Genomic DNA, 1,153,433 nt, shown 5'->3' with positions numbered 1-1,153,433 from the left:
TTTTGATTGAGCAGTTATGAAACACTCTTTTTGTAGAAAATGCAAGTGGAGATTCGGAGCGCTAAGAGGGTAATAGTGGAAAAAGGAATGTCTTCAAATATAAACTACACAGAATCATTCGGTGAAACTTCTTTCTGATCTGTGCATTCAGCTAACAGAGTTAAATCATACTTTTGATTGAGCAGATCTGAACACTCTTTCTGTAGAAAATGCAACTGGACATTTGGAGCGCTAAGAGCGTAGTAGTGGAAAAAGGAATATATTCAAATATAAACTACACAGAAGCATTCTGTGAAACTTCTTTCTGATCTGAGCATTCAGCTAACAGAGTTAAACCATACATTTGATTGAGCAGTTTTGAAACACTCTGTCTGTAGAAAATGCAACTGGACATTCGTAGCGCTAAGTGGGTAATAGTGGAAAAAAGAATATGTTCAAATATAAACTACACAGAAGCATTGTATGAAATTACTTTCTGTTCTGTGCATTCAACTAACAGAGTTGAACCTTACTTTTGATTGAGCCTTTCTGAAACACTCTTTCTGTAGAAACTGCAATTGGACATTCTGAGCGCTAAGAGGCCTATATTGGGAAAAATAATATCTTCAAATAAAAACTACACAGAAGCATTGTGTGAAACTTATTTCTGATATGTTCATTAAGCTAACAGAGTTAAACCATATTTTTGATTGCGCAGTTCTGAACACTCTTTCTGTAGAAAATGCAAGTGGACATTCGGAGCGCTAAGAAGGTGATAGTGGAGAAAGGAATATATTCAAATATAAACTACACAGTAGCATTCTGTGAAAATTCTTTCTGTTCTGTGCATTCAACTAACAGAGTTGAACCTTACTTTTGATTGAGCCGTTCTGAAACACTCTTTCTGTAGAAACTGCAATTGGACATGCTAAGCGCTAAGAGGCCTACATTGGGAAAAAGAATATCTTCAAATAAAAACTACACAGATGCATTCTGTGAAACTTATTTCTGATCTGTAAATTCAGTTAACAGAGATAAAACATATTTTTGATTGAGCAGTTATGAAACACTCTTTTTGTAGAAAATGCAAGTGGAGATTCGGAGCGCTAAGAGGGTAATAGTGGAAAAAGGAATGTCTTCAAATATAAACTACACAGAATCATTCGGTGAAACTTCTTTCTTATCTGTGCATTCAGCTAACAGAGTTAAACCATACTTTTGATTGAGCAGATCTGAACACTCTTTCTGTAGAAAATGCAACTGGACATTTGGAGCGCTAAGAGAGTAGTAGTGGAAAAAGGAATATATTCAAATATAAACTACACAGAAGCATTCTGTGAAACTTCTTTCTGATCTGAGCATTCAGCTAACAGAGTTAAACCATACTTTTGATTGAGCAGTTTTGAAACACTCTGTCTGTAGAAAATGCAACTGGACATTCGTAGCGCTAAGTGGGTAATAGTGGAAAAAAGAATATGTTCAAATATAAACTACACAGAAGCATTGTATGAAACTTCTTTCTGTTCTGTGCATTCAACTAACAGAGTTGAACCTTACTTTTGATTGAGCCGTTCTGAAACACTCTTTCTGTGGAAACTGCAATTGGACATTCTAAGCGCTAAGAGGCCTATATTGGGAAAAAGAATGTCTACAAATAAAAACTACACAGAAGAATTGTGTGAAACTTCTTTCTGTTCTGTTTGTTCAACTAAAAGAGTTGAACTTTAGTTTTGATTGAGCCGTTCTGAAACACTCTTTCTGTAGAAAATGCAAGTGGAGATTCGGAGCGCTAAGAGGGTAATAGTGGAAAAAGGAATGTCTCCAAATATAAACTACACAGAATCATTCTGTGAAACTTCTTTCTGATCTGTGCATTCAGCTAACAGAGTTAAATCATACTTTTGATTGAGCAGATCTGAACACTCTTTCTGTAGAAAATGCAACTGGACATTTGGAACGCTAAGAGAGTAGTAGTGGAAAAAGGAATATATTCAAATATAAACTACACAGAAGCATTCTGTGAAACTTCTTTCTGATCTGAGCATTCAGCTAACAGAGTTAAACCATACTTTTGATTGAGCAGTTTTGAAACACTCTGTCTGTAGAAAATGCAACTGGACATTCGTAGCGCCAAGTGGGTAATAGTGGAAAAAGAATATGTTCAAATATAAAATACACAGAAGCATTGTATGAAACTTCTTTCTGTTCTGTGCATTCAACTAACAGAGTTGAACCTTACTTTTGATTGAGCCGTTCTGAAACACTCTTTCTGTTGAAACTGCAATTGGACATTCTGAGCGCTAAGAGGCCTATATTGGGAAAAAGAATGTCTACAAATAAAAACTACACAGAAGAATTGTGTGAAACTTCCTTCTGTTCTGCTTGTTCAACTAAAGGAGTTGAACCTTAGTTTTGATTGAGCCGTTCTGAAACACTCTTTCTGTAGAAAATGCAAGTGGAGATTCGGAGCGCTAAGAGGGTAATAGTGGAAAAAGGAATGTCTCCAAATATAAACTACACAGAATCATTCTGTGAAAATTCTTTCTGATCTGTGCATTCAGCTAACAGAGTTAAACCATAATTTTGATTGAGCAGATATGAACTCTCTTTCTGTAGAAAATGCAACTGGACATTTGGAGAGCTAAGAGAGAAGTAGTGGAAAAAGGAATATATTCAAATATAAACTACACAGAAGCATTCTGTGAAACTTCTTTCTGATCTGAGCATTCAGCTAACAGAATTAAACCATACTTTTGACTGAGCAGTTTTGAAACACTCTGTTTGTAGAAAATGCAACTGGACATTCGTAGCGCTAAGTGGGTAATAGTGGAAAAAAGAATATGTTCAAATATAAACTACACAGAAGCATTGTATGAAACTTCTTTCTGTTCTGTGCATTCAACTAACAGAGTTGAACCTTACTTTTGATTGAGCCGTTCTGAAACACTCTTTCTGTAGAAACTGCAATTGGACATGCTAAGCGCTAAGAGGCCTACATTGGGAAAAAGAATATCTTCAAATAAAAACTACACAGATGCATTCTGTGAAACTTATTTCTGATCTGTAAATTCAGTTAACAGAGATAAAACATATTTTTGATTGAGCAGTTATGAAACACTCTTTTTGTAGAAAATGCAAGTGGAGATTCGGAGCGCTAAGAGGGTAATAGTGGAAAAAGGAATGTCTTCAAATATAAACTACACAGAATCATTCGGTGAAACTTCTTTCTGATCTGTGCATTCAGCTAACAGAGTTAAACCATACTTTTGATTGAGCAGATCTGAACACTCTTTCTGTAGAAAATGCAACTGGACATTTGGAGCGCTAAGAGAGTAGTAGTGGAAAAAGGAATATATTCAAATATAAACTACACAGAAGCATTCTGTGAAACTTCTTTCTGATCTGAGCATTCAGCTAACAGAGTTAAACCATACTTTTGATTGAGCAGTTTTGAAACACTCTGTCTGTAGAAAATGCAACTGGACATTCGTAGCGCTAAGTGGGTAATAGTGGAAAAAAGAATATGTTCAAATATAAACTACACAGAAGCATTGTATGAAACTTCTTTCTGTTCTGTGCATTCAACTAACAGAGTTGAACCTTACTTTTGATTGAGCCGTTCTGAAACACTCTTTCTGTGGAAACTGCAATTGGACATTCTAAGCGCTAAGAGGCCTATATTGGGAAAAAGAATGTCTACAAATAAAAACTACACAGAAGAATTGTGTGAAACTCCTTTCTGTTCTGTTTGTTCAACTAAAAGAGTTGAACTTTAGTTTTGATTGAGCCGTTCTGAAACACTCTTTCTGTAGAAAATGCAAGTGGAGATTCGGAGCGCTAAGAGGGTAATAGTGGAAAAAGGAATGTCTCCAAATATAAACTACACAGAATCATTCTGTGAAACTTCTTTCTGATCTGTGCATTCAGCTAACAGAGTTAAATCATACTTTTGATTGAGCAGATATGAACACTCTTTCTGTAGAAAATGCAACTGGACATTTGGAACGCTAAGAGAGTAGTAGTGGAAAAAGGAATATATTCAAATATAAACTACACAGAAGCATTCTGTGAAACTTCTTTCTGATCTGAGCATTCAGCTAACAGAGTTAAACCATACTTTTGATTGAGCAGTTTTGAAACACTCTGTCTGTAGAAAATGCAACTGGACATTCGTAGCGCTAAGTGGGTAATAGTGGAAAAAAGAATATGTTCAAATATAAACTACACAGAAGCATTGTATGAAACTACTTTCTGTTCTGTGCATTCAACTAACAGAGTTGAACCTTACTTTTGATTGAGCCTTTCTGAAACACTCTTTCTGTAGAAACTGCAATTGGACATTCTGAGCGCTAAGAGGCCTCTATTGGGAAAAATAATATCTTCAAATAAAAACTACACAGAAGCATTGTGTGAAACTTATTTCTGATATGTTCATTAAGCTAACAGAGTTAAACCATACTTTTGATTGCGCAGTTCTGAACACCCTTTCTGTAGAAAATGCAAGTGGAGATTCGGAGCGCTAAGAGGGTAATAGTGGAAAAAGGAATGTCTTCAAATATAAACTACACAGAATCATTCGGTGAAACTTCTTTCTGATCTGTGCATTCAGCTAACAGAGTTAAACCATACTTTTGATTGAGCAGATCTGAACACTCTTTCTGTAGAAAATGCAACTGGACATTTGGAGCGCTAAGAGCGTAGTAGTGGAAAAAGGAATATATTCAAATATAAACTACACAGAAGCATTCTGTGAAACTTCTTTCTGATCTGAGCATTCAGCTAACAGAGTTAAACCACACTTTTGATTGAGCAGTTTTGAAACACTCTGTCTGTAGAGAATGCAACTGGACATTCGTAGCGCTAAGTGGGTAATAGTGGAAAAAGGAATATGTTCAAATATAAACTACACAGAAGCATTGTATGAAACTTCTTTCTGTTCTGTGCATTCAACTAACAGAGTTGAACCTTACTTTTCATTGAGCCGTTCTGAAACACTCTTTCTGTAGAAACTGCAATTGGACATTCTGAGCGCTAAGAGGCCTATATTGGGAAAAAGAATGTCTACAAATAAAAACTACACAGAAGAATTGTGTGAAACTTCTTTCTGTTCTGTTTGTTCCACTAAAAGAATTGAACCTTAGTTTTGATTGAGCCGTTCTGAAACACTCTTTCTGTAGAAAATGCAAGTGGAGATTCGGAGCGCTAAGAGGGTAATAGTGGAAAAAGGAATGTCTCCAAATATAAACTACACAGAATCATTCTGTGAAACTTCTTTCTGATCTGGGCATTCAGCTAACAGAGTTAAACCATACTTTTGATTGAGCAGATCTGAACACTCTTTCTGTAGAAAATGCAACTGGACATTTGGAGCGCTAAGAGAGTAGTAGTGGAAAAAGGAATATATTCAAATATAAACTACACAGAAGCATTCTGTGAAACTTCTTTCTGATCTGAGCATTCAGCTAACAGAGTTAAACCATACTTTTGATTGAGCAGTTTTGAAACACTCTGTCTGTAGAAAATGCAACTGGACATTCGTAGCGCTAAGTGGGTAATAGTGGAAAAAAGAATATGTTCAAATATAAACTACACAGAAGCATTGTATGAAACTTCTTTCTGTTCTGTGCATTCAACTAACATAGTTGAACCTTACTTTTGATTGAGCTTTTCTGAAACACTCTTTCTGTAGAAACTGCAATTGGACATTCTGAGCGCTAAGAGGCCTCTATTGGGAAAAAAAATATCTTCAAATAAAAATTACACAGAAGTATTTTGTGAAACTTATTTCTGATATGTTCATTAAGCTAACAGAGTTAAACCATATTTTTGATTGCGCAGTTCTGAACACTCTTTCTGTAGAAAATGCAAGTGGACGTTCGGAGCGCTAAGAGGGTAATAGTGGAAAAAGGAATATATTCAAATATAAACTACACAGTAGCATTCTGTGAAAATTCTTTCTGTTCTGTGCATTCAACTAACAGAGTTGAACCTTACTTTTGATTGAGCCGTTCTGAAACACTCTTTCTATAGAAACTGCAATTGGACATGCTAAGCGCTAAGAGGCCTACATTGGGAAAAAGAATATCTTCAAGTAAAAACTACACAGACGCATTCTGTGAAACTTATTTCTGATCTGTAAATTCAGTTAACAGAGATAAAACATATTTTTGATTGAGCAGTTATGAAACACTCTTTTTGTAGAAAATGCAAGTGGAGATTCGGAGCGCTAAGAGGGTAATAGTGGAAAAAGGAATGTCTTCAAATATAAACTACACAGAATCATTCGGTGAAACTTCTTTCTCATCTGTGCATTCAGCTAACAGAGTTAAACCATACTTTTGATTGAGCAGATCTGAACACTCTTTCTGTAGAAAATGCAACTGGACACTTGGAGCGCTAAGAGCGTAGTAGTGGAAAAAGGAATATATTCAAATATAAACTACACAGAAGCATTCTGTGAAACTTCTTTCTGATCTGAGCATTCAGCGAACAGAGTTAAACCATACTTTTGATTGAGCAGTTTTGAAACACTCTGTCTGTAGAAAATGCAACTGGACATTCGTAGTGCTAAGTGGGTAATAGTGGAAAAAAGAATATGTTCAAATATAAAATACACAGAAGCATTGTATGAAACTTCTTTCTGTTCTGTGCATTCAACTAACAGAGTTGAACCTTACTTTTGATTGAGCCGTTCTGAAACACTCTTTCTGTTGAAACTGCAATTGGACATTCTGAGCGCTAAGAGGCCTATATTGGGAAAAAGAATGTCTACAAATAAAAACTACACAGAAGAATTGTGTGAAACTTCCTTCTGTTCTGTTTGTTCAACTAAAAGAGTTGAACCTTAGTTTTGATTGAGCCGTTCTGAAACACTCTTTCTGTAGAAAATGCAAGTGGAGATTCGGAGCGCTAAGAGGGTAATAGTGGAAAAAGGAATGTCTCCAAATATAAACTACACAGAATCATTCTGTGAAAATTCTTTCTGATCTGTGCATTCAGCTAACAGAGTTAAACCATAATTTTGATTGAGCAGATATGAACTCTCTTTCTGTAGAAAATGCAACTGGACATTTGGAGAGCTAAGAGAGAAGTAGTGGAAAAAGGAATATATTCAAATATAAACTACACAGAAGCATTCTGTGAAACTTCTTTCTGATCTGAGCATTCAGCTAACAGAATTAAACCATACTTTTGACTGAGCAGTTTTGAAACACTCTGTCTGTAGAAAATGCAACTGGACATTCGTAGCGCTAAGTGGGTAATAGTGGAAAAAAGAATATGTTCAAATATAAACTACACAGAAGCATTGTATGAAACTTCCTTCTGTTCTGTGCATTCAACTAACAGAGTTGAACCTTACTTTTGATTGAGCCTTTCTGAAACACTCTTTCTGTAGAAACTGCAGTTGGACATTCTGAGCGCTAAGAGGCCTATATTGGGAAAAATAATATCTTCAAATAAAAACTACACAGAAGCATTGTGTGAAACTTATTTCTGATATGTTCATTAAGCTAACAGAGTTAAACCATACTTTTGATTGCGCAGTTCTGAACACTCTTTCTGTAGAAAATGCAAGTGGACATTCGGAGCGCTAAGAGGGTAATAGTGGAAAAAGGAATATATTCAAATATAAACTACACAGTAGCATTCTGTGAAAATTCTTTCTGTTCTGTGCATTCAACTAACAGAGTTGAACCTTACTTTTGATTGAGCCGTTCTGAAACACTCTTTCTGTAGAAACTACAATTGGACATGCTAAGCGCTAAGAGGCCTACATTGGGAAAAAGAATATCTTCAAATAAAAACTACACAGATGCATTCTGTGAAACTTATTTCTGATCTGTAAATTCAGTTAACAGAGATAAAACATATTTTTGATTGAGCAGTTATGAAACACTCTTTTTGTAGAAAATGCAAGTGGAGATTCGGAGCGCTAAGAGGGTAATAGTGGAAAAAGGAATGTCTTCAAATATAAACTACACAGAATCATTCGGTGAAACTTCTTTCTGATCTGTGCATTCAGCTAACAGAGTTAAATCATACTTTTGATTGAGCAGATCTGAACACTCTTTCTGTAGAAAATGCAACTGGACATTTGGAGCGCTAAGAGCGTAGTAGTGGAAAAAGGAATATATTCAAATATAAACTACACAGAAGCATTCTGTGAAACTTCTTTCTGATCTGAGCATTCAGCTAACAGAGTTAAACCATACATTTGATTGAGCAGTTTTGAAACACTCTGTCTGTAGAAAATGCAACTGGACATTCGTAGCGCTAAGTGGGTAATAGTGGAAAAAAGAATATGTTCAAATATAAACTACACAGAAGCATTGTATGAAATTACTTTCTGTTCTGTGCATTCAACTAACAGAGTTGAACCTTACTTTTGATTGAGCCTTTCTGAAACACTCTTTCTGTAGAAACTGCAATTGGACATTCTGAGCGCTAAGAGGCCTATATTGGGAAAAATAATATCTTCAAATAAAAACTACACAGAAGCATTGTGTGAAACTTATTTCTGATATGTTCATTAAGCTAACAGAGTTAAACCATATTTTTGATTGCGCAGTTCTGAACACTCTTTCTGTAGAAAATGCAAGTGGACATTCGGAGCGCTAAGAAGGTGATAGTGGAGAAAGGAATATATTCAAATATAAACTACACAGTAGCATTCTGTGAAAATTCTTTCTGTTCTGTGCATTCAACTAACAGAGTTGAACCTTACTTTTGATTGAGCCGTTCTGAAACACTCTTTCTGTAGAAACTGCAATTGGACATGCTAAGCGCTAAGAGGCCTACATTGGGAAAAAGAATATCTTCAAATAAAAACTACACAGATGCATTCTGTGAAACTTATTTCTGATCTGTAAATTCAGTTAACAGAGATAAAACATATTTTTGATTGAGCAGTTATGAAACACTCTTTTTGTAGAAAATGCAAGTGGAGATTCGGAGCGCTAAGAGGGTAATAGTGGAAAAAGGAATGTCTTCAAATATAAACTACACAGAATCATTCGGTGAAACTTCTTTCTTATCTGTGCATTCAGCTAACAGAGTTAAACCATACTTTTGATTGAGCAGATCTGAACACTCTTTCTGTAGAAAATGCAACTGGACATTTGGAGCGCTAAGAGAGTAGTAGTGGAAAAAGGAATATATTCAAATATAAACTACACAGAAGCATTCTGTGAAACTTCTTTCTGATCTGAGCATTCAGCTAACAGAGTTAAACCATACTTTTGATTGAGCAGTTTTGAAACACTCTGTCTGTAGAAAATGCAACTGGACATTCGTAGCGCTAAGTGGGTAATAGTGGAAAAAAGAATATGTTCAAATATAAACTACACAGAAGCATTGTATGAAACTTCTTTCTGTTCTGTGCATTCAACTAACAGAGTTGAACCTTACTTTTGATTGAGCCGTTCTGAAACACTCTTTCTGTGGAAACTGCAATTGGACATTCTAAGCGCTAAGAGGCCTATATTGGGAAAAAGAATGTCTACAAATAAAAACTACACAGAAGAATTGTGTGAAACTTCTTTCTGTTCTGTTTGTTCAACTAAAAGAGTTGAACTTTAGTTTTGATTGAGCCGTTCTGAAACACTCTTTCTGTAGAAAATGCAAGTGGAGATTCGGAGCGCTAAGAGGGTAATAGTGGAAAAAGGAATGTCTCCAAATATAAACTACACAGAATCATTCTGTGAAACTTCTTTCTGATCTGTGCATTCAGCTAACAGAGTTAAATCATACTTTTGATTGAGCAGATCTGAACACTCTTTCTGTAGAAAATGCAACTGGACATTTGGAACGCTAAGAGAGTAGTAGTGGAAAAAGGAATATATTCAAATATAAACTACACAGAAGCATTCTGTGAAACTTCTTTCTGATCTGAGCATTCAGCTAACAGAGTTAAACCATACTTTTGATTGAGCAGTTTTGAAACACTCTGTCTGTAGAAAATGCAACTGGACATTCGTAGCGCCAAGTGGGTAATAGTGGAAAAAGAATATGTTCAAATATAAACTACACAGAAGCATTGTATGAAATTTCTTTCTGTTCTGTGCATTCAACTAACAGAGTTGAACCTTACTTTTCATTGATCCTTTCTGAAACACTCTTTCTGTAGAAACTGCAATTGGACATTCTGAGCGCTAAGAGGCCTATATTGGGAAAAATAATATCTTCAAATAAAAACTACACAGAAGCATTGTGTGAAACTTATTTCTGATATGTTCATTAAGCTAACAGATTTAAACCATACTTTTGATTGCGCAGTTCTGAACACTCTTTCTGTAGAAAATGCAAGAGGACATTCGGAGCGCTAAGAGGGTAGTAGTGGAAAAAGGAATATATTCAAATATAAACTACACAGTAGCATTCTGTGAAAATTCTTTCTGTTCTGTGCATTCAACTGACAGAGTTTAACTTTACTTTTGATTGAGCCGTTCTGAAACACTCTTTCTGTAGAAACTGCAATTGGACATGCTAAGCGCTAAGAGGCCTACATTGGGAAAAAGAATATCTTCAAATAAAAACTACACAGATGCATTCTGTGAAACTTATTTCTGATCTGTAAATTCAGTTAACAGAGATAAAACATATTTTTGATTGAGCAGTTATGAAACACTCTTTCTGTAGAAAATGCAAGTGGAGATTCGGAGCGCTAAGAGGGTAATAGTGGAAAAAGGAATGTCTCCAAATATAAACTACACAGAATCATTCTGTGAAACTTCTTTCTGATCTGTGCATTCAGCTAACAGAGTTAAACCACACTTTTGATTGAGCAGATCTGAACACTCTTTCTGTAGAAAATGCAACTGGACATTTGGAGCGCTAAGAGAGTAGTAGTGGAAAAAGGAATATATTCAAATATAAACTACACAGAAGCATTCTGTGAAACTTCTTTCTGATCTGAGCATTCAGCTAACAGAGTTAAACCATAATTTTGATTGAGCAGTTTTGAAACACTCTGTCTGTAGAAAATGCAACTGGACATTCGTAGCGCCAAGTGGGTAATAGTGGAAAAAAGAATATGTTCAAATATAAACTACACAGAAGCATTGTATGAAATTTCTTTCTGTTCTGTGCATTCAACTAACAGAGTTGAACCTTAGTTTTGATTGAGCCTTTCTGAAACACTCTTTCTGTAGAAACTGCAATTGGACATTCTGAGCGCTAAGAGGCCTATATTGGGAAAAAGAATATCTTCAAATAAAAACTACACAGAAGCATTGTGTGAAACTTATTTCTGATATGTTCATTAAGCTAACAGAGTTAAACCATACTTTTGATTGCGCAGTTCTGAACACTCTTTCTGTAGAAAATGCAAGTGGAGATTCGGAACGCTAAGAGGGTAATAGTGGAAAAAGGAATGTCTCCAAATATAAACTACACAGAATCATTCTGTGAAACTTCTTTCTGATCTGTGCATTCAGCTAACAGAGTTAAACCATACTTTTGATTGAGCAGATCTGAACACTCTTTCTGTAGAAAATGCAACTGTACATTTGGAGCGCTAAGAGATTAATAGTGGAAAAAGGAATATATTCAAATATAAACTACACAGAAGCATTCTGTGAAACTTCTTGCTGATCTGAGCATTCAGCTAACAGAGTTAAACCATACTTTTGATTGAGCAGTTTTGAAACACTCTGTCTGTAGAAAATGCAACTGGACATTCGTAGCGCTAAGTGGGTAATAGTGGAAAAAAGAATATGTTCAAATATAAACTACACAGAAGCATTGAATGAAACTTCTTTCTGTTCTGTGCATTCAACTAACAGAGTTGAACCTTACTTTTCATTGAGACTTTCTGAAACACTCTTTCTGTAGAAACTGCAATTGGACATTCTGAGCGCTAAGAGGCCTCTATTGGGAAAAATAATATCTTCAAATAAAAACTGCACAGAAGCATTGTGTGAAACTTATTTCTGATATGTTCATTAAGCTAACAGAGTTAAACCATACTTTTGATTGCGCAGTTCTGAACACTCTTTCTGTAGAAAATGCAAGTGGACATTCGGAGCGCTAAGAGGGTAGTAGTGGAAAAAGGAATATATTCAAATATAAACTACACAGTAGCATTCTGTGAAAATTCTTTCTGTTCTGTGCATTCAACTGACAGAGTTGAACCTTACTTTTGATTGAGCCGTTCTGAAACACTCTTTCTGTAGAAACTGCAATTGGACATGCTAAGCGCTAAGAGGCCTACATTGGGAAAAAGAATATCTTCAAATAAAAACTACACAGATGCATTCTGTGAAACTTATTTCTGATCTGTAAATTCAGTTAACAGAGATAAAACATATTTTTGATTGAGCAGTTATGAAACACTCTTTTTGTAGAAAATGCAAGTGGAGATTCGGAGCGCTAAGAGGGTAATAGTGGAAAAAGGAATGTCTTCAAATATAAACTACACAGAATCATTCGGTGAAACATCTTTCTGATCTGTGCATTCAGCTAACAGAGTTAAACCATACTTTTGATTGAGCAGATCTGAACACTCTTTCTGTAGAAAATGCAACTGGACATTTGGAGCGCTAAGAGGGTAGTAGTGGAAAAAGGAATATATTCAAATATAAACTACACAGAAGCATTCTGTGAAACTTCTTTCTGATCTGAGCATTCAGCTAACAGAGTTAAACCGTGCTTTTGATTGAGCAGTTTTGAAACACTCTGTCTGTAGAAAATGCAACTGGACATTCGTAGCGCTAAGTGGGTAATAGTGGAAAAAAGAATATGTTCAAATATGAACTACACAGAAGCATTGTATGAAACTTCTTTCTGTTCTGTGCATTCTACTAACAGAGTTGAACCTTACTTTTGATTGAGCCGTTCTGAAACACTCTTTCTGTAGAAACTGCAATTGGACATTCTGAGCGCTAAGAGGCCTATATTGGGAAAAAGAATGTCTACAAATAAAAGCTACACAGAAGAATTGTGTGAAACTTCTTTCTGTTCTGTTTGTTCAACTAAAAGAGTTGAACCTTAGTTTTGATTGAGCCGTTCTGAAACACTCTTTCTGTAGAAAATGCAAGTGGAGATTCGGAGCGCAAAGAGGGTAATAGTGGAAAAAGGAATGTCTCCAAATATAAACTACACAGAATCATTCTGTGAAATTTCTTTCTGATCTGTGCATTCAGCTAACAGAGTTAAACCATACTTTTGATTGAGCAGATCTGAACACTCTTTCTGTAGAAAATGCAACTGGACATTTGGAGCGCTAAGAGAGTAGTAGTGGAAAAAGGAATATATTCAAATATAAACTACACAGAGGCATTCTGTGAAACTTCATTCTGATCTGAGCATTCAGCTAACAGAGTTAAACCATACTTTTGATTGTGCAGTTTTGAAACACTCTGTCTGTAGAAAATGCAACTGGACATTCGTAGCGCTAAGTGGGTAATAGTGGAAAAAATAATATGTTCAAATATAAACTACACAGAAGCATTGTATGAAACTTCTTTCTGTTCTGTGCATTCAACTAACAGAGTTGAACCTTACTTTTGATTGAGCCTTAATGAAACACTCTTTCTGTAGAAACTGCAATTGGACATTCTGAGCGCTAAGAGGCCTCTATTGGGAAAAATAATATCTTCAAATAAAAACTACACAGAAGCATTGTGTGAAACTTATTTCTGATATGTTCATTATGCTAACAGAGTTAAACCATACTTTTGATTGCGCAGTTCTGAACACTCTTTCTGTAGAAAATGCAAGTGGACATTCGGAGCGCTAAGAAGGTAATAGTGGAAAAAGGAATATATTCAAATATAAACTACACAGTAGCATTCTGTGAAAATTCTTTCTGTTCTGTGCATTCAACTAACAGAGTTGAACCTTACTTTTGATTGAGCCGTTCTGAAACACTCTTTCTGTAGAAAATGCAAGTGGAGATTCGGAGCGCTAAGAGGGTAATAGTGGAAAAAGGAATGTCTCCAAATATAAACTACACAGAATCATTCTGTGAAACTTCTTTCTGATCTGTGCATTCAGCTAACAGAGTTAAATCATACTTTTGATTGAGCAGATCTGAACACTCTTTCTGTAGAAAATGCAACTGGACATTTGGAACGCTAAGAGAGTAGTAGTGGAAAAAGGAATATATTCAAATATAAACTACACAGAAGCATTCTGTGAAACTTCTTTCTGATCTGAGCATTCAGCTAACAGAGTTAAACCATACTTTTGATTGAGCAGTTTTGAAACACTCTGTCTGTAGAAAATGCAACTGGACATTCGTAGCGCCAAGTGGGTAATAGTGGAAAAAGAATATGTTCAAATATAAACTACACAGAAGCATTGTATGAAATTTCTTTCTGTTCTGTGCATTCAACTAACAGAGTTGAACCTTACTTTTGATTGATCCTTTCTGAAACACTCTTTCTGTAGAAACTGCAATTGGACATTCTGAGCGCTAAGAGGCCTATATTGGGGAAAATAATATCTTCAAATAAAAACTACACAGAAGCATTGTGTGAAACTTATTTCTGATATGTTCATTAAGCTAACAGATTTAAACCATACTTTTGATTGCGCAGTTCTGAACACTCTTTCTGTAGAAAATGCAAGAGGACATTCGGAGCGCTAAGAGGGTAGTAGTGGAAAAAGGAATATATTCAAATATAAACCACACAGTAGCATTCTGTGAAAATTCTTTCTGTTCTGTGCATTCAACTGACAGAGTTTAACTTTACTTTTGATTGAGCCGTTCTGAAACACTCTTTCTGTAGAAACTGCAATTGGACATGCTAAGCGCTAAGAGGCCTACATTGGGAAAAAGAATATCTTCAAATAAAAACTACACAGATGCATTCTGTGAAACTTATTTCTGATCTGTAAATTCAGTTAACAGAGATAAAACATATTTTTGATTGAGCAGTTATGAAACACTCTTTTTGTAGAAAATGCAAGTGGAGATTCGAAGCGCTAAGAGGGTAATAGTGGAAAAAGGAATGTCTTCAAATATAAACTACACCGAATCATTCGGTGAAACATCTTTCTGATCTGTGCATTCAGCTAACAGAGTTAAACCCTACTTTTGATTGAGCAGATCTGAACACTCTTTCTGTAGAAAATGCAACTGGACATTTGGAGCGCTAAGAGCGTAGTAGTGGAAAAAGGAATATATTCAAATATAAACTACACAGAAGCATTCTGTGAAACTTCTTTCTGATCTGAGCATTCAGCTAACAGAGTTAAACCGTGCTTTTGATTGAGCAGTTTTGAAACACTCTGTCTGTAGAAAATGCAACTGGACATTCGTAGCGCTAAGTGGGTAATAGTGGAAAAAAGAATATGTTCAAATATGAACTACACAGAAGCATTCTATGAAACTTCTTTCTGTTCTGTGCATTCAACTAACAGAGTTGAACCTTACTTTTGATTGAGCCGTTCTGAAACACTCTTTCTGTAGAAAATGCAATTGGACATTCTGAGCGCTAAGAGGCCTATATTGGGAAAAAGAATGTCTACAAATAAAAACTACACAGAAGAATTGTGTGAAACTTCTTTCTGTTCTGTTTGTTCAACTAAAAGAGTTGAACTTTAGTTTTGATTGAGCCGTTCTGAAACACTCTTTCTGTAGAAAATGCAAGTGGAGATTCGGAGCGCTAAGAGGGTAATAGTGGAAAAAGGAATGTCTCCAAATATAAACTACACAGAATCATTCTGTGAAACTTCTTTGTGATCTGTGCATTCAGCTAACAGAGTTAAACCATACTTTTGATTGAGCAGATCTGAACACCCTTTCTGTTGAAAATGCAACTGGACATTTGGAGCGCTAAGAGAGAAGTAGTGGAAAAAGGAATATATTCAAATATAAACTACACAGAAGCATTCTGTGAAACTTCTTTCTGATCTGAGCATTCAGCTAACAGAGTTAAACCATACTTTTGATTGAGCAGTTTGGAAACACCCTGTCTGTAGAAAATGCAACTGGACATTCGTAGCGCTAAGTGGGTAATAGTGGAAAAAAGAATATGTTCAAATATAAACTACACAGAAGCATTGTATGAAACTTCTTTCTGTTCTGTGCATTCAACTAACAGAGTTGAACCTTACTTTTGATTGAGCCGTTCTGAAACACTCTTTCTGTAGAAACTTCAATTGGACATTCTGAGCGCTAAGAGGCCTATATTGGGAAAAAGAATGTCTACAAATAAAAACTACACAGAATAATTGTATGAAACTTCTTTCTGTTCTGTTTGTTCAACTAAAAGAGTTGAACTTTAGTTTTGATTTAGCCGTTCTGAAACACTCTTTCTGTAGAAAATGCAAGTGGAGATTCGGAGAGCTAAGAGGGTAATAGTGGAAAAAGGAATGTCTCCAAATATAAACTACACAGAATCATTCTGTGAAACTTCTTTCTGATCTGTGCATTCAGCTAACAGAGTTAAACCACACTTTTGATTGAGCAGATCTGAACACTCTTTCTGTAGAAAATGCAACTGGACATTTGGAGCGCTAAGAGAGTAGTAGTGGAAAAAGGAATATATTCAAATATAAACTACACAGAAGCATTCTGTGAAACTTCTTTCTGATCTGAGCATTCAGCTAACAGAGTTAAACCATACTTTTGATTGAGCAGTTTTGAAACACTCTGTCTGTAGAAAATGCAACTGGACATTCGTAGCGCCAAGTGGGTAATAGTGGAAAAAAGAATATGTTCAAATATAAACTACACAGAAGCATTGTATGAAATTTCTTTCTGTTCTGTGCATTCAACTAACAGAGTTGAACCTTAGTTTTGATTGAGCCTTTCTGAAACACTCTTTCTGTAGAAACTGCAATTGGACATTCTGAGCGCTAAGAGGCCTATATTGGGAAAAAGAATATCTTCAAATAAAAACTACACAGAAGCATTGTGTGAAACTTATTTCTGATATGTTCATTAAGCTAACAGAGTTAAACCATACTTTTGAGTGCGCAGTTCTGAACACTCTTTCTGTAGAAAATGCAAGTGGAGATTCGGAACGCTAAGAGGGTAATAGTGGAAAAAGGAATGTCTCCAAATATAAACTACACAGAATCATTCTGTGAAACTTCTTTCTGATCTGTGCATTCAGCTAACAGAGTTAAACCATACTTTTGATTGAGCAGATCTGAACACTCTTTCTGTAGAAAATGCAACTGTACATTTGGAGCGCTAAGAGATTAGTAGTGGAAAAAGGAATATATTCAAATATAAACTACACAGAAGCATTCTGTGAAACATCTTGCTGATCTGAGCGTTCAGCTAACAGAGTTAAACCATACTTTTGATTGAGCAGTTTTGAAACACTCTGTCTGTAGAAAATGCAACTGGACATTCGTAGCGCTAAGTGGGTAATAGTGGAAAAAAGTATATGTTCAAATATAAACTACACAGAAGCATTGTATGAAACTTCTTTCTGTTCTGTGCATTCAACTAACAGAGTTGAACCTTACTTTTGATTGAGCCTTTCTGAAACACTCTTTCTGTAGAAACTGCAATTGGACATTCTGAGCGCTAAGAGGCCTCTATTGGGAAAAATAATATCTTCAAATAAAAACTGCACAGAAGCATTGTGTGAAACTTATTTCTGATATGTTCATTAAGCTAACAGAGTTAAACCATACTTTTGATTGCGCAGTTCTGAACACTCTTTCTGTAGAAAATGCAAGTGGACATTCGGAGCGCTAAGAGGGTAGTAGTGGAAAAAGGAATATATTCAAATATAAACTACACAGTAGCATTCTGTGAAAATTCTTTCTGTTCTGTGCATTCAACTGACAGAGTTGAACCTTACTTTTGATTGAGCCGTTCTGAAACACTCTTTCTGTAGAAACTGCAATTGGACATGCTAAGCGCTAAGAGGCCTACATTGGGAAAAAGAATATCTTCAAATAAAAACTACACAGATGCATTCTGTGAAACTTATTTCTGATCTGTAAATTCAGTTAACAGAGATAAAACATATTTTTGATTGAGCAGTTATGAAACACTCTTTTTGTAGAAAATGCAAGTGGAGATTCGGAGCGCTAAGTGGGTAATAGTGGAAAAAGGAATGTCTTCAAATATAAACTACACAGAATCATTCGGTGAAACATCTTTCTGATCTGTGCATTCAGCTAACAGAGTTAAACCATACTTTTGATTGAGCAGATCTGAACACTCTTTCTGTAGAAATGCAACTGGACATTTGGAGCGCTAAGAGCGTAGTAGTGGAAAAAGGAATATATTCAAATATAAACTACACAGAAGCATTCTGTGAAACTTCTTTCTGATCTGAGCATTCAGCTAACAGAGTTAAACCGTGCTTTTGATTGAGCAGTTTTGAAACACTCTGTCTGTAGAAAATGCAACTGGACATTCGTAGCGCTAAGTGGGTAATAGTGGAAAAAAGAATATGTTCAAATATGAACTACACAGAAGCATTGTATGAAACTTATTTCTGTTCTGTGCATTCTACTAACAGAGTTGAACCTTACTTTTGATTGAGCCGTTCTGAAACACTCTTTCTGTAGAAACTGCAATTGGACATTCTGAGCGCTAAGAGGCCTATATTGGGAAAAAGAATGTCTACAAATAAAAGCTACACAGAAGAATTGTGTGAAACTTCTTTCTGTTCTGTTTGTTCAACTAAAAGAGTTGAACCTTAGTTTTGATTGAGCCGTTCTGAAACACTCTTTCTGTAGAAAATGCAAGTGGAGATTCGGAGCGCAAAGAGGGTAATAGTGGAAAAAGGAATGTCTCCAAATATAAACTACACAGAATCATTCTGTGAAATTTCTTTCTGATCTGTGCATTCAGCTAACAGAGTTAAACCATACTTTTGATTGAGCAGATCTGAACACTCTTTCTGTAGAAAATGCAACTGGACATTTTGAGCGCTAAGAGAGTAGTAGTGGAAAAAGGAATATATTCAAATATAAACTACACAGAGGCATTCTGTGAAACTTCATTCTGATCTGAGCATTCAGCTAACAGAGTTAAACCATACTTTTGATTGTGCAGTTTTGAAACACTCTGTCTGTAGAAAATGCAACTGGACATTCGTAGCGCTAAGTGGGTAATAGTGGAAAAAATAATATGTTCAAATATAAACTACACAGAAGCATTGTATGAAACTTTTTTCTGTTCTGTGCATTCAACTAACAGAGTTGAACCTTACTTTTGATTGAGCCTTAATGAAACACTCTTTCTGTAGAAACTGCAATTGGACATTCTGAGCGCTAAGAGGCCTCTATTGGGAAAAATAATATCTTCAAATAAAAACTACACAGAAGCATTGTGTGAAACTTATTTCTGATATGTTCATTAAGCTAACAGAGTTAAACCATACTTTTGATTGCGCAGTTCTGAACACTCTTTCTGTAGAAAATGCAAGTGGACATTCGGAGCGCTAAGAGGGTAATAGTGGAAAAAGGAATATATTCAAATATAAACTACACAGTAGCATTCTGTGAAAATTCTTTCTGTTCTGTGCATTCAACTAACAGAGTTGAACCTTACTTTTGATTGAGCCGTTCTGAAACACTCTTTCTGTAGAAAATGCAAGTGGAGATTCGGAGCGCTAAGAGGGTAATAGTGGAAAAAGGAATGTCTCCAAATATAAACTACACAGAATCATTCTGTGAAACTTCTTTCTGATCTGTGCATTCAGCTAACAGAGTTAAATCATACTTTTGATTGAGCAGATCTGAACACTCTTTCTGTAGAAAATGCAACTGGACATTTGGAACGCTAAGAGAGTAGTAGTGGAAAAAGTAATATATTCAAATATAAACTACACAGAAGCATTCTGTGAAACTTCTTTCTGATCTGAGCATTCAGCTAACAGAGTTAAACCATACTTTTGATTGAGCAGTTTTGAAACACTCTGTCTGTAGAAAATGCAACAGGACATTCGTAGCGCCAAGTGGGTAATAGTGGAAAAAGAATATGTTCAAATATAAACTACACAGAAGCATTGTATGAAATTTCTTTCTGTTCTGTGCATTCAACTAACAGAGTTGAACCTTACTTTTGATTGATCCTTTCTGAAACACTCTTTCTGTAGAAACTGCAATTGGACATTCTGAGCGCTAAGAGGCCTATATTGGGGAAAATAATATCTTCAAATAAAAACTACACAGAAGCATTGTGTGAAACTTTTTTCTGATATGTTCATTAAGCTAACAGATTTAAACCATACTTTTGATTGCGCAGTTCTGAACACTCTTTCTGTAGAAAATGCAAGAGGACATTCGGAGCGCTAAGAGGGTAGTAGTGGAAAAAGGAATATATTCAAATATAAACCACACAGTAGCATTCTGTGAAAATTCTTTCTGTTCTGTGCATTCAACTGACAGAGTTTAACTTTACTTTTGATTGAGCCGTTCTGAAACACTCTTTCTGTAGAAACTGCAATTGGACATGCTAAGCGCTAAGAGGCCTACATTGGGAAAAAGAATATCTTCAAATAAAAACTACACAGATGCATTCTGTGAAACTTATTTCTGATCTGTAAATTCAGTTAACAGAGATAAAACATATTTTTGATTGAGCAGTTATGAAACACTCTTTTTGTAGAAAATGCAAGTGGAGATTCGGAGCGCTAAGAGGGTAATAGTGGAAAAAGGAATGTCTTCAAATATAAACTACACCGAATCATTCGGTGAAACATCTTTCTGATCTGTGCATTCAGCTAACAGAGTTAAACCCTACTTTTGATTGAGCAGATCTGAACACTCTTTCTGTAGAAAATGCAACTGGACATTTGGAGCGCTAAGAGCGTAGTAGTGGAAAAAGGAATATATTCAAATATAAACTACACAGAAGCATTCTGTGAAACTTCTTTCTGATCTGAGCATTCAGCTAACAGAGTTAAACCGTGCTTTTGATTGAGCAGTTTTGAAACACTCTGTCTGTAGAAAATGCAACTGGACATTCGTAGCGCTAAGTGGGTAATAGTGGAAAAAAGAATATGTTCAAATATGAACTACACAGAAGCATTCTATGAAACTTCTTTCTGTTCTGTGCATTCAACTAACAGAGTTGAACCTTACTTTTGATTGAGCCGTTCTGAAACACTCTTTCTGTAGAAAATGCAATTGGACATTCTGAGCGCTAAGAGGCCTATATTGGGAAAAAGAATGTCTACAAATAAAAACTACACAGAAGAATTGTGTGAAACTTCTTCCTGTTCTGTTTGTTCAACTAAAAGAGTTGAACTTTAGTTTTGATTGAGCCGTTCTGAAACACTCTTTCTGTAGAAAATGCAAGTGGAGATTCGGAGCGCTAAGAGGGTAATAGTGGAAAAAGGAATGTCTCCAAATATAAACTACACAGAATCATTCTGTGAAACTTCTTTGTGATCTGTGCATTCAGCTAACAGAGTTAAACCATACTTTTGATTGAGCAGATCTGAACACTCTTTCTGTAGAAAATGCAACTGGACATTTGGAGCGCTAAGAGAGAAGTAGTGGAAAAAGGAATATATTCAAATATAAACTACACAGAAGCATTCTGTGAAACTTCTTTCTGATCTGAGCATTCAGCTAACAGAGTTAAACCATACTTTTGATTGAGCAGTTTGGAAACACTCTGTCTGTAGAAAATGCAACTGGACATTCGTAGCGCTAAGTGGGTAATAGTGGAAAAAAGAATATGTTCAAATATAAACTACACAGAAGCATTGTATGAAACTTATTTCTGTTCTGTGCATTCAACTAACAGAGTTGAACCTTACTTTTGATTGAGCCGTTCTGAAACACTCTTTCTGTAGAAACTTCAATTGGACATTCTGAGCGCTAAGAGGCCTATATTGGGAAAAAGAATGTCTACAAATAAAAACTACACAGAAGAATTGTATGAAACTTCTTTCTGTTCTGTTTGTTCAACTAAAAGAGTTGAACTTTAGTTTTGATTGAGCCGTTCTGAAACACTCTTTCTGTAGAAAATGCAAGTGGAGATTCGGAGAGCTAAGAGGGTAATAGTGGAAAAAGGAATGTCTCCAAATATAAACTACACAGAATCATTCTGTGAAACTTCTTTCTGATCTGTGCATTCAGCTAACAGAGTTAAACCACACTTTTGATTGAGCAGATCTGAACACTCTTTCTGTAGAAAATGCAACTGGACATTTGGAGCGCTAAGAGAGTATTAGTGGAAAAAGGAATATATTCAAATATAAACTACACAGAAGCATTCTGTGAAACTTCTTTCTGATCTGAGCATTCAGCTAACAGAGTTAAACCATACTTTTGATTGAGCAGTTTTGAAACACTCTGTCTGTAGAAAATGCAACTGGACATTCGTAGCGCCAAGTGGGTAATAGTGGAAAAAAGAATATGTTCAAATATAAACTACACAGAAGCATTGTATGAAATTTCTTTCTGTTCTGTGCATTCAACTAACAGAGTTGAACCTTAGTTTTGATTGAGCCTTTCTGAAACACTCTTTCTGTAGAAACTGCAATTGGACATTCTGAGCGCTAAGAGGCCTATATTGGGAAAAAGAATATCTTCAAATAAAAACTACACAGAAGCATTGTGTGAAACTTATTTCTGATATGTTCATTAAGCTAACAGAGTTAAACCATACTTTTGATTGCGCAGTTCTGAACACTCTTTCTGTAGAAAATGCAAGTGGAGATTCGGAACGCTAAGAGGGTAATAGTGGAAAAAGGAATGTCTCCAAATATAAACTACACAGAATCATTCTGTGAAACTTCTTTCTGATCTGTGCATTCAGCTAACAGAGTTAAACCATACTTTTGATTGAGCAGATCTGAACACTCTTTCTGTAGAAAATGCAACTGTACATTTGGAGCGCTAAGAGATTAGTAGTGGAAAAAGGAATATATTCAAATATAAACTACACAGAAGCATTCTGTGAAACTTCTTGCTGATCTGAGCATTCAGCTAACAGAGTTAAACCATACTTTTGATTGAGCAGTTTTGAAACACTCTGTCTGTAGAAAATGCAACTGGACATTCGTAGCGCTAAGTGGGTAATAGTGGAAAAAAGAATATGTTCAAATATAAACTACACAGAAGCATTGTATGAAACTTCTTTCTGTTCTGTGCATTCAACTAACAGAGTTGAACCTTACTTTTGATTGAGACTTTCTGAAACACTCTTTCTGTAGAAACTGCAATTGGACATTCTGAGCGCTAAGAGGCCTCTATTGGGAAAAATAATATCTTCAAATAAAAACTGCACAGAAGCATTGTGTGAAACTTATTTCTGATATGTTCATTAAGCTAACAGAGTTAAACCATACTTTTGATTGCGCAGTTCTGAACACTCTTTCTGTAGAAAATGCAAGTGGACATTCGGAGCGCTAAGAGGGTAGTAGTGGAAAAAGGAATATATTCAAATATAAACTACACAGTAGCATTCTGTGAAAATACTTTCTGTTCTGTGCATTCAACTGACAGAGTTGAACCTTACTTTTGATTGAGCCGTTCTGAAACACTCTTTCTGTAGAAACTGCAATTGGACATGCTAAGCGCTAAGAGGCCTACATTGGGAAAAAGAATATCTTCAAATAAAAACTACACAGATGCATTCTGTGAAACTTATTTCTGATCTGTAAATTCAGTTAACAGAGATAAAACATATTTTTGATTGAGCAGTTATGAAACACTCTTTTTGTAGAAAATGCAAGTGGAGATTCGGAGCGCTAAGAGGGTAATAGTGGAAAAAGGAATGTCTTCAAATATAAACTACACAGAATCATTCGGTGAAACATCTTTCTGATCTGTGCATTCAGCTAACAGAGTTAAAACATACTTTTGATTGAGCAGATCTGAACACTCTTTCTGTAGAAAATGCAACTGGACATTTGGAGCGCTAAGAGCGTAGTAGTGGAAAAAGGAATATATTCAAATATAAACTACACAGAAGCATTCTGTGAAACTTCTTTCTGATCTGAGCATTCAGCTAACAGAGTTAAACCGTGCTTTTGATTGAGCAGTTTTGAAACACTCTGTCTGTAGAAAATGCAACTGGACATTCGTAGCGCTAAGTGGGTAATAGTGGAAAAAAGAATATGTTCAAATATGAACTACACAGAAGCATTGTATGAAACTTCTTTCTGTTCTGTGCATTCTACTAACAGAGTTGAACCTTACTTTTGATTGAGCCGTTCTGAAACACTCTTTCTGTAGAAACTGCAATTGGACATTCTGAGCGCTAAGAGGCCTATATTGGGAAAAAGAATGTCTACAAATAAAAGCTACACAGAAGAATTGTGTGAAACTTCTTTCTCTTCTGTTTGTTCAACTAAAAGAGTTGAACCTTAGTTTTGATTGAGCCGTTCTGAAACACTCTTTCTGTAGAAAATGCAAGTGGAGATTCGGAGCGCTAAGAGGGTAATAGTGGAAAAAGGAATGTCTCCAAATATAAACTACACAGAATCATTCTGTGAAATTTCTTTCTGATCTGTGCATTCAGCTAACAGAGTTAAACCATACTTTTGATTGAGCAGATCTGAACACTCTTTCTGTAGAAAATGCAACTGGACATTTTGAGCGCTAAGAGAGTAGTAGTGGAAAAAGGAATATATTCAAATATAAACTACACAGAGGCATTCTGTGAAACTTCATTCTGATCTGAGCATTCAGCTAACAGAGTTAAACCATACTTTTGATTGTGCAGTTTTGAAACACTCTGTCTGTAGAAAATGCAACTGGACATTCGTAGCGCTAAGTGGGTAATAGTGGAAAAAAGAATATTTTCAAATATAAATTACACAGAAGCATTGTATGAAACATCTTTCTGTTCTGTGCATTCAACTAACAGAGTTGAACCTTACTTTTGATTGAGCCTTAATGAAACACTCTTTCTGTAGAAACTGCAATTGGACATTCTGAGCGCTAAGAGGCCTCTATTGGGAAAAATAATATCTTCAAATAAAAACTACACAGAAGCATTGTGTGAAACTTATTTCTGATATGTTCATTAAGCTAACAGAGTTAAACCATACTTTTGATTGAGCAGATCTGAACACTCTTTCTGTAGAAAATGCAACTAGACATTTGGAGCGCTAAGAGCGTAGTAGTGGAAAAAGGAAAATATTCAAATATAAGCTACACAGAAGCATTCTGTGAAACTTCTTTCTGATCTGAGCATTCAGCTAACAGAGTTAAACCATACTTTTGATTGAGCAGTTTTGAAACACTCTGTCTGTAGAAAATGCAACTGGACATTCGTAGCGCTAAGTGGGTAATAGTGGAAAAAAGAATATGTTCAAATATGAACTACACAGAAGCATTCTATGAAACTTCTTTCTGTTCTGTGCATTCAACTAACAGAGTTGAACCTTACTTTTGATTGAGCCGTTCTGAAACACTCTTTCTGTAGAAACTTCAATTGGACATTCTGAGCGCTAAGAGGCCTATATTGGGAAAAAGAATGTCTACAAATAAAAACTACACAGAAGAATTGTGTGAAACTTCTTTCTGTTCTGTTTGTTCAACTAAAAGAGTTGAACCTTAGTTTTGATTGAGCCGTTCTGAAACACTCTTTCTGTAGAAAATGCAAGTGGAGATTCGGAGCGCTAAGAGGGTAATAGTGGAAAAAGGAATGTCTCCAAATATAAACTACACAGAATCATTCTGTGAAACTTCTTTCTGATCTGTGCATTCAGCTAACAGAGTTAAATCATACTTTTGATTGAGCAGATCTGAACACTCTTTCTGTAGAAAATGCAACTGGACATTTGGAACGCTAAGAGAGTAGTAGTGGAAAAAGGAATATATTCAAATATAAACTACACAGAAGCATTCTGTGAAACTTCTTTCTGATCTGAGCATTCAGCTAACAGAGTTAAACCATACTTTTGATTGAGCAGTTTTGAAACACTCTGTCTGTAGAAAATGCAACTGGACATTCGTAGCGCCAAGTGGGTAATAGTGGAAAAAGAATATGTTCAAATATAAACTACACAGAAGCATTGTATGAAATTTCTTTCTGTTCTGTGCATTCAACTAACAGAGTTGAACCTTACTTTTGATTGATCCTTTCTGAAACACTCTTTCTGTAGAAACTGCAATTGGACATTCTGAGCGCTAAGAGGCCTATATTGGGGAAAATAATATCTTCAAATAAAAACTACACAGAAGCATTGTGTGAAACTTATTTCTGATATGTTCATTAAGCTAACAGATTTAAAACATACTTTTGATTGCGCAGTTCTGAACACTCTTTCTGTAGAAAATGCAAGAGGACATTCGGAGCGCTAAGAGGGTAGTAGTGGAAAAAGGAATATATTCAAATATAAACCACACAGTAGCATTCTGTGAAAATTCTTTCTGTTCTGTGCATTCAACTGACAGAGTTTAACTTTACTTTTGATTGAGCCGTTCTGAAACACTCTTTCTGTAGAAACTGCAATTGGACATGCTAAGCGCTAAGAGGCCTACATTGGGAAAAAGAATATCTTCAAATAAAAACTACACAGATGCATTCTGTGAAACTTATTTCTGATCTGTAAATTCAGTTAACAGAGATAAAACATATTTTTGATTGAGCAGTTATGAAACACTCTTTTTGTAGAAAATGCAAGTGGAGATTCGAAGCGCTAAGAGGGTAATAGTGGAAAAAGGAATGTCTTCAAATATAAACTACACCGAATCATTCGGTGAAACATCTTTCTGATCTGTGCATTCAGCTAACAGAGTTAAACCCTACTTTTGATTGAGCAGATCTGAACACTCTTTCTGTAGAAAATGCAACTGGACATTTGGAGCGCTAAGAGCGTAGTAGTGGAAAAAGGAATATATTCAAATATAAACTACACAGAAGCATTCTGTGAAACTTCTTTCTGATCTGAGCATTCAGCTAACAGAGTTAAACCGTGCTTTTGATTGAGCAGTTTTGAAACACTCTGTCTGTAGAAAATGCAACTGGACATTCGTAGCGCTAAGTGGGTAATAGTGGAAAAAAGAATATGTTCAAATATGAACTACACAGAAGCATTCTATGAAACTTCTTTCTGTTCTGTGCATTCAACTAACAGAGTTGAACCTTACTTTTGATTGAGCCGTTCTGAAACACTCTTTCTGTAGAAAATGCAATTGGACATTCTGAGCGCTAAGAGGCCTATATTGGGAAAAAGAATGTCTACAAATAAAAACTACACAGAAGAATTGTGTGAAACTTCTTTCTGTTCTGTTTGTTCAACTAAAAGAGTTGAACTTTAGTTTTGATTGAGCCGTTCTGAAACACTCTTTCTGTAGAAAATGCAAGTGGAGATTCGGAGCGCTAAGAGGGTAATAGTGGAAAAAGGAATGTCTCCAAATATAAACTACACAGAATCATTCTGTGAAACTTCTTTGTGATCTGTGCATTCAGCTAACAGAGTTAAACCATACTTTTGATTGAGCAGATCTGAACACTCTTTCTGTAGAAAATGCAACTGGACATTTGGAGCGCTAAGAGAGAAGTAGTGGAAAAAGGAATATATTCAAATATAAACTACACAGAAGCATTCTGTGAAACTTCTTTCTGATCTGAGCATTCAGCTAACAGAGTTAAACCATACTTTTGATTGAGCAGTTTGGAAACACTCTGTCTGTAGAAAATGCAACTGGACATTCGTAGCGCTAAGTGGGTAATAGTGGAAAAAAGAATATGTTCAAATATAAACTACACAGAAGCATTGTATGAAACTTCTTTCTGTTCTGTGCATTCAACTAACAGAGTTGAACCTTACTTTTGATTGAGCCGTTCTGAAACACTCTTTCTGTAGAAACTTCAATTGGACATTCTGAGCGCTAAGAGGCCTATATTGGGAAAAAGAATGTCTACAAATAAAAACTACACAGAATAATTGTATGAAACTTCTTTCTGTTCTGTTTGTTCAACTAAAAGAGTTGAACTTTAGTTTTGATTTAGCCGTTCTGAAACACTCTTTCTGTAGAAAATGCAAGTGGAGATTCGGAGAGCTAAGAGGGTAATAGTGGAAAAAGGAATGTCTCCAAATATAAACTACACAGAATCATTCTGTGAAACTTCTTTCTGATCTGTGCATTCAGCTAACAGAGTTAAACCACACTTTTGATTGAGCAGATCTGAACACTCTTTCTGTAGAAAATGCAACTGGACATTTGGAGCGCTAAGAGAGTAGTAGTGGAAAAAGGAATATATTCAAATATAAACTACACAGAAGCATTCTGTGAAACTTCTTTCTGATCTGAGCATTCAGCTAACAGAGTTAAACCATACTTTTGATTGAGCAGTTTTGAAACACTCTGTCTGTAGAAAATGCAACTGGACATTCGTAGCGCCAAGTGGGTAATAGTGGAAAAAAGAATATGTTCAAATATAAACTACACAGAAGCATTGTATGAAATTTCTTTCTGTTCTGTGCATTCAACTAACAGAGTTGAACCTTAGTTTTGATTGAGCCTTTCTGAAACACTCTTTCTGTAGAAACTGCAATTGGACATTCTGAGCGCTAAGAGGCCTATATTGGGAAAAAGAATATCTTCAAATAAAAACTACACAGAAGCATTGTGTGAAACTTATTTCTGATATGTTCATTAAGCTAACAGAGTTAAACCATACTTTTGAGTGCGCAGTTCTGAACACTCTTTCTGTAGAAAATGCAAGTGGAGATTCGGAACGCTAAGAGGGTAATAGTGGAAAAAGGAATGTCTCCAAATATAAACTACACAGAATCATTCTGTGAAACTTCTTTCTGATCTGTGCATTCAGCTAACAGAGTTAAACCATACTTTTGATTGAGCAGATCTGAACACTCTTTCTGTAGAAAATGCAACTGTACATTTGGAGCGCTAAGAGATTAGTAGTGGAAAAAGGAATATATTCAAATATAAACTACACAGAAGCATTCTGTGAAACATCTTGCTGATCTGAGCGTTCAGCTAACAGAGTTAAACCATACTTTTGATTGAGCAGTTTTGAAACACTCTGTCTGTAGAAAATGCAACTGGACATTCGTAGCGCTAAGTGGGTAATAGTGGAAAAAAGTATATGTTCAAATATAAACTACACAGAAGCATTGTATGAAACATCTTTCTGTTCTGTGCATTCAACTAACAGAGTTGAATCTTACTTTTGATTGAGACTTTCTGAAACACTCTTTCTGTAGAAACTGCAATTGGACATTCTGAGCGCTAAGAGGCCTCTATTGGGAAAAATAATATCTTCAAATAAAAACTGCACAGAAGCATTGTGTGAAACTTATTTCTGATATGTTCATTAAGCTAACAGAGTTAAACCATACTTTTGATTGCGCAGTTCTGAACACTCTTTCTGTAGAAAATGCAAGTGGACATTCGGAGCGCTAAGAGGGTAGTAGTGGAAAAAGGAATATATTCAAATATAAACTACACAGTAGCATTCTGTGAAAATTCTTTCTGTTCTGTGCATTCAACTGACAGAGTTGAACCTTACTTTTGATTGAGCCGTTCTGAAACACTCTTTCTGTAGAAACTGCAATTGGACATGCTAAGCGCTAAGAGGCCTACATTGGGAAAAAGAATATCTTCAAATAAAAACTACACAGATGCATTCTGTGAAACTTATTTCTGATCTGTAAATTCAGTTAACAGAGATAAAACATATTTTTGATTGAGCAGTTATGAAACACTCTTTTTGTAGAAAATGCAAGTGAAGATTCGGAGCGCTAAGTGGGTAATAGTGGAAAAAGGAATGTCTTCAAATATAAACTACACAGAATCATTCGGTGAAACATCTTTCTGATCTGTGCATTCAGCTAACAGAGTTAAACCATACTTTTGATTGAGCAGATCTGAACACTCTTTCTGTAGAAATGCAACTGGACATTTGGAGCGCTAAGAGCGTAGTAGTGGAAAAAGGAATATATTCAAATATAAACTACACAGAAGCATTCTGTGAAACTTCTTTCTGATCTGAGCATTCAGCTAACAGAGTTAAACCGTGCTTTTGATTGAGCAGTTTTGAAACACTCTGTCTGTAGAAAATGCAACTGGACATTCGTAGCGCTAAGTGGGTAATAGTGGAAAAAAGAATATGTTCAAATATGAACTACACAGAAGCATTGTATGAAACTTATTTCTGTTCTGTGCATTCTACTAACAGAGTTGAACCTTACTTTTGATTGAGCCGTTCTGAAACACTCTTTCTGTAGAAACTGCAATTGGACATTCTGAGCGCTAAGAGGCCTATATTGGGAAAAAGAATGTCTACAAATAAAAGCTACACAGAAGAATTGTGTGAAACTTCTTTCTGTTCTGTTTGTTCAACTAAAAGAGTTGAACCTTAGTTTTGATTGAGCCGTTCTGAAACACTCTTTCTGTAGAAAATGCAAGTGGAGATTCGGAGCGCAAAGAGGGTAATAGTGGAAAAAGGAATGTCTCCAAATATAAACTACACAGAATCATTCTGTGAAATTTCTTTCTGATCTGTGCATTCAGCTAACAGAGTTAAACCATACTTTTGATTGAGCAGATCTGAACACTCTTTCTGTAGAAAATGCAACTGGACATTTTGAGCGCTAAGAGAGTAGTAGTGGAAAAAGGAATATATTCAAATATAAACTACACAGAGGCATTCTGTGAAACTTCATTCTGATCTGAGCATTCAGCTAACAGAGTTAAACCATACTTTTGATTGTGCAGTTTTGAAACACTCTGTCTGTAGAAAATGCAACTGGACATTCGTAGCGCTAAGTGGGTAATAGTGGAAAAAATAATATGTTCAAATATAAACTACACAGAAGCATTGTATGAAACTTTTTTCTGTTCTGTGCATTCAACTAACAGAGTTGAACCTTACTTTTGATTGAGCCTTAATGAAACACTCTTTCTGTAGAAACTGCAATTGGACATTCTGAGCGCTAAGAGGCCTCTATTGGGAAAAATAATATCTTCAAATAAAAACTACACAGAAGCATTGTGTGAAACTTATTTCTGATATGTTCATTAAGCTAACAGAGTTAAACCATACTTTTGATTGCGCAGTTCTGAACACTCTTTCTGTAGAAAATGCAAGTGGACATTCGGAGCGCTAAGAGGGTAATAGTGGAAAAAGGAATATATTCAAATATAAACTACACAGTAGCATTCTGTGAAAATTCTTTCTGTTCTGTGCATTCAACTAACAGAGTTGAACCTTACTTTTGATTGAGCCGTTCTGAAACACTCTTTCTGTAGAAAATGCAAGTGGAGATTCGGAGCGCTAAGAGGGTAATAGTGGAAAAAGGAATGTCTCCAAATATAAACTACACAGAATCATTCTGTGAAACTTCTTTCTGATCTGTGCATTCAGCTAACAGAGTTAAATCATACTTTTGATTGAGCAGATCTGAACACTCTTTCTGTAGAAAATGCAACTGGACATTTGGAACGCTAAGAGAGTAGTAGTGGAAAAAGTAATATATTCAAATATAAACTACACAGAAGCATTCTGTGAAACTTCTTTCTGATCTGAGCATTCAGCTAACAGAGTTAAACCATACTTTTGATTGAGCAGTTTTGAAACACTCTGTCTGTAGAAAATGCAACAGGACATTCGTAGCGCCAAGTGGGTAATAGTGGAAAAAGAATATGTTCAAATATAAACTACACAGAAGCATTGTATGAAATTTCTTTCTGTTCTGTGCATTCAACTAACAGAGTTGAACCTTACTTTTGATTGATCCTTTCTGAAACACTCTTTCTGTAGAAACTGCAATTGGACATTCTGAGCGCTAAGAGGCCTATATTGGGGAAAATAATATCTTCAAATAAAAACTACACAGAAGCATTGTGTGAAACTTATTTCTGATATGTTCATTAAGCTAACAGATTTAAACCATACTTTTGATTGCGCAGTTCTGAACACTCTTTCTGTAGAAAATGCAAGAGGACATTCGGAGCGCTAAGAGGGTAGTAGTGGAAAAAGGAATATATTCAAATATAAACCACACAGTAGCATTCTGTGAAAATTCTTTCTGTTCTGTGCATTCAACTGACAGAGTTTAACTTTACTTTTGATTGAGCCGTTCTGAAACACTCTTTCTGTAGAAACTGCAATTGGACATGCTAAGCGCTAAGAGGCCTACATTGGGAAAAAGAATATCTTCAAATAAAAACTACACAGATGCATTCTGTGAAACTTATTTCTGATCTGTAAATTCAGTTAACAGAGATAAAACATATTTTTGATTGAGCAGTTATGAAACACTCTTTTTGTAGAAAATGCAAGTGGAGATTCGGAGCGCTAAGAGGGTAATAGTGGAAAAAGGAATGTCTTCAAATATAAACTACACCGAATCATTCGGTGAAACATCTTTCTGATCTGTGCATTCAGCTAACAGAGTTAAACCCTACTTTTGATTGAGCAGATCTGAACACTCTTTCTGTAGAAAATGCAACTGGACATTTGGAGCGCTAAGAGCGTAGTAGTGGAAAAAGGAATATATTCAAATATAAACTACACAGAAGCATTCTGTGAAACTTCTTTCTGATCTGAGCATTCAGCTAACAGAGTTAAACCGTGCTTTTGATTGAGCAGTTTTGAAACACTCTGTCTGTAGAAAATGCAACTGGACATTCGTAGCGCCAAGTGGGTAATAGTGGAAAAAAGAATATGTTCAAATATGAACTACACAGAAGCATTCTATGAAACTTCTTTCTGTTCTGTGCATTCAACTAACAGAGTTGAACCTTACTTTTGATTGAGCCGTTCTGAAACACTCTTTCTGTAGAAAATGCAATTGGACATTCTGAGCGCTAAGAGGCCTATATTGGGAAAAAGAATGTCTACAAATAAAAACTACACAGAAGAATTGTGTGAAACTTCTTCCTGTTCTGTTTGTTCAACTAAAAGAGTTGAACTTTAGTTTTGATTGAGCCGTTCTGAAACACTCTTTCTGTAGAAAATGCAAGTGGAGATTCGGAGCGCTAAGAGGGTAATAGTGGAAAAAGGAATGTCTCCAAATATAAACTACACAGAATCATTCTGTGAAACTTCTTTGTGATCTGTGCATTCAGCTAACAGAGTTAAACCATACTTTTGATTGAGCAGATCTGAACACTCTTTCTGTAGAAAATGCAACTGGACATTTGGAGCGCTAAGAGAGAAGTAGTGGAAAAAGGAATATATTCAAATATAAACTACACAGAAGCATTCTGTGAAACTTCTTTCTGATCTGAGCATTCAGCTAACAGAGTTAAACCATACTTTTGATTGAGCAGTTTGGAAACACTCTGTCTGTAGAAAATGCAACTGGACATTCGTAGCGCTAAGTGGGTAATAGTGGAAAAAAGAATATGTTCAAATATAAACTACACAGAAGCATTGTATGAAACTTATTTCTGTTCTGTGCATTCAACTAACAGAGTTGAACCTTACTTTTGATTGAGCCGTTCTGAAACACTCTTTCTGTAGAAACTTCAATTGGACATTCTGAGCGCTAAGAGGCCTATATTGGGAAAAAGAATGTCTACAAATAAAAACTACACAGAAGAATTGTATGAAACTTCTTTCTGTTCTGTTTGTTCAACTAAAAGAGTTGAACTTTAGTTTTGATTGAGCCGTTCTGAAACACTCTTTCTGTAGAAAATGCAAGTGGAGATTCGGAGAGCTAAGAGGGTAATAGTGGAAAAAGGAATGTCTCCAAATATAAACTACACAGAATCATTCTGTGAAACTTCTTTCTGATCTGTGCATTCAGCTAACAGAGTTAAACCACACTTTTGATTGAGCAGATCTGAACACTCTTTCTGTAGAAAATGCAACTGGACATTTGGAGCGCTAAGAGAGTATTAGTGGAAAAAGGAATATATTCAAATATAAACTACACAGAAGCATTCTGTGAAACTTCTTTCTGATCTGAGCATTCAGCTAACAGAGTTAAACCATACTTTTGATTGAGCAGTTTTGAAACACTCTGTCTGTAGAAAATGCAACTGGACATTCGTAGCGCCAAGTGGGTAATAGTGGAAAAAAGAATATGTTCAAATATAAACTACACAGAAGCATTGTATGAAATTTCTTTCTGTTCTGTGCATTCAACTAACAGAGTTGAACCTTAGTTTTGATTGAGCCTTTCTGAAACACTCTTTCTGTAGAAACTGCAATTGGACATTCTGAGCGCTAAGAGGCCTATATTGGGAAAAAGAATATCTTCAAATAAAAAATACACAGAAGCATTGTGTGAAACTTATTTCTGATATGTTCATTAAGCTAACAGAGTTAAACCATACTTTTGATTGCGCAGTTCTGAACACTCTTTCTGTAGAAAATGCAAGTGGAGATTCGGAACGCTAAGAGGGTAATAGTGGAAAAAGGAATGTCTCCAAATATAAACTACACAGAATCATTCTGTGAAACTTCTTTCTGATCTGTGCATTCAGCTAACAGAGTTAAACCATACTTTTGATTGAGCAGATCTGAACACTCTTTCTGTAGAAAATGCAACTGTACATTTGGAGCGCTAAGAGATTAGTAGTGGAAAAAGGAATATATTCAAATATAAACTACACAGAAGCATTCTGTGAAACTTCTTGCTGATCTGAGCATTCAGCTAACAGAGTTAAACCATACTTTTGATTGAGCAGTTTTGAAACACTCTGTCTGTAGAAAATGCAACTGGACATTCGTAGCGCTAAGTGGGTAATAGTGGAAAAAAGAATATGTTCAAATATAAACTACACAGAAGCATTGTATGAAACTTCTTTCTGTTCTGTGCATTCAACTAACAGAGTTGAACCTTACTTTTGATTGAGACTTTCTGAAACACTCTTTCTGTAGAAACTGCAATTGGACATTCTGAGCGCTAAGAGGCCTCTATTGGGAAAAATAATATCTTCAAATAAAAACTGCACAGAAGCATTGTGTGAAACTTATTTCTGATATGTTCATTAAGCTAACAGAGTTAAACCATACTTTTGATTGCGCAGTTCTGAACACTCTTTCTGTAGAAAATGCAAGTGGACATTCGGAGCGCTAAGAGGGTAGTAGTGGAAAAAGGAATATATTCAAATATAAACTACACAGTAGCATTCTGTGAAAATACTTTCTGTTCTGTGCATTCAACTGACAGAGTTGAACCTTACTTTTGATTGAGCCGTTCTGAAACACTCTTTCTGTAGAAACTGCAATTGGACATGCTAAGCGCTAAGAGGCCTACATTGGGAAAAAGAATATCTTCAAATAAAAACTACACAGATGCATTCTGTGAAACTTATTTCTGATCTGTAAATTCAGTTAACAGAGATAAAACATATTTTTGATTGAGCAGTTATGAAACACTCTTTTTGTAGAAAATGCAAGTGGAGATTCGGAGCGCTAAGAGGGTAATAGTGGAAAAAGGAATGTCTTCAAATATAAACTACACAGAATCATTCGGTGAAACATCTTTCTGATCTGTGCATTCAGCTAACAGAGTTAAACCATACTTTTGATTGAGCAGATCTGAACACTCTTTCTGTAGAAAATGCAACTGGACATTTGGAGCGCTAAGAGCGTAGTAGTGGAAAAAGGAATATATTCAAATATAAACTACACAGAAGCATTCTGTGAAACTTCTTTCTGATCTGAGCATTCAGCTAACAGAGTTAAACCGTGCTTTTGATTGAGCAGTTTTGAAACACTCTGTCTGTAGAAAATGCAACTGGACATTCGTAGCGCTAAGTGGGTAATAGTGGAAAAAAGAATATGTTCAAATATGAACTACACAGAAGCATTGTATGAAACTTCTTTCTGTTCTGTGCATTCTACTAACAGAGTTGAACCTTACTTTTGATTGAGCCGTTCTGAAACACTCTTTCTGTAGAAACTGCAATTGGACATTCTGAGCGCTAAGAGGCCTATATTGGGAAAAAGAATGTCTACAAATAAAAGCTACACAGAAGAATTGTGTGAAACTTCTTTCTCTTCTGTTTGTTCAACTAAAAGAGTTGAACCTTAGTTTTGATTGAGCCGTTCTGAAACACTCTTTCTGTAGAAAATGCAAGTGGAGATTCGGAGCGCTAAGAGGGTAATAGTGGAAAAAGGAATGTCTCCAAATATAAACTACACAGAATCATTCTGTGAAATTTCTTTCTGATCTGTGCATTCAGCTAACAGAGTTAAACCATACTTTTGATTGAGCAGATCTGAACACTCTTTCTGTAGAAAATGCAACTGGACATTTTGAGCGCTAAGAGAGTAGTAGTGGAAAAAGGAATATATTCAAATATAAACTACACAGAGGCATTCTGTGAAACTTCATTCTGATCTGAGCATTCAGCTAACAGAGTTAAACCATACTTTTGATTGTGCAGTTTTGAAACACTCTGTCTGTAGAAAATGCAACTGGACATTCGTAGCGCTAAGTGGGTAATAGTGGAAAAAAGAATATTTTCAAATATAAATTACACAGAAGCATTGTATGAAACATCTTTCTGTTCTGTGCATTCAACTAACAGAGTTGAACCTTACTTTTGATTGAGCCTTAATGAAACACTCTTTCTGTAGAAACTGCAATTGGACATTCTGAGCGCTAAGAGGCCTCTATTGGGAAAAATAATATCTTCAAATAAAAACTACACAGAAGCATTGTGTGAAACTTATTTCTGATATGTTCATTAAGCTAACAGAGTTAAACCATACTTTTGATTGAGCAGATCTGAACACTCTTTCTGTAGAAAATGCAACTAGACATTTGGAGCGCTAAGAGCGTAGTAGTGGAAAAAGGAAAATATTCAAATATAAGCTACACAGAAGCATTCTGTGAAACTTCTTTCTGATCTGAGCATTCAGCTAACAGAGTTAAACCATACTTTTGATTGAGCAGTTTTGAAACACTCTGTCTGTAGAAAATGCAACTGGACATTCGTAGCGCTAAGTGGGTAATAGTGGAAAAAAGAATATGTTCAAATATGAACTACACAGAAGCATTCTATGAAACTTCTTTCTGTTCTGTGCATTCAACTAACAGAGTTGAACCTTACTTTTGATTGAGCCGTTCTGAAACACTCTTTCTGTAGAAACTGCAATTGGACATTCTGAGCGCTAAGAGGCCTATATTGGGAAAAAGAATGTCTACAAATAAAAACTACACAGAAGAATTGTGTGAAACTTCTTTCTGTTCTGTTTGTTCAACTAAAAGAGTTGAACCTTAGTTTTGATTGAGCCGTTCTGAAACACTCTTTCTGTAGAAAATGCAAGTGGAGATTCGGAGCGCTAAGAGGGTAATAGTGGAAAAAGGAATGTCTCCAAATATAAACTACACAGAATCATTCTGTGAAACTTCTTTCTGATCTGTGCATTCAGCTAACAGAGTTAAACCATACTTTTGATTGAGCAGTTTTGAAACACTCTGTCTGTAGAAAATGCAACTGGACATTCGTAGCGCTAAGTGGGTAATAGTGGAAATAAGAATATGTTCAAATATAAACTACACAGAAGCATTGTATGAAACTTCTTTCTGTTCTGTGCATTCAACTAACAGAGTTGAACCTTACTTTTGATTGAGCCTTTCTGAAACACTCTTTCTGTAGAAACTGCAATTGGACATTCTGAGTGCTAAGAGACCTCTATTGGGAAAAATAATATCTTCAAATAAAAACTACACAGAAGCATTGTGTGAAACTTATTTCTGATATGTTCATTAAGCTAACAGAGTTAAACCATACTTTTGATTGCGCAGTTCTGAACACTCTTTCTGTAGAAAATGCAAGTGGAGATTCGGAACGCTAAGAGGGTAATAGTGGAAAAAGGAATGTCTCCAAATATAAACTACACAGAATCATTCTGTGAAACTTCTTTCTGATCTGTGCATTCAGCTAACAGAGTTAAACCATACTTTTGATTGAGCAGATCTGAACAATCTTTCTGTAGAAAATGCAACTGTACATTTGGAGCGCTAAGAAATTAGTAGTGGAAAAAGGAATATATTCAAATATAAACTACACAGAAGCATTCTGTGAAACTTCTTGCTGATCTGAGCATTCAGCTAACAGAGTTAAACCATACTTTTGATTGAGCAGTTTTGAAACACTCTGTCTGTAGAAAATGCAACTGGACATTCGTAGCGCTAAGTGGTTAATAGTGGAAAAAAGAATATGTTCAAATATAAACTACACAGAAGCATTGTATGAAACTTCTTTCTGTTCTGTGCATTCAACTAACAGAGTTGAACCTTACTTTTGATTGAGACTTTCTGAAACACTCTTTCTGTAGAAACTGCAATTGGACATTCTGAGCGCTAAGAGGCCTCTATTGGGAAAAAAAATATCTTCAAATAAAAACTGCACAGAAGCATTGTGTGAAACTTATTTCTGATATGTTCATTAAGCTAACAGAGTTAAACCATACTTTTGATTGCGCAGTTCTGAACACTCTTTCTGTAGAAAATTCAAGTGGACATTCGGAGCGCTAAGAGGGTAGTAGTGGAAAAAGGAATATATTCAAATATAAACTACACAGTAGCATTCTGTGAAAATTCTTTCTGTTCTGTGCATTCAACTGACAGAGTTGAACCTTACTTTTGATTGAGCCGTTCTGAAACACTCTTTCTGTAGAAACTGCAATTGGACATGCTAAGCGCTAAGAGGCCTACATTGGGAAAAAGAATATCTTCAAATAAAAACTACACAGATGCATTCTGTGAAACTTATTTCTGATCTGTAAATTCAGTTAACAGAGATAAAACATATTTTTGATTGAGCAGTTATGAAACTCTCTTTTTGTAGAAAATGCAAGTGGAGATTCGGAGCGCTAAGAGGGTAATAGTGGAAAAAGGAATGTCTTCAAATATAAACTACACAGAATCATTCGGTGAAACATCTTTCTGATCTGTGCATTCAGCTAACAGAGTTAAAGCATACTTTTGATTGAGCAGATCTGAACACTCTTTCTGTAGAAAATGCAACTGGACATTTGGAGCGCTAAGAGCGTAGTAGTGGAAAAAGGAATATATTCAAATATAAACTACACAGAAGCATTCTGTGAAACTTCTTTCTGATCTGAGCATTCAGCTAACAGAGTTAAACCGTGCTTTTGATTGAGCAGTTTTGAAACACTCTGTCTGTAGAAAACGCAACTGGACATTCGTAGCGCTAAGTGGGTAATAGTGGAAAAAAGAATATGTTCAAATATGAACTACACAGAAGCATTGTATGAAACTTCTTTCTGTTCTGTGCATTCTACTAACAGAGTTGAACCTTACTTTTGATTGAGCCGTTCTGAAACACTCTTTCTGTAGAAACTGCAATTGGACATTCTGAGCGCTAAGAGGCCTATATTGGGAAAAAGAATGTCTACAAATAAAAGCTACACAGAAGAATTGTGTGAAACTTCTTTCTGTTCTGTTTGTTCAACTAAAAGAGTTGAACCTTAGTTTTGATTGAGCCGTTCTGAAACACTCTTTCTGTAGAAAATGCAAGTGGAGATTCGGAGCGCTAAGAGGGTAATAGTGGAAAAAGGAATGTCTCCAAATATAAACTACACAGAATCATTCTGTGAAACTTCTTTCTGATCTTTGCGTTCAGCTAACAGAGTTAAACCATCCTTTTGATTGAGCAGATCTGAACACTCTTTCTGTAGAAAATGCAACTGGACATTTGGAGCGCTAAGAGCGTAGTAGTGGAAAAAGGAATATATTCAAATATAAACTACACAGAAGCATTCTGTGAAACTTCTTTCTGATCTGAGCATTCAGCTAACAGAGTTAAACCATACTTTTGATTGAGCAGAACTGAACACTCTTTCTGTAGAAAATGCAACTGGACATTCGTGGCGCTAAGTGGGTAATAGTGGAAAAAAGAATATGTTCAAATATAAACTACACAGAAGCATTGTATGAAACTTCTTTCTGTTCTGTGCATTCAACTAACAGAGTTGAACCTTACTTTTGATTGCGCCTTTCTGAAACACTCTTTCTGTAGAAACTGCAATTGGACATTCTGAGCGCTAAGAGGCCTCTATTGGGAAAAATAATTTCTTCAAATAAAAACTACACAGAAGCATTGTGTGAAACTTATTTCTGATATGTTCATTAAGCTAACAGAGTTAAACCATACTTTTGATTGCGCAGTTCTGAACACTCTTTCTGTAGAAAATGCAAGTGGACATTCGGAGCGCTAAGAGGGTAATAGTGGAAAAAGGAATATATTCAAATATAAACTACACAGTAGCATTGTATGAAACTTCTTTCTGTTCTGTGCATTCAACTAACAGAGTTGAACCTTACTTTTGATTGAGCCTTTCTGAAACACTCTTTCTGTAGAAACTGCAATTGGACATTCTGAGCGCTAAGAGGCCTCTATTGGGAAAAATAATATCTTCAAATAAAAACTACACAGAAGCATTGTGTGAAACTTATTTCTGATATGTTCATTAAGCTAACAGAGTTAAACCATCCTTTTGATTGCGCAGTTCTGAACACTCTTTCTGTAGAAAATGCAAGTGGACATTCGGAGCGCTAAGAGGGTAATAGTGGAAAAAGGAATATATTCAAATATAAACTACACAGTAGCATTCTGTGAAAATTCTTTCTGTTCTGTGCATTCAACTAACAGAGTTGAACCTTACTTTTGATTGAGCCGTTCTGAAACACTCCTTCTGTAGAAACTGCAATTGGACATGCTAAGCGATAAGAGGCCTACATTGGGAAAATTATATCTTCAAATAAAAACTACACAGATGCATTCTGTGAAACTTATTTCTGATCTGTAAATTCAGTTAACAGAGATAAAACATATTTTTGATTGAGCAGTTATGAAACACTCTTTTTGTAGAAAATGCAAGTGGAGATTCGGAGCGCTAAGTGGGTAATAGTGAAAAAAGGAATGTCTTCAAATATAAACTACACAGAATCATTCGGTGAAACTTCTTTCTGATCTGTGCATTCAGCTAACAGAGTTAAACCATACTTTTGATTGAGCAGATCTGAACACTCTTTCTGTAGAAAATGCAACTGGACATTTGGAGCGCTAAGAGCGTAGTAGTGGAAAAAGGAATATATTCAAATATAAACTACACAGAAGCATTCTGTGAAACTTCTTTCTGATCTGAGCATTCAGCTAACAGAGTTAAACCATACTTTTGATTGAGCAGTTTTGAAACACTCTGTCTGTAGAAAATGCAACTGGACATTCGTAGCGCTAAGTGGGTAATAGTGGAAAAAAGAATATGTTCAAATATAAACTACACAGAAGCATTGTATGAAACTTCTTTCTGTTCTGTGCATTCAACTAACAGAGTTGAACCTTACTTTTGATTGAGCCGTTCTGAAACACTCTTTCTGTAGAAACTGCAATTGGACATTCTGAGCGCTAAGAGGCCTATATTGGGAAAAAGAATGTCTACAAATAAAAACTACACAGAAGAATTGTGTGAAACTTCTTTCTGTTCTGTTTGTTCAACTAAAAGAGTTGAACCTTAGTTTTGATTGAGCCGTTCTGAAACACTCTTTCTGTAGAAAATGCAAGTGGAGATTCGGAGCGCTAAGAGGGTAATAGTGGAAAAAGGAATGTCTCTAAATATAAACTACACAGAATCATTCTGTGAAACTTCTTTCTGATCTGTGCATTCAGCTAACAGAGTTAAACCATACTTTTGATTCAGCAGATCTGAACACTCTTTCTGTAGAAAATGCAACTGGACATTTGGAGCGCTAAGAGAGTAGTAGTGGAAAAAGGAATATATTCATATATAAACTACACAGAAGCATTCTGTGAAACTTCTTTCTGATCTGAGCATTCAGCTAACAGAGTTAAACCATACTTTTGATTGAGTAGTTTTGAAACACTCTGTCTGTAGAAAATGCAACTGGACATTCGTAGCGCTAAGTGGGTAATAGTGGAAAAAAGAATATGTTCAAATATAAACTACACAGAAGCATTGTATGAAACTTCTTTCTGTTCTGTGCATTCAACTAACAGAGTTGAACCTTACTTTTGATTGAGCCGTTCTGAAACACTCTTTCTGTAGAAACTGCAATTGGACATTCTGAGCGCTAAGAGGCCTATATTGGGAAAAAGAATGTCTACAAATAAAAACTACACAGAAGAATTGTGTGAAACTCATTTCTGTTCGGTTTGTTCAACTAAGAGAGTTGAACCTTAGTTTTGATTGAGCCGTTCTGAAACACTCTTTCTGTAGAAAATGCAAGTGGAGATTCGGAGCGCTAATAGGGTAATAGTGGAAAAAGGAATGTCTCCAAATATAAACTACACAGAATCATTCTGTGAAACTTCTTTCTGATCTGTGCATTCAGCTAACAGAGTTAAACCATACTTTTGATTGAGCAGATCTGAACACTCTTTCTGTAGAAAATGCAACTGGACATTTGGAGCGCTAAGAGAGTAGTAGCGGAAAAAGGAATATATTCAAATATAAACTACACAGAAGCATTCTGTGAAACTTCTTTCTGATCTGAGCATTCAGCTAAGAGAGTTAAACCATACTTTTGATTGAGCAGTTTTGAAACACTCTGTCTGTAGAAAATGCAACTGGACATTCGTAGCGCTAAGTGGGTAATAGTGGAAAAAAGAATATGTTCAAATATAAGCTACACAGAAGCATTGTATGAAACTTCTTTCTGTTCTGTGCATTCAACTAACAGAGTTGAACCTTACTTTTGATTGAGCCTTTCTGAAACACTCTTTCTGTAGAAACTGCAATTGGACATTCTGAGCGCTAAGAGGCCTCTATTGGGAAAAATAATATCTTCAAATAAAAACTACACAGAAGCATTGTGTGAAACTTATTTCTGATATGTTCATTAAGTTAACAGAGTTAAACCATACTTTTGATTGCGCAGTTCTGAACACTCTTTCTGTAGAAAATGCAAGTGGACATTCGGAGCGCTAAGAGGGTAATAGTGGAAAAAGGAATATATTCAAATATAAACTACACAGTAGCATTCTGTGAAAATTCTTTCTGTTCTGTGCATTCAAATAACAGAGTTGAACCCTACTTTTGATTGAGCCGTTCTGAAACACTCTTTCTGTAGAAATTGCAATTGGACATGCAAAGCGCTAAGAGGCCTACATTGGGAAAAAGAATATCTTCAAATAAAAACTACACAGATGCATTCTGTGAAACTTATTTCTGATCTGTAAATTCAGTTAACAGAGATAAAACATATTTTTGATTGAGCAGTTATGAAACACTCTTTTTGTAGAAAATGCAAGTGGAGATTCGGAGCGCTAAGATTGTAATAGTGGAAAAAGGAATGTCTTCAAATATAAACTACACAGAATCATTCGGTGAAACTTCTTTCTGATCTGTGCATTCAGCTAACAGAGTTAAACCATAGTTTTGATTGAGCAGATCTGAACACTCTTTCTGTAGAAAATGCAACTGGACATTTGGAGCGCTAAGAGCGTAGTAGTGGAAAAAGGAATATATTCAAATATAAACTACACAGAAGCATTCTGTGAAACTTCTTTCTGATCTGAGCATTCAGCTAACAGAGTTAAACCATACTTTTGATTGAGCAGTTTTGAAACACTCTGTCTGTAGAAAATGCAACTGGACATTCGTAGCGCTAAGTGGGTAATAGTGGAAAAAAGAATATGTTCAAATATAAACTGCACAGAAGCATTGTATGAAACTTCTTTCTGTTCTGTGCATTCAACTAACAGAGTTGAACCTTACTTTTGATTGAGCCGTTCTGAAACACTCTTTCTGTAGAAACTGCAATTGGACATTCTGAGCGCTAAGAGGCCTATATTGGGAAAAAGAATGTCTACAAATAAAAACTACACAGAAGAATTGTGTGAAACTTCTTTCTGTTCTGTTTGTCAACTAAAAGGGTTGAACCTTAGTTTTGATTGAGCCGTTCTGAAACACTCTTTCTGTAGAAAATGCAAGTGGAGATTCGGAGCGCTAAGAGGGTAATAGTGGAAAAAGGAATGTCTCCAAATATAAACTACACAGAATCATTCTGTGAAACTTCTTTCTGATCTGTGCATTCAGCTAACAGAGTTAAACCATACTTTTGATTGAGCAGTTTTGAAACACTCTGTCTGTAGAAAATGCAACTGGACATTCGTAGCGCTAAGTGGGTAATAGTGGAAAAAAGAATATGTTCAAATATAAACTACACAGAAGCATTGTTTGAAACTTCTTTCTGTTCTGTGCATTCAAATAACAGAGTTGAACCTTACTTTTGATTGAGCCGTTCTGAAACACTCTTTCTGTAGAAACTGCAATTGGACATTCTGAGCGCTAAGAGGCCTATATTAGGAAAAAGAATGTCTACAAATAAAAACTACACAGAAGCATTGTGTGAAACTTCTTTCTGTTCTGTTTGTTCAACTAAAAGAGTTGAACCTTAGTTTTGATTGCGCAGTTCTGAACACTCTTTCTGTAGAAAATGCAAGTGGACATTCGGAGCGCTAAGAGGGTAATAGTGGAAAAAGGAATATATTCAAATATAAAGTACACAGTAGCATTCTGTGAAAATACTTCCTGTTCTGTGCATTCAACTAACAGAGTTGAACCTTACTTTTGATTGAGCCGTTATGAAACACTCTTTCTGTAGAAACTGCAATTGGACATTCTGAGCGCTAAGAGGCCTATATTGGGAAAAAGAATGTCTACAAATAAAAACTACACAGAAGAATTGTGTGAAACTTCTTTCTGTTCTGTTTGTTCAACTAAAAGAGTTGAACCTTAGTTTTGATTGAGCCGTTCTGAAACACTGTTTCTGTAGAAAATGCAAGTGGAGATTCGGAGCGCTAAGAGGGTAATAGTGGAAATGGGAATTTCCCCAAATATAAACTACACAGAATCATTCTGTGAAACTTCTTTCTGATCTGTGCATTCAGCTAACAGAGTTAAACCATAATTTTGATTGAGCAGATCTGAACACTCTTTCTGAAGAAAATGCAACTGGACATTTGGAGCGCTAAGAGAGTAGTAGTGGAAAAAGGAATATATTCAAATATAAACTACACAGAAGCATTCTGTGAAACTTCTTTCTGATCGGAGCATTCAGCTAACAGAGTTAAACCATACTTTTGATTGAGGAGTTTTGAAACACTCTGTCTGTAGAAAATGCAACTGGACATTCGTAGCGCTAAGTGGGTAATAGTGGAAAAAAGAATATGTTCAAATATAAACTACACAGAAGCATTGTATGAAACTTCTTTCTGTTCTGTGCTTTCAACTAACAGAGTTGAACCTTACTTTTGATTGAGCCTTTCTGAAACACTCTTTCTGTAGAAACTGCAATTGGACATTCTGAGCGCTAAGAGGCCTCTATTGGGAAAAATAATATCTTCAAATAAAAACTACACAGCAGCATTGTGTGAAACTTATTTCTGATATGTTCATTAAGCTAACAGAGTTAAACCATACTTTTGATTGCGCAGTTCTGAACACTCTTTGTGTAGAAAATGCAAGTGGACATTCGGAGCGCTAAGAGGGTAATAGTGGAAAAGAATATATTCAAATATAAACTACACAGTAGCATTCTGTGAAAATTCTTTCTGTTCTGTGCATTCAACTAACAGAGTTGAACCTTACTTTTGATTGAGCCGTTCTGAAACACTCTTTCTGTAGAAACTGCAATTGGACATGCTAAGCGCTAAGAGGCCTACATTGGGAAAAAGAATATCTTCAAATAAAAACTACACAGATGCATTCTGTGAAACTTATTTCTGATCTGTAAATTCAGTTAACAGAGATAAAACATATTTTTGATTGAGCAGTTATGAAACACTCTTTTTGAAGAAAATGCAAGTGGAGATTCGGAGCGCTAAGAGGGTAATAGTGGAAAAAGGAATGTCTTCAAATATAAACTACACAGAATCATTCGGTGAAACTTCTTTCTGATCTGTGCATTCAGCTAACAGAGTTAAACCATACTTTTGATTGAGCAGATCTGAACACTCTTTCTGTAGAAAATGCAACTGGACATTTGGAGCGCTAAGAGCGTAGTAGTGGAAAAAGGAATATATTCAAATATAAACTACACAGAAGCATTCTGTGAAACTTCTTTCTGATCTGAGCATTCAGCTAACAGAGTTAAACCATACTTTTGATTGAGCAGTTTTGAAACACTCTGTCTGTAGAAAATGCAACTGGACATTCGTAGCGCTAAGTGGGTAATAGTGGAAAAAAGAATATGTTCAAATATAAACTACACAGAAGCATTGTATGAAACTTCTTTCTGTTCTGTGCATTCAACTAACAGAGTTGAACCTTACTTTTGATTGAGCCGTTCTGAAACACTATTTCTGTAGAAACTGCAATTGGACATTCTGAGCGCTAAGAGGCCTATATTTTGAAAAAGAATGTCTACAAATAAAAACTACACAGAAGAATTGTGTGAAACTTCTTTCTGTTCTGTTTGTTCAACTAAAAGAGTTGAACCTTAGTTTTGATTGAGCCGTTCTGAAACACTCTTTCTGTAGAAAATGCAAGTGGAGATTCGGAGCGCTAAGAGGGTAATAGTGGAAATGGGAATTTCCCCAAATATAAACTGCACAGAATCATTCTGTGAAACTTCTTTCTGATCTGTGCATTCAGCTAACAGTGTTAAACCATAATTTTGATTGAGCAGATCTGAACACTCTTTCTGTAGAAAATGCAACTGGACATTTGGAGCGCTAAGAGAGTAGTAGTGGAAAAAGGAATATATTCAAATATAAACTACACAGAAGCATTCTGTGAAACTTCTTTCTGATCTGAGCATTCAGCTAACAGAGTTAAACCATACTTTTGATTGAGCAGTTTTGAAACACTCTGTCTGTAGAAAATGCAACTGGACATTCGTAGCGCTAAGTGGGTAATAGTGGAAAAAAGAATATGTTCAAATATAAACTACACAGAAGCATTGTATGAAACTTCTTTCTGTTCTGTGCATTCAACTAACAGAGTTGAACCTTACTTTTGATTGAGCCGTTCTGAAACACTATTTCTGTAGAAACTGCAATTGGACATTCTGAGCGCTAGGAGGCCTATATTGGGAAAAAGAATGTCTACAAATAAAAAGTACACAGAAGAATTGTGTGAAACTTCTTTCTGTTCTGTTTGTTCAACTAAAAGAGTTGAACCTTAGTTTTGATTGAGCCGTTCTGAAACACTCTTTCTGTAGAAAATGCAAGTGGAGATTCGGAGCGCTAATAGGGTAATAGTGGAAAAAGGAATGTCTCCAAATATAAACTACACAGAATCATTCTGTGAAACTTCTTTCTGCTCTGTGCATTCAGCTAACAGAGTTAAACCATACTTTTGATTGAGCAGATCTGAACACTCTTTCTGTAGAAAATGCAACTGGACATTTGGAGCGCTAAGAGAGTAGTAGCGGAAAAAGGAATATATTCAAATATAAACTACACAGAAGCATTCTGTGAAACTTCTTTCTGATCTGAGCATTCAGCTAAGAGAGTTAAACCATACTTTTGATTGAGCAGTTTTGAAACACTCTGTCTGTAGAAAATGCAACTGGACATTCGTAGCGCTAAGTGGGTAATAGTGGAAAAAAGAATATGTTCAAATATAAGCTACACAGAAGCATTGTATGAAACTTATTTCTGTTCTGTGCATTCAACTAACAGAGTTGAACCTTACTTTTGATTGAGCCTTTCTGAAACACTCTTTCTGTAGAAACTGCAATTGGACATTCTGAGCGCTAAGAGGCCTCTATTGGGAAAAAAAATATCTTCAAATAAAAACTACACAGAAGCATTGTGTGAAACTTATTTCTGATATGTTCATTAAGTTAACAGAGTTAAACCATACTTTTGATTGCGCAGTTCTGAACACTCTTTCTGTAGAAAATGCAAGTGGACATTCGGAGCGCTAAGAGGGTAATAGTGGAAAAAGGAATATATTCAAATATAAACTACACAGTAGCATTATGTGAAAATTCTTTCTGTTCTGTGCATTCAAATAACAGAGTTGAACCCTACTTTTGATTGAGCCGTTCTGAAACACTCTTTCTGTAGAAATTGCAATTGGACATGCAAAGCGCTAAGAGGCCTACATTGGGAAAAAGAATATCTTCAAATAAAAACTACACAGATGCATTCTGTGAAACTTATTTCTGATCTGTAAATTCAGTTAACAGAGATAAAACATATTTTTGATTGAGCAGTTATGAAACACTCTTTTTGTAGAAAATGCAAGTGGAGATTCGGAGCGCTAAGATTGTAATAGTGGAAAAAGGAATGTCTTCAAATATAAACTACACAGAATCATTCGGTGAAACTTCTTTCTGATCTGTGCATTCAGCTAACAGAGTTAAACCATAGTTTTGATTGAGCAGATCTGAACACTCTTTCTGTAGAAAATGCAACTGGACATTTGGAGCGCTAAGAGCGTAGTAGTGGAAAAAGGAATATATTCAAATATAAACTACACAGAAGCATTCTGTGAAACTTCTTTCTGATCTGAGCATTCAGCTAACAGAGTTAAACCATACTTTTGATTGAGCAGTTTTGAAACACTCTGTCTGTAGAAAATGCAACTGGACATTCGTAGCGCTAAGTGGGTAATAGTGGAAAAAAGAATATGTTCAAATATAAACTGCACAGAAGCATTGTATGAAACTTCTTTCTGTTCTGTGCATTCAACTAACAGAGTTGAACCTTACTTTTGATTGAGCCGTTCTGAAACACTCTTTCTGTAGAAACTGCAATTGGACATTCTGAGCGCTAAGAGGACTATATTGGGAAAAGAATGTCTACAAATAAAAACTACACAGAAGAATTGTGTGAAACTTCTTTCTGTTCTGTTTGTCAACTAAAAGGGTTGAACCTTAGTTTTGATTGAGCCGTTCTGAAACACTCTTTCTGTAGAAAATGCAAGTGGAGATTCGGAGCGCTAAGAGGGTAATAGTGGAAAAAGGAATGTCTCCAAATATAAACTACACAGAATCATTCTGTGAAACTTCTTTCTGATCTGTGCATTCAGCTAACAGAGTTAAACCATACTTTTGATTGAGCAGTTTTGAAACACTCTGTCTGTAGAAAATGCAACTGGACATTCGTAGCGCTAAGTGGGTAATAGTGGAAAAAAGAATATGTTCAAATATAAACTACACAGAAGCATTGTTTGAAACTTCTTTCTGTTCTGTGCATTCAAATAACAGAGTTGAACCTTACTTTTGATTGAGCCGTTCTGAAACACTCTTTCTGTAGAAACTGCAATTGGACATTCTGAGCGCTAAGAGGCCTATATTAGGAAAAAGAATGTCTACAAATAAAAACTACACAGAAGCATTGTGTGAAACTTCTTTCTGTTCTGTTTGTTCAACTAAAAGAGTTGAACCTTAGTTTTGATTGCGCAGTTCTGAACACTCTTTCTGTAGAAAATGCAAGTGGACATTCGGAGCGCTAAGAGGGTAATAGTGGAAAAAGGAATATATTCAAATATAAAGTACACAGTAGCATTCTGTGAAAATTCTTCCTGTTCTGTGCATTCAACTAACAGAGTTGAACCTTACTTTTGATTGAGCCGTTCTGAAACACTCTTTCTGTAGAAACTGCAATTGGACATTCTGAGCGCTAAGAGGCCTATATTGGGAAAAAGAATGTCTACAAATAAAAACTACACAGAAGAATTGTGTGAAACTTCTTTCTGTTCTGTTTGTTCAACTAAAAGAGTTGAACCTTAGTTTTGATTGAGCCGTTCTGAAACACTCTTTCTGTAGAAAATGCAAGTGGAGATTCGGAGCGCTAAGAGGGTAATAGTGGAAATGGGAATTTCCCCAAATATAAACTGCACAGAATCATTCTGTGAAACTTCTTTCTGATCTGTGCATTCAGCTAACAGTGTTAAACCATAATTTTGATTGAGCAGATCTGAACACTCTTTCTGTAGAAAATGCAACTGGACATTTGGAGCGCTAAGAGAGTAGTAGTGGAAAAAGGAATATATTCAAATATAAACTACACAGAAGCATTCTGTGAAACTTCTTTCTGATCTGAGCATTCAGCTAACAGAGTTAAACCATACTTTTGATTGAGGAGTTTTGAAACACTCTGTCTGTAGAAAATGCAACTGGACATTCGTAGCGCTAAGTGGGTAATAGTGGAAAAAAGAATATGTTCAAATATAAACTACACAGAAGCATTGTATGAAACTTCTTTCTGTTCTGTGCATTCAACTAACAGAGTTGAACCTTACTTTTGATTGAGCCTTTCTGAAACACTCTTTCTGTAGAAACTGCAATTGGACATTCTGAGCGCTAAGAGGCCTCTATTGGGAAAAATAATATCTTCAAATAAAAACTACACAGAAGCATTGTGTGAAACTTATTTCTGATATGTTCATTAAGCTAACAGAGTTAAACCATACTTTTGATTGCGCAGTTCTGAACACTCTTTGTGTAGAAAATGCAAGTGGACATTCGGAGCGCTAAGAGGGTAATTGTGGAAAAAGGAATATATTCAAATATAAACTACACAGTAGCATTCTGTGAAAATTCTTTCTGTTCTGTGCATTCAACTAACAGATTTGAACCTTACTTTTGATTGAGCCGTTCTGAAACACTCTTTCTGTAGAAACTGCAATTGGACATGCTAAGCGCTAAGAGGCCTTCATTGGGAAAAAGAATATCTTCAAATAAAAACTACACAGATGCATTCTGTGAAACTTATTTCTGATCTGTAAATTCAGTTAACAGAGATAAAACATATTTTTGATTGAGCAGTTATGAAACACTCTTTTTGAAGAAAATGCATGTGGAGATTCGGAGCGCTAAGAGGGTAATAGTGGAAAAAGGAATGTCTTCAAATATAAACTACACAGAATCATTCGGTGAAACTTCTTTCTGATCTGTGCATTCAGCTAACAGAGTTAAACCATACTTTTGATTGAGCAGATCTGAACACTCTTTCTGTAGAAAATGCAACTGGACATTTGGAGCGCTAAGAGCGTAGTAGTGGAAAAAGGAATATATTCAAATATAAACTACACAGAAGCATTCTGTGAAACTTCTTTCTGATCTGAGCATTCAGCTAACAGAGTTAAACCATACTTTTGATTGAGCAGTTTTGAAACACTCTGTCTGTAGAAAATGCAACTGGACAATCGTAGCGCTAAGTGGGTAATAGTGGAAAAAAGAATATGTGCAAATATAAACTACACAGAAGCATTGTATGAAACTTCTTTCTGTTCTGTGCATTCAACTAACAGAGTTGAACCTTACTTTGATTGAGCCGTTCTGAAACACTATTTCTGTAGAAACTGCAATTGGACATTCTGAGCACTAAGAGGCCTATATTGGGAAAAAGAATGTCTACAAATAAAAACTACACAGAAGAATTGTGTGAAACTTCTTTCTGTTCTGTTTGTTCAACTAAAAGAGTTGAACCTTAGTTTTGATTGAGCCGTTCTGAAACACTCTTTCTGTAGAAAATGCAAGTGGAGATTCGGAGCGCTAAGAGGGTAATAGTGGAAATGGGAATTTCCCCAAATATAAACTGCACAGAATCATTCTGTGAAACTTCTTTCTGATCTGTGCATTCAGCTAACAGTGTTAAAGCATAATTTTGATTGAGCAGATCTGAACACTCTTTCTGTAGAAAATGCAACTGGACATTTGGAGCGCTAAGAGAGTAGTAGTGGAAAAAGGAATATATTCAAATATAAACTACACAGAAGCATTCTGTGAAACTTCTTTCTGATCTGAGCATTCAGCTAACAGAGTTAAACCATACTTTTGATTGAGGAGTTTTGAAACACTCTGTCTGTAGAAAATGCAACTGGACATTCGTAGCGCTAAGTGGGTAATAGTGGAAAAAAGAATATGTTCAAATATAAACTACACAGAAGCATTGTATGAAACTTCTTTCTGTTCTGTGCATTCAACTAACAGAGTTGAACCTTACTTTTGATTGAGCCTTTCTGAAACACTCTTTCTGTAGAAACTGCAATTGGACATTCTGAGCGCTAAGAGGCCTCTATTGGGAAAAATAATATCTTCAAATAAAAACTACACAGAAGCATTGTGTGAAACTTATTTCTGATATGTTCATTAAGCTAACAGAGTTAAACCATACTTTTGATTGCGCAGTTCTGAACACTCTTTGTGTAGAAAATGCAAGTGGACATTCGGAGCGCTAAGAGGGTAATAGTGGAAAAAGGAATATATTCAAATATAAACTACACAGTAGCATTCTGTGAAAATTCTTTCTGTTCTGTGCATTCAACTAACAGAGTTGAACCTTACTTTTGATTGAGCCGTTCTGAAACACTCTTTCTGTAGAAACTGCAATTGGACATGCTAAGCGCTAAGAGGCCTACATTGGAAAAAAGAATATCTTCAAATAAACACTACACAGATGCATTCTGTGAAACTTATTTCTGATCTGTAAATTCAGTTAACAGAGATAAAACATATTTTTGATTGAGCAGTTATGAAACACTCTTTTTGAAGAAAATGCAAGTGGAGATTCGGAGCGCTAAGAGGGTAATAGTGGAAAAAGGAATGTCTTCAAATATAAACTACACAGAATCATTCGGTGAAACTTCTTTCTGATCTGTGCATTCAGCTAACAGAGTTAAACCATACTTTTGATTGAGCAGATCTGAACACTCTTTCTGTAGAAAATGCAACTGGACATTTGGAGCGCTAAGAGCGTAGTAGTGGAAAAAGGAATATATTCAAATATAAACTACACAGAAGCATTCTGTGAAACTTCTTTCTGATCTGAGCATTCAGCTAACAGAGTTAAACCATACTTTTGATTGAGCAGTTTTGAAACACTCTGTCTGTAGAAAATGCAACTGGACATTCGTAGCGCTAAGTGGGTAATAGTGGAAAAAAGAATATGTTCAAATATAAACTACACAGAAGCATTGTATGAAACTTCTTTCTGTTCTGTGCATTCAACTAACAGAGTTGAACCTTACTTTTGATTGAGCCGTTCTGAAACACTATTTCTGTAGAAACTGCAATTGGACATTCTGAGCGCTAAGAGGCCTATATTGGGAAAAAGAATGTCTACAAATAAAAAGTACACAGAAGAATTGTGTGAAACTTCTTTCTGTTCTGTTTGTTCAACTAAAAGAGTTGAACCTTAGTTTTGATTGAGCCGTTCTGAAACACTGTTTCTGTAGAAAATGCAAGTGGAGATTCGGAGCGCTAAGAGGGTAATAGTGGAAATGGGAATTTCCCCAAATATAAACTGCACAGAATCATTCTGTGAAACTTCTTTCTGATCTGTGCATTCAGCTAACAGTGTTAAACCATAATTTTGATTGAGCAGATCTGAACACTCTTTCTGTAGAAAATGCAACTGGACATTTGGAGCGCTAAGAGAGTAGTAGTGGAAAAAGGAATATATTCAAATATAAACTACACAGAAGCATTCTGTGAAACTTCTTTCTGATCTGAGCATTCAGCTAACAGAGTTAAACCATACTTTTGATTGAGGAGTTTTGAAACACTCTGTCTGTAGAAAATGCAACTGGACATTCGTAGCGCTAAGTGGGTAATAGTGGAAAAAAGAATATGTTCAAATATAAACTACACAGAAGCATTGTATGAAACTTCTTTCTGTTCTGTGCATTCAACTAACAGAGTTGAACCTTACTTTTGATTGAGCCTTTCTGAAACACTCTTTCTGTAGAAACTGCAATTGGACATTCTGAGCGCTAAGAGGCCTCTATTGGGAAAAATAATATCTTCAAATAAAAACTACACAGAAGCATTGTGTGAAACTTATTTCTGATATGTTCATTAAGCTAACAGAGTTAAACCATACTTTTGATTGCGCAGTTCTGAACACTCTTTGTGTAGAAAATGCAAGTGGACATTCGGAGCGCTAAGAGGGTAATAGTGGAAAAAGGAATATATTCAAATATAAACTACACAGTAGCATTCTGTGAAAATTCTTTCTGTTCTGTGCATTCAACTAACAGAGTTGAACCTTACTTTTGATTGAGCCGTTCTGAAACACTCTTTCTGTAGAAACTGCAATTGGACATGCTAAGCGCTAAGAGGCCTACATTGGAAAAAAGAATATCTTCAAATAAACACTACACAGATGCATTCTGTGAAACTTATTTCTGATCTGTAAATTCAGTTAACAGAGATAAAACATATTTTTGATTGAGCAGTTATGAAACACTCTTTTTGAAGAAAATGCAAGTGGAGATTCGGAGCGCTAAGAGGGTAATAGTGGAAAAAGGAATGTCTTCAAATATAAACTACACAGAATCATTCGGTGAAACTTCTTTCTGATCTGTGCATTCAGCTAACAGAGTTAAACCATACTTTTGATTGAGCAGATCTGAACACTCTTTCTGTAGAAAATGCAACTGGACATTTGGAGCGCTAAGAGCGTAGTAGTGGAAAAAGGAATATATTCAAATATAAACTACACAGAAGCATTCTGTGAAACTTCTTTCTGATCTGAGCATTCAGCTAACAGAGTTAAACCATACTTTTGATTGAGCAGTTTTGAAACACTCTGTCTGTAGAAAATGCAACTGGACATTCGTAGCGCTAAGTGGGTAATAGTGGAAAAAAGAATATGTTCAAATATAAACTACACAGAAGCATTGTATGAAACTTCTTTCTGTTCTGTGCATTCAACTAACAGAGTTGAACCTTACTTTTGATTGAGCCGTTCTGAAACACTATTTCTGTAGAAACTGCAATTGGACATTCTGAGCGCTAAGAGGCCTATATTGGGAAAAAGAATGTCTACAAATAAAAAGTACACAGAAGAATTGTGTGAAACTTCTTTCTGTTGTGTTTGTTCAACTAAAAGAGTTGAACCTTAGTTTTGATTGAGCCGTTCTGAAACACTGTTTCTGTAGAAAATGCAAGTGGAGATTCGGAGCGCTAAGAGGGTAATAGTGGAAATGGGAATTTCCCCAAATATAAACTGCACAGAATCATTCTGTGAAACTTCTTTCTGATCTGTGCATTCAGCTAACAGTGTTAAACCATAATTTTGATTGAGCAGATCTGAACACTCTTTCTGTAGAAAATGCAACTGGACATTTGGAGCGCTAAGAGAGTAGTAGTGGAAAAAGGAATATATTCAAATATAAACTACACAGAAGCATTCTGTGAAACTTCTTTCTGATCTGAGCATTCAGCTAACAGAGTTAAACCATACTTTTGATTGAGGAGTTTTGAAACACTCTGTCTGTAGAAAATGCAACTGGACATTCGTAGCGCTAAGTGGGTAATAGTGGAAAAAAGAATATGTTCAAATATAAACTACACAGAAGCATTGTATGAAACTTCTTTCTGTTCTGTGCATTCAACTAACAGAGTTGAACCTTACTTTTGATTGAGCCTTTCTGAAACACTCTTTCTGTAGAAACTGCAATTGGACATTCTGAGCGCTAAGAGGCCTCTATTGGGAAAAATAATATCTTCAAATAAAAACTACACAGAAGCATTGTGTGAAACTTATTTCTGATATGTTCATTAAGCTAACAGAGTTAAACCATACTTTTCATTGCGCAGTTCTGAACACTCTTTGTGTAGAAAATGCAAGTGGACTTTCGGAGCGCTAAGAGGGTAATAGTGGAAAAAGGAATATATTCAAATATAAACTACACAGTAGCATTCTGTGAAAATTCTTTCTGTTCTGTGCATTCAACTAACAGAGTTGAACCTTACTTTTGATTGAGCCGTTCTGAAACACTCTTTCTGTAGAAACTGCAATTGGACATGCTAAGCGCTAAGAGGCCTACATTGGGAAAAAGAATATCTTCAAATAAAAACTACACAGATGCATTCTGTGAAACTTATTTCTGATCTGTAAATTCAGTTAACAGAGATAAAACATATTTTTGATTGAGCAGTTATGAAACACTCTTTTTGAAGAAAATGCAAGTGGAGATTCGGAGCGCTAAGAGGGTAATAGTGGAAAAAGGAATGTCTTCAAATATAAACTACACAGAATCATTCGGTGAAACTTCTTTCTGATCTGTGCATTCAGCTAACAGAGTTAAACCATACTTTTGATTGAGCAGATCTGAACACTCTTTCTGTAGAAAATGCAACTGGACATTTGGAGCGCTAAGAGCGTAGTAGTGGAAAAAGGAATATATTCAAATATAAACTACACAGAAGCATTCTGTGAAACTTCTTTCTGATCTGAGCATTCAGCTAACAGAGTTAAACCATACTTTTGATTGAGCAGTTTTGAAACACTCTGTCTGTAGAAAATGCAACTGGACATTCGTAGCGCTAAGTGGGTAATAGTGGAAAAAAGAATATGTTCAATATAAACTACACAGAAGCATTGTATGAAACTTCTTTCTGTTCTGTGCATTCAACTAACAGAGTTGAACCTTACTTTTGATTGAGCCGTTCTGAAACACTATTTCTGTAGAAACTGCAATTGGACATTCTGAGCGCTAAGAGGCCTATATTGGGAAAAAGAATGTCTACAAATAAAAACTACACAGAAGAATTGTGTGAAACTTCTTTCTGTTCTGTTTGTTCAACTAAAAGAGTTGAACCTTAGTTTTGATTGAGCCGTTCTGAAACACTCTTTCTGTAGAAAATGCAAGTGGAGATTCGGAGCGCTAAGAGGGTTATAGTGGAAAAAGGAATGTCTCCAAATATAAACTACACAGAATCATTCTGTGAAACTTCTTTCTGATCTGTGCATTCAGCTAACAGAGTTAAACCATACTTTTGATTGAGCAGATCTGAACACTCTTTCTGTAGAAAATGCAACTGGACATTTGGAGCGCTAAGAGAGTAGTAGTGGAAAAAGGAATATATTCAAATATAAACTACACAGAAGCATTCTGTGAAACTTCTTTCTGATCTGAGCATTCAGCTTACAGAGGTAAACCATACTTTTGATTGAGCAGTTTTGAAACACTCTGTCTGTAGAAAATGCAACTGGACATTCGTAGCGCTAAGTGGGTAATGGTGGAAAAAAGAATATGTTCAAATATAAACTACACAGAAGCATTGTATGAAACTTCTTTCTGTTCTGTGCATTCAACTAACAGAGTTGAACCTTACTTTTGATTGAGCCTTTCTGAAACACTCTTTCTGTAGAAACTGCAACTGGACATTCTGAGCGCTAAGAGGCCTCTATTGGGAAAAATAATATCTTCAAATAAAAACTACACAGAAGCATTGTGTGAAACTTATTTCTGATATGTTCATTAAGCTAACAGAGTTAAACCATACTTTTGATTGAGCAGATCTGAACACTCTTTCTGTAGAAAATGCAAGTGGACATTCGGAGCGCTAAGAGGGTAATAGTGGAAAAAGGAATGTCTCCAAATATAAACTACACAGAATCATTCTGTGAAACTTCTTACTGATCTGTGCATTCAGCTAACAGAGTTAAACCATACATTTGATTGAGCAGATCTGAACACTCTTTCTGTAGAAAATGCAACTGGACATTTGGAGCGCTAAGAGAGTAGTAGTGGAAAAAGGAATATATTCAAATATAAACTACACAGAAGCATTCTGTGAAACTTCTTTCTGATCTGAGCATTCAGCTAACAGAGTTAAACCATACTTTTGATTGAGCAGTTTTGAAACACTCTGTCTGTAGAAAATGCAATTGGACATTCGTAGCGCTAAGTTGGTAATAGTGGAAAAAAGAATATGTTCAAATATAAACTACACAGAAGCATTGTGTGAAACTTCTTTCTGTTCTGTGCATTCAACTAACAGAGTTGAACCTTACTTTTGATTGAGCCTTTCTGAAACACTCTTTCTGTAGAAACTGAAATTGGACATTCTGAGCGCTAAGAGGCCTCTATTGGGAAAAATAATATCTTCAAATAAAAACTACACCGAAGCATTGTGTGAAACTTATTTCTGATATGTTCATTAAGCTAACAGAGTTAAACCATTCTTTTGATTGCGCAGTTCTGAACACTCTTTCTGTAGAAAATGCAAGTGGACATTCGGAGCGCTAAGAGGGTAATAGTGGAAAAAGGAATATATTCAAATATAAACTACACAGTAGCATTCTGTGAAAATTCTTTCTGTTCTGTGCATTCAACTAACAGAGTTGAACCTTACTTTTGATTGAGCCGTTCTGAAACACTCTTTCTGTAGAAACTGCAACTGGACATGCTAAGCGCTAAGAGGCCTACATTGGGAAAAAGAATATCTTCAAATAAAAACTACACAGATGCATTCTGTGAAACTTCTTTCTGATCTGTAAATTCAGTTAACAGAGATAAAACATATTTTTAATTGAGCAGTTAAGAAACACTCTTTTTGTAGAAAATGCAAGTGGAGATTCGGAGCGCTAAGAGGGTAATAGTGGAAAAAGGAATGTCTTCAAATATAAACTACACAGAATCATTCGGTGAAACTTCTTTCGGATCTGTGCATTCAGCTAACAGAGTTAAACCATACTTTTGATTGAGCAGATCTGAACACTCTTTCTGTTGAAAATGCAACTGGACATTTGGAGCGCTAAGAGCGTAGCAGTGGAAAAAGGAATATATTCAAATATAAACTACACAGAAGCATTCTGTGAAACTTCTTTCTGATCTGAGCATACAGCTAACAGAGTTAAACCATACTTTTGATTGAGCAGTTTTGAAACACTCTGTCTGTAGAAAATGCAACTGGACATTCGTAGCGCTAAGTGGGTAATAGTGGAAAAAAGAATATGTTCAAATATAAACTACACAGAAGCATTGTATGAAACTTCCTTCTGTTCCGTGCATTCAACTAACAGAGTTGAACCTTACTTTTGATTGAGCCGTTCTGACACACTCTTTCTGTAGAAACTGGAATTGGACATTCTGAGCGCTAAGAGGCCTATATTGGGAAAAAGAATGTCTACAAATAAAAACTACACGGAAGAATTGTGTGAAACTTCTTTCTGTTCTGTTTGTTCAACTAAAAGAGTTGAACCTTAGTTTTGATTGAGCCGTTGTGAAACACTCTTTCTGTAGAAAATGCAAGTGGAGATTCGGAGCGCTAAGAGGGTAATAGTGGAAAAAGGAATATCTCCAAATATAAACTACACAGAATCATTCTGTGAAACTTCTTTCTGATCTGTGCATTCAGCTAACAGAGTTAAACCATACTTTTGATTGAGCAGATCTGAACACTCTTTCTGTAGAAAATGCAACTGGACATTTGGAGCGCTAACAGAGTAGTAGTGGAAAAAGCAATATATTCATATATAAACTACACAGAAGCATTCTGTGAAACTTCTTTCTGATCTGAGCATTCAGCTAACAGAGTTAAACCATACTTTTGATTGAGCAGTTTTGAAACACTCTGTCTGTAGAAAATGCAACTGGACATTCGTAGCGCTAAGTGGGTAATAGTGGAAAAAAGAATATGTTCAAATATAAACTACACAGAAGCATTGTATGAAACTTCTTTCTGTCCTGTGCATTCAACTAACAGAGTTGAACCTTACTTTTGATTGAGCCTTTCTGAAACACTCTTTCTGTAGAAACTGCAACTGGACATTCTGAGCGCTAAGAGGCCTCTATTGGGAAAAATAATATCTTCAAATAAAAACTACACAGAAGCATTGTGTGAAACTTATTTCTGATATGTTCATTAAGCTAACAGAGTTAAACCATACTTTTGATTGCGCAGTTCTGAACACTCTTTCTGTAGAAAATGCAAGTGGACATTCGGAGCGCTAGGAGGGTAATAGTGGAAAAAGGAATGTCTCCAAATATAAACTACACAGAATCATTCTGTGAAACTTCTTTCTGATCTGTGCATTCAGCTAACAGAGTTAAACCATACTTTTGATTGAGCAGATCTGAACACTCTTTCTGTAGAAAATGCAACTGGACATTTGGAGCGCTAAGAGAGTAGTAGTGGAAAAAGGAATATATTCAAATATAAACTACACAGAAGCATTCTGTGAAACTTCTTTCTGATCTGAGCATTCAGCTAACAGAGTTAAACCATACTTTTGATTGAGCAGTTTTGAAACACTCTATCTGTAGAAAATGCAATTGGACATTCGTAGCGCTAAGTTGGTAATAGTGGAAAAAAGAATATGTTCAAATATAAACTACACAGAAGCATTGTGTGAAACTTCTTTCTGTTCTGTGCATTCAACTAACAGAGTTGAACCTTACTTTTGATTGAGCCTTTCTGAAACACTCTTTCTGTAGAAACTGCAATTGGACATTCTGAGCGCTAAGAGGCCTCTATTGGGAAAAATAATATCTTCAAATAAAAACTACACAGAAGCATTGTGTGAAACTTATTTCTGATATGTTCATTAAGCTAACAGAGTTAAACCATACTTTTGATTGCGCAGTTCTGAACACTCTTTCTGTAGAAAATGCAAGTGGACATTCGGAGCGCTAAGAGGGTAATAGTGGAAAAAGGAATATATTCAAATATAAACTACACAGTAGCATTCTGTGAAAATTCTTTCTGTTCTGTGCATTCAACTAACAGAGTTGAACCTTACTTTTGATTGAGCCGTTCTGAAACACTCTTTCTGTAGAAACTGCAATTGGACATGCTAAGCGCTAAGAGGCCTACATTGGGAAAAAGAATATCTTCAAATAAAAACTACACAGATGCATTCTGTGAAACTTCTTTCTGATCTGTAAATTCAGTTAACAGAGATAAAACATATTTTTAATTGAGCAGTTAAGAAACACTCTTTTTGTAGAAAATGCAAGTGGAGATTCGGAGCGCTAAGAGGGTAATAGTGGAAAAAGGAATGTCTTCAAATATAAACTACACAGAATCATTCGGTGAAACTTCTTTCTGATCTGTGCATTCAGCTAACAAGGTTAAACCATACTTTTGATTGAGCAGATCTGAACACTCTTTCTGTTGAAAATGCAACTGGACATTTGGAGCGCTAAGAGCGTAGTAGTGGAAAAAGGAATATATTCAAATATAAACTACACAGAAGCATTCTGTGAAAATTCTTTCTGATCTGAGCATACAGCTAACAGAGTTAAACCATACGTTTGATTGAGCAGTTTTGAAACACTCTGTCTGTAGAAAATGCAACTGGACATTCGTAGCGCTAAGTGGGTAATAGTGGAAAAAAGAATATGTTCAAATATAAACTACAGAGAAGCATTGTATGAAACTTCTTTCTGTTCTGTGCATTCAACTAACAGAGTTGAACCTTACTTTTTATTGAGCCGTTCTGAAACACTCTTTCTGTAGAAACTGCAATTGGACATTCTGAGCGCTAAGAGGCCTATATTGGGAAAAAGAATGTCTACAAATAAAAACTACACAGAAGAATTGTGTGAAACTTCTTTCTGTTCTGTTTGTTCAACTAAAAGAGTTGAACCTTAGTTTTGATTGAGCCGTTCTGAAACACTCTTTCTGTAGAAAATGCAAGTGGAGATTCGGAGCGCTAAGAGGGTAATAGTGGAAAAAGGAATATCTCCAAATATAAACTACACAGAATCATTCTGTGAAACTTCTTTCTGATCTGTGCATTCAGCTAACAGAGTTAAACCATACTTTTGATTGAGCAGATCTGAACACTCTTTCTGTAGAAAATGCAACTGGACATTTGGAGCGCTAAGAGAGTAGTAGTGGAAAAAGGAATATATTCAAATAAAAACTACACAGAAGCATTCTGTGAAACTTCTTTCTGATCTGAGCATTCAGCTAACAGAGTTAAACTATACTTTTGATTGAGCAGTTTTGAAACACTCTGTCTGTAGAAAATGCAACTGGACATTCGTAGCGCTAAGTGGGTAATAGTGGAAAAAAGAATATGTTCAAATATAAATTACACAGAAGCATTGTATGAAACTTCTTTCTGTTCTGTGCATTCAACTAACCGAGTTGAACCTTACTTTTGATTGAGCCTTTCTGAAACACTCTTTCTGTAGAAACTGCAATTGGACATTCTGAGCGCTAAGAGGCCTCTATTGGGAAAAATAATATCTTCAAATAAAAACTACACAGAAGCATTGTGTGAAACTTATTTCTGATATGTTCATTAAGCTAACAGAGTTAAACCATACTTTTGATTGCGCAGTTCTGAACACTCTTTCTGTAGAAAATGCAAGTGGACATTCGGAGCGCTAAGAGGGTAATAGTGAAAAAAGGAATATATTCAAATATAAAATACACAGTAGCATTCTGTGAAAATTCTTTCTGTTCTGTGCATTCAACTAACAGATTTGAACCTTACTTTTGATTGAGCCGTTCTGAAACACTCTTTCTGTAGAAACTGCAATTGGACATGATAAGCGCTAAGAGGCATACATTGGGAAAAAGAATATCTTCAAATAAAAACTACACAGATGCATTCTGTGAAACTTATTTCTGATCTGTAAATTCAGTTAACAGAGATAAAACATATTTTTGATTGAGCAGTTATGAAACACTCTTTTTGTAGAAAATGCAAGTGGAGATTCGGAGCGCTAAGAGGGTAATAGTGGAAAAAGGAATGTCTTCAAATATAAACTCCACAGAATCTTTCGGTGAAACTTCTTTCTGATCTGTGCATTCAGCTAACAGAGTTAAACCATACTTTTGATTGAGCAGATCTGAACACCCTTTGTGTTGAAAATGCAACTGGACATTTTGAGCGCTAAGAGCGTATTAGTGGAAAAAGGAATATATTCAAATATAAACTACACAGAAGCATTCTGTGAAACTTCTTTCTGATCTGAGCATATAGCTAACAGAGTTAAACCATACGTTTGATTGAGCAGTTTTGAAACACTCTATCTGTAGAAAATGCAACTGGACATTCGTAGCGCTAAGTGGGTAATAGTGGAAAAAAGAATATGTTCAAATATAAACTACACAGAAGCATTGTATGAAACTTCTTTCTGTTCTGTGCATTCAACTAACAGAGTTGAACCTTACTTTTGATTGAGCCGTTCTGAAACACTCTTTCTGTAGAAACTGCAATTGGACATTCTGAGCGCTAAGAGGCCTATATTGGGAAAATGAATGTCTACAAATAAAAACTACACAGAAGAATTGTGTGAAACATCTTTCTGTTCTGTTTGTTCAACTAAAAGAGTTGAACCTTAGTTTTCATTGAGCCGTTCTGAAACACTCTTTCTGTAGAAAATGCAAGTGGAGATTCGGAGCGCTAAGAGGGTAATAGTGGAAAAAGGAATGTCTCCAAATATAAACTACACAGAATCATTCTGTGAAACTTCTTTCTGATCTGTGCATTCAGCTAACAGAGTTAAACCATACTTTTGATTGAGCAGATCTGAACACTCTTTCTGTAGAAAATGCAACTGGACATTTGGAGCGCTAAGAGAGTAGTAGTGGAAAAAGGAATATATTCAAATATAAACTACACAGAAGCATTCTGTGAAACTTCTTTCTGATCTGAGCATTCAGCTAACAGAGTTAAACTATACTTTTGATTGAGCAGTTTTGAAACACTCTGTCTGTAGAAAATGCAACTGGACATTCGTAGCGCTAAGTGGGTAATAGTGGAAAAAAGAATATGTTCAAATATAAACTACACAGAAGCATTGTATGAAACTTCTTTCTTTTCTGTGCATTCAACTAACAGAGTTGAACCTTACTTTTGATTGAGCCATTCTGAAACACTCTTTCTGTAGAAATTGAAATTGGACATTCTGAGCGCTAAGAGGCCTATATTGGGAAAAAGAATGTCTACAAATAAAAACTACACAGAAGAATTGTGTGAAACTTCTTTCTGTTCTGTTTGTTCAACTAAAAGAGTTGAACCTTAGTTTTGATTGAGCCGTTCTGAAACACTCTTTCTGTAGAAAATGCAAGTGGAGATTCGGAGCGCTAAGAGGGTAATAGTGGAAAAAGGAATGTCTCCAAATATAAACTACACAGAATCATTCTGTGAAACTTCTTTCTGATCTGTGCATTCAGCTAACAGAGTTAAACCATACTTTTGATTGAGCAGATCTGAACACTCTTTCTGTAGAAAATGCAACTGGACATTTGGAGCGCTAAGAGAGTAGTAGTGGAAAAAGGAATATATTCAAATATAAACTACACAGAAGCATTCTGTGAAACTTCTTTCTGATCTGAGCATTCAGCTAACAGAGTTAAACCATACTTTTGATTGAGCAGTTTTGAAACACTCTGTCTGTAGAAAATGCAACTGGACATTCGTAGCGCTAAGTGGGTAATAGTGGAAAAAAGAATATGTTCAAATATAAACTACACAGAAGCATTGTATGAAACTTCTTTCTGTTCTGTGCATTCAACTAACAGAGTTGAACCTTACTTTTGATTGAGCCTTTCTGAAACACTCTTTCTGTAGAAACTGCAATTGGACATTCTGAGCGCTAAGAGGCCTCTATTGAGAAAAATAATATCTTCAAATAAAAACTACACAGAAGCATTGTGTGAAACTTATTTCTGATATGTTCATTAAGCTAACAGAGTTAAACCATACTTTTGATTGCGCAGTTCTGAACACTCTTTCTGTAGAAAATGCAAGTGGACATTCGGAGCGCTAAGAGGGTAATAGTGGAAAAAGGAATATATTCAAATATAAACTACACAGTAGCATTCTGTGAAAATTCTTTCTGTTCTGTGCATTCAACTAACAGAGTTGAACCTTACTTTTGATTGAGCCGTTCTGAAACACTCTTTCTGTAGAAACTGCAATTGGACATGCTAAGCGCTAAGAGGCCTACATTGGGAAAAATAATATCTTCAAATAAAAACTACACAGATGCATTCTGTGAAACTTCTTTCTGATCTGTAAATTCAGTTAACAGAGATAAAACATATTTTTAATTGAGCAGTTAAGAAACACTCTTTTTGTAGAAAATGCAAGTGGAGATTCGGAGCGCTAAGAGGGTAATAGTGGAAAAAGGAATGTCTTCAAATATAAACTACACAGAATCATTCGGTGAAACTTCTTTCTGATCTGTGTATTCAGCTAACAGAGTTAAACCATACTTTTGATTGAGCAGATGTGAACACTCTTTCTGTTGAAAATGCAACTGGACATTTGGAGCGCTAAGAGCGTAGTAGTGGAAAAAGGAATATATTCAAATATAAACTACACAGAAGCATTCTGTGAAAATTCTTTCTGATCTGAGCATACAGCTAACAGAGTTAAACCATACGTTTGATTGAGCAGTTTTGAAACACTCTGTCTGTAGAAAATGCAACTGGACATTCGTAGCGCTAAGTGGGTTATAGTGGAAAAAAGAATATGTTCAAATATAAACTACACAGAAGCATTGTATGAAACTTCTTTCTGTTCTGTGCATTCAACTAACAGAGTTGAACCTTACTTTTTATTGAGCCGTTCTGAAACACTCTTTCTGTAGAAACTGCAATTGGACATTCTGAGCGCTAAGAGGCCTATATTGGGAAAACGAATGTCTACAAATAAAAACTACACAGAAGAATTGTGTGAAACTTCTTTCTGTTCTGTTTGTTCAACTAAAAGAGTTGAACCTTAGTTTTGATTGAGCCGTTCTGAAACACTCTTTCTGTAGAAAATGCAAGTGGAGATTCGGAGCGCTAAGAGGGTAATAGTGGAAAAAGGAATGTCTCCAAATATAAACTACACAGAATCATTCTGTGAAACTTCTTTCTGATCTGTGCATTCAGCTAACAGAGTTAAACCATACTTTTGATTGAGCAGATCTGAACACTCTTTCTGTAGAAAATGCAACTGGACATTTGGAGCGCTAAGAGAGTAGTAGTGGAAAAAGGAATATATTCAAATAAAAACTACACAGAAGCATTCTGTGAAACTTCTTTCTGATCTGAGCATTCAGCTAACAGAGTTAAACTATACTTTTGATTGAGCAGTTTTGAAACACTCTGTCTGTAGAAAATGCAACTGGACATTCGTAGCACTAAGTGGGTAATAGTGGAAAAAAGAATATGTTCAAATATAAACTACACAGAAGCATTGTATGAAACTTCTTTCTGTTCTGTGCATTCAACTAACAGAGTTGAACCTTACTTTTGATTGAGCCATTCTGAAACACTCTTTCTGTAGAAATTGAAATTGGACATTCTGAGCGCTAAGAGGCCTATATTGGGAAAAAGAATATCTACAAATAAAAACTACACAGAAGAATTGTGTGAAACTTCTTTCTGTTCTGTTTGTTCAACTAAAAGAGTTGAACCTTAGTTTTGATTGAGCCGTTCTGAAACACTCTTTCTGTAGAAAATGCAAGTGGAGATTCGGAGCGCTAAGCGGGTAATAGTGGAAAAAGGAATGTCTCCAAATATAAACTACACAGAATCATTCTGTGAAACTTCTTTCTGATCTGTGCATTCAGCTAACAGAGTTAAACCATACTTTTGATTGAGCAGATCTGAACACTCTTTCTGTAGAAAATGCAACTGGACATTTGGAGCGCTAAGAGAGTAGTAGTGGAAAAAGGAATGTATTCAAATATAAACTACACAGAAGCATTCTGTGAAACTTCTTTCTGATCTGAGCTTTCAGCTAACAGAGTTAAACCATACTTTTGATTGAGCAGTTTTGAAACACTCTGTCTGTAGAAAATGCAACTGGACATTCGTAGCGCTAAGTGGGTAATAGTGGAAAAAAGAATATGTTCAAATATAAACTACACAGAAGCATTGTATGAAACTTCTTTCTGTTCTGTGCATTCAACTAACAGAGTTGAACCTTACTTTTGATTGAGCCTTTCTGAAACACTCTTTCTGTAGAAACTGCAATTGGACATTCTGAGCGCTAAGAGGCCTCTATTGGGAAAAATAATATCTTCAAATAAAAACTACACAGAAGCATTGTGTGAAACTTATTTCTGATATGTTCATTAAGCTAACAGAGTTAAACCATACTTTTGATTGAGCAGATCTGAACACTCTTTCTGTAGAAAATGCAAGTGGACATTCGGAGCGCTAAGAGGGTAATAGTGGAAAAAGGAATGTCTCCAAATATAAACTACACAGAATCATTCTGTGAAACTTCTTACTGATCTGTGCATTCAGCTAACAGAGTTAAACCATACATTTGATTGAGCAGATCTGAACACTCTTTCTGTAGAAAATGCAACTGGACATTTGGAGCGCTAAGAGAGTAGTAGTGGAAAAAGGAATATATTCAAATATAAACTACACAGAAGCATTCTGTGAAACTTCTTTCTGATCTGAGCATTCAGCTAACAGAGTTAAACCATACTTTTGATTGAGCAGTTTTGAAACACTCTGTCTGTAGAAAATGCAATTGGACATTCGTAGCGCTAAGTTGGTAATAGTGGAAAAAAGAATATGTTCAAATATAAACTACACAGAAGCATTGTGTGAAACTTCTTTCTGTTCTGTGCATTCAACTAACAGAGTTGAACCTTACTTTTGATTGAGCCTTTCTGAAACACTCTTTCTGTAGAAACTGAAATTGGACATTCTGAGCGCTAAGAGGCCTCTATTGGGAAAAATAATATCTTCAAATAAAAACTACACCGAAGCATTGTGTGAAACTTATTTCTGATATGTTCATTAAGCTAACAGAGTTAAACCATTCTTTTGATTGCGCAGTTCTGAACACTCTTTCTGTAGAAAATGCAAGTGGACATTCGGAGCGCTAAGAGGGTAATAGTGGAAAAAGGAATATATTCAAATATAAACTACACAGTAGCATTCTGTGAAAATTCTTTCTGTTCTGTGCATTCAACTAACAGAGTTGAACCTTACTTTTGATTGAGCCGTTCTGAAACACTCTTTCTGTAGAAACTGCAACTGGACATGCTAAGCGCTAAGAGGCCTACATTGGGAAAAAGAATATCTTCAAATAAAAACTACACAGATGCATTCTGTGAAACTTCTTTCTGATCTGTAAATTCAGTTAACAGAGATAAAACATATTTTTAATTGAGCAGTTAAGAAACACTCTTTTTGTAGAAAATGCAAGTGGAGATTCGGAGCGCTAAGAGGGTAATAGTGGAAAAAGGAATGTCTTCAAATATAAACTACACAGAATCATTCGGTGAAACTTCTTTCGGATCTGTGCATTCAGCTAACAGAGTTAAACCATACTTTTGATTGAGCAGATCTGAACACTCTTTCTGTTGAAAATGCAACTGGACATTTGGAGCGCTAAGAGCGTAGCAGTGGAAAAAGGAATATATTCAAATATAAACTACACAGAAGCATTCTGTGAAACTTCTTTCTGATCTGAGCATACAGCTAACAGAGTTAAACCATACTTTTGATTGAGCAGTTTTGAAACACTCTGTCTGTAGAAAATGCAACTGGACATTCGTAGCGCTAAGTGGGTAATAGTGGAAAAAAGAATATGTTCAAATATAAACTACACAGAAGCATTGTATGAAACTTCCTTCTGTTCCGTGCATTCAACTAACAGAGTTGAACCTTACTTTTGATTGAGCCGTTCTGACACACTCTTTCTGTAGAAACTGGAATTGGACATTCTGAGCGCTAAGAGGCCTATATTGGGAAAAAGAATGTCTACAAATAAAAACTACACGGAAGAATTGTGTGAAACTTCTTTCTGTTCTGTTTGTTCAACTAAAAGAGTTGAACCTTAGTTTTGATTGAGCCGTTGTGAAACACTCTTTCTGTAGAAAATGCAAGTGGAGATTCGGAGCGCTAAGAGGGTAATAGTGGAAAAAGGAATATCTCCAAATATAAACTACACAGAATCATTCTGTGAAACTTCTTTCTGATCTGTGCATTCAGCTAACAGAGTTAAACCATACTTTTGATTGAGCAGATCTGAACACTCTTTCTGTAGAAAATGCAACTGGACATTTGGAGCGCTAACAGAGTAGTAGTGGAAAAAGCAATATATTCATATATAAACTACACAGAAGCATTCTGTGAAACTTCTTTCTGATCTGAGCATTCAGCTAACAGAGTTAAACCATACTTTTGATTGAGCAGTTTTGAAACACTCTGTCTGTAGAAAATGCAACTGGACATTCGTAGCGCTAAGTGGGTAATAGTGGAAAAAAGAATATGTTCAAATATAAACTACACAGAAGCATTGTATGAAACTTCTTTCTGTCCTGTGCATTCAACTAACAGAGTTGAACCTTACTTTTGATTGAGCCTTTCTGAAACACTCTTTCTGTAGAAACTGCAACTGGACATTCTGAGCGCTAAGAGGCCTCTATTGGGAAAAATAATATCTTCAAATAAAAACTACACAGAAGCATTGTGTGAAACTTATTTCTGATATGTTCATTAAGCTAACAGAGTTAAACCATACTTTTGATTGCGCAGTTCTGAACACTCTTTCTGTAGAAAATGCAAGTGGACATTCGGAGCGCTAGGAGGGTAATAGTGGAAAAAGGAATGTCTCCAAATATAAACTACACAGAATCATTCTGTGAAACTTCTTTCTGATCTGTGCATTCAGCTAACAGAGTTAAACCATACTTTTGATTGAGCAGATCTGAACACTCTTTCTGTAGAAAATGCAACTGGACATTTGGAGCGCTAAGAGAGTAGTAGTGGAAAAAGGAATATATTCAAATATAAACTACACAGAAGCATTCTGTGAAACTTCTTTCTGATCTGAGCATTCAGCTAACAGAGTTAAACCATACTTTTGATTGAGCAGTTTTGAAACACTCTATCTGTAGAAAATGCAATTGGACATTCGTAGCGCTAAGTTGGTAATAGTGGAAAAAAGAATATGTTCAAATATAAACTACACAGAAGCATTGTGTGAAACTTCTTTCTGTTCTGTGCATTCAACTAACAGAGTTGAACCTTACTTTTGATTGAGCCTTTCTGAAACACTCTTTCTGTAGAAACTGCAATTGGACATTCTGAGCGCTAAGAGGCCTCTATTGGGAAAAATAATATCTTCAAATAAAAACTACACAGAAGCATTGTGTGAAACTTATTTCTGATATGTTCATTAAGCTAACAGAGTTAAACCATACTTTTGATTGCGCAGTTCTGAACACTCTTTCTGTAGAAAATGCAAGTGGACATTCGGAGCGCTAAGAGGGTAATAGTGGAAAAAGGAATATATTCAAATATAAACTACACAGTAGCATTCTGTGAAAATTCTTTCTGTTCTGTGCATTCAACTAACAGAGTTGAACCTTACTTTTGATTGAGCCGTTCTGAAACACTCTTTCTGTAGAAACTGCAATTGGACATGCTAAGCGCTAAGAGGCCTACATTGGGAAAAAGAATATCTTCAAATAAAAACTACACAGATGCATTCTGTGAAACTTCTTTCTGATCTGTAAATTCAGTTAACAGAGATAAAACATATTTTTAATTGAGCAGTTAAGAAACACTCTTTTTGTAGAAAATGCAAGTGGAGATTCGGAGCGCTAAGAGGGTAATAGTGGAAAAAGGAATGTCTTCAAATATAAACTACACAGAATCATTCGGTGAAACTTCTTTCTGATCTGTGCATTCAGCTAACAAGGTTAAACCATACTTTTGATTGAGCAGATCTGAACACTCTTTCTGTTGAAAATGCAACTGGACATTTGGAGCGCTAAGAGCGTAGTAGTGGAAAAAGGAATATATTCAAATATAAACTACACAGAAGCATTCTGTGAAAATTCTTTCTGATCTGAGCATACAGCTAACAGAGTTAAACCATACGTTTGATTGAGCAGTTTTGAAACACTCTGTCTGTAGAAAATGCAACTGGACATTCGTAGCGCTAAGTGGGTAATAGTGGAAAAAAGAATATGTTCAAATATAAACTACAGAGAAGCATTGTATGAAACTTCTTTCTGTTCTGTGCATTCAACTAACAGAGTTGAACCTTACTTTTTATTGAGCCGTTCTGAAACACTCTTTCTGTAGAAACTGCAATTGGACATTCTGAGCGCTAAGAGGCCTATATTGGGAAAAAGAATGTCTACAAATAAAAACTACACAGAAGAATTGTGTGAAACTTCTTTCTGTTCTGTTTGTTCAACTAAAAGAGTTGAACCTTAGTTTTGATTGAGCCGTTCTGAAACACTCTTTCTGTAGAAAATGCAAGTGGAGATTCGGAGCGCTAAGAGGGTAATAGTGGAAAAAGGAATATCTCCAAATATAAACTACACAGAATCATTCTGTGAAACTTCTTTCTGATCTGTGCATTCAGCTAACAGAGTTAAACCATACTTTTGATTGAGCAGATCTGAACACTCTTTCTGTAGAAAATGCAACTGGACATTTGGAGCGCTAAGAGAGTAGTAGTGGAAAAAGGAATATATTCAAATAAAAACTACACAGAAGCATTCTGTGAAACTTCTTTCTGATCTGAGCATTCAGCTAACAGAGTTAAACTATACTTTTGATTGAGCAGTTTTGAAACACTCTGTCTGTAGAAAATGCAACTGGACATTCGTAGCGCTAAGTGGGTAATAGTGGAAAAAAGAATATGTTCAAATATAAATTACACAGAAGCATTGTATGAAACTTCTTTCTGTTCTGTGCATTCAACTAACCGAGTTGAACCTTACTTTTGATTGAGCCTTTCTGAAACACTCTTTCTGTAGAAACTGCAATTGGACATTCTGAGCGCTAAGAGGCCTCTATTGGGAAAAATAATATCTTCAAATAAAAACTACACAGAAGCATTGTGTGAAACTTATTTCTGATATGTTCATTAAGCTAACAGAGTTAAACCATACTTTTGATTGCGCAGTTCTGAACACTCTTTCTGTAGAAAATGCAAGTGGACATTCGGAGCGCTAAGAGGGTAATAGTGAAAAAAGGAATATATTCAAATATAAAATACACAGTAGCATTCTGTGAAAATTCTTTCTGTTCTGTGCATTCAACTAACAGATTTGAACCTTACTTTTGATTGAGCCGTTCTGAAACACTCTTTCTGTAGAAACTGCAATTGGACATGATAAGCGCTAAGAGGCATACATTGGGAAAAAGAATATCTTCAAATAAAAACTACACAGATGCATTCTGTGAAACTTATTTCTGATCTGTAAATTCAGTTAACAGAGATAAAACATATTTTTGATTGAGCAGTTATGAAACACTCTTTTTGTAGAAAATGCAAGTGGAGATTCGGAGCGCTAAGAGGGTAATAGTGGAAAAAGGAATGTCTTCAAATATAAACTCCACAGAATCTTTCGGTGAAACTTCTTTCTGATCTGTGCATTCAGCTAACAGAGTTAAACCATACTTTTGATTGAGCAGATCTGAACACCCTTTGTGTTGAAAATGCAACTGGACATTTTGAGCGCTAAGAGCGTATTAGTGGAAAAAGGAATATATTCAAATATAAACTACACAGAAGCATTCTGTGAAACTTCTTTCTGATCTGAGCATATAGCTAACAGAGTTAAACCATACGTTTGATTGAGCAGTTTTGAAACACTCTATCTGTAGAAAATGCAACTGGACATTCGTAGCGCTAAGTGGGTAATAGTGGAAAAAAGAATATGTTCAAATATAAACTACACAGAAGCATTGTATGAAACTTCTTTCTGTTCTGTGCATTCAACTAACAGAGTTGAACCTTACTTTTGATTGAGCCGTTCTGAAACACTCTTTCTGTAGAAACTGCAATTGGACATTCTGAGCGCTAAGAGGCCTATATTGGGAAAATGAATGTCTACAAATAAAAACTACACAGAAGAATTGTGTGAAACATCTTTCTGTTCTGTTTGTTCAACTAAAAGAGTTGAACCTTAGTTTTGATTGAGCCGTTCTGAAACACTCTTTCTGTAGAAAATGCAAGTGGAGATTCGGAGCGCTAAGAGGGTAATAGTGGAAAAAGGAATGTCTCCAAATATAAACTACACAGAATCATTCTGTGAAACTTCTTTCTGATCTGTGCATTCAGCTAACAGAGTTAAACCATACTTTTGATTGAGCAGATCTGAACACTCTTTCTGTAGAAAATGCAACTGGACATTTGGAGCGCTAAGAGAGTAGTAGTGGAAAAAGGAATATATTCAAATATAAACTACACAGAAGCATTCTGTGAAACTTCTTTCTGATCTGAGCATTCAGCTAACAGAGTTAAACTATACTTTTGATTGAGCAGTTTTGAAACACTCTGTCTGTAGAAAATGCAACTGGACATTCGTAGCGCTAAGTGGGTAATAGTGGAAAAAAGAATATGTTCAAATATAAACTACACAGAAGCATTGTATGAAACTTCTTTCTTTTCTGTGCATTCAACTAACAGAGTTGAACCTTACTTTTGATTGAGCCATTCTGAAACACTCTTTCTGTAGAAATTGAAATTGGACATTCTGAGCGCTAAGAGGCCTATATTGGGAAAAAGAATGTCTACAAATAAAAACTACACAGAAGAATTGTGTGAAACTTCTTTCTGTTCTGTTTGTTCAACTAAAAGAGTTGAACCTTAGTTTTGATTGAGCCGTTCTGAAACACTCTTTCTGTAGAAAATGCAAGTGGAGATTCGGAGCGCTAAGAGGGTAATAGTGGAAAAAGGAATGTCTCCAAATATAAACTACACAGAATCATTCTGTGAAACTTCTTTCTGATCTGTGCATTCAGCTAACAGAGTTAAACCATACTTTTGATTGAGCAGATCTGAACACTCTTTCTGTAGAAAATGCAACTGGACATTTGGAGCGCTAAGAGAGTAGTAGTGGAAAAAGGAATATATTCAAATATAAACTACACAGAAGCATTCTGTGAAACTTCTTTCTGATCTGAGCATTCAGCTAACAGAGTTAAACCATACTTTTGATTGAGCAGTTTTGAAACACTCTGTCTGTAGAAAATGCAACTGGACATTCGTAGCGCTAAGTGGGTAATAGTGGAAAAAAGAATATGTTCAAATATAAACTACACAGAAGCATTGTATGAAACTTCTTTCTGTTCTGTGCATTCAACTAACAGAGTTGAACCTTACTTTTGATTGAGCCTTTCTGAAACACTCTTTCTGTAGAAACTGCAATTGGACATTCTGAGCGCTAAGAGGCCTCTATTGAGAAAAATAATATCTTCTAATAAAAACTACACAGAAGCATTGTGTGAAACTTATTTCTGATATGTTCATTAAGCTAACAGAGTTAAACCATACTTTTGATTGCGCAGTTCTGAACACTCTTTCTGTAGAAAATGCAAGTGGACATTCGGAGCGCTAAGAGGGTAATAGTGGAAAAAGGAATATATTCAAATATAAACTACACAGTAGCATTCTGTGAAAATTCTTTCTGTTCTGTGCATTCAACTAACAGAGTTGAACCTTACTTTTGATTGAGCCGTTCTGAAACACTCTTTCTGTAGAAACTGCAATTGGACATGCTAAGCGCTAAGAGGCCTACATTGGGAAAAATAATATCTTCAAATAAAAACTACACAGATGCATTCTGTGAAACTTCTTTCTGATCTGTAAATTCAGTTAACAGAGATAAAACATATTTTTAATTGAGCAGTTAAGAAACACTCTTTTTGTAGAAAATGCAAGTGGAGATTCGGAGCGCTAAGAGGGTAATAGTGGAAAAAGGAATGTCTTCAAATATAAACTACACAGAATCATTCGGTGAAACTTCTTTCTGATCTGTGTATTCAGCTAACAGAGTTAAACCATACTTTTGATTGAGCAGATGTGAACCCTCTTTCTGTTGAAAATGCAACTGGACATTTGGAGCGCTAAGAGCGTAGTAGTGGAAAAAGGAATATATTCAAATATAAACTACACAGAAGCATTCTGTGAAAATTCTTTCTGATCTGAGCATACAGCTAACAGAGTTAAACCATACGTTTGATTGAGCAGTTTTGAAACACTCTGTCTGTAGAAAATGCAACTGGACATTCGTAGCGCTAAGTGGGTTATAGTGGAAAAAAGAATATGTTCAAATATAAACTACACAGAAGCATTGTATGAAACTTCTTTCTGTTCTGTGCATTCAACTAACAGAGTTGAACCTTACTTTTTATTGAGCCGTTCTGAAACACTCTTTCTGTAGAAACTGCAATTGGACATTCTGAGCGCTAAGAGGCCTATATTGGGAAAACGAATGTCTACAAATAAAAACTACACAGAAGAATTGTGTGAAACTTCTTTCTGTTCTGTTTGTTCAACTAAAAGAGTTGAACCTTAGTTTTGATTGAGCCGTTCTGAAACACTCTTTCTGTAGAAAATGCAAGTGGAGATTCGGAGCGCTAAGAGGGTAATAGTGGAAAAAGGAATGTCTCCAAATATAAACTACACAGAATCATTCTGTGAAACTTCTTTCTGATCTGTGCATTCAGCTAACAGAGTTAAACCATACTTTTGATTGAGCAGATCTGAACACTCTTTCTGTAGAAAATGCAACTGGACATTTGGAGCGCTAAGAGAGTAGTAGTGGAAAAAGGAATATATTCAAATAAAAACTACACAGAAGCATTCTGTGAAACTTCTTTCTGATCTGAGCATTCAGCTAACAGAGTTAAACTATACTTTTGATTGAGCAGTTTTGAAACACTCTGTCTGTAGAAAATGCAACTGGACATTCGTAGCGCTAAGTGGGTAATAGTGGAAAAAAGAATATGTTCAAATATAAACTACACAGAAGCATTGTATGAAACTTCTTTCTGTTCTGTGCATTCAACTAACAGAGTTGAACCTTACTTTTGATTGAGCCATTCTGAAACACTCTTTCTGTAGAAATTGAAATTGGACATTCTGAGCGCTAAGAGGCCTATATTGGGAAAAAGAATATCTACAAATAAAAACTACACAGAAGAATTGTGTGAAACTTCTTTCTGTTCTGTTTGTTCAACTAAAAGAGTTGAACCTTAGTTTTGATTGAGCCGTTCTGAAACACTCTTTCTGTAGAAAATGCAAGTGGAGATTCGGAGCGCTAAGCGGGTAATAGTGGAAAAAGGAATGTCTCCAAATATAAACTACACAGAATCATTCTGTGAAACTTCTTTCTGATCTGTGCATTCAGCTAACAGAGTTAAACCATACTTTTGATTGAGCAGATCTGAACACTCTTTCTGTAGAAAATGCAACTGGACATTTGGAGCGCTAAGAGAGTAGTAGTGGAAAAAGGAATGTATTCAAATATAAACTACACAGAAGCATTCTGTGAAACTTCTTTCTGATCTGAGCTTTCAGCTAACAGAGTTAAACCATACTTTTGATTGAGCAGTTTTGAAACACTCTGTCTGTAGAAAATGCAACTGGACATTCGTAGCGCTAAGTGGGTAATAGTGGAAAAAAGAATATGTTCAAATATAAACTACACAGAAGCATTGTATGAAACTTCTTTCTGTTCTGTGCATTCAACTAACAGAGTTGAACCTTACTTTTGATTGAGCCTTTCTGAAACACTCTTTCTGTAGAAACTGCAATTGGACATTCTGAGCGCTAAGAGGCCTCTATTGAGAAAAATAATATCTTCAAATAAAAACTACACAGAAGCATTGTGTGAAACTTATTTCTGATATGTTCATTAAGCTAACAGAGTTAAACCATACTTTTGATTGCGCAGTTCTGAACACTCTTTCTGTAGAAAATGCAAGTGGACATTCGGAGCGCTAAGAGGGTAATAGTGGAAAAAGGAATATATTCAAATATAAACTACACAGTAGCATTCTGTGAAAATTCTTTCTGTTCTGTGCTTTCAACTAACAGAGTTGAACCTTACTTTTGATTGAGCCGTTCTGAAACACTCTTTCTGTAGAAACTGCAATTGGTCATGCTAAGCGCTAAGAGGCCTACATTGGGAAAAAGAATATCTTCAAATAAAAACTACACAGATGCATTCTGTGAAACTTCTTTCTGATCTGTAAATTCAGTTAACAGAGATAAAACATATTTTTAATTGAGCAGTTAAGAAACACTCTTTTTGTAGAAAATGCAAGTGGAGATTCGGAGCGCTAAGTGGGTAATAGTGGAAAAAGGAATGTCTTCAAATATAAACTACACAGAATCATTCGGTGAAACTTCTTTTTGATCTGTGCATTCAGCTAACAGAGTTAAACCATACTTTTGATTGAGCAGATCTGAACACTCTTTCTGTTGAAAATGCAACTGGACATTTGGAGCGCTAAGAGCGTAGTAGTGGAAAAAGGAATATATTCAAATATAAACTACACAGAAGCATTCTGTGAAACTTCTTTCTGATCTGAGCATTCAGCTAACAGAGTTAAACCATACGTTTGATTGAGCAGTTTTGAAACACTCTGTCTGTAGAAAATGCAACTGGACATTCGTAGCGCTAAGTGGGTAATAGTGGAAAAAAGAATATGTTCAAATATAAACTACACAGAAGCATTGTATGAAACTTCTTTCTATTCTGTGCATTCAACTAACAGAGTTTAACCTTACTTTTGATTGAGCCGTTCTGAAACACTCTTTCTGTAGAAACTGCAATTGGACATTCTGAGCGCTAAGAGGCCTATATTGGGAAAATGAATGTCTACAAATAAAAACTACACAGAAGAATTGTGTGAAACTTCTTTCTGTTCTGTTTGTTCAACTAAAAGAGTTGAGCCTTAGTTTTGATTGAGCCGTTCTGAAACACTCTTTCTGTAGAAAATGCAAGTGGAGATTCGGAGCGCTAAGAGGGTAATAGTGGAAAAAGGAATGTCTCCAAATATAAACTACACAGAATCATTCTGTGAAACTTCTTTCTGATCTGTGCATTCAGCTAACAGAGTTAAACCATACTTTTGATTGAGCAGATCTGAACACTCTTTCTGTAGAAAATGCAACTGGACATTTGGAGCGCTAAGAGAGTAGTAGTGGAAAAAGGAATATATTCAAATATAAACTACACAGAAGCATTCTGTGAAACTTCTTCCTGATCTGAGCATTCAGCTAACAGAGTTAAACTATACTTTTGATTGAGCAGTTTTGAAACACTCTGTCTGTAGAAAATGCAACTGGACATTCGTAGCGCTAAGTGGGTAATAGTGGAAAAAAGAATATGTTCAAATATAAACTACACAGAAGCATTGTATGAAACTTCTTTCTGTTCTGTGCATTCAACTAACAGAGTTGAACCTTACTTTTGATTGAGCCATTCTGAAACACTCTTTCTGTAGAAACTGCAATTGGACATTCTGAGCGCTAAGAGGCCTATATTGGGAAAAAGAATGTATACAAACAAAAACTACACAGAAGAATTGTGTGAAACTTCTTTCTGTTCTGTTTGTTCAACTAAAAGAGTTGAACCTTAGTTTTGATTGAGCCGTTCTGAAACACTCTTTCTGTAGAAAATGCAAGTGGAGATTCGGAGCGCTAAGAGGGTAATAGTGGAAAAAGGAATGTCTCCAAATATAAACTACACAGAATCATTCTGTGAAACTTCTTTCTGATCTGTGCATTCAGCTAACAGATTTAAACCATACTTTTGATTGAGCAGATCTGAACACTCTTTCTGTAGAAAATGCAACTGGACATTTGGAGCGCTAAGAGATTAGTAGTGGAAAAAGGAATATATTCAAATATAAACTACACAGAAGCATTCTGTGAAACTTCTTTCTGATCTGAGCATTCAGCTAACAGAGTTAAACTATACTTTTGATTGAGCAGTTTTGCAACACTCTGTCTGTAGCAAATGCAACTGGACATTCGTAGCGCTAAGTGGGTAATAGTGGAAAAAAGAATATGTTCAAATATAAACTACACAGAAGCATTGTATGAAACTTCTTTCTGTTCTGTGCATTCAACTAACAGAGTTGAACCTTACTTTTGATTGAGCCATTCTGAAACACTCTTTCTGTAGAAATTGAAATTGGACATTCTGAGCGCTAAGAGGCTTATATTGGAAAAAGAATGTCTACAAATAAAAACTACACAGAAGAATTGTGTGAAACTTCTTTCTGTTCTGTTTGTTCAACTAAAAGTGTTGAACCTTAGTTTTGTTTGAGCCGTTCTGAAACACTCTTTCTGTAGAAAATGCAAGTGGAGATTCGGAGCGCTAAGAGGGTAATAGTGGAAAAAGGAAGGTCTCCAAATATAAACTACACAGAATCATTTTGTGAAACTCCTTTCTGATCTGTGCATTCAGCTAACAGAGTTAAACCATACTTTTGATTGAGCAGATCTGAACACTCTTTCTGTAGAAAATGCAACTGGACATTTGGAGCACTAAGAGAGTAGTAGTGGAAAAAGGAATATATTCAAATATAAACTACACAGAAGCATTCTGTGAAACTTTTTTCTGATCTGAGCATTCAGCTAACAGAGTTAAACCATACTTTTGATTGAGCAGTTTTGAAACACTCTGTCTGTAGAAAATGCAACTGGACATTCGTAGCGCAAAGTGGGTAATAGTGGAAAAAAGAATATGTTCAAATATAAATTACACAGAAGCATTGTATGAAACTACTTTCTGTTCTGTGCATTCAACTAACAGAGTTGAACCTTACTTTTGATTGAGCCTTTCTGAAACACTCTTTCTGTAGAAACTGCAATTGGACATTCTGAGCGCTAAGAGGCCTCTATTGGGAAAAATAATATCTTCAAATAAAAACTACACAGAAGCATTGTGTGAAACTTATTTCTGATATGTTCATTAAGCTAACAGAGTTAAACCATACTTTTGATTGCGCAGTTCTGAACACTCTTTCTGTAGAAAATGCAAGTGGACATTCGGAGCGCTAAGAGGGTAATAGTGAAAAAAGGAATATATTCAAATATAAAATACACAGTAGCATTCTGTGAAAATACTTTCTGTTCTGTGCATTCAACTAACAGAGTTGAACCTTACTTTTGATTGAGCCGTTCTGAAACACTCTTTCTGTAGAAACTGCAATTGGACATGATAAGCACTAAGAGGCCTACATTGGGAAAAAGAATATCTTCAAATAAAAACTACACAGATGCATTCTGTGAAACTTATTTCTGATCTGTAAATTCAGTTAACAGAGATAAAACATATTTTTGATTGAGCAGTTATGAAACACACTTTTTGTAGAAAATGCAAGTGGAGATTCGGAGCGCTAAGAGGGTAATAGTGGAAAAAGGAATGTCTTCAAATATAAACTCCACAGAATCTTTCGGTGAAACTTCTTTCTGATCTGTGCATTCAGCTAACAGAGTTAAACCATACTTTTGATTGAGCAGATCTGAACACTCTTTGTGTTGAAAATGCAACTGGACATTTGGAGCGCTAAGAGCGTAGTAGTGGAAAAAGGTATATATTCAAATATAAACTACACAGAAGCATTCTGTGAAACTTCTTTCTGATCTGAGCATACAGCTAACAGAGTTAAACCATACTTTTGATTGAGCAGTTTTGAAACACTCTGTCTGTAGAAAATGCAACTGGACATTCGTAGCGCTAAGTGGGTAATAGTGGAAAAAAGAATATGTTCAAATATAAACTACACAGAAGCATTGTATGAAACTTCTTTCTGTTCTGTGCATTCAACTAACAGAGTTGAACCTTACTTTTGATTGAGCCGTTCTGAAACACACTTTCTGTAGAAACTGCAATTGGATATTCTGAGCGCTTAGAGGCCTATATTGGGAAAATGAATGTCTACAAATAAAAACTACACAGAAGAATTGTGTGAAACTTCCTTCTGATCTGTTCGTTCAACTAAAAGAGTTGAACCTTAGTTTTGATTGAGCCGTTCTGTAACAGTCTTTCTGTTGAAAATGCAAGTGGAGATTCGGAGCGCTAAGAGGGTAATAGTGGAAAAAGGAATGTCTCCAAATATAAACTACACAGAATCATTCTGTGAAACTTCTTTCTGATCTGTGCATTCAGCTAACAGAGTTAAACCATACTTTTGATTGAGCAGATCTGAACACTCTTTCTGTAGAAAATGCAACTGGACATTTGGAGCGCTAAGAGAGTAGTAGTGGAAAAAGGAATATATTCAAATATAAACTACACAGAAGCATTCTGTGAAACTTCTTTCTGATCTGAGCATTCAGCTAACAGAGTTAAACTATACTTTTGATTGAGCAGTTTTGAAACACTCTGTCTGTAGAAAATGCAACTGGACATTCGTAGCGCTAAGTGGTTAATAGTGGAAAAAAGAATATGTTCAAATATAAACTACACAGAAGCATTGTATGAAACTTCTTTCTGTTCTGTGCATTCAACTAACAGAGTTGAACCTTACTTTTGATTGAGCCATTCTGAAACAATCTTTTTGTAGAAATTGAAATTGGACATTCTGAGCGCTAAGAGGCCTATATTGGGAAAAAGAATGTCTACAAATAAAAACTACACAGAAGAATTGTGTGAAACTTCTTTCTGTTCTGTTTGTTCAACTAAAAGAGTTGAACCTTAGTTTTGATTGAGCCGTTCTGAAACACTCTTTCTGTAGAAAATGCAAGTGGAGATTCGGAGCGCTAAGAGGGTAATAGTGGAAAAAGGAATGTCTCCAAATATAAACTACACAGAATCATTCTGTGAAACTTCTTTCTGATCTGTGCATTCAGCTAACAGAGTTAAACCATACTTTTGATTGAGCAGATCTGAACACTCTTTCTGTAGAAAATGCAACTGGACATTTGGAGCGCTAAGAGAGTAGTAGTGGAAAAAGGAATATATTCAAATATAAACTACACAGGAGCATTCTGTGAAACTTCTTTCTGATCTGAGCATTCAGCTAACAGAGTTAAACCATACTTTTGATTGAGCAGTTTTGAAACACTCTGTCTGTAGAAAATGCAACTGGACATTCATAGCGCTAAGTGGGTAATAGTGGAAAAAAGAATATGTTCAAATATAAATTACACAGAAGCATTGTATGAAACTTCTTTCTGTTCTGTGCATTCAACTAACAGAGTTGAACCTTACTTTTGATTGAGCCTTTCTGAAACACTCTTTCTGTAGAAACTGCAATTGGACATTCTGAGCGCTAAGAGGCCTCTATTGGGAAAAGTAATATCTTCAAATAAAAACTACACAGAAGCATTGTGTGAAACTTATTTCTGATATATTCATTAAGCTAACAGAGTTAAACCATACTTTTGATTGCGCAGTTCTGAACACTCTTTCTGTAGAAAATGCAAGTGGACATTCGGAGCGCTAAGAGGGTAATAGTGAAAAAAGGAATATATTCAAATATAAAATACACAGTAGCATTCTGTGAAAATTCTTTCTGTTCTGTGCATTCAACTAACAGAGTTGAACCTTACTTTTGATTGAGCCGTTCTGAAACACTCTTTCTGTAGAAACTGCAATTGGACATGATAAGCGCTAAGAGGCCTACATTGGGAAAAAGAATATCTTCAAATAAAAACTACACAGATGCATTCTGTGAAACTTATTTCTGATCTGTAAATTCAGTTAACAGAGATAAAACATATTTTTGATTGAGCAGTTATGAAACACTCTTTTTGTAGAAAATGCAAGTGGAGATTCGGAGCGCTAAGAGGGTAATAGTGGAAAACGGAATGTCTTCAAATATAAACTCCACAGAATCTTTCGGTGAAACTTCTTTCTGATCTGTGCATTCAGCTAACAGAGTTAAACCATACTTTTGATTGAGCAGATCTGAACACTCTTTGTGTTGAAAATGCAACTGGACATTTGGAGCGCTAAGAGCGTAGTAGTGGAAAAAGGAATATATTCAAATATAAACTACACAGAAGCATTCTGTGAAACATCTTTCTGATCTGAGCATACAGCTAACAGAGTTAAACCATACTTTTGATTGAGCAGTTTTGAAACACTCTGTCTGTAGAAAATGCAACTGGACATTCGTAGCGCTAAGTGGGTAATAGTGGAAAAAAGAATATGTTCAAATATAAACTACACAGAAGCATTGTATGAAACTTCTTTCTGTTCTGTGCATTCAACTAACAGAGTTGAACCTTACTTTTGATTGAGCCGTTCTGAAACACACTTTCTGTAGAAACTGCAATTGGATATTCTGAGCGCTTAGAGGCCTATATTGGGAAAAAGAATGTCTACAAATAAAAACTACACAGAAGAATTGTGTGAAACTTCTTTCTGATCTGAGCATTCAGCTAACAGAGTTAAACTATACTTCTGATTGAGCAGTTTTGAAACACTCTGTCTGTAGAAAATGCAACTGGACGTTCGTAGCGCTAAGTGGGTAATAGTGGAAAAAAGAATATGTTCAAATATAAACTACACAGAAGCATTGTATGAAACTTCTTTCTGTTCTGTGCATTCAACTAACAGAGTTGAACCTTACTTTTGATTGAGCCGTTCTGAAACACTCTTTCTGTAGAAACTGCAATTGGACATTCTGAGCGCTAAGAGGCCTATATTGGGAAAAAGAATGTCTACAAATAAAAACTACACAGAAGAATTGTGTGAAACTTCTTTCTGTTCTGTTTGTTCAACTAAAAGATTTGAACCTTAGTTTTGATTGAGCCGTTCTGAAACACTCTTTCTGTAGAAAATGCAAGTGGAGATTCGGAGCGCTAAGAGGGTAATAGTGGAAAAAGGAATGTCTCCAAATATAAACTACACAGAATCATTCTGTGAAACTTCTTTCTGATCTGTGCATTCAGCTAACAGAGTTAAACCATACTTTTGATTGAGCAGATCTGAACACTCTTTCTGTAGAAAATGCAACTGGACATTTGGAGCGCTAAGAGAGTAGTAGTGGAAAAAGGAATATATTCAAATATAAACTACACAGAAGCATTCTGTGAAACTTCTTTCTGATCTGAGCATTCAGCTAACAGAGTTAAACCATACTTCTGATTGAGCAGTTTTGAAACACTCTGTCTGTAGAAAATGCAACTGGACATTCGTAGCGCTAAGTGGGTAATAGTGGAAAAAAGAATATGTTCAAATATAAACTACACAGAATCATTGTATGAAACTTCTTTCTGTTCTGTGCATTCAACTAACAGAGTTGAACCTTACTTTTGATTGAGCCGTTCTGAAACACTCTTTCTGTAGAAACTGCAATTGGACATTCTGAGCGCTAAGAGGCCTATATTGGGAAAAAGAATGTCTACAAATAAAAACTACACAGAAGAATTGTGTGAAACTTCTTTCTGTTCTGTTTGTTCAACTAAAAGATTTGAACCTTAGTTTTGATTGAGCCGTTCTGAAACACTCTTTCTGTAGAAAATGCAAGTGGAGATTCGGAGCGCTAAGTGGGTAATAGTGGAAAAAGGAATGTCTCCAAATATAAACTACACAGAATCATTCTGTGAAACTTCTTTCTGATCTGTGCATTCAGCTAACAGAGTTAAACCATACTTTTGATTGAGCAGATCTGAACACTCTTTCTGTAGAAAATGCAACTGGACATTTGGAGCGCTAAGAGAGTAGTAGTGGAAAAAGGAATATATTCAAATATAAACTACACAGAAGCATTCTGTGAAACTTCTTTCTGATCTGAGCATTCAGCTAACAGAGTTAAACCATACTTTTGATTGAGCAGTTTTGAAACACTCTGTCTGTAGAAAATGCAACTGGACATTCGTAGCGCTAAGTGGGTAATAGTGGAAAAAAGAATATGTTCAAATATAAATTACACAGAAGCATTGTATGAAACTTCTTTCTGTTCTGTGCATTCAACTAACAGAGTTGAACCTTACTTTTGATTGAGCCTTTCTGAAACACTCTTTCTGTAGAAACTGCAATTGGACATTCTGAGCGCTAAGAGGCCTCTATTGGGAAAAATAATATCTTCAAATAAAAACTACACAGAAGAATTGTGTGAAACTTATTTCTGATATGTTCATTAAGCTAACAGAGTTAAACCATACTTTTGATTGCGCAGTTCTGAACACTTTCTGTAGAAAATGCAAGTGGACATTCGGAGCGCTAAGAGGGTAATAGTGGAAAAAGGAATATATTCAAATATAAACTACACAGTAGCATTCTGTGAAAATTCTTTCTGTTCTGTGCATTCAACTAACAGAGTTGAACCTTACTTTTGATTGAGCCGTTCTGAAACACTCTTTCCGTAGAAATTGCAATTGGACATGCTAAGCGCTAAGAGGCCTACATTGGGAAAAAGAATATCTTCAAATAAAAACTACACAGATGCATTCTGTGAAACTTATTTCTGATCTGTAAATTCAGTTAACAGAGATAAAACATATTTTTGATTGAGCAGTTATGAAACACTCTTTTTGTAGAAAATGCAAGTGGAGATTCGGAGCGATAAGAGGGTAATAGTGGAAAAAGGAATGTCTTCAAATATAAACTACACAGAATCATTCGGTGAAACTTCTTTCTGATCTGTGCATTCAGCTAACAGAGTTAAACCATACTTTTGATTGAGCAGATCTGAACACTCTTTCTGTTGAAAATGCAACTGGACATTTGGAGCGCTAAGAGCGTAGTAGTGGAAAAAGGAATATATTCAAATATAAACTACACAGAAGCATTCTGTGAAACTTCTTTCTGATCTGAGCATTCAGCTAACAGAGTTAAACCATACTTTTGATTGAGCAGTTTTGAAACACTCTGTCTGTAGAAAATGCAACTGGACATTCGTAGCGCTAAGGGGGTAATAGTGGAAAAAAGAATATGTTCAAATATAAACTACACAGAAGCATTGTATGAAACTTCTTTCTGTTCTGTGCATTCAACTAACAGAGTTGAACCTTACTTTTGATTGAGCCTTTCTGAAACACTCTTTCTGTAGAAACTGCAATTGGACATTCTGAGCGCTAAGAGGCCTCTATTGGGAAAAATAATATCTTCAAATAAAAACTACACAGAAGAATTGTGTGAAACTTATTTCTGATATGTTCATTAAGCTAACAGAGTTAAACCATACTTTTGATTGCGCAGTTCTGAACACTCTTTCTGTAGAAAATGCAAGTGGACATTCGGAGCGCTAAGAGGGTAATAGTGGAAAAAGGAATATATTCAAATATAAACTACACAGTAGCATTCTGTGAAAATTCTTTCTGTTCTGTGCATTCAACTAACAGAGTTGAACCTTACTTTTGATTGAGCCGTTCTGAAACACTCTTTCTGTAGAAACTGCAATTGGACATGCTAAGCGCTAAGAGGCCTACATTGGGAAAAAGAATATCTTCAAATAAAAACTACACAGATGCATTCTGTGAAACTTATTTCTGATCTGTAAATTCAGTTAACAGAGATAAAACATATTTTTGATTGAGCAGTTATGAAACACTCTTTTTGTAGAAAATGCAAGTGGAGATTCGGAGCGATAAGAGGGTAATAGTGGAAAAAGGAATGTCTTGAAATATAAACTACACAGAATCATTCGGTGAAACTTCTTTCTGATCTGTGCATTCAGCTAACAGAGTTAAACCATACTTTTGATTGAGCAGATCTGAACACTCTTTCTGTTGAAAATGCAACTGGACAATTGGAGCGCTAAGAGCGTAGTAGTGGAAAAAGGAATATATTCAAATATAAACTACACAGAAGCATTCTGTGAAACTGCTTTCTGATCTGAGCATTCAGCTAACAGAGTTAAACCATACTTTTGATTGAGCAGTTTTGAAACACTCTGTCTGTAGAAAATGCATCAGGACATTCGTAGCGCTAAGTGGGTAATAGTGGAAAAAAGAATATGTTCAAATATAAACTACACAGAAGCATTGTATGAAACTTCTTTCTGTTCTGTGCATTCAACTAACAGAGTTGAACCTTACTTTTGATTGAGCCTTTGTGAAACACTCTTTCTGTAGAAACTGCAATTGGACATTCTGAGCGCGAAGAGGCCTATATTGGGAAAAATAATGTCTTCAAATAAAAACTACACAGAAGCATTGTGTGAAACTTATTTCTGATATGTTCATTAAGCTAACAGAGTTACACCATACTTTTGATTGCGCAGTTCTGAACACTCTTTCTGTAGAAAATGCAAGTGGACATTCAGAGCGCTAAGATGGTAATAGTGGAAAAAGGAATATATTCAAATATAAACTACACAGTAGCATTCTGTGAAAATTCTTTCTGTTCTGTGCATTCAACTAACAGAGTTGAACCTTACTTTTGATTGAGCCGTTCTGAAACACACTTTCTGTAGAAACTGCAATTGGACATGCTGAGCGCTAAGAGGCCTATATTGGGAAAAAGAATGTCTACAAATAAAAACTACACAGATGCATTCTGTGAAACTTATTTCTGATCTGTAAATTCAGTTAACAGAGATAAAACATATTTTTGATTGAGCAGTTACGAAACACTCTTTGTGTAGAAAATGCAAGTGGAGATTCGGAGCGCTAAGAGGGTAATAGTGGAAAAAGGAATGTCTTCAAATATAAACTACACAGAATCATTCGGTGAAACTTCTTTCTGATCTGTGCATTCAGCTAACAGAGTTAAACCATACTTTTGATTGAGCAGTTTTGAAACACTCTGTCTGTAGAAAATGCAACTGGACATTCGTAGCGCTAAGTGGGTAATAGTGGAAAAAAGAATAAGTTCAAATATAAACTACACAGAAGCATTGTATGAAACTTCTTTCTGTTCTGTGCATTCAACTAACAGAGTTGAACCTTACTTTTGATTGAGCCGTTCTGAAACACACTTTCTGTAGAAACTGCAATTGGACATTCTGAGCGCTAAGAGGCCTATATTGGGAAAAAGAATGTCTACAAATAAAAACTACACAGAAGAATTGTGTGAAACTTCTTTCTGTTCTGTTTGTTCAACTAAAAGAGTTGAACCTTAGTTTTGATTGAGCCGTTCTGTAACAGTCTTTCTGTAGAAAATGCAAGTTTAGATTCGGAGCGCTAAGAGGGTAATAGTGGAAAAAGGAATGTCTCCAAATATAAACTACACAGAATCATTCTGTGAAACTACTTTCTGATCTGTGCATTCAGCTAACAGAGTTAAACCATACTTTTGATTGAGCAGATCTGAACACTCTTTCTGTAGAAAATGCAACTGGACATTTGGAGCGCTAAGAGCGTAGTAGTGGAAAAAGGAATATATTCAAATATAAACTACACAGAAGCATTCTGTGAAACTGCTTTCTTATCTGAGCATTCAGCTAACAGAGTTAAACCATACTTTTGATTGAGCTGTTTTGAAACACTCTGTCTGTAGAAAATGCAACTGGACATTCGTAGCGCTAAGTGGATAATAGTGGAAAAAAGAATATGGTCAAATATAAACTACACAGAAGCATTGTATGAAACTTCTTTCTGTTCTGTGCATTCAACTAACAGAGTTGAACCTTACTTTTGATTGAGCCGTTCTGAAACACTCTTTCTGTAGAAACTGCAATTGGACATTCTGAGCGCTAAGAGGCCTATATTGGGAAAAAGAATGTCTACAAATAAAAACTACACAGAAGAATTGTGTGAAACTTCTTTCTGTTCTGTTTGTTCAACTAAAAGAGTTGAACCTTAGTTTTGATTGAGCCGTTCTGAAACACTCTTTCTGTAGAAAATGCAAGTGGAGATTCGGAGCGCTAAGAGGGTAATAGTGGAAAAAGGAATGTCTCCAAATTTAAACTACACAGAATCATTCTGTGAAACTTCTTTCTGATCTGTGCATTCAGCTAAAAGAGTTAAACCATACTTTTGATTCAGCAGATCTGAACACTCTTTCTGTAGAAAATGCAAATGGACATTTGGAGCGCTAAGAGAGTAGTAGTGGAAAAAGGAATATATTCAAATATAAACTACACAGAAGCATTCTGTGAAACTGCTTTCTGATCTGAGCATTCAGCTAACAGAGTTAAACCATACTTTTGATTGAGCAGTTTTGAAACACTCTGTCTGTAGAAAATGCAACTGGACATTCGTAGCGCTAAGTGGGTAATAGTGGAAAAAAGAATATGTTCAAATATAAGCTACACAGAAGCATTGTATGAAACTTCTTTCTGTTCTGTGCATTCAACTAACAGAGTTGAACCTAACTTTTGATTGAGCCTTTCTGAAACACTCTTTCTGTAGAAACTGCAATTGGACATTCTGAGCGCTAAGAGGCCACTATTGGGAAAAATAATATCTTCAAATAAAAACTACACAGAAGCATTGTGTGAAACTTATTTCTGATATGTTCATTAAGCTAACAGAGTTAAACCATACTTTTGATTGCGCAGTTCTGAACACTCTTTCTGTAGAAAATGCAAGTGGACATTCGGAGCGCTAAGAGGGTAATAGTGGAAAAAATTAATATATTCAAATATAAACTACACAGTAGCATTCTGTGAAAATTCTTTCTGTTCTGTGCATTCAACTAACAGACTTGAACCCTACTTTTGATTGAGCCGTTCTGAAACACTCTTTCTGTAGAAATTGCAATTGGACATGCTAAGCGCTAAGAGGCCTACATTGGGAAAAAGAATATCTTCAAATAAAAACTACACAGATGCATTCTGTGAAACTTATTTCTGATCTGTAAATTCAGTTAACAGAGATAAAACATATTTTTGATTGAGCAGTAATGAAACACTCTTTTTTTAGAAAATGCAAGTGGAGATTCGGAGCGCTAAGAGGGTAATAGTGGAAAAAGGAATGTCTTCAAATATGAACTACACAGAATCATTCGGTGAAACTTCTTTCTGATCTGAGCATTCAGCTAACAGAGTTAAACCATACTTTTGATTGAGCAGTTTTGAAACACTCTGTCTGTAGAAAATGCAACTGGACATTCGTAGCGCTAAGTGGGTAATAGTGGAAAAAACAATATGTTCAAATATAAGCTACACAGAAGCATTGTATGAAACTACTTTCTGTTCTGTGCATTCAACTAACAGAGTTGAACCTTACTTTTGATTGAGCCTTTCTGAAACACTCTTTCTGTAGAAACTGCAATTGGACATTCTGAGCGCTAAGAGGCCTCTATTGGGAAAAATAATATCTTAAAATAAAAACTACACAGAAGCATTGTGTGAAACTTATTTCTGATATGTTCATTAAGCTAACAGAGTTAAACCATACTTTTGATTGCGCAGTTCTGAACACTCTTTCTGTAGAAAATGCAAGTGGACATTCGGAGCGCTAAGAGGGTAATAGTGGAAAAAGGAATATATTCAAATATAAACTACACAGTAGCATTCTGTGAAAATTCTTTCTGTTCTGTGCATTCAAATAACAGAGTTGAACCCTACTTTTGATTGAGCCATTCTGAAACACTCTTTCTGTAGAAATTGCAATTGGACATACAAAGCGCTAAGAGGCCTACATTGGGAAAAAGAATATCTTCAAATAAAAACTACACAGATGCATTCTGTGAAACTTATTTCTGATCTGTAAATTCAGTTAACAGAGATAAAACATATTTTTGATTGAGCAGTTATGAAACACTCTTTTTGTAGAAAATGCAAGTGGAGATTCGGAGCGCTAAGAGGGTAATAGTGGAAAAAGGAATGTCTTCAAATATAAACTAAACAGAATCATTCGGTGAAACTTCTTTCTGATCTGTGCATTCAGCTAACAGATTTAAACCATACTTTTGATTGAGCAGATCTGAACACTCTTTCTGTAGAAAATGCAACTGGACATTTGGAGCGCTAAGAGCGTAGTAGTGGAAAAAGGAATATATTCAAATATAAACTACACAGAAGCATTCTGTGAAACTTCTTTCTGATCTGAGCATTCAGCTAACAGAGTTAAACCATACTTTTGATTGAGAATTTTTGAAACACTCTGTCTGTAGAAAATGCAACTGGACATTCGTAGCGCTAAGTGGGTAATAGTGGAAAAAAGAATATGTTCAAATATAAACTACACAGAAGCATTGTATGAAACATCTTTCTGTTCTGTGCATTCAACTAACGGAGTTGAACCTTACTTTTGATTGAGCCGTTCTGAAACACTCTTTCTGTAGAAACTGCAATTGGACATTCTGAGCGCTAAGAGGCCTATATTGGGAAAAAGAATGTCTAAAAATAAAAACTACACAGAAGAATTGTGTGAAACTTCTTTCTGTTCTGTTTGTCAACTAAAAGAGTTGAACCTTAGTTTTGATTGAGCCGTTCTGAAACACTCTTTCTGTAGAAAATGCAAGTGGAGATTCGGAGCGCTAAGTGGGTAATAGTGGAAAAAGGAATGTCTCCAAATATAAACTACACAGAATCATTCTGTGAAACTTCTTTCTGATCTGTGCATTCAGCTAACAGAGTTAAACCATACTTTTGATTCAGCAGATCTGAACACTCTTTCTGTAGAAAATGCAACTGGACATTTGGAGCGCTAAGAGAGTAGTAGTGGAAAAAGGAATATATTCAAATATAAACTACACAGAAGCATTCTGTGAAACTTCTTTCTGATCTGAGCATTCACCTAACAGAGTTAAACCATACTTTTGATTGAGCAGTTTTGAAACACTCTGTCTGTAGAAAATGCAGCTGGACATTCGTAGCGCTAAGTGGGTAATAGTGGAAAAAAGAATATGTTCAAATATAAACTACACAGAAGCATTGTATGAAACTTCTTTCTGTTCTGTGCATTCAACTAACAGAGTTGAACCTTACTTTTGATTGAGCCTTTCTGAAACACTCTTTCTGTAGAAACTGCAATTGGACATTCTGAGCGCTAAGAGGCCTCTATTGGGAAAAATAATATCTTCAAATAAAAACTACACAGAAGCATTGTGTGAAACTTATTTCTGATATGTTCATTAAGCTAACAGAGTTAAACCATACTTTTGATTGCACAGTTCTGAACACTATTTCTGTAGAAAATGCAAGTGAATATTCGGAGCGCTAAGAGGGTAATAGTGGAAAAAGGAATATATTCAAATATAAACTACACAGTAGCATTCTGTGAAAATTCTTTCTGTTCTGTGCATTCAACTAACAGAGTTGAACCTTACTTTTGATTGAGCCGTTCGGAAACACTCTTTCTGTAGAAACTGCAATTGGACATTCTGAGCGCTAAGAGGCCTATATTGGGAAAAAGAATGTCTACAAATAAAAACTACACAGAAGCATTGTGTGAAACTTCTTTCTGTTCTGTTTGTTCAACTAAAAGAGTTGAACCTTAGTTTTGATTGCGCAGTTCTGAACACTCTTTCTGTAGAAAATGCAAGTGGACATTCGGAGCGCTAAGAGGGTAATAGTGGAAAAAGGAATATGTTCAAATATAAAGTACACAGTAGCATTCTGTGAAAATTCTTCCTGTTCTGTGCATTCAACTAACAGAGTTGAACCTTACTTTTGATTGAGCCGTTCTGAAACACTCTTTCTGTAGAACCTGCAATTGGACACGCTAAGCGCTAAGAGGCCTATATTGGGAAAAAGAATATCTTCAAATAAAAGCTACACAGATGCATTCTGTGAAACTTATTTCTGATCTGTAAATTCAGTTAACAGAGATAAAACATATTTTTGATTGAGCAGTTATGAAACACTTTTTTTGAAGAAAATGCAAGTGGAGATTCGCAGCGCTAAGAGGGTAATAGTGGAAAAAGGAATGTCTTCAAATATAAACTACACAGAATCATTCGGTGAAACTTCTTTCTGATCTGTGCATTCAGCTAACAGAGTTAAACCATACTTTTGATTGAGCAGATCTGAACACTCTTTCTGTTGAAAATGCAACTGGACAATTGGAGCGCTAAGAGCGTAGTAGTGGAAAAAGGAATATATTCAAATATAAACTACACAGAAGCATTCTGTGAAACTGCTTTCTGATCTGAGCATTCAGCTAACAGAGTTAAACCATACTTTTGATTGAGCAGTTTTGAAACACTCTGTCTGTAGAAAATGCATCAGGACATTCGTAGCGCTAAGTGGGTAATAGTGGAAAAAAGAATATGTTCAAATATAAACTACACAGAAGCATTGTATGAAACTTCTTTCTGTTCTGTGCATTCAACTAACAGAGTTGAACCTTACTTTTGATTGAGCCTTTGTGAAACACTCTTTCTGTAGAAACTGCAATTGGACATTCTGAGCGCGAAGAGGCCTATATTGGGAAAAATAATGTCTTCAAATAAAAACTACACAGAAGCATTGTGTGAAACTTATTTCTGATATGTTCATTAAGCTAACAGAGTTAAACCATACTTTTGATTGCGCAGTTCTGAACACTCTTTCTGTAGAAAATGCAAGTGGACATTCAGAGCGCTAAGATGGTAATAGTGGAAAAAGGAATATATTCAAATATAAACTACACAGTAGCATTCTGTGAAAATTCTTTCTGTTCTGTGCATTCAACTAACAGAGTTGAACCTTACTTTTGATTGAGCCGTTCTGAAACACACTTTCTGTAGAAACTGCAATTGGACATGCTGAGCGCTAAGAGGCCTATATTGGGAAAAAGAATGTCTACAAATAAAAACTACACAGATGCATTCTGTGAAACTTATTTCTGATCTGTAAATTCAGTTAACAGAGATAAAACATATTTTTGATTGAGCAGTTACGAAACACTCTTTGTGTAGAAAATGCAAGTGGAGATTCGGAGCGCTAAGAGGGTAATAGTGGAAAAAGGAATGTCTTCAAATATAAACTACACAGAATCATTCGGTGAAACTTCTTTCTGATCTGTGCATTCAGCTAACAGAGTTAAACCATACTTTTGATTGAGCAGTTTTGAAACACTCTGTCTGTAGAAAATGCAACTGGACATTCGTAGCGCTAAGTGGGTAATAGTGGAAAAAAGAATAAGTTCAAATATAAACTACACAGAAGCATTGTATGAAACTTCTTTCTGTTCTGTGCATTCAACTAACAGAGTTGAACCTTACTTTTGATTGAGCCGTTCTGAAACACACTTTCTGTAGAAACTGCAATTGGACATTCTGAGCGCTAAGAGGCCTATATTGGGAAAAAGAATGTCTACAAATAAAAACTACACAGAAGAATTGTGTGAAACTTCTTTCTGTTCTGTTTGTTCAACTAAAAGAGTTGAACCTTAGTTTTGATTGAGCCGTTCTGTAACAGTCTTTCTGTAGAAAATGCAAGTTTAGATTCGGAGCGCTAAGAGGGTAATAGTGGAAAAAGGAATGTCTCCAAATATAAACTACACAGAATCATTCTGTGAAACTACTTTCTGATCTGTGCATTCAGCTAACAGAGTTAAACCATACTTTTGATTGAGCAGATCTGAACACTCTTTCTGTAGAAAATGCAACTGGACATTTGGAGCGCTAAGAGCGTAGTAGTGGAAAAAGGAATATATTCAAATATAAACTACACAGAAGCATTCTGTGAAACTGCTTTCTTATCTGAGCATTCAGCTAACAGAGTTAAACCATACTTTTGATTGAGCTGTTTTGAAACACTCTGTCTGTAGAAAATGCAACTGGACATTCGTAGCGCTAAGTGGGTAATAGTGGAAAAAAGAATATGTTCAAATATAAACTACACAGAAGCATTGTATGAAACTTCTTTCTGTTCTGTGCATTCAACTAACAGAGTTGAACCTTACTTTTGATTGAGCCGTTCTGAAACACTCTTTCTGTAGAAACTGCAATTGGACATTCTGAGCGCTAAGAGGCCTATATTGGGAAAAAGAATGTCTACAAATAAAAACTACACAGAAGAATTGTGTGAAACTTCTTTCTGTTCTGTTTGTTCAACTAAAAGAGTTGAACCTTAGTTTTGATTGAGCCGTTCTGAAACACTCTTTCTGTAGAAAATGCAAGTGGAGATTCGGAGCGCTAAGAGGGTAATAGTGGAAAAAGGAATGTCTCCAAATTTAAACTACACAGAATCATTCTGTGAAACTTCTTTCTGATCTGTGCATTCAGCTAAAAGAGTTAAACCATACTTTTGATTCAGCAGATCTGAACACTCTTTCTGTAGAAAATGCAAATGGACATTTGGAGCGCTAAGAGAGTAGTAGTGGAAAAAGGAATATATTCAAATATAAACTACACAGAAGCATTCTGTGAAACTGCTTTCTGATCTGAGCATTCAGCTAACAGAGTTAAACCATACTTTTGATTGAGCAGTTTTGAAACACTCTGTCTGTAGAAAATGCAACTGGACATTCGTAGCGCTAAGTGGGTAATAGTGGAAAAAAGAATATGTTCAAATATAAGCTACACAGAAGCATTGTATGAAACTTCTTTCTGTTCTGTGCATTCAACTAACAGAGTTGAACCTAACTTTTGATTGAGCCTTTCTGAAACACTCTTTCTGTAGAAACTGCAATTGGACATTCTGAGCGCTAAGAGGCCACTATTGGGAAAAATAATATCTTCAAATAAAAACTACACAGAAGCATTGTGTGAAACTTATTTCTGATATGTTCATTAAGCTAACAGAGTTAAACCATACTTTTGATTGCGCAGTTCTGAACACTCTTTCTGTAGAAAATGCAAGTGGACATTCGGAGCGCTAAGAGGGTAATAGTGGAAAAAATTAATATATTCAAATATAAACTACACAGTAGCATTCTGTGAAAATTCTTTCTGTTCTGTGCATTCAACTAACAGACTTGAACCCTACTTTTGATTGAGCCGTTCTGAAACACTCTTTCTGTAGAAATTGCAATTGGACATGCTAAGCGCTAAGAGGCCTACATTGGGAAAAAGAATATCTTCAAATAAAAACTACACAGATGCATTCTGTGAAACTTATTTCTGATCTGTAAATTCAGTTAACAGAGATAAAACATATTTTTGATTGAGCAGTAATGAAACACTCTTTTTGTAGAAAATGCAAGTGGAGATTCGGAGCGCTAAGAGGGTAATAGTGGAAAAAGGAATGTCTTCAAATATGAACTACACAGAATCATTCGGTGAAACTTCTTTCTGATCTGAGCATTCAGCTAACAGAGTTAAACCATACTTTTGATTGAGCAGTTTTGAAACACTCTGTCTGTAGAAAATGCAACTGGACATTCGTAGCGCTAAGTGGGTAATAGTGGAAAAAACAATATGTTCAAATATAAGCTACACAGAAGCATTGTATGAAACTACTTTCTGTTCTGTGCATTCAACTAACAGAGTTGAACCTTACTTTTGATTGAGCCTTTCTGAAACACTCTTTCTGTAGAAACTGCAATTGGACATTCTGAGCGCTAAGAGGCCTCTATTGGGAAAAATAATATCTTAAAATAAAAACTACACAGAAGCATTGTGTGAAACTTATTTCTGATATGTTCATTAAGCTAACAGAGTTAAACCATACTTTTGATTGCGCAGTTCTGAACACTCTTTCTGTAGAAAATGCAAGTGGACATTCGGAGCGCTAAGAGGGTAATAGTGGAAAAAGGAATATATTCAAATATAAACTACACAGTAGCATTCTGTGAAAATTCTTTCTGTTCTGCGCATTCAAATAACAGAGTTGAACCCTACTTTTGATTGAGCCATTCTGAAACACTCTTTCTGTAGAAATTGCAATTGGACATACAAAGCGCTAAGAGGCCTACATTGGGAAAAAGAATATCTTCAAATAAAAACTACACAGATGCATTCTGTGAAACTTATTTCTGATCTGTAAATTCAGTTAACAGAGATAAAACATATTTTTGATTGAGCAGTTATGAAACACTCTTTTTGTAGAAAATGCAAGTGGAGATTCGGAGCGCTAAGAGGGTAATAGTGGAAAAAGGAATGTCTTCAAATATAAACTAAACAGAATCATTCGGTGAAACTTCTTTCTGATCTGTGCATTCAGCTAACAGATTTAAACCATACTTTTGATTGAGCAGATCTGAACACTCTTTCTGTAGAAAATGCAACTGGACATTTGGAGCGCTAAGAGCGTAGTAGTGGAAAAAGGAATATATTCAAATATAAACTACACAGAAGCATTCTGTGAAACTTCTTTCTGATCTGAGCATTCAGCTAACAGAGTTAAACCATACTTTTGATTGAGCATTTTTGAAACACTCTGTCTGTAGAAAATGCAACTGGACATTCGTAGCGCTAAGTGGGTAATAGTGGAAAAAAGAATATGTTCAAATATAAACTACACAGAAGCATTGTATGAAACATCTTTCTGTTCTGTGCATTCAACTAACGGAGTTGAACCTTACTTTTGATTGAGCCGTTCTGAAACACTCTTTCTGTAGAAACTGCAATTGGACATTCTGAGCGCTAAGAGGCCTATATTGGGAAAAAGAATGTCTAAAAATAAAAACTACACAGAAGAATTGTGTGAAACTTCTTTCTGTTCTGTTTGTCAACTAAAAGAGTTGAACCTTAGTTTTGATTGAGCCGTTCTGAAACACTCTTTCTGTAGAAAATGCAAGTGGAGATTCGGAGCGCTAAGTGGGTAATAGTGGAAAAAGGAATGTCTCCAAATATAAACTACACAGAATCATTCTGTGAAACTTCTTTCTGATCTGTGCATTCAGCTAACAGAGTTAAACCATACTTTTGATTCAGCAGATCTGAACACTCTTTCTGTAGAAAATGCAACTGGACATTTGGAGCGCTAAGAGAGTAGTAGTGGAAAAAGGAATATATTCAAATATAAACTACACAGAAGCATTCTGTGAAACTTCTTTCTGATCTGAGCATTCACCTAACAGAGTTAAACCATACTTTTGATTGAGCAGTTTTGAAACACTCTGTCTGTAGAAAATGCAGCTGGACATTCGTAGCGCTAAGTGGGTAATAGTGGAAAAAAGAATATGTTCAAATATAAACTACACAGAAGCATTGTATGAAACTTCTTTCTGTTCTGTGCATTCAACTAACAGAGTTGAACCTTACTTTTGATTGAGCCTTTCTGAAACACTCTTTCTGTAGAAACTGCAATTGGACATTCTGAGCGCTAAGAGGCCTCTATTGGGAAAAATAATATCTTCAAATAAAAACTACACAGAAGCATTGTGTGAAACTTATTTCTGATATGTTCATTAAGCTAACAGAGTTAAACCATACTTTTGATTGCACAGTTCTGAACACTATTTCTGTAGAAAATGCAAGTGAATATTCGGAGCGCTAAGAGGGTAATAGTGGAAAAAGGAATATATTCAAATATAAACTACACAGTAGCATTCTGTGAAAATTCTTTCTGTTCTGTGCATTCAACTAACAGAGTTGAACCTTACATTTGATTGAGCCGTTCGGAAACACTCTTTCTGTAGAAACTGCAATTGGACATTCTGAGCGCTAAGAGGCCTATATTGGGAAAAAGAATGTCTACAAATAAAAACTACACAGAAGCATTGTGTGAAACTTCTTTCTGTTCTGTTTGTTCAACTAAAAGAGTTGAACCTTAGTTTTGATTGCGCAGTTCTGAACACTCTTTCTGTAGAAAATGCAAGTGGACATTCGGAGCGCTAAGAGGGTAATAGTGGAAAAAGGAATATGTTCAAATATAAAGTACACAGTAGCATTCTGTGAAAATTCTTCCTGTTCTGTGCATTCAAGTAACAGAGTTGAACCTTACTTTTGATTGATCCGTTCTGAAACACTCTTTCTGTAGAAACTGCAATTGGACATGCTAAGCGCTAAGAGGCCTACATTGGGAAAAAGAATATCTTCAAATAAAAACTACACAGATGCATTCTGTGAAACTTATTTCTGATTTGTAAATTCAGTTAACAGAGATAAAACATATTTTTGATTGAGCAGTTATGAAACACTCTTTTTGTAGAAAATGCAAGTGGAGATTCGGAGCGCTAAGAGGGTAATAGTGGAGAAAGGAATGTCTTCAAATATAAACTACACAGAATCATTCGGTGAAACTTCTTTCTGAACTGTGCATTCAGCTAACAGAGTTAAACCATACTTTTGATTGAGCAGATCTGAACACTCCTTCTGTTGAAAATGCAACCGGACATTTGGAGCGCTAAGAGCGTAGTAGTGGAAAAAGGAATATATTCAAATATAAACTACACAGAAGCATTCTGTGAAACTTCTTTCTGATCTGAGCATTCAGCTAACAGAGTTAAACCATACTTTTGATTGAGCAGTTTTGAAACACTCTGTCTGTAGAAAATGCAACTGGACATTCGTAGCGCTAAGTGGGTAATAGTGGAAAAAAGAATACGTTCAAATAAAAACTACACAGAAGCATTGTATGAAACTTCTTTCTGTTCTGTGCATTCAACTAACAGAGTTGAACCTTACTTTTGATTGAGCCGTTCTGAAACACTCTTTCTGTAGAAACTGCAATTGGACATTCTGAGCGCTAAGAGACCTATATTGGGAAAAAGAATGTCTACAAATAAAAACTACACAGAAGAATTGTGTGAAACTTCTTTCTGTTCTGTTTGTTCAATTAAAAGAGTTGAACCTTAGTTTTGATTCAGCCGTTCTGAAACACTCTTTCTGTAGAAAATGCAAGTGGAGATTCGGAGCGCTAAGAGGGTAATAGTGGAAAAAGGAATGTCTCCAAATATAAACTACACAGAATCATTCTGTGAAACTTCTTTCTGATCTGTGCATTCAGCTAACAGAGTTAAACCATACTTTTGATTGAGCAGATCTGAACACTATTTCTGTAGAAAATGTAACTGGACATTTGGAGCGCTAAGAGAGTAGTAGTGGAAAAAGGAATATATTCAAATATAAACTACACAGAAGCATTCTGTGAAACTTCTTTCTGATCTGAGCATTCAGCTAACAGAGTTAAACCATACTTTTGATTGAGCAGTTTTGAAACACTCTGTCTGTAGAAAATGCAACTGGACATTCGTAGCGCTAAGTGGGTAATAGTGGAAAAAAGAATATGTTCAAATATAAACTACACAGGAGCATTGTATGAAACTTCTTTCTGTTCTGTGCATTCAACTAACAGAGTTGAACCTTACTTTGATTGAGCCTTTCTTAAACACTCTTTCTGTAGAAACTGCAATTGGACATTCTGAGCGCTAAGAGGCCTCTATTGGGAAAAATAATATCTTCAAATAAAAACTACACAGAAGCATTGTGTGAAACTTATTTCTGATATGTTCATTAAGCTAACAGAGTTAAACCATACTTTTGATTGCGCAGTTCTGAACACTCTTTCTGTAGATAATGCAAGTGGACATTCGGAGCGCTAAGAGGGTAATAGTGGAAAAAGGAATATATTCAAATATAAACTACACAGTAGCTTTCTGTGAAAATTCTTTCTGTTCTGTGCATTCAACTAACAGAGTTGAACCTTACTTTTGATTGAGCCGTTCTGAAACACTCTTTCTGTAGAAACTGCAATTGGACATGCTAAGCACTAAGAGGCCTACATTGGGAAAAAATATCTTCAAATAAAAACTACACAGATGCATTCTGTGAAACTTATTTCTGATCTGTAAATTCAGTTAACAGAGATAAAACATATTTTTGATTGAGCAGTTATGAAACACTCTTTTTGTATAAAATGCAAGTGGAGATTCGGAGCGCTAAGAGGGTAATAGTGGAAAAAGGAATGTCTTCAAATATAAACTACACAGAATCATTCGGTGAAACTTCTTTCTGATCTGTGCATTCAGCTAACAGAGTTAAACCATACTTTTGATTGAGCAGATCTGAACACTCTTTCTGTTGAAAATGCAACTGGACATTTGGAGCGCTAAGAGCGTAGCAGTGGAAAAAGGAATATATTCAAATATAAACTACACAGAAGCATTCTGTGAAACTTCTTTCTGATCTGAGCATACAGCTAACAGAGTTAAACCATACTTTTGATTGAGCAGTTTTGAAACACTCTGTCTGTAGAAAATGCAACTGGACATTCGTAGCGCTAAGTGGGTAATAGTGGAAAAAAGAATATGTTCAAATATAAACTACACAGAAGCATTGTATGAAACTTCTTTCTGTTCTGTGCATTCAACTAACAGAGTTGAACCTTACTTTTGATTGAGCCGTTCTGAAACACTCTTTCTGTAGAAACTGCAATTGGACATTCTGAGCGCTAAGAGGCCTATATTGGGAAAAAGAATGTCTACAAATAAAAACTACACAGAAGAATTGTGTGAAACTTCTTTCTGTTCTGTTTGTTCAACTAAAAGAGTTGAACCTTAGTTTTGATTGAGCCGTTGTGAAACTCTCTTTCTGTAGAAAATGCAAGTGGAGATTCGGAGCGCTAAGTGGGTAATAGTGGAAAAAGGAATGTCTCCAAATATAAACTACACAGAATCATTCTGTGAAACTTCTTTCTGATCTGTGCATTCAGCTAACAGGGTTAAACCATAGTTTTGATTGAGCAGATCTGAACACTCTTTCTGTAGAAAATGCAACTGGACATTTGGAGCGCTAACAGAGTAGTAGTGGAAAAAGCAATATATTCAAATATAAACTACACAGAAGCATTCTGTGAAACTTCTTTCTGATTTGAGCATTCAGCTAACAGAGTTAAACCATACTTTTGATTGAGCAGTTTTGAAACACTATGTCTGTAGAAAATGCAACTGGACATTCGTAGCGCTAAGTGGGTAATAGTGGAAAAAAGAATATGTTCAAATATAAACTACACAGAAGCATTGTATGAAACTTCTTTCTGTTCTGTGCATTCAACTAACAGAGTTGAACCTTACTTTTGATTGAGCCGTTCTGAAACACTCTTTCTGTAGAAACTGCAATTGGACATTCTGAGCGCTAAGAGGCCTATATTGGGAAAAAGAATGTCTACAAATAAAAACTACACAGAAGAATTGTGTGAAACTTCTTTCTGTTCTGTTTGTTCAACTAAAAGAGTTGAACCTTAGTTTTGATTGAGCCGTTCTGAAACACTCTGTCTGTAGAAAATGCAAGTGGAGATTCGGAGCGCTAAGAGGGTAATAGTGGAAAAAGGAATGTCTCCACATATAAACTACACAGAATCATTCTGTGAAACTTCTTTCTGATCTGTGCATTCAGCTAACAGAGTTAACCATACTTTTGATTGAGCAGATCTGAACACTCTTTCTGTAGAAAATGCTACTGGACATTTGGAGCGCTAAGAGAGTAGTAGTGGAAAAAGGAATATAATCAAATATAAACTACACAGAAGCATTCTGTGAAACTTTTTTCTGATCTGAGCATTCAGCTAACAGAATTAAACCATACTTTTGATTGAGCAGTTTTGAAACACTCTGTCTGTAGAAAATGCAACTGGACATTCGTAGCGCTAAGTGGGTTATAGTGGAAAAAAGAATATGTTCAAATATAAACTACACAGAAGCATTGTATGAAACTTCTTTCTGTTCTGTGCATTCAACTAACAGAGTTGAACCTTACTTTTGATTGAGCCTTTCTGAAACACTCTTTCTGTAGAAACTGCAATTGGACATTCTGAGCGCTAAGAGGCCTCTATTGGGAAAAATAATATCTTCAAATAAAAACTACACAGAAGCATTGTGTGAAAGTTATTTCTGATATGTTCATTAAGCTAACAGAGTTAAACCATACTTTTGATTGCGCAGTTCTGAACACTCTTTCTGTAGAAAATGCAAGTGGACATTCGGAGCGCTAAGAGGGTAATAGTGGAAAAAGGAATATATTCAAATATAAACTACACAGTAGCATTCTGTGAAAATTCTTTCTGTTCTGTGCATTCAACTAACAGAGTTGAACCTTACTTTTGATTGAGCCGTTCTGAAACACTCTTTCTGTAGAAACTGCAATTGGACATGCTAAGCGGTAAGAGGCCTACATTGGGAAAAAGAATATCTTCAAATAAAAACTACACAGATGCATTCTGTGAAACTTATTTCTGATCTGTAAATTCAGTTAACAGAGATAAAACATATTTTTGATTGAGCAGTTATGAAACACTCTTTTTGTAGAAAATGCAAGGGGAGATTCGGAGCGCTAAGGGGGTAATAGTGGAAAAAGTAATGTCTTCAAATATAAAATACGCAGAATCATTCGGTGAAACTTCTTTCTGATCTGTGCATTCAGCTAACAGAGTTAAACCATACTTTTGATTGAGCAGATCTGAACACTCTTTCTGTAGAAAATGCAACTGGACATTTGGAGCGCCAAGAGCGTAGTAGTGGAAAAAGCAATATATTCAAATATAAACTACACAGAAGCATTCTGTGAAACTTCTTTCTCATCTGAGCATACAGCTAACAGAGTTAAACCATACTTTTGATTGAGCAGTTTCGAAACACTCTGTCTGTAGAAAATGCAACTGGACATTCGTAGCGCTAAGTGGGTAATAGTGGAAAAAAGAATATGTTCAAATATAAACTACACAGAAGCATTGTATGAAACTTCTTTCTGTTCTGTGCATTCAACTAACAGAGTTGAACCTTACTTTTGATTGAGCCGTTCTGAAACACTCTTTCTGTAGAAACTGCAATTGGACATTCTGAGCGCTAAGAGGCCTATATTGGGAAAAAGAATGTCTACAAATAAAAACTACACAGAAGAATTGTGTGAAACTTCTTTCTGTTCTGTTTGTTCAACTAAAAGAGTTGAACCTTAGTTTTGATTGAGCCGTTCTGAAACACTCTTTCTGTAGAAAATGCAAGTGGAGATTCGGAGCGCTAAGAGGGTAATAGTGGAAAAAGGAATGTCTCCAAATATAAACTACACAGAATCATTCTGTGAAACTTCTTTCTGATCTGTGCATTCAGCTAACAGAGTTAAACCATACTTTTGATTGAGCAGATCTGAACACTCTTTCTGTAGAAAATGCAACTGGACATTTGGAGCGCTAAGAGAGTAGTAGTGGAAAAAGGAATATATTCAAATATAAACTACACAGAAGCATTCTGTGAAACTTCTTTCTGATCTGAGCATTCAGCTAACAGAGTTAAACCATAATTTTGATTGAGCAGTTTTGAAACACTCTGTCTGTAGAAAATGCCACTGGACATTCGTAGCGCTAAGTGGGTAATAGTGGAAAAAAGAATATGTTCAAATATAAACTACACAGAAGCATTGTATGAAACTTCTTTCTGTTCTGTGCATTCAACTAACAGAGTTGAACCTTACTTTTGATTGAGCCTTTCTGAAACACTCTTTCTGTAGAAACTGCAATTGGACATTCTGAGCGCTAAGAGGCCTATATTGAGAAAAATAATATCTTCAAATAAAAACTACACAGAAGCATTGTGTGAAACTTATTTCTGATATGTTCATTAAGCTAACAGAGTTAAACCATACTTTTGATTGCGCAGTTCTGAACACTCTTTCTGTAGAAAATGCAAGTGGACATTCGGAGCGCTAAGAGGGTAATAGTGGAAAAAGGAATATATTCAAATATAAACTACACAGTAGCATTCTGTGAAAATTCTTTCTGTTCTGTGCATTCAACTAACAGAGTTGAACCTTACTTTTGATTGATCCGTTCTGAAACACTCTTTCTGTAGAAACTGCAATTGGACATGCTAAGCGCTAAGAGGCCTACATTGGGAAAAAGAATATCTTCAAATAAAAACTACACAGATGCATTCTGTGAAACTTATTTCTGATCTGTAAATTCAGTTAACAGAGATAAAACATATTTTTGATTGAGCAGTTATGAAACACTCTTTTTGTAAAAAATGCAAGCGGAGATTCGGAGCGCTAAGAGGGTAATAGTGGAGAAAGGAATGTCTTCAAATATAAACTACACAGAATAATTCGGTGAAACTTCTTTCTGAACTGTGCATTCAGCTAACAGAGTTGAACCATACTTTTGATTGAGCAGATCTGAACACTCCTTCTGTTGAAAATGCAACTGGACATTTGGAACGCTAAGAGCGTAGTAGTGGAAAAAGGAATATATTCAAATATAAACTACACAGAAGCATTCTGTGAAACTTCTTTCTGATATGAGCATTCAGCTAACAGAGTTAAACCATAGTTTTGATTGAGCAGTTTTGAAACACAATGTCTGTAGAAAATGCAACTGGACATTCGTAGCGCTAAGTGGGTAATAGTGGAAAAAAGAATATGTTCAAATATAAACTACACAGAAGCATTGTATGAAACTTCTTTCTGTTCTGTGCATTCAACTAACAGAGTTGAACCTTACTTTTGATTGAACCTTTCTGAAACACTCTTTCTGTAGAAACTGCAATTGGACATTCTGAGCGCTAAGAGGCCTCTATTGGGAAAAATAATATCTTCAAATAAAAACTACACAGAAGCATTGTGTGAAACTTATTTCTGATATGTTCATTAAGCTAACAGAGTTAAACCATACTTTTGATTGCGCAGTTCTGAACACTCTTTCTGTAGAAAATGCAAGTGGACATTCGGAGCGCTAAGAGGGTAATAGTGGAAAAAGGAATATATTCAAATATAAACTACACAGTAGCATTCTGTGAAAATTCTTTCTGTTCTGTGCATTCAACTAACAGAGTTGAACCTTACTTTTGATTGAGCCGTTCTGAAACACTCTTTCTGTAGAAACTGCAATTGGACATGCTAAGCGCTAAGAGGCCTACATTGGGAAAAAGAATATCTTCAAATAAAAACTACACAGATGCATTCTGTGAAACTTATTTCTGATCTGTAAATTCAGTTAACAGAGATAAAACATATTTTTGATTGAGCAGTTATGAAACACTCTTTTTGTAGAAAATGCAAGTGGAGATTCGGAGCGCTAAGAGGGTAATAGTGGAAAAAGGAATGTCTTCAAATATAAACTACACAGAATCATTCGGTGAAACTTCTTTCTGATCTGTGCATTCAGCTAACAGAGTTAAAACATACTTTTGATTGAGCAGATCTGAACACTCTTTCTGTTGAAAATGCAACTGGACATTTGGAGCGCTAAGAGCGTAGTAGTGGAAAAAGGAATATATTCAAATATAAACTACACAGAAGCATTCTGTGAAACTTCTTTCTGATCTGAGCATACAGCTAACAGAGTTAAACCATACTTTTGATTGAGCAGTTTTGAAACACTCTGTCTGTAGAAAATGCAACTGGACATTCGTAGCGCTAAGTGGGTAATAGTGGAAAAAAGAATATATTCAAATATAAACTACACAGAAGCATTGTATGAAACTTCTTTCTGTTCTGTGCATTCAACTAACAGAGTTGAACCTTACTTTTGATTGAGCCGTTCTGAAACACTCTTTCTGTAGAAACTGCAATTGGACATTCTGAGCGCTAAGAGGCCTATATTGGGAAAAAGAATGTCTACAATTAAAAACTACACAGAAGAATTGTGTGAAACTTCTTTCTGTTCTGTTTGTTCAACTAAAAGAGTTGAACCTTAGTTTTGATTGAGCCGTTCTGAAACACTCTTTCTGTAGAAAATGCAAGTGGATATTCGGAGCGCTAAGAGGGTAATAGTGGAAAAAGGAATGTCTCCAAATATAAACTACACAGAATCATTCTGTGAAACTTCTTTCTGATCTGTGCATTCAGCTAACAGAGTTAACCATACTTTTGATTGAGCAGATCTGAACACTCTTTCTGTAGAAAATGCAACTGGACATTTGGAGCGCTAAGAGAGTAGTAGTGGAAAAAGGAATATATTCAAATATAAACTACACAGAAGCATTCTGTGAAACTTCTTTCTGATCTGAGCATTCAGCTAACAGAGTTAAACCATACTTTTGATTGAGCAGTTTTGAAACACAATGTCTGTAGAAAATGCAACTGGACATTCGTAGCGCTAAGTGGGTAATAGTGGAAAAAAGAATATGTTCAAATATAAACTACACAGAAGCATTGTATGAAACTTCTTTCTGTTCTGTGCATTCAACTAACAGAGTTGAACCTTACTTTTGATTGAACCTTTCTGAAACACTCTTTCTGTAGAAACTGCAATTGGACATTCTGAGCGCTAAGAGGCCTCTATTGGGAAAAATAATATCTTCAAATAAAAACTACACAGAAGCATTGTGTGAAACTTATTTCTGATATGTTCATTAAGCTAACAGAGTTAAACCATACTTTTGATTGCGCAGTTCTGAACACTCTTTCTGTAGAAAATGCAAGTGGACATTCGGAGCGCTAAGAGGGTAATAGTGGAAAAAGGAATATATTCAAATATAAACTACACAGTAGCATTCTGTGAAAATTCTTTCTGTTCTGTGCATTCAACTAACAGAGTTGAACCTTACTTTTGATTGAGCCGTTCTGAAACACTCTTTCTGTAGAAACTGCAATTGGACATGCTAAGCGCTAAGAGGCCTACATTGGGAAAAAGAATATCTTCAAATAAAAACTACACAGATGCATTCTGTGAAACTTATTTCTGATCTGTAAATTCAGTTAACAGAGATAAAACATATTTTTGATTGAGCAGTTATGAAACACTCTTTTTGTAGAAAATGCAAGTGGAGATTCGGAGCGCTAAGAGGGTAATAGTGGAAAAAGGAATGTCTTCAAATATAAACTACACAGAATCATTCGGTGAAACTTCTTTCTGATCTGTGCATTCAGCTAACAGAGTTAAAACATACTTTTGATTGAGCAGATCTGAACACTCTTTCTGTTGAAAATGCAACTGGACATTTGGAGCGCTAAGAGCGTAGTAGTGGAAAAAGGAATATATTCAAATATAAACTACACAGAAGCATTCTGTGAAACTTCTTTCTGATCTGAGCATACAGCTAACAGAGTTAAACCATACTTTTGATTGAGCAGTTTTGAAACACTCTGTCTGTAGAAAATGCAACTGGACATTCGTAGCGCTAAGTGGGTAATAGTGGAAAAAAGAATATATTCAAATATAAACTACACAGAAGCATTGTATGAAACTTCTTTCTGTTCTGTGCATTCAACTAACAGAGTTGAACCTTACTTTTGATTGAGCCGTTCTGAAACACTCTTTCTGTAGAAACTGCAATTGGACATTCTGAGCGCTAAGAGGCCTATATTGGGAAAAAGAATGTCTACAATTAAAAACTACACAGAAGAATTGTGTGAAACTTCTTTCTGTTCTGTTTGTTCAACTAAAAGAGTTGAACCTTAGTTTTGATTGAGCCGTTCTGAAACACTCTTTCTGTAGAAAATGCAAGTGGATATTCGGAGCGCTAAGAGGGTAATAGTGGAAAAAGGAATGTCTCCAAATATAAACTACACAGAATCATTCTGTGAAACTTCTTTCTGATCTGTGCATTCAGCTAACAGAGTTAACCATACTTTTGATTGAGCAGATCTGAACACTCTTTCTGTAGAAAATGCAACTGGACATTTGGAGCGCTAAGAGAGTAGTAGTGGAAAAAGGAATATATTCAAATATAAACTACACAGAAGCATTCTGTGAAACTTCTTTCTGATCTGAGCATTCAGCTAACAGAGTTAAACCATACTTTTGATTGAGCAGTTTTGAAACACAATGTCTGTAGAAAATGCAACTGGACATTCGTAGCGCTAAGTGGGTAATAGTGGAAAAAAGAATATGTTCAAATATAAACTACACAGAAGCATTGTATGAAACTTCTTTCTGTTCTGTGCATTCAACTAACAGAGTTGAACCTTACTTTTGATTGAACCTTTCTGAAACACTCTTTCTGTAGAAACTGCAATTGGACATTCTGAGCGCTAAGAGGCCTCTATTGGGAAAAATAATATCTTCAAATAAAAACTACACAGAAGCATTGTGTGAAACTTATTTCTGATATGTTCATTAAGCTAACAGAGTTAAACCATACTTTTGATTGCGCAGTTCTGAACACTCTTTCTGTAGAAAATGCAAGTGGACATTCGGAGCGCTAAGAGGGTAATAGTGGAAAAAGGAATATATTCAAATATAAACTACACAGTAGCATTCTGTGAAAATTCTTTCTGTTCTGTGCATTCAACTAACAGAGTTGAACCTTACTTTTGATTGAGCCGTTCTGAAACACTCTTTCTGTAGAAACTGCAATTGGACATGCTAAGCGCTAAGAGGCCTACATTGGGAAAAAGAATATCTTCAAATAAAAACTACACAGATGCATTCTGTGAAACTTATTTCTGATCTGTAAATTCAGTTAACAGAGATAAAACATATTTTTGATTGAGCAGTTATGAAACACTCTTTTTGTAGAAAATGCAAGTGGAGATTCGGAGCGCTAAGAGGGTAATAGTGGAAAAAGGAATGTCTTCAAATATAAACTACACAGAATCATTCGGTGAAACTTCTTTCTGATCTGTGCATTCAGCTAACAGAGTTAAACCATACTTTTGATTGAGCAGATCTGAACACTCTTTCTGTTGAAAATGCAACTGGACATTTGGAGCGCAAAGAGCGTAGTAGTGGAAAAAGGAATATATTCAAATATAAACTACACAGAAGCATTCTGGGAAACTTCTTTCTGATCTGAGCATACAGCTAACAGAGTTAAACCATACTTTTGATTGAGCAGTTTTGAAACACTCTGTCTGTAGAAAATGCAACTGGACATTCGTAGCGCTAAGTGGGTAATAGTGGAAAAAAGAATATATTCAAATATAAACTACACAGAAGCATTGTATGAAACTTCTTTCTGTTCTGTGCATTCAACTAACAGAGTTGAACCTTACTTTTGATTGAGCCGTTCTGAAACACTCTTTCTGTAGAAACTGCAATTGGACATTCTGAGCGCTAAGAGGCCTATATTGGGAAAAAGAATGTCTACAATTAAAAACTACACAGAAGAATTGTGTGAAACTTCTTTCTGTTCTGTTTGTTCAACTAAAAGAGTTGAACCTTAGTTTTGATTGAGCCGTTCTGAAACACTCTTTCTGTAGAAAATGCAAGTGGATATTCGGAGCGCTAAGAGGGTAATAGTGGAAAAAGGAATGTCTCCAAATATAAACTACACAGAATCATTCTGTGAAACTTCTTTCTGATCTGTGCATTCAGCTAACAGAGTTAACCATACTTTTGATTGAGCAGATCTGAACACTCTTTCTGTAGAAAATGCAACTGGACATTTGGAGCGCTAAGAGAGTAGTAGTGGAAAAAGGAATATATTCAAATATAAACTACACAGAAGCATTCTGTGAAACTTCTTTCTGATCTGAGCATTCAGCTAACAGAGTTAAACCATACTTTTGATTGAGCAGTTTTGAAACACTCTGTCTGTAGAAAATGCAACTGGATATTCGTAGCGCTAAGTGGGTAATAGTGGAAAAAAGAATATGTTCAAATATAAACTACACAGAAGCATTGTATGAAACTTCTTTCTGTTCTGTGCATTCAACTAACAGAGTTGAACCTTACTTGTGATTGAGCCTTTCTGAAACACTCTTTCTGTAGAAACTGCAATTGGACATTCTGAGCGCTAAGAGGCCTCTATTGGGAAAAATAATATCTTCAAATAAAAACTACACAGAAGCATTGTGTGAAACTTATTTCTGATATGTTCATTAAGCTAACAGAGTTAAACCATACTTTTGATTGCGCAGTTCTGAACACTCTTTCTGTAGAAAATGCAAGTGGACATTCGGAGCGCTAAGAGGGTAATAGTGGAAAAAGGAATATATACAAATATAAACTACACAGTAGCATTCTGTGAAAATTCTTTCTGTTCTGTGCATTCAACTAACAGAGTTGAACCTTACTTTTGATTGAGCCGTTCTGAAACACTCTTTCTGTAGAAACTGCAATTGGACATGCTAAGCGCTAAGAGGCCTACATTGGGAAAAAGAATATCTTCAAATAAAAACTACACAGATGCATTCTGTGAAACTTATTTCTGATCTGTAAATTCAGTTAACAGAGATAAAACATATTTTTGATTGAGCAGTTATGAAACACTCTTTTTGTAGAAAATGCAAGTGGAGATTCGGAGCGCTAAGAGGGTAATAGTGGAAAAAGGAATGTCTTCAAATATAAACTACACAGAATCATTCGGTGAAACTTCTTTCTGATCTGTGCATTCAGCTAACAGAGTTAAACCATACTTTTGATTGAGCAGATCTGAACACTCTTTCTGTTGAAAATGCAACTGGACATTTGGAGCGCAAAGAGCGTAGTAGTGGAAAAAGGAATATATTCAAATATAAACTACACAGAAGCATTCTGGGAAACTTCTTTCTGATCTGAGCATACAGCTAACAGAGTTAAACCATACTTTTGATTGAGCAGTTTTGAAACACTCTGTCTGTAGAAAATGCAACTGGACATTCGTAGCGCTAAGTGGGTAATAGTGGAAAAAAGAATATATTCAAATATAAACTACACAGAAGCATTGTATGAAACTTCTTTCTGTTCTGTGCATTCAACTAACAGAGTTGAACCTTACTTTTGATTGAGCCGTTCTGAAACACTCTTTCTGTAGAAACTGCAATTGGACATTCTGAGCGCTAAGAGGCCTCTATTGGGAAAAATAATATCTTCAAATAAAAACTACACAGAAGAATTGTGTGAAACTTATTTCTGATATGTTCATTAAGCTAACAGAGTTAAACCATACTTTTGATTGCGCAGTTCTGAACACTCTTTCTGTAGAAAATGCAAGTGGACGTTCGGAGCGCTAAGAGGGTAATAGTGGAAAAAGGAATATATTCAAATATAAACTACACAGTAGCATTCTGTGAAAATTATTTCTGTTCTGTGCATTCAACTAACAGAGTTGAACCTTACTTTTGATTGAGCCGTTCTGAAACACTCTTTCTGTAGAAACTGCAATTGGACATGCTAAGCGCTAAGAGGCCTACATTGGGAAAAAGAATATCTTCAAATAAAAACTACACAGATGCATTCTGTGAAACTTATTTCTGATCTGTAAATTCAGTTAACAGAGATAAAACATATTTTTGATTGAGCAGTTATGAAACACTCTTTTTGTAGAAAATGCAAGTGGAGATTCGGAGCGCTAAGAGGGTAATAATGGAAAAAGGAATGTCTTCAAATATAAACTACACAGAAGCATTCTGTGAAACTTCTTTCTGATCTGAGCATACAGCTAACAGAGTTAAACCATACTTTTGATTGAGCAGTTTTGAAACACTCTGTCTGTAGAAAATGCAACTGGACATTCGTAGCGCTAAGTGGGTAATAGTGGAAAAAAGAATATGTTCAAATATAAACTACACAGAAGCATTGTATGAAACTTCTTTCTGTTCTGTGCATTCAACTAACAGAGTTGAACCTTACTTTTGATTGAGCCGTTCTGAAACACTCTTTCTGTAGAAACTGCAATTGGACATTCTGAGCGCTAAGAGGCCTATATTGGGAAAAAGAATGTCTACAAATAAAAACTACACAGAAGAATTGTGTGAAACTTCTTTCTGTCCTGTTTGTTCAACTAAAAGAGTTGAACCTTAGTTTTGATTGAGCCGTTCTGAAACACTCTTTCTGTAGAAAATGCAAGTGGAGATTCGGAGCGCTAAGAGGGTAATAGTGGAAAAAGGAATGTCTCCAAATATAAACTACACAGAATCATTCTGTGAAACTTCTTTCTGATCTGTGCATTCAGCTAACAGAGTTAACCATACTTTTGATTGAGCAGATCTGAACACTCTTTCTGTAGAAAATGCAACTGGACATTTGGAGCGCTAAGAGAGTAGTAGTGGAAAAAGGAATATATTCAAATATAAACTACACAGAAGCATTCTGTGAAACTTCTTTCTGATCTATGCATTCAGCTAACAGAGTTAAACCATACTTTTGATTGAGCAGTTTTGAAACACTCTGTCTGTAGAAAATGCAACTGGACATTCGTAGCGCTAAGTGGGTAATAGTGGAAAAAAGAATATGTTCAAATATAAACTACACAGAAGCATTGTATGAAACTTCTTTCTGTTCTGTGCATTCAACTAACAGAGTTGAACCTTACTTTTGATTGAGCCTTTCTGAAACACTCTTTCTGTAGAAACTGCAATTGGACATTCTGAGCGCTAAGAGGCCTCTATTGGGAAAAATAATATCTTCAAATAAAAACTACACAGAAGCATTGTGTGAAACTTATTTCTGATATGTTCATTAAGCTAACAGAGTTAAACCATACTTTTGAATGCGCAGTTCTGAACACTCTTTCTGTAGAAAATGCAAGTGGACATTCGGAGCGCTAAGAGGGTAATAGTGGAAAAAGGAATATATTCAAATATAAACTACACAGTAGCATTCTGTGAAAATTCTTTCTGTTCTGTGCATTCAACTAACAGAGTTGAACCTTACTTTTGATTGAGCCGTTCTGAAACACTCTTTCTGTAGAAACTGCAATTGGACATGCTAAGCGCTAAGAGGCCTACATTGGGAAAAAGAATATCTTCAAATAAAAACTACACAGATGCATTCTGTGAAACTTATTTCTGATCTGTAAATTCAGTTAACAGAGATAAAACATATTTTTAATTGAGCAGTTATGAAACACTCTTTTTGTAGAAAATGCAAGTGGAGATTCGGAGCACTAAGAGGGTAATAGTGGAAAAAGGAATGTCTTCAAATATAAACTACACAGAATCATTCGGTGAAACTTCTTTCTGATCTGTGCATTCAGCTAACAGAGTTAAACCATACTTTTGATTGAGCAGATCTGAACACTCTTTCTGTTGAAAATGCAACTGGACATTTGGAGCGCTAAGAGCGTAGTAGTGGAAAAAGGAATATATTCAAATATAAACTACACAGAAGCATTCTGTGAAACTTCTTTCTGATCTGAGCATACAGCTAACAGAGTTAAACCATACGTTTGATTGAGCAGTTTTGAAACACTCTGTCTGTAGAAAATGCAACTGGACATTCGTAGCGCTAAGTGGGTAACAGTGGAAAAAGGAATATGTTCAAATATAAACTACACAGAAGCATTGTATGAAACTTCTTTCTGTTCTGTGCATTCAACTAACAGAGTTGAACCTTACTTTTGATTGAGCCGTTCTGAAACACTCTTTCTGTAGAAACTGCAATTGGACATTCTGAGCGCTAAGAGGCCTATATTGGGAAAAAGAATGTCTACAAATAAAAACTACACAGAAGAATTGTGTGAAACTTCTTTCTGTTCTGTTTGTTCAACTAAAAGAGTTGAACCTTAGTTTTGATTGAGCCGTTCTGAAACACTCTTTCTGTAGAAAATGCAAGGGGAGATTCGGAGCGCTAAGAGGGTAATAGTGGAAAAAGGAATGTCTCCAAATATAAACTACACAGAATCATTCTGTGAAACTTCTTTCTGATCTGTGCATTCAGCTAACAGAGTTAAACCATACTTTTGATTGAGCAGATCTGAACACTCCTTCTGTAGAAAATGCAACTGGACATTTGGAGCGCTAAGAGAGTAGTAGTGGAAAAAGGAATATATTCAAATATAAACTACACAGAAGCATTCTGTGAAACTTCTTTCTGATCTGAGCATTCAGCTAACAGAGTTAAACCATACTTTTGATTGAGCAGTTTTGAAACACTCTGTCTGTAGAAAATGCAACTGGACATTCGTAGCGCTAAGTGGGTAATAGTGGAAAAAAGAATATGTTCAAATATAAACTACACAGAAGCATTGTATGAAACTTCTTTCTGTTCTGTGCATTCAACTAACAGAGTTGAACCTTACTTTTGATTGAGCCTTTCTGAAACACTCTTTCTGTAGAAACTGCAATTGGACATTCTGAGCGCTAAGAGGCCTCTATTGGGAAAAATAATATCTTCAAATAAAAACTACACAGAAGCATTGTGTGAAACTTATTTCTGATATGTTCATTAAGCCAACAGAGTTAAACCATACATTTGATTGCGCAGTTCTGAACACTCTTTCTGTAGAAAATGCAAGTGGACATTCGGAGCGCTAAGAGGGTAATAGTGGAAAAAGGAATATATTCAAATATAAACTACACAGTAGCATTCTGTGAAAATTCTTTCTGTTCTGTGCATTCAACTAACAGAGTTGAACCTTACTTTTGATTGAGCCGTTCTGAAACACTCTTTCTGTAGAAACTGCAATTGGACATGCTAAGCGCTAAGAGGCCTACATTGGGAAAAAGAATATCTTCAAATAAAAACTACACAGATGCATTCTGTAAAACTTATTTCTGATCTGTAAATTCAGTTAACAGAGATAAAACATATTTTTAATTGAGCAGTTATGAAACACTCTTTCTGTAGAAAATGCAAGTGGAGATTCGGAGCGCTAAGAGGGTAATAGTGGAAAAAGGAATGTCTCCAAATATAAACTACACAGAATCATTCTGTGAAACTTCTTCCTGATCTGTGCATTCAGCTAACAGAGTTAAAACATACTTTTGATTGAGCAGATCTGAACACTCTTTCTGTAGAAAATGCAATGGGACATTTGGAGCGCTAAGAGAGTAGTAGTGGAAAAAGGAATATATTCAAATATAAACTACACAGAAGCATTCTGTGAAACTTCTTTCTGATCTGAGCATTCAGCTAACAGAGTTAAACCATACTTTTGATTGAGCAGTTTTGAAACACTCTGTCTGTAGAAAATGCAACTGGACATTCGTAGCGCTAAGTGGGTAATAGTGGAAAAAAGAATATGTTCAAATATAAACTACACAGAAGCATTGTATGAAACTTCTTTCTGTTCTGTGCATTCAACTAACAGAGTTGAACCTTACTTTTGATTGAGCCGTTCTGAAACACTCTTTCTGTAGAAACTGCAATTGGACATTCTGAGCGCTAAGAGGCCTATATTGGGAAAAAGAATGTCTAAAATAAAAACTACACAGAAGAATTGTGTGAAACTTCTTTCTGTTCTGTTTGTTCAACTAAAAGAGTTGAACCTTAGTTTTGATTGAGCCGTTCTGAATCACTCTTTCTGTAGAAAATGCAAGTAGAGATTCGGAGCGCTAAGAGGGTAATACTGGAAAAAGGAATGTCTCCAAATATAAACTACACAGAATCATTCTGTGAAACTTCTTTCTGATCTATGCATTTAGCTAACAGAGTTAAACCAAACTTTTGATTGAGCAGTTTTGAAACACTCTGTCTGTAGAAAATGCAACTGGACATTCGTAGCGCTAAGTGGGTAATAGTGGAAAAAAGAATATGTTCAAATATAAACTACACAGAAGCATTGTATGAAACTTCTTTCTGTTCTGTGCATTCAACTAACAGAGTTGAACCTTACTTTTGATTGAGCCTTTCTGAAACACTCTTTCTGTAGAAACTGCAATTGGACATTCTGAGCGCTAAGAGGCCTCTATTGGGAAAAATAATATCTTCAAATAAAAACTACACAGAAGCATTGTGTGAAACTTATTTCTGATATGTTCATTAAGCTAACAGAGTTGAACCATACTTTTGATCGCGCAGTTCTGAACACTCTTTCTGTAGAAACTGCAAGTGGACATTCTTAGCGCTAAGAGGGTAATAGTGGAAAAAGGAATATATTCAAATATAAACTACACAGTAGCATTCTGTGAAAATTCTTTCTGTTCTGTGCATTCAACTAAGAGAGTTGAACCTTACTTTTGATTGAGCCGTTCTGAAACACTCTTTCTGTAGAAACTGCAATTGGACATGCTAAGCGCTAAGAGGCCTACATTGGGAAAAAAATATCTTCAAATAAAAACTACACAGATGCATACTGTGAAACTTATTTGTGATCTGTAAATTCAGTTAAGAGAGATAAAACATATTTTTGATTGAGCAGTTATGAAACACTGTTTTTGTAGAAAATGCAAGTGGAGATTCGGAGCGCTAAGAGGGTAATAGTGGAAAAAGGAATATCTTCAAATATAAACTACACAGAATCATTCGGTGAAACTTCTTTCTGATCTGTGCATTCAGCTATCAGAGTTAAACCATACTTTTGATTGAGCAGATCTGAACACTCTTTCTGTTGAAAATGCAACTGGACATTTGGAGCGCTAAGAGCGTATTAGTGGAAAAAGGAATATATTCAAATATAAACTACACAGTAGCATTCTGTGAAAATTCTTTCTGTTCTGTGCATTCAACTAACGGAGTTGAACCTTACTTTTGATTGAGCCGTTCTGAAACACTCTTTCTGTAGAAACTGCAATTGGACATGCTAAGCGCTAAGAGGCCTACATTGGGAAAAAGAATATCTTCAAATAAAAACTACACAGATGCATTCTGTGAAACTTATTTCTGATCTGTAAATTCAGTTAACAGAGATAAAACATATTTTTGATTGAGCAGTTATGAAACACTCTTTTTGTAGAAAATGCAAGTGGAGATTCGGAGCGCTAAGAGGGTAATAGTGGAAAAAGGAATGTCTTCAAATATAAACTACACAGAATCATTCGGTGAAACTTCTTGCTGATCTGTGCATTCAGCTAACAGTGTTAAACCATACTTTTGAGTGAGCAGATCTGAACACTCTTTCTGTTGAAAATGCAACTGGACGTTTGGAGCGCTAAGAGCGTAGTAGTGGAAAAAGGAATATATTCAAATATAAACTACACAGAAGCATTCTGTGAAACTTCTTTCTGATCTGAGCATTCAGTTAACAGAGTTAAACCATACATTTGATTGAGCAGTTTTGAAAGAGTCTGTCTGTAGAAAATGCAACTGGACATTCGTAGCGCTAAGTGGGTAATAGTGGAAAAAAGAATATGTTCAAATATAAACTACACAGAAGCATTTTATGAAACTTCTTTCTGTTCTGTGCATTCAACTAACAGAGTTGAACCTTACTTTTGATTGAGCCGTTCTGAAACACACTTTCTGTAGAAACTGCAATTGGATATTCTGAGCGCTTAGAGGCCTATATTGGGAAAAAGAATGTCTAGAAATAAAAACTACACAGAAGAATTGTGTGAAACTTCTTTCTGTTCTGTTTGTTCAACTAAAAGAGTTGAACCTTAGTTTTGATTGAGCCGTTCTGTAACAGTCTTTCTGTAGAAAATGCAAGTGGAGATTCGGAGCGCTAAGCGGGTAATAGTGGAAAAAGGAATGTCTACAAATATAAACTACACAGAATCATTCTGTGAAACTTCTTTCTGATCTGTGCATTCAGCTAACAGAGTTAAACCATACTTTTGATTGAGCAGATCTGAACACTCTTTCTGTAGAAAATGCAACTGGACATTTGGAGCGCTAAGAGAGTAGTAGTGGAAAAAGGAATATATTCAAATATAAACTACACAGAAGCATTCTGTGAAACTTCTTTCTGATCTGAGCATTCAGCTAACAGAGTTAAACGATACTTTTGATTGAGCAGTTTTGAAACACTCTGTCTGTAGAAAATGCAACTGGACATTCGTAGCGCTAAGTGGGTAATAGTGGAAAAAAGAATATGTTCAAATATAAACTACACAGAAGCATTGTATGAAACTTCTTTCTGTTCTGTGCATTCAACTAACAGAGTTGAACCTTACTTTTGATTGAGCCGTTCTGAAACACTCTTTCTGTAGAAACTGCAATTGGACATTCTGAGCGCTAAGAGGCCTATATTGGGAAAAAGAATGTCTACAAATAAAAACTACACAGAAGAATTGTGTGAAACTTCTTTCTGTTCTGTTTGTTCAACTAAAAGAGTTGAACCTTAGTTTTGATTGAGCCGTTCTGAAACACTCTTTCTGTAGAAAATGCAAGTGGAGATTCGGAGCGCTAAGAGGGTAATAGTGGAAAAAGGAATGTTTCCAAATATGAACTACACAGAATCATTCTGTGAAACTTCTTTCTGATCTGTGCATTCAGCTAACAGAGTTAAACCATACTTTTGATTGAGCAGATCTGAACACTCTTTCTGTAGAAAATGCAACTGGACATTTGGAGCGCTAAGAGAGTAGTAGTGGAAAAAGGAATATATTCAAATATAAACTACACAGAAGCATTCTGTGAAACTCCTTTCTGATCTGAGCATTCAGCTAACAGAGTTAAACCATACTTTTGATTGAGCAGTTTTGAAACACTCTGTCTGTAGAAAATGCAACTGGACATTCGTAGCGCTAAGTGGGTAATAGTGGAAAAAAGAATATGTTCAAATATAAACTATACAGAAGCATTGTATGAAACTTCTTTCTGTTCTGTGCATTCAACTAACAGAGTTGAACCTTACTTTTGATTGAGCCTTTCTGAAACACTCTTTCTGTAGAAACTGCAATTGGACATTCTGAGCGCTAAGAGGCCTCTATTGGGAAAAATAATATCTTCAAATAAAAACTACACAGAAGCATTGTGTGAAACTTATTTCTGATATGTTCATTAAGCTAACAGAGTTAAACCATACTTTTGATTGCGCAGTTCTGAACACTCTTTCTGTAGAAAATGCAAGTGGACATTCGGAGCGCTAAGAGGGTAATAGTGGAAAAAGGAATATATTCAAATATAAACTACACAGTAGCATTCTGTGAAAATTCTTTCTGTTCTGTGCATTCAACTAACGGAGTTGAACCTTACTTTTGATTGAGCCGTTCGGAAACACTCTTTCTGTAGAAACTGCAATTGGACATGCTAAGCGCTAAGAGGCCTACATTGGGAAAAAGAATATCTTCAAATAAAAACTACACAGATGCATTCTGTGAAACTTATTTCTGATCTGTAAATTCAGTTAACAGAGATAAAACATATTTTTGATTGAGCAGTTATGAAACACTCTTTTTGTAGAAAATGCAAGTGGAGAATCGGAGCGCTAAGAGGGTAATAGTGGAAAAAGGAATGTCTTCAAATATAAACTACACAGAATCATTCGGTGAAACTTCTTGCTGATCTGTGCATTCAGCTAACAGTGTTAAACCATACTTTTGATTGAGCAGATCTGAACACTCTTTCTGTTGAAAATGCAACTGGACGTTTGGAGCGCTAAGAGCGTAGTAGTGGAAAAAGGAATATATTCAAATATAAACTACACAGAAGCATTCTGTGAAACTTCTTTCTGATCTGAGCATTCAGCTAACAGAGTTAAACCATACATTTGATTGAGCAGTTTTGAAACACTCTGTCTGTAGAAAATGCAACTGGACATTCGTAGCGCTAAGTGGGTAATAGTGGAAAAAAGAATATGTTCAAATATAAACTACACAGAAGCATTGTATGAAACTTCTTTCTGTTCTGTGCATTCAATTAACAGAGTTGAACCTTACTTTTGATTGAGCCGTTCTGAAACACTCTTTCTGTAGAAACTGCAATTGGACATGCTAAGCGCTAAGAGGCCTACATTGGGAAAAAGAATATCTTCAAATAAAAACTACACAGATGCATTCTGTGAAACTTATTTCTGATCTGTAAATTCAGTTAACAGAGATAAAACATATTTTTGATTGAGCAGTTATGAAACACTCTTTTTGTAGAAAATGCAAGTGGAGATTCGGAGCGCTAAGAGGGTAATAGTGGAAAAAGGAATGTCTTCAAATATAAACTACACAGAATCATTCGGTGAAACTTCTTTCTGATCTGTGCATTCAGCTAACAGTGTTAAACCATGCTTTTGATTGAGCAGATCTGAACACTCTTTCTGTTGAAAATGCAACTGGACGTTTGGAGCGCTAAGAGCGTAGTAGTGGAAAAAGGAATATATTCAAATATAAACTACACAGAAGCATTCTGTGAAACTTCTTTCTGATCTGAGCATTCGGCTAACAGAGTTGAACCATACATTTGATTGAGCAGTTTTGAAACACTCTGTCTGTAGAAAATGCAACTGGACATTCGTAGCGCTAAGTGGGTAATAGTGGAAAAAAGAATATGTTCAAATATAAACTACACAGAAGCATTGTATGAAACTTCTTTCTGTTCTGTGCATTCAACTAACAGAGTTGAACCTTACTTTTGATTGAGCCGTTCTGAAACACACTTTCTGTAGAAACTGCAATTGGATATTCTGAGCGCTTAGAGGCCTATATTGGGAAAAAGAATGTCTACAAATAAAAACTACACAGAAGAATTGTGTGAAACTTCTTTCTGTTCTGTTTGTTCAACTAAAAGAGTTGAACCTTAGTTTTGATTGAGCCGTTCTGTAACAGTCTTTCTGTAGAAAATGCAAGTGGAGATTCGGAGCGCTAAGCGGGTAATAGTGGAAAAAGGAATGTCTACAAATATAAACTACACAGAATCATTCTGTGAAACATCTTTCTGATCTGTGTATTCAGCTAACAGAGTTAAACCATACTTTTGATTGAGCAGATCTGAACACTCTTTCTGTAGAAAATGCAACTGGACATTTGGAGCGCTAAGAGAGTAGTAGTGGAAAAAGGAATATATTCAAATATAAACTACACAGAAGCATTCTGTGAAACTTCTTTCTGATCTGAGCATTCAGCTAACAGAGTTAAACCATACTTTTGATTGAGCAGTTTTGAAACACTCTGTCTGTAGAAAATGCAACTGGACATTCGTAGCGCTAAGTGGGTAATAGTGGAAAAAAGAATATGTTCAAATATAAACTACACAGAAGCATTGTATGAAACTTCTTTCTGTTCTGTGCATTCAACTAACAGAGTTGAACCTTACTTTTGATTGAGCCGTTCTGAAACACTCTTTCTGTAGAAACTGCAATTGGACATTCTGAGCGCTAAGAGGCCTATATTGGGAAAAAGAATGTCTAAAATAAAAACTACACAGAAGAATTGTGTGAAACTTCTTTCTGTTCTGTTTGTTCAACTAAAAGAGTTGAACCTTAGTTTTGATTGAGCCGTTCTGAATCACTCTTTCTGTAGAAAATGCAAGTAGAGATTCGGAGCGCTAAGAGGGTAATACTGGAAATAGGAATGTCTCCAAATATAAACTACACAGAATCATTCTGTGAAACTTCTTTCTGATCTATGCATTTAGCTAACAGAGTTAAACCAAACTTTTGATTGAGCAGTTTTGAAACACTCTGTCTGTAGAAAATGCAACTGGACATTCGTAGCGCTAAGTGGGTAATAGTGGAAAAAAGAATATGTTCAAATATAAACTACACAGAAGCATTGTATGAAACTTCTTTCTGTTCTGTGCATTCAACTAACAGAGTTGAACCTTACTTTTGATTGAGCCTTTCTGAAACACTCTTTCTGTAGAAACTGCAATTGGACATTCTGAGCGCTAAGAGGCCTCTATTGGGAAAAATAATATCTTCAAATAAAAACTACACAGAAGCATTGTGTGAAACTTATTTCTGATATGTTCATTAAGCTAACAGAGTTGAACCATACTTTTGATCGCGCAGTTCTGAACACTCTTTCTGTAGAAACTGCAAGTGGACATTCTTAGCGCTAAGAGGGTAATAGTGGAAAAAGGAATATATTCAAATATAAACTACACAGTAGCATTCTGTGAAAATTCTTTCTGTTCTGTGCATTCAACTAAGAGAGTTGAACCTTACTTTTGATTGAGCCGTTCTGAAACACTCTTTCTGTAGAAACTGCAATTGGACATGCTAAGCGCTAAGAGGCCTACATTGGGAAAAAAATATCTTCAAATAAAAACTACACAGATGCATACTGTGAAACTTATTTGTGATCTGTAAATTCAGTTAAGAGAGATAAAACATATTTTTGATTGAGCAGTTATGAAACACTGTTTTTGTAGAAAATGCAAGTGGAGATTCGGAGCGCTAAGAGGGTAATAGTGGAAAAAGGAATATCTTCAAATATAAACTACACAGAATCATTCGGTGAAACTTCTTTCTGATCTGTGCATTCAGCTATCAGAGTTAAACCATACTTTTGATTGAGCAGATCTGAACACTCTTTCTGTTGAAAATGCAACTGGACATTTGGAGCGCTAAGAGCGTATTAGTGGAAAAAGGAATATATTCAAATATAAACTACACAGTAGCATTCTGTGAAAATTCTTTCTGTTCTGTGCATTCAACTAACGGAGTTGAACCTTACTTTTGATTGAGCCGTTCTGAAACACTCTTTCTGTAGAAACTGCAATTGGACATGCTAAGCGCTAAGAGGCCTACATTGGGAAAAAGAATATCTTCAAATAAAAACTACACAGATGCATTCTGTGAAACTTATTTCTGATCTGTAAATTCAGTTAACAGAGATAAAACATATTTTTGATTGAGCAGTTATGAAACACTCTTTTTGTAGAAAATGCAAGTGGAGATTCGGAGCGCTAAGAGGGTAATAGTGGAAAAAGGAATGTCTTCAAATATAAACTACACAGAATCATTCGGTGAAACTTCTTGCTGATCTGTGCATTCAGCTAACAGTGTTAAACCATACTTTTGAGTGAGCAGATTTGAACACTCTTTCTGTTGAAAATGCAACTGGACGTTTGGAGCGCTAAGAGCGTAGTAGTGGAAAAAGGAATATATTCAAATATAAACTACACAGAAGCATTCTGTGAAACTTCTTTCTGATCTGAGCATTCAGCTAACAGAGTTAAACCATACATTTGATTGAGCAGTTTTGAAACAGTCTGTCTGTAGAAAATGCAACTGGACATTCGTAGCGCTAAGTGGGTAATAGTGGAAAAAAGAATATGTTCAAATATAAACTACACAGAAGCATTTTATGAAACTTCTTTCTGTTCTGTGCATTCAACTAACAGAGTTGAACCTTACTTTTGATTGAGCCGTTCTGAAACACACTTTCTGTAGAAACTGCAATTGGATACTCTGAGCGCTTAGAGGCCTATATTGGGAAATAGAATGTCTAGAAATAAAAACTACACAGAAGAATTGTGTGAAACTTCTTTCTGTTCTGTTTGTTCAACTAAAAGAGTTGAACCTTAGTTTTGATTGAGCCGTTCTGTAACAGTCTTTCTGTAGAAAATGCAAGTGGAGATTCGGAGCGCTAAGCGGGTAATAGTGGAAAAAGGAATGTCTACAAATATAAACTACACAGAATCATTCTGTGAAACTTCTTTCTGATCTGTGCATTCAGCTAACAGAGTTAAACCATACTTTTGATTGAGCAGATCTGAACACTCTTTCTGTAGAAAATGCAACTGGACATTTGGAGCGCTAAGAGAGTAGTAGTGGAAAAAGGAATATATTCAAATATAAACTACACAGAAGCATTCTGTGAAACTTCTTTCTGATCTGAGCATTCAGCTAACAGAGTTAAACCATACTTTTGATTGAGCAGTTTTGAAACACTCTGTCTGTAGAAAATGCAACTGGACATTCGTAGCGCTAAGTGGGTAATAGTGGAAAAAAGAATATGTTCAAATATAAACTACACAGAAGCATTGTATGAAACTTCTTTCTGTTCTGTGCATTCAACTAACAGAGTTGAACCTTACTTTTGATTGAGCCGTTCTGAAACACTCTTTCTGTAGAAACTGCAATTGGACATTCTGAGCGCTAAGAGGCCTATATTGGGAAAAAGAATGTCTACAAATAAAAACTACACAGAAGAATTGTGTGAAACTTCTTTCTGTTCTGTTTGTTCAACTAAAAGAGTTGAACCTTAGTTTTGATTGAGCCGTTCTGAAACACTCTTTCTGTAGAAAATGCAAGTGGAGATTCGGAGCGCTAAGAGGGTAATAGTGGAAAAAGGAATGTTTCCAAATATGAACTACACAGAATCATTCTGTGAAACTTCTTTCTGATCTGTGCATTCAGCTAACAGAGTTAAACCATACTTTTGATTGAGCAGATCTGAACACTCTTTCTGTAGAAAATGCAACTGGACATTTGGAGCGCTAAGAGAGTAGTAGTGGAAAAAGGAATATATTCAAATATAAACTACACAGAAGCATTCTGTGAAACTCCTTTCTGATCTGAGCATTCAGCTAACAGAGTTAAACCATACTTTTGATTGAGCAGTTTTGAAACACTCTGTCTGTAGAAAATGCAACTGGACATTCGTAGCGCTAAGTGGGTAATAGTGGAAAAAAGAATATGTTCAAATATAAACTATACAGAAGCATTGTATGAAACTTCTTTCTGTTCTGTGCATTCAACTAACAGAGTTGAACCTTACTTTTGATTGAGCCTTTCTGAAACACTCTTTCTGTAGAAACTGCAATTGGACATTCTGAGCGCTAAGAGGCCTCTATTGGGAAAAATAATATCTTCAAATAAAAACTACACAGAAGCATTGTGTGAAACTTATTTCTGATATGTTCATTAAGCTAACAGAGTTAAACCATACTTTTGATTGCGCAGTTCTGAACACTCTTTCTGTAGAAAATGCAAGTGGACATTCGGAGCGCTAAGAGGGTAATAGTGGAAAAAGGAATATATTCAAATATAAACTACACAGTAGCATTCTGTGAAAATTCTTTCTGTTCTGTGCATTCAACTAACGGAGTTGAACCTTACTTTTGATTGAGCCGTTCTGAAACACTCTTTCTGTAGAAACTGCAATTGGACATGCTAAGCGCTAAGAGGCCTACATTGGGAAAAAGAATATCTTCAAATAAAAACTACACAGATGCATTCTGTGAAACTTATTTCTGATCTGTAAATTCAGTTAACAGAGATAAAACATATTTTTGATTGAGCAGTTATGAAACACTCTTTTTGTAGAAAATGCAAGTGGAGAATCGGAGCGCTAAGAGGGTAATAGTGGAAAAAGGAATGTCTTCAAATATAAACTACACAGAATCATTCGGTGAAACTTCTTGCTGATCTGTGCATTCAGCTAACAGTGTTAAACCATACTTTTGATTGAGCAGATCTGAACACTCTTTCTGTTGAAAATGCAACTGGACGTTTGGAGCGCTAAGAGCGTAGTAGTGGAAAAAGGAATATATTCAAATATAAACTACACAGAAGCATTCTGTGAAACTTCTTTCTGATCTGAGCATTCAGCTAACAGAGTTAAACCATACATTTGATTGAGCAGTTTTGAAACACTCTGTCTGTAGAAAATGCAACTGGACATTCGTAGCGCTAAGTGGGTAATAGTGGAAAAAAGAATATGTTCAAATATAAACTACACAGAAGCATTGTATGAAACTTCTTTCTGTTCTGTGCATTCAATTAACAGAGTTGAACCTTACTTTTGATTGAGCCGTTCTGAAACACTCTTTCTGTAGAAACTGCAATTGGACATGCTAAGCGCTAAGAGGCCTACATTGGGAAAAAGAATATCTTCAAATAAAAACTACACAGATGCATTCTGTGAAACTTATTTCTGATCTGTAAATTCAGTTAACAGAGATAAAACATATTTTTGATTGAGCAGTTATGAAACACTCTTTTTGTAGAAAATGCAAGTGGAGATTCGGAGCGCTAAGTGGGTAATAGTGGAAAAAGGAATGTCTTCAAATATAAACTACACAGAATCATTCGGTGAAACTTCTTTCTGATCTGTGCATTCAGCTAACAGTGTTAAACCATGCTTTTGATTGAGCAGATCTGAACACTCTTTCTGTTGAAAATGCAACTGGACGTTTGGAGCGCTAAGAGCGTAGTAGTGGAAAAAGGAATATATTCAAATATAAACTACACAGAAGCATTCTGTGAAACTTCTTTCTGATCTGAGCATTCGGCTAACAGAGTTGAACCATACATTTGATTGAGCAGTTTTGAAACACTCTGTCTGTAGAAAATGCAACTGGACATTCGTAGCGCTAAGTGGGTAATAGTGGAAAAAAGAATATGTTCAAATATAAACTACACAGAAGCATTGTATGAAACTTCTTTCTGTTCTGTGCATTCAACTAACAGAGTTGAACCTTACTTTTGATTGAGCCGTTCTGAAACACACTTTCTGTAGAAACTGCAATTGGATATTCTGAGCGCTTAGAGGCCTATATTGGGAAAAAGAATGTCTACAAATAAAAACTACACAGAAGAATTGTGTGAAACTTCTTTCTGTTCTGTTTGTTCAACTAAAAGAGTTGAACCTTAGTTTTGATTGAGCCGTTCTGTAACAGTCTTTCTGTAGAAAATGCAAGTGGAGATTCGGAGCGCTAAGCGGGTAATAGTGGAAAAAGGAATGTCTACAAATATAAACTACACAGAATCATTCTGTGAAACTTCTTTCTGATCTGTGTATTCAGCTAACAGAGTTAAACCATACTTTTGATTGAGCAGATCTGAACACTCTTTCTGTAGAAAATGCAACTGGACATTTGGAGCGCTAAGAGAGTAGTAGTGGAAAAAGGAATATATTCAAATATAAACTACACAGAAGCATTCTGTGAAACTTCTTTCTGATCTGAGCATTCAGCTAACAGAGTTAAACCATACTTTTGATTGAGCAGTTTTGAAACACTCTGTCTGTAGAAAATGCAACTGGACATTCGTAGCGCTAAGTGGGTAATAGTGGAAAAAAGAATATGTTCAAATATAAACTACACAGAAGCATTGTATGAAACTTCTTTCTGTTCTGTGCATTCAACTAACAGAGTTGAACCTTACTTTTGATTGAGCCGTTCTGAAACACTCTTTCTGTAGAAACTGCAATTGGACATTCTGAGCGCTAAGAGGCCTATATTGGGAAAAAGAATGTCTACAAATAAAAACTACACAGAAGAATTGTGTGAAACTTCTTTCTGTTCTGTTTGTTCAACTAAAAGAGTTGAACCTTAGTTTTGATTGAGCCGTTCTGAAACACTCTTTCTGTAGAAAATGCAAGTGGAGATTCGGAGCGCTAAGAGGGTAATAGTGGAAAAAGGAATGTTTCCAAATATAAACTACACAGAATCATTCTGTGAAACTTCTTTCTGATCTGTGCATTCAGCTAACAGAGTTAAACCATACTTTTGATTGAGCAGATCTGAACACTCTTTCTGTAGAAAATGCAACTGGACATTTGGAGCACTAAGAGGGTAATAGTGGAAAAAGGAATATATTCAAATATAAACTACACAGTAGCATTCTGTGAAAATACTTTCTGTTCTGTGCATTCAACTAACAGAGTTGAACCTTACTTTTGATTGAGCCGTTCTGAAACACTCTTTCTGTAGAAACTGCAATTGGACATGCTAAGCGCTAAGAGGCCTACATTGGGAAAAAGAATATCTTCAAATAAAAACTACACAGATGCATTCTGTGAAACTTATTTCTGATCTGTAAATTCAGTTAACAGAGAAAAAACATATTTTTGATTGAGCAGTTATGAAACACTCTTTTTGTAGAAAATGCAAGTGGAGATTCGGAGCGCTAAGAGGGTAATAGTGGAAAAAGGAATGTCTTCAAATATAAACTACACAGAATCATTCGGTGAAACTTCTTTCTGATCTGTGCATTCAGCTAACAGTGTTAAACCATGCTTTTGATTGAGCAGATCTGAACACTCTTTCTGTTGAAAATGCAACTGGACGTTTGGAGCGCTAAGAGCATAGTAGTGGAAAAAGGAATATATTCAAATATAAACTACACAGAAGCATTCTGTGAAACTTCTTTCTGATCTGAGCATTCAGCTAACAGAGTTAAACCATACTTTTGATTGAGCAGTTTTGAAACACTCTGTCTGTAGAAAATGCAACTGGACATTCGTAGCGCTAAGGGGGTAATAGTGGAAAAAAGAATATGTTCAAATATAAACTACACAGAAGCATTGTATGAAACTTCTTTCTGTTCTGTGCATTCAACTAACAGAGTTGAACCTTACTTTTGATTGAGCCTTTCTGAATCACTCTTTCTGTAGAAACTGCAATTGGACATTCTGAGCGCTAAGAGGCCTCTATTGGGAAAAATAATATCTTCAAATAAAAACTACACAGAAGCATTGTGTGAAACTTATTTCTGATATGTTCATTAAGCTAACAGAGTTAAACCATACTTTTGATTGCGCAGTTCTGAACACTCTTTCTGTAGAAAATGCAAGTGGACATTCGGAGCGCTAAGAGGGTAATAGTGGAAAAAGGAATATATTCAAATATAAACTACACAGTAGCATTCTGTGAAAATTCTTTCTGTTCTGTGCATTCAACTAACAGAGTTGAACCTTACTTTTGATTGAGCCGTTCTGAAACACTCTTTCTGTAGAAACTGCAATTGGACATGCTAAGCGCTAAGAGGCCTACATTGGGAAAAAGAATATCTTCAAATAAAAACTACACAGATGCATTCTGTGAAACTTATTTCTGATCTGTAAATTCAGTTAACAGAGATAAAACATATTTTTGATTGAGCAGTTATGAAACACTCTTTTTGTAGAAAATGCAAGTGGAGATTCGGAGCGCTAAGAGGGTAATAGTGGAAAAAGGAATGTCTTCAAATATAAACTACACAGAATCATTCGGTGAAACTTCTTTCTGATCTGTGCATTCAGCTAACAGTGTTAAAACATGCTTTTGATTGAGCAGATCTGAACACTCTTTCTGTAGAAAATGCAACTGGACATTTGGAGCGCTAAGAGAGTAGTAGTGGAAAAAGGAATATATTCAAATATAAACTACACAGAAGCATTCTGTGAAACTTCTTTCTGATCTGAGCATTCAGCTAACAGAGTTAAACCATACTTTTGAATGAGCAGTTTTGAAACACTCTGTCTGTAGAAAATGCAACTGGACATTCGTAGCGCTAAGTGGGTAATAGTGGAAAAAAGAATATGTTCAAATATAAACTACACAGAAGCATTGTATGAAACTTCTTTGTGTTCTGTGCATTCAACTAACAGAGTTGAACCTTACTTTTGATTGAGCCGTTCTGAAACACTCTTTCTGTAGAAACTGCAATTGGACATTCTGAGCGCTAAGAGGCCTATATTGGGAAAAAGAATGTCTACAAATAAAAACTACACAGAAGAATTGTGTGAAACTTCTTTCTGTTCTGTTTGTTCAACTAAAAGAGTTGAACCTTAGTTTTGATTGAGCCGTTCTGAAACACTCTTTCTGTAGAAAATGCAAGTGGAGATTCGGAGCGCTAAGAGGGTAATAGTGGAAAAAGGAATGTCTCCAAATATAAACTACACAGAATCATTCTGTGAAACTTCTTTCTGATCTGTGCATTCAGCTAACAGAGTTAAACCATACTTTTGATTGAGCAGATCTGAACACTCTTTCTGTAGAAAATGCAACTGGACATTTGGAGCGCTAAGAGAGTAGTAGTGGAAAAAGGAATATATTCAAATATAAACTACACAGAAGCATTCTGTGAAACTTCTTTCTGATCTGAGCATTCAGCTAACAGAGTTAAACCATACTTTTGACTGAGCAGTTTTGAAACACTCTGTTGGTAGAAAATGCAACTGGACATTCGTAGCGCTAAGTGGGTAATAGTGGAAAAAAGAATATGTTCAAATATAAACTACACAGAAGCATTGTATGAAACTTCTTTCTGTTCTGTGCATTCAACTAACAGAGTTGAACCTTACTTTTGATTGAGCCGTTCTGAAACACTCTTTCTGTAGAAACTGCAATTGGACATTCTGAGCGCTAAGAGGCCTCTATTGGGAAAAATAATATCTTCAAATAAAAACTACACAGAAGAATTGTGTGAAACTTATTTCTGATATGTTCATTAAGCTAACAGAGTTAAACCATACTTTTGATTGCGCAGTTCTGAACACTCTTTCTGTAGAAAATGCAAGTGGACGTTCGGAGCGCTAAGAGGGTAATAGTGGAAAAAGGAATATATTCAAATATAAACTACACAGTAGCATTCTGTGAAAATTCTTTCTGTTCTGTGCATTCAACTAACAGAGTTGAACCTTACTTTTGATTGAGCCGTTCTGAAACACTCTTTCTGTAGAAACTGCAATTGGACATGCTAAGCGCTAAGAGGCCTACATTGGGAAAAAGAATATCTTCAAATAAAAACTACACAGATGCATTCTGTGAAACTTATTTCTGATCTGTGAATTCAGTTAACAGAGATAAAACATATTTTTGATTGAGCAGTTATGAAACACTCTTTTTGTAGAAAATGCAAGTGGAGATTCGGAGCGCTAAGAGGGTAATAGTGGAAAAAGGAATGTCTTCAAATATAAACTACACAGAATCATTCGGTGAAACTTCTTTCTGATCTGTGCATTCAGCTAACAGAGTTAAACCATACTTTTGATTGAGCAGATCTGAACACTCTTCCTGTTGAAAATGCAACTGGACATTTGGAGCGCTAAGAGCGTAGTAGTGGAAAAAGGAATATATTCAAATATAAACTACACAGAAGCATTCTGTGAAACTTCTTTCTGATCTCAGCATTCAGCTAACAGAGTTAAACCATACTTTTGATTGAGCAGTTTTGAAACACTCTGTCTGTAGAAAATGCAACTGGACATTCGTAGCGCTAAGTGGGTAATAGTGGAAAAAAGAATAAGTTCAAATATAAACTACACAGAAGCATTGTATGAAACTTCTTTCTGTTCTGTGCATTCAACTAACAGAGTTGAACCTTACTTTTGATTGAGCCGTTCTGAAACACACTTTCTGTAGAAACTGCAATTGGACATTCTGAGCGCTAAGAGGCCTATATTGGGAAAAAGAATGTCTACAAATAAAAACTACACAGAAGAATTGTGTGAAACTTCTTTCTGTTCTGTTTGTTCAACTAAAAGAGTTGAACCTTAGTTTTGATTGAGCCGTTCTGTAACAGTCTTTCTGTAGAAAATGCAAGTGGAGATTCGGAGCGCTAAGGGGGAAATAGTGGAAAAAGGAATGTCTCCAAATATAAACTACACAGAATCATTCTGTGAAACTTCTTTCTGATCTGTGCATTCAGCTAACAGAGTTAAACCATACTTTTGATTGAGCAGATCTGAACACTCTTTCTGTAGAAAATGCAACTGGACATTTGGAGCGCTAAGAGAGTAGTAGTGGAAAAAGGAATATATTCAAATATAAACTACACAGAAGCATTCTGTGAAACTTCTTTCTGATCTGAGCATTCAGCTAACAGAGTTAAACCATACTTTTGATTGAGCAGTTTTGAAACACTCTGTTGGTAGAAAATGCAACTGGACATTCGTAGCGCTAAGTGGGTAATAGTGGAAAAAAGAATATGTTCAAATATAAACTACACAGAAGCATTGTATGAAACTTCTTTCTGTTCTGTGCATTCAACTAACAGAGTTGAACCTTACTTTTGATTGAGCCGTTCTGAAACACTCTTTCTGTAGAAACTGCAATTGGACATTCGGAGCGCTAAGAGGCCTATATTGGGAAAAAGAATGTCTACAAATAAAAACTACACAGAAGAATTGTGTGAAACTTCTTTCTGTTCTGTTTGTTCAACTAAAAGATTTGAACCTTAGTTTTGATTGAGCCGTTCTGAAACACTCTTTCTGTAGAAAATGCAAGTGGAGATTCGGAGCGCTAAGAGGGTAATAGTGGAAAAAGGAATGTCTCCAAATATAAACTACACAGAATCATTCTGTGAAACTTCTTTCTGATCTGTGCATTCAGCTAACAGAGTTAAACCATACTTTTGATTGAGCAGATCTGAACACTCTTTCTGTAGAAAATGCAACTGGACATTTGGAGCGCTAAGAGAGTAGTAGTGGAAAAAGGAATATATTCAAATATAAACTACACAGAAGCATTCTGTGAAACTTATTTCTGATCTGAGCATTCAGCTAACAGAGTTAAACCATATTTTTGGTTGAGCAGTTTTGAAACACTCTGTCTGTAGAAAATGCAACTGGACATTCGTAGCGCTAAGGGGGTAATAGTGGAAAAAAGAATATGTTCAAATATAAACTACACAGAAGCATTGTATGAAACTTCTTTCTGTTCTGTGCATTCAACTAACAGAGTTGAACCTTACTTTTGATTGAGCCTTTCTGAAACACTCTTTCTGTAGAAACTGCAATTGGACATTCTGAGCGCTAAGAGGCCTCTATTGGGAAAAATAATATCTTCAAATAAAAACTACACAGAAGAATTGTGTGAAACTTATTTCTGATATGTTCATTAAGCTAACAGAGTTAAACCATACTTTTGATTGCGCAGTTCTGAACACTCTTTCTGTAGAAAATGCAAGTGGACGTTCGGAGCGCTAAGAGGGTAATAGTGGAAAAAGGAATATATTCAAATATAAACTACACAGTAGCATTCTGTGAAAATTCTTTCTGTTCTGTGCATTCAACTAACAGAGTTGAACCTTACTTTTGATTGAGCCGTTCTGAAACACTCTTTCTGTAGAAACTGCAATTGGACATGCTAAGCGCTAAGAGGCCTACATTGGGAAAAAGAATATCTTCAAATAAAAACTACACAGATGCATTCTGTGAAACTTATTTCTGATCTGTGAATTCAGTTAACAGAGATAAAACATATTTTTGATTGAGCAGTTATGAAACACCCTTTTGGTAGAAAATGCAAGTGGAGATTCGGAGCGCTAAGAGGGTAATAGTGGAAAAAGGAATGTCTTCAAATATAAACTACACAGAATCATTCGGTGAAACTTCTTTCTGATCTGTTCATTCAGCTAACAGAGTTAAACCATAATTTTGATTGAGCAGATCTGAACACTCTTCCTGTTGAAAATGCAACTGGACATTTGGAGCGCTAAGAGCGTAGTAGTGGAAAAAGGAATATATTCAAATATAAACTACACAGAAGCATTCTGTGAAACTTCTTTCTGATCTGAGCATTCAGCTAACAGAGTTAAACCATACTTTTGATTGAGCAGTTTTGAAACACTCTGTCTGTAGAAAATGCAACTGGACATTCGTAGCGCTAAGTGGGTAATAGTGGAAAAAAGAATAAGTTCAAATATAAACTACACAGAAGCATTGTATGAAACTTCTTTCTGTTCTGTGCATTCAACTAACAGAGTTGAACCTTACTTTTGATTGAGCCGTTCTGAAACACACTTTCTGTAGAAACTGCAATTGGACATTCTGAGCGCTAAGAGGCCTATATTGGGAAAAAGAATGTCTACAAATAAAAACTACACAGAAGAATTGTGTGAAACTTCTTTCTGTTCTGTTTGTTCAACTAAAAGAGTTGAACCTTAGTTTTGATTGAGCCGTTCTGTAACAGTCTTTCTGTAGAAAATGCAAGTGGAGATTCGGAGCGCTAAGAAGGTAATAGTGGAAAAAGGAATGTCTCCAAATATAAGCTACACAGAATCATTTGGTGAAACTTCTTTCTGATCTGTGCATTCAGCTAACAGAGTTAAACCATACTTTTGATTGAGCAGATCTGAACACCCTTTCTGTTGAAAATGCAACTGGACATTTGGAGCGCTAAGAGCGTAGTAGTGGAAAAAGGAATATATTCAAATATAAACTACACAGAAGCATTCTGTGAAACTTCTTTCTGATCTGAGCATTCAGCTAACAGAGTTAAACCATACTTTTGATTGAGCAGTTTTGAAACACTCTGTCTGTAGAAAATACAACTGGACATTCGTAGCGCTAAGTGGGTAATAGTGGAAAAAATAATATGTTCAAATATAAACTACACAGAAGCATTGTATGAAACTTCTTTCTGTTCTGTGCATTCAACTAACAGAGTTGAACCTTACTTTTGATTGAGCCGTTCTGAAACACTCTTTCTGTAGAAACTGCAATTGGACATTCTGAGCGCTAAGAGGCCTATATTGGGAAAAAGAATGTCTACAAATAAAAACTACACAGAAGAATTGTGTGAAACATCTTTCTGTTCTGTTTGTTCAACTAAAAGAGTTGAACCTTAGTTTTGATTGAGCCGTTCTGAAACACTCTTTCTGTAGAAAATGCAAGTGGAGATTCGGAGCGCTAAGGGGGAAATAGTGGAAAAAGGAATGTCTCCAAATATAAACTACACAGAATCATTCTGTGAAACTTCTTTCTGATCTGTGCATTCAGCTAACAGAGTTAAACCATACTTTTGATTGAGCAGATCTGAACACTCTTTCAGTAGAAAATCAACTGGACATTTGGAGCGCTAAGAGAGTAGTAGTGGAAAAAGGAATATATTCAAATATAAACTACACAGAAGCATTCTGTGAAACTTCTTTCTGATCTGAGCATTCAGCTAACAGAGTTAAACCATACTTTTGATTGAGCAGTTTTGAAACACTCTGTCTGTAGAAAATGCAACTGGACATTCGTAGCGCTAAGTGGGTAATAGTGGAAAAAAGAATATGTTCAAATATAAACTACACAGAAGCATTGTATGAAACTTCTTTCTGTTCTGTGCATTCAACTAACAGAGTTGAACCTTACTTTTGATTGAGCCTTTCTGAAACACTCTTTCTGTAGAAACTGCAATTGGACATTCTGAGCGCTAAGAGGCCTCTATTGGGAAAAATAATATCTTCAAATAAAAACTACACAGAAGCATTGTGTGAAACTTATTTCTGATATGTTCATTAAGCTAACAGAGTTAAACCATACTTTTGATTGCGCAGTTCTGAACACTCTTTCTGTAGAAAATGCAAGTGGACGTTCGGAGCGCTAAGAGGGTAATAGTGGAAAAAGGAATATATTCAAATATAAACTACACAGTAGCATTCTGTGAAAATTCTTTCTGTTCTGTGCATTCAACTAACAGAGTTGAACCTTACTTTTGATTGAGCCTTTCTGAAACACTCTTTCTGTAGAAACTGCAATTGGACATGCTAAGCGCTAAGAGGCCTACATTGGGAAAAAGAATATCTTCAAATAAAAACTACACAGATGCATTCTGTGAAACTTATTTCTGATCTGTGAATTCAGTTAACAGAGATAAAACATATTTTTGATTGAGCAGTTATGAAACACTCTTTTTGTAGAAAATGCAAGTGGAGATTCGGAGCGCTAAGAGGGTAATAGTGGAAAAAGGAATGTCTTCAAATATAAACTACACAGAATCATTCGGTGAAACTTCTTTCTGATCTGTGCATTCAGCTAACAGAGTTAAACCATACTTTTGATTGAGCAGATCTGAACACTCTTCCTGTTGAAAATGCAACTGGACATTTGGAGCGCTAAGAGCGTAGTAGTGGAAAAAGGAATATATTCAAATATAAACTACACAGAAGCATTCTGTGAAACTTCTTTCTGATCTGAGCATTCAGCTAACAGAGTTAAACCATACTTTTGATTGAGCAGTTTTGAAACACTCTGTCTGTAGAAAATGCAACTGGACATTCGTAGCGCTAAGTGGGTAATAGTGGAAAAAAGAATAAGTTCAAATATAAACTACACAGAAGCATTGTATGAAACTTCTTTCTGTTCTGTGCATTCAACTAACAGAGTTGAACCTTACTTTTGATTGAGCCGTTCTGAAACACACTTTCTGTAGAAACTGCAATTGGACATTCTGAGCGCTAAGAGGCCTATATTGGGAAAAAGAATGTCTACAAATAAAAACTACACAGAAGAATTGTGTGAAACTTCTTTCTGTTCTGTTTGTTCAACTAAAAGAGTTGAACCTTAGTTTTGATTGAGCCGTTCTGTAACAGTCTTTCTGTAGAAAATGCAAGTGGAGATTCGGAGCGCTAAGAAGGTAATAGTGGAAAAAGGAATGTCTCCAAATATAAACTACACAGAATCATTCGGTGAAACTTCTTTCTTATCTGTGCATTCAGCTAACAGAGTTAAACCATACTTTTGATTGAGCAGATCTGAACACCCTTTCTGTTGAAAATGCAACTGGACATTTGGAGCGCTAAGAGCGTAGTAGTGGAAAAAGGAATATATTCAAATATAAACTACACAGAAGCATTCTGTGAAACTTCTTTCTGATCTGAGCATTCAGCTAACAGAGTTAAACCATACTTTTGATTGAGCAGTTTTGAAACACTCTGTCTGTAGAAAATACAACTGGACATTCGTAGCGCTAAGTGGGTAATAGTGGAAAAAATAATATGTTCAAATATAAACTACACAGAAGCATTGTATGAAACTTCTTTCTGTTCTGTGCATTCAACTAACAGAGTTGAACCTTACTTTTGATTGAGCCGTTCTGAAACACTCTTTCTGTAGAAACTGCAATTGGACATTCTGAGCGCTAAGAGGCCTATATTGGGAAAAAGAATGTCTACAAATAAAAACTACACAGAAGAATTGTGTGAAACATCTTTCTGTTCTGTTTGTTCAACTAAAAGAGTTGAACCTTAGTTTTGATTGAGCCGTTCTGAAACACTCTTTCTGTAGAAAATGCAAGTGGAGATTCGGAGCGCTAAGGGGGAAATAGTGGAAAAAGGAATATCTCCAAATATAAACTACACAGAATCATTCTGTGAAACTTCTTTCTGATCTGTGCATTCAGCTAACAGAGTTAAACCATACTTTTGATTGAGCAGATCTGAACACTCTTTCTGTAGAAAATGCAACTGGACATTTGGAGCGCTAAGAGAGTAGTACTGGAAAAAGGAATATATTCAAATATAAACTACACAGAAGCATTCTGTGAAACTTCTTTCTGATCTGAGCATTCAGCTAACAGAGTTAAACCATACTTTTGATTGAGCAGTTTTGAAACACACTGTCTGTAGAAAATGCTATTGGACATTCGTAGCGCTAAGTGGGTAATAGTGGAAAAAAGAATATGTTCAAATATAAACTACACAGAAGCATTGTATGAAACTTCTTTCTGTTCTGTGCATTCAACTAACAGAGTTGAACCTTACTTTTGATTGAGACTTTCTGAAACACTCTTTCTGTAGAAACTGCAATTGGACATTCTGAGCGCGAAGAGGCCTATATTGGGAAAAATAATATCTTCAAATAAAAACTACACAGAAGCATTGTGTGAAACTTATTTCTGATATGTTCATTAAGCTAACAGAGTTAAACCATACTTTTGATTGCGCAGTTCTGAACACTCTTTCTGTAGAAAATGCAAGTGGACATTCGGAGCGCTAAGAGGGTAATAGTGGAAAAAGGAATATATTCAAATATAAACTACACAGTAGCATTCTGTGAAAATTCTTTCTGTTCTGTGCATTCAACTAACAGAGTTGAACCTTACTTTTGATTGAGCCGTTCTGAAACACTCTTTCTGTAGAAACTGCAATTGGACATGCTAAGCGCTAAGAGGCCTACATTGGGAAGAAGAATATCTTCAAATAAAAACTACACAGATGCATTCTGTGAAACTTATTTCTGATCTGTAAATTCAGTTAACAGAGATAAAACATATTTTTGATTGAGCAGTTATGAAACACTCTTTTTGTAGAAAATGCAAGTGGAGATTCGGAGCGCTAAGAGGGTAATAGTGGAAAAAGGAATGTCTTCAAATATAAACTACACAGAATCATTCTGTGAAACTTCTTTCTGATCTGTGCATTCAGCTAACAGAGTTAAACCATACTTTTGATTGAGCAGATCTGAACACTCTTTCTGTAGAAAATGCAACTGGACATTTGGAGCGCTAAGAGCGTAGTAGTGGAAAAAGGAATATATTCAAATATAAACTACACAGAAGCATTCTGTGAAACTTCTTTCTGATCTGAGCATTCAGCTAACAGAGTTAAACCATACTTTTGATTGAGCAGTTTTGAAACACTCTGTCTGTAGAAAATGCAACTGGACATTCGTAGCGCTAAGTGGGTAATAGTGGAAAAAAGAATATGTTCAAATATAAACTACACAGAAGCATTGTATGAAACTTCTTTCTGTTCTGTGCATTCAAGTAACAGAGTTGAACCTTACTTTTGATTGAGAAGTTCTGAAACACTCTTTCTGTAGAAACTGCAATTGGACATTCTGAGCGCTAAGAGGCCTATATTGGGAAAAAGAATGTCTACAAATAAAAACTACACAGAAGAATTTTGTGAAACTTCTTTCTGTTCTGTTTGTTCAACTAAAAGAGTTGAACCTTAGTTTTGATTGAGCCGTTCTGAAACACTCTTTCTGTAGAAAATGCAAGTGGAGATTCGGAGTGCTAAGAGGGTAATAGTGGAAAAAGGAATGTCTCCAAATATAAACTACACAGAATCATTCTGTGAAACTTCTTTCTGATCCGTGCATTCAGCTAACAGAGTTAAACCATACTTTTGATTGAGCAGATCTGAACACTCTTTCTGTAGAAAATGCAACTGGACATTTGGAGCGCTAAGAGAGTAGTAGTGGAGAAAGGAATATATTCAAATATAAACTACACAGAAGCATTCTGTGAAACTTCTTTCTGATCTGAGCATTCAGCTAACAGAGTTAAACCATACTTTTGATTGAGCAGTTTTGAAACACTCTGTCTGTAGAAAATGCAACTGGACATTCGTAGCGCTAAGTCGGTAATAGTGGAAAAAAGAATATGTTCAAATATAAACTACACAGAAGCATTGTATGAAACTTCTTTCTGTTCTGTGCATTCAACTAACAGAGTTGAACCTTACTTTTGATTCAGCCTTTCTGAAACACTCTTTCTGTAGAAACTGCAATTGGACATTCTGAGCGCTAAGAGGCCTCTATTGGGAAAAATAATATCTTCAAATAAAAACTACACAGAAGCATTGTGTGAAACTTATTTCTTATATGTTCATTAAGCTAACAGAGTTAAAACATACTTTTGATTGCGCAGTTCTGAAAACTCTTTCTGTAGAAAATGCAAGTGGACATTCGGAGCGCTAAGAGGGTAATAGTGGAAAAAGGAATATATTCAAATATAAACTACACAGTAGCATTCTGTGAAAATTCTTTCTGTTCTGTGCATTCAACTAACAGAGTTGAACCTTACTTTTGATTGAGCCGTTCTGAAACACTCTTTCTGTAGAAACTGCAATTGGACATGCTAAGCGCTAAGAGGCCTACATTGGGAAAAATAATATCTTCAAATAAAAACTACACAGATGCATTCTGTGAAACTTATTTCTGATCTGTAAATTCAGTTAACAGAGATAAAACATATTTTTGATTGAGCAGTTATGAAACACTCTTCTTGTAGAAAATGCAAGTGGAGATTCGGAGCGCTAAGAGGGTAATAGTGGAAAAAGGAATGTCTTCAAATATAAACTACACAGAATCATTCGGTGAAACTTCTTTCTGATCTGTGCATTCAGCTAACAGAGTTAAACCATACTTTTGATTGAGCAGATCTGAACACTCTTCCTGTTGAAAATGCAACTGGACATTTGGAGCGCTAAGAGCGTAGTAGTGGAAAAAGGAATATATTCAAATATAAACTACACAGAAGCATTCTGTGAAACTTCTTTCTGATCTGAGCATTCAGCTAACAGAGTTAAACCATACTTTTGATTGAGCAGTTTTGAAACACTCTGTCTGTAGAAAATGCAACTGGACATTCGTAGCGCTAAGTGGGTAATAGTGGAAAAAAGAATAAGTTCAAATATAAACTACACAGAAGCATTTTATGAAACTTCTTTCTGTTCTGTGCATTCAACTAACAGAGTTGAACCTTACTTTTGATTGAGCCGTTCTGAAACACACTTTCTGTAGAAACTGCAATTGGACATTCTGAGCGCTAAGAGGCCTATATTGGGAAAAAGAATGTCTACAAATAAAAACTACACAGAAGAATTGTGTGAAACTTCTTTCTGTTCTGTTTGTTCAACTAAAAGAGTTGAACCTTAGTTTTGATTGAGCCGTTCTGTAACAGTCTTTCTGTAGAAAATGCAAGTGGAGATTCGGAGCGCTAAGAAGGTAATAGTGGAAAAAGGAATGTCTCCAAATATAAACTACACAGAATCATTCGGTGAAACTTCTTTCTTATCTGTGCATTCAGCTAACAGAGTTAAACCATACTTTTGATTGAGCAGATCTGAACACCCTTTCTGTTGTAAATGCAACTGGACATTTGGAGCGCTAAGAGCGTAGTAGTGGAAAAAGGAATATATTCAAATATAAACTACACAGAAGCATTCTGTGAAACTTCTTTCTGATCTGAGCATTCAGCTAACAGAGTTAAACCATACTTTTGATTGAGCAGTTTTGAAACACTCTGTCTGTAGAAAATACAACTGGACATTCGTAGCGCTAAGTGGGTAATAGTGGAAAAAATAATATGTTCAAATATAAACTACACAGAAGCATTGTATGAAACTTCTTTCTGTTCTGTGCATTCAACTAACAGAGTTGAACCTTACTTTTGATTGAGCCGTTCTGAAACACTCTTTCTGTAGAAACTGCAATTGGACATTCTGAGCGCTAAGAGGCCTATATTGGGAAAAAGAATGTCTACAAATAAAAACTACACAGAAGAATTGTGTGAAACATCTTTCTGTTCTGTTTGTTCAACTAAAAGAGTTGAACCTTAGTTTTGATTGAGCCGTTCTGAAACACTCTTTCTGTAGAAAATGCAAGTGGAGATTCGGAGCGCTAAGGGGGAAATAGTGGAAAAAGGAATATCTCCAAATATAAACTACACAGAATCATTCTGTGAAACTTCTTTCTGATCTGTGCATTCAGCTAACAGAGTTAAACCATACTTTTGATTGAGCAGATCTGAACACTCTTTCTGTAGAAAATGCAACTGGACATTTGGAGCGCTAAGAGAGTAGTACTGGAAAAAGGAATATATTCAAATATAAACTACACAGAAGCATTCTGTGAAACTTCTTTCTGATCTGAGCATTCAGCTAACAGAGTTAAACCATACTTTTGATTGAGCAGTTTTGAAACACTCTGTCTGTAGAAAATGCAACTGGACATTCGTAGCGCTAAGTGGGTAATAGTGGAAAAAAGAATATGTTCAAATATAAACTACACAGAAGCATTGTATGAAACTTCTTTCTGTTCTGTGCATTCAACTAACAGAGTTGAACCTTACTTTTGATTGAGCCTTTCTGAAACACTCTTTCTGTAGAAACTGCAATTGGACATTCTGAGCGCTAAGAGGCTTCTATTGGGAAAAATAATATCTTCAAATAAAAACTACACAGAAGCATTGTGTGAAACTTATTTCTGATATGTTCATTAAGCTAACAGAGTTAAACCATACTTTTGATTGCGCATTTCTGAACACTCTTTCTGTAGAAAATGCAAGTGGACATTCGGAGCGCTAAGAGGGTAATAGTGGAAAAAGGAATATATTCAAATATAAACTACACAGTAGCATTCTGTGAAAATTCTTTCTGTTCTGTGCATTCAACTAACAGAGTTGAACCTTACTTTTGATTGAGCCGTTCTGAAACACTCTTTCTGCAGAAACTGCAATTGGACATGCTAAGTGCTAAGAGGCCTACATTGGGAAAAAGAATATCTTCAAATAAAAACTACACAGATGCATTCTGTGAAACTTATTTCTGATCTGTAAATTCAGTTAACAGAGATAAAACATATTTTTGATTGAGCAGTCATGAAACACTCTTTTTGTAGGAAATGCAAGTGGAGATTCGGAGCGCTAAGAGGGTAATAGTGGAAAAAGGAATGTCTTCAAATATAAACTACACAGAATCATTCGGTGAAACTTCTTTCTGATCTGTGCATTCAGCTAACAGAGTTAAACCTTACTTTTGATTGAGCAGATCTGAACACTCTTTCTGTTGAAAATGCAACTGGACATTTGGAGCGCTAAGAGAGTAGTAGTGGAAAAAGGAATATATTCAAATATAAACTACACAGAAGCATTCTGTGAAACTTCTTTCTGATCTGAGCATTCAGCTAACAGAGTTAAACCATACTTTTGATTGAGCAGTTTTGAAACACTCTGTCTGTAGAAAATGCAACTGGACATTCGTAGCGCTAAGTGGGTAATAGTGGAAAATAGAATATGTTCAAATATAAACTACACAGAAACATTGTATGAAACTTCTTTCTGTTCTGTGCATTCAACTAACAGAGTTGAACCTTACTTTTGATTGAGCCATTCTGAAACACTCTTTCTGTAGAAACTGCAATTGGACATTCTGAGCGCTAAGAGGCCTATATTGGGAAAAAGAATGTCTACAAATATAAACTACCAGAAGAATTGTGTGAAACTTCTTTCTGTTCTGTTTGTTCAACTAAAAGAGTTGAACCTTAGTTTTGATTGAGCCGTACTGAAACACTCTTTCTGTAGAAAATGCAAGTGGAGATTCGGAGCGCTAAGAGGGTAATAGTGGAAAAAAGGAATGTCTCCAAATTAAACTACACAGAATCATTCTGTGAAACTTCTTTCTGATCTGTGCATTCAGCTAACAGAGTTAAACCATACTTTTGATTGAGCAGATCTGAACACTCTTTCTGTAGAAAATGCAACTGGACATTTGGAGCGCTAAGAGAGTAGTAGTGGAAAAAGGAATATATTCAAATATAAACTACACAGAAGCATTCTGTGAAACTTCTTTCTGATCTGAGCATTCAGCTAACAGAGTTAAACCATACTTTTGATTGAGCAGTTTTGAAACACACTGTCTGTAGAAAATGCTATTGGACATTCGTAGCGCTAAGTGGGTAATAGTGGAAAAAAGAATATGTTCAAATATAAACTACACAGAAGCATTGTATGAAACTTCTTTCTGTTCTGTGCATTCAACTAACAGAGTTGAACCTTACTTTTGATTGAGACTTTCTGAAACACTCTTTCTGTAGAAACTGCAATTGGACATTCTGAGCGCGAAGAGGCCTATATTGGGAAAAATAATATCTTCAAATAAAAACTACACAGAAGCATTGTGTGAAACTTATTTCTGATATGTTCATTAAGCTAACAGAGTTAAACCATACTTTTGATTGCGCAGTTCTGAACACTCTTTCTGTAGAAAATGCAAGTGGACATTCGGAGCGCTAAGAGGGTAATAGTGGAAAAAGGAATATATTCAAATATAAACTACACAGTAGCATTCTGTGAAAATTCTTTCTGTTCTGTGCATTCAACTAACAGAGTTGAACCTTACTTTTGATTGAGCCGTTCTGAAACACTCTTTCTGTAGAAACTGCAATTGGACATGCTAAGCGCTAAGAGGCCTACATTGGGAAGAAGAATATCTTCAAATAAAAACTACACAGATGCATTCTGTGAAACTTATTTCTGATCTGTAAATTCAGTTAACAGAGATAAAACATATTTTTGATTGAGCAGTTATGAAACACTCTTTTTGTAGAAAATGCAAGTGGAGATTCGGAGCGCTAAGAGGGTAATAGTGGAAAAAGGAATGTCTTCAAATATAAACTACACAGAATCATTCTGTGAAACTTCTTTCTGATCTGTGCATTCAGCTAACAGAGTTAAACCATACTTTTGATTGAGCAGATCTGAACACTCTTTCTGTAGAAAATGCAACTGGACATTTGGAGCGCTAAGAGCGTAGTAGTGGAAAAAGGAATATATTCAAATATAAACTACACAGAAGCATTCTGTGAAACTTCTTTCTGATCTGAGCATTCAGCTAACAGAGTTAAACCATACTTTTGATTGAGCAGTTTTGAAACACTCTGTCTGTAGAAAATGCAACTGGACATTCGTAGCGCTAAGTGGGTAATAGTGGAAAAAAGAATATGTTCAAATATAAACTACACAGAAGCATTGTATGAAACTTCTTTCTGTTCTGTGCATTCAAGTAACAGAGTTGAACCTTACTTTTGATTGAGAAGTTCTGAAACACTCTTTCTGTAGAAACTGCAATTGGACATTCTGAGCGCTAAGAGGCCTATATTGGGAAAAAGAATGTCTACAAATAAAAACTACACAGAAGAATTTTGTGAAACTTCTTTCTGTTCTGTTTGTTCAACTAAAAGAGTTGAACCTTAGTTTTGATTGAGCCGTTCTGAAACACTCTTTCTGTAGAAAATGCAAGTGGAGATTCGGAGTGCTAAGAGGGTAATAGTGGAAAAAGGAATGTCTCCAAATATAAACTACACAGAATCATTCTGTGAAACTTCTTTCTGATCCGTGCATTCAGCTAACAGAGTTAAACCATACTTTTGATTGAGCAGATCTGAACACTCTTTCTGTAGAAAATGCAACTGGACATTTGGAGCGCTAAGAGAGTAGTAGTGGAGAAAGGAATATATTCAAATATAAACTACACAGAAGCATTCTGTGAAACTTCTTTCTGATCTGAGCATTCAGCTAACAGAGTTAAACCATACTTTTGATTGAGCAGTTTTGAAACACTCTGTCTGTAGAAAATGCAACTGGACATTCGTAGCGCTAAGTCGGTAATAGTGGAAAAAAGAATATGTTCAAATATAAACTACACAGAAGCATTGTATGAAACTTCTTTCTGTTCTGTGCATTCAACTAACAGAGTTGAACCTTACTTTTGATTCAGCCTTTCTGAAACACTCTTTCTGTAGAAACTGCAATTGGACATTCTGAGCGCTAAGAGGCCTCTATTGGGAAAAATAATATCTTCAAATAAAAACTACACAGAAGCATTGTGTGAAACTTATTTCTTATATGTTCATTAAGCTAACAGAGTTCAAACATACTTTTGATTGCGCAGTTCTGAAAACTCTTTCTGTAGAAAATGCAAGTGGACATTCGGAGCGCTAAGAGGGTAATAGTGGAAAAAGGAATATATTCAAATATAAACTACACAGTAGCATTCTGTGAAAATTCTTTCTGTTCTGTGCATTCAACTAACAGAGTTGAACCTTACTTTTGATTGAGCCGTTCTGAAACACTCTTTCTGTAGAAACTGCAATCGGACATGCTAAGCGCTAAGAGGCCTACATTGGGAAAAAGAATATCTTCAAATAAAAACTACACAGATGCGTTCTGTGAAACTTATTTCTGATCTGTAAATTCAGATAACAGAGATAAAACATATTTTTGATTGAGCAGTTATGAAACACTCTTTTTGTAGAAAATGCAAGTGGAGATTCGGAGCGCTAAGAGGGTAATAGTGGAAAAAGGAATGTCTCCAAATATAAACTACACAGAATCATTCTGTGAAACTTCTTTCTGATCTGTGCATTCAGCTAACAGAGTTAAATCATACTTTTGATTGAGAAGATCTGAACACTCTTTCTGTAGAAAATGCAACTGGACATTTGGAGCGCTAAGAGAGTAGTAGTGGAAAAAGGAATATATTCAAATATAAACTACACAGAAGCATTCTGTGAAACTTATTTCTGATCTGAGCATTCAGCTAACAGAGTTAAACCATACTTTTGATTGAGCAGTTTTGAAACACTCTGTCTGTAGAAAATGCAACTGGACATTCGTAGCGCCAAGTGGGTAATAGTGGAAAAAAGAATATGTTCAAATATAAACTACACAGAAGCATTGTATGAAACTACTTTCTGTTCTGTGCATTCAACTAACAGAGTTGAACCTTACTTTTGATTGAGCCTTTCTGAAACACTCTTTCTGTAGAAACTGCAATTGGACATTCTGAGCGCTAAGAGGCCTCTATTGGGAAAAATAATATCTTCAAATAAAAACTACACAGAAGCATTGTGTGAAACTTATTTCTGATATGTTCATTAAGCTAACAGAGTTAAACCATACTTTTGATTGCGCAGTTCTGAACACTCTTTCTGTAGAAAATGCAAGTGGACATTCGGAGCGCTAAGAGGGTAATAGTGGAAAAAGGAATATATTCAAATATAAACTACACAGTAGCATTCTGTGAAAATTCTTTCTGTTCTGTGCATTCAACTAACAGAGTTGAACCTTACTTTTGATTGAGCCGTTCTGAAACACTCTTTCTGTAGAAACTGCAATTGGACATGCTAAGCGCTAAGAGGCCTACATTGGGAAGAAGAATATCTTCAAATAAAAACTACACAGATGCATTCTGTGAAACTTATTTCTGATCTGTAAATTCAGTTAACAGAGATAAAACATATTTTTGATTGAGCAGTTATGAAACACTCTTTTTGTAGAAAATGCAAGTGGAGATTCGGAGCGCTAAGAGGGTAATAGTGGAAAAAGGAATGTCTTCAATTATAAACTACACAGAATCATTCGGTGAAATTTCTTTCTGATCTGTGCATTCAGCTAACAGAGTTAAACCATACTTTTGATTGAGCAGATCTGAACACTCTTTCTGTAGAAAATGCAACTGGACATTTGGAGCGCTAAGAGCGTAGTAGTGGAAAAAGGAATATATTCAAATATAAACTACACAGAAGCATTCTGTGAAACTTCTTTCTGATCAGAGCATTCAGCTAACAGAGTTAAACCATACTTTTGATTGAGCAGTTTTGAAACACTCTGTCTGTAGAAAATGCAACTGGACATTCGTAGCGGAAAGTGGGTAATAGTGGAAAAAAGAATATGTTCAAATATAAACTACACAGAATCATTGTATGAAACTTCTTTCTGTTCTGTGCATTCAGCTAACAGAGTTGAACCTTACTTTTGATTGAGCCGTTCTGAAACACTCTTTCTGTAGAAACTGCAATTGGACATTCTGAGCGCTAAGAGGCCTATATTGGGAAAAAGAATGTCTACAAATAAAAACTACACAGAAGAATTGTGTGAAACTTCTTTCTGTTCTGTTTGTTCAACTAAAAGAGTTGAACCTTAGTTTTGATTGAGCCGTTCTGAAACACTCTTTCTGTAGAAAATGCAAGTGGAGATTCGGAGCGCTAAGGGGGTAATAGTGGAAAAAGGAATGTCTCCAAATATAAACTACACAGAATCATTCTGTGAAACTTCTTTCTGATCTGTGCATTCAGCTAACAGAGTTAAACCATACTTTTGATTGAGCAGATCTGAACACTCTTTCTGTAGAAAATGCAACTGGACATTTGGAGCGCTAAGAGAGTAGTAATGGAGAAAGGAATATATTCAAATATAAACTACACAGAAGCATTCTGTGAAACTTCTTTCTGATCTGAGCATTCAGCTAACAGAGTTAAACCATACTTTTGATTGAGCAGTTTTGAAACACTCTGTCTGTAGAAAATGCAACTGGACATTCGTAGCGCTAAGTGGGTAATAGTGGAAAAAAGAATATGTTCAAATATAAACTACACAGAAGCATGGTATGAAACTTCTTTCTGTTCTGTGCATTCAACTAACAGAGTTGAACCTTACTTTTGATTGAGCCTTTCTGAAACACTCTTTCTGTAGAAACTGCAATTGGACATTCTGAGCGCTAAGAGGCCTCTATTGGGAAAAATAATAACTTCAAATAAAAACTACACAGAAGCATTGTGTGAAACTTATTTCTGATATGTTCATTAAGCTAACAGAGTTAAACCATACTTTTGATTGCGCAGTTCTGAACACTCTTTCTGTAGAAAATGCAAGTGGACATTCAGAGCGCTAAGAGGGTAATAGTGGAAAAAGGAATATATTCAAATATAAACTACACAGTAGCATTCTGTGAAAATTCTTTCTGTTCTGTGCATTCAACTAACAGAGTTGAACCTTACTTTTGATTGAGCCGTTCTGAAACACTCTTTCTGTAGAAACTGCAATTGGACATGCTAAGCGCTAAGAGGCCTACATTGGGAAGAAGAATATCTTCAAATAAAAACTACACAGATGCATTCTGTGAAACTTATTTCTGATCTGTAAATTCAGTTAACAGAGATAAAACATGTTTTTGATTGAGCAGTTATGAAACACTCTTTTTGTAGAAAATGCAAGTGGAGATTCGGAGCGCTAAGAGGGTAATAGTGGAAAAAGGAATGTCTTCAAATATAAACTACACAGAATCATTCGGTGAAACATCTTTCTGATCTGTGCATTCAGCTAACAGAGTTAAACCATACTTTTGATTGAGCAGATCTGAACACTCTTTCTGTAGAAAATGCAACTGGACATTTGGAGCGCTAAGAGCGTAGTAGTGGAAAAAGGAATATATTCAAATATAAACTACACAGAAGCATTCTGTGAAACTTCTGATCTGAGCATTCAGCTAACAGAGTTAAACCATACTTTTGATTGAGCAGTTTTGAAACACTCTGTCTGTAGAAAATGCAACTGGACATTCGTAGCGCTAAGTGGGTAATAGTGGAAAAAAGAATATGTTCAAATATAAACTACACAGAAGCATTGTATGAAACTTCTTTCTGTTCTGTGCATTCAAGTAACAGAGTTGAACCTTACTTTTGATTGAGCCGTTCTGAAACACTCTTTCTGTAGAAACTGCAATTGGACATTCTGAGCGCTAAGAGGCCTATATTGGGAAAAAGAATGTCTACAAATAAAAACTACACAGAAGAATTGTGTGAAACTTCTTTCTGTTCTGTTTGTTCAACTAAAAGAGTTGAACCTTAGTTTTGATTGAGCCGTTCTGAAACACTCTTTCTGTAGAAAATGCAAGTGGAGATTCGGAGTGCTAAGAGGGTAATAGTGGAAAAAGGAATGTCTCCAAATATAAACTACACAGAATCATTCTGTGAAACTTCTTTCTGATCCGTGCATTCAGCTAACAGAGTTAAACCATACTTTTGATTGAGCAGATCTGAACACTCTTTCTGTAGAAAATGCAACTGGACATTTGGAGCGCTAAGAGAGTAGTAGTGGAGAAAGGAATATATTCAAATATAAACTACACAGAAGCATTCTGTGAAACTTCTTTCTGACCTGAGCATTCAGCTAACAGAGTTAAACCATACTTTTGATTGAGCAGTTTTGAAACACTCTGTCTGTAGAAAATGCAACTGGACATTCGTAGCGCTAAGTGGGTAATAGTGGAAAAAAGAATATGTTCAAATATAAACTACACAGAAGCATTGTATGAAACTTCTTTCTGTTCTGTGCATTCAACTAACAGAGTTGAACCTTACTTTTGATTGAGCCGTTCTGAAACACTGTTTCTGTAGAAACTGCAATTGGACATTCTGAGCGCTAAGAGGCCTATATTGGGAAAAAGAATGTCTACAAATAAAAACTACACAGAAGAATTGTGTGAAACTTCTTTCTGTTCTGTTTGTTCAACTAAAAGAGTTGAACCTTAGTTTTGATTGAGCCGTTCTGAAACACTCTTTCTGTAGAAAATGCAAGTGGAGATTCGGAGCGCTAAGAGGGTCATAGTGGAAAAAGGAATGTCTCCAAATATAAACTATACAGAATCATTCTGTGAAACTTCTTTCTGATCCGTGCATTCAGCTAACAGAGTTAAACCATACTTTTGATTGAGCAGATCTGAACACTCTTTCTGTAGAAAATGCAACTGGACATTTGGAGCGCTAAGAGAGTAGTAGTGGAGAAAGGAATATATTCAAATATAAACTACACAGAAGCATTCTGTGAAACTTCTTTCTGATCTGAGCATTCAGCTAACAGAGTTAAACCATACTTTTGATTGAGCAGTTTTGAAACACTCTGTCTGTAGAAAATGCAACTTGACATTCGTAGCGCTAAGTGGGTAATAGTGGAAAAAATGAATATGTTCAAATATAAACTACACAGAAGCATTGTATGAAACTTCTTTCTGTTCTGTGCATTCAACTAACAGAGTTGAACCTTACTTTAGATTGAGCCTTTCTGAAACACTCTTTCTGTAGAAACTGCAATTGGACATTCTGAGCGCTAAGAGGCCTCTGTTGGGAAAAATAATATCTTCAAATAAAAACTACACAGAAGCATTGTGTGAAACTTATTTCTGATATGTTCATTAAGCTAACAGAGTTAAACCATACTTTTGATTGCGCAGTTCTGAACACTCTTTCTGTAGAAAATGCAAGTGGACATTCGGAGCGCTAAGAGGGTAATAGTGGAAAAAGGAATATATTCAAATATAAACTACACAGTAGCATTCTGTGAAAATTCTTTCTGTTCTGTGCATTCAACTAACAGAGTTGAACCTTACTTTTGATTGAGCCGTTCTGAAACACTCTTTCTGTAGAAACTGCAATTGGACATGCTAAGCGCTAAGAGGCCTACATTGGGAAAAAGAATATCTTCAAATAAAAACTACACAGATGCACTCTGTGAAACTTATTTCTGATCTGTAAATTCAGTTAACAGAGATAAAACATATTTTTGATTGAGCAGTTATGAAACACTCTTTTTGTAGAAAATGCAAGTGGAGATTCGGAGCGCTAAGAGGGTAATAGTGGAAAAAGGAATGTCTTCAAATATAAACTACACAGAATCATTCGGTGAAACTTCTTTCTGATCTGTGCATTCAGCTAACAGAGTTAAACCATACTTTTGATTGAGCAGATCTGAACACTCTTTCTGTAGAAAATGCAACTGGACATTTGGAGCGCTAAGAGCGTAGTAGTGGAAAAAGGAATATATTCAAATATAAACTACACAGAAGCATTCTGTGAAACTTCTTTCTGATCTGAGCATTCAGCTAACAGAGTTAAACCATACTTTTGATTGAGCAGTTTTGAAACACTCTGTCTGTAGAAAATGCAACTGGACATTCGTAGCACTAAGTGGGTAATAGTGGAAAAAAGAATATGTTCCAATATAAACTACACAGAAGGATTGTATGAAACTTCTTTCTGTTCTGTGCATTCAACTAACAGAGTTGAACCTTACTTTTGATTGAGCCGTTCTGAAACACTCTTTCTGTAGAAACAGCAATTGGACATTCTGAGCGCTAAGAGGCCTATATTGGGAAAAAGAATGTCTACAAATAAAAACTACACAGAAGAATTGTGTGAAACTTCTTTCTGTTCTGTTTGTTCAACTAAAAGAGTTGAACCTTAGTTTTGACTGAGCCGTTCTGAAACACTCTTTCTGTAGAAAATGCAAGTGGAGATTCGGAGCGCTAAGAGGGTAATAGTGGAAAAAGGAATGTCTCCAAATATAAACTACACAGAATCATTCTGTGAAACTTCTTTCTGATCCGTGCATTCAGCTAACAGAGTTAAACCATACTTTTGATTGAGCAGATCTGAACACTCTTTCTGTAGAAAATGCAACTGGACATTTGGAGCGCTAAGAGAGTAGTAGTGGAGAAAGGAATATATTCAAATATAAACTACACAGAAGCATTCTGTGAAACTTCTTTCTGATCTGAGCATTCAGCTAACAGAGTTAAACCATACTTTTGATTGAGCAGTTTTGAAACACTCTGTCTGTAGAAATTGCAACTGGACATTCGTAGCGCTAAGTGGGTAATAGTGGAAAAAAAGAATATGTTCAAATATAAACTACACAGAAGCATTGTATGAAACTTCTTTCTGTTCTGTGCATTCAACTAACAGAGTTGAACCTTACTTTTGATTGAGCCTTTCTGAAACACTCTTTCTGTAGAAACTGCAATTGGACATTCTGAGCGCTAAGAGGCCTCTATTGGGAAAAATAATAACTTCAAATAAAAACTACACAGAAGCATTGTGTGAAACTTATTTCTGATATGTTCATTAAGCTAACAGAGTTAAACCATACTTTTGATTGCGCAGTTCTGAACACTCTTTCTGTAGAAAATGCAAGTGGACATTCGGAGCGCTAAGAGGGTAATAGTGGAAAAAGGAATATATTCAAATATAAACTACACAGTAGCATTCTGTGAAAATTCTTTCTGTTCTGTGCATTCAACTAACAGAGTTGAACCTTAATTTTGATTGAGCCATTCTGAAACACTCTTTCTGTAGAAACTGCAATTGGACAGGCTAAGCGCTAAGAGGCCTACATTGGGAAGAAGAATATCTTCAAATAAAAACTACACAGATGCATTCTGTGAAACTTATTTCTGATCTGTAAATTCAGTTAACAGAGATAAAACATATTTTTGATTGAGCAGTTATGAAACACTCTTTTTGTAGAAAATGCAAGTGGAGATTCGGAGCGCTAAGAGGGTAATAGTGGAAAAAGGAATGTCTTCAAATATAAACTACACAGAATCATTCGGTGAAACATCTTTCTGATCTGTGCATTCAGCTAACAGAGTTAAACCATACTTTTGATTGAGCAGATCTGAACACTCTTTCTGTAGAAAATGCAACTGGACATTTGGAGCGCTAAGAGCGTAGTAGTGGAAAAAGGAATATATTCAAATATAAACTACACAGAAGCATTCTGTGAAACTTCTGATCTGAGCATTCAGCTAACAGAGTTAAACCATACTTTTGATTGAGCAGTTTTGAAACACTCTGTCTGTAGAAAATGCAACTGGACATTCGTAGCGCTAAGTGGGTAATAGTGGAAAAAAGAATATGTTCAAATATAAACTACACAGAAGCATTGTATGAAACTTCTTTCTGTTCTGTGCATTCAAGTAACAGAGTTGAACCTTACTTTTGATTGAGCCGTTCTGAAACACTCTTTCTGTAGAAACTGCAATTGGACATTCTGAGCGCTAAGAGGCCTATATTGGGAAAAAGAATGTCTACAAATAAAAACTACACAGAAGAATTGTGTGAAACTTCTTTCTGTTCTGTTTGTTCAACTAAAAGAGTTGAACCTTAGTTTTGATTGAGCCGTTCTGAAACACTCTTTCTGTAGAAAATGCAAGTGGAGATTCGGAGTGCTAAGAGGGTAATAGTGGAAAAAGGAATGTCTCCAAATATAAACTACACAGAATCATTCTGTGAAACTTCTTTCTGATCCGTGCATTCAGCTAACAGAGTTAAACCATACTTTTGATTGAGCAGATCTGAACACTCTTTCTGTAGAAAATGCAACTGGACATTTGGAGCGCTAAGAGAGTAGTAGTGGAGAAAGGAATATATTCAAATATAAACTACACAGAAGCATTCTGTGAAACTTCTTTCTGACCTGAGCATTCAGCTAACAGAGTTAAACCATACTTTTGATTGAGCAGTTTTGAAACACTCTGTCTGTAGAAAATGCAACTGGACATTCGTAGCGCTAAGTGGGTAATAGTGGAAAAAAATATGTTCAAATATAAACTACACAGAAGCATTGTATGAAACTTCTTTCTGTTCTGTGCATTCAACTAACAGAGTTGAACCTTACTTTTGATTGAGCCGTTCTGAAACACTCTTTCTGTAGAAACTGCAATTGGACATTCTGAGCGCTAAGAGGCCTATATTGGGAAAAAGAATGTCTACAAATAAAAACTACACAGAAGAATTGTGTGAAACTTCTTTCTGTTCTGTTTGTTCAACTAAAAGAGTTGAACCTTAGTTTTGATTGAGCCGTTCTGAAACACTCTTTCTGTAGAAAATGCAAGTGGAGATTCGGAGCGCTAAGAGGGTCATAGTGGAAAAAGGAATGTCTCCAAATATAAACTACACAGAATCATTCTGTGAAACTTCTTTCTGATCCGTGCATTCAGCTAACAGAGTTAAACCATACTTTTGATTGAGCAGATCTGAACACTCTTTCTGTAGAAAATGCAACTGGACATTTGGAGCGCTAAGAGAGTAGTAGTGGAGAAAGGAATATATTCAAATATAAACTACACAGAAGCATTCTGTGAAACTTCTTTCTGATCTGAGCATTCAGCTAACAGAGTTAAACCATACTTTTGATTGAGCAGTTTTGAAACACTCTGTCTGTAGAAAATGCAACTGGACATTCGTAGCGCTAAGTGGGTAATAGTGGAAAAAAAGAATATGTTCAAATATAAACTACACAGAAGCATTGTATGAAACTTCTTTCTGTTCTGTGCATTCAACTAACAGAGTTGAACCATACTTTTGATTGAGCCTTTCTGAAACACTCTTTCTGTAGAAACTGCAATTGGACATTCTGAGCGCTAAGAGGCCTCTGTTGGGAAAAATAATATCTTCAAATAAAAACTACACAGAAGCATTGTGTGAAACTTATTTCTGATATGTTCATTAAGCTAACAGAGTTAAACCATACTTTTGATTGCGCAGTTCTGAACACTCTTTCTGTAGTAAATGCAAGTGGACATTCGGAGCGCTAAGAGGGTAATAGTGGAAAAAGGAATATATTCAAATATAAACTACACAGTAGCATTCTGTGAAAATTCTTTCTGTTCTGTGCATTCAACTAACAGAGTTGAACCTTACTTTTGATTGAGCCGTTCTGAAACACTCTTTCTGTAGAAACTGCAATTGGACATGCTAAGCGCTAAGAGGCCTACATTGGGAAAAAGAATATCTTCAAATAAAAACTACACAGATGCACTCTGTGAAACTTATTTCTGATCTGTAAATTCAGTTAACAGAGATAAAACATATTTTTGATTGAGCAGTTATGAAACACTCTTTTTGTAGAAAATGCAAGTGGAGATTCGGAGCGCTAAGAGGGTAATAGTGGAAAAAGGAATGTCTTCAAATATAAACTACACAGAATCATTCGGTGAAACTTCTTTCTGATCTGTGCATTCAGCTAACAGAGTTAAACCATACTTTTGATTGAGCAGATCTGAACACTCTTTCTGTAGAAAATGCAACTGGACATTTGGAGCGCTAAGAGCGTAGTAGTGGAAAAAGGAATATATTCAAATATAAACTACACAGAAGCATTCTGTGAAACTTCTTTCTGATCTGAGCATTCAGCTAACAGAGTTAAACCATACTTTTGATTGAGCAGTTTTGAAACACTCTGTCTGTAGAAAATGCAACTGGACATTCGTAGCGCTAAGTGGGTAATAGTGGAAAAAAGAATATGTTCCAATATAAACTACACAGAAGGATTGTATGAAACTTCTTTCTGTTCTGTGCATTCAACTAACAGAGTTGAACCTTACTTTTGATTGAGCCGTTCTGAAACACTCTTTCTGTAGAAACAGCAATTGGACATTCTGAGCGCTAAGAGGCCTATATTGGGAAAAAGAATGTCTACAAATAAAAACTACACAGAAGAATTGTGTGAAACTTCTTTCTGTTCTGTTTGTTCAACTAAAAGAGTTGAACCTTAGTTTTGACTGAGCCGTTCTGAAACACTCTTTCTGTAGAAAATGCAAGTGGAGATTCGGAGCGCTAAGAGGGTAATAGTGGAAAAAGGAATGTCTCCAAATATAAACTACACAGAATCATTCTGTGAAACTTCTTTCTGATCCGTGCATTCAGCTAACAGAGTTAAACCATACTTTTGATTGAGCAGATCTGAACACTCTTTCTGTAGAAAATGCAACTGGACATTTGGAGCGCTAAGAGAGTAGTAGTGGAGAAAGGAATATATTCAAATATAAACTACACAGAAGCATTCTGTGAAACTTCTTTCTGATCTGAGCATTCAGCTAACAGAGTTAAACCATACTTTTGATTGAGCAGTTTTGAAACACTCTGTCTGTAGAAATTGCAACTGGACATTCGTAGCGCTAAGTGGGTAATAGTGGAAAAAAAGAATATGTTCAAATATAAACTACACAGAAGCATTGTATGAAACTTCTTTCTGTTCTGTGCATTCAACTAACAGAGTTGAACCTTACTTTTGATTGAGCCTTTCTGAAACACTCTTTCTGTAGAAACTGCAATTGGACATTCTGAGTGCTAAGAGGCCTCTGTTGGGAAAAATAATATCTTCAAATAAAAACTACACAGAAGCATTGTGTGAAACTTATTTCTGATATGTTCATTAAGCTAACAGAGTTAGACCATACTTTTGATTGCGCAGTTCTGAACACTCTTTCTGTAGAAAATGCAAGTGGACATTCGGAGCGCTAAGAGGGTAATAGTGGAAAAAGGAATATATTCAAATATAAACTACACAGTAGCATTCTGTGAAAATTCTTTCTGTTCTGTGCATTCAACTAACAGAGTTGAACCTTACTTTTGATTGAGCCGTTCTGAAACACTCTTTCTGTAGAAACTGCAATTGGACATGCTAAGCGCTAAGAGGCCTACATTGGGAAGAAGAATATCTTCAAATAATAACTACACAGATGCATTCTGTGAAACTTATTTCTGATCTGTAAATTCAGTTACCAGAGATAAAACATATTTTTGATTGAGCAGTTATGAAACACTCTTTTTGTAGAAAATGCAAGTGGAGATTCGGAGCGCTAAGAGGCTAATAGTGGAAAAAGGAATGTCTTCAAATATAAACTACACAGAATCATTCGGTGAAACTTCTTTCTGATCTGTGCATTCAGCTAACAGAGTTAAACCATACTTTTGATTGAGCAGATCTGAACACTCTTTCTGTAGAAAATGCAACTGGACATTTGGAGCGCTAAGAGCGTAGTAGTGGAAAAAGGAATATATTCAAATATAAACTACACAGAAGCATTCTGTGAAACTTCTTTCTGATCTGAGCATTCAGCTAACAGAGTTAAACCATACTTTTGATTGAGCAGTTTTGAAACACTCTGTCTGTAGAAAATGCAACTGGACATTCGTAGCGCTAAGTGGGTAATAGTGGAAAAAAGAATATGTTCAAATATAAACTACACAGAAGCATTGTATGAAACTTCTTTCTGTTCTGTGCATTCAACTAACAGAGTTGAACCTTACTTTTGATTGAGCCGTTCTGAAACACTCTTTCTGTAGAAACTGCAATTGGACATTCTGAGCGCTAAGAGGCATATATTGGGAAAAAGAATGTATACAAATAAAAACAACACAGAAGAATTGTGTGAAACTTCTTTCTGTTCTGTTTGTTCAACTAAAAGAGTTGAACCTTAGTTTTGACTGAGCCGTTCTGAAACACTCTTTCTGTAGAAAATGCAAGTGGAGATTCGGAGCGCTAAGAGGGTAATAGTGGAAAAAGGAATGTCTCCAAATATAAACTACACAGAATCATTCTGTGAAACTTCTTTCTGATCCGTGCATTCAGCTAACAGAGTTAAACCATACATTTGATTGAGCAGATCTGAACACTCTTTCTGTAGAAAATGCAACTGGACATTTGGAGCGCTAAGAGAGTAGTAGTGGAGAAAGGAATATATTCAAATATAAACTACACAGAAGCATTCTGTGAAACTTCTTTCTGATCTGAGCATTCAGCTAACAGAGTTAAACCATACTTTTGATTGAGCAGTTTTGAAACACTCTGTCTGTAGAAAATGCAACTGGACATTCGTAGCGCTAAGTGGGTAATAGTGGAAAAAAGAATATGTTCAAATATAATCTACACAGAAGCATTGTATGAAACTTCTTTCTGTTCTGTGCATTCAACTAAGAGAGTTGAACCTTACTTTTGATTGAGCCTTTCTGAAACACTCTTTCTGTAGAAACTGCAATTGGACATTCTGAGCGCTAAGAGGCCTCTATTGGGAAAAATAATATCTTCAAATAAAAACTAGACAGAAGCATTGTGTGAAACATATTTCTGATATGTTCATTAAGCTAACAGAGTTAAACCATACTTTTGATTGCGCAGTTCTGAACACTCTTTCTGTAGAAAATGCAAGTGGACATTCGGAGCGCTAAGAGGGTAATAGTGGAAAAAGGAATATATTCAAATATAAACTACACAGTAGAATTCTGTGAAAATTCTTTCTGTTCTGTGCATTCAACTAACAGAGTTGAACCTTACTTTTGATTGAGCCGTTCTGAAACACTCTTTCTGTAGAAACTGCAATTGGACATGCTAAGCGCTAAGAGGCCTACATTGGGAAAAAGAATATCTTCAAATAAAAACTACACAGATGCATTCTGTGAAACTTATTTCTGATCTGTAAATTCAGTTAACAGAGATAAAACATATTTTTGATTGAGCAGTTATGAAACACTCTTTTTGTAGAAAATGCAAGTGGAGATTCGGAGCGCTAAGAGGGTAATAGTGGAAAAAGGAATGTCTTCAAATATAAACTACACAGAATCATTCGGTGAAACTTCTTTCTGATCTGTGCATTCAGCTAACAGAGTTAAACCATACTTTTGATTGAGCAGATCTGAACACTCTTTCTGTAGAAAATGCAACTGGACATTTGGAGCGCTAAGAGCGTAGTAGTGGAAAAAGGAATATATTCAAATATAAACTACACAGAAGCATTCTGTGAAACTTCTTTCTGATCTGAGCATTCAGCTAACAGAGTTAAACCATACTTTTGATTGAGCAGTTTTGAAACACTCTGTCTGTAGAAAATGCAACTGGACATTCGTAGCGCTAAGTGGGTAATAGTGGAAAAAAGAATATGTTCAAATATAAACTACACAGAAGCATTGTATGAAACTTCTTTCTGTTCTGTGCATTCAACTAACAGAGTTGAACCTTACTTTTGATTGAGCCGTTCTGAAACACTCTTTCTGTAGAAACTGCAATTGGACATTCTGAGCGCTAAGAGGCCTATATTGGGAAAAAGAATGTCTACAAATAAAAACTACACAGAAGAATTGTGTGAAACTTCTTTCTGTTCTGTTTGTTCAACTAAAAGAGTTGAAACTTAGTTTTGATTGAGCCGTTCTGAAACACTCTTTCTGTAGAAAATGCAAGTGGAGATTCGGAGCGCTAAGAGGGTAGTAGTGGAAAAAGGAATGTCTCCAAATATAAACTACACAGAATCATTCTGTGAAACTTCTTTCTGATCCGTGCATTCAGCTAACAGAGTTAAACCATACTTTTGATTGAGCAGATATGAACACTCTTTCTGTAGAAAATGCAACTGGACATTTGGAGCGCTAAGAGAGTAGTAGTGGAGAAAGGAATATATTCAATTATAAACTACACAGAAGCATTCTGTGAAACTTCTTTCTGATCTGAGCATTCAGCTAACAGAGTTAAACCATACTTTTGATTGAGCAGGTTTGAAACACTCTGTCTGTAGAAAATGCAACTGGACATTCGTAGCGCTAAGTGGGTAATAGTGGAAAAAAGAATATGTTCAAATATAAACTACACAGAAGCATTGTATGAAACTACTTTCTGTTCTGTGCATTCAACTAACAGAGTTGAACCTTACTTTTGATTGAGCCTTTCTGAAACACTCTTTCTGTAGAAACTGCAATTGGACATTCTGAGCGCTAAGAGGCCTCTATTGGGAAAAATAATATCTTCAAATAAAAACTACACAGAAGCATTGTGTGAAACTTATTTCTGATATGTTCATTAAGCTAACAGAGTTAAACCATACTTTTGATTGCGCAGTTCTGAACACTCTTTCTGTAGAAAATGCAAGTGGACATTCGGAGCGCTAAGAGGGTAATAGTGGAAAAAGGAGTATATTCAAATATAAACTACACAGTAGCATTCTGTGAAAATTCTTTCTGTTCTGTGCATTCAACTAACAGAGTTGAACCTTACTTTTGATTGAGCCGTTCTGAAACACTCTTTCTGTAGAAACTGCAATTGGACATGCTAAGCTCTAAGAGGCCTACATTGGGAAGAAGAATATCTTCAAATAAAAACTACACAGATGCATTCTGTGAAACTTATTTCTGATCTGTAAATTCAATTAACAGAGATAAAACATATTTTTGATTGAGCAGTTATGAAACACTCTTTTTGTAGAAAATGCAAGTGGAGATTCGGAGCGCTAAGAGGGTAATAGTGGAAAAAGGAATGTCTTCAAATATAAACTACACAGAATCATTCGGTGAAACTTCTTTCTGATCTGTGCATTCAGCTAACAGAGTTAAACCATACTTTTGATTGAGCAGATCTGAACACTCTTTCTGTAGAAAATGCAACTGGACATTTGGAGCGCTAAGAGCGTAGTAGTGGAAAAAGGAATATATTCAAATATAAACTACACAGAAGCATTCTGTGAAACTTCTTTCTGATCTGAGCATTCAGCTAACAGAGTTAAACCATACTTTTGATTGAGCAGTTTTGAAACACTCTGTCTGTAGAAAATGCAACTGGACATTCGTAGCGCTAAGTGGGTAATAGTGGAAAAAAGAATATGTTCAAATATAAACTACACAGAAGCATTGTATGAAACTTCTTTCTGTTCTGTGCATTCAACTAACAGAGTTGAACCTTACTTTTGATTGAGCCTTTCTGAAACACTCTTTCTGTAGAAACTGCAATTGGACATTCTGAGCGCTAAGAGGCCTCTATTGGGAAAAATAATATCTTCAAATAAAAACTACACAGAAGCATTGTGTGAAACTTATTTCTGATATGTTCATTAAGCTAACAGAGTTAAACCATACTTTTGATTGCGCAGTTCTGAACACTCTTTCTGTAGAAAATGCAAGCGGACATTCGGAGCGCTAAGAGGGTAATAGTGGAAAAAGGAGTATATTCAAATATAAACTACACAGTAGCATTCTGTGAAAATTCTTTCTGTTCTGTGCATTCAACTAACAGAGTTGAACCTTACTTTTGATTGAGCCGTTCTGAAACACTCTTTCTGTAGAAACTGCAATTGGACATGCTAAGCGCTAAGAGGCCTACATTGGGAAGAAGAATATCTTCAAATAAAAACTACACAGATGCATTCTGTGAAACTTATTTCTGATCTGTAAATTCAATTAACAGAGATAAAACATATTTTTGATTGAGCAGTTATGAAACACTCTTTTTGTAGAAAATGCAAGTGGAGATTCGGAGCGCTAAGAGGGTAATAGTGGAAAAAGGAATGTCTTCAAATATAAACTACACAGAATCATTCGGTGAAACTTCTTTCTGATCTGTGCATTCAGCTAACAGAGTTAAACCATACTTTTGATTGAGCAGATCTGAACACTCTTTCTGTAGAAAATGCAACTGGACATTTGGAGCGCTAAGAGCGTAGTAGTGGAAAAAGGAATATATTCAAATATAAACTACACAGAAGCATTCTGTGAAACTTCTTTCTGATCTGAGCATTCAGCTAACAGAGTTAAACCATACTTTTGATTGAGCAGTTTTGAAACACTCTGTCTGTAGAAAATGCAACTGGACATTCGTAGCGCTAAGTGGGTAATAGTGGAAAAAAGAATATGTTCAAATATAAACTACACAGAAGCATTGTATGAAACTTCTTTCTGTTCTGTGCATTCAACTAACAGAGTTGAACATTACTTTTGATTGAGCCTTTCTGAAACACTCTTTCTGTAGAAACTGCAATTGGACATTCTGAGCGCTAAGAGGCCTCTATTGGGAAAAATAATATCTTCAAATAAAAACTACACAGAAGCATTGTGTGAAACTTATTTCTGATATGTTCATTAAGCTAACAGAGTTAAACCATACTTTTGATTGCGCAGTTCTGAACACTCTTTCTGTAGAAAATGCAAGTGGACATTCGGAGCGCTAAGAGGGTAATAGTGGAAAAAGGAATATATTCAAATATAAACTACACAGTAGCATTCTGTGAAAATTCTTTCTGTTCTGTGCATTCAACTAACAGAGTTGAACCTTACTTTTGATTGAGCCGTTCTGAAACACTCTTTCTGTAGAAACTGCAATTGGACATGCTAAGCGCTAAGAGGCCTACATTGGGAAGAAGAATATCTTCAAATAAAAACTACACAGATGCATTCTGTGAAACTTATTTCTGATCTGTAAATTCAGTTAACAGAGATAAAACATATTTTTGATTGAGCAGTTATGAAACACTCTTTTTGTAGAAAATGCAAGTGGAGATTCGGAGCGCTAAGAGGGTAATAGTGGAAAAAGGAATGTCTTCAAATATAAACTACACAGAATCATTCGGTGAAACTTCTTTCTGATCTGTGCATTCAGCTAACAGAGTTAAACCATACTTTTGATTGAGCAGATCTGAACACTCTTTCTGTAGAAAATGCAACTGGACATTTGGAGCGCTAAGAGCGTAGTAGTGGAAAAAGGAATATATTCAAATATAAACTACACAGAAGCATTCTGTGAAACTTCTTTCTGATCTGAGCATTCAGCTAACAGAGTTAAACCATACTTTTGATTGAGCAGTTTTGAAACACTCTGTCTGTAGAAAATGCAACTGGACATTCGTAGCGCTAAGTGGGTAATAGTGGAAAAAAGAATATGTTCAAATATAAACTACACAGAAGCATTGTATGAAACTTCTTTCTGTTCTGTGCATTCAACTAACAGGGTTGAACCTTACTTTTGATTCAGCCTTTCTGAAACACTCTTTCTGTAGAAACTGCAATTGGACATTCTGAGCGCTAAGAGGCCTCTATTGGGAAAAATAATATCTTCAAATAAAAACTACACAGAAGAATTGTGTGAAACTTATTTCTTATATGTTCATTAAGCTAACAGAGTTAAACCATACTTTTGATTGCGCAGTTCTGAACACTCTTTCTGTAGAAAATGCAAGTGGACATTCGGAGCGCTAAGAGGGTAATAGTGGAAAAAGGAATATATTCAAATATAAACTACACAGTAGCATTCTGTGAAAATTCTTTCTGTTCTGTGCATTCAACTAACAGAGTTGAACCTTACTTTTGATTGAGCCGTTCTGAAACACTCTTTCTGTAGAAACTGCAATTGGACATGCTAAGCGCTAAGAGGCCTACATTGGGAAAAAGAATATCTTCAAATAAAAACTACACAGATGCATTCTGTGAAACTTATTTCTGATCTGTAAATTCAGTTAACAGAGATAAAACATATTTTTGATTGAGCAGTTATGAAACACTCTTTTTGTAGAAAATGCAAGTGGAGATTCAGAGCGCTAAGAGGGTAATAGTGGAAAAAGGAATGTCTTCAAATATAAACTACACAGAATCATTCGGTGAAACTTCTTTCTGATCTGTGCATTCAGCTAACAGAGTTAAACCATACTTTTGATTGAGCAGATCTGAACACTCTTTCTGTAGAAAATGCAACTGGACATTAGGAGCGCTAAGAGCGTAGTAGTGGAAAAAGGAATATATTCAAATATAAACTACACAGAAGCATTCTGTGAAACTTCGTTCTGATCTGAGCATTCAGCTAACAAAGTTAAACCATACTTTTGATTGAGCAGTTTTGAAACACTCTGTCTGTAGAAAATGCAACTGGACATTCGTAGCGCTAAGTGGGTAATAGTGGAAAAAAGAATATGTTCAAATATAAACTACACAGAAGCATTGTATGAAACTTCTTTCTGTTCTGTGCATTCAACTAACAGAGTTGAACCTTACTTTTGATTGAGCCGTTCTGAAACACTCTTTCTGTAGAAACTGCAATTGGTCATTCTGAGCGCTAAGAGTCCTATATTGGGATAAAGAATGTCTACAAATAAAAACTACACAGAAGAATTGTGTGAAACTTCTTTCTGTTCTGTTTGTTCAACTAAAAGAGTTGAACCTTAGTTTTGATTGAGCCGTTCTGAAACACTCTTTCTGTAGAAAATGCAAGTGGAGATTCGGAGCGCTAAGGGGGTAATAGTGGAAAAAGGAATGTCTCCAAATATAAACTACACAGAATCATTCTGTGAAACTTCTTTCTGATCTGTGCATTCAGCTAACAGAGTTAAACCATACTTTTGATTGAGCAGATCTGAACACTCTTTCTGTAGAAAATGCAACTGGACATTTGGAGCGCTAAGAGAGTAGTAGTGGAGAAAGGAATATATTCAAATATAAACTACACAGAAGCATTCTGTGAAACTTCTTTCTGATCTGAGCATTCAGCTAACAGAGTTAAACCATACTTTTGATTGAGTAGTTTTGAAACACTCTGTCTGTAGAAAATGCAACTGGACATTCGTAGCGCTAAGTGGGTAATAGTGGAAAAAAGAATATGTTCAAATATAAACTACACAGAAGCATTGTATGAAACTTCTTTCTGTTCTGTGCATTCAACTAACAGAGTTGAACCTTACTTTTGATTGAGCCTTTCTGAAACACTCTTTCTGTAGAAACTGCAATTGGACATTCTGAGCGCTAAGAGGCCTCTATTGGGAAAAATAATATCTTCAAATAAAAACTACACAGAAGCATTGTGTGAAACTTATTTCTGATATGTTCATTAAGCTAACAGAGTTAAACCATACTTTTGATTGCGCAGTTCTGAACACTCTTTCTGTAGAAAATGCAAGTGGACATTCGGAGCGCTAAGAGGGTAATAGTGGAAAAAGGAATATATTCAAATATAAACTACACAGTAGCATTCTGTGAAAATTCTTTCTGTTCTGTGCATTCAACTAACAGAGTTGAACCTTACTTTTGATTGAGCCATTCTGAAACACTCTTTCTCTAGAAACTGCAATTGGACATGCTAAGCGCTAAGAGGCCTACATTGGGAAAAAGAATATCTTCAAATAAAAACTACACAGATGCATTCTGTGAAACTTATTTCTGATCTGTAAATTCAGTTAACAGAGATAAAACATATTTTTGATTGAGCAGTTATGAAACACTCTTTTTGTAGAAAATGCAAGTGGAGATTCGGAGCGCTAAGAGGGTAATAGTGGAAAAAGGAATGTCTTCAAATATAAACTACACAGAATCATTCGGTGAAACTTCTTTCTGATCTGTGCATTCAGCTAACAGAGTTAAACCATACTTTTGATTGAGCAGATCTGAACACTCTTTCTGTAGAAAATGCAACTGGACATTTGGAGCGCTAAGAGCGTAGTAGTGGAAAAAGGAATATATTCAAATATAAACTACACAGAAGCATTCTGTGAAACTTCTTTCTGATCTGAGCATTCAGCTAACAGAGTTAAACCATACTTTTGATTGAGCAGTTTTGAAACACTCTGTCTGTAGAAAATGCAACTGGACATTCGTGGCGCTAAGTGGGTAATAGTGGAAAAAATAATATGTTCAAATATAAACTACACAGAAGCATTGTATGAAACTTCTTTCTGTTCTGTGCATTCAACTAACAGAGTTGAACCTTACTTTTGATTCAGCCGTTCTGAAACACTCTTTCTGTAGAAACTGCAATTGGACATTCTGAGCGCTAAGAGTCCTATATTGGGAAAAAGAATGTCTACAAATAAAAACTACACAGAAGAATTGTGTGAAACTTCTTTCTGTTCTGTTTGTTCAACTAAAAGAGTTGAACCTTAGTTTTGATTGAGCCGTTCTGAAACACTCTTTCTGTAGAAAATGCAAGTGGAGATTCGGAGCGCTAAGGGGGTAATAGTGGAAAAAGGAATGTCTCCAAATATAAACTACACAGAATCATTCTGTGAAACTTCTTTCTGATCTGTGCATTCAGCTAACAGAGTTAAACCATACTTTTGATTGAGCAGATCTGAACACTCTTTCTGTAGAAAATGCAACTGGACATTCGTAGCGCTAAGTGGGTAATAGTGGAAAAAAGAATATGTTCAAATATAAACTACACAGAAGCATTGTATGAAACTTCTTTCTCTTCTGTGCATTCAACTAACAGAGTTGAACCTTACTTTTGATTGAGCCGTTCTGAAACGCTCTTTCTGTAGAAACTGCAATTGGACATTCTGAGCGCTAAGAGGCCTATATTGGGAAAAAGAATGTCTACAAATAAAAACTACACAGAAGAATTGTGTGAAACTTCTTTCTGTTCTGTTTGTTCAACTAAAAGAGTTGAACCTTAGTTTTGATTGAGCCGTTCTGAAACACTCTTTCTGTAGAAAATGCAAGTGGAGATTCGGAGCGCTAAGAGGGTAGTAGTGGAAAAAGGAATGTCTCCAAATATAAACTACACAGAATCATTCTGTGAAACTTCTTTCTGATCCGTGCATTCAGCTAACAGAGTTAAACCATACTTTTGATTGAGCAGATCTGAACACTCTTTCTGTAGAAAATGCAACTGGACATTTTGAGCGCTAAGAGAGTAGTAGTGGAGAAAGGAATATATTCAATTATAAACTACACAGAAGCATTCTGTGAAACTTCTTTCTGATCTGAGCATTCAGCTAACAGAGTTAAACCATACTTTTGATTGAGCCGTTCTGAAACACTCTTTCTGTAGTAACTGCAATTGGACATTCTGAGCGCTAAGAGGCCTATATTGGGAAAAAGAATGTCTACAAATAAAAACTACACAGAAGAATTGTGTGAAACTTCTTTCTGTTCTGTTTGTTCAACTAAAAGATTTGAACCTTAGTTTTGATTGAGCCGTTCTGAAACACTCTTTCTGTAGAAAATGCAAGTGGAGATTCGGAGTGCTAAGAGGGTAATAGTGGAAAAAGGAATGTCTCCAAATATAAACTACACAGAATCATTCTGTGAAACTTCTTTCTGATCCGTGCATTCAGCTAACAGAGTTAAACCATACTTTTGATTGAGCAGATCTGAACACTCTTTCTGTAGAAAATGCAACTGGACATTTGGAGCGCTAAGAGAGTAGTAGTGGAGAAAGGAATATATTCAAATATAAACTACACAGAAGCATTCTGTGAAACTTATTTCTGATCTGAGCATTCAGCTAACAGAGTTAAACCATACTTTTGATTGAGCAGTTTTGAAACACTCTGTCTGTAGAAAATGCAACTGGACATTCGTAGCGCTAAGTGGGTAATAGTGGAAAAAAGAATATGTTCAAATATAAACTACACAGAAGCATTGTATGAAACTTCTTTCTGTTCTGTGCATTCAACTAACAGAGTTGAACCTTAATTTTGATTGAGCCTTTCTGAAACACTCTTTCTGTAGAAACTGCAATTGGACATTCTGAGCGCTAAGAGGCCTCTATTGGGAAAAAGAATATCTTCAAATAAAAACTACACAGAAGCATTGTGTGAAACTTATTTCTTATATGTTCATTAAGCTAACAGAGTTAAACCATACTTTTGATTGCGCAGTTCTGAACACTCTTTCTGTAGAAAATGCAAGTGGACATTCGGAGCGCTAAGAGGGTAATAGTGGAAAAAGGAATATATTCAAATATAAACTACACAGTAACATTCTGTGAAAATTCTTTCTGTTCTGTGCATTCAACTAACAGAGTTGAACCTTACTTTTGATTGAGCCGTTCTGAAACACTCTTTCTGTAGAAACTGCAATTGGACATGCTAAGTGCTAAGAGGCCTACATTGCGAAAAAGAATATCTTCAAATAAAAACTACACAGATGCATTCTGTGAAACTTATTTCTGATCTGTAAATTCAGTTAACAGAGATAAAACATATTTTTGATTGAGCAGTTATGAAACACTCTTTTTGTAGAAAATGCAAGTGGAGATTCGGAGCGCTAAGGGGGTAATAGTGGAAAAAGGAATGTCTTCAAATATAAACTACACAGAATCATTCGGTGAAACTTCTTTCTGATCTGTGCATTCAGCTAACAGAGTTAAACCATACTTTTGATTGAGCAGATCTGAACACTCTTTCTGTAGAAAATGCAACTGGACATTTGGAGCGCTAAGAGCGTAGTAGTGGAAAAAGGAATATATTCAAATATAAACTACACAGAAGCATTCTGTGAAACTTCTTTCTGATCTGAGCATTCAGCTAACAGAGTTAAACCATACTTTTGATTGAGCAGTTTTGAAACACTCTGTCTGTAGAAAATGCAACTGGACATTCGTAGCGCTAAGTGGGTAATAGTGGAAAAAAAATATGTTCAAATATAAACTACACAGAAGCATTGTATGAAACTTCTTTCTGTTCTGTGCATTCAACTAACAGAGTTGAACCTTACTTTTGATTGAGCCGTTCTGAAACACTCTTTCTGTAGAAACTGCAATTGGACATTCTGAGCGCTAAGAGGCCTATATTGGGAAAAAGAATGTCTACAAATAAAAACTACACAGAAGAATTGTGTGAAACTTCTTTCTGTTCTGTTTGTTCAACTAAAAGAGTTGAACCTTAGTTTTGATTGAGCCGTTCTGAAACACTGTTTCTGTAGAAAATGCAAGTGGAGATTCGGAGCGCTAAGAGGGTAATAGTGGAAAAAGGAATGTCTCCAAATATAAACTACACAGAATCATTCTGTGAAACTTGTTTCTGATCCGTGCATTCAGCTAACAGAGTTAAACCATACTTTTGATTGAGCAGATCTGAACACTCTTTCTGTAGAAAATGCAACTGGACATTTGGAGCGCTAAGAGAGTAGTAGTGGAGAAAGGAATATATTCAAATATAAACTAAACAGAAGCATTCTGTGAAACTTCTTTCTGATCTGAGCATTCAGCTAACAGAGTTAAACCATACTTTTGATTGAGCAGTTTTGAAACACTCTGTCTGTAGAAAATGCAACTGGACATTCGTAGCGCTAAGTGGGTAATAGTGGAAAAAAGAATATGTTCAAATATAAACTACACAGAAGCATTGTATGAAACTTCTTTCTGTTCTGTGCATTCAACTAACAGAGTTGAACCTTACTTTTGATTGAGCCTTTCTGAAACACTCTTTCTGTAGAAACTGCAATTGGACATTCTGAGCGCTAAGAGGCCTCTATTGGGAAAAATAATATCTTCAAATAAAAACTACACAGAAGCATTGTGTGAAACTTATTTCTGATATGTTCATTAAGCAAACAGAGTTAAACCATACTTTTGATTGCGCAGTTCTGAACACTCTTTCTGTAGAAAATGCAAGTGGACATTCGGAGCGCTAAGAGGGTAATAGTGGAAAAAGGAATATATTCAAATATAAACTACACAGTAGCATTCTGTGAAAATTCTTTCTGTTCTGTGCATTCAACTAACAGAGTTGAACCTTACTTTTGATTGAGCCGTTCTGAAACACTCTTTCTGTAGAAACTGCAATTGGACATGCTAAGCGCTAAGAGGCCTACATTGGGAAAAAGAATATCTTCAAATAAAAACTACACAGATGCATTTTGTGAAACTTATTTCTGATCTGTAAATTCAGTTAACAGAGATAAAACATATTTTTGATTGAGCAGTTATGAAACACTCTTTTTGTAGAAAATGCAAGTGGAGATTCGGAGCGCTAAGAGGGTAATAGTGGAAAAAGGAATGTCTTCAAATGTAAACTACACAGAATCATTCGGTGAAACTTCTTTCTGATCTGTGCATTCAGCTAACAGAGTTAAACCATATTTTTGATTGAGCAGATCTGAACACTCTTTCTGTAGAAAATGCAACTGGACATTTGGAGCGCTAAGAGCGTAGTAGTGGAAAAAGGAATATATTCATATATAAACTACACAGAAGCATTCTGTGAAACTTTTTTCTGATCGGAGCATTCAGCTAACAGAGTTAAACCATACTTTTGATTGAGCAGTTTTGAAACACTCTGTCTGTAGAAAATGCAACTGGACATTCGTAGCGCTAAGTGGGTAATAGTGGAAAAAAGAATATGTTCAAATATAAACTACACAGAAGCATTGTATGAAACTTTTTCTGTTCTGTGCATTCAACTAACAGAGTTGAACCTTACTTTTGATTGAGCCGTTCTGAAACACTCTTTCTGTAGAAACTGCAATTGGACATTCTGAGCGCTAAGAGGCCTATATTGGGAAAAAGAATGTCTACAAATAAAAACTACACAGAAGAATTGTGTGAAACTTCTTTCTGTTCTGTTTGTTCAACTAAAAGAGTTGAACCTTAGTTTTGATTGAGCCGTTCTGAAACACTCTTTCTGTAGAAAATGCAAGTGGAGATTCGGAGCGCTAAGAGGGTAATAGTGGAAAAAGGAATGTCTCCAAATATAAACTACACAGAATCATTCTGTGAAACTTCTTTCTGATCCGTGCATTCAGCTAACAGAGTTAAACCATACTTTTGATTGAGCAGATCTGAACACTCTTTCTGTAGAAAATGCAACTGGACATTTGGAGCGCTAAGAGAGTAGTAGTGGAGAAAGTAATATATTCAAATATAAACTACACAGAAGCATTCTGTGAAACTTCTTTCTGATCTGAGCATTCAGCTAACAGAGTTAAACCATACTTTTGATTGAGCAGTTTTGAAACACTCTGTCTGTAGAAAATGCAACTGGACATTCGTAGCGCTAAGTGGGTAATAGTGGAAAAAAGAATATGTTCAAATATAAACTACACAGAAGCATTGTATGAAACTACTTTCTGTTCTGTGCATTCAACTAACAGAGTTGAACCTTACTTTTGATTGAGCCTTTCTGAAACACTCTTTCTGTAAAAACTGCAATTGGACATTCTGAGCGCTAAGAGGCCTCTATTGGGAAAAATAATATCTTCAAATAAAAACTACACAGAAGCATTGTGTGAAACTTATTTCTGATATGTTCATTAAGTTAACAGAGTTAAACCATACTTTTGATTGCGCAGTTCTGAACACTCTTTCTGTAGAGAATGCAAGTGGACATTCGGAGCGCTAAGAGGGTAATAGTGGAAAAAGGAATATATTCAAATATAAACTACACAGTAGCATTCTGTGAAAATTCTCTCTGTTCTGTGCATTCAACTAACAGAGTTGAACCTTACTTTTGATTGAGCCGTTCTGAAACACTCTTTCTGTAGAAACTGCAATTGGACATGCTAAGCGCTAAGAGACCTACATTGGGAAAAAGAATATCTTCAAATAAAAACTACACAGATGCATTCTGTGAAACTTATTTCTGATCTGTAAATTCAGTTAACAGAGATAAAACATATTTTTGATTGAGCAGTTATGAAACACTCTTTTTGTAGAAAATGCAAGTGGAGATTCGGAGCGCTAAGTGGGTAATAGTGGAAAAAGGAATGTCTTCAAATATAAACTACACAGAATCATTCGGTGAAACTTCTTTCTGATCTGTGCATTCAGCTAACAGAGTTAAACCATACTTTTGATTGAGCAGATCTGAACACTCTTTCTGTAGAAAATGCAACTGGACATTTGGAGCGCTAAGAGCGTAGTAGTGGAAAAAGGAATATATTCAAATATAAACTACACAGAAGCATTCTGTGAAACTTCTTTCTGATCTGAGCATTCAGCTAACAGAGTTAAACCATACTTTTGATTGAGCAGTTTTGAAACACTCTGTCTGTAGAAAATGCAACTGGACATTCGTAGCGCTAAGTGGGTAATAGTGGAAAAAAGAATATGTTCAAATATAAACTACGCAGAAGCATTGTATGAAACTTCTTTCTGTTCTGTGCATTCAACTAACAGAGTTGAACCTTACTTTTGATTGAGCCGTTCTGAAACACTCTTTCTGTAGGAACTGCAATTGGACATTCTGAGCGCTAAGAGGCCTATATTGGGAAAAAGAATGTCTACAAATAAAAACTACACAGAAGAATTGTGTGAAACTTCTTTCTGTTCTGTTTGTTCAACTAAAGAGTTGAACCTTAGTTTTGATTGAGCCGTTCTGAAACACTCTTTCTGTAGAAAATGCAAGTCTAGATTCGGAGCGCTAAGTGGGTAATAGTGGAAAAAGGAATGTCTCCAAATATAAACTACACAGAATCATTCTGTGAAACTTCTTTCTGATCTGTGCATTCAGCTAACAGAGTTAAAACATACTTTTGATTGAGCAGATCTGAACACTCTTTCTGTAGAAAATGCAACTGGACATTTGGAGCGCTAAGAGAGTAGTAGTGGAAAAAGGAATATATTCAAATATAAACTACACAGAAGCATTCTGTGAAACTTCTTTCTGATCTGAGCATTCAGCTAACAGAGTTAAACCATACTTTTGATTGAGCAGTTTTGAAACACTCTGTCTGTAGAAAATGCAACTGGACATTCGTAGCGCTAAGTGGGTAATAGTGGAAAAAAGAATATGTTCAAATATAAACTACACAGAAGCATTGTATGAAACTTCTTTCTGTTCTGTGCATTCAACTAACAGAGTTGAACCTTACTTTTGATTGAGCCTTTCTGAAACACTCTTTCTGTAGAAACTGCAATTGGACATTCTGAGCGCTAAGAGGCCTCTATTGGGAAAAATAATAACTTCAAATAAAAATTACACAGAAGAATTGTGTGAAACTTATTTCTGATATGTTCATTAAGCTAACAGAGTTAAACCATACTTTTGATTGCGCAGTTCTGAACACTCTTTCTGTAGAAAATGCAAGTGGACATTCGGAGCGCTAAGAGGGTAATAGTGGAAAAAGGAATATATTCAAATATAAACTACACAGTAGCATTCTGTGAAAATTCTTTCTGTTCTGTGCATTCAACTAACAGAGTTGAACCTTACTTTTGATTGAGCCGTTCTGAAACACTCTTTCTGTAGAAACTGCAATTGGACATGCTAAGCGCTAAGAGGCCTACATTGGGAAAAAGAATATCTTCAAATAAAAACTACACAGATGCATTCTGTGAAACTTATTTCTGATCTGTAAATTCAGTTAACAGAGATAAAACATATTTTTGATTGAGCAGTTATGAAACACTCTTTTTGTAGAAAATGCAAGTGGAGATTCGGAGCGCTAAGTGGGTAATAGTGGAAAAAGGAATGTCTTCAAATATAAACTACACAGAATCATTCGGTGAAACTTCTTTCTGATCTGTGCATTCAGCTAACAGAGTTAAACCATACTTTTGATTGAGCAGATCTGAACACTCTTTCTGTAGAAAATGCAACTGGACATTTGGAGCGCTAAGAGCGTAGTAGTGGAAAAAGGAATATATTCAAATATAAACTACACAGAAGAATTCTGTGAAACTTCTTTCTGATCGGAGCATTCAGCTAACAGAGTTAAACCATACTTTTGATTGAGCAGTTTTGAAACACTCTGTCTGTAGAAAATGCAACTGGACATTCGTAGCGCTAAGTGGGTAATAGTGGAAAAAAGAATATGTTCAAATATAAACTACACAGAAGCATTGTATGAAACTTCTTTCTGTTCTGTGCATTCAACTAACAGAGTTGAACCTTACTTTTGATTGAGCCGTTCTGAAACACTCTTTCTGTAGAAACTGCAATTGGACATTCTGAGCGCTAAGTGGCCTATATTGGGAAAAAGAATGTCTACAAATAAAAACTACACAGAAGAATTGTGTGAAACTTCTTTCTGTTCTGTTTGTTCAACTAAAAGAGTTGAACCTTAGTTTTGATTGAGCCGTTCTGAAACACTCTTTCTGTAGAAAATGCAAGTGGAGATTCGGAGCGCTAAGAGGGTAATAGTGGAAAAAGGAATGTCTCCAAATATAAACTACACAGAATCATTCTGTGAAACTTCTTTCTGATCCGTGCATTCAGCTAACAGAGTTAAACCATACTTTTGATTGAGCAGATCTGAACACTCTTTCTGTAGAAAATGCAACTGGACATTTGGAGCGCTAAGAGAGTAGTAGTGGAGAAAGGAATATATTCAAATATAAACTACACAGAAGCATTCTGTGAAACTTCTTTCTGATCTGAGCATTCAGCTAACAGAGTTAAACCATACTTTTGATTGAGCAGTTTTGAAACACTCTGTCTGTAGAAAATGCAACTGGACATTCGTAGCGCTAAGTGGGTAATAGTGGAAAAAAGAATATGTTCAAATATAAACTACACAGAAGCATTGTATGAAACTTCTTTCTGTTCTGTGCATTCAACTAACAGAGTTGAACCTTACTTTTGATTGAGCCTTTCTGAAACACTCTTTCTGTAGAAACTGCAATTGGACATTCTGAGCGCTAAGAGGTCTCTATTGGGAAAAATAATATCTTCAAATAAAAACTACACAGAAGCATTGTGTGAAACTTATTTCTGATATGTTCATTAAGCTAACAGAGTTAAAACATACTTTTGATTGCGCAGTTCTGAACACTATTTCTGTAGAAAATGCAAGTGGACATTCGGAGCGCTAAGAGGGTAATAGTGGAAAAAGGAATATATTCAAATATAAACTACACAGTAGCATTCTGTGAAAATTCTTTCTGTTCTGTGCATTCAACTAACAGACTTGAACCTTACTTTTGATTGAGCCGTTCTGAAACACTCTTTCTGTAGAAACTGCAATTGGTCATGCTAAGCGCTAAGAGGCCTACATTGGGAAAAAGAATATCTTCAAATAAAAACTACACAGATGCATTCTGTGAAACTTATTTCTGATCTGTAAATTCAGTTAACAGAGATAAAACATATTTTTGATTGAGCAGTTATGAAACACTCTTTTTGTAGAAAATGCAAGTGGAGATTCGGAGCGCTAAGAGGGTAATAGTGGAAAAAGGAATGTCTTCAAATATAAACTACACGGAATCATTCGGTGAAACTTTTTTCTGTTCTGTGCATTCAGCTAACAGAGTTAAACCATACTTTTGATTGAGCAGATCTGAACACTCTTTCTGTAGAAAATGCAACTGGACAGTTGGAGCGCTAAGAGCGTAGTAGTGGAAAAAGGAATATATTCAAATATAAACTACACAGAAGCATTCTGTGAAACTTCTTTCTGATCTGAGCATTCAGCTAACAGAGTTAAACCATACATTTGATTCAGCAGTTTTGAAACACTCTATCTGTAGAAAATGCAACTGGACATTCGTAGCGCTAAGTGGGTAATAGTGGAAAAAAGAATATGTTCAAATATAAACTACACAGAAGCATTGTATGAAACTTCTTTCTGTTCTGTGCATTCAACTAACAGAGTTGAACCTTACTTTTGATTGAGCCGTTCTGAAACACTCTTTCGGTAGAAACTGCAATTGGACATTCTGAGCGCTAAGAGGCCTCTATTGGGAAAAATAATATCTTCAAATAAAAACTACACAGAAGCATTGTGTGAAACTTATTTCTGATATGTTCATTAAGCTAACAGAGTTAAACCATACTTTTGATTTCACAGTTCTGAACACTCTTTCTGTAGAAAATGCAAGTGGACATTCGGAGCGCTAAGAGGGTAATAGTGGAAAAAGGAATATATTCAAATATAAACTACACAGTAGAATTCTGTGAAAATTCTTTCTGTTCTGTGCATTCAACTAACAGAGTTGAACCTTACTTTTGATTGAGCCGTTCTGAAACACTCTTTCTGTAGAAACTGCAATTGGACATGCTAAGCGCTAAGAGGCCTACATTGGGAAAAAGAATATCTTCAAATAAAAACTACACAGATGCATTCTGTGAAACTTATTTCTGATCTGTAAATTCAGTTAACAGAGATAAAAGATATTTTTGATTGAGCAGTTACGAAACACTCTTTTTGTAGAAAATGCAAGTGGAGATTCGGAGCGCTAAGAGGGTAATAGTGGAAAAAGGAATGTCTTCAAATATAAACTACACAGAATCATTCTGTGAAACTTCTTTCTGATCTGTGCATTCAGCTAACAGAGTTAAACCATACTTTTGATTGAGCAGATCTGAACACTCTTTCTGTAGAAAATGCAACTGGACATTTGGAGCGCTAAGAGCGTAGTAGTGGAAAAAGGAATATATTCAAATATAAACTACACAGAAGCATTCTGTGAAACTTCTTTCTGATCGGAGCATTCAGCTAACAGAGTTAAACCATACTTTTGATTGAGCAGTTTTGAAACACTCTGTCTGTAGAAAATGCAACTGGACATTCGTAGCGCTAAGTGGGTAATAGTGGAAAAAAGAATATGTTCAAATATAAACTACACAGAAGCATTGTATGAAACTTCTTTCTGTTCTGTGCATTCAACTAACAGAGTTGAACCTTACTTTTGATTGAGCCGTTCTGAAACACTCTTTCTGTAGAAACTGCAATTGGACATTCTGAGCGCTAAGAGGCCTATATTGGGAAAAAGAATGTCTACAATTAAAAACTACACAAAAGAATTGTGTGAAACTTCTTTCTGTTCTGTTTGTTCAACTAAAAGAGTTGAACCTTAGTTTTGATTGAGCCGTTCTGAAACACTCTTTCTGTAGAAAATGCAAGTGGAGATTCGGAGCGCTAAGAGGGAAATAGTGGAAAAAGGAATGTCTCCAAATATAAACTACACAGAATCATTCTGTGAAACTTCTTTCTGATCTGTGCATTCAGCTAACAGAGTTAAAACATACTTTTGATTGAGCAGATCTGAACACTCTTTCTGTAGAAAATGCAACTGGACATTTGGAGCGCTAAGAGAGTAGTAGTGGAAAAAGGAATATATTCAAATATAAACTACACAGAAGCATTCTGTGAAACTTCTTTCTGATCTGAGCATTCAGCTAACAGAGTTAAACCATACTTTTGATTGAGCAGTTTTGAAACACTCTGTCTGTAGAAAATGCAACTGGACATTCGTAGCGCTAAGTGGGTAATAGTGGAAAAAAGAATATGTTCAAATATAAACTACACAGAAGCATTGTATGAAACTTCTTTCTGTTCTGTGCATTCAACTAACAGAGTTGAACCTTACTTTTGATTGAGCCTTTCTGAAACACTCTTTCTGTAGAAACTGCAATTGGACATTCTGAGCGCTAAGAGGCCTCTATTGGGAAAAATAATATCTTCAAATAAAAACTACACAGAAGCATTGTGTGAAACTTATTTCTGATATGTTCATTAAGCTAACAGAGTTAAACCATACTTTTGATTGCGCAGTTCTGAACACTCTTTCTGTAGAAAATGCAAGTGGACATTCGGAGCGCTAAGAGGGTAATAGTGGAAAAAGGAATATATTCAAATATAAACTACACAGTAGCATTCTGTGAAAATTCTTTCTGTTCTGTGCATTCAACTAACAGAGTTGAACCTTACTTTTGATTGAGCCGTTCTGAAACACTCTTTCTGTAGAAACTGCAATTGGTCATGCTAAGCGCTAAGAGGCCTACATTGGGAAAAAGAATATCTTCAAATAAAAACTACACAGATGCATTCTGTGAAACTTATTTCTGATCTGTAAATTCAGTTAACAGAGATAAAACATATTTTTGATTGAGCAGTTATGAAACACTCTTTTTGTAGAAAATGCAAGTGGAGATTCGGAGCGCTAAGAGGGTAATAGTGGAAAAAGGAATGTCTTCAAATATAAACTACACGGAATCATTCGGTGAAACTTTTTTCTGTTCTGTGCATTCAGCTAACAGAGTTAAACCATACTTTTGATTGAGCAGATCTGAACACTCTTTCTGTAGAAAATGCAACTGGACAGTTGGAGCGCTAAGAGCGTAGTAGTGGAAAAAGGAATATATTCAAATATAAACTACACAGAAGCATTCTGTGAAACTTCTTTCTGATCTGAGCATTCAGCTAACAGAGTTAAACCATACATTTGATTGAGCAGTTTTGAAACACTCTGTCTGTAGAAAATGCAACTGGACATTCGTAGCGCTAAGTGGGTAATAGTGGAAAAAAGAATATGTTCAAATATAAACTACACAGAAGCATTGTATGAAACTTCTTTCTGTTCTGTGCATTCAACTAACAGAGTTGAACCTTACTTTTGATTGAGCCGTTCTGAAACACTCTTTCGGTAGAAACTGCAATTGGACATTCTGAGCGCTAAGAGGCCTCTATTGGGAAAAATAATATCTTCAAATAAAAACTACACAGAAGCATTGTGTGAAACTTATTTCTGATATGTTCATTAAGCTAACAGAGTTAAACCATACTTTTGATTTCACAGTTCTGAACACTCTTTCTGTAGAAAATGCAAGTGGACATTCGGAGCGCTAAGAGGGTAATAGTGGAAAAAGGAATATATTCAAATATAAACTAAACACTAGCATTCTGTGAAAATTCTTTCTGTTCTGTGCATTCAACTAACAGAGTTGAACCTTACTTTTGATTGAGCCGTTCTGAAACACTCTTTCTGTAGAAACTGCAATTGGACATTCTGAGCGCTAAGAGGCCTATGTTGGGAAAAAGAATGTCTACAAATAAAAACTACACAGAAGAATTGTGTGAAACTTCTTTCTGTTCTGTTTGTTCAACTAAAAGAGTTGAACCTTAGTTTTGATTGAGCCGTTCTGAAACACTCTTTCTGTAGAAAATGCAAGTGGAGATTCGGAGCGCTAAGAGGGTAATAGTGGAAAAAGGAATATCTCCAAATATAAACTACACAGAATCATTCTGTGAAACTTCTTTCTGATCTGTGCATTCAGCTTACAGAGTTAAACCATACTTTTGGTTGAGCAGATCTGAACACTCTTTCTTTAGAAAATGCAACTGGACATTTGGAGCGCTAAGAGAGTAGTAGTGGAAAAAGTAATATATTCAAATTTAAACTACACAGAAGCATTCTGTGAAACTTCTTTCTGATCTGAGCATTCAGCTAACAGAGTTAAACCATACTTTTGATTGAGCAGTTTTGAAACACTCTGTCTGTAGAAAATGCAACTGGACATTCGTAGCGCTAAGTGGGTAATAGTGGAAAAAAGAATATATTCAAATATAAACTACACAGAAGCATTGTATGAAACTACTTTCTGTTCTGTGCATTCAACTAACAGAGTTGAACCTTACTTTTGATTGAGCCTTTCTGAAACACTCTTTCTGTAGAAACTGCAATTGGACATTCTGAGCGCTAAGAGGCCTCTATTGGGGAAAATAATATCTTCAAATAAAAACTACACAGAAGCATTGTGTGAAACTTATTTCTGATATGTTCATTAAGCTAACAGAGTTAAACCATACTTTTGATTGCGCAGTTCTGAACACTCTTTCTGTAGAAAATGCAAGTGGACATTCGGAGCGCTAAGAGGGTAATAGTGGAAAAAGGAATATATTCAAATATAAACTACACAGTAGAATTCTGTGAAAATTCTTTCTGTTCTGTGCATTCAACTAACAGAGTTGAACCTTACTTTTGATTGAGCCGTTCTGAAACACTCTTTCTGTAGAAACTGCAATTGGACATGCTAAGCGCTAAGAGGCCTACATTGGGAAAAAGAATATCTTCAAATAAAAACTACACAGATGCATTCTGTGAAACTTATTTCTGATCTGTAAATTCAGTTAACAGAGATAAAAGATATTTTTGATTGAGCAGTTACGAAACACTCTTTTTGTAGAAAATGCAAGTGGAGATTCGGAGCGCTAAGAGGGTAATAGTGGAAAAAGGAATGTCTTCAAATATAAACTACACAGAATCATTCTGTGAAACTTCTTTCTGATCTGTGCATTCAGCTAACAGAGTTAAACCACACTTTTGATTGAGCAGATCTGAACACTCTTTCTGTAGAAAATGCAACTGGACATTTGGAGCGCTAAGAGCGTAGTAGTGGAAAAAGGAATATATTCAAATATAAACTACACAGAAGCATTCTGTGAAACTTCTTTCTGATCGGAGCATTCAGCTAACAGAGTTAAACCATACTTTTGATTGAGCAGTTTTGAAACACTCTGTCTGTAGAAAATGCAACTGGACATTCGTAGCGCTAAGTGGGTAATAGTGGAAAAAAGAATATGTTCAAATATAAACTACACAGAAGCATTGTATGAAACTTCTTTCTGTTCTGTGCATTCAACTAACAGAGTTGAACCTTACTTTTGATTGAGCCGTTCTGAAACACTCTTTCTGTAGAAACTGCAATTGGACATTCTGAGCGCTAAGAGGCCTATATTGGGAAAAAGAATGTCTACAATTAAAAACTACACAAAAGAATTGTGTGAATTCTTCTTTCTGTTCTGTTTGTTCAACTAAAAGAGTTGAACCTTAGTTTTGATTGAGCCGTTCTGAAACACTCTTTCTGTAGAAAATGCAAGTGGAGATTCGGAGCGCTAAGAGGGAAATAGTGGAAAAAGGAATGTCTCCAAATATAAACTACACAGAATCATTCTGTGAAACTTCTTTCTGATCCGTGCATTCAGCTAACAGAGTTAAACCATACTTTTGATTGAGCAGATCTGAACACTCTTTCTGTAGAAAATGCAACTGGACATTTGGAGCGCTAAGAGAGTAGTAGTGGAAAAAGGAATATATTCAAATATAAACTACACAGAAGCATTCTGTGAAACTTCTTTCTGATCTGAGCATTCAGCTAACAGAGTTAAACCATACTTTTGATTGAGCAGTTTTGAAACACTCTGTCTGTAGAAAATGCAACTGGACATTCGTAGCGCTAAGTGGGTAATAGTGGAAAAAAGAATATGTTCAAATATAAACTACACAGAAGCATTGTATGAAACTTCTTTCTGTTCTGTGCATTCAACTAACAGAGTTGAACCTTACTTTTGATTGAGCCTTTCTGAAACACTCTTTCTGTAGAAACTGCAATTGGACATTCTGAGCGCTAAGAGGCCTCTATTGGGAAAAATAATATCTTCAAATAAAAACTACACAGAAGCATTGTGTGAAACTTATTTCTGATATGTTCATTAAGCTAACAGAGTTAAACCATACTTTTGATTGCGCAGTTCTGAACACTCTTTCTGTAGAAAATGCAAGTGGACATTCGGAGCGCTAAGAGGGTAATAGTGGAAAAAGGAATATATTCAAATATAAACTACACAGTAGCATTCTGTGAAAATTCTTTCTGTTCTGTGCATTCAACTAACAGAGTTGAACCTTACTTTTGATTGAGCCGTTCTGAAACACTCTTTCTGTAGAAACTGCAATTGGTCATGCTAAGCGCTAAGAGGCCTACATTGGGAAAAAGAATATCTTCAAATAAAAACTACACAGATGCATTCTGTGAAACTTATTTCTGATCTGTAAATTCAGTTAACAGAGATAAAACATATTTTTGATTGAGCAGTTATGAAACACTCTTTTTGTAGAAAATGCAAGTGGAGATTCGGAGCGCTAAGAGGGTAATAGTGGAAAAAGGAATGTCTTCAAATATAAACTACACGGAATCATTCGGTGAAACTTTTTTCTGTTCTGTGCATTCAGCTAACAGAGTTAAACCATACTTTTGATTGAGCAGATCTGAACACTCTTTCTGTAGAAAATGCAACTGGACAGTTGGAGCGCTAAGAGCGTAGTAGTGGAAAAAGGAATATATTCAAATATAAACTACACAGAAGCATTCTGTGAAACTTCTTTCTGATCTGAGCATTCAGCTAACAGAGTTAAACCATACATTTGATTGAGCAGTTTTGAAACACTCTGTCTGTAGAAAATGCAACTGGACATTCGTAGCGCTAAGTGGGTAATAGTGGAAAAAAGAATATGTTCAAATATAAACTACACAGAAGCATTGTATGAAACTTCTTTCTGTTCTGTGCATTCAACTAACAGAGTTGAACCTTACTTTTGATTGAGCCGTTCTGAAACACTCTTTCGGTAGAAACTGCAATTGGACATTCTGAGCGCTAAGAGGCCTCTATTGGGAAAAATAATATCTTCAAATAAAAACTACACAGAAGCATTGTGTGAAACTTATTTCTGATATGTTCATTAAGCTAACAGAGTTAAACCATACTTTTGATTTCACAGTTCTGAACACTCTTTCTGTAGAAAATGCAAGTGGACATTCGGAGCGCTAAGAGGGTAATAGTGGAAAAAGGAATATATTCAAATATAAACTAAACACTAGCATTCTGTGAAAATTCTTTCTGTTCTGTGCATTCAACTAACAGAGTTGAACCTTACTTTTGATTGAGCCGTTCTGAAACACTCTTTCTGTAGAAACTGCAATTGGACATTCTGAGCGCTAAGAGGCCTATGTTGGGAAAAAGAATGTCTACAAATAAAAACTACACAGAAGAATTGTGTGAAACTTCTTTCTGTTCTGTTTGTTCAACTAAAAGAGTTGAACCTTAGTTTTGATTGAGCCGTTCTGAAACACTCTTTCTGTAGAAAATGCAAGTGGAGATTCGGAGCGCTAAGAGGGTAATAGTGGAAAAAGGAATATCTCCAAATATAAACTACACAGAATCATTCTGTGAAACTTCTTTCTGATCTGTGCATTCAGCTTACAGAGTTAAACCATACTTTTGATTGAGCAGATCTGAACACTCTTTCTTTAGAAAATGCAACTGGACATTTGGAGCGCTAAGAGAGTAGTAGTGGAAAAAGTAATATATTCAAATTTAAACTACACAGAAGCATTCTGTGAAACTTCTTTCTGATCTGAGCATTCAGCTAACAGAGTTAAACCATACTTTTGATTGAGCAGTTTTGAAACACTCTGTCTGTAGAAAATGCAACTGGACATTCGTAGCGCTAAGTGGGTAATAGTGGAAAAAAGAATATATTCAAATATAAACTACACAGAAGCATTGTATGAAACTACTTTCTGTTCTGTGCATTCAACTAACAGAGTTGAACCTTACTTTTGATTGAGCCTTTCTGAAACACTCTTTCTGTAGAAACTGCAATTGGACATTCTGAGCGCTAAGAGGCCTCTATTGGGGAAAATAATATCTTCAAATAAAAACTACACAGAAGCATTGTGTGAAACTTATTTCTGATATGTTCATTAAGCTAACAGAGTTAAACCATACTTTTGATTGCGCAGTTCTGAACACTCTTTCTGTAGAAAATGCAAGTGGACATTCGGAGCGCTAAGAGGGTAATAGTGGAAAAAGGAATATATTCAAATATAAACTACACAGTAGAATTCTGTGAAAATTCTTTCTGTTCTGTGCATTCAACTAACAGAGTTGAACCTTACTTTTGATTGAGCCGTTCTGAAACACTCTTTCTGTAGAAACTGCAATTGGACATGCTAAGCGCTAAGAGGCCTACATTGGGAAAAAGAATATCTTCAAATAAAAACTACACAGATGCATTCTGTGAAACTTATTTCTGATCTGTAAATTCAGTTAACAGAGATAAAAGATATTTTTGATTGAGCAGTTACGAAACACTCTTTTTGTAGAAAATGCAAGTGGAGATTCGGAGCGCTAAGAGGGTAATAGTGGAAAAAGGAATGTCTTCAAATATAAACTACACAGAATCATTCTGTGAAACTTCTTTCTGATCTGTGCATTCAGCTAACAGAGTTAAACCACACTTTTGATTGAGCAGATCTGAACACTCTTTCTGTAGAAAATGCAACTGGACATTTGGAGCGCTAAGAGCGTAGTAGTGGAAAAAGGAATATATTCAAATATAAACTACACAGAAGCATTCTGTGAAACTTCTTTCTGATCGGAGCATTCAGCTAACAGAGTTAAACCATACTTTTGATTGAGCAGTTTTGAAACACTCTGTCTGTAGAAAATGCAACTGGACATTCGTAGCGCTAAGTGGGTAATAGTGGAAAAAAGAATATGTTCAAATATAAACTACACAGAAGCATTGTATGAAACTTCTTTCTGTTCTGTGCATTCAACTAACAGAGTTGAACCTTACTTTTGATTGAGCCGTTCTGAAACACTCTTTCTGTAGAAACTGCAATTGGACATTCTGAGCGCTAAGAGGCCTATATTGGGAAAAAGAATGTCTACAATTAAAAACTACACAAAAGAATTGTGTGAATTCTTCTTTCTGTTCTGTTTGTTCAACTAAAAGAGTTGAACCTTAGTTTTGATTGAGCCGTTCTGAAACACTCTTTCTGTAGAAAATGCAAGTGGAGATTCGGAGCGCTAAGAGGGAAATAGTGGAAAAAGGAATGTCTCCAAATATAAACTACACAGAATCATTCTGTGAAACTTCTTTCTGATCCGTGCATTCAGCTAACAGAGTTAAACCATACTTTTGATTGAGCAGATCTGAACACTCTTTCTGTAGAAAATGCAACTGGACATTTGGAGCGCTAAGAGAGTAGTAGTGGAGAAAGGAATATATTCAAATATAAACTACACAGAAGCATTCTGTGAAACTTCTTTCTGATCTGAGCATTCAGCTAACAGAGTTAAACCATACTTTTGATTGAGCAGTTTTGAAACACTCTGTCTGTAGAAAATGCAACTGGACATTCGTAGCGCTAAGTGGGTAATAGTGGAAAAAAGAATATGTTCAAATATAAACTACACAGAAGCATTGTATGAAACTTCTTTCTGTTCTGTGCATTCAACTAACAGAGTTGAACCTTACTTTTGATTGAGCCTTTCTGAAACACTCTTTCTGTAGAAACTGCAATTGGACATTCTGAGCGCTAAGAGGCCTCTATTGGGAAAAATAATATCTTCAAATAAAAACTACACAGAAGCATTGTGTGAAACTTATTTCTGATATGTTCATTAAGCTAACAGAGTTAAACCATACTTTTGATTGCGCAGTTCTGAACACTCTTTCTGTAGAAAATGCAAGTGGACATTCGGAGCGCTAAGAGGGTAATAGTGGAAAAAGGAATATATTCAAATATAAACTACACAGTAGCATTCTGTGAAAATTCTTTCTGTTCTGTGCATTCAACTAACAGGGTTGACCCTTACTTTTGATTGAGCCGTTCTGAAACACTCTTTCTGTAGAAACTGCAATTGGACATGCTAAGCGCTAAGAGGCCTACATTGGGAAAAAGAATATCTTCAAATAAAAACTACACAGATGCATTCTGTGAAACTTATTTCTGATCTGTAAATTCAGTTAACGGAGATAAAACATATTTTTGATTGAGCAGTTATGAAACACTCTTTTTGTAGAAAATGCAAGTGGAGATTCGGAGCGCTAAGTGGGTAATAGTGGAAAAAGGAATGTCTTCAAATATAAACTACACAGAATCATTCGGTGAAACTTCTTTCTGATCTGTGCATTCAGCTAACAGAGTTAAACCATACTTTTGATTGAGCAGATCTGAACACTCTTTCTGTAGAAAATGCAACTGGACATTTGGAGCGCTAAGAGCGTAGTAGTGGAAAAAGTAATATATTCAAATATAAACTACACAGAAGCATTCTGTGAAACTTCTTTCTGATCGGAGCATTCAGCTAACAGAGTTAAACCATACATTTGATTGAGCAGTTTTGAAACACTCTGTCTGTAGAAAATGCAACTGGACATTCGTAGCGCTAAGTGGGTAATAGTGGAAAAAAGAATATGTTCAAATATAAACTACACAGAAGCATTGTATGAAACTTCTTTCTCTTCTGTGCATTCAACTAACAGAGTTGAACCTTACTTTTGATTGAGCCGTTCTGAAACACTCTTTCTGTAGAAACTGCAATTGGACATTCTGAGCGCTAAGAGGCCTATATTGGGAAAAAGAATGTCTACAAATAAAAACTACACAGAAGAATTGTGTGAAACTTCTTTCTGTTCTGTTTGTTCAACTAAAAGAGTTGAACCTTAGTTTTGATTGAGCCGTTCTGAAACACTCTTTCTGTAGAAAATGCAAGTGGAGATTCGGAGCGCTAAGAGGGTAATAGTGGAAAAAGGAATGTCTCCAAATATAAACTACACAGAATCATTCTGTGAAACTTCTTTCTGATCCGTGCATTCAGCTAACAGAGTTAAACCATACTTTTGATTGAGCAGATCTGAACACTCTTTCTGTAGAAAATGCAACTGGAGATTTGGAGCGCTAAGAGAGTAGTAGTGGAGAAAGTAATATATTCAAATATAAACTACACAGAAGCATTCTGTGAAACTTCTTTCTGATCTGAGCATTCAGCTAACAGAGTTAAATCATACTTTTGATTGAGCAGTTTTGAAACACTCTGTCTGTAGAAAATGCAACTGGACATTCGTAGCGCTAAGTGGGTAATAGTGGAAAAAAGAATATGTTCAAATATAAACTACACAGAAGCATTGTATGAAACTTCTTTCTGTTCTGTGCATTCAACTAACAGAGTTGAACCTTACTTTTGATTGAGCCGTTCTGAAACACTCTTTCGGTAGAAACTGCAATTGGACATTCTGAGCGCTAAGAGGCCTCTATTGGGAAAAATAATATCTTCAAATAAAAACTACACAGAAGCATTGTGTGAAACTTATTTCTGATATGTTCATTAAGCTAACAGAGTTAAACCATACTTTTGATTGCACAGTTCTGAACTCTCTTTCTGTAGAAAATGCAAGTGGACATTCGGAGCGCTAAGAGGGTAATAGTGGAAAAAGGAATATATTCAAATATAAACTACACAGTAGCATTCTGTGAAAATTCTTTCTGTTCTGTGCATTCAACTGACAGAGTTGAACCTTACTTTTGATTGAGCCGTTCTGAAACACTCTTTCTGTAGAAACTGCAATTGGACATGCTAAGCGCTAAGAGGCCTACATTGGGAAAAAGAATATCTTCAAATAAAAACTACACAGATGCATTCTGTGAAACTTATTTCTGATCTGTAAATTCAGTTAACAGAGATAAAACATATTTTTGATTGAGCAGTTATGAAACACTCTTTTTGTAGAAAATGCAAGTGGAGATTCGGAGCGCTAAGTGGGTAATAGTGGAAAAAGGAATGTCTTCAAATATAAACTACACAGAATCATTCGGTGAAACTTCTTTCTGATCTGTGCATTCAGCTAACAGAGTTAAACCATACTTTTGATTGAGCAGATCTGAACACTCTTTCTGTAGAAAATGCAACTGGACATTTGGAGCGCTAAGAGCGTAGTAGTGGAAAAAGGAATATATTGAAATATAAACTACACAGAAGCATTCTGTGAAACTTCTTTCTGATCGGAGCATTCAGCTAACAGAGTTAAACCATACTTTTGATTGAGCAGTTTTGAAACACTCTGTCTGTAGAAAATGCAACTGGATATTCGTAGCGCTAAGTGGGTAATAGTGGAAAAAAGAATATGTTCAAATATAAACTACACAGAAGCATTGTATGAAACTTCTTTCTGTTCTGTGCATTCAACTAACAGAGTTGAACCTTACTTTTGATGGAGCCGTTCTGAAACACTCTTTCTGTAGAAACTGCAATTGGACATTCTGAGCGCTAAGAGGCCTATATTGGGAAAAAGAATGTCTACAAATAAAAACTACACAGAAGAATTGTGTGAAACTTCTTTCTGTTCTGTTTGTTCAACTAAAAGAGTTGAACCTTAGTTTTGATTGAGCCGTTCTGAAACACTCTTTCTGTAGAAAATGCAAGTGGAGATTCGGAGCGCTAAGAGGGTAATAGTGGAAAAAGGAATGTCTCCAAATATAAACTACACAGAATCATTCTGTGAAACTTCTTTCTGAACCGTGCATTCAGCTAACACAGTTAAACCATACTTTTGATTGAGCAGATCTGAACACTCTTTCTGTAGAAAATGCAACTGGAGATTTGGAGCGCTAAGAGAGTAGTAGTGGAGAAAGTAATATATTCAAATATAAACTACACAGAAGCATTCTGTGAAACTTCTTTCTGATCTGAGCATTCAGCTAACAGAGTTAAATCATACTTTTGATTGAGCAGTTTTGAAACACTCTGTCTGTAGAAAATGCAACTGGACATTCGTAGCGCTAAGTGGGTAATAGTGGAAAAAAGAATATGTTCAAATATAAACTACACAGAAGCATTGTATGAAACTTCTTTCTGTTCTGTGCATTCAACTAACAGAGTTGAACCTTACTTTTGATTGAGCCGTTCTGAAACACTCTTTCGGTAGAAACTGCAATTGGACATTCTGAGCGCTAAGAGGCCTCTATTGGGAAAAATAATATCTTCAAATAAAAACTACACAGAAGCATTGTGTGAAACTTATTTCTGATATGTTCATTAAGCTAACAGAGTTAAACCATACTTTTGATTGCACAGTTCTGAACTCTCTTTCTGTAGAAAATGCAAGTGGACATTCGGAGCGCTAAGAGGGTAATAGTGGAAAAAGGAATATATTCAAATATAAACTACACAGTAGCATTCTGTGAAAATTCTTTCTGTTCTGTGCATTCAACTAACAGAGTTGAACCTTACTTTTGATTGAGCCGTTCTTAAACACTCTTTCTGTAGTAACTGCAATTGGACATTCTGAGCGCTAAGAGGCCTATATTGGGAAAAATAATGTCTACAAATAAAAACTACACAGAAGAATTGTGTGAAACTTCTTTCTGTTCTGTTTGTTCAACTAAAAGAGTTGAACCTTAGTTTTGATTGAGCCGTTCTGAAACACTCTTTCTGTAGAAAATGCAAGTGGAGATTCGGAGCGCTAAGAGGGTAATAGTGGAAAAAGGAATATCTCCAAATATAAACTACACAGAATCATTCTGTGAAACTTATTTCTGATCTGTGCATTCAGCTAACAGAGTTAAACCATACTTTTGATTGAGCAGATCTGAACACTCTTTCTTCAGAAAATGCAACTGGACATTTGGAGCGCTAAGAGAGTAGTAGTGGAAAAAGTAATATATTCAAATATAAACTACACAGAAGCATACTGTGAAACTTCTTTCTGATCTGAGCATTCAGCTAACAGAGTTAAACCATACTTTTGATTGAGCAGTTTTGAAACACTCTGTCTGTAGAAAATGCAACTGGACATTCGTAGCGCTAAGTGGGTAATAGTGGAAAAAAGAATATATTCAAATATAAACTACACAGAAGCATTGTATGAAACTTCTTTCTGTTCTGTGCATTCAACTAACAGAGTTGAACCTTACTTTGATTGAGCCTTTCTGAAACACTCTTTCTGTAGAAACTGCAATTGGACATTCTGAGCGCTAAGAGGCCTCTATTGGGAAAAATAATATCTTCAAATAAAAACTACACAGAAGCATTGTGTGAAACTTATTTCTGATATGTTCATTAAGCTAACAGAGTTAAACCATACTTTTGATTGCGCAGTTCTGAACACTCTTTCTGTAGAAAATGCAAGTGGACATTCGGAGCGCTAAGAGGGTAATAGTGGAAAAAGGAATATATTCAAATATAAACTACACAGTAGCATTCTGTGAAAATTCTTTCTGTTCTGTGCATTCAACTAACAGAGTTGAACCTTACTTTTGATTGAGCCGTTCTGAAACACTCTTTCTGTAGAAACTGCAATTGGACATGCTAAGCGCTAAGAGGCCTACATTGGGAAAAAGAATATCTTCAAATAAAAACTACACAGATGCATTCTGTGAAACTTATTTCTGATCTGTAAATTCAGTTAACAGAGATAAAACTTATTTTTGATTGAGCAGTTATGAAACACTCTTTTTGTAGAAAATGCAAGTGGAGATTCGGAGCGCTAAGTGGGTAATAGTGGAAAAAGGAATGTCTTCAAATATAAACTACACAGAATCATTCGGTGAAACTTCTTTCTGATCTGTGCATTCAGCTAACAGAGTTAAACCATACTTTTGATGGAGCAGATCTGAACACTCTTTCTGTAGAAAATGCAACTGGACATTTGGAGCGCTAAGAGCGTAGTAGTGGAAAAATTAATATATTCAAATATAAACTACACAGAAGCATTCTGTGAAACTTCTTTCTGATCGGAGCATTCAGCTAACAGAGTTAAACCATACTTTTGATTGAGCAGTTTTGAAACACTCTGTCTGTAGAAAATGCAACTGGACATTCGTAGCGCTAAGTGGGTAATAGTGGAAAAATAATATGTTCAAATATAAACTACACAGAAGCATTGTATGAAACTTCTTTCTGTTCTGTGCATTCAACTAACAGATTTGAACCTTACTTTTGATTGAGCCGTTCTGAAACACTCTTTCTGTAGAAACTGCAATTGGACATTCTGAGCGCTAAGAGGCCTATATTGGGAAAAAGAATGTCTACAAATAAAAACTACACAGAAGAATTGTGTGAAACTTCTTTCTGTTCTGTTTGTTCAACTAAAAGAGTTGAACCTTAGTTTTGATTGAGCCGTTCTGAAACACTCTTTCTGTAGAAAATGCAAGTGGAGATTCGGAGCGCTAAGAGGGTAATAGTGGAAAAAGGAATGTCTCCAAATATAAACTACACAGAATCATTCTGTGAAACTTCTTTCTGATGCGTGCATTCAGCTAACAGAGTTAAAACATACTTTTGATTGAGCAGATCTGAACACTCTTTCTGTAGAAAATGCAACTGGACATTTGGAGCGCTAAGAGAGTAGTAGTGGAGAAAGGAATATATTCAAATATAAACTACACAGAAGCATTCTGTGAAACTTCTTTCTGATCTGAGCATTCAGCTAACAGAGTTAAACCATACTTTTGATTGAGCAGTTTTGAAACACTCTGTCTGTAGAAAATGCAACTGGACATTCGTAGCGCTAAGTGGGTAATAGTGGAAAAAAGAATATGTTCAAATATAAACTACACAGAAGCATTGTATGAAACTATTTTCTGTTCTGTGCATTCAACTAACAGAGTTGAACCTTACTTTTGATTGAGCCTTTCTGAAACACTCTTTCTGTAGAAACTGCAATTGGACATTCTGAGCGCTAAGAGGCCTCTATTGGGAAAAATAATATCTTCAAATAAAAACTACACAGAAGCATTGTGTGAAACTTATTTCTGATATGTTCATTAAGTTAACAGAGTTAAACCATACTTTTGATTGCGCAGTTCTGAACACTCTTTCTGTAGAAAATGCAAGTGGACATTCGGAGCGCTAAGAGGGTAATAGTGGAAAAAGGAATGTCTTCAAATATAAACTACACAGAATCATTCGGTGAAACTTCTTTCTGATCTGTGCATTCAGCTAACAGAGTTAAACCATACTTTTGATTGAGCAGATCTGAACACTCTTTCTGTAGAAAATGCAACTGGACATTTGGAGCGCTAAGAGAGTAGTAGTGGAAAAAGGAATATATTCAAATATAAATTACACAGAAGCATTCTCTGAAACTTCTTTCTGATCTGAGCATTCAGCTAACAGAGTTAAACCATACTTTTGATTGAGCAGTTTTGAAACACTCTGTCTGTAGAAAATGCAACTGGACATTCGTAGCGCTAAGTGGGTAATAATGGAAAAAAGAATATGTTCAAATATAAACTACACAGAAGCATTGTATGAAACTTCTTTCTGTTCTGTGCATTCAACTAACAGAGTTGAACCTTACTTTTGATTGAGCCTTTCTGAAACACTCTTTCTGTAGAAACTGCAATTGGACATTCTGAGCGCTAAGAGGCCTATATTGGGAAAAATAATATCTTCAAATAACAACTACACAGAAGCATTGTGTGAAACTTATTTCTGATATGTTCATTAAGCTAACAGTTAAACCATACTTTTGATTGCGCAGTTCTGAACACTCTTTCTGTAGAAAATGCAAGTGGACTTTCGGAGCGCTGAGAGGGTAATAGTGGAAAAAGGAGTATATTCAAATATAAACTACACAGTAGCATTCTTTGAAAATTCTTTCTGTTCTGTGCATTCAACTAACAGAGTTGAACCTTACTTTTGATTGAGCCGTTCTGAAACACTCTTTCTGTAGAAACTGCAATTGGACATGCTAAGCGCTAAGAGGCCTACATTGGGAAAAAGAATATCTTCAAATAAAAACTACACAGATGCATTCTGTGAAACTTATTTCTGATCTGTAAATTCAGTTAACAGAGATAAAACATATTTTTGATTGAGCAGTTATGAAACACTCTTTTTGTAGAAAATGCAAGTGGAGATTCGGAGCGCTAAGAGGGTAATAGTGGAAAAAGGAATGTCTTCAAATATAAACTACACAGAATCATTCGGTGAAACTTCTTTCTGATCTGTGCATTCAGCTAACAGAGTTAAACCATACTTTTGATTGAGCAGATCTGAACACTCTTTCTGTAGAAAATGCAACTGGACATTTGGAGCGCTAAGAGCGTAGTAGTGGAAAAAGGAATATATTCAAATATAAACTACACAGAAGCATTCTGTGAAACTTCTTTCTGATCGGAGCATTCAGCTAACAGAGTTAAACCATACTTTTGATTGAGCAGTTTTGAAACACTCTGTCTGTAGAAAATGCAACTGGACATTCGTAGCGCTAAGTGGGTAATAGTGGAAAAAAGAATATGTTCAAATATAAACTACACAGAAGCATTGTATGAAACTTCTTTCTGTTCTGTGCATTCAACTAACAGAGTTGAACCTTACTTTTGATTGAGCCGTTCTGAAACACTCTTTTTGTAGAAACTGCAATTGGACATTCTGAGCGCTAAGAGGCCTATATTGGGAAAAAGAATGTCTACAAATAAAAACTACACAGAAGAATTGTGTGAAACTTCTTTCTGTTCTGTTTGTTCAACTAAAAGAGTTGAACCTTAGTTTTGATTGAGCCGTTCTGAAACACTCTTTCTGTAGAAAATGCAAGTGGAGATTCGGAGCGCTAAGAGGGTAATAGTGGAAAAAGGAATGTCTCCAAATATAAACTACACAGAATCATTCTGTGAAACTTCTTTCTGATCTGTGCATTCAGCTAACAGAGTTAAACCATTCTTTTGATTGAGCAGATCTGAACCCTCTTTCTGTAGAAAATGCAACTGGACATTTGGAGCGCTAAGAGAGTAGTAGTGGAAAAAGGAATATATTCAAATATAAACTACACAGAAGCATTCTGTGAAACTTCTTTCTGATCTGAGCATTCAGCTAACAGAGTTAAACCATACTTTTGATTGAGCAGTTTTGAAACACTCTGTCTGAAGAAAATGCAACTGGACATTCGTAGCGCTAAGTGGGTAATAGTGGAAAAAAGAATATGTTCAAATATAAACTACACAGAAGCATTGTATGAAACTTCTTTCTGTTCTGTGCATTCAACTAACAGAGTTGAACCTTACTTTTGATTGAGCCTTTCTGAAACACTCTTTCTGTAGAAACTGCAATTGGACATTCTGAGCGCTAAGAGGCCTATATTGGGAAAAATAATATCTTCAAATAAAAACTACACAGAAGCATTGTGTGAAACTTATTTCTGATATGTTCATTAAGCTAACAGAGTTAAACCATACTTTTGATTGCGCAGTTCTGAACACTCTTTCTGTAGAAAATGCAAGTGGACATTCGGAGCGCTAAGAGGGTAATAGTGGAAAAAGGAATATATTCAAATATAAACTACACAGTAGCATTCTGTGAAAATTCTTTCTGTTCTGTGCATTCAACTAACAGAGTTGAACCTTACTTTTGATTGAGCCGTTCTGAAACACTCTTTCTGTAGAAACTGCAATTGGACATGCTAAGCGCTAAGAGGCCTACATTGGGAAAAAGAATATCTTCAAATAAAAACTACACAGATGCATTCTGTGAAACTTATTTCTGATCTGTAAATTCAGTTAACAGAGATAAAACATATTTTTGATTGAGCAGTTATGAAACACTCTTTTTGTAGAAAATGCAAGTGGAGATTCGGAGCGCTAAGAGGGTAATAGTGGAAAAAGGAATGTCTTCAAATATAAACTACACAGAATCATTCGGTGAAACTTCTTTCTGATCTGTGCATTCAGCTAACAGAGTTAAACCATACTTTTGATTGAGCAGATCTGAACACTCTTTCTGTAGAAAATGCAACTGGACATTTGGAGCGCTAAGAGCGTAGTAGTGGAAAAAGGAATATATTCAAATATAAACTACACAGAAGCATTCTGTGAAACTTCTTTCTGATCGGAGCATTCAGCTAACAGAGTTAAACCATACTTTTGATTGAGCAGTTTTGAAACACTCTGTCTGTAGAAAATGCAACTGGACATTCGTAGTGCTAAGTGGGTAATAGTGGAAAAAAGAATATGTTCAAATATAAACTACACAGAAGCATTGTATGAAACTTCTTTCTGTTCTGTGCATTCAACTAACAGAGTTGAACCTTACTTTTGATTGAGCCGTTCTGAAACACTCTTTTTGTAGAAACTGCAATTGGACATTCTGAGCGCTAAGAGGCCTATATTGGGAAAAAGAATGTCTACAAATAAAAACTACACAGAAGAATTGTGTGAAACTTCTTTCTGTTCTGTTTGTTCAACTAAAAGAGTTGAACCTTAGTTTTGATTGAGCCGTTCTGAAACACTCTTTCTGTAGAAAATGCAAGTGGAGATTCGGAGCGCTAAGAGGGTAATAGTGGAAAAAGGAATGTCTCCAAATATAAACTACACAGAATCATTCTGTGAAACTTCTTTCTGATCTGTGCATTCAGCTAACAGAGTTAAACCATTCTTTTGATTGAGCAGATCTGAACCCTCTTTCTGTAGAAAATGCAACTGGACATTTGGAGCGCTAAGAGAGTAGTAGTGGAAAAAGGAATATATTCAAATATAAACTACACAGAAGCATTCTGTGAAACTTCTTTCTGATCTGAGCATTCAGCTAACAGAGTTAAACCATACTTTTGATTGAGCAGTTTTGAAACACTCTGTCTGAAGAAAATGCAACTGGACATTCGTAGCGCTAAGTGGGTAATAGTGGAAAAAAGAATATGTTCAAATATAAACTACACAGAAGCATTGTATGAAACTTCTTTCTGTTCTGTGCATTCAACTAACAGAGTTGAACCTTACTTTTGATTGAGCCTTTCTGAAACACTCTTTCTGTAGAAACTGCAATTGGACATTCTGAGCGCTAAGAGGCCTATATTGGGAAAAATAATATCTTCAAATAAAAACTACACAGAAGCATTGTGTGAAACTTATTTCTGATATGTTCATTAAGCTAACAGAGTTAAACCATACTTTTGATTGCGCAGTTCTGAACACTCTTTCTGTAGAAAATGCAAGTGGACATTCGGAGCGCTAAGAGGGTAATAGTGGAAAAAGGAATATATTCAAATATAAACTACACAGTAGCATTCTGTGAAAATTCTTTCTGTTCTGTGCATTCAACTAACAGAGTTGAACCTTACTTTTGATTGAGCCGTTCTGAAACACTCTTTCTGTAGAAACTGCAATTGGACATGCTAAGCGCTAAGAGGCCTACATTGGGAAAAAGAATATCTTCAAATAAAAACTACACAGATGCATTCTGTGAAACTTATTTCTGATCTGTAAATTCAGTTAACAGAGATAAAACATATTTTTGATTGAGCAGTTATGAAACACTCTTTTTGTAGAAAATGCAAGAGGAGATTCGGAGCGCTAAGAGGGTAATAGTGGAAAAAGGAATCTCTTCAAATATAAACTACACAGAATCATTTGGTGAAACTTCTTTCTGATCTGTGCATTCAGCTAACAGAGTTAAACCATACTTTTGATTGAGCAGATCTGAACACCCTTTCTGTAGAAAATGCAACTGGACATTTGGAGCGCTAAGAGAGTAGTAGTGGAAAAAGGAATATATTCAAATATAAACTACACAGAAGCATTCTGTGAAACTTCTTTCTGATCTGAGCATTCAGCTAACAGAGTTAAACCATACTTTTGATTGAGCAGTTTTGAAACACTCTGTCTGTAGAAAATGCAACTGGACATTCGTAGCGCTAAGTGGGTAATAGTGGAAAAAAGAATATGTTCAAATATAAGCTACACAGAAGCATTGTATGAAACTTCTTTCTGTTCTGTGCATTCAACTAACAGAGTTGAACCTTACTTTTGATTGAGCCGTTCTGAAACACTCTTTCTGTAGAAACTGCAATTGGACATGCTAAGCGCTAAGAGGCATACATTGGGAAAAAGAATACCTTCAAATAAAAACTACACAGATGCATTCTGTGAAACTTATTTCTGATCTGTAAATTCAGTTAACAGAGATAAAACATATTTTTGATTGAGCAGTTATGAAACACTCTTTTTGTAGAAAATGCAAGTGGAGATTCGGAGCGCTAAGAGGGTAATAGTGGAAAAAGGAATATCTTCAAATATAAACTACACAGAATCATTCGGTGAAACTTCTTTCTGATCTGTGCATTCAGCTAACAGAGTTAAACCATACTTTTGATTGAGCAGATCTGAACACTCTTTCTGTAGAAAATGCAACTGGACATTTGGAGCGCTAAGAGCGTAGTAGTGGAAAAAGGAATATATTCAAATATAAACTACACAGAAGCATTCTGTGAAACTTCTTTCTGATCTGAGAATTCAGCTAACAGAGTTAAACCATACTTTTGATTGAGCAGTTTTGAAACACTCTGTCTGTAGAAAATGCAACTGGACATTCGTAGCGCTAAGTGGGTAATAGTGGAAAAAAGAATATGTTCAAATATAAACTACACAGAAGCATTGTATGAAACTTCTTTCTGTTCTGTGCATTCAACTAACAGAGTTGAACCTTACTTTTGATTGAGCCGTTCTGAAACACTCTTTCTGTAGAAACTGCAATTGGACATTCTGAGCGCTAAGAGGCCTATATTCGGAAAAAGAATGTCTACAAATAAAAACTACACAGAAGAATTGTGTGAAACTTCTTTCTGTTCTGTTTGTTCAACTAAAAGTGTTGAACCTTAGTTTTGATTGAGCCGTTCTGAAACACACTTTCTGTAGAAAATGCAAGTGGAGATTCGGAGCGCTAAGAGGGTAATAGTGGAAAAAGGAATGTCTCCAAATATAAACTACACAGAATCATTCTGTGAAACGTCTTTCTGATCTGTGCATTCAGCTAACAGAGTTAAACCATACTTTTGATTGAGCAGATCTGAACCCTCTTTCTGTAGAAAATGCAACTGGACATTTGGAGCGCTAAGAGAGTAGTAGTGGAAAAAGGAATATATTCAAATATAAACTACACAGAAGCATTCTGTGAAACTTCTTTCTGATCTGAGCATTCAGCTAACAGAGTTAAACCATACTTTTGATTGAGCAGTTTTGAAACACTCTGTCTGCAGGAAATGCAACTGGACATTCGTAGCGCTAAGTGGGTAATAGTGGAAAAAAGAATATGTTCAAATATAAACTACACAGAAGCATTGTATGAAACTTCTTTCTGTTCTGTGCATTCAACTAACAGAGTTGAACCTTACTTTTGATTGAGCCTTTCTGAAACACTCTTTCTGTAGAAACTGCAATTGGACATTCTGAGCGCTAAGAGGCCTATATTGGGAAAAATAATATCTTCAAATAAAAACTACACAGAAGCATTGTGTGAAACTTATTTCTGATATGTTCATTAAGCTAACAGAGTTAAACCATACTTTTGATTGCGCAGTTCTGAACACTCTTTCTGTAGAAAATGCAAGTGGACATTCGGAGCGCTAAGAGGGTAATAGTGGAAAAAGGAATATATTCAAATATAAACTACACAGTAGCATTCTGTGAAAATTCTTTCTGTTCTGTGCATTCAACTAACAGAGTTGAACCATACATTTGATTGAGCCGTTCTGAAACACTCTTTCTGTAGAAACTGCAATTGGACATGCTAAGCGCTAAGAGGCCTACATTGGGAAAAAGAATATCTTCAAATAAAAACTACACAGATGCATCCTGTGAAACTTATTTCTGATCTGTAAATTCAGTTAACAGTGATAAAACATATTTTTGATTGAGCAGTTATGAAACACTCTTTTTGTAGAAAATGCAAGTGGAGATTCAGAGCGCTAAGAGGGTAATAGTGGAAAAAAGAATGTCTTCAAATATAAACTACACAGAATCATTCGGTGAAACTTCTTTCTGATCTGTGCATTCCGCTAACAGAGTTAAACCATACTTTTGATTGAGCAGATCTGAACACTCTTTCTGTAGAAAATGCAACTGGACATTTGGAGCGCTAAGAGCGTAGTAGTGGAAAAAGGAATATATTCAAATATAAACTACACAGAAGCATTCTGTGAAACTTCTTTCTGATCTGAGCATTCAGCTAACAGAGTTAAACCATACTTTTGATTGAGCAGTTTTGAAACACTCTGTCTGTAGAAAATGCAACTGGACATTCGTAGCGCTAAGTGGGTAATAGTGGAAAAAAGAATATGTTCAAATATAAGCTACACAGAAGCATTGTATGAAACTTCTTTCTGTTCTGTGCATTCAACTAACAGAGTTGAACCTTACTATTGATTGAGCCGTTCTGAAACACTCTTTCTGTAGAAACTGCAATTGGACATTCTGAGCGCTAAGAGGCCTCTATTGGGAAAAAAAATGTCTACAAATAAAAACTACACAGAAGAGTTGTGTGAAACTTGTTTCTGTTCTGTTTGTTCAACTAAAAGAGTTGAACCTTAGTTTTGATTGAGCCGTTCTGAAACACACTTTCTGTAGAAAATGCAAGTGGAGATTCGGAGCGCTAAGAGGGTAATAGTGGAAAAAGGAATGCCTCCAAATATAAACTACACAGAATCATTCTGTGAAACTTCTTTCTGATCTGTGCATTCAGCTAACAGAGTTAAACCATACTTTTGATTGAGCAGATCTGAACACTCTTTCTGTAGAAAATGCAACTGGACATTTGGAGCGCTAAGAGAGTAGTAGTGGAAAAAGGAATATATTCAAATATAAACTACACAGAAGCATTCTGTGAAACTTCTTTCTGATCTGAGAATTCAGCTAACAGAGTTAAACCATACTTTTGATTGAGCAGTTTTGAAACACTCTGTCTGTAGAAAATGCAACTGGACATTCGTAGCGCTAAGTGGGTAATAGTGGAAAAAAGAATATGTTCAAATATAAACTACACAGAAGCATTGTATGAAACTTCTTTCTGTTCTGTGCATTCAACTAACAGAGTTGAACCTTACTTTTGATTGAGCCTTTCTGAAACACTCTTTCTGTAGAAACTGCAATTGGACATTCTGAGCGCTAAGAGGCCTATATTGGGAAAAATAATATCTTCAAATAAAAACTACACAGAAGCATTGTGTGAAACTTATTTCTGATATGTTCATTAAGCTAACAGAGTTAAACCATACTTTTGATTGCGCAGTTCTGAACACTCTTTCTGTAGAAAATGCAAGTGGACATTCGGAGCGCTAAGAGGGTAATAGTGGAAGAAGGAATATATTCAAATATAAACTACACAGTAGCATTCTGTGAAAATTCTTTCTGTTCTGTGCATTCAACTAACAGAGTTGAACCTTACTTTTGATTGAGCCGTTCTGAAACACTCTTTCTGTAGAAACTGCAATTGGACATGCTAAGCGCTAAGAGGCCTACATTGGGAAAAAGAATATCTTCAAATAAAAACTACACAGATGCATTCTGTGAAACTTATTTCTGATCTGTAAATTCAGTTAACAGAGATAAAACATATTTTTGATTGAGCAGTTATGAAACACTCTTTTTGTAGAAAATGCAAGTGGAGATTCGGAGCGCTAAGAGGGTAATAGTGGAAAAAGGAATGTCTTCAAATATAAACTACACAGAATCATTCGGTGAAACTTCTTTCTGATCTGTGCATTCAGCTAACAGAGTTAAACCATACTTTTGATTGAGCAGATCTGAACACTCTTTCTGTAGAAAATGCAACTGGACATTTGGAGCGCTAAGAGCGTAGTAGTGGAAAAAGGAATATATTCAAATATAAACTACACAGAAGCATTCTGTGAAACTACTTTCTGATCTGAGCATTCAGCTAACAGAGTTAAACCATACTTTTGATTGAGCAGTTTTGAAACACTCTGTCTGTAGAAAATGCAACTGGACATTCGTAGCGCTAAGTGGGTAATAGTGGAAAAAAGAATATGTTCAAATATAAACTACACAGAAGCATTGTATGAAACTTCTTTCTGTTCTGTGCATTCAACTAACAGAGTTGAACCTTACTTTTGATTGAGCCGTTCTGAAACACTCTTTCTGTAGAAACTGCAATTGGACATTCTGAGCGCTAAGAGGCCTATATTCGGAAAAAGAATGTCTACAAATAAAAACTACACAGAAGAATTGTGTGAAACTTCTTTCTGTTCTGTTTGTTCAACTAAAAGTGTTGAACCTTAGTTTTGATTGATCCGTTTTGAAACACACTTTCTGTGGAAAATGCAAGTGGAGATTCGGAGCGCTAAGAGGGTAATAGTGGAAAAAGGAATGTCTCCAAATATAAACTACACAGAATCATTCTGTGAAACGTCTTTCTGATCTGTGCATTCAGCTAACAGAGTTAAACCATACTTTTGATTGAGCAGATCTGAACCCTCTTTCTGTAGAAAATGCAACTGGACATTTGGAGCGCTAAGAGAGTAGTAGTGGAAAAAGGAATATATTCAAATATAAACTACACAGAAGCATTCTGTGAAACTTCTTTCTGATCTGAGCATTCAGCTAACAGAGTTAAACCATACTTTTGATTGAGCAGTTTTGAAACAGTCTGTCTGAAGAAAATGCAACTGGACATTCGTAGCGCTAAGTGGGTAATAGTGGAAAAAAGAATATGTTCAAATATAAACAACACAGAAGCATTGTATGAAACTTCTTTCTGTTCTGTGCATTCAACTAACAGAGTTGAACCTTACTTTTGATTGAGCCTTTCTGAAACACTCTTTCTGTAGAAACTGCAATTGGACATTCTGAGTGCTAAGAGGCCTATATTGGGAAAAATAATATCTTCAAATAAAAACTACACAGAAGCATTGTGTGAAACTTATTTCTGATATGTTCATTAAGCTAACAGAGTTAAACCATAGTTTTGATTGCGCAGTTCTGAACACTCTTTCTGTAGAAAATGCAAGTGGACATTCGGAGCGCTAAGAGGGTAATAGTGGAAAAAGGAATATATTCAAATATAAACTACACAGTAGCATTCTGTGAAAATTCTTTCTGTTCTGTGCATTCAACTAAGAGAGTTGAACCTTACTTTTGATTGAGCCGTTCTGAAACACTCTTTCTGTAGAAACTGCAATTGGACATGCTAAGCGCTAAGAGGCCTACATTGGGAAAAAGAATATCTTCAAATAAAAACTACACAGATGCATTCTGTGAAACTTATTTCTGATCTGTAAATTCAGTTAACAGAGATAAAACATATTTTTGATTGAGCAGTTATGAAACACTCTTTTTGTAGAAAATGCAAGTGGAGATTCGGAGCGCTAAGAGGGTAATAGTGGAAAAAGGAATGTCTTCAAATATAAACTACACAGAATCATTCGGTGAAACTTCTTTCTGATCTGTGCATTCAGCTAACAGAGTTAAAACATACTTTTGATTGAGCAGATCTGAACACTCTTTCTGTAGAAAATGCAACTGGACATTTGGAGCGCTAAGAGCGTAGTAGTGGAAAAAGGAATATATTCAAATATAAACTACACAGAAGCATTCTGTGAAACTTCTTTCTGATCTGAGCATTCAGCTAACAGAGTTAAACCATACTTTTGATTGAGCAGTTTTGAAACACTCTGTCTGTAGAAAATGCAACTGGACATTCGTAGCGCTAAGTGGGTAATAGTGGAAAAAAGAATATGTTCAAATATAAACTACACAGAAGCATTGTATGAAACTTCTTTCTGTTCTGTGCATTCAACTAACAGAGTTGAACCTTACTTTTGATTGAGCCGTTCTGAAACACTCTTTCTGTAGAAACTGCAATTGGACATTCTGAGCGCTAAGAGGCCTCTATTGGGAAAAAGAATGTCTACAAATAAAAACTACACAGAAGAGTTGTGTGAAACTTGTTTCTGTTCTGTTTGTTCAACTAAAAGAGTTGAACCTTAGTTTTGATTGAGCCGTTCTGAAACACACTTTCTGTAGAAAATGCAAGTGGAGATTCGGAGCGCTAAGAGGGTAATAGTGGAAAAAGGAATGCCTCCAAATATAAACTACACAGAATCATTCTGTGAAACTTCTTTCTGATCTGTGCATTCAGCTAACAGAGTTAAACCATACTTTTGATTGAGCAGATCTGAACACTCTTTCTGTAGAAAATGCAACTGGACATTTGGAGCGCTAAGAGAGTACTAGTGGAAAAAGGAATATATTCAAATATAAACTACACAGAAGCATTCTGTGAAACTTCTTTCTGATCTGAGCATTCAGCTAACAGAGTTAAACCATACTTTTGATTGAGCAGTTTTGAAACACTCTGTCTGTAGAAAATGCAACTGGACATTCGTAGCGCTAAGTGGGTAATAGTGGAAAAAAGAATATGTTCAAATATAAACTACACAGAAGCATTGTATGAAACTTCTTTCTGTTCTGTGCATTCAACTAACAGAGTTGAACCTTACTTTGATTGAGCCTTTCTGAAACACTCTTTCTGTAGAAACTGCAATTGGACATTCTGAGCGCTAAGAGGCCTATATTGGGAAAAATAATATCTTCAAATAAAAACTACACAGAAGCATTGTGTGAAACTTATTTCTGATATGTTCATTAAGCTAACAGAGTTAAACCATACTTTTGATTGCGCAGTTCTGAACTCTCTTTCTGTAGAAAATGCAAGTGGACATTCGGAGCGCTAAGAGGGTAATAGTGGAAAAAGGAATATATTCAAATATAAATTACACAGTAGCATTCTGTGAAAATTCTTTCTGTTCTGTGCATTCAACTAACAGAGCTGAACCTTACTTTTGATTGAGCAGTTCTGAAACACTCTTTCTGTAGAAACTGCAATTGGACATGCTAAGCGCTAAGAGGCCTACATTGGGAAAAAGAATATCTTCAAATAAAAACTACACAGATGCATTCTGTGAAACTTATTTCTGATCTGTAAATTCAGTTAACAGAGATAAAACATATTTTTGATTGAGCAGTTATGAAACACTCTTTTTGTAGAAAATGCAAGTGGAGATTCGGAGCGCTAAGAGGGTAATAGTGGAAAAAGGAATGTCTTCAAATATAAACTACACAGAATCATTCGGTGAAACTTCTTTCTGATCTGTGCATTCAGCTAACAGAGTTAAACCATACTTTTGATTGAGCAGATCTGAACACTCTTTCTGTAGAAAATGCAACTGGACATTTGGAGCGCTAAGAGCGTAGTAGTGGAAAAAGGAATATATTCAAATATAAACTACACAGAAGCATTCTGTGAAACTTCTTTCTGATCTGAGCATTCAGCTAACAGAGTTAAACCATACTTTTGATTGAGCAGTTTTGAAACACTCTGTCTGTAGAAAATGCAACTGGACATTCGTAGCGCTAAGTGGGTAATAGTGGAAAAAAGAATATGTTCAAATATAAACTACACAGAAGCATTGTATGAAACTTCTTTCTGTTCTGTGCATTCAACTAACAGAGTTGAACCTTACTTTTGATTGAGCCGTTCTGAAACACTCTTTCTGTAGAAACTGCAATTGGACATTCTGAGCGCTAAGAGGCCTCTATTGGGAAAAAGAATGTCTACAAATAAAAACTACACAGAAGAGTTGTGTGAAACTTGTTTCTGTTCTGTTTGTTCAACTAAAAGAGTTGAACCTTAGTTTTGATTGAGCCGTTCTGAAACACACTTTCTGTAGAAAATGCAAGTGGAGATTCGGAGTGCTAAGAGGGTAATAGTGGAAAAAGGAATGCCTCCAAATATAAACTACACAGAATCATTCTGTGAAACTTCTTTCTGATCTGTGCATTCAGCTAACAGAGTTAAACCATACTTTTGATTGAGCAGATCTGAACACTCTTTCTGTAGAAAATGCAACTGGACATTTGGAGCGCTAAGAGAGTACTAGTGGAAAAAGGAATATATTCAAATATAAACTACACAGAAGCATTCTGTGAAACTTCTTTCTGATCTGAGCATTCAGCTAACAGAGTTAAACCATACTTTTGATTGAGCAGTTTTGAAACACTCTGTCTGTAGAAAATGCAACTGGACATTCGTAGCGCTAAGTGGGTAATAGTGGAAAAAAGAATATGTTCAAATATAAACTACACAGAAGCATTGTATGAAACTTCTTTCTGTTCTGTGCATTCAACTAACAGAGTTGAACCTTACTTTGATTGAGCCTTTCTGAAACACTCTTTCTGTAGAAACTGCAATTGGACATTCTGAGCGCTAAGAGGCCTATATTGGGAAAAATAATATCTTCAAATAAAAACTACACAGAAGCATTGTGTGAAACTTATTTCTGATATGTTCATTAAGCTAACAGAGTTAAACCATACTTTTGATTGCGCAGTTCTGAACACTCTTTCTGTAGAAAATGCAAGTGGACATTCGGAGCGCTAAGAGGGTAATAGTGGAAAAAGGAATATATTCAAATATAAACTACACAGTAGCATTCTGTGAAAATTCTTTCTGTTCTGTGCATTCAACTAACAGAGCTGAACCTTACTTTTGATTGAGCCGTTCTGAAACACTCTTTCTGTAGAAACTGCAATTGGACATGCTAAGCGCTAAGAGGCCTACATTGGGAAAAAGAATATCTTCAAATAAAAACTACACAGATGCATTCTGTGAAACTTATTTCTGATCTGTAAATTCAGTTAACAGAGATAAAACATATTTTTGATTGAGCAGTTATGAAACACTCTTTTTGTAGAAAATGCAAGTGGAGATTCGGAGCGCTAAGAGGGTAATAGTGGAAAAAGGAATGTCTTCAAATATAAACTACACAGAATCATTCGGTGAAACTTCTTTCTGATCTGTGCATTCAGCTAACAGAGTTAAACCATACTTTTGATTGAGCAGATCTGAACACTCTTTCTGTAGAAAATGCAACTGGACATTTGGAGCGCTAAGAGCGTAGTAGTGGAAAAAGGAATATATTCAAATATAAACTACACAGAAGCATTCTGTGAAACTTCTTTCTGATCTGAGCATTCAGCTAACAGAGTTAAACCATACTTTTGATTGAGCAGTTTTGAAACACTCTGTCTGTAGAAAATGCAACTGGCCATTCGTAGCGCTAAGTGGGTAATAGTGGAAAAAAGAATATGTTCAAATATAAACTACACAGAAGCATTGTATGAAACTTCTTTCTGTTCTGTGCATTCAACTAACAGAGTTGAACCTTACTTTTGATTGAGCCGTTCTGAAACACTCTTTCTGTAGAAACTGCAATTGGACATTCTGAGCGCTAAGAGGCCTATATTGGGAAAAAGAATGTCTACAAATAAAAACTACACAGAAGAATTGTGTGAAACTTCTTTCTGTTCTGTTTGTTCAACTAAAAGTGTTGAACCTTAGTTTTGATTGAGCCGTTCTGAAACACTCTTTCTGTAGAAAATGCAAGTGGAGATTCGGAGCGCTAAGAGGGTAATAGTGGAAAAAGGAATGTCTCCAAATATAAACTACACAGAATCATTCTGTGAAACTTCTTTCTGATCTGAGCATTCAGCTAACAGAGTTAAACCATACTTTTGATTGAGCAGATCTGAACTCTCTTTCTGTAGAAAATGCAACTGGAGATTTGGAGCGCTAAGAGAGTAGTAGTGGAAAAAGTAATATATTCAAATATAATGTACACAGAAGCATTCTGTGAAACTTCTTTCTGATCTGAGCATTCAGCTAACAGAGTTAAACCATACTTTTGATTGAGCAGTTTTGAAACACTCTGTCTGTAGAAAATGCAACTGGACATTCGTAGCTCTAAGTGGATAATAGTGGAAAAAAGAATATGTTCAAATATAAACTACACAGAAGCATTGTATGAAACTTCTTTCTGTTCTGTGCATTCAACTAACAGAGTTGAACCTTACTGTTGATTGAGCCTTTCTGAAACACTCTTTCTGTAGAAACTGCAATTGGACATTCTGAGCGCTAAGAGGCCTCTATTGGGAAAAATAATATCTTCAAATAAAAACTACACAGAAGCATTGTGTGAAACTTATTTCTGATATGTTCATTAAGCTAACAGAGTTAAACCATACTTTTGATTGCGCAGTTCTGAACACACTTTCTGTAGAAAATGCAAGTGGACATTCGGAGCGCTAAGAGGGTAATAGTGGAAAAAGGAATATATTCAAATATAAACTACACAGTAGCATTCTGTGAAAATTCTTTATGTTCTGTGCATTCAACTAACAGAGTTGAACCTTACTTTTGATTGAGCCGTTCTGAAACACTCTTTCTGTAGAAACTGCAATTGGACATGCTAAGCGCTAAGAGGCCTACATTGGGAAAAAGAATATCTTCAAATAAAAACTACACAGATGCATTCTGTGAAACTTATTTCTGATCTGTAAATTCAGTTAACAGAGATAAAACATATTTTTGATTGAGCAGTTATGAAACACTCTTTTTGTAGAAAATGCAAGTGGAGATTCGGAGCGCTAAGAGGGTAATAGTGGAAAAAGGAATGTCTTCAAATATAAACTACACAGAATCATTCGGTGAAACTTCTTTCTGATCTGTGCATTCAGCTAACAGAGTTAAACCATACTTTTGATTGAGCAGATCTGAACACTCTTTCTGTAGAAAATGCAACTGGACATTTGGAGCGCTAAGAGCGTAGTAGTGGAAAAAGGAATATATTCAAATATAAACTACACAGAAGCATTCTGTGAAACTTCTTTCTGATCTGAGCATTCAGCTACCAGAGTTAAACCATACTTTTGATCGAGCAGTTTTGAAACACTCTGTCTGTAGAAAATGCAACTGGACATTCGTAGCGCTAAGTGGGTAATAGTGGAAAAAAGAATATGTTCAAATATAAACTACACAGAAGCATTGTATGAAACTTCTTTCTGTTCTGTGCATTCAACTAACAGAGTTGAACCTTACTTTTGATTGAGCCGTTCTGAAACACTCTTTCTGTAGAAAATGCAAGTGGAGATTCGGAGCGCTAAGAGGGTAATAGTGGAAAAAGGAATGTCTCCAAATATAAACTACACAGAATCATTCTGTGAAAATTCTTTCTGATCTGTGCATTCAGCTAACAGAGTTAAACCATACTTTTGATTGAGCAGATATGAACTCTCTTTCTGTAGAAAATGCAACTGGACATTTGGAGGGCTATGAGAGAAGTAGTGGAAAAAGGAATATATTCAAATATAAACTACACAGAAGCATTCTGTGAAACTTCTTTCTGATCTGAGCATTCAGCTAACAGAGTTAAACCATACTTTTGACTGAGCAGTTTTGAAACACTCTGTCTGTAGAAAATGCAACTGGACATTCGTAGCGCTAAGTGGGTAATAGTGGAAAAAAGAATATGTTCAAATATAAACTACACAGAAGCATTGTATGAAACTTCTTTCTGTTCTGTGCATTCAACTAACAGAGTTGAACCTTACTTTTGATTGAGCCTTTCTGAAACACTCTTTCTGTAGAAACTGCAATTGGACATTCTGAGCGCTAAGAGGCCTCTATTGGGAAAAGTAATATCTTCAAATAAAAACTACACAGAAGCATTGTGTGAAACTTATTTCTGATATGTTCATTAAGCTAACAGAGTTAAACCATACTTTTGATTGCGCAGTTCTGAACACTCTTTCTGTAGAAAATGCAAGTGGACATTCGGAGCGCTAAGAGGGTAATAGTGGAAAAAGGAATATATTCAAATATAAACTACACAGTAGCATTCTGTGAAAATTCTTTCTGTTCTGTGCATTCAACTAACAGAGCTGAACCTTACTTTTGATTGAGCCGTTCTGAAACACTCTTTCTGTAGAAACTGCAATTGGACATGCTAAGCGCTAAGAGGCCTACATTGGGAAAAAGAATATCTTCAAATAAAAACTACACAGATGCATTCTGTGAAACTTATTTCTGATCTGTAAATTCAGTTAACAGAGATAAAACATATTTTTGATTGAGCAGTTATGAAACACTCTTTTTGTAGAAAATGCAAGTGGAGATTCGGAGCGCTAAGAGGGTAATAGTGGAAAAAGGAATGTCTTCAAATATAAACTACACAGAATCATTCGGTGAAACTTCTTTCTGATCTGTGCATTCAGCTAACAGAGTTAAACCATACTTTTGATTGAGCAGATCTGAACACTCTTTCTGTAGAAAATGCAACTGGACATTTGGAGCGCTAAGAGCGTAGTAGTGGAAAAAGGAATATATTCAAATATAAACTACACAGAAGCATTCTGTGAAACTTCTTTCTGATCTGAGCATTCAGCTAACAGAGTTAAACCATACTTTTGATTGAGCAGTTTTGAAACACTCTGTCTGTAGAAAATGCAACTGGCCATTCGTAGCGCTAAGTGGGTAATAGTGGAAAAAAGAATATGTTCAAATATAAACTACACAGAAGCATTGTATGAAACTTCTTTCTGTTCTGTGCATTCAACTAACAGAGTTGAACCTTACTTTTGATTGAGCCGTTCTGAAACACTCTTTCTGTAGAAACTGCAATTGGACATTCTGAGCGCTAAGAGGCCTATATTGGGAAAAAGAATGTCTACAAATAAAAACTACACAGAAGAATTGTGTGAAACTTCTTTCTGTTCTGTTTGTTCAACTAAAAGTGTTGAACCTTAGTTTTGATTGAGCCGTTCTGAAACACTCTTTCTGTAGAAAATGCAAGTGGAGATTCGGAGCGCTAAGAGGGTAATAGTGGAAAAAGGAATGTCTCCAAATATAAACTACACAGAATCATTCTGTGAAACTTCTTTCTGATCTGAGCATTCAGCTAACAGAGTTAAACCATACTTTTGATTGAGCAGATCTGAACTCTCTTTCTGTAGAAAATGCAACTGGAGATTTGGAGCGCTAAGAGAGTAGTAGTGGAAAAAGTAATATATTCAAATATAATGTACACAGAAGCATTCTGTGAAACTTCTTTCTGATCTGAGCATTCAGCTAACAGAGTTAAACCATACTTTTGATTGAGCAGTTTTGAAACACTCTGTCTGTAGAAAATGCAACTGGACATTCGTAGCTCTAAGTGGATAATAGTGGAAAAAAGAATATGTTCAAATATAAACTACACAGAAGCATTGTATGAAACTTCTTTCTGTTCTGTGCATTCAACTAACAGAGTTGAACCTTACTGTTGATTGAGCCTTTCTGAAACACTCTTTCTGTAGAAACTGCAATTGGACATTCTGAGCGCTAAGAGGCCTCTATTGGGAAAAATAATATCTTCAAATAAAAACTACACAGAAGCATTGTGTGAAACTTATTTCTGATATGTTCATTAAGCTAACAGAGTTAAACCATACTTTTGATTGCGCAGTTCTGAACACACTTTCTGTAGAAAATGCAAGTGGACATTCGGAGCGCTAAGAGGGTAATAGTGGAAAAAGGAATATATTCAAATATAAACTACACAGTAGCATTCTGTGAAAATTCTTTATGTTCTGTGCATTCAACTAACAGAGTTGAACCTTACTTTTGATTGAGCCGTTCTGAAACACTCTTTCTGTAGAAACTGCAATTGGACATGCTAAGCGCTAAGAGGCCTACATTGGGAAAAAGAATATCTTCAAATAAAAACTACACAGATGCATTCTGTGAAACTTATTTCTGATCTGTAAATTCAGTTAACAGAGATAAAACATATTTTTGATTGAGCAGTTATGAAACACTCTTTTTGTAGAAAATGCAAGTGGAGATTCGGAGCGCTAAGAGGGTAATAGTGGAAAAAGGAATGTCTTCAAATATAAACTACACAGAATCATTCGGTGAAACTTCTTTCTGATCTGTGCATTCAGCTAACAGAGTTAAACCATACTTTTGATTGAGCAGATCTGAACACTCTTTCTGTAGAAAATGCAACTGGACATTTGGAGCGCTAAGAGCGTAGTAGTGGAAAAAGGAATATATTCAAATATAAACTACACAGAAGCATTCTGTGAAACTTCTTTCTGATCTGAGCATTCAGCTACCAGAGTTAAACCATACTTTTGATCGAGCAGTTTTGAAACACTCTGTCTGTAGAAAATGCAACTGGACATTCGTAGCGCTAAGTGGGTAATAGTGGAAAAAAGAATATGTTCAAATATAAACTACACAGAAGCATTGTATGAAACTTCTTTCTGTTCTGTGCATTCAACTAACAGAGTTGAACCTTACTTTTGATTGAGCCGTTCTGAAACACTCTTTCTGTAGAAAATGCAAGTGGAGATTCGGAGCGCTAAGAGGGTAATAGTGGAAAAAGGAATGTCTCCAAATATAAACTACACAGAATCATTCTGTGAAAATTCTTTCTGATCTGTGCATTCAGCTAACAGAGTTAAACCATACTTTTGATTGAGCAGATATGAACTCTCTTTCTGTAGAAAATGCAACTGGACATTTGGAGGGCTATGAGAGAAGTAGTGGAAAAAGGAATATATTCAAATATAAACTACACAGAAGCATTCTGTGAAACTTCTTTCTGATCTGAGCATTCAGCTAACAGAGTTAAACCATACTTTTGACTGAGCAGTTTTGAAACACTCTGTCTGTAGAAAATGCAACTGGACATTCGTAGCGCTAAGTGGGTAATAGTGGAAAAAAGAATATGTTCAAATATAAACTACACAGAAGCATTGTATGAAACTTCTTTCTGTTCTGTGCATTCAACTAACAGAGTTGAACCTTACTTTTGATTGAGCCTTTCTGAAACACTCTTTCTGTAGAAACTGCAATTGGACATTCTGAGCGCTAAGAGGCCTCTATTGGGAAAAGTAATATCTTCAAATAAAAACTACACAGAAGCATTGTGTGAAACTTATTTCTGATATGTTCATTAAGCTAACAGAGTTAAACCATACTTTTGATTGCGCAGTTCTGAACACACTTTCTGTAGAAAATGCAAGTGGACATTCGGAGCGCTAAGAGGGTAATAGTGGAAAAAAGAATATATTCAAATATAAACTACACAGTAGCATTCTGTGAAAATTCTTTATGTTCTGTGCATTCAACTAACAGAGTTGAACCTTACTTTTGATTGAGCCGTTCTGAAACACTCTTTCTGTAGAAACTGCAATTGGACATGCTAAGCGCTAAGAGGCCTACATTGGGAAAAAGAATATCTTCAAATAAAAACTACACAGATGCATTCTGTGAAACTTATTTCTGATCTGTAAATTCAGTTAACAGAGATAAAACATATTTTTGATTGAGCAGTTATGAAACACTCTTTTTGTAGAAAATGCAAGTGGAGATTCGGAGCGCTAAGAGGGTAATAGTGGAAAAAGGAATGTCTTCAAATATAAACTACACAGAATCATTCGGTGAAACTTCTTTCTGATCTGTGCATTCAGCTAACAGAGTTAAACCATACTTTTGATTGAGCAGATCTGAACACTCTTTCTGTAGAAAATGCAACTGGACATTTGGAGCGCTAAGAGCGTAGTAGTGGAAAAAGGAATATATTCAAATATAAACTACACAGAAGCATTCTGTGAAACTTCTTTCTGATCTGAGCATTCAGCTAACAGAGTTAAACCATACTTTTGATCGAGCAGTTTTGAAACACTCTGTCTGTAGAAAATGCAACTGGACATTCGTAGCGCTAAGTGGGTAATAGTGGAAAAAAGAATATGTTCAAATATAAACTACACAGAAGCATTGTATGAAACTTCTTTCTGTTCTGTGCATTCAACTAACAGAGTTGAACCTTACTTTTGATTGAGCCGTTCTGAAACACTCTTTCTGTAGAAACTGCAATTGGACATTCTGAGCGCTAAGAGGCCTATATTGGGAAAAAGAATGTCTACAAATAAAAACTACACAGAAGAATTGTGTGAAACTTCTTTCTGTTCTGTTTGTTCAACTAAAGAGTTGAACCTTAGTTTTGATTGAGCCGTTCTGAAACACTCTTTCTGTAGAAAAAGCAAGTGGAGATTCGGAGCGCTAAGAGGGTAATAGTGGAAAAAGGAATGTCTCCAAATATAAACTACACAGAATCATTCTGTGAAACTTCTTTCTGATCTGTGCATTCAGCTAACAGAGTTAAACCATACTTTTGATTGAGCAGATCTGAACACTCTTTCTGTAGAAAATGCAACTGGACATTTGGAGCGCTAAGAGAGTAGTAGTGGAAAAAGGAATATATTCAAATATAAACTACACAGAAGCATTCTGTGAAACTCCTTTCTGATCTGAGCATTCAGCTAACAGAGTTAAACCATACTTTTGATTGAGCAGTTTTGAAACACTCTGTCTGTAGAAAATGCAACTGGACATTCGTAGCGCTAAGTGGGTAATAGTGGAAAAAAGAATATGTTCAAATATAAACTACACAGAAGCATTGTATGAAACTTCTTTCTGTTCTGTGCATTCAACTAACAGAGTTGAACCTTACTTTTGATTGAGCCTTTCTGAAACACTCTTTCTGTAGAAACTGCAATTGGACATTCTGAGCGCTAAGAGGCCTCTATTGGGAAAAATAATATCTTCAAATAAAAATTACACAGAAGCATTGTGTGAAACTTATTTCTGATATGTTCATTAAGCTAACAGAGTTAAACCATACTTTTGATTGCGCAGTTCTGAACACTCTTTCTGTAGAAAATGCAAGTGGACATTCGGAGCGCTAAGAGGGTAATAGTGGAAAAAGGAATATATTCAAATATAAACTACACAGTAGTATTCTGTGAAAATTCTTTCTGTTCTGTGCATTCAACTAACAGAGTTGAACCTTACTTTTGATTGAGCCGTTCTGAAACACTCTTTCTATAGAAACTGCAATTGGACATGCTAAGCGCTAAGAGGCCTACATTGGGAAAAAGAATATCTTCAAGTAAAAACTACACAGATGCATTCTGTGAAACTTATTTCTGATCTGTAAATTCAGTTAACAGAGATAAAACATATTTTTGATTGAGCAGTTATGAAACACTCTTTTTGTAGAAAATGCAAGTGGAGATTCGGAGCGCTAAGAGGGTAATAGTGGAAAAAGGAATGTCTTCAAATATAAACTACACAGAATCATTCGGTGAAACTTCTTTCTGATCTGTGCATTCAGCTAACAGAGTTAAACCATACTTTTGGTTGAGCAGATCTGAACACTCTTTCTGTAGAAAATGCAACTGGACATTTGGAGCGCTAAGAGTGTAGTAGTGGAAAAAGTAATATATTCAAATATAAACTACACAGAAGCATTCTGTGAAACTTCTTTCTGATCTGAGCATTCAGCTAACAGAGTTAAACCATACTTTTGATTGAGCAGTTTTGAAACACTCTGTCTGTAGAAAATGCAACTGGACATTCGTAGCTCTAAGTGGGTAATAGTGGAAAAAAGAATATGTTCAAATATAAACTACACAGAAGCATTGTATGAAACTTCTTTCTGTTCTGTGCATTCAACTAACAGAGTTGAACCTTACTGTTGATTGAGCCTTTCTGAAACACTCTTTCTGTAGAAACTGCAATTGGACATTCTGAGCGCTAAGAGGCCACTATTGGGAAAAATAATATCTTCAAATAAAAACTACACAGAAGCATTGTGTGAAACTTATTTCTGATATGTTCATTAAGCTAACAGAGTTAAACCATACTTTTGATTGCGCAGTTCTGAACACACGTTCTGTAGAAAATGCAAGTGGACATTCGGAGCGCTAAGAGGGTAATAGTGGAAAAAGGAATATATTCAAATATAAACTACACAGTAGCATTCTGTGAAAATTCTATATGTTCTGTGCATTCAACTAACAGAGTTGAACCTTACTTTTGATTGAGCCGTTCTGAAACACTCTTTCTATAGAAACTGCAATTGTACATGCTAAGCGCTAAGAGGCCTACATTGGGAAAAAGAATATCTTCAAGTAAAAACTACACAGATGCATTCTGTGAAACTTATTTCTGATCTGTAAATTCAGTTAACAGAGATAAAACATATTTTTGATTGAGCAGTTATGAAACACTCTTTTTGTAGAAAATGCAAGTGGAGATTCGGAGCGCTAAGAGGGTAATAGTGGAAAAAGGAATGTCTTCAAATATAAACTACACAGAATCATTCGGTGAAACTTCTTTCTGATCTGTGCATTCAGCTAACAGAGTTAAACCATACTTTTGATTGAGCAGATCTGAACACTCTTTCTGTAGAAAATGCAACTGGACATTTGGAGCGCTAAGAGCGTAGTAGTGGAAAAAGGAATATATTCAAATATAAACTACACAGAAGCATTTTGTGAAACTTCTTTCTGATCTGAGCATTCAGCTAACAGAGTTAAACCATACTTTTGATTGAGCAGATATGAACACTCTTTCTGTAGAAAATGCAACTGGACATTTGGAGCGCTAAGAGCGTAGTAGTGGAAAAAGGAATATATTCAAATATAAACTACACAGAAGCATTCTGTGAAACTTCTTTCTGATCTGAGCATTCAGCTAACAGAGTTAAACCATACTTTTGATCGAGCAGTTTTGAAACACTCTGTCTGTAGAAAATGCAACTGGACATTCGTAGCGCTAAGTGGGTAATAGTGGAAAAAAGAATATGTTCAAATATAAACTACACAGAAGCATTGTATGAAACTTCTTTCTGTTCTGTGCATTCAACTAACAGAGTTGAACCTTACTTTTGATTGAGCCGTTCTGAAACACTCTTTCTGTAGAAACTGCAATTGGACATTCTGAGCGCTAAGAGGCCTATATTGGGAAAAAGAATGTCTACAAATAAAAACTACACAGAAGAATTGTGTGAAACTTCTTTCTGTTCTGTTTGTTCAACTAAAGAGTTGAACCTTAGTTTTGATTGAGCCGTTCTGAAACACTCTTTCTGTAGAAAATGCAAGTGGAGATTCGGAGCGCTAAGAGGGTAATAGTGGAAAAAGGAATGTCTCCAAATATAAACTACACAGAATCATTCTGTGAAACATCTTTCTGATCTGTGCATTCAGCTAACAGAGTTAAACCATACTTTTGATTGAGCAGATCTGAACACTCTTTCTGTAGAAAATGCAACTGAACATTTGGAGCGCTAAGAGAGTAGTAGTGGAAAAAGGAATATATTCAAATATAAACTACACAGAAGCATTCTGTGAAACTCCTTTCTGATCTGAGCATTCAGCTAACAGAGTTAAACCATACTTTTGATTGAGCAGTTTTGAAACACTCTGTCTGTAGAAAATGCAACTGGACATTCGTAGCGCTAAGTGGGTAATAGTGGAAAAAAGAATATGTTCAAATATAAACTACACAGAAGCATTGTATGAAACTTCTTTCTGTTCTGTGCATTCAACTAACAGAGTTGAACCTTACTTTTTATTGAGCCTTTCTGAAACACTCTTTCTGTAGAAACTGCAATTGGACATTCTGAGCGCTAAGAGGCCTCTATTGGGAAAAATAATATCTTCAAATAAAAATTACACAGAAGCATTTTGTGAAACTTATTTCTGATATGTTCATTAAGCTAACAGAGTTAAACCATACTTTTGATTGCGCAGTTCTGAACACTCTTTCTGTAGAAAATGCAAGTGGACATTCGGAGCGCTAAGAGGGTAATAGTGGAAAAAGGAATATATTCAAATATAAACTACACAGTAGCATTCTGTGAAAATTCTTTCTGTTCTGTGCATTCAACTAACAGAGTTGAACCTTACTTTTGATTGAGCCGTTCTGAAACACTCTTTCTATAGAAACTGCAATTGGACATGCTAAGCGCTAAGAGGCCTACATTGGGAAAAAGAATATCTTCAAGTAAAAACTACACAGATGCATTCTGTGAAACTTATTTCTGATCTGTAAATTCAGTTAACAGAGATAAAACATATTTTTGATTGAGCAGTTATGAAACACTCTTTTTGTAGAAAATGCAAGTGGAGATTCGGAGCGCTAAGAGGGTAATAGTGGAAAAAGGAATGTCTTCAAATATAAACTACACAGAATCATTCGGTGAAACTTCTTTCTGATCTGTGCATTCAGCTAACAGAGTTAAACCATACTTTTGATTGAGCAGATCTGAACACTCTTTCTGTAGAAAATGCAACTGGACATTTGGAGCGCTAAGAGCGTAGTAGTGGAAAAAGGAATATATTCAAATATAAACTACACAGAAGCATTCTGTGAAACTTCTTTCTGATCTGAGCATTCAGCTAACAGAGTTAAACCATACTTTTGATTGAGCAGTTTTGAAACACTCTGTCTGTAGAAAATGCAACTGGACATTCGTAGCGCTAAGTGGGTAATAGTGGAAAAAAGGATATGTTCAAATATAAAATACACAGAAGCATTGTATGAAACTTCTTTCTGTTCTGTGCATTCAACTAACAGAGTTGAACCTTACTTTTGATTGAGCCGTTCTGAAACACTCTTTCTGTAGAAACTGCAATTGGCCATTCTGAGCGCTAAGAGGCCTATATTGGGAAAAAGAATGTCTACAAATAAAAACTACACAGAAGAATTGTGTGAAACTTCTTTCTGTTTTGTTTGTTCAACTAAAAGAGTTGAACCTTAGTTTTGATTGAGCCGTTCTGAAACACTCTTTCTGTAGAAAATGCAAGTGGAGATTCGGAGCGCTAAGAGGGTAATAGTGGAAAAAGGAATGTCTCCAAATATAAACTACACAGAATCATTCTGTGAAAATTCTTTCTGATCTGTGCATTCAGCTAACAGGGTTAAACCATACTTTTGATTGAGCAGATCTGAACACTCTTTCTGTAGAAAATGCAACTGGACATTTGGAGCGCTAAGAGCGTAGTAGTGGAAAAAGGAATATATTCAAATATAAACTACACAGAAGCATTCTGTGAAACTTCTTTCTGATCTGAGCATTCAGCTAACAGAGTTAAACCATACTTTTGATTGAGCAGTTTTGAAACACTCTGTCTGTAGAAAATGCAACTGGACATTCGTAGCGCTAAGTGGGTAATAGTGGAAAAAAGAATATGTTCAAATATAAACTACACAGAAGCATTGTATGAAACTTCTTTCTGTTCTGTGCATTCAACTAACAGAGTTGAACCTTACTTTTGATTGAGCCGTTCTGAAACACTCTTTCTGTAGAAACTGCAATTGGACATTCTGAGTTCTAAGAGGCCTATATTGGGAAAAAGAGTGTCTACAAATAAAAACTACACAGAAGAATTGTGTGAAACTTCTTTCTGTTCTGTTTGTTCAACTAAAAGAGTTGAACCTTAGTTTTGATTGAGCCGTTCTGAAACACTCTTTCTGTAGAAAATGCAAGTGGAGATTCGGAGCGCTAAGAGGGTAATAGTGGAAAAAGGAATGTCTCCAAATATAAACTACACAGAATCATTCTGTGAAACTTCTTTCTGATCTGTGCATTCAGCTAACAGAGTTAAACCATACTTTTGATTGAGCAGATCTGAACACTCTTTCTGTAGAAAATGCAACTGGACATTTGGAGCGCTAAGAGAGTAGTAGTGGAAAAAGGAATATATTCAAATATAAACTACACAGAATCATTCTGTGAAACTTCTTTCTGATCTGAGCATTCAGCTAACAGAGTTAAACCATACTTTTGATTGAGCAGTTTTGAAACACTCTGTCTGTAGAAAATGCAACTGGACATTCGTAGCGCTAAGTGGGTAATAGTGGAAAAAAGAATATGTTCAAATATAAACTACACAGAAGCATTGAATGAAACATCTTTCTGTTCTGTGCATTCAACTAACAGAGTTGAACCTTACTTTTGATTGAGCCTTTCTGAAACACTCTTTCTGTAGAAACTGCAATTGGACATTCTGAGCGCTAAGAGGCCTCTATTGGGAAAAATAATATCTTCAAATAAAAATTACACAGAAGCATTGTGTGAAACTTATTTCTGATATGTTCATTAAGCTAACAGAGTTAAACCATACTTTTGATTGCGCAGTTCTGAACACTCTTTCTGTAGAAAATGCAGGTGGACATTCGGAGCGCTAAGAGGGTAATAGTGGAAAAAGGAATATATTCAAATATAAACTACACAGTAGCATTCTGTGAAAATTCTTTCTGTTCTGTGCATTCAACTAACAGAGTTGAACCTTACTTTTGATTGAGCCGTTCTGAAACACTCTTTCTGTAGAAACTGCAATTGGACATGCTAAGCGCTAAGAGGCCTACATTGGGAAAAAGAATATCTTCAAATAAAAACTACACAGATGCATTCTGTGAAACTTATTTCTGATCTGTAAATTCAGTTAACAGAGATAAAATATATTTTTGATTGAGCAGTTATGAAACACTCTTTTTGTAGAAAATGCAAGTGGAGATTCGGAGCGCTAAGAGGGTAATAGTGGAAAAAAGAATGTCTCCAAATATAAACTACACAGAATCATTCGGTGAAACTTCTTTCTGATCTGTGCATTCAGCTAACAGAGTTAAACCATACTTTTGATTGAGCAGATCTGAACACTCTTTCTGTAGAAAATGCAACTGGACATTTGGAGCGCTAAGAGCGTAGTAGTGGAAAAAGGAATATATTCAAATATAAACTACACAGAAGCATTTTGTGAAACTTCTTTCTGATCTGAGCATTCAGCTAACAGAGTTAAACCACACTTTTGATTGAGCAGTTTTGAAACACTCTGTCTGTAGAGAATGCAACTGGACATTCGTAGCGCTAAGTGGGTAATAGTGGAAAAAGGAATATGTTCAAATATAAACTACACAGAAGCATTGTATGAAACTTCTTTCTGTTCTGTGCATTCAACTAACAGAGTTGAACCTTACTTTTGATTGAGCCGTTCTGAAACACTCTTTCTGTAGAAACTGCAATTGGACATTCTGAGCGCTAAGAGGCCTATATTGGGAAAAAGAATGTCTACAAATAAAAACTACACAGAAGAATTGTGTGAAACTTCTTTCTGTTCTGTTTGTTCAACTAAAAGAGTTGAACCTTAGTTTTGATTGAGCCGTTCTGAAACACACTTTCTGTAGAAAATGCAAGTGGAGATTCGGAGCGCTAAGAGGGTAATAGTGGAAAAAGGAATGTCTCCAAATATAAACTACACAGAATCATTCTGTGAAACTTCTTTCTGATCTGTGCATTCAGCTAACAGAGTTAAACCATACTTTTGATTGAGCAGATCTGAACACTCTTTCTGTAGAAAATGCAACTGGACATTTGGAGCGCTAAGAGCGTAGTAGTGGAAAAAGGAATATATTCAAATATAAACTACACAGAAGCATTCTGTGAAACTTCTTTCTGATCTGAGCATTCAGCAAACAGAGTTAAACCATACTTTTGATTGAGCAGTTTTGAAACACTCTGTCTGTAGAAAATGCAACTGGACATTCGTAGCGCTAAGTGGGTAATAGTGGAAAAAAGAATATGTTCAAATATAAACTACACAGAAGCATTGTATGAAACTACTTTCTGTTCTGTGCATTCAACTAACAGAGTTGAACCTTACTTTTGATTGAGCCTTTCTGAAACACTCTTTCTGTAGAAACTGCAATTGGACATTCTGAGCGCTAAGAGGCCTCTATTGGGAAAAATAATATCTTCAAATAAAAACTACACAGAAGCATTGTGTGAAACTTATTTCTGATATGTTCATTCAGCTAACAGAGTTAAACTATACTTTTGATTGCGCAGTTCTGAACACTCTTTCTGTAGAAAATGCAAGTGGACATTCGGTGCGCTAAGAGGGTAATAGTGGAAAAAGGAATATATTCAAATATAAACTACACAGTAGCATTCTGTGAAAATTCTTTCTGTTCTGTGCATTCAACTAACAGAGTTGAACCTTACTTTTGATTGAGCCGTTCTGAAACACTCTTTCTATAGAAACTGCAATTGGACATGCTAAGCGCTAAGAGGCCTACATTGGGAAAAAGAATATCTTCAAGTAAAAACTACACAGATGCATTCTGTGAAACTTATTTCTGATCTGTAAATTCAGTTAACAGAGATAAAACATATTTTTGATTGAGCAGTTATGAAACACTCTTTTTGTAGAAAATGCAAGTGGAGATTCGGAGCGCTAAGAGGGTAATAGTGGAAAAAAGAATATGTTCAAATATAAAATACACAGAAGCATTGTATGAAACTTCTTTCTGTTCTGTGCATTCAACTAACAGAGTTGAACCTTACTTTTGATTGAGCCGTTCTGAAACACTCTTTCTGTAGAAACTGCAATTGGACATTCTGAGCGCTAAGAGGCCTATATTGGGAAAAAGAATGTCTACAAATAAAAACTACACAGAAGAATTGTTTGAAACTTATTTCTGTTCTGTTTGTTCAACTAAAAGAGTTGAACCTTTGTTTTGATTGAGCCGTTCTGAAACACACTTTCTGTAGAAAATGCAAGTGGAGATTCGGAGCGCTAAGAGGGTAATAGTGGAAAAAGGAATGTCTCCAAATATAAACTACACAGAATCATTCTGTGAAACTTCTTTCTGATCTGTGCATTCAGCTAACAGAGTTAAACCATACTTTTGATTGAGCAGATCTTAACACTCTTTCTGTAGAAAATGCAACTGGACATGTGGAGCGCTAAGAGCGTAGTAGTGGAAAAAGGAATATATTCAAATATAAACTACACAGAAGCATTCTGTGAAACTTCTTTCTGATCTGAGCATTCAGCAAACAGAGTTAAACCATACTTTTGATTGAGCAGTTTTGAAACACTCTGTCTGTAGAAAATGCAACTGGACATTCGTAGCGCTAAGTGGGTAATAGTGGAAAAAAGAATATGTTCAAATATAAACTACACAGAAGCATTGTATGAAACTACTTTCTGTTCTGTGCATTCAACTAACAGAGTTGAACCTTACTTTTGATTGAGCCTTTCTGAAACACTCTTTCTGTAGAAACTGCAATTGGACATTCTGAGCGCTAAGAGGCCTCTATTGGGAAAAATAATATCTTCAAATAAAAACTACACAGAAGCATTGTGTGAAACTTATTTCTGATATGTTCATTCAGCTAACAGAGTTAAACCATACTTTTGATTGCGCAGTTCTGAACACTCTTTCTGTAGAAAATGCAAGTGGACATTCGGAGCGCTAAGAGGGTAATAGTGGAAAAAGGAATATATTCAAATATAAACTACACAGTAGCATTCTGTGAAAATTCTTTCTGTTCTGTGCATTCAACTAACAGAGTTGAACCTTACTTTTGATTGAGCCGTTCTGAAACACTCTTTCTATAGAAACTGCAATTGGACATGCTAAGCGCTAAGAGGCCTACATTGGGAAAAAGAATATCTTCAAGTAAAAACTACACAGATGCATTCTGTGAAACTTATTTCTGATCTGTAAATTCAGTTAACAGAGATAAAACATATTTTTGATTGAGCAGTTATGAAACACTCTTTTTGTAGAAAATGCAAGTGGAGATTCGGAGCGCTAAGAGGGTAATAGTGGAAAAAAGAATATGTTCAAATATAAAATACACAGAAGCATTGTATGAAACTTCTTTCTGTTCTGTGCATTCAACTAACAGAGTTGAACCTTACTTTTGATTGAGCCGTTCTGAAACACTCTTTCTGTAGAAACTGCAATTGGACATTCTGAGCGCTAAGAGGCCTATATTGGGAAAAAGAATGTCTACAAATAAAAACTACACAGAAGAATTGTTTGAAACTTCTTTCTGTTCTGTTTGTTCAACTAAAAGAGTTGAACCTTTGTTTTGATTGAGCCGTTCTGAAACACTCTTTCTGTAGAAAATGCAAGTGGAGATTCGGAGCGCTAAGAGGGTAATAGTGGAAAAAGGAATGTCTCCAAATATAAACTACACAGAATCATTCTGTGAAAATTCTTTCTGATCTGTGCATTCAGCTAACAGAGTTAAATCATACTTTTGATTGAGCAGATCTGAACACTCTTTCTGTACAAAATGCAACTGGACATTTGGAGCGCTAAGAGCGTAGTAGTGGAAAAAGGAATATATTCAAATATAAACTACACAGAAGCATTCTGTGAAACTTCTTTCTGATCTGAGCATTCAGCTAACAGAGTTAAACCATACTTTTGATTGAGCAGTTTTGAAACACTCTGTCTGTAGAAAATGCAACTGGACATTCGTAGCGCTAAGTGGGTAATAGTGGAAAAAAGAATATGTTCAAATATAAACTACACAGAAGCATTGTATGAAACTTCTTTCTGTTCTGTGCATTCAACTAACAGAGTTGAACCTTACTTTTGATTGAGCCGTTCTGAAACACTCTTTCTGTAGAAACTGCAATTAGACATTCTGAGCGCTAAGAGGCCTATATTGGGAAAAAAATGTCTACAAATAAAAACTACACAGAAGAATTGTGTGAAACTTCTTTCTGTTCTGTTTGTTCAACTAAAAGAGTTGAACCTTAGTTTTGATTGAGCCGTTCTGAAACACTCTTTCTGTAGAAAATGCAAGTGGAGATTCGGAGCGCTAAGAGGGTAATAGTGGAAAAAGGAATGTCTCCAAATATAAACTACACAGAATCATTCTGTGAAACTTCTTTCTGATCTGTGCATTCAGCTAACAGAGTTAAACCATACTTTTGATTGAGCAGATCTGAACACTCTTTCTGTAGAAAATGCAACTGGACATTTGGAGCGCTAAGAGAGTAGTAGTGGAAAAAGGAATATATTCAAATATAAACTACACAGAAGCATTCTGTGAAACTTCTTTCTGATCTGAGCATTCAGCTAACAGAGTTAAACCATAGTTTTGATTGAGCAGTTTTGAAACACTCTGTCAGTAGAAAATGCAACTGGACATTCGTAGCGCTAAGTGGGTAATAGTGGAAAAAAGAATATGTTCAAATATAAAATACACAGAAGCATTGTATGAAACTTCTTTCTGTTCTGTGCATTCAACTAACAGAGTTGAACCTTACTTTTGATTGAGCCGTTCTGAAACACTCTTTCTGTAGAAACTGCAATTGGACATTCTGAGCGCTAAGAGGCCTATATTGGGAAAAATAATATCTTCAAATAAAAACTACACAGAAGCATTGTGTGAAACTTATTTCTGATATGTTCATTAAGCTAACAGAGTTAAACCATACTTTTGATTGCGCAGTTCTGAACACTCTTTCTGTAGAAAATGCAAGTGGACATTCGGAGCGCTAAGAGGGTAATAGTGGAAAAAGGAAAATATTCAAATATAAACTACACAGTAGCATTCTGTGAAAATTCTTTCTGTTCTGTGCATTCAACTAACAGAGTTGAACCTTACTTTTGATTGAGCCGTTCTGAAACACTCTTTCTGTAGAAACTGCAATTGGACATGCTAAGCGCTAAGAGGCCTCTATTGGGAAAAATAATATCTTCAAATAAAAACTACACAGAAGCATTGTGTGAAACTTATTTCTGATATGTTCATTAAGCTAACAGAGTTAAACCATACTTTTGATTGCGCAGTTCTGAACACACTTTCTGTAGAAAATGCAAGTGGACATTCGGAGCGCTAAGAGGGTAATAGTGGAAAAAGGAATATATTCAAATATAAACTACACAGTAGCATTCTGTGAAAATTCTATATGTTCTGTGCATTCAACTAACAGAGTTGAACCTTACTTTTGATTGAGCCGTTCTGAAACACTCTTTCTATAGAAACTGCAATTGGACATGCTAAGCGCTAAGAGGCCTACATTGGGAAAAAGAATATCTTCAAGTAAAAACTACACAGATGCATTCTGTGAAACTTATTTCTGATCTGTAAATTCAGTTAACAGAGATAAAACATATTTTTGATTGAGCAGTTATGAAACACTCTTTTTGTAGAAAATGCAAGTGGAGATTCGGAGCGCTAAGAGGGTAATAGTGGAAAAAGGAATGTCTTCAAATATAAACTACACAGAATCATTCGGTGAAACTTCTTTCTGATCTGTGCATTCAGCTAACAGAGTTAAACCATACTTTTGATTGAGCAGATCTGAACACTCTTTCTGTAGAAAATGCAACTGGACATTTGGAGCGCTAAAAGCGTAGTAGTGGAAAAAGTAATATATTCAAATATAAACTACACAGAAGCATTCTGTGAAACTTCTTTCTGATCTGAGCATTCAGCTAACAGAGTTCAACCATACTTTTGATTGAGCAGTTTTGAAACACTCTGTCTGTAGAAAATGCAACTGGACATTCGTAGCGCTAAGTGGGTAATAGTGGAAAAAAGAATATGTTCAAATATAAACTACACAGAAGCATTGTATGAAACTTCTTTCTGTTCTGTGCATTCAACTAACAGAGTTGAACCTTACTTTTGATTGAGCCTTTCTGAAACACTCTTTCTGTAGAAACTGCAATTGGACATTCTGAGCGCTAAGAGGCCTCTATTGGGAAAAATAATATCTTCAAATAAAAATTACACAGAAGCATTTTGTGAAACTTATTTCTGATATGTTCATTAAGCTAACAGAGTTAAACCATACTTTTGATTGCGCAGTTCTGAACACTCTTTCTGTAGAAAATGCAAGTGGACATTCGGAGCGCTAAGAGGGTAATAGTGGAAAAAGGAATATATTCAAATATAAACTACACAGTAGCATTCTGTGAAAATTCTTTCTGTTCTGTGCATTCAACTAACAGAGTTGAACCTTACTTTTGATTGAGCCGTTCTGAAACACTCTTTCTATAGAAACTGCAATTGGACATGCTAAGCGCTAAGAGGCCTACATTGGGAAAAAGAATATCTTCAAGTAAAAACTACACAGATGCATTCTGTGAAACTTATTTCTGATCTGTAAATTCAGTTAACAGAGATAAAACATATTTTTTATTGAGCAGTTATGAAACACTCTTTTTGTAGAAAATGCAAGTTGAGATTCGGAGCGCTAAGAGGGTAATAGGGGAAAAAGGAATGTCTTCAAATATAAACTACACAGAATCATTCGGTGAAACTTCTTTCTGATCTGTGCATTCAGCTAACAGAGTTAAACCATACTTTTGATTGAGCAGATCTGAACACTCTTTCTGTAGAAAATGCAACTGGACATTTGGAGCGCTAAGAGCGTAGTAGTGGAAAAAGGAATATATTCAAATATAAACTACACAGAAGCATTTTGTGAAACTTCTTTCTGATCTGAGCATTCAGCTAACAGAGTTAAACCATACTTTTGATTGAGCAGATCTGAACACTCTTTCTGTAGAAAATGCAACTGGACATTTGGAGCGCTAAGAGCGTAGTAGTGGAAAAAGGAATATATTCAAATATAAACTACACAGAAGCATTCTGTGAAACTTCTTTCTGATCTGAGCATTCAGCTAACAGAGTTAAACCATACTTTTGATTGAGCAGTTTTGAAACACTCTGTCTGTAGAAAATGCAACTGGACATTCGTAGCGCTAAGTGGGTAATAGTGGAAAAAAGAATATGTTCAAATATAAACTACACAGAAGCATTGTATGAAACTTCTTTCTGTTCTGTGCATTCAACTAACAGAGTTGAACCTTACTTTTGATTGAGCCGTTCTGAAACACTCTTTCTGTAGAAACTGCAATTGGACATTCTGAGCGCTAAGAGGCCTATATTGGGAAAAAGAATGTCTACAAATAAAAACTACACAGAAGAATTGTGTGAAACTTCTTTCTGTTCTGTTTGTTCAACTAAAGAGTTGAACCTTAGTTTTGATTGAGCCGTTCTGAAACACTCTTTCTGTAGAAAATGCAAGTGGAGATTCGGAGCGCTAAGAGGGTAATAGTGGAAAAAGGAATGTCTCCAAATATAAACTACACAGAATCATTCTGTGAAACTTCTTTCTGATCTGTGCATTCAGCTAACAGAGTTAAACCATACTTTTGATTGAGCAGATCTGAACACTCTTTCTGTAGAAAATGCAACTGAACATTTGGAGCGCTAAGAGAGTAGTAGTGGAAAAAGTAATATATTCAAATATAAACTACACAGAAGCATTCTGTGAAACTCCTTTCTGATCTGAGCATTCAGCTAACAGAGTTAAACCATACTTTTGATTGAGCAGTTTTGAAACACTCTGTCTGTAGAAAATGCAACTGGACATTCGTAGCGCTAAGTGGGTAATAGTGGAAAAAAGAATATGTTCAAATATAAACTACACAGAAGCATTGTATGAAACTTCTTTCTGTTCTGTGCATTCAACTAACAGAGTTGAACCTTACTTTTGATTGAGCCTTTCTGAAACACTCTTTCTGTAGAAACTGCAATTGGACATTCTGAGCGCTAAGAGGCCTCTATTGGGAAAAATAATATCTTCAAATAAAAATTACACAGAAGCATTTTGTGAAACTTATTTCTGATATGTTCATTAAGCTAACAGAGTTAAACCATACTTTGATTGCGCAGTTCTGAACACTCTTTCTGTAGAAAATGCAAGTGGACATTCGGAGCGCTAAGAGGGTAATAGTGGAAAAAGGAATATATTCAAATATAAACTACACAGTAGCATTCTGTGAAAATTCTTTCTGTTCTGTGCATTCAACTAACAGAGTTGAACCTTACTTTTGATTGAGCCGTTCTGAAACACTCTTTCTATAGAAACTGCAATTGGACATGCTGAGCGCTAAGAGGCCTACATTGGGAAAAAGAATATCTTCAAGTAAAAACTACACAGATGCATTCTGTGAAACATATTTCTGATCTGTAAATTCAGTTAACAGAGATAAAACATATTTTTGATTGAGCAGTTATGAAACACTCTTTTTGTAGAAAATGCAAGTGGAGATTCGGAGCGCTAAGAGGGTAATAGTGGAAAAAGGAATGTCTTCAAATATAAACTACACAGAATCATTCGGTGAAACTTCTTTCTGATCTGTGCATTCAGCTAACAGAGTTAAACCATACTTTTGATTGAGCAGATCTGAACACTCTTTCTGTAGAAAATGCAACTGGACATTTGGAGCGCTAAGAGCGTAGTAGTGGAAAAAGGAATATATTCAAATATAAACTACACAGAAGCATTTTGTGAAACTTCTTTCTGATCTGAGCATTCAGCTAACAGAGTTAAACCATACTTTTGATTGAGCAGTTTTGAAACACTCTGTCTGTAGAAAATGCAACTGGACATTCGTAGCGCTAAGTGGGTAATAGTGGAAAAAAGGATATGTTCAAATATAAAATACACAGAAGCATTGTATGAAACTTCTTTCTGTTCTGTGCATTCAACTAACAGAGTTGAACCTTACTTTTGATTGAGCCGTTCTGAAACACTCTTTCGGTAGAAACTGCAATTGGCCATTCTGAGCGCTAAGAGGCCTATATTGGGAAAAAGAATGTCTACAAATAAAAACTACACAGAAGAATTGTGTGAAACTTCTTTCTGTTCTGTTTGTTCCACTAAAAGAGTTGAACCTTTGTTTTGATTGAGCCGTTCTGAAACACTCTTTCTGTAGAAAATGCAAGTGGAGATTCGGAGCGCTAAGAGGGTAATAGTGGAAAAAGGAATGTCTCCAAATATAAACTACACAGAATCATTCTGTGAAAATTCTTTCTGATCTGTGCATTCAGCTAACAGAGTTAAACCATACTTTTGATTGAGCAGATCTGAACACTCTTTCTGTAGAAAATGCAACTGGACACTTGGAGCGCTAAGAGCGTAGTAGTGGAAAAAGGAATATATTCAAATATAAACTACACAGAAGCATTCTGTGAAACTTCTTTCTGATCTGAGCATTCAGCTAACAGAGTTAAACCATACTTTTGATTGAGCAGTTTTGAAACACTCTGTCTGTAGAAAATGCAACTGGACATTCGTAGCGCTAAGTGGGTAATAGTGGAAAAAAGAATATGTTCAAATATAAACTACACAGAAGCATTGTATGAAACTTCTTTCTGTTCTGTGCATTCAACTAACAGAGTTGAACCTTACTTTTGATTGAGCCGTTCTTAAACACTCTTTCTGTAGAAACTGCAATTGGACATTCTGAGCGCTAAGAGGCCTATATTGGGAAAAAGAATGTCTACAAATAAAAACTACACAGAAGAATTGTGTGAAACTTCTTTCTGTTCTGTTTGTTCAACTAAAAGAGTTGAACCTTAGTTTTGATTGAGCCGTTCTGAAACACTCTTTCTGTAGAAAATGCAAGTGGAGATTCGGAGCGCTAAGAGGGTAATAGTGGAAAAAGGAATGTCTCCAAATATAAACTACACAGAATCATTCTGTGAAACTTCTTTCTGATCTGTGCATTCAGCTAACAGAGTTAAACCATACTTTTGATTGAGCAGATCTGAACACTCTTTCTGTAGAAAATGCAACTGGACATTTGGAGCGCTAAGAGAGTAGTAGTGGAAAAAGGAATATATTCAAATATAAACTACACAGAAGCATTCTGTGAAACTTCTTTCTGATCTGAGCATTCAGCTAACAGATTTAAACCATACTTTTGATTGAGCAGTTTTGAAACACTCTGTCTGTAGAAAATGCAACTGGACATTCGTAGCGCTAAGTGGGTAATAGTGGTAAAAAGAATATGTTCAAATATAAACTACACAGAAGCATTGTATGAAACATCTTTCTGTTCTGTGCATTCAACTAACAGAGTTGAACCTTACTTTTGATTGAGCCTTTCTGAAACACTCTTTCTGTAGAAACTGCAATTGGACATTCTGAGCGCTAAGAGGACTCTATTGGGAAAAATAATATCTTCAAATAAAAATTACACAGAAGCATTTTGTGAAACTTATTTCTGATATGTTCATTAAGCTAACAGCGTTAAACCATACTTTTGATTGCGCAGTTCTGAACACTCTTTCTGTAGAAAATGCAAGTGGACATTCGGAGCGCTAAGAGGGTAAGAGTGGAAAAAGGAATATATTCAAATATAAACTACACAGTAGCATTCTGTGAAAATTCTTTCTGTTCTGTGCATTCAACTAACAGAGTTGAACCTTACTTTTGATTGAGCCGTTCCGAAACACTCTTTCTGTAGAAACTGCAATTGGACATGCTAAGCGCTAAGAGGCCTACATTGGGAAAAAGAATATCTTCAAATAAAAACTACACAGATGCATTCTGTGAAACTTATTTCTGATCTGTAAATTCAGTTAACAGAGATAAAACATATTTTTGATTGAGCAGTTATGAAACACTCTTTTTGTAGAAAATGCAAGTGGAGATTCGTAGCGCTAAGAGGGTAATAGTGGATAAAGGAATGTCTTCAAATATAAACTACACAGAATCATTCGGTGAAACTTCTTTCTGATCTGTGCATTCAGCTAACAGAGTTAAACCATACTTTTTATTGAGCAGATCTGAACACTCTTTCTGTAGAAAATGCAACTGGACATTTGGAGCGCTAAGAGCGTGGTAGTGGAAAAAGTAATATATTCAAATATAAACTACACAGAAGCATTCTGTGAAACTTCTTTCTGATCTGAGCATTCAGCTAACAGAGTTAAACCATACTTTTGATTGAGCAGTTTTGAAACACTCTGTCTGTAGAAAATGCAACTGGACATTCGTAGCGCTAAGTGGGTAATAGTGGAAAAAAGAATATGTTCAAATATAAACTACACAGAAGCATTGTATGAAACTTCTTTCTGTTCTGTGCATTCAACTAACAGAGTTGAACCTTACTTTTGATTGAGCCGTTCTGAAACACTCTTTCTGTAGAAACTGCAATTGGACATTCTGAGCGCTAAGAGGCCTATATTGGGAAAAAGAATGTCTACAAATAAAAACTACACAGAAGAATTGTGTGAAACTTCTTTCTGTTCTGTTTGTTCAACTAAAAGAGTTGAACCTTAGTTTTGATTGAGCCGTTCTGAAACACTCTTTCTGTAGAAAATGCAAGTGGAGATTCGGAGCGCTAAGAGGGTAATAGTGGAAAAAGGAATGTCTCCAAATATAAACTACACAGAATAATTCTGTGAAACTTCTTTCTGATCTGAGCATTCAGCTAACAGAGTTAAACCATACTTTTGATTGAGCAGATCTGAACTCTCTTTCTGTAGAAAATGCAACTGGACTTTTGGAGCGCTAAGAGAGTAGTAGTGGAAAAAGGAATATATTCAAATATAATGTACACAGAGGCATTCTGTGAAACTTCTTTCTGATCTGAGCATTCAGCTAACAGAGTTAAACCATACTTTTGATTGAGCAGTTTTGAAACACTCTGTCTGTAGAAAATGCAACTGGACATTCGTAGCTCTAAGTGGGTAATAGTGGAAAAAAGAATATGTTCAAATATAAACTACACAGAAGCATTGTATGAAACTTCTTTCTGTTCTGTGCATTCAACTAACAGAGTTGAACATTAGAGTTGATTGCGCCTTTCTGAAACACTCTTTCTGTAGAAACTGCAATTGGACATGCTAAGCGCTAAGAGGCCTACATTGGGAAAAAGAATATCTTCAAATAAAAACTACACAGATGCATTCTGTGAAACTTATTTCTGATCTGTAAATTCAGTTAACAGAGATAAAATATATTTTTGATTGAGCAGTTATGAAACACTCTTTTTGTAGAAAATGCAAGTGGAGATTCGGAGCGCTAAGAGGGTAATAGTGGAAAAAAGAATGTCTCCAAATATAAACTACACAGAATCATTCGGTGAAACTTCTTTCTGATCTGTGCATTCAGCTAACAGAGTTAAACCATACTTTTGATTGAGCAGATCTGAACACTCTTTCTGTAGAAAATGCAACTGGACATTTGGAGCGCTAAGAGCGTAGTAGTGGAAAAAGGAATATATTCAAATATAAACTACACAGAAGCATTCTGTGAAACTTCTTTCTGATCTGAGCATTCAGCTAACAGAGTTAAACCACACTTTTGATTGAGCAGTTTTGAAACACTCTGTCTGTAGAGAATGCAACTGGACATTCGTAGCGCTAAGTGGGTAATAGTGGAAAAAGGAATATGTTCAAATATAAACTGCACAGAAGCATTGTATGAAACTTCTTTCTGTTCTGTGCATTCAACTAACAGAGTTGTACCTTACTTTTGATTGAGCCGTTCTGAAACACTCTTTCTGTAGAAACTGCAATTGGACATTCTGAGCGCTAAGAGGCCTATATTGGGAAAAAGAATGTCTACAAATAAAAACTACACAGAAGAATTGTGTGAAACTTCTTTCTGTTCTGTTTGTTCAACTAAAAGAGTTGAACCTTAGTTTTGATTGAGCCGTTCTGAAACACACTTTCTGTAGAAAATGCAAGTGGAGATTCGGAGCGCTAAGAGGGTAATAGTGGAAAAAGGAATGTCTCCAAATATAAACTACACAGAATCATTCTGTGAAACTTCTTTCTGATCTGTGCATTCAGCTAACAGAGTTAAACCATACTTTTGATTGAGCAGATCTGAACACTCTTTCTGTAGAAAATGCAACTGGACATTTGGAGCGCTAAGAGCGTAGTAGTGGAAAAAGGAATATATTCAAATATAAACTACACAGAAGCATTCTGTGAAACTTCTTTCTGATCTGAGCATTCAGCTAACAGAGTTAAACCATACTTTTGATTGAGCAGTTTTGAAACACTCTGTCTGTAGAAAATGCAACTGGACATTCGTAGCTCTAAGTGGGTAATAGTGGAAAAAAGAATATGTTCAAATATAAACTACACAGAAGCATTGTATGAAACTTCTTTCTGTTCTGTGCATTCAACTAACAGAGTTGAACCTTACAGTTGATTGCGCCTTTCTGAAACACTCTTTCTGTAGAAACTGCAATTGGACATGCTAAGCGCTAAGAGGCCTACATTGGGAAAAAGAATATCTTCAAATAAAAACTACACAGATGCATTCTGTGAAACTTATTTCTGATCTGTAAATTCAGTTAACAGAGATAAAATATATTTTTGATTGAGCAGTTATGAAACACTCTTTTTGTAGAAAATGCAAGTGGAGATTCGGAGCGCTAAGAGGGTAATAGTGGAAAAAAGAATGTCTCCAAATATAAACTACACAGAATCATTCGGTGAAACTTCTTTCTGATCTGTGCATTCAGCTAACAGAGTTAAACCATACTTTTGATTGAGCAGATCTGAACACTCTTTCTGTAGAAAATGCAACTGGACATTTGGAGCGCTAAGAGCGTAGTAGTGGAAAAAGGAATATATTCAAATATAAACTACACAGAAGCATTCTGTGAAACTTCTTTCTGATCTGAGCATTCAGCTAACAGAGTTAAACCACACTTTTGATTGAGCAGTTTTGAAACACTCTGTCTGTAGAGAATGCAACTGGACATTCGTAGCGCTAAGTGGGTAATAGTGGAAAAAGGAATATGTTCAAATATAAACTGCACAGAAGCATTGTATGAAACTTCTTTCTGTTCTGTGCATTCAACTAACAGAGTTGTACCTTACTTTTGATTGAGCCGTTCTGAAACACTCTTTCTGTAGAAACTGCAATTGGACATTCTGAGCGCTAAGAGGCCTATATTGGGAAAAAGAATGTCTACAAATAAAAACTACACAGAAGAATTGTGTGAAACTTCTTTCTGTTCTGTTTGTTCAACTAAAAGAGTTGAACCTTAGTTTTGATTGAGCCGTTCTGAAACACACTTTCTGTAGAAAATGCAAGTGGAGATTCGGAGCGCTAAGAGGGTAATAGTGGAAAAAGGAATGTCTCCAAATATAAACTACACAGAATCATTCTGTGAAACTTCTTTCTGATCTGTGCATTCAGCTAACAGAGTTAAACCATACTTTTGATTGAGCAGATCTGAACACTCTTTCTGTAGAAAATGCAACTGGACATTTGGAGCGCTAAGAGCGTAGTAGTGGAAAAAGGAATATATTCAAATATAAACTACACAGAAGCATTCTGTGAAACTTCTTTCTGATCTGAGCATTCAGCTAACAGAGTTAAACCATACTTTTGATTGAGCAGTTTTGAAACACTCTGTCTGTAGAAAATGCAACTGGACATTCGTAGAGCTAAGTGGGTAATAGTGGAAAAAAGAATATGTTCAAATATAAACTACACAGAAGCATTGTATGAAACTACTTTCTGTTCTGTGCATTCAACTAACAGAGTTGAACCTTACTTTTGATTGAGCCTTTCTGAAACACTCTTTCTGTAGAAACTGCAATTGGACATTCTGAGCGCTAAGAGTCCTATATTGGGAAAAATAATATCTTCAAATAAAAACTACACAGAAGCATTGTGTGAAACTTATTTCTGATATGTTCATTCAGCTAACAGAGTTAAACCATACTTTTGATTGCGCAGTTCTGAACACTCTTTCTGTAGAAAATGCAAGTGGACTTTCGGAGCGCTAAGAGGGTAATAGTGGAAAAAGGAATATATTCAAATATAAACTACACAGTAGCATTCTGTGAAAATTCTTTCTGTTCTGTGCATTCAACTAACAGAGTTGAACCTTACTTTTGATTGAGCCGTTCTGAAACACTCTTTCTGTAGAAACTACAATTGGACATGCTAAGCGCTAAGAGGCCTACATTGGGAAAAAGAATATCTTCAAATAAAAACTACACAGATGCATTCTGTGAAACTTATTTCTGATCTGTAAATTCAGTTAACAGAGATAAAACATATTCTTCATTGAGCAGTTATGAAACACTCTTTTTGTAGAAAATGCAAGTGGAGATTCGGAGCGCTAAGAGGGTAATAGTGGAAAAAGGAATGTCTTCAAATATAAACTACACAGAATCATTCGGTGAAACATCTTTCTGATCTGTGCATTCAGCTAACAGAGTTAAACCATACTTTTGATTGAGCAGATCTGAACACTCTTTCTGTAGAAAATGCAACTGGACATTTGGAGCGCTAAGAGCGTAGTAGTGGAAAAAGGAATATATTCAAATATAAACTACACAGAAGCATTCTGTGAAACTTCTTTCTGATCTGAGCATTCAGCTAACAGAGTTAAACCATACTTTTGATTGAGCAGTTTTGAAACACTCTGTCTGTAGAAAATGCAACTGGACATTCGTAGCGCTAAGTGGGTAATAGTGGAAAAAAGAATATGTTCAAATATAAACTACACAGAAGCATTGTATGAAACTTCTTTCTGTTCTGTGCATTCAACTAACAGAGTTGAACCTTACTTTTGATTGAGCCTTTCTGAAACACTCTTTCTGTAGAAACTGCAATTGGACATTCTGAGCGCTAAGAGTCCTATATTGGGAAAAATAATATCTTCAAATAAAAACTACACAGAAGCATTGTGTGAAACTTATTTCTGATATGTTCATTAAGCTGAGTTAAACCATACTTTTGATTGCGCATTTCTGAACACTCTTTCTGTAGAAAATGCAAGTGGACATTCGGAGCGCTAAGAGGGTAATAGTGGAAAAAGGAATATATTCAAATATAAACTACACAGTAGCATTCTGTGAAAATTCTTTCTGTTCTGTGCATTCAACTAAGAGAGTTGAACCTTACTTTTGATTGAGCCGTTCTGAAACACTCTTTCTGTAGAAACTGCAATTGGACATGCTAAGCGCTAAGAGGCCTACGTTGGGAAAAAGAATATCTTCAAATAAAAAATACACAGATGCATTCTGTGAAACTTATTTCTGATCTGTAAATTCAGTTAACAGAGATAAAACATATTTTTGATTGAGCAGTTATGAAACACTCTTTTTGTAGAAAATGCAAGTGGAGATTCGGAGCGCTAAGAGGGTAATAGTGCAAAAAGGAATGTCTCCAAATATAAACTACACAGAATCATTCTGTGAAACTTCATTCTGATCTGTGCATTCAGCTAACAGAGTTAAACCATACTTTTGATTGAGCAGATCTGAACACTCTTTCTGTAGAAAATGCAACTGGACATTTGGAGCGCTAAGAGAGTAGTAGTGAAAAAAGGAATATATTCAAATATAAACTACACAGAAGCATTCTGTGAAACTTCTTTCTGATCTGAGCATTCAGCTAACAGAGTTAAACCATACTTTTGATTGAGCAGTTTTGAAACACTCTGTCTGTAGAAAATGCAACTGGACATTCGTAGCGCTAAGTGGGTAATAGTGGAAAAAAGAATATGTTCAAATATAAACTACACAGAAGCATTGTATGAAACTTCTTTCTGTTCTGTGCATTCAACTAACAGAGTTGAACCTTACTTTTGATTGAGCCTTTCTGAAACACTCTTTCTGTAGAAACTGCAATTGGACATTCTGAGCGCTAAGAGGCCTCTATTGGGAAAAATAATATCTTCAAATAAAAATTACACAGAAGCATTTTGTGAAACTTATTTCTGATATGTTCATTAAGCTAACAGAGTTAAACCATATTTTTGATTGCGCAGTTTTGAACACTCTTTCTGTAGAAAATGCAAGTGGACATTCGGAGCGCTAAGAGGGTAATAGTGGAAAAAGGAATATATTCAAATATAAACTACACAGTAGCATTCTGTGAAAATTCTTTCTGTTCTGTGCATTCAACTAACAGAGTTGAACCTTACTTTTGATTGAGCCGTTCTGAAACACTCTTTCTATAGAAACTGCAATTGGACATGCTAAGCGCTAAGAGGCCTACATTGGGAAAAAGAATATCTTCAAGTAAAAACTACACAGATGCATTCTGTGAAACTTATTTCTGATCTGTAAATTCAGTTAACAGAGATAAAACATATTTTTGATTGAGCAGTTATGAAACACTCTTTTTGTAGAAAATGCAAGTGGAGATTCGGAGCGCTAAGTGGGTAATAGTGGAAAAAGGAATGTCTTCAAATATAAACTACACAGAATCATTCGGTGAAACTTCTTTCTGATCTGTGCATTCAGCTAACAGAGTTAAACCATACTTTTGATTGAGCAGATCTGAACACTCTTTCTGTAGAAAATGCAACTGGACACTTGGAGCGCTAAGAGCGTAGTAGTGGAAAAAGGAATATATTCAAATATAAACTACACAGAAGCATTCTGTGAAACTTCTTTCTGATCTGAGCATTCAGCTAACAGAGTTAAACCATACTTTTGACTGAGCAGTTTTGAAACACTCTGTCTGTAGAAAATGCAACTGGACATTCGTAGCGCTAAGTGGGTAATAGTGGAAAAAAGAATATGTTCAAATATAAACTACACAGAAGCATTGTATGAAACTTCTTTCTGTTCTGTGCATTCAACTAACAGAGTTGAACCTTACTTTTGATTGAGCCTTTCTGAAACACTCTTTCTGTAGAAACTGCAATTGGACATTCTGAGCGCTAAGAGGCCTATATTGGGAAAAATAATATCTTCAAATAAAAACTACACAGAAGCAATGTGTGAAACTTATTTCTGATATGTTCATTAAGCTAACAGAGTTAAACCATACTTTTGATTGCGCAGTTCTGAACACTCTTTCTGTAGAAAATGCAAGTGGACATTCGGAGCGCTAAGAGGGTTATAGTGGAAAAAGGAATATATTCAAATATAAACTACACAGTAGCATTCTGTGAAAATTCTTTCTGTTCTGTGCATTCAAGTAACAGAGTTGAACCTTACTTTTGATTGAGCCGTTCTGAAACACTCTTTCTGTAGAAACTACAATTGGACATGCTAAGCGCTAAGAGGCCTACATTGGGAAAAAGAATATCTTCAAATGAAAACTACACAGATGCATTCTGTGAAACTTATTTCTGATCTGTAAATTCAGTTAACAGAGATAAAACATATTTTTGATTGAGCAGTTATGAAACACTCTTTTTGTAGAAAATGCAAGTGGAGATTCGGAGCGCTAAGAGGGTAATAGTGGAAAAAGGAATGTCTTCAAATATAAACTACACAGAATCATTCGGTGAAACTTCTTTCTCATCTGTGCATTCAGCTAACAGAGATAAACCATACTTTTGATTGAGCAGATCTGAACACTCTTTCTGTAGAAAATGCAACTGGACATTTGGAGCGCTAAGAGCGTAGTAGTGGAAAAAGGAATATATTCAAATATAAACTACACAGAAGCATTCTGTAAAACTTCTTTCTGATCTGAGCATTCAGCTAACAGAGTTAAACCATACTTTTGATTGAGCAGTTTTGAAACACTCTGTCTGTAGAAAATGCAACTGGACATTCGTAGCGCTAAGTGGGTAATAGTAAAAAAAAGAATATGTTCAAATATAAACTACACAGAAGCATTGTATGAAACTTCTTTCTGTTCTGTGCATTCAACTAACAGAGTTGAACTTTACTTTTGATTGAGCCTTTCTGAAACACTCTTTCTGTAGAAACTGCAATTGGACATTCTGAGCGCTAAGAGGCCTCTATTGGGAAAAATAATATCTTCAAATAAAAACTACACAGAAGCATTGTGTGAAACTTATTTCTGATATGTTCATTAAGCTGAGTTAATCCATACTTTTGATTGCGCAGTTCTGAACACTCTTTCTGTAGAAAATGCAAGTGGACATTCGGAGCGCTAAGAGGGTAATAGTGGAAAAAGGAATATATTCAAATATAAACTACACAGTAGCATTCTGTGAAAATTCTTTCTGTTCTGTGCATTCAACTAACAGAGTTGAACCTTACTTTTGTTTGAGCCGTTCTGAAACACTCTTTCTGTAGAAACTGCAATTGGACATGCTAAGCGCTAAGAGGCCTACGTTGGGAAAAAGAATATCTTCAAATAAAAACTACACAGATGCATTCTGTGAAACTTATTTCTGATCTGTAAATTCAGTTAACAGAGATAAAACATATTTTTGATTGAGCAGTTATGAAACACTCTTTTTGTAGAAAATGCAAGTGGAGATTCGGAGCGCTAAGAGGGTAATAGTGGAAAAAGGAATGTCTTCAAATATAAACTACACAGAATCATTCGGTGAAACTTCTTTCTGATCTGTGCATTCAGCTAACAGAGTTAAACCATACTTTTGATTGAGCAGATCTGAACACTCTTTCTGTAGAAAATGCAACTGGACATTTGGAGCGCTAAGAGCGTAGTAGTGGAAAAAGGAATATATTCAAATATAAACTACACAGAAGCATTCTGTGAAACTTTTTTCTGATCTGAGCATTCAGCTAACAGAGTTAAACCATACTTTTGATTGAGCAGTTTTGAAACACTCTGTCTGTAGAAAATGAAACTGGACATTCGTAGCGCTAAGTGGGTAATAGTGGAAACAAGAATATGTTCAAATATAAACTACACAGAAGCATTGTATGAAACTTCTTTCTGTTCTGTGCATTCAACTAACAGAGTTGAACCTTACTTTTGATTGAGCCGTTCTGAAACACTCTTTCTGTAGAAATTGCAATTGGACATTCTGAGCGCTAAGAGGCCTATATTGGGGAAAAGAATGTCTACAAATAAAAACTACACAGAAGAATTGTGTGAAACTTCTTTCTCTTCTGCTTGTTCAACTAAAAGAGTTGAACCTTAGTTTTGATTGAGCCGTTCTGAAACACTCTTTCTGTAGAAAATGCAAGTGGAGATTCGGAGCGCTAAGAGGGTAATAGTGGAAAAAGGAATGTCTCCAAATATAAACTACACAGAATCATTCTGTGAAACTTCTTTCTGATCTGTGCATTCAGCTAACAGAGTTAAACCATACTTTTTATTGAGCAGATCTGATCTCTCTTTCTGTAGAAAATGCAACTGGACATTTGGAGCGCTAAGAGAGTAGTAGTGGAAAAAGGAATATATTCAAATATAAACTACACAGAAGCATTCTGTGAAACTTCTTTCTGATCTGAGCATTCAGCTAACAGAGTTAAACCATACTTTTGATTGAGCAGTTTTGAAACACTCTGTCTGTAGAAAATGCAACTGGACATTCGTAGCGCTAAGTGGGTAATTGTGGAAGAAAGAATATTTTCAAATATAAACTACACAGAAGCAGTGTATGAATCTTCTTTCTGTTCTGTGAATTCAACTAACAGAGTTGAACCTTACTTTTGATTGAGCCTTTCTGAAACACTCTTTCTGTAGAAACTGCAATTGGACATTCTGAGCGCTAAGAGTCCTATATTGGGAAAAATAATATCTTCAAATAAAAACTACACAGAAGCATTGTGTGAAACTTATTTCTGATATGTTCATTAAGCTAACAGAGTTAAACCATACTTTTGATTGCGCAGTTCTGAACACGCTTTCTGTAGAAAATGCAAGTGGACATTCGGAGCGCTAAGAGGGTTATAGTGGAAAAAGGAATATATTCAAATATAAACTACACAGTAGCATTCTGTGAAAATTCTTTCTGTTCTGTGCATTCAAGTAACAGAGTTGAACCTTACTTTTGATTGAGCCGTTCTGAAACACTCTTTCTGTAGAAACTACAATTGGACATGCTAAGCGCTAAGAGGCCTACATTGGGAAAAAGAATATCTTCAAATAAAAACTACACAGATGCATTCTGTGAAACTTATTTCTGATCTGTAAATTCAGTTAACAGAGATAAAACATATTTTTGATTGAGCAGTTATGAAACACTCTTTTTGTAGAAAATGCAAGTGGAGATTCGGAGCGCTAAGAGGGTAATAGTGGAAAAAGGAATGTCTTCAAATATAAACTACACAGAATCATTCGGTGAAACTTCTTTCTCATCTGTGCATTCAGCTAACAGAGATAAACCATACTTTTGATTGAGCAGATCTGAACACTCTTTCTGTAGAAAATGCAACTGGACATTTGGAGCGCTAAGAGCGTAGTAGTGGAAAAAGGAATATATTCAAATATAAACTACACAGAAGCATTCTGTAAAACTTCTTTCTGATCTGAGCATTCAGCTAACAGAGTGAAACCATACTTTTGATTGAGCAGTTTTGAAACACTCTGTCTGTAGAAAATGCAACTGGACATTCGTAGCGCTAAGTGGGTAATAGTGGAAAAAAGAATATGTTCAAATATAAACTACACAGAAGCATTGTATGAAACTTCTTTCTGTTCTGTGCATTCAACTAACAGAGTTGAACCTTACTTTTGATTGAGCCTTTCTGAAACACTCTTTCTGTAGAAACTGCAATTGGACATTCTGAGCGCTAAGAGGCCTCTATTGGGAAAAATAATATCTTCAAATAAAAACTACACAGAAGCATTGTGTGAAACTTATTTCTGATATGTTCATTAAGCTGAGTTAATCCATACTTTTGATTGCGCAGTTCTGAACACTCTTTCTGTAGAAAATGCAAGTGGACATTCGGAGCGCTAAGAGGGTAATAGTGGAAAAAGGAATATATTCAAATATAAACTACACAGTAGTATTCTGTGAAAATTCTTTCTGTTCTGTGCATTCAACTAACAGAGTTGAACCTTACTTTTGATTGAGCCGTTCTGAAACACTCTTTCTGTAGAAACTGCAATTGGACATGCTAAGCGCTAAGAGGCCTACGTTGGGAAAAAGAATATCTTCAAATAAAAAATACACAGATGCATTCTGTGAAACTTATTTCTGATCTGTAAATTCAGTTAACAGAGATAAAACATATTTTTGATTGAGCAGTTATGAAACACTCTTTTTGTAGAAAATGCAAGTGGAGATTCGGAGCGCTAAGAGGGTAATAGTGGAAAAAGGAATGTCTTCAAATATAAACTACACAGAATCATTCGGTGAAACTTCTTTCTGATCTGTGCATTCAGCTAACAGAGTTAAACCATACTTTTGATTGAGCAGATCTGAACACTCTTTCTGTAGAAAATGCAACTGGACACTTGGAGCGCTAAGAGCGTAGTAGTGGAAAAAGGAATATATTCAAATATAAACTACACAGAAGCATTCTGTGAAACTTCTTTCTGATCTGAGCATTCAGCTAACAGAGTTAAACCATACTTTTGATTGAGCAGTTTTGAAACACTCTGTCTGTAGAAAATGTAACTGGACATTCGTAGCGCTAAGTGGGTAATAGTGGAAAAAAGAATATGTTCAAATATGAAATACACAGAAGCATTGTATGAAACTTCTTTCTGTTCTGTGCATTCAACTAACAGAGTTGAACCTTACTTTTGATTGAGCCGTTCTGAAACACTCTTTCTGTTGAAACTGCAATTGGTCATTCTGAGCGCTAAGAGGCCTATATTGGGAAAAAGAATGTCTACAAATAAAAACTACACAGAAGAATTGTGTGAAACTTCTTTCTGTTCTGTTTGTTCAACTAAAAGAGTTGAACCTTAGTTTTGATTGAGCCGTTCTGAAACACTCTTTCTGTAGAAAATGCAAGTGGAGATTCGGAGCGCTAAGAGGGTAATAGTGGAAAAAGGAATGTCTCCAAATATAAACTACACAGAATCATTCTGTGAAAATTCTTTCTGATCTGTGCATTCAGCTAACAGAGTTAAACCATACTTTTGATTGAGCAGATATGAACTCTCTTTCTGTAGAAAATGCAACTGGACATTTGGAGAGCTAAGAGATAAGTAGTGGAAAAAGGAATATATTCAAATATAAACTACACAGAAGCATTCTGTGAAACTACTTTCTGATCTGAGCATTCAGCTAACAGAGTTAAACCATACTTTTGACTGAGCAGTTTTGAAACACTCTGTCTGTAGAAAATGCAACTGGACATTCGTAGCGCTAAGTGGGTAATAGTGGAAAAAAGAATATGTTCAAATATAAACTACACAGAAGCATTGTATGAAACTTCTTTCTGTTCTGTGCATTCAACTAACAGAGTTGAACCTTACTTTTGATTGAGCCTTTCTGAAACACTCTTTCTGTAGAAACTGCAATTGGACATTCTGAGCGCTAAGAGGCCTATATTGGGAAAAATAATATCTTCAAATAAAAACTACACAGAAGCATTGTGTGAAACTTATTTCTGATATGTTCATTAAGCTAACAGAGTTAAACCATACTTTTGATTGCGCAGTTCTGAACACTCTTTCTGTAGAAAATGCAAGTGGACATTCGGAGCGCTAAGAGGGTAATAGTGGAAAAAGGAATATATTCAAATATAAACTACACAGTAGCATTCTGTGAAAATTCTTTCTGTTCTGTGCATTCAACTAACAGAGTTGAACCTTACTTTTGATTGAGCCGTTCTGAAACACTCTTTCTATAGAAACTGCAATTGGACATGCTGAGCGCTAAGAGGCCTACATTGGGAAAAAGAATATCTTCAAGTAAAAACTACACAGATGCATTCTGTGAAACATATTTCTGATCTGTAAATTCAGTTAACAGAGATAAAACATATTTTTGATTGAGCAGTTATGAAACACTCTTTTTGTAGAAAATGCAAGTGGAGATTCGGAGCGCTAAGAGGGTAATAGTGGAAAAAGGAATGTCTTCAAATATAAACTACACAGAATCATTCGGTGAAACTTCTTTCTGATCTGTGCATTCAGCTAACAGAGTTAAACCATACTTTTGATTGAGCAGATCTGAACACTCTTTCTGTAGAAAATGCAACTGGACATTTGGAGCGCTAAGAGCGTAGTAGTGGAAAAAGGAATATATTCAAATATAAACTACACAGAAGCATTTTGTGAAACTTCTTTCTGATCTGAGCATTCAGCTAACAGAGTTAAACCATACTTTTGATTGAGCAGTTTTGAAACACTCTGTCTGTAGAAAATGCAACTGGACATTCGTAGCGCTAAGTGGGTAATAGTGGAAAAAAGGATATGTTCAAATATAAAATACACAGAAGCATTGTATGAAACTTCTTTCTGTTCTGTGCATTCAACTAACAGAGTTGAACCTTACTTTTGATTGAGCCGTTCTGAAACACTCTTTCGGTAGAAACTGCAATTGGCCATTCTGAGCGCTAAGAGGCCTATATTGGGAAAAAGAATGTCTACAAATAAAAACTACACAGAAGAATTGTGTGAAACTTCTTTCTGTTCTGTTTGTTCCACTAAAAGAGTTGAACCTTTGTTTTGATTGAGCCGTTCTGAAACACTCTTTCTGTAGAAAATGCAAGTGGAGATTCGGAGCGCTAAGAGGGTAATAGTGGAAAAAGGAATGTCTCCAAATATAAACTACACAGAATCATTCTGTGAAAATTCTTTCTGATCTGTGCATTCAGCTAACAGAGTTAAACCATACTTTTGATTGAGCAGATCTGAACACTCTTTCTGTAGAAAATGCAACTGGACACTTGGAGCGCTAAGAGCGTAGTAGTGGAAAAAGGAATATATTCAAATATAAACTACACAGAAGCATTCTGTGAAACTTCTTTCTGATCTGAGCATTCAGCTAACAGAGTTAAACCATACTTTTGATTGAGCAGTTTTGAAACACTCTGTCTGTAGAAAATGCAACTGGACATTCGTAGCGCTAAGTGGGTAATAGTGGAAAAAAGAATATGTTCAAATATAAACTACACAGAAGCATTGTATGAAACTTCTTTCTGTTCTGTGCATTCAACTAACAGAGTTGAACCTTACTTTTGATTGAGCCGTTCTTAAACACTCTTTCTGTAGAAACTGCAATTGGACATTCTGAGCGCTAAGAGGCCTATATTGGGAAAAAGAATGTCTACAAATAAAAACTACACAGAAGAATTGTGTGAAACTTCTTTCTGTTCTGTTTGTTCAACTAAAAGAGTTGAACCTTAGTTTTGATTGAGCCGTTCTGAAACACTCTTTCTGTAGAAAATGCAAGTGGAGATTCGGAGCGCTAAGAGGGTAATAGTGGAAAAAGGAATGTCTCCAAATATAAACTACACAGAATCATTCTGTGAAACTTCTTTCTGATCTGTGCATTCAGCTAACAGAGTTAAACCATACTTTTGATTGAGCAGATCTGAACACTCTTTCTGTAGAAAATGCAACTGGACATTTGGAGCGCTAAGAGAGTAGTAGTGGAAAAAGGAATATATTCAAATATAAACTACACAGAAGCATTCTGTGAAACTTCTTTCTGATCTGAGCATTCAGCTAACAGATTTAAACCATACTTTTGATTGAGCAGTTTTGAAACACTCTGTCTGTAGAAAATGCAACTGGACATTCGTAGCGCTAAGTGGGTAATAGTGGTAAAAAGAATATGTTCAAATATAAACTACACAGAAGCATTGTATGAAACATCTTTCTGTTCTGTGCATTCAACTAACAGAGTTGAACCTTACTTTTGATTGAGCCTTTCTGAAACACTCTTTCTGTAGAAACTGCAATTGGACATTCTGAGCGCTAAGAGGACTCTATTGGGAAAAATAATATCTTCAAATAAAAATTACACAGAAGCATTTTGTGAAACTTATTTCTGATATGTTCATTAAGCTAACAGCGTTAAACCATACTTTTGATTGCGCAGTTCTGAACACTCTTTCTGTAGAAAATGCAAGTGGACATTCGGAGCGCTAAGAGGGTAAGAGTGGAAAAAGGAATATATTCAAATATAAACTACACAGTAGCATTCTGTGAAAATTCTTTCTGTTCTGTGCATTCAACTAACAGAGTTGAACCTTACTTTTGATTGAGCCGTTCCGAAACACTCTTTCTGTAGAAACTGCAATTGGACATGCTAAGCGCTAAGAGGCCTACATTGGGAAAAAGAATATCTTCAAATAAAAACTACACAGATGCATTCTGTGAAACTTATTTCTGATCTGTAAATTCAGTTAACAGAGATAAAACATATTTTTGATTGAGCAGTTATGAAACACTCTTTTTGTAGAAAATGCAAGTGGAGATTCGTAGCGCTAAGAGGGTAATAGTGGATAAAGGAATGTCTTCAAATATAAACTACACAGAATCATTCGGTGAAACTTCTTTCTGATCTGTGCATTCAGCTAACAGAGTTAAACCATACTTTTTATTGAGCAGATCTGAACACTCTTTCTGTAGAAAATGCAACTGGACATTTGGAGCGCTAAGAGCGTGGTAGTGGAAAAAGTAATATATTCAAATATAAACTACACAGAAGCATTCTGTGAAACTTCTTTCTGATCTGAGCATTCAGCTAACAGAGTTAAACCATACTTTTGATTGAGCAGTTTTGAAACACTCTGTCTGTAGAAAATGCAACTGGACATTCGTAGCGCTAAGTGGGTAATAGTGGAAAAAAGAATATGTTCAAATATAAACTACACAGAAGCATTGTATGAAACTTCTTTCTGTTCTGTGCATTCAACTAACAGAGTTGAACCTTACTTTTGATTGAGCCGTTCTGAAACACTCTTTCTGTAGAAACTGCAATTGGACATTCTGAGCGCTAAGAGGCCTATATTGGGAAAAAGAATGTCTACAAATAAAAACTACACAGAAGAATTGTGTGAAACTTCTTTCTGTTCTGTTTGTTCAACTAAAAGAGTTGAACCTTAGTTTTGATTGAGCCGTTCTGAAACACTCTTTCTGTAGAAAATGCAAGTGGAGATTCGGAGCGCTAAGAGGGTAATAGTGGAAAAAGGAATGTCTCCAAATATAAACTACACAGAATAATTCTGTGAAACTTCTTTCTGATCTGAGCATTCAGCTAACAGAGTTAAACCATACTTTTGATTGAGCAGATCTGAACTCTCTTTCTGTAGAAAATGCAACTGGACTTTTGGAGCGCTAAGAGAGTAGTAGTGGAAAAAGGAATATATTCAAATATAATGTACACAGAGGCATTCTGTGAAACTTCTTTCTGATCTGAGCATTCAGCTAACAGAGTTAAACCATACTTTTGATTGAGCAGTTTTGAAACACTCTGTCTGTAGAAAATGCAACTGGACATTCGTAGCTCTAAGTGGGTAATAGTGGAAAAAAGAATATGTTCAAATATAAACTACACAGAAGCATTGTATGAAACTTCTTTCTGTTCTGTGCATTCAACTAACAGAGTTGAACATTAGAGTTGATTGCGCCTTTCTGAAACACTCTTTCTGTAGAAACTGCAATTGGACATGCTAAGCGCTAAGAGGCCTACATTGGGAAAAAGAATATCTTCAAATAAAAACTACACAGATGCATTCTGTGAAACTTATTTCTGATCTGTAAATTCAGTTAACAGAGATAAAATATATTTTTGATTGAGCAGTTATGAAACACTCTTTTTGTAGAAAATGCAAGTGGAGATTCGGAGCGCTAAGAGGGTAATAGTGGAAAAAAGAATGTCTCCAAATATAAACTACACAGAATCATTCGGTGAAACTTCTTTCTGATCTGTGCATTCAGCTAACAGAGTTAAACCATACTTTTGATTGAGCAGATCTGAACACTCTTTCTGTAGAAAATGCAACTGGACATTTGGAGCGCTAAGAGCGTAGTAGTGGAAAAAGGAATATATTCTAATATAAACTACACAGAAGCATTCTGTGAAACTTCTTTCTGATCTGAGCATTCAGCTAACAGAGTTAAACCACACTTTTGATTGAGCAGTTTTGAAACACTCTGTCTGTAGAGAATGCAACTGGACATTCGTAGCGCTAAGTGGGTAATAGTGGAAAAAGGAATATGTTCAAATATAAACTGCACAGAAGCATTGTATGAAACTTCTTTCTGTTCTGTGCATTCAACTAACAGAGTTGTACCTTACTTTTGATTGAGCCGTTCTGAAACACTCTTTCTGTAGAAACTGCAATTGGACATTCTGAGCGCTAAGAGGCCTATATTGGGAAAAAGAATGTCTACAAATAAAAACTACACAGAAGAATTGTGTGAAACTTCTTTCTGTTCTGTTTGTTCAACTAAAAGAGTTGAACCTTAGTTTTGATTGAGCCGTTCTGAAACACACTTTCTGTAGAAAATGCAAGTGGAGATTCGGAGCGCTAAGAGGGTAATAGTGGAAAAAGGAATGTCTCCAAATATAAACTACACAGAATCATTCTGTGAAACTTCTTTCTGATCTGTGCATTCAGCTAACAGAGTTAAACCATACTTTTGATTGAGCAGATCTGAACACTCTTTCTGTAGAAAATGCAACTGGACATTTGGAGCGCTAAGAGCGTAGTAGTGGAAAAAGGAATATATTCAAATATAAACTACACAGAAGCATTCTGTGAAACTTCTTTCTGATCTGAGCATTCAGCTAACAGAGTTAAACCATACTTTTGATTGAGCAGTTTTGAAACACTCTGTCTGTAGAAAATGCAACTGGACATTCGTAGCTCTAAGTGGGTAATAGTGGAAAAAAGAATATGTTCAAATATAAACTACACAGAAGCATTGTATGAAACTTCTTTCTGTTCTGTGCATTCAACTAACAGAGTTGAACCTTACAGTTGATTGCGCCTTTCTGAAACACTCTTTCTGTAGAAACTGCAATTGGACATGCTAAGCGCTAAGAGGCCTACATTGGGAAAAAGAATATCTTCAAATAAAAACTACACAGATGCATTCTGTGAAACTTATTTCTGATCTGTAAATTCAGTTAACAGAGATAAAATATATTTTTGATTGAGCAGTTATGAAACACTCTTTTTGTAGAAAATGCAAGTGGAGATTCGGAGCGCTAAGAGGGTAATAGTGGAAAAAAGAATGTCTCCAAATATAAACTACACAGAATCATTCGGTGAAACTTCTTTCTGATCTGTGCATTCAGCTAACAGAGTTAAACCATACTTTTGATTGAGCAGATCTGAACACTCTTTCTGTAGAAAATGCAACTGGACATTTGGAGCGCTAAGAGCGTAGTAGTGGAAAAAGGAATATATTCAAATATAAACTACACAGAAGCATTCTGTGAAACTTCTTTCTGATCTGAGCATTCAGCTAACAGAGTTAAACCACACTTTTGATTGAGCAGTTTTGAAACACTCTGTCTGTAGAGAATGCAACTGGACATTCGTAGCGCTAAGTGGGTAATAGTGGAAAAAGGAATATGTTCAAATATAAACTGCACAGAAGCATTGTATGAAACTTCTTTCTGTTCTGTGCATTCAACTAACAGAGTTGTACCTTACTTTTGATTGAGCCGTTCTGAAACACTCTTTCTGTAGAAACTGCAATTGGACATTCTGAGCGCTAAGAGGCCTATATTGGGAAAAAGAATGTCTACAAATAAAAACTACACAGAAGAATTGTGTGAAACTTCTTTCTGTTCTGTTTGTTCAACTAAAAGAGTTGAACCTTAGTTTTGATTGAGCCGTTCTGAAACACACTTTCTGTAGAAAATGCAAGTGGAGATTCGGAGCGCTAAGAGGGTAATAGTGGAAAAAGGAATGTCTCCAAATATAAACTACACAGAATCATTCTGTGAAACTTCTTTCTGATCTGTGCATTCAGCTAACAGAGTTAAACCATACTTTTGATTGAGCAGATCTGAACACTCTTTCTGTAGAAAATGCAACTGGACATTTGGAGCGCTAAGAGCGTAGTAGTGGAAAAAGGAATATATTCAAATATAAACTACACAGAAGCATTCTGTGAAACTTCTTTCTGATCTGAGCATTCAGCTAACAGAGTTAAACCATACTTTTGATTGAGCAGTTTTGAAACACTCTGTCTGTAGAAAATGCAACTGGACATTCGTAGAGCTAAGTGGGTAATAGTGGAAAAAAGAATATGTTCAAATATAAACTACACAGAAGCATTGTATGAAACTACTTTCTGTTCTGTGCATTCAACTAACAGAGTTGAACCTTACTTTTGATTGAGCCTTTCTGAAACACTCTTTCTGTAGAAACTGCAATTGGACATTCTGAGCGCTAAGAGTCCTATATTGGGAAAAATAATATCTTCAAATAAAAACTACACAGAAGCATTGTGTGAAACTTATTTCTGATATGTTCATTCAGCTAACAGAGTTAAACCATACTTTTGATTGCGCAGTTCTGAACACTCTTTCTGTAGAAAATGCAAGTGGACTTTCGGAGCGCTAAGAGGGTAATAGTGGAAAAAGGAATATATTCAAATATAAACTACACAGTAGCATTCTGTGAAAATTCTTTCTGTTCTGTGCATTCAACTAACAGAGTTGAACCTTACTTTTGATTGAGCCGTTCTGAAACACTCTTTCTGTAGAAACTACAATTGGACATGCTAAGCGCTAAGAGGCCTACATTGGGAAAAAGAATATCTTCAAATAAAAACTACACAGATGCATTCTGTGAAACTTATTTCTGATCTGTAAATTCAGTTAACAGAGATAAAACATATTCTTCATTGAGCAGTTATGAAACACTCTTTTTGTAGAAAATGCAAGTGGAGATTCGGAGCGCTAAGAGGGTAATAGTGGAAAAAGGAATGTCTTCAAATATAAACTACACAGAATCATTCGGTGAAACATCTTTCTGATCTGTGCATTCAGCTAACAGAGTTAAACCATACTTTTGATTGAGCAGATCTGAACACTCTTTCTGTAGAAAATGCAACTGGACATTTGGAGCGCTAAGAGCGTAGTAGTGGAAAAAGGAATATATTCAAATATAAACTACACAGAAGCATTCTGTGAAACTTCTTTCTGATCTGAGCATTCAGCTAACAGAGTTAAACCATACTTTTGATTGAGCAGTTTTGAAACACTCTGTCTGTAGAAAATGCAACTGGACATTCGTAGCGCTAAGTGGGTAATAGTGGAAAAAAGAATATGTTCAAATATAAACTACACAGAAGCATTGTATGAAACTTCTTTCTGTTCTGTGCATTCAACTAACAGAGTTGAACCTTACTTTTGATTGAGCCTTTCTGAAACACTCTTTCTGTAGAAACTGCAATTGGACATTCTGAGCGCTAAGAGTCCTATATTGGGAAAAATAATATCTTCAAATAAAAACTACACAGAAGCATTGTGTGAAACTTATTTCTGATATGTTCATTAAGCTGAGTTAAACCATACTTTTGATTGCGCATTTCTGAACACTCTTTCTGTAGAAAATGCAAGTGGACATTCGGAGCGCTAAGAGGGTAATAGTGGAAAAAGGAATATATTCAAATATAAACTACACAGTAGCATTCTGTGAAAATTCTTTCTGTTCTGTGCATTCAACTAAGAGAGTTGAACCTTACTTTTGATTGAGCCGTTCTGAAACACTCTTTCTGTAGAAACTGCAATTGGACATGCTAAGCGCTAAGAGGCCTACGTTGGGAAAAAGAATATCTTCAAATAAAAAATACACAGATGCATTCTGTGAAACTTATTTCTGATCTGTAAATTCAGTTAACAGAGATAAAACATATTTTTGATTGAGCAGTTATGAAACACTCTTTTTGTAGAAAATGCAAGTGGAGATTCGGAGCGCTAAGAGGGTAATAGTGCAAAAAGGAATGTCTCCAAATATAAACTACACAGAATCATTCTGTGAAACTTCATTCTGATCTGTGCATTCAGCTAACAGAGTTAAACCATACTTTTGATTGAGCAGATCTGAACACTCTTTCTGTAGAAAATGCAACTGGACATTTGGAGCGCTAAGAGAGTAGTAGTGAAAAAAGGAATATATTCAAATATAAACTACACAGAAGCATTCTGTGAAACTTCTTTCTGATCTGAGCATTCAGCTAACAGAGTTAAACCATACTTTTGATTGAGCAGTTTTGAAACACTCTGTCTGTAGAAAATGCAACTGGACATTCGTAGCGCTAAGTGGGTAATAGTGGAAAAAAGAATATGTTCAAATATAAACTACACAGAAGCATTGTATGAAACTTCTTTCTGTTCTGTGCATTCAACTAACAGAGTTGAACCTTACTTTTGATTGAGCCTTTCTGAAACACTCTTTCTGTAGAAACTGCAATTGGACATTCTGAGCGCTAAGAGGCCTCTATTGGGAAAAATAATATCTTCAAATAAAAATTACACAGAAGCATTTTGTGAAACTTATTTCTGATATGTTCATTAAGCTAACAGAGTTAAACCATATTTTTGATTGCGCAGTTCTGAACACTCTTTCTGTAGAAAATGCAAGTGGACATTCGGAGCGCTAAGAGGGTAATAGTGGAAAAAGGAATATATTCAAATATAAACTACACAGTAGCATTCTGTGAAAATTCTTTCTGTTCTGTGCATTCAACTAACAGAGTTGAACCTTACTTTTGATTGAGCCGTTCTGAAACACTCTTTCTATAGAAACTGCAATTGGACATGCTAAGCGCTAAGAGGCCTACATTGGGAAAAAGAATATCTTCAAGTAAAAACTACACAGATGCATTCTGTGAAACTTATTTCTGATCTGTAAATTCAGTTAACAGAGATAAAACATATTTTTGATTGAGCAGTTATGAAACACTCTTTTTGTAGAAAATGCAAGTGGAGATTCGGAGCGCTAAGTGGGTAATAGTGGAAAAAGGAATGTCTTCAAATATAAACTACACAGAATCATTCGGTGAAACTTCTTTCTGATCTGTGCATTCAGCTAACAGAGTTAAACCATACTTTTGATTGAGCAGATCTGAACACTCTTTCTGTAGAAAATGCAACTGGACACTTGGAGCGCTAAGAGCGTAGTAGTGGAAAAAGGAATATATTCAAATATAAACTACACAGAAGCATTCTGTGAAACTTCTTTCTGATCTGAGCATTCAGCTAACAGAGTTAAACCATACTTTTGACTGAGCAGTTTTGAAACACTCTGTCTGTAGAAAATGCAACTGGACATTCGTAGCGCTAAGTGGGTAATAGTGGAAAAAAGAATATGTTCAAATATAAACTACACAGAAGCATTGTATGAAACTTCTTTCTGTTCTGTGCATTCAACTAACAGAGTTGAACCTTACTTTTGATTGAGCCTTTCTGAAACACTCTTTCTGTAGAAACTGCAATTGGACATTCTGAGCGCTAAGAGGCCTATATTGGGAAAAATAATATCTTCAAATAAAAACTACACAGAAGCAATGTGTGAAACTTATTTCTGATATGTTCATTAAGCTAACAGAGTTAAACCATACTTTTGATTGCGCAGTTCTGAACACTCTTTCTGTAGAAAATGCAAGTGGACATTCGGAGCGCTAAGAGGGTTATAGTGGAAAAAGGAATATATTCAAATATAAACTACACAGTAGCATTCTGTGAAAATTCTTTCTGTTCTGTGCATTCAAGTAACAGAGTTGAACCTTACTTTTGATTGAGCCGTTCTGAAACACTCTTTCTGTAGAAACTACAATTGGACATGCTAAGCGCTAAGAGGCCTACATTGGGAAAAAGAATATCTTCAAATGAAAACTACACAGATGCATTCTGTGAAACTTATTTCTGATCTGTAAATTCAGTTAACAGAGATAAAACATATTTTTGATTGAGCAGTTATGAAACACTCTTTTTGTAGAAAATGCAAGTGGAGATTCGGAGCGCTAAGAGGGTAATAGTGGAAAAAGGAATGTCTTCAAATATAAACTACACAGAATCATTCGGTGAAACTTCTTTCTCATCTGTGCATTCAGCTAACAGAGATAAACCATACTTTTGATTGAGCAGATCTGAACACTCTTTCTGTAGAAAATGCAACTGGACATTTGGAGCGCTAAGAGCGTAGTAGTGGAAAAAGGAATATATTCAAATATAAACTACACAGAAGCATTCTGTAAAACTTCTTTCTGATCTGAGCATTCAGCTAACAGAGTTAAACCATACTTTTGATTGAGCAGTTTTGAAACACTCTGTCTGTAGAAAATGCAACTGGACATTCGTAGCGCTAAGTGGGTAATAGTAAAAAAAAGAATATGTTCAAATATAAACTACACAGAAGCATTGTATGAAACTTCTTTCTGTTCTGTGCATTCAACTAACAGAGTTGAACTTTACTTTTGATTGAGCCTTTCTGAAACACTCTTTCTGTAGAAACTGCAATTGGACATTCTGAGCGCTAAGAGGCCTCTATTGGGAAAAATAATATCTTCAAATAAAAACTACACAGAAGCATTGTGTGAAACTTATTTCTGATATGTTCATTAAGCTGAGTTAATCCATACTTTTGATTGCGCAGTTCTGAACACTCTTTCTGTAGAAAATGCAAGTGGACATTCGGAGCGCTAAGAGGGTAATAGTGGAAAAAGGAATATATTCAAATATAAACTACACAGTAGCATTCTGTGAAAATTCTTTCTGTTCTGTGCATTCAACTAACAGAGTTGAACCTTACTTTTGTTTGAGCCGTTCTGAAACACTCTTTCTGTAGAAACTGCAATTGGACATGCTAAGCGCTAAGAGGCCTACGTTGGGAAAAAGAATATCTTCAAATAAAAACTACACAGATGCATTCTGTGAAACTTATTTCTGATCTGTAAATTCAGTTAACAGAGATAAAACATATTTTTGATTGAGCAGTTATGAAACACTCTTTTTGTAGAAAATGCAAGTGGAGATTCGGAGCGCTAAGAGGGTAATAGTGGAAAAAGGAATGTCTTCAAATATAAACTACACAGAATCATTCGGTGAAACTTCTTTCTGATCTGTGCATTCAGCTAACAGAGTTAAACCATACTTTTGATTGAGCAGATCTGAACACTCTTTCTGTAGAAAATGCAACTGGACATTTGGAGCGCTAAGAGCGTAGTAGTGGAAAAAGGAATATATTCAAATATAAACTACACAGAAGCATTCTGTGAAACTTTTTTCTGATCTGAGCATTCAGCTAACAGAGTTAAACCATACTTTTGATTGAGCAGTTTTGAAACACTCTGTCTGTAGAAAATGAAACTGGACATTCGTAGCGCTAAGTGGGTAATAGTGGAAACAAGAATATGTTCAAATATAAACTACACAGAAGCATTGTATGAAACTTCTTTCTGTTCTGTGCATTCAACTAACAGAGTTGAACCTTACTTTTGATTGAGCCGTTCTGAAACACTCTTTCTGTAGAAATTGCAATTGGACATTCTGAGCGCTAAGAGGCCTATATTGGGAAAAAGAATGTCTACAAATAAAAACTACACAGAAGAATTGTGTGAAACTTCTTTCTCTTCTGCTTGTTCAACTAAAAGAGTTGAACCTTAGTTTTGATTGAGCCGTTCTGAAACACTCTTTCTGTAGAAAATGCAAGTGGAGATTCGGAGCGCTAAGAGGGTAATAGTGGAAAAAGGAATGTCTCCAAATATAAACTACACAGAATCATTCTGTGAAACTTCTTTCTGATCTGTGCATTCAGCTAACAGAGTTAAACCATACTTTTTATTGAGCAGATCTGATCTCTCTTTCTGTAGAAAATGCAACTGGACATTTGGAGCGCTAAGAGAGTAGTAGTGGAAAAAGGAATATATTCAAATATAAACTACACAGAAGCATTCTGTGAAACTTCTTTCTGATCTGAGCATTCAGCTAACAGAGTTAAACCATACTTTTGATTGAGCAGTTTTGAAACACTCTGTCTGTAGAAAATGCAACTGGACATTCGTAGCGCTAAGTGGGTAATTGTGGAAGAAAGAATATTTTCAAATATAAACTACACAGAAGCAGTGTATGAATCTTCTTTCTGTTCTGTGAATTAAACTAACAGAGTTGAACCTTACTTTTGATTGAGCCTTTCTGAAACACTCTTTCTGTAGAAACTGCAATTGGACATTCTGAGCGCTAAGAGTCCTATATTGGGAAAAATAATATCTTCAAATAAAAACTACACAGAAGCATTGTGTGAAACTTATTTCTGATATGTTCATTAAGCTAACAGAGTTAAACCATACTTTTGATTGCGCAGTTCTGAACACGCTTTCTGTAGAAAATGCAAGTGGACATTCGGAGCGCTAAGAGGGTTATAGTGGAAAAAGGAATATATTCAAATATAAACTACACAGTAGCATTCTGTGAAAATTCTTTCTGTTCTGTGCATTCAAGTAACAGAGTTGAACCTTACTTTTGATTGAGCCGTTCTGAAACACTCTTTCTGTAGAAACTACAATTGGACATGCTAAGCGCTAAGAGGCCTACATTGGGAAAAAGAATATCTTCAAATGAAAACTACACAGATGCATTCTGTGAAACTTATTTCTGATCTGTAAATTCAGTTAACAGAGATAAAACATATTTTTGATTGAGCAGTTATGAAACACTCTTTTTGTAGAAAATGCAAGTGGAGATTCGGAGCGCTAAGAGGGTAATAGTGGAAAAAGGAATGTCTTCAAATATAAACTACACAGAATCATTCGGTGAAACTTCTTTCTCATCTGTGCATTCAGCTAACAGAGATAAACCATACTTTTGATTGAGCAGATCTGAACACTCTTTCTGTAGAAAATGCAACTGGACATTTGGAGCGCTAAGAGCGTAGTAGTGGAAAAAGGAATATATTCAAATATAAACTACACAGAAGCATTCTGTAAAACTTCTTTCTGATCTGAGCATTCAGCTAACAGAGTGAAACCATACTTTTGATTGAGCAGTTTTGAAACACTCTGTCTGTAGAAAATGCAACTGGACATTCGTAGCGCTAAGTGGGTAATAGTGGAAAAAAGAATATGTTCAAATATAAACTACACAGAAGCATTGTATGAAACTTCTTTCTGTTCTGTGCATTCAACTAACAGAGTTGAACCTTACTTTTGATTGAGCCTTTCTGAAACACTCTTTCTGTAGAAACTGCAATTGGACATTCTGAGCGCTAAGAGGCCTCTATTGGGAAAAATAATATCTTCAAATAAAAACTACACAGAAGCATTGTGTGAAACTTATTTCTGATATGTTCATTAAGCTGAGTTAATCCATACTTTTGATTGCGCAGTTCTGAACACTCTTTCTGTAGAAAATGCAAGTGGACATTCGGAGCGCTAAGAGGGTAATAGTGGAAAAAGGAATATATTCAAATATAAACTACACAGTAGTATTCTGTGAAAATTCTTTCTGTTCTGTGCATTCAACTAACAGAGTTGAACCTTACTTTTGATTGAGCCGTTCTGAAACACTCTTTCTGTAGAAACTGCAATTGGACATGCTAAGCGCTAAGAGGCCTACGTTGGGAAAAAGAATATCTTCAAATAAAAAATACACAGATGCATTCTGTGAAACTTATTTCTGATCTGTAAATTCAGTTAACAGAGATAAAACATATTTTTGATTGAGCAGTTATGAAACACTCTTTTTGTAGAAAATGCAAGTGGAGATTCGGAGCGCTAAGAGGGTAATAGTGGAAAAAGGAATGTCTTCAAATATAAACTACACAGAATCATTCGGTGAAACTTCTTTCTGATCTGTGCATTCAGCTAACAGAGTTAAACCATACTTTTGATTGAGCAGATCTGAACACTCTTTCTGTAGAAAATGCAACTGGACACTTGGAGCGCTAAGAGCGTAGTAGTGGAAAAAGGAATATATTCAAATATAAACTACACAGAAGCATTCTGTGAAACTTCTTTCTGATCTGAGCATTCAGCTAACAGAGTTAAACCATACTTTTGATTGAGCAGTTTTGAAACACTCTGTCTGTAGAAAATGTAACTGGACATTCGTAGCGCTAAGTGGGTAATAGTGGAAAAAAGAATATGTTCAAATATGAAATACACAGAAGCATTGTATGAAACTTCTTTCTGTTCTGTGCATTCAACTAACAGAGTTGAACCTTACTTTTGATTGAGCCGTTCTGAAACACTCTTTCTGTTGAAACTGCAATTGGTCATTCTGAGCGCTAAGAGGCCTATATTGGGAAAAAGAATGTCTACAAATAAAAACTACACAGAAGAATTGTGTGAAACTTCTTTCTGTTCTGTTTGTTCAACTAAAAGAGTTGAACCTTAGTTTTGATTGAGCCGTTCTGAAACACTCTTTCTGTAGAAAATGCAAGTGGAGATTCGGAGCGCTAAGAGGGTAATAGTGGAAAAAGGAATGTCTCCAAATATAAACTACACAGAATCATTCTGTGAAAATTCTTTCTGATCTGTGCATTCAGCTAACAGAGTTAAACCATACTTTTGATTGAGCAGATATGAACTCTCTTTCTGTAGAAAATGCAACTGGACATTTGGAGAGCTAAGAGATAAGTAGTGGAAAAAGGAATATATTCAAATATAAACTACACAGAAGCATTCTGTGAAACTACTTTCTGATCTGAGCATTCAGCTAACAGAGTTAAACCATACTTTTGACTGAGCAGTTTTGAAACACTCTGTCTGTAGAAAATGCAACTGGACATTCGTAGCGCTAAGTGGGTAATAGTGGAAAAAAGAATATGTTCAAATATAAACTACACAGAAGCATTGTATGAAACTTCTTTCTGTTCTGTGCATTCAACTAACAGAGTTGAACCTTACTTTTGATTGAGCCTTTCTGAAACACTCTTTCTGTAGAAACTGCAATTGGACATTCTGAGCGCTAAGAGGCCTATATTGGGAAAAATAATATCTTCAAATAAAAACTACACAGAAGCATTGTGTGAAACTTATTTCTGATATGTTCATTAAGCTAACAGAGTTAAACCATACTTTTGATTGCGCAGTTCTGAACACTCTTTCTGTAGAAAATGCAAGTGGACATTCGGAGCGCTAAGAGGGTTATAGTGGAAAAAGGAATATATTCAAATATAAACTACACAGTAGCATTCTGTGAAAATTCTTTCTGTTCTGTGCATTCAAGTAACAGAGTTGAACCTTACTTTTGATTGAGCCGTTCTGAAACACACTTTCTGTAGAAACTACAATTGGACATGCTAAGCGCTAAGAGGCCTACATTGGGAAAAAGAATATCTTCAAATAAAAACTACACAGATGCATTCTGTGAAACTTATTTCTGATCTGTAAATTCAGTTAACAGAGATAAAACATATTTTTGATTGAGCAGTTATGAAACACTCTTTTTGTAGAAAATGCAAGTGGAGATTCGGAGCGCTAAGAGGGTAATAGTGGAAAAAGGAATGTCTTCAAATATAAACTACACAGAATCATTCGGTGAAACTTCTTTCTCATCTGTGCATTCAGCTAACAGAGATAAACCATACTTTTGATTGAGCAGATCTGAACACTCTTTCTGTAGAAAATGCAACTGGACATTTGGAGCGCTAAGAGCGTAGTAGTGGAAAAAGGAATATATTCAAATATAAACTACACAGAAGCATTCTGTAAAACTTCTTTCTGATCTGAGCATTCAGCTAACAGAGTTAAACCATACTTTTGATTGAGCAGTTTTGAAACACTCTGTCTGTAGAAAATGCAACTGGACATTCGTAGCGCTAAGTGGGTAATAGTGGAAAAAAGAATATGTTCAAATATAAACTACACAGAAGCATTGTATGAAACTTCTTTCTGTTCTGTGCATTCAACTAACAGAGTTGAACCTTACTTTTGATTGAGCCTTTCTGAAACACTCTTTCTGTAGAAACTGCAATTGGACATTCTGAGCGCTAAGAGGCCTCTATTGGGAAAAATAATATCTTCAAATAAAAACTACACAGAAGCATTGTGTGAAACTTATTTCTGATATGTTCATTAAGCTGAGTTAATCCATACTTTTGATTGCGCAGTTCTGAACACTCTTTCTGTAGAAAATGCAAGTGGACATTCGGAGCGCTAAGAGGGTAATAGTGGAAAAAGGAATATATTCAAATATAAACTACACAGTAGCATTCTGTGAAAATTCTTTCTGTTCTGTGCATTCAACTAACAGAGTTGAACCTTACTTTTGATTGAGCCGTTCTGAAACACTCTTTCTGTAGAAACTGCAATTGGACATGCTAAGCGCTAAGAGGCCTACGTTGGGAAAAAAATATCTTCAAATAAAAAATACACAGATGCATTCTGTGAAACTTATTTCTGATCTGTAAATTCAGTTAACAGAGATAAAACATATTTTTGATTGAGCAGTTATGAAACACTCTTTTTGTAGAAAATGCAAGTGGAGATTCGGAGCGCTAAGAGGGTAATAGTGGAAAAAGGAATGTCTTCAAATATAAACTACACAGAATCATTCGGTGAAACTTCTTTCTGATCTGTGCATTCAGCTAACAGAGTTAAACCATACTTTTGATTGAGCAGATCTGAACACTCTTTCTGTAGAAAATGCAACTGGACATTTGGAGCGCTAAGAGCGTAGTAGTGGAAAAAGGAATATATTCAAATATAAACTACACAGAAGCATTCTGTGAAACTTCTTTCTGATCTGAGCATTCAGCTAACAGAGTTAAACCATACTTTTGATTGAGCAGTTTTGAAACACTCTGTCTGTAGAAAATGCAACTGGACATTCGTAGCGCTAAGTGGGTAATAGTGGAAACAAGAATATGTTCAAATATAAACTACACAGAAGCATTGTATGAAACTTCTTTCTGTTCTGTGCATTCAACTAACAGAGTTGAACCTTACTTTTGATTGAGCCGTTCTGAAACACTCTTTCTGTAGAAATTGCAATTGGACATTCTGAGCGCTAAGAGGCCTATATTGGGAAAAAGAATGTCTACAAATAAAAACTACACAGAAGAATTGTGTGAAACTTCTTTCTCTTCTGCTTGTTCAACTAAAAGAGTTGAACCTTAGTTTTGATTGAGCCGTTCTGAAACACTCTTTCTGTAGAAAATGCAAGTGGAGATTCGGAGCGCTAAGAGGGTAATAGTGGAAAAAGGAATGTCTCCAAATATAAACTACACAGAATCATTCTGTGAAACTTCTTTCTGATCTGTGCATTCAGCTAACAGAGTTAAACCATACTTTTTATTGAGCAGATCTGATCTCTCTTTCTGTAGAAAATGCAACTGGACATTTGGAGCGCTAAGAGAGTAGTAGTGGAAAAAGGAATATATTCAAATATAAACTACACAGAAGCATTCTGTGAAACTTCTTTCTGATCTGAGCATTCAGCTAACAGAGTTAAACCATACTTTTGATTGAGCAGTTTTGAAACACTCTGTCTGTAGAAAATGCAACTGGACATTCGTAGCGCTAAGTGGGTAATTGTGGAAGAAAGAATATTTTCAAATATAAACTACACAGAAGCAGTGTATGAATCTTCTTTCTGTTCTGTGAATTCAACTAACAGAGTTGAACCTTACTTTTGATTGAGCCTTTCTGAAACACTCTTTCTGTAGAAACTGCAATTGGACATTCTGAGCGCTAAGAGGCCTATATTGGGAAAAATAATATCTTCAAATAAAAACTACACAGAAGCATTGTGTGAAACTTATTTCTGATATGTTCATTAAGCTAACAGAGTTAAACCATACTTTTGATTGCGCAGTTCTGAACACTCTTTCTGGAGAAAATGCAAGTGGACATTCGGAGCGCTAAGAGGGTAATAGTGGAAAGAGGAATATATTCAAATATAAACTACACAGTAGCATTCTGTGTAAATTCTTTCTGTTCTGTGCATTCAACTAACAGAGTTGAACCTTACTTTTGATTGAGCCGTTCTAAAACACTCTTTCTGTAGAAACTGCAATTGGACATGCTAAGCGCTAAGAGGCCTACATTGGGAAAAAGAATATCTTCAAATAAAAACTACACAGATGCATTCTGTGAAACTTATTTCTGATCTGTAAATTCAGTTAACAGAGATAAAACATATTTTTGATTGAGCAGTTATGAAACACTCTTTTTGTAGAAAATGCAAGTGGAGATTCGGAGCGTTAAGAGGGTAATATTGGAAAAAGGAGTGTCTTCAAATATAAACTACACAGAATCATTCGGTGAAACTTCTTTCTGATCTGTGCATTCAGCTAACAGAGTTAAACCATACTTTTGATTGAGCAGATCTGAACACTCTTTCTGTAGAAAATGCAACTGGACATTTGGAGCGCTAAGAGCGTAGTAGTGGAAAAAGGAATATATTCAAATATAAACTACCCAGAAGAATTCTGTGAAACTTCTTTCTGATCTGAGCATTCAGCTATCAGAGTTAAACCATACTTTTGATTGAGCAGTTTTGAAACACTCTGTCTGTAGAAAATGCAACTGGACATTCGTAGCGCTAAGTGGGTAATAGTGGAAAAAAGAATATGTTCCAATATAAACTACACAGAAGCATTGTATGAAACTTCTTTCTGTTCTGTGCATTCAACTAACAGAGTTGAACCTTACTTTTGATTGAGCCGTTCTGAAACACTCTTTCTGTAGAAACTGCAATTGGACATTCTGAGCGCTAAGAGGCCTATATTGGGAAAAAGAATGTCTACAAATAAAAACTACACAGAAGAATTGTGTGAAACTTCTTTCTGTTCTGCTTGTTCAACTAAAAGAGTTGAACCTTAGTTTTGATTGAGCCGTTCTGAAACACACTTTCTGTAGAAAATGCAAGTGGAGATTCGGAGCGCTAAGAGGGTAATAGTGGAAAAAGGAATGTCTCCAAATATAAACTACACAGAATCATTCTGTGAAACTTCTTTCTGATCTGTGCATTCAGCTAACAGAGTTAAACCATACTTTTGATTGAACAGATCTGAACACTCTTTCTGTAGAAAATGCAACTGGACATTTGGAGCGCTAAGAGAGTAGTAGTGGAAAAAGGAATATATTCAAATATAAACTACACAGAAGCATTCTGTGAAACTTCTTTCTGATCTGAGCATTCAGCTAACAGAGTTAAACCATACATTTGATTGAGCAGTTTTGAAACACTCTGTCTGTAGAAAATGCAACTGGACATTCGTAGCGCTAAGTGGGTAATAGTGGAAAAAAGAATATGTTCAAATATAAGCTACACAGAAGCATTGTATGAAATTTCTTTCTGTTCTGTGCATTCAACTAACAGAGTTGAAACTTACTTTTGATTGAGCCTTTCTGAAACACACTTTCTGCAGAAACTGCAATTGGACATTCTGAGCGCTAAGAGGCCTATATTGGGAAAAATAATATCTTCAAATAAAAACTACACAGAAGCATTGTGTGAAACTTATTTCTGATATGTTCATTAGGCTAACAGAGTTAAACCATACTTTTCATTGCGCAGTTCTGAACACTATTTCTGTAGAAAATGCAAGTGGACATTCGGAGCGCTAAGAGGGTAATAGTGGAAAAAGGAATATATTCAAATATAAACTACACAGTAGCATTCTGTGAAAATTCTTTCTGTTCTGTGCATTCAACTAACAGAGTTGAACCTTACTTTTGATTGAGCCGTTCTGAAACACTCTTTCTGTAGAAACTGCAATTGGACATGCTAAGCGCTAAGAGGCCTACATTGGGAAAAAGAATATCTTCAAATAAAAACTACACAGATGCATTCTGTGAAACTTATTTCTGATCTGTAAATTCAGTTAACAGAGATAAAACATATTTTTGATTGAGCAGTTATGAAACACTCTTTTTGTAGAAAATGCAAGGGGAGATTCGGAGCGCTAAGTGGGTAATAGTGGAAAATGGAGTGTCTTCAAATATAAACTACACAGAATCATTCGGTGAAACATATTTCTGATCTGTGCATTCAGCTAACAGAGTTAAACCATACTTTTGATTCAGCAGATCTGAACACTCTTTCTGTAGAAAATGCAACTGGACATTTGGAGCGCTAAGAGCGTAGTAGTGGAAAAAGGAATATATTCAAATATAAACTACCCAGAAGCATTCTGTGAAACTTCTTCCTGATCTGAGCATTCAGCTAACAGAGTTAAACCATACTTTTGATTGAGCAGTTTTGAAACACTCTGTCTGTAGAAAATGCAACTGGACATTCGTAGCGCTAACTGGGTAATAGTGGAAAAAAGAATATGTTCAAATATAAACTACACAGAAGCATTGTATGAAACTTCTTTCTGTTCTGTGCATTCAACTAACAGAGTTGAAACTTACTTTTGATTGAGCCGTTCTGAAACACTCTTTCTGTAGAAACTGCAATTGGACATTCTGAGCGCTAAGAGGCCTATATTGGGAAAAAGAATGTCTACAAATAAAAACTACACAGAAGAATTGTGTGAAACTTCTTTCTGTTCTGTTTGTTCAACTAAAAGAGTTGAAACTTAGTTTTGATTGAGCCGTTCTGAAACACACTTTCTGTAGAAAATGCAAGTGGAGATTCGGAGCGCTAAGAGGGTAATAGTGGAAAAAGGAATGTCTCCAAATATAAACTACACAGAATCATTCTGTGAAACTTCTTTCTGATCTGTGCATTCAGCTAACAGAGTTAAACCATACTTTTGATTGAGCAGATCTGAACACTCTTTCTGTAGAAAATGCAACTGCACATTTGGAGCGCTAAGAGAGTAGTAGTGGAAAAAGGAATATATTCAAATATAAACTACACAGAAGCATTCTGTGAAACTTCTTTCTGATCTGAGCATTCAGCTAACAGAGTTAAACCATACATTTGATTGAGCAGTTTTGAAACACTCTGTCTGTAGAAAATGCAACTGGACATTCGTAGCGCTAAGTGGGTAATAGTGGAAAAAAGAATATATTCAAATATAAGCTACACAGAAGCATTGTATGAAACTTCTTTCTGTTCTGTGCATTCAACTAACAGAGTTGAAACTTACTTTTGATTGAGCCTTTCTGAAACACACTTTCTGTAGAAACTGCAATTGGACATTCTGAGCGCTAAGAGGCCTATATTGGGAAAAATAATATCTTCAAATAAAAACTACACAGAAGCATTGTGTGAAACTTATTTCTGATATGTTCATTAGGCTAACAGAGTTAAACCATACTTTTCATTGCGCAGTTCTGAACACTCTTTCTGTAGAAAATGCAAGTGGACATTCGGAGCGCTAAGAGGGTAATAGTGGAAAAAGGAATATATTCAAATATAAACTACACAGTAGCATTCTGTGAAAATTCTTTCTGTTCTGTGCATTCAACTAACAGAGTTGAACCTTACTTTTGATTGAGCCGTTCTGAAACACTCTTTCTGTAGAAACTGCAATTGGACATGCTAAGCGCTAAGAGGCCTACATTGGGAAAAAGAATATCTTCAAATAAAAACTACACAGATGCATTCTGTGAAACTTATTTCTGATCTGTAAATTCAGTTAACAGAGATAAAATATATTTTTGATTGAGCAGTTATGAAACACTCTTTTTGTAGAAAATGCAAGTGGAGATTCGGAGCGCTAAGTGGGTAATAGTGGAAAAAGGAGTGTCTTCAAATATAAACTACACAGAATCATTCGGTGAAACTTATTTCTGATCTGTGCATTCAGCTAACAGAGTTAAACCATACTTTTAATTGAGCAGATCTGAACACTCTTTCTGTAGAAAATGCAACTGGACATTTGGAGCGCTAAGAGCGTAGTAGTGGAAAAAGGAATATATTCAAATATAAACTACCCAGAAGCATTCTGTGAAACTTCTTTCTGATCTGAGCATTCAGCTAACAGAGTTAAACCATACATTTGATTGAGCAGTTTTGAAACACTCTGTCTGTAGAAAATGCAACTGGACATTCGTAGCGCTAAGTGGGTAATAGTGGAAAAAAGAATATGTTCAAATATAAGCTACACAGAAGCATTGTATGAAATTTCTTTCTGTTCTGTGCATTCAACTAACAGAGTTGAAACTTACTTTTGATTGAGCCTTTCTGAAACACACTTTCTGCAGAAACTGCAATTGGACATTCTGAGCGCTAAGAGGCCTATATTGGGAAAAATAATATCTTCAAATAAAAACTACACAGAAGCATTGTGTGAAACTTATTTCTGATATGTTCATTAGGCTAACAGAGTTAAACCATACTTTTCATTGCGCAGTTCTGAACAGTCTTTCTGTAGAAAATGCAAGTGGACATTCGGAGCGCTAAGAGGGTAATAGTGGAAAAAGGAATATATTCAAATATAAACTACACAGTAGCATTCTGTGAAAATTCTTTCTGTTCTGTGCATTCAACTAACAGAGTTGAACCTTACTTTTGATTGAGCCGTTCTGAAACACTCTTTCTGTAGAAACTGCAATTGGACATGCTAAGCGCTAAGAGGCCTACATTGGGAAAAACAATATCTTCAAATAAAAACTACACAGATGCATTCTGTGAAACTTATTTCTGATCTGTAAATTCAGTTAACAGAGATAAAATATATTTTTGATTGAGCAGTTATGAAACACTCTTTTTGTAGAAAATGCAAGTGGAGATTCGGAGCGCTAAGAGGGTAATAGTGGAAAAAGGAGTGTCTTCAAATATAAACTACACAGAATCATTCGGTGAAACTTATTTCTGATCTGTGCATTCAGCTAACAGAGTTAAACCATACTTTTAATTGAGCAGACCTGAACACTCTTTCTGTAGAAAATGCAACTGGACATTTGGAGCGCTAAGAGCGTAGTAGTGGAAAAAGGAATATATTCAAATATAAACTACCCAGAAGCATTCTGTGAAACTTCTTTCTGATCTGAGCATTCAGCTAACAGAGTTAAACCATACTTTTCATTGAGCAGTTTTGAAACACTCTGTCTGTAGAAAATGCAACTGGACATTCGTAGCGCTAATTGGGTAATAGTGGAAAAAAGAATATGTTCAAATATAAACTACACAGAAGCATTGTATGAAACTTCTTTCTGTTCTGTGCATTCAACTAACAGAGTTGTACCTTACTTTTGATTGAGCCGTTCTGAAACACTCTTTCTGTAGAAACTGCAATTGGACATTCTGAGCGCTAAGAGGCCTATATTGGGAAAAAGAATGTCTACAAATAAAAACTACACAGAAGAATTGTGTGAAACTTCTTTCTGTTCTGTTTGTTCAACTAAAAGAGTTGAACCTTAGTTTTGATTGAGCCGTTCTGAAACACACTTTCTGTAGAAAATGCAAGTGGAGATTCGGAGCGCTAAGAGGGTTATAGTGGAAAAAGGAATGTCTCCAAATATAAACTACGCAGAATCACTCTGTGAAACTTCTTTCTGATCCGTGCATTCAGCTAACAGAGTTAAACCATACTTTTGATTGAGCAGATCTGAACACTCTTTCTGTAGAAAATGCAACTGGACATTTGGAGCGCTAAGAGCGTAGTAGTGGAAAAAGGAATATATTCAAATATAAACTACACAGAAGCATTCTGTGAAACTTCTTTCTGATCTGAGCATTCAGCTAACAGAGTTAAACCATACTTTTGATTGAGCAGTTTTGAAACACTCTGTCTGTAGAAAATGCAACTGGACATTCGTAGCGCTAAGTGGGTAATAGTGGAAAAAAGAATATGTTCAAATATAAACTACACAGAAGCATTGTATGAAACTTCTTTCTGTTCTGTGCATTCAACTAACAGAGTTGAACCTTACTTTTGATTGAGCCGTTCTGAAACACTCTTTCTGTAGAAACTGCAATTGGACATTCTGAGCGCTACGAGGCCTATGTTGGGAAAAAGAATGTCTACAAATAAAAACTACACAGAAGAATTGTGTGAAACTTCTTTCTGTTCTGTTTGTTCAACTAAAAGAATTGAACCTTAGTTTTGATGGAGCCGTTCTGAAACACTCCTTCTGTAGAAAATGCAAGTGGAGATTCGGAGCGCTAAGAGGGTAATAGCGGAAAAAGGAATGTCTCCAAATATAAACTACACAGAATCATTCTGTGAAACTTCTTTCTGATCTGTGCATTCAGCTAACAGAGTTAAACCATACTTTTTATTGAGCAGATCTGATCTCTCTTTCTGTAGAAAATGCAACTGGACATTTGGAGCGCTAAGAGAGTAGTAGTGGAAAAAGGAATATATTCAAATATAAACTACACAGAAGCATTCTGTGAAACTTCTTTCTGATCTGAGCATTCAGCTAACAGAGTTAAACCATACTTTTGATTGAGCAGTTTTGAAACACTCTGTCTGTAGAAAATGCAACTGGACATTCGTAGCGCTAAGTGGGTAATTGTGGAAGAAAGAATATTTTCAAATATAAACTACACAGAAGCAGTGTATGAATCTTCTTTCTGTTCTGTGAATTCAACTAACAGAGTTGAACCTTACTTTTGATTGAGCCTTTCTGAAACACTCTTTCTGTAGAAACTGCAATTGGACATTCTGAGCGCTAAGAGGCCTATATTGGGAAAAATAATATCTTCAAATAAAAACTACACAGAAGCATTGTGTGAAACTTATTTCTGATATGTTCATTAAGCTAACAGAGTTAAACCATACTTTTGATTGCGCAGTTCTGAACACTCTTTCTGGAGAAAATGCAAGTGGACATTCGGAGCGCTAAGAGGGTAATAGTGGAAAAAGGAATATATTCAAATATAAACTACACAGTAGCATTCTGTGTAAATTCTTTCTGTTCTGTGCATTCAACTAACAGAGTTGAACCTTACTTTTGATTGAGCCGTTCTAAAACACTCTTTCTGTAGAAACTGCAATTGGACATGCTAAGCGCTAAGAGGCCTACATTGGGAAAAAGAATATCTTCAAATAAAAACTACACAGATGCATTCTGTGAAACTTATTTCTGATCTGTAAATTCAGTTAACAGAGATAAAACATATTTTTGATTGAGCAGTTATGAAACACTCTTTTTGTAGAAAATGCAAGTGGAGATTCGGAGCGCTAAGTGGGTAATAGTGGAAAAAGGAGTGTCTTCAAATATAAACTACACAGAATCATTCGGTGAAACATATTTCTGATCTGTGCATTCAGCTAACAGAGTTAAACCATACTTTTGATTCAGCAGATCTGAACACTCTTTCTGTAGAAAATGCAACTGGACATTTTGAGCGCTAAGAGCGTAGTAGTGGAAAAAGGAATATATTCAAATATAAACTACCCAGAAGCATTCTGTGAAACTTCTTCCTGATCTGAGCATTCAGCTAACAGAGTTAAACCATACTTTTGATTGAGCAGTTTTGAAACACTCTGTCTGTAGAAAATGCAACTGGACATTCGTAGCGCTAAGTGGGTAATAGTGGAAAAAAGAATATGTTCAAATATAAACTACACAGAAGCATTGTATGAAACTTCTTTCTGTTCTGTGCATTCAACTAACAGAGTTGAAACTTACTTTTGATTGAGCCTTTCTGAAACACTCTTTCTGTAGAAACTGCAATTGGACATTCTGAGCGCTAAGAGGCCTATATTGGGAAAAAGAATGTCTACAAATAAAAACTACACAGAAGAATTGTGTGAAACTTCTTTCTGTTCTGTTTGTTCAACTAAAAGAGTTGAACCTTAGTTTTGATTGAGCCGTTCTGAAACACACTTTCTGTAGAAAATGCAAGTGGAGATTCGGAGCGCTAAGAGGGTAATAGTGGAAAAAGGAATGTCTCCAAATATAAACTACACAGAATCATTCTGTGAAACTTCTTTCTGATCTGTGCATTCAGCTAACAGAGTTAAACCATACTTTTGATTGAGCAGATCTGAACACTCTTTCTGTAGAAAATGCAACTGCACATTTGGAGCGCTAAGAGAGTAGTAGTGGAAAAAGGAATATATTCAAATATAAACTACACAGAAGCATTCTGTGAAACTTCTTTCTGATCTGAGCATTCAGCTAACAGAGTTAAACCATACATTTGATTGAGCAGTTTTGAAACACTCTGTCTGTAGAAAATGCAACTGGACATTCGTAGCGCTAAGTGGGTAATAGTGGAAAAAAGAATATATTCAAATTTAAGCTACACAGAAGCATTGTATGAAACTTCTTTCTGTTCTGTGCATTCAACTAACAGAGTTGAAACTTACTTTTGATTGAGCCTTTCTGAAACACACTTTCTGTAGAAACTGCAATTGGACATTCTGAGCGCTAAGAGGCCTATATTGGGAAAAATAATATCTTCAAATAAAAACTACACAGAAGCATTGTGTGAAACTTATTTCTGATATGTTCATTAGGCTAACAGAGTTAAACCATACTTTTCATTGCGCAGTTCTGAACACTCTTTCTGTAGAAAATGCAAGTGGACATTCGGAGCGCTAAGAGGGTAATAGTGGAAAAAGGAATATATTCAAATATAAACTACACAGTAGCATTCTGTGAAAATTCTTTCTGTTCTGTGCATTCAACTAACAGAGTTGAACCTTACTTTTGATTGAGCCGTTCTGAAACACTCTTTCTGTAGAAACTGCAATTGGACATGCTAAGCGCTAAGAGGCCTACATTGGGAAAAAGAATATCTTCAAATAAAAACTACACAGATGCATTCTGTGAAACTTATTTCTGATCTGTAAATTCAGTTAACAGAGATAAAATATATTTTTGATTGAGCAGTTATGAAACACTCTTTTTGTAGAAAATGCAAGTGGAGATTCGGAGCGCTAAGAGGGTAATAGTGGAAAAAGGAGTGTCTTCAAATATAAACTACACAGAATCATTCGGTGAAACTTATTTCTGATCTGTGCATTCAGCTAACAGAGTTAAACCATACTTTTAATTGAGCAGATCTGAACACTCTTTCTGTAGAAAATGCAACTGGACATTTGGAGCGCTAAGAGCGTAGTAGTGGAAAAAGGAATATATTCAAATATAAACTACCCCGAAGCATTCTGTGAAACTTCTTTCTGATCTGAGCATTCAGCTAACAGAGTTAAACCATACTTTTGATTGAGCAGTTTTGAAACACTCTGTAGAAAATGCAACTGGACATTCGTAGCGCTAAGTGGGTAATAGTGGAAAAAAGAATATGTTCAAATATAAACTACACAGAAGCATTGTATGAAACTTCTTTCTGTTCTGTGCATTCAACTAACAGCGTTGTACCTTACTTTTGATTGAGCCGTTCTGAAACACTCTTTCTGTAGAAACTGCAATTGGACATTCTGAGCGCTAAGAGGCCTATATTGGGAAAAAGAATGTCTACAAATAAAAACTACACAGAAGAATTGTGTGAAACTTCTTTCTGTTCTGTTTGTTCAACTAAAAGAGTTGAACCTTAGTTTTGATTGAGCCGTTCTGAAACACACTTTCTGTAGAAAATGCAAGTGGAGATTCGGAGCGCTAAGAGGGTAATAGTGGAAAAAGGAATGTCTCCAAATATAAACTACACAGAATCACTCTGTGAAACTTCTTTCTGATCCGTGCATTCAGCTAACAGAGTTAAACCATACTTTTGATTGAGCAGATCTGAACACTCTTTCTGTAGAAAATGCAACTGGACATTTGGAGCGCTAAGAGCGTAGTAGTGGAAAAAGGAATATATTCAAATATAAACTACACAGAAGCATTCTGTGAAACTTCTTTCTGATCTGAGCATTCAGCTAACAGAGTTAAACCATACTTTTGATTGAGCAGTTTTGAAACACTCTGTCTGTAGAAAATGCAACTGGACATTCGTAGCGCTAAGTGGGTAATAGTGGAAAAAAGAATATGTTCAAATATAAACTACACAGAAGCATTGTATGAAACTTCTTTCTGTTCTGTGCATTCAACTAACAGAGTTGAAACTTACTTTTGATTGAGCCGTTCTGAAACACTCTTTCTGTAGAAACTGCAATTGGACATTCTGAGCGCTAAGAGGCCTATATTGGGAAAAAGAATGTCTACAAATAAAAACTACACAGAAGAATTGTGTGAAACTTCTTTCTGTTCTGTTTGTTCAACTAAAAGAGTTGAACCTTAGTTTTGATTGAGCCGTTCTGAAACACACTTTCTGTAGAAAATGCAAGTGGAGATTCGGAGCGCTAAGAGGGTAATAGTGGAAAAAGGAATGTCTCCAAATATAAACTACACAGAATCACTCTGTGAAACTTCTTTCTGATCCGTGCATTCAGCTAACAGAGTTAAACCATACTTTTGATTGAGCAGATCTGAACACTCTTTCTGTAGAAAATGCAACTGGACATTTTGAGCGCTAAGAGCGTAGTAGTGGAAAAAGGAATATATTCAAATATAAACTACACAGAAGCATTCTGTGAAACTTCTTTCTGATCTGAGCATTCAGCTAACAGAGTTAAACCATACTTTTGATTGAGCAGTTTTGAAACACTCTGTCTGTAGAAAATGCAACTGGACATTCGTAGCGCTAAGTGGGTAATAGTGGAAAAAAGAATATGTTCAAATATAAACTACACAGAAGCATTGTATGAAACTTCTTTCTGTTCTGTGCATTCAACTAACAGAGTTGAAACTTACTTTTGATTGAGCCGTTCTGAAACACTCTTTCTGTAGAAACTGCAATTGGACATTCTGAGCGCTAAGAGGCCTATATTGGGAAAAAGAATGTCTACAAATAAAAACTACACAGAAGAATTGTGTGAAACTTCTTTCTGTTCTGTTTGTTCAACTAAAAGAGTTGAACCTTAGTTTTGATTGAGCCGTTCTGAAACACACTTTCTGTAGAAAATGCAAGTGGAGATTCGGAGCGCTAAGAGGGTAATAGTGGAAAAAGGAATGTCTCCAAATATAAACTACACAGAATCATTCTGTGAAACTTCTTTCTGATCTGTGCATTCAGCTAACAGAGTTAAACCATACTTTTGATTGAGCAGATCTGAACACTCTTTCTGTAGAAAATGCAACTGCACATTTGGAGCGCTAAGAGAGTAGTAGTGGAAAAAGGAATATATTCAAATATAAACTACACAGAAGCATTCTGTGAAACTTCTTTCTGATCTGAGCATTCAGCTAACAGAGTTAAACCATACATTTGATTGAGCAGTTTTGAAACACTCTGTCTGTAGAAAATGCAACTGGACATTCGTAGCGCTAAGTGGGTAATAGTGGAAAAAAGAATATATTCAAATATAAGCTACACAGAAGCATTGTATGAAACTTCTTTCTGTTCTGTGCATTCAACTAACAGAGTTGAAACTTACTTTTGATTGAGCCTTTCTGAAACACACTTTCTGTAGAAACTGCAATTGGACATTCTGAGCGCTAAGAGGCCTATATTGGGAAAAATAATATCTTCAAATAAAAACTACACAGAAGCATTGTGTGAAACTTATTTCTGATATGTTCATTAGGCTAACAGAGTTAAACCATACTTTTCATTGCGCAGTTCTGAACACTCTTTCTGTAGAAAATGCAAGTGGACATTCGGAGCGCTAAGAGGGTAATAGTGGAAAAAGGAATATATTCAAATATAAACTACACAGTAGCATTCTGTGAAAATTCTTTCTGTTCTGTGCATTCAACTAACAGAGTTGAACCTTACTTTTGATTGAGCCGTTCTGAAACACTCTTTCTGTAGAAACTGCAATTGGACATGCTAAGCGCTAAGAGGCCTACATTGGGAAAAAGAATATCTTCAAATAAAAACTACACAGATGCATTCTGTGAAACTTATTTCTGATCTGTAAATTCAGTTAACAGAGATAAAATATATTTTTGATTGAGCAGTTATGAAACACTCTTTTTGTAGAAAATGCAAGTGGAGATTCGGAGCGCTAAGAGGGTAATAGTGGAAAAAGGAGTGTCTTCAAATATAAACTACACAGAATCATTCGGTGAAACTTATTTCTGATCTGTGCATTCAGCTAACAGAGTTAAACCATACTTTTAATTGAGCAGATCTGAACACTCTTTCTGTAGAAAATGCAACTGGACATTTGGAGCGCTAAGAGCGTAGTAGTGGAAAAAGGAATATATTCAAATATAAACTACCCCGAAGCATTCTGTGAAACTTCTTTCTGATCTGAGCATTCAGCTAACAGAGTTAAACCATACTTTTGATTGAGCAGTTTTGAAACACTCTGTCTGTAGAAAATGCAACTGGACATTCGTAGCGCTAAGTGGGTAATAGTGGAAAAAAGAATATGTTCAAATATAAACTACACAGAAGCATTGTATGAAACTTCTTTCTGTTCTGTGCATTCAACTAACAGCGTTGTACCTTACTTTTGATTGAGCCGTTCTGAAACACTCTTTCTGTAGAAACTGCAATTGGACATTCTGAGCGCTAAGAGGCCTATATTGGGAAAAAGAATGTCTACAAATAAAAACTACACAGAAGAATTGTGTGAAACTTCTTTCTGTTCTGTTTGTTCAACTAAAAGAGTTGAACCTTAGTTTTGATTGAGCCGTTCTGAAACACACTTTCTGTAGAAAATGCAAGTGGAGATTCGGAGCGCTAAGAGGGTAATAGTGGAAAAAGGAATGTCTCCAAATATAAACTACACAGAATCACTCTGTGAAACTTCTTTCTGATCCGTGCATTCAGCTAACAGAGTTAAACCATACTTTTGATTGAGCAGATCTGAACACTCTTTCTGTAGAAAATGCAACTGGACATTTGGAGCGCTAAGAGCGTAGTAGTGGAAAAAGGAATATATTCAAATATAAACTACACAGAAGCATTCTGTGAAACTTCTTTCTGATCTGAGCATTCAGCTAACAGAGTTAAACCATACTTTTGATTGAGCAGTTTTGAAACACTCTGTCTGTAGAAAATGCAACTGGACATTCGTAGCGCTAAGTGGGTAATAGTGGAAAAAAGAATATGTTCAAATATAAACTACACAGAAGCATTGTATGAAACTTCTTTCTGTTCTGTGCATTCAACTAACAGAGTTGAACCTTACTTTTGATTGAGCCGTTCTGAAACACTCTTTCTGTAGAAACTGCAATTGGACATTCTGAGCGCTACGAGGCCTATGTTGGGAAAAAGAATGTCTACAAATAAAAACTACACAGAAGAATTGTGTGAAACTTCTTTCTGTTCTGTTTGTTCAACTAAAACAATTGAACCTTAGTTTTGATTGAGCCGTTCTGAAACACTCTTTCTGTAGAAAATGCAAGTGGAGATTCGGAGCGCTAAGAGGGTAATAGCGGAAAAAGGAATGTCTCCAAATATAAACTACACAGAATCATTCTGTGAAACTTCTTTCTGATCTGTGCATTCAGCTAACAGGGTTAAACCATACTTTTTATTGAGCAGATCTGATCTCTCTTTCTGTAGAAAATGCAACTGGACATTTGGAGCGCTAAGAGAGTAGTAGTGGAAAAAGGAATATATTCAAATATAAACTACACAGAAGCATTCTGTGAAACTTCTTTCTGATCTGAGCATTCAGCTAACAGAGTTAAACCATACTTTTGATTGAGCAGTTTTGAAACACTCTGTCTGTAGAAAATGCAACTGGACATTCGTAGCGCTAAGTGGGTAATTGTGGAAGAAAGAATATTTTCAAATATAAACTACACAGAAGCAGTGTATGAATCTTCTTTCTGTTCTGTGAATTCAACTAACAGAGTTGAACCTTACTTTTGATTGAGCCTTTCTGAAACACTCTTTCTGTAGAAACTGCAATTGGACATTCTGAGCGCTAAGAGGCCTATATTGGGAAAAATAATATCTTCAAATAAAAACTACACAGAAGCATTGTGTGAAACTTATTTCTGATATGTTCATTAAGCTAACAGAGTTAAACCATACTTTTGATTGCGCAGTTCTGAACACTCTTTCTGGAGAAAATGCAAGTGGACATTCGGAGCGCTAAGAGGGTAATAGTGGAAAAAGGAATATATTCAAATATAAACTACACAGTAGCATTCTGTGTAAATTCTTTCTGTTCTGTGCATTCAACTAACAGAGTTGAACCTTACTTTTGATTGAGCCGTTCTAAAACACTCTTTCTGTAGAAACTGCAATTGGACATGCTAAGCGCTAAGAGGCCTACATTGGGAAAAAGAATATCTTCAAATAAAAACTACACAGATGCATTCTGTGAAACTTATTTCTGATCTGTAAATTCAGTTAACAGAGATAAAACATATTTTTGATTGAGCAGTTATGAAACACTCTTTTTGTAGAAAATGCAAGTGGAGATTCGGAGCGCTAAGTGGGTAATAGTGGAAAAAGGAGTGTCTTCAAATATAAACTACACAGAATCATTCGGTGAAACATATTTCTGATCTGTGCATTCAGCTAACAGAGTTAAACCATACTTTTGATTCAGCAGATCTGAACACTCTTTCTGTAGAAAATGCAACTGGACATTTTGAGCGCTAAGAGCGTAGTAGTGGAAAAAGGAATATATTCAAATATAAACTACCCAGAAGCATTCTGTGAAACTTCTTCCTGATCTGAGCATTCAGCTAACAGAGTTAAACCATACTTTTGATTGAGCAGTTTTGAAACACTCTGTCTGTAGAAAATGCAACTGGACATTCGTAGCGCTAAGTGGGTAATAGTGGAAAAAAGAATATGTTCAAATATAAACTACACAGAAGCATTGTATGAAACTTCTTTCTGTTCTGTGCATTCAACTAACAGAGTTGAAACTTACTTTTGATTGAGCCGTTCTGAAACACTCTTTCTGTAGAAACTGCAATTGGACATTCTGAGCGCTAAGAGGCCTATATTGGGAAAAAGAATGTCTACAAATAAAAACTACACAGAAGAATTGTGTGAAACTTCTTTCTGTTCTGTTTGTTCAACTAAAAGAGTTGAACCTTAGTTTTGATTGAGCCGTTCTGAAACACACTTTCTGTAGAAAATGCAAGTGGAGATTCGGAGCGCTAAGAGGGTAATAGTGGAAAAAGGAATGTCTCCAAATATAAACTACACAGAATCATTCTGTGAAACTTCTTTCTGATCTGTGCATTCAGCTAACAGAGTTAAACCATACTTTTGATTGAGCAGATCTGAACACTCTTTCTGTAGAAAATGCAACTGCACATTTGGAGCGCTAAGAGAGTAGTAGTGGAAAAAGGAATATATTCAAATATAAACTACACAGAAGCATTCTGTGAAACTTCTTTCTGATCTGAGCATTCAGCTAACAGAGTTAATCCATACATTTGATTGAGCAGTTTTGAAACACTCTGTCTGTAGAAAATGCAACTGGACATTCGTAGCGCTAAGTGGGTAATAGTGGAAAAAAGAATATATTCAAATTTAAGCTACACAGAAGCATTGTATGAAACTTCTTTCTGTTCTGTGCATTCAACTAACAGAGTTGAAACTTACTTTTGATTGAGCCTTTCTGGAACACACTTTCTGTAGAAACTGCAATTGGACATTCTGAGCGCTAAGAGGCCTATATTGGGAAAAATAATATCTTCAAATAAAAACTACACAGAAGCATTGTGTGAAACTTATTTCTGATATGTTCATTAGGCTAACAGAGTTAAACCATACTTTTCATTGCGCAGTTCTGAACACTCTTTCTGTAGAAAATGCAAGTGGACATTCGGAGCGCTAAGAGGGTAATAGTGGAAAAAGGAATATATTCAAATATAAACTACACAGTAGCATTCTGTGAAAATTCTTTCTGTTCTGTGCATTCAACTAACAGAGTTGAACCTTACTTTTGATTGAGCCGTTCTGAAACACTCTTTCTGTAGAAACTGCAATTGGACATGCTAAGCGCTAAGAGGCCTACATTGGGAAAAAGAATATCTTCAAATAAAAACTACACAGATGCATTCTGTGAAACTTATTTCTGATCTGTAAATTCAGTTAACAGAGATAAAATATATTTTTGATTGAGCAGTTATGAAACACTCTTTTTGTAGAAAATGCAAGTGGAGATTCGGAGCGCTAAGAGGGTAATAGTGGAAAAAGGAGTGTCTTCAAATATAAACTACACAGAATCATTCGGTGAAACTTATTTCTGATCTGTGCATTCAGCTAACAGAGTTAAACCATACTTTTAATTGAGCAGATCTGAACACTCTTTCTGTAGAAAATGCAACTGGACATTTGGAGCGCTAAGAGCGTAGTAGTGGAAAAAGGAATATATTCAAATATAAACTACCCAGAAGCATTCTGTGAAACTTCTTTCTGATCTGAGCATTCAGCTAACAGAGTTAAACCATACTTTTGATTGAGCAGTTTTGAAACACTCTGTCTGTAGAAAATGCAACTGGACATTCGTAGCGCTAAGTGGGTAATAGTGGAAAAAAGAATATGTTCAAATATAAACTACACAGAAGCATTGTATGAAACTTCTTTCTGTTCTGTGCATTCAACTAACAGAGTTGTACCTTACTTTTGATTGAGCCGTTCTGAAACACTCTTTCTGTAGAAACTGCAATTGGACATTCTGAGCGCTAAGAGGCCTATATTGGGAAAAAGAATGTCTACAAATAAAAACTACACAGAAGAATTGTGTGAAACTTCTTTCTGTTCTGTTTGTTCAACTAAAAGAGTTGAACCTTAGTTTTGATTGAGCCGTTCTGAAACACACTTTCTGTAGAAAATGCAAGTGGAGATTCGGAGCGCTAAGAGGGTAATAGTGGAAAAAGGAATGTCTCCAAATATAAACTACACAGAATCACTCTGTGAAACTTCTTTCTGATCCGTGCATTCAGCTAACAGAGTTAAACCATACTTTTGATTGAGCAGATCTGAACACTCTTTCTGTAGAAAATGCAACTGGACATTTGGAGCGCTAAGAGCGTAGTAGTGGAAAAAGGAATATATTCAAATATAAACTACACAGAAGCATTCTGTGAAACTTCTTTCTGATCTGAGCATTCAGCTAACAGAGTTAAACCATACTTTTGATTGAGCAGTTTTGAAACACTCTGTCTGTAGAAAATGCAACTGGACATTCGTAGCGCTAAGTGGGTAATAGTGGAAAAAAGAATATGTTCAAATATAAACTACACAGAAGCATTGTATGAAACTTCTTTCTGTTCTGTGCATTCAACTAACAGAGTTGAAACTTACTTTTGATTGAGCCGTTCTGAAACACTCTTTCTGTAGAAACTGCAATTGGACATTCTGAGCGCTAAGAGGCCTATATTGGGAAAAAGAATGTCTACAAATAAAAACTACACAGAATAATTGTGTGAAACTTCTTTCTGTTCTGTTTGTTCAACTAAAAGAGTTGAACCTTAGTTTTGATTGAGCCGTTCTGAAACACACTTTCTGTAGAAAATGCAAGTGGAGATTCGGAGCGCTAAGAGGGTAATAGTGGAAAAAGGAATGTCTCCAAATATAAACTACACAGAATCATTCTGTGAAACTTCTTTCTGATCTGTGCATTCAGCTAACAGAGTTAAACCATACTTTTGATTGAGCAGATCTGAACACTCTTTCTGTAGAAAATGCAACTGCACATTTGGAGCGCTAAGAGAGTAGTAGTGGAAAAAGGAATATATTCAAATATAAACTACACAGAAGCATTCTGTGAAACTTCTTTCTGATCTGAGCATTCAGCTAACAGAGTTAAACCATACATTTGATTGAGCAGTTTTGAAACACTCTGTCTGTAGAAAATGCAACTGGACATTCGTAGCGCTAAGTGGGTAATAGTGGAAAAAAGAATATATTCAAATATAAGCTACACAGAAGCATTGTATGAAACTTCTTTCTGTTCTGTGCATTCAACTAACAGAGTTGAAACTTACTTTTGATTGAGCCTTTCTGAAACACACTTTCTGTAGAAACTGCAATTGGACATTCTGAGCGCTAAGAGGCCTATATTGGGAAAAATAATATCTTCAAATAAAAACTACACAGAAGCATTGTGTGAAACTTATTTCTGATATGTTCATTAGGCTAACAGAGTTAAACCATACTTTTCATTGCGCAGTTCTGAACACTCTTTCTGTAGAAAATGCAAGTGGACATTCGGAGCGCTAAGAGGGTAATAGTGGAAAAAGGAATATATTCAAATATAAACTACACAGTAGCATTCTGTGAAAATTCTTTCTGTTCTGTGCATTCAACTAACAGAGTTGAACCTTACTTTTGATTGAGCCGTTCTGAAACACTCTTTCTGTAGAAACTGCAATTGGACATGCTAAGCGCTAAGAGGCCTACATTGGGAAAAAGAATATCTTCAAATAAAAACTACACAGATGCATTCTGTGAAACTTATTTCTGATCTGTAAATTCAGTTAACAGAGATAAAATATATTTTTGATTGAGCAGTTATGAAACACTCTTTTTGTAGAAAATGCAAGTGGAGATTCGGAGCGCTAAGAGGGTAATAGTGGAAAAAGGAGTGTCTTCAAATATAAACTACACAGAATCATTCGGTGAAACTTATTTCTGATCTGTGCATTCAGCTAACAGAGTTAAACCATACTTTTAATTGAGCAGATCTGAACACTCTTTCTGTAGAAAATGCAACTGGACATTTGGAGCGCTAAGAGCGTAGTAGTGGAAAAAGGAATATATTCAAATATAAACTACCCAGAAGCATTCTGTGAAACTTCTTTCTGATCTGAGCATTCAGCTAACAGAGTTAAACCATACTTTTGATTGAGCAGTTTTGAAACACTCTGTCTGTAGAAAATGCAACTGGACATTCGTAGCGCTAAGTGGGTAATAGTGGAAAAAAGAATATGTTCAAATATAAACTACACAGAAGCATTGTATGAAACTTCTTTCTGTTCTGTGCATTCAACTAACAGAGTTGTACCTTACTTTTGATTGAGCCGTTCTGAAACACTCTTTCTGTAGAAACTGCAATTGGACATTCTGAGCGCTAAGAGGCCTATATTGGGAAAAAGAATGTCTACAAATAAAAACTACACAGAAGAATTGTGTGAAACTTCTTTCTGTTCTGTTTGTTCAACTAAAAGAGTTGAACCTTAGTTTTGATTGAGCCGTTCTGAAACACACTTTCTGTAGAAAATGCAAGTGGAGATTCGGAGCGCTAAGAGGGTAATAGTGGAAAAAGGAATGTCTCCAAATATAAACTACACAGAATCACTCTGTGAAACTTCTTTCTGATCCGTGCATTCAGCTAACAGAGTTAAACCATACTTTTGATTGAGCAGATCTGAACACTCTTTCTGTAGAAAATGCAACTGGACATTTGGAGCGCTAAGAGCGTAGTAGTGGAAAAAGGAATATATTCAAATATAAACTACACAGAAGCATTCTGTGAAACTTCTTTCTGATCTGAGCATTCAGCTAACAGAGTTAAACCATACTTTTGATTGAGCAGTTTTGAAACACTCTGTCTGTAGAAAATGCAACTGGACATTCGTAGCGCTAAGTGGGTAATAGTGGAAAAAAGAATATGTTCAAATATAAACTACACAGAAGCATTGTATGAAACTTCTTTCTGTTCTGTGCATTCAACTAACAGAGTTGAACCTTACTTTTGATTGAGCCGTTCTGAAACACTCTTTCTGTAGAAACTGCAATTGGACATTCTGAGCGCTACGAGGCCTATGTTGGGAAAAAGAATGTCTACAAATAAAAACTACACAGAAGAATTGTGTGAAACTTCTTTCTGTTCTGTTTGTTCAACTAAAAGAATTGAACCTTAGTTTTGATTGAGCCGTTCTGAAACACTCTTTCTGTAGAAAATGCAAGTGGAGATTCGGAGCGCTAAGAGGGTAATAGCGGAAAAAGGAATGTCTCCAAATATAAACTACACAGAATCATTCTGTGAAACTTCTTTCTGATCTGTGCATTCAGCTAACAGAGTTAAACCATACTTTTTATTGAGCAGATCTGATCTCTCTTTCTGTAGAAAATGCAACTGCACATTTGGAGCGCTAAGAGAGTAGTAGTGGAAAAAGGAATATATTCAAATATAAACTACACAGAAGCATTCTGTGAAACTTCTTTCTGATCTGAGCATTCAGCTAACAGAGTTAAACCATACTTTTGATTGAGCAGTTTTGAAACACTCTGTCTGTAGAAAATGCAACTGGACATTCGTAGCGCTAAGTGGGTAATTGTGGAAGAAAGAATATTTTCAAATATAAACTACACAGAAGCAGTGTATGAATCTTCTTTCTGTTCTGTGAATTCAACTAACAGAGTTGAACCTTACTTTTGATTGAGCCGTTCTGAAGCACTCTTTCTGTAGAAACTGCAATTGGACATTCTGAGCGCTAAGAGGCCTATATTGGGAAAAATAATATCTTCAAATAAAAGCTACACAGAAGCATTGTGTGAAACTTATTTCTGATATGTTCATTAAGCTAACAGAGTTAAACCATACTTTTGATTGCGCAGTTCTGAACACTCTTTCTGGAGAAAATGCAAGTGGACATTCGGAGCGCTAAGAGGGTAATAGTGGAAAAAGGAATATATTCAAATATAAACTACACAGTAGCATTCTGTGTAAATTCTTTCTGTTCTGTGCATTCAACTAACAGAGTTGAACCTTACTTTTGATTGAGCCGTTCTAAAACACTCTTTCTGTAGAAACTGCAATTGGACATGCTAAGCGCTAAGAGGCCTACATTGGGAAAAAGAATATCTTCAAATAAAAACTACACAGATGCATTCTGTGAAACTTATTTCTGATCTGTAAATTCAGTTAACAGAGATAAAACATATTTTTGATTGAGCAGTTATGAAACACTCTTTTTGTAGAAAATGCAAGTGGAGATTCGGAGCGCTAAGAGGGTAATATTGGAAAAAGGAGTGTCTTCAAATATAAACTACACAGAATCATTCGGTGAAACTTCTTTCTGATCTGTGCATTCAGCTAACAGAGTTAAACCATACTTTTGATTGAGCAGATCTGAACACTCTTTCTGTAGAAAATGCAACTGGACATTTGGAGCGCTAAGAGCGTAGTAGTGGAAAAAGGAATATATTCAAATATAAACTACCCAGAAGAATTCTGTGAAACTTCTTTCTGATCTGAGCATTCAGCTATCAGAGTTAAACCATACTTTTGATTGAGCAGTTTTGAAACACTCTGTCTGTAGAAAATGCAACTGGACATTCGTAGCGCTAAGTGGGTAATAGTGGAAAAAAGAATATGTTCCAATATAAACTACACAGAAGCATTGTATGAAACTTCTTTCTGTTCTGTGCATTCAACTAACAGAGTTGAACCTTACTTTTGATTGAGCCGTTCTGAAACACTCTTTCTGTAGAAACTGCAATTGGACATTCTGAGCGCTAAGAGGCCTATATTGGGAAAAAGAATGTCTACAAATAAAAACTACACAGAAGAATTGTGTGAAACTTCTTTCTGTTCTGCTTGTTCAACTAAAAGAGTTGAACCTTAGTTTTGATTGAGCCGTTCTGAAACACACTTTCTGTAGAAAATGCAAGTGGAGATTCGGAGCGCTAAGAGGGTAATAGCGGAAAAAGGAATGTCTCCAAATATAAACTACACAGAATCATTCTGTGAAACTTCTTTCTGATCTGTGCATTCAGCTAACAGAGTTAAACCATACTTTTGATTGAGCAGATCTGAACACTCTTTCTGTAGAAAATGCAACTGGACATTTGGAGCGCTAAGAGAGTAGTAGTGGAAAAAGGAATATATTCAAATATAAACTACACAGAAGCATTCTGTGAAACTTCTTTCTGATCTGAGCATTCAGCTAACAGAGTTAAACCATACATTTGATTGAGCAGTTTTGAAACACTCTGTCTGTAGAAAATGCAACTGGACATTCGTAGCGCTAAGTGGGTAATAGTGGAAAAAAGAATATGTTCAAATATAAGCTACACAGAAGCATTGTATGAAATTTCTTTCTGTTCTGTGCATTCAACTAACAGAGTTGAAACTTACTTTTGATTGAGCCTTTCTGAAACACACTTTCTGCAGAAACTGCAATTGGACATTCTGAGCGCTAAGAGGCCTCTATTGGGAAAAATAATATCTTCAAATAAAAACTACACAGAAGCATTGTGTGAAACTTATTTCTGATATGTTCATTAGGCTAACAGAGTTAAACCATACTTTTCATTGCGCAGTTCTGAACACTCTTTCTGTAGAAAATGCAAGTGGACATTCGGAGCGCTAAGAGGGTAATAGTGGAAAAAGGAATATATTCAAATATAAACTACACAGTAGCATTCTGTGAAAATTCTTTCTGTTCTGTGCATTCAACTAACAGAGTTGAACCTTACTTTTGATTGAGCCGTTCTGAAACACTCTTTCTGTAGAAACTGCAATTGGACATGCTAAGCGCTAAGAGGCCTACATTGGGAAAAAGAATATCTTCAAATAAAAACTACACAGATGCATTCTGTGAAACTTATTTCTGATCTGTAAATTCAGTTAACAGAGATAAAACATATTTTTGATTGAGCAGTTATGAAACACTCTTTTTGTAGAAAATGCAAGAGGAGATTCGGAGCGCTAAGTGGGTAATAGTGGAAAAAGGAGTGTCTTCAAATATAAACTACACAGAATCATTCGGTGAAACATATTTCTGATCTGTGCATTCAGCTAACAGAGTTAAACCATACTTTTGATTCAGCAGATCTGAACACTCTTTCTGTAGAAAATGCAACTGGACATTTGGAGCGCTAAGAGCGTAGTAGTGGAAAAAGGAATATATTCAAATATAAACTACCCAGAAGCATTCTGTGAAACTTCTTCCTGATCTGAGCATTCAGCTAACAGAGTTAAACCATACTTTTGATTGAGCAGTTTTGAAACACTCTGTCTGTAGAAAATGCAACTGGACATTCGTAGCGCTAAGTGGGTAATAGTGGAAAAAAGAATATGTTCAAATATAAACTACACAGAAGCATTGTATGAAACTTCTTTCTGTTCTGTGCATTCAACTAACAGAGTTGAAACTTACTTTTGATTGAGCCGTTCTGAAACACTCTTTCTGTAGAAACTGCAATTGGACATTCTGAGCGCTAAGAGGCCTATATTGGGAAAAAGAATGTCTACAAATAAAAACTACACAGAAGAATTGTGTGAAACTTCTTTCTGTTCTGTTTGTTCAACTAAAAGAGTTGAACCTTAGTTTTGATTGAGCCGTTCTGAAACACACTTTCTGTAGAAAATGCAAGTGGAGATTCGGAGCGCTAAGAGGGTAATAGTGGAAAAAGGAATGTCTCCAAATATAAACTACACAGAATCATTCTGTGAAACTTCTTTCTGATCTGTGCATTCAGCTAACAGAGTTAAACCATACTTTTGATTGAGCAGATCTGAACACTCTTTCTGTAGAAAATGCAACTGCACATTTGGAGCGCTAAGAGCGTAGTAGTGGAAAAAGGAATATATTCAAATATAAACTACACAGAAGCATTCTGTGAAACTTCTTTCTGATCTGAGCATTCAGCTAACAGAGTTAAACCATACATTTGATTGAGCAGTTTTGAAACACTCTGTCTGTAGAAAATGCAACTGGACATTCGTAGCGCTAAGTGGGTAATAGTGGAAAAAAGAATATATTCAAATATAAGCTACACAGAAGCATTGTATGAAACTTCTTTCTGTTCTGTGCATTCAACTAACAGAGTTGAAACTTACTTTTGATTGAGCCTTTCTGAAACACACTTTCTGTAGAAACTGCAATTGGACATTCTGAGGGCTAAGAGGCCTATATTGGGAAAAATAATATCTTCAAATAAAAACTACACAGAAGCATTGTGTGAAACTTATTTCTGATATGTTCATTAGGCTAACAGAGTTAAACCATACTTTTCATTGCGCAGTTCTGAACACTCTTTCTGTAGAAAATGCAAGTGGACATTCGGAGCGCTAAGAGGGTAATAGTGGAAAAAGGAATATATTCAAATATAAACTACACAGTAGCATTCTGTGAAAATTCTTTCTGTTCTGTGCATTCAACTAACAGAGTTGAACCTTACTTTTGATTGAGCCGTTCTGAAACACTCTTTCTGTAGAAACTGCAATTGGACATGCTAAGCGCTAAGAGGCCTACATTGCGAAAAAGAATATCTTCAAATAAAAACTACACAGATGCATTCTGTGAAACTTATTTCTGATCTGTAAATTCAGTTAACAGAGATAAAATATATTTTTGATTGAGCAGTTATGAAACACTCTTTTTGTAGAAAATGCAAGTGGAGATTCGGAGCGCTAAGGGGGTAATAGTGGAAAAAGGAGTGTCTTCAAATATAAACTACACAGAATCATTCGGTGAAACTTATTTCTGATCTGTGCATTCAGCTAACAGAGTTAAACCATACTTTTAATTGAGCAGATCTGAACACTCTTTCTGTAGAAAATGCAACTGGACATTTGGAGCGCTAAGAGCGTAGTAGTGGAAAAAGGAATATATTCAAATATAAACTACCCCGAAGCATTCTGTGAAACTTCTTTCTGATCTGAGCATTCAGCTAACAGAGTTAAACCATACTTTTGATTGAGCAGTTTTGAAACACTCTGTAGAAAATGCAACTGGACATTCGTAGCGCTAAGTGGGTAATAGTGGAAAAAAGAATATGTTCAAATATAAACTACACAGAAGCATTGTATGAAACTTCTTTCTGTTCTGTGCATTCAACTAACAGCGTTGTACCTTACTTTTGATTGAGCCGTTCTGAAACACTCTTTCTGTAGAAACTGCAATTGGACATTCTGAGCGCTAAGAGGCCTATATTGGGAAAAAGAATGTCTACAAATAAAAACTACACAGAAGAATTGTGTGAAACTTCTTTCTGTTCTGTTTGTTCAACTAAAAGAGTTGAACCTTAGTTTTGATTGAGCCGTTCTGAAACACACTTTCTGTAGAAAATGCAAGTGGAGATTCGGAGCGCTAAGAGGGTAATAGTGGAAAAAGGAATGTCTCCAAATATAAACTACACAGAATCACTCTGTGAAACTTCTTTCTGATCCGTGCATTCAGCTAACAGAGTTAAACCATACTTTTGATTGAGCAGATCTGAACACTCTTTCTGTAGAAAATGCAACTGGACATTTGGAGCGCTAAGAGCGTAGTAGTGGAAAAAGGAATATATTCAAATATAAACTACACAGAAGCATTCTGTGAAACTTCTTTCTGATCTGAGCATTCAGCTAACAGAGTTAAACCATACTTTTGATTGAGCAGTTTTGAAACACTCTGTCTGTAGAAAATGCAACTGGACATTCGTAGCGCTAAGTGGGTAATAGTGGAAAAAAGAATATGTTCAAATATAAACTACACAGAAGCATTGTATGAAACTTCTTTCTGTTCTGTGCATTCAACTAACAGAGTTGAACCTTACTTTTGATTGAGCCGTTCTGAAACACTCTTTCTGTAGAAACTGCAATTGGACATTCTGAGCGCTACGAGGCCTATGTTGGGAAAAAGAATGTCTACAAATAAAAACTACACAGAAGAATTGTGTGAAACTTCTTTCTGTTCTGTTTGTTCAACTAAAAGAATTGAACCTTAGTTTTGATTGAGCCGTTCTGAAACACTCTTTCTGTAGAAAATGCAAGTGGAGATTCGGAGCGCTAAGAGGGTAATAGCGGAAAAAGGAATGTCTCCAAATATAAACTACACAGAATCATTCTGTGAAACTTCTTTCTGATCTGTGCATTCAGCTAACAGAGTTAAACCATACTTTTGATTGAGCAGATCTGAACACTCTTTCTGTAGAAAATGCAACTGGACATTTGGAGCGCTAAGAGAGTAGTAGTGGAAAAAGGAATATATTCAAATATAAACTACACAGAAGCATTCTGTGAAACTTCTTTCTGATCTGAGCATTCAGCTAACAGAGTTAAACCATACATTTGATTGAGCAGTTTTGAAACACTCTGTCTGTAGAAAATGCAACTGGACATTCGTAGCGCTAAGTGGGTAATAGTGGAAAAAAGAATATGTTCAAATATAAGCTACACAGAAGCATTGTATGAAATTTCTTTCTGTTCTGTGCATTCAACTAACAGAGTTGAAACTTACTTTTGATTGAGCCTTTCTGAAACACACTTTCTGCAGAAACTGCAATTGGACATTCTGAGCGCTAAGAGGCCTCTATTGGGAAAAATAATATCTTCAAATAAAAACTACACAGAAGCATTGTGTGAAACTTATTTCTGATATGTTCATTAGGCTAACAGAGTTAAACCATACTTTTCATTGCGCAGTTCTGAACACTCTTTCTGTAGAAAATGCAAGTGGACATTCGGAGCGCTAAGAGGGTAATAGTGGAAAAAGGAATATATTCAAATATAAACTACACAGTAGCATTCTGTGAAAATTCTTTCTGTTCTGTGCATTCAACTAACAGATTTGAACCTTACTTTTGATTGAGCCGTTCTGAAACACTCTTTCTGTAGAAACTGCAATTGGACATGCTAAGCGCTAAGAGGCCTACATTGGGAAAAAGAATATCTTCAAATAAAAACTACACAGATGCATTCTGTGAAACTTATTTCTGATCTGTAAATTCAGTTAACAGAGATAAAACATATTTTTGATTGAGCAGTTATGAAACACTCTTTTTGTAGAAAATGCAAGTGGAGATTCGGAGCGCTAAGTGGGTAATAGTGGAAAAAGGAGTGTCTTCAAATATAAACTACACAGAATCATTCGGTGAAACATATTTCTGATCTGTGCATTCAGCTAACAGAGTTAAACCATACTTTTGATTCAGCAGATCTGAACACTCTTTCTGTAGAAAATGCAACTGGACATTTGGAGCGCTAAGAGCGTAGTAGTGGAAAAAGGAATATATTCAAATATAAACTACCCAGAAGCATTCTGTGAAACTTCTTCCTGATCTGAGCATTCAGCTAACAGAGTTAAACCATACTTTTGATTGAGCAGTTTTGAAACACTCTGTCTGTAGAAAATGCAACTGGACATTCGTAGCGCTAAGTGGGTAATAGTGGAAAAAAGAATATGTTCAAATATAAACTACACAGAAGCATTGTATGAAACTTCTTTCTGTTCTGTGCATTCAACTAACAGAGTTGAAACTTACTTTTGATTGAGCCTTTCTGAAACACACTTTCTGTAGAAACTGCAATTGGACATTCTGAGCGCTAAGAGGCCTATATTGGGAAAAATGATATCTTCAAATAAAAACTACACAGAAGCATTGTGTGAAACTTATTTCTGATATGTTCATTAGGCTAACAGAGTTAAACCATACTTTTCATTGCGCAGTTCTGAACACTCTTTCTGTAGAAAATGCAAGTGGACATTCGGAGCGCTAAGAGGGTAATAGTGGAAAAAGGAATATATTCAAATATAAACTACACAGTAGCATTCTGTGAAAATTCTTTCTGTTCTGTGCATTCAACTAACAGAGTTGAACCTTACTTTTGATTGAGCCGTTCTGAAACACTCTTTCTGTAGAAACTGCAATTGGACATGCTAAGCGCTAAGAGGCCTACATTGGGAAAAAGAATATCTTCAAATAAAAACTACACAGATGCATTCTGTGAAACTTATTTCTGATCTGTAAATTCAGTTAACAGAGATAAAATATATTTTTGATTGAGCAGTTATGAAACACTCTTTTTGTAGAAAATGCAAGTGGAGATTCGGAGCGCTAAGAGGGTAATAGTGGAAAAAGGAGTGTCTTCAAATATAAACTACACAGAATCATTCGGTGAAACTTATTTCTAATTTTTGCATTCAGCTAACAGAGTTAAACCATACTTTTAATTGAGCAGATCTGAACACTCTTTCTGTAGAAAATGCAACTGGACATTTGGAGCGCTAAGAGCGTAGTAGTGGAAAAAGGAATATATTCAAATATAAACTACCCCGAAGCATTCTGTGAAACTTCTTTCTGATCTGAGCATTCAGCTAACAGAGTTAAACCATACTTTTGATTGAGCAGTTTTGAAACACTCTGTCTGTAGAAAATGCAACTGGACATTCGTAGCGCTAAGTTGGTAATAGTGGAAAAAAGAATATGTTCAAATATAAACTACACAGAAGCATTGTATGAAACTTCTTTCTGTTCTGTGCATTCAACTAACAGAGTTGTACCTTACTTTTGATTGAGCCGTTCTGAAACACTCTTTCTGTAGAAACTGCAATTGGACATTCTGAGCGCTAAGAGGCCTATATTGGGAAAAAGAATGTCTACAAATAAAAACTACACAGAAGAATTGTGTGAAACTTCTTTCTGTTCTGTTTGTTCAACTAAAAGAGTTGAACCTTAGTTTTGATTGAGCCGTTCTGAAACACACTTTCTGTAGAAAATGCAAGTGGAGATTCGGAGCGCTAAGAGGGTAATAGTGGAAAAAGGAATGTCTCCAAATATAAACTACACAGAATCACTCTGTGAAACTTCTTTCTGATCCGTGCATTCAGCTAACAGAGTTAAACCATACTTTTGATTGAGCAGATCTGAACACTCTTTCTGTAGAAAATGCAACTGGACATTTGGAGCGCTAAGAGCGTAGTAGTGGAAAAAGGAATATATTCAAATATAAACTACACAGAAGCATTCTGTGAAACTTCTTTCTGATCTGAGCATTCAGCTAACAGAGTTAAACCATACTTTTGATTGAGCAGTTTTGAAACACTCTGTCTGTAGAAAATGCAACTGGACATTCGTAGCGCTAAGTGGGTAATAGTGGAAAAAAGAATATGTTCAAATATAAGCTACACAGAAGCATTGTATGAAATTTCTTTCTGTTCTGTGCATTCAACTAACAGAGTTGAAACTTACTTTTGATTGAGCCTTTCTGAAACACACTTTCTGCAGAAACTGCAATTGGACATTCTGAGCGCTAAGAGGCCTCTATTGGGAAAAATAATATCTTCAAATAAAAACTACACAGAAGCATTGTGTGAAACTTATTTCTGATATGTTCATTAGGCTAACAGAGTTAAACCATACTTTTCATTGCGCAGTTCTGAACACTCTTTCTGTAGAAAATGCAAGTGGACATTCGGAGCGCTAAGAGGGTAATAGTGGAAAAAGGAATATATTCAAATATAAACTACACAGTAGCATTCTGTGAAAATTCTTTCTGTTCTGTGCATTCAACTAACAGAGTTGAACCTTACTTTTGATTGAGCCGTTCTGAAACACTCTTTCTGTAGAAACTGCAATTGGACATGCTAAGCGCTAAGAGGCCTACATTGGGAAAAAGAATATCTTCAAATAAAAACTACACAGATGCATTCTGTGAAACTTATTTCTGATCTGTAAATTCAGTTAACAGAGATAAAACATATTTTTGATTGAGCAGTTATGAAACACTCTTTTTGTAGAAAATGCAAGTGGAGATTCGGAGCGCTAAGTGGGTAATAGTGGAAAAAGGAGTGTCTTCAAATATAAACTACACAGAATCATTCGGTGAAACATATTTCTGATCTGTGCATTCAGCTAACAGAGTTAAACCATACTTTTGATTCAGCAGATCTGAACACTCTTTCTGTAGAAAATGCAACTGGACATTTGGAGCGCTAAGAGCGTAGTAGTGGAAAAAGGAATATATTCAAATATAAACTACCCAGAAGCATTCTGTGAAACTTCTTCCTGATCTGAGCATTCAGCTAACAGAGTTAAACCATACTTTTGATTGAGCAGTTTTGAAACACTCTGTCTGTAGAAAATGCAACTGGACATTCGTAGCGCTAAGTGGGTAATAGTGGAAAAAAGAATATGTTCAAATATAAACTACACAGAAGCATTGTATGAAACTTCTTTCTGTTCTGTGCATTCAACTAACAGAGTTGAACCTTACTTTTGATTGAGCCTTTCTGAAACACTCTTTCTGTAGAAACTGCAATTGGACATTCTGAGCGCTAAGAGGCCTATATTGGGAAAAATAATATCTTCAAATAAAAACTACACAGAAGCATTGTGTGAAACTTATTTCTGATATGTTCATTAAGCTAACAGAGTTAAACCATACTTTTGATTGCGCAGTTCTGAACACTCTTTCTGTAGAAAATGCAAGTGGACATTCGGAGCGCTAAGAGGGTAATAGTGGAAAAAGTAATATATTCAAATATAAACTACACAGTAGCATTCTGTGAAAATTCTTTCTGTTCTGTGCATTCAACTAACAGAGTTGAACCTTACTTTTGATTGAGCCGTTCTGAAACACTCTTTCTGTAGAAACTGCAATTGGACATGCTAAGCGCTAAGAGGCCTACATTGGGAAAAAGAATATCTTCAAATAAAAACTACACAGATGCATTCTGTGAAACTTATTTCTGATCTGTAAATTCAGTTAACAGAGATAAAACATATTTTTGATTGAGCAGTTATGAAACACTCTTTTTGTAGAAAATGCAAGTGGAGATTCGGAGCGCTAAGAGGGTAATAGTGGAAAAAGGAATGTCTTCAAATATAAACTACACAGAATCATTCGGTGAAACTTCTTTCTGATCTGTGCATTCAGCTAACAGAGTTAAACCATACTTTTGATTGAGCAGATCTGAACACTCTTTCTGTAGAAAATGCAACTGGACATTTGGAGCGCTAAGAGCGTAGTAGTGGAAAAAGGAATATATTCAAATATAAACTACACAGAAGCATTCTGTGAAACTTCTTTCTGATCTGAGCATTCAGCTAACAGAGTTAAACCATACTTTTGATTGAGCAGTTTTGAAACACTCTGTCTGTATGAAATGCAACTGGACATTCGTAGCGCTAAGTGGGTAATAGTGGAAAAAAGAATATGTTCAAATATAAACTACACAGAAGCATTGTATGTAACTTCTTTCTGTTCTGTGCATTCAACTAACAGAGTTGAACCTTACTTTTGATTGAGCCGTTCTGAAACACTCTTTCTGTAGAAACTGCAATTGGACATTCTGAGCGCTAAGAGGCCTATATTGGGAAAATGAATGTCTACAAATAAAAACTACACAGAAGAATTGTGTGAAACTTCTTTCTGTTCTGTTTGTTCAACTAAAAGAGTTGAACCTTAGTTTTGATTGAGCCGTTCTGAAACACTCTTTCTGTAGAAAATGCAAGTGGAGATTCGGAGCGCTAAGAGGGTAATAGTGGAAAAAGGAATGTCTCCAAATATAAACTACACAGAATCATTCTGTGAAACTTCTTTCTGATCTGTGCATTCAGCTAACAGAGTTAAACCATACTTTTGATTGAGCAGATCTGAACACTCTTTCTGTAGAAAATGCAACTGGACATTTGGAGCGCTAAGAGAGTAGTAGTGGAAAAAGGAATATATTCAAATATAAACTACACAGAAGCATTCTGTGAAACTTCTTTCTGATCTGAGCATTCAGCTAACAGAGTTAAACCATACTTTTGATTGAGCAGTTTTGAAACACTCTGTCTGTAGAAAATGCAACTGGACATTCGTAGCGCTAAGTGGGTAATAGTGGAAAAAAGAATATGTTCAAATATAAACTACACAGAAGCATTGTATGAAACTTCTTTCTGTTCTGTGCATTCAACTAACAGAGTTGAACCTTACTTTTGATTGAGCCTTTCTGAAACACTCTTTCTGTAGAAACTGCAATTGGACATTCTGAGCGCTAAGAGGCCTATATTGGGAAAAAGAATATCTTCAAATAAAAACTACACAGAAGCATTGTGTGAAACTTATTTCTGATATGTTCATTAAGCTAACAGAGTTAAACCATACTTTTGATTGCGCAGTTCTGAACACTCTTTCTGTAGAAAATGCAAGTGGACATTCGGAGCACTAAGAGGGTAATAGTGGAAAAAGGAATATATTCAAATATAAACTACACAGTAGCATTCTGTGAAAATTCTTTCTGTTCTGTGCATTCAACTAACAGAGTTGAACCTTACTTTTGATTGAGCCGTTCTGAAACACTCTTTCTGTAGAAACTGCAATTGGACATGCTAAGCGCTAAGAGGCCTACATTGGGAAAAAGAATATCTTCAAATAAAAACTACACAGATGCATTCTGTGAAACTTATTCCTGATCTGTAAATTCAGTTAACAGAGATAAAACATATTTTTGATTGAGCAGTTATGAAACACTCTTTTTGTAGAAAATGCAAGTGGAGATTCGGAGCGCTAAGAGGGTAATAGTGGAAAAAGGAATGTCTTCAAATATAAACTACACAGAATCATTCGGTGAAACTTCTTTCTGATCTGTGCATTCAGCTAACAGAGTTAAACCATACTTTTGATTGAGCAGATCTGAACACTCTTTCTGTAGAAAATGCAACTGGACATTTCGAGCGCTAAGAGCGTATTAGTGGAAAAAGGAATATATTCAAATATAAACTACACAGAAGCATTCTGTGAAACTTCTTTCTGATCTGAGCATTCAGCTAACAGAGTTAAACCATACTTTTGATTGAGCAGTTTTGAAACACTCTGTCTGTAGAAAATGCAACTGGACATTCGTAGCGCTAAGTGGGTAATAGTGGAAAAAAGACTATGTTCAAATATAAACTACACAGAAGCATTGTATGAAACTTCTTTGTGTTCTGTGCATTCAACTAACAGAGTTGAACCTTACTTTTTATTGAGCCGTTCTGAAACACTCTTTCTGTAGAAACTGCAATTGGACATTCTGAGCGCTAAGAGGCCTATATTGGGAAAAAGAATGTCTCCAAATAAAAACTACACAGAAGAATTGTGTGAAACTTCTTTCTGTTCTGTTTGTTCAACTAAAAGAGTTGAACCTTAGTTTTGATTGAGCCGTTCTGAAACACTCTTTCTGTAGAAAATGTAAGTGGAGATTCGGAGCGCTAAGAAGGTAATAGTGGAAAAAGGAATGTCTCCAAATATAAACTACACAGAATCATTCTGTGAAACTTCTTTCTGATCTGTGCATTCAGCTAACAGAGTTAAACCATACTTTTGATTGAGCAGATCTGAACTCTCTTTCTGTAGAAAATGCAACTGGACATTTGGAGTGCTAAGAGAGTAGTAGTGGAAAAAGGAATATATTCAAATACAAACTACACAGAAGCATTCTGTGAAACTTCTTTCTGATCTGAGCATTCAGCTAACAGAGTTAAACCATACATTTGATTGAGCAGTTTTGAAACACTCTGTCTGTAGAAAATGCAACTGGACATTCGTAGCGCTAAGTGGGTAATAGTGGAAAAAAGAATATGTTCAAATATAAACTACACAGAAGCATTGTATGAAACTTCTTTCTGTTCTGTGCATTCAACTAACAGAGTTGAACCTTACTTTTGATTGAGCCTTTCTGAAACACTCTTTCTGTAGAAACTGCAATTGGACATTCTGAGCGCTAAGAGGCCTATATTGGGAAAAATAATATCTTCAAATAAAAACTACACAGAAGCATTGTGTGAAACTTATTTCTGATATGTTCATTAAGCTAACAGAGTTAAACCATACTTTTGATTGCGCAGTTCTGAACACTCTTTCTGTAGAAAATGCAAGTGGACATTCGGAGCGCTAAGAGGGTAATAGTGGAAAAAGGAATATATTCAAATATAAACTACACAGTAGCATTCTGTGAAAACTCTTTCTGTTCTGTGCATTCAACTAACAGAGTTGAACCTTACTTTTGATTGAGCCGTTCTGAAACACTCTTTCTGTAGAAACTGCAATTGGACATGCTAAGCGCTAAGAGGCCTACATTGGGAAAAAGAATATCTTCAAATAAAAACTACACAGATGCATTCTGTGAAACTTATTTCTGATCTGTAAATTCAGTTAACAGAGATAAAACTTATTTTTGATTGAGCAGTTATGAAACACTCTTTTTGTAGAAAATGCAAGTGGAGATTCGGAGCGCTAAGAGGGTAATAGTGGAAAAAGGAATGTCTTCAAATATAAACTACACAGAATCATTCGGTGAAACTTCTTTCTGATCTGTGCATTCAGCTAACAGAGTTAAACCATACTTTTGATTGAGCAGATCTGAACACTCTTTCTGTAGAAAATGCAACTGGACATTTCGAGCGCTAAGAGCGTAGTAGTGGAAAAAGGAATATATTCAAATATAAACTACACAGAAGCATTCTGTGAAACTTCTTTCTGATCTGAGCATTCAGCTAACAGAGTTAAACCATACTTTTGATTGAGCAGTTTTGAAACACTCTGTCTGTAGAAAATGCAACTGGACATTCGTAGCGCTAAGTGGGTAATAGTGGAAAAAAGACTATGTTCAAATATAAACTACACAGAAGCATTGTATGAAACTTCTTTGTGTTCTGTGCATTCAACTAACAGAGTTGAACCTTACTTTTTATTGAGCCGTTCTGAAACACTCTTTCTGTAGAAACTGCAATTGGACATTCTGAGCGCTAAGAGGCCTATATTGGGAAAAAGAATGTCTCCAAATAAAAACTACACAGAAGAATTGTGTGAAACTACTTTCTGTTCTGTGCATTCAACTAACAGAGTTGAACCTTACTTTTGATTGAGCCTTTCTGTAACACTCTTTCTGTAGAAACTGCAATTGGACATTCTGAGCGCTAAGAGACCTATATTGGAAAAAGGAATATCTTCAAATAAAAAGTACACAGAAGAATTCTGTGAAACTTCTTTCTTATCTGTGCATTCAACTAACAGAGTTAAACCATACTTTTGATGGAGCAGTTCTGAACACACTTTTTGTTGAAAATGCAAGTGGACATTCCGAGCTCTAAGAGGGTAATAGTGGAAAAAGTAATACCGTCAAATATGAACCACAGAGAAGCATTCTGTGAAACTACTTTCTGTTCTGTGCATTGAAATAGCAGAGTTGAACCTTACTTTTGAAAGAGCCATTCTGAAACACTCTTTCTGTAGAAACTGCAATTGGACAATCTGAGCACTAAGAGGCCTATATTGGGAAAAAGTATATCTTCAAATAAAAACTACACAGAAGAATTCTGTGCAACTTCTTTCTAATCTGTGCATTCAGCTAAGAGAGTTAAAACATACATTTGATTGAGCAGTTCTGAACACTCTTTCTGTAGAAAATGCAACTGGACTTTTGGAGCGCTAAGAGGGTAGTAGTGGAAAAAGTAATATATTCAAATATAAACTACACAGAAGCATTCTGTGAAACTACTTTCTGTTCTGTGCATTCAACTAACAGAGTTGAACCTTACTTTTGATTGAGCCTTTCTGAAACACTCTTTCTGTAGAAACGGCAATTGGACATTCTGAGCGCTAAGACTCCTATATTGGAGAAAGGAATATCTTCAAATAAAAAGTACACAGAAGCATTCTGTGAAAATTCTTTCTGATCTGTGAATTCAGCTAACAGAGTTAAACCATACTTTGGATTGAGCAGTTCTGAACACTCTTTCTGTAGAAAATGCAAGTGGACATTCGGAGCGCTAAGAGGGTAATACTGAAAAAGGGAATATATTCAAATATAAACTACACAGAGGCATTCTGTGAAACTCCTTTCTGTTCTCTGCATTCAACTAACAGAGTTGAGCCCTACTTTTGAAGGAGCAGTTCTGAAACACTCTTTGTTTAGAAACTGAAATTGGACATTCGGAGAGCTAAGAGGATAATAGTCGAAAAAGGAATATCTTCAACAAAATACTACACGGAAGGATTCTGTGAAACTTATTTCTGATATGTGCATTGAAATAACAGAATAAAACCATACTTTTGATTGAGCTGTTCAGAACACTCTTTCTGTAGAAAATGCAAGTGGACATTCGGAGCACTAAGAGGGTAATACTGGAAAAAGGAATATATTCAAATATAAACTACACAGAAGCATTCTGTGAAACTTCTTGCTGTTCTGTGCATTCAAGTAACAGAGTTGAACCTTACTTTTGATTGAGCCTTTCTGAAACTCTCTTTCTGTAGAAAATGCAAGAGGACATTCGGAGCGCTAAGATGGTAATAGTGGAAAAAGGAATACATTGAAATATAAACTACAGAGAAGCATTCTGTGAAACTTCTTTCTGTTCGGTGCATTCAACTAACAGAGTTGAACCTTACTTTTGATTGAGCCTTCTGAAACACTCATTCTGTAGAAACGGCAATTGGACATTCTGAGTGCAAAGTGGCCTATATTGGGAAAAAGAATATCTCCAAATAAAAACTACTCAGAAGCATTCTGTGAAACTTATTTCTGATCTGTGCATTCAGCTAACAGAGTTAAACCATACTTTTGATTGGGAAGTTATGAGACACTCTTTCTGTAGAAAACGCAAGTGGACATTCGGAGCGCTAAAATTGTATTAGTGGAAAAAGGAATATCCCCAAATTAAAACTACACAGAAACATTCTCTGAAACTCCTTTCTGCTCTCTGCATTCAACTAACTGATTTGAGCCTTACTTTGAAGGAGCTGTTCTCAAACAATCTTTGTGTAGAAACTGCCAGTGGACATTCGGAATGCTAAGAGGGTAATAGTCGAAAAAGGAATATCTATAACTAAATACTACACAGAAGCATTCTGTGAAACTTCTTTCTGTTCTGTGCATTCAACTAAAAGAGTTCAACCTTACTTTTGATTGAGCCGTTCTGAAACACTCTTTCTGTAGAAAATGCAAGTGGTGATTCGGAGCGCTAAGAGGGTAATAGTGGAAAAAGGAATATCTTCAAATATAAACTACACAGAAGCATTCTCTGAAACTTCTTTCTGTTCCGTGCATTCAACTAACAGTATTGAACCTTACTTTTGATTGAGCAGTTCTGAAACTCTCTTTCTGTAGATACTGCAATTGGACATTCTGAGCGCTAAGAGACCTATATTGGAAAAAGGAATATCTTCAAATAAAAACTACACAGAAGAATTCTGTGAAACTTCTTTCTGATCTGTGCATTCAACTAACAGAGTTAAACCATACTTTTGATGGAGCAGTTCTGAACACTCTTTCTGTAGAAAATGCAAGTGGACATTCCGAGCTCTAAGAGGGTAATAGTGGAAAAAGTAATACCGTCAAATATGAACTACAGAGAAGCATTCTGTGAAACTACTTTCTGTTCTGTGCATTGAAATAGCAGAGTTGAACCTTACTTTTGAAAGAGCCATTCTGAAACACTCTTTCTGTAGAAACTGCAATTGGACAATCTGAGCACTAAGAGGCCTATATTGGGAAAAAGTATATCTTCAAATAAAAACTACACAGAAGCATTCTGTGCAACTTCTTTCTAATCTGTGCATTCAGCTAAGAGAGTTAAATCATACATTTGATTGAGCAGTTCTGAACACTCTTTCTGTAGAAAATGCAACTGGACATTTGGAGCGCTAAGAGGGTAGTAGTGGAAAAAGTAATATATTCAAATATAAACTACACAGAAGCATTCTGTGAAACTACTTTCTGTTCTGTGCATTCAACTAACAGAGTTGAACCTTACTTTTGATTGAGCCTTTCTGAAACACTCTTTCTGTAGAAACTGCAATTGGACATTCTGAGCGCTAAGACTCCTATATTGGAGAAAGGAATATCTTCAAATAAAAAGTACACAGAAGCATTCTGTGAAAATTCTTTCTGATCTGTGCATTCAGCTAACAGAGTTAAACCATACTTTGGATTGAGCAGTTCTGAACACTCTTTCTGTAGAAAATGCAAGTGGACATTCGGAGCGCTAAGAGGGTAATACTGAAAAAGGGAATATATTCAAATATAAACTACACAGGGGCATTCTGTGAAACTCCTTTCTGTTCTCTGCATTCAACTAACAGAGTTGAGCCCTACTTTTGAAGGAGCAGTTCTGAAACACTCTTTGTTTAGAAACTGAAATTGGACATTCGGAGAGCTAAGAGGATAATAGTCGAAAAAGGAATATCTTCAACAAAATACTACACGGAAGGATTCTGTGAAACTTATTTCTGATATGTGCATTCAAATAACAGAGTAAAACCATACTTTTGATTGAGCCGTTCAGAACACTCTTTCTGTAGAAAATGCAACTGGACATTCAGAGCGCTAAGTGGGTAATAGTGGAAAATGGAATATCTTCAAATATAAACTACACAGAAAAATTCTGTGAAACTTATTTCTGATCTGTGCATTCACCTAAAGAGTTAAAACATACTTTTGATAGAGCAGTTCTGAACACACTTTCTGTAGAAAATGCAAGTGGACATTCTGAGTGCTAAGAGGCCTATATTGGGAAAAATAATATCTTCAAATAAAAACTACACAGAAGAATTGTGTGAAACTTATTTCCGATATGTGCATTCAGCTTACAGAGTTAAACCATACTTTTGATTGCGCAGTTCCGAACACTCTTTCCGTAGAAAAGGCAAGTGGACATTCGGAGCGCTAAGAGGGTAATAGTGGAAAAAGGAATATATTCAAATATAAACTACACGGTAGCATTCTGTGAAACTTCTTTCTTTTCTGTGCATTCATCTAACAGGGTTGAACCTTACTTTTGATTGAGCCGTTCTGAAACACTCTTTCTGTAGAAACTGCAATTGGACATGCTAAGCGCTAAGAGGCCTACATTGGGAAAAAGAATATCTTCAAATAAAAACTACACAGATGCATTCTGTGAAACTTATTTCTGATCTGTAAATTCAGTTAACAGAGCTAAACCATATTTTTGATTGAGCAGTTATGAAACTCTCTTTTTGTAGAAAATGCAATTGGACATTCGGAGCGATAAGATTGTAATAGAGGAAAAAGAATATCTCCAATTAAAAACTACACAGAAGCATTCTCTGAAACACCTTTCTGTTCTCCGCATTCAACTAACAGAGTTGAGCCTTACTTTTGAAGGAGCAGTTGTGAAACACACTTTGTGTAGAAACTGCCAGTGGATATTCGGAGCGCTAAGTGGGTAATAGTCCAAAAAGTAGTATCTTCAACTAAATACTACACAGAATCATTCTGTGAAACTTCTTTCTGTTCTGTGCATTCAACTAAGAGAGTTGAACCTTACATTTGATTGAGCCGTTCTGAAACACTCTTTCTGTAGAAACTGCAATTGGACATTCTGAGCGCTAAGAGGCCTATATTGGGAAAAATAATATCTTCAAATAAAAACTACACAGAAGCATTTTTTGAAACATATTTCTGATATGTGCATTCAGCTAACAGAGTTAAACCATATTTTTGATTGCGCAGTTCAGAACACTCTTTCTGTAGAAAATGCAAGTGGACATTCGGAGTGCTAAGAGGGTAATAGTGGAAAAAGGAATATATTCAAATATAAACTACACAGAAGCATTCTGTGAAACTTCTTTCTGTTTTTGCATTCAACTACCAGGGTTGAACCTTACTTTAGATTGAGCCGTTCTGAAACACTCTTTCTGTAGAAACTGCAATTGGACATTCTGAGCGCTAAGAGGCCTATATTGGGAAAAAGAATATCTACAAATAAAAACTACACAGAAGCATTCTGTGAAACTTCTTTCTGTTCTGTTCATTCAACTAAAACAGTTGAACCTTAGCTTTGATTGAGCCGTTCTGAAACACTCTTTCTGTAGAAAATGCAAGTGGAGTTTCGGAGCGCTAAGAGGGTAATAGTGGAAAAAGGAATGTCTTCAAATATAAACTACACAGAATCATTCTGTGAAACTTCTTTCTGATCTGTGCATTCAGCTAACAGTGTTAAACCATACTTTTGATTGAGCAGATCTGAACACTCTTTCTGTAGAAAATGCAAATGGACATTTGGAGTGCTAAGAGGGTATTCGTGGAAAAAGGAATATATTCAAATAGAAACTACACAGAACCATTCTGTGAAACTTCTTTCTGATCTGAGCATTCAGCTAACAGAGTTAAACCATACTTTTGATTGCGCAGTTCAGAACACTCTTTCTGTAGAAAATGCAATTGGACATTTGGAGCGCTAAGAGGTTAATAGTGGAGAAAGGAATGTCTTCAAATATAAACTACACAGAATCATTCTGTGAAACTTCTTTCTGATCTGTGCATTCAGCTAACAGAGTTAAACCATACTTTTGATTGAGCAGATCTGAACACACTTTCTGTAGATAATGCAACTGGACATTTGGAGCGATAAGAGGGTAGTAGTGGAAAAAGGAATATATACAAATATAAACTACACAGAAGCATTCTGTGAAACTTCTTTCTGATCTGAGCATTCAGCTAACAGAGTTAAACCACACTTTTGATTGAGCAGTTTTGAAACACTCTGTCTGTAGAAAATGCAACTGGACATTCGTAGCGCTAAGTGGGTAATAGTGGAAAAAAGAATATGTTCAAATATAAACTACACAGAAGCATTGTATGAAACTTCTTTCTGTTCTGTGCATTCAACTAACAGAGTTGAACCTTACTTTTGATTGAGCCTTTCTGAAACACTCTTTCTGTAGAAACTGCAATTGGACATTCTGAGCGCTAAGAGGCCTATATTGGGAAAAATAATATCTTCAAATAAAAACTACACAGAAGCATTGTGTGAAACTTATTTCTGATATGTGCATACAGCTAACAGAGTTAAACCATACTTTTGATTGGGTAGTTCCGAACACTCTTTCTGTAGAAAATGCAACTAGACATTCGGAGCGCTATGAGGGTAATAGTGGAAAAAGGAATATATTCAAATATAAACTACACAGAAGCATTCTGTGAAACTTCTTTCTGTTCTGTGCTTTCAACTACCAGGGTTGAACCTTACTTTAGATTGAGCCCTTCTGAAACACTCTTTCTGTAGAAACTGCAATTGGACATTCTGAGCTCTAAGAGGACTATATTGGGAAAAAGAATATCTACAAATGAAAACTACACAGAAGCATTCTGTGAAACTTCTTTCTGTTCTGTTCATTCAACTAAAAGAGTTGAACCTTAATTTTGATTGAGCCGTTTTGAACCACACTTTCTGTAGTAAATGCAAGTGGAGATTCGGAGCGCTAAGTAGGTAATAGTGGAAAAACGAATGTCTTCAAATATAAACTACACAGAATCATCCTCTGAAACCTCTTTCTGATCTGTGCATTCAGCTAACAGAGTTAAACCATACTTTTGATTGAGCAGATCTGAACACTCTTTCTGTAGAAAATGCAACTGGACATTTGGAGCGCTAAGAGCGTAGTAGTGGAAAAAGGAATATATTCAAATATAAACTACACAGAAGCATTCTGTGAAACTTCTTTCTGATCTGAGCATTCAGCCAACAGAGTTAAACCATACTTTTGATTGAGCAGTTTTGAAACACTCTGTCTGTAGAAAATGCAACTGGACATTCGTAGCGCTAAGTGGGTAATAGTGGAAAAAAGAATATGTTCAAATATAAACTACACAGAAGCATTGTATGAAACTTCTTTCTGTTCTGTGCATTCAACTAACAAAGTTGAACCTTACTTTTGATTGAGCCGTTCTGAAACCGTCTTTCTGTAGAAACTGCAATTGGACATTCTGAGCGCTAAGAGGCCTATATTGGGAAAAATAATATCTTCAAATAAAAACTACACAGAAGAATTGTGTGAAACTTATTTCTGATATGTGCATTCAGCTTACAGAGTTAAACCATACTTTTGATTGCGCAGTTCCGAACACTCTTTCCGTAGAAAAGGCAAGTGGACATTCGGAGCGCTAAGAGGGTAATAGTGGAAAAAGGAATATATTCAAATATAAACTACACGGTAGCATTCTGTGAAACTTCTTTCTTTTCTGTGCATTCATCTAACAGGGTTGAACCTTACTTTTGATTGAGCCGTTCTGAAACACTCTTTCTGTAGAAACTGCAATCGGACATGCTAAGCGCTAAGAGGCCTAAATTGGGAAAAAGAATATCTTCAAATAAAAACTACACAGATGCATTCTGTGAAACTTATTTCTGATCTGTAAATTCAGTTAACAGAGCTAAACCATATTTTTGATTGAGCAGTTATGAAACTCTCTTTTTGTAGAAAATGCAATTGGACATTCGGAGCGATAAGATTGTAATAGAGGAAAAAGAATATCTCCAATTAAAAACTACACAGAAGCATTCTCTGAAACACCTTTCTGTTCTCCGCATTCAACTAACAGAGTTGAGCCTTACTTTTGAAGGAGCAGTTGTGAAACACACTTTGTGTAGAAACTGCCAGTGGATATTCGGAGCGCTAAGTGGGTAATAGTCCAAAAAGTAGTATCTTCAACTAAATACTACACAGAATCATTCTGTGAAACTTCTTTCTGTTCTGTGCATTCAACTAAGAGAGTTGAACCTTACATTTGATTGAGCCGTTCTGAAACACTCTTTCTGTAGAAACTGCAATTGGACATTCTGAGCGCTAAGAGGCCTATATTGGGAAAAATAATATCTTCAAATAAAAACTACACAGAAGCATTTTTTGAAACATATTTCTGATATGTGCATTCAGCTAACAGAGTTAAACCATATTTTTGATTGCGCAGTTCAGAACACTCTTTCTGTAGAAAATGCAAGTGGACATTCGGAGTGCTAAGAGGGTAATAGTGGAAAAAGGAATATATTCAAATATAAACTACACAGAAGCATTCTGTGAAACTTCTTTCTGTTCTGTGCATTCAACTACCAGGGTTGAACCTAACTTTTGATTGAGCCGTTCTGAAACACTCTTTCTGTAGAAACTGCAATTGGACATTCTGAGCGCTAAGAGGCCTATATTGGGAAAAAGAATATCTACAAATAAAAACTACACAGAAGCATTCTGTGAAATTTCTTTCTGTTCAGTTCATTCAACTAAAAGAGTTGAACCTTAGTTTTGATTGAGCCGTTCTGAAACACTCTTTCTGTAGAAAATGCCAGTGGAGATTCGGAGCGCTAAGTGGGTAATAGTGGAAAAAGGAATGTCTTCAAATATAAACTACACAGAATCATTCTATGAAACTTCTTTCTGATCTGTGCATTCAGCTAACAGAGTTAAACCATACTTTTGATTGATCAGATCTGAACAATCTTTCTGTAGAAAATGCAACTGGACAATTGGAGCGCTAAGAGAGTAGTAGTGGAAAAAGGAATATATTCAAATATAAACTACACAGAAGCATTCTGTGAAACTTCTTTCTGATCTTAGCATTCAGCTAACAGAGTTAAACCATACTTTTGATTGAGCAGTTTTGAAACACTCTGTCTGTAGAAAATGCAACTGGACATTCGTAGTGCTAAGTGGGTAATAGTGGAAAAAAGAATATGTTCAAATATAAACTACACAGAAGCATTGTATGAAACTTCTTTCTGTTCTGTGCATTCAACTAACAGAGTTGAACCTTACTTTTGATTGAGCCGTTCTGAAACACTCTTTCTGTAGAAAATGCAATTGGACATTCTGAGCGCTAAGAGGCCTATATTGGGAAAAAGAATATCTACAAATAAAAACTACACAGAACTATTCTGTGAAACTACTTTCTGTTCTGTTCATTCAACTAAAAGAGTTGAACCTTAGTTTTGATTGAGCCATTCTGAAACACTCTCTCTGTAGAAAATGCAAGTGGAGATTTGGAGCGCTAAGAGGGTAACAGTGGAAAAAGGCATGTCTTCAAATATAGACTACACAGAATCATTCTGTGGAACTTCTTTCTGATCTGTGCATTCAGCTAACAGAGTTAAACCATACTTTTGATTGAGCAGATCTGAACACTCTTTCTGTAGAAAATGCAACTGGACATTTGGAGCGCTAAGAGGGTAGTAGTGGAAAAAAGTATATGTTCAAATATAAACTACACAGAAGCATTGTATGAAACTTCTTTCTGTTCTGTGCATTCAACTAAGAGTGTTGAACATTACATTTGATTGAGCCGTTCTGAAACACTCTTTCTGTAGAAACAGCAATTGGACATTCTGAGCATTAAGAGACCTATATTGGGAAAAATAATATCTTCAAATAAAAACTACACAGAAGCATTGTTTGAAACTTATTTCTGATATGTGCATTCAGCTAACAGAGTTAAACCATACTTTTGATTGCGAAGTTCAGAACACTCTTTCTGTAGAAAATGCAAGTGGACATTCGGAGCGCTAAGAGGGTAATAGTGGAAAAAGGAATATATTCAAATATAAACTACACAGAAGCATTCTGTGAAACTTCTTTCTGTTCTGTGCATTCAACTACCAGGGTTGAACCTTACTTTTGATTGAGCCGTGCTGAAACACTCTTTCTGTAGAAACTGCAATTGGACATTCTGAGCGCTAAGAGGCCTATATTGGGAAAAAGAATATCTACAAATAAAAACTACACAGAAGCATTCTGTGAAATTTCTTTCTGTTCAGTTCATTCAACTAAAAGAGTTGAACCTTAGTTTTGATTGAGCCGTTCTGAAACACTCTTTTTGTAGAAAATGCAAGTGGAGATTCGGAGCGCTAAGTGGGTAATAGTGGAAAAAGGAATGTCTTCAAATATAAACTACACAGAATCATTCTATGAAACTTCTTTCGGATCTGTGCATTCAGCTAACAGAGTTAAACCATACTTTTGATTGATCAGATCTGAACAATCTTTCTGTAGAAAATGCAACTGGACAATTGGAGCGCTAAGAGAGTAGTAGTGGAAAAAGGAATATATTCAAATATAAACTACACAGAAGCATTCTGTGAAACTTCTTTCTGATCTTAGCATTCAGCTAACAGAGTTAAACCATACTTTTGATTGAGCAGTTTTGAAACACTCTGTCTGTAGAAAATGCAACTGGACATTCGTAGCGCTAAGTGGGTAATAGTGGAAAAAAGAATATGTTCAAATATAAACTACACAGAAGCATTGTATGAAACTTCTTTCTGTTCTCTGCATTCAACTAACAGAGTTGAACCTTACTTTTGATAGAGCCGTTCTGAAACACTCTTTCTGTAGAGAATGCAATTGGACATTCTGAGCGCTAAGAGGCCTATATTGGGAAAAAGAATGTCTACAAATAAAAACTACACAGAACTATTCTGTGAAACTACTTTCTGTTCTGTTCATTCAACTAAAAGATTTGAACCTTAGTTTTGATTGAGCCATTCTGAAACACTCTTTCTGTAGAAAATGCAAGTGGAGATTTGGAGCGCTAAGAGGGTAACAGTGGAAAAAGGAATGTCTTCAAATATAGACTACACAGAATCATTCTGTGAAACTTGTTTCTGATCTGTGCATTCAGCTAACAGAGTTAAACCATACTTTTGATAGAGCAGATCTGAACACTCTTTCTGTAGAAAATGCAACTGGACATTTGGAGCGCTATGAGGGTAGAAGTGGAAAAAAGAATATGTTCAAATATAAACTACACCGAAGCATTGTATGAAACTTCTTTCTGTTCTGTGCATTCAACTAAGAGTGTTGAACCTTACATTTGATTGAGCCGTTCTGAAACACTCTTTCTGTAGAAACAGCAATTGGACATTCTGAGCGTTAAGAGACCTATATTGGGAAAAATAATATCTTCAAATAAAAACTACACAGAAGCATTGTTTGAAACTTATTTCTGATATGTGCATTCAGGTAACAGAGTTAAAACATACTTTTGATTGCGAAGTTCAGAACCCTCTTTCTGTAGAAAATGCAAGTGGACATTCGGAGCGCTAAGAGGGTAATAGTGGAAAAAGGAATATATTCAAATATAAACTACACAGAAGCATTCTGTGAAACTTCTTTCTGTTCTGTGCATTCAACTACGAGGGTTGAACCTTACTTTTGATTGAGCCGTTCTGAAACACTCTTTCTGTAGAAAATGCAATTGGACATTCTGAGCTCTAAGAGGACTATATTGGGAAAAAGAATATCTACAAATGAAAACTACACAGAAGCATTCTGTGAAACTTCTTTCTCTTCTGTTCATTCAACTAAAAGGGTTGAACCTTAGTTTTGATTGATCCGTTCTGAAACACTCTTTCTGTAGTAAATGCAAGTGGAGATTCGGAGCGCTAAGAAGGTAATAGTGGAAAAACGAATGTCTTCAAATATAAACTACACAGAATCATCCTCTGAAACTTCTTTCTGATCTGTGCATTCAGCTAACAGAGTTAAACCATACTTTTGATTGAGCAGATCTGAACACTCTTTGTGTAGAAAATGCAACTGGACATTTGGAGCGCTAAGAGCGTAGTAGTGGAAAAAGGAATATATTCAAATATAAACTACACAGAAGCATTCTGTGAAACTTCTTTCTGATCTGAGCATTCAGCTAACAGAGTTAAACCATACTTTTGATTGAGCAGTTTTGAAATACTCTGTCTGTAGAAAATGCAACTGGACATTCGTAGCGCTAAGTGGGTAATAGTGGAAAAAAGAATATGTTCAAATATAAACTACACAGAAGCATTGTATGAAACTTCTTTCTGTTCTGTGCATTCAACTAACAGAGTTGAACCTTACTTTTGATTGAGCCGTTCTGAAACACTCTTTCTGTAGAAACTGCAATTGGACATTCTGAGCTCTAAGAGGCATATATTGGGAAAAAGAATATCTACAAATAAAAACTACACAGAAGTATTCTGTGAAACTTCTTTCTGTTCAGTTCATTCAACTAAAAGAGTTGAACCTTAGTTTTGATTGAGCCGTTCTGAAACACTCTTTCTGTAGAAAGTGCAAGTGGAGATTCGGAGCGCTAAGAGGTTAATAGTGGAAAAAGGAATGTCTTCAAATATAAACTACACAGAATCATTCGGTGAAACTTCTTTCTGATCTGTGCATTCAGCTAACAGAGTTAAACCATACTTTTGATTCAGCAGATCTGAACACTCTTTCTGTAGAAACTGCAAGTGGACATTCGGAGCGCTAAGAGGTTAGTAGTGGAAAAAGGAATATATTCAAATATAAACTACACAGAAGCATTCTGTGAAACTTCTTTCTGATCTGAGCATTCAGCTAACAGAGTTAAACCATACTTTTGATTGAGCAGTTTTGAAACACTCTGTCTGTAGAAAATGCAACCGGAGATTCGTAGCGCTAAGTGGGTAATAGTGGAAAAAAGAATATGTTCAAATATAAACTACACAGAAGCATTGTATGAAACTTCTTTCTGTTCTGTGCATTCAACTAACAGAGTTGAACCTTACTTTTGATTGTGCCGTTCTGAAACCGTCTTTATGTAGAGACTGCAATTGGACATTCTGAGCGCTAAGAGGCCTATATTGGGAAAAATAATATCTTCAAATAAAAACTACACAGAAGAATTGTGTGAAACTTATTTCTGATATGTGCATTCAGCTTACAGAGTTAAACCATACTTTGGATTGCGCAGTTCCGAACACTCTTTCCGTAGAAAATGCAAGTGGACATTCGGAGCGCAAAGAGGGTAATAGTGGAAAAAGGAATGTCTTCAATTATAAACTACACAGAATCATTCTGTGAAACTTCTTTCTGATCTGTGCATTCAGCTAACAGAGTTAAACCATACTTTTGATTGAGCAGATCTGAACACTCTTTCTGTAGAAAATGCAACTGGACATTTGGAGCGCTGAGAGGTTAGTACTGTAAAAAGGAATATATTCAAATATAAACAACACAGAAGCATTCTGTGAAACATGTTTCTGATCTGAGCATTCAGCTAACAGAGTTAAACCATACTTTTGATTGAGCAGTTTTGAAACACTCTGTCTGTAGAAAATGCAACTGGACATTCGTAGCGCTATGTGGGTAATAGTGGAAAAAAGAATATGTTCAAATATAAACTACACAGAAGCATTGTATGAAACTTCTTTCTGTTCTGTGCATTCAACTAACAGAGTTGAACCTTACTTTTGATTGAGCCTTTCTGAAACACTCTTTCTGTAGAAACTGCAATTGGACATTCTGAGCGCTAAGAGGCCTATACTGGGAAAAATAATATCTTCAAATAAAAACTACACAGAAGCATTGTGTGAAACTTATTTCTGATATGTGCATTCAGCTAACAGAGTTAAACCATACTTTTGATTGCGCAGTTCCGAACACTCTTTCTGTAGAACATGCAAGTGGACATTCGGAGCGCTAAGAGTGTAATAGTGGAAAAAGGAATATATTCAAATATAAAATACACAGTAGTATTCTGTGAAACTTCTTTCTGTTCTGTGCATTCAACTAACAGAGTTGAACCTTACTTTTGATTGAGCCGTTCTGAAACACTCTTTCTGTAGAAACTGCAATTGGACATTCTAAGCGCTAAGAGGCCTACATTTTGAAAAAGAATATCTTCAAATAAAAACTACACAGATGCATTCTGTGAAACTTATTTCTGATCTGTAAATTCAGTTAACAGAGCTAAACCATATTTTTGATTGAGCAGTTATGAAACACTCTTTTTGTAGAAAATGCAAGTGGACATTCGGAGCGCTAAGATTGTAATAGAGGAAAAAGGAATATCTCCAATTAAAAACTACACAGAAGCATTCTCTGAAACACATTTCTGTTCTCCGCATTCAACTAACAGAGTTGAGCCTTACTTTTGAAGGAGCAGTTCTGAAACACACTTTGTGTAGAAACTGCCAGTGGATATTCGGAGCGCTAAGTAGGTAATTTCCAAAAAGGAGTATCTTCAACTAAATACTACACAGAAGCATTCTGTGAAACTCTTTCTGTTCTGTGCATTCAACTAAGAGAGTTGAAACTTACATTTGATTGAGCCGTTCTGAAACACTCTTTCTGTAGAAACTGCAATTGGACATTCTGAGCGCTAAGAGTCCTATATTGGGAAAAATAATATCTTCAAATAAAAACTACACAGAAGCATTGCTTGAAACTTATTTCTGATATGTGCATTCAGCTAACAGAGTTAAACCATACTTTTGATTGCGCAGTTCCGTACACTCTTTCTGTAGAAAATGCAAGTTGACATTAGGAGCGCTAAGAGGGTAATAGTGGAAAAAGGAATATATTCAAATATAAACTACACAGAAGCATTCTGTGAAACTACTTTCTGTTCTGTGCATTCAACTACCAGGGTTGAACCTTACTTTTGATTGAGCCGTTCTGAAACACTCTTTGTGTAGAAACTGCAATTGGACATTCTGTGCGCTAAGAGGCCTATATTGGGAAAAAGAATATCTACAAATAAAAACTACACAGAAGCATTCTGTGAAACTTATTTCTGTTCAGTTCATTCAACTAAAAGAGTTGAACTTTGGTTTTGATTGAGCCGTTCTGAAACATTCTTTCTGTAGAAAATGCAAGTGGAGAATCGGAGCGCTAAGAGGGTAATAGTGGAAAAAGGAATGTGTTCAAATATAAACTACATAGAATCATTCTATGAAACTTCTTTGTGATCTGTGCATTCAGCTAACAGAGTTAAACCATACTTTTGATTGAGCAGATCTGAACACTCTTTCTGTAGAAAATGCAACTGGACATTTGGAGCGCTAAGAGGGTAGTAGTGGAAAAAGGAATATATACAAATATAAACGACACAGAAGAATTCTGTGAAACTACTTTCTGACCTGAGCATTCAGCTAACAGAGTTAAACCATATTTTGATTGAGCAGTTTTGAAACACTCTGTCTGTAGAAAATGCAACTGGACATTCGTAGCGCTAAGTGGGTAATAGTGGAAAAAAGTATATGTTCAAATACAAACTACACAGAAGCATTGTATGAAACTACTTTCTGTTCTGTGCATTCAACTAACAGAGTTGAAACTTACTTTTGATTGATCCGTTCTGAAACACTCTTTCTGTAGAAACTGCAATTGGACATTCTGAGCGCTAAGAGGCCTATATTGGGAAAAATAATATCTTCAAATAAAAACTACACAGAAGCATTGTGAGAAACTTATTTCTGATATGTGCATTCAGCTAACAGAGTTAAACCATACTTTTGATTGCGCAGTTCCGAACACTCTTTCTGTAGAAAATGCAAGTGGACATTCCGAGCGCTAAGAGGGTAATAGTGGAAAAAGGAATATATTCAAATATAAACTACACAGTAGCATTCTGTGAAACTTCTTTCTGTTCTGTGCATTCAACTAACAGAGTTCAACCTTACTTTTGATTGAGCCGTTCTGAAACACTCTTTTTGTAGAAACTGCAATTGGACATGCTAAGCGCTAAGAGGCCTACATTGGGAAAAAGTATATCTTCAAATAAAAACTACACAGATGCATTCTGTGAAACTTATTTCTGATCTGTAAATTCAGTTAACCGAGCTAAACCATATTTTTCATTGAGCAGTTATGAAACACTCTTTTTGTAGAAAATGCAAGTGGACATTCGGAGCGCTAAGATTGTAATAGAGGAAAAAGGAATATCTCCCATTAAAAACTACACAGAAGCATTCTCTGAATCCCCTTTCTGTTCTTCGCATTCAACTAACAGAGTTGAGCCTTACTTTTGAAGGAGCAGTTCTGAAACGCTCTTTGTGTAGAAACTGCCAGTGGATATTCGGAGCGCTAAGTGGGTAATAGTCCAAAAAGGAGTATCTTCAACTAAATACTACACAGAAGCATTCTGTGAAACTTCTTTCTGTTCTGTGCATTGAACTAAGAGAGTTGAACCTTACATTTGATTGAGCCGTTCTGAAACACTCTTTCTGTAGAAACTGCAATTGGACATTCTGAGCGCTAAGAGGTCTATATTGGGAAATATAATATCTTCAAATAAAAACTACACAGAAGCATTGTTTGAAACTTATTTCTGATATGTGCATTCAGCTAACAGAGTTAAACCATACTTTTGATTGCGCAGTTCAGAACACTCTTTCTGTAGAAAATGCAAGTGGACATTCGGAACGCTAAGAGGGTCATATTGGAAAAAGGAATATATTCAAATATAAACTACACAGAAGCATTCTGTGAAACTTCTTTCTGTTCTGTGCATTCAACAACCAGGGTTGAATCTTACGTTTGATTGAGCCGTTCTGAAACACTCTTTCTCTAGAAACTGCAATTGGACATTCTGAGCGCTAAGTGGCCTATATTGGGAAAAAGAATATCTACAAATAAAAACTACACAGAAGCATTCTGTGAAACTTCTTTCTGTTCAGTTCATTCAACTAAAAGAGTTGAACCTTAGTTTTGATTGAGCCGTTCTGAAACACACTTTCTGTAGAAAATGCAAGTGGACATTCGGAGCGCTAAGAGGGTAATAGTGGAAAAAGGAATATATTCAAATATAATCTACACAGTAGCATTCTGTGAAAATTCTTTCTGTTCTGTGCATTCAACTAACAGAGTTGAACCTTACTTTTGATTGAGCCGTTCTGAAACACTCTTTCTGTAGAAACTGCAATTGGACATGCTAAGCGCTAAGAGGCCTACATTGGGAAAAACAATATCTTCAAATAAAAACTACACAGATGCATTCTGTGAAACTTATTTCTGATCTGTAAATTCAGTTAACAGAGATAAAACATATTTTTGATTGAGCAGTTATGAAACACACTTTTTGTAGAAAATGCAAGTGGAGATTCGGAGCGCTAAGAGGGTAATAGTGGAAAAAGGTATGTCTTCAAATATAAACTACACAGAATCATTCGGTGAAACTTCTTTCTGATCTGTGCATTCAGCTAACAGATTTAAACCATACTTTTGATTGAGCACATCTGAACACTCTTTCTGTAGAAAATTCAACTGGACATTTGGAGCGCTAAGAGCGTAGTAGTGGAAAAAGGAATATATTCAAATATAAACTACACAGAAGCATTCTGTGAAACTTCTTTCTGATCTGAGCATTCAGCTAACAGAGTTAAACCATACTTTTGATTGAGCAGTTTTGAAACACTCTGTCTGTAGAAAATGCAACTGGACATTCGTAGCGCTAAGTGGGTAATAGTGGAAAAAAGAATATGTTCAAATATAAACTGCACAGAAGCATTGTATGAAACTTCTTTCTGTTCTGTGCATTCAACTAACAGAGTTGAACCTTACTTTTGATTGAGCCGTTCTGAAACACTCTTTCTGTAGAAACTGCAATTGGACATTCTGAGCGCTAGGAGGCCTATATTGGGAAAAAGAATGTCTACAAATAAAAACTACACAGAAGAATTGTGTGAAACTACTTTCTGTTCTGTTTGTTCAACTAAAAGAGTTGAACCTTAGTTTTGATTTAGCCGTTCTGAAACACTCTTTCTGTAGAAAATGCAAGTGGAGATTCGGAGCGCTAAGAGGGTAATAGTGGAAAAAGGAATGTCTCCAAATATAAACTACACAGAATCATTCTGTGAAACTTCTTTCTGATCTGTGCATTCAGCTAACAGAGTTAAACCATACTTTTGATTGAGCAGATCTGAACACTCTTTCTGTAGAAAATGCAACTGGACATTTGGAGCGCTAAGAGAGTACTAGTGGAAAAAGGAATATATTCAAATATAAACTACACAGAAGCATTCTGTGAAACTTCTTTCTGATCTGAGCATTCAGCTAACAGAGTTAAACCATACTTTTGATTGAGCAGTTTTGAAACACTCTGTCTGTAGAAAATGCAACTGGACATTCGTAGCGCTAAGTGGGTAATAGTGGAAAAAAGAATATGTTCAAATATAAACTACAAAGAAGCATTGTATGAAACTTCTTTCTGTTCTGTGCATTCAATTAACAGAGTTGAACTTTACTTTTGATTGAGCCTTTCTGAAAGACTCTTTCTGTAGAAACTGCAATTGGACATTCTGAGCGCTAAGAGGCCTATATTGGGAAAAATAATATCTTCAAATAAAAACTACACAGAAGCATTGTGTGAAACTTATTTCTGATATGTTCATTAAGCTAACAGAGTAAAACCATACTTTTGATTGCGCAGTTCTGAACACTCTTTCTGTAGAAAATGCAAGTGGACTTTCGGAGCGCTAAGAGGGTAATAGTGGAAAAAGGAATATATTCAAATATAAACTACACAGTAGCATTCTGTGAAAATTCTTTCTGTTCTGTGCATTCAACTAACAGTGTTGAACCTTACTTTTGATTCAGCCGTTCTGAAACACTCTTTCTGTAGAAACTGCAATTGGACATGCTAAGCGCTAAGAGGCCTACATTGGGAAAAAGAATATCTTCAAATAAAAACTACACCGATGCATTCTGTGAAACTTATTTCTGATCTGTAAATTCAGTTAACAGAGATAAAACATATTTTTGATTGAGCAGTTATGAAACACTCTTTTTGTAGAAAATGCAAGTGGAGATTCGGAGCGCTAAGAGGGTAATAGTGGAAAAAGGAATGTCTTCAAATATAAACTACACAGAATCATTCGGTGAAACTACTTTCTGATCAGTGCATTCAGCTAACAGAGTTAAACCATACTTTTGATTGAGCAGATCTGAACACTCTTTCTGTAGAAAATGCAACCGGACATTTGGAGCGCTAAAAGCGTAGTAGTGGAAAAAGGAATATATTCAAATATAAACTACACAGAAGCATTCTGTGAAACTTCTTTCTGATCTGAGCATTCAGCTAACAGAGTTAAACCATACTTTTGATTGAGCAGTTTTGAAACACTCTGTCTGTAGAAAATGCAAGTGGACAATCGTAGCGCTAAGTGGGTAATAGTGGAAAAAAGAATATGTTCAAATATAAACTACACAGAAGCATTGTGTGAAACTTCTTTCTGTTCTGTGCATTCAACTAACAGAGTTGAACCTTACTTTTGATTGAGCCGTTCTGAAACACTCTTTCTGTAGAAACTGCAATTGGACATTCTGAGCGCTAGGGGGCCTATATTGGGAAAAAGAATGTCTACAAATAAAAACTACACAGAATCATTCGGTGAAACTTCTTTCTGATCTGTGCATTCAGCTAACAGAGTTAAAGCATACCTTTGATTGAGCAGATCTGAACACTCTTTCTGTAGAAAATGCAACTGGACATTTGGAGTGCTAAGAGCTTAGTAGTATAAAAAGGAATATATTCAAATATAAACTACACAGAAGCATTCTGTGAAACTTCTTTCTGATCTGAGCACTCAGCTAACAGAGTTAAACCATACTTTTGATTGAGCAGTTTTGAAACACTCTGTCTGCAGAAAATGCAACTGGACATTTGGAGCGCTAAGTGGGTAATAGTGGAAAAAAGAATATGTTCAAATATAAACTACACAGAAGTATTGTATGAAACTTATTTCTGTTCTGTGCATTCAACTAACAGAGTTGAACCTTACTTTTGATTGAGCCGTTCTGAAACACTCTTTCTGTAGAAAGTGCAATTGGACATTCTGAGCACTAAGAGGCCTATATTGGGAAAAAGAATATCTACAAATAAAAAGTACACAGAAGCATTCTGTGAAACTTCTTTCTATTCTGTGCATTCAACTAAGAGAGTTGAACCTTACATTTGATTGAGCCGTTCTGAAACACTCTTTCTGTAGAAAATGCAATTGGACATTCTGAGCGCTAAGAGGCCTACATTGGGAAAAATAATATCTTCAAATAAAAACTACACAGAAGCATTTTGTGAAACTTATCTCTGATATGTTCATTAAGCTAACAGAGTTAAACCATACTTTTGATTGCACAGTTCTGAACACTCTTTCTGTAGAAAATGCAAGTGGACATTCGGAGCGCTAAGAGGGTAATAGTGGAAAAAGGAATATATTCAAATATAAACTACACAGTAGCATTCTGTGAAAATTCTTTCTGTTCTGTGCATTCAACTAACAGAGTTGAACCTTACTTTTGATTCAGCCGTTCTGAAACACTCTTTCTGTAGAAACTGCAATTGGACATGCTAAGCGCTAAGAGGCCTACATTGGGAAAAAGAATATCTTCAAATAAAAACTACACAGATGCATTCTGTGAATCTTATTTCTGATCTGTAAATTCAGTTAACAGAGATAAAACATATTTTTGATTGAGCAGTTATGAAACACTCTTTTTGTAGAAAACGCAAGTGGAGATTCGGAGCGCTAAGAGGATAATAGTGGAAAAAGGAATGTCTTCAAATATAAACTACACAGAATCATTCGGTGAAACTTCTTTCTGATCTGTGCATTCAGCTAACAGAGTTAAACCATACTTTTGATTGAGCAGATCTGAGCACTCTTTCTGTAGAAAATGCAACTGGACATTTGGAGCGCTAAGAGCGTAGTAGTGGAAAAAGGAATATATTCAAATATAAACTACACAGAAGCATTCTGTGAAACTTCTTTCTGATCTGAGCATTCAGCTAACAGAGTTAAACCATACTTTTGATTGAGCAGTTTTGAAACACTCTGTCTGTAGAAAATGCAACTGGACAATCGTAGCGCTAAGTGGGTAATAGTGGAAAAAAGAATATGTTCAAATATAAACTACACAGAAGCATTGTATGAAACTTCTTTCTGTTCTGTGCATTCAACTAACAGAGTTGAACCTTACTTTTGATTGAGCCGTTCTGAAACAATCTTTCTGTAGAAACTGCAATTGGACATTCTGAGCGCTAGGAGGCCTGTATTGGGAAAAAGAATGTCTACAAATAAAAACTACACAGAAGAATTGTGTGAAACTACTTTCTGTTCTGTTTGTTCAACTAAAAGAGTTGAACCTTAGTTTTGATTGAGCCGTTCTGAAACACTCTTTCTGTAGAAAATGCAAGTGGAGATTCGGAGCGCTAAGAGGTTAATAGTGGAAAAAGGAATGTCTCCAAATATAAACTACACAGAATTATTCTGTGAAACTTCTTTCTGATCTGTGCATTCAGCTAACAGAGTTAAACCATACTTTTGATTGAGCAGATCTGAACACTCTTTCTGTAGAAAATGCAACTGGACATTTGGAGCGCTAAGAGAGTAGTAGTGGAAAAAGGAATATATTCAAATATAAACTACACAGAAGCATTCTGTGAAACTTCTTTCTGATCTGAGCATGCAGCTAACAGAGTTAAACCATTCTTTTGATTGAGCAGTTTTGAAACACTCTGTCTGTAGAAAATGCAACTGGACATTCGTAGCACTAAGTGGGTAATAGTGGAAAAAAGAATACGTTCAAATATAAACTACACAGAAGCATTGTATGAAACATCTTTCTGTTCTGTGCATTCAACTAACAGAGTTGAACTTACTTTAGATTGAGTCTTTCTGAAACACTCTTTCTGTAGAAACTGCAATTGGACAATCTGAGCGCTAAGAGGCCTATATTGGGAAAAATAATACCTTCAAATAAAAACTACACAGAAGCATTGTGTGAAACTTATTTCTGATATGTTCATTAAGCTAACAGAGTTAAACCATACTTTTGATTGCACAGTTCTGAACACTCTTTCTGTAGAAAATGCAAGTGGACATTCGGAGCGCTAAGAGGGTAATGGTGGAAAAAGGAATATATTCAAATATAAACTACACAGTAGCATTCTGTGAAAATACTTTCTGTTCTGTGCATTCAACTAACAGAGTTGAACCTTACTTTTGATTGAGCCGTTCTGAAACACTCTTTCTGTAGAAACTGCAATTGGACATGCTAAGCGCTACGAGGGCTACATTGGGAAAAAGAATATCTTCAAATAAAAACTACACAGAAGCATTGTGTGAAACTTATTTCTGATATGTTCATTAAGCTAACAGAGTTAAACCATACTTTTGATTGCACAGTTCTGAACACTCTTTCTGTAGAAAATGCAAGTGGACATTCGGAGTGCTAAGAGGGTAATGGTGGAAAAAGGAATATATTCAAATATAAACTACACAGTAGCATTCTGTGAAAATTCTTTCTGTTCTGTGCATTCAACTAACAGAGTTGAACCTTACTTTTGATTGAGCCGTTCTGAAACACTCTTTCTGTAGAAACTGCAATTGGACATGCTAAGCGCTACGAGGCCTACATTGGGAAAAAGAATATCTTCAAATAAAAACTACACAGATGCATTCTGTGAAACTTATTTCTGATCTGTAAATTCAGTTAACAGAGATAAAACATATTTTTGATTGAGCAGTTATGAAACCCTCTCTTTGTAGAAAATGCAAGTGGAGATTCGGAGCGCTAAGAGGGTAATAGTGGAAAAAGGAATGTCTTCAAATATAAACTACACAGAATCATTCGGTGAAACTTCTTTCTGATCTGTGCATTCAGCTAACAGAGTTAAACCATACTTTTGATTGAGCAGATCAGAACACTCTTTCTGTAGAAAATGCAACTGGACATTTGGAGCGCTAAGAGCGTAGTAGTGGAAAAAGGAATATATTCAAATATAAACAACACAGAAGCATTCTGTGAAACTTCTTTCTGATCTGAGCATTCAGCTAACAGAGTTAAACCATACTTTTGATTGAGCAGTTTTGAAACACTCTGTCTGTAGAAAATGCAACTGGACATTCGTAGCGCTAAGTGGGTATAGTGGAAAAAAGAATATGTTCAAATATAAACTACACAGAAGCATTGTATGAAACTTCTTTCTGTTCTGTGCATTCAACTAACAGAGTTGAACCTTACTTTTGATTGAGCCGTTCTGAAACACTCTTTCTGTAGAAACTGCAATTGGACATTCTGAGCGCTAGGAGGCCTATATTGGGAAAAAGAATGTCTACAAATAAAAACTACACAGAAGAATTGTGTGAAACTTCGTTCTGTTCTGTTTGTTCAACTAAAAGTGTTGAACCTTAGTTTTGATTGAGCCGTTCTGAAACACTCTTTCTGTAGAAAATGCAAGTGGAGATTCGGAGCGCTAAGAGGGTAATAGTGGAAAAAGGAATGTCTCCAAATATAAACTACACAGAATCATTCTGTGAAACTTCTTTCTGATCTGTGCATTCAGCTAACAGAGTTAAACCATACCTTTGATTGAGCAGATCTGAACACTCTTTCTGTAGAAAATGCAACTGGACATTTGGAGCGCTAAGAGAGTACTAGTGGAAAAAGGAATATATTCAAATATAAACTACACAGAAGCATTCTGTTAAATTTCTTTCTGATCTGAGCATTCAGCTAACAGAGTTAAACTATACTTTTGATTGAGCAGTTTTGAAACACTCTGTCTGTAGAAAATTCAACTGGACATTCGTAGCGCTAAGTGGGTAATAGTGGAAAAAAGAATATGTTCAAATATAAACTACACAGAAGCATTGTATGAAACTTCTTTCTGTTCTGTGCATTCAACTAACAGAGTTGAACCTTACTTTTGATTGAGCCTTTCTGAAACACTCTTTCTGTAGAAACTGCAATTGGACATTTTGAGCGCTAGGAGGCCTATATTGGGAAAAAGAATGTCTACAAATAAAAACTACACAGAAGAATTGTGTGAAACTTCTTTCTGTTCTGTTTGTTCAACTAAAAGAGTTGAACCTTAGTTTTGATTGAGCCGTTCTGAAACACTCTTTCTGTAGAAAATGCAAGTGGAGATTCGGAGCGCTAACATGGTAATAGTGGAAAAAGGAATGTCTCCAAATATAAACTACACAGAATCATTCTGTGAAAATTCTTTCTGATCTGTGCATTCAGCTAACAGAGTTAAACCATACTTTTGATTGAGCAGATCTGAACACTCTTTCTGTAGAAAATGCAACTGGACATTCGGATCGCTAAGAGAGTAGTAGTGGAAAAAGGAATATATTCAAATATAAACTACACAGAAGCATTCTGTGAAACTTCATTCTGATCTGAGCATTCAGCTAACAGAGTTAAACCATACTTTTGATTGAGCAGTTTTGAAACACTCTGTCTGTAGAAAATGCAACTGGACATTCTTAGCGCTAAGTGGGTAATAGTGGAAAAAAGAATATGTTCAAATATAAACTACACAAAAGCATTGTATGAAACTTCTTTCTGTGCTGTGCATTCAACTAACAGAGTTGAACCTTACTTTTGATTGAGCCGTTCTGAAACACTCTTTCTGTAGACACTGCAATTGGACATTTTGAGCGCTAGGAGGCCTATATTGGGAAAAAGAATGTCTACAAATAAAAACTACACAGCAGAATTTTGTGAAACTTCTTTCTGTTCTGTTTGTTCAACTAAAAGATTTGAACCTTAGTTTAGATTGATCCGTTCTGAAACACTCTTTCTGTAGAAAATGCAAGTGGAGATTCGGAGCGCTAAGATGGTAATAGTGGAAAAAGGAATGTCTCCAAATATAAACTACACAGAATCATTCTGTGAAAATTCTTTCTGATCTGTGCATTCAGCTAACAGAGTTAAACCATACTTTTGATTGAGCAGATCTGAACACTCTTTCTGTAGAAAATGCAACTGGACATTTGGAGCACTAAGAGAATAGTAGTGGAAAAAGGAATATATTCAAATATAAACTACACAGAAGCATTCTGTGAAACTTCATTCTGATCTGAGCATTCAGCTAACAGAGTTATACCATACTTTTGATTGAGCAGTTTTGAAACACTCTGTCTGTAGAAAATGCAACTGGACATTCGTAGCGCTAAGTGGGTAATAGTGGAAAAAAGAATATGTTCAAATATAAACTACACAGAAGCATTGTATGAAACTTCTTTCTGTTCTGTGCATTCAACTAACAGAGTTGAAACTTACTTTTGATTGAGCCTTTCTGAAACACTCTTTCTGTAGAAACTGCAATTGGACATTCTGAGCGCTAAGAGGCCTATATTGGGAAAAATAATATCTTCAAATAAAAACTACACAGAAGCATTTTGTGAAACTTATTTCTGATATGTTCATTAAGCTAACAGAGTTAAACCATACTTTTGATTGCGCAGTTCTGAACACTCTTTCTGTAGAAAATGCAAGTGGACATTCGGAGCGCTAAGAGGGTAATAGTGGAAAAAGGAATATATTCAAATATAAACTACACAGTAGCATTCTGTGAAAATTCTTTCTGTTCTGTGCATTCAACTAACAGAGTTGAACCTTACTTTTGATTCAGCCGTTCTGAAACACTCTTTCTGTAGAAACTGCAATTGGACATGCTAAGCGCTAAGAGGCCTACATTGGGAAAAAGAATATCTTCAAATAAAAACTACACAGATGCATTCTGTGAAACTTATTTCTGATCTGTAAATTCAGTTAACAGAGATAAAACATATTTTTGATTGAGCAGTTATGAAACACTCTTTTTGTAGAAAACGCAAGTGGAGATTCGGAGCGCTAAGAGGATAATAGTGGAAAAAGGAATGTCTTCAAATATAAACTACACAGAATCATTCGGTGAAACTTCTTTCTGATCTGTGCATTCAGCTAACAGAGTTAAACCATACTTTTGATTGAGCAGATCTGAGCACTCTTTCTGTAGAAAATGCAACTGGACATTTGGAGCGCTAAGAGCGTAGTAGTGGAAAAAGGAATATATTCAAATATAAACTACACAGAAGCATTCTGTGAAACTTCTTTCTGATCTGAGCATTCAGCTAACAGAGTTAAACCATACTTTTGATTGAGCAGTTTTGAAACACTCTGTCTGTAGAAAATGCAACTGGACAATCGTAGCGCTAAGTGGGTAATAGTGGAAAAAAGAATATGTTCAAATATAAACTACACAGAAGCATTGTATGAAACTTCTTTCTGTTCTGTGCATTCAACTAACAGAGTTGAACCTTACTTTTGATTGAGCCGTTCTGAAACAATCTTTCTGTAGAAACTGCAATTGGACATTCTGAGCGCTAGGAGGCCTGTATTGGGAAAAAGAATGTCTACAAATAAAAACTACACAGAAGAATTGTGTGAAACTACTTTCTGTTCTGTTTGTTCAACTAAAAGAGTTGAACCTTAGTTTTGATTGAGCCGTTCTGAAACACTCTTTCTGTAAAAAATGCAAGTGGAGATTCGGAGCGCTAAGAGGTTAATAGTGGAAAAAGGAATGTCTCCAAATATAAACTACACAGAATTATTCTGTGAAACTTCTTTCTGATCTGTGCATTCAGCTAACAGAGTTAAACCATACTTTTGATTGAGCAGATCTGAACACTCTTTCTGTAGAAAATGCAACTGGACATTTGGAGCGCTAAGAGAGTAGTAGTGGAAAAAGGAATATATTCAAATATAAACTACACAGAAGCATTCTGTGAAACTTCTTTCTGATCTGAGCATGCAGCTAACAGAGTTAAACCATTCTTTTGATTGAGCAGTTTTGAAACACTCTGTCTGTAGAAAATGCAACTGGACATTCGTAGCGCTAAGTGGGTAATAGTGGAAAAAAGAATACGTTCAAATATAAACTACACAGAAGCATTGTATGAAACATCTTTCTGTTCTGTGCATTCAACTAACAGAGTTGAACTTACTTTAGATTGAGTCTTTCTGAAACACTCTTTCTGTAGAAACTGCAATTGGACAATCTGAGCGCTAAGAGGCCTATATTGGGAAAAATAATACCTTCAAATAAAAACTACACAGAAGCATTGTGTGAAACTTATTTCTGATATGTTCATTAAGCTAACAGAGTTAAACCATACTTTTGATTGCACAGTTCTGAACACTCTTTCTGTAGAAAATGCAAGTGGACATTCGGAGCGCTAAGAGGGTAATGGTGGAAAAAGGAATATATTCAAATATAAACTACACAGTAGCATTCTGTGAAAATACTTTCTGTTCTGTGCATTCAACTAACAGAGTTGAACCTTACTTTTGATTGAGCCGTTCTGAAACACTCTTTCTGTAGAAACTGCAATTGGACATGCTAAGCGCTACGAGGGCTACATTGGGAAAAAGAATATCTTCAAATAAAAACTACACAGAAGCATTGTGTGAAACTTATTTCTGATATGTTCATTAAGCTAACAGAGTTAAACCATACTTTTGATTGCACAGTTCTGAACACTCTTTCTGTAGAAAATGCAAGTGGACATTCGGAGTGCTAAGAGGGTAATGGTGGAAAAAGGAATATATTCAAATATAAACTACACAGTAGCATTCTGTGAAAATTCTTTCTGTTCTGTGCATTCAACTAACAGAGTTGAACCTTACTTTTGATTGAGCCGTTCTGAAACACTCTTTCTGTAGAAACTGCAATTGGACATGCTAAGCGCTACGAGGCCTACATTGGGAAAAAGAATATCTTCAAATAAAAACTACACAGATGCATTCTGTGAAACTTATTTCTGATCTGTAAATTCAGTTAACAGAGATAAAACATATTTTTGATTGAGCAGTTATGAAACCCTCTCTTTGTAGAAAATGCAAGTGGAGATTCGGAGCACTAAGAGGGTAATAGTGGAAAAAGGAATGTCTTCAAATATAAACTACACAGAATCATTCGGTGAAACTTCTTTCTGATCTGTGCATTCAGCTAACAGAGTTAAAACATACTTTTGATTGAGCAGATCAGAACACTCTTTCTGTAGAAAATGCAACTGGACATTTGGAGCGCTAAGAGCGTAGTAGTGGAAAAAGGAATATATTCAAATATAAACAACACAGAAGCATTCTGTGAAACTTCTTTCTGATCTGAGCATTCAGCTAACAGAGTTAAACCATACTTTTGATTGAGCAGTTTTGAAACACTCTGTCTGTAGAAAATGCAACTGGACATTCGTAGCGCTAAGTGGGTATAGTGGAAAAAAGAATATGTTCAAATATAAACTACACAGAAGCATTGTATGAAACTTCTTTCTGTTCTGTGCATTCAACTAACAGAGTTGAACTTTACTTTTGATTGAGCCGTTCTGAAACACTCTTTCTGTAGAAACTGCAATTGGACATTCTGAGCGCTAGGAGGCCTATATTGGGAAAAAGAATGTCTACAAATAAAAACTACACAGAAGAATTGTGTGAAACTTCCTTCTGTTCTGTTTGTTCAACTAAAAGTGTTGAACCTTAGTTTTGATTGAGCCGTTCTGAAACACTCTTTCTGTAGAAAATGCAAGTGGAGATTCGGAGCGCTAAGAGGGTAATAGTGGAAAAAGGAATGTCTCCAAATATAAACTACACAGAATCATTCTGTGAAACTTCTTTCTGATCTGTGCATTCAGCTAACAGAGTTAAACCATACCTTTGATTGAGCAGATCTGAACACTCTTTCTGTAGAAAATGCAACTGGACATTTGGAGCGCTAAGAGAGTACTAGTGGAAAAAGGAATATATTCAAATATAAACTACACAGAAGCATTCTGTTAAATTTCTTTCTGATCTGAGCATTCAGCTAACAGAGTTAAACTATACTTTTGATTGAGCAGTTTTGAAACACTCTGTCTGTAGAAAATTCAACTGGACATTCGTAGCGCTAAGTGGGTAATAGTGGAAAAAAGAATATGTTCAAATATAAACTACACAGAAGCATTGTATGAAACTTCTTTCTGTTCTGTGCATTCAACTAACAGAGTTGAACCTTACTTTTGATTGAGCCTTTCTGAAACACTCTTTCTGTAGAAACTGCAATTGGACATTTTGAGCGCTAGGAGGCCTATATTGGGAAAAAGAATGTCTACAAATAAAAACTACACAGAAGAATTGTGTGAAACTTCTTTCTGTTCTGTTTGTTCAACTAAAAGAGTTGAACCTTAGTTTTGATTGAGCCGTTCTGAAACACTCTTTCTGTAGAAAATGCAAGTGGAGATTCGGAGCGCTAAGATGGTAATAGTGGAAAAAGGAATGTCTCCAAATATAAACTACACAGAATCATTCTGTGAAAATTCTTTCTGATCTGTGCATTCAGCTAACAGAGTTAAACCATACTTTTGATTGAGCAGATCTGAACACTCTTTCTGTAGAAAATGCAACTGGACATTCGGATCGCTAAGAGAGTAGTAGTGGAAAAAGGAATATATTCAAATATAAACTACACAGAAGCATTCTGTGAAACTTCATTCTGATCTGAGCATTCAGCTAACAGAGTTAAACCATACTTTTGATTGAGCAGTTTTGAAACACTCTGTCTGTAGAAAATGCAACTGGACATTCTTAGCGCTAAGTGGGTAATAGTGGAAAAAAGAATATGTTCAAATATAAACTACACAAAAGCATTGTATGAAACTTCTTTCTGTTCTGTGCATTCAACTAACAGAGTTGAACCTTACTTTTGATTGAGCCGTTCTGAAACACTCTTTCTGTAGACACTGCAATTGGACATTTTGAGCGCTAGGAGGCCTATATTGGGAAAAAGAATGTCTACAAATAAAAACTACACAGCAGAATTTTGTGAAACTTCTTTCTGTTCTGTTTGTTCAACTAAAAGATTTGAACCTTAGTTTAGATTGATCCGTTCTGAAACACTCTTTCTGTAGAAAATGCAAGTGGAGATTCGGAGCGCTAAGATGGTAATAGTGGAAAAAGGAATGTCTCCAAATATAAACTACACAGAATCATTCTGTGAAAATTCTTTCTGATCTGTGCATTCAGCTAACAGAGTTAAACCATACTTTTGATTGAGCAGATCTGAACACTCTTTCTGTAGAAAATGCAACTGGACATTTGGAGCACTAAGAGAATAGTAGTGGAAAAAGGAATATATTCAAATATAAACTACACAGAAGCATTCTGTGAAACTTCATTCTGATCTGAGCATTCAGCTAACAGAGTTATACCATACTTTTGATTGAGCAGTTTTGAAACACTCTGTCTGTAGAAAATGCAACTGGACATTCGTAGCGCTAAGTGGGTAATAGTGGAAAAAAGAATATGTTCAAATATAAACTACACAGAAGCATTGTATGAAACTTCTTTCTGTTCTGTGCATTCAACTAACAGAGTTGAAACTTACTTTTGATTGAGCCTTTCTGAAACACTCTTTCTGTAGAAACTGCAATTGGACATTCTGAGCGCTAAGAGGCCTATATTGGGAAAAATAATATCTTCAAATAAAAACTACACAGAAGCATTTTGTGAAACTTATTTCTGATATGTTCATTAAGCTAACAGAGTTAAACCATACTTTTGATTGCGCAGTTCTGAACACTCTTTCTGTAGAAAATGCAAGTGGACATTCGGAGCGCTAAGAGGGTAATAGTGGAAAAAGGAATATATTCAAATATAAACTACACAGTAGCATTCTGTGAAAATTCTTTCTGTTCTGTGCATTCAACTAACAGAGTTGAACCTTACTTTTGATTCAGCCGTTCTGAAACACTCTTTCTGTAGAAACTGCAATTGGACATGCTAAGCGCTAAGAGGCCTACATTGGGAAAAAGAATATCTTCAAATAAAAACTACACAGATGCATTCTGTGAAACTTATTTCTGATCTGTAAATTCAGTTAACAGAGATAAAACATATTTTTGATTGAGCAGTTATGAAACACTCTTTTTGTAGAAAACGCAAGTGGAGATTCGGAGCGCTAAGAGGATAATAGTGGAAAAAGTAATGTCTTCAAATATAAACTACACAGAATCATTCGGTGAAACTTCTTTCTGATCTGTGCATTCAGCTAACAGAGTTAAACCATACTTTTGATTGAGCAGATCTGAACACTCTTTCTGTAGAAAATGCAACTGGACATTTGGAGCGCTAAGAGCGTAGTAGTGGAAAAAGGAATATATTCAAATATAAACTACACAGAAGCATTCTGTGAAACTTCTTTCTGATCTGAGCATTCAGCTAACAGAGTTAAACCATACTTTTGATTGAGCAGTTTTGAAACACTCTGTCTGTAGAAAATGCAACTGGACAATCGTAGCGCTAAGTGGGTAATAGTGGAAAAAAGAATATGTTCAAATATAAACTACACAGAAGCATTGTATGAAACTTCTTTCTGTTCTGTGCATTCAACTAACAGAGTTGAACCTTACTTTTGATTGAGCCGTTCTGAAACAATCTTTCTGTAGAAACTGCAATTGGACATTCTGAGCGCTAGGAGGCCTGTATTGGGAAAAAGAATGTCTACAAATAAAAACTACACAGAAGAATTGTGTGAAACTACTTTCTGTTCTGTTTGTTCAACTAAAAGAATTGAACCTTAGTTTTGATTGAGCCGTTCTGAAACACTCTTTCTGTAGAAAATGCAAGTGGAGATTCGGAGCGCTAAGAGGGTAATAGTGGAAAAAGGAATGTCTCCAAATATAAACTACACAGAATTATTCTGTGAAACTTCTTTCTGATCTGTGCATTCAGCTAACAGAGTTAAACCATACTTTTGATTGAGCAGATCTGAACACTCTTTCTGTAGAAAATGCAACTGGACATTTGGAGCGCTAAGAGAGTAGTAGTGGAAAAAGGAATATATTCAAATATAAACTACACAGAAGCATTCTGTGAAACTTCTTTCTGATCTGAGCATTCAGCTAACAGAGTTAAACCATTCTTTTGATTGAGCAGTTTTGAAACACTCTGTCTGTAGAAAATGCAACTGGACATTCGTAGCGCTAAGTGGGTAATAGTGGAAAAAAGAATACGTTCAAATATAAACTACACAGAAGCATTGTATGAAACATCTTTCTGTTCTGTGCATTCAACTAACAGAGTTGAACTTACTTTTGATTGAGCCTTTCTGAAACACTCTTTCTGTAGAAACTGCAATTGGACATTCTGAGCGCTAAGAGGCCTATATTGGGAAAAATAATATCTTCAAATAAAAACTACACAGAAGCATTGTGTGAAACTTATTTCTGATATGTTCATTAAGCTAACAGAGTTAAACCATACTTTTGATTGCACAGTTCTGAACACTCTTTCTGTAGAAAATGCAAGTGGACATTCGGAGCGCTAAGAGGGTAATAGTGGAAAAAGGAATATATTCAAATATAAACTACACAGTAGCATTCTGTGAAAATTCTTTCTGTTCTGTGCATTCAACTAACAGAGTTGAACATTACTTTTGATTAAGCCGTTCTGAAACACTCTTTCTGTACAAACTGCAATTGGACATGCTAAGCGCTAAGAGGCCTACATTGGGAAAAAGAATATCTTCAAACAAAAACTACACAGATGCATTCTGTGAAACTTATTTCTGATCTGTAAATTCAGTTAACAGAGATAAAACATATTTTTGATTGAGCAGTTATGAAACCCTCTTTTTGTAGAAAATGCAAGTGGAGATTCGGAGCGCTAAGAGGGTAATAGTGGAAAAAGGAATGTCTTCAAATATAAACTACACAGAATCATTCGGTGAAACTTCTTTCTGATCTGTGCATTCAGCTAAGAGAGTTAAACCATACTTTTGATTGAGCAGATCTGAACACTCCTTCTGTAGAAAATGCAACTGGACATTTGGAGCGCTAAGAGCGTAGTAGTGGAAAAAGGAATATATTCAAATATAAAGTACACAGAAGCATTCTGTGAAACTTCTTTCTGATCTGAGCATTCAGCTAACAGAGTTAAACCATACTTTTGATTGAGCAGTTTTGAAACACTCTGTCTGTAGAAAATGCAACTGGACATTCGTAGCGCTAACTGGGTAATAGTGGAAAACAGAATATGTTCAAATATAAACTACACAGAAGCATTGTATGAAACTTCTTTCTGTTCTGTGCATTCAACTAACAGAGTTGAACCTTACTTTTGATTGAGCCGTTCTGAAACACTCTTTCTGTAGAAACTGCAATTGGACATTCTGAGCGCTAGGAGGCCTATATTGGGAAAAAGAATGTCTACAAATAAAAACTACACAGAAGAATTGTGTGAAACTACGTTCTGTTCTGTTTGTTCAACTAAAAGAGTTGAACCTTAGTTTTGATTGAGCCGTTCTGAAACACTCTTTCTGTAGAAAATGCAAGTGGATATTCGGAGCGCTAAGAGGGTAATAGTGGAAAAAGGAATGTCTCCAAATATAAACTACACAGAATCATTTTGTGAAACTTCTTTCTGATCTGTGCATTCAGCTAACAGAGTTAAACCATACTTTTGATTGAGCAGATCTGAACACTCTTTCTGTAGAAAATGCAACTGGACATTTGTAGCGCTAAGAGAGTACTAGTGGAAAAAAGAATATATTCAAATATAAACTACACAGAAGCATTCTGTGAAATTTCTTTCTGATCTGAGCATTCAGCTAACAGAGTTAAAATATACTTTTGATTGAGCAGTTTTGAAACACTCTGTCTGTAGAAAATTCAACTGGACATTCGTAGCGCTAAGTGGGTAATAGTGGAAAAAAGAATATGTTCAAATATAAACTACACAGAAGCATTGTATGAAACTTCTTTCTGTTCTGTGCATTCAACTGACAGAGTTGAACCTTACTTTTGATTGAGCCGTTCTGAAACACTCTTTCTGTAGAAACTGCAATTGGACATTTTGAGCGGTAGGAGGCCTATATTGGGAAAAAGAATGTCTACAAATAAAAACTACACAGAAGAATTGTGTGAAACTTCTTTCTGTTCTGTTTGTTCAACTAAAAGAGTTGAACCTTAGTTTTGATTGAGCCGTTCTGAAACACTCTTTCTGTAGAAAATGCAAGTGGAGATTCGGAGCGCTAAGATGGTAATAGTGGAAAAAGAAATGTCTCCAAATATAAACTACACAGAATCATTCTGTGAAACTTCTTTCTGATCTGTGCATTCAGCTAACAGAGTTAAACCATACTTTTGATTGAGCGGATCTGAACACTCTTTCTGTAGAAAATGCAACTGGACATTCGGATCGCTAAGAGAGTAGTAGTGGAAAAAGGAATATATTCAAATATAAACTACACAGAAGCATTCTGTGAAACTTCTTTCTGATCTGAGCATTCAGCTAACAGAGTTAAACCATACTTTTGATTGAGCAGTTTTGAAACACTCTGTCTGTAGAAAATGCAACTGGACATTCTTAGCGCTAAGTGGGTAATAGTGGAAAAAAGAATATGTTCAAATATAAACTACACAAAAGCATTCTATGAAACTTCTTTCTGTTCTGTGCATTCAACTAACAGAGTTGAACCTTACTTTTGATTGAGCCGTTCTGAAACACTCTTTCTGTAGACACTGCAATTGGACATGCTAAGCGCTAAGAGGCCTACATTGGGAAAAAGAATATCTTCAAATAAAAACTACACAGATGCATTCTGTGAAACTTATTTCTGATCTGTAAATTCAGTTAACAGAGACAAAACATATTTTTGATTGAGCAGTTATGAAACCCTCTCTTTGTAGAAAATGCAAGTGGAGATTCGGAGCGCTAAGAGGGTAATAGTGGAAAAAGGAATGTCTCCAAATATAAACTACACAGAATCATTCTGTGAAACTTCTTTCTGATCTGTGCATTCAGCTAACAGAGTTAAACCATACTTTTGATTGAGCAGATCTGAACACTCCTTCTGTAGAAAATGCAACTGGACATTTGGAGCGCTAAGAGCGTAGTAGTGGAAAAAGGAATATATTCAAATATAAACTACACAGAAGCATTCTGTGAAACTTCTTTCTGATCTGAGCATTCAGCTAACAGAGTTAAACCATACTTTTGATTGAGCAGTTTTGAAACACTCTGTCTGTAGAAAATGCAACTGGACATTCGTAGCGCTAACTGGGTAATAGTGGAAAACAGAATATGTTCAAATATAAACTACACAGAAGCATTGTATGAAACTTCTTTCTGTTCTGTGCATTCAACTAACAGAGTTGAACCTTACTTTTGATTGAGCCGTTCTGAAACACTCTTTCTGTAGAAACTGCAATTGGACATTCTGAGCGCTAGGAGGCCTATATTGGGAAAAAGAATGTCTACAAATAAAAACTACACAGAAGAATTGTGTGAAACTACGTTCTGTTCTGTTTGTTCAACTAAAAGAGTTGAACCTTAGTTTTGATTGAGCCGTTCTGAAACACTCTTTCTGTAGAAAATGCAAGTGGATATTCGGAGCGCTAAGAGGGTAATAGTGGAAAAAGGAATGTCTCCAAATATAAACTACACAGAATCATTTTGTGAAACTTCTTTCTGATCTGTGCATTCAGCTAACAGAGTTAAACCATACTTTTGATTGAGCAGATCTGAACACTCTTTCTGTAGAAAATGCAACTGGACATTTGTAGCGCTAAGAGAGTACTAGTGGAAAAAGGAATATATTCAAATATAAACTACACAGAAGCATTCTGTGAAATTTCTTTCTGATCTGAGCATTCAGCTAACAGAGTTAAAATATACTTTTGATTGAGCAGTTTTGAAACACTCTGTCTGTAGAAAATTCAACTGGACATTCGTAGCGCTAAGTGGGTAATAGTGGAAAAAAGAATATGTTCAAATATAAACTACACAGAAGCATTGTATGAAACTTCTTCCTGTTCTGTGCATTCAACTGACAGAGTTGAACCTTACTTTTGATTGAGCCGTTCTGAAACACTCTTTCTGTAGAAACTGCAATTGGACATTTTGAGCGCTAGGAGGCCTATATTGGGAAAAAGAATGTCTACAAATAAAAACTACACAGAAGAATTGTGTGAAACTTCTTTCTGTTCTGTTTGTTCAACTAAAAGAGTTGAACCTTAGTTTTGATTGAGCCGTTCTGAAACACTCTTTCTGTAGAAAATGCAAGTGGAGATTCGGAGCGCTAAGATGGTAATAGTGGAAAAAGAAATGTCTCCAAATATAAACTACACAGAATCATTCTGTGAAACTTCTTTCTGATCTGTGCATTCAGCTAACAGAGTTAAACCATACTTTTGATTGAGCGGATCTGAACACTCTTTCTGTAGAAAATGCAACTGGACATTCGGATCGCTAAGAGAGTAGTAGTGGAAAAAGGAATATATTCAAATATAAACTACACAGAAGCATTCTGTGAAACTTCTTTCTGATCTGAGCATTCAGCTAACAGAGTTAAACCATACTTTTGATTGAGCAGTTTTGAAACACTCTGTCTGTAGAAAATGCAACTGGACATTCTTAGCGCTAAGTGGGTAATAGTGGAAAAAAGAATATGTTCAAATATAAACTACACAAAAGCATTCTATGAAACTTCTTTCTGTTCTGTGCATTCAACTAACAGAGTTGAACCTTACTTTTGATTGAGCCGTTCTGAAACACTCTTTCTGTAGACACTGCAATTGGACATGCTAAGCGCTAAGAGGCCTACATTGGGAAAAAGAATATCTTCAAATAAAAACTACACAGATGCATTCTGTGAAACTTATTTCTGATCTGTAAATTCAGTTAACAGAGACAAAACATATTTTTGATTGAGCAGTTATGAAACCCTCTCTTTGTAGAAAATGCAAGTGGAGATTCGGAGCGCTAAGAGGGTAATAGTGGAAAAAGGAATGTCTCCAAATATAAACTACACAGAATCATTCTGTGAAACTTCTTTCTGATCTGTGCATTCAGCTAACAGAGTTAAACCATACTTTTGATTGAGCAGATCTGAACACTCTTTCTGTAGAAAATGCAACTGGACATTCGGATCGCTAAGAGAGTAGTAGTGGAAAAAGGAATATATTCAAATATAAACTACACAGAAGCATTCTGTGAAACTTCTTTCTGATCTGAGCATTCAGCTAACAGAGTTAAACCATACTTTTGATTGAGCAGTTTTGAAACACTCTGTCTGTAGAAAATGCAACTGGACATTCTTAGCGCTAAGTGGGTAATAGTGGAAAAAAGAATATGTTCAAATATAAACTACACAAAAGCATTGTATGAAACTTCTTTCTGTTCTGTGCATTCAACTAACAGAGTTGAACCTTACTTTTGATTGAGCCGTTCTGAAACACTCTTTCTGTAGACACTGCAATTGGACATTTTGAGCGCTAGGAGGCCTATATTGGGAAAAAGAAGGTCTACAAATAAAAACTACACAGCAGAATTGTGTGAAACTTCTTTCTGTTCTGTTTGTTCAACTAAAAGAGTTGAACCTTAGTTTTGATTGATCCGTTCTGAAACACTCTTTCTGTAGAAAATGCAAGTGGAGATTCGGAGCGCTAAGAGGGTAATAGTGGAAAAAGGAATGTTTCCATATATAAACTACACAGAATCATTCTGTGAAACTTCTTTCTGATCTGTGCATTCAGCTAACAGAGTTAAACCATACTTTTGATTGAGCAGATCTGAACACTCTTTCTGTAGAAAATGCAACTGGACATTTGGAGCACTAAGAGAAGAGTAGTGGAAAAAGGAATATATTCAAATATAAACTACACAGAAGCATTCTGTGAAACTTCATTCTGATCTGAGCATTCAGCTAACAGAGTTAAACCATACTTTTGATTGAGCAGTTTTGAAACACTCTGTCTGTAGAAAATGCAACTGGACATTCGTAGCGCTAAGTGGGTAATAGTGGAAAAAAGAATATGTTCAAATATAAACTACACAGAAGCATTGTATGAAACTTCTTTCTGTTCTGTGCATTCAACTAACAGAATTGAACCTTACTTTTGATTGAGTCGTTCTGAAACACTCTTTCTGTAGAAACTGCAATTGGACATGCTAAGCGCTAAGAGGCCTATATTGGGAAAAAGAATATCTTCAAATAAAAACTACACAGATGCATTCTGTGAAACTTATTTCTGATCTGTAAATTCAGTTAACAGAGATAAAACATATTTTTGATTGAGCAGTTATGAAACCCTCTTTTTGTAGAAAATGACAGTGGAGATTCGGAGCGCTAAGAGGGTAATAGTGGAAAAAGGAATGTCCTCAAATATAAACTACACAGAATCATTCGGTGAAACTTCTTTCTGATCTGTGCATTCAGCTAACAGAGTTAAACCATACTTTTGATTGAGCAGATCTGAACACTCTTTCTGTAGAAAATGCAACTGGACATTTGGAGCGCTAAGAGCGTAGTAGTGGAAAAAGGAATATATTCAAATATAAACAACACAGAAGCATTCTGTGAAACTTCTTTCTGATCTGAGCATTCAGCTAACAGAGCTAAACCATACTTTTGATTGAGCAGTTTTGAAACACTCTGTCTGTAGGAAATGCAACTGGACATTCGTAGCGCTAAGTGGGTATAGTGGAAAAAAGAATATGTTCAAATATAAACTACACAGAAGCATTGTATGAAACTTCTTTCTGTTCTGTGCATTCAACTAACAGAGTTGAACCTTACTTTTGATTGAGCCGTTCTGAAACACTCTTTCTGTAGAAACTGCAATTGGACATTCTGAGCGCTAGGAGGCCTATATTGGGAAAACGAATGTCTACAAATAAAAACTACACAGAAGAATTGTGTGAAACTTCGTTCTGTTCTGTTTGTTCAACTAAAAGAGTTGAACCTTAGTTTTGATTGAGCCGTTCTGAAACACTCTTTCTGTAAAAAATGCAAGTGGAGATTCGGAGCGCTAAGAGGGTAATAGTGGAAAAAGGAATGTCTCCAAATATAAACTACACAGAATCATTCTGTGAAACTTCTTTCTGATCTGTGCATTCAGCTAACAGAGTTAAACCATACTTTTGATTGAGCAGATCTGAACACTCTTTCTGTAGAAAACGCAACTGGACATTTGGAGCGCTAAGAGAGTACTAGTGGAAAAAGGAATATATTCAAATATAAACTACACAGAAGCATTCTGTGAAACTTCTTTCTGATCTGAGCATTCAGCTAACAGATTTAAACTATACTTTTGATTGAGCAGTTTTGAAACACTCTGTCAGTAGAAAATTCAACTGGACATTCGTAGCGCTAAGTGGGTAATAGTGGAAAAAAGAATATGTTCAAATATAAACTACACAGAAGCATTGTATGAAACTTCTTTCTGTTCTGTGCATTCAACTAACAGAGTTGAACCTTACTTTTGATTGAGCCGTTCTGAAACACTCTTTCTGTAGAAACTGCAATTGGACATTTTGAGCGCTAGGAGGCCTATATTGGGAAAAAGAATGTCTACAAATAAAAACTACACAGAAGAATTTTGTGAAACTTCTTTCTGTTCTGTTTGTTCAACTAAAAGAGTTGAACCTTAGTTTTGATTGAGCCGTTCTGAAACACACTTTCTGTAGAAAATGCATGTGGAGATTCGGAGCGCTAAGAGGGTAATAGTGGAAAAAGGAATGTCTCCAAATATAAACTACACAGAATCATTCTGTGAAACTTCTTTCTGATCTGTGCATTCAGCTAACAGAGTTAAACCATACTTTTGATTGAGCAGATCTGAACACTCTTTCTGTAGAAAATGCAACTGGACATTTGGAGCGCTAAGAGAGTAGTAGTGGAAAAAGGAATATATTCAAATATAAACTACACAGAAGCATTCTGTGAAACTTCTTTCTGATCTGAGCATTCAGCTAACAGAGTTAAACCATACTTTTGATTGAGCAGTTTTGAAACACTCTGTCTGTAGAAAATGCAACTGGACATTCGTAGCGCTAAGTGGGTAATAGTGGAAAAAAGAATATGTTCAAATATAAACTACACAGAAGCATTGTATGAAACTTCTTTCTGTTCTGTGCATTCAACTAACAGAGTTGAACCTTACTTTTGATTGACCCGTTCTGAAACACTCTTTCTGTAGAAACTGCAATTGGACATTTTGAGCGCTAGGAGGCCTATATTGGGAAAAAGAATGTCTACTAATAAAAACTACACCGCAGAATTGTGTGAAACTTCTTTCTGTTCTGTTTGTTCAACTAAAAGAGTTGAACCTTAGTTTTGATTGAGCCGTTCTGAAACACTCTTTCTGTAGAAAATGCAATTGGAGATTCGGAGCGCTAAGAGGGTAATAGTGGAAAAAGGAATGTCTCCAAATATAAACTACACAGAATCATTCTGTGAAACTTCTTTCTGATCTGTGCATTCAGCTAACAGAGTTAAACCATACTTTTGATTGAGGAGATCTGAACACTCTTTCTGTAGAAAATGCAACTGGACATTTGGAGCACTAAGAGAGTAGTAGTGGAAAAAGGAATGTATTCAAATATAAACTACACAGAAGCATTCTGTGAAACTTCATTCTGATCTGAGCATTCAGCTAACAGAGTTAAACCATACTTTTGATTGAGCAGTTTTGAAACACTCTGTCTGTAGAAAATGCAACTGGACATTCGTAGCGCTAAGTGGGTAATAGTGGAAAAAAGAATATGTTCAAATATAAACTACACAGAAGCATTGTATGAAACTACTTTCTGTTCTGTGCATTCAACTAACAGAGTTGAACCTTACTTTTGATTGATCCTTTCTGAAACACTCTTTCTGTAGAAACTGCAATTGGACATTTGGAGCGCTAAGAGGCCTATATTGGGAAAAATAATATCTTCAAATAAAAACTACGCAGAAGCATTTTGTGAAACTTATTTCTGATATGTTCATTAAGCTAACAGAGTTAAACCATACTTTTGATTGCGCAGTTCTGAACACTCTTTCTGTAGAAAATGCAAGTGGACATTCGGAGCGCTAAGAGGGTAATAGTGGAAAAAGCAATATATTCAAATATAAACTACACAGTAGCATTCTGTGAAAATTCTTTCTGTTCTGTGCATTCAACTAACAGAGTTGAACCTTACTTTTGATTCAGCCGTTCTGAAACACTCTTTCTGTAGAAACTGCAATTGGACATGCTAAGCGCTAAGAGGCCTACATTGGGAAAAAGAATATCTTCAAATAAAAACTACACAGATGCATTCTGTGAAACTTATTTCTGATCTGTAAATTCAGTTAACACAGATAAAACATATTTTTGATTGAGCAGTTATGAAACACTCTTTTTGTAGAAAATGCAAGTGGAGATTCGGAGCCGTAAGAGGGTAATAGTGGAAAAAGGAATGTCTTCAAATATAAACTACACAGAATCATTCGGTGAAACTTCTTTCTGATCTGTGCATTCAGCTAACAGAGTTAAACCATACTTTTGATTGAGCAGATCTGAACACTCTTTCTGTAGAAAATGCAACTGGACATTTGGAGCGCTAAGAGCGTAGTAGTGGAAAAAGGAATATATTCAAATATAAACTACACAGAAGCATTCTGTGAAACTTCTTTCTGATCTGAGCATTCAGCTAACAGAGTTAAACCATACTTTTGATTGAGCAGTTTTGAAACACACTCTCTGTAGAAAATGCAACTGGACATTCGTAGCGCCAAGTGGGTAATAGTGGAAAAAAGAATATGTTCAAATATAAACTACACAGAAGCATTGTATGAAACTTCTTTCTGTTCTGTGCATTCAACTAACAGAGTTGAACCTTACTTTTGATTGAGCCGTTCTGAAACACTCTTTCTGTAGAAACTGCAATTGGACATTCTGAGCGCTAGGGGGCCTATATTGGGAAAAAGAATGTCTACAAATAAAAACTACAGAGAAGAATTGTGTGAAACTTCTTTCTGTTCTGTTTGTTCAACTAAAGAGTTGAACTTTAGTTTTGATTGAGCTGTTCTGAGAAACTCTTTCTGTAGAAAATGCAAGTGGAGATTCGGAGCGCTAAGAGGGTAATTGTGGAAAAAGGAATGTCTCCAAATATAAACTACACAGAATCATTCTGTGAAACTTCTTTCTGATCTGTGCATTCAGCTAACAGAGTTAAACCATACTTTTGATAGAGCAGATCTGAACACTCTTTCTGTAGAAAATGCAACTGGACATTTGGAGCGCTAAGAGAGTAGTAGTGGAAAAAGGAATATATTCAAATATAAACTACACAGAAGCATTCTGTGGAACTTCTTTCTGATCTGAGCATTCAGCTAACAGATTTAAACCATACTTTTGATTGAGCAGTTTTGAAACACTCTGTCTGTAGAAAATGCAACTGGACATTCTTAGCGCTAAGTGGTTAATAGTGGAAAAAAAATATGTTCAAATATAAACTACACAGAAGTATTGTATGAAACTTCTTTCTGTTCTGTGCATTCAACTACAAGAGTTGAAGCTTACTTTTGATTGAGCCTTTCTGAAACACTCTTTCTGTAGAAAGTGCAATTGGACATTCTGAGCACTAAGAGGCCTATATTGGGAAAAAGAATATCTACAAATAAAAACTACACAGAAGCATTCTGTGAAACTTCTTTCTGTCCTGTGCATTCAACTAAGAGAGTTGAACCTTACATTTGATTGAGCCGTTCTGAAACACTCTTTCTGTAGAAAATGCAATTGGACATTCTGAGCGCTAAGAGGCCTACATTGGGAAAAATAATATCTTCAAATAAAAACTACACAGAAGCATTGTGTGAAACTTATTTCTGATATGTTCATTAAGCTAACAGAGTTAAACCATACTTTTGATTGCACAGTTCTGAACACTCTTTCTGTAGAAAATGCAAGTGGACATTCGGAGCGCTAAGAGGGTAATAGTGGAAAAAGGAATATATTCAAATATAAACTACACAGTAGCATTCTGTGAAAATTCTTTCTGTTCTGTGCATTCAACTAACGGAGTTGAACCTTACTTTTGATTGAGCCGTTCTGAAACACTCTTTCTGTAGAAACTGCAATTGGACATGCTAAGCACTAAGAGGCCTACTTTGGGAAAAAGAATATCTTCAAATAAAAACTACACAGATGCATTCTGTGAAACTTATTTCTGATCTGTAAATTCAGTTAACAGAGATAAAACATATTTTTGATTGAGCAGTTATGAAACACACTTTTTGTAGAAAATGCAAGTGGAGATTCGGAGCGCTAAGAGGGTAATAGTGGAAAAAGGAATGTCATCAAATATAAACTACACAGAATCATTCGGTGAAACTTCTTTCTGATCTGTGCATTCAGCTAACAGAGTTAAACCATACTTTTGATTGAGCAGATCTGAACACTCTTTCTGTAGAAAATGCAACTGGACATTTGGAGCGCTAAGAGCGTAGTAGTGGAAAAAGGAATATATTCAAATATAAACTACACAGAAGCATTCTGTGAAACTTCTTTCTGAACTGAGCATTCAGCTAACAGAGTTAAACCATACTTTTGATTGAGCAGTTTTGAAACACTCTGTCTGTAGAAAATTCAACTGGATATTCGTAGCGCTAAGTGGGTAATAGTGGAAAAAAGAATATGTTCAAATATAAACTACACAGAAGCATTGTATGAAACTTCTTTCTGTTCTGTGCATTCAACTAACAGAGTTGAACCTTACTTTTGATTGAGCCGTTCTGAAACACTCTTTCTGTAGAAACTGCAATTGGACATTCTGTGCGCTAAGAGGCCTATATTGGGAAAAAGAATGTCTACAAATAAAAACTACACAGAAGAATTGTGTGAAACTTCTTTCTGTTCTGTTTGTTCAACTAAAAGAGTTGAACCATAGTTTTGATTGAACCGTTCTGAAACACTCTTTCTGTAGAAAATGCAAGTGGAGATTCGGAGCGCTAAGAGGGTAATAGTGGAAAAAGGAATGTCTCCAAATATAAACTACACAGAATCATTCTGTGAAACTTCTTTCTGATCTGTGCATTCAGCTAACAGAGTTAAACCATACTTTTGATTGAGAAGTTCTGAACACTCTTTTTGTAGAAAATGCAAGTGGACATTCGGAGCGCTAAGAGGGTAATAGTGGAAAAAGGAATATATTCAAATATAAACTACACAGTAGAATTCTGTGAAAATACTTTCTGTTCTGTGCATTCAACTAACAGAGTTGAACCTTACTTTTGATTGAGCCGTTCTGAAACACTCTTTCTGTAGAAACTGCAATTGGACATGCTAAGCGCTAACAGGCCTACATTGGGAAAAAGAATATCTTCAAATAAAAACTACACAGATGCATTCTGTGAAACTTATTTCTGATCTGAAAATTCAGTTAACAGGGATAAAGCATATTTTTGATTGAGCAGTTATGAAACACTCTTTTTGTAGAAAATGCAAGTGGAGATTCGGAGCGCTAAGAGGGTAATAGTGGAAAAAGGAATGTCTTCAAATATAAACTACACAGAATCATTCGGTGAAACTTCTTTCTGATCTGTGCATTCAGCTAACAGAGTTAAACCATACTTTTGATTGAGCAGATCTGAACACTCTTTCTGTAGAAAATGCAACTGGACATTTGGAGCGCTAAGAGCGTAGTAGTGGAAAAAGGAATATATTCAAATATAAACTACACAGAAGCATTCTGTGAAACTTCTTTCTGATCTGTGCATTCAGCTATCAGAGTTAAACCATACTTTTGATTGAGCAGTTTTGAAACACTCTGTCTGTAGAAAATGCAACTGGACATTCGTAGCGCTAAGTGGGTAATAGTGGAAAAAAGAATATGTTCAAATATAAACTACACAGAAGCATTGTATGAAACTACTTTCTGTTCTGTGCATTCAACTAACAGAGTTGAACTTTACTTTTGATTGAGCCGTTCTGAAACACTCTTTCTGTAGAAACTGCAATTGGACATTCTGAGCGCTAGGAGGCCTATATTGGGAAAACGAATGTCTACAAATAAAAACTACACAGAAGAATTGTGTGAAACTTCGTTCTGTTCTGTTTGTTCAACTAAAAGAGTTGAACCTTAGTTTTGATTGAGCCGTTCTGAAACACTCTTTCTGTAAAAAATGCAAGTGGAGATTCGGAGCGCTAAGAGGGTAATAGTGGAAAAAGGAATGTCTCCAAATATAAACTACACAGAATCATTCTGTGAAACTTCTTTCTGATCTGTGCATTCAGCTAACAGAGTTAAACCATACTTTTGATTGAGCAGATCTGAACACTCTTTCTGTAGAAAACGCAACTGGACATTTGGAGCGCTAAGAGAGTACTAGTGGAAAAAGGAATATATTCAAATATAAACTACACAGAAGCATTCTGTGAAACTTCTTTCTGATCTGAGCATTCAGCTAACAGATTTAAACTATACTTTTGATTGAGCAGTTTTGAAACACTCTGTCAGTAGAAAATTCAACTGGACATTCGTAGCGCTAAGTGGGTAATAGTGGAAAAAAGAATATGTTCAAATATAAACTACACAGAAGCATTGTATGAAACTTCTTTCTGTTCTGTGCATTCAACTAACAGAGTTGAACCTTACTTTTGATTGAGCCGTTCTGAAACACTCTTTCTGTAGAAACTGCAATTGGACATTTTGAGCGCTAGGAGGCCTATATTGGGAAAAAGAATGTCTACAAATAAAAACTACACAGAAGAATTTTGTGAAACTTCTTTCTGTTCTGTTTGTTCAACTAAAAGAGTTGAACCTTAGTTTTGATTGAGCCGTTCTGAAACACACTTTCTGTAGAAAATGCATGTGGAGATTCGGAGCGCTAAGAGGGTAATAGTGGAAAAAGGAATGTCTCCAAATATAAACTACACAGAATCATTCTGTGAAACTTCTTTCTGATCTGTGCATTCAGCTAACAGAGTTAAACCATACTTTTGATTGAGCAGATCTGAACACTCTTTCTGTAGAAAATGCAACTGGACATTTGGAGCGCTAAGAGAGTAGTAGTGGAAAAAGGAATATATTCAAATATAAACTACACAGAAGCATTCTGTGAAACTTCTTTCTGATCTGAGCATTCAGCTAACAGAGTTAAACCATACTTTTGATTGAGCAGTTTTGAAACACTCTGTCTGTAGAAAATGCAACTGGACATTCGTAGCGCTAAGTGGGTAATAGTGGAAAAAAGAATATGTTCAAATATAAACTACACAGAAGCATTGTATGAAACTTCTTTCTGTTCTGTGCATTCAACTAACAGAGTTGAACCTTACTTTTGATTGACCCGTTCTGAAACACTCTTTCTGTAGAAACTGCAATTGGACATTTTGAGCGCTAGGAGGCCTATATTGGGAAAAAGAATGTCTACTAATAAAAACTACACCGCAGAATTGTGTGAAACTTCTTTCTGTTCTGTTTGTTCAACTAAAAGAGTTGAACCTTAGTTTTGATTGAGCCGTTCTGAAACACTCTTTCTGTAGAAAATGCAATTGGAGATTCGGAGCGCTAAGAGGGTAATAGTGGAAAAAGGAATGTCTCCAAATATAAACTACACAGAATCATTCTGTGAAACTTCTTTCTGATCTGTGCATTCAGCTAACAGAGTTAAACCATACTTTTGATTGAGGAGATCTGAACACTCTTTCTGTAGAAAATGCAACTGGACATTTGGAGCACTAAGAGAGTAGTAGTGGAAAAAGGAATGTATTCAAATATAAACTACACAGAAGCATTCTGTGAAACTTCATTCTGATCTGAGCATTCAGCTAACAGAGTTAAACCATACTTTTGATTGAGCAGTTTTGAAACACTCTGTCTGTAGAAAATGCAACTGGACATTCGTAGCGCTAAGTGGGTAATAGTGGAAAAAAGAATATGTTCAAATATAAACTACACAGAAGCATTGTATGAAACTACTTTCTGTTCTGTGCATTCAACTAACAGAGTTGAACCTTACTTTTGATTGATCCTTTCTGAAACACTCTTTCTGTAGAAACTGCAATTGGACATTTGGAGCGCTAAGAGGCCTATATTGGGAAAAATAATATCTTCAAATAAAAACTACGCAGAAGCATTTTGTGAAACTTATTTCTGATATGTTCATTAAGCTAACAGAGTTAAACCATACTTTTGATTGCGCAGTTCTGAACACTCTTTCTGTAGAAAATGCAAGTGGACATTCGGAGCGCTAAGAGGGTAATAGTGGAAAAAGCAATATATTCAAATATAAACTACACAGTAGCATTCTGTGAAAATTCTTTCTGTTCTGTGCATTCAACTAACAGAGTTGAACCTTACTTTTGATTCAGCCGTTCTGAAACACTCTTTCTGTAGAAACTGCAATTGGACATGCTAAGCGCTAAGAGGCCTACATTGGGAAAAAGAATATCTTCAAATAAAAACTACACAGATGCATTCTGTGAAACTTATTTCTGATCTGTAAATTCAGTTAACACAGATAAAACATATTTTTGATTGAGCAGTTATGAAACACTCTTTTTGTAGAAAATGCAAGTGGAGATTCGGAGCCGTAAGAGGGTAATAGTGGAAAAAGGAATGTCTTCAAATATAAACTACACAGAATCATTCGGTGAAACTTCTTTCTGATCTGTGCATTCAGCTAACAGAGTTAAACCATACTTTTGATTGAGCAGATCTGAACACTCTTTCTGTAGAAAATGCAACTGGACATTTGGAGCGCTAAGAGCGTAGTAGTGGAAAAAGGAATATATTCAAATATAAACTACACAGAAGCATTCTGTGAAACTTCTTTCTGATCTGAGCATTCAGCTAACAGAGTTAAACCATACTTTTGATTGAGCAGTTTTGAAACACACTCTCTGTAGAAAATGCAACTGGACATTCGTAGCGCCAAGTGGGTAATAGTGGAAAAAAGAATATGTTCAAATATAAACTACACAGAAGCATTGTATGAAACTTCTTTCTGTTCTGTGCATTCAACTAACAGAGTTGAACCTTACTTTTGATTGAGCCGTTCTGAAACACTCTTTCTGTAGAAACTGCAATTGGACATTCTGAGCGCTAGGGGGCCTATATTGGGAAAAAGAATGTCTACAAATAAAAACTACAGAGAAGAATTGTGTGAAACTTCTTTCTGTTCTGTTTGTTCAACTAAAGAGTTGAACTTTAGTTTTGATTGAGCTGTTCTGAGAAACTCTTTCTGTAGAAAATGCAAGTGGAGATTCGGAGCGCTAAGAGGGTAATTGTGGAAAAAGGAATGTCTCCAAATATAAACTACACAGAATCATTCTGTGAAACTTCTTTCTGATCTGTGCATTCAGCTAACAGAGTTAAACCATACTTTTGATAGAGCAGATCTGAACACTCTTTCTGTAGAAAATGCAACTGGACATTTGGAGCGCTAAGAGAGTAGTAGTGGAAAAAGGAATATATTCAAATATAAACTACACAGAAGCATTCTGTGGAACTTCTTTCTGATCTGAGCATTCAGCTAACAGATTTAAACCATACTTTTGATTGAGCAGTTTTGAAACACTCTGTCTGTAGAAAATGCAACTGGACATTCTTAGCGCTAAGTGGTTAATAGTGGAAAAAAAATATGTTCAAATATAAACTACACAGAAGTATTGTATGAAACTTCTTTCTGTTCTGTGCATTCAACTACAAGAGTTGAAGCTTACTTTTGATTGAGCCTTTCTGAAACACTCTTTCTGTAGAAAGTGCAATTGGACATTCTGAGCACTAAGAGGCCTATATTGGGAAAAAGAATATCTACAAATAAAAACTACACAGAAGCATTCTGTGAAACTTCTTTCTGTCCTGTGCATTCAACTAAGAGAGTTGAACCTTACATTTGATTGAGCCGTTCTGAAACACTCTTTCTGTAGAAAATGCAATTGGACATTCTGAGCGCTAAGAGGCCTACATTGGGAAAAATAATATCTTCAAATAAAAACTACACAGAAGCATTGTGTGAAACTTATTTCTGATATGTTCATTAAGCTAACAGAGTTAAACCATACTTTTGATTGCACAGTTCTGAACACTCTTTCTGTAGAAAATGCAAGTGGACATTCGGAGCGCTAAGAGGGTAATAGTGGAAAAAGGAATATATTCAAATATAAACTACACAGTAGCATTCTGTGAAAATTCTTTCTGTTCTGTGCATTCAACTAACGGAGTTGAACCTTACTTTTGATTGAGCCGTTCTGAAACACTCTTTCTGTAGAAACTGCAATTGGACATGCTAAGCACTAAGAGGCCTACTTTGGGAAAAAGAATATCTTCAAATAAAAACTACACAGATGCATTCTGTGAAACTTATTTCTGATCTGTAAATTCAGTTAACAGAGATAAAACATATTTTTGATTGAGCAGTTATGAAACACACTTTTTGTAGAAAATGCAAGTGGAGATTCGGAGCGCTAAGAGGGTAATAGTGGAAAAAGGAATGTCATCAAATATAAACTACACAGAATCATTCGGTGAAACTTCTTTCTGATCTGTGCATTCAGCTAACAGAGTTAAACCATACTTTTGATTGAGCAGATCTGAACACTCTTTCTGTAGAAAATGCAACTGGACATTTGGAGCGCTAAGAGCGTAGTAGTGGAAAAAGGAATATATTCAAATATAAACTACACAGAAGCATTCTGTGAAACTTCTTTCTGAACTGAGCATTCAGCTAACAGAGTTAAACCATACTTTTGATTGAGCAGTTTTGAAACACTCTGTCTGTAGAAAATTCAACTGGATATTCGTAGCGCTAAGTGGGTAATAGTGGAAAAAAGAATATGTTCAAATATAAACTACACAGAAGCATTGTATGAAACTTCTTTCTGTTCTGTGCATTCAACTAACAGAGTTGAACCTTACTTTTGATTGAGCCGTTCTGAAACACTCTTTCTGTAGAAACTGCAATTGGACATTCTGTGCGCTAAGAGGCCTATATTGGGAAAAAGAATGTCTACAAATAAAAACTACACAGAAGAATTGTGTGAAACTTCTTTCTGTTCTGTTTGTTCAACTAAAAGAGTTGAACCATAGTTTTGATTGAACCGTTCTGAAACACTCTTTCTGTAGAAAATGCAAGTGGAGATTCGGAGCGCTAAGAGGGTAATAGTGGAAAAAGGAATGTCTCCAAATATAAACTACACAGAATCATTCTGTGAAACTTCTTTCTGATCTGTGCATTCAGCTAACAGAGTTAAACCATACTTTTGATTGAGAAGTTCTGAACACTCTTTTTGTAGAAAATGCAAGTGGACATTCGGAGCGCTAAGAGGGTAATAGTGGAAAAAGGAATATATTCAAATATAAACTACACAGTAGAATTCTGTGAAAATACTTTCTGTTCTGTGCATTCAACTAACAGAGTTGAACCTTACTTTTGATTGAGCCGTTCTGAAACACTCTTTCTGTAGAAACTGCAATTGGACATGCTAAGCGCTAACAGGCCTACATTGGGAAAAAGAATATCTTCAAATAAAAACTACACAGATGCATTCTGTGAAACTTATTTCTGATCTGAAAATTCAGTTAACAGGGATAAAGCATATTTTTGATTGAGCAGTTATGAAACACTCTTTTTGTAGAAAATGCAAGTGGAGATTCGGAGCGCTAAGAGGGTAATAGTGGAAAAAGGAATGTCTTCAAATATAAACTACACAGAATCATTCGGTGAAACTTCTTTCTGATCTGTGCATTCAGCTAACAGAGTTAAACCATACTTTTGATTGAGCAGATCTGAACACTCTTTCTGTAGAAAATGCAACTGGACATTTGGAGCGCTAAGAGCGTAGTAGTGGAAAAAGGAATATATTCAAATATAAACTACACAGAAGCATTCTGTGAAACTTCTTTCTGATCTGTGCATTCAGCTATCAGAGTTAAACCATACTTTTGATTGAGCAGTTTTGAAACACTCTGTCTGTAGAAAATGCAACTGGACATTCGTAGCGCTAAGTGGGTAATAGTGGAAAAAAGAATATGTTCAAATATAAACTACACAGAAGCATTGTATGAAACTACTTTCTGTTCTGTGCATTCAACTAACAGAGTTGAACTTTACTTTTGATTGAGCCGTTCTGAAACACTCTTTCTGTAGAAACTGCAATTGGACATTCTGAGCGCTAGGAGGCCTATATTGGGAAAAAGAATGTCTACAAATAAAAACTACAGAGAAGAATTGTGTGAAACTTATTTCTGTTCTGTTTGTTCAACTAAATGAGTTGAACCTTAGTTTTGATTGAGCCGTTCTGAGACACTCTTTCTGTAGAAAATGCAAGTGGAGATTCGGAGCTCTAAGAGGGTAATAGTGGAAAAAGGAATGTCTCCAAATATAAACTACACAGAATCATTCTGTGAAACTTCTTTCTGATCTGTGCATTCAGCTAACAGAGTTAAAACATACTTTTGATAGAGCAGATCTGAACACCCTTTCTGTAGAAAATGCAACTGGACATTTGGAGCGCTAAGAGAGTGGTAGTGGAAAAAGGAATATATTCAAATATAAACTACACAGAAGCATTCTGTGAAACTTCTTTCTGATCTGGGCATTCAGCTAACAGAGTTAAACCATACTTTTGATTGAGCAGTTTTGAAACACTCTGTCTGTAGAAAATGCAACTGGACATTCGTAGCGCTAAGTGGGTAAGAGTGGAAAAAAGAATATGTTCAAATATAAACTACACAGAAGCATTGTATGAAACTTCTTTCTGTTCTGTGCATTCAATTAACAGAGTTGAACTTTACTTTTGATTGAGCCTTTCTGAAACACTCTTTCTGTAGGAACTGCAATTGGACATTCTGAGCGCTAAGAGGCCTATATTGGGAAAAATAATATCTTCAAATAAAAACTACACAGAAGCATTGTGTGAAACTTATTTCTGATATGTTCATTAAGCTAACAGAGTTAAACAATACTTTTGATTGCACAGTTCTGAACACTCTTTCTGTAGAAAATGCAAGTGGACATTCGGAGCGCTAAGAGGGAAATAGTGGAAAAAGGAATATATTCAAATATAAACTACACAGTAGCATTCTGTGAAAATTCTTTCTGTTCTGTGCATTCAACTAACAGAGTTGAACCTTACTTTTGATTGAGCCGTTCTGAAACACTCTTTCTGTAGAAACTGCAATTGGACATGCTAAGCGCTAAGAGGCCTACATTGGGAAAAAGAATATCTTCAAATAAAAACTACACAGATGCATTCTGTGAAACTTATTTCTGATCTGTAAATTCAGTTAACAGAGATAAAACATATTTTTGATTGAGCAGTTATGAAACCCTCTTTTTGTAGAAAATGCAAGTGGAGATTCGGAGCGCTAAGATGGTAATAGTGGAAAAAGGAATGTCTTCAAATATAAACTACACAGAATCATTCGGTGAAAATTCTTTCTGATCTGTGCATTCAGCTAACAGAGTTAAACCATACTTTTGATTGAGCAGTTTTGAAACACTCTGTCTGTAGAAAATGCAACTGGACATTCGTAGCGCTAAGTGGGTTTAGTGGCAAAAAGAATATGTTCAAATATAAACTACACAGAAGCATTGTATGAAACTTCTTTCTGTTCTGTGCATTCAACTAACAGAGTTGAACCTTACTTTTGATTGAGCCGTTCTGAAACACTCTTTCTGTAGAAACTGCAATTGGACATTCTGAGCGCTAGGAGGCCTATATTGGGAAAAAGAATGTCTACAAATAAAAACTACACAGAAGAATTGTGTGAAACTTCGTTCTGTTCTGTTTGTTCAACTAAAAGAGTTGAACCTTGGTTTTGATTGAGCCGTTCTGAAACACTCTTTCTGTAGAAAATGCAAGTGGAGATTCGGAGCGCTAAGAGGGTAATAGTGGAAAAAGGAATGTCTTCAAATATAAACTACACAGAATCATTCGGTGAAACTTCTTTCTGATCTGTGCATTCAGCTAACAGAGTTAAACCATACTTTTGATTGAGCAGATCTGAACACTCTTTCTGTAGAAAATGCAACTGGACATTTGGAGCGCTAAGAGCGTAGTAGTGGAAAAAGGAATATATTCAAATATAAACTACACAGAAGCATTCTGTGAAACTTCTTTCTGATCTGCGCATTCAGCTAACAGAGTTAAACTCTACTTTTGATTGAGCAGTTTTGAAACACTCTGTCTGTAGAAAATGCAACTGGACATTCGTAGCGCTAAGTGGGTAATAGTGGAAAAAAGAATATGTTCAAATATAAACTACACAGAAGCATTGTATGAAACTTCTTTCTGTTCTGTGCATTCAACTAACAGAGTTGAACCTTACTTTTGATTGAGCCTTTCTGAAACACTCTTTCTGTAGAAACTGCAATTGGACATTCTGAGCGCTAAGAGGCCTCTATTGGGAAAAATAATATCTTCAAATAAAAACTACACAGAAGCATTGTGTGAAACTTATTTCTGATATGTTCATTAAGCTAACAGAGTTAAACCATACTTTTGATTGCGCAGTTCTGAACACTCTTTCTGTAGAAAATGCAAGTTGACATTCGGAGCGCTAAGAGGGTAATAGTGGAAAAAGGAATATATTCAAATATAAACTACACAGTAGCATTCTGTGAAAATTCTTTCTGTTCTGTGCATTCAACTAACAGAGTTGAACCTTACTTTTGATTGAGCCGTTCTGAAACACTCTTTCTGTAGAAACTGCAATTGGACATGCTAAGCGCTAAGAGGCCTACATTGGGAAAAAGAATATCTTCAAATAAAAACTACACAGATGCATTCTGTGAAACTTATTTCTGATCTGTAAATTCAGTTAACAGAGATAAAGCATATTTTTGATTGAGCAGTTATGAAACACTATTTTTGTAGAAAATGCAAGAGGAGATTCGGAGCGCTAAAAGGGTAATAGTGGAAAAAGGAATGTCTTCAAATATAAACTACACAGAATCATTCGGTGAAACTTCTTTCTGATCTGTGCATTCAGCTAACAGAGTTAAACCATACTTTTGATTGAGCAGATCTGAACACTCTTTCTGTAGAAAATGCAACTGGACGTTTGGAGCGCTAAGAGCGTAGTAGTGGAAAAAGGAATATATTCAAATATAAACTACACAGAAGCATTCTGTGAAACTTCTTTCTGATCTGAGCATTCAGCTAACAGAGTTAAACCATACTTTTGATTGAGCAGTTTTGAAACACTCTGTCTGTAGAAAATGCAACTGGACATTCGTAGCGCTAAGTGGGTAATAGTGGTAAAAAGAATATGTTCAAATATAAACTACACAGAAGCATTGTATGAAACTTCTTTCTGTTCTGTGCATTCAACTAACAGAGTTGAACCTTACTTTTGATTGAGCCTTTCTGAAACACTCTTTCTGTAGAAACTGCAATTGGACATTCTGAGCGCTAAGAGGCCTATATTGGGAAAAATAATATCTTCAAATAAAAACTACACAGAAGCATTGTGTGAAACTTATTTCTGATATGTTCATTAAGCTAACAGAGTTAAACCATATTTTTGATTGCGCAGTTCTGAACCCTCTTTCTGTAGAAAATGCAAGTGGACATTCGGAGCGCTAAGAGGGTAATAGTGGAAAAAGGAATATATTCAAATATAAACTACACAGTAGCATTCTGTGAAAATTCTTTCTGTTCTGTGCATTCAACTAACAGAGTTGAACCTTACTTTTGATTGAGCCTTTCTGAAACACTCTTTCTGTAGAAACTGCAATTGGACATTCTGAGCGCTAAGAGGCCTCTATTGGGAAAAATAATATCTTCAAATAAAAACTACACAGAAGCATTGTGTGAAACTTATTTCTGATATGTTCATTAAGCTAACAGAGTTAATCCATACTTTTGATTGCGCAGTTCTCAACACTCTTTCTGTAGAAAATGCAAGTGGACATTCGGAGCGCTAAGAGGGTAATAGTGGAAAAAGGAATATATTCAAATATAAACTACACAGTAGAATTCTGTGAAAATACTTTCTGTTCTATGCATTCAACTAACAGAGTTGAACCTTACTTTTGATTGAGCCGTTCTGAAACACTCTTTCTGTAGAAACTGCAATTGGACATGCTAAGCGCTAACAGGCCTACATTGGGAAAAAGAATATCTTCAAATAAAAACTACACAGATGCATTCTGTGAAACTTATTTCTGATCTGAAAATTCAGTTAACAGGGATAAAGCATATTTTTGATTGAGCAGTTATGAAACACTCTTTTTGTAGAAAATGCAAGTGGAGATTCGGAGCGCTAAGAGGGTAATAGTGGAAAAAGGAATGTCTTCAAATATAAACTACACAGAATCATTCGGTGAAACTTCTTTCTGATCTGTGCATTCAGCTAACAGAGTTAAACCATACTTTTGATTGAGCAGATCTGAACACTCTTTCTGTAGAAAATGCAACTGGACATTTGGAGCGCTAAGAGCGTAGTAGTGGAAAAAGGAATATATTCAAATATAAACTACACAGAAGCATTCTGTGAAACTTCTTTCTGATCTGTGCATTCAGCTATCAGAGTTAAACCATACTTTTGATTGAGCAGTTTTGAAACACTCTGTCTGTAGAAAATGCAACTGGACATTCGTAGCGCTAAGTGGGTAATAGTGGAAAAAAGAATATGTTCAAATATAAACTACACAGAAGCATTGTATGAAACTACTTTCTGTTCTGTGCATTCAACTAACAGAGTTGAACTTTACTTTTGATTGAGCCGTTCTGAAACACTCTTTCTGTAGAAACTGCAATTGGACATTCTGAGCGCTAGGAGGCCTATATTGGGAAAAAGAATGTCTACAAATAAAAACTACAGAGAAGAATTGTGTGAAACTTATTTCTGTTCTGTTTGTTCAACTAAATGAGTTGAACCTTAGTTTTGATTGAGCCGTTCTGAGACACTCTTTCTGTAGAAAATGCAAGTGGAGATTCGGAGCTCTAAGAGGGTAATAGTGGAAAAAGGAATGTCTCCAAATATAAACTACACAGAATCATTCTGTGAAACTTCTTTCTGATCTGTGCATTCAGCTAACAGAGTTAAAACATACTTTTGATAGAGCAGATCAGAACACCCTTTCTGTAGAAAATGCAACTGGACATTTGGAGCGCTAAAAGATTAGTAGTGGAAAAAGGAATATATTCAAATATAAACTACACAGAAGCATTCTGTGAAACTTCTTTCTGATCTGGGCATTCAGCTAACAGAGTTAAACCATACTTTTGATTGAGCAGTTTTGAAACACTCTGTCTGTAGAAAATGCAACTGGACATTCGTAGCGCTAAGTGGGTAAGAGTGGAAAAAAGAATATGTTCAAATATAAACTACACAGAAGCATTGTATGAAACTTCTTTCTGTTCTGTGCATTCAATTAACAGAGTTGAACTTTACTTTTGATTGAGCCTTTCTGAAACACTCTTTCTGTAGGAACTGCAATTGGACATTCTGAGCGCTAAGAGGCCTATATTGGGAAAAATAATATCTTCAAATAAAAACTACACAGAAGCATTGTGTGAAACTTATTTCTGATATGTTCATTAAGCTAACAGAGTTAAACAATACTTTTGATTGCACAGTTCTGAACACTCTTTCTGTAGAAAATGCAAGTGGACATTCGGAGCGCTAAGAGGGTAATAGTGGAAAAAGGAATATATTCAAATATAAACTACACAGTAGCATTCTGTGAAAATTCTTTCTGTTCTGTGCATTCAACTGACAGAGTTGAACCTTACTTTTGATTGAGCCGTTCTGAAACACTCTTTCTGTAGAAACTGCAATTGGACATGCTAAGCGCTAAGAGGCCTACATTGGGAAAAAGAATATCTTCAAATAAAAACTACACAGATGCATTCTGTGAAACTTATTTCTGATCTGTAAATTCAGTTAACAGAGATAAAACATATTTTTGATTGAGCAGTTATGAAACCCTCTTTTTGTAGAAAATGCAAGTGGAGATTCGGAGCGCTAAGATGGTAATAGTGGAAAAAGGAATGTCTTCAAATATAAACTACACAGAATCATTCGGTGAAACTTCTTTCTGATCTGTGCATTCAGCTAACAGAGTTAAACCATACTTTTGATTGAGCAGTTTTGAAACACTCTGTCTGTAGAAAATGCAACTGGACATTCGTAGCGCTAAGTGGGTTTAGTGGCAAAAAGAATATGTTCAAATATAAACTACACAGAAGCATTGTATGAAACTTCTTTCTGTTCTGCGCATTCAACTAACAGAGTTGAACCTTACTTTTGATTGAGCCGTTCTGAAACACTCTTTCTGTAGAAACTGCAATTGGACATTCTGAGCGCTAGGAGGCCTATATTGGGAAAAAGAATGTCTACAAATAAAAACTACACAGAAGAATTGTGTGAAACTTCGTTCTGTTCTGTTTGTTCAACTAAAAGAGTTGAACCTTGGTTTTGATTGAGCCGTTCTGAAACACTCTTTCTGTAGAAAATGCAAGTGGAGATTCGGAGCGCTAAGAGGGTAATAGTGGAAAAAGGAATGTCTTCAAATATAAACTACACAGAATCATTCGGTGAAACTTCTTTCTGATCTGTGCATTCAGCTAACAGAGTTAAACCATACTTTTGATTGAGCAGATCTGAACACTCTTTCTGTAGAAAATGCAACTGGACATTTGGAGCGCTAAGAGCGTAGTAGTGGAAAAAGGAATATATTCAAATATAAACTACACAGAAGCATTCTGTGAAACTTCTTTCTGATCTGCGCATTCAGCTAACAGAGTTAAACTATACTTTTGATTGAGCAGTTTTGAAACACTCTGTCTGTAGAAAATGCAACTGGACATTTGTAGCGCTAAGTGGGTAATAGTGGAAAAAAGAATATGTTCAAATATAAACTACACAGAAGCATTGTATGAAACTTCTTTCTGTTCTGTGCATTCAACTAACAGAGTTGAACCTTACTTTTGATTGAGCCTTTCTGAAACACTCTTTCTGTAGAAACTGCAATTGGACATTCTGAGCGCTAAGAGGCCTCTATTGGGAAAAATAATATCTTCAAATAAAAACTACACAGAAGCATTGTGTGAAACTTATTTCTGATATGTTCATTAAGCTAACAGAGTTAAACCATACTTTTGATTGCGCAGTTCTGAACACTCTTTCTGTAGAAAATGCAAGTTGACATTCGGAGCGCTAAGAGGGTAATAGTGGAAAAAGAATATATTCAAATATAAACTACACAGTAGCATTCTGTGAAAATTCTTTCTGTTCTGTGCATTCAACTAACAGAGTTGAACCTTACTTTTGATTGAGCCGTTCTGAAACACTCTTTCTGTAGAAACTGCAATTGGACATGCTAAGCGCTAAGAGGCCTACATTGGGAAAAAGAATATCTTCAAATAAAAACTACACAGATGCATTCTGTGAAACTTATTTCTGATCTGTAAATTCAGTTAACAGAGATAAAGCATATTTTTGATTGAGCAGTTATGAAACACTATTTTTGTAGAAAATGCAAGAGGAGATACGGAGCGCTAAAAGGGTAATAGTGGAAAAAGGAATGTCTTCAAATATAAACTACACAGAATCATTCGGTGAAACTTCTTTCTGATCTGTGCATTCAGCTAACAGAGTTAAAACATACTTTTGATTGAGCAGATCTGAACACTCTTTCTGTAGAAAATGCAACTGGACGTTTGGAGCGCTAAGAGCGTAGTAGTGGAAAAAGGAATATATTCAAATATAAACTACACAGAAGCATTCTGTGAAACTTCTTTCTGATCTGAGCATTCAGCTAACAGAGTTAAACCATACTTTTGATTGAGCAGTTTTGAAACACTCTGTCTGTAGAAAATGCAACTGGACATTCGTAGCGCTAAGTGGGTAATAGTGGTAAAAAGAATATGTTCAAATATAAACTACACAGAAGCATTGTATGAAACTTCTTTCTGTTCTGTGCATTCAACTAACAGAGTTGAACCTTACTTTTGATTGAGCCTTTCTGAAACACTCTTTCTGTAGAAACTGCAATTGGACATTCTGAGCGCTAAGAGGCCTATATTGGGAAAAATAATATCTTCAAATAAAAACTACACAGAAGCATTGTGTGAAACTTATTTCTGATATGTTCATTAAGCTAACAGAGTTAAACCATATTTTTGATTGCGCAGTTCTGAACCCTCTTTCTGTAGAAAATGCAAGTGGACATTCGGAGCGCTAAGAGGGTAATAGTGGAAAAAGGAATATATTCAAATATAAACTACACAGTAGCATTCTGTGAAAATTCTTTCTGTTCTGTGCATTCAACTAACAGAGTTGAACCTTACTTTTGATTGAGCCTTTCTGAAACACTCTTTCTGTAGAAACTGCAATTGGACATTCTGAGCGCTAAGAGGCCTCTATTGGGAAAAATAATATCTTCAAATAAAAACTACACAGAAGCATTGTGTGAAACTTATTTCTGATATGTTCATTAAGCTAACAGAGTTAATCCATACTTTTGATTGCGCAGTTCTCAACACTCTTTCTGTAGAAAATGCAAGTGGACATTCGGAGCGCTAAGAGGGTAATAGTGGAAAAAGGAATATATTCAAATATAAACTACACAGTAGCATTCTGTGAAAACACTTTCTGTTCTGTGCATTCAGCTAACAGAGTTGAACCTTACTTTTGATTGAGCCGTTCTGAAACACTCTTTCTGTAGAAACTGCAATTGGACATGCTAAGCGCTAAGAGGCCTACATTGGGAAAAAGAATATCTTCAAATAAAAACAACACAGATGCATTCTGTGAAACTTATTTCTGATCTGTAAATTCAGTTAACAGAGATAAATCATATTTTTGATTGAGTAGTTATGAAACACACTTTTTGTAGAAAATGCAAGTGGAGATTCGGAGCGCTAAGAGGGTAATAGTGGAAAAAGGAATGTCTTCAAATATAAACTACACAGAATCATTCTGTGAAACTTCTTTCTGATCTGTGCATTCAGCTAACAGAGTTAAACCATATTTTGATTCAGCAGATCTGAACACTCTTTCTGTAGAAAATGCAACTGGACATTTGGAGCGCTAAGAGAGTAGTAGTGGAAAAAGGAATATATTCAAATATAAACTACACAGAAGCATTCTGTGAAACATCTTTCGGATCTGAGCATTCAGCTAACAGAGTTAAACCATACTTTTGATTGAGCAGTTTTGAAACACTCTGTCTGTAGAAAATGCAACTGGACATTCGTAGCGCTAAGTGGGTAATAGTGGAGAAAAGAATATGTTCAAATATAAACTACACAGAAGCATTGTATGAAACTTCTTTCGGTTCTGTGCATTCAACTAACAGAGTTGAACCTTACTTTTGATTGAGCCTTTCTGAAACACTCTTTCTGTAGAAACTGCAATTGGACATTCTGAGCGCTAAGAGGCCTCTATTGGGAAAAATAATATCTTCAAATAAAAACTACACAGAAGCATTGTGTGAAACTTATTTCTGATATATTCATTAAGCTAACAGAGTTAAACTATACTTTTGATTGCGCAGTTATGAACACTCTTTCTGTAGAAAATGCAAGTGGACATTCGGAACGCTTAGAGGGTAATAGTGGAAAAAGGAATGTCTCCAAATATAAACTACACAGAATCATTCTGTGAAACTTCTTTCTGATCTTTGCATTCAGCTAACAGAGTTAAACCATACTTTTGATTCAGCAGATCTGAACACTCTTTCTGTAGAAAATGCAAGTGGACATTTGGAGCGCTAAGAGAGTAGTAGTGGAAAAAGGAATATATTCAAATATAAACTTCACAGAATCATTCTGTGAAAATTCTTTCTGATCTGAGCATTCAGCTAACAGAGTTAAACCATACTTTTGATTGAGCAGTTTTGAAACACTCTGTCTGTAGAAAATGCAACTGGACATTCGTAGCGCTAAGTGGGTAATAGTGGAGAAAAGAATATGTTCAAATATAAACTACACAGAAGCATTGTATGAAACTTCTTTCTGTTCTGTGCATTCAACTAACAGAGTTGAAGCTTACTTTTGATTGAGCCTTTCTGAAACACTCTTTCTGTAGAAACTGCAATTGGACATTCTGAGTGCTAAGAGGCCTCTATTGGGAAAAATAATATCTTCAAATAAAAACTACACAGAAGCATTGTGTGAAACTTATTCCTGATATGTTCATTAAGCTAACAGAGTTAAACCATACTTTTGATTGCGCAGTTCTGAACACTCTTTCTGTAGAAAATGCAAGCGGACATTCGGAGCGGTAAGAGGGTAATAGTGGAAAAAGGAATATATTCAAATATAAACTACACAGTAGCATTCTGTGAAAACTCTTACTGTTCTGTGCATTCAGCTAACAGAGTTGAACCTTACTTTTGATTGAGCCGTTCTGAAACACTCTTTCTGTAGAAACTGCAATTGGACATGCTAAGCGCTAAGAGGCCTACATTGGGAAAAAGAATATCTTCAAATAAAAACTACACAGATGCATTCTGTGAAACTTATTTCTGATCTGTAAATTCAGTTAACAGAGATAAAACATATTTTTGATTGAGCAGTTATGAAACACTCTTTTTGTAGAAAATGCAAGTGGAGATTCGGAGCGCTAAGAGGGTAATAGTGGAAAAAGAATGTCTTCAAATATAAACTACACAGAATCATTCGGTGAAACTTCTTTCTGATCTGTGCATTCAGCTAACAGAGTTAAACCATACTTTTGATTGAGCAGATCTGAACACTCTTTCTGTAGAAAATGCAACTGGACATTTGGAGCGCTAAGAGCCTAGTAGTGGAAAAAGGAATATATTCAAATATAAACTACACAGAAGCATTCTGTTAAACTTCTTTCTGATCTGAGCATTCAGCTAACAGAGTTAAACCATACTTTTGATTGAGCAGTTTTGAAACACTCTGTCTGTAGAAAATGCAACTGGACATTCGTAGCACTAAGTGGGTAATAGTGGAAAAAAGAATATGTTAAATATAAACTACACCGAAGCATTCTGTGAAACTTCTTTCTGTTCTCTGCATTCAACTAACAGAGTTGAACCTTACTTTTGATTGAGCCGTTCTGAAACACTCTTTCTGTAGAAACTGCAATTGGACATTCTGAGCGCTAAGAGGCCTATATTGGGTAAAAGAATGTCTACAAATAAAAACTACACAGAAGAATTGTGTGAAACTTCTTTCTGTTCTGTTTGTTCAACTAAAAGAGTTGAACCTTACTTTTGATTGAGCCGTTCTGAAACACTCTTTCTGTAGAAAATGCAAGTGGAGATTCGGAGCGCTAAGAGGGTAATAGTGGAAAAAGGAATGTCTCCAAATACAAACTACACAGAATCATTCTGTGAAACATCTTTCTGATCTGTGCATTCACCGAACAGAGTTAAACCATACTTTTGATTCAGCAGATCTGAACACCCTTTCTGTAGAAAATGCAACTGGACATTTGGAGCGCTAAGAGAGTAGTAGTGGAAAAAGGAATATATTCAAATATAAACTACACAGAAGCATTCTGTGAAACTTCTTTCTGATCTGAGCATTCAGCTAACAGAGTTAAACCATACTTTTTATTGAGCAGTTTTGAAACACACTGTCTGTAGAAAATGCAACTGGACATTCGTAGCGCTAAGTGGGTAATAGTGGAAAAAAGAATATGTTCAAATATAAACTACACAGAAGCATTGTATGAAACTACTTTCTGTTCTGTGCATTCAACTAACAGAGTTGAACTTTACTTTTGATTGAGCCGTTCTGAAACACTCTTTCTGTAGAAACTGCAATTGGACATTCTGAGCGCTAGGAGGCCTATATTGGGAAAAAGAATGTCTACAAATAAAAACTACAGAGAAGAATTGTGTGAAACTTATTTCTGTTCTGTTTGTTCAACTAAATGAGTTGAACCTTAGTTTTGATTGAGCCGTTCTGAGACACTCTTTCTGTAGAAAATGCAAGTGGAGATTCGGAGCTCTAAGAGGGTAATAGTGGAAAAAGGAATGTCTCCAAATATAAACTACACAGAATCATTCTGTGAAACTTCTTTCTGATCTGTGCATTCAGCTAACAGAGTTAAAACATACTTTTGATAGAGCAGATCTGAACACCCTTTCTGTAGAAAATGCAACTGGACATTTGGAGCGCTAAGAGAGAAGTAGTGGAAAAAGGAATATATTCAAATATAAACTACACAGAAGCATTCTGTGAAACTTCTTTCTGATCTGGGCATTCAGCTAACAGAGTTAAACCATACTTTTGATTGAGCAGTTTTGAAACACTCTGTCTGTAGAAAATGCAACTGGACATTCGTAGCGCTAAGTGGGTAAGAGTGGAAAAAAGAATATGTTCAAATATAAACTACACAGAAGCATTGTATGAAACTTCTTTCTGTTCTGTGCATTCAATTAACAGAGTTGAACTTTACTTTTGATTGAGCCTTTCTGAAACACTCTTTCTGTAGGAACTGCAATTGGACATTCTGAGCGCTAAGAGGCCTATATTGGGAAAAATAATATCTTCAAATAAAAACTACACAGAAGCATTGTGTGAAACTTATTTCTGATATGTTCATTAAGCTAACAGAGTTAAACAATACTTTTGATTGCACAGTTCTGAACACTCTTTCTGTAGAAAATGCAAGTGGACATTCGGAGCGCTAAGAGGGTAATAGTGGAAAAAGGAATATATTCAAATATAAACTACACAGTAGCATTCTGTGAAAATTCTTTCTGTTCTGTGCATTCAACTAACAGAGTTGAACCTTACTTTTGATTGAGCCGTTCTGAAACACTCTTTCTGTAGAAACTGCAATTGGACATGCTAAGCGCTAAGAGGCCTACATTGGGAAAAAGAATATCTTCAAATAAAAACTACACAGATGCATTCTGTGAAACTTATTTCTGATCTGTAAATTCAGTTAACAGAGATAAAACATATTTTTGATTGAGCAGTTATGAAACCCTCTTTTTGTAGAAAATGCAAGTGGAGATTCGGAGCGCTAAGATGGTAATAGTGGAAAAAGGAATGTCTTCAAATATAAACTACACAGAATCATTCGGTGAAACTTCTTTCTGATCTGTGCATTCAGCTAACAGAGTTAAACCATACTTTTGATTGAGCAGTTTTGAAACACTCTGTCTGTGGAAAATGCAACTGGACATTCGTAGCGCTAAGTGGGTTTAGTGGCAAAAAGAATATGTTCAAATATAAACTACACAGAAGCATTGTATGAAACTTCTTTCTGTTCTGTGCATTCAACTAACAGAGTTGAACCTTATTTTTGATTGAGCCGTTCTGAAACACTCTTTCTGTAGAAACTGCAATTGGACATTCTGAGCGCTAGGAGGCCTATATTGGGAAAAAGAATGTCTACAAATAAAAACTACACAGAAGAATTGTGTGAAACTTCGTTCTGTTCTGTTTGTTCAACTAAAAGAGTTGAACCTTGGTTTTGATTGAGCCGTTCTGAAACACTCTTTCTGTAGAAAATGCAAGTGGAGATTCGGAGCGCTAAGAGGGTAATAGTGGAAAAAGGAATGTCTTCAAATATAAACTACACAGAATCATTCGGTGAAACTTCTTTCTGATCTGTGCATTCAGCTAACAGAGTTAAACCATACTTTTGATTGAGCAGATCTGAACACTCTTTCTGTAGAAAATGCAACTGGACATTTGGAGCGCTAAGAGCGTAGTAGTGGAAAAAGGAATATATTCAAATCTAAACTACACAGAAGCATTCTGTGAAACTTCTTTCTGATCTGCGCATTCAGCTAACAGAGTTAAACTATACTTTTGATTGAGCAGTTTTGAAACACTCTGTCTGTAGAAAATGCAACTGGACATTCGTAGCGCTAAGTGGGTAATAGTGGAAAAAAGAATATGTTCAAATATAAACTACACAGAAGCATTGTATGAAACTTCTTTCTGTTCTGTGCATTCAACTAACAGAGTTGAACCTTACTTTTGATTGAGCCTTTCTGAAACACTCTTTCTGTAGAAACTGCAATTGGACATTCTGAGCGCTAAGAGGCCTCTATTGGGAAAAATAATATCTTCAAATAAAAACTACACAGAAGCATTGTGTGAAACTTATTTCTGATATGTTCATTAAGCTAACAGAGTTAAACCATACTTTTGATTGCGCAGTTCTGAACACTCTTTCTGTAGAAAATGCAAGTTGACATTCGGAGCGCTAAGAGGGTAATAGTGGAAAAAGGAATATATTCAAATATAAACTACACAGTAGCATTCTGTGAAAATTCTTTCTGTTCTGTGCATTCAACTAACAGAGTTGAACCTTACTTTTGATTGAGCCGTTCTGAAACACTCTTTCTGTAGAAACTGCAATTGGACATGCTAAGCGCTAAGAGGCCTACATTGGGAAAAAGAATATCTTCAAATAAAAACTACACAGATGCATTCTGTGAAACTTATTTCTGATCTGTAAATTCAGTTAACAGAGATAAAGCATATTTTTGATTGAGCAGTTGTGAAACACTATTTTTGTAGAAAATGCAAGAGGAGATTCGGAGCGCTAAAAGGGTAATAGTGGAAAAAGGAATGTCTTCAAATATAAACTACACAGAATCATTCGGTGAAACTTCTTTCTGATCTGTGCATTCAGCTAACAGAGTTAAACCATACTTTTGATTGAGCAGATCTGAACACTCTTTCTGTAGAAAATGCAACTGGACGTTTGGAGCGCTAAGAGCGTAGTAGTGGAAAAAGGAATATATTCAAATATAAACTACACAGAAGCATTCTGTGAAACTTCTTTCTGATCTGAGCATTCAGCTAACAGAGTTAAACCATACTTTTGATTGAGCAGTTTTGAAACACTCTGTCTGTAGAAAATGCAACTGGACATTCGTAGCGCTAAGTGGGTAATAGTGGTAAAAAGAATATGTTCAAATATAAACTACACAGAAGCATTGTATGAAACTTCTTTCTGTTCTGTGCATTCAACTAACAGAGTTGAACCTTACTTTTGATTGAGCCTTTCTGAAACACTCTTTCTGTAGAAACTGCAATTGGACATTCTGAGCGCTAAGAGGCCTATATTGGGAAAAATAATATCTTCAAATAAAAACTACACAGAAGCATTGTGTGAAACTTATTTCTGATATGTTCATTAAGCTAACAGAGTTAAACCATATTTTTGATTGCGCAGTTCTGAACCCTCTTTCTGTAGAAAATGCAAGTGGACATTCGGAGCGCTAAGAGGGTAATAGTGGAAAAAGGAATATATTCAAATATAAACTACACAGTAGCATTCTGTGAAAATTCTTTCTGTTCTGTGCATTCAACTAACAGAGTTGAACCTTACTTTTGATTGAGCCTTTCTGAAACACTCTTTCTGTAGAAACTGCAATTGGACATTCTGAGCGCTAAGAGGCCTCTATTGGGAAAAATAATATCTTCAAATAAAAACTACACAGAAGCATTGTGTGAAACTTATTTCTGATATGTTCATTAAGCTAACAGAGTTAATCCATACTTTTGATTGCGCAGTTCTCAACACTCTTTCTGTAGAAAATGCAAGTGGACATTCGGAGCGCTAAGAGGGTAATAGTGGAAAAAGGAATATATTCAAATATAAACTACACAGTAGCATTCTGTGAAAACACTTTCTGTTCTGTGCATTCAGCTAACAGAGTTGAACCTTACTTTTGATTGAGCCGTTCTGAAACACTCTTTCTGTAGAAACTGCAATTGGACATGCTAAGCGCTAAGAGGCCTACATTGGGAAAAAGAATATCTTCAAATAAAAACAACACAGATGCATTCTGTGAAACTTATTTCTGATCTGTAAATTCAGTTAACAGAGATAAATCATATTTTTGATTGAGTAGTTATGAAACACACTTTTTGTAGAAAATGCAAGTGGAGATTCGGAGCGCTAAGAGGGTAATAGTGGAAAAAGGAATGTCTTCAAATATAAACTACACAGAATCATTCTGTGAAACTTCTTTCTGATCTGTGCATTCAGCTAACAGAGTTAAACCATATTTTGATTCAGCAGATCTGAACACTCTTTCTGTAGAAAATGCAACTGGACATTTGGAGCGCTAAGAGAGTAGTAGTGGAAAAAGGAATATATTCAAATATAAACTACACAGAAGCATTCTGTGAAACATCTTTCGGATCTGAGCATTCAGCTAACAGAGTTAAACCATACTTTTGATTGAGCAGTTTTGAAACACTCTGTCTGTAGAAAATGCAACTGGACATTCGTAGCGCTAAGTGGGTAATAGTGGAGAAAAGAATATGTTCAAATATAAACTACACAGAAGCATTGTATGAAACTTCTTTCGGTTCTGTGCATTCAACTAACAGAGTTGAACCTTACTTTTGATTGAGCCTTTCTGAAACACTCTTTCTGTAGAAACTGCAATTGGACATTCTGAGCGCTAAGAGGCCTCTGTTGGGAAAAAAATATCTTCAAATAAAAACTACACAGAAGCATTGTGTGAAACTTATTTCTGATATATTCATTAAGCTAACAGAGTTAAACTATACTTTTGATTGCGCAGTTATGAACACTCTTTCTGTAGAAAATGCAAGTGGACATTCGGAACGCTTAGAGGGTAATAGTGGAAAAAGGAATGTCTCCAAATATAAACTACACAGAATCATTCTGTGAAACTTCTTTCTGATCTTTGCATTCAGCTAACAGAGTTAAACCATACTTTTGATTCAGCAGATCTGAACACTCTTTCTGTAGAAAATGCAAGTGGACATTTGGAGCGCTAAGAGAGTAGTAGTGGAAAAAGGAATATATTCAAATATAAACTTCACAGAATCATTCTGTGAAAATTCTTTCTGATCTGAGCATTCAGCTAACAGAGTTAAACCATACTTTTGATTGAGCAGTTTTGAAACACTCTGTCTGTAGAAAATGCAACTGGACATTCGTAGCGCTAAGTGGGTAATAGTGGAGAAAAGAATATGTTCAAATATAAACTACACAGAAGCATTGTATGAAACTTCTTTCTGTTCTGTGCATTCAACTAACAGAGTTGAAGCTTACTTTTGATTGAGCCTTTCTGAAACACTCTTTCTGTAGAAACTGCAATTGGACATTCTGAGTGCTAAGAGGCCTCTATTGGGAAAAATAATATCTTCAAATAAAAACTACACAGAAGCATTGTGTGAAACTTATTCCTGATATGTTCATTAAGCTAACAGAGTTAAACCATACTTTTGATTGCGCAGTTCTGAACACTCTTTCTGTAGAAAATGCAAGCGGACATTCGGAGCTCTAAGAGGGTAATAGTGGAAAAAGGAATATATTCAAATATAAACTACACAGTAGCATTCTGTGAAAACTGTTACTGTTCTGTGCATTCAGCTAACAGAGTTGAACCTTACTTTTGATTGAGCCGTTCTGAAACACTCTTTCTGTAGAAACTGCAATTGGACATGCTAAGCGCTAAGAGGCCTACATTGGGAAAAAGAATATCTTCAAATAAAAACTACACAGATGCATTCTGTGAAACTTATTTCTGATCTGTAAATTCAGTTAACAGAGATAAAACATATTTTTGATTGAGCAGTTATGAAACACTCTTTTTGTAGAAAATGCAAGTGGAGATTCGGAGCGCTAAGAGGGTAATAGTGGAAAAAGAATGTCTTCAAATATAAACTACACAGAATCATTCGGTGAAACTTCTTTCTGATCTGTGCATTCAGCTAACAGAGTTAAACCATACTTTTGATTGAGCAGATCTGAACACTCTTTCTGTAGAAAATGCAACTGGACATTTGGAGCGCTAAGAGCCTAGTAGTGGAAAAAGGAATATATTCAAATATAAACTACACAGAAGCATTCTGTGAAACTTCTTTCTGATCTGAGCATTCAGCTAACAGAGTTAAACCATACTTTTGATTGAGCAGTTTTGAAACACTCTGTCTGTAGAAAATGCAACTGGACATTCGTAGCACTAAGTGGGTAATAGTGGAAAAAAGAATATGTTAAATATAAACTACACCGAAGCATTCTGTGAAACTTCTTTCTGTTCTCTGCATTCAACTAACAGAGTTGAACCTTACTTTTGATTGAGCCGTTCTGAAACACTCTTTCTGTAGAAACTGCAATTGGACATTCTGAGCGCTAAGAGGCCTATATTGGGTAAAAGAATGTCTACAAATAAAAACTACACAGAAGAATTGTGTGAAACTTCTTTCTGTTCTGTTTGTTCAACTAAAAGAGTTGAACCTTACTTTTGATTGAGCCGTTCTGAAACACTCTTTCTCTAGAAAATGCAAGTGGAGATTCGGAGCGCTAAGAGGGTAATAGTGGAAAAAGGAATGTCTCCAAATACAAACTACACAGAATCATTCTGTGAAACATCTTTCTGATCTGTGCATTCACCGAACAGAGTTAAACCATACTTTTGATTCAGCAGATCTGAACACCCTTTCTGTAGAAAATGCAACTGGACATTTGGAGCGCTAAGAGAGTAGTAGTGGAAAAAGGAATATATTCAAATATAAACTACACAGAAGCATTCTGTGAAAATTCTTTCTGATCTGAGCATTCAGCTAACAGAGTTAAACCATACTTTTGATTGAGCAGTTTTGAAACACACTGTCTGTAGAAAATGCAACTGGACATTCGTAGCGCTAAGAGGGTAATAGTGGAAAAAAGAATATATTCAAATATAAACTACACAGAAGCATTGTATGAAACTTCTTTCTGTTCTGTGCATTCAACTAACAGAGTTGAACCTTACTTTTGATTGAGCCGTTCTGAAACACTCTTTCTGTAGAAACTGCAATTGGACATTCTGAGCGCGAAGAGGCCTATATTGGGAAAAATAATATCTTCAAATAAAAACTACACAGAAGCATTGTGTGAAACTTATTTCTGATAAGTTCATTAAGCTAACAGAGTTAAACCATACTTTTGATTGCGCAGTTCTGAACACTCTTTCTGTAGAAAATGCAAGTGGACATTCGGAGCGCTAAGAGGGTAATAGTGGAAAAAGGAATATATTCAAATATAAACTACACAGTAGCATTCTGTGAAAACTCTTACTGTTCTGTGCATTCAGATAACGGAGTTGAACCTTACATTTGATTGAGCCGTTCTGAAACACTCTTTCTGTAGAAACTTCAATTGGACATGCTAAGCGCTAAGAGGCCTACATTGGGAAAAAGAATATCTTCAAATAAAAACTACACAGATGCATACTGTGAAACTTATTTCTGATCTGTAAATTCAGTTAACAGAGATAAAACATATTTTTGATTGAGCAGTTATGAAACACTCTTTTTGTAGAAAAGGCAAGTGGAGATTCGGAGCGCTAAGTGGGTAATAGTGGAAAAAGGAATGTCTTCAAATATAAACTACACAGAATCATTCGGTGAAACTTCTTTCTGATCTGTGCATTCAGCTAACAGTGTTAAACCATACTTTTGATTGAGCAGATCTGAACACTCTTTCTGTAGAAAATGCAACTGGACATTTGCAGCGCTAAGAGCGTAGTAGTGAAAAAAGGAATATATTCAAATATAAACTACACAGAAGCATTCTGTGAAACTTCTTTCTGATCTGAGCATTCAGCTAACAGAGTTAAACCGTACTTTTCACTGAGCAGTTTTGAAACACTCTGTCTGTAGAAAATGCAACTGCACATTCGTAGCGCTAAGTGGGTAATAGTGGAAAAAAGAATATGTTCAAATATAAACTACACAGAAGCATTGTATGAAACTTCTTTCTGTTCTGTGCATTCAACTAACAGAGTTGAACCTTACTTTTGATTGAGCCGTTCTGAAACACTCTTTCTGTAGAAACTGCAATTGGACATTCTGAGCGCTAAGAGGCCTATATTGGGAAAAAGAATGTCTACAAATAAAAACTACACAGAAGAATTGTGTGAAACTTCTTTCTGTTCTGTTTGTTCAACTAAAAGAGTTGAACCTTAGTTTTGATTGAGCCGTTCTGAAACACTCTTTCTGTAGAAAATGCAAGTGGAGATTCGGAGCGCTAAGAGGGTAATAGTGGAAAAAGGAATGTCTCCAAATATAAACTACACAGAATCATTCTGTGAAACTTCTTTCTGATCTGTGCATTCAGCTAACAGAGTTAAACCATACTTTTGATTGAGCAGATCTGAACACTCTTTCTGTAGAAAATGCAACTGGACATTTGGAGCGCTAAGAAAGTAGTAGTGGAAAAAGGAATATATTCAAATATAAACTACACAGAAGCATTCTGTGAAACTTCATTCTGATCTGAGCATTCAGCTAACAGAGTTAAACCATACTTTTGATTGAGCAGTTTTGACACACTCTGTCTGTAGAAAATGCAACTGGACATTCGTAGCGCTAAGTGGGTAATAGTGGAAAACAGAGTATGTTCAAATATAAACTACACAGAAGCATTGTATGAAACTTCTTTCTGTTCTGTGCATTCAACTAACAGAGTTGAACCTTAGTTTTGATTGAGCCTTTCTGAAACACTCTTTCTGTAGTAACTGCAATTGGACATTCTGAGCGCTAAGAGGCCTCTATTGGGAAAAATAATATCTTCAAATAAAAACTACACAGAAGCATTGTGTGAAACTTATTTCTGATATGTTCATTAAGCTAACAGAGTTAAACCATACTTTTGATTGTGCAGTTCTGAACACTCTTTCTGTAGAAAATGCAAGTGGACATTCGGAGCGCTAAGAGGGTAATAGTGGAAAAAGGAATGTCTTCAAATATAAACTACACAGAATCATTCGGTGAAACTTCTTTCTGATCTGTGCATTCAGCTAACAGAGTTAAACCATACTTTTGATTGAGCAGATCTGAACACTCTTTCTGTAGAAAATGCAACTGGACATTTGGAGCGCTAAGAGCGTAGTAGTGGAAAAAGGAATATATTCAAATATAAACTACACAGAAGCATTCTGTGAAACTTCTTTCTGATCTGAGCATTCAGCTAACAGAGTTAAACCATACTTTTGATTGAGCAGTTTTGAAACACTCTGTCTGTAGAAAATGCAACTGGACATTCGTAGCGCTAAGTGGGTAATAGTGGAAAAAAGAATATGTTCAAATATAAACTACACAGAAGCATTCTGTGAAACTTCTTTCTGTTCTGTGCATTCAACTAACAGAGTTGAACCTTACTTTTGATTGAGCCGTTCTGAAACACTCTTTCTGTAGAAACTGCAATTGGACATTCTGAGCGCTAAGAGGCCTATATTGGGAAAAAGAATGTCTACAAATAAAAACTACACAGAAGCATTGTGTGAAACTTCTTTCTGTTCTGTTTGTTCAACTAAAAGAGTTGAACCTTTGTTTTGATTGAGCCGTTCTGAAACACTCTTTCTGTAGAAAATGCAAGTGGAGATTCGGAGCGCTAAGAGGGTAATAGTGGAAAAAGGAATGTCTCCAAATATAAACTACACAGAATCATTCTGTGAAACTTCTTTCTGATCTGTGCATTCAGCTAACAGAGTTAAACCATACTTTTGATTGAGCAGATCTGAACACTCTTTCTGTAGAAAATGCAACTGGACATTTGGAGCGCTAAGAGATTAGTAGTGGAAAAAGGAATATATTCAAATATAAACTACACAGAAGCATTCTGTGAAACTTCTTTCTGATCTGAGCATTCAGCTAACAGAGTTAAACCATACTTTTGATTGAGCAGTTTTGAAACACTCTGTCTGTAGAAAATGCAACTGGACATTCGTAGCGCTAAGTGGGTAATAGTGGAAAAAAGAATATGTTCAAATATAAACTACACAGAAGCATTGTATGAAACTTCTTTCTGTTCTGTGCATTCAACTAACAGAGTTGAACCTTAGTTTTGATTGAGCCTTTCTGAAACACTCTTTCTGTAGAAACTGCAATTGGACATTCTGAGCGCTAAGAGGCCTCTATTGGGAAAAATAATATCTTCAAATAAAAACTACACCGAAGCATTGTGTGAAACTTATTTCTGATATGTTCATTAAGCTAACAGAGTTAAACCATACTTTTGATTGCGCAGTTCTGAACACTCTTTCTGTAGAAAATGCAAGTGGACATTCGGAGCGCTAAGAGGGTAATAGTGGAAAAAGGAATATATTCAAATATAAACTACACAGTAGCATTCTGTGAAAATTCTTTCTGTTCTGTGCATTCAACTAACAGAGTTGAACCTTACTTTTGATTGAGCCGTTCTGAAACACTCCTTCTGTAGAAACTGCAATTGGACATGCTAAGCGCTAAGAGGCCTACATTGGGAAAAAGAATATCTTCAAATAAAAACTACACAGATGCATTCTGTGAAACTTATTTCTGATCTGTAAATTCAGTTAACAGAGATAAAACATATTTTTGATTGAGCAGTTATGAAACACTCTTTTTGTAGAAAATGCAAGTGGAGATTCGGAGCGCTAAGAGGGTAATAGAGGAAAAAGGAATGTCTTCAAATATAAACTACACAGAATCATTCGGTGTAACTTCTTTCTGATCTGTGCATTCAGCTAACAGAGTTAAACCATACATTTGATTGAGCAGATCTGAACACTCTTTCTGTAGAAAATGCAACTGGACATTTGGAGCGCTAAGAGCGTAGTAGTGGAAAAAGGAATATATTCAAATATAAACTACACAGAAGCATTCTGTGAAACTTCTTTCTGATCTGAGCATTCAGCTAACAGAGTTAAACCATACTTTTGATTGAGCAGTTTTGAAACACTCTGTCTGTAGAAAATGCAACTGGACAATCGTAGCGCTAAGTGGGTAATAGTGGAAAAATGAATATGTTCAAATATAAACTACACAGAAGCATTGTATGAAATTTCTTTCTGTTCTGTGCATTCAACTAACAGAGTTGAACCTTACTATTGATTGAGCCGTTCTGAAACACTCTTTCTGTAGAAACTGCAATTGGACATACTGAGCGCTAAGAGGCCTATATTGGGAAAAAGAATGTCTACAAATAAAAACTACACAGAAGAATTGTGTGAAACTTCTTTCTGTTCTGTTTGTTCAACTAAAAGAGTTGAACCTTAGTTTTGATTGAGCCGTTCTGAAACACTCTTTCTGTAGAAAATGCAAGTGGAGATTCGGAGCGCTAAGAGGGTAATAGTGGAAAAAGGAATGTCTCCAAATATAAACTACACAGAATCATTCTGTGAAACTTCTTTCTGATCTGTGCATTCAGCTAACAGAGTTAAACCATACTTTTGATTGAGCAGATCTGAACACTCTTTCTGTAGAAAATGCAACTGGACATTTGGAGCGCTAAGAGAGTAGTAGTGGAAAAAGGAATATGTTCAAATATAAACTACACAGAAGCATTCTGTGAAACTTATTTCTGATCTGAGCATTCAGCTAACACAGTTAAACCATACATTTGATTGAGCAGTTTTGAAACACTCTGTCTGTAGAAAATGCAACTGGACATTCGTAGCGCTAAGTGGGTAATAGTGGAAAAAAGAGTATGTTCAAATATAAACTACACAGAAGCATTGTATGAAACTTCTTTCTGTTCTGTGCATTCAACTAACAGAGTTGAACCTTAGTTTTGATTGAGCCTTTCTGAAACACTCTTTCTGTAGAAACTGCAATTGGACATTCTGAGCGCTAAGAGGCCTCTATTGGGAAAAATAATATCTTCAAATAAAAACTACACAGAAGCATAGTGTGAAACTTATTTCTGATATGTTCATTAAGCTAACAGAGTTAAACCATACTTTTGATTGCGCAGTTCTGAACACTCTTTCTGTAGAAAATGCAAGTGGACATTCGGAGCGCTAAGAGGGTAATAGTGGAAAAAGGAATATATTCAAATATAAACTACACAGTAGCATTCTGTGAAAACTCTTTCTGTTCTGTGCATTCAGGTAACAGAGTTGAACCTTACTTTTGATTGAGCCGTTCTGAAACACTCTTTCTGTAGAAACTGCAATTCGACATGCTAAGCGCTAAGAGGCCTACATTGGGAAAAAGAATATCTTCAAATAAAAACTACACAGATGCATTCTGTGAAACTTATTTCTGATCTGTAAATTCAGTTAACAGAGATAAAACATATTTTTGATTGAGCAGTTATGAAACACTCTTTTTGTAGAAAATGCAAGTGGAGATTCGGAGCGCTAAGGGGGTAATAGTGGAAAAAGGAATGTCTTCAAATATAAACTACACCGAATCATTCGGTGAAACTTCTTTCTGATCTGTGCATTCAGCTAACAGAGTTAAACCATACTTTTGATTGAGCAGATCTGAACACTCTTTCTGTAGAAAATGCAACTGGACATTTGGAGCGCTAAGAGCGTAGTAGTGGAAAAAGGAATATATTCAAATATAAACTACACAGAAGCATTCTGTGAAACTTCTTTCTGATCTGAGCATTCAGCTAACAGAGTTAAACCATACTTTTGATTGAGCAGTTTTGAAACACTCTGTCTGTAGAAAATGCAACTGGACATTCGTAGCGCTAAGTGGGTAATAGTGGAAAAAAGAATATGTTCAAATATAAACTACACAGAAGCATTGTATGAAACTTCTTTCTGTTCTGTGCATTCAACTAACAGAGTTGAACCTTACTTTTGATTGAGCCGTTCTGAAACACTCTTTCTGTAGAAACTGCAATTGGACATTCTGAGCGCTAAGAGGCCTATATTGGGAAAAAGAATGTCTACAAATAAAAACTACACAGAAGAATTGTGTGAAACTTCTTTCTGTTCTGTTTGTTCAACTAAAAGAGTTGAACCTTAGTTTTGATTGAGCCGTTCTGAAACACTCTTTCTGTAGAATATGCAAGTGGAGATTCGGAGCGCTAAGAGGGTAATAGTGGAAAAAGGAATGTCTCCAAATATAAACTACACAGAATCATTCTGTGAAACTTCTTTCTGATCTGTGCATTTAGCTAACAGAGTTAAACCATACTTTTGATTGAGCAGATCTGAACACTCTTTCTGTAGAAAATGCAACTGGACATTTGGAGCGCTAAGAGAGTAGTAGTGGAAAAAGGAATATATTCAAATATAAACTACACAGAAGCATTCTGTGAAACTTATTTCTGATCTGAGCATTCAGCTAACAGAGTTAAACCATACTTTGATTGAGCAGTTTTGAAACACTCTGTCTGTAGAAAATGCAACTGGACATTCGTAGCGCTAAGTGGGTAATAGTGGAAAAAAGAGTATGTTCAAATATAAACTACACAGAAGCATTGTATGAAACTACTTTCTGTTCTGTGCATTCAACTAACAGAGTTGAACCTTACTTTTGATTGAGCCTTTCTGAAACACTCTTTCTGTAGAAACTGCAATTGGACATTCTGAGCGCTAAGAGGCCTCTATTGGGAAAAATAATATCTTCAAATAAAAACTACACAGAAGCATTGTGTGAAAATTATTTCTGATATGTTCATTAAGCTAACAGAGTTAAACCATACTTTTGATTGCGCAGTTCTGAACACTCTTTCTGTAGAAAATGCAAGTGGACATTCGGAGCGCTAAGAGGGTAATAGTGGAAAAAGGAATATATTCAAATATAAACTACACAGTAGCATTCTGTGAAAATTCTTTCTGTTCTGTGCATTCAACTAACAGAGTTGAACCCTACTTTTGATTGAGCCGTTCTGAAACACTCTTTCTGTAGAAACTGCAATTGGACATGCTAAGCGCTAAGAGGCCTACATTGGGAAAAAGAATATCTTCAAATAAAAACTACACAGATGCATTCTGTGAAACTTATTTCTGATCTGTAAATTCAGTTAACAGAGATAAAACATATTTTTGATTGAGCAGTTATGAAACACTCTTTTTGTAGAAAATGCAAGTGGAGATTCGGAGCGCTAAGAGGGTAATAGTGGAAAAAGGAATGTCTTCAAATATAAACTACACAGAATCATTCGGTGAAACTTCTTTCTGATCTGTGCATTCATCTAACAGAGTTAAACCATACTTTTGATTGAGCAGATCTGAACACTCTTTCTGTAGATAATGCAACTGGACATTTGGAGCGCTAAGAGCGTAGTGGTGGAAAAAGGAATATATTCAAATATAAACTACACAGAAGCATTCTGTGAAACTTCTTTCTGATCTGAGCATTCAGCTAACAGAGTTAAACCATACTTTTGATTGAGCAGTTTTGAAACACTCTGTCTGTAGAAAATGCAACTGGACATTCGTAGCGCTAAGTGGGTAATAGTGGAAAAAAGAATATGTTCAAATATGAACTACACAGAAGCATTGTATGAAACTTCTTTCTGTTCTGTGCATTCAACTAACAGAGTTGAACCTTACTTTTGATTGAGCCGTTCTGAAACACTCTTTCTGTAGAAACTGCAATTGGACATTCTGAGCGCTAAGAGGCCTATATTGGGAAAAAGAATGTCTACAAATAAAAACTACACAGAAGAATTGTGTGAAACTTATTTCTGTTCTGTTTGTTCAACTAAAAGAGTTGAACCTTAGTTTTGATTGAGCCGTTCTGAAACACTCTTTCTGTAGAAAATGCAAGTGGAGATTCGGAGCGCTAAGAGGGTAATAGTGGAAAAAGGAATGTCTCCAAATATAAACTACACAGAATCATTCTGTGAAACTTCTTTCTGATCTGTGCATTCAGCTAACAGAGTTAAAACATACTTTTGATTGAGCAGATCTGAACACTCTTTCTGTAGAAAATGCAACTGGACATTTGGAGCGGTAAGACAGTAGTAGTGGAAAAAGGAATATATTCAAATATAAACTACACAGAAGCATTCTGTGAAACTTCTTTCTGATCTGAGCATTCAGCTAACAGAGTTAAACCATACTTTTGATTGAGCAGCTTTGAAACACTCTGTCTGTAGAAAATGCAACTGGACATTCCTAGAACTAAGTGGGTAATAGTGGAAAAAAGAATATGTTCAAATATAAACTACACAGAAGCATTGTATGAAACTACTTTCTGTTCTGTGCATTCAACTAACAGAGTGGAACCTTACTTTTGATTGAGCCTTTCTGAAACACTCTTTCTCTAGAAACAGCAATTGGACATTCTGAGCGCTAAGAGGCCTCTATTGGGAAAAATAATATCTTCAGATTAAAACTACACAGAAGCATTGTGTGAAACTTATTTCTGATATGTTCATTAAGCTAACAGTGTTAAACCATACTTTTGATTGCGCAGTTCTGAACACTCTTTCTGTAGAAAATGCAAGTGGACATTCGGAGCGCTAAGAGGGTAATAGTGGAAAAAGGAATATATTCAAATATAAACTACACAGTAGCATTCTGTGAAAATTCTTTCTGTTCTGTGCATTCAACTAACAGAGTTGAACCTTACTTTTGATTGAGCCGTTCTGAAACTCTCTTTCTGTAGAAACTGCAATTGGACATGCTAAGCGCTAAGAGGCCTACATTGGGAAAAAGAATATCTTCAAATAAAAACTACACAGATGCATTCTGTGAAACTTATTTCTGATCTGTAAATTCAGTTAACAGAGATAAAACATATTTTTGATTGAGCAGTTATGAAACACTCTTTTTGTAGAAAATGCAAGTGGAGATTCGGAGCGCTAAGAGGGTAATAGTGGAAAAAGGAATGTCTTCAAATATAAACTACACAGAATCATTCGGTGAAACTTCTTTCTGATCTGTGCATTCAGCTAACAGGGTTAAACCATACTTTTGATTGAGCAGATCTGAACACTCTTTCTGTAGAAAATGCAACTGGACATTTGGAGCGCTAAGAGCGTAGCAGTGGAAAATGGAATATATTCAAATATAAACTACACAGAAGCATTCTGTGAAACTTCTTTCTGATCTGAGCATTCAGCTGACAGAGTTAAACCATACTTTTGATTGAGCAGTTTTGAAACGCTCTGTCTGTAGAAAATGCAACTGGACATTCGTAGCGCTAAGTGGGTAATAGTGGAAAAAAGAATATGTTCAAATATAAACTACACAGAAGCATTGTATGAAACTTCTTTCTGTTCTGTGCATTCAACTAACAGAGTTGAACCTTACTTTTGATTGAGCCGTTCTGAAACACTCTTTCTGTAGAAACTTCAATTAGACATTCTGAGCGCTAAGAGGCCTATATTGGGATAAAGAATGTCTACAAATAAAAACTACATAGAAGGATTGTGTGAAACTTCTTTCTGTTCTGTTTGTTCAACTAAAAGAGTTGAACCTTAGTTTTGATTGAGCCGTTCTGAAACTCTCTTTCTGTAGAAAATGCAAGTGGAGATTCGGAGCGCTAAGAGGGTAATAGTGGAAAAAGGAATGTCTCCAAATATAAACTACACAGAATCATTCGGTGAAACTTCTTTCTGATCTGTGCATTCAGCTAACAGAGTTAAACCATACTTTTGATTGAGCAGATCTGAACACTCTTTCTGTAGAAAATGCAACTGGACATTTGGAGCGCTAAGAGCGTAGTAGTGGAAAATGGAATATATTCAAATATAAACTACACAGAAGCATTCTGTGAAACTTCTTTCTGATCTGAGCATTCAGCTAACAGAGTTAAACCATACTTTTGATTGAGCAGTTTTGAAAAACTCTGTCTGTAGAAAATGCAACTGGACATTCGTAGCGCTAAGTGGGTAATAGTGGAAAAAAGAATATGTTCAAATATGAACTACACAGAAGCATTGTATGAAATTCTTTCTGTTCTGTGCATTCAACTAACAGATTTGAACCTTACTTTTGATTGAGCCGTTCTGAAACACTCTTTCTGTAGAAACTGCAATTGGACATTCTGAGCGCTAAGAGGCCTATATTGGGAAAAAGAATGTCTACAAATAAAAACTACACAGAAGAATTGTGTGAAACTTCTTTCTGTTCTGTTTGTTCAACTAAAAGAGTTGAACCTTAGTTTTGATTGAGCCGTTCTGAAACACTCTTTCTGTAGAAAATGCAAGTGGAGATTTGGAGCGCTAAGAGGGTAATAGTGGAAAAAGGAATGTCTCCAAATATAAACTACACAGAATCATTCTGTGAAACTTCTTTCTGATCTGTGCATTCAGCTAACAGAGTTAAACCATACTTTTGATTGAGCAGATCTGAACACTCTTTCTGTAGAAAATGCAACTGGACATTTGGAGCGCTAAGAGAGTAGTAGTGGAAAAAGGAATATATTCAAATATAAACTACACAGAAGCATTCTGTGAAACTTCTTTCTGATCTGAGCATTCAGCTAACAGAGTTAAACCATACTTTTGATTGAGCAGTTTTGAAACACTCTGTCTGTAGAAAATGCAACTGGACATTCGTAGCGCTAAGTGGGTAATAGTGGAAAAAAGAATATGTTCAAATATAAGCTACACAGAAGCATTGTATGAAACTTCTTTCTGTTCTGTACATTCAACTAACAGAGTTGAACCTTACTTTTAATTGAGCCTTTCTGAAACACTCTTTCTGTAGAAACTGCAATTGGACATTCTGAGCGCTAAGAGGCCTCTATTGGGAAAAATAATATCTTCAAATAAAAACTACACAGAAGCATTGTGTGAAACTTATTTCTGATATGTTCATTAAGCTAACAGAGTTAAACCATACTTTTGATTGCGCAGTTCTGAACACTCTTTCAGTAGAAAATGCAAGTGGACATTCGGAGCGCTAAGAGGGTAATAGTGGAAAAAGGAATATATTCAAATATAAACTACACAGTAGCATTCTGTGAAAATACTTTCTGTTCTGTGCATTCAACTAACAGAGTTGAACCCTACTTTTGATTGAGCCGTTCTGAAACACTCTTTCTGTAGAAACTGCAATTGGACATGCTAAGCGCTAAGAGGCCTACATTGGGAAAAAGAATATCTTGAAATAAAAACTACACAGATGCATTCTGTGAAACTTATTTCTGATCTGTAAATTCAGTTAACAGAGATAAAACATATTTTTGATTGAGCAGATATGAAACACTCTTTTTGTAGAAAATGCAAGTGGAGATTCGGAGCGCTAAGAGGGTAATAGTGGAAAAAGGAATGTCTTCAAATATAAACTACACAGAATCATTCGGTGAAACTTCTTTCTGATCTGTGCATTCAGCTAACATAGTTAAACCATAGTTTTGATTGAGCAGATCTGAACACTCTTTCTGTTGAAAATGCAACTGGACATTAGGAGCGCTAAGAGCGTAGTAGTGGAAAAAGGAATATATTCAAATATAAACTACACAGAAGCATTCTGTGAAACTTCTTTCTGATCTGAGCATTCAGCTAACAGAGTTAAACCATACTTTTGATTGAGCAGTTTTGAAACACTCTGTCTGTAGAAAATGCAACTGGACATTCGTAGCGCTAAGTGGGTAATAGTGGAAAAAAGAATATGTTCAAATATAAGCTACACAGAAGCATTGTATGAAACTTCTTTCTGTTCTGTGCATTCAACTTACAGAGTTGAACCTTACTTTTGATTGAGCCTTTCTGAAACACTCTTTCTGTAGAAACTGCAATTGGACATTCTGAGCGCTAAGAGGCCTCTATTGGGAAAAATAATATCTTCAAATAAAAACTACACAGAAGCATTGTGTGAAACTTATTTCTGATATGTTCATTAAGCTAACAGAGTTAAACCATACTTTGGATTGCGCAGTTCTGAACACTCTTTCTGTAGAAAATGCAAGTGGACATTCGGAGCGCTAAGAGGGTAATAGTGGAAAAAGGAATATATTCAAATATAAACTACACAGTAGCATTCTGTGAAAATTCTTTCTGTTCTGTGCATTCAACTAACAGAGTTGAACCCTACTTTTGATTGAGCCGTTCTGAAACACTCTTTCTGTAGAAACTGCAATTGGACATGCTAAGCGCTAAGAGGCCTACATTGGGAAAAAGAATATCTTCAAATAAAAACTACACAGATGCATTCTGTGAAACTTATTTCTGATCTGTATATTCAGTTAACAGAGTTAAACCATACTTTTGATTGAGCAGTTTTGAAACACTCTGTCTGTAGAAAATGCAACTGGACATTCGTAGCGCTAAGTGGGTAATAGTGGAAAAAAGAATATGTTCAAATATGAAGTACACAGAAGCATTGTATGAAACTTCTTTCTGTTCTGTGCATTCAACTAACAGAGTTGAACCTTACTTTTGATTGAGCCGTTCTGAAACACTCTTTCTGTAGAAACTGCAATTGGACATTCTGAGCGCTAAGAGGCCTATATTGGGAAAAATAATGTCTACAAATAAAAACTACACAGAAGAATTGTGTGAAACTTCTTTCTGTTCTGTTTGTTCAACTAAAAGAGTTGAACCTTAGTTTTGATTGAGCCGTTCTGAAACACTCTTTCTGTAGAAAATGCAAGTGGAGATTCGGAGCGCTAAGAGGGTAATAGTGGAAAAAGGAATGTCTCCAAATATAAACTACACAGAATCATTCTGTGAAACTTCTTTCTGATCTGTGCATTCAGCTAACAGAATTAAAACATACTTTTGATTGAGCAGATCTGAACACTCTTTCTGTAGAAAATGCAACTGGACATTTTGAGCGGTAAGACAGTAGTAGTGGAAAAAGGAATATATTCAAATATAAACTACACAGAAGCATTCTGTGAAACTTCTTTCTGATCTGAGCATTCAGCTAACAGAGTTAAACCATACTTTTGATTGAGCAGTTTTGAAACACTCTGTCTGTAGAAAATGCAACTGGACATTCGTAGAACTAAGTGGGTAATAGTGGAAAAAAGAATATGTTCAAATATAAACTACACAGAAGCATTGTATGAAACTTCTTTCTGTTCTGTGCATTCAACTAACAGAGTTGAACCTTACTTTTGATTGAGCCTTTCTGAAACACTCTTTCTGTAGAAACTGCAATTGGACATTCTGAGCGCTAAGAGGCCTCTATTGGGAAAAATAATATCTTCAAATTAAAACTACACAGAAGCATTGTGTGAAACTTATTTCTGATATGTTCATTAAGCTAACAGTGTTAAACCATATTTTGATTGCGCAGTTCTGAACACTCTTTCTGTAGAAAATGCAAGTGGACATTCGGAGCGCTAAGAGGGTAATAGTGGAAAAAGGAATATATTCAAATATAAACTACACAGTAGCATTCTGTGAAAATTCTTTCTGTTCTGTGCATTCAACTAACAGAGTTGAACCTTACTTTTGATTGAGCCGTTCTGAAACTCTCTTTCTGTAGAAACTGCAATTGGACATGCTAAGCGCTAAGAGGCCTACATTGGGAAAAAGAATATCTTCAAATAAAAACTACACACATGCATTCTGTGAAACTTATTTCTGATCTGTAAATTCAGTTAACAGAGATAAAACATATTTTTGATTGAGCAGTTATGAAACACTCTTTTTGTAGAAAATGCAAGTGGAGATTCGGAGCGCTAAGTGGGTAATAGTGGAAAAAGGAATGTCTTCAAATATAAACTACACAGAATCATTCGGTGAATCTTCTTTCTGATCTGTGCATTCAGCTAACAGTGTTAAACCATACTTTTGATTGAGCAGATCTGAACACTCTTTCTGTAGAAAATGCAACTGGACATTTGGAGCGCTAAGAGCGTAGCAGTGGAAAATGGAATATATTCAAATATAAACTACACAGAAGCATTCTGTGAAACTTCTTTCTGATCTGAGCATTCAGCTGACAGAGTTAAACCATACTTTTGATTGAGCAGTTTTGAAACGCTCTGTCTGTATAAAATGCAACTGGACATTCGTAGCGCTAAGTGGGTAATAGTGGAAAAAAGAATATGTTCAAATATAAACTACACAGAAGCATTGTATGAAACTTCTTTCTGTTCTGTGCATTCAACTAACAGAGTTGAACCTTACTTTTGATTGAGCCGTTCTGAAACACTCTTTCTGTAGAAACTTCAATTAGACATTCTGAGCGCTAAGAGGCCTATATTGGGAAAAAGAATGTCTACAAATAAAAACTACACAGAAGGATTGTGTGAAACTTCTTTCTGTTCTGTTTGTTCAACTAAAAGAGTTGAACCTTAGTTTTGATTGAGCCGTTCTGAAACACACTTTCTGTAGAAAATGCAAGTGGAGATTCGGAGCGCTAAGAGGGTAATAGTGGAAAAAGGAATGTCTCCAAATATAAACTGCACAGAATCACTCTGTGAAACTTCTTTCTGATCTGTGCATTCAGCTAACAGAGTTAAACCATACTTTTGATTGAGCAGATCTGAACACTCTTTCTGTAGAAAATGCAACTGGACATTTGGAGCGCTAAGAGATTAGTAGTGGAAATAGGAATATATTCAAATATAAACTACACAGAAGCATTCTGTGAAACTTCTTTCTGATCTGAGCATTCAGCTAACAGAGTTAAACCATACTTTTGATTGAGCAGTTTTGAAACACTCTGTCTGTAGAAAATGCAACTGGACGTTCGTAGCGCTAAGTGGGTAATAGTGGAAAAAAGAATATGTTCAAATATAAACTACACAGAAGCATTGTATGAAACTTCTTTCTGTTCTGTGCATTCAACTAACAGAGTTGAACCTTACTTTTGATTGAGCCTTTCTGAAACACTCTTTCTGTAGAAACTGCAATTGGACATTCTGAGCGCTAAGAGGCCTCTATTGGGAAAAATAATATCTTCAAATAAAAACTACACAGAAGCATTGTGTGAAACTTATTTCTGATATGTTCATTAAGCTAACAGAGTTAAACCATACTTTTGATTGCGCAGTTCTGAACACCCTTTCTGTAGAAAATGCAAGTGGAGATTCGGAGCGCTAAGAGGGTAATAGTGGAAAAAGGAATATATTCAAATATAAACTACACAGTAGCATTCTGTGAAAATTCTTTCTGTTCTGTGCATTCAACTAACAGAGTTGAACCTTACTTTAGATTGAGCCGCTCTGAAACACTCTTTCTGTAGAAACTGCAATTGGACATGCTAAGCGCTAAGAGGCCTACATTGGGAAAAAGAATATCTTCAAATAAAAACTACACAGATGCATTCTGTGAAACTTATTTCTGATCTGTAAATTCAGTTAACAGAGCTAAACCATATTTTTGATTGAGCAGTTATGAAACTCTCTTTTTGTAGAAAATGCAAGTGGAGATTCGGAGCGCTAAGAGGGTAATAGTGGAAAAAGGAATGTCTTCAAATATAAACTACACAGAATCATTCGGTGAAACATTTTTCTGATCTGTGCATTCAGCTAACAGAGTTAAACCATACTTTTGATTGAGCAGATCTGAACACTCTTTCTGTAGAAAATGCAACTGGACATTTGGAGCGCTAAGAGAGTAGTAGTGGAAAAAGGAATATATTCAAATATAAACTACACAGAAGCATTCTGTGAAACTTCTTTCTGATCTGAGCATTCAGCTAACAGAGTTAAACCATACTTTTGATTGAGCAGTTTTGAAACACTCTGTCTGTAGAAAATGCAACTGGACATTCGTAGCGCTAAGTGGGTAATAGTGGAAAAAAGAATATATTCAAATATGAACTACACAGAAGCATTGTATGAAACTTCTTTCTGTTCTGTCCATTCAACTAACAGAGTTGAACCTTACTTTTGATTGAGCCGTTCTGAAACACTCTTTCTGTAGAAACTGCAATTGGACATTCTGAGCGCTAAGAGGCCTATATTGGGAAAAAGAATGTCTACAAATAAAAACTACACAGAAGAATTGTGTGAAACTTCTTTCTGTTCTGTTTGTTCAACTAAAAGAGTTGAACCTTAGTTTTGATTGAGCCGTTCTGAAACACTCTTTCTGTAGAAAATGCAAGTGGAGATTCGGAGCGCTAAGAGGGTAATAGTGGAAAAAGGAATGTCTCCAAATATAAACTACACAGAATCATTCTGTGAAACTTCTTTCTGATCTGTGCATTCAGCTAACAGAGTTAAAACATACTTTTGATTGAGCAGATCTGAACACTCTTTCTGTAGAAAATGCAACTGGACATTTGGAGCGGTAAGACAGTAGTAGTGGAAAAAGGAATATATTCAAATATAAACTACACAGAAGCATTCTGTGAAACTTCTTTCTGATCTGAGCATTCAGCTAACAGAGTTAAACCATACTTTTGATTGAGCAGTTTTGAAACACTCTGTCTGTAGAAAATGCAACTGGACATTCGTAGAACTAAGTGGGTAATAGTGGAAAAAAGAATATGTTCAAATATAAACTACACAGAAGCATTGTATGAAACTTCTTTCTGTTCTGTGCATTCAACTAACAGAGTTGAACCTTACTTTTGATTGAGCCTTTCTGAAACACTCTTTCTGTAGAAACTGCAATTGGACATTCTGAGCGCTAAGAGGCCTCTATTGGGAAAAATAATATCTTCAAATTAAAACTACACAGAAGCATTGTGTGAAACTTATTTCTGATATGTTCATTAAGCTAACAGTGTTAAACCATATTTTGATTGCGCAGTTCTGAACACTCTTTCTGTAGAAAATGCAAGTGGACATTCGGAGCGCTAAGAGGGTAATAGTGGAAAAAGGAATATATTCAAATATAAACTACACAGTAGCATTCTGTGAAAATTCTTTCTGTTCTGTGCATTCAACTAACAGAGTTGAACCTTACTTTTGATTGAGCCGTTCTGAAACTCTCTTTCTGTAGAAACTGCAATTGGACATGCTAAGCGCTAAGAGGCCTACATTGGGAAAAAGAATATCTTCAAATAAAAACTACACAGATGCATTCTGTGAAACTTATTTCTGATCTGTAAATTCAGTTAACAGAGATAAAACATATTTTTGATTGAGCAGTTATGAAACACTCTTTTTGTAGAAAATGCAAGTGGAGATTCGGAGCGCTAAGAGGGTAATAGTGGAAAAAGGAATGTCTTCAAATATAAACTACACAGAATCATTCGGTGAATCTTCTTTCTGATCTGTGCATTCAGCTAACAGTGTTAAACCATACTTTTGATTGAGCAGATCTGAACACTCTTTCTGTAGAAAATGCAACTGGACATTTGGAGCGCTAAGAGCGTAGCAGTGGAAAATGGAATATATTCAAATATAAACTACACAGAAGCATTCTGTGAAACTTCTTTCTGATCTGAGCATTCAGCTGACAGAGTTAAACCATACTTTTGATTGAGCAGTTTTGAAACGCTCTGTCTGTATAAAATGCAACTGGACATTCGTAGCGCTAAGTGGGTAATAGTGGAAAAAAGAATATGTTCAAATATAAACTACACAGAAGCATTGTATGAAACTTCTTTCTGTTCTGTGCATTCAACTAAGAGAGTTGAACCTTACTTTTGATTGAGCCGTTCTGAAACACTCTTTCTGTAGAAACTTCAATTAGACATTCTGAGCGCTAAGAGGCCTATATTGGGAAAAAGAATGTCTACAAATAAAAACTACACAGAAGGATTGTGTGAAACTTCTTTCTGTTCTGTTTGTTCAACTAAAAGAGTTGAACCTTAGTTTTGATTGAGCCGTTGTGAAACACACTTTCTGTAGAAAATGCAAGTGGAGATTCGGAGCGCTAAGAGGGTAATAGTGGAAAAAGGAATGTCTCCAAATATAAACTGCACAGAATCACTCTGTGAAACTTCTTTCTGATCTGTGCATTCAGCTAACAGAGTTAAACCATACTTCTGATTGAGCAGATCTGAACACTCTTTCTGTAGAAAATGCAACTGGACATTTGGAGCGCTAAGAGATTAGTAGTGGAAAAAGGAATATATTCAAATATAAACTACACAGAAGCATTCTGTGAAACTTCTTTCTGATCTGAGCATTCAGCTAACAGAGTTAAACCATACTTTTGATTGAGCAGTTTTGAAACACTCTGTCTGTAGAAAATGCAACTGGACGTTCGTAGCGCTAAGTGGGTAATAGTGGAAAAAAGAATATGTTCAAATATAAACTACACAGAAGCATTGTATGAAACTTCTTTCTGTTCTGTGCATTCAACTAACAGAGTTGAACCTTACTTTTGATTGAGCCTTTCTGAAACACTCTTTCTGTAGAAACTGCAATTGGACATTCTGAGCGCTAAGAGGCCTCTATTGGGAAAAATAATATCTTCAAATAAAAACTACACAGAAGCATTGTGTGAAACTTATTTCTGATATTTTCATTAAGCTAACAGAGTTAAACCATACTTTTGATTGCGCAGTTCTGAACACCCTTTCTGTAGAAAATGCAAGTGGAGATTCGGAGCGCTAAGAGGGTAATAGTGGAAAAAGGAATATATTCAAATATAAACTACACAGTAGCATTCTGTGAAAATTCTTTCTGTTCTGTGCATTCAACTAACAGAGTTGAACCTTACTTTAGATTGAGCCGTTCTGAAACACTCTTTCTGTAGAAACTGCAATTGGACATGCTAAGCGCTAAGAGGCCTACATTGGGAAAAAGAATATCTTCAAATAAAAACTACACAGATGCATTCTGTGAAACTTATTTCTGATCTGTAAATTCAGTTAACAGAGCTAAACCATATTTTTGATTGAGCAGTTATGAAACTCTCTTTTTGTAGAAAATGCAAGTGGAGATTCGGAGCGCTAAGAGGGTAATAGTGGAAAAAGGAATGTCTTCAAATATAAACTACACAGAATCATTCGGTGAAACTTTTTTCTGATCTGTGCATTCAGCTAACAGTGTTAAACCATACTTTTGATTGAGCAGATCTGAACACTCTTTCTGTAGAAAATGCAACTGGACATTTGGAGCGCTAAGAGAGTAGTAGTGGAAAAAGGAATATATTCAAATATAAACTACACAGAAGCATTCTGTGAAACTTCTTTCTGATCTGAGCATTCAGCTAACAGAGTTAAACCATACTTTTGATTGAGCAGTTTTGAAACACTCTGTCTGTAGAAAATGCAACTGGACATTCGTAGCGCTAAGTGGGTAATAGTGGAAAAAAGAATATGTTCAAATATGAACTACACAGAAGCATTGTATGAAACTTCTTTCTGTTCTGTCCATTCAACTAACAGAGTTGAACCTTACTTTTGATTGAGCCGTTCTGAAACACTCTTTCTGTAGAAACTGCAATTGGACATTCTGAGCGCTAAGAGGCCTATATTGGGAAAAAGAATGTCTACAAATAAAAACTACACAGAAGAATTGTGTGAAACTTCTTTCTGTTCTGTTTGTTCAACTAAAAGAGTTGAACCTTAGTTTTGATTGAGCCGTTCTGAAACACTCTTTCTGTAGAAAATGCAAGTGGAGATTCGGAGCGCTAAGAGGGTAATAGTGGAAAAAGGAATGTCTCCAAATATAAACTACACAGAATCATTCTGTGAAACTTCTTTCTGATCTGTGCATTCAGCTAACAGAGTTAAAACATACTTTTGATTGAGCAGATCTGAACACTCTTTCTGTAGAAAATGCAACTGGACATTTGGAGCGGTAAGACAGTAGTAGTTGAAAAAGGAATATATTCAAATATAAACTACACAGAAGCATTCTGTGAAACTTCTTTCTGATCTGAGCATTCAGCTAACAGAGTTAAACCATACTTTTGATTGAGCAGTTTTGAAACACTCTGTCTGTAGAAAATGCAACTGGACATTCGTAGAACTAAGTGGGTAATAGTGGAAAAAAGAATATGTTCAAATATAAACTACACAGAAGCATTGTATGAAACTTCTTTCTGTTCTGTGCATTCAACTAACAGAGTTGAACCTTACTTTTGATTGAGCCGTTCTGAAACTCTCTTTCTGTAGAAACTGCAATTGGACATGCTAAGCGCTAAGAGGCCTACATTGGGAAAAAGAATATCTTCAAATAAAAACTACACAGATGCATTCTGTGAAACTTATGTCTGATCTGTAAATTCAGTTAACAGAGATAAAACATATTTTTGATTGAGCAGTTATGAAACACTCTTTTTGTAGAAAATGCAAGTGGAGATTCGGAGCGCTAAGAGGGTAATAGTGGAAAAAGGAATGTCTTCAAATATAAACTACACAGAATCATTCGGTGAATCTTCTTTCTGATCTGTGCATTCAGCTAACAGTGTTAAACCATACTTTTGATTGAGCAGATCTGAACACTCTTTCTGTAGAAAATGCAACTGGACATTTGGAGCGCTAAGAGCGTAGCAGTGGAAAATGGAATATATTCAAATATAAACTACACAGAAGCATTCTGTGAAACTTCTTTCTGATCTGAGCATTCAGCTGACAGAGTTAAACCATACTTTTGATTGAGCAGTTTTGAAACGCTCTGTCTGTATAAAATGCAACTGGACATTCGTAGCGCTAAGTGGGTAATAGTGGAAAAAAGAATATGTTCAAATATAAACTACACAGAAGCATTGTATGAAACTTCTTTCTGTTCTGTGCATTCAACTAACAGAGTTGAACCTTACTTTTGATTGAGCCGTTCTGAAACACTCTTTCTGTAGAAACTTCAATTAGACATTCTGAGCGCTAAGAGGCCTATATTGGGAAAAAGAATGTCTACAAATAAAAACTACACAGAAGGATTGTGTGAAACTTCTTTCTGTTCTGTTTGTTCAACTAAAAGAGTTGAACCTTAGTTTTGATTGAGCCGTTCTGAAACACACTTTCTGTAGAAAATGCAAGTGGAGATTCGGAGCGCTAAGAGGGTAATAGTGGAAAAAGGAATGTCTCCAAATATAAACTGCACAGAATCACTCTGTGAAACTTCTTTCTGATCTGTGCATTCAGCTAACAGAGTTAAACCATACTTTTGATTGAGCAGATCTGAACACTCTTTCTGTAGAAAATGCAACTGGACATTTGGAGCGCTAAGAGATTAGTAGTGGAAAAAGGAATATATTCAAATATAAACTACACAGAAGCATTCTGTGAAACTTCTTTCTGATCTGAGCATTCAGCTAACAGAGTTAAACCATACTTTTGATTGAGCAGTTTTGAAACACTCTGTCTGTAGAAAATGCAACTGGACGTTCGTAGCGCTAAGTGGGTAATAGTGGAAAAAAGAATATGTTCAAATATAAACTACACAGAAGCATTGTATGAAACTTCTTTCTGTTCTGTGCATTCAACTAACAGAGTTGAACCTTACTTTTGATTGAGCCTTTCTGAAACACTCTTTCTGTAGAAACTGCAATTGGACATTCTGAGCGCTAAGAGGCCTCTATTGGGAAAAATAATATCTTCAAATAAAAACTACACAGAAGCATTGTGTGAAACTTATTTCTGATATGTTCATTAAGCTAACAGAGTTAAACCATACTTTTGATTGCGCAGTTCTGAACACCCTTTCTGTAGAAAATGCAAGTGGAGATTCGGAGCGCTAAGAGGGTAATAGTGGAAAAAGGAATATATTCAAATATAAACTACACAGTAGCATTCTGTGAAAATACTTTCTGTTCTGTGCATTCAACTAACAGAGTTGAACCTTACTTTAGATTGAGCCGTTCTGAAACACTCTTTCTGTAGAAACTGCAATTGGACATGCTAAGCGCTAAGAGGCCTACATTGGGAAAAAGAATTTCTTCATATAAAAACTACACAGATGCATTCTGTGAAACTTATTTCTGATCTGTAAATTCAGTTAACAGAGCTAAACCATATTTTTGATTGAGCAGTTATGAAACTCTCTTTTTGTAGAAAATGCAAGTGGAGATTCGGAGCGCTAAGAGGGTAATAGTGGAAAAAGGAATGTCTTCAAATATAAACTACACAGAATCATTCGGTGAAACTTTTTTCTGATCTGTGCATTCAGCTAACAGAGTTAAACCATACTTTTGATTGAGCAGATCTGAACACTCTTTCTGTAGAAAATGCAACTGGACATTTGGAGCGCTAAGAGAGTAGTAGTGGAAAAAGGAATATATTCAAATATAAACTACACAGAAGCATTCTGTGAAACTTCTTTCTGATCTGAGCATTCAGCTAACAGAGTTAAACCATACTTTTGATTGAGCAGTTTTGAAACACTCTGTCTGTAGAAAATGCAACTGGACATTCGTAGAACTAAGTGGGTAATAGTGGAAAAAAGAATATGTTCAAATATAAACTACACAGAAGCATTGTATGAAACTTCTTTCTGTTCTGTGCATTCAACTAACAGAGTTGAACCTTACTTTTGATTGAGCCGTTCTGAAACTCTCTTTCTGTAGAAACTGCAATTGGACATGCTAAGCGCTAAGAGGCCTACATTGGGAAAAAGAATATCTTCAAATAAAAACTACACAGATGCATTCTGTGAAACTTATTTCTGATCTGTAAATTCAGTTAACAGAGATAAAACATATTTTTGATTGAGCAGTTATGAAACACTCTTTTTGTAGAAAATGCAAGTGGAGATTCGGAGCGCTAAGAGGGTAATAGTGGAAAAAGGAATGTCTTCAAATATAAACTACACAGAATCATTCGGTGAATCTTCTTTCTGATCTGTGCATTCAGCTAACAGTGTTAAACCATACTTTTGATTGAGCAGATCTGAACACTCTTTCTGTAGAAAATGCAACTGGACATTTGGAGCGCTAAGAGCGTAGCAGTGGAAAATGGAATATATTCAAATATAAACTACACAGAAGCATTCTGTGAAACTTCTTTCTGATCTGAGCATTCAGCTGACAGAGTTAAACCATACTTTTGATTGAGCAGTTTTGAAACGCTCTGTCTGTATAAAATGCAACTGGACATTCGTAGCGCTAAGTGGGTAATAGTGGAAAAAAGAATATGTTCAAATATAAACTACACAGAAGCATTGTATGAAACTTCTTTCTGTTCTGTGCATTCAACTAACAGAGTTGAACCTTACTTTTGATTGAGCCGTTCTGAAACACTCTTTCTGTAGAAACTTCAATTAGACATTCTGAGCGCTAAGAGGCCTATATTGGGAAAAAGAATGTCTACAAATAAAAACTACACAGAAGGATTGTGTGAAACTTCTTTCTGTTCTGTTTGTTCAACTAAAAGAGTTGAACCTTAGTTTTGATTGAGCCGTTCTGAAACACACTTTCTGTAGAAAATGCAAGTGGAGATTCGGAGCGCTAAGAGGGTAATAGTGGAAAAAGGAATGTCTCCAAATATAAACTGCACAGAATCACTCTGTGAAACTTCTTTCTGATCTGTGCATTCAGCTAACAGAGTTAAACCATACTTTTGATTGAGCAGATCTGAACACTCTTTCTGTAGAAAATGCAACTGGACATTTGGAGCGCTAAGAGATTAGTAGTGGAAAAAGGAATATATTCAAATATAAACTACACAGAAGCATTCTGTGAAACTTCTTTCTGATCTGAGCATTCAGCTAACAGAGTTAAACCATACTTTTGATTGAGCAGTTTTGAAACACTCTGTCTGTAGAAAATGCAACTGGACGTTCGTAGCGCTAAGTGGGTAATAGTGGAAAAAAGAATATGTTCTAATATAAACTACACAGAAGCATTGTATGAAACTTCTTTCTGTTCTGTGCATTCAACTAACAGAGTTGAACCTTACTTTTGATTGAGCCTTTCTGAAACACTCTTTCTGTAGAAACTGCAATTGGACATTCTGAGCGCTAAGAGGCCTCTATTGGGAAAAATAATATCTTCAAATAAAAACTACACAGAAGCATTGTGTGAAACTTATTTCTGATATGTTCATTAAGCTAACAGAGTTAAACCATACTTTTGATTGCGCAGTTCTGAACACCCTTTCTGTAGAAAATGCAAGTGGAGATTCGGAGCGCTAAGAGGGTAATAGTGGAAAAAGGAATATATTCAAATATAAACTACACAGTAGCATTCTGTGAAAATTCTTTCTGTTGTGTGCATTCAACTAACAGAGTTGAACCTTACTTTAGATTGAGCCGTTCTGAAACACTCTTTCTGTAGAAACTGCAATTGGACATGCTAAGCGCTAAGAGGCCTACATTGGGAAAAAGAATATCTTCAAATAAAAACTACACAGATGCATTCTGTGAAACTTATTTCTGATCTGTAAATTCAGTTAACAGAGCTAAACCATATTTTTGATTGAGCAGTTATGAAACTCTCTTTTTGTAGAAAATGCAAGTGGAGATTCGGAGCGCTAAGAGGGTAATAGTGGAAAAAGGAATGTCTTCAAATATAAACTACACAGAATCATTCGGTGAAACTTTTTTCTGATCTGTGCATTCAGCTAACAGTGTTAAACCATACTTTTGATTGAGCAGATCTGAACACTCTTTCTGTAGAAAATGCAACTGGACATTTGGAGCGCTAAGAGAGTAGTAGTGGAAAAAGGAATATATTCAAATATAAACTACACAGAAGCATTCTGTGAAACTTCTTTCTGATCTGAGCATTCAGCTAACAGAGTTAAACCATACTTTTGATTGAGCAGTTTTGAAACACTCTGTCTGTAGAAAATGCAACTGGACATTCGTAGCGCTAAGTGGGTAATAGTGGAAAAAAGAATATGTTCAAATATGAACTACACAGAAGCATTGTATGAAACTTCTTTCTGTTCTGTCCATTCAACTAACAGAGTTGAACCTTACTTTTGATTGAGCCGTTCTGAAACACTCTTTCTGTAGAAACTGCAATTGGACATTCTGAGCGCTAAGAGGCCTATATTGGGAAAAAGAATGTCTACAAATAAAAACTACACGGAAGAATTGTGTGAAACTTCTTTCTGTTCTGTTTGTTCAACTAAAAGAGTTGAACCTTAGTTTTGATTGAGCCGTTCTGAAACACTCTTTCTGTAGAAAATGCAAGTGGAGATTCGGAGCGCTAAGAGGGTAATAGTGGAAAAAGGAATGTCTCCAAATATAAACTACACAGAATCATTCTGTGAAACTTCTTTCTGATCTGTGCATTCAGCTAACAGAGTTAAAACATACTTTTGATTGAGCAGATCTGAACACTCTTTCTGTAGAAAATGCAACTGGACATTTGGAGCGGTAAGACAGTAGTAGTGGAAAAAGGAATATATTCAAATATAAACTACACAGAAGCATTCTGTGAAACTTCTTTCTGATCTGAGCATTCAGCTAACAGAGTTAAACCATACTTTTGATTGAGCAGTTTTGAAACACTCTGTCTGTAGAAAATGCAACTGGACATTCGTAGAACTAAGTGGGTAATAGTGGAAAAAAGAATATGTTCAAATATAAACTACACAGAAGCATTGTATGAAACTTCTTTCTGTTCTGTGCATTCAACTAACAGAGTTGAACCTTACTTTTGATTGAGCCTTTCTGAAACACTCTTTCTCTAGAAACTGCAATTGGACATTCTGAGCGCTAAGAGGCCTCTATTGGGAAAAATATTATCTTCAAATTAAAACTACACAGAAGCATTGTGTGAAACTTATTTCTGATATGTTCATTAAGCTAACAGTGTTAAACCATATTTTGATTGCGCAGTTCTGAACACTCTTTCTGTAGAAAATGCAAGTGGACATTCGGAGCGCTAAGATGGTAATAGTGGAAAAAGGAATATATTCAAATATAAACTACACAGTAGCATTCTGTGAAAATTCTTTCTGTTCTGTGCATTCAACTAACAGAGTTGAACCTTACTTTTGATTGAGCCGTTCTGAAACTCTCTTTCTGTAGAAACTGCAATTGGACATGCTAAGCGCTAAGAGGCCTACATTGGGAAAAAGAATATCTTCAAATAAAAACTACACAGATGCATTCTGTGAAACTTATTTCTGATCTGTAAATTCAGTTAACAGAGATAAAACATATTTTTGATTGAGCAGTTATGAAACACTCTTTTTGTAGAAAATGCAAGTGGAGATTCGGAGTGCTAAGAGGGTAATAGTGGAAAATGGAATGTCTTCAAATATAAACTACACAGAATCATTCGGTGAAACTTCTTTCTGATCTGTGCATTCAGCTAACAGTGTTAAACCATACTTTTGATTGAGCAGATCTGAACACTCTTTCTGTAGAAAATGCAACTGGACATTTGGAGCGCTAAGAGCGTAGCAGTGGAAAATGGAATATATTCAAATATAAACTACACAGAAGCATTCTGTGAAACTTCTTTCTGATCTGAGCATTCAGCTGACAGAGTTAAACCATACTTTTGATTGAGCAGTTTTGAAACGCTCTGTCTGTAGAAAATGCAACTGGACATTCGTAGCGCTAAGTGGGTAATAGTGGAAAAAAGAATATGTTCAAATATAAACTACACAGAAGCATTGTATGAAACTTCTTTCTGTTCTGTGCATTCAACTAACAGAGTTGAACCTTACTTTTGATTGAGCCGTTCTGAAACACTCTTTCTGTAGAAACTTCAATTAGACATTCTGAGCGCTAAGAGGCCTATATTGGGATAAAGAATGTCTACAAATAAAAACTACACAGAAGGATTGTGTGAAACTTCTCTCTGTTCTGTTTGTTCAACTAAAAGAGTTGAACCTTAGTTTTGATTGAGCCGTTCTGAAACACTCTTTCTGTAGAAAATGCAAGTGGAGATTCGGAGCGCTAAGAGGGTAATAGTGGAAAAAGAAATGTCTCCAAATATAAACTGCACAGAATCATTCTGTGAAACTTCTTTCTGATCTGTGCATTCAGCTAACAGAGTTAAACCATACTTTTGATTGAGCAGATCTGAACATTCTTTCTGTAGAAAATGCAACTGGACATTTGGAGCGCTAAGAGATTAGTAGTGGAAAAAGGAATATATTCAAATATAAACTACACAGAAGCATTCTGTGAAACTTCTTTCTGATCTGAGCATTCAGCTAACAGAGTTAAACCATACTTTTGATTGAGCAGTTTTGAAACACTCTGTCTGTAGAAAATGCAACTGGACATTCGTAGCCCTAAGTGGGTAATAGTGGAAAAAAGAATATGTTCAAATATAAACTACACAGAAGCATTGTATGAAACTTCTTTCTGTTCTGTGCATTCAACTAACAGAGTTGAACCTTACTTTTGATTGAGCCTTTCTGAAACACTCTTTCTGTAGAAACTGCAATTGGATATTCTGAGCGCTAAGAGGCCTCTATTGGGAAAAATAATATCTTCAAATAAAAACTACACAGAAGCATTGTGTGAAACTTATTTCTGATATGTTCATTAAGCTAACAGAGTTAAACCATACTTTTGATTGCGCAGTTCTGAACACCCTTTCTGTAGAAAATGCAAGTGGAGATTCGGAGCGCTAAGAGGGTAATAGTGGAAAAAGGAATATATTCAAATATAAACTACACAGTAGCATTCTGTGAAAATTCTTTCTGTTCTGTGCATTCAACTAACAGAGTTGAACCTTACTTTTGATTGAGCCGTTCTGAAACACTCTTTCTGTAGAAACTGCAATTGGACATGCTAAGCGCTAAGAGGCCTACATTGGGAAAAAGAATATCTTCAAATAAAAACTACACAGATGCATTCTGTGAAACTTATTTCTGATCTGTAAATTCAGTTAACAGAGTTAAACCATACTTTTGATTGAGCAGTTTTGAAACACTCTGTCTGTAGAAAATGCAACTGGACATTCGTAGCGCTAAGTGGGTAATAGTGGAAAAAAGAATATGTTCAAATATGAACTACACAGAAGCATTGTATGAAACTTCTTTCTGTTCTGTGCATTCAACTAACAGAGTTGAACCTTACTTTTGATTGAGCCGTTCTGAAACACTCTTTCTGTAGAAACTGCAATTGGACATTCTGAGCGCTAAGAGGCCTATATTGGGAAAAATAATGTCTACAAATAAAAACTACACAGAAGAATTGTGTGAAACTTCTTTCTGTTCTGTTTGTTCAACTAAAAGAGTTGAACCTTAGTTTTGATTGAGCCGTTCTGAAACACTCTTTCTGTAGAAAATGCAAGTGGAGATTCCGAGCGCTAAGAGGGTAATAGTGGAAAAAGGAATGTCTCCAAATATAAACTACACAGAATCATTCTGTGAAACTTCTTTCTGATCTGTGCATTCAGCTAACAGAATTAAAACATACTTTTGATTGAGCAGATCTGAACACTCTTTCTGTAGAAAATGCAACTGGACATTTGGAGCGGTAAGACAGTAGCAGTGGAAAAAGGAATATATTCAAATATAAACTACACAGAAGCATTCTGTGAAACTTCTTTCTGATCTGAGCATTCAGCTAACAGAGTTAAACCATACTTTTGATTGAGCAGTTTTGAAACACTCTGTCTGTAGAAAATGCAACTGGACATTCGTAGAACTAAGTGGGTAATAGTGGAAAAAAGAATATGTTCAAATATAAACTACACAGAAGCATTGTATGAAACTTCTTTCTGTTCTGTGCATTCAACTAACAGAGTTGAACCTTACTTTTGATTGAGCCTTTCTGAATCACTCTTTCTGTAGAAACTGCAATTGGACATTCTGAGCGCTAAGAGGCCTCTATTGGGAAAAATAATATCTTCAAATTAAAACTACACAGAAGCATTGTGTGAAACTTATTTCTGATATGATCATTAAGCTAACAGTGTTAAACCATATTTTGATTGCGCAGTTCTGAACACTCTTTCTGTAGAAAATGCAAGTGGACATTCGGAGCGCTAAGAGGGTAATAGTGGAAAAAGGAATATATTCAAATATAAACTACACAGTAGCATTCTGTGAAAATTCTTTCTGTTCTGTGCATTCAACTAACAGAGTTGAACCTTACTTTTGATTGAGCCGTTCTGAAACTCTCTTTCTGTAGAAACTGCAATTGGACATGCTAAGCGCTAAGAGGCCTACATTGGGAAAAAGAATATCTTCAAATAAAAACTACACAGATGCATTCTGTGAAACTTATTTCTGATCTGTAAATTCAGTTAACAGAGATAAAACATATTTTTGATTGAGCAGTTATGAAACACTCTTTTTGTAGAAAATGCAAGTGGAGATTCGGAGCGCTAAGAGGGTAATAGTGGAAAAAGGAATGTCTTCAAATATAAACTACACAGAATCATTCGGTGAATCTTCTTTCTGATCTGTGCATTCAACTAACAGTGTTAAACCATACTTTTGATTGAGCAGGTCTGAACACTCTTTCTGTAGAAAATGCAACTGGACATTTGGAGCGCTAAGAGCGTAGCAGTGGAAAATGGAATATATTCAAATATAAACTACACAGAAGCATTCTGTGAAACTTCTTTCTGATCTGAGCATTCAGCTGACAGAATTAAACCATACTTTTGATTGAGCAGTTTTGAAACGCTCTGTCTGTATAAAATGCAACTGGACATTCGTAGCGCTAAGTGGGTAATAGTGGAAAAAAGAATATGTTCAAATATAAACTACACAGAAGCATTGTATGAAACTTCTTTCTGTTCTGTGCATTCAACTAACAGAGTTGAACCTTACTTTTGATTGAGCCGTTCTGAAACACTCTTTCTGTAGAAACTTCAATTAGACATTCTGAGCGCTAAGAGGCCTATATTGGGAAAAAGAATGTCTACAAATAAAAACTACACAGAAGGATTGTGTGAAAATTCTTTTTGTTCTGTTTGTTCAACTAAAAGAGTTGAACCTTAGTTTTGATTGAGCCGTTCTGAAACACACTTTCTGTAGAAAATGCAAGTGGAGATTCGGAGCGCTAAGAGGGTAATAGTGGAAAAAGGAATGTCTCCAAATATAAACTGCACAGAATCATTCTGTGAAACTTCTTTCTGATCTGTGCATTCAGCTAACAGAGTTAAACCATACTTTTGATTGAGCAGATCTGAACACTCTTTCTGTAGAAAATGCAACTGGACATTTGGAGCGCTAAGAGATTAGTAGTGGAAAAAGGAATATATTCAAATATAAACTACACAGAAGCATTCTGTGAAACTTCTTTCTGATCTGAGCATTCAGCTAACAGAGTTAAACCATACTTTTGATTGAGCAGTTTTGAAACACTCTGTCTGTAGAAAATGCAACTGGACATTCGTAGCGCTAAGTGGGTAATAGTGGAAAAAAGAATATGTTCAAATATAAACTACACAGAAGCATTGTATGAAACTTCTTTCTGTTCTGTGCATTCAACTAACAGAGTTGAACCTTACTTTTGATTGAGCCTTTCTGAAACACTCTTTCTGTAGAAACTGCAATTGGACATTCTGAGCGCTAAGAGGCCTCTATTGGGAAAAATAATATCTTCAAATAAAAACTACACAGAAGCATTGTGTGAAACTTATTTCTGATATGTTCATTAAGCTAACAGAGTTAAACCATACTTTTGATTGCGCAGTTCTGAACACCCTTTCTGTAGAAAATGCAAGTGGAGATTCGGAGCGCTAAGAGGGTAATAGTGGAAAAAGGAATATATTCAAATATAAACTACACAGTAGCATTCTGTGAAAATTCTTTCTGTTCTGTGCATTCAACTAACAGAGTTGAACCTTACTTTTGATTGAGCCGTTCTGAAACACTCTTTCTGTAGAAACTGCAATTGGACATGCTAAGCGCTAAGAGGCCTACATTGGGAAAAAGAATATCTTCAAATAAAAACTACACAGATGCATTCTGTGAAACTTATTTCTGATCTGTAAATTCAGTTAACAGAGCTAAACCATATTTTTGATTGAGCAGTTATGAAACTCTCTTTTTGTAGAAAATGCAAGTGGAGATTCGGAGCGCTAAGAGGGTAATAGTGGAAAAAGGAATGTCTTCAAATATAAACTACACAGAATCATTCGGTGAAACTTTTTTCTGATCTGTGCATTCAGCTAACAGAGTTAAACCATACTTTTGATTGAGCAGATCTGAACACTCTTTCTGTAGAAAATGCAACTGGACATTTGGAGCGCTAAGAGAGTAGTAGTGGAAAAAGGAATATATTCAAATATAAACTACACAGAAGCATTCTGTGAAACTTCTTTCTGATCTGAGCATTCAGCTAACAGAGTTAAACCATACTTTTGATTGAGCAGTTTTGAAACACTCTGTCTGTAGAAAATGCAACTGGACATTCGTAGCGCTAAGTGGGTAATAGTGGAAAAAAGAATATGTTCAATTATGAACTACACAGAAGCATTGTATGAAACTTCTTTCTGTTCTGTGCATTCAACTAACAGAGTTGAACCTTACTTTTGATTGAGCCGTTCTGAAACACTCTTTCTGTAGAAACTGCAATTGGACATTCTGAGCGCTAAGAGGCCTATATTGGGAAAAAGAATGTCTACAAATAAAAACTACACAGAAGAATTGTGTGAAACTTCTTTCTGTTCTGTTTGTTCAACTAAAAGAGTTGAACCTTAGTTTTGATTGAGCCGTTCTGAAACACTCTTTCTGTAGAAAATGCAAGTGGAGATTCGGAGCGCTAAGAGGGTAATAGTGGAAAAAGGAATGTCTCCAAATATAAACTACACAGAATCATTCTGTGAAACTTCTTTCTGATCTGTGCATTCAGCTAACAGAGTTAAAACATACTTTTGATTGAGCAGATCTGAACACTCTTTCTGTAGAAAATGCAACTGGACATTTGGAGCGGTAAGACAGTAGTAGTGGAAAAAGGAATATATTCAAATATAAACTACACAGAAGCATTCTGTGAAACTTCTTTCTGATCTGAGCATTCAGCTAACAGAGTTAAACCATACTTTTGATTGAGCAGTTTTGAAACACTCTGTCTGTAGAAAATGCAACTGGACATTCGTAGAACTAAGTGGGTAATAGTGGAAAAAAGAATATGTTCAAATATAAACTACACAGAAGCATTGTATGAAACTTCTTTCTGTTCTGTGCATTCAACTAACAGAGTTGAACCTTACTTTTGATTGAGCCTTTCTGAAACACTCTTTCTCTAGAAACTGCAATTGGACATTCTGAGCGCTAAGAGGCCTCTATTGGGAAAAATAATATCTTCAAATTAAAACTACACAGAAGCATTGTGTGAAACTTATTTCTGATATGTTCATTAAGCTAACAGTGTTAAACCATACTTTTGATTGCGCAGTTCTGAACACTCTTTCTGTAGAAAATGCAAGTGAACATTCGGAGCGCTAAGATGGTAATAGTGGAAAAAGGAATATATTCAAATATAAACTACACAGTAGCATTCTGTGAAAATTCTTTCTGTTCTGTGCATTCAACTAACAGATTTGAACCTTACTTTTGATTGAGCCGTTCTGAAACTCTCTTTCTGTAGAAACTGCAATTGGACATGCTAAGCGCTAAGAGGCCTACATTGGGAAAAAGAATATCTTCAAATAAAAACTACACAGATGCATTCTGTGAAACTTATTTCTGATCTGTAAATTCAGTTAACAGAGATAAAACATATTTTTGATTGAGCAGTTATGAAACACTCTTTTTGTAGAAAATGCAAGTGGAGATTCGGAGTGCTAAGAGGGTAATAGTGGAAAAAGGAATGTCTTCAAATATAAACTACACAGAATCATTCGGTGAAACTTCTTTCTGATCTGTGCATTCAGCTAACAGTGTTAAACCATACTTTTGATTGAGCAGATCTGAACACTCTTTCTGTAGAAAATGCAACTGGACATTTGGAGCGCTAAGAGATTAGTAGTGGAAAAAGGAATATATTCAAATATAAACTACACAGAAGCATTCTGTGAAACTTCTTTCTGATCTGAGCATTCAGCTAACAGAGTTAAACCATACTTTTGATTGAGCAGTTTTGAAACACTCTGTCTGTAGAAAATGCAACTGGACATTCGTAGCCCTAAGTGGGTAATAGTGGAAAAAAGAATATGTTCAAATATAAACTACACAGAAGCATTGTATGAAACTTCTTTCTGTTCTGTGCATTCAACTAACAGAGTTGAACCTTACTTTTGATTGAGCCTTTCTGAAACACTCTTTCTGTAGAAACTGCAATTGGACATTCTGAGCGCTAAGAGGCCTCTATTGGGAAAAATAATATCTTCAAATAAAAACTACACAGAAGCATTGTGTGAAACTTATTTCTGATATGTTCATTAAGCTAACAGAGTTAAACCATACTTTTGATTGCGCAGTTCTGAACACCCTTTCTGTAGAAAATGCAAGTGGAGATTCGGAGCGCTAAGAGGGTAATAGTGGAAAAAGGAATATATTCAAATATAAACTACACAGTAGCATTCTGTGAAAATTCTTTCTGTTCTGTGCATTCAACTAACAGAGTTGAACCTTACTTTTGATTGAGCCGTTCTGAAACACTCTTTCTGTAGAAACTGCAATTGGACATGCTAAGCGCTAAGAGGCCTACATTGGGAAAAAGAATATCTTCAAATAAAAACTACACAGATGCATTCTGTGAAACTTATTTCTGATCTGTAAATTCAGTTAACAGAGATAAAACATATTTTTGATTGAGCAGTTATGAAACACTCTCTTTGCAGAAAATGCAAGTGGAGATTCGGAGCGCTAAGAGGGTAATAGTGGAAAAAGGAATGTCTTCAAATATAAACTACACAGAATCATTCGGTGAAACTTCTTTCTGATCTGTGCATTCAGCTAACATAGTTAAACCATAGTTTTGATTGAGCAGATCTGAACACTCTTTCTGTTGAAAATGCAACTGGACATTTGGAGCGCTAAGAGCGTAGTAGTGGAAAAAGGAATATATTCAAATATAAACTACACAGAAGCATTCTGTGAAACTTCTTTCTGATCTGAGCATTCAGCTAACAGAATTAAACCATACTTTTGATTGAGCAGTTTTGAAACACTCTGTCTGTAGAAAATGCAACTGGACATTCGTAGCGCTAAGTGGGTAATAGTGGAAAAAAGAATATGTTCAAATATAAACTACACAGAAGCATTGTATGAAACTTCTTTCTGTTCTGTGCATTCAACTAACAGAGTTGAACCTTACTTTTGATTGAGCCGTTCTGAAACACTCTTACTGTAGAAACTGCAATTGGACATTCTGAGCGCTAAGAGGCCTATATTGGGAAAAAGAATGTCTACAAATAAAAACTACACAGAAGAGTTGTGTGAAACATCTTTCTGTTCTGTTTGTTCAACTAAAAGAATTGAACCTTAGTTTTGATTGATCCGTTCTGAAACACTCTTTCTGTAGAAAATGCAAGTGGAGATTCGGAGCGCTAAGAGGGTAATAGTGGAAAAAGGAATGTCTCCAAATATAAACTGCACAGAATCATTCTGTGAAACTTCTTTCTGATCTGTGCATTCAGCTAACAGAGTTAAACCATACTTCTGATTGAGCAGATCTGAACACTCTTTCTGTAGAAAATGCAACTGGACATTTGGAGCGCTAAGAGATTAGTAGTGGAAAAAGGAATATATTCAAATATAAACTACACAGAAGCATTCTGTGAAACTTCTTTCTGATCTGAGCATTCAGCTAACAGAGTTAAACCATACTTTTGATTGAGCAGTTTTGAAACACTCTTTCTGTAGAAAATGCAACTGGACATTCGTAGCACTAAGTGGGTAATAGTGGAAAAAAGAATATGTTCAAATATAAACTACACAGAAGCATTGTATGAAACTTCTTTCTGTTCTGTGCATTCAACTAACAGAGTTGAACCTTACTTTTGATTGAGCCTTTCTGAAACACTCTTTCTGTAGAAACTGCAATTGGACATTCTGAGCGCTAAGAGGCCTCTATTGGGAAAAATAATATCTTCAAATAAAAACTACACAGAAGCATTGTGTGAAACTTATTTCTGATATGTTCATTAAGCTAACAGAGTTAACCCATACTTTTGATTGCGCAGTTCTGAACACCCTTTCTGTAGAAAATGCAAGTGGAGATTCGGAGCGCTAAGAGGGTAATAGTGGAAAAAGGAATATATTCAAATATAAACTACACAGTAGCATTCTGTGAAAATTCTTTCTGTTCTGTGCATTCAACTAACAGAGTTGAACCTTACTTTTGATTGAGCCGTTCTGAAACACTCTTTCTGTAGAAACTGCATTTGGACATGCTAAGCGTTAAGAGGCCTACATTGGGAAAAAGAATATCTTCAAATAAAAACTACACAGATGCATTCTGTGAAACTTATTTCTGATCTGTAAATTCAGTTAACAGAGATAAAACATATTTTTGATTGAGCAGTTTTGAAACACTCTTTTTGTAGAAAATGCAAGTGGAGATTCGGAGCGCTAAGTGGGTAATAGTGGAAAAAGGAATGTCTTGAAATATAAACTACACAGAATCATTCGGTGAAACTTCTTTCTGATCTGTGCAGTCAGCTAACAGAGTTAAACCATACTTTTGATTGAGCAGATCTGAACACTCTTTCTGTAGAAAATGCAACTGGACATTTGGAGCGCTAAGAGCGTAGTAGTGGAAAATGGAATATATTCAAATATAAACTACACAGAAGCATTCTGTGAAACTTCTTTCTGATCTGAGCATTCAGCTAACAGAGTTAAACCATACTTTTGATTGAGCAGTTTTGAAAAACTCTGTCTGTAGAAAATGCAACTGGACATTCGTAGCGCTAAGTGGGTAATAGTGGAAAAAAGAATATGTTCAAATATGAACTACACAGAAGCATTGTATGAAACTCCTTTCTGTTCTGTGCATTCAACTAACAGAGTTGAACCTTACTTTTGATTGAGCCGTTCTGAAACACTCTTTCTGCAGAAACTGCAATTGGACATTCTGAGCGCTAAGAGGCCTATATTGGGAAAAAGAATGTCTACAAATAAAAACTACACAGAAGAATTGTGTGAAACTTCTTTCTGTTCTGTTTGTTCAACTAAAAGAGTTGAACCTTAGTTTTGATTGAGCCGTTCTGAAACACTCTTTCTGTAGAAAATGCAAGTGGAGATTCGGAGCGCTAAGAGGGTAATAGTGGAAAAAGGAATGTCTCCAAATATAAACTACACAGAATCATTCTGTGAAACTTCTTTCTGATCTGTGCATTCAGCTAACAGAGTTAAACCATACTTTTGATTGAGCAGATCTGAACACTCTTTCTGTAGAAAATGCAACTGGACATTTGGAGCGCTAAGAGAGTAGTAGTGGAAAAAGGAATATATTCAAATATAAACTACACAGAAGCATTCTGTGAAACTTCTTTCTGATCTGAGCATTCAGCTAACAGAGTTAAACTATACTTTTGATTGAGCAGTTTTGAAACACTCTGTCTGTAGAAAATGCAACTGGACATTCGTAGCGCTAGGTGGGTAATAGTGGAAAAAAGAATATGTTCAAATATAAGCTACACAGAAGCATTGTATGAAACTTCTTTCTGTTCTGTACATTCAACTAACAGAGTTGAACCTTACTTTTAATTGAGCCTTTCTGAAACACTCTTTCTGTAGAAACTGCAATTGGACATTCTGAGCGCTAAGAGGCCTCTATTGGGAAAAATAATATCTTCAAATAAAAACTACACAGAAGCATTGTGTGAAACTTATTTCTGATATGTTCATTAAGCTAACAGAGTTAAACCATACTTTTGATTGCGCAGTTCTGAACACTCTTTCTGTAGAAAATGCAAGTGGACATTCGGAGCGCTAAGAGGGTAATAGTGGAAAAAGGAATATATTCAAAGATAAACTACACAGTAGCATTCTGTGAAAATTCTTTCTGTTCTGTGCATTCAACTAACAGAGTTGAACCCTACTTTTGATTGAGCCGTTCTGAAACACTCTTTCTGTAGAAACTGCAATTGGACATGCTAAGCGCTAAGAGGCCTACATTGGGAAAAAGAATATCTTCAAATAAAAACTACACAGATGCATTCTGTGAAACTTATTTCTGATCTGTAAATTCAGTTAACAGAGATAAAACATATTTTTGATTGAGCAGTTATGAAACACTCTTTTTGTAGAAAATGCAAGTGGAGATTCGGAGCGCTAAGAGGGTAATAGTGGAAAAAGGAATGTCTTCAAATATAAACTACACAGAATCATTCGGTGAAACTTCTTTCTGATCTGTGCATTCAGCTAACATAGTTAAACCATAGTTTTGATTGAGCAGATCTGAACACTCTTTCTGTTGAAAATGCAACTGGACATTTGGAGCGCTAAGAGCGTAGTAGTGGAAAAAGGAATATATTCAAATATAAACTACACAGAAGCATTCTGTGAAACTACTTTCTGATCTGAGCATTCAGCTAACAGAATTAAACCATACTTTTGATTGAGCAGTTTTGAAACCCTCTGTCTGTAGAAAATGCAACTGGACATTCGTAGCGCTAAGTGGGTAATAGTGGAAAAAAGAATATGTTCAAATATAAACTACACAGAAGCATTGTATGAAACTTCTTTCTGTTCTGCGCATTCAACTAACAGAGTTGAACCTTACTTTTGATTGAGCCGTTCTGAAACACTCTTACTGTAGAAACTGCAATTGGACATTCTGAGCGCTAAGAGGCCTATATTGGGAAAAAGAATGTCTACAAATAAAAACTACACAGAAGAATTGTGTGAAACATCTTTCTGTTCTGTTTGTTCAACTAAAAGAGTTGAACCTTAGTTTTGATTGAGCCGTTCTGAAACACTCTTTCTGTAGAAAATGCAAGTGGAGATTCGGAGCGCTAAGAGGGTAATAGTGGAAAAAGGAATGTCTCCAAATATAAACTGCACAGAATCATTCTGTGAAACTTCTTTCTGATCTGTGCATTCAGCTAACAGAGTTAAACCATACTTTTGATTGAGCAGATCTGAACACTCTTTCTGTAGAAAATGCAACTGGACATTTGGAGCGCTAAGAGATTAGTAGTGGAAAAAGGAATATATTCAAATATAAACTACACAGAAGCATTCTGTGAAACTTCTTTCTGATCTGAGCATTCAGCTAACAGAGTTAAACCATATTTTTGATTGAGCAGTTTTGAAACACTCTGTCTGTAGAAAATGCAACTGGACATTCGTAGCCCTAAGTGGGTAATAGTGGAAAAAAGAATATGTTCAAATATAAACTACACAGAAGCATTGTATGAAACTTCTTTCTGTTCTGTGCATTCAACTAACAGAGTTGAACCTTACTTTTGATTGAGCCTTTCTGAAACACTCTTTCTGTAGAAACTGCAATTGGACATTCTGAGCGCTAAGAGGCCTCTATTGGGAAAAATAATATCTTCAAATAAAAACTACACAGAAGCATTGTGTGAAACTTATTTCTGATATGTTCATTAAGCTAACAGAGTTAAACCATACTTTTGATTGCGCAGTTCTGAACACCCTTTCTGTAGAAAATGCAAGTGGAGATTCGGAGCGCTAAGAGGGTAATAGTGGAAAAAGGCATATATTCAAATATAAACTACACAGTAGCATTCTGTGAAAATTCTTTCTGTTCTGTGCATTCAACTAACAGAGTTGAACCTTACTTTTGATTGAGCCGTTCTGAAACACTCTTTCTGTAGAAACTGCAATTGGACATGCTAAGCGCTAAGAGGCCTACATTGGGAAAAAGAATATCTTCAAATAAAAACTACACAGATGCATTCTGTGAAACTTATTTCTGATCTGTAAATTCAGTTAACAGAGATAAAACATATTTTTGATTGAGCAGTTATGAAACACTCTTTTTGTAGAAAATGCAAGTGGAGATTCGGAGCGCTAAGTGGGTAATAGTGGAAAAAGGAATGTCTTGAAATATAAACTACACAGAATCATTCGGTGTAACTTCTTTCTGATCTGTGCATTCAGCTAACAGAGTTAAACCATACTTTTGATTGAGCAGATCTGAACACTCTTTCTGTAGAAAATGCAACTGGACATTTGGAGCGCTAAGAGCGTAGTAGTGGAAAATGGAATATATTCAAATATAAACTACACAGAAGCATTCTGTGAAACTTCTTTCTGATCTGAGCATTCAGCTAACAGAGTTAAACCATACTTTTGATTGAGCAGTTTTGAAAAACTCTGTCTGTAGAAAATGCAACTGGACATTCGTAGCGCTAAGTGGGTAATAGTGGAAAAAAGAATATGTTCAAATATGAACTACACAGAAGCATTGTATGAAACTCCTTTCTGTTCTGTGCATTCAACTAACAGAGTTGAACCTTACTTTTGATTGAGCCGTTCTGAAACACTCTTTCTGCAGAAACTGCAATTGGACATTCTGAGCGCTAAGAGGCCTATATTGGGAAAAAGAATGTCTACAAATAAAAACTACACAGAAGAATTGTGTGAAACTTCTTTCTGTTCTGTTTGTTCAACTAAAAGAGTTGAACCTTAGTTTTGATTGAGCCGTTCTGAAACACTCTTTCTGTAGAAAATGCAAGTGGAGATTCGGAGCGCTAAGAGGGTAATAGTGGAAAAAGGAATGTCTCCAAATATAAACTACACAGAATCATTCTGTGAAACTTCTTTCTGATCTGTGCATTCAGCTAACAGAGTTAAACCATACTTTTGATTGAGCAGATCTGAACACTCTTTCTGTAGAAAATGCAACTGGACATTTGGAGCGCTAAGAGAGTAGTAGTGGAAAAATGAATATATTCAAATATAAACTACACAGAAGCATTCTGTGAAACTTCTTTCTGATCTGAGCATTCAGCTAACAGAGTTAAACCATACTTTTGATTGAGCAGTTTTGAAACACTCTGTCTGTAGAAAATGCAACTGGACATTCGTAGCGCTAGGTGGGTAATAGTGGAAAAAAGAATATGTTCAAATATAAGCTACACAGAAGCATTGTATGAAACTTCTTTCTGTTCTGTACATTCAACTAACAGAGTTGAACCTTACTTTTAATTGAGCCTTTCTGAAACACTCTTTCTGTAGAAACTGCAATTGGACATTCTGAGCGCTAAGAGGCCTCTATTGGGAAAAATAATATCTTCAAATAAAAACTACACAGAAGCATTGTGTGAAATTTATTTCTGATATGTTCATTAAGCTAACAGAGTTAAACCATACATTTGATTGCGCAGTTCTGAACACTCTTTCTGTAGAAAATGCAAGTGGACATTCGGAGCGCTAAGAGGGTAATAGTGGAAAAAGGAATATATTCAAATATAAACTACACAGTAGCATTCTGTGAAAATTCTTTCTGTTCTGTGCATTCAACTAACAGAGTTGAACCCTACTTTTGATTGAGCCGTTCTGAAACACTCTTTCTGTAGAAACTGCAATTGGACATGCTAAGCGCTAAGAGGCCTACATTGGGAAAAAGAATATCTTCAAATAAAAACTACACAGATGCATTCTGTGAAACTTATTTCTGATCTGTAAATTCAGTTAACAGAGATAAAACATATTTTTGATTGAGCAGTTATGAAACACTCTTTTTGTAGAAAATGCAAGTGGAGATTCGGAGCGCTAAGAGGGTAATAGTGGAAAAAGGAATGTCTTCAAATATAAACTACACAGAATCATTCGGTGAAACTTCTTTCTGATCTGTGCATTCAGCTAACATAGTTAAACCATAGTTTTGATTGAGCAGATCTGAACACTCTTTCTGTTGAAAATGCAACTGGACATTTGGAGCGCTAAGAGCGTAGTAGTGGAAAAAGGAATATATTCAAATATAAACTACACAGAAGCATTCTGTGAAACTTCTTTCTGATCTGAGCATTCAGCTAACAGAATTAAACCATACTTTTGATTGAGCAGTTTTGAAACACTCTGTCTGTAGAAAATGCAACTGGACATTCATAGCGCTAAGTGGGTAATAGTGGAAAAAAGAATATGTTCAAATATAAACTACACAGAAGCATTGTATGAAACATCTTTCTGTTCTGTGCATTCAACTAACAGAGTTGAACCTTACTTTTGATTGAGCCGTTCTGAAACACTCTTACTATAGAAACTGCAATTGGACATTCTGAGCGCTAAGAGGCCTTTATTGGGAAAAAGAATGTCTACAAATAAAAACTACACAGAAGAATTGTGTGAAACATCTTTCTGTTCTGTTTGTTCAACTAAAAGAGTTGAATCTTAGTTTTGATTGAGCCGTTCTGAAACACTCTTTCTGTAGAAAATGCAAGTGGAGATTCGGAGCGCTACTAGGGTAATAGTGGAAAAAGGAATGTCTCCAAATATAAACTGCACAGAATCATTCTGTGAAACTTCTTTCTGATCTGTGCATTCAGCTAACAGAGTTAAACCATACTTTTGATTGAGCAGATCTGAACACTCTTTCTGTAGAAAATGCAACTGGACATTTGGAGCGCTAAGAGATTAGTAGTGGAAAAAGGAATATATTCAAATATAAACTACACAGAAGCATTCTGTGAAACTTCTTTCTGATCTGAGCATTCAGCTAACAGAGTTAAACCATACTTTTGATTGAGCAGTTTTGAAACACTCTGTCTGTAGAAAATGCAACTGGACATTCGTAGCCCTAAGTGGGTAATAGTGGAAAAATAATATGTTCAAATATAAACTACAAAGAAGCATTGTATGAAACTTCTTTCTGTTCTGTGCATTCAACTAAAAGAGTTGAACCTTACTTTTGATTGAGCCTTTCTGAAACACTCTTTCTGTAGAAACTGCAATTGGACATTCTGAGCGCTAAGAGGCCTATATTGGGAAAAAAAATATCTTCAAATAAAAACTACACAGAAGCATTGTGTGAAACTTATTTCTGATATGTTCATTAAGCTAACAGAGTTAACCCATACTTTTGATTGCGCAGTTCTGAACACCCTTTCTGTAGAAAATGCAAGTGGAGATTCGGAGCGCTAAGAGGGTAATAGTGGAAAAAGGAATATATTCAAATATAAACTACACAGTAGCATTCTGTGAAAATTCTTTCTGTTCTGTGCATTCAACTAACAGAGTTGAACCTTACTTTTGATTGAGCCGTTCTGAAACACTCTTTCTGTAGAAACTGCATTTGGACATGCTAAGCGTTAAGAGGCCTACATTGGGAAAAAGAATATCTTCAAATAAAAACTACACAGATGCATTCTGTGAAACTTATTTCTGATCTGTAAATTCAGTTAACAGAGATAAAACATATTTTTGATTGAGCAGTTTTGAAACACTCTTTTTGTAGAAAATGCAAGTGGAGATTCGGAGCGCTAAGTGGGTAATAGTAAAAAAAGGAATGTCTTGAAATATAAACTACACAGAATCATTCGGTGAAACTTCTTTCTGATCTGTGCAGTCAGCTAACAGAGTTAAACCACACTTTTGATTGAGCAGATCTGAACACTCTTTCTGTAGAAAATGCAACTGGACATTTGGAGCGCTAAGAGCGTAGTAGTGGAAAATGGAATATATTCAAATATAAACTACACAGAAGCATTCTGTGAAACTTCTTTCTGATCTGAGCATTCAGCTAACAGAGTTAAACCATACTTTTGATTGAGCAGTTTTGAAAAACTCTGTCTGTAGAAAATGCAACTGGACATTCGTAGCGCTAAGTGGGTAATAGTGGAAAAAAGAATATGTTCAAATATGAACTACACAGAAGCATTGTATGAAACTCCTTTCTGTTCTGTGCATTCAACTAACAGAGTTGAACCTTACTTTGATTGAGCCGTTCTGAAACACTCTTTCTGCAGAAACTGCAATTGGACATTCTGAGCGCTAAGAGGCCTATATTGGGAAAAAGAATGTCTACAAATAAAAACTACACAGAAGAATTGTGTGAAACTTCTTTCTGTTCTGTTTGTTCAACTAAAAGAGTTGAACCTTAGTTTTGATTGAGCCGTTCTGAAACACTCTTTCTGTAGAAAATGCAAGTGGAGATTCGGAGCGCTAAGAGGGTAATAGTGGAAAAAGGAATGTCTCCAAATATAAACTACACAGAATCATTCTGTGAAACTTCTTTCTGATCTGTGCATTCAGCTAACAGAGTTAAACCATACTTTTGATTGAGCAGATCTGAACACTCTTTCTGTAGAAAATGCAACTGGACATTTGGAGCGCTAAGAGAGTAGTAGTGGAAAAAGGAATATATTCAAATATAAACTACACAGAAGCATTCTGTGAAACTTCTTTCTGATCTGAGCATTCAGCTAACAGAGTTAAACCATACTTTTGATTGAGCAGTTTTGAAACACTCTGTCTGTAGAAAATGCAACTGGACATTCGTAGCGCTAGGTGGGTAATAGTGGAAAAAAGAATATGTTCAAATATAAGCTACACAGAAGCATTGTATGAAACTTCTTTCTGTTCTGTACATTCAACTAACAGAGTTGAACCTTACTTTTAATTGAGCCTTTCTGAAACACTCTTTCTGTAGAAACTGCAATTGGACATTCTGAGCGCTAAGAGGCCTCTATTGGGAAAAATAATATCTTCAAATAAAAACTACACAGAAGCATTGTGTGAAACTTATTTCTGATATGTTCATTAAGCTAACAGAGTTAAACCATACTTTTGATTGCGCAGTTCTGAACACTCTTTCTGTAGAAAATGCAAGTGGACATTCGGAGCGCTAAGAGGGTAATAGTGGAAAAAGGAATATATTCAAATATAAACTACACAGTAGCATTCTGTGAAAATTCTTTCTGTTCTGTGCATTCAACTAACAGAGTTGAACCCTACTTTTGATTGAGCCGTTCTGAAACACTCTTTCTGTAGAAACTGCACTTGGACATGCTAAGCGCTAAGAGGCCTACATTGGGAAAAAGAATATCTTCAAATAAAAACTACACAGATGCATTCTGTGAAACTTATTTCTGATCTGTAAATTCAGTTAACAGAGATAAAACATATTTTTGATTGAGCAGTTATGAAACACTCTTTTTGTAGAAAATGCAAGTGGAGATTCGGAGCGCTAAGAGGGTAATAGTGGAAAAAGGAATGTCTTCAAATATAAACTACACAGAATCATTCGGTGAAACTTCTTTCTGATCTGTGCATTCAGCTAACATAGTTAAACCATAGTTTTGATTGAGCAGATCTGAACACTCTTTCTGTTGAAAATGCAACTGGACATTTGGAGCGCTAAGAGCGTAGTAGTGGAAAAAGGAATATATTCAAATATAAACTACACAGAAGCATTCTGTGAAACTACTTTCTGATCTGAGCATTCAGCTAACAGAATTAAACCATACTTTTGATTGAGCAGTTTTGAAACACTCTGTCTGTAGAAAATGCAACTGGACATTCGTAGCGCTAAGTGGGTAATAGTGGAAAAAAGAATATGTTCAAATATAAACTACACAGAAGCATTGTATGAAACTTCTTTCTGTTCTGCGCATTCAACTAACAGAGTTGAACCTTACTTTTGATTGAGCCGTTCTGAAACACTCTTACTGTAGAAACTGCAATTGGACATTCTGAGCGCTAAGAGGCCTATATTGGGAAAAAGAATGTCTACAAATAAAAACTACACAGAAGAATTGTGTGAAACATCTTTCTGTTCTGTTTGTTCAACTAAAAGAGTTGAACCTTAGTTTTGATTGAGCCGTTCTGAAACACTCTTTCTGTAGAAAATGCAAGTGGAGATTCGGAGCGCTAAGAGGGTAATAGTGGAAAAAGGAATGTCTCCAAATATAAACTGCACAGAATCATTCTGTGAAACTTCTTTCTGATCTGTGCATTCAGCTAACAGAGTTAAACCATACTTTTGATTGAGCAGATCTGAACACTCTTTCTGTAGAAAATGCAACTGGACATTTGGAGCGCTAAGAGATTAGTAGTGGAAAAAGGAATATATTCAAATATAAACTACACAGAAGCATTCTGTGAAACTTCTTTCTGATCTGAGCATTCAGCTAACAGAGTTAAACCATACTTTTGATTGAGCAGTTTTGAAACACTCTGTCTGTAGAAAATGCAACTGGACATTCGTAGCCCTAAGTGGGTAATAGTGGAAAAAAGAATATGTTCAAATATAAACTACACAGAAGCATTGTATGAAACTTCTTTCTGTTCTGTGCATTCAACTAACAGAGTTGAACCTTACTTTTGATTGAGCCTTTCTGAAACACTCTTTCTGTAGAAACTGCAATTGGACATTCTGAGCGCTAAGAGGCCTCTATTGGGAAAAATAATATCTTCAAATAAAAACTACACAGAAGCATTGTGTGAAACTTATTTCTGATATGTTCATTAAGCTAACAGAGTTAAACCATACTTTTGATTGCGCAGTTCTGAACACCCTTTCTGTAGAAAATGCAAGTGGAGATTCGGAGCGCTAAGAGGGTAATAGTGGAAAAAGGAATATATTCAAATATAAACTACACAGTAGCATTCTGTGAAAATTCTTTCTGTTCTGTGCATTCAACTAACAGAGTTGAACCTTACTTTTGATTGAGCCGTTCTGAAACACTCTTTCTGTAGAAACTGCAATTGGACATGCTAAGCGCTAAGAGGCCTACATTGGGAAAAAGAATATCTTCAAATAAAAACTACACAGATGCATTCTGTGAAACTTATTTCTGATCTGTAAATTCAGTTAACAGAGATAAAACATATTTTTGATTGAGCAGTTATGAAACACTCTTTTTGTAGAAAATGCAAGTGGAGATTCGGAGCGCTAAGTGGGTAATAGTGGAAAAAGGAATGTCTTGAAATATAAACTACACAGAATCATTCGGTGAAACTTCTTTCTGATCTGTGCATTCAGCTAACAGTGTTAAACCATACTTTTGATTGAGCAGATCTGAACACTCTTTCTGTAGAAAATGCAACTGGACATTTGGAGCGCTAAGAGCGTAGTAGTGGAAAATGGAATATATTCAAATATAAACTACACAGAAGCATTCTGTGAAACTTCTTTCTGATCTGAGCATTCAGCTAACAGAGTTAAACCATACTTTTGATTGAGCAGTTTTGAAAAACTCTGTCTGTAGAAAATGCAACTGGACATTCGTAGCGCTAAGTGGGTAATAGTGGAAAAAAGAATATGTTCAAATATGAACTACACAGAAGCATTGTATGAAACTCCTTTCTGTTCTGTGCATTCAACTAACAGAGTTGAACCTTACTTTTGATTGAGCCGTTCTGAAACACTCTTTCTGCAGAAACTGCAATTGGACATTCTGAGCGCTAAGAGGCCTATATTGGGAAAAAGAATGTCTACAAATAAAAACTACACAGAAGAATTGTGTGAAACTTCTTTCTGTTCTGTTTGTTCAACTAAAAGAGTTGAACCTTAGTTTTGATTGAGCCGTTCTGAAACACTCTTTCTGTAGAAAATGCAAGTGGAGATTCGGAGCGCTAAGAGGGTAATAGTGGAAAAAGGAATGTCTCCAAATATAAACTACACAGAATCATTCTGTGAAACTTCTTTCTGATCTGTGCATTCAGCTAACAGAGTTAAACCATACTTTTGATTGAGCAGATCTGAACACTCTTTCTGTAGAAAATGCAACTGGACATTTGGAGCGCTAAGAGAGTAGTAGTGGAAAAATGAATATATTCAAATATAAACTACACAGAAGCATTCTGTGAAACTTCTTTCTGATCTGAGCATTCAGCTAACAGAGTTAAACCATACTTTTGATTGAGCAGTTTTGAAACACTCTGTCTGTAGAAAATGCAACTGGACATTCGTAGCGCTAGGTGGGTAATAGTGGAAAAAAGAATATGTTCAAATATAAGCTACACAGAAGCATTGTATGAAACTTCTTTCTGTTCTGTACATTCAACTAACAGAGTTGAACCTTACTTTTAATTGAGCCTTTCTGAAACACTCTTTCTGTAGAAACTGCAATTGGACATTCTGAGCGCTAAGAGGCCTCTATTGGGAAAAATAATATCTTCAAATAAAAACTACACAGAAGCATTGTGTGAAATTTATTTCTGATATGTTCATTAAGCTAACAGAGTTAAACCATACATTTGATTGCGCAGTTCTGAACACTCTTTCTGTAGAAAATGCAAGTGGACATTCGGAGCGCTAAGAGGGTAATAGTGGAAAAAGGAATATATTCAAATATAAACTACACAGTAGCATTCTGTGAAAATTCTTTCTGTTCTGTGCATTCAACTAACAGAGTTGAACCCTACTTTTGATTGAGCCGTTCTGAAACACTCTTTCTGTAGAAACTGCAATTGGACATGCTAAGCGCTAAGAGGCCTACATTGGGAAAAAGAATATCTTCAAATAAAAACTACACAGATGCATTCTGTGAAACTTATTTCTGATCTGTAAATTCAGTTAACAGAGATAAAACATATTTTTGATTGAGCAGTTATGAAACACTCTTTTTGTAGAAAATGCAAGTGGAGATTCGGAGCGCTAAGAGGGTAATAGTGGAAAAAGGAATGTCTTCAAATATAAACTACACAGAATCATTCGGTGAAACTTCTTTCTGATCTGTGCATTCAGCTAACATAGTTAAACCATAGTTTTGATTGAGCAGATCTGAACACTCTTTCTGTTGAAAATGCAACTGGACATTTGGAGCGCTAAGAGCGTAGTAGTGGAAAAAGGAATATATTCAAATATAAACTACACAGAAGCATTCTGTGAAACTTCTTTCTGATCTGAGCATTCAGCTAACAGAATTAAACCATACTTTTGATTGAGCAGTTTTGAAACACTCTGTCTGTAGAAAATGCAACTGGACATTCATAGCGCTAAGTGGGTAATAGTGGAAAAAAGAATATGTTCAAATATAAACTACACAGAAGCATTGTATGAAACTTCTTTCTGTTCTGTGCATTCAACTAACAGAGTTGAACCTTACTTTTGATTGAGCCGTTCTGAAACACTCTTACTGTAGAAACTGCAATTGGACATTCTGAGCGCTAAGAGGCCTTTATTGGGAAAAAGAATGTCTACAAATAAAAACTACACAGAAGAATTGTGTGAAACATCTTTCTGTTCTGTTTGTTCAACTAAAAGAGTTGAATCTTAGTTTTGATTGAGCCGTTCTGAAACACTCTTTCTGTAGAAAATGCAAGTGGAGATTCGGAGCGCTACTAGGGTAATAGTGGAAAAAGGAATGTCTCCAAATATAAACTGCACAGAATCATTCTGTGAAACTTCTTTCTGATCTGTGCATTCAGCTAACAGAGTTAAACCATACTTTTGATTGAGCAGATCTGAACACTCTTTCTGTAGAAAATGCAACTGGACATTTGGAGCGCTAAGAGATTAGTAGTGGAAAAAGGAATATATTCAAATATAAACTACACAGAAGCATTCTGTGAAACTTCTTTCTGATCTGAGCATTCAGCTAACAGAGTTAAACCATACTTTTGATTGAGCAGTTTTGAAACACTCTGTCTGTAGAAAATGCAACTGGACATTCGTAGCCCTAAGTGGGTAATAGTGGAAAAAAGAATATGTTCAAATATAAACTACAAAGAAGCATTGTATGAAACTTCTTTCTGTTCTGTGCATTCAACTAAAAGAATTGAACCTTACTTTTGATTGAGCCTTTCTGAAACACTCTTTCTGTAGAAACTGCAATTGGACATTCTGAGCGCTAAGAGGCCTATATTGGGAAAAAAAATATCTTCAAATAAAAACTACACAGAAGCATTGTGTGAAACTTATTTCTGATATGTTCATTAAGCTAACAGAGGTAAACCATACTTTTGATTGCGCAGTTCTGAACACTCTTTCTGTAGAAAATGCAAGTGGACATTCGGAGCGCTAAGAGGGTAATAGTGGAAAAAGGAATATATTCAAATATAAACTACACAGTAGCATTCTGTGAAAATTCTTTCTGTTCTGTGCATTCAACTAACAGAGTTGAACCTTACTTTTGATTGAGCCGTTCTGAAACACTCTTTCTGTAGAAACTGCAATTGGACATGCTAAGCGCTAAGAGGCCTACATTGGGAAAAAGAATATCTTCAAATAAAAACTACACAGATGCATTCTGTGAAACTTATTTCTGATCTGTAAATTCAGTTAACAGAGATAAAACATATTTTTGATTGAGCAGTTATGAAACACTCTTTTTGTAGAAAATGCAAGTGGAGATTCGGAGCGCTAAGAGGATAATAGTGGAAAAAGGAATGCCTTGAAATATAAACTACACAGAATCATTCGGTGAAACTTCTTTCTGATCTGTGCATTCAGCTAACAGAGTTAAACCGTACTTTTGATTGAGCAGATATGAACACTCTTTCTGTTGAAAATGCAACTGGACATTTGGAGCGCTAAGAGCGTATTAGTGGAAAAAGGAATATATTCAAATATAAACTACACAGAAGCATTCTGTGAAACTTCTTTCTGATCTGAGCATTCAGCTAACAGAGTTAAACCATACTTTTGATTGAGCAGTTTTGAAACACTCTGTCTGTAGAAAATGCAACTGGACATTCGTAGCGCTAAGTGGGTAATAGTGGAAAAAAGAATATGTTCAAATATAAACTACACAGAAGCATTGTATGAAACTTCTTTGTGTTCTGTGCATTCAACTAACAGAGTTGAACCTTACTTTTCATTGAGCCGTTCTGAAACACTCTTTCTGTAGAAACTGCAATTGGACATTCTGAGCGCTAAGAGGCCTATATTGGGAAAAAGAATGTCTACAAATAAAAACTACACAGAAGAATTGTGTGAAACTTCTTTCTGTTCTGTTTGTTCAACTAAAAGAGTTGAACCTTAGTTTTGATTGATCCGTTCTGAAACACTCTTTCTGTAGAAAATGCAAGTGGAGATTCGGAGCGCTAAGAGGGTAATAGTGGAAAAAGGAATGTCTCCAAATATAAACTACACAGAATCATTCTGTGAAACTTCTTTCTGATCTGTGCATTCAGCTAACAGAGTAAAACCATACTTTTGATTGAGCAGATCTGAACACTCTTTCTGTAGAAAATGCAACTGGACATTTAGAGCGCTAAGAGAGTTGTAGTGGAAAAAGGAATATATTCAAATATAAACTACACAGAAGCATTCTGTGAAACTTCTTTCTGATCTGAGCATTCAGCTAACAGAGTTAAACCATACTTTTGATTGAGCAGTTTTGAAACACTCTGTCTGTAGAAAATGCAACTGGACATTCGTAGCGCTAAGTGGGTAATAGTGGAAAAAAGAATATATTCAAATATAAGCTACACAGAAGCATTGTATGAAACTTCTTTCTGTTCTGTGCATTGAACTAACAGAGTTGAACCTTACTTTTGATTGAGCCTTTCTGAAACACTCTTTCTGTAGAATCTGCAATTGGACATTCTGAGCGCTAAGAGGCCTATATTGGGAAAAATAATATCTTCAAATAAAAACTACACAGAAGCATTGTGTGAAACTTATTTCTGATATGTTCATTAAGCTAACAGAGTTAAACCATACTTTTGATTGCGCAGTTCTGAACACTCTTTCTGTAGAAAATGCAAGTGGACATTCGGAGCGCTAAGAGGGTAATAGTGGAAAAAGGAATATATTCAAATATAAACTACACAGTAGCATTCTGTGAAAATTCTTTCTGTTCTGTGCATTCAACTAACAGAGTTGAACCTTACTTTTGATTGAGCCGTTCTGAAACACTCTTTCTGTAGAAACTGCAATTGGACATGCTAAGCGCTAAGAGGCCTACATTGGAAAAAGAATATCTTCAAATAAAAACTACACAGATGCATTCTGTGAAACTTATTTCTGATCTGTAAATTCAGTTAACAGAGATAAAACATATTTTTGATTGAGCAGTTATGAAACACTCTTTTTGTAGAAAATGCAAGTGGAGATTCGGAGCGCTAAGAGGATAATAGTGGAAATGGAATGTCTTCAAATATAAACTACACAGAATCATTCGGTGAAACTTCTTTCTGATCTGTGCATTCAGCTAACAGAGTTAAACCGTACTTTTGATTGAGCAGATATGAACACTCTTTCTGTTGAAAATGCAACTGGACATTTGGAGCGCTAAGAGCGTATTAGTGGAAAAAGAAATATATTCAAATATAAACTACACAGAAGCATTCTGTGAAACTTCTTTCTGATCTGAGCATTCAGCTAACAGAGTTAAACCATACTTTTGATTGAGCAGTTTTGAAACACTCTGTCTGTAGAAAATGCAACTGGACATTCGTAGCGCTAAGTGGGTAATAGTGGAAAAAAGAATATGTTCAAATATAAACTACACAGTAGCATTCTGTGAAAATTCTTTCTGTTCTGTGCATTCAACTAACAGAGTTGAACCTTACATTTGATTGAGCCGTTCTGAAACACTCTTTCTGTAGAAACTGCAATTGGACATTCTGAGCGCTAAGAGGCCTATATTGGGAAAAAGAATGTCTACAAATAAAAACTACACAGAAGAATTGTGTGAAACTTCTTTCTGTTCTGTTTGTTCAACTAAAAGAGTTGAACCTTAGTTTTGATTGAGCCGTTCTGAAACACTCTTTCTGTAGAAAATGCAAGTGGAGATTCGGAGCGCTAAGAGGGTAATAGTGGAAAAAGGAATGTCTCCAAATATAAACTACACAGAATCATTCTGTGAAACTTCTTTCTGATCTGTGCATTCAGCTAACAGAGTTAAACCATACTTTTGATTGAGCAGATCTGAACACTCTTTCTGTAGAAAATGCAACTGGACATTTAGAGCGCTAAGAGATTAGTAGTGGAAAAAGGAATATATTCAAATATAAACTACACAGAAGCATTCTGTGAAACTTCTTTCTGATCTGAGCATTCAGCTAACAGAGTTAAACCATACTTTTGATTGAGCAGTTTTGAAACACTCTGTCTGTAGAAAATGCAACTGGACATTCGTAGCGCTAAGTGGGTAATAGTGGAAAAAAGAATATGTTCAAATATAAGATACACAGAAGCATTGTATGAAACTTCTTTCTGTTCTGTGCATTGAACTAACAGAGTTGAACCTTACTTTTGATTGAGCCTTTCTGAAACACTCTTTCTGTAGAATCTGCAATTGGACATTCTGAGCGCTAAGAGGCCTATATTGGGAAAAATAATAACTTCAAATAAAAACTACACAGAAGCATTGTGTGAAACTTATTTCTGATATGTTCATTAAGCTAACAGAGTTAAACCATACTTTTGATTGCGCAGTTCTGAACACTCTTTCTGTAGAAAATGCAAGTGGACATTCGGAGCGCTAAGAGGGTAATAGTGGAAAAAGGAATATATTCAAATATAAACTACACAGTAGCATTCTGTGAAAATTCTTTCTGTTCTGTGCATTCAACTAACAGAGTTGAACCTTACTTTTGATTGAGCCGTTCTGAAACACTCTTTCTGTAGAAACTGCAATTGGACATGCTAAGCGCTAAGAGGCCTACATTGGGAAAAAGAATATCTTCAAATAAAAACTACACAGATGCATTCTGTGAAACTTATTTCTGATCTGTAAATTCAGTTAACAGAGATAAAACATATTTTTGATTGAGCAGTTATGAAACACTCTTTTTGTAGAAAATGCAAGTGGAGATTCGGAGCGCTAAGAGGATAATAGTGGAAAAAGGAATGCCTTGAAATATAAACTACACAGAATCATTCGGTGAAACTTCTTTCTGATCTGTGCATTCAGCTAACAGAGTTAAACCGTACTTTTGATTGAGCAGATATGAACACTCTTTCTGTTGAAAATGCAACTGGACATTTGGAGCGCTAAGAGCGTATTAGTGGAAAAAGGAATATATTCAAATATAAACTACACAGAAGCATTCTGTGAAACTTCTTTCTGATCTGAGCATTCAGCTAACAGAGTTAAACCATACTTTTGATTGAGCAGTTTTGAAACACTCTGTCTGTAGAAAATGCAACTGGACATTCGTAGCGCTAAGTGGGTAATAGTGGAAAAAAGAATATGTTCAAATATAAACTACACAGAAGCATTGTATGAAACTTCTTTGTGTTCTGTGCATTCAACTAACAGCGTTGAACCTTACTTTTGATTGAGCCGTTCTGAAACACTCTTTCTGTAGAAACTGCAATTGGACATTCTGAGCGCTAAGAGGCCTATATTGGGAAAAAGAATGTCTACAAATAAAAACTACACAGAAGAATTGTGTGAAACTTCTTTCTGTTCTGTTTGTTCAACTAAAAGAGTTGAACCTTAGTTTTGATTGAGCCGTTCTGAAACACTCTTTCTGTAGAAAATGCAAGTGGAGATTCGGAGCGCTAAGAGGGTAATAGTGGAAAAAGGAATGTCTCCAAATATAAACTACACAGAATCATTCTGTGAAACTTCTTTCTGATCTGTGCATTCAGCTAACAGAGTTAAACCATACTTTTGATTGAGCAGATCTGAACACTCTTTCTGTAGAAAATGCAACTGGACATTTAGAGCGCTAAGAGAGTAGTAGTGGAAAAAGGAATATATTCAAATATAAACTACACAGAAGCATTCTGTGAAACTTCTTTCTGATCTGAGCATTCAGCTAACAGAGTTAAACCATACTTTTGATTGAGCAGTTTTGAAACACTCTGTCTGTAGAAAATGCAACTGGACATTCGTAGCGCTAAGTGGGTAATAGTGGAAAAAAGAATATGTTCAAATATAAGATACACAGAAGCATTGTATGAAACTTCTTTCTGTTCTGTGCATTGAACTAACAGAGTTGAACCTTACTTTTGATTGAGCCTTTCTGAAACACTCTTTCTGTAGAATCTGCAATTGGACATTCTGAGCGCTAAGAGGCCTATATTGGGAAAAATAATAACTTCAAATAAAAACTACACAGAAGCATTGTGTGAAACTTATTTCTGATATGTTCATTAAGCTAACAGAGTTAAACCATACTTTTGATTGCGCAGTTCTGAACACTCTTTCTGTAGAAAATGCAAGTGGACATTCGGAGCGCTAAGAGGGTAATAGTGGAAAAAGGAATATATTCAAATATAAACTACACAGTAGCATTCTGTGAAAATTCTTTCTGTTCTGTGCATTCAACTAACAGAGTTGAACCTTACTTTTGATTGAGCCATTCTGAAACACTCTTTCTGTAGAAACTGCAATTGGACATGCTAAGCGCTAAGAGGCCTACATTGGGAAAAAGAATATCTTCAAATAAAAACTACACAGATGCATTCTGTGAAACTTATTTCTGATCTGTAAATTCAGTTAACAGAGATAAAACATATTTTTGATTGAGCAGTTATGAAACACTCTTTTTGTAGAAAATGCAAGTGGAGATTCGGAGCGCTAAGAGGATAATAGTGGAAAAAGGAATGTCTTCAAATATAAACTACACAGAATCATTCGGTGAAACTTCTTTCTGATCTGTGCATTCAGCTAACAGAGTTAAACCGTACTTTTGATTGAGCAGATATGAACACTCTTTCTGTTGAAAATGCAACTGGACATTTGGAGCGCTAAGAGCGTATTAGTGGAAAAAGGAATATATTCAAATATAAACTACACAGAAGCATTCTGTGAAACTTCTTTCTGATCTGAGCATTCAGCTAACAGAGTTAAACCATACTTTTGATTGAGCAGTTTTGAAACACTCTGTCTGTAGAAAATGCAACTGGACATTCGTAGCGCTAAGTGGGTAATAGTGGAAAAAAGAATATGTTCAAATATAAACTACACAGTAGCATTCTGTGAAAATTCTTTCTGTTCTGTGCATTCAACTAACAGAGTTGAACCTTACATTTGATTGAGCCGTTCTGAAACACTCTTTCTGTAGAAACTGCAATTGGACATTCTGAGCGCTAAGAGGCCTATATTGGGAAAAAGAATGTCTACAAATAAAAACTACACAGAAGAATTGTGTGAAACTTCTTTCTGTTCTGTTTGTTCAACTAAAAGAGTTGAACCTTAGTTTTGATTGAGCCGTTCTGAAACACTCTTTCTGTCGAAAATGCAAGTGGAGATTCGGAGCGCTAAGAGGGTAATAGTGGAAAAAGGAATGTCTCCAAATATAAACTACACAGAATCATTCTGTGAAACTTCTTTCTGATCTGTGCATTCAGCTAACAGAGTTAAACCATACTTTTGATTGAGCAGATCTGAACACTCTTTCTGTAGAAAATGCAACTGGACATTTAGAGCGCTAAGAGAGTAGTAGTGGAAAAAGGAATATATTCAAATATAAACTACACAGAAGCATTCTGTGAAACTTCTTTCTGATCTGAGCATTCAGCTAACAGAGTTAAACCATACTTTTGATTGAGCAGTTTTGAAACACTCTGTCTGTAGAAAATGCAACTGGACATTCGTAGCGCTAAGTGGGTAATAGTGGAAAAAAGAATATGTTCAAATATAAGCTACACAGAAGCATTGTATGAAACTTCTTTCTGTTCTGTGCATTGAACTAACAGAGTTGAACCTTACTTTTGATTGAGCCTTTCTGAAACACTCTTTTTGTAGAATCTGCAATTGGACATTCTGAGCGCTAAGAGGCCTATATTGGGAAAAATAATAACTTCAAATAAAAACTACACAGAAGCATTGTGTGAAACTTATTTCTGATATGTTCATTAAGCTAACAGAGTTAAACCATACTTTTGATTGCGCAGTTCTGAACACTCTTTCTGTAGAAAATGCAAGTGGACATTCGGAGCGCTAAGAGGGTAATAGTGGAAAAAGGAATATATTCAAATATAAACTACACAGTAGCATTCTGTGAAAATTCTTTCTGTTCTGTGCATTCAACTAACAGAGTTGAACCTTACTTTTGATTGAGCCGTTCTGAAACACTCTTTCTGTAGAAACTGCAATTGGACATGCTAAGCGCTAAGAGGCCTACATTGGGAAAAAGAATATCTTCAAATAAAAACTACACAGATGCATTCTGTGAAACTTATTTCTGATCTGTAAATTCAGTTAACAGAGATAAAACATATTTTTGATTGAGCAGTTATGAAACACTCTTTTTGTAGAAAATGCAAGTGGAGATTCGGAGCGCTAAGAGGATAATAGTGGAAAAAGGAATGTCTTCAAATATAAACTACACAGAATCATTCGGTGAAACTTCTTTCTGATCTGTGCATTCAGCTAACAGAGTTAAACCGTACTTTTGATTGAGCAGATATGAACACTCTTTCTGTTGAAAATGCAACTGGACATTTGGAGCGCTAAGAGCGTATTAGTGGAAAAAGGAATATATTCAAATATAAACTACACAGAAGCATTCTGTGAAACTTCTTTCTGATCTGAGCATTCAGCTAACAGAGTTAAACCATACTTTTGATTGAGCAGTTTTGAAACACTCTGTCTGTAGAAAATGCAACTGGACATTCGTAGCGCTAAGTGGGTAATAGTGGAAAAAAGAATATGTTCAAATATAAACTACACAGAAGCATTGTATGAAACTTCTTTCTGTTCTGTGCATTCAACTAACAGAGTTGAACCTTACTTTTGATTGAGCCGTTCTGAAACACTCTTTCTGTAGAAACTGCAATTGGACATTCTGAGCGCTAAGAGGCCTATATTGGGAAAAAGAATGTCTACAAATAAAAACTACACAGAAGAATTGTGTGAAACTCCTTTCTGTTCTGTTTGTTCAACTAAAAGAGTTGAACCTTAGTCTTGATTGAGCCGTTCTGAAACACTCTTTCTGTAGAAAATGCAAGTGGAGATTCGGAGCGCTAAGAGGGTAATAGTGGAAAAAGGAATGTCTCCAAATATAAACTACACAGAATCATTCTGTGAAACTTCTTTCTGATCTGTGCATTCAGCTAACAGAGTTAAACCATACTTTTGATTGAGCAGATCTGAACACTCTTTCTGTAGAAAATGCAACTGGACATTTAGAGCGCTAAGAGAGTAGTAGTGGAAAAAGGAATATATTCAAATATAAACTACACAGAAGCATTCTGTGAAACTTCTTTCTGAACTGAGCATTCAGCTAACAGAGTTAAACCATACTTTTGATTGAGCAGTTTTGAAACACTCTGTCTGTAGAAAATGCAACTGGACATTCGTAGCGCTAAGTGGGTAATAGTGGAAAAAAGAATATGTTCAAATATAAACTACACAGAAGCATTGTATGAAACTTCTTTCTGTTCTGTGCATTCAACTAACAGTGTTGAACCTTACTTTTGATTGAGCCTTTCTGAAACACTCTTTCTGTAGAAACTGCAATTGGACATTCTGAGCGCTAAGAGGCCTCTATTGGGAAAAATAATATCTTCAAATAAAAACTACACAGAAGCATTGTGTGAAACTTATTTCTGATATGTTCATTAAGCTAACAGATTTAAACCATACTTTTGATTGCGCAGTTCTGAACACTCTTTCTGTAGAAAATGCAAGTGGACATTCGGAGCGCTAAGAGGGTAATAGTGGAAAAAGGAATATATTCAAATATAAACTACACAGTAGCATTCTGTGAAAATTCTTTCTGTTCTGTGCATTCAACTAACAGTGTTGAACCTTACTTTTGATTGAGCCGTTCTGAAACACTGTTTCTGTAGAAAATGTAATTGGACATGCTAAGCGCTAAGAGGCCTACATTGGGAAAAAGAATATCTTCAAATAAAAACTACACAGATGCATTCTGTGAAACTTATTTCTGATCTGTAAATTCAGTTAACAGAGATAAAACATATTTTTGATTAAGCAGTTATGAAACACTCTTTTTGTAGAAAATGCAAGTGGAGATTCGGAGCGCTAAGAGTGTAATAGTGGAAAAAGGAATGTCTCCAAATATAAACTACACAGAATCATTCTGTGAAACTTCTTTCTGATCTGTGCATTCAGCTAACAGAGTTAAACCGTACTTTTGATTGAGCAGATCTGAACACTCTTTCTGTAGAAAATGCAACTGGACATTTGGAGCGCTAAGAGAGTAGTAGTGGAAAAAGGAATATATTCAAATATAAACTACACAGAAGCATTCTGTGAAACTTCTTTCTGATCTGAGCATTCAGCTAACAGAGTTAAACCATACTTTTGATTGAGCAGTTTTGAAACACTCTGTCTGTACAAAATGCAACTGGACATTCGTAGCGCTAAGTGGGTAATAGTGGAAAAAAGAATATGTTCAAATATAAACTACAAAGAAGCATTGTATGAAACTTCTTTCTGTTCTGTGCATTCAACTAAAAGAGTTGAACCTTACTTTTGATTGAGCCTTTCTGAAACACTCTTTCTGTAGAAACTGCAATTGGACATTCTGAGCGCTAAGAGGCCTATATTGGGAAAAAAAATATCTTCAAATAAAAACTACACAGAAGCATTGTGTGAAACTTATTTCTGATATGTTCATTAAGCTAACAGAGGTAAACCATACTTTTGATTGCGCAGTTCTGAACACTCTTTCTGTAGAAAATGCAAGTGGACATTCGGAGCGCTAAGAGGGTAATAGTGGAAAAAGGAATATATTCAAATATAAACTACACAGTAGCATTCTGTGAAAATTCTTTCTGTTCTGTGCATTCAACTAACAGAGTTGAACCTTACTTTTGATTGAGCCGTTCTGAAACACTCTTTCTGTAGAAACTGCAATTGGACATGCTAAGCGCTAAGAGGCCTACATTGGGAAAAAGAATATCTTCAAATAAAAACTACACAGATGCATTCTGTGAAACTTATTTCTGATCTGTAAATTCAGTTAACAGAGATAAAACATATTTTTGATTGAGCAGTTATGAAACACTCTTTTTGTAGAAAATGCAAGTGGAGATTCGGAGCGCTAAGAGGATAATAGTGGAAAAAGGAATGCCTTGAAATATAAACTACACAGAATCATTCGGTGAAACTTCTTTCTGATCTGTGCATTCAGCTAACAGAGTTAAACCGTACTTTTGATTGAGCAGATATGAACACTCTTTCTGTTGAAAATGCAACTGGACATTTGGAGCGCTAAGAGCGTATTAGTGGAAAAAGGAATATATTCAAATATAAACTACACAGAAGCATTCTGTGAAACTTCTTTCTGATCTGAGCATTCAGCTAACAGAGTTAAACCATACTTTTGATTGAGCAGTTTTGAAACACTCTGTCTGTAGAAAATGCAACTGGACATTCGTAGCGCTAAGTGGGTAATAGTGGAAAAAAGAATATGTTCAAATATAAACTACACAGAAGCATTGTATGAAACTTCTTTGTGTTCTGTGCATTCAACTAACAGAGTTGAACCTTACTTTTGATTGAGCCGTTCTGAAACACTCTTTCTGTAGAAACTGCAATTGGACATTCTGAGCGCTAAGAGGCCTATATTGGGAAAAAGAATGTCTACAAATAAAAACTACACAGAAGAATTGTGTGAAACTTCTTTCTGTTCTGTTTGTTCAACTAAAAGAGTTGAACCTTAGTTTTGATTGAGCCGTTCTGAAACACACTTTCTGTAGAAAATGCAAGTGGAGATTCGGAGCGCTAAGAGGGTAATAGTGGAAAAAGGAATGTCTCCAAATATAAACTACACAGAATCATTCTGTGAAACTTCTTTCTGATCTGTGCATTCAGCTAACAGAGTTAAACCATACTTTTGATTGAGCAGATCTGAACACTCTTTCTGTAGAAAATGCAACTGGACATTTAGAGCGCTAAGAGAGTAGTAGTGGAAAAAGGAATATATTCAAATATAAACTACACAGAAGCATTCTGTGAAACTTCTTTCTGAACTGAGCATTCAGCTAACAGAGTTAAACCATACTTTTGATTGAGCAGTTTTGAAACACTCTGTCTGTAGAAAATGCAACTGGACATTCGTAGCGCTAAGTGGGTAATAGTGGAAAAAAGAATATGTTCAAATATAAACTACACAGAAGCATTGTATGAAACTTCTTTCTGTTCTGTGCATTCAACTAACAGTGTTGAACCTTACTTTTGATTGAGCCTTTCTGAAACACTCTTTCTGTAGAAACTGCAATTGGACATTCTGAGCGCTAAGAGGCCTCTATTGGGAAAAATAATATCTTCAAATAAAAACTACACAGAAGCATTGTGTGAAACTTATTTCTGATATGTTCATTAAGCTAACAGAGTTAAACCATACTTTTGATTGCGCAGTTCTGAACACTCTTTCTGTAGAAAATGCAAGTGGACATTCGGAGCGCTAAGAGGGTAATAGTGGAAAAAGGAATATATTCAAATATAAACTACACAGTAGCATTCTGTGAAAATTCTTTCTGTTCTGTGCATTCAACTAACAGTGTTGAACCTTACTTTTGATTGAGCCGTTCTGAAACACTGTTTCTGTAGAAAATGTAATTGGACATGCTAAGCGCTAAGAGGCCTACATTGGGAAAAAGAATATCTTCAAATAAAAACTACACAGATGCATTCTGTGAAACTTATTTCTGATCTGTAAATTCAGTTAACAGAGATAAAACATATTTTTGATTGAGCAGTTATGAAACACTCTTTTTGTAGAAAATGCAAGTGGAGATTCGGAGCGCTAAGAGGATAATAGTGGAAAAAGGAATGTCTTCAAATATAAACTACACAGAATCATTCGGTGAAACTTCTTTCTGATCTGTGCATTCAGCTAACAGAGTTAAACCGTACTTTTGATTGAGCAGATATGAACACTCTTTCTGTTGAAAATGCAACTGGACATTTGGAGCGCTAAGAGCGTATTAGTGGAAAAAGGAATATATTCAAATATAAACTACACAGAAGCATTCTGTGAAACTTCTTTCTGATCTGAGCATTCAGCTAACAGAGTTAAACCATACTTTTGATTGAGCAGTTTTGAAACACTCTGTCTGTAGAAAATGCAACTGGACATTCGTAGCGCTAAGTGGGTAATAGTGGAAAAAAGAATATGTTCAAATATAAACTACACAGAAGCATTGTATGAAACTTCTTTCTGTTCTGTGCATTCAACTAACAGAGTTGAACCTTACTTTTGATTGAGCCGTTCTGAAACACTCTTTCTGTAGAAACTGCAATTGGACATTCTGAGCGCTAAGAGGCCTATATTGGGAAAAAGAATGTCTACAAATAAAAACTACACAGAAGAATTGTGTGAAACTCCTTTCTGTTCTGTTTGTTCAACTAAAAGAGTTGAACCTTAGTCTTGATTGAGCCGTTCTGAAACACTCTTTCTGTAGAAAATGCAAGTGGAGATTCGGAGCGCTAAGAGGGTAATAGTGGAAAAAGGAATGTCTCCAAATATAAACTACACAGAATCATTCTGTGAAACTTCTTTCTGATCTGTGCATTCAGCTAACAGAGTTAAACCATACTTTTGATTGAGCAGATCTGAACACTCTTTCTGTAGAAAATGCAACTGGACATTTAGAGCGCTAAGAGAGTAGTAGTGGAAAAAGGAATATATTCAAATATAAACTACACAGAAGCATTCTGTGAAACTTCTTTCTGAACTGAGCATTCAGCTAACAGAGTTAAACCATACTTTTGATTGAGCAGTTTTGAAACACTCTGTCTGTAGAAAATGCAACTGGACATTCGTAGCGCTAAGTGGGTAATAGTGGAAAAAAGAATATGTTCAAATATAAACTACACAGAAGCATTGTATGAAACTTCTTTCTGTTCTGTGCATTCAACTAACAGTGTTGAACCTTACTTTTGATTGAGCCTTTCTGAAACACTCTTTCTGTAGAAACTGCAATTGGACATTCTGAGCGCTAAGAGGCCTCTATTGGGAAAAATAATATCTTCAAATAAAAACTACACAGAAGCATTGTGTGAAACTTATTTCTGATATGTTCATTAAGCTAACAGAGTTAAACCATACTTTTGATTGCGCAGTTCTGAACACTCTTTCTGTAGAAAATGCAAGTGGACATTCGGAGCGCTAAGAGGGTAATAGTGGAAAAAGGAATATATTCAAATATAAACTACACAGTAGCATTCTGTGAAAATTCTTTCTGTTCTGTGCATTCAACTAACAGTGTTGAACCTTACTTTTGATTGAGCCGTTCTGAAACACTGTTTCTGTAGAAAATGTAATTGGACATGCTAAGCGCTAAGAGGCCTACATTGGGAAAAAGAATATCTTCAAATAAAAACTACACAGATGCATTCTGTGAAACTTATTTCTGATCTGTAAATTCAGTTAACAGAGATAAAACATATTTTTGATTAAGCAGTTATGAAACACTCTTTTTGTAGAAAATGCAAGTGGAGATTCGGAGCGCTAAGAGTGTAATAGTGGAAAAAGGAATGTCTCCAAATATAAACTACACAGAATCATTCTGTGAAACTTCTTTCTGATCTGTGCATTCAGCTAACAGAGTTAAACCGTACTTTTGATTGAGCAGATCTGAACACTCTTTCTGTAGAAAATGCAACTGGACATTTGGAGCGCTAAGAGAGTAGTAGTGGAAAAAGGAATATATTCAAATATAAACTACACAGAAGCATTCTGTGAAACTTCTTTCTGATCTGAGCATTCAGCTAACAGAGTTAAACCATACTTTTGATTGAGCAGTTTTGAAACACTCTGTCTGTACAAAATGCAACTGGACATTCGTAGCGCTAAGTGGGTAATAGTGGAAAAAAGAATATGTTCAAATATAAACTACAAAGAAGCATTGTATGAAACTTCTTTCTGTTCTGTGCATTCAACTAAAAGAGTTGAACCTTACTTTTGATTGAGCCTTTCTGAAACACTCTTTCTGTAGAAACTGCAATTGGACATTCTGAGCGCTAAGAGGCCTATATTGGGAAAAAAAATATCTTCAAATAAAAACTACACAGAAGCATTGTGTGAAACTTATTTCTGATATGTTCATTAAGCTAACAGAGGTAAACCATACTTTTGATTGCGCAGTTCTGAACACTCTTTCTGTAGAAAATGCAAGTGGACATTCGGAGCGCTAAGAGGGTAATAGTGGAAAAAGGAATATATTCAAATATAAACTACACAGTAGCATTCTGTGAAAATTCTTTCTGTTCTGTGCATTCAACTAACAGAGTTGAACCTTACTTTTGATTGAGCCGTTCTGAAACACTCTTTCTGTAGAAACTGCAATTGGACATGCTAAGCGCTAAGAGGCCTACATTGGGAAAAAGAATATCTTCAAATAAAAACTACACAGATGCATTCTGTGAAACTTATTTCTGATCTGTAAATTCAGTTAACAGAGATAAAACATATTTTTGATTGAGCAGTTATGAAACACTCTTTTTGTAGAAAATGCAAGTGGAGATTCGGAGCGCTAAGAGGATAATAGTGGAAAAAGGAATGCCTTGAAATATAAACTACACAGAATCATTCGGTGAAACTTCTTTCTGATCTGTGCATTCAGCTAACAGAGTTAAACCGTACTTTTGATTGAGCAGATATGAACACTCTTTCTGTTGAAAATGCAACTGGACATTTGGAGCGCTAAGAGCGTATTAGTGGAAAAAGGAATATATTCAAATATAAACTACACAGAAGCATTCTGTGAAACTTCTTTCTGATCTGAGCATTCAGCTAACAGAGTTAAACCATACTTTTGATTGAGCAGTTTTGAAACACTCTGTCTGTAGAAAATGCAACTGGACATTCGTAGCGCTAAGTGGGTAATAGTGGAAAAAAGAATATGTTCAAATATAAACTACACAGAAGCATTGTATGAAACTTCTTTGTGTTCTGTGCATTCAACTAACAGCGTTGAACCTTACTTTTGATTGAGCCGTTCTGAAACACTCTTTCTGTAGAAACTGCAATTGGACATTCTGAGCGCTAAGAGGCCTATATTGGGAAAAAGAATGTCTACAAATAAAAACTACACAGAAGAATTGTGTGAAACTTCTTTCTGTTCTGTTTGTTCAACTAAAAGAGTTGAACCTTAGTTTTGATTGAGCCGTTCTGAAACACTCTTTCTGTAGAAAATGCAAGTGGAGATTCGGAGCGCTAAGAGGGTAATAGTGGAAAAAGGAATGTCTCCAAATATAAACTACACAGAATCATTCTGTGAAACTTCTTTCTGATCTGTGCATTCAGCTAACAGAGTTAAACCATACTTTTGATTGAGCAGATCTGAACACTCTTTCTGTAGAAAATGCAACTGGACATTTAGAGCGCTAAGAGAGTAGTAGTGGAAAAAGGAATATATTCAAATATAAACTACACAGAAGCATTCTGTGAAACTTCTTTCTGATCTGAGCATTCAGCTAACAGAGTTAAACCATACTTTTGATTGAGCAGTTTTGAAACACTCTGTCTGTAGAAAATGCAACTGGACATTCGTAGCGCTAAGTGGGTAATAGTGGAAAAAAGAATATGTTCAAATATAAGATACACAGAAGCATTGTATGAAACTTCTTTCTGTTCTGTGCATTGAACTAACAGAGTTGAACCTTACTTTTGATTGAGCCTTTCTGAAACACTCTTTCTGTAGAATCTGCAATTGGACATTCTGAGCGCTAAGAGGCCTATATTGGGAAAAATAATAACTTCAAATAAAAACTACACAGAAGCATTGTGTGAAACTTATTTCTGATATGTTCATTAAGCTAACAGAGTTAAACCATACTTTTGATTGCGCAGTTCTGAACACTCTTTCTGTAGAAAATGCAAGTGGACATTCGGAGCGCTAAGAGGGTAATAGTGGAAAAAGGAATATATTCAAATATAAACTACACAGTAGCATTCTGTGAAAATTCTTTCTGTTCTGTGCATTCAACTAACAGAGTTGAACCTTACTTTTGATTGAGCCGTTCTGAAACACTCTTTCTGTAGAAACTGCAATTGGACATGCTAAGCGCTAAGAGGCCTACATTGGGAAAAAGAATATCTTCAAATAAAAACTACACAGATGCATTCTGTGAAACTTATTTCTGATCTGTAAATTCAGTTAACAGAGATAAAACATATTTTTGATTGAGCAGTTATGAAACACTCTTTTTGTAGAAAATGCAAGTGGAGATTCGGAGCGCTAAGAGGATAATAGTGGAAAAAGGAATGTCTTCAAATATAAACTACACAGAATCATTCGGTGAAACTTCTTTCTGATCTGTGCATTCAGCTAACAGAGTTAAACCGTACTTTTGATTGAGCAGATATGAACACTCTTTCTGTTGAAAATGCAACTGGACATTTGGAGCGCTAAGAGCGTATTAGTGGAAAAAGGAATATATTCAAATATAAACTACACAGAAGCATTCTGTGAAACTTCTTTCTGATCTGAGCATTCAGCTAACAGAGTTAAACCATACTTTTGATTGAGCAGTTTTGAAACACTCTGTCTGTAGAAAATGCAACTGGACATTCGTAGCGCTAAGTGGGTAATAGTGGAAAAAAGAATATGTTCAAATATAAACTACACAGTAGCATTCTGTGAAAATTCTTTCTGTTCTGTGCATTCAACTAACAGAGTTGAACCTTACATTTGATTGAGCCGTTCTGAAACACTCTTTCTGTAGAAACTGCAATTGGACATTCTGAGCGCTAAGAGGCCTATATTGGGAAAAAGAATGTCTACAAATAAAAACTACACAGAAGAATTGTGTGAAACTTCTTTCTGTTCTGTTTGTTCAACTAAAAGAGTTGAACCTTAGTTTTGATTGAGCCGTTCTGAAACACTCTTTCTGTAGAAAATGCAAGTGGAGATTCGGAGCGCTAAGAGGGTAATAGTGGAAAAAGGAATGTCTCCAAATATAAACTACACAGAATCATTCTGTGAAACTTCTTTCTGATCTGTGCATTCAGCTAACAGAGTTAAACCATACTTTTGATTGAGCAGATCTGAACACTCTTTCTGTAGAAAATGCAACTGGACATTTAGAGCGCTAAGAGAGTAGTAGTGGAAAAAGGAATATATTCAAATATAAACTACACAGAAGCATTCTGTGAAACTTCTTTCTGATCTGAGCATTCAGCTAACAGAGTTAAACCATACTTTTGATTGAGCAGTTTTGAAACACTCTGTCTGTAGAAAATGCAACTGGACATTCGTAGCGCTAAGTGGGTAATAGTGGAAAAAAGAATATGTTCAAATATAAGCTACACAGAAGCATTGTATGAAACTTCTTTCTGTTCTGTGCATTGAACTAACAGAGTTGAACCTTACTTTTGATTGAGCCTTTCTGAAACACTCTTTTTGTAGAATCTGCAATTGGACATTCTGAGCGCTAAGAGGCCTATATTGGGAAAAATAATAACTTCAAATAAAAACTACACAGAAGCATTGTGTGAAACTTATTTCTGATATGTTCATTAAGCTAACAGAGTTAAACCATACTTTTGATTGCGCAGTTCTGAACACTCTTTCTGTAGAAAATGCAAGTGGACATTCGGAGCGCTAAGAGGGTAATAGTGGAAAAAGGAATATATTCAAATATAAACTACACAGTAGCATTCTGTGAAAATTCTTTCTGTTCTGTGCATTCAACTAACAGAGTTGAACCTTACTTTTGATTGAGCCGTTCTGAAACACTCTTTCTGTAGAAACTGCAATTGGACATGCTAAGCGCTAAGAGGCCTACATTGGGAAAAAGAATATCTTCAAATAAAAACTACACAGATGCATTCTGTGAAACTTATTTCTGATCTGTAAATTCAGTTAACAGAGATAAAACATATTTTTGATTGAGCAGTTATGAAACACTCTTTTTGTAGAAAATGCAAGTGGAGATTCGGAGCGCTAAGAGGATAATAGTGGAAAAAGGAATGTCTTCAAATATAAACTACACAGAATCATTCGGTGAAACTTCTTTCTGATCTGTGCATTCAGCTAACAGAGTTAAACCGTACTTTTGATTGAGCAGATATGAACACTCTTTCTGTTGAAAATGCAACTGGACATTTGGAGCGCTAAGAGCGTATTAGTGGAAAAAGGAATATATTCAAATATAAACTACACAGAAGCATTCTGTGAAACTTCTTTCTGATCTGAGCATTCAGCTAACAGAGTTAAACCATACTTTTGATTGAGCAGTTTTGAAACACTCTGTCTGTAGAAAATGCAACTGGACATTCGTAGCGCTAAGTGGGTAATAGTGGAAAAAAGAATATGTTCAAATATAAACTACACAGAAGCATTGTATGAAACTTCTTTCTGTTCTGTGCATTCAACTAACAGAGTTGAACCTTACTTTTGATTGAGCCGTTCTGAAACACTCTTTCTGTAGAAACTGCAATTGGACATTCTGAGCGCTAAGAGGCCTATATTGGAAAAAGAATGTCTACAAATAAAAACTACACAGAAGAATTGTGTGAAACTCCTTTCTGTTCTGTTTGTTCAACTAAAAGAGTTGAACCTTAGTCTTGATTGAGCCGTTCTGAAACACTCTTTCTGTAGAAAATGCAAGTGGAGATTCGGAGCGCTAAGAGGGTAATAGTGGAAAAAGGAATGTCTCCAAATATAAACTACACAGAATCATTCTGTGAAACTTCTTTCTGATCTGTGCATTCAGCTAACAGAGTTAAACCATACTTTTGATTGAGCAGATCTGAACACTCTTTCTGTAGAAAATGCAACTGGACATTTAGAGCGCTAAGAGAGTAGTAGTGGAAAAAGGAATATATTCAAATATAAACTACACAGAAGCATTCTGTGAAACTTCTTTCTGAACTGAGCATTCAGCTAACAGAGTTAAACCATACTTTTGATTGAGCAGTTTTGAAACACTCTGTCTGTAGAAAATGCAACTGGACATTCGTAGCGCTAAGTGGGTAATAGTGGAAAAAAGAATATGTTCAAATATAAACTACACAGAAGCATTGTATGAAACTTCTTTCTGTTCTGTGCATTCAACTAACAGTGTTGAACCTTACTTTTGATTGAGCCTTTCTGAAACACTCTTTCTGTAGAAACTGCAATTGGACATTCTGAGCGCTAAGAGGCCTCTATTGGGAAAAATAATATCTTCAAATAAAAACTACACAGAAGCATTGTGTGAAACTTATTTCTGATATGTTCATTAAGCTAACAGATTTAAACCATACTTTTGATTGCGCAGTTCTGAACACTCTTTCTGTAGAAAATGCAAGTGGACATTCGGAGCGCTAAGAGGGTAATAGTGGAAAAAGGAATATATTCAAATATAAACTACACAGTAGCATTCTGTGAAAATTCTTTCTGTTCTGTGCATTCAACTAACAGTGTTGAACCTTACTTTTGATTGAGCCGTTCTGAAACACTGTTTCTGTAGAAAATGTAATTGGACATGCTAAGCGCTAAGAGGCCTACATTGGGAAAAAGAATATCTTCAAATAAAAACTACACAGATGCATTCTGTGAAACTTATTTCTGATCTGTAAATTCAGTTAACAGAGATAAAACATATTTTTGATTAAGCAGTTATGAAACACTCTTTTTGTAGAAAATGCAAGTGGAGATTCGGAGCGCTAAGAGTGTAATAGTGGAAAAAGGAATGTCTCCAAATATAAACTACACAGAATCATTCTGTGAAACTTCTTTCTGATCTGTGCATTCAGCTAACAGAGTTAAACCGTACTTTTGATTGAGCAGATCTGAACACTCTTTCTGTAGAAAATGCAACTGGACATTTGGAGCGCAAAGAGAGTAGTAGTGGAAAAAGGAATATATTCAAATATAAACTACACAGAAGCATTCTGTGAAACTTCTTTCTGATCTGAGCATTCAGCTAACAGAGTTAAACCATACTTTTGATTGAGCAGTTTTGAAACACTCTGTCTGTACAAAATGCAACTGGACATTCGTAGCGCTAAGTGGGTAATAGTGGAAAAAAGAATATGTTCAAATATAAACTACAAAGAAGCATTGTATGAAACTTCTTTCTGTTCTGTGCATTCAACTAAAAGAGTTGAACCTTACTTTTGATTGAGCCTTTCTGAAACACTCTTTCTGTAGAAACTGCAATTGGACATTCTGAGCGCTAAGAGGCCTATATTGGGAAAAAAAATATCTTCAAATAAAAACTACACAGAAGCATTGTGTGAAACTTATTTCTGATATGTTCATTAAGCTAACAGAGGTAAACCATACTTTTGATTGCGCAGTTCTGAACACTCTTTCTGTAGAAAATGCAAGTGGACATTCGGAGCGCTAAGAGGGTAATAGTGGAAAAAGGAATATATTCAAATATAAACTACACAGTAGCATTCTGTGAAAATTCTTTCTGTTCTGTGCATTCAACTAACAGAGTTGAACCTTACTTTTGATTGAGCCGTTCTGAAACACTCTTTCTGTAGAAACTGCAATTGGACATGCTAAGCGCTAAGAGGCCTACATTGGGAAAAAGAATATCTTCAAATAAAAACTACACAGATGCATTCTGTGAAACTTATTTCTGATCTGTAAATTCAGTTAACAGAGATAAAACATATTTTTGATTGAGCAGTTATGAAACACTCTTTTTGTAGAAAATGCAAGTGGAGATTCGGAGCGCTAAGAGGATAATAGTGGAAAAAGGAATGCCTTGAAATATAAACTACACAGAATCATTCGGTGAAACTTCTTTCTGATCTGTGCATTCAGCTAACAGAGTTAAACCGTACTTTTGATTGAGCAGATATGAACACTCTTTCTGTTGAAAATGCAACTGGACATTTGGAGCGCTAAGAGCGTATTAGTGGAAAAAGGAATATATTCAAATATAAACTACACAGAAGCATTCTGTGAAACTTCTTTCTGATCTGAGCATTCAGCTAACAGAGTTAAACCATACTTTTGATTGAGCAGTTTTGAAACACTCTGTCTGTAGAAAATGCAACTGGACATTCGTAGCGCTAAGTGGGTAATAGTGGAAAAAAGAATATGTTCAAATATAAACTACACAGAAGCATTGTATGAAACTTCTTTGTGTTCTGTGCATTCAACTAACAGAGTTGAACCTTACTTTTGATTGAGCCGTTCTGAAACACTCTTTCTGTAGAAACTGCAATTGGACATTCTGAGCGCTAAGAGGCCTATATTGGGAAAAAGAATGTCTACAAATAAAAACTACACAGAAGAATTGTGTGAAACTTCTTTCTGTTCTGTTTGTTCAACTAAAAGAGTTGAACCTTAGTTTTGATTGAGCCGTTCTGAAACACACTTTCTGTAGAAAATGCAAGTGGAGATTCGGAGCGCTAAGAGGGTAATAGTGGAAAAAGGAATGTCTCCAAATATAAACTACACAGAATCATTCTGTGAAACTTCTTTCTGATCTGTGCATTCAGCTAACAGAGTTAAACCATACTTTTGATTGAGCAGATCTGAACACTCTTTCTGTAGAAAATGCAACTGGACATTTAGAGCGCTAAGAGAGTAGTAGTGGAAAAAGGAATATATTCAAATATAAACTACACAGAAGCATTCTGTGAAACTTCTTTCTGAACTGAGCATTCAGCTAACAGAGTTAAACCATACTTTTGATTGAGCAGTTTTGAAACACTCTGTCTGTAGAAAATGCAACTGGACATTCGTAGCGCTAAGTGGGTAATAGTGGAAAAAAGAATATGTTCAAATATAAACTACACAGAAGCATTGTATGAAACTTCTTTCTGTTCTGTGCATTCAACTAACAGTGTTGAACCTTACTTTTGATTGAGCCTTTCTGAAACACTCTTTCTGTAGAAACTGCAATTGGACATTCTGAGCGCTAAGAGGCCTCTATTGGGAAAAATAATATCTTCAAATAAAAACTACACAGAAGCATTGTGTGAAACTTATTTCTGATATGTTCATTAAGCTAACAGAGTTAAACCATACTTTTGATTGCGCAGTTCTGAACACTCTTTCTGTAGAAAATGCAAGTGGACATTCGGAGCGCTAAGAGGGTAATAGTGGAAAAAGGAATATATTCAAATATAAACTACACAGTAGCATTCTGTGAAAATTCTTTCTGTTCTGTGCATTCAACTAACAGTGTTGAACCTTACTTTTGATTGAGCCGTTCTGAAACACTGTTTCTGTAGAAAATGTAATTGGACATGCTAAGCGCTAAGAGGCCTAAATTGGGAAAAAGAATATCTTCAAATAAAAACTACACAGATGCATTCTGTGAAACTTATTTCTGATCTGTAAATTCAGTTAACAGAGATAAAACATATTTTTGATTAAGCAGTTATGAAACACTCTTTTTGTAGAAAATGCAAGTGGAGATTCGGAGCGCTAAGAGGGTAATAGTGGAAAAAGGAATGTCTCCAAATATAAACTACACAGAATCATTCTGTGAAACTTCTTTCTGATCTGTGCATTCAGCTAACAGAGTTAAACCGTACTTTTGATTGAGCAGATCTGAACACTCTTTCTGTAGAAAATGCAACTGGACATTTGGAGCGCTAAGAGAGTAGTAGTGGAAAAAGGAATATATTCAAATATAAACTACACAGAAGCATTCTGTGAAACTTCTTTCTGATCTGAGCATTCAGCTAACAGAGTTAAACCATACTTTTGATTGAGCAGTTTTGAAACACTCTGTCTGTACAAAATGCAACTGGACATTCGTAGCGCTAAGTGGGTAATAGTGGAAAAAAGAATATGTTCAAATATAAACTACAAAGAAGCATTGTATGAAACTTCTTTCTGTTCTGTGCATTCAACTAAAAGAGTTGAACCTTACTTTTGATTGAGCCTTTCTGAAACACTCTTTCTGTAGAAACTGCAATTGGACATTCTGAGCGCTAAGAGGCCTATATTGGGAAAAAAAATATCTTCAAATAAAAACTACACAGAAGCATTGTGTGAAACTTATTTCTGATATGTTCATTAAGCTAACAGAGGTAAACCATACTTTTGATTGCGCAGTTCTGAACACTCTTTCTGTAGAAAATGCAAGTGGACATTCGGAGCGCTAAGAGGGTAATAGTGGAAAAAGGAATATATTCAAATATAAACTACACAGTAGCATTCTGTGAAAATTCTTTCTGTTCTGTGCATTCAACTAACAGAGTTGAACCTTACTTTTGATTGAGCCGTTCTGAAACACTCTTTCTGTAGAAACTGCAATTGGACATGCTAAGCGCTAAGAGGCCTACATTGGGAAAAAGAATATCTTCAAATAAAAACTACACAGATGCATTCTGTGAAACTTATTTCTGATCTGTAAATTCAGTTAACAGAGATAAAACATATTTTTGATTGAGCAGTTATGAAACACTCTTTTTGTAGAAAATGCAAGTGGAGATTCGGAGCGCTAAGAGGATAATAGTGGAAAAAGGAATGCCTTGAAATATAAACTACACAGAATCATTCGGTGAAACTTCTTTCTGATCTGTGCATTCAGCTAACAGAGTTAAACCGTACTTTTGATTGAGCAGATATGAACACTCTTTCTGTTGAAAATGCAACTGGACATTTGGAGCGCTAAGAGCGTATTAGTGGAAAAAGGAATATATTCAAATATAAACTACACAGAAGCATTCTGTGAAACTTCTTTCTGATCTGAGCATTCAGCTAACAGAGTTAAACCATACTTTTGATTGAGCAGTTTTGAAACACTCTGTCTGTAGAAAATGCAACTGGACATTCGTAGCGCTAAGTGGGTAATAGTGGAAAAAAGAATATGTTCAAATATAAACTACACAGAAGCATTGTATGAAACTTCTTTGTGTTCTGTGCATTCAACTAACAGAGTTGAACCTTACTTTTGATTGAGCCGTTCTGAAACATTCTTTCTGTAGAAACTGCAATTGGACATTCTGAGCGCTAAGAGGCCTATATTGGGAAAAAGAATGTCTACAAATAAAAACTACACAGAAGAATTGTGTGAAACTTCTTTCTGTTCTGTTTGTTCAACTAAAAGAGTTGAACCTTAGTTTTGATTGAGCCGTTCTGAAACACTCTTTCTGTAGAAAATGCAAGTGGAGATTCGGAGCGCTAAGAGGGTAATAGTGGAAAAAGGAATGTCTCCAAATATAAACTACACAGAATCATTCTGTGAAACTTCTTTCTGATCTGTGCATTCAGCTAACAGAGTTAAACCATACTTTTGATTGAGCAGATCTGAACACTCTTTCTGTAGAAAATGCAACTGGACATTTAGAGCGCTAAGAGAGTAGTAGTGGAAAAAGGAATATATTCAAATATAAACTACACAGAAGCATTCTGTGAAACTTCTTTCTGATCTGAGCATTCAGCTAACAGAGTTAAACCATACTTTTGATTGAGCAGTTTTGAAACACTCTGTCTGTAGAAAATGCAACTGGACATTCGTAGCGCTAAATGGGTAATAGTGGAAAAAAGAATATGTTCAAATATAAGCTACACAGAAGCATTGTATGAAACTTCTTTCTGTTCTGTTCATTGAACTAACAGAGTTGAACCTTACTTTTGATTGAGCCTTTCTGAAACACTCTTTCTGTAGAATCTGCAATTGGACATTCTGAGCGCTAAGAGGCCTATATTGGGAAAAATAATATCTTCAAATAAAAACTACACAGAAGCATTGTGTGAAACTTATTTCTGATATGTTCATTAAGCTAACAGAGTTAAACCACACTTTTGATTGCGCAGTTCTGAACACTCTTTCTGTAGAAAATGCAAGTGGACATTCGGAGCGCTAAGAGGGTAATAGTGGAAAAAGGAATATATTCAAATATAAACTACACAGTAGCATTCTGTGAAAATTCTTTCTGTTCTGTGCATTCAACTAACAGAGTTGAACCTTACTTTTGATTGAGCCGTTCTGAAACACTCTTTCTGTAGAAACTGCAATTGGACATGCTAAGCGCTAAGAGGCCTACATTGGAAAAAGAATGTCTTCAAATAAAAACTACACAGATGCATTCTGTGAAACTTATTTCTGATCTGTAAATTCAGTTAACAGAGATAAAACATATTTTTGATTGAGCAGTTATGAAACACTCTTTTTGTAGAAAATGCAAGTGGAGATTCGGAGCGCTAAGAGGATAATAGTGGAAATGGAATGTCTTCAAATATAAACTACACAGAATCATTCGGTGAAACTTCTTTCTGATCTGTGCATTCAGCTAACAGAGTTAAAGCGTACTTTTGATTGAGCAGATATGAACACTCTTTCTGTTGAAAATGCAACTGGACATTTTGAGCGCTAAGAGCGTATTAGTGGAAAAAGGAATATATTCAAATATAAACTACACAGAAGCATTCTGTGAAACTTCTTTCTGATCTGAGCATTCAGCTAACAGAGTTAAACCATACTTTTGATTGAGCAGTTTTGAAACACTCTGTCTGTAGAAAATGCAACTGGACATTCGTAGCGCTAAGTGGGTAATAGTGGAAAAAAGAATATGTTCAAATATAAACTACACAGTAGCATTCTGTGAAAATTCTTTCTGTTCTGTGCATTCAACTAACAGAGTTGAACCTTACTTTTGATTGAGCCGTTCTGAAACACTCTTTCTGTAGAAACTGCAATTGGACATTCTGAGCGCTAAGAGGCCTATATTGGGAAAAAGAATGTCTACAAATAAAAACTACACAGAAGAATTGTGTGAAACTCCTTTCTGTTCTGTTTGTTCAACTAAAAGAGTTGAACCTTAGTCTTGATTGAGCCGTTCTGAAACACTCTTTCTGTAGAAAATGCAAGTGGAGATTCGGAGCGCTAAGTGGGTAATAGTGGAAAAAGGAATGTCTCCAAATATAAACTACACAGAATCATTCTGTGAAACTTCTTTCTGATCTGTGCATTCAGCTAACAGAGTTAAACCATACTTTTGATTGAGCAGATCTGAACACTCTTTCTGTAGAAAATGCAACTGGACATTTAGAGCGCTAAGAGAGTAGTAGTGGAAAAAGGAATATATTCAAATATAAACTACACAGAAGCATTCTGTGAAACTTCTTTCTGAACTGAGCATTCAGCTAACAGAGTTAAACCATACTTTTGATTGAGCAGTTTTGAAACACTCTGTCTGTAGAAAATGCAACTGGACATTCGTAGCGCTAAGTGGGTAATAGTGGAAAAAAGAATATGTTCAAATATAAACTACACAGAAGCATTGTATGAAACTTCTTTCTGTTCTGTGCATTCAACTAACAGTGTTGAACCTTACTTTTGATTGAGCCTTTCTGAAACACTCTTTCTGTAGAAACTGCAATTGGACATTTTGAGCGCTAAGAGGCCTCTATTGGGAAAAATAATATCTTCAAATAAAAACTACACAGAAGCATTGTGTGAAACTTATTTCTGATATGTTCATTAAGCTAACAGATTTAAACCATACTTTTGATTGCGCAGTTCTGAACACTCTTTCTGTAGAAAATGCAAGTGGACATTCGGAGCGCTAAGAGGGTAATAGTGGAAAAAGGAATATATTCAAATATAAACTACACAGTAGCATTCTGTGAAAATTCTTTCTGTTCTGTGCATTCAACTAACAGAGTTGAACCTTACTTTTGATTGAGCCGTTCTGAAACACTCTTTCTGTAGAAACTGCAATTGGACATGCTAAGCGCTAAGAGGCCTACATTGGGAAAAAGAATATCTTCAAATAAAAACTACACAGATGCATTCTGTGAAACTTATTTCTGATCTGTAAATTCAGTTAACAGAGATAAAACATATTTTTGATTGAGCAGTTATGAAACACTCTTTTTGTAGAAAATGCAAGTGGAGATTCGGAGCGCTAAGAGGGTAATAGTGGAAAAAGGAATCTCTTCAAATATAAACTACACAGAATCATTCGGTGAAACTTCTTTCTGATCTGTGCATTCAGCTAACAGAGTTAAACCATACTTTTGATTGAGCAGATCTGAACACTCTTTCTGTTGAAAATGCAACTGGACATTTGGAGCGGTAAGAGCGTAGTAGTGGAAAAAGGAATATATTCAAATATAAACTACACAGAAGCATTCTGTGAAACTTCTTTCTGATCTGAGCATACAGCTAACAGAGTTAAACCATACTTTTGATTGAGCAGTTTTGAAACACTCTGTCTGTAGAAAATGCAACTGGACATTCGTAGCGCTAAGTGGGTAATAGGGAAAAAGAGAATATGTTCAAATATAAACTACACAGAAGCATTGTATGAAACTTCTTTCTGTTCTGTGCATTCAACTAACAGAGTTGAACCTTAGTTTTGATTGAGCCGTTCTGAAACACTCTTTCTGTAGAAACTGCAATTGGACATTCTGAGCGCTAAGAGGCCTATATTGGGAAAAAGAATGTCTACAAATAAAAACTACACAGAAGAATTGTGTGAAACTTCTTTCTGTTCTGTTTGTTCAACTAAAAGAGTTGAACCTTAGTTTTGATTGAGCCGTTCTGAAACACTCTTTCTGTAGAAAATGCAAGTGGAGATTCGGAGCACTAAGAGGGTAATAGTGGAAAAAGGAATGTCTCCAAATATAAACTACACAGAATCATTCTGTGAAACTTCTTTCTGATCTGTGCATTCAGCTAACAGAGTTAAACCATACTTTTGATTGAGCAGATCTGAACACTCTTTCTGTAGAAAATGCAACTGGACATTTGGAGCGCTAAGAGAGTAGTAGTGGAAAAAGGAATATATTCAAATATAAACTACACAGAAGCATTCTGTGAAATTTCTTTCTGATCTGAGCATTCAGCTAACAGAGTTAAACCATACTTTTGATTGAGCAGTTTTGAAACACTCTGTCTGTAGAAAATGCAACTGGACATTCGTAGCACTAAGTGGGTAATAGTGGAAAAAAGAATATGTTCAAATATAAACTACACAGAAGCATTGTATGAAACTTCTTTGTGTTCTGTGCATTCAACTAACAGAGTTGAACCTTACTTTTGATTGAGGCTTTCTGAAACACTCTTTCTGTAGAAACTGCAATTGGACATTCTGAGCGCTAAGAGGCCTATATTGGGAAAAATAATATCTTCAAATAAAAACTACACAGAAGCATTGTGTGAAACTTATTTCTGATATGTTCATTAAGCTAACAGAGTTAAACCATACTTTTGATTGCGCAGTTCTGAACACTCTTTCTGTAGAAAATGCAAGTGGACATTCGGAGCGCTAAGAGGGTAATAGTGGAAAAAGGAATATATTCAAATATAAGCTACACAGTAGACTTCTGTGAAAACTCTTTCTGTTCTGTGCTTTCAGCTAACAGAGTTGAACCTTAGTTTGATTGAGCCGTTCTGAAACACTCTTTCTGTAGAAACTGCAATTGGACATGCTAAGCGCTAAGAGGCCTACATTGGGAAAAAGAATATCTTCAAATAAAAACTACACAGATGCATTCTGTGAAACTTATTTCTGATCTGTAAATTCAGTTAACAGAGATAAAACATATTTTTGATTGAGCAGTTATGAAACACTCTTTTTGTAGAAAATGCAAGTGGAGATTCGGAGCGCTAAGGGGGTAATAGTGGAAAAAGGAATGTCTTCAAATATAAACTACACAGAATCATTCGGTGAAACTTCTTTCTGATCTGTGCATTCAGCTAACAGAGTTAAACCATACTTTTGATTGAGCAGATCTGAACACTCTTTCTGTTGAAAATGCAACTGGACATTTGGAGCGCTAAGAGCGTAGTAGTGGAAAAATAATATATTCAAATATAAACTACACAGAAGCATTCTGTGAAACTTCTTTCTGATCTGAGCATACAGCTAACAGAGTTAAACCATACTTTTGATTGAGCAGTTTTGAAACACTCTGTCTGTAGAAAATGCAACTGGACATTCGTAGCGCTAAGTGGGTAATAGGGGAAAAGAGAATATGATCAAATATAAACTACACAGAAGCATTGTATGAAACTTCTTTCTGTTCTGTGCATTCAACTAACAGAGTTGAACCTTACTTTTGATTGAGCCGTTCTGAAACACTCTTTCTGTAGAAACTGCAATTGGACATTCTGAGCGCTAAGAGGCCTCTATTGGGAAAATAATATCTTCAAATAAAAACTACACAGAAGCATTGTGTGAAACTTATTTCTGATATGTTCATTAAGCTAACAGAGTTAAACCATACTTTTGATTGCGCAGTTCTGAACACTCTTTCTGTAGAAAATGCAAGTGGACATTCGGAGCGCTAAGAGGGTAATAGTGGAAAAAGGAATATATTCAAATATAAACTACACAGTAGCATTCTGTGAAAATTCTTTCTGTTCTGTGCATTCAACTAACAGTGTTGAACCTTACTTTTGATTGAGCCGTTCTGAAACACTGTTTCTGTAGAAAATGTAATTGGACATGCTAAGCGCTAAGAGGCCTACATTGGGAAAAAGAATATCTTCAAATAAAAACTACACAGATGCATTCTGTGAAACTTATTTCTGATCTGTAAATTCAGTTAACAGAGATAAAACATATTTTTGATTAAGCAGTTATGAAACACTCTTTTTGTAGAAAATGCAAGTGGAGATTCGGAGCGCTAAGAGGGTAATAGTGGAAAAAGGAATGTCTCCAAATATAAACTACACAGAATCATTCTGTGAAACTTCTTTCTGATCTGTGCATTCAGCTAACAGAGTTAAACCGTACTTTTGATTGAGCAGATCTGAACACTCTTTCTGTAGAAAATGCAACTGGACATTTGGAGCGCTAAGAGAGTAGTAGTGGAAAAAGGAATATATTCAAATATAAACTACACAGAAGCATTCTGTGAAACTTCTTTCTGATCTGAGCATTCAGCTAACAGAGTTAAACCATACTTTTGATTGAGCAGTTTTGAAACACTCTGTCTGTACAAAATGCAACTGGACATTCGTAGCGCTAAGTGGGTAATAGTGGAAAAAAGAATATGTTCAAATATAAACTACAAAGAAGCATTGTATGAAACTTCTTTCTGTTCTGTGCATTCAACTAAAAGAGTTGAACCTTACTTTTGATTGAGCCTTTCTGAAACACTCTTTCTGTAGAAACTGCAATTGGACATTCTGAGCGCTAAGAGGCCTATATTGGGAAAAAAAATATCTTCAAATAAAAACTACACAGAAGCATTGTGTGAAACTTATTTCTGATATGTTCATTAAGCTAACAGAGGTAAACCATACTTTTGATTGCGCAGTTCTGAACACTCTTTCTGTAGAAAATGCAAGTGGACATTCGGAGCGCTAAGAGGGTAATAGTGGAAAAAGGAATATATTCAAATATAAACTACACAGTAGCATTCTGTGAAAATTCTTTCTGTTCTGTGCATTCAACTAACAGTGTTGAACCTTACTTTTGATTGAGCCGTTCTGAAACACTCTTTCTGTAGAAACTGCAATTGGACATGCTAAGCGCTAAGAGGCCTACATTGGGAAAAAGAATATCTTCAAATAAAAACTACACAGATGCATTCTGTGAAACTTATTTCTGATCTGTAAATTCAGTTAACAGAGATAAAACATATTTTTGATTGAGCAGTTATGAAACACTCTTTTTGTAGAAAATGCAAGTGGAGATTCGGAGCGCTAAGAGGATAATAGTGGAAAAAGGAATGCCTTGAAATATAAACTACACAGAATCATTCGGTGAAACTTCTTTCTGATCTGTGCATTCAGCTAACAGAGTTAAACCGTACTTTTGATTGAGCAGATATGAACACTCTTTCTGTTGAAAATGCAACTGGACATTTGGAGCGCTAAGAGCGTATTAGTGGAAAAAGGAATATATTCAAATATAAACTACACAGAAGCATTCTGTGAAACTTCTTTCTGATCTGAGCATTCAGCTAACAGAGTTAAACCATACTTTTGATTGAGCAGTTTTGAAACACTCTGTCTGTAGAAAATGCAACTGGACATTCGTAGCGCTAAGTGGGTAATAGTGGAAAAAAGAATATGTTCAAATATAAACTACACAGAAGCATTGTATGAAACTTCTTTGTGTTCTGTGCATTCAACTAACAGAGTTGAACCTTACTTTTGATTGAGCCGTTCTGAAACACTCTTTCTGTAGAAACTGCAATTGGACATTCTGAGCGCTAAGAGGCCTATATTGGGAAAAAGAATGTCTACAAATAAAAACTACACAGAAGAATTGTGTGAAACTTCTTTCTGTTCTGTTTGTTCAACTAAAAGAGTTGAACCTTAGTTTTGATTGATCCGTTCTGAAACACTCTTTCTGTAGAAAATGCAAGTGGAGATTCGGAGCGCTAACAGGGTAATAGTGGAAAAAGGAATGTCTCCAAATATAAACTACACAGAATCATTCTGTGAAACTTCTTTCTGATCTGTGCATTCAGCTAACAGAGTTAAACCATACTTTTGATTGAGCAGATCTGAACACTCTTTCTGTAGAAAATGCAACTGGACATTTAGAGCGCTAAGAGAGTAGTAGTGGAAAAAGGAATATATTCAAATATAAACTACACAGAAGCATTCTGTGAAACTTCTTTCTGATCTGAGCATTCAGCTAACAGAGTTAAACCATACTTTTGATTGAGCAGTTTTGAAACACTCTGTCTGTAGAAAATGCAACTGGACATTCGTAGCGCTAAGTGGGTAATAGTGGAAAAATGAATATGTTCAAATATAAGCTACACAGAAGCATTGTATGAAACTTCTTTCTGTTCTGTGCATTGAACTAACAGAGTTGAACCTTACTTTTGATTGATCCTTTCTGAAACACTCTTTCTGTAGAATCTGCAATTGGACATTCTGAGCGCTAAGAGGCCTATATTGGGAAAAATAATATCTTCAAATAAAAACTACACAGAAGCATTGTGTGAAACTTATTTCTGATATGTTCATTAAGCTAACAGAGTTAAACCATACTTTTGATTGCGCAGTTCTGAACACTCTTTCTGTAGAAAATGCAAGTGGACATTCGGAGCGCTAAGAGGGTAATAGTGGAACAAGGAATATATTCAAATATAAACTACACAGTAGCATTCTGTGAAAATTCTTTCTGTTCTGTGCATTCAACTAACAGAGTTGAACCTTACTTTTGATTGAGCCGTTCTGAAACACTCTTTCTGTAGAAACTGCAATTGGACATGCTAAGCGCTAAGAGGCCTACATTGGAAAAAGAATATCTTCAAATAAAAACTACACAGATGCATTCTGTGAAACTTATTTCTGATCTGTAAATTCAGTTAACAGAGATAAAACATATTTTTGATTGAGCAGTTATGAAACACTCTTTTTGTAGAAAATGCAAGTGGAGATTCGGAGCGCTAAGAGGATAATAGTGGAAATGGAATGTCTTCAAATATAAACTACACAGAATCATTCGGTGAAACTTCTTTGTGATCTGTGCATTCAGCTAACAGAGTTAAACCGTACTTTTGATTGAGCAGATATGAACACTCTTTCTGTTGAAAATGCAACTGGACATTTGGAGCGCTAAGAGCGTAGTAGTGGAAAAAGGAATATATTCAAATATAAACTACACAGAAGCATTCTGTGAAACTTCTTTCTGATCTGAGCATTCAGCTAACAGAGTTAAACCATACTTTTGATTGAGCAGTTTTGAAACACTCTGTCTGTAGAAAATGCAACTGGACATTCGTAGCGCTAAGTGGGTAATAGTGGAAAAAAGAATATGTTCAAATATAAACTACACAGTAGCATTCTGTGAAAATTCTTTCTGTTCTGTGCATTCAACTAACAGAGTTGAACCTTACATTTGATTGAGCCGTTCTGAAACACTCTTTCTGTAGAAACTGCAATTGGACATTCTGAGCGCTAAGAGGCCTATATTGGGAAAAAGAATGTCTACAAATAAAAACTACACAGAAGAATTGTGTGAAACTCCTTTCTGTTCTGTTTGTTCAACTAAAAGAGTTGAACCTTAGTTTTGATTGAGCCGTTCTGAAACACTCTTTCTGTAGAAAATGCAAGTGGAGATTCGGAGCGCTAAGAGGGTAATAGTGGAAAAAGGAATGTCTCCAAATATAAACTACACAGAATCATTCTGTGAAACTTCTTTCTGATCTGTGCATTCAGCTAACAGAGTTAAACCATACTTTTGATTGAGCAGATCTGAACACTCTTTCTGTAGAAAATGCAACTGGACATTTAGAGCGCTAAGAGAGTAGTAGTGGAAAAAGGAATATATTCAAATATAAACTACACAGAAGCATTCTGTGAAACTTCTTTCTGATCTGAGCATTCAGCTAACAGAGTTAAACCATACTTTTGATTGAGCAGTTTTGAAACACTCTGTCTGTAGAAAATGCAACTGGACATTCGTAGCGCTAAGTGGGTAATAGTGGAAAAAAGAATATGTTCAAATATAAGCTACACAGAAGCATTGTATGAAACTTCTTTCTGTTCTGTGCATTGAACTAACAGAGTTGAACCTTACTTTTGATTGATCCTTTCTGAAACACTCTTTCTGTAGAATCTGCAATTGGACATTCTGAGCGCTAAGAGGCCTATATTGGGAAAAATAATAACTTCAAATAAAAACTACACAGAAGCATTGTGTGAAACTTATTTCTGATATGTTCATTAAGCTAACAGAGTTAAACCATACTTTTGATTGCGCAGTTCTGAACACTCTTTCTGTAGAAAATGCAAGTGGACATTCGGAGCGCTAAGAGGGTAATAGTGGAAAAAGGAATATATTCAAATATAAACTACACAGTAGCATTCTGTGAAAATTCTTTCTGTTCTGTGCATTCAACTAACAGAGTTGAACCTTACTTTTGATTGAGCCGTTCTGAAACACGCTTTCTGTAGAAACTGCAATTGGACATGCTAAGCGCTAAGAGGCCTACATTGGGAAAAAGAATATCTTCAAATAAAAACTACACAGATGCATTCTGTGAAACTTATTTCTGATCTGTAAATTCAGTTAACAGAGATAAAACATATTTTTGATTGAGCAGTTATGAAACACTCTTTTTGTAGAAAATGCAAGTGGAGATTCGGAGCGCTAAGAGGATAATAGTGGAAAAAGGAATGTCTTCAAATATAAACTACACAGAATCATTCGGTGAAACTTCTTTCTGATCTGTGCATTCAGCTAACAGAGTTAAACCGTACTTTTGATTGAGCAGATATGAACACTCTTTCTGTTGAAAATGCAACTGGACATTTGGAGCGCTAAGAGCGTATTAGTGGAAAAAGGAATATATTCAAATATAAACTACACAGAAGCATTCTGTGAAACTTCTTTCTGATCTGAGCATTCAGCTAACAGAGTTAAACCATACTTTTGATTGAGCAGTTTTGAAACACTCTGTCTGTAGAAAATGCAACTGGACATTCGTAGCGCTAAGTGGGTAATAGTGGAAAAAAGAATATGTTCAAATATAAACTACACAGAAGCATTGTATGAAACTTCTTTCTGTTCTGTGCATTCAACTAACAGAGTTGAACCTTACTTTTGATTGAGCCGTTCTGAAACACTCTTTCTGTAGAAACTGCAATTGGACATTCTGAGCGCTAAGAGGCCTGTATTGGGAAAAAGAATGTCTACAAATAAAAACTACACAGAAGAATTGTGTGAAACTCCTTTCTGTTCTGTTTGTTCAACTAAAAGAGTTGAACCTTAGTTTTGATTGAGCCGTTCTGAAACACTCTTTCTGTAGAAAATGCAAGTGGAGATTTGGAGCGCTAAGAGGGTAATAGTGGAAAAAGGAATGTCTCCAAATATAAACTACACAGAATCATTCTGTGAAACTTCTTTCTGATCTGTGCATTCAGCTAACAGAGTTAAACCATACTTTTGATTGAGCAGATCTGAACACTCTTTCTGTAGAAAATGCAACTGGACATTTAGAGCGCTAAGAGAGTAGTAGTGGAAAAAGGAATATATTCAAATATAAACTACACAGAAGCATTCTGTGAAACTTCTTTCTGAACTGAGCATTCAGCTAACAGAGTTAAACCATACTTTTGATTGAGCAGTTTTGAAACACTCTGTCTGTAGAAAATGCAACTGGACATTCGTAGCGCTAAGGGGTAATAGTGGACAAAAGAATATGTTCAAATATAAACTACACAGAAGCATTGTATGAAACTTCTTTCTGTTCTGTGCATTCAACTAACAGAGTTGAACGTTACTTTTGATTGAGCCGTTCTGAAACACTCTTTCTGTAGAAACTGCAATTGGACATTCTGAGCGCTAAGAGGCCTCTATTGGGAAATATAATATCTTCAAATAAAAACTACACAGAAGCATTGTGTGAAACTTATTTCTGATATGTTCATTAAGCTAAGAGAGTTAAACCATACTTTTGATTGCGCAGTTCTGAACACGCTTTCTGTAGAAAATGCAAGTGGACATTCGGAGCGCTAAGAGGGTAATAGTGGAAAAAGGAATGTCTTCAAATATAAACTACACAGAATCATTCGGTGAAAATTCTTTCTGTTCTGTGCATTCAACTAACAGAGTTGAACCTTACTTTTGATTGAGCCGTTCTGAAACACTGTTTCTGTAGAAACTGCAATTGGACATGCTAAGCGCTAAGAGGCCTACATTGGGAAAAAGAATATCTTCAAATAATAACTACACAGATGCATTCTGTGAAACTTATTTCTGATCTGTAAATTCAGTTAACAGAGATGAAACATATTTTTGATTGAGCAGTTATGAAACACCCTTTTTGTAGAAAATGCAAGTGGATATTCGGAGCGCTAAGAGGGTAATAGTGGAAAAAGGAATGTCTTCAAATATAAACTACACAGAATCATTCGGTGAAACTTCTTTCTGATCTGTGCATTCAGCTAACAGAGTTAAACCATACTTTTGATTGAGCAGATCTGAACACTCTTTCTGTAGAAAATGCAACTGGACATTTGGAGCGCTAAGAGCGTAGTAGTGGAAAAAGGAATATATTCAAACATAAACTACACAGAAGCATTCTGTGAAACTTCTTTCTGATCTGAGCATTCAGCTAACAGAGTTAAACCATACTTTTGATTGAGCAGTTTTGAAACACTCTGTATGTAGAAAATGCAACTGGACATTCGTAGCACTAAGTGGGTAATAGTGGAAAAAAGAATATGTTCAAATATAAACTACACAGAAGCATTGTATGAAACTTCTTTCTGTTCTGTGCATTCAACTAACAGAGTTGAAACTTACTTTTGATTGAGCCGTTCTGAAACACTCTTTCTGTAGAAACTGCAATTGGACATTCTGAGCACTAAGAGGCCTCTATTGGGAAAAATAATATCTTCAAATAAAAACTACACAGAAGCATTGTGTGAAACTTATTTCTGATATGTTCATTAAGCTAACAGAGTTAAACCATACTTTTGATTGCGCAGTTCTGAACACTCTTTCTGTAGAAAATGCAAGTGGACATTCGGAGCGCTAAGAGGGTAATAGTGGAAAAAGGAATATATTCAAATATAAACTACACAGTAGCATTCTGTGAAAATTCTTTCTGTTCTGTGCATTCAACTAACAGAGTTGAACCTTACTTTTGATTGAGCCGTTCTGAAACACTCTTTCTGTAGAAACTGCAATTGGACATGCTAAGCGCTAAGAGGCCTACATTGGGAAAAAGAATATCTTCAAATAAAAACTACACAGATGCATTCTGTGAAACTTATTTCTGATCTGTAAATTCAGTTAACAGAGATAAAACATATTTTTGATTGAGCAGTTATGAAACACTCTTATTGTAGAAAATGCAAGTGGAGATTCGGAGCGCTAAGAGGGTAATAGTGGAAAAAGGAATGTCTTCAAATATAAACTACACAGAATCATTCGGTGAAACTTCTTTCTGATCTGTGCATTCAGCTAACAGAGTTAAAACATACTTTTGATTGAGCAGATCTGAACACTCTTTCTGTAGAAAATGCAACTGTACATTTGGAGCGCTAAGAGCGTAGTAGTGGAAAAAGGAATATATTCAAATATAAACTACACAGAAGCATTCTGTGAAACTTCTTTCTGATCTGAGCATTCAGCTAACAGAGTTAAACCATACTTTTGATTGAGCGGTTTTGAAACACTCTGTCTGCAGAAAATGCAACTGGACATTCGTAGCGCTAAGTGGGTAATAGTGGAAAAAAGAATATGTTCAAATATAAACTACACAGAAGCATTGTATGAAACTTCTTTCTGTTCTGTGCATTCAACTAACAGAGTTGAACCTTACTTTTGATTGAGCCATTCTGAAACACTCTTTCTGTAGAAACTGCAATTGGACATTCTGAGCGCTAAGAGGCCTATATTGGGAAAAAGAATGTCTACAAATAAAAACTACACAGAAGAATTGTGTGAAACTTCTTTCTGTTCTGTTTGTTCAACTAAAAGAGTTGAACCTTAGTTTTGATTGAGCCGTTCTGAAACACTCTTTCTGTAGAAAATGCAAGTGGAGATTCGGAGCGCTAAGAGGGTAATAGTGGAAAAAGGAATGTCTCCAAATATAAACTACACAGAATCATTCTGTGAAACTTCTTTCTGATCTGTGCATTCAGCTAACAGAGTTAAACCATGCTTTTGATTGAGCAGATCTGAACACTCTTTCTGTAGAAAATGCAACTGGACATTTGGAGCGCTAAGAGAGTAGTAGTGGAAAAAGGAATATATTCAAATATAAACTACACAGAAGCATTCTGTGAAACTTCTTTCTGATCTGTGCATTCAGCTAACAGAGTTAAACCATACTTTTGATTGAGCAGTTTTGAAACACACTGTCTGTAGAAAATGCAACTGGACATTCGTAGCGCTAAGTGGGTAATAGTGGAAAAAAGAATATGTTCAAATAGAAACTACACAGAAGCATTGTATGAAACTTCTTTCTGTTCTGTGCATTCAACTAACAGAGTTGAACCTTACTTTTGATTGAGCCTTTCTGAAACACTCTTTCTGTAGAAACTGCAATTGGACATTCTGAGCCCTATGAGGCCTCTATTGGGAAAAATAATATCTTCAAATAAAAACTACACAGAAGCATTGTGTGAAACTTATTTCTGATATGTTCATTAAGCTAACAGAGTTAAACCATACTTTTGATTGCGCAGTTCTGAACACTCTTTCTGTAGAAAATGCAAGTGGACATTCGGAGCGCTAAGAGGGTAATAGTGGAAAAAGGAATATATGCAAATATAAACTACACAGTAGCATTCTGTGAAAATTCTTTCTGTTCTGTGCATTCAACTAACAGAGTTGAACCTTACTTTTGATTGAGCCGTTCTGAAACACTCTTTCTGTAGAAACTGCAATTGGACATGCTAAGCGCTAAGAGGCCTACATTGGGAAAAAGAATATCTTCAAATAAAAACTACACAGATGCATTCTGTGCAACTTATTTCTGAACTGTAAATTCAGTTAACAGAGATAAAACATATTTTTGATTGAGCAGTTATGAAACACTCTTTTTGTAGAAAATGCAAGTGGAGATTCGGAGCGCTAAGGGGGTAATAATGGAAAAAGGAATGTCTTCAAATATAAACTACACAGAATCATTCGGTGAAACTTCTTTCTGATCTGTGCATTCAGCTAACAGAGTTAAACCATACTTTTGATTGAGCAGATCTGAACACTCTTTCTGTAGAAAATGCAACTGGACATTTGGAGCGCTAGGAGCGTAGTAGTGGAAAAAGGAATATATTCAAATATAAACTACACAGAAGCATTCTGTGAAACTTCTTTCTGATCTGAGCATTCAGCTGACAGAGTTAAACCATACTTTTGATTGAGCAGTTTTGAAACACTCTGTCTGTAGAAAATGCAACTGGACATTCGTAGCGCTAAGTGGGTAATAGTGGAAAAAAGAATATGTTCAAATAGAAACTACACAGAAGCATTGTATGAAACTTCTTTCTGTTCTGTGCATTCAACTAACAGAGTTGAACCTTACTTTTGATTGAGCCGTTCTGAAACACTCTTTCTGTAGAAACTGCAATTGGACATTCTGAGCGCTAATAGGCCTATATTGGGAAAATGAATGTCTACAAATAAAAACTACACAGAAGAATTGTGTGAAACTTCTTTCTGTTCTGTTTGTTCAACTAAAAGAGTTGAACCTTAGTTTTGATTGAGCCGTTCTGAAACACTCTTTCTGTAGAAAATGCAAGTGGAGATTGGGAGCGCTAAGAGGGTAATAGTGGAAAAAGGAATGTCTCCAAATATAAACTACACAGAATCATTCTGTGAAACTTCTTTCTGATCTGTGCATTCAGCTAACAGAGTTAAACTATGCTTTTGATTGAGCAGATCTGAACACTCTTTCTGTAGAAAATGCAACTGGACATTTGGAGCGCTAAGAGCGTAGTAGTGGAAAAAGGAATATATTCAAATATAAACTACACAGAAGCATTCTGTGAAACTTCTTTCTGATCTGAGCATTCAGCTAACAGGGTTAAACCATACTTTTGATTGAGCAGTTTTGAAACACTCTGTCTGTAGAAAATGCAACTGGACATTCGTAGCGCTAAGTGGGTAATAGTGGACAAAAGAATATGTTCAAATATAAACTACACAGAAGCATTGTATGAAACTTCTTTCTGTTCTGTGCATTCAACTAACAGAGTTGAACCTTACTTTTGATTGAGCCGTTCTGAAACACTCTTTCTGTAGAAACTGCAATTGGACATTCTGAGCGCTAAGAGGCCTCTATTGGGAAATATAATATCTTCAAATAAAAACTACACAGAAGCATTGTGTGAAACTTATTTCTGATGTGTTCATTAAGCTAACAGAGTTAAACCATACTTTTGATTGCGCAGTTCTGAACACGCTTTCTGTAGAAAATGCAAGTGGACATTCGGAGCGCTAAGAGGGTAATAGTGGAAAAAGGAATATATTCAAATATAAACTACACAGTAGCATTCTGTGAAAATTCTTTCTGTTCTGTGCATTCAACTAACAGAGTTGAACCTTACTTTTGATTGAGCCGTTCTGAAACACTCTTTCTGTAGAAACGGCAATTGGACATGCTAAGCGCTAAGAGGCCTACATTGGGAAAAAGAATATCTTCAAATAAAAACTACACAGATGCATTCTGTGAAACTTATTTCTGATCTGTAAATTCAGTTAACAGAGATAAAACATATTTTTGATTGAGCAGTTATGAAACACTCTTTTTGTAGAAAATGCAAGTGGAGATTCGGAGCGCTAAGAGGGTAATAGTGGAAAAAGTAATGTCTTCAAATATAAACTACACAGAATCATTCGGTGAAACTTCTTTCTGATCTGTGCATTCAGCTAACAGAGTTAAACCATACTTTTGATTGAGCAGATCTGAACACTCTTTCTGTAGAAAATGCAACTGGACATTTGGAGCGCTAAGAGAGTAGTAGTGGAAAAAGGAATATATTCAAATATAAACTACACAGAAGCATTCTGTGAAACTTATTTCTGATCTGAGCATTCAGCTAACAGAGTTAAACCATACTTTTGATTGAGCAGTTTTGAAACACTCTGTCTGTAGGAAATGCAACTGGACATTCGTAGCGCTAAGTGGGTAATAGTGGAAAAAAGAATATATTCAAATATAAACTACACAGAAGCATTGTATGAAACTTCTTTCTGTTCTGTGCATTCAACTAACAGAGTTGAACCTTACTTTTGATTGAGCCTTTCTGAAACACTCTTTCTGCAGAAACTGCAATTGGACATTCGGAGCGCTAAGAGGCCTATATTGGGAAAAATAATATCTTCAAATAAAAACTACACAGAAGCATTGTGTGAAACTTATTTCTGATATGTTCATTAAGCTAACAGAGTTAAACCATACTTTTGATTGCGCAGTTCTGAACACTCTTTCTGTAGAAAATGCAAGTGGACATTCGGAGCGCTAAGAGGGTAATAGTGGAAAAAGGAATATATTCAAAGATAAACTACACAGTAGCATTCTGTGAAAATTCTTTCTGTTCTGTGCATTCAACTAACAGAGTTGAACCTTACTTTTGATTGAGCCGTTCTGAAACACTCTTTCTGTAGAAACTGCAATTGGACATGCTAAGCGCTAAGAGGCCTATATTGGGAAAAAGAATATCTTCAAATAAAAACTACACAGATGCATTCTGTGAAACTTATTTCTGATCTGCAAATTCAGTTAACAGAGATAAAACATATTTTTGATTGAGCAGTTAGGAAACACTCTTTTTGTAGAAAATGCAAGTGGAGATTCGGAGCGCTAAGAGGGTAATATTGGAAAAAGGAATGTCTTCAAATATCAACTACACAGAATCATTCGGTGAAACTTCTTTCTGATCTGTGCATTCAGCTAACAGAGTTAAACCATACTTTTGACTGAGCAGATCTGAACACACTTTCTGTAGAAAATGCAACTGGACATTTGGAGCGCTAAGAGCGTAGTAGTGGAAAAAGGTATATTTTCAAATATAAACTACACAGAAGCATTCTGTGAAACTTCTTTCTGATCTGAAAATTCAGCTAACAGAGTTAAACCATACTTTTGATTGAGCAGTTTTGAAACACTCTGTCTGTAGAAAATGCAACTGGACATTCGTAGCGCTAAGTGGGTAATAGTGGAAAAAAGAATATGTTCAAATATAAACTACACAGAAGCATTGTATGAAACTTCTTTCTGTTCTGTGCATTCAACTAACAGAGTTGAACCTTACTTTTGATTGAGCCGTTCTGAAACACTCTTTCTGTAGAAACTGCAATTGGACATTCTGAGCGCTAAGAGGCCTATATTGGGAAAAAGAATGTCTACAAATAAAAACTACACAGAAGAATTGTGTGAAACTTCTTTCTGTTCTGTTTGTTCAACTAAAAGAGTTGAACCTTAGTTTTGATTGAGCCGTTCTGAAACACTCTTTCTGTAGAAAATGCAAGTGGATATTCGGAGCGCTAAGAGGGTAACAGTGGAAAAAGGAATGTCTCCAAATATAAACTACACAGAATCATTCTGTGAAACTTCTTTCTGATCTGTGCATTCAGCTAACAGAGTTAAACCATACTTTTGATTGAGCAGATCTGAACACTCTTTCTGTAGAAAATGCAACTGGACATTTGGAGCGCTAAGAGAGTAGTAGTGGAAAAAGGAATATATTCAAATATAAACTACACAGAAGCATTCTGTGAAACTTCTTTCTGATCTGTGCATTCAGCTAACAGAGTTAAACCATACTTTTGATTGAGCAGTTTTGAAACACACTGTCTGTAGAAAATGCAACTGGACATTCGTAGCGCTAAGTGGGTAATAGTGGAAAAAAGAATATGTTCAAATAGAAACTACACAGAAGCATTGTATGAAACTTCTTTCTGTTCTGTGCATTCAACTAACAGAGTTGAACCTTACTTTTGATTGAGCCGTTCTGAAACACTCTTTCTGTAGAAACTGCAATTGGACATTCTGAGCGCTAATAGGCCTATATTGGGAAAATGAATGTCTACAAATAAAAACTACACAGAAGAATTGTGTGAAACTTCTTTCTGTTCTGTTTGTTCAACTAAAAGAGTTGAACCTTAGTTTTGATTGAGCCGTTCTGAAACACTCTTTCTGTAGAAAATGCAAGTGGAGATTGGGAGCGCTAAGAGGGTAATAGTGGAAAAAGGAATGTCTCCAAATATAAACTACACAGAATCATTCTGTGAAACTTCTTTCTGATCTGTGCATTCAGCTAACAGAGTTAAACTATGCTTTTGATTGAGCAGATCTGAACACTCTTTCTGTAGAAAATGCAACTGGACATTTGGAGCGCTAAGAGCGTAGTAGTGGAAAAAGGAATATATTCAAATATAAACTACACAGAAGCATTCTGTGAAACTTCTTTCTGATCTGAGCATTCAGCTAACAGGGTTAAACCATACTTTTGATTGAGCAGTTTTGAAACACTCTGTCTGTAGAAAATGCAACTGGACATTCGTAGCGCTAAGTGGGTAATAGTGGACAAAAGAATATGTTCAAATATAAACTACACAGAAGCATTGTATGAAACTTCTTTCTGTTCTGTGCATTCAACTAACAGAGTTGAACCTTACTTTTGATTGAGCCGTTCTGAAACACTCTTTCTGTAGAAACTGCAATTGGACATTCTGAGCGCTAAGAGGCCTCTATTGGGAAATATAATATCTTCAAATAAAAACTACACAGAAGCATTGTGTGAAACTTATTTCTGATGTGTTCATTAAGCTAACAGAGTTAAACCATACTTTTGATTGCGCAGTTCTGAACACGCTTTCTGTAGAAAATGCAAGTGGACATTCGGAGCGCTAAGAGGGTAATAGTGGAAAAAGGAATATATTCAAATATAAACTACACAGTAGCATTCTGTGAAAATTCTTTCTGTTCTGTGCATTCAACTAACAGAGTTGAACCTTACTTTTGATTGAGCCGTTCTGAAACACTCTTTCTGTAGAAACGGCAATTGGACATGCTAAGCGCTAAGAGGCCTACATTGGGAAAAAGAATATCTTCAAATAAAAACTACACAGATGCATTCTGTGAAACTTATTTCTGATCTGTAAATTCAGTTAACAGAGATAAAACATATTTTTGATAGAGCAGTTATGAAACACTCTTTTTGTAGAAAATGCAAGTGGAGATTCGGAGCGCTAAGAGGGTAATAGTGGAAAAAGTAATGTCTTCAAATATAAACTACACAGAATCATTCGGTGAAACTTCTTTCTGATCTGTGCATTCAGCTAACAGAGTTAAACCATACTTTTGATTGAGCAGATCTGAACACTCTTTCTGTAGAAAATGCAACTGGACATTTGGAGCGCTAAGAGAGTAGTAGTGGAAAAAGGAATATATTCAAATATAAACTAAACAGAAGCATTCTGTGAAACTTATTTCTGATCTGAGCATTCAGCTAACAGAGTTAAACCATACTTTTGATTGAGCAGTTTTGAAACACTCTGTCTGTAGGAAATGCAACTGGACATTCGTAGCGCTAAGTGGGTAATAGTGGAAAAAAGAATATATTCAAATATAAACTACACAGAAGCATTGTATGAAACTTCTTTCTGTTCTGTGCATTCAACTAACAGAGTTGAACCTTACTTTTGATTGAGCCTTTCTGAAACACTCTTTCTGCAGAAACTGCAATTGGACATTCGGAGCGCTAAGAGGCCTATATTGGGAAAAATAATATCTTCAAATAAAAACTACACAGAAGCATTGTGTGAAACTTATTTCTGATATGTTCATTAAGCTAACAGAGTTAAACCATACTTTTGATTGCGCAGTTCTGAACACTCTTTCTGTAGAAAACGCAAGTGGACATTCGGAGCGCTAAGAGGGTAATAGTGGAAAAAGGAATATATTCAAATATAAACTACACAGTAGCATTCTGTGAAAATGCTTTCTGTTCTGTGCATTCAACTAACAGAGTTGAACCTTACTTTTGATTGAGCCGTTCTGAAACACTCTTTCTGTAGAAACTGCAATTGGACATGCTAAGCGCTAAGAGGCCTATATTGGGAAAAAGAATATCTTCAAATAAAAACTACACAGATGCATTCTGTGAAACTTATTTCTGATCTGCAAATTCAGTTAACAGAGATAAAACATATTTTTGATTGAGCAGTTAGGAAACACTCTTTTTGTAGAAAATGCAAGTGGAGATTCGGAGCGCTAAGAGGGTAATATTGGAAAAAGGAATGTCTTCAAATATCAACTACACAGAATCATTCGGTGAAACTTCTTTCTGATCTGTGCATTCAGCTAACAGAGTTAAACCATACTTTTGACTGAGCAGATCTGAACACACTTTCTGTAGAAAATGCAACTGGACATTTGGAGCGCTAAGAGCGTAGTAGTGGAAAAAGGTATATTTTCAAATATAAACTACACAGAAGCATTCTGTGAAACTTCTTTCTGATCTGAAAATTCAGCTAACAGAGTTAAACCATACTTTTGATTGAGCAGTTTTGAAACACTCTGTCTGTAGAAAATGCAACTGGACATTCGTAGCGCTAAGTGGGTAATAGTGGAAAAAAGAATATGTTCAAATATAAACTACACAGAAGCATTGTATGAAACTTCTTTCTGTTCTGTGCATTCAACTAACAGAGTTGAACCTTACTTTTGATTGAGCCGTTCTGAAACACTCTTTCTGTAGAAACTGCAATTGGACATTCTGAGCGCTAAGAGGCCTATATTGGGAAAAAGAATGTCTACAAATAAAAACTACACAGAAGAATTGTGTGAAACTTCTTTCTGTTCTGTTTGTTCAACTAAAAGAGTTGAACCTTAGTTTTGATTGAGCCGTTCTGAAACACTCTTTCTGTAGAAAATGCAAGTGGATATTCGGAGCGCTAAGAGGGTAACAGTGGAAAAAGGAATGTCTCCAAATATAAACTACACAGAATCATTCTGTGAAACTTCTTTCTGATCTGTGCATTCAGCTAACAGAGTTAAACCATACTTTTGATTGAGCAGATCTGAACACTCTTTCTGTAGAAAATGCAACTGGACATTTGGAGCGCTAAGAGCGTAGTAGTGGAAAAAGGAATATATTCAAATATAAACTACACAGAAGCATTCTGTGAAACTTCTTTCTGATCTGAAAATTCAGCTAACAGAGTTAAACCATACTTTTTATTGAGCAGTTTTGAAACACTCTGTCTGTAGAAAATGCAACTGGACATTCGTAGCGCTAAGTGGGTAATAGTGGAAAAAAGAATATGTTCAAATATAAACTACACAGAAGCATTGTATGAAACTTCTTTCTGTTCTGTGCATTCAACTAACAGAGTTGAACCTTACTTTTGATTGAGCCGTTCTGAAACACTCTTTCTGTAGAAACTGCAATTGGACATTCTGAGCGCTAAGAGGCCTATATTGGGAAAAAGAATGTCTACAAATAAAAACTACACAGAAGAATTGTGTGAAACTTCTTTCTGTTCTGTGCATTCAACTAACAGAGTTGAACCTTACTTTTGATTGAGCCTTTCTGAAACACTCTTTCTGTAGAAAGTGCAATTGGACATTCTGAGCGCTAAGAGGCCTATATTGGGAAAAATAATATCTTCAAATAAAAACTACACAGAAGCATTGTGTGAAACTTATTTCTGATATGTTCATTAAGCTAACAGAGTTAAACCATACTTTTGATTGCGCAGTTCTGAACACTCTTTCTGTAGAAAATGCAAGTGGACATTCGGAGCGCTAAGAGGGTAATAGTGGAAAAAGGAATATATTCAAATATAAACTACACAGTAGCATTCTGTGAAAATTCTTTCTGTTCTGTGCATTCAACTAACAGAGTTGAACCTTACTTTTGATTGAGCCGTTCTGAAACACTCTTTCTGTAGAAACTGCAATTGGACCTGCTATGCGCTAAGAGGCCTACATTGGGAAAAAGAATATCTTCAGATAAAAACTACACAGATGCATTCTGTGAAACTTATTTCTGAACTGTAAATTCAGTTAACAGAGATAAAACATATTTTTGATTGAGCAGTTATGAAACACTCTTTTTGTAGAAAATGCAAGTGGAGATTCCGAGCGCTAAGAGGTTAATAGTGGAAAAAGAAATGTCTTCAAATATAAACTACACAGAATCATTCGGTGAAACTTCTTTCTGATCTGTGCATTCAGCTAACAGAGTTAAACCATACTTTTGATTGAGCAGATCTGAACACTCTTTCTGTAGAAAATGCAACTGGACATTTGGAGCGCTAAGAGCGTAGTAGTGGAAAAAGGAATATATTCAAATATAAACTACACAGAAGCATTCTGTGAAACTTCTTTCTGATCTGAGCATTCAGCTAACAGAGTTAAACCATACTTTTGATTGAGCAGTTTTGAAACACTCTGTCTGTAGAAAATGCAACTGGACATTCGTAGCGCTAAGTGGGTAATAGTGGAAAAAAAATATGTTCAAATATAAACTACACAGAAGCATTGTATGAAACATCTTTCTGTTCTGTGCATTCAACTAACAGAGTTGAACCTTACTTTTGATTGAGCCTTTCTGAAACACTCTTTCTGTAGAAACTGCAATTGGACATTCTGAGTGCTAAGAGGCCTATATTGGGAAAAATAATACCTTCAAATAAAATCTACACAGAAGCATTGTGTGAAACTTATTTCTGATATGTTCATTAAGCTAACAGAGTTAAACCATACTTTTGATTGCGCAGTTCTGAACACTCTTTCTGTAGAAAATGCAAGTGGACATTCGGAGCGCTAAGAGGGTAATAGTGGAAAAAGGAATATATTCAAATAGAAACTACACAGTAGCATTCTGTGAAAATTCTTTCTGTTCTGTGCATTCAACTAACAGAGTTGAACCTTACTTTTGATTGAGCCGTTCTGAAACACTCTTTCTGTAGAAACTGCAATTGGACATGCTAAGCGCTAAGAGGCCTACATGGGCAAAAAGAATATCTTCAAATAAAAACTACACAGATGCATTCTGTGAAACTTATTTCTGATCTGTAAATTCAGTTAACAGAGATAAAACATATTTTTGATTGAGCAGTTATGAAACACTCTTTTTGTAGAAAATGCAAGTGGAGATTCGGAGCGCTAAGAGGTTAATAGTGGAAAAAGGAATGTCTTCAAATATAAACTACACAGAATCATTCGGTGAAACTTCTTTCTGATCTGTGCATTCAGCTAACAGAGTTAAACCATACTTTTGATTGAGCAGATCTGAACACTCTTTCTGTAGAAAATGCAACTGGACATTTGGAGCGCTAAGAGCGTAGTAGTGGAAAGAGGAATATATTCAAATATAAACTACACAGAAGCATTCTGTGAAACTTCTTTCTGATCTGAGCATTCAGCTAACAGAGTTACACCATACTTTTGATTGAGCAGTTTTGAAACACTCTGTCTGTAGAAAATGCAACTGGACATTCGTAGCGCTAAGTGGGTAAGAGTGGAAAAAAGAATTTGTTCAAATATAAACTACACAGAAGCATTGTATGAAACTTCTTTCTGTTCTGTGCATTCAACTAACAGAGTCGAACCTTACTTTTGATTGAGCCTTTCTGAAACACTCTTTCTGTAGAAACTGCAATTGGACATTCTGAGCGCTAAGAGGCCTATATTGGGAAAAATAATATCTTCAAATAAAAACTACACAGAAGCATTGTGTGAAACTTATTTCTGATATGTTCATTAAGCAAACAGATTTAAACCATACTTTTGATTGCGCAGTTCTGAACACTCTTTCTGTAGAAAATGCAAGTGGACATTCGGAGCGCTAAGAGGGTAATAGTGGAAAAAGGAATATATTCAAATATAAACTACACAGTAGCATTCTGTGAAAATTCTTTCTGTTCTGTGCATTCAACTAACAGAGTCGAACCTTACTTTTGATTGAGCCTTTCTGAAACACTCTTTCTGTAGAAACTGCAATTGGACATTGTGAGCGCTAAGAGGCCTATATTGGGAAAAAGAATGTCTACAAATAAAAACTACACAGAAGAATTGTGTGAAACTTCTTTCTGTTCTGTTTGTTCAACTAAAAGAGTTGAACCTTAGTTTTGATTGAGCCGTTCTGAAACACTCTTTCTGTAGAAAATGCAAGTGGAGATTCGGAGCGCTAAGAGGGTAATAGTGGAAAAAGGAATGTCTCCAAATATAAACTACACAGAACCATTCTGTGAAACTTCTTTCTGATCTGTGCATTCAGCTAACAGAGTTAAACCATACTTTTGATTGAGCAGATCTGAACACTCTTTCTGTAGAAAATGCAACTGGACATTTGGAGCGCTAAGAGAGTAGTAGTGGAAAAACGAATATATTCAAATATAAACTACACAGAAGCATTCTGTGAAACTTCTTTCTGATCTGAGCATTCAGCTAACAGAGATGAACCATACTTTTGATTGAGCAGTTTTGAAACACTCTGTCTGTAGAAAATGCAACTGGACATTCCTAGCGCTAAGTGGGTAATAGTGGAAAAAAGAATATGTTCAAATATAAACTACACAGAAGCATTGTATGAAACTTCTTTCTGTTCTGTGCATTCAACTAACAGAGTTGAACCTTACTTTTGATTGAGCCTTTCTGAAACACTCTTTCTGTAGAAACTGCAATTGGACATTCTGAGCGCTGAGAGGCCTCTATTGGGAAAAATAATATCTTCAAATAAAAACTACACAGAAGCATTGTGTGAAACTTATTTCTGATATGTTCATTAAGCTAACAGAGTTAAACCATACTTTTGATTGCGCAGTTCTGAACACTCTTTCTGTAGAAAACGCAAGTGGACATTCGGAGCGCTAAGAGGGTAATAGTGGAAAAAGGAATATATTCAAATATAAACTACACAGTAGCATTCTGTGAAAATGCTTTCTGTTCTGTGCATTCAACTAACAGAGTTGAACCTTACTTTTGATTGAGCCGTTCTGAAACACTCTTTCTGTAGAAACTGCAATTGGACATGCTAAGCGCTAAGAGGCCTACATTGGGAAAAAGAATATCTTCAAATAAAAACTACACAGATGCATTCTGTGAAACTTATTTCTGATCTGTAAATTCAGTTAACAGAGATAAAACATATTTTTGATTGAGCAGTTATGAAACACTCTTTTTGTAGAAAATGCAAGTGGAGATTCGGAGCGCTAAGAGGGTAATAGTGGAAAAAGGAATGTCTTCAAATATAAACTACACAGAATCATTCGGTGAAACTTCTTTCTGATCTGTGCATTCAGCTAACAGAGTTAAACCATACTTTTGATTGAGCAGATCTGAACACTCTTTCTGTAGAAAAATGCAACTGGACATTTGGAGCGCTAAGAGCGTAGTAGTGGAAAAAGAATATATTCAAATATAAACTACACAGAAGCATTCTGTGAAACTTCTTTCTGATCTGAAAATTCAGCTAACAGAGTTAAACCATACTTTTGATTGAGCAGTTTTGAAACACTCTGTCTGTAGAAAATGCAACTGGACTTTCGTAGCGCTAAGTGGGTAATAGTGGAAAAAAGAATATGTTCAAATATAAACTACACAGAAGCATTGTATGAAACTTCTTTCTGTTCTGTGCATTCAACTAACAGAGTTGAACCTTACTTTTGATTGAGCCGTTCTGAAACACTCTTTCTGTAGAAACTGCAATTGGACATTCTGAGCGCTAAGAGGCCTATATTGGGAAAAAGAATGTCTACAAATAAAAACTACACAGAAGAATTGTGTGAAACTTCTTTCTGTTCTGTTTGTTCAACTAAAAGAGTTGAACCTTAGTTTTGATTGAGCCGTTCTGAAACACTCTTTCTGTAGAAAATGCAAGTGGAGATTCGGAGCGCTAAGAGGGTAACAGTGGAAAAAGGAATGTCTCCAAATATAAACTACACAGAATCATTCTGTGAAACTTCTTTCTGATCTGTGCATTCAGCTAACAGAGTTAAACCATACTTTTGATTGAGCAGATCTGAACACTCTTTCTGTAGAAAATGCAACTGGACATTTGGAGCGCTAAGAGATTAGTAGTGGAAAAAGGAATATATTCAAATATAAACTACACAGAAGCATTCTGTGAAACTTCTTTCTGATCTGAGCATTCAGCTAACAGAGTTAAACCATACTTTTGATTGAGCAGTTTTGAAACACTCTGTCTGTAGAAAATGCAACTGGACATTCGTAGCGCTAAGTGGGTAATAGTGGAAAAAAGAATATGTTCAAATATAAACTACACAGAAGCATTGTATGAAACTTCTTTCTGTTCTGTGCATTCAACTAACAGAGTTGAACCTTACTTTTGATTGAGCCTTTCTGAAACACTCTTTCTGTAGAAACTGCAATTGGACATTCTGAGCGCTAAGAGGCCTATATTGGGAAAAAAAATATCTTCAAATAAAAACTACACAGAAGCATTGTGTGAAACTTATTTCTGATATGTTCATTAAGCTAACAGAGTTAAACCATACTTTTGATTGCGCAGTTCTGAACACTCTTTCTGTAGAAAATGCAAGTGGACATTCGGAGCGCTAGGAGGGTAATAGTGGAAAAAGAAATATATTCAAATATAAACTACACAGTAGCATTCTGTGAAAATTCTTTCTGTTCTGTGCATTCAACTAACAGAGTTGAACCTTACTTTTGATTGAGCCGTTCTGAAACACTCTTTCTGTAGAAACTGCAATTGGACATGCTAAGCGCTAAGAGACCTACATTGGGAAAAAGAATATCTTCAAATAAAAACTACACAGATGCATTCTGTGAAACTTATTTCTGATCTGTAAATTCAGTTAACAGAGATAAAACATATTTTTGATTGAGCCGTTCTGAAACACTCTTTCTGTAGAAAATGCAAGTGGAGATTCGGAGCGCTAAGAGGGTAACAGTGGAAAAAGGAATGTCTCCAAATATAAACTACACAGAATCATTCTGTGAAACTTCTTTCTGATCTGTGCATTCAGCTAACAGAGTTAAACCATACTTTTGATTGAACAGATCTGAACACTCTTTCTGTAGAAAATGCAACTGGACATTTGGAGCGCTAAGAGAGTAGTAGTGGAAAAAGGAATATATTCAAATATAAACTACACAGAAGCATTCTGTGAAACTTCTTTCTGATCTGAAAATTCAGCTAACAGAGATGAACCATACTTTTGATTGAGCGGTTTTGAAACACTCTGTCTGTAGAAAATGCAACTGGACATTCGTAGCGCTAAGTGGGTAATAGTGGAAAAAAGAATATGTTCAAATATAAACTACACAGAAGCATTGTATGAAACTTCTTTCTGTTCTGTGCATTCAACTAACAGAGTTGAACCTTACTTTTGATTGAGCCTTTCTGAAACACTCTTTCTGTAGAAACTGCAATTGGACATTCTGAGCGCTAAGAGGCCTATATTGGGAAAAAAAATATCTTCAAATAAAAACTACACAGAAGCATTGTGTGAAACTTATTTCTGATATGTTCATTAAGCTAACAGAGTTAAACCATACTTTTGATTGCGCAGTTCTGAACACTCTTTCTGTAGAAAATGCAAGTGGACATTCGGAGCGCTAGGAGGGTAATAGTGGAAAAAGAAATATATTCAAATATAAACTACACAGTAGCATTCTGTGAAAATTCTTTCTGTTCTGTGCATTCAACTAACAGAGTTGAACCTTACTTTTGATTGAGCCGTTCTGAAACACTCTTTCTGTAGAAACTGCAATTGGACATGCTAAGCGCTAAGAGACCTACATTGGGAAAAAGAATATCTTCAAATAAAAACTACACAGATGCATTCTGTGAAACTTATTTCTGATCTGTAAATTCAGTTAACAGAGATAAAACATATTTTTGATTGAGCCGTTCTGAAACACTCTTTCTGTAGAAAATGCAAGTGGAGATTCGGAGCGCTAAGAGGGTAACAGTGGAAAAAGGAATGTCTCCAAATATAAACTACACAGAATCATTCTGTGAAACTTCTTTCTGATCTGTGCATTCAGCTAACAGAGTTAAACCATACTTTTGATTGAACAGATCTGAACACTCTTTCTGTAGAAAATGCAACTGGACATTTGGAGCGCTAAGAGAGTAGTAGTGGAAAAAGGAATATATTCAAATATAAACTACACAGAAGCATTCTGTGAAACTTCTTTCTGATCTGAGCATTCAGCTAACAGAGATGAACCATACTTTTGATTGAGCGGTTTTGAAACACTCTGTCTGTAGAAAATGCAACTGGACATTCGTAGCGCTAAGTGGGTAATAGTGGAAAAAAAATATGTTCAAATATAAACTACACAGAAGCATTGTATGAAACTTCTTTCTGTTCTGTGCATTCAACTAACAGAGTTGAACCTTACTTTTGATTGAGCCTTTCTGAAACACTCTTTCTGTAGAAACTGCAATTGGACATTCTGAGCGCTAAGAGGCCTCTATTGGGAAAAATAATATCTTCAAATAAAAACTACACAGAAGCATTGGGTGAAACTTATTTCTGATATGTTCATTAAGCTAACAGAGTTAAACCATACTTTTGATTGCGCAGTTCTGAACACTCTTTCTGTAGAAAATGCAAGTGGACATTCGGTGCGCTAAGAGGGTAATAGTGGAAAAAGGAATATATTCAAATATAAACTACACAGTAGCATTCTGTGAAAATGCTTTCTGTTCTGTGCATTCAACTAACAGAGTTGAACCTTACTTTTGATTGAGCCGTTCTGAAACACTCTTTCTCTAGAAACTGCAATTGGACATGCTAAGCGCTAAGAGGCCTACATTGGGAAAAAGAATATCTTCAAATAAAAACTACACAGATGCATTCTGTGAAACTTATTTCTGATCTGTAAATTCAGTTAACAGAGATAAAACATATTTTTGATTGAGCAGTTATGAAACACTCTTTTGTAGAAAATGCAAGTGGAGATTCGGAGCGCTAAGAGGGTAATAGTGGAAAAAGGAATGTCTTCAAACATAAACTACACAGAATCATTCGGTGAAACTTCTTTCTGATCTGTGCATTCAGCTAACAGAGTTAAACCATACTTTTGATTGAGCAGATCTGAACACTCTTTCTGTAGAAAATGCAACTGGACATTTGGAGCGCTAAGAGCGTAGTAGTGGAAAAAGGAATATATTCAAATATAAACTACACAGAAGCATTCTGTGAAACTTCTTTCTGATCTGAAAATTCAGCTAACAGAGTTAAACCATACTTTTGATTGAGCAGTTTTGAAACACTCTGTCTGTAGAAAATGCAACTGGACATTCGTAGCGCTAAGTGGGTAATAGTGGAAAAATGAATATGTTCAAATATAAACTACACAGAAGCATTGTATGAAACTTCTTTCTGTTCTGTGCATTCAACTAACAGAGTAGAACCTTACTTTTGATTGAGCCGTTCTGAAACACTCTTTCTGTAGAAACTGCAATTGGACATTCTGAGCGCTAAGAGGCCTATATTGGGAAAAAGAATGTCTACAATTAAAAACTACACAGAAGAATTGTGTGAAACTTCTTTCTGTTCTGTTTGTTCAACTAAAAGAGTTGAACCTTAGTTTTGATGGAGCCGTTCTGAAACACGCTTTCTGTAGAAAATGCAAGTGGATATTTGGAGCGCTAAGAGGGTAACAGTGGAAAAAGGAATGTCTCCAAATATAAACTACACAGAATCATTCTGTGAAACTTCTTTCTGATCTGTGCATTCAGCTAACAGATTTAAACCATACTTTTGATTGAGCAGATCTGAACACTCTTTCTGTAGAAAATGCAACTGGACATTTGGAGCGCTAAGAGAGTAGTAGTGGAAAAAGGAATATATTCAAATATAAACTACACAGAAGCATTCTGTGAAACTTCTTTCTGATCTGAGCATTCAGCTAACAGAGTTAAACCATACATTTGATTGAGCAGTTTTGAAACACTCTGTCTGTAGAAAATGCAACTGGACATTCGTAGCGCTAAGTGGGTAATAGTGGAAAAAAGAATATGTTCAAATATAAACTACACAGAAGCATTGTATGAAACTCCTTTCTGTTCTGTGCATTCAACTAACAGAGTTGAACCTTACTTTTGATTGAGCCTTTCTGAAACACTCTTCCTGTAGAAACTGCAATTGGACATTCTGAGCGCTAAGAGGCCTATATTGGGAAAAAAAATATCTTCAAATAAAAACTACACAGAAGCATTGTGTGAAACTTATTTCTGATATGTTCATTAAGCTAACAGAGTTAAACCATACTTTTGATTGCGCAGTCCTGAACACTCTTTCTGTAGAAAATGCAAGTGGACATTCGGAGCGCTAAGAGGGTAATAGTGGAAAAAGGAATATATTCAAATATAAACTACACAGTAGCACTCTGTGAAAATTCTTTCTGTTCTGTGCATTCAACTAACAGAGTTGAACCTTACTTTTGATTGAGCCGTTCTGAAACACTCTTTCTGTAGAAACTGCAATTGGACATGCTAAGCGCTAAGAGGCCTACATTGGGAAAAAGAATATCTTCAAATAAAAACTACACAGATGCATTCTGTGAAACTTATTTCTGATCTGTAAATTCAGTTAACGGAGATAAAACATATTTTTGATTGAGCAGTTATGAAACACTCTTTTTGTAGAAAATGCAAGTGGAGATTCGGAGCGCTAAGAGGGTAATAGTGGAAAAAAGAATGTCTTCAAATATAAACTACACAGAATCATTCGGTGAAACTTCTTTCTGATCTGTGCATTCAGCTAACAGAGTTAAACCATACTTTTGATTGAGCAGATCTGAACACTCTTTCTGTAGAAAATGCAACTGGACATTTGGAGCGCTAAGAGCGTAGTAGTGGAAAAAGGAATATATTCAAATATAAACTACACAGAAGCATTCTTTGAAACTTCTTTCTCATCTGAGCATTCAGCTAACAGAGTTAAACCATACATTTGATTGAGCAGTTTTGAAACACTCTGTCTGTAGAAAATGCAACTGGACATTCGTAGCGCTAAGTGGGTAATAGTGGAAAAAAGAATATGTTCAAATATAAACTACACAGAAGCATTGTATGAAACATCTTTCTGTTCTGTGCATTCAACTAACAGAGTTGAACCTTACTTTTGATTGAGCCTTTCTGAAACACTCTTTCTGTAGAAACTGCAATTGGACATTCTGAGTGCTAAGAGGCCTATATTGGGAAAAATAATACCTTCAAATAAAATCTACACAGAAGCATTGTGTGAAACTTATTTCTGATATGTTCATTAAGCTAACAGAGTTAAACCATACTTTTGATTGCGCAGTTCTGAACACTCTTTCTGTAGAAAATGCAAGTGGACATTCGGAGCGCTAAGAGGGTAATAGTGGAAAAAGGAATATATTCAAATAGAAACTACACAGTAGCATTCTGTGAAAATTCTTTCTGTTCTGTGCATTCAACTAACAGAGTTGAACCTTACTTTTGATTGAGCCGTTCTGAAACACTCTTTCTGTAGAAACTGCAATTGGACATGCTAAGCGCTAAGAGGCCTACATTGGCAAAAAGAATATCTTCAAATAAAAACTACACAGATGCATTCTGTGAAACTTATTTCTGATCTGTAAATTCAGTTAACAGAGATAAAACATATTTTTGATTGAGCAGTTATGAAACACTCTTTTTGTAGAAAATGCAAGTGGAGATTCGGAGCGCTAAGAGGTTAATAGTGGAAAAAGGAATGTCTTCAAATATAAACTACACAGAATCATTCGGTGAAACTTCTTTCTGATCTGTGCATTCAGCTAACAGAGTTAAACCATACTTTTGATTGAGCAGATCTGAACACTCTTTCTGTAGAAAATGCAACTGGACATTTGGAGCGCTAAGAGCGTAGTAGTGGAAAGAGGAATATATTCAAATATAAACTACACAGAAGCATTCTGTGAAACTTCTTTCTGATCTGAGCATTCAGCTAACAGAGTTAAACCATACTTTTGATTGAGCAGTTTTGAAACACTCTGTCTGTAGAAAATGCAACTGGACATTCGTAGCGCTAAGTGGGTAAGAGTGGAAAAAAGAATTTGTACAAATATAAACTACACAGAAGCATTGTATGAAACTTCTTTCTGTTCTGTGCATTCAACTAACAGAGTCGAACCTTACTTTTGATTGAGCCTTTCTGAAACACTCTTTCTGTAGAAACTGCAATTGGACATTCTGAGCGCTAAGAGGCCTATATTGGGAAAAATAATATCTTCAAATAAAAACTACACAGAAGCATTGTGTGAAACTTATTTCTGATATGTTCATTAAGCAAACAGATTTAAACCATACTTTTGATTGCGCAGTTCTGAACACTCTTTCTGTAGAAAATGCAAGTGGACATTCGGAGCGCTAAGAGGGTAATAGTGGAAAAAGGACTATATTCAAATATAAACTACACAGTAGCATTCTGTGAAAATTCTTTCTGTTCTGTGCATTCAACTAACAGAGTCGAACCTTACTTTTGATTGAGCCTTTCTGAAACACTCTTTCTGTAGAAACTGCAATTGGACATTGTGAGCGCTAAGAGGCCTATATTGGGAAAAAGAATGTCTACAAATAAAAACTACACAGAAGAATTGTGTGAAACTTCTTTCTGTTCTGTTTGTTCAACTAAAAGAGTTGAACCTTAGTTTTGATTGAGCCGTTCTGAAACACTCTTTCTGTAGAAAATGCAAGTGGAGATTCGGAGCGCTAAGAGGGTAATAGTGGAAAAAGGAATGTCTCCAAATATAAACTACACAGAACCATTCTGTGAAACTTCTTTCTGATCTGTGCATTCAGCTAACAGAGTTAAACCATACTTTTGATTGAGCAGATCTGAACACTCTTTCTGTAGAAAATGCAACTGGACATTTGGAGCGCTAAGAGAGTAGTAGTGGAAAAACGAATATATTCAAATATAAACTACACAGAAGCATTCTGTGAAACTTCTTTCTGATCTGAGCATTCAGCTAACAGAGATGAACCATACTTTTGATTGAGCAGTTTTGAAACACTCTGTCTGTAGAAAATGCAACTGGACATTCCTAGCGCTAAGTGGGTAATAGTGGAAAAAAGAATATGTTCAAATATAAACTACACAGAAGCATTGTATGAAACTTCTTTCTGTTCTGTGCATTCAACTAACAGAGTTGAACCTTACTTTTGATTGAGCCTTTCTGAAACACTCTTTCTGTAGAAACTGCAATTGGACATTCTGAGCGCTGAGAGGCCTCTATTGGGAAAAATAATATCTTCAAATAAAAACTACACAGAAGCATTGTGTGAAACTTATTTCTGATATGTTCATTAAGCTAACAGAGTTAAACCATACTTTTGATTGCGCAGTTCTGAACACTCTTTCTGTAGAAAACGCAAGTGGACATTCGGAGCGCTAAGAGGGTAATAGTGGAAAAAGGAATATATTCAAATATAAACTACACAGTAGCATTCTGTGAAAATGCTTTCTGTTCTGTGCATTCAACTAACAGAGTTGAACCTTACTTTTGATTGAGCCGTTCTGAAACACTCTTTCTGTAGAAACTGCAATTGGACATGCTAAGCGCTAAGAGGCCTACATTGGGAAAAAGAATATCTTCAAATAAAAACTACACAGATGCATTCTGTGAAACTTATTTCTGATCTGTAAATTCAGTTAACAGAGATAAAACATATTTTTGATTGAGCAGTTATGAAACACTCTTTTTGTAGAAAATGCAAGTGGAGATTCGGAGCGCTAAGAGGGTAATAGTGGAAAAAGGAATGTCTTCAAATATAAACTACACAGAATCATTCGGTGAAACTTCTTTCTGATCTGTGCATTCAGCTAACAGAGTTAAACCATACTTTTGATTGAGCAGATCTGAACACTCTTTCTGTAGAAAAATGCAACTGGACATTTGGAGCGCTAAGAGCGTAGTAGTGGAAAAAGAATATATTCAAATATAAACTACACAGAAGCATTCTGTGAAACTTCTTTCTGATCTGAAAATTCAGCTAACAGAGTTAAACCATACTTTTGATTGAGCAGTTTTGAAACACTCTGTCTGTAGAAAATGCAACTGGACTTTCGTAGCGCTAAGTGGGTAATAGTGGAAAAAAGAATATGTTCAAATATAAACTACACAGAAGCATTGTATGAAACTTCTTTCTGTTCTGTGCATTCAACTAACAGAGTTGAACCTTACTTTTGATTGAGCCGTTCTGAAACACTCTTTCTGTAGAAACTTCAATTGGACATTCTGAGCGCTAAGAGGCCTATATTGGGAAAAAGAATGTCTACAAATAAAAACTACACAGAAGAATTGTGTGAAACTTCTTTCTGTTCTGTTTGTTCAACTAAAAGAGTTGAACCTTAGTTTTGATTGAGCCGTTCTGAAACACTCTTTCTGTAGAAAATGCAAGTGGAGATTCGGAGCGCTAAGAGGGTAACAGTGGAAAAAGGAATGTCTCCAAATATAAACTACACAGAATCATTCTGTGAAACTTCTTTCTGATCTGTGCATTCAGCTAACAGAGTTAAACCATACTTTTGATTGAGCAGATCTGAACACTCTTTCTGTAGAAAATGCAACTGGACATTTGGAGCGCTAAGAGAGTAGTAGTGGAAAAAGGAATATATTCAAATATAAACTACACAGAAGCATTCTGTGAAACTTCTTTCTGATCTGAGCATTCAGCTAACAGAGTTAAACCATACTTTTGATTGAGCAGTTTTGAAACACTCTGTCTGTAGAAAATGCAACTGGACATTCGTAGCGCTAAGTGGGTAATAGTGGAAAAAAGAATATGTTCAAATATAAACTACACAGAAGCATTGTATGAAACTTCTTTCTGTTCTGTGCATTCAACTAACAGAGTTGAACCTTACTTTTGATTGAGCCTTTCTGAAACACTCTTTCTGTAGAAACTGCAATTGGACATTCTGAGCGCTAAGAGGCCTATATTGGGAAAAAAAATATCTTCAAATAAAAACTACACAGAAGCATTGTGTGAAACTTATTTCTGATATGTTCATTAAGCTAACAGAGTTAAACCATACTTTTGATTGCGCAGTTCTGAACACTCTTTCTGTAGAAAATGCAAGTGGACATTCGGAGCGCTAGGAGGGTAATAGTGGAAAAAGAAATATATTCAAATATAAACTACACAGTAGCATTCTGTGAAAATTCTTTCTGTTCTGTGCATTCAACTAACAGAGTTGAACCTTACTTTTGATTGAGCCGTTCTGAAACACTCTTTCTGTAGAAACTGCAATTGGACATGCTAAGCGCTAAGAGACCTACATTGGGAAAAAGAATATCTTCAAATAAAAACTACACAGATGCATTCTGTGAAACTTATTTCTGATCTGTAAATTCAGTTAACAGAGATAAAACATATTTTTGATTGAGCCGTTCTGAAACACTCTTTCTGTAGAAAATGCAAGTGGAGATTCGGAGCGCTAAGAGGGTAACAGTGGAAAAAGGAATGTCTCCAAATATAAACTACACAGAATCATTCTGTGAAACTTCTTTCTGATCTGTGCATTCAGCTAACAGAGTTAAACCATACTTTTGATTGAACAGATCTGAACACTCTTTCTGTAGAAAATGCAACTGGACATTTGGAGCGCTAAGAGAGTAGTAGTGGAAAAAGGAATATATTCAAATATAAACTACACAGAAGCATTCTGTGAAACTTCTTTCTGATCTGAGCATTCAGCTAACAGAGATGAACCATACTTTTGATTGAGCGGTTTTGAAACACTCTGTCTGTAGAAAATGCAACTGGACATTCGTAGCGCTAAGTGGGTAATAGTGGAAAAAAGAATATGTTCAAATATAAACTACACAGAAGCATTGTATGAAACTTCTTTCTGTTCTGTGCATTCAACTAACAGAGTTGAACCTTACTTTTGATTGAGCCTTTCTGAAACACTCTTTCTGTAGAAACTGCAATTGGACATTCTGAGCGCTAAGAGGCCTCTATTGGGAAAAATAATATCTTCAAATAAAAACTACACAGAAGCATTGTGTGAAACTTATTTCTGATATGTTCATTAAGCTAACAGAGTTAAACCATACTTTTGATTGCGCAGTTCTGAACACTCTTTCTGTAGAAAATGCAAGTGGACATTCGGTGCGCTAAGAGGGTAATAGTGGAAAAAGGAATATATTCAAATATAAACTACACAGTAGCATTCTGTGAAAATGCTTTCTGTTCTGTGCATTCAACTAACAGAGTTGAACCTTACTTTTGATTGAGCCGTTCTGAAACACTCTTTCTCTAGAAACTGCAATTGGACATGCTAAGCGCTAAGAGGCCTACATTGGGAAAAAGAATATCTTCAAATAAAAACTACACAGATGCATTCTGTGAAACTTATTTCTGATCTGTAAATTCAGTTAACAGAGATAAAACATATTTTTGATTGAGCAGTTATGAAACACTCTTTTGTAGAAAATGCAAGTGGAGATTCGGAGCGCTAAGAGGGTAATAGTGGAAAAAGGAATGTCTTCAAACATAAACTACACAGAATCATTCGGTGAAACTTCTTTCTGATCTGTGCATTCAGCTAACAGAGTTAAACCATACTTTTGATTGAGCAGATCTGAACACTCTTTCTGTAGAAAATGCAACTGGACATTTGGAGCGCTAAGAGCGTAGTAGTGGAAAAAGGAATATATTCAAATATAAACTACACAGAAGCATTCTGTGAAACTTCTTTCTGATCTGAAAATTCAGCTAACAGAGTTAAACCATACTTTTGATTGAGCAGTTTTGAAACACTCTGTCTGTAGAAAATGCAACTGGACATTCGTAGCGCTAAGTGGGTAATAGTGGAAAAATGAAAATGTTCAAATATAAACTACACAGAAGCATTGTATGAAACTTCTTTCTGTTCTGTGCATTCAACTAACAGAGTAGAACCTTACTTTTGATTGAGCCGTTCTGAAACACTCTTTCTGTAGAAACTGCAATTGGACATTCTGAGCGCTAAGAGGCCTATATTGGGAAAAAGAATGTCTACAATTAAAAACTACACAGAAGAATTGTGTGAAACTTCTTTCTGTTCTGTTTGTTCAACTAAAAGAGTTGAACCTTAGTTTTGATGGAGCCGTTCTGAAACACTCTTTCTGTAGAAAATGCAAGTGGATATTTGGAGCGCTAAGAGGGTAACAGTGGAAAAAGGAATGTCTCCAAATATAAACTACACAGAATCATTCTGTGAAACTTCTTTCTGATCTGTGCATTCAGCTAACAGATGTAAACCATACTTTTGATTGAGCAGATCTGAACACTCTTTCTGTAGAAAATGCAACTGGACATTTGGAGCGCTAAGAGAGTAGTAGTGGAAAAAGGAATATATTCAAATATAAACTACACAGAAGCATTCTGTGAAACTTCTTTCTGATCTGAGCATTCAGCTAACAGAGTTAAACCATACATTTGATTGAGCAGTTTTGAAACACTCTGTCTGTAGAAAATGCAACTGGACATTCGTAGCGCTAAGTGGGTAATAGTGGAAAAAAGAATATGTTCAAATATAAACTACACAGAAGCATTGTATGAAACTCCTTTCTGTTCTGTGCATTCAACTAACAGAGTTGAACCTTACTTTTGATTGAGCCTTTCTGAAACACTCTTCCTGTAGAAACTGCAATTGGACATTCTGAGCGCTAAGAGGCCTATATTGGGAAAAAAAATATCTTCAAATAAAAACTACACAGAAGCATTGTGTGAAACTTATTTCTGATATGTTCATTAAGCTAACAGAGTTAAACCATACTTTTGATTGCGCAGTCCTGAACACTCTTTCTGTAGAAAATGCAAGTGGACATTCGGAGCGCTAAGAGGGTAATAGTGGAAAAAGGAATATATTCAAATATAAACTACACAGTAGCACTCTGTGAAAATACTTTCTGTTCTGTGCATTCAACTAACAGAGTTGAACCTTACTTTTGATTGAGCCGTTCTGAAACACTCTTTCTGTAGAAACTGCAATTGGACATGCTAAGCGCTAAGAGGCCTACATTGGGAAAAAGAATATCTTCAAATAAAAACTACACAGATGCATTCTGTGAAACTTATTTCTGATCTGTAAATTCAGTTAACGGAGATAAAACATATTTTTGATTGAGCAGTTATGAAACACTCTTTTTGTAGAAAATGCAAGTGGAGATTCGGAGCGCTAAGAGGGTAATAGTGGAAAAAAGAATGTCTTCAAATATAAACTACACAGAATCATTCGGTGAAACTTCTTTCTGATCTGTGCATTCAGCTAACAGAGTTAAACCATACTTTTGATTGAGCAGATCTGAACACTCTTTCTGTAGAAAATGCAACTGGACATTTGGAGCGCTAAGAGCGTAGTAGTGGAAAAAGGAATATATTCAAATATAAACTACACAGAAGCATTCTGTGAAACTTCTTTCTGATCTGAGCATTCAGCTAACAGAGTTAAACCATACATTTGATTGAGCAGTTTTGAAACACTCTGTCTGTAGAAAATGCAACTGGACATTCGTAGCGCTAAGTGGGTAATAGTGGAAAAAAGAATATGTTCAAATATAAACTACACAGAAGCATTGTATGAAACTTCATTCTGTTCTGTGCATTCAACTAACAGAGTTGAACCTTACTTTTGATTGAGCCGTTCTGAAACACTCTTTCTGTAGAAACTGCAATTGGACATTCTGAGCGCTAAGAGGCCTATATTGGGAAAAAGGATGTCTACAAATAAAAACTACACAGAAGAATTTTGTGAAACTTCTTTCTGTTCTGTTTGTTCAACTAAAAGAGTTGAACCTTAGTTTTGATTGAGCCGTTCTGAAACATTCTTTCTGTAGAAAATGCAAGTGGAGATTCGGAGCGCTAAGAGGGTAATAGTGGAAAAAGGAATGTCTCCAAATATAAACTACACAGAATCATTCTGTGAAACTTCTTTCTGATCTGTGCATTCAGCTAACAGAGTTAAACCATACTTTTGATTGAGCAGATCTGAACACTCTTTCTGTAGAAAATGCAACTGGACATTTGGAGCGCTAAGAGAGTAGTAGTGGAAAAAGGAATATATTCAAATATAAAATACACAGAAGCATTCTGTGAAACTTCTTTCTGATCTGAGCATTCAGCTAACAGAGATGAACCATACTTTTGATTGAGCAGTTTTGAAACACTCTGTCTGTAGAAAATGCAACTGGACATTCGTAGCGCTAAGTGGGTAATAGTGGAAAAAAGAATATGTTCAAATAGAAACTACACAGAAGCATTGTATGAAACTTCTTTCTGTTCTGTGCATTCAACTAACAGAGTTGAACCTTACTTTTGATTGAGCCTTTCTGAAACACTCTTTCTGTAGAAACTGCAATTGGACATTCTGAGCGCTAAGAGGCCTCTATTGGGAAAAATAATATCTTCAAATAAAAACTACACAGAAGCATTGTGTGAAACTTATTTCTGATATGTTCATTAAGCTAACAGAGTTAAACCATACTTTTGATTGCGCAGTTCTGAACACTCTTTCTGTAGAAAATGCAAGTGGACATTCGGAGCGCTAAGAGGGTAATAGTGGAAAAAGGAATATATTCAAATATAAACTACACAGTAGCATTCTGTGAAAATGCTTTCTGTTCTGTGCATTCAACAAACAGAGTTGAACCTTACTTTTGATTGAGCCGTTCTGAAACACTCTTTCTGTAGAAACTGCAATTGGACATGCTAAGCGCTAAGAGGCCTACATTGGGAAAAAGAATATCTTCAAATAAAAACTACACAGATGCATTCTGTGAAACTTATTTCTGATCTGTAAATTCAGTTAACAGAGATAAAACATATTTTTGATTGAGCAGTTATGAAACACTCTTTTTGTAGAAAATGCAAGTGGAGATTCGGAGCGCTAAGAGGATAATAGTGGAAAAAGGAATGTCTTCAAATATAAACTACACAGAATCATTCGGTGAAACTTCTTTCTGATCTGTGCATTCAGCTAAAAGAGTTAAACCATACTTTTGATTGAGCAGATCTGAACACTCTTTCTGTAGAAAATGCAACTGGACATTTGGAGCGCTAAGAGCGTAGTAGTGGAAAAAGGAATATATTCAAATATAAACTACACAGAAGCATTCTGTGAAACTTCTTTCTGATCTGAAAATTCAGCTAACAGAGTTAAACCATACTTTTGATTGAGCAGTTTTGAAACACTCTGTCTGTAGAAAATGCAACTGGACATTCGTAGCGCTAAGTGGGTAATAGTGGAAAAAAGAATATGTTCAAATATAAACTACACAGAAGCATTGTATGAAACTTCTTTCTGTTCTGTGCATTCAACTAACAGAGTTGAACCTTACTTTTGATTGAGCCGTTCTGAAACACTCTTTCTGTAGAAACTGCAATTGGACATTCTGAGCGCTAAGAGGCCTATATTGGGAAAAAGAATGTCTACAATTAAAAACTACACAGAAGAATTGTGTGAAACTTCTCTCTGTTCTGTTTGTTCAACTAAAAGCGTTGAACCTTAGTTTTGATTGAGCCGTTCTGAAACACTCTTTCTGTAGAAAATGCAAGTGGAGATTCGGAGCGCTAAGAGGGTAACAGTGGAAAAAGGAATGTCTCCAAATATAAACTACACAGAATCATTCTGTGAAACTTCTTTCTGATCTGTGCATTCAGCTAACAGAGTTAAACCATACTTTTGATTGAGCAGATCTGAACACTCTTTCTGTAGAAAATGCAACTGGACATTTGGAGCGCTAAGAGAGTAGTAGTGGAAAAAGGAATATATTCAAATATAAACTACACAGAAGCATTCTGTGAAACTTCTTTCTGATCTGAGCATTCAGCTAACAGAGTTAAACCATACTTTTGATTGAGCAGTTTTGAAACACTCTGTCTGTAGAAAATGCAACTGGACATTCGTAGCGCTAAGTGGGTAATAGTGGAAAAAAGAATATGTTCAAATATAAACTACACAGAAGCATTGTATGAAACTTCTTTCTGTTCTGTGCATTCAACTAACAGAGTTGAACCTTACATTTGATTGAGCCTTTCTGAAACACTCTTCCTGTAGAAACTGCAATTGGACATTCTGAGCGCTTAGAGGCCTATATTGGGAAAAAAAATATCTTCAAATAAAAACTACACAGAAGCATTGTGTGAAACTTTTTTCTGATATGTTCATTAAGCTAACAGAGTTAAACCATACTTTTGATTGCGCAGTCCTGAACACTCTTTCTGTAGAAAATGCAAGTGGACATTCGGAGCGCTAAGAGGGTAATAGTGGAAAAAGGAATATATTCAAATATAAACTACACAGTAGCACTCTGTGAAAATTCTTTCTGTTCTGTGCATTCAACTAACAGAGTTGAACCTTACTTTTGATTGAGCCGTTCTGAAACACTCTTTCTGTAGAAACTGCAATTGGACATGCTAAGCGCTAAGAGGCCTACATTGGGAAAAAGAATATCTTCAAATAAAAACTACACAGATGCATTCTGTGAAACTTATTTCTGATCTGTAAATTCAGTTAACGGAGATAAAACATATTTTTGATTGAGCAGTTATGAAACACTCTTTTTGTAGAAAATGCAAGTGGAGATTCGGAGCGCTAAGAGGGTAATAGTGGAAAAAAGAATGTCTTCAAATATAAACTACACAGAATCATTCGGTGAAACTTCTTTCTGATCTGTGCATTCAGCTAACAGAGTTAAACCATACTTTTGATTGAGCAGATCTGAACAATCTTTCTGTAGAAAATGCAACTGGACATTTGGAGCGCTAAGAGCGTAGTAGTGGAAAAAAGGAATATATTCAAATATAAACTACACAGAAGCATTCTGTGAAACTTCTTTCTGATCTGAGCATTCAGCGAACAGAGATAAACCATACATTTGATTGAGCAGTTTTGAAACACTCTGTCTGTAGAAAATGCAACTGGACATTCGTAGCGCTAAGTGGGTAATAGTGGAAAAAAGAATATGTTCAAATATAAACTACACAGAAGCATTGTATGAAACTACTTTCTGTTCTGTGCATTCAACTAACAGAGTTGAACCTTACTTTTGATTGAGCCGTTCTGAAACACTCTTTCTGTAGAAACTGCAATTGGACATTCTGAGCGCTAAGAGGCCTATATTGGGAAAAAGAATGTCTACAAATAAAAACTACACAGAAGAATTGTGTGAAACTTCTTTCTGTTCTGTTTGTTCAACTAAAAGAGTTGAACCTTAGTTTTGATTGAGCCGTTCTGAAACACTCTTTCTGTAGAAAATGCAAGTGGAGATTCGGAGCGCTAAGAGGGTAATAGTGGAAAAAGGAATGTCTCCAAATATAAACTACACAGAATCATTCTGTGAAACTTCTTTCTGATCTGTGCATTCAGCTAACAGAGTTAAACCATACTTTTGATTGAGCAGATCTGAACACTCTTTCTGTAGAAAATGCAACTGGACATTTGGAGCGCTAAGAGAGTAGTAGTGGAAAAAGGAATATATTCAAATATAAACTACACAGAAGCATTCTGTGAAACTTCTTTCTGATCTGAGCATTCAGCTAACAGAGTTAAACCATACTTTTGATTGAGCTGTTTTGAAACACTCTGTCTGTAGAAAATGCAACTGGACATTCGTAGCGCTAAGTGGGTAATAGTGGAAAAAAGAATATGTTCAAATATAAACTACACAGAAGCATTGTATGAAACTTCTTTCTGTTCTGTGCATTCAACTAACAGAGTTGAACCTTACTTTTGATTGAGCCGTTCTGAAACACTCTTTCTGTAGAAACTGCAATTGGACATTCTGAGCGCTAGGAGGCCTATATTGGGAAAAAGAATGTCTACAAATAAAAACTACACAGAAGAATTGTGTGAAACTTCTTTCTGTTCTGTTTGTTCAACTAAAAGAGTTGAACCTTAGTTTTGATTGAGCCGTTCTGAAACACTCTTTCTGTAGAAAATGCAAGTGGACATTCGGAGCGCTAAGAGGGTAATAGTGGAAAAATTAATGTCTCCAAATATAAACTACACAGAATCATTCTGTGAAACTTCTTTCTGATCTGTGCATTCAGCTAACAGAGTTAAACCATACTTTTGATTGAGCAGATCTGAACACTCTTTCTGTAGAAAATGCAACTGGACATTTGGAGCGCTAAGAGATTAGTAGTGGAAAAAGGAATATATTCAAATATAAACTACACAGAAGCATTCTGTGAAACTTCTTTCTGATCTGAGCATTCAGCTAACAGAATTAAACCATACTTTTGATTGAGCAGTTTTGAAACACTCTGTCTGTAGAAAATGCAACTGGACATTCGTAGCGCTAAGTGGGTAATAGTGGAAAAAAGAATATGTTCAAATATAAACTACACAGAAGCATTGTATGAAACTAATTTCTGTTCTGTGCATTCAACTAACAGAGTTGAACCTTACTTTTGATTGAGCCTTTCTGAAACACTCTTTCTGTAGAAACTGCAATTGGACATTCTGAGCGCTAAGAGGCCTATATTGGGAAAAATAATATCTTCAAATAAAAACTACACAGAAGCATTGTGTGAAACTTATTTCTGATATGTTCATTAAGCTAACAGAGTTAAACCATACTTTTGATTGCGCAGTTCTGAACACTCTTTCTGTAGAAAATGCAAGTGGACATTCGGAGCGCTAAGAGGGTAATAGTGGAAAAAGGAATATATTCAAATATAAACTACACAGTAGCATTCTGTGAAAATTCTTTCTGTTCTGTGCATTCAACTAACAGAGTTGAACCTTACATTTGATTGAGCCGTTCTGAAACACTCTTTCTGTAGAAACTGCAATTGGACATGCTAAGCGCTAAGAGGCCTACATTGGGAAAAATAATATCTTCAAATAAAATCTACACAGATGTATTCTGTGAAACTTATTTCTGATCTGTAAATTCAGTTAACAGAGTTAAAACATATTTTTGATTGAGCAGTTATGAAACACTCTTTTTGTAGAAAATGCAAGTGGAGATTCGGAGCGCTAAGAGGGTAATAGTGGAAAAAGGAATGTCTACAAATATAAACTACACAGAATCATTCGGTGAAACTTCTTTCTGATCTGTGCATTCTGCTACCCGAGTTAAACCATACTTTTGATTGAGCAGATCTGAACACTCTTTCTGTAGAAAATGCAACTGGACATTTGGAGCGCTAAGAGCGTAGTAGTGGAAAAAGGAATATATTCAAATATAAACTACACAGAAGCATTCTGTGAAACTTCTTTCTGATCTGAGCATTCAGCTAACAGAGTTAAACCATACTTTTGATTGAGCAGTTTTGAAACACTCTGTCTGTAGAAAAGGCAACTGGACATTCGTAGCGCTAAGTGGGTAATAGTGGAAAAAAGAATATGTTCAAATATAAACTACACAGAAGCATTGTATGAAACTACTTTCTGTTCTGTGCATTCAACTAACAGAGTTGAACCTTACTTTTGATTGAGCCTTTCTGAAACACTCTTTCTGTAGAAACTGCAATTGGACATTCTGAGCGCTAAGAGGCCTATATTGGGAAAAATAATATCTTCAAATAAAAACTACACAGAAGCATTGTGTGAAACTTATTTCTGATATGTTCATTAAGCTAACAGAGTTAAACCATACTTTTGATTGCGCAGTTCTGAACACTCTTTCTGTAGAAAATGCAAGTGGACATTCGGAGCGCTAAGAGGGTAATAGTGGAAAAAGGAATATATTCAAATATAAACTACACAGTAGCATTCTGTGAAAATTCTTTCTGTTCTGTGCATTCAACTAACAGAGTTGAACCTTACTTTTGATTGAGCCGTTCTGAAACACTCTTTCTGTAGAAACTGCAATTGGACATGCTAAGCGCTAAGAGGCCTACATTGGGAAAAATAATATCTTCAAATAAAATCTACACAGATGTATTCTGTGAAACTTATTTCTGATCTGTAAATTCAGTTAACAGAGTTAAAACATATTTTTGATTGAGCAGTTATGAAACACTCTTTTTGTAGAAAATGCAAGTGGAGATTCGGAGCGCTAAGAGGGTAATAGTGGAAAAAGGAATGTCTACAAATATAAACTACACAGAATCATTCGGTGAAACTTCTTTCTGATCTGTGCATTCTGCTAACAGAGTTAAACCATACTTTTGATTGAGCAGATCTGAACACTCTTTCTGTAGAAAATGCAACTGGACATTTGGAGCGCTAAGAGCGTAGTAGTGGAAAAAGGAATATATTCAAATATAAACTACACAGAAGCATTCTGTGAAACTTCTTTCTGATCTGAGCATTCAGCTAACAGAGTTAAAACATACTTTTGATTGAGCAGTTTTGAAACACTCTGTCTGTAGAAAATGCAACTGGATATTCGTAGCGCTAAGTGGGTAATAGTGGAAAAAAGAATATGTTCAAATATAAACTACACAGAAGAATTGTATGAAACTTCTTTCTGTTCTGTGCATTCAACTAACAGAGTTGAACCTTACTTTTGATTGAGCCGTTCTGAAACACTCTTTCTGTAGAAACTGCAATTGGACATTCTGAGCGCTAAGAGGCCTATATTGGGAAAAAGAATGTCTACAAATAAAAACTACACAGAAGAATTGTGTGAAACTTAATTCTCATCTGTAAATTCAGTTAACAGAGATAAAACATATTTTTGATTGCGCAGTTCTGAACACTCTTTCTGTAGAAAATGCAAGTGGACATTCGGAGCGCTAAGAGGGTAATAGTGGAAAAAGGAATATATTCAAATATAAACTACACAGTAGCATTCTGTGAAAATTCTTTCTGTTCTGTGCATTCAACTAACAGAGTTGAACCTTACTTTTGATTGAGCCGTTCTGAAACACTCTTTCTGTAGAAACTGCAATTGGACATGCTAAGCGCTAAGAGGCCTACATTGGGAAAAAGAATATCTTCAAATAAAAACTACACAGATGCATTCTGTGAAACTTATTTCTGATCTGTAAATTCAGTTAACAGAGATAAAACATATTTTTGATTGAGCAGTTATGAAACACTCTTTTTGTAGAAAATGCAAGTGGAGATTCGGAGCGCTAAGAGGGTAATAGTGGAAAAAGTAATGTCTTCAAATATAAACTACACAGAATCATGCGGTGAAACTTCTTTCTGATCTGTGCATTCAGCTAACAGAGTTAAACCATACTTTTGATTGAGCAGATCTGAACACTCTTTCTGTAGAAAATGCAACTGGACATTTGGAGCGCTAAGAGCGTAGTAGTGGAAAAAGGAATATATTCAAATATAAACTACACAGAAGCATTCTGTGAAACTTCATTCTGATCTGAGCACTCAGCTAACAGAGTTAAACCATACTTTTGATTGAGCAGTTTTGAAACACTCTGTCTGTGGAAAATGCAACTGGACATTCGTAGCGCTAAGTGGGTAATAGTGGAAAAAAGAATATGTTCAAATATAAACTACACAGAAGCATTGTATGAAACTTCTTTCTGTTCTGTGCATTCAACTAACAGAATTGAACCTTACTTTTGATTGAGCCGTTCTGAAACACTCTTTCTGTAGAAACTGCAATTGGACATTCTGAGCGCTAAGAGGCCTATATTGGGAAAAAGAATGTCTACAAATAAAAACTACACAGAAGAATTGTGTGAAACTTCTTTCTGTTCTGTTTGTTCAACTAAAAGAGTTGAACCTTAGTTTTGATTGAGCCGTTCTGAAACACTCTTTCTGTAGAAAATGCAAGTGGAGATTCGGAGCGCTAAGAGGGTAATAGTGGAAAAAGGAATGTCTCCAAATATAAACTACACAGAATCATTCTGTGAAACTTCTTTCTGATCTGTGCATTCAGCTAACAGAGTTAAACCATACTTTTGATTGGGCAGATCTGAACACTCTTTCTGTAGAAAATGCAACTGGACATTTGGAGCGCTAAGAGAATAGTAGTGGAAAAAGGAATATATTCAAATATAAACTACACAGAAGCATTCTGTGAAACCTCTTTCTGATCTGAGCACTCAGCTAACAGAGTTAAACCATACTTTTGATTGAGCAGTTTTGAAACACTCTGTCTGTAGAAAATGCAACTGGACATTCGTAGCGCTAAGTGGGTAATAGTGGAAAAAAGAATATGTTCAAATATAAACTACACAGAAGCATTGTATGAAACTTCTTTCTGTTCTGTGCATTCAACTAACAGCGTTGAACCTTACTTTTGATTCAGCCGTTCTGAAACACTCTTTCTGTAGAAACTGCAATTGGACATTCTGAGCGCTAAGAGGCCTCTATTGGGAAAAATAATATCTTCAAATAAAAACTACACAGAAGCATTGTGTGAAACTTATTTCTGATATGTTCATTAAGCTAACAGAGTTAAACCATACTTTTGATTGTGCAGTTCTGAACACTCTTTCTGTAGAAAATGCAAGTGGACATTCGGAGCGCTAAGAGGGTAATAGTGGAAAAAGGAATATATTCAAATATAAACTACACAGTAGCATTCTGTGAAAATTCTTTCTGTTCTGTGCATTCAACTAACAGAGTTGAACCTTACTTTTGATTGAGCCGTTCTGAAACACTCTTTCTGTAGAAACTGCAATTGGACATGGTAAGCGCTAAGAGGCCTACTTTGGGAAAAAGAATATCTTCAAATAAAAACTACACAGATCCATTCTGTGAAACTTATTTCTGATCTGTAAATTCAGTTAACAGAGATAAAACATATTTTTGATTGAGCAGTTATGAAACACTCTTTTTGTAGAAAATGCAAGTGGAGGTTCGGAGCGCTAAGAGGGTAATAGTGGAAAAAGGAATGTCTTCAAATATAAACTACACAGAATCATTCGGTGAAACTTCTTTCTGATCTGTGCATTCAGCTAACAGAGTTAAACCATACTTTTGATTGAGCAGATCTGAACACCCTTTCTGTAGAAAATGCAACTGGACATTTGGAGCGCTAAGAGCGTAGTAGTGGAAAAAGGAATATATTCAAATATAAACTACACAGAAGCATTCTGTGAAACTTCTTTCTGATCTGAGCATTCAGCTAACAGAGTTAAACCATACTTTTGATTGAGCAGTTTTGAAACACTCTGTCTGTAGAAAATGCAACTGGACATTGGTAGCGCTAAGTGGGTAATAGTGGAAAAAAAATATGTTCAAATATAAACTACACAGAAGCATTGTATGAAACTTCTTTCTGTTCTGTGCATTCAACTAACAGAGTTGAACCTTACTTTTGATTGAGCCGTTCTGAAACACTCTTTCTGTAGAAACTGCAATTGGACATTCTGAGCGCTAGGAGGCCTATTTTGGGAAAAAGAATGTCTACAAATAAAAACTACACAGAAGAATTGTGTGAAACTTCTTTCTGTTCTGTTTGTTCAACTAAAAGAGTTGAACCTTAGTTTTGACTGAGCCGTTCTGAAACACTCTTTCTGTAGAAAATGCAAGTGGAGATTCGGAGCGCAAAGAGGGTAATAGTGGAAAAAGGAATGTCTCCAAATATAAACTACACAGAATCATTCTGTGAAACTTCTTTCTGATCTGTGCATTCAGCTAACAGAGTTAAATCATACTTTTGATTGAGCAGATCTGAACAGTCTTTCTGTAGAAAATGCAACTGCACATTTGGAGCGCTAAGAGAGTAGTAGTGGAAAAAGGAATATATTCAAATACAAACTACACAGAAGCATTCTGTGAAACTTCATTCTGATCTGAGCATTCAGCTAACAGAGTTAAACCATACTTTTGATTGAGCAGTTTTGAAACACTCTGTCTGTAGAAAATGCAACTGGACCTTCGTAGCGCTAAGTGGGTAATAGTGGAAAAAAGAATATGTTCAAATATAAACTACACAGAAGCATTGTATGAAACTTCTTTCCGTTCTGTGCATTCAACTAACAGAGTTGAACCTTACTTTTGATTGAGCCGTTCTGAAACACTCTTTCTGTAGAAACTGCAATTGGACATTCTGAGCGTTAAGAGGCCTCTATTGGGAAAAATAATATCTTCAAATAAAAACTACACAGAAGCATTGTGTGAAACTTATTTCTGATATGTTCATTAAGCTAACAGAGTTAAACCATACTTTTGATTGTGCAGTTCTGAACACTCTTTCTGTAGAAAATGCAAGTGGACATTCGGAGCGCTAAGAGGGTAATAGTGGAAAAAGGAATATATTCAAATATAAACTACACCGTAGCATTCTGTGAAAATTCTTTCTGTTCTGTGCATTCAACTAACAGAGTTGAACCTTACTTTTGATTGAGCCGTTCTGAAACACTCTTTCTGTAGAAACTGCAATTGGACATGCTAAGCGCTAAGAGGCCTACATTGGGAAAAAGAATATCTTCAAATAAAAACTACACAGATGCATTCTGTGAAACTTATTTCTGATCTGTAAATTCAGTTAACAGAGATAAAACATATTTTTGATTGAGCAGTTATGAAACACTCTTTTTGTAGAAAATGCAAGTGGAGATTCGGAGCGCTAAGAGGGTAATAGTGGAAAAAGGAATGTCTTCAAATAAAAACTACACAGAATCATTCGGTGAAACTTCTTTCTGATCTGTGCATTCAGCTAACAGAATTAAACCATACTTTTGATTGAGCAGATCTGAACACTCTTTCTGTAGAAAATGCAACTGGACATTTTGAGCGCTAAGAGCGTAGTAGTGGAAAAAGGAATATATTCAAATATAAACTACACAGAAGCATTCTGTGAAACTTCTTTCTGATCTGAGCATTCAGCTAACAGAGTTAAAGCATACTTTTGATTGAGCAGTTTTGAAACACTGTCTGTAGAAAATGCAACTGGACATTCGTAGCGCTAAGTGGGTAATAGTGGAAAAAAGAATATGTTCAAATAGAAACTACACAGAAGCATTGTATGAAACTTCTTTCTGTTCTGTGCATTCAACTAACAGAGTTGAACCTTACTTTTGATTGAGCCGTTCTGAAACACTCTTTCTGTAGAAACTGCAATTGGACATTCTGAGCGCTAAGAGGCCTATATTGGGAAAAAGAATGTCTACAAATAAAAACTACACAGAAGAATTGTGTGAAACTTCTTTCTGTTCTGTTTGTTCAACAAAAAGAGTTGAACTTTAGTTTTCATTGAGCCGTTCTGAAACACTCTTTCTGTAGAAAATGCAAGTGGAGATTCGGAGCGCTAAGAGGGTAATAGTGGAAAAAGGAATGTCTCCAAATATAAACTACACAGAATCATTCTGTGAAACTTCTTTCTGATCTGTTCATTCAGCTAACAGAGTTAAACCATACTTTTGATTGAGCAGATCTGAACACTCTTTCTGTAGAAAATGCAACTGGACATTTGGAGCGCTAAGAGAGTAGTAGTGGAAAAAGGAATATATTCAAATATAAACTACACAGAAGCATTCTGTGAAACTTCTTTCTGATCTGAGCATTCAGCTAACAGAGTTAAACCATACTTTTGATTGAGCAGTTTTGAAACACTCTGTCTGTAAAAAATGCAACTGGACATTCGTAGCGCTAAGTGGGTAATAGTGGAAAAAAGAATATGTTCAAATATAAACTACACAGAAGCATTGTATGAAACTACTTTCTGTTCTGTGCATTCAACTAACAGAGTTGAACCTTACTTTTGATTGAGCCTTTCTGAAACACTCTTTCTGTAGAAACTGCAATTGGACATTCTGAGCGCTAAGAGGCCTCTATTGGGAAAAATAATATCTTCAAATAAAAACTACACAGAAGCATTGTGTGAAACATATTTCTGATATGTTCATTAAGCTAACAGAGTTAAACCATACTTTTGATTGCGCAGTTCTGAACACCCTTTCTGTAGAAAATGCAAGTGGACATTCGGAGCGCTAAGAGGGTAATAGTGGAAAAAGCAATATATTCAAATATAAACTACACAGTAGCATTCTGTGAAAATTCTTTCTGTTCTGTGCATTCAACTAACAGAGTTGAACCTTACTTTTGATTGAGCCGTTCTGAAAAACTCTTTCTGTAGAAACTGCAATTGGACATGCTAAGCGCTAAGAGGCCTACATTGGGAAAAAGAATATCTTCAAATAAAAACTACACAGATGCATTCTGTGAAACTTATTTCTGATCTGTAAATTCAGTTAACAGAGATAAAACATATTTTTGATTGAGCAGTTATGAAACACTCCTTTTGTAGAAAATGCAAGTGGAGATTCGGAGCGCTAAGAGGGTAATAGTGGAAAAAGGAATGTCTTCAAATATAAACTACACAGAATTATTCGGTGAAACTTCTTTCTGATCTGTGCATTCAGCTAACAGAGTTAAACCATACTTTTGATTGAGCAGATCTGAACACCCTTTCTGTAGAAAATGCGACTGGACATTTGGAGCGCTAAGAGAGTAGTAGTGGAAAAAGGAATATATTCAAATATAAACTACACAGAAGCATTCTGTGAAACTTCTTTCTGATCTGAGCATTCAGCTAACAGAGTTAAACCATACTTTTGATTGAGCAGTTTTGAAACACTCTGTCTGTAGAAAATGCAACTGGACATTCGTAGCGCTAAGTGGGTAATAGTGGAAAAAAGAATATGTTCAAATATAAACTACACAGAAGCATTGTATGAAACTTCTTTCTGTTCTGTGCATTCAACTAACAGAGTTGAACCTTACTTTTGACTGAGCCTTTCTGAAACACTCTTTCTGTAGAAACTGCAATTGGACATTCTGAGCGCTAAGAGGCCTCTATTGGGAAAAATAATATCTTCAAATAAAACTACACAGAAGCATTGTGTGAAACTTATTTCTGATATGTTCATTAAGCTAACAGAGTTAAACCATACTTTTGATTGCGCAGTTCTGAACACTCTTTCTGTAGAAAATGCAAGTGGACATTCGGAGCGCTAAGAGGGTAATAGTGGAAAAAGCAATATATTCAAATATAAACTACACAGTAGCATTCTGTGAAAATTCTTTCTGTTCTGCGCATTCAAGTAACAGAGTTGAACCTTACTTTTGATTGAGCCGTTCTGAAACACTCTTTCTGTAGAAACTGCAATTGGACATGCTAAGCGCTAAGAGGCCTACATTGGGAAAAAGAATATCTTCAAATAAAAACTACACAGAAGCATTGTGTGAAACTTATTTCTGATATGTTCATTAAGCTAACAGAGTTAAACCATACTTTTGATTGCGCAGTTCTGAACACTCTTTCTGTAGAAAATGCAAGTGGACATTCGGAGCGCTAAGAGGGTAATAGTGGTAAAAGCCATATATTCAAATATAAACTACACAGAAGCATTCTGTGAAACTTCTTTCTGATCTCTGCATTCAACTAACTGAGTTAAACCTTGCTTTTGATTGAGCCGTTCTGGAACACTCTTTCTGTAGAAAATGCAATTGGACATTCTTATCGCTAAGAGGCCTATATTGGGAAAAATAATATCTTCAAATAAAAACTACACCGATGCATTCTGTGAAACTTAATTCTCATCTGTAAATTCAGTTAACAGAGATAAAACATATTTTTGATTGAGCAGTTATGAAACACTCTTTTTGTAGAAAATGCAAGTGGAGATTCCGAGCGCTAAGAGGGTAATAGTGGAAAAAGGAATGTCTTCAAATATAAACTACACAGAATCATTCGGTGAAACTTCTTTCTGATCTGTGCATTCAGCTAACAGATTTAAACCATACTTTTGATTGAGCAGATCTGAACACTCTTTCTGTAGAAAATGCAACTGGACATTTGGAGCGCTAAGAGCGTAGTAGTGGAAAAAGGAATATATTCAAATATAAACTACACAGAAGCATTCTGTGAAACTTCTTTCTGATCTGAGCACTCAGCTAACAGAGTTAAACCATACTTTTGATTGAGCAGTTTTGAAACACTCTGTCTGTGGTAAATGCAACTGGACATTCGTAGCGCTAAGTGGGTAATAGTGGAAAAAAGAATATGTTCAAATATAAACTACACAGAAGCATTGTATGAAACTTCTTTCTGTTCTGTGCATTCAACTAACAGAGTTGAACCTTACTTTTGATTGAGCCGTTCTGAAACACTCTTTCTGTAGAAACTGCAATTGGACATTCTGAGCGCTAAGAGGCCTATATTGGGAAAAAGAATGTCTACAAATAAAAACTACACAGAAGAATTGTGTGAAACTTCTTTCTGTTCTGTTTGTTCAACTAAAAGAGTTGAACCTTAGTTTTGATTGAGCCGTTCTGAAACACTCTTTCTGTAGAAAATGCAAGTGGAGATTCGGAGCGCTAAGAGGGTAATAGTGGAAAAAGGAATGTCTCCAAATATAAACTACACAGAATCATTCTGTGAAACTTCTTTCTGATCTGTGCATTCAGCTAACAGAGTTAAACCATACTTTTGATTGGGCAGATCTGAACACTCTTTCTGTAGAAAATGCAACTGGACATTTGGAGCGCTAAGAGAATAGTAGTGGAAAAAGGAATATATTCAAATATAAACTACACAGAAGCATTCTGTGAAACCTCTTTCTGATCTGAGCACTCAGCTAACAGAGTTAAACCATACTTTTGATTGAGCAGTTTTGAAACACTCTGTCTGTAGAAAATGCAACTGGACATTCGTAGCGCTAAGTGGGTAATAGTGGAAAAAAGAATATGTTCAAATATAAACTACACAGAAGCATTGTATGAAACTTCTTTCTGTTCTGTGCATTCAACTAACAGCGTTGAACCTTACTTTTGATTGAGCCGTTCTGAAACACTCTTTCTGTAGAAACTGCAATTGGACATTCTGAGCGCTAAGAGGCCTCTATTGGGAAAAATAATATCTTCAAATAAAAACTACACAGAAGCATTGTGTGAAACTTATTTCTGATATGTTCATTAAGCTAACAGAGTTAAACCATACTTTTGATTGCGCAGTTCTGAACACTCTTTCTGTAGAAAATGCAAGTGGACATTCGGAGCGCTAAGAGGGTAATAGTGGAAAAAGGAATATATTCAAATATAAACTACACAGTAGCATTCTGTGAAAATTCTTTCTGTTCTGTGCATTCAACTAACAGAGTTGAACCTTACTTTTGATTGAGCCGTTCTGAAACACTCTTTCTGTAGAAACTCCAATTGGACATGGTAAGCGCTAAGAGGCCTACTTTGGGAAAAAGAATATCTTCAAATAAAAACTACACAGATCCATTCTGTGAAACTTATTTCTGATCTGTAAATTCAGTTAACAGAGATAAAACATATTTTTGATTGAGCAGTTATGAAACACTCTTTTTGTAGAAAATGCAAGTGGAGGTTCGGAGCGCTAAGAGGGTAATAGTGGAAAAAGGAATGTCTTCAAATATAAACTACACAGAATCATTCGGTGAAACTTCTTTCTGATCTGTGCATTCAGCTAACAGAGTTAAACCATACTTTTGATTGAGCAGATCTGAACACCCTTTCTGTAGAAAATGCAACTGGACATTTGGAGCGCTAAGAGCGTAGTAGTGGAAAAAGGAATATATTCAAATATAAACTACACAGAAGCATTCTGTGAAACTTCTTTCTGATCTGAGCATTCAGCTAACAGAGTTAAACCATACTTTTGATTGAGCAGTTTTGAAACACTCTGTCTGTAGAAAATGCAACTGGACATTGGTAGCGCTAAGTGGGTAATAGTGGAAAAAAAATATGTTCAAATATAAACTACACAGAAGCATTGTATGAAACTTCTTTCTGTTCTGTGCATTCAACTAACAGAGTTGAACCTTACTTTTGATTGAGCCGTTCTGAAACACTCTTTCTGTAGAAACTGCAATTGGACATTCTGAGCGCTAGGAGGCCTATTTTGGGAAAAAGAATGTCTACAAATAAAAACTACACAGAAGAATTGTGTGAAACTTCTTTCTGTTCTGTTTGTTCAACTAAAAGAGTTGAACCTTAGTTTTGATTGAGCCGTTCTGAAACACTCTTTCTGTAGAAAATGCAAGTGGAGATTCGGAGCGCAAAGAGGGTAATAGTGGAAAAAGGAATGTCTCCAAATATAAACTACACAGAATCATTCTGTGAAACTTCTTTCTGATCTGTGCATTCAGCTAACAGAGTTAAATCATACTTTTGATTGAGCAGATCTGAACACTCTTTCTGTAGAAAATGCAACTGCACATTTGGAGCGCTAAGAGAGTAGTAGTGGAAAAAGGAATATATTCAAATATAAACTACACAGAAGCATTCTGTGAAACTTCATTCTGATCTGAGCATTCAGCTAACAGAGTTAAACCATACTTTTGATTGAGCAGTTTTGAAACACTCTGTCTGTAGAAAATGCAACTGGACATTCGTAGCGCTAAGTGGGTAATAGTGGAAAAAAGAATATGTTCAAATATAAACTACACAGAAGCATTGTATGAAACTTCTTTCTGTTCTGTGCATTCAACTAACAGAGTTGAACCTTACTTTTGATTGAGCCGTTCTGAAACACTCTTTCTGTAGAAACTGCAATTGGACATTCTGAGCGTTAAGAGGCCTCTATTGGGAAAAATAATATCTTCAAATAAAAACTACACAGAAGCATTGTGTGAAACTTATTTCTGATATGTTCATTAAGCTAACAGAGTTAAACCATACTTTTGATTGTGCAGTTCTGAACACTCTTTCTGTAGAAAATGCAAGTGGACATTCGGAGCGCTAAGAGGGTAATAGTGGAAAAAGGAATATATTCAAATATAAACTACACAGTAGCATTCTGTGAAAATTCTTTCTGTTCTGTGCATTCAACTAACAGAGTTGAACCTTACTTTTGATTGAGCCGTTCTGAAACACTCTTTCTGTAGAAACTGCAATTGGACATGCTAAGCGCTAAGAGGCCTACATTGGGAAAAAGAATATCTTCAAATAAAAACTACACAGATGCATTCTGTGAAACTTATTTCTGATCTGTAAATTCAGTTAACAGAGATAAAACATATTTTTGATTGAGCAGTTATGAAACACTCTTTTTGTAGAAAATGCAAGTGGAGATTCGGAGCGCTAAGAGGGTAATAGTGGAAAAAGGAATGTCTTCAAATAAAAACTACACAGAATCATTCGGTGAAACTTCTTTCTGATCTGTGCATTCAGCTAACAGAATTAAACCATACTTTTGATTGAGCAGATCTGAACACTCTTTCTGTAGAAAATGCAACTGGACATTTTGAGCGCTAAGAGCGTAGTAGTGGAAAAAGGAATATATTCAAATATAAACTACACAGAAGCATTCTGTGAAACTTCTTTCTGATCTGAGGATTCAGCTAACAGAGTTAAAGCATACTTTTGATTGAGCAGTTTTGAAACACTGTCTGTAGAAAATGCAACTGGACATTCGTAGCGCTAAGTGGGTAATAGTGGAAAAAAGAATATGTTCAAATAGAAACTACACAGAAGCATTGTATGAAACTTCTTTCTGTTCTGTGCATTCAACTAACAGAGTTGAACCTTACTTTTGATTGAGCCGTTCTGAAACACTCTTTCTGTAGAAACTGCAATTGGACATTCTGAGCGCTAAGAGGCCTATATTGGGAAAAAGAATGTCTACAAATAAAAACTACACAGAAGAATTGTGTGAAACTTCTTTCTGTTCTGTTTGTTCAACAAAAAGAGTTGAACTTTAGTTTTCATTGAGCCGTTCTGAAACACTCTTTCTGTAGAAAATGCAAGTGGTGATTCGGAGCGCTAAGAGGGTAATAGTGGAAAAAGGAATGTCTCCAAATATAAACTACACAGAATCATTCTGTGAAACTTCTTTCTGATCTGTGCATTCAGCTAACAGAGTTAAACCATACTTTTGATTGAGCAGATCTGAACACTCTTTCTGTAGAAAATGCAACTGGACATTTGGAGCGCTAAGAGAGTAGTAGTGGAAAAAGGAATATATTCAAATATAAACTACACAGAAGCATTCTGTGAAACTTCTTTCTGATCTGAGCATTCAGCTAACAGAGTTAAACCATACTTTTGATTGAGCAGTTTTGAAACACTCTGTCTGTAAAAAATGCAACTGGACATTCGTAGCGCTAAGTGGGTAATAGTGGAAAAAAGAATATGTTCAAATATAAACTACACAGAAGCATTGTATGAAACTACTTTCTGTTCTGTGCATTCAACTAACAGAGTTGAACCTTACTTTTGATTGAGCCTTTCTGAAACACTCTTTCTGTAGAAACTGCAATTGGACATTCTGAGCGCTAAGAGGCCTCTATTGGGAAAAATAATATCTTCAAATAAAAACTACACAGAAGCATTGTGTGAAACATATTTCTGATATGTTCATTAAGCTAACAGAGTTAAACCATACTTTTGATTGCGCAGTTCTGAACACCCTTTCTGTAGAAAATGCAAGTGGACATTCGGAGCGCTAAGAGGGTAATAGTGGAAAAAGGAATATATTCAAATATAAACTACACAGTAGCATTCTGTGAAAATTCTTTCTGTTCTGTGCATTCAACTAACAGAGTTGAACCTTACTTTTGATTGAGCCGTTCTGAAACACTCTTTCTGTAGAAACTGCAATTGGACATGCTAAGCGCTAAGAGGCCTACATTGGGAAAAAGAATATCTTCAAATAAAAACTACACAGATGCATTCTGTGAAACTTATTTCTGATCTGTAAATTCAGTTAACAGAGATAAAACATATTTTTGATTGAGCAGTTATGAAACACTCCTTTTGTAGAAAATGCAAGTGGAGATTCGGAGCGCTAAGAGGGTAATAGTGGAAAAAGGAATGTCTTCAAATATAAACTACACAGAATTATTCGGTGAAACTTCTTTCTGATCTGTGCATTCAGCTAACAGAGTTAAACCATACTTTTGATTGAGCAGATCTGAACACCCTTTCTGTAGAAAATGCGACTGGACATTTGGAGCGCTAAGAGAGTAGTAGTGGAAAAAGGAATATATTCAAATATAAACTACACAGAAGCATTCTGTGAAACTTCTTTCTGATCTGAGCATTCAGCTAACAGAGTTAAACCATACTTTTGATTGAGCAGTTTTGAAACACTCTGTCTGTAGAAAATGCAACTGGACATTCGTAGCGCTAAGTGGGTAATAGTGGAAAAAAGAATATGTTCAAATATAAACTACACAGAAGCATTGTATGAAACTTCTTTCTGTTCTGTGCATTCAACTAACAGAGTTGAACCTTACTTTTGACTGAGCCTTTCTGAAACACTCTTTCTGTAGAAACTGCAATTGGACATTCTGAGCGCTAAGAGGCCTCTATTGGGAAAAATAATATCTTCAAATAAAAACTACACAGAAGCATTGTGTGAAACTTATTTCTGATATGTTCATTAAGCTAACAGAGTTAAACCATACTTTTGATTGCGCAGTTCTGAACACTCTTTCTGTAGAAAATGCAAGTGGACATTCGGAGCGCTAAGAGGGTAATAGTGGAAAAAGCAATATATTCAAATATAAACTACACAGTAGCATTCTGTGAAAATTCTTTCTGTTCTGCGCATTCAAGTAACAGAGTTGAACCTTACTTTTGATTGAGCCGTTCTGAAACACTCTTTCTGTAGAAACTGCAATTGGACATGCTAAGCGCTAAGAGGCCTACATTGGGAAAAAGAATATCTTCAAATAAAAACTACACAGAAGCATTGTGTGAAACTTATTTCTGATATGTTCATTAAGCTAACAGAGTTAAACCATACTTTTGATTGCGCAGTTCTGAACACTCTTTCTGTAGAAAATGCAAGTGGACATTCGGAGCGCTAAGAGGGTAATAGTGGTAAAAGCCATATATTCAAATATAAACTACACAGAAGCATTCTGTGAAACTTCTTTCTGATCTCTGCATTCAACTAACTGAGTTAAACCTTGCTTTTGATTGAGCCGTTCTGGAACACTCTTTCTGTAGAAAATGCAATTGGACATTCTTATCGCTAAGAGGCCTATATTGGGAAAAATAATATCTTCAAATAAAAACTACACCGATGCATTCTGTGAAACTTAATTCTCATCTGTAAATTCAGTTAACAGAGATAAAACATATTTTTGATTGAGCAGTTATGAAACACTCTTTTTGTAGAAAATGCAAGTGGAGATTCCGAGCGCTAAGAGGGTAATAGTGGAAAAAGGAATGTCTTCAAATATAAACTACACAGAATCATTCGGTGAAACTTCTTTCTGATCTGTGCATTCAGCTAACAGATTTAAACCATACTTTTGATTGAGCAGATCTGAACACTCTTTCTGTAGAAAATGCAACTGGACATTTGGAGCGCTAAGAGAATAGTAGTGGAAAAAGGAATATATTCAAATATAAACTACACAGAAGCATTCTGTGAAACCTCTTTCTGATCTGAGCACTCAGCTAACAGAGTTAAACCATACTTTTGATTGAGCAGTTTTGAAACACTCTGTCTGTAGAAAATGCAACTGGACATTCGTAGCGCTAAGTGGGTAATAGTGGAAAAAAGAATATGTTCAAATATAAACTACACAGAAGCATTGTATGAAACTTCTTTCTGTTCTGTGCATTCAACTAACAGAGTTGAACCTTACTTTTGATTGAGCCTTTCTGAAACACTCTTTCTGTAGAAACTGCAATTGGACATTCTGAGCGCTAAGAGGCCTGTAATGGGAAAAATAATATCTTCAAATAAAAACTACACAGAAGCATTGTGTGAAACTTATTTCTGATATGTTCGTTAAGCTAACAGAGTTAAACCATACTTTTGATTGCGCAGTTCTGAACACTCTTTCTGTAGAAAATGCAAGTGGACATTCGGAGCGCTAAGAGGGTAATAGTGGAAAAAGGAATATATTCAAATATAAACTACACAGTAGCATTCTGTGAAAATTCTTTCTGTTCTGTGCATTCAACTAACAGAGTTGAACCTTACTTTTGATTGAGCCGTTCTGAAACACTCTTTCTGTAGAAACTCCAATTGGACATGGTAAGCGCTAAGAGGCCTACTTTGGGAAAAAGAATATCTTCAAATAAAAACTACACAGATCCATTCTGTGAAACTTATTTCTGATCTGTAAATTCAGTTAACAGAGATAAAACATATTTTTGATTGAGCAGTTATGAAACACTCTTTTTGTAGAAAATGCAAGTGGAGGTTCGGAGCGCTAAGAGGGTAATAGTGGAAAAAGGAATGTCTTCAAATATAAACTACACAGAATCATTCGGTGAAACTTCTTTCTGATCTGTGCATTCAGCTAACAGAGTTAAACCATACTTTTGATTGAGCAGATCTGAACACCCTTTCTGTAGAAAATGCAACTGGACATTTGGAGCGCTAAGAGCGTAGTAGTGGAAAAAGGAATATATTCAAATATAAACTACACAGAAGCATTCTGTGAAACTTCTTTCTGATCTGAGCATTCAGCTAACAGAGTTAAACCATACTTTTGATTGAGCAGTTTTGAAACACTCTGTCTGTAGAAAATGCAACTGGACATTGGTAGCGCTAAGTGGGTAATAGTGGAAAAAAAATATGTTCAAATATAAACTACACAGAAGCATTGTATGAAACTTCTTTCTGTTCTGTGCATTCAACTAACAGAGTTGAACCTTACTTTTGATTGAGCCGTTCTGAAACACTCTTTCTGTAGAAACTGCAATTGGACATTCTGAGCGCTAGGAGGCCTATTTTGGGAAAAAGAATGTCTACAAATAAAAACTACACAGAAGAATTGTGTGAAACTTCTTTCTGTTCTGTTTGTTCAACTAAAAGAGTTGAACCTTAGTTTTGATTGAGCCGTTCTGAAACACTCTTTCTGTAGAAAATGCAAGTGGAGATTCGGAGCGCAAAGAGGGTAATAGTGGAAAAAGGAATGTCTCCAAATATAAACTACACAGAATCATTCTGTGAAACTTCTTTCTGATCTGTGCATTCAGCTAACAGAGTTAAATCATACTTTTGATTGAGCAGATCTGAACACTCTTTCTGTAGAAAATGCAACTGCACATTTGGAGCGCTAAGAGAGTAGTAGTGGAAAAAGGAATATATTCAAATATAAACTACACAGAAGCATTCTGTGAAACTTCATTCTGATCTGAGCATTCAGCTAACAGAGTTAAACCATACTTTTGATTGAGCAGTTTTGAAACACTCTGTCTGTAGAAAATGCAACTGGACATTCGTAGCGCTAAGTGGGTAATAGTGGAAAAAAGAATATGTTCAAATATAAACTACACAGAAGCATTGTATGAAACTTCTTTCTGTTCTGTGCATTCAACTAACAGAGTTGAACCTTACTTTTGATTGAGCCGTTCTGAAACACTCTTTCTGTAGAAACTGCAATTGGACATTCTGAGCGTTAAGAGGCCTCTATTGGGAAAAATAATATCTTCAAATAAAAACTACACAGAAGCATTGTGTGAAACTTATTTCTGATATGTTCATTAAGCTAACAGAGTTAAACCATACTTTTGATTGTGCAGTTCTGAACACTCTTTCTGTAGAAAATGCAAGTGGACATTCGGAGCGCTAAGAGGGTAATAGTGGAAAAAGGAATATATTCAAATATAAACTACACAGTAGCATTCTGTGAAAATTCTTTCTGTTCTGTGCATTCAACTAACAGAGTTGAACCTTACTTTTGATTGAGCCGTTCTGAAACACTCTTTCTGTAGAAACTGCAATTGGACATGCTAAGCGCTAAGAGGCCTACATTGGGAAAAAGAATATCTTCAAATAAAAACTACACAGATGCATTCTGTGAAACTTATTTCTGATCTGTAAATTCAGTTAACAGAGATAAAACATATTTTTGATTGAGCAGTTATGAAACACTCTTTTTGTAGAAAATGCAAGTGGAGATTCGGAGCGCTAAGAGGGTAATAGTGGAAAAAGGAATGTCTTCAAATAAAAACTACACAGAATCATTCGGTGAAACTTCTTTCTGATCTGTGCATTCAGCTAACAGAATTAAACCATACTTTTGATTGAGCAGATCTGAACACTCTTTCTGTAGAAAATGCAACTGGACATTTTGAGCGCTAAGAGCGTAGTAGTGGAAAAAGGAATATATTCAAATATAAACTACACAGAAGCATTCTGTGAAACTTCTTTCTGATCTGAGGATTCAGCTAACAGAGTTAAAGCATACTTTTGATTGAGCAGTTTTGAAACACTGTCTGTAGAAAATGCAACTGGACATTCGTAGCGCTAAGTGGGTAATAGTGGAAAAAAGAATATGTTCAAATAGAAACTACACAGAAGCATTGTATGAAACTTCTTTCTGTTCTGTGCATTCAACTAACAGAGTTGAACCTTACTTTTGATTGAGCCGTTCTGAAACACTCTTTCTGTAGAAACTGCAATTGGACATTCTGAGCGCTAAGAGGCCTATATTGGGAAAAAGAATGTCTACAAATAAAAACTACACAGAAGAATTGTGTGAAACTTCTTTCTGTTCTGTTTGTTCAACAAAAAGAGTTGAACTTTAGTTTTCATTGAGCCGTTCTGAAACACTCTTTCTGTAGAAAATGCAAGTGGTGATTCGGAGCGCTAAGAGGGTAATAGTGGAAAAAGGAATGTCTCCAAATATAAACTACACAGAATCATTCTGTGAAACTTCTTTCTGATCTGTGCATTCAGCTAACAGAGTTAAACCATACTTTTGATTGAGCAGATCTGAACACTCTTTCTGTAGAAAATGCAACTGGACATTTGGAGCGCTAAGAGAGTAGTAGTGGAAAAAGGAATATATTCAAATATAAACTACACAGAAGCATTCTGTGAAACTTCTTTCTGATCTGAGCATTCAGCTAACAGAGTTAAACCATACTTTTGATTGAGCAGTTTTGAAACACTCTGTCTGTAAAAAATGCAACTGGACATTCGTAGCGCTAAGTGGGTAATAGTGGAAAAAAGAATATGTTCAAATATAAACTACACAGAAGCATTGTATGAAACTACTTTCTGTTCTGTGCATTCAACTAACAGAGTTGAACCTTACTTTTGATTGAGCCTTTCTGAAACACTCTTTCTGTAGAAACTGCAATTGGACATTCTGAGCGCTAAGAGGCCTCTATTGGGAAAAATAATATCTTCAAATAAAAACTACACAGAAGCATTGTGTGAAACATATTTCTGATATGTTCATTAAGCTAACAGAGTTAAACCATACTTTTGATTGCGCAGTTCTGAACACCCTTTCTGTAGAAAATGCAAGTGGACATTCGGAGCGCTAAGAGGGTAATAGTGGAAAAAGGAATATATTCAAATATAAACTACACAGTAGCATTCTGTGAAAATTCTTTCTGTTCTGTGCATTCAACTAACAGAGTTGAACCTTACTTTTGATTGAGCCGTTCTGAAACACTCTTTCTGTAGAAACTGCAATTGGACATGCTAAGCGCTAAGAGGCCTACATTGGGAAAAAGAATATCTTCAAATAAAAACTACACAGATGCATTCTGTGAAACTTATTTCTGATCTGTAAATTCAGTTAACAGAGATAAAACATATTTTTGATTGAGCAGTTATGAAACACTCCTTTTGTAGAAAATGCAAGTGGAGATTCGGAGCGCTAAGAGGGTAATAGTGGAAAAAGGAATGTCTTCAAATATAAACTACACAGAATTATTCGGTGAAACTTCTTTCTGATCTGTGCATTCAGCTAACAGAGTTAAACCATACTTTTGATTGAGCAGATCTGAACACCCTTTCTGTAGAAAATGCGACTGGACATTTGGAGCGCTAAGAGAGTAGTAGTGGAAAAAGGAATATATTCAAATATAAACTACACAGAAGCATTCTGTGAAACTTCTTTCTGATCTGAGCATTCAGCTAACAGAGTTAAACCATACTTTTGATTGAGCAGTTTTGAAACACTCTGTCTGTAGAAAATGCAACTGGACATTCGTAGCGCTAAGTGGGTAATAGTGGAAAAAAGAATATGTTCAAATATAAACTACACAGAAGCATTGTATGAAACTTCTTTCTGTTCTGTGCATTCAACTAACAGAGTTGAACCTTACTTTTGACTGAGCCTTTCTGAAACACTCTTTCTGTAGAAACTGCAATTGGACATTCTGAGCGCTAAGAGGCCTCTATTGGGAAAAATAATATCTTCAAATAAAAACTACACAGAAGCATTGTGTTAAACTTATTTCTGATATGTTCATTAAGCTAACAGAGTTAAACCATACTTTTGATTGCGCAGTTCTGAACACTCTTTCTGTAGAAAATGCAAGTGGACATTCGGAGCGCTAAGAGGGTAATAGTGGAAAAAGCAATATATTCAAATATAAACTACACAGTAGCATTCTGTGAAAATTCTTTCTGTTCTGCGCATTCAAGTAACAGAGTTGAACCTTACTTTTGATTGAGCCGTTCTGAAACACTCTTTCTGTAGAAACTGCAATTGGACATGCTAAGCGCTAAGAGGCCTACATTGGGAAAAAGAATATCTTCAAATAAAAACTACACAGAAGCATTGTGTGAAACTTATTTCTGATATGTTCATTAAGCTAACAGAGTTAAACCATACTTTTGATTGCGCAGTTCTGAACACTCTTTCTGTAGAAAATGCAAGTGGACATTCGGAGCGCTAAGAGGGTAATAGTGGTAAAAGCCATATATTCAAATATAAACTACACAGAAGCATTCTGTGAAACTTCTTTCTGATCTCTGCATTCAACTAACTGAGTTAAACCTTGCTTTTGATTGAGCCGTTCTGGAACACTCTTTCTGTAGAAAATGCAATTGGACATTCTTATCGCTAAGAGGCCTATATTGGGAAAAAGAATATCTACACATAAAAATTACACAGAAGCATTCTGTGAAACTTCTTTCTGTTCTGTGCATTCAACTAAAGAGTTGAACATTAGTTTTGATTGAGCCGTTCTGAAACGCTCTTTCTGTAGAAAATGAAAGTGGAGAATGGGAGCGCTAAGAGGGTAATAGTGGAAAAAGGAATATCTTCAAATATAAACTACACAGAATCATTCTGTGAAGCTTCTTTCTGATCTGAGCATTCAGCTAACAGAGCTAAACCATACTTTTGATTGAGCAGTTTTGAAACACTCTGTCTGTAGAAAATGCAACTGGACATTCGGAGCACTAAGTGGGTAATAATGGAAAAAGGAATATGTTCAAATATAAACTACACAGAAGCATTGTATGAAACTCCTTTCTGTTCTGTGCATTCAACTAACAGTGTTGAAACTTACTTTTGATTGAGCCGTTCTGAAACACTCTTTCTGTAGTAACTGCAATTGGACATTCTGAGTGCTAAGAGGCCTACATTGGGAAAAAGAATATCTTCAAATAAAAACTACACAGAAGCATTCTGTGAAACATATTTCTGATCTGTGCATTCAGTTAACGGAGCTAAACCATACTTTTGATTGAGCAGTTATGAAAGACTCTTTGTGTAGAATATGCAAGTGGACCTTCGGATCGCTAAGATTTTAATAGAGGAAAAAGGAATATCTCCAAATAAAAACTACACAGAAGCATTCTCTGAAACCCCTTTTTGTTCTCTGCATTCAACTAACAGAGTTCAGCCTTACTTTTGAAGGAGCAGTTCTGAAACACTCTCTTTGTGTAGAAACTGGAAGTGGATATTCGGAGTGCTAAGTGGGTAATAGTCAAAAAAGGAATATCTTCAACTAAATTCTACACAGAAGCATTCTGTGAAACTTCTTTCTGTTCTGTGCATTCAACTAAAAGAGGTGAACCTTACTTTTCATTGAGCCGTTCTGAAACACTCTTTCTATAGAAACTGCAATTGGACATTCTGAGCGCTAAGAGGCCTATATTGGTTAAAAGAATATCTTCATATAAACACTACACCGAAGCATTCTGTGAAACTTCTTTCTGATCTGTGCATTCAGCTAAGAGAGTTAAAACATACTTTGATTGGGCAGTTCTGAAACACTCTTTCTGTAGAAAATGCAACTGGACATTTGGAGCGCTAAGTGGGTAATAGTGGAAAAAGGAATATCTTCAAATATAAACTACACAGAATCATTCTGTGAAACTTATTTCTGATCTGTGCATTCAGCTAACAGAATTAAACCATACTTTTGATTGAGCAGATCTGAACACTCTTTCTGTAGAAAATGCAACTGCATATTAGGAGCGCTAAGTGGGTAGTAGTGGAAAAAGAAATATATTCAAATATAAACTACACAGAAGAATTGTATGAAACTTCTTTCTGTTCTGTGCATTCAACTAACAGAGTTGAACCTTATTTTTGATTGAGCCGTTCTGAAACACTCTTTCTGCAGAAAATGCAAGTGGATATTCGGAGTGCTAAAACGGTAATACTGGAAAAAGAATATATGCAACTATAAACTACACAGAAGCATTCTGTGAAACTTCTTTCTATTCCGTGCATTCAACTAACTGAGTTGAACCTTACTTTTGATGGAGCCGTTCTGAAACACTCTTTCTGTAGAAACTGCAATTGGACATTCTGAGCGCTAAGAGGCCTATATTGGGAAAAAGAATATCTTCAAATAAAAATTACACAGAAGCATTCTGTGAAGCTAATTTCTAATATGGGCATTCAACTAATAGAGTAAAACCATACTTTTGATTGAGCCGTTCTCAACACCCTTTCTGTAGAAAATGCAAGTGGACTTTCGGAGCGCTAAGCGGGTAATACTGGAAAAAGTAATTTCTTCAAATATAAACTACACAGAATCATTCTGTGAAACTTCTTTCTGATCTGTGCATTCAGCTAACAGAGTTAAACCATACTTTTGATTGAGCAGTTCTGAACACTCTTTCTGTGGAAAATGCAACTGGACATTTGGAGTGCTAAGTGGGTAATAGTGGAAAAAGGAATATCTTCAAATATAAACTACACAGAATAATTCTGTGAAACTTATTTCTGATCTGTGCATTCAGCTAACAGAGTTAAAACATACTTTTGATTGAGCAGTTCTCAACACTCTTTCTGTAGAAAATGCAACTGGATATATGGAGCGCTAAGAGGGTAGTAGTGGAAAAAGGAATATATTCAAATATAAACTACACAGAAGCATTGTATGAAACTTCTTTCTGTTCTGTGCATTCAACTAACAGAGTTGAACCTTATTTTTGATTGAGCCATTATGAAACACTCTTTCTGTAGAAAATGCAAGTGGATATTCGGAGCGCTAAGACGGTAATACTGGAAGAGGAATATATTCAAATATAAACTACACAGAAGCATTCTGTGAAACTACTTTCTGTTCTGTGCATTCAACTAACTGAGTTGAACCTTACTTTTGATGGAGCCGTTCTGAAACACTCTTTCTGTGGAAACTGCAATTGGACATTCTGAGCGCTAAGAGGCCTATATTCGGAAAAAGAATATCTTCAAATAAAAACTACACAGAAGCATTCTGTGAAACTTATTTCTGATATGGGCATTCAACTAATAGAGTAAAACCATACTTTTGATTGAGCCTTTCTGAACACTCTTTCTGTAGAAAATGCAAGTGGACATTCGGAGCGCTAAGAGGGTAATACTGGAAAAAGTAATATCTTCAAATATGAACTACACAGAATCATTCTGTGAAATTTCTTTCTGATCTGTGCATTCAGCTAACAGAGTTAAACCGTACTTTTGATTGAGCAGTTCTGAACACTCTTTCTGTAGAAAATGCAACTGGCCATTTGAAGCGCTAGGAGGGTAGTAGTGGAAAAAGAATATATTCAAATATAAACTACACAGAAACATTCTGTGAAACTTCTTTCTGATATGAGCATTCAGCTAACAGAGTTAAACCATACTTTTGATTGAGCAGTTTTGAAACACTCTGTCTGTAGGAAATGCAACTGGACATTCGGAGCGCTAATTGGGTAATAGTGGAAAAAAGAATATGTTCAAATATAAACTACACAGAAGCATTGTATGAAACTTCTTTCTGTTCTGTGCATTCAACTAACAGATTTGAAACTTACTTTTGATTGAGCCGTTCTGAAACACTTTCTGTAGAAACTGCAATTGGACATTCTGAGCCCTAAGAGGCCTATTTTGGGAAAAATAATATCTTCAAATAAAAATTACACAGCAGCATTGTGTGAAACTTATTTCTGATATGTGCATTCAGCTAACAGAGTTAAACCTTACTTTTGATTGAGCAGTTCTGAACACTCTTTCTGTAGAAAATGCAACTGGACATTTGGAGCGCTAAGAGGGTAGTAGTTGAAAAAGAATACATTCAAATATAAACTACAGAGAAACATTCTGTGAAACTTCTTTCTGATCTGAGCATTCAGCTAACAGAGTTAAACCATACTTTTGATTGAGCAGTTTTGAAACACTCTGTCTGTAGAAAATGCAACTGGACATTCGGAGCGCTAAGTGGGTAATAGTGGAAAAAGGAATATGTTCAAATATAAACTACACAGAAGCATTGTATGAAACAACTTTGTGTTCTGTACATTCAACTAAAAGAGTTGAACCTTACTTTTGATTGAGCCGTTCTTAAACACTGTTTCTGTAGAAACTGTAATTGGACATTCTGAGCGCTAGGAGGCCTATATTGCGAAAAATAATATATTCAAATAAAAACTACACAGAAGCATTGTGTGAAACTTATTTGTGATATGTGCTTTCAGCTAACAGAGTTAAACCATACATTTGATTGAGAAGTTCTGAACACTCTTTCTGTAGAAAATGCAAGTAGACATTCGGAGCGCTAAGAGGGTAATAGTGGAAAAAGCAATATATTCATATATTAACTACACAGAAGCATTCTGTGAAACTTCTTTCTGATCTCTGCATTAAACTAACTGAGTTAAACCTTGCTTTTGATTGAGCCGTTCTGAAACTCTCTTTCTGTAGAAAATGCAATTGGACATTCTGAGCGCTAAGAGGCCTATATTGGGAAAAAGAATATCTACACATAAAAACTACACAGAAGCATTCTGTGAAACTTTTTCTGTTCTGTGCTTTCAACTAAAAGTGTTGAACCTTTGTTTTGATTGAGCCGTTCTGAAACACTCTTTCTGTAGAAAATGAAAGTGGACATTCGGAGCGCTAAGATTGTATTAGTGGAAAAAGGAATATCTCCACATAAAAACTACACAGAAGCATTCTCTGAAACTTATTTCTGATCTGTGCATTCAGTTAACAGATCTAAACCATACTTTTGATTGAGCAGTTATGAAACACTCTTTGTGTAGAAAATGCAAGGGGACCTTCGGAGCGCTAAGATTGTAATAGAGGAAAAAGGAATATCTCCAAATAAAAACTACACAGAAGCATTCTCAGAAACTCCTTTCTGTTCTCTGAATTCAACTAACAGAGTTTAGCCTTACTTTTGAAGGAACAGTTCTGAAACACCCTTTGTGTAGAAACTGCCAGTGGACATTCGGAGCGCTAAGTGGGTAATAGTCAATAAAGGAATATCTTCAACTAAATACTACACAGAAGCATTCTGTGAAACTTCTTTCTGTTCTGTGCATTCAACTAGAAGAAGTGAACCTTAATTTTCATTGAGCCGTTCTGAAACACTCTTTCTATAGAAACTGCAATTGGACATTCTGAGCGCTAAGAGGCATATATTGGTAAAAAGAATATTTTCATATAAACACTACACAGAAGCATTCTGTTAAACTTCTTTCTGATCTGTGCATTCAGCTAACAGAGTTAAACCATACTTTTGATTGAGCAGTTCTGAAACACTCTTTCTGTAGAAAATGCTACTGAACATTTGGAGCGCTAAGTGGGTAATAGTGGAAAAAGGAATATGTTCAAATATAAACTACACAGAAGCATTCTGTGAAACTTCTTTCTGTTCTGTGCATTCAAATAACTGAGTTGAACCTTACTTTTGATGGAGCCGTTCTGAAACACTCTTTCTGTCGAAACTGCAATTGGATATTCTGAGCGCTAAGAGGCTTATATTGGGAAAAAGAATATCTTCAAATAAAAACTACACAGAAGCATTCTGTGAAACTTATTTCCGATATGGGCATTCAACTAATAGAGTAAAACCATACTTTTGATTGAGCCGTTCTGAACACTCTTTCTGTAGAAAATGCAAGGGGACATTCGGAGCGCTAAGAGGGTAATACTTGAAAAAGTAATATCTTCAAATATAAACTACACAGAATCATTCTGTGAAACTTCTTTCTGATCTGTGCATTCAGCTAACAGAGTTAAACCATACTTTTGATTGAGAAGTTCTGAACACTCTTTCTGTAGAAAATGCAACTGGACATTTGGAGCGCTAAGAAGGTAGTAGTGGAAAAAGAATATATTCAAATATAAACTACACAGAAGCATTCTGTGAAACTTCTTTCTGATCTGAGCATTCAGCTAACAGAGTTAAACCATTCTTTTGATTGAGCAGTTTTGAAACACTCTGTCTGTAGAAAATGCAACTGGACATTCGGAGTGCTAAGTGGGTAATAGTGGAAAAAGGAATATGTTCAAATATAAACTACACAGAAGCATTGTATGAAACATCTTTCTCTTCTGTACATTCAACTAACAGAGTTGAACCTTACTTTTGATTGAGCCGTTCTTAAACACTCTTTCTGTAGAAACTGTAATTGGACATTCTGAGCGCTAAGAGGCCTATATTGTGAAAAATAATATATTCAAATAAAAATTACACAGAAGCATTGTGTGAAACTTATTTGTGATATGCGCATTCAGCTAACAGAGTTAAACCATACTTTTGATTGCACAGTTCTGAATACTCTTTCTGTAGAAAATGCAAGTGGACATTCCGAGCGCTAAGAGGGTAATAGTGGAAAAAGCAATATATCCAAATGTAAACTACACAGAAGCATTCTGTGAAACTTCTTTCTGTTCTCTGCATTCAACTAACTGAGTTGAACCTTGCTTTTGATTGAGCCGTTCTGAAACACTCTTTCTGTAGAAAATGCAATTGGACATTCTGAGCGCTAAGAGGCCTATATTGGGAAAAATAATATCTACAAATAAAAACTACACAGAAGCATTCTGTGAAACATCTTTCTGTTCTGTGCATTCAACTAAAAGTGTTGAACCTTAGTTTTGATTGAGCCGTTCTGAAACACTCTTTCTGTAGAAAATGCAAGTGGACATTCGGAGCGCTAAGAATGTAATAGTGGAAAAGGAATATCTCCAAATAAAAACTACACAGAAGCATTCTCTGAAACTCCTTTCTGTTCTCTGCATTCAACTAACAGAGCTGAGTCTCAGTTTTGAAGGAGCAGTTCTGAAACACTCTTTGCGTAGGAACTGCCAGTGGACATTCGGAGCGCTAATACGGTAATAGTCGAAAAAGGAATATCTTCAACTAAATACTTCACAGAAGCATTCTGTGAAACTACTTTCTGTTCTGTGCATTCAACTAAAAGAGTTGAAACTTAGTTTTGATTGAGCCGTTCTGAAACACTCTTTCTGTAGAAAATGAAAGTGGAGATTCGGAGCGCTAAGAGGGTAATAGTTGAAAAAGGATTATCTTCAAATATAAACTACACAGAATCATTCTGTGAAACTTCTTTCTGATATGTGCATTCAGCTAACAGAGTTAAAGCATACTTTTGATAGAGCAGTTCTGAACACTCTTTCTGTAGAAAATGCAACTGGACATTTGGAGCGCTAAGAGGGTAGTAGTGGAAAAAGGAATATATTCAAATATAAGCTACACGGAAGCATTCTGTGAAACTTCTTTCTGATCTGAGCATTCAGCTAACAGAGTTAAACCATACTTTTGATTGAGGAGATTTGAAACACTCTGTCTGTAGAAAATGCAACTGGACATTCGTAGCGCTAAGTGGGTAATAATGGAAAAAGGATTATGTTCAATATAAACTACACAGAAGCATTGTATGAAACTTCTTTCTGTTCTGTGCATTCAACTAACAGAGTTGAAGCTTACTTTTGATTGAGCCGTTCTGAAACACTCTTTCTGTAGAAACAGCAATTGGACATTCTGAGATCTAAGAGGCCTATATTGGGAAAAATAATATCTTCAAATAAAAACTACACAGCAGCATTGTGTGAAACTTATTTCTGATCTGTGCATTCAGCTAACAGAGTTAAACCATACTTTTGATTGCGCAGTTCTGAACACTCTTTCTGTAGAAAATGCAAGTGGACATTCGCAGCGCTAATACGGTAATAGTGGAAAAAGGAATATATTCAATTATAAACTACACAGAAGCATTCTGTGAAACTTCTTTCTGTTCTGTGCATTCAACTAACTGAGTTGAACCTTACTTTTGATGGAGCCGTTGTGAAACACTCTTTCTGTAGAAATTGCAATTGGACATTCTAACCGCTAGAAGGCCTATATTGGGAAAAAGAATATCTACAAATAAAAACTACACAGAAGCATTCTGTGAAACTTCTTTCGGATCTGTGCATTCAACAACAGAGTAAAACCATACTTTTGATTGAGCCGTTCTGAACACTCTTTCTGTTGAAAATGCAAGTGGACATTCGGAGCGCTAAGAGGGTAATGGTTGAAAAAGCAATATATTCAAATATAAACTACACAGAAGCATTCTGTGAAACTTCTTTCTGTTCTGTGCATTCAACTAACAGAGTTGAATCTTACTTTTGATTGAGCCGTTCTGAAACACTCTTTCTGTAGAAACTGCAATTGGACTTTCTAAGCGCTAAGAGGCCTACATTGTTAAAAAGAATATCTTCAAATAAAAACTACACAGAAGCATTCTGTGAAACTTATTTCTGATATGTGCATTCAGTTAACAGAGCTAAACCATACTTTTGATTGAGCAGTAATGAAACATTCTTTGTGTAGAAAATGCAAGTGGACCTTCGGAGCGCTAAGATTTTTATAGAGGAAAAACGATTATCTCCAAATAAAAACCACACAGAAGCATTCTCTGAAACTCTTTCTGTTCTCTGAATTCAACTAACAGAGTTTAGCCTTACTTTTGAAGGAACAGTTCTGAAACACTCTTTGTGTAGAAACTGCCAGTGGACAGTTTTAAATTCTGCTTAATTGCATAAAAGTTAAAAGGTAATATTTAATATTTAATGAGGCTTATTGAGCTAAATGATGATATGCAGCTTGGGTTATACTTGCAATTATAAGATTTGCTCATTATACCTAAGCAATCTCCTTCACTCAATCTAGCTACCACTAAGGAAGCAAAATTCCCTGAATCATAGTATCAAAGCATTCCATTATGTTTTCTATTAAGTTGTTTTGTTCTTTGAATCATTGTCTATTTTAATTTATCCTTTTAGAAAGAAAACAAATTACTTAACTTGCATTTCCCACTAGAAGCTTCACTACAGCTAGACTTGGAATTGATTTCAGGCCATTTTTTAATAAATGATGGTCCCTAGTGAAAGATAGAATACTTGAGCCATCAATATTGAGTAAATAAAAGGGTTTGGGTAAATAAGAGAGAAGATACCTATTTTTCTCAAATATTTTAAATATCTAATAACCTATTCCTCATCTAAAACAAGCCACAATTACTGGAAATGATGGTCAGAGGAAGGTATTAGCAACCCTGTGTAATACTACATGTCATGTTGGATCACTATTACAGAGAAACAGTTGTCATGCTGCATTTTAGTAATTCTACACATCACCAGAGAAATAGACAACTCTTATAGCCAAAGAAATCCAACGTAGCTACTGTCTACATATTCTTGTTTTAGACCTTTGGTGAAAAAAACTACTATGTGTATTGAATATATTTTACATTAGTTTTATCACAAAAGAAAAATGAGAATTCTATTAGATGCAAATACAAATTCTGAATGACAGGAAAGAAAAATTAAAATCAAAGCTGATCTTAATTAACAAAATGTATTATCTGCTTACATGTATATACAACTGTTCATATACAAAGGCACAGATGCATTTGTGGTTTTGAAAAAATATCTATTTCATTTCAAATCTTCATTGAACAATATTACATATGGCAAGAAAACTGATCTTTTTGAAGGATCTTTTAAAAAGTGTTAAACTTTATTACATACTCCAAACTAGCAAAGCTCAACTTCATCTCAATTATATAATAACACTGCACACTTTCAATTTTATCTGGAGAAATATATCTATCCCTTGAAATAACTCTGTAAACTTCCTGCTCACAGATTTCATTTCAAGCCTTGAAAATGCAGAAAATCAATGCTGAATATACTTGCCCCGAAAGGAAAAGAAAATTTCAGGGGTGTCAGGATGTTTTATCACATAAAGTACAGAATTGCAATTTGTATATGAGCAGGCAACACACCTCCAAAAATAATACAATACTTATCACAAAATACATTCACAGATACTAGATTTGGCACAAACCACTCCATACAGCTATTGATGAAATCAGTATTGAAAGCCTTATTCCAAAATCTATGGCCCTTTTCTACTCTCCAACTGACATTTCAGGATGCCACAACCTTGCAGCTCCACTCTCTCATTAATTTCCCCTAAATACCCTTGGCAGAAGAACGAGAAACGTCACATTTTTCATTTAATTTCTAAAGAACATCACATCCTTTAAGAATAGGTTCTTGAAATTTTAAAATGTTAAACATAAAAACCCTAAAGAGACAAACATCCAAAAACATAAAAACCCTAAACAGACAAACGTCCAAAAACTTTTCTTCAAAATCACAACAACTTTATATGCTACGTGTTCCTGTAAAATACCACATACACAAACTCACAGGCACACCCACCCACCCAAAACCCACACACTCGAATTTATATGGCCTCGTAATACCTCACATATATATACATGTCACCAAATGCAACAGAGACACACGCATATATATGGCCTCATAATACCTCACATATATATACATATCATCAATTACAACAGAGAAAAGCCAATTTCAGAAACATGGCTTCAATTTTGATGCATTTACTCACACTTAATTCTATTTCAATTTAACTGCAGAGATATTACAATACCCTGTAACAAAAACCTGACGGAAGATTGTAACAAATTGCTTAAACATCAAACCAAACACTAAACATAATTTCATCACAAAGTGAAATTCGCATCCAACTCGCAAAGAATTAGAAAATCCTTGCACTTACCTTGGCCTTGTCCATTCCCCAGATGACCCCAAAACACCACCGTCATCATCAACAGCCCCGGAGCCCACGTCCACATCCTTCTAGTGACACGCTCGTGTCTTCTGGCCATTGCATCTTAAACTCTGCATATTCAGTGGGGTGGATGTGAAAGTACAATAAATTACATTCTTAGAGAAATACACTACGACTCAAATCCCATATCTAATATGCACTGTGCATTTCTGAATTATCCTGCCTACAAGGAGGTACATTTGAAAATCATGCTTCCCTTTAGGGTTGTCATATTGATGATTAATACGAAAGCTCATTCATTTTTAATCTTTAAGCATTCATCTGAATTCCATTTTTAATATCATTTTCCAAAACAGGCCACTTAACCTATGAATGTTAAAAAGTACTCCCGATATACATATTGGAGTTCAGTCAAGCAAAAGCATGGTGTATGGACACTACTTAAGTATAACTTGATATTTAGGCAAATTGATGAATTTAACATACCATGTAATCTCTACATATATACAAAAGGACTTTTCAACACATTTATGTAAGTTTTGCATAAATACCCTTGAAAATATTCTCAAGTTTTAAGTGGTATTCTAATTATGTCAGTAATTTTAACTGAATAAAGAGATGCATCATGTGCAAAAACTAATCTTGTTTACTTAAAATTGAGAGTAAAATTAATTATAGAAGGTACAAAACACTTGTAATTTTGATTTCAGATATATGACCCACAGGAACCTTCATATATACAAACATTATACACATATATGACAATGTATATTTGAATGTTCATTTTGAAACTGCTTTTCATACTGATACATGAAAATACTTAAATGTCCACCAAAGCAAGGTTATTTATTCATACATTTGAATGATATACAGTAGCTCAAAAGAATAAACTTGAGTTGCATGTACTAATATGGATAAGTGTCCAAAATGAATAGTGAAGCAAAACTAGCAAATTTAATAATGATAAGTTCAAAATTACACCTTTCATATGTAAACATGTGCAATAGTTAAAACTATAAATTTTATGTTGCATAAATATATAATACAGTATAATAACGCATAAGAATGAGAAACACCTTCAAGACTAAAGTTAGGAAATTACAAGACTACAATTTAAATGGTTAGTAGGTGGAATTTTAAATCAGAGGTTACTCCTAAATCCCAATTTTTCCACAGTTGACAAAATAACGGAGTTAAGAAAAATAAACTTAATGATTTCCAGAATGAATGCTTTATTCAAAATGCTACGTAATTACAATTCTAATAAACTTGCAAGGGAATCCAGTCACCCAGAAATTTTTTATGCCTTTCTCCTACATCACGAAAGGGGAAGATTTAATTACCAACTTTGCATTACTTAACGTCAGACTCATAGTATCAGAGCTAAAGAGAAATTGAAGAAACACCTAACTCAACCTCTCCATTTTAAATGACCAAATGAGTTGAGAAGGTTACAATGACATTTCTAAGTTCATATGTAAAAACAGAATTTTGATGACAATGACAGTTTAAGTACTAATAAACACTCCTGGAAAAGTTACTGTAATCCAGGTTATTTTACTGTGCTAAATGCCTTACATACTTTACCCAATTCAGTTTTCACAGAAATCCTATGAACAAAGCACTTCCAAAATTTACCACTTCACAGCTAAGAAAACAAGGCTTAGAGAAATGCTACACGATCCCCTAGTCATGAGGTTAGTAGGTACCACTGTGGAGACTGAGGCAAAACAGGACGATTTCAAAGCCTATGCTCTGAACAAGTAAACACTAAGCAGGAATTTAGTTCTAGATCTCCCAGTTGTAGTCCAATAATCAGCCAAAAAATGGTGCTGAGAAGAGGGGAAAGAAAGATGTCTTGTATGTGGAGCCTCATGTATTTGATCCCAAATACATCTTCATATTGAAAATCATTAGAGCACAAGGCAAAAGAATTATTAGTTTGTTTCTAAAATCATCAACCTTTCCCAAGTTGAACATACAAATATATTTTATCATATATATACTATATGTGTGTATAGCGTGTGTTTATCTAAGTATTCCTGTGGTTTATATATCTGGATGTGGAATTACAAGTGTTTTGTGGTTTATTATTTATTTATTATTATACTTTGAGTTTTGGGGTACATGTGCACAATGTGCAGGTTTGTTACATATGTATCCATGTGCCATGTTGATGTGCTGCACCCATTAACTCGTCATATAGCATTAGGTGTATCTCCTAATGCTGTCCCTGCCCCCTCCCCCCACCCCACCACAGTCCCCAGAGTGTGATGTTCCCCTTCCTGTGTCCACGTGTTCTCATTGTCTCCCTCTGTTGCTCTGGCTGGAGTCAGTGGTGTGATCATAGCTCACTTCAGACTCCAAGTCCTAGGCTCAAGCGATACTTTTGCCTCGGCCTCTCAAGTAGCTCGGACTACAGGCACGCACCACCATCCCCGGCTAATTTTTTTACAGAGATGGGTCCCACCGTGTTGCTTGACTGGTCTCAGCCTCCTTAAGTCAAGGGATCCTCCCACCTGGACTTCCGAAAGCACTGAGATTACAGGTGTCAGCCACCGTGCGTTTTTTGATTTCTTCAATTAATTTTACTTATACACTTGATTACACAAGATTAATTTTGTGTACATAATGAATCTCTTTTGAGGTTTAAGTTACTGATTAATTAGAGTACCACTTAACAAGCGTGTCATCCCAGCACTTTGGGAGGCTGAAGTGGGCGGCTCACCTGAGGTCAGGCATGAGCCACCGTGCCCGGCTTACACACATTCTTTTCACTCCTGCTTGCAGATCTCTGTTCCCTTCTAATTCCAGTGGAACCACTTTCACTTAGTATCAAAATATCCAGATCCACTCATCAAAGTGTAAATAATCCTCCAGCAAATTACCTTTGCAAATCTATTTTTATGTAATATTTCCTTAACTTCTTCTTACCTACATCCAGTAGTCATTTTACAAGGCAGAATTTTTTCTATTTTATATAGAACTGAGGCAGTATTTGAAAAAAATCTCAAAACACTCTTCAGGAAGGACTGGCATCTAAAACACCAGTTCCAATATATATTTCAGTAACATTTTAAAGGACAGATGCTTTTCAAAATGTTATTATAATTTAAAAAAATGTAACCTTCCTCTCTGAGTTCATGTTTATGGAAAACTAATATTTCATAAATGCCAAGTTACTATGATGTATTATCTAAATGCTGCCCCTGCCATTCTATAAATACAAAAATCATAACCTTCTAACTAACTTTGGTATTAGTCAACAACTGTGCTGATGAAAAGTAAAATCAATTCATTTAAAATAATTTTCCATGAACAAAATCAAGTAACTTGTAAGTAGTATGGTAGATGAACCAAAAAATAAAGTAACATTAACCAGAAAGACATGCCATGGACTTCTCTAATCTTTTTTTGGAACACCCTTTTCATGCATATGAAAATAAAAATTAAATATAAAATACCTACTTTATGTATGTACTTTTACTTGTGTCTATTGTTCTTTAAAGATTAAAATAACTCCTAAAGCCTGGATAGCTGAGCCCATTGTGCTCTTCTGCCCATAAAATAGATCGGATGTGCAGTGAAAGAGGTAAAACTTAGGCTTTCAGGTTAGTTATGACGATGGAAACACAATTCTATTCAATAGTGTTCATCTTGGTCTTTCAAATGTTTAAGGTCACAAGGCAAAAGAGAACAGACTTTAAGAATGTTCGTGTATTACTTCTCGTCTTACCCAATAGCTACATTAGTTCAATTAGGCCAGTGTTTTGGAGTAAACAGCACTGTGAAATGTGTCGTGGAGTCCGAAGGCTCCACCACCTACCTCCATGTAGTTGTTCTGTCCGATGGAGCCTAGAGTAATACCTTAGGAGATGCATTACATCTACAGGTACCAACCAGGAAGGGTAGTCTTGAATTAAATGGCTTTAGAACACGTTATAAGAGCAAATCGAAGCTTCTAGGTATTAGAACCACTTCAATCACAGAGCGTCTCTGGGTTCTATCTGTGGCCAGCATCAAGTATCTGTCTGCCCTCCCCGAATGCTTTCTCTCATCATGTGGATCTTCTAGATGGTCTTATTCTTCCCCAGCCAGCCAACTTGATCAACAAGCCTAGGTATATTAGATATGTATAAAGTTGGTTCTTAAATAAAGTCCATTTCTGTATCTAGGTAAGTAATGTCTTCAGACTTACAATTTCATTGATATCTAGAAAGAGTGACTCTAGTTAGCTTCTAGTGTCAGTTTTTCTAGCAGCTTCTTTAAAAACAAAAATCCTCTCTGGAACAAAGCTTCCTTGCAAGTATTGCTGTTGGCAATAGTCCTCTTTACTGAAATGCTTATCCGGTGAAACTTGCGCTGTGCCAGTGAGCCTGCAGGTTGATGGTCCTTTTGTTCAACTTCTCCATTATAAAGCAACCTCTCTGATCACCCTTTTAAAACTAAAGACCAAAGAATCAAATGAGATCAGGAAGTGACCAGAGCTCACAGGTCATCAACTCCTCTTCTTAGCATATTATAGCACACAGTCTAAGCCCGAAAAACACAGCAGAACCCATTACAGCTCTCGAGTTCCAGTTATTAACATTGATTTTTTCCAATGGGAAATTTTCATTAGAAGCTATCACAGGACTCACATTCAGTAATAACTTAGATTAGGATACATACTGGAGCCTTTGTCCTTAGAGTAGGTGCCACTGAGTCACTATTAAAAGGAGTCTTTTTGATCTTAGTAAATTCTCACAGGGCTTATCTCGGTCTAAACTGTAACTGGCCTTTACTAGTGATGTCATGTGTAGTTCAAATTAATATTGTAATGTATATAAATTGTATATATAGGTATAATACATGCATGTATTTACAATTATTTATTTTATTTTATTTTTTAATAAGATAAAAGTTAGAGGTTAAAATATGACTCTAGGCCATTGTGCTTTAGAATGAAGAGCACAGACATGGGTTGGAAATGTAAATTTTGGCCCAATTTAATTTCTGTGACAAATTCATTAATGTCTTCAAGGTTCAGGCTCTATGTATGAGACAAATGAAAACAGCTCTAAGATTCCTGAAAACCCTAAAATATTAAAATTCCACTCTGCCATTAGTTCAGATAAATCATTTGCCAATTTGCCCCACAAGAACCAGGCATCTTTAAATGGTAACATAACATGCACTTCTCTCTCCCAAAGTGTGGTGCATAAACGTTCTGCTTCTCAATAACACAGGATGCCTGCTAAAATGTGCTGTCAGGGGGATTAGTAAGGAAATGTTGTATCAAAACTTCTGCAGATGTGGCCCTGAAATACACATTGTAATAAATCCTCCAGGCCTCTCAAGTTAGGAATAACTGGTTTATAAAATTGTACTTACTTAAAAATTATAGATAAACAGATTTCACCGTAACCCATTCTTTCTGTTCTGAATGAAATAAGGCTCTATATTCAGACTGAATTTTCAGTGAAAAACAACTTAAAATAGTGACAAATCATCTATAAGTTTAAATGAATATAACTAGGAGACCTGAAAACTCAGGTTTAGCAGTCATCTTCCAACAGTTTGAGAGCCCACAGGAGCCACAGAGCCCTCATGTCTCTCCAGAGAAGCAGGGTGATTCTTCCCCCTAAACACCATGCAATTCTTGAAGTGAGTGAAAGCATCCCTGCTCACACTGATACCCTCTCAAGTGAACTCAAAGTTAAGCCATCTCCAGCCAGACCAGATATCCTGGCCCATATCTCATTCATTAATATATGTTGAGAAGCCTTTGTTTCTTGGAAACTACATGAAGTGAATAGGCTGTGGACTCCACTGGACATAGTGGTCTATATTTAACCAATTCCCTTCACACATATGTATCAGATGCTCTCTTAGTTACGGAGCTGCAGTGGTGAATAAGAAAGCCACAGTCCTGTACTCCCAGGGTTTCAATTCTGAAGACGAAGACAGGCACAGAAACCCAACTGAGCAAAGAGAAGAGATTATTACAAAATGTGTTCACATGCAAAGTGAAGCAAGGGACTGAATATACAACAAGGGTTTTGGGGCGAACATTAGATACAATCTTAATTCAGATTATATAAGATTCATACATATAATTTTTATATATAGATATATTAATTTGGGCCGGGCGTGGTGGCTTATGCCTGTAATCCCAGCATTTTGGGAGGCCAAGGCGGATGGATCACTTCAGTCCAGGAGTTTCAGACCAGTCTGATCAACATGGCAAAACCCCATCTCTACTAAAAATAAAAAAGTTAGCCGGGTGTAGTGGTGTGCGCTTGTAGTCCCAGCTACTCAGGAGGCTGAGAAAGGAAAACTGCTTGAACCCAGGAGGCAGAGGTTTCAGTGAGCCAAGATTGTGCCACTGCACTCCAGCCTGGGTGACACAGCAAGACCCTGTCTCAAAAGAAAAAGAAAAAAAGAAATATTAATTTGGATTATACAGATTCTAACCACTTCTTTCAAGTGAGAATATTTAAGGTAAGACCTGAGAATAAAAAGAGTTAGCTTTTCATACACTACAGAAAGATTCGTCTTTTAGGAAAAACCCCCAGTGTTCATGGACCCTAATATATGAGCAAGATCTTGGCATGTAGAAGAAACCTGTGAATTGGATGAAATGAAAAACTGAAAAGTAGGAATCTGGATGAAGTACAGAAGGGAGAAAGACTAATGTGAGACGTGGCTGAAAGAGAAGGATATGTGAAACAGTACAGGTCTTCATTAGTAATGATGAGGAACATAAATGTTAGTCCAAGTACACCAGAAAAGTGGGAGAGTTGGAAACTGAAAGACATGTTAAGAGATCACTTTGGTTTGTCTGTAGCTAACAGGGTGTAGGAGATTAAGAATTAAAGTAGGTTGACTAAGGATGACCTAAGAAAATAAGCATAGGTAAGAAAATATGTGGCTCTGGCTAGGCTGGGGACATTGGAAATCAAAAGAGGTGGAGGAAATTACAGATGTATTTGGAACCAAAATATTTTTTAAATGAATGTTGAATTGGATATTGTCAGAATATTGAGGAAGGGCCAAAAATGACTTATAAGCGTCTAGCATGGCTGGCAGTGCCACTTACTGACATGTGGGAAACCAGGACATGTTACCTCTGAATTATTCGAGTGCTATTGTCATGTAAATCATCAACTCCCAGAATAAAGGTCTGGGCCAAACTCTAAGACTGGAAATTATGAGCTGTTTAGTAGTGTTTAGAGCTTAGAGAGAGTATGTGTGTGGAGAGAAAAGAAGAGCAATTAGGACAGAACCCTTAGAAACATCAATATTTAAAATTTGGGAAGAGAAACAGAAACAAATAAATTGTGGGAAAATGAAGCTCAGGGTAGTTGCAAGGGAATGCTAAAAATGAACTATGGCATTTGAGGAGGAAAACGTGGAAACTGAAAGCAAGAGAGTACAGATGGATCGTGAGGGAGCAGCAGCAGCTGTGTCCTAAGAAGAGTCTCAGTGAAAATGAAGGGTTGTAGGAATGAGGACATCTGGGCCAACGAGCTGGCAAGGAGTGATGTCCAGGAGGCAGAATATTTGCATCTAGATCCTGGTGGTATATACCCTTATAGAAAATGTTTCAGATTTGATGACAATAAAGTGGAGGAAAGAAAAAAAGTAATGGAAATAAAGATGTCAAAAAACGGGGAACCGAGGTTTGTACTGGTCCTTTCACGTGAAAGCTGAGCCACTAAAATGATGGCTGAACTTGCCTGAAGATGATATTGAGCAAAAGATCTACAGCCTTAAATAAATGGCAAGAGGCCAGGTGCAGTGGATCATGCCTGTAATCCCAGAACTTTGGGGGGCTGAGGCAGGCATATCACCTGAGGTCAGGAGTTCGAGACCAGCCTGGCCAACATGGCGAAACCCCGTCTCTACCAAAAATACAAAAATTAGCTGGGTGTGGTGGTATGCACCTGTAATCCCAGTTACTCAGGAACCTGAGGCAGGAGAATCACTTGAAACCGGGAGGAGGAGGTTGCAGTGAGCCGAGATCACACCATTACACTCCAGCATGGGTGACAGAGCAAGACTCCATCTCAAAAAAAAAAAAAAAATAAGACCAGAGTGCCCAGGAGGGAGGTCTGTTGATGATGGTAATACCAAAGGGGCATGGCCGATATTTCCAAGGGGTTTGAGTTTCAAAGGAACAGTCTAATTTGCAAGGAGCGGAGAAATTAACAGTCTAGAAGTTGTAACGGGAACCAAGAACAACCACCTCGGCTTCCAGCCATAGGTATGTGGAGGGTGAGAAAAAGACCTGTCTCAATTTATGAAAGCTAGAGGAAAAACTGCACTTTAGTATCAACCAACTTTTGTTTTAAGATAATTACAAACCAATATGGAACTTAGCAAGAGTCAATTTTGACAGTTTCCTGCAGCTTAGTAAATTCTGCACAAAATTAAGATTTAACACAAAAGTAGAGAAAAATTTTAATGGCATAGCACATTTCTTCACAATTCCTTAAACCAAATAATTCCCTGTTCTTCTAACTCTCACCTTACACTATCAACTAGGCTTCTTATTCAATGAACGGTTTAAGTCTACTAAGACACACACACACACACACACACACACGTCTTATCCAGCTGCAGATCTCATTTTTGAAGGTACACTGAAAGTACATAGATCATTCTATAATCATCAACTATGAAGATTGTGAGCAACTGGAACAAGTATTCTTGGAAAAGAAGTTTCCTGTGTATAAGAAAAAAAAGAGTCCAACTCTGGGAACTGACTTGGCTGAGTCATCATTATATGCCACTGGCAAGAAATCAAGAAGTAACTCAGGACTGATAAACTTTGTTAAAGGAAATGGAAACAGCCTATCTGTGAGGCTTAATTCTTGATAATCTGGCCAAGATATAGCATCTGGATAAGAGTTCACTGACTCAACTAAATTTTGTGAAGGTGAAGTACTTGTTAAAATGAAAGATCTATTTAGAGAGAAATAAGTAGACATAATGTCTGCACTATGGATAGGTGTATACCTGTTTTTTGCAAAAACAGTTTGTATCTCTGAAATGCTGGTTTGCCCTGGACAGAGCTAACTTAAATAGAGACCTGGCGCGGTGGTTCATGCCTGTAATCCCAGCACTTTGGGAGGCCGAGGAGGGTGGATCATGAGGTCAGGAGATCGAGACCATCCTGGCTAACACGGTGAAACCCCGTCTGTACTAAAAATGCAAAAAATTAGCCGGGCATGGTGGCGGGCACCTGTAGTCCCAGCTACTCTGGAGGCTGAGGCAGGAGAATGGTGTGAACCCGGGAGGCGGAGCTTGCAGTGAGCCGAGATCGCGCCACTGCACTCCAGCTGGGTGACAGAGAGAAACTCCGTCCCCAAAATATATATATATAGTTTTTTTATATATATGTATATATACCCAAAGGATTATAAGTCATGCTGCTATAAAGACACATGCACACGTATGTTTATTGTGGCACTATTCACAATAGCAAAGACTTGGAACCAACCCAAACGTCCAACGATGATAGACTGGATTAAGAAAATGTGGCTGGATACATATGTAACAAACCTGCACATTGTGCATATGTACCCTAAAACCTAAAGTATAATAAAAAAAAAAGAAAATGTGGCACATATACACCATGGAATACTATGCAGCCATAAAAAAGGATGAGTTCATGTCCTTTGTAGACACATGGATGAAGCTGGAAACCATAATTCTCAGCAAACTATCACAAGGACAAAAAAAACCAAACGCTGCATGTTCTCACTCATAGGTGTGAATTGAACAATGAGAACACATGGACCCAGGAAGGGGAACATCACACTCCGGGGCCCGTCATGGGGTGGGGTGAGGGGGAGGGACAGCATTTGGAGATATACCTAATGTAAATGATGAGTTACTGGGTGCAGCCCACCAACATGGCACATGTATACATATGTAACAAACCTGCACGTTGTGCACATGTGTCCTAGAACTTAAAGTATATATATATATATATATATATATATATATATATATATATATATATATATATAAATATAAAGAGAAAACCATTAAAGAAAGGCTATAATACACAGGAACACACAGACATACATACACCTGTGTGTCTATATCTTCAGTTATCACACTTTTTCTATACAGACTCCACACGAGACAAACATGTTACATTTTATGAGAAACTATAAGTGGAAAGAGGAGAATTTGTGAAATCAATATAGAATGTTCCTTGTTTAGCATAATTCCAACTGTTTCTCATTAGAGGTCTGAGTATCAATCTGTATTATATGTGGCCATGCTGGCATTTGGGAAATTCCACAAGAAACTTTTTAAATATGAATTTGGAAAAGGGAAAAGGATTTTTAAAGTGTCTTTTTTTGTTCTGCATTCTATGTGGAACATCTATTTTGTGCTAACTGCTCGTGTTAGCTTGTGATTGCCTGTGACTATGTGGAAGATATACTTTACGTGACTATGTGAGCAATAGTCTTAAAGTTAAGAAATCTAAAATTTGGTTGGTTTAGTTGCTAATTAGGTAAATTACCTTGTAATGGTTACTTAACCTCTCAAAGATTAATTATCTTCAGTGGTACATTGAAGGTTCCATTCATATTGATTTTAGTAGACTTATCCTACTAAAAAGTAAATTTAACAGAAATTATTCTAGACCTCATTATTTCAGGAGACCCCACCCCAGCTTTTATTCCTAACTTCAAGAAATGCAGAGAAATTTAAAAATTCGATGTTCTCCCAATTCAACAGAATATAACTGAACTAAATCGATTTATGTATAATTCATTATTTCAACCTTTAACGCTATATCCGAGCGGTTTGTTTTCACCATAAAGTTATAGCTGTTTAGGCCAATAATTAAAGAGGACCTTGATAGAGAATGACAAGAGAGGATGATCACCCTATTGTCTATCTTCCAGCTGTTTTCAATGCCCTGAAGTTTTATTCACACCCAAATATTAGAATCTTATCTGAGAGAGCGTACTCAAATGATGAATCATGCTAATTTCTCAAGAAAAGTGTTACAGAATAATAAATGCCTTTCTGGTCAAAGCACTGATGCTCTGGAAATAATCTTTATCCAAATGAGGTACAGGAATTGTTAGGACTATTAAAAGTTTGTATATGATATCTGCCAGGTTCGACTGAGCTTCACTTAAAATCTACCATATTAGGGCCAAGTGTAATGACTCAAATTAGTGAACTTAAAAATTGTTTTAAAATGTTTCCTGGAGACATTTCAAATATTGCTCTCTGATTTATCACTGTTACTTTTGCTGAATTCAATTTGATGCCAAGATTTATTCAGATTAATCAAATGCCATAAACTCTGATACCTAATGTTCCTTAACACCTTAAGAACTTTTAAACAGATCAAATGTTGAAGATACGCTTTTAGTGAAACTGTACCTAAGCACATGAATTCTATTGAATATAGCTTTTTAGAAGACTAACAAAGAAAGAAGACTTAGGAAATTCGGAAACATTTTTTAAACCTTCTAGAGGGAATTAAACTACTGAAAAATAATTTCCATTGGTGAATCTAATGGCATTAATCAGAAGATAAGAAAAAAGTAACCATAAAACTTTATGGGGGTAATATTTGCTATGAGGATCAGGAAAAACAACTAATGGATATTAGGCTTAATATCTGGGTGATGAAATAAACTGTACAACCAATCCCATGGCATAAGCTTACCTCTGTAACAAACCTACACTTGTACCCCTGAACTTAAAAGTTAAAATTTAAATAAATAACGTTGTGCTATTAATTTCAACCAGAGCCTTTCCAAGGTGCAGGGAACTTTTGAGAATTTTATTTCTTGCAAAAGGAAACTTGATTCCTTGCTTAGGGCCTTCCTAGGAAAACCTCTATTCTTTGGAGAAGCATCATACTCCTACAATATTTAAGGACCATCATATTTGTCAGACTTTTTTTCTGTTTTACTGTGAGCAGTTTACAGAACATAAAGAAAAATCAAATCCGAAGGTGCACTACACGTGTTTTATCAAAAGGAACATTTTTGTGTACTTTTAAGAAAATACGACAAATTGAGTTTTCTGACCTATTACCAAGTTAGACATCTTGAGTGAATTGAATCTGTTGTAATCCTGTTTGGTTTTCATCCCATGGCTCTGGAAAACTGACATTTATCTCCAATTTTTCAACTCTGCTTCTTTCCAGTACCTCATCTATACGACTATTATAGTACTTTTCATCTGCTTCTACCACTACACTATGGCTGCATTACTTTTAACACAGTGTCCCACATGTTACCCATTTCTACCTTATATAAAGAGTAGAAATTGAATTGTAATTGAGTATCCAGTTGCCTCATATTCAGGTCTTCAACTGAAATAACTCCAGCTATCTCAAAACTTCAACCCTCTCTGGAAGTATTGGACCAAATTATCCCAGATTATAGCACTCTCAGGCTAAAATTACTAATGCTTCTATAGTTTCAGAGACTGTATCAGGTTATTCAACACAACATTCCATGCACCATTCCAGCCTCATATAATCAGAGGACACTTAGACGACTTTAATAGCCTTCAAAAGACACCCTCCTCTTTTACTTATATATATATTTATTTATCTATTTATTTAATGGAGACAAGGTCTCACTCTGTCACCCAGACTGGAGCGCAGTGGCATAATCACGGTCCACCGCAGCCTGCACCTGCCGGGCTCCGATCCTTCCACCGCAGCCTCCTGAGTGGCTGGGACCACAGGCGCCGCCACCACGTCTGCCTGGTTTTTGTATTTTTGTGGAGATGGGGTTTCACATGTTGCCCAGGCTGATCTGAGACTCCTGGGCTCAAGAGATCCACCTGCCCCGGCCTCCCAAAGTGCTGGGATTACATGAACGAGCCATTGTGCCCAGCCGGTCCCGCCCGGTTTTTAACCTTCGTACTGTTTATATAATCATCCTTCACAAAATAGAACACTTCATTACTCGATGGTTCTCATTATTCTAATATGAAGAACTATATTAAGAAAATAAATTCCTGGCCGGGCGCGGTGGCTCACACTTGTAATCCCAGCACTTTGGGAGGCCGAGGCGGGCGGATCACGAGGTCAGGAGATCGAGACCACGGTGAAACCCCGTCTCTACTAAAAATACAGAAAATTAGCCGGCGTGGTGGCGGCGCCTGTAGTCCCAGCTACTCGGGAGGCTGAGGCAGGAGAATGGCGGGAACCCGGGAGGCAGAGCATGCAGTGAGCCGAGATCGCGCCACTGCACTCCAGCCTGGGCGACAGAGCCAGACTCCAGCTCAGACAAAAAAATAAATCAATAAATTTCCAATATTTCCTAGCATATCCAATTTAATTCTATACATCACATAAAAATAAAAGCCGTCTTACTGTGTTAGTTTCTTACTGCTGTTACAGTAAATTAACATAAACTCAGAGGCTTAAAACAACACATTTTTTTTCTTTATACTTCTGGGGGTCAGAAGTCCAAAATGGGTCTTAGTGTGCTAAAATCAAGGTATCATCAAGTGTATATTTTGTCTAGAGATTCCAGGAGAGAATTCACCAGGTTTGAGGGGTCACATGTATCCCTGAGCTCTTGGCCTCTGCACATCTTGGACACAGCACATCACTTCAGCCTCGGCTCCAGTTTACCCAAGCTCTTCTGCTCACTCTGGTCTCTCCGCCTTCCTGTCTGAAGTTTCTTTGTGACTACAGTGGGCCCACCTAGATAATTCAGGATAATTGCTCCAGTTTAAGGTGAGGTGATTAGCAATCTTAATTCCACCTCTAACCATAATGCTTCCATGCTGCCTAACAACACATTCAAAAGGTCATCCTGCTAAGGGTCATTATTCTACCTACACACTAAGTGACTGAGAAAAAGTAAAGTTATCTATCATGCCTTACCTATGGCGAGGAAATAATAACTTATAATGATTTATCTACGAAAACCTGTTTTTAAAAGCTTTGGTCCTAGTCTATTGATTAAAGTTTTGGTATATTCCAGATAAATTTCATGTCCTTGATGCTAACACATTGTGCACAGTAGATGGCCTTTTTAAAATAGTACTGCATAAAGGAATATTTAAGGTTGTCTGGACAATAGAAAAGGAACTTTAGTTGCTATGCCACAAAAGGCCGGATTTCTGCACATTACACCTCCTACCAGTGCACACATGTGCCAAACTCCTTCCTGAAAGCCTGGTTTATGTTTCCTATGTGCTTAGCAATAGTTTTACTCTCACGACTGTTTATATTAAGTCCTATTTTTTAAAGCATATCCTCATTTGTTTGTTTTCCTGAGCCTCTGAACTGGATTTCATCTGGTATGTATTGCACAGGTTTGCACACTTGATTGTACGCTACCTAAAAGCATCCTCTTGTGTTCTGGACACGGTTATTTTTCTCCATGGTAAGGTGATAAGTGACTTCTCTGAGGACTTGCCACCTTAGAATGCAGTGGTGACATCACCTGCTCAGGCTCTGTCTGCAATGTGGAATTTAGTATTTTCCAACTTCTGGTCTAACTTGAACTTCATAATTAAGCAGAGCCGCCTTTTGAGGGAACAGTAGGGTGTCTGCCCCTAAACGTCTGTGTAAATGCAGAGACACATTTGGGAACATAACTGACTTTTACGTACAGAAGCCAGATGCATTTCATGACCATGCATGCTTAGGGAAGCAAGTTCATCTCATCTATCACAATAAGCATCTGTGCCACTAAATTCCACTGCAGGATACTTTTCACACTTAGACAACAAAACATTTAAGGAAATAAAAGCTCTTTCCAATAAAAATGTGCATCAAATACTGTGTGTATGTTTAAAAAAAAACCTTCCTCTATAAGATAAGGCCACAGGAACTACTAAAAAAGCATTCTTGAAATACATTTTCTGATAGGAATCTAGGCCCTTGCCTTATATAAGATTTAAGGAAAGTGATGTGTGTGTCTTTATACTTGAAAGGCTGTTTTCAACAGCAAAGGGTATGCTTTGAGGTATCAATATAGTTTTGAGAATGCAAAAGTTTAAAAGAAATGGAATGCATATTCTCCAGGTATGAATATGCAATTGTCATTATTTTCCTACCATCTACTAGATTAGAAACAGAAGAAAAATTATGGAAATGTCTGTTTTCCCTCAATAGGAGTACCTATTTATTAAAGTTAATTAATTACTATTCTTTAAACATTTTCAAAATAGACTCATAAGTGACAACTTTCAGAGAAAACAAGGGTTTTTGGATGTAAATATTTACTTATAACATGGATAAAATAATTTTGTTAAATATTAACTCCATATTCATAATGTTCTCCATTGTTTTTGCATTTTGTTTAACAATAGAGAATCTAAGACATTTAGTGTTCATGAGTTTCATACAGTTTCCTGTCAATGTACTTTGTCTTTTTTTTATTGGACTACTAATCATTTATTTATGATTTGTTGGAACTACTCATATTTTAAATATGTCAAGTGAACTGCAAGCACTTGTTGCTGATTTGATATTTGCTTTTTACACATATTCATTGTATCCTCTGAAAAAGAAAAGTTTTATATTTTAACAAATTCCAATCCATAAATTTTTTTTTAAATTTTCTGTTATTGGTTAGGGCTATGTTTGGATATTTAATTTTAACCGTAATGTTGCAAGTGATATTTGTCTATGGTATTTTTTCTTTATATTTTGGAAAAGTGTATTTGACATCCACTATGGAATTAATATTTATTAATGACATATTATACCTTTGTGCAACTATAAAATACATATAGCCAATTATCTGAACACCATTTTATGAACTGTTTATCACTTATCCACTGATTTGAAACACTATCTTTATCATATATTGGATTTTAGGTTTATCGAGATTATGTAACATGAAATTATTTAATTATGAAATTATGTGAATTCAAGCATGACAGTCAGCTCTTCTTCCCCACCACTACCCTGTAAAAGGATGGATGGAATAATTGCTTCCCTATGGCTTAAGTGTATGAGAGGTATACAACATGGTCTTGATGAAGTGGGAACTACACAGAAACTGTTTTTGGTCCTGAAATGTACTCCAGCTTTACCAATTTGTTCTACACATATACCATTGAGGGTAGAAGCTGAATTTTGCTAATGATTATATTTACACTACTTAACATTGTGCCAGATACTGAGTAGATGCTTAGAAACATGTTTAATGACTTGTTTTATTGATAGAGACCTAATTATCTGCTGTAGTGGTGCTATCTCATTCAGAATCATTTTGACCAGCCTTTCTCCATCATGAATAAAACACTTATTTACACACTTGTGTACATGCACATGTGCATAGAAACACACACACCCTTTGCAGAGACAAACTGCATCGAAAGCATGTACAAACATTATAGTATTTTTGTTGATTCTGACCTGATTCTGATTCTATTGTATACATTTTCATTCTGATCACAATAACAATAAAAATAGAAAACTATAAGTTGTGAAGCTGGAAGATGCAGAACATGAAAGATCGAATTACCAATTTTTTTTTCTATTTTCTTTAGTTGGCTGCTGATAAAATCAGAAAAGAAATGGACACAAAAATGAAAGTATGCAATGTGTGTGCGTGTGTGTGTGTGTGTATCACATGCACTCGTTTCCATGATGTACATATGGAATTTCATAACCAGCCAAACTAAGCTTCATAAGTGAATGAGAAATAAAATCCTTTACAGACAAGCAGATGCTGACAGATTTAGTCACCATCAGACCTGCCTTCCAAGAGCTCCTAAAGGAAGCACTAAACATGGAAAGGAAAAACCAGTACCAGCCTCTGCAAAAACACACCAAAATATATAAACCAATGAAACTAGGAAGAAACTGCTCCAACTAATGTGCAGAATAACCAGCTAACATCATGATGACCGGACCAAATTCACACATAACAATATTAACGGTAAATATAAATGAGCTAAATGCCCCAATTAAAAGACATACACTGGCAAATTGGATAAAGAGTCAATACCCACAGGTGTGCTGTATTCAGGAGACACATCTCACTTGCAAGGTCACACATAGGCTCAAAATAAAGGGATGGAGGAATATTTACCAAGCAAATGGAAAGAAAGAAAAAAAAAGCAGGAGTTGCAATCCTAGTCTCTAATAAAACAGACTTTAAACCAACAAGGATAAAAAAGGACAAAGAAGGGCATTACATAGTAGTAAAGGGATCAATGCAACAAGAAGAGCTAAGTATCCTAAATATATATATATGCCAAATACAGGAGCACCAGGATTCATAAAACGAGTTCCTAGAGACCTACAAGGAGACTTAGACTCCCACACAATAATAGTGGGAAACTTTAACAACCCACTATCAATATTAGACAGATCAACAAGAAAGGAAATTAACAAGGATATTCAGACTTGAACTCAGCTCTGGTCCAAGTGGACCTAATAGATACCTACAGAACTCTCCACCCCAAATCAACAGAATATACATTCTTCTCAGCACCACATAGCACTTATTCTAAAATCAACCACATAATTGGAAGTAAAACACTCCTCAGCAAATGCAAAAGAATGAAAATCATAACAAACAATCTCTCACACCACAGTGTAATCAAATTAGAACTCAGAATTAAGAAGCTCACTCAAAACTGCACAACTACATGGAAACTGAACAACCTGCTTATGAATGACTACTGGGTAAATAGCAAAATTAAGGCAGAAATAAATAAGTTCTTTGAAACCAATGAGAACAAAGACACAACATATCAGAATTTCTGGGATACAGTTAAAACAGTGTTTAGAGGGAAATTTACAGCATTAAATGTCCACATTAGAAAGTGGGAAAGATCTAAAATAGACACCCTAACATCACAATCAAAAGAAGCAATGGAAAACACATTAAAAACCTAGTATAAAACAAGAAATAACTAAGATCACAGCAGAACCGAATGGGAGAGAAACACAAAAAAACCTTCAAAAAAAAATCAATGAATCTAGGAGTGGGTTTTTTGAAAAGATTAACAAAATAGATAGACCGGTAGCCAGACTAACAAGGAAGAAAAGAGAGAAAGATCAAATAGACACATTAAAAAACGATAAAGGGGATATCACCACTGATCCCACAGAAATACAAACTATTATTAGAGAATACTGTAAACACCTCTACACAAATAAACTAGAAAATCTAGAAGAAATGGATAAAGTCCTGGACACATACACCCTCCCAAGACTAAAGCAGGAAGAAGTCAAATCCCTGAATAGACCAATAACAAGTTCTGAAATTGACTCAGTAATTACTAGCCTACCAACCAAAAAAAGCCCAGGACCAGATGTCTTCACAGCCGAGTTCTACCAGAGGTACAAAGAGGAGCTGGTACCATTCCTTCTGAAACTATTCTGAACAATAGAAAAAGAAAGACTCCTCCCTAAATCATTTTATGAGGCCAGCATCACTCTGATTCCAAAACCTGGCGGAGACCCAATAGAAAAAGAAAATTTCAGGCCAATATCACTGATGAACATCGATGCGAAAATCCTGAATAAAATACTGGCAAGAGAATCCAGCAGCACATCAAAAACTTATCCACCACGATCAAGTTGGCTTCATGCCTGGCATGAAAGGCTGGTTCAACATATGCAAATCAATAAACATAATCCATCACATAAACAGAACCAATGACAAAAACCACATGATTATCTCAATAGATGCAGAAAAGGCCTTCAATAAAATTCAACACCCCTCATACTAAAAACTCTCAATAAACTAGGTATTGATGGAACATATCTCACAAAAATAAGAGCTATTTATGACAAATGCATAGCTAATATCATGCTAAATGGCCAAAAGCTGGAAGCATTACCTTTGAAAACTGGCCCAAGAGTAGGATGCCCTCTCTCCCCACTCTTATCAACATAGTATTGGAAGTTCTGGCCAGCGCAATCGAGTAAGAGAAAGAAATAAAAGCATGCAAATAGGAAGAGAGGAAATCAAATTGCCTCTGTCTGCAGATGACATGATTGTATATTTACAAAACGCCACCACCTCAGCCCAAAAATTCCTTAACCTGATAAGCAACTTTGGCAAAGTCTCAGGATATAAAATTAATGTGCAAAAATCACAATCATTCTTATATACCAATAACAGACAAGCAGAGAGCCAAATCATTAGTAAACTCCCATTCACAATTGCTATAAAGAAAACAAAATACCTAGGAATACAACCTACAAGGGATGTGAAGGACCTCTTCAAAGAAAACTACAAACCAGAGCTCAAGGAAATGACAGGACACAAACATATAGAGAAACACTCCATCCTCATGGATAGGAAGACTCAATATCATGAAAATGGCCATATTGCCCAAAGTAATTTATAGATTCAATGCTATTCCCATCAAGCTACCATTGACTTTCTTCACAGAACTAGAAAAAAACTATGTTAAATTTCATATGGAAGCAAAAAAGAGCCTGTGGAGCCAAGGCTAACCTAAGCAAAAAGAACAAAGCTGGAGGCATGACGCTGCCTGACTTCAAACTATATTACAAAGCTAAAGTAACCAAAACAGCATGGTGCTAATACCAAAACAGATATATAGACCAATGAAACAGAATAGAGGCCTCAGAAATAACACCACACATCTACAACAATCTGATCTTCAACAAACCTGACAAAAGCAAGCAATGGGGAAAGGATTCCCTATGTAATTAATGGCGCTGGGAAAACTGGGTAGCCATATGCAGAAAAGAGAAACTAGACCCCTTCATTATACCTTATAAAAGAATTAACTCAAGGTGGATTAAAAACATAAATGTAAAACCTAAAACTATAAAAACCCTAGAAGAAAACCTAGGCAATATGATTCAGGACATAGGTGTGGGCAAAGACTTCATGACTAAATCACCAACAGCACTTGAAACAACAGCCAAAATTGACAGATGGAATCTAATCAAACTAAAGAGCTTCTGCTCAGTAAAATAAACTATCACAAGAGTGAACAGGCAACCTACAAAATATGAGAAAATTTTTGCAATCTATCCATCTGACAAAGGTCTAATATCCAGAATCTAGAAGGAACTTAAACAAATTTACAAGAAAAAAAAAACAAACAACCCCATCAAAAAGTGGGCAAAGGATATGAACAGACACTCCTCAAAAGAAGATATGTATGTGGCCAATAAACATATGAAAAAAGCTCATTATCACTGTTCATTAGAGAAATGCCAATCAAAACCACAGTGACATACCATCTCACACCAGTTAGAATGGTGATCATTAAAAATTCTGGAAACAGCAGATGCTGGAGAAGATGCAGAGAAATAGGAACACTTTTACACTGTTGGTGGGCTTGTAAAATAGTTCAACCATTGTGGAATACAATGTGGTGATTCCTCAAGGATATAAAACCAGAAATACCATTTGACCCAGCAATCCCATTACTGGGTATATACCAAAGGATTATACATCATTCTACTCTAAAGACACATGTACATATATGTTTATCATGGGACTATTTACAATAGCAAAGACTTGGAACCAACATAATGCCCATCAATGATAGACTGGATGAAGAAAATGTGGCACATATTCACCATGGAATACTACACAGCCATAAAAAAGGATGAGTTCACGTCCTTTGCGGGGATATGGATGAAGCTGGAAACCATCATCCTCAGCAAACTAACACAGGAACAGAAAACCAAACACTGCATGTTCTCACTCATAAGTGGGTGCTGAACAATGAGAACATGTTGACACAGGGAGAGGAACATCACACACTGGGGTCTGTAGGTGGGTGTGGGGAAAGGGGAGGGAGAGCATTAGGACAAATAGCTAATGCATGTGGAGCTTAAAACCTAGATGACGGGTTGATGGGTGCAGCAAATTACCATGGCACAAGTATACCTATGTAACAAACCTGCATGTTCAGCACATGTATCCCAGAACTTAAAGTAAAATTTTAAAAAATGAAAGTATGCAATATGTGTATGTGTGTGTATACATACATATAAAACAAGCACTCATTTTCATTTTGTACATATATGCACATTATGAGTGTGAATATATGTTAAATAATATCCTATCAGTTTTGTATTTGTAACACATATATGTACATGCATATACAACAAATAGAGGTGTTTTGCATAATAATTTCATTTATATTCATTTCATCAGCTAAGAACTAAAAAGAATTTAAATCAAAATCAATTATTCATTTACAGGTGTTTTTAACCATCATCTCCCCCTTTATCTTCAGTTTTATGCCTCCTTGTATTGCCATTTTGTGACTTTTTTGCCATAAATTATACATATTTGGAACAGTCACTTTAAGAAATTCAATCTTTGGATAAGATCTCTAAGATTGATTTAGTATGAATACGTGTGTGGGCACACACTTGACAAAGAAAGGTCAGTTATAAATATATGTGTACACTTATCAAAATAATTCACATAAAATCTCTGAATAAAATTATCTGTATGCTTTTTCTGTCAATAAAAGCAATATAGTATAATTCTTGGTAGTAAACCTGTTTGTTTTCATTCTGTTGCCTACCATGTGAGCTGCCATGTTGGTATAAAACATCGATCATTTGATATTTTACTACAGCAAATAATAGTGATCCCCACGAAATAATAAATAAATCAGTGAGTTTCACGGAAATAAGTTTTTGGATGGATCAGATAATTTGAAGTTGTTAGTTTATTCTCCAGCAAGGTGAAAGAAAAAAGCTGTTAGTTTGTTCTCTATCAGGTGATCGAAGATGAAAACTAAAGTTCTCAAGGCCAGTGCATAATAATGGTGCCGTATTCTGTGCATCAATCACCATTACCAAATACCTATATTGCCAAATATTTCATGTACCGCTTTAGTGGTGATTAATCAATGTGCCATGGCACTGAAACTGAAACGAGACTTTGTAGTACAAGTGATATTCAAAGGGTTTTGAAAATTTATCAGCTCTATAGATATAGATGAAAATTTATCATCATCTATCTAGAAATCCTGTTTTTATAAATGTTACCTAGCCAAATATTGGTTTTATTTACTTAATATTTAGAAAACATGAGTTTAGTAAAAATTGTTCAGATTTTCTTAATGTAGTGTGTGAAATTACTATGTAATTATACAAGAAATATGCTACACAGCTGAATACACAAAGAGGTCAGCAGAGGGAGCAAAAGGTGCCTTTCCCCTATAATCCACAGCAACATCACCCGCTCTTCTCTCTACATCATCGATGTATGTTATCTAAAGTCCTGTGCAAATGCCACCTCAACACAAGTCCTCTAGCCTTGCCTTCTTATCAGAAGCAGCTCGAAAGCCCCGATAATTCTAGAACCACTGAAAAATACACACTTGTTGCAAGGATTGAAAAGCCTCATATTGCAAATTCAGAATTCACAGTACTGAAAAAATTCATAATTTTTTAAAGTTACAATACTGTGAACTATACAAAATGAATTATGCTGGGATCCGATGACTCTCTTCATTCCAGCCTATCTTATATTTTCTCATTCATTTCTCCACATAGTCACAACAACAGACTCACTATTACATTTCATTAATGGCTATTTTATAATAAATGATCTCAATAGCATTTCTGAAACCTCTGCTGTTCTGGTTTTACAGAACTCTTGAATTTTTGAATGAGTTAGTTTTTGATTGAAAAAGACCTGACTCTTATGCTTAGAAAAGCCATCATTTCTTTCTGTAAGCTTTCCGTCTTCTATAAGCTTTACATGTTCCATAAGCAAACATTCGCTGGTTTTGTGATCAAACTAGAGAGGCAAATTCAGTTAATAATAACAACGTCATTTATCATCCTCAAATCTAGTGTTATGGATAATACGATCTCCACAAGGAGACGGTTGCACGAGCGACAAGAGAAAGACAATCAACAGTCTTTTACTCATACCAAGATATGTCCACACACACTTGTTTCAACAGTCAAAGTAACGCCATATGTCCCCAGTGATGTGGGTGGGCAAAAGGAACAGTTGGCCTGCTAATGAGGGCCATATGTACACGCAGCCTATCGTACCATCCTTCTTACTTATGGTTGCTGAAAACTCAGTGGAAGAGCTTGCTCTGAGGAATGGCATGGCTGGAGGAGGAGAGGCTTCCTTAAGAGCAGGAAAGGACCATTTGTTGTACAACTACTGTATCTCTGAAACTGGGAGCTAAAGATATGCATGTACGTTACTCATTCTTATTAAGAGTTACTTACGCATCCGTAGAGTTCTTTACTCCAGTTTCACCTTCTTTCACTAAATTCTTTTGCATTTATGTGCAAAGGGATTTTGGGCCCTTTTCAAAAATTACTTTTCCTAATCAATCTTGTTAATTTGATGTTCATTTACATCGGCTTCTCTTTATTTTTAGCTTGATTTCCAGAAAAATTATACTTTCTTTGACATTGTTAAATGTTACAATATTAAAAGAAATGAAAAAGACTTAAAAACTTAGAATATTTGAATGAGGGTTTCTGGAAGGCAGAGAGAACAATAAGGCAAAAGTACTTACTGCACTACTGTTCCAAAGTAAAAGAAAAACAAAGATTTTAAAAGTGATTATAGCAGCTTTGTATCTCAACCAGGGTTTCCTTTGAAATTTCTACAACTGCAAACACTATTCAGCAATTTGCACTGATTATAAAATTTATTGTTTTAAGGTCAATTGTGATACTATGATCAGATAATATAATTTACTTTACTCTTAATGGCTTCATTTTGACAACTGAGGGAGCTTTCAGGAAGGACAACGCTTCCTGCACAACAACCAGTAAAGCAGGTCACATCCATTTTCAATCTAATTTTAAGAAAAATGAAGGACAAACTACTTGTGAGGCAGCAAGAATTCATTTGCATTAAATTAATTTGAACAGGGCATTTCAAGTTCTCTCTGGCAACAATGGAATAAAGGGGAAAATGAATCTATCTTATGCAATGATCCTCTTCTAGGTTACAGAAAGATTTGAAAGGCTGACATGACCATTGCTAAATTTCTTCTAGAAGTCTATGATTAGTGTCATAGATATAACTCATGAGATAAAATATTCACAAAGAATGTCTGTGAACTGCATCAATTGTGATGGAACTACTGTCTAACATCCCTTTGAAAAGTTATATTCTGCAAAGGTTAAAAAACACCAACCTTTCGATGCTTTCTTATATGGATGAGCTTTTGTCAACAAGAACTAAGCTTCACAATTAAGCACTATGGAAGATAATGTTCTAGGTTAATTTAAACCTAACTAATCCAGGACTTGGCCTTGATAAATAATGGGTTTAATTAATATTTTTGACCCTAGCAGTGCAAATACTTTTACTTATATTTTACTAAAGCTAGTTTTGACAAATCTAAGGGTATTTAATTTATCAGTATCTGTTGTCAGATGAAAACTTCCCCATCAATACCTTCTAATGGTTCAAAAATAAACTGTTACCCCCACAGATACATTGTTTTTCCATGCGTAAGCAAGTACATTAATTTCAGGGTCTCAAGGCATAAAAGTGATATTACCACTTGTGATAGGCTGCATAATAGTCCCAAAAGATGTTCTTCACCTAATCTCCCGGCCCTGGGAATGTGCTGCCTTACACAGCCAAAGGACTTGTAGATACGATTCATTTAAGGATCTGGAGACAAGGTGATTATCCCAGATCATCCACGTGAGTCCAAAGTAATCACAGGAGTCCTTAGATGAAGTGGAGAGAAGGACTCAAAGTTAAAGGAGGAGACAGCGCGGAGACAGAAACAGAAATAAAAGCAACGCACCTTGAAAATGGAGGAATGGGGAAAAGACAATGAAGACAGGTGCCACCAGAAGCAGAAAATGCAAGAGAATGGATTCTCCCCTCAGCACCTCCAGAAGGAACCCACACTGCAGACACATTGACTTAGCCATATTAAAGTGATTTTGGACTTCTGACCTTTGAAACTGCAAGACAATAAATATGTGTTAAGTTATGTAAATGTGTCGTAATTTGTTATAGCAGCAGTAATACAACTAATACACCACTACAATAAGCAAAGGAAATAAAGTGCAATAGTGACAAACTTAAGGGTTTCCAGGAAAGAGAAACGAAGTGGTAAACTCAATCACAGGATTATATTAGTAACTGTAGTATATGTTACTTGCTTACCCTTTCAATCACATTATTGCTGTAATTATCATTATCATCCAATCAATATGATTACACCAGTATGTATAACTTAGACATGAAAATTTTTTTCTATTTCACTCTTCCCATAATTCCATGCAGCTACCCCTAAGCAACTATGTATCTGATGAAGCTAATATTTTCAGGGAAAATCTTCCATGTTAAGCAGAAAATTTACATCTAAAATTAAATTCTTTTAAGCCAGTCTGGGGACAATACCTAGAAAATTCAAACATTACTTCTCAAGAATACCACTAGCAGTGAATTTGTGACGCTATCTTCCACCAACTGAATCAAAATTAATTTTAAATATTTTCAAAGCAATATTTTAAAAAATCGTGTACACATTTTTTCCTCTTGGTAAAAATAAACCACTTCTCAACCATCCATTATATTTATGTTAGTTACATGAAGTCCATACATGAATTATCATACCACAAATAGAAAACTATTTAAATAGAAAAATCTCACTTGGTGCTGACAGAATGACAGCATAAAACTGTTAAGCATGAGGAGAAAGTTGTTTGCAGTGTAAATATTTCCCTTTTCCTATCAAAGTGTGTCCTGTGATCTAGCGCTCTTCTCTCCACATGCTTAAGTACAGCAAAAGTTATAAAAACACTCATTCTAGTTTTCTATACTTTAATGGTTGTAGAACATCAGAAGAGAATTGGGAGATGGGAATGTTTTGTGCTTGACATTGCATTTGAGGGGAAAATAAAAACTTGGACATAATATGTGGGATGTCTCCACAGTAATACATGGGAGGGCAAGAAAAAAATGCTATCAAATTTCTACCATGCGCTGAGCCCCTTATATCAACAAATATCCAGCCTTTCTAATGTACTAACAACCACTCTTCATAGCAAGTATTCTATTCCCAGCTTGTAGGTAAGAAACAAAGCTTCAGAAAGGGATCTTCACCAATTTCACACAGTCAATAAAAGGCAGAACTAGGGCAAATATCAATAATAAAAATAGCAATCTAATCCTAATTGGACCTGGCACTGTTCTAAGAAGAAAATCATTAACAAAGGATTTTGAGTTACCACACTCTTAGTCTCCCCGTTTTACAAAAGAAGCAACTGGGGTAAAGTGAAGCTATGCCGTTTCTTTTCAAGCTCATATACCTAACAAGATACCACTTTAATCATGGGTCTCTGATAGATCGTGTACCTCATTTCTAGCGTTTGCTGAGATTTTTCTTATTAACCCTAAGCAAGTATTTGATCCCTGGTAAGTATGCTGTAATTTTTTCACCGCTCATTCTTATCACGGTTCTTCAAGAAAAGTACAGTTCAACACATTTGTCCTATTTGGTTACAAATTTTGAAATTCAAAATATGTATCACACTAAGCTGTTAGCTCCATTTGGAATTTTAAAAAACTAAATTTTTCACTCACTTAAAAAAAATTGCATTGTTTACTCCCATATCTACAATATAGCTTATAAGTGTATATTTGTATTGAAAACATAATTTTCTACAACTTTTATAATATTTAAATATTATTTAAGGTTTTAATAATATTTAAATATTTAAATAATACATTTAAAAACATAGTTCAACAAGTCCGAATAATCCATCACTTACTTATGACAGAATATTTGTTCAGTATCTTCTGTTTGTTCACTCTTGTGTAATATATCCTATTTTAAGAATCAAAAACTTCTCTTAATGTCAACACTACAGCCTCTTCACAATTCCTACTTATTCCTAATTACCCTTCAGGAGCAAATAAAATGAATTTATCCCAAATTTCTTTGCTTTGAAACAACTTCAGTGAAAATGGTGGTTGTCAACCATATCTACCATTCATATATCCCATTGTTTTCTGCATTAAATTTCATCTAATACTCCTTATGCCATCAGTGTCACTACAAAGGGGGACAGGGGATGAATCTCATCATGAACAAAGGTATATACACTAGATCTTAGGATGTTCAATCATTTCCTTACTCTATTATGTCCCATCTGAACTACTCATATTAAAATGAGCAACTATATGAACATGGTACTTTTAAGAAAGGATGTTCAAAAATTAATTCGTATCTTGTACAAATTGGTATCCAAGAAATCATGACCTAATAGGCATCACATATGTGAATGAAAAAATTCACTTTCAGCAATGAATGTTGATGACACTCCTTTAGCAAGAGTTGTACCGAGCTACCCACAACTCCTCAGCACTCACTATTCTCATACATGCGGTCGGACAATGTCCAAGGGTGCAGTGATTCTGTCCAGAGGCTTTTCTGGGCCGTTAGAGCTGTCTCAGCCTGTGTACAGGGTTATACAGACACTCTAGGGCATTCATGACTCTGATCACTGGAGCAGCCCTGTACTAACTGCAAATTTATGGAGGAAACTTTCAAGTCCTCTTGCCCCCCAGTTGGGGTAACTCTGTTACCTATTTCATGTGGTCTCAGTTCTCCAACAAAAATGATCTCGGCCTGCTCATCTTACTTCCATTTCACTACATGGCATAACTAGAAGTTGACTAGGTATTCTGCTTTAATGTATATGCAAAGCCCTCTTGTTCAGGAATGTTTGTAGAATAATATTTCTAAATTAGGAATACAATTGGTCTTGTTCTTTCCTGAGGGATAAAATGTCATCTCTCTTCTTCTCTCCCTCTCTCCTTTCTTCCTAACTCAGCTAACCCTCTATCTGAAAGAATTACAAAGGAAGAAATCTAGGGCATTGTTTAGCATTCTCAGGAGGATTGGAAATGTTGGAATGACAGCGAGTATCACACATACACTGCTTGAAGTATTTTGTAGGATCCAAGGGAAGAGAAAATTTTGACATTCCAGAAAATTTAAGTCATCCTTTTAATATCAGGACCAGAAAGAAACAGGTCACACGGGCAAGAGCCATAAAACTAATTATCTTGACTCTTTCCAGAATACCTGAGCTATAAATGTACAGGGAATCCTGTAATCAGATGCAAAGTTGTGTATAATATACTTAGTTCCCAAATGTAACTAGGAATTTTATGTATATAATGTGAAAAATCGTTCCAAAGTATTTGAGACTCCAAAAACTTTCCTAGCTAGCATTCAATATTCTTGCTTAACTTCTCCTTATACCCCTAACTGTATTGAGCATGCATAGACACACAAAAGCTAGGATCAACTATTACCGCTTAAGAAAGAAAAGGAGGAAAAAGGCTGTATTATAGGGATTTAGTTTTCTTCCTCAACTCTTGAAGAAGCCTATTTGTATCAGCCCGTGTCAGACAACAAAGTACTTATCAATAAAGTTTTATGAATGTGGTCACATATGAAATATAAGAGCATTCAGTTTCTACCTCTCCTTTTCTCATAAATCCTACATCAGATAGACATTAGCTATATCTGCCAATGTTTCCACGGAATCTTAAAGACTATTCACTGCAAAGCTGGCAGTGTAGCCTGAAAGCAAGTTATGTCTGCGTTGCAACTTCACACTAAGTGGTTTAAAAATACAACTAAATGTGGCCTGTCTTTATCTTGATTATAAGACATAAATTATCCCAAGAATATTCTTAGTAAAAATTGGGTCTCCCGGTCAAGCCACTTCTATTAAGAAGGACACAGGTCAGTTTTTAGGAGTTTAGGTGTTATTTGGAAGTTAGGAGCATCTAAATATGGAATATAACTCCATTAAATTATAGTATATTTTATATCAAAGAGAAACGACAAAAATAAGAAATGTTTTAAGTATTTTTTCGTATAGCGTGTTCATATATAATTACTTCAGTAGTCTCAATGTAGTCATGCAATTGTTTGGGTAAAGAACTAAACTTGAAGTTAAATAGCATAGGTCTGAATTCTTATGGTTTATAACATTCATATATTTTATATGTTCCAGAATAATATGTAATTTCTAAGTTTATAACATAATAATTACAGAAATCTAGGTAAAGTAATACTTCTGTGACACAGTCTCTTCATCTACAAAATGGAATATTGCTTTTCTCCTTAAATTTATATTAAAAATTGGAGAAGTAATATATGTGAAAGAACCTTACATTAAATATGCAAGTTTTATTTGTTGAATTCAAACAGTCATTAAAGAACAAAATAAAACATTACATTTGGATTAACAAAGTAGATACATATATCTCAATCTGAGAAACCTTTAAGCTCTCTTGACCATAAAATCACATTGGATCCTATAAGAGAGTTTGGTAAATATTTGAAAGATATTTCAATTTCACACCTAAATGTTGATTCTGACATTTATTTCCTAAACTTATCATTTGTATACTTACCTGCTATTAAATCCACAGGGGTCATGTCACTAACTGTATGCCCACCGATTTTATTGAGAGGTATTCAGCAGGGCCCACAAAGTAAGTATTGAATTTTTTTAAAAAACAGACCCAAAACACCTAAAAGCAAAACACTTAGTAAATTCTTATAATCATGAAGATCACAAATTAGTGCTATTAGTAAGAAAGAAACTTCTAAACCAAATAAAGTCCTAATACCTCCAACGAATTTTGTCTCTCTGATACACACACACACGATTAAAAAAAAAATGAAGGAAATGTAAAAAAATAAATAAATGAAGGAAGTTCTGTGGGAAATGTCCATAATTTCATGCCCAGAATTTCCCTATCAATCTCTTTCCCCAAAGTTCTTCCGAGAAAATAAAGTTGCCTTTCTCTCAACGTTAACTCATCACTTTTCTCATAGCATTTTCAAAAGAAATATTTCCTGTCAGCCGGCCACTTAAACTTTGTGCTGTTAAAGAAATCCAAAAAGGTATCAATTTTGCAACAAAGGATAAAGAGGAGACGAAGTGAACCAACATGGCTTTTAAGCTAAATTGCCGTCACCTGTCACAGGTTGTCTAGCGAGCCTCAAGTTCCCTCTAATAAGCTTATGGAGGGTGCGGAGCAAAGGCACCTCAAGGTGCTCTGCGGGTTTTCCCCTGGTAAATTAGGCTGAAAGGAAAAGAGTCCCACCCCCCACCCCCAAACTTGGAGACCAGGGCTGCCCTGCCGAATGCTGTGCCCAGACCTCCTACTTCCACGCCCTTCCAGTCCTTTCCTCGGCTTGGAAAATTGGGCATGAGGCAAGCAAAAGGAAGGACAGAAGGCCAAAACGGGCATCCGGGAAGCCAAATTTCTGTCTCAAAAGCTCGTCTAGAAACGCGTACATAGCGCGTGCCTTGCGGACATCTCCTAAAACCCCGTTCACTGAAGCTAATTCCTCCCGAACGCCCCCACGCCGGCTGAGGATCGCAACCGCCCATCCGCCCCTCCAGCCTGTGCAGCCGCCCCCAAAACCTCCCGTGAATCGGGAAATGTCAAGGCAGCAGCGCTTGGGGAGCCGAGCAGCCTCGCCAGTTCCAAGTCTCTGGTTCGAGACCCCTCGCTTCGCCTCTTTGGGGAACTCACCTGGAGTCAGGTTTAGATGGCAGCCTCCACCCAGGGGACCGGGAAGCGGCCCCGGGAAGCGCCGCCGCGTCCTGTGAATAACGAGCGCAGCGCAGCGGAGCAGCTCCCCCTGGACTGGCCGCTCCCCGATTCCTCCCGCTCTGTCCGGGAACCGTCCCTCCGTTCTTTCCTCTCCCTCCCCTGCCTGCAGCCGCCGCGCTCCCTCCTCCTGCTGGCGGCTCAGGGCTGTGCTTCCGCCTCCCTCCTGCGGGCGCACGAGCTGCCCGCGCTGCTAATGAGCAGGCTCCAGGCTCCGCCCGGCCAGGGGTGCGCACACACCCCACGCCGGAGACGAGCTCCCGGGAGCGGAGCTATGGATACGCCTGGTGCGGCCGCTGGAGAAATGAACTGGAGGAGGCATCCAGCATCTCACACTTTCTGGCCACTCAGCTTAACTAAGCCATAACCCCAGACTTCTTCCTAAATCTCCAGTAATTTACAGGTGCTGAAAAGTCAATGAGGGGTTTGAGCACAATCTGTGTTAACAGTATTGCCAGTATAGAGATGCTAATCTGGCTAGATTCTAGGGATGAAATGTTCAAGGGACGGTATATGATTCTTTCTGGTGGTTATTTTGACATATTTTGGCTATACTTACAGATCTGTAAAATAAACCAGCAATCTTCTAATCATGACAACACAGATTCCTAATTGAAGGCAGCTGATACTTATTAAATACCAGGCTCTGTTTAATAGGCTCTTCTTTCCCAGCTGATCTTTACTACAATTCTGTGCACTACTAGCACCCCTATTCTATATTTTAAGAATTTGGGTTTAACTTTTAAAACAAGACGGTCTTAAAACAAGACTAAGGATCATGTCCAACCTTGCAGAGATTCTAAGTTTCTGAGCCTAAATAATAACTGAAATCTGTAGCTCCCACAACCCATAGCCTGTGTATAATGTGTTGCAGCATCTTGGATGGTACTGTGTAACTGAACCAACAAAGATAATAGGACCATCAGCAAATACACACCACGAGACTAATGAATACCTAGAATCCTAGTGAGACTTGTAAATAGTCAAGCACCCTAAGTAACAATAGTTCAAGTGCATGCTAAACATGGTGATTACTTATAAAAGAACAGCAACCAGTATGAGTGAAGACAGGCAAATAATGTTCAAAATGTTCAGAATCAATGTCCAGCCACTTATGAGTTGAATTCCCCACTCTAAAAAGGAGGCCAGATGTGATGTATTCTAAGAAGTCTACAATGGGCGTGGTCTTTTCGCAACCAAAAAGGGCTTTTTAAACACTTATTTCCCATTAAGAATATGCAATAGCTAATTAATATTAAATCTGAAAATCAGTGATAATTTATTTCAACTAACCTTACATGAAAAAATCATTACTCATTCAAGCTTTTAGAATTAGATTAAATAGCATTGAGTATCAAATTTACTTCAACCCATAGAAATAATAGACAGTTAATTAATAAAGTAAGTAATTTAATTAACTTTACTTTTGTGTCATGATGTATTTTTCCTTAGGAAAAGGATAAGACATTTTTTCCATGGTATAAAATACTAGAATATGACTTTTATATTTTTCTTCATGAAGATTAAAGAATTAATAAAATAAGTACAGACATATTGTCAACAAATCTATCCAGATCATTCATTCTCCACTCAAGAAATTATGCTAGGCAAGCTTTATTTCTCCATATGTACAAGGCAATTCAGAGGTCAAAAATTTGAAAACACTTCAATGAACATCAACCATTAATTAACTAAGAGTAGATTTTATTTATAAACAACTTTAAAAGACTATAAAAAAGGTATAACAAACTTCTACTTTATCAGTACTGCTACTCCTGTTGAACACAAAGATATATAATTATAGTTTTCTCCCTATTTAAAATATTTATTGATTCTGGCATAATAATGTCATACTCATCCCTCAATAATCAGTGTACATGGAACCAGAAATCTTTTCTTTCACCTAGTCAATTTAAGTATTTCTGTGTTTTGCATGTTAACACTCTATTTATTCTGTGTTTCTAGTGCTTATCCTCAAAATTTTTATAGTTCCGTTCACATATGAATTCTACCAATCAGCACTATATATAAATAATGCAACGTATAAAATGTGTTAAATAAATGGATGTAAGATTTATGCTAAATTTTTCACATAGTAAGTACTTCAAAACCCTTATTATTTTTCCTTAAGCTTTTATGTGCATATATTTTATCTCTCCAACTAAAGAATAAACTTCTAAATGAGAAGAGTTTTGTCTATAAATTTTACGCATTTTAATACATTATTAATCTAAAACCTTGGACTAGAGTTTGGAATTCTTTTATGTATTCATTTATTGATTCAAAAAATAGGTGTCCATGCCATTTTTTCTAAACCTTGTGCAAGATGTAGGGTATACAATGATGTCCAGACTTTAGAGTCCTTGACCTCATGGCGTTTAAAGTGGAGTAATGTACAGTAATTTTAAAATCTATTTATTATTATTTAAAACAATCAATGAATACATTCTTGTCGAAAATAACTGAAAAGTCTGTCTGAATTCCCTGGCCAAGGCCAAAACATGAAAGCAAAAGAGCTGCCTGAAAACAGTGCAAGCCACTCTCCAGAGGGTTTCTCTGTTGAAACAGCACATCGCATTATGGAAATAATGAGAAAAATTAGTAACTGTGCAAACGACAACACATATGCATCTTTGTGGTTTCTGACCTTTTAGCATCGTCGAAGCAAGACCACAAACCTTTCAACACCAGGCGTGGTATTAATCTTGCACAGAATATAATGTTTTCACATATTTTATTCTGATTTCCTACAAAGTAATTTCAATTTCTAGCTAAAGCTAATGGATTTTTCTAGTGAAAACATTGTGTACCGAATGACTTTCCAGTGAGATCCGCGTACCATGCGCCATTTTCATGTTCGTGCTCATTTCTCTGAAGTCTGTTTGCCTTTAATTCACCATAATGAAATTCCTTGTGTACTTTTATTGGCAACCATTGCATAGTGACACTTGCATCCAAATGTAATTCCATTTGAGCTTGGCAGTGTTTGCTTTTTTATCAGAAGAGGAAAGTTAGAGGGAACAAGGGGCAAAGATGTGTGTAAGAATATCTGAGGGACCATCACAGCATCATCACAAATTCAAGATTTTTTTGAAACATTAGACAAGGGACTCACAGCCATGCCCTGGGATGGCTGAAACACTTCACAACCTGCTCATGTTTATGACCAAAATCATCACCTAAAATGAATTCAATGTGTCAATATCATAATATTGTTTGTGTATAAGTAATCATGAAGCAGTTAGGGAAGGGAGTATAATCTAGTAAGAAATTGGAACAAAAAGTGTTAGACAAAATTCAAGAAGATTTAAAAGAAGAAAATTAACCTGTCTGATCTGAACAGAATTGGAAAAGCACATCAATCATAGCTCTATACATTGACCATAGACTTAAAGCATAACATAAAAATAAAGAAGGCAGATAACTCAGGAAAACATTTCTATTAAATCTACTCCGTAAAGTTTTCCCATACTTTTATTTTACTAACAGGAGCATACATTTAAATCTGACAAAATCATATATATTTTGTTGATTCAATTTGTAGCAGATAGAGGAGCATGTCCCAGTGCTATGACAGTGAGTTGTCACTATAACATACCACTGCTTTACATCTTACCCACAGGCTAAAATGTTTACCCCTAGAGTCGTGACTTTGTATATGACAGGAGATTGCTACTAAAAGTAAATATATTTGGCTGAAGGGTAGATACAACTTTAGGCCATTATATCATTCACTAAAATTTAGCTGGCATTTACATATTTACCTGCTTAGTTCATATGACAAATATGTTTGAGAGACTGCCATATACAAAAAAAAAAGATGGAACCATCTTACAAATTTAGAGATTACTTAAAGAAATGGAACTGAAGGGTTAACTGTGATGGCAAGAATGAAGAGAGCAAAACCAGAGGGTACTTCAAGGAGAACAGGCATGAGAGAGGCATTATAATTTGGAGGGTGCTCTGATTTGAACCTATGTGCCCATCCAAAGTTTGTATGTTGAAACTAAAATCCCAGGACAATGACATCAAGAGATGGGGCTTTTGGTTAAGTGATTAAATGAAGAAGGATCCACCCTCATGAATGAGATAAACGTCCTCGTAAAAGATGCTTTAGAGGAATGCCGGGCTCCTCAGTCTCTTCTGCCATGTCGTTACATTGTCCGTTTTTGCCCACTTTTGTCACGTGAAGACGAAGCAAGAAGGTGCCACCTCGGGACCAACTGCCAAATCTCCACTGCCTTGATTTCGGACTTCTCAGCCCCAGAACTGTGAGAAATACATTTCTGTTTTTTATGAATTACTCAATCTGTGGCATTTTGTTATAGCAGCATACAGACAAAAACAGGGTAAACAGCCTGGTGAGAGTGGATATTTTAGAAACTTGAGATGATTCAATGTCGCTGATTCTCCATTTTCTCATATGTAAAATGAAGGAAATAATGCTGATTACTTCATAGTTCATTGTACAAATTAAATTAACTATGTAAATAAAGCAATATAGTTCCTTTTATCTAGTATACATTGTTTAAGTGTTGTTGTCATTACATGAGGAAAACAAGAACTTCCCCAAACAGAAGGATGTGGGAACCAAAACTAAGATATAAGAAAGGACCAAAGTTCACTGTGACAATCTGGTCAAGCGCTGGTTAGGGAAGATAGCATAATGTTACGCATAGATATTATTATAGGATAATTTTCCTCCACCCCGAACTCCTCTAGCACTTTCCCTACGTCTTTCATTGCACTTCTTCATTTGTCTCTTTAATTACGATTATTTATATAAATCTTTTAGCTTCCTACAAAAATAAGCTTGTAGTGGGACAGATTCTTGAGGATCTATGTCAAAGCAATTTTTCTATTTCCTACAGCAAGTAACCCAGTAGTAATCACACAGAATTTGTTAAAAGAATAAACATAGGAAGATTAATTTCCATTTTTTTCTTTGCTAATTTTTAATCAGAATTATACCATTGTTAGGGAGGGAGAAATTATAAATTGAGGACATGAGTATTAACATTTAAATCTGTTATTCTGCTTTATTTTAGAGCTTGCCATGTTTTGTGATTAAAAAAAGAAGCAGGACATTCTATATAGCTGTTGCAAAACGTGTGGTCTGTTGGTGAACTAGCAGCACCAGCATTATCAAGATTTCCTTAGTTTGCAGGGCTACTGAGTCAGAATTCGCATTTTGACAAAACTCCAGGTGATTCATGCTCTGCATTTAAGTTGGAGAAGCACTGTTCTATAGTTCTCCTTATGTCCTAAATGCATTGTCAGTGAAAGAAAATACTATACGTATGATAATAATAACGGTAATATTAACAAAAATGTAACTATTAGTAATTTTCTATGCTCTCCCAGATACTAAGTCCTTTATTTAATACTTGTGATATTTCTGCGAAGTTGCAATTGATATCACCTACTAAACTGATACTCAGAAATCTGAAGTAATTCTCCAAGGTCACAAAGCTAGTGAATCACAAACCAGATTTTTAAACTCTTGCTGCTTCATTCCAAAGACTAAACCGTTTCTAACTCACGGTTAATACATTTGCTTCTGCCTTCCATTTCCTAAATATGGTTTCCTTTCTATTTCATTAGCTTTACTTATACATGACTGATTTTTAACCCTCTCTAACATTTGCAGAATATGGTGTACTATGGTTAATAAGGACAATACCAAGTAATATCATGTTGAGAAAGCGTGCAGAAGTAGCATCAAAAAACAGACTTTTTCCAAAATGTTTACTAAAAACTTTCAATAAAAACAAGATTTTCTACTTAGAATTTCTACCTTGCATAACTCAAATGGAGCATGATTATTAAAATGACAAAAAGATTCCGTAATTGCCTAAGAGCTAAGAATAAGAATTGCTATATAAAAAAGCATAAATATGCCATATGAATGACATGTATAAGAATCATGGGAGTGCTGTTTGGTATTTAGTATTTAGTTCCATTCTGCAGCATGATCAAAAAGAAGCATCTGTATAGTTCACTGTGCATTATAGCACAATAAATCACCTCATTAGGCTCAGATATATGTAAAGATTTACAGTCTGGGAAAGTCCACTAGATATTCTTAATCACTTCTTAGACTGTACTGTCCCCCATATTTCTCTTTTTCTATAGAAAGGTTGCACATGGAAAGGCTTTATTTGAAATCCAGCAATGAATGGAATGTCTGTGAAGCAAGAAATAGATGGAAATTGACATTTTAAAAGAAAGTTTGGCTTCTGAAGAGATACAGCTGTGACCTTGGTCTTTTTGTTGGAGAGAAGTATTCCCTAGCCTTACTGTACTATTTTTCCCAAAGCACCCTCTCTATTGTTCTCCCTTCATCTCTGGCTCGTATCATATGGCCCCTCCCTCATTCTATCTGGTGAGTTCTGAGAAAAATGCTTAAATTCTGCAGAGAAGATTGAGAACAATGCTAAATATTCCTCAGAGAAGCAAAATATTATGTTAACAGTTTATATTTTCACATGAAATTGTCTATCTCTTCTCTCTGTCTCATGTGTGTATGTGTGTATGTGTGTATGTGTATATATATATATACATATAATATACAGTAGATATGTATATATAGAGTATAATATTCAGTATATATGTATATATAGTATAATATACCGTATATATGTATATATATACAGTGTGTGTGTGTATATATATATACATATATATATATTTATGTATATATATACTACCATTTACCTCCCAGGCTATACGTCCTGACATCTTAAAAGTAGAAAGCCCTCACAGGCCGCGGTTGCTCATGCCTGTAATCCCAGCACTTTGAGAGGCCGAGGCGTGCAGATCACCTGAGGTCGGGAGTTCAAGACCAGCCTGACCAACATGGTGAAACCCCATCTCTACTAAAAATACAAAAAATTAGCTGGGCGTTGTGTTGCGCACCTGTAATCCCAGCTACTCAGGAGGTGGAGGCAGGAGAATCACATGAACCCGGGAGTCGGAGGTTGTGTGAGCCGAGACCATGACATTGCACTGCAGCCTGGGCAATGAGAGCAAAACTCCATCTGAAAAATAAAGGTGGATAGGCCTTAAAAGACTTTTGAAAATGAGATTTGTCAAATATTTATTAGAGATGAAGAAAATAAGTGCGGACCCACACGTAACTTGTCTGAGGTCACAGAAGTAGGGACCCACACGTAACTTGTATGAGGTCACAGAGGTAGTCATGCTGCAGCAGCCTTATTGGTTTTCCTCTATGACATGCATTATTATTGTTTTTGATCATTTCAAGAGGTTTCTAGTCGATAGTGGGACAAAATTTCTAATTTGGGAACCTAATTTTCTCTGCAAATCTTCTTTACATCTCTAGCTTATTAATACACCTCAGAAGTGTTACAGGAATTAATTCGCAGGATTTTGAAGAATATTTTGAGGTATGCTGGGAAAAATCATGTCAAGTATCAATGATTAGAAACTAAACAATCAATATTAGATATTGTAAAATTATATTTAATCTTCCATATGGCATAAATAAGTTATTTTAATGTACAGTCGTTGTACTTTGTAAATTTGCATATAAAATATTTGAAAAAATAACTTTCAATATGTAAAATGTAAATATACAAAGGAAAGGATCGGAAAAAATAGATAAAAATAATCAGGCTAAGAAAACACTACAGTGTCACCCTCAGAAGACTATAGAAGGATTCTCACCCTCGAGAAACAGAGGAACTTGAACATGGAAATGACCCTCTGCTGGCCATACTGATTATGGTACATAATTTTAAAAGGCTTTTAGAGAGAAGGGAAATGTTTTATTATGCATTCAGCACAGTGTTATGGTGATGTTTCTTAACTATCAGCTATTTTTAAAATTCTTATAATCTTTCTATAGATGACAAAGTTACATAAATATGAAGGATAAGAAGGGCCCCTGCAAACCTGATAATACAATTCTCTTTTCAATGATAACGTATTTCTAAGCGCGCATCTCCTAATCATATTGATGTGCATTAAGTGTTCTTTTACCTACACCTGTCAAAGTGGCTAAAGTAATATTTCATGAGGAGATAATTTTTTCCTTTAGGTGATTTTTTCCGCATAATAGTCTAACATTTCCAATTCCATCTTTCTCGAAAAAGTTTACATGATATACATATACAATTACTAAAATTTTGGCGGCATAAATAATTTAAATGGACTTTACTTCAAAGATAATATTTACTTTTAAAGTTGTAAACCTTTGAATCATCAATTAATTAGAATTATCTTTTTCTTTATAAATAAAGTTTTTTGTCCCTACATATTTATGATTTGGAAATTTTCACCTGGAAAATTTCATTTTCAGTTGTATGCCTTGTCTTTAGTATAAAATTCAGTATTTCAATTTCAATATAATTTTTTGATTGATTTTAATGCAGAGAACAGAAAGGAATATCTTCAAATATAAACTACACAGAATCATTCTGTGAAACATCTTTCTGATCTGTGCATTCAGCTAACAGAGTTAAACCGTACTTTTGATTGAGCAGTTCTGAACACTCTTTCTGTAGAAAATGCAACTGGACATTTGCAGCGCTAAGAGGGTAGTAGTGGAAAAAGGAATATATTCAAATATAAAGTAAACAGAAGCATTCTGTGAAATTTCTTTCTGTTCTCTGCAACTTCTTTCTGTTCTCTGCATTCAACTAACAGAGTTGAGCCTTACTTTTGAAGGAGCAGTTCCGAAACACTCTTTGTGTAGAAACTGAAATTGGACATTCGGAGAGCTAAGAGGATAAAAGTCGAAAAAGGAATATCTTCAGCTAAATACTACACAGAAGCATTCTGTGAAACTTATTTCTGATATGTGCATTCAACTAACAGAGTAAAACCATACTTTTGATTGAGCCATTATGAACACTCTTTCTGAAGAAAATGCAAGTGGACATTCGGAGCACTAAGAAGGTAATACAGGAAAAAGGAATATATTCAAATATAAACTACACAGAAGAATTCTGTGAAACTTCTTTCTGTTCTGTGCATTCAACTAACAGAGTTGAACATTACTTTTGATTGAGCCGTCCTGAAACACTCATTCTGTAGAAACTGCAATTGGACATTCTGAGCGCTAAGTGGCCTATATTGGGAAAAAGAATATCTCCAAATAAAAAATACTCAGAAGAATTCTGTGAAACTTATTTCTGATCTGTGCATTCAGCTAACAGAGTTAAACCATACTTTTGATTGAGCAGTTATTAAACACTGTTTCTGTAGGAAATGCAAGTGGACATTAGGAGCACTAAGATTGTAATAGTGGAAAAAGGAATATCCCCAAATAAAAACTACACAGAAGCATTCTCTGAAACTCCTTTCTGTTCTCTGCATTAAACTAACAGAGTTGAGCCTTACTTTTGAAGGAGCTGTTCTGAAACACTCTTTGTGTAGAAACTGCCAGTGGACATTCGGAACGCTAAGAGGGTAATAGTCGAAAAAGGAATATCTTCAACTAAATACTAAACAGAAGCATTCTGTGAAACTTCTTTCTTTTCTGTGCATTCAACTAAAAGAGTTGAACCTTACGTTTGATTGAGCCGTTCTGAAACACTCTTTCTGTAGAAAATGCAAGTGGTGATTCGGAGCGCTAAGAGGGTAATAGAGGAAAAAGGAATATCTTCAAATATAAACTACACAGAAGCATTCTGTAGAACTTCTTTCTGTTCCTTGCATTCAACTAACAATATTGAACCTTACTTTTGATTGACCAGTTCTGAAACTCTCTTTCTGTAGATACTGCAATTGGAAATTCTGAACGCTAAGAGTCCTATATTGGAAAAAGGAATATCTTCAAATAAAAACTACACAAAAGAATTCTGTGAAACTTCTTTCTGATCTGTGCATTCAACTAACAGAGTTAAACCATACTTTTGATTGAGCAGTTCTGAACACTCTTTCTGTAGAAAATGCAAGTGGACATTCGGAGCTCTAAGAGGGTAATAGTGGAAAAAGTAATATCGTCAAATAAGAACTACAGACAAGCATTCTGTGAAACTACTTTCTCTTCTGTGCATTCAAATAACAGAGTTGAACCTTACTTTTGATAGAGCCATTCTGAAACACTCTTTCTGTAGAAAATTCAATTGGACAATCTGAGCGATAAGAGGCCTATATTGGGAAAAAGAATATCTTCAAATAAAAACTACACAGAAGCATTCTGTGACACTTTTTCTGATCTGTGCATTCAGCTAACAGAGTTAAATCATACATTTGATTGATCAGTTCTGAACACTCTTTCTGTAGAAAATACAACTGGACATTTGGAGCGCTAAGAGGGTAGTAGTGCAAAAAGGAATATATTCAAATATAAACTACACAGAAGCATTCTGTGAAACTTGTTTCTGTTCTGTGCATTCAACTAACATAGTTGAACCTTACTTTTGATTGAGCCTTTCTGAAACACTCTTTCTGTAGAAAATGCAATTGGACATTCTGAGCGCTAAGAGGCCTTTATTGGTAAAAAGAATATCTTCATATAAACACTACACAGCAGCATTCTGTGAAACTTCTTTCTGATCTGTGCATTCAGCTAACAGAGTTAAACCATACTTTTGATTGAGCAGTTCTGAAACACTCTTTCTGTAGAAAATGCAACTGGACATTCAGAGCGCTAAGTGGGTAATAGTGGAAAATGGAATATCTTCAAATATAAACTACACAGAAGAATTCTGTGAAACTTATTTCTGATCTGTGCATTCACCTAACACAGTTAAACCATACTTTTGATAGAGCAGTTCTGAACACACTTTCTGTAGAAAATGCAAGTGGACATTCGGAGATCTAAGAGGCCTATATTGGTAAAAAGAATATCTTCATATAAACACTACACAGCAGCATTCTGTGAAGCTTCTTTCTGATCTGTGCATTCAGCTAACAGAGTTAAACCATACTTTTGATTGAGCAGTTCTGAAACACTCTTTCTGTAGAAAATGCAACTGGACATTCAGAGCGCTAAGTGGGTAATAGTGGAAAATGGAATATATTCAAATATAATCTACACAGAAGCATTCTGTGAAACTACATTCTGTTCTGTGCATTCAACTAACAGAGTTGAACCTTAATTTTGATTGAGCAGTTCTGAAACACTCTTTCTGTAGAAAGTGTAATTGGATTTCTGAACGCTAAGAGTCCTATATTGAGAAAAATAATATCTTCAAATAAAAACTACAGAGATGCATTCTCTGAAACTACTTTCTGATCTGTGCATTCAGCTAACAGAATTAAATGATACATTTGATTTAGCAGTTCTGAAACACTCTTTCTGTAGAAAATGCAAGTGGACATTCGGTGCGCTAAGTTGGTAATTGTGGAAAAAGTAATATCTTCAAATAAAAACTACACAGAGGCATTCTCTGAAACTTCTTTCTGTTCTCTGCATTCAACTAACAGAGTTGAGCCTTATTTTTGAAGGAGCAGCCCTGAAACACACTTTCTGTAGAAACTGCAAGTGGACATTCCGAGCGCTACTAGGGTAATAGTGGAAAAAGGAATACCTTCAAATAAATACTACACAGAAGCAATCTGTGAAACTACTTTCTGTTCTGTGAATTCAACAAAAAGTGTTGAACCCTACTTTTCATTTTGCCGTTCTGAAACACTCTTTCTGTAGAAACTGCAATTGGATATTCGGAGCGCTAAGAGGCCTATATTTGAAAAAGGACTATCTTCAAATAAAAACTACACAGAAGCATTCTGTGAAACTTCGTACTGATATGTGCATTCTGCTAACAGAGATAAACCATACTTTTGATTGAGCAGTTCTGAACAGTCTTTTTGTAGAAAATGCAGGTGGACATTCGGAGCGCTAAGAGGGTAATACTGAAAAAAGGAATATATTCAAATATAAACTACACAGAAGCATTCTGTGAAACTTCTTTCTGTTCTCTGCATTCAACTTACAGTGTTGAGCATTACTTTTGAAGGAGCAGTTCTGAAAAACTCTTTGTGTAGAAACTGCCAGTGGACATTCGGAGCGCTAAGAGGTTAATATTCAAAAAAGGAATATCTTCAACTAAATACTACACAGAAGCCTTCTCTGAAACTTATTTCTGATATGTGCATTTAACTAACAGAGTAAAACCATATTTTTGATTGAGCCGTTCTGAACACTCTTTATGTAGAAAATGCAAGTGGACATTCGGAGCGCTAAGAGGGTAATAGTGGAAAAAGGAATATATTCAAATATAAACTACTGAGAAGCATTCTGTGAAACTTCTTTTTGTTCTGTGCATTCAACTAACAGAGTTGAACCTTACTTTTGATAGAGCCGTTCTGAAACACTCTTTCTGTAGAAACTGCAATTTAACATACTGAGCGCTATGATGCCTATATTGGGATAAAGAATATCTTAAAATAAAAACTAAACAGATGCATTCTGTGAAACTTCTTTCTTATCTGTGCATTCAGCTAACAGAGTTAAACGATACTTTTGATTTAGCAGTTCTGAAACACTCTTTCTGTAGAAAATGCAAGTGGTCATTCGGTGCGCTAAGATGGTAATTGTGGAAAAAGGAATATCTTCAAATAAAAACTACACAGAGGCATTCTCTGAAACTTGTTTCTGTTCTCTGCTTTCAACTAACAGGGTTGAGCCTTATTTTTGAAGGAGCAGTCCTGAAACACTCTTTCTGTAGAAACTGCAAGTGGACATTCGGAGCGCTAAGAGGGTAATAGTGGAAAAAGGAATATATTCAAATAAATACTACACAGAAGCATTCTGTGAAACTACTTTCTGTTCTGTGCATTCAACTAAAAGAGTTGAACCCTACTTTTGATTGAGCCATTCTGAAACACTCTTTCTGTAGAAACTGCAATTGGATATTCGGAGCGCTAAGAGGCCTATATTGGAAAAAGGACTATCTTCAAATAAAAACTACACAGAAGCATTCCGTGAAACTTCGTACTGATCTGTGCATTCAGCTAACAGAATTAAACCATACTTTTGATTGAGCAGTTCGGAAACACTCTTTCTGTAGAAAATGCAAGTGGACATTCGGAGCGCTTAGAAGGTAATAGTGGAAAAAGGAACATCTTCAAATATAAACTACACAGAAGCATTCTATGAAACTTCTTTCTGTTCCGTTCATTCAACTAACAGAGTTGAACCTTACATTTGATTGAGCAGTTCAGAAACACTCTTTCTGTAGATACTGCAATTGGACATACTGAGCGCTAAGACTCCTATATTGGAGAAAGGAATGTCTTCAAATAAAAATTACACAGAAGCATTCTGTGAAAATTCTTTCTGATCTGTGCATTCAGCTAACGGAGTTAAACCATACTTTTGATTGAGCAGTTCTGAACACTCTTTCTGTAGAAAATGCAAGTGGACATTCGGAGCGCTAAGAGGGTAATACTGAAAAAGGGAATATATTCAAATATAAACTACACAGAGGCATTCTGTGTAACTCCTTTCTGTTCTCTGCATTCAACTAACAGAGTTGAGCCCTACGTTTGAAGGAGCAGTTCTGAAACACTCTTTGTGTAGAAACTGAAATTGGACATTCGGAGAGCTAAGAGGATAATAGTCGAAAAAGGAATATCTTCAACAAAATACTACACGGAAGGATTCTGTGAAACTTATTTCTGATATGTGCATTCAAATAACAGAGTAAAACCATACTTTTGATTGAGCCGTTCTGAACACTCTTTCTGTAGAAAATGCAAGTGGACATTCGGAGCACTAAGAGGGTAATACTGGAAAAAGGAATATATTCAAATATAAACTACACAGAAGCATTCTGTGAAACTTCTTGCTGTTCTGTGCATTCAAGTAACAGAGTTGAACCTTACTTTTGATGGAACCGTTCTGAAACCCTCTTTCTGTAGAAAATGCAAGTGGACATTCGGAGCGCTAAGATGGTAATAGTGGAAAAAGGAATACATTCAAATATAAACTACACAGAAGCATTCTGTGAAACTTCTTTCTGTTCTGTGCATTCAACTAACAGAGTTGAACCTTACTTTTGATTGAGCCTTCTGAAACACTCATTCTGTAGAAACTGCAATTGGACATTCTGAGCGCTAAGTGGCCTATATTGGGAAAAAGAATATCTCCAAATAAAAACTACTCAGAAGCATTCTGTGAAACTTATTTCTGACCTGTGCATTCAGCTAACAGAGTTAAACGATACTTTTGATTGAGAATTTATGAGACACTCTTTCTGTAGAAAATGCAAGTGGACATTCGGAGCGCTAAGATTGTATTAGTGGAAAAAGGAATATCCCCAAATTAAAACTACACAGAAGCATTCTCTGAAACACTTTTCTGTTCTCTGCATTCAATTAACAGATTTGAGCCTTACTTTGAAGGAGCTGTTCTGAAACACTCATTGTGTAGAAACTGCCAGTGGACATTCGGAACGCTAAGAGGGTAATAGTTGAAAAAGGAATATCTATAACTAAATACTACACAGAAGCATTCTGTGAAACTTCTTTCTGTTCTGTTCATTCAACTAAAAGAGTTGAACCTTACTTTTGATTGAGCCGTTCTGAAACACTCTTTCTGTAGAAAATGCAAGTGGTGATTCGGAGCGCTAAGAGGGTAATAGTGAAAAAAGGAATATCTTCAAATATAAACTACACAGAAGCATTCTCTGAAACTTCTTTCTGTTCCGTGCATTCAACTAACAGTATTGAACCTTACTTTTGATTGAGCAGTTCTGAAAATCTCTTTCTGCAGATACTGCAATTGGACATTCTGAGCGCTAAGAGACCTATATTGGAAAAAGGAATATCTTCAAATAAAAACTACAAAGAAGAATTCTGTGAAACTTCTTTCTGATCTGTGCATTCAACTAACAGAGTTAAACCATACTTTTGATTGAGCAGTTCTGAACACTCTTTCTGTAGAAAATGCAAGTGGACATTCGGAGCTCTAAGTGGGTAATAGTGGAAAAAGTAATATCGTCAAATATGAATTACAGAGAAGCATTCTGTGAAACTACTTTCTGTTCTGTGCATTCAAATAACAGAGTTGAGCCCTACATTTGAAGGAGCAGTTCTGAAACACTCTTTGTGTAGAAACTTCAATTGGACAATCTGAGCGCTAGAGGCCTATATTGGGAAAAAGAATATCTTCAAATAAAAACTACACAGAAGAATTCTGTGCAACTTCTTTCTAATCTGTGCATTCAGCTAAGAGAGCTAAATCATACATTTGATTGAGCAGTTCTGAACACTCTTTCTGTAGAAAATGCAACTGGACATTTGGAGCGCTAAGAGGGTAGTATTGGAAAAAGCAATATATTCAAATATAAACTACACAGAAGCATTCTGTGAAACTTCTTTTTGTTCTGTGCATTCAATTAACATAGTTGAACCTTACTTTTGATTGAGCTTTTCTGAAACACCCTTTCTGTAGAAACTGCAATTGGACATTCTGAGCGCTAAGAGGCCTATATTGGTAAAAAGAATATCTTCATATAAACATTACACCGCAGCATTCTGTGAAACTTCTTTCTGTTCTGTGCATTCAGCTAACACAGTTAAACCATTCTTTTGATTGAGCAGTTCTGAAACAATCTTTCTGTAGACAATGCAACTGGAGATTCAGAGCGCTAAGTGGGTAATAGTGAAAAATGGAATATCTTCAAATATAAACTACACAGAAGAATTCTGTGAAACTTCTTTCTGATCTGTGCATTCACCTAACAGGGTTAAACCACACTTATGTTTGAGCAGTTCTGAACACTCCTTCTGTAGAAAATGCAACTGGACATTTTGAGCGCTAAGAGGTTAATAGTGGAAAAAGGAATACCTTAAAATAAATACTACACAGAAGCATTCTGTGAAACTTCTTTCTGTTCTGTGAATTCAACTAAAAGAGTTGAACCCTACTTTTCATTGAGCCGTTCTGAAACACTCTTTCTGTAGAAACTGCAATTGGATATTCGGAGCGCTAAGAGGCCTATATATGAGAAAGGACTATCTTCAAATGAAAACTACACAGAAACATTCTGTGAAACTTCGTACTGATCTGTGCATTCAGCTAACAGAGTTAAACCATACTTTTGTTTGAGCAGTTCGGAAGCACTCTTTCTGTAGAAAATGCAAGTGGACATTCGGAGCGCTTAGAAGGTAATAGTGGAAAAAGGAATATCTTCAAATATAAACTACACAGAATCATTCTCTGAAACTTCTTTCTGTTCTGTTCATTCAACTAACAGAGTTGAACCTTACTTTTGATTGAGCCTTTCTGAAACACTCTTTCTGTAGAAACTGCAATTGGACATTCTGTGCGCTAAGAGGCCTATATTGGTAAAAAGAATATCTCCATATAAACACTACACAGCAGCATTCTGTGAAACATCTTTCTGATCTGTGCATTCAGCTAACAGAGCTAAACCATACTTTTGATTGAGCAGTTCTGAAACACTCTTTCTGTAGAAAATGCAACTGGACATTCAGAGAGCTAAGTGGGTAATAGTGGAAAATGGAATATCTTCATATATAAACTACACAGAAGAATTCTGTGAAACTTATTTCTGATCTGTGCATTCACCTAACAGAGTTAAATCATACTTTTGATAGAGCAGTTCTGAACACACTTTCTGTAGAAAATGCAAGTGGACATTCTGAGCTCTAAGAGGGTAACAGTGGAAAAAGGAATATCTTCAAATACAAACTACACAGAAGCAATCTGTGAAACTACATTCTGTTCTGTGCATTCAACTAACAGATTTGAACCTTAGATTTGATTGAGCCGTTCTGAAACACTCTTTCTGTAGAAAATGCAAGTGGAGATTCGGAGCGCTAAGAGGGTAATAGTGGAAAATGGAATGTCTTCAAATATAAACTGCACAGAATGATTCTGTGAAACTTCTTTCTGATCTGTGCATTAAGCTAACAGAGTTAAACCATACTTTTGATTGAGCAGATCTGAACACTCTTTCTGTAGAAAATGCAACTGGACATTTGGAGCGCTAAGAGGGTAGTAGTGGAAAAAGGAATATATTCAAATATAAACTACACAGAAGCATTCTGTGAAACTTCTTTCTGATCTGAGCATTCAGCTAACAGAGTTAAACCATACTTTTGATTGAGCAGTTTTGAAACACTCTGTCTGTAGAAAATGCAACTGGTCATTCGTAGCGCTAAGTGGGTAATATTGGAAAAAAGAATATGTTCAAATATAAACTACACAGAAGCATTGTATGAAACTTCTTTCTGTTCTGTGCATTCAACTAACAGAGTTGAACCTTACTTTTGATTGAGCCGTTCTGAAACACTCTTTCTGTAGAAACTGCAATTGGACATTCTAAGCGCTAAGAGGCCTACATTGGGAAAAAGAATATCTTCAAATAAAAACTACACAGATGCATTCTGTGAAACTTATTCCTGATCTGTAAATTCAGTTAACAGAGCTAAACCATATTTTTGATTGAGCAGTTGTGAAACACTCTTTTTGTAGAAAATGCAAGTGGACATTCGGAGCGCTAAGATTGTAATAGAGGAAAAAGGAATATCTCCAATTAAAAACTACACAGAAGCATTCTCTGAAACCCCTTTCTGTTCTCCGCATTCAACTAACAGAGTTGAGCATTACTTTTGAAGGAGCAGTTCTGAAACACTCTTTGTGTAGAAACTGCCAGTGGATATTCGGAGCGCTAAGTGGGTAATAGTCCAAAAAGTAGTATCTTCAACTAAATACTACACAGAAGCATTCTGTGAAACTTCTTTCTGTTCTGTGCATTCAACTAAGAAAGTTGAACCTTACATTTGATTGAGCCGTTCTGAAACACTCTTTCTGTAGAAACTGCTATTGGACATTCTGAGCGCTAAGAGGCCTATATTGGGAAAAATAATATCTTCAAATAAAAACTACACAGAAGCATTGTTTGAAACTTATTTCTGATATGTGCATTCAGCTACCAGAGTTAAACCATACTTTTGATTGCGCAGTTCAGAAAACTCTTCCTGTAGAAAATGCAAGTGGACATTCGGAGCGCTAAGAGGGTAATAGTGGAAAAAGGAATATATTCAAATATAAACTACACAGAAGCATTCTGTGAAACTTCCTTCTGTTCTGTGCATTCAACTACCAGGGTTGAACCTAACTTTTGATTGAGCCGTTCTGAAACACTCTTTCTGTAGAAACTGCAATTGGACATTCTGAGCGCTAAGAGGCCTATATTGGGAAAAAGAATATCTACAAATAAAAACTACACAGAAGCATTCTGTGAAACATATATCTGTTCTGTTCATTCAACTAAAAGATTTGAACCTTAGTTTTGATTGAGCCGTTCTGAAACTCTCTTTCTGTAGAAAATGCAAGTGGAGATTCGGAGCGCTAAGAGGGTAATAGTGGAAAAAGTAATGTCTTCAAATATAAACTACACAGAATCATTCTGTGAAACTTCTTTCTGATCTGTGCATTCAGCTAACAGAGTTAAACCATACTTTTGATAGAGCAGATCTGAACACTCTTTCTGTAGAAAATGCAACTGGACATTTGGAGCGCTAAGAGGGTAGTAGTGGAAAAAGGAATATATTCAAATATAAACTACACAGAAGCATTCTGTGAAACTTCTTTCTGATCTGAGCATTCAACTAACAGAGTTAAACCATACTTTTGATTGAGCAGTTTTGAAACTGTCTGTCTGTAGAAAATGCAACTGGACATTCGTAGCGCTAAGTGGTTAATAGTGGAAAAAAGGATATGTTCAAATATAAACTACACAGAAGCATTGTATGAAACATTTTTCTGTTCTGTGCATTCAGCTAACAGAGTTGAACCTTACTTTTGATTGAGCCGTTCTGGAACACTCTTTCTGTAGAAACTGCAATTGGACATTCTGAGCGCTAAGAGGCCTATATTGGGAAAAATAGTATCTTCAATTAAAAACTACACAGAAGCATTGTGTGAAACTTATTTCTGATCTGCAAATTCAGTTAACAGAGCTAAACCATATTTTTGATTGAGCAGTTGTGAAACACTCTTTTTGTAGAAAATGCAAGTGGACATTCGGAGCGCTAAGATTGTAATAGAGGAAAAAGGAATATCTCAAATTAAAAACTACACAGAAGTATTCTCTGAAACCCCTTTCTGTTCTCCGCATTCAACTAACAGATTTGAGCCTTACTTTTGAAGGAGCAGTTCTGAAACACTCTTTGTGTAGAAACTGCCGGTGGATATTCGGAGCGCTAAGTGGGTAATAGTCCAAAAAGTAGTATCTTCAACTAAATACTACCAGAAGCATTCTGTGAAACTTCTTTCTGTTCTGTGCATTCAACTAAGAAAGTTGAACCTTACATTTGATTGAGCCGTTCTGAAACACTCTTTATGTAGAAACTGCAATTGGACATTCTGAGCGCTAAGAGGCCTATATTGGGAAAAATAATACCTTCAAATATAAATTACACAGAAGCATTGTTTGAAACTTATTTCTGATATGTGCATTCAGCTAACAGAGTTAAACCATACTTTTCATTGCGCAGTTCAGAACACTCTTTCTGTAGAAAATGCAAGTGGACATTCGGAGCGCTAAGAGGGTAATAGTGGAAAAAGGAATATATTCAAATATAAACTACACAGTAGCATTCTGTGAAACTTCTTTCTGTTCTGTGCATTCAACTAACAGAGTTGAACCTTACTTTTGATTGAGCCGTTCTGAAACATTCTTTTTGTAGAAACTGCAATTGGACATTCTAAGCGCTAAGAGGCCTACACTGGGAAAAAGAATATCTTCAAATAAAAACTACACAGATGCATTCTGTGAAACTTATTTCTGATCTGTAAATTCAGTTAAGAGAGCTAAACCATATTTTCGATTGAGCAGTTATGAAACAATCTTTTTGTAGAAAATGCAAGTGGACATTCGGAGCACTAAGATTGTAATAGAGGAAAAAGGGATATCTCCAATTAAAAACTACACAGAAGCATTCTCTGAAACCCCTTTCTGTTCTCCGAATTCAACTAACAGAGTTGAGCCTTACTTTTGAAGGAGCAGTTCTGAAACACTCTTTGTGTAGAAACTGAGAGTGGATATTCGGAGCGCTAAGTGTGTAATAGTCCAAAAAGGAGTATCTTCAACTAAATACTACACAGAAGCATTCAGTGAAACTACTTTCTGTTCTGTGCATTCAACTAAGAGAGTTGAACCTTACATTTGATTGAGCCGTTCTGAAACACTCTTTCTGTAGAAACTGCAATTGGACATTCTGAGCGCTGAGGCCTATATTGGGAAAAATAATACCTTCAAATATAAATTACACAGAAGCATTGTTTGAAACTTATTTCTGATATGTGCATTCAGCTAACAGAGTTAAACCATACTTTTCATTGCGCAGTTCAGAACACTCTTTCTGTAGAAAATGCAAGTGGACATTCGGAGCGCTAAGAGGGTAATAGTGGAAAAAGGGATATATTCAAATATAAACTACACAGTAGCATTCTGTGAAACTTCTTTCTCTTCTGTGCATTCAACTAACAGTGTTGAACCTTACTTTTGATTGAGCCGTTCTGAAACACTCTTTCTGTAGAAACTGGAATTGGACATTCTAAGCGCTAAGAGGCCTACATTGGGAAAAAGAATATCTTCAAATAAAAACTACACAGATGCATTCTGTGAAACTTATTTCTGATCTGCAAATTCAGTTAACAGAGCTAAACCATATTTTTGATTGAGCAGTTGTGAAACACTCTTTTTGTAGAAAATGCAAGTGGACATTCGGAGCGCTAAGATTGTAATAGAGGAAAAAGGAATATCTCAAATTAAAAACTACACAGAAGTATTCTCTGAAACCCCTTTCTGTTCTCCGCATTCAACTAACAGATTTGAGCCTTACTTTTGAAGGAGCAGTTCTGAAACCTCTTTGTGTAGAAACTGAAATTGGACATTCGGAGAGCTAAGAGGATAATAGTCGAAAAAGGAATATCTTCAACAAAATACTACACGGAAGGATTCTGTGAAACTTATTTCTGATATGTGCATTCAAATAACAGAGTAAAACCATACTTTTGATTGAGCCGTTCTGAACACTCTTTCTGTAGAAAATGCAAGTGGACATTCGGAGCACTAAGAGGGTAATACTGGAAAAAGGAATATATTCAAATATAAACTACACAGAAGCATTCTGTGAAACTTCTTGCTGTTCTGTGCATTCAAGTAACAGAGTTGAACCTTACTTTTGATGGAACCGTTCTGAAACCCTCTTTCTGTAGAAAATGCAAGTGGACATTCGGAGCGCTAAGATGGTAATAGTGGAAAAAGGAATACATTCAAATATAAACTACACAGAAGCATTCTGTGAAACTTCTTTCTGTTCTGTGCATTCAACTAACAGAGTTGAACCTTACTTTTGATTGAGCCTTCTGAAACACTCATTCTGTAGAAACTGCAATTGGACATTCTGAGCGCTAAGTGGCCTATATTGGGAAAAAGAATATCTCCAAATAAAAACTACTCAGAAGCATTCTGTGAAACTTATTTCTGACCTGTGCATTCAGCTAACAGAGTTAAACGATACTTTTGATTGAGAATTTATGAGACACTCTTTCTGTAGAAAATGCAAGTGGACATTCGGAGCGCTAAGATTGTATTAGTGGAAAAAGGAATATCCCCAAATTAAAACTACACAGAAGCATTCTCTGAAACACTTTTCTGTTCTCTGCATTCAATTAACAGATTTGAGCCTTACTTTGAAGGAGCTGTTCTGAAACACTCATTGTGTAGAAACTGCCAGTGGACATTCGGAACGCTAAGAGGGTAATAGTTGAAAAAGGAATATCTATAACTAAATACTACACAGAAGCATTCTGTGAAACTTCTTTCTGTTCTGTTCATTCAACTAAAAGAGTTGAACCTTACTTTTGATTGAGCCGTTCTGAAACACTCTTTCTGTAGAAAATGCAAGTGGTGATTCGGAGCGCTAAGAGGGTAATAGTGAAAAAAGGAATATCTTCAAATATAAACTACACAGAAGCATTCTCTGAAACTTCTTTCTGTTCCGTGCATTCAACTAACAGTATTGAACCTTACTTTTGATTGAGCAGTTCTGAAACTCTCTTTCTGCAGATACTGCAATTGGACATTCTGAGCGCTAAGAGACCTATATTGGAAAAAGGAATATCTTCAAATAAAAACTACACAGAAGAATTCTGTGAAACTTCTTTCTGATCTGTGCATTCAACTAACAGAGTTAAACCATACTTTTGATTGAGCAGTTCTGAACACTCTTTCTGTAGAAAGTGCAAGTGGACATTCGGAGCTCTAAGTGGGTAATAGTGGAAAAAGTAATATCGTCAAATATGAATTACAGAGAAGCATTCTGTGAAACTACTTTCTGTTCTGTGCATTCAAATAACAGAGTTGAGCCCTACATTTGAAGGAGCAGTTCTGAAACACTCTTTGTGTAGAATCTTCAATTGGACATTCTGAGCGCTGAGGCCTATATTGGGAAAAATAATACCTTCAAATATAAATTACACAGAAGCATTGTTTGAAACTTATTTCTGATATGTGCATTCAGCTAACAGAGTTAAACCATACTTTTCATTGCGCAGTTCAGAACACTCTTTCTGTAGAAAATGCAAGTGGACATTCGGAGCGCTAAGAGGGTAATAGTGGAAAAAGGGATATATTCAAATATAAACTACACAGTAGCATTCTGTGAAACTTCTTTCTCTTCTGTGCATTCAACTAACAGTGTTGAACCTTACTTTTGATTGAGCCGTTCTGAAACACTCTTTCTGTAGAAACTGGAATTGGACATTCTAAGCGCTAAGAGGCCTACATTGGGAAAAAGAATATCTTCAAATAAAAACTACACAGATGCATTCTGTGAAACTTATTTCTGATCTGCAAATTCAGTTAACAGAGCTAAACCATATTTTTGATTGAGCAGTTGTGAAACACTCTTTTTGTAGAAAATGCAAGTGGACATTCGGAGCGCTAAGATTGTAATAGAGGAAAAAGGAATATCTCAAATTAAAAACTACACAGAAGTATTCTCTGAAACCCCTTTCTGTTCTCCGCATTCAACTAACAGATTTGAGCCTTACTTTTGAAGGAGCAGTTCTGAAACCTCTTTGTGTAGAAACTGAAATTGGACATTCGGAGAGCTAAGAGGATAATAGTCGAAAAAGGAATATCTTCAACAAAATACTACACGGAAGGATTCTGTGAAACTTATTTCTGATATGTGCATTCAAATAACAGAGTAAAACCATACTTTTGATTGAGCCGTTCTGAACACTCTTTCTGTAGAAAATGCAAGTGGACATTCGGAGCACTAAGAGGGTAATACTGGAAAAAGGAATATATTCAAATATAAACTACACAGAAGCATTCTGTGAAACTTCTTGCTGTTCTGTGCATTCAAGTAACAGAGTTGAACCTTACTTTTGATGGAACCGTTCTGAAACCCTCTTTCTGTAGAAAATGCAAGTGGACATTCGGAGCGCTAAGATGGTAATAGTGGAAAAAGGAATACATTCAAATATAAACTACACAGAAGCATTCTGTGAAACTTCTTTCTGTTCTGTGCATTCAACTAACAGAGTTGAACCTTACTTTTGATTGAGCCTTCTGAAACACTCATTCTGTAGAAACTGCAATTGGACATTCTGAGCGCTAAGTGGCCTATATTGGGAAAAAGAATATCTCCAAATAAAAACTACTCAGAAGCATTCTGTGAAACTTATTTCTGACCTGTGCATTCAGCTAACAGAGTTAAACGATACTTTTGATTGAGAATTTATGAGACACTCTTTCTGTAGAAAATGCAAGTGGACATTCGGAGCGCTAAGATTGTATTAGTGGAAAAAGGAATATCCCCAAATTAAAACTACACAGAAGCATTCTCTGAAACACTTTTCTGTTCTCTGCATTCAATTAACAGATTTGAGCCTTACTTTGAAGGAGCTGTTCTGAAACACTCATTGTGTAGAAACTGCCAGTGGACATTCGGAACGCTAAGAGGGTAATAGTTGAAAAAGGAATATCTATAACTAAATACTACACAGAAGCATTCTGTGAAACTTCTTTCTGTTCTGTTCATTCAACTAAAAGAGTTGAACCTTACTTTTGATTGAGCCGTTCTGAAACACTCTTTCTGTAGAAAATGCAAGTGGTGATTCGGAGCGCTAAGAGGGTAATAGTGAAAAAAGGAATATCTTCAAATATAAACTACACAGAAGCATTCTCTGAAACTTCTTTCTGTTCCGTGCATTCAACTAACAGTATTGAACCTTACTTTTGATTGAGCAGTTCTGAAACTCTCTTTCTGCAGATACTGCAATTGGACATTCTGAGCGCTAAGAGACCTATATTGGAAAAAGGAATATCTTCAAATAAAAACTACACAGAAGAATTCTGTGAAACTTCTTTCTGATCTGTGCATTCAACTAACAGAGTTAAACCATACTTTTGATTGAGCAGTTCTGAACACTCTTTCTGTAGAAAATGCAAGTGGACATTCGGAGCTCTAAGTGGGTAATAGTGGAAAAAGTAATATCGTCAAATATGAATTACAGAGAAGCATTCTGTGAAACTACTTTCTGTTCTGTGCATTCAAATAACAGAGTTGAGCCCTACATTTGAAGGAGCAGTTCTGAAACACTCTTTGTGTAGAAACTTCAATTGGACAATCTGAGCGCTAGAGGCCTATATTGGGAAAAAGAATATCTTCAAATAAAAACTACACAGAAGAATTCTGTGCAACTTCTTTCTAATCTGTGCATTCAGCTAAGAGAGCTAAATCATACATTTGATTGAGCAGTTCTGAACACTCTTTCTGTAGAAAATGCAACTGGACATTTGGAGCGCTAAGAGGGTAGTATTGGAAAAAGCAATATATTCAAATATAAACTACACAGAAGCATTCTGTGAAACTTCTTTTTGTTCTGTGCATTCAACTAACATAGTTGAACCTTACTTTTGATTGAGCTTTTCTGAAACACCCTTTCTGTAGAAACTGCAATTGGACATTCTGAGCGCTAAGAGGCCTATATTGGTAAAAAGAATATCTTCATATAAACATTACACCGCAGCATTCTGTGAAACTTATTTCTGTTCTGTGCATTCAGCTAACACAGTTAAACCATTCTTTTGATTGAGCAGTTCTGAAACAATCTTTCTGTAGATAATGCAACTGGAGATTCAGAGCGCTAAGTGGGTAATAGTGAAAAATGGAATATCTTCAAATATAAACTACACAGAAGAATTCTGTGAAACTTCTTTCTGATCTGTGCATTCACCTAACAGGGTTAAACCACACTTATGTTTGAGCAGTTCTGAACACTCCTTCTGTAGAAAATGCAACTGGACATTTTGAGCGCTAAGAGGTTAATAGTGGAAAAAGGAATACCTTCAAATAAATACTACACAGAAGCATTCTGTGAAACTACTTTCTGTTCTGTGAATTCAACTAAAAGAGTTGAACCCTACTTTTCATTGAGCCGTTCTGAAACACTCTTTCTGTAGAAACTGTAATTGGATATTCGGAGCGCTAAGAGGCCTATATATGAGAAAGGACTATCTTCAAATGAAAACTACACAGAAACATTCTGTGAAACTTCGTACTGATCTGTGCATTCAGCTAACAGAGTTAAACCATACTTTTGATTGAGCAGTTCGGAAGCACTCTTTCTGTAGAAAATGCAAGTGGACATTCGGAGCGCTTAGAAGGTAATAGTGGAAAAACGAATATCTTCAAATATAAACTACACAGAATCATTCTCTGAAACTTCTTTCTGTTCTGTTCATTCAACTAACAGAGTTGAACCTTACTTTTGATTGAGCCTTTCTGAAACACTCTTTCTGTAGAAACTGCAATTGGACATTCTGTGCGCTAAGAGGCCTATATTGGTAAAAAGAATATCTCCATATAAACACTACACAGCAGCATTCTGTGAAACATCTTTCTGATCTGTGCATTCAGCTAACAGAGCTAAACCATACTTTTGATTGAGCAGTTCTGAAACACTCTTTCTGTAGAAAATGCAACTGGACATTCAGAGAGCTAAGTGGGTAATAGTGGAAAATGGAATATCTTCATATATAAACTACACAGAAGAATTCTGTGAAACTTATTTCTGATCTGTGCATTCACCTAACAGAGTTAAATCATACTTTTGATAGAGCAGTTCTGAACACACTTTCTGTAGAAAATGCAAGTGGACATTCTGAGCTCTAAGAGGGTAACAGTGGAAAAAGGAATATCTTCAAATACAAACTACACAGAAGCAATCTGTGAAACTACATTCTGTTCTGTGCATTCAACTAACAGATTTGAACCTTAGATTTGATTGAGCCGTTCTGAAACACTCTTTCTGTAGAAAATGCAAGTGGAGATTCGGAGCGCTAAGAGGGTAATAGTGGAAAATGGAATGTCTTCAAATATAAACTGCACAGAATGATTCTGTGAAACTTCTTTCTGATCTGTGCATTAAGCTAACAGAGTTAAACCATACTTTTGATTCAGCAGATCTGAACACTCTTTCTGTAGAAAATGCAACTGGACATTTGGAGCGCTAAGAGGGTAGTAGTGGAAAAAGGAATATATTCAAATATAAACTACACAGAAGCATTCTGTGAAACTTCTTTCTGATCTGAGCATTCAGCTAACAGAGTTAAACCATACTTTTGATTGAGCAGTTTTGAAACACTCTGTCTGTAGAAAATGCAACTGGTCATTCGTAGCGCTAAGTGGGTAATATTGGAAAAAAGAATATGTTCAAATATAAACTACACAGAAGCATTGTATTAAACTTCTTTCTGTTCTGTGCATTCAACTAACAGAGTTGAACCTTACTTTTGATTGAGCCGTTCTGAAACACTCTTTCTGTAGAAACTGCAATTGGACATTCTAAGCGCTAAGAGGCCTACATTGGGAAAAAGAATATCTTCAAATAAAAACTACACAGATGCATTCTGTGAAACTTATTTCTGATCTGTAAATTCAGTTAACAGAGCTAAACCATATTTTTGATTGAGCAGTTGTGAAACACTCTTTTTGTAGAAAATGCAAGTGGACATTCGGAGCGCTAAGATTGTAATAGAGGAAAAAGGAATATCTCCAATTAAAAACTACACAGAAGCATTCTCTGAAACCCCTTTCTGTTCTCCGCATTCAACTAACAGAGTTGAGCATTACTTTTGAAGGAGCAGTTCTGAAACACTCTTTGTGTAGAAACTGCCAGTGGATATTCGGAGCGCTAAGTGGGTAATAGTCCAAAAAGTAGTATCTTCAACTAAATACTACACAGAAGCATTCTGTGAAACTTCTTTCTGTTCTGTGCATTCAACTAAGAAAGTTGAACCTTACATTTGATTGAGCCGTTCTGAAACACTCTTTCTGTAGAAACTGCTATTGGACATTCTGAGCGCTAAGAGGCCTATATTGGGAAAAATAATATCTTCAAATAAAAACTACACAGAAGCATTGTTTGAAACTTATTTCTGATATGTGCATTCAGCTACCAGAGTTAAACCATACTTTTGATTGCGCAGTTCAGAAAACTCTTTCTGTAGAAAATGCAAGTGGACATTCGGAGCGCTAAGAGGGTAATAGTGGAAAAAGGAATATATTCAAATATAAACTACACAGAAGCATTCTGTGAAACTTCCTTCTGTTCTGTGCATTCAACTACCAGGGTTGAACCTAACTTTTGATTGAGCCGTTCTGAAACACTCTTTCTGTAGAAACTGCAATTGGACATTTTGAGCGCTAAGAGGCCTATATTGGGAAAAAGAATATCTACAAATAAAAACTACACAGAAGCATTCTGTGAAACTTATTTCTGTTCTGTTCATTCAACTAAAAGGTTTGAACCTTAGTTTTGATTGAGCCGTTCTGAAACTCTCTTTCTGTAGAAAATGCAAGTGGAGATTCGGAGCGCTAAGTGGGTAATAGTGGAAAAAGTAATGTCTTCAAATATAAACTACACAGAATCATTCTGTGAAACTTCTTTCTGATCTGTGCATTCAGCTAACAGAGTTAAACCATACTTTTGATAGAGCAGATCTGAACACTCTTTCTGTAGAAAATGCAACTGGACATTTGGAGCGCTAAGAGGGTAGTAGTGGAAAAAGGAATATATTCAAATATAAACTACACAGAAGCATTCTGTGAAACTTCTTTCTGATCTGAGCATTCAGCTAACAGAGTTAAACCATACTTTTGATTGAGCAGTTTTGAAACAGTCTGTCTGTAGAAAATGCAACTGGACATTCGTAGCGCTAAGTGGTTAATAGTGGAAAAAAGGTTATGTTCAAATATAAACTACACAGAAGCATTGTATGAAACATCTTTCTGTTCTGTGCATTCAGCTAACAGAGTTGAACCTTACTTTTGATTGAGCCGTTCTGGAACACTCTTTCTGTAGAAACTGCAATTGGACATTCTGAGCGCTAAGAGGCCTATATTGGGAAAAATAGTATCTTCAATTAAAAACTACACAGAAGCATTGTGTGAAACTTATTTCTGATGTGTGCATTCAGCTAACAGAGTTAAACCATACTTTTGATTGCGCAGTTCCGAACACCCTTTCTGTAGAAAATGCAAGTGGACATTCGGAGCGCTAAGAGGGTAATAGTGGAAAAAGGAATATATTCAAATATAAACTACACAGTAGCATTCTGTGAAACTTCTTTCTGTTCTGTGCATTCAACTAACAGAGTTGAACCTTACATTTGATTGAGCCGTTCTGAAACACTCTTTCTGTAGAAACTGCAATTGGACATTCTGAGCGCTGAGGCCTATATTGGGAAAAATAATACCTTCAAATATAAATTACACAGAAGCATTGTTTGAAACTTATTTCTGATATGTGCATTCAGCTAACAGAGTTAAACCATACTTTTCATTGCGCAGTTCAGAACACTCTTTCTGTAGAAAATGCAAGTGGACATTCGGAGCGCTAAGAGGGTAATAGTGGAAAAAGGGATATATTCAAATGTAAACTACACATTAGCATTCTGTGAAACTTCTTTCTCTTCTGTGCATTCAACTAACAGTGTTGAACCTTACTTTTGATTGAGCCGTTCTGAAACACTCTTTCTTTAGAAACTGGAATTGGGCATTCTAAGCGCTAAGAGGCCTACATTGGGAAAAAGAATATCTTCAAATAAAAACTACACAGATGCATTCTGTGAAACTTATTTCTGATCTGCAAATTCAGTTAACAGAGCTAAACCATATTTTTGATTGAGCAGTTGTGAAACACTCTTTTTGTAGAAAATGCAAGTGGACATTCGGAGCGCTAAGATTGTAATAGAGGAAAAAGGAATATCTCAAATTAAAAACTACACAGAAGTATTCTCTGAAACCCCTTTGTGTTCTCCGCATTCAACTAACAGATTTGAGCCTTACTTTTGAAGGAGCAGTTCTGAAACACTCTTTGTGTAGAAACTGCCGGTGGATATTCGGAGCGCTAAGTGGGTAATAGTCCAAAAAGTAGTATCTTCAACTAAATACTACCAGAAGCATTCTATGAAACTTCTTTCTGTTCTGTGCATTCAACTAAGAAAGTTGAACCTTACATTTGATTGAGCCGTTCTGAAATACTCTTTATGTAGAAACTGCAATTGGACATTCTGAGCGCTAAGAGGCCTATATTGGGAAAAATAATATCTTCAAATAAAAACTACACAGAAGCATTGTTTGAAACTTATTTCTGATATGTGCATTCAGCTAACAGAGTTAAAACATACTTTTGATTGCGCAGTTCAGAACACGCTTTCTGTAGAAAATGCAAGTGGACATTCGGAGCGCTAAGAGGGTAATAGTGGAAAAAGGAATATATTCAAATATAAACTACACAGAAGCATTCTGTGAAAATTCCTTCTGTTCTGTGCATTCAACTACCAGGGTTGAACCTTACTTTAGATTGAGCCGTTCTGAAACACTCTTTCTGTAGAAACTGCAATTGGACATTCTGAGCGCTAAGAGGCCTATATTGGGAAAAAGAATATCTACAAATAAAAACTACACAGAAGCATTCTGTGAAACTTCTTTCTGTTCTGTTCATTCAACTAAAAGATTTGAACCTTAGTTTTGATTGAGCCGTTCTGAAACTCTCTTTCTGTAGAAAATGCAAGTGGAGATTCGGAGCGCTAAGAGGGTAATAGTGGAAAAAGGAATGTCTTCAAATATAAACTACACAGAAACTTTCGGTGAAACTTCTTTCAGATCTGTGCATTCAGCTAACAGAGTTAAACCATACTTTTGATAGAGCAGATCTGAACACTCTTTCTGTAGAAAATGCAACTGGACATTTGGAGCGCTAAGAGGGTAGTAGTGGAAAAAGGAATATATTCAAATATAAACTACACAGAAGCATTCTGTGAAACTTCTTTCTGATCTGAGCATTCAGCTAACAGAGTTAAACCATACATTTGATTGAGCAGTTTTGAAACACTCTGTCTGTAGAAAATGCAACTGGACATTCGTAGCGCTAAGTGGGTAATAGTGGAAAAAAGAATATGTTCAAATATAAACTACACAGAAGCATTGTATGAAACAACCTTCTGTTCTGTGCATTCAGCTAACAGAGTTGAACCTTACTTTTGATTGAGCCGTTCTGGAACACTCTTTCTGTAGAAACTGCAATTGGACATTCTGAGCGCTAAGAGGCCTATATTGGGAAAAAAAATATCTTCAAATAAAAACTACACAGAAGCATTGTGTGAAACTTATTTCTGATGTGTGCATTCAGCTAACAGAGTTAAATCATACTTTTGATTGCGCAGTTCCGAAGACTCTATCTGTAGAAAATTCTAGTGGACATTTGGAGCGCTAAGAGGGTAATAGTGGAAAAAGGAATATATTCAAATATAAACTACACAGTAGCATTCTGTGAAACTCCTTTCTGTTCTGTGCATTCAACTAACAGAGTTGAACCTTACTTTTGATTGAGCCGTTCTGAAACATTCTTTTTGTAGAAACTGCAATTGGACATTCTAAGCGCTAAGAGGCCTACACTGGGAAAAAGAATATCTTCAAATAAAAACTACACAGATGCATTCTGTGAAACTTATTTCTGATCTGTAAATTCAGTTAACAGAGCTAAACCATATTTTTGATTGAGCAGTTATGAAACAATCTTTTTGTAGAAAATGCAAGTGGACATTCGGAGCACTAAGATTGTAATAAAGGAAAAAGGGATATCTCCAATTAAAAACTACACAGAAGCATTCTCTGAAACCCCTTTCTGTTCTCCGAATTCAACTAACAGAGTTGAGCCTTACTTTTGAAGGAGCAGTTCTGAAACACTCTTTGTGTAGAAACTGCCAGTGGATATTCGGAGGGCTAAGTGTGTAATAGTCCAAAAAGGAGTATCTTCAACTAAATACTACACAGAAGCATGCAGTGAAACCACTTTCTGTTCTGTGCATTCAACTAAGAGAGTTGAACCTTATATTTGATTGAGCCGTTCTGAAACACTCTTTCTGTAGAAACTGCAATTGGACATTCTGAGCGCTAAGAGGCCTATATTGGGAAAAATAATATCTTCAAATAAAAATTACACAGAAGCATTGTTTGAAACTTATTTCTGATATGTGCATTCAGCTAACAGAGTTAAACCATACTTTTGATTGCACAGTTCAGAACACTCTTTCTGTAGAAAATGCAAGTGGACATTCGGAGCGCTAAGAGGGTAATAGTGGAAAAAGGGATATATTCAAATATAAACTACACAGTAGCATTCTGTGAAACTTCTTTCTCTTCTGTGCATTCAACTAACAGTGTTGAACCTTACTTTTGATTGAGCCGTTCTGAAACACTCTTTCTGTAGAAACTGCAATTGGACATTCTAAGCGCTAAGAGGCCTACATTGGGAAAAAGAATATCTTCAAATAAAAACTACACAGATGCATTCTGTGAAACTTATTTCTGATCTGTAAATTCAGTTAACAGAGCTAAACCGTATTTTTGATTGAGCAGTTGTGAAACACTCTTTTTGTAGAAAATGCAAGTGGACATTCGGAGCGCTAAGATTGTAATAGAGGAAAAAGGAATATCTCCAATTAAAAACTACCCAGAAGCATTCTCTGAAACCCCTTTCTGTTCTCCGCATTCAACTAACAGAGTTGAGCCTTACTTTTGAAGGAGCAGTTCTGAAACACTCTTTGTGTAGAAACTGCCAGTGGATATTCGGAGCGCTAAGGGGGTAATAGTCCAAAAAGTAGTATCTTCAACTAAATACTACACAGAAGCATTCTGTGAAACTTGTTTCTGTTCTGTGCATTCAACTAAGAAAGTTGAACCTTACATTTGATTGAGCCGTTCTGAAACACTCTTTCTGTAGAAACTGCAATTGGACATTCTGAGCGCTAAGAGGCCTATATTGGGAAAAATAATATCTTTAAATAAAAACTACACAGAAGCATTGTTTGAAACTTATTTCTGATATGTGCATTCAGCTAACAGAGTTAAAGCATACTTTTGATTGCGCAGTTCAGAACACTCTTTCTGTAGAAAATGCAAGTGGACATTCGTAGCGCTAAGAGGGTAATAGTGGAAAAAGGAATATATTCAAATATAAACTACACAGAAGCATTCTGTGAAACTTCCTTCTGTTCTGTGCATTCAACTACCAGGGTTGAACCTTACTTTTGATTGAGCCGTTCTGAAACACTCTTTCTGTAGTAACTGCAATTGGATATTCTGAGCGCTAAGAGGCCTATATTGGGAAAAAGTATATCTACAAATAAAAACTACACAGAAGCATTCTGTGAAACTTCTTTCTGTTCTGTTCATTCATCTAAAAGATTTGAACCTTAGTTTTGATTGAGCCGTTCTGAAACACTCTTTCTGTAGAAAATGCAAGTGGAGATTCGGAGCGCTAAGAGGGTAATAGTGGAAAAAGGAATGTCTTCAAATATAAACTACACAGAATCATTCTGTGAAACTTCTTTCTGATCTGTGCATTCAGCTAACAGAGTTAAACCATACTTTTGATTGAGCAGATCTGAACACTCTTTCTGTAGAAAATGCAACTGGACATTTGGAGCGCTAAGAGCGTAGTAGTGGAAAAAGGAATATATTCAAATGTAAACTACACAGAAGCATTCTGTGAAACTTCTTTCTGATCTGAGCATTCAGCTAACAGAGTTAAACCATACTTTTGATTGAGCAGTTTTGAAACACTCTGTCTGTAGAAAATGCAACTGGACATTCGTAGCGCTAAGTGTGTAATAGTGGAAAAAAGAATATGTTCAAATATAAACAACACAGAAGCATTGTATGAAACTTCTTTCTGTTCTGTGCATTCAACTAACAGAGTTGAACCTTACTTTTGATTGAGCCGTTCTGAAACACTCTTTCTGTAGAAACTGCAATTGGACATTCTGAGCGCTAAGAGGGCTATATTGGGAAAAAGAAAGTCTACAAATAAAAACTACACAGAAGAATTGTGTGAAACTTCTTTCTGTTCTGTTTGTTCAACTAAAAGAGTTGAACCTTAGTTTTGATTGAGCCGTTCTGAAATACTCTTTCTGTAGAAAACTCAAGTGGAGATTCGGAGCGCTAAGAGGGTAATAGGGGAAAAAGGAATGTCTCCAAATATAAACTACACAGAATCATTCTGTGAAACTTCTTTCTGATCTATGCATTCAGCTAACAGAGTTAAACCATACTTTTGATTGAGCAGATCTGAACACTCTTTCTGTAGAAAATGCAACTGGACATTTGGATCGCTAAGAGATTAGTAGTGGAAAAAGGAATATATTCAAATATAAACTACACAGAAGCATTCTGTGAAACTTCCTTCTGTTCTGTGCATTCAACTACCAGGGTTGAACCTTACTTTTGATTGAGCCGTTCTGAAACACTCTTTCTGTAGTAACTGCAATTGGATATTCTGAGCGCTAAGAGGCCTATATTGGGAAAAAGTATATCTACAAATAAAAACTACACAGAAGCATTCTGTGAAACTTCTTTCTGTTCTGTTCATTCATCTAAAAGATTTGAACCTTAGTTTTGATTGAGCCGTTCTGAAACACTCTTTCTGTAGAAAATGCAAGTGGAGATTCGGAGCGCTAAGAGGGTAATAGTGGAAAAAGGAATGTCTTCAAATATAAACTACACAGAATCATTCTGTGAAACTTCTTTCTGATCTGTGCATTCAGCTAACAGAGTTAAACCATACTTTTGATTGAGCAGATCTGAACACTCTTTCTGTAGAAAATGCAACTGGACATTTGGAGCGCTAAAAGCGTAGTAGTGGAAAAAGGAATATATTCAAATGTAAACTACACAGAAGCATTCTGTGAAACTTCTTTCTGATCTGAGCATTCAGCTAACAGAGTTAAACCATACTTTTGATTGAGCAGTTTTGAAACACTCTGTCTGTAGAAAATGCAACTGGACATTCGTAGCGCTAAGTGTGTAATAGTGGAAAAAAGAATATGTTCAAATATAAACAACACAGAAGCATTGTATGAAACTTCTTTCTGTTCTGTGCATTCAACTAACAGAGTTGAACCTTACTTTTGATTGAGCCGTTCTGAAACACTCTTTCTGTAGAAACTGCAATTGGACATTCTGAGCGCTAAGAGGGCTATATTGGGAAAAAGAAAGTCTACAAATAAAAACTACACAGAAGAATTGTGTGAAACTTCTTTCTGTTCTGTTTGTTCAACTAAAAGAGTTGAACCTTAGTTTTGATTGAGCCGTTCTGAAATACTCTTTCTGTAGAAAACTCAAGTGGAGATTCGGAGCGCTAAGAGGGTAATAGGGGAAAAAGGAATGTCTCCAAATATAAACTACACAGAATCATTCTGTGAAACTTCTTTCTGATCTATGCATTCAGCTAACAGAGTTAAACCATACTTTTGATTGAGCAGATCTGAACACTCTTTCTGTAGAAAATGCAACTGGACATTTGGATCGCTAAGAGATTAGTAGTGGAAAAAGGAATATATTCAAATATAAACTACACAGAAGCATTCTGTGAAACTTCTTTCTGATCTGAGCATTCAGCTAACAGAGTTAAACCATCCTTTTGATTGAGCAGTTTTGAAACACTCTGTCTGTACAAAATGCAACTGGACATTCGTAGCGCTAAGTGGGTAATAGTGGAAAAAAGAATATGTTCAAATATAAACTACACAGAAGCATTGTATGAAACTTCTTTCTGTTCTGTGCATTCAACTAACAGAGTTGAACCTTACTTTTGATTGAGCCTTTCTGAGACACTCTTTCTGTAGAAACTGCAATTGGACATTCTTAGCGCTAAGAGGCCTATATTGGGAAAAATAATATCTTCAAATAAAAACTACACAGAAGCATTGTGTGAAACTTATTTCTGATATGTTCATTAAGCTAACAGAGTTAAACCATACTTTTGATTGCGCAGTTCTGAACACTCTTTCTGTAGAAAATGCAAGTGGACATTCGGAGCGCTAAGAGGGTAATAGTGGAAAAAGGAATATATTCAAATATAAACTACACAGTAGCATTCTGTGAAAATTCTTTCTGTTCTGTGCATTCAACTAACAGAGTTGAACCTTACTTTTGATTGAGCGGTTCTGAAACACTCTTTCTGTAGAAACTGCAATTGGACATTCTAAGCGCTAAGAGGCCTACATTGGGAAAAATAATATCTTCAAATAAAAACTACACAGATGCATTCTGTGAAACTTATTTCTGATCTGTAAATTCAGTTAACAGAGCTAAACCATATTTCTGATTGAGCAGTTATGAAACAATCTTTTTGTAGAAAATGCAAGTGGACATTCGGAGCACTAAGATTGTAATAGAGGAAAAAGGGATATCTCCAATTAAAAACTACACAGAAGCATTCTCTGAAACCCCTTTCTGTTCTCCGAATTCAACTAACAGAGTTGAGCCTTACTTTTGAAGGAGCAGTTCTGAAACACTCTTTGTGTAGAAACTGCCAGTGGATATTCGGAGCGCTAAGTGTGTAATAGTCCAAAAAGGAGTATCTTCAACTAAATACTACACAGAAGCATTCAGTGATACCTCTTTCTGTTCTGTGCATTCAACTAAGAGAGTTGAACCTTATATTTGATTGAGCCGTTCTGAAACACTCTTTCTGTAGAAACTGCAATTGGACATTCTGAGCGCTAAGAGGCCTATATTGGGAAAAATAATATCTTCAAATAAAAATTACACAGAAGCATTGTTTGAAACTTATTTCTGATATGTGCATTCAGCTAACAGAGTTAAACCATACTTTTGATTGCACAGTTCAGAACACTCTTTCTGTAGAAAATGCAAGTGGACATTCGGAGCGCTAAGATTGTAATAGAGGAAAAAGGAATATCTCCAATTAAAAACTACACAGAAGCATTCTCTGAAACCCCTTTCTGTTCTCCACATTCAACTAACAGAATTGAGCCTTACTTTTGAAGGAGCAGTTCTGAAACACTCTTTGTGTAGAAACTGCCAGTGGATATTCGGAGCGCTAAGTGGGTAATAGTCCAAAAAGTAGTATCTTCAACTAAATACTACACAGAAGCATTCTGTGAAACTTCTTTCTGTTCTGTGCATTCAACTAAGAAAGTTGAACCTTACATTTGATTGAGCCGTTCTGAAACACTCTTTCTGTAGAAACTGCAATTGGACATTCTGAGCGCTAAGAGGCCTATACTGGGAAAAATAATATCTTCAAATAAAAACTACACAGAAGCATTGTTTGAAACTTATTTCTGATATGTGCATTCAGCTAACAGAGTTAAACCATACTTTTGATTGCACAGTTCAGAACACTCTTTCTGTAGAAAATGCAAGTGGACATTCGGAGCGCTAAGAGGGTAATAGTGGAAAAAGGAATATATTCAAATATAAACTACACAGAAGCATTCTGTGAAACTTCCTTCTGTTCTGTGCATTCAACTGCCAGTGTTGAACCTTACTTTTGATTGAGCCGTTCTGAAACACTCTTTCTGTAGAAACTGCAATTGGACATTCTGAGCGCTAAGAGGCCTATATTGGGAAAAAGAATATCTACATATAAAAACTACACAGAAGCATTCTGTGAAACTTCTTTCTGTTCTGTTCATTCATCTAAAAGATTTGAACCTTAGTTTTGATTGAGCCGTTCTGAACACTCTTTCTGTAGAAAATGCAAGTGGACAATCGGAGCGCTAAGAGGGTAATAGTGGAAAAAGGAATATATTCAAATATAAACTACACAGTAGCATTCTGTGAAAATACTTTCTGTTCTGTGCATTCAACTAACAGAGTTGAACCTTACTTTTGATTGAGCCGTTCTGAAACACTCTTTCTGTAGAAACTGCAATTGGACATGCTAAGCGCTAAGAGGCCTACATTGGGAAAAAGAATATCTTCAAATAAAAACTACACAGATGCATTCTGTGAAACTTATTTCTGATCTGTAAATTCAGTTAACAGAGATAAAACATATTTTTGATTGAGCAGTTATGAAACACTCTTTTTGTAGAAAATGCAAGTGGAGATTCGGAGCGCTAAGAGGGTAATAGTGGAAAATGGAATGTCTTCAAATATAAACTACACAGAATCATTCGGTGAAACTTCTTTCTGATCTGTGCATTCAGCTAACAGAGTTAAACCATACTTTTGATTGAGCAGATCTGAACACTCTTTCTGTAGAAAATGCAACTGGACATTTGGAGCGCTAAGAGCGTAGTAGTGGAAAAAGGAATATATTCAAATGTAAACTACACAGAAGCATTCTGTGAAACTTCTTTCTGATCTGAGCATTCAGCTAACAGAGTTAAACCATACTTTTGATTGAGCAGTTTGAAACACTCTGTCTGTAGAAAATGCAACTGGACATTCGTAGCGCTAAGTGGGTAATAGTGGAAAAAAGAATATGTTCAAATATAAACACAGAAGCATTGTATGAAACTTCTTTCTGTTCTGTGCATTCAACTAACAGAGTTGAACCTTACTTTTGATTGAGCTGTTCTGAAACACTCTTTCTGTAGAAACTGCAATTGGACATTCTGAGCGCTAAGAGGCCTATATTGGGAAAAAGAAAGTCTACAAATAAAAACTACACAGAAGAATTGTGTGAAACTTCTTTCTGTTCTGTTTGTTCAACTAAAAGAGTTGAACCTTAGTTTTGATTGAGCCGTTCTGAAATACTCTTTCTGTAGAAAACTCAAGTGGAGATTCGGAGCGCTAAGAGGGTAATAGGGTTAAAAGGAATGTCTCCAAATATAAACTACACAGAATCATTCTGTGAAACTTCTTTCTGATCTGTGCATTCAGCTAACAGAGTTGAACCTTACTTTTGATTGAGCCTTTCTGAGACACTCTTTCTGTAGAAACTGCAATTGGACATTCTGAGCGCTAAGAGGCCTCTATTGGGAAAAATAATATCTTCAAATAAAAACTACACAGAAGCATTGTGTGAAACTTATTTCTGATATGTTCATTAAGCTAACAGAGTTAAACCACACTTTTGATTGCGCAGTTCTGAACACTCTTTCTGTAGAAAATGCAAGTGGACATTCGGAGCGCTAAGAGGGTAATAGTGGAAAAAGGAATATATTCAAATATAAACTACACAGTAGCATTCTGTGAAAATTCTTTCTGTTCTGTGCATTCAACTAACAGAGTTGAACCTTACTTTTGATTGAGCCGTTCTGAAACACTCTTTCTGTAGAAACTGCAATTGGACATGCTAAGCGCTAAGAGGCCTTCATTGGGAAAAAGAATATCTTCAAATAAAAACTACACAGATGCATTCTGTGAAACTTATTTCTGATCTGTAAATTCAGTTAACAAAGCTAAACCATATTTTTGATTGAGCAGTTATGAAACAATCTTTTTGTAGAAAATGCAAGTGGACATTCGGAGCACTAAGATTGTAATAGAGGAAAAAGGGATATCTCCAATTAAAAACTACACAGAAGCATTCTCTGAAACCACTTTCTGTTCTCCGAATTCAACTAACAGAGTTGAGCCTTACTTTTGAAGGAGCAGTTCTGAAACACTCTTTGTGTAGAAACTGCCAGTGGATATTCGGAGCGCTAAGTGTGTAATAGTCCAAAAAGGAGTATCTTCAACTAAATACTACACAGAAGCATTCAGTGATACCTCTTTCTGTTCTGTGCATTCAACTAAGAGAGTTGAACCTTATATTTGATTGAGCCGTTCTGAAACACTCTTTCTGTAGAAACTGCAATTGGACATTCTGAGCGCTAAGAGGCCTATATTGGGAAAAATAATATCTTCAAATAAAAATTACACAGAAGCATTGTTTGAAACTTATTTCTGATATGTGCATTCAGCTAACAGAGTTAAAACATACTTTTGATTGCACAGTTCAGAACACTCTTTCTGTAGAAAATGCAAGTGGACATTCGGAGCGCTAAGATTGTAATAGAGGAAAAAGGAATATCTCCAATTAAAAACTACACAGAAGCATTCTCTGAAACCCCTTTCTGTTCTCCGCATTCAACTAACAGAGTTGAGCCTTACTTTTGAAGGAGCAGTTCTGAAACACTCTTTGTGTAGAAACTGCCAGTGGATATTCGGAGCGCTAAGTGGGTAATAGTCCAAAAAGTAGTATCTTCAACTAAACACTACACAGAAGCATTCTGTGAAACATCTTTCTGTTCTGTGCATTCAACTAAGAAAGTTGAACCTTACATTTGATTGAGCCGTTCTGAAACACTCTTTCTGTAGAAACTGCAATTGGACATTCTGAGCGCTAAGAGGCCTATACTGGGAAAAATAATATCTTCAAATAAAAACTACACAGAAGCATTGTTTGAAACTTATTTCTGTTATGTGCATTCAGCTAACAGAGTTAAACCATACTTTTGATTGCGCAGTTCAGAACACTCTTTCTGTAGAAAATGCAAGTGGACATTCGGAGCGCTAAGAGGGTAATAGTGGAAAAAGGAATATATTCAAATATAAACTACACAGAAGCATTCTGTGAAACTTCCTTCTGTTCTGTGCATTCAACTACAAGGGTTGAACCTTACTTTTGATTGAGCCGTTCTGAAACACTCTTTCTGTAGAAACTGCAATTGGATATTCTGAGCGTAAGAGGCCTATATTGGGAAAAAGAATATCTACAAATAAAAACTACACAGAAGAATTGTGTGAAACTTCTTTCTGTTCTGTTCATTCATCTAAAAGATTTGAAACTTAGTTTTGATTGAGACGTTCTGAAACACTCTTTCTGTAGAAAATGCAAGTGGAGATTCGGAGCGCTAAGAGGTTAATAGTGGAAAAAGGAATGTCTTCAAATATAAACTACACACAATCATTCTGTGAAACTTCTTTCTGATCTGTGCATTCAGCTAACAGAATTAAACCATACTTTTGATAGAGCAGATCTGAACACTCTTTCTGTAGAAAATGCAACTGGACATTTGGAGCGCTAAGAGGGTAGTAGTGGAAAAAGGAATATATTCAAATATAAACTACACAGAAGCATTCTGTGGAACTTCTTTCTGATCTGAGCATTCAGCTAACAGAGGTAAACCATACTTTTGATTGAGCAGTTTTGAAACACTCTGTCTGTAGAAAATGCAACTGGATATTCGTAGCGCTAAGTGGGTAATAGTGGAAAAAAGAATATGTTCAAATATAAACTACACAGAAGCATTGTATGAAACAACTTTCTGTTCAGTGCATTCAGCTAACAGAGTTGAAACTTACTTTTGATTGAGCCGTTCGGGAACACTTTTTCTGTAGAAACTGCAATTGGACATTCTGAGCGCTAAGAGGCCTATATTGGGAAAAAAAATATCTTCAAATAAAAACTAAACAGAAGCATTGTGTGAAACTTATTTCTGATGTGTGCATTCAGCTAACAGAGTTAAACCATACTTTTGATTGCGCAGTTCCGAACATTCTTTCTGTAGAAAATGCAAGTGGACATTCGGAGCGCTAAGAGGGTAATAGTGGAAAAAGGAATATATTCAAATATAAACTACACAGTAGCATTCTGTGAAACTTCTTTCTCTTCTGTGCATTCAACTAACAGTGTGGAACCTTACTTTTGATTGAGCCGTTCTGAAACACTCTTTCTCTAGAAACTGCAATTGGACCTTCTAAGCGCTAAGAGGCCTACATGGGGAAAAAGAATATCTTCAAATAAAAACTACACAGATGCATTCTGTGAAACTTATTTCTGATCTGTAAATTCAGTTAACAGAGCTAAAACATATTATTAATTGAGCAGTTATGAAATACTCTTTTTGTTGAAAATGCAAGTGGACATTCGGAGCGCTAAGATTTTAATTGAGGAAAAAGGAATATCTCCAATTAAAAACTACACAGAAGCATTCTCTGAAACCCCTTTCTGTTCTCCGCATTCAACTAACAGAGTTGAGCTTACTTTTGAAGGAGCAGTTATGAAACACTCTTTGTGTAGAAACTGCCAGTGGATATTCGGAGCGCTAAGTGGGTAATAGTCCAAAAAGGAGTATCTTCAACTAAATACTACACAGAAGCATTCTGTGAAACTTCTTTCTGTTCTGTGCATTCAACTAAGAGATTTGAACCTTACATTTGATTGAGCCGTTCTGAAACACTCTTTCTGTAGAAACTGCAATTGGACATTCTGAGCGATAAGAGGCCTATATTGGGAAAAATAATATCTTCAAATAAAAACTACACAGAAGCATTGTTTGAAACTTATTTCTGATATGTGCATTCAGCTAACAGAGTTAAACCATACTTTTGATTGCGCAGTTCAGAACACTCTTTCTGTAGAAAATGCAAGTGGACATTCGGAGCGCTAAGAGGGTAATAGTGGAAAAAGGAATATCTTCAAATATAAACTACACAGAATCATTCGTTGAAACTTCTTTCTGATCTGTGCATTCAGCTAACAGAGTTAAACCATACTTTTGATTGAGCAGATCTGAACACTCTTTCTGTAGAAAATGCAACTGGACATTTGGAGCGCTAAGAGCGTAGTAGTGGAAAAAGGAATATATTCAAATATAAACTACACAGAAGCATTCTGTGAAACTTCTTTCTGATCTGAGCATTCAGCTAACAGAGTTAAACCATACTTTTGATTGAGCAGTTTTGAAACACTCTGTCTGTAGAAAATGCAACTGGACATTCGTAGCGCTAAGTGGGTAATAGTGGAAAAAAGAATATGTTCAAATATAAACTACACAGAAGCATTGTATGAAACTTCTTTCTGTTCTGTGCATTGAACTAACAGAGTTGAACCTTACTTTTGATTGAGCCGTTCTGAAACACTCTTTCTGTAGAAACTGCAATTGGACATGCTAAGCGCTAAGAGGCCTACATTGGGAAAAAGAATATCTTCAATTAAAAACTACACAGATGCGTTCTGTGAAACTTGTTTCTGATCTGTAAATTCAGTTAACAGAGATAAAACATATTTTTGATTGAGCAGTTATGAAACACTCTTTTTGTAGAAAATGCAAGTGGAGATTCGGAGCGCTAAGAGGGTAATAGTGGAAAAAGGAATGTCTTCAAATATAAACTACACAGAATCATTCTGTGAAACTTCTTTCTGATCTGTGCATTCAGCTAACAGAAGTAAACCATACTTTTGATAGAGCAGATCTGAACACTCTTTCTGTAGAAAATGCAACTGGACATTTGGAGTGCTAAGAGTGTAGTAGTGGAAAAAGGAATATATTCAAATATAAACTACACAGAAGCATTCTGTGGAACTTCTTTCTGATCTGAGCATTCAGCTAACAGAGTTAAACCATACTTTTCATTGAGCAGTTTTGAAACACTCTGTCTGTAGAAAATGCAACTGGACATTCATAGCGCTAAGTGGGTAATAGTGGAAAAAAGAATATGTTCAAATATAAACTACACAGAAGCATTGTATGAAACATCTTTCTGTTCTGTGCATTCAGCTAACAGAGTTGAACCTTACTTTTGATTGAGCCGTTCGGGAACACTCTTTCTGTAGAAACTGCAATTGGACATTCTGAGCGCTAAGAGGCCTATATTGGGAAAAAAAATATCTTCAAATAAAAAGTACACAGAAGCATTGTGTGAAACTTATTTCTGATGTGTGCATTCAGCTAACAGAGTTAAACCATACTTTTGATTGCGCAGTTCCGAACATTCTTTCTGTAGAAAATGCAAGTGGACATTCGGAGCGCTAAGAGGGTAATATTGGAAAAAGGAATATATTCAAATATAAACTACACAGTAGCATTCTGTGAAACTTCTTTCTCTTCTGTGCATTCAACTAACAGTGTTGAACCTTACTTTTGATTGAGCCGTTCTGAAACACTCTTTCTGTAGAAACTGCAATTGGACATTCTAAGCGCTAAGAGGCCTACATGGGGAAAAAGAATATCTTCAAATAAAAACTACACAGATGCATTCTGTGAAACTTATTTCTGATCTGTAAATTCAGTTAACAGAGCTAAACCATATTTTTAATTGAGCAGTTATGAAATACACTTTTTGTTGAAAATGCAAGTGGACATTCGGAGCGCTAAGATTTTAATAGAGGAAAAAGGAATATCTCCAGTTAAAAACTACACAGAAGCATTCTCTGAAACCCCTTTCTGTTCTCCGTATTCAACTAACAGAGTTGAGCCTTACTTTTGAAGGAGCAGTTATGAAACACACTTTGTGTAGAAACTGCCAGTGGATATTCGGAGCGCTAAGTGGGTAATAGTCCAAAAAGGAGTATCTTCAACTAAATACTACACAGAAGCATTCTGTGAAACTTCTTTCTGTTCTGTGCATTCAACTAAGAGGTTTGAACCTTACATTTGATTGAGCCGTTCTGAAACACTCTTTCTGTAGAAACTGCAATTGGACATTCTGAGCGATAAGAGGCCTATATTGGGAAAAATAATATCTTCAAATAAAACTACACAGAAGCATTGTTTGAAACTTATTTCTGATATGTGCATTCAGCTAACAGAGTTAAACCATACTTTTGATTGCGCAGTTCAGAACACTCTTTCTGTAGAAAATGCAAGTGGACATTCGGAGCGCTAAGAGGGTAATAGTGGAAAAAGTAATGTCTTCAAATATAAACTACACAGAATCATTCGTTGAAACTTCTTTCTGATCTGTGCATTCAGCTAACAGAGTTAAACCATACTTTTGATTGAGCAGATCTGAACACCCTTTCTGTAGAAAATGCAACTTTACATTTGGAGCGCTAAGAGCGTAGTAGTGGAAAAAGGAATATATTCAAATATAAACTACACAGAAGCATTCTGTGAAACTTCTTTCTGATCTGAGCATTCAGCTAACAGAGTTAAACCATACTTTTGATTGAGCAGTTTTGAAACACTCTGTCTGTAGAAAATGCAACTGGACATTCGTAGCGCTAAGTGGGTAATAGTGGAAAAAAGAATATGTTCAAATATAAACTACACAGAAGCATTGTATGAAACTTCTTTCTGTTCTGTGCATTCAACTAACAGAGTTGAACCTTACTTTTGATTGAGCCGTTCTGAAACACTCTTTCTGTAGAAACTGCAATTGGACATTCTGAGCGCTAAGAGGCCTATATTGGGAAAAAGAATGTCTACAAATAAAAACTACACAGAGGAATTGTGTGAAACTTCTTTCTGTTCTGTTTGTTCAACTAAAAGAGTTGAACCTTAGTTTTGATTGAGCCGTTCTGAAACACTCTTTCTGTAGAAAATGCAAGTGGAGATTAGGAGCGCTAAGAGGGTAATAGTGGAAAAAGGAATGTCTCCAAATATAAACTACACAGAATCATTCTGTGAAACTTCTTTCTGATCTGTGCATTCAGCTAACAGAGTTAAACCATACTTTTGATTGAGCAGATCTGAACACTCTTTCTGTAGAAAATGCAACTGGACATTTGGAGCGCTAAGAGAGTAGTAGTGGAAAAAGGAATATATTCAAATATAAACTACACAGAAGCATTCTGTGAAAATTCTTTCTGATCTGAGCATTCAGCTAACAGAGTTAAACCATACTTTTGATTGAGCAGTTTTGACACACTCTGTCTGTAGAAAATGCAACTGGACATTCGTAGCGCTAAGTGGGTAATAGTGGAAAAAAGAATATGTTCAAATATAAACTACACAGAAGCATTGTATGAAACTTCTTTCTGTTCTGTGCATTCAACTAACAGAGTTGAACCTTACTTTTGATTGAGCCGTTCTGAAACACTCTTTCTGTAGAAACTGCAATTGGACATGCTAAGCGCTAAGAGGCCTACATTGGGAAAAAGAATATCTTCAAATAAAAACTACACAGATGCATTCTGTGAAACTTGTTTCTGATCTGTAAATTCAGTTAACAGAGATAAAATATATTTTTGATTGAGCAGTTATGAAACACTCTTTTTGTAGAAAATGCAAGTGGAGATTTGGAGCGCTAAGAGGGTAATAGTGGAAAAAGGAATGTCTTCAAATATAAACTACACAGAATCATTCGGTGAAACTTCTTTCTGATCTGTGCATTCAGCTAACAGAGTTAAACCATACTTTTGATTGAGCAGATCTGAACACTCTTTCTGTAGAAAATACAACTGGACATTTGAGAGCTAAGAGCGTAATAGTGGAAAAAGGAATATATTCAAATATAAACTACACAGAAGCATTCTGTGAAACTTCTTTCTGATCTGAGCATTCAGCTAACAGAGTTAAACCATACTTTTGATTGAGCAGTTTTGAAACACTCTGTCTGTAGAAAATGCAACTGCACATTCGTAGCGCTAAGTGGGTAATAGTGGAAAAAAGAACATGTTCAAATAGAAACTACACAGAAGCATTGTATGAAACTTCTTTCTGTTCTGTGCATTCAACTAACAGAGTTGAACCTTACTTTTGATTGAGCCGTTCTGAAACACTCTTTCTGTAGAAACTGCAATTGGACATTCTGAGCGCTAAGAGGCCTATATTGGGAAAAAGAATGTCTACAAATAAAAACTACACAGAGGAATTGTGTGAAACTTCTTTCTGTTCTGTTTGTTCAACTAAAAGAGTTGAACCTTAGTTTTGATTGAGCCTTTCTGAAACACTCTTTCTGTAGAAACTGCAATTGGACATTCTGAGCGCTAAGAGGCCTCTATTGGGAAAAATAATATCTTCAAATAAAAAGTACACAGAAGCATTGTGTGAAACTTATTTCTGATATGTTCATTAAGCTAACAGAGTTAAACCATACTTTTGATTGCGCAGTTCTGAACACTCTTTCTGTAGAAAATTCAAGTGGACATTCGTAGCGCTAAGAGAGTAATAGTGCAAAAAGGAATATATTCAAATATAAACTACACAGTAGCATTCTGTGAAAATTCTTTCTGTTCTGTGCATTCAACTAACAGAGTTGAACCTTACTTTTGATTGAGCCGTTCTGAAACACTCTTTCTGTAGAAACTGCAATTGGACATGCTAAGCGCTAAGAGGCCTACATTGGGAAAAAGAATATCTTCAAATAAAAACTACACAGATGCATTCTGTGAAACTTATTTCTGATCTGTAAATTCAGTTAACAGAGATAAAACATATTTTTGATTGAGCAGTTATGAAACACTCTTTTTGTAGAAAATGCAAGTGGAGATTCGGAGCGCTAAGAGGTTAATAGTGGAAAAAGGAATATATTCAAATATAAACTACACAGAAGCATTCTGTGAAACTTCTTTCTGATCTGAGCATTCAGCTAACAGAGTTAAACCATACTTTTGATTGAGCAGTTTTGAAACACTCTGTCTGTAGAAAATGCAACTGGACATTCGTAGCGCTAAGTGGGTAATAGTGGAAAAAAGAATATGTTCAAATGTAAACTACACAGAAGCATTGTATGAAACTACTTTCTGTTCTGTGCATTCAACTAACAGAGTTGAACCTTACTTTTGATTGAGCCGTTCTGAAACACTCTTTCTGTAGAAACTGCAATTGGACATTCTGAGCGCTAAGAGGCCTATATTGGGAAAAAGAATGTCTACAAATAAAAACTACACAGAAGAATTGTGTGAAACTTCTTTCTGTTCTGTTTGTTCAACTAAAAGAGTTGAACCTTAGTTTTGATTGAGCCGTTCTGAAACACTCTTTCTGTAGAAAATGCAAGTGGAGATTCGGAGCGCTAAGAGGGTTATAGTGGAAAAAAGAATGTCCCCAAATATAAACTACACAGAATCATTCGGTGAAACTTCTTTCTGATCTGTGCATTCAGCTAACAGAGTTAAACCATACTTTTGATTGAGCAGATCTGAACACTCTTTCTGTAGAAAATGCAACTGGACATTTGGAGCGCTAAGAGCGTAGTAGTGGAAAAAGGAATATATTCAAATATAAACTACACAGAAGCATTCTGTGAAACTTCTTTCTGATCTGAGCATTCAGCTAACAGATTTAAACCATACTTTTGATTGAGCAGTTTTGAAACACTCTGTCTGTAGAAAATGCAACTGGACATTCGTAGCGCTAAGAGGGTAATAGTGGAAAAAAGAATATGTTCAAATATAAACTACACAGAAGCATTGTATGAAACTTCTTTCTGTTCTGTGCATTCAACTAACAGAGTTGAACCTTACTTTTGATTGAGTCGTTCTGAAACACTCTTTCTGTAGAAACTGCAATTGGACATTCTGAGCGCTAAGAGGCCTATGTTGGGAAAAAGAATGTCTACAAATAAAAACTACACAGAAGAACTGTGTGAAACTTCTTTCTGTTCTGTTTGTTCAACTAAAAGGGTTGAACCTTAGTTTTGATTGAGCCATTCTGAAACACTCTTTCTGTAGAAAATGCAAGTGGAGATTCGGAGCACTAAGAGGGTAATAGTGGAAAAAGGAATGTCTCCAAATATAAACTACACAGAATCATCCTGTGAAACTTCTTTCTGATCTGTGCATTCAGATAACAGAGTTAAACCATACTTTTGATTGAGCAGATCTGAACACTCTTTCTGTAGAAAATGCAACTGGACATTTGGAGCGCTAAGAGAGTAGTAGTGGAAAAAGGAATATATTCAAATATAAACTACATAGAAGCATTCTGTGAAACTTCTTTCTGATCTGAGCATTCAGCTAACAGAGTTAAACCATACTTTTGATTGAGCAGTTTTGAAACACTCTGTCTGTAGAAAATGCAACTGGACATTCGTAGCGCTAAGTGGGTAATAGTGGAAAAAAGAATATGTTCAAATATAAACTACACAGAAGCATTGTATGAAACTTCTTTCTGTTCTGTGCATTCAACTAACAGAGTTGAACCTTACTTTTGATTGAGCCGTTCTGAAACACTCTTTCTGTAGAAACTGCAATTGGACATTCTGAGCGCTAAGAGGCCTCTATTGGGAAAAATAATATCTTCAAATAAAAACTACACAGAAGCATTGTGTGAAACTTATTTCTGATATGTTCATTAAGCTAACAGAGTTAAACCATACTTTTGATTGCGCAGTTCTGAACACTCTTTCTGCAGAAAATGCAAGTGGACATTCGGAGCGCTAAGAAGGTAATAGTGGAAAAAGGAATATATTCAAATATAAACTACACAGTAGCATTCTGTGAAAATACTTTCTGTTCTGTGCATTCAACTAACAGAGTTGAACCTTACTTTTGATTGAGCCGTTCTAAAACACTCTTTCTGTAGAAACTGCAATTGGACATGCTAAGCGCTAAGAGGCCTACATTGGGAAAAAGAATATCTTCAAATAAAAACTACACAGATGCATTCTGTGAAACTTATTTCTGATCTGTAAATTCAGTTAACAGAGATAAAACATATTTTTGATTGAGCAGTTATGAAACACTCTTTTTGTAGAAAATGCAAGTGGAGATTCGGAGCGCTAAGTGGGTAATAGTGGAAAATGGAATGTCTTCAAATATAAACAACACAGAATCATTCGGTGAAACTTCTTTCTGATCTGTGCATTCAGCTAACAGGGTTAAACCATACTTTTGATTGAGCAGATCTGAACACTCTTTCTGTAGAAAATGCAACTGGAGATTTGGAGCGCTAAGAGCGTAGTAGTGGAAAAAGGAATATATTCAAATATAAACTACACAGAAGCATTCTGTGAAACTTCTTTCTGATCTGAGCATTCAGCTAACAGAGTTAAACCATACTTTTGATTGAGCAGTTTGAAACACTCTGTCTGTAGAAAATGCAACTGGACATTCGTAGCGCTAAGTGGGTAATAGTGGAAAAAAGAATATGTTCAAATATAAACACAGAAGCATTGTATGAATCTTCTTTCTGTTCTGTGCATTCAACTAACAGAGTTGAACCTTACTTTTGATTGAGCTGTTCTGAAACACTCTTTCTGTAGAAACTGCAATTGGACATTCTGAGCGCTAAGAGGCCTATATTGGGAAAAAGAAAGTCTACAAATAAAAACTACACAGAAGAATTGTGTGAAACTTCTTTCTGTTCTGTTTGTTCAACTAAAAGAGTTGAACCTTAGTTTTGATTGAGCCGTTCTGAAATACTCTTTCTGTAGAAAACTCAAGTGGAGATTCGGAGCGCTAAGAGGGTAATAGGGTTAAAAGGAATGTCTCCAAATATAAACTACACAGAATCATTCTGTGAAACTTCTTTCTGATCTGTGCATTCAGCTAACAGAGTTGAACCTTACTTTTGATTGAGCCTTTCTGAGACACTCTTTCTGTAGAAACTGCAATTGGACATTCTGAGCGCTAAGAGGCCTCTATTGGGAAAAATAATATCTTCAAATAAAAACTACACAGAAGCATTGTGTGAAACTTATTTCTGATATGTTCATTAAGCTAACAGAGTTAAACCACACTTTTGATTGCGCAGTTCTGAACACTCTTTCTGTAGAAAATGCAAGTGGACATTCGGAGCGCTAAGAGGGTAATAGTGGAAAAAGGAATATATTCAAATATAAACTACACAGTAGCATTCTGTGAAAATTCTTTCTGTTCTGTGCATTCAACTAACAGAGTTGAACCTTACTTTTGATTGAGCCGTTCTGAAACACTCTTTCTGTAGAAACTGCAATTGGACATGCTAAGCGCTAAGAGGCCTACATTGGGAAAAAGAATATCTTCAAATAAAAACTACACAGATGCATTCTGTGAAACTTATTTCTGATCTGTAAATTCAGTTAACAAAGCTAAACCATATTTTTGATTGAGCAGTTATGAAACAATCTTTTTGTAGAAAATGCAAGCGGACATTCGGAGCACTAAGATTGTAATAGAGGAAAAAGGGATATCTCCAATTAAAAACTACACAGAAGCATTCTCTGAAACCACTTTCTGTTCTCCGAATTCAACTAACAGAGTTGAGCCTTACTTTTGAAGGAGCAGTTCTGAAACACTCTTTGTGTAGAAACTGCCAGTGGATATTCGGAGCGCTAAGTGTGTAATAGTCCAAAAAGGAGTATCTTCAACTAAATACTACACAGAAGCATTCAGTGATACCTCTTTCTGTTCTGTGCATTCAACTAAGAGAGTTGAACCTTATATTTGATTGAGCCGTTCTGAAACACTCTTTCTGTAGAAACTGCAATTGGACATTCTGAGCGCTAAGAGGCCTATATTGGGAAAAATAATATCTTCAAATAAAAATTACACAGAAGCATTGTTTGAAACTTATTTCTGATATGTGCATTCAGCTAACAGAGTTAAAACATACTTTTGATTGCACAGTTCAGAACACTCTTTCTGTAGAAAATGCAAGTGGACATTCGGAGCGCTAAGATTGTAATAGAGGAAAAAGGAATATCTCCAATTAAAAACTACACAGAAGCATTCTCTGAAACCCCTTTCTGTTCTCCGCATTCAACTAACAGAGTTGAGCCTTACTTTTGAAGGAGCAGTTCTGAAACACTCTTTGTGTAGAAACTGCCAGTGGATATTCGGAGCGCTAAGTGGGTAATAGTCCAAAAAGTAGTATCTTCAACTAAACACTACACAGAAGCATTCTGTGAAACATCTTTCTGTTCTGTGCATTCAACTAAGAAAGTTGAACCTTACATTTGATTGAGCCGTTCTGAAACACTCTTTCTGTAGAAACTGCAATTGGACATTCTGAGCGCTAAGAGGCCTATACTGGGAAAAATAATATCTTCAAATAAAAACTACACAGAAGCATTGTTTGAAACTTATTTCTGTTATGTGCATTCAGCTAACAGAGTTAAACCATACTTTTGATTGCGCAGTTCAGAACACTCTTTCTGTAGAAAATGCAAGTGGACATTCGGAGCGCTAAGAGGGTAATAGTGGAAAAAGGAATATATTCAAATATAAACTACACAGAAGCATTCTGTGAAACTTCCTTCTGTTCTGTGCATTCAACTACCAGGGTTGAACCTTACTTTTGATTGAGCCGTTCTGAAACACTCTTTCTGTAGAAACTGCAATTGGATATTCTGAGCGTAAGAGGCCTATATTGGGAAAAAGAATATCTACAAATAAAAACTACACAGAAGAATTGTGTGAAACTTCTTTCTGTTCTGTTCATTCATCTAAAAGATTTGAAACTTAGTTTTGATTGAGACGTTCTGAAACACTCTTTCTGTAGAAAATGCAAGTGGAGATTCGGAGCGCTAAGAGGTTAATAGTGGAAAAAGGAATGTCTTCAAATATAAACTACACAGAATCATTCTGTGAAACTTCTTTCTGATCTGTGCATTCAGCTAACAGAATTAAACCATACTTTTGATAGAGCAGATCTGAACACTCTTTCTGTAGAAAATGCAACTGGACATTTGGAGCGCTAAGAGGGTAGTAGTGGAAAAAGGAATATATTCAAATATAAACTACACAGAAGCATTCTGTGGAACTTCTTTCTGATCTGAGCATTCAGCTAACAGAGGTAAACCATACTTTTGATTGAGCAGTTTTGAAACACTCTGTCTGTAGAAAATGCAACTGGATATTCGTAGCGCTAAGTGGGTAATAGTGGAAAAAAGAATATGTTCAAATATAAACTACACAGAAGCATTGTATGAAACATCTTTCTGTTCAGTGCATTCAGCTAACAGAGTTGAACCTTACTTTTGATTGAGCCGTTCGGGAACACTTTTTCTGTAGAAACTGCAATTGGACATTCTGAGCGCTAAGAGGCCTATATTGGGAAAAAAAATATCTTCAAATAAAAACTAAACAGAAGCATTGTGTGAAACTTATTTCTGATGTGTGCATTCAGCTAACAGAGTTAAACCATACTTTTGATTGCGCAGTTCCGAACATTCTTTCTGTAGAAAATGCAAGTGGACATTCGGAGCGCTAAGAGGGTAATAGTGGAAAAAGGAATATATTCAAATATAAACTACACAGTAGCATTCTGTGAAACTTCTTTCTCTTCTGTGCATTCAACTAACAGTGTGGAACCTTACTTTTGATTGAGCCGTTCTGAAACACTCTTTCTGTAGAAACTGCAATTGGACCTTCTAAGCGCTAAGAGGCCTACATGGGGAAAAAGAATATCTTCAAATAAAAACTACACAGATGCATTCTGTGAAACTTATTTCTGATCTGTAAATTCAGTTAACAGAGCTAAAACATATTATTAATTGAGCAGTTATGAAATACTCTTTTTGTTGAAAATGCAAGTGGACATTCGGAGCGCTAAGATTTTAATTGAGGAAAAAGGAATATCTCCAATTAAAAACTACACAGAAGCATTCTCTGAAACCCCTTTCTGTTCTCCGCATTCAACTAACAGAGTTGAGCTTACTTTTGAAGGAGCAGTTATGAAACACTCTTTGTGTAGAAACTGCCAGTGGATATTCGGAGCGCTAAGTGGGTAATAGTCCAAAAAGGAGTATCTTCAACTAAATACTACACAGAAGCATTCTGTGAAACTTCTTTCTGTTCTGTGCATTCAACTAAGAGATTTGAACCTTACATTTGATTGAGCCGTTCTGAAACACTCTTTCTGTAGAAACTGCAATTGGACATTCTGAGCGATAAGAGGCCTATATTGGGAAAAATAATATCTTCAAATAAAAACTACACAGAAGCATTGTTTGAAACTTATTTCTGATATGTGCATTCAGCTAACAGAGTTAAACCATACTTTTGATTGCGCAGTTCAGAACACTCTTTCTGTAGAAAATGCAAGTGGACATTCGGAGCGCTAAGAGGGTAATAGTGGAAAAAGGAATATCTTCAAATATAAACTACACAGAATCATTCGTTGAAACTTCTTTCTGATCTGTGCATTCAGCTAACAGAGTTAAACCATACTTTTGATTGAGCAGATCTGAACACTCTTTCTGTAGAAAATGCAACTGGACATTTGGAGCGCTAAGAGCGTAGTAGTGGAAAAAGGAATATATTCAAATATAAACTACACAGAAGCATTCTGTGAAACTTCTTTCTGATCTGAGCATTCAGCTAACAGAGTTAAACCATACTTTTGATTGAGCAGTTTTGAAACACTCTGTCTGTAGAAAATGCAACTGGACATTCGTAGCGCTAAGTGGGTAATAGTGGAAAAAAGAATATGTTCAAATATAAACTACACAGAAGCATTGTATGAAACTTCTTTCTGTTCTGTGCATTGAACTAACAGAGTTGAACCTTACTTTTGATTGAGCCGTTCTGAAACACTCTTTCTGTAGAAACTGCAATTGGACATGCTAAGCGCTAAGAGGCCTACATTGGGAAAAAGAATATCTTCAATTAAAAACTACACAGATGCGTTCTGTGAAACTTGTTTCTGATCTGTAAATTCAGTTAACAGAGATAAAACATATTTTTGATTGAGCAGTTATGAAACACTCTTTTTGTAGAAAATGCAAGTGGAGATTCGGAGCGCTAAGAGGGTAATAGTGGAAAAAGGAATGTCTTCAAATATAAACTACACAGAATCATTCTGTGAAACTTCTTTCTGATCTGTGCATTCAGCTAACAGAAGTAAACCATACTTTTGATAGAGCAGATCTGAACACTCTTTCTGTAGAAAATGCAACTGCACATTTGGAGTGCTAAGAGGGTAGTAGTGGAAAAAGGAATATATTCAAATATAAACTACACAGAAGCATTCTGTGGAACTTCTTTCTGATCTGAGCATTCAGCTAACAGAGTTAAACCATACTTTTCATTGAGCAGTTTTGAAACACTCTGTCTGTAGAAAATGCAACTGGACATTCATAGCGCTAAGTGGGTAATAGTGGAAAAAAGAATATGTTCAAATATAAACTACACAGAAGCATTGTATGAAACATCTTTCTGTTCTGTGCATTCAGCTAACAGAGTTGAACCTTACTTTTGATTGAGCCGTTCGGGAACACTCTTTCTGTAGAAACTGCAATTGGACATTCTGAGCGCTAAGAGGCCTATATTGGGAAAAAAAATATCTTCAAATAAAAAGTACACAGAAGCATTGTGTGAAACTTATTTCTGATGTGTGCATTCAGCTAACAGAGTTAAACCATACTTTTGATTGCGCAGTTCCGAACATTCTTTCTGTAGAAAATGCAAGTGGACATTCGGAGCGCTAAGAGGGTAATATTGGAAAAAGGAATATATTCAAATATAAACTACACAGTAGCATTCTGTGAAACTTCTTTCTCTTCTGTGCATTCAACTAACAGTGTTGAACCTTACTTTTGATTGAGCCGTTCTGAAACACTCTTTCTGTAGAAACTGCAATTGGACATTCTAAGCGCTAAGAGGCCTACATGGGGAAAAAGAATATCTTCAAATAAAAACTACACAGATGCATTCTGTGAAACTTATTTCTGATCTGTAAATTCAGTTAACAGAGCTAAACCATATTTTTAATTGAGCAGTTATGAAATACACTTTTTGTTGAAAATGCAAGTGGACATTCGGAGCGCTAAGATTTTAATAGAGGAAAAAGGAATATCTCCAGTTAAAAACTACACAGAAGCATTCTCTGAAACCCCTTTCTGTTCTCCGTATTCAACTAACAGAGTTGAGCCTTACTTTTGAAGGAGCAGTTATGAAACACACTTTGTGTAGAAACTGCCAGTGGATATTCGGAGCGCTAAGTGGGTAATAGTCCAAAAAGGAGTATCTTCAACTAAATACTACACAGAAGCATTCTGTGAAACTTCTTTCTGTTCTGTGCATTCAACTAAGAGGTTTGAACCTTACATTTGATTGAGCCGTTCTGAAACACTCTTTCTGTAGAAACTGCAATTGGACATTCTGAGCGATAAGAGGCCCATATTGGGAAAAATAATATCTTCAAATAAAACTACACAGAAGCATTGTTTGAAACTTATTTCTGATATGTGCATTCAGCTAACAGAGTTAAACCATACTTTTGATTGCGCAGTTCAGAACACTCTTTCTGTAGAAAATGCAAGTGGACATTCGGAGCGCTAAGAGGGTAATAGTGGAAAAAGGAATGTCTTCAAATATAAACTACACAGAATCATTCGTTGAAACTTCTTTCTGATCTGTGCATTCAGCTAACAGAGTTAAACCATACTTTTGATTGAGCAGATCTGAACACCCTTTCTGTAGAAAATGCAACTTTACATTTGGAGCGCTAAGAGCGTAGTAGTGGAAAAAGGAATATATTCAAATATAAACTACACAGAAGCATTCTGTGAAACTTCTTTCTGATCTGAGCATTCAGCTAACAGAGTTAAACCATACTTTTGATTGAGCAGTTTTGAAACACTCTGTCTGTAGAAAATGCAACTGGACATTCGTAGCGCTAAGTGGGTAATAGTGGAAAAAAGAATATGTTCAAATATAAACTACACAGAAGCATTGTATGAAACTTCTTTCTGTTCTGTGCATTCAACTAACAGAGTTGAACCTTACTTTTGATTGAGCCGTTCTGAAACACTCTTTCTGTAGAAACTGCAATTGGACATTCTGAGCGCTAAGAGGCCTATATTGGGAAAAAGAATGTCTACAAATAAAAACTACACAGAGGAATTGTGTGAAACTTCTTTCTGTTCTGTTTGTTCAACTAAAAGAGTTGAACCTTAGTTTTGATTGAGCCGTTCTGAAACACTCTTTCTGTAGAAAATGCAAGTGGAGATTAGGAGCGCTAAGAGGGTAATAGTGGAAAAAGGAATGTCTCCAAATATAAACTACACAGAATCATTCTGTGAAACTTCTTTCTGATCTGTGCATTCAGCTAACAGAGTTAAACCATACTTTTGATTGAGCAGATCTGAACACTCTTTCTGTAGAAAATGCAACTGGACATTTGGAGCGCTAAGAGAGTAGTAGTGGAAAAAGGAATATATTCAAATATAAACTACACAGAAGCATTCTGTGAAAATTCTTTCTGATCTGAGCATTCAGCTAACAGAGTTAAACCATACTTTTGATTGAGCAGTTTTGACACACTCTGTCTGTAGAAAATGCAACTGGACATTCGTAGCGCTAAGTGGGTAATAGTGGAAAAAAGAATATGTTCAAATATAAACTACACAGAAGCATTGTATGAAACTTCTTTCTGTTCTGTGCATTCAACTAACAGAGTTGAACCTTACTTTTGATTGAGCCGTTCTGAAACACTCTTTCTGTAGAAACTGCAATTGGACATGCTAAGCGCTAAGAGGCCTACATTGGGAAAAAGAATATCTTCAAATAAAAACTACACAGATGCATTCTGTGAAACTTGTTTCTGATCTGTAAATTCAGTTAACAGAGATAAAATATATTTTTGATTGAGCAGTTATGAAACACTCTTTTTGTAGAAAATGCAAGTGGAGATTTGGAGCGCTAAGAGGGTAATAGTGGAAAAAGGAATGTCTTCAAATATAAACTACACAGAATCATTCGGTGAAACTTCTTTCTGATCTGTGCATTCAGCTAACAGAGTTAAACCATACTTTTGATTGAGCAGATCTGAACACTCTTTCTGTAGAAAATACAACTGGACATTTGAGAGCTAAGAGCGTAATAGTGGAAAAAGGAATATGTTCAAATATAAACTACACAGAAGCATTCTGTGAAACTTCTTTCTGATCTGAGCATTCAGCTAACAGAGTTAAACCATACTTTTGATTGAGCAGTTTTGAAACACTCTGTCTGTAGAAAATGCAACTGCACATTCGTAGCGCTAAGTGGGTAATAGTGGAAAAAAGAATATGTTCAAATAGAAACTACACAGAAGCATTGTATGAAACTTCTTTCTGTTCTGTGCATTCAACTAACAGAGTTGAACCTTACTTTTGATTGAGCCGTTCTGAAACACTCTTTCTGTAGAAACTGCAATTGGACATTCTGAGCGCTAAGAGGCCTATATTGGGAAAAAGAATGTCTACAAATAAAAACTACACAGAGGAATTGTGTGAAACTTCTTTCTGTTCTGTTTGTTCAACTAAAAGAGTTGAACCTTAGTTTTGATTGAGCCTTTCTGAAACACTCTTTCTGTAGAAACTGCAATTGGACATTCTGAGCGCTAAGAGGCCTCTATTGGGAAAAATAATATCTTCAAATAAAAAGTACACAGAAGCATTGTGTGAAACTTATTTCTGATATGTTCATTAAGCTAACAGAGTTAAACCATACTTTTGATTGCGCAGTTCTGAACACTCTTTCTGTAGAAAATTCAAGTGGACATTCGTAGCGCTAAGAGAGTAATAGTGCAAAAAGGAATATATTCAAATATAAACTACACAGTAGCATTCTGTGAAAATTCTTTCTGTTCTGTGCATTCAACTAACAGAGTTGAACCTTACTTTTGATTGAGCCGTTCTGAAACACTCTTTCTGTAGAAACTGCAATTGGACATGCTAAGCGCTAAGAGGCCTACATTGGGAAAAAGAATATCTTCAAATAAAAACTACACAGATGCATTCTGTGAAACTTATTTCTGATCTGTAAATTCAGTTAACAGAGATAAAACATATTTTTGATTGAGCAGTTATGAAACACTCTTTTTGTAGAAAATGCAAGTGGAGATTCGGAGCGCTAAGAGGTTAATAGTGGAAAAAGGAATATATTCAAATATAAACTACACAGAAGCATTCTGTGAAACTTCTTTCTGATCTGAGCATTCAGCTAACAGAGTTAAACCATACTTTTGATTGAGCAGTTTTGAAACACTCTGTCTGTAGAAAATGCAACTGGACATTCGTAGCGCTAAGTGGGTAATAGTGGAAAAAAGAATATGTTCAAATGTAAACTACACAGAAGCATTGTATGAAACTACTTTCTGTTCTGTGCATTCAACTAACAGAGTTGAACCTTACTTTTGATTGAGCCGTTCTGAAACACTCTTTCTGTAGAAACTGCAATTGGACATTCTGAGCGCTAAGAGGCCTATATTGGGAAAAAGAATGTCTACAAATAAAAACTACACAGAAGAATTGTGTGAAACTTCTTTCTGTTCTGTTTGTTCAACTAAAAGAGTTGAACCTTAGTTTTGATTGAGCCGTTCTGAAACACTCTTTCTGTAGAAAATGCAAGTGGAGATTCGGAGCGCTAAGAGGGTTATAGTGGAAAAAAGAATGTCCCCAAATATAAACTACACAGAATCATTCGGTGAAACTTCTTTCTGATCTGTGCATTCAGCTAACAGAGTTAAACCATACTTTTGATTGAGCAGATCTGAACACTCTTTCTGTAGAAAATGCAACTGGACATTTGGAGCGCTAAGAGCGTAGTAGTGGAAAAAGGAATATATTCAAATATAAACTACACAGAAGCATTCTGTGAAACTTCTTTCTGATCTGAGCATTCAGCTAACAGAGTTAAACCATACTTTTGATTGAGCAGTTTTGAAACACTCTGTCTGTAGAAAATGCAACTGGACATTCGTAGCGCTAAGTGGGTAATAGTGGAAAAAAGAATATGTTCAAATATAAACTACACAGAAGCATTGTATGAAACTTCTTTCTGTTCTGTGCATTCAACTAACAGAGTTGAACCTTACTTTTGATTGAGCCGTTCTGAAACACTCTTTCTGTAGAAACTGCAATTGGACATTCTGAGCGCTAAGAGGCCTCTATTGGGAAAAATAATATCTTCAAATAAAAACTACACAGAAGCATTGTGTGAAACTTATTTCTGATATGTTCATTAAGCTAACAGAGTTAAACCATACTTTTGATTGCGGAGTTCTGAACACTCTTTCTGCAGAAAATGCAAGTGGACATTCGGAGCGCTAAGAAGGTAATAGTGGAAAAAGGAATATATTCAAATATAAACTACACAGTAGCATTCTGTGAAAATACTTTCTGTTCTGTGCATTCAACTAACAGAGTTGAACCTTACTTTTGATTGAGCCGTTCTAAAACACTCTTTCTGTAGAAACTGCAATTGGACATGCTAAGCGCTAAGAGGCCTACATTGGGAAAAAGAATATCTTCAAATAAAAACTACACAGATGCATTCTGTGAAACTTATTTCTGATCTGTAAATTCAGTTAACAGAGATAAAACATATTTTTGATTGAGCAGTTATGAAACACTCTTTTTGTAGAAAATGCAAGTGGAGATTCGGAGCGCTAAGTGGGTAATAGTGGAAAATGGAATGTCTTCAAATATAAACAACACAGAATCATTCGGTGAAACTTCTTTCTGATCTGTGCATTCAGCTAACAGGGTTAAACCATACTTTTGATTGAGCAGATCTGAACACTCTTTCTGTAGAAAATGCAACTGGAGATTTGGAGCGCTAAGAGCGTAGTAGTGGAAAAAGGAATATATTCAAATATAAACTACACAGAAGCATTCTGTGAAACTTCTTTCTGATCTGAGCATTCAGCTAACAGATTTAAACCATACTTTTGATTGAGCAGTTTTGAAACACTCTGTCTGTAGAAAATGCAACTGGACATTCGTAGCGCTAAGTGGGTAATAGTGGAAAAAAGAATATGTTCAAATATAAACTACACAGAAGCATTGTATGAAACTTCTTTCTGTTCTGTGCTTTCAACTAACAGAGTTGAACCTTACTTTTGATTGAGTCGTTCTGAAACACTCTTTCTGTAGAAACTGCAATTGGACATTCTGAGCGCTAAGAGGCCTATAATGGGAAAAAGAATGTCTACAAATAAAAACTACACAGAAGAATTGTGTGAAACTTCTTTCTGTTCTGTTTGTTCAACTAAAAGAGTTGAACCTTAGTTTTGATTGAGCCATTCTGAAACACTCTTTCTGTAGAAAATGCAAGTGGAGATTCGGAGCGCTAAGAGGGTAATAGTGGAAAAAGGAATGTCTCCAAATATAAACTACACAGAATCATTCTGTGAAACTTCTTTCTGATCTCTGCATTCAGCTAACAGAGTTAAAGCATACTTTTGATTGAGCAGAACTGAACACTCTTTCTGTAGAAAATGCAACTGGACATTTGGAGCGCTAAGAGAGTAGTAGTGGAAAAAGGAATATATTCAAATATAAACTACACAGAAGCATTCTGTGAAACTTCTTTCTGATCTGAGCATTCAGCTAACAGAGTTAAACCATACTTTTGATTGAGCAGTTTTGAAACACTCTGTCTGTAGAAAATGCAACTGGACATTCGTAGCGCTAAGTGGGTAATAGTGGAAAAAAGAATATGTTCAAATATAAACTACACAGAAGCATTGTATGAAACTTCTTTCTGTTCTGTGCATTCAACTAACAGAGTTGAACCTTACTTTTGATTGAGCCTTTCTGAAACACTCTTTCTGTAGAAACTGCAATTGGACATTCTGAGCGCTAAGAGGCCTCTATTGGGAAAAATAATATCTTCAAATAAAAACTACACAGAAGCATTGTGTGAAACATATTTCTGATATGTTCATTAAGCTAACAGAGTTAAACCATACTTTTGATTGCGCAGTTCTGAACACTCTTTCTGTAGAAAATGCAAGTGGACATTCGGAGCGCTAAGAGGGTAATAGGGGAAAAAGGAATATATTCAAATATAAACTACACAGTAGCATTCTGTGAAAATTCTTTCTGTTCTGTGCATTCAACTAACAGAGTTGAACCTTACTTTTGATTGAGCCGTTCTGAACCACTCTTTCTGTAGAAACTGCAATTGGACATGCTAAGCGCTAAGAGGCCTACATTGGGAAAAAGAATATCTTCAAATAAAAACTACACAGATGCATTCTGTGAAACTTATTTCTGATCTGTAAATTCAGTTAACAGAGATAAAACATATTTTTGATTGAGCAGTTATGAAACACTCTTTTTGTAGAAAATGCAAGTGGAGATTCGGAGCGCTAAGTGGGTAATAGTGGAAAAAGGAATGTCTTCAAATATAAACTACACAGAATCATTCGGTGAAACTTCTTTCTGATCTGTGCATTCAGCTAACAGAGTTAAACCATACTTTTGATTGAGCAGATCTGAACACTCTTTCTGTAGAAAATGCAACTGGACATTTGGAGCGCTTAGAGCGTAGTAGTGGAAAAAGGAATATATTCAAATATAAACTACACAGAAGCATTCTGTGAAACTTCTTTCTGATCTGAGCATTCAGCTAACAGAGTTAAACCATACTTTTGATTGAGCAGTTTTGAAACACTCTGTCTGTAGAAAATGGAACTGGACATTCGTAGCGCTAAGTGGGTAATAGTGGACCAAAGAATATGTTCAAATATAAACTACACAGAAGCATTGTATGAAACTTCTTTCTGTTCTGTGCATTCAACTAACAGAGTTGAAACTTACTTTTGATTGAGCCTTTCTGAAACACTCTTTCTGTAGAAACTGCAATTGGACATTCTGAGCGCTAAGAGGCCTCTATTGGGAAAAATAATATCTTCAAATAAAAACTACACAGAAGCATTGTGTGAAACTTATTTCTGATATGTTCATTAAGCTAACAGAATTAAACCATACTTTTGATTGCGCAGTTCTGAACACTCTTTCTGTAGAAAATGCAAGTGGACATTCGGAGCGCTAAGAGGGTAATAGTGGAAAAAGGAATATATTCAAATATAAACTACACAGTAGCATTCTGTGAAAATACTTTCTGTTCTGTGCATTCAACTAACAGAGTTGAACCTTACTTTTGATTGAGCCGTTCTGAAACACTCTTTCTGTAGAAACTGCAATTGGACATGCTAAGCGCTAAGAGGCCTACATTGGGAAAAAGAATATCTTCAAATAAAAACTACACAGATGCATTCTGTGAAACTTATTTCTGATCTGTAAATTCAGTTAACAGAGATAAAACATATTTTTGATTGAGCAGTTATGAAACACTCTTTTTGTAGAAAATGCAAGTGGAGATTCGGAGCGCTAAGTGGGTAATAGTGGAAAAAGGAATGTCTTCAAATATAAACTACACAGAATCATTTGGTGAAACTTCTTTCTGATCTGTACATTCAGCTAACAGAGTTAAACCATACTTTTCATTGAGCAGATCTGAACACTCTTTCTGTAGAAAATGCAACTGGACATTTGGAGCGCTTAGAGCGTAGTAGTGGAAAAAGGAATATATTCAAATATAAACTACACAGAAACATTCTGTGAAACTTCTTTCTGATCTGAGCATTCAGCTAACAGATTTAAACCATACTTTTGATTGAGCAGTTTTGAAACACTCTGTCTGTAGAAAATGCAACTGGACATTCGTAGCGCTAAGTGGGTAATAGTGGAAAAAAGAATATGTTCAAATATAAACTACACAGAAGCATTGTATGAAACTTCTTTCTGTTCTGTGCATTCAACTAACAGAGTTGAACCTTACTTTTGATTGAGTCGTTCTGAAACACTCTTTCTGTAGAAACTGCAATTGGACATTCTGAGCGCTAAGAGGCCTATATTGGGAAAAGGAATGTCTACAAATAAAAACTACACAGAAGAATTGTGTGAAACTTCATTCTGTTCTGTTTGTTCAACTAAAAGAGTTGAACCTTAGTTTTGATTGAGCCGTTCTGAAACACTCTTTCTGTAGAAAATGCAAGTGGAGATTCGGAGCGCTAAGGGGGTAATAGTGGAAAAAGGAATGTCTCCAAATATAAACTACACAGAATCATTCTGTGAAACTTCTTTCTGATCTGTGCATTCAGCTAACACAGTTAAACCATACTTTTGATTGAGCAGATCTGAACACTCTTTCTGTAGAAAATGCAACTGGACATTTGGAGCGCTAAGAGAGTAGTAGTGGAAAAAGGAATATATTCAAATATAAACTACACAGAAGCATTCTGTGAAACTTCATTCTGATCTGAGCATTCAGCTAACAGATTTAAACCATACTTTTGATTGAGCAGTTTTGAAACACTCTGTCTGTAGAAAATGCAACTGGACATTCGTAGCGCTAAGTGGGTAATAGTGGAAAAAAGAATATGTTCAAATATAAACTACACAGAAGCATTGTATGAAACTTCTTTCTGTTCTGTGCATTCAACTAACAGAGTTGAACCTCACTTTTGATTGAGCCTTTCTGAAACACTCTTTCTGTAGAAACTGCAATTGGACATTCTGAGCGCTAAGAGGCCTCTATTGGGAAAAATAATATCTTCAAATAAAAACTACACAGAAGCATTGTGTGAAACTTATTTCTGATATGTTCATTAAGCTAACAGAGTTAAACCATACTTTTGATTGCGCAGTTCTGAACACTCTTTCTGCAGAAAATGCAAGTGGACATTCGGAGCGCTAAGAGGGTAATAGTGGAAAAAGGAATATATTCAAATATAAACTACACAGTAGCATTCTGTGAAAATTCTTTCTGTTCTGTGCATTCAACTAACAGAGTTGAACCTTACTTTTGATTGAGCCGTTCTGAAACACTCTTTCTGTAGAAACTGCAATTGGACATGCTAAGCGCTAAGAGGCCTACATTGGGAAAAAGAATATCTTCAAATAAAAACTACACAGATGCATTCTGTGAAACTTATTTCTGATCTGTAAATTCAGTTAACAGAGATAAAACATATTTTTGATTGAGCAGTTATGAAACACTCTTTTTGTAGAAAATGCAAGTGGAGATTCGGAGCGCTAAGTGGGTAATAGTGGAAAAAGGAATGTCTTCAAATATAAACTACACAGAATCATTCGGTGAAACTTCTTTCTGATCTGTGCATTCAGCTAACAGAGTTAAACCATACTTTTGATTGAGCAGATCTGAACACTCTTTCTTTAGAAAATGCAACTGGACATTTGGAGCGCTAAGAGCGTAGTAGTGGAAAAAGGAATATATTCAAATATAAACTACACAGAAGCATTCTGTGAAACTTCTTTCTGATCTGAGCATTCAGCTAACAGAGTTAAACCATACTTTTGATTGAGCAGTTTTGAAACACTCTGTCTGTAGAAAATGCAACTGGACATTCGTAGCGCTAAGTGGGTAATAGTGGACAAAAGAATATGTTCAAATATAAACTACACAGAAGCATTGTATGAAACTTCTTTCTGTTCTGTGCATTCAACTAACAGAGTTGAACCTTACTTTTGATTGAGCCGTTCTGAAACACTCTTTCTGTAGAAACTGCAATTGGACATTCTGAGCGCTAAGAGGCCTATATTGGGAAAAAGAATGTCTAGAAATAAAAACTACACAGAAGAATTGTGTGAAACTTCTTTCTGTTCTGTTTGTTCAACTAAAAGAGTTGAACCTTAGTTTTGCTTGAGCCGTTCTGAAACATTCTTTCTGTAGAAAATGCAAGTGGAGATTCGGAGCGCTAAGAGGGTAATAGTGGAAAAAGGAATGTCTCCAAATATAAACTACACAGAATCATTCTGTGAAACTTCTTTCTGATCTGTGCATTCAGCTAACAGAGTTAAAACATACTTTTGATTGAGCAGATCTGAACACTCTTTCTGTAGAAAATGCAACTGGACATTTGGAGCGCTAAGAGAGTAGTAGTGGAAAAAGGAATATATTCAAATATAAACTACACAGAAGCATTCTGTGAAACTTCTTTCTGATCTGAGCATTCAGCTAACAGAGTTAAACCATATTTTTGATTGAGCAGTTTTGAAACACTCTGTCTGTAGAAAATGCAACTGGACATTCGTAGCGCTAAGTGGGTAATAGTGGAAAAAAGAATATGTTCAAATATAAACTACACAGAAGCATTGTATGAAACTTCTTTCTGTTCTGTGCATTCAACTAACAGAGTTGAACCTTACTTTTGATTGAGTCGTTCTGAAACACTCTTTCTGTAGAAACTGCAATTGGACATTCTGAGCGCTAAGAGGCCTATATTGGGAAAAGGAATGTCTACAAATAAAAACTACACAGAAGAATTGTGTGAAACTTCTTTCTGTTCTGTTTGTTCAACTAAAAGAGTTGAACCTTAGTTTTGATTGAGCCGTTCTGAAACACTCTTTCTGTAGAAAATGCAAGTGGAGATTCGGAGCGCTAAGGGGGTAATAGTGGAAAAAGGAATGTCTCCAAATATAAACTACACAGAATCATTCTGTGAAACTTCTTTCTGATCTGTGCATTCAGCTAACACAGTTAAACCATACTTTTGATTGAGCAGATCTGAACACTCTTTCTGTAGAAAATGCAACTGGACATTTGGAGCGCTAAGAGAGTAGTAGTGGAAAAAGGAATATATTCAAATATAAACTACACAGAAGCATTCTGTGAAACTTCATTCTGATCTGAGCATTCAGCTAACAGATTTAAACCATACTTTTGATTGAGCAGTTTTGAAACACTCTGTCTGTAGAAAATGCAACTGGACATTCGTAGCGCTAAGTGGGTAATAGTGGAAAAAAGAATATGTTCAAATATAAACTACACAGAAGCATTGTATGAAACTTCTTTCTGTTCTGTGCATTCAACTAACAGAGTTGAACCTCACTTTTGATTGAGCCTTTCTGAAACACTCTTTCTGTAGAAACTGCAATTGGACATTCTGAGCGCTAAGAGGCCTCTATTGGGAAAAATAATATCTTCAAATAAAAACTACACAGAAGCATTGTGTGAAACTTATTTCTGATATGTTCATTAAGCTAACAGAGTTAAACCATACTTTTGATTGCGCAGTTCTGAACACTCTTTCTGCAGAAAATGCAAGTGGACATTCGGAGCGCTAAGAGGGTAATAGTGGAAAAAGGAATATATTCAAATATAAACTACACAGTAGCATTCTGTGAAAATTCTTTCTGTTCTGTGCATTCAACTAACAGAGTTGAACCTTACTGTTGATTGAGCCGTTCTGAAACACTCTTTCTGTAGAAACTGCAATTGGACATTCTGAGCGCTAAGAGGCCTATATTGGGAAAAAGAATGTCTACAAATAAAAACTACACAGCAGAATTGTGTGAAACATCTTTCTGTTCTGTTTGTTCAACTAAAACAGTTGAACCTTAGTTTTGATTGAGCCGTTCTGAAACACACTTTCTGTAGAAAATGCAAGTGGAGATTCGGAGCGCTAAGAGGGTAATAGTGGAAAAAGGAATGTCTCCAAATATAAACTACACAGAATCATTCTGTGAAACTTCTTTCTGATCTGTGCATTCAGCTAACAGAGTTAAACCATACTTTTGATTGAGCAGATCTGAACACTCTTTCTGTAGAAAATGCAACTGGACATTTGGAGCGCTAAGAGAGTAGTAGTGGAAAAAGGAATATATTCAAATATAAACTACACAGAAGCATTCTGTGAAACTTCTTTCTGATCTGAGCATTCAGCTAACAGAGTTAAACCATACTTTTGATTGAGCAGTTTTGAAACACTCTGTCTGTGGAAAATGCAACTGGACATTCGTAGCGCTAAGTGGGTAATAGTGGAAAAAAGAATATGTTCAAATATAAACTACACAGAAGCATTGTATGAAACTTCTTTCTGTTTTGTGCATTCAACTAACAGAGTTGAAACTTACTTTTGATTGAGCCTTTCTGAAACACTCTTTCTGTAGAAACTGCAATTGGACATTCTGAGCGCTAAGAGGCCTCTATTGGGAAAAATAATATCTTCAAATAAAAACTACACAGAAGCATTGTGTGAAACTTATTTCTGATATGTTCATTAAGCTAACAGAATTAAACCATACTTTTGATTGCGCAGTTCTGAACACTCTTTCTGTAGAAAATGCAAGTGGACATTCGGAGCGCTAAGAGGGTAATAGTGGAAAAAGGAATATATTCAAATATAAACTACACAGTAGCATTCTGTGAAAATACTTTCTGTTCTGTGCATTCAACTAACAGAGTTGAACCTTACTTTTGATTGAGCCGTTCTGAAACACTCTTTCTGTAGAAACTGCAATTGGACATGCTAAGCGCTAAGAGGCCTACATTGGGAAAAAGAATATCTTCAAATAAAAACTACACAGATGCATTCTGTGAAAATTATTTCTGATCTGTAAATTCAGTTAACAGAGATAAAACATATTTTTGATTGAGCATTTATGAAACACTCTTTTTGTAGAAAATGCAAGTTGAGATTCGGAGCGCTAAGTTGGTAATAGTGTAAAAAGGAATGTCTTCAAATATAAACTACACAGAATCATTTGGTGAAACTTCTTTCTGATCTGTACATTCAGCTAACAGTGTTAAACCATACTTTTGATTGAGCAGATCTGAACACTCTTTCTGTAGAAAATGCAACTGGAGATTTGGAGAGCTTAGAGCGTAGTAGTGAAAAAAGGAATATATTCAAATATAAACTACACAGAAGCATTCTGTGAAACTTCTTTCTGATCTGAGCATTCAGCTAACAGATTTAAACCATACTTTTGATTGAGCAGTTTTGAAAGACTCTGTCTGTAGAAAATGCAACTGGACATTCGTAGCACTAAGTGGGTAATAGTGGAAAAAAGAATATGTTCAAATATAAACTACACAGAAGCATTGTATGAAACTTCTTTCTGTTCTGTGCATTCAACTAACAGAGTTGAACCTTACTTTTGATTGAGTCGTTCTGAAACACTCTTTCTGTAGAAACTGCAATTGGACATTCTGAGCGCTAAGAGGCCTATATTGGGAAAAGGAATGTCTACAAATAAAAACTACACAGAAGAATTGTGTGAAACTTCTTTCTGTTCTGTTTGTTCAACTAAAAGAGTTGAACGTTAGTTTTGATTGAGCCGTTCTGAAACACTCTTTCTGTAGAAAATTCAAGTGGAGATTCGGAGCGCTAAGGGGGTAATAGTGGAAAAAGGAATGTCTCCAAATATAAACTACACAGAATCATTCTGTGAAACTTCTTTCTGATCTGTGCATTCAGCTAACACAGTTAAACCATACTTTTGATTGAGCAGATCTGAACACTCTTTCTGTAGAAAATGCAACTGGACATTTGGAGCGCTAAGAGAGTAGTAGTGGAAAAAGGAATATATTCAAATATAAACTACACAGAAGCATTCTGTGAAACTTCATTCTGATCTGAGCATTCAGCTAACAGATTTAAACCATACTTTTGATTGAGCAGTTTTGAAACACTCTGTCTGTAGAAAATGCAACTGGACATTCGTAGCGCTAAGTGGGTAATAGTGGAAAAAAGAATATGTTCAAATAAAAACTACACAGAAGCATTGTATGAAACTTCTTTCTGTTCTGTGCATTCAACTAACAGAGTTGAACCTCACTTTTGATTGAGCCTTTCTGAAACACTCTTTCTGTAGAAACTGCAATTGGACATTTTGAGCGCTAAGAGGCCTCTATTGGGAAAAATAATATCTTCAAATAAAAACTACACAGAAGCATTGTGTGAAACTTATTTCTGATATGTTCATTAAGCTAACAGAGTTAAACCATACTTTTGATTGCGCAGTTCTGAACACTCTTTCTGCAGAAAATGCAAGTGGACATTCGGAGCGCTAAGAGGGTAATAGTGGAAAAAGGAATATATTCAAATATAAACTACACAGTAGCATTCTGTGAAAATTCTTTCTGTTCTGTGCATTCAACTAACAGAGTTGAACCTTACTTTTGATTGAGCCGTTCTGAAACACTCTTTCTGTAGAAACTGCAATTGGACATGCTAAGCGCTAAGAGGCCTACATTGGGAAAAAGAATATCTTCAAATAAAAACTACACAGATGCATTCGGTGAAACTTATTTCTGATCTGTAAATTCAGTTAACAGAGATAAAACATATTTTTGATTGAGCAGTTATGAAACACTCTTTTTGTAGAAAATGCAAGTGGAGATTCGGAGCGCTAAGAGGGTAATAGTGGAAAAAGGAATGTCTTCAAATATAAATTACACAGAATCATTCGGTGAAACTTCTTTCTGATCTGTGCATTCAGCTAACAGAGTTAAACCATACTTTTGATTGAGCAGATCTGAACACTCTTTCTTTAGAAAATGCAACTGGACATTTGGAGCGCTAAGAGCGTAGTAGTGGAAAAAGGAATATATTCAAATATAAACTACACAGAAGCATTCTGTGAAACTTCTTTCTGATCTGAGCATTCAGCTAACAGAGTTAAACCATACTTTTGATTGAGCAGTTTTGAAACACTCTGTCTGTAGAAAATGCAACTGGACATTCGTAGCGCTAAGTGGGTAATAGTGGACAAAAGAATATGTTCAAATATAAACTACACAGAAGCATTGTATGAAACTTCTTTCTATTCTGTGCATTGAACTAACAGAGTTGAACCTTACTTTTGATTGAGCCGTTCTGAAACACTCTTTCTGTAGAAACTGCAATTGGACATTCTGAGCGCTAAGAGGCCTATATTGGGAAAAAGAATGTCTAGAAATAAAAACTACACAGAAGAATTGTGTGAAACTTCTTTCTGTTCTGTTTGTTCAACTAAAAGAGTTGAACCTTAGTTTTGATTGAGCCGTTCTGAAACATTCTTTCTGTAGAAAATGCAAGTGGAGATTCGGAGCGCTAAGAGGGTAATAGTGGAAAAAGGAATGTCTCCAAATATAAACTACACAGAATCATTCTGTGAAACTTCTTTCTGATCTGTGCATTCAGCTAACAGAGTTAAACCATACTTTTGATTGAGCAGATCTGAACACTCTTTCTGTAGAAAATGCAACTGGACATTTGGAGCGCTAAGAGAGTAGTAGTGGAAAAAGGAATATATTCAAATATAAACTACACAGAAGCATTCTGTGAAACTTCTTTCTGATCTGAGCATTCAGCTAACAGAGTTAAACCATACTTTTGATTGAGCAGTTTTGAAACACTCTGTCTGTAGAAAATGCAACTGGACATTCGTAGCGCTAAGTGGGTAATAGTGGAAAAAAGAATATGTTCAAATATAAACTACACAGAAGCATTGTATGAAACTTCTTTCTGTTCTGTGCATTCCACTAACAGAGTTGAACCTTACTTTTGATTGAGCCGTTCTGAAACACTCTTTCTGTAGAAACTGCAATTGGACATTCTGAGCGCTAAGAGGCCTATATTGGGAAAAATAATATCTTCAAATAAAAACTACACGGAAGCATTGTGTGAAACTTCTTTCTGTTCTGTTTGTTCAACTAAAAGAGTTGAACCTTAGTTTTGATTGAGCCGTTCTGAAACACTCTTTCTGTAGAAAATGCAAGTGGAGATTCGGAGCGCTAAGAGGGTAATAGTGGAAAAAGGAATGTCTCCAAATATAAACTACACAGAATCATTCTGTGAAACTTCTTTCTGATCTGTGCATTCAGCTAACAGAGTTAAACCATACTTTTGATTGAGCAGATCTGAACACTCTTTCTGTAGAAAATGCAACTGGACATTTGGAGCGCTAAGAGAGTAGTAGTGGAAAAAGGAATATATTCAAATATAAACTACACAGAAGCATTCTGTGAAACTTCTTTCTGATCTGAGCATTCAGCTAACAGAGTTAAACCATACTTTTGATTGAGCAGTTTTGAAACACTCTGTCTGTAGAAAATGCAACTGGACATTCGTAGCGCTAAGTGGGTAATAGTGGAAAAAAGAATATGTTCAAATATAAACTACACAGAAGCATTGTATGAAACTTCTTTCTGTTCTGTGCATTCAACTAACAGAGTTGAACCTTACATTTGATTGAGCCGTTCTGAAACACTCTTTGTGTAGAAACTGCAATTGGACATTCTGAGCGCTAAGAGGCCTCTATTGGGAAAAATAATATCTTCAAATAAAAACTACACAGAAGCATTGTGTGAAACTTATTTCTGATATGTTCATTAAGCTAACAGAGTTAAACCATACTTTTGATTGCGCAGTTCTGAACACTCTTTCTGCAGAAAATGCAAGTGGACATTCGGAGCGCTAAGAGGGTAATAGTGGAAAAAGGAATATATTCAAATATAAACTACACAGTAGCATTCTGTGAAAATTCTTTCTGTTCTGTGCATTCAACTAACAGAGTTGAACCTTACTTTGGATTGAGCCGTTCTGAAACACTCTTTCTGTAGAAACTGCAATTGGACATGCTAAGCGCTAAGAGGCCTACATTGGGAAAAAGAATATCTTCAAATAAAAACTACACAGATGCATTCGGTGAAACTTATTTCTGATCTGTAAATTCAGTTAACAGAGATAAAACATATTTTTGATTGAGCAGTTATGAAACACTCTTTTTGTAGAAAATGCAAGTGGAGATTCCGAGCGCTAAGAGGGTAATAGTGGAAAAAGGAATGTCTTCAAATATAAACTACACAGAATCATTCGGTGAAACTTCTTTCTGATCTGTGCATTCAGCTAACAGAGTTAAACCATACTTTTGATTGAGCAGATCTGAACACTCTTTCTTTAGAAAATGCAACTGGACATTTGGAGCGCTAAGAGCGTAGTAGTGGAAAAAGGAATATATTCAAATATAAACTACACAGAAGCATTCTGTGAAACTTCTTTCTGATCTGAGCATTCAGCTAACAGAGTTAAACCATACTTTTGATTGAGCAGTTTTGAAACACTCTGTCTGTAGAAAATGCAACTGGACATTCCTAGCGCTAAGTGGGTAATAGTGGACAAAAGAATATGTTCAAATATAAACTACACAGAAGCATTGTATGAAACTTCTTTCTGTTCTGTGCATTCAACTAACAGAGTTGAACCTTACTTTTGATTGAGCCGTTCTGAAACACTCTTTCTGTAGAAACTGCAATTGGACATTCTGAGCGCTAAGAGGCCTATATTGGGAAAAAGAATGTCTAGAAATAAAAACTACACAGAAGAATTGTGTGAAACTTCTTTCTGTTCTGTTTGTTCAACTAAAAGAGTTGAACCTTAGTTTTGATTGAGCCGTTCTGAAACACTCTTTCTTTAGAAAATGCAAGTGGAGATTCGGAGCGCTAAGAGGGTAATAGTGGAAAAAGGAATGTCTCCAAATATAAACTACACAGAATCATTCTGTGAAACTTCTTTCTGATCTGTGCATTCAGCTAACAGAGTTAAACCATATTTTTGATTGAGCAGATCTGAACACTCTTTCTGTAGAAAATGCAACTGGACATTTGGAGCGCTAAGAGAGTAGTAGTGGAAAAAGGAATATATTCAAATATAAACTACACAGAAGCATTCTGTGAAACTTCTTTCTGATCTGAGCATTCAGCTAACAGAGTTAAACCATACTTTTGATTGAGCAGTTTTGAAACACTCTGTCTGTAGAAAATGCAACTGGACATTCGTAGCGCTAAGTGGGTAATAGTGGAAAAAAGAATATGTTCAAATATAAACTACACAGAAGCATTGTATGAAACTTCTTTCTGTTCTGTGCATTCAACTAACAGAGTTGAACCTTACATTTGATTGAGCCGTTCTGAAACACTCTTTGTGTAGAAACTGCAATTGGACATTCTGAGCGCTAAGAGGCCTCTATTGGGAAAAATAATATCTTCAAATAAAAACTACACAGAAGCATTGTGTGAAACTTATTTCTGATATGTTCATTAAGCTAACAGAGTTAAACCATACTTTTGATTGCGCAGTTCTGAACACTCTTTCTGCAGAAAATGCAAGTGGACATTCGGAGCGCTAAGAGGGTAATAGTGGAAAAAGGAATATATTCAAATATAAACTACACAGTAGCATTCTGTGAAAATTCTTTCTGTTCTGTGCATTCAACTAACAGAGTTGAACCTTACTTTGGATTGAGCCGTTCTGAAACACTCTTTCTGTAGAAACTGCAATTGGACATGCTAAGCGCTAAGAGGCCTACATTGGGAAAAAGAATATCTTCAAATAAAAACTACACAGATGCATTCGGTGAAACTTATTTCTGATCTGTAAATTCAGTTAACAGAGATAAAACATATTTTTGATTGAGCAGTTATGAAACACTCTTTTTGTAGAAAATGCAAGTGGAGATTCCGAGCGCTAAGAGGGTAATAGTGGAAAAAGGAATGTCTTCAAATATAAACTACACAGAATCATTCGGTGAAACTTCTTTCTGATCTGTGCATTCAGCTAACAGAGTTAAACCATACTTTTGATTGAGCAGATCTGAACACTCTTTCTTTAGAAAATGCAACTGGACATTTGGAGCGCTAAGAGCGTAGTAGTGGAAAAAGGAATATATTCAAATATAAACTACACAGAAGCATTCTGTGAAACTTCTTTCTGATCTGAGCATTCAGCTAACAGAGTTAAACCATACTTTTGATTGAGCAGTTTTGAAACACTCTGTCTGTAGAAAATGCAACTGGACATTCGTAGCGCTAAGTGGGTAATAGTGGAAAAAAGAATATGTTCAAATATAAACTACACAGAAGCATTGTATGAAACTTCTTTCTGTTCTGTGCATTCAACTAACAGAGTTGAACCTTACATTTGATTGAGCCGTTCTGAAACACTCTTTCTGTAGAAACTGCAATTGGACATTCTGAGCGCTAAGAGGCCTATATTGGGAAAAATAATATCTTCAAATAAAAACTACACAGAAGCATTGTGTGAAACTTATTTCTGATATGTTCATTAAGCTAACAGAGTTAAACCATACTTTTGATTGCGCAGTTCTGAACACTCTTTCTGCAGAAAATGCAAGTGGACATTCGGAGCGCTAAGAGGGTAATAGTGGAAAAAGGAATATATTCAAATATAAACTACACAGTAGCATTCTGTGAAAATTCTTTCTGTTCTGTGCATTCAACTAACAGAGTTGAACCTTACTTTTGATTGAGCCGTTCTGAAACACTCTTTCTGTAGAAACTGCAATTGGACATGCTAAGCGCTAAGAGGCCTACATTGGGAAAAAGAATATCTTCAAATAAAAACTACACAGATGCATTCTGTGAACCTTATTTCTGATCTGTAAATTCAGTTAACAGAGATAAAATATATTTTTGATTGAGCAGTTATGAAACACTCTTTTTGTAGAAAATGCAAGTGGAGATTCGGAGCGCTAAGAGGGTAATAGTGGAAAAAGGAATGTCTTCAAATATAAACTACACAGAATCATTCGGTGAAACTTCTTTCTGATCTGTGCATTCAGCTAACAGAGTTAAACCATACTTTTGATTGAGCAGATCTGAACACTCTTTCTTTAGAAAATGCAACTGGACATTTGGAGCGCTAAGAGCGTAGTAGTGGAAAATGAAATATATTCAAATATAAACTACACAGAAGCATTCTGTGAAACTTCTTTCTGATCTGAGCATTCAGCTAACAGATTTAAACCATACTTTTGATTGAGCAGTTTTGAAACACTCTGTCTGTAGAAAATGCAACTGGACATTCGTAGCGCTAAGTGGGTAATAGTGGAAAAAAGAATATGTTCAAATATAAACTACACAGAAGCATTGTATGAAACTTCTTTCTGTTCTGTGCATTCAACTAACAGAGTTGAACCTTACTTTTGATTGAGTAGTTCTGAAACACTCTTTCTGTAGAAACTGCAATTGGACATTCTGAGCGCTAAGAGGCCTATATTGGGAAAAGGAATGTCTACATATAAAAACTACACAGAAGAATTGTGTGAAACTTCTTTCTGTTCTGTTTGTTCAACTAAAAGAGTTGAACCTTAGTTTTGATTGAGCCGTTCTGAAACACTCTTTCTGTAGAAAATGCAAGTGGAGATTCGGAGCGCTAAGAGGGTAATAGTGGAAAAAGGAATGTCTCCAAATATAAACTACACAGAATCATTCTGTGAAACTTCTTTCTGATCTGTGCATTCAGCTAACAGAGTTAAACCATACTTTTGATTGAGCAGATCTGAACAATCTTTCTGTAGAAAATGCAACAGGACATTTGGAGCGCTAAGAGAGTAGTAGTGGAAAAAGGAATATATTCAAATATAAACTACACAGTAGCATTCTGTGAAAATTTTTTCTGTTCTGTGCATTCAACTAACAGAGTTAAACCATACTTTTGATTGAGCCGTTCTGAAACACTCTTTCTGTAGAAACTGCAATTGGACATGCTAAGCGCTAAGAGGCCTACATTGGGAAAAAGAATATCTTCAAATAAAAACTACACAGATGCATTCGGGGAAACTTATTTCTGATCTGTAAATTCAGTTAACAGAGATAAAACATATTTTTGATTGAGCAGTTATGAAACACTCTTTTTGTAGAAAATGCAAGTGGAGATTCCGAGCGCTAAGAGGGTAATAGTGGAAAAAGGAATGTCTTCAAATATAAACTACACAGAATCATTCGGTGAAACTTCTTTCTGATCTGTGCATTCAGATAACAGAGTTAAACCATACTTTTGATTTAGCAGATCTGAACACTCTTTCTTTAGAAAATGCAACTGGACATTTGGAGCGCTAAGAGCGTAGTAGTGGAAAAAGGAATATATTCAAATATAAACTACACAGAAGCATTCTGTGAAACTTCTTTCTGATCTGAGCATTCAGCTAACAGAGTTAAACCATACTTTTGATTGAGCAGTTTTGAAACACTCTGTCTGTAGAAAATGCAACTGGACATTCGTAGCGCTTAGTGGGTAATAGTGGACAAAAGAATATGTTCAAATATAAACTACACAGAAGCATTGTATGAAACTTCTTTCTGTTCTGTGCATTCAACTAACAGAGTTGAACCTTACTTTTGATTGAGCCGTTCTGAAACACTCTTTCTGTAGAAACTGCAATTGGACATTCTGAGCGCTAAGAGGCCTATATTGGGAAAAAGAATGTCTACAAATAAAAACTACACAGAAGAATTGTGTGAAACTTCTTTCTGTTCTGTTTGTTCAACTAAAAGAGTTGAACCTTAGTTTTGATTGAGCCGTTCTGAAACACTCTTTCTGTAGAAAATGCAAGTGGAGATTCGGAGCGCTAAGAGGGTAATAGTGGAAAAAGGAATGTCTCCAAATATAAACTACACAGAATCATTCTGTGAAACTTCTTTCTGATCTGTGCATTCAGCTAACAGAGTTAAACCATACTTTTGATTGAGCAGATCTGAACACTCTTTCTGTAGAAAATGCAACTGGACATTTGGAGCGCTAACAGAGTAGTAGTGGAAAAAGGAATATATTCAAATATAAACTACACAGAAACATTCTGTGAAACTTCTTTCTGATCTGAGCATTCAGCTAACAGAGTTAAACCATACTTTTGATTGAGCAGTTTTGAAACACTCTGTCTGTAGAAAATGCAACTGGACATTCGTAGCGCTAAGTGGGTAATAGTGGAATAAAGAATATGTTCAAATATAAACTACACAGAAGCATTGTATGAAACTTCTTTCTGTTCTGTGCATTCAACTAACAGAGTTGAACCTTACTTTTGATTGAGCCGTTCTGAAACACTCTTTCTGTAGAAACTGCAATTGGACATTCTGAGCGCTAAGAGGCCTATATTGGGAAAAATAATATCTTCAAATAAAAACTACACAGAAGCATTTTGTGAAACTTATTTCTGATATGTTCATTAAGCTAACAGAGTTAAACCATACTTTTGATTGCGCAGTTCTGAACACTCTTTCTGCAGAAAATGCAAGTGGACATTCGGAGCGCTAAGAGGGTAATAGTGGAAAAAGGAATATATTCAAATATAAACTACACAGTAGCATTCTGTGAAAATTCTTTCTGTTCTGTGCATTCAACTAACAGAGTTGAACCTTACTTTTGATTGAGCCGTTCTGAAACACTCTTTCTGTAGAAACTGCAATTGGACATGCTAAGCGCTAAGAGGCCTACATTGGGAAAAAGAATATCTTCAAATAAAAACTACACAGATGCATTCTGTGAACCTTATTTCTGATCTGTAAATTCAGTTAACAGAGATAAAATATATTTTTGATTGAGCAGTTATGAAACACTCTTTTTGTAGAAAATGCAAGTGGAGATTCGGAGCGCTAAGAGGGTAATAGTGGAAAAAGGAATGTCTTCAAATATAAACTACACAGAATCATTCGGTGAAACTTCTTTCTGATCTGTGCATTCAGCTAACAGAGTTAAACCATACTTTTGATTGAGCAGATCTGAACACTCTTTCTTTAGAAAATGCAACTGGACATTTGGAGCGCTAAGAGCGTAGTAGTGGAAAATGAAATATATTCAAATATAAACTACACAGAAGCATTCTGTGAAACTTCTTTCTGATCTGAGCATTCAGCTAACAGATTTAAACCATACTTTTGATTGAGCAGTTTTGAAACACTCTGTCTGTAGAAAATGCAACTGGACATTCGTAGCGCTAAGTGGGTAATAGTGGAAAAAAGAATATGTTCAAATATAAACTACACAGAAGCATTGTATGAAACTTCTTTCTGTTCTGTGCATTCAACTAACAGAGTTGAACCTTACTTTTGATTGAGTAGTTCTGAAACACTCTTTCTGTAGAAACTGCAATTGGACATTCTGAGCGCTAAGAGGCCTATATTGGGAAAAGGAATGTCTACATATAAAAACTACACAGAAGAATTGTGTGAAACTTCTTTCTGTTCTGTTTGTTCAACTAAAAGAGTTGAACCTTAGTTTTGATTGAGCCGTTCTGAAACACTCTTTCTGTAGAAAATGCAAGTGGAGATTCGGAGCGCTAAGAGGGTAATAGTGGAAAAAGGAATGTCTCCAAATATAAACTACACAGAATCATTCTGTGAAACTTCTTTCTGATCTGTGCATTCAGCTAACAGAGTTAAACCATACTTTTGATTGAGCAGATCTGAACAATCTTTCTGTAGAAAATGCAACAGGACATTTGGAGCGCTAAGAGAGTAGTAGTGGAAAAAGGAATATATTCAAATATAAACTACACAGAAGCATTCTGTGAAACTTCTTTCTGATCTGAGCATTCAGCTAACAGAGTTAAACCATACTTTTGATTGAGCAGTTTTGAAACACTCTGTCTGTAGAAAATGCAACTGGACATTCGTAGCGCTAAGTGGGTAATAGTGGAAAAAAGAATATGTTCAAATATAAACTACACAGAAGCATTGTATGAAACTTCTTTCTGTTCTGTGCATTCAACTAACAGAGTTGAACCTTACTTTTGATTGAGCCTTTCTGAAACACTCTTTCTGTAGAAACTGCAATTGGACATTCTGAGCGCTAAGAGGCCTCTATTGGGAAAAATAATATCTTCAAAAAAAAACTACACAGAAGCATTGTGTGAAACTTATTTCTGATATGTTCATTAAGCTAACAGAGTTAAACCATACTTTTGATTGCGCAGTTCCGAACACTCTTTCTGTAGAAAATGCAAGTGGACATTCGGAGCGCTAAGAGGGTAATAGTGGAAAAAGGAATATATTCAAATATAAATTACACAGTAGCATTCTGTGAAAATTCTTTCTGTTCTGTGCATTCAACTAACAGAGTTGAACCTTACTTTTGTTTGAGCCGTTCTGAAACACTCTTTCTGTAGAAACTGCAATTGGACATGCTAAGCGCTAAGAGGCCTACATTGGGAAAAAGAATATCTTCAAATAAAAACTACACAGATGCATTCTGTGAAACTTATATCTGATCTGTAAATTCAGTTAACAGAGATAAAACATATTTTTGATTGAGCAGTTATGAAACACTCTTTTTGTAGAAAATGCAAGTGGAGATTCGGAGCGCTAAGAGGGTAATAGTGGAAAAAGGAATGTCTTCAAATATAAACTACACAGAATCATTCAGTGAATCTTCTTTCTGATCTGTGCATTCAGGTAACAGTGTTAAACCATACTTTTGATTGAGCAGATCTGAACACTCTTTCTGTAGAAAATGCAACTGGACATTTGGAGCGCTAAGAGCGTAGTAGTGGAAAAAGGAATATATTCAAATATAAACTACACAGAAGCATTCTGTGAAACTTCTTTCTGATCTGAGCATTCAGCTAACAGAGTTAAACCATACTTTTGATTGAGCAGTTTTGAAACACTCTGTCTGTAGAAAATGCAACTGGACATTCGTAGCGCTAAGTGGGTAATAGTGGAAAAAAGAATATGTTCAAATATAAACTACACAGAAGCATTGTATGAAACTTCTTTCTGTTCTGTGCATTCAACTAACAGAGTTGAACCTTACTTTTGATTGAGCCGTTCTGAAACACTCTTTCTGTAGAAACTGCAATTGGACATTCTGAGCGCTAAGAGGCCTTTATTGGGAAAAATAATATCTTCAAATAAAAACTACACAGAAGCATTGTGTGAAACTTATTTCTGATATGTTCTTTAAGCTAACAGAGTTAAACCATACTTTTGATTGCGCAGTTCTGAACACTCTTTCTGCAGGAAATGCAAGTGGACATTCGGAGCGCTAAGAGGGTAATAGTGGAAAAAGGAATATATTCAAATATAAACTACACAGTAGCATTCTGTGAAAATTCTTTCTGTTCTGTGCATTCAACTAACAGAGTTGAAGCTTACTTTTGATTGAGCCGTTCTGAAACACTCTTTCTGTAGAAACTGCAATTGGACATGCTAAGCGCTAAGAGGCCTACATTGGGAAAAAGAATATCTTCAAATAAAAACTACACAGATGCATTCGGTGAAACTTATTTCTGATCTGTAAATTCAGTTAACAGAGATAAAACATATTTTTGATTGAGCAGTTATGAAACACTCTTTTTGTAGAAAATGCAAGTGGATATTCGGAGCGCTAAGATGGTAATAGTGGAAAAAGGAATGTCTTCAAATATAAACTACACAGAATCATTCGGTGAAACTTCTTTCTGATCTGTGCATTCAGCTAACAGAGTTAAACCATACTTTTGATTGAGCAGATCTGAACACTCTTTCTTTAGAAAATGCAACTGGACATTTGGAGCGCTAAGAGCGTAGTAGTGGAAAAAGGAATATATTCAAATATAAACTACACAGAAGCATTCTGTGAAACTTCTTTCTGATCTGAGCATTCAGCTAACAGAGTTAAACCATACTTTTGATTGAGCAGTTTTGAAACACTCTGTCTGTACAAAATGCAACTGGACATTCGTAGCGCTAAGTGGGTAATAGTGGACAAAAGAATATGTTCAAATATAAACTACACAGAAGCATTGTATGAAACTTCTTTCTGTTCTGTGCATTCAACTAACAGAGTTGAACCTTACTTTTGATTGAGCCGTTCTGAAACACTCTTTCTGTAGAAACTGCAATTGGACATTCTGAGCGCTAAGAGGCCTATATTGGGAAAAAGAATGTCTAGAAATAAAAACTACACAGAAGAATTGTGTGAAACTTCTTTCTGTTCTGTTTGTTCAACTAAAAGAGTTGAACCTTAGTTTTGATTGAGCCGTTCTGAAACATTCTTTCTGTAGAAAATGCAGGTGGAGATTCGGAGCGCTAAGAGGGTAATAGTGGAAAAAGGAATGTCTCCAAATATAAACTACACAGAATCATTCTGTGAAACTTCTTTCTGATCTGTGCATTCAGCTAACAGAGTTAAACCATACTTTTGATTGAGCAGATCTGAACACTCTTTCTGTAGAAAATGCAACTGGACATTTGGAGCGCTAAGAGAGTAGTAGTGGAAAAAGGAATATATTCAAATATAAACTACACAGAAGCATTCTGTGAAACTTCTTTCTGATCTGAGCATTCAGCTAACAGAGTTAAACCATACTTTTGATTGAGCAGTTTTGAAACACTCTGTCTGTAGAAAATGCAACTGGACATTCGTAGCGCTAAGTGGGTAATAGTGGAAAAAAGAATATGTTCAAATATAAACTACACAGAAGCATTGTATGAAACATCTTTCTGTTCTGTGCATTCCACTAACAGAGTTGAACCTTACTTTTGATTGAGCCGTTCTGAAACACTCTTTCTGTAGAAACTGCAATTGGACATTCTGAGCGCTAAGAGGCCTATATTGGGAAAAATAATATCTTCAAATAAAAACTACACAGAAGCATTGTGTGAAACTTCTTTCTGTTCTGTTTGTTCAACTAAAAGAGTTGAACCTTAGTTTTGATTGAGCCGTTCTGAAACACTCTTTCTGTAGAAACTGCAATTGGACATTCTGAGCGCTAAGAGGCCTCTATTGGGAAAAATAATATCTTCAAATAAAAACTACACAGAAGCATTGTGTGAAACTTATTTCTGATATGTTCATTAAGCTAACAGAGTTAAACCATACTTTTGATTGCGCAGTTCTGAACACTCTTTCTGCAGATAACGCAAGTGGACATTCGGAGCGCTAAGAAGGTAATAGTGGAAAAAGGAATATATTCAAATATAAACTACACAGTAGCATTCTGTGAAAATTCTTTCTGTTCTGTGCATTCAACTAACAGAGTTGAACCTTACTTTTGATTGAGCCGTTCTCAAACACTCTTTCTGTAGAAACTGCAATTGGACATGCTAAGCGCTAAGAGGCCTACATTGGGAAAAAGAATATCTTCAAATAAAAACTACACAGATGCATTCGGTGAAACTTATTTCTGATCTGTAAATTCAGTTAACAGAGATAAAACATATTTTTGATTGAGCAGTTATGAAACACTCTTTTTGTAGAAAATGCAAGTGGAGATTCCGAGCGCTAAGAGGGTAATAGTGGAAAAAGGAATGTCTTCAAATATAAACTACACAGAATCATTCGGTGAAACTTCTTTCTGATCTGTGCATTCAGCTAACAGAGTTAAACCATACTTTTGATTGAGCAGATCTGAACACTCTTTCTTTAGAAAATGCAACTGGACATTTGGAGCGCTAAGAGCGTAGTAGTGGAAAAAGGAATATATTCAAATATAAACTACACAGAAGCATTCTGTGAAACTTCTTTCTGATCTGAGCATTCAGCTAACAGAGTTAAACCATACTTTTGATTGAGCAGTTTTGAAACACTCTGTCTGTAGAAAATGCAACTGGACATTCGTAGCGCTAAGTGGGTAATAGTGGACAAAAGAATATGTTCAAATATAAACTACACAGAAGCATTGTATGAAACTTCTTTCTGTTCTGTGCATTCAACTAACAGAGTTGAACCTTACTTTTGATTGAGCCGTTCTGAAACACTCTTTCTGTAGAAACTGCAATTGGACATTCTGAGCGCTAAGAGGCCTATATTGGGAAAAAGAATGTCTAGAAATAAAAACTACACAGAAGAATTGTGTGAAACTTCTTTCTGTTCTGTTTGTTCAACTAAAAGAGTTGAACCTCAGTTTTGATTGAGCCGTTCTGAAACACTCTTTCTGTAGAAAATGCAAGTGGAGATTCGGAGCGCTAAGAGGGTAATAGTGGAAAAAGGAATGTCTCCAAATATAAACTACACAGAATCATTCTGTGAAACTTCTTTCTGATCTGTGCATTCAGCTAACAGAGTTAAACCATACTTTTGATTGAGCAGATCTGAACACTCTTTCTGTAGAAAATGCAACTGTACATTTGGAGCGCTAAGAGAGTAGTAGTGGAAAAAGGAATATATTCAAATATAAACTACACAGAAGCATTCTGTGAAACTTCTTTCTGATCTGAGCATTCAGCTAACAGAGTTAAACCATACTTTTGATTGAGCAGTTTTGAAACACTCTGTCTGTAGAAAATGCAACTGGACATTCGTAGCGCTAAGTGGGTAATAGTGGAAAAAAGAATATGTTCAAATATAAACTACACAGAAGCATTGTATGAAACTTCTTTCTGTTCTGTGCATTCAACTAACAGAGTTGAACCTTACTTTTGATTGAGCCGTTCTGAAACACTCTTTCTGTAGAAACTGCAATTGGACATTGTGAGCGCTAAGAGGCCTATATTGGGAAAAATAATATCTTCAAATAAAAACTACACAGAAGCATTGTGTGAAACTTATTTCTGATATGTTCATTAAGCTAACAGAGTTAAACCATACTTTTGATTGCGCAGTTCTGAACACTCTTTCTGCAGAAAATGCAAGTGGACATTCGGAGCGCTAAGAGGGTAATAGTGGAAAAAGGAATATATTCAAATATAAACTACACAGTAGCATTCTGTGAAAATTTTTTCTGTTCTGTGCATTCAACTAACAGGGTTGAACCTTACTTTTGATTGAGCCGTTCTGAAACACTCTTTCTGTAGAAACTGCAATTGGACATGCTAAGCGCGAAGAGGCCTACATTGGGAAAAAGAATATCTTCAAATAAAAACTACACAGATGAATTCGGTGAAACTTATTTCTGATCTGTAAATTCAGTTAACAGAGATAAAACATATTTTTGATTGAGCAGTTATGAAACACTCTTTTTGTAGAAAATGCAAGTGGAGATTCCGAGCGCTAAGAGGGTAATAGTGGAAAAAGGAATGTCTTCAAATATAAACTACACAGAATCATTCGGTGAAACTTCTTTCTGATCTGTGCATTCAGATAACAGAGTTAAACCATACTTTTGATTCAGCAGATCTGAACACTCTTTCTTTAGAAAATGCAACTGGACATTTGGAGCGCTAAGAGCGTAGTAGTGGAAAAAGGAATATATTCAAATATAAACTACACAGAAGCATTCTGTGAAACTTCTTTCTGATCTGAGCATTCAGCTAACAGAGTTAAACCATACTTTTGATTGAGCAGTTTTGAAACACTCTGTCTGTAGAAAATGCAACTGGACATTCCTAGCGCTAAGTGGGTAATAGTGGACAAAAGAATATGTTCAAATATAAACTACACAGAAGCATTGTATGAAACTTCTTTCTGTTCTGTGCATTCAACTAACAGAGTTGAACCTTACTTTTGATTGAGCCGTTCTGAAACACTCTTTCTGTAGAAACTGCAATTGGACATTCTGAGCGCTAAGAGGCCTATATTGGGAAAAAGAATGTCTACAAATTAAAACTACACAGAAGAATTGTGTGAAACTTCTTTCTGTTCTGTTTGTTCAACTAAAAGAGTTGAACCTTAGTTTTGATTGAGCCGTTCTGAAACACTCTTTCTGTAGAAAATGCAAGTGGAGATTCGGAGCGCTAAGAGGGTAATAGTGGAAAAAGGAATGTCTCCAAATATAAACTACACAGAATCATTCTGTGAAACTTCTTTCTGATCTGTGCATTCAGCTAACAGAGTTAAACCATACTTTTGATTGAGCAGATCTGAACACTCTTTCTGTAGAAAATGCAACTGGACATTTGGAGCGCTAAGAGAGTAGTAGTGGAAAAAGGAATATATTCAAATATAAACTACACAGAAGCATTCTGTGAAACTTCTTTCTGATCTGAGCATTCAGCTAACAGAGTTAAACCATACTTTTGATTGAGCAGTTTTGAAACACTCTGTCTGTAGAAAATGCAACTGGACATTCGTAGCGCTAAGTGGGTAATAGTGGAAAAAAGAATATGTTCAAATATAAACTACACAGAAGCATTGTATGAAACTTCTTTCTGTTCTGTGCATTCAACTAACAGAGTTGAACCTTACTTTTGATTGAGCCGTTCTGAAACACTCTTTCTGTAGAAACTGCAATTGGACATTCTGAGCGCTAAGAGGCCTCTATTGGGAAAAATAATATCTTCAAATAAAAACTACACAGAAGCATTGTGTGAAACTTATTTCTGATATGTTCATTAAGCTAACAGAGTTAAACCATACTTTTGATTGCGCAGTTCTGAACACTCTTTCTGCAGAAAATGCAAGTGGACATTCGGAGCGCTAAGAGGGTAATAGTGGAAAAAGGAATATATTCAAATATAAACTACACAGTAGCATTCTGTGAAAATTCTTTCTGTTCTGTGCATTCAACTAACAGAGTTGAACCTTACTTTTGATTGAGCCGTTCTGAAACACTCTTTCTGTAGAAACTGCAATTGGACATGCTAAGCGCTAAGAGGCCTACATTGGGAAAAAGAATATCTTCAAATAAAAACTACACAGATGCATTCTGTGAAACTTATTTCTGATCTGTAAATTCAGTTAACAGAGATAAAACATATTTTTGATTGAGCAGTTATGAAACACTCTTTTTGTAGAAAATGCAAGTGGAGATTCGGAGCGCTAAGAGGGTAATAGTGGAAAAAGGAATGTCTTCAAATATAAACTACACAGAATCATTCGGTGAAACTTCTTTCTGATCTGTGCATTCAGCTAGCAGAGTTAAACCATACTTTTGATTGAGCAGATCTGAACACTCTTTCTGTAGAAAATGCAACTGGACATTTGGAGCGCTAAGAGAGTAGTAGTGGAAAAAGGAATATATTCAAATATAAACTACACAGAAGCATTCTGTGAAACTTCTTTCTGATCTGAGCATTCAGCTAACAGAGTTAAACCATACTTTTGATTGAGCAGTTTTGAAACACTCTGTCTGTAGAAAATGCAACTGGACATTCGTAGCGCTAAGTGGGTAATAGTGGAAAAAAGAATATGTTCAAATATAAACTACACAGAAGCATTGTATGAAACTTCTTTCTGTTCTGTGCATTCAACTAACAGAGTTGAACCTTACTTTTGATTGAGCCGTTCTGAAACACTCTTTCTGTAGAAACTGCAATTGGACATTCTGAGCGCTAAGAGGCCTATATTGGGAAAAATAATATCTTCAAATAAAAACTACACAGAAGCATTGTGTGAAACTTATTTCTGATATGTTCATTAAGCTAACAGAGTTAAACCATACTTTTGATTGCGCACTTCTGAACACTCTTTCTGCAGAAAATGCAAGTGGACATTCGGAGCGCTAAGAGGGTAATAGTGGAAAAAGGAATATATTCAAATATAAACTACACAGTAGCATTCTGTGAAAATTTTTTCTGTTCTGTGCATTCAACTAACAGGGTTGAACCTTACTTTTGATTGAGCCGTTCTGAAACACTCTTTCTGTAGAAACTGCAATTGGACATGCTAAGCGCTAAGAGGCCTACATTGGGAAAAAGAATATCTTCAAATAAAAACTACACAGATGCATTCGGTGAAAATTATTTCTGATCTGTAAATTCAGTTAACAGAGATAAAACATATTTTTGATTGAGCAGTTATGAAACACTCTTTTTGTAGAAAATGCAAGTGGAGATTCCGAGCGCTAAGAGGGTAATAGTGGAAAAAGGAATGTCTTCAAATATAAACTACACAGAATCATTCGGTGAAACTTCTTTCTGATCTGTGCATTCAGATAACAGAGTTAAACCATACTTTTGATTGAGCAGATCTGAACACTCTTTCTTTAGAAAATGCAACTGGACATTTGGAGCGCTAAGAGCGTAGTAGTGGAAAAAGGAATATATTCAAATATAAACTACACAGAAGCATTCTGTGAAACTTCTTTCTGATCTGAGCATTCAGCTAACAGAGTTAAACCATACTTTTGATTGAGCAGTTTTGAAACACTCTGTCTGTAGAAAATGCAACTGGACATTCGTAGCGCTAAGTGGGTAATAGTGGACAAAAGAATATGTTCAAATATAAACTACACAGAAGCATTGTATGAAACTTCTTTCTGTTCTGTGCATTCAACTAACAGAGTTGAACCTTACTTTTGATTGAGCCGTTCTGAAACACTCTTTCTGTAGAAACTGCAATTGGACATTCTGAGCGCTAAGAGGCCTCTATTGGGAAAAAGAATGTCTACAAATAAAAACTACACAGAAGAATTGTGTGAAACTTCTTTCTGTTCTGTTTGTTCAACTAAAAGAGTTGAACCTTAGTTTTGATTGAGCCGTTCTGAAACACTCTTTCTGTAGAAAATGCAAGTGGAGATTCGGAGCGCTAAGAGGGTAATAGTGGAAAAAGGAATGTCTCCAAATATAAACTACACAGAATCATTCTGTGAAACTTCTTTCTGATCTGTGCATTCAGCTAACAGAGTTAAACCATACTTTTGATTGAGCAGATCTGAACACTCTTTCTGTAGAAAATGCAACTGGACATTTGGAGCGCTAAGAGAGTAGTAGTGGAAAAAGGAATATATTCAAATATAAACTACACAGAAGCATTCTGTGAAACTTCTTTCTGATCTGAGCATTCAGCTAACAGAGTTAAACCATACTTTTGATTGAGCAGTTTTGAAACACTCTGTCTGTAGAAAATGCAACTGGACATTCGTAGCGCTAAGTGGGTAATAGTGGAAAAAAGAATATGTTCAAATATAAACTACACAGAAGCATTGTATGAAACTTCTTTCTGTTCTGTGCATTCAACTAACAGAGTTGAACCTTACTTTTGATTGAGCCGTTCTGAAACACTCTTTCTGTAGAAACTGCAATTGGACATTCTGAGCGCTAAGAGGCCTATATTGGGAAAAATAATATCTTCAAATAAAAACTACACAGAAGCATTGTGTGAAACTTATTTCTGATATGTTCATTAAGCTAACAGAGTTAAACCATACTTTTGATTGCGCAGTTCTGAACACTCTTTCTGCAGAAAATGCAAGTGGACATTCGGAGCGCTAAGAGGGTAATAGTGGAAAAAGGAATATATTCAAATATAAACTACACAGTAGCATTCTGTGAAAATTCTTTCTGTTCTGTGCATTCAACTAACAGAGTTGAACCTTACTTTTGATTGAGCCGTTCTGAAACACTCTTTCTGTAGAAACTGCAATTGGACATGCTAAGCGCTAAGAGGCCTACATTGGGAAAAAGAATATCTTCAAATAAAAACTACACAGATGCATTCTGTGAAACTTATTTCTGATCTGTAAATTCAGTTAACAGAGATAAAACATATTTTTGATTGAGCAGTTATGAAACACTCTTTTTGTAGAAAATGCAAGTGGAGATTCGGAGCGCTAAGAAGGTAATAGTGGAAAAAGGAATGTCTTCAAATATAAACTACACAGAATCATTCGGTGAAACTTCTTTCTGATCTGTGCATTCAGCTAACAGAGTTAAACCATACTTTTGATTGAGCAGATCTGAACACTCTTTCTGTAGAAAATGCAACTGGACATTTGGAGCGCTAAGAGCGTAGTAGTGGAAAAAGGAATATATTCAAATATAAACTACACAGAAGCATTCTGTGAAACTTCTTTCTGATCTGAGCATTCAGCTAACAGATTTAAACCATACTTTTGATTGAGCAGTTTTGAAACACTCTGTCTGTAGAAAATGCAACTGGACATTCGTAGCGCTAAGTGGGTAATAGTGGAAAAAAGAATATGTTCAAATATAAACTACACAGAAGCATTGTATGAAACTTCTTTCTGTTCTGTGCATTCAACTAACAGAGTTGAACCTTACTTTTGATTGAGTCGTTCTGAAACACTCTTTCTGTAGAAACTGCAATTGGACATTCTGAGCGCTAAGAGGCCTATATTGGGAAAAGGAATGTCTACATATAAAAACTACACAGAAGAATTGTGTGAAACTTCTTTCTGTTCTGTTTGTTCAACTAAAAGAGTTGAACCTTAGTTTTGATTGAGCCGTTCTGAAACACTCTTTCTGTAGAAAATGCAAGTGGAGATTCGGAGCGCTAAGAGGGTAATAGTGGAAAAAGGAATGTCTCCAAATATAAACTACACAGAATCATTCTGTGAAACTTCTTTCTGATCTGTGCATTCAGCTAACAGAGTTAAACCATACTTTTGATTGAGCAGATCTGAACACTCTTTCTGTAGAAAATGCAACTGGACATTTGGAGCGCTAAGAGCGTAGTAGTGGAAAAAGGAATATATTCAAATATAAACTATACAGAATAATTCTGTGAAACTTCTTTCTGATCTGTGCATTCAGCTAACAGAGTTAAACCATACTTTTGATTGAGCAGATCTGAACACTCTTTCTGTAGAAAATGCAACTGGACATTTGGAGCGCTAAGAGAGTAGTAGTGGAAAAAGGAATATATTCAAATATAAACTACACAGAAGCATTCTGTGAAACTTCTTTCTGATCTGAGCATTCAGCTAACAGATTTAAACCATACTTTTGATTGAGCAGTTTTGAAACAATCTGTCTGTGGAAAATGCAACTGGACATTCGTAGCGCTAACTGGGTAATAGTGGAAAAAAGAATATGTTCAAATATAAACTACACAGAAGCATTGTATGAAACTTCTTTCTGTTCTGTGCATTCAACTAACAGAGTTGAAACTTACTTTTGATTGAGCCTTTCTGAAACACTCTTTCTGTAGAAACTGCAATTGGACATTCTGAGCGCTAAGAGGCCTCTATTGGGAAAAATAATATCTTCAAATAAAAACTACACAGAAGCATTGTGTGAAACTTATTTCTGATATGTTCATTAAGCTAACAGAGTAAAACCATACTTTTGATTGCGCAGTTCTGAACACTCTTTCTGTAGAAAATGCAAGTGGACATTCGGAGCGCTAAGAGGGTAATAGTGGAAAAAGGAATATATTCAAATATAAACTACACAGTAGCATTCTGTGAAAATACTTTCTGTTCTGTGCATTCAACTAACAGAGTTGAACCTTACTTTTGATTGAGCCGTTCTGAAACACTCTTTCTGTAGAAACTGCAATTGGACATGCTAAGCGCTAAGAGGCCTACATTGGGAAAAAGAATATCTTCAAATAAAAACTACACAGATGCATTCTGTGAAACTTATTTCTGATCTGTAAATTCAGTTAACAGAGATAAAACATATTTTTGATTGAGCAGTTATGAAACACTCTTTTTGTAGAAAATGCAAGTGGAGATTCGGAGCGCTAAGAGGGTAATAGTGGAAAAAGGAATGTCTTCAAATATAAACTACACAGAATCATTCGGTGAAACTTCTTTCTGATCTGTGCATTCAGCTAACAGAGTTAAACCATACTTTTGATTGAGCAGATCTGAACACTCTTTCTGTAGAAAATGCAACTGGACATTTGGAGTGCTAAGAGCGTAGTAGTGGAAAAAGGAATATATTCAAATATAAACTACACAGAAGCATTCTGTGAAACTTCTTTCTGATCTGAGCATTCAGCTAACAGATTTAAACCATACTTTTGATTGAGCAGTTTCGAAACACTCTGTCTGTAGAAAATGCAACTGGACATTCGTAGCGCTAAGTGGGTAATAGTGGAAAAAAGAATATGTTCAAATATAAACTACACAGAAGCATTGTATGAAACTTCTTTCTGTTCTGTGCATTCAACTAACAGAGTTGAACCTTACTTTTGATTGAGTCGTTCTGAAACACTCTTTCTGTAGAAACTGCAATTGGACATTCTGAGCGCTAAGAGGCCTATATTGGGAAAAGGAATGTCTACAAATAAAAACTACACAGAAGAATTGTGTGAAACTTCTTTCTGTTCTGTTTGTTCAACTAAAAGAGTTGAACCTTAGTTTTGATTGAGCCGTTCTGAAACACTCTTTCTGTAGAAAATGCAAGTGGAGATTCGGTGCGCTAAGAGGGTAATAGTGGAAAAAGGAATGTCTCCAAATATAAACTACACAGAATCATTCTGTGAAACTTCTTTCTGATCTGTGCATTCAGCTAACAGAGTTAAACCATACTTTTGATTGAGCAGATCTGAACACTCTTTCTGTAGAAAATGCAACTGGACATTTGGAGCGCTAAGAGAGTAGTAGTGGAAAAAGGAATATATTCAAATATAAACTACACAGAAGCATTCTGTGAAACTTCTTTCTGATCTGAGCATTCAGCTAACAGAGTTAAACCATACTTTTGATTGAGCAGTTTTGAAACACTCTGTCTGTAGAAAATGCAACTGGACATTCGTAGCGCTAAGTGGGTAATAGTGGAAAAAAGAATATGTTCAAATATAAACTACACAGAAGCATTGTATGAAACTTCTTTCTGTTCTGTGCATTCAACTAACAGAGTTGAACCTTACTTTTGATTGAGCCGTTCTGAAACACTCTTTCTGTAGAAACTGCAATTGGACATTCTGAGCGCTAAGAGGCCTATATTGGGAAAAATAATATCTTCAAATAAAAACTACACAGAAGCATTGTGTGAAACTTATTTCTGATATGTTCATTAAGCTAACAGAGTTAAACCATACTTTTGATTGCGCAGTTCTGAACACTCTTTCTGCAGAAAATGCAAGTGGACATTCGGAGCGCTAAGAGGGTAATAGTGGAAAAAGGAATATATTCAAATATAAACTACACAGTAGCATTCTGTGAAAATTTTTTCTGTTCTGTGCATTCAACTAACAGGGTTGAACCTTACTTTTGATTGAGCCGTTCTGAAACACTCTTTCTGTAGAAACTGCAATTGGACATGCTAAGCGCTAAGAGGCCTACATTGGGAAAAAGAATATCTTCAAATAAAAACTACACAGATGCATTCGGTGAAACTTATTTCTGATCTGCAAATTCAGTTAACAGAGATAAAACATATTTTTGATTGAGCAGTTATGAAACACTCTTTTTGTAGAAAATGCAAGTGGAGATTCCGAGCGCTAAGTGGGTAATAGTGGAAAAAGGAATGTCTTCAAATATAAACTACACAGAATCATTCGGTGAAACTTCTTTCTGATCTGTGCATTCAGCTAACAGAGTTAAACCATACTTTTGATTGAGCAGTTTTGAAACACTCTGTCTGTAGAAAATGCAACTGGACATTCGTAGCGCTAAGTGGGTAATAGTGGACAAAAGAATATGTTCAAATATAAACTACACAGAAGCATTGTATGAAACTTCTTTCTGTTCTGTGCATTCAACTAACAGAGTTGAACCTTACTTTTGATTGAGCCGTTCTGAAACACTCTTTCTGTAGAAACTGCAATTGGACATTCTGAGCGCTAAGAGGCCTATATTGGGAAAAAGAATGTCTACAAATAAAAACTACACAGAAGAATTGTGTGAAACTTCTTTCTGTTCTGTTTGTTCAACTAAAAGAGTTGAACCTCAGTTTTGATTGAGCCGTTCTGAAACACTCTTTCTGTAGAAAATGCAAGTGGAGATTCGGAGCGCTAAGAGGGTAATAGTGGAAAAAGGAATGTCTCAAAATATAAACTACACAGAATCATTCTGTGAAACTTCTTTCTGATCTGTGCATTCAGCTAACAGAGTTAAACCATACTTTTGATTGAGCAGATCTGAACACTCTTTCTGTAGAAAATGCAACTGGACATTTGGAGCGCTAAGAGAGTAGTAGTGGAAAAAGGAATATATTCAAATATAAACTACACAGAAGCATTCTGTGAAACCTCTTTCTGATCTGAGCATTCAGCTAACAGAGTTAAACCATACTTTTGATTGAGCAGTTTTGAAACACTCTGTCTGTAGAAAATGCAACTGGACATTCGTAGCGCTAAGTGGGTAATAGTGGAAAAAAGAATATGTTCAAATATAAACTACACAGAAGCATTGTATGAAACTTCTTTCTGTTCTGTGCATTCAACTAACAGAGTTGAACCTTACTTTTGATTGAGCCGTTCTGAAACACTCTTTCTGTAGAAACTGCAATTGGACATTCTGAGCGCTAAGAGGCCTATATTGGGAAAAATAATATCTTCAAATAAAAACTACACAGAAGCATTGTGTGAAACTTATTTCTGATATGTTCATTAAGCTAACAGAGTTAAACCATACTTTTGATTGCGCAGTTCTGAACACTCTTTCTGCAGAAAATGCAAGTGGACATTCGGAGCGCTAAGAGGGTAATAGTGGAAAAAGGAATATATTCAAATATAAACTACACAGTAGCATTCTGTGAAAATTCTTTCTGTTCTGTGCATTCAACTAACAGAGTTGAACCTTACTTTTGATTGAGCCGTTCTGAAACACTCTTTCTGTAGAAACTGCAATTGGACATGCTAAGCGCTAAGAGGCCTACATTGGGAAAAAGAATATCTTCAAATAAAAACTACACAGATGCATTCGGTGAAACTTATTTCTGATCTGTAAATTCAGTTAACAGAGATAAAACATATTTTTGATTGAGCAGTTATGAAACACTCTTTTTGTAGAAAATGCAAGTGGAGATTCGGAGCGCTAAGAGGTTAATAGTGGAAAAAGGAATGTCTTCAAATATAAACTACACAGAATCATTCGGTGAAACTTCTTTCTGATCTGTGCATTCAGCTAACAGAGTTAAACCATACTTTTGATTGAGCAGATCTGAACACTCTTTCTGTAGAAAATGCAACTGGACATTTGGAGCGCTAAGAGCGTAGTAGTGGAAAAAGGAATATATTCAAATATAAACTACACAGAAGCATTCTGTGAAACTTCTTTCTGATCTGAGCATTCAGCTAACAGATTTAAACCATACTTTTGATTGAGCAGTTTTGAAACAGTCTGTCTGTAGAAAATGCAACTGGACATTCGTAGCGCTAAGTGGGTAATAGTGGAAAAAAGAATATGTTCAAATATAAACTACACAGAAGCATTGTATGAAACTTCTTTCTGTTCTGTGCATTCAACTAACAGAGTTGAACCTTACTTTTGATTGAGTCGTTCTGAAACACTCTTTCTGTAGAAACTGCAATTGGACATTCTGAGCGCTAAGAGGCCTATATTGGGAAAAGGAATGTCTACATATAAAAACTACACAGAAGAATTGTGTGAAACTTCTTTCTGTTCTGTTTGTTCAACTAAAAGAGTTGTACCTTAGTTTTGATTGAGCCGTTCTGAAACACTCTTTCTGTAGAAAATGCAAGTGGAGATTCGGAGCGCTAAGAGGGTAATAGTGGAAAAAGGAATGTCTCCAAATATAAACTACACAGAATCATTCTGTGAAACTTCTTTCTGATCTGTGCATTCAGCTAACAGAGTTAAACCATACTTTTGATTGAGCAGATCTGAACACTCTTTCTGTAGAAAATGCAACTGGACATTTGGAGCGCTAAGAGCGTAGTAGTGGAAAAAGGAATATATTCAAATATAAACTACACAGAATAATTCTGTGAAACTTCTTTCTGATCTGTGCATTCAGCTAACAGAGTTAAACCATACTTTTGATTGAGCAGATCTGAACACTCTTTCTGTAGAAAATGCAACTGGACATTTGGAGCGCTAAGAGAGTAGTAGTGGAAAAAGGAATATATTCAAATATAAACTACACAGAAGCATTCTGTGAAACTTCTTTCTGATCTGAGCATTCAGCTAACAGATTTAAACCATACTTTTGATTGAGCAGTTTTGAAACACTCTGTCTGTGGAAAATGCAACTGGACATTCGTAGCGCTAACTGGGTAATAGTGGAAAAAAGAATATGTTCAAATATAAACTACACAGAAGCATTGTATGAAACTTCTTTCTGTTCTGTGCATTCAACTAACAGAGTTGAACCTTACTTTTGATTGAGCCTTTCTGAAACACTCTTTCTGTAGAAACTGCAATTGGACATTCTGAGCGCTAAGAGGCCTCTATTGGGAAAAATAATATCTTCAAATAAAAACTACACAGAAGCATTGTGTGAAACTTATTTCTGATATGTTCATTAAGCTAACAGAGTAAAACCATACTTTTGATTGCGCAGTTCTGAACACTCTTTCTGTAGAAAATGCAAGTGGACATTCGGAGCGCTAAGAGGGTAATAGTGGAAAAAGGAATATATTCAAATATAAACTACACAGTAGCATTCTGTGAAAATACTTTCTGTTCTGTGCATTCAACTAACAGAGTTGAACCTTACTTTTGATTGAGCCGTTCTGAAACACTCTTTCTGTAGAAACTGCAATTGGACATGCTAAGCGCTAAGAGGCCTACATTGGGAAAAAGAATATCTTCAAATAAAAACTACACAGATGCATTCTGTGAAACTTATTTCTGATCTGTAAATTCAGTTAACAGAGATAAAACATATTTTTGATTGAGCAGTTATGAAACACTCTTTTTGTAGAAAATGCAAGTGGAGATTCGGAGCGCTAAGAGGGTAATAGTGGAAAAAGGAATGTCTTCAAATATAAACTACACAGAATCATTCGGTGAAACTTCTTTCTGATCTGTGCATTCAGCTAACAGAGTTAAACCATACTTTTGATTGAGCAGATCTGAACACTCTTTCTGTAGAAAATGCAACTGGACATTTGGAGTGCTAAGAGCGTAGTAGTGGAAAAAGGAATATATTCAAATATAAACTACACAGAAGCATTCTGTGAAACTTCTTTCTGATCTGAGCATTCAGCTAACAGATTTAAACCATACTTTTGATTGAGCAGTTTTGAAACACTCTGTCTGTAGAAAATGCAACTGGACATTCGTAGCGCTAAGTGGGTAATAGTGGAAAAAAGAATATGTTCAAATATAAACTACACAGAAGCATTGTATGAAACTTCTTTCTGTTCTGTGCATTCAACTAACAGAGTTGAACCTTACTTTTGATTGAGTCGTTCTGAAACACTCTTTCTGTAGAAACTGCAATTGGACATTCTGAGCGCTAAGAGGCCTATATTGGGAAAAGGAATGTCTACAAATAAAAACTACACAGAAGAATTGTGTGAAACTTCTTTCTGTTCTGTTTGTTCAACTAAAAGAGTTGAACCTTAGTTTTGATTGAGCCGTTCTGAAACACTCTTTTTGTAGAAAATGCAAGTGGAGATTCGGAGCGCTAAGAGGGTAATAGTGGAAAAAGGAATGTCTCCAAATATAAACTACACAGAATCATTCTGTGAAACTTCTTTCTGATCTGTGCATTCAGCTAACAGAGTTAAACCATACTTTTGATTGAGCAGATCTGAACAATCTTTCTGTAGAAAATGCAACTGGACATTTGGAGCGCTAAGAGAGTAGTAGTGGAAAAAGGAATATATTCAAATATAAACTTCACAGAAGCATTCTGTGAATCTTCTTTCTGATCTGAGCATTCAGCTAACAGAGTTGAACCATACTTTTGATTGAGCAGTTTTGAAACACTCTGTCTGTAGAAAATGCAACTGGACATTCGTAGCGCTAAGTGGGTAATAGTGGAAAAAAGAATATGTTCAAATATAAACTACACAGAAGCATTGTATGAAACTTCTTTCTGTTCTGTGCATTCAACTAACAGAGTTGAACCTTACTTTTGATTGGGCCTTTCTGAAACACTCTTTCTGTAGAAACTGCAATTGGACATTCTGAGGGCTAAGAGGCCTCTATTGGGAAAAATAATATCTTCAAATAAAAACTACACAGAAGCATTGTGTGAAACTTATTTCTGATATGTTCATTAAGCTAACAGAGTTAAACCATACTTTTGATTGCGCAGTTCTGAACACTCTTTCTGTAGAAAATGAAAGTGGACATTCGGAGCGCTAAGAGGGTAATAGTGGAAAAAGGAATATATTCAAATATAAACTACACAGTAGCATTCTGTGAAAATTCTTTCTGTTCTGTGCATTCAACTAACAGAGTTGAACCTTACTTTTGATTGAGCCGTTCTGAAACACTCTTTCTGTAGAAACTGCTATTGGACATGCTAAGCGCTAAGAGGCCTACATTGGGAAAAAGAATATCTTCAAATAAAAACTACACAGATGCATTCTGTGAAACTTATTTCTGATCTGTAAATTCAGTTAACAGAGATAAAACATATTTTTGATTGAGCAGTTATGAAACACTCTTTTTGTAGAAAATGCAAGTGGAGATTCGGAGCGCTAAGAGGGTAATAGTGGAAAAAGGAATGTCTTCAAATATAAACTACACAGAATCATTCAGTGAAACTTCTTTCTGATCTGTGCATTCAGCTAACAGTGTTAAACCATACTTTTGATTGAGCAGATCTGAACACTCTTTCTGTAGAAAATGCAACTGGACATTTGGAGCGCTAAGAGCGTAGTAGTGGAAAAAGGAATATATTCAAATATAAACTACACAGAAGCATTCTGTGAAACTTCTTTCTGATCTGAGCATTCAGCTAACAGAGTTAAACCATACTTTTGATTGAGCAGTTTTGAAACACTCTGTCTGTAGAAAATGCAACTGGACATTCGTAGCGCTAAGTGGGTAATAGTGGACAAAAGAATATGTTCAAATATAAACTACACAGAAACATTGTATGAAACTTCTTTCTGTTCTGTGCATTCAACTAACAGAGTTGAACCTTACTTTTGATTGAGCCGTTCTTAAACACTCTTTCTGTAGAAACTGCAATTGGACATTCTGAGCGCTAAGCGGCCTATATTGGGAAAAAGAATGTCTACAAATAAAAACTACACAGAAGAATTGTGTGAAACTTCTTTCTGTTCTGTTTGTTCAACTAAAAGAGTTGAACCTTAGTTTTTATTGAGCCGTTCTGAAACATTCTTTCTGTAGAAAATGCAAGTGGAGATTCGGAGCGCTAAGAGGGTAATAGTGGAAAAAGGAATGTCTCCAAATGTAAACTACACAGAATCATTCTGTGAAACTTCTTTCTGATCTGTGCATTCAGCTAACAGAGTTAAACCATACTTTTGATTGAGCAGATCTGAACACTCTTTCTGTAGAAAATGCAACTGGACATTTGGAGTGCTAAGAGCGTAGTAGTGGAAAAAGGAATATATTCAAATATAAACTACACAGAAGCATTCTGTGAAACTTCTTTCTGATCTGAGTATTCAGCTAACAGATTTAAACCATACTTTTGATTGAGCAGTTTTGAAACACTCTGTCTGTAGAAAATGCAACTGGACATTCGTAGCGCTAAGTGGGTAATAGTGGAAAAAAGAATATGTTCAAATATAAACTACACAGAAGCATTGTATGAAACTTCTTTCTGTTCTGTGCATTCAACTAACAGAGTTGAACCTTACTTTTGATTGTGTCGTTCTGAAACACTCTCTCTGTAGAAACTGCAATTGGACATTCTGAGTGCTAAGAGGCCTATATTGGGAAAAAGAATGTCTACAAATAAAAACTACACAGAAGAATTGTGTGAAACTTCTTTTTGTTCTGTTTGTTCAACTAAAAGAGTTGAACCTTAGTTTTGATTGCGCCGTTCTGAAACACTCTTTCTGTAGAAAATGCAAGTGGAGATTCGGAGCGCTAAGAGGGTAGTAGTGGAAAAAGGAATGTCTCCAAATATAAACTACACAGAATCATTCTGTGAAACTTCTTTGTGATCTGTGCATTCAGCTAACAGAGTTAAACCATACTTTTGATTGAGCAGATCTGAACACTCTTTCTGTAGAAAATGCAACTGGACCTTTGGAGCGCTAAGAGAGTAGTAGTGGAAAAAGGAATATATTCAAATATAAACTACATAGAAGCATTCTGTGAAACTTCTTTCTGATCTGAGCATTCAGCTAACAGAGTTAAACCATACTTTTGATTGAGCAGTTTTGAAACACTCTGTCTGTAGAAAATGCAACTGGACATTCGTAGCGCTAAGTGGGTAATAGTGGAAAAAAGAATATGTTCAAATATAAACTACACAGAAGCATTGTATGAAACTTCTTTCTGTTCTGTGCATTCAACTAACAGAGTTGAACCTTACTTTTGATTGAGCCATTCTGAAACACTCTTTCTGTAGAAACTGCAATTGGACATTCTGAGCGCTAAGAGGCCTATATTGGGAAAAATAATATCTTCAAATAAAAACTACACAGAAGCATTGTGTGAAACTTATTTCTGATATGTTCATTAAGCTAACAGAGTTAAACCATACTTTTGATTGCGCAGTTCTGAACACTCTTTCTGCAGAAAATGCAAGTGGACATTCGGAGCGCTAAGAGGGTATTAGTGGAAAAAGGAATATATTCAAATATAAACTACACAGTAGCATTCTGTGAAAATTCTTTCTGTTCTGTGCATTCAACTAACAGAGTTGAACCTTACTTTTGATTGAGCCGTTCTGAAACACTCTTTCTGTAGAAACTGCAATTGGACATGCTAAGCGCTAAGAGGCCTACATTGGGAAAAAGAATATCTTCAAATAAAAACTACACAGATGCATTCGGTGAAACTTATTTCTGATCTGTAAATTCAGTTAACAGAGATAAAACATATTTTTGATTGAGCAGTTATGAAACACTCTTTTTGTAGAAAATGCAAGTGGAGATTCGGAGCGCTAAGAGGGTAATAGTGGAAAAAGGAATGTCTTCAAATATAAACTACACAGAATCATTCGGTGAAACTTCTTTCTGATCTGTGCATTCAGCTAACAGAGTTAAAGCATACTTTTGATTGAGCAGATCTGAACACTCTTTCTGTAGAAAATGCAACTGGACATTTGGAGCGCTAAGAGAGTAGTAGTGGAAAAAGGAATATATTCAAATATAAACTACACAGAAGCATTCTGTGAAACTTCTTTCTGATCTGAGCATTCAGCTAACAGAGTTAAACCATACTTTTGATTGAGCAGTTTTGAAACACTCTGTCTGTAGAAAATGCAACTGGACATTCGTAGCGCTAAGTGGTTAATAGTGGAAAAAAGAATATGTTCAAATATAAACTACACAGAAGCATTGTATGAAACTTCTTTCTGTTCTGTGCATTCAACTAACAGAGTTGAACCTTACTTTTGATAGAGCCGTTCTGAAACACTCTTTCTGTAGAAACTGCAATTGGACATTCTGAGCGCTAAGAGGCCTATATTGGGAAAAATAATATCTTCAAATAAAAACTACACAGAAGCATTGTGTGAAACTTATTTCTGATATGTTCATTAAGCTAACAGAGTTAAACCATACTTTTGATTGCGCAGTTCTGAACACTCTTTCTGCAGAAAATGCAAGTGGACATTCGGAGCGCTAAGAGGGTAATAGTGGAAAAAGGAATATATTCAAATATAAACTACACAGTAGCATTCTGTGAAAATTTTTTCTGTTCTGTGCATTCAACTAACAGGGTTGAACCTTACTTTTGATTGAGCCGTTCTGAAACACTCTTTCTGTAGAAACTGCAATTGGACATGCTAAGCGCTAAGAGGCCTACATTGGGAAAAAGAATATCTTCAAATAAAAACTACACAGATGCATTCGGTGAAACTTATTTCTGATCTGTAAATTCAGTTAACAGAGATAAAACATATTTTTGATTGAGCAGTTATGAAACACTCTTTTTGTAGAAAATGCAAGTGGAGATTCCGAGCGCTAAGAGGGTAATAGTGGAAAAAGGAATGTCTTCAAATATAAACTACACAGAATCATTCGGTGAAACTTCTTTCTGATCTGTGCATTCAGATAACAGAGTTAAACCATACTTTTAATTGAGCAGATCTGAACACTCTTTCTTTAGAATATGCAACTGGACATTTGGAGCGCTAAGAGCGTAGTAGTGGAAAAAGGAATATATTCAAATATAAACTACACAGAAGCATTCTGTGAAACTTCTTTCTGATCTGAGCATTCAGCTAACAGAGTTAAACCATACTTTTGATTGAGCAGTTTTGAAACACTCTGTCTGTAGAAAATGCAACTGGACATTCGTAGCGCTAGGTGGGTAATAGTGGACAAAAGAATATGTTCAAATATAAACTACACAGAAGCATTGTATGAAACTTCTTTCTGTTCTGTGCATTCAACTAACAGAGTTGAACCTTACTTTTGATTGAGCCGTTCTGAAACACTCTTTCTGTAGAAACTGCAATTGGACATTCTGAGCGCTAAGAGGCCTATATTGGGAAAAAGAATGTCTACAAATAAAAACTACACAGAAGAATTGTGTGAAACTTCTTTCTGTTCTGTTTGTTCAACTAAAAGAGTTGAACCTTAGTTTTGATTGAGCCGTTCTGAAACACTCTTTCTGTAGAAAATGCAAGTGGAGATTCGGAGCGCTAAGAGGGTAATAGTGGAAAAAGGAATGTCTCCAAATATAAACTACACAGAATCATTCTGTGAAACTTCTTTCTGATCTGTGCATTCAGCTAACAGAGTTAAACCATACTTTTGATTGAGCAGATCTGAACACTCTTTCTGTAGAAAATGCAACTGGACATTTGGAGCGCTAAGAGAGTAGTAGTGGAAAAAGGAATATATTCAAATATAAACTACACAGAAGCATTCTGTGAAACTTCTTTCTGATCTGAGCATTCAGCTAACAGAGTTAAACCATAATTTTGATAGAGCAGTTTTGAAACACTCTGTCTGTAGAAAATGCAACTGGACATTCGTAGCGCTAAGTGGGTAATAGTGGAAAAAAGAATATGTTCAAATATAAACTACACAGAAGCATTGTATGAAACTTCTTTCTGTTCTGTGCATTCAACTAACAGAGTTGAACCTTACTTTTGATTGAGCCTTTCTGAAACACTCTTTCTGTAGAAACTGCAATTGGACATTCTGAGCGCTAAGAGGCCTATATTGGGAAAAATAATATCTTCAAATAAAAACTACACAGAAGCATTGTGTGAAACTTATTTCTGATATGTTCATTAAGCTAACAGAGTTAAACCATACTTTTGATTGCGCAGTTCTGAACACTCTTTCTGCAGAAAATGCAAGTGGACATTCGGAGCGCTAAGAGGGTAATAGTGGAAAAAGGAATATATTCAAATATAAACTACACAGTAGCATTCTGTGAAAATTCTTTCTGTTCTGTGCATTCAACTAACAGAGTTGAACCTTACTTTTGATTGAGCCGTTCTGAAACACTCTTTCTGTAGAAACTGCAATTGGACATGCTAAGCGCTAAGAGGCCTACATTGGGAAAAAGAATATCTTCAAATAAAAACTACACAGATGCATTCTGTGAAACTTATTTCTGATCTGTAAATTCAGTTAACAGAGATAAAACATATTTTTGATTGAGCAGTTATGAAACACTCTTTTTGTAGAAAATGCAAGTGGAGATTCGGAGCGCTAAGAGGGTAATAGTGGAAAAAGGAATGTCTTCAAATATAAACTACACAGAATCATTCGGTGAAACTTCTTTCTGATCTGTGCATTCAGCTAACAGAGTTAAACCATACTTTTGATTGAGCAGATCTGAACACTCTTTCTGTAGAAAATGCAACTGGACATTTGGAGCGCTAAGAGCGTAGTAGTGGAAAAAGGAATATATTCAAATATAAACTACACAGAAGCATTCTGTGAAACTTCATTCTGATCTGAGCATTCAGCTAACAGATTTAAACCATACTTTTGATTGAGCAGTTTTGAAACACTCTGTCTGTAGAAAATGCAACTGGACATTCGTAGCGCTAAGTGGGTAATAGTGGAAAAAAGAATATGTTCAAATATAAACTACACAGAAGCATTGTATGAAACTTCTTTCTGTTCTGTGCATTCAACTAACAGAGTTGAACCTTACTTTTGATTGAGTCGTTCTGAAACACTCTTTCTGTAGAAACTGCAATTGGACATTCTGAGCGCTAAGAGGCCTATATTGGGAAAAGGAATGTCTACATATAAAAACTACACAGAAGAATTCTGTGAAACTTCTTTCTGTTCTGTTTGTTCAACTAAAAGAGTTGAACCTTAGTTTTGATTGAGCCGTTCTGAAACACTCTTTCTGTAGAAAATGCAAGTGGAGATTCGGAGCGCTAAGAGGGTAATAGTGGAAAAAGGAATGTCTCCAAATATAAACTACACAGAATCATTCTGTGAAACTTCTTTCTGATCTGTGCATTCAGCTAACAGAGTTAAACCATACTTTTGATTGAGCAGATCTGAACACTCTTTCTGTAGAAAATGCAACTGGACATTTGGAGCGCTAAGAGCGTAGTAGTGGAAAAAGGAATATATTCAAATATAAACTACACAGAATAATTCTGTGAAACTTCTTTCTGATCTGTGCATTCAGCTAACAGAGTTAAACCATACTTTTGATTGAGCAGATCTGAACACTCTTTCTGTAGAAAATGCAACTGGACATTTGGAGCGCTAAGAGAGTAGTAGTGGAAAAAGGAATATATTCAAATATAAACTACACAGAAGCATTCTGTGAAACTTCTTTCTGATCTGAGCATTCAGCTAACAGATTTAAACCATAATTTTGATTGAGCAGTTTTGAAACACTCTGTCTGTGGAAAATGCAACTGGACATTCGTAGCGCTAACTGGGTAATAGTGGAAAAAAGAATATGTTCAAATATAAACTACACAGAAGCATTGTATGAAACTTCTTTCTGTTCTGTGCATTCAACTAACAGAGTTGAACCTTACTTTTGATTGAGCCTTTCTGAAACACTCTTTCTGTAGAAACTGCAATTGGACATTCTGAGCGCTAAGAGGCCTCTATTGGGAAAAATAATATCTTCAAATAAAAACTACACAGAAGCATTGTGTGAAACTTATTTCTGATATGTTCATTAAGCTAACAGAGTTAAACCATACTTTTGATTGCGCAGTTCTGAACACTCTTTCTGTAGAAAATGAAAGTGGACATTCGGAGCGCTAAGAGGGTAATAGTGGAAAAAGGAATATATTCAAATATAAACTACACAGTAGCATTCTGTGAAAATTCTTTCTGTTCTGTGCATTCAACTAACAGAGTTGAACCTTACTTTTGATTGAGCCGTTCTGAAACACTCTTTCTGTAGAAACTGCTATTGGACATGCTAAGCGCTAAGAGGCCTACATTGGGAAAAAGAATATCTTCAAATAAAAACTACACAGATGCATTCTGTGAAACTTATTTCTGATCTGTAAATTCAGTTAACAGAGATAAAACATATTTTTGATTGAGCAGTTATGAAACACTCTTTTTGTAGAAAATGCAAGTGGAGATTCGGAGCGCTAAGAGGGTAATAGTGGAAAAAGGAATGTCTTCAAATATAAACTACACAGAATCATTCAGTGAAACTTCTTTCTGATCTGTGCATTCAGCTAACAGAGTTAAACCATACTTTTGATTGAGCAGATCTGAACACTCTTTCTGTAGAAAATGCAACTGGACATTTGGAGCGCTAAGAGGGTAATAGTGGAAAAAGGAATATATTCAAATATAAACTACACAGTAGCATTCTGTGAAAATTCTTTCTGTTCTGTGCATTCAACTAACAGAGTTGAACCTTACTTTTGATTGAGCCGTTCTGAAACACTCTTTCTGTAGAAACTGCAATTGGACATGCTAAGCGCTAAGAGGCCTACATTGGGAAAAAGAATATCTTCAAATAAAAACTACACAGATGCATTCGGTGAAACTTATTTCTGATCTGTAAATTCAGTTAACAGAGATAAAACATATTTTTGATTGAGCAGTTATGAAACACTCTTTTTGTAGAAAATGCAAGTGGAGATTCGGAGCGCTAAGAGGGTAATAGTGGAAAAAGGAATGTCTTCATATATAAACTACACAGAATCATTCGGTGAAACTTCTTTCTGATCTGTGCATTCAGCTAACAGAGTTAAACCATACTTTTGATTGAGCAGATCTGAACACTCTTTCTTTAGAAAATGCAACTGGACATTTGGAGCGCTAAGAGCGTAGTAGTGGAAAAAGGAATATATTCAAATATAAACTACACAGAAGCATTCTGTGAAACTTCTTTCTGATCTGAGCATTCAGCTAACAGAGTTAAACCATACTTTTGATTGAGCAGTTTTGAAACACTCTGTCTGTAGAAAATGCAACTGGACATTCGTAGCGCTAAGTGGGTAATAGTGGACAAAAGAATATGTCCAAATATAAACTACACAGAAGCATTGTATGAAACTTCTTTCTGTTCTGTGCATTCAACTAACAGAGTTGAACCTTACTTTTGATTGAGCCGTTCTGAAACACTCTTTCTGTAGAAACTGCAATTGGACATTCTGAGTGCTAAGAGGCCTATATTGGGAAAAAGAATGTCTGCAAATAAAAACTACACAGAAGCATTGTGTGAAACTTCTTTCTGTTCTGTTTGTTCAACTAAAAGAGTTGAACCTTAGTTTTGATTGAGCCGTTCTGAAACACTCTTTCTGTAGAAAATGCAAGTGGAGATTCGGAGCGCTAAGAGGGTAATAGTGGAAAAAGCAATGTCCCCAAATATGAACTACACAGAATCATTCTGTGAAACTTCTTTCTGATCTGTGCATTCAGCTAACAGTGTTAAACCATACTTTTGATTGAGCAGATCTGAACACTCTTTCTGTAGAAAATGCAACTGGACATTTGGAGCGCTAAGACAGTAGTAGTGGAAAAAGGAATATATTCAAATATAAACTACACAGAAGCATTCTGTGAAACTTCTTTCTGATCTGAGCATTCAGCTAACAGAGTTAAACCATACTTTTGATTGAGCAGTTTTGAAACACTCTGTCTGTGGAAAATGCAACTGGACATTCGTAGCGCTAAGTGGGTAATAGTGGAAAAAAGAATATGTTCAAATATAAACTACACAGAAGCATTGTATGAAACTACTTTCTGTTCTGTGCATTCAACTAACAGAGTTGAACCTTACTTTTGATTGAGCCTTTCTGAAACACTCTTTCTGTAGAAACTGCAATTGGACATTCTGAGCGCTAAGAGGCCTCTATTGGGAAAAATAATATCTTCAAATAAAAACTACACAGAAGCATTGTGTGAAACTTATTTCTGATATGTTCATTAAGCTAACAGAGTAAAACCATACTTTTGATTGCGCAGTTCTGAACACTCTTTCTGTAGAAAATGCAAGTGGACATTCGGAGCGCTAAGAGGGTAATAGTGGAAAAAGGAATATATTCAAATATAAACTACACAGTAGCATTCTGTGAAAATTCTTTCTGTTCTGTGCATTCAACTAACAGAGTTGAACCTTACTTTTGATTGAGCCGTTTTGAAACACTCTTTCTGTAGAAACTGCAATTGGACATGCTAAGCGCTAAGAGGCCTACATTGGGAAAAAGAATATCTTCAAATAAAAACTACACAGATGCATTCTGTGAAACTTATTTCTGATCTGTAAATTCAGTTAACAGAGATAAAACATATTTTTGATTGAGCAGTTATGAAACACTCTTTTTGTAGAAAATGCAAGTGGAGATTCGGAGCGCTAAGAGGGTAATAGTGGAAAAAGGAATGTCTTCAAATATAAACTACACAGAATCATTCGGTGAAACTTCTTTCTGATCTGTGCATTCAGCTAACAGAGTTAAACCATACTTTTGATTGAGCAGATCTGAACAATCTTTCTGTTGAAAATGCAACTGGACATTTGGAGCGCTAAGAGAGTAGTAGTGGAAAAAGGAATATATTCAAATATAAACTTCACAGAAGCATTCTGTGAATCTTCTTTCTGATCTGAGCATTCAGCTAACAGAGTTGAACCATACTTTTGATTGAGCAGTTTTGAAACACTCTGTCTGTAGAAAATGCAACTGGACATTCGTAGCGCTAAGTGGGTAATAGTGGAAAAAAGAATATGTTCAAATATAAACTACACAGAAGCATTGTATGAAACTTCTTTCTGTTCTGTGCATTCAACTAACAGAGTTGAACCTTACTTTTGATTGGGCCTTTCTGAAACACTCTTTCTGTAGAAACTGCAATTGGACATTCTGAGCGCTAAGAGGCCTCTATTGGGAAAAATAATATCTTCAAATAAAAAGTACACAGAAGCATTGTGTGAAACTTATTTCTGATATGTTCATTAAGCTAACAGAGTTAAACCATACTTTTGATTGCGCAGTTCTGAACACTCTTTCTGTAGAAAATGAAAGTGGACATTCGGAGCGCTAAGAGGGTAATAGTGGAAAAAGGAATATATTCAAATATAAACTACACAGTAGCATTCTGTGAAAATTCTTTCTGTTCTGTGCATTCAACTAACAGAGTTGAACCTTACTTTTGATTGAGCCGACCTGAAACACTCTTTCTGTAGAAACTGCTATTGGACATGCTAAGCGCTAAGAGGCCTACATTGGGAAAAAGAATATCTTCAAATAAAAACTACACAGATGCATTCTGTGAAACTTATTTCTGATCTGTAAATTCAGTTAACAGAGATAAAACATATTTTTGATTGAGCAGTTATGAAACACTCTTTTTGTAGAAAATGCAAGTGGAGATTCGGAGCGCTAAGAGGGTAATAGTGGAAAAAGGAATGTCTTCAAATATAAACTACACAGAATCATTCGGTGAAACTTCTTTCTGATCTGTGCATTCAGCTAACAGAGTTAAACCATACTTTTGATTGAGCAGATCTGAACACTCTTTCTGTAGAAAATGCAACTGGACATTTGGAGCGCTAAGAGGGTAATAGTGGAAAAATGAATATATTCAAATATAAACTACACAGTAGCATTCTGTGAAAATTCTTTCTGTTCTGTGCATTCAACTAACAGAGTTGAACCTTACTTTTGATTGAGCCGTTCTGAAACACTCTTTCTGTAGAAACTGCAATTGGACATGCTAAGCGCTAAGAGGCCTACATTGGGAAAAAGAATATCTTCAAATAAAAACTACACAGATGCATTCGGTGAAACTTATTTCTGATCTGTAAATTCAGTTAACAGAGATAAAACATATTTTTGATTGAGCAGTTATGAAACACTCTTTTTGTAGAAAATGCAAGTGGAGATTCGGAGCGCTAAGAGGGTAATAGTGGAAAAAGGAATGTCTTCAAATATAAACTACACAGAATCATTCGGTGAAACTTCTTTCTGATCTGTGCATTCAGCTAACAGAGTTAAACCATACTTTTGATTGAGCAGATCTGAACACTCTTTCTTTAGAAAATGCAACTGGACATTTGGAGCGCTAAGAGCGTAGTAGTGGAAAAAGGAATATATTCAAATATAAACTACACAGAAGCATTCTGTGAAACTTCTTTCTGATCTGAGCATTCAGCTAACAGAGTTAAACCATACTTTTGATTGAGCAGTTTTGAAACACTCTGTCTGTAGAAAATGCAACTGGACATTCGTAGCGCTAAGTGGGTAATAGTGGACAAAAGAATATGTCCAAATATAAACTACACAGAAGCATTGTATGAAACTTCTTTCTGTTCTGTGCATTCAACTAACAGAGTTGAAACTTACTTTTGATTGAGCCGTTCTGAAACACTCTTTCTGTAGAAACTGCAATTGGACATTCTGAGTGCTAAGAGGCCTATATTGGGAAAAAGAATGTCTGCAAATAAAAACTACACAGAAGCATTGTGTGAAACTTCTTTCTGTTCTGTTTGTTCAACTAAAAGAGTTGAACCTTAGTTTTGATTGAGCCGTTCTGAAACACTCTTTCTGTAGAAAATGCAAGTGGAGATTCGGAGCGCTAAGAGGGTAATAGTGGAAAAAGCAATGTCCCCAAATATGAACTACACAGAATCATTCTGTGAAACTTCTTTCTGATCTGTGCATTCAGCTAACAGTGTTAAACCATACTTTTGATTGAGCAGATCTGAACACTCTTTCTGTAGAAAATGCAACTGGACATTTGGAGCGCTAAGACAGTAGTAGTGGAAAAAGGAATATATTCAAATATAAACTACACAGAAGCATTCTGTGAAACTTCTTTCTGATCTGAGCATTCAGCTAACAGAGTTAAACCATACTTTTGATTGAGCAGTTTTGAAACACTCTGTCTGTGGAAAATGCAACTGGACATTCGTAGCGCTAAGTGGGTAATAGTGGAAAAAAGAATATGTTCAAATATAAACTACACAGAAGCATTGTATGAAACTACTTTCTGTTCTGTGCATTCAACTAACAGAGTTGAACCTTACTTTTGATTGAGCCTTTCTGAAACACTCTTTCTGTAGAAACTGCAATTGGACATTCTGAGCGCTAAGAGGCCTCTATTGGGAAAAATAATATCTTCAAATAAAAACTACACAGAAGCATTGTGTGAAACTTATTTCTGATATGTTCATTAAGCTAACAGAGTGAAACCATACTTTTGATTGTGCAGTTCTGAACTCTCTTTCTGTAGAAAATGCAAGTGGACATTCGGAGCGCTAAGAGGGTAATAGTGGAAAAAGGAATATATTCAAATATAAACTACACAGTAGCATTCTGTGAAAATACTTTCTGTTCTGTGCATTCAACTAACAGAGTTGAACCTTACTTTTGATTGAGCCGTTCTGAAACACTCTTTCTGTAGAAACTGCAATTGGACATGCTAAGCGCTAAGAGGCCTACATTGGGAAAAAGAATATCTTCAAATAAAAACTACACAGATGCATTCTGTGAAACTTATTTCTGATCTGTAAATTCAGTTAACAGAGATAAAACATATTTTTGATTGAGCAGTTATGAAACACTCTTTTTGTAGAAAATGCAAGTGGAGATTCGGAGCGCTAAGAGGGTAATAGTGGAAAAAGGAATGTCTTCAAATATAAACTACACAGAATCATTCGGTGAAACTTCTTTCTGATCTGTGCATTCAGCTAACAGAGTTAAACCATACTTTTGATTGAGCAGATCTGAACACTCTTTCTGTAGAAAATGCAACTGGACATTTGGAGTGCTAAGAGCGTAGTAGTGGAAAAAGGAATATATTCAAATATAAACTACACAGAAGCATTCTGTGAAACTTCTTTCTGATCTGAGCATTCAGCTAACAGATTTAAACCATACTTTTGATTGAGCAGTTTTGAAACACTCTGTCTGTAGAAAATGCAACTGGACATTCGTAGCGCTAAGTGGGTAATAGTGGAAAAAAGAATATGTTCAAATATAAACTACACAGAAGCATTGTATGAAACTTCTTTCTGTTCTGTGCTTTCAACTAACAGAGTTGAACCTTACTTTTGATTGAGTCGTTCTGAAACACTCTTTCTGTAGAAACTGCAATTGGACATTCTGAGCGCTAAGAGGCCTATATTGGGAAAAGGAATGTCTACAAATAAAAACTACACAGAAGAATTTTGTGAAACTTCTTTCTGTTCTGTTTGTTCAACTAAAAGAGTTGAACCTTAGTTTTGATTGAGCCGTTCTGAAACACTCTTTCTGTAGAAAATGCAAGTGGAGATTCGGAGCGCTAAGAGGGTAATAGTGGAAAAAGGAATGTCTCCAAATATAAACTACACAGAATCATTCTGTGAAACTTCTTTCTGATCTGTGCATTCAGCTAACAGAGTTAAACCATACTTTTGATTGAGCAGATCTGAACAATCTTTCTGTAGAAAATGCAACTGGACATTTGGAGCGCTAAGAGAGTAGTAGTGGAAAAAGGAATATATTCAAATATAAACTTCACAGAAGCATTCTGTGAATCTTCTTTCTGATCTGAGCATTCAGCTAACAGTGTTGAACCATACTTTTGATTGAGCAGTTTTGAAACACTCTGTCTGTAGAAAATGCAACTGGACATTCGTAGCGCTAAGTGGGTAATAGTGGAAAAAAGAATATGTTCAAATATAAACTACACAGAAGCATTGTATGAAACTTCTTTCTGTTCTGTGCATTCAACTAACAGAGTTGAACCTTACTTTTGATTGGGCCTTTCTGAAACACTCTTTCTGTAGAAACTGCAATTGGACATTCTGAGCGCTAAGAGGCCTCTATTGGGAAAAATAATATCTTCAAATAAAAAGTACACAGAAGCATTGTGTGAAACTTATTTCTGATATGTTCATTAAGCTAACAGAGTTAAACCATACTTTTGATTGCGCAGTTCTGAACACTCTTTCTGTAGAAAATGAAAGTGGACATTCGGAGCGCTAAGAGGGTAATAGTGGAAAAAGGAATATATTCAAATATAAACTACACAGTAGCATTCTGTGAAAATTCTTTCTGTTCTGTGCATTCAACTAACAGAGTTGAACCTTACTTTTGATTGAGCCGTTCTGAAACACTCTTTCTGTAGAAACTGCTATTGGACATGCTAAGTGCTAAGAGGCCTACATTGGGAAAAAGAATATCTTCAAATAAAAACTACACAGATGCATTCTGTGAAACTTATTTCTGATCTGTAAATTCAGTTAACAGAGATAAAACATATTTTTGATTGAGCAGTTATGAAACACTCTTTTTGTAGAAAATGCAAGTGGAGATTCGGAGCGCTAAGACGGTAATAGTGGAAAAAGGAATGTCTTCAAATATAAACTACACAGAATCATTCAGTGAAACTTCTTTCTGATCTGTGCATTCAGCTAACAGTGTTAAACCATACTTTTGATTGAGCAGATCTGAACACTCTTTCTGTAGAAAATGCAACTGGACATTTGGAGCGCTAAGAGCGTAGTAGTGGAAAAAGGAATATATTCAAATATAAACTACACAGAAGCATTCTGTGAAACTTCTTTCTGATCTGAGCATTCAGCTAACAGAGTTAAACCATACTTTTGATTGAGCAGTTTTGAAACACTCTGTCTGTAGAAAATGCAACTGGACATTCGTAGCGCTAAGTGGGTAATAGTGGACAAAAGAATATGTTCAAATATAAACTACACAGAAACATTGTATGAAACTTCTTTCTGTTCTGTGCATTCAACTAACAGAGTTGAACCTTACTTTTGATTGAGCCGTTCTTAAACACTCTTTCTGTAGAAACTGCAATTGGACATTCTGAGCGCTAAGCGGCCTATATTGGGAAAAAGAATGTCTACAAATAAAAACTACACAGAAGAATTGTGTGAAACTTCTTTCTGTTCTGTTTGTTCAACTAAAAGAGTTGAACCTTAGTTTTGATTGAGCCGTTCTGAAACATTCTTTCTGTAGAAAATGCAAGTGGAGATTCGGAGCGCTAAGAGGGTAATAGTGGAAAAAGGAATGTCTCCAAATGTAAACTACACAGAATCATTCTGTGAAACTTCTTTCTGATCTGTGCATTCAGCTAACAGAGTTAAACCATACTTTTGATTGAGCAGATCTGAACACTCTTTCTGTAGAAAATGCAACTGGACATTTGGAGCGCTAAGAGCGTAGTAGTGGAAAAAGGAATATATTCAAATATAAACTACACAGAAGCATTCTGTGAAACTTCTTTCCGATCTGAGTATTCAGCTAACAGATTTAAACCATACTTTTGATTGAGCAGTTTTGAAACACTCTGTCTGTAGAAAATGCAACTGGACATTCGTAGCGCTAAGTGGGTAATAGTGGAAAAAAGAATATGTTCAAATATAAACTACACAGAAGCATTGTATGAAACTTCTTTCTGTTCTGTGCATTCAACTAACAGAGTTGAACCTTACTTTTGATTGTGTCGTTCTGAAACACTCTCTCTGTAGAAACTGCAATTGGACATTCTGAGTGCTAAGAGGCCTATATTGGGAAAAAGAATGTCTACAAATAAAAACTACACAGAAGAATTGTGTGAAACTTCTTTTTGTTCTGTTTGTTCAACTAAAAGAGTTGAACCTTAGTTTTGATTGCGCCGTTCTGAAACACTCTTTCTGTAGAAAATGCAAGTGGAGATTCGGAGCGCTAAGAGGGTAATAGTGGAAAAAGGAATGTCTCCAAATATAAACTACACAGAATCATTCTGTGAAACTTCTTTCTGATCTGTGCATTCAGCTAACAGAGTTAAACCATACTTTTGATTGAGCAGATCTGAACACTCTTTCTGTAGAAAATGCAACTGGACATTTGGAGCGCTAAGAGAGTAGTAGTGGAAAAAGGAATATATTCAAATATAAACTACATAGAAGCATTCTGTGAAACTTCTTTCTGATCTGAGCATTCAGCTAACAGAGTTAAACCATACTTTTGATTGAGCAGTTTTGAAACACTCTGTCTGTAGAAAATGCAACTGGACATTCGTAGCGCTAAGTGGGTAATAGTGGAAAAAAGAATATGTTCAAATATAAACTACACAGAAGCATTGTATGAAACTTCTTTCTGTTCTGTGCATTCAACTAACAGAGTTGAACCTTACTTTTGATTGAGCCGTTCTGAAACACTCTTTCTGTAGAAACTGCAATTGGACATTCTGAGCGCTAAGAGGCCTATATTGGGAAAAATAATATCTTCAAATAAAAACTACACAGAAGCATTGTGTGAAACTTATTTCTGATATGTTCATTAAGCTAACAGAGTTAAACCATACTTTTGATTGCGCAGTTCTGAACACTCTTTCTGCAGAAAATGCAAGTGGACATTCGGAGCGCTAAGAGGGTAATAGTGGAAAAAGGAATATATTCAAATATAAACTACACAGTAGCATTCTGTGAAAATTCTTTCTGTTCTGTGCATTCAACTAACAGAGTTGAACCTTACTTTTGATTGAGCCGTTCTGAAACACTCTTTCTGTAGAAACTGCAATTGGACATGCTAAGCGCTAAGAGGCCTACATTGGGAAAAAGAATATCTTCAAATAAAAACTACACAGATGCATTCGGTGAAACTTATTTCTGATCTGTAAATTCAGTTAACAGAGATAAAACATATTTTTGATTGAGCAGTGATGAAACACTCTTTTTGTAGAAAATGCAAGTGGAGATTCGGAGCGCTAAGAGGGTAATAGTGGAAAAAGGAATGTCTTCAAATATAAACTACACAGAATCATTCGGTGAAACTTCTTTCTGATCTGTGCATTCAGCTAACAGAGTTAAACCATACTTTTGATTGAGCAGATCTGAACACTCTTTCTTTAGAAAATGCAACTGGACATTTGGAGCGCTAAGAGCGTAGTAGTGGAAAAAGGAATATATTCAAATATAAACTACACAGAAGCATTCTGTGAAACTTCTTTCTGATCTGAGCATTCAGCTAACAGAGTTAAACCATACTTTTGATTGAGCAGTTTTGAAACACTCTGTCTGTAGAAAATGCAACTGGACATTCGTAGCGCTAAGTGGGTAATAGTGGACAAAAGAATATGTCCAAATATAAACTACACAGAAGCATTGTATGAAACTTCTTTCTGTTCTGTGCATTCAACTAACAGAGTTGAACCTTACTTTTGATTGAGCCGTTCTGAAACACTATTTCTGTAGAAACTGCAATTGGACATTCTGAGTGCTAAGAGGCCTATATTGGGAAAAAGAATGTCTGCAAATAAAAACTACACAGAAGCATTGTGTGAAACTTCTTTCTGTTCTGTTTGTTCAACTAAAAGAGTTGAACCTTAGTTTTGATTGAGCCGTTCTGAAACACTCTTTCTGTAGAAAATGCAAGTGGAGATTCGGAGCGCTAAGAGGGTAATAGTGGAAAAAGCAATGTCCCCAAATATGAACTACACAGAATCATTCTGTGAAACTTCTTTCTGATCTGTGCATTCAGCTAACAGTGTTAAACCATACTTTTGATTGAGCAGATCTGAACACTCTTTCTGTAGAAAATGCAACTGGACATTTGGAGCGCTAAGACAGTAGTAGTGGAAAAAGGAATATATTCAAATATAAACTACACAGAAGCATTCTGTGAAACTTCTTTCTGATCTGAGCATTCAGCTAACAGAGTTAAACCATACTTTTGATTGAGCAGTTTTGAAACACTCTGTCTGTGGAAAATGCAACTGGACATTCGTAGCGCTAAGTGGGTAATAGTGGAAAAAAGAATATGTTCAAATATAAACTACACAGAAGCATTGTATGAAACTACTTTCTGTTCTGTGCATTCAACTAACAGAGTTGAACCTTACTTTTGATTGAGCCTTTCTGAAACACTCTTTCTGTAGAAACTACAATTGGACATTCTGAGCGCTAAGAGGCCTCTATTGGGAAAAATAATATCTTCAAATAAAAACTACACAGAAGCATTGTGTGAAACTTATTTCTGATATGTTCATTAAGCTAACAGAGTTAAACCATACTTTTGATTGCGCAGTTCTGAACACTCTTTCTGTAGAAAATGCAAGTGGACATTCGGAGCGCTAAGAGGGTAATAGTGGAAAAAGGAATATATTCAAATATAAACTACACAGTAGCATTCTGTGAAAATAATTTCTGTTCTGTGCATTCAACTAACAGAGTTGAACCTTACTTTTGATTGAGCCGTTCTGAAACACTCTTTCTGTAGAAACTGCAATTGGACATGCTAAGCGCTAAGAGGCCTACATTGGGAAAAAGAATATCTTCAAATAAAAACTACACAGATGCATTCTGTGAAACTTATTTCTGATCTGTAAATTCAGTTAACAGAGATAAAACATATTTTTGATTGAGCAGTTATGAAACACTGTTTTTGTAGAAAATGCAAGTGGAGATTCGGAGCGCTAAGAGGGTAATATTGGAAAAAGGAATGTCTTCAAATATAAACTACACAGAATCATTCGTTGAAACTTCTTTCTGATCTGTGCATTCAGCTAACAGAGTTAAACCATACTTTTGATTGAGCAGATCTGAACACTCTTTCTGTAGAAAATGCAACTGGACATTTGGAGCGCTAAGAGCGTAGTAGTGGAAAAACGAATATATTCAAATATAAACTACACAGAAGCATTCTGTGAAACTTCTTTCTGATCTGAGCATTCAGCTAACAGAGTTAAACCATACTTTTGATTGAGCAGTTTTGAAACACTCTGTCTGTAGAAAATGCAACTGGACATTCGTAGCGCTAAGTGGGTAATAGTGGAAAAAAGAATATGTTCAAATATAAACTACACAGAAGCATTGTATGAAACTACTTTCTGTTCTGTGCATTCAACTAACAGAGTTGAACCTTACTTTTGATTGAGCCGTTCTGAAACACTCTTTCTGTAGAAACTTCAATTGGACATTCTGAGAGCTAAGAGGCCTCTATTGGGAAAAAAAATATCTTCAAATAAAAACTACACAGAAGCATTGTGTGAAACTTCTTTCTGTTCTGTTTGTTCAACTAAAAGAGTTGAACCTTAGTTTTGATTGAGCCGTTCTGAAACACTCTTTCTGTAGAAAATGCAAGTGGAGATTCGGAGCGTTAAGAGGGTAATAGTGGAAAAAGGAATGTCTCCAAATATAAACTACACAGAATCATTCTGTGAAACTTCTTTCTGATCTGTGCATTCAGCTAACAGAGTTAAACCATACTTTTGATTGAGCAGATCTGAACACTCTTTCTGTAGAAAATGCAACTGGACATTTAGAGCGCTAAGAGAGTAGTAGTGGAAAAAGGAATATATTCAAATATAAACTACACAGAAGCATTCTGTGAAACTTCTTTCTGATCTGAGCATTCAGCTAACAGAGTTAAACCATACTTTTGATTGAGCAGTTTTGAAAAACTCTGTCTGTAGAAAATGCAACTGGACATTCGTAGCGCTAAGTGGGTAATAGTGGAAAAAAGAATATGTTCAAATATAAACTACACAGAAGCATTGTATGAAACTTCTTTCTGTTCTGTGCATTCAACTAACAGAGTTGAACCTTACTTTTGATTGAGCCGTTCTGAAACACTCTTTCTGTAGAAACTGCAATTGGACATTCTGAGTGCTAAGGGCCTATATTGGGAAAAATAATATCTTCAAATAAAAACTACACAGAAGCATTGTGTGAAACTTATTTCTGATATGTTCATTAAGCTAACAGTGTTAAACCATACTTTTGATTGCGCAGTTCTGAACACTCTTTCTGCAGAAAATGCAAGTGGACATTCGGAGCGCTAAGAGGGTAATAGTGGAAAAAGGAATATATTCAAATATAAACTACACAGTAGCATTCTGTGAAAATTCTTTCTGTTCTGTGCATTCAACTAACAGAGTTGAACCTTACTTTTGATTGAGCCGTTCTGAAACACTCTTTCTGTAGAAACTGCAATTGGACATGCTAAGCGCTAAGAGGCCTACATTGGGAAAAAGAATATCTTCAAATAAAAACTACACAGATGCATTCTGTGAAACTTATTTCTGATCTGTAAATTCAGTTAACAGAGATAAAACATATTTTTGATTGAGCAGTTATGAAACACTCTTTTTGTAGAAAATGCAAGTGGAGATTCGGAGCGCTAAGAGGGTAATAGTGGAAAAAGGAATGTCTTCAAATATAAACTACAAAGAATCATTCGGTGAAACTTCTTTCTGACCTGTGCATTCAGCTAACAGAGTTAAACCATACTTTTGATTGAGCAGATCTGAACACTCTTTCTGTAGAAAATGCAACTGGACATTTGGAGCGCTAAGAGCGTAGTAGTGGAAAAAGGAATATATTCAAATATAAACTACACAGAAGCATTCTGTGAAACTTCTTTCTGATCTGAGCATTCAGCTAACAGAGTTAAACCATACTTTTGATTGAGCAGTTTTGAAACACTCTGTCTGTAGAAAATGCAACTTGACATTCGTAGCGCTAAGTGGGTAATAGTGGACAAAAGAATATGTTCAAATATAAACTACACAGAAGCATTGTATGAAACTTCTTTCTGTTCTGTGCATTCAACTAACAGAGTTGAACCTTACTTTTGATTGAGCCGTTCTGAAACACTCTTTCTGTAGAAACTGCAATTGGACATTCTGAGCGCTAAGAGGCCTATATTGGGGAAAAGAATGTCTACAAATAAAAACTACACAGAAGAATTGTGTGAAACTTCTTTCTGTTCTGTTTGTTCAACTAAAAGAGTTGAACCTTAGTTTTGATTGAGCCGTTCTGAATCACCCTTTCTGTAGAAAATGCAAGTGGAGATTCGGAGCGCTAAGAGGGTAATAGTGGAAAAAGGAATGTCCCCAAATATAAACTACACAGAATCATTCTGTGAAACTTCTTTCTGATCTGTGCATTCAGCTAACAGAGTTAAACCATACTTTTGATTGAGCAGATCTGAACACTCTTTCTGTAGAAAATGCAAGTGGACATTTGGAGCGCTAAGAGAGTAGTAGTGGAAAAAGTAATATATTCAAATATAAACTACACAGAAGCATTCTGTGAAACTTCTTTCTGATCTGAGCATTCAGCTAACAGAGTTAAACCATACTTTTGATTGAGCAGTTTTGAAACACTCTGTCTGTGGAAAATGCAACTGGACATTCATAGCGCTAAGGGGGTAATAGTGGAAAAAAGAATATGTTCAAATATAAACTACACAGAAGCATTGTATGAAACTTCTTTCTGTTCTGTGCATTCAACTAACAGAGTTGAACCTTACTTTTGATTGAGCCTTTCTGAAACACTCTTTCTGTAGAAACTGCAATTGGACATTCTGAGCGCTAAGAGGCCTCTATTGGGAAAAATAATATCTTCAAATAAAAACTACACAGAAGCATTGTGTGAAACTTATTTCTGATATGTTCATTAAGCTAACAGAATTAAACCATACATTTGATTGCGCAGTTCTGAACACTCTTTCTGTAGAAAATGCAAGTGGACATTCGGAGCGCTAAGAGGGTAATAGTGGAAAAAGGAATATATTCAAATATAAACTACACAGTAGCATTCTGTGAAAATACTTTCTGTTCTGTGCATTCAACTAACAGAGTTGAACGTTACTTTTGATTGAGCCGTTCTGAAACACTCTTTCTGTAGAAACTGCAATTGGACATGCTAAGCGCTTAGAGGCCTACATTGGGAAAAAGAATATCTTCAAATAAAAACTACACAGATGCATTCTGTGAAACTTATTTCTGATCTGTAAATTCAGTTAACAGAGATAAAACATATTTTTGATTGAGCAGTTATGAAACACTCTTTTTGTAGAAAATGCAAGTGGAGATTCGGAGCGCTAAGAGGGTAATAGTGGAAAAAGGAATGTCTTCAAATATAAACTACACAGAATCATTCGGTGAAACTTCTTTCTGATCTGTGCATTCAGCTAACAGAGTTAAACAATACTTTTGATTGAGCAGATCTGAACACTCTTTCTGTAGAAAATGCAACTGGACATTTGGAGCGCTAAGAGCGTAGTAGTGGAAAAAGGAATATATTCAAATATAAACTACACAGAAGCATTCTGTGAAACTTCTTTCTGATCTGAGCATTCAGCTAACAGATTTAAACCATACTTTTGATTGAGCAGTTTTGAAACACTCTGTCTGTAGAAAATGCAACTGGACATTCGTAGCGCTAAGTGGGTAATAGTGGAAAAAAGAATATGTTCAAATATAAACTACACAGAAGCATTGTATGAAACTTCTTTCTGTTCTGTGCATTCAACTAACAGAGTTGAACCTTACTTTTGATTGAGTCATTCTGAAACACTCTTTCTGTAGAAACTGCAATTGGACATTCTGAGCGCTAAGAGGCCTATATTGGGAAAATGAATGTCTACAAATAAAAACTACACAGAAGAATTGTGTGAAACTTCTTTCTGTTCTGTTTGTTCAACTAAAAGAGTTGAACCTTAGTTTTGATTGAGCCGTTGTGAAACACTCTTTCTGTAGAAAATGCAAGTGGAGATTCGGAGCGCTAAGAGGGTAATAGTGGAAAAAGGAATGTCTCCAAATATAAACTACACAGAATCATTCTGTGAAACTTCTTTCTGATATGTGCATTCAGCTAACAGAGTTAAACCATACTTTTGATTGAGCAGATCTGAACACTCTTTCTGTAGAAAATGCAACTGGACATTTGGAGCGCTAAGAGAGTAGTAGTGGAAAAAGGAATATATTCAAATATAAACTACACCGAAGCATTCTGTGAAACTTTTTTCTGATCTGTGCATTCAGCTAACAGAGTTAAACCATACTTTTGATTGAGCAGATCTGAACACTCTTTCTGTAGAAAATGCAACTGGACATTCGTAGCGCTAAGTGGGTAATAGTGGAAAAAAGAATATGTTCAAATATAAACTACACAGAAGCATTGTATGAAACTTCTTTCTGTTCTGTGCATTCAACTAACAGAGTTGAACCTTACTTTTGATTGAGCCTTTCTGAAACACTCTTTCTGTAGAAACTGCAATTGGACATTCTGAGCGCTAAGAGGCCTATATTGGGAAAAATAATATCTTCAAATAAAAACTACACAGAAGCATTGTGTGAAACTTATTTCTGATATGTTCATTAAGCTAACAGAGTTAAACCATACTTTTGATTGCGCAGTTCTGAACACTCTTTCTGTAGAAAATGCAAGTGGACATTCAGAGCGCTAAGAGGGTAATAGTGGAAAAAGGAATATATTCAAATATAAACTACACAGTAGCATTCTGTGAAAATTCTTTCTTTTCTGTGCATTCAACTAACAGAGTTGAACCTTACGTTTCATTGAGCCGTTCTGAAACACTCTTTCTGTAGAAACTGCAATTGGACATGCTAAGCGCTAAGAGGCCTACATTGGGAAAAAGAATATCTTCAAATAAAAACTACACAGATGCATTCTGTGAAACTTATTTCTGATCTGTAAATTCAGTTAACAGAGATAAAACATATTTTTGATTGAGCAGTTATGAAACACTCTTTTTGTAGAAAATGCAAGTGGAGATTCGGAGCGCTAAGAGGGTAATAGTGGAAAAAGGAATGTCTTCAAATATGAACTACACAGAATCATTCGGTGAAACTTCTTTCTGATCTGTGCATTCAGCTAACAGAGTTAAACCATACTTTTGATTGAGCAGATCTGAACACTATTTCTGTAGAAAATGCAACTGGACATTTGGAGCGCTAAGAGCGTAGTAGTGGAAAAAGGAATATATTCAAATATAAACTACACAGAAGCATTCTGTGAAACTTCTTTCTGATCTGAGTATTCAGCTAACAGATTTAAACCATACTTTTGATTGAGCAGTTTTGAAACACTCTGTCTGTAGAAAATGCAACTGGACATTCGTAGCGCTAAGTGGGTAATAGTGGAAAAAAGAATATGTTCAAATATAAACTACACAGAAGCATTGTATGAAACATCTTTCTGTTCTGTGCATTCAACTAACAGAGTTGAACCTTACTTTTGATTGTGTCGTTCTGAAACACTCTTTCTGTAGAAACTGCAATTGGACATTCTGAGTGCTAAGAGGCCTATATTGGGAAAAAGAATGTCTACAAATAAAAACTACACAGAAGAATTGTGTGAAACTTCTTTTTGTTCTGTTTGTTCAACTAAAGTAGTTGAACCTTAGTTTTGATTGAGCCGTTCTGAAACACTCTTTCTGTAGAAAATGCAAGTGGAGATTCGGAGCGCTAAGAGGGTAATAGTGGAAAAAGGAATGTCCCCAAATATGAACTACACAGAATCATTCTGTGAAACTTCTTTCTGATCTGTGCATTCAGCTAACAGTGTTAAACCATACTTTTGATTGAGCAGATCTGAACACTCTTTCTGTAGAAAATGCAACTGGACATTTGGAGCGCTAAGAGAGTAGTAGTGGAAAAAGGAATATATTCAAATATAAACTACACAGAAGCATTCTGTGAAACTTCTTTCTGATCTGAGCATTCAGCTAACAGAGTTAAACCATACTTTTGATTGAGCAGTTTTGAGACACTCTGTCTGTGGAAAATGCAACTGGACATTCGTAGCGCTAAGTGGGTAATAGTGGAAAAAAGAATATGTTCAAATATAAACTACACAGAAGCATTGTATGAAACTTCTTTCTGTTCTGTGCATTCAACTAACAGGGTTGAACCTTACTTTTGATTGAGCCTTTCTGAAACACTCTTTCTGTAGAAACTGCAATTGGACATTCTGAGCGCTAAGAGGCCTCTATTGGGAAAAATAATATCTTCAAATAAAAACTACACAGAAGCATTGTGTGAAACTTATTTCTGATATGTTCATTAAGCTAACAGAGTTAAACCATACTTTTGATTGCGCAGTTCTGAACACTCTTTCTGTAGAAAATGCAAGTGGACATTCGGAGCGCTAAGAGGGTAATAGTGGAAAAAGGAATATATTCAAATATAAACTACACAGTAGCATTCTGTGAAAATACTTTCTGTTCTGTGCATTCAACTAACAGAGTTGAACCTTACTTTTGATTGAGCCGTTCTGAAACACTCTTTCTGTAGAAACTGCAATTGGACATGCTAAGCGCTAAGAGGCCTACATTGGGAAAAAGAATATCTTCAAATAAAAACTACACAGATGCATTCTGTGAAACTTATTTCTGACCTGTAAATTCAGTTAACAGAGATAAAACATATTTTTGATTGAGCAGTTATGAAACACTGTTTTTGTAGAAAATGCAAGTGGAGATTCGGAGCGCTAAGAGGGTAATATTGGAAAAAGGAATGTCTTCAAATATAAACTACACAGAATCATTCGTTGAAACTTCTTTCTGATCTGTGCATTCAGCTAACAGAGTTAAACCATACTTTTGATTGAGCAGATCTGAACACTCTTTCTGTAGAAAATGCAACTGGACATTTGGAGCGCTAAGAGCGTAGTAGTGGAAAAACGAATATATTCAAATATAAACTACACAGAAGCATTCTGTGAAACTTCTTTCTGATCTGAGCATTCAGCTGACAGAGTTAAACCATACTTTTGATTGAGCAGTTTTGAAACACTCTGTCTGTAGAAAATGCAAGTGGACATTCGTAGCGCTAAGTGGGTAATAGTGGAAAAAAGAATATGTTCAAATATAAACTACACAGAAGCATTGTATGAAACTTCTTTCTGTTCTGTGCATTCAACTAACAGAGTTGAACCTTACATTTGATTGAGCCGTTCTGAAACACTCTTTCTGTAGAAACTGCAATTGGACATTCTGAGAGCTAAGAGGCCTCTATTGGGAAAAATAATATCTTCAAATAAAAACTACACAGAAGCATTGTGTGAAACTTCTTTCTGTTCTGTTTGTTCAACTAAAAGAGTTGAACCTTAGTTTTGATTGAGCCGTTCTGAAACACTCTTTCTGTAGAAAATGCAAGTGGAGATTCGGAGCGTTAAGAGGGTAATAGTGGAAAAAGGAATGTCTCCAAATATAAACTACACAGAATCATTCTGTGAAACTTCTTTCTGATCTGTGCATTCAGCTAACAGAGTTAAACCATACTTTTGATTGAGCAGATCTGAACACTCTTTCTGTAGAAAATGCAACTGGACATTTGGAGCGCTAAGAGAGTAGTAGTGGAAAAAGGAATATATTCAAATATAAACTACACAGAAGCATTCTGTGAAACTTCTTTCTGATCTGAGCATTCAGCTAACAGAGTTAAACCATACTTTTGATTGAGCAGTTTTGAAAAACTCTGTCTGTAGAAAATGCAACTGGACATTCGTAGCGCTAAGTGGGTAATAGTGGAAAAAAGAATATGTTCAAATATAAACTACACAGAAGCATTGTATGAAACTTCTTTCTGTTCTGTGCATTCAACTAACAGAGTTGAACCTTACTTTTGATTGAGCCGTTCTGAAACACTCTTTCTGTAGAAACTGCAATTGGACATTCTGAGCGCTAAGGGCCTATATTGGGAAAAATAATATCTTCAAATAAAAACTACACAGAAGCATTGTGTGAAACTTATTTCTGATATGTTCATTATGCTAACAGAGTTAAACCATACTTTTGATTGCGCAGTTCTGAACACTCTTTCTGCAGAAAATGCAAGTGGACATTCGGAGCGCTAAGAGGGTAATAGTGGAAAAAGGAATATATTCAAATATAAACTACACAGTAGCATTCTGTGAAAATTCTTTCTGTTCTGTGCATTCAACTAACAGAGTTGAACCTTACTTTTGATTGAGCCGTTCTGAAACACTCTTTCTGTAGAAACTGCAATTGGACATGCTAAGCGCTAAGAGGCCTACATTGGGAAAAAGAATATCTTCAAATAAAAACTACACAGATGCATTCTGTGAAACTTATTTCTGATCTGTAAATTCAGTTAACAGAGATAAAACATATTTTTGATTGAGCAGTTATGAAACACTCTTTTTGTAGAAAATGCAAGTGGAGATTCGGAGCGCTAAGAGGGTAATAGTGGAAAAAGGAATGTCTTCAAATATAAACTACACAGAATCATTCGGTGAAACTTCTTTCTGACCTGTGCATTCAGCTAACAGAGTTAAACCATACTTTTGATTGAGCAGATCTGAACACTCTTTCTGTAGAAAATGCAACTGGACATTTGGAGCGCTAAGAGCGTAGTAGTGGAAAAAGGAATATATTCAAATATAAACTACACAGAAGCATTCTGTGAAACTTCTTTCTGATCTGAGCATTCAGCTAACAGAGTTAAACCATACTTTTGATTGAGCAGTTTTGAAACACTCTGTCTGTAGAAAATGCAACTGGACATTCGTAGCGCTAAGTGGGTAATAGTGGACAAAAGAATATGTTCAAATATAAACTACACAGAAGCGTTGTATGAAACTGCTTTCTGTTCTGTGCATTCAACTAACAGAGTTGAACCTTACTTTTGATTGAGCCGTTCTGAAACACTCTTTCTGTAGAAACTGCAATTGGACATTCTGAGCGCTAAGAGGCCTATATTGGGGAAAAGAATGTCTACAAATAAAAACTACACAGAAGAATTGTGTGAAACTTCTTTCTGTTCTGTTTGTTCAACTAAAAGAGTTGAACCTTAGTTTTGATTGAGCCGTTCTGAATCACCCTTTCTGTAGAAAATGCAAGTGGAGATTCGGAGCGCTAAGAGGGTAATAGTGGAAAAAGGAATGTCCCCAAATATAAACTACACAGAATCATTCTGTGAAACTTCTTTCTAATCTGTGCATTCAGCTAACAGAGTTAAACCATACTTTTGATTGAGCAGATCTGAACACTCTTTCTGTAGAAAATGCAAGTGGACATTTGGAGCGCTAAGAGAGTAGTAGTGGAAAAAGGAATATATTCAAATATAAACTACACAGAAGCATTCTGTGAAACTTCTTTCTGATCTGAGCATTCAGCTAACAGAGTTAAACCATACTTTTGATTGAGCAGTTTTGAAACACTCTGTCTGTGGAAAATGCAACTGGACATTCATAGCGCTAAGGGGGTAATAGTGGAAAAAAGAATATGTTCAAATATAAACTACACAGAAGCATTGTATGAAACTTCTTTCTGTTCTGTGCATTCAACTAACAGAGTTGAACCTTACTTTTGATTGAGCCTTTCTGAAACACTCTTTCTGTAGAAACTGCAATTGGACATTCTGAGCGCTAAGAGGCCTATATTGGGAAAAATAATATCTTCAAATAAAAACTACACAGAAGCATTGTGTGAAACTTCTTTCTGTTCTGTTTGTTCAACTAAAAGAGTTGAACCTTAGTTTTGATTGAGCCGTTCTGAAACCCTCTTTCTGTAGAAAATGCAAGTGGAGATTCGGAGCGCTAAGAGGGTAATAGTGGAAAAAGGAATGTCCCCAAATATAAACTACACAGAATCATTCTGTGAAACTTCTTTCTGATCTGTGCATTCAGCTAACAGAGTTAAACCATACTTTTGATTGAGCAGATCTGAACACTCTTTCTGTAGAAAATGCAACTGGACATTTGGAGCGCTAAGAGAGTAGTAGTGGAAAAAGGAATTTATTCAAATATAAACTACACAGAAGCATTCTGTGAAACTTCTTTCTGATCTGAGCATTCAGCTAACAGAGTTAAACCATACTTTTGATTGAGCAGTTTTGAAACACTCTGTCTATGGAAAATGCAACTGGACATTCGTAGCGCTAAGTGGGTAATAGTGGAAAAAAGAATATGTTCAAATATAAACTACACAGAAGCATTGTATGAAACTTCTTTCTGTTCTGTGCATTCAACTAACAGAGTTGAACCTTACTTTTGATTGAGCCGTTCTGAAACACTCTTTCTGTAGAAACTGCAATTGGACATTCTGAGCGCTAAGAGGCCTATATTGGGAAAAATAATATCTTCAAATAAAAACTACACAGAAGCATTGTGTGAAACTTATTTCTGATATGTTCATTAAGCTAACAGAGTTAAACCATACTTTTGATTGCGCAGTTCTGAACACTCTTTCTGCAGAAAATGCAAGTGGACATTCGGAGCGCTAAGAGGGTAATAGTGGAAAAAGGAATATATTCAAATATAAACTACACAGTAGCATTCTGTGAAAATTCTTTCTGTTCTGTGAATTCAACTAACAGAGTTGAACCTTACTTTTGATTGAGCCGTTCTGAAACACTCTTTCTGTAGAAACTGCAATTGGACATGCTAAGTGCTAAGAGGCCTACATTGGGAAAAAGAATATCTTCAAATTAAAACTACACAGATGCATTCTGTGAAACTTATTTCTGATCTGTAAATTCAGTTAACAGAGATAAAACATATTTTTGATTGAGCAGTTATGAAACACTCTTTTTGTAGAAAATGCAAGTGGAGATTCGGAGCGCTAAGAGGGTAATATTGGAAAAAGGAATGTCTTCAAATATAAACTAAACAGAATCATTCGGTGAAACTTCTTTCTGATCTGTGCATTCAGCTAACAGAGTTAAACCATACTTTTGATTGAGCAGATCTGAACACTCTTTCTGTAGAAAATGCAACTGGACATTTGGAGCGCTAAGAGCGTCGTAGTGGAAAAAGGAATATATTCAAATATAAACTACACAGAAGCATTCTGTGAAACTTCTTTCTGATCTGAGCATTCAGCTAACAGAGTTAAACCATACTTTTGATTGAGCAGTTTTGAAACACTCTGTCTGTAGAAAATGCAACTGGACATTCGTAGCGCTAAGTGGGTAATAGTGGAAAAAAGAATATGTTCAAATATAAACTACACAGAAGCATTGTATGAAACTTCTTTCTGTTCTGTGCATTCAACTAACAGAGTTGAACCTTACTTTTGATTGAGCCGTTCTGAAACACTCTTTCTGTAGAAACTGCAATTGGACATTCTGAGCACTAAGAGGCCTATATTGGGAAAAATAATATCTTCAAATAAAAACTACACAGAAGCATTGTGTGAAACTTCTTTCTGTTCTGTTTGTTCAACTAAAAGAGTTGAACCTTAGTTTTGATTGAGCCGTTCTGAAACACTCTTTCTGTAGAAAATGCAAGTGGAGATACGGAGCGCTAAGAGGGTAATAGTGGAAAAAGGAATGTCTCCAAATATAAACTACACAGAATCATTCTGTGAAACTTCTTTCTGATCTGTGCATTCAGCTAACAGAGTTAAACCATACTTTTGATTGAGCAGATCTGAACACTCTTTCTGTAGAAAATGCAACTGGACATTTGGAGCGCTAAGAGAGTAGTAGTGGAAAAAGGAATATATTCAAATATAAACTACACAGAAGCATTCTGTGAAACTTCTTTCTGATCTGAGCATTCAGCTAACAGAGTTAAACCATACTTTTGATTGAGCAGTTTTGAAACACTCTGTCTGTAGAAAATGCAACTGGACATTCCTAGCGCTAAGTGGGTAATAGTGGAAAAAAAATATGTTCAAATATAAACTACACAGAAGCATTGTATGAAACTACTTTCTGTTCTGTGCATTCAACTAACAGAGTTGAACCTTACTTTTGATTGAGCCGTTCTGAAACACTCTTTCTGTAGAAACTGCAATTGGACATTCTGAGCGCTAAGAGGCCTCTATTGGGAAAAATAATATCTTCAAATAAAAACTACACAGAAGCATTGTGTGAAACTTATTTCTGATATGTTCATTAAGCTAACAGAGTTAAACCATACTTTTGATTGCGCAGTTCTGAACACTCTTTCTGTAGAAAATGCAAGTGGACATTCGGAGCGCTAAGAGGGTAATAGTGGAAAAAGGAATATATTCAAATATAAACTACACAGTAGCATTCTGTGAAAATACTTTCTGTTCTGTGCATTCAACTAACAGAGTTGAACCTTACTTTTGATTGAGCCGTTCTGAAACACTCTTTCTGTAGAAACTGCAATTGGACATGCTAAGCGCTTAGAGGCCTACATTGGGAAAAAGAATATCTTCAAATAAAAACTACACAGATGCATTCTGTGAAACTTATTTCTGATCTGTAAATTCAGTTAACAGAGATAAAACATATTTTTGATTGAGCAGTTATGAAACACTCTTTTTGTAGAAAATGCAAGTGGAGATTCGGAGCGCTAAGAGGGTAATAGTGGAAAAAGGAATGTCTTCAAATATAAACTACACAGAATCATTCGGTGAAACTTCTTTCTGATCTGTGCATTCAGCTAACAGAGTTAAACAATACTTTTGATTGAGCAGATCTGAACACTCTTTCTGTAGAAAATGCAACTGGACATTTGGAGCGCTAAGAGCGTAGTAGTGGAAAAAGGAATATATTCAAATATAAACTACACAGAAGCATTCTGTGAAACTTCTTTCTGATCTGAGCATTCAGCTAAGAGATTTAAACCATACTTTTGATTGAGCAGTTTTGAAACACTCTGTCTGTAGAAAATGCAACTGGACATTCGTAGCGCTAAGTGGGTAATAGTGGAAAAAAGAATATGTTCAAATATAAACTACACAGAATCATTGTATGAAACTTCTTTCTGTTCTGTGCATTCAACTAACAGAGTTGAACCTTACTTTTGATTGAGCCGTTCTGAAACACTCTTTCTGTAGAAACTGCAATTGGACATTCTGAGCGCTAAGAGGCCTATATTGGGAAAAAGAATGTCTCCAAATAAAAACTACACAGAAGAATTGTGTGAAACTTCTTTCTGTTCTGTTTGTTCAACTAAAAGAGTTGAACCTTAGTTTTGATTGAGCCGTTCTGAAACACTCTTTCTGTAGAAAATGCAAGTGGAGATTCGGAGCGCTAAGAGGGTAATAGTGGAAAAAGGAATGTCCACAAATATAAACTACACAGAATCATTCTGTGAAACTTCTTTCTGATCTGTGCATTCAGCTAACAGAGTTAAACCATACTTTTGATTGAGCAGATCTGAACACTCTTTCTGTAGAAAATGCAACTGGACATTTGGAGCGCTAAGAGAGTAGTAGTGGAAAAAGGAATTTATTCAAATATAAACTACACAGAAGCATTCTGTGAAACTTCTTTCTGATCTGAGCATTCAGCTAACAGAGTTAAACCATACTTTTGATTGAGCAGTTTTGAAACACTCTGTCTATGGAAAATGCAACTGGACATTCGTTGCGCTAAGTGGGTAATAGTGGAAAAAAGAATATGTTCAAATATAAACTACACAGAAGCATTGTATGAAACTTCTTTCTGTTCTGTGCATTCAACTAACAGAGTTGAACCTTACTTTTGATTGAGCCGTTCTGAAACACTCTTTCTGTAGAAACTGCAATTGGACATTCTGAGCGCTAAGAGGCCTATATTGGGAAAAATAATATCTTCAAATAAAAACTACACAGAAGCATTGTGTGAAACTTATTTCTGATATGTTCATTAAGCTAACAGAGTTAAACCATACTTTTGATTGCGCAGTTCTGAACACTCTTTCTGCAGAAAATGCAAGTGGACATTCGGAGCGCTAAGAGGGTAATAGTGGAAAAAGTAATATATTCAAATATAAACTACACAGTAGCATTCTGTGAAAATTCTTTCTGTTCTGTGAATTCAACTAACAGAGTTGAACCTTACTTTTGATTGAGCCGTTCTGAAACACTCTTTCTGTAGAAACTGCAATTGGACATGCTAAGTGCTAAGAGGCCTACATTGGGAAAAAGAATATCTTCAAATTAAAACTACACAGATGCATTCTGTGAAACTTATTTCTGATCTGTAAATTCAGTTAACAGAGATAAAACATATTTTTGATTGAGCAGTTATGAAACACTCTTTTTGTAGAAAATGCAAGTGGAGATTCGGAGCGCTAAGAGGGTAATATTGGAAAAAGGAATGTCTTCAAATATAAACTACACAGAATCATTCGGTGAAACTTCTTTCTGATCTGTGCATTCAGCTAACAGAGTTAAACCATACTTTTGATTGAGCAGATCTGAACACTCTTTCTGTAGAAAATGCAACTGGACATTTGGAGCGCTAAGAGCGTAGTAGTGGAAAAAGGAATATATTCAAATATAAACTACACAGAAGCATTCTGTGAAACTTCTTTCTGATCTGAGCATTCAGCTAACAGAGTTAAACCATACTTTTGATTGAGCAGTTTTGAAACACTCTGTCTGTAGAAAATGCAACTGGACATTCGTAGCGCTAAGTGGGTAATAGTGGAAAAAAGAATATGTTCAAATATAAACTACACAGAAGCATTGTATGAAACTTCTTTCTGTTCTGTGCATTCAACTAACAGAGTTGAACCTTACTTTTGATTGAGCCGTTCTGAAACACTCTTTCTGTAGAAACTGCAATTGGACATTCTGAGCGCTAAGAGGCCTATATTGGGAAAAATAATATCTTCAAATAAAAACTACACAGAAGCATTGTGTGAAACTTCTTTCTGTTCTGTTTGTTCAACTAAAAGAGTTGAACCTTAGTTTTGATTGAGCCGTTCTGAAACACTCTTTCTGTAGAAAATGCAAGTGGAGATACGGAGCGCTAAGAGGGTAATAGTGGAAAAAGGAATGTCTCCAAATATAAACTACACAGAATCATTCTGTGAAACTTCTTTCTGATCTGTGCATTCAGCTAACAGAGTTAAACCATACTTTTGATTGAGCAGTTTTGAAACACTCTGTCTGTAGAAAATGCAACTGGACATTCCTAGCGCTAAGTGGGTAATAGTGGAAAAAAAATATGTTCAAATATAAACTACACAGAAGCATTGTATGAAACTACTTTCTGTTCCGTGCATTCAACTAACAGAGTTGAACCTTACTTTTGATTGAGCCGTTCTGAAACACTCTTTCTGTAGAAACTGCAATTGGACATTCTGAGCGCTAAGAGGCCTCTATTGGGAAAAATAATATCTTCAAATAAAAATTACACAGAAGCATTGTGTGAAACTTATTTCTGATATGTTCATTAAGCTAACAGAGTTAAACCATACTTTTGATTGCGCAGTTCTGAACACTCTTTCTGTAGAAAATGCAAGTGGACATTCGGAGCGCTAAGAGGGTAATAGTGGAAAAAGGAATATATTCAAATATAAACTACACAGTAGCATTCTGTGAAAATACTTTCTGTTCTGTGCATTCAACTAACAGAGTTGAACCTTACTTTTGATTGAGCCGTTCTGAAACACTCTTTCTGTAGAAACTGCAATTGGACATGCTAAGCGCTTAGAGGCCTACATTGGGAAAAAGAATATCTTCAAATAAAAACTACACAGATGCATTCTGTGAAACTTATTTCTGATCTGTAAATTCAGTTAACAGAGATAAAACATATTTTTGATTGAGCAGTTATGAAACACTCTTTTTGTAGAAAATGCAAGTGGAGATTCGGAGCGCTAAGATGGTAATAGTGGAAAAAGGAATGTCTTCAAATATAAACTACACAGAATCATTCGGTGAAACTTCTTTCTGATCTGTGCATTCAGCTAACAGAGTTAAACAATACTTTTGATTGAGCAGATCTGAACACTCTTTCTGTAGAAAATGCAACTGGACATTTGGAGCGCTAAGAGCGTAGTAGTGGAAAAAGGAATATATTCAAATATAAACTACACAGAAGCATTCTGTGAAACTTCTTTCTCATCTGAGCATTCAGCTAAGAGATTTAAACCATACTTTTGATTGAGCAGTTTTGAAACACTCTGTCTGTAGAAAATGCAACTGGACATTCGTAGCGCTAAGTGGGTAATAGTGGAAAAAAGAATATGTTCAAATATAAACTACACAGAAGCATTGTATGAAACTTCTTTCTGTTCTGTGCATTCAACTAACAGAGTTGAACCTTACTTTTGATTGAGTCGTTCTGAAACACTCTTTCTGTAGAAACTGCAATTGGACATTCTGAGCGCTAAGAGGCCTATATTGGGAAAATGAATGTCTACAAATAAAAACTACACAGAAGAATTGTGTGAAACTTCTTTCTGTTCTGTTTGTTCAACTAAAAGAGTTGAACCTTAGTTTTGATTGAGCCGTTCTGAAACACTCTTTCTGTAGAAAATGCAAGTGGAGATTCGGAGCGCTAATAGGGTAATAGTGGAAAAAGGAATGTCTCCAAATATAAACTACACATAATCATTCTGTGAAACTTCTTTCTGATCTGTGCATTCAGCTAACAGAGTTAAACCATACTTTTGATTGAGCAGATCTGAACATTCTTTCTGTAGAAAATGCAACTGGACATTTGGAGCGCTAAGAGAGTAGTAGTGGAAAAAGGAATATATTCAAATATAAACTACACCGAAGCATTCTGTGAAACTTCTTTCTGATCTGAGCATTCAGCTAACAGAGTTAAACCATACTTTTGATTGAGCAGTTTTGAAACACTGTCTGTAGAAAATGCAACTGGACATTCGTAGCGCTAAGTGGGTAATAGTGGAAAAAAGAATATGTTCAAATATAAACTACACAGAAGCATTGTATGAAACTTCTTTCTGTTCTGTGCATTCAACTAACAGAGTTGAACCTTACTTTTGATTGAGCCTTTCTGAAACACTCTTTCTGTAGAAACTGCAATTGGACATTCTGAGCGCTAAGAGGCCTCTATTGGGAAAAATAATATCTTCAAATAAAAACTACACAGAAGCATTGTGTGAAACATATTTCTGATATGTTCATTAAGCTAACAGAGTTAAACCATACTTTTGATTGCGCAGTTCTGAACACTCTTTCTGTAGAAAATGCAAGTGGACATTCGGAGCGCTAAGAGGGTAATAGTGGAAAAAGGAATACATTCAAATATAAACTACACAGTAGCATTCTGTGAAAATTCTTTCTGTTCTGTGCATTCAACTAACAGAGTTGAACCTTACTTTTGATTGAGCCGTTCTGAAACACTCTTTCTGTAGAAACTGCAATTGGACATGCTAAGCGCTAAGAGGCCTACATTGGGAAAAAGAATATCTTCAAATAAAAACTACACAGATGCATTCTGTGAAACTTATTTCTGATCTGTAAATTCAGTTAACAGAGTTAAAACATATTTTTGATTGAGCAGTTATGAAACACACTTTTTGTAGAAAATGCAAGTGGAGATTCGGAGCGCTAAGAGGGTAATAGTGGAAAAAGGAATGTCTTCAAATATAAACTACACAGAATCATTCGTTGAAACTTCCTTCTGATCTGTGCATTTAGCTAACAGAGTTAAACCATACTTTTGTTTGAGCAGATCTGAACACTCTTTCTGTAGAAAATGCAACTGGACATTTGGAGCGCTAAGAGCGTAGTAGTGGAAAAAGGAATATATTCAAATATAAACTACACAGAAGCATTCTGTGAAACTTCTTTCTGATCTGAGCATTCAGCTAACAGAGTTAAACCATACTTTTGATTGAGCAGTTTTGAAACACTCTGTCTGTAGAAAATGCAACTGGACATTCGTAGCGCTAAGTGGGTAATAGTGCAAAAAGAATATGTTCAAATATAAACTACACAGAAGCATTGTATGAAACTTCTTTCTGTTCTGTGCATTCAACTAACAGAGTTGAACCTTACTTTTGATTGAGCCGTTCTGAAACACTCTTTCTGTAGAAACTGCAATTGGACATTCTGAGCGCTAGGAGGCCTATATTGGGAAAAAGAATGTCTACAAATAAAAACTACACAGAAGAATTGTGTGAAACTTCTTTCTGTTCTGTTTGTTCAACTAAAAGGGTTGAACCTTAGTTTTGATTGAGCCGTTCTGAAACACTCTTTCTGTAGAAAATGCAAGTGGAAATTCGGAGCGCTAAGAGGGTAATAGTGGAAAAAGGAATGTCTCCAAATATAAACTACACAGAATCATTCTGTGAAACTTCTTTCTGATCTGTGCATTCAGCTAACAGTTTTAAACCATACTTTTGATTGAGCAGATCTGAACACTCTTTCTGTAGAAAATGCAACTGGACATTTGGAGCGCTAAGAGAGTAGTAGTGGAAAAAGGAATATATTCAAATATAAACTACACAGAAGCATTCTGTGAAACTTCTTTCTGATCTGAGCATTCAGCTAACAGAGTTAAACCATACTTTTGATTGAGCAGTTTTGAAACACTCTGTCTGTAGAAAATGCAACTGGACATTCGTAGCGCTAAGTGGGTAATAGTGGAAAAAAGAATATATTCAAATATAAACTACACAGAAGCATTGTATGAAACTTCTTTCTGTTCTGTGCATTCAACTAACAGAGTTGAACCTTACTTTTGATTGAGCCTTTCTGAAACACTCTTTCTGTAGAAACTGCAATTGGACATTCTGAGCGCTAAGAGGCCTATATTGGGAAAAATAATATCTTCAAATAAAAACTACACAGAAGCATTGTGTGAAACACCTTTCTGTTCTGTTTGTTCAACTAAAAGAGTTGAACCTTAGTTTTGATTGAGCCGTTCTGAAACACTCTTTCTGTAGAAAATGCAAGTGGAGATTCGGAGCGCTAAGAGGGTAATAGTGGAAAAAGGAATGTCTCCAAATATAAACTACACAGAAGCATTCTGTGAAACTTCTTTCTGATCTGAGCATTCAGCTAACAGAGTTAAACCATACCTTTGATTGAGCAGTTTTGAAACACTCTGTCTGTAGTAAATGCAACTGGACATTCCTAGCGCTAAGTGGGTAATAGTGGAAAAAAGAATATGTTCAAATATAAATTACACAGAAGCATTGTATGAAACTTCTTTCTGTTCCGTGCATTCAACTAACAGAGTTGAACCTTACTTTTGATTGAGCCGTTCTGAAACACTCTTTCTGTAGAAACTGCAATTGGACATTCTGAGCGCTAAGAGGCCTATATTGGGAAAAATAATATCTTCAAATAAAAACTACACAGAAGCATTGTGTGAAACTTATTTCTGATATGTTCATTAAGCTAACAGAGTTAAACCATACTTTTGATTGCGCAGTTCTGAACACTCTTTCTGCAGAAAATGCAAGTGGACATTCGGAGCGCTAAGAGGGTAATAGTGGCAAATGGAATATATTCAAATATAAACTACACAGTAGCATTCTGTGAAAATTCTTTCTGTTCTGTGCATTCAACTAACAGAGTTGAATCTTACTTTTGATTGAGCCGTTCTGAAACACTCTTTCTGTAGAAACTGCAATTGGACATGCTAAGCGCTAAGAGGCCTACATTGGGAAAAAGAATATCTTCAAATAAAAACTACACAGATGCATTCTGTGAAACTTATTTCTGATCTGTAAATTCAGTTAACAGAGATAAAACATATTTTTGATTGAGCAGTTATGAAACACTCTTTTTGTAGAAAATGCAAGTGGAGATTCGGAGCGCTAAGAGGGTAATAGTGGAAAAAGGAATGTCTTCAAATATAAACTACACAGAATCATTCGGTGAAACTTCTTTCTGATCTGTGCATTCAGCTAACAGAGTTAAACCATACTTTTGATTGAGCAGATCTGAACACTCTTTCTGTAGAAAATGCAACTGGACATTTGGAGCGCTAAGAGCATAGTCGTGGAAAAAGGAATATATGCAAATATAAACTACACAGAAGCATTCTGTGAAACTTCTTTCTGATCTGAGCATTCAGGTAACAGAGTTAAAACATACTTTTGATTGAGCAGTTTTGAAACACTCTGTCTGTAGAAAATGCAACTGGACATTCGTAGCGCTAAGTGGGTAATAGTGGAAAAAAGAATATGTTCAAATATAAACTACACAGAAGCATTGTATGAAACTTCTTTCTGTTCTGTGCATTCAACTAACAGAGTTGAACCTTACTTTTGATTGAGCCGTTCTGAAACACTCTTTCTGTAGAAACTGCAATTGGACATTCTGAGCGCTAAGAGGCCTATATTGGGAAAAAGAATGTCTCCAAATAAAAACTACACAGAAGAATTGTGTGAAACTTCTTTCTGTTCTGTTTGTTCAACTAAAAGAGTTGAACCTTAGTTTTGATTGAGCCGTTCTGAAACACTCTTTCTGTAGAAAATGCAAGTGGAGATTCGGAGCGCTAAGAGGGTAATAGTGGAAAAAGGAATGTCCCCAAATATAAACTACACAGAATCATTCTGTGAAACTTCTTTCTGATCTGTGCATTCAGCTAACAGAGTTAAACCATACTTTTGATTGAGCAGATCTGAACACTCTTTCTGTAGAAAATGCAACTGGACATTTGGAGCGCTAAGAGAGTAGTAGTGGAAAAAGGAATTTATTCAAATATAAACTACACAGAAGCATTCTGTGAAACTTCTTTCTGATCTGAGCATTCAGCTAACAGAGTTAAACCATACTTTTGATTGAGCAGTTTTGAAACACTCTGTCTATGGAAAATGCAACTGGACATTCGTAGCGCTAAGTGGGTAATAGTGGAAAAAAGAATATGTTCAAATATAAACTACACAGAAGCATTGTATGAAACTTCTTTCTGTTCTGTGCATTCAACTAACAGAGTTGAACCTTACTTTTGATTGAGCCGTTCTGAAACACTCTTTCTGTAGAAACTGCAATTGGACATTCTGAGCGCTAAGAGGCCTATATTGGGAAAAATAATATCTTCAAATAAAAACTACACAGAAGCATTGTGTGAAACTTATTTCTGATATGTTCATTAAGCTAACAGAGTTAAACCATACTTTTGATTGCGCAGTTCTGAACACTCTTTCTGCAGAAAATGCAAGTGGACATTCGGAGCGCTAAGAGGGTAATAGTGGAAAAAGTAATATATTCAAATATAAACTACACAGTAGCATTCTGTGAAAATTCTTTCTGTTCTGTGAATTCAACTAACAGAGTTGAACCTTACTTTTGATTGAGCCGTTCTGAAACACTCTTTCTGTAGAAACTGCAATTGGACATGCTAAGTGCTAAGAGGCCTACATTGGGAAAAAGAATATCTTCAAATTAAAACTACACAGATGCATTCTGTGAAACTTATTTCTGATCTGTAAATTCAGTTAACAGAGATAAAACATATTTTTGATTGAGCAGTTATGAAACACTCTTTTTGTAGAAAATGCAAGTGGAGATTCGGAGCGCTAAGAGGGTAATATTGGAAAAAGGAATGTCTTCAAATATAAACTAAACAGAATCATTCGGTGAAACTTCTTTCTGATCTGTGCATTCAGCTAACAGAGTTAAACCATACTTTTGATTGAGCAGATCTGAACACTCTTTCTGTAGAAAATGCAACTGGACATTTGGAGCGCTAAGAGCGTAGTAGTGGAAAAAGGAATATATTCAAATATAAACTACACAGAAGCATTCTGTGAAACTTCTTTCTGATCTGAGCATTCAGCTAACAGAGTTAAACCATACTTTTGATTGAGCAGTTTTGAAACACTCTGTCTGTAGAAAATGCAACTGGACATTCGTAGCGCTAAGTGGGTAATAGTGGAAAAAAGAATATGTTCAAATATAAACTACACAGAAGCATTGTATGAAACTTCTTTCTGTTCTGTGCATTCAACTAACAGAGTTGAACCTTACTTTTGATTGAGCCGTTCTGAAACACTCTTTCTGTAGAAACTGCAATTGGACATTCTGAGCACTAAGAGGCCTATATTGGGAAAAATAATATCTTCAAATAAAAACTACACAGAAGCATTGTGTGAAACTTCTTTCTGTTCTGTTTGTTCAACTAAAAGAGTTGAACCTTAGTTTTGATTGAGCCGTTCTGAAACACTCTTTCTGTAGAAAATGCAAGTGGAGATACGGAGCGCTAAGAGGGTAATAGTGGAAAAAGGAATGTCTCCAAATATAAACTACACAGAATCATTCTGTGAAACTTCTTTCTGATCTGTGCATTCAGCTAACAGAGTTAAACCATACTTTTGATTGAGCAGATCTGAACACTCTTTCTGTAGAAAATGCAACTGGACATTTGGAGCGCTAAGAGAGTAGTAGTGGAAAAAGGAATATATTCAAATATAAACTACACAGAAGCATTCTGTGAAACTTCTTTCTGATCTGAGCATTCAGCTAACAGAGTTAAACCATACTTTTGATTGAGCAGTTTTGAAACACTCTGTCTGTAGAAAATGCAACTGGACATTCGTAGCGCTAAGTGGGTAATAGTGGAAAAAAGAATATGTTCAAATATAAACTACACAGAAGCATTGTATGAAACTTCTTTCTGTTCTGTGCATTCAACTAACAGAGTTGAACCTTACTTTTGATTGAGCCGTTCTGAAACACTCTTTCTGTAGAAACTGCAATTGGACATTCTGAGCGCTAAGAGGCCTATATTGGGAAAAATAATATCTTCAAATAAAAACTACACAGAAGCATTGTGTGAAACTTCTTTCTGTTCTGTTTGTTCAACTAAAAGAGTTGAACCTTAGTTTTGATTGAGCCGTTCTGAAACACTCTTTCTGTAGAAAATGCAAGTGGAGATACGGAGCGCTAAGAGGGTAATAGTGGAAAAAGGAATGTCTCCAAATATAAACTACACAGAATCATTCTGTGAAACTTCTTTCTGATCTGTGCATTCAGCTAACAGAGTTAAACCATACTTTTGATTGAGCAGTTTTGAAACACTCTGTCTGTAGAAAATGCAACTGGACATTCCTAGCGCTAAGTGGGTAATAGTGGAAAAAAAATATGTTCAAATATAAACTACACAGAAGCATTGTATGAAACTACTTTCTGTTCCGTGCATTCAACTAACAGAGTTGAACCTTACTTTTGATTGAGCCGTTCTGAAACACTCTTTCTGTAGAAACTGCAATTGGACATTCTGAGCGCTAAGAGGCCTCTATTGGGAAAAATAATATCTTCAAATAAAAATTACACAGAAGCATTGTGTGAAACTTATTTCTGATATGTTCATTAAGCTAACAGAGTTAAACCATACTTTTGATTGCGCAGTTCTGAACACTCTTTCTGTAGAAAATGCAAGTGGACATTCGGAGCGCTAAGAGGGTAATAGTGGAAAAAGGAATATATTCAAATATAAACTACACAGTAGCATTCTGTGAAAATACTTTCTGTTCTGTGCATTCAACTAACAGAGTTGAACCTTACTTTTGATTGAGCCGTTCTGAAACACTCTTTCTGTAGAAACTGCAATTGGACATGCTAAGCGCTTAGAGGCCTACATTGGGAAAAAGAATATCTTCAAATAAAAACTACACAGATGCATTCTGTGAAACTTATTTCTGATCTGTAAATTCAGTTAACAGAGATAAAACATATTTTTGATTGAGCAGTTATGAAACACTCTTTTTGTAGAAAATGCAAGTGGAGATTCGGAGCGCTAAGATGGTAATAGTGGAAAAAGGAATGTCTTCAAATATAAACTACACAGAATCATTCGGTGAAACTTCTTTCTGATCTGTGCATTCAGCTAACAGAGTTAAACCATATTTTTGATTGAGCAGATCTGAACACTCTTTCTGTAGAAAATGCAACTGGACATTTGGTGCGCTAAGAGCGTAGTAGTGGAAAAAGGAATATATTCAAATATAAACTACACAGAAGCATTCTGTGAAACTTCTTTCTGATCTGAGCATTCAGCTAACAGAGTTAAACCATACTTTTGATTGAGCAGTTTTGAAACACTCTGTCTGCAGAAAATGCAACTGGACATTCGTAGCGCTAAGTGGGTAATAGTGGAAAAAAGAATATGTTCAAATATAAACTACACAGAAGCATTGTATGAAACTTCTTTCTGTTCTGTGCATTCAACTAACAGAGTTGAACCTTACTTTTGATTGAGCCGTTCTGAAACACTCTTTCTGTAGAAACTGCAATTGGACATTCTGAGCGCTAAGAGGCCTATATTGGGAAAAATAATATCTTCAAATAAAAACTACACAGAAGCATTGTGTGAAACTTCTTTCTGTTCTGTTTGTTCAACTAAAAGAGTTGAACCTTAGTTTTGATTGAGCCGTTCTGAAACACTCTTTCTGTAGAAAATGCAAGTGGAGATACGGAGCGCTAAGAGGGTAATAGTGGAAAAAGGAATGTCTCCAAATATAAACTACACAGAATCATTCTGTGAAACTTCTTTCTGATCTGTGCATTCAGCTAACAGAGTTAAACCATACTTTTGATTGAGCAGATCTGAACTCTCTTTCTGTAGAAAATGCAACTGGACATTTGGAGCGCTAAGAGCGTAGTAGTGGAAAAAGGAATATATTCAAATATAAACTACACAGAAGCATTGTATGAAACTTCTTTCTGTTCCGTGCATTCAACTAACAGAGTTGAACCTTACTTTTGATTGAGCCGTTCTGAAACACTCTTTCTGTAGAAACTGCAATTGGACATTCTGAGCGCTAAGAGGCCTATATTGGGAAAAATAATATCTTCAAATAAAAACTACACAGAAGCATTGTGTGAAACTTATTTCTGATAAGTTCATTAAGCTAACAGAGTTAAACCATACTTTTGATTGCCCAGTTCTGAACACTCTTTCTGCAGAAAATGCCAGTGGACATTCTGAGCGCTAAGAGGGTAATAGTGGCAAATGGAATATATTCAAATATAAACTACACAGTAGCATTCTGTGAAAATTCTTTCTGTTCTGTGCATTCAACTAACAGAGTTGAATCTTACTTTTGATTGAGCCGTTCTGAAACACTCTTTCTGTAGAAACTGCAATTGGACATGCTAAGCGATAAGAGGCCTACATTGGGAAAATGAATATCTTCAAATAAAAACTACACAGATGCATTCTGTGAAACTTATTTCTGATCTGTAAATTCAGTTAACAGAGATAAAACATATTTTTGATTGAGCAGTTATGAAACACTCTTTTTGTAGAAAATGCAAGTGGAGATTCGGAGCGCTAAGAGGGTAATAGTGGAAAAAGGAATGTCTTCAAATATAAACTACACAGAATCATTCGGTGAAACTTCTTTCTGATCTGTGCATTCAGCTTACAGAGTTAAACCATACTTTTGATTGAGCAGATCTGAACACTCTTTCTGTAGAAAATGCAACTGGTCATTTGGAGCGCTAAGAGAGTAGTAGTGGAAAAAGGAATATATTCAAATATAAACTACACAGAAGCATTCTGTGAAACTTCTTTCTGATCTGAGCATTCAGCTAACAGAGTTAAACCATACTTTTGATTGAGCAGTTTTGAAACACTCTGTCTATGGAAAATGCAACTGGACATTCGTAGCGCTAAGTGGGTAATAGTGGAAAAAAGAATATGTTCAAATATAAACTACACAGAAGCATTGTATGAAACTTCTTTCTGTTCAGTGCATTCAACTAACAGATTTGAACCTTACTTTTGATTGAGCCTTTCTGAAACACTCTTTCTGTAGAAACTGCAACTGGACATTCTGAGCGCTAAGAGGCCTCTATTGGGAAAAATAATATCTTCAAATAAAAACTACACAGAAGCATTGTGTGAAACTTATTTCTGATATGTTCATTAAGCTAACAGAGTTAAACCATACTTTTGATTGCGCAGTTCTGAACACTCTTTCTGCAGAAAATGCAAGTGGACATTCGGAGCGCTAAGAGGGTAATAGTGGAAAAAGGAATATATTCAAATATAAACTACACAGTAGCATTCTGTGAAAAGTCTTTCTGTTCTGTGCATTCAACTAACAGAGTTGAACCTTACTTTTGATTGAGCCGTTCTGAAACACTCTTTCTGTAGAAACTGCAATTGGACATGCTAAGCGCTAAGAGGCCTACATTGGGAAAAAGAATATCTTCAAATAAAAACTACACAGATGCATTCTGTGAAACTTATTTCTGATCTGTAAATTCAGTTAACAGAGATAAAACATATTTTTGATTGAGCAGTTATGAAACACTCTTTTTGTAGAAAATGCAAGTGGAGATTCGGAGCGCTAAGAGGGTAATAGTGGAAAAAGGAATGTCTTCAAATATAAACTACACAGAATCATTCGGTGAAACTTCTTTCTGATCTGTGCATTCAGCTAACAGAGTTAAACCATACTTTTTATTGAGCAGATCTGAACACTCTTTCTGTAGAAAATTCAACTGGACATTTGGAGCGCTAAGAGCGTAGTAGTGGAAAAAGGAATATATTCAAATAGAAACTACACAGAAGCATTCTGTGAAACTTCTTTCTGATCTGAGCATTCAGCTAACAGAGTTAAACCATACTTTTGATTGAGCAGTTTTGAAACACTATGTCTGTAGAAAATGCAACTGGACATTCGTAGCGCTAAGTGGGTAATAGTGGACAAAAGAATATGTTCAAATATAAACTACACAGAAACATTGTATGAAACTTCTTTCTGTTCTGTGCATTCAACTAACAGAGTTGAACCTTACTTTTGATTGAGCCGTTCTGAAACACTCTTTCTGTAAAAACTGCAATTGGACATTCTGAGCGCTAGGAGGCCTATATTGGGAAAAAGAATGTCTACAAATAAAAACTACACAGAAGAATTGTGTGAAACTTCCTTCTGTTCTGTTTGTTCAACTAAAAGAGTTGAGTCTTAGTTTTGATTGAGCCGTTCTGAAACACTCTTTCTGTAGAAAATGCAAGTGGAAATTCTGAGCGCTAAGAGGCCTCTATTGGGAAAAATAATATCTTCAAATAAAAACTACACAGAAGCATTGTGTGAAACTTATTTCTGATATGTTCATTAAGCTAACAGAGTTAAACCATACTTTTGATTGCGCAGTTCTGAACACTCTTTCTGTAGAAAATGCAAGTGGACATTCGGAGCGCTAAGAGGGTAATATTGGAAAAAGGAATATATTCAAATATAAACTACACAGTAGCATTCTGTGAAAATTCTTTCTGTTCTGTGCATTCAACTAACAGAGTTGAACCTTACTTTTGATTGAGCCTTTCTGAAACACTCTTTCTGTAGAAACTGCAATTGGACATTCTGAGCGCTAAGAGGCCTCTATTGGGAAAAATAATATCTTCAAATAAAAACTACACAGAAGCATTGTGTGAAACTTATTTCTGATATGTTCATTAAGCTAACAGAGTTAAACCATACTTTTGATTGCGCAGTTCTGAACACTCTTTCTGCAGAAAATGCAAGTGGACATTCGGAGCGCAAAGAGGGTAATAGTGGCAAATGGAATATATTCAAATATAAACTACACAGTAGCTTTCTGTGAAAATTCTTTCTGTTCTGTGCATTCAACTAACAGAGTTGAATCTTAATTTTGATTGAGCCGTTCTGAAACACTCTTTCTGTAGAAACTGCAATTGGACATGCTAAGCGCTAAGAGGCCTACATTGGGAAAAAGAATATCTTCAAATAAAAACTACACAGATGCATTCTGTGAAACTTATTTCTGATCTATAAATTCAGTTAACAGAGATAAAACATATTTTTGATTGAGCAGTTATGAAACACTCTTTTTGTAGAAAATGCAAGTGGAGATTCGGAGCGCTAAGAGGGTAATAGTGGAAAAAGGAATGTCTTCAAATATAAACTACACAGAATCATTCGGTGAAACTTCTTTCTGATCTGTGCATTCAGCTAACAGAGTTAAACCATACTTTTGATTGAGCAGATCTGAACACTCTTTCTGTAGAAAATGCAACTGGACATTTGGAGCGCTAAGAGAGTAGTAGTGGAAAAAGGAATATATTCAAATATAAACTACACAGAAGCATTCTGTGAAACTTCTTTCTGATCTGAGCATTCAGCTAACAGAGTTAAACCATACTTTTGATTGAGCAGTTTTGAAACACTCTGTCTATGGAAAATGCAACTGGACATTCGTAGCGCTAAGTGGGTATTACTGGAAAAAAGAATATGTTCAAATATAAACTACACAGAAGCATTGTATGAAACTTCTTTCTGTTCAGTGCATTCAACTAACAGATTTGAACCTTACTTTTGATTGAGCCTTTCTGAAACTCTCTTTCTGTAGAAACTGCAATTGGACATTCTGAGCGCTAGGAGGCCTATATTGGGAAAAAGAATGTCTACAAATAAAAACTACACAGAAGAATTGTGTGAAACTTCCTTCTGTTCTGTTTGTTCAACTAAAAGAGTTGAACCTTAGTTTTGATTGAGCCGTTCTGAAACACTCTTTCTGTAGAAAATGCAAGTGGAGATTCTGAGCGCTAAGAGGCCTCTATTGGGAAAAATAATATCTTCAAATAAAAACTACACAGAAGCATTGTGTGAAACTTATTTCTGATATGTTCATTAAGCTAACAGAGTTAAACCATACTTTTGATTGCGCAGTTCTGAACACTCTTTCTGTAGAAAATGCAAGTGGACATTCGGAGCGCTAAGAGGGTAATAGTGGAAAAAGGAATATATTCAAATATAAACTACACAGTAGCATTCTGTGAAAATTCTTTCTGTTCTGTGCATTCAACTAACAGAGTTGAACCTTACTTTTGATTGAGCCTTTCTGAAACACTCTTTCTGTAGAAACTGCAATTGGACATTCTGAGCGCTAAGAGGCCTATATTGGGAAAAAGAATGTCTCCAAATAAAAACTACACAGAAGAATTGTGTGAAACTTCTTTCTGTTCTGTTTGTTCAACTAAAAGAGTTGAACCTTAGTTTTGATTGAGCCGTTCTGAAACACTCTTTCTGTAGAAAATGCAAGTGAAGATTCGGAGCGCTAAGAGGGTAATAGTGGAAAAAGGAATGTCCCCAAATATAAACTACACAGAATCATTCTGTGAAACTTATTTCTGATCTGTGCATTCAGCTAACAGAGTTAAACCATACTTTTGATTGAGCAGATCTGAACACTCTTTCTGTAGAAAATGCAACTGGACATTTGGAGCGCTAAGAGAGTAGTAGTGGAAAAAGGAATATATTCAAATATAAACTACACAGAAGCATTCTGTGAAACTTCTTTCTGATCTGAGCATTCAGCTAACAGAGTTAAACCATAATTTTGATTGAGCAGTTTTGAAACACTCTGTCTATGGAAAATGCAACTGGACATTCGTAGCACTAAGTGGGTAATAGTGGAAAAAAGAATATGTTCAAATATAAACTACACAGAAGCATTGTATGAAACTTCTTTCTGTTCTGTGCATTCAACTAACAGAGTTGAACCTTACTTTTGATTGAGCCGTTCTGAAACACTCTTTCTGTAGAAACTGCAATTGGACATTCTGAGCGCTAAGAGGCCTATATTGGGAAAAATAATATCTTCAAATAAAAACTACACAGAAGCATTGTGTGAAACTTATTTCTGATATGTTCATTAAGCTAACAGAGTTAAACCATACTTTTGATTGCGCAGTTCTGAACACTCTTTCTGCAGAAAATGCAAGTGGACATTCGGAGCGCTAAGAGGTAATAGTGGAAAAAGTAATATATTCAAATATAAACTACACAGTAGCATTCTGTGAAAATTCTTTCTGTTCTGTGCATTCAACTAACAGAGTTGAACCTTACTTTTGATTGAGCCGTTCTGAAACACTCTTTCTGTAGAAACTGCAATTGGACATGCTAAGTGCTAAGAGGCCTACATTGGGAAAAAGAATATCTTGAAATTAAAACTACACAGATGCATTCTGTGAAACTTATTTCTGATCTGTAAATTCAGTTAACAGAGATAAAACATATTTTTGATTGAGCAGTTATGAAACACTCTTTTTGTAGAAAATGCAAGTGGAGATTCGAAGCGCTAAGAGGGTAATATTGGAAAAAGGAATGTCTTCAAATATAAACTACACAGAATCATTCGGTGAAACTTCTTTCTGATCTGTGCATTCAGCTAACAGAGTTAAACCATATTTTTGATTGAGCAGATCTGAACACTCTTTCTGTAGAAAATGCAACTGGACATTTGGTGCGCTAAGAGCGTAGTAGTGGAAAAAGGAATATATTCAAATATAAACTACACAGAAGCATTCTGTGAAACTTCTTTCTGATCTGAGCATTCAGCTAACAGAGTTAAACCATACTTTTGATTGAGCAGTTTTGAAACACTCTGTCTGCAGAAAATGCAACTGGACATTCGTAGCGCTAAGTGGGTAATAGTGGAAAAAAGAATATGTTCAAATATAAACTACACAGAAGCATTGTATGAAACTTCTTTCTGTTCTGTGCATTCAACTAACAGAGTTGAACCTTACTTTTGATTGAGCCGTTCTGAAACACTCTTTCTGTAGAAACTGCAATTGGACATTCTGAGCGCTAAGAGGCCTATATTGGGAAAAATAATATCTTCAAATAAAAACTACACAGAAGCATTGTGTGAAACTTCTTTCTGTTCTGTTTGTTCAACTAAAAGAGTTGAACCTTAGTTTTGATTGAGCCGTTCTGAAACACTCTTTCTGTAGAAAATGCAAGTGGAGATACGGAGCGCTAAGAGGGTAATAGTGGAAAAAGGAATGTCTCCAAATATAAACTACACAGAATCATTCTGTGAAACTTCTTTCTGATCTGTGCATTCAGCTAACAGAGTTAAACCATACTTTTGATTGAGCAGATCTGAACTCTCTTTCTGTAGAAAATGCAACTGGACATTTGGAGCGCTAAGAGCGTAGTAGTGGAAAAAGGAATATATTCAAATATAAACTACACAGAAGCATTGTATGAAACTTCTTTCTGTTCCGTGCATTCAACTAACAGAGTTGAACCTTACTTTTGATTGAGCCGTTCTGAAACACTCTTTCTGTAGAAACTGCAATTGGACATTCTGAGCGCTAAGAGGCCTATATTGGGAAAAATAATATCTTCAAATAAAAACTACACAGAAGCATTGTGTGAAACTTATTTCTGATAAGTTCATTAAGCTAACAGAGTTAAACCATACTTTTGATTGCCCAGTTCTGAACACTCTTTCTGCAGAAAATGCCAGTGGACATTCTGAGCGCTAAGAGGGTAATAGTGGCAAATGGAATATATTCAAATATAAACTACACAGTAGCATTCTGTGAAAATTCTTTCTGTTCTGTGCATTCAACTAACAGAGTTGAATCTTACTTTTGATTGAGCCGTTCTGAAACACTCTTTCTGTAGAAACTGCAATTGGACATGCTAAGCGCTAAGAGGCCTACATTGGGAAAAAGAATATCTTCAAATAAAAACTACACAGATGCATTCTGTGAAACTTATTTCTGATCTGTAAATTCAGTTAACAGAGATAAAACATATTTTTGATTGAGCAGTTATGAAACACTCTTTTTGTAGAAAATGCAAGTGGAGATTCGGAGCGCTAAGAGGGTAATAGTGGAAAAAGGAATGTCTTCAAATATAAACTACACAGAATCATTCGGTGAAACTTCTTTCTGATCTGTGCATTCAGCTTACAGAGTTAAACCATACTTTTGATTGAGCAGATCTGAACACTCTTTCTGTAGAAAATGCAACTGGACATTTGGAGCGCTAAGAGAGTAGTAGTGGAAAAAGGAATATATTCAAATATAAACTACACAGAAGCATTCAGTGAAACTTCTTTCTGATCTGAGCATTCAGCTAACAGAGTTAAACCATACTTTTGATTGAGCAGTTTTGAAACACTCTGTCTATGGAAAATGCAACTGGACATTCGTAGCGCTAAGTGGGTAATAGTGGAAAAAAGAATATGTTCAAATATAAACTACACAGAAGCATTGTATGAAACTTCTTTCTGTTCAGTGCATTCAACTAACAGATTTGAACCTTACTTTTGATTGAGCCTTTCTGAAACACTCTTTCTGTAGAAACTGCAACAGGACATTCTGAGCGCTAAGAGGCCTCTATTGGGAAAAATAATATCTTCAAATAAAAACTACACAGAAGCATTGTGTGAAACTTATTTCTGATATGTTCATTAAGCTAACAGAGTTAAACCATACTTTTGATTGCGCAGTTCTGAACACTCTTTCTGCAGAAAATGCAAGTGGACATTCGGAGCGCTAAGAGGGTAATAGTGGAAAAAGGAATATATTCAAATATAAACTACACAGTAGCATTCTGTGAAAAGTCTTTCTGTTCTGTGCATTCAACTAACAGAGTTGAACCTTACTTTTGATTGAGCCGTTCTGAAACACTCTTTCTGTAGAAACTGCAATTGGACATGCTAAGCGCTAAGAGGCCTACATTGGGAAAAAGAATATCTTCAAATAAAAACTACACAGATGCATTCTGTGAAACTTATTTCTGATCTGTAAATTCAGTTAACAGAGATAAAACATATTTTTGATTGAGCAGTTATGAAACACTCTTTTTGTAGAAAATGCAAGTGGAGATTCGGAGCGCTAAGAGGGTAATAGTGGAAAAAGGAATGTCTTCAAATATAAACTACACAGAATCATTCGGTGAAACTTCTTTCTGATCTGTGCATTCAGCTAACAGAGTTAAACCATACTTTTTATTGAGCAGATCTGAACACTCTTTCTGTAGAAAATTCAACTGGACATTTGGAGCGCTAAGAGCGTAGTAGTGGAAAAAGGAATATATTCAAATAGAAACTACACAGAAGCATTCTGTGAAACTTCTTTCTGATCTGAGCATTCAGCTAACAGAGTTAAACCATACTTTTGATTGAGCAGTTTTGAAACACTATGTCTGTAGAAAATGCAACTGGACATTCGTAGCGCTAAGTGGGTAATAGTGGACAAAAGAATATGTTCAAATATAAACTACACAGAAACATTGTATGAAACTTCTTTCTGTTCTGTGCATTCAACTAACAGAGTTGAACCTTACTTTTGATTGAGCCGTTCTGAAACACTCTTTCTGTAAAAACTGCAATTGGACATTCTGAGCGCTAGGAGGCCTATATTGGGAAAAAGAATGTCTACAAATAAAAACTACACAGAAGAATTGTGTGAAACTTCCTTCTGTTCTGTTTGTTCAACTAAAAGAGTTGAATCTTAGTTTTGATTGAGCCGTTCTGAAACACTCTTTCTGTAGAAAATGCAAGTGGAAATTCTGAGCGCTAAGAGGCCTCTACTGGGAAAAATAATATCTTCAAATAAAAACTACACAGAAGCATTGTGTGAAACTTATTTCTGATATGTTCATTAAGCTAACAGAATTAAACCATACTTTTGATTGCGCAGTTCTGAACACTCTTTCTGTAGAAAATGCAAGTGGACATTCGGAGCGCTAAGAGGGTAATAGTGGAAAAAGGAATATATTCAAATATAAACTACACAGTAGCATTCTGTGAAAATTCTTTCTGTTCTGTGCATTCAACTAACAGAGTTGAACCTTACTTTTGATTGAGCCTTTCTGAAACACTCTTTCTGTAGAAACTGCAATTGGACATTCTGAGCGCTAAGAGGCCTCTATTGGGAAAAATAATATCTTCAAATAAAAACTACACAGAAGCATTGTGTGAAACTTATTTCTGATATGTTCATTAAGCTAACAGAGTTAAACCATACTTTTGATTGCGCAGTTCTGAACACTCTTTCTGCAGAAAATGCAAGTGGACATTCGGAGCGCAAAGAGGGTAATAGTGGCAAATGGAATATATTCAAATATAAACTACACAGTAGCATTCTGTGAAAATTCTTTCTGTTCTGTGCATTCAACTAACAGAGTTGAATCTTACTTTTGATTGAGCTGTTCTGAAACACTCTTTCTGTAGAAACTGCAATTGGACATGCTAAGCGCTAAGAGGCCTACATTGGGAAAAAGAATATCTTCAAATAAAAACTACACAGATGCATTCTGTGAAACTTATTTCTGATCTATAAATTCAGTTAACAGAGATAAAACATATTTTTGATTGAGCAGTTATGAAACACTCTTTTTGTAGAAAATGCAAGTGGAGATTCGGAGCGCTAAGAGGGTAATAGTGGAAAAAGGAATGTCTTCAAATATAAACTACACAGAATCATTCGGTGAAACTTCTTTCTGATCTGTGCATTCAGCTAACAGAGTTAAACCATACTTTTGATTGAGCAGATCTGAACACTCTTTCTGTAGAAAATGCAACTGGACATTTGGAGCGCTAAGAGAGTAGTAGTGGAAAAAGGAATATATTCAAATATAAACTACACAGAAGCATTCTGTGAAACTTCTTTCTGATCTGAGCATTCAGCTAACAGAGTTAAACCATACTTTTGATTGAGCAGTTTTGAAACACTCTGTCTATGGAAAATGCAACTGGACATTCGTAGCGCTAAGTGGGTATTACTGGAAAAAAGAATATGTTCAAATATAAACTACACAGAAGCATTGTATGAAACTTCTTTCTGTTCAGTGCATTCAACTAACAGATTTGAACCTTACTTTTGATTGAGCCTTTCTGAAACTCTCTTTCTGTAGAAACTGCAATTGGACATTCTGAGCGCTAGGAGGCCTATATTGGGAAAAAGAATGTCTACAAATAAAAACTACACAGAAGAATTGTGTGAAACTTCCTTCTGTTCTGTTTGTTCAACTAAAAGAGTTGAACCTTAGTTTTGATTGAGCCGTTCTGAAACACTCTTTCTGTAGAAAATGCAAGTGGAGATTCTGAGCGCTAAGAGGCCTCTATTGGGAAAAATAATATCTTCAAATAAAAACTACACAGAAGCATTGTGTGAAACTTATTTCTGATATGTTCATTAAGCTAACAGAGTTAAACAATACTTTTGATTGCGCAGTTCTGAACACTCTTTCTGTAGAAAATGCAAGTGGACATTCGGAGCGCTAAGAGGGTAATAGTGGAAAAAGGAATATATTCAAATATAAACTACACAGTAGCATTCTGTGAAAATTCTTTCTGTTCTGTGCATTCAACTAACAGAGTTGAACCTTACTTTTGATTGAGCCTTTCTGAAACACTCTTTCTGTAGAAACTGCAATTGGACATTCTGAGCGCTAAGAGGCCTATATTGGGAAAAAGAATGTCTACAAATAAAAACTACACAGAAGAATTGTGTGAAACTTCTTTCTGTTCTGTTTGTTCAACTAAAAGAGTTGAACCTTAGTTTTGATTGAGCCGTTCTGAAACACTCTTTCTGTAGAAAATGCAAGTGGAGATTCGGAGCGCTAAGAGGGTAATAGTGGAAAAAGGAATGTCTCCAAATATAAACTACACAGAATCATTCGGTGAAACTTCTTTCTGATCCGTGCATTCAGCTAACAGAGTTAAACCATACTTTTGATTGAGCAGATCTGAACACTCTTTCTGTAGAAAATGCAACTGGACATTTGGAGCGCTAAGAGAGTAGTAGTGGAAAAAGGAATATATTCAAATATAAACTACACAGAAGCATTCTGTGAAACTTCTTTCTGATCTGAGCATTCAGGTAACAGAGTTAAACCATACTTTTGATTGAGCAGTTTTGAAACACTCTGTCTGTAGAAAATGCAACTGGACATTCGTAGCGCTAAGTGGGTAATAGTGGAAAAAAGAATATGTTCAAATATAAACTACACAGAAGCATTGTATGAAACTTCTTTCTGTTCTGTGCATTCAACTAACAGAGTTGAACCTTACTTTTCATTGAGCCTTTCTGAAACACTCTTTCTGTAGAAACTGCAATTGGACATTCTGAGCGCTAAGAGGCCTCTATTGGGAAAAATAATATCTTCAAATAAAAACTACACAGAAGCATTGTGTGAAACTTATTTCTGATATGTTCATTAAGCTAACAGAGTTAAACCATACTTTTGATTGCGCAGTTCTGAACACTCTTTCTGCAGAAAATGCAAGTGGACATTCGGAGCGCAAAGAGGGTAATAGTGGCAAATGGAATATATTCAAATATAAACTACACAGTAGCATTCTGTGAAAATTCTTTCTGTTCTGTGCATTCAACTAACAGAGTTGAATCTTACTTTTGATTGAGCCGTTCTGAAACACTCTTTCTGTAGAAACTGCAATTGGACATGCTAAGCGCTAAGAGGCCTACATTGGGAAAAAGAATATCTTCAAATAAAAACTACACAGATGCATTCTGTGAAACTTATTTCTGATCTGTAAATTCAGTTAACAGAGATAAAACATATTTTTGATTGAGCAGTTATGAAACACTCTTTTTGTAGAAAATGCAAGTGGAGATTCGGAGCGCTAAGAGGGTAATAGTGGAAAAAGGAATGTCTTCAAATATAAACTACACAGAATCATTCGGTGAAACTTCTTTCTGATCTGTGCATTCAGCTAACAGAGTTAAACCATACTTTTGATTGAGCAGATCTGAACACTCTTTCTGTAGAAAATGCAACTGGACATTTGGAGCGCTAAGAGAGTAGTAGTGGAAAAAGGAATATATTCAAATATAAACTACACAGAAGCATTCTGTGAAACTTCTTTCTGATCTGAGCATTCAGCTAACAGAGTTAAACCATACTTTTGATTGAGCAGTTTTGAAACACTCTGTCTATGGAAAATGCAACTGGACATTCGTAGCGCTAAGTGGGTATTACTGGAAAAAAGAATATGTTCAAATATAAACTACACAGAAGCATTGTATGAAACTTCTTTCTGTTCAGTGCATTCAACTAACAGATTTGAACCTTACTTTTGATTGAGCCTTTCTGAAACTCTCTTTCTGTAGAAACTGCAATTGGACATTCTGAGCGCTAGGAGGCCTATATTGGGAAAAAGAATGTCTACAAATAAAAACTACACAGAAGAATTGTGTGAAACTTCCTTCTGTTCTGTTTGTTCAACTAAAAGAGTTGAACCTTAGTTTTGATTGAGCCGTTCTGAAACACTCTTTCTGTAGAAAATGCAAGTGGAGATTCTGAGCGCTAAGAGGCCTCTATTGGGAAAAATAATATCTTCAAATAAAAACTACACAGAAGCATTGTGTGAAACTTATTTCTGATATGTTCATTAAGCTAACAGAGTTAAACCATACTTTTGATTGCGCAGTTCTGAACACTCTTTCTGTAGAAAATGCAAGTGGACATTCGGAGCGCTAAGAGGGTAATAGTGGAAAAAGGAATATATTCAAATATAAACTACACAGTAGCATTCTGTGAAAATTCTTTCTGTTCTGTGCATTCAACTAACAGAGTTGAACCTTACTTTTGATTGAGCCTTTCTGAAACACTCTTTCTGTAGAAACTGCAATTGGACATTCTGAGCGCTAAGAGGCCTATATTGGGAAAAAGAATGTCTACAAATAAAAACTACACAGAAGAATTGTGTGAAACTTCTTTCTGTTCTGTTTGTTCAACTAAAAGAGTTGAACCTTAGTTTTGATTGAGCCGTTCTGAAACACTCTTTCTGTAGAAAATGCAAGTGGAGATTCGGAGCGCTAAGAGGGTAATAGTGGAAAAAGGAATGTCTCCAAATATAAACTACACAGAATCATTCGGTGAAACTTCTTTCTGATCCGTGCATTCAGCTAACAGAGTTAAACCATACTTTTGATTGAGCAGATCTGAACACTCTTTCTGTAGAAAATGCAACTGGACATTTGGAGCGCTAAGAGAGTAGTAGTGGAAAAAGGAATATATTCAAATATAAACTACACAGAAGCATTCTGTGAAACTTCTTTCTGATCTGAGCATTCAGGTAACAGAGTTAAACCATACTTTTGATTGAGCAGTTTTGAAACACTCTGTCTGTAGAAAATGCAACTGGACATTCGTAGCGCTAAGTGGGTAATAGTGGAAAAAAGAATATGTTCAAATATAAACTACACAGAAGCATTGTATGAAACTTCTTTCTGTTCTGTGCATTCAACTAACAGAGTTGAACCTTACTTTTCATTGAGCCTTTCTGAAACACTCTTTCTGTAGAAACTGCAATTGGACATTCTGAGCGCTAAGAGGCCTCTATTGGGAAAAATAATATCTTCAAATAAAAACTACACAGAAGCATTGTGTGAAACTTATTTCTGATATGTTTATTAAGCTAACAGAGTTAAACCATACTTTTGACTGCGCAGTTCTGAACACTCTTTCTGTAGAAAATGCAAGTGGACTTTCCGAGCGCTAAGAGGGTAATAGTGGAAAAAGGAGTATATACAAATATAAACTACACAATAGCATTCTGTGAAAATTCTTTCTGTTCTGTGCATTCAACTAACAGAGTTGAACCTTACTTTTGATTGAGCCGTTCTGAAACACTCTTTCTGTAGAAACTGCCATTGGACATGATAAGGGCTAAGAGGCCTACATTGGGAAAAAGAATATCTTCAAATAAAAACTACACAGATGCATTCTGTGAAACTTATTTCTGATCTGTAAATTCAGTTAACAGAGATAAAATATATTTTTGATTGAGCAGTTATGAAACACTCTTTTTGTAGAAAATGCAAGTGGAGATTCGGAGCGCTAGGAGGGTAATAGTGGAAAAAGGAATGTCTTCAAATATAAACTACACAGAATCATTCGGTGAAACATCCTTCTGATCTGTGCATTCATCTAACAGAGTTAGACCATACTTTTGATTGAGCAGATCTGAACACTCTTTCTGTAGAAAATGCAACTGGACATTTGGAGCGCTAAGAGCGTAGTAGTGGAAAAAGTAATATATTCAAATATAAACTACACAGAAGCATTCTGTGAAACTTCTTTCTGATCTGAGCATTCAGCTAACAGAGTTAAACCATACTTTTGATTGAGCAGTTTTGAAACACTCTGTCTGTAGAAAATGCAACTGGACATTCGTAGCGCTAAGTGGGTAATAGTGGAAAAAAGAATATGTTCAAATATAAACTACACAGAAGCATTGTATGAAACTTCTTTCTGTTCTGTGCATTCAACTAACAGAGTTGAACCTTACTTTTGATTGAGCCGTTCTGAAACACTCTCTCTGTAAAAACTGCAATTGGACATTCTGAGCGCTAGGAGGCCTATATTGGGAAAAAGAATGTCTACAAATAAAAACTACACAGAAGAATTGTGTGAAACTTCCTTCTGTTCTGTTTGTTCAACTAAAAGAGTTGAACCTTAGTTTTGATTGAGCCGTTCTGAAACACTCTTTCTGTAGAAAATGCAAGTGGAGATTCTGAGCGCTAAGAGGCCTCTATTGGGAAATATAATATCTTCAAATAAAAACTACACAGAAGCATTGTGTGAAACTTATTTCTGATATGTTCATTAAGCTAACAGAGTTAAACCATACTTTTGATTGCGCAGTTCTGAACACTCTTTCTGTAGAAAATGCAAGTGGACATTCGGAGCGCTAAGAGGGTAATAGTGGAAAAAGGAATATATTCAAATATAAACTACACAGAAGCATTGTATGAAACTTCTTTCTGTTCTGTGCATTCAACTAACAGAGTTGAACCTTACTTTTGATTGAGCCGTTCTGAAACACTCTTTCTGTGGAAACTGCAATTGGACATTCTGAGCGCTAGGAGGCCTATATTGGGAAAAAGAATGTCTACAAATAAAAACTACACAGAAGAATTGTGTGAAACTTCTTTCTGTTCTGTTTGTTCAACTAAAAGAGTTGAACCTTAGTTTTGATTGAGCCGTTCTGAAACACTCTTTCTGTAGAAAATGCAAGTGGAGATTCGGAGCGCTAAGAGGGTAATAGTGGAAAAAGGAATGTGTCCAAATATAAACTACACAGAATCATTCTGTGAAACTACTTTCTGATCTGTGCATTCAGCTAACAGAGTTAAAACATACTTTTGATTGAGCAGATCTGAACACTCTTTCTGTAGAAAATGCAACTGGACATTTGGAGCGCTAAGAGAGTAGTAGTGGAAAAAGGAATATATTCAAATATAAACTACACAGAAGCATTCTGTGAAACTTCTTTGTGATATGAGCATTCAGCTAAGAGAGTTAAACCATACTTTTGATTGAGCAGTTTTGAAACACTCTGTCTGTAGAAAATGCAACTGGACATTCGTAGCGCTAAATGGGTAATAGTGGAAAAAAGAATATGTTCAAATATAAACTACGCAGAATCATTGTATGAAACTTCTTTCTGTTCTGTGTATTCAACTAACAGAGTTGAACCTTACTTTTGATTGAGCCGTTCTGAAACACTCTTTCTGTAGAAACTGCAATTGGACATTCTGAGCGCTAAGAGGCCTCTATTGGGAAAAATAATATCTTCAAATAAAAACTACACAGAAGCATTGTGTGAAACTTATTTCTGATATGTTCATTAAGCTAACAGAGTTAAATCATACTTTGGATTGCGCAGTTCTCAACACTCTTTCTGTAGAAAATGCAAGTGGACATTCGGAGCGCTAAGAGGGTAATAATGGAAAAAGGAATATATTCAAATATAAACTACACAGTAGCATTCTGTGAAAATTCTTTCTGTTCTGTGCATTCAACTAACAGTGTTGAACCTTACTTTTGATTGAGCCTTTCTGAAACACTCTTTCTGTAGAAACTGCAATTGGACATTCTGAGCGCTAAGAGGCCTATATTGGGAAAAAGAATGTCTACAAATAAAAACTACACAGAAGAATTGTGTGAAACTTCTTTCTGTTCTGTTTGTTCAACTAAAAGAGTTGAACCTTAGTTTTGATTGAGCCGTTCTGAAACACTCTTTCTGTAGAATATGCAAGTGGAGATTCGGAGCGCTAAGGGGGTAATAGTGGAAAAAGGAATGTCTCCAAATATAAACTACACAGAATCATTCGGTGAAACTTCTTTCTGATCCGTGCATTCAGCTAACAGAGTTAAACCATACTTTTGATTGAGCAGATCTGAACACTCTTTCTGTAGAAAATGCAACTGGACATTTGGAGCGCTAAGAGAGTAGTAGTGGAAAAAGGAATATATTCAAATATAAACTACACAGAAGCATTCTGTTAAACTTCTTTCTGATCTGAGCATTCAGCTAACAGAGTTAAACCATACTTTTGATTGAGCAGTTTTGAAACACTCTGTCTGTAGAAAATGCAACTGGACATTCGTAGCGCTAAGTGGGTAATAGTGGAAAAAAGATTATGTTCAAATATAAACTACACAGAAGCATTGTATGAAACTTCTTTCTGTTCTGTGCATTCAACTAACAGAGTTGAACCTTACTTTTGATTGAGCCTTTCTGAAACACTCTTTCTGTAGAAACTGCAATTGGACATTCTGAGCGCTAAGAGGCCTATATTGGGAAAAATAATATCTTCAAATAAAAACTACACAGAAGCATTGTGTGAAACTTATTTCTGATATGTTCATTAAGCTAACAGAGTTAAACCATACTTTTGATTGCGCAGTTCTGAACACTCTTTCGGTAGAAAATGCAAGTGGACATTCGGAGCGCTAAGAGGGTAATAGTGGAAAAAGGAGTATATTCAAATATAAACTACACAATAGCATTCTGTGAAAATTCTTTCTGTTCTGTGCATTCAACTAACAGAGTTGAACCTTACTTTTGATTGAGCCGTTCTGAAACACTCTTTCTGTAGAAACTGCAATTGGACATGCTAAGGGCTAAGAGGCCTACATTGGGAAAAAGAATATCTTCAAATAAAAACTACACAGATGCATTCTGTGAAACTTATTTCTGATCTGTAAATTCAGTTAACAGAGATAAAATATATTTTTGATTGAGCAGTTATGAAACACTCTTTTTGTAGAAAATGCAAGTGGAGATTCGGAGCGCTAAGAGGATAATAGTGGAAAAAGGAATGTCTTCAAATATAAACTACACAGAATCATTCGGTGAAACTTCCTTCTGATCTGTGAATTCAGCTAACAGAGTTAAACCATACTTTTGATTGAGCAGATCTGAACACTCTTTCTGTAGAAAATGCAACTGGACATTTGGAGCGCTAAGAGCGTAGTAGTGGAAAAAGGAATATATTCAAATATAAACTACACAGAAGCATTCTGTGAAACTTCTTTCTGATCTGAGCATTCAGCTAACAGAGTTAAACCATACTTTTGATTGAGCAGTTTTGAAACACTCTGTCTGTAGAAAATGCAACTGGACATTCGTAGCGCTAAGTGGGTAATAGTGGAAAAAAGAATATGTTCAAATATAAACTACACAGAAGCATTGTATGAAACTTCTTTCTGTTCTGTGCATTCAACTAACAGAGTTGAACCTTACTTTTGATTGAGCCGTTCTGAAACACTCTTTCTGTGGAAACTGCAATTGGACATTCTGAGCGCTAGGAGGCCTATATTGGGAAAAAGAATGTCTACAAATAAAAACTACACAGAAGAATTGTGTGAAACTTCTTTCTGTTCTGTTTGTTCAACTAAAAGAGTTGAACCTTAGTTTTGATTGAGCCGTTCTGAAACACTCTTTCTGTAGAAAATGCAAGTGGAGATTCGGAGCGCTAAGGGGGTAATAGTGGAAAAAGGAATGTCTCCAAATATAAACTACACAGAATCATTCGGTGAAACTTCTTTCTCATCCGTGCATTCAGCTAACAGAGTTAAACCATACTTTTGATTGAGCAGATCTGAACACTCTTTCTGTAGAAAATGCAACTGGACATTTGGAGCGCTAAGAGAGTAGTAGTGGAAAAAGGAATATATTCAAATATAAACTACACAGAAGCATTCTGTTAAACTTCTTTCTGATCTGAGCATTCAGCTAACAGAGTTAAACCATACTTTTGATTGAGCAGTTTTGAAACACTCTGTCTGTAGAAAATGCAACTGGACATTCGTAGCGCTTAGTGGGTAATAGTGGAAAAAAGATTATGTTCAAATATAAACTACACAGAAGCATTGTATGAAACTTCTTTCTGTTCTGTGCATTCAACTAACAGAGTTGAACCTTACTTTTGATTGAGCCTTTCTGAAACACTCTTTCTGTAGAAACTGCAATTGGACATTCTGAGCGCTAGGAGGCCTATATTGGGAAAAATAATATCTTCAAATAAAAACTACACAGAAGCATTGTGTGAAACTTATTTCTGATATGTTCATTAAGCTAACAGAGTTAAACCATACTTTTGATTGCGCAGTTCTGAACACTCTTTCTGTAGAAAATGCAAGTGGACATTCGGAGCGCTAAGAGGGTAATAGTGGAAAAAGGAGTATATTCAAATATAAACTACACAATAGCATTCTGTGAAAATTCTTTCTGTTCTGTGCATTCAACTAACAGAGTTGAACCTTACTTTTGATTGAGCCGTTCTGAAACACTCTTTCTGTAGAAACTGCAATTGGACATGCTAAGGGCTAAGAGGCCTACATTGGGAAAAATAATATCTTCAAATAAAAACTACACAGATGCATTCTGTGAAACTTATTTCTGATCTGTAAATTCAGTTAACAGAGATAAAATATATTTTTGATTGAGCAGTTATGAAACACTCTTTTTGTAGAAAATGCAAGTGGAGATTCGGAGCGCTAAGAGGATAATAGTGGAAAAAGGAATGTCTTCAAATATAAACTACACAGAATCATTCGGTGAAACTTCCTTCTGATCTGTGAATTCAGCTAACAGAGTTAAACCATACTTTTGATTGAGCAGATCTGAACACTCTTTCTGTAGAAAATGCAACTGGACATTTGGAGCGCTAAGAGCGTAGTAGTGGAAAAAGGAATATATTCAAATATAAACTACACAGAAGCATTCTGTGAAACTTCTTTCTGATCTGAGCATTCAGCTAACAGAGTTAAACCATACTTTTGATTGAGCAGTTTTGAGACACTCTGTCTGTAGAAAATGCAACTGGACATTCGTAGCGCTAAGTGGGTAATAGTGGAAAAAAGAATATGTTCAAATATAAACTACACAGAAGCATTGTATTAAACTTCTTTCTGTTCTGTGCATTCAACTAACAGAGTTGAACCTTACTTTTGATTGAGCCGTTCTGAAACACTCTTTCTGTGGAAACTGCAATTGGACATTCTGAGCGCTAGGAGGCCTATATTGGGAAAAAGAATGTCTACAAATAAAAACTACACAGAAGAATTGTGTGAAACTTCTTTCTGTTCTGTTTGTTCAACTAAAAGAGTTGAACCTTAGTTTTGATTGAGCCGTTCTGAAACACTCTTTCTGTAGAAAATGCAAGTGGAGATTCGGAGCGCTAAGAGGGTAATAGTGGAAAAAGGAATGTGTCCAAATATAAACTACACAGAATCATTCTGTGAAACTACTTTCTGATCTGTGCATTCAGCTAACAGAGTTAAAACATACTTTTGATTGAGCAGATCTGAACACTCTTTCTGTAGAAAATGCAACTGGACATTTGGAGCGCTAAGAGAGTAGTAGTGGAAAAAGGAATATATTCAAATATAAACTACACAGAAGCATTCTGTGAAACTTCTTTGTGATATGAGCATTCAGCTAAGAGAGTTAAACCATACTTTTGATTGAGCAGTTTTGAAACACTCTGTCTGTAGAAAATGCAACTGGACATTCGTAGCGCTAAATGGGTAATAGTGGAAAAAAGAATATGTTCAAATATAAACTACGCAGAATCATTGTATGAAACTTCTTTCTGTTCTGTGTATTCAACTAACAGAGTTGAACCTTACTTTTGATTGAGCCGTTCTGAAACACTCTTTCTGTAGAAACTGCAATTGGACATTCTGAGCGCTAAGAGGCCTCTATTGGGAAAAATAATATCTTCAAATAAAAACTACACAGAAGCATTGTGTGAAACTTATTTCTGATATGTTCATTAAGCTAACAGAGTTAAATCATACTTTGGATTGCGCAGTTCTGAACACTCTTTCTGTAGAAAATGCAAGTGGACATTCGGAGCGCTAAGAGGGTAATAATGGAAAAAGGAATATATTCAAATATAAACTACACAGTAGCATTCTGTGAAAATTCTTTCTGTTCTGTGCATTCAACTAACAGTGTTGAACCTTACTTTTGATTGAGCCTTTCTGAAACACTCTTTCTGTAGAAACTGCAATTGGACATTCTGAGCGCTAAGAGGCCTATATTGGGAAAAAGATTGTCTACAAATAAAAACTACACAGAAGAATTGTGTGAAACTTCTTTCTGTTCTGTTTGTTCAACTAAAAGAGTTGAACCTTAGTTTTGATTGAGCCGTTCTGAAACACTCTTTCTGTAGAATATGCAAGTGGAGATTCGGAGCGCTAAGGGGGTAATAGTGGAAAAAGTAATGTCTCCAAATATAAACTACACAGAATCATTCGGTGAAACTTCTTTCTGATCCGTGCATTCAGCTAACAGAGTTAAACCATACTTTTGATTGAGCAGATCTGAACACTCTTTCTGTAGAAAATGCAACTGGACATTTGGAGCGCTAAGAGAGTAGTAGTGGAAAGAGGAATATATTCAAATATAAACTACACAGAAGCATTCTGTTAAACTTCTTTCTGATCTGAGCATTCAGCTAACAGAGTTAAACCATACTTTTGATTGAGCAGTTTTGAAACACTCTGTCTGTAGAAAATGCAACTGGACATTCGTAGCGCTAAGTGGGTAATAGTGGAAAAAAGATTATGTTCAAATATAAACTACACAGAAGCATTGTATGAAACTTCTTTCTGTTCTGTGCATTCAACTAACAGAGTTGAACCTTACATTTGATTGAGCCTTTCTGAAACACTCTTTCTGTAGAAACTGCAATTGGACATTCTGAGCGCTAAGAGGCCTATATTGGGAAAAATAATATCTTCAAATAAAAACTACACAGAAGCATTGTGTGAAACTTATTTCTGATATTTTCATTAAGCTAACAGAGTTAAACCATACTTTTGATTGCGCAGTTCTGAACACTCTTTCGGTAGAAAATGCAAGTGGACATTCGGAGCGCTAAGAGGGTAATAGTGGAAAAAGGAGTATATTCAAATATAAACTACACAATAGCATTCTGTGAAAATCCTTTCTGTTCTGTGCATTCAACTAACAGAGTTGAACCTTACTTTTGATTGAGCCGTTCTGAAACACTCTTTCTGTAGAAACTGCAATTGGACATGCTAAGGGCTAAGAGGCCTACATTGGGAAAAAGAATATCTTCAAATAAAAACTACACAGATGCATTCTGTGAAACTTATTTCTGATCTGTAAATTCAGTTAACAGAGATAAAATATATTTTTGATTGAGCAGTTATGAAACACTCTTTTTGTAGAAAATGCAAGTGGAGATTCGGAGCGCTAAGAGGATAATAGTGGAAAAAGGAATGTCTTCAAATATAAACTACACAGAATCATTCGGTGAAACTTCCTTCTGATCTGTGAATTCAGCTAACAGAGTTAAACCATACTTTTGATTGAGCAGATCTGAACACTCTTTCTGTAGAAAATGCAACTGGACATTTGGAGCGCTAAGAGCGTAGTAGTGGAAAAAGGAATATATTCAAAAATAAACTACACAGAAGCATTCTGTGAAACTTCTTTCTGATCTGAGCATTCAGCTAACAGAGTTAAACCATACTTTTGATTGAGCAGTTTTGAAACACTCTGTCTGTAGAAAATGCAACTGGACATTCGTAGCGCTAAGTGGGTAATAGTGGAAAAAAGAATATGTTCAAATATAAACTACACAGAAGCATTGTATGAAACTTCTTTCTGTTCTGTGCATTCAACTAACAGAGTTGAACCTTACTTTTGATTGAGCCGTTCTGAAACACTCTTTCTGTGGAAACTGCAATTGGACATTCTGAGCGCTAGGAGGCCTATATTGGGAAAAAGAATGTCTACAAATAAAAACTACACAGAAGAATTGTGTGAAACTTCTTTCTGTTCTGTTTGTTCAACTAAAAGAGTTGAACCTTAGTTTTGATTGAGCCGTTCTGAAACACTCTTTCTGTAGAAAATGCAAGTGGAGATTCGGTGCGCTAAGAGGGTAATAGTGGAAAAAGGAATTTGTCCAAATATAAACTACACAGAATCATTCTGTGAAACTACTTTCTGATCTGTGCATTCAGCTAACAGAGTTAAAACATACTTTTGATTGAGCAGATCTGAACACTCTTTCTGTAGAAAATGCAACTGGACATTTGGAGCGCTAAGAGAGTAGTAGTGGAAAAAGGAATATATTCAAATATAAACTACACAGAAGCATTCTGTGAAACTTCTTTGTGATATGAGCATTCAGCTAAGAGAGTTAAACCATACTTTTGATTGAGCAGTTTTGAAACACTCTGTCTGTAGAAAATGCAACTGGACATTCGTAGCGCTAAATGGGTAATAGTGGAAAAAAGAATATGTTCAAATATAAACTACGCAGAATCATTGTATGAAACTCCTTTCTGTTCTGTGTATTCAACTAACAGAGTTGAACCTTACTTTTGATTGAGCCATTCTGAAACACTCTTTCTGTAGAAACTGCAATTGGACCTTCTGAGCGCTAAGAGGCCTCTATTGGGAAAAATAATATCTTCAAATAAAAACTACACTGAAGCATTGTGTGAAACTTATTTCTGATATGTTCATTAAGTTAACAGAGTTAAACCATACTTTTGATTGCGCAGTTCTGAACACTCTTTCTGTAGAAAATGCAAGTGGACATTCGGAGCGCTAAGAGGGTAATAGTGGAAAAAGGAATATATTCAAATATAAACTACACAGTAGCATTCTGTGAAAATTCTTTCTGTTCTGTGCATTCAACTAACAGAGTTGAACCTTACTTTTGATTGAGCCTTTCTGAAACACTCTTTCTGTAGAAACTGCAATTGGACATTCTGAGCGCTAAGAGGCCTATATTGGGAAAAAGAATGTCTACAAATAAAAACTACACAGAAGAATTGTGTGAAACTTCTTTCTGTTCTGTTTGTTCAACTAAAAGAGTTGAACCTCAGTTTTGATTGAGCCGTTCTGAAACACTCTTTCTGTAGGAAATGCAAGTGGAGATTCGGAGCGCTAAGAGGGTAATAATGGAAAAAGAATGTCTCCAAATATAAACTACACAGAATCATTCGGTGAAACTTCTTTCTGATCCGTGCATTCAGCTAACAGAGTTAAACCATACTTTTGATTGAGCAGATCTGAACACTCTTTCTGTAGAAAATGCAACTGGACATTTGGAGCGCTAAGAGAGTAGTAGTGGAAAAAGGAATATATTCAAATATAAACTACACAGAAGCATTCTGTGAAACTTCTTTCTGATCTGAGCATTCAGCTAACAGAGTTAAACCATACTTTTGATTGAGCAGTTTTGAAACACTCTGTCTGTAGAAAATGCAACTGGACATTCGTAGCGCTAAGTGGGTAATAGTGGAAAAAAAATATGTTCAAATATAAACTACACAGAAGCATTGTATGAAACTTCTTTCTGTTCTGTGCATTCAATTAACAGAGTTGAACCTTACTTTTGATTGAGCCTTTCTGAAACACTCTTTCTGTAGAAACTGCAATTGGACATTCTGAGCGCTAAGAGGCCTATATTGGGAAAAATAATATCTTCAAATAAAAACTACACAGAAGCATTGTGTGAAACTTATTTCTGATATGTTCATTAAGCTAACAGAGTTAAACCATACTTTTGATTGCGCAGTTCTGAACACTCTTTCTGTAGAAAATGCAAGTGGACATTCGGAGCGCTAAGAGGGTAATAGTGGAAAAAGGAATATATTCAAATATAAACTACACAGTAGCATTCTGTGAAAATTCTTTCTGTTCTGTGCATTCAACTAACAGAGTTGAACCTTACATTTGATTGAGCCGTTCCGAAACACTCTTTCTGTAGAAACTGCAATTGGACATGCTAAGCGCTAAGAGGCCTATATTGGGAAAAAGAATATCTTCAAATAAAAACTACACAGATGCATTCTGTGAAACTTATTTCTGATCTGTAAATTCAGTTAACAGAGATAAAACATATTTTTGATTGTGCAGTTATGAAACACTCTTTTGTAGAAAATGCAAGTGGAGATTCGGAGCGCTAAGAGGGTAATAGTGGAAAAAGGAATGTCTTCAAATATAAACTACACAGAATCATTCGGTGAAACTTCTTTCTAATCTGTGCATTCAGCTAACAGAGTTAAACCATACTTTTGATTGAGCAGATCTGAACACTCTTTTTGTAGAAAATGCAACTGGACATTTGGAGCGCTAAGAGCGTAGTAGTGGAAAAAGGAATATATTCAAATAGAAACTACACAGAAGCATTCTGTGAAACTTCTTTCTGATCTGAGCATTCAGCTAACAGAGTTAAACCATACTTTTGATTGAGCAGTTTTGAAACACTCTGTCTGTAGAAAATGCAACTGGACATTCGTAGCGCTAAGTGGGTAATAGTGGAAAAAAGAATATGTTCAAATATAAACTACACAGAAGCATTGTATGAAACATCTTTCTGTTCTGTGCATTCAACTAACAGAGTTGAACCTTACTTTTGATTGAGCCGTTCTGAAACACTCTTTCTGTGGAAACAGCAATTGGACATTCGGAGCGCTAGGAGGCCTATATTGGGAAAAAGAATGTCTACAAATAAAAACTACACAGAAGAATTGTTTGAAACTTCTTTCTGTTCTGTTTGTTCAACTAAAAGAGTTGAACCTTAGTTTTGATTGAGCCGTTCTGAAACACTCTTTCTGTAGAAAATGCAAGTGGAGATTCGGAGCGCTAAGAGGGTAATAGTGGAAAAAGGAATGTCTCCAAATATAAACTACACAGAATCATTCTGTGAAACTTCTTTCTGATCTGTGCATTCAGCTAACAGAGTTAAACCATACTTTTGATTGAGCAGATCTGAACACTCTTTCTGTAGAAAATGCAACTGGACATTTGGAGCGCTAAGAGAGTAGTTGTGGAAAAAGGAATATATTCAAATATAAACTACACAGAAGCATTCTGTGAAACTTCTTTGTGATCTGAGCATTCAGCTAAGAGAGTTAAACCATACTTTTGATTGAGCAGTTTTGAAACACTCTGTCTGTAGAAAATGCAACTGGACATTCGTAGCGCTAAGTGGGTAATAGTGGAAAAAACAATATGTTCAAATATAAACTACGCAGAAGCATTGTATGAAACTGCTTTCTGTTCTGTGCATTCAACTAACAGAGTTGAACCTTACTTTTGATTGAGCCGTTCTGAAACACTCTTTCTGTAGAAACTGCAATTGGACATTCTGAGCGCTAAGAGGCCTCTATTGGGAAAAATAATATCTTCAAATAAAAACTACACAGAAGCATTGTGTGAAACTTATTTCTGATATGTTCATTAAGGTAACAGAGTTAAATCATACTTTGGATTGCGCAGTTCTGAACACTCTTTCTGTAGAAAATGCAAGTGGACATTCGGAGCGCTAAGAGTGTAATAATGGAAAAAGGAATATATTCAAATATAAACTACACAGTAGCATTCTGTGAAAATTCTTTCTGTTCTGTGCATTCAACTAACAGTGTTGAACCTTACTTTTGATTGAGCCTTTCTGAAACACTCTTTCTGTAGAAACTGCAATTGGACATTCTGAGCGCTAAGAGGCCTATATTGGGAAAAAGAATGTCTACAAATAAAAACTACACAGAAGAATTGTGTGAAACTTCTTTCTGTTCTGTTTGTTCAACTAAAAGAGTTGAACCTTAGTTTTGATTGAGCCGTTCTGAAACACTCTTTCTGTAGAAAATGCAAGTGGAGATTCGGAGCGCTAAGGGGGTAATAGTGGAAAAAGGAATGTCTCCAAATATAAACTACACAGAATCATTCGGTGAAACTTCTTTCTGATCCGTGCATTCAGCTAACAGAGTTAAACCATACTTTTGATTGAGCAGATCTGAACACTCTTTCTGTAGAAAATGCAACTGGACATTTGGAGCGCTAAGAGAGTAGTAGTGGAAAAAGGAATATATTCAAATATAAACTACACAGAAGCATTCTGTTAAACTTCTTTCTGATCTGAGCATTCAGCTAACAGAGTTAAACCATACTTTTGATTGAGCAGTTTTGAAACACTCTGTCTGTAGAAAATGCAACTGGACATTCGTAGCGCTAAGTGGGTAATAGTGGAAAAAAGATTATGTTCAAATATAAACTACACAGAAGCATTGTATGAAACTTCTTTCTGTTCTGTGCATTCAACTAACAGAGTTGAACCTTACTTTTGATTGAGCCTTTCTGAAACACTCTTTCTGTAGAAACTGCAATTGGACATTCTGAGCGCTAAGAGGCCTATATTGGGAAAAATAATATCTTCAAATAAAAACTACACAGAAGCATTGTGTGAAACTTATTTCTGATATGTTCATTAAGCTAACAGAGTTAAACCATACTTTTGATTGCGCAGTTCTGAACACTCTTTCGGTAGAAAATGCAAGTGGACATTCGGAGCGCTAAGAGGGTAATAGTGGAAAAAGGAGTATATTCAAATATAAACTACACAATAGCATTCTGTGAAAATTCTTTCTGTTCTGTGCATTCAACTAACAGAGTTGAACCTTACTTTTGATTGAGCCGTTCTGAAACACTCTTTCTGTAGAAACTGCAATTGGACATGCTAAGGGATAAGAGGCCTACATTGGGAAAAAGAATATCTTCAAATAAAAACTACACAGATGCATTCTGTGAAAATTATTTCTGATCTGTAAATTCAGTTAACAGAGATAAAATATATTTTTGATTGAGCAGTTATGAAACACTCTTTTTGTAGAAAATGCAAGTGGAGATTCGGAGCGCTAAGAGGATAATAGTGGAAAAAGGAATGTCTTCAAATATAAACTACACAGAATCATTCGGTGAAACTTCTTTCTGATCTGTGCATTCAGCTAACAGAGTTAAACCATACTTTTGATTGAGCAGATCTGAACACTCTTTCTGTAGAAAATGCAACTGGACATTTGGAGCGCTAAGAGCGTAGTAGTGGAAAAAGGAATATATTCAAATATAAACTACACAGAAGCATTCTGTGAAACTTCTTTCTGATCTGAGCATTCAGCTAACAGAGTTAAACCATACTTTTGATTGAGCAGTTATGAAACACTCTTTTTGTAGAAAATGCAAGTGGAGATTCGGAGCGCTAAGAGGGTAATAGTGGAAAAAGGAATGTCTTCAAATATAAACTACACAGTAGCATTCTGTGAAAATTCTTTCTGTTCTGTGCATTCAACTAACAGAGTTGAACCTTACTTTTGATTGAGCCTTTCTGAAACACTCTTTCTGTAGAAACTGCAATTGGACATTCTGAGCGCTAAGAGGCCTATATTGGGAAAAAGAATGTCTACAAATAAAAACTACACAGAAGAATTGTGTGAAACTTCTTTCTGTTCTGTTTGTTCAACTAAAAGAGTTGAACCTCAGTTTTGATTGAGCCGTTCTGAAACACTCTTTCTGTAGGAAATGCAAGTGGAGATTCGGAGCGCTAAGAGGGTAATAGTGGAAAAAGGAATGTCTCCAAATATAAACTACACAGAATCATTCTGTGAAACTTCTTTCTGATCTGTGCATTCAGCTAACAGAGTTAAACCATACTTTTGATTGAGCAGATCTGAACACTCTTTCTGTAGAAAATGCAACTGGACATTTGGAGCGCTAAGAGAGTAGTAGTGGAAAAAGGAATATATTCAAATATAAACTACACAGAAGCATTCTGTGAAACTTCTTTGTGATCTGAGCATTCAGCTAAGAGAGTTAAACCATACTTTTGATTGAGCAGTTTTGAAACACTCTGTCTGTAGAAAATGCAACTGGACATTCGTAGCGCTAAGTGGGTAATAGTGGAAAAAACAATATGTTCAAATATAAACTACGCAGAAGCATTGTATGAAACTTCTTTCTGTTCTGTGCATTCAACTAACAGAGTTGAACCTTACTTTTGATTGAGCCGTTCTGAAACACTCTTTCTGTAGAAAATGCAATTGGACATTCTGAGCGCTAAGAGGACTCTATTGGGAAAAATAATATCTTCAAATAAAAACTACACAGAAGCATTGTGTGAAACTTATTTCTGATATGTTCATTAAGCTAACAGAGTTAAATCATACTTTGGATTGCGCAGTTCTGAACACTCTTTCTGTAGAAAATGCAAGTGGACATTCGGAGCGCTAAGAGGGTAATAGTGGAAAAAGGAATATATTCAAATATAAACTACACAGTAGCATTCTGTGAAAATTCTTTCTGTTCTGTGCATTCAACTAACAGAGTTGAACCTTACTTTTGATTGAGCCTTTCTGAAACACTCTTTCTGTAGAAACTGCAATTGGACATTCTGAGCGCTAAGAGGCCTATATTGGGAAAAAGAATGTCTACAAATAAAAACTACACAGAAGAATTGTGTGAAACTTCTTTCTGTTCTGTTTGTTCAACTAAAAGAGTTGAACCTTAGTTTTGATTGAGCCGTTCTGAAACACACTTTCTGTAGAAAATGCAAGTGGAGATTCGGAGCGCTAAGAGGGTAATAGTGGAAAAAGGAATGTCTCCAAATATAAACTACACAGAATCATTCGGTGAAACTTCTTTCTGATCCGTGCATTCAGCTAACAGAGTTAAACCATACTTTTGATTGAGCAGATCTGAACACTCTTTCTGTAGAAAATGCAACTGGACATTTGGAGTGCTAAGAGAGTAGTAGTGGAAAAAGGAATATATTCAAATATAAACTACACAGAAGCATTCTGTGAAACTTCTTTCTGATCTGAGCATTCAGCTAACAGAGTTAAACCATAATTTTGTTTGAGCAGTTTTGAAACACTCTGTCTGTAGAAAATGCAACTGGACATTCGTAGCGCTAAGTGGGCAATAGTGGAAAAAAGAATATGTTCAAATATAAACTACACAGAAGCATTGTATGAAACTACTTTCTGTTCTGTGCATTCAACTAACAGAGTTGAACCTTACTTTTGATTGAGCCTTTCTGAAACACTCTTTCTGTAGAAACTGCAATTGGACATTCTGAGCGCTAAGAGGCCTCTATTGGGAAAAATAATATCTTCAAATAAAAACTACACAGAAGCATTGTGTGAAACTTATTTCTGATATGTTCATTAAGCTAACAGAGTTAAACCATACTTTTGATTGCGCAGTTCTGAACACTCTTTCTGTAGAAAATGCAAGTGGACATTCGGAGCGCTAAGAGGGTAATAGTGGAAAAAGGAGTATATTCAAATATAAACTACACAATAGCATTCTGTGAATATTCTTTCTGTTCTGTGCATTCAACTAACAGAGTTGAACCTTACTTTTGATTGAGCCGTTCTGAAACTCTCTTTCTGTAGAAACTGCAATTGGACATGCTAAGGGCTAAGAGGCCTACATTGGGAAAAAGAATATCTTCAAATAAAAACTACACAGATGCATTCTGTGAAACTTATTTCTGATCTGTAAATTCAGTTAACAGAGATAAAACATATTTTTGATTGAGCAGTTATGAAACACTCTTTTTGTAGAAAATGCAAGTGGAGATTCGGAGCGCTAAGAGGGTAATAGTGGAAAAAGGAATGTCTTCAAATATAAACTACACAGTAGCATTCTGTGAAAATTCTTTCTGTTCTGTGCATTCAACTAACAGAGTTGAACCTTACTTTTGATTGAGCCTTTCTGAAACACTCTTTCTGTAGAAACTGCAATTGGACATTCTGAGCGCTAAGAGGCCTATATTGGGAAAAAGAATGTCTACAAATAAAAACTACACAGAAGAATTGTGTGAAACTTCTTTCTGTTCTGTTTGTTCAACTAAAAGAGTTGAACCTCAGTTTTGATTGAGCCGTTCTGAAACACTCTTTCTGTAGGAAATGCAAGTGGAGATTCGGAGCGCTAAGAGGGTAATAGTGGAAAAAGAATGTCTCCAAATATAAACTACACAGAATCATTCGGTGAAACTTCTTTCTGATCCGTGCATTCAGCTAACAGAGTTAAACCATACTTTTGATTGAGCAGATCTGAACACTCTTTCTGTAGAAAATGCAACTGGACATTTGGAGCGCTAAGAGAGTAGTAGTGGAAAAAGGAATATATTCAAATATAAACTACACAGAAGCATTCTGTGAAACTTCTTTCTGATCTGAGCATTCAGCTAACAGAGTTAAACCATACTTTTGATTGAGCAGTTTTGAAACACTCTGTCTGTAGAAAATGCAACTGGACATTCGTAGCGCTAAGTGGGTAATAGTGGAAAAAAGAATATGTTCAAATATAAACTACACAGAAGCATTGTATGAAACTTCTTTCTGTTCTGTGCATTCAATTAACAGAGTTGAACCTTACTTTTGATTGAGCCTTTCTGAAACACTCTTTCTGTAGAAACTGCAATTGGACATTCTGAGCGCTAAGAGGCCTATATTGGGAAAAACAATATCTTCAAATAAAAACTACACAGAAGCATTGTGTGAAACTTATTTCTGATATGTTCATTAAGCTAACAGAGTTAAACCATACTTTTGATTTCGCAGTTCTGAACACTCTTTCTGTAGAAAATGCAAGTGGACATTCGGAGCGCTAAGAGGGTAATAGTGGAAAAAGGAATATATTCAAATATAAACTACACAGTAGCATTCTGTGAAAATTCTTTCTGTTCTGTGTATTCAACTAACAGAGTTGAACCTTACATTTGATTGAGCCGTTCTGAAACACTCTTTCTGTAGAAACTGCAATTGGACATGCTAAGCGCTAAGAGGCCTATATTGGGAAAAAGAATATCTTCAAATAAAAACTACACAGATGCATTCTGTGAAACTTATTTCTGATCTGTAAATTCAGTTAACAGAGATAAAACATATTTTTGATTGAGCAGTTATGAAACACTCTTTTTGTAGAAAATGCAAGAGGAGATTCGGAGCGCTAAGAGGGTAATAGTGGAGAAAGGAATGTCTTCAAATATAAACTACACAGAATCATTCGGTGAAACTTCTTTCTAATCTGTGCATTCAGCTAACAGAGTTAAACCATACTTTTGATTGAGCAGATCTGAACACTCTTTCTGTAGAAAATGCAACTGGACATTTGGAGCGCTAAGAGCGTAGTAGTGGAAAAAGGAATATATTCAAATAGAAACTACACAGAAGCATTCTGTGAAACTTCTTTCTGATCTGAGCATTCAGCTAACAGAGTTAAACCATACTTTTGATTGAGCAGTTTTGAAAAACTCTGTCTGTAGAAAATGCAACTGGACATTCGTAGCGCTAAGTGGGTAATAGTGGAAAAAAGAATATGTTCAAATATAAACTACACAGAAGCATTGTATGAAACATCTATCTGTTCTGTGCATTCAACTAACAGAGTTGAACCTTACTTTGATTGAGCCGTTCTGAAACACTCTTTCTGTAGAAACTGCAATTGGACATTCTGAGCGCTAAGAGGCCTCTATTGGGAAAAATAATATCTTCAAATAAAAACTACACAGAAGCATTGTGTGAAACTTATTTCTGATATGTTCATTAAGCTAACAGAGTTAAATCATACTTTGGATTGCGCAGTTCTGAACACTCTTTCTGTAGAAAATGCAAGTGGACATTCGGAGCGCTAAGAGGGTAATAATGGAAAAAGGAATATATTCAAATATAAACTACACAGTAGCATTCTGTGAAAATTCTTTCTGTTCTGTGCATTCAACTAACAGAGTTGAACCTTACTTTTGATTGAGCCTTTCTGAAACACTCTTTCTGTAGAAACTGCAATTGGACATTCTGAGCGCTAAGAGGCCTATATTGGGAAAAAGAATGTCTACAAATAAAAACTACACAGAAGAATTGTGTGAAACTTCTTTCTGTTCTGTTTGTTCAACTAAAAGAGTTGAACCTTAGTTTTGATTGAGCCGTTCTGAAACACTCTTTCTGTAGAAAATGCAAGTGGAGATTCGGAGCGCTAAGAGGGTAATAGTGGAAAAAGGAGTGTCTCCAAATATAAACTACACAGAATCATTCGGTGAAACTTCTTTCTGATCCGTGCATTCAGCTAACAGAGTTAAACCATACTTTTGATTGAGCAGATCTGAACACTCTTTCTGTAGAAAATGCAACTGGACATTTGGAACGCTAAAACAGTAGTAGTGGAAAAAGGAATATATTCAAATATAAACTACACAGAAGCATTCTGTGAAACTTCTTTCTGATCTGAGCATTCAGGTAACAGAGTTAAACCATACTTTTGATTGAGCAGTTTTGAAACACTCTGTCTGTAGAAAATGCAACTGGACATTCGTAGCGCTAAGTGGGTAATAGTGGAAAAAAGATTATGTTCAAATATAAACTACACAGAAGCATTGTATGAAACTTCTTTCTGTTCTGTGCATTCAACTAACAGAGTTGAACCTTACTTTTGATTGAGCCTTTCTGAAACACTCTTTCTGTAGAAACTGCAATTGGACATTCTGAGCGCTAAGAGGCCTTTATTGGGAAAAATAATATCTTCAAATAAAAACTACACAGAAGCATTGTGTGAAACTTATTTCTGATATGTTCATTAAGCTAACAGAGTTAAACCATACTTTTGATTGCGCAGTTCTGAACACTCTTTCGGTAGAAAATGCAAGTGGACATTCGGAGCGCTAAGAGGGTAATAGTGGAAAAAGGAGTATATTCAAATATAAACTACACAATAGCAATCTGTGAAAATTCTTTCTGTTCTGTGCATTCAACTAACAGAGTTGAACGTTACTTTTGATTGAGCCGTTCTGAAACACTCTTTCTGTAGAAACTGCAATTGGACATGCTAAGGGATAAGAGGCCTACATTGGGAAAAAGAATATCTTCAAATAAAAACTACACAGATGCATTCTGTGAAAATTATTTCTGATCTGTAAATTCAGTTAACAGAGATAAAATATATTTTTGATTGAGCAGTTATGAAACACTCTTTTTGTAGAAAATGCAAGTGGAGATTCGGAGCGCTAAGAGGATAATAGTGGAAAAAGGAATGTCTTCAAATATAAACTACACAGAATCATTCGGTGAAACTTCCTTCTGATCTGTGCATTCAGCTAACAGAGTTAAACCATACTTTTGATTGAGCAGATCTGAACACTCTTTCTGTAGAAAATGCAACTGGACATTTGGAGCGCTAAGAGCGTAGTAGTGGAAAAAGGAATATATTCAAATATAAACTACACAGAAGCATTCTGTGAAACTTCTTTCTGATCTGAGCATTCAGCTAACAGAGTTAAACCATACTTTTGATTGAGCAGTTTTGAAACACTCTGTCTGTAGAAAATGCAACTGGACATTCGTAGCGCTAAGTGGGTAATAGTGGAAAAAAGAATATGTTCAAATATAAACTACACAGAAGCATTGTATGAAACTTCTTTCTGTTCTGTGCATTCAACTAACAGAGTTGAACCTTACTTTTGATTGAGCCATTCTGAAACACTCTTTCTGTAGAAACTGCAATTGGACATTCTGAGCGCTAGGAGGCATATATTGGGAAAAAGAATGTCTACAAATAAAAACTACACAGAAGAATTGTGTGAAACTTCTTTCTGTTCTGTTTGTTCAAATAAAGAGTTGAACCTTAGTTTTGATTGAGCCGTTCTGAAACACTCTTTCTGTAGAAAATGCAAGTGGAGATTCGGAGCGCTAAGAGGGTAATAGTGGAAAAAGGAATGTCTCCAAATATAAACTACACAGAATCATTTTGTGAAACTTCTTTCTGATCTGTGCATTCAGCTAACAGAGTTAAACCATACTTTTGATTGAGCAGATCTGAACACTCTTTCTGTAGAAAATGCAACTGGACATTTCGAGCGCTAAGAGAGTAGTAGTGGAAAAAGGAATATATTCAAATATAAACTACACAGAAGCATTCTGTGAAACTTTTTTCTGATCTGAGCATTCAGCTAACAGAGTTAAACCATACTTTTGATTGCGCAGTTCTGAACACTCTTTCTGTAGAAAATGCAAGTGGACATTCGGAGCGCTAAGAGGGTAATAGTGGAAAAAGGAATATATTCAAATATAAACGACACAGTAGCATTCTGTGAAAATTCTTTCTGTTCTGTGCATTCAACTAACAGAGTTGAACCTTACTTTTGATTGAGCCGTTCTGTAACACTCTTTCTGTAGAAACTGCAATTGGACATGCTAAGCGCTAAGAGGCCTACATTGGTAAAAAGAATATCTTCAAATAAAAACTACACAGATGCATTCTGTGAAACATATTTCTGATCTGTAAATTCAGTTAACAGAGATAAAACCTATTTTTGATTGAGCAGTTATGAAACACTCTTTTTGTAGAAAATGCAAGTGGAGATTCGGAGCGCTAAGAGGGTAATAGTGGAAAAAGGAATGTCTTCAAATATAAACTACACAGAATCATTCGGTGAAACTTCTTTCTAATCTGTGCATTCAGCTAACAGAGTTAAACCATACTTTTGATTGAGCAGATCTGAACACTCTTTCTGTAGAAAATGCAACTGGACATTTGGAGCGCTAAGAGCGTAGTAGTGGAAAAAGGAATATATTCATATATAAACTACACAGAAGCATTCTGTGAAACTTCTTTCTGATCTGAGCATTCAGCTAACAGAGTTAAACCATACTTTTGATTGAGCAGTTTTGAAACACTCTGTCTGTAGAAAATGCAACTGGACATTCGTAGCGCTAAGTGGGTAATAGTGGAAAAAAGAATATGTTCAAATATAAACTACACAGAAGCATTGTATGAAACTTCTTTCTGTTCTGTGCATTCAACTAACAGAGTTCAACCTTACTTTTGATTGAGCCGTTCTGAAACACTCTTTCTGTAAAAACTGCAATTGGACATTCTGAGCGCTAGGAGGCCTATATTGGGAAAAAGAATGTCTACAAATAAAAACTACACAGAAGAATTGTGTGAAACTTCCTTCTGTTCTGTTTGTTCAACTAAAAGAGTTGAACCTTAGTTTTGATTGAGCCGTTCTGAAACACTCTTTCTGTAGAAAATGCAAGTGGAGATTCTGAGCGCTAAGAGGCCTCTATTGGGAAAAATAATATCTTCAAATAAAAACTACACAGAAGCATTGTGTGAAACTTATTTCTGATATGTTCATTAAGCTAACAGAGTTAAACCATACTTTTGATTGCGCAGTTCTGAACACTCTTTCTGTAGAAAATGCAAGTGGACATTCGGAGCGCTAAGAGGGTAATAGTGGAAAAAGGAATATATTCAAATATAAACTACACAGTAGCATTCTGTGAAAATTCTTTCTGTTCTGTGCATTCAACTAACAGAGTTGAACCTTACTTTTGATTGAGCCTTTCTGAAACACTCTTTCTGTAGAAACTGCAATTGGACATTCTGAGCGCTAAGAGGCCTATATTGGGAAAAAGAATGTCTACAAATAAAAACTACACAGAAGAATTGTGTGAAACTTCTTTCTGTTCTGTTTGTTCAACTAAAAGAGTTGAACCTTAGTTTTGATTGAGCCGTTCTGAAACACTCTTTCTGTAGAAAATGCAAGTGGAGATTCGGAGCGCTAAGAGGGTAATAGTGGAAAAATGAATGTCTCCAAATATAAACTACACAGAATCATTTGGTGAAACTTCTTTCTGATCCGTGCATTCAGCTAACAGAGTTAAACCATACTTTTGATTGAGCAGATCTGAACACTCTTTCTGTAGAAAATGCAACTGGACATTTGGAGCGCTAAGAGAGTAGTAGTGGAAAAAGGAATATATTCAAATATAAACTACACAGAAGCATTCTGTGAAACTTCTTTCTGATCTGAGCATTCAGGTAACAGAGTTAAACCATACTTTTGATTGAGCAGTTTTGAAACACTCTGTCTGTAGAAAATGCAACTGGACATTCGTAGCGCTAAGTGGGTAATAGTGGAAAAAAGAATATGTTCAAATATAAACTACACAGAAGCATTGTATGAAACTTCTTTCTGTTCTGTGCATTCAACTAACAGAGTTGAACCTTACTTTTGATTGAGCCATTCTGAAACACTCTTTCTGTAGAAACTGCAAATGGACATTCTGAGCGCTAAGAGGCCTCTATTGGGAAAAATAATATCTTCAATAAAAACTACACAGAAGCATTGTGTGAAACTTATTTCTGATATGTTCATTAAGCTAACAGAGTTAAACCATACTTTTGATTGCGCAGTTCTGAACACTCTTTCTGTAGAAAATGCAAGTGGACATTCGGAGCGCTAAGAGGGTAATAGTGGAAAAAGGAGTATATTCAAATATAAACTACACAATAGCATTCTGTGAATATTCTTTCTGTTCTGTGCATTCAACTAACAGAGTTGAACCTTACTTTTGATTGAGCCGTTCTGAAACACTCTTTCTGTAGAAACTGCAATTGGACATGCTAAGGGCTAAGAGGCCTACATTGGGAAAAAGAATATCTTCAAATAAAAACTACACAGATGCATTCTGAGAAACTTATTTCTGATCTGTAAATTCAGTTAACAGAGATAAAATATATTTTTGATTGAGCAGTTATGAAACACTCTTTTTGTAGAAAATGCAAGTGGAGATTCGGAGCGCTAAGAGGGTAATAGTGGAAAAAGGAATGTCTTCAAATATAAACTACACAGAATCATTCGGTGAAACTTCTTTCTAATCTGTGCATTCAGCTAACAGAGTTAAACCATACTTTTGATTGAGCAGATCTGAACACTCTTTCTGTAGAAAATGCAACTGGACATTTGGAGCGCTAAGAGCGTAGTAGTGGAAAAAGGAATATATTCAAATATAAACTACACAGAAGCATTCTGTGAAACTTCTTTCTGATCTGAGCATTCAGCTAACAGAGTTAAACCATACTTTTGATTGAGCAGTTTTGAAACACTCTGTCTGTAGAAAATGCAACTGGACATTCGTAGCGCTAAGTGGGTAATAGTGGAAAAAAGAATATGTTCAAATATAAACTACACAGAAGCATTGTATGAAACTTCTTTCTGTTCTGTGCATTCAACTAACAGAGTTGAACCTTACTTTTGATTGAGCCGTTCTGAAACACTCTTTCTGTGGAAACTGCAATTGGACATTCTGAGCGCTAGGAGGCCTATATTGGGAAAAAGAATGTCTACAAATAAAAACTACACAGAAGAATTGTGTGAAACTTCTTTCTGTTCTGTTTGTTCAACTAAAAGAGTTGAACCTTAGTTTTGATTGAGCCGTTCTGAAACACTCTTTCTGTAGAAAATGCAAGTGGAGATTCGGAGCGCTAAGAGGGTAATAGTGGAAAAAGGAATGTCTGCAAATATAAACTACACAGAATCATTCTGTGAAACTACTTTCTGATCTGTGCATTCAGCTAACAGAGTTAAAACATACTTTTGATTGAGCAGATCTGAACACTCTTTCTGTAGAAAATGCAACTGGACATTTGGAGCGCTAAGAGAGTAGTAGTGGAAAAAGGAATATATTCAAATATAAACTACACAGAAGCATTCTGTGAAACTTCTTTGTGATATGAGCATTCAGCTAAGAGAGTTAAACCATACTTTTGATTGAGCAGTTTTGAAACACTCTGTCTGTAGAAAATGCAACTGGACATTCGTAGCGCTAAATGGGTAATAGTGGAAAAAAGAATATGTTCAAATATAAACTACGCAGAATCATTGTATGAAACTTCTTTCTGTTCTGTGTATTCAACTAACAGAGTTGAACCTTACTTTTGATTGAGCCGTTCTGAAACACTCTTTCTGTAGAAACTGCAATTGGACATTCTGAGCGCTAAGAGGCCTCTATTGGGAAAAATAATATCTTCAAATAAAAACTACACAGAAGCATTGTGTGAAACTTATTTCTGATATGTTCATTAAGTTAACAGAGTTAAACCATACTTTTGATTGCGCAGTTCTGAACACTCTTTCTGTAGAAAATGCAAGTGGACATTCGGAGCGCTAAGAGGGTAATAGTGGAAAAAGGAATATATTCAAATATAAACTACACAGTAGCATTCTGTGAAAATTCTTTCTGTTCTGTGCATTCAACTAACAGAGTTGAACCTTACTTTTGATTGAGCCTTTCTGAAACACTCTTTCTGTAGAAACTGCAATTGGACATTCTGAGCGCTAAGAGGCCTATATTGGGAAAAAGAATGTCTACAAATAAAAACTACACAGAAGAATTGTGTGAAACTTCTTTCTGTTCTGTTTGTTCAACTAAAAGAGTTGAACCTCAATTTTGATTGAGCCGTTCTGAAACACTCTTTCTGTAGGAAATGCAAGTGGAGATTCGGAGCGCTAAGAGGGTAATAGTGGAAAAAGAATGTCTCCAAATATAAACTACACAGAATCATTCGGTGAAACTTCTTTCTGATCCGTGCATTCAGCTAACAGAGTTAAACCATACTTTTGATTGAGCAGATCTGAACACTCTTTCTGTAGAAAATGCAACTGGACATTTGGAGCGCTAAGAGAGTAGTAGTGGAAAAAGGAATATATTCAAATATAAACTACACAGAAGCATTCTGTGAAACTTCTTTCTGATCTGAGCATTCAGCTAACAGAGTTAAACCATACTTTTGAATGAGCAGTTTTGAAACACTCTGTCTGTAGAAAATGCAACTGGACATTCGTAGCGCTAAGTGGGTAATAGTGGAAAAAAGAATATGTTCAAATATAAACTACACAGAAGCATTGTATGAAACTTCTTTCTGTTCTGTGCATTCAATTAACAGAGTTGAACCTTACTTTTGATTGAGCCTTTCTGAAACACTCTTTCAGTAGAAACTGCAATTGGACATTCTGAGCGCTAAGAGGCCTATATTGGGAAAAATAATATCTTCAAATAAAAACTACACAGAAGCATTGTGTGAAACTTATTTCTGATATGTTCATTAAGCTAACAGAGTTAAACCATACTTTTGATTGCGCAGTTCTGAACACTCTTTCTGTAGAAAATGCAAGTGGACATTCGGAGCGCTAAGAGGGTAATAGTGGAAAAAGGAATATTTTCAAATATAAACTACACAGTAGCATTCTGTGAAAATTCTTTCTGTTCTGTGCATTCAACTAACAGAGTTGAACCTTACATTTGATTGAGCCGTTCCGAAACACTCTTTCTGTAGAAACTGCAATTGGACATGCTAAGCGCTAAGAGGCCTATATTGGGAAAAAGAATATCTTCAAATAAAAACTACACAGATGCATTCTGTGAAACTTATTTCTGATCTGTAAATTCAGTTAACAGAGATAAAACATATTTTTGATTGTGCAGTTATGAAACACTCTTTTTGTAGAAAATGCAAGTGGAGATTCGGAGCGCTAAGAGGGTAATAGTGGAAAAAGGAATGTCTTCAAATATAAACTACACAGAATCATTCGGTGAAACTTCTTTCTAATCTGTGCATTCAGCTAACAGAGTTAAACCATACTTTTGATTGAGCAGATCTGAACACTCTTTCTGTAGAAAATGCAACTGGACATTTGGAGCGCTAAGAGCGTAGTAGTGGAAAAAGGAATATATTCAAATAGAAACTACACAGAAGCATTCTGTGAAACTTCTTTCTGATCTGAGCATTCAGCTAACAGAGTTAAACCATACTTTTGATTGAGCAGTTTTGAAACACTCTGTCTGTAGAAAATGCAACTGGACATTCGTAGCGCTAAGTGGGTAATAGTGGGAAAAAGAATATGTTCAAATATAAACTACACAGAAGCATTGTATGAAACATCTTTCTGTTCTGTGCATTCAACTAACAGAGTTGAACCTTACTTTTGATTGAGCCGTTCTGAAACACTCTTTCTGTGGAAACTGCAATTGGACATTCGGAGCGCTAGGAGGCCTATATTGGGAAAAAGAATGTCTACAAATAAAAACTACACAGAAGAATTGTTTGAAACTTCTTTCTGTTCTGTTTGTTCAAATAAAGAGTTGAACCTTAGTTTTGATTGAGCCGTTCTGAAACACTCTTTCTGTAGAAAATGCAAGTGGAGATTCGGAGCGCTAAGAGGGTAATAGTGGAAAAAGGAATGTCTCCAAATATAAACTACACAGAATCATTCTGTGAAACTTCTTTCTGATCTGTGCATTCAGCTAACAGAGTTAAACCATACTTTTGATTGAGCAGATCTGAACACTCTTTCTGTAGAAAATGCAACTGGACATTTGGAGCGCTAAGAGAGTAGTTGTGGAAAAAGGAATATATTCAAATATAAACTACACAGAAGCATTCTGTGAAACTTCTTTGTGATCTGAGCATTCAGCTAAGAGAGTTAAACCATACTTTTGATTGAGCAGTTTTGAAACACTCTGTCTGTAGAAAATGCAACTGGACATTCGTAGCGCTAAGTGGGTAATAGTGGAAAAAACAATATGTTCAAATATAAACTACGCAGAAGCATTGTATGAAACTTCTTTCTGTTCTGTGCATTCAACTAACAGAGTTGAACCTTACTTTTGATTGAGCCGTTCTGAAACACTCTTTCTGTAGAAACTGCAATTGGACATTCTGAGCGCTAAGAGGCCTCTATTGGGAAAAATAATATCTTCAAATAAAAACTACACAGAAGCATTGTGTGAAACTTATTTCTGATATGTTCATTAAGCTAACAGAGTTAAATCATACTTTGGATTGCGCAGTTCTGAACACTCTTTCTGTAGAAAATGCAAGTGTACATTCGGAGCGCTAAGAGGGTAATAATAGAAAAAGGAATATATTCAAATATAAACTACACAGTAGCATTCTGTGAAAATTCTTTCTGTTCTGTGCATTCAACTAACAGTGTTGAACCTTACTTTTGATTGAGCCTTTCTGAAACACTCTTTCTGTAGAAACTGCAATTGGACATTTTGAGCGCTAAGAGGCCTATATTGGGAAAAAGAATGTCTACAAATAAAAACTACACAGAAGAATTGTGTGAAACTTCTTTCTGTTCTGTTTGTTCAACTAAAAAGTTGAACCTTAGTTTTGATTGAGCCGTTCTGAAACACTCTTTCTGTAGAAAATGCAAGTGGAGATTCGGAGCGCTAAGAGGGTAATAGTGGAAAAAGGAATGTCTCCAAATATAAACTACACAGAATCATTCGGTGAAACTTCTTTCTGATCCGTGCATTCAGCTAACAGAGTTAAACCATACTTTTGATTGAGCAGATCTGAACACTCTTTCTGTAGAAAATGCAACTGGACATTTGGAGCGCTAAGAGAGTAGTAGTGGAAAAAGGAATATATTCAAATATAAACTACACAGAAGCATTCTGTTAAACTTCTTTCTGATCTGAGCATTCAGCTAACAGAGTTAAACCATACTTTTGATTGAGCAGTTTTGAAACACTCTGTCTGTAGAAAATGCAACTGGACATTCGTAGCGCTAAGTGGGTAATAGTGGAAAAAAGATTATGTTCAAATATAAACTACACAGAAGCATTGTATGAAACTTCTTTCTGTTCTGTGCATTCAACTAACAGAGTTGAACCTTACTTTTGATTGAGCCTTTCTGAAACACTCTTTCTGTAGAAACTGCAATTGGACATTCTGAGCGCTAAGAGGCCTATATTGGGAAAAATAATATCTTCAAATAAAAACTACACAGAAGCATTGTGTGAAACTTATTTCTGATATGTTCATTAAGCTAACAGAGTTAAACCATACTTTTGATTGCGCAGTTCTGAACACTCTTTCGGTAGAAAATGCAAGTGGACATTCGGAGCGCTAAGAGGGTAATAGTGGAAAAAGGAGTATATTCAAATATAAACTACACAATAGCATTCTGTGAAAATTCTTTCTGTTCTGTGCATTCAACTAACAGAGTTGAACCTTAATTTTGATTGAGCCGTTCTGAAACACTCTTTCTGTAGAAACTGCAATTGGACATGCTAAGGGATAAGAGGCCTACATTGGGAAAAAGAATATCTTCAAATAAAAACTACACAGATGCATTCTGTGAAAATTATTTCTGATCTGTAAATTCAGTTAACAGAGATAAAATATATTTTTGATTGAGCAGTTATGAAACACTCTTTTTGTAGAAAATGCAAGTGGAGATTCGGAGCGCTAAGAGGATAATAGTGGAAAAAGGAATGTCTTCAAATATAAACTACACAGAATCATTCGGTGAAACTTCCTTCTGATGTGTGCATTCAGCTAACAGAGTTAAACCATACTTTTGATTGAGCAGATCTGAACACTCTTTCTGTAGAAAATGCAACTGGACATTTGGAGCGCTAAGAGCGTAGTAGTGGAAAAAGGAATATATTCAAATATAAACTACACAGAAGCATTCTGTGAAACTTCTTTCTGATCTGAGCATTCAGCTAACAGAGTTAAACCATACTTTTGATTGAGCAGTTTTGAAACACTCTGTCTGTAGAAAATGCAACTGGACATTCGTAGCGCTAAGTGGGTAATAGTGGAAAAAAGAATATGTTCAAATATAAACTACACAGAAGCATTGTATGAAACTTCTTTCTGTTCTGTGCATTCAACTAACAGAGTTGAACCTTACTTTTGATTGAGCCATTCTGAAACACTCTTTCTGTAGAAACTGCAGTTGGACATTCTGAGCGCTAGGAGGCATATATTGGGAAAAAGAATGTCTACAAATAAAAACTACACAGAAGAATTGTGTGAAACTTCTTTCTGTTCTGTTTGTTCAACTAAAAGAGTTGAACCTTAGTTTTGATTGAGCCGTTCTGAAACACTCTTTCTGTAGAAAATGCAAGTGGAGATTCGGAGCGCTAAGAGGGTAATAGTGGAAAAAGGAATGTCTCCAAATATAAACTACACAGAATCATTTTGTGAAACTTCTTTCTGATCTGTGCATTCAGCTAACAGATTTAAACCATACTTTTGATTGAGCAGATCTGAACACTCTTTCTGTAGAAAATGCAACTGGACATTTCGAGCGCTAAGAGAGTAGTAGTGGAAAAAGGAATATATTCAAATATAAACTACACAGAAGCATTCTGTGAAACTTCTTTCTGATCTGAGCATTCAGCTAACAGAGTTAAACCATACTTTTGAATGAGCAGTTTTGAAACACTCTGTCTGTAGAAAATGCAACGGGACATTCGTAGCACTAAGTGGGTAATAGTGGAAAAAAGAATATGTTCAAATATAAACTACACAGAAGCATTGTATGAAACTCCTTTCTGTTCTGTGCATTCAACTAACAGAGTTGAACCTTACTTTTGATTGAGCCATTCTGAAACACTCTTTCTGTAGAAACTGCAATTGGACAATCTGAGCGCTAGGAGGCATATATTGGGAAAAAGAATGTCTACAAATAAAAACTACACAGAAAAATTGTGTGAAACTTCTTTCTGTTCTGTTTGTTCAACTAAAAGAGTTGAACCTTAGTTTTGATTGAGCCGTTCTGAAACACTCTTTCTGTAGAAAATGCAAGTGGAGATTCGGAGCGCTAAGAGGGTAATAGTGGAAAAAGGAATGTCTCCAAATATAAACTACACAGAATCATTCTGTGAAACTTCTTTCTGATCTGTGCATTCAGCTAACAGAGTTAAACCATACTTTTGATTGAGCAGATCTGAACACTCTTTCTGTAGAAAATGCAACTGGACATTTGGAGCGCTAAGAGAGTAGTAGTGGAAAAAGGAATATATTCAAATATAAACTACACAGAAGCATTCTGTGAAACTTCTTTGTGATCTGAGCATTCAGCTAAGAGAGTTAAACCATACTTTTGATTGAGCAGTTTTGAAACACTCTGTCTGTAGAAAATGCAACTGGACATTCGTAGCGCTAAGTGGGTAATAGTGGAAAAAACAATATGTTCAAATATAAACTACGCAGAAGCATTGTATGAAACTTCTTTCTGTTCTGTGCATTCAACTAACAGAGTTGAACCTTACTTTTGATTGAGCCGTTCTGAAACACTCTTTCTGTAGAAAATGCAATTGGACATTCTGAGCGCTAAGAGGCCTCTATTGGGAAAAATAATATCTTCAAATAAAAACTACACAGAAGCATTGTGTGAAACTTATTTCTGATATGTTCATTAAGCTAACAGAGTTAAATCATACTTTGGATTGCGCAGTTCTGAACACTCTTTCTGTAGAAAATGCAAGTGGACATTCTTAGCGCTAAGAGGGTAATAGTGGAAAAAGGAAAATATTCAAATATAAACTACACAGTAGCATTCTGTGAAAATTCTTTCTGTTCTGTGCATTCAACTTACAGAGTTGAACCTTACTTTTGATTGAGCCTTTCTGAAACACTCTTTCTGTAGAAACTGCAATTGGACATTCTGAGCGCTAAGAGGCCTATATTGGGAAAAAGAATGTCTACAAATAAAAACTACACAGAAGAATTGTGTGAAACTTCTTTCTGTTCTGTTTGTTCAACTAAAAGAGTTGAACCTTAGTTTTGATTGAGCCGTTCTGAAACACTCTTTCTGTAGAAAATGCAAGTGGAGATTCGGAGCGCTAAGAGGGTAATAGTGGAAAAAGGAATGTCTCCAAATATAAACTACACAGAATCATTTTGTGAAACTTCTTTCTGATCTGTGCATTCAGCTAACAGAGTTAAACCATACTTTTGATTGAGCAGATCTGAACACTCTTTCTGTAGAAAATGCAACTGGACATTTCGAGCGCTAAGAGAGTAGTAGTGGAAAAAGGAATATATTCAAATATAAACTACACAGAATCATTCGGTGAAACTTCTTTCTGATCCGTGCATTCAGCTAACAGAGTTAAACCATACTTTTGATTGAGCAGATCTGAACACTCTTTCTGTAGAAAATGCAACTGGACATTTGGAGTGCTAAGAGAGTAGTAGTGGAAAAAGGAATATATTCAAATATAAACTACACAGAAGCATTCTGTGAAACTTCTTTCTGATCTGAGCATTCAGCTAACAGAGTTAAACCATACTTTTGATTGAGCAGTTTTGAAACACTCTGTCTGTAGAAAATGCAACTGGACATTCGAAGCGCTAAGTGGGTAATAGTGGAAAAAAGAATATGTTCAAATATAAACTACACAGAAGCATTGTATGAAACTTCTTTCTGTTCTGTGCATTCAACTAACAGAGTTGAACATTACTTTTGATTGAGCCTTTCTGAAACACTCTTTCTGTAGAAACTGCAATTGGACATTCTGAGCTCTAAGAGGCCTCTATTGGGAAAAATAATATCTTCAAATAAAAACTACACAGAAGCATTGTGTGAAACTTATTTCTGATATGTTCATTAAGCTAACAGAGTTAAACCATACTTTTGATTGCGCAGTTCTGAACACTCTTTCTGTAGAAAATGCAAGTGGACATTCGGAGCGCTAAGAGGGTAATAGTGGAAAAAGGAATATATTCAAATATAAACTACACAGTAGCATTCTGTGAAAATTCTTTCTGTTCTGTGCATTCAACTAACAGAGTTGAACCTTACTTTTGATTGAGCCGTTCTGAAACACTCTTTCTGTAGAAACTGCAATTGGACATGCTAAGCGCTAAGAGGCCTACATTGGGAAAAAGAATATCTTCAAATAAAAACTACACAGATGCATTCTGTGAAACTTATTTCTGATCTGTAAATTCAGTTAACAGAGATAAAACATATTTTTGATTGAGCAGTTATGAAACACTCTTTTTGTAGAAAATGCAAGTGGAGATTCGGAGCGCTAAGAGGGTAATAGTGGAAAAAGGAATGTCTTCAAATATAAACTACACAGAATCATTCGGTGAAACTTCTTTCTGATCTGTGCATTCAGCTAACAGAGTTAAACCATACTTTTGATTGAGCAGATCTGAACACTCTTTCTGTAGAAAATGCAACTGGACATTTTGAGCGCTAAGAGCGTAGTAGTGGAAAAAGGAATATATTCAAATATAAACTACACAGAAGCATTCTGTGAAACTTCTTTCTGATCTGAGCATTCAGCTAACAGAGTTAAACCATACTTTTGATTGAGCAGTTTTGAAACACTCTGTCTGTAGAAAATGCAACTGGACATTCGTAGCGCTAAGTGGGTAATAGTGGAAAAAAGAATATGTTCAAATATAAACTACACAGAAGCATTGTATGAAACTTCTTTCTGTTCTGTGCATTCAACTAACAGAGTTGAACCTTACTTTTGATTGAGCCGTTCTGAAACACTCTTTCTGTAGAAACTGCAATTGGACATTCTGAGCGCTAGGAGGCCTATATTGGGAAAAAGAATGTCTACAAATAAAAACTACACAGAAGAATTGTGTGAAACTTCTTTCTGTTCTGTTTGTTCAACTAAAAGAGTTGAACCTTAGTTTTGATTGAGCCGTTCTGAAACACTCTTTCTGTAGAAAATGCAAGTGGAGATTCGGAGCGCTAAGAGGGTAATAGTGGAAAAAGGAATGTCTCCAAATATAAACTACACAGAATCATTCTGTGAAACTTCTTTCTGATCTGTGCATTCAGCTAACAGAGTTAAACCATACTTTTGATTGAGCAGATCTGAACACTCTTTCTGTAGAAAATGCAACTGGACATTTGGAGCGCTAAGAGAGTAGTTGTGGAAAAAGGAATATATTCAAATATAAACTACACAGAAGCATTCTGTGAAACTTCTTTCTGATCTGAGCATTCAGCTAACAGAGTTAAACCATACTTTTGATTGAGCAGTTTTGAAACACTCAGTCTGTAGAAAATGCAACTGGACATTCGTAGCGCTAAGAGGGTAATAGTGGAAAAAAGAATATGTTCAAATATAAACTACACAGAAGCATTGTATGAAACTTCTTTCTGTTCTGTGCATTCAACTAACAGAGTTGAACCTTACTTTTGATTGAGCCGTTCTGAAACACTCTTTCTGTAGAAAATGCAATTGGACATTCTGAGCGCTAAGAGGCCTCTATTGGGAAAAATAATATCTTCAAATAAAAACTACACAGAAGCATTGTGTGAAACTTATTTCTGATATGTTCATTAAGCTAACAGAGTTAAATCATACTTTGGATTGCGCAGTTCTGAACACTCTTTCTGTAGAAAATGCAAGTGGACATTCGGAGCGCTAAGAGGGTAATAGTGGAAAAAGGAAAATATTCAAATATAAACTACACAGTAGCATTCTGTTAAAATTCTTTCTGTTCTGTGCATTCAACTAACAGAGTTGAACCTTACTTTTGATTGAGCCTTTCTGAAACACTCTTTCTGTAGAAACTGCAGTTGGACATTCTGAGCGCTAAGAGGCCTATATTGGGAAAAAGAATGTCTACAAATAAAAACTACACAGAAGAATTGTGTGAAACTTCTTTCTGTTCTGTTTGTTCAACTAAAAGAGTTGAACCTTAGTTTTGATTGAGCCGTTCTGAAACACACTTTCTGTAGAAAATGCAAGTGGAGATTCGGAGCGCTAAGAGGGTAATAGTGGAAAAAGGAATGTCTCCAAATATAAACTACACAGAATCATTCGGTGAAACTTCTTTCTGATCCGTGCATTCAGCTAACAGAGTTAAACCATACTTTTGATTGAGCAGATCTGAACACTCTTTCTGTAGAAAATGCAACTGGACATTTGGAGCGCTAAGAGAGTAGTAGTGGAAAAAGGAATATATTCAAATATAAACTACACAGAAGCATTCTGTGAAACTTCTTTCTGATCTGAGCATTCAGCTAACAGAGTTAAACCATACTTTTGATTGAGCAGTTTTGAAACACTCTGTCTGTAGAAAATGCAAGTGGACATTCGTAGCGCTAAGTGAGTAATAGTGGAAAAAAGAATATGTTCAAATATAAACTACACAGAAGCATTGTATGAAACTTCTTTCTGTTCTGTGCATTCAACTAACAGAGTTGAACCTTACTTTTGATTGAGCCTTTCTGAAACACTCTTTCTGTAGAAACTGCAATTGGACATTCTGAGCTCTAAGAGGCCTCTATTGGGAAAAATAATATCTTCAAATAAAAACTACACAGAAGCATTGTGTGAAACTTATTTCTGATATGTTCATTAAGCTAACAGAGTTAAACCATACTTTTGATTGCGCAGTTCTGAACACTCTTTCTGTAGAAAATGCAAGTGGACATTCGGAGCGCTAAGAGGGTAATAGTGGAAAAAGGAATATATTCAAATATAAACTACACAGTAGCATTCTGTGAAAATACTTTCTGTTCTGTGCATTCAACTAACAGAGTTGAACCTTACTTTTGATTGAGCCGTTCTGAAACACTCTTTCTGTAGAAACTGCAATTGGACATGCTAAGCGCTAAGAGGCCTACATTGGGAAAAAGAATATCTTCACATAAAAACTACACAGATGCATTCTGTGAAACTTATTTCTGATCTGTAAATTCAGTTAACAGAGATAAAACATATTTTTGATTGAGCAGTTATGAAACACTCTTTTTGTAGAAAATGCAAGTGGAGATTCGGAGCGCTAAGAGGGTAATAGTGGAAAAAGGAATGTCTTCAAATATAAACTACACAGAATCATTCGGTGAAACTTCTTTCTGATCTGTGCATTCAGCTAACAGAGTTAAACCATACTTTTGATTGAGCAGATCTGAACACTCTTTCTGTAGAAAATGCAACTGGACATTTGGAGCGCTAAGAGCGTTGTAGTGGAAAAAGGAATATATTCAAATATAAACTACACAGAAGCATTCTGTGAAAGTTCTTTCTGATCTGAGAATTCAGCTAACAGAGTTAAACCAGACTTTTGATTGAGCAGTTTTGAAACACTCTGTCTGTAGAAAATGCAACTGGACATTCGTAGCGCTAAGTGGGTAATAGTGGAAAAAAGAATATGTTCAAATATAAACTACACAGAAGCATTGAATGAAACTTCTTTCTGTTCTGTGCATTCAACTAACAGAGTTGAACCTTACTTTTGATTGAGCCGTTCTGAAACACTCTTTCTGTAGAAACTGCAATTGGACATTCTGAGCGCTAGGAGGCCTATATTGGGAAAAAGAATGTCTACAAATAAAAACTACACAGAAGAATTGTGTGAAACTTCTTTCTGTTCTGTTTGTTCAACTAAAAGAGTTGAACCTTAGTTTTGATTGAGCCGTTCTGAAACACTCTTTCTGTAGAAAATGCAAGTGGAGATTCAGAGCGCTAAGAGGGTAATAGTGGAAAAAGGAATGTCTCCAAATATAAACTACACAGAATAATTCTGTGAAACTTCTTTCTGATCTGTGCATTCAGCTAACAGTGTTAAACCGTACTTTTGATTGAGCAGATCTGAACACTCTTTCTGTAGAAAATGCAACTGGACATTTGGAGCGCCAAGAGATTAGTAGTGGAAAAAGGAATATATTCAAATATAAACTACACAGAAGCATTCTGTGAAACTTCTTTCTGATCTGAGCATTCAGCTAAGAGAGTTAAACCATACTTTTGATTGAGCAGTTTTGAAACACTCTGTCTGTAGAAAATGCAACTGGACATTCGTAGCGCTAAGTGGGTAATAGTGGAAAAAAGAATATGTTCAAATATAAACTACACAGAAGCATTGTATGAAACTTCTTTCTGTTCTGTGCATTCAACTAACAGAGTTGAACCTTACTTTTGATTGAGCCATTCTGAAACACTCTTTCTGTAGAAACTGCAATTGGACATTCTGAGCGCTAAGAGGCCTCTATTGGGAAAAATAATATCTTCAAATAAAAACTACACAGAAGCATTGTGTGAAACTTATTTCTGATATGTTCATTAAGCTAACAGAGTTAAACCATACTTTTGATTGCGCAGTTCTGAACACTCTTTCTGTAGAAAATGCAAGTGGATATTCGGAGCGCTAAGAGGGTAATAGTGGAAAAATAATATATTCAAATATAAACTACACAGTAGCATTCTGTGAAAATTCTTTCTGTTCTGTGCATTCAACTAACAGAGTTGAACCTTACTTTTGATTGAGCCTTTCTGAAACACTCTTTCTGTAGAAACTGCAATTGGACATTCTGAGCGCTAAGAGGCCTCTATTGGGAAAAATAATATCTTCAAATAAAAACTACACAGAAGCATTGTGTGAAACTTATTTCTGATATGTTCATTAAGCTAACAGAGTTAAACCATACTTTTGATTGCGCAGTTCTGAACACTCTTTCTGTAGAAAATGCAAGTGGACATTCGGAGCGCTAAGAGGGTAATAGTGGAAAAAGGAGTATATTCAAATATAAACTACACAATAGCATTCTGTTAAAATTCTTTCTGTTCTGTGCATTCAACTAACAGAGTTGAACCTTACTTTTGATTGTGCCGTTCTGAAACACTCTTTCTGTAGAAACTGCAATTGGACATGCTAAGGGCTAAGAGGCCTACATTGGGAAAAAGAATATCTTCAAATAAAAACAACACAGATGCATTCTGTGAAACTTATTTCTGATCTGTAAATTCAGTTAACAGAGATAAAATATATTTTTCATTGAGCAGTTATGAAACACTCTTTTTGTAGAAAATGCAAGTGGAGATTCGGAGCGCTAAGAGGGTAATAGTGGAAAAAGGAATGTCTTCAAATATAAACTACACAGAAGCATTCTGTGAAACATCTTTCTGATCTGAGCATTCAGCTAACAGAGTTAAACCATACTTTTGATTGAGCAGTTTTGAAACACTCTGTCTGTAGAAAATGCAACTGGACATTCCTAGCGCTAAGTGGGTAATAGTGGAAAAAAGAATATGTTCAAATAGAAACCACACAGAAGCATTGTATGAAACACCTTTCTGTTCTGTGCATTCAACTAACAGAGTTGAACCTTACTTTTGATTGAGCCGTTCTGAAACACTCATTCTGTAGAAACTGCAATTGGACATTCTGAGCGCTAAGAGGCCTATATTGGGAAAAAGAATGTCTACAAATAAAAACTACACAGAAGAATTGTGTGAAACTTCTTTCTGTTCTGTTTGTTCAACTAACAGAGTTGAACCTTAGTTTTGATTGAGCCGTTCTGAAACACTCTTTCTGTAGAAAATGCAAGTGGAGATTCGGAGCGCTAAGAGGGTAATAGTGGAAAAAGGAATGTCTCCAAATATAAACTACACAGAATCATTCTGTGAAACTTCTTTCTCATCTGTGCATTCAGCTAACAGTGTTAAACCATACTTTTGATTGAGCAGATCTGAACACTCTTTCTGTAGAAAATGCAACTGGACATTTGGAGCGCTAAGAGAGTAGTAGTGGAAAAAGGAATATATTCAAATATAAACTACACAGAAGCATTCTGTGAAACTTCTTTCTGATCTGAGCATTCAGCTAACAGAGTTAAACCATACTTTTGATTGAGCAGTTTTGAAACACTCTGTCTGTAGAAAATGCAACTGGACATTCGTAGCGCTAAGTGGGTAATAGTGGAAAAAAGAATATGTTCAAATATAAACTACACAGAAGCATTGTATGAAACTTATTTCTGTTCTGTGCATTCAAGTAAAAGAGTTGAACCTTACTTTTGATTGAGCCTTTCTGAAACACTCTTTCTGTAGAAACTGCAATTGGACATTCTGAGCGCTAAGAGGCCTCTATTGGGAAAAATAATATCTTCAAATAAAAACTACACAGAAGCATTGTGTGAAACTTATTTCTGATATGTTCATTAAGCTAACAGAGTTAAACCATACTTTTGATTGCGCCGTTCTGAACACTCTTTCTGTAGAAAATGCAAGTGGACATTCGGAGCGCTAAGAGGGTAATAGTGGAAAAAGGAATATATTTAAATATAAACTACACAGTAGCATTCTGTGAAAATTCTTTCTGTTCTGTGCATTCCACTAACAGAGTTGAAACTTACTTTTGATTGAGCCGTTCTGAAACACTCTTTCTGTAGAAACTGCAATTGGACATGCTAAGCGCTAAGAGGCCTACATTGGGAAAAAGAATATCTTCAAATAAAAACTACGCAGATGCATTCTGTGAAACTTATTTCTGATCTGTAAATTCAGTTAACAGAGATAAAACATATTTTTGATTGAGCAGTTATGAAACACTCTTTTTGTAGAAAATGCAAGTGGAGATTCGGAGCGCTAAGAGGGTAATAGTGGAAAAAGGAATGTCTTCAAATATAAACTACACAGAATCATTCGGTGAAACTTCCTTCTGATCTGTGCATTCAGCTAACAGAGTTAAACCATAATTTTGATTGAGCAGATCTGAACACTCTTTCTGTAGAAAATGCAACTGGACATTTGGAGCGCTAAGAGCGTAGTAGTGGAAAAAGGAATATATTCAAATATAAACTACACAGAAGCATTCTGTGAAACTTCTTTCTGATCTGAGCATTCAGCTAACAGGGTTAAACCATACATTTGATTGAGCAGTTTTGAAACACTCTGTCTGTAGAAAATGCAACTGGACATTCGTAGCGCTAAGTGGGTAATAGTGGAAAAAAGAATATGTTCAAATATAAACTACACAGAAGCATTGTATGAAACTTCTTTCTGTTCTGTGCATTCAACTAACAGAGTTGAACCTTACTTTTGATTGAGCCGTTCTGAAACACTCTTTCTGTAGAAACTGCAATTGGACATTCTGAGCGCTAAAAGGCCTATATTGGGAAAAAGAATGTCTACAAATAAAAACTATACAGAAGAATTGTGTGAAACTTCTTTCTGTTCTGTTTGTTCATCTAAAAGAGTTGAACCTTAGTTTTGATTGAGCCGTTCTGAAACACTCTTTCTGTAGAAAATGCAAGTGGAGATTCGGAGAGCTAAGAGGGTAATAGTGGAAAAAGGAATGTCTCCAAATATAAACTACACAGAATCATTCTGTGAAACTTCTTTCTGATCTGTGCATTCAGCTAACAGATTTAAACCATACTTTTGATTGAGCAGATCTGAACACTCTTTCTGTAGAAAATGCAACTGGACATTTGGAGCGCTAAGAGAGTAGTAGTGGAAAAAGGAATATATTCAAATATAAACTACACAGAAGCATTCTGTGAAACTTCTCTCTGATCTGAGCATTCAGCTAACAGAGTTAAACCATACTTTTGATTGAGCAGTTTTGAAACACTCTGTCTGTAGAAAATGCAACGGGACATTCGTAGCGCTAAGTGGGTAATAGTGGAAAAAATAATATGTTCAAATATAAACTACACAGAAGCATTGTATGAAACTGCTTTCTGTTCTGTGCATTCAACTAACAGAGTTGAACCTTACTTTTGATTGAGCCTTTCTGAAACACTCTTTCTGTAGAAACTGCAATTAGACATTCTGAGCGCTAAGAATCCTCTATTGGGAAAAATAATATCTTCAAATAAAAACTACAGAGAAGCATTGTGTGAAACTTATTTCTGATATGTTCATTAAGCTAACAGAGTTAAACCATACTTTTGATTGCGCAGTTCTGAACACTCTTTCTGTAGAAAATGCAAGTGGGCATTCGGAGCGCTAAGAGGGTAATAGTGGAAAAAGGAATATATTCAAATATAAACTACACAGTAGCATTCTGTGAAAATTTTTTCTGTTCTGTGCATTCAACTAACAGAGTTGAAACTTACTTTTGATTGAGCCGTTCTGAAACACTCTTTCTGTAGAAACTGCAATTGGACATGCTAAGCGCTAAGAGGCCTACATTGGGAAAAAGAATATCTTCAAATAAAAACTACGCAGATGCATTCTGTGAAACTTATTTCTGATCTGTAAATTCAGTTAACAGAGATAAAACATATTTTTGATTGAGCAGTTATGAAACACTCTTTTTGTAGAAAATGCAAGTGGAGATTCGGAGCGCTAAGAGGGTAATAGTGGAAAAAGGAAAGTCTTCAAATATAAACTACACAGAATCATTCGGTGAAACTTCCTTCTGATCTGTGCATTCAGCTAACAGAGTTAAACCATAATTTTGATTGAGCAGATCTGAACACTCTTTCTGTAGAAAATGCAACTGGACATTTGGAGCGCTAAGAGCGTAGTAGTGGAAAAAGGAATATATTCAAATATAAACTACACAGAAGCATTCTGTGAAACTTCTTTCTGATCTGAGCATTCAGCTAACAGAGTTAAACCATACTTTTGATTGAGCAGTTTTGAAACACTCTGTCTGTAGAAAATGCAACTGGACATTCGTAGTGCTAAGTGGGTAATAGTGGAAAAAAGAATATGTTCAAATATAAACTACACAGAAGCATTGTATGAAACTTCTTTCTGTTCTGTGCATTCAACTAACAGAGTTGAACCTTACTTTTGATTGAGCCTTTCTGAAACACTCTTTCTGTAGAAACTGCAATTGGACATTCTGAGCGCTAAAAGGCCTATATTGGGAAAAAGAATGTCTACAAATAAAAACTATACAGAAGAATTGTGTGAAACTTCTTTCTGTTCTGTTTGTTCAACTAAAAGAGTTGAACCTTAGTTTTGATTGAGCCGTTCTGAAACACTCTTTCTGTAGAAAATGCAAGTGGAGATTCGGAGCGCTAAGAGGGTAATAGTGGAAAAAGGAATGTCTCCAAATATAAACTACACAGAATCATTCTGTGAAACTCCTTTCTGATCTGTGCATTCAGCTAACAGTGTTAAATCATACTTTTGATTGAGCAGATCTGAACACTCTTTCTGTAGAAAATGCAACTGGACATTTGGAGCGCTAAGAGAGTAGTAGTGGAAAAAGGAATATATTCAAATATAAACTACACAGAAGCATTCTGTGAAACTTTTTTCTGATCTGAGCATTCAGCTAACAGAGTTAAACCATACTTTTGATTGAGCAGTTTTGAAACACTCTGTCTGTAGAAAATGCAACTGGACATTCGTAGCGCTAAGTGGGTAATAGTGGAAAATAGAATATGTTCAAATATAAACTACACAGAAGCATTGTATGAAACTTCTTTCTGTTCTGTGCATTCAACTAACAGAGTTGAACCTTACTTTTGATTGAGCCTTTCTGAAACACTCTTTCTGTAGAAACTGCAATTGGACATTCTGTGCGCTAAGAGGCCTCTATTGGGAAAAATAATATCTTCAAATAAAAACTACACAGAAGCATTGTGTGAAACTTATTTCTGATATGTTCATTAAGCTAACAGAGTTAAACCATACTTTTGATTGTGCAGTTCTGAACACTCTTTCTGTAGAAAATGCAAGTGGACATTCGGAGCGCTAAGATTGTAAAGTGGAAAAAGGAATATATTCAAATATAAACTACACAGTAGCATTCTGTGAAAATTCTTTCTGTTCTGTGCATTCAACTAACAGAGTTGAACCTTACTTTTGATTGAGCCGTTCTGAAACACTCTTTCTGTAGAAACTGCAATTGGACATGCTAAGCGCTAAGAGGCCTACATTGGGAGAAAGAATATCTTCAAATAAAAACTACGCAGATGCATTCTGTGAAACTTATTTCTGATCTGTAAATTCAGTTAACAGAGATAAAACATATTTTTGATTGAGCAGTTATGAAACACTCTTTTTGTAGAAAATGCAAGTGGAGATTCGGAGCGCTAAGAGGGTAATAGTGGAAAATGGAATGTCTTCAAATATAAACTACACAGAATCATTCGGTGAAACTTCCTTCTGATCTGTGCATTCAGCTAACAGAGTTAAACCATAATTTTGATTGAGCAGATCTGAACACTCTTTCTGTAGAAAATGCAACTGGACATTTGGAGCGCTAAGAGCGTAGTAGTGGAAAAAGGAATATATCAAATATAAACTACACAGAAGCATTCTGTGAAACTTCTTTCTGATCTCAGCATTCAGCTAACAGAGTTAAACCATACTTTTGATTGAGCAGTTTTGAAACACTCTGTCTGTAGAAAATGCAACTGGACATTCGTAGCGCTAAGTGGGTATTAGTGGAAAAAAGAATATGTTCAAATATAAACTACACAGAAGCATTGTATGAAACTTCTTTCTGTTCTGTGCATTCAACTAACAGAGTTGAACCTTACTTTTGATTGAGCCGTTCTGAAACACTCTTTCTGTAGAAACTGCAATTGGACATTCTGAGCGCTAGGAGGCCTATATTGGGAAAAAGAATGTCTACAATAAAAACTACACAGAAGAATTGTGTGAAACTTCTTTCTGTTCTGTTTGTTCAACTAAAAGAGTTGAACCTTAGTTTTGATTGAGCCGTTCTGAAACACTCTTTCTGTAGAAAATGCAAGTGGAGATTCGGAGAGCTAAGAGGGTAATAGTGGAAAAAGGAATGTCTCCAAATATAAACTACACAGAATCATTCTGTGAAACTTCTTTCTGATCTGTGCATTCAGCTAACAGATTTAAACCATACTTTTGATTGAGCAGATCTGAACACTCTTTCTGTAGAAAATGCAACTGGACATTTGGAGCGCTAAGAGAGTAGTAGTGGAAAAAGGAATATATTCAAATATAAACTACACAGAAGCATTCTGTGAAACTTCTCTCTGATCTGAGCATTCAGCTAACAGAGTTAAACCATACTTTTGATTGAGCAGTTTTGAAACACTCTGTCTGTAGAAAATGCAACGGGACATTCGTAGCGCTAAGTGGGTAATAGTGGAAAAAATAATATGTTCAAATATAAACTACACAGAAGCATTGTATGAAACTGCTTTCTGTTCTGTGCATTCAACTAACAGAGTTGAACCTTACTTTTGATTGAGCCTTTCTGAAACACTCTTTCTGTAGAAACTGCAATTGGACATTCTGAGCGCTAAGAGGCCTCTATTGGGAAAAATAATATCTTCAAATAAAAACTACAGAGAAGCATTGTGTGAAACTTATTTCTGATATGTTCATTAAGCTAACAGAGTTAAACCATACTTTTGATTGCGCAGTTCTGAACACTCTTTCTGTAGAAAATGCAAGTGGGCATTCGGAGCGCTAAGAGGGTAATAGTGGAAAAAGGAATATATTCAAATATAACTACACAGTAGAATTCTGTGAAAATTTTTTCTGTTCTGTGCATTCAACTAACAGAGTTGAACCTTACTTTTGATTGAGCCGTTCTGAAACACTCTTTCTGTAGAAACTGCAATTGGACATGCTAAGCGCTAAGAGGCCTACATTGGGAAAATGAATATCTTCAAATAAAAACTACACAGATGCATTCTGTGAAACTTATTTCTGATCGGTAAATTCAGTTAACAGAGATAAAACATATTTTTGATTGAGCAGTTATGAAACACTCTTTTTGTAGAAAATGCAAGTGGAGATTCGGAGCGCTAAGAGGGTAATAGTGGAAAAAGGAATGTCTTCAAATATAAACTACACAGAATCATTCGGTGAAACTTCCTTCTGATCTGTGCATTCAGCTAACAGAGTTAAACCATAATTTTGATTGAGCAGATCTGAACACTCTTTCTGTAGAAAATGCAACTGGACATTTGGAGCGCTAAGAGCGTAGTAGTGGAAAAAGGAATATATTCAAATATAAACTACACAGAAGCATTCTGTGAAACTTCTTTCTGATCTGAGCATTCAGCTAACAGGGTTAAACCATACTTTTGATTGAGCAGTTTTGAAACACTCTGTCTGTAGAAAATGCAACTGGACATTCGTAGCGCTAAGTGGGTAATAGTGGAAAAAAGAATATGTTCAAATATAAACTACACAGAAGCATTGTATGAAACTTCTTTCTGTTCTGTGCATTCAACTAACAGAGTTGAACCTTACTTTTGATTGAGCCGTTCTGAAACACTCTTTCTGTAGAAACTGCAATTGGACATTCTGAGCGCTAAAAGGCCTATATTGGGAAAAAGAATGTCTACAAATAAAAACTATACAGAAGAATTGTGTGAAACTTCTTTCTGTTCTTTTTGTTCAACTAAAAGAGTTGAACCTTAGTTTTGATTGAGCGGTTCTGAAACACTCTTTCTGTAGAAAATGCAAGTGGAGATTCGGAGCGCTAAGAGGGTAATAGTGGAAAAAGGAATGTCTCCAAATATAAACTACACAGAATCATTCTGTGAAACTTCTTTCTGATCTGTGCATTCAGCTAACAGTTTTAAATCATACTTTTGATTGAGCAGATCTGAACACTCTTTCTGTAGAAAATGCAACTGGACATTTGGAGCGCTAAGAGAGTAGTAGTGGAAAAAAGAATATATTCAAATATAAACTACACAGAAGCATTCTGTGAAACTTTTTTCTGATCTGAGCATTCAGCTAACAGAGTTAAACCATACTTTTGATTGAGCAGTTTTGAAACACTCTGTCTGTAGAAAATGCAACTGGACATTCGTAGCGCTAAGTGGGTAATAGTGGAAAATAGAATATGTTCAAATATAAACTACACAGAAGCATTGTATGAAACTTCTTTCTGTTCTGTGCATTCAACTAACAGAGTTGAACCTTACTTTTGATTGAGCCTTTCTGAAACACTCTTTCTGTAGAAACTGCAATTGGACATTCTGTGCGCTAAGAGGCCTCTATTGGGAAAAATAATATCTTCAAATAAAAACTACACAGAAGCATTGTGTGAAACTTATTTCTGATATGTTCATTAAGCTAACAGAGTTAAACCATACTTTTGATTGTGCAGTTCTGAACACTCTTTCTGTAGAAAATGCAAGTGGACATTCGGAGCGCTAAGATTGTAAAGTGGAAAAAGGAATATATTCAAATATAAACTACACAGTAGCATTCTGTGAAAATTCTTTCTGTTCTGTGCATTCAACTAACAGAGTTGAACCTTACTTTTGATTGAGCCGTTCTGAAACACTCTTTCTGTAGAAACTGCAATTGGACATGCTAAGCGCTAAGAGGCCTACATTGGGAGAAAGAATATCTTCAAATAAAAACTACGCAGATGCATTCTGTGAAACTTATTTCTGATCTGTAAATTCAATTAACAGAGATAAAACATATTTTTGATTGAGCAGTTATGAAACACTCTTTTTGTAGAAAATGCAAGTGGAGATTCGGAGCGCTAAGAGGGTAATAGTGGAAAAAGGAATGTCTTCAAATATAAACTACACAGAATCATTCGGTGAAACTTCCTTCTGATTTGTGCATTCAGCTAACAGAGTTAAACCATAATTTTGATTGAGCAGATCTGAACACTCTTTCTGTAGAAAATGCAACTGGACATTTGGAGCGCTAAGAGCGTAGTAGTGGAAAAAGGAATATATCAAATATAAACTACACAGAAGCATTCTGTGAAACTTCTTTCTGATCTCAGCATTCAGCTAACAGAGTTAAACCATACTTTTGATTGAGCAGTTTTGAAACACTCTGTCTGTAGAAAATGCAACTGGACATTCGTAGCGCTAAGTGGGTAATAGTGGAAAAAAGAAAATGTTCAAATATAAACTACACAGAAGCATTGTATGAAACTTCTTTCTGTTCTGTGCATTCAACTAACAGAGTTGAACCTTACTTTTGATTGAGCCGTTCTGAAACACTCTTTCTGTAGAAACTGCAATTGGACATTCTGAGCGCTAGGAGGCCTATATTGGGAAAAACAATGTCTACAATAAAAACTACACAGAAGAATTGTGTGAAACTTCTTTCTGTTCTGTTTGTTCAACTAAAAGAGTTGAACCTTAGTTTTGATTGAGCCGTTCTGAAACACTCTTTCTGTAGAAAATGCAAGTGGAGATTCGGAGAGCTAAGAGGGTAATAGTGGAAAAAGGAATGTCTCCAAATATAAACTACACAGACTCATTCTGTGAAACTTCTTTCTGATCTGTGCATTCAGCTAACAGAGTTAAAGATACTTTTGATTGAGCAGATCTGAACACTCTTTCTGTAGAAAATGCAACTGGACATTTGGAGCGCTAAGAGAGTAGTAGTGGAAAAAGGAATATATTCAAATATAAACTACACAGAAGCATTCTGTGAAACTTCTCTCTGATCTGAGCATTCAGCTAACAGAGTTAAACCATACTTTTGATTGAGCAGTTTTGAAACACTCTGTCTGTAGAAAATGCAACGGGACATTCGTAGCGCTAAGTGGGTAATAGTGGAAAAAATAATATGTTCAAATATAAACTACACAGAAGCATTGTATGAAACTGCTTTCTGTTCTGTGCATTCAACTAACAGAGTTGAACCTTACTTTTGATTGAGCCTTTCTGAAACACTCTTTCTGTAGAAACTGCAATTGGACATTCTGAGCGCTAAGAGGCCTCTATTGGGAAAAATAATATCTTCAAATAAAAACTACACAGAAGCATTGTGTGAAACTTATTTCTGATATGTTCATTAAGCTAACAGAGTTAAACCATACTTTTGATTGCGCAGTTCTGAACACTCTTTCTGTAGAAAATGCAAGTGGGCATTCGGAGCGCTAAGAGGGTAATAGTGGAAAAAGGAATATATTCAAATATAAACTACACAGTAGCATTCTGTGAAAATTTTTTCTGTTCTTTGCATTCAACTAACAGAGTTGAACCTTACTTTTGATTGAGCCGTTCTGAAACACTCTTTCTGTAGAAACTGCAATTGGACATGCTAAGCGCTAAGAGGCCTACATTGGGAAAAAGAAGATCTTCAAATAAAAACTACACAGATGCATTCTGTGAAACTTATTTCTCATCGGTAAATTCAGTTAACAGAGATAAAACATATTTTTGATTGAGCAGTTATGAAACACTCTTTTTGTAGAAAATGCAAGTGGAGATTCGGAGCGCTAAGAGGGTAATAGTGGAAAAAGGAATGTCTTCAAATATAAACTACACAGAATCATTCGGTGAAACTTCTTTCTGATCTGTGCATTCAGCTAACAGAGTTAAACCATACTTTTGATTGAGCAGATCTGAACACTCTTTCTGTAGAAAATGCAACTGGACATTTGGAGCGCTAAGAGCGTAGTAGTGGAAAAAGGAATATATTCAAATATAAACTACACAGAAGCATTCTGTGAAACTTCTATCTGATCTGAGCATTCAGCTAACAGAGTTAAACCATACTTTTGATTGAGCAGTTTTGAAACACTCTGTCTGTAGAAAATGCAACTGGACATTCGTAGCGCTAAGTGGGTAATAGTGGAAAAAAGAATATGTTCAAATATAAACTACACAGAAGCATTGTATGAAACTTCTTTCTGTTCTGTGCATTCAACTAACAGAGTTGAACCTTACTTTTGATTGAGCCGTTCTGAAACACTCTTTCTGTAGAAACTGCAATTGGACATTCTGAGCGCTAAGAGGCCTATATTGGGAAAAAGAATGTCTACAAATAAAAACTACACAGAAGAATTGTGTGAAACTTCTTTCTGTTCTGTTTGTTCAACTAAAAGTGTTGAACCTTAGTTTTGATTGAGCCGTTCTGAAACACTCTTTCTGTAGAAAATGCAAGTGGAGATTCGGAGCGCTAAGAGGGTAATAGTGGAAAAAGGAATGTCTCCAAATATAAACTACACAGAATCATTCTGTGAAACTTCTTTCTGATCTGTGCATTCAGCTAACAGAGTTAAAACATACTTTTGATTGAGCAGATCTGAACACTCTTTCTGTAGAAAATGCAACTGGACATTTGGAGCGCTAAGAGAGTAGTAGTGGAAAAAGGAATATATTCAAATATAAACTACACAGAATCATTCTGTGAAACTTCTTTCTGATCTGAGCATTCAGCTAACAGAGTTAAACCATACTTTTGATTGAGCAGTTTTGAAACACTCTGTCTGTAGAAAATGCAACTGGACATTCGTAGCGCTAAGTGGATAATAGTGGAAAAAAGAATATGTTCAAATAGAAACTACACAGAAGCATTGTATGAAACTTCTTTCTGTTCTGTGCATTCAAATAACAGAGTTGAACCTTACTTTTGATTGAGCCTTTCTGAAACACTCTTTCTGTAGAAACTGCAATTGGACATTCTGAGCGCTAAGAGGCCTCTATTCGGAAAAATAATATCTTCAAATAAAAACTACACAGAAGCATTGTGTGAAACTTATTTCTGATATGTTCATTAAGCTAACAGAGTTAAACCATACTTTTGATTGCGCAGTTCTGAACACTCTTTCTGTAGAAAATGCAAGTGGACATTCGGAGCGCTAAGAGGGTAATAGTGGAAAAAGGAATATATTCAAATATAAACTACACAGTAGCATTCTGTGAAAATTCTTTCTGTTCTGTGCATTCAACTAACAGAGTTGAACCTTACTTTTGATTGAGCCGTTCTGAAACACTCTTTCTGTAGAAACTGCAATTGGACATGCTAAGCGCTAAGAGGCCTACATTGGGAAAAAGAATATCTTCAAATAAAAACTACACAGATGCATTCTGTGAAACTTATTTCTGATCTGTAAATTCAGTTAAGAGAGATAAAACATATTTTTGATTGAGAAGTTATGAAACACTCTTTTTGTAGAAAATGCAAGTGGAGATTCGGAGCGCTAAGAGGGTAATAGTGGAAAAAGGAATGTCTTCAAATATAAACTACACAGAATCATTCGGTGAAACTTCTTTCTGATCTGTGCATTCAGCTAACAGAGTTAAACCATAGTTTTGATTGAGCAGATCTGAACACTCTTTCTGTAGAAAATGCAACTGGACATTTGGAGCGCTAAGAGCGTAGTAGTGGAAAAAGGAATATATCAAATATAAACTACACAGAAGCATTCTGTGAAAGTTCTTTCTGATCTGAGCATTCAGCTAACAGAGTTAAACCATACTTTTGATTGAGCAGTTTTGAAACACTCTGTCTGTAGAAAATGCAACTGGACATTCGTAGCGCTAAGTGGGTAATAGTGGAAAAAAGAATATGTTCAAATATAAACTACACAGAAGCATTGTATGAAACTTCTTTCTGTTCTGTGCATTCAACTAACAGAGTTGAACCTTACTTTTGATTGAGCCGTTCTGAAACACTCCTTCTGTAGAAACTGCAATTGGACATTCTGAGCGCTAGGAGGCCTATATTGGGAAAAAGAATGTCTACAAATAAAAACTACACAGAAGAATTGTGTGAAACTTCTTTCTGTTCTGTTTGTTCAACTAAAAGAGTTGAACCTTAGTTTTGATTGAGCCGTTCTGAAACACTCTTTCTGTAGAAAATGCAAGTGGAGATTCGGAGCGCTAAGAGGGTAATAGTGGAAAAAGGAATGTCTCCAAATATAAACTACACAGAATCATTCTGTGAAACTTCTTTCTGATCTGTGCATTCAGCTAACAGTGTTAAACCATACTTTTGATTGAGCAGATCTGAACACTCTTCCTGTAGAAAATGCAACTGGACATTTGGAGCGCTAAGAGAGTAGTAGTGGAAAAAGGAATATATTCAAATATAAACTACACAGAAGCATTCTGTGAAACTTCTTTCTGATCTGAGCATTCAGCTAACAGAGTTAAACCATACTTTTGATTGAGCAGTTTTGAAACACTCTGTCTGTAGAAAATGCAACTGGACATTCGTAGCGCTAAGTGGGTAATAGTGGAAAAAAGAATATGTTCAAATATAAACTACACAGAAGCATTGTATGAAACTTCTTTCTGTTCTGTGCATTCAACTAACAGAGTTGAACCTTACTTTTGATTGAGCCGTTCTGAAACACTCTTTCTGTAGAAACTGCAATTGGACATTCTGAGCGCTAAGAGGCCTATATTGGGAAAAAGAATGTCTACAAATAAAAACTACACAGAGGAATTGTGTGAAACTTCTTTCTGTTCTGTTTGTTCAACTAAAAGAGTTGAACCTTAGTTTTGATTGAGCCGTTCTGAAACACTCTTTCTGTAGAAAATGCAAGTGGAGATTAGGAGCGCTAAGAGGGTAATAGTGGAAAAAGGAATGTCTCCAAATATAAACTACACAGAATCATTCTGTGAAACTTCTTTCTGATCTGTGCATTCAGCTAACAGAGTTAAACCATACTTTTGATTGAGCAGATCTGAACACTCTTTCTGTAGAAAATGCAACTGGACATTTGGAGCGCTAAGAGAGTAGTAGTGGAAAAAGGAATATATTCAAATATAAACTACACAGAAGCATTCTGTGAAAATTCTTTCTGATCTGAGCATTCAGCTAACAGAGTTAAACCATACTTTTGATTGAGCAGTTTTGACACACTCTGTCTGTAGAAAATGCAACTGGACATTCGTAGCGCTAAGTGGGTAATAGTGGAAAAAAGAATATGTTCAAATATAAACTACACAGAAGCATTGTATGAAACTTCTTTCTGTTCTGTGCATTCAACTAACAGAGTTGAACCTTACTTTTGATTGAGCCGTTCTGAAACACTCTTTCTGTAGAAACTGCAATTGGACATGCTAAGCGCTAAGAGGCCTACATTGGGAAAAAGAATATCTTCAAATAAAAACTACACAGATGCATTCTGTGAAACTTGTTTCTGATCTGTAAATTCAGTTAACAGAGATAAAATATATTTTTGATTGAGCAGTTATGAAACACTCTTTTTGTAGAAAATGCAAGTGGAGATTTGGAGCGCTAAGAGGGTAATAGTGGAAAAAGGAATGTCTTCAAATATAAACTACACAGAATCATTCGGTGAAACTTCTTTCTGATCTGTGCATTCAGCTAACAGAGTTAAACCATACTTTTGATTGAGCAGATCTGAACACTCTTTCTGTAGAAAATACAACTGGACATTTGAGAGCTAAGAGCGTAATAGTGGAAAAAGGAATATATTCAAATATAAACTACACAGAAGCATTCTGTGAAACTTCTTTCTGATCTGAGCATTCAGCTAACAGAGTTAAAACATACTTTTGATTGAGCAGTTTTGAAACACTCTGTCTGTAGAAAATGCAACTGGACATTCGTAGCGCTAAGTGGGTAATAGTGGAAAAAAGAATATGTTCAAATATAAACTACACAGAAGCATTGTATGAAACTTCTTTCTGTTCTGTGCATTCAACTAACAGAGTTAAACCATACTTTTGATTGAGCAGATCTGAACACTCTTTCTGTTGAAAATGCAACTGGACAATTGGAGCGCTAAGAGCGCAGTAGTGGAAAAAGGAATATATTCAAATATAAACTACACAGAATCATTCTGTGAAACTTCTTTCTGATCTGAGCATTCAGCTAACAGAGTTAAACCATACTTTTGATTGAGCAGTTTTGAAACACTCTGTCTGTAGAAAATGCAAATGGACATTCGTAGCGCTAAGTGGGTAATAGTGGAAAAAAGAATATGTTCAAATATAAACTACACAGAAGCATTGTATGAAACTTCTTTCTGTTCTGTGCATTCAACTAACAGAGTTGAACCTTACTTTAGATTGAGCCGTTCTGAAACACTCTTTCTGTAGAAACTGCAATTGGACATTCTGAGCGCTAAGAGGCCTATATTGGGAAAAAGAATGTCTACAAATAAAAACTACACAGAAGAATTGTGTGAAACTTCTTTCTGTTCTGTTTGTTCAACTAAAAGAGTTGAACCTTAGTTTTGATTGAGCCGTTCTGAAACAGTCTTTCTGTAGAAAATGCAAGTGGAGATTCGGAGCACTAAGGGGGTAATAGTGGAAAAAGGAATGTCTCCAAATATGAACTACACAGAATCATTCTGTGAAACTTCTTTCTGATCTGTGCATTCAGCTAACAGAGTTAAACCATACTTTTGATTGAGCAGATCTGAACACTCTTTCTGTAGAAAATGCAACTGGACATTTGGAGCGCTAAGAGAGTAGTAGTGGAAAAAGGAATATATTCAAATATAAACTACACAGAAGCATTCTGTGAAACTTCTTTCTGATCTGAGCATTCAGCTAACAGAGTTAAACCATACTTTTGATTGAGCAGTTTTGAAACACTCTGTCTGTAGAAAATACAGCTGGACATTCGAAGCGCTAAGTGGGTAATAGTGGAAAAAATAGTATGTTCAAATATAAAGTACACAGAAGCATCGTATGAAACTTCTTTCTGTTCTGTGCATTCAACTAACAGAGTTGAACCTTACTTTTGATTGAGCCTTTCTGAAACACGCTTTCTGTAGAAACTGCAATTGGACATTCTGAGCGCTAAGAGGCCTCTATTGGGAAAAATAATATCTTCAAATAAAAACTACACAGAAGCATTGTGTGAAACTTATTTCTGATATGTTCATTAAGCTAACAGAGTTAAACCATACTTCTGATTGCGCAGTTCTGAACACTCTTTCTGTAGAAAATGCAAGTGGACATTCGGAGCGCTAAGAGGGTAATAGTGGAAAATGGAATATATTCAAATATAAACTACACAGTAGCATTCTGTGAAAATTCTTTCTGTTCTGTGCATTCAACTAACAGAGTTGAACCTTACTTTTGATTGAGCCGTTCTGAAACACTCTTTCTGTAGAAACTGCAATTGGACATGCTAAGCGCTAAGAGGCCTACATTGGGAAAAAGAATATCTTCAAATAAAAACTACACAGATGCATTCTGTGAAACTTATTTCTGATCTGTAAATTCAGTTAACAGAGATAAAACATATTTTTGATTGAGCAGTTATGAAACACTCTTTTTGTAGAAAATGCAAGTGGAGATTCGGAGCGCTAAGTGGGTAATAGTGGAAAAAGGAATGTCTTCAAATATAAACTACACAGAATCATTCGGTGAAACTTCTTTCTGATCTGTGCATTCAGCTAACAGAGTTAAAAAATACTTTTGATTGAGCAGACCTGAACACTCTTTCTGTTGAAAATGCAACTGGACATTTGGAGCGCTAAGAGCGTAGTAGTGGAAAAAGGAATATATTCAAATATAAACTACACAGAAGCATTCTGTGAAACTTCTTTCTGATCTGAGCATTCAGCTAACAGAGTTAAACCATACTTTTGATTGAGCAGTTTTGAAACACTCTGTCTGTAGAAAATGCAACTGGACATTCGTAGCGCTAAGTGGGTAATAGTGGAAAAAAGAATATGTTCAAATATAAACTACACAGAAGCATCGTATGAAACTTCTTTCTGTTCTGTGCATTCAACTAACAGAGTTGAACCTTACTTTTGATTGAGCCTTTCTGAAACACTCTTTCTGTAGAAACTGCAATTGGACATTCTGAGCGCTAAGAGGCCTCTATTGGGAAAAATAATATCTTCAAATAAAAACTACACAGAAGCATTGTGTGAAACTTATTTCTGATATGTTCATTAAGCTAACAGAGTTAAACCATACTTTTGATTGCGCAGTTCTGAACACTCTTTCTGTAGAAAATGCAAGTGGACATTCGGAGCGCTAAGAGGGTAATAGTGGAAAAAGGAATATATTCAAATATAAACTACACAGTAGCATTCTGTGAAAATTCTTTCTGTTCTGTGCATTCAACTAACAGAGTTGAACCTTACTTTTGATTGAGCCGTTCTGAAACACTCTTTCTGTAGAAACTGCAATTGGACATGCTAAGCGCTAAGAGGCCTACATTGGGTAAAAGAATATCTTCAAATAAAAACTACACAGATGCATTCTGTGGAACTTATTTCTGATCTGTAAATTCATTTAACAGAGATAAAACATATTTTTGATTGAGCAGTTTTGAAACACTCTTTTTGTAGAAAATGCAAGTGGAGATTCGGAGCGCTAAGAGGGTAATAGTGGATAAAGGAATGTCTTCAAATATTAACTACACAGAATCATTCGGTGAAACTTCTTTCTGATCTGTGCATTCAGCAAACAGAGTTAAACCATAGTTTTGATTGAGCAGATCTGAACACTCTTTCTGTAGAAAATGCAACTGGACATTTGGAGCGCTAAGAGCGTAGTAGTGGAAAAAGGAATATATTCAAATATAAACTACACAGAAGCATTCTGTGAAACTTCTATCTGATCTGAGCATTCAGCTAACAGAGTTAAACCATACTTTTGATTGAGCAGTTTTGAAACACTCTGTCTGTAGAAAATGCAACAGGACATTCGTAGCGCTAAGTGGGTAATAGTGGAAAAAAGAATATGTTCAAATATAAACTACACAGAAGCATTGTATGAAACTTCTTTCTGTTCTGTGCATTCAACTAACAGAGTTGAACCTTACTTTTGATTGAGCCGTTCTGAAACACTCTTTCTGTAGAAACTGCAATTGGACATTCTGAGCGCTAAGAGGCCTATATTGGGAAAAAGAATGTCTACAAATAAAAACTACACAGAAGAATTGTGTGAAACTTCTTTCTGTTCTGTTTGTTCAACTAAAAGTGTTGAACCTTAGTTTTGATTGAGCCGTTCTGAAACACTCTTTCTGTAGAAAATGCAAGTGGAGATTCGGAGCGCTAAGAGGGTAATAGTGGAAAAAGGAATGTCTCCAAATATAAACTACACAGAATCATTCTGTGAAACTTCTTTCTGATCTGTGCATTCAGCTAACAGAGTTAAAACATACTTTTGATTGAGCAGATCTGAACACTCTTTCTGTAGAAAATGCAACTGGACATTTGGAGCGCTAAGAGAGTAGTAGTGGAAAAAGGAATATATTCAAATATAAACTACACAGAATCATTCTGTGAAACTTCTTTCTGATCTGAGCATTCAGCTAACAGAGTTAAACCATACTTTTGATTGAGCAGTTTTGAAACACTCTGTCTGTAGAAAATGCAACTGGACATTCGTAGCGCTAAGTGGATAATAGTGGAAAAAAGAATATGTTCAAATAGAAACTACACAGAAGCATTGTATGAAACTTCTTTCTGTTCTGTGCATTCAAATAACAGAGTTGAACCTTACTTTTGATTGAGCCTTTCTGAAACACTCTTTCTGTAGAAACTGCAATTGGACATTCTGAGCGCTAAGAGGCCTCTATTCGGAAAAATAATATCTTCAAATAAAAACTACACAGAAGCATTGTGTGAAACTTATTTCTGATATGTTCATTAAGCTAACAGAGTTAAACCATACTTTTGATTGCGCAGTTCTGAACACTCTTTCTGTAGAAAATGCAAGTGGACATTCGGAGCGCTAAGAGGGTAATAGTGGAAAAAGGAATATATTCAAATATAAACTACACAGTAGCATTCTGTGAAAATTCTTTCTGTTCTGTGCATTCAACTAACAGAGTTGAACCTTACTTTTGATTGAGCCGTTCTGAAACACTCTTTCTGTAGAAACTGCAATTGGACATGCTAAGCGCTAAGAGGCCTACATTGGGAAAAAGAATATCTTCAAATAAAAACTACACAGATGCATTTTGTGAAACTTATTTCTGATCTGTAAATTCAGTTAAGAGAGATAAAACATATTTTTGATTGAGAAGTTATGAAACACTCTTTTTGTAGAAAATGCAAGTGGAGATTCGGAGCGCTAAGAGGGTAATAGTGGAAAAAGGAATGTCTTCAAATATAAACTACACAGAATCATTCGGTGAAACTTCTTTCTGATCTGTGCATTCAGCTAACAGAGTTAAACCATAGTTTTGATTGAGCAGATCTGAACACTCTTTCTGTAGAAAATGCAACTGGACATTTGGAGCGCTAAGAGCGTAGTAGTGGAAAAAGGAATATATCAAATATAAACTACACAGAAGCATTCTGTGAAAGTTCTTTCTGATCTGAGCATTCAGCTAACAGATTTAAACCATACTTTTGATTGAGCAGTTTTGAAACACTCTGTCTGTAGAAAATGCAACTGGACATTCGTAGCGCTAAGTGGGTAATAGTGGAAAAAAGAATATGTTGAAATATAAACTACACAGAAGCATTGTATGAAACTTCTTTCTGTTCTGTGCATTCAACTAACAGAGTTGAACCTTACTTTTGATTGAGCCGTTCTGAAACACTCCTTCTGTAGAAACTGCAATTGGACATTCTGAGCGCTAGGAGGCCTATATTGGGAAAAAGAATGTCTACAAATAAAAACTACACAGAAGAATTGTGTGAAACTTCTTTCTGTTCTGTTTGTTCAACTAAAAGAGTTGAACCTTAGTTTTGATTGAGCCGTTCTGAAACACTCTTTCTGTAGAAAATGCAAGTGGAGATTCGGAGCGCTAAGAGGGTAATAGTGGAAAAAGGAATGTCTCCAAATATAAACTACACAGAATCATTCTGTGAAACTTCTTTCTGATCTGTGCATTCAGCTAACAGTGTTAAAACATACTTTTGATTGAGCAGATCGGAACACTCTTCCTGTAGAAAATGCAACTGGACATTTGGAGCGCTAAGAGAGTAGTAGTGGAAAAAGGAATATATTCAAATATAAACTACACAGAATCATTCTGTGAAACTTCTTTCTGATCTGAGCATTCAGCTAACAGAGTTAAACCATACTTTTGATTGAGCAGTTTTGAAACACTCTGTCTGTAGAAAATGCAACTGGACATTCGTAGCGCTAAGTGGATAATAGTGGAAAAAAGAATATGTTCAAATATAAACTACACAGAAGCATTGTATGAAACTTCTTTCTGTTCTGTGCATTCAAATAACAGAGTTGAACCTTACTTTTGATTGAGCCTTTCTGAAACACTCTTTCTGTAGAAACTGCAATTGGACATTCTGAGCGCTAAGAGGCCTCTATTCGGAAAAATAATATCTTCAAATAAAAACTACACAGAAGCATTGTGTGAAACTTATTTCTGATATGTTCATTAAGCTAACAGAGTTAAACCATACTTTTGATTGCGCAGTTCTGAACACTCTTTCTGTAGAAAATGCAAGTGGACATTCGGAGCGCTAAGAGGGTAATAGTGGAAAAAGGAATATATTCAAATATAAACTACACAGTAGCATTCTGTGAAAATTCTTTCTGTTCTGTGCATTCAACTAACAGAGTTGAACCTTACTTTTGATTGAGCCGTTCTGAAACTCTCTTTCTGTAGAAACTGCAATTGGACATGCTAAGCGCTAAGAGGCCTACATTGGGTAAAAGAATATCTTCAAATAAAAACTACACAGATGCATTCTGTGGAACTTATTTCTGATCTGTAAATTCATTTAACAGAGATAAAACATATTTTTGATTGAGCAGTTATGAAACACTCTTTTTGTAGAAAATGCAAGTGGAGATTCGGAGCGCTAAGAGGGTAATAGTGGAAAAAGGAATGTCTTCAAATATAAACTACACAGAATCATTCGGTGAAACTTCTTTCTGATCTGTGCATTCAGCTAACAGAGTTAAACCATACTTTTGATTGAGCAGATCTGAACACTCTTTCTGTTGAAAATGCAACTGGACAATTGGAGCGCTAAGAGCGCAGTAGTGGAAAAAGGAATATATTCAAATATAAACTACACAGAATCATTCTGTGAAACTTCTTTCTGATCTGAGCATTCAGCTAACAGAGTTAAACCATACTTTTGATTGAGCAGTTTTGAAACACTCTGTCTGTAGAAAATGCAAATGGACATTCGTAGCGCTAAGTGGGTAATAGTGGAAAAAAGAATATGTTCAAATATAAACTACACAGAAGCATTGTATGAAACTTCTTTCTGTTCTGTGCATTCAACTAACAGAGTTGAACCTTACTTTAGATTGAGCCGTTCTGAAACACTCTTTCTGTAGAAACTGCAATTGGACATTCTGAGCGCTAAGAGGCCTATATTGGGAAAAAGAATGTCTACAAATAAAAACTACACAGAAGAATTGTGTGAAACTTCTTTCTGTTCTGTTTGTTCAACTAAAAGAGTTGAACCTTAGTTTTGATTGAGCCGTTCTGAAACAGTCTTTCTGTAGAAAATGCAAGTGGAGATTCGGAGCACTAAGGGGGTAATAGTGGAAAAAGGAATGTCTCCAAATATGAACTACACAGAATCATTCTGTGAAACTTCTTTCTGATCTGTGCATTCAGCTAACAGAGTTAAACCATACTTTTGATTGAGCAGATCTGAACACTCTTTCTGTAGAAAATGCAACTGGACATTTGGAGCGCTAAGAGAGTAGTAGTGGAAAAAGGAATATATTCAAATATAAACTACACAGAAGCATTCTGTGAAACTTCTTTCTGATCTGAGCATTCAGCTAACAGAGTTAAACCATACTTTTGATTGAGCAGTTTTGAAACACTCTGTCTGTAGAAAATACAGCTGGACATTCGAAGCGCTAAGTGGGTAATAGTGGAAAAAATAGTATGTTCAAATATAAAGTACACAGAAGCATCGTATGAAACTTCTTTCTGTTCTGTGCATTCAACTAACAGAGTTGAACCTTACTTTTGATTGAGCCTTTCTGAAACACGCTTTCTGTAGAAACTGCAATTGGACATTCTGAGCGCTAAGAGGCCTCTATTGGGAAAAATAATATATTCAAATAAAAACTACACAGAAGCATTGTGTGAAACTTATTTCTGATATGTTCATTAAGCTAACAGAGTTAAACCATACTTCTGATTGCGCAGTTCTGAACACTCTTTCTGTAGAAAATGCAAGTGGACATTCGGAGCGCTAAGAGGGTAATAGTGGAAAATGGAATATATTCAAATATAAACTACACAGTAGCATTCTGTGAAAATTCTTTCTGTTCTGTGCATTCAACTAACAGAGTTGAACCTTACTTTTGATTGAGCCGTTCTGAAACACTCTTTCTGTAGAAACTGCAATTGGACATGCTAAGCGCTAAGAGGCCTACATTGGGAAAAAGAATATCTTCAAATAAAAACTACACAGATGCATTCTGTGAAACTTATTTCTGATCTGTAAATTCAGTTAACAGAGATAAAACATATTTTTGATTGAGCAGTTATGAAACACTCTTTTTGTAGAAAATGCAAGTGGAGATTCGGAGCGCTAAGTGGGTAATAGTGGAAAAAGGAATGTCTTCAAATATAAACTACACAGAATCATTCGGTGAAACTTCTTTCTGATCTGTGCATTCAGCTAACAGAGTTAAAAAATACTTTTGATTGAGCAGACCTGAACACTCTTTCTGTTGAAAATGCAACTGGACATTTGGAGCGCTAAGAGCGTAGTAGTGGAAAAAGGAATATATTCAAATATAAACTACACAGAAGCATTCTGTGAAACTTCTTTCTGATCTGAGCATTCAGCTAACAGAGTTAAACCATACTTTTGATTGAGCAGTTTTGAAACACTCTGTCTGTAGAAAATGCAACTGGACATTCGTAGCGCTAAGTGGGTAATAGTGGAAAAAAGAATATGTTCAAATATAAACTACACAGAAGCATCGTATGAAACTTCTTTCTGTTCTGTGCATTCAACTAACAGAGTTGAACCTTACTTTTGATTGAGCCTTTCTGAAACACTCTTTCTGTAGAAACTGCAATTGGACATTCTGAGCGCTAAGAGGCCTCTATTGGGAAAAATAATATCTTCAAATAAAAACTACACAGAAGCATTGTGTGAAACTTATTTCTGATATGTTCATTAAGCTAACAGAGTTAAACCATACTTTTGATTGCGCAGTTCTGAACACTCTTTCTGTAGAAAATGCAAGTGGACATTCGGAGCGCTAAGAGGGTAATAGTGGAAAAAGGAATATATTCAAATATAAACTACACAGTAGCATTCTGTGAAAATTCTTTCTGTTCTGTGCATTCAACTAACAGAGTTGAACCTTACTTTTGATTGAGCCGTTCTGAAACACTCTTTCTGTAGAAACTGCAATTGGACATGCTAAGCGCTAAGAGGCCTACATTGGGTAAAAGAATATCTTCAAATAAAAACTACACAGATGCATTCTGTGGAACTTATTTCTGATCTGTAAATTCATTTAACAGAGATAAAACATATTTTTGATTGAGCAGTTTTGAAACACTCTTTTTGTAGAAAATGCAAGTGGAGATTCGGAGCGCTAAGAGGGTAATAGTGGATAAAGGAATGTCTTCAAATATTAACTACACAGAATCATTCGGTGAAACTTCTTTCTGATCTGTGCATTCAGCAAACAGAGTTAAACCATAGTTTTGATTGAGCAGATCTGAACACTCTTTCTGTAGAAAATGCAACTGGACATTTGGAGCGCTAAGAGCGTAGTAGTGGAAAAAGGAATATATTCAAATATAAACTACACAGAAGCATTCTGTGAAACTTCTATCTGATCTGAGCATTCAGCTAACAGAGTTAAACCATACTTTTGATTGAGCAGTTTTGAAACACTCTGTCTGTAGAAAATGCAACAGGACATTCGTAGCGCTAAGTGGGTAATAGTGGAAAAAAGAATATGTTCAAATATAAACTACACAGAAGCATTGTATGAAACTTCTTTCTGTTCTGTGCATTCAACTAACAGAGTTGAACCTTACTTTTGATTGAGCCGTTCTGAAACACTCTTTCTGTAGAAACTGCAATTGGACATTCTGAGCGCTAAGAGGCCTATATTGGGAAAAAGAATGTCTACAAATAAAAACTACACAGAAGAATTGTGTGAAACTTCTTTCTGTTCTGTTTGTTCAACTAAAAGTGTTGAACCTTAGTTTTGATTGAGCCGTTCTGAAACACTCTTTCTGTAGAAAATGCAAGTGGAGATTCGGAGCGCTAAGAGGGTAATAGTGGAAAAAGGAATGTCTCCAAATATAAACTACACAGAATCATTCTGTGAAACTTCTTTCTGATCTGTGCATTCAGCTAACAGAGTTAAAACATACTTTTGATTGAGCAGATCTGAACACTCTTTCTGTAGAAAATGCAACTGGACATTTGGAGCGCTAAGAGAGTAGTAGTGGAAAAAGGAATATATTCAAATATAAACTACACAGAATCATTCTGTGAAACTTCTTTCTGATCTGAGCATTCAGCTAACAGAGTTAAACCATACTTTTGATTGAGCAGTTTTGAAACACTCTGTCTGTAGAAAATGCAACTGGACATTCGTAGCGCTAAGTGGATAATAGTGGAAAAAAGAATATGTTCAAATAGAAACTACACAGAAGCATTGTATGAAACTTCTTTCTGTTCTGTGCATTCAAATAACAGAGTTGAACCTTACTTTTGATTGAGCCTTTCTGAAACACTCTTTCTGTAGAAACTGCAATTGGACATTCTGAGCGCTAAGAGGCCTCTATTCGGAAAAATAATATCTTCAAATAAAAACTACACAGAAGCATTGTGTGAAACTTATTTCTGATATGTTCATTAAGCTAACAGAGTTAAACCATACTTTTGATTGCGCAGTTCTGAACACTCTTTCTGTAGAAAATGCAAGTGGACATTCGGAGCGCTAAGAGGGTAATAGTGGAAAAAGGAATATATTCAAATATAAACTACACAGTAGCATTCTGTGAAAATTCTTTCTGTTCTGTGCATTCAACTAACAGAGTTGAACCTTACTTTTGATTGAGCCGTTCTGAAACACTCTTTCTGTAGAAACTGCAATTGGACATGCTAAGCGCTAAGAGGCCTACATTGGGAAAAAGAATATCTTCAAATAAAAACTACACAGATGCATTTTGTGAAACTTATTTCTGATCTGTAAATTCAGTTAAGAGAGATAAAACATATTTTTGATTGAGAAGTTATGAAACACTCTTTTTGTAGAAAATGCAAGTGGAGATTCGGAGCGCTAAGAGGGTAATAGTGGAAAAAGGAATGTCTTCAAATATAAACTACACAGAATCATTCGGTGAAACTTCTTTCTGATCTGTGCATTCAGCTAACAGAGTTAAACCATAGTTTTGATTGAGCAGATCTGAACACTCTTTCTGTAGAAAATGCAACTGGACATTTGGAGCGCTAAGAGCGTAGTAGTGGAAAAAGGAATATATCAAATATAAACTACACAGAAGCATTCTGTGAAAGTTCTTTCTGATCTGAGCATTCAGCTAACAGATTTAAACCATACTTTTGATTGAGCAGTTTTGAAACACTCTGTCTGTAGAAAATGCAACTGGACATTCGTAGCGCTAAGTGGGTAATAGTGGAAAAAAGAATATGTTGAAATATAAACTACACAGAAGCATTGTATGAAACTTCTTTCTGTTCTGTGCATTCAACTAACAGAGTTGAACCTTACTTTTGATTGAGCCGTTCTGAAACACTCCTTCTGTAGAAACTGCAATTGGACATTCTGAGCGCTAGGAGGTCTATATTGGGAAAAAGAATGTCTACAAATAAAAACTACACAGAAGAATTGTGTGAAACTTCTTTCTGTTCTGTTTGTTCAACTAAAAGAGTTGAACCTTAGTTTTGATTGAGCCGTTCTGAAACACTCTTTCTGTAGAAAATGCAAGTGGAGATTCGGAGCGCTAAGAGGGTAATAGTGGAAAAAGGAATGTCTCCAAATATAAACTACACAGAATCATTCTGTGAAACTTCTTTCTGATCTGTGCATTCAGCTAACAGTGTTAAACCATACTTTTGATTGAGCAGATCGGAACACTCTTCCTGTAGAAAATGCAACTGGACATTTGGAGCGCTAAGAGAGTAGTAGTGGAAAAAGGAATATATTCAAATATAAACTACACAGAATCATTCTGTGAAACTTCTTTCTGATCTGAGCATTCAGCTAACAGAGTTAAACCATACTTTTGATTGAGCAGTTTTGAAACACTCTGTCTGTAGAAAATGCAACTGGACATTCGTAGCGCTAAGTGGATAATAGTGGAAAAAAGAATATGTTCAAATATAAACTACACAGAAGCATTGTATGAAACTTCTTTCTGTTCTGTGCATTCAAATAACAGAGTTGAACCTTACTTTTGATTGAGCCTTTCTGAAACACTCTTTCTGTAGAAACTGCAGTTGGACATTCTGAGCGCTAAGAGGCCTCTATTCGGAAAAATAATATCTTCAAATAAAAACTACACAGAAGCATTGTGTGAAACTTATTTCTGATATGTTCATTAAGCTAACAGAGTTAAACCATACTTTTGATTGCGCAGTTCTGAACACTCTTTCTGTAGAAAATGCAAGTGGACATTCGGAGCGCTAAGAGGGTAATAGTGGAAAAAGGAATATATTCAAATATAAACTACACAGTAGCATTCTGTGAAAATTCTTTCTGTTCTGTGCATTCAACTAACAGAGTTGAACCTTACTTTTGATTGAGCCGTTCTGAAACACTCTTTCTGTAGAAACTGCAATTGGACATGCTAAGCGCTAAGAGGCCTACATTGGGAAAAAGAATATCTTCAAATAAAAACTACACAGATGCATTCTGTGAAACTTATTTCTGATCTGTAAATTCAGTTAAGAGAGATAAAACATATTTTTGATTGAGAAGTTATGAAACACTCTTTTTGTAGAAAATGCAAGTGGAGATTCGGAGCGCTAAGAGGGTAATAGTGGAAAAAGGAATGTCTTCAAATATAAACTACACAGAATCATTCGGTGAAACTTCTTTCTGATCTGTGCATTCAGCTAACAGAGTTAAACCATAGTTTTGATTGAGCAGATCTGAACACTCTTTCTGTAGAAAATGCAACTGGACATTTGGAGCGCTAAGAGCGTAGTAGTGGAAAAAGGAATATATCAAATATAAACTACACAGAAGCATTCTGTGAAAGTTCTTTCTGATCTGAGCATTCAGCTAACAGAGTTAAACCATACTTTTGATTGAGCAGTTTTGAAACACTCTGTCTGTAGAAAATGCAACTGGACATTCGTAGCGCTAAGTGGGTAATAGTGGAAAAAAAATATGTTCAAATATAAACTACACAGAAGCATTGTATGAAACTTCTTTCTGTTCTGTGCATTCAACTAACAGAGTTGAACCTTACTTTTGATTGAGCCGTTCTGAAACACTCCTTCTGTAGAAACTGCAATTGGACATTCTGAGCGCTAGGAGGCCTATATTGGGAAAAAGAATGTCTACAAATAAAAACTACACAGAAGAATTGTGTGAAACTTCTTTCTGTTCTGTTTGTTCAACTAAAAGAGTTGAACCTTAGTTTTGATTGAGCCGTTCTGAAACACTCTTTCTGTAGAAAATGCAAGTGGAGATTCGGAGCGCTAAGAGGGTAATAGTGGAAAAAGGAATGTCTCCAAATATAAACTACACAGAATCATTCTGTGAAACTTCTTTCTGATCTGTGCATTCAGCTAACAGTGTTAAACCATACTTTTGATTGAGCAGATCTGAACACTCTTCCTGTAGAAAATGCAACTGGACATTTGGAGCGCTAAGAGAGTAGTAGTGGAAAAAGGAATATATTCAAATATAAACTACACAGAAGCATTCTGTGAAACTTCTTTCTGATCTGAGCATTCAGCTAACAGAGTTAAACCATACTTTTGATTGAGCAGTTTTGAAACACTCTGTCTGTAGAAAATGCAACGGGACATTCGTAGCGCTAAGTGGGTAATAGTGGAAAAAAGAATATGTTCAAATATAAACTACACAGAAGCATTGTATGAAACTTCTTTCTGTTCTGTGCATTCAACTAACAGAGTTGAACCTTACTTTTGATTGAGCCTTTCTGAAACACTCTTTCTGTAGAAACTGCAATTGGACATTCTGAGCGCTAAGAGGCCTCTATTGGGAAAAATAATATCTTCAAATAAAAACTACACAGAAGCATTGTGTGAAACTTATTTCTGATATGTTCATTAAGCTAACAGAGTTAAACCATACTTTTGATTGCGCAGTTCTGAACACTCTTTCTGTAGAAAATGCAAGTGGACATTCGGAGCGCTAAGAGGGTAATAGTGGAAAAAGGAATATATTCAAATATAAACTACACAGTAGCATTCTGTGAAAATTCTTTCTGTTCTGTGCATTCAACTAAAAGAGTTGAACCTTACTTTTGATTGAGCCGTTCTGAAACACTCTTTCTGTAGAAACTGCAATTGGACATGCTAAGGGCTAAGAGGCCTACATTGGGAAAAAGAATATCTTCAAATAAAAACTACACAGATGCATTCTGTGAAACTTATTTCTCATCGGTAAATTCAGTTAACAGAGATAAAACATATTTTTGATTGAGCAGTTATGAAACACTCTTTTTGTAGAAAATGCAAGTGGAGATTCGGAGCGCTAAGAGGGTAATAGTGGAAAAAGGAATGTCTTCAAATATAAACTACACAGAATCATTCGGTGAAACTTCTTTCTGATCTGTGCATTCAGCTAACAGAGTTAAACCATACTTTTGATTGAGCAGATCTGAACACTCTTTCTGTAGAAAATGCAACTGGACATTTGGAGCGCTAAGAGCGTAGTAGTGGAAAAAGGAATATATTCAAATATAAACTACACAGAAGCATTCTGTGAAACTTCTATCGGATCTGAGCATTCAGCTAACAGAGTTAAACCATACTTTTGATTGAGCAGTTTTGAAACACTCTGTCTGTAGAAAATGCAACAGGACATTCGTAGCGCTAAGTGGGTAATAGTGGAAAAAAGAATATGTTCAAATATAAACTACACAGAAGCATTGTATGAAACTTCTTTCTGTTCTGTGCATTCAACTAACAGAGTTGAACCTTACTTTTGATTGAGCCGTTCTGAAACACTCTTTCTGTAGAAACTGCAATTGGACATTCTGAGCGCTAAGAGGCCTATATTGGGAAAAAGAATGTCTACAAATAAAAACTACACAGAAGAATTGTGTGAAACTTCTTTCTGTTCTGTTTGTTCAACTAAAAGTGTTGAACCTTAGTTTTGATTGAGCCGTTCTGAAACACTCTTTCTGTAGAAAATGCAAGTGGAGATTCGGAGCGCTAAGAGGGTAATAGTGGAAAAAGGAATGTCTCCAAATATAAACTACACAGAATCATTCTGTGAAACTTCTTTCTGATCTGTGCATTCAGCTAACAGAGTTAAAACATACTTTTGATTGAGCAGATCTGAACACTCTTTCTGTAGAAAATGCAACTGGACATTTGGAGCGCTAAGAGAGTAGTAGTGGAAAAAGGAATATATTCAAATATAAACTACACAGAATCATTCTGTGAAACTTCTTTCTGATCTGAGCATTCAGCTAACAGAGTTAAACCATACTTTTGATTGAGCAGTTTTGAAACACTCTGTCTGTAGAAAATGCAACTGGACATTCGTAGCGCTAAGTGGATAATAGTGGAAAAAAGAATATGTTCAAATAGAAACTACACAGAAGCATTGTATGAAACTTCTTTCTGTTCTGTGCATTCAAATAACAGAGTTGAACCTTACTTTTGATTGAGCCTTTCTGAAACACTCTTTCTGTAGAAACTGCAATTGGACATTCTGAGCGCTAAGAGGCCTCTATTCGGAAAAATAATATCTTCAAATAAAAACTACACAGAAGCATTGTGTGAAACTTATTTCTGATATGTTCATTAAGCTAACAGAGTTAAACCATACTTTTGATTGCGCAGTTCTGAACACTCTTTCTGTAGAAAATGCAAGTGGACATTCGGAGCGCTAAGAGGGTAATAGTGGAAAAAGGAATATATTCAAATATAAACTACACAGTAGCATTCTGTGAAAATTCTTTCTGTTCTGTGCATTCAACTAACAGAGTTGAACCTTACTTTTGATTGAGCCGTTCTGAAACACTCTTTCTGTAGAAACTGCAATTGGACATGCTAAGCGCTAAGAGGCCTACATTGGGAAAAAGAATATCTTCAAATAAAAACTACACAGATGCATTTTGTGAAACTTATTTCTGATCTGTAAATTCAGTTAAGAGAGATAAAACATATTTTTGATTGAGAAGTTATGAAACACTCTTTTTGTAGAAAATGCAAGTGGAGATTCGGAGCGCTAAGAGGGTAATAGTGGAAAAAGGAATGTCTTCAAATATAAACTACACAGAATCATTCGGTGAAACTTCTTTCTGATCTGTGCATTCAGCTAACAGAGTTAAACCATAGTTTTGATTGAGCAGATCTGAACACTCTTTCTGTAGAAAATGCAACTGGACATTTGGAGCGCTAAGAGCGTAGTAGTGGAAAAAGGAATATATCAAATATAAACTACACAGAAGCATTCTGTGAAAGTTCTTTCTGATCTGAGCATTCAGCTAACAGAGTTAAACCATACTTTTGATTGAGCAGTTTTGAAACACTCTGTCTGTAGAAAATGCAACTGGACATTCGTAGCGCTAAGTGGGTAATAGTGGAAAAAAGAATATGTTGAAATATAAACTACACAGAAGCATTGTATGAAACTTCTTTCTGTTCTGTGCATTCAACTAACAGAGTTGAACCTTACTTTTGATTGAGCCGTTCTGAAACACTCCTTCTGTAGAAACTGCAATTGGACATTCTGAGCGCTAGGAGGCCTATATTGGGAAAAAGAATGTCTACAAATAAAAACTACACAGAAGAATTGTGTGAAACTTCTTTCTGTTCTGTTTGTTCAACTAAAAGAGTTGAACCTTAGTTTTGATTGAGCCGTTCTGAAACACTCTTTCTGTAGAAAATGCAAGTGGAGATTCGGAGCGCTAAGAGGGTAATAGTGGAAAAAGGAATGTCTCCAAATATAAACTACACAGAATCATTCTGTGAAACTTCTTTCTGATCTGTGCATTCAGCTAACAGTGTTAAACCATACTTTTGATTGAGCAGATCTGAACACTCTTTCTGTAGAAAATGCAACTGGACATTTGGAGCGCTAAGAGAGTAGTAGTGGAAAAAGGAATATATTCAAATATAAACTACACAGAAGCATTCTGTGAAACTTCTTTCTGATCTGAGCATTCAGCTAACAGAGTTAAACCATACTTTTGATTGAGCAGTTTTGAAACACTCTGTCTGTAGAAAATGCAACGGGACATTCGTAGCGCTAAGTGGGTAATAGTGGAAAAAAGAATATGTTCAAATATAAACTACACAGAAGCATTGTATGAAACTTCTTTCTGTTCTGTGCATTCAACTAACAGAGTTGAACCTTACTTTTGATTGAGCCTTTCTGAAACACTCTTTCTGTAGAAACTGCAATTGGACATTCTGAGCGCTAAGAGGCCTCTATTGGGAAAAATAATATCTTCAAATAAAAACTACACAGAAGCATTGTGTGAAACTTATTTCTGATATGTTCATTAAGCTAACAGAGTTAAACCATACTTTTGATTGCGCAGTTCTGAACATTCTTTCTGTAGAAAATGCAAGTGGACATTCGGAGCGCTAAGAGGGTAATAGTGGAAAAAGGAATATATTCAAATATAAACTACACAGTAGCATTCTGTGAAAATTCTTTCTGTTCTGTGCATTCAACTAAAAGAGTTGAACCTTACTTTTGATTGAGCCGTTCTGAAACACTCTTTCTGTAGAAACTGCAATTGGACATGCTAAGGGCTAAGAGGCCTACATTGGGAAAAAGAATATCTTCAAATAAAAACTACACAGATGCATTCTGTGAAACTTATTTCTGATCTGTAAATTCAGTTAACAGAGATAAAACATATTTTTGATTGAGCAGTTATGAAACACTCTTTTTGTAGAAAATGCAAGTGGAGATTCGGAGCGCTAAGAGGGTAATAGTGGAAAAAGGAATGTCTTCAAATATAAACTACACAGAATCATTCGGTGAATCTTCTTTCTGATCTTTGCATTCAGCTAACAGAGGTAAACCATACTTTTGATTGAGCAGATCTGAACACTCTTTCTGTAGAAAATGCAACTGGACATTTGGAGCGCTAAGAGCGTAGTAGTGGAAAAAGGAATATATTCAAATATAAACTACACAGAAGCATTCTGTGAAACTTCTTTCTGATCTGAGCATTCAGCTAACAGAGTTAAACCATACTTTTGATTGAGCAGTTTTGAAACACTCTGTCTGTAGAAAATGCAACTGGACATTCGTAGCGCTAAGAGGGTAATAGTGGAAAAAAAATATGTTCAAATAGAAACTACACAGAAGCATTGTATGAAACTTCTTTCTGTTCTGTGCATTCAACTAACAGAGTTGAACCTTACTTTTGATTGAGCCGTTCTGAAACACTCTTTCTGTAGAAACTGCAATTGGACATTCTGAGCGCTAGGAGGCCTATATTGGGAAAAAGAATGTCTACAAATAAAAACTACACAGAAGAATTCTGTGAAACTTCTTTCTGTTCTGTTTGTTCAACTAAAAGAGTTGAACCTTAGTTTTGATTGAGCCGTTCTGAAACACTCTTTCTGTAGAAAATGCAAGTGGAGATTCGGAGAGCTAAGAGGGTAATAGTGGTAAAAGGAATGTCTCCAAATATAAACTACACAGAATCATTCTGTGAAACTTCTTTCTGATCTGTGCATTCAGCTAACAGAGTTAAACCATACTTTTGATTGAGCAGATCTGAACACTCTTTCTGTAGAAAATGCAACTGGACATTTGGAGCGCTAAGAGAGTAGTAGTGGAAAAAGGAATATATTCAAATATAAACTACACAGAAGCATTCTGTGAAACTTCTTTCTGATCTGAGCATTCAGCTAACAGAGTTAAACCATACTTTTGATTGAGCAGTTTTGAAACACTCTGTCTGTAGAAAATGCAACGGGACATTCGTAGCGCTAAGTGGGTAATAGTGGAAAAAAGAATATGTTCAAATATAAACTGCACAGAAGCATTGTATGAAACTTCTTTCTGTTCTCTGCATTCAACTAACAGAGTTGAACCTTACTTTTGATTGAGCCTTTCTGAAACACTCTTTCTGTAGAAACTGCAATTGGACATTCTGAGCGCTAAGAGGCCTCTATTGGGAAAAATAATATCTTCAAATAAAAACTACACAGAAGCATTGTGTGAAACTTATTTCTGATATGTTCATTAAGCTAACAGAGTTAAACCATACTTTTGATTGCGCAGTTCTGAACACTCTTTCTGCAGAAAATGCAAGTGGACATTCTGAGCGCTAAGAGGGTAATAGTGGAAAAAGGAATATATTCAAATATAAACTACACAGTAGCATTCTGTGAAAATTCTTTCTGTTCTGTGCATTCAACTAACAGAGTTGAACCTTACTTTTGATTGAGCCGTTCTGAAACACTCTTTCTGTAGAAACTGCAATTGGACATGCTAAGCGCTAAGAGGCCTACATTGGGAAAAAGAATATCTTCAAATAAAAACTACACAGATGCATTCTGTGAAACTTATTTCTGATCTGTAAATTCAGTTAACAGAGATAAAACATATTTTTGATTGAGCAGTTATGAAACACTCTTTTTGTAGAAAATGCAAGTGGAGATTCGGAGCGCTAAGAGGGTAATAGTGGAAAAAGGAATGTCTTCAAATATAAACTACACAGAATCATTTGGTGAAACTTCTTTCTGATCTGTGCATTCAGCTAACAGAGTTAAACCATACTTTTGATTGAGCAGATCTGAACACTCTTTCTGTAGAAAATGCAACTGGACATTTGGAGCGCTAAGAGCGTAGTAGTGGAAAAAGGAATATATTCAAATATAAACTACACAGAAGCATTCTGTGAAACTTCTTTCTGATCTGAGCATTAAGCTAACAGAGTTAAACCATACTTTTGATTGAGCAGTTTTGAAACACTCTGTCTGTAGAAAATGCAACTGGACATTCGTAGCGCTAAGTGGGTATTAGTGGAAAAAAGAATATGTTCAAATATAAACTACACAGAAGCATTGTATGAAACTTCTTTCTGTTCTGTGCATTCAACTAACAGAGTTGAACCTTACTTTTGATTGAGCCGTTCTGAAACACTCTTTCTGTAGAAACTGCAATTGGACATTCTGAGCGCTAAGAGGCCTATATTGGGAAAAACAATGTCTACAAATAAAAACTACACAGAAGAATTGTGTGAAACTTCTTTCTGTTCTGTTTGTTCAACTAAAAGAGTTGAACCTTAGTTTTGATTGAGCCGTTCTGAAACACTCTTTCTGTAGAAAATGCAAGTGGAGATTCGGAGCGCTAAGAGGGTAATAGTGGAAAAAGGAATGTCTCCAAATATAAACTACACAGAATCATTCTGTGAAACTTCTTTCTGATCTGTGCATTCAGCTAACAGTGTTAAACCATACTTTTGATTGAGCAGATCTGAACACTCTTTCTGTAGAAAATGCAACTGGACATTTGGAGCGCTAAGAGAGTAGTAGTGGAAAAAGGAATATATTCAAATATAAACTACACAGAAGCATTCTGTGAAACTTCTTTCTGATCTGAGCATTCAGCTAACAGAGTTAAACCATACTTTTGATTGAGCAGTTTTGAAACACTCTGTCTGTAGAAAATGCAACGGGACATTCGTAGCGCTAAGTGGGTAATAGTGGAAAAAAGAATATGTTCAAATATAAACTACACAGAAGCATTGTATGAAACTTCTTTCTGTTCTGTGCATTCAACTAACAGAGTTGAACCTTACTTTTGATTGAGCCTTTCTGAAACACTCTTTCTGTAGAAACTGCAATTGGACATTCTGAGCGCTAAGAGGCCTCTATTGGGAAAAATAATATCTTCAAATAAAAACTACACAGAAGAATTGTGTGAAACTTATTTCTGATATGTTCATTAAGCTAACAGAGTTAAACCATACTTTTGATTGCGCAGTTCTGAACACTGTTTCTGTAGAAAATGCAAGTGGACATTCGGAGCGCTAAGAGGGTAATAGTGGAAAAAGGAATATATTCAAATATAAACTACACAGTAGCATTCTGTGAAAATACTTTCTGTTCTGTGCATTCAACTAAAAGAGTTGAACCTTACTTTTGATTGAGCCGTTCTGAAACACTCTTTCTGTAGAAACTGCAATTGGACATGCTAAGCGCTAAGAGGCCTACATTGGGAAAAAGAATATCTTCAAATAAAAACTACACAGATGCATTCTGTGAAACTTATTTCTGATCTGTAAATTCAGTTAACAGAGATAAAACATATTTTTGATTGAGCAGTTATGAAACACACTTTTTGTAGAAAATGCAAGTGGAGATTCGGAGCGCTAAGAGGGTAATAGTGGAAAAAGGAATGTCTTCAAATATAAACTACACAGAATCATTCGGTGAATCTTCTTTCTGATCTGTGCATTCAGCTAACAGAGGTAAACCATACTTTTGATTGAGCAGATCTGAACACTCTTTCTGTAGAAAATGCAACTGGACATTTGGAGCGCTAAGAGCGTAGTAGTGGAAAAAGGAATATATTCAAATATAAACTACACAGAAGCATTCTGTGAAACTTCTTTCTGATCTGAGCATTCAGCTAACAGAGTTAAACCATACTTTTGATTGAGCAGTTTTGAAACACTCTGTCTGTAGAAAATGCAACTGGACATTCGTAGCGCTAAGTGGGTAATAGTGGAAAAAAAATATGTTCAAATAGAAACTACACAGAAGCATTGTATGAAACTTCTTTCTGTTCTGTGCATTCAACTAACAGAGTTGAACCTTACTTTTGATTGAGCCGTTCTGAAACACTCTTTCTGTAGAAACTGCAATTGGACATTCTGAGCGCTAGGAGGCCTATATTGGGAAAAAGAATGTCTACAAATAAAAACTACACAGAAGAATTTTGTGAAACTTCTTTCTGTTCTGTTTGTTCAACTAAAAGAGTTGAACCTTAGTTTTGATTGAGCCGTTCTGAAACACTCTTTCTGTAGAAAATGCAAGTGGAGATTCGGAGAGCTAAGAGGGTAATAGTGGAAAAAGGAATGTCTCCAAATATAAACTACACAGAATCATTCTGTGAAACTTCTTTCTGATCTGTGCATTCAGCTAACAGAGTTAAACCATACTTTTGATTGAGCAGATCTGAACACTCTTTCTGTAGAAAATGCAACTGGACATTTGGAGCGCTAAGAGAGTAGTAGTGGAAAAAGGAATATATTCAAATATAAACTACACAGAAGCATTCTGTGAAACTTCTTTCTGATCTGAGCATTCAGCTAACAGAGTTAAACCATACTTTTGATTGAGCAGTTTTGAAACACTCTGTCTGTAGAAAATGCAACGGGACATTCGTAGCGCTAAGTGGGTAATAGTGGAAAAAAGAATATGTTCAAATATAAACTACACAGAAGCATTGTATGAAACTTCTTTCTGTTCTGTGCATTCAACTAACAGAGTTGAACCTTACTTTTGATTGAGCCTTTCTGAAACACTCTTTCTGTAGAAACTGCAATTGGACATTCTGAGCGCTAAGAGGCCTCTATTGGGAAAAATAATATCTTCAAATAAAAACTACACAGAAGCATTGTGTGAAACTTATTTCTGATATGTTCATTAAGCTAACAGAGTTAAACCATACTTTTGATTGCGCAGTTCTGAACACTCTTTCTGTAGAAAATGCAAGTGGACATTCGGAGCGCTAAGAGGGTAATAGTGGAAAAAGGAATATATTCAAATATAAACTACACAGTAGCATTCTGTGAAAATTCTTTCTGTTCTGTGCATTCAACTAAAAGAGTTGAACCTTACTTTTGATTGAGCCGTTCTGAAACACTCTTTCTGTAGAAACTGCAATTGGACATGCTAAGGGCTAAGAGGCCTACATTGGGAAAAAGAATATCTTCAAATAAAAACTACACAGATGCATTCTGTGAAACTTATTTCTTATCTGTAAATTCAGTTAACAGAGATAAAACATATTTTTGATTGAGCAGTTATGAAACACTCTTTTTGTAGAAAATGCAAGTGGAGATTCGGAGCGCTAAGAGGGTAATAGTGGAAAAAGGAATGTCTTCAAATATAAACTACACAGAATCATTCGGTGAATCTTCTTTCTGATCTGTGCATTCAGCTAACAGAGGTAAACCATACTTTTGATTGAGCAGATCTGAACACTCTTTCTGTAGAAAATGCAACTGGACATTTGGAGCGCTAAGAGCGTAGTAGTGGAAAAAGGAATATATTCAAATATAAACTACACAGAAGCATTCTGTGAAACTTCTTTCTGATCTGAGCATTCAGCTAACAGAGTTAAACCATACTTTTGATTGAGCAGTTTTGAAACACTCTGTCTGTAGAAAATGCAACTGGACATTCGTAGCGCTAAGTGGGTAATAGTGGAAAAAAAATATGTTCAAATAGAAACTACACAGAAGCATTGTATGAAACTTCTTTCTGTTCTGTGCATTCAACTAACAGAGTTGAACCTTACTTTTGATTGAGCCGTTCTGAAACACTCTTTCTGTAGAAACTGCAATTGGACATTCTGAGCGCTAGGAGGCCTATATTGGGAAAAAGAATGTCTACAAATAAAAACTACACAGAAGAATTCTGTGAAACTTCTTTCTGTTCTGTTTGTTCAACTAAAAGAGTTGAACTTTAGTTTTGATTGAGCCGTTCTGAAACACTCTTTCTGTAGAAAATGCAAGTGGAGATTCGGAGAGCTAAGAGGGTAATAGTGGTAAAAGGAATGTCTCCAAATATAAACTACACAGAATCATTCTGTGAAACTTCTTTCTGATCTGTGCATTCAGCTAACAGAGTTAAACCATACTTTTGATTGAGCAGATCTGAACACTCTTTCTGTAGAAAATGCAACTGGACATTTGGAGCGCTAAGAGAGTAGTAGTGGAAAAAGGAATATATTCAAATATAAACTACACAGAAGCATTCTGTGAAACTTCTTTCTGATCTGAGCATTCAGCTAACAGAGTTAAACCATACTTTTGATTGAGCAGTTTTGAAACACTCTGTCTGTAGAAAATGCAACGGGACATTCGTAGCGCTAAGTGGGTAATAGTGGAAAAAAGAACATGTTCAAATATAAACTGCACAGAAGCATTGTATGAAACTTCTTTCTGTTCTCTGCATTCAACTAACAGAGTTGAACCTTACTTTTGATTGAGCCTTTCTGAAACACTCTTTCTGTAGAAACTGCAATTGGACATTCTGAGCGCTAAGAGGCCTCTATTGGGAAAAATAATATCTTCAAATAAAAACTACACAGAAGCATTGTGTGAAACTTATTTCTGATATGTTCATTAAGCTAACAGAGTTAAACCATACTTTTGATTGCGCAGTTCTGAACACTCTTTCTGCAGAAAATGCAAGTGGACATTCTGAGCGCTAAGAGGGTAATAGTGGAAAAAGGAATATATTCAAATATAAACTACACAGTAGCATTCTGTGAAAATTCTTTCTGTTCTGTGCATTCAACTAACAGAGTTGAACCTTACTTTTGATTGAGCCGTTCTGAAACACTCTTTCTGTAGAAACTGCAATTGGACATGCTAAGCGCTAAGAGGCCTACATTGGGAAAAAGAATATCTTCAAATAAAAACTACACAGATGCATTCTGTGAAACTTATTTCTGATCTGTAAATTCAGTTAACAGAGATAAAACATATTTTTGATTGAGCAGTTATGAAACACTCTTTTTGTAGAAAATGCAAGTGGAGATTCGGAGCGCTAAGAGGGTAATAGTGGAAAAAGGAATGTCTTCAAATATAAACTACACAGAATCATTTGGTGAAACTTCTTTCTGATCTGTGCATTCAGCTAACAGATTTAAACCATACTTTTGATTGAGCAGATCTGAACACTCTTTCTGTAGAAAATGCAACTGGACATTTGGAGCGCTAAGAGCGTAGTAGTGGAAAAAGGAATATATTCAAATATAAACTACACAGAAGCATTCTGTGAAACTTCTTTCTGATCTGAGCATTAAGCTAACAGAGTTAAACCATACTTTTGATTGAGCAGTTTTGAAACACTCTGTCTGTAGAAAATGCAACTGGACATTCGTAGCGCTAAGTGGGTATTAGTGGAAAAAAGAATATGTTCAAATATAAACTACACAGAAGCATTGTATGAAACTTCTTTCTGTTCTGTGCGTTCAACTAACAGAGTTGAACCTTACTTTTGATTGAGCCGTTCTGAAACACTCTTTCTGTAGAAACTGCAATTGGACATTCTGAGCGCTAAGAGGCCTATATTGGGAAAAACAATGTCTACAAATAAAAACTACACAGAAGAATTGTGTGAAACTTCTTTCTGTTCTGTTTGTTCAACTAAAAGAGTTGAACCTTAGTTTTGATTGAGCCGTTCTGAAACACTCTTTCTGTAGAAAATGCAAGTGGAGATTCGGAGCGCTAAGAGGGTAATAGTGGAAAAAGGAATGTCTCCAAATATAAACTACACAGAATCATTCTGTGAAACTTCTTTCTGATCTGTGCATTCAGCTAACAGTGTTAAACCATACTTTTGATTGAGCAGATCTGAACACTCTTTCTGTAGAAAATGCAACTGGACATTTGGAGCGCTAAGAGAGTAGTAGTGGAAAAAGGAATATATTCAAATATAAACTACACAGAAGCATTCTGTGAAACTTCTTTCTGATCTGAGCATTCAGCTAACAGAGTTAAACCATACTTTTGATTGAGCAGTTTTGAAACACTCTGTCTGTAGAAAATGCAACGGGACATTCGTAGCGCTAAGTGGGTAATAGTGGAAAAAAGAATATGTTCAAATATAAACTACACAGAAGCATTGTATGAAACTTCTTTCTGTTCTGTGCATTCAACTAACAGAGTTGAACCTTACTTTTGATTGAGCCTTTCTGAAACACTCTTTCTGTAGAAACTGCAATTGGACATTCTGAGCGCTAAGAGGCCTCTATTGGGAAAAATAATATCTTCAAATAAAAACTACACAGAAGAATTGTGTGAAACTTATTTCTGATATGTTCATTAAGCTAACAGAGTTAAACCATACTTTTGATTGCGCAGTTCTGAACACTGTTTCTGTAGAAAATGCAAGTGGACATTCGGAGCGCTAAGAGGGTAATAGTGGAAAAAGGAATATATTCAAATATAAACTACACAGTAGCATTCTGTGAAAATACTTTCTGTTCTGTGCATTCAACTAAAAGAGTTGAACCTTACTTTTGATTGAGCCGTTCTGAAACACTCTTTCTGTAGAAACTGCAATTGGACATGCTAAGCGCTAAGAGGCCTACATTGGGAAAAAGAATATCTTCAAATAAAAACTACACAGATGCATTCTGTGAAACTTATTTCTGATCTGTAAATTCAGTTAACAGAGATAAAACATATTTTTGATTGAGCAGTTATGAAACACACTTTTTGTAGAAAATGCAAGTGGAGATTCGGAGCGCTAAGAGGGTAATAGTGGAAAAAGGAATGTCTTCAAATATAAACTACACAGAATCATTCGGTGAATCTTCTTTCTGATCTGTGCATTCAGCTAACCGAGGTAAACCATACTTTTGATTGAGCAGATCTGAACACTCTTTCTGTAGAAAATGCAACTGGACATTTGGAGCGCTAAGAGCGTAGTAGTGGAAAAAGGAATATATTCAAATATAAACTACACAGAAGCATTCTGTGAAACTTCTTTCTGATCTGAGCATTCAGCTAACAGAGTTAAACCATACTTTTGATTGAGCAGTTTTGAAACACTCTGTCTGTAGAAAATGCAACTGGACATTCGTAGCGCTAAGTGGGTAATAGTGGAAAAAAAATATGTTCAAATAGAAACAACACAGAAGCATTGTATGAAACTTCTTTCTGTTCTGTGCATTCAACTAACAGAGTTGAACCTTACTTTTGATTGAGCCGTTCTGAAACACTCTTTCTGTAGAAACTGCAATTGGACATTCTGAGCGCTAGGAGGCCTATATTGGGAAAAAGAATGTCTACAAATAAAAACTACACAGAAGAATTTTGTGAAACTTCTTTCTGTTCTGTTTGTTCAACTAAAAGAGTTGAACCTTAGTTTTGATTGAGCCGTTCTGAAACACTCTTTCTGTAGAAAATGCAAGTGGAGATTCGGAGAGCTAAGAGGGTAATAGTGGAAAAAGGAATGTCTCCAAATATAAACTACACAGAATCATTCTGTGAAACTTCTTTCTGATCTGTGCATTCAGCTAACAGAGTTAAACCATACTTTTGATTGAGCAGATCTGAACACTCTTTCTGTAGAAAATGCAACTGGACATTTGGAGCGCTAAGAGAGTAGTAGTGGAAAAAGGAATATATTCAAATATAAACTACACAGAAGCATTCTGTGAAACTTCTTTCTGATCTGAGCATTCAGCTAACAGAGTTAAACCATACTTTTGATTGAGCAGTTTTGAAACACTCTGTCTGTAGAAAATGCAACGGGACATTCGTAGCGCTAAGTGGGTAATAGTGGAAAAAAGAATATGTTCAAATATAAACTACACAGAAGCATTGTATGAAACTACTTTCTGTTCTCTGCATTCAACTAACAGAGTTGAACCTTACTTTTGATTGAGCCTTTCTGAAACACTCTTTCTGTAGAAACTGCAATTGGACATTCTGAGCGCTAAGAGGCCTCTATTGGGAAAAATAATATCTTCAAATAAAAACTACACAGAAGCATTGTGTGAAACTTATTTCTGATATGTTCATTAAGCTAACAGAGTTAAACCATACTTTTGATTGCGCAGTTCTGAACACTCTTTCTGCAGAAAATGCAAGTGGACATTCTGAGCGCTAAGAGGGTAATAGTGGAAAAAGGAATATATTCAAATATAAACTACACAGTAGCATTCTGTGAAAATTCTTTCTGTTCTGTGCATTCAACTAACAGAGTTGAACCTTACTTTTGATTGAGCCGTTCTGAAACACTCTTTCTGTAGAAACTGCAATTGGACATGCTAAGCGCTAAGAGGCCTACATTGGGAAAAAGAATATCTTCAAATAAAAACTACACAGATGCATTCTGTGAAACTTATTTCTGATCTGTAAATTCAGTTAACAGAGATAAAACATATTTTTGATTGAGCAGTTATGAAACCCTCTTTTTGTAGAAAATGCAAGTGGAGATTCGGAGCGCTAAGAGGGTAATAGTGGAAAAATGAATGTCTTCAAATATAAACTACACAGAATCATTCGGTGAAACTTCTTTCTGATCTGTGCATTCAGCAAACAGAGTTAAACCATACTTTTGATTGAGCAGATCTGAACACTCTTTCTGTAGAAAATGCAACTGGACATTTGGAGCGCTAAGAGCGTAGTAGTGGAAAAAGGAATATATTCAAATATAAACTACACAGAAGCATTCTGTGAAACTTCTTTCTGATCTGAGCATTAAGCTAACAGAGTTAAACCATACTTTTGATTGAGCAGTTTTGAAACACTCTGTCTGTAGAAAATGCAACTGGACATTCGTAGCGCTAAGTGGGTAATAGTGGAAAAAAGAATATGTTCAAATATAAACTACACAGAAGCATTGTATGAAACTTCTTTCTGTTCTGTGCATTCAACTAACAGAGTTGAACCTTACTTTTGATTGAGCCGTTCTGAAACACTCTTTCTGTAGAAACTGCAATTGGACATTCTGAGCGCTAAGAGGCCTATATTGGGAAAAACAATGTCTACAAATAAAAACTACACAGAAGAATTGTGTGAAACTTCTTTCTGTTCTGTTAGTTCATCTAAAAGAGTTGAACCTTAGTTTTGATTGAGCCGTTCTGTAACACTCTTTCTGTAGAAAATGCAAGTGGAGATTCGGAGCGCTAAGAGGGTAATAGTGGAAAAAGGAATGTCTCCAAATATAAACTACACAGAATCATTCTGTGAAACTTCTTTCTGATCTGTGCATTCAGCTAACAGTGTTAAACCATACTTTTGATTGAGCAGATCTGAACACTCTTTCTGTAGAAAATGCAACTGGACATTTGGAGCGCTAAGAGAGTAGTAGTGGAAAAAGGAATATATTCAAATATAAACTACACAGAAGCATTCTGTGAAACTTCTTTCTGATCTGAGCATTCAGCTAACAGAGTTAAACCATACTTTTGATTGAGCAGTTTTGAAACACTCTGTCTGTAGAAAATGCAACTGGACATTCGTAGCGCTAAGTGGGTAATAGTGGAAAAAAGAATATGTTCAAATATAAACTACACAGAAGCATTGTATGAAACTTCTTTCTGTTCTGTGCATTCAACTAACAGAGTTGAACCTTACTTTTGATTGAGCCGTTCTGAAACACTCTTTCTGTAGAAACTGCAATTGGACATTCTGAGCGCTAAGAGGCCTATATTGGGAAAAAGAATGTCTACAAATAAAAACTACACAGAAGAATTGTGTGAAACTTATTTCTGATATGTTCATTAAGCTAACAGAGTTAAACCATATTTTTGATTGCGCAGTTCTGAACACTCTATCTGTAGAAAATGCAAGTGGACATTCGGAGCGCTAAGAGGGTAATAGTGGAAAAAGGAATATATTCAAATATAAACTACACAGTAGCATTCTGTGAAAACTCTTTCTGTTCTGTGCATTCAACTAACAGAGTTGAACCTTACTTTTGATTGAGCCGTTCTGAAACACTCTTTCTGTAGAAACTGCAATTGGACATGCTAAGCGCTAAGAGGCCTACATTCGGAAAAAAAATATCTTCAAATAAAAACTACACAGATGCATTCTGTGAAACTGATTTCTGATCTGTATATTCAGTTAACAGAGATAAAACATATTTTTGATTGAGCAGTTATGAAACACTCTTTTTGTAGAAAATGCAAGTGGAGATTCGGAGCGCTAAGGGGGTACTAGTGGAAAAAGGAATGTCTTCAAATATAAACTACACAGAATCATTCGGTGAAACTTCTTTCTGATCTGTGCATTCAGCTAACAGAGTTAAACCATACTTTTGATTGAGCAGATCTGAACACTCTTTCTGTAGAAAATGCAACTGGACATTTTGAGCGCTAAGAGAGTAGTAGTGGAAAAAGGAATATATTCAAATATAAACTACACAGAAGCATTCTGTGAAACTTCTTTCTGATCTGAGCATTCAGCTAACAGAGTTAAACCATACTTTTGATTGAGCAGTTTTGAAACACTCTGTCTGTAGAAAATGCAACTGGACATTCGTAGCGCTAAGTGGGTAATAGTGGAAAAAATAATATGTTCAAATATAAACTACACAGAAGCATTGTATGAAACTTCTTTCTGTTCTGTGCATTCAACTAACAGAGTTGAACCTTACTTTTGATTGAGCCGTTCTGAAACACTCTTTCTGTAGAAACTGCAATTGGACATTCTGAGCGCTAAGAGGCCTCTATTGGGAAAAAAAATATCTTCAAATAAAAACTACACAGAACCATTGTGTGAAACTTATTTCTGATATGTTCATTAAGCTAACAGAGTTAAACCATACTTTTGATTGCGCAGTTGTGAACACTCTTTCTGTAGAAAATGCAAGTGGACATTCGGAGCGCTAAGAGGGTAATAGTGGAAAAAGGAATATATTCAAATATAAACTACACAGTGGCATTCTGTGAAAATTCTTTCTGTTCTGTGCATTCAACTAACAGAGTTGAATCTTACTTTTGATTGAGCCGTTCTGAAACACTCTTTCTGTAGAAACTTCAATTGAACATGCTAAGCGCTAAGAGGCCTACATTGGGAGAAAGAATATCTTCAAATAAAAACTACACAGATGCATCCTGTGGAAATTATTTCTGATCTGTAAATTCAGTTAACAGAGATAAAACATATTTTTGATTGAGCAGTTATGAGACACTCTTTTTGTAGAAAATGCAAGTGGAGATTCGGAGCGCTAAGAGGGTAACAGTGGAAAAAGGAATGTCTTCAAATATAAACTACACAGAATCATTCGGTGAAACTTCTTTCTGATCTGTGCATTCAGCTAACAGAGTTAAACCATACTTTTGATTGAACAGATCTGAACACTCTTTCTGTAGAAAATGCAACTGGACATTTGGAGCGCTAAGAGCGTAGTAGTGGAAAAAGGTATATATTCAAATATAAACTACACAGAAGCATTCTGTGAAACTTCTTTCTGATCTGAGCATTCAGCTAACAGAGTTAAACCATACTTTTGATTGAGCAGTTTTGAAACACTCTGTCTGTAGAAAATGCAACTGGACATTCGTAGCGCTAAGTGGGTAATAGTGGAAAAAAGAATATGTTCAAATATAAACTACACAGAAGCATTGTATGAAACTTCTTTCTGTTCTGTGCATTCAACTAAAAGAGTTGAACCTTACTTTTGATTGAGCCGTTCTGAAACACTCTTTCTGTAGAAACTGCAATAGGACATTCTGAGCACTAAGAGGCCTATATTGGGAAAAAGAATGTCTACAAATAAAAACTACACAGAAGAATTGTGTGAAACTTCTTTCTGTTATGTTTGTTCAACTAAAAGAGTTGAACCTTAGTTTTGATTGAGCCGTTCTGAAACACTCTTTCTGTAGAAAATGCAAGTGGAGATTCGGAGCGCTAAGAGGGTAATAGTGGAAAAAGGAATGTCTCCAAATAGAAACTACACAGAATCATTCTGTGAAACTTCTTTCTGATCTGTGCATTCAGCTAACAGAGTTAAACCATACTTTTGATTGAGCAGATCTGAACACTCTTTCTGTAGAAAATGCAACTGGACATTTGGAGCGCTCAGAGAGTAGTAGTGGAAAAAGGAATATATTCAAATATAAACTACACAGAAGCATTCTGTGAAACTTCTTTCTGATCTGAGCATTCAGCTAACAGAGTTAAACCATACTTTTGATTGAGCAGTTTTGAAACACTCTGTCTGTAGAAAATGCAACTGGACATTCGTAGCGCTAAGTGGGTAATAGTGGACAAAAGAATATGTTCAAATATAAACTACACAGAAGCATTGTATGAAACTTCTTTCTGTTCTGTGCATTCAACTAACAGAGTTGAACCTTACTTTTGATTGAGCCGTTCTGAAACACTCTTTCTGTAGAAACTGCAATTGGACATTCTGAGCACTAAGAGGACTCTATTGGGAAAAATAATATCTTCAAATAAAAACTACACAGAAGCATTGTGTGAAACTTATTTCTGATATGTTCATTAAGCTAACAGAGTTAAACCATACTTTTGATTGCTCAGTTCTGAACACACTTTCTGTAGAAAATGCAAGTGGACATTCGGAGAGCTAAGAGAGTAATAGTGGAAAAAGGAATATATTCAAATATAAACTACACAGTAGCATTCTGTGAAAATTCTTTCTGTTCTGTGCATTCAACTAACAGAGTTGAACCTTACTTTTGATTGAGCCGTTCTGAAACACTCTTTCTGTAGAAACTGCAATTGGACATGCTAAGCGCTAAGAGGCCTACATTGGGAGAAAGAATATCTTCAAATAAAAACTACACAGATGCATCCTGTGGAAATTATTTCTGATCTGTAAATTCAGTTAACAGAGATAAAACATATTTTTGATTGAGCAGTTATGAAACACTCTATTTGTAGAAAATGCAAGTGGAGATTCGGAGCGCTAAGAGGGTAATAGTGGAAAAAGGAATGTCTTCCAATATAAACTACACAGAATCATTCGGTTAAACTTCTTTCTGATCTGTGCATTCAGCTAACTGAGTTAAACCATACTTTTGATTGAGCAGATCTGAACACTCTTTCTGTAGAAAATGCAACTGGACATTTGCAGCGCTAAGAGCGTAGTAGTGGAAAAAGGAATATATTCAAATATAAACTACACAGAAGCATTCTGTGAAACTTCTTTCTGATCTGAGCATTCAGCTAACAGAGTTAAACCATACTTTTGATTGAGCAGTTTTGAAACACTCTGTTTGTAGAAAATGAAACTGGGCATTCGTAGCGCTAAGTTGGTAGTAGTGGAAAAAAGAATATGTTCAAATAGAAACTACACAGAAGCATTGTATGAAACTTCTTTCTGTTGTGTGCATTCAACTAACAGAGTTGAACCTTACTTTTGATTGAGCCGTTCTGAAACACTCTTTCTGTAGAAACTGCAATTGGACATTCTGAGCGCTAAGAGGCCTATATTGGGAAAAAGAATGTCTACAAATAAAAACTACACAGAAGAATTGTGTGAAACTTCTTTCTGTTCTGTTTGTTCAACTAAAAGAGTTGAACCTTAGTTTTGATTGAGCCGTTCTGAAACACTCTTTCTGTAGAAAATGCAAGTGGAGATTCGGAGCGCTAAGAGGGTAATAGTGGAAAAAGGAATGTCTCCAAATAGAAACTACACAGAATCATTCTGTGAAACATCTTTCTGATCTGTGCATTCAGCTAACAGAGTTAAACCATACTTTTGATTGAGCAGATCTGAACAATCTTTCTGTAGAAAATGCAACTGGACATTTGGAGCGCTCAGAGAGTAGTAGTGGAAAAAGGAATATATTCAAATATAAACTACACTGAAGCATTCTGTGAAACTTCTTTCTGATCTGAGCATTCAGCTAACAGAGTTAAACCATACTTTTGATTGAGCAGTTTTGAAACACTCTGTCTGTAGAAAATGCAACGGGACATTCGTAGCGCTAAGTGGGTAATAGTGGAAAAAGAATATGTTCAAATATAAACTACACAGAAGCATTGTATGAAACTTCTTTCTGTTCTGTGCATTCAACTAACAGAGTTGAACCTTACTTTTGATTGAGCCGTTCTGAAACACTCTTTCTGTAGAAACTGCAATTGGACATTCTGAGCGCTAAGAGGTCTATATTGGGAAAAATAATGTCTACAAATAAAAACTACACAGAAGAATTGTGTGAAACTTCTTTCTGTTCTGTTTGTTCAACTAAAAGTGTTGAACCTTAGTTTTGATTGAGCCGTTCTGAAACACTCTTTCTGTAGAAAATGTAAGTGGAGATTCGGAGCGCTAAGAGGGTAATAGTGGAAAAAGGAATGTCTCCAAATATAAACTACACAGAATAATTCTGTGAAGCTTCTTTCTGATCTGTGCATTCAGCTAACAGAGTTAAACCATACTTTTGTTTGAGCAGATCTGAACACTCTTTCTGTAGAAAATGCAACTGGACATTTGGAGCGCTAAGAGAGTAGTAGTGGAAAAAGGAATATATTCAAATATAAACTACACAGAAGCATTCTGTGAAACTTGTTTCTGATCTGAGCATTCAGCTAACAGAGTTAAACCATACTTTTGTTTGAGCAGATCTGAACACTCTTTCTGTAGAAAATGCAACTGGACATTCGTAGCGCTAAGTGGGTAATAGTGGAAAAGAGAATATGTTCAAATGTAAACTACACAGAAGCATTGTATGAAACTTCTTTCTGTTCTGTGCATTCAACTAACAGAGTTGAACCTTACTTTTGATTGAGCCTTTCTGAAACACTCTTTCTGTAGAAACTGCAATTGGACATTCTGAGCGCTAAGAGGCCTATATGGGGAAAAATAATATCTTCAAATAAAAACTACACAGAAGCATTGTGTGAAACTTATTACTGATATGTTCATTAAGCTAACAGAGTTAAACCATAATTTTGATTGCGCAGTTCTGAACACTCTTTCTGTCGAAAATGCAAATGGACATTCGGAGCGCTAAGAGGGTAATAGTGGAAAAAGTAATATATTCAAATATAAACTACACAGTAGCATTCTGTGAAAATTCTTTCTGTTCTGTGCATTCAACTAACAGAGTTGAACCTTACTTTTGATTGAGCCGTTCCGACACACTCTTTCTGTAGAAACTGCAATTGGACAGGCTAAGCGCTAAGAGGCCTATATTGGGAAAAAGAATATCTTCAAATAAAAACTACACAGATGCATTCTGTGAAACTTATTTCTGATCTGTAAATTCAGTTAACAGAGATAAAATATGTTTTTGATTGAGCAGTTATGAAACACTCTTTTTGTAGAAAATGCAAGTGGAGATTCGGAGCGCTAAGGAGGTAATAGTGGAAAAAGGAATGTCTTCAAATATAAACTACACAGAATCATTCGGTGAAACTTCTTTCTGATCTGTGCATTCAGCTAACAGAGTTAAAACATACTTTTGATTGAGCAGATCTGAACACTCTTTCTGTAGAAAATGCAACTGGACATTTGGAGCGCTAAGAGCGTAGTAGTGGAAAATGGAATATATTCAAATATAAACTACACAGAAGCATTCTGTGAAACTTCTTTCTGATCTGAGCATTCAGCTAACAGAGTTAAACCATACTTTTGATTGAGCAGTTTTGAAACACTCTGTCTGTAGAAAATGCAACTGGACATTCGTAGCGCTAAGTGGGTAATAGTGGAAAAAAGAATATGTTCAAATATAAACTACACAGAAGCATTGTATGAAACTTCTTTCTGTTCTGTGCATTCAACTAACAGAGTTGAACCTTACTTTGATTGAGCCGTTCTGAAACACTCTTTCTGTAGAAACTGCAATTGGACATTCTGAGCGCTAAGAGGCCTATATTGGGAAAAAGAATGTCTACAAATAAAAACTACACAGAAGAATTGTGTGAAACTTCTTTCTGTTCTGTTTGTTCAACTAAAAGATTTGAACCTTAGTTTTGATTGAGCCGTTCTGAAACACTCTTTCTGTAGAAAATGCAAGTGGAGATTCGGAGCGCTAAGAGGGTAATAGTGGAAAAAGGAATGTCTCCAAATAGAAACTACACAGAATCATTCTGTGAAACTTCTTTCTGATCTGTGCATTCAGCTAACAGAGTTAAACCATACTTTTGATTGAGCAGATCTGAACACTCTTTCTGTAGAAAATGCAACTGGACATTTGGAGCGCTCAGAGAGTAGTAGTGGAAAAAGGAATATATTCAAATATAAACTACACAGAAGCATTCTGTGAAACTTCTTTCTGATCTGAGCATTCAGCTAACAGAGTTAAACCATACTTTTGATTGAGCAGTTTTGAAACACTCTGTCTGTAGAAAATGCAACTGGACATTCGTAGCGCTAAGTGGGTAATAGTGGAAAAAAGAATATGTTCAAATAGAAACTACACAGAAGCATTGTATGAAACTTCTTTTTGTTCTGTGCATTCAACTAACAGTGTTGAACCTTACTTTTGATTGAGCCGTTCTGAAACACTCTTTCTGTAGAAACTGCAATTGGACATTCTGAGCACTAAGAGGCCTATATTGGGAAAAAGAATGTCTACAAATAAAAACTACACAGAAGAATTGTGTGAAACTTCTTTCTGTTCTGTTTGTTCAACTAAAAGAGTTGAACATTAGTTTTGATTGAGCCGTTCTGAAACACTCTTTCTGTAGAAAATGCAAGTGGAGATTCGGAGCGCTAAGAGGGTAATAGTGGAAAAAGGAATGTCTCCAAATATAAACTACACAGAACCATTCTGTGAAACTTCTTTCTGCTCTGTGCATTCAGCTAACAGAGTTAAACCATACTTTTGATTGAGCAGATCTGAACACTCTTTCTGTAGAAAATGCAACTGGACATTTGGAGCGCTAAGAGATTAGTAGTGGAAAAAGGAATATATTCAAATATAAACTACACAGAAGCATTCTGTGAAACTTCTTTCTGATCTGAGCATTCAGCTAACAGAGTTAAACCATACTTTTGATTGAGCAGTTTTGAAACACTCTGTCTGTAGAAAATGCAACTGGACATTCGTAGCGCTAAGTGGGTAATAGTGGAAAGAAGAATATGTTCAAATATAAACTACACAGTAGCATTGTATGAAACTTCTTTCTGTTCTGTGCATTCAACTAACAGAGTTGAACCTTACTTTTGATTGAGCCGTTCTGAAACACTCTTTCTGTAGAAACTGCAATTGGACATTATGAGCGCTAAGAGGCCTCTATTGGGAAAAATAATATCTTCAAATAAAAACTACACAGAAGCATTGGCTGAAACTTATTTCTGATATGTTCATTAAGCTAACAGAGTTAAACCATACTTTTGATTGCGCAGTTCTGAACACTCTGTCTGTAGAAAATGCAACTGGACATTCTTAGCGCTAAGTGGGTAATAGTGGAAAAAAGAATATGTTCAAATATAAACTACACAGAAGCATTGTATGAAACTTCTTTCTGTTCTGTGCATTCAACTAACAGAGTTGAACCTTACTTTTGATTGAGCCGTTCTGAAACACTCTTTCTGTAGAAACTGCAATTGGACATTCTGAGCGCTAAGAGGCCTATATTGGGAAAAAGAATGTCTACAAATAAAAACTAAACAGAAGAATTCTGTGAAACTGCTTTCTGTTCTGTTTGTTCAACTAAAAGAGTTGAACCTTAGTTTTGATTGAGCCGTTCTGAAACACTCTTTCTGTAGAAAATGCAAGTGGAGATTCAGAGCGCTAAGAGGGTAATAGTGGAAAAGAAATGTCTTCAAATATAAACTACACAGAATCATTCTGTGAAACTTCTTTCTGATCTGTGCATTCAGCTAACAGAGTTAAACCACACTTTTGATTGAGCAGATCTGAACACTCTTTCTGTAGAAAATGCAAATGGACATTTGGAGCGCTAAGAGTGTATTAGTGGAAAAAGGAATATATTCAAATATAAACTACAAAGAAGCATTCTGTGAAACTTCTTTCTGATCTGAGCATTCAGCTAACAGAGTTAAACCATACTTTTGATTGAGCAGTTTTGAAACACTCTGTCTGTAGAAGATGCAACTGGATATTCGTAGCGCTAAGTGGGTAATAGTGGAAAAAAGAATATGTACAAATGTAAACTACACAGAAGCATTGTATGAAACTTCTTTCTGTTCTGTGCATTCAACTAACAGAGTTGAACCTTACTTTTGATTGAGCCTTTCTGAAACACTCTTTCTGTAGAAACTGCAATTGGACATTCTGAGCGCTAAGAGGCCTATATGGGGAAAAATAATATCTTCAAATAAAAACTACACAGATGCATTCTGTGAAACTTATTTCCGATCTGTAAATTCAGTTAACAGAGATAAAACATATTTTTGATTGAGCAGTTATGAAACACTCTTTTTGTAGAAAATGCAAGTTGAGATTCGGAGCGCTAAGTGGGTAATAGTGGAAAAAGTAATGTCTTCAAATATAAACTACACAGAATCATTCTGTGAAACTTCTTTCTGATCTGTGCATTCAGCTAACAGAGTTAAACCATACTTTTCATTGAGCACATCTGAACACTCATTCTGTAGAAAATGCAACTGGACATTTCGAGCGCTAAGAGCGTAGTAGTGGAAAAAGGAATATATTCAAATATAAACTACACAGAAGCATTCTGTGAAACTTCTTTCTGATCTGAGCATTCAGCTAACAGAGTTAAACAATACTTTTGATTGAGCAGTTTTGAATCACTCTGTCTGTAGAAAATGCAACTGGACATTCGTAGCGCTAAGTGGGTAATAGTGGAAAAAAGAATATGTTCAAATATAAACTACACAGAAGCATTGTATGAAACTTCTTTCTGTTCTGTGCATTCAACTAACAGAGTTGAACCTTACTTTTGATTGAGCCGTTCTGAAACACTCTTTCTGTAGAAACTGCAATTGGACATTCTGAGCGCTAAGAGGCCTATATTGGGAAAAAGAATGTCTACAAATAAAAACTACACAGAAGAATTGTGTGAAACTTCTTTCTGTTCTGTTTGTTCAACTAATAGAGTTGAACCTTAGTTTTGATTGAGCCGTTCTGAAACACTCTTTCTGTAGAAAATGCAAGTGGAGATTCGGAGCGCTAAGAGGGTAATAGTGGAAAAGGAATGTCTCCAAATATAAACTACACAGAATCATTCTGTGAAACTTATTTCTGATCTGTGCTTTCAGCTAAAAGATTTAAACCACACTTTTGATTGAGCAGATCTGAACACTCTTTCTGTAGAAAATGCAACTGGACATTTGGAGCGCTAAGAGAGTATTAGTGGAAAAAGGAATATATTCAAATATAAACTACAAAGAAGCATTCTGTGAAACTTCTTTCTGATCTGAGCATTCAGCTAACAGAGTTAAACCATACTTTTGATTGAGCAGTTTTGAAACACTCTGTCTGTAGAAGATGCAACTGGATATTCGTAGCGCTAAGTGGGTAATAGTGGAAAAAAGAATATGTTCAAATGTAAACTACACAGAAGCATTGTATGAAACTTCTTTCTGTTCTGTGCATTCAACTAACAGAGTTGAACCTTACTTTTGATTGAGCCTTTCTGAAACACTCTTTCTGTAGAAACTGCAATTGGACATTCTGAGCGCTAAGAGGCCTATATGGGGAAAAATAATATCTTCAAATAAAAACTACACAGAAGCATTGTGTGAAACTTATTACTGATATGTTCATTAAGCTAACTGAGTTAAACCATAATTTTGATTGCGCAGTTCTGAACACTCTTTCTGTCGAAAATGCAAATGGACATTCGGAGCGCTAAGAGGGTAATAGTGGAAAAAGGAATATATTCAAATATAAACTACACAGTAGCATTCTGTGAAACTTCTTTCTGATCTGAGCATTCAGCTAACAGAGTTAAACCATACTTTTGATTGAGCAGTTTTGAAACACTCTGTCTGTAGAAAATGCAACTGGACATTCGTAGCGCTAAGTGGGTAATAGTGGAAAAAAGAATATGTTCAAATATAAACTACACAGAAGCATTGTATGAAACTTCTTTCTGTTCTGTGCATTCAACTAACAGAGTTGAACCTTACTTTTCATTGAGCCTTTCTGAAACACTCTTTCTGTAGAAACTGCAATTGGACATTCTGAGCGCTAAGAGGCCTCTATTGGGAAAAATAATATCTTCAAATAAAAACTACACAGAAGCATTGTGTGAAACTTATTTCTGATATGTTCATTAAGCTAACAGAGTTAAACCATATTTTTGATTGCGCAGTTCTGAACACTCTATCTGTAGAAAATGCAAGTGGACATTCGGAGCGCTAAGAGGGTAATAGTGGAAAAAGGAATATATTCAAATATAAACTACACAGTAGCATTCTGTGAAAACTCTTTCTGTTCTGTGCATTCAGCTAACAGAGTTGAACCTTACTTTTGATTGAGCCGTTCTGAAACACTATTTCTGTAGAAACTGCAATTGGACATTCTGAGCGCTAGGAGGCCTATATTGGGAAAAAGAATGTCTACAAATAAAAACTACACAGAAGAATTGTTTGAAACTTCTTTCTGTTCTGTTTGTTCAACTAAAAGAGTTGAACCTTAGTTTTGATTGAGCCGTTCTGAAACACTCTTTCTGTAGAAAATGCAAGTGGAGATTCGGAGAGCTAAGAGGGTAATAGTGGAAAAAGGAATGTCTCCAAATATAAACTACACAGAATCATTCTGTGAAACTTATTTCTGATCTGCGCTTTCAGCTAACAGAGTTAAACCATACTTTTGATTGAGCAGATCTGAACACTCTTTCTGTAGAAAATGCAACTGGACATTTGGAGCGCTAAGAGAGTAGTAGTGGAAAAAGGAATATATTCAAATATAAACTACACAGAAGCATTCTGTGAAACTTCTTTCTGATCTGAGCATTCAGCTAACAGAGTTAAACCATACTTTTGATTGAGCAGTTTTGAAACACTCTGTCTGTAGAAAATGCAACGGGATATTCGTAGCGCTAAGTGGGTAATAGTGGAAAAAAGAATATGTTCAAATATAAACTACACAGAAGCATTGTATGAAACTTCTTTCTGTTCTGTGCATTCAACTAACAGAGTTGAACCTTACTTTTGATTGAGCCTTTCTGAAACACTCTTTCTGTAGAAACTGCAATTGGACATTCTGAGCGCTAAGAGGCCTCTATTGGGAAAAATAATATCTTCAAATAAAAACTACACAGAAGCATTGTGTGAAACTTATTTCTGATATGTTCATTAAGCTAACAGAGTTAAACCATACTTTTGATTGCGCAGTTCTGAACACTCTTTCTGTAGAAAATGCAAGTGGACATTCGGAGCGCTAAGAGGGTAATAGTGGAAAAAGGAATATATTCAAATATAAACTACACAGTAGCATTCTGTGAAAATTCTTTCTGTTCTGTGCATTCAACTAACAGAGTTGAACCTTACTTTTGATTGAGCCGTTCTGAAACACTCTTTCTGTAGAAACTGCAATTGGACATGCTAAGCGCTAAGAGGCCTACATTGGGAAAAAGAATATCTTCAAATAAAAACTACGCAGATGCATTCTGTGAAACTTATTTCTGATCTGTAAATTCAGTTAACAGAGATAAAACATATTTTTGATTGAGCAGTTATGAAACACTCTTTTTGTAGAAAATGCAAGTGGAGATTCGGAGCGCTAAGAGGGTACTAGTGGAAAAAGGAATGTCTTCAAATATAAACTACGCAGAATCATTCGGTGAAACTTCTTTCTCATCTGTGAATTCAGCTAACAGAGTTAAACCATACTTTTGATTGAGCAGATCTGAACACTCTTTCTGTAGAAAATGCAACTGGACATTTGGAGCGCTAAGAGCGTAGTAGTGGAAAAAGGAATATATTCAAATATAAACTACACAGAAGCATTCTGTGAAACTTCTTTCTGATCTGAGCATTCAGCTAACAGAGTTAAACCATACTTTTGATTGAGCAGTTTTGAAACAATCTGTCTGTAGAAAATGCAACTGGACATTCGTAGCGCTAAGTGGGTAATAGCGGAAAAAAGAATATGTTCAAATATAAACAACACAGAAGCATTGTATGAAACTTCTTTCTGTTCTGTGCATTCAACTAACAGAGTTGAACCTTACTTTTGATTGAGCCGTTCTGAAACACTCTTTCTGTAGAAACTGCAATTGGACATTCTGAGCGCTAAGAGGCCTATATTGGGAAAAAGAATGTCTACAAATAAAAACTACACAGAAGAATTTTGTGAAACTTCTTTCTGTTCTGTTTGTTCAACTAAAAGAGTTGAACCTTAGTTTTGATTGAGCCGTTCTGAAACACTCTTTCTGTAGAAAATGCAAGTGGAGATTCGGAGCGCTAAGAGGGTAATAGTGGAAAAAGGAATGTCTCCAAATAGAAACTACACAGAATCATTCTGTGAAACTTCTTTCTGATCTGTGCATTCAGCTAACAGAGTTAAACCATACTTTTGATTGAGCAGATCTGAACACTCTTTCTGTAGAAAATGCAACTGGACATTTGGAGCGCTCAGAGAGTAGTAGTGGAAAAAGGAATATATTCAAATATAAACTACACAGAAGCATTCTGTGAAACTTCTTTCTGATCTGAGCATTCAGCTAACAGAGTTAAACCATACTTTTGATTGAGCAGTTTTGAAACACTCTGTCTGTAGAAAATGCAACTGGACATTCGTAGCGCTAAGTGGGTAATAGTGGAAAAAAGAATATGTTCAAATATAAACTACACAGAAGCATTGTATGAAACTTCTTTCTGTTCTGTGCATTCAACTAACAGAGTTGAACCTTACATTTGATTGAGCCGTTCTGAAACACTCTTTCTGTAGAAACTGCAATTGGACATTCTGAGCGCTAAGAGGCCTATATTGGGAAAAAGAATGTCTACAAATAAAAACTACACAGAAGAATTGTGTGAAACTTCTTTCTGTTCTGTTTGTTCAACTAAAAGAGTTGAACCTTAGTTTTGATTGAGCCGTTCTGAAACACTCTTTCTGTAGAAAATGCAAGTGGAGATTCGGAGCGCTAAGAGGGTAATAGTGGAAAAAGGAATGTCTCCAAATAGAAACTACACAGAATCATTCTGTGAAACTTCTTTCTGATCTGTGCATTCAGCTAACAGAGTTAAACCATACTTTTGATTGAGCAGATCTGAACACTCTTTCTGTAGAAAATGCAACTGGACATTTGGAGCGCTCAGAGAGTAGTAGTGGAAAAAGGAATATATTCAAATATAAACTACACAGAAGCATTCTGTGAAACTTCTTTCTGATCTGAGCATTCAGCTAACAGAGTTAAACCATACTTTTGATTGAGCAGTTTTGAAACACTCTGTCTGTAGAAAATGCAACTGGACATTCGTAGCGCTAAGTGGGTAATAGTGGAAAAAAGAATATGTTCAAATAGAAACTACACAGAAGCATTGTATGAAACTACTTTTTGTTCTGTGCATTCAACTAACAGTGTTGAACCTTACTTTTGATTGAGCCGTTCTGAAACACTCTTTCTGTAGAAACTGCAATTGGACATTCTGAGCACTAAGAGGCCTATATTGGGAAAAAGAATGTCTACAAATAAAAACTACACAGAAGAATTGTGTGAAACTTCTTTCTGTTCTGTTTGTTCAACTAAAAGAGTTGAACATTAGTTTTGATTGAGCCGTTCTGAAACACTCTTTCTGTAGAAAATGCAAGTGGAGATTCGGAGCGCTAAGAGGGTAATAGTGGAAAAAGGAATGTCTCCAAATATAAACTACACAGAACCATTCTGTGAAACTTCTTTCTGCTCTGTGCATTCAGCTAACAGAGTTAAACCATACTTTTGATTGAGCAGATCTGAACACTCTTTCTGTAGAAAATGCAACTGGACATTTGGAGCGCTAAGAGATTAGTGGTGGAAAAAGGAATATATTCAAATATAAACTACACAGAAGCATTCTGTGAAACTTCTTTCTGATCTGAGCATTCAGCTAACAGAGTTAAACCATACTTTTGATTGAGCAGTTTTGAAACACTCTGTCTGTAGAAAATGCAACTGGACTTTGGTAGCGCTAAGTGGGTAATAGTGGAAAGAAGAATATGTTCAAATATAAACTACACAGTAGCATTGTATGAAACTTCTTTCTGTTCTGTGCATTCAACTAACAGAGTTGAACCTTACTTTTGATTGAGCCGTTCTGAAACACTCTTTCTGTAGAAACTGCAATTGGACATTCTGAGCGCTAAGAGGCCTCTATTGGGAAAAATAATATCTTCAAATAAAAACTACACAGAAGCATTGGGTGAAACTTATTTCTGATATGTTCATTAAGCTAACAGAGTTAAACCATACTTTTGATTGCGCAGTTCTGAACACTCTGTCTGTAGAAAATGCAACTGGACATTCTTAGCGCTAAGTGGGTAATAGTGGAAAAAAGAATATGTTCAAATATAAACTACACAGAAGCATTGTATGAAACTTCTTTCTGTTCTGTGCATTCAACTAACAGAGTTGAACCTTACTTTTGATTGAGCCGTTCTGAAACACTCTTTCTGTAGAAACTGCAATTGGACATTCTGAGCGCTAAGAGGCCTATATTGGGAAAAAGAATGTCTACAAATAAAAACTACACAGAAGAATTCTGTGAAACTTCTTTCTGTTCTGTTTGTTCAACTAAAAGAGTTGAACCTTAGTTTTGATTGAGCCGTTCTGAAACACTCTTTCTGTAGAAAATGCAAGTGGAGATTCAGAGCGCTAAGAGGGTAATAGTGGAAAAGTAATGTCTTCAAATATAAACTACACAGAATCATTCTGTGAAACTTCTTTCTGATCTGTGCATTCAGCTAACAGTGTTAAACCACACTTTTGATTGAGCAGATCTGAACACTCTTTCTGTAGAAAATGCAAATGGACATTTGGAGCGCTAAGAGTGTATTAGTGGAAAAAGGAATATATTCAAATATAAACTACAAAGAAGCATTCTGTGAAACTTCTTTCTGATCTGAGCATTCAGCTAACAGAGTTAAACCATACTTTTGATTGAGCAGTTTTGAAACACTCTGTCTGTAGAAGATGCAACTGGATATTCGTAGCGCTAAGTGGGTAATAGTGGAAAAAAGAATATGTACAAATGTAAACTACACAGAAGCATTGTATGAAACTTCTTTCTGTTCTGTGCATTCAACTAACAGAGTTGAACCTTACTTTTGATTGAGCCTTTCTGAAACACTCTTTCTGTAGAAACTGCAATTGGACATTCTGAGCGCTAAGAGGCCTATATGGGGAAAAATAATATCTTCAAATAAAAACTACACAGAAGCATTGTGTGAAACTTATTACTCATATGTTCATTAAGCTACAAGAGTTAAACCATAATTTTGATTGCGCAGTTCTGAACACTCTTTCTGTCGAAAATGCAAATGGACATTCGGAGCGCTAAGAGGGTAATAGTGAAAAAAGGAATATATTCAAATATAAACTACACAGTAGCATTCTGTGAAAATTCTTTCTGTTCTGTGCATTCAACTAACAGAGTTGAACCTTACTTTTGATTGAGCCGTTCTGACACACTCTTTCTGTAGAAACTGCAATTGGACAGGCTAAGCGCTAAGAGGCCTATATTGGGAAAAAGAATATCTTCAAATAAAAACTACACAGATGCATTCTGTGAAACTTATTTCTGATCTGTAAATTCAGTTAAGGGAGATAAAACATATTTTTGATTGAGCAGTTATGAAACACTCTTTTTGTAGAAAATGCAAGTGGAGATTCGGAGCGCTAAGGGGGTAAGAGTGGAAAAAGGAATGTCTTCAAATATAAACTACACAGAATCATTCGGTGAAACTTCTTTCTGATCTGTGCATGCAGCTAACAGGGTTAAACCATACTTTTGATTGAGCAGATCTGAACACTCTTTGTGTAGAAAATGCAACTGGACATTTGGAGCGCTAAGAGCGTAGTAGTGTAAAAAGGAATATATTCAAATATAAACTACACAGAAGCATTCTGTGAAACACCTTTCTGATCTGAGCATTCAGCTAACAGAGTTAAACCATACATTTGATTGAGCAGTTTTGAAACACTCTGTCTATAGAAAATGCAACTGTACATTCGTAGCGCTAAGTGGGTAATAGTGGAAAAAAGAATATGTTCAAATATAAACTACACAGAAACATTGTATGAAACTACTTTCTGTTCTGTGCATTCAACTAACAGAGTTGAAACTTACTTTTGATTGAGCCGTTCTGAAACACTCTTTCTGTAGAAACTGCAATTGGACATTCTGAGCGCTAAGAGGCCTCTATTGGGAAAAATAATATCTTCAAATAAAAACTACACAGAAGCATTGTGTGAAACTTATTTCTGATATGTTCATTAAGCTAACAGAGTTAAACCATACTTTTGATTGAGCAGTTTTGAAACACTCTGTCTGTAGAAAATGCAACTGGACATTCATAGCGCTAAGTGGGTAATAGTGGAAAAAAGAATATGTTCAAATATAAACTACACAGAAGCATTGTATGAAACTTCTTTCTGTTCTGTGCATTCAACTAACAGAGTTGAACCTTACTTTTGATTGAGCCGTGCTGAAACACTCTTTCTATAGAAATTGCAATTGGACATTCTGAGCGCTAAGAGGCCTATATTGGGCAAAAGAATGTCTACAAATAAAAACTACACAGAAGAATTGTGTGAAACTTCTTTCTGTTCTGTTTGTTCAACTAAAAGAGTTGAACCTTAGTTTTGATTGAGTCGTTCTGAAACACTCTTTCTGTAGAAAATGCAAGTGGAGATTCGGAGCGCTAAGAGGGTAATAGTGGAAAAAGGAATGTCTCCAAATATAAACTACACAGAATCATTCTGTGAAACTTCTTTCTGATCTGTGCATTCAGCTAACAGAGTTAAACCATACTTTTGATTGAGCAGATCTGAACACTCTTTCTGTAGAAAATGCAACTGGACATTTGGAGCGCTAAGAGAGTAGTAGTGGAAAAAGGAATATATTCAAATATAAACTACACAGAAGCATTCTGTGAAACATCTTTCTGATCTGAGCATTCAGCTAACAGAGTTAAACCATACTTTTGATTGAGCAGTTTTGAAACACTCTGTCTGTAGAAAATGCAACTGGACATTCGTAGCGCTAAGTGGGTAATAGTGGAAAAAAGAATATCTTCAAATATAAACTACACAGAAGCATTGTATGAAACTTCTTTCTGTTCTGTGCATTCAACTAACAGAGTTGAACCTTACTTTTGATTGAGCCTTTCTGAAACACTCTTTCTGTAGAAACTGCAATTGGACATTCTGAGCGCTAAGAGGCCTATATTGGGAAAAATAATATCTTCAAATAAAAACTACACAGAAGAATTGTGTGAATCTTCTTTCTGTTCTGTTTGTTCAACTAAAAGAGTTGAACCTTTGTTTTGATTGAGCCGTTCTGAAACACTCTTTCTGTAGAAAATGCAAGTGGAGATTCGGAGCGCTAAGAGGGTAATAGTGGAAAAAGGAATGTCTCCAAATATAAACTACACAGAATCATTCTGTGAAACTTCTTTCTGATCTGTGCATTCAGCTAACAGGGTTAAACCATACTTTTGATTGAGCAGATCTGAACACTCTTTCTGTAGAAAATGCAACTGGACATTTGGAGCGCTAAGAGAGTAGTAGTGGAAAAAGGAATATATTCAAATATAAACTACACAGAAGCATTCTGTGAAACTTCTTTCTGATCTGAGCATTCAGCTAACAGAGTTAAACCATACTTTTGATTGAGCAGTTTTGAAACACTCTGTCTGTAGAAAATGCAACTGGACATTCGTAGCGCTAAGTGGGTAATAGTGGAAAAAAGAATATGTTCAAATATAAACTACACAGAAGCATTGTATGAAACTTCTTTCTGTTCTGTGCATTCAACTAACAGAGTTGAACCTTACTTTTGATTGAGGCTTTCTGAAACACTCTTTCTGTAGAAACTGCAATTGGACATTCTGAGCGCTAAGAGGCCTATATTGGGAAAAATAATATCTTCAAATAAAAACTACACAGAAGCATTGTGTGAAACTTATTTCTGATATGTTCATTAAGCTAACAGAGTTAAACCATACTTTTGATTGCGCAGTTCTGAACACTCTTTCTGTAGAAAATGCAAGTGGACATTCGGAGCGCTAAGAGGGTAATAGTGGAAAAAGGAATATATTCAAATATAAAATGCACAGTAGCATTCTGTGAAAATACTTTCTGTTCTGTGCATTCAACTAACAGAGTTGAACCTTGCTTTTGATTGAGCCGTTCTGAAACACTCTTTCTGTAGAAACTGCAATTGGACCTGCTAAGCGCTAAGAGGACTACATTGGGAAAAATAATATCTTCAAATAAAAACTACACAGATGCATTCTGTGAAACTTATTTCCGATCTGTAAATTCAGTTAACAGAGATAAAACATATTTTTGATTGAGCAGTTATGAAACACTCTTTTTGTAGAAAATGCAAGTTGAGATTCGGAGCGCTAAGTGGGTAATAGTGGAAAAAGTAATGTCTTCAAATATAAACTACACAGAATCATTCTGTGAAACTTCTTTCTGATCTGTGCATTCAGCTAACAGAGTTAAACCATACTTTTCATTGAGCACATCTGAACACTCATTCTGTAGAAAATGCAACTGGACATTTCGAGCGCTAAGAGCGTAGTAGTGGAAAAAGGAATATATTCAAATATAAACTACACAGAAGCATTCTGTGAAACTTCTTTCTGATCTGAGCATTCAGCTAACAGAGTTAAACAATACTTTTGATTGAGCAGTTTTGAATCACTCTGTCTGTAGAAAATGCAACTGGACATTCGTAGCGATAAGTGGGTAATAGTGGAAAAAAGAATATGTTCAAATATAAACTACACAGAAGCATTGTATGAAACTTCTTTCTGTTCTGTGCATTCAACTAACAGAGTTGAACCTTACTTTTGATTGAGCCGTTCTGAAACACTCTTTCTGTAGAAACTGCAATTGGACATTCTGAGCGCTAAGAGGCCTATATTGGTAAAAAGAATGTCTACAAGTAAAAACTACACAGAAGAATTGTGTGAAACATCTTTCTGTTCTGTTTGTTCAACTAATAGAGTTGAACCTTAGTTTTGATTGAGCCGTTCTGAAACACTCTTTCTGTAGAAAATGCAAGTGGAGATTCGGAGCGCTAAGAGGGTAATAGTGGAAAAGGAATGTCTCCAAATATAAACTACACAGAATCATTCTGTGAAACTTATTTCTGATCTGTGCTTTCAGCTAAAAGATTTAAACCACACTTTTGATTGAGCAGATCTGAACACTCTTTCTGTAGAAAATGCAACTGGACATTTGGAGCGCTAAGAGAGTATTAGTGGAAAAAGGAATATATTCAAATATAAACTACAAAGAAGCATTCTGTGAAACTTCTTTCTGATCTGAGCATTCAGCTAACAGAGTTAAACCATACCTTTGATTGAGCAGTTTTGAAACACTCTGTCTGTAGAAGATGCAACTGGATATTCGTAGCGCTAAGTGGGTAATAGTGGAAAAAAGAATATGTTCAAATGTAAACTACACAGAAGCATTGTATGAAACTTCTTTCTGTTCTGTGCATTCAACTAACAGAGTTGAACCTTACTTTTGTTTGAGCCTTTCTGAAACACTCTTTCTGTAGAAACTGCAATTGGACATTCTGAGCGCTAAGAGGCCTATATGGGGAAAAATAATATCTTCAAATAAAAACTACACAGAAGCATTGTGTGAAACTTATTACTGATATGTTCATTAAGCTAACTGAGTTAAACCATAATTTTGATTGCGCAGTTCTGAACACTCTTTCTGTCGAAAATGCAAATGGACATTCGGAGCGCTAAGAGGGTAATAGTGGAAAAAGGAATATATTCAAATATAAACTACACAGTAGCATTCTGTGAAACTTCTTTCTGATCTGAGCATTCAGCTAACAGAGTTAAACCATACTTTTGATTGAGCAGTTTTGAAACACTCTGTCTGTAGAAAATGCAACTGGACATTCGTAGCGCTAAGTGGGTAATAGTGGAAAAAAGAATATGTTCAAATATAAACTACACAGAAGCATTGTATGAAACTTCTTTCTGTTCTGTGCATTCAACTAACAGAGTTGAACCTTACTTTTCATTGAGCCTTTCTGAAACACTCTTTCTGTAGAAACTGCAATTGGACATTCTGAGCGCTAAGAGGCCTCTATTGGGAAAAATAATATCTTCAAATAAAAACTACACAGAAGCATTGTGTGAAACTTATTTCTGATATGTTCATTAAGCTAACAGAGTTAAACCATATTTTTGATTGCGCAGTTCTGAACACTCTATCTGTAGAAAATGCAAGTGGACATTCGGAGCGCTAAGAGGGTAATAGTGGAAAAAGGAATATATTCAAATATAAACTACACAGTAGCATTCTGTGAAAACTCTTTCTGTTCTGTGCATTCAGCTAACAGAGTTGAACCTTACTTTTGATTGAGCCGTTCTGAAACACTCTTTCTGTAGAAACTGCAATTGGACATTCTGAGCGCTAGGAGGCCTATATTGGGAAAAAGAATGTCTACAAATAAAAACTACACAGAAGAATTGTGTGAAACTTCTTTCTGTTCTGTTTGTTCAACTAAAAGAGTTGAACCTTAGTTTTGATTGAGCCGTTCTGAAACACTCTTTCTGTAGAAAATGCAAGTGGAGATTCGGAGAGCTAAGAGGGTAATAGTGGAAAAAGGAATGTCTCCAAATATAAACTACACAGAATCATTCTGTGAAACTTATTTCTGATCTGCGCATTCAGCTAACAGAGTTAAACCATACTTTTGATTGAACAGATCTGAACACTCTTTCTGTAGAAAATGCAACTGGACATTTGGAGCGCTAAGAGAGTAGTAGTGGAAAAAGGAATATATTCAAATATAAACTACACAGAAGCATTCTGTGAAACTTCTTTCTGATCTGAGCATTCAGCTAACAGAGTTAAACCATACTTTTGATTGAGCAGTTTTGAAACACTCTGTCTGTAGAAAATGCAACGGGATATTCGTAGCGCTAAGTGGGTAATAGTGGAAAAAAGAATATGTTCAAATATAAACTACACAGAAGCATTGTATGAAACTTCTTTCTGTTCTGTGCATTCAACTAACAGAGTTGAACCTTACTTTTGATTGAGCCTTTCTGAAACACTCTTTCTGTAGAAACTGCAATTGGACATTCTGAGCGCTAAGAGGCCTCTATTGGGAAAAATAATATCTTCAAATAAAAACTACACAGAAGCATTGTGTGAAACTTATTTCTGATATGTTCATTAAGCTAACAGAGTTAAACCATACTTTTGATTGCGCAGTTCTGAACACTCTTTCTGTAGAAAATGCAAGTGGACATTCGGAGCGCTAAGAGGGTAATAGTGGAAAAAGGAATATATTCAAATATAAACTACACAGTAGCATTCTGTGAAAATTCTTTCTGTTCTGTGCATTCAACTAACAGAGTTGAACCTTACTTTTGATTGAGCCGTTCTGAAACACTCTTTCTGTAGAAACTGCAATTGGACATGCTAAGCGCTAAGAGGCCTACATTGGGAAAAAGAATATCTTCAAATAAAAACTACACAGATGCATTCTGTGAAACTTATTTCTGATCTGTAAATTCAGTTAACAGAGATAAAACATATTTTTGATTGAGCAGTTATGAAACACTCTTTTTGTAGAAAATGCAAGTGGAGATTCGGAGCGCTAAGAGGGTACTAGTGGAAAAAGGTATGTCTTCAAATATAAACTACACAGAATCATTCGGTGAAACTTCTTTCTCATCTGTGAATTCAGCTAACAGAATTAAACCATACTTTTGATTGAGCAGATCTGAACACTCTTTCTGTAGAAAATGCAACTGGACATTTGGAGCGCTAAGAGCGTAGTAGTGGAAAAAGGAATATATTCAAATATAAACTACACAGAAGCATTCTGTGAAACTTCTTTCTGATCTGAGCATTCAGCTAACAGAGTTAAACCATACTTTTGATTGAGCAGTTTTGAAACACTCTGTCTGTAGAAAATGCAACTGGACATTCGTAGCGCTAAGTGGGTAATAGCGGAAAAAAGAATATGTTCAAATATAAACAACACAGAAGCATTGTATGAAACTTCTTTCTGTTCTGTGCATTCAACTAACAGAGTTGAACCTTACTTTTGATTGAGCCGTTCTGAAACACTCTTTCTGTAGAAACTGCAATTGGACATTCTGAGCGCTAAGAGGCCTATATTGGGAAAAAGAATGTCTACAAATAAAAACTACACAGAAGAATTGTGTGAAACTTCTTTCTGTTCTGTTTGTTCAACTAAAAGAGTTGAACCTTAGTTTTGATTGAGCCGTTCTGAAACACTCTTTCTGTAGAAAATGCAAGTGGAGATTCGGAGCGCTAAGAGGGTAATAGTGGAAAAAGGAATGTCTCCAAATAGAAACTACACAGAATCATTCTGTGAAACTTCTTTCTGATCTGTGCATTCAGCTAACAGAGTTAAACCATACTTTTGATTGAGCAGATCTGAACACTCTTTCTGTAGAAAATGCAACTGGACATTTGGAGCGCTCAGAGAGTAGTAGTGGAAAAAGGAATATATTCAAATATAAACTACACAGAAGCATTCTGTGAAACTTCTTTCTGATCTGAGCATTCAGCTAACAGAGTTAAACCATGCTTTTGATTGAGCAGTTTTGAAACACTCTGTCTGTAGTAAATGCAACTGGACATTCGTAGCGCTAAGTGGGTAATAGTGGAAAAAAGAATATGTTCAAATATAAACTACACAGAAGCATTGTATGAAACTTCTTTCTGTTCTGTGCATTCAACTAACAGAGTTGAACCTTACTTTTGATTGAGCCGTTCTGAAACACTCTTTCTGTAGAAACTGCAATTGGACATTCTGAGCGCTAAGAGGCCTCTATTGGGAAAAATAATATCTTCAAATAAAAACTACACAGAAGCATTGTGTGAAACTTATTTCTGATATGTTCATTAAGCTAACAGAGTTAAACCATTCTTTTGATTGCGCAGTTCTGAACACTCTTTCTGTAGAAAATGCAAGTGGACATTCGGAGCGCTAAGTGGGTAATAGTGGAAAAAGGAATATATTCAAATATAAACTACACAGTAGCATTCTGTGAAAATTCTTTCTGTTCTGTGCATTCAACTAACAGAGTTGAACCTTACTTTTGATTGAGCCGTTCTGAAACACTGTTTCTGTAGAAACTGCAATTGGACATGCTAAGCGCTAAGAGGCCTACATTGGGAAAAAGAATATCTTCAAATAATAACTACACAGATGCATTCTGTGAAACTTATTTCTGATCTGTAAATTCAGTTAACAGAGATAAAACATATTTTTGATTGAGCAGTTATGAAACACTCTATTTGTAGAAAATGCAAGTGGAGATTCGGAGCGCTAAGAGGGTAATAGTGGAAAAAGGAATGTCTTCCAATATAAACTACACAGAATCATTCGGTTAAACTTCTTTCTGATCTGTGCATTCAGCTAACTGAGTTAAACCATACTTTTGATTGAGCAGATCTGAACACTCTTTCTGTAGAAAATGCAACTGGACATTTGCAGCGCTAAGAGCGTAGTAGTGGAAAAAGGAATATATTCAAATATAAACTACACAGAAGCATTCTGTGAAACTTATTTCTGATCTGAGCATTCAGCTAACAGAGTTAAACCATACTTTTGATTGAGCAGTTTTGAAACACTCTGTTTGTAGAAAATGAAACTGGGCATTCGTAGCGCTAAGTGGGTAATAGTGGAAAAAAGAATATGTTCAAATAGAAACTACACAGAAGCATTGTATGAAACTTCTTTCTGTTCTGTGCATTCAACTAACAGAGTTGAACCTTACTTTTGATTGAGCCGTTCTGAAACACTCTTTCTGTAGAAACTGCAATTGGACATTCTGAGCGCTAAGAGGTCTATATTGGGAAAAATAATATCTAGAAATAAAAACTACACAGAAGAATTGTGTGAAACTTCTTTCTGTTCTGTTTGTTCAACTAAAAGAGTTGAACCTTAGTTTTGATTGAGCCGTTCTGAAACACTCTTTCTGTAGAAAATGCAAGTGGAGATTCGGAGCGCTAAGAGGGTAATAGTGGAAAAAGGAATGTCTCCAAATATAAACTACACAGAATAATTCTGTGAAGCTTCTTTCTGATCTGTGCATTCAGCTAACAGAGTTAAACCATACTTTTGTTTGAGCAGATCTGAACACTCTTTCTGTAGAAAATGCAACTGGACATTTGGAGCGCTAAGAGAGTAGTAGTGGAAAAACGAATATATTCAAATATAAACTACACAGAAGCATTCTGTGAAACTTGTTTCTGATCTGAGCATTCAGCTAACAGAGTTAAACCATACTTTTGTTTGAGCAGATCTGAACACTCTTTCTGTAGAAAATGCAACTGGACATTCGTAGCGCTAAGTGGGTAATAGTGGAAAAGAGAATATGTTCAAATGTAAACTACACAGAAGCATTCTATGAAACTTCTTTCTGTTCTGTGCATTCAACTAACAGAGTTGAACCTTACTTTTGATTGAGCCTTTCTGAAACACTCTTTCTGTAGAAACTGCAATTGGACATTCTGAGCGCTAAGAGGCCTATATGGGGAAAAATAATATCTTCAAATAAAAACTACACAGAAGCATTGTGTGAAACTTATTACTGATATGTTCATTAAGCTAACAGAGTTAAACCATAATTTTGATTGCGCAGTTCTGAACACTCTTTCTGTCGAAAATGCAAATGGACATTCGGAGCGCTAAGAGGGTAATAGTGGAAAAAGTAATATATTCAAATATAAACTACACAGTAGCATTCTGTGAAAATTCTTTCTGTTCTGTGCATTCAACTAACAGAGTTGAACCTTACTTTTGATTGAGCCGTTCCGACACACTCTTTCTGTAGAAACTGCAATTGGACAGGCTAAGCGCTAAGAGGCCTATATTGGGAAAAAGAATATCTTCAAATAAAAACTACACAGATGCATTCTGTGAAACTTATTTCTGATCTGTAAATTCAGTTAACAGAGATAAAATATGTTTTTGATTGAGCAGTTATGAAACACTCTTTTTGTAGAAAATGCAGGTGGAGATTCGGAGCGCTAAGGAGGTAATAGTGGAAAAAGGAATGTCTTCAAATATAAACTACACAGAATCATTCGGTGAAACTTCTTTCTGATCTGTGCATTCAGCTAACAGAGTTAAACCATACTTTTGATTGAGCAGATCTGAACACTCTTTCTGTAGAAAATGCAACTGGACATTTGGAGCGCTAAGAGCGTAGTAGTGGAAAACGGAATATATTCAAATTTAAACTACACAGAAGCATTCTGTGAAACTTCTTTCTGATCTGAGCATTCAGCTAACAGAGTTAAACCATACATTTGATTGAGCAGTTTTGAAACACTCTGTCTGTAGAAAATGCAACTGGACATTCGTAGCGCTAAGTGGGTAATAGTGGAAAAAAGAATATGTTCAAATATAAACTACACAGAAGCATTGTATGAAACTTCTTTCTGTTCTGTGCATTCAACTAACAGTGTTGAACCTTACTTTTGATTGAGCCGTTCTGAAACACTCTTTCTGTAGAAACTGCAATTGGACATTCTGAGCGCTAAGAGGCCTATATTGGGAAAAAGAATGTCTACAAATAAAAACTACACAGAAGAATTGTGTGAAACTTCTTTCTGTTCTGTTTGTTCAACTAAAAGGGTTGAACCTTAGTTTTGAATGAGCCGTTCTGAAACACTCTTTCTGTAGAAAATGCAAGTGGAGATTCGGAGCGCTAAGAGGGTAATAGTGGAAAAAGGAATGTCTCCAAATAGAAACTACACAGAATCATTTTGTGAAACTTCTTTCTGATCTGTGCATTCAGCTAACAGAGTTAAACCATACTTTTGATTGAGCAGATCTGAACACTCTTTCTGTAGAAAATGCAACTGGACATTTGGAGCGCTCAGAGAGTAGTAGTGGAAAAAGGAATATATTCAAATATAAACTACACAGAAGCATTCTGTGAAACTTCTTTCGGATCTGAGCATTCAGCTAACAGAGTTAAACCATACTTTTGATTGAGCAGTTTTGAAACACTCTGTCTGTAGAAAATGCAACTGGACATTCGTAGCGCTAAGTGGGTAATAGTGGAAAAAAGAATATGTTCAAATAGAAACTACACAGAAGCATTGTATGAAACTTCTTTTTGTTCTGTGCATTCAACTAACAGTGTTGAACCTTACTTTTGATTGAGCCGTTCTGAAACACTCTTTCTGTAGAAACTGCAATTGGACATTCTGAGCACTAAGAGGCCTATATTGGGAAAAAGAATGTCTACAAATAAAAACTACACAGAAGAATTGTGTGAAACTTCTTTCTGTTCTGTTTGTTCAACTAAAAGAGTTGAACATTAGTTTTGATTGAGCCGTTCTGAAACACTCTTTCTGTAGAAAATGCAAGTGGAGATTCGGAGCGCTAAGAGGGTAATAGTGGAAAAAGGAATGTCTCCAAATATAAACTACACAGAACCATTCTGTGAAACTTCTTTCTGCTCTGTGCATTCAGCTAACAGAGTTAAACCATACTTTTGATTGAGCAGATCTGAACACTCTTTCTGTAGAAAATGCAACTGGACATTTGGAGCGCTAAGAGAGTAGTAGTGGAAAAAGGAATATATTCAAATATAAACTACACAGAAGCATTCTGTGAAACTTCTTTCTGATCTGAGCATTCAGCTAACAGAGTTAAACCATACTTTTGATTGAGCAGTTTTGAAACACTCTGTCTGTAGAAAATGCAACTGGACATTCGTAGCGCTAAGTGGGTAATAGTGGAAAGAAGAATATGTTCAAATATAAACTACACAGTAGCATTGTATGAAACTTCTTTCTGTTCTGTGCATTCAACTAACAGAGTTGTACCTTACTTTTGATTGAGCCGTTCTGAAACACTCTTTCTGTAGAAACTGCAATTGGACATTCTGAGCGCTAAGAGGCCTCTATTGGGAAAAATAATATCTTCAAATAAAAACTACACAGAAGCATTGGGTGAAACTTATTTCTGATATGTTCATTAAGCTAACAGAGTTAAACCATACTTTTGAATGCGCAGTTCTGAACACTCTGTCTGTAGAAAATGCAACTGGACATTCGTAGCGCTAAGTGGGTAATAGTGGAAAAAAGAATATGTTCAAATATAAACTACACAGAAGCATTGTATGAAACTTCTTTCTGTTCTGTGCATTCAACTAACAGAGTTGAACCTTACTTTTGATTGAGCCGTTCTGAAACACTCTTTCTGTAGAAACTGCAATTGGACATTCTGAGCGCTAAGAGGCCTATATTGGGAAAAAGAATGTCTACAAATAAAAACTACACAGAAGAATTCTGTGAAACTTCTTTCTGTTCTGTTTGTTCAACTAAAAGAGTTGAACCTTAGTTTTGATTGAGCCGTTCTGAAACACTCTTTCTGTAGAAAATGCAAGTGGAGATTCAGAGCGCTGAGAGGGTAATAGTGGAAAAGTAATGTCTTCAAATATAAACTACACAGAATCATTCTGTGAAACTTCTTTCTGATCTGTGCATTCAGCTAACAGAGTTAAACCACACTTTTGATTGAGCAGATCTGAACACTCTTTCTGTAGAAAATGCAACTGGATATTTGGAGCGCTAAGAGAGTATTAGTGGAAAAAGGAATATATTCAAATATAAACTACAAAGAAGCATTCTGTGAAACTTCTTTCTGATCTGAGCATTCAGCTAACAGAGTTAAACCATACTTTTGATTGAGCAGTTTTGAAACACTCTGTCTGTAGAAGATGCAACTGGATATTCGTAGCGCTAAGTGGGTTATAGTGGAAAAAAGAATATGTACAAATGTAAACTACACAGAAGCATTGTATGAAACTTCTTTCTGTTCTGTGCATTCAACTAACAGAGTTGAACCTTACTTTTGATTGAGCCTTTCTGAAACACTCTTTCTGTAGAAACTGCAATTGGACATTCTGAGCGCTAAGAGGCCTATATGGGGAAAAATAATATCTTCAAATAAAAACTACACAGAAGCATTGTGTGAAACTTATTACTCATATGTTCATTAAGCTACAAGTGTTAAACCATAATTTTGATTGCGCAGTTCTGAACACTCTTTCTGTCGAAAATGCAAATGGACATTCGGAGCGCTAAGAGGGTAATAGTGGAAAAAGGAATATATTCAAATATAAACTACACAGTAGCATTCTGTGAAAATACTTTCTGTTCTGTGCATTCAACTAACAGAGTTGAACCTTACTTTTGATTGAGCCGTTCTGACACACTCTTTCTGTAGAAACTGCAATTGGACAGGCTAAGCGCTAAGAGGCCTATATTGGGAAAAAGAATATCTTCAAATAAAAACTACACAGATGCATTCTGTGAAACTTATTTCTGATCTGTAAATTCAGTTAAGGGAGATAAAACATATTTTTGATTGAGCAGTTATGAAACACTCTTTTTGTAGAAAATGCAAGTGGAGATTCGGAGCGCTAAGAGGGTAAGAGTGGAAAAAGGAATGTCTTCAAATATAAACTACACAGAATCATTCGGTGAAACTTCTTTCTGATCTGTGCATGCAGCTAACAGGGTTAAACCATACTTTTGATTGAGCAGATCTGAACACTCTTTCTGTAGAAAATGCAACTGGACATTTGGAGCGCTAAGAGCGTAGTAGTGGAAAAATTAATATATTCAAATATAAACTACACAGAAGCATTCTGTGAAACTTCTTTCTGATCTGAGCATTCAGCTAACAGAGTTAAACCATACATTTGATTGAGCAGTTTTGAAACACTCTGTCTATAGAAAATGCAACTGTACATTCGTAGCGCTAAGTGGGTAATAGTGGAAAAAAGAATATGTTCAAATATAAACTACACAGAAACATTGTATGAAACTCCTTTCTGTTCTGTGCATTCAACTAACAGAGTTGAACCTTACTTTTGATTGAGCCGTTCTGAAACACTCTTTCTGTAGAAACTGCAATTGGACATTCTGAGCGCTAAGAGGCCTCTTTTGGGAAAAATAATATCTTCAAATAAAAACTACACAGAAGCATTTTGTGAAACTTATTTCTGATATGTTCATTAAGCTAACAGATTTAAACCATACTTTTGATTGAGCAGTTTTGAAACACTCTGTCTGTAGAAAATGCAACTGGACATTCGTAGCGCTAAGTGGGTAATAGTGGAAAAAAGAATATGTTCAAATATAAACTACACAGAAGCATTGTATGAAACTTCTTTCTGTTCTGTGCATTCAACTAACAGAGTTGAACCTTACTTTTGATTGAGCCTTTCTGAAACACTCTTTCTGTAGAAACTGCAATTGGACATTCTGAGCGCTAAGAGGCCTATATTGGGAAAAATAATATCTTCAAATAAAAACTACACAGAAGAATTGTGTGAATCTTCTTTCTGTTCTGTTTGTTCAACTAAAAGAGTTGAACCTTTGTTTTGATTGAGCCGTTCTGAAACACTCTTTCTGTAGAAAATGCAAGTGGAGATTCGGAGCGCTAAGAGGGTAATAGTGGAAAAAGGAATGTCTCCAAATATAAACTACACAGAATCATTCTGTGAAACTTCTTTCTGATCTGTGCATTCAGCTAACAGGGTTAAAACATACTTTTGATTGAGCAGATCTGAACACTCTTTCTGTAGAAAATGCAACTGGACATTTGGAGCGCTAAGAGAGTAGTAGTGGAAAAAGGAATATATTCAAATATAAACTACACAGAAGCATTCTGTGAAACTTCTTTCTGATCTCAGCATTCAGCTAACAGAGTTAAACCATACTTTTGATTGAGCAGTTTTGAAACACTCTGTCTGTAGAAAATGCAACTGGACATTCGTAGCGCTAAGTGGGTAATATGGAAAAAAGAATATGTTCAAATATAAACTACACAGAAGCATTGTATGAAACTTCTTTCTGTTCTGTGCATTCAACTAACAGAGTTGAACCTTACTTTTGATTGAGGCTTTCTGAAACACTCTTTCTGTAGAAACTGCAATTGGACATTCTGAGCGCTAAGAGGCCTATATTGGGAAAAATAATATCTTCAAATAAAAACTACACAGAAGCATTGTGTGAAACTTATTTCTGATATGTTCATTAAGCTAACAGAGTTAAACCATACTTTTGATTGCGCAGTTCTGAACACTCTTTCTGTGGAAAATGCAAGTGGACATTCGGAGCGCTAAGAGGGTAATAGTGGAAAAAGGAATATATTCAAATATAAACTGCACAGTAGCATTCTGTGAAAATACTTTCTGTTCTGTGCATTCAACTAACAGAGTTGATCCTTGCTTTTGATTGAGCCGTTCTGAAACACTCTTTCTGTAGAAACTGCAATTGGACCTGCTAAGCGCTAAGAGGCCTACATTGGGAAAAATAATATCTTCAAATAAAAACTACACAGATGCATTCTGTGAAACTTATTTCCGATCTGTAAATTCAGTTAACAGAGATAAAACATATTTTTGATTGAGCAGTTATGAAACACTCTTTTTGTAGAAAATGCAAGTTGAGATTCGGAGCGCTAAGTGGGTAATAGTGGAAAAAGTAATGTCTTCAAATATAAACTACACAGAATCATTCTGTGAAACTTCTTTCTGTTCTGTGCATTCAGCTAACAGAGTTAAACCATACTTTTCATTGAGCACATCTGAACACTCATTCTGTAGAAAATGCAACTGGACATTTCGAGCGCTAAGAGCGTAGTAGTGGAAAAAGGAATATATTCAAATATAAACTACACAGAAGCATTCTGTGAAACTTCTTTCTGATCTGAGCATTCAGCTAACAGAGTTAAACAATACTTTTGATTGAGCAGTTTTGAATCACTCTGTCTGTAGAAAATGCAACTGGACATTCGTAGCGCTAAGTGGGTAATAGTGGAAAAAAGAATATGTTCAAATATAAACTACACAGAAGCATTGTATGAAACTTCTTTCTGTTCTGTGCATTCAACTAACAGAGTTGAACCTTACTTTTGATTGAGCCGTTCTGAAACACTCTTTCTGTAGAAACTGCAATTGGACATTCTGAGCGCTAAGAGGCCTATATTGGGAAAAAGAATGTCTACAAATAAAAACTACACAGAAGAATTGTGTGAAACTTCTTTCTGTTCTGTTTGTTCAACTAATAGAGTTGAACCTTAGTTTTGATTGAGCCGTTCTGAAACACTCTTTATGTAGAAAATGCAAGTGGAGATTCGGAGCGCTAAGAGGGTAATAGTGGAAAAGGAATGTCTCCAAATATAAACTACACAGAATCATTTTGTGAAACTTATTTCTGATCTGTGCTTTCAGCTAAAAGATTTAAACCACACTTTTGATTGAGCAGATCTGAACACTCTTTCTGTAGAAAATGCAACTGGACATTTGGAGCGCTAAGAGAATATTAGTGGAAAAAGGAATATATTCAAATATAAACTACAAAGAAGCATTCTGTGAAACTTCTTTCTGATCTGAGCATTCAGCTAACAGAGTTAAACCATACTTTTGATTGAGCAGTTTTGAAACACTCTGTCTGTAGAAGATGCAACTGGATATTCGTAGCGCTAAGTGGGTAATAGTGGAAAAAAGAATATGTTCAAATGTAAACTACACAGAAGCATTGTATGAAACTTCTTTCTGTTCTGTGCATTCAACTAACAGAGTTGAACATTACTTTTGATTGAGCCTTTCTGAAACACTCTTTCTGTAGAAACTGCAATTGGACATTCTGAGCGCTAAGAGGCCTATATGGGGAAAAATAATATCTTCAAATAAAAACTACACAGAAGCATTGTGTGAAACTTATTACTGATATGTTCATTAAGCTAACTGAGTTAAACCATAATTTTGATTGCGCAGTTCTGAACACTCTTTCTGTCGAAAATGCAAATGGACATTCGGAGCGCTAAGAGGGTAATAGTGGAAAAAGGAATATATTCAAATATAAACTACACAGTAACATTCTGTGAAAATTATTTCTGTTCTGTGCATTCAACTAACAGAGTTGAACCTTACTTTTGATTGAGCCGTTCTGACACACTCTTTCTGTAGAAACTGCAATTGGACAGGCTAAGCGCTAAGAGGAATATATTGGGAAAAAGAATATCTTCAAATAAAAACTACACAGATGCATTCTGTGAAACTTATTTCTGATCTGTAAATTCAGTTAAGGGAGATAAAACATATTTTTGATTGAGCAGTTATGAAACACTCTTTTTGTAGAAAATGGAAGTGGAGATTCGGAGCGCTAAGAGGGTTATAGTGGAAAAAAGAAAGTCTTCAAATATAAACTACACAGAATCATTCGGTGAAACTTCTTTCTGATCTGTGCATTCAGCTAACAGAGTTAAACCATACTTTTGATTGAGCAGATCTGAACACTCTTTCTGTAGAAAATGCAACTGGACAATTGGAGCGCTAAGTGCTTAGTAGTGGAAAAAGGAATATATTCAAATATAAACTACACAGAAGCATTCTGTGAAACTTCTTTCTGAGCTGAGCATTCAGCTAACAGAGTTAAACCATACTTTTGATTGAGCAGATCTGAACACTCTTTCTGTAGAAAATGCAACTGGACATTTGGAGCGCTAAGAGAGTAGTAGTGGAAAAAGGAATATATTCAAATATAAACTACACAGAAGCATTCTGTGAAACTTCTTTCTGATCTTGGCATTCAGCTAACAGAGTTAAACCATACTTTTGATTGAGCAGTTTTGAAACACTCTGTCTGTAGAAAATGCAACTGGACATTCGTAGCGCTAAGTGGGTAATATGGAAAAAAGAATATGTTCAAATATAAACTACACAGAAGCATTGTATGAAACTTCTTTCTGTTCTGTGCATTCAACTAACAGAGTTGAACCTTACTTTTGATTGAGCCTTTCTGAAACACTCTTTCTGTAGAAACTGCAATTGGACATTCTGAGAGCTAAGAGGCCTATATTGGGAAAAATAATATCTTCAAATAAAAACTACACAGAAGCATTGTGTGAAACTTATTTCTGATATGTTCATTAAGCTAACAGAGTTAAACCATACTTTTGATTGCGCAGTTCTGAACACTCTTTCTGTAGAAAATGCAAGTGGACATTCGGAGCGCTAAGAGGGTAATAGTGGAAAAAGGAATATATTCAAATATAAACTGCACAGTAGCATTCTGTGAAAATACTTTCTGTTCTGTGCATTCAACTAACAGAGTTGAACCTTACTTTTGATTGAGCCGTTCTGAAACACTCTTTCTGTAGAAACTGCAATTGGACATTCTAAGCGCTAAGAGGCCTACATTGGGAAAAATAATATCTTCAAATAAAAACTACACAGATGCATTCTGTGAAACTTATTTCCGATCTGTAAATTCAGTTAACAGAGATAAAACATATTTTTGATTGAGCAGTTATGAAACACTCTTTTTGTAGAAAATGCAAGTGGAGATTCGGAGCGCTAAGTGGGTAATAGTGCAAAAAGGAATGTCTTCAAATATAAACTACACAGAATCATTCTGTGAAACTTCTTTCTGATCTGTGCATTCAGCTAACAGAGTTAAACCATACTTTTGATTGAGCACATCTGAACACCCTTTCTGTAGAAAATGCAACTGGACATTTGGAGCGCTAAGAGCGTAGTAGTGGAAAAAGGAATATATTCATATATAAACTACACAGAAGCATTCTGTGAAACTTCTTTCTGATCTGAGCATTCAGCTAACAGAGTTAAACCATACTTTTGATTGAGCAGTTTTGAAACACTCTGTCTGTAGAAAATGCAACTGGACATTCTTAGCGCTAAGTGGGTAATAGTGGAAAAAAGAATATGTTCAAATATAAACTACACAGAAGCATTGTATGAAACTTCTTTCTGTTCTGTGCATTCAACTAACAGAGTTGAACCTTACTTTTGATTGAGCCGTTCTGAAACACTCTTTCTGTAGAAACTGCAATTGGACATTCTGAGCGCTAAGAGGCCTATATTGGGAAAAAGAATGTCTACAAATAAAAACTACACAGAAGAATTGTGTGAAACTTCTTTCTGTTCTGTTTGTTCAACTAAAAGAGTTGAACCTTAGTTTTGATTGAGCCGTTCTGAAACACTCTTTCTGTAGAAAATGCAAGTGGAGATTCGGAGCGCTAAGAGGGTAATAGTGGAAAAGGAATGTCTCCAAATATAAACTACACAGAATCATTCTGTGAAACTTCTTTCTGATCTGTGCATTCAGCTAACGGAGTTAAACCACACTTTTGATTGAGCAGATCAGAACACACTTTCTGTAGAAAATGCAACTGGACATTTGGAGCGCTAAGAGAGTATTAGTGGAAAAAGGAATATATTCAAATATAAACTACACAGAAGCATTCTGTGAAACTTCTTTCTGATCTGAGCATTCAGCTAACAGAGTTAAACCATACTTTTGATTGAGCAGTTTTGAAACACTCTGTCTGTAGAAAATGCAACTAGACATTCGTAGCGCTAAGTGGGTAATAGTGGAAAAAAGAATATATTCAAATATAAACTACACAGAAGCATTGTATGAAACTTATTTCTGTTCTGTGCATTCAACTAACAGAGTTGAACCTTACTTTTGATTGAGCCTTTCTGAAACACTCTTTCTGTAGAAACTGCAATTGGACATTCTGAGCGCTAAGAGGCCTATATGGGGAAAAATAATATCTTCAAATAAAAACTACACAGAAGCATTGTGTGAAACTTATTACTGATATGTTCATTAAGCTAACAGAGTTAAACCATACTTTTGATTACGCAGTTCTGAACACTCTTTCTGTAGAAAATGCAAATGGACATTCGGAGCGCTAAGAGGGTAATAGTGGAAAAAGGAATATATTCAAATATAAACTACACAGTAGCATTCTGTGAAAATTCTTTCTGTTCTGTGCATTCAACTAACAGAGTTGAACCTTACTTTTGAATGAACCGTTCTGACACACTCTTTCTGTAGAAACTGCAATTGGACAGGCTAAGCGCTAAGAGGCCTATATTGGGAAAAAGAATATCTTCAAATAAAAACTACACAGATGCATTCTGTGAAACTTATTTCTGATCTGTAAATTCAGTTAAGGGAGATAAAACATATTTTTGATTGAGCAGTTATGAAACACTCTTTTTGTAGAAAATGCAAGTGGAGATTCGGAGCGCTAAGAGGGTAAGAGTGGAAAAAGGAATGTCTTCAAATATAAACTACACAGAATCATTCGGTGAAACTTCTTTCTGATCTGTGCATGCAGCTAAGAGGGTTAAACCATACTTTTGATTGAGCAGATCTGAACACTCTTTCTGTAGAAAATGCAACTGGACCTTTGGAGCGCTAAGAGCGTACTAGTGGAAAAAGGAATATATTCAAATATAAACTACACAGAAGCATTCTGTGAAACTTCTTTCGGATCTGAGCATTCAGCTAACAGAGTTAAACCATACTTTTGATTGAGCAGTTTTGAAACACTCTGTCTGTAGAAAATGCAACTGGACATTCGTAGCGCTAAGTGGGTAATAGTGGAAAAAAGAATATGTTCAAATATAAACTACACAGAAGCATTGTATGAAACTTCTTTCTGTTCTGTGCATTCAACTAACAGAGTTGAACCTTACTTTTGATTGAGCCGTTCTGAAACACTCTTTCTATAGAAACTGCAATTGGACATTCTGAGCGCTAAGAGGCCTATATTGGGAAAAAGAATGTCTACAAATAAAAACTACACAGAAGAATTCTGTGAAACTTCTTTCTGTTCTGTTTGTTCAACTAAAAGTGTTGAACCTTAGTTTTGATTGAGCCGTTCTGAAACACTCTTTCTGTAGAAAATGCAAGTGGAGATTCAGAGCGCTAAGAGGGTAATAGTGGAAAAGTAATGTCTTCAAATATAAACTACACAGAATCATTCTGTGAAACTTCTTTCTGATCTGTGCATTCAGCTAACAGAGTTAAACCACAATTTTGATTGAGCAGATCTGAACACTCTTTCTGTAGAAAATGCAACTGGACATTTGGAGCGCTAAGAGAGTATTAGTGGAAAAAGAAATATATTCAAATATAAACTACAAAGAAGCATTCTGTGAAACTTCTTTCTGATCTGAGCATTCAGCTAACAGAGTTAAACCATACTTTTGATTGAGCAGTTTTGAAACACTCTGTCTGTAGAAGATGCAACTGGATATTCGTAGCGCTAAGTGGGTAATAGTGGAAAAAAAATATGTACAAATGTAAACTACACAGAAGCATTGTATGAAACTTATTTCTGTTCTGTGCATTCAACTAACAGAGTTGAACCTTACTTTTGATTGAGCCTTTCTGAAACACTCTTTCTGTAGAAACTGCAATTGGACATTCTGAGCGCTAAGAGGCCTATATGGGGAAAAATAATATCTTCAAATAAAAACTACACAGAAGCATTGTGTGAAACTTATTACTCATATGTTCATTAAGCTACAAGAGTTAAACCATAATTTTGATTGCGCAGTTCTGAACACTCTTTCTGTCGAAAATGCAAATGGACATTCGGAGCGCTAAGAGGGTAATAGTGGAAAAAGGAATATATTCAAATATAAACTACACAGTAGCATTCTGTGAAAATTCTTTCTGTTCTGTGCATTCAACTAACAGAGTTGAACCTTACTTTTGATTGAGCCGTTCTGACACACTCTTTCTGTAGAAACTGCAATTGGACAGGCTAAGCGCTAAGAGGCCTATATTGGGAAAAAGAATATCTTCAAATAAAAACTACACAGATGCATTCTGTGAAACTTATTTCTGATCTGTAAATTCAGTTAAGGGAGATAAAACATATTTTTGATTGAGCAGTTATGAAACACTCCTTTGTAGAAAATGCAAGTGGAGATTCGGAGCGCTAAGAGGGTAAGAGTGGAAAAAGGAATGTCTTCAAATATAAACTACACAGAATCATTCGGTGAAACTTCTTTCTGATCTGTGCATGCAGCTAACAGGGTTAAACCATACTTTTGATTGAGCAGATCTGAACACTCTTTCTGTAGAAAATGCAACTGGACATTTGGAGCGCTAAGAGCGTAGTAGTGGAAAAAGGAATATATTCAAATATAAACTAAACAGAAGCATTCTGTGAAACTTCTTTCTGATCTGAGCATTCAGCTAACAGAGTTAAACCATACATTTGATTGAGCAGTTTTGAAACACTCTGTCTATAGAAAATGCAACTGTACATTCGTAGCGCTAAGTGGGTAATAGTGGAAAAAAAATATGTTCAAATATAAACTACACAGAAACATTGTATGAAACTTCCTTCTGTTCTGTGCATTCAACTAACAGAGTTGAACCTTACTTTTGATTGAGCCATTCTGAAACACTCTTTCTGTAGAAACTGCAATTGGACATTCTGAGCGCTAAGAGGCCTCTATTGGGAAAAATAATATCTTCAAATAAAAACTACACAGAAGCATTGTGTGAAACTTATTTCTGATATGTTCATTAAGCTAACAGAGTTAAACCATACTTTTGATTGAGCAGTTTTGAAACACTCTGTCTGTAGAAAATGCAACTGGACATTCGTAGCGCTAAGTGGGTAATAGTGGAAAAAAGAATATGTTCAAATATAAACTACACAGAAGCATTGTATGAAACTTCTTTCTGTTCTGTGCATTCAACTAACAGAGTTGAACCTTACTTTTGATTGAGCCTTTCTGAAACACTCTTTCTGTAGAAACTGCAATTGGACATTCTGAGCGCTAAGAGGCCTATATTGGGAAAAATAATATCTTCAAATAAAAACTACACAGAAGAATTGTGTGATCTTCTTTCTGTTCTGTTTGTTCAACTAAAAGAGTTGAACCTTTGTTTTGATTGAGCCGTTCTGAAACACTCTTTCTGTAGAAAATGCAAGTGGAGATTCGGAGCGCTAAGAGGGTAATAGTGGAAAAAGGAATGTCTCCATATATAAACTACACAGAATCATTCTGTGAAACTTCTTTCTGATCTGTGCATTCAGCTAACAGGTTTAAACCATACTTTTGATTGAGCAGATCTGAACACTCTTTCTGTAGAAAATGCAACTGGACATTTGGAGCGCTAAGAGAGTAGTAGTGGAAAAAGGAATATATTCAAATATAAACTACACAGAAGCATTCTGTGAAACTTCTTTCTGATCTGAGCATTCAGCTAACAGAGTTAAACCATACTTTTGATTGAGCAGTTTTGAAACACTCTGTCTGTAGAAAATGCAACTGGACATTCGTAGCGCTAAGTGGGTAATATGGAAAAAAGAATATGTTCAAATATAAACTACACAGAAGCATTGTATGAAACTTCTTTCTGTTCTGTGCATTCAACTAACAGAGTTGAACCTTACTTTTGATTGATGCTTTCTGAAACACTCTTTCTGTAGAAACTGCAATTGGACATTCTGAGCGCTAAGAGGCCTATATTGGGAAAAATAATATCTTCAAATAAAAACTACACAGAAGCATTGTGTGAAACATATTTCTGATATGTTCATTAAGCTAACAGAGTTAAACCATACTTTTGATTGCGCAGTTCTGAACACTCTTTCTGTAGAAAATGCAAGTGGACATTCGGAGCGCTAAGAGGGTAATAGTGGAAAAAGGAATATATTCAAATATAAACTGCACAGTAGCATTCTGTGAAAATACTTTCTGTTCTGTGCATTCAACTAACAGAGTTGAACCTTGCTTTTGATTGAGCCGTTCTGAAACACTCTTTCTGTAGAAACTGCAATTGGACCTGCTAAGCGCTAAGAGGCCTACATTGGGAAAAATAATATCTTCAAATAAAAACTACACAGATGCATTCTGTGAAACTTATTTCCGATCTGTAAATTCAGTTAACAGAGATAAAACATATTTTTGATTGAGCAGTTATGAAACACTCTTTTTGTAGAAAATGCAAGTTGAGATTCCGAGCGCTAAGTGGGTAATAGTGGAAAAAGTAATGTCTTCAAATATAAACTACACAGAATCATTGTGTGAAAATTCTTTCTGATCTGTGCATTCAGCTAACAGAGTTAAACCATACTTTTCATTGAGCACATCTGAACACTCATTCTGTAGAAAATGCAACTGGACATTTCGAGCGCTAAGAGCATAGTAGTGGAAAAAGGAATATATTCAAATATAAACTACACAGAAGCATTCTGTGAAACTTCTTTCTGATCTGAGCATTCAGCTAACAGAGTTAAACAATACTTTTGATTGAGCAGTTTTGAATCACTCTGTCTGTAGAAAATGCAACTGGACATTCGTAGCGCTAAGTGGGTAATAGTGGAAAAAAGAATATGTTCAAATATAAACTACACAGAAGCATTGTATGAAACTTCTTTCTGTTCTGTGCATTCAACTAACAGAGTTGAACCTTACTTTTGATTGAGCCGTTCTGAAACACTCTTTCTGTAGAAACTGCAATTGGACATTCTGAGCGCTAAGAGGCCTATATTGGGAAAAAGAATGTCTACAAATAAAAACTACACAGAAGAATTGTGTGAAACTTCTTTCTGTTCTGTTTGTTCAACTAATAGAGTTGAACCTTAGTTTTGATTGAGCCGTTCTGAAACACTCTTTATGTAGAAAATGCAAGTGGAGATTCGGAGCGCTAAGAGGGTAATAGTGGAAAAGGAATGTCTCCAAATATAAACTACACAGAATCATTCTGTGAAACTTATTTCTGATCTGTGCTTTCAGCTAAAAGATTTAAACCACATTTTTGATTGAGCAGATCTGAACACTCTTTCTGTAGAAAATGCAACTGGACATTTGGAGCGCTAAGAGAGTATTAGTGGAAAAAGGAATATATTCAAATATAAACTACAAAGAAGCATTCTGTGAAACTTCTTTCTGATCTGAGCATTCAGCTAACAGAGTTAAACCATACTTTTGATTGAGCAGTTTTGAAACACTCTGTCTGTAGAAGATGCAACTGGATATTCGTAGCGCTAAGTGGGTAATAGTGGAAAAAAGAATATGTTCAAATGTAAACTACACAGAAGCATTGTATGAAACTTCTTTCTGTTCTGTGCATTCAACTAACAGAGTTGAACCTTACTTTTGATTGAGCCTTTCTGAAACACTCTTTCTGTAGAAACTGCAATTGGACATTCTGAGCGCTAAGAGGCCTATATGGGGAAAAATAATATCTTCAAATAAAAACTACACAGAAGCATTGTGTGAAACTTATTACTGATATGTTCATTAAGCTAACTGAGTTAAACCATAATTTTGATTGCGCAGTTCTGAACACTCTTTCTGTCGAAAATGCAAATGGACATTCGTAGCGCTAAGAGGGTAATAGTGGAAAAAGGAATATATTCAAATATAAACTACACAGTAGCATTCTGTGAAAATTATTTCTGTTCTGTGCATTCAACTAACAGAGTTGAACCTTACTTTTGATTGAGCCTTTCTGAAACACTCTTTCTGTAGAAACTGCAATTGGACATTCTGAGCGCTAAGAGGCCTATATGGGGAAAAATAATATCTTCAAATAAAAACTACACAGAAGCATTGTGTGAAACTTATTACTGATATGTTCATTAAGCTAACAGAGTTAAACCATACTTTTGATTACGAAGTTCTGAACACTCTTTCTGTAGAAAATGCAAATGGACATTCGGAGCGCTAAGAGGGTAATAGTGGAAAAAGGAATATATTCAAATATAAACTACACAGTAGCATTCTGTGAAAATTCTTTCTGTTCTGTGCATTCAACTAACAGAGTTGAACCTTACTTTTGAATGAACCGTTCTGACACACTCTTTCTGTAGAAACTGCAATTGGACAGGCTAAGCGCTAAGAGGCCTATATTGGGTAAAAGAATATCTTCAAATAAAAACTACACAGATGCATTCTGTGAAACTTATTTCTGATCTGTAAATTCAGTTAAGGGAGATAAAACATATTTTTGATTGAGCAGTTATGAAACACTCTTTTTGTAGAAAATGCAAGTGGAGATTCGGAGCGCTAAGAGGGTAAGAGTGGAAAAAGGAATGTCTTCAAATATAAACTACACAGAATCATTCGGTGAAACTTCTTTCTGATCTGTGCATGCAGCTAAGAGGGTTAAACCATACTTTTGATTGAGCAGATCTGAACACTCTTTCTGTAGAAAATGCAACTGGACCTTTGGAGCGCTAAGAGCGTACTAGTGGAAAAAGGAATATATTCAAATATAAACTACACAGAAGCATTCTGTGAAACTTCTTTCGGATCTCAGCATTCAGCTAACAGAGTTAAACCATACTTTTGATTGAGAAGTTTTGAAACACTCTGTCTGTAGAAAATGCAACTGGACATTCGTAGCGCTAAGTGGGTAATAGTGGAAAAAAGAATATGTTCAAATATAAACTACACAGAAGCATTGTATGAAACTTCTTTCTGTTCTGTGCATTCAACTAACAGAGTTGAACCTTACTTTTGATTGAGCCGTTCTGAAACACTCTTTCTATAGAAACTGCAATTGGACATTCTGAGCGCTAAGAGGCCTATATTGGGAAAAAGAATGTCTACAAATAAAAACTACACAGAAGAATTCTGTGAAACTTCTTTCTGTTCTGTTTGTTCAACTAAAAGAGTTGAACCTTAGTTTTGATTGAGCCGTTCTGAAACACTCTTTCTGTAGAAAATGCAAGTGGAGATTTAGAGCGCTAAGAGGGTAATAGTGGAAAAGTAATGTCTTCAAATATAAACTACACAGAATCATTCTGTGAAACTTCTTTCTGATCTGTGCATTCAGCTAACAGAGTTAAACCACACTTTTGATTGAGCAGATCTGAACACTCTTTCTGTAGAAAATGCAACTGGACATTTGGAGCGCTAAGAGAGTATTAGTGGAAAAAGGAATATATTCAAATATAAACTACAAAGAAGCATTCTGTGAAACTTCTTTCTGATCTGAGCATTCAGCTAACAGAGTTAAACCATACTTTTGATTGAGCAGTTTTGAAACACTCTGTCTGTAGAAGATGCAACTGGATATTCGTAGCGCTAAGTGGGTAATAGTGGAAAAAAGAATATGTACAAATGTAAACTACACAGAAGCATTGTATGAAACTTCTTTCTGTTCTGTGCATTCAACTAACAGAGTTGAACCTTACTTTTGATTGAGCCTTTCTGAAACACTCTTTCTGTAGAAACTGCAATTGGACATTCTGAGCGCTAAGAGGCCTATATGGGGAAAAATAATATCTTCAAATAAAAACTACACAGAAGCATTGTGTGAAACTTATTACTCATATGTTCATTAAGCTACAAGAGTTAAATCATAATTTTGATTGCGCAGTTCTGAACACTCTTTCTGTCGAAAATGCAAATGGACATTCGGAGCGCTAAGAGGGTAATAGTGGAAAAAGGAATATATTCAAATATAAACTACACAGTAGCATTCTGTGAAAATTCTTTCTGTTCTGTGCATTCAACTAACAGAGTTGAACCTTACTTTTGATTGAGCCGTTCTGACACACTCTTTCTGTAGAAACTGCAATTGGACAGGCTAAGCGCTAAGAGGCCTATATTGGGAAAAAGAATATCTTCAAATAAAAACTACACAGATGCATTCTGTGAAACTTATTTCTGATCTCTAAATTCAGTTAAGGGAGATAAAACATATTTTTGATTGAGCAGTTATGAAACACTCTTTTTGTAGAAAATGCAAGTGGAGATTCGGAGCGCTAAGAGGGTAAGAGTGGAAAAAGGAATGTCTTCAAATATAAACTACACAGAATCATTCGGTGAAACTTCTTTCTGATCTGTGCATGCAGCTAACAGGGTTAAACCATACTTTTGATTGAGCAGATCTGAACACTCTTTCTGTAGAAAATGCAACTGCACATTTGGAGCGCTAAGAGCGTAGTAGTGGAAAAAGGAATATATTCAAATATAAACTACACAGAAGCATTCTGTGAAACTTCTTTCTGATCTGAGCATTCAGCTAACAGAGTTAAACCATACATTTGATTGAGCAGTTTTGAAACACTCTGTCTATAGAAAATGCAAATGTACATTCGTAGCGCTAAGTGGGTAATAGTGGAAAAAAGAATATGTTCAAATATAAACTACACAGAAACATTGTATGAAACTTCTTTCTGTTCTGTGCATTCAACTAACAGAGTTGAACCTTACTTTTGATTGAGCCGTTCTGAAACACTCTTTCTGTAGAAACTGCAATTGGACATTCTGAGCGCTAAGAGGCCTCTATTGGGAAAAATAATATCTTCAAATAAAAACTACACAGAAGCATTGTGTGAAACTTATTTCTGATATGTTCAATAAGCTAACAGAGTTAAACCATACTTTTGATTGAGCAGTTTTGAAACACTCTGTCTGTAGAAAATGCAACTGGACATTCGTAGCGCTAAGTGGGTAATAGTGGAAAAAAGAATATGTTCAAATATAAACTACACAGAAGCATTGTATGAAACTTCTTTCTGTTCTGTGCATTCAACTAACAGAGTTGAACCTTACTTTTGATTGAGCCGTTCTGAAACACTCTTTCTATAGAAATTGCAATTGGACATTCTGAGCGCTAAGAGGCCTATATTGGGAAAAAGAATGTCTACAAATAAAAACTACACAGAAGAATTGTGTGAAACTTCTTTCTGTTCTGTTTGTTCAACTAAAAGAGTTGAACCTTAGTTTTGATTGAGTCGTTCTGAAACACTCTTTCTGTAGAAAATGCAAGTGGAGATTCGGAGCGCTAAGAGGGTAATAGTGGAAAAAGGAATGTCTCCAAATATAAACTACACAGAATCATTCTGTGAAACTTCTTTCTCATCTGTGCATTCAGCTAACAGAGTTAAACCATACTTTTGATTGAGCAGATCTGAACACTCTTTCTGTAGAAAATGCAACTGGACATTTGGAGCGCTAAGAGAGTAGTAGTGGAAAAAGGAATATATTCAAATATAAACTACACAGAAGCATTCTGTGAAACATCTTTCTGATCTGAGCATTCAGCTAACAGAGTTAAACCATACTTTTGATTGAGCAGTTTTGAAACACTCTGTCTGTAGAAAATGCAACTGGACATTCGTAGCGCTAAGTGGGTAATAGTGGAAAAAAGAATATCTTCAAATATAAACTACACAGAAGCATTGTATGAAACTTCTTTCTGTTCTGTGCATTCAACTAACAGAGTTGAACCTTACTTTTGATTGAGCCTTTCTGAAACACTCTTTCTGTAGAAACTGCAATTGGACATTCTGAGCGCTAAGAGGCCTATATTGGGAAAAATAATATCTTCAAATAAAAACTACACAGAAGAATTGTGTGAATCTTCTTTCTGTTCTGTTTGTTCAACTAAAAGAGTTGAACCTTTGTTTTGATTGAGCCGTTCTGAAACACTCTTTCTGTAGAAAATGCAATTGGAGATTCGGAGCGCTAAGAGGGTAATAGTGGAAAAAGGAATGTCTCCAAATATAAACTACACAGAATCATTCTGTGAAACTCCTTTCTGATCTGTGCATTCAGCTAACAGGGTTAAACCATACTTTTGATTGAGCAGATCTGAACACTCTTTCTGTAGAAAATGCAACTGGACATTTGGAGCGCTAAGAGAGTAGTAGTGGAAAAAGGAATATATTCAAATATAAACTACACAGAAGCATTCTGTGAAACTTCTTTCTGATCTGAGCATTCAGCTAACAGAGTTAAACCATACTTTTGATTGAGCAGTTTTGAAACACTCTGTCTGTAGAAAATGCAACTGGACATTCGTAGCACTAATTGGGTAATATGGAAAAAAGAATATGTTCAAATATAAACTACACAGAAGCATTGTATGAAACTTCTTTCTGTTCTGTGCATTCAACTAACAGAGTTGAACCTTACTTTTGATTGAGCCTTTCTGAAACACTCTTTCTGTAGAAACTGCAATTGGACATTCTGAGCGCTAAGAGGTCTATATTGGGAAAAATAATATCTTCAAATAAAAACTACACAGATGCATTGTGTGAAACTTATTTCTGATATGTTCATTAAGCTAACAGAGTTAAACCATACTTTTGATTGCGCAGTTCTGAACACTCTTTCTGTAGAAAATGCAAGTGGACATTCGGAGCGCTAAGAGGGTAATAGTGGAAAAAGGAATATATTCAAATATAAACTGCACAGTAGCATTCTGTGAAAATACTTTCTGTTCTGTGCATTCAACTAACAGAGTTGAACCTTGCTTTTGATTGAGCCGTTCTGAAACACTCTTTCTGTAGAAACTGCAATTGGACCTGCTAAGCGCTAAGAGGCCTACATTGGGAAAAATAATATCTTCAAATAAAAACTACACAGATGCATTCTGTGAAACTTATTTCCGATCTGTAAATTCAGTTAACAGAGATAAAACATATTTTTGATTGAGCAGTTATGAAACACTCTTTTTGTAGAAAATGCGAGTTGAGATTCGGAGCGCTAAGTGGGTAATAGTGGAAAAAGTAATGTCTTCAAATATAAACTACACAGAATCATTCTGTGAAACTTCTTTCTGATCTGTGCATTCAGCTAACAGAGTTAAACCATACTTTTCATTGAGCACATCTGAACACTCATTCTGTAGAAAATGCAACTGGACATTTGGAGCGCTAAGAGCGTAGTAGTGGAAAAAGGAATATATTCAAATATAAACTACACAGAAGCATTCTGTGAAACTTCTTTCTGATCTGAGCATTCAGCTAACAGAGTTAAACCATACTTTTGATTGAGCAGTTTTGAAACACTCTGTCTGTAGAAAATGCAACTGGACATTCGTAGCGCTAAGTGGGTAATAGTGGAAAAAAGAATATGTTCAAATATAAACTACACAGAAGCATTGTATGAAACTTCTTTCTGTTCTGTGCATTCAACTAACAGAGTTGAACCTTACTTTTGATTGAGCCGTTCTGAAACACTCTTTCTGTAGAAACTGCAATTGGACATTCTGAGCGCTAAGAGGCCTATATTGGGAAAAAGAATGTCTACAAATAAAAACTACACAGAAGAATTGTGTGAAACTTCTTTCTGTTCTGTTTGTTCAACTAATAGAGTTGAACCTTAGTTTTGATTGAGCCGTTCTGAAACACTCTTTCTGTAGAAAATGCAAGTGGAGATTCGGAGCGCTAAGAGGGTAATAGTGGAAAAGGAATGTCTCCAAATATAAACTACACAGAATCATTCTGTGAAACTTATTTCTGATCTGTGCTTTCAGCTAAACGATTTAAACCACACTTTTGATTGAGCAGATCTGAACACTCTTTCTGTAGAAAATGCAACTGGACATTTGGAGCGCTAAGAGAGTATTAGTGGAAAAAGGAATATATTCAAATATAAACTACAAAGAAGCATTCTGTGAAACTTCTTTCTGATCTGAGCATTCAGCTAACAGAGTTAAACCATACTTTTGATTGAGCAGTTTTGAAACACTCTGTCTGTAGAAGATGCAACTGGATATTCGTAGCGCTAAGTGGGTAATAGTGGAAAAAAGAATATGTTCAAATGTAAACTACACAGAAGCATTGTATGAAACTTCTTTCTGTTCTGTGCATTCAACTAACAGAGTTGAACCTTACTTTTGATTGAGCCTTTCTGAAACACTCTTTCTGTAGAAACTGCAATTGGACATTCTGAGCGCTAAGAGGCCTATATGGGGAAAAATAATATCTTCAAATAAAAACTACGCAGAAGCACTGTGTGAAACTTATTACTGATATGTTCATTAAGCTAACTGAGTTAAACCATAATTTTGATTGCGCAGTTCTGAACACTCTTTCTGTCGAAAATGCAAATGGACATTCGGAGCGCTAAGAGGGTAATAGTGGAAAAAGGAATATATTCAAATATAAACTACACAGTAGCATTCTGTGAAAATTCTTTCTGTTCTGTGCATTCAACTAACAGAGTTGAACCTTACTTTTGATTGAGCCGTTCTGACACACTCTTTCTGTAGAAACTGCAATTGGACAGTCTAAGCGCTAAGAGGCCTATATTGGGAAAAAGAATATCTTCAAATAAAAACTACACAGATGCATTCTGTGAAACTTATTTCTGATCTGTAAATTCAGTTAAGGGAGATAAAACATATTTTTGATTGAGCAGTTATGAAACACTCTTTTTGTAGAAAATGCAAGTGGAGATTCGGAGCGCTAAGAGGGTTATAGTGGAAAAAGGAATGTCTTCAAATATAAACTACACAGAATCATTCGGTGAAACTTCTTTCTGATCTGTGCATTCAGCTAACAGAGTTAAACCATACTTTTGATTGAGCAGATCTGAACACTCTTTCTGTAGAAAATGCAACTGGACATTTGGAGCGCTAAGTGCTTAGTAGTGGAAAAAGGAATATATTCAAATATAAACTACACAGAAGCATTCTGTGAAATTACATTCTGATCTGAGCTTTCAGCTAACAGAGTTAAACCATACTTTTGATTGAGCAGTTTTGAAACACTCTGTCTGTAGAAAATGCAACTGGACATTCGTAGCGCTAAGTGGGTAATAGTGGAAAAAAGAATATGTTCAAATAGAAACTACACAGAAGCATTGTATGAAACTTCTTCCTGTTCTGTGCATTCAACTAACAGAGTTGAACCTTACTTTTGATTGAGCCGTTATGAAACACTCTTTCTGTAGAAACTGCAATTGGATATTCTGAGCGCTAAGAAGCCTATATTGGGAAAAAGAATGTCTACAAATAAAAACTACACAGAAGAATTGTGTGAAACTTCTTTCTGTTCTGTTTGTTCAACTAAAAGCGTTGAACCTTAGTTTTGATTGAGCCGTTCTGAAACACTCTTTCTGTAGAAAATGCAAGTGGAGATACGGAGCGCTAAGAGGGTAATAGTGGAAAAAGGAATGTCTCCAAATGTAAACTACACAGAATCATTCTGTGAAACGTCTTTCTGATCTGTGCATTCAGCTAACAGGGTTAAACCATACTTTTGATTGAGCAGATCTGAACACTCTTTCTGTAGAAAATGCAACTGGACATTTGGAGCGCTAAGAGAGTAGTAGTGGAAAAAGGAATATATTCAAATATAAACTACACAGAAGCATTCTGTGAAACTTCTTTCTGATCTGAGCATTCAGCTAACAGAGTTAAACCATACTTTTTATTGAGCAGTTTTGAAACACTCTGTCTGTAGAAAATGCAACTGGACATTCTTAGCGCTAAGTGGGTAATAGTGGAAAAAAGAATATGTTCAAATATAAACTACACAGAAGCATTGTATGAAACTTCTTTCTGTTCTGTGCATTCAACTAACAGAGTTGAACCTTACTTTTGATTGAGCCGTTCTGAAACACTCTTTCTGTAGAAACTGCAATTGGACATTCTGAGCGCTAAGCGGCCTATATTGGGAAAAAGAATGTCTACAAATAAAAACTACACAGAAGAATTGTGTGAAACTTCTTTCTGTTCTGTTTGTTCAACTAAAGGAGTTGAACCTTAGTTTTGATTGAGCCGTTCTGAAACACTCTTTCTGTAGAAAATGCAAGTGGAGATTCGGAGCGCTAAGAGGGTAATAGTGGAAAAGGAATGTCTCCAAATATAAACTACACAGAATCATTCTGTGAAACTTTTTTCTGATCTGTGCATTCAGCTAACGGAGTTAAACCACACTTTTGATTGAGCAGATCAGAACACACTTTCTGTAGAAAATGCAACTGGACATTTGGAGCGCTAAGAGAGTATTAGTGGAAAAAGGAATATATTCAAATATAAACTACACAGAAGCATTCTGTGAAACTTCTTTCTGATCTGAGCATTCAGCTAACAGAGTTAAACCATACTTTTGATTGAGCAGTTTTGAAACACTCTGTCTGTAGAAAATGCAACTAGACATTCGTAGCGCTAAGTGGGTAATAGTGGAAAAAAGAATATATTCAAATATAAACTACACAGAAGCATTGTATGAAACTTATTTCTGTTCTGTGCATTCAACTAACAGAGTTGAACCTTACTTTTGATTGAGCCTTTCTGAAACACTCTTTCTGTAGAAACTACAATTGGACATTCTGAGCGCTAAGAGGCCTATATGGGGAAAAATAATATCTTCAAATAAAAACTACACAGAAGCATTGTGTGAAACTTATTACTGATATGTTCATTAAGCTAACAGAGTTAAACCATACTTTTGATTGCGCAGTTCTGAACACTCTTTCTGTAGAAAATGCAAATGGACATTCGGAGCGCTAAGAGGGTAATAGTGGAAAAAGGAATATATTCAAATATAAACTACACAGTAGCATTCTGTGAAAATTCTTTCTGTTCTGTGCATTCAACTAACAGAGTTGAACCTTAATTTGAATGAACCGTTCTGACACACTCTTTCTGTAGAAACTGCAATTGGACAGGCTAAGCGCTAAGAGGCCTATATTGGGAAAAAGAATATCTTCAAATAAAAACTACACAGATGCATTCTGTGAAACTTATTTCTGATCTGTAAATTCAGTTAAGGGAGATAAAACATATTTTTGATTGAGCAGTTATGAAACACTCTTTTTGTAGAAAATGCAAATGGAGATTCGGAGCGCTAAGAGGGTAAGAGTGGAAAAAGGAATGTCTTCAAATATAAACAACACAGAATCATTCGGTGAAACTTCTTTCTGATCTGTGCATGCAGCTAAGAGGGTTAAACCATACTTTTGATTGAGCAGATCTGAACACTCTTTCTGTAGAAAATGCAACTGGACCTTTGGAGCGCTAAGAGCGTAGTAGTGGAAAAAGGAATATATTCAAATATAAACTACACAGAAGCATTCTGTGAAAATTCTTTCGGATCTCAGCATTCAGCTAACAGAGTTAAACCATACTTTTGATTGAGCAGTTTTGAAACACTCTGTCTGTAGAAAATGCAACTGGACATTCGTAGCGCTAAGTGGGTAATAGTGGAAAAAAGAATATGTTCAAATATAAACTACACAGAAGCATTGTATGAAACTTCTTTCTGTTCTGTGCATTCAACTAACATAGTTGAACCTTACTTTTGATTGAGCCGTTCTGAAACACTCTTTCTATAGAAATTGCAATTGGACATTCTGAGCGCTAAGAGGCCTATATTGGGAAAAAGAATGTCTACAAATAAAAACTAAACAGAAGAATTGTGTGAAACTTCTTTCTGTTCTGTTTGTTCAACTAAAAGAGTTGAACCTTAGTTTTGATTGAGTCGTTCTGAAACACTCTTTCTGTAGAAAATGCAAGTGGAGATTCGGAGCGCTAAGAGGGTAATAGTGGAAAAAGGAATGTCTCCAAATATAAACTACACAGAATCATTCTGTGAAACTTCTTTCTGATCTGTGCATTCAGCTAACAGAGTTAAACCATACTTTTGATTGAGCAGATCTGAACACTCTTTCTGTAGAAAATGCAACTGGACATTTGGAGCGCTAAGAGAGTAGTAGTGGAAAAAGGAATATATTCAAATATAAACTACACAGAAGCATTCTGTGAAACATCTTTCTGATCTGAGCATTCAGCTAACAGAGTTAAACCATACTTTTGATTGAGCAGTATTGAAACACTCTGTCTGTAGAAAATGCAAGTGGACATTCGTAGCGCTAAGTGGGTAATAGTGGAAAAAAGAATATCTTCAAATATAAACTACACAGAAGCATTGTATGAAACTTCTTTCTGTTCTGTGCATTCAACTAACAGAGTTGAACCTTACTTTTGATTGAGCCTTTCTGAAACACTCTTTCTGTAGAAACTGCAATTGGACATTCTGAGCGCTAAGAGGCCTATATTGGGAAAAATAATATCTTCAAATAAAAACTACACAGAAGAATTGTGTGAATCTTCTTTCTGTTCTGTTTGTTCAACTAAGAGAGTTGAACTTTTGTTTTGATTGAGCCGTTCTGAAACACTCTTTCTGTAGAAAATGCAAGTGGAGATTCGGAGCGCTAAGAGGGTAATAGTGGAAAAAGGAATGTCTCCAAATATAAACTACACAGAATCATTCTGTGAAACTTCTTTCTGATCTGTGCATTCAGCTAACAGGGTTAAACCATACTTTTGATTGAGCAGATCTGAACACTCTTTCTGTAGAAAATGCAACTGGACATTTGGAGCGCTAAGAGAGTAGTAGTGGAAAAAGGAATATATTCAAATATAAACTACACAGAAGCATTCTGTGAAACTTCTTTCTGATCTGAGCATTCAGCTAACAGAGTTAAACCATACTTTTGATTGAGCAGTTTTGAAACACTCTGTCTGTAGAAAATGCAACTGGACATTCGTAGCGCTAATTGGGTAATATGGAAAAAAGAATATGTTCAAATATAAACTACACAGGAGCATTGTATGAAACTTCTTTCTGTTCTGTGCATTCAACTAACAGAGTTGAACCTTACTTTTGATTGAGCCTTTCTGAAACACTCTTTCTGTAGAAACTGCAATTGGACATTCTGAGCGCTAAGAGGTATATATTGGGAAAAATAATATCTTCAAATAAAAACTACACAGAAGCATTGTGTGAAACTTATTTCTGATATGTTCATTAAGCTAACAGAGTTAAACCATACTTTTGATTGCGCAGTTCTGAACACTCTTTCTGTAGAAAATGCAAGTGGACATTCGGAGCGCTAAGAGGGTAATAGTGGAAAAAGGAATATATTCAAATATAAACTGCACAGTAGCATTCTGTGAAAATACTTTCTGTTCTGTGCATTCAACTAACAGAGTTGAACCTTGCTTTTGATTGAGCCGTTCTGAAACACTCTTTCTGTAGAAACTGCAATTGGACCTGCTAAGCGCTAAGAGGCCTACATTGGGAAAAATAATATCTTCAAATAAAAACTACACAGATGCATTCTGTGAAACTTATTTCCGATCTGTAAATTCAGTTAACAGAGATAAAACATATTTTTGATTGAGCAGTTATGAAACACACTTTTTGTAGAAAATGCAAGTTGAGATTCGGAGCGCTAAGTGGGTAATAGTGGAAAAAGTAATGTCTTCAAATATAAACTACACAGAATCATTCTGTGAAACTTCTTTCTGATCTGTGCATTCAGCTAACAGAGTTAAACCATACTTTTCATTGAGCACATCTGAACACTCATTCTGTAGAAAATGCAACTGGACATTTGGAGCGCTAAGAGCGTAGTAGTGGAAAAAGGAATATATTCAAATATAAACTACACAGAAGCATTCTGTGAAACTTCTTTCTGATCTGAGCATTCAGCTAACAGAGTTAAACCATACTTTTGATTGAGCAGTTTTGAAACACTCTGTCTGTAGAAAATGCAACTGGACATTCGTAGCGCTAAGTGGGTAATAGTGGAAAAAAGAATATGTTCAAATATAAACTACACAGAAGCATTGTATGAAACTTCTTTCTGTTCTGTGCATTCAACTAACAGAGTTGAACCTTACTTTTGATTGAGCCGTTCTGAAACACTCTTTCTGTAGAAACTGCAATTGGACATTCTGAGCGCTAAGAGGCCTATATTGGGAAAAAGAATGTCTACAAATAAAAACTACACAGAAGAATTGTGTGAAACTTCTTTCTGTTCTGTTTGTTCAACTAATAGAGTTGAACCTTAGTTTTGATTGAGCCGTTCTGAAACACTCTTTCTGTAGAAAATGCAAGTGGAGATTCGGAGCGCTAAGAGGGTAATAGTGGAAAAGGAATGTCTCCAAATATAAACTACACAGAATCATTCTGTGAAACTTATTTCTGATCTGTGCTTTCAGCTAAACGATTTAAACCACACTTTTGATTGAGCAGATCTGAACACTCTTTCTGTAGAAAATGCAACTGGACATTTGGAGCGCTAAGAGAGTATTAGTGGAAAAAGGAATATATTCAAATATAAACTACAAAGAAGCATTCTGTGAAACTTCTTTCTGATCTGAGCATTCAGCTAACAGAGTTAAACCATACTTTTGATTGAGCAGTTTTGAAACACTCTGTCTGTAGAAGATGCAACTGGATATTCGTAGCGCTAAGTGGGTAATAGTGGAAAAAAGAATATGTTCAAATGTAAACTACACAGAAGCATTGTATGAAACTTCTTTCTGTTCTGTGCATTCAACTAACAGAGTTGAACCTTACTTTTGATTGAGCCTTTCTGAAACACTCTTTCTGTAGAAACTGCAATTGGACATTCTGAGCGCTAAGAGGCCTATATGGGGAAAAATAATATCTTCAAATAAAAACTACACAGAAGCACTGTGTGAAACTTATTACTGATATGTTCATTAAGCTAACTGAGTTAAACCATAATTTTGATTGCGCAGTTCTGAACACTCTTTCTGTCGAAAATGCAAATGGACATTCGGAGCGCTAAGAGGGTAATAGTGGAAAAAGGAATATATTCAAATATAAACTACACAGTAGCATTCTGTGAAAATTCTTTCTGTTCTGTGCATTCAACTAACAGAGTTGAACCTTACTTTTGATTGAGCCGTTCTGACACACTCTTTTTGTAGGAACTGCAATTGGACAGTCTAAGCGCTAAGAGGCCTATATTGGGAAAAAGAATATCTTCAAATAAAAACTACACAGATGCATTCTGTGAAACATATTTCTGATCTGTAAATTCAGTTAAGGGAGATAAAACATATTTTTGATTGAGCAGTTATGAAACACTCTTTTTGTAGAAAATGCAAGTGGAGATTCGGAGCGCTAAGAGGGTTATAGTGGAAAAAGGAATGTCTTCAAATATAAACTACACAGAATCATTCGGTGAAACTTCTTTCTGATCTGTGCATTCAGCTAACAGAGTTAAACCATACTTTTGATTGAGCAGATCTGAACACTCTTTCTGTAGAAAATGCAACTGGACATTTGGAGCGCTAAGTGCTTAGTAGTGGAAAAAGGAATATATTCAAATATAAACTACACAGAAGCATTCTGTGCAACTTCTTTCTGATCTGAGCTTTCAGCTAACAGAGTTAAACCATACTTTTGATTGAGCAGTTTTGAAACACTCTGTCTGTAGAAAATGCAACTGGACATTCGTAGCGCTAAGTGGGTAATAGTGGAAAAAAGAATATGTTCAAATAGAAACTACACAGAAGCATTGTATGAAACTTCTTCCTGTTCTGTGCATTCAACTAACAGAGTTGAACCTTACTTTTGATTGAGCCGTTATGAAACACTCTTTCTGTAGAAACTGCAATTGGATATTCTGAGCGCTAAGAAGCCTATATTGGGAAAAAGAATGTCTACAAATAAAAACTACACAGAAGAATTGTGTGAAACTTCTTTCTGTTCTGTTTGTTCAACTAAAAGCGTTGAACCTTAGTTTTGATTGAGCCGTTCTGAAACACTCTTTCTGTAGAAAATGCAAGTGGAGATACGGAGCGCTAAGAGGGTAATAGTGGAAAAAGGAATGTCTCCAAATATAAACTACACAGAATCATTCTGTGAAACGTCTTTCTGATCTGTGCATTCAGCTAACAGGTTTAAACCATACTTTTGATTGAGCAGATCTGAACACTCTTTCTGTAGAAAATGCAACTGGACATTTGGAGCGCTAAGAGAGTAGTAGTGGAAAAAGGAATATATTCAAATATAAACTACACAGAAGCATTCTGTGAAACTTCTTTCTGATCTGAGCATTCAGCTAACAGAGTTAAACCATACTTTTGATTGAGCAGTTTTGAAACACTCTGTCTGTAGAAAATGCAACTGGACATTATTAGCGCTAAGTGGGTAATAGTGGAAAAAAGAATATGTTCAAATATAAACTACACAGAAGCATTGTATGAAACTTCTTTCTGTTCTGTGCATTCAACTAACAGAGTTGAACCTTACTTTTGATTGAGCCGTTCTGAAACACTCTTTCTGTAGAAACTGCAATTGGACATTCTGAGCGCTAAGAGGCCTATATTGGGAAAAAGAATGTCTACAAATAAAAACTACACAGAAGAATTGTGTGAAACTTCTTTCTGTTCTGTTTGTTCAACTAAAGGAGTTGAACCTTAGTTTTGATTGAGCCGTTCTGAAACACTCTTTCTGTAGAAAATGCAAGTGGAGATTCGGAGCGCTAAGAGGGTAATAGTGGAAAAGGAATGTCTCCAAATATAAACTACACAGAATCATTCTGTGAAACTTCTTTCTGATCTGTGCATTCAGCTAACGGAGTTAAACCACACTTTTGATTGAGCAGATCAGAACACACTTTCTGTAAAAAATGCAACTGGACATTTGGAGCGCTAAGAGAGTATTAGTGGAAAAAGGAATATATTCAAATATAAACTACACAGAAGCATTCTGTGAAACTTCTTTCTGATCTGAGCATTCAGCTAACAGAGTTAAACCATACTTTTGATTGAGCAGTTTTGAAACACTCTGTCTGTAGAAAATGCAACTGCACATTCGTAGCGCTAAGTGGGTAATAGTGGAAAAAAGAATATATTCAAATATAAACTACACAGAAGCATTGTATGAAACTTATTTCTGTTCTGTGCATTCAACTAACAGAGTTGAACCTTACTTTTGATTGAGCCTTTCTGAAACACTCTTTCTGTAGAAACTACAATTGGACATTCTGAGCGCTAAGAGGCCTATATGGGGAAAAATAATATCTTCAAATAAAAACTACACAGAAGCATTGTGTGAAACTTATTACTGATATGTTCATTAAGCTAACAGAGTTAAACCATACTTTTGATTGCGCAGTTCTGAACACTCTTTCTGTAGAAAATGCAAATGGACATTCGGAGCGCTAAGAGGGTAATAGTGGAAAAAGGAATATATTCAAATATAAACTACACAGTAGCATTCTGTGAAAATTCTTTCTGTTCTGTGCATTCAACTAACAGAGTTGAACCTTACTTTTGAATGAACCGTTCTGACACACTCTTTCTGTAGAAACTGCAATTGGACAGGCTAAGCGCTAAGAGGCCTATATTGGGAAAAAGAATATCTTCAAATAAAAATTACACAGATGCATTCTGTGAAACTTATTTCTGATCTGTAAATTCAGTTAAGGGAGATAAAACATATTTTTGATTGAGCAGTTATGAAACACTCTTTTTGTAGAAAATGCAAGTGGAGATTCGGAGCGCTAAGAGGGTAAGAGTGGAAAAAGGAATGTCTTCAAATATAAACAACACAGAATCATTCGGTGAAACTTCTTTCTGATCTGTGCATGCAGCTAAGAGGGTTAAACCATACTTTTGATTGAGCAGATCTGAACACTCTTTCTGTAGAAAATGCAACTGGACCTTTGGAGCGCTAAGAGCGTAGTAGTGGAAAAAGGAATATATTCAAATATAAACTACACAGAAGCATTCTGTGAAAATTCTTTCGGATCTCAGCATTCAGCTAACAGAGTTAAACCATACTTTTGATTGAGCAGTTTTGAAACACTCTGTCTGTAGAAAATGCAACTGGACATTCGTAGCGCTAAGTGGGTAATAGTGGAAAAAAGAATATGTTCAAATATAAACTACACAGAAGCATTGTATGAAACTTCTTTCTGTTCTGTGCATTCAACTAACAGAGTTGAACCTTACTTTTGATTGAGCCGTTCTGAAACACTCTTTCTATAGAAACTGCAATTGGACATTCTGAGCGCTAAGAGGCCTATATTGGGAAAAAGAATGTCTACAAATAAAAACTACACAGAAGAATTGTGTGAAACTTCTTTCTGTTCTGTTTGTTCAACTAAAAGAGTTGAACCTTAGTTTTGATTGAGCCGTTCTGAAACACTCTTTCTGTAGAAAATGCAAGTGGAGATTCGGAGCGCTAAGAGGGTAATAGTGGAAAAAGGAATGTCTCCAAATATAAACTACACAGAATCATTCTGTGAAACTTCTTTCTGATCTGTGCATTCAGCTAACAGAGTTAAACCATACTTTTGATTGAGCAGATCTGAACACTCTTGCTGTAGAAAATGCAACTGGACATTTGGAGCGCTAAGAGAGTAGTAGTGGAAAAAGGAATATATTCAAATATAAACTACACAGAAGCATTCTGTGAAACTTCTTTCTGATCTGAGCATTCAGCTAACAGAGTTAAACCATACTTTTGATTGAGCAGTTTTGAAACACTCTGTCTGTAGAAAATGCAACTGGACATTCGTAGCGCTAAGTGGGTAATAGTGGAAAAAAGAATATGTTCAAATATAAACTACACAGAAGCATTGTATGAAACTTCTTTCTGTTCTGTGCATTCAACTAACAGAGTTGAACCTTACTTTTGATTGAGCCTTTCTGAAACACTCTTTCTGTAGAAACTGCAATTGGACATTCTGAGCGCTAAGAGGCCTATATTGGGAAAACTAATATCTTCAAATAAAAACTTCACAGAAGAATTGTGTGAATCTTCTTTCTGTTCTGTTTGTTCAACTAAAAGATTTGAACCTTTGTTTTGATTGAGCCGTTCTGAAACAATCTTTCTGTAGAAAATGCAAGTGGAGATTCGGAGCGCTAAGAGGGTAATAGTGGAAAAAGGAATGTCTCCAAATATAAACTACACAGAATCATTCTGTGAAACTTCTTTCTGATCTGTGCATTCAGCTAACAGGGTTAAACCATACTTTTGATTGAGCAGATCTGAACAGTCTTTCTGTAGAAAATGCAACTGGACATTTGGAGCGCTAAGAGAGTAGTAGTGGAAAAAGGAATATATTCAAATATAAACTACACAGAAGCATTCTGTGAAACTTCTTTCTGATCTGAGCATTCAGCTAACAGAGTTAAACCATACTTTTGATTGAGCAGTTTTGAAACACTCTGTCTGTAGAAAATGCAACTGGACATTCGTAGCGCTAAGTGGGTAATATGGAAAAAAGGGTATGTTCAAATATAAACTACACAGAAGCATTGTATGAAACTTCTTTCTGTTCTGTGCATTCAACTAACAGAGTTGAACCTTACTTTTGATTGAGCCTTTCTGAAACACTCTTTCTGTAGAAACTGCAATTGGACATTCTGAGCGCTAAGAGGCCTATATTGGGAAAAATAATATCTTCAAATAAAAACTACACAGAAGCATTGTGTGAAACTTATTTCTGATATGTTCATTAAGCTAACAGAGTTAAACCATACTTTTGATTGCGCAGTTCTGAACACTCTTTCTGTAGAAAATGCAAGTGGACATTCGGAGCGCTAAGAGGGTAATAGTGGAAAAAGGAATATATTCAAATATAAACTACACAGTAGCATTCTGTGAAAATACTTTCTGTTCTGTGCATTCAACTAACATGGTTGAACCTTCCTTTTGATTGAGCCGTTCTGAAACACTCTTTCTGTAGAAACTGCAATTGGACATGCTAAGCGCTAAGAGGCCTACATTGGGAAAAATAATATCTTCAAATAAAAACTACACAGATGCATTCTGTGAAACTTATTTCCGATCTGTAAATTCAGTTAACAGAGATAAAACATATTTTTGATTGAGCAGTTATGAAACACTATTTTTGTAGAAAATGCAAGTGGAGATTCGGAGCGCTAAGTGGGTAATAGTGGAAAAAGGAATGTCTTCAAATATAAACTACACAGAATCATTCTGTGAAACTTCTTTCTGATCTGTGCATTCAGCTAACAGAGTTAAACCATACTTTTGATTGAGCACATCTGAACACCCTTTCTGTAGAAAATGCAACTGGACATTTGGAGCGCTAAGAGCGTAGTAGTGGAAAAAGGAATATATTCAAATATAAACTACACAGAAGCATTCTGTGAAACTTCTTTCTGATCTGAGCATTCAGCTAACAGAGTTAAACCATACTTTTGATTGAGCAGTTTTGAAACACTCTGTCTGTAGAAAATGCAACTGGACATTCTTAGCGCTAAGTGGGTAATAGTGGAAAAAAGAATATGTTCAAATATAAACTACACAGAAGCATTGTATGAAACTTCTTTCTGTTCTGTGCATTCAACTAACAGAGTTGAACCTTACTTTTGATTGAGCCTTTCTGAAACACTCTTTCTGTAGAAACTGCAATTGGACATTCTGAGCGCTAAGAGGCCTATATTGGGAAAAATAATATCTTCAAATAAAAACTACACAGAAGAATTGTGTGAATCTTCTTTCTGTTCTGTTTGTTCAACTAAAAGAGTTGAACCTTTGTTTTGATTGAGCCGTTCTGAAACACTCTTTCTGTAGAAAATGCAAGTGGAGATTCGGAGCGCTAAGAGGGTAATAGTGGAAAAAGGAATGTCTCCAAATATAAACTACACAGAATCATTCTGTGAAACTTCTTTCTGATCTGTGCATTCAGCTAACAGGGTTAAACCATACTTTTGATTGAGCAGATCTGAACACTCTTTCTGTAGAAAATGCAACTGGACATTTGGAGCGCTAAGAGAGTAGTAGTGGAAAAAGGAATATATTCAAATATAAACTACACAGAAGCATTCTGTGAAACTTCTTTCTGATCTGAGCATTCAGCTAAGAGAGTTAAACCATACTTTTGATTGAGCAGTTTTGAAACACTCTGTCTGTATAAAATGCAACTGGACATTCGTAGCGCTAAGTGGGTAATATGGAAAAAAGAGTAAGTTCAAATATAAACTACACAGAAGCATTGTATGAAACTTCTTTCTGTTCTGTGCATTCAACTAACAGAGTTGAACCTTACTTTTGATTGAGCCTTTCTGAAACACTCTTTCTGTAGAAACTGCAATTGGACATTCTGAGCGCTAAGAGGCCTATATTGGGAAAAATAATATCTTCAAATAAAAACTACACAGAAGCATTGTGTGAAACTTATTTCTGATATGTTCATTAAGCTAACAGAGTTAAACCATACTTTTGATTGCGCAGTTCTGAACACTCTTTCTGTAGAAAATGCAAGTGGACATTCGGAGCGCTAAGAGGGTAATAGTGGAAAAAGGAATATATTCAAATATAAACTACACAGTAGCATTCTGTGAAAATACTTTCTGTTCTGTGCATTCAACTAACAGTTGAACCTTACTTTGATTGAGCCGTTCTGAAACACTCTTTCTGTAGAAACTGCAATTGGACATGCTAAGCGCTAAGAGGCCTACATTGGGAAAAATAATATCTTCAAATAAAAACTACACCGATGCATTCTGTGAAACTTATTTCTGATCTGTAAATTCAGTTAAGGGAGATAAAACATATTTTTGATTGAGCAGTTATGAAACACACTTTTTGTAGAAAATGCAAGTGGAGATTCGGAGCGCTAAGAGGGTAAGAGTGGAAAAAGGAATGTCTTCAAATATAAACTACACAGAATCATTCGGTGAAACTTCTTTCTGATCTGTGCATGCAGCTAAGAGGGTTAAACCATACTTTTGATTGAGCAGATCTGAACACTCTTTCTGTAGAAAATGCAACTGGACCTTTGGAGCGCTAAGAGCGTAGTAGTGGAAAAAGGAATATATTCAAATATAAACTACACAGAAGCATTCTGTGAAACTTCTTTCGGATCTCAGCATTCAGCTAACAGAGTTAAACCATACTTTTGATTGAGCAGTTTTGAAACACTCTGTCTGTAGAAAATGCAACTGGACATTCGTAGCGCTAAGTGGGTAATAGTGGAAAAAAGAATATGTTCAAATATAAACTACACAGAAGCATTGTATGAAACTTCTTTCTGTTCTGTGCATTCAACTAACAGAGTTGAACCTTACTTTTGATTGAGCCGTTCTGAAACACTCTTTCTATAGAAACTGCAATTGGACATTCTGAGCGCTAAGAGGCCTATATTGGGAAAAAGAATGTCTACAAATAAAAACTACACAGAAGAATTGTGTGAAACTTCTTTCTGTTCTGTTTGTTCAACTAAAAGAGTTGAACCTTAGTTTTGATTGAGCCGTTCTGAAACACTCTTTCTGTAGAAAATGCAAGTGGAGATTCGGAGCGCTAAGAGGGTAATAGTGGAAAAAGGAATGTCTCCAAATATAAACTACACAGAATCATTCTGTGAAACTTCTTTCTGATCTGTGCATTCAGCTAACAGAGTTAAAGCATACTTTTGATTGAGCAGATCTGAACACTCTTTCTGTAGAAAATGCAACTGGACATTTGGAGCGCTAAGAGAGTAGTAGTGGAAAAAGGAATATATTCAAATATATACTACACAGAAGCATTCTGTGAAACTTCTTTCTGATCTGAGCATTCAGCTAACAGAGTTAAACCATACTTTTGATTGAGCAGTTTTGAAACACTCTGTCTGTAGAAAATGCAACTAGACATTCGTAGCGCTAAGTGGGTAATAGTGGAAAAAAGAATATATTCAAATATAAACTACACAGAAGCATTGTATGAAACTTATTTCTGTTCTGTGCATTCAACTAACAGAGTTGAACCTTACTTTTGATTGAGCCGTTCTGAAACACTCTTTCTGTAGAAACTGCAATTGGACATTCTGAGCGTTAAGAGGCCTATATGGGGAAAAATAATATCTTCAAATAAAAACTACACAGAAGCATTGTGTGAAACTTATTACTGATATGTTCATTAAGCTAACAGAGTTAAACCATACTTTTGATTGCGCAGTTCTGAACACTCTTTCTGTAGAAAATGCAAATGGACATTCGGAGCGCTAAGAGGGTAATAGTGGAAAAGGGAATATATTCAAATATAAACTACACAGTAGCATTCTGTGAAAATTCTTTCTGTTCTGTGCATTCAACTAACAGAGTTGAACCTTACTTTTGAATGAACCGTTCTGACACACTCTTTCTGTAGAAACTGCAATTGGACAGGCTAAGCGCTAAGAGGCCTATATTGGGAAAAAGAATATCTTCAAATAAAAACTACACCGATGCATTCTGTGAAACTTATTTCTGATCTGTAAATTCAGTTAAGGGAGATAAAACATATTTTTGATTGAGCAGTTATGAAACACACTTTTTGTAGACAATGCAAGTGGAGATTCGGAGCGCTAAGAGGGTAAGAGTGGAAAAAGGAATGTCTTCAAATATAAACTACACAGAATCATTCGGTGAAACTTCTTTCTGATCTGTGCATGCAGCTAAGAGGGTTAAACCATACTTTTGATTGAGCAGATCTGAACACTCTTTCTGTAGAAAATGCAACTGGACCTTTGGAGCGCTAAGAGCGTAGTAGTGGAAAAAGGAATATATTCAAATATAAACTACACAGAAGCATTCTGTGAAACTTCTTTCGGATCTCAGCATTCAGCTAACAGAGTTAAACCATACTTTTGATTGAGCAGTTTTGGAACACTCTGTCTGTAGAAAATGCAACTGGACATTCGTAGCGCTAAGTGGGTAATAGTGGAAAAAAGAATATGTTCAAATATAAACTACACAGAAGCATTGTATGAAACTTCTTTCTGTTCTGTGCATTCAACTAACAGAGTTGAACCTTACTTTTGATTGAGCCGTTCTGAAACACTCTTTCTATAGAAACTGCAATTGGACATTCTGAGCGCTAAGAGGCCTATATTGGGAAAAAGAATATCTACAAATAAAAACTACACAGAAGAATTGTGTGAAACTTCTTTCTGTTCTGTTTGTTCAACTAAAAGAGTTGAACCTTAGTTTTGATTGAGCCGTTCTGAAACACTCTTTCTGTAGAAAATGCAAGTGGAGATTCGGAGCGCTAAGAGGGTAATAGTGGAAAAAGGAATGTCTCCAAATATAAACTACACAGAATCATTCTGTGAAACTTATTTCTGATCTGTGCATTCAGCTAACAGTGTTAAAACATACTTTTGATTGAGCAGATCTGAACACTCTTTCTGTAGAAAATGCAACTGGAAATTTGGAGCGCTAAGAGAGTAGTAGTGGAAAAAGGAATATATTCAAATATAAACTACACAGAAGCATTCTGTGAAACTTCTTTCTGATCTGAGCATTCAGCTAACAGAGTTAAACCATACTTTTGATTGAGCAGTTTTGAAACACTCTGTCTGTAGAAAATGCAACTGGACATTAGTAGCGCTAAGTGGGTAATAGTGGAAAAAAGAATATGTTCATATATAAACTACACAGAAGCATTGTATGAAACTTCTTTCTGTTCTGTGCATTCAACTAACAGAGTTGAACCTTACTTTTGATTGAGCCTTTCTGAAACACTCTTTCTGTAGAAACTGCAATTGGACATTCTGAGCGCTAAGAGGCCTATATTGGGAAAAATAATATCTTCAAATAAAAACTACACAGAAGAATTGTGTGAATCTTCTTTCTGTTCTGTTTTTTCAACTAAAAGAGTTGAACCTTTGTTTGATTGAGCCGTTCTGAAACACTCTTTCTGTAGAAAATGCAAGTGGAGATTCGGAGCGCTAAGAGGGTAATAGTGGAAAAAGGAATGTCTCCAAATATAAACTACACAGAATCATTCTGTGAAACTTCTTTCTGATCTGTGCATTCAGCTAACAGGGTTAAACCATACTTTTGATTGAGCAGATCTGAACACTCTTTCTGTAGAAAATGCAACTGGACATTTGGAGCGCTAAGAGAGTAGTAGTGGAAAAAGGAATATATTCAAATATAAACTACACAGAAGCATTCTGTGAAACTTCTTTCTGATCTGAGCATTCAGCTAACAGAGTTAAACCATACTTTTGATTGAGCAGTTTTGAAACACTCTGTCTGTAGAAAATGCAACTGGACATTCGTAGCGCTAAGTGGGTAATATGGAAAAAAGAGTATGTTCAAATATAAACTACACAGAAGCATTGTATGAAACTTCTTTCTGTTCTGTGCATTCAACTAACAGAGTTGAACCTTACTTTTGATTGAGCCTTTCTGAAACACTCTTTCTGTAGAAACTGCAATTGGACATTCTGAGCGCTAAGAGGCCTATATTGGGAAAAATAATATCTTCAAATAAAAACTACACAGAAGCATTGTGTGAAACTTATTTCTGATATGTTCATTAAGCTAACAGAGTTAAACCATACTTTTGATTGCGCAGTTCTGAACACTCTTTCTGTAGAAAATGCAAGTGGACATTCGGAGCGCTAAGAGGGTAATAGTTGAAAAAGGAATATATTCAAATATAAACTGCACAGTAGCATTCTGTGAAAATACTTTCTGTTCTGTGCATTCAACTAACAGAGTTGAACCTTACTTTTGATTGAGCCGTTCTGAAACACTCTTTCTGTAGAAACTGCAATTGGACATGCTAAGCGCTAAGAGGCCTACATTGGGAAAAATAATATCTTCAAATAAAAACTACACAGATGCATTCTGTGAAACTTATTTCCGATCTGTAAATTCAGTTAACAGAGATAAAACATATTTTTGATTGAGCAGTTATGAAACACTCTTTTTGTAGAAAATGCAAGTGGAGATTCGGAACGCTAAGTGGGTAATAGTGGAAAAAGGAATGTCTTCAAATATAAACTACACAGAATCATTCTGTGAAACTTCTTTCTGATCTGTGCATTCAGCTAACAGAGTTAAACCATACTTTTGATTGAGCACATCTGAACACCCTTTCTGTAGAAAATGCAACTGGACATTTGGAGCGCTAAGAGCGTAGTAGTGGAAAAAGGAATATATTCAAATATAAACTACACAGAAGCATTCTGTGAAACTTCTTTCTGATCTGAGCATTCAGCTAACAGAGTTTAACCATACTTTTGATTGAGCAGTTTTGAAACACTCCGTCTGTAGAAAATGCAACTGGACATTCTTAGCGCTAAGTGGGTAATAGTGGAAAAAAGAATATGTTCAAATATAAACTACACAGAAGCATTGTATGAAACTTCTTTCTGTTCTGTGCATTCAACTAACAGAGTTGAACCTTACTTTTGATTGAGCCGTTCTGAAACACTCTTTCTGTAGAAACTGCAATTGGACATTCTGAGCGCTACGAGGCCTATATTGGGAAAAGGAATGTCTACAAATAAAAACTACACAGAAGAATTGTGTGAAACTTCTTTCTGTTCTGTTTGTTCAACTAAAAGAGTTGAACCTTAGTTTTGATTGAGCCGTTCTGAAACACTCTTTCTGTAGAAAATGCAAGTGGAGATTCGGAGCGCTAAGAGGGTAATAGTGGAAAAGGAATGTCTCCAAATATAAACTACACAGAATCATTCTGTGAAACTTCTTTCTGATCTGTGCATTCAGCTAACGGAGTTAAACCACACTTTTGATTGAGCAGATCTGAACACTCTTTCTGTAGAAAACGCAACTGGACATTTGGAGCGCTAAGAGAGTATTAGTGGAAAAAGGAACATATTCAAATATAAACTACACAGAAGCATTCTGTGAAACTTCTTTCTGATCTGAGCATTCGGCTAACAGAGTTAAACCATACTTTTGATTGAGCAGTTTTGAAACACTCTGTCTGTAGAAAATGCAACTGGACATTCGTAGCGCTAAGTGGGTAATAGTGGAAAAAAGAATATATTCAAATATAAACTACACAGAAGCATTGTATGAAACTTCTTTCTGTTCTGTGCATTCAACTAACAGAGTTGAACCTTACTTTTGATTGAGCCTTTCTGAAACACTCTTTCTGTAGAAACTGCAATAGGACATTCTGAGCGCTAAGAGGCCTATATGGGGAAAAATAATATCTTCAAATAAAACTACACAGAAGCATTGTGTGAAACTTATTACTGATATGTTCATTAAGCTAACAGAGTTAAACCATACTTTTGATTGCGCAGTTCTGAACACTCTTTCTGTAGAAAATGCAAATGGACATTCGGAGCGCTAAGAGGGTAATAGTGGAAAAAGGAATATAGTCAAATATAAACTACACAGTAGCATTCTGTGAAAATTCTTTCTGTTCTGTGCATTCAACTAACAGAGTTGAACCTTACTTTTGATTGAGCCGTTCTGAAACACTCTTTCTGTAGAAACTGCAATTGGACAGGCTAAGCGCTAGGAGGCCTATATTGGGAAAAAGAATATCTTCAAATAAAAACTACACAGATGCATTCTGTGAAACTTATTTCTGATCTGTAAATTCAGTTAACAGAGATAAAACATATTTTTGATTGAGCAGTTATGAAACACTCTTTTTGTAGAAAATGCAATTGGAGATTCGGAGCGCTAAGAGGGTAATAGTGGAAAAAGGAATGTCTTCAAATATAAACTACACAGAATCATTCGGTGAAACTTCTTTCTGATCTGTGCATGCAGCTAACAGAGTTAAACCAGGCTTTTGATTGAGCAGATCTGAACACTCTTTCTGTAGAAAATGCAACTGGACATTTGGAGCGCTAAGAGCGTAGTAGTGGAAAAAGGAATATATTCAAATATAAACTACACAGAAGCATTCTGTGAAACTTCTTTCTGATCTGAGCATTCAGCTAACAGAGTTAAACCATACTTTTGATTGAGCAGTTTTGAAACACTCTGTCTGTAGAAAATGCAACTGGACATTCGTAGCACTAAGTGGGTAATAGTGGAAAAAAGAAAATGTTCAAATATAAACTACACAGAAGCATTGTATGAAACTTCTTTCTGTTCTGTGCATTCAACTAACAGAGTTGAACCTTACTTTTGATTGAGCCGTTCTGAAACACTCTTTCTGTAGAAACTGCAATTGGACATTCTGAGCGCTAAGAGGCCTATATTGGGAAAAAGAATGTCTACAAATAAAAACTACACAGAAGAATTGTGTGAAACTTCTTTCTGTTCTGTTTGTTCAACTAAAAGAGTTGAACCTTAGTTTTGATTGAGCCGTTCTGAAACACTCTTTCTGTAGAAAATGCAAGTGGAGATTCGGAGCGCTAAGAGGGTAATAGTGGAAAAGGAATGTCTCCAAATATAAACTACACAGAATCATTCTGTGAAACTTCTTTCTGATCTGTGCATTCAGCTAACGGAGTTAAACCACACTTTTGATTGAGCAGATCTGAACACTCTTTCTGTAGAAAACGCAACTGGACATTTGGAGCGCTAAGAGAGTATTAGTGGAAAAAGGAATATATTCAAATATAAACTACACAGAAGCATTCTGTGAAACTTCTTTCTGATCTGAGCATTCAGCTAACAGAGTTAAACCATACTTTTGATTGAGCAGTTTTGAAACACTCTGTCTGTAGAAAATGCAACTGGACATTCGTAGCGCTAAGTGGGTAATAGTGGAAAAAAGAATATATTCAAATATAAACTACACAGAAGCATTGTATGAAACTTATTTCTGTTCTGTGCATTCAACTAACAGAGTTGAACCTTACTTTTGATTGAGCCTTTCTGAAACACTCTTTCTGTAGAAACTGCAATTGGACATTCTGAGCGCTAAGAGGCCTATATGGGGAAAAATAATATCTTCAAATAAAAACTACACAGAAGCATTGTGTGAAACTTATTACTGATATGTTCATTAAGCTAACAGAGTTAAACCATACTTTTGATTGCGCAGTTCTGAACACTCTTTCTGTAGAAAATGCAAATGGACATTCGGAGCGCTAAGAAGGTAATAGTGGAAAAAGGAATATATTCAAATATAAACTACACAGTAGCATTCTGTGAAAATTCTTTCTGTTCTGTACATTCAACTAACAGAGTTGAACCTTACTTTTGATTGAGCCGTTCTGAAACACTCTTTCTGTATAAACTGCAATTGGACAGGCTAAGCGCTAAGAGGCCTATATTGGGAAAAAGAATATCTTCAAATAAAAACTACACAGATGCATTCTGTGAAACTTATTTCTGATCTGTAAATTCTGTTAAGAGAGATAAAACATATTTTTGATTGAGCAGTTATGAAACACTCTTTTTGTAGAAAATGCAAGTGGAGATTCGGAGCGCTAAGAGGGTAATAGTGGAAAAAGGAATGTCTTCAAAAATAAACTACAAAGAATCATTCGGTGAAACTTCTTTCTGATCTGTGCATGCAGCTAACAGAGTTAAACCATACTTTTGATTGAGCAGATCTGAACACTCTTTCTGTAGAAAATGCAACTGAACATTTGGAGCGCTAAGAGCGTAGTAGTGGAATAAGGAATATATTCAAATATAAACTACACAGAAGCATTCTGTGAAACTTCTTTCTGATCTGAGCATTCAGCTAACAGAGTTAAACCATACTTTTGATTGAGCAGTTTTGAAACACTCTGTCTGTAGAAAATGCAACTGGACATTCGTAGCACTAAGTGGGTAATAGTGGAAAAAAGAAAATGTTCAAATATAAACTACACAGAAGCATTGTATGAAACTTCTTTCTGTTCTGTGCATTCAACTAACAGAGTTGAACCTTACTTTTGATTGAGCCGTTCTGAAACACTCTTTCTGTAGAAACTGCAATTGGACATTCTGAGCGCTAAGAGGCCTATATTGGGAAAAAGAATGTCTACAAATAAAAACTACACAGAAGAATTGTGTGAAACTTCTTTCTGTTCTGTTTGTTCAACTAAAAGAGTTGAACCTTAGTTTTGATTGAGCCGTTCTGAAACACTCTTTCTGTAGAAAATGCAAGTGGAGATTCGGAGCGCTAAGAGGGTAATAGTGGAAAAGGAATGTCTCCAAATATAAACTACACAGAATCATTCTGTGAAACTTCTTTCTGATCTGTGCATTCAGCTAACGGAGTTAAACCACACTTTTGATTGAGCAGATCTGAACACTCTTTCTGTAGAAAATGCAACTGGACATTTGGAGCGCTAAGAGAGTAGTAGTGGAAAAAGGAATATATTCAAATATAAACTACACAGAAGCATTCTGTGAAACTTCTTTCTGATCTGAGCATTCAGCTAACAGAGATAAACCATACTTTTGATTGAGCAGTTTTGAAACACTCTGTCTGTAGAAAATGCAACTGGACATTCGTAGCGCTAAGTGGGTAATAGTGGAAAAAAGAATATGTTCAAATATAAACTACACAGAAGCATTGTATGAAACTTCTTTCTGTTCTGTGCATTCAACTAACTGAGTTGAACCTTACTTTTGATTGAGCCTTTCTGAAACACTCTTTCTGTAGAAACTGCAATTGGACATTCTGAGCGCTAAGAGGCCTCTATTGGGAAAAATAATATCTTCAAATAAAAACTACACAGAAGCATTGTGTGAAACTTATTTCTGATATGTTCATTAAGCTAACAGAGATAAACCATACTTTTGATTGCGCAGTTCTGAACACTCTTTCTGTAGAAAATGCAAGTGGACATTCGGAGCGCTAAGAGGGTAATAGTGGAAAAAGGAATATATTCAAATATAAACTACACAGTAGCATTCTGTGAAAATACTTTCTGTTCTGTGCATTCAAATAACAGAGTTGAACCTTACTTTTGATTGAGCCGTTCTGAAACACTCTTTCTGTAGAAACTGCAATTGGACATGCTAAGCGCTTAGAGGCCTACATTGGGAAAAAGAATATCTTCAAATAAAAACTACACTGATGCATTCTGTGAAACTTATTTATGATCTGTAAATTCAGTTAACAGAGATAAAACATATTTTTGATTGAGCAGTTATGAAACACTCTTTTTGTAGAAAATGCAAGTGGAGATTCGGAGCGCTAAGAGGGTAATAGTGGAAAAAGGAATGTCTTCAAATATAAACTACACAGAATCATTCGGTGAAACTTCTTTCTGATCTGTGCATTCAGCTAACAGAGTTAAACCATACTTTTGATTGAGCAGATCTGAACACGCTTTCTGTAGAAAATGCAACTGGACAATTTGAGCGCTAAGAGCATAGTAGTGGAAAAAGTAATATATTCAAATATAAACTACACAGAAGCATTCTGTGAAACTTCTTTCTGATCTGAGCATTCAACTAACAGAGTTAAACCATACTTTTGATTGAGCAGTTTTGAAACACTCTGTCTGTAGAAAATGCAACTGGACATTCGTAGCGCTAAGTGGGTAATAGTGGAAAAAAGAATATGTTCAAATATAAACTACACAGAAGCATTGTATGAAACTTCTTTCTGTTCTCTGCATTCAACTAACAGAGTTGAACCTTACTTTTGATTGAGCCGTTCTGAAACACTCTTTCTGTAGAAACTGCAATTGGACATTCTGAGCGCTAAGTGGCCTATATTGGGAAAAAGAATGTCTACAAATAAAAACTACACAGAAGAATTGTGTGAAACTTCTTTCTGTTCTGTTTGTTCATCTAAAAGGGTTGAAACTTAGTTTTGATTGAGGCGTTCTGAAACACTCTTTCTGTAGAAAATGCAAGTGGAGATTCGGAGCGCTAAGAGGGTAATAGTGGAAAAAGGAATGTCTCCAAATATAAACTACACAGAAGCATTCTGTGAAACTTCTTTCTGATCTGAGCATTCAGCTAACAGAGTTAAACCATACTTTTGATTGAGCAGTTTTGAAACACTCTGTCTGTAGAAAATGCAACTGGACATTCGTAGCGCTAAGTGGGTAATAGTGGACAAAAGAATATGTTCAAATAGAAACTACACAGAAGCATTGTATGAAACTTCTTTCTGTTCTGTGCATTCAACTAAGAGAGTTGAACCTTACTTTTGATTGAGCCTTTCTGAAACACTCTTTCTGTAGAAACTGCAATTGGACATTCTGAGCGCTAAGAGGCCTATATTGGGAAAAAGAATATCTTCAAATAAAAACTACACAGAAGCATTGTGTGAAACTTATTACTGATATGTTCATTAAGCTAACAGAGTTAAACCATACTTTTGATTGCGCAGTTCTGAACACTCTTTCTGTAGAAAATGCAAGTGGACATTCGGTGCGCTAAGAGGGTAATAGTGGAAAAAGGAATATATTCAAATATAAACTACACAGTAGCATTCTGTGAAAATTCTTTCTGTTCTGTGCATTCAACTAACAGAGTTGAACCTTACTTTTGATTGAGCCGTTCTGAAACACTCTTTCTGTAGAAACTGCAATTGGACATGCTAAGCGCTAAGAGGCCTACTTTGGGAAAAAGAATATCTTCAAATATAAACTACACAGATGCATTCTGTGAAACTTATTTCTGATCTGTAAATTCAGTTAACAGAGATAAAACATATTTTTGATTGAGCAGTTATGAAACACTCTTTTTGTAGAAAATGCATGTGGAGATTCGGAGCGCTAAGAGGGTAATAGTGGAAAAAGGAATGTCTTCAAATATAAACTACACAGAATCATTCGGTGAAACTTCTTTCTGATCTGTGAATTCAGCTAACAGAGTTAAACCATACTTTTGATTGAGCAGATCTGAACACTCTTTCTGTAGAAAATGCAACTGGACATTCGTAGCATTAAGTGGGTAATAGTGGAAAAAAGAATATGTTCAAATATAAACTACACAGAAGCATTGTATGAAACTTCTTTCTGTTCTGTGCATTCAACTAACAGATTTGAACCTTACTTTTGATTCAGCCGTTCTGAAACACTCTTTCTGTAGAAACTGCAATTGGACATTCTGAGCGCTAAGAGGCCTATATTGGGAAAAAGAATGTCTACAAATAAAAACTACACAGAAGAATTGTGTGAAACTTCTTTCTGTTCTGTTTGTTCAACTAAAAGAGTTGAACATTAGTTTTGATTGAGCCGTTCTGAAACACTCTTTCTGTAGAAAATGCATGTGGAGATTCGGAGCGCTAAGAGGGTAATAGTGGAAAAAGGAATGTCTCCAAATATAAACTACACAGAATCATTTTGTGAAACTTCTTTCTGATCTGTGCATTCAGCTAACAGAGTTAAACCATACTTTTGATTGAGCAGATCTGAACACTCTTTCTGTAGAAAATGCAACTGGACATTTGGAGCGCTAAGAGAGTAGTAGTGGAAAAAGGAATATATTCAAATATAAACTACACAGAAGCATTCTGTGAAACTTCTTTCTGATCTGAGCATTCAGCTAACAGAGTTAAACCATACTTTTGATTGAGCAGTTTTGAAACACACTGTCTGTAGAAAATGCAACTGGACATTCGTAGCGCTAAGTGGGTAATAGTGGAAAAAAGAATATGTTCAAATATAAACTACACAGAAGCATTGTATGAAACTTCTTTCTGTTCTGTGCATTCAACTAACAGAGTTGAACCTTACTTTTGATTGAGCCTTTCTGAAACACTCTTTCTGTAGAAACTGCAATTGGACATTCTGAGCGCTAAGAGGTCTATATTGGGAAAAAGAATGTCTACAAATAAAAACTACACAGAAGAATTGTTTGAAACTTCTTTCTGTTCTGTTTGTTCAACTAAAAGAGTTGAACCTTAGTTTTGATTGAGCCGTTCTGAAACACTCTTTCTGTAGAAAATGCAAGTGGAGATTCGGAGCGCTAAGAGGGTAATAGTGGAAAAAGGAATGTCTCCAAATATAAACTACACAGAATCATTCTGTGAAACTTCTTTCTGATCTGTGCATTCAGCTAACAGAGTTAAACCATACTTTTGATTGAGCAGATATGAACACTCTTTCTGTAGAAAATGCAACTGGACATTTGGAGCGCTAAGAGAGTAGTAGTGGAAAAAGTAATATATTCAAATATAAACTACACAGAAGCATTCTGTGAAACTTCTTTCTGATCTGAGCATTCAGCTAACAGAGTTGAACCTTACTTTTGATTGAGCCGTTCTGAAACACTCTTTCTGTAGAAACTGCAATTGGACATTCTGAGCGCTAAGAGGCCTATATTGGGAAAATGAATGTCTACAAATAAAAACTACACAGAAGAATTGTGTGAAACTTATTTCTGATCTGTAAATTCAGTTAACAGAGATAAAACATATTTTTGATTGAGCAGTTATGAAACACTCTTTTTGTAGAAAATGCAAGTGGAGATTCGGAGCGCTAAGAGGGTAATAGTGGAAATAGGAATGTCTTCAAATATAAACTACACAGAATCATTCGGTGAAACTTCTTTCTGATCTGTGCATTCAGCTAACAGTGTTAAATCATATTTTTGATTGAGCAGATCTGAACACTCTTTCTCTTGTAAATGCAACTGGACATTTGGAGCGCTAAGAGCGTAGTAGTGGAAAATGAATATATTCAAATATAAACTACACAGAAGCATTCTGTTAAACTTCTTTCTGATCTGAGCATTCAGGTACCAGAGTTAAACCATACTTTTGATTGAGCAGTTTTGAAACACTCTGTCTGTAGAAAATGCAACTGGACATTCGTAGCGCTAAGTGGGTAATAGTGGAAAAAAGAATATGTTCAAATAGAAACTACACAGAAGCATTGTATGAAACTTCTTTCTGTTCTGTGCATTCAACTAACAGAGTTGAACCTTACTTTTGATTGAGCCTTTCTGAAACACTCTTTCTGTGGAAACTGCAATTGGACATTCTGAGCGCTAAGAGGCCTATATTGGGAAAAATAATATCTTCAAATAAAAACTACACAGAAGCATTGTGTGAAACTTATTTCTGATGTGTTCATTAAGCTAACAGAGTTAAACCATACTTTTGATTGCGCAGTTCTGAACACTCTTTCTGTAGAAAATGCAAGTGGACATTCGGAGCGCTAAGAGGGTAATAGTGGAAAAAGGAATATATTCAAATATAAACTACACAGTAGCATTCTGTGAAAATTCTTTCTGTTCTGTGCATTCAACTAACAGAGTTGAACCTTACTTTTGATTGAGCCGTTCTGAAACACTCTTTTTGTAGAAACTGCAATTGGACATTCTGAGCGCTAAGAGGCCTATATTGGGAAAAAGAATGTCTACAAATAAAAACTACACAGAAGAATTGTGTGAAACTTCTTTCTGTTCTGTATGTTCAACTAAAAGTGTTGAACCTTAGTTTTGATTGAGCCGTTCTGAAACACTCTTTCTGTAGAAAATGCAAGTGGAGATTCGGAGCGCGAAGAGTGTAATAGTGGGAAATGGAATGTCTCCAAATATAAACTACACAGAATCATTCTGTGAAACTTCTTTCTGATCTGTGCATTCAGCTAACAGAGTTAATCCATACTTTTGATTGAGCAGTTCTGAACACTCTTTCTGTAGAAAATGCAACTGGACATTTGGAGCGCTAAGAGAGTAGTAGTGGAAAAAGGAATATATTCAAATATAAACTACACAGAAGCATTCTGTGAAACTTCTTTCTGATCTGAGCATTCAGCTAACAGAGTTAAACCATACTTTTGATTGAGCAGTTTTGAAACACTCTGTCTGTAGAAAATGCAACTGGACATTCGTAGCGCTAAGTGGGTAATAGTGGAAAAAAGAATATGTTCAAATATAAACTACACAGAAGCATTGTATGAAACTTCTTTCTGTTCTGTGCATTCAACTAACAGAGTTGAACCTTACTTTTGATTGAGCCTTTCTGAAACACTCTTTCTGTAGAAACTGCAATTGGACATTCTGAGCGCTAAGAGGCCTATATTGGGAAAAATAATATCTTCAAATAAAAACTACACAGAAGCATTGTGTGAAACTTATTTCTGATATGTTCATTAAGCTAACAGAGTTAAACCATACATTTGATTGCGCAGTTCTGAACACTCTTTCTGTAGAAAATGCAAGTGGACATTCGGAGCGCTAAGAGGGTAATAGTGGAAAAAGGAGTATATTCAAATATAAACTACACAGTAGCATTCTGTGAAAATTCTTTCTGTTCTGTGCATTCAACTAACAGAGTTGAACCTTACTTTTGATTGAGCCTTTCTGAAACACTCTTTCTGTAGAAACTGCAATTGGACATGCTAAGCGCTAAGAGGCCTACATTGGGAAAAAGAATATCTTCAAATAAAAATTACACAGATGCATTCTGTGAAACTTATTTCTGATCTGTAAATTCAGTTAACCGAGATAAAACATATTTTTGATTGAGCAGTTATGAAACACTCTTTTTGTAGAAAATGCAAGTGGAGATTCGGAGCGCTAAGAGGGTAATAGTGGAAAAAGGAATGTCTTCAAATATAAACTACACAGAATCATTCGGTGAAACTTCTTTCTGATCTGTGAATTCAGCTAACAGAGTTAAACCATAATTTTGATTGAGCAGATCTGAACACTCTTTCTGTAGAAAATGCAACTGGACATTTGGAGCGCTAAGAGCGTAGTAGTGGAAAAAGGAATATATTGAAATATAAACTACACAGAAGCATTCTCTGAAACTTCTTTCTGATCTGAGCATTCAGCTAACAGAGTTAAACCATACTTTTGATTGAGCAGTTTTGAAACACTCTGTCTGTAGAAAATGCAACTGGACATTCGTAGCGCTAAGTGGGTAATAGTGGAAAAAAGAATATGTTCAAATATAAACTACACAGAAGCATTGTATGAAACTTCTTTCTGTTCTGTGCATTCAACTAACAGAGGTGAACCTTAGTTTTGATTGAGCCTTTCTGAAACACTCTTTCTGTAGAAACTGCAATTGGACATTCTGAGCGCTAAGAGGCCTATATTGGGAAAAATAATATCTTCAAATGAAAACTACACAGAAGAATTGTGTGAAACTTCTTTCTGTTCTGTTTCTTCAACTAAATGAGTTGAACCTTAGTTTTGATTGAGCCGTTCTGAAACACTCTTTCTGTAGAAAATGCAAGTGGAGATTCGGAGCGCTAAGAGGGTAATAGTGGAAAAAGGAATGTCTCCAAATATAAACTACACAGAATCATTCTGTGAAACTTCTTTCTGATCTGTGCATTCAGCTAACAGAGTTAAACCATACTTTTGATTGAGCAGATCTGAACACTCTTTCTGTAGAAAATGCAACTGGACATTTGGAGCGCTAAGAGAGTAGTAGTGGAAAAAGGAATATATTCAAATATAAACTACACAGAAGCATTCTGTGAAACTTCTTTCTGATCTGAGCATTCAGCTAACAGAGATAAACCATACTTTTGATTGAGCAGTTTTGAAACACTCTGTCTGTAGAAAATGCAACTGGACATTCGTAGCGCTAAGTGGGTAATAGTGGAAAAAAGAATATGTTCAAATATAAACTACACAGAAGCATTGTATGAAACTTCTTTCTGTTCTGTGCATTCAACTAACTGAGTTGAACCTTACTTTTGATTGAGCCTTTCTGAAACACTCTTTCTGTAGAAACTGCAATTGGACATTCTGAGCGCTAAGAGGCCTCTATTGGGAAAAATAATATCTTCAAATAAAAACTAAACAGAAGCATTGTGTGAAACTTATTTCTGATATGTTCATTAAGCTAACAGAGATAAACCATACTTTTGATTGCGCAGTTCTGAACACTCTTTCTGTAGAAAATGCAAGTGGACATTCGGAGCGCTAAGAGGGTAATAATGGAAAAAGGAATATATTCAAATATAAACTACACAGTAGCATTCTGTGAAAATACTTTCTGTTCTGTGCATTCAAATAACAGAGTTGAACCTTAGTTTTGATTGAGCCGTTCTGAAACACTCTTTCTGTAGAAACTGCAATTGGACATGCTAAGCGCTTAGAGGCCTACATTGGGAAAAAGAATATCTTCAAATAAAAACTACACTGATGCATTCTGTGAAACTTATTTATGATCTGTAAATTCAGTTAACAGAGATAAAACATATTTTTGATTGAGCAGTTATGAAACACTCTTTTTGTAGAAAATGCAAGTGGAGATTCGGAGCGCTAAGAGGGTAATAGTGGAAAAAGGAATGTCTTCAAATATAAACTACACAGAATCATTCGGTGAAACTTCTTTCTTATCTGTGCATTCAGCTAACAGAGTTAAACCATACTTTTGATTGAGCAGATCTGAACACGCTTTCTGTAGAAAATGCAACTGGACAATTTGAGCGCTAAGAGCATAGTAGTGGAAAAAGTAATATATTCAAATATAAACTACACAGAAGCATTCTGTGAAACTTCTTTCTGATCTGAGCATTCAACTAACAGAGTTAAACCATACTTTTGATTGAGCAGTTTTGAAACACTCTGTCTGTAGAAAATGCAACTGGACATTCGTAGCGCTAAGTGGGTAATAGTGGAAAAAAGAATATGTTCAAATATAAACTACACAGAAGCATTGTATGAAACTTCTTTCTGTTCTCTGCATTCAACTAACAGAGTTGAACCTTACTTTTGATTGAGCCGTTCTGAAACACTCTTTCTGTAGAAACTGCAATTGGACATTCTGAGCGCTAAGTGGCCTATATTGGGAAAAAGAATGTCTACAAATAAAAACTACACAGAAGAATTGTGTGAAACTTCTTTCTGTTCTGTTTGTTCATCTAAAAGGGTTGAAACTTAGTTTTGATTGAGGCGTTCTGAAACACTCTTTCTGTAGAAAATGCAAGTGGAGATTCGGAGCGCTAAGAGGGTAATAGTGGAAAAAGGAATGTCTCCAAATATAAACTACACAGAAGCATTCTGTGAAACTTCTTTCTGATCTGAGCATTCAGCTAACAGAGTTAAACCATACTTTTGATTGAGCAGTTTTGAAACACTCTGTCTGTAGAAAATGCAACTGGACATTCGTAGCGCTAAGTGGGTAATAGTGGACAAAAGAATATGTTCAAATAGAAACTACACAGAAGCATTGTATGAAACTTCTTTCTGTTCTGTGCATTCAACTAAGAGAGTTGAACCTTACTTTTGATTGAGCCTTTCTGAAACACTCTTTCTGTAGAAACTGCAATTGGACATTCTGAGCGCTAAGAGGCCTATATTGGGAAAAAGAATATCTTCAAATAAAAACTACACAGAAGCATTGTGTGAAACTTATTACTGATATGTTCATTAAGCTAACAGAGTTAAACCATACTTTTGATTGCGCAGTTCTGAACACTCTTTCTGTAGAAAATGCAAGTGGACATTCGGTGCGCTAAGAGGGTAATAGTGGAAAAAGGAATATATTCAAATATAAACTACACAGTAGCATTCTGTGAAAATTCTTTCTGTTCTGTGCATTCAACTAACAGAGTTGAACCTTACTTTTGATTGAGCCGTTCTGAAACACTCTTTCTGTAGAAACTGCAATTGGACATGCTAAGCGCTAAGAGGCCTACATTGGGAAAAAGAATATCTTCAAATATAAACTACACAGATGCATTCTGTGAAACTTATTTCTGATCTGTAAATTCAGTTAACAGAGATAAAACATATTTTTGATTGAGCAGTTATGAAACACTCTTTTTGTAGAAAATGCATGTGGAGATTCGGAGCGCTAAGAGGGTAATAGTGGAAAAAGGAATGTCTTCAAATATAAACTACACAGAATCATTCGGTGAAACTTCTTTCTGATCTGTGAATTCAGCTAACAGAGTTAAACCATACTTTTGATTGAGCAGATCTGAACACTCTTTCTGTAGAAAATGCAACTGGACATTTGGAGCGCTAAGAGCGTAGTAGTGGAAAAAGACTATATTCAAATATAAAATACACAGAAGCATTCTGTGAAACTTCTTTCTGATCTGAGCATTCAGCTAACAGAGTTAAACCATACTTTTGATTGAGCAGTTTTGAAACACTCTGTCTGTAGAAAATGCAACTGGACATTCGTAACGCTAAGTGGGTAATAGTGGAAAAAAGAATATGTTCAAATATAAACTACACAGAAGCATTGTATGAAACTTCTTTCTGTTCTGTGCATTCAACTAACAGAGTTGAACCTTACTTTTGATTGAGCCGTTCTGAAACACTCTTTCTGTAGAAACTGCAATTGGACATTCTGAGCGCTAAGTGGCCTATATTGGGAAAAAGAATGTCTACAAATAAGAACTACACAGAAGAATTGTGTGAAACTTCTTTCTGTTCTGTTTGTTCAACTAAAAGGGTTGAACCTTAGTTTTGATTGAGCCGTTCTGAAACACTCTTTCTGTAGAAAATGCAAGTGGAGATTCGGAGCGCTAAGAGGGTAATAGTGGAAAAAGGAATGTCTCCAAATATAAACTACACAGAATCATTCTGTGAAACTTCTTTCTGATCTGTGCATTCAGCTAACAGAGTTAAACCATACTTTTGATTGAGCAGATCTGAACACTCTTTCTGTAGAAAATGCAACTGGACATTTGGAGCGCTAAGAGCGTAGTAGTGGAAAAAGGAATATATTCAAATATAAACTAGACAGAAGCATTCTGTGAAACTTCTGTCTGATCTGAGCATTCAGCTAACAGAGTTAAACCATACTTTTGATTGAGCAGTTTTGAAACACTCTGTCTGTAGAAAATGCAACTGGACATTCGTAGCGCTAAGAGGGTAATAGTGGAAAAAAGAATATGTTCAAATATAAACTACACAGAAGCATTGTATGAAACTTCTTTCTGTTCTGTGCATTCAACTAACAGAGTTGAACCTTACTTTTGATTGAGCCTTTCTGAAACACTCTTTCTGTAGAAACTGCAATTGGACATTCTGAGCGCTAAGAGGCCTCTATTGGGAAAAATAATATCTTCAAATAAAAACTACACAGAAGCATTGTGTGAAACTTATTTCTGATATGTTCATTAAGCTAACAGAGTTAAACCATACTTTTGATTGCGCAGTTCTGAACACTCTTTCTGTAGAAAATGCAAGTGGACATTCCGAGCGCTAAGAGGGTAATAGTGGAAAAAGGAATATATTCAAATATAAACTACACAGTAGCATTCTGTGAAAATTCTTTCTGTTCTGTGCATTCAACTAACAGAGTTGAACCTTACTTTTGATTGAGCCGTTCTGAAACACTCTTTCTGTAGAAACTGCAATTGGACATGCTAAGCGCTAAGAGGCCTACATTGGGAAAAAGAATATCTTCAAATAAAAACTACACAGATGCATTCTGTGAAACATATTTCTGATCTGTAAATTCAGTTAACAGAGATAAAACATATTTTTGATTGAGCAGTTATGAAACACTCTTTTTGTAGAAAATGCATGTGGAGATTCGGAGCGCTAAGAGGGTAATAGTGAAAAAAGGAATGTCTTCAAATATAAACTACACAGAATCATTCGGTGAAACTTCTTTCTGATCTGTGCATTCAGCTAACACAGTTAAACCATACTTTTGATTGAGCAGATCTGAACACTCTTTCTGTAGAAAATGCAACTGGACATTTGGAGCGCTAAGAGCGTAGTAGTGGAAAAAGGAATATATTCAAATATAAACTACACAGAAGCATTCTGTGAAACTTCTTTCTGATCTGAGCATTCAGCTAACAGAGTTAAACCATACTTTTGATTGAGCAGTTTTGAAACACTCCGTCTGTAGAAAATGCAACTGGACATTCGTAGCGCTAAGTGGGTAATAGTGGAAAAAAGAATATGTTCAAATATAAACTACACAGAAGCATTGTATGAAACTTCTTTCTGTTCTGTACATTCAACTAACAGAGTTGAACCTTACTTTTGATTGAGCCGTTCTGAAACACTCTTTCTGTAGAAACTGCAATTGGACATTCTGAGCGCTAAGTGGCCTATATTGGGAAAAAGAATGTCTACAAATAAAAACTACACAGAAGAATTGTGTGAAACTTCTTTCTGTTCTGTTTGTTCAACTAAAAGGTTTGAACCTTAGTTTTGATTCAGCCGTTCTGAAACACTCTTTCTGTAGAAAATGCAAGTGGAGATTCGGAGCGCTAAGAGGGTAATAGTGGAAAAAGGAATGTCTCCAAATATAAACTACACAGAATCATTCTGTGAAACTTCTTTCTGATCTGTGCATTCAGCTAACAGAGTTAAACCATACTTTTGATTGAGCAGATCTGAACACTCTTTCTGTAGAAAATGCAACTGGACATTTGGAGCGCTAAGAGATTAGTAGTGGAAAAAGGAATATATTCAAATATAAACTACACAGAAGCATTCTGTGAAACTTCTTTCTGATCTGAGCATTCAGCTAACAGAGTTAAACCATACTTTTGATTGAGCAGTTTTGAAACACTCTGTCTGTAGAAAATGCAACTGGACATTCGTAGCGCTAAGTGGGTAATAGTGGACAAAAGAATATGTTCAAATAGAATCTACACAGAAGCATTGTATGAAACTTCTTTCTGTTCTGTGCATTCAACTATCAAAGTTGAACCTTACTTTGATTGAGCCTTTCTGAAACACTCTTTCTGTGGAAACTGCAATTGGACATTCTGAGCGCTAAGAGGCCTATATTGGGAAAAATAATATCTTCAAATAAAAACTACACAGAAGCATTGTGTGAAACTTATTTCTGATATGTAAATTAAGCTAACAGAGTTAAACCATACTTTTGATTGCGCAGTTCTGAACAGTCTTTCTGTAGAAAATGCAAGTGGACATTCGGAGCGCTAAGAGGGTAATAGTGGAAAAAGGAATATATTCAAATATAAACTACACAGTAGCATTCTGTGAAAATTCTTTCTGTTCTGTGCATTCAACTAACAGAGTTGAACCTTACTTTTGATTGAGCCGTTCTGAAACACTCTTTCTGTAGAAACTGCAATTGGACATGCTAAGCGCTAAGAGGCCTACATTGGGAAAAAGAATATCTTCAAATAAAAACTACACAGATGCATTCTGTGAAACTTATTTCTGATCTGTAAATTCAGTTAACAGAGATAAAACATATTTTTGATTGAGCAGTTATGAAACACTCTTTTTGTAGAAAATGCATGTGGAGATTCGGAGCGCTAAGAGGGTAATAGTGGAAAAAGGAATGTCTTCAAATATAAACTACACAGAATCATTCGGTGAAACTTCTTTCTGATCTGTGCATTCAGCTAACACAGTTAAACCATACTTTTGATTGAGCAGATCTGAACACTCTTTCTGTAGAAAATGCAACTGGACATTTGGAGCGCTAAGAGCGTAGTAGTGGAAAAAGGAATATATTCAAATATAAACTACACAGAAGCATTCTGTGAAACTTCTTTCTGATCTGAGCATTCAGCTAACAGAGTTAAACCATACTTTTTATTGAGCACTTTTGAAACACTCTGTCTGTAGAAAATGCAACTGGACATTCGTAGCGCTAAGTGGGTAATAGTGGAAAAAAGAATATGTTCAAATATAAACTACACAGAAGCATTGTATGAAACTTCTTTCTGTTCTGTGCATTCAACTAACAGAGTTGAACCTTACTTTTGATTGAGCCGTTCTGAAACACTCTTTCTGTAGAAACTGCAATTGGACATTCTGAGCGCTAAGTGGCCTATATTGGGAAAAAGAATGTCTACAAATAAAAACTACACAGAAGAATTGTGTGAAACTTCTTTCTGTTCTGTTTGTTCAACTAAAAGGTTTGAACCTTAGTTTTGATTCAGCCGTTCTGAAACACTCTTTCTGTAGAAAATGCAAGTGGAGATTCGGAGCGCTAAGAGGGTAATAGTGGAAAAAGGAATGTCTCCAAATATAAACTACACAGAATCATTCTGTGAAACTTCTTTCTGATCTGTGCATTCAGCTAACAGAGTTAAACCATACTTTTGATTGAGCAGATCTGAACACTCTTTCTGTAGAAAATGCAACTGGACATTTGGAGCGCTAAGAGAGTAGTAGTGGAAAAAGGAATATATTCAAATATAAACTACACAGAAGCATTCTGTGAAACTTCTTTCTGATCTGAGCATTCAGCTAACAGAGTTAAACCATACTTTTGATTGAGCAGTTTTGAAACACTCTGTCTGTAGAAAATGCAACTGGACATTCGTAGCGCTAAGTGGGTAATAGTGGACAAAAGAATATGTTCAAATAGAATCTACACAGAAGCATTGTATGAAACTTCTTTCTGTTCTGTGCATTCAACTAACAAAGTTGAACCTTACTTTTGATTGAGCCTTTCTGAAACACTCTTTCTGTGGAAACTGCAATTGGACATTCTGAGCGCTAAGAGGCCTATATTGGGAAAAATAATACCTTCAAATAAAAACTACACAGAAGCATTGTGTGAAACTTATTTCTGATATGTTCATTAAGCTAACAGAGTTAAACCATACTTTTGATTGCGCAGTTCTGAACACTCTTTCTGTAGAAAATGCAAGTGGGCATTCGGAGCGCTAAGAGGGTAATAGTGGAAAAAGGAATATATTCAAATATAAACTACACAGTAGCATTCTGTGAAAATTCTTTCTGTTCTGTGCATTCAACTAACAGAGTTGAACCTTACTTTTGATTGAGCCGTTCTGAAACACTCTTTCTGTAGAAACTGCAATTGGACATGCTAAGCGCTAAGAGGCCTACATTGGGAAAAAGAATATCTTCAAATAAAAACTACACAGATGCATTCTGTGAAACTTATTTCTGATCTGTAAATTCAGTTAACAGAGATAAAACATATTTTTGATTGAGCAGTTATGAAACACTCTTTTTGTAGAAAATGCATGTGGAGATTCGGAGCGCTAAGAGGGTAATAGTGGAAAAAGGAATGTCTTCAAATATAAACTACACAGAATCATTCGGTGAAACTTCTTTCTGATCTGTGCATTCAGCTAACACAGTTAAACCATACTTTTGATTGAGCAGATCTGAACACTCTTTCTGTAGAAAATGCAACTGGATATTTGGAGCGCTAAAAGAGTAGTAGTGGAAAAAGGAATATATTCAAATATAAACTACACAGAAGCATTCTGTGAAAGTTCTTTCTGATCTGAGCATTCAGCTAACAGAGTTAAACCATACTTTTGATTGAGCAGTTTTGAAACACTCTGTCTGTAGAAAATGCAACTGGACATTCGTAGCGCTAAGTGGGTAATAGTGGAAAAAAGAATATGTTGAAATATAAACTACACAGAAGCATTGTATGAAACTTCTTTCTGTTCTGTGCATTCAACTAACAGAGTTGAAACTCACTTTTGATTGAGCCTTTCTGAAACACTCTTTCTGTAGAAATTGCAATTGGAAGTTCTGAGCGCTAAGAGGCCTATATTGGGAAAAATAATATCTTCAAATAAAAACTACACAGAAGCATTGTGTGAAACTTATTACTGATATGTTCATTAAGCTAACAGAGTTAAACCATACTTTTGATTGCGCAGTTCTGAACACTCTTTCTGTAGAAAATGCAAGTGGACATTCGGAGCGCTAAGAGGGTAATAGTGGAAAAAGGAATATATTCAAATATAAACTACACAGTAGCATTCTGTGAAAATTCTTTCTGTTCTGTGCATTCAACTAACAGAGTTGAACCTTACTTTTGATTGAGCCGTTCTGAAACACTCTTTCTGTAGAAACTGCAATTGGACATGCTAAGCGCTAAGAGGCCTACATTGGGAAAAAGAATATCTTCAAATAAAAACTACACAGATGCATTCTGTGAAACTTATTTCTGATCTGTAAATTCAGTTAACAGAGATAAAACATATTTTTGATTGAGCAGTTATGAAACACTCTTTTTGTAGAAAATGCATGTGGAGATTCGGAGCGCTAAGAGGGTAATAGTGGAAAAAGGAATGTCTTCAAATATAAACTACACAGAATCATTCGGTGAAACTTCTTTCTGATCTGTGCATTCAGCTAACACAGTTAAACCATACTTTTGATTGAGCAGATCTGAACACTCTTTCTGTAGAAAATGCAACTGGACATTTGGAGCGCTAAGAGCGTAGTAGTGGAAAAAGGAATATATTCAAATATAAACTACACAGAAGCATTCTGTGAAACTTCTTTCTGATCTGAGCATTCAGCTAACAGAGTTAAACCATACTTTTGATTGAGCACTTTTGAAACACTCTGTCTGTAGAAAATGCAACTGGACATTCGTAGCGCTAAGTGGGTAATAGTGGAAAAAAGAATATGTTCAAATATAAACTACACAGAAGCATTGTATGAAACTTCTTTCTGTTCTGTGCATTCAACTAACAGAGTTGAACCTTACTTTTGATTGAGCCGTTCTGAAACACTCTTTCTGTAGAAACTGCAATTGGACATTCTGAGCGCTAAGTGGCCTATATTGGGAAAAAGAATGTCTACAAATAAAAACTACACAGAAGAATTGTGTGAAACTTCTTTCTGTTCTGTTTGTTCAACTAAAAGGTTTGAACCTTAGTTTTGATTCAGCCGTTCTGAAACACTCTTTCTGTAGAAAATGCAAGTGGAGATTCGGAGCGCTAAGAGGGTAATAGTGGAAAAAGGAATGTCTCCAAATATAAACTACACAGAATCATTCTGTGAAACTTCTTTCTGATCTGTGCATTCAGCTAACAGAGTTAAACCATACTTTTGATTGAGCAGATCTGAACACTCTTTCTGTAGAAAATGCAACTGGACATTTGGAGCGCTAAGAGAGTAGTAGTGGAAAAAGGAATATATTCAAATATAAACTACACAGAAGCATTCTGTGAAACTTCTTTCTGATCTGAGCATTCAGCTAACAGAGTTAAACCATACTTTTGATTGAGCAGTTTTGAAACACTCTGTCTGTAGAAAATGCAACTGGACATTCGTAGCGCTAAGTGGGTAATAGTGGACAAAAGAATATGTTCAAATAGAATCTACACAGAAGCATTGTATGAAACTTCTTTCTGTTCTGTGCATTCAACTAACAAAGTTGAACCTTACTTTTGATTGAGCCTTTCTGAAACACTCTTTCTGTGGAAACTGCAATTGGACATTCTGAGCGCTAAGAGGCCTATATTGGGAAAAATATTATCTTCAAATAAAAACTACACAGAAGCATTGTGTGAAACTTATTTCTGATATGTTCATTAAGCTAACAGAGTTAAACCATACTTTTGATTGCGCAGTTCTGAACACTCTTTCTGTAGAAAATGCAAGTGGGCATTCGGAGCGCTAAGAGGGTAATAGTGGAAAAAGGAATATATTCAAATATAAACTACACAGTAGCATTCTGTGAAAATACTTTCTGTTCTGTGCATTCAACTAACAGAGTTGAACCTTACTTTTGATTGAGCCGTTCTGAAACACTCTTTCTGTAGAAACTGCAATTGGACATTCTGAGCGCTAGGAGGCCTATATTGGGAAAAAGAATGTCTACAAATAAAAACTACACAGAAGAATTGTGTGAAACTTCTTTCTGTTCTGTTTGTTCAACTAAAAGAGTTGAACCTTAGTTTTGATTGAGCCGTTCTGAAACACTCTTTCTGTAGAAAATGCAAGTGGAGATTCGGAGCGCTAAGAGGGTAATAGTGGATAAAGGAATGTCTCCAAATATAAACTACACAGAATCATTCTGTGAAACTTCTTTCTGATCTGTGCATTCAGCTAACAGAGTTAAACCATACTTTTGATTGAGCAGATCTGAACACTCTTTCTGTAGAAAATGCAACTGGACATTTGGAGCGCTAAGAGAGTAGTAGTTGAAAAAGGAATATATTCAAATATAAACTACACAGAAGCATTCTGTGAAACTTCTTTCTGATCTGAGCATTAAGCTAACAGAGTTAAACCATACTTTTGATTGAGCAGTTTTGAAACACTCTGTCTGTAGAAAATGCAACTGGACATTCGTAGCCCTAATTGGGTAATAGTGGAAAAAATAATATGTTCAAATATAAACTACACAGAAGCATTGTATGAAACTTCTTTCTGTTCTGTGCATTCAACTAACAGAGTTGAACCTTACATTTGATTGAGCCTTTCTGAAACACTCTTTCTGTAGAAACTGCAATTGGACATTCTGAGCGCTAAGAGGCCTCTATTGGGAAAAATAATATCTTCAAATAAAAACTACACAGAAGCATTGTGTGAAACTTATTTCTGATATGTTCATTAAGCTAACAGATTTAAACCATACTTTTGATTGCGCAGTTCTGAACACTCTTTCTGTAGAAAATGCAAGTGGACATTCGGAGCGCTTAGAAGATAATAGTGGAAAAAGGAATATATTCAAATATAAACTACACAGTAGCATTCTGTGAAAATTCTTTCTGTTCTGTGCATTCAACTAACAGAGTTGAACCTTACTTTTGATTGAGACGTTCTGAAACACTCTTTCTGTAGAAACTGCATTTGGACATGCTAAGCGCTAAGAGGCCTACATTGGGAAAAAGAATATCTTCAAATAAAAACTACACAGATGCATTCTGTGAAACTTATTTCTGATCTGTAAATTCAGTTAACAGAGATAAAACATATTTTTGATTGAGCAGTTATGAAACACTCTTTTTGTAGAAAATGCAAGTGGAGATTCGGAGCGCTAAGAGGGTAAGAGTGGAAAAGGAATGTCTACAAATATAAACTACACAGAATCATTCGGTGAAACTTCTTTCTCATCTGTGCATTCAGCTAACAGTGTTAAACCATACTTTTGATTGAGCAGATCTGAACACACTTTCTGTAGAAAATGCAACTGGACATTTGGAGCGCTAAGAGCGTAGTAGTGGAAAAAGGAATATATTCAAATATAAACTACAGAGAAGCATTCTGTGAAACTTCTTTCTGATCTGAGCATTCAGCTAACAGAGTTAAACCATACTTTTGATTGAGCAGTTTTGAAACACTCTGTCTGTAGAAAATGCAACTGGACATTCGTAGCGCTAAGTGGGTAATAGTAGAAAAAAGAATATGTTCAAATATAAACTACACAGAAGCATTGTATGAAACTTCTTTCTGTTCTGTGCATTCAACTAACAGAGTTGAACCTTAATTTTGATTGAGCCGTTCTGAAACACTCTTTCTGTAGAAACTGCAATTGTACATTCTGAGCGCTAAGAGGCCTATATTGGGAAAAAGAATGTCTACAATTAAAAACTACACAGAAGAATTGTGTGAAACATCTTTCTGTTCTGTTTGTTCAACTAAAAGAGTTGAACCTTAGTTTTGATTGAGTCGTTCTGAAACACTCTTTCTGTAGAAAATGCAAGTGGAGATTCGGAGCGCTAAGAGGGTAATAGTTGAAAAAGGAATGTCTCCAAATATAAACTACACAGAATCATTCTCTGAAACTTCTTTCTGATCTGTGCATTCAGCTAACAGAGTTAAACCATACTTTTGATTGAGCAGATCTGAACACTCTTTCTGTAGAAAATGCAACTGGACATTTCGAGCGCTAAGAGCGTAGTAGTGGAAAAAGGAATATATTCAAATATAAACTACACAGAAGCATTCTGTGAAAATTCTTTCTGATCTGAGCATTCAGCTAACAGAGTTAAACCATACTTTTGATTGAGCAGTTTTGAAACACTCTGCCTGTAGAAAATGCAACTGGACATTCGTAGCGCTAATTGGGTAATAGTGGAAAAAAGAGTATGTTCAAATATAAACTACACAGAAGCATTGTATGAAACTTCTTTCTGTTCTGTGCATTCAACTAACAGAGTTGAACCTTACTTTTGATTGAGCCGTTCTGAAACACTCTTTCTGTAGAAACTGCAATTGGACATTCTGAGCGCTAGGAGGCCTATATTGGGAAAAAGAATGTCTACAAATAAAAACTACACAGAATAATTGTGTGAAACTTCTTTCTGTTCTGTTTGTTCAACTAAAAGAGTTGAACCTTAGTTTTGATTGAGCCGTTCTGAAACACTCTTTCTGTAGAAAATGCAAGTGGAGATTCGGAGCGCTAAGAGGGTAATAGTGGATAAAGGAATGTCTCCAAATATAAACTACACAGAATCATTCTGTGAAACTTCTTTCTGATCTGTGCATTCAGCTAACAGAGTTAAACCATACTTTTGATTGAGCAGATCAGAACACTCTTTCTGTAGAAAATGCAACTGGACATTTGGAGCGCTAAGAGAGTAGTAGTTGAAAAAGGAATATATTCAAATATAAACTACACAGAAGCATTCTGTGAAACTTCTTTCTGATCTGAGCATTCAGCTAACAGAGTTAAACCATACTTTTGATTGAGCAGTTTTGAAACACTCTGTCTGTAGAAAATGCAACTGGACATTCGTAGCGCTAATTGGGTAATAGTGGAAAAAATAATATGTTCAAATATAAACTACACAGAAGCATTGTATGAAACTTCTTTCTGTTCTGTGCATTCAACTAACAGAGTTGAACCTTACATTTGATTGAGCCTTTCTGAAACACTCTTTCTGTAGAAACTGCAATTGGACATTCTGAGCGCTAAGAGGCCTCTATTGGGAAAAATAATATCTTCAAATAAAAACTACACAGAAGCATTGTGTGAAACTTATTTCTGATATGTTCATTAAGCTAACAGAGTTAAACCATACTTTTGATTGCGCAGTTCTGAACACTCTTTCTGTAGAAAATGCAAGTGGACATTCGGAGCGCTTAGAAGATAATAGTGGAAAAAGGAATATATTCAAATATCAACTACACAGTAGCATTCTGTGAAAATTCTTTCTGTTCTGTGCATTCAACTAACAGAGTTGAACCTTACTTTTGATTGAGCCGTTCTGAAACACTCTTTCTGTAGAAACTGCATTTGGACATGCTAAGCGCTAAGAGGCCTACATTGGGAAAAAGAATATCTTCAAATAAAAACTACACAGATGCATTCTGTGAAACTTATTTCTGATCTGTAAATTCAGTTAACAGAGATAAAACATATTTTTGATTGAGCAGTTATGAAACACACTTTTTGTAGAAAATGCAAGTGGAGATTCGGAGCGCTAAGAGGGTAAGAGTGGAAAAGGAATGTCTTCAAATATAAACTACACAGAATCATTCGGTGAAACTTCTTTCTGATCTGTGCATTCAGCTAACAGTGTTAAACCATACTTTTGATTGAGCAGATCTGAACACACTTTCTGTAGAAAATGCAACTGGACATTTGGAGCGCTAAGAGCGTAGTAGTGGAAAAAGGAATATATTCAAATATAAACTACAGAGAAGCATTCTGTGAAACTTCTTTCTGATCTGAGCATTCAGCTAACAGAGTTAAACCATACTTTTGATTGAGCAGTTTTGAAACACTCTGTCTGTAGAAAATGCAACTGGACATTCGTAGCGCTAATTGGGTAATAGTGGAAAAAATAATATGTTCAAATATAAACTACCCAGAAGCATTGTATGAAACTTCTTTCTGTTCTGTGCATTCAACTAACAGAGTTGAACCTTACTTTTGATTGAGCCTTTCTTAAACACTCTTTCTGTAGAAACTGCAATTGGACATTCTGAGCGCTAAGAGGCCTATATTGGGAAAAATAATATCTTCAAATAAAAACTACACAGAAGAATTGTGTGAAACTTATTTCTGATATGTTCATTAAGCTAACAGAGTTAAACCATACTTTTGATTGCGCAGTTCTGAACACTCTTTCTGTAGAAAATGCAAGTGGACATTCGGAGCGCTAAGAGGGTAATAGTGGAAAAAGGAATATATTCAAATATAAACTACACAGTAGCATTCTGTGAAAATTCTTTCTGTTCTGTGCATTCAACTAACAGAGTTGAACCTTACTTTTGATTGAGCCGTTCTGAAACACTCTTTCTGTAGAAACTGCAATTGGACATTCTGAGCGCTAGGAGGCCTATATTGGGAAAAAGAATGTCTACAAATAAAAACTACACAGAAGAATTGTGTGAAACTTCTTTCTGTTCTGTTTGTTCAACTAAAAGAGTTGAACCTTAGTTTTGATTGAGCCGTTCTGAAACACTCTTTCTGTGGAAAATGCAAGTGGAGATTCGGAGCGCTAAGAGGGTAATAGTTGAAAAAGGAATGCCTCCAAATATAAACTACACAGAATCATTCTGTGAAACTTCTTTCTGATCTGTGCATTCAGCTAACAGAGTTAAACCATGCTTTTGATTGAGCAGATCTGAACACTCTTTCTGTAGAAAATGCAACTGGACATTTGGAGCGCTAAGAGAGTAGTAGTGGAAAAAGGAATATATTCAAATATAAACTACACAGAAGCATTCTGTGAAACTTCTTTCTGATCTGAGCATTCAGCTAACTGAGTTAAACCATACTTTTGATTGAGCAGTTTTGAAACACTCTGTCTGTAGATAATGCAACTGGACATTCGTAGCGCTAAGTGGGTAATAGTGGAAAAAAGAATATGTTCAAATATAAACTGCACAGAAGCATTGTATTAAACTTCTTTCTGTTCTGTGCATTCAACTAACAGAGTTGAACCTTACTTTTGATTGAGCCTTTCTGAAACACTCTTTCTGTAGAAACTGCAATTGGACATTCTGAGCGCTAAGAGGCCTCTATTGGGAAAAATAATATCTTCAAATAAAAACTACATAGAAGCATTGTGTGAAACTTATTTCTGATATGTTCATTAAGCTAACAGAGTTAAACCATACTTTTGATTGCGCAGTTCTGAACACTCTTTCTGTAGAAAATGCAAGTGGACATTCGGAGCGCTAAGAGGGTAATAGTGGAAAAAGGAATATATTCAAATATAAACTACACAGTAGCATTCTGTGAAAATTCTTTCTGTTCTGTGCATTCAACTAACAGAGTTGAACCTTACTTTTGATTGAGCCGTTCTGAAACACTCTTTCTGTAGAAACTGCAATTGGACATGCTAAGCGCTAAGAGGCCTACATTGGGAAAAAGAAGATCTTCAAATAAAAACTACACAGATGCATTCTGTGAAACTTATTTCTGATCTGTAAATTCAGTTAACAGAGATAAAACATATTTTTGATTGAGCAGTTATGAAACACTCTTTTTGTAGAAAATGCAAGTGGAGTTTCGGAGCGCTAAGAGGGTAATAGTGGAAAAAGGAATGTCTTCAAATATAAACTACACAGAATCATTCGGTGAAACTTCTTTCTGATCTGCGCATTCAGCTAACAGAGTTAAACCATACTTTTGATTGAGCAGATCTGAACACTCTTTCTGTAGAAAATGCAACTGGACAATTGGAGCGCTAAGAGCGTAGTAGTGGAAAAAGGAATATATTCAAATATAAACTACACAGAAGCATTCTGTGAAACTTCTTTCTGATCTGAGCATTCAGCTAACAGAGTTAAACCATACTTTTGATTGAGCAGTTTTGAAACACTCTGTCTGTAGAAAATGCAACTGGACATTCGTAGCGCTAAGTGGGTAATAGTGGAAAAAAGAATATGTTCAAATATAAACTACACAGAAACATTGTATGAAACTTCTTTCTGTTCTGTGCATTCAACTAACAGAGTTGAACCTTACTTTTGATTGAGCCTTTCTGAAACACTCTTTCTGTAGAAACTGCAATTGGACATTCTGAGCGCTAAGAGGCCTATATTGGGAAAAAGAATGTCTACAAATAAAAACTACACAGAAGAATTGTGTGAAACTTCTTTCTGTTCTGTTTGTTCAACTAAAAGAATTGAACCTTAGTTTTGATTGAGCCGTTCTGAAACACTCTTTCTGTAGAAAATGCAAGTGGAGATTCTGAGCGCTAAGATGGTAATAGTGGAAAACGAATGTCTTCAAATATAAACTACACAGAATCATTCGGTGAAACTTCTTTCTGATCTGTGCATTCAGCTAACAGAGTTAAACCACACTTTTGATTGAGCAGATCTGAATAGTCTTTCTGTAGAAAATGCAACTGGACATTTGGAGCGCTAAGAGCGTAGTAGTGGAAAAAGGAATATATTCAAATATAAACTACACAGAAGCATTCTGTGAAACTTCTTTCTGATCTGAGCATTCAGCTAACAGAGTTAAACCATACTTTTGATTGAGCAGTTTTGAAACACTCTGTCTGTAGAAAATGCAACTGGACATTCGTAGCGCTAAGTGGGTAATAGTAGAAAAAAGAATATGTTCAAATATAAACTACACAGAAGCATTGTATGAAACTTCTTTCTGTTCTGTGCATTCAACTAACAGAGTTGAATCTTACTTTTGATTGAGCCGTTCTGAAACACTCTTTCTGTAGAAACTGCAATTGGACATTCTGAGCGCTAAGAGGCCTATATTGGGAAATAGAATGTCTACAAATAAAAACTACACAGAAGAATTGTGTGAAACTTCTTTCTGTTCTGTTTGTTCAACTAAAAGAGTTGAACCTTAGTTTTGATTGAGCCGTTCTGAAACACTCTTTCTGTAGAAAATGCAAGTGGAGATTCGGAGCGCTAAGAGGGTAATAGTGGAAAAAGGAATGTCTCCAAATATAAACTACACAGAATCATTCTGTGAAACTTCCTTCTGATCTGTGCATTCAGCTAACAGAGTTAAACCATACTTTTGATTGAGCAGATCTGAACACTCTTTCTGTAGAAAATGCAACTGGACATTTGGAGCGCTAAGAGAGTAGTAGTGGAAAAAGGAATATATTCAAATATAAACTACACAGAAGCATTCTGTGAAACTTCTTTCTGATCTGAGCATTCAGCTAACAGAATTAAACCATACTTTTGATTGAGCAGTTTTGAAACACTCTGTCTGTAGAAAATGCAACTGGACATTCCTAGCGCTAAGTGGGTAATAGTGGAAAAAAGAATATGTTCAAATATAAACTACACAGAAGCATTGTATGAAACTTCTTTCTGTTCTGTGCATTCAACTAACAGAGTTGAACCTTACTTTTGATTGAGCCTTTCTGAAACACTCTTTCTGTAGAAACTGCAATTGGACATTCTGAGCGCTAAGAGGCCTATATTGGGAAAAATAATATCTTCAAATAAAAACTTCACAGAAGCATTGTGTGAAACTTATTTCTGATATGTTCTTTAAGCTAACAGAGTTAAACCATACTTTTGATTGCGCAGTTCTGAACACTCTTTCTGTAGAAAATGCAAGTGAACATTCGGAGCGCTAAGAGGGTAATAGTGGAAAAAGGAATATATTCAAATATAAACTACACAGTAGCATTCTGTGAAAATTCTTTCTGTTCTGTGCATTCAACTAACAGAGTTGAACCTTACTTTTGATTGAGCCGTTCTGAAACACTCTTTCTGTAGAAACTGCAATTGGACATGCTAAGCGCTAAGAGGCCGACATTGGGAAAAAGAATATCTTCAAATAAAAACTACACAGATGCATTCTGTGAAACTTATTTCTGATCTGTAAATTCAGTTAACAGAGATAAAACATATTTTTGATTGAGCAGTTATGAAACACTCTTTTTGTAGAAAATGCAAGTGGAGATTCGGAGCGCTAAGAGGGTAATAGTGGAAAAAGGAATGTCTCCAAATATAAACTACACAGAATCATTCTGTGAAACTTCTCTCTGATCTGTGCATTCAGCTAACAGAGTTAAACCATACTTTTGATTGAGCAGATCTGAACACTCTTTCTGTAGAAAATGCAACTGGACATTTGGAGCGCTAAGAGAGTAGTAGTGGAAAAAGGAATATATTCAAATATAAACTACACAGAAGCATTCTGTGAAACTTCTTTCTGATCTGAGCATTCAGCTAACAGAGTTAAACCATACTTTTGATTGAGCAGTTTTGAAACACTCTTTCTGTAGAAAATGCAACTGGACATTCGTAGCGCTAAGTGGGTAATAGTGGAAAAAAGAATATGTTCAAATATAAACTACACAGAATCATTGTATGAAACTTCTTTCTGTTCTGTGCATTCAACTAACAGAGTTGAACCTCAATTTTGATTGAGCCTTTCTGAAACACTCTTTCTGTAGAAATTGCAATTGGAAGTTCTGAGCGCTAAGAGGCCTATATTGGGAAAAAAAATAAATTCAAATAAAAACTACACAGAAGCATTGTGTGAAACTTATTTCTGATATGTTCATTAAGCTAACAGAGTTAAACCATACTTTTGATTGCGCAGTTCTGAACACTCTTTCTGTAGAAAATGCAAGTGGACATTCGGAGCGCTAAGAGGGTAATAGTGGAAAAAGGAATATATTCAAATATAATCTACACAGTAGCATTCTGTGAAAATTCTTTCTGTTCTGTGCATTCAACTAACAGAGTTGAACCTTACTTTTGATTGAGCCGTTCTGAAACACTCTTTCTGTAGAAACTGCAATTGGACATGCTAAGCGCTAAGAGGCCTACATTGGGAAAAAGAAGATCTTCAAATAAAAACTACACAGATGCATTCTGTGAAACTTATTTCTGATCTGTAAATTCAGTTAACAGAGATAAAACATATTTTTGATTGAGCAGTTATGAAACACTCTTTTTGTAGAAAATGAAAGTGGAGATTCGGAGCGCTAAGAGGGTAATAGTCGAAAAAGGAATGTCTTCAAATATAAACTACACAGAATCATTCGGTGAAATTTCTTTCTGATCTGTGCATTCAGCTAACAGAGTTAAACCATACTTTTGATTGAGCAGATCTGAACACTCTTTCTGTAGAAAATGCAACTGGACATTTGGAGCGCTAAGAGAGTAGTAGTGGAAAAAGGAATATATTCAAATATAAACTACACAGAAGCATTCTGTGAAACTTCTTTCTGATCTGAGCATTCAGCTAACAGAGTTAAACCATACTTTTGATTGAGCAGTTTTGAAACACTCTGTCTGAAGGAAATGCAACTGGACATTCGTAGCGCTAAGTGGGTAATAGTGGAAAATAAATATGTTCAAATATAAACTACACAGAAGCATTGTATGAAACTTCTTTCTGTTCTGTGCATTCAACTAACAGAGTTGAACCTTACTTTTGATTGAGCCTTTCTGAAACACTCTTTCTGTAGAAACTGCAATTGGACATTCTGAGCGCTAAGAGGCCTCTATTGGGAAAAATAATATCTTCATATAAAAACTACACAGAAGCATTGTGTGAAACTTATTCCTGATATGTTCATTAAGCTAACAGAGTTAAACCATACTTTTGATTGCGCAGTTCTGAACACACTTTCTGTAGAAAATGCAAGTGGACATTCGGAGCGCTAAGAGGGTAATAGTGGAAAAAGGAATATATTCAAATATAAACTACACAGTAGCATTCTGTGAAAATACTTTCTGTTCTGTGCATTCAAATAACAGAGTTGAACCTTACTTTTGATTGAGCCGTTCTGAAACACTCTTTCTGTAGAAACTGCAATTGGACATTCTGAGCGCTAGGAGGCCTATATTGGGAAAAAGAATGTCTACAAATAAAAACTACAAAGAAGAATTGTGTGAAACTTCTTTCTGTTCTGTTTGTTCAACTAAAAGAGTTGAACCTTAATTTTGATTGAGCCGTTCTGAAACACTCTTTCTGTAGAAAATGCAAGTGGAGATTCGGAGCGCTAAGAGGGTAATAGTGGATAAAGGAATGTCTCCAAATATAAACTACACAGAATCATTCTGTGAAACTTCTTTCTGATCTGTGCATTCAGCTAACAGAGTTAAAACATACTTTTGATTGAGCAGATCTGAACACTCTTTCTGTAGAAAATGCAACTGGACATTTGGAGCGCTAAGAGAGTAGTAGTGGAAAAAGGAATATATTCAAATATAAACTACACAGAAGCATTCTGTGAAACTTCTTTCTGATCTGAGCATTCAGCTAACAGAGTTAAACCATACTTTTGATTGAGCAGTTTTGAAACACTCTGTCTGTAGAAAATGCAACTGGACATTCGTAGCGCTAATTGGGTAATAGTGGAAAAAATAATATGTTCAAATATAAACTACACAGAAGCATTGTATGAAACTTCTTTCTGTTCTGTGCATTCAACTAACAGAGTTGAACCTTACTTTTGATTGAGCCTTTCTGAAACACTCTTTCTGTAGAAACTGCAATTGGACATTCTGAGCGCTAAGAGGCCTCTATTGGGAAAAATAATATCTTCAAATAAAAACTACACAGAAGCATTGTGTGAAACTTATTTCTGATATGTTCATTAAGCTAACAGAGTTAAACCATACTTTTGATTGCGCAGTTCTGAACACTCTTTCTGTAGAAAATGCAAGTGGACATTCGGAGCGCTAAGAAGGTAATAGTGGAAAAAGGAATATATTCAAATATAAACTACACAGTAGCATTCTGTGAAAATACTTTCTGTTCTGTGCATTCAACTAACAGAGTTGAACCTTACTTTTGATTGAGCCGTTCTGAAACACTCTTTCTGTAGAAACTGCAATTGGACATGCTAAGCGCTAAGAGGCCTACATTGGGAAAAAGAATATCTTCAAATAAAAACTACACAGATGCATTCTGTGAAACTTATTTCTGATCTGTAAATTCAGTTAACAGAGATAAAACATATTTTTGATTGAGCAGTTATGAAACACTCTTTTTGTAGAAAATGCAAATGGAGATTCGGAGCGCTAAGAGGGTAATAGTGGAAAAGGAATGTCTTCAAATATAAACTACACAGAATCATTCGGTGAAACTTCTTTCTGATCTGTGCATTCAGCTAACAGTGTTAAACCATACTTTTGATTGAGCAGATCTGAACACTCTTTCTGTAGAAAATGCAACTGGACATTTGGAGCGCTAAGAGCGTAGTAGTGGAAAAAGGAATATATTCAAATATAAACTACAGAGAAGCATTCTGTGAAACTTCTTTCTGATCTGAGCATTCAGCTAACAGAGTTAAACCATACTTTTGATTGAGCAGTTTTGAAACACTCTGTCTGTAGAAAATGCAACTGGACATTCGTAGCGCTAAGTGGGTAATAGTGGAAAAAAAATATGTTCAAATATAAACTACACAGAAGCATTGTATGAAACTTCTTTCTGTTCTGTGCATTCAACTAACAGAGTTGAACCTTACTTTTGATTGAGCCTTTCTGAAACACTCTTTCTGTAGAAACTGCAATTGGACATTCTGAGCGCTAAGAGGCCTCTATTGGGAAAAATAATATCTTCAAATAAAAACTACACAGAAGCATTGTGTGAAACTTATTCCTGATACGTTCATTAAGCTAACAGAGTTAAACCATACTTTTGATTGCGCAGTGCTGAACACTCTTTCTGTAGAAAATGCAAGTGGACATTCGGAGCGCTAAGAGGGTAATAGTGGAAAAAGGAATATATTCAAATATAAACTACACAGTAGCATTCTGTGAAAATACTTTCTGTTCTGTGCATTCAACTAACAGAGTTGAACCTTACTTTTGATTGAGCCGTTCTGAAACACTCTTTCTGTAGAAACTGCAATTGGACATTCTGAGCGCTAGGAGGCCTATATTGGGAAAAAGAATATCTACAAATAAAAACTACACAGAAGAATTGTGTGAAACTTCTTTCTGTTCTGTTTGTTCAACTAAAAGAGTTGAACCTTAGTTTTGATTGAGCCGTTCTGAAACACTCTTTCTGTAGAAAATGCAAGTGGAGATTCGGAGCGCTAAGAGGGTAATAGTGGATAAAGGAATGTCTCCAAATATAAACTACACAGAATCATTCTGTGAAACTTCTTTCTGATCTGTGCATTCAGCTAACAGAGTTAAACCATACTTTTGATTGAGCAGATCTGAACACTCTTTCTGTAGAAAATGCAACTGGACATTTGGAGCGCTAAGAGAGTAGTAGTGGAAAAAGGAATATATTCAAATATAAACTACACAGAAGCATTCTGTGAAACTTCTTTCTGATCTGAGCATTCAGCTAACAGAGTTAAACCATACCTTTGATTGAGCAGTTTTGAACCCCTCTGTCTGTAGAAAATGCAACTGGACATTCGTAGCGCTAATTGGGTAATAGTGGAAAAAATAATATTTTCAAATATAAACTACACAGAAGCATTGTATGAAACTTCTTTCTGTTCTGTGCATTCAACTAACAGAGTTGAACCTTACTTTTGATTGAGCCTTTCTGAAACACTCTTTCTGTAGAAACTGCAATTGGACATTCTGAGCGCTAAGAGGCCTCTATTGGGAAAAATAATATCTTCAAATAAAAACTACACAGAAGCATTGTGTGAAACTTATTTCTGATATGTTCATTAAGCTAACAGAGTTAATCCATACTTTTGATTGCACAGTTCTGAACACTCTTTCTGTAGAAAATGCAAGTGGACATTCGGAGCGCTAAGAAGGTAATAGTGGAAAAAGGAATATATTCAAATATAAACTACACAGTAGCATTCTTTGAAAATTCTTTCTGTTCTGTGCATTCAACTAACAGAGTTGAACCTTACTTTTGATTGAGCCGTTCTGAAACACTCTTTCTGTAGAAACTGCAATTGGACATGCTAAGCGCTAAGAGGCCTACATTGGGAAAAAGAATATCTTCAAATAAAAACTACACAGATGCATTATGTGAAACTTATTTCTGATCTGTAAATTCAGTTAACAGAGATAAAACATATTTTTGATTGAGCAGTTATGAAACACTCTTTCTGTAGAAAATGCAAGTGGAGATTCGGAGCGCTAATAGGGTAATAGTGGATAAAGGAATGTCTCCAAATATAAACTACACAGAATCATTCTGTGAAACTTCTTTCTGATCTGTGCATTCAGCTAACAGAGTTAAACCATACTTTTGATTGAGCAGATCTGAACACTCTTTCTGTAGAAAATGCAACTGGACATTTGGAGCGCTAAGAGAGTAGTAGTGGAAAAAGGAATATATTCAAATATAAACTACACAGAAGCATTCTGTGAAACTTCTTTCTGATCTGAGCATTCAGCTAACAGAGTTAAACCATACTTTTGATTGAGCAGTTTTGAAACACTCTGTCTGAAGGAAATGCAACTGGACATTCGTAGCGCTAAGTGGGTAATAGTGGAAAAAAAATATGTTCAAATATAAACTACACAGAAGCATTGTATGAAACTTCTTTCTGTTCTGTGCATTCAACTAACAGAGTTGAACCTTACTTTTGATTGAGCCTTTCTGAAACACTCTTTCTGTAGAAACTGCAATTGGACATTCTGAGCGCTAAGAGGCCTCTATTGGGAAAAATAATATCTTCATATAAAAACTACACAGAAGCATTGTGTGAAACTTATTCCTGATATGTTCATTAAGCTAACAGAGTTAAACCATACTTTTGATTGCGCAGTTCTGAACACACTTTCTGTAGAAAATGCAAGTGGACATTCGGAGCGCTAAGAGGGTAATAGTGGAAAAAGGAATATATTCAAATATAAACTACACAGTAGCATTCTGTGAAAATACTTTCTGTTCTGTGCATTCAACTAACAGAGTTGAACCTTACTTTTGATTGAGCCGTTCTGAAACACTCTTTCTGTAGAAACTGCAATTGGACATTCTGAGCGCTAGGAGGCCTATATTGGGAAAAAGAATGTCTACAAATAAAAACTACAAAGAAGAATTGTGTGAAACTTCTTTCTGTTCTGTTTGTTCAACTAAAAGAGTTGAACCTTAATTTTGATTGAGCCGTTCTGAAACACTCTTTCTGTAGAAAATGCAAGTGGAGATTCGGAGCGCTAAGAGGGTAATAGTGGATAAAGGAATGTCTCCAAATATAAACTACACAGAATCATTCTGTGAAACTTCTTTTTGATCTGTGCATTCAGCTAACAGAGTTAAAACATACTTTTGATTGAGCAGATCTGAACACTCTTTCTGTAGAAAATGCAACTGGACATTTGGAGCGCTAAGAGAGTAGTAGTGGAAAAAGGAATATATTCAAATATAAACTACACAGAAGCATTCTGTGAAACTTCTTTCTGATCTGAGCATTCAGCTAACAGAGTTAAACCATACTTTTGATTGAGCAGTTTTGAAACACTCTGTCTGTAGAAAATGCAACTGGACATTCGTAGCGCTAATTGGGTAATAGTGGAAAAAATAATATGTTCAAATATAAACTACACAGAAGCATTGTATGAAACTTCTTTCTGTTCTGTGCATTCAACTAACAGAGTTGAACCTTACTTTTGATTGAGCCTTTCTGAAACACTCTTTCTGTAGAAACTGCAATTGGACATTCTGAGCGCAAAGAGGCCTCTATTGGGAAAAATAATATCTTCAAATAAAAACTACACAGAAGCATTGTGTGAAACTTATTTCTGATATGTTCATTAAGCTAACAGAGTTAAACCATACTTTTGATTGCGCAGTTCTGAACACTCTTTCTGTAGAAAATGCAAGTGGACATTCGGAGCGCTAAGAAGGTAATAGTGGAAAAAGGAATATATTCAAATATAAACTACACAGTAGCATTCTGTGAAAATACTTTCTGTTCTGTGCATTCAACTAACAGAGTTGAACCTTACTTTTGATTGAGCCGTTCTGAAACACTCTTTCTGTAGAAACTGCAATTGGACATGCTAAGCGCTAAGAGGCCTACATTGGGAAAAAGAATATCTTCAAATAAAAACTACACAGATGCATTCTGTGAAACTTATTTCTGATCTGTAAATTCAGTTAACAGAGATAAAACATATTTTTGATTGAGCAGTTATGAAACACTCTTTTTGTAGAAAATGCAAATGGAGATTCGGAGCGCTAAGAGGGTAATAGTGGAAAAGGAATGTCTTCAAATATAAACTACACAGAATCATTCGGTGAAACTTCTTTCTGATCTGTGCATTCAGCTAACAGTGTTAAACCATACTTTTGATTGAGCAGATCTGAACACTCTTTCTGTAGAAAATGCAACTGGACATTTGGAGCGCTAAGAGCGTAGTAGTGGAAAAAGGAATATATTCAAATATAAACTACAGAGAAGCATTCTGTGAAACTTCTTTCTGATCTGAGCATTCAGCTAACAGAGTTAAACCATACTTTTGATTGAGCAGTTTTGAAACACTCTGTCTGTAGAAAATGCAACTGGACATTCGTAGCGCTAAGTGGGTAATAGTGGAAAAAAAATATGTTCAAATATAAACTACACAGAAGCATTGTATGAAACTTCTTTCTGTTCTGTGCATTCAACTAACAGAGTTGAACCTTACTTTTGATTGAGCCTTTCTGAAACACTCTTTCTGTAGAAACTGCAATTGGACATTCTGAGCGCTAAGAGGCCTCTATTGGGAAAAATAATATCTTCAAATAAAAACTACACAGAAGCATTGTGTGAAACTTATTCCTGATACGTTCATTAAGCTAACAGAGTTAAACCATACTTTTGATTGCGCAGTTCTGAACACTCTTTCTGTAGAAAATGCAAGTGGACATTCGGAGCGCTAAGAGGGTTATAGTGGAAAAAGGAATATATTCAAATATAAACTACACAGTAGCATTCTGTGAAAATACTTTCTGTTCTGTGCATTCAACTAACAGAGTTGAACCTTACTTTTGATTGAGCCGTTCTGAAACACTCTTTCTGTAGAAACTGCAATTGGACATTCTGAGCGCTAGGAGGCCTATATTGGGAAAAAGAATATCTACAAATAAAAACTACACAGAAGAATTGTGTGAAACTTCTTTCTGTTCTGTTTGTTCAACTAAAAGAGTTGAACCTTAGTTTTGATTGAGCCGTTCTGAAACACTATTTCTGTAGAAAATGCAAGTGGAGATTCGGAGCGCTAAGAGGGTAATAGTGGATAAAGGAATGTCTCCAAATATAAACTACACAGAATCATTCTGTGAAACTTCTTTCTGATCTGTGCATTCAGCTAACAGAGTTAAACCATACTTTTGATTGAGCAGATCTGAACACTCTTTCTGTAGAAAATGCAACTGGACATTTGGAGCGCTAAGAGAGTAGTAGTGGAAAAAGGAATATATTCAAATATAAACTACACAGAAGCATTCTGTGAAACTCCTTTCTGATCTGAGCATTCAGCTAACAGAGTTAAACCATACTTTTGATTGAGCAGTTTTGAACCCCTCTGTCTGTAGAAAATGCAACTGGACATTCGTAGCGCTAATTGGGTAATAGTGGAAAAAATAATATGTTCAAATATAAACTACACAGAAGCATTGTATGAAACTTCTTTCTGTTCTGTGCATTCAACTAACAGAGTTGAACCTTACTTTTGATTGAGCCTTTCTGAAACACTCTTTCTGTAGAAACTGCAATTGGACATTCTGAGCGCTAAGAGGCCTCTATTGGGAAAAATAATATCTTCAAATAAAAACTACACAGAAGCATTGTGTGAAACTTATTTCTGATATGTTCATTAAGCTAACAGAGTTAATCCATACTTTTGATTGCACAGTTCTGAACACTCTTTCTGTAGAAAATGCAAGTGGACATTCGGAGCGCTAAGAAGGTAATAGTGGAAAAAGGAATATATTCAAATATAAACTACACAGTAGCATTCTTTGAAAATTCTTTCTGTTCTGTGCATTCAACTAACAGAGTTGAACCTTACTTTTGATTGAGCCGTTCTGAAACCTCTTTCTGTAGAAACTGCAATTGGACATGCTAAGCGCTAAGAGGCCTACATTGGGAAAAAGAATATCTTCAAATAAAAACTACACAGATGCATTCTGTGAAACTTATTTCTGATCTGTAAATTCAGTTAACAGAGATAAAACATATTTTTGATTGAGCAGTTATGAAACACTCTTTCTGTAGAAAATGCAAGTGGAGATTCGGAGCGCTAAGAGGGTAATAGTGGATAAAGGAATGTCTCCAAATATAAACTACACAGAATCATTCTGTGAAACTTCTTTCTGATCTGTGCATTCAGCTAACAGAGTTAAACCATACTTTTGATTGAGCAGATCTGAACACTCTTTCTGTAGAAAATGCAACTGGACATTTGGAGCGCTAAGAGAGTAGTAGTGGAAAAAGGAATATATTCAAATATAAACTACACAGAAGCATTCTGTGAAACTTCTTTCTGATCTGAGCATTCAGCTAACAGAGTTAAACCATACTTTTGATTGAGCAGTTTTGAACCCCTCTGTCTGTAGAAAATGCAACTGGACATTCGTAGCGCTAATTGGGTAATAGTGGAAAAAATAATATTTTCAAATATAAACTACACAGAAGCATTGTATGAAACTTCTTTCTGTTCTGTGCATTCAACTAACAGAGTTGAACCTTACTTTTGATTGAGCCTTTCTGAAACACTCTTTCTGTAGAAACTGCAATTGGACATTCTGAGCGCTAAGAGGCCTCTATTGGGAAAAATAATATCTTCAAATAAAAACTACACAGAAGCATTGTGTGAAACTTATTTCTGATATGTTCATTAAGCTAACAGAGTTAATCCATACTTTTGATTGCACAGTTCTGAACACTCTTTCTGTAGAAAATGCAAGTGGACATTCGGAGCGCTAAGAAGGTAATAGTGGAAAAAGGAATATATTCAAATATAAACTACACAGTAGCATTCTTTGAAAATTCTTTCTGTTCTGTGCATTCAACAAACAGAGTTGAACCTTACTTTTGATTGAGCCGTTCTGAAACACTCTTTCTGTAGAAACTGCAATTGGACATGCTAAGCGCTAAGAGGCCTACATTGGGAAAAAGAATATCTTCAAATAAAAACTACACAGATGCATTCTGTGAAACTTATTTCTGATCTGTAAATTCAGTTAACAGAGATAAAACATATTTTTGATTGAGCAGTTATGAAACACTCTTTCTGTAGAAAATGCAAGTGGAGATTCGGAGCGCTAAGAGGGTAATAGTGGATAAAGGAATGTCTCCAAATATAAACTACACAGAATCATTCTGTGAAACTTCTTTCTGATCTGTGCATTCAGCTAACAGAGTTAAACCATACTTTTGATTGAGCAGATCTGAACACTCTTTCTGTAGAAAATGCAACTGGACATTTGGAGCGCTAAGAGAGTAGTAGTGGAAAAAGGAATATATTCAAATATAAACTACACAGAAGCATTCTGTGAAACTTCTTTCTGATCTGAGCATTCAGCTAACAGAGTTAAACCATACTTTTGATTGAGCAGTTTTGAACCCCTCTGTCTGTAGAAAATGCAACTGGACATTCGTAGCGCTAATTGGGTAATAGTGGAAAAAATAATATTTTCAAATATAAACTACACAGAAGCATTGTATGAAACTTCTTTCTGTTCTGTGCATTCAACTAACAGAGTTGAACCTTACTTTTGATTGAGCCTTTCTGAAACACTCTTTCTGTAGAAACTGCAATTGGACATTCTGAGCTCTAAGAGGCCTCTATTGGGAAAAATAATATCTTCAAATAAAAACTACACAGAAGCATTGTGTGAAACTTATTTCTGATATGTTCATTAAGCTAACAGAGTTAATCCATACTTTTGATTGCACAGTTCTGAACACTCTTTCTGTAGAAAATGCAAGTGGACATTCGGAGCGCTAAGAAGGTAATAGTGGAAAAAGGAATATATTCAAATATAAACTACACAGTAGCATTCTTTGAAAATTCTTTCTGTTCTGTGCATTCAACTAACAGAGTTGAACCTTACTTTTGATTGAGCCGTTCTGAAACACTCTTTCTGTAGAAACTGCAATTGGACATGCTAAGCGCTAAGAGGCCTACATTGGGAAAAAGAATATCTTCAAATAAAAACTACACAGATGCATTCTGTGAAACTTATTTCTGATCTGTAAATTCAGTTAACAGAGATAAAACATATTTTTGATTGAGCAGTTATGAAACACTCTTTTTGTAGAAAATGCAAATGGAGATTCGGAGCGCTAAGAGGGTAATAGTGGAAAAGGAATGTCTTCAAATATAAACTACACAGAATCATTCGGTGAAACTTCTTTCTGATCTGTGCATTCAGCTAACAGTGTTAAACCATACTTTTGATTGAGCAGATCTGAACACTCTTTCTGTAGAAAATGCAACTGGACATTTGGAGCGCTAAGAGAGTAGTAGTGGAAAAAGGAATATATTCAAATATAAACTACAGAGAAGCATTCTGTGAAACTTCTTTCTGATCTGAGCATTCAGCTAACAGAGTTAAACCATACTTTTGATTGAGCAGTTTTGAAACACTCTGTCTGTAGAAAATGCAACTGGACATTCGTAGCGCTAAGTGGGTAATAGTGGAAAAAAAATATGTTCAAATATAAACTACACAGAAGCATTGTATGAAACTTCTTTCTGTTCTGTGCATTCAACTAACAGAGTTGAACCTTACATTTGATTGAGCCTTTCTGAAACACTCTTTCTGTAGAAACTGCAATTGGACATTCTGAGCGCTAAGAGGCCTCTATTGGGAAAAATAATATCTTCAAATAAAAACTACACAGAAGCATTGTGTGAAACTTATTCCTGATACGTTCATTAAGCTAACAGAGTTAAACCATACTTTTGATTGCGCAGTTCTGAACACTCTTTCTGTAGAAAATGCAAGTGGACATTCGGAGCGCTAAGAGGGTAATAGTGGAAAAAGGAATATATTCAAATATAAACTACACAGTAGCATTCTGTGAAAATACTTTCTGTTCTGTGCATTCAACTAACAGAGTTGAACCTTACTTTTGATTGAGCCGTTCTGAAACACTCTTTCTGTAGAAACTGCAATTGGACATTCTGAGCGCTAGGAGGCCTATATTGGGAAAAAGAATATCTACAAATAAAAACTACACAGAAGAATTGTGTGAAACTTCTTTCTGTTCTGTTTGTTCAACTAAAAGAGTTGAACCTTAGTTTTGATTGAGCCGTTCTGAAACACTCTTTCTGTAGAAAATGCAAGTGGAGATTCGGAGCGCTAAGAGGGTAATAGTGGATAAAGGAATGTCTCCAAATATAAACTACACAGAATCATTCTGTGAAACTTCTTTCTGATCTGTGCATTCAGCTAACAGAGTTAAACCATACTTTTGATTGAGCAGATCTGAACACTCTTTCTGTAGAAAATGCAACTGGACATTTGGAGCGCTAAGAGAGTAGTAGTGGAAAAAGGAATATATTCAAATATAAACTACACAGAAGCATTCTGTGAAACTTCTTTCTGATCTGAGCATTCAGCTAACAGAGTTAAACCATACTTTTGATTGAGCAGTTTTGAACCCCTCTGTCTGTAGAAAATGCAACTGGACATTCGTAGCGCTAATTGGGTAATAGTGGAAAAAATAATATTTTCAAATATAAACTACACAGAAGCATTGTATGAAACTTCTTTCTGTTCTGTGCATTCAACTAACAGAGTTGAACCTTACTTTTGATTGAGCCTTTCTGAAACACTCTTTCTGTAGAAACTGCAATTGGACATTCTGAGCGCTAAGAGGCCTCTATTGGGAAAAATAATATCTTCAAATAAAAACTACACAGAAGCATTGTGTGAAACTTATTTCTGATATGTTCATTAAGCTAACAGAGTTAATCCATACTTTTGATTGCACAGTTCTGAACACTCTTTCTGTAGAAAATGCAAGTGGACATTCGGAGCGCTAAGAAGGTAATAGTGGAAAAAGGAATATATTCAAATATAAACTACACAGTAGCATTCTTTGAAAATTCTTTCTGTTCTGTGCATTCAACTAACAGAGTTGAACCTTACTTTTGATTGAGCCGTTCTGAAACACTCTTTCTGTAGAAACTGCAATTGGACATGCTAAGCGCTAAGAGGCCTACATTGGGAAAAAGAATATCTTCAAATAAAAACTACACAGATGCATTCTGTGAAACTTATTTCTGATCTGTAAATTCAGTTAACAGAGATAAAACATATTTTTGATTGAGCAGTTATGAAACACTCTTTCTGTAGAAAATGCAAGTGGAGATTCGGAGCGCTAAGAGGGTAATAGTGGATAAAGGAATGTCTCCAAATATAAACTACACAGAATCATTCTGTGAAACTTCTTTCTGATCTGTGCATTCAGCTAACAGAGTTAAACCATACTTTTGATTGAGCAGATCTGAACACTCATTCTGTAGAAAATGCAACTGGACATTTGGAGCGCTAAGAGAGTAGTAGTGGAAAAAGGAATATATTCAAATATAAACTACACAGAAGCATTCTGTGAAACTTCTTTCTGATCTGAGCATTCAGCTAACAGAGTTAAACCATACTTTTGATTGAGCAGTTTTGAAACACTCTGTCTGAAGAAAAGGCAACTGGACATTCGTAGCGCTAAGTGGGTAATAGTGGGTAAAAAATATGTTCAAATATAAACTACACAGAAGCACTGTATGAAACTTCTTTCTGTTCTGTGCATTCAACTAACAGAGTTGAACCTTACTTTTGATTGAGCCTTTCTGAAACACTCTTTCTGTAGAAACTGCAATTGGACATTCTGAGCGCTAAGAGGACTCTATTGGGAAAAATAATATCTTCATATAAAAACTACACAGAAGCATTGTGTGAAACTTATTCCTGATATGTTCATTAAGCTAACAGAGTTAAACCATACTTTTGATTGCGCAGTTCTGAACACACTTTCTGTAGAAAATGCAAGTGGACATTCGGAGCGCTAAGAGGGTAATAGTGGAAAAAGGAATATATTCAAATATAAACTACACAGTAGCATTCTGTGAAAATACTTTCTGTTCTGTGCATTCAACTAACAGAGTTGAACCTTACTTTTGATTGAGCCGTTCTGAAACACTCTTTCTGTAGAAACTGCAATTGGACATTCTGAGCGCTAGGAGGCCTATATTGGGAAAAAGAATGTCTACAAATAAAAACTACAAAGAAGAATTGTGTGAAACTTCTTTCTGTTCTGTTTGTTCAACTAAAAGAGTTGAACCTTAATTTTGATTGAGCCGTTCTGAAACACTCTTTCTGTAGAAAATGCAAGTGGAGATTCGGAGCGCTAAGAGGGTAATAGTGGATAAAGGAATGTCTCCAAATATAAACTACAGAGAATCATTCTGTGAAACTTCTTTCTGATCTGTGCATTCAGCTAACAGAGTTAAACCATACTTTTGATTGAGCAGATCTGAACACTCTTTCTGTAGAAAATGCAACTGGACATTTGGAGCGCTAAGAGAGTAGTAGTGGAAAAAGGAATATATTCAAATATAAACTACACAGAAGCATTCTGTGAAACTTCTTTCTGATCTGAGCATTCAGCTAACAGAGTTAAACCATACTTTTGATTGAGCAGTTTTGAAACACTCTGTCTGTAGAAAATGCAACTGGACATTCGTAGCGCTAATTGGGTAATAGTGGAAAAAATAATATGTTCAAATATAAACTACACAGAAGCATTGTATGAAACTTCTTTCTGTTCTGTGCTTTCAACTAACAGAGTTGAACCTTACTTTTGATTGAGCCTTTCTGAAACACTCTTTCTGTAGAAACTGCAATTGGACATTCTGAGCGCTAAGAGGCCTCTATTGGGAAAAATAATATCTTCAAATAAAAACTACACAGAAGCATTGTGTGAAACTTATTTCTGATATGTTCATTAAGCTAACAGAGTTAAACCATACTTTTGATTGTGCAGTTCTGAACACTCTTTCTGTAGAAAATGCAAGTGGACATTCGGAGCGCTAAGAAGGTAATAGTGGAAAAAGGAATATATTCAAATATAAACTACACAGTAGCATTCTGTGAAAATACTTTCTGTTCTGTGCATTCAACTAACAGAGTTGAACCTTACTTTTGATTGAGCCGTTCTGAAACACTCTTTCTGTAAAAACTGCAATTGGACATGCTAAGCGCTAAGAGGCCTACATTGGGAAAAAGAATATCTTCAAATAAAAACTACACAGATGCATTCTGTGAAACTTATTTCTGATCTGTAAATTCAGTTAACAGAGATAAAACATATTTTTGATTGAGCAGTTATGAAACACTCTTTTTGTAGAAAATGCAAGTGGAGATTCGGAGCGCTAAGAGGGTAATAGTGGAAAAGGAATGTCTTCAAATATAAACTACACAGAATCATTCGGTGAAACTTCTTTCTGATCTGTGCATTCAGCTAACAGTGTTAAACCATACTTTTGATTGAGCAGATCTGAACACTCTTTCTGTAGAAAATGCAACTGGACATTTGGAGCGCTAAGAGCGTAGTAGTGGAAAAAGGAATATATTCAAATACAAACTACAGAGAAGCATTCTGTGAAACTTCTTTCTGATCTGAGCATTCAGCTAACAGAGTTAAACCATACTTTTGATTGAGCAGTTTTGAAACACTCTGTCTGTAGAAAATGCAACTGGACATTCGTAGCGCTAAGTGGGTAATAGTGGAAAAAAAATATGTTCAAATATAAACTACACAGAAGCATTGTATGAAACTTCTTTCTGTTCTGTGCATTCAACTAACAGAGTTGAACCTTACTTTTGATTGAGCCTTTCTGAAACACTCTTTCTGTAGAAACTGCAATTGGACATTCTGAGCGCTAAGAGGCCTCTATTGGGAAAAATAATATCTTCAAATAGAAACTACACAGAAGCATTCTGTGAAACTTATTCCTGATATGTTCATTAAGCTAACAGAGTTAAACCATACTTTTGATTGCGCAGTTCTGAACACTCTTTCTGTAGAAAATGCAAGTGGACATTCGGAGCGCTAAGAGGGTAATAGTGGAAAAAGGAATATATTCAAATATAAACTACACAGTAGCATTCTGTGAAAATTCTTTCTGTTCTGTGCATTCAACTAACAGAGTTGAACCTTACTTTTGATTGAGCCGTTCTGAAACACTCTTTCTGTAGAAACTGCAATTGGACATTCTGAGCGCTAAGAGGCCTATATTGGGAAAATGAATGTCTACAATTAAAAACTACACAGAAGAATTGTGTGAAACATCTTTCTGTTCTGTTTGTTCAACTAAAAGAGTTGAACCTTAGTTTTGATTGAGTCGTTCTGAAACACTCTTTCTGTAGAAAATGCAAGTGGAGATTCGGAGCGCTGAGAGGGTAATAGTTGAAAAAGGAATGTCTCCAAATATAAACTACACAGAATCATTCTGTGAAACTTCTTTCTGATCTGTGCATTCAGCTAACAGAGTTAAACCATACTTTTGATTGAGCAGATCTGAACACTCTTTCTGTAGAAAATGCAACTGGACAGTTGGAGCGCTAAGAGAGTAGTATTGGAAAAAGGAATATATTCAAATATAAACTACACAGAAGCATTCTGTGAAACTTCTTTCTGATCTGAGCATTCAGCTAACAGAGTTAAACCATACTTTTGATTGAGCAGTTTTGAAACACTCTGTCTGAAGAAAATGCAACTGGACATTCGTAGCGCTAAGTGGGTAATAGTGGAAAAAAAATATGTTCAAATATAAACTACACAGAAGCATTGTATGAAACTTCTTTCTGTTCTGTGCATTCAACTAACAGAGTTGAACCTTACTTTTGATTGAGCCTTTCTGAAACACTCTTTCTGTAGAAACTGCAATTGGACATTCTGAGCGCTAAGAGGCCTCTATTGGAAAAAAAAATATCTTCAAATAAAAACTACACAGAAGCATTGTGTGAAACTTATTCCTGATATGTTCATTAAGCTAACAGAGTTAAACCATACTTTTGATTGCGCAGTTCTGAACACTCTTTCTGTAGAAAATGCAAGTGGACATTCGGAGCGCTAAGAGGGTAATAGTGGAAAAAGGAATATATTCAAATATAAACTACACAGTAGCATTCTGTGAAAATTCTTTCTGTTCTGTGCATTCAACTAACAGAGTTGAACCTTACTTTTGATTGAGCCGTTCTGAAACACTCTTTCTGTAGAAACTGCAATTGGACATTCTGAGCGCTAGGAGTCCTATATTGGGAAAAAGAATGTCTACAAATAAAAACTACACAGAAGAATTGTGTGAAACTTCTTTCTGTTCTGTTTGTTCAACTAAAAGAGTTGAACCTTAGTTTTGATTGAGCCGTTCTGAAACACTCTTTCTGTAGAAAATGCAAGTGGAGATTCGGAGCGCTAAGAGGGTAATAGTGGATAAAGGAATGTCTCCAAATATAAACTACACAGAATCATTCTGTGAAACTTCTTTCTGATCTGTGCATTCAGCTAACAGAGTTAAACCATACTTTTGATTGAGCAGATCTGAACACTCTTTCTGTAGAAAATGCAACTGGACATTTGGAGCGCTAAGAGAGTAGTAGTGGAAAAAGGAATATATACAAATATAAACTACACAGAAGCATTCTGTGAAACTTCTTTCTGATCTGAGCATTCAGCTAACAGAGTTAAACCATACTTTTGATTGAGCAGTTTTGAAACACTCTGTCTGTAGAAAATGCAACTGGACATTCGTAGCGCTAATTGGGTAATAGTGGAAAAAATAATATGTTCAAATATAAACTACACAGAAGCATTGTATGAAACTTCTTTCTGTTCTGTGCATTCAACTAACAGAGTTGAACCTTACTTTTGATTGAGCCTTTCTGAAACACTCTTTCTGTAGAAACTGCAATTGGACATTCTGAGCGCTAAGAGGCCTCTATTGGGAAAAATAATATCTTCAAATAAAAACTACACAGAAGCATTGTGTGAAACTTATTTCTGATATGTTCATTAAGCTAACAGAGTTAAACCATACTTTTGATTGCGCAGTTCTGAACACTCTTTCTGTAGAAAATGCAAGTGGACATTCGGAGCGCTAAGAAGGTAATAGTGGAAAAAGGAATATATTCAAATATAAACTACACAGTAGCATTCTGTGAAAATTCTTTCTGTTCTGTGCATTCAACTAACAGAGTTTAACCTTACTTTTGATTGAGCCGTTCTGAAACACTCTTTCTGTAGAAACTGCATTTGGACATGCTAAGCGCTAAGAGGCCTACATTGGGAAAAAGAATATCTTCAAATAAAAACTACACAGATGCATTCTGTGAAACTTATTTCTGATCTGTAAATTCAGTTAACAGAGATAAAACATATTTTTGATTGAGCAGTTATGAAACACTCTTTTTGTAGAAAATGCAAGTGGAGATTCGGAGCGCTAAGAGGGTAATAGTGGAAAAGGAATGTCTTCAAATATAAACTACACAGAATCATTCGGTGAAACTTCTTTCTGATCTGTGCATTCAGCTAACAGTGTTAAACCATACTTTTGATTGAGCAGATCTGAACACTCTTTCTGTAGAAAATGCAACTGGACATTTGGAGCCCTAAGAGCGTAGTAGTGGAAAAAGGAATATATTCAAATATAAACTACAGAGAAGCATTCTGTGAAACTTCTTTCTGATCTGAGCATTCAGCTAACAGAGTTAAACCATACATTTGATTGAGCAGTTTTGAAACACTCTGTCTGTAGAAAATGCAACTGGACATTCGTAGCGCTAAGTGGGTAATAGTGGAAAAAAAATATGTTCAAATATAAACTACACAGAAGCATTGTATGAAACTTCTTTCTGTTCTGTGCATTCAACTAACAGAGTTGAACCTTACTTTTGATTGAGCCTTTCTGAAACACTCTTTCTGTAGAAACTGCAATTGGACATTCTGAGCGCTAAGAGGCCTCTATTGGGAAAAATAATATCTTCAAATAAAAACTACACAGAAGCATTGTGTGAAACTTATTCCTGATATGTTCATTAAGCTAACAGAGTTAAACCATACTTTTGATTGCGCAATTCTGAACACTCTTTCTGTAGAAAATGCAAGTGGACATTCGGAGCGCTAAGAGGGTAATAGTGGAAAAAGGAATATATTCAAACATAAACTACACAGTAGCATTCTGTGAAAATTCTTTCTGTTCTGTGCATTCAACTAACAGAGTTGAACCTTAATTTTGATTGAGCCGTTCTGAAACACTCTTTCTGTAGAAACTGCAATTGGATAAGCTAAGCGCTAAGAGGCCTACATTGGGAAAAATAATATCTTCAAATAAAAGCTACACAGATGCATTCTGTGAAACTTATTTCTGATCTGTAAATTCAGTTAACAGAGATAAAACATATTTTTGATTGAGCAGTTATGAAACACTCTTTTTGTAGAAAATGCAAGTGGAGATTCGGAGCGCTAAGAGGGTAATAGTGGAAAAAGGAATGTCTTCAAATATAAACTACACAGAATCATTCTGTGAAACTTATTTCTGATCTGTGCATTCAGCTAACAGAGTTAAACCATACTTTTGATTGAGCCGTTCTGAAACACTCTTTCTGTAGAAACTGCAATTGGACATTCTGAGCGCTAAGAGGCCTATATTGGGAAATAGAATGTCTACAAATAAAAACTACACAGAAGAATTGTGTGAAACTTCTTTCTGTTCTGTTTGTTCAACTAAAAGAGTTGAACCTTAGTTTTGATTGAGCCGTTCTGAAACATTCTTTCTGTAGAAAATGCAAGTGGAGATTCGGAGCGCTAAGAGGGTAATAGTGGAAAAAGGAATGTCTCCAAATATAAACTACACAGAATCATTCTGTGAAACATCTTTCTGATCTGTGCATTCAGCTAACAGAGTTAAACCATACTTTTGATTGAGCAGATCTGAACACTCTTTCTGTAGAAAATGCAACTGGACATTTGGAGGGCTAAGAGAGTAGTAGTGGAAAAAGGAATATATTCAAATATAAACTTCACAGAAGCATTCTGTGAAACTTCTTTCTGATCTGAGCATTCAGCTAACAGAGTTAAACCATACTTTTGATTGAGCAGTTTTGAAACACTCTGTCTGTAGAAAATGCAACTGGACATTCGTAGCGCTAAGTGGGTAATAGTGGAAAAAAGAATATGTTCAAATATAAACTACACAGAAGCATTGTATGAAACTTCTTTCTGTTCTGTGCATTCAACTAACAGAGTTGAACCTTACTTTTGATTGAGCCGTTCTGAAACACTCTTTCTGTAGAAACTGCAATTGGACATTCTGAGCGCTAAGAGGCCTATATTGGGAAAAATAATATCTTCAAATAAAAACTACACAGAAGCATTGTGTGAAACTTCTTTCTGTTCTGTTTGTTCAACTAAAAGAGTTGAACCTTAGTTTTGATTGAGCCGTTCTGAAACACTCTTTCTGTAGAAAATGCAAGTGGAGATTCGGAGCGCTAAGAGGGTAATAGTGGAAAAAGGAATGTCTCCAAATATAAACTACACAGAATCATTCTGTGAAACTTCTTTCTGATCTGTGCATTCAGCTAACAGAGTTAAACCATACTTTTGATTGAGCAGATCTGAACACTCTTTCTGTAGAAAATGCAACTGGACATTTGGAGCGCTAAGAGATTAGTAGTGGAAAAAGGAATATATTCAAATATAAACTACACAGAAGCATTCTGTGAAACTTCTTTCTGATCTGAGCATTCAGCTAACAGAGTTAAACCATACTTTTGATTGAGCAGTTTTGAAACACTCTGTCTGTAGAAAATGCAACTGGACATTCCTAGCGCTAAGTTGGTAATAGTGGAAAAAAGAATATGTTCAAATATAAACTACACAGAAGCATTGTATGAAACTTCTTTCTGTTCTGTGCATTCAACTAACAGAGTTGAACCTTACTTTTGATTGAGCCGTTCTGAAACACTCTTTCTGTAGAAACTGCAATTGGACATTCTGAGCGCTAAGAGGCCTATATTGGGAAAAATAATATCTTCAAATAAAAACTACACAGAAGCATTGTGTGAAACTTATTTCTGATATGTTCATTAAGCTAACAGAGTTAAATCATACTTTTGATTGCGCAGTTCTGAACACTCTTTCTGCAGAAAATGCAAGTGGACATTCGGAGCGCTAAGAGGCTAATAGTGGAAAAAGGAATATATTCAAATATAAACTACACAGTAGCATTCTGTGAAAATTCTTTCTGTTCCGTGCATTCAACCAACAGAGTTGAACCTTACTTTTGATTGAGCCGTTCTGACACACTCTTTCTGTAGAAACTGCAATTGGACATGCTAAGCGCTAAGAGGCCTACATTGGGAAAAAGAATATCTTCAAATAAAAACTACACAGATGCATTCTGTGAAACTTATTTCTGATCTGTAAATTCAGTTAACAGAGATAAAACATATTTTTGATTGAGCAGTTATGAAACACTCTTTTTGTAGAAAATGCAAGTGGAGATTCAGAGCGCTAAGAGGGTAATAGTGGAAAAAGGAATGTCTTCAAATATAAACTACACAGAATCATTCGGTGAAACTTCTTTCTGATCTGTGCATTCAGCTAACAGAGTTAAACCATACTTTTGATTGAGCAGATCTGAACACTCTTTCTGTAGAAAATGCAACTGGACATTTGGAGCGCTAAGAGCGTAGTAGTGGAAAAAGGAATATATTCAAATATAAACTACACAGAAGCATTCTGTGAAACATCTTTCTGATCTGAGCATTCAGCTAACAGAGTTAAACCATACTTTTGATTGAGCAGTTTTGAAACACTCTGTCTGTAGAAAATGCAACTGAACATTCGTAGCGCTAAGTGGGTAATAGTGGGAAAAAGAATATGTTCAAATATAAACTACACAGAAGCATTGTATGAAACTTCTTTCTGTTCTGTGCATTCAACTAACAGAGTTGAACCTTACTTTTGATTGAGCCGTTCTGAAACACTCTTTCTGTAGAAACTGCAATTGGACATTCTGAGCGTTAGGAGGCCTATATTGGGAAAAAGAATGTCTACAAATAAAAACTACACAGAAGAATTGTGTGAAACTTCTTTCTGTTCTGTTTGTTCAACTAAAAGAGTTGAACCTTAGTTTTGATTGAGCCGTTCTGAAACACACTTTCTGTAGAAAATGCAAGTGGAGATTCGGAGCGCTAAGACGGTAATAGTGGAAAAAGGAATGTCTCCAAATATAAACTACACAGAATCATTCTGTGAAACTTCTTTCTGAACTGTGCATTCAGCTAACAGAGTTAAACCATACTTTTGATTGAGCAGATCTGAACACTCTTTCTGTAGAAAATGCAACTGGACATTTGGAGCGCTAAGAGAGTAGTAGTGGAAAAACGAATATATTCAAATATAAACTACACAGAAGCATTCTGTGAAACTTCTTTCTGATCTGAGCATTCAGCTAACAGAGTTAAACCATACTTTTGATTCAGCAGTTTTGAAACACTCTGTCTGTAGAAAATGCAACTGGACATTCGTAGCGCTAAGTGGGTAATAGTGGAAAAAAAATATGTTCAAATATAAACTACACAGAAGCATTGTATGAAACTTCTTTCTGTTCTGTGCATTCAACTAACAGAGTTGAACCTTACTTTTGATTGAGCCGTTCTGAAACACTCTTTCTGTAGAAACTGCAATTGGACATTCTGAGCGCTAAGAGGCCTCTATTGGGAAAAATAATATCTTCAAATAAAAACTACACAGAAGCATTGTGTGAAACTTATTCCTGATATGTTCATTAAGCTAACAGAGTTATACCATACTTTTGATTGCGCAATTCTGAACACTCTTTCTGTAGAAAATGCAAGTGGACATTCGGAGCGCTAAGAGGGTAATAGTGGAAAAAGGAATATATTCAAACATAAACTACACAGTAGCATTCTGTGAAAATTCTTTCTGTTCTGTGCATTCAACTAACAGAGTTGAACCTTAATTTTGATTGAGCCGTTCTGAAACACTCTTTCTGTAGAAACTGCAATTGGATATGCTAAGCGCTAAGAGGCCTACATTGGGAAAAATAATATCTTCAAATAAAAGCTACACAGATGCATTCTGTGAAACTTATTTCTGATCTGTAAATTCAGTTAACAGAGATAAAACATATTTTTGATTGAGCAGTTATGAAACACTCTTTTTGTAGAAAATGCAAGTGGAGATTCGGAGCGCTAAGAGGGTAATAGTGGAAAAAGGAATGTCTTCAAATATAAACTACACAGAATCATTCTGTGAAACTTATTTCTGATCTGTGCATTCAGCTAACAGAGTTAAACCATACTTTTGATTGAGCCGTTCTGAAACACTCTTTCTGTAGAAACTGCAATTGGACATTCTGAGCGCTAAGAGGCCTATATTGGGAAATAGAATGTCTACAAATAAAAACTACACAGAAGAATTGTGTGAAACTTCTTTCTGTTCTGTTTGTTCAACTAAAAGAGTTGAACCTTAGTTTTGATTGAGCCGTTCTGAAACATTCTTTCTGTAGAAAATGCAAGTGGAGATTCGGAGCGCTAAGAGGGTAATAGTGGAAAAAGGAATGTCTCCAAATATAAACTACACAGAATCATTCTGTGAAACATCTTTCTGATCTGTGCATTCAGCTAACAGAGTTAAACCATACTTTTGATTGAGCAGATCTGAACACTCTTTCTGTAGAAAATGCAACTGGACATTTGGAGCGCTAAGAGAGTAGTAGTGGAAAAAGGAATATATTCAAATATAAACTTCACAGAAGCATTCTGTGAAACTTCTTTCTGATCTGAGCATTCAGCTAACAGAGTTAAACCATACTTTTGATTGAGCAGTTTTGAAACACTCTGTCTGTAGAAAATGCAACTGGACATTCGTAGCGCTAAGTGGGTAATAGTGGAAAAAAGAATATGTTCAAATATAAACTACACAGAAGCATTGTATGAAACTTCTTTCTGTTCTGTGCATTCAACTAACAGAGTTGAACCTTACTTTTGATTGAGCCGTTCTGAAACACTCTTTCTGTAGAAACTGCAATTGGACATTCTGAGCGCTAAGAGGCCTATATTGGGAAAAATAATATCTTCAAATAAAAACTACACAGAAGCATTGTGTGAAACTTCTTTCTGTTCTGTTTGTTCAACTAAAAGAGTTGAACCTTAGTTTTGATTGAGCCGTTCTGAAACACTCTTTCTGTAGAAAATGCAAGTGGAGATTCGGAGCGCTAAGAGGGTAATAGTGGAAAAAGGAATGTCTCCAAATATAAACTACACAGAATCATTCTGTGAAACTTCTTTCTGATCTGTGCATTCAGCTAACAGAGTTAAACCATACTTTTGATTGAGCAGATCTGAACACTCTTTCTGTAGAAAATGCAACTGGACATTTGGAGCGCTAAGAGATTAGTAGTGGAAAAAGGAATATATTCAAATATAAACTACACAGAAGCATTCTGTGAAACTTCTTTCTGATCTGAGCATTCAGCTAACAGAGTTAAACCATACTTTTGATTGAGCAGTTTTGAAACACTCTGTCTGTAGAAAATGCAACTGGACATTCCTAGCGCTAAGTTGGTAATAGTGGAAAAAAGAATATGTTCAAATATAAACTACACAGAAGCATTGTATGAAACTTCTTTCTGTTCTGTGCATTCAACTAACAGAGTTGAACCTTACTTTTGATTGAGCCGTTCTGAAACACTCTTTCTGTAGAAACTGCAATTGGACATTCTGAGCGCTAAGAGGGCTATATTGGGAAAAATAATATCTTCAAATAAAAACTACACAGAAGCATTGTGTGAAACTTATTTCTGATATGTTCATTAAGCTAACAGAGTTAAATCATACTTTTGATTGCGCAGTTCTGAACACTCTTTCTGCAGAAAATGCAAGTGGACATTCGGAGCGCTAAGAGTCTAATAGTGGAAAAAGGAATATATTCAAATATAAACTACACAGTAGCATTCTGTGAAAATTCTTTCTGTTCCGTGCATTCAACCAACAGAGTTGAACCTTACTTTTGATTGAGCCGTTCTGACACACTCTTTCTGTAGAAACTGCAATTGGACATGCTAAGCGCTAAGAGGCCTACATTGGGAAAAAGAATATCTTCAAATAAAAACTACACAGATGCATTCTGTGAAACTTATTTCTGATCTGTAAATTCAGTTAACAGAGATAAAACATATTTTTGATTGAGCAGTTATGAAACACTCTTTTTGTAGAAAATGCAAGTGGAGATTCAGAGCGCTAAGAGGGTAATAGTGGAAAAAGGAATGTCTTCAAATATAAACTACACAGAATCATTCGGTGAAACTTCTTTCTGATCTGTGCATTCAGCTAACAGAGTTAAACCATACTTTTGATTGAGCAGATCTGAACACTCTTTCTGTAGAAAATGCAACTGGACATTTGGAGCGCTAAGAGCGTAGTAGTGGAAAAAGGAATATATTCAAATATAAACTACACAGAAGCATTCTGTGAAACATCTTTCTGATCTGAGCATTCAGCTAACAGAGTTAAACCATACTTTTGATTTAGCAGTTTTGAAACACTCTGTCTGTAGAAAATGCAACTGAACATTCGTAGCGCTAAGTGGGTAATAGGGGAAAAAGAATATGTTCAAATATAAACTACACAGAAGCATTGTATGAAACTTCTTTCTGTTCTGTGCATTCAACTAACAGAGTTGAACCTTACTTTTGATTGAGCCGTTCTGAAACACTCTTTCTGTAGAAACTGCAATTGGACATTCTGAGCGTTAGGAGGCCTATATTGGGAAAAAGAATGTCTACAAATAAAAACTACACAGAAGAATTGTGTGAAACTTCTTTCTGTTCTGTTTGTTCAACTAAAAGAGTTGAACCTTAGTTTTGATTGAGCCGTTCTGAAACACACTTTCTGTAGAAAATGCAAGTGGAGATTCGGAGCGCTAAGACGGTAATAGTGGAAAAAGGAATGTCTCCAAATATAAACTACACAGAATCATTCTGTGAAACTTCTTTCTGAACTGTGCATTCAGCTAACAGAGTTAAACCATACTTTTGATTGAGCAGATCTGAACACTCTTTCTGTAGAAAATGCAACTGGACATTTGGAGCGCTAAGAGAGTAGTAGTGGAAAAACGAATATATTCAAATATAAACTACACAGAAGCATTCTGTGAAACTTCTTTCTGATCTGAGCATTCAGCTAACACAGTTAAACCATACTTTTGATTCAGCAGTTTTGAAACACTCTGTCTGTAGAAAATGCAACTGGACATTCGTAGCGCTAAGTGGGTAATAGTGGAAAAAATTATGTTCAAATATAAACTACACAGAAGCATTGTATGAAACTTCTTTCTGTTCTGTGCATTCAACTAACAGAGTTGAACCTTACTTTTGATTGAGCCGTTCTGAAACACTCTTTCTGTAGAAACTGCAATTGGACATTCTGAGCGCTAAGAGGCCTCTATTGGGAAAAATAATATCTTCAAATAAAAACTACACAGAAGCATTGTGTGAAACTTATTCCTGATATGTTCATTAAGCTAACAGAGTTATACCATACTTTTGATTGCGCAATTCTGAACACTCTTTCTGTAGAAAATGCAAGTGGACATTCGGAGCGCTAAGAGGGTAATAGTGGAAAAAGGAATATATTCAAACATAAACTACACAGTAGCATTCTGTGAAAATTCTTTCTGTTCTGTGCATTCAACTAACAGAGTTGAACCTTAATTTTGATTGAGCCGTTCTGAAACACTCTTTCTGTAGAAACTGCAATTGGATATGCTAAGCGCTAAGAGGCCTACATTGGGAAAAATAATATCTTCAAATAAAAGCTACACAGATGCATTCTGTGAAACTTATTTCTGATCTGTAAATTCAGTTAACAGAGATAAAACATATTTTTGATTGAGCAGTTATGAAACACTCTTTTTGTAGAAAATGCAAGTGGAGATTCGGAGCGCTAAGAGGGTAATAGTGGAAAAAGGAATGTCTTCAAATATAAACTACACAGAATCATTCTGTGAAACTTATTTCTGATCTGTGCATTCAGCTAACAGAGTTAAACCATACTTTTGATTGAGCCGTTCTGAAACACTCTTTCTGTAGAAACTGCAATTGGACATTCTGAGCGCTAAGAGGCCTATATTGGGAAATAGAATGTCTACAAATAAAAACTACACAGAAGAATTGTGTGAAACTTCTTTCTGTTCTGTTTGTTCAACTAAAAGAGTTGAACCTTAGTTTTGATTGAGCCGTTCTGAAACATTCTTTCTGTAGAAAATGCAAGTGGAGATTCGGAGCGCTAAGAGGGTAATAGTGGAAAAAGGAATGTCTCCAAATATAAACTACACAGAATCATTCTGTGAAACATCTTTCTGATCTGTGCATTCAGCTAACAGAGTTAAACCATACTTTTGATTGAGCAGATCTGAACACTCTTTCTGTAGAAAATGCAACTGGACATTTGGAGCGCTAAGAGAGTAGTAGTGGAAAAAGGAATATATTCAAATATAAACTTCACAGAAGCATTCTGTGAAACTTCTTTCTGATCTGAGCATTCAGCTAACAGAGTTAAACCATACTTTTGATTGAGCAGTTTTGAAACACTCTGTCTGTAGAAAATGCAACTGGACATTCCTAGCGCTAAGTTGGTAATAGTGGAAAAAAGAATATGTTCAAATATAAACTACACAGAAGCATTGTATGAAACTTCTTTCTGTTCTGTGCATTCAACTAACAGAGTTGAACCTTACTTTTGATTGAGCCGTTCTGAAACACTCTTTCTGTAGAAACTGCAATTGGACATTCTGAGCGCTAAGAGGCCTATATTGGGAAAAATAATATCTTCAAATAAAAACTACACAGAAGCATTGTGTGAAACTTATTTCTGATATGTTCATTAAGCTAACAGAGTTAAATCATACTTTTGATTGCGCAGTTCTGAACACTCTTTCTGCAGAAAATGCAAGTGGACATTCGGAGCGCTAAGAGGCTAATAGTGGAAAAAGGAATATATTCAAATATAAACTACACAGTAGCATTCTGTGAAAATTCTTTCTGTTCCGTGCATTCAACCAACAGAGTTGAACCTTACTTTTGATTGAGCCGTTCTGACACACTCTTTCTGTAGAAACTGCAATTGGACATGCTAAGCGCTAAGAGGCCTACATTGGGAAAAAGAATATCTTCAAATAAAAACTACACAGATGCATTCTGTGAAACTTATTTCTGATCTGTAAATTCAGTTAACAGAGATAAAACATATTTTTGATTGAGCAGTTATGAAACACTCTTTTTGTAGAAAATGCAAGTGGAGATTCAGAGCGCTAAGAGGGTAATAGTGGAAAAAGGAATGTCTTCAAATATAAACTACACAGAATCATTCGGTGAAACTTCTTTCTGATCTGTGCATTCAGCTAACAGAGTTAAACCATACTTTTGATTGAGCAGATCTGAACACTCTTTCTGTAGAAAATGCAACTGGACATTTGGAGCGCTAAGAGCGTAGTAGTGGAAAAAGGAATATATTCAAATATAAACTACACAGAAGCATTCTGTGAAACATCTTTCTGATCTGAGCATTCAGCTAACAGAGTTAAACCATACTTTTGATTTAGCAGTTTTGAAACACTCTGTCTGTAGAAAATGCAACTGAACATTCGTAGCGCTAAGTGGGTAATAGTGGGAAAAAGAATATGTTCAAATATAAACTACACAGAAGCATTGTATGAAACTTCTTTCTGTTCTGTGCATTCAACTAACAGAGTTGAACCTTACTTTTGATTGAGCCGTTCTGAAACACTCTTTCTGTAGAAACTGCAATTGGACATTCTGAGCGTTAGGAGGCCTATATTGGGAAAAAGAATGTCTACAAATAAAAACTACACAGAAGAATTGTGTGAAACTTCTTTCTGTTCTGTTTGTTCAACTAAAAGAGTTGAACCTTAGTTTTGATTGAGCCGTTCTGAAACACACTTTCTGTAGAAAATGCAAGTGGAGATTCGGAGCGCTAAGACGGTAATAGTGGAAAAAGGAATGTCTCCAAATATAAACTACACAGAATCATTCTGTGAAACTTCTTTCTGAACTGTGCATTCAGCTAACAGAGTTAAACCATACTTTTGATTGAGCAGATCTGAACACTCTTTCTGTAGAAAATGCAACTGGACATTTGGAGCGCTAAGAGAGTAGTAGTGGAAAAACGAATATATTCAAATATAAACTACACAGAAGCATTCTGTGAAACTTCTTTCTGATCTGAGCATTCAGCTAACAGAGTTAAACCATACTTTTGATTCAGCAGTTTTGAAACACTCTGTCTGTAGAAAATGCAACTGGACATTCGTAGCGCTAAGTGGGTAATAGTGGAAAAAAAATATGTTCAAATATAAACTACACAGAAGCATTGTATGAAACTTCTTTCTGTTCTGTGCATTCAACTAACAGAGTTGAACCTTACTTTTGATTGAGCCGTTCTGAAACACTCTTTCTGTAGAAACTGCAATTGGACATTCTGAGCGCTAAGAGGCCTCTATTGGGAAAAATAATATCTTCAAATAAAAACTACACAGAAGCATTGTGTGAAACTTATTCCTGATATGTTCATTAAGCTAACAGAGTTATACCATACTTTTGATTGCGCAATTCTGAACACTCTTTCTGTAGAAAATGCAAGTGGACATTCGGAGCGCTAAGAGGGTAATAGTGGAAAAAGGAATATATTCAAACATAAACTACACAGTAGCATTCTGTGAAAATTCTTTCTGTTCTGTGCATTCAACTAACAGAGTTGAACCTTAATTTTGATTGAGCCGTTCTGAAACACTCTTTCTGTAGAAACTGCAATTGGATATGCTAAGCGCTAAGAGGCCTACATTGGGAAAAATAATATCTTCAAATAAAAGCTACACAGATGCATTCTGTGAAACTTATTTCTGATCTGTAAATTCAGTTAACAGAGATAAAACATATTTTTGATTGAGCAGTTATGAAACACTCTTTTTGTAGAAAATGCAAGTGGAGATTCGGAGCGCTAAGAGGGTAATAGTGGAAAAAGGAATGTCTTCAAATATAAACTACACAGAATCATTCTGTGAAACTTATTTCTGATCTGTGCATTCAGCTAACAGAGTTAAACCATACTTTTGATTGAGCCGTTCTGAAACACTCTTTCTGTAGAAACTGCAATTGGACATTCTGAGCGCTAAGAGGCCTATATTGGGAAATAGAATGTCTACAAATAAAAACTACACAGAAGAATTGTGTGAAACTTCTTTCTGTTCTGTTTGTTCAACTAAAAGAGTTGAACCTTAGTTTTGATTGAGCCGTTCTGAAACATTCTTTCTGTAGAAAATGCAAGTGGAGATTCGGAGCGCTAAGAGGGTAATAGTGGAAAAAGGAATGTCTCCAAATATAAACTACACAGAATCATTCTGTGAAACATCTTTCTGATCTGTGCATTCAGCTAACAGAGTTAAACCATACTTTTGATTGAGCAGATCTGAACACTCTTTCTGTAGAAAATGCAACTGGACATTTGGAGCGCTAAGAGAGTAGTAGTGGAAAAAGGAATATATTCAAATATAAACTTCACAGAAGCATTCTGTGAAACTTCTTTCTGATCTGAGCATTCAGCTAACAGAGTTAAACCATACTTTTGATTGAGCAGTTTTGAAACACTCTGTCTGTAGAAAATGCAACTGGACATTCGTAGCGCTAAGTGGGTAATAGTGGAAAAAAGAATATGTTCAAATATAAACTACACAGAAGCATTGTATGAAACTTCTTTCTGTTCTGTGCATTCAACTAACAGAGTTGAACCTTACTTTTGATTGAGCCGTTCTGAAACACTCTTTCTGTAGAAACTGCAATTGGACATTCTGAGCGCTAAGAGGCCTATATTGGGAAAAATAATATCTTCAAATAAAAACTACACAGAAGCATTGTGTGAAACTTCTTTCTGTTCTGTTTGTTCAACTAAAAGAGTTGAACCTTAGTTTTGATTGAGCCGTTCTGAAACACTCTTTCTGTAGAAAATGCAAGTGGAGATTCGGAGCGCTAAGAGGGTAATAGTGGAAAAAGGAATGTCTCCAAATATAAACTACACAGAATCATTCTGTGAAACTTCTTTCTGATCTGTGCATTCAGCTAACAGAGTTAAACCATACTTTTGATTGAGCAGATCTGAACACTCTTTCTGTAGAAAATGCAACTGGACATTTGGAGCGCTAAGAGAGTAGTAGTGGAAAAAGGAATATATTCAAATATAAACTACACAGAAGCATTCTGTGAAACTTCTTTCTGATCTGAGCATTCAGCTAACAGAGTTAAACCATACTTTTGATTGAGCAGTTTTGAAACACTCTGTCTGTAGAAAATGCAACTGGACATTCCTAGCGCTAAGTTGGTAATAGTGGAAAAAAGAATATGTTCAAATATAAACTACACAGAAGCATTGTATGAAACTTCTTTCTGTTCTGTGCATTCAACTAACAGAGTTGAACCTTACTTTTGATTGAGCCGTTCTGAAACACTCTTTCTGCAGAAACTGCAATTGGACATTCTGAGCGCTAAGAGGCCTATATTGGGAAAAATAATATCTTCAAATAAAAACTACACAGAAGCATTGTGTGAAACTTATTTCTGATATGTTCATTAAGCTAACAGAGTTAAATCATACTTTTGATTGCGCAGTTCTGAACACTCTTTCTGCAGAAAATGCAAGTGGACATTCGGAGCGCTAAGAGGCTAATAGTGGAAAAAGGAATATATTCAAATATAAACTACACAGTAGCATTCTGTGAAAATTCTTTCTGTTCCGTGCATTCAACCAACAGAGTTGAACCTTACTTTTGATTGAGCCGTTCTGACACACTCTTTCTGTAGAAACTGCAATTGGACATGCTAAGCGCTAAGAGGCCTACATTGGGAAAAAGAATATCTTCAAATAAAAACTACACAGATGCATTCTGTGAAACTTATTTCTGATCTGTAAATTCAGTTAACAGAGATAAAACATATTTTTGATTGAGCAGTTATGAAACACTCTTTTTGTAGAAAATGCAAGTGGAGATTCAGAGCGCTAAGAGGGTAATAGTGGAAAAAGGAATGTCTTCAAATATAAACTACACAGAATCATTCGGTGAAACTTCTTTCTGATCTGTGCATTCAGCTAACAGAGTTAAACCATACTTTTGATTGAGCAGATCTGAACACTCTTTCTGTAGAAAATGCAACTGGACATTTGGAGCGCTAAGAGCGTAGTAGTGGAAAAAGGAATATATTCAAATATAAACTACACAGAAGCATTCTGTGAAACATCTTTCTGATCTGAGCATTCAGCTAACAGAGTTAAACCATACTTTTGATTTAGCAGTTTTGAAACACTCTGTCTGTAGAAAATGCAACTGAACATTCGTAGCGCTAAGTGGGTAATAGTGGGAAAAAGAATATGTTCAAATATAAACTACACAGAAGCATTGTATGAAACTTCTTTCTGTTCTGTGCATTCAACTAACAGAGTTGAACCTTACTTTTGATTGAGCCGTTCTGAAACACTCTTTCTGTAGAAACTGCAATTGGACATTCTGAGCGTTAGGAGGCCTATATTGGGAAAAAGAATGTCTACAAATAAAAACTACACAGAAGAATTGTGTGAAACTTCTTTCTGTTCTGTTTGTTCAACTAAAAGAGTTGAACCTTAGTTTTGATTGAGCCGTTCTGAAACATTCTTTCTGTAGAAAATGCAAGTGGAGATTCGGAGCGCTAAGAGGGTAATAGTGGAAAAAGGAATGTCTCCAAATATAAACTACACAGAATCATTCTGTGAAACATCTTTCTGATCTGTGCATTCAGCTAACAGAGTTAAACCATACTTTTGATTGAGCAGATCTGAACACTCTTTCTGTAGAAAATGCAACTGGACATTTGGAGCGCTAAGAGAGTAGTAGTGGAAAAAGGAATATATTCAAATATAAACTTCACAGAAGCATTCTGTGAAACTTCTTTCTGATCTGAGCATTCAGCTAACAGAGTTAAACCATACTTTTGATTGAGCAGTTTTGAAACACTCTGTCTGTAGAAAATGCAACTGGACATTCGTAGCGCTAAGTGGGTAATAGTGGAAAAAAGAATATGTTCAAATATAAACTACACAGAAGCATTGTATGAAACTTCTTTCTGTTCTGTGCATTCAACTAACAGAGTTGAACCTTACTTTTGATTGAGCCGTTCTGAAACACTCTTTCTGTAGAAACTGCAATTGGACATTCTGAGCGCTAAGAGGCCTATATTGGGAAAAATAATATCTTCAAATAAAAACTACACAGAAGCATTGTGTGAAACTTCTTTCTGTTCTGTTTGTTCAACTAAAAGAGTTGAACCTTAGTTTTGATTGAGCCGTTCTGAAACACTCTTTCTGTAGAAAATGCAAGTGGAGATTCGGAGCGCTAAGAGGGTAATAGTGGAAAAAGGAATGTCTCCAAATATAAACTACACAGAATCATTCTGTGAAACTTCTTTCTGATCTGTGCATTCAGCTAACAGAGTTAAACCATACTTTTGATTGAGCAGATCTGAACACTCTTTCTGTAGAAAATGCAACTGGACATTTGGAGCGCTAAGAGATTAGTAGTGGAAAAAGGAATATATTCAAATATAAACTACACAGAAGCATTCTGTGAAACTTCTTTCTGATCTGAGCATTCAGCTAACAGAGTTAAACCATACTTTTGATTGAGCAGTTTTGAAACACTCTGTCTGTAGAAAATGCAACTGGACATTCCTAGCGCTAAGTTGGTAATAGTGGAAAAAAGAATATGTTCAAATATAAACTACACAGAAGCATTGTATGAAACTTCTTTCTGTTCTGTGCATTCAACTAACAGAGTTGAACCTTACTTTTGATTGAGCCGTTCTGAAACACTCTTTCTGTAGAAACTGCAATTGGACATTCTGAGCGCTAAGAGGGCTATATTGGGAAAAATAATATCTTCAAATAAAAACTACACAGAAGCATTGTGTGAAACTTATTTCTGATATGTTCATTAAGCTAACAGAGTTAAATCATACTTTTGATTGCGCAGTTCTGAACACTCTTTCTGCAGAAAATGCAAGTGGACATTCGGAGCGCTAAGAGTCTAATAGTGGAAAAAGGAATATATTCAAATATAAACTACACAGTAGCATTCTGTGAAAATTCTTTCTGTTCCGTGCATTCAACCAACAGAGTTGAACCTTACTTTTGATTGAGCCGTTCTGACACACTCTTTCTGTAGAAACTGCAATTGGACATGCTAAGCGCTAAGAGGCCTACATTGGGAAAAAGAATATCTTCAAATAAAAACTACACAGATGCATTCTGTGAAACTTATTTCTGATCTGTAAATTCAGTTAACAGAGATAAAACATATTTTTGATTGAGCAGTTATGAAACACTCTTTTTGTAGAAAATGCAAGTGGAGATTCAGAGCGCTAAGAGGGTAATAGTGGAAAAAGGAATGTCTTCAAATATAAACTACACAGAATCATTCGGTGAAACTTCTTTCTGATCTGTGCATTCAGCTAACAGAGTTAAACCATACTTTTGATTGAGCAGATCTGAACACTCTTTCTGTAGAAAATGCAACTGGACATTTGGAGCGCTAAGAGCGTAGTAGTGGAAAAAGGAATATATTCAAATATAAACTACACAGAAGCATTCTGTGAAACATCTTTCTGATCTGAGCATTCAGCTAACAGAGTTAAACCATACTTTTGATTTAGCAGTTTTGAAACACTCTGTCTGTAGAAAATGCAACTGAACATTCGTAGCGCTAAGTGGGTAATCGGGGAAAAAGAATATGTTCAAATATAAACTACACAGAAGCATTGTATGAAACTTCTTTCTGTTCTGTGCATTCAACTAACAGAGTTGAACCTTACTTTTGATTGAGCCGTTCTGAAACACTCTTTCTGTAGAAACTGCAATTGGACATTCTGAGCGTTAGGAGGCCTATATTGGGAAAAAGAATGTCTACAAATAAAAACTACACAGAAGAATTGTGTGAAACTTCTTTCTGTTCTGTTTGTTCAACTAAAAGAGTTGAACCTTAGTTTTGATTGAGCCGTTCTGAAACACACTTTCTGTAGAAAATGCAAGTGGAGATTCGGAGCGCTAAGACGGTAATAGTGGAAAAAGGAATGTCTCCAAATATAAACTACACAGAATCATTCTGTGAAACTTCTTTCTGAACTGTGCATTCAGCTAACAGAGTTAAACCATACTTTTGATTGAGCAGATCTGAACACTCTTTCTGTAGAAAATGCAACTGGACATTTGGAGCGCTAAGAGAGTAGTAGTGGAAAAACGAATATATTCAAATATAAACTACACAGAAGCATTCTGTGAAACTTCTTTCTGATCTGAGCATTCAGCTAACACAGTTAAACCATACTTTTGATTCAGCAGTTTTGAAACACTCTGTCTGTAGAAAATGCAACTGGACATTCGTAGCGCTAAGTGGGTAATAGTGGAAAAAAAATATGTTCAAATATAAACTACACAGAAGCATTGTATGAAACTTCTTTCTGTTCTGTGCATTCAACTAACAGAGTTGAACCTTACTTTTGATTGAGCCGTTCTGAAACACTCTTTCTGTAGAAACTGCAATTGGACATTCTGAGCGCTAAGAGGCCTCTATTGGGAAAAATAATATCTTCAAATAAAAACTACACAGAAGCATTGTGTGAAACTTATTCCTGATATGTTCATTAAGCTAACAGAGTTATACCATACTTTTGATTGCGCAATTCTGAACACTCTTTCTGTAGAAAATGCAAGTGGACATTCGGAGCGCTAAGAGGGTAATAGTGGAAAAAGGAATATATTCAAACATAAACTACACAGTAGCATTCTGTGAAAATTCTTTCTGTTCTGTGCATTCAACTAACAGAGTTGAACCTTAATTTTGATTGAGCCGTTCTGAAACACTCTTTCTGTAGAAACTGCAATTGGATATGCTAAGCGCTAAGAGGCCTACATTGGGAAAAATAATATCTTCAAATAAAAGCTACACAGATGCATTCTGTGAAACTTATTTCTGATCTGTAAATTCAGTTAACAGAGATAAAACATATTTTTGATTGAGCAGTTATGAAACACTCTTTTTGTAGAAAATGCAAGTGGAGATTCGGAGCGCTAAGAGGGTAATAGTGGAAAAAGGAATGTCTTCAAATATAAACTACACAGAATCATTCTGTGAAACTTATTTCTGATCTGTGCATTCAGCTAACAGAGTTAAACCATACTTTTGATTGAGCCGTTCTGAAACACTCTTTCTGTAGAAACTGCAATTGGACATTCTGAGCGCTAAGAGGCCTATATTGGGAAATAGAATGTCTACAAATAAAAACTACACAGAAGAATTGTGTGAAACTTCTTTCTGTTCTGTTTGTTCAACTAAAAGAGTTGAACCTTAGTTTTGATTGAGCCGTTCTGAAACATTCTTTCTGTAGAAAATGCAAGTGGAGATTCGGAGCGCTAAGAGGGTAATAGTGGAAAAAGGAATGTCTCCAAATATAAACTACACAGAATCATTCTGTGAAACATCTTTCTGATCTGTGCATTCAGCTAACAGAGTTAAACCATACTTTTGATTGAGCAGATCTGAACACTCTTTCTGTAGAAAATGCAACTGGACATTTGGAGCGCTAAGAGAGTAGTAGTGGAAAAAGGAATATATTCAAATATAAACTTCACAGAAGCATTCTGTGAAACTTCTTTCTGATCTGAGCATTCAGCTAACAGAGTTAAACCATACTTTTGATTGAGCAGTTTTGAAACACTCTGTCTGTAGAAAATGCAACTGGACATTCCTAGCGCTAAGTTGGTAATAGTGGAAAAAAGAATATGTTCAAATATAAACTACACAGAAGCATTGTATGAAACTTCTTTCTGTTCTGTGCATTCAACTAACAGAGTTGAACCTTACTTTTGATTGAGCCGTTCTGAAACACTCTTTCTGTAGAAACTGCAATTGGACATTCTGAGCGCTAAGAGGCCTATATTGGGAAAAATAATATCTTCAAATAAAAACTACACAGAAGCATTGTGTGAAACTTATTTCTGATATGTTCATTAAGCTAACAGAGTTAAATCATACTTTTGATTGCGCAGTTCTGAACACTCTTTCTGCAGAAAATGCAAGTGGACATTCGGAGCGCTAAGAGGCTAATAGTGGAAAAAGGAATATATTCAAATATAAACTACACAGTAGCATTCTGTGAAAATTCTTTCTGTTCCGTGCATTCAACCAACAGAGTTGAACCTTACTTTTGATTGAGCCGTTCTGACACACTCTTTCTGTAGAAACTGCAATTGGACATGCTAAGCGCTAAGAGGCCTACATTGGGAAAAAGAATATCTTCAAATAAAAACTACACAGATGCATTCTGTGAAACTTATTTCTGATCTGTAAATTCAGTTAACAGAGATAAAACATATTTTTGATTGAGCAGTTATGAAACACTCTTTTTGTAGAAAATGCAAGTGGAGATTCAGAGCGCTAAGAGGGTAATAGTGGAAAAAGGAATGTCTTCAAATATAAACTACACAGAATCATTCGGTGAAACTTCTTTCTGATCTGTGCATTCAGCTAACAGAGTTAAACCATACTTTTGATTGAGCAGATCTGAACACTCTTTCTGTAGAAAATGCAACTGGACATTTGGAGCGCTAAGAGCGTAGTAGTGGAAAAAGGAATATATTCAAATATAAACTACACAGAAGCATTCTGTGAAACATCTTTCTGATCTGAGCATTCAGCTAACAGAGTTAAACCATACTTTTGATTTAGCAGTTTTGAAACACTCTGTCTGTAGAAAATGCAACTGAACATTCGTAGCGCTAAGTGGGTAATAGTGGGAAAAAGAATATGTTCAAATATAAACTACACAGAAGCATTGTATGAAACTTCTTTCTGTTCTGTGCATTCAACTAACAGAGTTGAACCTTACTTTTGATTGAGCCGTTCTGAAACACTCTTTCTGTAGAAACTGCAATTGGACATTCTGAGCGTTAGGAGGCCTATATTGGGAAAAAGAATGTCTACAAATAAAAACTACACAGAAGAATTGTGTGAAACTTCTTTCTGTTCTGTTTGTTCAACTAAAAGAGTTGAACCTTAGTTTTGATTGAGCCGTTCTGAAACACACTTTCTGTAGAAAATGCAAGTGGAGATTCGGAGCGCTAAGACGGTAATAGTGGAAAAAGGAATGTCTCCAAATATAAACTACACAGAATCATTCTGTGAAACTTCTTTCTGAACTGTGCATTCAGCTAACAGAGTTAAACCATACTTTTGATTGAGCAGATCTGAACACTCTTTCTGTAGAAAATGCAACTGGACATTTGGAGCGCTAAGAGAGTAGTAGTGGAAAAACGAATATATTCAAATATAAACTACACAGAAGCATTCTGTGAAACTTCTTTCTGATCTGAGCATTCAGCTAACAGAGTTAAACCATACTTTTGATTCAGCAGTTTTGAAACACTCTGTCTGTAGAAAATGCAACTGGACATTCGTAGCGCTAAGTGGGTAATAGTGGAAAAAAAATATGTTCAAATATAAACTACACAGAAGCATTGTATGAAACTTCTTTCTGTTCTGTGCATTCAACTAACAGAGTTGAACCTTACTTTTGATTGAGCCGTTCTGAAACACTCTTTCTGTAGAAACTGCAATTGGACATTCTGAGCGCTAAGAGGCCTCTATTGGGAAAAATAATATCTTCAAATAAAAACTACACAGAAGCATTGTGTGAAACTTATTCCTGATATGTTCATTAAGCTAACAGAGTTATACCATACTTTTGATTGCGCAATTCTGAACACTCTTTCTGTAGAAAATGCAAGTGGACATTCGGAGCGCTAAGAGGGTAATAGTGGAAAAAGGAATATATTCAAACATAAACTACACAGTAGCATTCTGTGAAAATTCTTTCTGTTCTGTGCATTCAACTAACAGAGTTGAACCTTAATTTTGATTGAGCCGTTCTGAAACACTCTTTCTGTAGAAACTGCAATTGGATATGCTAAGCGCTAAGAGGCCTACATTGGGAAAAATAATATCTTCAAATAAAAGCTACACAGATGCATTCTGTGAAACTTATTTCTGATCTGTAAATTCAGTTAACAGAGATAAAACATATTTTTGATTGAGCAGTTATGAAACACTCTTTTTGTAGAAAATGCAAGTGGAGATTCGGAGCGCTAAGAGGGTAATAGTGGAAAAAGGAATGTCTTCAAATATAAACTACACAGAATCATTCTGTGAAACTTATTTCTGATCTGTGCATTCAGCTAACAGAGTTAAACCATACTTTTGATTGAGCCGTTCTGAAACACTCTTTCTGTAGAAACTGCAATTGGACATTCTGAGCGCTAAGAGGCCTATATTGGGAAATAGAATGTCTACAAATAAAAACTACACAGAAGAATTGTGTGAAACTTCTTTCTGTTCTGTTTGTTCAACTAAAAGAGTTGAACCTTAGTTTTGATTGAGCCGTTCTGAAACATTCTTTCTGTAGAAAATGCAAGTGGAGATTCGGAGCGCTAAGAGGGTAATAGTGGAAAAAGGAATGTCTCCAAATATAAACTACACAGAATCATTCTGTGAAACATCTTTCTGATCTGTGCATTCAGCTAACAGAGTTAAACCATACTTTTGATTGAGCAGATCTGAACACTCTTTCTGTAGAAAATGCAACTGGACATTTGGAGCGCTAAGAGAGTAGTAGTGGAAAAAGGAATATATTCAAATATAAACTTCACAGAAGCATTCTGTGAAACTTCTTTCTGATCTGAGCATTCAGCTAACAGAGTTAAACCATACTTTTGATTGAGCAGTTTTGAAACACTCTGTCTGTAGAAAATGCAACTGGACATTCGTAGCGCTAAGTGGGTAATAGTGGAAAAAAGAATATGTTCAAATATAAACTACACAGAAGCATTGTATGAAACTTCTTTCTGTTCTGTGCATTCAACTAACAGAGTTGAACCTTACTTTTGATTGAGCCGTTCTGAAACACTCTTTCTGTAGAAACTGCAATTGGACATTCTGAGCGCTAAGAGGCCTATATTGGGAAAAATAATATCTTCAAATAAAAACTACACAGAAGCATTGTGTGAAACTTCTTTCTGTTCTGTTTGTTCAACTAAAAGAGTTGAACCTTAGTTTTGATTGAGCCGTTCTGAAACACTCTTTCTGTAGAAAATGCAAGTGGAGATTCGGAGCGCTAAGAGGGTAATAGTGGAAAAAGGAATGTCTCCAAATATAAACTACACAGAATCATTCTGTGAAACTTCTTTCTGATCTGTGCATTCAGCTAACAGAGTTAAACCATACTTTTGATTGAGCAGATCTGAACACTCTTTCTGTAGAAAATGCAACTGGACATTTGGAGCGCTAAGAGAGTAGTAGTGGAAAAAGGAATATATTCAAATATAAACTACACAGAAGCATTCTGTGAAACTTCTTTCTGATCTGAGCATTCAGCTAACAGAGTTAAACCATACTTTTGATTGAGCAGTTTTGAAACACTCTGTCTGTAGAAAATGCAACTGGACATTCCTAGCGCTAAGTTGGTAATAGTGGAAAAAAGAATATGTTCAAATATAAACTACACAGAAGCATTGTATGAAACTTCTTTCTGTTCTGTGCATTCAACTAACAGAGTTGAACCTTACTTTTGATTGAGCCGTTCTGAAACACTCTTTCTGCAGAAACTGCAATTGGACATTCTGAGCGCTAAGAGGCCTATATTGGGAAAAATAATATCTTCAAATAAAAACTACACAGAAGCATTGTGTGAAACTTATTTCTGATATGTTCATTAAGCTAACAGAGTTAAATCATACTTTTGATTGCGCAGTTCTGAACACTCTTTCTGCAGAAAATGCAAGTGGACATTCGGAGCGCTAAGAGGCTAATAGTGGAAAAAGGAATATATTCAAATATAAACTACACAGTAGCATTCTGTGAAAATTCTTTCTGTTCCGTGCATTCAACCAACAGAGTTGAACCTTACTTTTGATTGAACCGTTCTGACACACTCTTTCTGTAGAAACTGCAATTGGACATGCTAAGCGCTAAGAGGCCTACATTGGGAAAAAGAATATCTTCAAATAAAAACTACACAGATGCATTCTGTGAAACTTATTTCTGATCTGTAAATTCAGTTAACAGAGATAAAACATATTTTTGATTGAGCAGTTATGAAACACTCTTTTTGTAGAAAATGCAAGTGGAGATTCAGAGCGCTAAGAGGGTAATAGTGGAAAAAGGAATGTCTTCAAATATAAACTACACAGAATCATTCGGTGAAACTTCTTTCTGATCTGTGCATTCAGCTAACAGAGTTAAACCATACTTTTGATTGAGCAGATCTGAACACTCTTTCTGTAGAAAATGCAACTGGACATTTGGAGCGCTAAGAGCGTAGTAGTGGAAAAAGGAATATATTCAAATATAAACTACACAGAAGCATTCTGTGAAACATCTTTCTGATCTGAGCATTCAGCTAACAGAGTTAAACCATACTTTTGATTTAGCAGTTTTGAAACACTCTGTCTGTAGAAAATGCAACTGAACATTCGTAGCGCTAAGTGGGTAATAGTGGGAAAAAGAATATGTTCAAATATAAACTACACAGAAGCATTGTATGAAACTTCTTTCTGTTCTGTGCATTCAACTAACAGAGTTGAACCTTACTTTTGATTGAGCCGTTCTGAAACACTCTTTCTGTAGAAACTGCAATTGGACATTCTGAGCGTTAGGAGGCCTATATTGGGAAAAAGAATGTCTACAAATAAAAACTACACAGAAGAATTGTGTGAAACTTCTTTCTGTTCTGTTTGTTCAACTAAAAGAGTTGAACCTTAGTTTTGATTGAGCCGTTCTGAAACACACTTTCTGTAGAAAATGCAAGTGGAGATTCGGAGCGCTAAGACGGTAATAGTGGAAAAAGGAATGTCTCCAAATATAAACTACACAGAATCATTCTGTGAAACTTCTTTCTGATCTGTGCATTCAGCTAACAGAGTTAAACCATACTTTTGATTGAGCAGATCTGAACACTCTTTCTGTAGAAAATGCAACTGGACATTTGGAGCGCTAAGAGAGTAGTAGTGGAAAAAGGAATATATTCAAATATAAACTACACAGAAGCATTCTGTGAAACTTCTTTCTGATCTGAGCATTCAGCTAACAGAGTTAAACCATACTTTTGATTCAGCAGTTTTGAAACACTCTGTCTGTAGAAAATGCAACTGGACATTCGTAGCGCTAAGTGGGTAATAGTGGGAAAAAGAATATGTTCAAATATAAACTACACAGAAGCATTGTATGAAACTTCTTTCTGTTCTGTGCATTCAACTAACAGAGTTGAACCTTACTTTTGATTGAGCCGTTCTGAAACACTCTTTCTGTAGAAACTGCAATTGGACATTCTGAGCGCTAAGAGGCCTATATTGGGAAAAAGAATGTCTACAAATAAAAACTGCACAGAAGAATTGTGTGAAACATCTTTCTGTTCTGTTTGTTCAACTAAAAGTGTTGAACCTTAGTTTTGATTGAGCCGTTCTGAAACACTCTTTCTGTAGAAAATGCAAGTGGAGATTCGGAGCGCTAAGACGGTAATAGTGGAAAAAGGAATGTCTCCAAATATAAACTACACAGAATCATTCTGTGAAACTTCTTTCTGATCTGTGCATTCAGCTAACAGAGTTAAACCATACTTTTGATTGAGCAGATCTGAACACTCTTTCTGTAGAAAATGCAACTGGACATTTGGAGCGCTAAGAGAGTAGTAGTGGAAAAAGGAATATATTCAAATATAAACTACACAGAAGCATTCTGTGAAACTTCTTTCTGATCTGAGCATTCAGCTAACAGAGTTAAACCATACTTTTGATTGAGCAGTTTTGAAACACTCTGTCTGTAGAAAATGCAACTGGACATTCCTAGCGCTAAGTTGGTAATAGTGGAAAAAAGAATATGTTCAAATATAAACTACACAGAAGCATTGTATGAAACTTCTTTCTGTTCTGTGCATTCAACTAACAGAGTTGAACCTTACTTTTGATTGAGCCGTTCTGAAACACTCTTTCTGTAGAAACTGCAATTGGACATTCTGAGCGCTAAGAGGCCTATATTGGGAAAAATAATATCTTCAAATAAAAACTACACAGAAGCATTGTGTGAAAATTATTTCTGATATGTTCATTAAGATAACAGAGTTAAACCATACTTTTGATTGCGCAGTTCTGAACACTCTTTCTGCAGAAAATGCAAGTGGACATTCGGAGCGCTAAGAGGGTAATAGTGGAAAAAGGAATATATTCAATTATAAACTACACAGTAGCATTCTGTGAAAATACTTTCTGTTCCGTGCATTCAACCAACAGAGTTGAACCTTACTTTTGATTGAGCCGTTCTGAAACACTCTTTCTGTAGAAACTGCAATTGGACATGCTAAGCGCTAAGAGGCCTACATTGGGAAAAAGAATATCTTCAAATAAAAACTACACAGATGCATTCTGTGAAACTTATTTCTGATCTGTAAATTCAGTTAACAGAGATAAAACATATTTTTGATTGAGCAGTTATGAAACACTCTTTTTGTAGAAAATGCAAGTGGAGATTCAGAGCGCTAAGAGGGTAATAGTGGAAAAAGGAATGTCTTCAAATATAAACTACACAGAATCATTCGGTGAAACTTCTTTCTGATCTGTGCATTCAGCTAACAGAGTTAAACCATACTTTTGATTGAGCAGATCTGAACACTCTTTCTGTAGAATATGCAACTGGACATTTGGAGCGCTAAGAGCGTAGTAGTGGAAAAAGGAATATATTCAAATATAAACTACACAGAAGCATTCTGTGAAATATCTTTCTGATCTGAGCATTCAGCTAACAGAGTTAAACCATACTTTTGATTGAGCAGTTTTGAAACACTCTGTCTGTAGAAAATGCAACTGGACATTCGTAGCGCTAAGTGGGTAATAGTGGGAAAAAGAATATGTTCAAATATAAACTACACAGAAGCATTGTATGAAACTTCTTTCTGTTCTGTGCATTCAACTAACAGAGTTGAACCTTACTTTTGATTGAGCCGTTCTGAAACACTCTTTCTGTAGAAACTGCAATTGGACATTCTGAGCGCTAAGAGGCCTATATTTGGAAAAAGAATGTCTACAAATAAAAACTACACAGAAGAATTGTGTGAAACTTCTTTCTGTTCTGTTTGTTCAACTAAAAGAGTTGAACCTTAGTTTTGATTGAGCCGTTCTGAAACACTCTTTCTGTAGAAAATGCAAGTGGAGATTCGGAGCGCTAAGAGGGTAATAGTGGAAAAAGGAATGTCTCCAAATATAAACTACACAGAATCATTCTGTGAAACTTCTTTCTGATCTGTGCATTCAGCTAACAGAGTTAAACCATACTTTTGATTGAGCAGATCTGAACACTCTTTCTGTAGAAAATGCAACTGGACATTTGGAGCGCTAAGGGAGTAGTAGTGGAAAAAGGAATATATTCAAATATAAACTACACAGAAGCATTCTGTGAAACTTCTTTCTGATCTGAGCATTCAGCTAACAGAGTTAAACCATACTTTTGATTGAGCAGTTTTGAAACACTCTGTCTGTAGAAAATGCAACTGGACATTCGTAGCGCTAAGTGGGTAATAGTGGAAAAAAGAATATGTTCAAATATAAACTACACAGAAGCATTGTATGAAACTTCTTTCTGTTCTGTGCATTCAACTAACAGAGTTGAACCTTACTTTTGATTGAGCCTTTCTGAAACACTCTTTCTGTAGAAACTGCAATTGGACATTCTGAGCGCTAAGAGGCCTATATTGGGAAAAATAATATCTTCAAATAAAAACTACACAGAAGAATTGTGTGAAACTTATTTCTGATATGTTCATTAAGCTAACAGAGTTAAATCATACTTTTGATTGCGCAGTTCTGAACACTCTTTCTGCAGAAAATGCAAGTGGACATTCGGAGCGCTAAGAGGCTAATAGTGGAAAAAGGAATATATTCAAATATAAACTACACAGTAGCATTCTGTGAAAATTCTTTCTGTTCCGTGCATTCAACCAACAGAGTTGAACCTTACTTTTGATTGAGCCGTTCTGACACACTCTTTCTGTAGAAACTGCAATTGGACATGCTAAGCGCTAAGAGGCCTACATTGGGAAAAAGAATATCTTCAAATAAAAACTACACAGATGCATTCTGTGAAACTTATTTCTGATCTGTAAATTCAGTTAACAGAGATAAAACATATTTTTGATTGAGCAGTTATGAAACACTCTTTTTGTAGAAAATGCAAGTGGAGATTCAGAGCGCTAAGAGGGTAATAGTGGAAAAAGGAATGTCTTCAAATATAAACTACACAGAATCATTCGGTGAAACTTCTTTCTGATCTGTGCATTCAGCTAACAGAGTTAAACCATACTTTTGATTGAGCAGATCTGAACACTCTTTCTGTAGAAAATGCAACTGGACATTTGGAGCGCTAAGAGCGTAGTAGTGGAAAAAGGAATATATTCAAATATAAACTACACAGAAGCATTCTGTGAAACATCTTTCTGATCTGAGCATTCAGCTAACAGAGTTAAACCATACTTTTGATTTAGCAGTTTTGAAACACTCTGTCTGTAGAAAATGCAACTGAACATTCGTAGCGCTAAGTGGGTAATAGTGGGAAAAAGAATATGTTCAAATATAAACTACACAGAAGCATTGTATGAAACTTCTTTCTGTTCTGTGCATTCAACTAACAGAGTTGAACCTTACTTTTGATTGAGCCGTTCTGAAACACTCTTTCTGTAGAAACTGCAATTGGACATTCTGAGCGTTAGGAGGCCTATATTGGGAAAAAGAATGTCTACAAATAAAAACTACACAGAAGAATTGTGTGAAACTTCTTTCTGTTCTGTTTGTTCAACTAAAAGAGTTGAACCTTAGTTTTGATTGAGCCGTTCTGAAACACACTTTCTGTAGAAAATGCAAGTGGAGATTCGGAGCGCTAAGAGGGTAATAGTGGAAAAAGGAATGTCTCCAAATATAAACTACACAGAATCATTCTGTGAAACTTCTTTCTGATCTGTGCATTCAGCTAACAGAGTTAAACCATACTTTTGATTGAGCAGATCTGAACACTCTTTCTGTAGAAAATGCAACTGGACATTTGGAGCGCTAAGAGAGTAGTAGTGGAAAAAGGAATATATTCAAATATAAACTACACAGAAGCATTCTGTGAAACTTCTTTCTGATCTGAGCATTCAGCTAACAGAGTTAAACCATACTTTTGATTCAGCAGTTTTGAAACACTCTGTCTGTAGAAAATGCAACTGGACATTCGTAGCGCTAAGTGGGTAATAGTGGGAAAAAGAATATGTTCAAATATAAACTACACAGAAGCATTGTATGAAACTACTTTCTGTTCTGTGCATTCAACTAACAGAGTTGAACCTTACTTTTGATTGAGCCGTTCTGAAACACTCTTTCTGTAGAAACTGCAATTGGACATTCTGAGCGCTAAGAGGCCTATATTGGGAAAAAGAATGTCTACAAATAAAAACTGCACAGAAGAATTGTGTGAAACATCTTTCTGTTCTGTTTGTTCAACTAAAAGTGTTGAACCTTAGTTTTGATTGAGCCGTTCTGAAACACTCTTTCTGTAGAAAATGCAAGTGGAGATTCGGAGCGCTAAGACGGTAATAGTGGAAAAAGGAATGTCTCCAAATATAAACTACACAGAATCATTCTGTGAAACTTCTTTCTGATCTGTGCATTCAGCTAACAGAGTTAAACCATACTTTTGATTGAGCAGATCTGAACACTCTTTCTGTAGAAAATGCAACTGGACATTTGGAGCGCTAAGAGAGTAGTAGTGGAAAAAGGAATATATTCAAATATAAACTACACAGAAGCATTCTGTGAAACTTCTTTCTGATCTGAGCATTCAGCTAACAGAGTTAAACCATACTTTTGATTCAGCAGTTTTGAAACACTCTGTCTGTAGAAAATGCAACTGGACATTCCTAGCGCTAAGTTGGTAATAGTGGAAAAAAGAATATGTTCAAATATAAACTACACAGAAGCATTGTATGAAACTTCTTTCTGTTCTGTGCATTCAACTAACAGAGTTGAACCTTACTTTTGATTGAGCCGTTCTGAAACACTCTTTCTGTAGAAACTGCAATTGGACATTCTGAGCGCTAAGAGGCCTATATTGGGAAAAATAATATCTTCAAATAAAAACTACACAGAAGCATTGTGTGAAACTTCTTTCTGTTCTGTTTGTTCAACTAAAAGAGTTGAACCTTAGTTTTGATTGAGCCGTTCTGAAACACTCTTTCTGTAGAAAATGCAAGTGGAGATTCGGAGCGCTAAGAGGGTAATAGTGGAAAAAGGAATGTCTCCAAATATAAACTACACAGAATCATTCTGTGAAACTTCTTTCTGATCTGTGCATTCAGCTAACAGAGTTAAACCATACTTTTGATTGAGCAGATCTGAACACACTTTCTGTAGAAAATGCAACTGGACATTTGGAGCACTAAGAGAGTAGTAGTGGAAAAAGGAATATATTCAAATATAAACTACACAGAAGCATTCTGTGAAACTTCTTTCTGATCTGAGCATTCAGCTAACAGAGTTAAACCATACTTTTGATTGAGCAGTTTTGAAACACTCTGTCTGTAGAAAATGCAACTGGACATTCGTAGCGCTAAGTGGGTAATAGTGGAAAAAAGAATATGTTCAAATATAAACTACACAGAAGCATTGTATGAAACTTCTTTCTGTTCTGTGCATTCAACTAACAGAGTTGAACCTTACTTTTGATTGAGCCGTTCTGAAACACTCTTTCTGTAGAAACTGCAATTGGACATTCTGAGCGCTAAGAGGCCTATATTGGGAAAAATAATATCTTCAAATAAAAACTACACAGAAGCATTGTGTGAAACTTCTTTCTGTTCTGTTTGTTCAACTAAAAGAGTTGAACCTTAGTTTTGATTGAGCCGTTCTGAAACACTCTTTCTGTAGGAAATGCAAGTGGAGATTCGGAGCGCTAAGAGGGTAATAGTGGAAAAAGGAATGTCTCCAAATATAAACTACACAGAATCATTCTGTGAAACTTCTTTCTGATCTGTGCATTCAGCTAACAGAGTTAAACCATACTTTTGATTGAGCAGATCTGAACACTCTTTCTGTAGAAAATGCAACTGGACATTTGGAGCGCTAAGAGAGTAGTAGTGTAAAAAGGAATATATTCAAATATAAACTACACAGAAGCATTCTGTGAAACTTCTTTCTGATCTGAGCATTCAGCTAACAGAGTTAAACCATACTTTTGATTGAGCAGTTTTGAAACACTCTGTCTGTAGAAAATGCAACTGGACATTCGTAGCGCTAAGTGGGTAATAGTGGGAAAAAGAATATGTTCAAATATAAACTACACAGAAGCATTGTATGAAACTTCTTTCTGTTCTGTGCATTCAACTAACAGAGTTGAACCTTACTTTTGATTGAGCCGTTCTGAAACACTCTTTCTGTAGAAACTGCAATTGGACATTCTGAGCGCTAAGAGGCCTATATTTGGAAAAAGAATGTCTACAAATAAAAACTACACAGAAGAATTGTGTGAAACTTCTTTCTGTTCTGTTTGTTCAACTAAAAGAGTTGAACCTTAGTTTTGATTGAGCCGTTCTGAAACACTCTTTCTGTAGAAAATGCAAGTGGAGATTCGGAGCGCTAAGAGGGTAATAGTGGAAAAAGGAATGTCTCCAAATATAAACTACACAGAATCATTCTGTGAAACTTCTTTCTGATCTGTGCATTCAGCTAACAGAGTTAAACCATACTTTTGATTGAGCAGATCTGAACACTCTTTCTGTAGAAAATGCAACTGGACATTTGGAGCGCTAAGGGAGTAGTAGTGGAAAAAGGAATATATTCAAATATAAACTACACAGAAGCATTCTGTGAAACTTCTTTCTGATCTGAGCATTCAGCTAACAGAGTTAAACCATACTTTTGATTGAGCAGTTTTGAAACACTCTGTCTGTAGAAAATGCAACTGGACATTCGTAGCGCTAAGTGGGTAATAGTGGAAAAAAGAATATGTTCAAATATAAACTACACAGAAGCATTGTATGAAACTTCTTTCTGTTCTGTGCATTCAACTAACAGAGTTGAACCTTACTTTTGATTGAGCCTTTCTGAAACACTCTTTCTGTAGAAACTGCAATTGGACATTCTGAGCGCTAAGAGGCCTATATTGGGAAAAATAATATCTTCAAATAAAAACTACACAGAAGCATTGTGTGAAACTTATTTCTGATATGTTCATTAAGCTAACAGAGTTAAATCATACTTTTGATTGCGCAGTTCTGAACACTCTTTCTGCAGAAAATGCAAGTGGACATTCGGAGCGCTAAGAGGCTAATAGTGGAAAAAGGAATATATTCAAATATAAACTACACAGTAGCATTCTGTGAAAATTCTTTCTGTTCCGTGCATTCAACCAACAGAGTTGAACCTTACTTTTGATTGAGCCGTTCTGACACACTCTTTCTGTAGAAACTGCAATTGGACATGCTAAGCGCTAAGAGGCCTACATTGGGAAAAAGAATATCTTCAAATAAAAACTACACAGATGCATTCTGTGAAACTTATTTCTGATCTGTAAATTCAGTTAACAGAGATAAAACATATTTTTGATTGAGCAGTTATGAAACACTCTTTTTGTAGAAAATGCAAGTGGAGATTCAGAGCGCTAAGAGGGTAATAGTGGAAAAAGGAATGTCTTCAAATATAAACTACACAGAATCATTCGGTGAAACTTCTTTCTGATCTGTGCATTCAGCTAACAGAGTTAAACCATACTTTTGATTGAGCAGATCTGAACACTCTTTCTGTAGAAAATGCAACTGGACATTTGGAGCGCTAAGAGCGTAGTAGTGGAAAAAGGAATATATTCAAATATAAACTACACAGAAGCATTCTGTGAAACATCTTTCTGATCTGAGCATTCAGCTAACAGAGTTAAACCATACTTTTGATTTAGCAGTTTTGAAACACTCTGTCTGTAGAAAATGCAACTGAACATTCGTAGCGCTAAGTGGGTAATAGTGGGAAAAAGAATATGTTCAAATATAAACTACACAGAAGCATTGTATGAAACTTCTTTCTGTTCTGTGCATTCAACTAACAGAGTTGAACCTTACTTTTGATTGAGCCGTTCTGAAACACTCTTTCTGTAGAAACTGCAATTGGACATTCTGAGCGTTAGGAGGCCTATATTGGGAAAAAGAATGTCTACAAATAAAAACTACACAGAAGAATTGTGTGAAACTTCTTTCTGTTCTGTTTGTACAACTAAAAGAGTTGAACCTTAGTTTTGATTGAGCCGTTCTGAAACACACTTTCTGTAGAAAATGCAAGTGGAGATTCGGAGCGCTAAGACGGTAATAGTGGAAAAAGGAATGTCTCCAAATATAAACTACACAGAATCATTCTGTGAAACTTCTTTCTGATCTGTGCATTCAGCTAACAGAGTTAAACCATACTTTTGATTGAGCAGATCTGAACACTCTTTCTGTAGAAAATGCAACTGGACATTTGGAGCGCTAAGAGAGTAGTAGTGGAAAAAGGAATATATTCAAATATAAACTACACAGAAGCATTCTGTGAAACTTCTTTCTGATCTGAGCATTCAGCTAACAGAGTTAAACCATACTTTTGATTCAGCAGTTTTGAAACACTCTGTCTGTAGAAAATGCAACTGGACATTCGTAGCGCTAAGTGGGTAATAGTGGGAAAAAGAATATGTTCAAATATAAACTACACAGAAGCATTGTATGAAACTACTTTCTGTTCTGTGCATTCAACTAACAGAGTTGAACCTTACTTTTGATTGAGCCGTTCTGAAACACTCTTTCTGTAGAAACTGCAATTGGACATTCTGAGCGCTAAGAGGCCTATATTGGGAAAAAGAATGTCTACAAATAAAAACTGCACAGAAGAATTGTGTGAAACATCTTTCTGTTCTGTTTGTTCAACTAAAAGTGTTGAACCTTAGTTTTGATTGAGCCGTTCTGAAACACTCTTTCTGTAGAAAATGCAAGTGGAGATTCGGAGCGCTAAGACGGTAATAGTGGAAAAAGGAATGTCTCCAAATATAAACTACACAGAATCATTCTGTGAAACTTCTTTCTGATCTGTGCATTCAGCTAACAGAGTTAAACCATACTTTTGATTGAGCAGATCTGAACACTCTTTCTGTAGAAAATGCAACTGGACATTTGGAGCGCTAAGAGAGTAGTAGTGGAAAAAGGAATATATTCAAATATAAACTACACAGAAGCATTCTGTGAAACTTCTTTCTGATCTGAGCATTCAGCTAACAGAGTTAAACCATACTTTTGATTCAGCAGTTTTGAAACACTCTGTCTGTAGAAAATGCAACTGGACATTCCTAGCGCTAAGTTGGTAATAGTGGAAAAAAGAATATGTTCAAATATAAACTACACAGAAGCATTGTATGAAACTTCTTTCTGTTCTGTGCATTCAACTAACAGAGTTGAACCTTACTTTTGATTGAGCCGTTCTGAAACACTCTTTCTGTAGAAACTGCAATTGGACATTCTGAGCGCTAAGAGGCCTATATTGGGAAAAATAATATCTTCAAATAAAAACTACACAGAAGCATTGTGTGAAACTTCTTTCTGTTCTGTTTGTTCAACTAAAAGAGTTGAACCTTAGTTTTGATTGAGCCGTTCTGAAACACTCTTTCTGTAGAAAATGCAAGTGGAGATTCGGAGCGCTAAGAGGGTAATAGTGGAAAAAGGAATGTCTCCAAATATAAACTACACAGAATCATTCTGTGAAACTTCTTTCTGATCTGTGCATTCAGCTAACAGAGTTAAACCATACTTTTGATTGAGCAGATCTGAACACACTTTCTGTAGAAAATGCAACTGGACATTTGGAGCACTAAGAGAGTAGTAGTGGAAAAAGGAATATATTCAAATATAAACTACACAGAAGCATTCTGTGAAACTTCTTTCTGATCTGAGCATTCAGCTAACAGAGTTAAACCATACTTTTGATTGAGCAGTTTTGAAACACTCTGTCTGTAGAAAATGCAACTGGACATTCGTAGCGCTAAGTGGGTAATAGTGGAAAAAAGAATATGTTCAAATATAAACTACACAGAAGCATTGTATGAAACTTCTTTCTGTTCTGTGCATTCAACTAACAGAGTTGAACCTTACTTTTGATTGAGCCGTTCTGAAACACTCTTTCTGTAGAAACTGCAATTGGACATTCTGAGCGCTAAGAGGCCTATATTGGGAAAAATAATATCTTCAAATAAAAACTACACAGAAGCATTGTGTGAAACTTCTTTCTGTTCTGTTTGTTCAACTAAAAGAGTTGAACCTTAGTTTTGATTGAGCCGTTCTGAAACACTCTTTCTGTAGGAAATGCAAGTGGAGATTCGGAGCGCTAAGAGGGTAATAGTGGAAAAAGGAATGTCTCCAAATATAAACTACACAGAATCATTCTGTGAAACTTCTTTCTGATCTGTGCATTCAGCTAACAGAGTTAAACCATACTTTTGATTGAGCAGATCTGAACACTCTTTCTGTAGAAAATGCAACTGGACATTTGGAGCGCTAAGAGAGTAGTAGTGTAAAAAGGAATATATTCAAATATAAACTACACAGAAGCATTCTGTGAAACTTCTTTCTGATCTGAGCATTCAGCTAACAGAGTTAAACCATACTTTTGATTGAGCAGTTTTGAAACACTCTGTCTGTAGAAAATGCAACTGGACATTCCTAGCGCTAAGTTGGTAATAGTGGAAAAAAGAATATGTTCAAATATAAACTACACAGAAGCATTGTATGAAACTTCTTTCTGTTCTGTGCATTCAACTAACAGAGTTGAACCTTACTTTTGATTGAGCCGTTCTGAAACACTCTTTCTGTAGAAACTGCAATTGGACATTCTGAGCGCTAAGAGGCCTATATTGGGAAAAATAATATCTTCAAATAAAAACTACACAGAAGCATTGTGTGAAACTTATTTCTGATATGTTCATTAAGCTAACAGAGTTAAACCATACTTTTGATTGCGCAGTTCTGAACACTCTTTCTGCAGAAAATGCAAGTGGACATTCGGAGTGCTAAGAGGGTAATAGTGGAAAAAGGAATATATTCAAATATAAACTACACAGTAGCATTCTGTGAAAATTCTTTCTGTTCCGTGCATTCAACCAACAGAGTTGAACCTTACTTTTGATTGAGCCGTTCTGAAACACTCTTTCTGTAGAAACTGCAATTGGACATGCTAAGCGCTAAGAGGCCTACATTGGGAAAAAGAATATCTTCAAATAAAAACTACACAGATGCATTCTGTGAAACTTATTTCTGATCTGTAAATTCAGTTAACAGAGATAAAACATATTTTTGATTGAGCAGTTATGAAACACTCTTTTTGTAGAAAATGCAAGTGGAGATTCAGAGCGCTAAGAGGGTAATAGTGGAAAAAGGAATGTCTTCAAATATAAACTACACAGAATCATTCGGTGAAATTTCTTTCTGATCTGTGCATTCAGCTAACAGAGTTAAACCATACTTTTGATTGAGCAGATCTGAACACTCTTTCTGTAGAAAATGCAACTGGACATTTTGAGCGCTAAGAGCGTAGTAGTGGAAAAAGGAATATATTCAAATATAAACTACACAGAAGCATTCTGTGAAACATCTTTCTGATCTGAGCATTCAGCTAACAGTGTTAAACCATACTTTTGATTGAGCAGTTTTGAAACACTCTGTCTGTAGAAAATGCAACTGGACATTCGTAGCGCTAAGTGGGTAATAGTGGGAAAAAGAATATGTTCAAATATAAACTACACAGAAGCATTGTATGAAACTTCTTTCTATTCTGTGCATTCAACTAACAGAGTTGAACCTTACTTTTGATTGAGCCGTTCTGAAACACTCTTTCTGTAGAAACTGCAATTGGACATTCTGAGCGCTAAGAGGCCTATATTGGGAAAAAGAATGTCTACAAATAAAAACTACACAGAAGAATTGTGTGAAACTTCTTTCTGTTCTGTTTGTTCAACTAAAAGGGTTGAACCTTAGTTTTGATTGAGCCGTTCTGAAACACTGTTTCTGTAGAAAATGCAAGTGGATATTCGGAGCGCTAAGAGGGTAATAGTGGAAAAAGGAATGTCTCCAAATATAAACTACACAAAATCATTCTGTGAAACTTCTTTCTGATCTGTGCATTCAGCTAACAGAGTTAAACCATACTTTTGATTGAGCAGATCTGAACACTCTTTCTGTAGAAAATGCAACTGGACATTTGGAGCGCTAAGGGAGTAGTAGTGGAAAAAGGAATATATTCAAATATAAACTACACAGAAGCATTCTGTGAAACTTCTTTCTGATCTGAGCATTCAGCTAACAGAGTTAAACCATACTTTTGATTGAGCAGTTTTGAAACACTCTGTCTGTAGAAAATGCAACTGGACATTCGTAGCGCTAAGTGGGTAATAGTGGAAAAAAGAATATGGTCAAATATAAACTACACAGAAGCATTGTATGAAACTTCTTTCTGTTCTGTGCATTCAACTAACAGAGTTGAATCTTACTTTTGATTGAGCCTTTCTGAAACACTCTTTCTGTAGAAACTGCAATTGGACATTCTGAGCGCTAAGAGGCCTATATTGGGAAAAATAATATCTTCAAATAAAAACTACACAGAAGCATTGTGTGAAACTTCTTTCTGTTCTGTTTGTTCGACTAAAAGAGTTGAACCTTAGTTTTGATTGAGCCGTTCTGAAACACTCTTTCTGTAGAAAATGCAAGTGGAGATTCGGAGCGCTAAGAGGGTAATAGTGGAAAAAGGAATGTCTCCAAATATAAACTACACAGAATCATTCTGTGAAACTTCTTTCTGATCTGTGCATTCAGCTAACAGAGTTAAACCATACTTTTGATTGAGCAGATCTGAACACTCTTTCTGTAGAAAATGCAACTGGACATTTGGAGCGCTAAGAGAGTAGTAGTGGAAAAAGGAATATATTCAAATATAAACTACACAGAAGCATTCTGTGAAACTTCTTTCTGATCTGAGCATTCAGCTAACAGAGTTAAACCATACTTTTGATTGAGCAGTTTTGAAACACTCTGTCTGTAGAAAATGCAACTGGACATTCCTAGCGCTAAGTTGGTAATAGTGGAAAAAAGAATATGTTCAAATATAAACTACACAGAAGCATTGTATGAAACTTCTTTCTGTTCTGTGCATTCAACTAACAGAGTTGAACCTTACTTTTGATTGAGCCGTTCTGAAACACTCTTTCTGTAGAAACTGCAATTGGACATTCTGAGCGCTAAGAGGCCTATATTGGGAAAAATAATATCTTCAAATAAAAACTACACAGAAGCATTGTGTGAAACTTATTTCTGATATGTTCATTAAGCTAACAGAGTTAAACCATACTTTTGATTGCGCAGTTCTGAACACTCTTTCTGCAGAAAATGCAAGTGGACATTCGGAGTGCTAAGAGGGTAATAGTGGAAAAAGGAATATATTCAAATATAAACTACACAGTAGCATTCTGTGAAAATTCTTTCTGTTCCGTGCATTCAACCAACAGAGTTGAACCTTACTTTTGATTGAGCCGTTCTGAAACACTCTTTCTGTAGAAACTGCAATTGGACATGCTAAGCGCTAAGAGGCCTACATTGGGAAAAAGAATATCTTCAAATAAAAACTACACAGATGCATTCTGTGAAACTTATTTCTGATCTGTAAATTCAGTTAACAGAGATAAAACATATTTTTGATTGAGCAGTTATGAAACACTCTTTTTGTAGAAAATGCAAGTGGAGATTCAGAGCGCTAAGAGGGTAATAGTGGAAAAAGGAATGTCTTCAAATATAAACTACACAGAATCATTCGGTGAAATTTCTTTCTGATCTGTGCATTCAGCTAACAGAGTTAAACCATACTTTTGATTGAGCAGATCTGAACACTCTTTCTGTAGAAAATGCAACTGGACATTTTGAGCGCTAAGAGCGTAGTAGTGGAAAAAGTAATATATTCAAATATAAACTACACAGAAGCATTCTGTGAAACATCTTTCTGATCTGAGCATTCAGCTAACAGTGTTAAACCATACTTTTGATTGAGCAGTTTTGAAACACTCTGTCTGTAGAAAATGCAACTGGACATTCGTAGCGCTAAGTGGGTAATAGTGGGAAAAAGAATATGTTCAAATATAAACTACACAGAAGCATTGTATGAAACTTCTTTCTATTCTGTGCATTCAACTAACAGAGTTGAACCTTACTTTTGATTGAGCCGTTCTGAAACACTCTTTCTGTAGAAACTGCAATTGGACATTCTGAGCGCTAAGAGGCCTATATTGGGAAAAAGAATGTCTACAAATAAAAACTACACAGAAGAATTGTGTGAAACTTCTTTCTGTTCTGTTTGTTCAACTAAAAGGGTTGAACCTTAGTTTTGATTGAGCCGTTCTGAAACACTCTTTCTGTAGAAAATGCAAGTGGATATTCGGAGCGCTAAGAGGGTAATAGTGGAAAAAGGAATGTCTCCAAATATAAACTACACAGAATCATTCTGTGAAACTTCTTTCTGTTCTGTGCATTCAACTAACAGAGTTGAATCTTACTTTTGATTGAGCCTTTCTGAAACACTCTTTCTGTAGAAACTGCAATTGGACATTCTGAGCGCTAAGAGGCCTATATTGGGAAAAATAATATCTTCAAATAAAAACTACACAGAAGCATTGTGTGAAACTTCTTTCTGTTCTGTTTGTTCGACTAAAAGAGTTGAACCTTAGTTTTGATTGAGCCGTTCTGAAACACTCTTTCTGTAGAAAATGCAAGTGGAGATTCGGAGCGCTAAGAGGGTAATAGTGGAAAAAGGAATGTCTCCAAATATAAACTACACAGAATCATTCTGTGAAACTTCTTTCTGATCTGTGCATTCAGCTAACAGAGTTAAACCATACTTTTGATTGAGCAGATCTGAACACTCTTTCTGTAGAAAATGCAACTGGACATTTGGAGCGCTAAGAGAGTAGTAGTGGAAAAAGGAATATATTCAAATATAAACTACACAGAAGCATTCTGTGAAACTTCTTTCTGATCTGAGCATTCAGCTAACAGAGTTAAACCATACTTTTGATTCAGCAGTTTTGAAACACTCTGTCTGTAGAAAATGCAACTGGACATTCGTAGCGCTAAGTGGGTAATAGTGGAAAAAAGAATATGTTCAAATATAAACTACACAGAAGCATTTTATGAAACTTCTTTCTGTTCTGTGCATTCAACTAACAGAGTTGAACCTTACTTTTGATTGAGCCGTTCTGAAACACTCTTTCTGTAGAAACTGCAATTGGACATTCTGAGCGCTAAGAGGCCTATATTGGGAAAAAGAATATCTACAAATAAAAACTGCACAGAAGAATTGTGTGAAACTTCTTTCTGTTCTGTTTGTTCAACTAAAAGAGTTGAACCTTAGTTTTGATTGAGCCGTTCTGAAACACTCTTTCTGTAGAAAATGCAAGTGGAGATTCGGAGCGCTAAGAGGGTAATAGTGGAAAAAGGAATGTCTCCAAATATAAACTACACAGAATCATTCTGTGAAACTTCTTTCTGATCTGTGCATTCAGCTAACAGAATTAAACCATACTTTTGATTGAGCAGATCTGAACACTCTTTCTGTAGAAAATGCAACTGGACATTTGGAGCGCTAAGAGAGTAGTAGTGGAAAAAGGAATATATTCAAACATAAACTACACAGAAGCATTCTGTGAAACTTCTTTCTGATCTGAGCATTCAGCTAACAGAGTTAAACCATACTTTTGATTGAGCAGTTTTGAAACACTCTGTCTGTAGAAAATGCAACTGGACATTCCTAGCGCTAAGTTGGTAATAGTGGAAAAAAGAATATGTTCAAATATAAACTACACAGAAGCATTGTATGAAACTTCTTTCTGTTCTGTGCATTCAACTAACAGAGTTGAACCTTACTTTTGATTGAGCCGTTCTGAAACACTCTTTCTGTAGAAACTGCAATTGGACATTCTGAGCGCTAAGAGGCCTATATTGGGAAAAAAAATATCTTCAAATAAAAACTACACAGAAGCATTGTGTGAAACTTATTTCTGATATGTTCATTAAGCTAACAGAGTTAAACCATACTTTTGATTGCGCAGTTCTGAACACTCTTTCTGCAGAAAATGCAAGTGGACATTCGGAGCGCTAAGAGGGTAATAGTGGAAAAAGGAATATATTCAAATATAAACTACACAGTAGCATTCTGTGAAAATACTTTCTGTTCCGTGCATTCAACCAACAGAGTTGAACCTTACTTTTGATTGAGCCGTTCTGAAACACTCTTTCTGTAGAAACTGCAATTGGACAAGAAAGCGCTAAGAGGCCTACATTGGGAAAAAGAATATCTTCAAATAAAAACTACACAGATGCATTCTGTGAAACTTATTTCTGATCTGTAAATTCAGTTAACAGAGATAAAACATATTTTTGATTGAGCAGTTATGAAACACTCTTTTTGTAGAAAATGCAAGTGGAGATTCAGAGCGCTAAGAGGGTAATAGTGGAAAAAGGAATGTCTTCAAATATAAACTACACAGAATCATTCGGTGAAACTTCTTTCTGATCTGTGCATTCAGCTAACAGAGTTAAACCATACTTTTGATTGAGCAGATCTGAACACTCTTTCTGTAGAAAATGCAACTGGACATTTGGAGCGCTAAGAGCATAGTAGTGGAAAAAGGAATATATTCAAATATAAACTACACAGAAGCATTCTGTGAAACATCTTTCTGATCTGAGCATTCAGCTAACAGAGTTAAACCATACTTTTGATTGAGCAGTTTTGAAACACTCTGTCTGTAGAAAATGCAACTGGACATTCGTAGCGCTAAGTGGGTAATAGTGGGAAAAAGAATATGTTCATATATAAACTACACAGAAGCATTGTATGAAACTTCTTTCTGTTCTGTGCATTCAACTAACAGAGTTGAACCTTACTTTTGATTGAGCCGTTCTGAAACACTCTTTATGTAGAAACTGCAATTGGACATTCTGAGCGCTAGGAGGCCTATATTGGGAAAAAGAATGTCTACAAATAAAAACTACACAGAAGAATTGTGTGAAACTTCTTTCTGTTCTGTTTGTTCAACTAAAAGAGTTGAACCTTAGTTTTGATTGAGCCGTTCTGAAACACTCTTTCTGTAGAAAATGCAAGTGGAGTTTCGGAGCGCTAAGACGGTAATAGTGGAAAAAGGAATGTCTCCAAATATAAACTACACAGAATCATTCTGTGAAACTTCTTTCTGATCTGTGCATTCAGCTAACAGAGTTAAACCATACTTTTGATTGAGCAGATCTGAACACTCTTTCTGTAGAAAATGCAACTGGACATTTGGAGCGCTAAGAGAGTAGTAGTGGAAAAAGGAATATATTCAAATATAAACTACACAGAAGCATTCTGTGAAACTTCTTTCTGATCTGAGCATTCAGCTAACAGAGTTAAACCATACTTTTGATTCAGCAGTTTTGAAACACTCTGTCTGTAGAAAATGCAACTGGACATTCGTAGCGCTAAGTGGGTAATAGAGGAAAAAAGAATATGTTCAAATATAAACTACACAGAAGCATTGTATGAAACTTCTTTCTGTTCTGTGCATTCAACTAACAGAGTTGAACCTTACTTTTGATTGAGCCGTTCTGAAACACTCTTTCTGTAGAAACTGCAATTGGACATTCTGAGCGCTAAGAGGCCTATATTGGGAAAAAGAATGTCTACAAATAAAAACTGCACAGAAGAATTGTGTGAAACTTCTTTCTGTTCTGTTTGTTCAACTAAAAGAGTTGAACCTTAGTTTTGATTGAGCCGTTCTGAAACACTCTTTCTGTAGAAAATGCAAGTGGAGATTCGGAGCGCTAAGAGGGTAATAGTGGAAAAAGGAATGTCTCCAAATATAAACTACACAGAATCATTCTGTGAAACTTCTTTCTGATCTGTGCATTCAGCTAACAGAATTAAAACATACTTTTGATTGAGCAGATCTGAACACTCTTTCTGTAGAAAATGCAACTGGACATTTGGAGCGCTAAGAGAGTAGTAGTGGAAAAAGGAATATATTCAAATATAAACTACACAGAAGCATTCTGTGAAACTTCTTTCTGATCTGAGCATTCAGCTAACAGAGTTAAACCATACTTTTGATTGAGCAGTTTTGAAACACTCTGTCTGTAGAAAATGCAACTGGACATTCCTAGCGCTAAGTTGGTAATAGTGGAAAAAAGAATATGTTCAAATATAAACTACACAGAAGCATTGTATGAAACTTCTTTCTGTTCTGTGCATTCAACTAACAGAGTTGAACCTTACTTTTGATTGAGCCGTTCTGAAACACTCTTTATGTAGAAACTGCATTTGGACATTCTGAGCGCTAAGAGGCCTATATTGGGAAAAATAATATCTTCAAATAAAAACTACACAGAAGCATTGTGTGAAACTTATTTCTGATATGTTCATTAAGCTAACAGAGTTAAACCATACTTTTGATTGCGCAGTTCTGAACACTCTTTCTGCAGAAAATGCAAGTGGACATTCGGAGCGCTAAGAGGGTAATAGTGGAAAAAGGAATATATTCAAATATAAACTACACAGTAGCATTCTGTGAAAATTCTTTCTGTTCCGTGCATTCAACCAACAGAGTTGAACCTTACTTTTGATTCAGCCGTTCTGAAACACTCTTTCTGTAGAAACTGCAATTGGACATGCTAAGCGCTAAGAGGCCTACATTGGGAAAAAGAATATCTTCAAATAAAAACTACACAGATGCATTCTGTGAAACTTATTTCTGATCTGTAAATTCAGTTAACAGAGATAAAACATATTTTTGATTGAGCAGTTATGAAACACTCTTTTTGTAGAAAATGCAAGTGGATATTCGGAGCGCTAAGAGGGTAATAGTGGAAAAAGGAATGTCTCCAAATATAAACTACACAGAATCATTCGGTGAAACTTCTTTCTGATCTGTGCATTCAGCTAACAGAGTTAAACCATACTTTTGATTGAGCAGATCTGAACACTCTTTCTGTAGAAAATGCAACTGGACATTTGGAGCGCTAAGAGCGTAGTAGTGGAAAAAGGAATATATTCAAATATAAACTACACAGAAGCATTCTGTGAAACAACTTTCTGATCTGAGCATTCAGCTAACAGAGTTAAACCATACTTTTGATTGAGCAGTTTTGAAACACTCTGTCTGTAGAAAATGCAACTGGACATTCGTAGCGCTAAGTGGGTAATAGTGGGAAAAAGAATATGTTCAAATATAAACTACACAGAAGCATTGTATGAAACTTCTTTCTGTTCTGTGCATTCAACTAACAGAGTTGAATCTTACTTTTGATTGAGCCTTTCTGAAACACTCTTTCTGTAGAAACTGCAATTGGACATTCTGAGCGCTAAGAGGCCTATATTGGGAAAAATAATATCTTCAAATAAAAACTACACAGAAGCATTGTGTGAAACTTCTTTCTGTTCTGTTTGTTCGACTAAAAGAGTTGAACCTTAGTTTTGATTGAGCCGTTCTGAAACACTCTTTCTGTAGAAAATGCAAGTGGAGATTCGGAGCGCTAAGAGGGTAATAGTGGAAAAAGGAATGTCTCCAAATATAAACTACACAGAATCATTCTGTGAAACTTCTTTCTGATCTGTGCATTCAGCTAACAGAGTTAAACCATACTTTTGATTGAGCAGATCTGAACACTCTTTCTGTAGAAAATGCAACTGGACATTTGGAGCGCTAAGAGAGTAGTAGTGGAAAAAGGAATATATTCAAATATAAACTACACAGAAGCATTCTGTGAAACTTCTTTCTGATCTGAGCATTCAGCTAACAGAGTTAAACCATACTTTTGATTCAGCAGTTTTGAAACACTCTGTCTGTAGAAAATGCAACTGGACATTCGTAGCGCTAAGTGGGTAATAGTGGAAAAAAGAATATGTTCAAATATAAACTACACAGAAGCATTTTATGAAACTTCTTTCTGTTCTGTGCATTCAACTAACAGAGTTGAACCTTACTTTTGATTGAGCCGTTCTGAAACACTCTTTCTGTAGAAACTGCAATTGGACATTCTGAGCGCTAAGAGGCCTATATTGGGAAAAAGAATATCTACAAATAAAAACTGCACAGAAGAATTGTGTGAAACTTCTTTCTGTTCTGTTTGTTCAACTAAAAGAGTTGAACCTTAGTTTTGATTTAGCCGTTCTGAAACACTCTTTCTGTAGAAAATGCAAGTGGAGATTCGGTGCGCTAAGAGGGTAATAGTGGAAAAAGGAATGTCTCCAAATATAAACTACACAGAATCATTCTGTGAAACTTCTTTCTGATCTGTGCATTCAGCTAACAGAATTAAACCATACTTTTGATTGAGCAGATCTGAACACTCTTTCTGTAGAAAATGCAACTGGACATTTGGAGCGCTAAGAGAGTAGTAGTGGAAAAAGGAATATATTCAAACATAAACTACACAGAAGCATTCTGTGAAACTTCTTTCTGATCTGAGCATTCAGCTAACAGAGTTAAACCATACTTTTGATTGAGCAGTTTTGAAACACTCTGTCTGTAGAAAATGCAACTGGACATTCCTAGCGCTAAGTTGGTAATAGTGGAAAAAAGAATATGTTCAAATATAAACTACACAGAAGCATTGTATGAAACTTCTTTCTGTTCTGTGCATTCAACTAACAGAGTTGAACCTTACTTTTGATTGAGCCGTTCTGAAACACTCTTTCTGTAGAAACTGCAATTGGACATTCTGAGCGCTAAGAGGCCTATATTGGTTAAAAAAATATCTTCAAATAAAAACTACACAGAAGCATTGTGTGAAACTTATTTCTGATATGTTCATTAAGCTAACAGAGTTAAACCATACTTTTGATTGCGCAGTTCTGAACACTCTTTCTGCAGAAAATGCAAGTGGACATTCGGAGCGCTAAGAGGGTAATAGTGGAAAAAGGAATATATTCAAATATAAACTACACAGTAGCATTCTGTGAAAATTCTTTCTGTTCCGTGCATTCAACCAACAGAGTTGAACCTTACTTTTGATTGAGCCGTTCTGAAACACTCTTTCTGTAGAAACTGCAATTGGACAAGAAAGCGCTAAGAGGCCTACATTGGGAAAAAGAATATCTTCAAATAAAAACTACACAGATGCATTCTGTGAAACTTATTTCTGATCTGTAAATTCAGTTAACAGAGATAAAACATATTTTTGATTGAGCAGTTATGAAACACTCTTTTTGTAGAAAATGCAAGTGGAGATTCAGAGCGCTAAGAGGGTAATAGTGGAAAAAGGAATGTCTTCAAATATAAACTACACAGAATCATTCGGTGAAACTTCTTTCTGATCTGTGCATTCAGCTAACAGATTTAAACCATACTTTTGATTGAGCAGATCTGAACACTCTTTCTGTAGAAAATGCAACTGGACATTTGGAGCGCTAAGAGCATAGTAGTGGAAAAAGGAATATATTCAAATATAAACTACACAGAAGCATTCTGTGAAACATCTTTCTGATCTGAGCATTCAGCTAACAGAGTTAAACCATACTTTTGATTGAGCAGTTTTGAAACACTCTGTCTGTAGAAAATGCAACTGGACATTCGTAGCGCTAAGTGGGTAATAGTGGGAAAAAGAATATGTTCATATATAAACTACACAGAAGCATTGTATGAAACTTCTTTCTGTTCTGTGCATTCAACTAACAGAGTTGAACCTTACTTTTGATTGAGCCGTTCTGAAACACTCTTTATGTAGAAACTGCAATTGGACATTCTGAGCGCTAGGAGGCCTATATTGGGAAAAAGAATGTCTACAAATAAAAACTACACAGAAGAATTGTGTGAAACTTCTTTCTGTTCTGTTTGTTCAACTAAAAGAGTTGAACCTTAGTTTTGATTGAGCCGTTCTGAAACACTCTTTCTGTAGAAAATGCAAGTGGAGTTTCGGAGCGCTAAGACGGTAATAGTGGAAAAAGGAATGTCTCCAAATATAAACTACACAGAATCATTCTGTGAAACTTCTTTCTGATCTGTGCATTCAGCTAACAGAGTTAAACCATACTTTTGATTGAGCAGATCTGAACACTCTTTCTGTAGAAAATGCAACTGGACATTTGGAGCGCTAAGAGAGTAGTAGTGGAAAAAGGAATATATTCAAATATAAACTACACAGAAGCATTCTGTGAAACTTCTTTCTGATCTGAGCATTCAGCTAACAGAGTTAAACCATACTTTTGATTCAGCAGTTTTGAAACACTCTGTCTGTAGAAAATGCAACTGGACATTCGTAGCGCTAAGTTGGTAATAGAGGAAAAAAGAATATGTTCAAATATAAACTACACAGAAGCATTGTATGAAACTTCTTTCTGTTCTGTGCATTCAACTAACAGAGTTGAACCTTACTTTTGATTGAGCCGTTCTGAAACACTCTTTCTGTAGAAACTGCAATTGGACATTCTGAGCGCTAAGAGGCCTATATTGGGAAAAAGAATGTCTACAAATAAAAACTGCACAGAAGAATTGTGTGAAACTTCTTTCTGTTCTGTTTGTTCAACTAAAAGAGTTGAACCTTAGTTTTGATTGAGCCGTTCTGAAACACTCTTTCTGTAGAAAATGCAAGTGGAGATTCGGAGCGCTAAGAGGGTAATAGTGCAAAAAGGAATGTCTCCAAATATAAACTACACAGAATCATTCTGTGAAACTTCTTTCTGATCTGTGCATTCAGCTAACAGAGTTAAACCATACATTTGATTGAGCAGATCTGAACACTCTTTCTGTAGAAAATGCAACTGGACATTTGGAGCGCTAAGAGAGTAGTAGTGGAAAAAGTAATATATTCAAATATAAACTACACAGAATCATTCTGTGAAACTTCTTTCTGATCTGAGCATTCAGCTAACAGAGTTAAACCATACTTTTGATTCAGCAGTTTTGAAACACTATGTCTGTAGAAAATGCAACTGGACATTCATAGCGCTAAGTGGGTAAAAGTGGAAAAAAGAATATGTTCAAATATAAACTACACAGAAGCATTGTATGAAACTTCTTTCTGTTCTGTGCATTCAACTAACAGAGTTGAACCTTACTTTTGATTGAGCCGTTCTGAAACACTCTTTCTGTAGAAACTGCAATTGGACATTCTGAGCGCTAAGAGGCCTATATTGGGAAAAATAATATCTTCCAATAAAAACTACACAGAAGCATTGTGTGAAACTTATTACTGATATGTTCATTAAGCTAACAGAGTTAAACCATACTTTTGATTGCGCAGTTCTGAACACTCTTTCTGCAGAAAATGCAAGTGGACATTCGGAGCACTAAGAGGGTAATAGTGGAAAAAGGAATATATTCAAATATAAACTACACAGTAGCATTCTGTGAAAATTCTTTCTGTTCTGTGCATTCAACTAACAGAGTTGAACCTTACTTTTGATTGAGCCGTTCTGAAACACTCTTTCTGTAGAAACTGCAATTGGACATGCTAAGCGCTAAGAGGCCTACATTGGGGAATAAGAATATCTTCAAATAAAAACTACACAGATGCATTCTGTGAAACTTATTTCTGATCTGTAAATTCAGTTAACAGAGATAAAACATATTTTTGATTGAGCAGTTATGAAACAATCTTTTTGTAGAAAATGCAAGTGGAGATTCGGAGCGCTAAGAGGGTAATAGTGGAAAAAGGAATGTCTTCAAATATAAACTACACAGAATCATTCGGTGAAACTTCTTTCTGATCTGTGCATTCAGCTAACAGAGTTAAACCATACTATTGATTGAGCAGATCTGAACACTCTTTCTGTAGAAAATGCAACTGGACATTTGGAGCGCTAAGAGCGTAGTAGTGGAAAAAGGAATATATTCAAATATAAACTACACAGAAGCATTCTGTGAAACTACTTTCTGATCTGAGCATTCAGCTAACAGAGTTAAAGCATACTTTTGATTGAGCAGTTTTGAAACACTCTGTCTGTAGAAAATGCAACTGGACATTCGTAGCGCTAAGTGGGTAATAGTGGAAAAAAGAATATGTTCAAATATAAACTACACAGAAGCATTGTATGAAACTTCGTTCTGTTCTGTGCATTCAACTAACAGAGTTGAACCTTACTTTGGATTGAGCCGTTCTGAAACACTCTTTCTGTATAAACTGCAATTGGACATTCTGAGCGCTAAGAGGCCTATATTGGGAAAAAGAATGTCTACAAATAAAAACTACACAGAAGAATTGTGTGAAACTTCTTTCTGTTCTGTTTGTTCAACTAAAAGGTTTGAACCTTAGTTTTGATTGAGCCGTTCTGAAACACTCTTTCTGTAGAAAATGCAAGTGGAGATTCGGAGCGCTAAGAGGGTAATAGTGGAAAAAGGAATGTCTCCAAATATAAACTACACAGAATCATTCTGTGAAACTTCTTTCTGATCTGTGCATTCAGCTAACAGGGTTAAACCATACTTTTGATTCGGCAGATCTGAACACTCTTTCTGTAGAAAATGCAACTGGACATTTGGAGCGCTAAGGGAGTAGTAGTGGAAAAAGGAATATATTCAAATATAAACTACACTGAAGCATTCTGTGAAACTTCTTTCTGATCTGAGCATTCAGCTAACAGAGTTAAACCATACTTTTGATTGAGCAGTTTTGAAACACTCTGTCTGTAGAAAATGCAACTGGACATTCGTAGCGCTAAGTGGGTAATAGTGGAAAAAAGAATATGTTCAAATACAAACTACACAGAAGCATTGTATGAAACTTCTTTCTGTTCTGTGCATTCAACTAACAGAGTTGAACCTTACTTTTGATTGAGCCTTTCTGAAACACTCTTTCTGTAGAAACTGCAATTGGACATTCTGAGCGCTAAGAGGCCTATATTGGGAAAAATAATATCTTCAAATAAAAACTACACAGAAGCATTGTGTGAAACTTCTTTCTGTTCTGTTTGTTCAACTAAAAGAGTTGAACCTTAGTTTTGATTGAGCCGTTCTGAAACACTCTTTCTGTAGAAAATGCAAGTGGAGATTCGGAGCGCTAAGAGGGTAATAGTGGAAAAAGGAATGTCTCCAAATATAAACTACACAGAATCATTCTGTGAAACTTCTTTCTGATCTGTGCATTCAGCTAACAGAGTTAAACCATACTTTTGATTGAGCAGATCTGAACACTCTTTCTGTAGAAAATGCAACTGGAGAATTGGAGCGCTAAGAGCGTAGTAGTGGAAAAAGGAATATATTCAAATATAAACTACACAGAAGCATTCTGTGAAACTTCTTTCTGATCTGAGCATTCAGCTAACAGAGTTAAACCATACTTTTGATAGAGCAGTTTTGAAACACTCTGTCTGTAGAAAATGCAACTGGACATTCGTAGCGCTAAGTGGGTAATAGTGGAAAAAAGAATATGTTCAAATATAAACTACACAGAAGCATTGTATGAAACTTCTTTCTGTTCTGTGCATTCAACTAACAGAGTTGAACCTTACTTTTGATTGAGCCGTTCTGAAACACTCTTTCTGTAGAAACTGCAATTGGACATTCTGAGCGCTAAGAGGCCTATATTGGGAAAAATAATATCTTCAAATAAAAACTACACAGAAGCATTGTGTGAAACTTCTTTCTGTTCTGTTTGTTCAAATAAAAGAGTTGAACCTTAGTTTTGATTGAGCCGTTCTGAAACACTCTTTCTGTAGAAAATGCAAGTGGAGATTCGGAGCGCTAAGAGGGTAATAGTGGAAAAAGGCATGTCTCCAAATATAAACTACACAGAATCATTCTGTGAAACTTCTTTCTGATCTGTGCATTCATCTAACAGAATTAAAACATACTTTTGATTGAGCAGATCTGAACACTCTTTCTGTAGAAAATGCAACTGGACATTTGGAGCGCTAAGAGAGTAGTAGTGGAAAAAGGAATATATTCAAATATAAACTACACAGAAGCATTCTGTGAAACTTCTTTCTGATATGAGCATTCAGCTAACAGAGTTAAACCATACTTTTGATTGAGCAGTTTTGAAACACTCTGTCTGTAGAAAATGCAACTGGACATTCCTAGCGCTAAGTTGGTAATAGTGGAAAAAAGAATATGTTCAAATATAAACTACACAGAAGCATTGTATGAAACTTCTTTCTGTTCTGTGCATTCAACTAACAGAGTTGAACCTTACTTTTGATTGAGCCGTTCTGAAACACTCTTTCTGTAGAAACTGCATTTGGACATTCTGAGCGCTAAGAGGCCTATATTGGGAAAAATAATATCTTCAAATAAAAACTACACAGAAGCATTGTGTGAAACTTATTTCTGATATGTTCATTAAGCTAACAGAGTTAAACCATACTTTTGATTGCGCAGTTCTGAACACTCTTTCTGCAGAAAATGCAAGTGGACATTCGGAGCGCTAAGAGGGTAATAGTGGAAAAAGGAATATATTCAAATATAAACTACACAGTAGCATTCTGTGAAAATTCTTTCTGTTCCGTGCATTCAACCAACAGAGTTGAACCTTACTTTTGATTGAGCCGTTCTGAAACACTCTTTCTGTAGAAACTGCAATTGGACATGCTAAGCGCTAAGAGGCCTACATTGGGAAAAATAATATCTTCAAATAAAAACTACACAGATGCATTCTGTGAAACTTATTTCTGATCTGTAAATTCAGTTAACAGAGATAAAACATATTTTTGATTGAGCAGTTATGAAACACTCTTTTTGTAGAAAATGCAAGTGGAGATTCAGAGCGCTAAGAGGGTAATAGTGGAAAAAGGAATGTCTTCAAATATAAACTACACAGAATCATTCGGTGAAACTTCTTTCTGATCTGTGCATTCAGCTAACAGAGTTAAACCATACTTTTGATTGAGCAGATCTGAACACTCTTTCTGTAGAAAATGCAACTGGACATTTGGAGCGCTAAGAGCGTAGTAGTGGAAAAAGGAATATATTCAAATATAAACTACACAGAAGCATTCTGTGAAACATCTTTCTGATCTGAGCATTCAGGTAACAGAGTTAAACCATACTTTTGATTGAGCAGTTTTGAAACACTCTGTCTGTAGAAAATGCAACTGGACATTCGTAGCGCTAAGTGGGTAATAGTGGAAAAAAGAATATGTTCAAATATAAACTACACAGAAGCATTGTATGAAACTTCGTTCTGTTCTGTGCATTCAACTAACAGAGTTGAACCTTACTTTTGATTGAGCCGTTCTGAAACACTCTTTCTGTAGAAACTGCAATTGGACATTCTGAGCGCTAAGAGGCCTATATTGGGAAAAAGAATGTCTACAAATAAAAACTACACAGAAGAATTGTGTGAAACTTCTTTCTGTTCTGTTTGTTCAACTAAAAGGTTTGAACCTTAGTTTTGATTGAGCCGTTCTGAAACACTCTTTCTGTAGAAAATGCAAGTGGAGATTCGGAGCGCTAAGAGGGTAATAGTGGAAAAAGGAATGTCTCCAAATATAAACTACACAGAATCATTCTGTGAAACTTCTTTCTGATCTGTGCATTCAGCTAACAGGGTTAAACCATACTTTTGATTCGGCAGATCTGAACACTCTTTCTGTAGAAAATGCAACTGGACATTTGGAGCGCTAAGGGAGTAGTAGTGGAAAAAGGAATATATTCAAATATAAACTACACTGAAGCATTCTGTGAAACTTCTTTCTGATCTGAGCATTCAGCTAACAGAGTTAAACCATACTTTTGATTGAGCAGTTTTGAAACACTCTGTCTGTAGAAAATGCAACTGGACATTCGTAGCGCTAAGTGGGTAATAGTGGAAAAAAGAATATGTTCAAATACAAACTACACAGAAGCATTGTATGAAACTTCTTTCTGTTCTGTGCATTCAACTAACAGAGTTGAACCTTACTTTTGATTGAGCCTTTCTGAAACACTCTTTCTGTAGAAACTGCAATTGGACATTCTGAGCGCTAAGAGGCCTATATTGGGAAAAATAATATCTTCAAATAAAAACTACACAGAAGCATTGTGTGAAACTTCTTTCTGTTCTGTTTGTTCAACTAAAAGAGTTGAACCTTAGTTTTGATTGAGCCGTTCTGAAACACTCTTTCTGTAGAAAATGCAAGTGGAGATTCGGAGCGCTAAGAGGGTAATAGTGGAAAAAGGAATGTCTCCAAATATAAACTACACAGAATCATTCTGTGAAACTTCTTTCTGATCTGTGCATTCAGCTAACAGAGTTAAACCATACTTTTGATTGAGCAGATCTGAACACTCTTTCTGTAGAAAATGCAACTGGAGATTTGGAGCGCTAAGAGCGTAGTAGTGGAAAAAGGAATATATTCAAATATAAACTACACAGAAGCATTCTGTGAAACTTCTTTCTGATCTGAGCATTCAGCTAACAGAGTTAAACCATACTTTTGATAGAGCAGTTTTGAAACACTCTGTCTGTAGAAAATGCAACTGGACATTCGTAGCGCTAAGTGGGTAATAGTGGAAAAAAGAATATGTTCAAATATAAACTACACAGAAGCATTGTATGAAACTTCTTTCTGTTCTGTGCATTCAACTAACAGAGTTGAACCTTACTTTTGATTGAGCCGTTCTGAAACACTCTTTCTGTAGAAACTGCAATTGGACATTCTGAGCGCTAAGAGGCCTATATTGGGAAAAATAATATCTTCAAATAAAAACTACACAGAAGCATTGTGTGAAACTTATTTCTGATATGTTCATTAAGCTAACAGAGTTAAACCATACTTTTGATTGCGCAGTTCTGAACACTCTTTCTGCAGAAAATGCAAGTGGACATTCGGAGCGCTAAGAGGGTAATAGTGGAAAAAGGAATATATTCAAATATAAACTACACAGTAGCATTCTGTGAAAATTCTTTCTGTTCCGTGCATTCAACCAACAGAGTTGAACCTTACTTTTGATTGAGCCGTTCTGAAACACTCTTTCTGTAGAAACTGCAATTGGACATGCTAAGCGCTAAGAGGCCTACATTGGGAAAAAGAATATCTTCAAATAAAAACTACACAGATGCATTCTGTGAAACTTATTTCTGATCTGTAAATTCAGTTAACAGAGATAAAACATATTTTTGATTGAGCAGTTATGAAACACTCTTTTTGTAGAAAATGCAAGTGGAGATTCAGAGCGCTAAGAGGGTAATAGTGGAAAAACGAATGTCTTCAAATATAAACTACACAGAATCATTCGGTGAAACTTCTTTCTGATCTGTGCATTCAGCTAACAGAGTTAAACCATACTTTTGATTGAGCAGATCTGAACACTCTTTCTGTAGAAAATGCAACTGGACATTTGGAGCGCTAAGAGCGTAGTAGTGGAAAAAGGAATATATTCAAATATAAACTACACAGAAGCATTCTGTGAAACATCTTTCTGATCTGAGCATTCAGCTAACAGAGTTAAACCATACTTTTGATTCAGCAGTTTTGAAACACTCTGTCTGTAGAAAATGCAACTGGACATTCGTAGCGCTAAGTGGGTAATAGAGGAAAAAAGAATATGTTCAAATATAAACTACACAGAAGCATTGTATGAAACTTCTTTCTGTTCTGTGCATTCAACTAACAGAGTTGAACCTTACTTTTGATTGAGCCGTTCTGAAACACTCTTTCTGTAGAAACTGCAATTGGACATTCTGAGCGCTAAGAGGCCTATATTGGGAAAAAGAATGTCTACAAATAAAAACTGCACAGAAGAATTGTGTGAAACTTCTTTCTGTTCTGTTTGTTCAACTAAAAGAGTTGAACCTTAGTTTTGATTGAGCCGTTCTGAAACACTCTTTCTGTAGAAAATGCAAGTGGAGATTCGGAGCGCTAAGAGGGTAATAGTGGAAAAAGGAATGTCTCCAAATATAAACTACACAGAATCATTCTGTGAAACTTCTTTCTGATCTGTGCATTCAGCTAACAGAATTAAACCATACTTTTGATTGAGCAGATCTGAACACTCTTTCTGTAGAAAATGCAACTGGACATTTGGAGCGCTAAGAGAGTAGTAGTGGAAAAAGGAATATATTCAAATATAAACTACACAGAAGCATTCTGTGAAACTTCTTTCTGATCTGAGCATTCAGCTAACAGAGTTAAACCACACTTTTGATTGAGCAGTTTTGAAACACTCTGTCTGTAGAAAATGCAACTGGACATTCCTAGCGCTAAGTTGGTAATAGTGGAAAAAAGAATATGTTCAAATATAAACTACACAGAAGCATTGTATGAAACTTCTTTCTGTTCTGTGCATTCAAGTAACAGAGTTGAACCTTACTTTTGATTGAGCCGTTCTGAAACACTCTTTCTGTAGAAACTGCAATTGGACATTCTGAGCGCTAAGAGGCCTATATTGGGAAAAATAATATCTTCAAATAAAAACTACACAGAAGCATTGTGTGAAACTTATTTCTGATATGTTCATTAAGCTAACAGAGTTAAACCATACTTTTGATTGCGCAGTTCTGAACACTCTTTCTGCAGAAAATGCAAGTGGACATTCGGAGCGCTAAGAGGGTAATAGTGGAAAAAGGAATATATTCAAATATAAACTACACAGTAGCATTCTGTGAAAATTCTTTCTGTTCCGTGCATTCAACCAACAGAGTTGAACCTTACTTTTGATTGAGCCGTTCTGAAACACTCTTTCTGTAGAAACTGCAATTGGACATGCTAAGCGCTAAGAGGCCTACATTGGGAAAAAGAATATCTTCAAATAAAAACTACACAGATGCATTCTGTGAAACTTATTTCTGATCTGTAAATTCAGTTAACAGAGATAAAACATATTTTTGATTGAGCAGTTATGAAACACTCTTTTTGTAGAAAATGCAAGTGGAGATTCAGAGCGCTAAGAGGGTAATAGTGGAAAAACGAATGTCTTCAAATATAAACTACACAGAATCATTCGGTGAAACTTCTTTCTGATCTGTGCATTCAGCTAACAGAGTTAAACCATACTTTTGATTGAGCAGATCTGAACACTCTTTCTGTAGAAAATGCAACTGGACATTTGGAGCGCTAAGAGCGTAGTAGTGGAAAAAGGAATATATTCAAATATAAACTACACAGAAGCATTCTGTGAAACATCTTTCTGATCTGAGCATTCAGCTAACAGAGTTAAACCATACTTTTGATTGAGCAGTTTTGAAACACTCTGTCTGTAGAAAATGCAACTGGACATTCGTAGCGCTAAGTGGGTAATAGTGGGAAAAAGAATATGTTCAAATATAAACTACACAGAAGCATTGTATGAAACTTCTTTCTGTTCTGTGCATTCAACTAACAGAGTTGAACCTTACTTTTGATTGAGCCGTTCTGAAACACTCTTTCTGTAGAAACTGCAATTGGACATTCTGAGCGCTAGGAGGCCTATATTGGGAAAAAGAATGTCTACAAATAAAAACTACACAGAAGAATTGTGTGAAATTTCTTTCTGTTCTGTTTGTTCAACTAAAAGAGTTGAACCTTAGTTTTGATTGAGCCGTTCTGAAACACTCTTTCTGTAGAAAATGCAAGTGGAGATTCGGAGCGCTAAGAGGGTAATAGTGGAAAAAGGAATGTCTCCAAATATAAACTACACAGAATCATTCTGTGAAACTTCTTTCTGATCTGTGCATTCAGCTAACAGAGTTAAACCATACTTTTGATTGAGCAGATCTGAACACTCTTTCTGTAGAAAATGCAACTGGACATTTGGAGCGCTAAGAGAGTAGTAGTGGAAAAAGGAATATATTCAAATATAAACTACACAGAAGCATTCTGTGAAACTTCTTTCTGATCTGAGCATTCAGCTAACAGAGTTAAACCATACTTTTGATTGAGCAGTTTTGAAACACTCTGTCTGTAGAAAATGCAACTGGACATTCGTAGCGCTAAGTGGGTAATAGTGGAAAAAAGAATATGTTCAAATATAAACTACACAGAAGCATTGTATGAAACTTCTTTCTGTTCTGTGCATTCAACTAACAGAGTTGAACCTTACTTTTGATTGAGCCTTTCTGAAACACTCTTTCTGTAGAAACTGCAATTGGACATTCTGAGCGCTAAGAGGCCTATATTGGGAAAAATAATATCTTCAAATAAAAACTACACAGAAGCATTGTGTGAAACTTATTTCTGATATGTTCATTAAGCTAACAGTGTTAAACCATACTTTTGATTGCGCAGTTCTGAACACTCTTTCTGTAGAAAATGCAAGTGGACATTCGGTGCGCTAAGAGGGTAATAGTGGAAAAAGGAATATATTCAAATATAAACTACACAGTAGCATTCTGTGAAAATTCTTTCTGTTCTGTGCATTCAACCAACAGATTTGAACCTTACTTTTGATTGAGCCGTTCTGAAACACTCTTTCTGTAGAAACTGCAATTGGACATGCTAAGCGCTAAGAGGCCTACATTGGGAAAAAGAATATCTTCAAATAAAAACTACACAGATGCATTCTGTGAAACTTATTTCTGATCTGTAAATTCAGTTAACAGAGATAAAACATATTTTTGATTGAGCAGTTATGAAACACTCTTTTTGTAGAAAATGCAAGTGGAGATTCGGAGCGCTAAGAGGGTAATAGTGGAAAAAGGAATGTCTTCAAATATAAACTACACAGAATCATTCGGTGAAACTTCTTTCTGATCTGTGCATTCAGCTAACAGAGTTAAACCATACTTTTGATTGAGCAGATCTGAACACTCTTTCTGTAGAAAATGCAACTGGACATTTGGAGCGCTAAGAGCGTAGTAGTGGAAAAAGGAATATATTCAAATATAAACTACACAGAAGCATTCTGTGAAACATCTTTCTGATCTGAGCATTCAGCTAACAGAGTTAAACCATACTTTTGATTCAGCAGTTTTGAAACACTCTGTCTGTAGAAAATGCAACTGGACATTCGTAGCGCTAAGTGGGTAATAGAGGAAAAAAGAATATGTTCAAATATAAACTACACAGAAGCATTGTATGAAACTTCTTTCTGTTCTGTGCATTCAACTAACAGAGTTGAACCTTACTTTTGATTGAGCCGTTCTGAAACACTCTTTCTGTAGAAACTGCAATTGGACATTCTGAGCGCTAAGAGGCCTATATTGGGAAAAAGAATGTCTACAAATAAAAACTGCACAGAAGAATTGTGTGAAACTTCTTTCTGTTCTGTTTGTTCAACTAAAAGAGTTGAACCTTAGTTTTGATTGAGCCGTTCTGAAACACTCTTTCTGTAGAAAATGCAAGTGGAGATTCGGAGCGCTAAGAGGGTAATAGTGGAAAAAGGAATGTCTCCAAATATAAACTACACAGAATCATTCTGTGAAACTTCTTTCTGATCTGTGCATTCAGCTAACAGAATTAAACCATACTTTTAATTGAGCAGATCTGAACACTCTTTCTGTAGAAAATGCAACTGGACATTTGGAGCGCTAAGAGAGTAGTAGTGGAAAAAGGAATATATTCAAATATAAACTACACAGAAGCATTCTGTGAAACTTCTTTCTGATCTGAGCATTCAGCTAACAGAGTTAAACCATACTTTTGATTGAGCAGTTTTGAAACACTCTGTCTGTAGAAAATGCAACTGGACATTCCTAGCGCTAAGTTGGTAATAGTGGAAAAAAGAATATGTTCAAATATAAACTACACAGAAGCATTGTATGAAACTTCTTTCTGTTCTGTGCATTCAACTAACAGAGTTGAACCTTACTTTTGATTGAGCCGTTCTGAAACACTCTTTCTGTAGAAACTGCAATTGGACATTCTGAGCGCTAAGAGGCCTATATTGGGAAAAATAATATCTTCAAATAAAAACTACACAGAAGCATTGTGTGAAACTTATTTCTGATATGTTCATTAAGCTAACAGAGTTAAACCATACTTTTGATTGTGCAGTTCTGAACACTCTTTCTGCAGAAAATGCAAGTGGACATTCGGAGCGCTAAGAGGGTAATAGTGGAAAAAGGAATATATTCAAATATAAACTACACAGTAGCATTCTGTGAAAATTCTTTCTGTTCCGTGCATTCAACCAACAGAGTTGAACCTTACTTTTGATTGAGCCGTTCTGACACACTCTTTCTGTAGAAACTGCAATTGGACATGCTAAGCGCTAAGAGGCCTACATTGGGAAAAAGAATATCTTCAAATAAAAACTACACAGATGCATTCTGTGAAACTTATTTCTGATCTGTAAATTCAGTTAACAGAGATAAAACATATTTTTGATTGAGCAGTTATGAAACACTCTTTTTGTAGAAAATGCAAGTGGAGATTCAGAGCGCTAAGAGGGTAATAGTGGAAAAACGAATGTCTTCAAATATAAACTACACAGAATCATTCGGTGAAACTTCTTTCTGATCTGTGCATTCAGCTAACAGAGTTAAACCATACTTTTGATTGAGCAGATCTGAACACTCTTTCTGTAGAAAATGCAACTGGACATTTGGAGCGCTAAGAGCGTAGTAGTGGAAAAAGGAATATATTCAAATATAAACTACACAGAAGCATTCTGTGAAACATCTTTCTGATCTGAGCATTCAGCTAACAGAGTTAAACCATACTTTTGATTGAGCAGTTTTGAAACACTCTGTCTGTAGAAAATGCAACTGGACATTCGTAGCGCTAAGTGGGTAATAGTGGGAAAAAGAATATGTTCAAATATAAACTACACAGAAGCATTGTATGAAACTTCTTTCTGTTCTGTGCATTCAACTAACAGAGTTGAACCTTACTTTTGATTGAGCCGTTCTGAAACACTCTTTCTGTAGAAACTGCAATTGGACATTCTGAGCGCTAGGAGGCCTATATTGGGAAAAATAATGTCTAAAAATAAAAACTACACAGAAGAATTGTGTGAAATTTCTTTCTGTTCTGTTTGTTCAACTAAAAGAGTTGAACCTTAGTTTTGATTGAGCCGTTCTGAAACACTCTTTCTGTAGAAAATGCAAGTGGAGATTCGGAGCGCTAAGAGGGTAATAGTGGAAAAAGGAATGTCTCCAAATATAAACTACACAGAATCATTCTGTGAAACTTCTTTCTGATCTGTGCATTCAGCTAACAGAGTTAAACCATACTTTTGATTGAGCAGATCTGAACACTCTTTCTGTAGAAAATGCAACTGGACATTTGGAGCGCTAAGAGAGTAGTAGTGGAAAAAGGAATATATTCAAATATAAACTACACAGAAGCATTCTGTGAAACTTCTTTCTGATCTGAGCATTCAGCTAACAGAGTTAAACCATACTTTTGATTGAGCAGTTTTGAAACACTCTGTCTGTAGAAAATGCAACTGGACATTCGTAGCGCTAAGTGGGTAATAGTGGAAAAAAGAATATGTTCAAATATAAACTACACAGAAGCATTGTATGAAACTTCTTTCTGTTCTGTGCATTCAACTAACAGAGTTGAACCTTACTTTTGATTGAGCCTTTCTGAAACACTCTTTCTGTAGAAACTGCAATTGGACATTCTGAGCGCTAAGAGGCCTATATTGGGAAAAATAATATCTTCAAATAAAAACTACACAGAAGCATTGTGTGAAACTTATTTCTGATATGTTCATTAAGCTAACAGTGTTAAACCATACTTTTGATTGCGCAGTTCTGAACACTCTTTCTGTAGAAAATGCAAGTGGACATTCGGAGCGCTAAGAGTGTAATAGTGGAAAAAGGAATATATTCAAATATAAACTACACAGTAGCATTCTGTGAAAATTCTTTCTGTTCTGTGCATTCAACCAACAGATTTGAACCTTACTTTTGATTGAGCCGTTCTGAAACACTCTTTCTGTAGAAACTGCAATTGGACATGCTAAGCGCTAAGAGGCCTACATTGGGAAAAAGAATATCTTCAAATAAAAACTACACAGATGCATTCTGTGAAACTTATTTCTGATCTGTAAATTCAGTTAACAGAGATAAAACATATTTTTGATTGAGCAGTTATGAAACACTCTTTTTGTAGAAAATGCAAGTGGAGATTCGGAGCGCTAAGAGGGTAATAGTGGAAAAAGGAATGTCTTCAAATATAAACTACACAGAATCATTCGGTGAAACTTCTTTCTGATCTGTGCATTCAGCTAACAGAGTTAAACCATACTTTTGATTGAGCAGATCTGAACACTCTTTCTGTAGAAAATGCAACTGGACATTTGGAGCGCTAAGAGCGTAGTAGTGGAAAAAGGAATATATTCAAATATAAACTACACAGAAGCATTCTGTGAAACATCTTTCTGATCTGAGCATTCAGCTAACAGAGTTAAACCATACTTTTGATTCAGCAGTTTTGAAACACTCTGTCTGTAGAAAATGCAACTGGACATTCGTAGCGCTAAGTGGGTAATAGAGGAAAAAAGAATATGTTCAAATATAAACTACACAGAAGCATTGTATGAAACTTCTTTCTGTTCTGTGCATTCAACTAACAGAGTTGAACCTTACTTTTGATTGAGCCGTTCTGAAACACTCTTTCTGTAGAAACTGCAATTGGACATTCTGAGCGCTAAGAGGCCTATATTGGGAAAAAGAATGTCTACAAATAAAAACTGCACAGAAGAATTGTGTGAAACTTCTTTCTGTTCTGTTTGTTCAACTAAAAGAGTTGAACCTTAGTTTTGATTGAGCCGTTCTGAAACACTCTTTCTGTAGAAAATGCAAGTGGAGATTCGGAGCGCTAAGAGGGTAATAGTGGAAAAAGGAATGTCTCCAAATATAAACTACACAGAATCATTCTGTGAAACTTCTTTCTGATCTGTGCATTCAGCTAACAGAATTAAACCATACTTTTGATTGAGCAGATCTGAACACTCTTTCTGTAGAAAATGCAACTGGACATTTGGAGCGCTAAGAGAGTAGTAGTGGAAAAAGGAATATATTCAAATATAAACTACACAGAAGCATTCTGTGAAACTTCTTTCTGATCTGAGCATTCAGCTAACAGAGTTAAACCATACTTTTGATTGAGCAGTTTTGAAACACTCTGTCTGTAGAAAATGCAACTGGACATTCCTAGCGCTAAGTTGGTAATAGTGGAAAAAAGAATATGTTCAAATATAAACTACACAGAAGCATTGTATGAAACTTCTTTCTGTTCTGTGCATTCAACTAACAGAGTTGAACCTTACTTTTGATTGAGCCGTTCTGAAACACTCTTTCTGTAGAAACTGCAATTGGACATTCTGAGCGCTAAGAGGCCTATATTGGGAAAAATAATATCTTCAAATAAAAACTACACAGAAGCATTGTGTGAAACTTATTTCTGATATGTTCATTAAGCTAACAGAGTTAAACCATACTTTTGATTGCGCAGTTCTGAACACTCTTTCTGCAGAAAATGCAAGTGGACATTCGGAGCGCTAAGAGGGTAATAGTGGAAAAAGGAATATATTCAAATATAAACTACACAGTAGCATTCTGTGAAAATTCTTTCTGTTCCGTGCATTCAACCAACAGAGTTGAACCTTACTTTTGATTGAGCCGTTCTGAAACACTCTTTCTGTAGAAACTGCAATTGGACATGCTAAGCGCTAAGAGGCCTACATTGGGAAAAAGAATATCTTCAAATAAAAACTACACAGATGCATTCTGTGAAACTTATTTCTGATCTGTAAATTCAGTTAACAGAGATAAAACATATTTTTGATTGAGCAGTTATGAAACACTCTTTTTGTAGAAAATGCAATTGGAGATTCAGAGCGCTAAGAGGGTAATAGTGGAAAAAGGAATGTCTTCAAATATAAACTACACAGAATCATTCGGTGAAACTTCTTTCTGATCTGTGCATTCAGCTAACAGAGTTAAACCATACTTTTGATTGAGCAGATCTGAACACTCTTTCTGTAGAAAATGCAACTGGACATTTGGAGCGCTAAGAGCGTAGTAGTGGAAAAAGGAATATATTCAAATATAAACTACACAGAAGCATTCTGTGAAACATCTTTCTGATCTGAGCATTCAGCTAACAGAGTTAAACCATACTTTTGATTGAGCAGTTTTGAAACACTCTGTCTGTAGAAAATGCAACTGGACATTCGTAGCGCTAAGTGGGTAATAGTGGGAAAAAGAATATGTTCAAATATAAACTACACAGAAGCATTGTATGAAACTTATTTCTGTTCTGTGCATTCAACTAACAGAGTTGAACCTTACTTTTGATTGAGCCGTTCTGAAACACTCTTTCTGTAGAAACTGCAATTGGACATTCTGAGCGCTAAGAGGCCTATATTGGGAAAAAGAATGTCTACAAATAAAAACTGCACAGAAGAATTGTGTGAAACTTCTTTCTGTTCTGTTTGTTCAACTAAAAGAGTTGAACCTTAGTTTTGATTGAGCCGTTCTGAAACACTCTTTCTGTAGAAAATGCAAGTGGAGATTCGGAGCGCTAAGAGGGTAATAGTGGAAAAGGGAATGTCTCCAAATATAAACTACACAGAATCATTCTGTGAAACTTCTTTCTGATCTGTGCATTCAGCTAACAGAGTTAAAACATACTTTTGATTGAGCAGATCTGAACACTCTTTCTGTAGAAATAGCAACTGGACATTTGGAGCGCTAAGAGAGTAGTAGTGGAAAAAGGAATATATTCAAATATAAACTACACAGAAGCATTCTGTGAAACTTCTTTCTGATCTGAGCATTCAGCTAACAGAGTTAAACCATACTTTTGATTGAGCAGTTTTGAAATACTCTGTCTGTAGAAAATGCAACTGGACATTCGTAGCGCTAAGTGGGTAATAGTGGAAAAAAGAATATGTTCAAATATAAACTACACAGAAGCATGGTATGAAACTTCTTTCTGTTCTGTGCATTCAACTAACAGAGTTGAACCTTACTTTTGATTGAGCCTTTCTGAAACACTCTTTCTGTAGAAACTGCAATTGGACATTCTGAGCGCTAAGAGGCCTATATTGGGAAAAATAATATCTTCAAATAAAAAATACACAGAAGCATTGTGTGAAACTTATTTCTGATATGTTCATTAAGCAAACAGTGTTAAACCATACTTTTGATTGCGCAGTTCTGAACACTCTTTCTGTAGAAAATGCAAGTGGACATTCGGAGCTCTAAGAGGGTAATAGTGGAAAAAGGAATATATTCAAATATAAACTACACAGTAGCATTCTGTGAAAATTCTTTCTGTTCTGTGCATTCAACCAACAGATTTGAACCTTACTTTTGATTGAGCCGTTCTGAAACACTCTTTATGTAGAAACTGCAATTGGACATGCTAAGCGCTAAGAGGCCTACATTGGGAAAAAGAATATCTTCAAATAAAAACTACACAGATGCATTCTGTGAAACTTATTTCTGATCTGTAAATTCAGTTAACAGAGATAAAACATATTTTTGATTGAGCAGTTATGAAACACTCTTTTTGTAGAAAATGCAAGTGGAGATTCGGAGCGCTAAGAGGGTAATAGTGGAAAAAGGAATGTCTTCAAATATAAACTACACAGAATCATTCGGTGAAACTTCTTTCTGATCTGTGCATTCAGCTAACAGAGTTAAACCATACTTTTGATTGAGCAGATCTGAACACTCTTTCTGTAGAAAATGCAACTGGACATTTGGAGCGCTAAGAGAGTAGTAGTGGAAAAAGGAATATATTCAAATATAAACTACACAGAAGCATTCTGTGAAACTTCTTTCTGATCTGAGCATTCAGCTAACAGAGTTAAACCATACTTTTGATTCAGCAGTTTTGAAACACTCTGTCTGTAGAAAATGCAACTGGACATTCGTAGCGCTAAGTGGGTAATAGTGGAAAAAAGAATATGTTCAAATATAAACTACACAGAAGCATTGTATGAAACTTCTTTCTGTTCTGTGCATTCAACTAACAGAGTTGAACCTTACTTTTGATTGAGCCATTCTGAAACACTCTTTCTGTAGAAACTGCAATTGGACATTCTGAGCGCTAAGAGGCCTATATTGGGAAAAAGAATGTCTACAAATAAAAACTGCACAGAAGAATTGTGTGAAACTTCTTTCTGTTCTGTTTGTTCAACTAAAAGAGTTGAACCTTAGTTTTGATTGAGCCGTTCTGAAACACTCTTTCTGTAGAAAATGCAAGTGGAGATTCGGAGCGCTAAGAGGGTAATAGCGGAAAAAGGAATGTCTCCAAATATAAACTACACAGAATCATTCTGTGAAACTTCTTTCTGATCTGTGCATTCAGCTAACAGAGTTAAACCATACTTTTGATTGAGCAGATCTGAACACTCTTTCTGTAGAAAATGCAACTGGACATTTGGAGCGCTAAGAGAGTAGTAGTGGAAAAAGGAATATATTCAAATATAAACTACACAGAAGCATTCTGTGAAACTTCTTTCTGATCTGAGCATTCAGCTAACAGAGTTAAACCATACTTTTGATTGAGCAGTTTTGAAACACTCTGTCTGTAGAAAATGCAACTGGACATTCGTAGCGCTAAGTGGGTAATAGTGGAAAAAAGAATATGTTCAAATATAAACTACACAGAAGCATTGTATGAAACTTCTTTCTGTTCTGTGCATTCAACTAACAGAGTTGAACCTTACTTTTGATTGAGCCTTTCTGAAACACTCTTTCTGTAGAAACTGCAATTGGACATTCTGAGCGCTAAGAGGCCTATATTGGGAAAAATAATATCTTCAAATAAAAACTACACAGAAGCATTGTGTGAAACTTATTTCTGATATGTTCATTAAGCTAACAGTGTTAAACCATACTTTTGATTGCGCAGTTCTGAACACTCTTTCTGTAGAAAATGCAAGTGGACATTCGGAGCGCTAAGAGGGTAATAGTGGAAAAAGGAATATATTCAAATATAAACTACACAGTAGCATTCTGTGAAAATTCTTTCTGTTCTGTGCATTCAACCAACAGATTTGAACCTTACTTTTGATTGAGCCGTTCTGAAACACTCTTTCTGTAGAAACTGCAATTGGACATGCTAAGCGCTAAGAGGCCTACATTGGGAAAAAGAATATCTTCAAATAAAAACTACACAGATGCATTCTGTGAAACTTATTTCTGATCTGTAAATTCAGTTAACAGAGATAAAACATATTTTTGATTGAGCAGTTATGAAACACTCTTTTTGTAGAAAATGCAAGTGGAGATTCGGAGCGCTAAGAGGGTAATAGTGGAAAAAGGAATGTCTTCAAATATAAACTACACAGAATCATTCGGTGAAACTTCTTTCTGATCTGTGCATTCAGCTAACAGAGTTAAACCATACTTTTGATTGAGCAGATCTGAACACTCTTTCTGTAGAAAATGCAACTGGACATTTGGAGCGCTAAGAGCGTAGTAGTGGAAAAAGGAATATATTCAAATATAAACTACACAGAAGCATTCTGTGAAACATCTTTCTGATCTGAGCATTCAGCTAACAGAGTTAAACCTTACTTTTGATTGAGCAGTTTTGAAACACTCTGTCTGTAGAAAATGCAACTGGACATTCGTAGCACTAAGTGGGTAATAGTGGAAAAAAGAATATATTCAAATATACACTACACAGAAGCATTGTATGAAACTTATTTCTGTTCTGTGCATTCAACTAACAGAGTTGAACCTTACTTTTGATTGAGCCGTTCTGAAACACTCTTTCTGTAGAAACTGCAATTGGACATTCTGAGCGCTAGGAGGCCTTTATTGGGAAAAAGAATGTCTACAAATAAAAACTAAACAGAAGAATTGTGTGAAACTGCTTTCTGTTCTGTTTGTTCACCTAAAAGAGTTGAACCTTAGTTTTGATTGAGCCGTTCTGAAACACTCTTTCTGTAGAAAATGCAAGTGGAGATTCGGAGCGCTAAGAGGGTAATAGTGGAAAAAGGAATGTCTTGAAATATAAACTACACAGAATCATTCTGTGAAACTTCTTTCTGATCTGTGCATTCAGCTAACAGAGTTAAACCATACTTTTGATTGAGCAGATCTGAACACTCTTTCTGTAGAAAATGCAACTGGACATTTGGAGCGCTAAGAGAGTAGTAGTGGAAAAAGGAATATATTCAAATATAAACTACACAGAAGCATTCTGTGAAACTTCTTTCTGATCTGAGCATTCAGCTAAAAGAGTTAAACCATACTTTTGATAGAGCAGTTTTGAAACACTCTGTCTGTGGAAAATGCAACTGGACATTCGTAGCGCTAAGTGGGTAATACTGGAAAAAAGAATATGTTCAAATATAAACTACACAGAAGCATTGTATGAAACTTCTTTCTGTTCTGTGCATTCAACTAACAGAGTTGAACCTTACTTTTGATTGAGCCGTTCTGAAACACTCTTTCTGTAGAAACTGCAATTGGACATTCTGAGCGCTAAGAGGCCTATATTGGGAGAAAGAATGTCTACAAATAAAAACTACACAGAAGAATTGTGTGAAACTTCTTTCTCTTCTGTTTGTTCAACTAAAAGAGTTGAACGTTAGTTTTGATTGAGCCGTTCTGAAACACTCTTTCTGTAGAAAATGCAAGTGGAGATTCGGAGCGCTAAGTGGGTAATAGTGGAAAAAGGAATGTCTCCAAATATAAACTACACAGAATCATTCTGTGAAACTTCTTTCTGATCTGTGCATTCAGCTAACAGAGTTAAACCATACTTTTGATTGAGCAGATCTGAACACTCTTTCTGTAGAAAATGCAACTGGACATTTGGAGCGCTAAGAGAGTAGTAGTGGAAAAAGGAATATATTCAAATATAAACTACACAGAAGCATTCTGTGAAACTTCTTTCTGATCTGAGCATTCAGCTAACAGAGTTAAACCATACTTTTGATTGAGCAGTTTTGAAACACTCTGTCTGTAGAAAATGCAACTGGACATTCGTAGCGCTAAGTGGGTAATAGTGGAAAAAAGAATATGTTCAAACATAAACTACACAGAAGCATTGTATGAAACTTCTTTCTGTTCTGTGCATTCAACTAACAGAGTTGAACCTTACTTTTGATTGAGCCTTTCTGAAACACTCTTTCTGTAGAAACTGCAATTGGACATTCTGAGCGCTAAGAGGCCTATATTGGGAAAAATAATATCTTCAACTAAAAACTACACAGAAGCATTGTGTGAAACTTATTTCTGATATGTTCATTTAGCTAACAGTGTTAAACCATACTTTTGATTGCGCAGTTCTGAACACTCTTTCTGTAGAAAATGCAAGTGGACATTCGGAGCGCTAAGAGGGTAATAGTGGAAAAAGGAATATATTCAAATATAAACTACACAGTAGCATTCTGTGAAAATTCTTTCTGTTCTGTGCATTCAACCAACAGATTTGAACCTTACTTTTGATTGAGCCGTTCTGAAAAACTCTTTCTGTAGAAACTGCAATTGGACATGCTAAGCGCTAAGAGGCCTACATTGGGAAAACGAATATCTTCAAATAAAAACTACACAGATGCATTCTGTGAAACTTATTTCTGATCTTTAAATTCAGTTAACAGAGATAAAACATATTTTTGATTGAGCAGTTATGAAACACTCTTTTTGTAGAAAATGCAAGTGGAGATTCGGAGCGCTAAGAGGGTAATAGTGGAAAAAGGAATGTCTTCAAATATAAACTACACAGAATCATTCGGTGAAACTTCTTTCTGATCTGTGCATTCAGCTAACAGAGTTAAACCATACTTTTGATTGAGCAGATCTGAACACTCTTTCTGTAGAAAATGCAACTGGACATTTGGAGCGCTAAGAGCGTAGTAGTGGAAAAAGGAATATATTCAAATATAAACTACACAGAAGCATTCTGTGAAACATCTTTCTGATCTGAGCATTCAGCTAACAGAGTTAAACCATACTTTTGATTGAGCAGTTTTGAAACACTCTGTCTGTAGAAAATGCAACTGGACATTCGTAGCACTAAGTGGGTAATAGTGGAAAAAAGAATATGTTCAAATATACACTACACAGAAGCATTGTATGAAACTTATTTCTGTTCTGTGCATTCAACTAACAGAGTTGAACCTTACTTTTGATTGAGCCGTTCTGAAACACTCTTTCTGTAGAAACTGCAATTGGACATTCTGAGCGCTAGGAGGCCTATATTGGGAAAAAGAATGTCTACCAATAAAAACTAAACAGAAGAATTGTGTGAAACTTCTTTCTGTTCTGTTTGTTCACCTAAAAGAGTTGAACCTTAGTTTTGATTGAGCCGTTCTGAAACACTCTTTCTGTAGAAAATGCAAGTGGAGATTCGGAGCGCTAAGAGGGTAATAGTGGAAAAAGGAATGTCTCGAAATATAAACTACACAGAATCATTCTGTGAAACTTCTTTCTGATCTGTGCATTCAGCTAACAGAGTTAAACCATACTTTTGATTGAGCAGATCTGAACACTCTTTCTGTAGAAAATGCAACTGGACATTTGGAGCGCTAAGAGAGTAGTAGTGGAAAAAGGAATATATTCAAATATAAACTACACAGAAGCATTCTGTTAAACTTCTTTCTGATCTGAGCATTCAGCTAACAGAGTTAAACCATACTTTTGATTGAGCAGTTTTGAAACACTCTGTCTGTAGAAAATGCAACTGGACATTCGTAGCGCTAAGTGGGTAATAGTGGAAAAAAGAATATGTTCAAATATAAACTACACAGAAGCATTGTATGAAACTTCTTTCTGTTCTGTGCATTCAACTAACAGAGTTGAACCTTACTTTTGATTGAGCCTTTCTGAAACACTCTTTCTGTAGAAACTGCAATTGGACATTCTGAGCGCTAAGAGGCCTATATTGGGAAAAATAATATCTTCAAATAAAAACTACACAGATGCATTCTGTGAAACTTATTTCTGATCTGTAAATTCAGTTAACAGAGATAAAACATATTTTTGATTGAGCAGTTATGAAACACTCTTTTTGTAGAAAATGCAAGTGGAGATTCCGAGCGCTAAGAGGGTAATAGTGGAAAAAGGAATGTCTTCAAATATAAACTACACAGAATCATTCGGTGAAACTTCTTTGTGATCTGTGCATTCAGCTAACAGAGTTAAACCATACTTTTGATTGAGCAGATCTGAACACTCTTTCTGTAGATAATGCAACTGGACATTTGGAGCGCTAAGAGAGTAGTAGTGGAAAAAGGAATATATTCAAATATTAACTACACAGAAGCATTCTGTGAAACTTCTTTCTGATCTGAGCATTCAGCTAACAGAGTTAAACCATACTTTTGATTGAGCAGTTTTGAAACACTCTGTCTGTAGAAAATGCAACTGGACATGCGTAGCGCTAAGTGGGTAATAGTGGAAAAAAGAATATGTTCAAATATAAACTACACAGAAGCATTGTATGAAACTTCTTTCTGTTCTGTGCATTCAACTAACAGAGTTGAACCTTACTTTTGATTGAGCCGTTCTGAAACACTCTTTCTGTAGAAACTGCAATTGGACATTCTGAGCGCTAAGAGGCCTATATTGGGAAAAAAATGTCTACAAATAAAAACTACACAGAACAATTGTGTGAAACTTCTTTCTGTTCTGTTTGTTCAACTAAAAGAGTTGAACCTTAGTTTTGATAGAGCCGTTCTGAAACACTCTTTCTGTAGAAATTGCAAGTGGAGATTCGGAGCGCTAAGAGGGCAATAGTGGAAAAAGGAATGTCTCCAAATATAAACTACACAGAATCATTCTGTGAAACTTCTTTCTGATCTGTGCATTCAGCTAACAGAGTTAAACCATACTTTTGATTGAGCAGATCTGAACACTCTTTCTGTAGAAAATGCAACTGGACATTTGGAGCGCTAAGAGCGTAGTAGTGGAAAAAGGAATATATTCAAATATAAACTACACAGAAGCATTCTGTGAAACTTCTTTCTGATCTGAGCATTCAGCTAACAGAGTAAAACCATACTTTTGATTGAGCAGTTTTGAAACACTCTGTCTGTAGAAAATGCGACTGGACATTCGTAGTGCTAAGTGGGTAATAGTGGAAAAAAGAATATGTTCAAATATAAACTACACAGAAGCATTGTATGAAACTACTTTCTGTTCTGTGCATTCAACTAACAGAGTTGATCCTTACTTTTGATTGAGCCTTTCTGAAACACTCTTTCTGTAGAAACTGCAATTGGACATTCTGAGTGCTAAGAGGCCTCTATTGGGAAAAATCATATCTTCAAATAAAAACTACACAGAAGCATTGTGTGAAACTTATTTCTGATATGTTCATTAAGCTAACAGAGTTAAACCATACTTTTGATTGCGCAGTTCTGAACACACTTTCTGTAGAAAATGCAAGTGAACATTCGGATCGCTAAGAGGGTAATAGTGGAAAAAGGAATATATTCAAATATAAACTACACTGTAGCATTCTGTGAAAATTCTTTCTGTTCTGTGCATTCAACTAACAGAGTTGAACCTTACTTTTGATTGAGCCGTTCTGAAACACTCTTTCTGTAGAAACTGCAATTGGACATGCTAAGCGCTAAGAGGCCTACATTGGGAAAAAGAATATCTTCAAATAAAAACTACACAGATGCATTCTGTGAAACTTATTTCTGATCTGTAAATTCAGTTAACAGAGATAAAACATATTTTTGATTGAGCAGTTATGAAACACTCTTTTTGTAGAAAATGCAAGTGGAGATTCGGAGCGCTAAGAGGTTAATAGTGGAAAAAGGAATGTCTTCAAATATAAACTACACAAAATCATTCGGTGAAACTTCTTTCTGATCTGTGCATTCAGCTAACAGAATTAAACCATACTTTTGATTGAGCAGATCTGAACACCCTTTCTGTAGAAAATGCAACTGGACGTTTGGAGCGCTAAGAGCGTAGTAGTGGAATAAGGAATATATTCATATATAAACTACACAGAAGCATTCTGTGAAACTTCTTTCTTATCTGAGCATTCAGCTAACAGAGTTAAACCATACTTTTGATTGAGCAGTTTTGAAACACTCTGTCTGTAGAAAATGCAACTGGACATTCGTAGCTCTAAGTGGGTAATAGTGGAAAAAAGAATATGTTCAAATATAAACTACACAGAAGCATTGTATGAAACTCCTTTCTGTTCTGTGCATTCAACTAACAGAGTTGAACCTTACTTTTGATTGAGCCGTTCTGAAACACTCTTTCTGTAAAACTGCAATTGGACATTCTGAGCGCTAAGAGGCCTATATTGGGAAAAAGAATGTCTACAAATAAAAACTACACAGAAGAATTGTGTGAAACTTCTTTCTGTTCTGTTTGTTCAACTAAAAGAGTTGAAACTTAGTTTTGATTGAGCCGTTCTGAAACACTCTTTCTGTAGAAAATGCAAGTGGAGATTCGGAGCGCTAAGAGGGTAATAGTGGAAAAAGGAATGTCTCCAAATATAAACTACACAGAATCATTCTGTGAAACTTCTTTCTGATCTGTGCATTCAGCTAACAGAGTTAAAACATAATTTTGATTGAGCAGATCTGAACACTCTTTCTGTAGAAAATGCAACTGGACATTTGGAGCGCTAAGAGCGTAGTAGTGGAAAAAGGAATATATTCAAATATAAACTACACAGAAGCATTCTGTGAAACTTCTTTCTGATCTGAGCATTCAGCTAACAGAGTTAAACCATACTTTTGATTGAGCAGTTTTGAAACACTCTGTCTGTAGAAAATGCAACTGGACATTCGTAGCGCTAAGTGGGTAATAGTGGAAAAAAGAATATGTTAAAATATAAACTACACAGAAGCATTGTATGAAACTTCTTTCTGTTCTGTGCATTCAACAAACAGTGTTGAACCTTACTATTGATTGAGCCTTTCTGAAACACTCTTTCTGTAGAAACTGCAATTGCACATTCTGAGCGCTAAGAGGACTCTATTGGGAAAAATAATATCTTCAAATAAAAACTACACAGAAGCATTGTGTGAAACTTATTCCTGATATGTTCATTAAGCTAACAGAGTTAAACCATACTTTTGATTGCGCAGTTCTGAACACTCTTTCTGTAGAAAATGCAAGTGGACATTCGGAGCGCTAAGAGGGTAATAGTGGAAAAAGGAATATATTCAAATATAAACCACACAGTAGCATTCTGTGAAAATTCTTTCTGTTCTGTGCATTCAACTAACAGAGTTGAACCTTACTTTTGATTGAGCCGTTCTGAAACACTCTTTCTGTAGAAACTGCAATTGGACATGCTAAGCGCTAAGAGGCCTACATTGGGAAAAAGAATATCTTCAAATAAAAACTACACAGATGCATTCTGTGAAACTTATTTCTGATCTGTAAATTCAGTTAACAGAGATAAAACATATTTTTGATTGAGCAGTTATGAAACACTCTTTTTGTAGAAAATGCACGTGGAGATTCGGAGCGCTAAGAGGGTAATAGTGGAAAAAGGAATGTCTTCAAATATAAACTACACAGAATCATTCGGTGAAACTTCTTTCTGATCTGTGCATTCAGCTAACAGAGTTAAACCATACTTTTGATTGAGCAGATCTGAACACTCTTTCTGTAGAAAATGCAACTGGACATTTGGAGCGCTAAGAGCGTAGTAGTGGAATAAGGAATATATTCAAATATAAACTACACAGAAGCATTCTGTGAAACTTCTTTCTGATCTGAGCATTCAGCTAACAGAGTTAAACCATACTTTTGATTGAGCAGTTTTGAAAAACTCTGTCTGTAGAAAATGCAACTGGACATTCGTAGCGCTAAGTGGGTAATAGTGGAAAAAAAATATGTTCAAATATAAACTACACAGAAGCATTGTATGAAACTTCTTTCTGTTCTGTGCATTCAACTAACAGAGTTGAACCTTACTTTTGATTGAGCCGTTCTGAAACACTCTTTCTGTAGAAACTGCAATTGGACATTCTGAGCGCTAAGAGGGCTATATTGGGAAAAGGAATGTCTACAAATAAAAACTACACAGAAGAATTGTGTGAAACTTCTTTCTGTTCTGTTTGTTCAACTGAAAGAGTTGAACCTTAGTTTTGATTGAGCCGTTCTGAAACACTCTTTCTGTAGAAAATGCTAGTGGAGATTCGGAGCGCTAAGAGGGTAATAGTGGAAAAAGGAATGTCTCCAAATATAAACTACACAGAATCATTCTGTGAAACTTCTTTCTGATCTGTGCATTCAGCTAACAGAGTTAAACCATACTTTTGATTGAGCAGATCTGAACACTCTTTCTGTAGAAAATGCAACTGGACATTTGGAGCGCTAAGAGAGTAGTAGTGGAAAAAGGAATATATTCAAATATAAACTACACAGAAGCATTCTGTGAAACTTCTTTCTGATCTGAGCATTCAGCTAAAAGAGTTAAACCATACTTTTGATAGAGCAGTTTTGAAACACTCTGTCTGTGGAAAATGCAACTGGACATTCGTAGCGCTAAGTGGGTAATACTGGAAAAAAGAATATGTTCAAATATAAACTACACAGAAGCATTGTATGAAACTTCTTTCTGTTCTGTGCATTCAACTAACAGAGTTGAACCTTACTTTTGATTGAGCCGTTCTGAAACACTCTTTCTGTAGAAACTGCAATTGGACATTCTGAGCGCTAAGAGGCCTATATTGGGAGAAAGAATGTCTACAAATAAAAACTACACAGAAGAATTGTGTGAAACTTCTTTCTGTTCTGTTTGTTCAACTAAAAGAGTTGAACGTTAGTTTTGATTGAGCCGTTCTGAAACACTCTTTCTGTAGAAAATGCAAGTGGAGATTCGGAGCGCTAAGTGGGTAATAGTGGAAAAAGGAATGTCTCCAAATATAAACTACACAGAATCATTCTGTGAAACTTCTTTCTGATCTGTGCATTCAGCTAACAGAGTTAAACCATACTTTTGATTGAGCAGATCTGAACACTCTTTCTGTAGAAAATGCAACTGGACATTTGGAGCGCTAAGAGAGTAGTAGTGGAAAAAGGAATATATTCAAATATAAACTACACAGAAGCATTCTGTGAAACTTCTTTCTGATCTGAGCATTCAGCTAACAGAGTTAAACCATACTTTTGATTGAGCAGTTTTGAAACACTCTGTCTGTAGAAAATGCAACTGGACATTCGTAGCGCTAAGTGGGTAATAGTGGAAAAAAGAATATGTTCAAACATAAACTACACAGAAGCATTGTATGAACCTTCTTTCTGTTCTGTGCATTCAACTAACAGAGTTGAACCTTACTTTTGATTGAGCCTTTGTGAAACACTCTTTCTGTAGAAACTGCAATTGGACATTCTGAGCGCTAAGAGGCCTATATTGGGAAAAATAATATCTTCAAATAAAAACTACACAGAAGCATTGTGTGAAACTTATTTCTGATATGTTCATTTAGCTAACAGTGTTAAACCATACTTTTGATTGCGCAGTTCTGAACACTCTTTCTGTAGAAAATGCAAGTGGACATTCGGAGCGCTAAGAGGGTAATAGTGGAAAAAGGAATATATTCAAATATAAACTACACAGTAGCATTCTGTGAAAATTCTTTCTGTTCTGTGCATTCAACCAACAGATTTGAACCTTACTTTTGATTGAGCCGTTCTGAAAAACTCTTTCTGTAGAAACTGCAATTGGACATGCTAAGCGCTAAGAGGCCTACATTGGGAAAACGAATATCTTCAAATAAAAACTACACAGATGCATTCTGTGAAACTTATTTCTGATCTTTAAATTCAGTTAACAGAGATAAAACATATTTTTGATTGAGCAGTTATGAAACACTCTTTTTGTAGAAAATGCAAGTGGAGATTCGGAGCGCTAAGAGGGTAATAGTGGAAAAAGGAATGTCTTCAAATATAAACTACACAGAATCATTCGGTGAAACTTCTTTCTGATCTGTGCATTCAGCTAACAGAGTTAAACCATACTTTTGATTGAGCAGATCTGAACACTCTTTCTGTAGAAAATTCAACTGGACATTTGGAGCGCTAAGAGCGTAGTAGTGGAAAAAGGAATATATTCAAATATAAACTACACAGAAGCATTCTGTGAAACATCTTTCTGATCTGAGCATTCAGCTAACAGAGTTAAACCATACTTTTGATTGAGCAGTTTTGAAACACTCTGTCTGTAGAAAATGCAACTGGACATTCGTAGCACTAAGTGGGTAATAGTGGAAAAAAGAATATGTTCAAATATACACTACACAGAAGCATTGTATGAAACTTATTTCTGTTCTGTGCATTCAACTAACAGAGTTGAACCTTACTTTTGATTGAGCCGTTCTGAAACACTCTTTCTGTAGAAACTGCAATTGGACATTCTGAGCGCTAGGAGGCCTATATTGGGAAAAAGAATGTCTACCAATAAAAACTAAACAGAAGAATTGTGTGAAACTTCTTTCTGTTCTGTTTGTTCACCTAAAAGAGTTGAACCTTAGTTTTGATTGAGCCGTTCTGAAACACTCTTTCTGTAGAAAATGCAAGTGGAGATTCGGAGCGCTAAGAGGGTAATAGTGGAAAAAGGAATGTCTCGAAATATAAACTACACAGAATCATTCTGTGAAACTTCTTTCTGATCTGTGCATTCAGCTAACAGAGTTAAACCATACTTTTGATTGAGCAGATCTGAACACTCTTTCTGTAGAAAATGCAACTGGACATTTGGAGCGCTAAGAGAGTAGTAGTGGAAAAAGGAATATATTCAAATATAAACTACACAGAAGCATTCTGTTAAACTTCTTTCTGATCTGAGCATTCAGCTAACAGAGTTAAACCATACTTTTGATTGAGCAGTTTTGAAACACTCTGTCTGTAGAAAATGCAACTGGACATTCGTAGCGCTAAGTGGGTAATAGTGGAAAAAAGAATATGTTCAAATATAAACTACACAGAAGCATTGTATGAAACTTCTTTCTGTTCTGTGCATTCAACTAACAGAGTTGAACCTTACTTTTGATTGAGCCTTTCTGAAACACTCTTTCTGTAGAAACTGCAATTGGACATTCTGAGCGCTAAGAGGCCTATATTGGGAAAAATAATATCTTCAAATAAAAACTACACAGAAGCATTGTGTGAAACTTATTTCTGATATGTTCATTAAGCTAACAGAGTTAAACCGTACTTTTGATTGCGCAGTTCTGAACACTCTTTCTGTAGAAAATGCAAGTGGACATTCGGAGCGCTAAGAGGGTAATAGTGGAAAAAGGAATATATTCAAATATAAACTACACAGTAGCATTATGTGAAAATTCTTTCTGTTCTGTGCATTCAACCAACAGAGTTGAACCTTACTTTTCATTGAGCCGTTCTGAAACACTCTTTCTGTAGAAACTGCAATTGGACATGCTAAGCGCTAAGAGGCCTATATTGGGAAAAAGAATATCTTCAAATAAAAACTACACAGATGCATTCTGTGAAACTTATTTCTGATCTGTAAATTCAGTTAACAGATATAAAACATATTTTTGATTGAGCAGTTATGAAACACCCTTTTTGTAGAAAATGCAAGTGGAGATTCGGAGCGCTAAGAGGGTAATAGTGGAAAAAGGAATGTCTTCAAATATAAACTACACAGAATCATTCGGTGAAACTTTTTTCTGATCTGTGCATTCAGCTAACAGAGTTAAACCATACTTTTGATTGAGCAGATCTGAACACTCTTTCTGTAGAAAATGCAACTGGACATTTGGAGCGCTAAGAGCGTAGTAGTGGAAAAAGGAATATATTCAAATATAAACTACACAGAAGCATTCTGTGAAACATCTTTCTGATCTGAGCATTCAGCTAACAGAGTTAAACCATACTTTTGATTTAGCAGTTTTGAAACACTCTGTAGAAAATGCAACTGGACATTCGTAGCGCTAAGTGGGTAATAGTGGAAAAAAGAATATGTTCAAATATACACTACACAGAAGCATTGTATGAAACTTCTTTCTGTTCTGTGCATTCAACTAACAGATTTGAACCTTACTTTTGATTGAGCCGCTCTGAAAAACTCTTTCTGTAGAAACTGCAATTGGACATTCTGAGCGCTAGGAGGCCTATATTGGGAAAAAGAATGTCTACAAATAAAAACTACACAGAAGAATTGCGTGAAACTTCTTTCTGTTCTGTTTGTTCAACTAAAAGAGTTGAACCTTGGTTTTGATTGAGCCGTTCTGAAACACTCTTTCTGTAGAAAATGCAAGTGGAGATTCGGAGCGCTAAGAGCGTAATAATGGAAAAAGTTATGTCTCCAAATATAAACTACACAGAATCATTCTGTGAAACTTCTTTCTGATTTGTGCATTCAGCTAACAGAGTTAAACCATACTTTTGATTGAGCAGATCTGAACACTCTTTCTGTAGAAAATGCAACTGGACATTTGGAGCGCTAAGAGAGTAGTAGTGGAAAAAGGAATATATTCAAATATAAACTACACAGAAGCATTCTGTGAAACTTCTTTCTGATCTGAGCATTCAGCTAACAGAGTTAAACCATACTTTTGTTTGAGCAGTTTTGAAACACTCTGTCTGTAGAAAATGCAACTGGACATTCGTAGCGCTAAGTGGGTAATAGTGGAAAAAAGAATATGTTCAAATATAAACTACACAGAAGCATTGTATGAAACTTCTGTTCTGTGCATTCAACTAACAGAGTTGAACCTTACTTTTGATTGAGCCTTTCTGAAACACTCTTTCTGTAGAAACTGCAATTGGACATTCTGAGCGCTAAGAGGCTTATATTGGGAAAAATAATATCTTCAAATAAAAACTACACAGAAGCATTGTGTGAAACTTATTTCTGATATGTTCATTAAGCTAACAGAGTTAAACCATACTTTTGATTGCGCAGTTCTGAACACTCTTTCTGTAGAAAATGCAAGTGGACATTCGGAGCGCTAAGAGGGTAATAGTGGAAAAAGGAATATATTCAAATATAAACTACACAGTAGCATTCTGTGAAAATTCTTTCTGTTCTGTGCATTCAACTAACAGAGTTGAACCTTACTTTTGATTGAGCCGTTCTGAAACACTCTTTCTGTAGAAACTGCAATTGGACATGCTAAGCGCTAAGAGGCCTACATTTGGAAAAAGAATATCTTCAAATAAAAACTACACAGATGCATTCTGTGAAACTTATTTCTGATCTGTAAATTCAGTTAACAGAGATAAAACATATTTTTGATTGAGCAGTTATGAAACACTCTTTTTGTAGATAATGCAAGTGGAGATTCCGAGCGCTAAGTGGGTAATAGTGGAAAAAGGAATGTCTTCAAATATAAACTACACAGAATCATTCGGTGAAACTTCTTTGTGATCTGTGCATTCAGCTAACAGAGTTAAACCATACTTTTGATTGAGCAGATCTGAACACTCTTTCTGTAGATAATGCAACTGGACATTTGGAGCGCTAAGAGAGTAGTAGTGGAAAAAGGAATATATTCAAATATTAACTACACAGAAGCATTCTGTGAAACTTCTTTCTGATCTGAGCATTCAGCTAACAGAGTTAAACCATACTTTTGATTGAGCAGTTTTGAAACACTCTGTCTGTAGAAAATGCAACTGGACATTCGTAGCGCTAAGTGGGTAATAGTGGAAAAAAGAATATGTTCAAATATAAACTACACAGAAGCATTGTATGAAACTTCTTTCTGTTCTGTGCATTCAACTAACAGAGTTGAACCTTACTTTTGATTGAGCCGTTCTGAAACACTCTTTCTGTAGAAACTGCAATTGGACATTCTGAGCGCTAAGAGGCCTATATTGGGAAAAAAATGTCCACAAATAAAAACTACACAGAACAATTGTGTGAAACTTCTTTCTGTTCTGTTTGTTCAACTAAAAGAGTTGAACCTTAGTTTTGATAGAGCCGTTCTGAAACACTCTTTCTGTAGAAATTGCAAGTGGAGATTCGGAGCGCTAAGAGGGCAATAGTGGAAAAAGGAATGTCTCCAAATATAAACTACACAGAATCATTCTGTGAAACTTCTTTCTGATCTGTGCATTCAGCTAACAGAGTTAAACCATACTTTTGATTGAGCAGATCTGAACACTCTTTCTGTAGAAAATGCAACTGGACATTTGGAGCGCTAAGAGCGTAGTAGTGGAAAAAGGAATATATTCAAATATAAACTACACAGAAGCATTCTGTGAAACTTCTTTCTGATCTGAGCATTCAGCTAACAGAGTAAAACCATACTTTTGATTGAGCAGTTTTGAAACACTCTGTCTGTAGAAAATGCGACTGGACATTCGTAGCGCTAAGTGGGTAATAGTGGAAAAAAGAATATGTTCAAATATAAACTACACAGAAGCATTGTATGAAACTACTTTCTGTTCTGTGCATTCAACTAACAGAGTTGATCCTTACTTTTGATTGAGCCTTTCTGAAACACTCTTTCTGTAGAAACTGCAATTGGACATTCTGAGTGCTAAGAGGCCTCTATTGGGAAAAATCATATCTTCAAATAAAAACTACACAGAAGCATTGTGTGAAACTTATTTCTGATATGTTCATTAAGCTAACAGAGTTAAACCATACTTTTGATTGCGCAGTTCTGAACACACTTTCTGTAGAAAATGCAAGTGAACATTCGGATCGCTAAGAGGGTAATAGTGGAAAAAGGAATATATTCAAATATAAACCACACAGTAGCATTCTGTGAAAATTCTTTCTGTTCTGTGCATTCAACTAACAGAGTTGAACCTTACTTTTGATTGAGCCGTTCTGAAACACTCTTTCTGTAGAAACTGCAATTGGACATGCTAAGCGCTAAGAGGCCTACATTGGGAAAAAGAATATCTTCAAATAAAAACTACACAGATGCATTCTGTGAAACTTATTTCTGATCTGTAAATTCAGTTAACAGAGATAAAACATATTTTTGATTGAGCAATTATGAAACACTCTTTTTGTAGAAAATGCACGTGGAGATTCGGAGCGCTAAGAGGGTAATAGTGGAAAAAGGAATGTCTTCAAATATAAACTACACAGAATCATTCGGTGAAACTTTTTCTGATCTGTGCATTCAGCTAACAGAGTTAAACCATACTTTTGATTGAGCAGATCTGAACACTCTTTCTGTAGAAAATGCAACTGGACATTTGGAGCGCTAAGAGCGTAGTAGTGGAATAAGGAATATATTCAAATAAAAACTACACAGAAGCATTCTGTGAAACTTCTTTCTGATCTGAGCATTCAGCTAACAGAGTTAAACCATACTTTTGATTGAGCAGTTTTGAAAAACTCTGTCTGTAGAAAATGCAACTGGACATTCGTAGCGCTAAGTGGGTAATAGTGGAAAAAAAATATGTTCAAATATAAACTACACAGAAGCATTGTATGAAAGTTCTTTCTGTTCTGTGCATTCAACTAACAGAGTTGAACCTTACTTTTGATTGAGCCGTTCTGAAACACTCTTTCTGTAGAAACTGCAATTGGACATTCTGAGCGCTAAGAGGGCTATATTGGGAAAAGGAATGTCTACAAATAAAAACTACACAGAAGAATTGTGTGAAACTTCTTTCTGTTCTGTTTGTTCAACTGAAAGAGTTGAACCTTAGTTTTGATTGAGCCGTTCTGAAACACTCTTTCTCTAGAAAATGCTAGTGGAGATTCGGAGCGCTAAGAGGGTAATAGTGGAAAAAGGAATGTCTCCAAATATAAACTACACAGAATCATTCTGTGAAACTTCTTTCTGATCTGTGCATTCAGCTAACAGAGTTAAACCATACTTTTGATTGAGCAGATCTGAACACTCTTTCTGTAGAAAATGCAACTGGACATTTGGAGCGCTAAGAGAGTAGTAGTGGAAAAAGGAATATATTCAAATATAAACTACACAGAAGCATTCTGTGAAACTTCTTTCTGATCTGAGCATTCAGCTAACAGAGTTAAACCATACTTTTGATTGAGCAGTTTTGAAACACTCTGTCTGTAGAAAATGCAACTAGACATTCGTAGCGCTAAGTGGGTAATAGTGGAAAAAAGAATATATTCAAATATAAACTACACAGAAGCTTTCTATGAAACTTCTTTCTGTTCTGTGCATTCAACTAACAGAGTTGAACCTTACTTTTGATTGAGCCTTTCTGAAACACTCTTTCTGTAGAAACTGCAATTGGACATTCTGAGCGCTAAGAGGCCTATATTGGGAAAAATAATATCTTCAAATAAAAACTACACAGAAGCATTGTGTGAAACATATTTCTGATATGTTCATTAAGCTAACAGAGTTAAACCATACTTTTGATTGCGCAGTTCTGAACACTCTTTCTGTAGAAAATGCAAGTGGACATTCGGAGCGCTAAGAGGGTAATAGTGGAAAAAGGAATATATTAAAATATAAACTACACAGTAGCATTCTGTGAAAATTCTTTCTGTTCTGTGCATTCAACTAACAGAGTTGAACCTTACTTTTGATTGAGCCGCTCTGAAACACTCTTTCTGTAGAAACTGCAATTGGACATGCTAAGCGCTAAGAGGCCTACATTGGGAAAAAGAATATCTTCAAATAAAAACTACACAGATGCATTCTGTGAAACTTATTTCTGATCTGTAAATTCAGTTAACAGAGATAAAACATATTTTTGATTGAGCAGTTATGAAACACTCTTTTTGTAGAAAATGCAAGTGGAGATTCGGAGCGCTAAGAGGGTAATAGTGGAAAAAGGAATGTCTTCAAATATAAACTACACAGAATCATTCGGTGAAACTTCTTTCTGATCTGTGCATTCAGCTAACAGAGTTAAACCATACTTTTGATTGAGCAGATCTGAACACTCTTTCTGTAGAAAATGCAACTGGACATTTGGAGCGCTAAGAGCGTAGTAGTGGAAAAAGGAATATATTCAAATATAAAATACACAGAAGCATTCTGTGAAACTTTTTTCTGATCTGAGCATTCAGCTAACAGAGTTAAACCATACTTTTGATTGAGCAGTTTTGAAACACTCTGTCTGTAGAAAATGCAACTGGACATTCGTAGCGCTAAGTGGGTAATAGTGGAAAAAAGAATATGTTCAAATATAAACTACACAGAAGCATTGTATGAAACTTCTTTCTGTTCTGTGCATTCAACTAACAGAGTTGAACCTTACTTTTGATTGAGCCGTTCTGAAACACTCTTTCTGTAGAAACTGCAATTGGACATTCTGAGCGCTAAAAGGCCTATATTGGGAAAAAGAATGTCTACAAATAAAAACTACACAGAGGAATTGTGTGAAATTTCTTTCTGTTCTGTTTGTTCAACTAAAAGATTTGAACCTTAGTTTTGATTGAGCCGTTCTGAACCACTCTTTCTGTAGAAAATGCAAGTGGAGATTCGGAGCGCTAAGAGGGTAATAGTGGAAAAAGGAATGTCTCCAAATATAAACTACACAGAATCATTCTGTGAAACTTCTTTCTGATCTGTGCATTCAGCTAACAGAGTTAAACCATACTTTTGATTGAGCAGATCTGAACACTCTTTCTGTAGAAAATGCAACTGGACATTTGGAGCGCTAAGAGAGTAGTAGTGGAAAAAGGAATATATTCAAATATAAACTACACAGAAGCATTCTGTGAAACTTCTTTCTGATCTGAGCATTCAGCTAACAGAATTAAACCATACTTTTGATTGAGCAGTTTTGAAACACTCTTTGTGTAGAAACTGCAATTGGACATGCTAAGCGCTAAGAGGCCTACATTGGGAAAAAGAATATCTTCAAATAAAAACTACACAGATGCATTCTGTGAAACTTATTTCTGACCTGTAAATTCAGTTAACAGAGATAAAACATATTTTTGACTCAGCAGTTATGAAACACTCTTTTTGTAGAAAATGCAAGTGGAGATTCGGAGCGCTAAGAGGGTAATAGTGGAAAAAGGAATGTCTTCAAATATAAACTACACAGAATCATTCGGTGAAACTTCTTTCTGATCTGTGCATTCAGCTAACAGAGTTAAACCATACTTTTGATTGAGCAGATCTGAACACTCTTTCTGTAGAAAATGCAACTGGACATTTGGAGCGCTAAGAGAGTAGTAGTGGAAAAAAGAATATGTTCAAATATAAACTACACAGAAGCATTTTATGAAACTTCTTTCTGTTCTGTGCAGTAAACTAACAGAGTTGAACATTACTTTTGATTGAGCCGTTCTGAAACACTCTTTCTGTAGAAACTGCAATTGGACATTCTGAGTGCTAAGAGGCCTATATTGGGAAAAAGAATGTCTACAAATAAAAACTACACAGAAGAATTGTGTGAAACTTCTTTCTGTTCTGTTTGTTCAACTAAAAGAGTTGAACCTTAGTTTTGATTGAGCCGTTCTGAAACACTCTTTCTGTAGAAAATGCAAGTGGAGATTCGGAGCGCTAAGAGGGTAATAGTGGAAAAAGGAATGTCTCCAAATATAAACTACACAGAATCATTCTGTGAAACTTCTTTCTGATCTGTGCATTCAGCTAACAGAGTTAAACCATACTTTTGATTGAGCAGATCTGAACACTCTTTCTGTAGAAAATGCAACTGGACATTTGGAGCGCTAAGAGAGTAGTAGTGGAAAAAGGAATATATTCAAATATAAAATACACAGAAGCATTCTGTGAAACTTCTTTCTGATCTGAGCATTCAGCTAACAGAGTTAAACCATACTTTTGATTGAGCAGTTTTGAAACACTCTGTCTGTAGAAAATGCAACTGGACATTCGTAGCGCTAAGTGGGTAATAGTGGAAAAAATAATATGTTCAAATATAAACTACACAGAAGCATTGTATGAAACTACTTTCTGTTCTGTGCATTCAACTAACAGAGTTGAACCATACTTTTGATTGAGCCTTTCTGAAACACTCTTTCTGTAGAAACTGCAATTGGACATTCTGAGCGTTAGGAGGCATATATTGGGAAAAATAATATCTTCAAATAAAAACTACACAGAAGCATTGTATGAAACATATTTCTGATATGTTCATTAAGCTAACAGAGTTAAACCATACTTTAGATTGCGCAGTTCTGAACACTCTTTCTGTAGAAAATGCAAGTGGACATTCGGAGCGCTAAGAGGGTAATAGTGGAAAAAGGAATATATTCAAATATAAACTACACAGTAGCATTCTGTGAAAATTCTTTCTATTCTGTGCATTCAACTAACAGTGTTGAACCTTACTTTTGATTGAGCCGTTCTGAAACACTCTTTCTGTAGAAACTGCAATTGGACATGCTAAGCGCTAAGAGGCCTACATTGGGAAAAAGAATATCTTCAAATAAAAACTACACAGATGCATTCTGTGAAACTTATTTCTGATCTGTTAATTCAGTTAACAGAGATAAAACATATTTTTGATTGAGCAGTTATGAAACACTCTTTTTGTAGAAAATGCAAGTGGAGATTCGGAGCGCTAAGAGGGTAATAGTGGAAAAAGGAATGTCTTCAAATATAAACTACACAGAATCATTCGGTGAAACTTCTTTCTGATCTGTGCACTCAGCTAACAGAGTTAAACCATACTTTTGATTGAGCAGATCTGAACACTCTTTCTGTAGAAAATGCAACTGGACATTTGGAGCGCTAAGAGCGTAGTAGTGGAAAAAGGAATATATTCAAATATAAACTACACAGAAGCATTCTGTGAAACTTCTTTCTGATCTGAGCATTCAGCTAACAGAGTTAAACCATACTTTTGATTGAGCAGTTTTGAAACACTCTGTCTGTAGAAAATGCAACTGGACATTCGTAGCGCTAAGTGGGTAATAGTGGAAAAAAGAATATGTTCAAATAGAAACTACACAGAAGCATTGTATGAAACTTCCTTCTGTTCTGTGCATTCAACTAACAGAGTTGAACCTTACTTTTGATTGAGCCGTTCTGAAACACTCTTTCTGTAGAAACTGCAATTGGACATTCTGAGCGCTAAGAGGCCTATGTTGGGAAAAAGAATATCTACAAATAAAAACTACACAGAAGAATTGTGTGAAACTTCTTTCTGTTCTGTTTGTACAACTAAAAGAGTTGAACTTTAGTTTTGATTGAGCCGTTCTGAAACACTCTTTCTGTAGAGAATGCAAGTGGAGATTCGGAGCTCTAAGAGGGTAATAGTGGAAAAAGGAATGTCTCCAAATATAAACTACACAGAATCATTCTGTGAAACTTCTTTCTGATCTGTGCATTCAGCTAACAGAGTTAAACCATACTTTTGATTGAGCAGATCTGAACACTCTTTCTGTAGAAAATGCAACTGGACATTTGGAGCGCTAAGAGAGTAGTAGTGGAAAAAGGAATATATTCAAATATAAACTACACAGAAGCATTCTGTGAAACTTCTTTCTGATCTGAGCATTCAGCTAACAGAGTTAAACCATACTTTTGATTGAGCAGTTTTGAAACACTGTGTCTGTAGAAAATGCAACTGGACATTCGTAGCGCTAAGTGGGTAATAGTGGAAAAAAGAATATGTTCAAATATAAACTGCACAGAAGCATTGTATGAAACTTCTTTCAGTTCTGTGCATTCAACTAACAGAGTTGAACCTTACTTTTGATTGAGCCTTTCTGAAACACTCTTTCTGTAGAAACTGCAATTGGACATTCTGAGCACTAAGAGGCCTATATTGGGAAAAATAATATCTTCAAATAAAAACTACACAGAAGCATTGTGTGAAACTTATTTCTGATATGTTCATTAAGCTAACAGAGTTAAACCATACTTTTGATTGCGCAGTTCTGAACACTCTTTCTGTAGAAAATGCAAGTGGACATTCGGAGCGCTAAGGGGGTAATAGTGGAAAAAGGAATATATTCAAATATAAACTACACAGTAGCATTCTGTGAAAATTCTTTCTGTTCTGTGCATTCAACTAACAGAGTTGAACCTTACTTTTGATTGAGCCGTTCTGAAACACTCTTTCTGTAGAAACTGCAATTGGACATGCTAAGCGCTAAGAGGCCTATATTGGGAAAAAGAATATCTTCAAATAAAAACTACACAGATGCATTCTGTGAAACTTATTTCTGATCTGTAAATTCAGTTAACAGAGATAAAACATATTTTTGATTGAGCAGTTATGAAACACTATTTCTGTAGAAAATGCAAGTGGAGATTCGGAGCGCTAAGAGGGTAATAGTGGAAAAAGGAATGTCTCCAAATATAAACTACACAGAATCATTCTGTGAAACTTCTTTCTGATCTGTGCATTCAGCTAACAGAGTTAAACCATACTTTTGATTGAGCAGATCTGAACACTCTTTCTGTAGAAAATGCAACTGGACATTTGGAGCGCTAAGAGCGTAGTAGTGGAAAAAGGAATATATTCAAATATAAACTACACAGAAGCATTCTGTGAAACTTCTTCCTGATCTGAGCATTCAGCTAACAGAGTTAAACCATACTTTTGATTGAGCAATTTTGAAACACTCTGTCTGTAGAAAATGCAACGGGACATTCGTAGCGCTAAGTGGGTAATAGTGGAAAAAAGAATATGTTCAAATATAAACTACACAGAAGCATTGTATGAAACTTCTTTCTGTTCTGTGCATTCAACTAACAGAGTTGAACCTTACTTTTGATTGAGCCGTTCTGAAACACTCTTTCTGTAGAAACTGCAATTGGACATTCTGAGCGCTAAGAGGCCTATATTGGGAAAAAGAATGTCGACAAATAAAAACTACACAGAAGAATTGTGTGAAACTTCTTTCTGTTCTGTTTGTTCAACTAAAAGAGTTGAACCTTAGTTTTGATTGAGCCGTTCTGAAACACTCTTTCTGTAGAAAATGCAAGTGGAGATTCGGAGCGCTAAGAGGTTAATAGTGGAAAAAGGAATGTCTCCAAATATAAACTACACAGAATCATTCTGTGAAACTTCTTTCTGATCTGTGCATTCAGCTAACAGAGTTAAACCATACTTTTGATTGAGCAGATCTGAACACTCTTTCTGTAGAAAATGCAACTGGACATTTGGAGCGCTAAGAGAGTAGTAGTGGAAAAAGGAATATATTCAAATATAAACTACACAGAAGCATTCTGTGAAACTTCTTTCTGATCTGAGCATTCAGCTAACAGAGTTAAACCATACTTTTGATTGAGCAGTTTTGAAACACTCTGTCTGTAGAAAATGCAAGTGGACATTCGGAGCGCTAAGTGGGTAATAGTGGAAAAAAGAATATGTTCAAATATAAACTACACAGAAGCATTGTAAGAAACTTCTTTCTGTTCTGTGCATTCAACTAACAGAGTTGAACCTTACTTTTGATTGAGCCTTTCTGAAACACTCTTTCTGTAGAAACTGCAATTGGACATGCTAAGCGCTAAGAGGCCTACATTGGGAAAAAGAATATCTTCAAATAAAAACTACACAGATGCATTCTGTGAAACTTATTATTGATCTGTAAATTCAGTTAACAGAGATAAAACATATTTTTGATTGAGCAGTTATGAAACACTCTTTTTGGAGAAAATGTAAGTGGAGATTCGGAGCGCTAAGAGGGTAATAGTGGAAAAAGGAATGTCTTCAAATATAAACTACACAGAATCATTCGGTGAAACTTCTTTCTGATCTGTGCATTCAGCTAACAGAGTTAAACCATACTTTTGATTGAGCAGATCTGTACACTCTTTCTGTAGAAAATGCAACTGGACATTTGGAGCGCTAAGAGCGTAGTAGTGGAAAAAGGAATATATTCAAATATAAACTACACAGAAGCATTCTGTGAAACTTCTTTCTGATCTGAGCATTCAGCTAACAGAGTTAAACCATACTTTTGATTGAGCAGTTTTGAAACACTCTGTCTGTAGAAAATGCAACTGGACATTCGTAGCGCTAAGTGGGTAATAGTGGAAAAAAGAATATGTTCAAATATAAACTACACAGAAGCATTGTATGAAACTTCTTTCTGTTCTGTGCATTCAACTAACAGAGTTGAAACTTACTTTTGATTGAGCCTTTCTGAAACACTCTTTCTGTAGAAACTGCAATTGGACATTCTGAGCGCTAAGAGGCCTATATTGGGAAAAATAATATCTTCAAATAAAAACTACACAGAAGCATTGTGTGAAACTTATTTCTGATATGTTCATTAAGCTAACAGAGTTAAACCATACTTTTGATTGCGCAGTTCTGAACACTCTTTCTGTAGAAAATGCAACTGGACATTTGGAGCGCTAAGACAGTAGTAGTGGAAAAAGGAATATATTCAAATATAAACTACACAGAAGCATTCTGTGAAACTTCTTTCTGATCTGAGCATTCAGCTAAGAGAGTTAAACCATACTTTTGATTGAGCAGTTTTGAAACACTCTGTCTGTAGAAAATGCAACTGGACATTCGTAGCGCTAAGTGGGTAATAGTGTAAAAAAGAATATGTTCAAATATAAACTACACAGAAGCATTGTATGAAACTTCTTTCTGTTCTGTGCATTCAACTAACAGAGTTGAACCTTACTTTTTATTGAGCCTTTCTGAAACACTCTTTCTGTAGAAACTGCAATTGGACATTCTGAGCGCTAAGAGGCCTATATTGGGAAAAATAATATCTTCAAATAAAAACTACACAGAAGCATTGTGTGAAACTTATTTCTGATATGTTCATTAAGCTAACAGAGTTAAACCATACTTTTGATTGCGCAGTTCTGAACACTCTTTCTGTAGAAAATGCAACTGGACATTTGGAGCGCTAAGACAGTAGTAGTGGAAAAAGGAATATATTCAAATATAAACTACACAGAAGCATTCTGTGAAACTTCTTTCTGATCTGAGCATTCAGCTAAGAGAGTTAAACCATACTTTTGATTGAGCAGTTTTGAAACACTCTGTCTGTAGAAAATGCAACTGGACATTCGTAGCGCTAAGTGGGTAATAGTGTAAAAAAGAATATGTTCAAATATAAACTACACAGAAGCATTGTATGAAACTTCTTTCTGTTCTGTGCATTCAACTAACAGAGTTGAACCTTACTTTTGATTGAGCCTTTCTGAAACACTCTTTCTGTAGAAACTGCAATTGGACATTCTGAGCGCTAAGAGGCCTATATTGGGAAAAATAATATCTTCAAATAAAAACTACACAGAAGCATTGTGTGAAACTTATTTCTGATATGTTCATTAAGCTAACAGAGTTAAACCATACTTTTGATTGCGCAGTTCTGAACACTCTTTCTGTAGAAAATGCAACTGGACATTTGGAGCGCTAAGAGAGTAGTAGTGGAAAAAGGAATATATTCAAATATAAACTACACAGAAGCATTCTGTGAAACTTCTTTCTGATCTGAGCATTCAGCTAACAGAGTTAAACCATACTTTTGATTGAGCAGTTTTGAAACACTGTGTCTGTAGAAAATGCAACTGGACATTCGTAGCGCTAAGTGGGTAATAGTGGAAAAAAGAATATGTTCAAATATAAACTGCACAGAAGCATTGTATGAAACTTCTTTCAGTTCTGTGCATTCAACTAACAGAGTTGAACCTTACTTTTGATTGAGCCTTTCTGAAACACTCTTTCTGTAGAAACTGCAATTGGACATTCTGAGCGCTAAGATGCCTATATTGGGAAAAATAATGTCTTCAAATAAAAACTACACAGAAGCATTGTGTGAAACTTATTTCTGATATGTTCATTAAGCTAACAGAGTTAAACCATACTTTTGATTGCGCAGTTCTGAACACTCTTTCTGTAGAAAATGCAAGTGGACATTCGGAGCGCTAAGGGGGTAATAGTGGAAAAAGGAATATATTCAAATATAAACTACACAGTAGCATTCTGTGAAAATTCTTTCTGTTCTGTGCATTCAACTAACAGAGTTGAACCTTACTTTTGATTGAGCCGTTCTGAAACACTCTTTCTGTAGAAACTGCAATTGGACATGCTAAGCGCTAAGAGGCCTATATTGGGAAAAAGAATATCTTCAAATAAAAACTAAACAGATGCATTCTGTGAAACTTATTTCTGATCTGTAAATTCAGTTAACAGAGATAAAACATATTTTTGATTGAGCAGTTATGAAACACTATTTCTGTAGAAAATGCAAGTGGAGATTCGGAGCGCTAAGAGGGTAATAGTGGAAAAAGGAATGTCTCCAAATATAAACTACACAGAATCATTCTGTGAAACTTCTTTCTGATCTGTGCATTCAGCTAACAGAGTTAAACCATACTTTTGATTGAGCAGATCTGAACACTCTTTCTGTAGAAAATGCAACTGGACATTTGGAGCGCTAAGAGCGTAGTAGTGGAAAAAGGAATATATTCAAATATAAACTACACAGAAGCATTCTGTGAAACTTCTTTCTGTTCTGAGCATTCAGCTAACAGAGTTAAACCATACTTTTGATTGAGCAGTTTTGAAACACTCTGTCTGTAGAAAATGCAACTGGACATTCGTAGCGCTAAGTGGGTAATAGTGGAAAAATGAATATGTTCAAATATAAACTACACAGAAGCATTGTATGAAACTTCTTTCTGTTCTGTGCATTCAACTAACAGAGTTGAACCTTACTTTTGATTGAGCCGTTCTGAAACACTCTTTCTGTAGAAACTGCAATTGGACATTCGGAGTGCTAAGAGGCCTATATTGGGAAAAAGAATGTCGACAAATAAAAACTACACAGAAGAATTGTGTGAAACTTCTTTCTGTTCTGTTTGTTCAACTAAAAGAGTTGAACCTTAGTTTTGATTGAGCCGTTCTGAAACACTCTTTCTGTAGAAAATGCAAGTGGAGATTCGGAGCGCTAAGAGGTTAATAGTGGAAAAAGGAATGTCTCCAAATATAAACTACACAGAATCATTCTGTGAAACTTCTTTCTGATCTGTGCATTCAGCTAACAGAGTTAAACCATACTTTTGATTGAGCAGATCTGAACACTCTTTCTGTAGAAAATGCAACTGGACATTTGGAGCGCTAAGAGAGTAGTAGTGGAAAAAGGAATATATTCAAATATAAACTACACAGAAGCATTCTGTGAAACTTCTTTCTGATCTGAGCATTCAGCTAACAGAGTTAAACCATACTTTTGATTGAGCAGTTTTGAAACACTCTGTCTGTAGAAAATGCAAGTGGACATTCGGAGCGCTAAGTGGGTAATAGTGGAAAAAAGAATATGTTCAATTATAAACTACACAGAAGCATTGTAAGAAACTTCTTTCTGTTCTGTGCATTCAACTAACAGAGTTGAACCTTACTTTTGATTGAGCCTTTCTGAAACACTCTTTCTGTAGAAACTGCAATTGGACATGCTAAGCGCTAAGAGGCCTACATTGGGAAAAAGAATATCTTCAAATAAAAACTACACAGATGCATTCTGTGAAACTTATTATTGATCTGTAAATTCAGTTAACAGAGATAAAACATATTTTTGATTGAGCAGTTATGAAACACTCTTTTTGGAGAAAATGCAAGTGGAGATTCGGAGCGCTAAGAGGGTAATAGTGGAAAAAGGAATGTCTTCAAATATAAACTACACAGAATCATTCGGTGAAACTTCTTTCTGATCTGTGCATTCAGCTAACAGAGTTAAACCATACTTTTGATTGAGCAGATCTGTACACTCTTTCTGTAGAAAATGCAACTGGACATTTGGAGCGCTAAGAGCGTAGTAGTGGAAAAAGGAATATATTCAAATATAAACTACACAGAAGCATTCTGTGAAACTTCTTTCTGATCTGAGCATTCAGCTAACAGAGTTAAACCATACTTTTGATTGAGCAGTTTTGAAACACTCTGTCTGTAGAAAATGCAACTGGACATTCGTAGCGCTAAGTGGGTAATAGTGGAAAAAAGAATATGTTCAAATATAAACTACACAGAAGCATTGTATGAAACTTCTTTCTGTTCTGTGCATTCAACTAACAGAGTTGAAACTTACTTTTGATTGAGCCGTTCTGAAACACTCTTTCTGTAGAAACTGCAATTGGACATTCTGAGCGCTAAGAGGCCTATATTGGGAAAAAGAATGTCTACAAATAAAAACTACACAGAAGAATTGTGTGAAACTTCTTTCTGTTCTGTTTGTTCAACTAAAAGAGTTGAACCTTAGTTTTGATTGAGCCGTTCTGAAACACTCTTTCTGTAGAAAATGCAAGTGGAGATTCGGAGCGCTAAGAGGGTAATAGTGGAAAAAGGAATGTCTCCAAATATAAACTACACAGAATCATTCTGTGAAACTTCTTTCTGATCTGTGCATTCAGCTAACAGAGTTAAACCATACTTTTGATTGAGCAGATCTGAACACTCTTTCTGTAGAAAATGCAACTGGACATTTGGAGCGCTAAGAGAGTAGTAGTGGAAAAAGGAATATATTCAAATATAAACTACACAGAAGCATTCTGTGAAACTTCTTTCTGATCTGAGCATTCAGCTAACAGAGTTAAACCATACTTTTGTTTGAGCAGTTTTGAAACACTCTTTCTGTAGAAAATGCAACTGGACATTCGTAGCGCTAAGTGGGTAATAGTGGAAAAAAGAATATGTTCAAATATAAACTACACAGAAGCATTGTATGAAACTTCTTTCTGTTCTGTGCATTCAACTAACAGAGTTGAACCTTACTTTTGATTGAGCCTTTCTGAAACACTCTTTCTGTAGAAACTGCAATTGGACATTCTGAGCGCTAAGAGGCCTATATTGGGAAAAATAATATCTTCAAATAAAAACTACACAGAAGCATTGTGTGAAACCTATTTCTGATATGTTCATTAAGCTAACAGAGTTAAACCATACTTTTGATTGCGCAGTTCTGAACACTCCTTCTGTAGAAAATGCAAGTGGACATTCGGAGCGCTAAGAGGGTAATAGTGGAAAAAGGAATATATTCAAATATAAACTACACAGTAGCATTCTGTGAAAATTCTTTCTGTTCTGTGCATTCAACTAACAGAGTTGAAACTTACTTTTGATTGAGCCGTTCTGAAACACTCTTTCTGTAGAAACTGCAATTGGACATGCTAAGCGCTAAGAGGCCTATATTGGGAAAAAGAATATCTTCAAATAAAAACTACACAGATGCATTCTGTGAAACTTATTTCTGATCTGTAAATTCAGTTAACAGAGATAAAACATATTTTTGATTGAGCAGTTATGAAACACTCTTTCTGTAGAAAATGCAAGTGGAGATTCGGAGCGCTAAGAGGGTAATAGTGGAAAAAGGAAGGTCTCCAAATATAAACTACACAGAATCATTCTGTGAAACTACTTTCTGATCTGTGCATTCAGCTAACAGATTTAAACCATACTTTTGATTGAGCAGATCTGAACACTCTTTCTGTAGAAAATGCAACTGGACATTTGGAGCGCTAAGAGAGTAGTAGTGGAAAAAGGAATATATTCAAATATAAACTACACAGAAACATTCTGTGAAACTTCTTTCTGATCTGAGCATTCAGCTAACAGAGTTAAACCATACTTTTGATTGAGCAGTTTTGAAACACTCTGTCTGTAGAAAATGCAAGTGGACATTCGTAGCGCTAAGTGGGTAATAGTGGAAAAAAGAATATGTTCAAATATAAACTACACAGAAGCATTGTATGAAACTTCTTTCTGTTCTGTGCATTCAACTAACAGAGTTGAACCTTACTTTTGATTGAGCCGTTCTGAAACACTCTTTCTGTAGAAACTGCAATTGGACATTCTGAGCGCTAAGAGGCCTATATTGGGAAAAAGAATGTCTACAAATAAAAACTACACAGAAGAATTGTGTGAAACTTCTTTCTGCTCTGTTTGTTCAACTAAAAGAGTTGAACCTTAGTTTTGATTGAGCCGTTCTGAAACACTCTTTCTGTAGAAAATGCAAGTGGAGATTCGGAGCGCTAAGAGGGTAATAGTGGAAAAAGGAATGTCTCCAAATATAAACTACACAGAATCATTCTCTGAAACTTCTTTCTGATCTGTGCATTCAGCTAACAGAGTTAAACCATACTTTTGATTGAGCAGATCTGAACACTCTTTCTGTAGAAAATGCAACTGGACATTTGGAGCGCTAAGAGAGTAGTAGTGGAAAAAGGAATATATTCAAATATAAACTACACAGAAGCATTCAGTGAAACTTCTTTCTGATCTGAGCATTCAGCTAACAGAGTTAAACCATACTTTTGATTGAGAAGGTTTGAAACACTCTGTCTGTAGAAAATGCAACTGGACATTCGTAGCGCTAAGTGGGTAATAGTGGAAAAAAAATATGTTCAAATATAAACTACACAGAAGCATTGTATGAAACTTCTTTCTGTTCTGTGCATTCAACTAACAGAGTTGAACCTTACTTTTGATTGAGCCGTTCTGAAACACTCTTTCTGTAGAAACTGCAATTGGACATTCTGAGCGCTAAGAGGCCTATATTGGGAAAAAGAATGTCTACAAATAAAAACTACACAGAAGAATTGTGTTAAACTTCTTTCTGTTCTGTTTGTTCAACTAAAAGAGTTGAACCTTAGTTTTGATTGAGCCGTTCTGAAACACTCTTTCTGTAGAAAATGCAAGTGGAGATTCGGAGCGCTAAGAGGGTAATAGTGGAAAAAGGAATGTCTCCAAATATAAACTACACAGAATCATTCTGTGAAACTTCTTTCTGATATGTGCATTCAGCTAACAGAGTTAAACCATACTTTTGATTGAGCCGATCTGAACATTCTTTCTGTAGAAAATGCAACTGGACATTTGGAGCGCTAAGAGAGTAGTAGTGGAAAAAGGAATATATTCAAATATAAACTACACAGAAGCATTCTGTGAAACTTCTTTCTGATCTGAGCATTCAGCTAACAGATTTAAACCGTACTTTTGATTGAGCAGTTTTGAAACACTGTGTCTGTAGAAAATGCAACTGGACATTCGTAGCGCTAAGTGGGTAATAGTGGAAAAGAATATGTTCAAATATAAACTGCACAGAAGCATTGTATGAAACTACTTTCAGTTCTGTGCATTCAACTGACAGAGTTGAACCTTAATTTTGATTGAGCCTTTCTGAAACACTCATTCTGTAGAAACTGCAATTGGACATTCTGAGCGCTAAGAGGCCTATATTGGGAAAAATAATATCTTCAAATAAAAACTACACAGAAGCATTGTGTGAAACTTATTTCTGATATGTTCATTAAGCTAACAGAGTTAAACCATACTTTTGATTGCGCAGTTCTGAACACTCTTTTTGTAGAAAATGCAAGTGGACATTCGGAGCGCTAAGAGGGTAAGAGTGGAAAAAGGAATATATTCAAATATAAACTACACAGTAGCATTCTGTGAAAATTCTTTCTGTTCTGTGCATTCAACTAACAGAGTTGAACCTTACTTTTGATTGAGCCGTTCTGAAACACTCTTTCTGTAGAAACTGCAATTGGACATGCTAAGCGCTAAGAGGCCTACATTGGGAAAAAAATATCTTCAAATAAAAACTACACAGATGCATTCTGTGAAACTTAATTCTAATCTGTAAATTCAGTAAACAGAGATAAAACATATTTTTGATTGAGCAGTTATGAAACACTCTTTTTGTAGAAAATGCAAGTGGAGATTCGGAGCGCTAAGAGGGTAATAGTGGAAAAAGGAATGTCTTCACATATAAACTACACAGAATAATTCGGTGAAACTTCTTTCTGATCTGTGCATTCAGCTAACAGAGTTAAACCATACTTTTGATTGAGCAGATCTGAACACTCTTTCTGTAGAAAATGCAACTGGACATTTGGAGCGCTAAGAGCGTAGTAGTGGAAAAAGGAATATATTCAAATATAAACTACACAGAAGCATTCTGTGAAACTTCTTTCTGATCTGAGCATTCAGCTAACAGAGTTAAACCATACTTTTGATTGAGCAGTTTTGAAACACTCTGTCTGTAGAAAATGCAACTGGACATTCGTAGCGCTAAGTGGGTAATAGTGGAAAAAAGAATATGTTCAAATATAAACTACACAGAAGCATTGTATGAAACTTCTTTCTGTTCTGTGCATTCAACTAACAGAGTTGAAACTTACTTTTGATTGAGCCGTTCTGAAACACTCTTTCTGTAGAAACTGCAATTGGACATTCTGAGCGCTAAGAGGCCTATATTGGGAAAAAGAATGTCTACAAATAAAAACTACACAGAAGAATTGTGTGAAACTCCTTTCTGTTCTGTTTGTTCAACTAAAAGAGTTGAACCTTAGTTTTGATTGAGCCGTTCTGAAACACTCTTTCTGTAGAAAATGCAAGTGGAGATTCGGAGCGCTAAGAGGGTAATAGTGGAAAAAGGAATGTCTCCAAATATAAACTACACAGAATCATTCTGTGAAACTTCTTTCTGATATGTGCATTCAGCTAACAGAGTTAAACCATACTTTTGATTGAGCCGATCTGAACATTCTTTCTGTAGAAAATGCAACTGGACATTTGGAGCGCTAAGAGAGTAGTAGTGGAAAAAGGAATATATTGAAATATAAACTACTCAGAAGCATTCTGTGAAACTTCTTTCTGATCTGAGCATTCAGCTAACAGAGTTAAACCATACTTTTGATTGAGCAGTTTTGAAACACTCTGTCTGTAGAAAATGCAACTGGACATTCGTAGCGCTAAGTGGGTAATAGTGGAAAAAAGAATATGTTCAAATATAAACTACACAGAAGCATTGTATGAAACTTCTTTCTGTTCTGTGCATTCAACTAACAGAGTTGAACCTTACTTTTGATTGAGCCTTTCTGAAACACTCTTTCTGTAGAAACTGCAATTGGACATTCTGAGCGCTAAGAGGCCTATATTGGGAAAAATAATATCTTCAAATAAAAACTACACAGAAGCATTGTGTGAAACTTATTTCTGATATGTTCATTAAGCTAACAGAGTTAAACCATACTTTTGAATGCGCAGTTCTGAACACTCTTTCTGTAGAAAATGCAAGTGGACATTCGGAGCGCTAAGAGGGTAATAGTGGAAAAAGGAATATATTCAAATATAAACTACACAGTAGCATTCTGTGAAAATTCTTTCTGTTCTGTGCATTCAGCTAACAGAGTTGAACCTTACTTTTGATTGAGCCGTTCTGAAACTCTCTTTCTGTAGAAACTGCAATTGGACATGCTAAGCGCTAAGAGGCCTATATTGGGAAAAAGAATATCTTCAAATAAAAACTACACAGATGCATTCTGTGAAACTTATTTCTGATCTGTAAATTCAGTTAACAGAGATAAAACATATTTTTGATTGAGCAGTTATGAAACAATCTTTCTGTAGAAAATGCAAGTGGAGATTCGGAGCGCTAAGAGGGTAATAGTGGAAAAAGAAATGTCTTCAAATATAAACTACACAGAATCATTCGGTGAAACTTCTTTCTGATCTGTGCATTCAGCTAACAGATTTAAACCATACTTTTGATTGAGCAGATCTGAACACTCTTTCTGTAGAAAATGCAACTGGACATTTGGAGCGCTAAGAGCGTAGTAGTGGAAAAAGTAATATATTCAAATATAAACTACACAGAAGCATTCTGTGAAACTTCTTTCTGATCTGAGCATTCAGCTAACAGAGTTAAACCATACTTTTGATTGAGCAGTTTTGAAACACTCTGTCTGTAGAAAATGCAACTGGACATTCGTAGCGCTAAGTGGGTAATAGTGGAAAAAAGGAAATGTTCAAATATAAACTACACAGAAGCATTGTATGAAACTTCTTTCTGTTCTGTGCATTCAACTAACAGAGTTGAAACTTACTTTTGATTGAGCCTTTCTGAAACACTCTTTCTGTAGAAACTGCAATTGGACATTCTGAGCGCTAAGAGGCCTATATTGGGAAAAATAATATCTTCAAATAAAAACTACACAGAAGCATTGTGTGAAACTTATTTCTGATATGTTCATTAAGCTAACAGAGTTAAACCATACTTTTGATTGCGCAGTTCTGAACACACTTTCTGTAGAAAATGCAAGTGGACATTCGGAGCGCTAAGAGGGTAATAGTGGAAAAAGGAATATATTCAAATATAAACTACACAGTAGCATTCTGTGAAAATTCTTTCTGTTCTGTGCATTCAACTAACAGAGTTGAACCTTACTTTTCATTGAGCCGTTCTGAAACACTCTTTCTGTAGAAACTGCAATTGGACATGCTAAGCGCTAAGAGGCCTACATTGGGAAAAAGAATATCTTCAAATAAAAACTACACAGATGCATACTGTGAAACTTATTTCTGATCTGTAAATTCAGTTAAGAGAGATAAAACATATTTTTGATTGAGCAGTTATGAAACACTCTTTTTGTAGAAAATGCAAGTGGAGATTCGGAGCGCTAAGAGGGTAATAGTGGAAAAAGGAATGTCTTCAAATATAAACTACACAGAATCATTCGGTGAAACTTCTTTCTGATCTGTGCATGCAGCTAACAGAGTTAAACCAAACTTTTGATTGAGCAGATCTGAACATTCTTTCTGTAGAAAATGCAACTGGACATTTGGAGCGCTAAGAGCGTAGTAGTGGAAAAAGGAATATATTCAAATATAAACTACACAGAAGCATTCTGTGAAACTTCTTTCTGATCTGAGCATTCAGCTAACAGATTTAAACCATACTTTTGATTGAGCAGTTTTGAAACACTCTGTCTGTAGAAAATGCAACTGGACATTCGTAGCACTAAGTGGGTAATAGTGGAAAAAAGAATATGTTCAAATATAAACTACAAAGAAGCATTGTATGAAACTTCTTTCTGTTCTGTGCATTCAACTAACAGAGTTGAACCTTACTTTTGATTGAGCCGTTCTGAAACACTCTTTCTGTAGAAACTGCAATTGGACATTCTGAGCGCTAAGAGGCCTATATTGGGAAAAAGAATGTCTACAAATAAAAACTACACAGAAGAATTGTGTGAAACTTCTTTCTGTTCTGTTTGTTCAACTAAAAGAGTTGAACCTTAGTTTTGATTGAGCCGTTCTGAAACACTCTTTCTGTAGAAAATGCAAGTGGAGATTCGGAGCGCTAAGAGGGTAATAGTGGAAAAAGGAATGTCTCCAAATATAAACTACACAGAATCATTCTGTGAAACTTCTTTCTGATCTGTGCATTCAGCTAACAGAGTTAAACCATACTTTTGATTGAGCAGATCTGAACACTCTTTCTGTAGAAAATGCAACTGGACATTTGGAGCGCTAAGAGCGTAGTAGTGGAAAAAGGAATATATTCAAATATAAACTACACAGAAGCATTCTGTGAAACTTCTTTCTGATCTGAGCATTCAGCTAACAGAGTTAAACCATACTATTGATTGAGCAGTTTTGAAACACTCTGTCTGTAGAAAATGCAACTGGACATTCGTAGCGCTAAGTGGGTAATAGTGGAAAAAAGAATATGTTCAAATATAAACTACACAGAAGCATTGTATGAAACTTATTTCTGTTCTGTGCATTCAACTAACAGAGTTGAACCTTACTTTTGATTGAGCCGTTCTGAAACACTGTTTCGGTAGAAACTGCAATTGGACATTCTGAGCGCTAAGAGGCCTATATTGGGAAAAAGAATGTCTACAAATAAAAACTACACAGAAGAATTGTGTGAAACTTCTTTCTGTTCTGTTTGTTCAACTAAAAGAGTTGAACCTTAGTTTTGATTGAGCCGTTCTGAAACACTCTTTCTGTAGAAAATGCAAGTGGAGATTCGGAGCGCTAAGAGGGTAATAGTGGAAAAAGGAATGTCTCCAAATATAAACTACACAGAATCATTCTGTGAAACTTCTTTCTGATCTGTGCATTCAGCTAACAGAGTTAAACCATACTTTTGATTGAGCAGATCTGAACACTCTTTCTGTAGAAAATGCAACTGGACATTTGGAGCGCTAAGAGAGTAGTAGTGGAAAAAGTAATATATTCAAATATAAACTACACAGAATCATTCTGTGAAACTTCTTTCTGATCTGAGCATTCAGCTAACAGAGTTAAACCATACTTTTGATTGAGCAGTTTTGAAACACTCTGTCTGTAGAAAATGCAACTGGACATTCGTAGCGCTAAGTGGGTAATAGTGGAAAAAAGAATATGTTCAAATATAAACTACACAGAAGCATTGTATGAAACTTCTTTCTGTTCTGTGCATTCAACTAACAGAGTTGAACCTTACTTTTGATTGAGCCTTTCTGAAACACTCTTTCTGTAGAAACGGCAATTGGACATTCTGAGCGCTAAGAGGCCTATATTGGGAAAAATAATATCTTCAAATAAAAACTACACAGAAGCATTGTGTGAAACTTATTTCTGATATGTTCATTAAGCTAACAGAGTTAAACCATACTTTTGATTGCGCAGTTCTGAACACTCTTTCTGTAGAAAATGCAAGTGGACATTCGGAGCGCTAAGAGGGTAATAGTGGAAAAAGGAATATATTCAAATATAAACTACACAGTAGCATTCTGTGAAAATTCTTTCTGTTCTGTGCATTCAACTAACAGAGTTGAACCTTACTTTTGATTGAGCCGTTCTGAAACACTCTTTCTGTAGAAACTGCAATTGGACATGCTAAGCGCTAAGAGGCCTACATTGGGAAAAAGAATATCTTCAAATAAAAACTACACAGATGCATTCTGTGAAACTTATTTCTGATCTGTAAATTCAGTTAACAGAGATAAAACATATTTTTGACTGAGCAGTTATGAAACACTCTTTTTGTAGAAAATGCAAGTGGAGATTCGGAGCGCTAAGAGGGTAATAGTGGAAAAAGGAATGTCTCCAAATATAAACTACACAGAATCATTCTGTGAAACTTCTTTCTGATCTGTGCATTCAGCTAACAGAGTTAAACCATACTTTTGATTGAGCAGATCTGAACACTCTTTCTGTAGAAAATGCAACTGGACATTTGAAGCGCTAAGAGAGTAGTAGTGGAAAAAGGAATATATTCAAATATAAACTACACAGAAGCATTCTGTGAAACTTCTTTCTGATCTGAGCATTCAGCTAACAGAGTTAAACCATACTTTTGATTGAGCAGTTTTGAAACACTCTGTCTGTAGAAAATGCAACTGGACATTCGCAGCGCTAAGTGGGTAATAGTGGAAAAAAGAATATGTTCAAATATAAACTACACAGAAGCATTGTATGAAACTTCTTTCTGTTCTGTGCATTCAACTAACAGAGTTGAACCTTACTTTTGATTGAGCCTTTCTGAAACACTCTTTCTGTAGAAACTGCAATTGGACATTCTGAGCGCTAAGAGCCCTCTATTGGGAAAAATAATATCTTCAAATAAAAACTACACAGAAGCATTGTGTGAAACTTATTTCTGATATGTTCATTAAGCTAACAGAGTTAAACAATACTTTTGATTGCGCAGTTCTGAACACTCTTTCTGTAGAAAATGCAAGTGGACATTCGGAGCGCTAAGAGGGTAATAGTGGAAAAAGGAATATATACAAATATAAACTACACTGTAACATTCTGTGAAAATTCTTTGTGTTCTGTGCATTCAACTAACAGAGTTGAACCTTACTTTTGATTGAGCCGTTCTGAAACACTCTTTCTGTAGAAACTGCAATTGGACATGCTAAGCGCTAAGAGGCCTACATTGGGAAAAAGAATATCTTCAAATAAAAACTACACAGATTCATTCTGTGAAACTTATTTCTGATCTGTAAATTCAGTTAAGAGAGATAAAACATATTTTTGATTGAGCAGTTATGAAACACTCTTTTTGTAGAAAATGCAAGTGGAGATTCGGAGCGCTAAGGGGGTAATAGTGGAAAAAGGAATGTCTTCAAATATAAACTACACAGAATCATTAAGTGAAACTTCTTTCTGATCTGTGCATTCAGCTAACAGAGTTAAACCATACTTTTGATTGAGCAGATCTGAACACTCTTTCTCTAGAAAATGCAACTGGACATTTGGAGCGCTAAGAGCATAGTAGTGGAAAAAGGAATATATTCAAATATAAACTACACAGAAGCATTCTGTGAAACTTCTTTCTGATCTGAGCATTCAGCTAACAGAGTTAAACCATACTTTTGATTGAGCAGTTTTGAAACACTCTGTCTGTAGAAAATGCAACTGGACATTCGTAGCGCTAAGTGGGTAATAGTGGAAAAAAGAATATGTTCAAATATAAACTACACAGAAGCATTGTATGAAACTTCTTTCTGTTCTGTGCATTCAACTAACAGAGTTGAACCTTACTTTTGATTGAGCCGTTCTGAAACACTCTTTCTGTAGAAACTGCAATTGGACATTCTGAGCGCTAAGAGGCCTATATTGGGAAAAAGAATGTCTACAAATAAAAACTACACAGAAGAATTGTGTGAAACTTCTTTCTGTTCTGTTTGTTCAACTAAAAGATTTGAACCTTAGTTTTGATTGAGCCGTTCTTAAACACTCTTTCTGTAGAAAATGCAAGTGGAGATTCGGAGCGCTAAGAGGGTAATAGTGGAAAAAGGAATGTCTCCAAATATAAACTACACAGAATCATTCTGTGAAACTTCTTTCTGATCTGTGCATTCAGCTAACAGAGTTAAACCATACTTTTGATTGAGCAGATCAGAACACTCTTTCTGTAGAAAATGCAACTGGACATTTCGAGCGCTAAGAGAGTAGTAGTGGAAAAAGGAATATATTCAAATATAAACTACACAGAAGCATTCTGTGAAACTTCTTTCTGATCTGAGCATTCAGCTAACAGAGTTAAACCATACTTTTGATTGAGCAGTTTTGAAACACTCTGTCTGTAGAAAATGCAACTGGACATTCGTAGCGCTAAGTGGGTAATAGTGGAAAAAAGAATATGTTCAAATATAAACTACACAGAAGCATTGTATGAAACTTCTTTCTGTTCTGTGCATTCAACTAACAGAGTTGAACCTTACTTTTGATTGAGCCTTTCTGAAACACTCTTTCTGTAGAAACGGCAATTGGACATTCTGAGCGCTAAGAGGCCTATATTGGGAAAAATAATATCTTCAAATAAAAACTACACAGAAGCATTGTGTGAAACTTATTTCTGATATGTTCATTAAGCTAACAGAGTTAAACCATACTTTTGATTGCGCAGTTCTGAACACTCTTTCTGTAGAAAATGCAAGTGGACATTCGGAGCGCTAAGAGGGTAATAGTGGAAAAAGGAATATATTCAAATATAAACTACACAGTAGCATTCTGTGAAAATTCTTTCTGTTCTGTGCATTCAACTAACAGAGTTGAACCTTACTTTTGATTGAGCCGTTCTGAAACACTCTTTCTGTAGAAACTGCAATTGGACATGCTAAGCGCTAAGAGGCCTACATTGGGAAAAAGAATATCTTCAAATAAAAACTACACAGATGCATTCTGTGAAACTTATTTCTGATCTGTAAATTCAGTTAACAGAGATAAAACATATTTTTGACTGAGCAGTTATGAAACACTCTTTTTGTAGAAAATGCAAGTGGAGATTCGGAGCGCTAAGAGGGTAATAGTGGAAAAAGGAATGTCTCCAAATATAAACTACACAGAATCATTCTGTGAAACTTCTTTCTGATCTGTGCATTCAGCTAACAGAGTTAAACCATACTTTTGATTGAGCAGATCTGAACACTCTTTCTGTAGAAAATGCAACTGGACATTTGAAGCGCTAAGAGAGTAGTAGTGGAAAAAGGAATATATTCAAATATAAACTACACAGAAGCATTCTGTGAAACTTCTTTCTGATCTGAGCATTCAGCTAACAGAGTTAAACCATACTTTTGATTGAGCAGTTTTGAAACACTCTGTCTGTAGAAAATGCAACTGGACATTCGCAGCGCTAAGTGGGTAATAGTGGAAAAAAGAATATGTTCAAATATAAACTACACAGAAGCATTGTATGAAACTTCTTTCTGTTCTGTGCATTCAACTAACAGAGTTGAACCTTACTTTTGATTGAACCTTTCTGAAACACTCTTTCTGTAGAAACTGCAATTGGACATTCTGAGCGCTAAGAGCCCTCTATTGGGAAAAATAATATCTTCAAATAAAAACTACACAGAAGCATTGTGTGAAACTTATTTCTGATATGTTCATTAAGCTAACAGAGTTAAACAATACTTTTGATTGCGCAGTTCTGAACACTCTTTCTGTAGAAAATGCAAGTGGACATTCGGAGCGCTAAGAGGGTAATAGTGGAAAAAGGAATATATACAAATATAAACTACACTGTAACATTCTGTGAAAATTCTTTGTGTTCTGTGCATTCAACTAACAGAGTTGAACCTTACTTTTGATTGAGCCGTTCTGAAACACTCTTTCTGTAGAAACTGCAATTGGACATGCTAAGCGCTAAGAGGCCTACATTGGGAAAAAGAATATCTTCAAATAAAAACTACACAGATTCATTCTGTGAAACTTATTTCTGATCTGTAAATTCAGTTAAGAGAGATAAAACATATTTTTGATTGAGCAGTTATGAAACACTCTTTTTGTAGAAAATGCAAGTGGAGATTCGGAGCGCTAAGGGGGTAATAGTGGAAAAAGGAATGTCTTCAAATATAAACTACACAGAATCATTAAGTGAAACTTCTTTCTGATCTGTGCATTCAGCTAACAGAGTTAAACCATACTTTTGATTGAGCAGATCTGAACACTCTTTCTCTAGAAAATGCAACTGGACATTTGGAGCGCTAAGAGCATAGTAGTGGAAAAAGGAATATATTCAAATATAAACTACACAGAAGCATTCTGTGAAACTTCTTTCTGATCTGAGCATTCAGCTAACAGAGTTAAACCATACTTTTGATTGAGCAGTTTTGAAACACTCTGTCTGTAGAAAATGCAACTGGACATTCGTAGCGCTAAGTGGGTAATAGTGGAAAAAAGAATATGTTCAAATATAAACTACACAGAAGCATTGTATGAAACTTCTTTCTGTTCTGTGCATTCAACTAACAGAGTTGAACCTTACTTTTGATTGAGCCGTTCTGAAACACTCTTTCTGTAGAAACTGCAATTGGACATTCTGAGCGCTAAGAGGCCTATATTGGGAAAAAGAATGTCTACAAATAAAAACTACACAGAAGAATTGTGTGAAACTTCTTTCTGTTCTGTTTGTTCAACTAAAAGATTTGAACCTTAGTTTTGATTGAGCCGTTCTTAAACACTCTTTCTGTAGAAAATGCAAGTGGAGATTCGGAGCGCTAAGAGGGTAATAGTGGAAAAAGCAATGTCTCCAAATATAAACTACACAGAATCATTCTGTGAAACTTCTTTCTGATCTGTGCATTCAGCTAACAGAGTTAAACCATACTTTTGATTGAGCAGATCAGAACACTCTTTCTGTAGAAAATGCAACTGGACATTTCGAGCGCTAAGAGAGTAGTAGTGGAAAAAGGAATATATTCAAATATAAACTACACAGAAGCATTCTGTGAAACTTCTTTCTGATCTGAGCATTCAGCTAACAGAGTTAAACCATACTTTTGATTGAGCAGTTTTGAAACACTCTGTCTGTAGAAAATGCAACTGGACATTCGTAGCGCTAAGTGGGTAATAGTGGAAAAAAGAGTATGTTCAAATATAAACTACACAGAAGCATTGTATGAAACTTCTTTCTATTCTGTGCATTCAACTAACAGAGTTGAACCTTACTTTTGATTGAGCCTTTCTGAAACACTCTTTCTGTAGAAACTGCAATTGGACATTCTTAGCGCTAAGAGGCCTGTAATGGGAAAAATAATATCTTCAAATAAAAACTACGCAGAAGCATTGTGTGAAACTTATTTCTGATATGTTCATTAAGCTAACAGAGTTAAACCACACTTTTGATTGCGCAGTTCTGAACACTCTTTCTGTAGAAAATGCAAGTGGACATTCGGAGCGCTAAGAGGGTAAGAGTGGAAAAAGGAATATATTCAAATATAAACTACACAGTAGCATTCTGTGAAAATTCTTTCTGTTCTTTGCATTCAACTAACAGAGTTGAACCTTACTTTTGATTGAGCCGTTCTGAAACACTCTTTCTGTAGAAACTGCAATTGGACATGCTAAGCGCTAAGAGGCCTACATTGGGAAAAATAATATCTTCAAATAAAAACTACACAGATGCATTCTGTGTAACTTATTTCTGATCTGTAAATTCAGTTAACAGAGATAAAACATATTTTTGATTGAGCAGTTATGAAACACTCTTTTTGTAGAAAATGCAAGTGGAGATTAGGAGCGCTAAGAGGGTAATAGTGGAAAAAGAAATGTCTTCAAATATAAACTACACAGAATCATTCGGTGAAACTTCTTTCTGATCTGTGCATTCAGCTAACAGATTTAAACCATACTTTTGATTGAGCAGATCCGAACACTCTTTCTGTAGAAAATGCAACTGGACATTTGGAGCGCTAAGAGCGTAGTAGTGGAAAAAGGAATATATTCAAATATAAACTACACAGAAGCATTCTGTGAAACTTCTTTCTGATCTGAGCATTCAGCTAACAGAGTTAAACCATACTTTTGATTGAGCAGTTTTGAAACACTCTGTCTGTAGAAAATGCAACTGGACATTCGTAGCGCTAAGTGGGTAATAGTGGAAAAAAGAATATGTTCAAATATAAACTACACAGGAGCATTGTATGAAACTTCTTTCTGTTCTGTGCATTCAACTAACAGAGTTGAACCTTACTTTTGATTGAGCCTTTCTGAAACACTCTTTCTGTAGAAACTGCAATTGGACATTCTGAGCGCTAAGAGGCCTCTATTGGGAAAAATAATATCTTCAAATAAAAACTACACAGAAGCATTGTGTGAAACTTATTTCTGATATGTTCATTAAGCTAACAGAGTTAAACAATACTTTTGATTGCGCAGTTCTGAACACTCTTTCTGTAGAAAATGCAAGTGGACATTCGGAGCGCTAAGAGGGTAATAGTGGAAAAAGGAATATATTCAAATATAAACTACACAGTAACATTCTGTGAAAATTCTTTGTGTTCTGTGCATTCAACTAACAGAGTTGAACCTTACTTTTGATTGAGCCGTTCTGAAACACTCTTTCTGTAGAAACTGCAATTGGACATGCTAAGCGCTAAGAGGCCTACATTGGGAAAAAGAATATCTTCAAATAAAAACTACACAGATGCATCCTGTGAAACTTATTTCTGATCTGTAAATTCAGTTAAGAGAGATAAAACATATTTTTTATTGAGCAGTTATGAAACACTCTTTTTGTAGAAAATGCAAGTGGAGATTCGGAGCGCTAAGAGGGTAATAGTGGAAAAAGGAATGTCTTCAAATATAAACTACACAGAATCATTCGGTGAAACTTCTTTCTGATCTGTGCATGCAGCTAACAGAGTTAAACCAAACTTTTGATTGAGCAGATCTGAACACTCTTTCTGTAGAAAATGCAACTGGACAGTTGGAGCGCTAAGAGCGTAGTAGTGGAAAAAGGAATATATTCAAATATAAACTACACAGAAGCATTCTGTGAAACTTCTTTCTGATATGAGCATTCAGCTAACAGAGTTAAACCATACTTTTGATTGAGCAGTTTTGAAACACTCTGTCTGTAGAAAATGCAACTGGACATTCGTAGCACTAAGTGGGTAATAGTGGAAAAAAGAATATGTTCAAATATAAACTACAAAGAAGCATTGTATGAAACTACTTTCTGTTCTGTGCATTCAACTAACAGAGTTGAACCTTACTTTTGATTGAGCCGTTCTGAAACACTCTTTCTGTAGAAACTGCAATTGGACATTCTGAGCGCTAAGAGGCCTATATTGGGAAAAAGAATGTCTACAAATAAAAACTACACAGAAGAATTGTGTGAAACTACTTTCTGTTCTGTTTGTTCAACTAAAAGAGTTGAACCTTAGTTTTGATTGAGCCGTTCTGAAACACTCTTTCTGTAGAAAATGCAAGTGGAGATTCGGAGCGCTAAGAGGGTAATAGTGGAAAAAGGAATGTCTCCAAATATAAACTACACAGAATCATTCTGTGAAACTTCTTTCTGATCTGTGCATTCAGCTAACAGAGTTAAACCATACTTTTGATTGAGCAGATCTGAACACTCTTTCTGTAGAAAATGCAACTGGACATTTGGAGCGCTAAGAGCGTAGTAGTGGAAAAAGGAATATATTCAAATATAAACTACACAGAAGCATTCTGTGAAACTTCTTTCTGATCTGAGCATTCAGCTAACAGAGTTAAACCATACTATTGATTGAGCAGTTTTGAAACACTCTGTCTGTAGAAAATGCAACTGGACATTCGTAGCGCTAGTTGGGTAATAGTGGAAAAAAGAATATGTTCAAATATAAACTACACAGAAGCATTGTATGAAACTTATTTCTGTTCTGTGCATTCAACTAACAGAGTTGAACCTTACTTTTGATTGAGCCGTTCTGAAACACTCTTTCGGTAGAAACTGCAATTGGACATTCTGAGCGCTAAGAGGCCTATATTGGGAAAAAGAATGTCTACAAATAAAAACTACACAGAAGAATTGTGTGAAACTTCTTTCTGTTCTGTTTGTTCAACTAAAAGAGTTGAACCTTAGTTTTGATTGAGCCGTTCTGAAACACTCTTTCTGTAGAAAATGCAAGTGGAGATTCGGAGCGCTAAGAGGGTAATAGTGGAAAAAGGAATGTCTCCAAATATAAACTACAAAGAATCATTCTGTGAAACTTCTTTCTGATCTGTGCATTCAGCTAACAGAGTTAAACCATACTTTTGATTGAGCAGATCTGAACACTCTTTCTGTAGAAAATGCAACTGGACATTTGGAGCGCTAAGAGAGTAGTCGTGGAAAAAGGAATATATTCAAATATAAACTACACAGAAGCATTCTGTGAAATTTCTTTCTGATCTGAGCATTCAGCTAACAGAGTTAAACCATACTTTTGATTGAGCAGTTTTGAAACACTCTGTCTGTAGAAAATGCAACTGGACATTCGTAGCGCTAAGTGGGTAATAGTGGAAAAAAGAATATGTTCAAATATAAACTACACAGAAGCATTGTATGAAACTTCTTTCTGTTCTGTGCATTCAACTAACAGAGTTGAACCTTATTTTGATTGAGCCTTTCTGAAACACTCTTTCTGTAGAAACTGCAATTGGACATTCTGACCGCGAAGAGGCCTATATTGGGAAAAATAATATCTTCAAATAAAAACTACACAGAAGCATTGTGTGAAACTTATTTCTGATATGTTCATTAAGCTAACAGAGTTAAACCATACTTTTGATTGCGCAGTTCTGAACACTCTTTCTGTAGAAAATGGAAGTGGACATTTGGAGCGCTAAGATTGTAATAGTGGAAAAAGGAATATATTCAAATATAAACTACACAGTAGCATTCTGTGAAAATTCTTTCTGTTCTGTGCATTCAACTAACAGAGCTGAACCTTACTTTTGATTGAGCCGTTCTGAAACACTCTTTCTGTAGAAACTGCAATTGGACATGCTAAGCGCTAAGAGGCCTACATTGGGAAAAAGAATATCTTCAAATAAGAACCTCACAGATGCATTCTGTGAAACATATTTCTGATCTGTAAATTCAGTTAACAGAGATAAAACATATTTTTGATTGAGCAGTTATGAAACACTCTTTTTGTAGAAAATGCAAGTGGTGATTCGGAGCGCTAAGGGGGTAATAGTGGAAAAATGAATGTCTTCAAATATAAACTACACAGAATCATTCGGTGAAACTTCTTTCTGATCTGTGCATTCAGCTAACAGAGTTAAACCATACTTTTGATTGAGCAGATCTGAACACTCTTTCTGTTGAAAATGCAACTGGACATTTGGAGCGCTAAGAGCGTAGTAGTGGAAAAAGGAATATATTCAAATATACTACACAGAAGCATTCTGTGAAACTTCTTTCTGATCTGAGCATTCAGCTAACAGAGTTAAACCATACTTTTGATTGAGCAGTTTTGAAACACTCTGTCTGTAGAAAATGCAACTGGACATTCGTAGCGCTAAGCGGGTAATAGTGGAAAAAAGAATATGTTCAAATATAAACTACACAGAAACATTGTATGAAACTCCTTTCTGTTCTGTGCATTCAACTAACAGAGTTGAACCTTACTTTTGATTGAGCCGTTCTGAAAAACTCTTTCTGTAGAAACTGCAATTGGACATTCTGAGCGCTAAGAGGCCTATATTGGGAAAAAGAATGTGTACAAATAAAAACTACACAGAAGAATTGTGTGAAACTTCTTTCTGTTCTGTTTGTTCAACTAAAAGAGTTGAACCTTAGTTTTGATTGAGCCGTTCTGAAACACTCTTTCTGTAGAAAATGCAAGTGGAGATTCGGAGCGCTAAGAGGGTAATAGTGGAAAAAGGATTGTCTCCAAATATAAACTACACAGAATCATTCTGTGAAACTTCTTTCTGATCTGTGCATTCAGCTAACAGAGTTAAACCATACTTTTGATTGAGCAGATCTGAACACTCTTTCTGTAGAAAATGCAACTGGACATTTGGAGCGCTAAGAGAGTAGTAGTGGAAAAAGGAATATATTCAAATATAAACTACACAGAAGCATTCTGTGAAACTTCTTTCTGATCTGAGCATTCAGCTAACAGAGTTAAACCATACTTTTGATTGAGCAGTTTTGAAACACTCTGTCTGTAGAAAATGCAACTGGACATTCGTAGCGCTAAGTGGGTAATAGTGGAAAAAAGAATATGTTCAAATATAAACTACACAGAAGCATCGTATGAAACTTCTTTCTGTTCTGTGCATTCAACTAACAGAGTTGAACCTTACTTTTGATTGAGCCTTTCTGAAACACTCTTTCTGTAGAAGCTGCAATTGGATATTCTGAGCGCGAAGAGGCCTATATTGGGAAAAATAATATCTTCAAATAAAAACTACACAGAAGCATTGTGTGAAACTTATTTTTGATATGTTCATTAAGCTAACAGAGTTAAACCATACTTTTGATTGCGCAGTTCTGAACACTCTTTCTGTAGAAAATGGAAGTGGACATTCGGAGCGCTAAGAGGGTAATAGTGGAAAAAGGAATATATTCAAATATAAACTACACAGTAGCATTCTGTGAAAATTCTTTCTGTTCTGTGCATTCAACTAACAGAGTTGAACCTTACTTTTGATTGAGCCGTTCTGAAACACTCTTTCTGTAGAAACTGCAATTGGACATGCTAAGCGCTAAGAGGCCTACATTGGGAAAAAGAATATCTTCAAATAAAAACTACACAGATGCATTCTGTGAAACTTATTTCTGATCTGTAAATTCAGTTAACAGAGATAAAACATATTTTTGATTGAGCAGTTATGAAACACTCTTTTTGTAGAAAATGCAAGTGGAGATTCGGAGCGCTAAGAGGGTAATAGTGGAAAAAGGAATGTCTTCAAATATAAACTACACAGAATCATTCGGTGAAACTTCTTTCTGATCTGTGCATTCAGCTAACAGAGTTAAACCATACTTTTGATTGAGCAGATCTGAACACTCTTTCTGTTGAAAACGCAACTGGACATTTGGAGCGCTAAGAGCGTAGTAGTGGAAAAAGGAATATATTCAAATATAAACTACACAGAAGCATTCTGTGAAACTACTTTCTGATCTGAGCATTCAGCTAACAGAGTTAAACCATAATTTTGATTGAGCAGTTTTGAAACACTCTGTCTGTAGAAAATGCAACTGGACATTCGTAGCGCTAAGTGGGTAATAGTGGAAAAAAGAATATGTTCAAATATAAACTACACAGAAGCATTGTATGAAACTTCTTTCTGTTCTGTGCATTCAACTAACAGAGTTGAACCTTACTTTTGATTGAGCCGTTCTGAAAAACTCTTTCTGTAGAAACTGCAATTGGACATTCTGAGCGCTAAGAGGCCTATATTGGGAAAAAGAATGTCTACAAATAAAAACTACACAGAAGAATTGTGTGAAACTTCTTTCTGTTCTGTTTGTTCAACTAAAAGAGTTGAACCTTAGTTTTGATTGAGCCGTTCTGAAACACTCTTTCTGTAGAAAATGCAAGTGGAGATTCGGAGCGCTAAGAGGGTAATAGTGGAAAAAGGAATGTCTCCAAATATAAACTACACAGAATCATTCTGTGAAACTTCTTTCTGATCTGTGCATTCAGCTAACAGAGTTAAACCATACTTTTGATTGAGCAGATCTGAACACTCTTTCTGTAGAAAATGCAACTGGACATTTGGAGCGCTAAGAGAGTAGTCGTGGAAAAAGGAATATATTCAAATATAAACTACACAGAAGCATTCTGTGAAATTTCTTTCTGATCTGAGCATTCAGCTAACAGAGTTAAACCATACTTTTGATTGAGCAGTTTTGAAACACTCTGTCTGTAGAAAATGCAACTGGACATTCGTAGCGCTAAGTGGGTAATCGTGGAAAAAAGAATATGTTCAAATATAAACTACACAGAAGCATTGTATGAAACTTCTTTCTGTTCTGTGCATTCAACTAACAGAGTTGAACCTTATTTTGATTGAGCCTTTCTGAAACACTCTTTCTGTAGAAACTGCAATTGGACATTCTGACCGCGAAGAGGCCTATATTGGGAAAAATAATATCTTCAAATAAAAACTACACAGAAGCATTGTGTGAAACTTATTTCTGATATGTTCATTAAGCTAACAGAGTTAAACCATACTTTTGATTGCGCAGTTCTGAACACTCTTTCTGTAGAAAATGGAAGTGGACATTTGGAGCGCTAAGATTGTAATAGTGGAAAAAGGAATATATTCAAATATAAACTACACAGTAGCATTCTGTGAAAATTCTTTCTGTTCTGTGCATTCAACTAACAGAGCTGAACCTTACTTTTGATTGAGCCGTTCTGAAACACTCTTTCTGTAGAAACTGCAATTGGACATGCTAAGCGCTAAGAGGCCTACATTGGGAAAAAGAATATCTTCAAATAAGAACCTCACAGATGCATTCTGTGAAACATATTTCTGATCTGTAAATTCAGTTAACAGAGATAAAACATATTTTTGATTGAGCAGTTATGAAACACTCTTTTTCTAGAAAATGCAAGTGGTGATTCGGAGCGCTAAGGGGGTAATAGTGGAAAAATGAATGTCTTCAAATATAAACTACACAGAATCATTCGGTGAAACTTCTTTCTGATCTGTGCATTCAGCTAACAGAGTTAAACCATACTTTTGATTGAGCAGATCTGAACACTCTTTCTGTTGAAAATGCAACTGGACATTTGGAGCGCTAAGAGCGTAGTAGTGGAAAAAGGAATATATTCAAATATACTACACAGAAGCATTCTGTGAAACTTCTTTCTGATCTGAGCATTCAGCTAACAGAGTTAAACCATACTTTTGATTGAGCAGTTTTGAAACACTCTGTCTGTAGAAAATGCAACTGGACATTCGTAGCGCTAAGCGGGTAATAGTGGAAAAAAGAATATGTTCAAATATAAACTACACAGAAACATTGTATGAAACTCCTTTCTGTTCTGTGCATTCAACTAACAGAGTTGAACCTTACTTTTGATTGAGCCGTTCTGAAAAACTCTTTCTGTAGAAACTGCAATTGGACATTCTGAGCGCTAAGAGGCCTATATTGGGAAAAAGAATGTGTACAAATAAAAACTACACAGAAGAATTGTGTGAAACTTCTTTCTGTTCTGTTTGTTCAACTAAAAGAGTTGAACCTTAGTTTTGATTGAGCCGTTCTGAAACACTCTTTCTGTAGAAAATGCAAGTGGAGATTCGGAGCGCTAAGAGGGTAATAGTGGAAAAAGGATTGTCTCCAAATATAAACTACACAGAATCATTCTGTGAAACTTCTTTCTGATCTGTGCATTCAGCTAACAGAGTTAAACCATACTTTTGATTGAGCAGATCTGAACACTCTTTCTGTAGAAAATGCAACTGGACATTTGGAGCGCTAAGAGAGTAGTAGTGGAAAAAGGAATATATTCAAATATAAACTACACAGAAGCATTCTGTGAAACTTCTTTCTGATCTGAGCATTCAGCTAACAGAGTTAAACCATACTTTTGATTGAGCAGTTTTGAAACACTCTGTCTGTAGAAAATGCAACTGGACATTCGTAGCGCTAAGTGGGTAATAGTGGAAAAAAGAATATGTTCAAATATAAACTACACAGAAGCATCGTATGAAACTTCTTTCTGTTCTGTGCATTCAACTAACAGAGTTGAACCTTACTTTTGATTGAGCCTTTCTGAAACACTCTTTCTGTAGAAGCTGCAATTGGATATTCTGAGCGCGAAGAGGCCTATATTGGGAAAAATAATATCTTCAAATAAAAACTACACAGAAGCATTGTGTGAAACTTATTTCTGATATGTTCATTAAGCTAACAGAGTTAAACCATACTTTTGATTGCGCAGTTCTGAACACTCTTTCTGTAGAAAATGGAAGTGGACATTCGGAGCGCTAAGAGGGTAATAGTGGAAAAAGGAATATATTCAAATATAAACTACACAGTAGCATTCTGTGAAAATTCTTTCTGTTCTGTGCATTCAACTAACAGAGTTGAACCTTACTTTTGATTGAGCCGTTCTGAAACACTCTTTCTGTAGAAACTGCAATTGGACATGCTAAGCGCTAAGAGGCCTACATTGGGAAAAAGAATATCTTCAAATAAAAACTACACAGATGCATTCTGTGAAACTTATTTCTGATCTGTAAATTCAGTTAACAGAGATAAAACATATTTTTGATTGAGCAGTTATGAAACACTCTTTTTGTAGAAAATGCAAGTGGAGATTCGGAGCGCTAAGAGGGTAATAGTGGAAAAAGGAATGTCTTCAAATATAAACTACACAGAATCATTCGGTGAAACTTCTTTCTGATCTGTGCATTCAGCTAACAGAGTTAAACCATACTTTTGATTGAGCAGATCTGAACACTCTTTCTGTTGAAAACGCAACTGGACATTTGGAGCGCTAAGAGCGTAGTAGTGGAAAAAGGAATATATTCAAATATAAACTACACAGAAGCATTCTGTGAAACTACTTTCTGATCTGAGCATTCAGCTAACAGAGTTAAACCATAATTTTGATTGAGCAGTTTTGAAACACTCTGTCTGTAGAAAATGCAACTGGACATTCGTAGCGCTAAGTGGGTAATAGTGGAAAAAAGAATATGTTCAAATATAAACTACACAGAAGCATTGTATGAAACTTCTTTCTGTTCTGTGCATTCAACTAACAGAGTTGAACCTTACTTTTGATTGAGCCGTTCTGAAAAACTCTTTCTGTAGAAACTGCAATTGGACATTCTGAGCGCTAAGAGGCCTATATTGGGAAAAAGAATGTCTACAAATAAAAACTACACAGAAGAATTGTGTGAAACTTCTTTCTGTTCTGTTTGTTCAACTAAATGAGTTGAACCTTAGTTTTGATTGAGCCGTTCTGAAACACTCTTTCTGTAGAAAATGCAAGTGGAGATTCGGAGCGCTAAGAGGGTAATAGTGGAAAAAGGAATGTCTCCAAATATAAACTACACAGAATCATTCTGTGAAACTTCTTTCTGATCTGTGCATTCAGCTAACAGAGTTAAACCATACTTTTGATTGAGCAGATCTGAACACTCTTTCTGTAGAAAATGCAACTGGACATTTGGAGCGCTAAGAGAGTAGTCGTGGAAAAAGGAATATATTCAAATATAAACTACACAGAAGCATTCTGTGAAACTTCTTTCTGATCTGAGCATTCAGCTAACAGAGTTAAACCATACTTTTGATTGAGCAGTTTTGAAACACTCTGTCTGTAGAAAATGCAACTGGACATTCGTAGCGCTAAGTGGGTAATAGTTGAAAAAAGAATATGTTCAAATATAAACTACACAGAATCATCGTATGAAACTTCTTTCTGTTCTGTGCATTCAACTAACAGAGTTGAACCTTACTTTTGATTGAGCCTTTCTGAAACACTCTTTCTGTAGAAACTGCAATTGGACATTCTGAGCGCTAAGAGGCCTCTATTGGGAAAAATAATATCTTCAAATAAAAACTACACAGAAGCATTGTGTGAAACTTATTTCTGATATGTTCATTAAGCTAACAGAGTTAAACCATACTTTTGATTGCGCAGTTCTGAACACTCTTTCTGTAGAAAATGCAAGTGGACATTCGGAGCGCTAAGAGGGTAATAGTGGAAAAAGGAATATATTCAAATATAAACTACACAGTAGCATTCTGTGAAAATTCTTTCTGTTCTGTGCATTCAACTAACAGAGTTGAACCTTACTTTTGATTGAGCCGTTCTGAAACACTCTTTCTGTAGAAACTGCAATTGGACATGCTAAGCGCTAAGAGGCCTACATTGGGAAAAAGAATATCTTCAAATAAAAACTACACAGATGCATTCTGTGAAACTTATTTCTGATCTGTAAATTCAGTTAACAGAGATAAAACATATTTTTGATTGAGCAGTTATGAAACACTCTTTTTGTAGAAAATGCAAGTGGAGATTCGGAGCGCTAAGAGGGTAATAGTGGAAAAAGGAATGTCTTCATATATAAACTACACACAATCATTCGGTGAAACTTCTTTCTGTTCTGTGCATTCAGCTAACAGAGTTAAACCATACTTTTGATTGAGCAGATCTGAACTCTCTTTCTGTTGAAAATGCAACTGGACATTTGGAGCGCTAAGAGCGTAGTAGTGGAAAAAGGAATATATTCAAATATAAACTACACAGAAGCATTCTGTGAAACTTCTTTCTGATCTGAGCATTGAGCTAACAGAGTTAAACCATACTTTTGATTGAGCAGTTTTGAAACACTCTGTCTGTAGAAAATGCAACTGGACATTCGTAGCGCTAAGTGGGTAATAGTGGAAAAAAGAATATGTTCAAATATGAACTACACAGAAGCATTGTATGAAACTTCTTTCTGTTCTGTGCATTCAACTAACAGAGTTGAACCTTACTTTTGATTGAGCCGTTCTGAAACACACTTTCTGTAGAAACTGCAAATGGACATTCTGAGCGCTAAGAGGCCTATATTGGGAAAAAGAATGTCTACAAATAAAAACTACACAGAAGAATTGTGTGAAACTTCTTTCTGTTCTGTTTGTTCAACTAAAAGAGTTGAACCTTAGTTTTGATTGAGCCGTTCTGAAACACTCTTTCTGTAGAAAATGCAAGTGGAGATTCGGAGCGCTAAGGGGGTAATAGTGGAAAAAGGAATGTCTCCAAATATAAACTACACAGAATCATTCTGTGAAACTTCTTTCTGATCTGTGCATTCAGCTAACAGAGTTAAACCATACTTTTGATTGAGCAGATCTGAACACTCTGTCTGTAGAAAATGCAACTGGACATTCGTAGCGCTAAGTGGGTAATAGTGGAAAAAAGAATATGTTCAAATATAAACTACACAGAAGCATTGTATGAAACTTCTTTCTGTTCTGTGCATTCAACTAACAGAGTTGAACCTTACTTTTGATTGAGCTGTTCTGAAACACTCTTTCTGTAGAAAATGCAAGTGGAGATTCGGAGCGCTAAGAGGGTAATAGTGGAAAAAGGAATGTCTCCAAATAGAAACTACACAGAATCATTCTGTGAAACTTCTTTCTGATCTGTGCATTCAGCTAACAGAGTTAAACCATACTTTTGATTGAGCAGATCAGAAAACTCTTTCTGTAGAAAATGCAACTGGACATTTGGAGCGCTAAGAGAGTAGTAGTGGAAAAAGGAATATATTCAAATATAAACTACACAGAAGCATTCTGTGAAACTTCTTTCTGATCTGAGCATTCAGCTAACAGAGTTAAACCATACTTTTGATTGAGCAGTTTTGAAACACTCTGTCTGTAGAAAATGCAACTGGACATTCTTAGCGCTAAGTGGGTAATAGTGGAAAAAAGAGTATGTTCAAATATAAACTACACAGAAGCATTGTATGAAACTGCTTTCTGTTCTGTGCATTCAACTAACAGAGTTGAACCTTACTTTTGATTGAGCCTTTCTGAAACACTCTTTCTGTAGAAACTGCAATTGGACATTCTTAGCGCTAAGATGCCTGTAATGGGAAAAATAATATCTTCAAATAAAAACTACACAGAAGCATTGTGTGAAACTTATTTCTGATATGTTCATTAAGCTAACAGAGTTAAACCATACTTTTGATTGCGCAGTTCTGAACACTCTTTCTGTAGAAAATGCAAGTGGACATTCGGAGCGCTAAGAGGGTAATAGTGGAAAAAGGAATATATTCAAATATAAACTACACAGTAGCATTCTGTGAAAATTCTTTCTGTTCTGTGCATTCAACTAACAGAGTTGAACCTTACTTTTGATTGAGCCGTTCTGAAACACTCTTTCTGTAGAAACTGCAATTGGACATGCTAAGCGCTAAGAGGCCTACATTGGGAAAAAGAATATCTTCAAATAAAAACTACACAGATGCATTCTGTGAAACTTATTTCTGATCTGTAAATTCAGTTAACAGAGATAAAACATATTTTTGATTGAGCAGTTATGAAACACTCTTTTTGTAGAAAATGCAAGTGGAGATTCGGAGCGCTAAGAGGGTAATAGTGGAAAAAGAAATGTCTTCAAATATAAACTACACAGAATCATTCGGTGAAACTTCTTTCTGATCTGTGCATTCAGCTAACAGATTTAAACCATACTTTTGATTGAGCAGATCCGAACACTCTTTCTGTAGAAAATGCAACTGGACATTTGGAGCGCTAAGAGCGTAGTAGTGGAAAAAGGAATATATTCAAATATAAACTACACAGAAGCATTCTGTGAAACTTCTTTCTGATCTGAGCATTCAGCTAACAGAGTTAAACCATACTTTTGATTGAGCAGTTTTGAAACACTCTGTCTGTAGAAAATGCAACTGGACATTCGTAGCGCTAAGTGGGTAATAGTGGAAAAAAGAATATGTTCAAATATAAACTACACAGGAGCATTGTATGAAACTTCTTTCTGTTCTGTGCATTCAACTAACAGAGTTGAACCTTACTTTTGATTGAGCCTTTCTGAAACACTCTTTCTGTAGAAACTGCAATTGGACATTCTGAGCGCTAAGAGGCCTCTATTGGGAAAAATAATATCTTCAAATAAAAACTACACAGAAGCATTGTGTGAAACTTATTTCTGATATGTTCATTAAGCTAACAGAGTTAAACCATACTTTTGATTGCGCAGTTCTGAACACTCTTTCTGTAGAAAATGCAAGTGGACATTCGGAGCGCTAAGAGGGTAATAGTGGAAAAAGGAATATATTCAAATATAAACTACACAGTAACATTCTGTGAAAATTCTTTGTGTTCTGTGCATTCAACTAACAGAGTTGAACCTTACTTTTGATTGAGCCGTTCTGAAACACTCTTTCTGTAGAAACTGCAATTGGACATGCTAAGCGCTAAGAGGCCTACATTGGGAAAAAGAATATCTTCAAATAAAAACTACACAGATGCATCCTGTGAAACTTATTTCTGATCTGTAAATTCAGTTAAGAGAGATAAAACATATTTTTGATTGAGCAGTTATGAAACACTCTTTTTGTAGAAAATGCAAGTGGAGATTCGGAGCGCTAAGAGGGTAATAGTGGAAAAAGGAATGTCTTCAAATATAAACTACACAGAATCATTCGGTGAAACTTCTTTCTGATCTGTGCATGCAGCTAACAGAGTAAAACCAAACTTTTGATTGAGCAGATCTGAACAGTCTTTCTGTAGAAAATGCAACTGGACATTTGGAGCGCTAAGAGCGTAGTAGTGGAAAAAGGAATATATTCAAATATAAACTACACAGAAGCATTCTGTGAAACTTCTTTCTGATCTGAGCATTCAGCTAACAGAGTTAAACCATACTTTTGATTGAGCAGTTTTGAAACACTCTGTCTGTAGAAAATGCAACTGGACATTCGTAGCACTAAGTGGGTAATAGTGGAAAAAAGAATATGTTCAAATATAAACTACAAAGAAGCATTGTATGAAACTTCTTTCTGTTCTGTGCATTCAACTAACAGAGTTGAACCTTACTTTTGATTGAGCCGTTCTGAAACACTCTTTCTGTAGAAACTGCAATTGGACATTCTGAGCGCTAAGAGGCCTATATTGGGAACAAGAATGTCTACAAATAAAAACTACACAGAAGAATTGTGTGAAACTACTTTCTGTTCTGTTTGTTCAACTAAAAGAGTTGAACCTTAGTTTTGATTGAGCCGTTCTGAAACACTCTTTCTGTAGAAAATGCAAGTGGAGATTCGGAGCGCTAAGAGGGTAATAGTGGAAAAAGGAATGTCTCCAAATATAAACTACACAGAATCATTCTGTGAAACTTCTTTCTGATCTGTGCATTCAGCTAACAGAGTTAAACCATACTTTTGATTGAGCAGATCTGAACACTCTTTCTGTAGAAAATGCAACTGGACATTTGGAGCGCTAAGAGCGTAGTAGTGGAAAAAGGAATATATTCAAATATAAACTACACAGAAGCATTCTGTGAAACTTCTTTCTGATCTGAGCATTCAGCTAACAGAGTTAAACCATACTTTTGATTGAGCAGTTTTGAAACACTCTGTCTGTAGAAAATGCAACTGGACATTCGTAGCGCTAAGTGGGTAATAGTGGAAAAAAGAATATGTTCAAATATAAACTACACAGAAGCATTGTATGAAACTTATTTCTGTTCTGTGCATTCAACTAACAGAGTTGAACCTTACTTTTGATTGAGCCGTTCTGAAACACTCTTTCGGTAGAAACTGCAATTGGACATTCTGAGCGCTAAGAGGCCTATATTGGGAAAAAGAATGTCTACAAATAAAAACTACACAGAAGAATTGTGTGAAACTTCTTTCTGTTCTGTTTGTTCAACTAAAAGAGTTGAACCTTAGTTTTGATTGAGCCGTTCTGAAACACTCTTTCTGTAGAAAATGCAAGTGGAGATTCGGAGCGCTAAGAGGGTAATAGTGGAAAAAGGAATGGATCCAAATATAAACTACACAGAATCCTTCTGTGAAACTTCTTTCTGATCTGTGCATTCAGCTAACAGAGTTAAACCATACTTTTGATTGAGCAGATCTGAACACTCTTTCTGTAGAAAATGCAACTGGACATTTGGAGCGCTAAGAGAGTAGTAGTGGAAAAAGTAATATATTCAAATATAAACTACACAGAATCATTCTGTGAAACTTCTTTCTGATCTGAGCATTCAGCTAACAGAGTTAAACCATACTTTTGATTGAGCAGTTTTGAAACACTCTGTCTGTAGAAAATGCAACTGGACATTCGTAGCGCTAAGTGGGTAATAGTGGAAAAAAGAATATGTTCAAATATAAACTACACAGAAGCATTGTATGAAACTTCTTTCTGTTCTGTGCATTCAACTAACAGAGTTGAACCTTACTTTTGATTGAGCCTTTCTGAAACACTCTTTCTGTAGAAACTGCAATTGGACATTCTTAGCGCTAAGAGGCCTGTAATGGGAAAAATAATATCTTCAAATAAAAACTACGCAGAAGCATTGTGTGAAACTTATTTCTGATATGTTCATTAAGCTAACAGAGTTAAACCACACTTTTGATTGCGCAGTTCTGAACACTCTTTCTGTAGAAAATGCAAGTGGACATTCGGAGCGCTAAGAGGGTAAGAGTGGAAAAAGGAATATATTCAAATATAAACTACACAGTAGCATTCGGTGAAAATTCTTTCTGTTCTGTGCATTCAACTAACACAGTTGAACCTTACTTTTGATTGAGCCGTTCTGAAACACTCTTTCTGTAGAAACTGCAATTGGATATTCTGAGCGCTAAGAGGCCTCTATTGGGAAAAATAATATCTTCAAATAAAAACTACACAGAAGCATTGTGTGAAACTTATTTCTGATATGTTCATTAAGCTAACAGAGTTAAACCATACTTTTGATTGCGCAGTTCTGAACACTCTTTCTGTAGAAAATGCAAGTGGACATTCGGAGCGCTAAGAGGGTAATAGTGGAAAAAGGAATATATTCAAATATAAACTACACAGTAGCATTCTGTGAAAATTCTTTCTGTTCTGTGCATTCAACTAACAGAGTTGAACCTTACTTTTCATTGAGCCGTTCTGAAACACTCTTTCTGTAGAAACTGCAATTGGACATGCTAAGCGCTAAGAGGCCTACATTGGGAAAAAGAATATCTTCAAATAAAAACTACACAGATGCATACTGTGAAACTTATTTCTGATCTGTAAATTCAGTTAAGAGAGATAAAACATATTTTTGATTGAGCAGTTATGAAACACTCTTTTTGTAGAAAATGCAAGTGGAGATTCGGAGCGCTAAGAGGGTAATAGTGGAAAAAGGAATGTCTTCAAATATAAACTACACAGAATCATTCGGTGAAACTTCTTTCTGATCTGTGCATGCAGCTAACAGAGTTAAACCAAACTTTTGATTGAGCAGATCTGAATATTCTTTCTGTAGAAAATGCAACTGGACATTTGGAGCGCTAAGAGCGTAGTAGTGGAAAAAGGAATATATTCAAATATAAACTACACAGAAGCATTCTGTGAAACTTCTTTCTGATCTGAGCATTCAGCTAACAGATTTAAACCATACTTTTGATTGAGCAGTTTTGAAACACTCTGTCTGTAGAAAATGCAACTGGACATTCGTAGCACTAAGTGGGTAATAGTGGAAAAAAGAATATGTTCAAATATAAACTACAAAGAAGCATTGTATGAAACTTCTTTCTGTTCTGTGCATTCAACTAACAGAGTTGAACCTTACTTTTGATTGAGCCGTTCTGAAACACTCTTTCTGTAGAAACTGCAATTGGACATTCTGAGCGCTAAGAGGCCTATATTGGGAAAAAGAATGTCTACAAATAAAAACTACACAGAAGAATTGTGTGAAACTTCTTTCTGTTCTGTTTGTTCAACTAAAAGAGTTGAACCTTAGTTTTGATTGAGCCGTTCTGAAACACTCTTTCTGTAGAAAATGCAAGTGGAGATTCGGAGCGCTAAGAGGGTAATAGTGGAAAAAGGAATGTCTCCAAATATAAACTACACAGAATCATTCTGTGAAACTTCTTTCTGATCTGTGCATTCAGCTAACAGAGTTAAACCATACTTTTGATTGAGCAGATCTGAACACTCTTTCTGTAGAAAATGCAACTGGACATTTGGAGCGCTAATAGAGTAGTAGTGGAAAAAGAATATATTCAAATATAAACTACACAGAAGCATTCTGTGAAACTTCTTTCTGATCTGAGCATTCAGCTAACAGAGTTAAACCATACTTTAGATTGACCAGTTTTGAAACACTCTGTCTGTAGAAAATGCAACTGGACATTCGTAGCGCTAAGTGGGTAATAGTGGAAAAAAGAATATGTTCAAATATAAACTACACAGAAGCATCGTATGAAACTTCTTTCTGTTCTGTGCATTCAAATAACAGAGTTGAACCTTACTTTGGATTGAGCCTTTCTGAAACACTCTTTCTGTAGAAACTGCAATTGGACATTCTGAGCGCTAAGAGGCCTCTATTGGGAAAAATAATATCTTCAAATAAAAACTACACAGAAGCATTGTGTGAAACTTATTTCTGATATGTTCATTAAGCTAACAGAGTTAAACAATACTTTTGATTGCGCAGTTCTGAACACTCTTTCTGTAGAAAATGCAAGTGGACATTCGGAGCGCTAAGAGGGTAATAGTGGAAAAAGGAATATATTCAAATATAAACTACACAGTAACATTCTGTGAAAATTCTTTGTGTTCTGTGCATTCAACTAACAGAGTTGAACCTTACTTTTGATTGAGCCGTTCTGAAACACTCTTTCTGTAGAAACTGCAATTGGACATGCTAAGCGCTAAGAGGCCTACATTGGGAAAAAGAATATCTTCAAATAAAAACTACACAGATTCATTCTGTGAAACATATTTCTGATCTGTAAATTCAGTTAAGAGAGATAAAACATATTTTTGATTGAGCAGTTATGAAACACTCTTTTTGTAGAAAATGCAAGTGGAGATTCGGAGCGCTAAGAGGGTAATAGTGGAAAAAGGAATGTCTTCAAATATAAACTACACAGAATCATTCGGTGAAACTTCTTTCTGATATGTGCATTCAGCTAACAGAGTTAAACCATACTTTTGATTGAGCAGATCTGAACACTCTTTCTCTAGAAAATGCAACTGGACATTTGGAGCGCTAAGAGCATAGTAGTGGAAAAAGGAATATATTCAAATATAAACTACACAGAAGCATTCTGTGAAACTTCTTTCTGATCTGAGCGTTCAGCTAACAGAGTTAAACCATACTTTGATTGAGCAGTTTTGAAACACTCTGTCTGTAGAAAATGCAACTGGACATTCGTAGCGCTAAGTGGGTAATAGTGGAAAAAAGAATATGTTCAAATATAAACTACACAGAAGCATTGTATGAAACTTCTTTCTGTTCTGTGCATTCAACTAACAGAGTTGAACCTTACTTTTGATTGAGCCGTTCTGAAACACTCTTTCTGTAGAAACTGCAATTGGACATTCTGAGCGCTAAGAGGCCTATATTGGGAAAAAGAATGTCTACAAATAAAAACTACACAGAAGAATTGTGTGAAATTTCTTTCTGTTCTGTTTGTTCAACTAAAAGATTTGAACCTTAGTTTTGATTGAGCCGTTCTTAAACACTCTTTCTGTAGAAAATGCAAGTGGAGATTCGGAGCGCTAAGAGGGTAATAGTGGAAAAAGGAATGTCTCCAAATATAAACTACACAGAATCATTCTGTGAAACTTCTTTCTGATCTGTGCATTCAGCTAACAGAGTTAAACCATACTTTTGATTGAGCAGATCAGAACACTCTTTCTGTAGAAAATGCAACTGGACATTTCGAGCGCTAAGAGAGTAGTAGTGGAAAAAGGAATATATTCAAATATAAACTACACAGAAGCATTCTGTGAAACTTCTTTCTGATCTGAGCATTCAGCTAACAGAGTTAAACCATACTTTTGATTGAGCAGTTTTGAAACACTCTGTCTGTAGAATATGCAACTGGACATTCGTAGCGCTAAGTGGGTAATAGTGGAAAAATGAGTATGTTCAAATATAAACTACACAGAAGCATTGTATGAAACTTCTTTCTATTCTGTGCATTCAACTAACAGAGTTGAACCTTACTTTTGATTGAGCCTTTCTGAAACACTCTTTCTGTAGAAACTGCAATTGGACATTCTTAGCGCTAAGAGGCCTGTAATGGGAAAAATAATATCTTCAAATAAAAACTACACAGAAGCATTGTGTGAAACTTATTTCTGATATGTTCATTAAGCTAACAGAGTTAAACCATACTTTTGATTGCGCAGTTCTGAACACTCTTTCTGTAGAAAATGCAAGTGGACATTCGGAGCGCTAAGAGGGTAATAGTGGAAAAAGGAATATATTCAAATATAAACTACACAGTAGCATTCTGTGAAAATTCTTTCTGTTCTGTGCATTCAACTAACAGAGTTGAACCTTACTTTTGATTGAGCCGTTCTGAAACACTCTTTCTGTAGAAACTGCAATTGGACATGCTAAGCGCTAAGAGGCCTACATTGGGAAAAAGAATATCTTCAAATAAAAACTACACAGATGCATTCTGTGAAACCTATTTCTGATCTGTAAATTCAGTTAACAGAGATAAAACATATTTTTGATTGAGCAGTTATGAAACACTCTTTTTGTAGAAAATGCAAGTGGAGATTCGGAGCGCTAAGAGGGTAATAGTGGAAAAAGAAATGTCTTCAAATATAAACTACACAGAATCATTCGGTGAAACTTCTTTCTGATCTGTGCATTCAGCTAACAGATTTAAACCATACTTTTGATTGAGCAGATCTGAACACTCTTTCTGTAGAAAATGCAACTGGACATTTGGAGCGCTAAGAGCATAGTAGTGGAAAAAGGAATATATTCAAATATAAACTACACAGAAGCATTCTGTGAAACTTCTTTCTGATCTGAGCATTCAGCTAACAGAGTTAAACCATACTTTTGATTGAGCAGTTTTGAAACACTCTGTCTGTAGAAAATGCAACTGGACATTCGTAGCGCTAAGTGGGTAATAGTGGAAAAAAGAATATGTTCAAATATAAACTACACAGAAGCATTGTATGAAACTTCTTTCTGTTCTGCGCATTCAACTAACAGAGTTGAAACTTACTTTTGATTGAGCCGTTCTGAAACACTCTTTCTGTAGAAACTGCAATTGGACATTCTGAGCGCTAAGAGGCCTATATTGGGAAAAAGAATGTCTACAAATAAAAACTACACAGAAGAATTGTGTGAAACTTCTTTCTGTTCTGTTTGTACAACTAAAAGAGTTGAACCTTAGTTTTGATTGAGCCGTTCTGAAACACTCTTTCTGTAGAAAATGCAAGTGGAGATTCGGAGCGCTAAGAGGGTAATAGTGGAAAAAGGAATGTCTCCAAATATAAACTACACAGAATCATTCTGTGAAACTTCTTTCTGATCTGTGCATTCAGCTAACAGAGTTAAACCATACTTTTGATTGAGCAGATCTGAACACTCTTTCCGTAGAAAATGCAACTGGACATTTGGAGCGCTAAGAGAGTAGTAGTGGAAAAAGGAATATATTCAAATATAAACTACACAGAAGCATTCTGTGAAACTTCTTTCTGATCTGAGCATTCAGCTAACAGAGTTAAACCATACTTTTGATTGAGCAGTTTTGAAACACTCTGTCTGTAGAAAATGCAACTGGACATTCGTAGCGCTAAGTGGGTAATAGTGGAAAAAAGAATATGTTCAAATATAAACTACACAGAAGCATCGTATGAAAGTTCTTTCTGTTCTGTGCATTCAACTAACAGAGTTGAACCTTACTTTTGATTGAGCCGTTCTGAAACACTCTTTCTGTAGAAACTGCAATTGGACATTCTGAGCGCTAAGAGGCCTATATTGGGAAAAAGAATGTCTACAAATAAAAACTACACAGAAGAATTGTGTGAAACTTCTTTCTGTTCTGTTTGTTCAACTAAAAGAGTTGAACCTTAGTTTTGATTGAGCCGTTCTGAAACACTCTTTCTGTAGAAAATGCAAGTGGAGATTCGGAGCGCTAAGAGGGTAATAGTGGAAAAAGGAATGTCTCCAAATATAAACTACACAGAATCATTCGGTGAAACTTCTTTCTGATCTGTGCATTCAGCTAACAGATTTAAACCATACTTTTGATTGAGCAGATCTGAACACTCTTTCTGTAGAAAATGCAACTGGACATTTGGAGCGCTAAGAGCGTAGTAGTGGAAAAAGGAATATATTCAAATATAAACTACACAGAAGCATTCTGTGAAACTTCTTTCTGATCTGAGCATTCAGCTAACAGAGTTAAACCATACTTTTGATTGAGCAGTTTTGAAACACTCTTTCTGTAGAAAATGCAACTGGACATTCGTAGCGCTAAGTGGGTAATAGTGGAAAAAAGAATATGTTCAAATATAAACTACACAGAAGCATTGTATGAAACTTCTTTCTTTTCTGCGCATTCAACTAACAGAGTTGAAACTTACTTTTGATTGAGCCGTTCTGAAACACTCTTTCTGTAGAAACTGCAATTGGACATTCTGAGCGCTAAGAGGCCTATATTGGGAAAAAGAATGTCTACAAATAAAAACTACACAGAAGAATTGTGTGAAACTTCTTTCTGTTCTGTTTGTACAACTAAAAGAGTTGAACCTTAGTTTTGATTGAGCCGTTCTGAAACACTCTTTCTGTAGAAAATGCAAGTGGAGATTCGGAGCGCTAAGAGGGTAATAGTGGAAAAAGGAATGTCTCCAAATATAAACTACACAGAATCATTCTGTGAAACATCTTTCTGATCTGTGCATTCAGCTTACAGAGTTAAACCATACTTTTGATTGAGCAGATCTGAACACTCTTTCTGTAGAAAATGCAACTGGACATTTGGAGCGCTAAGAGAGTAGTAGTGGAAAAAGGAATATATTCAAATATAAACTACACAGAAGCATTCTGTGAAACTTCTTTCTGATCTGAGCATTCAGCTAACAGTGTTAAACCATACTTTTGATTGAGCAGTTTTGAAACACTCTGTCTGTAGAAAATACAACTGGACATTCGTAACGCTAAGTGGGTAATAGTGGAAAAAATAATATGTTCAAATATAAACTACACAGAAGCATCGTATGAAACTACTTTCTGTTCTGTGCATTCAAATAACAGAGTTGAACCTTACTTTTGATTGAGCCTTTCTGAAACACTCTTTCTGTAGAAACTGCAATTGGACATTCTGAGCGCTAAGAGGCCTCTATTGGGAAAAATAATATCTTCAAATAAAAACTACACAGAAGCATTGTGTGAAACTTATTTCTGATATGTTTATTAAGCTAACAGAGTTAAACCATACTTTTGATTGCGCAGTTCTGAACACTCTTTCTGTAGAAAATGCAAGTGGACATTCGGAGCGCTAAGAGGGTAATAGTGGAAAAAGGAATATATTCAAATATAAACTACACAGTAGCATTCTGTGAAAATCCTTTCTGTTCTGTGCATTCAACTAACAGAGTTGAACCTTACTTTTGATTGAGCCGTTCTGAAACACTCTTTCTGTAGAAACTGCAATTGGACATGCTAAGCGCTAAGAGGCCTACATTGGGAAAAAGAATATCTTCAAATAAAAACTACACAGATGCATCCTGTGAAACTTATTTCTGATCTGTAAATTCAGTTAACAGAGATAAAACATATTTTTGATTGAGCAGTTATGAAACACTCTTTTTGTAGAAAATGCAAGTGGAGATTCGGAGCGCTAAGAGGGTAATAGTGGAAAAAGGAATGTCTTCAAACATAAACTACACAGAATCATTCGGTGAAACTTCTTTCTGATCTGTGCATTCAGCTAACAGAGTTAAACCATACTTTTGATTGAGCAGATCTGAACACTCTTTCTGTTGAAAATGCAACTGGACATTTGGAGCGCTAAGAGCGTAGTAGTGGAAAAAGGAATATATTCAAATATAAACTACACAGAAGCATTCTGTGAAACTTCTTTCTGATCTGAGCATTGAGCTAACAGAGTTAAACCATACTTTTGATTGAGCAGTTTTGAAACACTCTGTCTGTAGAAAATGCAACTGGACATTCGTAGCGCTAAGTGGGTAATAGTGGAAAAAAGAATATGTTCAAATATGAACTACACAGAAGCATTGTATGAAACTTCTTTCTGTTCTGTGCATTCAACTAACAGAGTTGAACCTTACTTTTGATTGAGCCGTTCTGAAACACACTTTCTGTAGAAACTGCAATTGGACATTCTGAGCGCTAAGAGGGCTATATTGGGAAAAAGAATGTCTACAAATAAAAACTACACAGAAGAATTGTGTGAAACTTCTTTCTGTTCTGTTTGTTCAACTAAAAGAGTTGAACCTTAGTTTTGATTGAGCCGTTCTGAAACACTCTTTCTGTAGAAAATGCAAGTGGAGATTCGGAGCGCTAAGAGGGTAATAGTGGAAAAAGGAATGTCTCCAAATATAAACTACACAGAATCATTCGGTGAAACTTCTTTCTGATCTGTGCATTCAGCTAACAGATTTAAACCATACTTTTGATTGAGCAGATCTGAACACTCTTTCTGTAGAAAATGCAACTGGACATTTGGAGCGCTAAGAGCGTAGTAGTGGAAAAAGGAATATATTCAAATATAAACTACACAGAAGGATTCTGTGAAACTTCATTCTGATCTGAGCATTCAGCTAACAGATTTAAACCATACTTTTGATTGAGCAGTTTTGAAACACTCTGTCTGTAGAAAATGCAACTGGACATTCGTAGCGCTAAGTGGGTAATAGTGGAAAAAAGAATATGTTCAAATATAAACTACACAGAAGCATTGTATGAAACTTCTTTCTGTTCTGCGCATTCAACTAACAGAGTTGAAACTTACTTTTGATTGAGCCGTTCTGAAACACTCTTCCTGTAGAAACTGCAATTGGACATTCTGAGCGCTAAGAGGCCTATATTGGGAAAAAGAATGTCTACAAATAAAAACTACACAGAAGAATTGTGTGAAACTTCTTTCTGTTCTGTTTGTACAACTAAAAGAGTTGAACCTTAGTTTTGATTGAGCCGTTCTGAAACACTCTTTCTGTAGAAAATGCAAGTGGAGATTCGGAGCGCTAAGAGGGTAATAGTGGAAAAAGGAATGTCTCCAAATATAAACTACACAGAATCATTCTGTGAAACTTCTTTCTGAACTGTGCATTCAGCTTACAGAGTTAAACCATACTTTTGATTGAGCAGATCTGAACACTCTTTCTGTAGAAAATGCAACTGGACATTTGGAGCGCTAAGAGAGTAGTAGTGGAAAAAGAATATATTCAAATATAAACTACACAGAAGCATTCTGTGAAACTTCTTTCTGATCTGAGCATTCAGCTAACAGAGTTAAACCATACTTTTGATTGACCAGTTTTGAAACACTCTGTCTGTAGAAAATGCAACTGGACATTCGTAGTGCTAAGTGGGTAATAGTGGAAAAAAGAATATGTTCAAATATAAACTACACAGAAGCATCGTATGAAAGTTCTTTCTGTTCTTTGCATTCAAATAACAGAGTTGAACCTTACTTTTGATTGAGCCTTTCTGAAACACTCTTTCTGTAGAAACTGCAATTGGACATTCTGAGCGCTAAGAGGCCTCTATTGGGAAAAATAATATCTTCAAATAAAAACTACACAGAAGCATTGTGTGAAACTTATTTCTGATATGTTTATTAAGCTAACAGAGTTAAACCATACTTTTGATTGCGCAGTTCTGAACACTCTTTCTGTAGAAAATGCAAGTGGACATTCGGAGCGCTAAGAGGGTAATAGTGGAAAAAGGAATATATTCAAATATAAACTACACAGTAGCATTCTGTGAAAATCCTTTCTGTTCTGTGCATTCAACTAACAGAGTTGAACCTTATTTTTGATTGAGCCGTTCTGAAACACTCTTTCTGTAGAAACTGCAATTGGACATGCTAAGCGCTAAGAGGCCTACATTGGGAAAAAGAATATCTTCAAATAAAAACTACACAGATGCATCCTGTGAAACTTATTTCTGATCTGTAAATTCAGTTAACAGAGATAAAACATATTTTTGATTGAGCAGTTATGAAACACTCTTTTTGTAGAAAATGCAAGTGGAGATTCGGAGCGCTAAGAGGGTAATAGTGGAAAAAGGAATGTCTTCAAATATAAACTACACAGAATCATTCGGTGAAACTTCTTTCTGATCTGTGCATTCAGCTAACAGAGTTAAACCATACTTTTGATTGAGCAGATCTGAACACTCTTTCTGTTGAAAATGCAACTGGACATTTGGAGCGCTAAGAGCGTAGTAGTGGAAAAAGGAATATATTCAAATATAAACTACACAGAAGCATTATGTGAAACTTCTTTCTGATCTGAGCATTGTGCTAACAGAGTTAAACCATACTTTTGATTGAGCAGTTTTGAAACACTCTGTCTGTAGAAAATGCAACTGGACATTCGTAACGCTAAGTGGGTAATAGTGGAAAAAAGAATATGTTCAAATATGAACTACACAGAAGCATTGTATGAAACTTCTTTCTGTTCTGTGCATTCAACTAACAGAGTTGAACCTTACTTTTGATTGAGCCGTTCTGAAACACACTTTCTGTAGAAACTGCAATTGGACATTCTGAGCGCTAAGAGGGCTATATTGGCAAAAAGAATGTCTACAAATAAAAACTACACAGAAGAATTGTGTGAAACTTCTTTCTGTTCTGTTTGTTCAACTAAAAGAGTTGAACCATAGTTTTGATTGAGCCGTTCTGTAACAGTCTTTCTGTAGAAAATGCAAGTGGAGATTCGGAGCGCTAAGAGGGTAATAGTGGAAAAAGGAATGTCTCCAAATATAAACTACACAGAATCATTCTGTGAAACTTCTTTCTGATCTGTGCATTCAGCTAACAGAGTTAAACCATACTTTTGATTGAGCAGATCTGAACACTCTTTCTGTAGAAAATGCAACTGGACATTTGGAGCGCTAAGAGAGTAGTAGTGGAAAAAGGAATATATTCAAATATAAACTACACAGAAGCATTCTGTGAAACTTCTTTCTGATCTGAGCATTCAGCTAACAGAGTTAAACCATACTTTTGATTGAGCAGTTTTGAAACACTCTGTCTGTAGAAAATGCAACTGGACATTCGTAGCGCTAAGAGGGTAATAGTGGAAAAAAGAATATGTTCAAATATAAACTACACAGTAGCATCGTATGAAACTTCTTTCTTTTCTGTGCATTCAACTAACAGAGTTGAACCTTACTTTTGATTGAGCCTTTCTGAAACACTCTTTCTGTAGAAACTGCAATTGGACATTCTGAGCGCTAAGAGGCCTCTATTGGTAAAAATAATATCTTCAAATAAAAACTACACAGAAGCATTGTGTGAAACTTATTTCTGATATGTTCATTAAGCTAACAGAGTTAAACCATACTTTTGATTGCGCAGTTCTGAACACTCTTTCTGTAGAAAATGCAAGTGGACATTCGGAGCGCTAAGAGGGTAATAGTGGAAAAAGGAATATATTCAAATATAAACTACACAGTAGCATTCTGTGAAAATTCTTTCTGTTCTGTGCATTCAACTAACAGGGTTGAACCTTACTTTTGATTGAGCCGTTCTGAAACACTCTTTCTGTAGAAACTGCAATTGGACATGCTAAGCGCTAAGAGGACTACATTGGGAAAAAGAATATCTTCAAATAAAAACTACACAGATGCATTCTGTGAAACTTATTTCTGATCTGTAAATTCAGTTAACAGAGATAAAATATATTTTTGATTGAGAAGTTATGAAACACTCTTTTTGTAGAAAATGCAAGTGGAGGTTCGGAGCGCTAAGAGGGTAATAGTGGAAAAAGGAATGTCTTCAAATATAAACTACACAGAATCATTCGGTGAAACTTCTTTCTGATCTGTGCATTCAGCTAACAGAGTTAAACCATACTTTTGATTGAGCAGATCTGAACACTCTTTCTGTTGAAAATGCAACTGGACATTTGGAGCGCTAAGAGCGTAGTAGTGGAAAAAGGAATATATTCAAATATAAACTACACAGAAGCATTCTGTGAAACTTCTTTCTGATCTGAGCATTCAGCTAACAGAGTTAAACCATACTTTTGATTGAGCAGTTTTGAAACACTCTGTCTGTAGAAAATGCAACTGGACATTCGTAGCGCTAAGTGGGTAATAGTGGAAAAAAGAATATGTTCAAATATAAACTACACAGAAGCATTGTATGAAACTTCTTTCTGTTCTGTGCATTCAACTAACAAGGTTGAACCTTACTTTTGATTGAGCCGTTCTGAAACACTCTTTCTGTAGAAACTGCAATTGGACATTCTGAGCGCTAAGAGGCCTATATTGGGAAAAAGAATGTCTACAAATAAAAACTACATAGAAGAATTGTGTGAAACTTCTTTCTGTTCTGTTTGTTCAACTAAAAGAGTTGAACCTTAGTTTTGATTGAGCCCTTCTGAAACACTCTTTCTGTAGAAAATGCAAGTGGAGATTCGGAGCGCTAAGAGGGTAATAGTGGAAAAAGGAATGTCTCCAAATATAAACTACACAGAATCATTCGGTGAAACTTCTTTCTGATCTGTGCATTCAGCTAACAGATTTAAACCATACTTTTGATTGAGCAGATCTGAACACTCTTTCTGTAGAAAATGCAACTGGACATTTGGAGCGCTAATAGAGTAGTAGTGGAAAAAGAATATATTCAAATATAAACTACACAGAAGCATTCTGTGAAACTTCTTTCTGATCTGAGCATTCAGCTAACAGAGTTACACCATACTTTTGATTGACCAGTTTTGAAACACTCTGTCTGTAGAAAATGCAACTGGACATTCGTAGCGCTAAGTGGGTAATAGTGGAAAAAAGAATATGTTAAAATATAAACTACACAGAAGCATCGTATGAAACTTCTTTCTGTTTTGTGCATTCAAATAACAGAGTTGAACCTTACTTTGGATTGAGCCTTTCTGAAACACTCTTTCTGTAGAAACTGCAATTGGACATTCTGAGCGCTAAGAGGCCTCTATTGGGAAAAATAATATCTTCAAATAAAAACTACACAGAAGCATTGTGTGAAACTTATTTCTGATATGTTTATTAAGCTAACAGAGTTAAACCATACTTTTGATTGCGCAGTTCTGAACACTCTTTCTGTAGAAAATGCAAGTGGACATTCGGAGCGCTAAGAGGGTAATAGTGGAAAAAGGAATATATTCAAATATAAACTACACAGTAGCATTCTGTGAAAATCCTTTCTGTTCTGTGCATTCAACTAACAGAGTTGAACCTTACTTTTGATTGAGCCGTTCTGAAACACTCTTTCTGTAGAAACTGCAATTGGACATGCTAAGCGCTAAGAGGCCTACATTGGGAAAAAGAATATCTTCAAATAAAAACTACACAGATGCATCCTGTGAAACTTATTTCTGATCTGTAAATTCAGTTAACAGAGATAAAACATATTTTTGATTGAGCAGTTATGAAACACTCTTTTTGTAGAAAATGCAAGTGGAGATTCGGAGCGCTAAGAGGGTAATAGTGGAAAAAGGAAGGTCTTCAAATATAAACTACACAGAATCATTCGGTGAAACTTCTTTCTGATCTGTGCATTCAGCTAACAGAGTTAAACCATACTTTTCATTGAGCAGATCTGAACACTCTTTCTGTTGAAAATGCAACTGGACATTTGGAGCGCTAAGAGCGTAGTAGTGGAAAAAGGAATATATTCAAATATAAACTACACAGAAGCATTCTGTGAAACTTCTTTCTGATCTGAGCATTGAGCTAACAGAGTTAAACCATACTTTTGATTGAGCAGTTTTGAAACACTCTGTCTGTAGAAAATGCAACTGGACATTCGTAGCGCTAAGTGGGTAATAGTGGAAAAAAGAATATGTTCAAATATGAACTACACAGAAGCATTGTATGAAACTTCTTTCTGTTCTGTGCATTCAACTAACAGAATTGAACCTTAATTTTGATTGAGCCGTTCTGAAACACACTTTCTGTAGAAACTGCAATTGGACATTCTGAGCGCTAAGAGGCCTATATTGGGAAAAAGAATGTCTACAAATAAAAACTACACAGAAGAATTGTGTGAAACTTCTTTCTGTTCTGTTTGTTCAACTAAAAGAGTTGAACCATAGTTTTGATTGAGCCGTTCTGTTACAGTCTTTCTGTAGAAAATGCAAGTGGAGATTCGGAGCGCTAAGAGGGTAATAGTGGAAAAAGGAATGTCTCCAAATATAAACTACACAGAATCATTCTGTGAAACTTCTTTCTGATCTGTGCATTCAGCTAACAGAGTTAAACCATACTTTTGATTGAGCAGATCTGAACACTCTTTCTGTAGAAAATGCAACTGGACATTTGGAGCGCTAAGAGAGTAGTAGTGGAAAAAGGAATATATTCAAATATAAACTACACAGAAGCATTCTGTGAAACTTCTTTCTGATCTGAGCATTCAGCTAACAGAGTTAAACCATACTTTTGATTGAGCAGTTTTGAAACACTCTTTCTGTAGAAAATGCAACTGGACATTCGTAGCGCTAAGAGGGTAATAGTGGAAAAAAGAATATGTTCAAATATAAACTACACAGTAGCATCGTATGAAACTTCTTTCTTTTCTGTGCATTCAACTAACAGAGTTGAACCTTACTTTTGATTGAGCCTTTCTGAAACACTCTTTCTGTAGAAACTGCTCTTGGACATTCTGAGCGCTAAGAGGCCTCTATTGGTAAAAATAATATCTTCAAATAAAAACTACACAGAAGCATTGAGTGAAACTTATTTCTGATATGTTCATTAAGCTAACAGAGTTAAACCATACTTTTGATTGCGCAGTTCTGAACACTCTTTCTGTAGAAAATGCAAGTGGACATACGGAGCGCTAAGAGGGTAATAGTGGAAAAAGGAATATATTCAAATATAAACTACACAGTAGCATTCTGTGAAAATTCTTTCTGTTCTGTGCATTCAACTAACAGAGTTGAACCTTACTTTTGATTGAGCCGTTCTGAAACACTCTTTCTGTAGAAACTGCAATTGGACATGCTAAGCGCTAAGAGGCCTACATTGGGAAAAAGAATATCTTCAAATAAAAACTACACAGATGCATCCTGTGAAACTTATTTCTGATCTGTAAATTCAGTTAACAGAGATAAAACATATTTTTGATTGAGCAGTTATGAAACACTCTTTTTGTAGAAAATGCAAGTGGAGATTCGGAGCGCTAAGAGGGTAATAGTGGAAAATGGAATGTCTTCAAATATAAACTACACAGAATCATTCGGTGAAACTTCTTTCTGATCTGTGCATTCAGCTAACAGAGTTAAACCATACTTTTGATTGAGCAGATCTGAACACTCTTTCTGTTGAAAATGCAACTGGACATTTGGAGCGCTAAGAGCGTAGTAGTGGAAAAAGGAATATATTCAAATATAAACTACACAGAAGCATTCTGTGAAACTTCTTTCTGATCTGAGCATTGAGCTAACAGAGTTAAACCATACTTTTGATTGAGCAGTTTTGAAACACTCTGTCTGTAGAAAATGCAACTGGACATTCGTAGCGCTAAGTGGGTAATAGTGGAAAAAAGAATATGTTCAAATATGAACTACACAGAAGCATTGTATGAAACTTCTTTCTGTTCTGTGCATTCAACTAACAGAGTTGAACCTTACTTTTGATTGAGCCGTTCTGAAACACACTTTCTGTAGAAACTGCAATTGGACATTCTGAGCGCTAAGAGGGCTATATTGGGAAAAAGAATGTCTACAAATAAAAACTACACAGAAGAATTGTGTGAAACTTCTTTCTGTTCTGTTTGTTCAACTAAAAGAGTTGAACCTTAGTTTTGATTGAGCCGTTCTGAAACACTCTTTCTGTAGAAAATGCAAGTGGAGATTCGGAGCGCTAAGAGGGTAATAGTGGAAAAAGGAATGTCTCCAAATATAAACTACACAGAATCATTCGGTGAAACTTCTTTCTGATCTGTGCATTCAGCTAACAGATTTAAACCATACTTTTGATTGAGCAGATCTGAACACTCTTTCTGTAGAAAATGCAACTGGACATTTGGAGCGCTAAGAGCGTAGTAGTGGAAAAAGGAATATATTCAAATATAAACTACACAGAAGGATTCTGTGAAACTTCATTCTGATCTGAGCATTCAGCTAACAGATTTAAACCATACTTTTGATTGAGCAGTTTTGAAACACTCTGTCTGTAGAAAATGCAACTGGACATTCGTAGCGCTAAGTGGGTAATAGTGGAAAAAAGAATATGTTCAAATATAAACTACACAGAAGCATTGTATGAAACTTCTTTCTGTTCTGCGCATTCAACTAACAGAGTTGAAACTTACTTTTGATTGAGCCGTTCTGAAACACTCTTCCTGTAGAAACTGCAATTGGACATTCTGAGCGCTAAGAGGCCTATATTGGGAAAAAGAATGTCTACAAATAAAAACTACACAGAAGAATTGTGTGAAACTTCTTTCTGTTCTGTTTGTACAACTAAAAGAGTTGAACCTTAGTTTTGATTGAGCCGTTCTGAAACACTCTTTCTGTAGAAAATGCAAGTGGAGATTCGGAGCGCTAAGAGGGTAATAGTGGAATAAGGAATGTCTCCAAATATAAACTACACAGAATCATTCTGTGAAACTTCTTTCTGAACTGTGCATTCAGCTTACAGAGTTAAACCATACTTTTGATTGAGCAGATCTGAACACTCTTTCTGTAGAAAATGCAACTGGACATTTGGAGCGCTAAGAGAGTAGTAGTGGAAAAAGAATATATTCAAATATAAACTACACAGAAGCATTCTGTGAAACTTCTTTCTGATCTGAGCATTCAGCTAACAGAGTTAAACCATACTTTTGATTGACCAGTTTTGAAACACTCTGTCTGTAGAAAATGCAACTGGACATTCGTAGTGCTAAGTGGGTAATAGTGGAAAAAAGAATATGTTCAAATATAAACTACACAGAAGCATCGTATGAAACTTCTTTCTGTTCTTTGCATTCAAATAACAGAGTTGAACCTTACTTTTGATTGAGCCTTTCTGAAACACTCTTTCTGTAGAAACTGCAATTGGACATTCTGAGCGCTAAGAGGCCTCTATTGGGAAAAATAATATCTTCAAATAAAAACTACACAGAAGCATTGTGTGAAACTTATTTCTGATATGTTTATTAAGCTAACAGAGTTAAACCATACTTTTGATTGCGCAGTTCTGAACACTCTTTCTGTAGAAAATGCAAGTGGACATTCGGAGCGCTAAGAGGGTAATAGTGGAAAAAGGAATATATTCAAATATAAACTACACAGTAGCATTCTGTGAAAATCCTTTCTGTTCTGTGCATTCAACTAACAGAGTTGAACCTTATTTTTGATTGAGCCGTTCTGAAACACTCTTTCTGTAGAAACTGCAATTGGACATGCTAAGCGCTAAGAGGCCTACATTGGGAAAAAGAATATCTTCAAATAAAAACTACACAGATGCATCCTGTGAAACTTATTTCTGATCTGTAAATTCAGTTAACAGAGATAAAACATATTTTTGATTGAGCAGTTATGAAACACTCTTTTTGTAGAAAATGCAAGTGGAGATTCGGAGCGCTAAGAGGGTAATAGTGGAAAAAGGAATGTCTTCAAATATAAACTACACAGAATCATTCGGTGAAACTTCTTTCTGATCTGTGCATTCAGCTAACAGAGTTAAACCATACTTTTGATTGAGCAGATCTGAACACTCTTTCTGTTGAAAATGCAACTGGACATTTGGAGCGCTAAGAGCGTAGTAGTGGAAAAAGGAATATATTCAAATATAAACTACACAGAAGCATTATGTGAAACTTCTTTCTGATCTGAGCATTGTGCTAACAGAGTTAAACCATACTTTTGATTGAGCAGTTTTGAAACACTCTGTCTGTAGAAAATGCAACTGGACATTCGTAACGCTAAGTGGGTAATAGTGGAAAAAAGAATATGTTCAAATATGAACTACACAGAAGCATTGTATGAAACTTCTTTCTGTTCTGTGCATTCAACTAACAGAGTTGAACCTTACTTTTGATTGAGCCGTTCTGAAACACACTTTCTGTAGAAACTGCAATTGGACATTCTGAGCGCTAAGAGGGCTATATTGGGAAAAAGAATGTCTACAAATAAAAACTACACAGAAGAATTGTGTGAAACTTCTTTCTGTTCTGTTTGTTCAACTAAAAGAGTTGAACCATAGTTTTGATTGAGCCGTTCTGTAACAGTCTTTCTGTAGAAAATGCAAGTGGAGATTCGGAGCGCTAAGAGGGTAATAGTGGAAAAAGGAATGTCTCCAAATATAAACTACACAGAATCATTCTGTGAAACTTCTTTCTGCTCTGTGCATTCAGCTAACAGAGTTAAACCATACTTTTGATTGAGCAGATCTGAACACTCTTTCTGTAGAAAATGCAACTGGACATTTGGAGCGCTAAGAGAGTAGTAGTGGAAAAAGGAATATATTCAAATATAAACTACACAGAAGCATTCTGTGAAACTTCTTTCTGATCTGAGCATTCAGGTAACAGAGTTAAACCATACTTTTGATTGAGCAGTTTTGAAACACTCTGTCTGTAGAAAATGCAACTGGACATTCGTAGCGCTAAGAGGGTAATAGTGGAAAAAAGAATATGTTCAAATATAAACTACACAGTAGCATCGTATGAAACTTCTTTCTTTTCTGTGCATTCAACTAACAGAGTTGAACCTTACTTTTGATTGAGCCTTTCTGAAACACTCTTTCTGTAGAAACTGCAATTGGACATTCTGAGCGCTAAGAGGCCTCTATTGGTAAAAATAATATCTTCAAATAAAAACTACACAGAAGCATTGTGTGAAACTTATTTCTGATATGTTCATTAAGCTAACAGAGTTAAACCATACTTTTGATTGCGCAGTTCTGAACACTCTTTCTGTAGAAAATGCAAGTGGACATTCGGAGCGCTAAGAGGGTAATAGTGGAAAAAGGAATATATTCAAATATAAACTACACAGTAGCATTCTGTGAAAATTCTTTCTGTTCTGTGCATTCAACTAACAGGGTTGAACCTTACTTTTGATTGAGCCGTTCTGAAACACTCTTTCTGTAGAAACTGCAATTGGACATGCTAAGCGCTAAGAGGACTACATTGGGAAAAAGAATATCTTCAAATAAAAACTACACAGATGCATTCTGTGAAACTTATTTCTGATCTGTAAATTCAGTTAACAGAGATAAAATATATTTTTGATTGAGAAGTTATGAAACACTCTTTTTGTAGAAAATGCAAGTGGAGGTTCGGAGCGCTAAGAGGGTAATAGTGGAAAAAGGAATGTCTTCAAATATAAACTACACAGAATCATTCGGTGAAACTTCTTTCTGATCTGTGCATTCAGCTAACAGAGTTAAACCATACTTTTGATTGAGCAGATCTGAACACTCTTTCTGTTGAAAATGCAACTGGACATTTGGAGCGCTAAGAGCGTAGTAGTGGAAAAAGGAATATATTCAAATATAAACTACACAGAAGCATTCTGTGAAACTTCTTTCTGATCTGAGCATTCAGCTAACAGAGTTAAACCATACTTTTGATTGAGCAGTTTTGAAACACTCTGTCTGTAGAAAATGCAACTGGACATTCGTAGCGCTAAGTGGGTAATAGTGGAAAAAAGAATATGTTCAAATATAAACTACACAGAAGCATTGTATGAAACTTCTTTCTGTTCTGTGCATTCAACTAACAGGGTTGAACCTTACTTTTGATTGAGCCGTTCTGAAACACTCTTTCTGTAGAAACTGCAATTGGACATTCTGAGCGCTAAGAGGCCTATATTGGGAAAAAGAATGTCTACAAATAAAAACTACATAGAAGAATTGTGTGAAACTTCTTTCTGTTCTGTTTGTTCAACTAAAAGAGTTGAACCTTAGTTTTGATTGAGCCCTTCTGAAACACTCTTTCTGTAGAAAATGCAAGTGGAGATTCGGAGCGCTAAGAGGGTAATAGTGGAAAAAGGAATGTCTCCAAATATAAACTACACAGAATCATTCGGTGAAACTTCTTTCTGATCTGTGCATTCAGCTAACAGATTTAAACCATACTTTTGATTGAGCAGATCTGAACACTCTTTCTGTAGAAAATGCAACTGGACATTTGGAGCGCTAATAGAGTAGTAGTGGAAAAAGAATATATTCAAATATAAACTACACAGAAGCATTCTGTGAAACTTCTTTCTGATCTGAGCATTCAGCTAACAGAGTTAAACCATACTTTTGATTGACCAGTTTTGAAACACTCTGTCTGTAGAAAATGCAACTGGACATTCGTAGCGCTAAGTGGGTAATAGTGGAAAAAAGAATATGTTCAAATATAAACTACACAGAAGCATCGTATGAAACTTCTTTCTGTTTTGTGCATTCAAATAACAGAGTTGAACCTTACTTTGGATTGAGCCTTTCTGAAACACTCTTTCTGTAGAAACTGCAATTGGACATTCTGAGCGCTAAGAGGCCTCTATTGGGAAAAATAATATCTTCAAATAAAAACTACACAGAAGCATTGTGTGAAACTTATTTCTGATATGTTTATTAAGCTAACAGAGTTAAACCATACTTTTGATTGCGCAGTTCTGAACACTCTTTCTGTAGAAAATGCAAGTGGACATTCGGAGCGCTAAGAGGGTAATAGTGGAAAAAGGAATATATTCAAATATAAACTACACAGTAGCATTCTGTGAAAATCCTTTCTGTTCTGTGCATTCAACTAACAGAGTTGAACCTTACTTTTGATTGAGCCGTTCTGAAACACTCTTTCTGTAGAAACTGCAATTGGACATGCTAAGCGCTAAGAGGCCTACATTGGGAAAAAGAATATCTTCAAATAAAAACTACACAGATGCATCCTGTGAAACTTATTTCTGATCTGTAAATTCAGTTAACAGAGATAAAACATATTTTTGATTGAGCAGTTATGAAACACTCTTTTTGTAGAAAATGCAAGTGGAGATTCGGAGCGCTAAGAGGGTAATAGTGGAAAAAGGAAGGTCTTCAAATATAAACTACACAGAATCATTCGGTGAAACTTCTTTCTGATCTGTGCATTCAGCTAACAGAGTTAAACCATACTTTTCATTGAGCAGATCTGAACACTCTTTCTGTTGAAAATGCAACTGGACATTTGGAGCGCTAAGAGCGTAGTAGTGGAAAAAGGAATATATTCAAATATAAACTACACAGAAGCATTCTGTGAAACTTCTTTCTGATCTGAGCATTGAGCTAACAGAGTTAAACCATACTTTTGATTGAGCAGTTTTGAAACACTCTGTCTGTAGAAAATGCAACTGGACATTCGTAGCGCTAAGTGGGTAATAGTGGAAAAAAGAATATGTTCAAATATGAACTACACAGAAGCATTGTATGAAACTACTTTCTGTTCTGTGCATTCAACTAACAGAATTGAACCTTACTTTTGATTGAGCCGTTCTGAAACACACTTTCTGTAGAAACTGCAATTGGACATTCTGAGCGCTAAGAGGCCTATATTGGGAAAAAGAATGTCTACAAATAAAAACTACACAGAAGAATTGTGTGAAACTTCTTTCTGTTCTGTTTGTTCAACTAAAAGAGTTGAACCATAGTTTTGATTGAGCCGTTCTGTTACAGTCTTTCTGTAGAAAATGCAAGTGGAGATTCGGAGCGCTAAGAGGGTAATAGTGGAAAAAGGAATGTCTCCAAATATAAACTACACAGAATCATTCTGTGAAACTTCTTTCTGATCTGTGCATTCAGCTAACAGAGTTAAACCATACTTTTGATTGAGCAGATCTGAACACTCTTTCTGTAGAAAATGCAACTGGACATTTGGAGCGCTAAGAGAGTAGTAGTGGAAAAAGGAATATATTCAAATATAAACTACACAGAAGCATTCTGTGAAACTTCTTTCTGATCTGAGCATTCAGCTAACAGAGTTAAACCATACTTTTGATTGAGCAGTTTTGAAACACTCTTTCTGTAGAAAATGCAACTGGACATTCGTAGCGCTAAGAGGGTAATAGTGGAAAAAAGAATATGTTCAAATATAAACTACACAGTAGCATCGTATGAAACTTCTTTCTTTTCTGTGCATTCAACTAACAGAGTTGAACCTTACTTTTGATTGAGCCTTTCTGAAACACTCTTTCTGTAGAAACTGCAATTGGACATTCTGAGCGCTAAGAGGCCTCTATTGGTAAAAATAATATCTTCAAATAAAAACTACACAGAAGCATTGAGTGAAACTTATTTCTGATATGTTCATTAAGCTAACAGAGTTAAACCATACTTTTGATTGCGCAGTTCTGAACACTCTTTCTGTAGAAAATGCAAGTGGACATACGGAGCGCTAAGAGGGTAATAGTGGAAAAAGGAATATATTCAAATATAAACTACACAGTAGCATTCTGTGAAAATTCTTTCTGTTCTGTGCATTCAACTAACAGAGTTGAACCTTACTTTTGATTGAGCCGTTCTGAAACACTCTTTCTGTAGAAACTGCAATTGGACATGCTAAGCGCTAAGAGGCCTACATTGGGAAAAAGAATATCTTCAAATAAAAACTACACAGATGCATTCTGTGAAACTTATTTCTGATCTGTAAATTCAGTTAACAGAGATAAAACATATTTTTGATTGAGCAGTTATGAAACACTCTTTTTGTAGAAAATGCAAGTGGAGATTCGGAGCGCTAAGAGGGTAATAGTGGAAAAAGGAATGTCTCCAAATATAAACTACACAGAATCATTCTGTGAAACTTCTTTCTGATCTGTGCATTCAGCTAACAGAGTTAAACCATACTTTTGATTAAGCAGATCTGAACACTCTTTCTGTAGAAAATGCAACTGGACATTTGAAGCGCTAAGGGAGTAGTAGTGGAAAAAGGAATATATTCAAATATCAACTACACAGAAGCATTCTGTGAAACTTCTTTCTGATCTGAGCATTCAGCTAACAGAGTTAAACCATACTTTTGATTGAGCAGTTTTGAAACACTCTGTCTGTAGAAAATGCAACTGGACATTCGTAGCGCTAAGTGGGTAATAGTGGAAAAAAGAATATGTTCAAATATAAACTACACAGAAGCATTGTATGAAAATTCTTTCTGTTCTGTGCATTCAACTAACAGAGTTGAACCTTACTTTTGATTGAGCCGTTCTGAAACACTCTTTCTGTAGAAACTGCAATTGGACATTCTGAGCGCTAAGAGGCCTATATTGGGAAAAAGAATGTCTACAAATAAAAGCTACACAGAAGAATTTTGTGAAACTTCTTTCTGTTCTGTTTGTTCAACTAAAAGAGTTGAACCTTAGTTTTGATTGAGCCGTTCTGAAACACTCTTTCTGTAGAAAATGCAAGTGGAGATTCGGAGCGCTAACGGGGCAATAGTGGAAAAAGGAATGTCTCCAAATATAAACTACACAGAATCATTCTGTGAAACTTCTTTCTGATCTGTGCATTCAGTTAACAGAGTTAAACCATACTTTTGATTGAGCAGATCTGAACACTCTTTCTGTAGAAAATGCAACTGGACATTTGGAGCGCTAAGAGAGTAGTAGTGGAAAAAGGAATATATTCAAATATAAACTACACAGAAGCATTCTGTGAAACTTCTTTCTGATCTGAGCATTCAGCTAACAGAGTTAAACCATACTTTTGATTGAGCAGTTTTGAAACACTCTGTCTGTAGAAAATGCAACTGGACATTCGTAGCGCTAAGTGGGTAATAGTGGAAAAAATAGTATGTTCAAATATAAACTACACAGAAGCATTGTATGAAATTACTTTCTGTTCTGTGCATTCAACTAACAGAGTTGAACCTTACTTTTGATTGAGCCTTTCTGAAACACTCTTTCTGTAGAAACTGCAATTGGACATTCTGAGCGCTAAGAGGCCTCTATTGGGAAATAAAATATCTTCAAATAAAAACTACACAGAAGCATTGTGTGAAACTTATTTCTGATATGTTCATTAAGCTAACAGAGTTAAACCATACTTTTGATTGCGCAGTTCTGAACACTCTTTCTGTAGAAAATGCAAGTGGACATTCGGAGCGCTAAGAGGATAATAGTGGAAAAAGGAATATATTCAAATATAAACTACACAGTAGCATTCTGTGAAAATTCTTTCTGTTCTGTGCATTCAACTAACAGAGTTGAACCTTACTTTTGATTGAGCCGTTCTGAAACACTCTTTCTGTAGAAACTGCAATTGGACATGCTAAGCGCTAAGAGGCCTACATTGGGAAAAAGAATATCTTCAAATAAAAACTACACAGATGCATTCTGTGAAACTTATTTCTGATCTGTAAATTCAGTTAACAGAGATAAAACATATTTTTGATTGAGCAGTTATGAAACACTCTTTTTGTAGAAAATTCAAGTGGAGATTCGGAGCGCTAAGAGGGTAATAGTGGAAAAAGGAATGTCTTCAAACATAAACTACACAGAATCATTCGGTGAAACTTCTTTCTGATCTGTGCATTCAGCTAACAGAGTTAAAACATACTTTTGATTGAGCAGATCTGAACACTCTTTCTCTAGAAAATGCAACTGGACATTTGGAGCGCTAAGAGCATAGTAGTGGAAAAAGGAATATATTCAAATATAAACTACACAGAAGCATTCTGTGAAACTTCTTTCTGATCTGAGCATTCAGCTAACAGAGTTAAACCATACTTTTGATTGGGCAGTTTTGAAACACTCTGTCTGTAGAAAATGCAACTGGACATTCGTAGCGCTAAGTGGGTAATAGTGGAAAAAAGAATATGTTCAAATATAAACTACACAGAAGCATTGTATGAAAATTCTTTCTGTTCTGTGCATTCAACTAACAGAGTTGAACCTTACTTTTGATTGAGCCGTTCTGAAACACTCTTTCTGTAGAAACTGCAATTGGACATTCTGAGCGCTAAGAGGCCTATATTGGGAAAAAGAATGTCTACAAATAAAAGCTACACAGAAGAATTTTGTGAAACTTCTTTCTGTTCTGTTTGTTCAACTAAAAGAGTTGAACCTTAGTTTTGATTGAGCCGTTCTCAAACACTCTTTCTGTAGAAAATGCAAGTGGAGATTCGGAGCGCTAACGGGGCAATAGTGGAAAAAGGAATGTCTCCAAATATAAACTACACAGAATCATTCTGTGAAACTTCTTTCTGATCTGTGCATTCAGCTAACAGAGTTAAACCATACTTTTGATTGAGCAGATCTGAACACTCTTTCTGTAGAAAATGCAACTGGACATTTGGAGCGCTAAGAGAGTAGTAGTGGAAAAAGGAATATATTCAAATATAAACTACACAGAAGCATTCTGTGAAACTTCTTTCTGATCTGAGCATTCAGCTAACAGAGTTAAACCATACTTTTGATTGAGCAGTTTTGAAACACTCTGTCTGTAGAAAATGCAACTGGACATTCGTAGCGCTAAGTGGGTAATAGTGGAAAAAATAGTATGTTCAAATATAAACTACACAGAAGCATTGTATGAAATTACTTTCTGTTCTGTGCATTCAACTAACAGAGTTGAACCTTACTTTTGATTGAGCCTTTCTGAAACACTCTTTCTGTAGAAACTGCAATTGGACATTCTGAGCGCTAAGAGGCCTCTATTGGGAAATAAAATATCTTCAAATAAAAACTACACAGAAGCATTGTGTGAAACTTATTTCTGATATGTTCATTAAGCTAACAGAGTTAAACCATACTTTTGATTGCGCAGTTCTGAACACTCTTTCTGTAGAAAATGCAAGTGGACATTCGGAGCGCTAAGAGGGTAATAGTGGAAAAAGGAATATATTCAAATATAAACTACACAGTAGCATTCTGTGAAAATTCTTTCTGTTCTGTGCATTCAACTAACAGAGTTGAACCTTACTTTTGATTGAACCGTTCTGAAACACTCTTTCTGTAGAAACTGCAATTGGACATGCTAAGCGCAAAGAGGGCTACATTGGGAAAAAGAATATCTTCAAATAAAAACTACACAGATGCATTCTGTGAAACTTATTTCTGATCTGTAAATTCAGTTAACAGAGATAAAACATATTTTTGATTGAGCAGTTATGAAACACTCTTTTTGTAGAAAATTCAAGTGGAGATTCGGAGCGCTAAGAGGGTAATAGTGGAAAAAGGAATGTCTTCAAACATAAACTACACAGAATCATTCGGTGAAACTTCTTTCTGATCTGTGCATTCAGCTAACAGAGTTAAAACATACTTTTGATTGAGCAGATCTGAACACTCTTTCTCTAGAAAATGCAACTGGACATTTGGAGCGCTAAGAGCATAGTAGTGGAAAAAGGAATATATTCAAATATAAACTACACAGAAGCATTCTGTGAAACTTCTTTCTGATCTGAGCATTCAGCTAACAGAGTTAAACCATACTTTTGATTGAGCAGTTTTGAAACACTCTGTCTGTAGAAAATGCAACTGGACATTCGTAGCGCTAAGTGGGTAATAGTGGAAAAAAGAATATGCTCAAATATAAACTACACAGAAGCATTGTGTGAAACTTCTTTCTGTTCTGTGCATTCAACTAACAGAGTTGAACCTTACTTTTGATTGAGCCGTTCTGAAACACTCTTTCTGTAGAAACTGCAATTGGACATTCTGAGCGCTAAGAGGCCTATATTGGGAAAACGAATGTCTACAAATAAGAACTACACAGAAGAATTGTGTGAAACTTCTTTCTGTTCTGTTTGTTCAACTAAAAGATTTGAACTTTAGTTTTGATTGAGCCGTTCTTAAACACTCTTTCTGTAGAAAATGCAAGTGGAGATTCGGAGCGCTAAGAGGGTAATAGTGGAAAAAGGAATGTCTCCAAATACAAACTACACAGAATCATTCTGTGAAACTTCTTTCTGATCTGTGCATTCAGCTAACAGAGTTAAACCATACTTTTGATTCAGCAGATCAGAACACTCTTTCTGTAGAAAATGCAACTGGACATTTGGAGCGCTAAGAGAGTAGTAGTGGAAAAAGGAATATATTCAAATATAAACTACACAGAAGCATTCTGTGAAACTTCTTTCTGATCTGAGCATTCAGCTAACAGAGTTAAACCATACTTTTGATTGAGCAGTTTTGAAACACTCTGTCTGTAGAAAATGCAACTGGACATTCGTAGCGCTAAGTGGGTAATAGTGGAAAAACAGTATGTTCAAATATAAACTACACAGAAGCATTGTATGAAACTTCTTTCTGTTCTGTGCATTCAACTAACAGAGTTGAACCTTACTTTTGGTTGAGCCTTTCTGAAACACTCTTTCTGTAGAAACTGCAATTGGACATTCTGAGCGCTAAGAGGCCTGTAATGGGAAAAATAATATCTTCAAATAAAAACTACACAGAAGCATTGTGTGAAACTTATTTCTGATATGTTCATTAAGCTAACAGAGTTAAACCATACTTTTAATTGCGCAGTTCTGAACACTCTTTCTGTAGAAAATGCAAGTGGACATTCGGAGCGCTAAGAGGGTAATAGTGGAAAAAGGAATATATTCAAATATAAACTACACAGTAGCATTCTGTGAAAATTCTTTCTGTTCTGTGCATTCAACTAACAGAGTTGAACCTTACTTTTGATTGAGCCGTTCTGAAACACTCTTTCTGTAGAAACTGCAATTGGACATGCTAAGCGCTAAGAGGCCTACATTGGGAAAAAGAATATCTTCAAATAAAAACTACACAGATGCATTCTGTGAAACTTATTTCTGATCTGTAAATTCAGTTAACAGAGATAAAACATATTTTTGATTGAGCAGTTATGAAACACTCTTTTTGTAGAAAATGCAAGTGGAGATTCGGAGCGCTAAGAGGGTAATATTGGAAAAAGGAATGTCTTCAAATATAAACTACACAGAATCATTCGGTGAAACTTCTTTCTGATCTGTGCATTCAGCTAACAGAGTTAAACCATACTTTTGATTGAGCAGATCTGAACACTCTTTCTGTAGAAAATGCAACTGGACATTTGGAGCGCTAAGAGCGTAGTAGTGGAAAAAGGAATATATACAAATATAAACTACACAGAAGCATTCTGTGAAACTTCTTTCTGATCTGAGCATTCAGCTAACAGAGTTAAACCATACTTTTGATTGAGCAGTTTTGAAACACTCTGTCTGTAGAAAATGCAACTGGGCATTCGTAGCGCTAAGTGGGTAATAGTGTAAAAAAGAATATGTTCAAATATAAACTACACAGAAGCATTGTATGAAACTTCTTTCTGTTCTGCGCATTCAACTAACAGAGTTGAGACTTACTTTTGATTGAGCCGTTCTGAAACACTCTTTCTGTAGAAACTGCAATTGGACATTCTGAGCGCTAAGAGGCCTATATTGGGAAAAAGAATGTCTACAAATAAAAACTACACAGAAGAATTGTGTGAAACTTCTTTCTGTTCTGTTTGTACAACTAAAAGAGTTGAACTTTAGTTTTGATTGAGCCGTTCTGAAACACTCTTTCTGTAGAAAATGCAAGTGGAGATTCGGAGCGCTAAGAGGGTAATAGTGGAAAAAGGAATGTCTCCAAATATAAACTACACAGAATCATTCTGTGAAACTTCTTTCTGATCTGTGCATTCAGCTAACAGAGTTAAACCATACTTTTGATTGAGCAGATCTGAACACTCTTTCTGTAGAAAATGCAACTGGACATTTGGAGCGCTAAGAGAGTAGTAGTGGAAAAAGGAATATATTCAAATATAAACTACACAGAAGCATTCTGTGAAACTTCTTTCTGATCTGAGCATTCAGCTAACAGAGTTAAACCATACTTTTGATTGAGCAGTTTTGAAACACTCTGTCTGTAGAAAATGCAACTGGACATTCGTAGCGCTAAGTGGGTAATAGTGGAAAAAAGAATATGTTCAAATATAAACTACACAGAAGCATTGAATGAAACTTCTTTCTGTTCTGTGCATTCAACTAACAGAGTTGAACCTTACTTTTGATTGAGCCTTTCTGAACCACTCTTTCTGTAGAAACTGCAATTGGACATTCTGAGCGCTAAGAGGCCTCTATTGGGAAAAATAATATCTTGAAATAAAAACTACACAGAAGCATTGTGTGAAACTTATTTCTGATATGTTCATTAAGCTAACAGAGTTAAACCATACTTTTGATTGCGCAGTTCTGAACACTCTTTCTGTAGAAAATGCAAGTGGACATTCGGAGCGCTAAGAGGGTAATAGTGGAAAAAGGAATATATTCAAATATAAACTACACAGTAGCACTCTGTGAAAATTCTTTCTGTTCTGTGCATTCAACTAACAGATTTGAACCTTACTTTTGATTGAGCCGTTCTGAAACACTCTTTCTGTAGAAACTGCAATTGGACATGCTAAGCGCTAAGAGGCCTACATTGGGAAAAAGAATATCTTCAAATAAAAACTACACAGATGCATTCTGTGAAACTTATTTCTGATCTGTAAATTCAGTTAACAGAGATAAAACATATTTTTGATTGAGCAGTTATGAAACACTCTTTTTGTAGAAAATGCAAGTTGAGATTCGGAGCGCTAAGAGGGTAATAGTGGAAAAAGGAATGTCTTCAAATATAAACTACACAGAATCATTCGGTGAAACTTCTTTCTGATCTGTGCATTCAGCTAACAGAGTTAAACCATACTTTTGATTGAGCAGATCTGAACACTCTTTCTGTAGAAAATGCAACTGGACATTTGGAGCGCTAAGAGCGTAGTAGTGGAAAAAGGAATATATTCAAATATAAACTACACAGAAGCATTCTGTGAAACTTCTTTCTGATCTGAGCATTCAGCTAACAGAGTTAAACCATACTTTTGATTGAGCAGTTTTGAAACACTCTGTCTGTAGAAAATGCAACTGGACATTCGTAGCGCTAAGTGGGTAATAGTGGAAAAAAGAATATGTTCAAATAGAAACTACACAGAAGCATTGTATGAAACTTCTTTCTGTTCTGTGCATTCAACTAACAGAGTTGAACCTTACTTTTGATTGAGCCGTTCTGAAACACTCTTTCTGTAGAAACTGCAATTGGACATTCTGAGCGCTAAGAGGCCTATATTGGGAAAAAGAATGTCTACTAATCAAAACTACACAGAAGAATTGTGTGAAACTTCTTTCTGTTCCGTTTTTTCAACTAAAAGAGTTGAACCTTAGTTTTGATTGAGCCGTTCTGAAACACTCTTTCTGTAGAAAATGCAATGGAGTTTCGGAGCGCTAAGAGGGTAATAGTGGAAAAAGGAATATATTCAAATATAAACTACACAGTAGCATTCTGTGAAAATTCTTTCTGTTCTGTGCATTCAGCTAACAGAGTTGAACCTTACTTTTGATTGAGCCGTTCTGAAACACTCTTTCTGTAGAAACTGCAATTGGACACGCTAAGCGCTAAGAGGCCTACATTGGGAAAAAGAATATCTTCAAATAAAAACTACACAGAAGCATTCTGTGAAACTTCTTTCTGATCTGAGCATTCAGCTAACAGAGTTAAACCATACTTTTGATTGAGCAGTTTTGAAACACTCTGTCTGTAGAAAATGCAACTGGACATTCGTAGCGCTAAGTGGGTAATAGTGGAAAAAAGAATATGTTCAACTATAAACTACACAGAAGCATTTTATGAAACTTCTTTCTGTTCTGTGCATTCAACTAACAGAGTTGAACCTTACTTTTGATTGAGCCTTTCTGAAACACTCTTTCTGTAGAAACTGCAATTGGACATTCTGAGCGCTAAGAGCCCTATAATGGGAAAAATAATATCTTCAAATAAAAACTACACAGAAGCATTGTGTGAAACTTATTTCTGATATGTTCATTAAGCTAACAGAGTTAATCCATACTTTGATTGCGCAGTTCTGAACACTCTTTCTGTAGAAAATGCAAGTGGACATTCGGAGCGCTAAGAGGGTAATAGTGGAAAAAGGAATATATTCAAATATAAACTACACAGTAGCATTCTGTGAAAATTCTTTCTGTTCTGTGCATTCAACTAACAGAGTTGAACCTTACTTTTGATTGAGCCGTTCTGAAACACTCTTTCTGTAGAAACTGCAATTGGACATGCTAAGCGCTAAGAGGCCTACATTGGGAAAAAGAATATCTTCAAATAAAAACTACACAGATGCATCCTGTGAAACTTATTTCTGATCTGTAAATTCAGTTAACAGAGATAAAACATATTTTTGATTGAGCAGTTATGAAACACTCTTTTTGTAGAAAATGCAAGTGGAGATTCGGAGCGCTAAGAGGGTAATAGTGGAAAAAGGAATGTCTTCAAATATAAACTACACAGAATCATTCGGTGAAACTTCTTTCTGATCTGTGCATTCAGCTAACAGATTTAAACCATACTTTTGATTGAGCAGATCTGAACACTCTTTCTGTAGAAAATGCAACTGGACATTTGGAGCGCTAATAGAGTAGTAGTGGAAAAAGAATATATTCAAATATAAACTACACAGAAGCATTCTGTGAAACTTCTTTCTGATCTGAGCATTCAGCTAACAGAGTTAAACCATACTTTTGATTGACCAGTTTTGAAACACTCTGTCTGTAGAAAATGCAACTGGACATTCGTAGCGCTAAGTGGGTAATAGTGGAAAAAAGAATATGTTCAAATATAAACTACACAGAAGCATCGTATGAAACTTCTTTCTGTTCTGTGCATTCAAATAACAGAGTTGAACCTTACTTTGGATTGAGCCTTTCTGAAACACTCTTTCTGTAGAAACTGCAATTGGACATTCTGAGCGCTAAGAGGCCTCTATTGGGAAAAATAATATCTTCAAATAAAAACTACACAGAAGCATTGTGTGAAACTTATTTCTGATATGTTTATTAAGCTAACAGAGTTAAACCATACTTTTGATTGCGCAGTTCTGAACACTCTTTCTGTAGAAAATGCAAGTGGACATTCGGAGCGCTAAGAGGGTAATAGTGGAAAAAGGAATATATTCAAATATAAACTACACAGTAGCATTCTGTGAAAATCCTTTCTGTTCTGTGCATTCAACTAACAGAGTTGAACCTTACTTTTGATTGAGCGGTTCTGAAACACTCTTTCTGTAGAAACTGCAATTGGACATGCTAAGCGCTAAGAGGCCTACATTGGGAAAAAGAATATCTTCAAATAAAAACTACACAGATGCATCCTGTGAAACTTATTTCTGATCTGTAAATTCAGTTAACAGAGATAACACATATTTTTGATTGAGCAGTTATGAAACACTCTTTTTGTAGAAAATGCAAGTGGAGATTCGGAGCGCTAAGAGGGTAATAGTGGAAAAAGGAAGGTCTTCAAATATAAACTACACAGAATCATTCGGTGAAACTTCTTTCTGATCTGTGCATTCAGCTAACAGAGTTAAACCATACTTTTGATTGAGCAGATCTGAACACTCTTTCTGTAGAAAATGCAACTGGACATTTGGAGCGCTATGAGAGTAGTAGTGGAAAAAGGAATATATTCAAATATAAACTACACAGAAGCATTCTGTGAAACTTCTTTCTGATCTGAGCATTCAGCTAACAGAGTTAAATCATACTTTTGATTGAGCAGATCTGAACACTCATTCTGAAGAAAATGCAACAGGACATTTGGAGCGCTAAGAGCGTAGTAGTGGAAAAAGGAATATATTCAAATATAAACTACACAGAAGCATTCTGTGAAACTTCTTTCTGATCTGAGCACTCAGCTAACAGAGTTAAACCATTCTTTTGATTGAGCAGTTTTGAAACACTCTGTCTGTAGAAAATGCAACTGGACATTCGTAGCGCTAAGTGGGTAATAGTGGAAAAAAGAATATGTTCAAATATAAACTACACAGAAGCATTGTATGAAACTTCTTTCTGTTCTGTGCATTCAACTAACAGAGTTGAACCTTACTTTTGATTGAGCCGTTCTGAAACACTCTTTCTGTAGAAACTGCAATTGGACATGCTAAGCGCTAAGAGGCCTACATTGGGAAAAAGATTATCTTCAAATAAAAACTACACAGATGCATTCTGTGAAACTTATTTCTGATCTGTAAATTCAGTTAACAGAGATAAAACATATTTTTGATTGAGCAGTTATGAAACACTCTTTTTGTAGAAAATGCAAGTGGAGATTCGGAGCGCTAAGATGGTAATAGTGGAAAAAGGAATGTCTTCAAATATAAACTACACAGAATCATTCGGTGAAACTTCTTTCTGATCTGTGCATTCAGCTAACAGAGTTAAACCATACTTTTGATTGAGCAGATCTGAACACTCTTTCTGTAGAAAATGCACCTGGACATTTGGAGCGCTAAGAGCGTAGTAGTGGAAAAAGGAATATATTCAAATATAAACTACACAGAAGCATTCTGTGAAACTTCTTTCTGATCTGAGCATTCAGCTAACAGAGTTAAACCATACTTTTGATTGAGCAGTTTTGAAACACTCTGTCGGTAGAAAATGCAACTGGACATTCGTAGCGCTAAGTGGGTAATAGTGGAAAAAAGAATATGTTCAAATATAAACTACACAGAAGCATTGTATGAAACTTCTTTCTGTTCTGTGCATTCAACTAACAGAGTTGAACCTGACTTTTGATTGAGCCGTTCTGAAACACTCTTTCTGTAGAAACTGCAATTGGACATTCTGAGCGCTAAGCGGCCTATATTGGGAAAAATAATATCTTCAAATAAAAACTACACAGAAGCATTGTGTGAAACTTATTTCTGATATGTTAATTAAGCTAACAGAGTTAAACCATACTTTTGATTGCGCAGTTGTGAACACTCTTTCTGTAGAAAATGCAAGTGGACATTCGGAGCGCTAAGAGGGTAATAGTGGAAAAAGGAATATATTCAAATATAAACTACACAGTAGCATTCTGTGAAAATTCTTTCTGTTCTGTGCATTCAACTAACAGAGTTGAACCTTACTTTTGATTGAGCCGTTCTGAAACACTCTTTCTGTAGAAAATGCAAATGGACATGCTAAGCGCTAAGAGTCCTACATTGGGAAAAAGAATATCTTCAAATAAAAACTACACAGATGCATTCTGTGAAACTTATTTCTGATCTGTAAATTCAGTTAACAGAGATAAAACATATTTTTGATTGAGCAGTTATGAAACACTCTTTTTGTAGAAAATGCAAGTGGAGATTCGGAGCGCTAAGAGCGTAATAGTGGAAAAAGGAATGTCTTCAAATATAAACTACACAGAATCATTCGGTGAAACTTCTTTCTGATCTGTGCATTCAGCTAACATAGTTAAACCATACTTTTGATTGAGCAGATCTGAACACTCTTTCTGTAGAAAATGCAACTGGACATTTGGAGCGCTAAGAGCGTAGTAGTGGAAAAAGGAATATATTCAAATATAAACTACACAGAAGCATTCTGTGAAACTTCTTTCTGATCTGAGCACTCAGCTAACAGAGTTAAACCATACTTTTGATTGAGCAGTTTTGAAACACTCTGTCTGTAGAAAATGCAACTGGACATTCGTAGCGCTAAGTGGGTAATAGTGGAAAAAAGAATATGTTCAAATATAAACTACACAGAAGCATTGTATGAAACTTCTTTCTGTTCTGAGCATTCAACTAACAGAGTTGAACCTTACTTTTGATTGAGCCGTTCTGAATCACTGTTTCTGTAGAAACTGCAATTGGATATTCTGAGCGCTAAGAGGCCTATATTGGGAAAAAGATTGTCTACAAATAAAAACTACACAGAAGAATTGTGTGAAACTTCTTTCTGTTCTGTTTGTTCAACTAAAAGAGTTGAACCTTAGTTTTGATTGAGCCGTTCTGAAACACTCTTTCTGTAGAAAATGCAAGTGGAGATTCGGAGCGCTAAGAGGGTAATAGTGGAAAAAGGAATGTCTCCAAATATAAACTACACAGAATCATTCTGTGAAACTTTTTTCTGATCTGTGCATTCAGCTAACAGAGTTAAACCATACTTTTGATTGAGCAGATCTGAACACTCTTTCTGTAGAAAACGCAACTGGACATTTGGAGCGCTAAGAGAGTAGTAGTGGAAAAAGGAATATATTCAAATATAAACTACACAGAAGCATTCTGTGAAACTTCTTTCTGATCTGAGCATTCAGCAAACAGAGTTAAACCATACTTTTGATTGAGCAGTTTTGAAACACTCTGTCTGTAGAAAATGCAACTGGACATTCGTAGCGCTAAGTGGGTAATAGTGGAAAAAAGAATATGTTGAAATATAAACTACACAGAAGCATTGTATGAAACTTCTTTCTGTTCTGTGCATTCAACTAACAGAGTTGAACCTTACTTTTGATTGAGCCGTTCTGAAACACTCTTTCTGTAGAAACTGCAATTGGACATTCTGAGCGCTAAGACGCCTATATTGGGAAAATGAATGTCTACGAATAAAAACTACACAGAAGAATTGTGGGAAACTTCTTTTTGTTCTGTTTTTTCAACTAAAAGAGTTGAACCTTGGTTTTGATTGAGCCGTTCTGAAACACTCTTTCTGTAGAAAATGCAAGTGGAGATTCGGAGCGCTAAGTGGGTAATAGTGGAAAAAAGAATATGTTCAAATATAAACTACACAGAAGCATTGTATGAAACTTCTTTCTGTTCTGTGCATTCAACTAACAGAGTTGAACCTTACTTTTGATTGAGCCGTTCTGAAACACTCTTTCTGTAGAAACTGCAATTGGATATTCTGAGCGCTAAGAGGCCTATATTGGGAAAAAGATTGTCTACAAATAAAAACTACACAGAAGAATTGTGTGAAACTTCTTTCTGTTCTGCTTGTTCAACTAAAAGAGTTGAACCTTAGTTTTGATTGAGCCGTTCTGAAACACTCTTTCTGTAGAAAATGCAAGTGGAGATTCGGAGCGCTAAGAGGGTAATAGTGGAAAAAGGAATGTCTCCAAATATAAACTACACAGAATCATTCTGTGAAACTTTTTTCTGATCTGTGCATTCAGCTAACAGAGTTAAACCATACTTTTGATTGAGCAGATCTGAACACTCTTTCTGTAGAAAATGCAACTGGACATTTGGAGTGCTAAGAGAGTAGTAGTGGAAAAAGGAATATATTCAAATATAAACTACACAGAAGCATTCTGTGAAACTTCTTTCTGATCTGAGCATTCAGCTAACAGAGTTAAACCATACTTTTGATTGAGCAGTTTTGAAACACTCTGTCTGTAGAAAATGCAACTGGACATTCGTAGCGCTAAGTGGGTAATAGTGGAAAAAAGAATATGTTCAAATATAAACTACACAGAAGCATTGTATGAAACTTCTTTCTGTTCTGTGCATTCAACTAACAGAGTTGAACCTGACTTTTGATTGAGCCTTTCTGAAACACTCTTTCTGTAGAAACTGCAATTGGACATTCTGAGCGCTAAGCGGCCTATATTGGGAAAAATAATATCTTCAAATAAAAACTACACAGAAGCATTGTGTGAAACTTATTTCTGATATGTTAATTAAGCTAACAGAGTTAAACCATACTTTTGATTGCGCAGTTGTGAACACTCTTTCTGTAGAAAATGCAAGTGGACATTCGGAGCGCTAAGAGGGTAATAGTGGAAAAAGGAATATATTCAAATATAAACTACACAGTAGCATTCTGTGAAAATTCTTTCTGTTCTGTGCATTCAACTAACAGAGTTGAACCTTACTTTTGATTGAGCCGTTCTGAAACACTCTTTCTGTAGAAAATGCAAATGGACATGCTAAGCGCTAAGAGTCCTACATTGGGAAAAAGAATATCTTCAAATAAAAACTACACAGATGCATTCTGTGAAACTTATTTCTGATCTGTAAATTCAGTTAACAGAGATAAAACATATTTTTGATTGAGCAGTTATGAAACACTCTTTTTGTAGAAAATGCAAGTGGAGATTCGGAGCGCTAAGAGCGTAATAGTGGAAAAAGGAATGTCTTCAAATATAAACTACACAGAATCATTCGGTGAAACTTCTTTCTGATCTGTGCATTCAGCTAACATAGTTAAACCATACTTTTGATTGAGCAGATCTGAACACTCTTTCTGTAGAAAATGCAACTGGACATTTGGAGCGCTAAGAGCGTAGTAGTGGAAAAAGGAATATATTCAAATATAAACTACACAGAAGCATTCTGTGAAACTTCTTTCTGATCTGAGCACTCAGCTAACAGAGTTAAACCATACTTTTGATTGAGCAGTTTTGAAACACTCTGTCTGTAGAAAATGCAACTGGACATTCGTAGCGCTAAGTGGGTAATAGTGGAAAAAAGAATATGTTCAAATATAAACTACACAGAAGCATTGTATGAAACTTCTTTCTGTTCTGTGCATTCAACTAACAGAGTTGAACCTTACTTTTGATTGAGCCGTTCTGAATCACTGTTTCTGTAGAAACTGCAATTGGATATTCTGAGCGCTAAGAGGCCTATATTGGGAAAAAGATTGTCTACAAATAAAAACTACACAGAAGAATTGTGTGAAACTTCTTTCTGTTCTGTTTGTTCAACTAAAAGAGTTGAACCTTAGTTTTGATTGAGCCGTTCTGAAACACTCTTTCTGTAGAAAATGCAAGTGGAGATTCGGAGCGCTAAGAGGGTAATAGTGGAAAAAGGAATGTCTCCAAATATAAACTACACAGAATCATTCTGTGAAACTTTTTTCTGATCTGTGCATTCAGCTAACAGAGTTAAACCATACTTTTGATTGAGCAGATCTGAACACTCTTTCTGTAGAAAACGCAACTGGACATTTGGAGCGCTAAGAGAGTAGTAGTGGAAAAAGGAATATATTCAAATATAAACTACACAGAAGCATTCTGTGAAACTTCTTTCTGATCTGAGCATTCAGCAAACAGAGTTAAACCATACTTTTGATTGAGCAGTTTTGAAACACTCTGTCTGTAGAAAATGCAACTGGACATTCGTAGCGCTAAGTGGGTAATAGTGGAAAAAAGAATATGTTGAAATATAAACTACACAGAAGCATTGTATGAAACTTCTTTCTGTTCTGTGCATTCAACTAACAGAGTTGAACCTTACTTTTGATTGAGCCGTTCTGAAACACTCTTTCTGTAGAAACTGCAATTGGACATTCTGAGCGCTAAGACGCCTATATTGGGAAAATGAATGTCTACGAATAAAAACTACACAGAAGAATTGTGGGAAACTTCTTTTTGTTCTGTTTTTTCAACTAAAAGAGTTGAACCTTGGTTTTGATTGAGCCGTTCTGAAACACTCTTTCTGTAGAAAATGCAAGTGGAGATTCGGAGCGCTAAGTGGGTAATAGTGGAAAAAAGAATATGTTCAAATATAAACTACACAGAAGCATTGTATGAAACTTCTTTCTGTTCTGTGCATTCAACTAACAGAGTTGAACCTTACTTTTGATTGAGCCGTTCTGAAACACTCTTTCTGTAGAAACTGCAATTGGATATTCTGAGCGCTAAGAGGCCTATATTGGGAAAAAGATTGTCTACAAATAAAAACTACACAGAAGAATTGTGTGAAACTTCTTTCTGTTCTGCTTGTTCAACTAAAAGAGTTGAACCTTAGTTTTGATTGAGCCGTTCTGAAACACTCTTTCTGTAGAAAATGCAAGTGGAGATTCGGAGCGCTAAGAGGGTAATAGTGGAAAAAGGAATGTCTCCAAATATAAACTACACAGAATCATTCTGTGAAACTTTTTTCTGATCTGTGCATTCAGCTAACAGAGTTAAACCATACTTTTGATTGAGCAGATCTGAACACTCTTTCTGTAGAAAATGCAACTGGACATTTGGAGTGCTAAGAGAGTAGTAGTGGAAAAAGGAATATATTCAAATATAAACTACACAGAAGCATTCTGTGAAACTTCTTTCTGATCTGAGCATTCAGCTAACAGAGTTAAACCATACTTTTGATTGAGCAGTTTTGAAACACTCTGTCTGTAGAAAATGCAACTGGACATTCGTAGCGCTAAGTGGGTAATAGTGGAAAAAAGAATATGTTCAAATATAAACTACACAGAAGCATTGTATGAAACTTCTTTCTGTTCTGTGCATTCAACTAACAGAGTTGAACCTGACTTTTGATTGAGCCTTTCTGAAACACTCTTTCTGTAGAAACTGCAATTGGACATTCTGAGCGCTAAGAGGCCTATATTGGGAAAAATAATATCTTCAAATAAAAACTACACAGAAGCATTGTGTGAAACTTATTTCTGATATGTTCATTAAGCTAACAGAGTTAAACCATACTTTTGATTGCGCAGTTCTGAACACTCTCTCTGTAGAAAATGCAAGTGGACATTCGGAGCCCTAAGAGGGTAATAGTGGAAAAAGGAATATATTCAAATATAAACTACACAGTAGCATTCTGTGAAAATTCTTTCTGTTCTGTGCATTCAACTAACAGAGTTGAACCTTACTTTTGATTGAGCCGTTCTGAAACACTCTTTCTGTAGAAACTGCAATTGGACATGCTAAGCGCTAAGAGACCTACATTGGGAAAAAGAATATCTTCAAATAAAAACTACACAGATGCATTCTGTGAAACTTATTTCTGATCTGTAAATTCAGTTAACAGAGATAAAACATATTTTTGATTGAGCAGTTATGAAACACTCTTTTTGTAGAAAATGCAAGTGGAGATTCGGAGCGCTAAGAGGGTAATAGTGGAAAAAGGAATGTCTTCAAATATAAACTACACAGAAACATTCGGTGAAACTTCTTTCTGATCTGTGCATTCAGCTAACAGAGTTAAACCATACTTTTGATTGAGAAGATCTGAACACTCTTTCTGTAGAAAATGCAACTGGACATTTGGAGCGCTAAGAGCGTAGTAGTGGAAAAAGTAATATATTCAAATATAAACTACACAGAAGCATTCTGTGAAACTTCTTTCTGATCTGAGCATTCAGCTAACAGAGTTAAACCATACTTTTGATTGAGCAGTTTTGAAACACTCTGTCTGTAGAAAATGCAACTGGACATTCGTAGCACTAAGTGGGTAATAGTGGAAAAAGAATATGTTCAAAAATAAACTACACAGAAGCATTGTATGAAACTTCTTTCTGTTCTGTGCATTCAACTAACAGAGTTGAACCTTACTTTTGATTGAGCCTTTCTGAAACACTCTTTCTGTAGAAACTGCAATTGGACATTCTGAGCGCTCAGAGGCCTATATTGGGAAAAAGAATGTCTATGAATAAAAACTACACCGAAGAATTGTGTGAAACTCCTTTCTGTTCTGTTTGTTCAACTAAAAGAGTTGAACCTTAGTTTTGATTGAGCCGTTCTGAAACACTCTTTCTGTAGAAAATGCAAGTGGAGATTCGGAGTGCTAAGAGAGTAATAGTGGAAAAAGGAATGTCTCCATATATAAACTACACAGAATCATTCTGTGAAACTTCTTTCTGATCTGTGCATTCAGCTAACAGAGTTAAACCATACTTTTGATTGAGCAGATCTGAACACTCTTTCTGTAGAAAATGCAACTGGACATTTGGAGCGCTATGAGAGTAGTAGTGGAAAAAGGAATATATTCAAATATAAACTACACAGAAGCATTCTGTGAAACTTCTTTCTGATCTGAGCATTCAGCTAACAGAGTTAAATCATACTTTTGATTGAGCAGATCTGAACACTCATTCTGAAGAAAATGCAACAGGACATTTGGAGCGCTAAGAGCGTAGTAGTGGAAAAAGGAATATATTCAAATATAAACTACACAGAAGCATTCTGTGAAACTTCTTTCTGATCTGAGCACTCAGCTAACAGAGTTAAACCATTCTTTTGATTGAGCAGTTTTGAAACACTCTGTCTGTAGAAAATGCAACTGGACATTCGTAGCGCTAAGTGGGTAATAGTGGAAAAAAGAATATGTTCAAATATAAACTACACAGAAGCATTGTATGAAACTTCTTTCTGTTCTGTGCATTCAACTAACAGAGTTGAACCTTACTTTTGATTGAGCCGTTCTGAAACACTCTTTCTGTAGAAACTGCAATTGGACATGCTAAGCGCTAAGAGGCCTACATTGGGAAAAAGATTATCTTCAAATAAAAACTACACAGATGCATTCTGTGAAACTTATTTCTGATCTGTAAATTCAGTTAACAGAGATAAAACATATTTTTGATTGAGCAGTTATGAAACACTCTTTTTGTAGAAAATGCAAGTGGAGATTCGGAGCGCTAAGATGGTAATAGTGGAAAAAGGAATGTCTTCAAATATAAACTACACAGAATCATTCGGTGAAACTTCTTTCTGATCTGTGCATTCAGCTAACAGAGTTAAACCATACTTTTGATTGAGCAGATCTGAACACTCTTTCTGTAGAAAATGCACCTGGACATTTGGAGCGCTAAGAGCGTAGTAGTGGAAAAAGGAATATATTCAAATATAAACTACACAGAAGCATTCTGTGAAACTTCTTTCTGATCTGAGCATTCAGCTAACAGAGTTAAACCATACTTTTGATTGAGCAGTTTTGAAACACTCTGTCGGTAGAAAATGCAACTGGACATTCGTAGCGCTAAGTGGGTAATAGTGGAAAAAAGAATATGTTCAAATATAAACTACACAGAAGCATTGTATGAAACTTCTTTCTGTTCTGTGCATTCAACTAACAGAGTTGAACCTGACTTTTGATTGAGCCGTTCTGAAACACTCTTTCTGTAGAAACTGCAATTGGACATTCTGAGCGCTAAGCGGCCTATATTGGGAAAAATAATATCTTCAAATAAAAACTACACAGAAGCATTGTGTGAAACTTATTTCTGATATGTTAATTAAGCTAACAGAGTTAAACCATACTTTTGATTGCGCAGTTGTGAACACTCTTTCTGTAGAAAATGCAAGTGGACATTCGGAGCGCTAAGAGGGTAATAGTGGAAAAAGGAATATATTCAAATATAAACTACACAGTAGCATTCTGTGAAAATTCTTTCTGTTCTGTGCATTCAACTAACAGAGTTGAACCTTACTTTTGATTGAGCCGTTCTGAAACACTCTTTCTGTAGAAAATGCAAATGGACATGCTAAGCGCTAAGAGTCCTACATTGGGAAAAAGAATATCTTCAAATAAAAACTACACAGATGCATTCTGTGAAACTTATTTCTGATCTGTAAATTCAGTTAACAGAGATAAAACATATTTTTGATTGAGCAGTTATGAAACACTCTTTTTGTAGAAAATGCAAGTGGAGATTCGGAGCGCTAAGAGCGTAATAGTGGAAAAAGGAATGTCTTCAAATATAAACTACACAGAATCATTCGGTGAAACTTCTTTCTGATCTGTGCATTCAGCTAACATAGTTAAACCATACTTTTGATTGAGCAGATCTGAACACTCTTTCTGTAGAAAATGCAACTGGACATTTGGAGCGCTAAGAGCGTAGTAGTGGAAAAAGGAATATATTCAAATATAAACTACACAGAAGCATTCTGTGAAACTTCTTTCTGATCTGAGCACTCAGCTAACAGAGTTAAACCATACTTTTGATTGAGCAGTTTTGAAACACTCTGTCTGTAGAAAATGCAACTGGACATTCGTAGCGCTAAGTGGGTAATAGTGGAAAAAAGAATATGTTCAAATATAAACTACACAGAAGCATTGTATGAAACTTCTTTCTGTTCTGTGCATTCAACTAACAGAGTTGAACCTTACTTTTGATTGAGCCGTTCTGAATCACTGTTTCTGTAGAAACTGCAATTGGATATTCTGAGCGCTAAGAGGCCTATATTGGGAAAAAGATTGTCTACAAATAAAAACTACACAGAAGAATTGTGTGAAACTTCTTTCTGTTCTGTTTGTTCAACTAAAAGAGTTGAACCTTAGTTTTGATTGAGCCGTTCTGAAACACTCTTTCTGTAGAAAATGCAAGTGGAGATTCGGAGCGCTAAGAGGGTAATAGTGGAAAAAGGAATGTCTCCAAATATAAACTACACAGAATCATTCTGTGAAACTTTTTTCTGATCTGTGCATTCAGCTAACAGAGTTAAACCATACTTTTGATTGAGCAGATCTGAACACTCTTTCTGTAGAAAACGCAACTGGACATTTGGAGCGCTAAGAGAGTAGTAGTGGAAAAAGGAATATATTCAAATATAAACTACACAGAAGCATTCTGTGAAACTTCTTTCTGATCTGAGCATTCAGCTAACAGAGTTAAACCATACTTTTGATTGAGCAGTTTTGAAACACTCTGTCTGTAGAAAATGCAACTGGACATTCGTAGCGCTAAGTGGGTAATAGTGGAAAAAAGAATATGTTGAAATATAAACTACACAGAAGCATTGTATGAAACTTCTTTCTGTTCTGTGCATTCAACTAACAGAGTTGAACCTTACTTTTGATTGAGCCGTTCTGAAACACTCTTTCTGTAGAAACTGCAATTGGACATTCTGAGCGCTAAGACGCCTATATTGGGAAAATGAATGTCTACGAATAAAAACTACACAGAAGAATTGTGTGAAACTTCTTTTTGTTCTGTTTTTTCAACTAAAAGAGTTGAACCTTGGTTTTGATTGAGCCGTTCTGAAACACTCTTTCTGTAGAAAATGCAAGTGGAGATTCGGAGCGCTAAGTGGGTAATAGTGGAAAAAAGAATATGTTCAAATATAAACTACACAGAAGCATTGTATGAAACTTCTTTCTGTTCTGTGCATTCAACTAACAGAGTTGAACCTTACTTTTGATTGAGCCGTTCTGAAACACTCTTTCTGTAGAAACTGCAATTGGATATTCTGAGCGCTAAGAGGCCTATATTGGGAAAAAGATTGTCTACAAATAAAAACTACACAGAAGAATTGTGTGAAACTTCTTTCTGTTCTGCTTGTTCAACTAAAAGAGTTGAACCTTAGTTTTGATTGAGATGTTCTGAAACACTCTTTCTGTAGAAAATGCAAGTGGAGATTCGGAGCGCTAAGAGGGTAATAGTGGAAAAAGGAATGTCTCCAAATATAAACTACACAGAATCATTCTGTGAAACTTTTTTCTGATCTGTGCATTCAGCTAACAGAGTTAAACCATACTTTTGATTGAGCAGATCTGAACACTCTTTCTGTAGAAAATGCAACTGGACATTTGGAGTGCTAAGAGAGTAGTAGTGGAAAAAGGAATATATTCAAATATAAACTACACAGAAGCATTCTGTGAAACTTCTTTCTGATCTGAGCATTCAGCTAACAGAGTTAAACCATACTTTTGATTGAGCAGTTTTGAAACACTCTGTCTGTAGAAAATGCAACTGGACATTCGTAGCGCTAAGTGGGTAATAGTGGAAAAAAGAATATGTTCAAATATAAACTACACAGAAGCATTGTATGAAACTTCTTTCTGTTCTGTGCATTCAACTAACAGAGTTGAACCTGACTTTTGATTGAGCCTTTCTGAAACACTCTTTCTGTAGAAACTGCAATTGGACATTCTGAGCGCTAAGAGGCCTATATTGGGAAAAATAATATCTTCAAATAAAAACTACACAGAAGCATTGTGTGAAACTTATTTCTGATATGTTCATTAAGCTAACAGAGTTAAACCATACTTTTGATTGCGCAGTTCTGAACACTCTCTCTGTAGAAAATGCAAGTGGACATTCGGAGCCCTAAGAGGGTAATAGTGGAAAAAGGAATATATTCAAATATAAACTACACAGTAGCATTCTGTGAAAATTCTTTCTGTTCTGTGCATTCAACTAACAGAGTTGAACCTTACTTTTGATTGAGCCGTTCTGAAACACTCTTTCTGTAGAAACTGCAATTGGACATGCTAAGCGCTAAGAGACCTACATTGGGAAAAAGAATATCTTCAAATAAAAACTACACAGATGCATTCTGTGAAACTTATTTCTGATCTGTAAATTCAGTTAACAGAGATAAAACATATTTTTGATTGAGCAGTTATGAAACACTCTTTTTGTAGAAAATGCAAGTGGAGATTCGGAGCGCTAAGAGGGTAATAGTGGAAAAAGGAATGTCTTCAAATATAAACTACACAGAAACATTCGGTGAAACTTCTTTCTGATCTGTGCATTCAGCTAACAGAGTTAAACCATACTTTTGATTGAGAAGATCTGAACACTCTTTCTGTAGAAAATGCAACTGGACATTTGGAGCGCTAAGAGCGTAGTAGTGGAAAAAGTAATATATTCAAATATAAACTACACAGAAGCATTCTGTGAAACTTCTTTCTGATCTGAGCATTCAGCTAACAGAGTTAAACCATACTTTTGATTGAGCAGTTTTGAAACACTCTGTCTGTAGAAAATGCAACTGGACATTCGTAGCACTAAGTGGGTAATAGTGGAAAAAGAATATGTTCAAAAATAAACTACACAGAAGCATTGTATGAAACTTCTTTCTGTTCTGTGCATTCAACTAACAGAGTTGAACCTTACTTTTGATTGAGCCTTTCTGAAACACTCTTTCTGTAGAAACTGCAATTGGACATTCTGAGCGCTCAGAGGCCTATATTGGGAAAAAGAATGTCTATGAATAAAAACTACACCGAAGAATTGTGTGAAACTCCTTTCTGTTCTGTTTGTTCAACTAAAAGAGTTGAACCTTAGTTTTGATTGAGCCGTTCTGAAACACTCTTTCTGTAGAAAATGCAAGTGGAGATTCGGAGTGCTAAGAGAGTAATAGTGGAAAAAGGAATGTCTCCATATATAAACTACACAGAATCATTCTGTGAAACTTCTTTCTGATCTGTGCATTCAGCTAACAGAGTTAAACCATACTTTTGATTGAGCAGATCTGAACACTCTTTCTGTAGAAAATGCAACTGGACATTTGGAGCGCTATGAGAGTAGTAGTGGAAAAAGGAATATATTCAAATATAAACTACACAGAAGCATTCTGTGAAACTTCTTTCTGATCTGAGCATTCAGCTAACAGAGTTAAATCATACTTTTGATTGAGCAGATCTGAACACTCATTCTGAAGAAAATGCAACAGGACATTTGGAGCGCTAAGAGCGTAGTAGTGGAAAAAGGAATATATTCAAATATAAACTACACAGAAGCATTCTGTGAAACTTCTTTCTGATCTGAGCACTCAGCTAACAGAGTTAAACCATTCTTTTGATTGAGCAGTTTTGAAACACTCTGTCTGTAGAAAATGCAACTGGACATTCGTAGCGCTAAGTGGGTAATAGTGGAAAAAAGAATATGTTCAAATATAAACTACACAGAAGCATTGTATGAAACTTCTTTCTGTTCTGTGCATTCAACTAACAGAGTTGAACCTTACTTTTGATTGAGCCGTTCTGAAACACTCTTTCTGTAGAAACTGCAATTGGACATGCTAAGCGCTAAGAGGCCTACATTGGGAAAAAGATTATCTTCAAATAAAAACTACACAGATGCATTCTGTGAAACTTATTTCTGATCTGTAAATTCAGTTAACAGAGATAAAACATATTTTTGATTGAGCAGTTATGAAACACTCTTTTTGTAGAAAATGCAAGTGGAGATTCGGAGCGCTAAGATGGTAATAGTGGAAAAAGGAATGTCTTCAAATATAAACTACACAGAATCATTCGGTGAAACTTCTTTCTGATCTGTGCATTCAGCTAACAGAGTTAAACCATACTTTTGATTGAGCAGATCTGAACACTCTTTCTGTAGAAAATGCACCTGGACATTTGGAGCGCTAAGAGCGTAGTAGTGGAAAAAGGAATATATTCAAATATAAACTACACAGAAGCATTCTGTGAAACTTCTTTCTGATCTGAGCATTCAGCTAACAGAGTTAAACCATACTTTTGATTGAGCAGTTTTGAAACACTCTGTCGGTAGAAAATGCAACTGGACATTCGTAGCGCTAAGTGGGTAATAGTGGAAAAAAGAATATGTTCAAATATAAACTACACAGAAGCATTGTATGAAACTTCTTTCTGTTCTGTGCATTCAACTAACAGAGTTGAACCTGACTTTTGATTGAGCCGTTCTGAAACACTCTTTCTGTAGAAACTGCAATTGGACATTCTGAGCGCTAAGCGGCCTATATTGGGAAAAATAATATCTTCAAATAAAAACTACACAGAAGCATTGTGTGAAACTTATTTCTGATATGTTAATTAAGCTAACAGAGTTAAACCATACTTTTGATTGCGCAGTTGTGAACACTCTTTCTGTAGAAAATGCAAGTGGACATTCGGAGCGCTAAGAGGGTAATAGTGGAAAAAGGAATATATTCAAATATAAACTACACAGTAGCATTCTGTGAAAATTCTTTCTGTTCTGTGCATTCAACTAACAGAGTTGAACCTTACTTTTGATTGAGCCGTTCTGAAACACTCTTTCTGTAGAAAATGCAAATGGACATGCTAAGCGCTAAGAGTCCTACATTGGGAAAAAGAATATCTTCAAATAAAAACTACACAGATGCATTCTGTGAAACTTATTTCTGATCTGTAAATTCAGTTAACAGAGATAAAACATATTTTTGATTGAGCAGTTATGAAACACTCTTTTTGTAGAAAATGCAAGTGGAGATTCGGAGCGCTAAGAGCGTAATAGTGGAAAAAGGAATGTCTTCAAATATAAACTACACAGAATCATTCGGTGAAACTTCTTTCTGATCTGTGCATTCAGCTAACATAGTTAAACCATACTTTTGATTGAGCAGATCTGAACACTCTTTCTGTAGAAAATGCAACTGGACATTTGGAGCGCTAAGAGCGTAGTAGTGGAAAAAGGAATATATTCAAATATAAACTACACAGAAGCATTCTGTGAAACTTCTTTCTGATCTGAGCACTCAGCTAACAGAGTTAAACCATACTTTTGATTGAGCAGTTTTGAAACACTCTGTCTGTAGAAAATGCAACTGGACATTCGTAGCGCTAAGTGGGTAATAGTGGAAAAAAGAATATGTTCAAATATAAACTACACAGAAGCATTGTATGAAACTTCTTTCTGTTCTGTGCATTCAACTAACAGAGTTGAACCTTACTTTTGATTGAGCCGTTCTGAATCACTGTTTCTGTAGAAACTGCAATTGGATATTCTGAGCGCTAAGAGGCCTATATTGGGAAAAAGATTGTCTACAAATAAAAACTACACAGAAGAATTGTGTGAAACTTCTTTCTGTTCTGTTTGTTCAACTAAAAGAGTTGAACCTTAGTTTTGATTGAGCCGTTCTGAAACACTCTTTCTGTAGAAAATGCAAGTGGAGATTCGGAGCGCTAAGAGGGTAATAGTGGAAAAAGGAATGTCTCCAAATATAAACTACACAGAATCATTCTGTGAAACTTTTTTCTGATCTGTGCATTCAGCTAACAGAGTTAAACCATACTTTTGATTGAGCAGATCTGAACACTCTTTCTGTAGAAAACGCAACTGGACATTTGGAGCGCTAAGAGAGTAGTAGTGGAAAAAGGAATATATTCAAATATAAACTACACAGAAGCATTCTGTGAAACTTCTTTCTGATCTGAGCATTCAGCTAACAGAGTTAAACCATACTTTTGATTGAGCAGTTTTGAAACACTCTGTCTGTAGAAAATGCAACTGGACATTCGTAGCGCTAAGTGGGTAATAGTGGAAAAAAGAATATGTTGAAATATAAACTACACAGAAGCATTGTATGAAACTTCTTTCTGTTCTGTGCATTCAACTAACAGCGTTGAACCTTACTTTTGATTGAGCCGTTCTGAAACACTCTTTCTGTAGAAACTGCAATTGGACATGCTAAGCGCTAAGAGGCCTACATTGGGAAAAAGAATATCTTCAAATAAAAACTACACAGATGCATTCTGTGAAACTTATCTCTGATCTGTAAATTCAGTTAACAGAGATAAAACATATTTTTGATTGAGCAGTTATGAAACACTCTTTTTGTAGAAAATGCAAGTGGAGATTCGGAGCGCTAAGAGGGTAATAGTGGAAAAAGGAATGTCTTCAAATATAAACTACACAGAATCATTCGGTGAAACTTCTTTCTGATCTGTGCATTCAGCTAACAGAGTTAAACCATACTTTTAATTGAGCAGATCTGAACACTCTTTCTGTAGAAAATGCACCTGGACATTTGGAGCGCTAAGAGCGTAGTAGTGGAAAAAGGAATATATTCAAATATAAACTACACAGAAGCATTCTGTGAAACTTCTTTCTGATCTGAGCATTCAGCTAACAGAGTTAAACCATACTTTTGATTGAGCAGTTTTGAAACACTCTGTCGGTAGAAAATGCAACTGGACATTCGTAGCGCTAAGTGGGTAATAGTGGAAAAAAGAATATGTTCAAATATAAACTACACAGAAGCATTGTATGAAACTTCTTTCTGTTCTGTGCATTCAACTAACAGAGTTGAACCTGACTTTTGATTGAGCCGTTCTGAAACACTCTTTCTGTAGAAACTGCAATTGGACATTCTGAGCGCTAAGCGGCCTATATTGGGAAAAATAATATCTTCAAATAAAAACTACACAGAAGCATTGTGTGAAACTTATTTCTGATATGTTAATTAAGCTAATAGAGTTAAACCATACTTTTGATTGCGCAGTTCTGAACACTCTTTCTGTAGAAAATGCAAGTGGACATTCGGAGCGCTAAGAGGGTAATAGTGGAGAAAGGAATATATTCAAATATAAACTACACAGTAGCATTCTGTGAAAATTCTTTCTGTTCTGTGCATTCAACTAACAGAGTTCAACCTTACTTTTGATTGAGCCGTTCTGAAACACTCTTTCTGTAGAAACTGCAATTGGACATGCTAAGCGCTAAGAGTCCTACATTGGGAAAAAGAATATCTTCAAATAAAAACTACACAGATGCATTCTGTGAAACATATTTCTGATCTGTAAATTCAGTTAACAGAGATAAAACATATTTTTGATTGAGCAGTTATGAAACACTCTTTTTGTAGAAAATGCAAGTGGAGATTCGGAGCGCTAAGAGGGTAATAGTGGAAAAAGGAATGTCTTCAAATATAAACTACACAGAATCATTCGGTGAAACTTCTTTCTGATCTGTGCATTCAGCTAACATAGTTAAACCATACTTTTGATTGAGCAGATCTGAACACTCTTTCTGTAGAAAATGCACCTGGACATTTGGAGCGCTAAGAGCGTAGTAGTGGAAAAAGGAATATATTCAAATATAAACTACACAGAAGCATTCTGTGAAACTTCTTTCTGATCTGAGCATTCAGCTAACAGAGTTAAACCATACTTTTGATTGAGCAGTTTTGAAACACTCTGTCGGTAGAAAATGCAACTGGACATTCGTAGCGCTAAGTGGGTAATAGTGGAAAAAAGAATATGTTCAAATATAAACTACACAGAAGCATTGTATGAAACTTCTTTCTCTTCTGTGCATTCAACTAACAGAGTTGAACCTGACTTTTGATTGAGCCGTTCTGAAACACTCTTTCTGTAGAAACTGCAATTGGACATTCTGAGCGCTAAGCGGCCTATATTGGGAAAAATAATATCTTCAAATAAAAACTACACAGAAGCATTGTGTGAAACTTATTTCTGATATGTTAATTAAGCTAACAGAGTTAAACCATACTTTTGATTGCGCAGTTCTGAACACTCTTTCTGTAGAAAATGCAAGTGGACATTCGGAGCGCTAAGAGGGTAATAGTGGAGAAAGGAATATATTCAAATATAAACTACACAGTAGCATTCTGTGAAAATTCTTTCTGTTCTGTGCATTCAACTAACAGAGTTGAACCTTACTTTTGATTGAGCCGTTCTGAAACACTCTTTCTGTAGAAACTGCAATTGGACATGCTAAGCGCTAAGAGTCCTACATTGGGAAAAAGAATATCTTCAAATAAAAACTACACAGATGCATTCTGTGAAACTTATTTCTGATCTGTAAATTCAGTTAACAGAGATAAAACATATTTTTGATTGAGCAGTTATGAAACACTCTTTTTGTAGAAAATGCAAGTGGACATTCGGAGCGCTAAGAGGGTAATAGTGGAAAAAGGAATGTCTTCAAATATAAACTACACAGAATCATTCGGTGAAACTTCTTTCTGATCTGTGCATTCAGCTAACATAGTTAAACCATACTTTTGATTGAGCAGATCTGAACACTCTTTCTGTAGAAAATGCAACTGGACATTTGGAGCGCTAAGAGCGTAGTAGTGGAAAAAGGAATATATTCAAATATAAACTACACAGAAGCATTCTGTGAAACTTCTTTCTGATCTGAGCACTCAGCTAACAGAGTTAAACCATACTTTTGATTGAGCAGTTTTGAAACACTCTGTCTGTAGAAAATGCAACTGGACATTCGTAGCGCTAAGTGGGTAATAGTGGAAAAAAGAATATGTTCAAATATAAACTACACAGAAGCATTGTATGAAACTTCTTTCTGTTCTGTGCATTCAACTAACAGAGTTGAACCTTACTTTTGATTGAGCCGTTCTGAAACACTCTTTCTGTAGAAACTGCAATTGGACATGCTAAGCGCTAAGAGGCCTACATTGGGAAAAAGAATATCTTCAAATAAAAACTACACAGATGCATTCTGTGAAACTTATTTCTGATCTGTAAATTCAGTTAACAGAGATAAAACATATTTTTGATTGAGCAGTTATGAAACACTCTTTTTGTAGAAAATGCAAGTGGAGGTTCGGAGCGCTAAGAGGGTAATAGTGGAAAAAGGAATGTCTTCAAATATAAACTACACAGAATCATTCGGTGAAACTTCTTTCTGATCTGTGCATTCAGCTAACAGAGTTAAACCATACTTTTGATTGAGCAGATCTGAACACTCTTTCTGTAGAAAATGCAACTGGACATTTGGAGCGTTAAGAGCGTAGTAGTGGAAAAAGGAATATATTCAAATATAAACTACACAGAAGCATTCTGTGAAACTTCTTTCTGATCTGAGCATTCAGCTAACAGAGTTAAACCATACATTTGATTGAGCAGTTTTGAAACACTCTGTCTGTAGAAAATGCAACTGGACATTCGTAACGCTAAGTGGGTAATAGTGGAAAAAAGAATATGTTCAAATATAAACTACACAGAAGCATTGTATGAAACTTCTTTCTGTTCTGTGCATTCAACTAACAGAGTTGAACCTTACTTTTGATTGAGCCTTTCTGAAACACTCTTTCTGTAGAAACTGCAATTGGACATTCTGAGCGCTAAGAGGCCTCTATTGGGAAAAATAATATCTTCAAATAAAAACTACACAGAAGCATTGTGTGAAACTTATTTCTGATATGTTCATTAAGCTAACAGAGTTAAACCATACTTTTGATTGCGCAGTTCTGAACACTCTTTCTGTAGAAAATGCAAGTGGACATTCGGAGCGCTAAGAGGGTAATAGTGGAAAAAGGAATATATTCAAATATAAACTACACAGTAGCATTCTGTGAAAATTCTTTCTGTTCTGTGCATTCAACTAACAGAGTTGAACCTTACTTTTGATTGAGCCGTTCTGAAACACTCTTTCTGTAGAAACTGCAATTGGACATGCTAAGCGCTAAGAGGCCTACATTGGGAAAAAGAATATCTTCAAATAAAAACTACACAGATGCATTCTGTGAAACTAATTTCTGATCTGTAAATTCAGTTAACAGAGATAAAACATATTTTTGATTGAGCAGTTATGAAACACTCTTTTTGTAGAAAATGCAAGTGGAGATTCGGAGCGCTAAGAGGGAAATAGTGGAAAAAGGAATGTCTCCAAATATAAACTACACAGAATCATTCTGTGAAACTTCTTTCTGATCTGTGCATTCAGCTAACAGAGTTAAACCATACTTTTGATTGAGCAGATCTGAACACCCTTTCTGTAGAAAATGCAACTGGACATTTGGAGCGCTAAGAGAGTAGTAGTGGAAAAAGGAATATATACAAATATAAACTACACAGAAGCATTCTGTGAAACTTCTTTCTGATCTGAGCATTCAGCTAACAGAGTTAAACCATACTTTTGATTGAGCAGTTTTGAAACACTCTGTCTGTAGAAAATGCAACTGGACATTCTTAGCGCTAAGTGGGTAATAGTGGAAAAAAGAATATGTTCAAATATAAACTACACAGAAGCATTGTATGAAACTACTTTCTCTTCTGTGCATTCAACTAACAGAGTTGAACCTTACTTTTGATTGAGCCTTTCTGAAACACTCTTTCTGTAGAAACTGCAATTGGACATTCTGAGCGCTAAGATGCCTATATTGGGAAAAATAATATCTTCAAATAAAAACTACACAGAAGCATTGTGTGAAACTTATTTCTGATATGTTCATTAAGCTAACAGAGTTAAAACATACTTTTGATTGCGCAGTTCTGAACACTCTTTCTGTAGAAAATGCAAGTGGACAATCGGAGCGCTAAGAGGGTAATAGTGGAAAAAGGAATATATTCAAATATAAACTACACAGTAGCATTCTGTGAAAATTCTTTCTGTTCTGTGCATTCAACTAACAGAGTTGAACCTTACTTTTGATTGAGCCGTTCTGAAAGACTCTTTCTGTAGAAACTGCAATTGGACATGCTAAGCGCTAAGAGGCCTACATTGGGAAAAAGATTATCTTCAAATAAAAACTACACAGATGCATTCTGTGAAACTTATTTCTGATCTGTAAATTCAGTTAACAGAGATAAAACATATTTTTGATTGAGCAGTTATGAAACACTCTTTTTGTAGAAAATGCAAGTGGAGATTCGGAGCGCTAAGAGGGTAATAGTGGAAAAAGGAATGTCTTCAAATATAAACTACACAGAATTATTCGGTGAAACTTCTTTCTGATCTGTGCATTCAGCTAACAGAGTTAAACCATACTTTTGATTGAGCAGATCTGAACACCCTTTCTGTAGAAAATGCAAGTGGACATTTGGAGCGCTAAGAGCGTAGTAGTGGAAAAAGCAATATATTCAAATATAAACTACACAGAAGCATTCTGTGAAACTTCTTTCTGATCTGAGCATTCAGCTAACAGAGTTAAACCATACTTTTGATTGAGCAGTTTTGAAACACTCTGTCTGTAGAAAATGCAACTGGACATTCGTAGCGCTAAGTGGGTAATAGTGGAAAAAAGAATATGTTCCAATATAAACTACACAGAAGCATTGTATGAAACTTCTTTCTGTTCTGTCCATTCAACTAACAGAGTTGAACCTCACTTTTGATTGAGCCGTTCTGAAACACTCTTTCTGTAGAAACTGCAATTGGACATTCTGAGCGCTAAGAGGCCTATATTGGGAAAAAGAATGTCTACAAATAAAAACTACACAGAAGAATTGTGTGAAACTTCTTTCTGTTCTGTTTGTTCAACTAAAAGAGTTGAACCTTAGTTTTGATTGAGCCGTTCTGAAACACTCTTTCTGTAGAAAATGCAAGTGGAGATTCGGAGCGCTAAGAGGGTAATAGTGGAAAAAGGAATGTCTCCAAATATAAACTACACAGAATCATTCTGTGAAACTTCTTTCTGATCTGTGCATTCAGCTCACAGAGTTAAACCATACTTTTGATTGAAAAGATCTGAACACTCTTTCTGTAGAAAATGCAACTGGACATTTGGAGCGCTAAGAGAGTAGTAGTGGAAAAAGGAATATATACAAATATAAACTACACAGAAGCATTCTGTGAAACTTCTTTGTGATCTGAGCATTCAGCTAACAGAGTTAAACCATACTTTTGATTGAGCAGTTTTGAAACACTCTGTCTGTAGAAAATGCAACTGGACATTCGTAGCGCTAAGTGGGTAATAGTGGAAAAAAGAATATGTTCAAATATAAACTACACAGAAGCATTGTATGAAACTTCTTTCTGTTCTGTGCATTCAACTAACAGAGTTGAACCTTACTTTTGATTGAGCCTTTCTGAAACACTCTTTCTTTAGAAACTGCAATTGGACATTCTGAGCGCTAAGAGGCCTATATTGGGAAAAATAATATCTTCAAATAAAAACTACACAGAAGCATTGTGTGAAACTTATTACTGATATGTTCATTAAGCTAACAGAGTTAAACCATACTTTTGATTGCGCAGTTGTGAACACTCTTTCTGTAGAAAATGCAAATGGACATTCGGAGCGCTAAGAGGGTAATAGTGGAAAAAGGAATATATTCAAATATAAACTACACACTAGCATTCTGTGAAAATTCTTTCTGTTCTGTGCATTCAACTAACGGAGTTGAACCTTACTTTTGATTGAGCCGTTCTGAAACACTCTTTCTGTAGAAACTGCAATTGGACATGCTAAGCGCTAAGAGGCCTATATTGGGAAAAAGAATATCTTCAAATAAAAAGTACACAGATGCATTCTGTGAAACTTATTTCTGATCTGTAAATTCAGTTAACAGAGATAAAACATATTTTTGATTGAGCAGTTATGAAACACTCTCTTTGTAGAAAATGCAGGTGGAGATTAGTAGCGCTAAGATGGTAATAGTGGAAAAAGGAATGTCTACAAATGTAAACTACACAGAATCATTCGGTGAAACTTCTTTCTGATCTGTGCATGCAGCTAACAGAGTTAAACCATACTTTTGATTGAGAAGATCTGAACACTCTTTCTGTAGAAAATGCAACTGGATATTTGGAGCGCTAAGAGCGTAGTAGTGGAAAAAGGAATATATTCAAATATAAACTACACAGAGGCATTCTGTGAAACTTCTTTCTGATCTGAGCATTCAGCTAACAGAGTTAAACCATACTTTTGATTGAGCAGTTTTGAAACTCTCTGTCTGTAGAAAATGCAACTGGACATTCGTAGCACTAAGTGGGTAATAGTGGAAAAAAGAATATGTTCAAATATAAACTACACAGAAGCATTGTATGAAACTACTTTCTGTTCTGTGCATTCAACTAACAGAGTTGAACCTTACTTTTGATTGATCCGTTCTGAAACACTCTTTCTGCAGAAACTGCAATTGGACATTCTGAGCGCTAAGAGGCCTATATTGGGAAAAAGAATGTCTACAAATAAGAACTACACAGAAGAATTGTGTGAAACTACTTTCTGTTCTGTTTGTTCAACTAAAAGAGTTGAACCTTAGTTTTGATTGAGCCGTTCTGAAACACTCTTTCTGTAGAAAATGCAAGTGGAGATTCGGAGCGCTAAGAGGGTAATAGTGGAAAAAGGAATGTCTCCAAATAAGAACTACACAGAATCATTCTGTGAATCTTCTTTCTGATCTGCGCATTCAGTTAACAGAGTTAAAACATACTTTGATTGAGCAGATCTGAACACTCTTTCTGTAGAAAATGCAACTGGACATTTGGAGCGCTAAGAGAGTAGTAGTGGAAAAGAATATATTCAAATATAAACTACACAGAAGCATTCTGTGAAACTTCTTTCTGATCTGAGCATTCAGCTAACAGAGTTAAACCATACTTTTGATTGAGCAGTTTTGAAACACTCTGTCTGTAGAAAATGCAACTGGACATTCGTAGCGCGAAGTGGGTAATAGTGGAAAAAAGAATATGTTCAAATATAAACTACACAGAAGCATTGTATGAAACTTCTTTCTGTTCTGTGCATTCAACTAACAGAGTTGAACCTTACTTTTGATTGAGCCTTTCTGAAACACTCTTTCTGTAGAAACTGCAATTGGACATTCTGAGCGCTAAGAGGCCTATATTGGGAAAAATAATATCTTCAAATAAAAACTACACAGAAGCATTGTGTGAAACTTATTACTGATATGTTCATTAAGCTAACAGAGTTAAACCATACTTTTGATTGCGCAGTTCTGAACACTCTTTCTGTAGAAAATGCAAGTGGACATTCGGAGCGCTAAGAGGGTAATAGTGGAAAAAGGAATATATTCAAATATAAACTACACAGTAGCATTCTGTGAAAATTCTTTCTCTTCTGTGCATTCAACTAACAGAGTTGAACCTTACTTTTGATTGAGCCGTTCTGAAACACTCTTTCTGTAGAAACTGCAATTGGACATGCTAAGCGCTAAGAGGCCTACATTGGGAAAAAGATTATCTTCAAATAAAAACTACACAGATGCATTCTGTGAAACTTATTTCTGATCTGTAAATTCAGTTAACAGAGATAAAACATATTTTTGATTGAGCAGTTATGAAACACTCTTTTTGTAGAAAATGCAAGTGGAGATTCGGAGCGCTAAGTGGGTAATAGTGGAAAAAGGAATGTCTTCAAATATAAACTACACAGAATCATGCGGTGAAACTTCTTTCTGATATGTGCATTCAGCTAACAGAGTTAAACCATACTTTTGATTGAGCAGATCTGAACAGTCTTTCTGTAGAAAATGCAACTGGACATTTGGAGCGCTAAGAGCGTAGTAGTGGAAAAAGCAATATATTCAAATATAAACTACACAGAAGCATTCTGTGAAACTTCTTTCTGATCTGAGCATTCAGCTAACAGAGTTAAACCATACTTTTGATTGAGCAGTTTTGAAACACTCTGTCTGTAGAAAATGCAACTGGACATTCGTAGCGCTAAGTGGGTAATAGTGGAAAAAAGAATATGTTCAAATATAAACTACACAGAAGCATTGTATGAAACTTCTTTCTGTTCTGTGCATTCAACTAACAGAGTTGAACCTTACTTTTGATTGAGCCTTTCTGAAACACTCTTTCTGTAGAAACTGCAATTGGACATTCTGAGCGCTAAGAGGCCTCTATTGGGAAAAATAATATCTTCAAATAAAAACTACACAGAGACATTGTGTGAAACTTATTTCTGATATGTTCATTAAACTAACAGAGTTAAACCATACTTTTGATTGCGCAGTTCTGAACACCCTTTCTGTAGAAAATGCAAGTGGACATTCGGAGCGCTAAGAGGGTAATAGTGGAAAAAGGAATATATTCAAATATAAACTACACAGTAGCATTCTGTGAAAATTCTTTCTGTTCTGTGCATTCAACTAACAGAGTTGAACCTTACTTTTGATTGAGCCGTTCTGAAACACTCTTTCTGTAGAAACTGCAATTGGACATGCTAAGCGCTAAGAGGCCTACATTGGGAAAAAGAATATCTTCAAATAAAAACTACACAGATGCATTCTGTGAAACTTATTTCTGATCTGTAAATTCAGTTAACAGAGATAAAACATATTTTTGATTGAGCAGTTATGAAACACTCTTTTTGCAGAAAATGCAAGTGGAGATTCGGAGCGCTAAGAGGGTAATAGTGGAAAAAGGAATGTCTTCAAATATAAACTACACAGAATTATTCGGTGAAACTTCTTTCTGATCTGTGCATTCAGCTAACAGAGTTAAACCATACTTTTGATTGAGCAGATCTGAACACCCTTTCTGTAGAAAATGCAAGTGGACATTTGGAGCGCTAATAGCGTAGTAGTGGAAAAAGGAATATATTCAAATATAAACTACACAGAAGCATTCTGTGAAACTTCTTTCTGATCTGAGCATTCAGCTAACAGAGTTAAACCATACTTTTGATTGAGCAGTTTTGAAACACTCTGTCTGTAGAAAATGCAACTGGACATTCGTAGCGCTAAGTGGGTAATAGTGGAAAAAAGAATATGTTCCAATATAAACTACACAGAAGCATTGTATAAAACTTCTTTCTGTTCTGTCCATTCAACTAACAGAGTTGAACCTTACTTTTGATTGAGCCGTTCTGAAACACTCTTTCTGTAGAAACTGCAATTGGACATTCTGAGCGCTAAGAGGCCTATATTGGGAAAAAGAATGTCTACAAATAAAAACTACACAGAGGAATTGTGTGAAACTTCTTTCTGTTCTGTTTGTTCAACTAAAAGAGTTGAACTTTAGTTTTGATTGAGCCGTTCTGAAACACTCTTTCTGTAGAAAATGCAAGTGGAGATTCGGAGCGCTAAGAGGGTAATAGTGGAAAAAGGAATGTCTCCAAATATAAACTACACAGAATCATTCTGTGAAACTTCTTTCTGATCTGTGCATTCAGCTAACAGAGTTAAACCATACTTTTGATTGAGCAGATCTGAACACTCTTTCTGTAGAAAATGCAACTGGACATTTGGAGCGCTAAGAGAGTAGTAGTGGAAAAAGGAATATATTCAAATATAAACTACACAGAAGCATTCTGTGAAACTTCTTTCTGATCTGAGCATTCAGCTAACAGAGTTAAACCATACTTTTGATTGAGCAGTTTTGAAACACTCTGTCTGTAGAAAATGCAACTGGACCTTCGTAGCGCTAAGTGGGTAATAGTGGAAAAAAGAATATGTTCAAATATAAACTACACAGAAGCATTGTATGAAACTTCTTTCTGTTCTGTGCATTCAACTAACAGAGTTGAACCTGACTTTTGATTGAGCCTTTCTGAAACACTCTTTCTGTAGAAACTGCAATTGGACATTCTGAGCGCTAAGAGGCCTCTATTGGGAAAAATAATATCTTCAAATAAAAACTACACAGAAGCATTGTGTGAAACTTATTACTGATATGTTCATTAAGCTAACAGAGTTAAACCATACTTTTGATTGCGCAGTTCTGAACACTCTTTCTGTAGAAAATGCAAGTGGACATTCGGAGCGCTAAGAGGGTAATAGTGGAAAAAGGAATATATTAAAATATAAACTACACAGTAGCATTCTGTGAAAATTCTTTCTCTTCTGTGCATTCAACTAACAGAGTTGAACCTTACTTTTGATTGAGCCGTTCTGAAACACTCTTTCTGTAGAAACTGCAATTGGACATGCTATGCGCTAAGAGGCCTACATTGGGAAAAAGATTATCTTCAAATAAAAACTACACAGATGCATTCTGTGAAACTTATTTCTGATCTGTAAATTCAGTTAACAGAGATAAAACATATTTTTGATTGAGCAGTTATGAAACACTCTTTTTGTAGAAAATGCAAGTGGAGATTCGGAGCGCTAAGTGGGTAATAGTGGAAAAAGGAATGTCTTCAAATATAAACTACACAGAATCATTCGGTGAAACTTCTTTCTGATCTGTGCATTCAGCTAACAGAGTTAAACCATACTTTTGATTGAGCAGATCTGAACACTCTTTCTGTAGAAAATGCAACTGGACATTTGGAGCGCTAAGAGCGTAGTAGTGGAAAAAGCAATATATTCAAATATAAACTACACTGAAGCATTCTGTGAAACTTCTTTCTGATCTGAGCATTCAGCTAACAGAGTTAAACCAGACTTTTGATTGAGCAGTTTTGAAACACTCTGTCTGTAGAAAATGCAACTGGACATTCGTAGCGCTAAGTGGGTAATAGTGGAAAAAAGAATATGTTCAAATATAAACTACACAGAAGCATTGTATGAAACTTCTTTCTGTTCTGTGCATTCAACTAACAGAGTTGAACCTTACTTTTGATTGAGCCGTTCTGAAACACACTTTCTGTAGAAACTGCAATTGGACATTCTGAGCGCTAAGAGGCCTATATTGGGAAAAAGAATGTCTACAAATAAAAACTACACAGAAGAATTGTGTGAAACTTCTTTCTGTTCTGTTTGTTCAACTAAAAGAGTTGAACCTTAGTTTTGATTGAGCCGTTCTGAAACACTCTTTCTGTAGAAAATGCAAGTGGAGATTCGGAGCGCTAAGAGGGTAATAGTGGAAAAAGGAATGTCTCCAAATATAAACTACACAGAATCATTCTGTGAAACTTCTTTCTGATCTGTGCATTCAGCTAACAGAGTTAAACCATACTTTTGATTGAGCAGATCTGAACACTCTTTCTGTAGAAAATGCAACTGGACATTTGGAGCGCTAAGAGAGTAGTAGTGGAAAAAGGAATATATTCAAATATAAACTACACAGAATCATTCTGTGAAACTTCTTTCTGATCTGAGCATTCAGCTAACAGAGTTAAACCATACTTTTGATTGAGCAGTTTTGAAACACTCTGTCTGTAGAAAATGCAACTGGACATTCGTAGCGCTAAGTGGGTAATAGTGGAAAAAAGAATATGTTCAAATATAAACTACACAGAAGCATTGTATGAAACTTCTTTCTGTTCTGTGCATTCAACTAACAGAGTTGAACCTTACTTTTGATTGAGCCTTTCTGAAACACTCTTTCTGTAGAAACTGCAATTGGACATTCTGAGCGCTAAGAGGCCTATATTGGGAAAAATAATATCTTCAAATAAAAACTACACAGAAGCATTGTGTGAAACTTATTACTGATACGTTCATTAAGCTAACAGAGTTAAACCATACTTTTGATTGCGCAGTTCTGAACACTCTTTCTGTAGAAAATGCAAGTGGACATTCGGAGCGCTAGTGGGTAATAATGGAAAAAGGAATATATTCAAATATAAACTACACAGTAGCATTCTGTGAAAATTCTTTCTCTTCTGTGCATTCAACTAACAGATTTGAACCTTACTTTTGATTGAGCCGTTCTGAAACACTCTTTCTGTAGAAACTGCAATTGGACATGCTAAGCGCTAAGAGGCCTACATTGGGAAAAAGATTATCTTCAAATAAAAACTACACAGATGCATTCTGTGAAACTTATTTCTGATCTGTAAATTCAGTTAACAGAGATAAAACATATTTTTGATTGAGCAGTTATGAAACACTCTTTTTGTAGAAAATGCAAGTGGAGATTCGGAGCGCTAAGTGGGTAATAGTGGAAAAAGGAATGTCTTCAAATATAAACTACACAGAATCATTCGGTGAAACTTCTTTCTGATCTTTGCATTCAGCTAACAGAGTTAAACCATACTTTTGATTGAGCAGATCTGAACACTCTTTCTGTAGAAAATGCAACTGGACATTTGGAGCGCTAAGAGCGTATTAGTGGAAAAAGCAATATATTCAAATATAAACTACACAGAAGCATTCTGTGAAACTTCTTTCTGATCTGAGCATTCAGCTAACAGAGTTAAACCATACTTTTGATTGAGCAGTTTTGAAACACTCTGTCTGTAGAAAATGCAACTGGACATTCGTAGCGCTAAGTGGGTAATAGTGGAAAAAAGAATATGTTCAAATATAAACTACACAGAAGCATTGTATGAAACTTCTTTCTGTTCTGTGCATTCAACTAACAGAGTTGAACCTTACTTTTGATTGAGCCTTTCTGAAACACTCTTTCTGTAGAAACTGCAATTGTACATTCTGAGCGCTAATAGGCCTCTATTGGGAAAAATAATATCTTCAAATAAAAACTACACAGAAACATTGTGTGAAACTTATTTCTGATATGTTCATTAAGCTAACAGAGTTAAACCATACTTTTGATTGCGCAGTTCTGAACACTCTTTCTGTAGAAAATGCAAGTGGACATTCGGAGCGCTAAGAGGGTAATAGTGGAAAAAGGAATATATTCAAATATAAACTACACAGTAGCATTCTGTGAAAATTCTTTCTGTTCTGTGCATTCAACTAACAGAGTTGAACCTTACTTTTGATTGAGCCGTTCTGAAACACTCTTTCTGTAGAAACTGCAATTGGACATGCTAAGCGCTAAGATGCCTACATTGGGAAAAAGAATATCTTCAAATAAAAACTACACAGATGCATTCTGTGAAACTTATTTCTGATCTGTAAATTCAGTTAACAGTGATAAAACATATTTTTGATTGAGCAGTTATGAAACACTCTTTTTGTAGAAAATGCAAGTGGAGATTCGGAGCGCTAAGAGGGTAATAGTGGAAAAAGGAATGTCTTCAAATATAAACTACACAGAATTATTCGGTGAAACTTCTTTCTGATCTGTGCATTCAGCTAACAGAGTTAAACCATACTTTTGATTGAGCAGATCTGAACACCCTTTCTGTAGAAAATGCAACTGGACATTTGGAGCGCTAAGAGCGTAGTAGTGGAAAAAGGAATATATTCAAATATAAACTACACAGAAGCATTCTGTGAAACTTCTTTCTGATCTGAGCATTCAGCTAACAGAGTTAAACCATACTTTTGATTGAGCAGTTTTGAAACACTCTGTCTGTAGGAAATGCAAATGGACATTCGTAGCGCTAAGTGGGTAATAGTGGAAAAAAGAATATGTTCAAATATAAACTACACAGAAGCATTGTATTAAACTTCTTTCTGTTCTGTCCATTCAACTAACAGAGTTGAACCTCACTTTTGATTGAGCCGTTCTGAAACACTCTTTCTGTAAAAACTGCAATTGGACATTCTGAGCGCTAAGAGGCCTATATTGGGAAAAAGAATGTCTACAAATAAAAAGCACACAGAAAAATTGTGTGAAACTTCTTTCTGTTCTGTTTGTTCAACTAAAAGAGTTGAACCTTAGTTTTGATTGAGCCGTTCTGAAACACTCTTTCTGTAGAAAATGCAAGTGGAGATTCGGAGCGCTAAGAGGGTAATAGTGGAAAAAGGAATGTCTCCATATATAAACTACACAGAATCATTCTGTGAAACTTCTTTCTGATCTGTGCATTCAGCTAACAGAGTTAAACCATACTTTTGATTGAGCAGATCTGAACACTCTTTCTGTAGAAAATGCAACTGGACATTTGGAGCGCTAAGAGAGTAGTAGTGGAAAAAGGAATATATTCAAATATAAACTACACAGAAGCATTCTGTGAAACTTCTTTCTGATCTGAGCATTCAGCTAACAGATTTAAACCATACTTTTGATTGAGCAGTTTTGAAACACTCTGTCTGTAGAAAATGCAACTGGACATTCGTAGCGCTAAGTGGGTAATAGTGGAAAAAAGAATATGTTCAAATATAAACTACACAGAAGCATTGTATGAAACTTCTTTCTGTTCTGTGCATTCAACTAACAGAGTTGAACATTACTTTTGATTGAGCCTTTCTGAAACACTCTTTCTGTAGAAACTGCAATTGGACATTCTGAGTGCTAAGAGGCCTCTATTGGGAAAAATAATATCTTGAAATAAAAACTACACAGAAACATTGTGTGAAACTTATTTCTGATATGTTCATTAAGCTAACAGAGTTAAACCATACTTTTGATTGCGCAGTTCTGAACAACCTTTCTGTAGAAAATGCAAGTGGACATTCGGAGCGCTAAGAGGGTAATAGTGGAAAAAGGAATATATTCAAATATAAACTACACAGTAGCATTCTGTGAAAATTCTTTCTGTTCTGTGCATTCAACTAACAGAGTTGAACCTTACTTTTGATTGAGCCGTTCTGAAACACTCTTTCTGTAGAAACTGCAATTGGACATGCTAAGCGCTAAGAGGCCTACATTGGGAAAAAGAATATCTTCAAATAAAAACTACACAGATGCATTCTGTGAAACTTATTTCTGATCTGTAAATTCAGTTAACAGAGATAAAACATATTTTTGATTGAGCAGTTATGAAACACTCTTTTTGTAGAAAATTCAAGTGGAGATTCGGAGCGATAAAAGGGTAATAGTGGAAAAAGGAATGTCTTCAAATATAAACTACACAGAATTATTCGGTGAAACTTGTTTCTGATCTGTGCATTCAGCTAACAGACTTAAACCATACTTTTGATTGAGCACATCTGAACACCCTTTCTGTAGAAAATGCAACTGGACATTTGGAGCGCTAAGAGCGTAGTAGTGGAAAAAGGAATATATTCAAATATAAACTACACAGAAGCATTCTGTGAAACTTCTTTCTGATCTGAGCATTCAGCTAACAGAGTTAAACCATACTTTTGATTGAGCAGTTTTAAAACACTCTGTCTGTAGAAAATGCAACTCGACATTCGTAGCGCTAAGTGGGTAATAGTGGAAAAAAGAATATGTTCAAATATAAACTACACAGAAGCATTGTATGAAACTTCTTTCTGTTCTGTCCATTCAACTAACAGAGTTGAACCTCACTTTTGATTGAGCCGTTCTGAAACACTCTTTCTGTAGAAACTGCAATTGGACATTCTGAGCGCTAAGAGGCCTATATTGGGAAAAAGAATGTCTACAAATAAAAACTACACAGAAGAATTGTGTGAAACTTCTTTCTGTTCTGTTTGTTCAACTAAAAGAGTTGAACCTTAGTTTTGATTGAGCCGTTCTGAAACACTCTTTCTGTAGAAAATGCAAGTGGAGATTCGGAGCGCTAAGAGGGTAATAGTGGAAAAAGGAATGTCTCCAAATATAAACTACACAGAATCATTCTGTGAAACTTCTTTCTGATCTGTGCATTCAGCTAACAGAGTTAAACCATACTTTTGATTGAGCAGATCTGAACACTCTTTCTGTAGAAAATGCAACTGGACATTTGGAGCGCTAAGAGAGTAGTAGTGGAAAAAGGAATATATTCAAATATAAACTACACAGAAGCATTCTGTGAAACTTCTTTCTGATCTGAGCATTCAGCTAATAGAGTTAAACCATACTTTTGATTGAGCAGTTTTGAAACACTCTGTCTGTAGAAAATGCAACTGGACATTCGTAGCGCTAAGTGGGTAATAGTGGAAAAAAGAATATGTTCAAATATAAACTACACAGAAGCATTGTATGAAACTTCTTTCTGTTCTGTGCATTCAACTAACAGAGTTGAACCTTACTTTTGATTGAGCCTTTCTGAAACACTCTTTCTGTAGAAACTGCAATTGGACATTCTGAGCGCTAAGAGGCCTATATTGGGAAAAATAATATCTTCAAATAAAAACTACACAGAAGCATTGTGTGAAACTTATTACTGATACGTTCATTAAGCTAACAGAGTTAAACCATACTTTTGATTGCGCAGTTCTGAACACTCTTTCTGTAGAAAATGCAAGTGGACATTCGGAGCGCTAGTGGGTAATAGTGGAAAAAGGAATATATTCAAATATAAACTACACAGTAGCATTCTGTGAAAATTCTTTCTCTTCTGTGCATTCAACTAACAGAGTTGAACCTTACTTTTGATTGAGCCGTTCTGAAACACTCTTTCTGTAGAAACTGCAATTGGACATGCTAAGCGCTAAGAGGCCTACATTGGGAAAAAGATTATCTTCAAATAAAAACTACACAGATGCATTCTGTGAAACTTATTTCTGATCTGTAAATTCAGTTAACAGAGATAAAACATATTTTTGATTGAGCAGTTATGAAACACTCTTTTTGTAGAAAATGCAAGTGGAGATTCGGAGCGCTAAGTGGGTAATAGTGGAAAAAGGAATGTCTTCAAATATAAACTACACAGAATCATTCGGTGAAACTTCTTTCTGATCTTTGCATTCAGCTAACAGAGTTAAACCATACTTTTGATTGAGCAGATCTGAACACTCTTTCTGTAGAAAATGCAACTGGACATTTGGAGCGCTAAGAGCGTATTAGTGGAAAAAGCAATATATTCAAATATAAACTACACAGAAGCATTCTGTGAAACTTCTTTCTGATCTGAGCATTCAGCTAACAGAGTTAAACCATACTTTTGATTGAGCAGTTTTGAAACACTCTGTCTGTAGAAAATGCAACTGGACATTCGTAGCGCTAAGTGGGTAATAGTGGAAAAAAGAATATGTTCAAATATAAACTACACAGAAGCATAGTATGAAACTTCTTTCTGTTCTGTGCATTCAACTAACAGAGTTGAACCTTACTTTTGATTGAGCCTTTCTGAAACACTCTTTCTGTAGAAACTGCAATTGGACATTCTGAGCGCTAAGAGGCCTCTATTGGGAAAAATAATATCTTCAAATAAAAACTACACAGAAACATTATGTGAAACTTATTTCTGATATGTTCATTAAGCTAACAGAGTTAAACCATACTTTTGATTGCGCAGTTCTGAACACTCTTTCTGTAGAAAATGCAAGTGGACATTCGGAGCGCTAAGAGGGTAATAGTGGAAAAAGGAATATATTCAAATATAAACTACACAGTAGCATTCTGTGAAAATTCTTTCTGTTCTGTGCATTCAACTAACAGAGTTGAACCTTACTTTTGATTGAGCCGTTCTGAAACACTCTTTCTGTAGAAACTGCAATTGGACATGCTAAGCGCTAAGAGGCCTACATTGGGAAAAAGAATATCTTCAAATAAAAACTACACAGATGCATTCTGTGAAACTTATTTCTGATCTGTAAATTCAGTTAACAGAGATAAAACATATTTTTGATTGAGCAGTTATGAAACACTCTTTTTGTAGAAAATGCAAGTGGAGATTCGGAGCGCTAAGTGGGTAATAGTGGAAAAAGGAATGTCTTCAAATATAAACTACACAGAATCATTCGGTGAAACTTCTTTCTGATCTGTGCATTCAGCTAACAGAGTTAAACCATACTTTTGATTGAGCAGATCTGAACACTCTTTCTGTAGAAAATGCAACTGGACATTTGGAGCGCTAAGAGCGTAGTAGTGGAAAAAGCAATATATTCAAATATAAACTACACAGAAGCATTCTGTGAAACTTCTTTCTGATCTGAGCATTCAGCTAACAGAGTTAAACCATACTTTTGATTGAGCAGTTTTGAAACACTCTGTCTGTAGAAAATGCAACTGGACATTCGTAGCGCTAAGTGGGTAATAGTGGAAAAAAGAATATGTTCAAATATAAACTACACAGAAGCATTGTATGAAACTTCTTTCTGTTCTGTGAATTCAACTAACAGAGTTGAACCTTACTTTTGATTGAGCCGTTCTGAAACACTCTTTCTGTAGAAACTGCAATTGGACATTCTGAGCGCTAAGAGGCCTATATTGGGAAAAAGAATGTCTACAAATAAAAACTACACAGAAGAATTGTGTGAAACTTCTTTCTGTTCTGTTTGTTCAACTAAAAGAGTTGAACCTTAGTTTTGATTGTGCCGTTCTGAAACACTCTTTCTGTAGAAAATGCAAGTGGAGATTCGGAGCGCTAAGAGGGTATTAGTGGAAAAAGGAATGTCTCCAAATATAAACTACACAAAATCATTCTGTGAAACTTCTTTCTGACCTGTGCATTCAGCTAACAGAGTTAAACCATACTTTTGATTGAGCAGATCTGAACACTCTTTCTGTAGAAAATGCAACTGGACATTTGGAGCGCTAAGAGAGTAGTAGTGGAAAAAGGAATATATTCAAATATAAACTACACAGAAGCATTCTGTGAAACTTCTTTCTGATCTGAGCATTCAGCTAACAGAGTTAAACCATACTTTTGATTGAGCAGTTTTGAAACACTCTGTCTGTAGAAAATGCAACTGGACATTCGTAGCGCTAAGTGGGTAATAGTGGAAAAAAGAATATGTTCAAATATAAACTACACAGAAGCATTGTATGAAACTTCTTTCTGTTCTGTGCATTCAACTAACAGAGTTGAACCTTACTTTTGATTGAGCCTTTCTGAAACACTCTTTCTGTAGAAACTGCAATTGGACATTCTGAGCGCTAAGAGGCCTCTATTGGGAAAAATAATATCTTCAAATAAAAACTACACAGAAACATTGTGTGAAACTTATTTCTGATATGTTCATTAAGCTAACAGAGTTAAACCATACTTTTGATTGCGCAGTTCTGAACACCCTTTCTGTAGAAAATGCAAGTGGACATTCGGAGCGCTAAGAGGGTAATAGTGGAAAAAGGAATATATTCAAATATAAACTACACAGTAGCATTCTGTGAAAATTCTTTCTGTTCTGTGCATTCAACTTATAGAGTTGAACCTTACTATTGATTGAGCCGTTCTGAAACACTCTTTCTGTAGAAACTGCAATTGGACATGCTAAGCACTAAGAGGCCTACATTGGGAAAAAGAATATCTTCAAATAAAAACTACACAGATGCATTCTGTGAAACTTATTTCTGATCTGTAAATTTAGTTAACAGAGATAAAACATATTTTTGATTGAGCAGTTATGAAACACTCTTTTTGTAGAAAATGCAAGTGGAGATTCGGAGCGCTAAGAGGGTAATAGTGGAAAAAGGAATGTCTTCAAATATAAACTACACAGAATTATTCGGTGAAACTTCTTTCTGATCTGTGCATTCAGCTAACAGAGTTAAACCATACTTTTGATTGAGCAGATCTGAACACTCTTTCTGTAGAAAATGCAACTGGACATTTGGAGCGCTAAGAGCGTAGTAGTGGAAAAAGGAATATATTCAAATATAAACTACACAGAAGCATTCTGTGAAACTTCTTTCTGATCTGAGCATTCAGCTAACAGAGTTAAACCATACTTTTGATTGAGCAGTTTTGAAACACTCTGTCTGTAGGAAATGCAAATGGACATTCGTAGCGCTAAGTGGGTAATAGTGGAAAAAAGAATATGTTCAAATATAAACTACACAGAAGCATTGTATGAAACTTCTTTCTGTTCTGTCCATTCAACTAACAGAGTTGAACCTCACTTTTGATTGAGCCGTTCTGAAACACTCTTTCTGTAAAAACTGCAATTGGACATTCTGAGCGCTAAGAGGCCTATATTGGGAAAAAGAATGTCTACAAATAAAAAGCACACAGAAAAATTGTGTGAAACTTCTTTCTGTTCTGTTTGTTCAACTAAAAGAGTTGAACCTTAGTTTTGATTGAGCCGTTCTGAAACACTCTTTCTGTAGAAAATGCAAGTGGAGATTCGGAGCGCTAAGAGGGTAATAGTGGAAAAAGGAATGTCTCCAAATATAAACTACACAGAATCATTCTGTGAAACTTCTTTCTGATCTGTGCATTCAGCTAACAGAGTTAAACCATACTTTTGATTGAGCAGATCTGAACACTCTTTCTGTAGAAAATGCAACTGGACATTTGGAGCGCTAAGAGAGTAGTAGTGGAAAAAGGAATATATTCAAATATAAACTACACAGAAGCATTCTGTGAAACTTCTTTCTGATCTGAGCATTCAGCTAACAGATTTAAACCATACTTTTGATTGAGCAGTTTTGAAACACTCTGTCTGTAGAAAATGCAACTGGACATTCGTAGCGCTAAGTGGGTAATAGTGGAAAAAAGAATATGTTCAAATATAAACTACACAGAAGCATTGTATGAAACTTCTTTCTGTTCTGTGCATTCAACTAACAGAGTTGAACATTACATTTGATTGAGCCTTTCTGAAACACTCTTTCTGTAGAAACTGCAATTGGACATTCTGAGTGCTAAGAGGCCTCTATTGGGAAAAATAATATCTTGAAATAAAAACTACACAGAAACATTGTGTGAAACTTATTTCTGATATGTTCATTAAGCTAACAGAGTTAAACCATACTTTTGATTGCGCAGTTCTGAACAACCTTTCTGTAGAAAATGCAAGTGGACATTCGGAGCGCTAAGAGGGTAATAGTGGAAAAAGGAATATATTCAAATATAAACTACACAGTAGCATTCTGTGAAAATTCTTTCTGTTCTGTGCATTCAACTAACAGAGTTGAACCTTACTTTTGATTGAGCCGTTCTGAAACACTCTTTCTGTAGAAACTGCAATTGGACATGCTAAGCGCTAAGAGGCCTACATTGGGAAAAAGAATATCTTCAAATAAAAACTACACAGATGCATTCTGTGAAACTTATTTCTGATCTGTAAATTCAGTTAACAGAGATAAAACATATTTTTGATTGAGCAGTTATGAAACACTCTTTTTGTAGAAAATGCAAGTGGAGATTCGGAGCGCTAAGTGGGTAATAGTGGAAAAAGGAATGTCTTCAAATATAAACTACACAGAATCATTCGGTGAAAATTCTTTCTTATCTGTGCATTCAGCTGACAGAGTTAAACCATACTTTTGATTGAGCAGATCTGAACACTCTTTCTGTAGAAAATGCAACTGGACATTTGGATCGCTAAGAGCGTAGTAGTGGAAAAAGCAATATATTCAAATATAAACTACACAGAAGCATTCTGTGAAACTTCTTTCTGATCTGAGCATTCAGCTAACAGAGTTAAACCATACTTTTGATTGAGCAGTTTTGAAACACTCTGTCTGTAGAAAATGCAACTGGACATTCGTAGCGCTAAGTTGGTAATAGTGGAAAAAAGAATATGTTCAAATATAAACTACACAGAAGCATTGTATGAAACTTCTTTCTGTTCTGTGCATTCAACTATCAGAGTTGAACCTTACTTTTGATTGAGCCGTTCTGAAACACTCTTTCTGTAGAAACTGCAATTGGACATTGTGAGCGCTAAGAGGCCTATATTGGGAAAAAGAATGTCTACAAATAAAAACTACACAGAAGAATTGTGTGAAACTTCTTTCTGCTCTGTTTGTTCAACTAAAAGAGTTGAACCTTAGTTTTGATTGAGCCGTTCTGAAACACTCTTTCTGTAGAAAATGCAAGTGGAGATTCGGAGCGCTAAGAGGGTAATAGTGGAAAAAGGAATGTCTCCAAATATAAACTACACAGAAACATTCTGTGAAACTTCTTTCTGATCTGTGCATTCAGCTAACAGAGTTAAACCATACTTTTGATTGAGCAGATCTGAACACTCTTTCTGTAGAAAATGCAACTGGACATTTGGAGCGCTAAGAGAGTAGTAGTGGAAAAAGTAATATATTCAAATATAAACTACACAGAAGCATTCTGTGAAACTTCTTTCTGATCTGAGCATTCAGCTAACAGAGTTAAACCATACTTTTGATTGAGCAGTTTTGAAACACTCTGTCTGTAGAAAATGCCACTGGACATTCTTAGCGCTAAGTGGGTAATAGTGGAAAAAAGAATATGTTCAAATATAAACTACACAGAAGCATTGTATGAAACTTCTTTCTGTTCTGTGCATTCAACTAACAGAGTTGAACCTTACTTTGATTGAGCCTTTCTGAAACACTCTTTCTGTAGAAACTGCAATTGGACATTCTGAGCGCTAAGAGGCCTCTATTGGGAAAAATAATATCTTCAAATAAAAACTACACAGAAGCATTGTGTGAAACTTATTTCTGATATGTTCATTAAGCTAACAGAGTTAAACCATACTTTTGATTGTGCAGTTCTGAACACTCTTTCTGTAGAAAATGCAAGTGGACATTCGGAGCGCTAAGAGGGTAATAGTGGAAAAAGGAATATATTCAAATATAAACTACACAGTAGCATTCTGTGAAAATTCCTTTTCTTCTGTGCATTCAACTAACAGAGTTGAACCTTACTTTTGATTGAGCCGTTCGGAAACACTCTTTCTGTAGAAACTGCAATTGGTCATGCTAAGCGCTAAGAGGCCTACATTGGGAAAAAGATTATCTTCAAATAAAAACTACACAGATGCATTCTGTGAAACTTATTTCTGATCTGTAAATTCAGTTAACAGAGATAAAACATATTTTTGATTGAGCAGTTATGAAACACTCTTTTTGTAGAAAATGCAAGTGGAGATTCGGAGCGCTAAGTGGGTAATAGTGGAAAAAGGAATGTCTTCAAATATAAACTACACAGAATCATTCGGTGAAACTTCTTTCTGATCTGTGCATTCAGCTAACAGAGTTAAACCATACTTTTGATTGAGCAGATCTGAACACTCTTTCTGTAGAAAATGCAACTGGACATTTGGATCGCTAAGAGCGTAGTAGTGGAAAAAGCAATACATTCAAATATAAACTACACAGAAGCATTCTGTGAAACTTCTTTCTGATCTGAGCATTCAGCTAACAGAGTTAAACCATACTTTTGATTGAGCAGTTTTGAAACACTCTGTCTGTAGAAAATGCAACTGGACATTCGTAGCGCTAAGTGGGTAATAGTGGAAAAAAGAATATGTTCAAATATAAACTACACAGAAGCATTGTATGAAACTTCTTTCTGTTCTGTCCATTCAACTAACAGAGTTGAACCTCACTTTTGATTGAGCCGTTCTGAAACACTCTTTCTGTAAAAACTGCAATTGGACATTCTGAGCGCTAAGAGGCCTATATTGGGAAAAAGAATGTCTACAAATAAAAACCACACAGAAAAATTGTGTGAAACTTCTTTCTGTTCTGTTTGTTCAACTAAAAGAGTTGAACCTTAGTTTTGATTGAGCCGTTCTGAAACACTCTTTCTGTAGAAAATGCAAGTGGAGATTCGGAGCGCTAAGAGGGTAATAGTGGAAAAAGGAATGTCTCCAAATATAAACTACAGAGAATCATTCTGTGAAACTTCTTTCTGATCTGTGCATTCAGCTAACAGAGTTAAACCATACTTTTGATTGAGCAGATCTGAACACTCTTTCTGTAGAAAATGCAACTGGACATTTGGAGCGCTAAGAGAGTAGTAGTGGAAAAAGGAATATATTCAAATATAAACTACACAGAAGCATTCTGTGAAACTTCTTTCTGATCTGAGCATTCAGCTAACAGATTTAAACCATACTTTTGATTGAGCAGTTTTGAAACACTCTGTCTGTAGAAAATGCAACTGGACATTCGTAGCGCTAAGTGGGTAATAGTGGAAAAAAGAATATGTTCAAATATAAACTACACAGAAGCATTGTATGAAACTTCTTTCTGTTCTGTTCATTCAACTAACAGAGTTGAACATTACTTTTGATTGAGCCTTTCTGAAACACTCTTTCTGTAGAAACTGCAATTGGACATTCTGAGTGCTAAGAGGCCTCTATTGGGAAAAATAATATCTTGAAATAAAAACTACACAGAAACATTGTGTGAAACTTATTTCTGATATGTTCATTAAGCTAACAGAGTTAAACCATACTTTTGATTGCGCAGTTCTGAACAACCTTTCTGTAGAAAATGCAAGTGGACATTCGGAGCGCTAAGAGGGTAATAGTGGAAAAAGGAATATATTCAAATATAAACTACACAGTAGCATTCTGTGAAAATTCTTTCTATTCTGTGCATTCAACTAACAGAGTTGAACCTTACTTTTGATTGAGCCGTTCTGAAACACTCTTTCTGTAGAAACTGCAATTGGACATGCTAAGCGCTAAGAGGCCTACATTGGGAAAAAGAATATCTTCAAATAAAAACTACACAGATGCATTCTGTGAAACTTATTTCTGATCTGTAAATTCAGTTAACAGAGATAAAACATATTTTTGATTGAGCAGTTATGAAACACTCTTCTTATAGAAAATGCAAGTGGAGATTCGGAGCGCTAAAAGGGTAATAGTGGAAAAAGGAATGTCTTCAAATATAAACTACACAGAATTATTCGGTGAAACTTCTTTCTGATCTGTGCATTCAGCTAACAGAGTTAAACCATACTTTTGATTGAGCAGATCTGAACACCCTTTCTGTAGAAAATGCAACTGGACATTTGGAGCGCTAAGATCGTAGTAGTGGAAAAAGGAATATATTCAAATATAAACTACACAGAAGCATTCTGTGAAACTTCTTTCTGATCTGAGCATTCAGCTAACAGAGTTAAACCATACTTTTGATTGAGCAGTTTTGAAACACTCTGTCTGTAGAAAATGCAACTGGACATTCGTAGGGCTAAGTGGGTAATAGTGGAAAAAAGAATATGTTCAAATATAAACTACACAGAAGCATTGTATGAAACTTCTTTCTGTTCTGTCCATTCAACTAACAGAGTTGAACCTCACTTTTGATTGAGCCGTTCTGAAACACTCTTTCTGTAGAAACTGCAATTGGACATTCTGAGCGCTAAGAGGCCTATATTGGGAAAAAGAATGTCTACAAATAAAAACTACACAGAAGAATTGTGTGAAACTTCTTTCTGTTCTGTTTGTTCAACTAAAAGAGTTGAACCTTAGTTTTGATTGAGCCGTTCTGAAACACTCTTTCTGTAGAAAATGCAAGTGGAGATTCGGAGCGCTAAGAGGGTAATAGTGGAAAAAGGAATGTCTCCAAATATAAACTACACAGAATCATTCTGTGAAACTTCTTTCTGATCTGTGCATTCAGCTAACAGAGTTAAACCATACTTTTGATTGAGCAGATCTGAACACTCTTTCTGTAGAAAATGCAACTGGACATTTGGAGCGCTAAGAGAGTAGTAGTGGAAAAAGGAATATATTCAAATATAAACTACACAGAAGCATTCTGTGAAACTTCTTTCTGATCTGAGCATTCAGCTAACAGAGTTAAACCATACTTATCATTGAGCAGTTTTGAAACACTCTGTCTGTAGAAAATGCAACTGGACATTCGTAGCGCTAAGTGGGTAATAGTGGAAAAAAGAATATGTTCAAATATAAACTACACAGAAGCATTGTATGAAACTTCTTTCTGTTCTGTGCATTCAACTAACAGAGTTGAACCTTACTTTTGATTGAGCCTTTCTGAAACACTCTTTCTGTAGAAACTGCAATTGGACATTCTGAGCGCTAAGAGGCCTATATTGGGAAAAATAATATCTTCAAATAAAAACTACACAGAAGCATTGTGTGAAACTTATTACTGATATGTTCATTAAGCTAACAGAGTTAAACCATACTTTTGATTGCGCAGTTCTGAACACTCTTTCTGTAGAAAATGCAAGTGGACATTCGGAGCGCTAAGAGGGTAATAGTGGAAAAAGGAATATATTCAAATATAAACTACACAGTAGCATTCTGTGAAAATTCCTTTTCTTCTGTGCATTCAACTAACAGAGTTGAACCTTACTTTTGATTGAGCCGTTCGGAAACACTCTTTCTGTAGAAACTGCAATTGGACATGCTAAGCGCTAAGAGGCCTACATTGGGAAAAAGATTATCTTCAAATAAAAACTACACAGATGCATTCTGTGAAACTTATTTCTGATCTGTAAATTCAGTTAACAGAGATAAAACATATTTTTGATTGAGCAGTTATGAAACACTCTTTTTATAGAAAATGCAAGTGGAGATTCGGAGCGCTAAAAGGGTAATAGTGGAAAAAGGAATGTCTTCAAATATAAACTACACAGAATTATTCGGTGAAACTTCTTTCTGATCTGTGCATTCAGCTAACAGAGTTAAACCATACTTTTGATTGAGCAGATCTGAACACCCTTTCTGTAGAAAATGCAACTGGACATTTGGAGCGCTAAGATCGTAGTAGTGGAAAAAGGAATATATTCAAATATAAACTACACAGAAGCATTCTGTGAAACTTCTTTCTGATCTGAGCATTCAGCTAACAGAGTTAAACCATACTTTTGATTGAGCAGTTTTGAAACACTCTGTCTGTAGAAAATGCAACTGGACATTCGTAGCGCTAAGTGGGTAATAGTGGAAAAAAGAATATGTTCAAATATAAACTACACAGAAGCATTGTATGAAACTTCTTTCTGTTCTGTCCATTCAACTAACAGAGTTGAACCTCACTTTTGATTGAGCCGTTCTGAAACACTCTTTCTGTAGAAACTGCAATTGGACATTCTGAGCGCTAAGAGGCCTATATTGGGAAAAAGAATGTCTACAAATAAAAACTACACAGAAGAATTGTGTGAAACTTCTTTCTGTTCTGTTTGTTCAACTAAAAGAGTTGAACCTTAGTTTTGATTGAGCCGTTCTGAAACACTCTTTCTGTAGAAAATGCAAGTGGAGATTCGGAGCGCTAAGAGGGTAATAGTGGAAAAAGGAATGTCTCCAAATATAAACTACACAGAATCATTCTGTGAAACTTCTTTCTGATCTGTGCATTCAGCTAACAGAGTTAAACCATACTTTTGATTGAGCAGATCTGAACACTCTTTCTGTAGAAAATGCAACTGGACATTTGGAGCGCTAAGAGAGTAGTAGTGGAAAAAGGAATATATTCAAATATAAACTACACAGAAGCATTCTGTGAAACTTCTTTCTGATCTGAGCATTCAGCTAACAGAGTTAAACCATACTTATCATTGAGCAGTTTTGAAACACTCTGTCTGTAGAAAATGCAACTGGACATTCGTAGCGCTAAGTGGGTAATAGTGGAAAAAAGAATATGTTCAAATATAAACTACACAGAAGCATTGTATGAAACTTCTTTCTGTTCTGTGCATTCAACTAACAGAGTTGAACCTTACTTTTGATTGAGCCTTTCTGAAACACTCTTTCTGTAGAAACTGCAATTGGACATTCTGAGCGCTAAGAGGCCTATATTGGGAAAAATAATATCTTCAAATAAAAACTACACAGAAGCATTGTGTGAAACTTATTACTGATATGTTCATTAAGCTAACAGAGTTAAACCATACTTGTGATTGCGCAGTTCTGAACACTCTTTCTGTAGAAAATGCAAGTGGACATTCGGAGCGCTAAGAGGGTAATAGTGGAAAAAGGAATATATTCAAATATAAACTACACAGTAGCATTCTGTGAAAATTCCTTTTCTTCTGTGCATTCAACTAACAGAGTTGAACCTTACTTTTGATTGAGCCGTTCGGAAACACTCTTTCTGTAGAAACTGCAATTGGACATGCTAAGCGCTAAGAGGCCTACATTGGGAAAAAGATTATCTTCAAATAAAAACTACACAGATGCATTCTGTGAAACTTATTTCTGATCTGTAAATTCAGTTAACAGAGATAAAACATATTTTTGATTGAGCAGTTATGAAACACTCTTTTTGTAGAAAATGCAAGTGGAGATTCGGAGCGCTAAGTGGGTAATAGTGGAAAAAGGAATGTCTCCAAATATAAACTACACAGAATCATTCTGTGAAACTTCTTTCTGATCTGTGCATTCAGCTAACAGAGTTAAACCATACTTTTGATTGAGCAGATCTGAGCACTCTTTCTGTAGAAAATGCAACTGGACATTTGGAGCGCTAAGAGAGTAGTAGTGGAAAAAGGAATATATTCAAATATAAACTACACAGAAGCATTCTGTGAAACTTCTTTCTGATCTGAGCATTCAGCTAACAGAGTTAAACCATACTTTTGATTGAGCAGTTTTGAAACACTCTGTCTGTAGAAAATGCAACTGGACATTCGTTGCGCTAAGTGGGTAATAGTGGAAAAAAGAATATGTTCAAATATAAACTACACAGAAGCATTGTATGAAACTTCTTTCTGTTCTGTGCATTCAACTAACAGAGTTGAACCTTACTTTTGATTGAGCCTTTCTGAAACACTCTTTCTGTAGAAACTGCAATTGGACATTCTGAGCGCTAAGAGGCCTATATTGGGAAAAATAATATCTTCAAATAAAAACTACACAGAAGCATTGTGTGAAACTTATTACTGATATGTTCATTAAGCTAACAGAGTTAAACCATACTTTTGATTGCGCAGTTCTGAACACTCTTTCTGTAGAAAATGCAAGTGGACCTTCGGAGCGCTAAGAGGGTAATAGTGGAAAAAGGAATATATTCAAATATAAACTACACAGTAGCATTCTGTGAAAATTCCTTTTCTTCTGTGCATTCAACTAACAGAGTTGAACCTTACTTTTGATTGAGCCGTTCGGAAACACTCTTTCTGTAGAAACTGCAATTGGTCATGCTAAGCGCTAAGAGGCCTACATTGGGAAAAAGATTATCTTCAAATAAAAACTACACAGATGCATTCTGTGAAACTTATTTCTGATCTGTAAATTCAGTTAACAGAGATAAAACATATTTTTGATTGAGCAGTTATGAAACACTCTTTTTGTAGAAAATGCAAGTGGAGATTCGGAGCGCTAAGTGGGTAATAGTGGAAAAAGGAATGTCTTCAAATATAAACTACACAGAATCATTCGGTGAAACTTCTTTCTGATCTGTGCATTCAGCTAACAGAGTTAAACCATACTTTTGATTGAGCAGATCTGAACACTCTTTCTGTAGAAAATGCAACTGGACATTTGGATCGCTAAGAGCGTAGTAGTGGAAAAAGCAATACATTCAAATATAAACTACACAGAAGCATTCTGTGAAACTTCTTTCTGATCTGAGCATTCAGCTAACAGAGTTAAACCATACTTTTGATTGAGCAGTTTTGAAACACTCTGTCTGTAGAAAATGCAACTGGACATTCGTAGCGCTAAGTGGGTAATAGTGGAAAAAAGAATATGTTCAAATATAAACTACACAGAAGCATTGTATGAAACTTCTTTCTGTTCTGTCCATTCAACTAACAGAGTTGAACCTCACTTTTGATTGAGCCGTTCTGAAACACTCTTTCTGTAAAAACTGCAATTGGACATTCTGAGCGCTAAGAGGCCTATATTGGGAAAAAGAATGTCTACAAATAAAAACCACACAGAAAAATTGTGTGAAACTTCTTTCTGTTCTGTTTGTTCAACTAAAAGAGTTGAACCTTAGTTTTGATTGAGCCGTTCTGAAACACTCTTTCTGTAGAAAATGCAAGTGGAGATTCGGAGCGCTAAGAGGGTAATAGTGGAAAAAGGAATGTCTCCAAATATAAACTACACAGAATCATTCTGTGAAACTTCTTTCTGATCTGTGCATTCAGCTAACAGAGTTAAACCATACTTTTGATTGAGCAGATCTGAACACTCTTTCTGTAGAAAATGCAACTGGACATTTGGAGCGCTAAGAGAGTAGTAGTGGAAAAAGGAATATATTCAAATATAAACTACACAGAAGCATTCTGTGAAACTTCTTTCTGATCTGAGCATTCAGCTAACAGATTTAAACCATACTTTTGATTGAGCAGTTTTGAAACACTCTGTCTGTAGAAAATGCAACTGGACATTCGTAGCGCTAAGTGGGTAATAGTGGAAAAAAGAATATGTTCAAATATAAACTACACAGAAGCATTGTATGAAACTTCTTTCTGTTCTGTTCATTCAACTAACAGAGTTGAACATTACTTTTGATTGAGCCTTTCTGAAACACTCTTTCTGTAGAAACTGCAATTGGACATTCTGAGTGCTAAGAGGCCTCTATTGGGAAAAATAATATCTTGAAATAAAAACTACACAGAAACATTGTGTGAAACTTATTTCTGATATGTTCATTAAGCTAACAGAGTTAAACCATACTTTTGATTGCGCAGTTCTGAACAACCTTTCTGTAGAAAATGCAAGTGGACATTCGGAGCGCTAAGAGGGTAATAGTGGAAAAAGGAATATATTCAAATATAAACTACACAGTAGCATTCTGTGAAAATTCTTTCTATTCTGTGCATTCAACTAACAGAGTTGAACCTTACTTTTGATTGAGCCGTTCTGAAACACTCTTTCTGTAGAAACTGCAATTGGACATGCTAAGCGCTAAGAGGCCTACATTGGGAAAAAGAATATCTTCAAATAAAAACTACACAGATGCATTCTGTGAAACTTATTTCTGATCTGTAAATTCAGTTAACAGAGATAAAACATATTTTTGATTGAGCAGTTATGAAACACTCTTCTTATAGAAAATGCAAGTGGAGATTCGGAGCGCTAAAAGGGTAATAGTGGAAAAAGGAATGTCTTCAAATATAAACTACACAGAATTATTCGGTGAAACTTCTTTCTGATCTGTGCATTCAGCTAACAGAGTTAAACCATACTTTTGATTGAGCAGATCTGAACACCCTTTCTGTAGAAAATGCAACTGGACATTTGGAGCGCTAAGATCGTAGTAGTGGAAAAAGGAATATATTCAAATATAAACTACACAGAAGCATTCTGTGAAACTTCTTTCTGATCTGAGCATTCAGCTAACAGAGTTAAACCATACTTTTGATTGAGCAGTTTTGAAACACTCTGTCTGTAGAAAATGCAACTGGACATTCGTAGGGCTAAGTGGGTAATAGTGGAAAAAAGAATATGTTCAAATATAAACTACACAGAAGCATTGTATGAAACTTCTTTCTGTTCTGTCCATTCAACTAACAGAGTTGAACCTCACTTTTGATTGAGCCGTTCTGAAACACTCTTTCTGTAGAAACTGCAATTGGACATTCTGAGCGCTAAGAGGCCTATATTGGGAAAAAGAATGTCTACAAATAAAAACTACACAGAAGAATTGTGTGAAACTTCTTTCTGTTCTGTTTGTTCAACTAAAAGAGTTGAACCTTAGTTTTGATTAAGCCGTTCTGAAACACTCTTTCTGTAGAAAATGCAAGTGGAGATTCGGAGCGCTAAGAGGGTAATAGTGGAAAAAGGAATGTCTCCAAATATAAACTACACAGAATCATTCTGTGAAACTTCTTTCTGATCTGTGCATTCAGCTAACAGAGTTAAACCATACTTTTGATTGAGCAGATCTGAACACTCTTTCTGTAGAAAATGCAACTGGACATTTGGAGCGCTAAGAGAGTAGTAGTGGAAAAAGGAATATATTCAAATATAAACTACACAGAAGCATTCTGTGAAACTTCTTTCTGATCTGAGCATTCAGCTAACAGAGTTAAACCATACTTATGATTGAGCAGTTTTGAAACACTCTGTCTGTAGAAAATGCAACTGGACATTCGTAGCGCTAAGTGGGTAATAGTGGAAAAAAGAATATGTTCAAATATAAACTACACAGAAGCATTGTATGAAACTTCTTTCTGTTCTGTGCATTCAACTAACAGAGTTGAACCTTACTTTTGATTGAGCCTTTCTGAAACACTCTTTCTGTAGAAACTGCAATTGGACATTCTGAGCGCTAAGAGGCCTATATTGGGAAAAATAATATCTTCAAATAAAAACTACACAGAAGCATTGTGTGAAACTTATTACTGATATGTTCATTAAGCTAACAGAGTTAAACCATACTTTTGATTGCGCAGTTCTGAACACTCTTTCTGTAGAAAATGCAAGTGGACATTCGGAGCGCTAAGAGGGTAATAGTGGAAAAAGGAATATATTCAAATATAAACTACACAGTAGCATTCTGTGAAAATTCCTTTTCTTCTGTGCATTCAACTAACAGAGTTGAACCTTACTTTTGATTGAGCCGTTCGGAAACACTCTTTCTGTAGAAACTGCAATTGGACATGCTAAGCGCTAAGAGGCCTACATTGGGAAAAAGATTATCTTCAAATAAAAACTACACAGATGCATTCTGTGAAACTTATTTCTGATCTGTAAATTCAGTTAACAGAGATAAAACATATTTTTGATTTAGCAGATATGAAACACTCTTTTTGTAGAAAATGCAAGTGGAGATTCGGAGCGCTAAGTGGGTAATAGTGGAAAAAGGAATGTCTCCAAATATAAACTACACAGAATCATTCTGTGAAACTTCTTTCTGATCTGTGCATTCAGCTAACAGAGTTAAACCATACTTTTGATTGAGCAGATCTGAACACTCTTTCTGTAGAAAATGCAACTGGACATTTGGAGCGCTAAGAGAGTAGTAGTGGAAAAAGGAATATATTCAAATATAAACTACACAGAAGCATTCTGTGAAACTTCTTTCTGATCTGAGCATTCAGCTAACAGAGTTAAACCATACTTTTGATTGAGCAGTTTTGAAACACTCTGTCTGTAGAAAATGCAACTGGACATTCGTAGCGCTAAGTGGGTAATAGTGGAAAAAAGAATATGTTCAAATATAAACTACACAGAAGCATTGTATGAAACTTCTTTCTGTTCTGTGCATTCAACTAACAGAGTTGAACCTTACTTTTGATTGAGCCTTTCTGAAACACTCTTTCTGTAGAAACTGCAATTGGACATTCTGAGCGCTAAGAGGCCTATATTGGGAAAAATAATATCTTCAAATAAAAACTACACAGAAGCATTGTGTGAAACTTATTACTGATATGTTCATTAAGCTAACAGAGTTAAACCATACTTTTGATTGCGCAGTTCTGAACACTCTTTCTGTAGAAAATGCAAGTGGACATTCGGAGCGCTAAGAGGGTAATAGTGGAAAAAGGAATATATTCAAATATAAACTACACAGTAGCATTCTGTGAAAATTCCTATTCTTCTGTGCATTCAACTAACAGAGTTGAACCTTACTTTTGATTGAGCCGTTCGGAAACACTCTTTCTGTAGAAACTGCAATTGGACATGCTAAGCGCTAAGAGGCCTACATTGGGAAAAAGATTATCTTCAAATAAAAACTACACAGATGCATTCTGTGAAACTTATTTCTGATCTGTAAATTCAGTTAACAGAGATAAAACATATTTTTGATTGAGCAGTTATGAAACACTCTTTTTGTAGAAAATGCAAGTGGAGATTCGGAGCGCTAAGTGGGTAATAGTGGAAAAAGGAATGTCTTAAAATATAAACTACACAGAATCATTCGGTGAAACTTCTTTCTGATCTGTGCATTCAGCTAACAGAGTTAAACCATACTTTTGATTGAGCAGATCTGAACACTCTTTCTGTAGAAAATGCAACTGGACATTTGGATCGCTAAGAGCGTAGTAGTGGAAAAAGCAATATATTCAAATATAAACTACACAGAAGCATTCTGTGAAACTTCTTTCTGATCTGAGCATTCAGCTAACAGAGTTAAACCATACTTTTGATTGAGCAGTTTTGAAACACTCTGTCTGTAGAAAATGCAACTGGACATTCGTAGCGCTAAGTTGGTAATAGTGGAAAAAAGAATATGTTCAAATATAAACTACACAGAAGCATTGTATGAAACTTCTTTCTGTTCTGTCCATTCAACTAACAGAGTTGAACCTTACTTTTGATTGAGCCTTTCTGAAACACTCTTTCTGTAGAAACTGCAATTGGACATTCTGAGCGCTAAGAGGCCTATATTGGGAAAAAGAATGTCTACAAATAAAAACTACACAGAAGAATTGTGTGAAACTTCTTTCTGTTCTGTTTGTTCAACTAAAAGAGTTGAACCTTAGTTTTGATTGAGCCGTTCTGAAACACTCTTTCTGTAGAAAATGCAAGTGGAGATTCGGAGCGCTAAGAGGGTAATAGTGGAAAAAGGAATGTCTCCAAATATAAACTACACAGAATCATTCTGTGAAACTTCTTTCTGATCTGTGCATTCAGCTAACAGAGTTAAACCATACTTTTGATTGAGCAGATCTGAACACTCTTTCTGTAGAAAATGCAACTGGACATTTGGAGCGCTAAGAGAGTAGTAGTGGAAAAAGGAATATATTCAAATATAAACTACACAGAAGCATTCTGTGAAACTTCTTTCTGATCTGAGCATTCAGCTAACAGAGTTAAACCATACTTATGATTGAGCAGTTTTGAAACACTCTGTCTGTAGAAAATGCAACTGGACATTCGTAGCGCTAAGTGGGTAATAGTGGAAAAAGAATATGTTCAAATATAAACTACACAGAAGCATTGTATGAAACATCTTTCTGTTCTGTGCATTCAACTAACAGAGTTGAACCTTACTTTTGATTGTGCCTTTCTGAAACACTCTTTCTGTAGAAACTGCAATTGGACATTCTGAGCGCTAAGAGGCCTATATTGGGAAAAATAATATCTTCAAATAAAAACTACACAGAAGCATTGTGTGAAACTTATTACTGATATGTTCATTAAGCTAACAGAGTTAAACCATACTTTTGATTGCGCAGTTCTGAACACTCTTTCTGTAGAAAATGCAAGTGGACATTCGGAGCGCTAAGAGGGTAATAGTGGAAAAAGGAATATATTCAAATATAAACTACACAGTAGCATTCTGTGAAAATTCCTTTTCTTCTGTGCATTCAACTAACAGAGTTGAACCTTACTTTTGATTGAGCCGTTCGGAAACACTCTTTCTGTAGAAACTGCAATTGGACATGCTAAGCGCTAAGAGGCCTACATTGGGAAAAAGATTATCTTCAAATAAAAACTACACAGATGCATTCTGTGAAACTTATTTCTGATCTGTAAATTCAGTTAACAGAGATAAAACATATTTTTGATTTAGCAGTTATGAAACACTCTTTTTGTAGAAAATGCAAGTGGAGATTCGGAGCGCTAAGTGGGTAATAGTGGAAAAAGGAATGTCTCCAAATATAAACTACACAGAATCATTCTGTGAAACTTCTTTCTGATCTGTGCATTCAGCTAACAGAGTTAAACCATACTTTTGATTGAGCAGATCTGAACACTCTTTCTGTAGAAAATGCAACTGGACATTTGGAGCGCTAAGAGAGTAGTAGTGGAAAAAGGAATATATTCAAATATAAACTACACAGAAGCATTCTGTGAAACTTCTTTCTGATCTGAGCATTCAGCTAACAGAGTTAAACCATACTTTTGATTGAGCAGTTTTGAAACACTCTGTCTGTAGAAAATGCAACTGGACATTCGTAGCGCTAAGTGGGTAATAGTGGAAAAAAGAATATGTTCAAATATAAACTACACAGAAGCATTGTATGAAACTTCTTTCTGTTCTGTGCATTCAACTAACAGAGTTGAACCTTACTTTTGATTGAGCCTTTCTGAAACACTCTTTCTGTAGAAACTGCAATTGGACATTCTGAGCGCTAAGAGGCCTATATTGGGAAAAATAATATCTTCAAATAAAAACTACACAGAAGCATTGTGTGAAACTTATTACTGATATGTTCATTAAGCTAACAGAGTTAAACCATACTTTTGATTGCGCAGTTCTGAACACTCTTTCTGTAGAAAATGCAAGTGGACATTCGGAGCGCTAAGAGGGTAATAGTGGAAAAAGGAATATATTCAAATATAAACTACACAGTAGCATTCTGTGAAAATTCCTTTTCTTCTGTGCATTCAACTAACAGAGTTGAACCTTACTTTTGATTGAGCCGTTCGGAAACACTCTTTCTGTAGAAACTGCAATTGGACATGCTAAGCGCTAAGAGGCCTACATTGGGAAAAAGATTATCTTCAAATAAAAACTACACAGATGCATTCTGTGAAACTTATTTCTGATCTGTAAATTCAGTTAACACAGATAAAACATATTTTTGATTGAGCAGTTATGAAACACTCTTTTTGTAGAAAATGCAAGTGGAGATTCGGAGCGCTAAGTGGGTAATAGTGGAAAAAGGAATGTCTCCAAATATAAACTACACAGAATCATTCTGTGAAACTTCTTTCTGATCTGTGCATTCAGCTAACAGAGTTAAACCATACTTTTGATTGAGCAGATCTGAACACTCTTTCTGTAGAAAATGCAACTGGACATTTGGAGCGCTAAGAGAGTAGTAGTGGAAAAAGGAATATATTCAAATATAAACTACACAGAAGCATTCTGTGAAACTTCTTTCTGATCTGAGCATTCAGCTAACAGAGTTAAACCATACTTTTGATTGAGCAGTTTTGAAACACTCTGTCTGTAGAAAATGCAACTGGACATTCGTAGCGCTAAGTGGGTAATAGTGGAAAAAAGAATATGTTCAAATATAAACTACACAGAAGCATTGTATGAAACTTCTTTCTGTTCTGTCCATTCAACTAACAGAGTTGAACCTCACTTTTGATTGAGCCGTTCTGAAACACTCTTTCTGTAAAAACTGCAATTGGACATTCTGAGCGCTAAGAGGCCTATATTGGGAAAAAGAATGTCTACAAATAAAAACCACACAGAAAAATTGTGTGAAACTTCTTTCTGTTCTGTTTGTTCAACTAAAAGAGTTGAACCTTAGTTTTGATTGAGCCGTTCTGAAACACTCTTTCTGTAGAAAACGCAAGTGGAGATTCGGAGCGCTAAGAGGGTAATAGTGGAAAAAGGAATGTCTCCAAATATAAACTACACAGAATCATTCTGTGAAACTTCTTTCTGATCTGTGCATTCAGCTAACAGAGTTAAACCATACTTTTGATTGAGCAGATCTGAACACTCTTTCTGTAGAAAATGCAACTGGACATTTGGAGCGCTAAGAGAGTAGTAGTGGAAAAAGGAATATATTCAAATATAAACTACACAGAAGCATTCTGTGAAACTTCTTTCTGATCTGAGCATTCAGCTAACAGATTTAAACCATACTTTTGATTGAGCAGTTTTGAAACACTCTGTCTGTAGAAAATGCAACTGGACATTCGTAGCGCTAAGTGGGTAATAGTGGAAAAAAGAATATGTTCAAATATAAACTACACAGAAGCATTGTATGAAACTTCTTTCTGTTCTGTGCATTCAACTAACAGAGTTGAACATTACTTTTGATTGAGCCTTTCTGAAACACTCTTTCTGTAGAAACTGCAATTGGACATTCTGAGTGCTAAGAGGCCTCTATTGGGAAAAATAATATCTTGAAATAAAAACTACACAGAAACATTGTGTGAAACTTATTTCTGATATGTTCATTAAGCTAACAGAGTTAAACCATACTTTTGATTGCGCAGTTCTGAACAACCTTTCTGTAGAAAATGCAAGTGGACATTCGGAGCGCTAAGAGGGTAATAGTGGAAAAAGGAATATATTCAAATATAAACTACACAGTAGCATTCTGTGAAAATTCTTTCTATTCTGTGCATTCAACTAACAGAGTTGAACCTTACTTTTGATTGAGCCGTTCTGAAACACTCTTTCTGTAGAAACTGCAATTGGACATGCTAAGCGCTAAGAGGCCTACATTGGGAAAAAGAATATCTTCAAATAAAAACTACACAGATGCATTCTGTGAAACTTATTTCTGATCTGTAAATTCAGTTAACAGAGATAAAACATATTTTTGATTGAGCAGTTATGAAACACTCTTCTTATAGAAAATGCAAGTGGAGATTCGGAGCGCTAAAAGGGTAATAGTGGAAAAAGGAATGTCTTCAAATATAAACTACACAGAATTATTCGGTGAAACTTCTTTCTGATCTGTGCATTCAGCTAACAGAGTTAAACCATACTTTTGATTGAGCAGATCTGAACACCCTTTCTGTAGAAAATGCAACTGGACATTTGGAGCGCTAAGATCGTAGTAGTGGAAAAAGGAATATATTCAAATATAAACTACACAGAAGCATTCTGTGAAACTTCTTTCTGATCTGAGCATTCAGCTAACAGAGTTAAACCATACTTTTGATTGAGCAGTTTTGAAACACTCTGTCTGTAGAAAATGCAACTGGACATTCGTAGCGCTAAGTGGGTAATAGTGGAAAAAAGAATATGTTCAAATATAAACTACACAGAAGCATTGTATGAAACTTCTTTCTGTTCTGTCCATTCAACTAACAGAGTTGAACCTCACTTTTGATTGAGCCGTTCTGAAACACTCTTTCTGTAGAAACTGCAATTGGACATTCTGAGCGCTAAGAGGCCTATATTGGGAAAAAGAATGTCTACAAATAAAAACTACACAGAAGAATTGTGCGAAACTTCTTTCTGTTCTGTTTGTTCAACTAAAAGAGTTGAACCTTAGTTTTGATTGAGCCGTTCTGAAACACTCTTTCTGTAGAAAATGCAAGTGGAGATTCGGAGCGCTAAGAGGGTAATAGTGGAAAAAGGAATGTCTCCAAATATAAACTACACAGAATCATTCTGTGAAACTTCTTTCTGATCTGTGCATTCAGCTAACAGAGTTAAACCATACTTTTGATTGAGCAGATCTGAACACTCTTTCTGTAGAAAATGCAACTGGACATTTGGAGCGCTAAGAGAGTAGTAGTGGAAAAAGGAATATATTCAAATATAAACTACACAGAAGCATTCTGTGAAACTTCTTTCTGATCTGAGCATTCAGCTAACAGAGTTAAACCATACTTTTGATTGAGCAGTTTTGAAACACTCTGTCTGTAGAAAATGCAACTGGACATTCGTAGCGCTAAGTGGGTAATAGTGGAAAAAAGAATATGTTCAAATATAAACTACACAGAAGCATTGTATGAAACTTCTTTCTGTTCTGTGCATTCAACTAACAGAGTTGAACCTTACTTTTGATTGAGCCTTTCTGAAACACTCTTTCTGTAGAAACTGCAATTGGACATTCTGAGCGCTAAGAGGCCTATATTGGGAAAAATAATATCTTCAAATAAAAACTACACAGAAGCATTGTGTGAAACTTATTACTGATATGTTCATTAAGCTAACAGAGTTAAACCATACTTTTGATTGCGCAGTTCTGAACACTCTTTCTGTAGAAAATGCAAGTGGACATTCGGAGCGCTAAGAGGGTAATAGTGGAAAAAGGAATATATTCAAATATAAACTACACAGTAGCATTCTGTGAAAATTCCTTTTCTTCTGTGCATTCAACTAACAGAGTTGAACCTTACTTTTGATTGAGCCGTTCGGAAACACTCTTTCTGTAGAAACTGCAATTGGACATGCTAAGCGCTAAGAGGCCTACATTGGGAAAAAGATTATCTTCAAATAAAAACTACACAGATGCATTCTGTGAAACTTATTTCTGATCTGTAAATTCAGTTAACAGAGATAAAACATATTTTTGATTGAGCAGTTATGAAACACTCTTTTTATAGAAAATGCAAGTGGAGATTCGGAGCGCTAAAAGGGTAATAGTGGAAAAAGGAATGTCTTCAAATATAAACTACACAGAATTATTCGGTGAAACTTCTTTCTGATCTGTGCATTCAGCTAACAGAGTTAAACCATACTTTTGATTGAGCAGATCTGAACACCCTTTCTGTAGAAAATGCAACTGGACATTTGGAGCGCTAAGATCGTAGTAGTGGAAAAAGGAATATATTCAAATATAAACTACACAGAAGCATTCTGTGAAACTTCTTTCTGATCTGAGCATTCAGCTAACAGAGTTAAACCATACTTTTGATTGAGCAGTTTTGAAACACTCTGTCTGTAGAAAATGCAACTGGACATTCGTAGCGCTAAGTGGGTAATAGTGGAAAAAAGAATATGTTCAAATATAAACTACACAGAAGCATTGTATGAAACTTCTTTCTGTTCTGTGCATTCAACTAACAGAGTTGAACCTCACTTTTGATTGAGCCGTTCTGAAACACTCTTTCTGTAGAAACTGCAATTGGACATTCTGAGCGCTAAGAGGCCTATATTGGGAAAAAGAATGTCTACAAATAAAAACTACATAGAAGAATTGTGTGAAACTTCTTTCTGTTCTGTTTGTTCAACTAAAAGAGTTGAACCTTAGTTTTGATTAAGCCGTTCTGAAACACTCTTTCTGTAGAAAATGCAAGTGGAGATTCGGAGCGCTAAGAGGGTAATAGTGGAAAAAGGAATGTCTCCAAATATAAACTACACAGAATCATTCTGTGAAACTTCTTTCTGATCTGTGCATTCAGCTAACAGAGTTAAACCATACTTTTGATTGAGCAGATCTGAACACTCTTTCTGTAGAAAATGCAACTGGACATTTGGAGCGCTAAGAGAGTAGTAGTGGAAAAAGGAATATATTCAAATATAAACTACACAGAAGCATTCTGTGAAACTTCTTTCTGATCTGAGCATTCAGCTAACAGAGTTAAACCATACTTATGATTGAGCAGTTTTGAAACACTCTGTCTGTAGAAAATGCAACTGGACATTCGTAGCGCTAAGTGGGTAATAGTGGAAAAAAGAATATGTTCAAATATAAACTACACAGAAGCATTGTATGAAACTTCTTTCTGTTCTGTGCATTCAACTAACAGAGTTGAACCTTACTTTTGATTGAGCCTTTCTGAAACACTCTTTCTGTAGAAACTGCAATTGGACATTCTGAGCGCTAAGAGGCCTATATTGGGAAAAATAATATCTTCAAATAAAAACTACACAGAAGCATTGTGTGAAACTTATTACTGATATGTTCATTAAGCTAACAGAGTTAAACCATACTTTTGATTGCGCAGTTCTGAACACTCTTTCTGTAGAAAATGCAAGTGGACATTCGGAGCGCTAAGAGGGTAATAGTGGAAAAAGGAATATATTCAAATATAAACTACACAGTAGCATTCTGTGAAAATTCCTTTTCTTCTGTGCATTCAACTAACAGAGTTGAACCTTACTTTTGATTGAGCCGTTCGGAAACACTCTTTCTGTAGAAACTGCAATTGGACATGCTAAGCGCTAAGAGGCCTACATTGGGAAAAAGATTATCTTCAAATAAAAACTACACAGATGCATTCTGTGAAACTTATTTCTGATCTGTAAATTCAGTTAACAGAGATAAAACATATTTTTGATTTAGCAGTTATGAAACACTCTTTTTGTAGAAAATGCAAGTGGAGATTCGGAGCGCTAAGTGGGTAATAGTGGAAAAAGGAATGTCTCCAAATATAAACTACACAGAATCATTCTGTGAAACTTCTTTCTGATCTGTGCATTCAGCTAACAGAGTTAAACCATACTTTTGATTGAGCAGATCTGAACACTCTTTCTGTAGAAAATGCAACTGGACATTTGGAGCGCTAAGAGAGTAGTAGTGGAAAAAGGAATATATTCAAATATAAACTACACAGAAGCATTCTGTGAAACTTCTTTCTGATCTGAGCATTCAGCTAACAGAGTTAAACCATACTTTTGATTGAGCAGATTTGAAACACTCTGTCTGTAGAAAATGCAACTGGACATTCGTAGCGCTAAGTGGGTAATAGTGGAAAAAAGAATATGTTCAAATATAAACTACACAGAAGCATTGTATGAAACTTCTTTCTGTTCTGTGCATTCAACTAACAGAGTTGAACCTTACTTTTGATTGAGCCTTTCTGAAACACTCTTTCTGTAGAAACTGCAATTGGACATTCTGAGCGCTAAGAGGCCTATATTGGGAAAAATAATATCTTCAAATAAAAACTACACAGAAGCATTGTGTGAAACTTATTACTGATATGTTCATTAAGCTAACAGAGTTAAACCATACTTTTGATTGCGCAGTTCTGAACACTCTTTCTGTAGAAAATGCAAGTGGACATTCGGAGCGCTAAGAGGGTAATAGTGGAAAAAGGAATATATTCAAATATAAACTACACAGTAGCATTCTGTGAAAATTCCTTTTCTTCTGTGCATTCAACTAACAGAGTTGAACCTTACTTTTGATTGAGCCGTTCGGAAACACTCTTTCTGTAGAAACTGCAATTGGACATGCTAAGCGCTAAGAGGCCTACATTTGGAAAAAGATTATCTTCAAATAAAAACTACACAGATGCATTCTGTGAAACTTATTTCTGATCTGTAAATTCAGTTAACAGAGATAAAACATATTTTTGATTGAGCAGTTATGAAACACTCTTTTTGTAGAAAATGCAAGTGGAGATTCGGAGCGCTAAGTGGGTAATAGTGGAAAAAGGAATGTCTTCAAATATAAACTACACAGAATCATTCGGTGAAACTTCTTTCTGATCTGTGCATTCAGCTAACAGAGTTAAACCATACTTTTGATTGAGCAGATCTGAACACACTTTCTGTAGAAAATGCAACTGGACATTTGGATCGCTAAGAGCGTAGTAGTGGAAAAAGCAATATATTCAAATATAAACTACACAGAAGCATTCTGTGAAACTTCTTTCTGATCTGAGCATTCAGCTAACAGAGTTAAACCATACTTTTGATTGAGCAGTTTTGAAACACTCTGTCTGTAGAAAATGCAACTGGACATTCGTAGCGCTAAGTTGGTAATAGTGGAAAAAAGAATATGTTCAAATATAAACTACACAGAAGCATTGTATGAAACTTCTTTCTGTTCTGTCCATTCAACTAACAGAGTTGAACCTTACTTTTGATTGAGCCTTTCTGAAACACTCTTTCTGTAGAAACTGCAATTGGACATTCTGAGCGCTAAGAGGCCTATATTGGGAAAAAGAATGTCTACAAATAAAAACTACACAGAAGAATTGTGTGAAACTTCTTTCTGTTCTGTTTGTTCAACTAAAAGAGTTGAACCTTAGTTTTGATTGAGCCGTTCTGAAACACTCTTTCTGTAGAAAATGCAAGTGGAGATTCGGAGCGCTAAGAGGGTAATAGTGGAAAAAGGAATGTCTCCAAATATAAACTACACAGAATCATTCTGTGAAACTTCTTTCTGATCTGTGCATTCAGCTAACAGAGTTAAACCATACTTTTGATTGAGCAGATCTGAACACTCTTTCTGTAGAAAATGCAACTGGACATTTGGAGCGCTAAGAGAGTAGTAGTGGAAAAAGGAATATATTCAAATATAAACTACACAGAAGCATTCTGTGAAACTTCTTTCTGATCTGAGCATTCAGCTAACAGAGTTAAACCATACTTATGATTGAGCAGTTTTGAAACACTCTGTCTGTAGAAAATGCAACTGGACATTCGTAGCGCTAAGTGGGTAATAGTGGAAAAAGAATATGTTCAAATATAAACTACACAGAAGCATTGTATGAAACTTCTTTCTGTTCTGTGCATTCAACTAACAGAGTTGAACCTTACTTTTGATTGAGCCTTTCTGAAACACTCTTTCTGTAGAAACTGCAATTGGACATTCTGAGCGCTAAGAGGCCTATATTGGGAAAAATAATATCTTCAAATAAAAACTACACAGAAGCATTGTGTGAAACTTATTACTGATATGTTCATTAAGCTAACAGAGTTAAACCATACTTTTGATTGCGCAGTTCTGAACACTCTTTCTGTAGAAAATGCAAGGGGACATTCGGAGCGCTAAGAGGGTAATAGTGGAAAAAGGAATATATTCAAATATAAACTACACAGTAGCATTCTGTGAAAATTCCTTTTCTTCTGTGCATTCAACTAACAGAGTTGAACCTTACTTTTGATTGAGCCGTTCGGAAACACTCTTTCTGTAGAAACTGCAATTGGACATGCTAAGCGCTAAGAGGCCTACATTGGGAAAAAGATTATCTTCAAATAAAAACTACACAGATGCATTCTGTGAAACTTATTTCTGATCTGTAAATTCAGTTAACAGAGATAAAACATATTTTTGATTTAGCAGTTATGAAACACTCTTTTTGTAGAAAATGCAAGTGGAGATTCGGAGCGCTAAGTGGGTAATAGTGGAAAAAGGAATGTCTCCAAATATAAACTACACAGAATCATTCTGTGAAACTTCTTTCTGATCTGTGCATTCAGCTAACAGAGTTAAACCATACTTTTGATTGAGCAGATCTGAACACTCTTTCTGTAGAAAATGCAACTGGACATTTGGAGCGCTAAGAGAGTAGTAGTGGAAAAAGGAATATATTCAAATATAAACTACACAGAAGCATTCTGTGAAACTTCTTTCTGATCTGAGCATTCAGCTAACAGAGTTAAACCATACTTTTGATTGAGCAGTTTTGAAACACTCTGTCTGTAGAAAATGCAACTGGACATTCGTAGCGCTAAGTGGGTAATAGTGGAAAAAAGAATATGTTCAAATATAAACTACACAGAAGCATTGTATGAAACTTCTTTCTGTTCTGTGCATTCAACTAACAGAGTTGAACCTTACTTTTGATTGAGCCTTTCTGAAACACTCTTTCTGTAGAAACTGCAATTGGACATTCTGAGCGCTAAGAGGCCTCTATTGGGAAAAATAATATCTTCAAATAAAAACTACACAGATGCATTGTGTGAAACTTATTTCTGATATGTTCATTAAGCTAACAGATTTAAACCATACTTTTGATTGCGCAGTTCTGAACACTCTTTCTGTAGAAAATGCAAGTGGACATTCGGAGCGCTAAGAGGGTAATAGTGGAAAAAGGAATATATTCAAATATAAACTACACAGTAGCATTCTGTGAAAATTCTTTCTGTTCTGTGCATTCAACTAACAGAGTTGAACCTTACTTTTGATTGAGCCGTTCTGAAACACTCTTTCTGTAGAAACTGCAATTGGACATGCTAAGCGCTAAGAGGCCTACATTGGGAAAAAGAATATCTTCAAATAAAAACTACACAGATGCATTCTGTGAAACTTATTTCTGATCTGTAAATTCAGTTAACAGAGATAAAACATATTTTTGATTGAGCAGTTATGAAACACTCTTTTTGTGGAAAATGCAAGTGGAGATTCGGAGCGCTAAAAGGGTAATAGTGGAAAAAGGAATGTCTTCAAATATAAACTACACAGAATTATTCGGTGAAACTTCTTTCTGATCTGTGCATTCAGCTAACAGAGTTAAACCATACTTTTGATTGAGCAGATCTGAACACCCTTTCTGTAGAAAATGCAACTGGACATTTGGAGCGCTAAGATCGTAGTAGTGTAAAAAGGAATATATTCAAATATAAACTACACAGAAGCATTCTGTGAAACTTCTTTCTGATCTGAGCATTCAGCTAACAGAGTTAAACCATACTTTTGATTGAGCAGTTTTGAAACACTCTGTCTGTAGAAAATGCAACTGGACATTCGTAGCGCTAAGTGGGTAATAGTGGAAAAAAGAATATGTTCAAATATAAACTACACAGAAGCATTGTATGAAACTTCTTTCTGTTCTGTCCATTCAACTAACAGAGTTGAACCTCACTTTTGATTGAGCCGTTCTGAAACACTCTTTCTGTAGAAACTGCAATTGGACATTCTGAGCGCTAAGAGGCCTATATTGGGAAAAAGAATGTCTACAAATAAAAACTACACAGAAGAATTGTGTGAAACTTCTTTCTGTTCTGTTTGTTCAACTAAAAGAGTTGAACCTTAGTTTTGATTGAGCCGTTCTGAAACACTCTTTCTGTAGAAAATGCAAGTGGAGATTCGGAGCGCTAAGAGGGTAATAGTGGAAAAAGGAATGTCTCCAAATATAAACTACACAGAATCATTCTGTGAAACTTCTTTCTGATCTGTGCATTCAGCTAACAGAGTTAAACCATACTTTTGATTGAGCAGATCTGAACACTCTTTCTGTAGAAAATGCAACTGGACATTTGGAGCGCTAAGAGAGTAGTAGTGGAAAAAGGAATATATTCAAATATAAACTACACAGAAGCATTCTGTGAAACTTCTTTCTGATCTGAGCATTCAGCTAACAGAGTTAAACCATACTTTTGATTGAGCAGTTTTGAAACACTCTGTCTGTAGAAAATGCAACTGGACATTCGTAGCGCTAAGTGGGTAATAGTGGAAAAAAGAATATGTTCAAATATAAACTACACAGAAGCATTGTATGAAACTTCTTTCTGTTCTGTGCATTCAACTAACAGAGTTGAACCTTACTTTTGATTGAGCCTTTCTGAAACACTCTTTCTGTAGAAACTGCAATTCGACATTCTGAGCGCTAAGAGGCCTATATTGGGAAAAATAATATCTTCAAATTAAAACTACACAGAAGCATTGTGTGAAACTTATTACTGATATGTTCATTAAGCTAACAGAGTTAAACCATACTTTTGATTGCGCAGTTCTGAACACTCTTTCTGTAGAAAATGCAAGTGGACATTCGGAGCGCTAAGAGGGTAATAGTGGAAAAAGGAATATATTCAAATATAAACTACACAGTAGCATTCTGTGAAAATTCCTTTTCTTCTGTGCATTCAACTAACAGAGTTGAACCTTACTTTTGATTGAGCCGTTCGGAAACACTCTTTCTGTAGAAACTGCAATTGGACATGCTAAGCACTAAGAGGCCTACATTGGGAAAAAGATTATCTTCAAATAAAAACTACACAGATGCATTCTGTGAAACTTATTTCTGATCTGTAAATTCAGTTAACAGAGATAAAACATATTTTTGATTGAGCAGTTATGAAACACTCTTTTTGTAGAAAATGCAAGTGGAGATTCGGAGCGCTAAGTGGGTAATAGTGGAAAAAGGAAGGTCTCCAAATATAAACTACACAGAATCATTCTGTGAAACTTCTTTCTGATCTGTGCATTCAGCTAACAGAGTTAAACCATACTTTTGATTGAGCAGATCTGAACACTCTTTCGGTAGAAAATGCAACTGGACATTTGGAGCGCTAAGAGAGTAGTAGTGGAAAAAGGAATATATTCAAATATAAACTACACAGAAGCATTCTGTGAAACTTCTTTCTGATCTGAGCATTCAGCTAACAGAGTTAAACCATACTTTTGATTGAGCAGTTTTGAAACACTCTGTCTGTAGAAAATGCAACTGGGCATTCGTAGCGCTAAGTGGGTAATAGTGGAAAAAAAATATGTTCAAATATAAACTACACAGAAGCATTGTATGAAACTTCTTTCTGTTCTGTGCATTCAACTAACAGAGTTGAACCTTACTTTTGATTGAGCCTTTCTGAAACACTCTTTCTGTAGAAACTTCAATTGGACATTCTGAGCGCTAAGAGGCCTATATTGGGAAAAATAATATCTTCAAATAAAAACTACACAGAAACATTGTGTGAAACTTATTTCTGATATGTTCATTAAGCAAACAGAGTTAAACCATACTTTTGATTGCGCAGCTCTGAACACCCTTTCTGTAGAAAATGCAAGTGGACATTCGGAGCGCTAAGAGGGTAATAGTGGAAAAAGGAATATATTCAAATATAAACTACACAGTAGCATTCTGTGAAAATTCTTTCTGTTCTGTGCATTCAACTAACAGAGTTGAACCTTACTTTTGATTGAGCCGTTCTGAAACACTCTTTCTGTAGAAACTGCAATTGGACATGCTAAGCGCTAAGAGGCCTACATTGGGAAAAAGAATATCTTCAAATAAAAACTACACAGATGCATTCTGTGAAACTTATTTCTGATCTGTAAATTCAGTTAACAGAGATAAAACATATTTTTGATTGAGCAGTTATGAAACACTCTTTTTGTAGAAAATGCAAGTGGAGATTCGGAGCGCTAAGAGGGTAATAGTGGAAAAAGGAATGTCTTCAAATATAAACTACACAGAATTATTCGGTGAAACTTCTTTCTGATCTGTGCATTCAGCTAACAGAGTTAAACCATACTTTTGATTGAGCAGATCTGAACACCCTTTCTGTAGAAAATGCAACTGGACATTTGGAGCGCTAAGAGCGTAGTAGTGGAAAAAAGAATATATTCAAATATAAACTACACAGAAGCATTCTGTGAAACTTCTTTCTGATCTGAGCATTCAGCTAACAGAGTTAAACCATACTTTTGATTGAGCAGTTTTGAAACACTCTGTCTGTAGAAAATGCAACTGGACATTCGTAGCGCTAAGTGGGTAATAGTGGAAAAAAGAATATGTCCAAATATAAACTACACAGAAGCATTGTATGAAACTCCTTTCTGTTCTGTCCATTCAACTAACAGAGTTGAACCTCACTTTTGATTGAGCCGTTCTGAAACACTCTTTCTGTAGAAACTGCAATTGGACATTCTGAGCGCTAAGAGGCCTATATTGGGAAAAATAATATCTTCAAATAAAAACTACACAGAAACATTGTGTGAAACTTATTTCTGATATGTTCATTAAGCTAACAGAGTTAAACCATACTTTTGATTGCGCAGTTCTGAACACCCTTTCTGTAGAAAATGCAAGTGGACATTCGGAGCGCTAAGAGGGTAATAGTGGAAAAAGGAATATATTCAAATATAAACTACACAGAAGCATTCTGTGAAAATTCTTTCTGTTCTGTGCATTCAACTAACAGAGTTGAACCTTACTTTTGATTGAGCCGTTCTGAAACACTCTTTCTGTAGAAACTGCAATTGGACATGCTAAGCGCTAAGAGGCCTACATTGGGAAAAAGAATATCTTCAAATAAAAACTACACAGATGCATTCTGTGAAACTTATTTCTGATCTGTAAATTCAGTTAACAGAGATAAAACATATTTTTGATTGAGCAGTTATGAAACACTCTTTTTGTAGAAAATGCAAGTGGAGATTCGGAGCGCTAAGAGGGTAATAGTGGAAAAAGGAATGTCTTCAAATATAAACTACACAGAATTATTCGGTGAAACTTCTTTCTGATCTGTGCATTCAGCTAACAGAGTTAAACCATACTTTTGATTGAGCAGATCTGAACACCCTTTCTGTAGAAAATGCAACTGGACATTTGGAGCGCTAAGAGCGTAGTAGTGGAAAAAGGAATATATTCAAATATAAACTACACAGAAGCATTCTGTGAAACTTCTTTCTGATCTGAGCATTCAGCTAACAGAGTTAAACCATACTTTTGATTGAGCAGTTTTGAAACACTCTGTCTTTAGAAAATGCAACTGGACATTCGTAGCGCTAAGTGGGTAATAGTGGAAAAAAGAATATGTTCAAATATAAACTACACAGAAGCATTGTATGAAACTCCTTTCTGTTCTGTCCATTCAACTAACAGAGTTGAACCTCACTTTTGATTGAGCCGTTCTGAAACACTCTTTCTGTAGAAACTGCAATTGGACATTCTGAGCGCTAAGAGGCCTATATTGGGAAAAATAATATCTTCAAATAAAAACTACACAGAAATATTGTGTGAAACTTATTTCTGATATGTTCATTAAGCTAACAGAGTTAAACCATACTTTTGATTGCGCAGTTCTGAACACCCTTTCTGTAGAAAATGCAAGTGGACATTCGGAGCGCTAAGAGGGTAATAGTGGAAAAAGGAATATATTCAAATATAAACTACACAGTAGCATTCTGTGAAAATTCTTTCTGTTCTGTGCATTCAACTAACAGAGTTGAACCTTACTTTTGATTGAGCCGTTCTGAAACACTCTTTCTGTAGAAACTGCAATTGGACATGCTAAGCGCTAAGAGGCCTACATTGGGAAAAAGAATATCTTCAAATAAAAACTACACAGATGCATTCTGTGAAACTTATTTCTGATCTGTAAATTCAGTTAACAGAGATAAAACATATTTTTGATTGAGCAGTTATGAAACACTCTTTTTGTAGAAAATGCAAGTGGAGATTCGGAGCGCTAAGAGGGTAATAGTGGAAAAAGGAATGTCTTCAAATATAAACTACACAGAATTATTCGGTGAAACTTCTTTCTGATCTGTGCATTCAGCTAACAGAGTTAAACCATACTTTTGGTTGAGCAGATCTGAACACCCTTTCTGTAGAAAATGCAACTGGACATTTGGAGCGCTAAGAGCGTAGTAGTGGAAAAAGGAATATATTCAAATATAAACTACACAGAAGCATTCTGTGAAACTTCTTTCTGATCTGAGCATTCAGCTAACAGAGTTAAACCATACTTTTGATTGAGCAGTTTTGAAACACTCTGTCTGTAGAAAATGCAACTGGACATTCGTAGCGCTAAGTGGGTAATAGTGGAAAAAAGAATATGTTCAAATATAAACTACACAGAAGCATTGTATGAAACTCCTTTCTGTTCTGTCCATTCAACTAACAGAGTTGAACCTCACTTTTGATTGAGCCGTTCTGAAACACTCTTTCTGTAGAAACTGCAATTGGACATTCTGAGCGCTAAGAGGCCTATATTGGGAAAAAGTATGTCTACAAATAAAAACTACACAGAAGAATTGTGTGAAACTTCTTTCTGTTCTGTTTGTTCAACTTAAAGAGTTGAACCTTAGTTTTGATTGAGCCGTTCTGAAACACTCTTTCTGTAGAAAATGCAAGTGGAGATTCGGAGCGCTAAGAGGGTAATAGTGGAAAAAGGAATGTCTCCAAATATAAACTACACAGAATCATTCTGTGAAACTTCTTTCTGATCTGTGCATTCAGCTAACAGAGTTAAACCATACTTTTGATTGAGCAGATCTGAACACTCTTTCTGTAGAAAATGCAACTGGACATTTGGAGCGCTAAGAGAGTAGTAGTGGAAAAAGGAATATATTCAAATATAAACTACACAGAAGCATTCTGTGAAACTTCTTTCTGATCTGAGCATTCAGCTAACAGAGTTAAACCATACTTTTGATTGAGCAGTTTTGAAACACTCTGTCTGTAGAAAATGCAACTGGACATTCGTAGCGCTAAGTGGGTAATAGTGGAAAAAAGAATATGTTCAAATATAAACTACACAGAAGCATTGTATGAAACTTCTTTCTGTTCTGTGCATTCAACTAACAGAGTTGAACCTTACTTTTGATTGAGCCGTTCTGAAACACTCTTTCTGTAGAAACTGCAATTGGACATTCTGAGCGCTAAGAGGCCTATATTGGGAAAAAAAATATCTTCAAATAAAAACTACACAGAAGCATTGTGTGAAACTTATTTCTGATATGTTCATTAAGCTAACAGAGTTAAACCATACTTTTGATTGCGCAGTTCTGAACACTCTTTCTGTAGAACATGCAAGTGGACATTCGGAGCGCTAAGAGGGTAATAGTGGAAAAAGGAATATATTCAATTATAAACTACACAGTTGCATTGTATGAAACTTCTTTCTGTTCTGTCCATTCAACTAACAGAGTTGAACCTCACTATTGATTGAGCCGTTCTGAAACACTCTTTCTGTAGAAACTGCAATTGGACATTCTGAGCGCTAAGAGGCCTATATTGGGAAAAAGAATGTCTACAAATAAAAACTACACAGAAGAATTGTGTGAAACTTCTTTCTGTTCTGTTTGTTCAACTAAAAGAGTTGAACCTTAGTTTTGATTGAGCCGTTCTGAAACACTCTTTCTGTAGAAAATGCAAGTGGAGATTCGGAGCGCTAAGAGGGTAATAGTGGAAAAAGGAATGTCTCCAAATATAAACTACACAGAATCATTCTGTGAAACTTCTTTCTGATCTGTGCATTCAGCTAACAGAGTTAAACCATACTTTTGATTGAGCAGATCTGAACACTCTTTCTGTAGAAAATGCAACTGGACATTTGGAGCGCTAAGAGAGTAGTAGTGGAAAAAGGAATATATTCAAATATAAACTACACAGAAGCATTCTGTGAAACTTCTTTCTGATCTGAGCATTCAGCTAACAGAGTTAAACCATACTTTTGATTGAGCAGTTTTGAAACACTCTGTCTGTAGAAAATGCAACTGGACATTCGTAGCGCTAAGTGGGTAATAGTGGAAAAAAGAATATGTTCAAATATAAACTACACAGAAGCATTGTATGAAACTCCTTTCTGTTCTGTCCATTCAACTAACAGAGTTGAACCTCACTTTTGATTGAGCCGTTCTGAAACACTCTTTCTGTAGAAACTGCAATTGGACATTCTGAGCGCTAAGAGGCCTATATTGGGAAAAAGAATGTCTACAAATAAAAACTACACAGAAGAATTGTGTGAAACTTCTTTCTGTTCTGTTTGTTCAACTTAAAGAGTTGAACCTTAGTTTTGATTGAGCCGTTCTGAAACACTCTTTCTGTAGAAAATGCAAGTGGAGATTCGGAGCGCTAAGAGGGTAATAGTGGAAAAAGGAATGTCTCCAAATATAAACTACACAGAATCATTCTGTGAAACTTCTTTCTGATCTGTGCATTCAGCTAACAGAGTTAAACCATACTTTTGATTGAGCAGATCTGAACACTCTTTCTGTAGAAAATGCAACTGGACATTTGGAGCGCTAAGAGAGTAGTAGTGGAAAAAGGAATATATTCAAATATAAACTACACAGAAGCATTCTGTGAAACTTCTTTCTGATCTGAGCATTCAGCTAACAGAGTTAAACCATACTTTTGATTGAGCAGTTTTGAAACACTCTGTCTGTAGAAAATGCAACTGGACATTCGTAGCGCTAAGTGGGTAATAGTGGAAAAAAGAATATGTACAAATATAAACTACACAGAAGCATTGTATGAAACTTCTTTCTGTTCTGTGCATTCAACTAACAGAGTTGAACCTTACTTTTGATTGAGCCTTTCTGAAACACTCTTTCTGTAGAAACTGCAATTGGACATTCTGAGCGCTAAGAGGCCTATATTGGGAAAAATAATATCTTCAAATAAAAACTACACAGAAGCATTGTGTGAAATTTATTTCTGATATGTTCATTAAGCTAACAGAGTTAAACCATACTTTTGATTGCGCAGTTCTGAACACTCTTTCTGTAGAAAATTCAAGTGGACATTCGGAGCGCTAAGAGGGTAATAGTGGAAAAAGGAATATATTCAATTATAAACTACACAGTAGCATTGTATGAAACTTCTTTCTGTTCTGTCCATTCAACTAACAGAGTTGAACCTCACTTTTGATTGAGCCGTTCTGAAACACTCTTTCTGTAGAAACTGCAATTGGACATTCTGAGCGCTAAGAGGCCTATATTGGGAAAAAGAATGTCTACAAATAAAAACTACACAGAAGAATTGTGTGAAACTTCTTTCTGTTCTGTTTGTTCAACTTAAAGAGTTGAAACTTAGTTTTGATTGAGCCGTTCTGAAACACTCTTTCTGTAGAAAATGCAAGTGGAGATTCGGAGCGCTAAGAGGGTAATAGTGGAAAAAGGAATGTCTCCAAATATAAACTACACAGAATCATTCTGTGAAACTTGTTTCTGATCTTTGCATTCAGCTAACAGAGTTAAACCATACTTTTGATTGAGCAGATCTGAACACTCTTTCTGTAGAAAATGCAACTGGACATTTGGAGCGCTAAGAGAGTAGTAGTGGAAAAAGGAATATATTCAAATATAAACTACACAGAAGCATTCTGTGAAACTTCTTTCTGATCTGAGCATTCAGCTAACAGAGTTAAACCATACTTTTGATTGAGCAGTTTTGAAACACTCTGTCTGTAGAAAATGCAACTGGACATTCGTAGCGCTAAGTGGGTAATAGTGGAAAAAAGAATATGTTCAAATATAAACTACACAGAAGCATTGTATGAAACTTCTTTCTGTTCTGTGCATTCAACTAACAGAGTTGAATCTTACTTTTGATTGAGCCTTTCTGAAACACTCTTTCTGTAGAAACTGCAATTGGACATTCTGAGCGCTAAGAGGCCTATATTGGGAAAAATAATATCTTCAAATAAAAACTACACTGAAGCATTGTGTGAAACTTATTTCTGATATGTTCATTAAGCTAACAGAGTTAAACCATACTTTTGATTGCGCAGTTCTGAACACTCTTTCTGTAGAAAATGCAAGTGGACATTCGGAGCGCTAAGAGGGTAATAGTGGAAAAAGGAATATATTCAATTATAAACTACACAGTAGCATTGTATGAAACTTCTTTCTGTTCTGTCCATTCAACTAACAGAGTTGAACCTCACTTTTGATTGAGCCGTTCTGAAACACTCTTTCTGTAGAAACTGCAATTGGACATTCTGAGCGCTAAGAGGCCTATATTGGGAAAAAGTATGTCTACAAATAAAAACTACACAGAAGAATTGTGTGAAACTTCTTTCTGTTCTGTTTGTTCAACTAAAAGAGTTGAACCTTAGTTTTGATTGAGCCGTTCTGAAACACTCTTTCTGTAGAAAATGCAAGTGGAGATTCGGAGCGCTAAGAGGGTAATAGTGGAAAAAGGAATGTCTCCAAATATAAACTACACAGAATCATTCTGTGAAACTTCTTTCTGATCTGTGCATTCAGCTAACAGAGTTAAACCATACTTTTGATTGAGCAGATCTGAACACTCTTTCTGTAGAAAATGCAACTGGACATTTGGAGTGCTAAGAGAGTAGTAGTGGAAAAAGTAATATATTCAAATATAAACTACACAGAAGCATTCTGTGAAACTTCTTTCTGATCTGAGCATTCAGCTAACAGAGTTAAACCATACTTTTGATTGAGCAGTTTTGAAACACTCTGTCTGTAGAAAATGCAACTGGACATTCGTAGCGCTAAGTGGGTAATAGTGGAAAAAAGAATATGTTCAAATATAAACTACACAGAAGCATTGTATGAAACTTCTTTCTGTTCTGTGCATTCAACTAACAGAGTTGAACCTTACTTTTGATTGAGCCTTTCTGAAACACTCTTTCTGTAGAAACTGCAATTGGACATTCTGAGCGCTAAGAGGCCTATATTGGGAAAAATAATATCTTCAAATAAAAACTACACAGAAACATTGTGTGAAACTTATTTCTGATATGTTCATTAAGCTAACAGAGTTAAACCATACTTTTGATTGCGCAGTTCTGAACACCCTTTCTGTAGAAAATGCAAGTGGACATTCGGAGCGCTAAGAGGGTAATAGTGGAAAAAGGAATATATTCAAATATAAACTACACAGTAGCATTCTGTGAAAATTCTTTCTGTTCTGTGCATTCAACTAACAGAGTTGAACCTTACTTTTGATTGAGCCGTTCTGAAACACTCTTTCTGTAGAAACTGCAATTGGACATGCTAAGCGCTAAGAGGCCTACATTGGGAAAAAGAATATCTTCAAATAAAAACTACACAGATGCATTCTGTGAAACTTATTTCTGATCTGTAAATTCAGTTAACAGAGATAAAACATATTTTTGATTGAGCAGTTATGAAACACTCTTTTTGTAGAAAATGCAAGTGGAGATTCGGAGCGCTAAGAGGGTAATAGTGGAAAAAGGAATGTCTTCAAATATAAACTACACAGAATTATTCGGTGAAACTTCTTTCGGTTCTGTGCATTCAGCTAACAGAGTTAAACCATACTTTTGATTGAGCAGATCTGAACACCCTTTCTGTAGAAAATGCAACTGGACATTTGGAGCGCTAAGAGCGTAGTAGTGGAAAAAGGAATATATTCAAATATAAACTACACAGAAGCATTCTGTGAAACTTCTTTCTGATCTGAGCATTCAGCTAACAGAGTTAAACCATACTTTTGATTGAGCAGTTTTGAAACACTCTGTCTGTAGAAAATGCAACTGGACATTCGTAGCGCTAAGTGGGTAATAGTGGAAAAAAGAATATGTTCAAATATAAACTACACAGAAGCATTGTATGAAACTCCTTTCTGTTCTGTCCATTCAACTAACAGAGTTGAACCTCACTTTTGATTGAGCCGTTCTGAAACACTCTTTCTGTAGAAACTGCAATTGGACATTCTGAGCGCTAAGAGGCCTATATTGGGAAAAAGAATGTCTACAAATAAAAACTACACAGAAGAATTGTGTGAAACTTCTTTCTGTTCTGTTTGTTCAACTTAAAGAGTTGAACCTTAGTTTTGATTGAGCCGTTCTGAAACACTCTTTCTGTAGAAAATGCAAGTGGAGATTCGGAGCGCTAAGAGGGTAATAGTGGAAAAAGGAATGTCTCCAAATATAAACTACACAGAATCATTCTGTGAAACTTCTTTCTGATCTGTGCATTCAGCTAACAGAGTTAAACCATACTTTTGATTGAGCAGATCTGAACACACTTTCTGTAGAAAATGCAACTGGACATTTGGAGCGCTAAGAGAGTAGTAGTGGAAAAAGGAATATATTCAAATATAAACTACACAGAAGCATTCTGTGAAACTTCTTTCTGATCTGAGCATTCAGCTAACAGAGTTAAACCATACTTTTGATTGAGCAGTTTTGAAACACTCTGTCTCTAGAAAATGCAACTGGACATTCGTAGCGCTAAGTGGGTAATAGTGGAAAAAAGAATATGTTCAAATATAAACTACACAGAAGCATTGTATGAAACTTCTTTCTGTTCTGTGCATTCAACTAACAGAGTTGAAACTTACTTTTGATTGAGCCTTTCTGAAACACTCTTTCTGTAGAAACTGCAATTGGACATTCTGAGCGCTAAGAGGCCTATATTGGGAAAAATAATATCTTCAAATAAAAACTACACAGAAGCATTGTGTGAAACTTATTACTGATATGTTCATTAAGCTAACAGAGTTAAACCATACGTTTGATTGCGCAGTTCTGAACACTCTTTCTGTAGAAAATGCAAGTGGACATTCGGAGCGCTAAGAGGGTAATAGTGGAAAAAGGAATATATTCAAATATAAACTACACAGTAGCATTCTGTGAAAATTCTTTCTCTTCTGTGCATTCAACTAACAGAGTTGAACCTTACTTTTGATTGAGCCGTTCTAAAACACTCTTTCTGTAGAAACTGCAATTGGACATGCTAAGCGCTAAGAGGCCTACATTGGGAAAAAGAATATCTTCAAATAAAAACTACACAGATGCATTCTGTGAAACTTATTTCTGATCTGTAAATTCAGTTAACAGAGATAAAACATATTTTTGATTGAGCAGTTATGAAACACTCTTTTTGTAGAAAATGCAAGTGGAGATTCGGAGCGCTAAGTGGGTAATAGTGGAAAAAGGAATGTCTTCAAATATAAACTACACAGAATCATTCGGTGAAACTTCTTTCTGATCTGTGCATTCAGCTAACAGAGTTAAACCATACTTTTGATTGAGCAGATCTGAACACTCTTTCTGTAGAATATGCAACTGGACATTTGGAGCGCTAAGAGCGTATTAGTGGAAAAAGCAATATATTCAAATATAAACTACACAGAAGCATTCTGTGAAACTTCTTTCTGATCTGAGCATTCAGCTAACAGAGTTAAACCATACTTTTGATTGAGCAGATCTGAACACTCTTTCTGTAGAATATGCAACTGGACATTTGGAGCGCTAAGAGCGTATTAGTGGAAAAAGCAATATATTCAAATATAAACTACACAGAAGCATTCTGTGAAACTTCTTTCTGATCTCAGCATTCAGCTAACAGAGTTAAACCATACTTTTGATTGAGCAGTTTTGAAACACTCTGTCTGTAGAAAATGCAACTGGACATTCGTAGCGCTAAGTGGGTAATAGTGGAAAAAAGAATATGTTCAAATATAAACTACACAGAAGCATTGTATGAAACTTCTTTCTGTTCTGTGCATTCAACTAACAGAGTTGAACCTTACTTTTGATTGAGCCGTTCTGAAACACTCTTTCTGTTGAAACTGCATATGGACATTCTGAGCGCTAAGAGGCCTATATTGGGAAAAAGAATGTCTAAAAATAAAAACTACACAGAAGAATTGTGTGAAACTTCTTTCTGTTCTGTTTGTTCAACTAAAAGAGTTGAACCTTAGTTTTGATTGAGCCGTTCTGAAACACTCTTTCTGTAGAAAATGCAAGTGGAGATTCGGAGCGCTAAGAGGGTAATAGTGGAAAATGGAATGTCTCCAAATATAAACTACACAGAATAATTCTGTGAAACTTCTTTCTGATCTGTGCATTCAGCTAACAGAGTTAAACCATACTTTTGATTGAGCAGATCTGAACTCTGTTTCTGTAGAAAATGCAACTGGACATTTGGAGCGCTAAGAGAGTAGTAGTGGAAAAAGGAATATATTCAAATATAAACTACACAGAAGCATTCTGTGAAACTTCTTTCTGATCTGAGCATTCAGCTAACAGAGTTAAACCATACTTTTGATTGAGCAGTTTTGAAACACTCTGTCTGTAGAAAATGCAACTGGACATTCGTAGCGCTAAGTGGGTAATAGTGGAAAAAAGAATATGTTCAAATATAAACTACACAGAAGCATTGTATGAAATTTCTTTCTGTTCTGTGCATTCAACTAACAGAGTTGAACCTTACTTTTGATTGAGCCTTTCTGAAACACTCTTTCTGTAGAAACTGCAATTGGACATTCTGAGCGCTAAGAGGCCTCTATTGGGAAAAATAATATCTTCAAATAAAAACTACACAGAAACATTGTGTGAAACTTATTTCTGATATGTTCATTAAGCTAACAGAGTTAAACCATACTTTTGATTGCGCAGTTCTGAACACCCTTTCTGTAGAAAATGCAAGTGGACATTCGGAGCGCTAAGAGGGTAATAGTGGAAAAAGGAATATATTCAAATATAAACTACACAGTAGCATTCTGTGAAAATTCTTTCTGTTCTGTGCATTCAACTAACAGAGTTGAACCTTACTTTTGATTGAGCCGTTCTGAAACACTCTTTCTGTAGAAACTGCAATTGGACATGCTAAGCGCTAAGAGGCCTACATTGGGAAAAAGATTATCTTCAAATAAAAACTACACAGATGCATTCTGTGAAACTTATTTCTGATCTGTAAATTCAGTTAACAGAGATAAAACATATTTTTGATTGAGCAGTTATGAAACACTCTTTTTGTAGAAAATGCAAGTGGAGATTCGGAGCGCTAAGAGGGTAATAGTGGAAAAAGGAATGTCTTCAAATATAAACTACACAGAATTATTCGGTGAAACTTCTTTCTGATCTGTGCATTCAGCTAACAGAGTTAAACCATACTTTTGATTGAGCAGATCTGAACACCCTTTCTGTAGAAAATGCAACTGGACATTTGGAGCGCTAAGAGCGTAGTAGTGGAAAAAGGAATATATTCAAATATAAACTACACAGAAGCATTCTGTGAAACTTCTTTCTGATCTGAGCATTCAGCTAACAGAGTTAAAACATACTTTTGATTGAGCAGTTTTGAAACACTCTGTCTGTAGAAAATGCAACTGGACATTCGTAGCGCTAAGTGGGTAATAGTGGAAAAAAGAATATGTTCAAATATAAACTACACAGAAGCATTGTATGAAACTCCTTTCTGTTCTGTCCATTCAACTAACAGAGTTGAACCTCACTTTTGATTGAGCCGTTCTGAAACACTCTTTCTGTAGAAACTGCAATTGGACATTCTGAGTGCTAAGAGGCCTATATTGGGAAAAAGAATGTCTACAAATAAAAACTACACAGAAGAATTGTGTGAAACTTCTTTCTGTTCTGTTTGTTCAACTTAAAGAGTTGAACCTTAGTTTTGATTGAGCCGTTCTGAAACACTCTTTCTGTAGAAAATGCAAGTGGAGATTCGGAGCGCTAAGAGGGTAATAGTGGAAAAAGGAATGTCTCCAAATATAAACTACACAGAATCATTCTGTGAAACTTCTTTCTGATCTGTGCATTCAGCTAACAGAGTTAAACCATAGTTTTGATTGAGCAGATCTGAACACTCTTTCTGTAGAAAATGCAACTGGACATTTGGAGCACTAAGAGAGTAGTAGTGGAAAAAGGAATATATTCAAATATAAACTACACAGAAGCATTCTGTGAAACTTCTTTCTGATCTGAGCATTCAGCTAACAGAGTTAAACCATACTTTTGATTGAGCAGTTTTGAAACACTCTGTCTCTAGAAAATGCAACTGGACATTCGTAGCGCTAAGTGGGTAATAGTGGAAAAAAGAATATGTTCAAATATAAACTACACAGAAGCATTGTATGAAACTTCTTTCTGTTCTGTGCATTCAACTAACAGAGTTGAAACTTACTTTTGATTGAGCCTTTCTGAAACACTCTTTCTGTAGAAACTGCAATTGGACATTCTGAGCGCTAAGAGGCCTATATTGGGAAAAATAATATCTTCAAATAAAAACTACACAGAAGCATTGTGTGAAACTTATTACTGATATGTTCATTAAGCTAACAGAGTTAAACCATACGTTTGATTGCGCAGTTCTGAACACTCTTTCTGTAGAAAATGCAAGTGGACATTCGGAGCGCTAAGAGGGTAATAGTGGAAAAAGGAATATATTCAAATATAAACTACACAGTAGCATTCTGTGAAAATTCTTTCTCTTCTGTGCATTGAACTAACAGAGTTGAACCTTACTTTTGATTGAGCCGTTCTAAAACACTCTTTCTGTAGAAACTGCAATTGGACATGCTAAGCGCTAAGAGGCCTACATTGGGAAAAAGATTATCTTCAATTAAAAACTACACAGATGCATTCTGTGAAACTTATTTCTGATCTGTAAATTCAGTTAACAGAGATAAAACATATTTTTGATTGAGCAGTTATGAAACACTCTTTTTGTAGAAAATGCAAGTGGAGATTCGGAGCGCTAAGTGGGTAATAGTGGAAAAAGGAATGTCTTCAAATATAAACTACACAGAATCATTCGGTGAAACTTCTTTCTGATCTGTGCATTCAGCTAACAGAGTTAAACCATACTTTTGATTGAGCAGATCTGAACACTCTTTCTGTAGAATATGCAACTGGACATTTGGAACGCTAAGAGCGTATTAGTGGAAAAAGCAATATATTCAAATATAAACTACACAGAAGCATTCTGTGAAACTTCTTTCTGATCTGAGCATTCAGCTAACAGAGTTAAACCATACTTTTGATTGAGGAGATCTGAACACTCTTTCTGTAGAATATGCAACTGGACATTTGGAGCGCTAAGAGCGTATTAGTGGAAAAAGCAATATATTCAAATATAAACTACACAGAAGCATTCTGTGAAACTTCTTTCTGATCTGAGCATTCAGCTAACAGAGTTAAACCATACTTTTGATTGAGCAGTTTTGAAACACTCTGTCTGTAGAAAATGCAACTGGACATTCGTAGCGCTAAGTGGGTAATAGTGGAAAAAAGAATATGTTCAAATATAAACTACACAGAAGCATTGTATGAAACTTCTTTCTGTTCTGTGCATTCAACTAACAGAGTTGAACCTTACTTTTGATTGAGCCGTTCTGAAACACTCTTTCTGTTGAAACTGCATATGGACATTCTGAGCGCTAAGAGGCCTATATTGGGAAAAAGAATGTCTACAAATAAAAACTACACAGAAGAATTGTGTGAAACTTCTTTCTGTTCTGTTTGTTCAACTAAAAGAGTTGAACCTTAGTTTTGATTGAGCCGTTCTGAAACACTCTTTCTGTAGAAAATGCAAGTGGAGATTCGGAGCGCTAAGAGGGTAATAGTGGAAAATGGAATGTCTCCAAATATAAACTACACAGAATAATTCTGTGAAACTTCTTTCTGATCTGTGCATTCAGCTAACAGAGTTAAACCATACTTTTGATTGAGCAGATCTGAACTCTGTTTCTGTAGAAAATGCAACTGGACATTTGGAGGGCTAAGAGAGTAGTAGTGGAAAAAGGAATATATTCAAATATAAACTACACAGAAGCATTCTGTGAAACTTCTTTCTGATCTGAGCATTCAGCTAACAGAGTTAAACCATACTTTTGATTGAGCAGTTTTGAAACACTCTGTCTGTAGAAAATGCAACTGGACATTCGTAGCGCTAAGTGGGTAATAGTGGAAAAAAGAATATGTTCAAATATAAACTACACAGAAGCATTGTATGAAATTTCTTTCTGTTCTGTGCATTCAACTAACAGAGTTGAACCTTACTTTTGATTGAGCCTTTCTGAAACACTCTTTCTGTAGAAACTGCAATTGGACATTCTGAGCGCTAAGAGGCCTCTATTGGGAAAAATAATATCTTCAAATAAAAACTACACAGAAACATTGTGTGAAACTTATTTCTGATATGTTCATTAAGCTAACAGAGTTAAACCATACTTTTGATTGCGCAGTTCTGAACACCCTTTCTGTAGAAAATGCAAGTGGACATTCGGAGCGCTAAGAGGGTAATAGTGGAAAAAGGAATATATTCAAATATAAACTACACAGTAGCATTCTGTGAAAATTATTTCTGTTCTGTGCATTCAACTAACAGAGTTGAACCTTACTTTTGATTGAGCCGTTCTGAAACACTCTTTCTGTAGAAACTGCAATTGGACATGCTAAGCGCTAAGAGGCCTACATTGGGAAAAAGAATATCTTCAAATAAAAACTACACAGATGCATTCTGTGAAACTTATTTCTGATCTGTAAATTCAGTTAACAGAGATAAAACATATTTTTGATTGAGCAGTTATGAAACACTCTTTTTGTAGAAAATGCAAGTGGAGATTCGGAGCGCTAAGAGGTTAATAGTGGAAAAAGGAATGTCTTCAAATATAAACTACACAGAATTATTCGGTGAAACTTCTTTCTGATCTGTGCATTCAGCTAACAGAGTTAAACCATACTTTTGATTGAGCAGATCTGAACACCCTTTCTGTAGAAAATGCAACTGGACATTTGGAGCGCTAAGAGCGTAGTAGTGGAAAAAGGAATATATTCAAATATAAACTACACAGAAGCATTCTGTGAAACTTCTTTCTGATCTGAGCATTCAGCTAACAGAGTTAAACCATACTTTTGATTGAGCAGTTTTGAAACACTCTGTCTGTAGAAAATGCAACTGGACATTCGTAGCGCTAAGTGGGTAATAGTCGAAAAAAGAATATGTTCAAATATAAACTACACAGAAGCATTGTATGAAACTTCTTTCTGTTCTGTCCATTCAACTAACAGAGTTGAACCTCACTTTTGATTGAGCCATTCTGAAACACTCTTTCTGTAGAAACTGCAATTGGACATTCTGAGCGCTAAGAGGCCTATATTGGGAAATAGAATGTCTACAAATAAAAACTACACAGAAGAATTGTGTGAAACTACTTTCTGTTCTGTTTGTTCAACTTAAAGAGTTGAACCTTAGTTTTGATTGAGCCGTTCTGAAACACTCTTTCTGTAGAAAATGCAAGTGGAGATTCGGAGCGCTAAGAGGGTAATAGTGGAAAAAGGAATGTCTCCAAATATAAACTACACAGAATAATTCTGTGAAACTTCTTTCTGATCTGTGCATTCAGCTAACAGAGTTAAACCATACTTTTGATTGAGCAGATCTGAACACTCTTTCTGTAGAAAATGCAACTGGACATTTGGAGCGCTAAGAGAGTAGTAGTGGAAAAAGGAATATATTCAAATATAAACTACACAGAAGCATTCTGTGAAACTTCTTTCTGATCTGAGCATTCAGCTAACTGAGTGAAACCATACTTTTGATTGAGCAGTTTTGAAACACTCTGTCTGTAGAAAATGCAACTGGACATTCGTAGCGCTAAGTGGGTAATAGTGGAAAAAAGAATATGTTCAAATATAAACTACACAGAAGCATTGTATGAAACCCCTTTCTGTTCTGTACATTCAACTAACAGAGTTGAACCTTACTTTTGATTGAGCCTTTCTGAAACACTCTTTCTGTAGAAACTGCAATTGGACATTCTGAGCGCTAAGAGGCCTATATTGGGAAAAATAATATCTTCAAATAAAAACTACACAGAAGCATTGTGTGAAACTTATTACTGATATGTTCATTAAGCTAACAGAGTTAAACCATACTTTTGATTGCGCAGTTCTGAACACTCTTTCTGTAGAAAATGCAAGTGGACATTCGGAGCGCTAAGAGGGTAATAGTGGAAAAAGGAATATATTCAAATATAAACTACACAGTAGCATTCTGTGAAAATTCTTTCTCTTCTGTGCATTCAACTAACAGAGTTGAACCTTACTTTTGATTGAGCCGTTCTGAAACACTCTTTCTGTAGAAACTGCAATTGGACATGCTAAGCGCTAAGAGGCCTACATTGGGAAAAAGATTATCTTCAAATAAAAACTACACAGATGCATTCTGTGAAACTTATTTCTGATCTGTAAATTCAGTTAACAGAGATAAAACATATTTTTGATTGAGCAGTTATGAAACACTCTTTTTGTAGAAAATGCAAGTGGAGATTCGGAGCGCTAAGTGGGTAATAGTGGAAAAAGGAATGTCTTCAAATATAAACTACACAGAATCATTCGGTGAAACTTCTTTCTGATCTGTGCATTCAGCTAACAGAGTTAAACCATACTTTTGATTGAGCAGATCTGAACACTCTTTCTGTAGAAAATGCAACTGGACATTTGGAGCGCTAAGAGCGTAGTAGTGGAAAAAGCAATATATTCAAATATAAACTACACAGAAGCATTCTGTGAAACTTCTTTCTGATCTGAGCATTCAGCTAACAGAGTTAAACCATACTTTTGATTGAGCAGTTTTGAAACACTCTGTCTGTAGAAAATGCAACTGGACATTCGTAGCGCTAAGTGGGTAATAGTCGAAAAAAGAATATGTTCAAATATAAACTACACAGAAGCATTGTATGAAACTTCTTTCTGTTCTGTCCATTCAACTAACAGAGTTGAACCTCACTTTTGATTGAGCCATTCTGAAACACTCTTTCTGTAGAAACTGCAATTGGACATTCTGAGCGCTAAGAGGCCTATATTGGGAAAAAGAATGTCTACAAATAAAAACTACACAGAAGAATTGTGTGAAACTTCTTTCTGTTCTGTTTGTTCAACTTAAAGAGTTGAACCTTAGTTTTGATTGAGCCGTTCTGAAACACTCTTTCTGTAGAAAATGCAAGTGGAGATTCGGAGCGCTAAGAGGGTAATAGTGGAAAAAGGAATGTCTCCAAATATAAACTACACAGAATAATTCTGTGAAACTTCTTTCTGATCTGTGCATTCAGCTAACAGAGTTAAACCATACTTTTGATTGAGCAGGTCTGAACACTCTTTCTGTAGAAAATGCAACTGGACATTTGGAGCGCTAAGAGAGTAGTAGTGGAAAAAGGAATATATTCAAATATAAACTACACAGAAGCATTCTGTGAAACTTCTTTCTGATCTGAGCATTCAGCTAACAGAGTTAAACCATACTTTTGATTGAGCAGTTTTGAAACACTCTGTCTGTAGAAAATGCAACTGGACATTCGTAGCGCTAAGTGGGTAATAGTGGAAAAAAGAATATGTTCAAATATAAACTACACAGAAGCATTGTATGAAACCCCTTTCTGTTCTGTACATTCAACTAACAGAGTTGAACCTTACTTTTGATTGAGCCTTTCTGAAACACTCTTTCTGTAGAAACTGCAATTGGACATTCTGAGCGCTAAGAGGCCTATATTGGGAAAAATAATATCTTCAAATAAAAACTACACAGAAGCATTGTGTGAAACTTATTACTGATATGTTCATTAAGCTAACAGAGTTAAACCATACTTTTGATTGCGCAGTTCTGAACACTCTTTCTGTAGAAAATGCAAGTGGACATTCGGAGCGCTAAGAGGGTAATAGTGGAAAAAGGAATATATTCAAATATAAACTACACAGTAGCATTCTGTGAAAATTCTTTCTCTTCTGTGCATTCAACTAACAGAGTTGAACCTTACTTTTGATTGAGCCGTTCTGAAACACTCTTTCTGTAGAAACTGCAATTGGACATGCTAAGCGCTAAGAGGCCTACATTGGGAAAAAGATTATCTTCAAATAAAAACTACACAGATGCATTCTGTGAAACTTATTTCTGATCTGTAAATTCAGTTAACAGAGATAAAACATATTTTTGATTGAGCAGTTATGAAACACTCTTTTTGTAGAAAATGCAAGTGGAGATTCGGAGCGCTAAGTGGGTAATAGTGGAAAAAGGAATGTCTTCAAATATAAACTACACAGAATCATTCGGTGAAACTTCTTTCTGATCTGTGCATTCAGCTAACAGAGTTAAACCATACTTTTGATTGAGCAGATCTGAACACTCTTTCTGTAGAAAATGCAACTGGACATTTGGAGCGCTAAGAGCGTAGTAGTGGAAAAAGCAATATATTCAAATATAAACTACACAGAAGCATTCTGTGAAACTTCTTTCTGATCTGAGCATTCAGCTAAGAGAGTTAAACCATACTTTTGATTGAGCAGTTTTGAAACACTCTGTCTGTAGAAAATGCAACTGAACATTCGTAGCGCTAAGTGGGTAATAGTGGAAAAAAGAATATGTTCAAATATAAACTACACAGAAGCATTGTATGAAACTTCTTTCTGTTCTGTCCATTCAACTAACAGAGTTGAACCTCACTTTTGATTGAGCCGTTCTGAAACACTCTTTCTGTAGAAACTGCAATTGGACATTCTGAGTGCTAAGAGGCCTATATTGGGAAAAAGAATGTCTACAAATAAAAACTACACAGAAGAATTGTGTGAAACGTCTTTCTGTTCTGTTTGTTCAACTAAAAGAGTTGAACCTTAGTTTTGATTGAGCCGTTCTGAAACACTCTTTCTGTAGAAAATGCAAGTGGAGATTCGGAGCGCTAAGAGGGTAATAGTGGAAAAAGGAATGTCTCCAAATATAAACTACACAGAATCATTCGGGGAAACTTCTTTCTGATCTGTGCATTCAGCTAACAGAGTTAAACCATACTTTTGATTGAGCAGATCTGAACACTCTTTCTGTAGAAAATGCAACTGGACATTTGGAGCGCTAAGAGAGTAGTAGTGGAAAAAGGAATATATTCAAATATAAACTACACAGAAGCATTCTGTGAAACTTCTTTCTGATCTGAGCATTCAGCTAACAGAGTTAAACCATACTTTTGATTGAGCAGTTTTGAAACACTCTGTCTGTAGAAAATGCAACTGGACATTCGTAGCGCTAAGTGGGTAATAGTGGAAAAAAGAATATGTTCAAATATAAACTACACAGAAGCATTGTATGAAACTTCTTTCTGTTCTGTGCATTCAACTAACAGAGTTGAACCTTACTTTTGATTGAGCCTTTCTGAAACACTCTTTCTGTAGAAACTGCAATTGGACATTCTGAGCGCTAAGAGGCCTATATTGGGAAAAATAATATCTTCAAATAAAAACTACACAGAAGCATTGTGTGAAACTTATTACTGATATGTTCATTAAGCTAACAGAGTTAAACCATACTTTTGATTGCGCAGTTCTGAACACTCTTTCTGTAGAACATGCAAGTGGACATTCGGAGCGCTAAGAGGGTAATAGTGGAAAAAGGAATATATTCAATATAAACTACACAGTAGCATTCTGTGAAAATTCTTTCTCTTCTGTGCATTCAACTAACAGAGTTGAACCTTACTTTTGATTGAGCCGTTCTGAAACACTCTTTCTGTAGAAACTGCAATTGGACATTCTGAGCGCTAAGAGGCCTATATTGGGAAAAAGAATGTCTACAAATAAAAACTACACAGAAGAATTGTGTGAAACTTCTTTCTGTTCTGTTTGTTCAACTAAAAGAGTTGAACCTTAGTTTTGATTGAGCCGTTCTGAAACACTCTTTCTGTAGAAAATGCAAGTGGAGATTCGGAGCGCTAAGAGGGTAATAGTGGAAAAAGGAATGTCTCCAAATATAAACTACACAGAATCATTCTGTGAAACTTCTTTCTGATCTGTGCATTCAGCTAACAGAGTTAAACCATACTTTTGATTGAGCAGATCTGAACACTCTTTCTGTAGAAAATGCAACTGGACATTTGGAGCGCTAAGAGAGTAGTAGTGGAAAAAGGAATGTATTCAAATATAAACTACACAGAAGCATTCTGTGAAACTTCTTTCTGATCTGAGCATTCAGCTAACAGAGTTAAACCATACTTTTGATTGAGCAGTTTTGAAACACTCTGTCTGTAGAAAATGCAACTGGACATTCGTAGCGCTAAGTGGGTAATAGTGGAAAAAAGAATATGTTCAAATATAAACTACACAGAAGCATTGTATGAAACTTCTTTCTGTTCTGTGCATTCAACTAACAGAGTTGAACCTTACTTTTGATTGAGCCTTTCTGAAACACTCTTTCTGTAGAAACTGCAATTCGACATTCTGAGCGCTAAGAGGCCTCTATTGGGAAAAATAATATCTTCAAATAAAAACTACACAGAAACATTGTGTGAAACTTATTTCTGATATGTTCATTAAGCTAACAGAGTTAAACCATACTTTTGATTGCGCAGTTCTGAACACCCTTTCTGTAGAAAATGCAAGTGGACATTCGGAGCGCTAAGAGGGTAATAGTGGAAAAAGGAATATATTCAAATATAAACTACACAGTAGCATTCTGTGAAAATTCTTTCTGTTCTGTGCATTCAACTAACAGAGTTGAACCTTACTTTTGATTGAGCCGTTCTGAAACACTCTTTCTGTAGAAACTGCAATTGGACATGCTAAGCGCTAAGAGGCCTACATTGGGAAAAAGTATATCTTCAAATAAAAACTACACAGATGCATTCTGTGAAACTTATTTCTGATCTGTAAATTCAGTTAACAGAGATAAAACATATTTTTGATTGAGCAGTTATGAAACACTCTTTTTGTAGAAAATGCAAGTGGACATTCGTAGCGCTAAGTGGGTAATAGTGGAAAAAAGAATATGTTCAAATATAAACTACACAGAAGCATTGTATGAAACTTCTTTCTGTTCTGTGCATTCAACTAACAGAGTTGAACCTTACTTTTGATTGAGCCTTTCTGAAACACTCTTTCTATAGAAACTGCAATTGGACATTCTGAGCGCTAAGAGGCCTATATTGGGAAAAATAATATCTTCAAATAAAAACTACACAGAAGCATTCTGTGAAACAACTTTCTGATCTGAGCATTCAGCTAACAGAGTTAAACCATACTTTTGATTGCGCAGTTCTGAACACTCTTTCTGTAGAAAATGCAAGTGGACATTCGGAGCGCTAAGAGGGTAATAGTGGAAAAAGTAATACATTCAATTATAAACTACACAGTAGCATTCTGTGAAAATTCTTTCTGTTCTGTGCATTCAACTAACAGAGTTGAACCTTACTTTTGATTGAGCCGTTCTGAAACACTCTTTCTGTAGAAACTGCAATTGGACATGCTAAGCACTAAGAGGCCTACATTGGGAAAAAGAATATCTTCAAATAAAAACTACACAGATGCATTCTGTGAAACTTATTTCTGATCTGTAAATTCAGTTAACAGAGATAAAACATATTTTTGATTGAGCAGTTATGAAACACTCTTTTTGTAGAAAATGCAATTGGAGATTCGGAGCGCTAAGAGGGTAATAGTGGAAAAAGGAATGTCTTCAAATATAAACTACACAGAATCATTCGGTGAAACTTCTTTCTGATCTGTGCATTCAGCTAACAGAGTTAAACCATACTTTTGATTGAGCAGATCTGAACACTCTTTCTGTAGAAAATGCAACTGGACATTTGAAGCGCTACTAGCGTAGTAGTGGAAAAAGGAATATATTCAGATATAAACTACACAGAAGCATTCTGTGAAACTTCTTTCTGATCTGAGCATTCAGCTAACAGAGTTAAACCATACTTTTGATTGAGCAGTTTTGAAACACTCTGTCTGTAGAAAATGCAACTGGACATTCGTAGCGCTAAGTGGGTAATAGTGGAAAAAAGAATATGTTCAAATATAAACTACACAGAAGCATTGTATGAAACTCCTTTCTGTTCTGTCCATTCAACTAACAGGGTTGAACCTCACTTTTGATTGAGCCGTTCTGAAACACTCTTTCTGTAGAAACTGCAATTGGACATTCTGAGCGCTAAGAGGCCTATATTGGGAAAAAGAATGTCTACAAATAAAAACTACACAGAAGAATTGTGTGAAACTACTTTCTGTTCTGTTTGTTCAACTTAAAGAGTTGAACCTTAGTTTTGATTGAGCCGTTCTGAAACACTCTTTCTGTAGAAAATGCAAGTGGAGATTCGGAGCGCTAAGAGGTTAATAGTGGAAAAAGGAATGTCTTCAAATATAAACTACACAGAATTATTCGGTGAAACTTCTTTCTGATCTGTGCATTCAGCTAACAGAGTTAAACCATACTTTTGATTGAGCAGATCTGAACACCCTTTCTGTAGAAAATGCAACTGGACATTTGGAGCGCTAAGAGCGTAGTAGTGGAAAAAGGAATATATTCAAATATAAACTACACAGAAGAATTCTGTGAAACTTCTTTCTGATCTGAGCATTCAGCTAACAGAGTTAAACCATACTTTTGATTGAGCAGTTTTGAAACACTCTGTCTGTAGAAAATGCAACTGGACATTCGTAGCGCTAAGTGGGTAATAGTGGAAAAAAGAATATGTTCAAATATAAACTACACAGAAGCATTGTATGAAACTTCTTTCTGTTCTGTCCATTCAACTAACAGAGTTGAACCTCACTTTTGATTGAGCCATTCTGAAACACTCTTTCTGTAGAAACTGCAATTGGACATTCTGAGCGCTAAGAGGCCTATATTGGGAAAAAGAATGTCTACAAATAAAAACTACACAGAAGAATTGTGTGAAACTTCTTTCTGTTCTGTTTGTTCAACTTAAAGAGTTGAACCTTAGTTTTGATTGAGCCGTTCTGAAACACTCTTTCTGTAGAAAATGCAAGTGGAGATTCGGAGCGCTAAGAGGGTAATAGTGGAAAAAGGAATGTCTCCAAATATAAACTACACAGAATAATTCTGTGAAACTTCTTTCTGATCTGTGCATTCAGCTAACAGAGTTAAACCATACTTTTGATTGAGCAGATCTGAACACTCTTTCTGTAGAAAATGCAACTGGACATTTGGAGCGCTAAGAGAGTAGTAGTGGAAAAAAGAATATATTCAAATATAAACTACACAGAAGCATTCTGTGAAACATCTTTCTGATCTGAGCATTCAGCTAACAGAGTTAAACCATACTTTTGATTGAGCAGTTTTGAAACACTCTGTCTGTAGAAAATGCAACTGGACATTCGTAGCGCTAAGTGGGTAATAGTGGAAAAAAGAATATGTTCAAATATAAACTACACAGAAGCATTGTATGAAACCCCTTTCTGTTCTGTACATTCAACTAACAGAGTTGAACCTTACTTTTGATTGAGCCTTTCTGAAACACTCTTTCTGTAGAAACTGCAATTGGACATTCTGAGCGCTAAGAGGCCTATATGGGGAAAAATAATATCTTCAAATAAAAACTACACAGAAGCATTGTGTGAAACTTATTACTGATATGTTCATTAAGCTAACAGAGTTAAACCATACTTTTGATTGCGCAGTTCTGAACACTCTTTCTGTAGAAAATGCAAGTGGACATTCGGAGCGCTAAGAGGGTAATAGTGGAAAAAGGAATATATTCAAATATAAACTACACAGTAGCATTCTGTGAAAATTCTTTCTCTTCTGTGCATTCAACTAACAGAGTTGAACCTTACTTTTGATTGAGCCGTTCTGAAACACTCTTTCTGTAGAAACTGCAATTGGACATGCTAAGCGCTAAGAGGCCTACATTGGGAAAAAGATTATCTTCAAATAAAAACTACACAGATGCATTCTGTGAAACTTATTTCTGATCTGTAAATTCAGTTAACAGAGATAAAACATATTTTTGATTGAGCAGTTATGAAACACTCTTTTTGTAGAAAATGCAAGTGGAGATTCGGAGCGCTAAGTGGGTAATAGTGGAAAAAGGAATGTCTTCAAATATAAACTACACAGAATCATTCGGTGAAACTTCTTTCTGATCTGTGCATTCAGCTAACAGAGTTAAACCATACTTTTGATTGAGCAGATCTGAACACTCTTTCTGTAGAAAATGCAACTGGACATTTGGAGCGCTAAGAGCGTAGTAGTGGAAAAAGCAATATATTCAAATATAAACTACACAGAAGCATTCTGTGAAACTTCTTTCTGATCTGAGCATTCAGCTAACAGAGTTAAACCATACTTTTGATTGAGCAGTTTTGAAACACTCTGTCTGTAGAAAATGCAACTGGACATTCGTAGCGCTAAGTGGGTAATAGTCGAAAAAAGAATATGTTCAAATATAAACTACACAGAAGCATTGTATGAAACTTCTTTCTGTTCTGTCCATTCAACTAACAGAGTTGAACCTCACTTTTGATTGAGCCATTCTGAAACACTCTTTCTGTAGAAACTGCAATTGGACATTCTGAGCGCTAAGAGGCCTATATTGGGAAAAAGAATGTCTACAAATAAAAACTACACAGAAGAATTGTGTGAAACTTCTTTCTGTTCTGTTTGTTCAACTTAAAGAGTTGAACCTTAGTTTTGATTGAGCCGTTCTGAAACACTCTTTCTGTAGAAAATGCAAGTGGAGATTCGGAGCGCTAAGAGGGTAATAGTGGAAAAAGGAATGTCTCCAAATATAAACTACACAGAATAATTCTGTGAAACTTCTTTCTGATCTGTGCATTCAGCTAACAGAGTTAAACCATACTTTTGATTGAGCAGATCTGAACACTCTTTCTGTAGAAAATGCAACTGGACATTTGGAGCGCTAAGAGAGTAGTAGTGGAAAAAGGAATATATTCAAATATAAACTACACAGAAGCATTCTGTGAAACTTCTTTCTGATCTGAGCATTCAGCTAACAGAGTTAAACCATACTTTTGATTGAGCAGTTTTGAAACACTCTGTCTGTAGAAAATGCAACTGGACATTCGTAGCGCTAAGTGGGTAATAGTGGAAAAAAGAATATGTTCAAATATAAACTACACAGAAGCATTGTATGAAACCCCTTTCTGTTCTGTACATTCAACTAACAGAGTTGAACCTTACTTTTGATTGAGCCTTTCTGAAACACTCTTTCTGTAGAAACTGCAATTGGACATTCTGAGCGCTAAGAGGCCTATATTGGGAAAAATAATATCTTCAAATAAAAACTACACAGAAGCATTGTGTGAAACTTATTACTGATATGTTCATTAAGCTAACAGAGTTAAACCATACTTTTGATTGCGCAGTTCTGAACACTCTTTCTGTAGAAAATGCAAGTGGACATTCGGAGCGCTAAGAGGGTAATAGTGGAAAAAGGAATATATTCAAATATAAACTACACAGTAGCATTCTGTGAAAATTCTTTCTCTTCTGTGCATTCAACTAACAGAGTTGAACCTTACTTTTGATTGAGCCGTTCTGAAACACTCTTTCTGTAGAAACTGCAATTGGACATGCTAAGCGCTAAGAGGCCTACATTGGGAAAAAGATTATCTTCAAATAAAAACTACACAGATGCATTCTGTGAAACTTATTTCTGATCTGTAAATTCAGTTAACAGAGATAAAATATATTTTTGATTGAGCAGTTATGAAACACTCTTTTTGTAGAAAATGCAAGTGGAGATTCGGAGCGCTAAGTGGGTAATAGTGGAAAAAGGAATGTCTTCAAATATAAACTACACAGAATCATTCGGTGAAACTTCTTTCTGATCTGTGCATTCAGCTAACAGAGTTAAACCATACTTTTGATTGAGCAGATCTGAACACTCTTTCTGTAGAAAATGCAACTGGACATTTGGAGCGCTAAGAGCGTAGTAGTGGAAAAAGCAATATATTCAAATATAAACTACACAGAAGCATTCTGTGAAACTTCTTTCTGATCTGAGCATTCAGCTAACAGAGTTAAACCATACTTTTGATTGAGCAGTTTTGAAACACTCTGTCTGTAGAAAATGCAACTGGACATTCGTAGCGCTAAGTGGGTAATAGTGGAAAAAAGAATATGTTCAAATATAAACTACACAGAAGCATTGTATGAAACTTCTTTCTGTTCTGTCCATTCAACTAACAGAGTTGAACCTCACTTTTGATTGAGCCGTTCTGAAACACTCTTTCTGTAGAAACTGCAATTGGACATTCTGAGTGCTAAGAGGCCTATATTGGGAAAAAGAATGTCTACAAATAAAAACTACACAGAAGAATTGTGTGAAACTTCTTTCTGTTCTGTTTGTTCAACTAAAAGAGTTGAACCTTAGTTTTGATTGAGCCGTTCTGAAACACTCTTTCTGTAGAAAATGCAAGTGGAGATTCGGAGCGCTAAGAGGGTAATAGTGGAAAAAGGAATGTCTCCAAATATAAACTACACAGAATCATTCGGGGAAACTTCTTTCTGATCTGTGCATTCAGCTAACAGAGTTAAAACATACTTTTGATTGAGCAGATCTGAACACTCTTTCTGTAGAAAATGCAACTGGACATTTGGAGCGCTAAGAGAGTAGTAGTGGAAAAAGGAATATATTCAAATATAAACTACACAGAAGCATTCTGTGAAACTTCTTTCTGATCTGAGCATTCAGCTAACAGAGTTAAACCATACTTTTGATTGAGCAGTTTTGAAACACTCTGTCTGTAGAAAATGCAACTGGACATTCGTAGCGCTAAGAGGGTAATAGTGGAAAAAAGAATATGTTCAAATATAAACTACACAGAAGCATTGTATGAAACTTCTTTCTGTTCTGTGCATTCAACTAACAGAGTTGAACCTTACTTTTGATTGAGCCTTTCTGAAACACTCTTTCTGTAGAAACTGCAATTGGACATTCTGAGCGCTAAGAGGCCTATATTGGGAAAAATAATATCTTCAAATAAAAACTACACAGAAGCATTGTGTGAAACTTATTACTGATATGTTCATTAAGCTAACAGAGTTAAACCATACTTTTGATTGCGCAGTTCTGAACACTCTTTCTGTAGAAAATGCAAGTGGACATTCGGAGCGCTAAGAGGGTAATAGTGGAAAAAGGAATATATTCAAATATAAACTACACAGTAGCATTCTGTGAAAATTCTTTCTCTTCTGTGCATTCAACTAACAGAGTTGAACCTTACTTTTGATTGAGCCGTTCTGAAACACTCTTTCTGTAGAAACTGCAATTGGACATTCTGAGCGCTAAGAGGCCTATATTGGGAAAAAGAATGTCTACAAATAAAAACTACACAGAAGAATTGTGTGAAACTTCTTTCTGTTCTGTTTGTTCAACTAAAAGAGTTGAACCTTAGTTTTGATTGAGCCGTTCTGAAACACTCTTTCTGTAGAAAATGCAAGTGGAGATTCGGAGCGCTAAGAGGGTAATAGTGGAAAAAGGAATGTCTCCAAATATAAACTACACAGAATCATTCTGTGAAACTTCTTTCTGATCTGTGCATTCAGCTAACAGAGTTAAACCATACTTTTGATTGAGCAGATCTGAACACTCTTTCTGTAGAAAATGCAACTGGACATTTGGAGCGCTAAGAGAGTAGTAGTGGAAAAAGGAATGTATTCAAATATAAACTACACAGAAGCATTCTGTGAAACTTCTTTCTGATCTGAGCATTCAGCTAACAGAGTTAAACCATACTTTTGATTGAGCAGTTTTGAAACACTCTGTCTGTAGAAAATGCAACTGGACATTCGTAGCGCTAAGTGGGTAATAGTGGAAAAAAGAATATGTTCAAATATAAACTACACAGAAGCATTGTATGAAACTACTTTCTGTTCTGTGCATTCAACTAACAGAGTTGAACCTTACTTTTGATTGAGCCTTACTGAAACACTCTTTCTGTAGAAACTGCAATTCGACATTCTGAGCGCTAAGAGGCCTCTATTGGGAAAAATAATATCTTCAAATAAAAACGACACAGAAACATTGTGTGAAACTTATTTCTGATATGTTCATTAAGCTAACAGAGTTAAACCATACTTTTGATTGCGCAGTTCTGAACACCCTTTCTGTAGAAAATGCAAGTGGACATTCGGAGCGCTAAGAGGGTAATAGTGGAAAAAGGAATATATTCAAATATAAACTACACAGTAGCATTCTGTGAAAATTCTTTCTGTTCTGTGCATTCAACTAACAGAGTTGAACCTTACTTTTGATTGAGCCGTTCTGAAACACTCTTTCTGTAGAAACTGCAATTGGACATGCTAAGCGCTAAGAGGCCTACATTGGGAAAAAGTATATCTTCAAATAAAAACTACACAGATGCATTCTGTGAAACTTATTTCTGATCTGTAAATTCAGTTAACAGAGATAAAACATATTTTTGATTGAGCAGTTATGAAACACTCTTTTTGTAGAAAATGCAAGTGGACATTCGTAGCGCTAAGTGGGTAATAGTGGAAAAAAGAATATGTTCAAATATAAACTACACAGAAGCATTGTATGAAACTTCTTTCTGTTCTGTGCATTCAACTAACAGAGTTGAACCTTACTTTTGATTGAGCCTTTCTGAAACACTCTTTCTATAGAAACTGCAATTGGACATTCTGAGCGCTAAGAGGCCTATATTGGGAAAAATAATATCTTCAAATAAAAACTACACAGAAGCATTCTGTGAAACATCTTTCTGATCTGAGCATTCAGCTAACAGAGTTAAACCATACTTTTGATTGCGCAGTTCTGAACACTCTTTCTGTAGAAAATGCAAGTGGACATTCGGAGCGCTAAGAGGGTAATAGTGGAAAAAGTAATATATTCAATTATAAACTACACAGTAGCATTCTGTGAAAATTCTTTCTGTTCTGTGCATTCAACTAACAGAGTTGAACCTTACTTTTGATTGAGCCGTTCTGAAACACTCTTTCTGTAGAAACTGCAATTGGACATGCTAAGCGCTAAGAGGCCTACATTGGGAAAAAGAATATCTTCAAATAAAAACTACACAGATGCATTCTGTGAAACTTATTTCTGATCTGTAAATTCAGTTAACAGAGATAAAACATATTTTTGATTGAGCAGTTATGAAACACACTTTTTGTAGAAAATGCAAGTGGAGATTCGGAGCGCTAAGAGGGTAATAGTGGAAAAAGGAATGTCTTCAAATATAAACTACACAGAATCATTCGGTGAAACTTCTTTCTGATCTGTGCATTCAGCTAACAGAGTTAAACCATACTTTTGATTGAGCAGATCTGAACACTCTTTCTGTAGAAAATGCAACTGGACATTTGAAGCGCTACTAGCGTAGTAGTGGAAAAAGGAATATATTCAGATATAAACTACACAGAAGCATTCTGTGAAACTTCTTTCTGATCTGAGCATTCAGCTAACAGAGTTAAACCATACTTTTGATTGAGCAGTTTTGAAACACTCTGTCTGTAGAAAATGCAACTGGACATTCGTAGCGCTAAGTGGGTAATAGTGGAAAAAAGAATATGTTCAAATATAAACTACACAGAAGCATTGTATGAAACTCCTTTCTGTTCTGTCCATTCAACTAACAGAGTTGAACCTCACTTTTGATTGAGCCGTTCTGAAACACTCTTTCTGTAGAAACTGCAATTGGACATTCTGAGCGCTAAGAGGCCTATATTGGGAAAAAGAATGTCTACAAATAAAAACTACACAGAAGAATTGTGTGAAACTACTTTCTGTTCTGTTTGTTCAACTTAAAGAGTTGAACCTTAGTTTTGATTGAGCCGTTCTGAAACACTCTTTCTGTAGAAAATGCAAGTGGAGATTCGGAGCGCTAAGAGGGTAATAGTGGAAAAAGGAATGTCTCCAAATATAAACTACACAGAATCATTCTGTGAAACTTCTTTCTGATCTGTGCATTCAGCTAACAGTGTTAAACCATACTTTTGATTGAGCAGATCTGAACACTCTTTCTGTAGAAAACGCAACTGGACATTTGGAGCGCTAAGAGAGTAGTAGTGGAAAAAGGAATATATTCAAATATAAACTAAACAGAAGCATTCTGTGAAACTTCTTTCTGATCTGAGCATTCAGCTAACAGAGTTAAACCATACTTTTGATTGAGCAGTTTTGAAACACTCTGTCTCTAGAAAATGCAACTGGACATTCGTAGCGCTAAGTGGGTAATAGTGGAAAAAAGAATATGTTCAAATATAAACTACACAGAAGCATTGTATGAAACTTCTTTCTGTTCTGTGCATTCAACTAACAGAGTTGAATCTTACTTTTGATTGAGCCTTTCTGAAACACTCTTTCTGTAGAAACTGCAATTGGACATTCTGAGGGCTAAGAGGCCTATATTGGGAAAAATAATATCTTCAAATAAAAACTACACTGAAGCATTGTGTGAAACTTATTTCTGATATGTTCATTAAGCTAACAGAGTTAAACCATACTTTTGATTGCGCAGTTCTGAACACTCTTTCTGTAGAAAATGCAAGTGGACATTCGGAGCGCTAAGAGGGTAATAGTGGAAAAAGGAATATATTCAATTACAAACTACACAGTAGCATTGTATGAAACTTCTTTCTGTTCTGTCCATTCAACTAACAGAGTTGAACCTCACTTTTGATTGAGCCGTTCTGAAACACTCTTTATGTAGAAACTGCAATTGGACATTCTGAGCGCTAAGAGGCCTATATTGGGAAAAAAAATGTCTACAAATAAAAACTACACAGAAGAATTGTGTGAAACTTCTTTCTGTTCTGTTTGTTCAACTAAAAGAGTTGAACCTTAGTTTTGATTGAGCCGTTCTGAAACACTCTTTCTGTAGAAAACGCAAGTGGAGATTCGGAGCGCTAAGAGGGTAATAGTGGAAAAAGGAATGTCTCCAAATATAAACTACACAGAATCATTCTGTGAAACTTCTTTCTGATCTGTGCATTCAGCTAACAGAGTTAAACCATACTTTTGATTGAGCAGATCTGAACACTCTTTCTGTAGAAAATGCAACTGGACATTTGGAGCGCTAAGAGAGTAGTAGTGGAAAAAGTAATATATTCAAATATAAACTACACAGAAGCATTCTGTGAAACTTCTTTCTGATCTGAGCATTCAGCTAACAGAGTTAAACCATACTTTTGATTGAGCAGTTTTGAAACACTCTGTCTGTAGAAAATGCAACTGCACATTCGTAGCGCTAAGTGGGTAATAGTGGAAAAAAGAATATGTTCAAATATAAACTACACAGAAGCATTGTATGAAACTTCTTTCTGTTCTGTGCATTCAACTAACAGAGTTGAACCTTACTTTTGATTGAGCCTTTCTGAAACACTCTTTCTGTAGAAACTGCAATTCGACATTCTGAGCGCTAAGAGGCCTCTATTGGGAAAAATAATATCTTCAAATAAAAACTACACAGAAACATTGTGTGAAACTTATTTCTGATATGTTCATTAAGCTAACAGAGTTAAACCATAATTTTGATTGCGCAGTTCTGAACACCCTTTCTGTAGAAAATGCAAGTGGACATTCGGAGCGCTAAGAGGGTAATAGTGGAAAAAGGAATATATTCAAATATAAACTACACAGTAGCATTCTGTGAAAATTCTTTCTGTTCTGTGCATTCAACTAACAGAGTTGAACCTTACTTTTGATTGAGCCGTTCTGAAACACTCTTTCTGTAGAAACTGCAATTGGACATGCTAAGCGCTAAGAGGCCTACATTGGGAAAAAGTATATCTTCAAATAAAAACTACACAGATGCATTCTGTGAAACTTATTTCTGATCTGTAAATTCAGTTAACAGAGATAAAACATATTTTTGATTGAGCAGTTATGAAACACTCTTTTTGTAGAAAATGCAAGTGGACATTCGTAGCGCTAAGTGGGTAATAGTGGAAAAAAGAATATGTTCAAATATAAACTACACAGAAGCATTGTATGAAACTTCTTTCTGTTCTGTGCATTCAACTAACAGAGTTGAACCTTACTTTTGATTGAGCCTTTCTGAAACACTCTTTCTATAGAAACTGCAATTGGACATTCTGAGCGCTAAGAGGCCTATATTGGGAAAAATAATATCTTCAAATAAAAACTACACAGAAGCATTCTGTGAAACATCTTTCTGATCTGAGCATTCAGCTAACAGAGTTAAACCATACTTTTGATTGCGCAGTTCTGAACACTCTTTCTGTAGAAAATGCAAGTGGACATTCGGAGCGCTAAGAGGGTAATAGTGGAAAAAGTAATATATTCAATTATAAACTACACAGTAGCATTCTGTGAAAATTCTTTCTGTTCTGTGCATTCAACTAACAGAGTTGAACCTTACTTTTGATTGAGCCGTTCTGAAACACTCTTTCTGTAGAAACTGCAATTGGACATGCTAAGCGCTAAGAGGCCTACATTGGGAAAAAGAATATCTTCAAATAAAAACTACACAGATGCATTCTGTGAAACTTATTTCTGATCTGTAAATTCAGTTAACAGAGATAAAACATATTTTTGATTGAGCAGTTATGAAACACTCTTTTTGTAGAAAATGCAAGTGGAGATTCGGAGCGCTAAGAGGGTAATAGTGGAAAAAGGAATGTCTTCAAATATAAACTACACAGAATCATTCGGTGAAACTTCTTTCTGATCTGTGCATTCAGCTAACAGAGTTAAACCATACTTTTGATTGAGCAGATCTGAACACTCTTTCTGTAGAAAATGCAACTGGACATTTGAAGCGCTACTAGCGTAGTAGTGGAAAAAGGAATATATTCAGATATAAACTACACAGAAGCATTCTGTGAAACTTCTTTCTGATCTGAGCATTCAGCTAACAGAGTTAAACCATACTTTTGATTGAGCAGTTTTGAAACACTCTGTCTGTAGAAAATGCAACTGGACATTCGTAGCGCTAAGTGGGTAATAGTGGAAAAAAGAATATGTTCAAATATAAACTACACAGAAGCATTGTATGAAACTCCTTTCTCTTCTGTCCATTCAACTAACAGAGTTGAACCTCACTTTTGATTGAGCCGTTCTGAAACACTCTTTCTGTAGAAACTGCAATTGGACATTCTGAGCGCTAAGAGGCCTATATTGGGAAAAAGAATGTCTACAAATAAAAACTACACAGAAGAATTGTGTGAAACTACTTTCTGTTCTGTTTGTTCAACTTAAAGAGTTGAACCTTAGTTTTGATTGAGCCGTTCTGAAACACTCTTTCTGTAGAAAATGCAAGTGGAGATTCGGAGCGCTAAGAGGGTAATAGTGGAAAAAGGAATGTCTCCAAATATAAACTACACAGAATCATTCTGTGAAACTTCTTTCTGATCTGTGCATTCAGCTAACAGTGTTAAACCATACTTTTGATTGAGCAGATCTGAACACTCTTTCTGTAGAAAACGCAACTGGACATTTGGAGCGCTAAGAGAGTAGTAGTGGAAAAAGGAATATATTCAAATATAAACTAAACAGAAGCATTCTGTGAAACTTCTTTCTGATCTGAGCATTCAGCTAACAGAGTTAAACCATACTTTTGATTGAGCAGTTTTGAAACACTCTGTCTCTAGAAAATGCAACTGGACATTCGTAGCGCTAAGTGGGTAATAGTGGAAAAAAGAATATGTTCAAATATAAACTACACAGAAGCATTGTATGAAACTTCTTTCTGTTCTGTGCATTCAACTAACAGAGTTGAATCTTACTTTTGATTGAGCCTTTCTGAAACACTCTTTCTGTAGAAACTGCAATTGGACATTCTGAGGGCTAAGAGGCCTATATTGGGAAAAATAATATCTTCAAATAAAAACTACACTGAAGCATTGTGTGAAACTTATTTCTGATATGTTCATTAAGCTAACAGAGTTAAACCATACTTTTGATTGCGCAGTTCTGAACACTCTTTCTGTAGAAAATGCAAGTGGACATTCGGAGCGCTAAGAGGGTAATAGTGGAAAAAGGAATATATTCAATTACAAACTACACAGTAGCATTGTATGAAACTTCTTTCTGTTCTGTCCATTCAACTAACAGAGTTGAACCTCACTTTTGATTGAGCCGTTCTGAAACACTCTTTATGTAGAAACTGCAATTGGACATTCTGAGCGCTAAGAGGCCTATATTGGGAAAAAAAATGTCTACAAATAAAAACTACACAGAAGAATTGTGTGAAACTTCTTTCTGTTCTGTTTGTTCAACTAAAAGAGTTGAACCTTAGTTTTGATTGAGCCGTTCTGAAACACTCTTTCTGTAGAAAACGCAAGTGGAGATTCGGAGCGCTAAGAGGGTAATAGTGGAAAAAGGAATGTCTCCAAATATAAACTACACAGAATCATTCTGTGAAACTTCTTTCTGATCTGTGCATTCAGCTAACAGAGTTAAACCATACTTTTGATTGAGCAGATCTGAACACTCTTTCTGTAGAAAATGCAACTGGACATTTGGAGCGCTAAGAGAGTAGTAGTGGAAAAAGTAATATATTCAAATATAAACTACACAGAAGCATTCTGTGAAACTTCTTTCTGATCTGAGCATTCAGCTAACAGAGTTAAACCATACTTTTGATTGAGCAGTTTTGAAACACTCTGTCTGTAGAAAATGCAACTGCACATTCGTAGCGCTAAGTGGGTAATAGTGGAAAAAAGAATATGTTCAAATATAAACTACACAGAAGCATTGTATGAAACTTCTTTCTGTTCTGTGCATTCAACTAACAGAGTTGAACCTTACTTTTGATTGAGCCTTTCTGAAACACTCTTTCTGTAGAAACTGCAATTCGACATTCTGAGCGCTAAGAGGCCTCTATTGGGAAAAATAATATCTTCAAATAAAAACTACACAGAAACATTGTGTGAAACTTATTTCTGATATGTTCATTAAGCTAACAGAGTTAAACCATAATTTTGATTGCGCAGTTCTGAACACCCTTTCTGTAGAAAATGCAAGTGGACATTCGGAGCGCTAAGAGGGTAATAGTGGAAAAAGGAATATATTCAAATATAAACTACACAGTAGCATTCTGTGAAAATACTTTCTGTTCTGTGCATTCAACTAACAGAGTTGAACCTTACTTTTGATTGAGCCGTTCTGAAACACTCTTTCTGTAGAAACTGCAATTGGACATGCTAAGCGCTAAGAGGCCTACATTGGGAAAAAGTATATCTTCAAATAAAAACTACACAGATGCATTCTGTGAAACTTATTTCTGATCTGTAAATTCAGTTAACAGAGATAAAACATATTTTTGATTGAGCAGTTATGAAACACTCTTTTTGTAGAAAATGCAAGTGGACATTCGTAGCGCTAAGTGGGTAATAGTGGAAAAAAGAATATGTTCAAATATAAACTACACAGAAGCATTGTATGAAACTTCTTTCTGTTCTGTGCATTCAACTAACAGAGTTGAACCTTACTTTTGATTGAGCCTTTCTGAAACACTCTTTCTATAGAAACTGCAATTGGACATTCTGAGCGCTAAGAGGCCTATATTGGGAAAAATAATATCTTCAAATAAAAACTACACAGAAGCATTCTGTGAAACATCTTTCTGATCTGAGCATTCAGCTAACAGAGTTAAACCATACTTTTGATTGCGCAGTTCTGAACACTCTTTCTGTAGAAAATGCAAGTGGACATTCGGAGCGCTAAGAGGGTAATAGTGGAAAAAGTAATATATTCAATTATAAACTACACAGTAGCATTCTGTGAAAATTCTTTCTGTTCTGTGCATTCAACTAACAGAGTTGAACCTTACTTTTGATTGAGCCGTTCTGAAACACTCTTTCTGTAGAAACTGCAATTGGACATGCTAAGCGCTAAGAGGCCTACATTGGGAAAAAGAATATCTTCAAATAAAAACTACACAGATGCATTCTGTGAAACTTATTTCTGATCTGTAAATTCAGTTAACAGAGATAAAACATATTTTTGATTGAGCAGTTATGAAACACTCTTTTTGTAGAAAATGCAAGTGGAGATTCGGAGCGCTAAGAGGGTAATAGTGGAAAAAGGAATGTCTTCAAATATAAACTACACAGAATCATTCGGTGAAACTTCTTTCTGATCTGTGCATTCAGCTAACAGAGTTAAACCATACTTTTGATTGAGCAGATCTGAACACTCTTTCTGTAGAAAATGCAACTGGACATTTGAAGCGCTACTAGCGTAGTAGTGGAAAAAGGAATATATTCAGATATAAACTACACAGAAGCATTCTGTGAAACTTCTTTCTGATCTGAGCATTCAGCTAACAGAGTTAAACCATACTTTTGATTGAGCAGTTTTGAAACACTCTGTCTGTAGAAAATGCAACTGGACATTCGTAGCGCTAAGTGGGTAATAGTGGAAAAAAGAATATGTTCAAATATAAACTACACAGAAGCATTGTATGAAACTCCTTTCTGTTCTGTCCATTCAACTAACAGAGTTGAACCTCACTTTTGATTGAGCCGTTCTGAAACACTCTTTCTGTAGAAACTGCAATTGGACATTCTGAGCGCTAAGAGGCCTATATTGGGAAAAAGAATGTCTACAAATAAAAACTACACAGAAGAATTGTGTGAAACTACTTTCTGTTCTGTTTGTTCAACTTAAAGAGTTGAACCTTAGTTTTGATTGAGCCGTTCTGAAACACTCTTTCTGTAGAAAATGCAAGTGGAGATTCGGAGCGCTAAGAGGTTAATAGTGGAAAAAATAATGTCTTCAAATATAAACTACACAGAATTATTCGGTGAAACTTCTTTCTGATCTGTGCATTCAGCTAACAGAGTTAAACCATACTTTTGATTGAGCAGATCTGAACACCCTTTCTGTAGAAAATGCAACTGGACATTTGGAGCGCTAAGAGCGTAGTAGTGGAAAAAGGAATATATTCAAATATAAACTACACAGAAGCATTCTGTGAAACTTCTTTCTGATCTGAGCATTCAGCTAACAGAGTTAAACCATACTTTTGATTGAGCAGTTTTGAAACACTCTGTCTGTAGAAAATGCAACTGGACATTCGTAGCGCTAAGTGGGTAATAGTGGAAAAAAGAATATGTTCAAATATAAACTACACAGAAGCATTGTATGAAACTTCTTTCTGTTCTGTCCATTCAACTAACAGAGTTGAACCTCACTTTTGATTGAGCCATTCTGAAACACTCTTTCTGTAGAAACTGCAATTGGACATTCTGAGCGCTAAGAGGCCTATATTGGGAAAAAGAATGTCTACAAATAAAAACTACACAGAAGAATTGTGTGAAACTTCTTTCTGTTCTGTTTGTTCAACTTAAAGAGTTGAACCTTAGTTTTGATTGAGCCGTTCTGAAACACTCTTTCTGTAGAAAATGCAAGTGGAGATTCGGAGCGCTAAGAGGGTAATAGTGGAAAAAGGAATGTCTCCAAATATAAACTACACAGAATAATTCTGTGAAACTTCTTTCTGATCTGTGCATTCAGCTAACAGAGTTAAACCATACTTTTGATTGAGCAGATCTGAACACTCTTTCTGTAGAAAATGCAACTGGACATTTGGAGCGCTAAGAGAGTAGTAGTGGAAAAAGGAATATATTCAAATATAAACTACACAGAAGCATTCTGTGAAACTTCTTTCTGATCTGAGCATTCAGCTAACAGAGTTAAACCATACTTTTGATTGAGCAGTTTTGAAACACTCTGTCTGTAGAAAATGCAACTGGACATTCGTAGCGCTAAGTGGGTAATAGTGGAAAAAAGAATATGTTCAAATATAAACTACACAGAAGCATTGTATGAAACCCCTTTCTGTTCTGTACATTCAACTAACAGAGTTGAACCTTACTTTTGATTGAGCCTTTCTGAAACACTCTTTCTGTAGAAACTGCAATTGGACATTCTGAGCGCTAAGAGGCCTATATTGGGAAAAATAATATCTTCAAATAAAAACTACACAGAAGCATTGTGTGAAACTTATTACTGATATGTTCATTAAGCTAACAGAGTTAAACCATACTTTTGATTGCGCAGTTCTGAACACTCTTTCTGTAGAAAATGCAAGTGGACATTCGGAGCGCTAAGAGGGTAATAGTGGAAAAAGGAATATATTCAAATATAAACTACACAGTAGCATTCTGTGAAAATTCTTTCTCTTCTGTGCATTCAACTAACAGAGTTGAACCTTACTTTTGATTGAGCCGTTCTGAAACACTCTTTCTGTAGAAACTGCAATTGGACATGCTAAGCGCTAAGAGGCCTACATTGGGAAAAAGATTATCTTCAAATAAAAACTACACAGATGCATTCTGTGAAACTTATTTCTGATCTGTAAATTCAGTTAACAGAGATAAAACATATTTTTGATTGAGCAGATATGAAACACTCTTTTTGTAGAAAATGCAAGTGGAGATTCGGAGCGCTAAGTGGGTAATAGTGGAAAAAGGAATGTCTTCAAATATAAACTACACAGAATCATTCGGTGAAACTTCTTTCTGATCTGTGCATTCAGCTAACAGAGTTAAACCATACTTTTGATTGAGCAGATCTGAACACTCTTTCTGTAGAAAATGCAACTGGACATTTGGAGCGCTAAGAGCGTAGTAGTGGAAAAAGCAATATATTCAAATATAAACTACACAGAAGCATTCTGTGAAACTTCTTTCTGATCTGAGCATTCAGCTAACAGAGTTAAACCATACTTTTGATTGAGCAGTTTTGAAACACTCTGTCTGTAGAAAATGCAACTGGACATTCGTAGCGCTAAGTGGGTAATAGTCGAAAAAAGAATATGTTCAAATATAAACTACACAGAAGCATTGTATGAAACTTCTTTCTGTTCTGTCCATTCAACTAACAGAGTTGAACCTCACTTTTGATTGAGCCATTCTGAAACACTCTTTCTGTAGAAACTGCAATTGGACATTCTGAGCGCTAAGAGGCCTATATTGGGAAAAAGAATGTCTACAAATAAAAACTACACAGAAGAATTGTGTGAAACTTCTTTCTGTTCTGTTTGTTCAACTTAAAGAGTTGAACCTTAGTTTTGATTGAGCCGTTCTGAAACACTCTTTCTGTAGAAAATGCAAGTTGAGATTCGGAGCGCTAAGAGGGTAATAGTGGAAAAAGGAATGTCTCCAAATATAAACTACACAGAATAATTCTGTGAAACTTCTTTCTGATCTGTGCATTCAGCTAACAGAGTTAAACCATACTTTTGATTGAGCAGATCTGAACACTCTTTCTGTAGAAAATGCAACTGGACATTTGGAGCGCTAAGAGAGTAGTAGTGGAAAAAGGAATATATTCAAATATAAACTACACAGAAGCATTCTGTGAAATTTCTTTCTGATCTGAGCATTCAGCTAACAGAGTTAAACCATACTTTTGATTGAGCAGTTTTGAAACACTCTGTCTGTAGAAAATGCAACTGGACATTCGTAGCGCTAAGTGGGTAATAGTGGAAAAAAGAATATGTTCAAATATAAACTACACAGAAGCATTGTATGAAAACCCTTTCTGTTCTGTACATTCAACTAACAGAGTTGAACCTTACTTTTGATTGAGCCTTTCTGAAACACTCTTTCTGTAGAAACTGCAATTGGACATTCTGAGCGCTAAGAGGCCTATATTGGGAAAAATAATATCTTCAAATAAAAACTACACAGAAGCATTGTGTGAAACTTATTACTGATATGTTCATTAAGCTAACAGAGTTAAACCATACTTTTGATTGCGCAGTTCTGAACACTCTTTCTGTAGAAAATGCAAGTGGACATTCGGAGCGCTAAGAGGGTAATAGTGGAAAAAGGAATATATTCAAATATAAACTACACAGTAGCATTCTGTGAAAATTCTTTCTCTTCTGTGCATTCAACTAACAGAGTTGAACCTTACTTTTGATTGAGCCGTTCTGAAACACTCTTTCTGTAGAAACTGCAATTGGACATGCTAAGCGCTAAGATGCCTACATTGGGAAAAAGATTATCTTCAAATAAAAACTACACAGATGCATTCTGTGAAACTTATTTCTGATCTGTAAATTCAGTTAACAGAGATAAAACATATTTTTGATTGAGCAGTTATGAAACACTCTTTTTGTAGAAAATGCAAGTGGAGATTCGGAGCGCTAAGTGGGTAATAGTGGAAAAAGGAATGTCTTCAAATATAAACTACACAGAATCATTCGGTGAAACTTCTTTCTGATCTGTGCATTCAGCTAACAGAGTTAAACCATACTTTTGATTGAGCAGATCTGAACACTCTTTCTGTAGAAAATGCAACTGGACATTTGGAGCGCTAAGAGCGTAGTAGTGGAAAAAGCAATATATTCAAATATAAACTACACAGAAGCATTCTGTGAAACTTCTTTCTGATCTGAGCATTCAGCTAACAGAGTTAAACCATACTTTTGATTGAGCAGTTTTGAAACACTCTGTCTGTAGAAAATGCAACTGGACATTCGTAGCGCTAAGTGGGTAATAGTGGAAAAAAGAATATGTTCAAATATAAACTACACAGAAGCATTGTATGAAACTTCTTTCTGTTCTGTGCATTCAACTAACAGAGTTGAACCTTACTTTTGATTGAGCCTTTCTGAAACACTCTTTCTGTAGAAACTGCAATTGGACATTCTGAGCGCTAAGAGGCCTATATTGGGAAAAATAATATCTTCAAATAAAAACTACACAGAAGCATTGTGTGAAACTTATTACTGATATGTTCATTAAGCTAACGGAGTTAAACCATACTTTTGATTGCGCAGTTCTGAACACTCTTTCTGTAGAAAATGCAAGTGGACATTCGGAGCGCTAAGAGGGTAATAGTGGAAAAAGGAATATATTCAAATATAAATTACACAGTAGCATTCTGTGAAAATTCTTTCTCTTCTGTGCATTCAACTAACAGAGTTGAACCTTACTTTTGATTGAGCCGTTCTGAAACACTCTTTCTGTAGAAACTGCAATTGGACATTCTGAGCGCTAAGAGGCCTATATTGGGAAAAAGAATGTCTACAAATAAAAACTACACAGAAGAATTGTGTGAAACTTCTTTCTGTTCTGTTTGTTCAACTAAAAGAGTTGAACCTTAGTTTTGATTGAGCCGTTCTGAAACACTCTTTCTGTAGAAAATGCAAGTGGAGATTCGGAGCGCTAAGAGGGTAATAGTGGAAAAAGGAATGTCTCCAAATATAAACTACACAGAATCATTCTGTGAAACTTCTTTCTGATCTGTGCATTCAGCTAACAGAGTTAAACCATACTTTTGATTGAGCAGATCTGAACACTCTTTCTGTAGAAAATGCAACTGGACATTTGGAGCGCTAAGAGAGTAGTAGTGGAAAAAGGAATGTATTCAAATATAAACTACACAGAAGCATTCTGTGAAACTTCTTTCTGATCTGAGCATTCAGCTAACAGAGTTAAACCATACTTTTGATTGAGCAGTTTTGAAACACTCTGTCTGTAGAAAATGCAACTGGACATTCGTAGCGCTAAGTGGGTAATAGTGGAAAAAAGAATATGTTCAAATATAAACTACACAGGAGCATTGTATGAAACTTCTTTCTGTTCTGTGCATTCAACTAACAGAGTTGAACCTTACTTTTGATTGAGCCTTTCTGAAACACTCTTTCTGTAGAAACTGCAATTCGACATTCTGAGCGCTAAGAGGCCTCTATTGGGAAAAATAATATCTTCAAATAAAAACTACACAGAAACATTGTGTGAAACTTATTTCTGATATGTTCATTAAGCTAACAGAGTTAAACCATACTTTTGATTGCGCAGTTCTGAACACCCTTTCTGTAGAAAATGCAAGTGGACATTCGGAGCGCTAAGAGGGTAATAGTGGAAAAAGGAATATATTCAAATATAAACTACACAGTAGCATTCTGTGAAAATTCTTTCTGTTCTGTGCATTCAACTAACAGAGTTGAACCTTACTTTTGATTGAGCCGTTCTGAAACACTCTTTCTGTAGAAACTGCAATTGGACATGCTAAGCGCTAAGAGGCCTACATTGGGAAAATGTATATCTTCAAATAAAAACTACACAGATGCATTCTGTGAAACTTATTTCTGATCTGTAAATTCAGTTAACAGAGATAAAACATATTTTTGATTGAGCAGTTATGAAACACTCTTTTTGTAGAAAATGCAAGTGGACATTCGTAGCGCTAAGTGGGTAATAGTGGAAAAAAGAATATGTTCAAATATAAACTACACAGAAGCATTGTATGAAACTTCTTTCTGTTCTGTGCATTCAACTAACAGAGTTGAACCTTACTTTTGATTGAGCCTTTCTGAAACACTCTTTCTATAGAAACTGCAATTGGACATTCTGAGCGCTAAGAGGCCTATATTGGGAAAAATAATATCTTCAAATAAAAACTACACAGAAGCATTCTGTGAAACATCTTTCTGATCTGAGCATTCAGCTAACAGAGTTAAACCATACTTTTGATTGCGCAGTTCTGAACACTCTTTCTGTAGAAAATGCAAGTGGACATTCGGAGCGCTAAGAGGGTAATAGTGGAAAAAGTAACATATTCAATTATAAACTACACAGTAGCATTCTGTGAAAATTCTTTCTGTTCTGTGCATTCAACTAACAGAGTTGAACCTTACTTTTGATTGAGCCGTTCTGAAACACTCTTTCTGTAGAAACTGCAATTGGACATGCTAAGCGCTAAGAGGCCTACATTGGGAAAAAGAATATCTTCAAATAAAAACTACACAGATGCATTCTGTGAAACTTATTTCTGATCTGTAAATTCAGTTAACAGAGATAAAACATATTTTTGATTGAGCAGTTATGAAACACACTTTTTGTAGAAAATGCAAGTGGAGATTCGGAGCGCTAAGAGGGTAATAGTGGAAAAAGGAATGTCTTCAAATATAAACTACACAGAATCATTCGGTGAAACTTCTTTCTGATCTGTGCATTCAGCTAACAGAGTTAAACCATACTTTTGATTGAGCAGATCTGAACACTCTTTCTGTAGAAAATGCAACTGGACATTTGAAGCGCTACTAGCGTAGTAGTGGAAAAAGGAATATATTCAGATATAAACTACACAGAAGCATTCTGTGAAACTTCTTTCTGATCTGAGCATTCAGCTAACAGAGTTAAACCATACTTTTGATTGAGCAGTTTTGAAACACTCTGTCTGTAGAAAATGCAACTGGACATTCGTAGCGCTAAGTGGGTAATAGTGGAAAAAAGAATATGTTCAAATATAAACTACACAGAAGCATTGTATGAAACTCCTTTCTGTTCTGTCCATTCAACTAACAGAGTTGAACCTCACTTTTGATTGAGCCGTTCTGAAACACTCTTTCTGTAGAAACTGCAATTGGACATTCTGAGCGCTAAGAGGCCTATATTGGGAAAAAGAATGTCTACAAATAAAAACTACACAGAAGAATTGTGTGAAACTACTTTCTGTTTTGTTTGTTCAACTTAAAGAGTTGAACCTTAGTTTTGATTGAGCCGTTCTGAAACACTCTTTCTGTAGAAAATGCAAGTGGAGATTCGGAGCGCTAAGAGGGTAATAGTGGAAAAAGGAATGTCTCCAAATATAAACTACACAGAATCATTCTGTGAAACTTCTTTCTGATCTGTGCATTCAGCTAACAGAGTTAAACCATACTTTTGATTGAGCAGATCTGAACACTCTTTCTGTAGAAAACGCAACTGGACATTTGGAGCGCTAAGAGAGTAGTAGTGGAAAAAGGAATATATTCAAATATAAACTAAACAGAAGCATTCTGTGAAACTTCTTTCTGATCTGAGCATTCAGCTAACAGAGTTAAACCATACTTTTGATTGAGCAGTTTTGAAACACTCTGTCTCTAGAAAATGCAACTGGACATTCGTAGCGCTAAGTGGGTAATAGTGGAAAAAAGAATATGTTCAAATATAAACTACACAGAAGCATTGTATGAAACTTCTTTCTGTTCTGTGCATTCAACTAACAGAGTTGAATCTTACTTTTGATTGAGCCTTTCTGAAACACTCTTTCTGTAGAAACTGCAATTGGACATTCTGAGCGCTAAGAGGCCTATATTGGGAAAAATAATATCTTCAAATAAAAACTACACTGAAGCATTGTGTGAAACTTATTTCTGATATGTTCATTAAGCTAACAGAGTTAAACCATACTTTTGATTGCGCAGTTCTGAACACTCTTTCTGTAGAAAATGCAAGTGGACATTCGGAGCGCTAAGAGGGTAATAGTGGAAAAAGGAATATATTCAATTACAAACTACACAGTAGCATTGTATGAAACTTCTTTCTGTTCTGTCCATTCAACTAACAGAGTTGAACCTCACTTTTGATTGAGCCGTTCTGAAACACTCTTTCTGTAGAAACTGCAATTGGACATTCTGAGCGCTAAGAGGCCTATATTGGGAAAAAGAATGTCTACAAATAAAAACTACACAGAAGAATTGTGTGAAACTTCTTTCTGTTCTGTTTGTTCAACTAAAAGAGTTGAACCTTAGTTTTGATTGAGCCGTTCTGAAACACTCTTTCTGTAGAAAACGCAAGTGGAGATTCGGAGCGCTAAGAGGGTAATAGTGGAAAAAGGAATGTCTCCAAATATAAACTACACAGAATCATTCTGTGAAACTTCTTTCTGATCTGTGCATTCAGCTAACAGAGTTAAACCATACTTTTGATTGAGCAGATCTGAACACTCTTTCTGTAGAAAATGCAACTGGACATTTGGAGCGCTAAGAGAGTAGTAGTGGAAAAAGTAATATATTCAAATATAAACTACACAGAAGCATTCTGTGAAACTTCTTTCTGATCTGAGCATTCAGCTAACAGAGTTAAACCATACTTTTGATTGAGCAGTTTTGAAACACTCTGTCTGTAGAAAATGCAACTGGACATTCGTAGCGCTAAGTGGGTAATAGTGGAAAAAAGAATATGTTCAAATATAAACTACACAGAAGCATTGTATGAAACTTCTTTCTGTTCTGTGCATTCAACTAACAGAGTTGAACCTTACTTTTGATTGAGCCTTTCTGAAACACTCTTTCTGTAGAAACTGCAATTCGACATTCTGAGCGCTAAGAGGCCTCTATTGGGAAAAATAATATCTTCAAATAAAAACTACACAGAAACATTGTGTGAAACTTATTTCTGATATGTTCATTAAGCTAACAGAGTTAAACCATAATTTTGATTGCGCAGTTCTGAACACCCTTTCTGTAGAAAATGCAAGTGGACATTCGGAGCGCTAAGAGGGTAATAGTGGAAAAAGGAATATATTCAAATATAAACTACACAGTAGCATTCTGTGAAAATTCTTTCTGTTCTGTGCATTCAACTAACAGAGTTGAACCTTACTTTTGATTGAGCCGTTCTGAAACACTCTTTCTGTAGAAACTGCAATTGGACATGCTAAGCGCTAAGAGGCCTACATTGGGAAAAAGTATATCTTCAAATAAAAACTACACAGATGCATTCTGTGAAACTTATTTCTGATCTGTAAATTCAGTTAACAGAGATAAAACATATTTTTGATTGAGCAGTTATGAAACACTCTTTTTGTAGAAAATGCAAGTGGACATTCGTAGCGCTAAGTGGGTAATAGTGGAAAAAAGAATATGTTCAAATATAAACTACACAGAAGCATTGTATGAAACTTCTTTCTGTTCTGTGCATTCAACTAACAGAGTTGAACCTTACTTTTGATTGAGCCTTTCTGAAACACTCTTTCTATAGAAACTGCAATTGGACATTCTGAGCGCTAAGAGGCCTATATTGGGAAAAATAATATCTTCAAATAAAAACTACACAGAAGCATTCTGTGAAACATCTTTCTGATCTGAGCATTCAGCTAACAGAGTTAAACCATACTTTTGATTGCGCAGTTCTGAACACTCTTTCTGTAGAAAATGCAAGTGGACATTCGGAGCGCTAAGAGGGTAATAGTGGAAAAAGTAACATATTCAATTATAAACTACACAGTAGCATTCTGTGAAAATTCTTTCTGTTCTGTGCATTCAACTAACAGAGTTGAACCTTACTTTTGATTGAGCCGTTCTGAAACACTCTTTCTGTAGAAACTGCAATTGGACATGCTAAGCGCTAAGAGGCCTACATTGGGAAAAAGAATATCTTCAAATAAAAACTACACAGATGCATTCTGTGAAACTTATTTCTGATCTGTAAATTCAGTTAACAGAGATAAAACATATTTTTGATTGAGCAGTTATGAAACACACTTTTTGTAGAAAATGCAAGTGGAGATTCGGAGCGCTAAGAGGGTAATAGTGGAAAAAGGAATGTCTTCAAATATAAACTACACAGAATCATTCGGTGAAACTTCTTTCTGATCTGTGCATTCAGCTAACAGAGTTAAACCATACTTTTGATTGAGCAGATCTGAACACTCTTTCTGTAGAAAATGCAACTGGACATTTGAAGCGCTACTAGCGTAGTAGTGGAAAAAGGAATATATTCAGATATAAACTACACAGAAGCATTCTGTGAAACTTCTTTCTGATCTGAGCATTCAGCTAACAGAGTTAAACCATACTTTTGATTGAGCAGTTTTGAAACACTCTGTCTGTAGAAAATGCAACTGGACATTCGTAGCGCTAAGTGGGTAATAGTGGAAAAAAGAATATGTTCAAATATAAACTACACAGAAGCATTGTATGAAACTCCTTTCTGTTCTGTCCATTCAACTAACAGAGTTGAACCTCACTTTTGATTGAGCCGTTCTGAAACACTCTTTCTGTAGAAACTGCAATTGGACATTCTGAGCGCTAAGAGGCCTATATTGGGAAAAAGAATGTCTACAAATAAAAACTACACAGAAGAATTGTGTGAAACTACTTTCTGTTTTGTTTGTTCAACTTAAAGAGTTGAACCTTAGTTTTGATTGAGCCGTTCTGAAACACTCTTTCTGTAGAAAATGCAAGTGGAGATTCGGAGCGCTAAGAGGGTAATAGTGGAAAAAGGAATGTCTCCAAATATAAACTACACAGAATCATTCTGTGAAACTTCTTTCTGATCTGTGCATTCAGCTAACAGAGTTAAACCATACTTTTGATTGAGCAGATCTGAACACTCTTTCTGTAGAAAACGCAACTGGACATTTGGAGCGCTAAGAGAGTAGTAGTGGAAAAAGGAATATATTCAAATATAAACTAAACAGAAGCATTCTGTGAAACTTCTTTCTGATCTGAGCATTCAGCTAACAGAGTTAAACCATACTTTTGATTGAGCAGTTTTGAAACACTCTGTCTCTAGAAAATGCAACTGGACATTCGTAGCGCTAAGTGGGTAATAGTGGAAAAAAGAATATGTTCAAATATAAACTACACAGAAGCATTGTATGAAACTTCTTTCTGTTCTGTGCATTCAACTAACAGAGTTGAATCTTACTTTTGATTGAGCCTTTCTGAAACACTCTTTCTGTAGAAACTGCAATTGGACATTCTGAGCGCTAAGAGGCCTATATTGGGAAAAATAATATCTTCAAATAAAAACTACACTGAAGCATTGTGTGAAACTTATTTCTGATATGTTCATTAAGCTAACAGAGTTAAACCATACTTTTGATTGCGCAGTTCTGAACACTCTTTCTGTAGAAAATGCAAGTGGACATTCGGAGCGCTAAGAGGGTAATAGTGGAAAAAGGAATATATTCAATTACAAACTACACAGTAGCATTGTATGAAACTTCTTTCTGTTCTGTCCATTCAACTAACAGAGTTGAACCTCACTTTTGATTGAGCCGTTCTGAAACACTCTTTCTGTAGAAACTGCAATTGGACATTCTGAGCGCTAAGAGGCCTATATTGGGAAAAAGAATGTCTACAAATAAAAACTACACAGAAGAATTGTGTGAAACTTCTTTCTGTTCTGTTTGTTCAACTAAAAGAGTTGAACCTTAGTTTTGATTGAGCCGTTCTGAAACACTCTTTCTGTAGAAAACGCAAGTGGAGATTCGGAGCGCTAAGAGGGTAATAGTGGAAAAAGGAATGTCTCCAAATATAAACTACACAGAATCATTCTGTGAAACTTCTTTCTGATCTGTGCATTCAGCTAACAGAGTTAAACCATACTTTTGATTGAGCAGATCTGAACACTCTTTCTGTAGAAAATGCAACTGGACATTTGGAGCGCTAAGAGAGTAGTAGTGGAAAAAGTAATATATTCAAATATAAACTACACAGAAGCATTCTGTGAAACTTCTTTCTGATCTGAGCATTCAGCTAACAGAGTTAAACCATACTTTTGATTGAGCAGTTTTGAAACACTCTGTCTGTAGAAAATGCAACTGGACATTCGTAGCGCTAAGTGGGTAATAGTGGAAAAAAGAATATGTTCAAATATAAACTACACAGAAGCATTGTATGAAACTTCTTTCTGTTCTGTGCATTCAACTAACAGAGTTGAACCTTACTTTTGATTGAGCCTTTCTGAAACACTCTTTCTGTAGAAACTGCAATTCGACATTCTGAGCGCTAAGAGGCCTCTATTGGGAAAAATAATATCTTCAAATAAAAACTACACAGAAACATTGTGTGAAACTTATTTCTGATATGTTCATTAAGCTAACAGAGTTAAACCATAATTTTGATTGCGCAGTTCTGAACACCCTTTCTGTAGAAAATGCAAGTGGACATTCGGAGCGCTAAGAGGGTAATAGTGGAAAAAGGAATATATTCAAATATAAACTACACAGTAGCATTCTGTGAAAATTCTTTCTGTTCTGTGCATTCAACTAACAGAGTTGAACCTTACTTTTGATTGAGCCGTTCTGAAACACTCTTTCTGTAGAAACTGCAATTGGACATGCTAAGCGCTAAGAGGCCTACATTGGGAAAAAGTATATCTTCAAATAAAAACTACACAGATGCATTCTGTGAAACTTATTTCTGATCTGTAAATTCAGTTAACAGAGATAAAACATATTTTTGATTGAGCAGTTATGAAACACTCTTTTTGTAGAAAATGCAAGTGGACATTCGTAGCGCTAAGTGGGTAATAGTGGAAAAAAGAATATGTTCAAATATAAACTACACAGAAGCATTGTATGAAACTTCTTTCTGTTCTGTGCATTCAACTAACAGAGTTGAACCTTACTTTTGATTGAGCCTTTCTGAAACACTCTTTCTATAGAAACTGCAATTGGACATTCTGAGCGCTAAGAGGCCTATATTGGGAAAAATAATATCTTCAAATAAAAACTACACAGAAGCATTCTGTGAAACATCTTTCTGATCTGAGCATTCAGCTAACAGAATTAAACCATACTTTTGATTGCGCAGTTCTGAACACTGTTTCTGTAGAAAATGCAAGTGGACATTCGGAGCGCTAAGAGGGTAATAGTGGAAAAAGTAATATATTCAATTATAAACTACACAGTAGCATTCTGTGAAAATTCTTTCTGTTCTGTGCATTCAACTAACAGAGTTGAACCTTACTTTTGATTGAGCCGTTCTGAAACACTCTTTCTGTAGAAACTGCAATTGGACATGCTAAGCGCTAAGAGGCCTACATTGGGAAAAAGAATATCTTCAAATAAAAACTACACAGATGCATTCTGTGAAACTTATTTCTGATCTGTAAATTCAGTTAACAGAGATAAAACATATTTTTGATTGAGCAGTTATGAAACACTCTTTTTGTAGAAAATGCAAGTGGAGATTCGGAGCGCTAAGTGGGTAATAGTGGAAAAAGGAATGTCTTCAAATATAAACTACACAGAATCATTCAGTGAAACTTCTTTCTGATCTGTGCATTCAGCTAACAGAGTTAAACCATACTTTTGATTGAGCAGATCTGAACACTCTTTCTGTAGAAAATGCAACTGGACATTTGGAGCGCTACTAGCGTAGTAGTGGAAAAAGGAATATATTCAGATATAAACTACACAGAAGCATTCTGTGAAACTTCTTTCTGATCTGAGCATTCAGCTAACAGAGTTAAACCATACTTTTGATTGAGCAGTTTTGAAACACTCTGTCTGTAGAAAATGCAACTGGACATTCGTAGCGCTAAGTGGGTAATAGTGGAAAAAAGAATATGTTCAAATATAAACTACACAGAAGCATTGTATGAAACTCCTTTCTGTTCTGTCCATTCAACTAACAGAGTTGAACCTCACTTTTGATTGAGCCGTTCTGAAACACTCTTTCTGTAGAAACTGCAATTGGACATTCTGAGCGCTAAGAGGCCTATATTGGGAAAAAGAATGTCTACAAATAAAAACTACACAGAAGAATTGTGTGAAACTTCTTTCTGTTCTGTTTGTTCAACTTAAAGAGTTGAACCTTAGTTTTGATTGAGCCGTTCTGAAACACTCTTTCTGTAGAAAATGCAAGTGGAGATTCGGAGCGCTAAGAGGGTAATAGTGGAAAAAGGAATGTCTCCAAATATAAACTACACAGAATCATTCTGTGAAACTTCTTTCTGATCTGTGCATTCAGCTAACAGAGTTAAACCATACTTTTGATTGAGCAGATCTGAACACTCTTTCTGTAGAAAATGCAACTGGACATTTGGAGCGCTAAGAGAGTAGTAGTGGAAAAAGGAATATATTCAAATATAAACTACACAGAAGCATTCTGTGAAACTTCTTTCTGATCTGAGCATTCAGCTAACAGAGTTAAACCATACTTTTGATTGAGCAGTTTTGAAACACTCTGTCTCTAGAAAATGCAACTGGACATTCGTAGCGCTAAGTGGGTAATAGTGGAAAAAAGAATATGTTCAAATAAAAACTACACAGAAGCATTGTATGAAACTTCTTTCTGTTCTGTGCATTCAACTAACAGAGTTGAATCTTACTTTTGATTGAGCCTTTCTGAAACACTCTTTCTGTAGAAACTGCAATTGGACATTCTGAGCGCTAAGAGGCCTATATTGGGAAAAATAATATCTTCAAATAAAAACTACACAGAAGCATTGTGTGAAACTTATTACTGATATGTTCATTAAGCTAACAGAGTTAAACCATACTTTTGATTGCGCAGTTCTGAACACTCTTTCTGTAGAAAATGCAAGTGGACATTCGGAGCGCTAAGAGGGTAATAGTGGAAAAAGGAATATATTCAAATATAAACTACACAGTAGCATTCTGTGAAAATTCTTTCTCTTCTGTGCATTCAACTAACAGAGTTGAACCTTACTTTTGATTGAGCCGTTCTGAAACACTCTTTCTGTAGAAACTGCAATTGGACATTCTGAGCGCTAAGAGGCCTATATTGGGAAAAAGAATGTCTACAAATAAAAACTACACAGAAGAATTGTGTGAAACTTCTTTCTGTTCTGTTTGTTCAACTAAAAGAGTTGAACCTTAGTTTTGATTGAGCCGTTCTGAAACACTCTTTCTGTAGAAAACGCAAGTGGAGATTCGGAGCGCTAAGAGGGTAATAGTGGAAAAAGGAATGTCTCCAAATATAAACTACACAGAATCATTCTGTGAAACTTCTTTCTGATCTGTGCATTCAGCTAACAGAGTTAAACCATACTTTTGATTGAGCAGATCTGAACACTCTTTCTGTAGAAAATGCAACTGGACATTTGGAGCGCTAAGAGAGTAGTAGTGGAAAAAGGAATATATTCAAATATAAACTACACAGAAGCATTCTGTGAAACTTCTTTCTGATCTGAGCATTCAGCTAACAGAGTTAAACCATACTTTTGATTGAGCAGTTTTGAAACACTCTGTCTGTAGAAAATGCAACTGGACATTCGTAGCGCTAAGTGGGTAATAGTGGAAAAAAGAATATGTTCAAATATAAACTACACAGAAGCATTGTATGAAACTTCTTTCTGTTCTGTGCATTCAACTAACAGAGTTGAACCTTACTTTTGATTGAGCCTTTCTGAAACACTCTTTCTGTAGAAACTGCAATTCGACATTCTGAGCGCTAAGAGGCCTCTATTGGGAAAAATAATATCTTCAAATAAAAACTACACAGAAACATTGTGTGAAACTTATTTCTGATATGTTCATTAAGCTAACAGAGTTAAACCATACTTTTGATTGCGCAGTTCTGAACACCCTTTCTGTAGAAAATGCAAGTGGACATTCGGAGCGCTAAGAGGGTAATAGTGGAAAAAGGAATATATTCAAATATAAA

The sequence above is a fragment of the Symphalangus syndactylus genome, chromosome 5, assembly GCF_028878055.3.
Source record: "Symphalangus syndactylus isolate Jambi chromosome 5, NHGRI_mSymSyn1-v2.1_pri, whole genome shotgun sequence".
NCBI classification, from domain to species: Eukaryota; Metazoa; Chordata; class Mammalia; order Primates; family Hylobatidae; genus Symphalangus; species Symphalangus syndactylus.
Note: the sequence above shows the minus strand (reverse complement) of the source record.